Below are 1,124,309 nucleotides of genomic sequence, written 5' to 3'. Positions count from 1 at the left end.
TGACATAGGCCTATAGAAGGAAACTTGCAAGCCAAGCAGCTGGAAAAAGAAGTCTGTTCTTAGACGTTTCCAATGGCAGACACTTAAGATGAGGTGTCATTTATACATACAGTCAAAATATGAATGTATTAATTTCCTCAAACAATTAAACAATACAGTACTTAACTTTCTGAGAGTCAGTCCATTGCAGAGGGAGGAATGAGATGAAACATGCTCCCAAGGAACAAGCTTTTCTTTGGATCATGTGTCTGTTTCATCCAGTCTATTTCTGCTAGATTCCCACAGGTACATTTACTGTGCAGAGCTGAATAATTGTAGGCTTGTGAATACTGCCAACCATATGATCTGAGATTTAGATGGGTGTGTGAAATGATGCTGCAATTTGCTGAGTCACTTGCACCTGAAACCCAGCCCTGCTGATCTGGAATGTGGAACAGCTGGAACAAATTTTTGTTGCCCTGGCTTCAATAACCTCAGAGCCTTCAACAGCACAAATATTTTATATATAATTTTAAAATACAATCCTAAACAGGTGTACTCAGAAGTAAGTTCTGTTGAATTCAGTGGTTCTTCATCCCAGGTAAATAGGTTTAGGATTGAAGGTTTACAAAAATAAAATGTCACCCTACAAACATTTTTTCTCACGATAATCCTTACAATGGCCTTGTAAGGTTGGTCAGGGGTATCACAGTTTTTTTAATGGGTGTGTGTGGGGGGGGGAGGGGATGTTTGCTTTTAATTGCATTGTGTGGTCTTCCCATATTGATTTCCTCTGGATCCATCATTTTAATTGCACATTAGTTTCCATGCTGTTGTTTTGAATATTGATGGTGAGCTGCCCTGGAAAAGTTGTCAGATGGAGGGGTAGGATATTAAGCATTTTAAACAAATAAGGTTTCCAAGTCTCTAAGGTCACAGTCCTATGTGTGCTTTGCTAGGAGATAACCCCATCACACACAGTGGGATTTACTTTTGAATTAAAATCGCTGCTGACCCAAGAGTTGTTCAAAGGGCAAGACGGTGTCCTCCCTGCCTTCCATGCATCAAATGCTGACCAGACTGAGAAATGAATCTTACCCCTGACACTGGTGATGACTAGGGATGGAAGGATCTGCCCGTTTTAGTTCTCTGAGTTTCCAATCTTTCAGATCTTAAATACAGTTCTCCACACCTTGCAACAATTTGCAATATTTTTTTTTTAAAAAAATCATTGCCAAAAATTCATCATTTGTCCTAATAAACACATTTTTAGATGCAGTTTTGAGTTTGCATGCAATTTCTCCTAATGTAATGCATTCTTAAATGTTACTTTTGCCAATATATTCAGTTTTAGGCACACCTAATTTCTACATTTTTTGTAAGCACCGGTTGGAGAACTGCGCTGCAAAATTCGCATTGGTGCGAATTTTGAAGGAAGGTTGTGTTTCGTTCGCATATTGTTTCACAAAGTGCACATCTGATCGTTTTGTCTTAAAATGCATACTGAATATAATTTCTCCTCCATCCCTGCTGGTGACATAACAGTGTCCCTTCTGTACCTGAGGTTTATAGATTAGCTTAGGAGGCAAAGGACAACCTTTGTAGCACACACAGCTTTGTCTTCAGACACTTCACCCTTGGTCCCCAGTACTACAGGCGCTACCGCCTGAGGCCTGTGACTCACACTGCCTCATGGCAGCTCTGGCTCTGATGTTCAGAACTGAAGTCTTTGTTTAATTCCCAGTTGGTTATAATTTCTACGTTTAAAAAAATGCTTTTCTTTTAAGTAAGCAGAGGGGTCCATCTATTTGGGTGGGGAAGAGGGAGGAAAAGCAGAGAGAAGTTTTTCTTCCTTTCTCATAACACTAGAACTCATGTACATCCATGAAATTAAATGTCGGAAGATCTAGGACAGGGAAAAGACAGTATTTCTTCGCACAGTGTATTGTTAAACTCTGGAATTTGCTTCCACAGGAGGCAGTAAGAGGAACCAACGTGGACAGCTTTAATAGAGGATTAAACATGGGAGCTATGCTCTTCCTCCAAGGTCTGAGGCAGTAATGCCATCTGATGGAAAACACCGGAAGGGAGAATGCTCTTGGGCTCAGGTCCTGCTCACTGGTTTCCCACAGGCATCTGGTTGGCCTCTGTGAGAACAGGATGTTGAACTGGAAGAGCCATTGGGTTGACTCAGCAAGCTCTTCTTATGTTCTTAAAATGCTGAAGAATTTTCATAAGGTGGTTGTTGTTTTTTTTAAAAGAAATTGCTGCAGAAATCTGGAGTTTTGAATTTAAGACTGCAAAAATGAGAAATGGGCAGAACCGAAAAATGACAGAGCCATCAATCCCTACCCTTTCATCAGATCACTGGCGTACCAAGGGGGGGATGGGGGCGGAGTGCCCCGTGTGCCAGCCTGGGGGGAGGGTGACACTTGGCGCCACCCCCTCCGACTCCCAAGCCGCCGCCTGGCACCCCTTCCGTGAGACGGCGTCAACTTCTGTGCGATGGCGAGCAGCAGTACAGTGTGGGCGCAGTGGCGGCAACTTTTAAGGCTGCAGTGCGCGAGCAGCAGCACAGATGCCTGTCTGTGCTGCTGCTCGCACGCTGCACCCTTAAAAGTTGCTGCTGCCGCACAGAAGGTGTGCCAGCCACTCATGCCCGGCATCTTGGGTGGAGTGCGCATGTCCGCACATGCACACTCCACCCTGGATGCTGTGCATGTGTTGTGATGTCACGACGCATGCATCGTGACGTCAGGGTGCGCGTGCTAGGGAGTGGCGCCCCACCCCCAGAGGGTGCCCCAGGGTTTGCCGCTCTGGGCGGCAAAGCAGCTCCCTACGCTACTGCATCAGATTCAGCTGGGTTGTTGTGTTCTGTCTTAAGTTGTGCCTTACAGCAGATTCTATCCTTACTATACCAATATTCAGGTGTGGTCTTACACACACACACACAGCAGGTTGAAGTCAGAAGGGATGGCTAGAATGACTTTGAAGTCATTTAACTGCTTAGGAGACATTTTGGCATCTATGTAGTAAATAAATAATGAGAGTTCCAAGTGGATAGACTGAAATTACTGAGAGTTGACAAGCGCCTCCACTTTTCACACTACCCTGAGACATTCTGGAAAGGTCAAAGGTTTGGTGTGGAAAAGGGAACAGCACCACTCCACTTCCTCTCGCTGAGATTTATTTAGCATCTTCCATGACAGCTAATATTTAAACTGCAGCACCGTAAATTACTCCGCTTTTCATTCTAAAGATTAGATTATTTCCATCGGACCATTTCCCTTATACCTTTATTTTGAAACTGGTTTCCAGGCCCACCCTTCCAATGAGGCCACTGTTATTTTCTACAAAGCCCAAGTCTAACACTGTAGCCACAACACCACATGTTTCGTATGAAACCACGATCACTATCAGCAGCGCATAGTCTTTTGGTATCTGCGAGTTTTCAACCACAGCTGTTTAGAAAAAAATGAATTGCTTTTTACTTTTGCATGATAACTGGCATACCACTCAATGCTGAGTTAGTTAAACGTACTAGAACTGCAGCTCGGACAAGCTGAGTAGGATATTGCTTTGTAAGTGAAAATTAAGCCTTTTTCTTTCTTTGGTTCTTAGAGCCTGGCTTTTAAGTAGCAGCTGCGTGTTGGGAAAATGTAGCTTTGTACAGTTCATACTGGAGTCTTTTCAGTGGGTGGTTTGCTAGACTGTGTCCAGGTGTGTGCAGGCCATATATACAGTGGCACCTCGGTTTAAGAACAGCCCAATTTACGAACGATTCGGTTTATGAACTCCCCAAAAAGTGTCCCGGTTTGCGAACTTTACCTCAGTCTAAGCACGGAATCTTAACGGTGGAAGGGCATAGGCAGCGGGAGGCCTCATTAGGGAAAGCACGCCTCGGTTTAAGAACAGTTTCAGTTTAAGAATGGACTTCCAGAATGGACTAAGTTTGTGAACCGAGGTACCATTGTATATACATTGCCTCGACTAGGCACATCAGAGCACAGATTGGGGTACCTGTGGCCCTCCAGCATTGGTTGAAGTACAACTTTAATCAGCCTCCTCCATCATGGGCAATGGCCCAGAGACACCTAAAGGGCCACAGATTCTCCATTCTAGGTCTACAGCATGCATGCACGAACTTGCCCTTAGCACACTTCATGCTAATAGTGTCCAAAAGATATATTATGCACACATTTTTAATGAATGCATCGGAGGGGGCAGGATATGAGGACTGTGTATCCTAAACATGTCCCTAGCTGGTCATTCATTTGACATTAGTGTGAAGCAGTTCCACATGTAGATTTTCACAGTTCACTTTAGCCTATCAGAGTTCCTGTTGCAGTGGAGAAGGAGTCCCTATGTGCTTACAATTTAGAGGAAGGGCCACAGCTGAGTGGTAGAGCATCTGCTTTGCATGTAGAAGGTCCCAGGTTCAATCTTCAGCATCTCCAAATAAGGCTGGGAGAAATCCTGGAGAGCTGCTGCCAGTCAGTGTAGACCAGCGGGTTCCTAGAGGTAGTTGGACTGCAGCTCCCAACGTGGTTGGAATGCAACTCTTATTAGATCATTGGCTAAGCTGATGATGGGAATCGTGGTCCACGGGAAGGAGATGATTTCAACTGCAGTCCAACAATGTTTGGGGATCCAAGGTTGATCCAAGGTTGATCCAAGGAACACGGCAGTAGTTGGACCTATGGTCTGTCTTGATTTAAGGCAGCTTCCTACTGTTCTCACTGTAAGCATATAGTTGCTCCAGGGTGGTCCTCCAGGGATGTGGTCAATGCATCTGTTGTCAGGGCCGAAGCTGGTGGGGCATAAGGCAGGCACCTTTATCATCCCGGTCCTACCTGGGTGAGGCGAACAGGGCTGTTCGCTTTTGCAAGTAGCCCTTTTGGTTTCTTCATGACACCTCTAGTTATAATCCAGAGACAGAGAGCAGCACTCTTTCCTCCTCTGCAAATATCCTTGGGGATTCATTTTGGAAAAACTGGGACTCTACAAACAGAGTAAAAGGCACAAAAACAGATTCCTTTTAAATCAGACTTTATCTGCCATCTGAGAAGATTCTGCTTTTACATGCAGTTTGGGGTTGAAACGTATTGCCGAATTGACAGGCCTGCACTGATAAGTTGCTGTTTGTTATTTATGGTGATTATATGGGGTGTTCTTTATTTCACTGTATTACGTCTGCAGTGATGTAGGTCTTCTATTTAAAGATAATATTTATTTATCATGCCAGGAGTATCCGGTGTCTAGGAAGGTTTCTATCGGGAAAGTAAACACGAGGCGCAGGCGAACAAAGTGTAAGTGAAATGCTGTGTTTACGTTCAGTATTGAATTTTTAATTTCATTTCCCAATTTTGTAAGAGGGCAAAAAGCAAAACAAGAGTCATGGTGAGGGGATGGAAATGCAGAACATTATGTGCTATCTATGGCAGCTGTTGATAGTCTTTGCATACGCCTTTATTCATTTATTCCTGATAGTCTAGTGTCAGGACATAGGGAACACAGGAAGTTGCCTTATACCAAGTCAGATCATTGGTCCATCTAGCTCAGTATCCCCAGGGTTTCAGGCAGAGTTCTCTCCCACCTCTACCTAGAACCTTCTGCATGAAAAACAGATGCTCCACTATTGAGCTATGGCCTTTCCCGATTTTGCTATGTATGTAGTATAATCAAATTTACTGCCCAGCGTTGTATCAAACTAGTGATTTTAAAAGTACCTGGTCATTGGGAAGAGCCCGAGAAATATTTCTTGGAAAAGATTTAAAGGGAAGTATTACTAGTGAGGAGCAGCAAGAAAGAAAAATAGCTTTTTGTCAGAGAAATTCTTTTATTCTTAACACTGTGACTGAAGAAAATGCTAGCACTGTACCCCAATTCTGGTGGGTGCGGCTAGAAACAAAAGACACCACATCTTTTGGGCTTCCCTTATGACCCCTTAGGGCACCACATCATGCTGAGAGGCTATCTGAGGAACCCCAGGGTATGCCCCAGAAGTGTTAAGTTGACTTATTTCCCCCCAGCAAGCTCCCTTTGGTTGAACAAAAGCCACAGACATTTCCCTAAGATTTAAATCTGCACCGGAGCGAAGAGTAAGGCAAATCAGGGCCAACTGCTATTGATCATTGATGGGGAGCATGCCATCAAGGCTAGCTTTTAATTACATTTTCCCTGGAGAAGCTCCTTGTTTTGTTCAGGTGTCAGGACTTCAGAATGGCTGGCAACACTCAAATGGGAAATTAAGCTGTCTTGAAATCAACGGGTCTGCACTTAACTTAATTCTGAGTGGATGCCCTTTAAAAGTTGTATTTTTAAAAAAGCAGCCAAGGCAAGTCGAAAGCAGCCTCTCCATTCAGTACAACTGTATCCTGTTCCAGGGTTGACTAACCTGTGGCTTTCTAAACATGGCTGAACTACAGTTTCCATCACCCCTGACCATTGGCTGTTCTGGTTAGGGGTGTTGGGAGTTGTAGTTCGGCAACACCTAGAGGTCCACCAGTTTGCCATCTCTACCCTGCTCTGATCCAGGGAAACACCTGAAAAATCAGTTCTGCATCTGCTCTAACTTCCCTTCGGCTGTTTTTTTGAGGGGGTTGTGAGGATACTTGTCCCTGATAAACCACTGGTCCCATTTTGTCCCACTATCCTTTTAGGGGAGAGTTGGATGAAAACATGCTTTCAAGTGAGCATGCTTAGGATTTTTGCCATTATTTTTAATTTCTGGTTTATGATTCAGAGCCAAACAATATGCTATGTTAAACGTGCTTCGGCATTTAAAGCAGGTTCAGTTTTAAGCAGTTGCTGCCATGGCAGAGGCACCGTATTCTCTCTCCTACTTCGGCCCTGTACAAACATGCTACCCAACCCTCAAAGCTGCAATTTCCTTCAGAAACTAAGCCCCCCATTGGTGCCAATGAAAGCTTCCCTTCCAAGACAAATTGCAGCCATGTGGGTGTCAGGGACTGGCTAGATGAGGAGGAATGGTGGGAAGCTACAGCTGGGGAACCCCACAGGGAAGCATCAGTGTGGGAAGGCTCCAAGCCGGGTGAATGGTGATGGGATGCAGGAGACAGGTCAGAGGAAGGAGGGAGTGCAGGCAGGTTGGAGGCCGAGTGAGCAACAGGTTTAAGTGAGACTGAGGTAGCTGAAGAGGAGGCTGAGATCCCCAGCCACCTGCCATTTCCACTGTTTCCTTCTCCCTTCCTCCTCTGTCCCCAAGAACAAGGAGGGAGTTACATGTAGCAGAAAAGGTATAGAGAGCCCCTCCCCGAAGGAGTTTGCAACTGTTGGAGAGGAGCCTTAGGAGGAAGTAGGAGGCTCAGATCCCCAGTTCTGGCAACTGCCTCACCAAGCTCGTCCTGTCCGTGGAGTTCTCTGTTCGGTTTCCCCCTCTCTGAATAAATAATCAACCTTGCTGCCTCACCTCTGGGCTTCTGTGCTGAACTGCAGCTGAGCCATCCCTGAGACCGGGAGAGGGCATTTTCGTTTGACCCACAGCAGGGGAAGAAAGAGCTAAACCCATGTACTATGGTCCTGACCTGGATTGCACGCTCCCACGCAGTGACAATACTTTAAAAATGCACTTACATCAAATATGTTGTAGCTTATTTAATGTGACATGCAGGGGTCCCCCCCCCGGTTATAATTCGTATGTGAAGAAATGCCTTCCCTTTAAGTAACCACAAAGGTCGACTAATGCCAGTGAGCTGGAGGTGTGAACTATTGGGTTTGCCAATCCCCCACCCACCCATTTCTGGTATCAGTCAAGCCTGTTAGAGCACTCCTTGAAATGTCAGGGGAAATGCATGTTCTACCAAGAATAAAGTCAGCAAAAAGTCTACCTGGCATTTCTGTCATCATTTAAGTCGAGGGCTTCCTTTTATATAGTTTCTTAGAGCTGAACAAGACAATGTCAGAGAACAACAACAGCAACAACCAAAATGTCATGGCATCTTCCCTGAGCAGGAATTTTTTTTCTTAATCTTTGGTGCAAAAAATAGCTTGGGAAAGGAGGTGACATGCATGGCAAAACATCAATTAGCCTGTAAAGAGGCTCAGATGGGTTGTAAAGTGCTGATTAGCTTGCCAAAGAGGGGAGCAAAGTGGGGCTTATTTGCAAAATGTGTTATTGCAAAGAGTGTGCCAACTGCATTTGGGAAACATCACTGCAAATGAAATTGAGTAGAATAATGAGAAAAAGGGAAGGAGATGGTATTTTGAAGAGGGAGAGTGACATAGCTTCTTTTAAAGGATCTGCTGTTCAAAGTGTGTGAGAGATGGCAGGACTAATCAATGCACGATGTGACTGGAATATTCTGGTAATAGGAAATGGCTGTGCTATTTCAGGCACTTGTGGGTCTAGCTTCAGGACTGATTACCAACTTTCCACCACACACACAAAAGCCTTCCTAACTTCAAAACATCACAATTGTTAATATGAATGCCTTTTTGTTTCTGTCCTTCACACAATGCCCTCCCCTTGCCTATCACCAATAAAATGGTTGTTACCTAGCTGCTCCTTCTTACTAAATTCTCAGTCTTGTTACATCATGAAGAAGAAGAAGAAGAAGAAGAGGAGTTTGGATTTGATATCCCGCTTTTCACTACCTGAAGGAGTCTCAAAGCGGCTAACATTCCCCTTTCCCTTCCTCCCCCACAACAAACACTCTGTGAGGTGAGTGGGGCTGAGAGACTTCAAAGAAGTGTGACTAGCCCAAGGTCACCCAGCAGCTGCATGTGGAGGAGCGGGGAAGCGAACCCGGTTCCCCAGATTACGAGTCTACCGCTCTTAACCACTACACCATGCATATCACAGACTCTCCCAGTGTCCCTGTTTTCCAGGGACAGTCCAGGATTTACAGAAGCCATCCCAGTTTCTGATTTGATCCCAGAATGTCCCGCTTTTCCTTAGGATCAGGGCTTTTTTTCCCCAGCCAGAACTCGCCAGAGGTAAGTTCCAGCACCTCTCAGGTGGGTGCTATTGCCATTATAAGATAACTAGGAAGGCATTCATGGTGAGTTCCAGCACCTCTTTTTGTAGAAAAATAGTACTAGGCACCCCTTTTTCCATCAGAGAAATGTTGGAGGATATGTAACAGGATGTCCCTATAATTCATGGGGACTAAATTCAGGAGAATTCTTTAAGCATTCACAAACTAACCAACATTGGAATGCAGTGCCACTTAGTGGTTTTGTGATAGCATGCTCCCAGTTTGGTCTGAAGACAAAGACTGTATTTAATTTAATTAGAGTTGACTATGGTGTGGTAGAGATGATATGTATTACTGTGATGTGTTTATACATAGCTACATACACCCATGGACTGCAAAAAGATCAAACCTATCCATTCTGAAGGAAATCAGCCCTGAGTGCTCACTGGAAGGACAGATCCTGAAGCTGAAGCTCCAATACTTTGGCCACATCATGAGAAGAGAAGACTCCCTGGAAAAGACACTGATGTTGGGAAAGATTGAAGGCACAAGGAGGAGGGGACGACAGAGGACGAGATGGTTGGACAGTGTTCTCGAAGCTACCAACATGAGTCTGACCAAACTGCGGGAGGCAGTGGAAGACAGGAGTGCCTGGCGTGCTCCGGTCCATGGGGTCACGAAGAGTCGGACACAACTGAATGACTAAACAACAACATACACACGTATATCTACACACATACACACTCAACCTCCACCATTACCACTTTGTCCCGTTATTGGCTCATGCTAAATAATTTATTTCAGCACTTCAGAAACCTGTGAAACCTACCTTGTCTCTCCAGCTTTGGACATTGGGTGGTGTATATGACCAACTGCACACCTCAACAACAGGAGGGGACAAACACATGCAACCCCCTCAGGTACTGGAGGCATATGTGAGGGAGCCACAGGGTCATGGATGTGCACATGGAGGGATCACACCAGCAGGTGTGGCAGCTGCACACACGGTGGCCGTGTGAAACAGCCCTCTGTACATTCTGATGTATGTGGACAGAGCACTTCTCACAGATACTGATGTGCACAGATGGGGCTCCTCCTAGGGGTAGGGAGGCATGAATCCTGATTGCCCCAGGTTCCCTCTCCCATGGAGGAGCCTCCCATGCATATGATGTATTGTGGTAGGCTTGCTTCACACAGCCACCCAATGCTTGGCCACTGTCTGAGGGGAAGCAGGGATAGCTGCAATGCCCTCTTTGCAAGCTTTCAGAATTTGAGTGGGTTCATGTGAAACACTCTAATGGGACAGTAGCTTCCACAGTACGACATTGCATTTCTGAAGTGAACCAAGGGTGGAATTTTAAAGGTGGTTTGATGCAACACTTGGTATAGTCCTTCCTTCTGAAATGCTGACTGAGACATAAGTCTTGTTAGACAAATGTCTCCTACAATTATTAGCTTCCTCCTTGCTTCGCATCTGCTGCGCCTTTCATTGCTTCCTGTTTTGGGTGGCTGTAGCATTCCTGATTACTAGCTGCTTAGTTGCACACTAAGTTCTTAGTTCCTGTTCTATGCAGTTGGAGGGGGGGTATGCTTTAATTACAGTTTTCTTGTCCTTTTAAATTCTTTTGCTGATTTAATTTTTGCTCTTTTGCTATGAAGAAAAAATAATAAAGAAAGGAAAGCAGTTGAATAAATCCCTTTCCCCCAAGGAACAGGAAATGATTAATTAAGCTGTCATTAAGGGACTGTTCATCAATAATAATGCTGCTACTTTGAATAGGAAGAAATTAAAGAGGCAGAAGCTTTGGTAATTAAACACATTGTAGACATGTTTTGTCAGTCAACAGTAAATTGTCTGGTCCTGAAACTGCATTTCGAATTTTCAAAAAATTGCAATTAACCGAGTCTAAAAGCAGAGTGGGAAAGGAAGTCAATTTCAGACTACAAAGCAGCAGGTTTATGTTTTCAAGGAAGGCCTGTAGCTTGGAGGTAGAGTAATGGCTTTGCACGCAGAAGGTGCCAGGTTCAATCTCCAGCATCTCTACATGGGAATGTCCCTTGCCAGAATCCCTGGAAAGCCACTGCCGGTCCATGTAGATAATATGAACTAGATGGGCTGGCTCAGGGCTCAGGTACATTAGTCAAAAAACAATGCTTTGAATGTGTTGTAAGCATACCAGATGGCGCCAGAGAGCAAGCAAATTTTCTATGCAATTTTTACATAGATTCCCCCCCTTTTGTTATAACAATTTAATTTCTGGCTTATTCATAGCGGGTTCCCCCCCCCCCCGCCTGTGTGTAGACCCACCGTTAGTATAATAAGGCATATTCCTATGGTCCAAGGCCAGCTTTTGAACTTCACAGAACTCTTCCTTGGGGTTGATATTAAACAAAAAAAGAGGGCAGGATAAAAAACAGTGGAAGACCAGTCTGCAGAATGCTGCAGTGGTAATTCAGGAAGCTCTTTGTGGGCAAATTAGGTTAAAACAAGCAAAAAAAGATCACAGGATGGTGTGATGCACACTAGGACAAAGAAGCAAAGTCAGCAGCTAATGTAACTGTGTCTCTGATTGGAACTCACGGGCTCCTTTGCAATGTAAAACAAACACAAAGCTTTTGTACAGTCAAAGGACAAAGAAGAAAACCACAGAATAATTATTTACTTCTTGTCTACAGGGATCTGTGGCGTCAACGATCAATTGCCTGCTCCTTGCTTGCTGTCTACGATGAGCACAGAATGTGATGTTTAGGTAGATCAGTTAAATCAGGGATAGGGAATCTGTGTCTCTTCAGATTGTTTCTGGATTATTTATTTATTTACTTATTTGATTTATGAACTGCTTCCCACAAGGCACCCCAAATCATTTCCCCCCCCCAAGCAGAAAATAATTTTATTCTGCAATTTTCAGCACACTAGAGGACAAAGATTTAGCAAAGCAAACAATTACGGATTTCTCGTGTGTCATTGTTACAATATATGGTTGGGAAGAAGTGATAAGCACTGAAAATCAGATAAACAACAAGTAAATCAACAATCTGATGCAGCCCCCTCAGAAACCCAGTGTGCGTCACTGGAGGTTGTGAACTCTCAAGAGAAGTATTTATGAAAGCTAGGAGCGGAAACTGTACCGTTCCAGATTGGTTAGATGCAGTTTGGCTCCTTGCTTTCTACTAGTGTTGCCAGGTAAGGAGCAACCCAGACTCTGAGAATTCAGGGCTCAAACCTGAAACGTAGGGGTGACCCTTGGAGATGTCACATGGGCAGGCCCTGGAGATGGAGGTTAATTGGGAGAGAGAAGTGGAGAAGGGCAGACCGCCCCTGCCTCGATTCTCTAAAATGCTATTATTTGCAGCCAGCTCCTGCTGGGCCGAGCTTGCAAACTGTATGCAAAGTCTTCTTTATTTTGTTTTGTTTTATTATTTTGTTTTATTAATTTTTAACTGCACTCACTCTTGCCCACCTGGGGATTCGAGCCACCCCCCACCTGCCACCTGGAGGGGGCCAGGCAAATCTGGAGACTTCAAGTCACACTTGGAGGTCTATTCTAAACATATCACACATTAATCTTTCCATGAGAGCAGGATGCGAAACACGCTCATACAGTGGTGGATTGTGTTTTAATGGTCCTAGAAGCACTGGCAAAAAGGAGCTCACCACACGCCAGCCCAGTTCTCGCCGCTGGATTAACACCAGCCCTAAGCTGCTTTGTGAGGATGGAATGATCCCAGCCTCAATGCTGCTTTGCAAGGCTTGGATCTGATCAGATCCCTGCCTTGCAAACCGGTGCAGGGCAGCATGAGCAGCACACCCTCCCAGGAAAATGTGCCTGAGGCAATCGCCCCTGAAACCCACCCACCCCCACTATGCCCCTGTGCTTATACCAATTTCCATTAAAAAATAAATAAAAATAAACCAGAGGATGCTTTTCAGTCTCTGGCTACCAATGACCTGACTGCAACCAATAGGAAATTAGTAAGATCTTTATGGAGGAATTTTGAGCCCGTGAAAACCAAGAGAAGAGCTGAAGAGCCTGCTCTGGGGACAATCAGGTTTGTTAATTTAGAAATATGCTCAAATATTTGAATTCCTAAATCTGGATATAATGGGTCTTGTCAGGTGTTCCTGCCTTTCATAGAACTACCGTTACAGAAGAACGTTCTAAGTCTGTAACATATTTCATATACGCGTTGTTTCTGCTATCTGAATGGTTTTCAATGACAATAGCAGCCAATTATTGTGGGTGTCTGCTTTGAATCTGCTAAGTAAAAGAAAGACAGGCATTTAAAAATGTGTACATTATTACGCCCTTGTTTCTGGAACTGACATGGGATCCTGAGGCTAAGTTGACATCGGCCTTGGCTCCACCGAGCTTTGGAAGTGATGAAGGAATACCCCCTCCCCCCGGAAGGTATTGTTGCAAGGGCACAAAGACCCACCTTGAACCTACCTTCTGGAACATGTGCTCTTCAAACATGTGGCAAGCGGAGGTGTTCAGAGCATGATGACCCTCAGATGCTACCATAATCATTTTGTTTGTTTGTCTGTCAGGCAGTTGGGCCATATCAAAGGGTCAGGGAAGGAACGAGCTCATTATCATGGTTCCCCCCCCCCCCCCAGGATTATTTAGGTTCACAGTCAATCGCTTCCGGGAAAAGATGTCAATGGGAAACCAACCGGCCCCGTGCCTAGCCAGCTGCAGCTAACTTGCAAAAAATGCCAAATGCAAGCGAGCTAATGACTCATTCTTTAACTCATTACTCATCTCTTAACTGTAAGATAGAGAAAACTCGAAAACCACAAGAAAAGATTTGGGACCATATGTTGTGATAAAAAGAGGATCTGCTAAATGCTCGCAGACCCATCTTGGTACTGATCTCTCATTCATCGCCAACGGCCATCACTTCCTTGACTTCCGTGGGACTTCGGCTATTTTAATATTTGTCTAGCATCTGCGCTGTGAATTCCCCCCAGTCTGAACCGCAAACAGAGCATGAAGAAGTAGAGGGAACTTCTTGTAACAGGGTGTGAATAGGCATTTTCCTCTTTATATTTATTCATCTATGCCATTTCTACCCCAACTTTCCTCCAAGAAGAAGAAGAAGAAGAAGAGTTTGGATTTGATATCCCGCTTTTCACTACCCGAAGGAGTCTCAAAGCGGCTAACATTCTCCTTCCCCTTCCTCCCCCACAACAAACACTCTGTGTTATGTATTGAAGTTCTCACCCTAGGCCACTAGGGGTGTGTGTATATAGTTCATTCTGCTGCAGTTTTCACTCAGGTCCGCATATGCAAATGAGGGATTGAAAGTGACGTTCAGGGATTGGGTAACTACAGAAAGTTGTTACTGTTGCTTTGTAGCTGAGTTCTATATAAGCAGGTTGCTGAGCCCTTCAGCTCACTTCTGTTCCAGCCTGAGAATAAACAAGAGCTGTTTGGAAATCACTGTGTCGTCTGCTGTGTCCACCCACGACTTAACACTCTGTGAGGTGAGTGGGGCTGAGAGACTTCAGAGAAGCGTGACTAGCCCAAGGTCACCCAGCAGCTGCATGTGGAGGAGCGGAGACACGAACCCGGTTCGCCAGATTACGAGTCTACCGCTCTTAACCACTACACCACACTGGCTCTCCAAGCAGCTTAAAGGGCTGTAGGTGGTTCTCCCCACACCCACTTTATGCTCACAATAGCTCTGTGAGGTAGGTTAGGTTGAGAGACTGATCCACTGAGCTTCAGGTCTGGGTGGGCAGTTTTGAACTTGGGTCTCCCACGCTTGGGCCCAAAGCTCTAACTGCTGCACCACTTTCTGATTCCATCTGCACTGTACATTTAAAGCAGCACCACGCCACTTTAAACAGTGGTGTAACAATCAATGCATCTTCACAGTGCACTCTGGGAATTGTGGCTCTGTGAGTGGAACAAGAGTCTCCGAACCACTATCAGCACCCTTATCAAACTACATCTCCCAGAATACTTAGCGGGAAGCTAGGACTGATTAAAGTGGTGTCACAGTGCTTTAAATGTATGGAGTGCATGTCATCACACCAAGGAGTGTGGTGGAGTCTCCTTCTTTGGAGGTCTTTAAGCAGAGGCTTGACAGCCATCTGTCAGGAATGCTTTGATGGTGTTTCCTGCTTGGCAGGGGGTTGGACTGGATGGCCCTTGTGGTCTCTTCCAACTCTATGATTCTATGATTCTATGATCATAAGCAGCCGGTGATGGCTTCTCAGTTACTCATATGTAATTGGGGAAGGGTCTAGTTTAACGCTGTATTTCTATCACTGTTTGTAACTTAATATGCTTTATAAACCGTATTCCCATTTTAAAAAAGAAATACCTCACTGCTTTCAGGGTTAAAAGGGCTGGTGTCTAATGGCTTAAGTTGGCCTTGCTGTTCTTTTCAATGCTTGTCCACTCTTGCAAGCTGCGCAAGGTGGCGAGTTTCACCCTCTATCACCTTGATTTACTTTATTTTTTCACCCCCTCCCTGCCTCCCCCTCCCCTCTCTCTGTGTAAGCAAGGGAGGGAGGGGAAAACCTATTACATGGGTAAATGTGGACCAAATAGTTCTTAAATGGCTCCATGCCCAGCAATTGCAACTGGGACAATTTTCAAAATGGCACTCTGCAAAATGCAGTGTTTATTTTATTTTCGCACCTTGGAAGGAAGTGTGCTCTTTGGGAAAATTGCCACTTGCACATTTTGTTTGCTATAATGGTAAGCAAAAGTTCCAATTTTTATATAAACGCCTGGGCAGCCATCTTGGCTAATTCAAAGCCCTTAAGTGCAGTAAGGTTTAGCAATTGTCAGGCTAAGGGCTAGAAAGTGGGGAGGGCAGTCTGCCTTGGATGGAGCTGTGCTTCCTTTGCAAACTCATGTTTGTGGGGAATAATACCAGACCTGGCTTTGATTATCAGGGGATGTTTGATGCATACTTCAATGGCATCAAGATAGGATTCTGTGATGCACTCTGTGTGGGGCTATCTTTGAAAAGTGTTGAGAAACTTCAGCTGGTTCAGGCCAGAGATTTATTATTTATTCTCCAGAATATTGTATAGTGCTGTATCATTAAAATATACCACCGCGGTTTACAACAATATGAAAACATAAAACCAGATAGTAAAATCATAAAAAAATTAAAACATGTTCAAAGCAAAAACAACAACAACCCTTCTCTGAATTTTGCAATGCAGTTTTCCAGCTATGTTATGTGTACAAAATTGCATATTCCCTGAGCTGTTACAGGTATATGTAATTAAAATCCCTCACCAGCAACAACGGCACCACCAGACACATTTGAAAGCCTAACAGAGAAAAGCTGATTTGTTTATGGAGCTTTCCAGAGTGCGCTGTAGGTGGCACTGTACCGTTGAAGATCTGCATGAGCTACAGCTGGTTTGGTAAAGCTAGCATGCTCCTTTTTTTGAGATTTAACGTGGCAAGTAGGATAAAAGCATGGTTTAAGGCTGGCTCTTCTGGTTATATAATGCAGGAGTTTCTATTATAATTCTGAAAAGATTGGTCTGGTTTTTGCCCCCGGCTGCAGCTGAAGTGTAGCAGTCAAAGAGAATCGTTATTTTGATGGGACTGCCCACAAAACAGGATAATAGAATTTTATAGTTGGAAGGGACCCTGGAGTGCTGGTGGTCATATATTCCAGTCCTCCTGCCCAATGCAGGAATCTTGCAACTGAAACCATAAGAAAAACCCTATTGGAGAAAGCCAGAGGCCCATCTAGCCCTGGGCTCTGTACTCACAGTGGCCAACCAGATGCCCATGGAATCCTATGTTTCAAACACCATATTTCAAAAAATGCGTGAGTGCTGCCCTTTCAGAATGCTTTATCTCCCCAACAGCTCTGTGAAGTAGGTTAGTTTGAAAGGCCAAGACTCTCCAGAGAGCCCCATGGATGAGTGAAGGATGTTGGAAGGGATTGGAGATATGCTGTTGCTCTGATTCTATGGAAGGGCAGAGTTGTGTTCCCTCAGAATATGAACAAGGGTCAAGTCTGCTAGTAGGGCCGGTACTACCTTTAGACAGTGAGGTGGCTACTTTAGGCAGTAGATTTAGAGTGTATTGAAAAGGCAGGAAATTGCAACTTATTTGTTTTATTGTATTTTTACTGCCAGGGAGAGGGAGAGGCGCTTGTGGATTTTGTGTTTATCAAGCACCAAAACAAATGGACTGTTATTGCCATCATTGTTTATTGAACTTGTTAAAAAAAAATAAAAAAAAATAAAAAATTCCTTCCAGTAGCACCTTAGAGACCAACTAAGTTTGTTCTTGGTATAAGCTTAGTTGGTCTCTAAGGTGCTACTGGAAGGAATTTTTTTAATTTTTTATTTTGTTTTGACTAAGGCAGACCAACGTGGCTACCTACCTGTATTGAATTTGGGCAACCCAAAGTGACTTACCACCAACAAAACAGACAACAAACCCCACATAGATACATTAAGACCAAGAGGAAAGAGAAATACATTAAAAACATCCTGCCCACTTCTAAAAGGCCACAGATAGCTAAAGGCCTGGTTATAGGGGAAAGTTTTTGCCTGGCACCTAAAGATATATAAGGGTCATGGGTGTTGCTGTGGGTTAAACCACAGAGCCTAGGGCTTGCAGATCAGAAGGTCAGTGGTTCAAATCCCTGCAACGGGGTGAGCTCCCGTTGTTCGGTCCTTGCTCCTGCCAACCTAGCAGTTCGAAAGCATGTCAAAGTGCAAGTAGATAAATAGGTACCGCTCCGGCGGGAAGGTAAACGCCAATTCCGTGCGCTGTTCTGGTTCGCCAGAAGCGGCTTAGTCATGCTGGCCACATGACCCAGAAGCTGTACACCGGCTCCCTCGGCCAGTAATGCGAGATGAGCGCCGCAACCCCAGAGTCATCCGTGACTGGACCTAATGGTCAGGGGTCCCTTTACCTTTAGAGATATGTAATGGTGGTGCCAGGCGAGCCTCCCTCAGGAGAGCATTCCACAAATGGGAATCCACCACAGAAAAGGTCCGTTCTCTGTTGCCATCTTCCGGATCTGTCTTGGAGGAGGCACATGAAGAAAGGCCTCAGATGACGAGTGCACAGTCTGAGGCAGTTCGTATGGGGAGAGGCGGTCCTTGAGGTATTGTGGTCATGAGCCATTTAAGGTTTTATAGATCAAAACCAGCATTTTGAATTGCGCCCAGAAATAAACTGGCGGGCAGTGCAGTCAGGCCAGGAGCAGTGTGATATGTTCAAACTGTGTTGCACCAGTGTGCAACCTAGCTTCTAAATTCTGTACCAGCTGGAGTTTCTGAACCGTCTTCAGAGGCAGCCCCACATATTACCTGGAGGTTATCTAAGCCTCAATGACAGAAGTTAGGCTATCCTAAGGACTAGCCTTGGGTATTATAGAGGATGGAGGAAGATTTTCTAATCAGTTTGCTTTCAAAGGCTAACTTACCTAATTTACACTTATCAAAACAATATGCAATCTGAAACACAATAATCCCTAAAAAAAACAACTGGCAGCTCTCTGAATTTCGCAGTGCAGTTTTCCAGTCATGTGGTTTGTACAAAAATGCATATATTAGCCTAAAGTGAACATAAATGCATATATTAGTGAAAATAACATACCAAAAATGCATTATATTGGGAGTAATTCCTTTGGAAAAATATACCCACAGTCTGGAGGCAACCCTATTGATTTTATCTTTTTTAAAATTATGATTTTATGCATGCTTGTTTTTAATTGGTTTCTGCATTTTAGTCATGTCCTGTATACTAATTGGAATCGTACACTGCTTGGAGCTTTTTCTGAGAAAGCAGTCATTTTATACATTTTTGAAATAAATAAATTAGTTGAACCACCATGTAACCTGATATATTTATCTAGACCATCTTCCAGTTCAAGTTCTAGATAGATTAAGAAATAATGAACCAGGATTTTGGGAAACAACACAAATAAACGTTTGAACCAGCTCTGATTTTTTTTTTTTGGAGGGGGAAGTTTGCTCTATTTGGGGGGTACAGGATGCCTCCATTGCAATGTGGGGAGCAGGCCTCTTTTGGTCTCACAGAAGAAAATTACTGGCTCACACAATTTCTCTTTACTTCTTCTTTTGACAGCAAGGCATGTGCATATCATCCTAATGAAATATATTTTCCTCTGGGCAAAATTGCAGTGGAACTCTAGATGACACCTCCTTGCCCCAGTAGGAAGGTTCCGTCGGGCCATTTCCTGACAAGCTCTATTTATTAAGCTTTTAAAAGCATTAATAATCTTTGACCAGCATGAGCAGTTAACTACATAAATAGTGTAATCCCCTAAAATTATCTCTGCACGACGTTGCCAGAGCTCTACCCTGTACTTCCTTAGCCTCCTAATAATTTGCCCTTGCAGCAGGCATGCAGAAGGGGGGGGGAGGGGAAGGAAAGGAAAAAGTGAGATTAAGGGCATAGTCTGAAATCAGGAAAGGCGTTTAAACTGACCTTTAATCTATTTGTAGATTTCCTTTCAAGCAGTTTAAAAAATGGTATTGTGGCAGACTTATGGGCAGTGATAAAGGAAGGAATTAAGACTTCATCTTTTAAAACCTTTCCCCAGGTTAAGTGCAGATGGCTCCAATCAAACACAACATGAAATATTTTCACGTACCGCTGGACAAATGATGGGAAAGGGCAACTAAAATTCATTTTGCCACCTCTTAGGACATGTCCACACTTGGCAGGGTCCAAGCGGTTTCCCCTTGGGAAGTGTGGATAAGCCCTTTTGTGCGATATATATTGTCTCTGCAAACCTTGGGATTTTCCTGCAGTTGTTGATGCATGTCAAGGCTTCAGGAAAGCTATTTCTCCCCCGGTTGCAGCAAGAGCAGAGAAAACAAGGTAGAGTCCTCTTTAATGAGTTTATTCATTCATAATAGCGAGAGACAAAAGAACGCAACAAGCTCTGACAATGGTGTTGCTCCAACTGAGCTCCTCCTCCCTCCTTCCCAAGCAGCAGCACCTTCCCTTACGGTGGCTGCTCATGGCCAGTTGTCTCTGAGTCCGTTGTTCCTGCACTCTTAAAGAGCTCCGAGTTCTGGGAGAAGGGGGTTCAGAAATACAGCGGTACCTTGGGTTACATACGCTTCAGGTTACAGACTCCGCTAACCCAGAAATAACGTTTCAGGTTAAGAACTTTGCTTCAGGATAAGAACAGAAATTGTGCTCTGGTGGCGCAGCGGCAGCGGGAGGCCCCATTAGCTAAAGTGGTGCTTCAGGTTAAGAACAGTTTCAGGTTAAGAACGGACCTCCAGAACGAATTAAGTACGTAACCAGAAGTACCACTGTACTCTCCAGTGATGTGTCAGCTGGCTGCCCTGCCACTGTCTCTGCCCACCTTCTTCTAACACTTCCCAACTCTTCTGTTCGTCTATCTCTGAGCTGTGATCTTCCTCAAACCCCTCAAACCCCTGCTGTAAATCAATGCTGCATTCCACTTCTCCTACAGCATTAGACCTCTTGAATCCAATCCCTGACAATACATCTATCTCTCTTGTGTACGAATGGTGCCATCTTGGCAACCCTTGTTCTAACGTACACAATCCATCGCTACACTGCATTATTCCTCTGGCTCAGTAGAGCAGAGGTGGAGAGCCTGATTTGGCCAGCAGGCCAGACCCCTACCTCCCCTGTCCATCACAGGAGAAATTTGACTGGTGGGTGTAGCCACTCACCTCTCAATCACCTGATGTCACTGTGACATCAGGTGATGATTGTTTTCATAGCACGATCAGCTGAAGGGTGGTGACTTCAAGTCTGCTTTCTACAGGGAATTGGCTGTGCAGTTGACTTCCTCACTCGGCTGTGGTTCACACAGCTGATCCAGCTCTTCAAGACCTTCCTTTTTCAACAAGTCACATCAGTGGAGATGTTTGTCCCAGTCTGTATCTGTGTTGGATTCCAAGCTCTGCTCATTTTACATATGGAAGTATTTCCATTCATGAAAGCGTTTATATATTTTTAATTGTTGCAGTTATTTTTCTATACAAAATTGTGTAATTGCTTTTAATGCTGATGTTCCTCCTGTGAAATCGCTTCACAGTATTTTGTGGGAAATGATTCATAAACGGAGATTAAATAAATGCAATCTCTTCCCCTTTCCTTAATTTTTTTTTATTGAGATCAATCGGGTGGCAGGACCTTAAAAAATCAGAATTGTCAAATGTTTCTTCGGGTAAGCTCTTGTGTCAGTAAGTTCCGTGCTTTGTGCTTCTAAGTTTTGGTGACTGCTGTTTTCAAAAAGCATTAATTCACTGCAGCTTCTCGAGTGATTTCTCAAAGATGCCTTCAGGCAATGCTACAGTTGCAACCTTTGATGTCACTCCTTTTGACCCTTGATGCTTGTCTTTTTGGATGTCAAGCTTTGCCACTTGTTCTGGAAATCCCATTCCACTCCATTGTGGATACAGGGTTGCCCACGGCTTCTGCCCTTGCCATCCTGTGTTAAACTGCTACTTCTGAAAATTCAATTTATCTTCTTGCTAGCTTTGGAAGCTCGTGGTAAATCAGTATAAAATAAGCAGCACAAAAACGGCGCACACAAATTTACCAAACCATTCCACGTATTGAATTCTATAGAATTCAATACGTGGAATGGTCTGGTAAATTTGTGTGCACCATTTTTGTGCTGCTTATTGTATACTGATTTACCACGAGTATTGGCAGCATAGGTTTATTTTTTCAGCTTTGGAAGCTCAGCAGATGGCCATAAGTAAGTCTTTCCAAAGCTTGGGGGAACTCTGCTGATATGCTGGGAGATTCATATTGTTATGTGTTTGGGTTCCAGAGTTTGCGGGTGCAAGGGTTGTGGGTGCACATTTAATAAAAGAGAATTAATCAAGGTTGGATTAAACTGTGCCAAATGTGCTCCGTCAAGCAAAAAGAGACAAGGGTGAATATACTAGCCACTCTTGCTTGAGAAAAATGCAGTACAGTGGTACCTTGGTTCTCAAACACCTTGGTACTCAACGCCTTGGTTCTCAAATGCCGAAAACCCGGAAGTAAGTGTTCCAGTTTTCGAACGTTTTTTTGGAAGCCAAACATCCGATGTGGCTGTTGGCTATTGTTTCCAGGGCACCTGCACCAATCAGAAGCTGTGCCTTACTTTTTGAACATTTCGGAAGTCAAACGGACTTCCGGAATGGATTAAGTTTGGCACTTTTGTTTTTGCTATTTATTTTGCATTTTTGTTTTTGAGGCTTTTTTGGTTAATTTGTTTTTGTGATTGTGTGGAACCCAGTTCAGCTACTGATTGCCTGATTCTGCGACTACAGAAATGGATAAAAGCCCCCCCCCCCCATCCAAACAATGATTAACTTCAGTGCAGGTAAGATTTTTTTTTAATTTTTTTTATCTTTATCATCTACAATACTGTCTTATTACTTTTATTGTTGTTGTTGTTGTTGTTTAGTCATTCAGTCATGTCCGACTCTTTGTGACCCCATGGACCAGAGCACGCCAGGCACTCTTGTCTTCCACTGCCTCCCGCAGTTTGGTCAGACTCATGTTGGTAGCCTCGAGAACACTGTCCGACCATCTCATCCTCTGTCGTCCCCTTTTCCTTGTGCCCTCCATCTTTCCCAACATCAGGGTCTTTTCCAGGAAGTCTTCTCTTCTCATGAGGTGGCCAAAGTACTGGAGCCTCAGCTTCAGGATCTGTCCTTCCAGTGAGCACTCAGGGCTGATTTCCTTCAGAATGGATAGGTTTGATCTGCTTGCAGTCCATGGGACTCTCAAGATTCTCCTCCAGCACCATAATTCAAAAGCATCAATTCTTCATCAATCAGCCTTCTTTATGGTCCAGCTCTCACTTCCATACATCACTACTGGGAAAACCGTGGCTTTAACTATATGGACCTTTGTTGGCAAGCTGATGTCTCTGCTTTTTCAGATGCTGCCTAGGTTTGTCATTGCTTTTCTCCCAAGAAGCAGGCGTCTTTTAATTTTATAGTACAGTACATTGATTATTGCTTTCATTTTATGGATGGTCTCATTAGATAGTAAAATTCATGTTAAATTGCTGTTTTAGGGGTTGTTTTGCATTACTTTCTATGGAAAAGCACGCCTTGGTTTTGGAACGCTTTGGTTTTGGAACAGTCTTCCGAAACGGCTTAAGTTTGAGAACCAAGGTACCACTGTATTTAGTACTAAAGAAGTATATATTTTGGGTGGATAAAAATCTGTGGGCTGGTCTGCTAAGCAGATGTGTGCATGTCTGTGATGTATGCAGGCAGCTGGAAGGAGGATTCAGGAAACAGAACAACGCTGGATGCTTCTTGCCAAAGGCTGCTCTAGAGACAAAGAGGAAATCTGTTCATATTGGCTCTCTTTCCAATCCTGAGCATGGTTCCATTATTCTTTCTACAGTAATGGAAATGTGTTGTTTTTAATGAAGCTCAATGAAAATCTACCACCCTATGACCTCCACCTCCCACAGCAAGAAAGAACTTCAGCACGGCAGATAAATCGTGAAAAATCCATTTCAGCCCAAAGTCTAAGCTTCATTTTACAATTATCCCAGCTAATAAGGGATGCGATGGGATGCCTCCAGGGCCTTCACATTCACTGAAAGCAACGGCATAATTCTTGTAAAGCCACAACAAAATTCTCACTGAGCTCTTATTATGCCTCTTTTGAAGGAAGAAGCTGAGAGATTAGGGTGACAACTTCACATAAAAGAGGGGTGGCGAACTTTTTTTTAGCCCGAGGGCCAGATCACCTCATGCAAAACCTTCTGGGAGCCACATATATGTAGGGGATGCAGCTAGAGGCAAAGCATGGGCCGGGTCAAAGGCAAAAGGGGGGGGGGCAGAATGCCCAGAATTCTTAGAGGGAAAGAATGTGCTTTGAAAGTATCGTGTGTATACAGCCTTTTGGGCACATAATGGCCCGTTCAGAACGCCTGGAAGAAGAGGAGAATCTTTAGCAGCCAAGTTTGGAGCCAGCCAAAGCTCAGAAAGGAGAGTGTTTCTTAGCTCCCTGGTGATCTGCAGATCTCCTAATCTCATATAACAATAGCACTACCAGAAGAACATTTCCAGCTGACCTCAGAGCTTGGGCAGGATTATGCATAGAGAGATGATCTTTCAGGTACCCAGGCCATAAGCTGTTTAGGGCTTTGCATGTCAGTACTAACACCCAGGGCTTTTTTCCCAGACGGAACTCGCCAGAACTCAGTTCCGACATCTCTCAGGTGGGTGCCATTGCCAATATAAGAGAACAAATCAAGCCTCACCCCCACCCTTCTAACAATAAGGGAGCACCACAAATGGTAGACAGCCTCTTCTGCCCTGCGAGCACTGGGATTGTACATGTTTGTGGAATTACGTCTATAATTCATACAACTTGCTACTGATGGCTATTCCTCACGAACGAAATCCCGACAAAGAGTAGGGAAATTTCACATGGATGATGGATGAATCACAGATAATATAGCCACTGCTTTGATAGATGGAGTGAATCAATATGCCTCTATTGACATAGACTGACATTGTATTCAAGAACACACCACTTCTTGGCAGCATTGCCTGATGAGGAAATTTCCACAGGCTGTAATTAATCACCATTTTGGCATTAGTATCCCATATCCCCCCGTGATGCATTTAACTGAAAACAATCAAAGTTTGATCCTCAAAACGAACCACCCCCAGAAAAAAAGCCCCAATCCCACAAATCATTTGGCACAAGGTTATAACTTCCAGCAGCTTTGGCACATCTCTGCTCATTACATCTCTGCTGTATTTAGCCCCGTCTCATCCCAGGGTTACTTCACAGAGCTGGGATGGCTCAGTTGGTAGAGCATGAGACTCTTAATCTCAAGGTTGTGGGCTCCAGCCCCACGTTGAGCAAAAGATTCCTGCATTGCAGGGGAGTTGGACTAGATGACCCTCGTGGTCCCTCCCAACTCTGTGATTCATGTGTAGAAACCCTGGAATTCACTGCCACAAGGTGATGTGAGGGCCACCAATTTGGATTGCTCTCAAAGAGGATTATACAAATTAACAGCAGGTCTGGCTATCGGTGGCTGCTAACCCTGATGCATACCGTACTTTTCCGTGTATAAGACTATGTTTTCCCCCTCCAAAATAATGTTTGGGGCTTGTCTTATACATGGATAGTGCAGAGGGGGGACGACGACGAGCGATTGGTTGCAGCCACAACCAGAAGGTTGTCAGCGGCGATTGGGTGGGTGATTTGTGGCTGCGGCAAGGACTGCTTTGGATTGGCTGCTGCTGCAGCAATTGTGTTGTTGATTTTTGGATGCGCCAAGGGCTGCTGTGTATATTGGCTTCTGCTGTGGCAATTGCTAGCTGCTATTGGCCACCAGGCAGATGCTTTGTTGCTTTTATGACGCGTGTGTTTCTCAGTCTGGTGAGTGATTTTCGCCCCCCCAAAAAGCTGAACAACTGTGGGCAACCCTTCCTAAAAAGTTCAACAACTCTGGGCCATCTCCCCCCATTTTCTTAAATTGGAGCCCCCCAAAATAGGGGGCGTCTCATACATGGGGGGCATCTTATACACGGAAAAGTAGGGTATGTCCTTACTCCATTGATGGAAGCAGTATGCTTCTGAATACCATTTGCTGAGAACTACAGTAAGGGAGAGGGCTGTTGCATTCAGGTCCTGCTTGCAGGCTTTCCATGGGCACCTGGTTGGCCACAGTGAGAGCAGGATCCTGCACCAGATGGGCAGCCGGCCCGATCCAGCAGAGGTCTGAGGGTTATATGATTCTCTGCACCTTCGTGACTTCGAGATAATTTGGGGGAGGTGAGGGAGAACAGGGAGAGGCTGTGAATGGTGTTTGGTTTGGCCGCAAGACTGTGTACGCACAACATTGCTGCAGGCAGCCTGATCTGTAAAAGCCAATGAATTTCATTAGACTGACCTTGAGGGTAGGAAATAAATTCCATGGCTTTCTGGCGGAAGGTCCTCGGGATTTAATTATACTTGTTCAGCTTCGCTGGCCAAAAGAGGCATTTTATTTCCAGCTATGACCGTTTGTTCATGTGAGACATTGTTGATAGTCTCGGGATGTAAAGGAAAGAGGCAGCAAGTGTTTTTGCCGCCTTTAAATAATTATAGCTAATGAAGAGCAACCGAGAGGCAGAGATATCTCTCACTGTGTTTCTATCATCAGTCGCTATCGGGGGGAAAAGTGGGATATAACTAAATATAATAATAATGTTTAATATTAGCCATTAATATAGGATGTGATCCAGCCAAAATATAAGCGCTCTGAATTCCCGTGGGTTCCAGTAGAGGAGTTATATTATATTCAATAAGTCTTTCCCATTGAAACCAATAGGTTGTGGAGCCGAGTCTAATTCAGAAGTAGCAAGTCCCACTGAGTTCCGCGGGCTGCATTCCCATGTAAGTGTGCCTGCGATTGCAGCCTTCATGTGCTTCACTTTGGATGGATTGTGTCCATATTGTTGGCATCCGTCTGTCTCAGGAGAGACAATGTGCATTTGGGGGGGGGGGTGAAGTCAAACAGTTGGAAGGTTGTAGCACCTGCTGTGGCTGTAGAGACCGATACAGGAGAGACATGTTTTGTTGCAGCTGGAGGAGATGAAGGCGTCTGGTTGTGCTGTGGCAGATGCACCATGGCGTTTCTTCTCTCTGGCTCCTCCCAGTGCTCATTCCTCTTCTGGTCACTGTCTGTTCCCAGGCACTGCGGTTGTTGGCAAGCGATTCCCACATGGTGGGGTGGGTTGGAGCTAAGTGTGAGTTCCCAGGATGCATTTTGCCCTGGACGCATTTTCAGGAATGAGCTCGTCAAAAGGCTAACCATTAAAGGACCATTGAAGAAACAAAGCATTAATATTTTTTTTTAAAAAAGCACTTGCTTTTCTCATTGTTCCTTTGCCGAATGGCAAGGAACATGAAGCCCGGCATTACAGCATTACAGAAAACAAAGCAAAAAAGAGGTCACCTTAGGGTAGAGATGGAATTTCCCATTGTTTTCAATTGAAGGAAGGAAAGGGAAGGTGGAAATGGAGAACGGCAGAACATGTGCTTGACCTTCAATATAAGCCACAGGTGTAAATGGGGACGGGGTTGTTTCTTTTTTCATGACTATGTAATTAAAGTAGCTAAACAGCTATTATAAGGGGTATCCTTTGCACCGATGTCCCTCCCAATGTTGAGCTAAAAGTCCCAGCATTGCCAACTGCTGACTGAACTGATGGTGGCTGCTGGGAGTTGGATTCAAGCAACAACTGCAGGGCCACAGAGTCACAACCCCTGCCTTAAGGCGAATGGCACTAAACAAGGACTTGTGCTGAGATTGTTGCTTTAGGTGCAGAAAAGGTGCAGAGATCTACCAAGCCAAAAAAAGAAAAAAGAAAAAAGGAGTCAAGGGGTTGTATTCAACTACGCCCTACTCAGAGTAGGCTCATTGAAATGAATAATAATAGACTGGGTTGCCCCAGCCACTCTGGGTGGCTCCCAACAAAAAATATTAAAAACACAATACAACATCAAACACTAAAAACTTCCCCAAACACGGCTGCCTTCAGATGTCTTTTTTAAAAAAAATCACATAGCTGTTTATCTGTTTGACATCTACTGAGAGGGCGTTCCACAGGGCAGGCGCGACTATTGAGAAGGCCCTCTGCCTGGTTCCCTGTCACCTCACTTCTCTCAGTGAGGGAACCGTCAGTGTCTGGGCTGAACGATGGGGATGGAGACGCTCCTTCAGGTATACAGTAATACCTCTACTTACAGACTCGATCCGTTCTGGAGTGCTATTTGCATCCTGAAAAGTCCGTAAGTAGAGTGCCGCTTCTGTGAGTGCACGTGATGCAATAGAGCACTCCTGCGCATGCGCGAAGCGCTCAGTACGATTTTGTGTGTGTGTGTGCGCGGCGAAACCCGGAAGTATACACTTCCAGGTTTGCCACATTCGCAACCCGAAAATCGGCAACATGAACCTAATGCAACTAGAGGTATGACTGTGCAGAGCCAAAGCTGTTTAGGGATTTAAAGGTCAGCACTGACACCTTGAATTGTCCTCAGAAACATACTGGGAGCAAAGTTATTTTAGGACTGGTGTTATATAGTCCCAGGAGCCGCTCCCTGGATTAGTCTAGCTGCCGCATTCTGGATTAGTTGTAGTTTCTGAGACACCTTCTGAGTCACAGAGTGAATGAACCTAAGTTCTCATTTATCCACACTTCCCCCTGTCCTGCTGTTTTCCCCCAGGAGAGCCACTCTTTAGTGCTCAATCGGAGGAAACGTGAAAGAAGTTGGAGTTCTTATTGCCAAATACACTGTAATGAATCTTATTGCCAAATACACTGTAATGAATGGCTGTCAGGGCTTCTCCAATGCGTGTCAGGTGTAAACCAGGGAGACCAGGACAGGGCCCCGTTTCGGCATGGATGCCTTCTTCAGCTGGCAATATCAAATAGTATTAAACAGCACAGAGTACATCAAGTTTCAAAATTGAGCATTTTAAACAACATCAAACGAGTTATGTAAGGTTTTAAACAGAATTATAAAGTATCATTCACTAAAGGTGATAATTCAACAACATCAAATAAATTATTATTACAGGAAGTTTTAAAGTCTCGTGCTTATATATGTGCCCAAGTGGCTTTTCAAAGTATTTGGTTCCTTACCTTACAGTATTTTTTATGGTAGAAGTATGTGAAAAATAAAAATGGTGTGTTTCTTTGATTCCTAAGAGGATATAGCGTCTGTAAACCATAGAAAAAACGACTGTTACAATTCTTCCATTAAATTGTGTACATGTGGAGTACAAGATTATGTGTGGTCTAACCTTAGAAGTTTTGCTTTATTTTTCTCTGTTTTTTCTGGCGTTTCCTACTCATAGGTGAGTTTGTGGCCTTATATCTGAAAGGGGAGGAGATAACCCCCTGTTCTTCTTAAAGGTGTAATACAATCTAAACTCCTCAAAAACAAAAGGCACTGTGGTGATATTTTAAAGAAAGGAAATGTATTCCTGATGTTCATTCAGACCCTTGGGAGACATGGTTTCAAACAGATGAATGTATCTGGCTTCCTGTTGTAATAGAAGTTTTTCAATATTTCTTCGGTTATATAAGTCTATTTTGGGTTTCCAGATAATAAAGAAGACAAAATCATCCTCCGTGTGTTTTTGTCGTATATAATGTTCCACTAAAGGGGCTTCTAGTACCTTGTTTCGGATCCGTGATCGATGTTCATTTATGCGTAATTTTATCGGTCTAGTGCTCTTGCCTATGTATATCTTTTTGCAGGGGCACATCCATGCATACACACTGTTTTTTGTGTTGCAATTGCTGAAGTGTTCTATTTGAAATCTAAAGCCAGACTGTACATCAACAAACTCTTTCACTTGTAGTGCATATTTGCATACGCCACAGCTGCCACATTTGTAATGGCCCTTCGTGGTTTCCTCCGGGTATGTAAAGACTGTAATTCTTTACAGAATTGATAATACGTTTGAAATTACTTATGAGTAAACGCATGTTTTTTTGTTAAAACTTTGGCCAGAGTTCTTATTTGGATTCATTACAATCGGAGGAAACGGCAATTCAGGTTTTCTCTGGATTGATGTTTGCTCTGATTTAGCATTAAAGAGTGGGTTTTCCATTGGATACCACACAGACTTGGGTTGGTCCAGCCAAATTAAGTGCTGGCCCCTTGCTAAAGCACAGGGCTACTGGGCTTTGATTCTGATGCACAGCCTGTTGTGCAGTTGTGTATAGTAGGAGAAATACACCATTGCTTCCAGGCTCATTGGTAGGAAGAGCATGTTCCCAGCTGCTTGCTTTCTGGCATGTACTCATAAAATAAGTCAGCCTGTCCAAACAATCCTAGCCTTCCATTTTTTTTTTTTTAGGGGAGAGGAGGGAGAGAAAGTACAGTACATGCATAGTGGACAGCAGGGCTGGCCCAAGACATTTTGTTGACTGAGGTACCCTTCCTCCTGTTCCATCAGAGGCAATATTGAAATGAGAGGGAATGCTTTTAAAAAAGGTGGGGTACCCTCCCCAGGAAAATACCTATTTGCGAATGTTCAGAAATATTTCTCCAGCAGTAAAGGGAATTGGGTTACCTGCTTTGCAATCTCGAGACAGGACACCTTAGATCACATATTCCCTTCTGTGGAATTGAAGCCATAGTGAATAACCATTTGACCTTCCACCAATAGCGGAGATAAATTGATTAGGTGCTACAGGTGGTAAGGAAGGTGATGCAATGTGCTGGAATCAGTATCGGCATGCAATTTGAATTGATTCCCCCCCCCCCAGACAGCTGCCATCTGAGCAGGTAGGAAAAATAGCTGAATGGCTGTCATAGTGTATTTGCTGGTGATCACACAGACCTGCCCAGGAAAGATGTCTGGAGTGCAGGCTGGATTCAATGAATGCTTTTATGATGCAACACCGCAAACTAGTAGATGCTTTTGAATATAGACATTTTCCTCATCAGTCTTCTCTTTTCCAGCAGCTCCAACAAACAGCAGTTCTCAGAATTATTTGGGAGAAACCATTCTATATTAACTGACATGAAATGAACACAATGGGTGGTATTGAACTATGTTTTAGACCCACTGAAGTTAAAAAAAACCTATCTCTACTCACCACCCATTTTGAGTGAGTAACCTTTGATTAAGATATCAGGTGGTTCTTCAGTGCCCTAGTCTATAGGCATTATTTTGGAAATCTTTCTTAAAGCAGATGATCAGCGAAGTAATTTTAATACCAGTGTGAGACATTGTCTACTCTTGGGATCAGTTAGCAGCCAAGTTGCTGGTGCATTCTTCACTAAAAGGTGTTTCCAAGTAGCTTTCAAGGGTAGCTGCGCGTAGAGTACAATGTAGTAGTCTAACCTGGATGTAATAACACCCAGGATAAATGGACATGGATAAATGTGGCTGGATTCCTTTGTGTATACTAGGAGTTGCCACCTGTCACCTATTTTACCTGCCTCTGGTTTGGTATTTTGTTGAATAAATTATATATTTTTAGCTGCAGGATAAATCTAAGGTTCCATTGACCTACATAGTGTTGCAGGCTTCTCCCTCAACACACCAAAGTCGGCCAGGATTTACCCCTTGACCCAGCAAAAATTGGCGGCCTCTGGGAACCCCATTCTATTGCTCCAAGGCCCGAGTTTCCTTTCCATGGCACATCTATCATGAATGATAATAAGCCAGGTCAACGGGACACAGATTGCACTGAGCTCATATGGAATCATCTTTGTTTGGTGCAGCTTAATATTGAGACCTGAGAAATCTAAAGAAATGCTCCCTCGAACTATTATATATCTGTCAAACTTGCTTCCTTGCAGCCAGAAAACCAATAATGGTAACACACACGCACAAAAGGTGTTTATGAAGCATTCTTGGTTTGTTGTTCTCACCCACCCTTGATTGTCTGGTGATTCTATCATTGCAAAGGGCAATGAGTGTGTATTCCAGAGAGAAAGAGCTTTAAAATGCCACAGTTGACAGAGCAGCCACCTGGGCCGTGTAGCTGACACACAAATCATCATTAGGGTCAAGAAGATCAAGGGAGTGACATTTTAATTGCTCTTTATTTCTGTCTTTTGACTCATACTTCCCGTTCCCATATGACTGTATACCAAATGTGATTCTGGGCTATTTTGTCCAGCATTTGAAAAATATCTCTGAACTTGATTGGTCTTCATGTGAATATGAGCCAGACGAGGAAAGACATGGACGCAGGTTGGTCAAGTCCTAACAACTTAGACCCCCTAAACCTTTAAATACAGCCTTCCATCTCTACAGAGCCTCTCAGGTGTTAAGAACAACAGAGGAGGTCCTCTTGGTAGTTCTAGCACCCTCAGAAGTTTCAGATCATGGTGGCCCAGGAAATGCTGTTCTCTTCTGCAGTTCCTAAGTTGCGGAATTACCTATTGTAATGTTCGGAATTGTTTTATTGTACCTTATAATTATGTGTGTGTTTGGTTTTTTAAAACTTGCTTTATATTTGTAAATCACTTAGAAGCCACTTTGGGGAAAACCATAATAACAATAGGAATATGTATTATACCCTTTTTATACCCAACTCCCATATGCACCAACATTTATCTGATGAAAATGGGGACACCCTATTCCATATAATAATAATAATAATAATAATAATAATAATAATAATAATAATACCCCACCCATCTGACTGGGTTGCCCCAACAACTCTGGGTGGCTTCCAACATATACAGAAACACAATAAAACATTAAACACAAAAAGTCCCTATGCAGAGCTGCCTTCAGATGTCTTCTAAAGGTTGGATAGTTATCTCCTTGGCTCAGGGATCACATAACTCCATACCCCTCAACATTTCTCCGATGAAAATAGGGACGCCCTAAGGAAAAACGGGACATTCTGGGATCAAATCAGAAACTGGGATGGTTTCTGTAAATCTGGGACTATCCCTGGAAAAATGGGACACTTGGAGGGTCTGTAGCAGTAGCTGACAGAACTGGCAGCTGCTACAGTCACCTGAAGGCTTCTTATCAGGGGGAGGCTTCTGTGTGCCTTCTTTAGGAAAAGAGGGTGAGGTTTTCCCCACATAATAATGTAAGAAGAGCTAGCTGGATCAGGCCAATGGCCCATCTAGTCAACCGCCATGGTCTTACAGTGGCCAACCAGATGTCTGCAGGAAATTCACAAGCAGAAGAGAGCTCTCCCCTCTTGCCGTTTCCAACAAGTGGTCTTCAGAAGCACACCGCTTCCAGCTGTGGAGGCAGAGCATAGCCATCAGGGTTAGCAGCTACTGAGAGCCTTACCCACCATGATTTTGTTTAATCTTCTTTTAAAGACATCAGAGTTGGCGGCCATCACTTCCTCTTGTGGGAGCAAGTTCCACGGTTTAACTACGCGCTGTGTGTAGTTTATTATTAAAATTCCCAACTGGAAACAGGCAAAGTTCCAACATGAAAACAGCATTGGGAACAGTGAAATCCCTTTGGTGCTAAACGAACAATTAGGAAAAGGTGTAAAAAATAATAACAAAAACCCTGACCTTTGGAAAACCAAGCTTCTGAAGTTTGGTAAAGGACTTTTTGAATGTCACCTATCAATCACAATTATACTTTAAATTTTCTATTATCCACCATGTGTAACAACCAATAGGGAAAGCCCAACCCACCCCCCTTCCCTGGCTTGGTGACCTTCACAGAATAAATATGTATAATCAAAACCTTTCTTTGTAATGACTGCAATACTTTCCAATTTCAAATTCTATCTATTCAATTACTGAAGCTTGCAGTGACTGAATTTTTTTATATAAGAAAACAACAACCCAAATCTCTCTCAGTGGTTCCCATTTTAATTATAATCTGCATTTTGAACAGCTTAGCCATCATTCTGCCAGGAATACTATGCTCTGCAAAAAAAAACTTACACACAGTACCTGGAACTCATCGTTTGGCCAAATGATAGCTTTGTTGAACAAGAATGTGGCCTGTTCTTTAATGCAAGCCATTTTTCCAATTTGCATTGCTGAAAACACACAGCAGCAACCAGGCCCGTCTTAGAGGGATCGGCCGCCCTGGCGCAGCGATCCCTCAGCGCCCCCAGCCTGCCGCCTCTCCGCCCACCTCCCTCCCGCGCTGGCCGCCCCTCGGGAGGGGGGGTGGGCGAGCGGGGGATGAGGGGCGTGGCGTTGGAGCAAGCGCTCGTGCACCGGCGGGCGGGCTGCAAGCCGGCCTCCCTCGCCTCCCAGAGCCCCAGCTGGAGTGCTGGAAGGTCGCGCAAAGCCCCGCGCCGCTTCAGCGCTCCAGCTGGGGCTCCGGGAGGCGAGGGCGGCGGCTTACAGCCCGCCCGCCGGCGCGCGAGTGCCCGCCTGCCCGTGGGGGCGGGGTCGGGTTGGGGAGGGGGATCCCGGTATGCCGGCGGGCTCGCGGGGGCGCCCCTGGGGTGCCCGGCGCTCTGGCGCGCCGCGCCACCGACCTCTATGGATGAGACGGCTCTGGCAGCAACAAATGAACTGTAAGGAGGGGCTGGGGAATGACACTTTGTTGAACACACTTTGGCTGGACAAGTTACAGGTAGGTAGCCGTGTTGGTCTGCCATAGTAAAAAATAAATAAATAAAAATTCCTTCCAGTAGCACCTTAGAGACCAACTAAGTTTGTTCTTGGTATGAGCTTTCGTGTGCATGCACACTTCTTCAGATACATGCACACTTCTTCAGATGGTTGGACAAGTGTGCCACATAAGGAATGAAAACAGGTATGCTTAGGTCTTAGAATTAAGTTCAAACTGTTTCTGCTGGGGAACAAATAAAGGAGACCAACCCAAATAGTGTAGCCAGGTGTCTTCTTTTTAAATTTTATATTTTGCTGGAAGCTGCCCAGAGTGGCTGGGGAAAGCCAGCCAGATAGGTGGGGCATAAATAATAAAATTTATTATTATTATTATTATTATTATTATTATTATTATTATTATTATTATTAGTGCTGACTTTATGTGGGTATTGAGGCAGGGGGAATTAGGAGAACTGGAGTCAAAGGCTAAAGACAGCCCCTATTCATACATTACAGGCAACAAACAACTTATGTGCGTGTGTGCATGTGTGCATTGCATCGACAACACATTGCTGAAAACAATCGCCCTGATATTTGGGGTGATGGCAGTTCAAAAAGTACACAGTTTATGGTGCTTGAAATTGTGCCGCAATATGTTTGAGGTTTGAGGAGTTCAGGGCCTTGAAACCAGGACTTAATATGGATCCTTTCCATGAAAGACTGTTGGATTCCACTATTGTTAGCAATACATTTTCACCACAAAGCCATTTTCCCCTAAAGGGATTGTTCGCATAATTGGATCTTAAGCATGCATGCAGCTGCGCCCAGTGTTATTAAGTAAAATGTTTGCACAGTTGAATACAGTTGTACACAAAGGAGGTACATGCTAGTCCGTATCCTGCCAAGCAGTCCCAAGGACTGTTATTTGCAGGTGGCGGCTGCTCTGGAGCAAGCGAGTTGCGGATTTCAGGTTCTCTTAATAGAGGCCCCAGCTGACAATGCATGGCCTGCTGGACTCCAGCTTCCACCGTCCCTCACCATTAGCCACTCTGGCTGGGGCTGATCATAGAATCATATAATTGCAGATTTGGAAAGGAACCCAAGGATCATCTAGTCCAACCCTGTGCAATGCAGGAATCTCAACTAAAGCATCCATGACAGATGATGGGAGTTAAGAGTCCAGAACATCTGGAGGGGGACCGGGTTGCCCACCACAGCACTATGGAAACTTATCACTAAAAACTCTTTATTATTTTTGACCTTGTACAATACAGTGGTACCTCATGTTGTGAACAGGATCCGCTCCGGAGCCCCGTTCGCAACATGAGCAGAACACAACATGAAGCATTGCGTCTGTGCATGCTTGCCAGCGATTCGGCACTTCTGCGCATGACGTCATTTCACACATCTGCGCATGCGCGAACCGCCGAACCCAGAAGTAACCCGTTCCGGTACTTCCGGGTTCGGTACGTTTGTAACCAGTGCCGAACGCAACCTTCAGCGGCCGTAACACGAGGTATGAGTGTATGCCGGTGAGATAAATTATTCCCAGTTCACAGATGGGAAAGCTGACGCTATGCGGAGAAGTGATTTCCCCGAAGACGTTCTCTGAACTTGCAGCAGAACTGAAGCCCAGACCTGCTTTCCAAGCACACCTGTGCTAGGTAAATTGCACAGAGATGGATGACGAAGCTGGTACATGCATCAATTGTGTGATGCCTTCGGTTTTTCCAGTACTGTGCCTAGGGTTGCCATGCATCCCGAATTTCCCAGACATACCTGGAATACTGCAGTCGGAAGCAGTGTCTGGGTGGAAACTAGCAAAAAAAAAAGTTCAACAACTTTGGCCCACGTGACAATGGTAACGCTTGGACAAAGCCCCCACCCCCCACCCCTGAGAAAGTGTCCACAACATTGAATGAGTCCACAGAACTGCTACTAGGTTCAATATCTGATTCAGTTCTGAGCACCTTTCTCTTGCTACCACCGCTCCAGAAACTCCTTTAAAACACTAGTAGCTCTTAAGCTTAGTCACAGCATCTCTCCACCACTAGGTGTCCTCAGGGGATAGAATCTTGCCTCGTTCTCTCTCCTAGTCCTAGTCTTTAAATTTGGCACTGTTGCTCAATTATTTCAATTCAAGCTTTTGAAGGGGGGGGGGGCGGGGAAGGAGAATGAGATTCTAAATTACCAGTAGTAAATGATCTAATGATAATAATGTAGCAGCAGGGATCACTGCTCTATAAATAGTCAGAATGTGCAACGCAGTTTGCTATTCTATTAACATTCTGCTAATGTTTCCCAACATTGCGAACCCCTGATTGCTTCATAGGCAGGGGGCTAGGCCTTGCATTGCTGTCAAGCCTGGCCCAAGGCATTTCCCTGTCTATACCGGGGTCCTCCAGACGCCCTTTTTTTGTTGTGTACTCACAGTGGTACTGGAGCAGATGTATGTGATCCTGCTTTCGAAACTACCAGCATGTGCAAAAGTTTCATGGGGGACATGTTGCTTCCAGCCCGTGCATGTCCCATACGTTCCTGCTGAAACCCTGAAACTTGTTATATCACAAATGTTTCGTGTGTGAGTGAGTGAGTGACCTGCTTTTGTTGCCCTACAGCATAATAATAATAATACCGTAATAAGAAGCCCCCATGTATAAGATGCCCCCTATTTTGGGGGACTCACATTTAAGAAAATTGGGGGGGGGGATGTATCCGTGTATAAGACGCCCCCTAATTTTTGACATTATTTTTTAGGGAAAAACCTAGTCTTCTACATGGAAAAATACAGTAACAACAACAATTTATTATTTATACCCCGCCCATCTGGCTGGGTTTCCTCAGCCACTCTGGGTGCCTTCCAGCAAAATATTAAAATACAATAATTCATCAAATATTAAAAGCTTCCCTAAACAGGGTTGCCTTCAGATGTCTTCTAAAAGTCAGATAGTTTTTTTTTTTATTTCCTTGACGGGAGGGTGTTCCACAGGGTGGGTGCCACTACTGAGAAGGCCCTCTGCCTGGTTCCCTGTAACTTTGCTTCTTGCAGTGAGGGAACCACCAGAAGACCCTTGGAGGAGGACCTCAATGTCTGGGCTGAACGATGGGGCTGGAGACGCTCCATCAGGTATACAGGGCCAAGGCCGTTTAGGGCTTTAAAGGTCAGCACCAACACTTTGAATTGTGCCCGGAAATGTACTGGGAGCCAATGTAGGTCTTTCAGGGCTGGTGTGGTGACAAGAGTGACCCTCCAGACATCCATACTACACAGTAACCCAGGGGAGGCATTGCAGAACAACTCATACAGTGGTACCTCGGTTCTCGAACGTAATCTGTTCTGGAAGACTGTAAGACTGTTCGACTTCGAAAACATTCAAAAACTGAGGCGCAAAGGACTTGCTGCAAGTTCAATTGGAAAAATTGAAAAAAACACAGTGGAAGCCGTTCAACTTTTAGCATTCAAAAACTGAAACATTACTGTGTCAGTTACATGTTGCAGAATATGTCTGCCCCAAAAACCACTAGCTTGGAGTGTTTATTTTTAAACAAACTAGTGCAATTTTATGCTTTTACAAAATCATGGGATCACGGAATTGTAGAGTCTGAAGGAACCAAAAGGGTATTGTATTGTATTGTATTTATTTAAATTTGTTTACTGCCCTATACCCGCAGGTCTCAGGGTCTCCAGTCCAACCCCCCTACAATGCAGGGATTATTTTTCCCCAAGTGGGGCTCGAACCCACAATCCTGAGATCCAGAGTCTCATGCTCTACTGATGGAGCCATATTGTTCAGTTCAAGTTCATCCGGATGAATGTTTTAGTTCGTTGTAATTTCATCCTCGGCCATTTCCCCCAGCTTTCAGAACATTGAGCTGAAATAGAGGTTTCAAAAGTAAATCATCAACCACACATCATGATGATGATGATATATTTATTAATTTATACACCGCCTTTTCCACTGATGAGACTCAAGGCCACTTATAGATCAACTGCTAAAAACACAGAAGAGTCAACCATTAAAATACAATTAAACATGGATATCACACACACACACACACACACACTCTTACACACACTTACACACACTTAAAGCATACCAATAATTACAATAAAAATGACTGATATTCACGGGTATACTCCTTCCATTTGTGTGGTTTCCATTTAATTATCCTGATAAAATAGCCATGGATATACTGATCCTCAATGATAATCAAAACTGACAGATCCATTTATCCTTACTTGGAGAATATGCTCCATTGCTAGATACAGATTTGGTACTCACCAGCCGCTGGGTACATCTAGCAAGGAAATAGGTACAGGATCTGTTAAGTAGAGTATTGTAACCAAGGAATTTCCAAGGTTTCACCTGCCCTTGTTTCTCTTCCCCAGCATGGTCTGCGTTGCAGTCTAGAATTAGCCAGCTCTGGGATGCTTTTCTTCGCATTGTGTCTTTACAATAGACCATTTCCCGCCTCTCCTGGGATGCTGCTTAGACAAATAGGTTAAGTTTGGGATTCCTTTTCTTCCGACTTCCCCAAGGTCACATGAGACATTGTTCAGCATTGTGTTTCAGCTCAAGACGGTGACATATTAAGATAAACACTGGACCATGATGACAAAGGATGTTTATAGCTGTAGCATGCCCCCGAGAACAGCTATAGGCAAAACACTGCAAGCTAAATTTAGCACCACGTCTCCAGAGAGGCAAATGTTTCCTGATTCTTACCACTCAGTAAGCAACTGTATTTTGCAATGTAATGTACAACACGCCAGCAGGCACTATGGCTCCCCGCTCCACCGGCTGTTATCACAGGGGACAGATGACAGTGGAACACAGAGTGATTGTAATACATAATAAAAGAACCTTTTCCTAGCTGTTAAGATCAGCAGCCAAAGTGGAGTATGGTTTCTCTCAACAATGCACAGTGGTTTCTCTATCATCTGTCATTGGCCTTTGGTCAACGGGCTAGATTAGGATTCTTTTTTGAAAATATTTTTTATTTGATTTTACAAGTGTAGAGTTATAACAATACCAAATAAATACCCACATTTAGAGATTTCTCTGAATCTCTAGACGTCCCTCCATCCCCTCCTTGGGTCTTACTGTCAACGTTTTCAACTGCATATTATTTCATAATCCATACAGTGGTACCTTGGTTTACGAATTTAATCCATTCTTAAACCAAAGCGTTCTTACTCTCCCATAGCAGCGGGGGACTCAATTTACAAATGGAACACACTCAACAGGAAGCGGCACATGTTCTGCTTCCAAGGCAAAGTTCACAAACCAAAACACCTACTTCCGGGTTTGCAGCGTTCTTAATCCAAGTTGTTCATAAACTAAGCTGTTCTTAAACCAAGGTACCATTGTATTTTAAATCTGTCCATATTGTCCATATTACTTGTTACATTACAAGTGTTATTAGAATCCTGCTAGTGTTTTCATCCGCTTACAGTGGCCTCCTAAATAAATTGTTCCCATTCTTTCTTAAAGTTTTTGTCTTCTTTGTTCCTGAGCTTTCTGGTCAGTGTTGCCATTTTGGCATTGTCCATCAGCTTGATTTGCCATTCCCCTCAGATTGGGACTTTATCTTCTTTCCATCTCTGGGCTAGTAACATCCGCACGGCTGTTGTTGCATACATGAAAAGTCTCTTCTGGTCCTTTGGAATATCTGTACCTACTAGATTAAGATTCTTTCAGTGGCAACTGGCCTTTGCTATTCCAGAATGTTCATGAACGATACAGTAGGATGTCTACAAAACACATAAACAGACTCCTAGCTCCTCTCCATTACAAGTGAAGGCCTTGGAGATCTGTGAGCAGATATCCTGATGTTTCTATTTTTACAAATATGGGGGCATGGAATGGAAAGGGTGATAATGGCTGCTTTCCCAGTCTCAGGGTGGGCGGCTGTTACGGCCCTTCAGCAGCAGGCTCCATCCCCCAGGGAGCAACACAGGGCTAAGTGGCCAGCATTTTGGGAAATCCCCAGGCCAGCTGTGGTAGGCTTTCCTGACACCCAATATTTGAATTCTGGCCAATATGGCCTCACCCCAGTCAGCCCCCAGCTTTAAAAAGGGGTGATAAACCTTCCCCTCACACCATTTTCCTGTCCTAAATCCAAAGTCGCTATTTAGCCTCACTGGGGGAAAACATACGAATGCCTCACAGGAAATGACAACTACAGCTGCCACCATCCCTGACCATTGGCTGTCCTGGTTGGCACTGATGGAAGTTGGAGTCTAACGCCATCTGCAAGGCCACAGATCCTTCACCCCAGCTATAGAAGAGACTGCTTCTCTTGATTTCTGGAACTTTATTGGCCTTGTAAGGAAAAGCTTAATTGTCGCTTTCAAGACAGGAGTGTTGATTACACGTATGCTCCAGGCTTCGTTTCTAAATGGAGAGCTAACAGGTTTTGGAGAGGAACACATGTTATACATAAATAAAACTCCTACACACTTTACTGGCAGGCTAACAAAACAGGCTGTTTGTGGCTGGTATAAAACAAGGCAGGAACAGAAAGGAACTAGAAATGAAGGTCTAAGGCCCTCTCCAGACATCCTTTCTATTGTGCACCCACAATGATTTATGCACATGACAGTATCAAGGTGGTCATGCACAATCCTGCTTTCAATACTTTTCAGGCCCATAAAAGTTGTGTGTGTGTGTGTGGACATATCACTTTCAGCCAGTGAACACCTCATAATTTCCTGCTGAAATCCTGCAACTTTTAATGCCACAATTATGCCAGGTTTAGTTGTCCCACTTTTGTTGCGCTATAGTGCCAGAGTGCCCTCCAGATGGCAATAATGCAAAATATTGCACTAACATCACATTATTGCGTAAATGACATGTTGGGAAATACACCTGCAAAAAACACCCACTAGTCTAGGACCTTAAAGTTGGGATCCTGCTCCGTTCCATAATAAGAAGAGGTTCTTCAAATTGCTGCACCAGAGATCAAGACTCCCTGGAAATTCACACACAGAAGTACTTCTTTTAATCTTAAATAGGAAGGCGGATTGATAGTGGTCACTCAGCAGTGCAGGTCTTGCTCTTTACTGCACACTTTTAAGAGGCCGAACTCTGAAAACATCCTTTATGGTGACCCCTCTCACAAAATAAAGCCCTGGTGTAACTAACAGCCTATCAAATGCCACATAGTTCTTTCCAATCCAGCCCCAAATGAACAAACTCACAGATGGCAAAGTAGAGACGAAGAAGGAAAGAAAGAGACTGTCAAAGAAGGATGGTTAGAATATGTCGCTGGGCATATTCTTTGCACGAGACAGAATTTATTTTGGTTTCTTTCCCAAAGGCTTTCTCCACTTTTGCACTGGAAGATTCGGGAGAGACAAAAGAAAGTGCTCCTTCACACAGCACATAGCTAAACTATGGAGCTAATGAGGGCCACCAACTTGGATGGCTTTAAACGTGGATTAGATGAATTCATGGAGAACCTGACGACCAATGGCTCCTAGCTAGGATGGTTATTTTCGACATGTTGAAGTCAGTAATGCCTCTGAATACCATTTTCTGGGAATTGCAGGCAGGGAGCGGCTACTGTGAGAACAGGATGCCAGGCTAGATGAACCTCGGGTCAGATCCATGCTTTTATGCCCTTGTGGTTGTCTAGTATTTTGGGCTTTGTATTTATACAGGGGAGAACTGCTACCCTGTGCCAAAATGGCAGCCTCCATGTTCATCATCATCATTTTCTATGAGTTTCACAAAAAGTGCAGTAAAAACTAAGGGACCACCCCGTGTAACCACCAGGTGGAGACGCAGTGCAGTTATTTAATATTGAAGCAAACTGCCTTTTAATGTAAAAATTTCCCAATATTTTAAAATAATATTATTGTGTGAAATTGGCGCCGTGTGACTGACATGGGGCTGTCACAGAAAATGTTGTGTTCCTCCTTCATAACATGTAGCTGTGCCATATTTACCCTGATGCAAAAAGTGCAAAGCCCTAAAATGTGGTGGGTAAGAAAATGACGCAGGTGGTGCTGTGGGTTAAACCACAGAGTCTAGGGCTTGCTGATCAGAAGGTTGGCAGTTCGAATCCCTGCGATGGGGGGTGAGCTCCCGTTGCTTGGTCCCAGCTCCTGCCCACCTAGCAGTTCGAAAGCATGTCAAAGTGCAAGTAGATAAATAGGTACCGCTCTGGCAGGAAGGTAAACGGCATTTCCGTGTGCTGCTCTGGTTCATCAGAAGCAGCTTAGTCATGCTGGCCACATGACCTGGAAGCCATACGCCAGCTCCCTCGGCCAGTAATGCGAGATGAGCACCGCAACCCCAGAGTCGGACACCACTGGACCTAATGGTCAGGGGTCCCTTTACCTTTTTAAGAAAATGAAATCATGGAAACCTTAAATTTGATTTTTTTCATGATACAGACAACACGCCACCCCTGGCAAGCCCAGCTAGCTCCAGCGCCCACCCTCAACCCCCATAACCTCCTTGACCTCCACACACCCCTCAAACTCCAGCCCTCGCAGGCCTGCCTGCACCTTGCCAGCTATACCCTTCCCTACCATTCCAGCACCCCAGGGCCTGCTCCTGCCCAGGGTCTCCTCTAGCTGCCATTTTCTCTTCAGGCTCACTTTCTCCTTGTTTCTATTTGGCATGGTCAGGCTGGAGAGTTGCAGCCTCCCATGGCTGGAACTCTTGTCTTGCTCCCCCTTCTTCCTTCTCCTCTTCCTGCTACTGCTACTGCAGCTACTCCACCAGCTGGCTCTCTCCCTTAGACCTGGCACAAGACTCTTCCTACAGCACACCTACTCACTCCTGGAAGTGGTGGCAAAGGAGGAGGAGGAGGAAGAGGCAGCGACAGTGACCTCTGTAGGCAATTCTCGCTTCTCCCTACCTTCTCCAATAGGAAGCCATTTCTGGCTAGCGTACCTCAACAAAGATGGGAATTCAGGACTCTGTGTGACAAAGTGAGAGGCCGTGATGGCTTATGGGTTTTCATGATACCTGATGTTATGTATTGGGTTTAACATGTTATGATTCTAACCAATCGCAGAGCGTAGGTGGATGAAGTTCTAATGGCAAGCTCTGTCAACTGTCAACTGCCAACTGGTACTTCTTCTTGTTGGGCTTTCAGAGTGTGTTCTTGTTTTAATATGGAAGTGAGCTGTTGAATAAACGAAGTTATATTGGGCTTCTGACTGTTCCTGAATATTTAATACTGGCGACGAAGGTGGGATGCTGGCCCTCCCGGTTTTGAGGCCTGCCACTCACAGTGAGCTTGAGTTGGAGGCCTGGATTTGAGGCCTGAGTTGGCACTGCAGCACCGCCCTGCCACTCATAGTGAGTGCGACATCAAGTCACGCTGGACTCTGCGGAGAACTCCGGTAGTGAGGAAGGGCCAGCAGCGCCTTCGCAATCAACCAGCACAACACAAGCGACAGCTCAAGGTACGAAAATGGCCACTGGGCAGACTAGGCCACCACCAGACTTCGACTTGAGCCACCCCGAGCAATGGCCACAATGGCTCCGCCGAATAAAGAGCTATGTTCGGCTTCAAGGGTTTACTAGGGAAATTGATAAAGTAGATGTACTTCTCACTGTGCTGGGAAGTTCCGCCATCACTCTACTGGAAGGTCTGATGGCACCCAGGGACATAGAGGCCTGCACTTTCGATGAGCTGACACAGGCTATGACAAGACACCTCGCGCCTCAGCCAACTAAGAACCACTGCCGCTACGACTTGGCGCACAGAGTGCAACAAGCGCAAGAGTCAGCGAGTGAATACATCACCGCGCTCCGGGCAATTGCGATGTATTGCCAATTCACGGACATCGAGGAACGACTTCTCGAAAGATTCATCACTGGCGTGCGAGACAGCCGTCTCCGCCGCAAGCTGCTGGCAAAAGATGACATCACAATGATGGAAGCAATTAATATGGCCACAGCCTTTGAGAAGGATAACGCCCATGAGGCGGCCTACAGCCTACATGCCGAAGTGAGAACTCACCGCATACAGCGAGACCGGTCACCTTCAGTAGATTCCCACAATGGGGATGTCCACCGAGCTTCGGACAGATCCGACCGACACCACAGCTCTCAAGCTACGAGCACATTGTCGAACCAGCGATCATCTGACGCACCTCAAGGGACCTGCGCCAGCTGCGGAGAAAACCACGAGCGGCGGACATGCAGGTTTCGGAATGCCACATGTCGCCGCTGTGGGAAAACTGGGCACATTGGTCGAGTCTGCCGCTCCAAGACCTTCGGAGCACGACCCAAGCAACGTGTCCATGAGGCCTACATAGAGGAGGAGTTACAGTCCACCTCTTCAGCCAGGGTACTGCAACTTCCGTCCCCGGGGCCCAATAAGCTTAGGGTGCGACTCAAGATAGAGGGATCCCCGTGTACTATGGAGTTGGATACCGGCTCATCCTACTCCATAATATCTGCTAAGACTCTGAAAGAGCTTTGTCCTGACGGCGGTCCTCCTCTCCGCCCGGCCCCCATAGTTCTGCGGGACTTCCAGAGGAAAAGAATACAGCTAAAGGGTATGGGCACCTTCAAGGTCCAGTTTCAGAAGTACACCAAGAATTTGAACCTCATCATAACAAAAGGCCCATTCACTAGCCTTCTAGGCCTAGCATGGTTCGGGCCATTAGGCTTAAGCATTTCAGGGCTTAATCAGATTTCCCCAGGGGCAGAATTCGAATCAATCTGCCAGGAGTTTCCATCAGTCTTTGATGGAACCCTGGGCCTGTACAACGGACCCCCGATTTCCCTACGGCTGAACCCCACAGTGCAACCCATCCGGGTCAAGGCCCGTAGAGTCCCATTTGCGCTGAAACCCAGGATCGATGAGGAGCTTGATCGCTTAGTCGCACAAGGGGTCTTAGAGTCGGTAGATTCGGGAACCTGGGAAACCCCAATTGTCACACCGGTTAAGCCAGATGGCTCAGTCCGTATTTGTGGTGATTACAAATGCACCCTGAACCGGGCCTTACAGGACCACGCATACCCGGTTCCAGTAGTGAACCACGTGTTAGCGACCCTGGCTGAGGCCAAGATTTTCGGGAAGTTAGATTTAGCGCAAGCTTATCAGCAGCTGCCCGTTGATGAGGCTACCGCAGACGCCCAGACAATCGTGACTCACAGGGGTGCTTTCAGGGTCAAACGCCTACAGTTTGGAGTTTGTGTGGCCCCAGGGTTATTTCAGAGCCTAATGGATCGTCTCCTTAAAGGCATTCCCGGAGTCACACCGTTTTTCGATGATGTGCTGATTGCCGCATCATCAAAAGAGGACTTTACCGCCAGATTACGGACAGTGCTCCAACGCTTCCAGGCAGCAGGACTTAAAGTAAAGCAGAAAAAGTGCCTGTTGGGAGTTAGCAGTGTGGATTTCCTGGGGTTCCGGGTTGACGCGGATGGCCTGCATCCAGCAGAGGACAAAGTGCGCGCCATTTGCGATGCCCCAGACCCAAAGAACAAGGCAGAGTTACAAGCCTTCTTGGGACTTCTTAATTTTTATCATGCATTCCTGCCACACAAGGCAGCCGTAGCTGAGCCTTTGCACAGGCTCCTGGACAAAAAAGCACCATGGATCTGGGGCCCTCGACAGGCCAAGGCTTTCCGAGGGGTCAAAGACTTGCTTGTGTCCAACTCAGTGTTGGCACACTTCGACGAAAAGCTTCCGGTGGTGTTGGCTTGCGATGCTTCCCCTTATGGAGTGGGCGCAGTACTGGGCCACCAGCTCCCAGATGGGAGGGAAGTTCCAGTGGCTTACTTCTCCCAAACTCTCACGTCGGCAGAGCGCAACTACTCCCAGATCGACAAGGAGGGTTTGGCAATAGTTAAAGGAGTCAAAAAGTTTCATGACTTCCTTTATGGTCGGCCTTTCACAATCATTACAGACCACAAGCCACTCCTGGGACTCTTTGCGCCCGACCGCCAGACACCCCAGATGCTTTCGCCACGAGTATTGCGCTGGTCCATTTTCCTGGCCGGGTACCAATACTCACTACAGCACCGACCTGGGAAAGCCATGGGTCACGCAGACGCGCTCAGCCGCTTGCCACTGCCGGAGAGCGGCCCTGACCCTGCTCCTGCCCACCAGATCCTGCGCCTGGAAGACTTACCTGACCAGCCCCTGCATGTGAAGGACATTGCTGCCGCAACCGCGAAGGACAGACTATTGGCCCGTGTCTCGGACTGGGTGGGGAGGGGGTGGCCCAGGAAGCCGGGTCCAGAATTTTCATGTTACACAGCCCGCAAAGACGAGCTGTCTACTCACCGAGGATGCGTGTTATGGGGTAGCCGTGTTATAGTCCCCACCCCGTTAAGAAAAAAAGTCTTAGAAGGGCTGCATGTGTCTCACCCGGGAATTGTCCGGATGAAGGCATTGGCCCGTAGCTATGTGTGGTGGCCAGGCATAGATGCGGAGATAGAGGGTTGGGTGAAACGTTGCGAGCCCTGCCAGGTCTCCCGGCCGGATCCACCCAAGGCTCCAGTACAGTCCTGGGAGTCCACACAGTCCCCATGGTCCCGGGTGCACGTGGACTTCGCGGGGCCTTTTCAGGGCCAACTCTTCCTAATAGTGGTCGACTCTCAGTCCAAGTGGCTAGAGGTAGTGCCTACCTCAACCGTGTCCACAAGAGCAACTATAAACGCGCTTAGGAAGCTATTTGCAACACATGGCTTGCCAGACACACTGGTGAGTGATAATGGGACTGCTTTTACTTCGGCGGAATTCAAAGAATTTGTAACAAAGAATGGAATCCGCCACATTCGTTCCGCTCCTTTTCACCCAGCCACTAATGGCCAAGCTGAACGCATGGTCCGTACTACCAAAGACGCACTGAGGCGCATAGTGCATGGTGACTGGACTCTCAGGTTAGCGGAGTTCTTATTGGCCCAACACACCACTCCAAGCGCAGTGACCGGCCGGAGCCCAGCGGAGTTGCTTATGGGAAGGAGGCTCACTACCCTCCTTGATCGTATGCACCCCGACCGGGCTCTTGAGCAACGGCCATCGACTGTGGTGCGGGGGGCTCCTAGAGGGTTCTTCCCTGGGGACACTGTGTACGTCCGGAACTATGGGCCCGGACAGGGTTGGGTCCCAGGTACCATTGCCCGCTGTACAGGTCCGGTCTCCTACGAGGTAGGGCTGGAGGGGGGTCTGGTTTGGAAGAGACACCTTGACCAGATCAGAACCAGGACACCTCCGAACAGGGAACTTCAAGCGGAACCAGAGTACAGAGAAATGGGTACTTTGGGAGAATCTGTGCCCAGGCCAGGGTGGGAACCAGATGGGTTGCCGGTGACCGAGTTACCCCAGCAAGGTGACTTCAGGCCGGAGTCCTCAATGGTGCCATTGGCCATTACCCCTTCAGAGCTGGCCTCCCCACTTAGACCGCAGGTACCGGAGGAACCTCCTGGGTCACCCATTCGGGCACAGGAACCACGACGGTCCCAGCGGGAGCGGAAAAGGCCAGCACACTTTGATGACTATGTTTGTTCCTTTTGTTAGGAAGTTGGGGGGAGGAGTGTTATGTATTGGGTTTAACATGTTATGATTCTAACCAATCGCAGAGCGTAGGTGGATGAAGTTCTAATGGCAAGCTCTGTCAACTGTCAACTGCCAACTGGTACTTCTTCTTGTTGGGCTTTCAGAGTGTGTTCTTGTTTTAATATGGAAGTGAGCTGTTGAATAAACGAAGTTATATTGGGCTTCTGACTGTTCCTGAATATTTAATACCTGATCTGTAAATGAGAGCTCTGGGTGTGCTTCCCTCCACAGCTCAGTGGGAACTAGATGGAACCTTAGCCTTACCTGGGTAGCAAGTCCTAGTGGCTATGTTGGTTTGTTGTTCTTTTGTTCATAAACAAATGAAGTTCTCCTGATTCTTGCTGCTTCCTGGTTTCCTGGTTTCCAGGCAGACGTACCACAATGTTTCCTCATCCAGTGAGTACCCTCTGCACTTCAATCAGGAGAAAGCTGCACTTGCAGAGCTCAGGCGATGCTGGATTTCAGCATCAATGTTGGCCCTTGTGGAAAGATAGCTGCCCAGGTGAGAGAAGTGATCAATATTTTCCAACATTAAGTTGGATTTGTGGCACTGCAGAGGGATTTCTGGTGTTTCTTGGTCTGGTATCCAATAGTTTGTTCACAGACTACAATAATGGATGTCTTTAGCTTGGTCCAGTATTCCTTGATGTTATCAGGGAACTCCGAAAGTAGATGGTCCTTAAGAGTCATTTGGAAGCAATCCCGCTTAATAGAATTTTGAAGGGCTTGAGTGTTCATTTTGCACCTTGGTTTCCTTCCTTGAAGCCTGCATTGAGGTATAATCTTGATAGCCATCGTGGAATGTATTAATTGGTGATCTGTCCAGCAGTTGTTGGCACTCGTCATAGCTCTGATAAGGAGCACATTGCAGCGATCTTCAGCTTAGACAATTACATAGTCTAAGAGGTGCCAGTAGTTTGGCTGAGGGTGCCTCCATGATGTTTCAAATTTATTGTTTTTGTTGAAAGCCAACACCAGCAGCAATATCGCCATCTGAAATGAGGAACAAGTGGATTTTGACAAATTGAATCACCACTTGGGTTGTGGTTTTGTGGATGTTCTGCAAATGCTTCGTTGACAAATGCATTTTGTTTTAAAAATCAGTAGCAACTGCATTCTGCTCCGTAGCAAAGAGGCAGGGGGAATTCACAGCGTTTACACTCCACAGCTGTTTCCTTGACTCTCAGGAGAAAGTAGGCTTGGGGAATTTCTACAGGAAACATAAACAGACACACTGCTTTCTTTCTATTTCAATACTGTGCTGCATCCCAGAAGAATATCGCTTTGCCTCTCACTGGCAACCCAACATAATATTTGCAACACACATAAGGCTTGCTTGGGAAATGGATAGAAACCGCTGACCAAGTGGCCGCACTCTCCTCTACATGCATTATATGTAGATCTTCTCCAGCAAATCTGATGTATTTTCTGTTGCTAATTCCATTCATTGATTTTCATGGGTTCATCCAGGGTCATTTTACTTAGCTTTCTACAGAGGCAACCCAAGTTTCATGCTCAAGGCCCAAACTAAATGATAGGCTGAATGTGTGATTGCATTTTTGGCTCATTTTATGCTCCTTTTTAAAACAACAGCTGCAGGGTGGAATTGGGGGAAAGGGGTCAGGATTACCACCGATGCCAGCTTCCTTCATGGAGCAAATATGAACAGTGCCGGATTTATGTATAAGCTAAACAAGCTATAGCTTAGGGCCCCACTCTCTTGGGGCCCCCAAAAAAAATTTAAGAAGAAAAACTTGGATGTACATTTCCAAAATATAAGATAAAAAACAAATAAAATAAAACCTACATACAGCAACAGTGTTTTGTGTTGTGTAGGCTCCTATGATGTAAAGTAATGGGCCCCGCCTGCTAGCCTGCTCCCTAAAATATCACTGGTTTGCTCATTTCTATATATATGGATGTCTACATTCTGCATGTGCAAATGGCTTTAGATACTTATTAGGCCAATAAATTATAGCATATATTCAACACAAAAAACAGTGACAATTTGTTGTTGACAAAGGACAGCTGGACATATAAAGGGCCCCATTACCTTCAGTAGCTTATGGCCTCATCAAACCTAAATCCGGCCCTGAATATGAACATGGCCACAGTGGGGGAAGGAAAGGGTTAAAATACTTGTCACATGGTCCTGGTTGTGCATGCACACCCATCAACCAGTTTTTAGACCCCCATACCTGGTCTTTTAGGGATGCGGGTGGCGCTGCCTCTCGCAGTTTGGCCAAACTCATGCCAGTCGCTTCAAGAACACTGTCCAACCCTCTCATCCTCTGTCGTCCCCTTCTCCTTGTACCCTCCATCTTTCCCAACATCAGGGTCTTTTCCAGGGAGTCTTCTCTTCTCATGAGGTGGCCAAAGTATACCCACACTTCATTATATAAAAAAGAAAACTAGTCATTTCAAATGGAATCATGCATTTTAATGTATTGTCTAGTTTGGCCTGGAGTGTATGCTCAACGGAGAGCTATAGCTAATTTCTGCCACCACACTTGCTTGCAAACACATGTGGTCCCCACATCGACACACATTATGCATTGTCTGCTGCAAGAGAATGTAGACAGAATGTGTATATATCAATTATATATAAAGAGGAGTGATATATACTTTGTTACGTTACTATTTCCGTTTTAAAGAGTTGGCAAAGTAGTGCACGATGGGATCTATTCAAAAGCCAACAGGACCTCTACCAGAAACGACAGCAGGTCCACTCTAAGGCTCTCAAAGCAGCATCAAGCACTAAAAGTAAGAACAGATAAAGCAGCAAAAACAGATAAAAGAGCAAATCCAACAGCACATAAAAACAACCAAATAGCAGAAAATACCCATAAAAGAAAAAAGAGCTGCAGAAGAGCCATCATACAAAGCCTGAGATAAAACAACTTATACCACTTGCCTCAGATGAGAACAAAGTTAGAGCCTTTTGCAAAACAACAAAGGGCTCATCTTGGCACCTAAAAATCCTGGTGATATTGAACATGTTTCTCATCTACAACATTGCTGTTTGGGTAGAGAGCAGCCTCACAGTTGGATGTGCCCTCATTTGGCTTTAATTTGCACACATGATATAACAACTGGCCTTTTTGCTAAAGCTTGCTTTCATGTCCAGATCTTCTTAGCTTCTTCCCTTGTGAACTGCAACCTTGCAGTGCTAAAACTCCCAAGCCCCTCTCTGTTCTCCACCCAGGCAAACAAGAGTATTATCACATTTCAATGATGCATCCCAGCTGGGCACAAACACTCAAGGAGGATGTGAAGCCAAGCTGGCAAGGGGTGGGGAAAGAGGGTGAAGCTAGGAAGCTGGTGAGGCCTGGAGAGAGTCTCAAGGGCCAGGCAGAGAGGTCTGGAGGCCTGCATTTATCACCTAGACTCAAGGTCCCCCCCCCTCCCGCTCTGAATGATGGCCCTGTTCCTAGAAGGTTGGTGTTCACAAGGTCACAAGGAAAGAAGCAGAAGGGAGCCATCAATGGCTTTATCTTCATATGATAGTACAGTGGCTCATAGGAGAGATTCCTCATCCTTGTATCTTCTGGGCTTTCACTGATAAATACACTGATTTATGAACATGACATAATTATAGTTGACTGGTCCATCTTGTTCATGGCCATTGGTAGTTAGAAATATTCTTCCCTGCCACGCCGGGTTTAGAAATCCAGTTGTGTAGAAATAGATTCACTTGGTTTTTTCTTATCTGTTGGCACACCATTATGTTATGATTCATGAGCACGATTCTCAGGTTAGATTGAGTTTTAGCTCCGAGGCACATTTATGTTAAACAAATGCTTTTGGGTACCATTGTAGAAAAGATGAACCCCATCAGTTGAAAGGAAAGCCGGTTCTTTTAAATGACTGATGTTTTCATCTCAGCTGACACAAGGCCAAATTAGAAGTGATGTTAAATATGGGTTTGCATTCAACAAGCAGTCCCTCCCCCCCCCCCCAAATCTGCATCTGCTGCAGTTCTGAGGAAAATATTTTCTTTGAAGCTGTTATCTGTACTGAGGGGAAATCCTACTCATTGAGAAGAATTTCCTCTAAAGGCAAGCTGCACTTTCAAAGGAGGGTTTTTCCTCAGAACCTCAAAACAAGGGAGGGGAGGGTTAAGCACCCCTTTACCCTGGCCTTTGACCCCTGAGATGTGTTTTGGGGGCCAACCCTATGCCCGTGGTCATAATATGTTTAAACTGTTTTCTGTGAGACAACTAGATGACTTCCAACTCTACAATTCAATGATTTTAAGCTCCAGGTATCAGAGGCCTAACCATAGAGAAGTCTCAGTGGTGGCATAAGCTGTGACAATGCACCACCAGGAGTGCTGAGAATCAATGGAGTCATCTTAGGAACATCCTAAGAGCTAGAAAACAATTTTTCGGTTTTCCGAAAGCAGATTATGTGGTTCTTCATCAAGCACAGACTTACCAAGCTAAATGTTGCCCCATCACAAAAAAATAGATCTGAATTCCTCACACCCCAAAACATATTTTTGACACCTCACAGAAGAAATCTGCAAAAAATTAAATTTCACCCCCTAAAATGGCACACCCTGCAGATCCACTTTCCTTTGTTTTTCGCTTAATAGCCCATCACTCATGTGATCACCTCAGCATGGGGAGCTAGCCTGGCTTACATTTTAACACTTGCTGGGTCCAGTGGTTAAAAGAGTCTCAGCAAACAGCTTTCTTTCTCCCACTGCAAACTCATAAAACTATTTTGGATCTTTCAGGGTTTTTAATCAGGTTCCCCAGTCACCAGGAGGCTTGCAAGCATGTAGAAGCTCACAAGCCCTCTTCAGGCCTTTGCAAGATCAGTGGTGGATCAATGGTGCCTGAGTGGAGGAGAATTTCAGTTTGCTGTTTCATTCAAACTCACCTTGTTCATGTTTTGTTAACAAGCGTATGCATTTTTTGCACACTCTTTTTTGTAGCAGAACTGCATCAATATTTGGAGAAGTGTTTGGGTTAACACTTCTCCAAATATTGATGCAGTTCTGCTACAAAAAAAGAGTGTGCAAAAAATGCATACGCTTGTGAAACTAACATACAAAACTACAGTGGTACCTCGGTATTTGAATGTCTCTGTTGACAAACATTTCAGAACCTGAATGCCGGAAACCCAGAAGTAAATGCTTCCGATTTCAAATGCGCCTTGGAAGTTGAATGGCTTCCACTGCCTGTTTTTCAGTTTTCTGAATTGCGTTTGCAGCCAACCCTTTGCACCTCAGTTTTCGAACGTAATCCGTTCCAGAAGATCGTTCGACTTCCGAAACGTTCAAAAATCGAGGATCAACTTTTGGTTTGGCAAAATCCATTGAGAAACTGGAAAAACATGTAGAGGAAGCAGTTCTACTTCTGAGGCGCATTTGAAAATGGAAGCAATTCCTTCCGGGTTTTCAGCATTCGGATTGTTCAGCTTCCAAGACACTTGAAAACTGAGGTTCCACTGTATATTGTTTTAGGGGGAATTGCTAATAAAGATGCATACATTAGACAAAACTGTACACAGTTTAGGGGAAATGCACACCAAAGCACTTACAAAATTCCCTGCAAACTTTTTTTTAAATTAAATGTGAATTGAAGTGGAAATTAGGTGAACTGAAGTTTCGGTTGGTAAAATGAGAAATGAAAAGAAGCAGAAACCGATGTATTCATCCATCCCTAGTATGGAGACATTGGAAGCAGGACTGGTGTACATATCCCTGATCCTTTTTCTACAGACATTTGCCCTTATGTTCCCAGGCTGAATGTCTAAAGAGGGCTCTTGACAGTGTCAAAGTAACTCTGTCTCCTTAAGTCTGCCTTCATCCTCTAAACATGACCTCAGATGACTGGCTGAGTTGGTAACAGCAGTAGATAGGTGAGAAACAAAGAAAGGAGAGAAAAGAGAGGACATGGTCCTTAAACAAGAATGAATGGCTCAAGGTGGACAAGGGAGCAATTGGACAGGGCTTATTGCAGAGATATAAAACAGAAGCCAAGGCTACTGATCTTTTTTTAGGGGGAAGGGGAAAAATCTGTCCCACCATCTTAGGACTTCTCTGCCCCCTGTTGTTAAATAGCCTTCTGCTTTGTCACACATGCAGTAAATTAGATCATGTAGCCAGGATGTCTACACCAATATCAGTCGTATATGGAGGACAGATGGAGCTTTGCTGGAGACATTTGCTGTCATACATATCAAGCTACATTGGAACCACATTCCAAAATCCCTTGAGCTGGATTCTGTTAGTATTTACTCAGGCTGAAGGCCTCCTTTGGCACAACATTATTTGCTGACATTTTGTCCTCCTTTTCCAAAGTGAGCTTATGAAGACATGGGTCTGGAAACATGGGGCCGGATTCAATTCAATTAAATACTTGTGCTAGTGGGAACCAGCACAAAGATTCCCACCACCTGCTAGTACAATGGGGCTTTCTTTCCTCTCCTCTTCCCCTCCCCCACCACACCAAATTGACTATGGGGGGGGGGGGGTTGGGAGAACGCCTAGAACAGCATGTTGGGGGAAAGAGAGGGGATATGGTTCTGTCTTGCAAGGAGAAAGGTTTGTACCAACAGAATGATCCCATATCCCTCAACTGCCCTGATTATATTGGAACATCCAGTTTTTGGGCGCTGTGGTCTCAGCACAGCACACAAAATCATGTGAGATCACGGAGCCCAAAAACACACGAGATCATGACCTCATGCAAGAGCACAGAGCCCCAAAATAAGGTTACCAGATTTTTTTCAATGAATCCGGGGACACTTTTCAACTTCAATTGATTTTGTATGGGGACTGATTTGTAAATCCGGGGACTGTCCCCAGGAAATGGGGACTTCTGGTAACCTTACACAAAAATGCATGTATTTTGGCTTTGTGCTCCCATGCAGGTCATGTGACTCATGCAGAAGCATGGACAGGAAGATGCACGTCCCGGTTTTCAGCCTTAATGTGTTGGAGGGTATGCATTACACAATGCTGAATTCCATCCTTGATTCTGAAAAGGGTTATCAAAATAGTTGATAAGGGCCTTATGATTGCCTTTAGTCCTCTTCAGGCATTCAGGGCAAATACACGTGGACCATAAATCCAAACGAAACAAGATCCAGAGGGATAAAGACCTAGCTTCTCTCAGAACTATACATGTCTGCAAGGGTGCTGAAATATAAGAAAGAACAAGGTGATATATGGACTTCTCCAGCTGGTGTGGAAAGTCTTTAAATTACACTATGGCTCTTGTGTACCTGAACACTATTGATTGATGATAAGGAAGAATCTTCTGGGTACCAAATAGTTATGAAAAAGGGTTTATTTAACAGCAGTATGTCAGGCAATTAATCCTGAGATCATTGAGATCAATTCACCTCTGGAGTTTTGTGGGCTTTGGGGCTACAACTTTTATATTAAATTGTTCTTCTGCCAGATAAAAATAAGCGTTTGCAAATGGCTGAGATAATATTTTTTTGGGGGGGGAAACTTGTAATAAAGTTTTCCACAATACAGCAACAGAAATACAAACATGAGACGCAATGCAGAGGTTCAGATATGTCAGTTAATTGATAATAACAGGTGTTAATCCTGTGTGTATTTCTAAAAAATAAAGATGGAACCAAACTTTCCTTGGCCACTGGAATCTTTCTTTCTACCTCTAATAAAATTAAGAAAGGGAGTGTGGCCAAGTTTTTAAGAAAGGAGCCACATAGCAGGGGCAAATCTATCTATCTGTCTTTCTATCTATCTATCTATCTATCTATCTATCTATCTATCTATCTATCTATAATTTTTATTGGTTTTACATAATGTAATACATTTTAACTTTAACCATTTCAAACATAAAAATAAAATGTTCATTCAAACCTTCGGACCTCCTTCCCTCCCTCCATGGGTTCTGTATTTAAAATAAAGTATCCTGCAACTTTTACCCTTATCCATCTGTTATATATCCATTGTTACCATAGTTGATTCCTCATTACAAGTTTCATTATATCCCTGCCAATGATTTTAACTCTTTACAGTGGTCTTTTAAATATATTGAAAATTTACTCCAGTCTTTTAAGAATACTTGATCTTCCTGGTTTCTGATCTTCCCTGTCAGTTTCGCCATCTCTGCATACTCCATCAGTTTAGTCTCCATTCTTTTCTGGTCGCTACAAACTCCCCTTTAATCTATGCCAAAATTTTATGCATCACAAATACATCCTATGTATCAAACCATTTTGCTATAGACGAGCCTTTGATAGAATCCAACTTCTTGAGTCCCAAATCTGAGACGCATGTCTTCCCTCCTGTGCTCCCACACAAGTCAAGTGACCCTTGCAAGATCACAGACCCCAAAAGATGTGGGGGGTTTTCAGGGCCATGCTTGCATGGCATCCCAAAAAACTCACATTTTGGGGCACCACATGGGATCTTCGGGGTGAGATCTCAGTGAAAAATTGGCACCTGAAATGGCTGCTGTGTTTGTGTGAGAAAACAGGATGTCCTGTTGTTGCTGTTATTTTTCTGGGACACTTGTGGGGTATGAGATTCCCATTTTAAGACCAGAAGCATTTTGATAGCTGGATACTAGGGGCAGATTCAAATCATTCTGAATAGGGGAGATATAAATTCTCATTGTTAGTGTGACATAGCGGCAGGGCCATCTTTAGCATATGCGCCGCCGGGTTGCAAAGATCTGCCCAGTGCTCCCAAATTTAGTTTAGCCCCCAAATTAACTTTTATTATGCCTTATGTCACTATTATCATTTGATAAATAGCGCTCACACCTGGGCAGCTCCAAAAGGAGGTTTTTTTCTCTGTGTGTTTTTGTTTAAAACCAGCTTTTCTAAAGCACACAAAGAACACACTGGGAATTGGTGTAAAGACTCCACACATGCGCTTCCGGTCGTAGGGAGGTGTCTGAAAGATGAGACGGGTGGGCATTGTGCGCATGCGTGGGAGAGCCATCTTGGGCATCCTTTCATTGTGGGAGCAACCTTATTTCTAGAGGAGCTGGGAGGGCCCTTCCGAGCACGCATATACGAGTTCTTCTTCTGGAGCTTGTGTGCACTCCTGTCGCTAGATAGGCGCGTTCTCTTTCTGTCTCTCTCCCTCTTTCCTGTCACTCCCCCTCCTCCTGGTTTTGGTGAGCGAGACTTTCCAGAGCTCTCTCTCTCAGCAGCATTAGCAGGCAGGCAGTGCGAGATCAGTCGTGTCATAGGTGCAACTGACCTTGCTGCCGCATAGCAGCTCAATACAATATGCTTAGGTGGTTTCAGCAGTGGGCGCCTGGTGCCCCCCAGAATTCGACGCCTGGGTGCCCTGCACCCCTTGCAGCCCTGGGTAAAGATGGCTCTGCATAGCTGTTGGGGAGCAGAACCTTTTGTACTACCAGTTCTGTAACATTCAGAGGTGGAGTTGCGTCGATCATTTCCATGCTATTGAATAATTTGTCCAGTTGATTTCTCTCCCTCAGTTCTTTGCCCATTTAGCTCTTGTAAGATGCCACTTCCAATCAGTAGGTGGTTGGATGCTGTAAGAACAGAGTCTTTGTTCTTTTAGTCCAATGTGGTATGTTAGTTTGACCATTGCAGCAAACTCCCACACTTTATCAACCCACTTTTAAACAGATGTAGAAGTTAAATGCATCATTCCCACCACCTAGGGTTGAATCTGGAGATAATGGAGCACGGTTGCCCTTGGCTTTCAGGCTTATATTGCCAGGTGCCTGGCAATTAATGCAGCCGTCTTAAACCAAACTCGCAGACAGCCATATCATCTTTCTGGTATGATATGATATATTTGCACCGTAAGACTTCTCGGCTGGAAAGGAAGATCTCTGAAAGATGTTCAGTCCCTTGTGGGACATTGGTGTCAGAACAAAGCATCCACATTTAATAAATAAAGTAAAAAGTAACCATTCCCTGCAGTCAGAAGAGAAAAGTACAAATTTTCATTTGACTTTGTTCCGTCAAATCTGTATGTGGTGTCCATTTAATGGAATATAAATTGTGTGCCACATTTAACCATCTGTTCCTGTTCTTCCACAGAACATGAGGAACATTCCCAGCTCTTCATCCGCTTTTTATATTTTTTCTGTAGGAATAATTTTTTTGAAAATCCAATAGTAGCATCTTTATAATTCAACGAAGTTGAAACAGAATAAATGGGTGGTTGCTGCCACCTTTTTCTCTGGCTGTATAGAGCAACAGAAGAAAACCAACAAGCATAGTGCTTCAATTCTGTGCTATGAAAAACGGCATCAATGGATCTCTGCCTGTCATGCATATACTATCTGTTAAGAAAAAAAAGACCCTGATGTTGGGAAAGATGGAGGGCACAAGGAGAAGGGGACGACAGAGGATGAGATGGTTGGACAGTGTTTTTGAAGCTACTAACATGAGTTTGGCCAAACTGTGAGAGGCAGTGGAGGATAGGCGTGCCTGGCGTGCTCTGGTCCATGGGGTCACAAAGAGTTGGACACGACTGAACGACTGAACAACAACAACAACAACAAGAAAAAAAAACCGGCATTCACAGCTGGTCATATTTATTGAGTTTAGTGAGGGCAATAACTCTCTCTGTATGCTTAGAAAGATCAAGTTTCAAGGAACATATTGCCTTATACCATATCAGGCTCTGTCTCCTTCTAACAGAATGAGCAACCTGTGGCCCTCCAAATGTTGATAAATTCCCATCATTCCTGGTCGTCTTGTAGTAAGGTTAAAGCTTACTGGGAAATGATATATAATGAAATGAAAAGGATGTTTAAAATAATGTTTGTAAAAACAACAACAAACCAGAAGCCTTTCTTTTGGGAATTATAGGGATAGAACTACCTAAATTGCATAGAAATTTATTTATGTACGCGACTACGGCAGCAAGAATGTTACTTGCCCAAAAATGGAAGGAAGAAGAAGTCCCAGCAAAGGAAGAATGGACACAAAAACTTATGGAATATGCAGAAATGGCAAAACTTACTGGAAGAATAAGAAATCAAGATAACAAACTTTTTATAAAATAATGGAAATGGTTTAGTGAAGATTTACAGATAAATTGTGAACAGATTAAAACACTGGCAGGATTATTGTCATTCCCTGCAGCTATATAAGAGAGAGAATAAATGAATACATATGAATAAATGAGCAAGTTAAGTTAATTTGGAAATGCAGAAGATATTAAAAATAAATTTTAGGAACCGCAGAAAGGGGGGGAAGGAAGTAAAGTTTTAAAATGTCAAAACAAATGTAAAATCAGTGAAATGTGTATATCTGAAAAGTGTAAATAATCTATTTAAGAAAAAGATAAATTCCCATCATTCTTGGCCGTTTACTATGATGTTCTGGATTATGGGAGTTGGTTTCCACCACCATCCAGCTTCCTTAGATGTCTACAAGTTCGAGTTTTATGAGAGAGGAAGAAAACCCTTTCTCTCTCTGCTTTCTCCATTATGATGGGTCTCTGAATTAAAAACAAAATTACTCCTTATTTTTTAGTTGCCTCCTCATCTGTGTATCGGTATATATGCAAATAGAAATCTTTACTTTTTTTCTATTTTCATTGTCCTTTTGTTACAATAACACACATTTTCGGGGGGTCATGCTATGTGACCGCTTAAACTTGACTTAGCTCCAGGTCCTCCTCCTGTCATAATCTGGCTGGGCCTCAAGGCAGCCGTCCACTAAAACTGAAGATCTCAGCCATCTCCTAGTTCAGGCCAAGCTATAGCCAATGCTCCCAAAATGAAAGGCAATATCAGTTATGTTTATTCCCCGAGCTACCCGTTTCTCCACCAATGAATCTTTAATTACCTTTTATATTAAAAGCCAGGATTTTTATTGTATCTCCCAACTCCCCTCCTTCTCATACAATCAACAAACTCATTAACTGAACGGGCAAGACAACAATAAATGTAGTGGAAGAGCTACTGCCAGTAGAGAAATGGCATTATGAAACGGTGTTATTATTATTAGTTTGCAAAAGAGGCCATAAAGCAAACAGCCCAGTAGCAGGCACACCTACTAGTGACACAGATTGGAAAGGATGAGAATAACTGTGTATTTCTTGTTGGAAACAGAGTATATGGTCAGTTGCTATATCAGAAAAAATAAAAAAAAATATTACATGCATTAAATGATGTAGATGATTTTGTTGTAATATGGCATCCCTTTAAAAAAAAATTACTTCACTGATAACCCTGAAGAATGGCAACCACTGAAATCACAGATGTAATTCATAGAACCGTAGAACTGTAGAGTTGGAATGGATCCTGAGCTTCAACTGGTCCAACCTCCTGCAATGCTGGCTTAAACGCTGCTCACATTGCTTACCAAAAAGGGTTTCAATAGGTAACTCACCCTGTTACCCCATTAATAAACAGCATTCCTATGGAGACTTCCCCTTCCAATATGAACCGAACTGGGCCCTGTGATCATCATATGAGGCCGTTCTTCATGTGCCTCCTCCACGAGAGGTCTGGAAGGTGGGAACACAAGGAAGGGTCTTTTCTGTGATGTGACCCTATTTGTGGATTGCTCTCCCCAAGGCGGCTCGCTTCGTACCTTCATTGCGTATCTTTAGGCACTGAGCAGAAACATTACTCTTCTCCTGGGCCTTTAGCTAATTAAACAATTTATGGCCCTTTAAACTGTGTGTGTTGTTTTATGTTACTATGTTATGTATTTTTTGTGTTATTATTGTAAAGCTTCAGGGCCCCTAATCCCGGAGGGGGCCCAGAAGCGACGTGAGTTTACATTGCTTTAAAATTTTGTCTCTAGTAGACATGATTTGAGTTGCATAACTTAATTTGGTTGTTTTTTGTTGCACATATTTCAACAATCCCAGAGTTTGAATGTCAGTAGCACAGATGTTGTAAAGTTGTGGTGATCTGTCGGGGATCAACTCAATTGAAGAAGATAACAGTGGTTACCAGACCTTGTTGTTGGTTGCGAAGGGGCCTCCATAACAGTTCAAGCTTCAAGGCCTCCCAAATGTAGGTCCACCACTGAGGAACGGATTGGTTGGAATCCTGAATGACAGCACTCAGCACTGCAACAATGCGTTGTAGGTCCCATTTGTATTGAAAGCTGTCATTACAGCAATGTTGTTGTTGTTCAGTCGTTCAGTCATGTCCGACTCTTCGTGACCCCATGGACCAGAGCACGCCAGGCACGCCTATCCCTCACTGCCTCTCGCAGTTTGGCCAAACTCATGTTAGTAGCTTCGAGAGCACTGTCCAACCATCTCATCCTCTGTCGTCCCCTTCTCCTTGTGCCCTCCATCTTTCCCAACATCAGTGTATTTTCTAGGGAGTATTCTCTTCTCATGAGGTGGCCAAAGTACTGGAGCCTCAACTTCAGGATCTGTCCTTCTAGTCAATGTTCTGAGTAAACATTTCCTCCGCTTGCAATGAGTTGCGGAAGGCTGCTCAGCGAGTTCTGTCTACGGTGCTCAGGACCCTTGGTAATATCTGCTGCTGAACACCTTCCAACTACCCACATAAATAAAAGTGGTTATTACTGCAAGAATGTGTGTGATCAACATCACTGCCAAGGACTGCGGCCTGTGGACTGTGTGAATAATTCAATTTCTGTGCCTGTATAACAGCAGCAGCAACACGAAGACACATCTTTGTTCTTCTGCTCATTGCCTTGAGGCTTGTTTTCCGGCCTGTTTAATATTCTAGCAGAGCCGTCTCATCCATTGGGGCTGGTGGCGCGGCGCGCCAGGGCGCAATGGCCTGGAGGGCGCCTCCGTCCTCCAGCCCCGCTGGCAGCGCCTGCCGGCAGCGCCCTCTGACTCCCGGCAAGGGAGCTGGCCGGCCACGCCACGCCCTCTGGCTGCCCAGCAGAGCACAGGAGCACAGCTCTGCGCGCCCTTCCAGCGCTTCCGGGACGGGAGGCGAGGGCGGCCGGCTCGCGCTCCCGCGCGCATCTGGATGGCGCGGCGCAGCCGGGCGGCGCGGCTGGGCAGCTTGTGCCCCATCGGGTGGGCGGCCGGCTGCGCGCGGAGCACGGGCTGCCCGGCTGCGCGCGGGAGCGCGAGCCGGCCGCCCACCCGATGGGGCACAAGCTGCCCAGCCGCGCCGCCCAGCTGCGCCGCGCCATCCGAATGCGCGCGGGAGCTCGAGCCGGCCGCCCTCGCCTCCCATCCCGGAAGCGCTGGAAGGGCGCGCAGAGCCCCGCGCCGCTCCAGCGCCACGCCCCTCATCCCCCGCTCGCCCACCCCCCTCCCAAGGGGCGGCAAGCACGGGAGGGAGGCGGCGGAGAGGCGGCATGGCGGGGGCGCCGGAGGGATAGCCGCGCCAGGGCGGCAGATCCCCTTAAGATGGCTCTGTATTCTAGATTTATGTTTTAACAAACTGCAGTAAAAATCCCCTGTTATGTTTCAGAACTCATTGGAGCTTTAGCATTTTTTAAAATGGCAGCTGCGAGGGTTGCTCAGAAATGTTTAGTTGCCCCCAGCACTGGCTTCATGCTACCAATTCACTGACCCGAGTATGAGAAGTATCTACATGATCTGGGTAACTCTTGTGGTGGTCAGTTTCATCAGAATGGCAGGTCTCACACATCATTGGGAGAGCTACAGATCTAGAACTGGCTACATCCCTGCACCATCCATGGTTGCTGGTAGGAGGAGGGGAGCGGAGATAATTTATAGGAAGGTGAATCTGAATACAGGTTTGTCCTATTTAAACAGGACACTTGGCCAGTCCAGGCCCAGCTCATCTCAATCCTGCTTGTGAGTGTTCCTTCAAAGGTGCTAGCTTTTTAAAAGCATCCCTATTTTACTTTCTTGGGTTCCATGATCACTACAGATGGTGACAGCAGTCATGAAATTAAAAGACGCCTGCTTCTTACGAGAAAAGCAATGACAAACCTAGACAGCATCTTAAAAAGCAGAGACATCACCTTGCCGACAAAGGTCTGTATAGTTAAAGCCACGGTTTTCCCAGTAGTGATGTATGGACGTGAGAGCTGGACCATAAAGAAAGCTGATCGTCGAAGAATTGATGCTTTTGAATTATGGTGCCGGAGGAGACTCTTGAGAGTCCCATGGACTGCAAGATCAAACCTATCCATTCTCAAGGAAATCAGCCCTGGAAGGACTGATCCTGAAGCTGAGGCTCCAGTACTTTGGCCACCTCATGAGAAGTGAAGACTTCCTGGAAAAGACCCTGATGCTGGGAAAGATGGAGGGCACAAGGAGAAGGGGACGACAGAAGACAAGATGGTTGGATGGTGTTCTTGAGGCTACCAACATGAGTCTGACCAAACTGCAGGAGGCAGTGGAAGACAGGTACGCCTGGCGTGCTCTGGTCCATGGGGTCACGAAGAGTCGGACACAACTGAATTACTGAACAACAACAACAACAACAACAACAACAACAACAACAACAACAACATTTCAAATGCTCACAGCATCCCTGCTAGGCTTCTACTCTGTGCCTGTGTTTACTAAGCTCCAGCTTTCTTGCATGTTTCTTACTGGAGTTAGAAAAACACCCCTAAAATAGTTAACAGCTTTAGCTGAAACATGGGTTATTTGTTCTAGACAGTTTACAATATTTAACAATGTTTCCATATCATTTTTAATTTAAAGTGTAGTTTTGTTGCATGTTATTGAAAATGAAAGGCATAGCTTATTAAAGGAACTGAATTCCCCCCCCCACACACACACATTTACTCGGTATGCAGAGGCAGAGGTCAACATTTACTGCATAGAAAAAAATATTCCTTCTCTGGTTCTGGATATTTAGGCATTGTCAGGCACCACAGACACAAATATAATCTGGGGTCTAGATTCTAAACCATTTCCCCTCATATTGAAAATCTCATTGGGGTGAGTCCTCCCTCCCTTGGCCGTTGGGTGAAGGTTAAAGCAGTACCATACCAATTTAAACAGTTATTGCTTCCCCCAAAGAATCATGGAAGCTGCAGTTTGTTAAGGGTGCTAGGAGTGGTTCGGAGACTCCTGTTCCGCTCAGAGAACTACAATTCCCAGAGTGGTTGAACAGTCCACCTCTCTTCCCAGGGGTCTCCTAACACCCCTCATCACTCTTAAAAAACTACACTCTTAATAAACCCAAAGGTGCCATGAATGTATATACATTCCAAAGAGAATAAAAGAAGATTTGAAGCAAATATTCTTCTTCATTCATCCTATTTATATGTCTTAATTCCTCTAAAGACATGACTGCTTCTTCCCTCTGCCTTGCATTCTACTAAAAAGAATGAATTTCTTTTGTTCTGCTTGCCTTGACTCTTGTATTGTAACAGGCAGACTTTTGGTCTTCACACAACCTGATTCTCCCCTTTTCATAACTCCTGAGAGGTGTGCAGAGATTTCCTTTTGAGCGTCTCTTTTCGGAATGCTGGCATTATCAATGCAATGGTACCCTGTCATTTATTGTGACTTCCCTACCTCCAGAAATGTCTAGCAGTTGCTCAAGAATAATTTTCAGGCCATACTGAGATCTGGAAAATTTTGGCTCATCAGGGGTGCTAATTAATGTCCATCTGGTTATCACAATAAAGAAGGATGCCATCGATTAGAAAAGATTAAAAAGAACACCCATATCAATAGTAACAACAACAACAACAACAACATATTTGTGACTCACCTTCCACACCTATGTCCCAAGGCAATTGATAGACATATCCTTAGAAACAGGTAAAATAATTTTTAAAACATAATAATAATAATAATAATAATAATAATAATAATAATAATAATTTATACCCCACCCATCTGGCTGGGTTTCCCCAGCCACTCTGGCCGGCTTCCAGCAGAATATTAAAATACAATGATTCATTAAATATTAAAAGCTTCCCTAAACAGAGCTGCCTTCAGATGTCTTCTAAAAGTCTGATAGTTGTTTATTTCTTTGACATCTGGTGGGATGTGAGCACAAGAACAAGTGAATGTAGGTTTAAAAACAACACGAAACAAATGCCTGAGGCAGAGACCTTTACATCCAGCTGGAAAATGAAAATACTTGCACCATGTATTTCAGTTTAATTTACTAAACTGAATTTAGGATGCGATAAGCCTGCTCAGTCTGAAAAAGAACTGGGGGCTCATTAAATGTTACAAGTGAATGTAACTGAACATCTTGCTATCCTTCTCACACATTCGATTATGTGTGTGTGTGTGTGTGTGTGTGATTATACTGAAATGAGAACTATGACACATGATAAGGCCAGTATGAACCAAAGCAATCAGAGGTTTAAAAAATTACTTGACTTATCATTTGTGGGCACACACATCACTGAGCATTGGAGCAGGCCTGGAGGGGGGACACTGTCCTCCCCAGCTGCAGTCCAGAAGAAGATCATTCCTCTGAAGTATTTTTTTTTGCTTTGGGTTGAAGGGAATCTCCCTTTGGCAACAGTGAAAAAGAGGTGGATCTAAACCCGGGGGGGGGGGGATGCTACAAATAAGTCAGAAATTAGATCGCTTTAACAAAAGAAAAAAAATCCCTACGGAAAATTGCATTTTTTAAAATTTCCTGCTCTCTGGCACCATCTGGTGATGCATGTTTATAGCACATTCAAATCACTGTTTCTTTACTAATGTAGCTGCGTCCAAGGTCTCTTCTCCTCCCAGTGCAAATAGACACTTTTCAAAAACTGGGCTGATTTTGAACAGCAGCAGCTGGAGGATGCTTTCTAGTATGCCAGGCTATTTGTCTGCCTCGCCCAGCCCTGCCTACTGGAAGGACACCAAAGAGGTGACCACTCTCTCCAGAAGAGACACCATCCCTACTGCAATTGGGGTTTTTCTTCTTCTACGTGTCACTGAAATTAGGCTTGAAAGACACGTTCGGTTGTAGCCAATAGAATATGACACAGGGTGTGCTTGGCTGCGGGGTGTTTGTACAGTGCTCACAACTGTTTCTCCAGTTTGCGAATTTGTCCACAGCCCAGCACCCTACCCCTGATCCACTGACTGGCACTAGGTGGTTTCAGGCAGAGGTCTTTTGTCTCAAGGGCCACTTGACTCTTTTAGCTAAAGAGACCATTGGACTGTTGGCATGAAAAGCCTGTTCTCTGCCACAAAGGTATGGTAGAGATGCATTGAAGATACGGTATGCATTGCAGGGTTTTGCCCTAGATGCAGGGACAGAGGAAGGGGGTGAACCACCCCGGGTGTCACCACCAAGAGGGGTGACAAAATGCCAGGCGGCACTCACCGCAGGGCCTGCAGCGTGCCTGAGTCACGCGTCTCTCCTGGGAGTGACACGGTGGCTTGGGCACGGGCAGGCTCCACGATGCCCCAAACGATCCGCCCGCTGCCTCCCCCTCAGCTATAGGGTGGCTGAGTGGGAGGAGGCAGGCAGACTCCTCGGAGGCCCTGCGGAGTGTCCTGCCCCAGCTGGCCCCGCCACCACAGGCGGTTGGCCCCGCCCCTGGGTGCAGGGTACACACGCCACCCCAGGCACCCAATTGGCTTGCACTGCCACTGCCTAGATGGCTAGAATGAGGTTGTGTTATGTTCTGCTAATATAATATTGTTGCATCCTACCCCAACATCCAAGCGGTGCGAGATTCCAGGAGTTCCAGACATTTACCCGGGGTTCGGTTTCCTTGGAATGAGGGACTGTGGTGTCTTTATGATATGTGGTTTATTTACACATATATACAACCTGAGCCTAGGATGTTCACAGCATTAACTCCCAAGAGGTTTTGCTTCTCCCATAGTCACAGCTTTGATATCAAACAGAAATCAAGCATCATTCATTCCACACATGGTGGTCTTTAGGTGACAATGGTGGCCATTCTTTCGCAAAGAAACTTGCCCAACTATTTCAGCAGTGGAGTCCTCTGTTAGAGTTTAACCCTTGTTTACGTGTGCTACAACAGCTGCAAGGATGCTTCTTGCCCAGAGATGGAAACACAAGATACCTCCTAGGGCGGACTGGCAGATGAAATTATTGGACTACGCAGAGATGGCAAGGTTAACCGGGAAAATCAGAAATCAGGAGGATCAAAACTTCAACAAAGAATGGGACAAATGTATATTGTACTTGAAAGACCACTGTAAACACTTGAACTGTTTGGTAGGCTTTAAATAACTCTTGCAATGATACATAGACTTTGGATACAATGGAGGATGATCAATTAGATGGATTCATAATATGCAGTTTAAAAAGTTATTTAAAGAAACCATGGAGGGGAGGAGGTAAGTCTTGAGATTCGGAAGAATCTTGGGTAAAGTTTAAAATTTGTAATAATATTACTTGTGTGAATGAATTTGTAAAATCAAATAAAAATTATTTCAAAAAAAGAAGATTTTAACCCTTGCTGGATCCTGGTCCCCAGGAATTACAAGCGACTTGGGCATCATGAAGACTAACCCACCAAACTCACAGCACTATTATAGTTGTGTCTATCTCTCTGTGTGTTCTCTCTGTGTGCAGGGGTCCGGGTTGGCCTCGTAAAGCAATCTCCTCTGTCCTAATTATATCCTCTGTCCGTGTCATAGGGGAGATGAATAATGATTTTGTGGTTGCTAAAGGACCAGACTCTGCTACAATCCGCTGGCAATTCAGCATGCTCTTTCAACTGGTAACTCATTTCTCGCATAACAAACAAGCAATGATTGGCTTGCCATGTGAATTCTGATATATTGCTCTTTGCAATAGATGAAAATCATTAGACGAAAATAGATTAAGATTGTGATCCTACCAGCCTTTGGTGCCTAGGGCATCATTTAACTTAGGATTCTGCTTGTTGTTGCTATTTAGTCGTTTAGTTATGTCCGACTCTTCTTGACCCCATGGACTAAGGAGTGTGGTGGAGTCTCCTTCTTTGGAGGTCTTTAAGCAGAGGCTTTGATGGTATTTCTGGCTTGGCAGGGGGTTGGACTGGATGGCCCTTGTGGTCTCTTCTAACTCTATGATTCTATGATTCTATGACCAGAGCACGCCAGGCACTCCTGTCTTCCACTGCCTCCCACAGTTTGGTCAGACTCATGTTGGTAGCTTTGAGAACACTGTCCAACCATCTCCTCCTCTGTCCTCCCCTTCTCCTTGTGCCCTCAATCTTTCCCAACACCAGGGTCTTTTCCAGAGAGTCTTCTCTTCTCATGAGGTGGCCAAAGTACTGGAGCCTCAACTTCAGGATCTGTCCTTCCAGTGAGCACTCAGGGCTGCTTTCCTTCAGAATGGATAGGTTTGATCTTCTTGCAGTCCATGGGACTCTCAAGAGTCTCCTCCAGCACCATAATGCAAAAGCATCAATTCTTTGGCGATCAGCCTTCTCTATGGTCCAGCTCTCACTTCCATACATCACTACTGGGAAAACCATAGCTTTAACTATACAGTACAGACATTTGTTGGCAAGGTGATTCAGCTACAACGTTTCAAATGCATTATACAAATGTGACACTAGATGGTGCTGATGAGCTAATGGCAAATTCCACATATATATTACAACGGTGTTGTTGTTGTTTTTTAAAAAGCATTTTCACTGTGTTTTTTTATTTCTGTGTAGATCCACTCTTGGTTCAAATCAAGGATGGGACAAGCATGACTTCTCTCCCTTGGGACAAACAAGTCCTTTTAAAAAGGAAAGGTAGCTCCTTAGAATTGTTATGATTCCAAGTGAGCCTTTGCGCTGGTGAAATATTTTTGTTGGATGCTCCCCAATGCCTTATATGGTACAGCGTGGAAAGTGGAATGAGAACTGAAAGACTGATGCAGCAGGTGGTTAGGAGAAGATCCTGGCCTGTGAGCCAGCACCAGTCAGAAGCAATACCTGCCTAGATGGACAAGTGGTGTGACCGAAAATAAGGCAGCTTTACATGTCCGTGTAGCAAAAGCAAGGCATGCTGATCCACCAGTCTTTTATGTAGCTATATCTTCCTATGAAAATGCATCCAAATACATCTCCAAATAAAACACACAAGGCAAAAAAAAAAAGAGTGTGGAAACCATTCTCTGAGAGCAGGAGGTCTTTGGGAAGAACCATAACTCAGGGTTAAAACGTCCTAGGTTCCATCTCTGTCATCTCCAGACAGCGTCGAAACAAACAAACAAACAAACAAACAAACAAACAAACAAACAAATTCCTCCCAGTGGCACCTTAGAGACCAACTAAGATTGTTCTTGGTATGAGCTTTCGTGTGCATGCACACTTCTTCAGATACCTCAGATATCTCCAGACAGGGCTAAGACTCCTGTCTGAAACTCTGGAAATTTTCTGCCAGTAATTGTAGACTAGGATTTCCTAAACTTGGGCCTCCAGCTGTTGTTGGAATATAACTCCCATCGTCCCTATCTAGCAAGACCAGTGGTCATGGATGATGGGAATTGTAGTCCAAAACAAGCTTGACACCCAAGTTTGGGAAACTCTGTTGTAGACAATACTGAGTTAGATGCAGGTCAGTTATCTTACTTGGCGCAAAGCAGTTTTCCATATAATAAGGTTTGAAGCCCCTGTTGTGGAAAGACGAGCTAGCTGAAAGACAACGGTTTTTAAATATCATTAATTCTCCAGCTGCACGTTTCCAAATAAAGCTCTGACAGACTTCCAACAGGTACAGTTAGTAGTAAACATGCAAGCCAGGTGTCTGCTGCAAAGGATGCCCATCTGGTCACAAAACGTGTGAACGTGTTGTTATGAGTTGGTGGGTGCTAGACTCCTGTGAGAGCTGATCGCTGTGTATTAGGCTGTGTGCTGGGCGCTTCTGAAACCTCCGGAATCAGCATGTGTTAAAAGCCAATTTTGCTGTGTGAGACAGCAAAAGCGTGGGGCCCCTTTCACTCTATAGATAAAGCCAAAGGTTAGAGAAGTAGGGAGGGGAAGCAGTGTGAGCTAGAAGCTTAGAGAGTTAGGAGTGGTGTAACACAGAAGTAGTGAGCTGGAGATACAATCAGAGTGCACCATTGCTATGCTGTGGGAGAAGAAAGACCCTGTTGGAGTGTAATGGTGGGAAAGCACCCACTGAAGGCCGAGGTTGTACATATGTGTAAATAAACCATCCATCATAAGGACATAACAGTCTCTGCTATCCTTCACTTCCAAAAGGCAACATGGACCCTGGGTAAGTGTGCCTGACACTTCTGTAATCTTGCACCGCACAGAGGCCAGGGTAGCATGAAACAATATTTTCTTCGTGTGTTTGCGTGTGATTGTGGTGGTGCTCTTTTCTTTCGTGTGTTTCTCCCACAAGGTTTTCAGCAATATAATTGGATGTAACAAGCAAGGTGTTGTCATGGTTGACTTTGCAGGAAAGAGAAAGATGAAGGGTCATTCAGGTCTACTTCATTATAATTATCCTAATGAAACGCGCTGCTCTTATTTACTTTAAATAATTATTCTAATGAAACAAGTCACTTCCCCCCCCCCTCCACGGACTGCCAACTTTTGATCTGGACCTTTTAACAGTGTGAGCTGCAGCAATTAGCGGCGATCACATTTATTTCAATGCTCTTGAAAAGGCAGAGGAGAGGCCAGGTTATCGGCAACTATAGTGTTCGGTTCCCGCTGTTGGTTTGAGGAGCAAAACAGGTGGCATGGTAGCTTTAATGGAGCCTATTTCTGCTTCTGAAACCATCTGCACATGTAAACGATTGAACATTACAGAGTGTTTCAGCTAATGAAGAGCTCTGTGTGACTCAGAGGTGGGAAACCTCAGGCCAGGGTGGGGTATAAGTGCAGCTCTCCAAGCTCCTCAGGACCCTTTCCAGCTACAGCTCCTCCTCACTCGCATCCTCTCTCCCTAGCTTACACCCCTCACCAACCTTACTTTGAACCCTCTTTGAGAGTTTTTGCCTGAATGCAATGTATGTATGTATGTATGTATGTATGTATGTATGTATGTATGTATGTTGCATTTATATCCCACATTTTTCTCCAAGGAGCTAAGGTGGCCAACATGGTTTCCCCCCCTCCTCATTTACTCCCCACAACAACCCTATGACATAGGCTAGGCTAAGAAGCAGCAACTGGCCCAAGTTCACCCAGTGAGTTCCATGGCCAAGTGGAGATTTGAACCCTGGTCTACCAGGTCCTAGTCCAACACTCTAACCAATATGCCACACTGGCTGTTTCCTTGAAGCCTGACAATCCTGTACATGTCTGCTCACATGTCCCACGGAGTTCGCTGAGGCTTCCTTCCAGCTAAATGGGTTTAGGATTGCAGGTGTCATGCAGGTTTCAGGATTGCCGAGGCAAAGAAACACCCCTAGTGGCTGCGCTTTCCCCCGTGTTAAAACCCAGCAGCCACCAGGATCTGTCTCCAGTTTTAAGTGAACCATGCAGGCTCCTTGCTAAGCAGAGAACAGAAGCAAAGAGAAACGTGACAGTTTTTATGTTCAGTGAAGGTGGGTATTTATTTTTGTGCCAAACTAACGCCGTATCCCCTCCTCCTTCCCCCGTGGAATTCTATCAGAATGATAGGTCTCACGTCTGACCTACTTTCCTGTCTTTTTTGGCTATTTCATCTGTTCATCCCACCTACTGCTTCCCCATCTGCTAGGCATTTTTTAGATCACAGGAGCTTCCCTGAATTCTGCTAAATGCCAGGTGCGCTGCACAAAGGGGCTATGCCCACTTTTAAGTTCATGTTATTTTCATTTCTTAAAGGAAAGGCGTGCTTGAATAAGGACTCCATTCTATTCTTTATGCTGGGATCAAATGCAAAGCTCCGGATTAGACACTTTAAATTGTGCACGTGGCCTTGATATGCCCATGGATTACGGAATGTGGCACCTAGCGTGGAACTTTGCAGCTTGGATGGAAGATCGGGAATCTCAGTCCTTGTTGCAAACAATGGAGGCTGGTCCATTAGCAGACAAATAGGCAGTGTATTATTATTATTATTATTATTATTATTATTATTATTATTCTGGAAAGTGGGGCACTGCCTTGCCAAGCTCTCAGCCTATTCTCAGCCAACTCCCACCTGCCCACTTGGCTACTTACAGCCGATCCAGGGGGTGACATTGGCTGTGAGCTTCCTTCTCCTCCATAGTCTCAGGGTTGCCCCTTACGGAATTTAGCAGGGAGGAGAAGGAAGGATACAAAACAAGAATTAGTTGGCTCCACCTGTCACTGGCTCTGGTGCCACCTACTCCCTGGCTTCCGCCCCACCTAAAGGGCACCAGCCACCACCCCTGGTTACAAATAATATTAGGGTCCTAGCACATGCACCCTTGCTGCATGATTACCAATATAAAATATTCAGGTTGGATGATGACAGGGACTGGTTGGATGCATCAGAATGGTGGGAGGAACCAGCTGGGGGACCCTCAAGGGGGAAAAGGCTCAGAGCCCAGGGATTGGTGGTGGGACAACAATGAGTGGTCAGAAAGAGGAGAGAGAGAGGATTGGGAAGAGGTAACAGGACATAGTGAGCTGGGAGAGTCAGTGGCAGAGTGAAGTCCAGAATCAGAAGCTAAAGCAGGAGAGTGGGATGGAGGAGGCCAAGATGAGTCAGGCTGGTGAAGAAGCCAGGGTGTCTCTTCCTCTTGCTGTGACAAGCTCCCCACCCCTCCCCTCCCTTCCCCTCCCCTCCTCTCCCCTCGCCTCCCCTCCTATCTCCCAGAACCAGAAGAGGCATGAAGAGGGCGGAGGAGCAATTAGTGTCCCACAGGCATAGTCTCAGATTGCGTGGGGAAAACCCAGAAGGGGAGGGGACTTAGGCAGCTGTGGGGAGGCAGGGATCTTCAGTCACCACAACTGCTTAATGGGGGCAGTGGCAGAGCAAGCCCAGATTGCACCCAGTGCAGAATTTTTTTCTTGGCACCCCGTATGGACTGTGCACATGCAGCATTCTGTATGGAGTGCGCACGCGCGGCATGCCACGCATGCACAGTCCATCCGTGCTGCTGCTCGTGTGCGGCAACGCCTGCCCCTCGCCTCCGCCCAGGAAGAAGCAAAGCATGCGCCGGCAGAGCAGGTGAGCGAGCAAGCCAGCCGCCGCCGACTCTAGCAAGGCTTTTTGCTGGGTGGCGGGGCTCTGCTTGGGAGTCGCAAGGGGGCACATGCACCGAGTGTCACCCCCTCCAGGGTAGTACATGGGGTGGACCGCCCCCAACACACCCCCTTGCTCTGCCCCTGCGTGGGGGCAAGACCTGTAAAGAGCTACTGTGCTCATTAGTCCTGACACTCCTGTGCAGATCCTGTTTTTTCCTAATAAAGAATTAACTCCACTTACTTACAGCTGGTTTGCTCCTGTCACGTACTTATTTCAGGAGAAACTTCCTAATGGAAGTGGAAGACAAGAGCTACCTCACATCGAGTCAGACTGACAGTCCATCTAACACAATACTGTCAACTCTAGTTATTCCCTGGGTGTGCACATGTGTACACCTGCATTGTCTGTCTGGGGAGGGCAGGTCCAGTATCAGAACCAGGTAGCATTTTGTAATGCGCTTCATGTCTCCTTCTGTGTTTGACTCCTGGGCTGAATAATCAGCCCCCCCCCCACTTTAAAAAGGACTTCTTTGAATTCAGGCTAAGAGCCTCTCATGCCACAGAAATCATTATACCATCACACTTTCCGTGTCTGGAATTAATGAGTTGATTGTAAAAGAGGATATTAATCTACATCCCTTGGTTGTGTTACTAAGGTTATCCAGGAAGACATAGAAAGAATTATGAGCATTTGGCTGCTGGGGAGTTAATAGCAGACTTTACTCCATCAAGTGATGCATTCCTTCAGGTATAATCTGTCAGGGGCCATATGCCAGCTATAGATAGGGCTAGAGCCGAAAGTGGCCAGAACTGCCTTTCTATCTCTTTCTGTGATTCCCCCTTCTCCCTCCCTCTCACTAGCACACCTCCTCTCTCTATTTTCCACTCCCTTTGCCGCTTCCTTGTCACCAGCATGAAATTAGGCTGCACTCTGCTTGCAACCCTAAGGGTACAGATTGCGCATCGCTGCTGTATGGTATTGATTAAAATTATTTGGCGAGGTAGGAGTGGGTGTATTCCAAGAAAATTCACAAAGTGTAGAGTACCGCTAATGCAGCGTTTACTTCTTCAGGTGGCTGTCAAGCTGCGCAGATTGCATCACTAAGCAGACTGTCACCGATGGTTTGTGGGGTGGTCAGCAACTGGTTTAATGGCTAGGTGTGAAAGTCAACCCCAGGGGAACTCTGAGAATGAGGAAGCTGGGACCTAGGAGAGCCTGAGATGATTCCAGTACATTTGGCTGGGGATAGGTGCTACTGTAAGAGCGGGGAAGAACAGCAATTGTGGTAGTAAAAGAAGAGCACAGTTTGCCGAGACCTTGTTCTTCCATGCATAGATACTGGAAGACAGAAAGGGTGGGAAAGGGACGCCAGAATGGGCATCAATTGTGAGAGGCAGATTTCCTGCCTACTGTGGCAGGAGGAGTGGAAAAAAGACATTGTTTACCACTCTCACAGCCTCTTCACATCCACTAATCCACACCTCCAAACTGAAGTAGATTTAGGGCCCATACTTCAATTTAATGTGGATTGTGAACCTCTTGTAAGAACATAAGAAGAGGCTGCTGGATTGTGTCAATGGCCCATCAAGTCCAGCATCCAGTTCTCAAAGTGGCCAGCCCAGATTCGAGCAGAGCAAGCAGGATTGTGAACCCTTTGTGCCTTCTTTAACTCTCCTTCGTCCATGTGGCGTTCTCCATCAGTTCCTGCCACCCCACACTTTCTGCTCCCTAAACCTGGAGATTTCCTGTGCAGTCAATGTAGCTCTCCTGCTTGGATTCTCAAAGCATAGGGTGAAGTATAGGTGGGTTCCCACAAGGCAAGACACAGTGATAATAGCAAGAGCCTTTATTGAACTAACAGAACTAGACAAGAGGGGCAAAGCAACTACTTATATACATTTCTGAAGGCCTGGGCCACTCCCACTCACAACATGATTGGTTGTCCAAAGTTCCAAGCTGCGAATCATAACTCAGAGTTTGAGGGCCAGTGGCCGAGACCCAAATCCTGAAATGTCCTGTGATTGGATATCATGTATTGAATCAGAACACAGGGGCTCAGAATCCTTAGTCCAGACTCAAGATCAGGCAAACACAGACCACTGAATACATAACATAATAGGGAATCTCTGGATTTAGGCAGGAGAAAGTGTGAGACAGCAGTAGCTGGAGGAAAAATGCCACACGGGCCATAATCCACATTGAGTTGAGGTATGAAGGGGCCTCTAGAAAGAAGAGGCAAAGTGAGACAAGGGGAATGTGGATTGCCTCTTTTGCTATGGCGGCAGAGTAAAGGTAAAGGTAAAGGTAAAGGTACCCCTGACCGCTAGGTCCAGTTGCAGACAACTCTGGGGTTGTGGCGCTCATCTCGCTCTATAGGATGAGGGAGCCAGCATTTGTCCGCAGACAGCTTCCGGGTCATGTGGCCAGCATGACTAAGCCACTTCTGGAGAACCAGAGCAGCGCACGGAAACACCGTTCACCTTCGCCCCGGAGCGGTACCTATTTGTCTACTTGCACTTTGACATGCTTTTGAACTGCAAGGTGGGCAGGAGCTGGGACCGAACAACGGGAGGTCACCCTGTCACGGGGATTCAAACCACTGACCTTCTGATCGGCAAACCCTAGGCTCAGTGGTTTAGACCCGCGTCCCTATGGGGTGCAGAGCAGAAGCTGGAAATGAGCTCTATATGCAGCAACATGCAGTGCAGTCTTAGGATGATGGAGCAGCTGCTGTTTCTCTCATTCTTCATGGATGTGCCAAGGGCCACCAGTTTTGGAACCCCAGATCTAGAGGGAAAGTTATGGTACAGAAACCTTACCTCAGGGAAATGCCTGTGTTTCCTCTCTGTACACTTAAATCTCATGGTGTACCACATCGAAACCCTTCAGCTGTGAATATTAAATGACATCCCAGTCTATGAGAAGAAAAGCCTGATTTTAACACATGTAATTAGGAGTCACTAGAACACCAATTAAAGCTGTTGAAAAAGTGGGGGGGGGGCGGAGATGCAACATGTAGGAAGGATAGTGGAATTATTTATTATTAGCTCTTGCTGATTTGAGGAACGTTTGCTGGCTTTCAGTTCTGTAGGAGCTGTTTATAACTTTGGATGAATCCCACTCCCATTCCATTGAAATATTTCACATCATTCGGGAGAGGGCTGGGGAGGGGGGAGAGGGAAAAGTGGGGGAGAAAGAGGGGGGGTGCAGCCAACCATTTAACCCCCATTTGTCTGCACTCGTGGTGTGATAAAATTCTCATTACCACTTGGTACGATAATAGCGGGTGGATACAGACGGGCACCTGGCAATTGGTAAATAATCACTGTGTGCATGCAACCATTTCATAAACCAGTTGATGGAGCACATATTCTCTGATCAATGATTCCAGTCACCAGTGTTGTAAGGCTGATCTATAAGTGGAATCAGAAAGGTGCGAGGGTATCAGCAGGTAGACAGGCAACGGAGCAAGCGAGGGCAGGCAGGCAGGCAGGCATACTCAAGGAAGCTTTTAGCCCAAACACTTGAGGGAAAAGCCAAAAGTCACTCTCTAGCATGGGGGAGGGGGACATCCTTGCCAGGAGATCTTTTAAGTCTGGAATGAGGACACTGAGGTGGGTAAGCGGAACAGAAGGCATTATGTGGGTTCAAGGACACAGTCCAGGCAGGCAGAAACACAGAAGGAGGGTGTGATACAGGGCCAATGAAGGCTGAGAAGAGAGGGTGTGGCTGAGGAGGGTATGTCCTGAGGGCCAGAGAGAGGCACGGAGGTCTACCACATTCAGGCCACAGGACTCAGATCCCGCCCCCCCTCCCCACTGCAACAAAAATGGGGTAGCACAAGGCAGGACTGAACATTACAGGTTCCAGCTCCGATAGCTCTGGACATATAAGGTACTAGGCCAACTATATCATCTGCCAAATGATTAGGAGGATTTCACTACATGTTGGCTGCAGACGTGTGGTTAAAAGGAGGATTTGTGTCCCACTAGATTTCCAAGGGGTTGAATGCAAATTTTGGAAAAATTAGTGGTTGGTAAGTAGTTGTTCATGTCCAAGCAGAGAGAGAGAAACTGGGAATGAACATTTCTGCTTCTTGCTTCCTAGCTTAGGCTCAGTTACTCTTCTCCAAGCAGCTTTGCTTATTGCACAGAGCCTCTGGTTGCCCTCAAATGCAGGCACTCTGGTTGAACATTTGACTCTTGTACATTTGATCGTTGGAGGGTTCAGTTTTGCGAGGGCCAGCTTCAGCTCCGATACCTGAAGTCTGTACAGTATTTTGTCTTCTGTAGTTCCACAAGCAATAAAGCCCCCCTTTCCCCAAGTGCTTTGTGTGGAGAACTAGCCTCATGCCAGGTAGGGGTTAAGTGTTCTGACAGTTAGAACCCTCAGGGGCGGGCTTAGCCTGGGTATAAAACACCCCTCCCAGTGGGCAGTAAGTCAGTTGAAGTATGGGCAGGAGGAGTTAGTTAAGTGCGGGGAGTTGAAGTGTGAGTCAAGAGATAGAGCTGGGAGTTTAGAGTCTTAGGTGGATGTTAGCAGAGAGGATAATGAGATTGTGAAACGCGTTGTTATTGATATTTAGTTTACTATTAGAGGTATTAGGCCGGTAATATTTAGAGGTATTAGGCCGGTATAGGACAACTGTTTTAAGCTAATTGAACAACCTTTTATTTATCAGCAACCACAAGCTTTGTACGCAATAAACATCTTTTTAGTTCACAATATCCTCGTCTGTGGTGAATGAAGTAAGCAGGATCCAGCCAGTAGTCTGAAGGGCTGCATGCTGGGGACTGTTTGTCGTTGGTGCAGCACTCATAGACCGTAAAACGTCCGGGGGTGGGCTGTACAGGGCGAAGGGCCCGCGACATTAAAGTGGTGGCAGCGGTGGGACGAAAGATAGTCATAAAGTGGTGGTCACGTTGAGATCAAAGATCTAAAGTGTTGGCAAGCAGTGCCAAGGTACAAGAAAGATTTAAGGGTGACGCATTGTGTGAAGTGTGAGGCTTAAAGAGGATTTAAGCAAACTTCAGTGAGACTCTACAATCTAGTCAGGAAGGGGATCGCATACACCTGGAAAGGGAGAAGGGGAATTCAGAGAGGAATTACCTGGCCCTAGGGTGTGGTGTGATAGCGCCTAAGACTGTGAGATTGTGAGAGAGTTACAAAGATACTTTGCGTTTGAAACTATTTCAGGCAGAAAGGTTTATAGTGAGAGGTCGGAAAAGTACGCTGGATAAAGTGCACTGAGGTAACTTTAGGCGTGACTTTGGACCTAAACTGTGGAAACTAAGCCTGGAGAAATAGTTTAACTGAAACATCCTTGATTTAAGTACAGAAATAATACCACCAAATAAATAGAAAATGCCACCTAGAAAGACTAAAACAGCTCTTAGGGACTCACAAGTAGAAAGCTCTGAAGAAGAAAATGGGGTTTCCCAGATTGAGGAAACCAGTACTGAAACAGTTAACAAAAATCCTGCTGAGGGGACGAGTTTTAAAGCCTCAGAGGAATTTGAGAAATGGAAACTAGAACAAGAATATAAACTGAAGGAATTAGAAATGAGATTACAAGCTGAAGCAAAAGAGAGAGAATTAAAATTACAAGCTGAAGCAAAAGAGAGAGAATTAAATATTGAGAGAGAGAGAGAGAGAGAAAGAGAGGCAATGGCACTGAAAGAGAAAGAAATGACCTTAAAGTTACAAGCTGAGGCAAAAGAGAGAGAACTGAAAGAGAAAGAAATGACCTTAGCTATTGAGAGAGAAAGAGAACGGGAAGAAAGAGAATATTTACTAGAAATGAAAAGACTTGAATTATCAGCTGTAGAAAATAGAAACAACAACAATAGTTCCACACAAAATCCTAGCAGGGTGGATTTAAAAAGATTCCCTGACTTCAAAGATAAAGACGATCCTGAAGCGTTTATCATTTCTTTTGAGAGGGCTTGCGAAGATTTTGAAGTAAAAGATGAGGAGAAAATGCAAATACTGAGAGCTCGTATTAGTGGAACATTAACAGAGATTTATTCTCAAATGCCAACTGATCAATCCAAAGATTTTGAAGCATTTAAACAGTTGGTTTATGTGAGATTCGGAATTACTGCAGAGCAACTGAGACAAAAGTTTAGAACAATAAAAAAGGTGCGTGAGGAAACATTTGCTCAATTAGGAGCTAAAACTACAAATTATTTAAACAAGTGGCTAGAACAGGAGGGTGCTGATTCTGTGGCGAAAATAAAAGAGGTGTTCGCATTAGAACAATTTTATGACACGATTAATACCCATCTGAAGTATTTAATTAAAGAAAGACGACCTAAAACCATCCGGGAAGCTGCTAATCTGGCAGATGAAATAAATGAAATCCGAGAACACGCTTATGATGCCCCAAAATATAAGGACAAACAGTGGGAAACAAATAAGTTTAAGAGAATGCAACCGCCCACAAAGTTTACCACAGAAACTGCCAAGAAAATTTTTCCCGCCAATGCAAATGTTCCCCATAACACGACTATGACAACGGGGGAGACTGAGGGAAAAGTAAATAAATATAGTGAGGGTAAAAGGCCTGAATTAATCTGTTGGCAATGTGGGAGAAAAGGCCATCGACAGGTGGACTGTAGAACTGAACTCAGAACTAGGAGTGCAAATACTATCCCTCAGAAGCAGACATATTGTGTCCAAACTGTGGAGACAGAGCCAACTGCCAACATGGTTGCCACGACAACCGAGGCCCAGTCAGAGGCTGATGAGTTACCAGTGGCCCAAGTTGTGAGGTGCTATATAATTCAACAAGATGACATGCTATTACACAAAACAGGAGAAGAAATTTGGGTGAATGGTAAACAATATAAAGGCTTAAAAGACACAGGGTCTCAGATTAGTATTGTACATCCTGATTTGTTAAAGCCAGAAGACTTTATTAAAGGCAAAACAATCAGTTTAAAAGGAATATCAAAACAGCCAGAAATCTTGCCAGTCGCATTAGTTAATCTGACATATAAACAATGGTCTGGAAAATGGCAAGTAGCAGTTTCACCAGAAATCCCAGCTCCAATGTTAATCGGGTGGGATCTCCTTGACCATGTACAGAGTGCATTTGTAATAACTAGGGCACAAAAACTGCGACAGTTACCTCAGGAGGAAAGGCCTGATACAATTGCTGAACTGACACAAGATACAAGTATAATGCCAGTTACAAATAGTCAAGCAGCTAGTTTTGCAGCCAAGCAGAAACTAGATACAGATTTACAGAAATATTTTCAAGGCACAGCCGTGAATACAGTATTAACCCCTGAAAGCCCGGAGCGGTTTATAGTCAACAATGGGTTGCTATACAGGGAGATTCTTTTAAAGCCTAATAGAGGGGGTAATGAGATCCACAGGCAACTGATAGTACCTACTGAATTCAGAACCAAGATAATACAACATGCACATGGCAGTATCTTTGGAGGTCACTTGGGAATCACCAGAACCAAACAAAGGGTGTCCCAAAATTTCTTTTGGCCTGGGATGGGCAAGCAAATAAAGTTATTTTGTCGAACGTGCCATACTTGCCAATTACAAGGACATGGGCAAGATAAAACGAAAGCACAATTATGCCCCTTGCCCATAATATCACAACCCTTCCAACGTTTAGTAATAGATGTAATGGGACGACTGCCAAAAGCCAGTCACAGGGGAAATCATTATTTGTGGACTATTGTAGGGTTTGCGACGAAATATCCGGAAGCGATTCCGTTACGAAACATAGAGACTGAAACAGTGGCTTCAGCTCTAATAAGTTATATGTGTCGGCTAGGGTTTGTAGAACAGATCGTGACAGACCTTGGAGCCTCATTTACCTCTAAACTTATGCAGCATTTGTGGGAGAGGTGTGGGATCAAACATATCACCAATACCCTTGACCACCCACAGACCAATGGCCTTGTAGCGCGAATTAATGTAGTTGCCTACCTATTTAAATTGCAGAACACTCTCAAACGATCACTAGAACTGGCAGGAGAACAGTGCAAGGTTGCTCAACACAAACAGAAAGTTTGGTATGACAAAAAAGCACATGAGAGATCTTTTGAGCCAGGACAAGATATTTTATTAATCAGATCAGTAAACAGTGACCAGTTACAACTGACATGGGAAGGTCCTTGTAAGATCATTTCAAAAATGAATGATATAAACAATATAATTCAGCATGGTGAAGGGAGGCGGGTCATGCATAAGAATATGATAAACCCAACCCAGTCACTAAACCCCGAACCCAATCTAGACTACAGTAGTCACGTTGTTGAAAAAGCCTGTGATATTGGTAAAGGAGTGTCTACCTGCAATATGACCAGTGACCTATCTGTGAGATCAGTTAGAACAACTAGTCATAGTTACGATAAACCATTCATCAGTTGGAAAGAGAGAAAGAAAGACGTACTGGAAGTTATAGCTGGCATGGGGGCCTATCGACTTTCTATGAAAGTGAAAGTGTTTCCTACACTAGAGATTGTGTGGTGGGAAGATGGGTACCCTGCTGCTCATGCAACACAAATAAATGTCCAAAATGAATGTAGTTACACAGCATTAACAGGGCTACCACGTCAAAGGCATACAAAAGTAATCTTAAAATTGCTCGAAGTGGGAACTAATAAATCACTACAGACCAAAGATGAACTGACAACAAGGGGGATTGCTATGAGCAATAAGCAATCAGAGCTTGTTAGCCTACTTTCATTAAGAGATCACGCTTGCCTAGAAAGCTTCAGCAAGCTAACTAAAACAGAAGATATCCACAAACTTCTGCAAATAGTTCCCAGTGCATTTAAAAGCCAGACAACCAGATCTTATGCAGCTTATGATGACATGGAGATGTGTGTACAAGTACGCGAGCTTGAACACTTAACAGAGAACCTGAAGGAGGGAGAGTTTGAACTAAGAGAGCTTTTGATCCTGAGAAACAAGGACTCTACCCAGCTTGAGATCCACAATCGTTACAGACGCCTCGGGTGCAGAGATCGGAATGGGACTGTGTCATCTGGCCGGGGAAGACAGCTTACATCCCATCATGTTTGGCAGAGAAAAGACTGGTGCCCCGAGAAAGATACTTCTTGCGACGGTTAAGGACGATAAGGAGCGTGAAAGGATCCTAAACATCATCGCAGACGCTTTATAATGAAGACCCAAAGACAAAGGTTAATGGACAGTTACGGTTTTTCTTGCAATAAAGACCTAATGCTGCATGAACTATTGTATATAATGTTCACAACTATATGTACTTTTACTGGAGATATAATATTATGCCATAGTTAGGTAAAATAGGTAAGAGTTATAAAATGTTTGTTTATGTAATGTCTATATTGATGTTTAAAATGTTGTTTGTATCAGAGGGATACTTTGGCTAGTAACTCCTCTGATACAAACCTAAAAGGGAGGGAGGTATGTGGAGAACTAGCCTCATGCCAGGTAGGGGTTAAGTGTTCTGACAGTTAGAACCCTCAGGGGCGGGCTTAGCCTGGGTATAAAACACCCCTCCCAGTGGGCAGTAAGTCAGTTGAAGTATGGGCAGGAGGAGTTAGTTAAGTGCGGGGAGTTGAAGTGTGAGTCAAGAGATAGAGCTGGGAGTTTAGAGTCTTAGGTGGATGTTAGCAGAGAGGATAATGAGATTGTGAAACGCGTTGTTATTGATATTTAGTTTACTATTAGAGGTATTAGGCCGGTAATATTTAGAGGTATTAGGCCGGTATAGGACAACTGTTTTAAGCTAATTGAACAACCTTTTATTTATCAGCAACCACAAGCTTTGTACGCAATAAACATCTTTTTAGTTCACAATATCCTCGTCTGTGGTGAATGAAGTAAGCAGGATCCAGCCAGTAGTCTGAAGGGCTGCATGCTGGGGACTGTTTGTCGTTGGTGCAGCACTCATAGACCGTAAAACGTCCGGGGGTGGGCTGTACTCTGGTTGAACATTTGACTCTTGTACATTTGATCGTTGGAGGGTTCAGTTTTGCGAGGGCCAGCTTCAGCTCCGATACCTGAAGTCTGTACAGTATTTTGTCTTCTGTAGTTCCACAAGCAATAAAGCCCCCCTTTCCCCAAGTGCTTTGTCTACTTGTGTGTGCTGGGGGGGGGGCTGTGCAAGATCTAGAGGAATTTCATTGAAATGCAGCATATTACTCGTTCACAGCATCTCTCTCTTTTTCGCATGGTTGCCATGGAAACCATGACAGCCTATGGGCAGCCACCTTTCCGGCCATCTGAGGGCAGGTTTTTCGGCAGGCGTGTGAACTGGAGGCTATTCCCACAGTGTTACTGCGGCTCACCTTGAACAGTGAGTGGTTTGGCTCATGTGAACCTAGAAAAGGAAAATATAACTGGAAGAGACCAACACAACCGACTCACCTTTTCCAGATGAATTTATGCGCTTAATATTTTCCAAGGACAGTGGTCCAGAAGCACAATATGATGGCAACTTGACACAATGCGATAAATAATTAAGACATCTTCATGCACATCTATGAAAAATACAATAATTGTGTGTGTGTGGTGCATGCCTAAGGAGAGGTCTCCTGTTACCAAGCGTGAAAACCAAGATCCTACTTTATAGAGCAAAGTCCTCTGTTTTGAAGGCACAATCCTTTAGTTGGAGTCCAAGTCCAGTTTAAAGCGAAACAAAACTAAGAAGGGAGAGCAGGAGGTGCCTGAAAATTGTTCATCCACATTTAACAGCTGGACAGCAGACAAAGCATGCACACAAGTCATCCGGTCATGGAAGGTGGCTTTTGCACATGCTGTAGAGGGAAGTGAGGGGTGTCAACTTGGAAGGTAGCCCATGGAGGAAGAGGAAAACTGATCCTAAACCTCTGCTGCCTTGTGGGATATCTTTGGGAGAAGAGTAAACCTTACACAAATCCAGAGTGGAGTCCCTAAGATGGTTGGACGGCACCTTCTACGCCTCCTTCCTGTAACCAAGCTGATGCCAAACGCATTGCTCTGTTTCCCTTTGGGCCACATCATCCTGTCACCTGGGCACCCCAGGATCTCCATACAGGCTTGTGCCCCAGGGAGGTAACCTTGGTGCCGCTGATGCAGCAGGTTACCTTCACCCCTGGAGGTGCACTCCATTGCCTCTTGAGACAGGCAGATGCCAACAATACTCTAGACCAGGGACAGCCAACTCCTAAGAATCTGCGATCTACTCACAGAATAAAAAAACTGGCAGTGATCTACCCCTTTTTTGGGGGGGGGGGGTTCAGGTGAAAGTTGTTGGAGGGAAAGTTCCTTTTTTTAGGGGTTCAGGTCACAGTTGAACTTTTTTTTAGAAATGAAAGAAAGCTCTTTTTTCAGGGGTTCAGGGAAAAGTTGCTGAGCTTTTTTAGGGGGAAAGGGGAAAAGTCGCTCACCAAATGATCACTAAGGAAACAATCTGCCTCACTGCAGAAGCTCTGTCTTCCGCTCTGGAGACCAGGCAACAATGGAGGGTGGGGTGAGGGGGTTTTTAACTGAGGAAAGAGAACCGGCAATCGACCGTGATCTACCAAAAGCTCCTGGGGATCTACCAGTAGATCGCAATCGACCTGTTGGACATCCCTGCTCTAGACATCTGAAATGGCCCCTGTTTTGATGCCCTTTTGCAGGCAGTGATTTAGCAAAGTTTCCCTGTGGGTGGCATGGTTGGGCAGTCGACTCACTTGACCTCCCAAAAATTGAGTCGCTGTTTACTGAGCAGGAGAGGGGAAGAGGCAAGGCAGTGGGGCTCAGAGGATTTGCTGATGTCAAGGTAGATCCTTAAAGGCCCAATGGCACAGGGGCCGCCCACACTGGCAAGCCTAGCTTTTGCATAGCCTCAGGATTAATTACCTACACCCACCTTTGTCACAAGGATAAGTTTGCTTAGAAGAAGAGGGACTGATAGGGATTCCAGAAATCTCCCTGAGTTTTGATTATTTTTTTCTCCAAGGCAAGACAGGGGACAGTGTCCATCGCTGGTTCTTTTCAGGGAGCTGAAAACATGTATAGTTGCTGTCATTTAGTATGTAACACAACCCCAACATGAGAATTTATTGTGAAAAAAGGGGGAGCTAATTATTTAACACCAATTTTGAACAGATAACATTTTATTTATTCCAGTTGGACACCGTTATTTACAAATACAAGTTAGTAAAACGTTTCACAAAACAAGTAAGATCCCACAGTAAATATTTATAGGTGCATAGTTCATGCTCAATTACTTTATATATATGTATATATGTATAGAAATATATTAACAACTTTCACAATCATGTTATCCTTTGACAGAAAAAGAAAGATCATAGGTAGCAGTTAAAAAAAGAAACAATACCAAATTACCAACAATCCGTCAACAAAACATATACAGCATTAGAAATAAGGAGTAGACACTTAGGTGTTTTTTTATTTCATTTTAAAAAACTGCTTTCTGACTTTTTAGAACTTGAAGCCACAATATCCAGACAACAACAATGGCTCTGAGACCCAGGCCTTCGTTTCAGAGGGAGGTTGGTCGCTGAAACGAAAACTGGACGCAGTTACAGATGCTCCGATCATTGCTGATGGAAGACTTCAAAAGACACTGTACAAACTATAAAAAGTAGTTCACGACTGGGCACATTGGAACTCAGCACTTGTACAGGACAGGGTGTCTTTGCCAGCAGCTAACAGAAGGAAGAGAGTTGAATTCAAGCCTCAGGTTCATAATCCTGGTATTCTTCCTGTTGGGAACAGCAACATCAACATTGAAGAAGGAGGAGGAGGAGGAGGAAGATGAAGAAGAGAGAGAAAACATCTCAATATATGATGTGCTAAAGGTAAAGGTAAAGGGGCGCCTGACCATTAGGTTCAGTCGTGTCCGACTCTGGAGTTGTGGCGCTCATCTCGCTTTACTGGCCGAGGGAGCCGGCGTACAGCTTCCGGGTCATGTGGCCAGCATGACTAAGCCGCTTCTGGTGAAACCAGAGCAGCGCACGGAAATGCCGTTTACCTTCCCACCGGAGCGGTACCTATTTATCTACTTGCACTTTGACGTGCCTTCGAACTGCTAGGTTGGCAGGAGCAGGGACCGAGCAACGGGAGCTCACCCCGTCGCGGGGATTCGAACCGTCGACCTTCTGATCTGCAAGCCCTAGGCTCTGCTAGTTCACACTAAAGTGGAACTTAGTTTCAGGTGGATGCTCACTAGGGATGTAGGGGTTAGAATGTTTTCATGTATTTCCCTAAGCACCACATCTCCTTCCCTAATCTGGGCAGAAGCTTCCTGGGCTTTAGGAAAGAGGCAGAAGCCCCTCCCTGCCCCAGTGTGAGTGCATGCCATAGCAGCCCCCTCCCCTTGAAAGGAGAAGCAGCTTCTGCATCACTTTAATGCAGAGTGGAGAAGTCTTATGGGAACTACTTTGCATGATGGCAAATACACTGTCTTAATGGAGACAGTTCTTTAGAAAATTCCGTAATGCAGTGACATTCACAGTCCATTAAAGGCTAGAATTTTGTATTTAAATTTAAGTAGGTATACATTCGTAGGAACTTGACTGAAGAATGCAAGCTATTAGAGGGGGAAGTGTTTTGCAGGGAGAACAAAAATCTACAATTCTAAAACAGCTTTTGAGAAATGGTGTGGCCAAGGAAGCAGCCTGTGCATGTCTTTTCACACTGAATAATAATATGAATCATGTTTGTGTTTTCTTTGGTACTGGTTTAGGATCTGAAATTAAAGTCCTTACACTGGTATTATAAGATAAATCACAAAGAAGGTTGCTCCCCCCCTTTTTTAATATGAATGCAAATAAAAAAATGTGCTTTTGAGTAAAGAATTTATCTTTGGCAGGCTTCCCCCCTCTCTTTCCATGATTGTTCTGGTATTGCTTTTGGGCTCTGTCAGTATGAGGGGCATAAAAATGGTTTTCATCATTAATACATGTTATTTTCCTTCTATCGTGGGGGTTTGCAGTTTGACAGTATAACCTTAGGTGAATTTACTCTGAACTAAGTATCTCTTTGTTCAGTGGGGTTTACACCTAGATAAATGTGCATGGGATTGTGTATGTATGTATGTATGTATGTATGTATGTATGCATGCATATTTGGTTTTACTCCATGCTGCAGCAGTAAGTAGTGTGGTCTTGTGGAAAAGTGCAGGGCAGTGGGGGCGGGGCATGCCCACCCATGAGGTGCGATGAATCCACCACCTCAGGTGGTGGAAACTGAAGAAGGACCATGCCTGTGGTCATCCCACTGTCAGGGACTGGACAGAGGAGATGTAGACCACCTCTCCATCCTGACCCTTCCACGGAGGAGGAGGAAGAAGACAGTATAGATTTACATCAGGGGTTTGAGGGAGGTCACACCTCAGAGGCAGATGAGGGGGAAAGTTGAGAAATCATGGGAGAGCCAGAGCAACACCCGGCTGACACATTGTCATTAGAAAGCATTCCAGACCCTCCATCTCCCAGAACCCGGCGAGCCTTAAAAGTAGGAGAGCAAAGAGCTCAAAGACAGAGGGCACATAGCAGCACCCATGGAGAAGGTGATGAGAATGATGAATGAGGAAGTGGGAGAGAAGGGGCATGGAGATTCACTTGGGACAACGCCATTATCCAAGAGGCTGGGTTCTATAGCCTCTCTCTGTAAAGATTGAAATAAAAAAGGACTGTAATAAACTTTCCCCTGTCTTTATACTTTCCTGGGCAACCAGATGGGAGCCACTGACAGCATCCTGACACCCATCCACTCCACCGTTGATGGAGAAACAGCACGGATTTCTGGTGAGATCTCACACAAAAAATCATGAGATTGTGTGAGATTTCAGTGAGATCTGGCAAGATATTGCCAGAAACTGGTGCCACTGCCGGCACCGCTTCTCCATGGGTGGCAGCATGGGGGAGGGCACAGGTTTCTTCTATGAGTGCAGTACATGTTTATTGACAAGATAGTTTCTAAATTTCTCCCAACACTTCAAGCATAAACAACCAGGACATCTATCACGAGGTGCCCATTAATGCTATACTCCGTGAAAACCCATCAAAGAAAGATTTTACCTCAGGAGGCATTTCGTAGGCCTCGTTTTCTGGATCTGCTGGCATGTCTGTGTTATCCATCATTCCTTCCTGTGGGAGGCCTTCTTCATTCTGCGATTGTAAACAAGAGGGGGAAACAATAGCATGGCAGATTTCTTCTTAGTTTAATTTGAAATGCAACCCCTCACTTCCCACTTCCAATAAAGCTATTTGTTGCTCAGTTTGGTTAATGGAGTATTGAACACAAAATGTTCAATCAGCACCACAGAGAAAGTGGAAGACAGAATTCTCCCTTAAACAGAGAACTGCTCCTCATTTTTTTCCATTTTAAATTTTGGTAAACATTTCAAAAAATATTTAATGAAACCCAGAAGGCTAATGGCAATGTGGGTGCAGCTGTTGTTTCTCATAGGCTTCCATATAAATTTAAAAAACCATCATGCAATTTAACACAGTCCTTCTTACTCACAATGCTTGTAAAGGTATATTTGTGCCAGCGGAAGTAATTCTGTCCTCCCCCTCCCCAACAGCCGGAGCGCCCCCATCTTGGTAGTAGAGCTTTGCATGCAGAAGGTCCTAGATTCATTACAGCATCTCCAGAAAAAAGATTCCTTGCCTGAAGCCCTGGAAAGCTGCTGCCACTGAGCTAGGAAGATCCATAATTCTGCATTGCAGAGGGTTGGACTGATTCCCCATAGTCCCTTCCAACTCTACAATTCTACGATTCTATGACTCAGTATAAGACAGCTTCCTAACAGATCTAATGGCTCTCCCTGCCCTAGCATGCACACTTAGTGTGTGCACCCCATGAACATGTATGTGCTTCATAAGCAGTTCTTCTACTGCAAATGTGGTCTGTTGGTGGTACATTGTTGTTTGCCTTGGCATAGATTGATTGATATTGGTGTGCCCGTGCAGCGTGTAGATGTTCTTAACCATGGACTAGATCACCTTTCCTGTACGTTGCAATCCTATGATTTCCTGCTTAACAGCTTCAACAAGCGCCAGGCTTGTGAGACGCAGGAAGCCATAGATCATTCAAAAGCAGCAATTACTGGTAGGCCAAGACATATTTGACAGTCAAGATGGAGTAAACGGGCAAGCTAACAGGGAAATCATGGGGAAGTGGCCCCTTCGTCCTGGGCTGAGATACCTAATGAGCTACTAGATGCAACATCCGTCACTGACATATAAAACAGGCAGCAGACAAGCAAGTCCTCAGTCATACTTGGTTGATTAACCTGTCTCACAATGTCTTCTGATGGCGATCTTAATTCTAATTTAGATCAAGAACTTCGGCAGCAACGTCTGTTTCAGTTTTATGTTCTAAATTCTGCTAAATGGTTGGCTTGGTTTCTCCTACAAGTATTTGAAGCTGCTGCTCTTAAAACTGTTGCCTTATTGAAATGAGATGAGATGACTTTAAACCAGTGCTTTTTTTCTGGGTGGATGCAGGGGCACGCATACGCCTAAACATTTTGTGAATCTAAGTTTGGCCTCATTGAGGGGCAGCGTTTCAATATGAGTAGGAAAATGTGAGTACCCCTAAACATTTTTTTAAAAGAAAAAAAAAGCACTGCTTTAAACTATCACCAGCAATGGTCCTACAAAGGGCAATGCAACCCAAACATTTCCAAGTAGCCCAGAGATGGGCAGAGGAGAGGCAAACAAACATCCCTTGAGTACTTTTGAAAGTACAACATAAAGAATGCAATCACATGTTCATGTAGGTGGGCAAAGCAATAGCTGCAAATAAAAGATAATGCACATTATAATTCACTTTATTTTCTTATATAATTAAGGACATGAACCAAAGGAATACATCACTACTTCACCTATGGAGAATTCAGTCAAACCGCTGCACTAGAAAGTTTTGGAATTATAATCATATTACGTCTATATATAGCACAGTCCATAGCACATTTTCTGTGACAAGCGAGTTAAAAGTTAAGATTTGATAGAGCCTTCCTTCCTTCCTTCCTTCCTTCCTTCCTTCCTTCCTTCCTTCCTTCCTTCCATCTGCTGTTGCCCCTGGTTAAATAGATTTGAAATGCTTCCAAAGCAATACAAATTCTACCAAACCTATTTATTGGAGGAGACTGCTGCAAAGGTGTGTATAAGACATGACTACTCTTTGAAAGCGTCCATCTTTCGACTTTTTATGACCACTGCATACCGTTCCTGTAAAAATAACACCAGATGAATTAACTTTCATTTCCACACACTATCCACTTTAACATCTGCTTTATTAATTATTATTTTTTAGTTTTCCTTTAAAAAATAGATGTTGGGTTGGATGTAAAGTAAGTTAATTGCACTTAAGCCTCAATGGTTTCAAAGGCAGCTAAGTGCTACTAATTTAGCCTAGATTGAACCCATTATAACATTTGTGAATTACTGATGTTTTCCCTTCAAACTGCACAATCCTATGCCCATTTATTCAGAGCCAAGTCTCACAGAGGTTCCTGGGGAAGTAGACAAAGGGTTGTGGTCACAAGCTATTTTTGCACTAGTCATGTTCCATCCATTCAAAACCCCTGGCAAAAATTATCCCGAAGGTGGGTAAATTGGAAGAATTTGGTCTCCAAGGTTACAGATATCAATAACTTAAAATAAGACAAGAAATAGGTAAAGATAAAGGGACCCCTGACCATTAGCTCCAGTCGCGGACGACTCTGGAGTTGCAGTGCTCATCTCGCTTTACTGGCACAAATAGGCCCCCCCCCCTTTAAGATTTGGGAGTATTCAGGAATTTTACCCCCCATCAGAATGCTTATTGACTTTGAGGTTTGTGCTGATCATGAGCTTAACGTTTTGTGTCTACCCATTCTTTTAAAAAGCAGGCTTTCCTTTTGGCTTGCTGGGAATGAAATGTGTGTCAAGCGAAACCCACTTATAAATGGCTCTTGAGGTTCCACAAGAAAGAACATCTCTGCCTTCTAATGCTGTCTGTAGCAGGAAAGCAGAAGGCATCTGACTTTAGTAAAAATGGAAAGAACCATTTTTTTTTTGCTGGCTGAAAATCATAAACTGCTGGGACCCCACTAGATTTTCTAAACATACGCCTCAGCTACCTGACAGGTAGTTATTCTGGACTGGTCTGTACTGAGCAAAGCAAAATTACCAAGGTAGTAGCATTCTGAGGCAGTAAAATGTGTCACTTCAGAGAGGAGGTACTCACATTACTGAATGCTCCCTTACAGAAAAAGCTCCCTGCAATTATAAAACTAGCAGAGATGCGAATAGGCTGGGCTCGAACCTCTGTCTATTTTGCTGATTTTTTTTTTAATTGTAACAGGCAGTTTGTTGCACATGGAGGAACATTCAAAAATGGAATCCCCCACATGCAGCCTGAAGTGGTACACTCCATGCTACCAGCTCTGGATTACAGTACCTGTACAGACCGGACCAGATTCTGATGCACCTTGTAGACCAGACTTAAGAAAATAAACATATATGTCTTAAATTAGGTAGAAACGTGTGCATTTTTTTTTGAATATATTCACGACAATAACTTGCAAAATTCATATTAGGAGAAATTGCTTGCAAAATTGTGTACATTAGGCAAAACTGCACACTTACAAGTGTTTATCAGGAGAAATTCATATTGAAATGCTGAATAATTTTCATGATTTTTTTTTAAACAACAACAACCACCCCGCAAATTGTGTTGAAATGTGGAGAACTGAATTTTAGGTTGGAAAAATGAGGAACTGAGATAATTGAAATGGACAGGTCTTTCCACACCTACTTGCACACAGTTTGATCTTCTGTTGTGTTGCTGTCTAGCAATACAGACCTTCATAATTGCTTGCTCCTTAAACTAGCAATTACCAAATTGACCCAGATCTTGACTTTTTGGATCCATGCCTAAGTGCACTCTCCAACCTGTTAGCTAAGCTCCTGACACTTTTTAAAGAACGAAACCCAATACCTGCACCATCCTTTATTCTTCTGCAATTATTTATCTGTGCTAATAGAGCCTCCCCAAGAAAGCTTCTCTGCTGCCAATTAACTTTAATGAGAAAAACTGGGTGTTTTTCTGACCATCAATGCAAGCAAATACAGTACACCTGTTGTTGAACATGTTTATCTAGCAAACAATCATTTTAGCGTATTATATTTTAGATTATGTATTTTTATATTGTATCATTTGATCAGTGTTATGTTTCTTAAAGGATCCTCAACAAAAGGTAATAGTGAATTGGGATGATTGTTTCCACTAAGAAGCTGTGCTGAACAGGCAGATAGATGCCTGTTCTCTCTTCAGTTAAGACCCCAGAATTAGCATAATTATTCCTGATAAGCTTACAGAAATCTACCTCTTTTAATCAGCAGAGTTTATAATAATTTCCTGTCTCCGGTTACTACTGCCTGGTATGCAATGAAATATTTAGCAGCTTTATTCGGTTACAAGTTCAGCATTTTCTTAATGAGACCATCTTGTTAAACAAGACCAACAGAATTTTCGAATATGGACACATAATATTCTCAGTTGTGTTTCTTTTTCTTATGTCCAGATGCCTGGGAGAGGGACTCTGATGCAGAGGACACCTTTATGAAAGTGAACTAGCTGGAGAGAGAGAGAGAGAGAGAGAGAGAGAGAGAGAGAGAGAGAGAGAGAATGGGGGCGAAGGGGAAGGGAGGAAACTAGAAAAGCTGACTGCTCCTCCAAGGCCAGAGATTCATAGAGTTGGAAGCAGTAGTGTAGTGTGGGTTGCCAGTGCCCAGGGCCGTGAAAAAGCATGGGTGGGAGGAAGGAAAATGGATGGAATATGCATGTGCATTCAACTGCCTAACAGTGTCCTTGTCACCCAGGAGATAAGAAAAGAAGAGTTGTTCTGCTGTCTGGAGAGGTCACTTCCTGGTCAGCATCCTGTTCTCATGGTGGCCACCCAGATGCCTGAAGAAAACCCTCAAGCAGGAACCGAGCGCAACAGCCGTCCAGTGGTTTACAGCAACCGGCATTTAGATGTTAACATCAGACCATGGTTTAGTGCTATGGGGATGAGCCTGAGTGAGCCACAGAGAGACCTTTCATTTTTGACTAACTGCAGTTCCTCATTTTGTCCAAATGTGCAATCTGTGTTAGTCTTAACTGGTATAATGAAACAACCCAGGGTCATTTAAAAATGCTGAGTTATTTTCTAAGCCAGTTAAGACTAACCACAGTTTGTTTGGGCGTAACAAGTGATTGTGGTTAGTTGAAAATGGAAGTGAAAGCTTCCAGTCTCCTCATCATGGCCAACTGGCCATGCTGAAGGAGGTGGAGGGAACATGAGTTCTGAGGCTTATGCATATTATGCTAACTAGATCATTGTGTACGCATATATGCAGGCACAGTAATGACTTCAGTGTTTACAAATAAGCAAGTGAGTTGTATTTTCTAACATGCAAGACTTACTCCATGTATAATCTCAGAAAAATGCAATTTCCAGATGAAACATTAATAAATATGTACTAAGGGGTGGCTAGGATTGACAAACACTCATGCTCTCTGGGTGCATTATTTGTCTTCTCAAAATGAGGTAAGAGAACTGTAATTGTGCTTACCTATGATTAATGGAGGGCAGTCCTTTTCTAGCAGAAAATGCTGTAACCTCAGCTAAATTAGGCTACGGCAGGGAGGATTGTATTCTTGATTATGTGCTTATTAATGTCACTAGAAACACCCACATTTTATGCTGCCTGGCATGATTAACTATTCAGAACACATGAGATGTGTATTGCACAGAAATGGATTTATTTTTCTTAAAAAAATGTAGTAGTATTTAAATACTATTTACACCTTCTCAAACTGTTCATGGTCTCTGTTTTATGGTACCTCTAGGGATAAAATAAGTGTTCCAATTTTATCCCCATCTTTGCCTTGGCAGATGCTGTCTTTAAATTTTATGTGAGTTGCTAGCCTAAGGCTATATTTCTTCAGGGATCAGTCCTGTCCTCTAGGATCTAGATGGGTTTGCTACCAGGCTGCTGTGAATAAGGCTTGTGCTATGGGGCTCCATACATACAACATTCTATTCTAGGACCAGGGGAGACTGAGCACAGCAACCCCCCCCCCATCTTGCATGCATTTAACATAGGCAATTTCAACCATATGCAGTTGAAGACGGACTGGTGAGGGGAAGGAGAAGTGGGAGGAAGCTGGAAGCCCCAAGCAGACCTGGTGCACAAGGAGCTATTAATTTCTCAGTCTTCCTCCCAGGGCAGGTCCCTCTCAGGGTGCCTTTGGCTGGTGGCATGGTGGTTCTGGGACAATCTGGGTGCCACAATTTAAGAAGTATATTGACAAGCTGCAATGTGTACTGAGGAGGGCAACGAAGATGATCAAGGGTCTGGAAACCAAGCCTTATGAGGAATGGTTGAACTTGAAGAAGCTGGATATGTTTGGCCTGGAAAAGAGGAGATTGAGAGGATATATGATAGCCAACTTCAGATATCTGAAGAGCTGTCACATGGAGGATGGAGCAAGCTTGTTTTCTCCTGCTCTGAAGGGTAGGACCCAAACCAATGGCTTCAAGTTACAAGAAAGGAGATTCCGACTAAACACCAGGAAGAACTTTCGGACAGTAATAGCTGTTCGACAGTGGAATGGACTCCCTTGGGAGGTGGTGGACTCTCCTTCCTTGGAGGTTTTTAAGCAGAGGTTGGGTGGCCATCTGACTTGGATGATTTAGTTGAGATTTCTGCATTGCAGAGGTTTGGATTAGATGACCCTTGGGATCCCTTCCAACTCTATAATTCTACGACTTTAATCATGGATTTGGCATGGTTACTGAAGAGAGAGCTTAACCACAAGTCCTGGTTCACTGTGCCAAACCTTGACTTAGCACAGCAGCAAAATGGCTTCAAGCCCCTTTCTGGGAGACCACATGGTAAGCCATAGTTTTGCTTGCTGTGTTGTGTAAACAAGGACAGTGTATAATAAATGGAAGGGAGCCTTAAAAAATGAGCAGTGATGACGGGGGGGGGGAAGCTTAGTGCAGTAATCCTTGGGCATTTCACCTGTGTGAAATGTCAGACTCCTGGCTTCCGCTTCCGGCACGGACTGGTATGGTCGGAATTCCATCTGCTCCCGACCTCCATGGGGAATTTTGAGGCTGTTTTGGGAGTATGCAGCCTCCCAACCTTCCCAGGCATGTGGGAAGGGCAGCTCGCCCACGGTGCTCCAAAACCTGCTCTGACCCTTCGGGAAAATGGGCAGGGGAGTCAGGGCAGATAGCCCCCCTGAGGTTCGGCACTCCTGCGACCGGCCTGTCCGTCCGGGATTCCCAACGCTAAGAAATATAAATTAGTGAGTCGCCTTGGGCATGCTTCAAACGAAAGAGGAGAAAGTATTTTGCTAAAGAATCCAGCCACTGTTTGAAAAGAAGAGGATGAGAATTTACGACTGTATCGGTATGTGAAATATGTGAAACGGGACAGAAGGGGGGGAGGAGCCCTGGACTATGTGATTGTATGATTTTATATTGGGCAAATACCCCCCAGAAGACCCAACGTTTATATAACAAGTGAGATTTGAATGATTGAAAAACTGAGTATGGAGGAGAATATATGAACTATAATCTATAAATGTGTGAAGTATGAAATGAATCCCTTGGACATTGACGGACTTTAATTGGAAGAATTTGGTTGACTGCCAAGAAATGACGCAGTTAGAATTATGCCCGGACTGCAACGTGAGATCGTAGGAGGGACAAGGCTGCATTTTTTTTTCTTTTTACGTGACGATTTATAAGTGAGATGGCTAACCTCCAAAGATTTATAACCTGGTGCAGATCGGGACTTTTAAAAGTGGAAAATATATGAAATATAACAAAGAAGAAAATGGCGACTGTACAAATACGACTTTTGGATTTCAACCAGCAAAGCGAAAGAAGGAATGTGGAGTACAGACTTAAAATCACACAGTGATACTGCTTGTTTGGACTTATCTTACTTGTTGGATATATCAGCGGCTGTGAAAACACTGGAAGAGAAAGCAAAGCAATAATTTATGATAATAGAGCCTCCGGAATTTGAAGCATGGGAAGCCTTAAATAAATTAAAGTAATAATTTGGACAATTTGGAACCTTTTTTTGTTTTATAATTGGAGAAATAATTTGGAATGTAATTTGGAATGTTTCATATGATATTGTTTTATTGGAAACCACAATAAATATGATTTGTAAAAAAAGAAAAAGAAATGTCAGACTCCTGACTGCCACCCATTCCATTTCATCTAGCATTACTCATTACAGAGAGAAGGGCAGTGATAAGCGCATAAGAATTGCCCTGCCTGATCAGGCCAGTGGCCCATCTAGTCCTGCATCCTGTGCCTCCAATGGCCAACCAGATGCCTGTGGGAAGCGCACAAGCAGGACCTGAGCACAAGAACACTCTCCCCACCTGCAGTTTCCAACAAATGGCATTCAGAAGCATTCAGAGCAAGGCCATTATGGCAAAAGATACATGAGGTAGGGGAGCCAACAAGCACTTTGAGCGTTATTCCCTGCTGAACTGTAACGTTATGCTGTATAAGGAGAGAGCAACAGCCAAAAACTGTGTTTGAAAATCTGCAATACACCTAAGAAAAGGCTCTTGCTGTTGTTGAAGTGGTTGCCCTGCGGTTATTGACATTGTGAGTTTCTCTCTCAAAGAGCTCCCTTAGGTACAATGCATACACTAACGTCCATCTACCAGGATGGTGTTTAACTTTTCTTCCAGTTGAAAGAAAAGGCATCACTTGGTTGGAGAAAGTACCTGCAGTGATGATTAGAACATGAAAGCTTTTTGGATTCTCCCCAGCATTGGTAAACTACTAGGGTAAAGTGTGAATATTCAAGGAGACGAGCATGCAGGCTAACAAGCATTTCGCTTAGCTGATTACCCTCCGGAAGCAGGCAAAACCTTATTATTGGCTTTAAGGGTGCAGGTTACATCTGCTACTAACTTGAAGGATGCACATGATTGGCTTCGCCAGTCTTCTTGCTCCAGAGCCACTGGGCTTTTTTATGTTGTCATAAAAACCATTCCATTCCTCTTCTTAGCATAGAGAGACAGTGTGGTGTACTGGTTCGAGTGTTGAAATAGGACCTGGGAGACCAGGGTTCAAATCCCCACTTGGCCATGGGGCTCATTGGGTTACCCTGGGCTAGTCACTGCCTCTTAGCCCAGCCTACCGCATATGGAGAGGTGGAGAGCCATGACCATCACCTTGAGCTTCTTGGAGGAAAGTAATATACCGTAATATACTTCTGCACATACCACACACAGTTAAATTAAAGGTGTGGTGCAAGGAAATAAGACAATTCATAGAATCATAGAACCCTTCCCAACTCTACAATATCTTTTTTTGAGGTGAGGTGACCAGGGCTATACATAGTACTCCAACTGTGGTTGCACAGTTTGTATAACTGCATTATGATCTTGGCAGTTTTTATTTTCAATTCAAAGGAATTTGCCTTTTCCACGGCCACTACACACTACTGTCCATCACACATTATTGTTTTTCACACCCAACCATAATTTTTTTAACACATGCTGTGGATAGCAGCAAGAGCAAGGCATTTTCCTAGGTTCACCAAAATTATTTGATGGCATTACTGGTACATAATCTGAAAGATGATCACTGGGTTCCATCAACTGAGGGTATATGACTGAAAACCAAATAGGAAGTTAGGCTACAAAGACCACAAGTACAGTAGGAGCAGCCTGAAGATAATAATCACAACTCTCCCTTCCACAAGTAACATTTGCAGTTGAGCTAATGAATACTGACAAGCTGTCTAGAATTATGTAGCAACACCAGCTTTTAAGAGCATGCTGGCACTGATACAGGACTCCACTTGTGTGCGTTCTCTCACATTTGCATAGATGGAAGAGAGATATAATTGAAGGAACGGGTGGTTTTACACATAATTCCGAAGCAATGCCAGTGACTGATTGTGCTTGGAACACAACATACAGAAACAGGCTTCCTTTTCTCTCTACTATTTGTTACAGACTGGTTGGATGCAGAGGAATGGTAGGAGGAACCAGCTGGGGAACTCCAAGGGAAGAAGGCTCAGAGCCCGGGGATTGGTAAGACAATAATGAGTGGTCAGAGAGAGAAGAAGATTGGGAGGAGATGGTGTCAGAAGCTGAAGAGGTAATAGGGCTTAGTGATCAGGGAGAGTCTGTGGCAGAGAGAAGCCTGGAATCAGAATCAGAATTTGCAGCAGGAGAGTAGGATGGGGGGGGGAGCAAGAGACAGAGATGAGTCAGGCTGGTAAAGAGACATGGGTGTTTCCCACTCCTGCTGCGACCAGCTCCTCTCCCCCACTGGTCTCCCATAAGCTGAAGAGGTAAGAAGAGAAGAAGACGACTTTGGATTTGATATCCCACTTTATCACTACCCGAAGGAGTCTCAAAGCGGCTAACATTCTCCTTTCCCTTCCTCCCCCACAACAAACACTCTGTGAGGTGAGTGGGGCTGAGAGACTTCAAAGAAGTGTGACTAGCCCAAGGTCACCCAGCAGCTGCATGTGGAGGAGCGGAGACGTGAACCCGGTTCACCAGATTACGAGTCTACCACTCTTAACCACTATACCACACTGGCTCTCAGTGATAGGCAAGTGGATGGAGCCTCAGATTACTTGGAAAGGAACCAGGGGAAGAGGAGACTTAGGGAGCTGTGGGAAGGCAGGGACCTTCAGTGGTAAAAACTGGGAGTAATCTCTGCTGCTCCCTGTTCACTCACTGGCTCTGTTGGGCACAGCAGAAGGTGGACATGGCAATGCATCGGAGCAGCAGCAACTACCAACAGCTCACTGAAGGAGGAGAACCAATCAATTCTGAGCAAAAGGATCAGCGCCGGTCAGCCTGCTGGGTTTCAACCAAGTGGAATTTCCCCTTCCCAGGTACTACAAAGGCATCCAGCAGAGGACTCAAAGGTCAAGAGCTGTCACACGGGCTTCTTCTTCGTGCTGTTGCAATTCTGCCTGTGGTGCATATGCCTATTTCCTGAATAATAATGATCTATCCCAAAGATCTCCATTTTTAAGTGATGGAATGTGTATTCTGAGTCAATAGCTTGCTGTAGTGAGTCTTCAAACAAGATGGTGAGATGTACACCAATATTCTGGAGGGTATTTTAACCAACCAACGAAAGAAACAAACAGCAGCTTGCATTTTTCTGAAAACCTTCTTGTCTTAGAAATGCCCTTTGGAGAAGCAATCATTGGCTTCACTGAACAGTTTGACATTAATCCATAGCCTAGTCTTCACTAACTTAATGACCTCTAGCTGCTTGGACTACATTCCCATCAGCCCCAGCTGATGTGGTTGTGCTCTGTGAACAGGATCTAGATTGGAACATACAGTTGTGATTGTAGGGCCCTTTCTGCTTTCTGTTTTCCCAATGAAAGCTTCTTCCTTCCATGTGCTGTTGACCTCCAACACTGCTATTTCCTACAAACAGTTTTGTGGGGGAAGTCAACAGGGAAATGACACAGAGGCAAAGTGTTAAACACTCCATCTGTGCCCTAGTCCTGACCTAAATTATCACACTTCTGGCATTGCTGTTAAGAGAGACAGAGAAATGAGAGGATCCCAGGACAAGGGTTCTAGCCGGAGCTGATCCTACCGTTGGGCAAAGGGAGGAGGCCACATCTGGCAGCTGATTCTGGGTGTCACATAAGGGCAGCAGATGTTCAACTGTGCATTGCAGGAAGTATCTGGTGGAGATCATAAGTGTAAAAGAGAAGTATAATAAATGTAGGTATCAGAAGGAGAGATTTTGGCTTCAGGGCTCCTGCTGCATAAAAGCAAGAGGAACAAGTACAAAGTTTCACAAAACTATCATTACTAATCCAATTTATACCCTGCAATGAAAGGAAGCATCTGAATAATGGCTTGTGGGAAGCTAGATTTACTGCTTTTGATTGCCATACTCATCTCTTCCTACATTGGGGAAAACAGAGTGAGGGATCGGGAAAACATTTGGCATTTAAGAGCAATTTCTGAAAGACAAAAGAATGGATTTAGGGAAGCAAAAGGCAGGAGCATTTTCATAACTGAGCCACACAGAGGTTGGATCTCCTGTCTCTGTGATTACCTATTACCTACAATTCATTTGTGACATTTCCTCCCCCTTGATGGTGAAAAAGCAGCCGAATCCTCAACAGGTACTTCATCAAGAGTGTGAAGTAGTATAACAGTGTTCTGATGATGCCGGCAGGATCTCTGGCTATAGTATGCCTTGAACTGAAGCTCATCCTAAAAAAAATATGGATCATATATACCCTTTGGATGTCTTAGGCTGACTTATAAATGAAATTAGCTGCTGTAATGAGCATCATTGGCAGTGCCACAGAGTTCAAACATTAGAAGCAGAGACAAAACTGTTGAAGAAGAAGAAGAAGAAGAAGAAGAAGAGGAGGAGGAGGAGGAGGAGGAGGAGGAGGAGGAGGAAGAAGAAGAGTTTGGATTTGATATCCCGCTTTATCACTACCCGAAGGAGTCTCAAAGCGGCTAACATTCTCTTTTCCCTTCCTCCCCCACAACAAACACTCTGTGAGGTGAGTGGGGCTGAGAGACTTCAAAGAAGTGTGACTAGCCCAAGGTCACCCAGCAGCTGCATGTGGAGGAGCGGAGATGTGAACCCAGTTCACCAGATTATGAGTCTACCGCTCTTAACCACTACACCACACTGGCTCATAAGAAGAACCTGCCAGTGGCCCACCTAGTCTAGCATCCTGTTCTCACAGAGGCCAACCAGGTTCCTCTCTTTTGGCACCCAAGAAAGAAAATGAAGATAGCAATTTAGTGGCATGAGAAACTTGTTGCAGATTTCAATATTGTGCTGTTCGAAGAGACTGGAAGCACTGACTCCTTTTGGAAGAAATCTTTGCCCATGCCCACAAAAATATTATTCAATTGTTTTTACTGGCAGAACTCTTCAAAACAAAACATAAGCATCAAAGATACAACCAAGATAACCTTACAATGTATTGTGCTGTCCAGCACAGGCTCAGCAGACCTATAAGCAAAGTTTCCTCTCTCTTTAACAGCATCCATTTCCCTGGAGCTGTTTTCCTGGAGAGCTTCATTTACATCTTCTGTTCCTTGTGGCATTCAGACAAAGAACTAAAAGCCACCACAAAGATGGTGAATCTGCAACTCCAGTGCCTTTGTCACCTGATCTAAGGTGACAACAGTACTTTAGAGTAACAGAAAACAATCAGTAGGTAATCACTAACCACCTCACTTTGGCCACCTCATGAGAAGAGAAGACTCCCTGGAAAAGACCCTAATGTTGGGAAAGATGGAGGGCACAAGGAGAAGGGGACGACAGAGGCTGAGATGGTTGGACAGTGTTCTCGAAGCGACTGGCATGAGTTTGGCCAAACTGCGGGAGGCAGTGGAGGATAGGGGTGCCTGGTGTGCTCTGGTCCATGGGGTCACGAAGAGTTGGACACGACTGAACGACTGAACAACAATAACCCATTTAGGAGCTTAGAGCCCCTTGGAAAAACCTCTATGGAAAACCCCCAACATTAGCAATACAGATTTAGCCATTTTCCATTTTAAACCTTCATCAATACACATATCTCTCAATCCAATCCATTATACTTAACAAATCTTACGTAGAGAATGAGCTAGTTGACCATCTAGGATGCCCAATCCATTCTTAAAGGCTGACCTTTTGCTAATTTGTTGCTTGCTGGTGCAGCAAAGTGGGTACAATCCCAGAAGTGGAACCAGACCTGAATGATTATCAAAGCCAGCTCCCTACCACTGGATGAAATCCACCACTGTGCCAACCCTGATCAGTTGCCATGCAGCACCTGCTTAAAAACTTGTGATATTGATTTTTATTTAGTACAGTCGTACCTTGGATCCTGAACTCCTTGCGAGTCGAACGTTTTGGCTCCCGAACGCTGCAAACCCGGACGTGAGTGTTCCGGTTTGCGAACATTCTTTGGAACCCAGATGTCTGGCACAACCTTTGAGGCTTCCGATTGGCTGCAGGAGCTTCCTGCAGCCAATCGGAAGCTGCGCCTTAGTTACCGAACGTTTTGGAAGTCGGATGGACTTCTGGAATGGATTCCGTTTGACTTCTGAGTTATGACTGTATTTATTAGTTGCTTTTTTAAAAAAAAGAAAAAGAAACAAATTCTACTCAAAGCTACTAACAGCAATAAATAAATATCACATACTTTAAAACCAGCATAAAAACAAAACAAAGGGGGGCGGGAATCCAAAACTCATTCATATATTTTTTAAAGTTCCCTGGGAAGAAGGACTGTTAAGCTACTGGGGGGATTGCTGCCCTCTCATCACCCTTAAGAAATGACAGCTGCGGGGATTCTTTGGGGGAAGCCCAAAGTGATATAACAGTGCGTAGTTTAAATGTATGTATTAGATGTGGCCTATCTCTCCCACGTCACACAAGACGTGGCCCTTAGTCATGGGCTGCAGCTGTCCTGGTCTTTATAGCACACAAAGCCCAATAATTACTTATCTGGGTTAGTCACTAAGTAGGAAGAGCATATCAAGTTGTTTAGGTCTCTGTGCAACCTTGCTATTATCTCTTTCAGTGGGACGCCTGGAAAAAAGAAGAAGGCTGTGTGTCTGTCTGTCTCTCTGTGTGTCTGTGTGAAATTAACTTGTGTTGGGTTTAAGAAAAGTGAATTGCATTTCCTGCTTTACTTGACACCCTTTTTCTTAAAACCAGTTTTCTGACAGTGAACCAAATGAAAAGCTAAGAAATGCTTTGGTTCCATTTCCTCAGTGTTTCCATTGATCTGGCAGCAACACTTTCCCCTCCCAGATACTAAAGGGCCAGTGCTCAGTACGTTGGCCAAGATGCTATGCCTTAATATACCAGATATGAAATGAAGTCTTGTTAATAAACTGTACAATGCAGCATTCAGAACTCTGGGCATTGCAACAGGAACACAGCAACACACCCTGAATGGACAAAGAGGGCATTTGAAATGAACCCTCCAGTGGCCTTTTGTTACTCTTTCACTGTGTAATTTTGTAAGGGGGGAAATATTGGCTATTTGCGGCATTCAGCTGCGTAGGATGTAGGACTTTATTTATTCACTGGTGTCTTGTTTCATTCCGGCGTTGTCTGGTAAATTAGTGGTTTAATAATCCAATGGCGGGGGAGACCTTATTTTTCAGAAAACATGGTGCTTTTTGAGAATACAAGAAGAGGTTTTCTGGGTCAGGCCAATGGCCCATCTAGTCCAATCAACTGTTCTGACCCTGAGGAGGACCTGAACGCAAGAGCACTCTCTCTTCCTGAGGTTTCCAGCAACTTTTGAAGCAGAAAGTGCTTCCTTATGCAGAGTCTATCTGGTTCACTTCATACTCTGAATGGAGATTGATCAACAAGGTCTTTCCCATAACTTCTCCATGAGATCCTTTTAAATGCAGACACTAGAAATTAAAGGTAGGGGCTTACTTCATGAGGGTAAAGGTAGAAGATAAAGGACCCCTGGATGGTTAAGTCCAGTCAAACACGACTATGGGGTTGCGGCGCTCATCTCGCTTTCAGGCCGAGGGAGCCGGCGTTTGTTCACAGGCAGCTTTCCGGGTCATGTGGCCAGCATGACTAAACTGCTTCTGGCACAATGGAACACTGTGATGGAAGCCAGAGAGCATGGAAACGCCATTTACCTTCCCACCACAGTGGTACCTATTTATCCACTTGCACTGGCATGGTTTCGAACTGCTAGGTTGTCAGGAGCTGGGACGGAGCAAGGGGAACTCACCCCGTTGTGGGGATTTGAACTGCCGACCTTCTGATCGGCAAGCCCAAGAGGCTCAGTGGTTTAGACCACAGTGTCACCCATGTCCCATTTACTTCATGCAGAACATCACTTCTACTATTATTTAATGCCTGCCACCTGCAAGCTGGAAAACTAGGTGCTTTTGTTTATTTATAACATTTATATCCTGCCCCCCGGAAGCTCAAGGTGACATATATGGGTTCTCCCCCTTCTCATGTTATCTTCACAACAACCTTGTGATAAAGTTTAGGCTGAGAGAGAGTGACAGGTCCAAGATCATCCAGTGAGTTCTATGACCAAGTTAGGATTAGGACCCAAATCTCCTTGGTCACAGCCAGACACTCCAATCATTATACTACAACTACTCCTAGTGGGGTGTATTCCTCAGCTACACAGAAAGCTGCCTTATACCATTGTCAGACCACTGGACCACCTACCTCAGAATTGTCTAGCAAGGGTAGTCAACATCGTGTCCTCCAGAGGTTGTACAACTCACATCACCTCACATTTATATACCAAAACAACCCAAAACTTCCAAGCGGGTTATAGGATGGGTGTTGGAGTTCCACAACATCTGTGGCAACAGATGCTGATCATTGTCTGCTGCAGGGATGCAGACCCTGTGTCTCTCTAGATTATACTGCACTCCAGTTCCTGTCATCCTGTCCATAGTGGCTGGGAAGGATGGGAACTGGAGTCAATCAACATCCGGTAGGATACAGGTTCCCCAAATCTGAACCACTCCAAATCCCTCTTGGATGTATGAAAACACATATCTGGTTCTTTGAATCCTGGCCCTCATGCTGTGCACTTTTTCACTTTATATTAAGACATTTTCATTCAGCGACAAACCTTTGTGCCACAGAGAAGCACAAAATATTCTCACAAGGAAGGAACATTTTTTTCCCATGCTAGAAAATTGCCGGCATAGCTTTTTAAATAAAATTAAAGCCTCATCATTTGAACATGAAGTCCGTGTGAAATCATTGTGGAAAATACTGGAAAACACAGCACAGCACATTTTCACAGAAAGTGACCTTAGATTCCTATAAATCAGTGTCTTCTTTTTTCTGTGGAAACTAAAAAGGAGGAAGATTCAGAGATTCTTGATTCTTCTTTTCCCTTTTCTTTGTAACAGCATTGAATCAGCTCTGACTCAGGGTCAAACTACACATTACATTAAATGCATAGTGTGCAGGACCACATCAGGATCAAAGAATATAGGGAAGGGGAGCTTTGATTCCAACAAAAATTACCCCACATGCAACAATTAGCCTTTGAAAAATGCCCCCTTAAGTGAAACTTGACCCTCAGGAGCCACTATTAGAAAGACAAACCTGGCCACTTAACTATGGTCCTCCAGATTTTCTTGGACTCCTGTTTCTATCAGCCACAGAGTGCATGATCAATGGCCAGGAATGATGGGAGGTGTAGTCCAACAATATATAAGTGGGGCACAAGTTCCCTGTCACTGCTCTAGCCATATATATTTAACATTACTAATAGTAGGTAGCTTAAAATTGGGCACGAATAATACTTTTTACATGAATTTTAAACACACACGCACCGGTTCCTGAGCAACCTAGCTAACTGTACAATAAGACACACATTTTAATGGCATTTGACACCAAGATAAAAATACTTCCAAAATGACACTAAACACCCTCACATTATGAAAATTGACTTCCCGACTTTGCCTTGTTTCGGTAATCCCATTCCCCTGAGTCTACTTCATGGGCTCTGTTTCGTGGCGACTGGCATTTCTATGATGGATCCAGCCCAACCATTTAACAAAACAGTAGCTAAGATCAAAGAAAAGAGGAAGGAAGAAAAGAGACAACCCAGAGATGAGAGACATTTTGAAAAGATGTTTCCAAGATCTACACCTAAAGACATATCTGCTACAGTGTTTAAGAGACTGGAAAGCCTAAGGTGACCCGAAACAGCTGAATAAAATTCGCCTGTCCTTGTTTGAATTATGTTTGGAGTCTGAAGGAGGAGGAAGAGTTGATAGCAAACAAGATATTGCAGCGCAGCAACTGCTAATGGTCTGAACATGGAAAATTGGAAGTCAGCCATGGACAACACAGTTACGTCAACTATTCTTCTGTGCAGGAAATAAAACACTCTCCGAAGAGACTCCAGAATATCGTTGCCAGGCTGCTCTTGCCCATCTCCCAATGACTTTAAGCCTCAAAAAGCCCCACTGAAATGAAAATACAAGCTAAAAACATGTGGGCTCTGCAAGGTGTGTGTTGACAGGTCCTCTTGTAACACAAGGCATACAATTCCCCATGGAAGCAGACTGGAACATGACAAAGCAAGAATCTACAGAACATAGCTGTGGAAAACTTCTCAATCTTAATATGGTATACTCGAAATCCCCTGACCCAACTCTTGTGGTCTTTACTCCAGTGTAAGTCATCCTCCTCTCGTTTACAGTTCTCTCTGCAGTTCACCATCAGTTCTCACCCGATCTCAGAGAGCAAGTCACGTGCCTGAAAAATTAAGCACACCCCCCCCCATCTTCGCAGAGAACTCCAGCAACTCAGAAAGCTCGTCTCATAGCTTGTGTAGGAGGTGGAAAGAAAAAGTGCTAAATATGCATTCAATCCTGTGAATGCTCTTCACACAACATGCCCTAAAAATATATGCTAATTTACTGAATAACATGCTATACACAGCTTTAAAGAAAGGGTGTCTATCCAGGCCTTGGTTTATGTGCAGCCCAGCTCTTTAGGGTTACTGTACTCTGGTCATATCCACACCATACATACAAAGCACATAGTTTCCCCCAAAGTATCCTGGGAGCTGTAGTTTGTTAAACGTGATGGGAGTTGTAGCCCAGTAAGGGATAAACTGAGGGATGCGGGTGGCACTGTGGTCTAAACCACAGAGCCTAGGGCTTGCCAATTAGAAGGTCAGTGGTTCGAAACCCCTCAATGGGGTGAGCTCCCATTGCTCAGTCCCTGCTCCTGCCAACCTAGCAGTTTGAAAGCATGTCAAAGTGCAAGTAGATAAATAGGTACCACTCTGGCAGGAAGGTAAACAGTGTTTCCATGCACTGCTCTGGTTCACCAGAAGCAGCTTAGTCATGCTGGCCACATGACCCGGAAGCTGTACGCCAGCTCCCTCAGCCAATAAAGCGAGATGAGCGCCGCAACCCTAGAGTAGTCCACGACTGGACCTAACAGTCAAGGGTCCCTTTACCTTTAAGGGCTAAACTACAGTTCCCAGGATTCTTTGGTGGGGGGAACCATCCACTTTAAAGTAGATATGACCTCTCTACTTCTCCATGGTTCAGCTTGACTGCTCTTTCACTTGTGGGTCGCCATTTTGAAAAATGTTAATAGCTTGAGGGCTGAGCCCGCTGTGGTTCTGAATCAGGAAACAGGATCTTCCTTTCTCCAGCAGAACCCAACTTCTATCAAAGCATGTGGTGTGAAAGGGTGCATGAGCAGATTAGCTAAATGCAAGGTCACAATCCTTTGGTGGGAGTCTCTAGAGAGTGAGTCAAGCCCTGCACTTTTTGAATTCAGACAGTCAGCCATTTCCCTTTTTCTTTTGTGGTTTCCCCACACACATAGGACTTCAGGATTAATTGGTATTCCCCAGTTATTTCCCCAGAGACACTTGCAAAGGTGCCGAGTTTGCAAGCGCTGGTGGTTGAGAAATGCTGAATTGCATGGGCAAAGGAAGACAGGACACCAGACAGAATGATGCCAAGTGTCTGCCAGGTGAGTGACCCTGCCTACCTGTCAGGCCTGGCAAGGGTGGAATCCAGCCTGTCGGTCAGATCCAGTTCCCCACCTGCAGATAATACAACACTGAAAGGCTGTTCCTGCTTGTAGGATGGAGCATGGGGCTTATTTTTCTTTGCCAGGCTTCTATGGAAACAGGAATATTACATGAAAGCACCCAGGGTCCTACTGCAGCCTACCATGCCAGCAGCTATGCCTGGGGACTAAAATGACTCTGAGAGAGAAGTTATACAACCACTGATCAAGCTGAAGAACACACTTGAGCCTCCACAATTGTAAACCTATCACTTTGAAGTATTACTGGATGTGGTAATAATAATAATAATAATAATAATAATAATAATAATAATAATAATCCTTCTACTTCCATCTATTGAATGTGAGGACAAGTGTCTCATAGCTGAATCACCTTTTCGGGGACTGCCCTTTTAAAGCTGTTTGGAGTGGGGTGTGGGAGATGAACAAAATCTTCTCAAAGTCTGGAAACAATCCTTCTCTAACTCTGTAATAAATCCTTCTTGTGCTTTTTTCAACTCCTTTCACCTCTTTCCCCTAAGGCAGACGTTCTGTGTATATATTAGAAGCTGATCTGATCGCTTTTAAAATTATGCCTTGAGAGCTCTGGACAATGGAAATACTGTCCACTGGGATCTAGCAAACGACCAAAGAATTAAGCTTTAAATATGAGTGCAAAAGCTGCTAGAGACAGGTGCATTTATCTTGCATCGTTGACTCACCTCATGAATTCATCCCAACGTGGGTTGAACAAGTATATAATGGAAGATTGGTATAATCCTTAAATAAGTTGTGCTTCAAATGATAATGAATCAATGTTTTAGGGGGGGAATCAGTTGCATTTAAGATTGATTTTATCAGTGATGGGACTAAAGCAACATACCTCCTCTACGTTTCCTGACTCCCCAGTCTGTTCTTTTCTTGTCTACATATAGATGTTGGAGGAAATATATAGGTACATTGTATCTAAGCACATGATTATTCAAACAACCCTGTAAGGTTGAGCAGTATTACAATTCTCATATTGCTGACGAGGGGGTGGGGTGGGGCGAATAAGAGACAATAATGATTTGAAGGCATCTTGCAATTTCAGAACAGGAGCAAGCTCTGAGTGGGAACTTCCCAGACTACAGCTCTGTCTCTCAAACATTGTATGTGTCTACAACAGGGGTCAGAAAACTTTTTTCAGCAGGGAGCTGGTCCACTGTCCCTCAGACCTTGTGGGGGGCCAGACTATATTTTTTTGGGGGGGGGGAATTCCCCCCGACTCTCCCCTCCCTTCTCCACAGCACCAGACGAGCCCTGGTGGCTGCTTACCTGTGCCATGTGAACGGCAGGCGGCGGAGGGACAATGAGCGGCGTGAAAGGGCTGGCTCCGGAGAGGGGCTGCTTAAAATGGTGCTCAGCCAACTGTGGCTTAACCAAGCCCAACCCCCTTCCTCCTCTAGGCAGGGCAGGGAGAAGCCAGGAGGAGGCAGGGAGGAGGTGCCGCCATGGTGTGTGTGTGGGGGGGGGAATGGCGCAGCCCGAACGATCAGAATCCCCACACCGATCCATGCGGCGATTCCCAGACTGTCCACGAGCTGGATCCATAAGGCAATTGAGCCAGATCCAGCCCCCGGGCCTTAGTTTGCCAACCTATCGGTTAGAGCAGGGGTCAGCAACATTTTTCAGACATGGGCCGGTCCACCGTCCCTCAGACAATGTAGTGGGCTGGAATATTTTTTTTTTGGGGGGGATGAACAAATTCCTATGCCCCACAAATAACCCAGAGATGCATTTCAAACAAAAGCACACATTCTACTCATGTAAAAACACCAGGCAGGCCCCACATATAACCCAGAGATGCATTTTAAATAAAAGGACACATTCTACTCATGTAAAAACATGCTGATCCCTGGACTGTCCACGGACTGGATTGAGAAGGTGATTGGGCCACATCTGGCCCATGGGCCTTAGGTTGCCTATCCCTGGGTTAGAGGGTAGGACTAGGACCTTGGAGACGAGGGTTCAGGTTGCCATACAGCTCTGATGCTTAGTAAGAGACCCTGGGCCAGTCACGGTCTCTCAACGTAATGTACTTCACAGGGTTTTTGTAGGGATGAAAGGGGGAAGGGGTGAACCATGTATGCCACCTTGAGCTCCTTGGAGGAAAGGCAAGATATAAATTTAGAAATTAAATAAATTTGGGAAACCAACCACTTGCAGTCTGAAATGGAATGGTGCTACCAGCTGCTGCACTTGGCTTAACCCAGTGATGAGGAACTTATCACCCTGCATCTGTTAGGGGATTTCAACTCTCACTAACATGACCAATGGTCGGGGGGGGGGGGAAGAGAGCTGTAGTTTGTCCACAGCTTCCCCACCCACGGCTTAACCAAATAGTAGAGGCTACAGATAATTGGTCCTGCCACATGGGCATTGGCAACACAAACTTTCCAAAAGTTCTGCACCCTTTCCAGCAACAACATCCAGAAACAATCCACCCACCATCTTGTGGGATGCAGCTGTTAGATGTTGAAAAGAACTCTGATTTCCAAGTTGCCAATAGTATGGAATGTTGCTGTTCAATGTCTTCATATTGTAAGGTAAACACAATTTTCAGCCCAGTTTTCTTTATTATCATGTCAGCTTGTTTAAGGATTTGGCTTCAGCCCAACAACCCTCAAAATGGCTCACAACAGCAGAATCTAAACACAATAAATCACTGACAAAAACAACAACAATAAAATAGCCAGGAGAAGATCAGGTCAGAAGAGCCAAAACCGATATAGTAGCACAATTAATTTAGCTGTTCGAAAACCTGCCTTAAAAGGGCTAATTTTGATCAATAGTCATGCAAACTTCTTTGCTGAAGACATACTGGAAAGTTGGGGAGAAACCCACGTTTTCTATGTAGAGGGATTTTTTTTAATGTTCCCTTTTAATTGGGGGAGCCCACCCTACAGGGGAGAGCCCCAGTGAAGGTTGATCACGAGAATGAGGCCAAAATGAGGGAGCAATTCACAAACACACACTGTTTTCTTCCTATTTCTTTGCTATACCAACATGAGTATGTTTTCTGAGAGCCATGCAGATAGAATGAATAAAAATGGCCTTCCTTATTCCAACATAATTTCAAGTATTAAAAGTAATAAAACAACAACAACAACCGCAATCCACCAGATTCCCTAGTGGTTTGTAGCTTGTTCATTGTAAATGTTGGAAAATGGCATTAGAAAAGAGCTTAAACCAAATGCACAGTAAAACAGTTTCCTTTATCAATAATAATAATAAAGTGGAGAAGAATTGCAAAAAAGCCCACTACAATATCTCTGGAGAGAAGTTACTTACAACAAGGCTTTTATAGAAGACAAGAAACTGAAAATGGAGTTGAACATTGTGAGAAACGCCAGAGGTAGTTACAGCTCCACACACATCAGAGTCTCCATCTGCACTATACATTGAAAGAATAACCAAACCACTTTAAATAGTCATGGCTTCCCCCAAAGAACCCTGCAAAAGTTAGAGCTGAGAGGTGTTTCCCCTCACAGAGCTGCAATTCTCAGAGCAGCTTAACAACCCGTCTCTCTTCCCAGTGAACTCTGAGCCCTGTGGCTCTGTGAGAGGAACAGGGAGACTCCTAACTACTTTCAGCACCCTTAACAACTAGGATTCTTTGGCAAAAGCCATGGTTGTTTACAGTGGTACAATCCTGTTTTAAATGCCTCGTGGGACATCTTCAGGAGAAGAAAAAGCTAAGGAGTAAATCCTACACAAATCCAGAGTGAAGTCGCTAAGACCATTGGAAAGTGCCTTGTACGCCTCCCTCTGGCAACTCCTGCAGCCAAGCTGCTGTCAGAAGTATTGCTCTGCTTTCCTTTGTTTTTTTTTTTTTTAACAGAATTTATTGGCATTTTCACAAAACAACATAAACCCAACCCCCACACCTACAAATATCAAAACAAACACAAATACAAATACACATACACATAATGTCAGGATTCTTCTTCTTATCTGTATATCTTGCTATAGAAAAAAAAAAAAAAAAAATTCTAGTTCCGAATCTTGACACTTGACTTCCCCCGCCTATACACCTTCGGTTTTAATACAATACACTTTCTCCTTAACATCTTTTCTCCATAGAAGTTTAACTTATCTTGATATAGAAAGAAAAAACACCTTTGTCTTATCTTTTGCATTATAACCTATAACTTAACCAAATATTCTTAGGGCTAAACTTATTTCTTCTATCATTTAGCATGCTGCTTTTAACTTAAATTCAATATCTCCTTACTTATTTAAAATAAACTTATTTAACAAGCTTCACACTCCGATTTCGGATACCATGGCAGACCATCTATGTTATACAATGATTAATTCAACCCACTCCCCTTTTGTCCATTGTCTTCTCCTGTCTTTCACCAGAACCGAATCCCCTATTGTATGCTTCTGAATGTCCACAGATCCAGGTTACAACCACAACAAACCCTGCATCGAGCTCCAAGATGTTCATCCTCTGCATTCTGAGCTTCTCCGTAGCTTTGTACCAAAATTCTTCTTCTTGTAGAAATCTTAATTCTCTGTCCCTCGACCCCGAGCTGCCACCTCGGAATCTAGATATTAAAAAACTTTCCGTTTCAGGGTTTCTGCCACCCCCTGAAAACAGTCCCTGTTCCAATCGGATTTGCTCTGCCATCTCAGACCATCCTTCCAGCACATCTTCCAGCTCTTTGCAAAAGTCTGTTTCCATTGAGTAGATTTTTTGAAAAGCCTCCTCTGTGGAATACAGATTATTTCCATTTATAATCCCACACAAGACTCTTAATTTTCGATTAGCCAGCTCCAATTGAAAGACAGTGAGCTTTTCCTCTACCTCCCAGTCCTTCTGTGCCAGCATGAGCGCAAAGTCCAACATCTTCGGGGAAGGGAGGTGGGTATCAAATTACATTTCCTGTCTTTTTCCTCCTTTGTCTCAATTTTCTCCTGCGCAATTCCAAATCGCCGCCATTTCTTCCGAAGCCAGAGTATAAAGGCCAAAACTTCAAATGGAGATATTTTTCCTCAATTAACCCCTGAGAGGGAATCTCTACAGAGTCAGTTTTCAAATTCCAAGCACTTTCAAGTGATTAGTGTAGCAGCAGTCACTTAAAGAGTTAATTCCTTCCAACCCCCGAAGGGAGAGAGGCGGGCTGCCTTTTCTTTTGATCCCAGAGCTTTTCCCGAAGTACAAAGAGTCAGTCAATTACTCACAGCTTCTGGTTTCTTAGCAACTTCTTAATGACAGGTAGAACAGAGACGCTCCTCACGGACTTTGCCGCCGCATGTAAACATCCCGGTTGGGGCATGTCCCCTGAAGCCCGACTCCGTGGTCCCTTCACCCCCACTCCCCCCTTACAGGGGGCGCGGGGGAAGGGTTCGGAGCACAACGGGCATAGCCGGGGAGCCCAGGGCGCGGGACGCTCTTCCCGCGCCCCAACCAGAGCCCTGCATGCGGCTGCAGGGCTCCTAACCCCCGGGATGAACTGGGTGCCTCGCCACCGAAGCAACCCAGGACCATCCGCAATGGCGCCAGCCGCCGGAAGTCTGCTCTGCTTTCCTTTGAACCACATCAGCAAGGCTGAGAAAAGGGTCTTGTGGTCTGGGCAGTCCAGGACCTCCATTAAACACTGCCACGGTTTGCACCCCTGGGGTGGCAACGTTGGTGCTGTTAACTCAGCAAAAACAATGCGAGAGGCAGCCATCACGAGTTACCGATCTCTGCAGCCACAGCAGGCACTGAAATTCTCCAACAGTTTGACTTTGGCCCCAGAGGCACACTCCATTGTCTCTCGAGACAGACAGATGCCAACAGCAACAACAAATGTATAGTGCTTATGGGGCCTAAGACTGGGGACACTTTGTTTTAAACCCACACTCAGAAACGACACTCACCTCTGAGTGTGGGTGAGCCAATCGCTATATTGGTCTCACAGAGACCAATGTGAACATAAAGCTAGGACAGAGAAGAATCATGTGTGTTGCCCAGATCTGCTTTAAGGGTGAGATATGAAAGCGTGATATATTAAACTAACACGTGGTCAGCTGTCATAGCGCTGTGCATTGTGCTGACTCAGACAGAGCATATTGTGGGGTGAGGTAATGCTGAGCACAGTTCTTTAAAGTGAGGGGCAGGGCAACACATAATAGAATGGCATCCCATCATATGTCCAGCAGTTACCTGGACATAACAACAAAAACAGGCAGTAAAGAAAAATGGGACGGGGGGAAGCTTAAGTTGTAGACAATCTTAAAACAGGGCTGTGGACTCCAAATCCCATCAACCCCAGCCAGTGTTGTCAGTGGTCAAGTATTATGGGATCGGTAGCCCAATGACATCTGGAGGGCCTTTTAAAAGGCGTAAAAATACCACAGAAAAATATCAGCATTAAATCCATCCCTCTGAAATTTATAGTAGGTGAACTAACCTGTTTGGCCAACTGGTCCTTCTTGACAAAGCCAGTGGCAGCGGCAATATTTCCGGCACCTTCCACCGTCTTATGTGCCACGGCTGTGACGCCAGTCACTACAGCTCCTCCCATGTTTGACACCCCCTCTTTAGTTTTCTCTGCCACTGTGGAAAAGGCAAAAGGCAAATCCCCTCAGGTTTCGGTTTTGAGGTAAACTTGGCCTGCTCGCAGCTCTCGACATCATATGAAAGCAAGTTGGCTCTGCGTGAGCCTCCCTTTGGGTGGGTTTCTCCATAAGACTTCATAGCATGTGGTACTCTCCCCCAGCACCCCACGCTGTGGCAGCCATTAGTCCAGACCTGCTAGCCTGAACACAACCCCACCTTTCCTTGGGTTGCAGAATCAGTGACAGAGCATGTAAACCTCTAGGGATAGGAGAGCCCATCAATTCTGGTTTTTCTTGGTTTCTCATTTTTCCAGGTTTGCGCTTCATCACATTTCCAAACAGGTTTGGGATTTATGTTACACTTAGCAGGTGCATGGGGGGGGGGCAGAAAAAGGAAGAAAGCGTTCCTTTGCAGAAGGAGAAATCCTTGCAGTGAAGGAGCATTTCGCTTAGTGCTCCATTAAATACAACTCTATTTCTTTTAAATAACTGCTTTTTTGGGAGGGGGGGAATACATGAGCAAATATGTTATGCATGTTATATTTTAGCCTTCTGTAGATGGCAAAGATTTGCAATCCTCCTATCATTGTCCCAGGACTTTGTGCTTTGTGAGGCAGGAGAAGTGAGAGTACACAAGATCAGCTACAAGCCCACTTAACATTTCCCCATGTATGGAGCTGGGCACTAAAGGGGGGGGAGGGAGGGAAGAATGCAGGGTTATTATTATTTTTATGTCCACCTGAAAATTCATCAGCATTTTAGTGCAAATTTCTCCTAAGAAACGCATATGCAACTTTGCCTAATATACGCCTAATATATGCCTAATTTTGCAAAGCAATTTCCCTCTACATTTTTTGCATCTTATTCTCACTAAAATGTGCATTTTTAGATACGCTTTATCCTAGCATGTGCATTTTAAATATACATTACTGAGCGTTGCAAAATGCAGAGAAGTGTGAATTGTTGTGTTTCAGTTCATGTATTGTTTTGGGAAGTGCCCGTTAGGTCGGCTCGCCTTTAAATATGAACCGAATTTCATTCCTTCCTCATCCCAATAGGCCAGGGAGATTGTTCCAGGGGAAATGCAGCCATTGACAGAGAAAAGGTTCTCTGCCTGTGCTAAAGTTATAGCTGCGGGCACATTCGCGCTCCAGCAAGGCTGAGTTGTGTGCTTTCCAGCATGCTTGATTTTATCCCACACCTACTTGCCTCCATGAATCAGAGCCTACTCAGAAATAAAGGGCTCTTGAAGGGATAGGTGGGAGGTTTAGCATGGATTTAGAAACGGAGAGGCAGTGATGGGCTTACCTGTTGTAACCCCATGAACAACTCCGTCCCTGGTCTTCGAACCTGTTTTTAAAAATATATAATAAAAAGGAGAAGAATTAATAAGCAGCAGGGCTCAGTAAAACAGTTTTTAGTAAACATTCAGGCAGAGAGTCACAGTATTTCATATGCACCCCATTTCCCCAAAGAACAGCAAGCTCGGAGGGCAACTTTTTATTACAGAGCCAGTTTTCTTGTGAAAACTTGTAATAGTTTTCTGTATTTGTTGAGCCAAAGATAATAGAATCATAGAGTTGGAAGGGACCGTGAGAGTCATTTAGTCCAACCCCCTGTGAAGCAGGAATCTTTTTGCCTAATGTGGGGCTCAGACCCACAACCCTGAGATTTAAGAGTCTCATGCTCCACTGACTGAGCTAGGTGGATACATGGTGGTTTGTATCCACATTTACTTGGGAGCAAGTCCTACTTGACTCTAAGTCAAAATGTATTGGATTGCATTGCCGCTCCCCCAAAGCCCAAGAGCAACCCCACACAATCCACCCACAGAGACTGCTTCTTCTGTTTGCATGTGAACAAAGCAAGTCAATCAAAAGCAATTTCAACAAAACTGGAAAACTGTTTTCTTTGGTTCTCACTCAGACAAGAAGGGTGTGGCCTGCACTCCATGCTGACATTAACGGACCAATGAACAACAACCATAGTATAACTGGTGGCCAATCACTAATCAGGAAGACATATGTGCTCTGCCCTGCCCCAAGTGGTGAAAAGTTCCAGCTCATGCCATCCTTTGGAGGAAAGAGAGTACATCACACACACCTTGCATAGCTTCTCCCCTTACTGTTTGCTTTGGAGATCACCCACTCAAAGCTCTGATAGCCAACACTCAAGAGAAATCTCTATACCTGTATATGTATCAAGCATTCAGCTTCCACTGAGAAAACACCAACTACTCACAACTGAGCCATTAAACAAGCAATCTTCCTAGAAAAGGAATGGCTGATGGCCAGATATAACAGTTTCATGCAACTGTAATGAAAATATAAAGTTTGGGTGCTTTCAGATGTGGGGGGCTTAATATTGCAAATAGGTCTTTCAGATATCAGAAAGAGGTAGGTAGCCGTGTTGGTCTGCCATAGTCAAAACAAAATAAAATAAAAAATTACTTCCAGTAGCTGAGAAGGTACTCAGAGACCAACTAAGTTTGTTCTTAGTTGGTCTCTAAGGTGCTACTGGGAGGAATTTTTTATATCAGAAAGAGGTTGGCAACAGGATGGTGGTGGTTGTTTTTAACTGGCTTGATTTGCAACAGAAAGGGTAATTGGGTTAAATTTGGGAAGGAGAGAATGGAAGCTGGCATTTTGATGCCAACAACACCACGCACTTGCTGTGAAAAACCTGTATGCATGAGCTCCACTGCCCCCACAATACCTGTCTGGAAGCATCCTTAGAACTTAGTTTCATACTCAGGATGCTATCAATACCTGAAGACTGCTTATAGTGCTATAAAGGAGGGCTGTTCTGTGATCTAGAAAAGACTGGGAGAGTGTGGGCTAGCAAGAAAGAAGGGAACGTGGTGTTTCATGCCCTGAGCTATCATTTTCCACTAAGAGGATAACTTCCGTTTTGCAGATTCAAGACTCACTCTACCTTGGCAGGTGGGAGGGGAAGGACTATACAACGCCATTAACATACAAAGCTGCCTTATACCAGATCCAACCATTCAGCCCAGTCTAGTCTACTCTGACTGGCAGCAGCTCTCCAAATCTCAAAATGATATATGTCTTATCACCTGTCTGATTGTTTCAACCAGAGGTGCCAGGGATTGAAACTGGGATTTTCTGTATGTGAAACACATATGTCACTTGCTAGCCTGCATAGTTCAGTTGGTTAGAGTGTTGTGCTGTTAATGCCAAGGTTGCAGGTTCAATCCCTGCAAGGGACAGCTGCATATTCCTGCATTGGAGGGGGTTGGACGAGATGGTTTTCAGGGTCCTTTCCAGCTCTACAATTCTATGGTCCTTCCTTCTCTGTCTAATATATGTAGCGACTGCAGGGTAGAGCCATGTGTTTACCACTTTCTGCAGACACCATCGTGCCAAGAATGAAAACATCAGAATGATTCTAGTATCTACAAAATGTAGGGAAAAAACCAACATGTCAATCAGCCATGAAAGATGCAGTTACTGTTCTAGGTACGAAATCCTGGCAGAGCAATCTATTGCAATCCATAAGACTGGGAGAGGCATGCCATGTATCATTTTTATACCTTTGAAGTGAGAACATAGTAGTGTATGGGTAAAAGAATCTGGCAAATCCTTTTCTAAAAGGCATCCATATAATATTTTACTACAGCTGGGCTGAAGGGGCAGATATTGGCTATGTTTGCACATCATGGTAGGCCATAAATGATGGCTTGCTGTGGGCAAGCAAATCACCACTTTGTTGCCCCCGCTTCACACTGCGAGAAAACAATCCATAATTCCTGGTTTGTGATTAGGGATGTTATGGAAATTTCAATAAAAGTGGGTAAGGAAGTGGTAATTGCTGCAGGTAGTGTGTTCATCTGTGTTCAGGAATAGATATCAGTCAAGCGAATGCGATCAGTATTCAATCATACTGTTGTTGGTTTTAAATCTGCAAATGTTATGTAGTTAATGACTTGTTTAGATGTGTCCTTTACAATGAAATGAACGTAAGTTATGTAACTTAAGAGAAATAGTGAACAGCAAGGTGAATAATGTAGCATTTGGTACAGTGGTCAGGATGCTGCACTCAACCTGGGATCCGAGGGTTCAAATTCCCACTCAGCTATGTAGCTCACTGGCTGATGTTTTCCAGCTTAGCCTACCTCACAGAGTTGTCCTGAGTATGAAGCACAGAAGAGAACCATGTCTGTCACCTTGTTCTCCTTGGAGGAAAGGTGGTCTAGAAACGTCATAAATAAACAAAACATTTTTGCTACCTACAAAGTCAAGGCATCTTGAGGCAAAGTGATGGGGAACTTATTGAGTCAGTGGGCCAAGGTGGGCTTGCCTGGGTGAAGTGGGCTAGAGTGGCCAGTTCTGCATCAGAAAGAAGAAAAGAAAGAGGACACAGGCCAGCACACCATGTGCATATGCTAAATTTATATAGATGCAAATTTAGCAGCGATTGCTGTTATTTAATCTGGATCGCAGCACCTCTCACACTGTCACCACCTGCTTGCTATTCAGGTGCTAGCTGTTGATGGGCAACTTCCAGGCTACTGCTCTTCCTTCTCAAGGTTGTAAATCTTTAACCCAGATTTGGACCAGATAGCCTTTCAAGCAGAGGTCTCCTTCAAATGGAGAACTGCTTTCTGACAACCCTTCCAAACAGGGGATTGTTTGGGGCACACAGCTATCCTAGTGGTGGCTCTGCTCTCTAGACAGCAGCCTGCAGCCAGGTCTAGTCTGCCTTTCAATTTCCCCCAATTGCCAGAGATAAACTAGGTAAGGAGCTTTGCAGGGAATTGAATGATTGCCTAGACCCAGCCATCTGGTGCTAGTCCAAGTTCTGGGCCTGGAAAAATAAAGCAAGGGGAGGGCAGGTGGGTAACAGCACTGGGCCCTGGCAAGACGCTGGGACCCCAACATCTGCCCCAGGGTGATGATCCCAGCCCCAACCAAAGAATAGGAGTACTCACTCTTTCTTTCCCACACACTCCCACTGATTTGCCAGACATATTTTCCTCTCTCTTACAAATCAGTCGAAGAAGAAATAAAGGGATTTCTTTGTCCTTTGCTCTGATGGTTGGCCATTTCCCCAATTTGCAAGCAGGGGGTCAATCTCCTACAGACAGTCTGGCATCGTTGCGAAGCAGGCTACCTTACGGTTCCACAGCAAGCATGAAGTCATCTCACGTGACAAAGGCAGAGCAGCCGTGCCTTTATTAAATAATCCGGTTTTTGATTTCCATATTTCCCTCCTGGTTACCAAGGGATATTTGTTCAGAGATGATCATCGAATTGTAAGATGATGATAGGTATACTGTTACAGATTGAGGAAGGGGGACTGCCTTAAACCCTAGAAATTAATAAATGGTAGGATTTTGATTATTTAGGCGTATTGAGAGGAAGATTGGAGGCCAATGAAAAGTATAGGGTAAGACAGGGCCTCACCTGGGATGAAGGCATTAATATGACAAAAGGTGTTGATATAGGAGGAATCTTGGGATCTATAGGAGAGTCTTTAGAACAAGGTGTGCTGGGGAGGAGAAGAAGGGGAGAACAAAGGGGGAGATAGATCTTGGCAGGCTGGCTGAAGGCTGGGAAGGCAGTGCCTCTTGAGCTCCATATGGAGGCTGCAGGATCACGCCGCCGCCGCTGCAGCCAGAAGCGGAGAATCCCGCTGCCCCCTCTCGTTCAATACCCCTCTTCCCCTGCAATGCAGGACCCACAACCTTCGTCACCACTAATCCCTCCCATCTTTCTATTAAATGGCTTGCAATGAATTGGAATAATAAAAATTATAATTAATGGGAAAACATCAATTACCGAAAAGTGAATATTAACGAATGTTAAGAAAATTAATCAAATAAATAAAAACGAGACCCTGCTGGGTACTTTGAAGTCAGTTGGATGATTAATGTGTTTAAAAATTACGCCATGTGGTTAAATGATCTGCTTTACACTCTGCTGCACTGATTCCAACAAAACTTCCAAGCATATCTATATGAAAGAGCCAACAAAATGATAAGTACTATAGCAATGGTACCCAGGAAGGGAAAAAAACACAGAAAGTTCCCTTCTCTTTTCTAAAAACATTGTATACAATAAAGAGTAGACCAATTGAAATTAATGAACATGACTAAGGTCCATTAATTTCAAAACATCTAGACTCAGTAGCAGTACCACCACAGTTATTGAGTCTCTGGCCACATTCAAACCATAAATTTAAAGCACTATAATACCACTTCAAACAGTCATGGCTTCCGCTAAATAATTCTGAGAGCTGTAGTTTGTTAAAGGTGTTAGGAGGCCCCCTATTCCACTCACAGAGCTACAATTTCTAGAGTTTCTTGTAAAAAGGGAGTGCCATTTGTTAAACCATTCTTGTATTTGTACAAATTGCTAGCATTGTCATTCTCCAGGATTCAACTGCCCTCTCAGAGACTCTTAAGTAGAGTTACATCTCTGAAGGTGGAATGGGTTTACCCTTATCTTTTGCACATATATCCATGTAAATCAGGGGTGGGGAACCCCAGGCCTGGGGGTGAAATGTAGCTTGACCCTTGTAACTATTCCCAGGCCGCCACCTTCACTGGTCCTGCTCCACACCCTTGAGTGTCCTTGAATTCTGATCATGCTTCTTCCTTGTCTGGATGGAGGGTTGAGTGGTGCGATAGTGTGTCCAGAAACTAGCTCACTGTACGAAGGTAAAATTTATATTTACATACCCTCCAACACCTTGAAGGCAAAAATTGGGACGCCATCTTCCTGGAAGCCATCTTCCTGTTTTTTCTCAAGAGAGAGTACCTTGGCCATTTTGGGCGCCATGATCTTGCATGATTTCATGTTGCGATTGCCCCATGAAAACAGTGCTTTATTCAGGCACTGTGCCCCAAAACATGCATTTTGGGGCACCACACAAGTTTGCGGCCCTGAAAAAGCACTTTTTTGGTGGGGATGGGGAATTGTGACATGAAATCCAGTGAGGTAATGGTGCCCCCAATGCCTGTCGCTTTCTTGTGAGGAAAAAAAGGAGTTGACATGGTTTTTCCAGGACAGGGGGGGGGGGGTTGCGCTTGTGGTTCTGCTAATTTTTGCCTCCGGCCCTGCCTACCAATGGTATGCGGCCCTCAGAAGATTGGCTGGAAAGGAATGTGGCCCTCAGGCCAAATAAATGTTCCCCATTCCCAATGTAAACGAATGTACATGAACACCAAGGCGTCGTTTTACATGCTACAGCTGCTGAGGTATGTTGATATGGCTAATGAGTCTATGGAAACTTAGCTTTTCAAGTAAATTATTTGGGCCTATTACCCTCTTGGCTTTTAAATCAGTAAAAAGCTGGAATGCTGCTTATTCAAAGAAAGAAAACAGATTATTCCAAGACAAAAAAGACAATATACTATTGCAATAATCTGTGGGAGAAACACCCATGTAGCTGTGGGAGAAACACCCATCATTTATTTATTTATTTATTTATTTACAGTGAAGGCATGAATTGCTCTTTAACTGGCAACTGGAGGAGGGACACACTATGACGGCCCTGAACTACGGACTCCTAATTGGTAGTAGGGAGGACCAAGCACTTCCCCTAAAGGCAAATCAATTATGAAGCTCTCCAGTTCTTTTCAGCTGCTTGCACACCAGATGGCGAGGGGAGGTTGGGGGGGATGGCATAACAAAACTAAGAGAAAACACATGTTCTAAACCAAATCTTCTGTGGAAAAGCTGCTTCATGCTAGCTATGAATCATGCAATTACACACGGGTTTTGTTTTTTTTTGGGGGGGGGGGGAAGGGGGAAATCAACTGGCTCTGCACTGATCACAACCCAATCTAGATCGTTCCTAAACTGTATTACCAAGGAGGAATCTGACATGCATCCAGTTCTGCCGTGCTCTTGCATCCCAAGCGAGCACGATCCAGAAAAGGAAGGAACCCAGGGTTCAGCAACACAGAGAGTGGGTTGCTTCTGGGTATCCCCTGCTGAATTGTGTTGACCAGTGTCAATGAGCTCTAAGCAAGAGAAGTGGTCTAGGAGGAGAGATGGTTGAGTGGGATCAAGCTTCCCTATACCTAGAGGCAGGGGGCAAGTGCTGCCAATTCTCCATCTTTACTTTTTATATATCGTTATGGTCTGAAGACATGAGACCATCACCTTACAAATACTAAGCAAGTCTGGGTCTCGCCAGGGCCTGGATGTGTGACTACCTGGGAGAAGCATATGTACACCACTCTATGTACTTTCTTCATGATGGAAGAAATTTTAGGAAAGGCAAGATACACAGTTTAAAATGAAACAAAATAGAAAATTCTTTCCAGTAGCACCTTAGAGACCAACTGAGTTTGTTCTTGGTATGAGCTTTCGTGTGCATGCACACTTCTTCAGATGAAGGTATTAATATGACAAAAGGTTTTCTATTTTGTTTCGACTATGGCAGACCAGCACGGCTACCCACCTGTAGTTTAAAATGAGTACTCCTGGGGGAGAGGGTGGAGAATGAAGAACAGGAACAAAACTCAGATACTGAGTTGTTTTTGGAGGACAACACTATTTGTGAGGATTCAGAAGCGAACTGGACTGGTAGTTGATTCTGTTGGCAAAGACAGCTCAGTAGTGCAGATGGAGAGGTAAGCAGAGGTTTTGTCTTTCTTCCTTCAGATCTTATACAGTGGTATCTCGGGTTAAGAACGTAATACGTTCTGGAGGTCCGTTCTTAACCTGAAACTGTTCTTAACCTGAGGTACCACTTTAGCTAATGGGGCCTCCCACTGCCGCCGTGCCACCGGCATGCAATTTCTGTTCTCATCCTGAAGCAAAGTTCTTAACCCGAGGTACTATTTCTGGGTTAGCGGAGTCTGTAACCTGAAGTGCCTGTAACCTGAAGTGTCTGTAACCCGAGGTACCACTGTACATAGCAAGGAGACATTTGACCAAACATACAGAAGAAAAACTTCCTCAGAACTACACAGCCAATAAGAGCATGTGCTACTTCATCTGACAGGTTGCTAAGCAACATCTCTTCCCTCCCCAGCATGGTTAGTTGACTTCCTGATTAAAGAATTAACCCATTGCGAACTGAATGATCCCTCCTCTTGCATTTCCAGCAGTATCATTACCCCAACAGAGAATTCTCTGTTGTCTTCTGCATTCAAAAAATTGGCTCTACCACTGAATGATGGCTCCTCTTTAATAAATATCTCCAACCTGGGCACTGAACTGCAATACTTTACTTGGAGGATTTTACCGACTCTTACTTTTCACAGTACTCAGAATTTAATGCTTAGAAGGCAAGGCTTAGGCCTGTCTATTTCACCTTTATGAATCACCCACATGTTCAAACTAGGGCATTGAAACAAGTGTGGCGCTGCCACTATTGATGAGTAAGAACACCAAGTCACTCAGGTGCAGGAGAGGCAGAAATTGGGAGCCTGTTCCTAAATTGTCACCTTTCCCCCTTCTTAAAGGTAAAGGTACCCCTGACCGTTAGGTCCAGTCACGGACAACTCTGGGGTTGCGGCGCTCATTTTGCTCTATAGGCCAAGGGAGCTGGCGTTTGTCTGTAGACAGCTTCCGGGTCATGTGGCCAGCATGACTAAACCACACGAAAATGCTGTTTACCTTCCCGCCGGAGCGGTACCTATTTATCTACTTGTACTTTGACGTGCTTTCAAACTGCTAGGTGGGCAGGAGCTGGGACCGAGCAATGGGAGCTCACCCTGTCGTGGGGATTTGAACTGCTGACCTTCTGATCAGCAAGCCCTAGGCTCTGTGGTTTAGACCACGTTCCCCTTCTTAGTCCTTCTCATTTTCTCCCTGCAGGTTCCCCACTTTTAAGATATGGGGTGCTCAGGGAGGCCAGGCAGTGTAGAATGTTTTCTGTTCTGTATTTTAGTATTCGCAAAAAACCCCAATTTTTCCTGAACATTTTTTTTTAAAGTAGGAAGCACTTTATCTATGGTAGCACCAGTGAAGCCAAATTCACATGAAGTACTACATAATGGTCTCGAAAAAATGATGTAAGGGATCTAAGCATATAGTAGTTAGTTCATGAGTCATTATCTGCTAAGTGTCCATGACAATGAATGCAGACACCTTCTCCAGAGGAGCATGTGTGCAATAGTCATGCCTGCAGGGGTGAAAAATGGCCGGTGCTCAGTAGCAACAGCTGCCAGTTTCATTGCTGTGAAACACAGCCATTTCACAGAAAAAGGAACCATTTCCAGGCTCCTGCTGTTGCTTGGCTGTTTTAGTCACCTGCAGTGTTGCTCCACGAAAGCCACCAATTCTGAAAAGGTTGTATGAAGCAACTAATAATAATGTTTGGGGGTATACTTAAGGATACTTCCAGACTTCTCATTGTTTTTAGGTGGTATTCAGTCACATACCAGCAAATTCAAGTTGCCCAATAGTGCTGAGAATGCCAAGGTTGCAGATTCAATCCCTGTAAGGGAAAGCTGCATGTTCCTGCATTGGACCCTACAATTCTCCAAAAGATTCGACTTTTTGCAGCATGGAAAGTGATGGTGAAATACACTGGACAGTGTGCAATAACACTCGGTATTATGCAAGGTCATCCAACCTTCTCACAAACAAATCAGGATGTATGCTCATTGAACAGGTCACCCAGAAGTGCCTTAAGTTGTGCCTCTAAATTTAGTTTAATGTTAAATCTGTCCTCCAAAGGAACCCTAGGAATTGCTGCTATTTGAAGCAATCTGGGTGTCTCTATCAGGCAAAAAAATCACCTCAGCCGAGCTAAATTCCCAGGATTCTTTGGGAGACGCTATGGTGGTTGAGATGGTGTGAATCCAATAACTGTGTAGTGTAAACATGCCCTTGGTTTGTTTGCATCTGCAGATGAACACAACAATTCTCATTCTTGCCGAATATACTTATATCATCAGTGCCCAACTCTCAACTTTCTTTCAAACTTGTAGTGGCTTTACCTCAGGGATGGTGCCCTGTGTTCTTCAGATGCTGTTTGCTCTCCAACTCCCATCCCTGTTTTACACAAATTTTCACAGCTTATGCCTGGATAGCTCTTCCTCTCCTATCTCCCTCCATTCCCATTGGTCTTTGAGACAGTGCAGACAACCCCAACATCCATGAGTTCTCCTTTCTGGAGAACCTTGGTCATCTTGTTACTCACCACACACATCAAATATAGAAGCCTACTTTGGCATTAAGTAGTACATAATTAAAACAAAAGAACAACAATAATGTTATCTATTTATGAACAACAGCAGCAGCAGCAGCAACAGCAACAGCAATGTAAACTTGTATTTGTTGCTGGCATCCATCTGTCCTCAAAACTTGCATACAGCTTTATATTTCAACAGGAATATCTAAACCAGGGGTGGGAGCAATGGGCCCTCTAGATGTTGCTGAACTACAACTCCCATCAACCCCTGCAAGCATGGCCAATGGGCAGAGATTATGGGAGCTGCAGTTCAGCAACATCTGGAGGGCCAGATTTTCCCCACCCCTGCTCTAAGCAGGTACACACACACACACACACACACACAAACACAAACATACAACCCAACTTTTTATCTTGTATTCTTGTTCAGATGTCAAGGAGATAAAGATAAAGATACAACTTTTAGAAGACATTTTATTATGTTTCTATATGTGTTGGAAGCCACCCAGAGTGGCTGGGGCAACCCAGCCAGATGGGAGGGGTATACTACTACTACTACTACTACTACTACAACTAATAATAATAATAGTAGTAGTAGTAGTAGTAGTAGTAGTAATGTATGACAATATGTATAATAAAATGGTTGTGGGCACCCAATTTATAAACATCACAATATAAAGCAGTGAAAGAAGAAAACAATGACTGGCTCCATTTAGATCTTGTTGTCTACCTACCTACATAGAGAACTCCTTCTTTCGTTTCCCTGCCGCTTCCGCCATGCCCTGCTTGGTCTTCTCTGCTGCCGCCACAACTCCTTCCTTGGCTCTGTTAAATCCTTTCATGAATACATCCATGGCTAAAAAATGACAATATCCAGCCCTGGAAAGAAAGACAAAGAAAACAAATTAAATGAATGCTGAGAGAGAGAGAGAGAGAGAGAGAGAGAGAGAGAGAGAGAGAGAGGGCAGCATTTGATGCCTACCTGTTCATACAGTGCAACATGAATCCATGGAGACAAAAAGATATGGAGTTAATCAAGGCACAATAAGGGAAACAGGATTGTGGTCGTTGAACCCAATACAGGAGGGTTGAAGCTCAGTGGTAAATTTGCCTGCTCAATGATGGGCCTATCACCATGGAACGCCTTCCCATGAAAAGTGTGTTTGGTTTATCTGTTAACTGATTTAATGTTGTTGTTTTTAAAAAAGACCTCTCTGAGTACATCCACTTTAGTCGAATGATGTTGCTGGTCTTCATTTTTTAAACTGTCATTTTAATGTCGCTGCTAAATATTGCTGGTTTGGAGTGAAATGTATAGTAGTGTGTTGTTGTCACAATGAGTCATGCTTTATCTTTAAACCTGTGCAATGATCTGATTTGAGAATCACCTTCAGGCAGTGGTGGCTGGGTGAGAGGCAGACAGTAAATGGAGCCAAAACCAATCACAGGCGGAATCAACTGATTCTGGTTCTGACTTTTATGCTGGCCACCAGGGGATGGCTTTTTCCACCTGCCTTTCCCTACCCTCCAGTCCTAGGAGCCTTCAGAAAGAAGATGCTGCCACGAGCATCCTGTGGATGTGTCTTTTAATGAACTGAATAGAGTGAAAGATTATGGGTCAAGGAGGTGGGGAGAGTCTGTGTATGAATTCAACAGTACTTAGTTTATTATTTAATTGCTATCTTGTTAATGTTGTTAAAATGGTTTTATCAATTATGAATGCTGTTGTTGTTGTTGTTCAGTCGTTCAGTCGTGTCCGACTCTTCGTGACCCCATGGACCAGAGCATGCCAGGCACCCCTATCCTCCACTGCCTCCCGCAGTTTGGCCAAACTCATGTTAGTAGCTTCGAGAACACTGTCCAATCATCTCATCCTCTGTCGTCCCCTTCTCCTTGTGCCCTCCATCTTTCCCAACATCAGGGTCTTTTCCAGAGAGTCTTCTCTTCTCATGAGGTGGCCAAAGTATTGGAGCCTCAACTTCAGGATCTGTCCTTCCAGTGAGCACTCGGGGCTGATTTCTTTAAGGATGGATAAGTTTGATCTTTTGCAGTCCATGGAACTCTCAAGAGTCTCCTCCAGCACCATAATTCAAAAGCATCAATTCTTCGGCTATCAGTCTTTTGTAGTACTTTGCTGTACTGTACTGTACAATGCTGTAGTACTTTGTAAATCCATTATTATTATTAAAATTTAAATTTATACACCACCACCATCTGTAGATCCCTGGGCAGTTCACGACATACAAATACAAGATAAAAGATGCAAAATACATTATAAAAAATAACAAATAAGAATAATATGATTTTTGTTGATATCATACTGTTTAGCTTTTTTGTAGTTTTGGTTAATAGATTGCCCTTGTTTTACTGATGTTTTGTAATTATTTTACTGATGATTGGTTAATTCTTCTATATGATCTATATTGCACTTGTGAAGTTCTATTATGTTATTGTCTGTTTGTAAGCCGCTTTGCGATACATGTGAATGGAAAGCAGTGTATAAATATAATAAATAGACCAGTCACATCAATTTCCTAGAATGACAAAACTGAGACTAAGGAGGAGGAAGCTGACAGTCAGGACCACCCACTGGACTGGGTTTAAGAAAGAAGTCTGGCAGGCAGAAGCTGACTCAGGGCATGGCTGAATTTGGGTAGGCAATGTGCCATTTGCCCTAACAGATCAGCCTCCGTTGCCTTGAGAGGTCCATTTGCCCAGGAAGCTAGTATAAAAATAAGCGAGAGTTACCTTGCTGGTGGAGAACAAGGTCTATCAGTGAACACAAAATACCCAATTGTCTTTTTAAAGCTGTTAGTACCTTGCAGCCAACTTGCCTTTTTAAACCAGATCTTAAACCAATTTAGACCTTATTTGTGCCACACTCAAACATCAGAGAGAATGGAACCCCATAGCCACAGCTGAGCACTGCAACAAGTCATTCCAAACCGTGAACAGATGAGTAATTATTTAAAAATAGGAGTGTGAATCTTCATTACCAAGTCCTGGGAAATATACTATATCCAGCAAACCTATGAGAGGGAGGTGATGGGGAAGAACATTAAGCTGTCTTTATCTGAAGATGCTAACATTAGCCCCTGATATCATGTTCATTTACATACCAGCCCTGCACAGGATTTTCTTTGAAAATATTGCAAGTGTTCAGGAAAATGCCAATCAATCATGGAATTGCACCAGGATAAATTTGGAGAGAAGTGGTGTGTTCATCTCTGTGACATGTTGCCTGGCCTTGATTCACTTTTGTTCACAGCTGCATAGTTTAAAAAACACCACTGCCAAGTTCTTCACTTTAATTTGATTTCAATTTCTCTCTCTCTTATACACACACACACACACACACAAACAAACACACACACATACAAAAGTTTCCCCCTTAATCATTGGGTAAACAACAATCTCAGCGCTGTTGGTCTAGTCTATTTATATATTTATAGTCTAGATGATGTAGTAAACAAATCTTGAGAACCACTGTGATATTAGCTAATCCCTGGACAAGAGCCAAAACTTCATCGGACTTGTCAAGAAAGGCATCCAATTCCCTGGTAATGAAAGGAAGGCAGATCCCTGGATACAATGGCACATGGTGTATGTTCTTGCTCGTTCTCTCTCTCTCGTGTGTGTGTGCCTGCACACATACAACACAGTCTCTTACACAAGGGAGGATAAACTATTAGTATGTGGGAGGAGGAATACTAAGACAGTAGACACCATGTTTAATGGTTTGAAACAGAAAGGAGATGGTTTGCGATTTAGCAGGCAGCAAATTCTTCTAGAATGGATGTTGTTCCATTTCTGTTCTATCAGAGGCAGGCTCTGGACACGGTTTCTCCTTTTAGGATCAGTCCCCTTCTCAACTGAGCACTTTCCACTTTTTTGTGTTCACCCCGCCTAAAAACAACAACAACAACAACAACAACAACAGGGGCCAGTCACACACTTCACCGTTTTCTGAAGTGATAGCACTTGTATATATACGAAGACTGAATGTCACAACAAACATAGCCAGGCTCTCTTAGGATTCCTGAGAAAGCTGGCAAATTAAACTGGATGCCTATATAGCTCTGATCTCATGGTGGAACAGGGCAGGGTCCTTAAGTTAAATCAAGGGTGGTGCGGGACAACCTGTAGTTCTTCAACATCCATCAGCCAAAGTCAACATGACCAATGGTCAGGGACAAGGGAATTTGTAGTCCAGTAGCTGTGGGTTAAACCACAGAGCCTAGGGCTTGCTGATCAGAAGGTTGGCGGTTTGAATCCCCGCAACGGGGTGAGCTCCCATTGCTCGGTCCCAGCTCCTGCCCACCTAACAGTTCGAAAGCACGTCAAAGTGCAAGTAGATAAATAGGTACCGCTCCGGTGGTAAGGTAAACGGTGTTTCCGTGCTCTGCTCTGGTTCACCAGAAGTGGCTTTGTCATGCTGGCCACATGACCCAGAAGCCGTACGCCGGCTCCCCCAGCCAGTAAAGCGAGATGAGCACAGCAACCCCAGAGTCGTCCCTGACTGGACCTAATGGTCAGGGGTTCCTTTACCTTTAGCATGCCTATATGTGCATATCTTTTTAAATCGGAGTAGCTAAACTACATCCCATCATCTCTGTCCTTTGGACAATGCTGACTTGTGCTGACAGAAAATAGAGTCCAACAGCATCTAAAGAGCCACACAATTCAACAGTCATTGCTTAGAGAGGAAGGCTTCTGTGCTAGACACTTGCTCTCTTTTGTCCGTAAGAAACACAACAAGACAGCTCCCATTGCTGCCTTCCTGTCCCACCTTTCCTAATACAGGAGTTTTTCTTGCTTAGCTAATGATAGACACTTAAATATATTCATTATTGAAATTATAATTTTCCCTTTCCCCCAAAGCCAAGCTTCTGGGTTTGGGGAGTGTGTGTGTATCTGTGTATGTGCATAGACAAGATATATTTTATAGCATGATCTAATGTATGTTTACTCAGAAGTGAGTCCTGTTCATTTCAGCGGGGCTTACTCCAAAGTAAGCATGCACAGGCTGCAAGCGTAGGCATAGGAGTCTGAGGCTACAAGCTTCTGAACATTTGCAGAGAAGTAAGCCCCCCATTGAGCACACAAGGGAACTTACTTCCGAGTTGAAAACCTACATATGACATCAGTTCTTAGCATTCTGCCCATGCCTTCTCAGAAGTAAACCTCGTCGGGTCCAGTGTGATTTACTAAGCGTGCAACAGGACCACATCCTCAAAGGTCCTCCTCCATCACGCACCACCTCGCTCCACCGCCTCACCACCATAGGAAAACCAAGATATAGAAATTTCATCCAGGTTACTTACCCTCTTGCTCCTTGCCTCGGTACTTCTCTAGAACTGTTGAGTTTAAAGCGTAAAGGGAGGACTAGAAAGAGCGAGAGCGACAAAAAAAAGGAGAGTTCCGAAGGATGCTCTGATCAGTACATGGCTGCTGAAGGATACAGGGAGAAAAGAGTCCAGCCGCGTCTGGTGGTACCCAGGTGGTCCCAGTTCCGCAAAGCTGCTAGGAGTTGGAAGGAAAGGACCGGGTGGAGGGGCGAGAGATCCTGCCCTCCAGTTACAAGGCGCCTGGTGTGTGTGTGTGTGTGTGCGTTGGGTGGGGGAGCAAAGCTTCACTCTCTCGCTCCTTTTCGCAGCCTCTTCTCTCTGCCTGATTTGTCAGGTAAGAAGACAGGCAGCGCCCACGAGCTCAGCCCAGGGAGACAACACCGCCCTCCCCGCCCTCCCTCTTTCCCTCTGTCTCTCCATCTTCTCGTGGCTCCGCCCGTGAACGAACAGCCTCCTCCAGAGAGAGAGAGAGAGAGAGAGAGAGAGAGAGAGAGAGAGAGAGAGAGAGAGAGAGAGCGCTTGCATGATGAGGAAGGGATAATAGGATAGGAGCATGTCCGCGGCTGGAGGGAACGAGATTGCAATGGCAACAAGTGGGGCGTCTTGAGAGTAGGAAGGGGATATTCCTGGTGGAAAGGGGGTTGGGGGGAGTATTATGCAGGTCTTGATGGTCTTGTAGCCCCACCCCTCCTCCCTTCTCCACGCCCCCTTGCTCCCTGCTCCTTCCCATCTCGGGCCAGGCTCCCTCTTGAATGAAGGTGGTCCAGGAAAATTTGGAGCAGGGGGACGCTAACTCCACATCCTGTTGTTGGTCTTCCTTACAAAACAAATGCATGCATAAGTAAGTCACCACAGACAGAAAATCTAACAGAGCAAATGGATGTGGTAACCTTTTAATAGCATGTGCGCCCCATATTAAAAGCTTCCTTGTAGAGAACAGTTTCCCAGCCCGTGCTAGCGTCACATAGTCAGGGGTGTGTTTTGTATGGAGATCATTCAAAGATGCCGCCTGTGGTCTGAACTGGTGGAGCCCTGCAAGAGCTGTACCACATGGCAATTTTGATTTGTGCATATTGGCTCTTTTATGCCACCCGAATTACCCCATTCCTCTAAAATGTGCCCTGATTTCCAAAGCTGTGAGTGGAAATACACAAAGGCAAGGGCTTGCTTGTTCCTCCAATGATACAGTGCTAATGAACCAAGCGTCATCTAGTCCAACCCCCGTGCAATGCAGGAATGAAGTGCTTGAGAAATGGGCTGCACACTCTTGTTCACCTCCTGCCTCAGCTATGAGCTCATGGCTGAATTACTTTAGGTAAGCTGCTTTCTCCCAGCCTCAGTTTTAACTTTCCAATCTGCAGAATGGGGATAAAGTTGACTTATTTTAAGACAGGGGTGAATTGCAGCTCCCATCACCCCTGACCAAGCATTGGTCATGCTGGCATGGAACTGAAATTCAAGAACAGGTGAAAGGTTCCTAGTTTACCAAGGAACTGTTGTACAGATCACTGAGATAATTGATGGGAAATGCTTTGAGCACATAGCAACATTTATATCACACTTTTCCTAAGTATAACTCATAGTTTTGTGCTTTGCATTTCCATGAACAACACAAATTTTGAAGTGCAACCTCTTACAGGGTCCATTTCCACAAGAGTAGAGAGCACTGATAGGATTTGTTATTTTTACTGTTTATTTAAAAAGATACAGGTTGAGTATGGGAGGACAGATCCTCAGTAGTATCTCTCCCCCCCCCCCCCCGGCCAGGTGTTTGGAGATATCAATCTTCTGTTTCCTTCACTGGCATCACGCTGAACTATTAAACAGTCTCCTTCTGCGTGACCAAACCAGGTCAGATGTATTGGTAGCCATCAAAGGCCATCAGTGCTCAATGCCAATTAGATATTTTCAGCGAAGATACTGCATGTCACTTCAGGGCTAAAGCACCTCCTGTCTTGATTATTGGTAAACAAATAATATTATTAATAAGAGGAGATATTCAACTGAATAATTGCAAAAACAGAATGACTTCTGCTTGGGCAACAGACCTGTTCCCCCCAGTGGCTTTGCAACGGGGGTGCTGGGGATGTGGTGCGCCCCGGGTGCCATGTCTGGGGGGGTGACAAGAAGGCACCTCATGGGGGCTCACCCCGTGGTGGTGGCGTGAGCAGCCATTGCGCCGCTGCAACCACATGTGCAGAGGATCCTGGCACCAGTGGCAAACCGCTATGTACAGTGCATGTGAAGTGTCACATGCATGTGCTGTACATAGTGGTTTGCTGGCAACGCCGCTCCAGCGCCATATGGACGGCAGTGGGATCCCTCCGTCGCTACTACAGCCGCATGTAGAGGATCCTCCGTTCATGGCTGCAGCTGCGAGCAGAGGATTCCGGCACTGCCCGTACCGCTCTGGAGTGCCACCACCGGCAAACCGCTATGTATAGCGCATGTGTGGTGTCGCTACGTATGGCGCATGCATCATACATAGTGATGCTGCACATGCACCCTACATAGTGACAAACCGCCCCGGGTTTCACAACGCCTTCGTTCGCCCCTGATTCCCCCTTCTCCTCCCTTGCCCCCCCAAATCTGTTCTAGTTTTTTCTTGACCTTATGGAGCAGGTTGGGGGATAGAATGGAGTGCCTGGAGAGAAAGTGAAGTCCAATAACGCAAGTGGAATTTGTTCTGCTTGTGCAATTATTTCATTGAATACCACTCACATTCTTTAACTTCCCCCGTTGTTTGATTATAATTCTTCACATTGCATGCAAGCAGTCATGCTCTTTTCTACATCACACAAAGCTTAACTCTTTTCCAAAGAACTCAGCAAAGTTTTCTATGGTTCCTTCTCCATGTTCCTTCTGCCCTCCGTTTTTTAAGCAAAGCGAGTTCTCTTCCCGATAACAAAGTCATCCGGTAGAGCACAGCTACTAATCTTTCAAGCTTTATATAACCACCTCCTGTAGCCCTCTCTGTGTTTTTAAAGCAATTGTCTTACATAAATGTTTTTCATCTGGCTCTCAGGCAGCTCAACCATCAGGCAAGGGAAGAGAAGGAGTTTGAGGGGAGATTTATGTATCTCTAACATGCCGGGAAGAGAAAGGATAAGAACTGTAATTTTTGTTGGTGGTTATTAGACAAAACGGTAGGAACTGGTGAATTTGTCACTTTTGGTTTTTCTTGGTTTCTCATTTTTCCAATGTTAAGTTCAGTTCTTGACATTTCCAGATCAGTTTGTGATTTACCTTTTTTTAAAAAAAGAGTCCTAATACTAATTCATCAGCATTTTGGTATGAATTACATTTTTGCTCTGCAATTTTGCCCAGTGTACACATTTTGCAGAGCAATTTCCCCTAACCTCTAGGTTAGACTACTGTTGTGCATTATATGTGGGGCTGCCTCTGAAGATGGTTCGGAAACTTCAGTGTGTGACAGATATAGGCTTCAATCTTATACACACTGACCTGGGAGTAAGTCACACCACTGAACACAGTGGATCACCCTGTTAGTGGTAAAGCATACTTTTTTCCCTTGAACGGTTTTAAACTGCGATTTCCATTCTGGAGTATGCAATGTGGCAAAGGGAGAGGAACATATCTCCACAATTCAGCTTAATTTACATTTTATTTAAAGTTCAGTGCTCACAAAACCTCATGTCTTCAGAAAGGTTGAATGTCTAGACTGTAATTATAGCTACTCTCCCTGGCGCCTGGTACTTCCAGATAGCATCCCTAACTCGTGGGAGATGACTCTCTTTTATAAAAACCATATAAGATTTGGGCCATGAAAATGTATTTAAATGCAACTAAAATATGCAGTCCTCCCACCTCCCACTTGGTTTGACATAGGAAGCTGCCTTATTACATATCATGATTTTGTCCATCAAATTCAGGATAATCTCTAACAGGTATGGGGAACCAGCACCTCTCTAGATGTTGCTGGACTACAACCCCCATCCATTTCCTCCAAATGACCATTGACTGTGCTGGCTGGGGCTAATGGGGGGTTGGAGTCCAATAACATCCAGAGGAGCCACTGGCTGTAAGAAGAGCCTGCAGGATCAGGCCAGTGGCCTACAGCAGCCAACCAGATGCAAATGGAAAGCCAACAAGCATCACCTGAAATTTCAAGAAACAGAAAGTGGCTATCAGTGGCCTCTCCACAGGAGGGGAGAGTGCTCTAGTGTTCAACCCTCTACTTGAAGGGCTCCCACAGATGTCTGGATGACCACAGCATGCTGCTCTTAACAGGTATTCAGAAGCATGTTATCTCTCACTGTGGAGGCAGAACATAACCATCAAGTTAAGTAGCCACTGATACGTATCTTCCATGAATTTGTTCCATACCCCTGATCTACAGTGATCTCTAGGTTTCAGTCAAGGGTTTTCCCAGCCCAACATGGAAATGCCAAGAATTGGACCGGGCACTTTTTCCACATAAAGGATGTGCCTGAGTTCTATCCCTTCTCCAGTTCCATTGCTGCATGGCATCTGCTTACAGGTTACAGCATGCAGGTTCTAGCTGCCACTTAACTTTCTGTCTAGTGCCATTGAGTGCCATTGTTCTCCATGGACATAAAAAGAGGTCCAAATCTCCATTTTGTCCAACATCCCGCTTCCCCCTGCAGCCATGCAGGTGCCCCCAAAGAGACCAGAAGCAAGTCCTGATGACAACAGCCAAGCCTCTGCTAACCCAGCGCCCAGTTCATAAGAGGTGTGCTGCCTTTGAACATCCGATTTCTTATCACGGCCAGTAGCTGTTGAAATACCCATCCTCTGTGAATGTGTCCATTTCGCAAAGTCTCAGTAGCCATCACCACACGTGGTGTGACCACACTAGGAATCCTGTGTACAGTTCTGGTTGCCACACCTCCAAGAGGATGCCGTAGAGCTGGAAAAGTTTCAGGAAATGATCATTTGGCTGAAAGAACTCTCTGGGGCAGGAGGGTTGAAACATCAGAGGCTTTTTAGTTGTGTGGGGGGGAGATAAGGAGGAATGGGATAGAAATGTGTAAGGTGGTGTAGAGAAAGTCAACAATGATTCCCCCCCTCCCTTTCTCATAATGCCAACGTTCACGCAAAGAAGCTGAACAGTGAGAGATTCAGGGAAGGCAGAAAGGAGCAGTTCTCCACACAGCACATAGTGAAGACTGTGCAACTGTGCTATCACAAGGGGTACTGATGGCCACCCCTGTGGATGTCCTTAAAAGGGGTTTAGAGAAATCCAGGGAGGGAAAGCCTATCCTTGGCTGCTAGACAAGATTACTATGTTCTACCTCCACGGTTGGAGACAAGGTGTCTCTGAATGACAGTGGCTGTGGAGCGTAAGTGTGAAGAGTGTTTGCTGAAACTGACAGGAATTATACCTCAAGGCACCAGGCTGGTGGGAGTTGTAGCTGGAAGGCACCCAGTTGGTGAAGGCTGCATTGCTCCAACTGTGCAACAGTGGCCAGCACAAGGGCAAGAAAAGAGACCTACAAAAAGGTAGATCTCTTTCTGAAATCAGTGACCCTTAATTCCCAGTAACTCTTTTAGAATTTGTGTGACTGATGCATAAGGGATGGACAGTCCAAGCCCCTGCATGTCTACTCAGAAGTTGGTTCCATTGAGATCGATGGGGTTTACACCCAAGCAAGTATGCACAGGACCGCAGCCTTACTTCCACCAACTCTGCCATACCACTCCCTCCTTTTTTAAACAATTACCTAACTGAAAACCCTAAATGCCACCAGAAAGCCGATTTGCTTCTTTTTTTTGCTGAATTCTATTATCAACTAACAAGATCTCTAGGGAACTGAGAGAACAATTTACTCCACTGGTTTTTCAGCGTTCTTCTCTCAGGGGAGGAGAAACATATTCCTTAGCACAGTACAATAGAGAAATCTAGATTGCACATATAGATTATAGGATTTAGATATAGATAAGTGCTTGCAGTACCCCTTGTCCAAGCCAAGCCTGTAACTTCTGCATAAAACAGTAGATGAAATATTCAAACATATGAAAAATTGTGAAGTGCTGTTAAAGCTATTCAAAACCATGTACATGGCAAATGTGCTGGGCGAGCCCTGCGAAGATGTGCCTGAATGCATGTACACACTATTAATATCTACACAACAGCATGCAGTAAAGTGGCAAAGCACATAGATAAAGTCCCCGGTTCAATCCCTAGCATCTCCAAGAAAGATTCTAATATGAAATCAAGCTTGCAACCAGTGTAGACCAGGGGTAGGCAACACAGCTGTTGCTGCACTACAGTTCCCATCTTCCTTGGCCATTGGCTATGTTGGTTGGGGTGGATGGGAGTTGTAGTCAAACAACGGCTAGGAAGCCCCGTGTTGACTATCTCAAACACCCAGTATAGATGACCCTGAACTAGATGGACCAATAGTCTGACTTTGCACAGCGCCAGCTTCCTAGGGGTGCCAACTTTTCATTTCAAAAATTCTGGTCCACGAGCAGAGCTATGGGGGGAAACCTGAAGCTGGTTGGGGGGGTGAATCCTAGTGGACTCCATAGCAGCAGTGTGAATACCCAGAACTTTCTGATAGATGCAGAGCTCATAGGAAGAGCTTTGTCTTTGCTCCTGAAGCTGGCGCTCAACAATAGGATGTGCTGAGCCTCTGCTTGAGTTCTGCTGTAAAGTAAGAAGCATCACAGGCAAGTGGGTTGGAGAGCAACCTCCAGCTGCCATTCTGAGGTGGCCACGTTCTTCCGTCACCACCACTCTTCTCTCACAGCTGTGCGGGTGGGTGGCTGCTGGCTGAGGGAGGTAATGCATGTGCTCTGCTGTCTCATCTTGCAGCAGCGAGCGAAATGCTAAGCTGGGGCTAAACTCAACAACCTTGCTTTTGAGTGCACAAGGGCCCTAGCTCAATGGCAGAGCAGCAGCTTTGCATGCAGAAGGTCTCTCTGGCTCAATCCCTGATTCTGCCTGGTTCAATCTCCAGGCAGGACTGGAGACCCTTGTCTGATATCCCATAGAACTGCTGCCATAGACAATACTGCTGCCAAATGGACCGTGGATCAGACTTACTAGGTTTTTATGTAAATATGTGAATATACTGTTGATTTTGACCAAAAGAAAATCCAACTTCTCTCAAAAATTGTTGGCAACCAGGCTCAACATATGACCTTCCTTCAAAAAAAAATAAAAAATTCCAGGCTATTGTGCCAAAGTTAAAAGCAAAGCAGATCACAAACGACAAACAACCCAGCCAGTCTGCTTCCCTTTCTTCGAGTTTGATGAGAACTTTAAGAGAAGTCCCCTTTCTTTGAGACCCATAGGAATAGTCGTTCTCAGACTAGGCTTCCAATACCGGCAATAGCTTTTCCCCTCTAGAGGAGATATAATGAGAAACAAAAATGGAATACCAAAGTGTGATCATAGACTTTAATATCGACATGGACGGAAGAACCAGGCAGAGGGCCTTCTCGGTAGTGGCACCCGCCCTGTGGAACGCCTTCCCACCAGATGTCAAAGAGAAAAACAACTACCAGGCTTTTAGAAGACACCTGAAGGCAGCTCTGTTTAGGGAATCTTTAAATGTTTAATAGATTATTGTATTTTAATATTCTGTTGGAAGCAGCCCAGAGTGGCTGGGAAACCCAGCCAGACGGGCAGGGTATAAATAATATTTATTATTATTATTATTATTATTATTATTATTATTATTATTATTAATATTTCATAGCTGAAGATGCTGCTAAACTCAAACTCCCATCAGTTCCAGGCAGCATGGTCAATGAGCAGGGAGAGTGGGAATTGTAGTTCAATGGTTTCAGAGGGCACCTCAGTGGCTACCATGGGTTTAAGTCATTAGTTGGCCCTGATTCTTACCTTCCACTTGAAAATAGTGACGTTTTGGTCCTTGTGGTTCCCTTGCCTGAATGAACCCACTCCTTTTTTGCTCTCCTGCATGTCATGTCCACACGCTGCACATACAGTCTGACAACAGAGTGATTGCAGCTTCTTGTGATTCCAGAGGGATCCTTCATGATTTCCAGATAGCCTGCTCTGTTCCAGATCAGTAGACAGAACAGAAAGCTGGCTCTGCGTTTAAAGCTGTCCGGGGAAATTGATAGTTTGGAAGAAACGAAAGTGATGCTTCTCAGCCTGATTTTATTCACATGCCAGGAATTGCGGGAGGTCCCACTTGGGCTTCTAAATTGGTTTTCAGAAACCTGGTTTGAATTTCAAATATCCCTAATGTGAAAGAGTTCGGTGTTTTTGGTGGATAGATGAATGGGATGAGGAGTATAAAGTATGAAGAGTGTGACTTTCTGTGATTCTGTGCAGGCACAGAAAAATGAACATTGGTACTCAGCAGAGTTTCTAGCATCAGCTCAGCTTTCATTTTGCAAAAAAACAAGTTTCCAGCTCCTCTGATTCTAGGCTTAAAGGTATGCATTAAATAAAGATTTGCAAGAAAAACCCCCAGAAGGCAGAAAAGAGCAAGGGAGCAGGACCACTTGTTTATTTGAAATTAATTTGACAGGTGCAAGGAGGGACATTTCAGCATGTTGCACAACATGCATGACTGACATCAGCATGGCACACAGTGTGCCTGAACAGCATGTAATGTGTGCTCATGACATCAGCACATCGTGTGGTGTCCTACTCCTACCCCTACCCCCGCTCAAGGATATTACAGGAGAGGCGACTTGTACCATTCTGTATTATTTGTCTTTACACTCTCCCCCCTTGCAGAAGGAGCCTCCAGTCATTTTCTCATCATTCAAAGGAAGATGGTCACGTTAGCCACCAGCCCCCCAAAAGCAGCATGAAAAAGCAGAAAATTCAGGTCCAATTTATGACGCTTGCATTTTTACTGTCAGGGAAGGGGGAGCGGCACATGTGGGATTTTGCAGGCCTTGTCTCTTTGGATTTAAGCTCTATGTGAGGCACCTCCAGAGAGCAGATTTCAAGTTAGGTAGAAACTGGAGTATATCTATCCCTATGTATTATGTGGGAGACCCATGGGCTGTCGACAGCAGTAGCCCACCTTGGATAGACTTGCCCATCAAGGAGATTCTGGAATAAAATTCTTAAGATCATTAATGAAGTTTTAAAAATGAAGTTATCTATAGACTTTAATCTTATGACAATGGGATTACTTGGAAATATAGCCATAGAGAAAGGGGACCAGTTTACATTCAAAGCCATGATTCTAGCAGGAAAGGCAACAATAGCGCTGGGGTGGAAGGATAGAAAAAAATGGACAGAAGAGGTCTGGTCTAATTATCTTTTTGATTTTATCCAATCGGATATCATTGCAGTCACGAAACAGGAAACGTCATGGAAGGTCAAGGCTACGATGATCAAGACCAGATGGAAGCTCTATTTTCAATGGATAATAACAACCGGAAAAAAAGACATTCGGTGGAAATTAATGACTCTGTGCCCGTGGCTGAGGTCTACTGTTTGAACCCTTGCAATGGACCATGGGTGGGGAGGGGGGTGGGAAGGGAAAAAGGAAAAAAACTGTATGGGAAATTCAATACTTGATGGAGATTATACAATGTATGTAAAAATTCTCGTACAATAAACAATTTATAAAAAAAAGACTTGCCCATGTTTCCAGGACGCTGATGGCATGCCTACTAATTTTATGCTGCTTTCTGATTTTCAATATCTTTCCCTTCACCTCCTGGAGGACTGAGGAAGTATGGGATGCCAGCGCTCTCTCCCTGGCATTCTGGGATAATTGGAGCGTAGGATTGCTCTGCCCATTATTGATTCCCAAGCCAACTTGCTTGATGATATAAATCAAGTCACCCCCCCACCTTGACCCTGCATTGTAAAATATTGAATCGGTTCCCCCATGATGCACTAGATAAAATTAGACCGTTGATGTCATTGAAGCTCACCCCGCTCACCCCAGCCGGGATGTTGCTCTGTGATTTACGTTAATCATTTTCATGGAGTCAGTCCAGCCCTTTTGAGATAATGACATCCTTGCAAGTATGTAAGGAAAGCATGTCAGGGAGACAGACTTTATATTGTGAGTGATGTGCTAAGGATAAAGCACCAGATTAATACTCGCATCTCCCCATATACCCATCCAAATGAAGAGAATAGTCATGTAACAGTTCCTGGCTTCTAAAATGAGTGCTGCTGGTGCTCAGAATGACAGTGACATAGGAAGCCCCTTAGCATCACCAGAAAGGGCTGGGAGAGTCCAATTTTAAACCCTTGGGAGCTGCCGCCAATTACTGCAGCAGAGACTTTGTGCTGGCCACTAGAGCTTTTTTCCCCCAGCCCTAGGAGTCTTTTCCAGACCATGACTTTAAGAACAGCAGAAGCAGCTGGGAAGAGAGAAGAGGAGTTCAGGGAGACTTTAAGGGTGTTTACACATTGCGTTCAACGGGTGTGTGAATTTATGTACACCAATAGCTGAAATGTATACTCATACAGTTATTCTCATGTAACGAGTGTACAGTTTGTGCACAATAGCTGAGATGTACACATCAACAAGTGTACACTCTTTCACACAAACATATGAAGAGAATGATTGTACCTGCATTCAGTATAACGCATGAAGAAGCCATCTGTTTTAGCTGAAATAGGCTGAAATAGGGACAACCTATAATTCCACCCTGAAGAAATTGCAATAGTCTTATGACAGGGTGTTTTTTGTTTTGTTTGTTTGTTTGTTTCTCTTAAAGTTCATCAGATCTAGGGTGGCTTCTTTGCATCACTAAAAGCGGAGGATAAAATAAGATATTTGTTGTTGTTTAGTCATGTCTGACTCTTTGTGACCCATGGATGGGGAGGATAAAATAAGATATTTGTTGTTGTTTAGTCGTTTAGTCGTGTCCGACTCTTCATGACCCCATGGACCAGAGCACGCCAGGCACTCCTGTCTTCCACTACCTTCCGCAGTTTGCTCAGACTCATGTTGGTAGCTTTGAGAACACTGTCCAACCATCTCATCCTCTGTGGTCCCCTTCTCCTTGTGCCCTCAATCTTTCCCAACATCAGGGTCTTTTCCATGGAGTCTTCTCTTCTCATGAGGTGGCCAAAGTATTGGAGCCTCAGCTTCAGGATCTGTCCTTCCAGTGAGTACTCAGGGCTGATTTCCTTCAGAATGGATAGGTTTGATCTTCTTGCAGTCTATGGGACTCTCAAGAGTTTCCTATAGCACCATAATTCAAAAGCATCAATTCTTCGGTGATCAGCCTTCTTTATGGTCCAGCTCTCACATCTGCTAATTTATATGTCTAGGTGCAGATTTTGAATCTGTGGACCATCTCCTGTTTGCTATCTCTGAGAACATTTGCTCATCTTATCGTCAAGCTCCTAGCTTCCTTTTAAATTCCTCAGATGTTTCACCTGAGAAGAAACCTTCAAATTTGCTTCACGTTTGACTTTTGGTGAAATCTGGTGGCAGCAGAAGTGTCATGTGGAACACCCATTATTTTGGAGCCCCTTGAAATCCCATAATGTTTTTAACAAAATTAAAATATCCAAAATAGTTCCATTTTCAGTTTATGCAACATTTTTGGTGAGTATACTTGAGTATATAATGGAGCCCAATTACACCTCCCCCCCCAAAAAAAAACCCTATGTGGCTGAAATCTTAAAACTATTACAATAATAAAGGTCAATCTGAAAGGTTGTTCATCTTATTTTTCCTACAGGAAATTCTCAAAGAAACCCCACCCCCACCCCCACCCCCACATATAACAGGTCTGAAAATACAGACAGTGAAATTTCGTAAATAGATCTTTTCATTTTGGAGGCTATGATTGAGTGATACGCCCTAGAGTTTCTTGGAACAACAGTGAAGATACTTCAAGTGAACGGAAAGATTCTCCAGGGACACTTTAAAATTGACTCCTTTAAAGTGAGTATCGATTCTTTTAAAGCTGTGATGTAGTAAACTACCTTAATGGATTTTAAGGACCAGCAAAATACCAGAGAAATAAAGGTCAAAGTCTGAAATCCTAACCTTGATTACATAGGATTGTAGCTAAAATGTGTTAACTCTCCCCACCTGACCTTACAGTTGTTCCATAAATAAGCCTTCTTGGGCCACCGGGATGATGTGATTAAGGACCAGAACAAATTTGGTACAGCAGATCCGTGATTTGACTCTCAACCCCTTTTAACTCAAAAGCAGCTGCAATGAGTTCCAATTTTGAACAGAGCATTGTTGCTTGAGAAGGTGGTGCTTAACTTCTCCCCTGTCTGGCATTGTTTTTCCAACCCATATTTCTTACTGAAACTGCTATTAGCCCAGTGGATTTTTTTGGGGGGGGGGGCTGGAGGGGCAGAAGGGGTAGGAATAATAGATACTTGTATTATCATACCGGTTCCCCACCCCAGCAGAGCTAATAGCAGCTCTGGGCAGGTGGGGTATTTAAATTAGGAAAATGACACATGGGAAAGTGATTAATTAACTATTCTGTCCCCAGTACTGCTACGCAAATCAACACCAAAACTATCACTTCTTCTTTTTCTTCTTCTTTTAAAAAACCACACCCGTGTCTGAGACAGAAGACACCGTGGGAAATCAAATGTTCCTATTGTGGGGATGATTACAGAGGCAGGAGAGGATATATTATTGAATGATATCCTTCCTAACTTGCGCTAGCAAGTTCCATATTCTAGCAGAGTTCCAAACACCCCCCTTTTTTAAATTATGCAGAGATCAGCTTGTTGCTGACTCATCAGAGTCTTACTATTAAAGATTCCTTCCTGGTAAAATCCCTTCTACAGTAATCCCTCTTAAAAAGAATAAACACAAGAATGTGATTAACATTAATATAAAAGTAGTTTACTCATAGATTCATTCAGGTTCACAGACATATCCCTGAAGGCAGGCATAGCTTACATAACAACTAGAGCTATTCCATAAAGAAGTTAGTTCCAAGTGACTGCGACTAAGCAGTCACTTTTCCAAACACACAACAACATACAAAGTGGAGAACACACACTGATCAGAACACGGAGACCGTGTGCTCCTCCATGCTAGTACAACAGACCAGACCCTCTTCAAGTCACATGTAGCGGAAGTCTGTCCCAGCTCAGGAGGAAACAGGAAGTCTTCTCTTGGGTAGTACAAAACATCCCCTAACATGTCCACTGTAGGAATGTTGTACTTGACTGCAGTTTTACATCCCACACCTATGGCACCTGCAATTTTCCCATGGCACCTGAGATTTTTGTATGATCCTCAGTGAGAACTTTTTGCTTCTGTCAGTCAAGTAAGTGGAAAGAAGGCTGGGAGAAACTTTTCTTTGACTCAGATTGGAAGGCAAGATGCTGAGATTTATAGGAAACTATGAACTTCTGTGACACTAGTAGTACCCAGGTCATCTAGTACAACTCTACTCTTGGTACCTTTGCTTTCTGAATATAGGATTTTTTTCTGGCATGGTGCCTACATTGTGGATTTTCCTCCATAGTGGGCACATTCTCTTTTTGCTCCCATTAAACTGACATACAGTCAGGCTTCAGGGAATTGAATCCCTCCCCCTGTGGCAGTAATTAAGCAGATCAAACAAAAGGAGCATTCTTACCAGATAGTTTCTTTAATAATCACAGCGAGAGACAAAGGAATGAATATCTCTCTAAAAATGGTGTTTCTCCCAGTAAAGGTTTACCCCCTTTGTCCCCATTAACCAACGTCACTGCTACATCGGGTAATCTGAGCTTGTTGCCTCTGAGCTTTCTGTTCTATCACTCTCAGAGCCCATCTAGTCCTAGGCAAAGGGTGTGTGTGTCAAGAATGCTGTCCAAGGACACTGAATCTGCCAGCTGTCTCTCTCCTGGTGTTTCATCTTCTAGCTGTTCCTCACCCAGTATTTCCCAGCTTTCCCCCCTCCAGACTATGCCCCTCTGCAAACCACTGTTCTAATTCAATACTGTCCTACTGCATTTTGGAAGTTTCAGGTGAAAGGGGGTGGCGGCTCCCACCTTTCCTCCTCAGTCCAGCCCCTAACTCATGCACATTTTAAAAATTGTTCACTACCTGTGGGGGTAGTGTATGAACATGGCAAATGAAATTGATTCTTCGGCTGCTATGCTATGCTGCAATTTTGGTGGTGGTGTTTCATTACTGTATTTTTATTTTTAATTATTTTAATCTGACTTTAATCTTACCATGGCTACACATCACCTTCAGAGATCATAAACTGATTAAACATAAAAGCAATTTAATACAAAAAAACCCTGCACACCCAGTTTTATACAGGGGCTTCTGTGTTTTGTGACAAGTAGAAATTCAGCTGGTGAAGCTCCCCCCATTACTCCTGATCCTCTGGTTTACAGTTTTCAATGGCAGAGGCATTTTGTGCTTCTTGGTAGCATGGAGGTGACAATCCTATTGCCTTGTGTGCAGATCAGCTCCCTTGCATTTAGAAGTTGTAGGTACAGAAGTGCTAACTGTGTTGTGCAGGGAACAGAGCTTGGTGCCAACACTTGTTGCAGAGTAGCATGACCAGCATACTTCTAGCAAAATGTTGTCCCCTCTAAGCCGCTTTCCGTTTCATTGCACCTTCTCCGTGGCAGAATGTGAGCTGATGGGTCAGAGGAAACATCATAGAGCTGGATGACAGCCAGTGTGGCAGAAGAGCAGGCATAGCCAAACTCGGTCCTCCAGATATTTTGTGACTACAACTCCCATCATCCCTAGCTAACAGGACCAGTGGTCAGGGATGATGGGAGTTGTTGTCCCAAAACATCTGGAGGGCCGAGTTTGCCTATGCCTACAGAAGAGGAAAACTATTAAGAAGGCAGTGATGTTAATTTCATGTTGGGTGTTAAAAACAGTGATGACCATCATAGAGTTACCCTCTACTCAATGGCCACACAATCCTTTCTTTGAGTTTGGATTCTCTAGTAGCCGAAAGGACTTCATCAAAGCAGAAGAGAGAAGTGTCAGCAGTCTTGGAGGAACACAAAGTTTTGTAGAAATATATTTAAAAAACAACAACAGGTGAGGGGAGGAAATCCTAATCTTGGGGAGTAAGGGGAAAACCCCAAGCATCCCACAATATATTGAAACAATATGTTAAGTGGAAGCACAGCTCTCCTTCAAATTTGCACTGCTCTGAATTTTGCAATGCAGTTCTCAAACCAAGTAATGTATACAAAAATGTATAAATTGGGGCAAAGTGTGCATAAAACTGCATATTATACATATATTAGTGCTACATTAGAGGGAAAGGCTTGCAAAAATGTGTCTATTAGTCAAAAGTGCATACAAAAATGTGTTTATTGGGAGAAGCTTGAACTAAAATGCTGGTGAATTTTCAAGAGGATTTTAAAAAAATCACAAATTGCTGCAGAAATGTGGAGAACTGAATCTAAGAAAATGAGAAACGGAGAGAAACTGAAACAGGCCAATTTGGCTATTCCTATGAGGCACAGTCGACACTGCAGCATAACCATGCTGTTCTCCATAGGAGCTCCAGCAATGCAAGGCTAGGCGGGATGTCATGGGAAAGAGACAAACAAGCCACTTTGTGAATGTATTAGCGCCAAGTGTGGCTCAATGAGAACTTACCACCCCACCCCCCTAGAGTTCAGACAACTGCAGAAACTTATGATACCATCCTAATGAACCTGAGCCACATTCTCTATTTTCACCCCACTTGCTGTATCTTTGCAACCTGAACATTGCTCAACGGTCCTTTTTACCCAGACAAACTAAGCCTTCTGTTTCACTTCCACTATGTGGCGAGGAGAAAGATAGCAGAAGCAGCTATAAATTCAAAAGATGTTAGATCTTTGAAGGCCACAATCTTTTACCTAGGAGCTTGTCCCACCAAATTCTGTGTGATTGACTTCTAAGCAGAAATGCACAAGGTTTCACGGTACAATATGTTCTAAGCACATATCAGTGGAGTCTGCTTGCAAATGCTATGATCCAAGGCAGCTTCACATTTCCTAATATGGTTGCTGCAATGAGTAATTCTTAGAACCAAAGAACCATAGAATCATAAAACTGTAGAGTTGGAAAGGACCACAAGGGTCTTCTAGTCCAACGTCCTGCGATGCAGGAATCTTTTGCACAACGTGGGGCTCGAACCCACCACCCCGAGATCAAGAGCCTCATGCTCTACCAATCTGAGCTATTCCCAGTGATCCATTGCTTTGATTTATTATTATGTTAATACTCCACTACAATCCTGTGAGACGCATTAGGCTTTGAGATGACAACTGGTCCAGATGTTCCAACCCCTTTTCCTTCCTCCTCCTTCCTTTGGACCTTCTGCCTGTCCAAAACCACCTTCCATTCTAGTTCTAATAGACAACCTTCCTTTCCTCTTCTAATGCATGGCAGAAACTCCCCCTGCCCCAGACCAACACAAACTTACTTTCATGTATTTCATTTTTTCCCAGTTAACAAAGCATCCACTCCCTTCTTGCTACTCTCCTTAGCCAGCCACTAATCTCTGCCCTCACTTTTTCCTTCTTCTAAGCATCCGTTACACTAATTGCATGGCTTCCAGCCATGTCAGGGGATTTTAAAGGATTTTATTCTAGGGGTGTGCATGTGGGGGCATTGACCATTGGGGCTGAATTCACTCATTAAATCTGAGATAGTACATGATGAGTGCAGTGCAGAATGCCTAAAGGAGTCCCTATAGTTCAAAGGGGTGGAGGAAGCGCTGTGTGAGGGGTTCTCTGTCTGTTCCAAACCAGTATGATTAAAAATAATGGGCAGGCAGAGATGGAGAAAAAGTCCCCCTGACAAATGTGTTGCTCTGGAGAAGAGGACGTAGGCCAATGGGATCAAATTAAAGAAAGGGGATGGTAATCAAAATTTGGAAGAACATCTGGGTGGTGAGAGATGTTTGACACTGGAACAGACCAGAGGGGAGTTTGGGTAAGTGTGACCAGTTTGCTCACATTGGCCGTTAAGCTGAGAGAGCACTGCAGGGGGTGCCACAACAATTATGTAAAATGGAAGGCAAAAGGTGGGGTGGGGGCACCGATTTTTGGTGTTGCATAGGATGCTGCTGGAATTTGAAAGCCCAAAGTCCACCACCGAACAGACTGTCTTGAAAGGTGGTTGGATGGACTCATTAGAATTTGTTTAGCAAAGGATGGGTGGTCACCCATCTGGGATGCTAAAACAGCAGATTGCTATATCATATTTTAAAGCCTTTTAAAACAAACAATTCCATTTCTTTTAGGTAAGTCTAAAAAGGTAAATGTAAAGGACCCCTGACAGTTAAGTCCAGTCATGAATGACTCTGGAGTTGTGGCGCTCATCTCGCTTTACTGGCCGAGGGAGCCGACGTTTGTCCACAGACAGTTTTTCTGGGTCATATGGCCAGCATGACTAAGCCGCTTCTGGTGAAACCAGAGCAGCGCATGGAAACACTGTTTACCTTCCCACCGGAGCGGTACCTATTTATCTACATGCACTTTGATTTGCTTACAAACTGCTAGGTTGGCAGGAGCTGGGACCGAGCAACGGGAGCTCACCCCGTCACGGGGATTCGAACCGCTGACCTTCCGATCAGCAAGCCCTAGGGTCAGTGGTTTAGACCACAGAGCCACCTGCGTCCCTTAGGTAAGTCTACAGTTGTTTGAATTGCAGCACACACACACACACACTCTTCAGATTTTAAAACAAAACACTTCTGGGACTTATCTAGGACGTCAGGTAATCTGAGCCAACATGCAGAGGATTTTATGCATGCATACCCTGTTCAGACATTACAACTCTGCGTTGACATCAGGTGGCAAAATACATGTTTTGTGAGGGACAGTATCACAGCCATTTGCTGTGCCCTTTGTGCATAAAGCCTTGCCATCTTCGAAGCATAGAAGGGGCTACCTGTTTTTCCAGTTCCTTTCTTGCCCCCAAAACAGAGGTATTATCAGGGGAGGAGTTGTGGGGGGGGGGCAGAAGCCCAGGGGCCTACTCTGCAGAATGAGGGCCCTCCCCAAAATGCAGTGCTGATGGCTTGCCATACTTTAAAATAGATTTACTATCTATACATTGTCATCTCAAGAGTCCCCTTTGCAAGACCAGGAAGTCCAGAGGTTATAACTGACCACTGGATAAACATCTGGTTTCAGCAACAGATATGCATTTTGGTGGCTACATATGAGTGGGTTGAAATATGGATTTTCAAGGTTAATTTAGACAAACAAACCAAAGCTTCCTTCTAAGCTATTAATGGTTAAATTTCACTAAATCTCTTGGGGAGGTGGGGGTAATGAATTAAAACGTACACATTTGTTGTTGTTCAGTCGTTCAGTCGTGTCCGACTCTTCGTGACCCCATGGACCAGAGTACGCCAGGCACGCCTATCCTTCACTGCCTCTCGCAGTTTGGCCAAACTCATGTTAGTAGCTTCAAGAACACTGTCCAACCATCTCATCCTCTGTCGTCCCCTTCTCCTTGTGCCCTCCATCTTTCCCAACATCAGGGTCTTTTCTAGGGATTCTTCTCTTCTCATGAGGTGGCCAAAGTACTGGAGCCTCAACTTCAGGATCTGTCCTTCTAGTGAGCACTCAGGGCTGATTTCTTTGAGAATGGATAGGTTTGATCTTCTTGCAGTCCACGGGACTCTCAAGAGTCTCCTCCAGCACCATAATTCAAAAGCATCAATTCTACGGCGATCAGCCTTCTTTATGGTCCAGCTCTCACTTCCGTACATTACTACTGGGAAAACCATAGCTTTAACTATACGGACTTTTGTCGGCAAGGTGATGTCTTTGCTTTTTAAGATGCTGTCTAGGTTTGTCATTGCTTTTCTCCCAAGAAGCAGGCGTCTTCTAATTTCGTGACTGCTGTCACCATCTGCAGTGATCATGGAACCCAAGAAAGTGAAATCTCTCACTGCCTCCATTTCTTCCCCTTCTATTTGCCAGGAGGTGATGGGACCAGTGGCCATGATCTTAGTTTTTTTGATGTTGAGGTTCAGACCATATTTTGCGCTCTCTTCTTTCACCCTCATTAAAAGGTTCTTCAATTCTTCCTCACTTTCTGCCATCAAGGTAGTATCATCAGCATATCTGAGGTTGTTGATATTTTTTCCGGCAATCTTAATTCCAGTTGGGGATTCATCCAGTCCAGCCGGACTGGATGAATCCCCAACGTACACATACATAACAATTTTTGTTATGTATGGCTGGACTGGATGAATCCCCAACGTACTGGATGAATCCCCAACGTACACATACATAACAATTTTTACCCATTTCTGTTGACAATCTGTGTTTTTGAAGAGAGAGAATTGTGATTGATTTGTTTATAAATCCTGTTGGTTCTGCTCTGTTGTTCTAATACCGATCTAATAAATTAGCTGATGGCTAAATTAAAAATAAAACTATAAATCATTCTGGCAATTAGCACAAGCTGCTTAATGTGTGACCTGTGTTACAGTTTCCATGCCAAATATGTATTGTAACTGTTACTTTCATTTATGAAAAAATTCCGTGGAATGAGCTGCTTTAGAAGTATTTTATTGCTTCCAAAAAGGAAAGCTTAAAGATGTGTTTTACAATGAAATTGCAGCCTGGAGCAAGAATTTATTTTGATATTTCATTCATTTTTTATTTCATTTAATAAAATGTATATCATTAATAACATAAATATTGTGTTATTATTTATAAATAAGGGTCTGGTGACTTCTGTTTCAGTGTATTTGAAGAAGTGTGCATGCACACGAAAGCTCATACCAGGAACAAACTTAGTTGGTCTCTAAGGTGCTATTGGAAGGAATTTTTTTATTTTTTATTTTGTTTTGACTATGGCAGACCAACACGGCTACCTACCTGTAACTATAAATATTGTTGTTGTTTAGTTGTTTAGTCGTGTCCGACTCTTCGTGACCCCATGGACCAGAGCATGACAGGCACTCCTGTCTTCCACTGCCTCCCACAGTTTGGTCAGACTTATGTTGGTAGCTTCGAGAACACTGTCCAACCATCTTGTCCTCTGTCGCCCTCTTTTCCTTGTGCCCTCAATCTTTCCCAGCATCAGGGTCTTTTCCAGGGAGTCTTTTCTTCTCATGAGGTGGCCAAAGTATTGGAGCCTCAGCTTCAGGACCTGTCCTTCCAGTGAGCACTCAGCAGCATAATTCAAAAGCATCACTTCTTCGGAAATCAGCCTTCTTTATGGTCCAGCTCTCATAAATATTATATTTATTAAATCTCTACACCACCCTTCATCCAAAGATCACAGGGCAATTTACAATATAAAACCACAGAGTTATTTCCCCCCCACCGCCAATAATTTAAAAGGCCGTAGATTTAAAGAATAAAGCATTATATTTTAAGGTGTACATTGAAGATGTATTGTATCTGAATGCATGAAATGTGGTTTCAGCAAATTCACATTTGCAAAATTCATAGAAGTGCATTGAACAGAAAATGGAATTTGGTATGGTCATCACACCAGTTAAATCTATAGTCGATAGCAAATCTGGGTTTACAATCATCTACTGTTGGGGTCATTTTTATTTATTTATTTAATGTTGAGGGTCATGTTCAGATGCTACCTGTAAGGGCCCACATACTGGCCACCGACGTGGCAAAAGCCAGCAGGAATGTTTTCTCTCTAGACTCATCTACATTATATATTTAAAGCAGTATCATACTACTTGAAGCAGTCATGGCTTCCCCCCAATAATTCTTGGGAACCGTTCTTTTTAAAGGTGTGTTGTAGAAGCTGGTCCTTCAGTTACCTGGGTCCCAAGACAATGAGATAAAAAGTGTGTTATAATAATACTAGTATTATATATCATACTGCAAGGTCTTGAGATACACTACCATACCCCCCACCCCTCTTCGTGGATCTTGTCCCCAAAAACAAGACCAACACAAAGCCAGAGACATACCGTATTTTTCGCTCCATAAGACACACTTTTTTCCTCCTGAAAAGTAAGGGGAAATACCTGTGTGTCTTATGGAGCGAATGGTGGTCCCTGGAGCTGAATTGCCCAGGGGCCAAAAGCAGATTGTGCTTTTTATTTTACAAAGAGAAAAGGGAGTGTTGAAAGGACCCCGCTCAGCAGCTGATCAGCAAGAGATCGGGAGAGAGATAAGAGTCCCTGCTCCCTTTCAGCCCCGCCCTCCTTTGTTGAATGGGGAGGTTGTTTGTTTCCCCAGGACATGTGACTGGCTGATTAGATTATCTGTCTGGAAACAGTAGAAACGGCTCCCTTTCCTTAAGATTTTTCAGAAATGTGAGTTAAACCCCATAAAAATGGGGCTTTTCCTCTTTGCTTTTCCCCCTTTGCAAAAGGAGCTTTGCTGTTCCCCCTTTGCAAAAAAAGCTGCAAAACCTTTAGCTGATCCTCAAAACAACAACAACAGGGCTTTTCCCTTTGCAAAAAAAGCTGCAAAACCTTTAGCTGATCCTAAAAAAAGGCCTTTTCCCTTTGCAAAAAAGCTGCAAAACTTTTAGCTGATCCTCAAAAAAGCCAGGGCTTTTCCCTTTGCAAAAAAGCTGCAAAACTTTTAGCTGATCCTCAAAAAAACAAACAAAAAACAACAACAGTGCTTTTAGAGGAGGAAAACCAGAAAAAATATTTTTTTTCTTGTTTCCTCCTCTAAAAATGAGGTGCGCCCTATGGTCTGGTGCGTCCTATGGAGCGAAAAATACGGTGCTTATATGGGGGATACCTGATTGCAGAGGCTCCCTAGGTATTCCAAATGGGATGGTGCAAATCTTCTGTGGTGTCTGCCTTTCCCCCCTGGGTAACTTCATCACACTGTGAACTCAGCATTTCCCAGAGCCTTCTCTCTTTAAGGCTCTTTAAGGCTCCATCTCCACGCACACCCCCAGTTACCATAACAACCTAATGCAGCACATTTCCACTCCTTGATCTCAATTATAGTGTCTTTTCAAATCTGATTACCCAGTTTAACTAATAAACTGCTACATCCAAGCTACTGGCTACTTTTATGTCTACAGTTTTATTCAGTTTGATGGTAGAAGGCCGTCTTTTCATGTCCTCCCGAGCAAATTGGGAGGTGATGCTCAAAGGAGGCAATCCAAATTAAATTTCCACGCTGGCACACACCATACGCTGGCAACCTACAGCATGAACTAGCTTGCTGAAAATCAGAACTGAAAACAAGCCACGTATACCAGCTTATTTCACATATTGGCTCCTGTGTTGGATTTAACTATTAAATTAAAGGTCTGAACCATATTGGCAAATTAATTGGCTTAATAAAAGGGTTTTGTACTGCTCCCTTCATCTCTCTCAATTCTTTGCAGTATTTCTTGTTCTCCTGCACTTTTTTTTGTATTGGTCTGTGTGGAACAACCCCACTTCTGACACCATGTGTTGGCTGCTGAAACTTGTCTAATGATTGAGGCTCCACACAGGTGATGGTAATACATTTGGCACCAGCTTGGCTGCAGGAGTTGCAAGAAGGAGGCATATGAGGTGCCATCCAACGGTCTTAGATGATGTGCCGCATGGCAGCGGGGTTTACTCCTGAATATACTTTCTCTTGAATAAGTATGGCCACAAGGCAGTGGAGATTTAGGATCAGAGTTTTCCTTCACCTAGATGGGTCACCTTCCCAGGTTGGTGAGCCTCATCTGCCCCACATTTCCCTCAACAGAACATGCAGAAACTGCCTTCTTGACTACTTAAAGGTAAAGGGACCCCTGACTGTTAAGTCCAGTCGTGGATGACTCTGGGGTTGCAGCGCTCATCTCGCTTTACTGGTCGAGGGAGCTGGCGTTTGTCCACAGACAGCTTTCTGGGTCATGTGGCCAGCATGACTAAGCCACTTCTGCCAAACCAGAGCAGCACATAGAAACGCCATTTACCTTCCCGCTGGAGCAGTAGCCTACCTATTTATCTACTTGCACTTTGACGTGCTTTTGAACTGCTAGGTGGGCAGGAGCTGGGACTAAGCAACAGGAGCTCACCCCGTTGCAGGGATTCGAACCGCCGAACTTCTGATTGGCGAGCCCTAGGATCTGTGGTTTAGGCAACAGCGCCACCCACGTCCCTCTTGCCTACCTACACTAAAGATAATTTAAAACTTGGTTCGCTGGTCCCAGCTGTACTGTGGCTGCTTCTCAGTACCACAATGTCTCCATCCTCATTCACCTGCACTTCACCCTAAGTCTTTTGGAGAAAGAGCATGAAGACGCTAGGAAAAAGTTTCTTCCTGAATCAGAATGTGGCATGACACTGTTTTAAATGACTAGCGCACATGGGGCCTAAATCCGCACCATCTTCTGTATCACAGTCCTTCTCCCATTAACATTCTCTTCAGTGTTTGGGAGGCACCTCCCACTTGCAAATGAAATCATTGTTATCAATTTTGCAGTGTTTAAGAATCCCTTGTTCAGAAACTCTCTGCCTGTGTGTGTCAAGATGGAACCCAATATGTGAGGGGTCTCATTTGTTCATCCAGCTTCTCCTAGCTCCAGAATGTGACACCATTGAAATAAAATGGAGGACTTTCATCATTTTCTTATGAGTAGGAGTACAAACACCAACGTATGCTGTGCTTTGCCTTTGTTCTCAGCTTTTACTGCAAGAGGTTTTAAAATACCAAGGAGCAGGTTCATTTAATAAGCTCACTGTCGTCATTTTATCACAGCCCTGAACTTAACTGAGCACACATTTTGCTTGAGGTCTCAAAGCGGAGCTTTTCTGGAAACGGAGAGTAATTTATTGGGCATGGGAGGATATTTTGCTTGAATATTGCATTTGACATTTCATTGTTAAAGTATTTTATTGCAGAAGCTCACTCAGTTTTATTGGGACATTTCAGTTAATCCTTGGCACTATAGCTATAGACAGCTAGGTGATGGATTTAGGTCATTCAATGGTGACCTCATTATTTTTCTAAAATGGGATCTCCTCAGAACATAATTCTGGGCAACGTCCTGTGATCCAGTTGCCATGAAGAGGCCGACATGATTCCCTTCTTGCTGGACTACAACTCCCAGTTGCTGGCCACTGACTGTGCTGGCTGTGGCTGATGGGAGTTGTAATCCAACAATGTCTGGAGGGCAACACTCCACCTGAACTCTACAGGTCATCCCCAATCAACATGGGAGGCTTTCTTCCCACTGCCTAACATTTCTGCTGGCGACTTGTGGCATCGTGGACACATTATCATGCATGTAAGTATAATAAACAACCTGTCACAGAAATTCCACCACCTATCCCGATCGTCTTCATACTCTGTTGATTGAGAGCGTCTTAACCTGCAAAGTTAGTCCATCCGACAGTTTCCTAAATCTCACCGTTATGAGAAAAGCATTAGATCTGTCAGATGTTTCTTCCAATATTCACCCTTAGATGGAGGGTGCTTAGTTAAGAAAAAGAGACATCCTTGACTCTTTGACGTAAAGGCTTAATCTGTACTCATCCTCTTGAGTATGTGCCGTTCAACACAGCTAGTAAATAAAAAAACCAACTAATGTTTCCTGCTAGACCAAAAATATTGATTTTTAAAAGCTCTTTGCCTTCCTTGCGGTGATACCGAGAAGTGGGAAGCAGTGATATATGGAACCTGGGAAAGCCAGAATCTCTATAATATGGTTCCTGATTTATGTGTCTGGTAACAAGTGCCGTAACCATGCCAGCACAATGACCCCATCTTTTATGAAACCTCACATGCTTCCAGCCACAGCCCTTAGTGAGATGTGTGTTTTCTTCTACTGTCTCCCCAGTCAGAAAATGGACACTGGTAAATCATATTAAGAGAGGCCATCAGTAAATCCAGATGCACAACAAATAGGATCCACTTCACAATGCGCTTGATTGTATCAAGAAATCATGTGCTCTTTGCTCAGGAGGAATGTGCTTTCACCTGCTTGAAAGAAGAACGGCCAGTTCATGAATAATGAAAAGGAGGAGTCATGGATCCATGCCTTTGTACACTGCTTTCCATGTGAGAAATTGGGGTTTCTGTTTTGTAGCTCCTCCCACCAATCTTTTCCTTTATGAGCTCGAGAGAATTATTTTGCCTCAAGCTTAAAGATGAAGAGTGGGTATCCTGAGCATGGCAGCATCTCTTGTGACACAAAGCAGAAGGCATCACTGCCTCTGATGGTGGGCAGGAGCTTGAAGTACATTAGGCACCATAAACAGACATTAGTGTGAGCTTTTTCTTAATAAAAAACCTAATTTCCCCCCATCAGCTTGATGTAGGAATGGGTGAGAAATTTAATTTGGTTCACATTTAAAACCAAACCTATCGAATTTGCATTTTCCAAAACAATATGGGAACCGAAACAAAGCTATCCTTCAAAAATGTGCACATATCTGAAATTTTGTGATGCGGTTCTTCAACCAATGTTTACAAAAATGGATACATTAGTGGAAAGGGTGCCTAAAAATGAATGTGTTCGCAAAGTTAAAAATGCATTATATTAGGGGGAAGTGCTTGCAAAATTGTGTACATTAGTCAAAATTGCATACAAAACTGTGCTTAGAAGAAATTCACCCTAAAATGCTGATGAATTTTCATGGAAACTGCAGTGCTTTAGCTATAACAATTCTCAGCACTCCTAAGGAAACCCCAGAGCTTCCAGGATTCTTTGGGGGAAGTTTAAAGTGGTATGATACGGCTTTAACTCGATAGTGCAGGTGAGGCCTGACTTTGCATAGTCTTCTTGAACAATATTAGAAACAATATTGCACAAAGAATGAGCTTGTCTATTATTCAGCCGAATAGCAGACAAATAGTTGCTATCCACTGCACTTTCCCACATTCTGTGCTTCTGAGGCTGATCATATTCAAAGCCAGCATTTGTTTCTCCATTAAATATGATTGAGGAGGGTGATGAATGAAGAATAGTCCAGAAGAAAGACTTACGGCATATTTTATCATAGAAATATCGGTAACAAATCAGAGGAGGGCAGTGGCAGCGGAGGGGAGGGAAGAGGATCAATTACTCTTGTTATCCTTCCACTTCCAAGCATAGGAAACAGTAACTTATTTCTTATAAAGTTTGATGGACTATTTCATTTTATTAGTACTGTTCATCTTTCTGATGTTGTTTGATGTCAGCATCCTCACTCCTCTTCTTTGGAAAGTTAGCACTGATTGCAGGATTGTGTGTACATATTGTTGTTAAGTTTGTGGTGTGTCTGGGCTCCCCCTTCTAATTCTGGGCCACACTTCTAATTCCAGGGTGCCAGACATGTTGAATTTAGCATGTTAAATTATAACCCAGGCTGGCTTTCCGGTGAAATCATTGCCTGGAGGGATGGAGAGCACAAAGAAATGGCTGATGAACCATTAAGAGACTCTGGTTCAGAAAGCAAATTGGGGAAACCCTTCCCTGAGTTAGCAGGGACAAAAGGAAAAAGTTTCAGGAGGGAGCAGTTGCATTTTGCAAGCTGGAGGGGAGGGGGGAGCAGAGCATCAGGTGGGTTTTCTGTTTTATGTTGCAGAGAGGGTCAGACCTGATGTTTGGGGTCTCCTGGAATCCGAAGCGGCAGCAATGGAAGGAACAGGGCCCTCATGGGGATGTGAATGCTCTGTACTCTCTCCATCATAGACTCAGGTTGTATATATGTGTAAATAAACCATTTTTCATAAAGACACCACAGTCTCCACTGTGCCTCATTGTCCAAAAGGAAACTCAACCCCTGGTAAACATGCCTGGTACCCCTGGAATCTCACACCACTCAGAGATTGGGGTAGCTTGTAACAATATGAAAGCTAAATGATGGACCCTTTCCAATAACTTCAGCTAGTTCGAAGGATCATATCTCATCTTTTGCTGGCTCGTAGAGTTGCTTTACCCCTTTCTTTGCAGAAGCCACAAATAAACCAGGAAGCCTCTAATTAACCATAGTTTGCTGTTCCGGTGGAGCCAGGAAACTATAGTTGCCAGCTTCAGAAAAAGCCAGGGTGTTTAAACCAGCTTCACATCGTGCTTTAATATCCTGGCTTGTTCAAAGGCTGGCAAAACATAGAATGCCTCTGAATACCAGTTGCTATTGCTCTCACTTCCTGCTTCTGGGCTTCCCAAAGGCATCTTGTTCACCAGTGTGAGAGACAGGATGGTGGCTTAGATAGCTCTTTGGTCTGATCCAGCCGGACTCTTCTTAGATTCTTGTGAACTGTGGCCCATACATTACCATCTTATAAACAACCTTTGAACCCAGCTACAATTAATACACAACTTTTTTGTACTCCCTCCTTTCTCCAAACATATGGTTTCAATTTTAGTCATCGGTACTAAGAAATGACGTTGGTGCTTTTCACAATTCCCATCCATGCTGAGAGTGGAAGGACAGGGGAACCCCAAAACCCTTTCCAGAAACATATTGCACCAGCTTGCATTCACTTCCCTTTCGTAAGCAGTAACTCCATTGCCTTAAGAAATCCTGTGTTTTATCTTTTGAGTGTTGCAATGGTGTTCAGCTATATACTATCTATTTTCGAAACCTCCTGCAAAGACCAAAATGTTCTCACTTCTCTTTTCGTAAGAAGGGGGGCAGGTTATCACATTACCAAAACATATTACAACAAAACCAAGCCCTGGCATTTCCCCCCAACTCTTTGTGCATATCCATTTATTAAAAGAGGATTAGACCAATTCATGGAGGAGAGGATTATCAATGCCTATGAACCATGATGGCTGAGCTCTGCCTCCACAGTTTGAGGCAGCATTGCTTCTGAATACTACCATAGTTGCTAGAAACCCCATCTCCAAAATTTGCAATGCAGTTCACCAGACAAGTGTTGTGTACCAAAAAGGCAAATAAATGACTATCCGCTGGTGAAAATAACACCAAAATGTTAGAAGGAAATGATTTGCAAAAATGTTCATGTAAACATAGATACCAAGGAAAGTTTCATGGTGACTTCTTTTTTTCATTAAAAAAAATTGCCACTTGATGTGGAAATGCGAACTAAATTTAAAATTGGAACGATGCAAAGCTGAGAGATCCGAATACTGAAAGGAACCGAAGCTGTGCTCCTCCTCGTGACTACCCTATTATGTGATACTGAAACCTTGAGGTGAGTAAAGAAGGAGTGACCTACTCTGAAATTGCGTTTTCAATGAAGAACGGCTAAGAAAATGAAATAAAATCAAAACTACCCCACAGATTCCCTTGCTGTTCCTCATCTCTTTCAAAACCCACAGAGTTTCTGCAGGGACTCTGAGAAGGTCGACACCAACCCTGCAGGGTGGCATCCTAGAAAAGGTGTCAGCAAACTATTTCAGAAGGGGACCGGTCCACTGTCCCTCAACCCTTGTGGGAGGCTGGACTATATTTTGAAAAAAATATATGAACGAATTCCTGTGCCCCACAAGTAACCCAGAGATGCATTTTAAATAAAAGCACACTTCTACTCATGTAAAAACACCAGGCAAGCCTGACAAATAACCCAGAGATGCATTTTAAATAAAAGAACACATTCTACTCATGTAAAAACATGCTGATTCCCAGACTGTCCGTGGGCCGGATTGAGAAGGCGATTGGGCCGCATCCGGCCCCCAGGCCTTAGTTTGGGGACCCCTGTCCTAGAATATTGAGCTCAGGAATCAAACTGGCCATTGTTTCCATGACACATCCATCTCTAGGAGACATTTGCCGGCTCCACAACACACCAAGCACCCCTTTCCCCTTCTTTTTCTGGATTTCTAGTCCAATTGTGGGGTTAATTTCCACCCCTTCCCTTCTAAAATCTGTCCCCTGCACAGAAGTTCAGATTGCTATGGCATCTACTTTTGAGGTGTGCTTGAAATGAAGGGTAATTGATTGTAGCCTCGACTGCCCATCGGGCACCCTGAAAGGCTGGCGTCTGGGGTTTTACTCCCCCGTCCTATTAAATCCTGCTTTCCCCCCGCCAGACTGCCAAGCGACGGCCTGTTACTTTTACCTACATAGCAATTACCCTTTTGTGGAGGCGTCTTCCAGGCTTGAAAACATGAGTCTTTGGCTTCTGAAAGCACAAGGCCACATACGCACGAGGAATCTGGGGCATCTGGCTCCGTTGCCACTGTCCTGGCTTCCTTCCCATTTTGCCCGGCACATTATCGACCATTACAGCTGTAACTTAGCACAGCAGCACTGCCCAGCTAATCGGAGTTGTTTATGTCTTCAGCAGCCTTCGCCCATTCCTGAGAAGTGTCGCTAATGAGATGCTGTCAGCTGCAGGGATGTGAGGAACCTTTTGCGCTCACAGCAGATAATTCAGGAGGCCACTTCAGCAGCTGCCCAGACTTGCTCAGAGAGAAGATGACCGCCTTTCGGTTACAATTAGTCCGTGTGCTCCACAATCTTTGGCAGGCTGCAACAAAAAGGCTCGCTTTTCTTTGCATTTGATCTGAATGACTGCGCCAGATTCTGGTGTTTTCACTTCAGCACCAGGCTGTATGGTAGGATGCAGCTTGGGGAACCTCCATAGTTCAGTGCTAGAGTGCCTGCTTTGCATTCAAATGACCTCAGGTTCAATCCCTGGCATCTCCAGAAAGACCCTTGACTGAAACCCCAGAGAGCTGCTGCCAGTTAGTGTTAACAAGACTAGGCTTGATTGACCAATGGTCTGATTCACTATAAGGCATCTTCCTAAGTCCTTACCTGCCCTCTCAACACCAGCGATGCTGCAGCTTCCCTGGATGGTGATGGGGTGGGGTGAGAAAGGGCAGTGGTGAGAGCAGGGCTGCATGGGCGCACAGAATCATATAATCGTAGGGTTGGAAGGGTCTCCAAGTGCCATCTAGTCCAACCCCTTGCAATTCAGGAATCTCAACTAAAGCATCCATGACAGATGGCCATCCAACCTCTGCTTGAAAACCTCCAATGAAGGAGATTCCTGTGGGAGTCCATTCCACAATTGAGTGGACTCCGTCATGAGGTTGTGGACCAGGGCCAGATTTAGAAGCCCTAAACACTTAAAAGATTTTGCCCCCCCCCATATATATCTAATTCAAAATATAAACAATAATAAACTGTAAAATAACCGCCCCAAATGAAACAAAACCTACAGTATGATGGAAAATAATTGTTATTTGTGTATACTTCCACTTTGTTTATATTTATTTATTTACTAGTTATTGTTGTATTTTAATCCCATTTATTGTGGGAGCCTTTTTTGGTTCAGTTGCACCATGTGGTCTATGGTGAATTCAGCAATGGAAAATTTCTATGGTGCCCCCTTTTCCTTGATGCATATTTTGCTTAATGGTTACTCCAGCCCTGTTGTGGACTCTCCTTCACTGGAGGTTTTTAAGCATATCCATTCTGGCTTCAAAAGAGTAAAAAATAGCTACAGTGTGAGCAGGGCTGCATCTGGGCCATTGTGGCAGAGAAAACATGTGCTGCTTGGAAGTTGTTTGGCATGTGCTCAGTAGGACTTTAGGATTCCATCATATTGGGCAGGTCTCTCATGTTCTTTGCTGCTAACCAACGTCAAAAGGAAGTTACTCAGCACTTCTTATTCCTCACCCATCCCCCTTGAAGCAGTTTCATGGGCAGTATATTTCCACGTTCGCATTGTGCCATTATTCCTCATCCTGTAGCTCCAACAAAGGCAGCCCTCTCTGCTTTCCCCTACAACTTACTGGCTCCAGAGCTCCAAGAGGTCGCAGGTCGCAGAGGAATCCATCGAAACAGGAAAGAGAGCTTCCTCGGTCCAGCTTCAAACACTCAAAAACCTGTTTCCTCTCTCCGTCACAAATAAAATCCCCAACCGGGGATTCACTGCAGGTTCATTGTGAAAGCGGCGGCTTTGAGACAGGGAAGTGTCCAAAGTCTTCTATAAGAGAGGGTCGCTGCAAAGTTCTCACAAGCCAAGAGAATGAGGGAGGTATTCTTGCTGCTGAGCTTGCTGGCCTTGGGATGCAGCAGTGCAGAAGCCGACGCAACCAGCACACCTGCGGTGGAGAGTGAAGTGGAGAGCAGCCACCTGAGCTTGACTTCACCTGAAACGCAGGACCTCAGAAACATATTGGCAACCTCCCTGCCTCCTACTTCGGAGAAGCCGGCTGCTTTGCTGAATGCAAGCCAAGAGGAAGGTGTAAAGCAGAGCTCTCCTCTAGCCACGAAGGAGGCACAAGTATTGCAAACTCCAGCGGAGCAGAAGACACCCTCGGCCCTTACGGCAACTCCTAGCCCAGGGAATAACAGTGATGGCGGCTCTCCCAACGGGAAGCGATTCATGCTGCCTAGCAATGCAGGGGTTCCTCCACAATACCATCCTTGGAATCGCCTTCCTCCAAAGGAAATTTCTGAAAAAAACCAAGGGACTATGGTGAGCAGGTCTTCCAGGCACTCAGACGATAGCAGCAAGCAGAATGCAGATCTCAAAAAGCCCAGCTTTGAAACCACCAGAGGAAAGTAAGCAGAACCATTTGACTCTTCCCCCCCCCTCTTTGATCATTGCACCTAGAGAACTTGACTCAACTCGTGGCATCCTGTGCAAGGCTCCTTCTGATGCTCAATTTGGCCTGAATTCCTGGGATAAAGGCCTGGAAGTGTCCTGTAAGGTCATAGTTAAGAGGGTTGGCTGGTCCAAATTGACAAAGTACAGTGATGGGAGGAGTGGCTGTAATCCTGCAAGTAGTTACACTGTTTAAATCCTGTTGATTTCATCAGGAGACAAAGCTAATCCACCTATGTGCAGGATTTTAGTCTGTAGTGCAAGGTATTGCAGTATCAAAATAAATTAAAAAACCAGAAATTTAGTAAAGGGGAAGAGGGGTTTAGGAATGTCTTGTCCTGTGCAGTACCTGGTAATTGACAAATGCTTTATGGTTGCATTGGCAACATACAGAGAGCCATTGGAGCCACTGTTTTGAGGACAAACCATTGTTTACAATCCTAGATCCAAGTTACTGTGGCCAAGTTATGCACACGTTGACCACACCCCTCACAAGCCCTGCTTGGCACTCTTGACTGTATTTGCCTGACTTGAATACATATTCTTGCTTGCCTGAGTGGAGGACCTCTCCTCCTGGGGTGTATGGGGTGTTCGGAGAGGGCTGGTAGGGGTCGGGCACACATTGTGCTCCTTCTGGATAATATGTCGACCTTTGGTCCCCACCCGACACTCAGCTCTCACCTGTGGCTACCAGAAGCTGTCTGCATGTGACAACAGCCACACCCCAGGAATGGCTTCATTTGGCCAGCTAAACCAGGTGAAGAGAGGCAATTGGTTTTGAATCCTCGGTGAGTCAGGAACTTCCTCTGCATGAGGAGACAGGCTCCAGCAGAGTGGACAAGACCAATAGTGGGTCCAACGGTCAAAAGGCGGTTTTTGTATGTGCTGGGGCAGTGAGGGGCAGATGGGGCTTGTCACCCTGGGAAGGTAGCAGTCTAGGAGAAGGAAAACTCTGATTCTAAACCTCTGCTGCCTCGAGGGATATCTTTGGGAGAAGTAAAGGCTAAGGAGTAAACCCTACACAGATCTGGAGTGGAGTCCCTTAGATGGTTGTACACCTCCTTCTAGCAACTCCTGCAGCCAAGTTGCTGCCAAACGTATTGCTCTGCTTTCCTTTCGTCCACATTAGTGGGGCTTGAGGGGGGGGTATTGTTGTCTGGGCAGCCCAGGACCTCCATACACACGGCCTAGGCTTGCACCCCAGAGAGGTCACTTCTGCTATTACTGCGGTTTGACTTCACCCTCAGAGGCACACTCCATTGTCTCTCAAGACAGATAGATGCCAGCAACCACTCATCCAAGAAACTTAAGATATGATACACATGGCTGTCCATTTCTCTCTCCCCCGGCCTTTATCCTCACATCAACCCTGAGAGGTAGATTATGTTGCAAGGTGGCGATTGGCTCAAAATCATGCAGTGAGCTTCATAGCTGAGTGGGGTGTTTGAACTGGTGAGCAGTCCTAAACAGATGCTCTTATCTAGAATTAGACAGGTGACATCATCAGGCTCCCATCCACCCCAGGCAGCACGGACAATGGTCAGGGATTCGTGGGAGTTGGAGTCCAACAACAGCTGGAGGGCACCACATTGAATACCCCTGCTCTAACCACTACACCACATTCCTGGGTGCTAATTCTAAGCTGTTAAAAAAATCTGTGTCATTTAGCTGCTCTCAGGCTAGGGTTGCAATCCAATGAATGCTTCCTGGAGAGAGCATTCCATTTGACCTAGTGGGATCTACTTCGGACATGCATGGAGCAGCTCCAAAGAAAGATGGATGCAGCCCATTCTAATCACCCACTTTTTTATTTTCGGAATGCATTTGCCCGAATTACATGAATAATGGCTATGTGGCGAAATTAAGCTATTTGTTCAGATGGTATGTGCAGAGACAATGCGTACAAATTATAAGAGCATTGAAATGCTTAGTGTTCCCCCATGTGCATTTTTGTTGTTTTTGCCTGCTGAAATAATAGCATTATATTACAGAAATAAATTTAACACTATGAACCAGACCGGATATTAAAGGACTATAAGCCTGGAGATGAATCCAGCTTTGGAAAACATATTAAAATGTTCCAGAAAGCAGCAGAAGCCCACGGCTTGCACATTCCCATGTTTTGTAGAGTCGTGGTAGGCTCCACAGGGAAACAGGTGCAATGCAGGGTGTTAAGCAGGGGTACACAGGACAAAAGATTTTGGTCACTGCAACTTCTTTAGCCCCTGACTGGGGAAAGTGTGATTAATGGAGAAAGTGAGTAGAGAAAAGTTCTTCTTCCTCTCTCATAGCTCTAGAACTTGTGGACATCCTTTGGAGATGATTGTTGGGTGTGCAGGACAGATCAAAGAAAAAAATTATTCACAGAGTTAAACTATGGAACTCCCTGCCACAGGAGCCTGTGATGGGCATCAACTTGGATGGCTCTAAATGAGGATTAGACAAAGTCTTGGAGCCTAAGGCTATTAAGAGCTACTAGCCGTGATCTATTATCATGCTATTATCATGCCCTCCATCAGCTCTGCTGAAAAGCCACAAATATTTGACTTCTTTCCAAATATGTCCACTGCCGCTGCCGCCACCTACAAGGCCTCTGTAACTATGAGTGAGAGATTGAGATTGCGTTTTTTCCTTCCCCCCCCCTCCCCAGTCCCTTTTCCTTTTGTGAGGGGAAGGACTTTCTCGTTGATATTTGAAAGCTGCCCTGGGAGCCTTTTTGCTAGCTCTTTGCTCCTAGTTTAAATATTCTGTCTCCCCCCTAAGCACAGAATAAGTCAGTCTTCCCTCAAGCAGGTGCATTCCAGCTCTTTTTGACTGCAACTGCCACAGTCCCAGTGAGCATGATCAAGTTGGCTTGGGCTGATGGAAGTTGTAGTCCAAAACCTCTGGGAAGCACCAGGCTGGGGCAGGCTGCAATAAGGCCCCTTGTACCTCTCAGGTGCTTTCCAGGTAATCTGACAGCCTTTCCTTCTGCCACCTTTTCATGCACAGGGAGAAGGAGGTGCGATACAACCTGCCGCAGATAAATCAGAGCTGTCTTCTTCTTTTTTAAAAAAGGATGTTAATTGCGGAAAACACACACCCGGTGGCTTACAAAACACACACAACCAAATCTAAGTACGTGTTTTGCAAGCTTCCCTCATGCGGGGAAGATTACTGGGTATCATCGTGACATCGTGTGCTTGTTGAACAGTGTGGGAAACGTAGAGCCAAGAATCTAATTTGCCTCTCAAGACTCCTTTGACTGTGAAGGTGATGCTTAGCTATGAGATTATAATCACAGGGGGAGAAATATTTCTTTCTAATCTGGACCATCAATAGAAGCCTGGCAGCGGGTTATGTAGGGTTTCTTTTTTTGCCATCTTCCAAAGTGCTGCTGTTTAACATGAAAGCAGAGAACTCTTCTCTCTGAAAGCTGCCAGAAGTGTTCCTGCTTTTCTTCTTGCTTCACTTCCACCACCAAATTGCAAACTTTAAGAACTTTTCTGCACACACGCTTCCATTCACACAAGGTATTATCCTAATGCTAGTGAAGGCAAGGCCTTTTTGTTCCAAACATCCTCGACTCTAGCGATGCCGCACACCTCCTTGCTGTGCTTCGCAGAAGGCACACCTGCCTCATCCAGCGCCATTTGCATAATGAATACCTCACAGATGAGAAATTTCACGAACACTCAAAAAAATATATCAATGCACAGAAAGGCCTGTGATAAAGGCAGTTAGGTTTTTAGAAAAGGAATTGCGACAAGGTGCATCCTTATCTTCTGAGAAGTAGCTTCTTACGTTGCCACCTGTTGGAAGATGAGAGCAATTTTTCATGCTAAGGAGCTCAAATTGTGCATGTTCTCCTGGTTATGAGTCGCACATCTTAGAGCTAAAAAGTTCCATCATCCTCTTTAATAATAATAATAATAATAATTTTATTACCTGTCCTTCGCCAACAGGTCCCAGAACCAAGTTACAAGAAGTTAAAGTTCAGTATTAAAAACAGTTAAAACAAACTGTAGTTACAAGGGGCTAGGGAGCGTCCTGAAAACATACTTTTAGAACTTTATTGTCTCAAAAAGTGAGGATGCAAGAGGGGTGGGTCAAAGTTTCAGGAAGCCCCCTCCTTATCTGCCTTATCTGGAGGCATACATCATTGCCTGTTTTGTGGTCCTGTCACTTGTTGTTGTTGTTGTTCAGTCATTCAGTCGTGTCCGACTCTTCGTGACCCCATGGACCAGAGCACGCCAGGCACACCTATCCTTCACTGCCTCTCGCAGTTTGGCCAAACTCATGTTAGTAGCTTCAAGAACACTGTCCAACCATCTCATCCTCTGTCGTCCCCTTCTCCTTGTGCCCTCCATCTTTCCCAACACCAGGGTCTTTTCTAGGGATTCTTCTCTTCTCATGAGGTGGCCAAAGTACTGGAGCCTCAACTTCAGGATCTGTCCTTCTAGTGAGTACTCAGGGCTGATTTCTTTGAGAATGGATAGGTTTGATCTTCTTGCAGTCCATGGGACTCTCAAGAGTCTCCTCCAGCACCATAATTCAAAAGCATCAATTCTACGGCGATCAGCCTTCAGTCCTGTCACTAGGGATGGGCAGATAGTCAACTTTGGTTTCTCCTAGCTTCACATTTAAGATCAGTGCATTATATTTCTCCATCCATTTGTGAGATATATATATATATATATATATATATATATATATATATATACACACACACACACACACACACACACACGCACGCACTCATTAAAAATTTGTTAGGATCTTAGTGTACATTTCCCCTCTAATGCACACATTTTGGTAGGCATTTTTTTTAACAAGCAATTCCTCCTAATATGGAACATTTGGGGATGTTATTTTCACTTAACATATGCATTTTAATGCAATCTTTCTCCAAATATGCATATTTGTGTATACTTCTTTTTGTTCGGGAACCACCCTGTAAATTTTTGAGAAATGCAAATTTTGCAGGATAACTGCATTTCTGTCCACATATTGTGATAAGAAGTGCAAACTAGGTAGGTCTGCATTAGAGTGCAAGCTGAACTGAATTTCTCCCCTTTCCTTACTTGACGCAGGAACACAGGAAGACGCTTTCTATTAAGTCTGACAATTGATCTATCCACCTTATGGTTTCTGTGTTTCATATAAGTGCAAAATTGCAATTTGATTTCCTCCCCTCCCCCTCATAATCAAGCAGTAAATTGTTGTAAACTGCTCTGTGATCCTCGAATGAAGGACCATACGTATATTTAACCAACAAATACAATCGTATAAAGTAAATCACTAACTAGACATTGTACACTACCCTAAGATCATTATGATGAAGGGTATTTCAAAAATAAACATCGAGTAAATAAACACATTTATTAGCTCAAAACCTGCATGCCAATTCACTGTCTCAAAGCTTCAGCCTTAAATGCCCTTCATGTGTGCGCACTTGTCTCGAAAACAGCAGTGGTTGACTCCCACATTAAATTTAGCAGTAAAGTAATTCCCTGTTGCACTGTTTACATAGTGGGTTCAGTTTGGCTCAAACCACTGCTGTTCCTCTATTTTTTACGAGCCTGTCAATGCTGAAACCTACAATCACTCGCTCCCACCCAGCGTCACAGTTGCCCTGTGAATGGCTCCATGGCAGTGCCAGGTGGCTGCTATATTAAATTTCCACAATGCAATACAAAACGAAAGGAAAGCACTGGGTGACTTTGCCAGGGCTGCAAGAGCATCACTTGCCTTGCTCCTGGCTCCATCAACCCTCCCCTGTCCACACTTGCATCGGGAAAAGAATACAAGGGTGGCACCCATTGAAGTAGATCGGCCAGTGCAAAGACTTTTGACTGTACAGTGAAACTTTCTTTCGTTCTCCATTCTTGGTTTTCCCCAGTCCTCTCGAGTAGCTTTGGGGAGGGCATTGGGGGTACATGGGGAGGGAAGAGGGAGGAGAGGTTTCATTGCACAAGTGGAAATCCTTGCACTATCAGATCTGATTCATTGCCTACCACCCCATGTCTGTCGCATCAACAACAAAGTACTATGGAGACCCATTAAGTACTCAGAATCCCACTGTTGAGGCTGGGTCCTGCAATGGGATCTGCTGCCTCCAGCTCTATTGCCATAGCTGCTCCAGAGGCGATGGAAACAGGAAGAGCATCTTCACACAAACTTTAGCAAAAGAGGTACCCCTAAGAATCTTGTTCTTTGGGGCTAGACCGAATCCAATACAGGACTCCAGAAATGGCTTGAAAGCAGTAAAGAGATTTGATAGCTGACCACTGATACTTCAGGTATCAAGAGCAATACCGATTGCTTAGAGATCAAGCAGGAGAGTCCTGTTGAACTCATGCTCTGCTTGCGGGCTGCCAATAGGCGTCTGGTTGGCCCGTGTGAAAACCTGATGCTTGGCTAGACAAATCTTTGTCTAGCAGGGCCCTTCTGGAACCAAATGGCAATTATAGCAATCAAGGGGATGGAGCAACTACCCTTTGAGGAAAGGCAACAGCATTTGGGGGCTTTTCAATCTGGAAAGCAGATGGGTTTTGGGAGATTTGATAGAAAGTATATAAAATTATGTACGGAATGGGGAAAGTGGACAGAGAGAAGCTCATAAGACTAGAACCTGGTGTCACCCAATTCAAGACAGGTGAACGGAGGTTCTTCTTGCAAAGGCAGGTCTAGGGGGGCACAGCCAGTGTGGTCATACAGTGTGCAGAGCTTCTTGGGCACTACAGGGGGCGGATTTTGGTGTCACACAGAGTGCCACTGAAATTTGAGACCCCGAGGTCTCCGAGGTCACCACTGCTTGAGCAAAAGATGGCTACTGTGCTCATGTCCAGCTTGTGGGCTTCCAAAAGGCCTCTGGTTGACCACTGTGAGAGCAAAATGCAGGAGTAGATGGGCCTTTGGCCTGATGCAGCAGGACTCTTGTGTTTTTGTCATGAGGTGGAAAATGTCGCCCTGGGTGGTAAAGTAACCACATTTTTTAAAAAAAAATATGACAGCATCCTGGACACAGGAACCAGATGATTCACCGTCCAAACATTATAGCTGCTGCATGGACAAAGGGAACAAGTGATGAGAGGAAAGAAGCATTTGCCACAATGTAGTACAAAGTGTCAAGGCCTCAAATCCTGCAGAAAACACATGTTATTTCCTTTCCATGTTATTAGTTATGTAGTACAACCTGTTATGGAGCAGAGAAGAACATTCTTGGCAGGGGACCCTGTCAGGCGACTCATACCTGAAACCTTTAACCAATGCTTATGGTTTGGCCTGGTATTCCTAATCTGCCTCATACTAGGTCCGTCAGATATGAGGGATAGATGGGTTTGGTTCTCTAAGCAACATTTAAAGAAATAAAGGCCATTTAAGTTATAACAGGTTTTTGCTGGATGCTACAGAGGTCCCGTTGCGAATTGTTATGCCTGTTCTGAGGTGTTCTCAATGTGAGATCTTCCAGAGGAGAGCTGCTAGTTGTTTCTTGTGTTAACAAAGTCCAGCTGACCCCAACCAGAAACCAGGCATTTAATGTCACCGGTCCTATGCTGCCACCCTTGATTTTACTTTCTGTTGATGACTTTTCATTCATTTTTTTAAAGCCAGCAGGCCTAAAAAAGAATTCTTGAGCAGCTGGCCATTTCGTGGTGGTCCTGTGTTGCTTTTAAAGGGTATTGTCTATGTCACTGTACCCCCTTCCTAATGTTTTGTGATAGGGCAGTGTTTAAATACTTCTACAAAGAAATATGGAGCAGAAACTGCACCCCTTGTCCAAGTGGTGTGGAGATGTCCAGTTGAAAGCCCCATTTGAGTAAGTTTTGAAAACCACACTACATTTCAAAAGCATGCATGCTTTTGTTATATAGGTAAGGCCAATAAAGCAAGATGAGCGTCGCAACCCCAGAGTCGTCCGTGACTGGACCTAACGGTCAGGGGTCCCTTTACCTTTACCTAAAGGTAAAGGACCCTTGGATGGTTAAGTCCAGTCAAAGGCAACTATGGGGTTGCGACACTCATCGCGCTTTCAGGCCAAGGGAGCCAGTGTTTGTCCACAGACAGCTTTCAATGTCATGCGGCCAGCAGGACTAGACCACTTCTGGTGCAACGGAACACCATGACGGAAACCAGAACACATGGAAACGCTATTTACCTTCCCACTGCAGCGGTACCTATTTATCTACTTGCACTGGCATGCTTTTGAACTGCTAGGTTGGCAGGAGCTGGGGAAAAGAGCAACGGGAACTCACCCCGTCGAGGGGATTCGAACCGCCGACCTTCTGATCGGCAAGCCCAAGAGGCTCACTGGTTTAGACCACAGTGCCACCCACGTCAACAACAACAACAACAAATATATTATTATTATGCCGCCCATCTGAGTGGGTTGCCCCAGCCACCTGGGCAGCTTCCAGCAAATTAAAACATCAAACACTTTTTATTTACACCGCCCACTATTTGGAATTAACCTCTGAATCATGGGCTATGGGCATAAGGAAGAGATGCCCTCAGTCGTGTTGTAATTTCCATAGGTTCGTCTTATGCTCAGGATTATCAGCATGGTGACACTTTGGCATGTGCTTTGAATGAACATCAGGCAGGCATATAACATACTGGCATTTAGGCACCTGATTAAAACTCAGGCTTTCCCTGAGCAGTGATCTGTTTATGTTTGGTGTTCTCAGCTTATCTGCTGCTTTGTGGTGTATTCTTGACCTGTTCTCTGAATGCAATGTTATTGTTGATCTTACATTTTCACGGCTGTGATTTTTTTTTGATGGTACAGGGTTTATTTTATTTTATTTTGCAAATAACTAAATAAATAACAGGGATTCCCCCCAGAAAGGCTTGCCTGGCTTTTATCACGATGCACTGTTGAAAAAGTCACCTCAATTCAGAATTGGTTCAAAGAAAAGAAGCTTCAGTTTTAAAGGGGAGGGGGGATCCTCCTAAGTAGCAAGTGCGAATCTTCCTCATGATCACTTCGCAGATGCGTCCTTGCCTGACAGAGTTGCTTTGGCATAAAACAGACACCAAAGACTACTGTTGGAAAATCTCTTTTCCATGGCAATCTTCCACCTAGAAACAGAAACTTCTATACACACTTGTTGTTGTTGTTGTTGTTGTTGTTGTTGTTGTTGTTGTTCAGTCGTTCAGTCGTGTCCGACTCTTCGTGACCCCATGGACCAGAGCACGCCAGGCACGCCTATCCTTCACTGCCTCTCGCAGTTTGGCCAAACTCATGTTAGTAGCTTCAAGAACACTGTCCAACCATCTCATCCTCTTTCGTCCCCTTCTCCTTGTGCCCTCCATCTTTCACAACATCAGGGTCTTTTCTAGGGAGTCTTCTCATGAGGTGGCCAAAGTACTGGAGCCTCAACTTCAGGATCTGTCCTTCTAGTGAGCACTCTGGGCTGATTTCTTTGAGAATGGATAGGTTTGATCTTCTTGCAGTCCATGGGACTCTCAAGAGTCTCCTCCAGCACCATAATTCAAAAGCATCAATTCTTCGGCGATCAGCCTTCTTTATGGTCCAGCTCTCACTTCCATACATTACTACTGGGAACACACTTCTTAACCCGTGTGATTCCCAAGGAAGGGGCACCAGGACTCCACAGACAGTATGATGCTCCTGAGTGAAGCGCTGTGATTTGCCGGAGAAGCTCACAGTAAGAAGCTTTTATACATTGCTGCTTCTGTGTAATGCACTGGCAGAGTGATAAGCTTTCCCTCTGTTTGAAACAGAGATGAGCCAAAGTAGGAATGGATGCATATCATTATTAGTTTTCATGTTATTACACTTCTATCCCACCTTTCCTCCAAGGAGCTCAAAGTGGTGTACATGGTTTTCTCTCCACTCTCCAATTTATCCTCACACCAACCCTGTGAGGTAGGTCACACTGAGAGATGGTAACTGGCCCAAGATCAGCTAATGAGCTTCACGGCTGAGCAGGGATTTGAACTCTAGTCTCCAAGACCCTAGTCTGACACTCTAACCACTACACCATGCTGCCATCTGTCCATTTCGGTTTGTGGACCCACACAAAGTCTGGCGTGGGTGCAATAACTGACAGGCGATGGCTTAAACATGACCACAACATTATTAGGTTGCAGAACAGTCAGTTGTGGTGTTGCTCTGGCCGTTGATCTCGCTTTGGTGGTGAGGGCTGACCCCGTGCCCCCAGCAAGGGAGCATGCGCCTGCCCATGAGATCACACGGCGCATCAAAAAGTGGCAAAGCCTGGCTACATTTTCTGATTAATCAAGGGTAAGGAGCCTGCAGCCTAGGGAGCAAATCCAGCCCCGCCTCCTGGCCCTGCTTTGCAACCTAAATGTTTTTGGGTGGTCCAGCCCTGTCCACCACTGCCTTGTGGCCCCTGGGAGGTTGCACAGAAGGGAATGCAGCCTTGTATCGGAAAAAGTTTTCCTGCCCCCCCCCCCCCCAGTGCAGCCCTCCCTGCAGCCACTTTTATCCGGTGATGTTTGTTCACATCTTAGAGAAAGAATTCTCCCTGAGCGGTGTGAACAATAAAATTGCATAAGACAGCATATATATATATATATATATATATATATATATATATATATATATATATATCCCAGTGCATTAAAACAGCTCAGCAATTAAATTCATGGCAAACACACATCCAGAGCACAGCAGGGGACAAACGGTGCATGCATTGCTTATCCATTAAAAACTGTGCTTTCCTCCCACATCTCTGCTGCTGTTCAGACAGCAAGTTCAGCCGCCCCATCACACACTATTAATTTATCACTGTGCTTAGCATGCCACTAGGTCTTCTGCAGCTGCAGGGATTACAGGACCTGGTTTGTCTGTCGCTTGTTTTTGTTTTGTTTTGTTTTGTTTTTTGCAAATTCACCCAAGTTTACATGACATGCAATATCAACTTGCATGCAGGCAAGAAATCTGGGGGTTATTAAATCGCACCACTGTAAACATGACTTTGGTGTTTCTCCTGCTAAGAACATAAGAAGAGTCTGCAGGATCAGGCCAGTGGCCTCTCTAGTCCAGCATCCTATTCTCACCCCTCCCCTCCTGTGGTTTCCAGCAACTGGCATTCAGAAGCATACAGAGTCTGATAGTGGAGGTACTATTAATTGCGTTCCAATGCTGTGGGAGCAGAGAACTCAAAAGGAGAAATAGCTCTATAAGACACTACTATGACACCATAATTCAACTTCCTATTATTATTATTATTATTATTATTATTATTATTGAATTAAATACAGAATTAAAATATAAGAACTTTTTTTAGAGAGAGCCTAATATAAGAATATTGAAAGACAGATATGCTTGTGTGTTGGGGAAGGTTGCCATCTGCTGGGTAATTTTAGGAACACATGAACCATGAGTTATCATAGAATTATAGAGTCGGAAGTGACCCTGAGGATCATCTAGCCGAGCTCCCTATGCAGGAATATGCAGCTGTCCCATATGGGGATCGAACCTGCAACCTTGTCATTATCAGCACCACGCTCTAACGAAATGAGCTACTGCAAAGCTTTCCCCACCACTCACCTAACCTGCATGCTACAAAAAGACCAGCCTGCTAACTTTTAAAGGATGCTCTGAAAGTACTCAGAGCCTTTGACACCTGAGCTGTATATTTTCAGAACCCATCCCATTTTTTTGTGTGGTTGCATTCTTTGTAAAACTTTAAAAGCTGTTTTAATGTTGTGCTTTAAGTTGCTGTGACTCACTTTCTGGCCTTAGGGTGGGTAATAAATTAAAAGGAAGAGGAGGAGAAAGAATAACAACAACAATAATATCAGCAACTAGTGCAAATCCATAAAGAGAGCTTAAGCACACATTATTAACAAGTGGGAAGTCATAAGGAATTGCTAGGAGAAAGTAGGGGGAAGTGCTATTTTTGCTTCTCCACCCCCCACCCCCCATTTCCCATACAATGAATTGATTGTTGGGGGTGGGATCAGGGAAAACTTTATCTGAAGTTAAACTGGCCAAAAACCACCCTGTTTTTTTCAGGGTCACTTGTACCCTGCAAAAATGAGGGTGGTTTCAGAGACCCTCATGGGGGGTTAGGATTAAAATGTTATATGGCTGTGGGTGGGTCTCTGTGTGTTTTACCATGATGGATATGAGTTGATAGAGGGTAGGGCTGGGCAAATACATCACTCTTGGGCCGGATCTACATAGATATAAAAAAACGCTATGGAAATGCTATGGGGAAACCCCCCGCTATTATATATCTATATCTATATCTATATCGATATCGATATCGATATATATGCAATTAGATTTACACCGCCATCTGGTGTCACATTTTTGTAATGCACTTATAATGTTATAATTGTAGCTGTGTAGCTGGCTCCCTATTTTTTCTGTTTCTCATTTCCCAAGTCTTAAGTACAGTTCTTCTTTGCGTTTTGTTTTGTTTTAATTTAAAAAGTCCTCATGAAAAGTAACCAGTATCTCAATGCATCAATGTGTATCTTTTCCTAAGATACACATTTTTCTATGCAATTTTTGCGTCTATATGCAATTTTTATTTTTATTTTTTGCATACTTTACCACATTGTATGGCTCCTGGCCAACCCAATCTCTGCCAAGCAGTGCACAAGATTCTAAGGTGTCTTGGAACTCAACCAGGGTCTGTGTTCTGTTGGGGGAAATGAGGCACAGTGGAGTCTGCGGTGTTGTTGAAATACAATTTATTTACACATATTTAGACTGGAAGCTTTCAATGGAGAGAGAGTTCACAGCATTCACATCTCAGGAGCAGCCCATCCTTCACAGCAGCACAGCACTGGATTCTCAGACATCTCCATGCTTCTTTCCCAGCCTGCCAAGATGGTTCTGGCCTTCACAGCAGCTCACAGAGTCCTTCTTCCCCAACCTCCTAAATTCCACATCATACACCAACCACCAGTGGAGAGCCAGTGTGGTGTAGTGGTTAAGAGCAGTAGACTCGTAATCTGGGGAACCGGGTTCGCGCCTCCGCTCCTCCACATGCAGCTGCTGGGTGACCTTGGGCTAGTCACACTTCCTTGAAGTCTCTCAGCCCCACTCACCTCACAGAGTGTTTGCTGTGGGGGAGGAAGGGAAAGGAGAATGTTAGCCGCTTTGAGACTCCTTCGGGTAGTGATAAAGCGGGAGATCAAATCCAAACTCTTCTTCTTCTCTTCTTCACCTTGGCAACGTCCTCCTCCCCTCACCAGCAGAGCCTCCTGCCTGGTTGATGGTTTCCACTGATGAATTAATGACTTGCTCCCCTCACCTTTTGTCACTTTTAAAGGCTTCTATCCCAAGTGAGACCTTGACCTGGAAAAAAAGCTTAGCCTGTAATTTTCATTGTCCTGGCATTGTCCCTCTCATACTCCAAATACTACCTGAATACTACCCTTCCTTAATTTCCAACATTGCCTGACTCTAGCAGTTATGGGTGCCCTTGCACCCCCAAACTCTGTTACACCAGACCTGTAACAATAGGCACTTTTTGTACACCTTGTTTGCTTGGAGAATTGCATTGCAAAATTGAAAGAAGTGTGGATTTCGAAGGAAGGCTGTGTTTCTTCAGTTCGCAACTTGTTTTGGAAAGTTTGGATTACGGTAGGTAGGCTCACCTTCAGACCTGCAAGCTGGAAAGAACCAGGCTTTCCTACCTCGCAGGTGCAGGCAGGAATTCAAGGCATTTGCTCTTGGCAAGAATAATGCTACTATTACTAATAAATCTGATGAAAGATGTTCTCGCGTCACATTAATAAAACTTCACATGGCTGGCGCAGTGGTGGGGAGATGGAGAGAATGGAGGCACCCACCCAGACTCAGCCAGGGTAGTCTAGGGACGCTGCAGGGATCCAGGCTGAGATCGATGGCTCCAAAACACACCAGCTTGTGCCCAGTTAGGGCCTGTGCTGCCAACTGCACCATATGTGCAGAAGGCAGAAATGTCTCGCCAACCCCTTAAGCCAACAGACGACACTCCCTTTGGATTCTAGCACCACAGCCCGCCCTCCTAATATTCTCTTGCTAATGAGCATTCAGATTATCTCATTTCCCCCCTATCCTTGCAAGCTTGCTTTTAAAAAGAAAGGTTATGGGTTGTTGGGTCCCCCCCCCCCTTCATCACCTTGCTTTCCCAAATGATCACTGTTATGAATGATCAAGGCTGGCTCCACGGGGCGATTTGGTCAAGGCATTTGCCAAGGCCCCGAGGCAGCTGCTCCAAAACGCATCAGTGTCAGCATGTAATCGATGAGTTAAGCCTGCCTTGCCAACTCTGGCATATGCACAGAAGTCTGGCCAATGCAAAGGACCCGTCATCAGGGCACCGTTGTCCGTTTTTACCGTGTACCCAGGAAGATCGGAGGCAGCCAGAGAGAATTCTCAGGCGGCAATGCTTTGCCGCTTCCAGCCATTCGTAGGCAGAGCTGGAGAGAACCTGGGTTCAAACCTCCACTTGGCCTTCAGGCTCGCAGGGGGCTCTGAGGGCTTTGTCTCAGCCTGATGTACCTACCTCACAGGTCTGTTGTGAGGACAAAGTTGCGGTGGTCGTGAAACAATGTTTAATGCCCAAAACTCCGTAGAGGAAAGGATATGGTTAAAACAGGCATGTGGAAACCTCAGAGTAAAACAAAAAGCTTCAAAGTTCATTCGAAAATGTGTTTTCCTGAGAGAGAAGACATTTGGAAATGTTATTTTGTATTTAAATATGTTTGAAAATACACATTTAAATGTGCATTTAAATGCACATTCTTGTACAGTTTTTTTTAAAGAATTCAGATCAACTGAGAGAGAGACATTGCACATACTTTTGTAAATCAAGAAATCTTTAATAAAAATACTTTTAAAAAAAGGAATTCAGATCAATGTGGAAACAGGATGAAATAGTGAACAGAGTTAAAAGTGTTAGGTACTAGAGATAGATGATTCGCTTATTCCAAGCCTGATCCAGCAAAATTATTACTATTATTATTATTATTATTATTATTATTATTATTATTATTATTATTATTATTTTAAAATTGCCATATGCTTTTTTCCTTTTCCTCTTCTAACTCCAAGGGAGAGATGTTTACCTCCCTCCCTTCCCAGCTAAACACATGGAAAGTGTGTGTGAGCATCTTATCTGCTGCAATGTTAGAACTTTCTCTGAAATGCAACCCCAGTGGTGTGATATTCATAATACTGATGATAATGATGATGAAGATGATGATGATAATAACAACAATGGTAAATTATTATAGCGCATTTTTATTTCACTTAAATTGCTTCTTCCTGACAACGCCAGAAGGAAAAAAGGAGCGAATGGGAAAGGGGAAAAGAAAATTACCGTCAAATCACATCTATAGGTTTACTGCAGGGAAAAGACCCAAACAAAGCTTCATACAGAAATATTGATTTTTATATACATGCATACCAATTAAAAAGAATTATTGCCCTGCTGCAGATCCCCTGGAGTCCCCACAAAGAATGAAGAAAAAAAAAAACATTAAGGGGACTAAAGGGGAAATGCCTTGGCTCTGAAAACCATTACTCAATAGCCGAAGAGCGACCTTGTCAGAAAGTGAAAGCACAGCAGTTTCCTTGCATTCCAGGGACGAACCCAGTCTTTCAAATTTGAGGGGCATCCTATGTAAGGCTAAAGTTCAGCACCCACCCACTTCTCACCTTTCGTTCTGCTCAATTTATTCTGTCCTTGTTGAGAAGCCCTGCAGCGCCCCCTAGGCTCAGCACCCAGGTCGCGCTGCCCTAAAGCTGCCTTTGCTCTGGTGGCGACTTTGAATGGGGACTTGGAAGCACCTCCAACTCCTTCCGTCTGCATATTGTCAGCAGAGTCATCGCAGGCTGTTCCAAGAGAAGGCCAAGCTGTCCAGGCACCTTCCTATACCTGCCCCATCGCTGCAGTGCAATGTATCACATTAAAAGGAAGGGAGATGCGTCACCAACAAGGAGACAGATTTGCACAAAGTTATGCAAACTGCTTATCTAGATGTCCAGATGCAAAATTGGGAACAATTTGTATAATTTAACTAGAAATGCAATGCACCTTCCCACACAGTGACCAGGTATCCTCATGCCCACCTAGTTCATTTGCCCAGGTGATAACTGTTGATGGGCAACTTCTAGTCTCCTTTGACTTTCCCTTTGTTTGGTCCTTTTATCTTTTATCCAAACCTTCAAATAGAGGACTGTGCTCTGTAAACGAGGACACACATCTTCCCTCGGCAAACACCTGCATCCAGGGTGGAGCCACTGGAAGGCTTGTTGACCTCTCTTGTTTAATCAGAAAATTATCCCTATTTTGTAGGTGGAATAAATAGCACAGTGAGGACTAGCAACTTGCCCAAGACACTCACAACATATGTAGCAACAGACATCAAATGATGCTACAGTTACAGCATGGAGTTCCCCCAATTCTCATTTATCTTTTTTTTTATTTATGATATCAATTGTGTACAATTTTGCTTTCCCTCCCTCCTATTTACGCAGGAACTGGTGTGCCTACGTTCACACAAGACTCCAGCCCACCATCGTGGTTGACAATATAGAAACGTATGCATCGGGCAGAGCCAAGCCATGCACCTGGATTGCCGGACCCTGCGGATCAAGGTATACCTGTTTTGCACCCTACCCGTCCCAATGGACTCCAATTCTTATAAGCTTGCAAAGTGGTGAATTGGAGGGCTGGTCCATTGCAGCACACAGTCGTTTTATGAGGTAGCATAGGCTCAGAAAGTGATTGGCCCAAGGCCACCCAGCTGAACTTCATGGCTCATGACAGATGAGAACCCAGGTATCCAACATTCAATGTATGAACAATGTACATTCAATGTACACAATCCTTTGCCAGCTAATTGTTGTGTGACTTTCAGCTGATCCTAATAAAATGGGTATTTTGCCATGTAACGACTTAAGAAGGGGCCTGCTGGATCATAGAATTGTAAAGTTGGAAGGGACCCTGAGCACCATCTAGTCCAACCCCCTGCAATGCAGGAATATGCAGCTGTCCCATACAGGGATTGAACCTGCAACCTTGGCATTATCAGCACCACACTCTAACCAGCTGAGTTATCCAGCCAAAGGCCATTGACTCAAACACAGTATTTTCATGATGGCCAACCAGATGCTTTAGGAAGCCCACAAGCAGGACTTGAGTGGGGAAACACTCTCCCCTCTTGTAATTCCAGCAACTGGAATTCAGATGCTCCTTCTCTCTCTCTCTCTCTCTCTCTCTCTCTCTCTCTCTCTCTCTCTCTCTCACGCACACACGCACACACACACACACAGAGAGAGAGAGAGAGAGAGAGAGAGAGAGAGAGAGAAGATCAGCACAGCTGTCTACAGACTCTCTGTGTGAGCATGACTCCATGATGAATTCCTTGTATACCTGAAGGAACGTCTCCACCCCCACCGTTCAGCCCGGACACTGAGATCCAGCACCGAGGGCCTTCTGGTGGTTCCCTCATTGCGAGAAGTGAGGTTACAGGGAACCAGACAGAGGGCCTTCTCAGTAGTGGCGCCTGCCCTGTGGAGCACCCTTCCATCAGAGGTCAAGGAAATAATCAGCTACCCTATTTTTAAAAGACATCTGAAGGCAGCCCTGTTTAGGGAAGTTTTTAATATTTAATGCTGTATTGTTTTTAACACTCGATTGGGAGTCGCCCGGAGTGGCTGGGGAAACTCAGCCAGATGGGCGGGGTACAAATAAATTACTACTACTACTACTACTACTACTACTACTACTATGCACCACTGGTGAACTTTTATCCCCCGTACCTTCCAAACCTGTTCCAAACACTCACCATTTCCCACTAGGTGGCAGGTTTGCATATACCTAAGAAACAAGAGAGACATCGAAGCAATTTAAAATCCAGACCATCTCCTCTCATAAAACTCATACCCTTTTTTTCAATTTTCAAGTCTCTCTTGCTCAATCTGAGATATTCACTGACCAAGATGAGAGAGAGAGAGAGGGAGGGAGAGAGAGAGAGAGAGAGAGAGAGAGAGAGAGAGAGAGAGAGAGAGAGGGAGAGAGGGAGGGAAAGCCATTCTGTATTTCAACTGGGCATGTATTTGTGTTTCAGAATCTTTTCTGCTTTGAGTCAAGTCAGGCTACAGTATTAGTTTTAGCTCAGATTTTAACTTAAAGAGATGAGTATAACAGATTTACAACCCAAGGCGATCCGAATAGCCTATTTATCCTTACAGAGCAATATATATGTGAAAGGGACTTTAAGGCACGATGAGGAAAAACCTCTGAAATACTGAGCTGGCAAACAACTTCTCTTAACAATATTATAGGACATTCACGTAATTTTGCTTACTCATTAGCACATGGTAGTCAGGAGTTTTTCAACAGGAGTTTCAGCATCAAAACAAACACTCGGTTCAAGCATAGCGGTGGGGTTATTTCTGACATCCAAATGCAGGAACAACGAAATGTAAGAAGGATCCTCTTTGCACATGATGCTCTGTTCTACTTATGTTTTTAGGTACATGTGAATTAGACCGGACTCTCTTTTAAACAGATGGCCACGTGACAGGAATTCTTTAGCTGTGATTGCTGCATTCAGGGAGTTGGACTAGATGGCCCTTGGGGTCCCTTTCATCCCTACAATCCCACAATTCTATGAGATGTACATGTGTTTATATAATAAAGATCAGGGCTTTTTCCCCCCAAATGAGTGTTTCATCAATAAGGGAAAGGGAAGCCCCCTTCCAGGGAGAGCAGCAGCAGCAGCAGCAGCAAGTGAGCCTCCCAGGTCCTGTTACTCTGCCCATGTGAAGAGTTTCCTGCCAGCCCCAGTGGCCTCCCGGTCAGCAGTATGAAATCCCACCTTCTTCCACAGAAGCCACATTGTAATAATACATCTGTGACTCACCTTCCGCACATATGTCCCAATTACAGACATATCCTTAAAAACAGCCAAAATAATTTTAAAAACAGTACAAGCACAACCGAACAGAGGTTTCTTTTAAAAAAACACAAAACAAATGCCTGAGGCAGAGATCTTTTCATTCAGCTGGAAAACCTACTGACAGCATATAATTGCTGTGAGGTTACTGCTGTGGTTTTAGCATGGATTCTAAAGCTACGTTTTGTGTATTTGGGTTTTTAATCAGGCTCAGCATAAATGGATTATAATGTATAACAGGCATTGACTGGCAGAGGTTCTCGGTGGACAGCAGATGCCCTTCCACTGAGCTGCAGTGCCTTCCCCAAACAAACATGGCTGCTGTACTACTTGAGCGCAAAGCCATAACTCAAACAACAGGATGTATGGATACCAGGTGCCCACAACTTGTGTTTTGCATTGTGAGATTCACTTGGAGAGCTATAGCCTTTCAATATTGACCAGGGATAGCTACGTGCCCTCCAGGCTAACTAACATGACCCATGGCTGGGGCTGATGGGAGCTGGAGTCCGACAACATCTGGAGGGCACAATGATGACTACTGCTGGCATGGGCACTATAAGGCAGTTTCATAGGTTCAGACTAGTGTCCTGCAAGTTCCTTGCCATGCATTCCAGATGTCAACGCCACAAGTGTGTGCGCTTCTGCATCGAAGGCCATCTTCAGCAGGCCCCTTTGGTAAGGAATAAGTATGAAGAAACCTAGGAAGCAGTTTGGTTTCAGAAATCTCCACGTTACCGTATTTTTCGCTCCATAGGGCACACCGGACCATAGGGCGCACCTCATTTTTAGAGGAGGAAACAAGGGAAAAAAATATTTTTCTGGTTTTCCTCCTCTAAAAGCCCTGGGTTTGTGTGTGTGTGTGTGTGTGTGTGTTTTGAGGATCAGCTAAAAGTTTTGCAGCTTTTTTGCAAGGGGAAAAGCCCTGGCTTTTTTGAGGACTAGCTAAAAGTTTTGCAGCTGTTTTTGCAAAGGCAAAAGGCCTTTTAAAAAAAAGGATCAGTTAAAGGTTTTGCAGCTTTTTTTGCAAAGGGGGAAAAGCAAAGCTCCTTTTGCAAAGGGGGAAAAGCAAAGAGGAAAAGCCCCATTTTTATGGGGTTTAACTCACATTTCTGAAAAATCTTAAGGGAGCTGTTTCTACTGTTTCCAGTCAGATAATCTAATCAGCCAGTCACATGTCCTGGGGAAACAAACAACCTCCCTCTGCAGCACATTCAACAAAGGAGGGCGGGGCTGAAAGGGAGCCTGGACTCTTATCTCTCTCCCGATCTCTTGCTGATCAGCTGCTGAGCGGGGTCCTTTCAACACTCCCTTTTCTCTTTGTAAAATAAAAAGCACAATCTGCTTTTGGCCCCTGGACAATTCAGCTCCAGGGACCACCATTCGCTCCATAAGACGTACAGATATTTTCCCTTACTTTCTAGGAGGGAAAAAGTGCGTCTTATGGAGCGAAAAATACGGTAATTATGTGTTCCTCTAGAAAACCAAGAAGGTTCCCGGGGACTCACTTGAGCGGAAGCGTTGAGTGGACATGAATATTTTGGAACTGAATTCCGTGCTCTTAATGACTTGTATTTGCTGGGCTGCTTATTCATAGTCATGCTGAAGCGCAAGGCATAATTTTAGCTACTTAAAAATGAATATTTACCCAGTTTGCCCTTAGCCCACTGCACTCCCAAGCACTCATTTTTGCCCTCGCAAAGGGAATGAAAATTCAAACAGAAACCTCTATGGCAAGGACTACAAATAGGATGACTTTTTATGTAATTTGCTTTTTAATTTAAGTTGTTTTTTCCCTCCTTTCGTTTTTAATGAGATTTTCCTTCAAGAAAGAAATGAGCACTGTCCTTTCCTATGGCATTTGTCATGGTCTTCTGGTTTCTCGAGGAAGTACCTGCATCCTCCTTTCTCTGCTTCATGAAGCAACTGGAGCAAGGAAGAGTCAGACCAACAGAACATGATCCATGCCAGGGATGGGGAACCTCTGGCCTGGGCTCCACAGGTGGCCCTCTAAACTCTCTCTGTGGCCCCTGGGACTCCCCCCAAGCCACACACCCTTATTGGCCCTGCTTCTTGCCCTCTCAGATTCAAAATCACTGAACATGAATAAGCATATTAACAAGAGGGGTTGGTGGCTATGAAACTGGATTTTGGGCAGGTTTTATTGTGTAAAAGCAATCAGTGCAGGAAGACTTGGGTTAAAGTGGAAGGGTGTTATGGACTGGCAGGAGACAAAGCAATGGGAGGCACCAGCTGGGGAATCCCCAAGGTGAGAAGTCTCAGAGCCAGGGGGCTGGTGCTGGGATGACAGTGAGTGGCCAGAGGGAGAGGAGGCAGCAGCCTGGGAGGAGGAGGTGTTGGAAGCTGAAGACGCAACAAGGTTTAGAGAGCAGGGAGAGTCTGTGGCAGAGAGCAGTCCAGAACCAGAGGCAGAAGCAGAGGCTGGAGAGGAGGGGGACCAAGAAGCAGTGATGAGTCAGGCTTGTGGGAGGCACAGGTGTCCCACCCAACCTGCTGCAACAAGCATGAAGTGGGAGGAGCAAAGACAGGCACGCAGGTGCAGTCTCCGATTGCTTGGAAAAAGCCCTGGAGTGGGGGTAAAAGGTAAAGGACCCCTGGATGGTTAAGTCCAGTCAAAGGTGACTATGGGGTTTTGGCGCTCATCTCGCTTCAGGCCAAGGGAGCTGGCATTTGTCCACAGGCAGCTTTCCAGGTCATGTGGCCAGTGTGACTAAACTGCTTCTGGCGCAACGCAACACTGTGACGGAAACCAGAGTGCACAGAAACACCGTTTACCTTCCTGGCACAGCGGCACCTATTTATCTACTTGCATTGGCATGCTTTCGAACTGCTAGGTAGGCAGGAGCTGGGACAGAGCAACGGGAGCTCACCCTGTAGCATGGATTCGCACTGCCAACCTTCTGATCAGCAAACCCAAGAGGCTCAGTGGTTTAGACCACTTTGGAGAGAAGGAGACATAGATGGCTAATGGGAGGTGGGAACCTTTAGTCTTGGCAACTGCCTCAAAGGGGAATGTTCTACTGGAAAGAGTTGCCATGCTCTCTAGGATTGACGTCCTGAGCTGTCTTGTTTCTTTGAATAAAGATATTCAGTGAATAACTTCACTGAAACTGTGAGTTATTGCTGACTGGCTCCTTGAATCTGCTCCTGACAGAGGGGAAATCTTCTGGATTTGGTTTGTACGTTATATTTGTTGAAATCTACTATTCACCCTAAAATTCTGGCTTCCAGGGACATGAAGGAGTGCCCTTTCTTTTACGAACGTGCCTGAGCATTAAGAAAAGCCCCCCATGGCTCTGCTTTTAATCTCTTTGGCGTCGATGGGTGGATGTCAACAGGAAACAGGGCCTTTTCAGTTGTGGCTTTTCATCCCTGGAAGGCTCTCCCTAGAGACAACCTTTTCATTTTTCATTTTTTTTATTTTTGGTCAGATAAAACCTATATAGCCTGCCCAGGCCTTCTAACAGCTTGATATCGTTTTAGTGGGCTTATATTGCTGTGTTATTTCTCTGATGTATCTTGTTATCTTTGTGGGATTTCTTTATTATAAAAAATATGGTTTTAATGTTCGATTGCCCAACTATGGAAGCTGCTCCAAGACCTTTCGCTGAAGAGTGGCTAAGAAGTATTTTAAATCAATGCCTACATAAATAAATGAAACCAGCCCCCTGCCTCCTCAACTCTTAATTTCAACTGTGCTCCTGAGGTCTTTATTTTCACTAGGTTTGACACAAGGATGTTCTGTAAAAGCGTTTGCTTGTGGTCTTGTACAGGACGCAATCAATAGACTTCAAAAATAATCCCTCAGTGGCCTATTACTGATGTATCGTCCTGCATCATGTCCATTCATCTGAGACAGAGCCCCGCTAACGTTTGCTTTCTAAATCACCTTGCAGCTCCCAGTCAAGGACTCGCCAAGCTTACAGGGTCAAACATATGATAGTGACATCACTGGACTGGAAGTGCTGCCCCGGATACAGCGGAGCAACGTGCCAACCCAAAGGTATGGGAAGCGATGGAAATATTAACCCTTCCTGGCAAGCAATCTGACCTGGCTACAAAATAGCTGGAAGTGGGAGGAAATCTGCTTGCAGGAGATGGAAATGGAAGCCCTTCTAGATCAGGCGTGGGGAAGCTCCGGCCCACCAGATGTTGCTGAACTACGACTCCCATCATCCCATGCTTGTCAGGTACAGCGGAGGATGCTGTCCCATTAGCAATGTTGTTGGTCTGTTTGGGTTCTGGATGTTTAATGGGGGTTGCCTTTGCAACAGGCAGCGGAATGTCTTGGATTGGCTCTGGGGGAGTCTTGGACAAACCATGAAGAGACTGGTCCTAAGAAATCAGGCACAGCAAAGGAATAAATCTTCAGCATAGTTAGCATCATAGGCGCCAACTGCTAGGGGCTGAGGCACTTTTGCCCCACCTCAATTTATTTTTTGAGAGAGCTGATCCCCCTCAATGTTCAGAGGGTTTTTTGCTCCACCCCCTGGCTCCTCAGGACATCATGCACATGATGTCAGGATGTCATGTGATGTCGGCCACATGATGCCAGGACATTGCATTGGACCCCCCCCCCCCCAATCATCCAGAGAAGATGGTGCCTCTGGTTAGTACAGTGGTTCGTTTGGCCCTAGCGGAGGAAGCCTGCCTGGTTCAAGGAACCATTTCATAAAGTAATTACTCAGTAAATGCCTCTTGTTTAAAAATTAATCCACCTAGAGTAGCTTGACCCTCCTGACTTTTTAAGGTACTCTGTCTCTGAATGTATTTCAGCCAGAGGGCATACATTTAGACACTCAATCCCATTCCCATTGAAGTCAAAGCAAATTTATAGCCTGGGTTTCATTTGGATTAAGATTGAGGCAGATGGCAAAATGCCACGCAGACTATTGCACCGACCTTGTGTGAAACATTGCCTGCTTGAGACGGGGAGTCCTGTATTTTACGATTGCGGCCGTGATCAAACATATGGCAAGTGTGTCGTGGTTTAACAGGCTTGCGACTGCTATTACTTGCTCGTGGCCTTATACAAGCTCCCCTTGAAAAATAAGATATGGCATCCACATACATATTTTAAATGGATGAATATTACACGAAATGCCATTAGCTGCGGTAGGGAACTCAATCATCGGCGGTAGAGAAGAGGCTGTGATTAAAAATTTATGGGCAAAAATGTGGAGAAGTCACTGCTGTTTGCATCTAAGAGAAGGAAATCTTTATACTGGTGGCGGCGGCACGGGAATCCCCTGTGGAAACAAGAGTCTCTCTTATACACGGCTGAAAGAAGGTAGATGTTTTGGATTAACCCTAATGGGGACTGTTTGTTCGTCATGCTTTTACATCTAGGATCCCAGGCAACATGGATCTAAAATGTTTTCAAGGCTTCATAAAATCAAAGAATCGTAGAGTTGGAAGGGACCCCCAAGGGTCATCAAGTCCAACCCCCTGCAATGCAGGAATCTCAGCTAAAGTATCCATGAAAGATGGCCATCCAACCTCTGCTTACAAACCTCCAAGGAAGGAGGCATGTTGCTCTTGTTATTATTGGACAATAGCCACAGTTCCATGAGCATGAGTTTGATCTTGGGCCTCAGGTTTCCCTTTTGCCTCCCAACCTAAAAAGAAAGCCTACTCTGAAGGGTTGGGAGATAATCCAGAAGAAAATAGGAGCATAGGCAACCACCTTACCATTGGTCCATCCATCTCAGTATTGTTTGCACTAACTGGCAGCAGCTCTCTAGGGCTTTAGGAAGGGATATTTAGCAACCCTACCTAGAGATACTGAGGATTGAACCCAGGAGCTGCTGCATGCAGAGCAGGTGCTCTGCTACTGAGCAAAGGCCCTTCCCTGTGGGAAGTGGCAAGGGCCAGTCCAAAGGGAAGGGGCAATCAGAGAAAAATAACATTTCCTAGCTTCACTTCCATGTGCAGAAGCTCTGCAGGATGGAAGGTCCGCTTACCTTAATAGAAGGGATGTGCTGTATCCAAGCCATAGCAAACACTGTGATGTCCACAGTGGATAAGTAGTGCCTTGCTAGCAAATTTTCTTGGGATTGATGAACTTGAGGTTGTCCTTCGGAGGTTCTGATTGGCTAGGACAGGGATGCGGAACCTGTGGTCCTCCAGATGTCGTAGGATTACAACTCCTTCCAGCCCCAGCCAGTGTGAGGAATGGTCAGCAGGGGTGTTGTAGTCCAACAACATTGGGAGTACCACAAGTCTAAGTTCACAGTACTCCTGAGTAGGCCCACTGAAATGAATGATGGCTCCACAAGGGGAGCACTCATTTCAATGTGGTTGCTTTGGGACATCTTCTTAGTACATCTTCCTGAGGTTAATATGCCTTCCCTTCAACCATTTTACTGGCCCACAATCCACCTATTAACAAACTGGAACACTAATGTGATATTCCCCACGTCTGAATGCACCCTGAGCAGGCGCACAAAGGTCAGCTAGTCAGAGTCTTCCTCATTATAGTAAGATGTATTGAATTTCTATTTAAATTATATAGTTTCTAAAGTTGCATTTATGCATATAAATCAGGGTATGAAAATTTTAGGCAAGCCCTCTTCTTTGATGAAGCATTCCTTCTTTTTTGGCAAGGCACTGTGCCCCAATTTTGAAATTTGCTTCTCACCCACCATGTTGGCATCTCTCTCTCTCTCTCTCACCCATGTGCAAATTCCAAATGGCAACAAGCCATCAGATTGTGAGAGCCTGCAAAGTTTATTTAAGCAAAATCTCAAGGCAGGCTTGGAAGTTTCTGCTTGAGTGAAAATTTCAAATGAAAATAGAAAAGTTGCAGTAAGACAAGTGAAATTTCTTGGGGAGGTTCTGTCTTGGGATCTACAGAAAACATACATGCATGTTGCTAGCCCAAATGTGCTATGGATGTTCCCTGCCTCTTACAGCATTGGAACTTGGAATCCAAAATCTGGGCTCCAATACAGCAAAATTTCTCCTTTGGCTCCCTGAAATTTCAGAGGTCTGCTCCATAGTAACTGAGAGCAAGGTTTTCTGTGTGACTATCCCACTTCTGTGGAAAAGAATTCCTCTACTTACTGGGTACAGTTGAATACATGTTTGTTTTGACAAGTTTTTCCAGCTCGATGAAAAAGTCTCTGCCTCAGGGGTTCATGTTCGTTGTTTTTAAACCAAATTTTCAGTTGTTTACATGGTTTTTAAAAACCGTTTTTTAGTTGTCTTTGCGGTATTTTTGCAAATTGCCTTGGGACCCATATAAAAGGCAAATAATTAACTAATTAAATATAAATGTTTCTGAAAACCCATGTGGGATTCCTTTCAGCAGAACCTGTCTTTGTCAGGTGCAAAGAATTTTCAGTCCTGCAACTAATTCTAAGCAGAAGAGGAAAAGCTCAACATTTATAGACTTTTCCCAGTAGATGGCTGTATAATGTTCACAATAACAGGAGGCCAACTGCAGTATAGAGCAGCAGACAAAGGAGAAGAATTAAGAGTTAAGCCCGTCTACAAAATTCATTAGGGATTTCTTAAACCAGTGTAAGCAGTCAATGAAACGACTCCTAAGAGGAATCACACTATTTTTAGGTGTGCTCCCCATTTGCATTTGCTGTTGCAGAATGAGAGTACCCAGAGTTCTCCAGGAAGAGGGATGGATGGTTAAACCACCCTGGGAACTGTAGCACCCTTAACAAAATACCACTTCCCAGCATTTTTGGGGGGAAGCCATGACTGTTTAAAGTGGTATCCTAGTGCTTTAAATGTATCAGATAGAATAATCATATAATTGTAGAGTTGGAAGGAACCATGAGGGTCATCGGACCAGATAACCCCCCGCAAGGGAGGAATCTTTTGCCCAATATGGGGCTCAAACCCACGACCTGGAGATTAAGAGGCTCGTGCTCTACCAACTGTGCTAACCCAGGTGGTATAGCCTAATATATTTTAAGTGGAACACAGGAAAGAGCCGTAGAACATATATTCCTCTATCTAGCCCCATATCGTCTCCTCTGGCCGGCAGCATCTCTCCGTGGTCTTGGGCAGGGATATTTCCTGCTACCTAGTCATTTGAATTGGAAATGCTGGGGTTTAAAACTGGGACTACAGAATGCAAAGCAGGCACTCTTTCTGTGAGCTTTGGCACCTCCTTGAAGAGCGGACCTGAAAAATACGAAGCGCAAGAGGTACAAAGAGGAACTTATCAGATGCATGCTCACCCCAGAGTCACGATTGGCTGCAGCTATTAACTATACACACAGTGGCAAACCCATGCTTGCCTCTGGGTATTATGTGAAATAGTCCACCTTTAAAGGGTATGCGCGAAGCTGAAATGAAGAGAGGGGATTGTGAAATCTGCATCATATCTCAAAGCAACCACCTAGCTGATTTAATTAGGAGGGTGCTGCAAGGATTGACTGTGGGGCGGGGGAAACACCATCACATTGGCAGCCCGTATATTTGGGAACAAAAGAATGGTAAGCAGAAGAATAAAAGGACATCCATCAGGTGGCCCTTTATCACCGAAGAGTAACTGATTCCCCCCCGTCACAGATTGTATCGTCACGCTGCCACCTGATAAATCCTATGTAATTAATTGGGATGAATGCAAGTATTTAACTCCTGTTGACAGCTACAGCCTTATGAAGATAACAGCAGCCACTGAGAATGTGAGCTGAGCTTCCAGCTTACATTGCAGCCTTGACTGCTGCTACGATAGGCTTTGAGGACAGCTAGATCTCACACGCCCCTGTGGAGCACCTAATTGTTGCTTTCTGCAATTACAGCAGATAGAATGTATTTGTGTCATCAGGAAGGTTTGTTCATCCTGGGGCTTCTGCATTTTGGATAGTGTCATCCCATCTGTCAGTCAGGAAGGACACGAGCCTGCGAAGTGCCCAAGAGTCAGCTAGGAGACACCTGCCAAAATCTTGTCTGACCCAGACCCCTGGAAACACCTCTTCTGAAAAAGAGGTGACTTCAACAGAGACTTGGAGAAATCCACAGTAGTTCAAAGGCAGCCTGAAGAGCCTCATTGCCACTGGATTGCATCCTCCTGGTCCCTCATCTCACCTGGCTGCCTTAGTAATCAGGGGTTTCCTAAGGAGGAAGGGTCCACATGAGCTGAACAATCTAGGGGCATAGGAACACAGGAAGCTTCCTTATACTGAGCCAGACCACTAGGCCATCTAGGCCAGTATTATCTACAATGACTGGCAGCAGTTCACCAGAATTTAAAACAGGATTGTCTGCCATCCACCCTACCTAGGGATTCAACCTGGGACATCAGAACTCATGGACATCCAATGAAGCTGAATGTTGGAAGATTCAGGACAGATACAATAATGTACTTCTTCATGCAGTGCACTCGCTCCTACAGAAGGCAATGATGCCCACCAACGTTGTTGTTGTTGTTCAGTCATTCAGTCGTGTCCGACTCTTCGTGACCCCATGGACCAGAGCACGCCAGGCACGCCTATCTTTCACTGCCTCCCGCAGTTTGGCCAAACTCATGCCAGTCGCTTCGAGAACACTGTCCAACCATCTCATCCTTGGTCGCCCCCTTCTCCTTCCCCAACATCAGGGTCTTTTCCAGGGAGTCTTCTCTTCTCATGAGGTGGCCAAAGTACTGGAGCCCCAGCTTCAGGATCTGCCCTTCCAGTGAGCACTCAGGGCTGATTTCTTTAAGGATGATTTCTCTCAAGAGTCTCCTCCAGCACCATAATTCAAAAGCATCAATTCTTCGGTGATCAGTCTTCTTTATGGTCCAGCTCTCACTTTCATACACTACTACTGGGGAAACCATAGCTTTAACTATACAGACCTTTGTCGGCAAACTCTGATTGGCCATTGTGAGAACAGGATGCGTGACCCTATGGGCCCCTTCGGCCTGATCCAGCCGGCTCTTCTTATGTTCTTAAGCGCTGCCAATCAGAGTGGCTAACAGCAAGCAAGATGGACCAGCGGTAAAAGGCATCGCCTCATATATTCAAAGTACTAGAGGAGAAAGGGACAGAGGCAGAAAAAGTGCAAACGTGGGACGCCTTCAGGCAACTTAAAACTAGGTCCACACTTTAGAAATGTGGAAACGCACAAATGCTGATTGAATCAGAGCTTTTAAAATATCCTCTTTGGAACTGCTTGATCCTTCAGGTTACAGAGATACTAGATTTTTGAACTGGGTCCCAACATTAGACTGCCTTTCCTATAACAAACAGCAGTAGGAGTTAGAAATCACGACAACCGAGCGACAAACCTCAGCTCCCTCGTCTCTTTCTTCCTGGCAACCCTGTGACCCCCCGAGGCATTTATCTGCAAACAGCAGCAAGCCCAGTGGATCTGTTGAAACTAAGATAAGAGGGCAGGGATGGAGAGTCAAACTATTTTCCTTAATCCTTTTGTACCTAGAGAAAGGTCCCCCTCTTTATTTAAATTCAGTTTAAGGTCATAGCTGAGATCTATGGTGACTTTTCTCTTTCTTCTTCCTCCCGTGCCCCCAACAAACTGTTTCACTAGGCTCTAATATTTAGCAATCTTCTGTGTAAATATGCTGCTGTATGCTTTGTAACCTACCAAGCAAAGCACTGTTCACTCTCCATGAATGGTGGTTCTCCAGGGTCTCTAACCTTCCGCCTTTGCTGCTGCTTGGGCTTGTAAGAAGAGAAGGCTTCTCAGTCACCTGGCAAACAGCAATTTATATCGGGGTGTGTGTGTGTGTGTGCATTTGCCTTGGACTTGGGGGATCAGAAGTTGGGCAGGATGGTGTACACTGTAACTTTTTTGAGAGAGAAGAGGCATGATAACACGGAAAGACGTTCAGTGGTAGAGCACTTGCCTTGCATGCATAAATTCACAGGTTCATTTTGTGGCATCTCCAGGCAGGGCTGAAAAAGACTCATTTTCTGAAAGCCCGGAGAGTCTCTGCCATTCAGGGTAGGCAATACAGAGATAGGACTGAAAAGGCATATGATGATGATGATGATGATGATGATGATTTATTTATTTATTTATTTATACATACCCCACCCATCTGGGCACCTTCCAACAGAATTAAAAGCACAATAAACCATCAAACATTAAAAACTTTCCGAAACAGGGCTGCCTTCAGATGTCTTCTAAAAGTCAGATAGTTGTTTATTTCCTTGGCATCTGATGGGAGGGCATTCCTGAGAATGGTTCCCTGTAACCTTACTTCTCTCACTGAGGGAACCGCCAGAAGGCACTCGGAGCTGGACCTCTGTGTCCGGGCTGAACGATGGGAGTGGAGACGCTCCTTCGGGTATACTGGGCCGAGGCCGTTTAGGGCTTTAAAGGTCAGCACCAACACTGAATTGTGCTCGGAAACATACTGGGAACCAATGTAGGCCTTTCAGGACTGGTGTAATGTTCCTACCTGCTGCTTCCAGCAAGAGAACTGCTGCTCTGATCTGACAATTCCACTTTCTCTCAGCTTCTCAGCTTTCCGAGCTTAGGTTTCTTTTGGTACATTTTCACACCCGCTTGCATTTAAAAAACAAACAAACAAACAAAAAGATGTCTGCATGAAATCTGTACATATTTTGTGTGCATTTCCAAATTAGACATGCTTATTTCATAGGATAGCTGCATTTCATCCTGGTTCAGAACGTGCAAATTAGACAGGTCCACATTAGTATCTGCACTGGATGACTTTCCCTCCACCCCCTAGGCTAGTGCACAATATAATTTTTCTCACAGTGACTGCTTTTTCTCCCCTGACCCACCCATGAGGACTGCTTTCTGCCTGTGACAAATGAGTGATCTGACTCTTCTACCATGAGCAGAACATAGCATTGTAAATGACAGCTCAAGCTAGTGAGATGGTCGAGGTCCAAAACGACGTGGCTCATGATACTGATTTTGCCAGCATGTAATGCTCATTTTTAGTACGAGGCGAGCTCCCTTCACTTGAAATCCTTCCTCTTTTCATAATTACAGCTGGGATATATTTCAAGGATACGTGGAGGTTTTGCTGTGGTGCAATCTGCGCCGCATTCATCCTGCTCGGTGCTCAGAGCCAGCAGCTGCTGCTGGTGCCTGCTCAAAAGCCAGCTACTCTCAACTGAAATGTGTGTGACTTTGATTGATGAAATTACAAATGGGGATATATTTACAGAAGGATATCTTGCCCCTCCCCCCGGACAACAAATGTGCTCAGAAATGTCCCGTGTGTGTGGCTGAGGTGGCCCACAGCTCACTGGTAGAATGCTTTCTTTACAAGCAAAAGGTCTGAAGGTCAGTCTCTGGTATGTCTTTATATGGCTGGTAAACATCTCTGTCTGAAGCCACAGAGAACTGCTGCCAGTCAGCTTAGAAGGAGCTAGTTAATGAGTTAGAAACTGCCCATCACTGGCATATGGCCCTTGAAAGGTTGGCCCAAAAGGAATGCAGCCCTCAGACTGCAAAATATTCCCTACCCCTGCTCCAGGGCATTGTGGGAAATATATGGTGTTTCCAAGCTGCGTGCCCAGTGCTCATTGGAGCATTGCTATTGCCTATTACCAGTTAAGTCCTTTGGGTTCACATGGGCACCTACCAAAGCACATTATGTCAACAGATCCCTCAAACTGAGTCTGGCCTCCCCCTCCTCTCAGTATCCCGAAACAGCTTTAACAGTTGAGTTCTGATTTGCTTGATACAACATGCACCTTGACTTCTCAACTGGCAATACAGAAATCCCAAGTATTGCAGCTTGGTGTCATCCTTACCATTATAGTGAGATGTGCTGTGTAAACAGTGCAATAGTATATGCACAAATAAATGATAACCCATTTCCATAAAACAGAAAACGCATTGCCAACATTGTGGCAATTTACTGTAGAATCCCTGCTGCTCACACTCACTGGAAAGGGCCTCTCTGACGAGATCAGTTCAGAGTATTCTCAAGTATCTGGAGTGCAATTTTGTTCCTTCGTTATTAAAAATGATATGGTTCTCTTGCATGCCCCTTGGGTAACTGCTGAATACAGATTTAATTATTCTTCATTCTTATCTAGAGCACAGAGAGTGGTGGTATTATTAGTGATGATGGGCAAACTCCCCCTGTCTCGATTCAGAATAAGCTTGAGTAAAATGCTATATATATTTTCAAGATTGCTGGATAAATTATAGGAAATGCATCACTTTAGCTTGATTCTGTTCTGAGCTGGGCTCCATCGCACACTTGACAATGTCACCGGAGGCTTTACTAGTCCCACGATGAGAGATTATAATGCATCTCCCTATAGAAGGGAAGACAGGGACTGGGACCAGGTGACCTGTCTGTGCCTATTTGGTCTGCTGTCCCAGTACTGACTGTTGATGGACATCTTCAAGGTCCCTGGTGCTCTCCTTTCTTAGGGCTCTTCAAGTTTAAACTGGAGGTGGACTGGACTGCCAATCAAGTCAATAGCAACTTGACTTAATCAAACTAAAATTGACATTATTTGTCCTGCATTAGCAACTGGGTGGATAGTGCCATTTTGTAGTTTAGTCACTAGGTGGCACTGGACTTAGATGCATCTGAGCGGAGTCAGAAATTCTGTTCTTGCTTAAGAAGAGAGATAATAGAGTTCTCATCCATCTTCCAAAGGTGTGTCCTCTGAGACAATGAGAACAGGCATTTTGAGGTTCCCAAATTCTCTCTCTCTCTACACACACACACACACACACACACATATATATATATATAGAGAGAGAGAGAGAGAGAGAGAGAGAGAGAGTCTGAGTTATATTCAGGAATGCCAAATTAACTGTACACTGTCCTCTTAAATATAGACTCCCTTTTTCATTTCTTTGCTTAGAATAAACCGCTCAGTTTTCCTATCCCTATGTCTGGAACCTGAATCCCATAGTGAACGTTTCACAGACAACACAAAGGTTGGCTAGGTTAGTCTGAGCCTCGGTGAGATTCTGTCTCCCTGTCCCCCCAAATTCCAGCAAATATCCACACCCACACCCACACCCCAAGTGTGCTGCAGGTTTACATTTGAGCATTGCAAAAGGGCATAGTTGAATTCCAGATCTAAGCCCCGCACACTTCCATGCCATTCCTAATACGGGCCCATTACCTGCATTACCCTTCCCCATGATCACTGGAGCTGAGCAATGGGCACGATGTAATTACTATGTGGGGCTTGCTCTATGCCCTTCTTTAAGCCTCCACTTCAACATTAATCTCGCTGCTCTCCAAGTGTTCCTAATGATAAGGGAGGGCGAACCTTGCATTAGCACGAGCTCCTGCAAATCACAATCAATTGCAACCTGAAGGAGACACTTATAATCCTCTCTGGTAAGAATTAAAGCCATTCACTATCCGCCGCCAATATGGTGGCATAGCATGTGGTCCAGATGGGCAAAGCAGCTAACTCGGGAATCAGCACAAACGATTAGGATTTAGCTGACTAAGAGCTGGGGGGCACCAGAGTGCACCGGCGATGATATTGCCGCGTACTGGGTGAATTAGTCACGCCGAATGTTTCGCTCACCCTTATTCTTCTTCCCCGTTTTAGCCCAACAGGATCAATTGCTTCTACACAGCAACCAAGCGGAGAGCAACGCAGCTGTCGGCGGGGGGGACACCAGGGAGCCCAGAGCAGCAGCAGGATCCCAGCGACCCAGGTCAGCGGTTGTAATTACTGCAGTCCCTAACACAATCATTGTCAACACTATTTATTAAAACCAGAACAAAAGAAATCCCCCCGGCCACTGAAAGCGATGTGATGAAGCATTGGAGTCTCTTGCAATCTTGTTTTCCTTTGTGGGGTCTGCTCAGAGAGGTGAGGGGGCAAAACAGAATATTGATAGAGAATGGGCTTACACGGGCACCGCGGCACTTGGTGGGAAATTCATTTTCTGGGACAACATTATTGGATACAACAGCCCGATAAGGAACAACAAAAGCAATATAAAGTCAGGGGCTCCGGTGACATATGTTAAATTGTTGTTAATGGCCAATCTTTTCTGCAAGGGCTCGCACCATCAGGCCTGCACTGCAGCCAGGAAAGGGGGCAATGCCAGCTCTCTTCCTCCTTGAGGTCTCTGTCTGTTCTGTCCAGGTGTATGAAGATTGCGGGCAGGGCTACAGATGCAAATCCACGAGCAGAACAATGAATGGGCATTCATAATGGAAAGGAGCAAGGGCCTCAGCTTGCCTTGTCCTCACCATCTGGGTCCTGGTGCAAATTGGGGGAGAATGCAATGGGTAGTGGTGGCAGTGGCAAGGTGAGGGCATCTTGACCAAGGGGCACTGCAAACCTTGGAGTGGGCACTGGCTGCTGGTTACCATTACCATTATTTATTTAATTTGTATGCTACCCTTCATCCATAGATCCCAGGGCAGTTCACAACATAAAAATACAAGACAAAACAACAACAACACGAAATACATAATAAAAACAAGAACGAAACAAACCAGTACAAAACATTGCCCTTACCCAGAAACACATTTGAAAGGGTACGGGATGTTAATCGGCTGAACACCAGGTTGAAGAGGAACATTTTTAACTGGTGCCTAAATGAAGGTGCCAACTGGACCTCCCTGGGGAGATCATTCTACGAACGGGGAGCCACTGCAGAAAAGGCCCGTTCTTGTGTTGCCACGCTCTGGAACTCTTGCGGAGTCACACAAAAGGCCTCAGATGATGGTGATAGAGTCTGGAATGGTGCACATGGGAGAGGCAGTCCTTGAGGTATTGCGGTCCTTAGTCATTTAAGATTTTTTTTGGGCCAAAACCAGCACTTTGAATTGGGACTGGAAACTTTGAATTGGGACTGGAAACCTGCTCCATATGTCCTGCCCTGGTGAGCAGCTTGGCTGTCAAATTCTACACCAGGTGAAGTTTCCAAACCATCTTCAGAGGTAGCCCTATGCCAGGCATAGGCAACCTTCGGCTCTCCAGATGTTTTGGCCTACAACTCCCATGATCCCTAGCTAACAGGACCAGTGGTCAGGGATGATGGGAATTGTAGTCCGAAACATCTGGAGAGCCGAAGGTTGCTGACCCCTGCCCTATGCAGAACATGTTGCAGAAATCTAACCTAGAGGTTACCAGAACATAGACAACAGAAGTTAGGCTTTCCCTTTCCAGCAAGGGGAGCACTTGGGACACAAGCTGAAGCTGATGGAAGGCACTCCATGCCTCTGAGGCCATCTGAGTCTCAACAACAGCAAAGGACCCAAAAGGACCCCCAAGCTGATTCCATTCAGTGGTCCAGCGATAACAAGCTATGCTTTTTTGTGGTGCAATCTATTGTTCTCAGAAAGGCAGCTAGATCAATTTTGTGGGGTAAAATGCAGGAGTATAATACATTTATTTAAACCAGAGTTGAGATAACTCATGCCCAGGGGCCAAATATGGCCCTCAGAACTCTTCCTAGGCCATGTCCCTTTCCCAGACCCCTGGCTATGCTCCTCAATAGCCTCACTCTGCCCTCTCCTCAAGTGCTTTTGAACAGTGGATATTTCCTTGATCTGTGATAATGCATTTTGCATGGAGGGTAGGGTTTCCAAACCATCCCATAAGGTATGTAGGGTTGGTGTATGCAAAAGTCTCTGATTTTTACTGTACAGAGGAAATAGTCTTGGCTGCTGCACCACCCATTTTTTCCTCAGGTCCCAACCACCATGGGCTTGTGGCCCCCAGAAGATTACCCATGAGAGAATGCAGGCAAAAGGGGGGGGAAGGCTCCCCATCCCTAATTTAAAAAGTAAAACTGAATCCTCCATAGAAAACTAACTAGATGGAAGAAAGCACCACTTAGGCTCATTAAATTTCTCTTAACTATTCCATATACTCTCTGGAATTATAACTACTCTATAATGAATATGGATTATTCAGCAATTATTTGCTGCTGTGCTTGTATGAATGTCACTCATAGCTGAAGATACATGACAAAATCAGAATGGCCCATTCTTATTAATGACTGCAGAAACTTTTCGTTTCTGGCAATTGCTCGTGGAATTTGTTTCTGTGCTTGCTTGCTTTTTTGCGATTTTAATTTAGTGACTTTCTTCCCTCTCCTTTTATTCCGTTTCTCCCTCCCACTACCCCTGACCTAGCAGTTGCGCAAAAAATGAATGAGCAGATTAGCAGCAGGAGATGAGACTGACTTTGCTACAGAAGAAGGTTGACAACATTTCTGCCGTCGTGAGTGATGTGAGCGAGACACTCTCCTCTCTGGAAGGCAAAATCAATGAAGATAAGGGCAGAGACTTCCAGGCTTTTCTAAAAGGTAAAAGAAAGAAATTAATGCAATCACTCACCCAGTTTAAAAGTGCCAGGGAAAGAGAAAGAGGAGGAAAAAGAGAGAAAGAAACTATTAGAAATGGACTTAGGCTGTCCTGTTCCATTATTCCACATTCTGCCGGGGAAGTACGTTTTCCTTTGTTCTGTTACTTAAAAAGAAAGAAGTGGAAGGAAAAGGTGATTGGGTGTACCCCCCCCAACCCAAAGTGTTGAAGGTGGACAGATAAAGCCTTTAGCGCCTCCTGTCGTGGATGCTCATCCCATCCCTGGGCGAACAGGTTGCGCAGAGTTTTTGTAGTTGTGTGCGCAAGTGCCCCGTCTCATCTTAAAACAGTAAGTAAAGGGACATGACTAGGTATATTTGGGTCAAATCAGGCCACAACTTATTGACTACAGATGTAAAGAGGTTTGGTATAGGCGTTGGGTAAAGCCACCACTTCCTGCCCACTCACTGGGGTCAACCGGAAGTGAGGGTGTCCTATGACAACAAATAGCATCTCCCTCACTAGATTGTCACCTGGGAGTGCTGTGGCCCTAGCCCCCATCTGGGCATCTGGACAGAAGCAACTTCCTTGGACCCCATTAATGGGGTACCCCTTTCTTTCATAGTTGTGATGATGCTACGAAGAAAGGGGAAACCACCAGGTTACTGCCAAGTTGCCGAGTGGGAAAATTCCTGTTGTTGTTCAGTCGTTCAGTCGTGTCCGACTCTTCGTGACCCCATGGACCAGAGTACGCCAGGCACGCCTATCCTTCACTGCCTCTCGCAGTTTGGCCAAACTCATGTTAGTAGCTTCAAGAACACTGTCCAACCATCTCATCCTCTGTCGTCCCCCTTCTCCTTGTGCCCTCCATCTTTCCCAACATCAGGGTCTTTTCTAGGGATTCTTCTCTTCTCATGAGGTGGCCAAAGTACTGGGAGCCTCAACTTCAGGATCTGTCCTTCTAGTGAGTACTCAGGGCTGATTTCTTTGAGAATGGATAGGTTTGATCTTCTTGCAGTCCACGGGACTCTCAAGAGTCTCCTCCAGCACCATAATTCAAAAGCATCAATTCTACGGCGATCAGCCTTCTTTATGGTCCAACTCTCACTTCCGTACATTACTACTGGGAAAACCATAGCTTTAACTATACGGACTTTTGTCGGCAAGGTGATGTCTTTGCTTTTTAAGATGCTGTCTAGGGTTGTCATTGCTTTTCTCCCAAGAAGCAGGCGTCTTCTGATTTCGTGACTGCTGTCACCATCTGCAGTGATCATGGAACCCAAGAAAGTGAAATCTCTCACTGCCTCCATTTCTTCCCCTTCTATTTGCCAGGAGGTGATGGGACCAGTGGCCATGATCTTAGTTTTTTTGATGTTGAGCTTCAGACCATATTTTGCGCTCTCTTCTTTCACCCTCATTAAAAGGTTCTTCCAATTCTTCCTCACTTTCTGCCATCAAGGTAGTATCATCAGCATATCTGAGGTTGTTGATATTTTTTCCGGCAATCTAATTCCGGTTGGGGATTCATCCAGTCCAGCCTTTCGCATGATGTATTCTGCATATAAGTTAAATAAGCAGGGAGACAATATACAGCCTTGTCGTACTCCTTTCCCAATTTTGAACCAATCAGTTGTTCCATATCCAGTTCTAACTGTAGCTTCTTGTCCCACCATAGAGATTTCTCAGGAGGCAAATGAGGTGATCCGGCACTCCCATTTCTTTAAGAACTTGCCATAGTTTGCTGTGGTCGACACAGTCAAATGCTTTTGCATAATCAATGAAGCAGAAGTAGATGTTTTTCTGGAACTCTCTGGCTTTCTCCATAATCCAGCGCATGTTTGCAATTTGGTCTCTGGTTCCTCTGCCCCTTCGAAATCCAGCTTGCACTTCTGGGAAAATTCCTACCCGGCCCCAAATATGGCAGCCGACAAAATCCATAGCAAGGTCTTCATCACCAAGCACAGCAGCAGAACAAAGTGGGAAGATGGGGGAATCCGACGACAAAGTGTCTGTTGAGGTGGGTGGTGGGGCCCTTTTATTCACAGAGGGCAGATCCAAGAGAAGCCTGTGGGCCCAGTTGGGTCCGCCCCCTAGGAATGTCCCACTTTCTTGCCCACCCCCTATTGGCCAATTTTGTGAGTGGGCAGAATCCACAGTCTGGGCGGCAAGCTCAGCTTAGAAGAATGTCCTGCCACGGGTGTGATTACAAGCGGGCACGTAGCATCTGCAAAGGCCCCAAGTAACGTGCTGGATCTTCATTCTATCTTCATTCAGGCAGTTTGCTTTGTTTCGTCGTCAATTGAAATTTGTCCCTGGGTCTTTGTTGTGCTGCATATTGTGTTCGAATGTCTATTGCTCTGAGTAGTAATGTTTTGCAGAAAATAGCATGCCTTTGAGCCTCTAAAAGCCCCTTGGAGACATCTTCATGCATTGCAGGTCCATTCCTTACTTGCCTCGGCAGTTTTTTGAGCTCTGGATACTGCTCTCAAATAGCCCTGCTTCCCCAGTCATATTTAGACCTTCTCTCCCATCCATCCTGTTCCTCCCCCCACCCACCCCCCATCCTGGTGCATTTTATTGCTATGTGGCATTCTTGACCCTTGGGTATACGTCTCCAATATGGCTTCGAACATTTTCCATTTCCTGTCAGCTTCCTTACCATCCATTTTTTTGTGTTCCCTGCGGGTTAATCTGTTACTTGCACATGTACCTCTGAAGAACCACTGTCAGCTCTTATCCTACTTCCTTGCTGCATTTGGATTCACTTAAATTGTCAATTGCACAGTAAGGTTCTATGCTCACACACAAAAGAAAATTACTATGATCATATGAAACCCAATCCATTTGACCCTTTGAAGACAGCAATCCATGATCTACTTGCGCAAATTCCCAAATTCACAATCCCTCTGTGAACCGCTGCTATGCTAGAAATAGCCTCTCTCTCTCTCTCTCTCTCTCTCTCTCTCTCTCCTCTCTCTCTCTCTCTCCATGTGTGTGTGTCAATTATTGGAACCCCATCAAGAAACATAGAATTGTAGAGTCAGAAAGGACCACAAGGTCATCTAGTCCAACCCCCTGCAATGCAGGAATCTTTTGCCCAACGTGGGGCTCGAACCCACGAACCTGAGATTAAGAGTCTTATGATTTACTGACTGAGCTACAGCCTTATCTTCCTTCCCCCTGGATTGCAGGAGGTTATACTAGATGATCCTCAGGGTTCCTTCCAACTCCATGATTCTATGACATATTTCCAGCCTTTCCATGGAAGGCTTAGCACAGTTTACATGCTTCTCTCACCCAAACAGATCACTTCCACACTCACATGTTTCAGCAGTGCCCCAGCATTCTGTGTTCCTAAATCATTCACTGATACCAAACTTCCTTACAGATTTGTATCACTGGCCCATAGAGGCAGCATTTTGCTTTAGATGCTTTCAAAATGGAATTCCTTCCCAAGTTACATCAGCCTTGTCCCAGACTAACCTCGAATCCACTCCCTGTCTGCTGCCTTTCTCTTTGATTTATGTGAGTTATTTACAAATTGCATTATCCTTCTGACCACTTTGTTTTATGAAAGTGCTACTATTAGCTTCTTTTATTAGCTTTTCATTATAAGCCTGGGGACTGACGGGACTCGATCCTTCTAGCGGTTGCCAAACTCTGTGTGTGTGTGTGTGTGTGTGTGTGTGTACACACATGGAGACTGTGCTAGTGAAGTAGCATTGTGATTTTTCCTTTGAAAGGGCTTCCTTTTTCTGTAGCATATTTGGGTACTGCTCTCTGCGTTGTTCTGTCCACAGAGATTGATTCCCAACCTCAGCATCTCTTTCTCTCCAGCTCATATCCCCAAAGGAAGATTTATTTCCACTTCTCTATATTCTTCTTTCTCCATCTTTATGCCCACCCTATAGTCCTTTCAATTTCCATGCAGTCCTAGCATGATTGCAAATAGAATCCTGCAATCCTGCAACAACAGAGATGGATATTGCTGGATTCCTGTTCCCATCATTCCTTGACCATTGGCCATCCCATCCTGGCAGGGGCTGATGGGAGTCGGAAGTCCAAAGAATTGTGGGTATTCCATTGCGGGAATGCCCACTTCTCTAGGCATATGTCGCAAGGTTTATGTATGTGCTTCACTCTTTTCTCATTGAAACCATTCACACTTCCCCGTCCTTCATTTTGGCCCGAGTGTGCCTCTAGAATGTAGCCTATTTCATTTACATTTTTGTCTTTGTGGTTTTTTCTTCTTCATTCCTGCGCATCTATGAGTTCTAAATTCACTCATTCATTCCCTGAATATGATGATAGAGTGCTCAATCTAAAAATGAATAAATAAACCCTCTAAACGGTTTACATAAAATTGCATAAAAATAGTCATACGAAGATGCCAATAAAATCAATAAATAAAATCAAAATGTAGGTAAAAACCAACAGAGTTTAACAGCAGATATACATAATGAAATAACATGTCTGGAGAAGCTTGCCTGAACAAGAGTGTTTTTAGCAGGCATCAGAAACGGTACAAACACAAGGTCTGCCTGATATTAATGAGCTGGAGTCCAGAGCATGGGTGTTTGGTCATTCTCAGAATTGGTGGGGCTCATTTGACAACAGTGAGAAATCAACCCTTGGGTGTCATCGGCCCAGTCCTGTGGAACACCCTGACAATAGAGATTCAGCAGAGATTAAATAATGGTTTATTGTTAAATTGCTTTTGTATTTTTCATGGGAACAAACAAACAAACTAATAGTAAAAAATTAAAATTAAAAAATGACCCAGTAAATTGTAATTCTGGGCACTCTCTCCCTCTCTTCAAATCACACTACTATAAAGTTTACTAATCGGTGTATCATGATTCTGAGATTCCTGGATTGCAGAAAGTTGGACTAGAAGACTCTCCGAAACAAAATAGAAAATTCTTTCCAGTAGCACCTTAGAGACCAACTGAGTTTGTTCTTGGTATGAGCTTTCGTGTGCATGCGGAGAAGACTCTCCGTATCCCTTCCAACTCTGCCCTACAATTCTAAGATTCTATAAGAGCTTGAAAATGTAGCCTAAGCCAAGCTTGGAGGCCTCAATGCCTTTCTTTACTTAAGAGTGCCCTTCTACTTCCTGCCTTCATGTTTTCTGCCTGTATTAGATTTATGCTGGATCTGTCCCGCCTTCTGCATTTGTTCTTTGCAACCTTCCACCCTATTTTCAGAGATGACCTTTGCATAACCTATGAGGACCTCTGAACCGTCCTCATTCCTCTCCACCCTTCCATTAAAAGTCAAATTGAGGAGAGCTGGGAGAGAGGGGGGGGGTGATGACTTCTGCGAGCCTTGGTGGGTGGCAGGAGGATGAATGTCTAGCTGTGACATGCCACCATTAAACTCAATGAAGATACATAGCCAGGCAGAAAGAACAATGAGGTTGTTGCTGAATGAAAGAGCCATGTAAGCTTGACCTTAGTCATAGAATCTCTCAGTTGTTTTCTTGCAAAAAAAAGAAAGAAAGAAGGGAATGCCCCGGCAGTTTAAGAGAATACTCAGTATGTGATTTCTTTTCATATGGAAATTAAGAGAGAAGTGGCAACTGTTTTGATTTTCTTCTTTGCATTTTTTTTAAAATCCGAAAACACCTGTAATCCACTTTGTTTTAAATGAATGAGTACCGGTACATGGCCAAGTGATGCTCATGCCACCTTATGATATCACATCTTTAACAAAATCACCCTCCTCCACCACCCACCGTACTTCCCATTATATTACTCAGCTGGAAAACCCTCCGGCAACCTCTTCATCTAAGCAGCAGAAGTGTTTGCTGGGCTATTTCACAAGATGCAGTATGCATGTCAAGACTTACTTCTCTCCCCCACCCGTTTTCCCTAAAACTCTGCTGTTATTCTTTGGCTTTGCTGCTTTTTCAAACAGAAACACACACAAGTGCTCAAAACTCAACTGCATTTCAATAACTGTTACTGCTTCCAATGCAGCAGCCCCTTATATAGATAAATTTACTAGAAAAAGATCATTGTGCTGTTGTTGCTTCAAAAAAAAAAAAAAGCCTCAGCAACCTCAGGACTTTCCAAAAGATGCCACCTGGGAGCACATCTGCCACCTGCAAGAAACAGACAAAAGAGGACTTTAGCTGGTTTTGTTCCTTGCTATTCCATGGCTGTTTGCTCCATTGCCACATGCATCAGATAACATGCTCTCAGCTCCCTTAACACACTGCAGCTCCTAGAATTCATTGAGGGATGCCATGACTCTTTAAAGCGGTATCATAGTGCTTTAAATGTATGGTGTAGAAGGGGCCCTGGTCACATGCTGAGTTGTCAGTGTGTTAGAGAAAGGGAGAGGGCAGAGAACACAAATTCATTTTGGCACAGAAATAAATCTAGGTACCGTATTTCCTGATACAGGTGGTAGTGGTGGAGGGGGTGTCTTATGTCCAAGCTGCTCTGCCTCTGCTGGAGACTACAGATGGGGAAAACTCCTGGGTGTACAGATAGGTGTACAAAGCCCTATGCAACTTGGGTCCAGGATACCTTAAGCATCATCTCAGTCCCAACATATCCAACTGATGTCTGGGGAGTTCTGGTTCAGATGCTACCTCAGCTACAAACTCAGTAGGAGGCTACCTCAGCTACAAACTCAGTAGGAGGCCTCAGGCAAACCACTTTATCTCAGCCTATATGGGGGAAGAACAGCAGCCTGCTTTATAAGCTGCTGTAAGAATTACTGAGGTGGTGTGCTTGGAGCCCTTGGAGCACCATGAAGCTTCCCTTTCAGTCACTGAGCTCAAAGTTTCCTGCCTTCCTTTGTGTGCTTTGTTGCACTTGTCAGCTGAAATATTTTTGCTGTACTTGCATTCGGGTTAATGTTTCGGAATAAGGAGAATTGGGCCAAGGGTCTTATAAATCTAAACTGTCTGAACACTGAACACTTTGTTAGAGGAGAACAGGATAAGTAAACAAGTACAAAGTTATGGGTTTTAATGTAATTCTTCTCATCTTTCAGAGCTTTTTCTGCCCGTAGAGCCCCACAGAAACATAATCTTCTGAGGAGATTATTTCATTTTAGTTCAGGGTGGCTTTTACTCTGTTAAACAATTAGTGATTGTTTAAGTTTCTTTAGCCAATTAGCACTGATTTAGGATTTGGCAAGAGATGAGGGAATTCTTTAATTGACCCCCACAAGACAAGTCTTTGTTTCGACATCATGTGGTCACATGCAATTCCTGTCACAAATCCCTCCTTGTATTCTGATTAGTTAAACCTTCTCTTTCTTCCCCTTTTCTTTTTCTGCCTCAGGTTAGGTGAAAGTTTGTGATTTTTTGGTCATGTTGTTATACTAATGATCATACCAGCTTAAAACCTCAATTTCTACTTAGTGTACTGTAGAATATTTCCCACAAAGCATCCCAAAGTGATTTACAGTATAATTAAAACATATATTAAACAGTTCCATCTATAACAATAGTAAAAAAAACACCCCAAAGCAAATAAAACAACAGCACCTACATAAAATCACATTTAGATATCAGCTGGGATAAACCTCCATTGAGAAGATGAACGTCTTTAGCAGATGCCAAAATGCAATAGAGAAGGCCTTCTGTCTGATATAAAGTGGAAGGAAGTTCCAAAAGTTCCAGTTCCGTATTGTGCAGAATTATGATGGTATCTGAAGAATGCTTTGTACTGCAGAATGCAGCAATCAGTTGAGTATGTTGAGAGTAGGAGGATATTTAAATTATTCTGGTCCTAAGCTGTATATGGCTTTGTACACCAATGCCTAGACAGACAGATCATAGATTAAAGATATAGATGGATATACATTGTTTTGCATTTTCTTTTCCATGTGATAGAGCATTATTATTATTATTATTATTATTATTATTATTTTAAAAAACTGCTATTCAACCATATTGTCACTTTAACCCATAATCATTGATATTATAGATGCAGCTGAATAGATTGAACTCAGACGCCTTTCTAAATCAAAGCTAATTCATCTAAATTATACTTGTTTGTTGTGTACTCTGTGCGCTAACTGAAGAGGGTTTTCTCACACAGGGAGGATAAATGTGTATATAAATACATACATCTGCCGCTGCTTTGTTGCATTTAACTGAATATGAGCAGTGCAGGTGCTTGTCACTCATACTCAGAAACTAAATATTCAAGATGGCTACAGTCATGCCACCTGTTTCTGCCCACATGTGAAAGGGAATAGTGAAATGTGCCAAGTGCCCATCCCATATTCCTTCTAATATGGCTTTCTAATTCTTCAGTATGGAGTTGTTGACCTTTGGAGGTGTGGGGGATAATATTGCTCCTGCCACTGCTGCTTCATTGCCACTTTCCTGCGGAGAGTCATTGTGGTATGGCAGGAGATGCCAATGTAGTGCCCACCAGATCTTGTTGGGCTATAATTCATTTTACCTTGCCCATTAGCCGTGCTGGCGAGCTGTAGCATCTTAAGAAATTTATTGGGTCACAGCCTTTTGTAGTCTGGAACATGCTTCATCAGACCCATAATAACACGGGGATTGTCAACCTTTTTGGAATGCTGGGCACATTTTGAGAGAGTACTGAGGGTGCCAACCACAAAATAGCAGCTGGGGTAGCGGTGGCATCACACGACATTAAAGAGACAGCTGTCCCCAACAACCTTATGCTCACCATGAGAGGTCAGCTGTGACCTGCTGGTCCTGCTTGTGGAGACCACAAAATATTCATTTTACACATGTGTGCCTGCACGCTGATGCTGTTGCTGTCCAACAGCAGCAGAGAGCACTCCTCAGTATTCAGTACCAGTACCACTGCTTAGAAGGTGCCTGCACATTTTGACCCATAACTTTCTTTCTAGGAGAGCTAGAGACTTTTTTTTGTAATGAAAGTTTAGAGTCTGGGGCACCCGCCCAGGGGCACAGTGGAAGACTTTGGCAACACCATGGGGTCCACAAACACTGGGTTGGTGACGCCTGATCTAATAAGTAGATTCCAGCCTAATTCAATCTTGGGCCACAAAAAAATGTGTCTGCCTTTAAGGCGTTACAGGATGCTACTGCATGCTCCCTGCCCCAGGCCTCCCCCCCCAAAAAAAGTTCACTAGCACCCTCTTGAAAAGGCAGGGCAGACTAGCTCTGTTTTCTTTTTCACTTCGAAATAACAAAATTCAGGAGCTGCTTTCAGTGCTAATTAGGTGGCTGACAATTAAAATATCTTGAGAGCCTCTGCTGTCTTCCTGACAGTCCACCGTTTTCCTGGAAAGTTAACGGTATATCTGCCTGAGTGATAGGTCTTTTAAATCTATGGTCTACTAAGCTAGAAGCCATGGTTACATTTCACCTTGTCATAGTAGTCTATAATTGCAGGGAACAGCATATTATGGCTTCTCCCTCAGGACAGCAAAACTGATTAAAAGGATGAGAGCAACTAGCACAAGCACTATTCAAACACAGAACCCTCTTGAGATTTAGCAACTGAAATAATCCACCGCATAAGAGGTGGGGAGAGTGCGATTGCTATACAAACATAGATACATGCATAATGCTTAAGTATTGAATTTTTGCTTCCCTTCCCCCCCCAACCTGCTCTTTATTTATTAAGGCACTGTGTCTTTCCTCCCCTCTAGATCTCAAGTCCAAAAGCATTGCTGAGCTAGTCAAAGAAATTGTAAGAGAGCAGGTAAAAGCATCCCAGAGTGAAACACAAGAGACAGTGGCCCAGATTTTCAAGATTACATCTGGTCTGTCTGCAGATCTTGAGAACATCAAACAAATGGTCAAAAGCTTGAATGCTTCTCACCACAAATTGGCTGTGGAGATAGAAAGCAGGCCCACAAGGGTAGAAATCCTAGATATAAGGACCCAGATCCTCCATATTGAAGAGGATATAAGCATTACATGTGAGAAGCCAATCGAAGACCTGCAGGAACATCAGAGATCTATAGAAGCGGCCTTGGAGCATCAAAGTTCAAGGAGCAACATATACTATGAATCTCTGAACAAGACTCTGACTCAAATGAAAGAAGTGCATGAACAGCTGTTGACAGCTGAACGGATCTCAGACCAGAACATCCCAACAGCAGGTAACTCAATAACTGATAACCTTACAGATTACATGGTTGGTCTTCACGAGAAAGTGAAAACACAGAGTCTGATGGTTTTGCAGCTCTATGATGACCTCAGAGTCCAAGACAGCAAGATCAGTAATCTCACCGTAGCGTTGGAGATCCAGAGAGATAACTTACATGGAGAGTGCAGCAGCATATTGTCCAAATGCCGACGGGACTTCCAAACACGACTGAAGGGCATGGAAGAGAACATGCACTCCTTAAATAAAAGCATGGAGAACCTTGTGTTTCCCTTGGATGATAAAATGGACAAGATGAACGAGCAAATTAATGACCTCTGTTACGATATGGAGATCCTCCAGCCCTTGATTGAGCAAGGGGTTCCCTTCAGCCTTACATCGGAATATGAGCAACAGATTGCAACAGAAGCTATAAGCAGAAAGCTGGAAAATTTAACAAGTGTTGTGGCAGGACTAAGTTCCACCACTGAAGAACTCGTCAAAAGCAAGAAGGAGCTAAAGATGAGGCTCAGGCTTACAATGAAATCTCTGAGAGGCGTATTAATGAATGTTTCATTTTAATGGAGGATGGCTTAAACAAGACCATGATGGTTATCAACAGTGCCATTGATACTATCCAGGATAACTATGTGCTCAAAGAAACATTGAGTACCATGAAGAATGAAACAAAGGCCTGCTGTAGAAGCACTGAGAAGATGGAGAGCATATTGACATTAATACCTCGGTTTCAAGAGATGAATGAATCCCTTCAGGCGCTAGTCAATGAGAACAGGAAAGGTGGCTTTACTTCAAATGCCATCCATTCTTCTTCATCATCTGGTGATCTCAGCACAGTTCACCATAATCTAAATGCAACATTAAACCTGCAAGAGAATCATCATGACATTGGCCACCTGGATGGAAAGGGGTCACGCTCCACTCAGGAACATGAAGATTATGAAGGTCGCCTGGCGGCAGTGGAAGCAAAAATAACCAAGTTTTTAGCAAACAACTGCGTCACGGTAAGAAACATCAAAGCTGCTTCCACAGAAAAGGATAAAGTGATCTCTCTTCAGGTTCAGGCCTTGAGTTCCAGAATCAGGGCACTAGAAGCCAAATCCATACGCTTCTCTGTGACCATCCCTGTGTTAAACAAGACTGCCTACGAGGCACGGAGCTTGTGTGAGGTTGTCTCCGGAAGCCTGAAGGGAATGAATGCCAGCATTCCCAGGTTAGTGAAAGCTGCTCATCCAGACAACTTGCTATTTCAGAAAGGCTTGCAAGAGCTCACAGAATCCATGCTGGAGGTCAAAGCAGGAACAATCCTATCCAATCTAACCTGGTATGTAGACAAGTCCCTAGATGAGGCAGTGGACACTATTACCAAACGTCTGAAGGCAACTCCTCCCGTTTCTAAAAAGCCACTGCCAGCGAAAAAGATCCTAGTGAGCACGACCTCAAACCAGGCTGGACGAATGCAGAGAAACACAGACACTGCTTCAGAAGCAGGTAAGGCTTTTTAATATTACTACTAGTGACGTTGCCCAAACTTGCAACTTATCCACACAGATTTGTGTAGGGACATAGGAAGATGCCTTATGGAAAGTCCATCTAGGCCGGTATTGTTGACACTGGTTGACACTGACTGTCCAAGGTTTCAAGCAAGAGTCCTTCTCAGTCCCATGTGGAGATGTCAAGGGTTGAACCTGGGACCTTTTGCATTCAGCGCCTGTGCTCTGTCACTGAGCCATGGCCCTTCCCAACTGCATGGCTTGGATGCTGTAAGAATCAAATATTACGTTCTTCAAATGCTCTCAGTGTGGAGAATGAGATTCTGCACGTGAGCAGAGAGCCCTGGAAGCCAAAGCTGTAATTTGCACTGGGAGTGAATGTTTTTCTTCCCAGGAGGGCGTGAAAACATTGCATCCCCCTGGTCTACTTGGAACTTGCTGGCAGAGGCCATAACTAGTAAACGTAAAGCACATCACGCCGCCACCGACATTTTGAATCCAGTTAAGTCCCAAGTTCAAATCCCCAGCAAATCTAGGTGGCCCCACAGAGCTGCCATCACTGTCACTTACGGGAATGGTGAAAATGTGGGGGCCCCACAATCCCTGCATGTGATATTGGCATCGCTGTCAGGAGGGCAACTCTGTGGGATCGCCCCACTGCACCATTTGGTCCCATAGAATCTCTGTTCCTGCGTTGTCTGTTGAAATTAGCAGAAATTAGGCTTTTACACAGGGGGTTGGTAAATTAACTGCTGTTTACGGGGCTTTATTCAGCTCTCTGGCAGGACTCTTGATGTAAGCCTGCAGAAGGGTTTCGCCAAGGGAACAGAGGAAGTGGAGGATGTGCAAGGTGGGTTGTGCTTAAGGAACAGCCTACAGTTAATTCACTGTGGCTGAACAGCGCATTGTTCCATGGTGCTCTGGGGAAATCTAGTCAAATTGCTATGGAGTGTAAGGATGGAATTTGCATCCAGGTCCCTAATTTAGTAGGAAAGGATTGAGTGCGCTTTGCAAGACGACTGTGGAAACATGGAATCCAGGTCAATCCAGACCAAATTAGCACTGGTTTTTTATACGACCAAATAATCCGAGATCAAATTTAAAACGATATTTCAGGAGAGACGCCTTTGACAAAATGGCATTGTTTTGTGCACAATAAGGTAAATTGGTGAACGGCAAAGGCATTTTTATTCTTTTATGTCCCCCGTCATCTTTTTCTTTATTTCCATTCCTTCCACCTCGGTGCACACGCTCAAGACATGCCTCGAGTCAAGTGCTTGCAGTTCATCTGATAATCAAGCACGCAGGAAGTTTAAAGTGGATTGGGGCTTCAATAATGTTTCCACTTTATTTCATATCTCGCTGCTTACTCATTCTGCCTTAAACCGCTGGAAGCATTTTCTGCACAGCAGTGAAACAGCAGAAGTCAGCAGCTGTGTGGATGAAGTGCCTCGGCCTTTTTTGCAGGCTGAACAGCATCTTTCCATGCGAAACTTTACCATGTTCCAGCCAAAGCTGCTCCTTCACAACAGGCAGTTTTGCATTCAACGCATATATGTGACAAAGATTATTTCCAGGACGGTGGGGAGTGCGAATAGAAATAAGAAACTACCTCAGTCCGCTGGTCCATCTAGCTCAGTATTCCTTATTGGCTTTCAAGGATCTCATGTAGGAGTCTTTTTTTCCACAACTGATACCTGACATTCTTTAACTGGAGATGACGGGTGGAATCTGTGCTTTTCTGTTCGAAACCATGTACTTCATCAATGATCTATGGCCCAATGAATCGTTACAGTGTTTATAGAATATGCTATTCTGTTCATAGATTCATAGAATTGTGGAGTTGGAAGGGACCCTGAGGATCATCTAGTCCAACCCATTGCAATGCAGAAATATGCAGCTGCCATATAAGGGAATCGAACCTGCAACCTTGGCTTTATCCCCGCCATGCTCTAATCAACTGAGCTATCCAAGTGAAAAGGATGTGTTCTATTCTCGAGGTCAGGGGAGCCAGCACAGTGCCTTTGAGATGTTGTTGGACTATAACTCTCATCATTCCTGACCATTGGCCGTTCTGGCTGAGACTGATGGGAAATGGAGTTCAACAATATCTACATTGCTTACCCCCATGCCCCATGTTCTTGTATAGCCTGCTGGCTTATGGTTACCCATTGGTGCTTCCTTAATCAACGCTCATGGCCCATTGGGGAAGAAAGTTGTACTAACTTGCAAGGTGAAGGTTGAAAGGAGCAGGTTGCACGTTTTAAAATATGGACAGAGAAGGGGAAAGGGCCATGAGCTTTTGGAGCTGGCTAGCAATAGTCAGTCATGGTGGAGCTCAAGAATGCTGTATGCTTTTGAGCAGACTGCTGCTGCTATGTCTTTTAACTGTGAGCGAGTGCACCTACCTAAGATGGTTGGATAGCACCTTGCACGCCTCCTTCCGGCAACTCCTGCAGCTAAACTAGTGCCAAACATATTGCTCTGCTTTCCTTTGGACCACATCCGTGAGTCATCTGGGAAGCCCAGGACCTCCATACACACTATCCAGGCTTGCACCCCAGGGTGGGCATTTCGGTGCTGCGTTTACCCCCGAAGACACACTCCATGGTCTCTCGAGACAGACAGATGCCAAATTATCAATCTATCAATCTGGAATACTTATACCAGAGTTCCAGCTTTCTCTGGGCTTTAGTCAGAACTCTCAGACAGAGGGGGAGAGTGGGGGGAAAACCCTCCAGTCTTAGCATTCTCCTGCCACCCCCTCTCCTTTGTCTCTTGCAGCAGGGCTATACCTGAAGAAACTGTCACAGGAGGGGAACAACACTCAGGTTCCTTCCTGAGCAATTTCTCCCCTGCTTCAGCAGACACCTGCTGTCTATCGCACCACCTAGCCTAGTTTAAACAGGTGGAGATTCCCTTTTCTCTGCTATCTCTCCCAACCCCTTCCCCTCAGCCTTTTCCACTCTAATTCCCCCAGCCACACTGCCAGCAGAGAGCAGCCCAAGATTTACATATTCATTCATTCATTCATTCATTAATAGTATTTATGTGCCACCCATTAACCAAGTACCCTGAGCAGCTTATGGTAACAATAAAAAACAAACATAAAGGTACAATTCTAAACCGCAAAGTAGAATGCATAATGCAGCATTTAAAATTTCAGCCGCGGCAGCAGAGAATAAAAAGAATCCTCTCCAATGACAATTCCGAGCTTTACCTTGGCAAGCTGAGAGGGGAGGAGGTGATCTCCTCCAACACTCTGCTGCTGTTGCTATAGGTGGTGTTGCTGTGGGGATGGTGGGGGCAGGGAGGCGAGGGGACCGGCCCTCGATGGGTCAACAAAAGCTTTAAGGCAGAGAAAACCTCCTCTCTCTTTAGCCCGTCTGACACGCTCCCACTCTTACTACATACACTCTTACTACTACAACCAGTTGGCTTTATAAGCAGTGCACTGCCCTCCCTGATTGAGATGTCAGAGGATTCAATCAGAAATGAAAATGGGAGCAGAAATTCCATAGGGGTTTGGGGGAACACTCAGGAACACTACATGAGATGGTTTGGACTTTGGAGGGCTGAAGCAGGAGGCAGGGGCGACAACCATAGGGGGCGGAAGGGGCTTTGCCCCCCCCCTCAATATTTGCTGGCAGGGGGGGCCAAGACCCCCAATATCAAGGGGCCCCAAACACATCAGCTTCCCGCCAGCAAACACACCCTCTGTACTCCCCATCCCTTCTGCTGATGCAACATCGCACATGCATCAAGCATCATGTGCATGATATCACACCCACACAACATGTGCCCCCCTCCCAGTCTTGGATGCAAGACAGTGCCTCTGGTACCATACCAGTTAAAACAGTCTTGCCTTTCCCCCCAAAAAATCCTGGGAGCTGTAGTTTATTACAAATGCTGAGAGTTAGTAGAAGACTCCATTCTCCTTACAGAGCCACACTTTCTTGTGAAGGGGAATTTATTCTTAAACCACTCTGTGAACTCTAACTCTGTGAGTACTCTTAACCAACTACAGCTCCCAGAATTCTTTGGGGGAAGCTGTTTAAAGTGGCATCACAGTGATTTAAATGTATGGTTTGAATGTGACCCTAAAGTTTCCCATGAACAGCTTGGACCTGGGCAGCAGACAGACTCAGCAGGCACATACAGGTCCACACTTTCCTGCTATGCTGAGGTGTATTTCTATTTAAATTCTAGTAATTATGTCTAGTGTTTGCATGGGTAGATATAAATTAACACATGCACATTTTATGTAAATTGGTGTCTTCTGTTTTGGTGGTGCCAAAATGGACACTCTTAATTGCGTATCTTCATTCTCTCCCTTCTCTAAGGTAGCCCATTTTCACAGATGTTCTTCCAGTGTTTGTTTATTTCTCTTTGAGAGAATGAGAGATGGACATATAGGGAGAAAGATAGCAACTGGAGGTCAGTGTGAGGGAGAGGCTTGAGCTTTCCTTTCTTTTTCCTTTCCTTTCCCTTTTCCTTTCCTTTTCCTTTTCCTTTTCCTTTTCCTTTTCCTTTCCTTTTCCTTTCCTTTTCCTTTTCCTTTCCTTTCCTTTCCTTTTCCTTTTCCTTTTCCTTTTCCTTTTCCTTTTCCTTTCCTTTTCCTTTCCTTTCCCTTCCCTTCCCTTCCTTTTCCCTTTCCCTTTCCCTTTCCCTTTCCTTTCCTTGTCTCCAGGATTTCTAAACCACCTGCCACTCTGACCCCTAAACTTTCCCCCCTTCTACTCCCTTAGTCTGAGTCTGAGCCTCTAGAAACCCAACAAGCCTTCTGGGGGAAATGGAGGCCACGAAATATTTATTCATTCTTACATTTATGACTCACTATTCCGCCAAAGAGTCTATATGGTTCTCCTCCTCTCCATTTTATCCTCGCCATGACACCCCTGCGAGGTAGATTAGGCTGGCCTGGCCGAGTGAGCTTCGTGGGTGAGTTGGGATTCGAACCCTGGTCCCCCACCGTCCTAGGCTACCCAATATGCCACACCAGCTCTCAAAAATGCTTAGCTGTAAATGCCAACCGCGTCCGGTGGCGTCCCAAACACCGAGGCGTCCACTGTTGCTTTGTTGTTGTTCGGTGCCAAAGCGCCTTTGTGAACGTTTTTTGCACTCTGAGTTTTAATTGCGAGAGATTGATCGTTACCCTAATTCAGTTTGACTCTTCATGCTTCAACTTTGCATATTCAGTGCAATAGGGCAGGAGACAGATGAAAGGGGTTTTTGTTGTTGTTTGCAATTTAGCGCAGAGGGAAAGCACTGGCTCTCTGAGTAGGTACAAGAGCAGCAACTTCTTATTGCTGCAGTACCAGCGGCCCTCCCCAAACCTAACTCTTGTCAGCAGGGGAGAGGGCAGTACATGCCATCCCTGCTCATTCAGTCCTTAGGTCCCCTTAGGTGATGGACAAAAATAAGCCGTTCGGCCATCCTGAAACAAATTGAAATAGCTTCCCATCATTATTACATTGGTTCACAGACTATTGAGACAGAGGCAATGTGGATCTTTTAGTTACACAGAGCTGATATGTGGCACACTGATGGCCTCAAGGCATCCATCACACAATGCACATAAGCATACCCTGCAACATCCCCCCAAAAAACCTCAACTTTTGTGTCCGAATATTTTACTTCTTGAAATATGGCAACCCTACTCCACCCCCAATAACCAGACAACATTCCACGTTGCCTGAGCTCCTTTTGGATTACTTTTCCCGCCACACACACTGCTAAAGAGGATGGCACCATTTTGGCTGTATAAAGATCCACATGAGCCTGGATAGCTCAGTTGATTAGAGTGTGGTGCTGATAATGCCAAGGTTGCAGGTTCGATCCCCGTACGGAACAGCTGCATATCCCTACATTGCAGGAGGTTGGACTAGATGATCCTCAAGGTCCTTTCAAACTCTACAACTCTATGATTCTATGTACTGTAGAGGATAAACTCCTTATTAGTATGTAGAACAAGTGGGAACTGCAACAAAATGTTGCAGTATGAAATCCTCCTGATCAGTGTTCCAGTCAATCCACAATGACCGCGTCCAAGACACTTTGTTTCATTCCCATCCATCTCTCTCTCTCTCTCTCTCTCTCTCTCTCTCTCTCTCTCTCACACACACACACACACACACACACAGCCGGTAACATTCTATGGCTACTGAGCATGCTCAATCTCAATGGTTCCCCACCCCCTTTTTGGTTTCTCACTCCCCCTGAAAAGCAGGACACATGATCACACTAGAGAGAATAGGCCAAGGAGGGTTTAGAATGATTAAAGGAGATGTATTCCAGCTTACCCTTTCACCTTAGCGTGGTGTAGTGGTTAGAGTGTCAGACTAGGACCTGGGAGATCAGGGTTCAATTTCCCACTGAGCTAGAAGCACACATGGGGCGCACATTATTGTATACAATAAATCTCCGTCCACAGAGACAACTAGACCACTGTTTTGGGTTCCTCTTTATCTTCATCATATCTTCATCTCTTTATCATATGGAGGTTGCAAGTGCCAGGGATGTGACTTTAGGGCGCTGCCTAGGGTGGCAGTTGACACACCACCCGAAAAACAGGATATGCACCACTGTAAAAGAGGACCACCAATCCGCATAGAATTTGCATGTGCTAATTTATTTGCATCTAAATGCAAATTTGAAAATAATTAGTAGAATTTAAATTTCACAGAAGGCAAGCCAATTACTTACCCATGCAAATCACTCCCCTCAAATCTTTAAATTGATTTGCACCCCAATAAGATCACACCCAAATAAGTTCTTACTCAATTAATTTATCACCAAGATCATCCAGAAATCAATCTGAAATCAATTTCCCTTTATTAACTACCCCCATTCAATTCAATCACCACATCATTACCCCACTAATAAAATTCAAAATAAATAGGGCGCACATTGTGATTCCCTTCAGGTGGTAGGGGGGATTTTTTTATTGCTAGTCAAGGTGGCCAGTGGGTGGTCTATCTTTCCGTTTTCTGTCCCACCTACATTAAAATAGAAGGCAAATTAACTCTGTGTAGGGGCAACCATCCCGTGTGTGTGTGTGTGTGTGTGTGTGTGTAACAAATTCCATGGAAAGGAAATGGAAATCGCCCTTCTGAGACGCAGACATTGAGGTTTCTACTCACAGAGCATCAGCAGTGAGTCTAGTCTTTCTTTTGGCTCATGTGAGTGGGGGGAAAGAAGAAGGAGAAAGCTGGACCATCCATTGGCACATCATCTCCTCCCGTGTTTCTGGCACTGGACACAGGGAAAATCTATTCCTGGATATCCATTCAAATATTGTGCTATTTCATAGGAGAGAGGACACCTTACCGTATTGTCCCTGCCCCACTCCTTCATCCATGAGCTAGCATACACTTGCAGGAAACTAGAATGCACACTTACGTATCACAATAAAATAGGAAATGCGTCACTGGTGAAGAGGGTGGATATTTACATAAAATTTGCGTATGCAAATCTATCTACGTAGGAGCAAATTTAGGAAGTTATTTGTGTATAGGCATAGCTGCAAACTTAGAAATGATGGCTGTCATTTAAAGAGAAATATAGCACATCTCCATAGTGGGGAAGATGGTGACTAGGGGCCCCATTCGCCTGCTCATTCCAGTTCTAAAGGCCTTGCACTTCCTTCTTTTGGTGCTTCTTCTTTAAACCAGACTTGGGCTGGACAGCCCTTCAAAGGGAAGACTGCCCTACAGGTCACAGTAGTGGGGATAAGCTGAAGAAGGGACTCAGAATGATGTCAAGGAGATATAATTTAGCTTACACTTTCCCCACAGTGTTGTGTAGTGGTTAGAGTGCCAGACTAGGGCCTATGAGACCACGGTTTCAGCCAGTGGGGTGGGGGCATTCCAACCCAGCCACTGCCCCTCAGCCTAACCTACCTCACAGGTACAGGTGGGTAGCCGTGTTGGTCTGCCATAGTCAAAACAAAATCGAAAATTCTTTCTAGTAGCACCTTAGAGACCAACTGAGTTTGTTCCTGGTATGAGCTTTCGTGTGCATGCACACTTCTTCAGATACCGTATCTGAAGAAGTGTGCATGCACACGAAAGCTCATACCAGGAACAAACTCAGTTGGTCTCTAAGGTGCTACTAGAAAGAATTTTCGATTTTGTTCTACCTCACAGGGTCGTTGTGAGCATTTTCCTTCCAGATGTTTTGAGCCACAAGCCCAGCTGGCTGGAGTTGGTGGGAGTTGGAATCTGAAACATCTGGAAGGAAAAAGCTTGGTCAAGGCTGGCATGAGGCATCTCCAATTTATGTGACCCTTACCTGTGGCCTGAAGCCATGCTGTCCAAACCTAGGTTTGCCCCCACAGTGAGAACATGCATTAGCACCTGGTGTGTATGTTGATTTCCTCCAATGTCCGGGCAAACCCTAAATATGAAGCTAAGTGAGGCAGCTTTTCCTCTTCTGCTCCTGGCACTCAAACTGCACTCCTACATTGCTTTATCCTGAGCCTTATTGTTGTGATAGATGAGATGCAGTGTGTTCGTGGGGGAGAAAGCGGCGAGAGAAAATAATTACTTAAGTCGGACAGAAACTCCTTGGCGTGTTGCAGTCCATAAACCTCATCCGTCTACCCCCAGGAGCAGTGTGTTGTGGGGAGAGGTTTCCCCCCCCCAGGCCCCCACACACTTTGCACAAAGCGCACAAAGCTTTGCATTCAGGCTGGCAAGCTCAAATCCATCACCGCCGAAGTGCTGCGACCGAGGAGCGCCATGGCATCTGAAATGACTGGGCTGGAAATTAAAGATAGCTCAGAGTGCCGATGAAGTGCCTGTGAAAAGAGGCAATTCCACACATCTGCCGGCAATCAGCACTTATTCTGAAACACTCTTTTCATCACCCTACACCTAGCCTGCTTCTTGAGCGTTCCTGGGCTTTCTTTCTTTCAAGTTTCAGAGGCCGGCCCACTTGGCAATCTCATCGCAAGAATGTGCATACCCCTATTGTCACTGCGTAGGACTCTTAAGAGCTGTAATTGTTGAATAGTCTCCGGCAATTCAATTTGTCTAATCCCCAGATGACAGAGAGCTGTGATTTACAGTGGACAGTTCAAGGGGAAAGGGGAATTGTCCCTCACTCTTCAGCCCGGTTTATCCATGCCATAGAATCAAGCGATAATCAAGTTTTACTGTGATTGTACCTCTTCAGTCTACGGCAGGTGGGGGAAACCTTTGGCCCTGCAGATCTTGATGAACTGCAACCCCCATCAGACCCAGCAAGCATGACCAATGTCCAAGGATGATGGGAGTTGTGGTTCACCAACATATGGAAGGTTCCCCACACCTGGCCTACAGGTAGAAACAGAGCCGGCTAGCCTTTGAAGTAGGGTGAGGTAGCTGCCTCAGGCGGCAGAAGTGTCAGAGATGGTGGTCCACCTGCTCCACCACTTCTGCCACCAGCAGAATGCCCCCTCTCACTGGAAGCGTTCCAGTGTGTGGCATTGTCTTCCCAACCCCTCAGTGATGGGGAGTGGGCATTCCAGCGCACCATGTTGCCCACTCTTGGGGCAGAGAAGATGAGCATCAAAGCCTTGTGGAAATCTCACTGAGTTTGGCAAGCATGTGTATGTTCTGGAATGCAGAGGAAGTGGGGGGCAGAGCATAGCAGCAGTGTGGGGGCAGGAAGCGGTGCATTCCTTTCTTCGCCTCAGGTGGCGAAACAGGGTGGGTCACCTGTGAATAGGAGCTCTTTAGTACTTGCTAGTTTGTAAGGTGGCAGAGGGATAGGCACACTTACCTCTGCCATGTCTATAATGCATTATCTCTACACAGAAACCTGCATGTGTTGAGAGCCTCCTTCTGCTGAAGTACACAAATGGTGTCATTCAGATGCCCACCTCACACCGCATATTATGACTGGGAGGGCCTTTGCCCAATCTTTAATTTCAAGATGTGTCCAGCTCTGCCCTAGGATAATTGCATGGCCTGGGGCAAGTGACTCAAAGGGAGGTCCCCATCTGTAAACTGGAGCAGGATTGTAAAGCGCTAAGTAGCATATAAATGAGGGATAAAATACTATTTGACAGTATGTTTGGACATTTAGGCTGGGACTGAGCGCTTCCCTCATGCCTTGGATTGGCAGGAATGAGGAGCAATTAGCCAGTCGAGACCCAGTCAGTGGCAGCAAACAGTGTCTGACTAAATTCCCCAGTGGCAAATAATATTAAGCAAAAAAAACCACTACCACACAATCCTGGGAAATAGTGTAATTTATATGCAAATAAACAATGGTGGTTGTCTTTCTCCCCATATCACCTTTAACTTGAGATTCAAATACAGCTAGGGAAGAGTTGGGGTAGGAAGCTGCATTTTTGGAAGTCTTTGCAAAACCTTCCCCCAAGGCTCCTTGCTTCTGTGCATTCATGCCATTCTCTCCCATTCAATGCAGGTGATTATCTGAGCTGCAGCAGCTCCCCGTGCCAAAATGGGGGGACCTGCGTCAATGAGAGGAAGAGCTTTGTCTGCGCTTGCCGTTATCCTTTCGGAGGAGCCAACTGCAGCACGAAGATGGTGGCGGAAAATGCTCCTGCAAGTATAGGCGAGTATAAGTACGACCTAAGCCATCCCCTTCGCCTGTGCCTCTTCTGATATAGATCAGCGATTACGAGACCCAAGTTCTCACTCCTAGTTCCTCTTGACAAAGGCTCCCCAGTGGCAGAGTCATGGCTTTCCCTCTCTCCTTTAAAGCACTCAGTTCATGATGAGAGTCCGCAATCCCCCGTTTTGATGCGTCCCACATCACGAAGTATAAAATTTGATTTCTTTCACAGGCCTGTCCATAAAAATAATAATAATAGCAAGCAGCTCTATGGCGGGATTGAACAAGAGGGTTGTCAGCCGAGCTGCGCTATCATAAATAGGCCAGAGCAAGCTGGCAATTTTTTTTGTTACAGAGGCTGTGAAATCGCATTATTGGGAAATTACTTGTTTGACTAAGGCTGCGCCTTCCATTTCAAAATATAAATAAATAAATAGGCAACGGACATTCGAGCCTGAAGTCTCTGTGTGCGGCAGCAGTTCCTTTCTCACATTCCCTCAGGAGGGGAGAAAATAGAATTGGTGCCTCTTGCCTGTGCTTCTTCATGAGTTCAGGAAAAGGTGTGAATTGCACTAGTTTATGTACAATGAGATGCATGTTGGCTCCATCTGCATAAAAGGGATCTTTGAAAAAGACCCATCCCTTTTTCATGCAGCACATAGCTAAACTATGGAACTCGCTGCTACAGGAGGCAGCGATTGCTAGCATCTTGGGTGGCTTTACAAGAGGATTAGACAAATGTAATCATTTCACCTTGTTGCATGTTCTCAGCACCATAGGTGCCGGCTCCCTGGGGCCCTGGGTGCCCAAGCACTTACAAAATTCCCCACGAAGGGGCCGGGCACCCACAAATTTCAGTGCCAGAGCCATGCACGCTGCATGGCACACATGGCACCGGACACCCACGGTCATGGGGCCAAGCTGGTACTCCTGCTCAGCTCCTTTGGACCAGTTTGCACAGCGTGCAAGCAACAACTCGGAGCAGACACTCAATAGGGAGCCACAGGCAGTCTCATGAGGACATGGTCAGTTCCAAGGTGATCATCACTTGGCAACCCTGGCAAATGTCCCTGAAGCAGCAGTCAGTGGCAGCAGCCCTCAAATGGATCCACCATTTTTCATTTCCCATGGTGACTCCAATGAAGCATCATTCTGGGGCATTCTGAGAAATTAGAAGAGGAGCTCCCAGACTCAGCTGCCCAGGGCAGTCATTGGGGATGTGGGTAGAATCATAGAATTGTAGATTTGGAAGGGACCATGGCGGTCATCTGTTCCAACCTATTGCAATGCAGGAATCTTTTGCCCAGTGTGGGGATACCTTGTGTTTGATCACAGTCACATCTTCCATTTTTAGGCATTCACCTCAAATTTATTAGATGTCTCCCTTCCAAAGTGATTTGTAAATGAGTTACAACATTTGTAACAAAAAAAAGTAATGTGGGGAGGAATTTGTGTTTGGCTTTGAACTCTCACACCAACGTAGACTCTGCTCGGCCACGAATGTTCAGCTGAGCCATCAAAGTGACACTTGCCATAAAAATGAGCAAGCTGGGATTTGCATTCGGAATACATGAAATCTGTGTTTTATGCCTCTCTCAGACTCAATTTTGTCATTTCTCAATCATTTTCTTTTTTACAGTGGTGCAGGCATTGGTTTATATGCTACAGGTGAAGGAAACGAAACAAAGGACATTTTTATTTCCCCTATTATTATTATTATTAAGCTTCCAAATCTCCCCAATCTTTGCTTGCGAGCAAAATTTTGGGCATATGCAAGCATGTTACATTTGCAAAAATCTGTGACACAGTCGGGGGGGGGAGAGAATGGCATGAAAGCTTTTCTTCTTAATAATGCAGCACAGTCAAGACTGAAATTTCCTTGCTGTTTCCGAAAAAAGAAGCATTTTTTTCCCCTATTGGTGCGTTTGACGCTAATTGTGGAGAAAATTGCTTTCTATACAGTACTTAAGAATTCATTCCGCTTTTTTTCTTTAGCTTCTTGAGAACTTGACAGGAGGCCTGGGGGGAAAGTTTACAACCACCCCTGTGTCTGCAATACAGAGTTGATCCCATTTAAATAGGCAATTCCGCTTGAGGAGGAAACAACAAAAGGCAGATCTGGATGTTATGGCAGACGTGGGGCGAACGTCGAAAATAGCAGCCCTACGTGTAGATCTTCCTGCTCGCCTGTACTTACACTCGCTCCGTAACATGACAGCATTGTGCTGGTTTCCTCACCTTTTTGCTTTGTACTATTGGCTGCTGTGGGGCAGGCAGGAGGACGGGGTTCACAGTGAGGTAAAGAGGAGGAGAAGGGGAAAAGAGGAGGGAGAAGGTGTCTTATCAGCCCAACGTATTTCAAGTCTTATGACTCTTCCTTCGGCATAAAACAGCTAAACCACGGATGAGGAACTTGTGTCTCTCCAAATGTTGCCCACCTCTCCCCTACATTGGCTCCCAGTACATTTCTGAGCACAATTCAAAGTGCTGGTACTGACCTTTAAACCCCTAAATGGCTTTGGCCCTGTATACCTGAAGGATCATCTCCACCCCCATTGCTCAGCCTGGACACTGAGGTTCAGCACCGAGGGCCTTCTGGAGGTTCCCTCACTGTGAGAAGTGAGGTTACAGGGAACCAGGCAGAGGGCCTTTTCGGTAGTGACACCCGCCCTGTGGAACGCCCTCCCATCAGATGTCAAGGAAATAAACAACCATCTGACTTTTAGAAGACATCTTAAGGCAGCCCTGTTCAGGGAAGTTTATAATGTTTGATGTTTTATTGTGGTTATTATCACTTCTTGGAAGCTGCCCAGAGTGGCTAGGTCAACCCAGTCAGACACGAGGCATATAAATAATAAATTAATATAATTATTTACCTATAGCTATGCTGTCTGGGGTCAGAGGAGATTTTAGGATATTTCAACTTTGAGGTCTCCTCGACCTTCATTTCTGAGTTTCATTGGATATGTTGTAGGGAAGAAGGAAAGAAATACACATTTGTCTGGCAATTTCAATAGCAGACCCATGATTGCCAAAAAATCTAGCTTCACCCAAAGGTTCTAGCAAATGTGCTTATCTTTGCATTATGTTTGTTCTCCCCCCCCCCCGCCCTTTGCAGATTTTACAAAGGGATCTTACAGATATGCACCAATGGTGGCCTTTTTTGCTTCGCACACCTACGGAATGAATACTCCTGGCCCTATTCGATTTAACAATCTGGATGTCAACTATGGGTCTTCCTATGTCCCAGCAAATGGAAGGTTCCGTGTGCCATACCTTGGCATTTATGTCTTCGAATACACCATTGAATCGAACAGCCCGCTCCTCTCAGGCTACCTAGTGGTCGACGGAATAGACAAGCTGGGCTTTCGGTCTGAAAACACGAAGGAGAACAAATACCTGGAGAGAGTGGTTACTGGAGATGCCTTACTGGAACTGAACTACGGGCAAGAAGTCTGGCTGAGACTGACAACAGGCTCTATCCCAGCCAAATACCCACCTGTAACTACATTTACTGGCTACATATTGTACCGCACATAAATTCCATTCTATAGAAAAGCGGTCACCCACAATGGAAACTCTTCTCCTTTGCTTCTAAGCTCATTCCACACAATAAAAAATAACTCTTGTTTGAGGTTTCCATCTTTTCTTTTAACAGCTGCATGATAGGCAGAGACAAGACATGAAACCTCTTTCCCAAATCAGCATCTTCGTGCTGTAGAAAGCAACATTCTGCCTGCCACACAGATGTTAAAAGCAGGGGAGGCCTTCTGGAAAATAGGTGGTGAGGCCCATCTCATTGGATAGTTAGCTGAATGTCAAATTTTGAAAACGGCCAGCTGTCCCATTGCACCTTCGATTGGCAAACTGGAGGTATTCGTAAATAGGTCTCCCATATTTCTAGGCACCCCATCAGCTGAAGGTCTTCAGTATGTCCATTATTTTTATGCAGCTATTTTGTATTCTATAAAAGAAATGTACAATAAGTTATGCATGTTATCACCATTGTTTAAGTGAATTTGATTTCAGTCACTTTTAGGATTCGTGTGATGCAGGCCACCAGTGGGTAAACTTCAACCTTGCTACTATGGTCCACCAACCAGTTGTACAATAGTGGCAGGGGGGCAGACATACACTAAGTTTTTAGGGACCAGGTGCCTCTGAATGCATGCTTAACTCTGGAATTGAGCTTACTGCCCTGTCACACAAGGATTCACTCCTGGATTCCCTCCCATTTTTCTTCAGTTTAGCCTTGCACTTCAAGGTGCAGAAACCTTTTTTTGTTGTTGCTCTTGTCAAGCTACTGAGATTCCAAAACACATGTATTGTCTACTGCAAATCACTCAGTAGATTCCTTCTGCCCACCCTGCCCTGGCATAGCCATTTGCTCATGTACTAGGCAGCTCATGGTGACACCATTTTCTCTTTTGGGAGGAAGCTGCTGGGGTGGTGGGTGCTATCGAGCTGGGGAGGGCACCACCTTTGGGATTGGAATGGTCACATAAACGGACCAGCAGAATGGGACTGTATCACTGGGAGCCTTTCCCAACCCAATGGGTCCACTTCTGTGAAAGGGACCTGCTTAGGAAGGACCTAAGCTTTTGAATCCTGGATCCAAAATGGCCAGATTTCATTAGGTTTCACTCTTCATTTGGTTACATAGAATACTTAGTTGAAGAAGCAATGTGCACATAGGCCAAATAAAACCGTTGTTGTTGTTCAGTCGTTCAGTCGTGTCCGACCCTTCATGACCCCATGGACCAGAGCACGCCAGGCACCCCTATAAAACCATACCTACATATATACTCAATTGGCTTCCATTTAGTATCACATATTTACCACCACCACCCTTTCATTTTTATTTGTTCATACCAAAATTTGTAGCTGGTCAGACATGTAAGGTATTCACATTTTACCTTGAAAAGATTCCATCTAAACAGCAGAATTCCAGGAAGTGTAACCTCTCTGTAATTGCGAACTTCCTATAAATTTTTAATAAATTGTATGGCACACACTGAACAGATTAAGAAATCAATCAGAGCACTAAAAGAAGTGTGGTGCTATGAGGCAACTGAATGCAAGAAGTCAGGGCCAGGCCAAGACATTTTGGTGCCTGAGGCGAAGGACAGGAGAGTGCCCGTTCCCTGGTCCATGTGCAGAAGCCAGCTGGGCTGCCACTTGAACCTTAACACTGGTGATGGAATAGTGTCATCCCATGCCGCCTGCCCAGCACCTCTTTCTTGAGGGGTACACCTCCTTCTGCCTAACAGTAGGGCCGGCCCTGATGGTAGTTTCTCTTGCTTTAAAAATAGCAGCAATAATTGTTAAGGTGGGAATATATATATAGCCTAATTCAGGGGAGTTATATGGTTTACACAGTATACCACTCACAGGGGAGAGCTTTGATGAAAACCTGATCAACAATCCATATACTGAATCTGCGGCTAGTAAATTAGACAATGAATAGCACCAATTAAGGGGTTAACACATTCACCCCCCCCCTCACTTCCTGCTGCTGGGTCATATTCACTGATAATGAATCCATGATGCCTAAAATGTTAGGGGGGGGAAGTGGGTGGGAGACTGCGGCAAGGGAACTGTATATTATTTACAACTGCTGTTGAGAATAACACCGGCTCAGCTCATGCTTTGCTTTTTTTAATCCTGTCTTCTGTTTATAAAAGTAATCTCCAACACACCATGAACTCTGATATATATATATATATATATATATATATATATATATATATATATATTCAAACCATTTCTTTCATCAGCTGCACCTTATCTTTCTGTAAATACTTAAAATCCCCCATTTGTCACTAACCTATCCTAGCGTATCATTGAATTTTATCAAATGCCGTGCCCACATGGCTAAATCCCTCCCCACCCCTTGTATGACTTTGTCAGTTTAATAACCTGTTTAGCCCTCTTTATTCCTGCCATGGATAGGGCTAAATAGCGTGGAAATTACTCTGCGGATGAAATTCAAATGACCCACCAGAGACTGCGTCTCCCTCTTTAAATATGACTTTCACTGCCCTTCCTGCCCTCCCTGCTTAATCCTTCAAGCCAGGTCTCCATCTTCAGAGTTGCTAATTGTTTTCTTCTAAAGTCCCTTTCTTGATAAGGCTCTCTTGTTGTATATTTTCCTCCCTGATACCAACAAATTTCATTTCCCCAGAGCAGACTTCTGACCTACAGCCCTTTCAAATAAATGCATTTACTGAGAGTACACCTATAATGAAAACCACACCCAATTTGATTATTGAAAACATAACACTTATACACACTTCTCCATAGTTGTCCTCCTGAAGCTTGTTGGTTACGAGTAATAATTTAACAGATGGGTTTTTATAGATTCGATATTAAGACAACATAATGTTTCTAAGAGCGATGCAAGTCTTTTGAGAGTTCTGTTGCTGCTGTCAAAAAAACAACAACTATGGATGCATCTTATTTTTTTGAATTCTTTTGGAATAAACAAGAATTAACAAAACCAAAAAAAAACATGTCTGTAGTTTTTGTCATGTCGGTTTGCGTACAGAACACACAGAGAGCAAGCACAATTTGTGGACACCTCCCGGACCCCAGCATTAATTAATGGCCCCTTCAAATTAACGCATCCCCCCAAAAAAATTAATATTGAGCAAATTGGCTTCTGGCTCCTCCTCCACCACCACCTATTAACAAATGTTACGTCTTCAACTCCTCCTCCCAGTCTGCTCCATCTTCCCCCTCTGACTGCTCATCGCCTCCTTCCCTTGGTGGTTCCCTTGGGGTTCCCCAGCTGGTGCCTCCCACCAGTTCTCTGCATCCAGGCAATCCATGACAACAACATCCCCTTTGCAGATGTCTCTGCTAACATGCAGTTAGATATAGGTAAGAGGGTCCCATCACCCCCTGGCAAATAGAAGGGGAAGAAATGGAGGCAGTGAGAGATTTTACTTTCTTGGGCTCCATGATCACTGCAGATGGTGACAGCAGTCACGAAATTAGAAGATGCCTGCTTCTTAGAAGGAAAGCAATGACAAATCTTAAAAAGCAGAGATATCACCTTGTTGACAAAGGTCGTATAGTTAAAGCTATGGTTTTCCCAGTAGTGATGTATGGAAGTGAGAGCTGGACCATAAAGAAGGCTGATCAGCGAAGAATTGATGCTTTTGAATTACGGTGCTGGAGGAGACTCTTGAGAGTTCCACGGACTGCAAGAAGATCAAACCTATCCATTCTGAAGGAAATCGGCCCTGAGTGCTCACTGGAAGGACTGATGTTGGGAAAGATTGAGGGCGCAAGGAGAAGGGGATGACAGAAGGCGAGATGGTTGGACAGTGTTCTGGAAGCTACCAACATGAGTTTGACCAAACTGTGGGAGGCAGTGGAAGACAGGAGTGTCTGGCGTGCTCTGGTCCATGGGGTCATGAAAAGTCGGACACAACTAAACAACAACAACAACAAAGAGGTGGCAGCAGGAGGTGTTATGTTATTTCCTGTTCCCTGCACGTGAGAAGCTTATACTTCTTCTCTTCTTTGGTGATCACTCGTAGCCAAGTAAGATTGTCTTCCATGAACAGTGGGAGTAATTTACAGGTATAAGCACAGCCTGAATAAGTCTATAGTTTAATATGGTCCCTGCCATCTATTGGTGATTCTGCAACAATACATAACTCCATTAATAAAATAGAGACAGAGACAATAATTGGGATGGTGTCTGTTGTTCTTAAGCAAATTATAGGTGCTTTTGGCATTGCTGTATCCCAAATAGATCTTGACTTGAATTCTGTGCTGATATGCAGCTGGCAGTGCAGAGACACTGGAAGGAGAAACTTCTTTTGTCTGCTGATGTTCCCTTATCTGAAGGAACTAATTGGAGATCGTAAATCGCTAACAGTAAACTAAGCCTGGCTTGCTGTGTCACCCATCAATTGCAATCCCATTAAAACAGCCCTATTGCAGCACACATCATCAGGTGCATAGAGATGCATTAGTAATGCTGTCTCTGTGGCAGCTGGATAACCCTTAGCATAATGCAAAGGTGATCATCCCCAGCCCTGTTCCCATCATGATTAAAAATGGGGAGGAATTTGGTTCAGTTCACATTTCAATGTGAATCCATCTATTAGTACTTCCCAAGAACCAAAATGCAGCTGTCCTTCCAAGTTCACATCTCTGAATTTTGCAATTCAGTTCTTAAAAGGAGAAGAAGTCTATATTAGAGGGAAGTGTGCATTGATATGCAGGCATTCATGTGGAAATACAGCACACCAAAAATGCATTAAATCAACTTGCAAAAATGTGTACATTATGACAAAGTTGCATACAAAAAAAATGTACCTATTTATGAAAGGCACATTGAAATGCTGGTGAATTTTCAGGAGGATTAAAAAAATAATCCACAAATGTAATGAACTGAATTTAAAATGGGATAAACGTCTGGCCATTCACATTGCTACCAAGCCACACGCAAATGCAGACGTGGCTCCTTAACGCTGTACCATCAATCTACACTGTTGTGCTAGTGAACCATCCTAGATTGTCTCCCAAAATGGCACCACAGCCCATATCCTTCCTGGATCCGGCTCACTTCTTTTACCATTACAGCAAGTCTAGGAACAGGGGAGAAGGGCTACTAGGCCTATCGACACCTTGGTCTAAGGAAGCATTTGTCATTGACCATAGCTGCAGATCAATAAAATCGGTCAGGCTAACCATTATGCAGAAGAGAGTGAAATCAATCACCCCAGCTTCCTGCAGATCTTTCTCTCCACCCTCCCAGCTTCCCCATTGCTACTCTCTTTAAGCGTAAGTGCAAATAGCATCTCCTGCAGCACATTCATTTTATACTTTTCCCGATAATCCAAGTGTGAGCGCTTATCTCTACCCGAAGCTCAAAAAACGGTAGCCAAGTCCAGCATCCGGCACATAGCAAGCTGCCTCCTCTGTATATTTGGATAGCCCAATTACCATGGCAACATTTTTATCTGCTTTGGCTTTGACAAACCCATCCAATTTATCGTGGCGCTTTGCACGATTCTCTCCTCACTTATGCCAAGTGAGCCATCCTTGAAAGTGTTTGTCAGCACGTCACTTTTCCAAACACTTGGTTGCAAGCTGCAGGTTTTACAAGAAGCCAGATATCCTCTTTTCCTGGCTTAACAGTACCAGTGGCACACTTTATTTACAAGCCCCCAGTAGTTAAAAAAAAATGAAACAGAATGGGTGACTTTGAACATAGTTATCTGAACAGATGGTTACCTTCATGGAATAGAGATGTGCAAATCTGTCAATTTTAGTTTCTCTTAATCTCTCCTTTTTCAACTCTTCAGTTCTCCACATTTCTTGATCAGTTTGTGACGTAAAAAAAAAGTCCTCCTGAAAATTAATCAGCATTTCATTTCAAATTTCTGCTCATACACACATATGCAATTTTCCTAATATACGTGTTTTGCAAAGCAATGCTATTATTGTCACTTTTTTTCAAAATAGTGAATTCAAAGTGACTTTAAAAACAACAACCCTTAAAATCAAGTATAAAAATAAGAGTAAAAACATCCTTTAATGCTCACCAAAAATGTATATAGAATCATAGAAATGCAGAGTTGGAAGGGACCCCAAGGATAAATGATGCTCCATACATGTATGTTAGCTTCACTAATAAGTACATTAGTAAGCACACTTTAACTTGATATATCCATCCTGGTATGCACTGCTTGACTGGCCTACTGCATCTCTAAAATTCAGAGAAGTGTAAATTTTGTAGGATGGCTGTGTTTTGGTTCACATATTGTTTTGGAAAGCATGAATCAGGTTTACCTTTAAATGTAAACTGTACTGAATTTATCCCTCACCCCTACTATGGAAAGAATGGAGCCAATTGCAATAAGTGGAGCCACTCTCAATAACAAAGCTAACCTCCCAAGAAAGAAAAATCTGGAGGCTGTGATTCTGACAAGTAAATAGATGACAATGTGAAACACTAATTTTTGTAGTGAAAGTCGAAATGAACTTGATGGGATATTTGTTACATTTCATTAAGAACCGTGTGAAGACTATGCCAGCAGGGAAACAAATCCCGGTGCTACGCATTCTTACCATTGCAAGAATTCTGTTTACCTTCAGTGGTAACGTGGGGTTGCAGCACAGCGCTATCCCTCAGTCCCTCAGCTGGCAGAAGAAGAAGAAGAAGAGTTTGGATTTGATATCCCTCTTTTCACTACCCGAAGGAGTCTCAAAGCGACTAACATTCTCCTTTCCCTTCCTCCCCTACAACAAACACTCTGTGAGGTGAGTGGAGAGACTTCAAAGAAGCGTGACTTCAAAGAGAGACTTCAAAGAAGCGTGACTAGCCCAAGGTCACCCAGCAGCTGCATGTGGAGGAGCGGGGACGCGAACCCGGTTCCCCAGATTACGAGTCTACCGCTCTTAACCACTACACCACACAGACTCTCGTGCCAGCTGGGGAACTTTGAATTTGGCCTGACAGCAGATTAGCCAATAGCAGGCGGCTTTTGGGATGGGCATGCTCTGGGGGGGGGGGCAGAGCTGACTGGGCCCGCTGAGGACTTCACTCAGGTTTGCTCCCCAGGGATAAAAAGAGTGCCAGCCCCTCAGCCGGCACTCAGTCTGGAGACCATGGAAATGTAATCAAAGACTCTTTAAGACAGAACTGATTATTAAATGGACTGCCACTTAACGATGGATTCTGAAAACTACAAAATCTAAATAGCCAGGCAATTTGGTATATTAGACAAATGATTGGTTTAAAGGCTTAGAAATAGATTTATGCTATTATGGAATGTTAGAGGAAAAGATAAAAATTGTAAGGTAATGCAAGGTGTAGATCAGGCATAGGCAAACTCAGCCCTCCAGATGTTTTGGGACTACAGTTCCCATCATCCCTGACCACTGGTCCTGTTAGCTAGGGATGATGGGAGTTATAGTCCCAAAATATCTGGAGGGCTGAGTTTGCCTACTTCTTTATTCCCTTACAGGGAAGGGCTGTAGCTCAGTGACAGAGCATCTGCTGTAGAAGAAGTCAGTCCCAGGTCCACTCCCCAATGGTATCTACAGATAAGTCTGGGAGAGACCACAGCCTGGAAGCCTGGTAGCCACTGCCCATCCGTGTAAACCAGGGTTTCCCAAACTTGGGTCTCCAGCTGTTTTGGACTATGATTCCCATCAACCCTGACCACTGGTCCTGCTAGCTAGGGATGATGGGTGTTGTAGTAAAAAAAAACAGCTGGAGACCCAAGTTTAGGAAAGCCTGGTGTAGATACCACTGAGCTGGGAGGACCAATGGTCTGACTCAGTAGAAGGCAGCTTCCTAAGTTGCTATGAGTAATTGACTAAAATTGTGTGGATGTGGCTTCAAAAACTAATGGTTGGATGTGGAGTAAGTAGCAATGTGAAAACGCCCATTGATCCATCTAAGATCAATATTGCCTACACTGAACGTAAGAGGAGGAGAAGCTGCATGGTATGGTGGTTATTTTCTCTTTCTTATGTTTTAAACGTTTCAGATCTGTCCAATGAGTTGCTAATACCTCAAGGACTGCCTGTCCCCACATGAACTGACCCAGACGCTGCACTCATCAACCGAGGCCCTCCTTTGCGTGCCTCCTCCACATGAGGTCCGGAGGGTGGTAGCACAAGAATGGGTCTTTTCTGCTGTGGCTCCTTATTAGTGGAACACTCTCCCAAGGAGGCTCGCCTGGCACCTTCATTACATATCTCTTAATCTCTCCTATTTCTTCTCTTCGGTTCCCCTGAGACCTCCGGGTATAGGGCGGTACATAAATTCAATAAATAATAAAAAATAATATATTTAGGTGCATTTTTTTCTTCTCCCAGGCCTTTGGCTAATTAAACAATCTATGGCCTTTAAAACTGTGCAAGAGGGGGTATTTTTGTGTTTTATATTGCGTGAATTGCAGCACAGCTAAGGGACCCGTGCCTAAAAATGATTCCTACAGCCCATTTTACAGCCCAGTCCTGTGAGGGTCAATTAATTAAGTAGCACCATCAGCACTGCATGTTTTGACTGACTCAGCCAGCATATTCATCTGGAGGAAGACATGACATCTCTCCGCCCATTTCAGTTCATAATCTGAATTTTGACAGGCACCCAACAGAGGGTGGGTAGCTGGATAGTTTCCTCTCTCATTCTCCTGCATAATTTGCAGGGTTCACCACAATAAAGACAGCCGGCCAGTGACTTGATCGTGTGTGTGTGTGTGTGTGTGAGAGAGAGAGAGAGAGAGAAAGAGAGAGATACACTTTTCTACCTTAGTAAAAACAGAGAGTTCTTCACAAAGTGGATATGACACACTACAGCTGAGGAGGCTTCAAGGACAGGATGGCCCACTGACAGAAAACGTCCAACTATGGGTAAAGGAAACTGTTGTGTATTAATTCCCCAGTCTTGTCCTATCCTTACAATAAAGAGCTGTTCACGAAGAAGTGTCTCTGGATTTATTGCTCCACGAACCCCCAAGACACAACAGAAACCACTGCTGGTTGTATCTGTACTGTGCTGGTCCACCTATTCTCCATGTGTGCTTCAGGAAGATGGTGGGAAAGGTTGACTGTGTGAATAGTCCCCATTTGATTCCTGAGTCACCAGTATAAACTTGGTTTTATGTGCTTTCAAGGAAACGTTTCGAAAGCAGACACAATTTAAACACAAACCCCCCACGTCTAGGAAAGGCGCCATTTCTCCGAGCCTTGGATCTCTTCTTCATACACAACAAAGCTCTAACGGGAGAAGGAAAAAGTAGCAAGTATTATATTAGCATTGTTAATTACGTGCTGACAGGGTACTTTGCATTTTACAAGACAAAGATAAAGACGCGGGTTCCTGGCCTGATGAGCTTGTAATGTAAAAATCAAACTCTCATCGACTGATCGTACTATGAATGTATCACCCAGTTACCTAGCAACTTCCAAGACCTGATTAACCCCTTTTTTAAAGGGTGTGAAACGTACAACACTTCAGAAAGTGAATTCCCAAGTGATTTTTACCTAATCTTATGCATGTCGGCTTCGTGCTTTCCCTGTCCTCAACCAACGGTTAACATGAACTACCCCCGACTATTAATCAGGATGTGATATTAACACCCTTGTGAGCAACGCCCACCCCCAATTTTCCTTTTCTTCTCTATTACAAGAAGACCTTGAGATTATTTATTGTTCTACAGAGAAGTTTTGTTGTAGTTTTCAGTCCTTCCACACAACTCGTTTGAGTTGGTTCACTCATTCATTTTGCAGCGCTCTCCCCACCTGGTTGCTTCAGAACTGCTTGAATTTCTCCATCTCGTGTTGGCCCACAAATTATGTATATACCAGCATCAGCCGGCTGGTAAAGGTGGCAGAGCTTACCTGACTTCATTTCACCAGCAACGCTGGAAATTCATGGGAAAGAGAAAAGATGAGATGAGGCAGTGGCAAGGTTAACACAGCATAGTGGTAGGTGGCCTTTGACCCTTCACCCCCTACTGCGAACTTGATTTAGACCCCCTATTTGCATTTTGGGGGAGCTCCCATTGATGGGAGTTAGAAATAGCTTCTGTTGAAATCTCCTCTTTGGATCAGGATCGAAGAGTCATGAGGACCTCATCCCTGAGCAATTGCAAGAAGCAACTTCTAGGGGCCAAGGTCCCTTTAGCCCCACAAATAAAATATTTAAGAGGGCCGGATGCTTCCCAAAGTTGATGGGCATTGCCATTTAAATGGTGTGTGTACACCATGTCTCAGGCAGGGCAGGGCACGGCTTACCTGTCCCCCCCTATTTTATCCAAGTTGGCACTCCTGACCATAGCTGTCAACTTTCGGATTTCAAAATAAGGGATCAGCAGCCTCACCTATGATAGTCACGTGGCAGTGGTGGGCGGAGCCAGAAACAAAAGTGGGCGGAGCCAATGGGAAAATATGCCGAGGCTCCACTCTGGGCGCAGCAGACCACGGCCACCAGGACCGGAGCGGAGAAGACGCCGAAGATCCTGCCTCGTCCCAAGCCCTACATCCCTCCACTCCGGCCTCGCTTCCCGCCGCAGCAGCAGCAGCTGCCGCTGCAGCCGCATGCAGTTCCAGCTGCCCGAGAGCCGCCGAGGAAGAGGTGGAGCCGGCGACAGTCCCCTTGCCTGCCTCTCTCTCTCTCTCCTCCGACGCTCCCCCCGCCCACCCCTCCCGCCCAGCGCAGGAGGCTGAGGCGAAGCTCCTGAGGAGAGCGAGCGAACAAGAGGCAGCTGAGGAGAACTGCTCCCCCAGCACCCCCAGGAGGAGGAGGAAGAAGAAGAAAATACCGGCAGCGGCAGCGCCGCTCCCACCTCAGCCGAGTCCCATGGAGCGCGTGGAGCCTGCGCGCAAAGAAAGAAGCAGGATGGAGCGAGGCTGCGAGTCCCTCCCCTCGGTGCTTACAAGTCCTCCTCCTCCTTTCCCCTCCTCCTCCTCCTCCTTTCCCCTCCTCCCCCTCCTCCTTTCCCCTCCTCTGGCTGCTGACTGTCTGCAGATAGTCTGGCTCTTAGTGACAGCACGCAAAGAACGGGGGAGACGGGGAAGGAAGGGGATATACGGGAATATATGGGTTTTTGATTAACCTGGGATTGCAGTGGGAAACGCGTTTAAAAACGGGGGAATCCCGGCAAATACGTGATACTTGACAGCTATGATCCCCTGACAAGAAGCATTTTCCAGAGAGCACAGGTCTGCAGCAAATTCAACTGCTGAGAAGGTGAAATCATGCCTCAAAAAACTATTCCATTTATCACTGGGATATGTGTGGAGCTTCCCCTGAATCACTTAGAACTCCAAAGAGGCCCTTTGTCAACACCATTCAACAAAAGAAGGTTCATATGGCCATGCCAAGGTTGAAGTGGAGAAAAGGAGGCCCAGGGCGGTTCTTGTCAGTAGGTACCATAGAACGGTATGGTCCGTCCTAAGATGCCCAAGCATGTTGGCCTGGGATACCAGCCCTGCTGGTTCAGGAAGCAGCCTAGGGAGCCTGGCACACGTGCACACGTGCACACAAACACACACACACACACACCACTTTTCCTTTCAACAAAAGTTAGCTTAAGCGAAGGCACCAGTTGTCTCCAGAAGGAAACCTCCTACAGAATGGGGAAGAAATCTCTATTGAGCTGCAGCCTTCCACCTTGTTATCTGGAAGCAAAGGCACGAGGAATAGCAATTAAAAACTCACATGACAAAATTGATAGACGCCTAGAAAAAGAGAGAGAGAATCACTCTCCACACTATCTAAGCAATCTGACCCCTGCAAATTGCCTTGCAGAGGTGGGTAGGAAGAGTTCAGTGACTCATTACTGTAGTTCTTATCTGTTTTTCAGATCATGTAAAAGCACGTGAGGGAAGGTTGTTTATTATTACAGCCATGCTTTCTGCTTATATACTACCCGAAGGCAACAGCACCTATTAAGTCTCAAGATATAGCACTAAATTCTTTACTCAATATGGGAAGCAAATTGTGTATTTCGTTGGCATTGAGGAGGGACGGTCAAATTTGCCAAGTTTGATTTCTCTCAGCTTCTCATTTTCAGGCTTAAGATCCGTTCACCTCATTTCCACATAGGTTTGTAAATTCTTTTTAAATGCACATGAAAATTCACACACTTTACTCCTAACATACAGATTTTTGCATGCAATTTTGCCTTATACTTTATATAATCTTTGCAAGCATAGAAGGCTTTTTTCTTGCATTTGTGCATGTTATTTTCACAAATATATGCATTTTTGTGCATTCTTTGGGTGGAGAACTGCATTGTAAAATTCAGAGAAGTGAAAATTTTGAAGAAGAGCTGTGTTTTGGTTAGCATATGGGCTCAGGAAGTGTAATTTTTGTAGGTTCAGATTAAAATGCAAACTGAAAGAACTCCCCCAACTCTAGAATTGACAGCATTCAGCATGTGTGTTGTCACAGGGACATAGGAAGCTGTCTTATACTAAAACCATAGGTCCACCTAGTTCCATATGGGCAGGCGCAGATGACGAGCTAGAGAGGTGGTTGAAGAGGCTGGATGTGCTGCCTGAGGCAACTGCCCCACCTTGCCTCATGGGTGGGCCAGGACCACCACCACTGATGCTCTATCACTCCACCTTCCCTTTAAAATATGTTAAGACTATACCGCGAGCACAGATTAACTCCTATTAATAGGATGATGGCATGCCTTAGATACCCGCTGCAGCTACTTGATTGGCGTCCATTTCTTCAGTATCAGATCACCTTACGCATTGCAAATTCTATTTTAGCACTCCGGACCCTGCCAGAACTGCCTGTCGTGGAGAATCTCAATATGGAGCTGCTGCACGAGAGATTAGCCATGGCACAGATTCCTTGGCAAGTGGATGGGTCTTAGAAATGACGGCATCCCTGCCAAGGCACTTAAGCACATCCAGATGGTGATTAGCCGGCCTCCTCAATCGCCTGCTTTGCTGCTGAAGGGAAGGAGTAGTTCCTCAAGACAGGGCAATTGTGATGCCCACATTATTACCTTGTGCAAGAACAAAAGGGACCAGGGAGGCAGAAACACCTCCTGTGAGATCTCCCTTCAAAAAACTGCAGAGAATCCATTATGCAGTGTCACAAAAAAAAGAAGCCCAATCGAGGCGTGGTTTACAAATGCAAAAGAATGAGATGGTAGGATCCTGAGGCAAGATTGGGGGCGGTACTACATGAGTGGAAAATGCCACTTGTCAATGCTTCTGCATGGGGAAAGAAACTCTGCAAGTAGAAAGTGAGGACATCAGGGAGACGTGTTCTGGTCTTTTCCATGCTGTGCTAATTTTCTACTTGCAGAGAATTATTGCAACATAGGGGAGCATTCAAAGCTATGGTTTTCAAGTTGCACTCTGAAGCTCCTTCTTCCATCATGGGGTTCTACAAGTTCTTTCTGCTGCAGGCTTTGGGGTTTTTCTTCAAAATGGCTATGCCTTGTCCAGCCAGGGTCGGCTAAGGTGGCAGCCCCACAGACAACCCCACTTGCCCCACCACCACCTCTGTCGCTGGTGCAGAAGTCGGCTCCACTTCTCTGTCAGCGGCGGAGGGGGTAGGGTGGGCAGAGAAGCAGCACCGGCGGCAGCCGGTATGGCAATACCGGCGGCAGGACAGGGCAAGGCGGCACTTCCTGTTTCGCCACAAGTAACAAAATGGGACACGGCACCCCTGTGTGCTCCAGCCGGAGCAAAAGGCAAAAAGCTAGACTGTTGACAGGAACAGACTGCCACCAGCCCGTAACTCTGGTGCTTAAAAACTTAAACTTAGCTGCCCATATGCTCCCCTACCGGGATGAAGTTTGTTGTATTAATTTACATGGCCCTTGACAACTTAGGTTTAGGACAGGCTTCCTCAACCTCGGCCCTTCAGATGTTTTGAGACTACAATTCCCATCATCCCTGACTACTGGTCCTACTAGCTAGGGATCATGGGAGTTGTAGGTTAAAAACATCTGGCGGGGCAAGTTTGAGGAAGCCTGGTTTAGGAGACCTCAAACACCACCTGATTTATTATATCCCTGCCTGATCATCGAGGTATTTGAGGGAATCACTATTAATGGCACCCCATGGTTGGGATGCACAGCTTATAACTACTGGGAGTCATGTGTGAAGTATTGTAGGTCCAATTCTATGATACTTCCTTCCAGTCAAAGTCAGACAGACCCTCTCCCTGTTCAACGTCCAGTGACTACTGAAGACCCTTTCTTATTATTACTTCAACAGGCATTTTAATCAGCAGGCAATCTGATTTTATAGTTTTAACTTACTTATTTATATCCTTATTGTATAACTTTACTGGGATATTCCTTTTAAGATTACTCTAATGAAGCTTTACATTGTCAAAATAAAGGGGGGACAAAATAAATAAGTGCAAACATGTAATTAATGGATTTCTTGTTGAAAACCAGGGACACAATTGCTTTTCTTTCTTATTGGCTGGTTTGTTCACAAAACAGAATGAAGCTCATGTTAATCCAAGTAATTCAAAGGGATGATGTAAGTTGTTTTTTTATCCTGTAGAAAGAATACATTATCCTATATATCATGTATATATCTTTCCCAAAGCCACAGTAAATGTAGAAAAAGAATACAACAAAACATGCCATTAAAATCCAATTAAACCACTTAGGTGGAAATAAGGTTTAGAACCCCAACCTACTAGCAAAATCCAATATAAACACCTTGTCAACACTTCCAAACTGTGTGGGGTTTGGTAGTGGTGCCAGTGTGGTGTAGTGGTCAGAGTATTGGGCTAGGAGCTGAGTTCAAATCTCCACTCGGTCATGAGATCCATACCCTCCAACCTATCTCCAAGGAAAATAGGGACATCCTGATGAAAAGTGGGACATTCCAGGGTCAAATTAAAAACTGGGACAGCTTCTGTAAATCCAGGACTATCCCTGGAAAATAGGGTCTGGAAACCCACTAAGGTGAACCTGTTCCAGCTCACTCTCTCAGATAACTTGCATTGCAGGGGGTTGGACTAGATGGTCGTCAGGGTCTCTTCCAACTCTGTGATTCTGTAACTACCTCACAAGGTTGTTGTGGGGATAAAATGGGGGAGAACCATGTATGCCACATTGAGCTCCTTGGAAGAAAGGTGGGATATAAATGGAATAATAAAGGGAAAGAAAGAATGAAGAAGTTTAACCCCATGACAGAGAGCAGCACCAAGTTGTCTGTGTCCTCACTTTCCCTGAGCATGGCTCATTTTAATAAATATATAAACTAATTTTTACAAGGATATTTTATGACTCAGCTGTCACAAAGGTCAAGGAAGGCTTTCTCCCCAGCTACAGACTTTGCATTTCTTCCTCACTAACAACTGCAAGCATTAAATGCATATTCACACACACAAACACCCCACATCTTTCTCAAAAGCTACACTTCATTGGGCCATGGCCACTCTTTTGTGCAACTGCATTTTAAAGCTTAAAAGTCAGTTTATTTTCCTCTGCCTAGTTGCACTAATAACATAATAGAGGTGGCATGAATAAAGCAAAAAGTGGCATTAGGACGTCAACAGGAGACGCTGAGGGGAAGGGAAAGAAAATAATAGATCAACAGGCATAAAGAACTTTTATTGAGCACTAGAGAAAAAATGTTGAAGTGGTAAAAAAAATTGCCATTCAATGCATCACTTCCTTTAAAAAAAAATCTGAATCTCTCCCTCTTCCCCTTTCAATGACAAGACGTGGATGGCTGAGGAGACATGCAATGCTTTTATCAGGAGGGGGGGAGAAGATAAAAAGAGAAAAGTGTTAACTTCTTTTGTAGAAAAAGAAACACACATTTTTGACAGCGGATGTCTTAGCACAAGCAAGGAAAACATTGTTTTTTTGCTGCTGGATATAAATCTGTAGAGGTAAAAGCCCATTGCATTGTGAGTAGAGTTACAGCATATCTCTTCTTCTGCTTATTGAACAAAGATAATTGGCATGGTAATTAATTGGTTGGGCAATGTGTATCTCTGGAGTGTGTGTGTTTGTATAGTTTGTGTGTGTGTGTGCATGTGTGTGTGCGCGCGCGCGCAAACACATTCTATTTGTCTTAAAATTAGGGGTGTCGCCTTTTCTCCTGGCAGCCCCTCCTCCATTAATTGATGTAGCATTTTCTTGCATAGACATGCACTGATGGGGAGGGGACTCCACCTGTTGAATTTCCACCAGGTTATTGTATAATAATGCAGCTATGCATGCAAATGTCAATGGCTTAAGAGCTCTGCTAGTTAAACAAAGCTCTAGAAATGGGAGCAGCATCTGTTGCCAGAACAAGAGGGAAACTGCAGGATTTAGAGTCCAATGCTGACACATGAAGTCAATGGGGTGATTAGGAGCTGGCACACAGCCCATTTCGTTGGCCTCTGTTGTTGGAAAGGGACTGCAGCTGTGTCATGGCGGAGGCCTCAGCTTTGCCCAGGCAGGTGGTAAAGTCCTCCCGATGGTCCTCCTCCTACTGGTGGTAGGCAGCAGAAGCAAACTCTGAAATGGGACGTGGGGTGGAGGCTTGGTATCTGCTGGATTCCACTTCAGTGCTGCAAATCGGGCCTTGCACCCCAAATCTGAAGCAATATTTGAAAAACTGAAGCATTTGTTTCCCCATCACTTTCCTTACTGCATATAGCTCAGATTTTGATTTCAGAAGTCCGTTTGTTGGGGCAAAGCACCAAACCCATTTTAACAACGCAACCTGAATGTGCTGGTACATGGCTGAATCCCACCACAGACAGCCTGGAAGCGTCCAAGGTAATAAAAAATAATAGATTCTAAATATGCAAACGGCACTACATTAATGTTTAATAGCATTCCCATTTGTACAAACTTATTCTCTCCTCTCTTTTTTGGTCTTAATGTTGCCAGGCCCATTTAGAAATATATGAAATGGAATTGCATTATTTTCTGACTGGAAAGGATGCAATGAAATATGGTTCTGCACACATAAAGTACAAAGCTACCAGGGTTGGAGATGCTGATGATTTAGAGCTGGGTGGTGTGTTCCCTCCCCCTTCTCCTCCCCCCCTCCAAAAAAGAAAAGAAAAAAGAAGACATCTAATTTGCTGCTCTTCTAGTTAAAATCATTGGGAAAAAGTGCTGACAATGACAGGCCAGAAACAAAGCTGCTTCTCAACTAACAACCTTAATGAGAAATTTTCTGTCTGGGTTTTGATCTCCCCCCAGCGTGAAGGCTGCCCTTTTGCAGACTTGCATTCCGATCATGAGCTCATGTATGCCAATAACAGCGTGCAGCCAGCCTCGACGTTGCTGGGCTTGTCTATTGTCGGTGATGGTATTGATTGTAGGCACGGTGTCATCCACGAACCTTGATATTTCCTAAAAGTAACAGAGGAAATCTTATTTTGTGCAGCACATCTAGACTTTTGCTCGTAAGTCCCTTTGCAGTTGAGAAAGCGTCGCAGAGATCCTTTGGTAACTGCGAGTTACCAAAGCTTGTTTGGTGATTATTCTGGAGGCTGCAAGGCTGGATTGGAGCACATGGGGGTCCTAAACTCTGCAACCGTGTACCCACTTACCTGGGTACCAGTCCCATTGAACTCAATAGGATTTTCTTCTGATAATATATGCATAGACTTGCATTGTAAGTGGTGAAATGTGGCCCTCTATTAATCAAGTAATGGATTGTAAGTAATATATATATATTTTTACACAATACCATGCTATACCAAACCACACTATACCATACAGTGGTACCTCGGGTTGCGGACATGATCTGGTCCTGGGGTGCCGTTTGCACCCCGAAAAGTCTGCAACCCTAGCGGCGATATCGCACATGCACAGACCGTGCGGAGCGCTTCTGGGTGTGTGTGCACTGCGAAACCCGGAAGTAAACACTTTTGGGTTTGCCGCGTTCGTAACGCGAAAAAATGCAACCCGTAGCTATCGTAACCCGAGGTATGGTTGTATATCCTATTCAATTATATTATCTTAATATATGTACTGGCAGGGAGGGGTGGATAGCAGGAAGAAAGGGACCTCAAGAGTCATCTAGTCCAACCCCCCTGCAATGCCAGAATCTCAACTAAAGCAGTGACGACAGATGGCCATGCAACCTCTGCTTAAAGACCTATAGTGAAGGAGAGTCCACCACCTCTCTATTGGGAGTCTGTTCCATCATCAAACAGCTCTTACTGTCAGAATGTTCTTCCTGGTGTTTTGTCGGAATTTCCTTTCTTGTCAAAACAGGATGTGGTAGCACTAAATGCGGTTATGCATATAACAGGTCTGTTTTCATATGCTGCTGGACTCCAACTCCCATCATTCCTGACCATTGGCCATGCTAGCCAGGGCTGATGGGAGTTGGAGTCCAGCAACATCTCAAGGGCCACAGGTTACCCACGATAGCAGCTTCAGGGAGACCAAACAGGATCAGGGCTGCAGCACGTGGAGAGGGGAGGGGTTATTTCTCATCACCTTTACAGGAACGTCTGAAAATGCTTCCACTTCAAAGTTTCTAGGAAGCTTCCAGGAAATGATGCCAATGTGAATTTCCATCCTGGGGTTTACTAGCAGCATGTAGGGAGGGGTTTTGTTGGACCACATGGAGGAGGATGAGGGGAAATAAGTTCGTGATGTGAATGGATGTTTTGAAGAAAGATCTCCTTGAGAATCACTAAAATCTACTCAGAGTAGACCTATTAAAGTTAATGGGCGTGGGAAACTTAAGTTCATTCACGTAAGTAGGTCTACTCTGAATAGAGCACAGCCCTGTTTCTCATGCTGCCCTAGTCTCAGGTGGCAAAATGAAAGGGTCATTTTGGCCATCATTCTCCCCAGTCCATTTTGACCTTACCACAACCCTGTGAGGTAGAGGTTAAGCAGATGGCGACAGAAGGGAGGAGAGAGAGAGAGCCTTGCCAAAGTTGACCCAGTAAGCTTGTGGCAGGGGTTGGGAGTGGAGGACTGGAACACCACACCGCTGGAGTTTTGCCTATAGCTATTGAATGAACTCAGGGTTGAGGCGAAATTTGAACCAAAGGCTTTCTGGTTCCCGCTTGGAGAGGCTGTGCTGCACCCCCCCCCCATCACATTGGCTCTCAGCTTTCCGTTTGCTCTGTGATCAGTTACACGCTGCCTGCCAACAATTGTAAATGATCACCAACCAGACGAATCTGACAGACTCTTCCCCGGAGATTCATGAACTGTGCTTTATAGCAGGCGGATGCACCACACCATCAAACTCAAAGAATGTAAACTGGGCGGCGGCAGCAGCAGCAGCAGTGGTGATTACAGCTGGAGCTGTGTGGAGAGGGAGGGAGGGCAGAACAGAAAGAAACTGGAATAGAATGAAACAAAATTAAAAATTCCTTCCAGTAGCACCTTAAAGACCAACTAACACACTGTTGGGCCGGTTTCAGCTGTGCAGGGCTCTCTTCAAGCACTGACAATCAGCCGATCGTTGGTGCTTTCAGAAAGTCCTTTGCTGCATGTTGAAGCCACAACAACAACCTGATAATGGAATTTCAAATACATTGCTATGGGCTTTGCAGGTGCCACCAATCAGCTGATCAGTGCTGCCTAAAGCCCCCTTTTGGCAAACCTGTGACTTTATCTGCCACATATCTGACATCATCTAGTAAAGAGACCAACTATTAAAGGCACAAGAGCCCCGACCTCTTTTGTATCTTGCCACTCTGTTGGGCGTTGCATAAAATGAGGCTGAGAGCCACAGGTTGCCTATCCCGATATATCGGGTCCTCCCTCAAAGAGGGCATGTGTTGTGGTGCGACCTGGCAACCAAACCCTGTGTTGTGGGTGGGTCTGATTGGATAGCTACAACACCCTATGGGTAGGTCCCTCGATGCTGGGTGTAATCAGACCAATGGGATGCTAGCCAAATGGTTCGAGGGACCTACATAAGCCCATGCACATGTCCCTGAGCTTCCTCTTTGAGCCAGTGCATTGGAACACCCGCCCACCTCTCCCTATATTTAGGGCCTGCGCTTGACCTTGCTATGCCATCGTGTGTCATCTGTCTGAGAGGCGTTGTGCCCGTGCCTGAGTCCAGGGGGACATCTGGGTGGTGGACTAGCCTGAACCTGGCTTTCCGCTGTTCTAGGTGTTCACCCTAGGCTAACCTATGCTGGTGCACTGGGTCAGCGCTACCTGTAACGGTGCAGGGAGCTAGTCTAACCAGAGCCTATGCAACCACTCACTTGCTGTAATCAATAAAGTTGTGGCCTAATTTCTGCCAAAAACCAAACCAAAAATTTGAGTCTTATCTGAATTTATTTAAGGGGGTGGTTAAAGGTCTAAACACAAGAGAGAGAGAGAGAGAGAGAGAGAGAGAGAGAGAGAGAGAGAGAGAGAGAGAGAGATCATTGCACGTGACCCTTCTCCAAAAAAGGCAGGTATTTATAGTTGAGGCTGGACCATAAAGAAGGCTGGTCGCCAAAGAATTGATGCTTTTGAATTATGGTGCTGGAGGAGACTCTTGAGAGTCCCATGGACTGCAAAAAGATCAAACCTATCCATTCTGAAGGAAATCAGCTCTGAGTGTGCACTGGAAGGACTGATTCTGAATCTGAGGCTCCAATACTTTGGCCAACTCATGAGAAGAGAAGACTCCCTGGAAAAAACCCTAATGTTGGGAAAGATGGAGAGCACAAGGAGAAGGGGGCGACAGGATGAGATGGTTGGACGGTGTTCTCGAAGCGACTAGCATGAGTTTGGCCAAACTGCAGGAGGGAGTTGAGGATAGGGGTGCCTGGCGTGCTCTGGTCCATGGGGTCACGAAGAGTCGGACACAACTGAATGAACAACAACAATAGTTGAGGCGAAGGAGAGAGAGAGAAAGAGAAGGTGCAGTTAGGCAAGTCCTTTTATTGGAAATCGAGTTGCTAAAAAGCTATCTCCTTACTTGCTTACTTGTTTCCCATTTTGTAGGACCCAGCACAATAATCACAACAAATCTGCACCAGAACAAGAAAGAGCGGAAAACAGATGTCGGAGGAGAGAGCCAACAAATGGGATGAAAGCCACTGTGCTATGCTGAGCATTGCAAAGTTCGGGGGTTTGCACATGCAAAACAGGAAGTGACAGAGGAAAAACATTGTTTGGCAGCTCTTCTCAAATCAGATGAAAAATGGGGAAAGACTATGGGATTCAGGAGGGGTGGCCAAGGACGACAGGAAACAAACCTAGTTTGCTGCTTAACCGGCAAGAATTTACACCATTTAAAAACTTCCACAAAGATCACAGCTTACCATGAAATGTATTGTATGCCTTACTGGGTGAGACCAATGGGCCTTTCCCCCAGTATCCTGTCTCTGTCCAGAACCAGGTGTTCCAGATGAAATGTACAACATTACATACTATTGACAACTTCCTATACATTTCCATCTCTCCTACGGTCATAGGCTTATGTAATTCTTAAGTATAAAGGGGCTGGCAGATTTATTCTATAATGCACTTCATCCGTTTTCATTGACTGACCTCCATTCTTCCCCACCCCACCCCTTTCAAAGTATTATAATAAAAAAAAGTTTCTATTCATTTACTATTATCATAACTGCATGCATAATTATATCACAAAATGAATAAGAACAAACAAAAAACCTGATCCCTTAATAATCTTTTAAACATAATGTTACTAATCAAGAACTTAACCAAATCGAATGCTTTAATCACAGGTTAAATAAATATAAAGCACCCTTTCTACAATTTCCTTGATCTATCTTATGATAAATAAAACATATATATTTTCCTAGGTTTCTCCACAAATATCAATACATTGTATACCCATAAGTCTTATTTGATTCAAAACCATAGTTTTCTGCCATTTTGCCAAGAAATTGTCTTGTCTGTCTTTTTTTATCTCTTAGGAAATGTGTTAATTTGGGCATTACGACACATAATAATAAATATGAAAAATTATTGAATTCAGCATTCTCTACATACAGAAATAGCTACTCTCTAGGCCAAAATGGTTATTCCGACCCAAAATAAAGCAATGTTTTAAGAAGAAAAAATAATTTGTCCATATCTTATCTTAACCATTACCTAAATCACTTAAAACAAAATCGAAAATTCTTTCTAGTAGCACCTTAGAGACCAACTGAGTTTGTTCCTGGTATGAGCTTTCGTGTGCATGCACACTTCTTCAGATACACTTTCGTGTGCATGCACACTTCTTCAGTTGGTCTCTAAGGTGCTACTAGAAAGAATTTTCGATTTTGTTTTGACTATGGCAGACCAACACGGCTACCCACCTGTAACTAAATCACTTAGTTTATTCATACATGGAACTTTTAATGCTTTCTGTAGCCATTCTCTAACAGATGGAATTGTTTGTTTGTTTTTTCCAATATCATGCCAAGGTAATCCTTGGTGCAATTAAAAGGTTGACAATCAAATTTTCACACTCTTTGAAACATTTGCATATTCTGTGTTTTCTCTTACATTTTATCTGAATTTTCAAGTTGATTTCAACAAATAGACCACTCGCATTCTTCCAACAATCTTCCTGCTTATGTGAAATTATTGGTCATTGGTTGGCACGTTTGCTATAGAAACACAGGGAGTCTAGGTCTTTGCTTCCAGCCTGGCATTCAACAGATCAGAAAGTAGGAGGATGCTATCTTTAAGAGTCTCCGAACACAATCATTTGAACATGCTTGATAATGGAAGGCCAGTGTCAGGCCCATTTGGTTTTTTTAAAAAAAGCAACAGGATTTAAGAGCCCCTGGTGAAGGCTGTCTCAGTAGTATAAAATGTGCTGATGTTTTTTACGTTCAGATTTCTAATTTGACCCAACCTTAGCCCAATTCAGGTAACAACATTTCAAACATAAAACTAAGAGAATTAAATACTCACTACAGTGGTACCTTGGTTGTCGAATGCCTTGGCTCACTAACAAATCGGCTCCCGAACGCTGCAGACCCGGAAGTAAGTGTTCCAGTTTGCGAACATTTTTTGGAAGACGAACATCTGACGCGGCTTCCGTGGCTTCCGATTGAATGCAGGAAGCTCCTGCAGCTAATCAGAAGCCACACCTTGGTTTTTGAATGGTTCCGGGAGTCAAATGGACTCCCGGAATGGATTAAGTTCGACAACCAAGGTACCACTGTAAATAGAAAATACTACATCAAATTAAAGTGATCCCATGTATGCTTAAAACATGCCATGGGAAATGTGGGTTTGTCCACCTACCTCTGAAAACAGCAACTCCACAACATCTCTCCTGGCAGCAAAAACAAAACACAGGGCTGACCCAGGTACAAGATGGTCCCCAGTCATTTCACATACTGAAGCTGATCAATCATACTAGCAGTTGAATCTTACTTCAAGACTGGAGAGGAAACCACGTTTTCTACCACACCAGAGAGCAGGAGGCTGGTTTATGATTAAATCACTTGGGACACATGGCTCTGTACTCCAACATATCATCGCCCCAGCATCTGCTACCTCACCCTGCCTAACATTAGAGCCGGTCTTGAAAAAATATTTGCCATCATAGCATTGTGGCCTGAGTTTCCCCTGTCCCTCAAGCTCCAGGCAATGAAGTGAAGGAGGGGAAAGAACTTGGAGCATGACAACATCAAGTTGGACTTTTTTTTAGTAGACTTTTATGGGGAGTAGGAGGTGGAAGGAGAGAAAAGAAGAACATTTGGACCTCAGCTGCATCCTTGAACTTGATTAGCAAACTCCAGCCCCGAGAACAAGACTTCCTTGGCTCCTGGGAAATGAAGGACCACCTCTGCAAATGATCTCTCTGAAAAAGTGTCCCTCTCTGTGCTCTTTCATGTGGACTTGAAGCATGAAGAGAATAATTAGAGGACTTCTGCCAACAGATCTGGGAAGTTGCAGCAGGACATACAGAAGGAGAAGACAGGAGGTGTTTGCCAGCAGACCACAGGGCAGTTTACAACATAAGAAAATGGAGGGGTTGAGATTACACAGACATGTGTGCCTGATATCTACAAGCCATTTGGGGAATGCAGATCCTAATTGAAATGGTCAGTTCAGCGACTGCAGTCCCACAAGAATAGTAGAGATACATTTTCCTCACTTTTGATTTAGTGCTGCAATAAGTGGGAAAAGATGCCATCTGGATATAGCTTAAGGTCAGCAGGACTGAAGCTGTTGAGGACTTTCTAGGCCAAAGACAGTACCTTGAAATGCACCAGGAGGCCAATGGTGATGCTGAAGCACAGTTCAATGTGATTCCCATATTGTCAACGCTTTTCCTTCAAAAGTGAATCGCAGCAAGGGACAGGTGCAAAAATAAAGCAGAGAAAAAATTAAAACGCACAAACTATATACAGTCATTCATCTTCTGGCAGCCTGAGCGAAGCACAAGCCAGTGTCAATTTAACGAACTGAAGCTTTAACAGTGCCTTTTGAACTGCTTGAATTAACAAAATCAATCCTCATAAATTAAAGTATCATTGATCTATGATACAATTAAGTCCTATAATCCCCCCACCCACGCAAAAAAAGCAGCTATCAGCATATGCCGTGTCACCAAGCTACTTCCAACACTGAATTTTAACCACTGTTGGCTACCTCTCCTGCCGCTCTGTGTAAAATTCCCATCTGGCACATGAAATGCTCACATTAGGATACAGTATTCCACTCACCCTCACTCCCCCCTCCCATACACACCACCTCCATTTTTCAATTTAGGCTGACATCTGCTGGCCTAAGCTAATGGTTAGGCAAACAATGCTGAATGCAACCCGGTTTCAGTAGGCATTTCTGCCTTTTGTCATTTCTGCTTTGAAACCACAACCAAACCTCTTAATTACATAGGAAATTCACATGGAATAATAATTTGGGAAGCAGCAAGGGATGAACAATACCAGCCGATGAAAATGACGTTGACATAATGAATTATATGCATTGCAAATACAGTGCACCGTGTCCTTAATACAAAGAGTCAATAGGAATCATCATATATTGGCCAATTAAGCCTATACAGAGAGGGGCGATTTAATGGTACCATACAGGGGGTCATAATGGGAAGTCAGCACACACGCCCCCTCTTTTAACCTTTGCAGTCGGGCTAAGGGAAGGGGGAGTGGCCTTTGTGGCTGGCAATGGCCTAGAGAGGTTTGATCCGACAGAGGGTAATTTAGGACAAAATGCTTGCCTTTCAGCGGAGTGCATGGGACATTTCCTGCAGTAATTAGTGGCAGTCCAAATGTAGAGGAACTAACTAAAGAGAGAGAGACCTATGGCAGAATGACTGACAGGGTGCATAAAAAGCACAATTTCACGACAAGAAGATTGAGTCCAACGTAGCCAATGCTGCTTAAATCCCCAGTACTAAAAAGCCAAATAAGAAGTTATTTAAAAAAAAACCAAATATCATCAGGTCTAGTTGGGATACGTCTATAAGGAACATAAGAAGCATTTGCCAGATCAAACCAAGCACATTTCTAGTCCAGCATCCTCTGGGCAACCCTGATGTTGATAAGAAGCCCAGAAGTAGAGAGTCGCCCAATGAGAGAAATAAGGAAGAGTCAGTTCCACAGTTCTTGCTTTGACACTCATTGTCAGAGAGGTGAGAGTAACAAGGCCAGAACGCCTTTTTGTGAGAGGTGGGACTCTCCTCTGGCTAAGTGGCTCGTACACTTTTAATAAAGGGAGTTTCATCAGGTGTAGCTCACACTGTTTGTGCAATGCTGAGGTAAGGATAAGAAAAATGTATTGCGATCATACCCAACTTGCAGGACTTGATCTGTAAGACTTGGATCTGATCCGCCTGGCCTTCAATTTGAACTAGCCTGATCCTCTATTCCCTTTTTCCTTTCCTCTTCTATGAAGAAACCCTTTCTGGTACCCCACATTTAAATTCTCCCCTGGTCTCCTTGCTGGCCCTAGTAGGACCAACTTGGCCAGTTAGCCCTGGTGATCATTTGATGTCTACTGATTGGGGTTCCCCCCCCAAAAAAGACCCCCTGAATTTTTGAATTTTATTGATATTGATGATGCATGAATGTTCTATTTTATGCTGTTTTTAAGTCGCATTTTAATCAATGTTTTATATTTGCTGTTAGCTGCCCTGAGCCCGGTTTTTAACCCGGGAAGGGCAGGGTATAAATAAAACTATTTATTTATTTATTTATTTATTTATTTATCTGTTATACATGGAAGCTCCGTTGTTTTAGTTCGGTGGAGCGAGGAGTGGTTGCTCTCAGCCATGCAACAATTCTGCTCAGGAGTCAGCATTTGGCATGCTTTGGCATGTGCTCAATGAAAGACGTCTGCAGCATTGGGGCAAAAGCTACATCCTGAGTGCAGCTGGCCACAGATTTACCTACAGCACAATCTTATGAGGACTTCAAAATTAAAATTAAAAAAAAATGCAGACTGAAGCACAAATGTGGAGAACTGAACATGAGACTGGAAAAATGAGAAACTGAAAGAAACAGAGAAGGACGTCCACCCATCCCTACTCAGAAGTAAACCTTATTGTGTTCACCGAGGCTTACTCACAGATAAGTATCTATAGAATTGCAGTTTTAGAAGTCAGAATACTAAGACTTCACGGTGGGTACATAAGCTGATGTTTTTTGAGAAAGCCATCAATATGTCATAAGCTAAGCCAAATGCAAATGATCAATGTTAGCTCAGAGCGGCTAACATCATATAAATAATACAATAAAGTATCATCTTTCCACCTACTGTATATACATACTTTCACATGACGCCTCCTTATTATGTTAATCCCTCTGACCCACTGTGATCTGCAACAGTTTTGCAAGCAGTTCTTGGGTTTTGCTACCTCGGAACCTTTGAAGCAGCAATACCAGGGATTGATCGGAGGACCTTCTGTATGCAAGACATGTGCTCTTGCACTGAACTGTAGTCTCAATCACAATAGCCAGTCACGAAAAATAAATGCAATACCTCTATTAATGCCTTCTGACTTCATATCATTCCTTGCTTGGTTAGCTATGAATGGGCCACTGAGCAAGCACTTTGAATGCCTCTCGAATGCGACAACATGCAAAATGAGCAGGATCTGTTTCAGTAGCGTTATTGTCTCTAGGAACGGCAGGAGACAAACGCCTCAGAACAGAAGATCTATGTGGCCCTCGGCTTTGCGACTTGTTTCTTCCAAAGTGATGCAGGAAACAGAGTGTTTGCTCAGTTACTTTTATGCCACTTTGCAGACACATATGTGCTCCCAAAATGGCTCACGTCAATAAAAAAATGAAAGAACATACAAGCCCTTCCCTCAGAGTCACATATGAAAAAGACGAGGCTCCTAAGGGAAGGGGAGTGTGGTCGAAAAGGTAGAAGAGGGAGATCAGCTGGACAAGGTCAGAATAAAGTCATTTATGCAGAAGTGGATGTTAGAGTTGCTGCGAGTGAAATCTCTGATCTGGACCTTGTGCAGAGTAGAAAATGAATTTGCTTTCCACCACAAGAATGAATTACAAAGTTGTACTGGAAACAGTCTTAAGATAGTTACAAATAAACATTATAAAGATACACAATAACACATTGTGCTTAAACACAATGCCGCATCTTCTTTAAGTCCTTAAAACAGTTCAGTAACTTTCCTCTCTCTGATCCCAGAGAGAGATCCTATGCAATCATCTTGTTTGGTCATCATCGCTGAATTTTGCATCTACTGCTACTGGTTCTATTGACTAACAAAGGCGTAGTTCACAGGTTTCATTTCCTGCTGTGAGAGATCTGCAGCTCAGAGCGCTCGACAATATAAAAACACAGAAATAAATAGCATAGTAACTAACATAAACAACACCCCCACCCCAACAGTTTAAAAGGTAATAGATTGGGAAGAGAGGAATGTTGCAGAAAAGTCCCATTTTCATGTTGCCACCCTCCAGGGCTCCTGTGATGATCGCAGGATCCAGGGTGGTTCATGGGGGAGAGGCGGTTCTTGATGTTTTATGATCCTGAGCCACAATTAGTGAGAAATAATTTTGAAATGTGATTAAGGAATCAAAGAATGGTAAATCTTCAGAATCAGATTGGTTCTGTGTGGAGTATTATTAACACTTCTCAGAAAATATTTTCCCACACTTATTGGACTTATTTAGCAATATTCTTTCATGAGGACAGATTCCAGAATCCACAGAATACTACTCATTCCTAAACTAAAGATATTAAGCAATTAAATTCCCATAGGTCAACCACATTGCTTAATAGAGATTATAAGTAATTTTTACTATAATTCTAGCAAATAGACTCAACATATTTATACCATATCTCTTGACCAAGGCCAGTCTGGTTTTCTGTTGTGTGTGTTTATAGCAGGCCCTATCTGCCAGGAATTATATCGAGGGAAGGAGCCAGTGGGCCAAATTTATGGCTCTTGTTGCCATGCTAAAAATGGATCAATTTCATTTGTTTGGAAGATGTATTCAGTGGTGAGCATATTGGGCATGTTCAGAGGGAATGTTTTAGAAGAATTTTTAGGGAAGTTAACATAATTTGAATATGTCTGGTAGTGTGTTTAAGGAAGGTCTCACATTACTCTATTTCTCAGTTGCAAAGCCTAAAGACCTATCCATGGCAGTCTGTCTGATATGATTCATGGGTATATTTCTACAGGTTAAAGACTTCCCTATTATCTATAAATTAAAGCCCAATCAATCTCTAGTGTTGCCTTATTCAAATGAGCACTCATCATTCCCCATTGGTTTTTGTCCCTCTCTCCCTAGATATCACACTTCCGCCACTGGCTCAATGTTTTCCCAAATGTACTGGTTGACATTAAGCTACTTGGGATGGACAATGATCAGTACTAATATAAAAAAATGATTCAAGGCTCCCTCACATTGCTAGTGCTTTACAACTCATGTGGACACTTATGTGTTCAATTCTGCTGTGCCTTCAACATCCTCCCATCTTCTGGCATTATTACCCAAAATGAAATATGGTGGGTGGAGCAGTCCTGGCCTCACCCTGCCACCCCAGACACCAGGGACCTATGAATGTCTTCACAGTCAACATCTAAATGATAAAGTTATTTCTGTGACACCCATGCTAAGCAAAATCCTTTAGCACAATGCCACAATCTATAATCTTTGAGAATTCTTGGAGAGCAGGCAAATGTTGTCCCCATCTCCAAAAAGCAGGGGATTGGGGAGAGGATCCAGGAAAGGTCCTAGAGCCGATAATTAAACAGGCAATCTGTGAGCACTTAGAAAAGGATGCTGTGATTATGAAGACACAGCATGGGTTTCTCAAAAACAAGCCATGCCAGACGACTCTCATTTCTTTTTCTGATGGAGTTACAGGTTTGGTTAATAAGGGGAATGCTGTGGACATAGCGTATACTGACTTCAGTAAGGTTTTTGACAAAGTTCCCGTGATATTCTTGTGAGGAAGCTGGTAAAATGTGGGTTGAACGAGGTAACTGTTAGGTGGATTTGTAGCTGCTTCACTGACCGAACCCAAAGAGTACCCATTAATGCTTTCTCATCATCCTGGGGGGAAGTGACAAGTGGGGTGCCACAGGCTTCTGTCCTGGGTCCGTTGTTGTTCAATGTATTTATAAATGACTTGGGTGAAGGAATTGAGGGGGTGCTCATCAAATCTGCAGATGACAGCAGACTGGGAGGGGTAGCTAATGCCACAGAAGACAGAATCGGAATTCAAGATGACCTTAACAGATTGGAGAACTGAGCCCAAATTTCCAATGCAGACAATAGTATTACAAATAAAAATACCACAAGGGGATCCTGTGATAACCAAAAATATTATTTCTGTCTGTATGCAGGAGACACCATGGTGAACCATGGAAAGGAGATGGTGTTAAGTCCCTAATTGAACTGTGTGTGCAAAATGACTACAGATGCACATTAACATTTCTGAAGTTGCCATGGGAATGAAATTAGAAGTTAAGCAGTAAGGTACGTGTAAACACATCCATAGATTTTCTTGAACTTCTTTTTCAGCAGAAAGCAAGATGGTGTGGGGGGAGTATTGCTAGCCCATCCATCAGGTTGAATTGACACACTCAGTTGGAGAGAGGTTTGTCTGGCAAGGCTGTAAAAGGCAAAGACTCAAAGGGGTGGAATGTCACATCTGGGGCATTTCACACAGGGGCAGAGCAAGGGTGTGTGTTGGGAGCGGTTTGCCCCGTGTGCCACCCTGGAGGGGGTGACACTCTGGGCACACACACACCCCCGTGACACCCAAGCCGAGCCCCACCACCCGGTAAAAAGCCTCACGGTTTGCCAGTGCCGCCGTTCCGTAGCGCACATGTGCCGTGTCGCTACGGAGTGACGCATGCGTCGTATGTAGCGACACTGTGCATGCACGCTACGGAGCAACACCCCACCCCCGGGTGCCCCTGGGTTTGCTGCTCCGGGTGGCCAAGCGGCTTCCTTCGCCACTGATTTCACATTACCATAGAATCACAGAATTGCAGAGATGGAAGGGACAACACAGGTCATCTAGTCCAACCCCCTGCAATGCAGGAATCTTTCACCCAATGTGGGGCTCGACCCACAACCCATGAGATTAAGAGTCTCATGCGCTACCAACTGAGCTATCTGAGCTGCTAGTGTCCCATTTACATGAATGTTCTGACATCAGTGCAGGTTGTTGTTGTTGTTCAGTCGTTCAGTCGTGTCCGACTCTTCGTGACCCCATGGACCAGAGCACGCCAGGCATGCCTATCCTTCACTGCCTCTCGCAGTTTGGCCAAACTCATGTTAGTAGCTTCGAGGACGCTGTCCAACCATCTCATCCTCTGTCGTCCCCTTCTCCTTCTCAGTGCAGGAGTCAGTCCAAATTACCAACTTTTTGCATGCCTCTTTTGGGTTCGGCACATTGTGTGGAGATCTCATTCTGCTCTGACCAGTTTCCAATGCTCATAAGCTTTCCCCTGCAACTCCTATAATGATAGACTGTCACCATCAGCTTCAGTCTTTTCTAGACATTGTTACTGTGGATTCTGGTGTTGTCTGTTTGTCAAAATTTTGAAATTTCGATATGTGATATTTGACACCTTTCATCCAATATTTGACATGGACAATGTGTGACATTTGACAGTCTGCCTTTGCTACATTATAAGTTGACATTTGATATCCAGTGTTGACATTCAACATATGATAATATTGAGGAAGAATATTAGAGAATGGATCAATTCCAAAGAGCACTAGAATGTTCTGCAGGGCAAATATAGAAGAATGAAAAATTCACTTATTCTGGGAAGTGTGACTTCAAAATTAAAATGTGTAAGAATGCATCATGCACCACTGACTGGGTAAATATTAATACCATAAGTTTCTATGTAGATATTTTTCTTTAATTGCAACAGCAGGCTTGAAAATTAATATTCAATGCTGGTTACATACCAAGAGGTCACAGTGCTGTAACAATTTTTTCACTTAGTATAAATCAGTCAGCGGGTATTCCAATTTTAAGTCACCTTTATGGATTGCCACAAATTTCCATGGTCAATCCAACTGCCCAGTCAAATTTCAACAAGTCCTATTTATATTTCCACACTTCCTTTTATTTGCAATTCTTTGCTTCAGCCTCAGATCTCAGGTGGTTTTTGTACATTCGCATTAAACTCAACACTGCATTGCATCATAGGCCTTGTAGTCAACAGGTGCTCAACAACAGGTCTATTTAGCTTGCAGTTACACAGCATCAACAGTTTGGCGTATATAGCTTTAAGATGACAAAGCAGTTTTGCAACTGTGACCCTAAGAGGAATGTGTGTAAGAATTGCACTAAGGTTGTAGTTCCATGTACGCTTCCCTGGGAATAAGCAGCAAGGTTTTCTTCTGAGTAAATGTGCATAGAGTTGTGCTATCAATGTTTTGTGCAACCTCCATTTGCTCAGCTGGAAATCTAAAGGAAGCAATGTGGGCTTCAGTAAGTCAGCCTGGCATTTCAGAAGACAATTCTCTGCTAGCGAAATCCTAATTCCTATCCTGAATCATGTCTTACACAGACTTCAGGAAAAAAAATCTCTATTGAATGTCGTGGCAGGCGCTTGTTGTCGAGCAGGGTTCAGATTGCATTTCAGTTATGGACTTACATTGCCCTTGAATAAGTCAGTCAGCAGCGGTTCACTGTTGTTAAATTGGGAATAACAGGGTCCCATTATTTCCTGATAATGGTATCTCCCCTGCCAGGTAAGTACTTATCTGGTCCCATTATTTCAGGGCAATCCTGTCACCGCACCACCACTTTGCCTCTCTGCCCCAACAGTCGTTTACCAGCCCCTCCCCCCACTCCCATACCACATGCACACGCATGCACACAAGGACCGCAGTGACTCCTACCGCCCCCCCCCTGCAGCCAATGTTCCGAGTGGTGGGACTCAGGACATCTGGAAGCTGGTGCCGTTTGGACCATATGACGCAGAGGAGGGGGCATGGGTGCAAGGCGAGAGTGCGGCACCAAAAACCGTGCGTCTTTTGATCCTGTACTCTGGTGGGAGCCAGCTGGCTCTCTCTGAGCTTGGGAGCCAAAACAGGACATCCTGGGAATTCTGGGATGTCCCAGTCAAATCAGGATGGTTGAGGGGTATGCAGCAAGTCCCCAATCCTGGCTCAGCCAAAGACACATCGGTGTAATTCGCTCATCCCAGTTCACCTGAAACTGGCCAAGCCAATGCCAGAAAGAGACATTGTGTGAATGTGGCAGGGGTAATACCAGAGAGGGGGGACTTAGGCTGAACCCTAACTTACTGTTCATTGAGTTGCTCCCTAAGAGACCTTCTTAACACGGTCATTGCAGGCATGAAGCAGATAGAGGCTGCAGAACATGTTGAACACAGAAAAAGGAAATTAAGAATTCTTATTCAATAACAGCAGCCGTTCCATTAACTTCAGTGATACTGTGGTGAATTATGCGTTCATGGGACTGCTGTAGAAGTTTCCTTTATGTTTGGAAAATATAAGTTATAGTCAATTCACTCAGTTGGACTTAAAACCAGAATAAAAATCTGGCCAGCCGAATTTGGACCACACTCATGGCCCAAGGCAGCTGAGGTGCTCACAGAATGAAGCCATTCTCTTGGCAGGCATGCTCTGACCTGTGCATTAAGCCCTCTGTTTGCAATGCTGGGTCAACTGGGTGATTGTGTGAGGTTTGGCAGCTGCAGCCAAGCCCACGGGAGGAAAGTAGCCTGAGCCAAGGAAGAAAGGAGTGAAATTCCCAATTAAAAGCTCCAACCTGCAACAGCTGCCCTCCCTTCCGAGGCTTCGCAACTTCACAGAAGTGAGAGTAACAGTGGGGTTTTCCTTTCGCAGTTACCGAGATCACGCAGCTCTCTTGACATTGACGCATTCACGGCCCTCGCTGCCTTTTACAAATGACACCTCCAACAATTATAAAAGCCTTAAGCGCAGGTAGATCTTTTCTTCTATAAATATCAATGCAATTTTCTCTCCGGCACGTGGAACGGGGTGGTATTTTCACTCTCCTCTGCCTCGCTGAGCTCCCGTGTTCTGTTTAATTGTTAGTCAAAAGGGAACCGTGCTGGCTTTCTTTAGACTTTATGGCTCTCAGGCTTAAAGGGTTCTTCTCGAAGCCTCCCCTTCCGCTGCCCCCACCCCCACCCTAGAAGCCCCCCGGATCCACACAAACATTTAATTTACAAAACTGACACATTAGCTTCAATGGCCTGCGAGAATAAATGAATAACGCTGTATGTTCGTTTGCCATACAACAGCAACATTTTCTCAAAGATTGTTTTTAATTGAAACCATTCATCATGTTGAATGTGGAACGTATTCATTAGAAAGCGGTGCCTTTGGAAAGGATGGGAGGCTTAGGAGATCACCAGTAATAGGAAATGAAGGGCCGCCTCACATCGTTACTTCCTCCAACATGGAGATTAATACACATGGCGGGGATGTGTGTAAAACGCAATGCGTTAGCACTACTCAACTATATCTATTTCACTCTGGGCTGGCGCATCAGGAAGCCCGTTAAGAGCAAACAGTGCAGATTAACGGCGCTTGGGACAAGGACACCACAGAGCAACGTGGGATCTCTGACGCATTGTTTTTGCAGGGGATGGGGGATTGCTTGTGTTTTAAATACCCTAGTCTAACATTAGCTCAGCAACTTTAGGAGAAAATCCCAATTGTACTGCAAATAAGATGAAAATTCTTCCTAGGTTTCTACACAGGTATTAATCTTCATGCAGTAGGCCAAAGCCAGTTGATACCCACTCCAAAAATCTCATCTGGTGGTCTAAATGGCACCCTTGGTGGTAGGTAGGCCACTAAACCTGTGCTAGTTAAATGCAGTTAAACAATGCATGTAGGCTGGGGCTCGCTAATGCCATCCGATTCTCCCTCTTTGCTCAGAGTACCCAGACCAGCCAGGTGAAAAGGACTGTGATTCAAGAATGGGATAAAACACATAATGAGACAAAGAGATACACATACATGGGGTCGTGTGTTCCCAACAGAAATGTTGAGTCAGATCATTGGTCCAACTAGCTCCATATCACCTACGCTGAGTGGTAGCGGCTCTCCAGATTTATTTCCTAGCCCCACCTGGAGATGGTGGGGATTGAACCTGAGAACCTTCTGTGTGCAAAGCTGTCACTGAACTATGGCCCTGTTGGGGCAGCCAGGAATCTTATTCAGGTGGAAGAATGTAGTGGTGGTTCCACCACTTTGCACATACATGGAAGTGTTCAGATCAGCCTGGACCGACTTTTGAGAAAATGGCCCTTAACCCAGATTTTGAACATCAACTTTTTCCTCCTCCAATTGGAAGTCCTCATGATTCCTTGATGTCATCCAATTCATGAAGCTCAGGTTAACGCCTGATCCCTTGCCTGATCTTATTTAGAGATATTTTTTTTAATTTGAAAAAACCACCCAGTGTTTAACACTCATCTTCCCTTGACATTCATACAAATCTGCTGCTTCAGCATGTTCCTTCGTATCCCCCTCGCATCTCACTTTTACTGAATTATAGTTATCACATTTCATGTTTCAGAATAGGAAGTTTTTGTGAAACCCTAGATGTGCCAACCCAAGATGAGCATGAGTTTGGCCAAACTGCGGGAGGCAGTGAAAGATAGGCGTGCCTGGCATGCTCTGGTTCATGGGGTCACGAAGAGTCGGACACGACTGAACGACTGAACAAGATGTGCCAACAAACAAACAAACAAACAAAAATGCTACTGAGAAATGTCATCAATCCTATCAAAAGTATCACTTCTCCCCAACATTCCTTGTAGATGTTTGGCTTGAATTAGGCAGTCCAGATTCTCCTCAAGCAAAAGGTTTGATGGCAACTGTAATAACAGGAATGCTTATGCCAAAAAGAAGAGGGAAAGAGTAATGAGAGATGAAATGGCCCACCAAAAAGAAGAAAATACTAATTCCAACTGAAATATAATGACTAATACTGAAGACAATATGATGCAGAGACCTAGCTAGCATTCGCCCAAGTGATGAATGTGAAGCCCGACTTCAAGGTTACTAAATAAGTGCACTGTGTGAAATGTCTATATGCAATTCATCATGTCAATGAACAGCAAAGAGCCACTTACATCCTAGCCTGTCATGCCATATATTAGACACAAGACACTGATGAACCTAAGCAAAACATATCTTGTTGAGGATCCCTCGTTGCAAATAACTTTGTCTTACAAAGGTGCAATCAGAAGTAAGAAGGATTTAAAAAATAAATAAAAATCATTGAATTGTTTACACGGTAAGCTCTCCTGCTGCTGCAGGACTTTTGACAACAAATAAAACAGTAATTAGACTTATTGAAATATGGCACATGTGAAACATGCAGTTTGGGAAGGGGTCATAGTTGCACGCTTTACATGCAAAAGACCACAGGTTTGATCTGTGGCATCTCCAGGTGGGGCTAAGAGAGAACCCCCTCTTAAATCCTGGAGAACTGCAGCCGGTCAGGGTAGACAAGACTAAGCAAGATGGGAGTTGGAGTTGAGAGTTGCCAATGTCTAGAGACAATGGAGTGCACCTCTAGGGGTGAAGTCAAACTGCTGTGTTAGCAGCACCAAATTGACCCCCTCAGGGCACAAGCCTGGGCAGTGTGTATGGAAGTCCTGAGCTGTCTGGATGACAAGACCCTCAGTCTCACTGATGTGGTTCAAAGGAAAGCACACAATATGTTTGGCACCAGCTTGGCTGCAGGAGTTGCTGGAAAGAGGCTTACAAGGTGCCATCCAACCACCTTAGGGACTCCACTCTGGATTTGTGTAGGGTTTACTCCTTAGCCTTTTCTCCCGCAAGGCAGCGGAGGTTTAGGATCAGAGTTTTCTTTCTCCTAGATGGGCTACCTTCCCAGGTTGACGAGCCCCATCTGTCCCTCACTTCCCTCTACCTTCTTGACCATTGGAGCCACTATTGGTCTCATCTGCTCAATCTGCTGGAGCTTGTCTTTGCATGCAGGGGCAAGTCTCTAAGCCACTGAGGGTTTGAGACCCACCAGCTATCCTCACCTCGTTTCGCCAGCCAATCAAAGCCATTTCCCAGGATTTGGCTCAGTATATGGCAGCTTCCTATGTCCCTAAATTTCCAAACTAGCCCAAGGCATCCAAAGCCAAGCCAAGCTAAAAATGTCTTGTAAGATACGATGGGAGGCCAAGAGGTTGAGTCCAAACTGTAGAATTCATACCATGTTTGAGAGACAACAGAAGAAGAAGAAGAAGAAGAAGAAGAAGAAGAAGAAGAAGAAGAAGAAGAAGAAGAAGAAGAAGAAAGACAGACATAAGGATTAGAAGGAAAGGCATGGAAGATCAGTCAGCAACAGATCATGTTTTGATGGCTCTGCTCTGCTTTGAAAGAGGACTGAACAAATGCAAGGGGAATAAGGCTAGCTGTGGTTACTAGCCACAGTGGTTGTGCTCTGCCTCCAGGGTCAGAGGCAATAATGCTTCTGAATACCATTTGCTGGGAACCACAGGTGGAAAGAATGCTCCTGTGCCCAGGTCCTGCTTGATGGTTTTCCACACGCATCTGGGTGACCCCTGCAAAAACAGGATGTTGGACAAGGTGCACCATTGACCTGATCCAACATGTTCTTCTAATGTTCTCATGAGACGAATAACATGGTTTTTGGCAGAAGACGAACTGCGGTGGAAAAGAAACAGTGCTGCATGCAACAAATATAGGATGGAAACGGACAATGATGCCTTATATATCCCATTCGTCTCACAAACATTTTACATTGCTGTAGCCTGACCAAAGGCCTGTTACATTTGTGTAGCCCATGGCCCATATGAGTATTGCTGACTATCTGCTGATTAGGCAGGAAGGTGGCCTCGCTGCCCTACATTTAGCTGATTAGATGGCCATTGCATGGCCAATTGAATGCAAATGAAAGATAAATCTATAGGACCGTGAAGGCTTTCCTGAGACTAGCTTAGGGGGAAATTACTTTTTGTTTCCTCTGAATCAGAGATGCACCAATGGCTCAAAGACTCAACATAACAGCCCCTGACATTTTTACCAGCTATACCCACTGAGCATAATAATAATACCTAGCATTTATACAAATGTTCAGAGCACCTCACATCCTTTAAAAGATGATCCCCAAACTCCTCTCATCCAAATTTCTCCCCTGATTTTGGAGTTCTGAATTACCCTGTCTTGTTCCCGAAGTGGAAATAATGCATTTAGGAATTTTCCATTGTTCTGTCTTCACACACTCTAATTCTGTATATGCCATTATGTGTGCACAGTTTGCTTTAATCTTAGATTGCTTCAGTTCATTTGATCGTTTTGTGCCTTCAGCATTTCCAGTGTACCTGCGCATGTTGGAAAAACACTCCTCCAAAGCAATCTTGATGGGATCATATACAGTAACTGATTATGTGATTTATTATGTTTTGTTTTTGTATTCCTGTATTTAGACTTTGATTTTTGTGTGAACTGCTTTGAGCACAGATTTACTTGAAGAAAAATGCAGTATATATAAGTAAATGAACAATGACAATGATTGCATCAATATCCTTTTGGTGTGATGGTTTATTTTATTAGATTTTACTGTTTTTAATATATCTGTATTGCTTTTATATATTGTGAGCTACTTTGTGAAGGTCTGGGGGCTTGTCACCAGATCTTTTCATGTGTCAATACATACGTGACCATGAATCTGTATATTGCATGTATATTAACAAAAAACAAAACAAAACACCAATTTGAGAAATTACTAATATAGCTCTTGGGATCTTTATTTCATTTACAGTATTTTTTTAATTTCACAAGATTTATATAACCACTTGATTGTAATAAAACTTCAAAGCAGTTTACAAAGAGATTTAAAACAATAAAATTAGCAGTAAAAAAGGAGTTTAAAACAACTTTGTTGTTGTTCAGTCGTTCAGCCGTGTCCGACTCTTCATGACCCCATGGACCAGAGCACGCAAGGCATGCCTATCTTTCACTGCCTCCCACAGTTTGGCCAAACTCATTAAAACAACTAAACATTTTAATAAATGAAAACCAAAGATGAGCTTAAAAACTAGGTTAAAACACATGCCAACATTCTACAGGTCAGAATAAGCCTGCCTAAACAAAAATATTTTGTCAATAGGCAGGGAGTTGAAATACCATAAGATTGATTTCTTACCAATGTGGAACTAATATTAAGGGGCTTCTGTAACATTGCCAGTTCTGTAGATAAAACTGCCTGAGTGGGCATATTCTGGGGTAAGGTGCCAACTTTGTGTGCTACGGACAGGTTTGCACTAACTGTGATTGCCTTGTTTACTTTAGAGGCTTTAGTAATCAACAATGAAAATCAATATGTGGAGAGTCTGCAATAACCGGCACTGTTGTTGTAATTGCAATCTTTATTAAAAAATAAAATGATTACAGATTTTTTTTTTTTAATGGATTTGTGGCTTTCACTGCTCCTTCAAAAAGATAACAAATTGGGAAAGGGTTGATAAATACACAGGCTGCTCCGCATGTTGCTTGGGTCACAATCATAGATGTTATTGTGCAGATAAGAGAGAGAGAGAGAGAGAGAGAGAGAGAGAGAGAGAGAGAGAGAGAGAGAGAGAGAGAGAGAGAGAGACTAAATGTGGAAAGTTCTTAAAGGCTCAACCTTGCTATGGCAAGACTGACAAAAAAAACATAGCGACGCCAGTGGAGGGAGGTCAGTTATGGGCCACCAAGCCTCCATGCCAATCATTACTGATCCCACCACAATCTGTGAATTGGGTGCTTCTGAAAAAGAGCAGTGTGGAGCATGGAACAGGATAGCTTTTGAGACTGACCCATTTGGAGATGCCAATGTACCCAGTTAAAGGAAAATCTTGTCAGTGAACTTCAACGGGGATTTGAAAAGAGGTGTTCACAGAGGTCTAAGATAGAACATGAGTTTTGCGACATACCAAAAGGCATTTATTTATTTGTTTGTTTGTTTATTTGTTTGTTTGTTTATTTATTTATTTATTTCATTTATATGCCACCTTTTCTCCACAAAGAACCATGGGACACATATGGGTCTCCACTCCCCATTTTATCCTCACAACAAGCGTAAGTGGTATGTTAGCCTAAGAGACCATGACTGGCTCACAGTCACCCAATGAGCTTCATGGCTGAGTGAGAATTTGAACCCTGTTCTCCTGGGTCCTATTCCAACACTCCAACCACTCTTCTTCTTCTTTGGTGATCACTCATAGCCGAGTAAGATTGTCTTCCATAAACACAATTTTAACAATGAGTCCGTAAGTGACTGTGGAGGCCAATTCTGGACCCACACATCCTTCCACGGTGGGGACATTGGTTCCCGGGCGGGAGTTGATCACGGTGTGAATTTGCCAAGCGTGCCTTCCTCTTAGCATGTTTCTCCTTTGCATTCTGAGTTCAAGAGTCTTCAAAGCCTAACTGGAGCGCTCGCAGGCCAGTGTTTCCCAGTTGGTGTTTACGCTACATTTTTAAAGATTTGCCTTGAGACAGTCTTTAAACCTCTTTTGTTGACCACCAGCATTACACTTTCCATTTTTAAGTTCGGAATAGAGTAGTTGCTTTGGAAGACGATAATCAGGCATCTGCACAACATGACCAGTCCAACAAAATTAATGTTGAAGAATCATTTGCTTCAACACTGGTGATCTTGCTTCATCCAGTACACTGATATTAGTTCGCCTGTCTTCCCAAGTGATGTGTAAGTTTTTTCGGAGACACTGTTGATGGAATCGTTCAAGAAGTTGGAGATGGCGTTTGTAAGTGGTCCATGTTTCACAAGCATACAGTAAGGTTGGTAGTACAATAGCTTTGTAAACAAGCATTTTGGTTTCCCTGCGAATGACGCTAACTACTACACCACACTGGCTGTCCAAAAAGACATGGGGCTTTTCAAGTGGTCATCTGTCTGTGTGGAACCTTAAACCAAAAAGCCTGCAGTCAGTAGAGCACAAGACTCTCAATCTCAAGGTCCTGGATTCGAGCCCCATGTTGGGCAAAAAAGATTCCTGCATTGCAGGGGGTTGGACTAGATGACTCTTGTGGTCTCTTCCAACTGTATAATTTTATGGTTTTATTATTACCTCGCAAGTAATTATTCTTGCTTTTTTCTGCGCTCTAGAACTGAACAACTGGTGCAACTCGGAAATTATGGATGTCAGACTTCTCTCTCTCGAAGAGGAAAAAGGGGGAAAGCTAGTGTTTCCACACACTTTGATCATAAATGCATCCTCAACAAGCAGCACTAAATTACACTCATCCTTTCTGGAATAAATTTGACGCTGAAGCATTTGCGGGCCTTTTTTTGGCACACTCCAACAACAACTGGATTGCTGCTATAGCATGAGAGGAGCTGTTGATCTCGACAACCTCGGCTAATTGGCCATTCACGCCGGTAGAAAGTCAGCCATGGCCGCCCTCGTTAAAACAGAAAGCCTTTCGAGCACCAGGCGCTCCAAACATCTAAACACGGCTTTGGCGGATGGCCCTTGATGAGGGGAATGAATAAAAACTCAGGTGGGGAGGAGGGTGCGTCTTGCGCCTGTCTGTGGGAAGTGTTTACGAGAGCGCACTCTGAGAGACACGCATGGCAGGCATCTTTAAGCCAATCCGACTGAACTGATCAAAGTCCTCAGGCAGCCGACAAAAGCAGTCAAAGGGGCAAACGCAGAAACAAAAGCTGCAGAGTACGGCGGCGAACGAAAGGGAGTGGAACAACTGCAATACAATACAACCTTATTAGAGTTTTGAGTTTTCTCTTACAAGGCGTGGGGGTGAGGACTAAGGCTGCATCAACACGGTAGTTTATCCCATTTCCCCGATATTTGCCTAACTTAATTTCCGTGTTATTTTTTGAGATTTCACATGACATAAAAGCCACATCTGTATTCCACTATAATGGAATAAAGTGCATGTTTGATAATAATAATAATAATAATAATAATAATAATAATAATAATAATAATATACTGTCCTGTCCCCGGGGGTCTCAGGGCGGCTCGCAGAATAAAATCAAGATATAAAACCATAACATACCTAATAAAAATAAAAACAACAACAATGCCCCCCCCCCAACACACAAAAACACATTTTAAAAGGGCATAGGGTGTAAATCAGATCAACCAAGGGCCTGGTTAAAAAGGAACTTTTTTTTTTTTTTTTTGGCCTGGTGCCTAAAGGTGTATAATGAAGGTGCCAGACGAACTTTGCCAGTGCTCATTTTCATGTTATTTGATTCCCTGCCCCCTCCACAAATCCATTTTCAGCCTTTTAAAACTGCAAAATTGCGGGAGTGAGGTAGTGAAATTTGGGGTGGTATCCCGGCTCTGCCTTGACAGTGGGAGGCAGCAATGACTTTGAATACCAGTTGCTGGAAATCCCAGGTGAGGAGAGTGCTCTTGTATTTGGGTCCTGCTTGCAGCTTTCCCCACAGCCATCTGGCTGACCACTGGCCTGAACCAGCAGGGTCTTCTTATGTTCTTAAAGTACAAATTAATTTCCAAAACCATAATCAATACAGAACGGCTCAACAGATGAGTTAGCAGTCAATCAAAATCCCTAAAAGCTTGGGTAAGGAGGTGAGCCTCAGCATGCCTCCTAAGCATATACAGAGCTGGCACTAGGCACACACCTAAAGATAGGGAGTTTTGGGGTCTGGGTGCCACAGCAGAAAAGGCCCTGTCATATGCCAGCACATCCGAGGGCAATGCAATTGCTAGCAAAGTCTCCCCTGCTGATCAGAGTGGTGCATGCTCTAGTTACCTCCTGCTTGGACTACTGCAATGCATTCTACATGTGGCTACATTTGAAAGTGACCCAGAAACTACAACTAATCCAGAATGCGGCAGCTAGACTGGTGACTGGGAGTGGCCGCCGAGACCATATAACACCGGTCCTGAAAGGCCTACATTGGCTCCCAGTACGTTTCCAAGCACAATTCAAAGTGTTGGTGCTGACCTTTAAAGCCCTAAACGGCCTTGGCCCTGTATACCTGAAGGTGCGTCTCCACCCCCATCATTCAGCCCAGACACTGAGGTCCAGCTCTGAGGGCCTTCTGGTGGTTCCAGGCCTTCTCGGTGGTGGCGCCTGCCCTGTGGAACACCCTCCCATCAGATGTCAAGGAAATAAACAACTCTCCAACTTTTAGAAGACATCTGAAGGCAGCCCTGTTTAGGGAGGTTTTTTAATGTTTGGTGTTTTATTGTGTTTTTAATATTCTGTTGGGAGCTGCTCAGAGTGGCTGGGGAAACCCAGCCAGATGGGCGGGGTATAAATTATTATTATTATTATTATTATTATTATTATTATTATTATTATTATTTTAATTCCTGGGTTCGCCAGTATAGGAGGAGAAAGTTTTCTGAATTGTGACTGGAAGCAGATAGGCAGCCAGTACACCATCCTTGTCCTTCCTCCTTTAAACAAAATTAGTTTGTCCAAAAAATGTGCACATTTAAAGCATATTATTTCCTTCAAATAATTCTGCCCACTGTAGTTTACTACTCACACTTGCCCTGTCCCTAGAATGCATGGGTCCAAGCGGTTTCCTACTTAACACATACTTTGGCACATTATCCCAATGCATTGCACATGACCCTCTCCCTGGAGAGTAGATGCAACTCCCTCCTTAGGGATCTATAGCCTTCCCATTCTGCTAATCTTTGAAATCAGCTGAATGGGAAGAGTGAAGGTCTATGTGCATAAGCCATAATTAAAATGTCACCTGTTTGGTGATGGTTTGTGTCTGCTCTCTGCGCCTATGCTTGACAATGACATGCTATCTTTAGAAAGGAGACTATTCTGCAAATCAAAACAAAACAAAGCGTAAACACCAACGCCGGGAGGAGGGAGGGCTCCCTCATGGACGGAATGAAGGATTGATAGAAAAGCTGCTTAAAAAGCAAAGTTATTAAAGCCCAAGATAATTCATGAGACAATTATAGCCAGAAGCCCCCTGCTGCATGGTGACAGCAAGCTGGAAAAAGTAAAACCAAGTACTGGTGACCCAATGGCCTCCCTTCCCCTAGAAATGCCTTGCACTATTATGCTTTGGGTGGCTCCATTTGCATTTTTCATTTGCTTCCCATCAGGATTCCTGTAGAGATCAATAAATACATTACGTGCCGGGAGGGAAAGCACTGGATTCTAGCTTGGGTGGTGTGTTTTGTGTGAGTGTGTTCCCCCCGCCCCGCCACCCAGCTTTCGAAAACCTGTTCAGAAAGAGAAGTAGGGACAGCTTGTAAGGCAAGAGCATTGTGGCTGAAATAAAGAATAATCAGGACTTGGCTATGTTTGAATTCTTCGTGAAAAGAGGATTTGGTAAGGGTGAAAGAAGTGAAGGAGATCACCAGTTCGTCATACATTGGAAGCAAAAGTTCTTAGCTTCTGGCAATTTCGCTTTCTTTCCAGGAAGCTAAAGCAACACATAAGGAGAAAACACAGTGGTCGGATCTGTGCTTTGTATACAGAAGGTCCCAGAATCAGTCCCCGCAACCTCCAAGCTCAAGGATGTAGGTAGCAAGACCAGAAAGATGTGTGACTAGAGATCTCTCATTGGACTGATCAAACAGTCCTAAACTAAATGGACCAATGGTTTGACTTGTTAAATACGAGGCGGTATCATGCCTTTACACTGTTCCCGACATGGCTGTCTGGCTGTCTTCAGCAACATAGCCCCAGATTCAGAATTTTATGCAAGGAGTAGATGGACCAAACAAAGCTGGGTCATTGAACTGTGGCAGAGCATCAGCTTTACATGCAGAATGTGACAAGTTCAATCCCTGGTAGGGCTGAGAATGTTCCTGGCCTTAAACCTTGGGAAGCCACTATCAGACAGTGTAGGTGTTATTTACTGAGCTGAATCCTAGAACAATAGGATCCAGAATGCAGCAGTCTGATTGGTCCGCAGGAACCACCCAATCCAGCTCCAGGTGGAAGTGAATCAGCGACCTGATTGGCTTGCAAGAGCAGCCAATCAGGCTCCTGAGGGAAGTGAATCTGCAACCTGATTGGCCTACAGGAGTAGTCCGGAATTAGCCAATCACGTGGGGCCCATTGTCAAAATAATGTATATATAGCAGACGTTTTGGGGGAAGATCCATTCATAGCTACTATGAGCTGAATAAAGAGTATGTAATTCACATTTGACTCCGAGTATATTTCAGTAGACAAGACTAATGGTCCAAGGCAGCTTCTTATCAGAAGATTGGGAGTGAAGGGTCATCGATGTGCAGATGACACCCCTTTCTCTCTCTGAATTGGGACAGGTGGTTGAAGTGTTCAACTGGTGCTTGGATGGGCTGGATGTGGGCCAATAAACAACTCAGGCTCCAAATATGTGAAAAACATCAGCTTTCCTTAAAAACCCATCAGGAGTTAAGACTGGCAGAGGAGTTTCACCACTCTTAGAATCCCTGGGGAGTGGGTGGCCCAGCCATCCTCTGTGGCAATTCCCAAGTTATGGAACTCCCACTCGACAGAGGTGTATCTGACATCTTCACTATACAGCTTTTAGCAAAGGGATAAGACTCGCCTTTTTACCCTGGCCTTTGACTGCTGAAATGTGGGTGCTTTAGGTCCATCCTAGTCCTGTGACTGATTTGTGGGAGAGAGGGGGGTATTGGTTTGTGAACCACCCTGAGATCTGCAGATGATGAAGAAGAAGAGTTTGGATTTGATATCCCACTTTATCACTACTCTAAGGAGTCTCAAAGCGGCTCACAATCTCCTTTTCCCTTCCTCCCCCACAACAAACACTCTGTGAGGTGAGTGAGGCTGAGAGACTTCAGAGAAGCGTGACTAGCCCAAGGTCACCCAGCAGCTGCATGTGGTGGAGCAGGGAATCAAACCTGGTTCACCAGATTATGAGTCCACTGCTCTTAACCACTACACCACACTGGCCAGTATACAAATTTAATAAATAAAACTGGTTTTAATATTGACTTTGAAATTGTTGTAACACTCCCTGAGATCTTATACATTCTATGTCCCATGCCACAAAAATTCACCGCCCACCGATAAATAAAATAAATCTGGGATGAAAGGTGCAGGAGAGAACATTGATGTGATTCTGAATTGGTTTCATTGCATTCTGCTGCCACAGCTATTTTGTTTAAGTGGGTGTGTGCACTCCTTTGCAAGGCTCACAATGATCAGAGGGAGATGACAACATTGAAAATAAATTCTGATAGAATAATCTCTTTTGTTTATCCAGTTGCCTTTAAAGGGGGGTGTGGGGGAATGCCTCTGTACAGGTAGGAAATGCAAAACAGAGACCTGCAGGTCAGCTATTCTTCACATCTTAGAATCACGACATTTTTCTCCAAAGAGCATCTTCTGACACAATGCTTTCAGGTCAGATAAGAATGGCAACCTGTGTCAGTCAAAATCTTGCAAGCCTTAGAAAATCCCAACTGTTTATCTCCCCCCACCTTCCACTTTTCTTTTGTTCCTGCGTTCATAGCGTGAAAGAAGCAGTAACTTTTCGTTTTCTTTGCAGAGAAGAACAAATGCAACACTCCAAAGTGAGATATCCATTTGAAAACGCTTCTTACTTAAACAATAGCCTGTGCTTTTGCTGAATTTAATTTTTCTTTAGGTTTCAACATCACCATATAAAAATATCCTCCTAGCACTTACTTTGCTTTCAAACGACTTCTTTTAATGTGAATTCTTGTGACTGAAAGGTGGGATCAAGACACTTTGAGATTCAAGCATGTTTTCTAAAGTCGCCACCTCAAGCTCCACGGAGTTGCTATTAGAGACTTTTAGAAAAGGCATGTAGGAGCGTTGTAAAAATGACAGGCTGCCTTTTTAAAAAGACTGTGGTTGCAATCTTGTAGCATAGCCACTTACCTGGGAATAAGCCCTGTTGATTTCACAATGGAGTAAACATGCATAAGGTTCTGCTGTGAAGCAACAACTGCAGAAATAGATTAGCTGTCTTAATACAAAGAAATTTCAGAAATAGACTGGAAAGAGAAGTGGCTGAATTGCAACTAATCACCAAACTTAAAACCATGGAGAAACCTGGTCTGAACAAAGACATTGGATTCTTATCTCATTATACATAACAAAGCTATCTTTAGCCATCTCACCTCTTGCCTTTCCCTGCACCTATCAGCTGATCACCCATTCCTACCACCCTTCTGAGTAATACCCCTCCCCACTCCCTCACTATATTTAAGGATCTGGTGACTTCTGTTTCAGTGTATCTGAAGAAGTGTGCATGCACACGAAAGCTCATACCAAGAACAAACTTAGTTGGTCTCTAAGGTGCTACTGGAAAGAATTTTCTATTTTGCAGAAATAGATGTTGCCTTCATTGTCCCTCTTGAATGGGTGGATAGTGTGTTGCTGTGTAGCCCTGTCCTTCCATCTCAGCTCTGGCCCCTCACACACCCTTGAACCCAATTCACCTCTTAGCTATATACTGTGGCAGCTGCAAAAACTGCCACACTTTCAGGCTCCGCTTCACAGTGGTAGGATATTCAAAGGCTTATCCCACAGCCCTTCTACTCCCAATTGCAATGTTTCTCTCAGAGCCAATGGCAACGGTGCAGGATGTAATCACACAATCCTGACAATCTTAGTGCATTCAAAAGAACATGCATGGGCATAAACCCTGTAGGGGGGAATGGGTGGCCTGGCTCCCAATCATGTCTTTACATGCCCCATAGCAATCTACGGCATCCTTCCCACACTGAGTTGGAGTGTCTGAAGGAGGCTTCTAACCATTTTCGGCTGGATGCACTTAGAATCATCTTTGTAAACAAGAGCCCTGATAAACCAGGTTTCTTGATCCAGAGGATGTTCTAATCTAAGCCAAATGTGGACAGAAGCCTCTTCAGAAGAAGCTCAATGGAGGGAAGCTGGGGTGAAGTGAATGGAGATGTTGAGGACAGGACTGTCATGCACATTCTTTTGGGTTCATGAATTGGGCTGGAGTTATCAGCCATTGCATATGGTGCGATGGCAAGCTAAGGAGCTCCTCAATGTAGAAGTGGGTTTTTGGAAGCTACCATGTCACCTAGATAGATTATGAATTTTGCACGTTTCCTTCATTACCGGTATTTGAGCTATTTTAAGAAATGTTAAAAGGGATGCGGGTGGTGCTGTGGTCTAAACCACAGAGCCTAGGGCTTGCCGATTGGAAGGTGGCGGTTTGAATCCACGCGACAGGGTGAGCTCCCATTGCTTGGTCCCTGCTCCTGCCAACCTAGCAGTTTGAAAGCACGTCAAAGTGCAAGTAGATAAATAGGTACCGCTCCGGTGGGAAGGTAAACAGCGTTTCCGTGCGCTCCTCTGGTTTGCCAGAAGCGGCTTAGTCATGCTGGCCACATGACCCGGAAGGTGTCTGCGGACAAACGCCGGCTCCCTCGGCCTATAGAGCGAGATGAGCGCCGCAACCCCAGAGTCGCCCGTGACGACCTAACGGTCAGGGGTCCCTTTACGTTTACCTTTAAGAAATGTTAAAGATGGGGTTGTAGCTCAGAACCTCACTCCCTACCATCTCCAGCTCAAGACTCCAGCTGAGAATCAACTTGCAAAACCAAAAACTGCTTTGACCTTGTATACCAACAAATGGAAAATAGCGGGAGGTAGAGAAGGGCCTCCCACAAAGGACTTGAAAGCCAAGGCAGGACAACAGAAGAGCACTGCGGTGGTCACTGCAAGTTCCATTGAACTCAATGGGGGTTGCTTCTGAGTCAACATCCACAGGAATGCACCACAAACTGATTCATTTGCTGGTTTCAGCTGATTAATGACTGCAGCCTGAAAATAAATACAAAAGATATGGTGTGCATTAAATCATCTCTCGTGAACATGCACAGTATAGTGATGTTTCATTTTTATTTGCAAAACTGATATTAAAATCACACTGATTTTAAATTATAGAATTGGGAGAGGAACTCTGATTTATGCCCCTGCCAAACTCATGAACTCTGGGCTGATACCTATCCAGTTTTTCAAGAAAACCATTCAAGAAAAGGGGTTCCGAAGCCTTAAAAATCCCCCCTCCATCCCTGCAAGCTACTAAATTCCAGCTACTGAAGCTATTTGTATTCAGCTACTGATTTGTTTATACATAAGTATGTCTTACATTGAACATGTTTTAGAGAAAAGATTAATGGCTTGACATTTCACATGTTTCTGTGAGCTAATGTGTCTTAAACTGCGTAATTGTCCTTTTCCGTAATTATATCACAACTCTGACCATCAATTTTTCAGGGGGAAATGTCTTTGCAGATGTAGCTTTTCTGAATAGCCATGCTGATCTTTCTCCTTTTTCTGCTGTTTCCTGCATCTATTATTTAAAACAGTGCCACTTTTGCATCTCTCTCTCTCTCTCTCTCTCTCTCTCTCTCTCTCTCTCTCTCTCTCCTCTCTCTCTCTCTCTCTCTCTCTGTGTGTGTGTGTGTGTGTGTGTGTGTTGGGGGGATGTTAAAAAGAGCATCCACGTATTCCATATCTTAATTCAGAGCCTTTTCAGAAATAAAACCTGTGTCTACTGAAGAAGGAATTGTTGTATTCAGTTTTAATAAGTGTCAAGCACCACGGATACCCTACAGTATATTACTAAAAGAACCAATTACATGCCATTGACTCCTTTCATGCTACAGTTTACCTTGATCAGAAACTGATGACTTGCCTACTGCAGACAAGAGAAGAAAGGAAAAGCAAAAACTCCTTTTGAAATAATCCTCATTGATTTCTTCTCTAATAACCATCCATTTATTGCTCAACTCGATTCCTCCATCCTCCTTCCCTGTGCATATAGGGAACGAAAATATATTCATATCCTAGTTTGAACCTTCTATGTTGTGAACCTTTACGGGGGGGGGGGGCTCCACCCTGAATGCTTTCATGCTGACCTTGGAGCAGGGCTGTGTTAATGATACAGCGCAGTCTTGAAATTAGCCACTTGCCCAAGGCAAGTAGCAATTCCTTCCAGGTGAGTAGCTTGTCAAACTCATTTGGCACACAGGTATGTGCAAGCTGGCTTTGATACATGTATGCGTTGCTGTTCTCTCTCTCTCTCTCTCTCTCTCTCTCTCTCTCTCTCTCTCTCTCTCTCTCTTTTTCCATGCTGCCCTTGGGTGACCTCATCAAATCCCATGGTTTCCAGTAGCCCCGCCCCCGCCCTGCTCCCATTCATATGAGCAGAGTTTGCACAAGAGAAGTGGCCCAGGGACTTCATCAATCAAATCACTTCCTTGATTTATTAACATGTATTAATTATATTATATCTCACCTTTCCTCCGAGGAGCAGGAGCTGGTGCGCATGGTTCTCCCAACCCACACACCCCATTTTTATCCTGGCAACTATCCTGAGATCATGCATGCTGATCCGTTAGGGCCAATGGGGCACAGATCTGCTAACCTGCCAGCCATAGTTTAACAGTGGGCTGGCACAGAAGTGCCCTGTTGGCCCTAATGGACCAGCCTGCACAATCTCCTATTTCTCCACTCCATTGGGTGGGTGATAGCAGGTGGCCCCCATGTCTTGATAGGTAACATATTGTTACTGGGCACCCCTATCCATAGCTGTCAAGTTCTCCCTTATTTTAAGGGAAATTCCATTATGCCAAATAGGCTTCCTCGTGAGAAAAGGTAAAACTTGACAGCTATGCCCCTATCTCTGCCAAGCAGTGCATGAGATTCCAAGGGGTCTTGGTACTCGACCAGGGTCTGTGTTCCTTTGGGGAAAACGAGGCACAATGGTGTCTTTTAAATATGATTTATTTACACATTTACACTTGAAGTTTTCAGTGGAGAGAGAGATCACAGTGTCCACATCTCGGGAGGAGCCTCTCCTTCACAGCAGTCCAACATTGGATTCCCATCAATCTCCATCCCTCTCTCCCAGCCTACCTTCAGCCTGGCAGCCAAGATGGCTCTGGCCTTCACAGCAGCTCATAGAGTTCTCTCCCTTCTTCCCCAACCTCTAAATTTCAAAAGAACACTTTTCCTGTGTGACATCACCTTGACAACCTCAGCAGAGCCTCCTGCCTGATTGGTGGTTTCCATTGATAGGTTAATGACATGCTTCCTGCACCTTTTCTCATTCTTAAGGACTTTTATCCCAGGTGAGGCCCTGGCCTGGAGAAGAAGCTTAGCCTGACCTGGCATCATAGCTGTCAACTTTTCCCTTTTCTTGCGAGGAATCCTATTCGGAATAGGGGAATTTCCCTTAAAAAGGGGGGAAAGTTGACAGCTATGCCTGGCATCTTCCCTGCAATACTCCAAATATTATCTAAATCCTACCATTTATTAATTTCTAACATTGCCTAACTCTAGCAGTTATAGATTCAGGTAGGTAGCCGTGTGTATCTGAAGAAGTGTGCATGCACACGAACGTTTATACCAAGAACAAATTTAGTTGGTCTCTAAGGTGCTACTGGACAATTTGTTAATTTTTTAATATATATTTTGACTGCATCAGACCAACACGGCTGTTTGCAGGTGTGGTCTAAACCACTGAGCCTAGGGCTTGCTGATCGGAAGGTCGGTGGTTCGAATTCCCGTGACGGGGTGAGCTCCCGTTGTTCGGTCCCAGCTCCTGCACACCTAGCAGTTCAAAAGCACGTAGAAGCGCAAGTAGATAAATAGGTACCGCTCCAGCGGGAAGGTAGACAGAGTTTCTGTGCACTGCTCTGGTTCACCAGAAGCGGCTTAGTCATGCTGGCCACATGACCTGGAAGCTGTCTGCGGACAAACGCCGGCTCCCTCGGCCTACAGAGCAAGATGAGCGCCGCAACCCCAGAGTCATCAGTGACTGGACCTAACAGTCAGGGGTCCCTTTACCTTTACCTTGAAGTTGCTACTGGACAATTTTTTTACTTTTTTATATTTCTAGCAATTATGAGTGCCTTTGCACTCCCAAACTCCATATCTGTCACAATATGATCTATACTAGGACACTGCCATGTTCTAAGTCAGACCTCCAGTCTCTCTAGCTCAGTATTGTTATACGTTGGCTAGCAGAAGCTGTGTGGGGTTTCAGACAGGAGTGTCTCCCAGCCCTGCCTGGAGATGTCAGGGATTGAACTCTGCATCTAAGGCAGAAGTTCTTCCCCTGGGACTTCCGGCGGCGACGCAATCGCCGGGTGGTCGAGGGCTGCTTCGGGTCCGAAGCGCCCTGTCCATCCCGGGGGTTAGGAGCCCCGCTACCGCAAAGCGGGGCTCCGGTTGGGGTGCGGGAAGAGCGTCCCGCACCCTGGGCTCCCCGGCAGCGCCCGCGGAGGCTCCGAACCCTTCCCTCGCCCCCCCTGTAAAGGGGGAGTGGGGGTGAAGGGCCAACGGAGCCGGGCTTCGGGGACATGCCCCAACCGGGATGCAAATGCGGCGACAAAGCCCGCGGTGAGCGTCTAAGTTCTACCTTTGAAGAATGGAGCTAAAGGAACCCGGTGGTCGTGAGTAAAGAATCTGATTAGAATTCGTGTTTTCGGAACGATCCGGGGGGAAGGAGAAAGGCAGCCTGCCTCCCTCCCTTCGAGCTCAAACTAACCAATTTGAGTGACTACTGCTACAGAACTGGTTACAAAGTATTTAAAATTGACACAAGAGACTGGCAATCTCTTTTTTTGGGAAGCTAACTAGAGGAAAATATCTCCATTTAAAGTTGCGGTATTTGTGCTCCAGCTCAGGAAAATGGCGACGAACAAAGAGGCAGGAGTAGAAATATGATACCCACTCCCTCCTCCTCTGCCAGTATGCTGGGCTTTGTCCTTGAACTGGTATTGAACTCTGGACTAACAGATGAACAGAGACTCACTGCCTTGAAGGTGGAACTGCTTTGTAGAAGAGTCAAAGTCTTGTGTGGGGGTCTGAAATGGAACCAATTGCCCACAGAGGAGGCTTTTAAAACTTTTGACACTTTGGAAGAAAGCCTTGCCAAGGAGCTGAGTGGGTGGATGGAAAGATGGAGAGAAATGAGTGAGCTACTTCGGAGAAGAAATTCGCTTTCTGGGGGTGGCAGCCCCAAGGCGACGTCAAGATTTTTTATATCCAGTCCCCGAGGTGTGAGCTCGGGGGCCAGGGACAGAGAATTAAGGTATATACAAGAAGAAAAGGAATGCTACAAAGAACCGAAGAAGCTGAGAGATGATGAGATGGACACCCCTGAACTCGTGGCAAGGAGAGGTTTGGACTGTGCCTGGATCTGTGGACGTTTGGAGAGGGAAGTTACATGGAAGTTCAGTGCTGATGCCACCAGGAGAAGAATAATGGACAGAGGGGGTGTGGGGTGAAGCATTAAGTAAAATTTAAAGTAGCCTGATATGGTAAATTGAAATCGGAGGGCGAATACTGTCAACAATATTTTTTTTATATACTCTTTATTCGAACATGAAAGGAGATATTTCAAGTTTTTATGTTATTAGCAGTGGTCTTAAGGATAGAAGAGATAGATTTGATGCGAATGATTTGTGAAGATCTGTGAGGTGGAGTATAAGTAAAGTGAATTTAAGTGGATCAAGTTTATGGATTAAGATTAAGATGTAGATTAAGATAAGAAATCGATAAGAATAAATGAAGAAGAATTACGACGAGGTATTATTATGACGATGTATTCTTAGTAAAATGTTGAAGATATAAATTGAATGTAACTATACAATTGAATTTAATTTTCTTTTCTTTTCTCAGGAGAAATGGTTATAAAGTAGATTAAGGATATAAACTCGAAGGTGAAAAGGCAGGGGAAGTCAATGGTCAAGATATGGAAATAGAAATATTTTTTTTTAGAAAGATGCAATAAGAAAACTTGACATTGTTTGTATTTGTTTTATTTGTTTTGCATTTGTTTAATTGTAGGTGTGGGTGTGGGTATATGTTGTTATAGAAAAATGCCAATAAATTCTTATAAAAAAAAAAAAAGAAGTTCTTCCCCTGAGCTATGGCCCTTCCCTAAATGACATCACTACATGGTGTGTCTCCTCACTCCTCTCGCCTAAGATTGCAGAGTGGGTATGGATAAGTACATAGTGTTTATCAGGACACAGAGGCAGATTTTACTAGATGTAATGCAGAGGGGGGAGCTCAGTATTTGAAATGCCGTTTTGGGCACGAGACCCGTTTCTTGCAGCAATTAGTTCTGCCTTAATTACCTTTTTTTCTCTCTCTCTCCTAGGTGGCTGATAACAGCATTTATTTGGCTCTGCTAATATGAAATACTTACTAATTCAATTGCCCACTTCATTTATTAATGTATCTGTATTCCTCAGTTATCTCTCTTCTGCTTTTCTGTTATTGCTGTTACCCTTATTAGCTGGCAATAAGTCATTAGACTTCTCCTCCTCCTCCTCCTCCTCCTCTCTCCACCCCTCCTCTTGCAAGCTGTTACCCATTTGCTATGTTTATTTTCATTCCCTTCAATTTGCTCCACTTTTCCAATAGTTTCTTCTTCTTCTTTCAAATTTTGGTATAATACAAGATGGCAGGGTTGCTTTTAGTTGTGTGGGTGTTTTTTTGTTTTTGTTTTTTAAAACTCCCATTCCCAACTTAGCAACGCATTCTTTTATTTTTATTTATTTGGACACCTCTTAAGATATCGTAACCAAATTTTGCATGATGTTTCCGAGATCAAGGAGCAGGCTTCAGACTATGTTCAGATACAATCAGGGACATTTTTGAATGGTGGGCTGAACCTTTTCCTAACTGCACTGATTTTAACAAAATTCTGCTTGATGGTTTCTGGCACCAAGGAACAGGTTTCGGTCTATGTTCAAATGCAATTGGGTGCCATTTTGAATCAACATGGTGCACCGAACCTTGCAAAACTGCTCTGATTTTAACCAATAATAATAATAATAATAATAATAATTTATTTCTACCCTAGCCACTCTGGGCAGCTCCCAACAAAAGATTTAAAAATACATTAAAACATCAGTCATTAAAAACTTCCCTTCAGATGTTTTCTAAAAGTCAGACAGTTGTTTATTTCTTTGACATCTGATGGGAGGGCGTTCCTCAGGGCGGGCGCCACTACCAAGAAGGCTCTCTGGCTGGCTCCCTGTAACTTCGCTTCTTGCAGTGAGGGAACTGCCAGAAGGCCCTTGGTGCTGGACCTCAGTGTCCGGCTTGAACGATGGGGGTGGAGACGCTCCTTCAGGTTCAAAAGTTCACTGATTTTTTTGTTTGTTTGTTTCTTGGGGTCCCTGAAGAAAAGTGGGCATGAGGCTGCTAGTTCTCTCAAATACCAACTGTCTGAACCAGGGGAAGTAAGTGATGTAACCCTGTTGCTACACTATCAGACTGGAACAATTAAGCAACCCAGATTGAGTCTCCTGGGTAGTGGTCCTTTTTACCGAGGCGTTCCTTGTGGCCTCGTCAGTAAATGCGTGGCTGATTGTCTCCCCCCGCCACCCCCAAACACTGAATCCTGATTGATGGTAGGTGTCAGGCAGACACAAGATACAGGACTACTGCTGGTAAACCTCCCTCTAGGGAGTCTTATCTCCACTGTTGCTAATTCCTTTCTACGACTGTGAGTGATCAGATTGAAACCCAGAAGGAAGACCTCCCTCAAAGGAAATCAGCTTTACCTTCTCTCTCATCTCATCTCAAGCCTGAGTGCCTACATTTGACTAGGAGTCTGTCTTCTTTTCACTCTGCCTTCCGCAGCCAAGTATAAGTGTGTATCGTTGTTATTATTATTAAAAGTCCTTTCCATCATTCATCCAAATCACAAGGTAATTTCATTTATCCTCGTGCCTTTCAGATCGTAAGCTTGAGCCAGGGACTGCCTTATCAATATTTGCAAGGTACTCTGAAAGCCTTTTTCGGCTGAAGAGTGGGACGCAAATGCTTTAAATTAGTAAATAATAATAAAAAGGCAGGTGCAAGTCAAAGTCTGCAATCCTAGAGGTGCTCACTTGGGGTGAGTCCCATTGAAATCAATGGTATATAGGATCAGGCTGCATTACTGTATACCGAGACAGGCCGCTGGTTCATCTACCTCTTTAATGCCTACACTGACTGACAGCAGCTTTCCAATATTTCAAGCTGGGGTCTCTCCCAGCCCTACCTGCAAATGGTACAGAATAAATATGGGACCTTTTGCATGCAAAGCATGCACTCTGCTACTGAGCTATGACCTTTCCCCAAAATGTCACCTAACGGTTGCTAGAGAAATACAGTTCTGCCCCCAGCTGGGATCCCTACTGCTGTGTAAAAGTCTCATAAATGTATAAGTCCTGCTTTGTATAAGTGTTTGTGGCACTACCATGGGCGTAACTGGGCATAACATAACTGGGCATGACGTAATATTTGCCTTCTTTCCACTTTTTGGTTGAATGTGTATCACTCAAAAGCAGACAGTTGCCAGAATTGCTGGTTATAAAGGAACAAATTGCAAAAAAGCAAGTGCAAAGTCATACCCCCCCCTTTAAACAAAACCAAAAACAGCTCCTACAAGTCAAAGAAAGGAAAATGGCACAGGAGAAATTGCAGCCATTTAAGCCCCTGGAACTGTGTCAACCTGTTCAGAGTTGCATAATTACATGCCTTGCCTTTTTTGCTGGCACCAGATTTGGGAGCACGATGCTTTAGAGCAGACCCACATTCAGGAAGTTGTTGTCTCTAATGCCAGAGAGCAGAAGCCAAACAGGCTGAGCTGCTGCCTTGCTGCTTTATGCAGCTTCCTTGCTAGGAATGACCTTTTTCTATTCTAAACAATCTTCGTTTCTTTCCCCCCTCTCCCTTTTTACAAATGCTTCCACGCACTCCATGACTTATTACAATGGTCTGCACTGCTGATGCTTTGTGGAAGGTATAAATTAGGAATGAGCCGATTTCCCCGCATCGCCTCCCATTCTTGTTCCATGCGTTCACTCTGCTCCAGATTCCAATCCACCTGCCTTCTCATTTAATTTGGATAATTTATTTGGGAATTGATGCAGATGCAATTTGCTACTGTTTTGTATTTGTCTATCTCTCTCCCACCGCCCCCCAGTTTTCTAGTTACTGGTATGCTCCAAAGCATATGCACACAGACTGACTCACACAGCACAAAAAAGGGGATCTCGATGCTGCAATTGTATGATCACACTGAGATTCTTTTCTTTCGCACTGTGATTAAAACAATGTGCATTATGTCCTGGTGTTCACAGTTCCTGCAAGCACAGCAAAACATGCCCTAGTGACATCTAGGTTAGACTGGATTGCTGCAATGACCTCTATATGGAACGAGCTCTAAATAGTCTTCAGAAACTACAGTTTGGCACAGAATGTGATGGCAGGGATGATAGTGGACAGTCAGCATCACCCATGGGATCATATCATAGTTGACCAGCAACACTTCTTTGTCTGCCTGCTCCATGAGACGTCCAGAGGGTGGCCTTTTCTGTGGTGGTTCCCCGTTTGTGGAATGCTCTCCCCAGGGAAGCTCGCTTGGAGCCCTCGCTTCTTATGTGTCAGGCAAAAATGTTCCTCTATAACCAGGCTTTGGGCTGATTAAACAACCTATGGCCTTTTCAATGTGTTTGTGGGAAAGGTTCGTTCTGTATTTCAGATTCTCATTTTGTATTTTTATGCTGTCAACCACCCTGTGATCTTCAGATGAAGGGCAGCGGTGTATAAATTTAATAAATAAAAATAGTTATAACAGCTCTGCTGCTTGCTAACTTGTTGCCAGGCAATGCTTTTTTTCCTGGGGGTGTTCAAGGGTATTCAGTACATGCACCTTTTTTTCTAGAAGAAAAGCACTATTGCCAGGCACTAGTCAAAGGGTTAGTTCTTAGGGTTTAAAGCCCTAACTTGATTGCTTGCGTCCTTCCATTCCAACCAGCTTGCTCAGCCTTTCTCTCTGCACCACCTAAAGTGTGGAAGTGGTTGGGATGGGAAATAGGGAATTCTCAGTGGCTATAGCATAGAACACAAGGGACGCGGGTGGCGCTGTGGTCTAAACAACTGAGCCTAGGGCTTGCCGATCAGAAGGTCAGAAAACAAAAGCAGAAGGCTGACAGGTTGTTGCATTGGTGCTGCTCCAGAAACAAGGTCAGACAAGTCAGAAACAAACCCCAAACTCCAGAGAGAAATTCAGATGGGAATAATTTCATAAGAAACTTGTGTAAATAGCTCTGTGTCAACATATGAGGTTAATGAAGAAGAAGAAGAAGAAGAAGAAGAAGAAGAAGAAGAAGAAGAAGAAGAAGAAGAAGAAGAGGAGGAGGAGGAGGAGGAGGAGGAGGAGGAGGAAGAGTTTGGATTTTATATCTGCATTTGCGGAAATAGCCTCTTCTACAATATTCAGGAGACTTGGTTGTGTATCACTGCGAGGTCTGTGTGAACTGTAGGTGGGTTCCCATGAGGCAAGACACAGTGATAACAGTAACAACCTTTATTGAACTAACAGAGCTGGACAACAGGGGCAAAGCAACTACTTATATACATTTCTGAATGGGCCACTCCCACTCCCACTCCCACTCCCAACATGATTGGCTGTCTAAACTTCCAAGCTGTGAATCATGACTCAGAGTTTAAGGGCCAATGGCAGAGGCCCAAATCCTGAAATGTTCTGCGATTGGATATCATGTGTCAAATCAGAACACAAGGGCTCAGATTCCTTAGTCCAGACTCAAGCTCAGGGAAACACAGACCACTGAATATATCACACTGTGGTTCTTAGTTTACTTTGGCCTGCTTCTTTTTGCACATACCTGTAAAAAAAACCTGCAGGATCAGGCCAGTGACTCATCTAGTCCAGCATCCTGTTCTCACCGTGGCCAACCAGTTGCCTGTGGGAACCGACAAGCAAGACCTAAGAAGAACAGCACTTTCTCTGAGCTTTCCAGCAGCTGATGTTCATGCACACTGCCTTCCACATTGGAGGAAGAACATACCCATCAGAGTTAGTAGCCATTGATGGCCTTATCCTCTGTGCACCTTTTGTTTCTGATTTCCCTCAGCCTTTTAGGGGTTTTTTCCTTTGACCTTCCTACCTGGCCCAAACCTCTACCCTTCTTTCTATCCATTCACCAGCTTCCTGCCTGCATTTCCGTTGCACCCGAGCCCAGTCTTGCCTCCCCACCAGCCTGGATTAAACACAGTGGCTTTGTTTGATCTCCACTGTTGGAGGCATCATGCCTCTGAATACCAGTTTCTCAGGAATAAACAAGCGAGTGCGTGCCTTTGCACCCCGCTGTCCTGCTTGCAGGCTTCCCATGGGCATTTGGTTGGCCGCTGTGAGAACAGGATGCTGGACTAGATGGTCCTTTGGCCAGATCCAGCAGGGCTCCTCTTGTGTTCTGCATCTGAGCCTATTTGACGCTGACACCCCTGAACTTGCACGTGCCATTCACATCGCAGCAGCTGGCTGTGAGAACCACAGAGGTACCGAAATGTTTGTCGCCATGGGAGGTCTCATTTCAGCTGAGCTCCAAAGCTACAGCATACTCATCACAGTGGTAAATCCAGCTTGCTTCCTACAAATGTATGTTTTACCCTGTGTTTTTAGCTCGCTTGCCACACTGCATAACCGAGCATATCTTTATGAGAGGCTCCTTATTTGCTTAATCCTCTCCCTTTGATACTCCTTCTTTCTCTTGCTCTCCTTCTGTTCTATTAACCCACTTGCGCTACCAGCTGAGTCTCAGCATTTGACAGCGAGAAATGGGTGTTTGCAAATACAAATTTTTCCCTCAGCCCCAATCATCATAAAATTCCTCCATTGCCTTTTCTGCTTTGACATGCATTTTCACCTTAGAGAAGTCACCATAGATATATACGTGTGTATGTTTTGCTGGTATAGATGGATAATAAACTATTCTGACCTAGATTCTCCTCCTCCCCCAGTTTTTATAACGGAGCCCGTAAATGGATGTGACAAGATAATATTCTATGACTACAGCTTCCTTGACATCCGCTGTGCAAAATGCCTAAAATACCCACACTTGGACTGAACACTGATGCCGGTGGATTGCAGACGGGAAGTAAATCTACCTTCCTTTTGTTTTTCTTTAATGTTATTGAGATGATGGTGCGTGCATAGTAAGGCACCTGCTTCTTGCCATAGCTCAATCGAAAGGGCGAACAGTTGCAAAAGGTGTATAATAGAACTAAATGACAGGGACTGTGCATCTTGAATTGCTGTGTGGAAGGAGGAATTTTAACAGGTATAGCTTTTCTCCATTTCTGGGAGGGAGGTCACACACATACAGGCACACACACACACACAGAGAGAGAGAGAGAGAGAGAGAGAGAGAGAGACAGAGAGAGAGAGAGGCAGAGTATTTCCTACCATATAACAAGGGAGTAGGGATGGTGAGAAATTCAGCTCAATTCCCTGGTCCATATTTTCCAAAACAATATGAATGAATGAATGAATGAATGAATGAATGAATGAATGTTTATTATTACAGCCAAACAGCCAGGGCTTCTTTTTCAGCTGGAACTCACTGGAACTGACTTTCGGCACCAGTATGGTGTAGTGGTTAAGAGCGGTAGTCTCGTAATCTGGGGAACCGGGTTCGTGTCTCCACTCCTCCACATGCAGCTGCTGTGTGACCTTGGGCTAGTCACACTTCTTTGAAGTCTCTCAGCCCCACTCACCTCACAGAGTGTTTGTTGTAGGGGAGGAAGGGAAAGGAGAATGTTAGCCGCTTTGAGACTCCTTCGGGTAGTGATAAAGCGGGATATCAAATCCAAACTCTTCTTCTTCTCTTCTTCTCTTTGTTGCATTCCGGCAGCTCTGCGGTGTTGTGGTGACACTCCCCTGCGTGGTGCTCAGTACTGTATGACAGAGGTGCCGGGCGGTGTGGCGCTTGGGGCTGCGCTGCAGAGGCGGCAGGGCGATTGCAGCAGCATAGTGGCGGTGGGCAGCAAAAGTTTTTATTTCTTCCCTGCAGCAGTGGGGTGAACGGGCGAAGTCCTCCCCCTAAAAGAAGCTCAACAACTTGGGGAGGGGCACATCTCCCTAAAAAGAAGTCAACAAGTTCAGGCACCTCTTTTTCTAGAAGAAAAAAAAGCCCCGTCCAAAATAATATGAGAACCATAATATAACCATCCTCCAAAATCTGTACTTCTCTAAATTTTGCTGTGCAGCTCTCCAACTGAGATACATGCACAAAAATACATAAAAAATATAGATGCATATGTCAGTGAAAATAACATGCAAGGAGGCATTATATTAGGGCAAACTGCTCTGCAAAAAATGTGTATATTGGGTAACATTGCATATAAAAAATAGGCATATTAGAAGAAATCCACATTAAAATGATTGATTTCCACAAGGCCTTCCCCCTCACTCGACTTCAAAACTTGGAAATTATTTCACATGACAGACACCTCCCCCCCCCATTTGTATACATGTAGTCACAACAGGACAATATGTCTCTATATACACCAGGATGGGACACCAGACAGGTGGGGATGAGCTGCTTACACTTCTCCCCTCTCTCCATTGGGCCTGTGTAGACAGACAAGACATCTTTTCTAGCAGCTTCCTGTCTATGGAATGCTCTCCACAGAGAAGCCCACCAGGCCCCAACTTTGTAATTTCAGCAACATGCAAAGCTTTTTTTGTTTGTTTGTTTTCCTGGGCATTTGTGTTGCGCAAACAATTAGAAGTTTTTACTCTTGATTATAGCAGGTTAACATATTTTCTATTACAAGCTACTAACTCTGATGGCTGTTTTCTACCTCCACTCACAGTATGCTGGCGGGCTTGCGGGGCGCCCCTGGGGGGCCGGCGCCCTGGCGGACCGCACCACTAGCTCCTATGGATGAGACGGCCCTGGTTTGTCTGTTGTGGAAAGCAATCCAGAATTTCAGTGAACTAAACTAACCAAGGTACACATGGGCAATGGTGATTCTGGATGACAAGGTACCATTTCCTGAATTCCTTTTGCTCAGCAACTATCCAAGGTGTAGGAACCTTGCCCTTTTGGTCCCCCTCTCAACTGGAGAGAGAGATTGGCGTACCCATCGCTTGGCAAAATAATAAGCATGATACATGATAATAAGGCCTTTGTGCAATTAAGATCATTTGTTTGGAACAAGGGAATTTATTACCCTTCCCTTCATCTGAGCCACACTCGCTTCCCCACTACTCAAAACAAGGTTACAATTCCTTAATGAGAGTAAACTAGCAAATGAAGCCAGTTGAGGTTTATTATATCCCTCCTTCCATATTTTTCTTTTTCATCCTCCGTCTGGCAACGCTGACATAATGCCTGCCTTCCGAGCTGCAGAAGCTGTCACCGGGAAGGAACAGACAGGGAAGAGGAATTAACTTTTTCAACCCATGCCTACGAAACCATATCTAGAGTTGTAGGATGAGGACAATAAATCCCATCTTATTATCTCACGCATGAAATGTAACTAGGCTAATGACCATATGGATCAGACTAATGCGAGCAGAGTTTAATTTAGTAAAGGCATGAATAAAATTGAAAATTCTTACTTAATTATCCAGCAAAGGAGCACATAATAGCACCGGGTGCAACAGGAGTCATCTTTTAAGCGGACTTCCTAACGAAATGAAGCCTAGGGGAGATGAAAGATATATTCCGCGGCGTGTCTGTCTGCACCTTTAAAAATAAAATGCCTTTGAATTTGAAAAAGCTTTGGCACAGAGGTGTCCAGGAGGACATTTTGAAACTGGCCTAGTCAGGTTGTTTACCACCTGTCTCTTCTCTTTTTCTGCTTGTCCTCAAATTTAGGCAACAGGCCATTTTACATTTGCATATATTTCAATTCATTTACATGTAAATCAAGAATGACAGGATCTTTTCCCAGCCTTCATGGGGGTGACCATATTAACCTGGCTAAAGGTTCCCGAACACCATCAAAGTGGCTTAATTTATATGACAGTAGAGTTGACACTTGATTTGACTTAAGCATTATTTGGAGTTGGGTTTGGAGATTCTCGCTTGCGTGACCTAGAGAGGACACTTAGAACTCATGGTCATTCAATGAAGCTGAATATTGGAAGATTCAGGACAGAAAAAAAGAAAACACTTCTTCATGCAGCCAATTTTGTATTTTTATGTTGTGAACCACCCTGTGATCTTTGGACGAAGGGCAGTATACAAATAGAAAACATAATAAAATAAATAACAGCTTATAGTTAAACTATGGAACTCTGTCCCTCAAGAGGCAGTGGTAGCCACCAACCTAGATGGTTTTGAAAGAGGATTAGACAACTTCATGGAGCAGAGGACCATGATGGCGATGCTCTGCCTCCACAGTTGGAGTGCTTCTGAATATTCAGTGCTTCTGAATATCTGTTTCTGGGTAATCACAGGAAGGAAGAGGGCTCTTGAACTAGAATCCTGTTTGTGGGATTCCCACGGGCATCTGTTGGATCAGATGGGCCATTGGCAGTGAAATATCTGGATGTAGGATTAGAAGCCAATTGCCCCAAGAAATACCCTGTTTGGCTTATATGTTTATTAATATAAAATGGCAGAAAACCTGTTCAGATTTGCTTCTCCTTCTGTGTAAATCATGAGTGGGGAACATTAAGCCCAAATGCAGCCCTTCAGGCTTTTGTATTCGGTCCCTAAGTGTCTCACCAGTCACACCCAGTTCAGACAGTGTGATGAATAACAGTGTTTGGTGGAAGATGAACTTCAGCAGAACAGAAACATATGCAGTGTATATGGGAAGGTAGGGAGGGAAAGCAATGCCTCCTTGCATCCCTAGAAAGCATACAGGCCACCTAGTCACAGTCTTCCCCACTACGGTGAGATGTATCACATTTATATTTAAGCAGTTGTAATAATTCCTAGATTTGCACCTATATAAATTAGCATCTGTGTCCTCTTGTGTCCTCTCTCTCTCCCTGAATGATGTGTGGACACCCTACTCCACACCTGAATTTTAGAGTAACCATGTCACCCACATGCTAACATTTATTTATAGAACATCGAGGGCTGGCAGGGAAGGAAGTGCAGCCAGGCTGAAGTTCATTGAAACCCTATGTTTTGTCTTCTCTGCTATGCATGCATAAGTAATTACTGTGTGAATACAGATTAAGGCCTTTGCAAATTCAAGGATTATCAAAGCACTGGATCTTTTGTCGAGAAGAAAAGAGCAATTCCTCCTAAGGCCTATGATAAACTTTCTCCAGGGTTAAATAAGCAGGATCCTAAAACAAGGTCAGGGTCATGGGGAAGGTGATCGCTAGTCAAGAAAAACCATATTTTGGCTTCAAGGAAGAAATTCACACAATCCTTTTTTTACAAATAGTTTGTACTGGTGCAAACAGGCCTTCAGGCAGCACCTAGTACAGAATTTGTTGGGTATCTCTCACTTCCGCAGGAATGGGGACATTGGTCAAGTCTAGACATAAGGAACAGCAAAGTGCCACATTGTCTAAATTGAATTCTTTGGTGACAAGTGATAGTGGCATTCAGATGCTCCTTGCAGACTTCACCTGAGCCACGCTTGCCTCCCTGCCACTCAAAATGAGGTTACCATTCCTTAATCAGAGTAAAGTAGCAAATGTAGGGTTGCCATATGTCCTGAATTTCCTGGACTTAGCTGGGATTTGGCCATCAGAAACAGTGTCCGGGCAGAAATCACTGAAATGTCCGGGGAAATCCAGATGGACACCAATTTCCTTTCCCCCCTTAAAAGTAGCTCAACAACTTTGGGCAAAACTAAAGTGCAACCCTAGCAAATGAAGCCAGTTGAAGTTTATTGTATCCATTCCTGCCCTCACTCTGCCTGGTCCACAGTACAAGCACCACAAATCCAGTTCAGAGTGAGAGCACGAGCACCGCCCTCATTCTGAATGGGTGGACATCCCTCTGCTCATGCCTCTCCGAACTGATGAAAGGGGGTGCTTATCACTGTTTGGGAAAGCCTTCATGGAAGGTGGTGAAACCCAAATGTGAATTGGCCGTTACACATCTAACACCACAGGCAGCTGTTTCTTAGCTGTCTCACATCACCTCTCAAGCAACATATTTCAGTCATGCCATTTTACACATTCAGCTGCCAGTCATCAGGTGTCAAGTGAACATGAAATGTGCAAGCACGGGCGAATCAAGCTTTGGGGTGTTTGCAAAGGGTTACATCTCTGAATGTGTTTGGAAACCTCTATTCTCTAATACAGAGGGGGAATTTTCTATCACCGTACTGCCCAATGTCCTGGGGATCTTGATAGTGCATGAGATCTTTACTTCAAGCACTTCAGAATAATTATGCTTATCAATGACCTTGACTAAGAAGGTTAGATCCTTTTCACTCATCTCCTGGTTGAGTGTTATCTTTTTCATGCAGCTTACATTAGCACTCAAGTAATCCATACAGTGTAATTAGCACGGAGTGGCCATAGGTTTTATATCCAGAAGGGAGAGAAAAAATAGAGGTGTGATTTCTCTAGTGTGTTTTGTTTGAATATCGGCTAATTGACTCCGGTTCCATCATCAACACAACATATAGATTACAACAAAGGCAGGACAGATGATAATACATGCAAAATACCCAGGGTAGTACTCTATTGTTTGGCACTATCAATACTAATACGAACTAATTTGCTCGCCAAACCTTAACTTCAGGGCTTTGCTTTCCTTTGCTACAAAGGCTCCATAAATGAAGGGTATTAAGGAGATCAGACCTCAGGGAGGACTAGATTGGAGAGCCTGTAAAATCTGTAAAGATGCCAGTTAAGCCATCTGTTAATAATGCTACAGCAATTTATTATATTCCAGGCCTGGAAATGCAAGAAACTTGGAGTTGAAAGAGCTTTGCCATCTAAACGAGCAGGTGTGGCATTTCAGAATCCATTTGTCTATTGACAGCCGGGAGTGGTGGGGGGAGAGAGAGGTTTTAGGAAGGGGAGCAAGATGCAGCCATGTCCCACTCTTGGATTAATTCCATTTATATTGCAAATAGTGCAGCAAACACACCCACCCAAACATACACACACACATCAATATATTTTAAGAGCCTGAGCTGTGTTTATTTTCTTTATTATACATTCCTACAACTCATGTTAGTAGCTTCGAGAACACTGTCCAACCATCTCATCCTCTGTCGTCCCCTTCTCCTTGTGCCCTCAATCTTTCCCAACATCAGGGTCTTTTCCAGGGAGTCTTCCCTTCTCATGAGGTGGCCAAAGTACTGGAGTCTCAACTTCAGGATCTGCCCTTCCAGTGAGCACTCGGGGCTGATTTCTTTAAGAATGGATAGGTTTGATCTTCTTGCAGTCCATGGGACTGCATGGTTTGATCTTCTTGCAGTCCAGCACCATAATTCAAAAGCATCAATTCTTCGGCGATCAGCCTTCTTTATACTAACTTCTTTATACTAACTATACTAACATGAGTTTGGCCAAACTGCGAGAGGCAGTGAAGGATAGGCGTGCCTGGCGTGCTCAGGTCCATGGGGTGACGAAGAGTCGGACACGACTGAACGACTGAACAACAACAACAACAACTACAGCCAATGTTATCAACGGGAAAAGCGGGCATCCTTTTTATAGTAAAAAGTACATTGATTGTTCCACTCATTTTTGCATCTGGCCCCACCATCCACCACCAGCACATGGCCCCCAGAAAGTAGTCCAGAAGGAAATGCGGCCCATGGAAACTGAAAAATGTTTATAAGCCTTTTCAAAGGATTTGCTGTAGTTTCAGCATGCACACCAAGCACACAAGAAAGCTCACCAAAGTGTGCGTAACATGAGTTAAATACTCAGTGAATGAGCAGACTACAAAGATAGAAAATCCAGAGAAAAACACACACACACCCATCCTCCCTAAGGGATGTCCTTGCTGTAAGAGAACTGCATGCAGTAAGCAAAGGAGATGGAAATGGAGGGGATGAGTATGGAAGAGTCCTTGCCTTTATTTTCCTATTGCCTCTTGAAACTAGACCTAGGCAGAGGCGGAACTAGGTGCTCCGGCACCCGGAGCAGCATGCACCCAGAGGGCGGGGTGAGCATCCCCCCAGGGGGGTGCTGCACGCAGCGAGTAGCAGCTCGGGGGGCGGCGGCACAACAATGTCACCCCCTCTCAGGGATGGCACCTGGGGTGGCTGCACCCACCTTCCTCCACCACTGGACCTAGGAGAGCCAGGTTCTTTGCACAGGAAGTTCTGGCTGCATTAAAGAGAGCATGCAGTCCCACCTCAGTCATTTGGTTGTGCCTGCTGTTACAGTGAACACCTTTTAGCTCTTCTTCTGCTTGAGAAAAGGTTAGGACAGAAGCCCTCGCCTTTGAAGGTGTTCTCGCTACAGCCGAGCCAAATATTCACAGCTTCAGTGTTCAATGTGTCAAGTGAGTGAAAACCTTCTTTTTAAAAAGTTTATCCAGTTCTTCAAAATGTTAAGAAAACAAACAACAAAAACATGCCATGGCAACTAATCTTATCAGGACTTTCAGCTTGGACATAAGTAGAAATTGCAGAGTATTCAGATCTCATATCAATATGATAATTAGCTAGCCAAGAGATACCCACTCCATTGCATGGAGTGGGTCATTGGGTGCTGATAGGAGGTATTATTCCCATTAATAAAGCTGATAAATGGCTACCATTCAGTGTCAAGCTTATCATGAGTGGTCCCTGAGTTAGCCCACCCACTCTCCTCAGCCTTGAAAGCTGCTCCACCACCAAACTTGCATGAACCAACTAAAGTCAGCTTCCTGACCAGATGGAAGGCCAGAGGTTGTAGAATATTTAAAGTGCAGTCAAACCAGTGCAGTCCTTTTCCATCTCCATCACCAAGCCAGAAATGTGAAAACATCTGCTAAGTCTGAGCTCCAATGCTCAGACACCATTTTAAGCCTGCCTGAACAAAGCTGCTGTGTCTGTTACTCTTTGACAAGTATTCTGAGTGAGTAAAGACCTGGTGGCTTATGGGAGGCCACTGTGAGAACAGGATGCTGGACTTGATGTGCCTTTAGCTGGATCCAACAGGAATCTTATGTTCACAGTGTTATGTATTGAAATTCTCACCTTAGGCCACTAGGGGTGTTGTGTATATTGTTTCACTCTGCCCACTGTGACTGCAGTTCTCACTCAGGTCCACATGCAAATGAAGGATTGAGAGTGCTGTTCACAGATTGGGTAGCTAGAAAGAGTTGTTACTGTTGCATGTTACTGAGTACTATATAAGCAGGCTGGCTCAGCCCTTCAGTTCAGTTCTGTTCCAGCCTGAGAATAAAGAGAGCTGCTTGGAGAATCACTGTATCGTCTGCTTTGTCCACCCACTACTTAATACACAGAACTCACAGTATGATGCCTGGATCCAAACCCTTTCCAGTAAAATAAAAGCAGCCGGTTGTGACTTAAAGCAGTATCTTGTGACTTAAAGCAGTATCTTGTGACTTAAAGCAGTATCTTGTGACTTAAGACCTAAGTTAGAAGCAGAAGAAAACATGGGACACTTTAAACAGATTTGCCTGAATGAAAAGATTCCCTGTGTATTAAAGATGATGGCATCAATCTAATTTAACTCTTAAAGACAGTGGAGCAGTTGTATCCTTCCATGGCCCTTTCCTCAGATCCCAGAGGCTGCTGATTCATCATGAAATGTTCACTATTTATGGGCCAAGGCTATGCTCCTTCCTGAAGGCTAAACAGGAATCTGCATCCCACTGAAGTCCTTTTAATTACATTAAAATGTATGTGCATAAAACCAAAGGGTCCAGCATAATTCCTTTTAGTTCCCAGAGGCCGAGTTGCATAACACTGAGGCAGTGTAAAGTCTTTAAGTGTGAGGATTTATGCACATCAGAAGGAGGAATGAGATTAAAGACCATTTCCCCTCCTAGTCACCTACAGTTAATGAAGAATAGCCATAGGAAAGTGAGAATTCTGGGACCACTACCGTAGCCGACTACCCAAGTATAGAAGCAACCATATATGGACTGTGTCTGTGTTGCTTCAGAATTGGGAACAGTGGCCCAAGAGTCTGTTTACATACATCACATGGATGGAATGCAGACACAGAATCCCAGATTGGATGGACAAAAAGAAGAAAAGAGGTTGTTGCATTTAGCTGAATTTAGCATTTAGCTGCATTTAGCATTTAGAATTGGAGGAGAACAGGATCATATCAACATCTTACCTACTGCATCAAATTACCATTTTTGATGCTGGGAACACAATAATTGTGCTGCTACACAAATTGCTATCCATTACTATCTCCGTAGATAATAGGAACATACAGTTCACTATTGTCTACACTGGCAGTGGCTCCCCAGAATATCAGACAGGGGTTCCTCCCAGCCCAACTTGCAGATGCCATGGATAGGACTGGGGCCTTCTGCATGCAAAGCACATTGCTCCATCACTAGGCTACAGCTCTTACCCACCGAGTCTCTGATTAGTTTATGCCTTGCCTATTCAAAGCTGCAGAAATGGTGGATGGAGCTAGGAATTGTCCAAGCAACATGTTGTCTACCTGGCTTTCTTGCTACTTAATCATGGCATCCTAATCTGCCTCTGGTCTCAATTTGTCATGTCCTCCCTACAGCCAGTACTCAACTTGCTGGAGTCGGGTGGTTACTGCTTTCTGATGGTTGTTCCCCACCCTTCTCTATTAGCATCAAAACAATGAGATCAGCTGCAAGGCCTGGCCATGTGGTTACTTCTGCACCCAATCTTCTGTTACATTGTCCATTAATATCAGAGATATTTAATTTAACGAGCTGCAAAACAGCACAAAGTTACATTTTATATATGCCTCGCATAGTTCAGCCTGGTGTGTTATGCCCTCTTCCAAGATTCACTATGGCTTTGATCACTGTCATCAGCTCCGTATCAGATGAACCAAGACCAAATCTCTGGGTTTGGGGTCAGCACACAGAGGTTCCAAAATGACAGCTAAGAGATGTCAGATTTAGTACAAGAAAACGCTCCCACACCTTCATTTATCGTGGAAATGGAAATATTTTGACAGTCAGTTCTCTGGATCACTGAAACACAGTGCTTGAAGAAATTACATCTGCCAAGTTCTCCATCTACACAAATGCAAGAGACAGAGAGACCTCTGTCCTCTTGTTAGATGTACTTATATTTATTTTTATTTGTGTATTTATTACATTTATGTCCTCTCTTGTCACTAAAATTATGGACTAGGTGGCAATGAAATATGAAATAAAGTGCCAAACCATCAAATACATAAAAAGAAGGCAGGGAAACGTATAAATAAAATCAATGCAACTGGTAAAAAAAAAAAAAACAGTTAAAGTAATTGCGGCGTATTTGCAACAGCCATCAGAAGTTGCTTATGGCCAAAGGCCTGTTAGGATAACACAACAACAATATATGGAGAGCCACAAGTACCCTCTCCCTGTTCTAAGAGATGCAGAATGAAATACTTTGGGTCGCTCATATTGGAGAGATCTGCAAGGATGTCATTGGTTCTTGATTGGGAAGAAATATCAACAGATTTCACAGAATCACAGTCACAGAATTGTAGATTTGGAAGGGACCACAAGGACCCTGCAGTACAGAAAACTTTTACCCAATATGGGACTCAAACCCACAACCATGAGATTAAAAATCTCAAGAGAGCCAGTGTGGTGTATTGGTTAAGAGCGGTAGACTTGTAATCTGGGGAACCGGGTTCGTGTCTCCGCTCCTCCACATGCAGCTGCTGGGTGACCTTGGGCTAGTCACACTTCTCTGAAGTCTCTCAGCCCCACTCACCTCACAGAATGTTTGTTGTGGGGGAGGAAGGGAAAGGAGAATTTAGCCGCTTTGAGACTCCTTCGGGTAGTGATAAAGCGGGATATCAAATCCAAACTCTTCTTCTTCTTCTTCAAGCTCTACCAACTGAGCTATCCCTCAGGGCATGACTATCATTACTTTTCATGGAAAAATAGAATCTTAGATTTGGAAGGGACCTAAGGGTCATCTAGTCCAACCCCTTGCAACACAGGAATCTCAGCTAAAGCATCCATGACAGATGGCCATTCAACCTCTGCTTTAAAACCTCCAAGGAAGGAGAGTCCGCTACCTCCCAAGGGAGACTGTTCCACTGTCAAACAGCTCTCACTGTCATAAAGTTTTTCCTTATGTTTAGTCGGAATCTCCTTTCTTGTAACTTGAAGCCATTGCCTCGAGTCCTCCAGAGCAGGAGAAAACAAGCATGCTCCCTCTTCCATGCCCTTGAGATATTGGAAGATGGCTATCATATCTCCTCTCAGTCTCCTCTTTTCCAGGCTAAGCTTACCCAGCTCCTTCAAGCACTCCTCATAAGGCTAAGTTTCCATACCCTTGATCATCTTGGTTGCCCTTTTCGTCAAACTGTCCCTCAAAATCAAGGCAACTGTCCCTCAAAATCAAGGATGTCATATAGAGGAGGGAGAAAGGTTGTTTTCTGCTGCTCCAGAGAAGCGGACACGGGGCAATGGATTCAAAATACAAGAAAGAAGATTCCACCTAAACATTAGGAAGAACTTCCTGACAGTAAGAGCTGTTCGACAGTGGGATTTGCTGCCAAGGAGTGTGGTAGAGTCTCCTTTGGAGGTCTTTAAGCGGAGGCTTGACAGCCATCTGTCAGGAATGCTTTGATGGTGATTCCTGCTTGGCGGGGGTTGGACTGGATGGCCCTTGTGGTCTCTTCCAACTCTATGATTCTATGATTCTATGAGAAGGGAAGGGGGGAGGAGATTACCTGGAGTAACACCATTGCCAAAGAGGCTGCATTTCTATGCCTCTCTCTGTGAATACTGAATAAAATACATTGGTAAGATCATCTTGTCTTTCCATTACTGGCAGCCTGCCATAAGGGAGGGGGATTGGATCCCGTGAAGCCTGACAGCGTGTGTGGCAGTGAGCGGCCACCAGCTGCACACAGATGAACACCAGTGTGCAGTGGCACGCAGTGGCAGGCAGGCATGAGCTGGTAAGGCAGCAGGCAAGCAAATAGCATCGGTGGCAGAAGAGGGGCAGTTGTGAGGAGGCAAGCAGTGGCAGCGGCAGCGGGATGGAGGCGGGAGGATGTTTCGATTTCTTCTTGGGAATGGGGGTGGACTGCAGTGCAGCCTTGCCCTCTCTGCTGTAGCTTGATGGAATGGCTGCTGTCATGTTACAGGTGGTGGAGGTGGAAGTCTGGCCCCTCAACCTTGGTGATGATGGAGGCTCTACATCTCTTCCCTCGACAGGAGTGCGCACACACACACACACCATTGTGATCACTGCACTCTTTGCTTGTCTCTTTTCTCTGTAACATGCTAAAAAAAAAGTGGAGGATTAGGGAGATGAAGAAATCAGGCCCCACATTCATGTGCAAATCCCAATGCACAGGCATTTCCTTCCAATAGGAGTTTGGGCCTCTGAGATGGGTAAAATCAGCATATGCAACTGCTGATCCACATTTCAAGTTGTCATTCAGGCAAAGGATTAGGGCGGTGGATTCCCCACCAGGCTGTAAACATAGCTGGATTTGCCCACATGGGAGGAACATCGAAGAGAAAGATGCAAACGAAGGATATATCCAGAAGGCAAAGATATTGCTCCTCCACATATGACTAAAGAATAACATTAAACATGAAGCGTGCAATTATTTCTTCCAGGGTTTGCAAATGGCCTCAGCTGCATTTTTCTCAAGAATTTCTGCGGCTTCGTGGAGAACTTCCGAGTCAGTGTTGTAGGCCTTGCAGCCATGCGGGGTGGGGGGTGGGGGGAGAATCTCCTTTTTGCTTTTCAATTATCCCCCCCCCCACCCGTACATAGCTAGTTGGATTCTGTTTATCACTTTGGTACCTACTACTAATCCCCATAGGCAGAGTAAGTGGGATCTTATCTTTCAGTGTTTTATTAGACTCAGCTTTTGGTCTCCTCAAGGAATATATAATGAAATGACACCCTGCTCTGCCTATATAGATTGCTGAATTACAGGAAGACCTGCCACTGTTATGTCAATTTGACTCCGAGCTCACTTGTCCCAAAGGCACAGATGGACAAAAAGAAAAGAACAAAAAGAAAATAAAAAAATAGGTGTAACGGATCAGAAGGGAAACAGCTATGGCTAAACAGCTATTCCCCTCCACAAAGACTTCAATGTTTTTTATACCTCTTTTTTGAGTAGTGATGAAGCAGAGTTGATTTTGTTAACATTTAAAGATTTGTTGTTGTTTAGTCGTTTAGTCGTGTGGACCAGAGCACACCAGGCACTCCTGTCTTCCACTGCCTCCCACAGTTTGGTCAGGCTCATGTTGGTAGCTTCAAGAACACTGTCCAACCATCTCGTCTTCTGTCGTCCCCTTCTCCTTGTGCCCTCCATCTTTCCCAACATCAGGGTCTTTTCTGTGGGAACGTTTATATAATATAGTTGCAGAGTTAAACGTTCCTTATTTAAACCTGCACAGTGGCAAACGGCTGCTGATTCGTTTGAGTCTTTCGTCCTTTTCTTGATTGTCAATCCCTTTATCCCCCTAAAAATAAAGATACACATGAATCTGATTAATAACCAAAGTAAAGTAATTTACTGACAGATTCATTCATGTACATATTTAGGTTACAAAAGAAAAGATATAAACTATATTAGTGAGTCTCTTAACACATCTTTAAGCAGCAGCAGCCTAACCGACCAACAGACCAAAGCTAACTGACACAAAGTGGCAGTTGATCCTCCCTTAGAATGTTGGACTTGACTGACATCATCCCACATTTTTCCAGGGAGTCTTCTCTTCTCATGAGGTGGCCAAAGTATTGGAGCCTCAGCTTCAGGATCTGTCCTTCCAGTGAGCACTCAGGGCTGATTTCCTTCACAATGGATAGGTTTGATCTTCTTGCAGTCCATGGGACTCTCAAGAGTCTCCTCCAGCACCATAATTCAAAAGCATAAATTCTTCAGCGATCATCCTTCTTTATGGTCCATCTCTCACATCACTACTGGGAAAACCATAGTTTTAACTATACGGACCTTTGTCGGCAAGGTGATTCTCTGCTTTTTAAGATGCTGTCTAGGTTTCTCATTGCTTTCCTCCCAAGAAGCAGGCGTCTTTTAATTTCGTGACTGCTGTCACCATCTGCAGTGATCATGGAACCCAAGAAAGTAAAATCTCTCACTGCCTCCATTTCTTCCCCTTCTATTTACCAGGAGGTGATGGGACCAGTGGCCATGATCTTAGTTTTTTTGATGTTGAGCTCTAGACCATATTTGGCACTCTCCTCTTTCACCCTCATCAAAAGGTTCTTTAATTCCTCCTCACTTTCTGCCATCAAGGTTGTGTCATCAGCATATCTGAGGTTGTTGTTATTTTTACAAAGCCACACAAGAACAGAAACACAACCGTCACAATCCCTCCGACTTTTTGCAGTGTAGTTCTTTAGCCAAGTAATGTGTACAAAAATGTATATACTAGAGGTATGTATGTGTAAAAGTGTATATATTTAGTGAAAATAATGTGCAAAATTGCATTACATTGGGGAAAATCCCTTGTAAGAAATGTATATCTTAGGCAAAACTGCATACAAAAATGTGAATTTTAGGAGAAGTTTGCACTAAAATGCTGGTGAATTATTTTTTTGATGACTCGAATGGATGCAGCTGATTAGCTAAACCCATTTCATTATGGCTTTAGACCTGGGCTTGGTACCAAAATGGCCTTGGTCACCCTGACTCATGAAATTTATGCAGGAAAGGGACAGGGGAAGAGTGACTCTGTTGGATCTCCATGATTTCTCCATGGTCTTTGAAACCATTTGGTTCTGTGGCTTGGGAACTGGAGATACCATAGCCCTTCCATTCTCGCCTGCAGGATTGATACCAGAGAGTAACATAGTAACATTGTGAGATGTCTGCTTACCTTCAGGGCCTGGTTGAAAGCGTCAAGGGGTGGACCTGTCCTGATCTTCCATGTACCCCAAAGTGAGCTTCATGGAAGAAAACTGGATATAAATATAACAAACACATACATTCCTGCAAGCACTGCATGCTATAGTAGCTAGCAACTTTGAATGACAGCAGCAATTTTTGAGTAGTAGCACACCTTGTGGTTTGGGTCACAAGTTCACAGCCACTCTTTTTTTAGGGAACTTGGCAACCAGAGCAGTGTTCATCCATATTAATCTGACTTTGTCCATTTCTTGCAAGAAGGTGGTTCTCTTCCTCCACCACCGCTGCTTCAAGGAAAAGAAGATTCATTAGACAGAAAAACCTGTTGGAAGCCCAGATCTTTCATCTCGAGAAAGGATTACAGCCTGGACCAAACAGTAAAGCAACAATTAAATATAAAACCTCGGCATTTTTAAGAACAAAATTAAGGATATCTTACATTGACTCAGGCGCCACAAAGATGGGGAATTGAAAGCTAAGGCCTTAACAGATGTGGCCCATGATCAGTAACGATAATAGGAAATGTCACAAATTGTTGCTTCTTTACAATTTACCCTCTGTGCACCAACATTTCAGGCCCAAATCCAAATGGGAAGCAAGGAGTGACTGAGAGCAGCAAAGATGTCCCATGTTGTCCAGGTCCTGTACAGTGGTACCTCGGTTTAAGAACTTAATTCGTTCTGGAGGTCTGTTCTTAACCTGAAACTGTTCTTAACCTGAAGCACCACTTCAGCTAATGGGACTTCCCGCTGCCACTGCACTGCCAGAGCACTATTTCTGTTCTTATCCTGAAGCAAAGTTCTTAACCTGAAGTGTTATTTCTGGGTTAGCAGAGTCTGTAACCTGAAGCGTCTGTAATCTGAGGTACCACTGTATTGCCTTATGAAGCATCTGAGTCCTACTGTACTACTAGACTGGAATTCTCCTATGGTTTCACCCAAGCCCATTTGTCACTTATGTTGTGACCTTGACATTGTTTAGCCTTGCTTTTCGACCTCTGCTTCTGTCAAAAGATGTCCTGTCCTACCCCTTCCTTGAAAAAGCGAAGCATTCCATCTATGGCTACTGCAGCCCATTTCCTTTTTCCAAGATCAGACCTGCCAAATGAACTCTTCTTCTCAACAAGGCAGGAGCGGGCGAGCACAAGCAAGACATATATTCTTCAGAAGGCATTTGCTCACTGAACCAGGAATGGCTGCTGAAGTTTGGGAGTGAAATCCATCTTCCACTTGCCAGTGATTATAGCGAAAGCCCCCTACAGTCCCGGGTATGAAACAATAAAGCGGTTTTCCCCTTCAGCAGCCCCCCACCCGCTTCCTCTGCTACAAAGGTAAGTATTACATTAAGTCTCCAGACACTTACAACCCTCTGATTCCGGACTGACATATGGCTTAATTATATACTGTTTTGCACTCCCTGTGTCCCTGAGTGGAAGGAAGTTCCAAAGAAGCATTGAATGGAAAGACTCCTGTAGGATTTGTAGGATTTTGTCATATCTATTTGTTCAGGGTTGTATATGGCGTGTTTTATAACAAACAAACAGAACAGGGTGGGAAACGCAGTAAGTGCACAAACTAGTTGTGTTAGGGCCAATCCAAATTAGGTTTTTGTAAATAAATACATAAACGGTCAACTTTGGACCCTATCAAAAAAACCCAAGGCTAGAGGACTATAGGGTTCAGACATATGGCTCTGGCCACGCCCAGAAAGAAAGTACATCCAATGAGGTGCTGAGCTGTGAAGTATCTCACCAATGGGGTGGGGAGAAATTTGATTCATTTTGTAATTAAAGGTGAACTTTCTGAAACAACAGGCAAACTGAAGCACAGCGATTCTTCGAAATTCACACTTTTCTGAATTTGGCTATGCCAACTAATGTGTACGAAGCTGCATATACAAAGTTAAAGTGCACATACAAATACATGTGTTAGAGAAATCTACAAAAATGCAAACGCAAAACTCTGGCTAATAACTGTTAGTGAATATATAATTGGTTATATGAGGTCATAACCGATTATATATTCACTAACAGTTGTTAGCCAGCGTGTTGCGTTTGCGTTTTTGTAGATAGTTACAAAACACAGAGGTTTGTGTTTGCATTAGAGAAATAGCATACAAACATGCATTGTGTTATTGGGAACTGCTTTGCAAAAATGTGCACATTAAGCAAAATTGTACACGAGAAAGGCTGTATTCAGAGGAATTGGCACTAAAATGCTGATTGGTCTTCATAAGGATATTTATATATAACAGATGCAGAAATGTGGAGAAGCAAACATAATACTGGGAGAAATGAGAAACTGAGAGAAACCAAAATTGACGCATTTACTCATCCTGATTGGAAAGTGAACAGATTTCTACATATACAGTACGAGTGGGAACCTACAATACAATAATGCAGTGTAATTTTCTCCTTGTCAAGGATATGAGCAATTCCCCAACAGTCAGGATTTCATGGCTACTGAACCCAACTCACCTGCATGGAGTCCCCCTTAACTCATCATCATAAACTTTATTGCACTAGCCAAAGGCCATGGCATCATTCACAGAGTCCCCCTTAACTAGGGCTGCCATGCGTCTGGGAACTGGGCTGGGAAACGGCATCCAGGCAGATTTTCGGCAAATTGGCAACAATGTCCTGGAAAAGTCAGGTGAATGGCGGTATGTGTGTGTGTGCTAGTATATATATATATATATACAGTGTTCTCTCGAAGTGACTGGTATGAGTTTGGCCAAACTGCGGGAGGCAGTGGAGGATAGGGATGCCTGGCGTACTCTGGTCCATGGGGTCACAAAGAGTCGGACACGACTGAACGACTGAACAACAACATATATAATTATTTAAAAATTCAAAAAAAGGCCAAAAACTCAAAAACTCCCCCCCCCTCCTTGTCAGGATTTTCACTTTGGGGAATATGGCAACCCTACCCTTAACAATTTGTTGTAGTTCCCCAGGCCAGATGATACTGCTCTCTTGGCTATATGACGATGATGATGATGATTTATTTGTACCCCGCCCACTCGGCTGGGTTTCCCCAGCCACTCTGGGAGGCTTCCAACAAAGATTAAAATATCACAAATTAAAAACTTCCCTAAACAGGGCTGCCTGTGAGCAATACTTACATCCTGAACATCGGGAACAGAATGGTAAACCTACCTTTGGGAAAATTCTGCTAAAATTGGAGATAACCAGCTTTTAAAACAGGAGCTACTGTCACTGGGTCCACCCCCCCCCCATTTTCTTTTATGGTAATGGTATCAGAATGACATCTCAGATACCTACACAGACACGGTTACTAATAAATATCTGCTTTGTTGTATCTTGCAAGCACTTGAGATTTCTGGGTGTTTATGATAAAGCAGTTGACATGTTTTTAAAGCATTTTATCACCAGGAAACATTTCCGTATACTTTTCTCCCCTAAAAGCACTGCAGTGCTTCTTAAAGCATTATACCTAAGCACAACATTATGTTCAAGATTCTTCTGTTCTGCCTCATTTATTTATTAGTTCTCTCTGCCTGGCCCGCTAGAATTTGGGCCTGGAATCCAGGAGAAGTCGCAGAATGGACTGCTTCTGATCATATGTTATATATTGGCATGACAAAAAAGAGCAGTTAAGACTTAAGACCTGCATTTATTTGTGAAGGTAAATGTCACATTCAAACTGGCAATACTTAAAAGGTGTGAACGCTTGGTACAAGAGAGTATGGAGCATTGACCTTATGGAAAAATTGAACCACAAACAGCGACTAGGAAGAGAAACCAAGCACAAACACACATTTGCTGGAGAAGGGTGTTGCTTCTCTCTCCCGCCCCCCCCCCCCATTCACAAAACAAGGCAGAGGGCCTTCTCGGTGGTGGTGCCCACCCTGTGGAACGCCCTCCTAGCAGATGTCAAGGAAATAAACAACTATTGATGACTTTTAGAAGACATCTGAAGGCAGCCCTGTTCAGGGAAGTTTTTAATGTTTGATGTTTTATTCAATTTTTAATATTCTGTTGGGAGCTGCCCAGTGATTGGGGAAACCTAGCCAGATGGGCGGGGTATGTATGTATGTATGTATGTATGTATGTATGTATGTATGTAGAGACCCTGATGTTGGGAAAGATGGAGGGCACAAGGAGAAGGGGATGGCAGAGGATGAGATGGTTGGACAGTGTTCTCGAAGCTACTAACATGAGTTTGGCCAAACTGCAAGAGGCAGTGAAGGATAGGCGTGCCTGGCGTGCTCTGGTCCATGGGGTCACGAAGAGTCGGACACGACTGAACGACTGAACAACAACAAATGTATGTATGTATGTATAAATAAATAAAACTAAAAAAGTGCTAGTTCCAAAGTTTCATACTAACTTGTGGATCACTTAGTAGGAACAGGTATAACACATGTATATTGTTATAAGAAGAGATGTAATTTCAGCAATCTTGTCTGAGTATGTATGAGAATACAGGTTTTCATAAAAAAAATTTAGGGGGGTCTCTGGAGAAATTTCTTGCTTTGTTGGGTATGGTTTGCCTTTGTTTAAAGAATATATATGTGATTGTTCTGAAAATAATACTAACATTAAAAAAGAGACAAACTAGCACTATAAACTCTGTAAGTCTTTTTGTTAATAAGCATTTATTCATATAAACACATACAAAATACAGTAAAAGTAGTAAGTCCAACCAATACAAATGCATGCAGTGGTAGAAAAAAAATAAAACTGAGATACAATGGGAGGGGGGAGTAACTGACAATACAATACACTGACAGCATTCAACTATCACATATTAAAAAGGGAGTTAGTCTTCAGACATCATGAAAGCAGGGTTGAAATCCTGAACAGTGAACTAGCACCTGTTTCTGGGTACTGTATGGCTGAGGGAGTACTGTGTATACACAATGCCCTCAAATTCGTTTGGATATCGAGTTGTAATCCTGTTCTTTCAGTTCTTTGGAAGGAATAGCAAATCATTCTGATGACAGTAGTGGCCATCTGTATTTCCGAGCTTTGGCGGGGGGCAGGGACACCCTTGTTCATGATATGAAACACCAGCTGAGCTGTAAAACTGGATTTCCTCTTCTCCTAACCTGATGGGAGCCCCGCTGTGCTGTTGTCATTAGCCTGCGTTGCAAGGACAGGCTTTCAGGCAGTGCGGTTTTTAAACAGGCAGCACCACTCTGCTGCTTTAACTAGTGCAAAATTGATCCACCCCTTTAGCCCCCGAATAGGCGGCACGTGGAAAAATCAGCCAGAATTACTTTCCAGAGCCTCGACGTGAACCTTTTACCCACATGCTGCAATTGAGATGTTTTGCTAATGGTTGCAAATCCGGCTCTAAATAGCTTCTCTTTTCCCCACCAGCAGTGGCGTGCGGTGAAATTTTTCGTAGCGGAACTTGGGGCCAGCTTGCAAGGGCGATGGCAGGGGGGGGGCAATGTTGCACATGTGAGCATCATGCCTCCCTAAGCTGGGCAGAAGCTTCCCGGGCTTTGGGAAGGAGGCAATGGTTTTCAATCCTTTGAGTCCATGGTACCCTTGACCAACCACATTGTTTCTGCAGCTCCCCTGTGGGCATAGCAAGGGGGGGTGCAGTAGGCACGGTCCGCCCCTGGTATCCCCACTGAGGGGGGGTGACAAAATGGCCAGTGGCACTCATCTTGGGGCCTGCAGCACGTCAGAGCCGCATGTCTCCGGCACCCGCAGGCTCCACGCTGTCTGCCCACTGCCTCCCCTCCCAGCTGTAGGGCGACTGAGGCCCTGTGGTGAGCTCCATCCCTATGGGCGCCTTGCGCCCCATCCTGTCCTTCCCTATGGGCATGTGTGCCCGCCCCTATGGGTGGTTTGCCCCGTCCCAGGGTGTGCTACACCAGGTGCCCAAGAGGCTTCCTCCACTGCTGGAGCCACTTACACTGGGATTCCATTGCAGGGCATGTTAGTGGGGACCCGCCTGTTCTGCCCCAGACATGTTCTGCCTCTACCCCTTTTGGCACAGCTTTTGGCCTGCGTTTAAATGGGAAGCACATGTGTCAACAGCACACAAGGGGGGGGGGGAGAACCACACACTCCACTTGAGTGCCCTGCAGAACATATGGGGTATCTTTAGGATGATGGACACCCAGTAGCCCTACATGCACAAGACACAACCAAGCAGGAAGTTCTCCAGCACAAACCCCTTTCAAATTAATGGGAAGCCAAGCAATGCCACTGCACTGCAGGGCCGAGCTGACACACTCAACATGGCATCCCCTCTATTAAATCCCTCCTCATAGAAGACCCACACACCACGCGGCTGCTTGCATGCACTGTTGGGATTTACTTGTGAGTAGAAAGCAGGAATCAGAACAGCCCTCCCTGCTGGGTGGGGAGATGCTGGAGGCGCTGTGGTCTAAACCACTGAGCCTCTTGGGCTTGCCGATCAGAAGGTCAGTGGTTGAAATCCCCATGACGGGGGTGAACTCCCATTGCTCTGTCCTAGCTTCAGATCCTGAAGTTGAGGCTCCAGTACTTTGGCCACCTCATGAGAAGAGAAGACTTCCTGGAAAAGACCCTGATGTTGGGAAAGATGGAGGGCACAAGGAGAAGGGGACGACAGAAGACAAGATGGTTGGACAGTGTTCTTGAAGCTACCAACATGAGCCTGACCAAACTGTGGGAGGCAGTGGAAGACAGGAGTGCCTGGTGTGCTCTGGTCCACACGACTAAACGACAAAACAACCTAGCCAGATGGGCGGGGTATGTATGTATGTATGTATGTATGTATGTATGTATGTATGTATGTAGAGACCCTGATGTTGGGAAAGATGGAGGGCACAAGGAGAAGGGGACGACAGAGGATGAGATGGTTGGACAGTGTTCTCGAAGCTACTAACATGAGTTTGGCCAAATTGCGGGAGGCAGTGAAGGATAGGCGTGCCTGGCGTGCTCTGGTCCATGGGGTCACGAAGAGTCGGACACGACTGAACGACAACAAGCTTCTGCCAACCTAGCAGTTCAAAAGCATGCCAGTGCAAGTAGATAAATACTGTAGATAAATACTGCTGTGGTGGGAAGGTAAATGGCGTTTCTGTGCGCTCCGGTTTCTGTCATGGTGTTCTGTTGTGTCAGAAGCAGTTCGGTCATGCTGGCTCCATGACCCGGAAAGCTGTGTGTGGATTAACAACAGCTCCCTCGGCCTGAAAGCAAGATGAGCGCCGCAACCCCATCGTCGCCTTTGTCTGGACTTAATCATCCAGGGGTCCTTTACCTTTTTTATTGTTACTAGTTCTGGCTACAAGGGGTGATTACTAGGAAGGTGTGCGGTCCCCATCCTCCATCCTGCTCCCTCCCTCCACACCACAGCTCAGCGGCTGCTTTAAAACAGAGTGCAGTGCCCACTCGTTCCTGCCCACCCTCTCCCTTCCACACCACAGCCCAGCTGCCATGAGGGGAAGCACACACTGAGTGGTGCTTTAAAACAAGGCTGGAAAGGTGCCTTTCCAAACTGAGAGCGGATGGGGAGGAGGGAGAGAAGGAATCTCTAATATGATTGGAAGACAGCAAACAGCACCAGATTAGGAGGACGACTCAGGTTGAGCTGGAGAGAGGGAGAGAGATTTGCAGATATCCTGGAAGGACCTGACTGGAAGAGGGAGAGAGGGCCTCTTGACCAATCATTACGGCACCCAAGGGTGCTGGGCCATACAGATAGAAAACCTCTGATTTAGAGGACTAGCCTAGTCCCCCTAGTCTACTGGCCGCACACCACTGCCCACCAGTACTAATAATACACCAGTTTCATGGATCACAGCAAACACACTAAGAAGTGTGCATGCACACGAAAGCTCATACCAGGAACAAACTCAGTTGGTCTCTAAGGTGCTACTAGAAAGAATTTCCGATTTTGTTTTGACTATGGCAGACCAACACGGCTACCCACCTGTAACAGCAAACACACTAAGTTTATTATTAAATGCTGTTAGACACAATGGGTCTCAGGGAGTCAGAAAGGCATCCCTGGTAAAAGGCGCAGGCAATTTTAGGGGTGATGGAGTCAGGCCATAAAGGTAGCAGAGGCAGAAATGAAGAGCAGGAAAGGAAGATATTGTAAGGCACTGTGTGTGTGTGTGTGTGTGTGTGTGTGTGTGTGTGTGTGTGTGTGTGTGTTACTTCCTGGGCACTGCTTTTCTGCCACGAATCTTACACCAGGTTAGGGAACCTCCAGATGCAGACCCACAAGGTGCCCCTATTTTCTAGGGCAGTCCCGGATTTACAGAAGCCATCCCAGTTTCTGAATTGATCCTGGAATGTCCCGCTTTTCCTTAGGATGTCCCTATTTTCATTGGAGAAATGTTGGCAGGAATTGGAGTTTATGTGACCACAGTGCCAAGGAGATAAGTAACTATACAACCTTTGGGGATGCAGGAATAAAATTCAGAATTGGAACCCATGGAGAGAAGGAAGGAGGTCTCAAGGTTTGAAAGAACCCTTTCCTTTTTTTAATGTGTGAAAATGTTATTTTTAAGGTGTATAACCTTTATGTAAAACTAATAAAAAATTATATCAAAAAACCAAAAACTATACCACCTTTGGAAGACATCTGAAGGCATTCTGTACAGTTGTACCTTGGTTGATGAATGCCTTAGCAGTCGAATGTTTTGGCTCCCAAACGCCACAAACCCGGAAGTGAGTGTTCCGGTTTGTGAACTATTTTTGGAAGCCAACTGTCCAGCAGGGTTTCCGATTGGCTGCAGGAAGGTCCTGCAGCCAATTGGAAGCCACGCCTTGAAAGTCAAATGGACTTCCGGAGCAGATTCTGTTCGTCTTCTAAGGTACAACTATATAGGGAAGTTCTTAAAAAACTTATTATTATTATTATTATTATTATTATTATTATTATTATTATTATTATATTATTATTATTATTTAGTGGCTGGGGCAACCCAGCCAGATGAGTGGGGTATTAATAATAATAATAATAATAATAATAATAATAATAATAATAATAATAATACTTGAATAGGACGTCCCTATTTTCATTGGAGAAATGTTGGGGGGTATGGCATCCTGTTCTCACATCAGTCAAACTGATGCCTACACGAGGCTCACAAAAAGGACCTACAGTAGAAGCAACAGCTCTCTCTCCTCACCTGTATTTCCCAACAACTGGTATTCAGAAGCATGCTGCCTCCAAATTTAATTTAATTTACTGCAATCTGATCTGATGCTTCCAATGGCCCCTGGGAGATCTGTGGCATCTTATGGCTCCCCAGGGCCATAGGACTGCAGGGTAAACAATTTCTAAATGTATTTTATATTTGCTGTGTGCGCACAAAGGAAGGTTGGGGGGGTTCGTCTGGTTGAAAGAATCTGTTAAATAAGACCAGGCCCTTTAATTACATGTTAGTTTGGGGCCTTGATATTTAGACACGGGTAGGTACCTTTCTCCCCCCGCCCCCGACCTTTCTTGGCTGATTTCCTCAAGGAAGCAAATAAAATAACGCTGTCAAATATTTTTTTTTTTTTTTTTAATGCTTCAGGCTGTAGAGAAGTTAGGGTCCAGCCCCTTTCACAACCCCAACTGTAATTCTGAGCTGAGCATATTAAGCCGGGCTTCCGCTATATTTCCTGAAAAGGAATAGTCTGCAATTTGCCGTTTTTCATTAACTGACTGTAGTTCTCCCCCGGTATCTTCTTGAGCAGATATGATGAAATAGACAAACAGAGCTGAGCGGTGCTGAGTCAAGCGCCTTTCCATTTATACAGCCCATGAATGAAGATAAGTTGCGTCTTAAGGAATGCACGGCACCAGATCCATCACATCCCAGGGATATGCATATACTTGCCTCCTGGATGCAGTGTTTAAATTATAAATGAACTATAACAATTTAAGTATCCCCTATGAATTAATCTGCTATTGCATCCAAACAGCCCTGATTATTACAGTCTCGTTTTGTGCATATATGGACACTGCCCATTTGTGTAACATAATCAAGGGGCAACATTCATCACCAGACACTTTAAAATAGTTTATTCTGGATTCACGTACAAGGGTGGCAGATGAGGTAATAAATAAGTGGGCTTCGGAAAAAATTGCTATGCACCGCCATAAGAAATATCCGCTGTTTATTCTGCCTGTTTAAATTCAGAATGCTATTGCGCCCTTATCCATACCACCCTTAATTAAAGCTCAATCATTAATTTTAATTATAAACCACCCCATTTTTAGGAGTCAATGTTCAGCCACATCCCCCCACCCCACCCAGATGGCCCCTGGCTAAAATCTACAGCTCAGGTTTTCACCTGAATATGTTAGTGAGATGTATTTCTTCTGTGGCACAGCAGTAATGTGTGGAAGACTTATAAAATGCCAAGGAGCGTGCAAAAGAGAAGATTGCGTTTCTGGTCCTAGGAGCTAAATGCTGCTGTTTTGTTTTGAAGACAATGAGAGCTGGAAAGGGGGAGAGAACGGATAAGCAGACAGAGGAGAGAAACCCAAGTCGTAAGAGGAGAGGAGGCAAGCAGGCAGTGGAGCATACAGGTCTCTGAAACAGATAGGATTTTACGAGCGGCTGGAGGGAGGGCAAACATTCACGATTGTTGTTGAAGGAAGGAAAAATACAGACCTAGCACACCCTTCATTTAACTTCAATGCCTCAGTGGTAGGTGGAGGCTGTAGAGTGCAGCAGCATTTAAGGAATTATGCTTGGTGTGGAGTCGGTTGTAGGAATCAAGGGAAGTGTTATGAGGAGAGCAACCTTCAGCACATTGAGCACAAAAGTAAAGTGTAAAGACACAAGCCACATTCACACCATACATTTGAAGCATGATGATACTACTTGAAGCAGTCATGACTTCCTCCAAAGAATCCTGGAAACTGTAGTTTAAAGGTGCTGAAAGGGATTAGGAGTCCCAGAAGTCCCTGGGAAGAAGGACTGTTTGTTGAATTTACATTCTAGACGCACCTAGAAACTATGCATTTTGGTTTAGAGAACTGCACTGCAAAGTTTGGAGATGTGATGTTTGAAGGGACGACTGTGTTTTGGGCCATGTATTCTTTGAAGAATTAGATAGATTTGCCTTTAAATGAGAACTGAATTGATCTCTGCCCCCATCCCTGCCCAGAACCACTAAGAATTGTGAAAAGCGCAAGGTTCCATCTCCCTGGCCCATTCCCATGCCACAAACACTGCCAGCAACCGGTAGAAAACAGCATTGATTCTAACTTACTTTGTGTAGCAATACAGTGGTACCTCGGGTTACATACGCTTCAGGTTACAAACTCCGCTAACCCAGAAATAACGCTTCAGGTTAAGAACTTTGCTTCAGGATAAGAACAGAAATCGTGCTCTGGCGGTGCAGCAGCAGCGGGAGGCCCCATTAGCTAAAGTGGTGCTTCAGGTTAAGAACAGTTTCAGTTTAAGAACGGACCTCCGGAACGAATTAAGTACTTAACCAGAGGTACCGTCTCTCCTCATCATGAATCATTTTATACACGTGGCGTGATTTAATGATGTATAGAGAACAAGGCTCTAACATTTTTATGTGATTATATACTCTCTTGTCTGTCTCGGAGTTATTTTTTGCCTTACATATTTTTAACTCGTCCTAAGATTAATCATAGTAATGGTGATTGACACCATAAAGATGTCCAGCATGGCAAATGATGGGTTGTCAGCTCAGTTGGATATGTTCCTATATTTATTTATTTCAAAATCCTGCCCTGTTTTCCTTTCCTTTCTAAATGAATTCAAAGTGGCTTATGAAATTGCAAAATAAAAAAAATAAAAAATTGAACAATAAACACAGTGATAAAAGCAAACATTTCAATTGACCAGGCTTCCTATCCCTGAAAACCCTACCAATGAGGAAGAATGTCCCCTTCAGACTCAGCCAATCACTTGTCAGACTGGGAGTGCTATCAGTCCATACGATGCCGTTAAGGAAGTAGGTCTCTAGCCCTGCACATTTCTGCAAGTTCCTTTGCATGTTTGGAAATAAACACCTTGTGATCCCATCTTACAAACAACAAAAGAAGCTTCCTTATACTAATTCTGATCATTGGTCCATCTAGGTAAGTACTGTCTACAACTGACTGGCAGCAGCTCTCCAGGATTTCAGAAAGGATTCTCTCCCAGACCTACCTAGAGGTTCCAAGAACCTGGGAGCTTCTGAACCTGGGACCTTCTGAAGACAAAACAGATGCTCTCCTGCTGAACTACAGGCCCTTCCCCACCCTTTCAGGTTACCTGAAAATAATTATGTCTGGTGACCCGGCAAAGACCTTTTCAAGGTACAGCTGAGAAATTGTACCAAGGCCCCTTTTTCCTCCCCATCTAGACATGCTTTCTGATTTATCTTATGTATAATTAGAATGAAACTGCCTGTGAAAAGATTCATTATCTTTCTCTTTAAGGAGTGCACATGCTGAAGATTATGCGAGTGTATTTTTCCTAGTAGGGGGTCTCATCTTTACACAAACTTGAAGGCGGAGAAGACAACTGTGGTTCTTATCTTAGAAACAAGCCTGGGAATTGGCTTTGGGAGCTGAGATTCTACTCCTTTCTTCTACTCTGGGAGATGAAGTGAGCCATGCTAAAAAGAAAGTTTAACAGGTTTTCTCAGCAAGCACCAAGGAACCACCTCTTTACTGCTGACAATTTAAACTCCCGAGTTAAAAAAGTGGGGGGGAGACATCACACTGGAATATTTTTACCCCTCAGAGCTGAACATACACATTGTAAATAGTGACTGCACTACAGTGATTTGCTAGGGAGATGCTTGCTACTGCATAATAAATATCTAAAATGAATCATTTTTGTCCAATCATTTTTGTTCATTATATTCAAGCCGCAGTCATAAGCACATTTTCTAGGGGCTAAATCTTATTATACTCAGTGGGATTTACTCCTGAGTAAACATGTTGAGGATTGGCATCCATCTGTCTATAGAGACAATGGAGTGTACCTCCGGGAGTGAAGTCTAACCACTGTGTTAGCAGTACTAAAGTGACCCCCCCCCAGGGAACAAGCCTGGGCAGTATGTATGGAGGTCCTGGGCTGCCCAGACAACAAGACCTCCTCTCAGCCTCACTGATGTGGTCCCAAAAAAAACAGTGCATTACATTTGGCATCAGCTTGGCTGCAGGGGTTACCAGAAGGAGATGTACAAGCTGCTAGGTAGGAGAACAATAGCCAGAGTAGTGTGGGTGAGCTGAGCTGGGACCAGGCTGGAAGATGGAGACACAGAGGCATTCTTGCTCTGTGCTAGAACCGAAGCTGTGACTAACAGAGAAACAAGATCATAGAATCATAGAGTTGGAAGAGACCACAAGGGCTATCCAGTCCAACCCCCTGCCAAGCAGGAAACACCATCAAAGCATTCCTGACAGATGGCTGTCAAGCCTCTGCTTAAAGACCTCCAAAGAAGGAGACTCCACCACACTCCTTGGTAGCAAATTCCACTGCAGAACAGCTCTCACTGTCAGGAGATCTGTTGATGTGTTAGTGCTATGAGCCCATTCCCATCTTATGCTCAGGTTGTAAAGATGTGGAAATAAAACCATATATCCCCGAAGTCTTCGCTGCCCCTCATTCCAGGGAAACCAAACTGGGTAAGCAATGGAACCCCTGGGATCTCACAGCATTCTGAGATTTGGGTAGTGCATAACAATAATTTGTTGGTCTTTAAGTTGCCACAAGACTTTCTCTTGTTTTATATACTGTTTATGGATTTGATCAGATTGTTTTATGCTGTATTTTAAGGTTGTTTGCTGTTAGCCATCTTGAGCACCATTGTGTGGGGAAAGGCAGGCTGTCCATTTAAACAAAACCCACAATAATAAATAAACCTTGCATCTGTTTCCAAGCACAGCCACTGTGGTGGCAGATGTCTCTGAAGGAGAGTGCAACAGCCTCCCTTATTTCCATCAACTCCCAACTCCAGAGGCAACTTGACTTGAAGCCATCATTTTTAGAATGTCTTGTTAAAACGATCAATTCAGCTTTATCATTAAACAACTTGGATCTTTTCCCATTGTGAAGTATCGATGGCAGAAACTTCCTCACCATGAAAAGAACCCACATGGTCCTTTCAGATAAGTCCCCCCCCACTAATTAAAGTGGGGGAGAAATGGGTGGTAATTGCACTCACTCATTACTGGCAAGACGCCATGCATGGATCATGAAATGACATATCTCCTCCTGTCAATTCTGTGGAGCTTGTTTTTACAAACTCGTTAAACACACACACACACACACACACACACACACTCCCTCTCATACACACACAACACAACAACCCCACATAATATATGTAAGAATACATATCTGTGTATCAGAATACATATCTGTGTCAGAAAAAATGAAAACCACTGTTATCTTTAGGAAGAGTTATAATTATTTTTCCACTAAAGGAGAATAAGGCCAATAAGCTTGTTTTTTGCCTTTCTACATCGTTGCACTCCAGCTCGTATTTCCATTCTCATATCCACACTTCAAACAAAATGCATTAGCACTTCTGCCACCATTCGCCCCCCCTCCCCTTTTCACACCATTTAGGGTGCAAAAGTAAGTCTGAGGCTGACAGTAGAGCCTAACCTCCAGTTTTAGTCAAACACAACCTAGGTTATCAGAGCTAATTCAAAAATCTTCACATGTGTGAGTCCTGTTGGGAAGTTTAGCAATTTCCCTCCCCCAAGACACACACACACTTTTGGTTTTGCATGGAAGGAAAACACAGCCTGCTGGAGAAATGATACGAGCTCGTGTTTCTGTCTGCAGCAAGGCAGCACAGAGGAAAATGGAGCTATTTCTGCTATTCACAGGAAAATGACTTTCTATTGTATGTGATTCTACATTGTGGTACCACGTGCATTTTTTTTTTTAATAAAAAAAATCTCAATACTTTTTTATTCATAACGAAATTCAGTTTAGCATTTTGTCTGCTATTGTTGTTTCTAATTCTCCAGCAGCAAACAAAATGGGATGTAGGGACAGTGGCTGTAGATATTGGCTTTTCACCCATTTCATTTCAAGCAGTATTTAAGGCAAATGTAAAATAGGCTAATCGCGTTTCCACCTGAAAATAAGGTTGCTGTCAAATTTTAGAAATAAATGAAATGTGGCAACTTTGCAAGGACTCCTGGAGGGATATAACAGCATGCACAGGAGGTGTTGAGAGAAACTTCTCCACACACGGAGACCTGGAATGCTTCTGAAGTTCTCCTCATCTAAATTGTCCCACAAATTCTTAATTTTATATGGAGCATTGTACATGTACCCACACACTATGGCTGTGTGCACATACATTAATAAAACACATCACAAATTCTGGGTACAGTTGCACCAAGATTATTTGAGTGTAATTCCCCCCCCCCCAGTGCACAGGAGTGTATATGCACATGAGGAAAACACTGCAGAAAAAGATTCTTGGTCCAGTGGTACATGCAATCACACAATAAATTTTCCCTTGGCTATATTTTCTGTCTTTGTCTCTCTTTTTCTTTCATAAAAGTTATATACCACTTGATTGTAAGGGGTGGGTGGGAATTCTATGTGTATATCAATAATGTACAGAGGCAAAGGATGAAAATTCCCTGAAGTAATTGAAAACTGGTCTGGATCCAATTCCAAAATGAAGTTTAGAATAAACTTCACATTAATCTGGAATTTGGAACCTGGGGAATAAAGAGCAGAGTGAACCCACAGCACAATAAAGGAACAGAAGGGGGGAAATCCTCTCCGACTGAGGTGGGCTTGCTCTGAAAGCCTAGCACACTGTTGCTGCCCTCACTAGCTGTCTCCTTCCTCTCCTCAGTGCAATGACAACAACCAGAGCCAGTGAAAATCTGCAGCAGCAATCCAAATGGACATCATCATTGCAAACATTGCATCAATGAATTGGAGGCAGGTGTGCACATGCATACCCTGTCCTCAACTTCCCTATGCGTATTGTCCTCGACCTTCCCCATCTTGAGTGGGAAAGGGTGCAGGAGGGGCCCTATTCCTGAATACTAGTCAGTGGCAAGAGTTAGCTGCATGGGCATCCAGAGCGGCAGCCATGCCGTGCATGGGGGGGGGGCGCGCTGCAGCAGCAGTGTGATCCTTTGTGTGTGGCGGTGGCTCGCGCCATCGCACCTGGGGGCGGCGGGGCAAGCCCCCCGTGGTGTGCTTTTTTGTCACCCCCCTCAGAGATGGCACACGGCGCGGACCGCTCCCACCGCCCCCCCTTCCTACACCCCTGACTGGAGTACAATGCCTTCCTGCATTGCAGGGGGCAAAATTGGGTGGCCTTTTGGGTCCTTTCCAACTCCACAATTCTGTGATCCGGGAGCTAATCAGGATCCCCTGTGCAAAGGGTTGTGCTTGCATTCCATGGGCTTTGAAACTAGGACAAGAGTCAAATTCAGCCCAAAGGCTACCAGTTACCTACTTGTGTCCTTGACCATAGAAGAGGAAGTGGGCAGGGAGAGAGTCTAGCAACTGCCCGTAAGGGAACAGTGGACAATTTATTCACCATGGCTGAACGCAGCACCGACTAGATCCCTAGCATGGGCAGAGAGCTTTCAATGCAGGGATGTGTTCAAATATCTAAATTCTGACATGGTACAGTCCAAAGATGGTTGTAACTGTGTGGGTTCCCCCCTGAATGTAGGCATCAGCCCTGCATCCAATTATGAGACTCAGCATCCTGATGCCCAGCCCATGTTATCTAGATTACACTGTTCAACAAGCAGAGGAGTGAGCTGTGTGTAAGAGGTGCCTTGAAAAGCTATGTTTCAAACGTATAATTACCTATATTTTCTGCACCTGCTGAGGTGAGAACCACTGCTTTAGCAGGTAGATCTGCTGGGATGACAACTCTTACAGAAGCATTTTTTTAAGAAAGAAAGAAAGAAACCCAGAGAGGTGTGCTGTCTTGCCAACAAACAAGACATAACTCCTCTATATCATACAACTATCGTGGTTTTCTCTTGATAACGCGAAATCTACCCGCTGCAGAACATTCCATCATGTAAATAGGACATATACACTGAGCAAGTGAAATGCGGTAGGTATGGCAGTTGAAACTCTTATGTCTGCAACATCTCGATGAGGAAATGCAAAACCTTTTGTTCCAGGGAAATGAATGTTTTCCAATCATCGTTCTGCAAGTGAAAAATTCACTTCTGCCACACTCATCACTACTGGTGGATGTAGTGGAAGGAAACCGGGTTTCCAAAACCTAATTTTATTTTGCTCTGTGTAACCTGTCCGCCTCCCCGCAGTCATCACCTGCATTGCACTGCTGGCTCACGTTCAGCTTGTGATCAGCTGAAACACCTAGGTCCTTTTCCCACGTACTGCTGTAATTTGACTCGTAAGCAAGTAAATAAACAAAGAGCACATAAATTAGAGCCATGCAAATGTGCTTTTTATGTTCCTTGCTCTGGAATTCTGGGTGATCCCATCTGCAATACCCAAAGAAATATACCTTGGTTTTAAGGCAGAATCATAAGAGTTGGGAAGGAGCCCTGCAATGAAGGGATTCCAACTCTCCAAGGAAGGAGAGTCCACCACCTTTCGAGAGAGTCCGTTCCATTGTGAAACAGTCTTACCATCAGAAAGTTCCTCCTGCTGTTTAGTCGGAATCTCCTTTCTTTTAACTGGAAGCCATTGGTTCAGATTCTACCCTCTGGAGCCAAAGAAAACAAAATTGTTCCATCTTCCATGCCACAGCCCTTTAGATATTTGAAGATGGCTATCATGTACAGAAACGTTTACCAAGTTAAGAGAGCATTTAGGAGCACAAATCCATGCAGCTTACCATTGCCCGAGGGACACAAACACTCACGCTTTTTAATTTATTTTTTTTGTTAATGAACACACATTTAATATGCTGGTGCAGCTTACAAGTGGCAATGCTTATTTTCACGTCCCCATTTTTTTGTTTAATAACTATGCTTAGGAGTTATTTGACTTAGCTTCCAGGCATATATGCATAAAAACGAAGGCATGGAAATGTTAAAACAGGACTGTTGACACACGCCTGTGTAGTTTGTCGCAAGGTAGCATGGAAGAAGGCTGTTTTATTACCTTTATGCAATTTCAAGGTTGTCATGATAACTATGAAAATCTTATTCTAGGCCACAGCAAATAGGGGCAATAAATGTCAAGCAACCCTATTGCCATAAATTACCAGCAGCTCTGCAGATTTTTCAGGGCATTTGTGCATTCTGAGTTGCTGGATGAGGCGGATGTAACACGGAGACGAACTTCTTTGAAAACCTGTGAATGTCCTTGAACCCAGAAGCCAGCCTATAGGTTACCACTGCAGCATGCAACCATCAAGACTTTCTGTCCTTTTGAAAATAACGGCACAGGGAAAGCCAGCGTTTGATGTCACTCTCTGCATGTCTATGCATAGGGGAAACATCAATGGTGAAGCTATCTAGGATGACATTACAAAGCCTATCAGGCTCCCCGCTTCAGTATACATAAACTGGTCACCAGCTGTGATCTAGGTGAGGGAGGGGGAGCGAGAGAGCACACACTAGAGCATCAGTCTTTGTGCCTTCCTCTGAGGTCCCCACATTGAGCATATTCAATATTAAGACTGCTGTTGAGCTGCTCTATCCAGTTTTCAAAGCCTTAAAAAACCAAAAACCAAAAACCCCGTAAGATTTATTCTTTAAAATCCCAGGGAATTTCTCTCACCTCAATTTGTCTCCAATTCAACAGGTACTACAAGTTTTTTTAGTGCTTCGAAATGTACAAAACCTGTTTGACCAGATATGACAGTGCCCACAAACAAACGCAAGTGAAGTATGCCCATTGTGAGCGCATTATGCCAACGTCTGGCTTCTGAGAAGCAACTGGCTGCAATCCTGCATACATTCAAGCTGCTTAACAGCCACTGGTTTCAACGGCATTTAAGCACCTAACTATGTGCAGGATTGCAGGCTGCCGCAGTTATCGGTACCCAGCCAAAGATGCAGAGATGCTTTCCTTCGAGTTGTTCTGTATGCCAAGAAATAGCAGATATTTCTTATTTACTGCTTTGTCTCTGGAGAGCCTTCTGTAACTTGAATACTATCAACAAGACCTGACGGTTTCTAATCTAATTAACATAGCGTCTGCTGCTGCTGCTACGGCCGCCATGCCTTTGTTTCAAAAAGGAGGAAAGCTTACTATGTAAGTCAATCCCAGCAATGCAACTTTTAAAGCTTTGTTTAAAGCATCCATGGTGCTACAAAAGGTATTGGATCTCACAAGGGTGTCTTTCCCCTGTGACTTTTAAGGCATGGGAGGAGTCCCTGCAGTGCAGTTATACTGCTGAGATCAGCACACACACACACACACACACACACACACACGGCCTCACCCACTTTGGGCGATGCCCCCGCCCACTACCAAATCCAGCCCCACCCACCATGAATGTGGTCCACCCTACTCACGTTTCCCCAAGGAAATGCAACTCTCAATTTCCCCACCCCTGTTCTAAATGTAGTTTTGCAACCTGACATCACATCCCTTCCTACTAAAGGGATATGGAAACGTGCCCATTTTAGAGAAAGAGCTACCTTCTTACCTTGGCAATCTTGGACCTTTCAGTTTCTCCTTAGGGGTATCTCTTCTCAGGAGTCTCTTATTCCCTGAGGACCAGCCATCAGACTCTGGTCTCGGGGGAGGTGAAAAAGGCTCCAGTGTTTGCAGGTCCACTCAAGATGGACCAAGGGGGTGGATCCATCTCCACTTGCAAAAGGAGTAGTAAATCCCAATTGTGTTCAAGGAGCAATAGTGGGGTAGGAGAGCTGGGGGGGGGGACGACACCTGGCAACCAATGTGCCTCTTGGTTTTCAGATAGTAGACGAGTCTAAAAAGCCAGGGAGACAAGTAATGTATTTAGGGTTAACTCTGGAAGTGTATACTTGATTCTGACCAAACTAAAATATACACCAGGAGTGAAAATATACATCAGGAGGCTCAGCTTTTTTTTTGACACTCTTTTGATTCCCCAAATTAGTTTTTTTTCCCAGTGACACCCCTGAACAGTCTTGCAGAAGCTGGTCTGGATGTGATGTTAATGCCTGGATGGAGCAATCTCCTGGGAACTCTATATATTCTGCGCTGAGTTTCATCATGGAAAAAAGGGAGGATTCAATAATGTGATAACAGCAAGGGTGATGCACTTCTACTTTTCACAGAACCATTTCCCTTCCCTGTGTTACTTCCCCTTGCGTTCTAACCTTGACCCTTAACTCCACCCCCAGGAAATCTAGAAACAAGCTGCTCATGCTCCTGATTGGACGCAGGAGTGATCACAAGTGCAGGATGTCTACCTGGAAGAGGCAGTAACCTTCCCCACATCAACAAGTGGGAGCCTACCTGGGTAGCCCATTGCTGGTTCAGGAGTAATCTCTGCAAATTGTGCAGATGGGTAGGAGACTAGCATGTGCTGAATTTCCAATACACATAGGCCACTGGCAGTCAGATGGGCTGCCTGGCTGCATTAGAACTGCAAAAGAAACCACTAGGAAACAAACATTTCCAAAAGCTTATTTTCATCCAGAATACCAAGCAGCTAAGACTGAAACAGATGTCATTGTTCTACTCAAGAGAGATGCAAGAACGCAACATAAAACCGGATTTTAAACATTCCTTTGCTTGTAACAGCTAAATAAGTTGATCTTTTAAGGAGCTGATGGAGAATCTTGTGATGGTTCAGAGGTCTGCTGAGGTACCGGTATGTAGATGCATTACAACTGCAAACGGAGAACTGTAGTATCAATTCCTGCATTGTTCAATAAACACTAAAATGGACACTGGTGCCATCAAGTCAGAGACTCTAGTAATACAACTGCTACACTGATGATGATGATGATGATGATAAAAACACCCTTTTACAATAATATACAAAGCAGCTTTCCTCCATGGTTCAAGTAAGCTGTGCACTATTTTTTTTGAGGTGTCATATGTACATATCTGTTCATAATGGTTGACATATCAGACTAAGACTGGGCGGCTCCAAGGTTCAAATCTCCACTCAGCCTTGAAGCTCTCTCACTGTGTCACAGGCTATCATACTCACAAGGCTGTTGTGCAGATAAAATGTGTGTGTGTGTTTTCACCAATGCGGAATTCAAGCTTCACATGGAGCAATGGATTCAAACTACAAGAAAGAAGATTCCACCTAAACATTAGGAAGAACTTCCTGACAGTGAGAGCTGTTCGGCAGTGGAATTTGCTACCAAGGAGTGTGGTGGAGTCTCCTTCTTTGGAGGTCTTTAAGCAGAGGCTTGACAGCCATCTGTCAGGAATGCTTTGATGGTGTTTCCTGCTTGGCAGGGGGTTGGACTGGATGGCCCTTGTGGTCTCTTCCAACTCTATGATTCTATGAAATGATCCGTTTAATTCACAACAAATGTGTGGTTGTTGCTCATCCATTGTGTAGGATCTAAATGTTTCCCATCTAGGAAATGTTTTCATTATAGGGATGCTGCATTCTGAATGGCTGGGAAAGTGCAATTGTTATTGCTGGGAATATGGGACATTTTGGCCCAGCTGCAGGAGCCAAAGTGCGGTCGGGAATGTGGTTCTATGACTGTGACAACCCACTTCTGTTTGCACTTTGAATGCTGAGTAAATGATTGCTGCTGCTGAGTGTATGTATAGTTTCTTTCAGCTGCAGAGTCCATTGCAATCTGGAGCACTGTTGGGAGTATGGCTGCATGGATATCCCAGGAGAGACACCTTTTGCACACTGCTAGCGACAACACTGAGGATGAGCGACACACCACACTGCCATTGCAGTTGCACAAAGCTGTGTGATTCAAAAATTGGTACACATAGACGGACTGCTGCAGTCTCTGGAACTGGCTAATCTTCCTTCCTCCCTCGTCAGTTTCAAATGCAACTCCGCAGCTCTTGGAGGAAACTTCAGACTTTGCCTACAGACTTTAGCCTGAATGGTCGCAGAGCTCTGTGGCTGATAAACAGGGCTGTAGAAAGCAAAATTAGAACTCTGCAGCCAGGGGGTCAAAGTTCTGAGGCAGGATAAGCTGAATTCAGTGAACATTATAAACCATGCAGCTCGGTACTATTTCCCTGTGTTCTCCTGCACTGTGTTCTTCTACCCACTTATTCTCCCCGCCCCCCCCCCATGCATCTCACTGCCTGAAGGGACATTTTTTTTTATAGGTATCACCACTGCTTATAAACAAGTGCCACAGAAGCAAAGAGTTATGCAGAGGGAGTACTTGAAAGGACTGGTCTTTTCTGGGCTGGGGATAGGTGGGCAGGGATACTATATTAACAACAAGGAGGATTAAGATATATAGTGTGGTGTGTGATGACAGGGATGGGTATAGGATCGTGGCAAGAAATGGAGTATGGCAATGAAATGCTGTGGTGGAGTACAAGGTTATTTGCAGAATACCCAGAAACAGAAATACCATATGTCATTGAAGCAGCTATTTGAAAGCTTTTCTAATAGCCTGACTTATAGCTTTGGGGCTTTCTCTTGGAGTTTTCAGGCTTAGGTGTCACCTTCTTATGAATGACAGCATTTCAGGGTCACTGGATGTGAAATATCGTCATTACAAGACAACTGAAATGTGCTTCAAAGATTCGCCTGCCATCAAAGAGGTGAGGCTGAACAGGATTCAATGGCCCAAGTCATTGGGAACTGCAAAGAGAAATGTGGAGAAACTGGGATTTCCTGGTGGCGAGAGGGTTTTGTTTTTTGTTTTGCATGAAAGATGCATGCAAAACATTGAAAAGCACATTTTACATAAATGTGCACATTTTCAACACAAAGTTCACACAAACAGCATACAATGGGATGAAACAGAATGCAACAAGACAGGATAGACCTATGACTGAGTGCCAGAGAGAGTAAAATGGGACAGAATAGATGCCCAACCCATTCCTGTATGGGTCTGGGTTGATTTTATTGCAGAGTTATTATGCCCTCTGCTTGCTTCCCCATTACTGAAGTGACCTCTCACTTGACCTTGCAAAAAAAACACAGGGAGAGATGTTCTTGCTTCATCTTTCCTTCCTCTTGTGTTTTATCTGCCAAGACATACTATCATGTTATTTATAGATATACTACTACGGGATATGTAAGCAAAACATATGATGCATCTGTTTGATGAATCAGACTTCACAGCTTCTGGAACTAGGAGGAGGTGCGAAGCAGGATCGTATTTGCCAGGCCTGATGGTGTGGAAAGAAGGGAGCCAAGCTGGAAGCAGTGAAGTTTGGAGCAAAGTCAAGATGGACAGTGGAGACAGTTTGAGATCAGCTCATCCTGTTTCCAATCAACAGGTTCCTCAGGGTTAAGAGCTAGGTTAGAATCTTTATAGGACTAGGTGGAACCCTGTTGGCCCTTTGTGTCAGCTGACCACCAGTGAGTTCATATCAGGTATCCAGCCTTCCAACAATCCACAGGGCTGAAGCACTGTGAAAAGCAAGCCAACAGGAAGCCTATCACTGTGGCATAGACAATGAGGTTAAGAATGGATGATTACCCCCATGGTTGTCCCCCCAAAGTAGTAAGAGCTTTTGAAGTACTCCAATCAAACCAAACTGCTTTTATTATTAAATCATTTTGGGATGCTTTATGAGGAGCACTTAAATAGTTACCAATAACTGCCTCTCCTCACATGAACCAATCTTGACCCTTAGATCATCTGAAGCTCTTCTTCGTGTGCCTCCTCCAAGAGAGGTGTCTCCTTCTCTCAACTGCAGCACCTGTGGCCTGCAAGACCTCCACAGAAGCTAAAGATGCTCCAACCTACACAAATTGCTGCGAGCTTGTTGCCTACCAGTCATAGTGAAAGGCAGATTTTGTAGGTCTGTCACCAGAAAACCACCCTGTCTGCTAGGATGATACTCAGGGACACTGAAGTGCTCCTAATTCATGGATCGTTTCGAATCTGAAAATGATTAACTTTTGATTTGGCTATTGTGAAGTAAGTGGTGACTGGCTTTAATATTATGCAGTGGATCAAGTAAAAAGGCCTTTGGAAGGAGGATGCAGGGTGGTGAACCTAATGGTTCACCAAGAAGCTGACCAAGCTTCTTGCGGTCAATAGATAAAAGGCTCCAGGAACTTCTAATTTAAGAACTGTAATTTCACGTGTGCAAATTCATTTTTAGAAACTGTTCTCTGTGCAAGTTTCTAAAGTTGTAAGCACCCGGGAAAGGCTTTTTTAAAACACTTGTCTCTCAACCTCCTCTTTCATGTTCCTCACATCTTGCATTATGCTATGCTCCAGCCTCCCACAGCCTGATATGATTCAGTGGATGTTACATAATCTATGTCAGATTTATTATTCAGTAATACAAGGGAGAGGGGAACTGAGCAGCAAAATGAAGATAGGAGAAAGACGGGAGGGTTACTGCAGGTTAAGTACCTCTTAGAAAAGAACAACAGGAACCATTTCAATGGAATCAGTCTCTTTAGAGAGAATTATATGTGTGGAACCTGATTGCCTGGAGAGTGGAGGAGTGAGACCCCGACCCCACCAAAGTCAATGGGACTTTCATGAGCTTCAGTTTCAGCGGGGTCAGAATTTCACTCCACCTTTTAAACCACAATGCATTTTTAAAACCCACACCTCACCTATATTTCACAGTAATTGCAGCTGTTTTAACTCAAGGTTGCTTCTCTTTGCACTTTATAAATGCTGCATTATTAGGATGAGTGACACTTCAGAGTCTACATGTAAACAAAAACCTATTCTATGAAGGGTTTAGTTTTAGAAGCATAAACACAATGGGTTCCTTTGGAGACCTGTGAATAGCTACCGTGTTTCCTTCAACTCATGAGTATGCCAGGAAGCCATTTGGGTGCACAAATCATTCATACAAGAAATATTTACATATATGCACATCCAACGGCTGTATCAAACATAATGCTTAAACTATGGTTTAGGTCTGTTCTCCACACACTGGTGTCCTCCAGATGTTTAGGGCTACAACTTCCGTAAGCTCAACATCAAAAAAACTAAGATCATGGCCACTGGTCCCATCACCTCCTGGCAAATAGAAGGGGAAGAAATGGCGGCAGTGAAAGGTTTTACTTTCTTGGGCTCCATGATCACTGCAGATGGTGACAGCAGTCACGAAATTAAAAGACACCTCTTAAAAAGACATCACCTTGCCAACAAAGATCCGTATAGTTAAAGCTATGGTTTTCCCAGTAGTGATGTATGGAAGTGAGAGCTGGACCATAAAGAAGGCCGGTTGCTGAATTGATGCTTTTGAATTATAGTGCTGGAGGAGACTCTTGAGCAGGAGTCGGCAAGGTTTACCTCGCCTGGGCCGGTTCACTCCAGCAGAGATCCCTCCATGGGCTGGAATGCTCTGCACCCATGATTTCCGGCATCTGCAATTTCCAGCGTCTGCATCTGTGCAGATGTGATTTCTGGTGCCAAGGAAGCAAGTCCCTGCACTGCGCTGGTTTAGTGCTGCACGCAGGGATTTGCCTAGTGGGCAGCTTGGGTCGGAGGTGGCTCGTGGGCCGGTTAAACAACCCCCGTGGGCTGCTTGTGGCCCATAGGGCTTAGGTTGCCGACCTCTGCTCTTGAGAGTTCCATGGACTGCAAGAAGATCAAACCTATCCATTCTTAAGGAAATCAGCCCTGAGTGCTCACTGGAAGGACAGATCCTAAAGCTGAGGCTCCAGTACTTTGGCCACCTCATGAGAAGAGAAGTCTCCCTGGAAAAGACCCTGATGTTGGGAAAGATGGAGGGCACAAGGAGAAGGGGACGACAGAGGACGAGATGGTTGGACAGTGTTCTCGAAGCTACTAACATGAGTTTGACCAAACTGCGGGAGGCAGTGGAAGACAGGAGTGCCTGGTGTGCTATGGTCCATGGGGTCACAAAGAGTTGGACACGACTAAATGACTAAACAACAACAACAACAACAACTTCCGTGCAGCTGATGAGAGTTGTAGCTCAAAACATATGGAGGGGAATCAGCTTGCAAAAGGCTGGTTTAGAGTTACCGGTACATGCATGAACCTCAGACTTTTGACCTCCTCCTTCATCATCAGGTGTGGGCAAGGATGCAGATGAGGACAGGCAAATCTGTAAATTTCCATTACTCATTTATTCTGTCTTAAGTTCAATTCTCCATATTTCCACACCAGTTTGCATTTTTTCCTGTGATATTGACAACCCAACCACTCACTTCGTGCCAGTTTGTACTGTCCTGCAAATACTGTTTGCATGCCTCCAAAATATCCACAAGTCTTAACAATTCACTCCATTTCATTTATATATGGGCTTGCAGTCCCACTAAATGATTCTCAGTATAACACAACATAAATATTACAACTCCTTTAAAAACTTGGCACCATCAAGAAATATACATACAGTGGTACCTCTGGTTAAGAACTTAATTCATTCTGGAGGACTGTTCTTAACCTGAAACTGTTCTTAACCTGAGGTGGCACTTTAGCTAATGGGGCCTCCCGCTGCTGCCGTGTGATTTCTGTTCTCATCCTGAAGCAAAATTCTTAACCCGAGGTACTATTTCTGGGTTAGTGGAGTCTGTAACCTGAAGCGTCTGTAACCTGAAGCGTTTGTAACCCTGTGTACACGTACACACACACACACACACACACAGTGTCTTTATATCATGTTGAAATTACTGTGGCCAAATGACTACATTCTTTAAAATTGTAGTTTTGAGTGCCATGTTGAAAAGCAACATTTTTCAGGACACTTAACTGCAGATAGATAGAGCCCTGATCCCTTGGACTGGAATAGTCAAAAGGCGCTAGATTGGATCAGTTAAGTCACATAATTGCATACCTTAGCTATGCATTGTGTAAATCCCTGGTCGGAAGCAATGTATGTGGGCTTTTTAGAAGAACAAGAAGCTAAATGAGCAGTAACTTCTGCAATTGGCTTTCAAGCCCTTCTTGTAACATTAAAAGAAGATGTAGTATCGTGCCTAAACAGAGCATATTTTGGAAGTGGGGGGGGGGGATTCTCAGCAATATTTAAAAGACCTTTCTTGGACACAATAAATATTAAAATGCAAAACAAAAACAAACAGAATGGTAGCAGATAAAGGAAAATAGTTCTGGCCTATCCTTTTCCCTAACACGATACTTTTTTGTGTACAGAGATGTTGTGTGTATTTGAGTAATATTCTGCCATAAGAATACAGGAAAAATTCTACTGATTCACTTCAACGGTCCAGGCCAACCAGATACCTATTGGAATCCCACAAGTGGGACTTGAGGGCACAGGTGTTTCTCCCTAACAGTTGGCATTTAATGGCATAATTGTCTTTGAACCTGGAGGGTGGCTATATTCATCTTGACTAGTATCACAGGGGCTCCAGCTCACAGCAGACTGACCACCTGGGCGAGAATTTAGCCAATGTATTCAATAATTACATAATAAATAACTATAAATGTGTGGGTGAATATTGCGGAAAATGATGAGATAGCCAGCAGCATTGCCACAGGGATTCCATTACTGCTACTTTGCCATGAGGTGAGCGTGAAGGTCCATTTTAATTGCCTCTGTTTCTGCACAATAAAGTTGCATGCAATTTTAAATATGCGTCACTGTTGCCAATTTTAAACATCTCTCTTTACATTTATTAAACAGATCAAAAGAATATACAAACATAACACCCCCTCCTTCCAGCTGAAAATTCCAGTACAAATGTAAAGTTAATGAAGTCACTAGGGTACTGAGATGCATAAAAGTTAAGACATACAATCTCAGAATGATCAGGGCCTTGAGAAATCATACACAGTCATTTGTGGTAAGCAATTGACCTGAGTAGGTGTGATTTTCCATTTCATTCAGGGCTGCAAAACAAGACTCATTCAGCAACTAGCAAAAACTGAGAACAAACAAGTATCACTTCTCCTTTTCTTAAAAAAAGGAAAAAGCTTCCTTCCCTTACCCCCACTCCCGAGTGCAAGAGCTCAAATTGCAAGCAGACTGTGTGGAATCTGGAATAATGAAAGATAACATTAATTTATGAATAGTTTTGGATTTGCATCACGATTAAATGAGACTCATTGTCTTTGCCATCTGCATTCACAACGGTAAAAACATCTAAACTTTGTTGTTGTTGTTTTTTAAAAAAACTTAAATAATTTTCACTACTGCCCTGGTTTATTTAATTATTGCAGTATATGCAACATTTGAGTATATGAAACATAGAAGGAAAGGTTTGCTGAGCATTCCATGAATCTTCTGCAATATATCAGTTTGGTATAAGGCACTGCTATTAAGTTGGTCTAAGACAACAAGCACTACAAAATACACAAAGCAATATTTTTGGCTGGACAAGCATGGATGGCTTGCATGTTAAAAGACCATCTATTTTGCCCTTCATCAAACCAAATTCCACTGCATCCATAGTATTTTTTCCTAGGGAGGTTATTTTTAAATGTGCTTACCGGGAAATAAATGCCACTGAACTCAAGGGAATTACTTCTGTGTAAATATGGTAGGAACTGGGCTGTTCACTGCTCAAAGAGCTTCATGGTGTCAGTGATCCTTACAACATCCCTCTAATGTAGGCCAACATTATGACCTAATCATAGTTGGGTTCAATTCCATTCATGTCGGCAGAATGAAGGTATGACTAGCTTTGGCTAGATTAGGGTCAATGTTATGGAACTTTACAGAACAACAAACACCGAAAATATTTAGGGCCCTGCCACAAAGAGCTTACAATCTGAATTCCAATGGGGACGAGAGAGATGGTGAAGAGACGGTGGTAACTGGGGAAGAACATGTAGTTTCACATATTTCAGCTTGGTTTGGAGTTTGGTTTGCTTTGGATTCTCAGTGGAAAATCTTGTTCTTTTTAATGACTATGATATACTCGTATCTTATTTCTTCTCTATCCAGAAATGCCTGGCCAAATATCCACAATGAAAGGAAGTTGCTGTGCTGTTCTATGAAGAAAAAACCATTTCCAATAAATGACATCCATTCTGGTATGTTGGTCGCTGATGCTGTGGAATGTGAGGCAATGCTTTCAAAATAGGGATGGATGACCAACTGAAGGAGAAAATTATTTTCTCCAGATCGGGGGTATATCGGGAGCTATAACAAATTTTGTTTGCTTAGAAGGGTATATGGTGTGTTAAGGGGTGGATAGTACCTCTGTTGGGGGACGCATTGTGCTCCTTCTGGGGTAATTTGTCTATCTTTGGTCCCCACCCTGCATTCAGCTCTCACCTGTGGCTCCTGGAAGCTGTCAACATGTGGCAGTAGCCACAACCGGGAATGGCTTTGACTGGCTGGCTAAACCAGGAGAGGGTAGCCAATGTGCCTCAAACCCTCAGTGAGTTATGGACTTCCCCTGCATGTGAAGACAGACTCTGGTGGATTGAGCGGATGAGAGCAACAGTGGGTCCAATGGTCAAGAAGTCGATTACTGCACATGCTGAAGAGGGAAGTGAGGGGCAGATGGGGCTCATCTAGCCCATCTAGGAGAAGGAAAACTCTGATCCTAAATTTCCATTGCCCTGCCAGATATATTCAGGAGAAGTAAAGGCTAAGGAGTAAACCCTGCACAAAAAGACATTTGGATGGCACCTTGTATGCCTCCTTCCAGCAGGCAAGCTGGTGACAAATGCATTGCTGTGTAAGGCTGAGGTGGAGGTCTCATCATCTAGGCAGCCCAGGACCTCCATAAATACTGTCCAGGCATTTGCCCCAGGGTGGTCACTGCGATGCTGCTAATGCAGTGGTTTGACTGCACCCCCAGAGGTGTACTCCATTCTCTCTCGAGACAGACAGACGCCAGCAACAAGGAAAAGAAAACTGTTCAGGGGTTGAAAGGAAGATTGCCAAATTTAGCATCTTTACATAAAAAGCTATTACCTTGGCCATACCTGGGTGCGCATGTTTTATCGTTGTGAAACCTTTATTGTTAAGCAGCGCCCATTTTATTATACATACTTAGCACCTATGAAAGGATTGGAGTGAGCTGCAGAGTACATTGGTGACCCTGGGATCAATCTCTGGAGAACAGAATGGCTCCTGGGGAAGAAGGTCAAATTACATGTAACTTCTTTTGCTCAAAATGGCCTGAGATGTGTGGCCAAGTAAGGAGGTAGAGGGGAGGTTTATTTTTACACTCATACCTCAAGTTGTGTCCCGCGGCAACCCGGAAGTACTGGAATGGTTACTTCCAGGTTTCGCCGCTCGCGCATGCGCAGACATGCTAAATCGCGCATGAGCAGAAGCGTTAAATCGCGCTGCACGAGTGCGCAGACACGGCACTTCTGGACGTGAATGCTTCGAGTTGCGGACATGCCTCCGGGACGGATTCCATCTGCAACTCGAGGTTCCACTGTATTTCTTTAAACACACACACACACACACACACACACACTCACTCACACACTCTTTCTGTGGCTTTTTTCTCCCTCTGATAAGCAGTGTGGTATAAAAGTTAAGTGTGCAGGTTGAGGGCCTGGGGGACCTGGTTTTAAATCCCCACTCAGCCGTGACCTTGGGCCAGCCTCTCAGGCTAACTTACCTCACAGGGTTGCTGTGGGGATAAAACAGGGAGGGGTGGAGAACCATGTACAGGACCCTGGAGGAAAAGGCGACATACAAATGTTATAGATAAATAGCCTTGTTTGAAGTTAGGAAATGTCAAGAACAATATCGCCTTTATTCCTCTCAGAAAGTGAATAGCAGCTACTGGAGGAAGGAGGATTTTGGCTTACGGGGTGATGCTGAGGGAAGGGGTTTTTGTTTGTTTGTTTGTTTGTTTGTTTAGCCATTTCTTTTCTCTGTCTGGACTAATTCCCTGACTTTAAAGAGCCCAATCCTCTACATGTCTACTCAAAAGTAAGCCCTCCTGAGTTTCATGGGGCGAACACTAGGAACACAGATTTCAAGCACAGTCTTCTCAAGCTGCTAATAGGCTTGAGGTAAAATCAAGTACGTAAGTACCTGTTAGAACTGTGCTCTTAATGGCGTCTTGAAATTCTCTGCCCTATTGGTGGGCAGAGAAGCTGGGTGGGTGACTTTATTACCTTTCTCCAGAGTGAGGAGAAATTCTTCAACCATTTATTGTTGGGGTGTGTGTGTGAGGGGATGGGCTCCCCACTAGCAGTGGGAGTAAGCACACTTTTTATCTTTTTACATAACTTTTTTTCTTTTTTGCTGCTGTTGCCAATGACAACAGAAGCAAAATGGCCGCCATTTTGAACCCTCCACAATGTCCTTGACCTGGAGTCCCTCCAAGGCACTGTGAGGGAAATATGGTGGCCATCATACACACACAAAAAGATTGTGAAGAATACTTGGGTTGTTGTTGTTTTTTAAGCAGCTTTTTATGGCTTTCATTATCTGAGGGGAGGTGGGTGAGAAAAAGAAAATTCTCAAAAAAATTCTCTTCGTGGTTAATAATATTTTGGGGGAACGGACAGGGAAATGTGTGGGGAAAGGATTAACTGGTCTGCCAACCTCAACCCTATTCCTCCTGACCCCATTCTACCCTTCCTCCTAGATTGTTTTTAGGCAAAGGAAAATATATATGGAAAACTGACCATGGATCCCTCACATCATATTTAGTCTGGCCTGTGAAATGCAGAAATTGCCCATGCCTGCTTTGGAATAAGGAGCAATACTGGTAGCAACATATACCAATACATTCGTGCCGGGAGCATATGCGGTGATAATTATTGAATGCGCTGAACTAGTGCACTTTTCCTCAGCTGGTGTTTGATTAGGTTTTCTTGTGGTTGCTTCCTGGTTAAGGAGGCCTTTTAAAAAAACAACCACAGCAAACCCTTTAACCACCTCACCCCCCTCACTTCTGTACACACGCATATAAAACCCCAAGAGAGAGAGAAGACAAGGATAGTAAACATGCAAAGGTCACACAGAGGCTGTTGTCTAGAAAATTTCTCTTCCCCTTGCATGGCCTGCAAAACACACAGACACACACACACCTGTTTCATTCAACAGTTTTGGAGAGAAGGAGTGGGAAATCTGGTGCATTCAACCCGACCCGCCACACCCCCCTGCAAATTAAGATATTTTTTTGTCCATGCAAAATATGGAAAGGTACCATTTCCACACCATAAGCACATTTAACCACCACCACCCTGCCAAAGAATCCTGGGAACTGTAGCTCTGATGGGTAAACTTGAGTTCCCAAGATTGTTTGAGAGTATTTGTGTGTTTTAAATGCATGGTGTGTATGCAGTCTGGATGAATTATTCCAAATACTCCATTACCCTCTCCTCCCAGTTTTGAGGCTGCCCTCCATGCAAAATATGGAACTGGGTGGGGTAGAGGGGAAGAATGTAGCTTTTCACTCAGTTGATCCCAAACAACTGCTGTGGTTGCTGCACTGGGCTTCATGGTCACAACAGATCAATGCCGGAGAGAATGGCCACTCACTGCATACATAAACCAGCAGTACAATCCTGTGCATATCTGTCTACCCAAGGAGTTCAGTGAGGCTTCTTGCAGAGTAAGGCTAGCTCTGGGTATTGCAACCTGAGTGTGTGAGCCTCAGCTCCTTCCAGGTGACCTTGACTATTGAAATGGCAAGGACACAAGAAGGTCATACAATTTTATGCCAGAACTAATTTGCAACAACCAGCACCTTTCAGGTTTACTGGATCAGAACTAATCTGGAATGTCCAGCATCCTGAGGTTTCCCCAGCCACACACAAAATGACCGTCTTTTATTCTGGAACAGCTCACTTGCCCCTGCCTAGTCCTCAACTCACAATCTATAACGTGGATTATTAAGAGTATTCCATCCAGCAGGAACACACACAAACACACCCTTTTTATAACCACCCTGACTGGAGCAAGCCTATTAAGGAGCAACTACCGGTAAACTGCAATAAGTATATTTCAGAGTGCATGCCTCAAGTGAAGCTGCCCAAAAGGTTTTAAATCCCCCACCCCGTAATAGGAAAATGCAAACCATGGCAGACGAGAAAAAACAAACACACGGGTTACAGTGATTTGCTGGTCTTGGTTTCTTCTGCAGCTGTTGAAGCTTCTGCTGTGGCTTCATGAAAAGGGAAGGAGGAGGCTGGCCTGGAAGCAGGAAGAAGAGAGAGAGAGAAAAAAAAATTAAAAAATGAACCTGTTCCACTCTCTGCTGACTCAGAGCTCAGAAAGGTGAGGCTTTCTTAAATCCTTCCTGTCAATCCCCTTCTTAAGAGGCTGATCCTGCGCTGGCGGCTGCTCTCCCCTCCCAAGCCGGCTCCGCAATGCACTCCCAGCGAGGAGGTGGCACCGCGCAACCCCGCATGCAACGCGGCGCGCACAGCCCCACACACTCTCTCTCCAGACACACACCACGCACCGCAAGCGCCTCCCCTTTCGTCCCTCCCCGCCGCCTTCTCCTCTCTCCGTCTTTCCGTGCCACAAGCAGCGCCGGCTGCCAATCCGCCTGCTGCTGCTGCTGCTGCTGCTGCGTATCCTCTTCTGCACTCTCAACAGCAACAACATGAGTGCATGGGAAGCTCCGTTGGTTTCTTCTGCTGCAGAGCTTTTGCGCTGCTCTGGCTGGCTCTTGCTGGATTAATTGCTGCTGCTGCTGCTGCTAGCCCTGGACCAAGGCTGGGGTGTGTGTGCGTGTGGGTTTTTTTTGGCTTCCACCCACCTCGCTTCTCCGTGGGCGCATATGGGAAAATTTAAAGGACCGCACCAACCACCACTTTGGTGGTAAGGAGCGGGGCGGCCAGGACGAGACTTCGCGCCCCCCTCCCCAGCACTCAGTGGCAGGAGCGCCCCCGAGACAACCACCAGCTGCCCAACCAGGTAGTGAATAACCTCCATGCGCCCCTGACTCGTGGCGCCGCTCGATTTGGGAAGCTGGGAAGGCACCCTCGCATAGGGCGGCGGGGAAGGGGGCGGCTAGGAGATGGAAGGTCAGGATTTTAGGAAGGGAGGAGGAGGGAGACTGAGCTCCTCTGGGTCTATCAGGATTGCCCGCACAGCCAAGGAGGGCTGCGTTATTTTGGGAGGAAGCTTCCCGTGCTTGCGATGTGGTGGTCGCGGTTTTGCCTTGGGTGGGTGGATCGCGGAAGTGGGGGAACAAGTGCACACACGGGATCGAGGACTGGAAAGTGGTGCAAAGGCTTGGTTTGTGTACTGTGGTTTTTCTGTTTTTTTAAAAGCTCGCTTCGAGTCCTGCAGGTAGATCCGGGGCTGAGCACGCGGTAGCGGCAGCTGATTGGGAGGAAAGGAGCTGGAGGAGGAGAAGGCGAGAGCTAGAAGCCGGTATGTTTATTGCACGCAGGGCAGCCGCGGCTACGAGGAAGGGCTCGCCGAGAGCCGCATTGCCTTCTTCCTGTGCGCGCGAGGCGTGTTCCCTGGGATTGGACCGAGCTGGGCTCTCCTGCAAGTCGGCAGTGGCCGCAACGGCGGCTGGGATTAGGGCGAGGGCAGGGCGCTTTGTGGCAGTGCAGTTTTGGGGAAGGGGCGAGGAGGGTGTGCGCGTGTGGAAGGCTCCAAAGCTTCATCGTGGACTTATGCGGGGGAAGAAGACGCCTGTTTTCTGGGGAGAGGGTTCCCTCCTTTCCGCAGCGGCTGTGCAGCAGTAACATACATGCATACATATATACCTAGAGAGAGAAGGGAAAGGAAAGGGAGAGAGATTGGCAGCTGAGAGCCATGTGGATTCTCCACATGGCACCTTCCCCGTCCCCACTAGACACTGTCACCTCTTGCCCCTGCCATCGCTGCGCCAGCCACACTCATCACAGCTATCGAGCTATTTGCCAGAGAGCCGTTCACTGCCCATGCAATAAGACATGCTTGGGGTACATGTGTCATATTGCGGTGGGCATGGGGATGGTGGTGGAAGAGGCAGATTTGTGGTGGGTGGCAAGCTAGATGTGGCACCAGGAAGAATGGTCATTGGAGACTATGTCACCAGAAGGGCATTGTGACCCCAAGGAAGTAGGGCAGCTCCCAGTGCAGAAGGCAGCATGAGAGGGAATGTGTGCTTTGTCTGTGGGGCTCACGCCTGTTTTGCCCAGGTGTCACTTGGGGCTGAGTCTCGACCCATTGTGGTGTGTCAAATAAAAGTCCTCACTGCCCAGTTCCAGTTTTTCATTCTATTTCATTCAACATAACTTGAAGCAAATTCAGGCTGATGGGTTGTTACAGAGAAGTGAGTTCCTGGAATAATATTTGAATGGGGAGACGGTGTCGACGGGTGATGACGCACTTGTTCCTGGGTGGTTCCTTTTCATACTTTGAACTATGATGCTCTACCTGCGCCTTTTCCCATGGAGTATGGGAGCAGCTAGACATTGCAGCAGGCAGGGTAATTTCACATGCAGTTTCAAGGGGGAAGGGAGACTTAGCATTACCCAGTGGTGTCTCGTAATGCATCATCTTAACACGAGCCACGAGGGTGGTGCTCTTTGGCGACTGTAGTTTCCCAACACCATTAAGGAGAGACATCTTGCCAAGTAGTGGAGAGGATCGGTTTTCTTTTCCCATGGCGGAGCAGAGTTCCACTGAACATTCTTGTGGAACGGTTTTCGCTCTGCTGGAACCTCGGAGATATATGAAGCCTGGAGATTCAAAATGACTAATCTATCAAATTTCTCCGTCGCAGTATTGCTCACCCTGCTCAGTATGCAGTAACTGTTGCCACATCAGCCCCTTAGTGAATCAGGCGGCGTGGGGGGTGTTTTTCAGGAGGTCAGAAAGCATATTGGATAAAATGGAGGGGGAGGGAACGTTGCTCTGTGGTATAGAGAACATGCTCTGAATGCAGAAGGTTTCAGATTCAATCTCCTGAATCTCCAGGTTTGCTTGTTTTTAAAGATCACGTATCAGGTGGCAGGAAAGATCTCTGCCTGAGACCCTGATGAGCTACTTCCAAGTGACATTACTGACCCAGATGGACAAATGGCCTGCCCAGGTATAAGGCAGCTTCCAGTGCCCTTGATGAGATAAAGCAGAGAAGGGACAGGCCTGTAGCTCACTGGTAGTGCATCTGCTTTGCCTGCCAAAGGTCCCAGGTTCAATCCCCAGCATCTCCAGGTAGGGCTAGCAAAGGTCCCTGATGGATATTCTGGAGGAGCTGCTTCCAGTCAGTACTGAGCTTGATGGACCCATAGTTTGATTAAGTATAAGGCAGCTTCCAATCAGTGTCAGATTAAACCCTGTGGGAGGCCACAGGGAGCTGAAATCGGGGGAGGGGGGCTTGTCCATGCGCTTTGGGGGATAACATTGAACTAAGAAAGCTTGATTGTTATTTTCTTTCACGAGCAAATCAATATTATTTGGGTCCCTTTTCGTGGGGCCCCTGAAAGGTGTGGGCCCATAGGCCGGTGCCTACTCGGCCTATTTGGTAATCCAGCACTGCTTCCCATCTTAATAGAGAGCTAGGAAAGCCCCCCCCCCTCAAAAAAAAACTGGGGAGGAGGGGTTCCAGGTAGATGGGGAAAGTGAGCACTAGCAATGGGCGGGTGACATTCCAAACGGGAGGATGTGGAGATGCAAGGTGGTAATAGGGTAGGGGATTTTGGAACTGCCAGGGCATGAGGCTTACAAACTGCTTCCATTCACGAAGTGTTTTGTAAATTTGAGGCTCTGCTGTATTTGCTACGCTCCTCTTTCAGCCTGACAGCATGTAGTAATCGCGCTTATTTTCGCCGATTTCCTTTTTCGTCATTTTCACAGCTGAATGTGACTACAAAACAATTGAAAAAGCCGTCTCTCTTTTAAGAGGCGATTCAAAGCTAGACACATTCGTCTCTGTTTCCCCCCTCCCTTTTTCCTGGTATATGTTGTACTTGAAGTGTTAAAATCCTCAAGAGACTGAGGTGGAGAAAGCAAGTGTGTTGGGGGGGATGGGGGGGGGGGAGAGAGACAGACTAGGGGAGGTTTTTTTTTACCAGCACTTACTTCAAACACTTCCTCTTGCTTATATATAAAAAGGGGATAAAAAGGAAGCATGTTCCAAAACCAGTCCAGGGCTATATGAAAGTGAAATATTAATGGGCTGGGAAAGCTTAGACAGCAGATAACTTCGCACAAAACCGTTTTGGAGGGATTCCGCCCTCCTTACAACTCCTTGTGGCATATGAAATTGTGTCTCTGTAGTACCAACGCAATTAAAAACTTCAGGGCTGCAGGATTTGTAATTAAGGGGGTAGAATGATGTTGGCCAGTGGGTCATGATAGCAGATCTAATAATCTTTTCCATTGGAGAACATCTGTGATTTGAATTGTTTTTCTATTCTTGGAGGAAGCTGAAGGCCAGATTGGCATGGAAGCATTCTGAAGTGCCTTACCATGGGATTCCACTGAATTCCTTTGCAGGAAGCGTTTGGCTTAGGACTTAGTTGCAACAGAATCCCTTTTGCTAACCTCACCAGTTCCTCAAGAGAGTGAGGTGCAGTAGTAACTACAGGAAGCATGAGACTGTCATTCTGGTGAGACTCCAAAAGATTTCTCCTCCTGGATAAAATCCAGTACTACATTTTATGCATTAAAATCCTCCTACGTGCTACTAAATTTATTCACTTACTCTGCCAATTCAAGATTGCTGCACTCTGTATTTTGCGGAACTGACTCTGGGTTGTATGCAGCTAAGCCCTATTCAGAGCAGACCTGTTAAAGTCAATGAACCTACGTTAGTTAGGTACTTCAGTGTGTCTATGCTGTGTAGGACAAGCATTGAATGCCACCCATTTTCATGGTCATGACCCTGGGGTCGGATTCTCCTTCTTTAGAGGATGAGGGTTTGGAATCAGAAGGGAAATTGCACCCAAGACCAACCCCGGAAGTACTTCCAGAAGATGAGTCCACAGTGCCAGTGCCCTTCTAGTCCAAGGATGTCATAGAACTGTAGAGTGGGAAGGAGCCCCAAGGGTCATCTAGTCCAACTTGCTGCAGTGCAGGAATCTCTTGTCCAATGTGGGGCTAAAACCCATGACCCCGAGGTTAAGAGTCTCATGACTGTCACATTTGACTCTATCATGGAAGCCCCAGTACAGCCAAAGTTTACCCTGCTCTGTCAGAGTAAAAGACTCCTGGAGCGAGGCTGGGCCTCTTAAACCAAAGAGGCATCTTTCAGTGAAGGTGGGACTTGCAACTGGGACAGAGCTACTGTGCCTATATACTGTAGGGCTCAGTCTAAGGCATGGGTAGGCAAACTAAGGCCCGGGGGCCAGATCTGGCCCAATTGCCTTCTAAATCTGCCCCACGGACGGTCCGGGAATCAGCATGTTTTTACATGAGTAGAATGTGTGCTTTTATTTAAAATGCATCTCTGGGTTTTTTTGTGGGGCATAGGAATTCATTCTCCCCCCCCCAAAAAAAATATATAGTCCGGCCCCCCACAAGGTCTGAGGGACAGTGGACCAGCCCCCTGCCGAAAATGTTTGCTGACCGCTGGTCTAAGGCTACTGCAACATCAGTGTGGTGCTTGCCTTGAGGGGCGAGCTGCACTCACATCAGAACACTGGCATCACTTTTACCTGCAGATGTCACATAGGAAAAAAGTATAATGGGAAGTGATCGTTTCCCCTCCTCCCCCCAATAGAGAATACAACAACTTAGTGTTCTGGCAAAGCCCATTAAGGAATAGGTGCATTTAAGTCTTGGTGAAATTATTGGATTGGTCCGGCACTGGAGGATCTCCGGGCTATTTCAGAATGCATGGCATCTGTAAGTATAGTTCAAAGTGGTAATTGGCTAGAAGGCTGCCACTGAGGTTTAATCCTGAAGTTTATTTGGGTCAGTGGCGAACGGAGCCTCTTGGCTGCCTGGGGAGGCACCCCCTGGGGCGGAGGTTTTTGGGCGTCGCCGATTGTGGGGGCGGGGCCTTGAGTGTCACCCCCTCCAGGGCGGAACATGGGGCGGACCACCCCCAATGCCCCCACCCTTGCTCCGCCCCTGATTTGGGTAAGAGTTTGACAGAAAGAGTGGTCTGGCAGATATAAAATATTGGATTTGAAGTGGTGCAGCAATAAAGCTGCTGGCACTTTTTCAAAGCTAAGCAGGCTGCGATATGGTTTCACATTGGATGGGGGACTGAATGTTGCGATTCCTGCATTGCAGGTGGGTTGGACTAAATGATCCTCAGGGGGTCCTTTCAGCTCCATGATTCTAGGGTATGGATTCAAAGCTTTTCTATTCAGCTCCACTGAGTCTTTACTCAAAGTTCTTCCATCTGTAAAATGGGAATAATGCCTAGTTTCATTCATAGAGCTGTGAAGGTAGGTGAATAAGATAATGATGGAGCAGTTTTGCAACTGAGGTTATCAGAAACAGAGGCTACAAGACAATCCCCGGTGGACATTTAAAAACAAGGCTACCAGGTCCCTCCCTCAGCATGTATACATCTGGGATAGGGTTCTTGATCTGACTGGTAGGCCAGAGACAGACCCTTAACCTCACTCAACTTGCAGTCCACATTTGACAAGTGGGCAGGGCCACACACCTGTCAATCACCTGACATTGCAATGAAGTCAGGTGACCTGCTTCTGCCTGCATGCTTTGTAATCGATAGTGGCGTCCGCCCTGTGGAATGCCCTCCTTTCAGATGTCAAAGGAATAAACAACTATCTGACTTTTAGAAGACATCTTAAAGCAGCCTTGTTTAGGGAAGTTTTTAAGGATTGTTGTTTTTTATAATGCTTTTAGATACAGTGGTACCCCGCTAGACGAATGCCTCGCAAGACGAAAAACTCGCTAGACGAAGGCATTCGTCTAGCGGAAGGCTGCCCCGCAAGACGAAAAAGTCTATGGGGCTGCCTCGCAAGACGAAAAATTTTCGTCTTTTTTTTTTTTTTTTTTTGCGGAGCGCGGCTGTCATTGCCGCTCCGCAAGACGAAAAACCCGCTAGACGAAAATTTTCGCAGAACGAATTATTTTCGTCTAGCGGGGCACCACTGTATGTTGTAAGCTGCCCAGAAAATGCCTTTAAAAAAGCCTTTTATAATGCTTTTAGATATGTTGTAAGCTGTTGTAAGGTCCAACAGCCAGCTGGAGCCAGTGTGCTGTAGTGGTTAAGAACGGTAGACTCGTAATCTGGTGAACCGGGTTTGCTTCCCTGCTCCTCCACATGCAGCTGCTGGGTGACCTTGGGCTAGTCACACTTCTCTGAAGTCTCTCAGCCCCACTCACCTCACAGAGTGTTTGTTGTGGGGGAGGAAGGGAAAGGAGAATGTGAGCCGCTTTGAGACTCCTTCGGGTAGTGAAAAGCGGGATATCAAATCCAAACTCTTCTTCTTCTTCTTCTTCTTCTTCTTCTTCTTCTTCTTCTTCTTCTGGGCCTTGCAAAAGCCAGTGGACATAACTTTGCAAGCTTTGATGATCATCGGTGCCTGCAAACTCTCTTTTGGCCCAGCTGCATGCATCTTTACCTGCCCCACACTGGGTGTCATATATGATGTCAGCTGTATGGCAGGTGGGTGTGACTTGCATGAAACAACCTGTGAGCCAAATGGGGAGGCCAGGTATGAGTTTCTCCCCACTGCTGGTCCCCACTGATCCAGTATGAGTCTTCCCCAGCCCTACTTGGAGATTCCAAGGGTAGAACCACTGAGCTGTTCCTGATATGCACTACTAAATTTGTCTAAAAACCGTCACTTGTAGATCACGGTCAGGACTGCATCCAGGCTACCTTCATGACTTGGACCCCTCAGCTCTCGCTTGCCAGCCTCCAGACCTATCACACTGAAGTACCTGGCTACTTTATGGTATTCTGGAGTTCAGGGTCGGCTGGTTACTCGATGGCTTTCCCATTTTCCACAACGGCAATAACTCGAGCTCCCTTTCGTTCGCCATTGTCATTGAGATGTGCTCAATTCTGTTTCCTTTGGCTTCCCTGACTTCGTGACACGACGTGTGAAATGCAGCATGCATAAGCAGCTAGAAGTCGCATGCACAGTGCTGGGTTTGCAGTAGGCCGGTTTCATCCATATACATCAGCAAGGGCCTGTAACGCTGGGGTAATGGAAGCTATAGATGTATATTATACACACAATTGAATAAATAACAGCTTAGCTATTCACTAGTTAAATTTGGGGCTATGCATATGTATTGCTTCTCGCCTGCCTGTCGTACTACATGTCAGAGTGTATCGCTCAGATACGGCAGGCCCGCATGCTCCGTATGAGTGGCAAGCCTAGCAAGATTTCCCTTCTGGATTGTAACAAAATACTTGTGCTTTATGTAGGAGGCTATTGCTTTTATCAGAGCCGTCATCTGTCCTACACATGATAGTCAGTTCATAATAAAGCCTGAGGATTGGGTATGAGAAAGAAAGACTTGTAGGCTGAGATAGAGGAAGCACCACCGCATGCGCAAAGAGGACATCCTGGGGGGAAACGCAAGGGAGAAATTGCAAAAATATCTACATTAAAATCTCCCTGTCTGCATTATGCAGGGTTTTTTTCCACAGCAAAAATTAATTTAGATGGAGGAAAACTGAATAAGCTGCTGTGTAAGAATAAATGGAGTTCAACGCACACAATCACCCATCAATGATTTGTCTGTAAATATCTGGACTTCTTTATTTTTTAACCTTGCTCTAGACGTTGGAGCACCTTAAGATGGAGACAATGACCAAATGCAGGTGAATTAAAATCCCAGAGTCCTCCACCAAGCACACATTAGCAGTATCATTCGGGGAAGAAGTTAAGGACATAGGAACTTAGGAAACTGTGTTGTATCAGGATGTTGGTTTATCTAGCTCACTGTTGCCTGCACTGACTGGCAGCAACTCTCCAGGGTTTCAGGCAGGGCACATCCCAAGCTCTGCCTGTAGATGCAGGGGGTTGAACCTAGGACCTTTTGCGTGCAAAGCAGGTGCTCTGCCAGTGAGCTACATCCTTTCTAAGTCTGGTTGAAGCTCTTTGTGTTGGTGAGACCAATTCATGAGTAGGAAAGCACAGTGGTAGTTTCGATGTGCTTTGAAAAACCTGTGCAACCTCTTAATCACATACAGGAGTGGGCCAAAAGAAATGATGGTGTACATTGTGGGTCAGTGATGCCTCATATCGAACCACTTTTTGTTCTCTTGCCTGTCTCTAGATCCTGAGCCTAGGTAGAACTTGAAGAAATAAGGACAAATCTTCATTGTCACTCCTCTGGCACATTTAAGGGGTGGAAGAGGCATTTTGGGGCTTAAAAATTCTCCCTCGTTTTTAGACTGTAGCTCAGTATTGGATTAAATGCTTTCCACACAGAAGGTCCCAGGCCCAGTCCTTATGGGTGGGGATGTCTCTTTCCTGAAACCTTGGAGAGTTGTTGCTATGATAATGAACTACGAAGACGGACCAGTGGTCTGACAGGAATGTGCCGGCCGTGACACTTGTTCAGTTGCTTCCAGTCAATGGGAATGCTTCTGTTGACTCCAGCAAAGGAGAGGTTTCAGCCTTGGAATCTCCCCCTCTATTAATCATTCTGCATTATGCAGCCACCTGTTAAAAGCAGAATCAATCGCCGTCCCTTTGCAAGCCATTTGTTACTGACTCCACCATAGGTTAATGATTGCCAAAAGAAAAAGAGGAAAATCGTTTCTTTCTCCTTTTTTTTTCTTTTTTTTTGGAACGAGGCAGTGAAAGAGTCTGGGATGATGAACAGACTGTTGTGTCTCGGGGAAACAATGGAAGCAGCCTGCCAGTTTGGTTCAGAGTCCAGAACTGTGTTATTTCTAATCGCTGTCATACCATTTGCGTGCATGTGTGTGTGTGTGTGTGCGCGCGCGCTCAGTGTTCCACGCGATAAGAACATCGATTGAGGTAATTCATCTTCGAGTCATGGGAGACAATATGAAGGCTTTAGATAAGGGTGTGCTGTGCACGTACAAGAATGCATGCTGGTCCAGAAGCATAAGATGTTCAAAGATGTTTGGTGCATTGGCACAGAGAGAACCTTTTCAATGGCACATTGTGTCTGCCCTGCTGCAGGAGCTGGAGGCAATATTTGCCTGGCATCAACTTGAAATGTCAAGCAGCTACTTTATCAGTGTGTGTACAAGTTTCTGAAATGTAGTGAATTTGTATCTAATACTGCAGCATGCCTGCCAGCAGTACCTGTGCAGCTGGCTTGCTATATAATCCGGCTGAAGCAGACCTCGAAAGATAACTAACGTGCACTGAATTTTGGCAGTGGGGTGCTATTATGTTTCCATAGACATGCAAGCCTGGTTCGGATGTAGCACTGGACCATAGTTTAGTGTTATGTGAATGAGCCTGCAAAAGCATTGGGCTTGTATGCTGCTCTCTTCTTTATCCTCCTTCACTATTGTCCCAAGGAGGACATAGGAAGCTTGCTTTTGGGGGCGATGGTGTGGGGTTGAACATCAAACATAGCTTATTGTCACATCCAAGAAAGACAAAACTGTCTGGCGTAGGGGCAGAAAACATTTTTTTTCAGCCAAAGGCTGCATTTCCTACTGGGGACCACCTGCCAGGGGTGGGTGGAGCCATTCATGTAAATTGTGTGTTTGTACAGTAGGCTAGTTTCTACACACTCGCACATCTGTCTCCATCCAGGGAAGCAAGAGGCATGATCAGAGTTCAGGGATACTTTTCAGCCAGTCGAAAACACTCAAGGAGGATGCAAAAGCGAATCAGTAGGATGCATGTGGCTTGGGGAGCATCCTGACCAGTGCTTTAAGACAGAGGTGTGGAACCTTAGGCCTGTGGGGCAATTGTGGCCCACCAAAGAACTCCTTTTGGTCCGCCAGGCCATTTTGGGAAGCCCAGGCCCACCCAACCTACAATTGAGAGCTTAAAGTAGGCTCCCAATGGTTCCTTTGCCAGAGCAAGGTGCACCTACCACCTGCCCATTGAAAATGCTCCTTGCTTGTTGAGGGGGAAGCAGCAGCCATGCCTTGACAGTGCAGCTCCTTAAACCTCTGGTCTCCAAAGGGCTTTTGGAAAGCCCTGCACAGCATTTTGAACCTCTGGTTTTCGGAGGTTTAATGCAACAGCACAGAAATCCCTTTGTAAGTGACCTTGTGCTACTCTTTTATTCCTCCTAGGGTCTACATCAGGGGTAGGCAACCTAAGGCCTTCTCAGTCTGGCCCGCGGATGGTCCGGGAATCAGCGTGTTTTCACATGAGTAGAATGTGTCCTTTTATTCAAAATGCATCTCTGGGTTATTTGTGGGGCATAGGAATTTGTTCCTCCCCCCCTCCCCCGAAATACAGTCATACCTTGGGTTAGGCCTCTTCAGCTTGCGTGATTTCGGGTTGCACACCACGCTGAACCTGGAAGTACCGGACCGGGTTACTTCCAGGTTCTGGCACTCGCGCATGTGCAGAAGCGCCGAATTGCGACCCGCCCGTGTGCAAACGTGGCGCTGCAGGTTGCAAACACTGCGGGTTGCGAACGTGCCTCCTGCACGGATCACATTCGCAACCCGAGCGTCCACAGTATAGTCTGGCCCACCACCTGGTCTGAGGGATTGTGGACCGGCTCATGGCTGAAAAAGGTCGCTGACCCCTGGTCTACATGAACCAAGAAATAGCCCAGGATCCTCTGTTACATGCAAGTGTTCTGTTGCAGATGCCTGGGAATTTGCTGGCAGACCACCTGATGTGGAAAGAGTTCCCTGAACATAAGAAGTCTGGAAAAAAGTAACCACCCTGTTAAAGCATTTGGCATCCTGACAGGCAAATGAATACTTAGCTTTTCTTGCCAGCATCGCACTTAACCATGCAGATATAATTTTGCAGGATTGAGTTTTGCATCCCCTGTGATCTTATATTTTGCTGTTTTATGATTGCAGAGTTGGAGGGAACTAAGGTAGAAACTCACCCCACCTCCCATGCGCAGGAGCAAGATTAATTAAACCTAAATTCTTTCTGACAGTTATGTATCCAAACTAATTTTAAAAACTTGCTGTGTCTGAGGTCCCAGAACCTTTCCCGATAGTATTTTTCAATTTGCAGCCTGTTCTTATGGGTAGAACTTTTCCCCCTGATATTATTTAATCTGAATCTTTTTCCTCCTGCTGTTTAAGCTCATTACTGCTTTTCCTATCCTCAGTAGCAATACCTAGCAACTGGTTACCTTCCTACTTATCACAGCCTGATACATATTTGAAAACATCTGTCATGCCTCCCTAATGTAATCTCTCCTTAAGACGGAACTCTAAACAGATCTTTCAATAGTTTTCTCTCTGCCATTTGGGCCTGCTCGGAGATGTGTGCTGCTCTTGGCTTCAGACAAACAAACTCACTTCTGTGTCAAGAAAAAGCAGGATTCTGTGCCCTGCATAATATAATGTACAGGTGAAATTATTCAACCAGAATAATTTAGGTCTGTTACTGTTACTCAGAAGTGAGGAATATGGAGCAATTAAGTGCATGATTCAGCAGCCTTCTGAAAGGTTTGGGTCTGGTCAACACTTGTGTAGGAGACTACCTTGGAATACTGTGTGATGCCTTTAACTCCATACGAGGAAAATGGTGGCATCGATAAAGAATGCAGGCCTGCCAAGTTCCACCTCCAATGACTGGAAATCCTTCTCACTTCCCCCGCACTGGATATACAAGCGGTGACCATTTTGCATGAGGATTGTGTTCTTGGCCCCTGTATGCATGCATGCATGCATAAACCCAACCCACTCTGTTTCACCCCATTCCACCCCTGTTATGTCCTCTTCCAGGCACAAAAGGACCTGCGCGTTGGCGGTTGTGCCACCTGTACCATAAAGTTTTTTGTTTGTATCCATATGGACTAGAAACCTACTTGTAAAAAAGCTGCCGAACTATGGCAGATATGAATATCCGTATTGCTTGGGTGGAATATACACAGCTATTTTCATAAAAAAAACATCACCAGTATGCATTGAACTGGGGAATTCCCAGCTTCTTTACCTACGTGTTAGATTTTCTGTCAGCTCTGTGCTTTCAGTTAAGTCTTCAGCGCCCTCCACTTTCCTTCATTTGCTATTTTGAAAATGGAAAATTTGCAAGTGTGCAGATTGAACAAAAGAGGGTTCTATCCAGTGGTGGCTTTGCACTAGCAGAAGCACTTTCCTGAGGTAAGGCGGGCTGTTAAAGATCCACTCACTGTGTCATAACTCTCCTCCCACTCCTAGATGACCAGGCAGAAAAAATGTTTTGTAAACTGGAAGAGATTTTGTCTTCTCCTTCCCTCTCACAGGGCACCAGAGTGCCACAAATGACTAACGCAGCAAGTGAGTACAGTATTAATGCATTTTTGTGAAGTTGCTAGCTTGTATGAATTTGTTTGCAAGGCTAGTAAATTGTGTATGGAGGCACATGCAGTTCTGTTTGCTGGTGTGAATAATGTGAGAAGCAGCTGGCCTAGGCAAACTCTTGTACAAAAGACAGAGAAAGGAAGCTCTGAATCAGGGGACTTTAGAGTGCAGGTTGCTTGTTTATTAGGAGGAAGGAAAGGTTTTAAGTTTGCTGCTGCATTTTTTTCTGGAAGGGCTGGTATGTGTCTCTGGCACAGCTCTGCTTGCAGCCAGGCCTGTTTTGCTTCCAGAATTTCAGTGGCTGGCTTCCAAGTCTACTCAACGCACACGCACACACCCGTCTCAATACAGCAAGTGGCAGATGGGCAGCATGGAAGATAGGAGTTGACACTACCGTACTGTAGGCTCGTGTCTGCAACCATCCTGCACCAATTAAGAACTCTCTGTTGTTGTTTTTTTATAAGAATTTATTGATTTTCTAAAAAATAAAAAAATAAACATACAAAATACAATACACAAAAAATGAAACAAAACACTGCTACAATACACTACAAAACTAAAATACAAAAACAAACCTAACAAAAGAAAAAACATTTATTTACCTAATCTTATCTTATTTATAATCTTACTTAGGGACTTTCTCACGTCCTCTCTTCTGCGTTCATTTCAAATATACTATAGTAACTTTATAACTTATTTATATTCCTCTTCCTCCAATATTCTTAATCCTTATCTATCATTATATATCCATAAACTTATTCTTAATATAATGCACATTACACAATTCTAACTTCTTACATCCTACTTTCACCTAACCTTTTATTACTATCGCCTATAATATCCTCTGATTTCAATTTCAAATGTCTAACTTTTCACGTCGTTTCAAATATTCTTTAAATTTCTTCCAATCTTCTTGCACCTTCTCCTCCCTCTGGTCTCGGAGTTTCGCGGTCAGTTCTGCGAGTTCCATATATTCAACCAACTTCATTTGCCATTCTTCAACTGTTGGTAGCTCTTCAGTTTTCCATCTTTTAGCAATCAAAATCCTAGCAGCTGTTGTGGCATACATAAAAAATATTCTATCTTTGTTGGGAATTTCATGATTGGTCATGCCCAACAGAAAGGCCTCTGGTTTCTTAGTGAATGTGTTTTTCAACACTTTTTTAAGTTCATTATAAATTTTCTCCCAGAAGTCCTTTACTTTTGGGCACGTCCACCACATGTGATAGAAGGTACCTTCTACTTGTTTACATTTCCAGCATTCATTACTCAAACCATGATACATCTTAGCCAACTTTACTGGAGTTAAATACCACCTGTAAATCATTTTCATTACATTTTCCCGTAGCACATTGCATGCCTTCCCTCCACAATCTCTCCCAATCCTCAAACATTATGTTATGTCCAAGATCTTTCGCCTAGTCAATCATAACTGATTTAACCATTTCATCTTTCGTATGCCACTCTAGCAACAAATTATACATTCTGGAAAGATTCTTAGAGTTCGGTTCTATTAGTTCCGTCTCCAACTTGGATTTCTCTGACTGAAAGCCTCGTTTCTTATCCAACTTGAACACTTCATTTATCTGATAGTACTGCAGCCAGTCAGATACTTTCTCTTTCAATTGTTCATAACTTTTCAATTTAAAATTCTGACCTTCTTGTTCTAATATATCAGCATACTTCGGCCACTTTGCAGGCATATTGGGTCTCTTGTAAGCCTTAGCCTCAACTGGTGACAACCATCTGGGGGTCTTCCTCTCAATTAAGAACTCTCTGAAACCCAGAACAGTTTTCTTCTTCTTTTTCTTTTTTTGCAATGTATTTTCTGACTGAGAGTATGGAAAGAGATTTAGCATTCATGCCCTGGAGAAAACACGGATAATAAGTAGAATTCACCGTATTATTATTTTTTAAGTTGCAGTTGTAAATGCATGTGTTTTTATAAGTACTGAGCTGCATCACCGGTAAGATACCAAAGCCACATTTGCACCATACATTTAAAACACTGCAATACCACTTTAAACAGCCATGGCTTCCAAATAATTCTGAGGGCTGTAGTTTGCTAATGGTGCTGAGAGTTGTTAGGGCACCCCTATTCCTCTCCCAGAGCTACAATTCCCAGAGTGGTTTAGCAATCAATTCGTCTTCCCACGGAGCTCTGTGATGGGAACAGGGGTCTCCTAACATCTCTCAGCACACTTAACAAACTACATCTCCCAGACCTCTTTGTGGGGAAGCCATGAATGTTTAAAGTGGTATCACTTAGCACTTTAAATCACAGAACTGTCAAGTGGGAAGGCAACAATAGGGCCGTCTAGCCCAACCCTGTGCAATGCAGGAATCTCTTGCCCAGTATGGGGCTCAAACCAATGACCCTGAGATTAAGAGTCTCATGCTCTACTGACTATTATGTATAGTGTGGCTGCTAACCAGCAAAGAATTGTACTGCCTGCCTATTAGCTACCAGGCCATGTGTAAGGTGCCAATGCTGGTGTACAGTACAAAGCTGTATGCAGCTCAAGACCAGTGTCATCTCACCTTGTATATATCCAGTTGATCATTGTGCAGTGCAGGAACGTGCCTCCTTAACATCCCATTTCACTGGGGAGTCCATTCTGTACAGTGTAGGCATCGGACTGTGAGAGAATTGAACCTATACAGTAATGGGTATTCCCATTATATATTGTTCAGTTGCTGTCTTGATTGCCTTTTTAGTACCTATTGAAAACCTTCCTCTTTCAACAAACCTTTAAAGTGGAGATCTTTACCTCACTCTTTATCTGAATTGGCTTAGAAACTTTATTTACATATTAAAAAATTAAAAAAATGTAGCACCTTAGAGACCAACTAAGTTTGTTATTGGTATGAGCTTTCGTGTGCATGCTCACTTCTTCAGATACATATGTTTTACTGATTATGATTTTATTGCTAAATTGCTTCAGGACTTACTGGTACTGAAGTTTTCAGAAACATCCCAAAGTGCAATATATTGCAGGAATCCAAGGGAGAAGTTAGTTTCCTCTGCTTTAGCACAAACCACAGTTTGCAGTTGCACCAAAACCAGCAAATTATGGTTTATACTGGCTGTCTAAGCCAGGATTGCCCTCCAGCTTCAAAATGTTTGAAGGCAAAAATATAGCAACCTGTGGTTAACTAGGTTGTATGTAGTGACAAGCCGTGGCTTGCACTACAATGGAAGTAACAAACTGAAGTGGTGTGTGGCATGAGGTGGGTGGAATAAAGAGCATATGAGGACAAGTCTTATTCTGTTAGCTCAAGCTATGGTATGATGCTATATCTGAACTGAGCTGCTAAGTGACTATGCTCTTCAGGACCAGAAAATCCCAAAAATGAACAATATCATTGCAAAATAACATTTTCTTCCAAACAGCTTTTGTTTTGCATCTTGCACAACTTGGCAAACCGAAAGGATACAGCTTTTCCAAGAAGTTCTAAGTCATCAGAGGAAATTAAAAGATAATCCTATAATGGTGTGTGTGTTCTAATAAAACAGAAAACTTTATAACCACAGGACTACATCCAAAACTGGAAATGTTGTTGACTGCTGGGGTAGCAAGTTTGGTAATGAGGCCAAGGAAAAATGTGCACTCATTTAGTTATAAATAAGAGAAGTGCCTTAATCCTTTTAACCGCTTTTAAGTGTGGAGATAAGACGATGGTCAAATATCTCCAAACAAATAAGGATGGTCATTTTTTTGAACGTGCAACCAATTCAGAAGCCAGTGAAGCTTGAGCAATTAAGTCAGTTGGCACATTGCATCGAAGCTCACTCATTTAGAAATAAGCTCCATAGAAATCAGCAAGATTTACTTCCACCTAGATGTGCTTGGGACTCGAGTGTAGTCTGATTGATTTCATGCCTATGAAGTTTAAGGACAAAATTTGGATTTTAAGGTGGCATATCCTGCCAGTTAAGTCCAGTTGCAAATGACTGGGGTTGTGGTGCTCATCTCGCTTTACTGGCCGAGGGAGCCGACGTTTGTCCCCAGACAGTTTTTCCAGGTCATGTGGCCAGCATGACTAAGCTGCTTCTGGCAAAACCAGAGCAGCGCACGGAAACACCATTTACCTTCCCACTGGTGTGGTACCTATTTATCTACTTGAACTTTGATGTGCTTTCGAACTGCTAGGTAGGCAGGAGCTAGGACCGAGCAACGGGAGCTCACCCCGTCGTGGGGATTCGAACCGCTGACCTTCTGATCGGCAAACCCTAGGCTCAGTTGTTTAGATCACAGCGCCACCCGTGTCCCATCCTGCATGTAGGGTTTCCACAAATAACCCACTATTTTACTACAGCTGGCCTGACTGCCAATATACGCTTCATCTCCTTCTGTTCTCGCATCACTGGTCCTGTTTTAAATGACCGAGCAGAATTTTCAGTTGTCTTCCCAAGACTGGTTAGTACAAACTGGTTGCTCTACAACCCTTGCTTTGCAGATTTCTTGAGACACTTTGCACATAGACTGCTCTGTTCTGCTTAGGAACTGCCCTGTAGAAGAATTTGGAGAGTGTCCTATGCTGCACTTTTGATTCATTTGAGGTGCTGCCTAGAGAGGTAAAATTTCTTGAAATTAAGAAGCTATAGGATGTTGCAGTTTTTATTTAAAAGGACTTTTTTAAGGTTGATATATATACAGTGCTCATTTATGTTATTAAACCTAAACTTCTTTTGTTGCTTTTAACAACATAAAATCCAGGGTCCTCAACCTTTTCAGGTTCTGGGGGTACATATGAAAAAAATCTGTTGATGCATTACAAAATAGAACCATTTCACAGAAGAAAAACTGATAATGCTCAGTATCCTTCCCGCTGGCATCTCTAGGTAGGACTGGGAGAGACCTCTGTCTGGAACTCTGTAGAGCCTCTGCCAACCTTTAGGCTGTGCAGTACAGAGCTAGATGAACAAATGGTCTGAGACAACTCTCTTTGTTTGTAAGAGGAGCAAAGATCCATCTATTGGTTGCTACCTCCTGCCAATCTTGTGGTAGTGAAGAAATCCATTGTATGAAGAATACATGTTGGTTTTCCTGGCCTGAATCTAGTGACAATCATTTGTGTAATGCCAAGTTCTGATGCTGAGTGTTCTCCTGCAGTAGAGGATTGGTAATAGTAGACAATTTATTTTTTCCAAGGTCATTTGCCTGATCTTCTCTTTTAAGAATGCCTGATGAGCTGCTGAGGAGTCCTAAGAACTGTACTGGAAGATCATTTGCTGTAGCGTATTCTAATTACTAAGTTAAATTTTTAGCCTTCTGTTCCAGATTTATGGAAGGACCCCCCACAGGCCTGGCATTTAATGAAAGAAAATGAGCACACTTGTGTCCAGCAACATATCTAAGACTCTGCCTGTTCCTGTGTCCTGTTATCAATTTGGACCACCAGCTTGAAATATTTGTACATCTCTCTTAGCCATTGGGTAGCTGCACAAAAATTGTTCCTGCATAGATAAGCTTTGCACTGTTGCAGTCATCACATTATTTCTTCCTGTTCTACCAGCGCTGCAACTCATATGTTGTCATTGGTACTGGCAAAGGGATTGGTCCTTGCATTTGTTAGAACTCTGTTATGGAGTCCAAAAGTGGCTTGTCAGTTCTTCTCACATCTCTTACGATGCATTAGTCAGACCTGAGATATCCTCAGTCTTGTCCATCGACCTGCGTGCCATTCTCAGACATGGAAGGTGCCTAGTGGTGCAGTTTGGGTGCCTGTCCTTCAGTTTGTAGAACTGTTCATGGGGAAACTCTGAAGTCAAAGTCTAATTTATTTTGGAGGAAGCATCCGAGTTTAAATTTTTGTGATCGCTTGATGCCTAGAAAGAAGCAGGTGAGGTTTGTTGAAGGATTTGATTTGATTTCTTTAGCATTTTGGGTGGGGCGAGATGAAAATTGCTTTCATTTGCCACTCCCTGTCATGTTTAATTGGGACATAATACAGACAGGTAGTAATTTCTGCAGGTGTTTTTTGTCTGTTTAACTTGCTGCCAAATGACTTGCCATTCTGGAACAGATCCAACCAGAAATCACTTTAAATTCTTCTCGAAGTGATTCCACATTCTCAGGTCTGAGTTAAGCCCTGGAGACTTAGTCATTTGGTATATATTTACACAAAATAGGCTTGGTTCTTCTTTCTTCTATGAGAAGGTGTAACACCACATTCCTGAAAGATCAGGGCTCTGCACTTGTCTCCAGTTATGACTTTTAAATGCACATAAATATTGGAATGCAAAGAGGATGAACCTGAGCTACGGCAAACATCACCTTAGGGCAATCTTTGCGAACCAGCATTGGCTGGATCTGGCCAGGAGTTGTAGTCATAATCATCTAGAGCCAGGGGTGGCCCTAGCCTAGAGTTTTGGGGGGCCCTGGGCAAGAGAGTCATTGGAGGCCCCTAAAGGTATGGAAGCAATCCACTTAATTTCTATACATGAATATACAATGAAAGTATGTATAAATGTATATATAATATGTACATAACATGTCATGTATACATAACATGTCATGTATACATAACAGATTCTTTGTGTTCAATTTTTATTACAACTGGAGCCGAGAATATGACGTAAACACATGAACAGAAGTAATAAAGTTACAGGTGGGTAGCCGTGCTGGTCTGCCATAGTCGAAACAAAATAGAAAATTCTTTCCAGTAGCACCTTAGAGACCAGCTGAGTTTGTTCTTGGTATGAGCTTTCGTGTGCATGCACACTTCTTCAGAAGTAATAAAGGTACCCCAACATGTAATGCTCTTATGTAAACAGAAAGACCCAAAACAAAACAAAAACCCTTAAGAAAGCATATTGTATGATATCCTGGCAGGAGGGGGAAAATGGTGAATTGATGACAGCCAGTTCGCTGATAAACAGAAAGGAATTTATTATTTAAGAGTCAATCCTTTGGTACAGAGCTTTCCAAACTTTTCATGTTGGTGACACACTTTTTTAAGACATGCATCATTTCACAACACAGTAATTCAGTTTTCCTAGCAAACTGGAGGTTAAACTAACCTCTTTCCAGCCCTGGGAGGAGCACTTGCACAACACATCTACACACTGCAGCCAGCACACTAATGTGTTGCGACACACAGTTTGGATAGCTCTGCTCTGGTAGATCTAGTAGAATTATCAGGTAAGAGTCAGTTCTCTAGCAAAGGGTGATGATGATGATGATGATCAAGGAGATGGAGCAACACCTCTTTGAGGAAATACTGCAATATTTGGGGCTTTTATAGTTTAGGGAAAAGGCAAGGAAGACAAGACAAGACAGAGGTGTATAAAATTAGGCGCGGTATGGAGAAAGTAGATAGAGAATTTTCTCCCTCTCTCATGGCATTAGAACTCATGGACCTCCAAGGAGGATGAATGTTGAAAGATTCAGGACAGACCAAAAGAAAATACTTCTAAATGTAGCATATAGTTGCTCCCAGTTTTGCATCAGTGATGGCCACCAACTTGGGTGGCTTTGAAGCAGGAGGAGACAGGTATGGGCAAGCCCTGGTTCGCTGAGGTAAGATTGAACTGGCACACCAGGTTGGTCTGACTCTTCTTTTGATCTTGAGCAAGGTGTGGGCCCCACCTCCCACCTGGTCATTGTGAAAGTCTTCTCCGTAGGCAGTGGTGCGGTTAGGCCACGTTGGACTTAATAATGTTTTGGGGCCTCCACCTCTTTATATGGTTATGTGCATCATCTCTCTTGCTACTAGCCATGATGGCTATGTTCTACCTCCACTTTCAGAATTTTGTCCCCCGAATGCCAGTTGCCAGGAATCACAGGTGGGAATAGAGCTGCTGTGATCAGGTCCTGCTTGTGCAAGTCCCATATGCACCTGGTTGGCCACTTTAGAATGTGTTAAATCTGCCCTTCTGCATTGGGGTGGGTGCTCCTGGTCGTTCTCCCAAGTGGGGCCCCCGGATCCTGCCCTTAATGACAGCCCTGTGCTTGGCTCACCCAAACCACAGTAGATGGGCTTGGGTTGGGTCCCAGACCAAGAGGGTGGCACCCTTATGCTGATTAGTGCTGAGAGATATGTCTATATATTTTCCAAAACTGGTTTGAAGTCCATATTGTGATACCAGTTTCCGAATTTTGGACCTGGCAATATTTCATGAATCATGATATGTGCATGCGTGCTATGCAAAAATACAATGTGAAGCCAGTCAATGCTTCTCTTGATTCCTGCAGCTCCTGTTAACTCTGTTGTCACACCTGTCTGCCCCCTGCCAGGAGGGCAGCGAATCACAAGAGCACGCGCTGGCAAAAATCACGATGCAGGAAGAACCGTGATGCCAACCAATGCCTCCACATAGCTCCATCCTTAATTCAGACATCACGATTTATTGGTATATTGTGATGTTCAGCTTGTGGTATATCACAGTGTTGAAAACCAAATATCTCCCAGCCCTAATGCTGATGGCTTAGGCCATTACATTCAAGGGCACAATGGCACACAGCATCAAGTTTTTATGCCCTTCAATCTATTTACACTGCAGAGTAAAATGTGTGCACTGTGCATTTCTTGTCTCCATCCCTTTCTTCTAATAATAAGGGAAAAAAATATCCTAATTGCTTAGTTTATTATAGCTGGCATTTCATTTTGTATCACACAAAAGACAAACAAACACTGCAGTTTATCCCCCCCTCCCATCCCCTTTTATTCTTTTTACCATGGGAATTTTAATAAATCAATGACAATAAGAACACTTACTGGAAAAGTAGTAGATGCTTGAAAATTACTATTTTTATTTCCCGTGGGTTAACACCTGCACATCAGAATAGAATCAAGCAACATATTATGTACAGTAAAAGGTTTCTGGCTACTGAAATGAAGAAGCCAATCCATTATAAAACAACATTAACTCTTTGTGTGCTGCACTTGCTATGCTTTCTGTGGGAAGCTGCCCAATGTACTCAGTGGATTTTCAGGATTAGGGCTGGTTTCGATTCAAGTCCATTTCCCCCCCCCCCAACTTGCGGAGGAAGAAAGGAACAAAGAAATCTTAAGTAGAAGTTTGACTCTACAACACTAGCGACTGGATGTCTTCCAGACGTTGATAGGTGTTGTTTTTTTATTCTGCACTTCTTTTAATGGGGGCCAGGTGACCATCTGCCATATCATCTGGGGGTAAGCTATGGCCAAAAGGTGCAGTTTTTATCCTGGACATATGCAGAATTGGGTTATTAAGAAGGTTCCTGGCAGCAGAACGCCTTATGCATAATTTTCCTGGCTTCCAGAGAAACAAAGCTTGGATGTCCTGTAGCTCCTGGCAGCTCGAGTGGTACACACTTACAAAAGTATCAGTTTGAAAGGGCTCCGTACCTTTTCTAAAATATATTTCCACCTACTTTAAAGCTGTTGCCAATGAATAGTGGGTTTGGATAGGTGTGGGTCAGCCCCATAGGACTAAGGAATGAGCTGCATAGTTCAGTGGGTAGAGCGTGAGACTCTTAACCTCAAGGACGTGGGTTCGAGCCCCACGTTGGACAAAAGATTCCTCATTACAGGGGGTTGAACTAAATGACCTTTGGGGGTCCCTTCCAACTTTACCATTCTGTGATTCTTAGAAAGAGCATGAACATACTATAAGAATGTGGGGCTGCCATCGAATACAATAGGACTGTGGCAGGCTCCACCACCCACTGCATCGGTGTCTTAATGTTTATTTGCCCCATATCCTAGACCTAGCACAACAGTATTTTGTGTTTTCCTTTCCCATTGGCTGAGGGGAACAAACAGACCTCATAATAATGTCAGGACACAGAGTATGCTGAACTTTTCATATTATTATTATTATTAGAATTTATTTATGCAGTGCCAACAATGTACATGGCTCTGTGCACAATCAAAATAAGAATTCTACCCTGAATCAAGAAATACAAACAATAAAATAAAAATCAGTAGTTTAAAATGCACAGTACACAAGCCGTTACATCAGCTGTGCTAAAACAGCCGCACCAATCTGAACTATTCCTAGTATAGGGCCAACAAGGCTTGATCAGCTGGTGGCTGATCCACTACTGAGAGCCACAGCTGAGAGCCCTTGAGCTTGTGCCTCTGGGCGGTGGCACCCATAAATACCTGAGGGGTGGGAGGAACAAACACAAACTCAGAATACAGGCTGAAGTCTCCCAGGTGTTTCCCTTCTCTCTCACTGCTGCCTTCTCCTCCAACGAGGTCTTATGGAGGGAGAAGGAAAAACTTGATTCTGGGAGTCATAGTTCTGTGGATGGAGGAGTGATTTATTCCCAGAGTGGTGTAAAAACCAATCTTCCTTCTTGGGGAACTCTGGGAACCGTAGCTCTGTGAGGGGAACAAGGGTCTCAACACCCTCAACAAACTACAGTTCTCAGGAATCTTTGGGGTAAGCCAGAGCTTTAAAGGGGACATATCATGGTGCTTTGAATGCATGGCACAGATGTGGCCCTAATCACATGCAAGTAGGCCTGACTAGCATAACTGGAAAGGATGTTTTTTGCTTCTGAAAAGCATTCAGGAGCCGCCTAATGCCAGTGTTGGTTTTTGTTTTTTTTTAAGCAATGGGTTTTGGACCCGTTGGAAGGCTGCATTCATCAAAATCTTGCTCTGTCGGTGTCCTAAAAGTAATAAACAATATGTCATTAAAACCAATAACGACCTTGCTGGGCTTTTCAGAAACTACTACTGTTACTGAAAAGCTGGGTTAATCTCTTACTAAATCCATGAGTAATTTGGGCTTTCACTATGTTTTCAGCATTTTTCCCTAGAAAGCATGCCGCAGACAAGGGAGGAGAAATGTTAAAATGGGCAGCTTTAGCAGCAATCTCTGGGTTTTAAGTTCTTAGAAGAACATTGCATCTGGTTTCCAGGCACGGTATCTAACACCCTTTCTTGTTATTACTATATTATAATGATTTATAAAATGGATTTGTTGCACAAAGAGAGGGAGGGAGAGAAAACGAGTTCTGCCACAAAACAGTCTCTTAAAATAAGAGTAGTTTGCTTAGAATATTGAATCCTTCGTGGGACCAGCACATTTTTGCTGCAGTTCCCCCCCCCCCCCTTTCTATTTCACACTGTGACTGGGGTCTGAAGCATTAGTCAGAACTGTGCCACTGGTTCTTATCTTTGGCCTGGTGGGCTATGATAAATGGCTCACAGATGGCTTATGGACAGATGTTGAAAAGAAGAGGGTGAACAGTTCACTCGCATCCTATCCAGCAAAGGTCAGGTGGGAAGAAAGAAGTTTAAGCATCAGGCGCGTGCCATAGAGTATTTGCAGTGAGATTCTCCGTCTGAGCATCTGTCTGTGGGAAACCCAGGTTATGTAGGAAACAGTCAGTGATTGCCAGGTTGGATGTCTGAGTATCTTCCCCTCCTGGCTGTACTGTGTCCTTGCTGCCAGCACTCAGCATGCTCAGGCAGGTACAGGGGTGCCAGAACCCCAGCCACCACCATCGCTGTCAACAGGCTGCTGCATCTACCATAGCTCCTCCTGCTGAGGTTGGCCAGGTGCCAGCCAGGTGCCTGTCCACAAGAGCATCTTGCACGGGTGGTAGGGGGTGGCTTGGTTTCCATGTTGAAAAGGGCAGAGCAGGTCTACCTCTGAACTCAGCTGTGTGTTAATGCTGCTGGCTCCCAAAAGCCTTCTGCTGATTCTTAGGATGCTCAAATCAAGATATTATTATCTTGCTTTGAGAATAGCACGAGGCTGCCAATGAACATGGGGTAGTTCTGACAAGGGGAAGAGCGTCACATTTCCTGCTGGGTATCCTTCTTTTTTAATTTAATTTTATATTTTGACAAAGTAATAACCATAAATGAGAATAATAATGCGCAACCCACTCCATTCCATTGTAATTATCCACTGGGTAACCTTCTGAGGCCCATATGCTAGTGGTGGGTGGGTCCGAGGGAAAAGGGGTGGAGCAACAGATGCAAATTTGACCTTTCATTTAATTTCGCTTTTAGTTCGTATACTGCCTTTCTGTATTACTATGCACAAAGCGGTTTACGACCTGAAGAACAAAATGGACAGCAAAGATCACACACCTAATAACGATCTGATCCAATACAAAAAAGTCATAATAAAAACATAACTTTAAAATAAATTTATATCAAATAAAGCAATATCCAACAATCCATTAGAATATAATAGTAAACAGTAAAATTAAATACCAGCAAATAATAATTAATCAGCTTACATTTAATAATTACAATAAACTGTAATCAATAAAAATAACGGCGAGTTACAATGCATAAAATACCACAAAACATAGAAATCCATGTAAAAGGATAAAAATGAGAAACAAGGGCATACAACTTATATTACACACACATACACACACCTTTGTTCAGCAGGTTAGTTTATTTACACAGAGGTCAAGGTAGCACACATCTTTCTCCCCATTTTATCCTCTCAATGACCCAGTTAGGCAGGTGGGCTGAGAGACAGTGACTGGCCCAAGATGGCTGGCTCAGCAAGCTTCATGGCTGAGTGGGGACTTGAACCCTGGTCTCCCAGGTCTTAGTCCAACCTTCTAACCACTACACCATCCATGCAGGCACTGGCTATACACAGACCTGCTCAGCTTTAGCAAGGTGGTGGTTTCAGGTGCCTTCAGACCATACCTCACTTGCACATCCACTTCTTGTATTTATCCTAAAGGTACCCCTGACTGTTAGGTCCAATCACGGACGACTCTGGGGTTGCAGCGCTCATCTCACTGTATAGGCTGAGGGAGCCGGCGTTTGTCCGCAGACAGCTTTCGGGTCATGTGGCCAGCATGACTTAGCCACTTCTGGTAAACCAGAGCAGCACACGGAAATGCCGTTTACCTTCCCGCCGGAATGGAGCCTATTTATCTACTTGCACTTTGACATGCTTTCGAACTGCTAGGTTGGCAGGAGCTGGGACCGAGCAACGGGAGCTCACCCCATCGCGGGGATTCGAACCACCAACCTTCCGATCGGCAAGCCCTAGGCTCTGTGGTTTAGACCACAGCGCCACCTGCGTCCCCATATTTATCCGAATTGCTGCCAATTATTGAAATGGACAATAAAGTAGGTCAGCTGCTAGTGTAGAGAATTGGCATCTGTGCCAAAAGAACATTGCAGCAAGGCGATCATAGGAACATAGGAAGACATACTGACTCAGACCACTGGACCAGCTAGCTCAATATTGTCTACCTGACAGGCAGTAGTTCTTCAGGGTCTCAGGCAGAGAACCTTTCTCCAGACCTCTCTGGAGATGCCCGGGATCGAACCTGGGACCTTCTGCATGTAAAGCAGATGCTATGGCTGTTCCCACCAATTGGCTCACCACTCCTTCATTCCTGCTCAGAGCTGTGCTCTGGAAAAGCCAGCTGCTGACTAAGAACTAAGATGTCTAAGTCAATTAACGTTTTGTAAGTCTATGTGAGTTTTTCCTGAAAAGCTAGTGTGAGAGGATGCTCTTAATTGCTATTTTAAAAATAAATGTGTCAAGCCACTATTTTTGGCAGAAAAACGTTCCCACGCACATGGATTCCAGAAATAACACCTTTAGGTTAATTTATGACGGCATAAGTGAGACTTGCTGAGCCTGAATTTGAGGGGGTTGAACTCCTGTCCTGAACAATTGGCTGTGAACAAATTCAGGACTTTGTTGGCCTCAGTTCCTTACTTGCAAATTACCATATATATGTTTGGTTCTCACTTGGCCTCCTGTCATGGACTGTGAGATACATTTTTGTGACTATCAAAAGCAGGGAACCTTCAGCTGAACTACAAATCCCATCAGTGCCACCTAGCATGCCCAATGGGCGGGGCGCTGGGAGTTGTAGTTCAGTATCATCTTGAGGGCCAAAATTTACTGACATTTGATCAACAGGAAGGTAGAGACAGTGTGCAGACAAGCAGCCAATTATATGCAGATTGGAAGGTGTTTTTCCATGTTTTGCACAGCATGTTTGCATGTCCTACCTGAGTGAAGCGCTGTGTAGTGGTTAGAGCATTCAGCCTGGTGCCTTTCAGATGTTTCGGACTCCAGCTCCTAACAACCCCAACAAGCATAGCCAACGGTCGGGGATGGGCAGGAGTTGTAGTTCAAAACCTTCGGAGGGCACTAGGTTAGGGAAGACTAGATTAGTGAGACCTGGGGAAACCCAAGTTCAAATCCCTATTTAGGAATGAATCTCACATGGGCCAATCATAAGAATATAATGAGAGTCTGTGGGATCAAGCCAACATCCCATCTAGTCTAGCATCCTAGACTAGCATTCTCACAGTGGCCAACCAGATGCCTGTGGGAACAAGCAAGCAGGACCTGAGTAAAAGAGCACTCTTTCCTCCCATGACTTCCAGCAACTGGTGTTCAGAAGCATTATGGCATGGACACAAAGCCTAGCCATCATGGCTAATAGCCATTGATAGCCTTATTCTCCATGAATTTGTCCAGTCCTCTTTTAAAGTCATCCAAGTTAGTGGCTGTCACTGCCTCCTATGGGAGTGAGGTTCATAGTTCAATGATGCACTGCATGAAGAAGTGCTTTCTTTTATCTGCCATGAATCTTCCAACGTTCGGCTTTATTGTATGTCCATGAGTTCTAGTGTTGTGAGAGAGGGAGAAAGACTTGTTTCTATCCACCTTCTCCAGGCCATGCATAATGTTACTCCATAAACTTCAGTCATATCACTTCTTACTTGCCTTTTCTATAAGCTAAAAAGTCTCTCTCTCTCAGGCTAACCTGTCTTGTGGGTGGGCTACAAGAGCCATGTACACCATCTTGAACCCCTTATGTTCTTACAAAAGGGACATTTAGCCAAAAGGCAGGCAGAGAAACAAGCTGGCAGTCTGACTGGTTGGGACTCTACGCTCAGCAATATCGGGGAGGGAAGAGATTAGACTAGTGAGCAAGGCTGGGAGACGAGTAGTTTCTGCAGACAAAATGCAAGGAAGATACAACCCATGCAAGGTTATTCATCCAATGGACCGGAATGCAAAATGATTGAATCTGAAGGAAGTGGCTGAAATCAGACCAAGTGTTTAAACTATGTTTGCTTTTTCTGGCCTCAGAGGTTGGTGGCACATTTGCACGTTAGCAGACTACTTCTGGGATGGAGAATAGGCAGTTTTCTGTTCAGATCTACACCTACATTTGTAACTGGACCTACACCCACCTGTAACTGGACCTACATATGTGTTAAACTGGAATGAAGCACCTGTGTCTGGTGCATAAATACCAACGTGCATTGGCACTACTGGGGCGATTATGAAGCTGCATGTATTGTTAATCCACCCTCTTTAATAATAACAATAAATTACTTTTGCTGTTGTTGTTACTACATTGCTGTTGTTGTTACTACATTCTTTTTCTGGTTGCCAGTACTTGTGTACTTCAAAGGGATAAGTAGGGTTTCTAACAAAGGATGCAGCTACTGGTGTATCATGATTCACATTCAGAGAATGAATTCACTATCAGTGTCCAGGATATAAGTGAGATAAAGTAGGGCTTTGCAGACTGGTGGTAGCACAGACTCTGGAGAAGGAAACAGGAGGGAGAAGTAGCTGTGGAAAGGCTGTTGGACCAGCTTTGTAGTCTGTACTTGCATGAGCTTTTCAGCAAGTGGGTCTTTGACAAAGGAAATTTGTTAACCTGTTGTCATATCAGGTGCGGGGAACCTTTGGCCCTCCACATGTTTCTGAACCACAACTCCAACCATCCCTGGCGATTGGCTGTGCTTGCAGGGACTGATGGGAGTTGAAGTTCGACAGCTGGAGAGCCTGAAAAACAGACACTCCCTTGCCTTTGCGGAGGTCTTGAACAATAAAGTAAAAAGTCCATTCCTCTGCACTGCAGCAGATAAAGCACACACACAATAAAAAAAACACCCAGTTACTATAAAATAGCACAAAGAACAACCTCCCCCCCCCCGACATACTGCCTCAGTTTAAACTGACTGATACAGTCCCAACCTGTCAGGTTGCTGTCTTTGTGTATTGTTTTACCTATGGGTTGGGTTGTGACTTATGCGCTTGTTTCATGCTTTGGTTATGTGTCTGTTTAGGTATGGGAGGGACATGCCAGTAAGGCTTATTCTCTAACGCTGTTTAAGGGGGAGCATGCATGCATTTTAAATCTCAGGAACGCAAATGGTTGTTTAGCCCTCCTATCCCTCCCTATATTTTGAGTTGGGAAACTCAGAAAAGCAGAAATAATGCTGACTCGCCACAAAAAGAAAAGAAATAACTTGCGAAGGGCCACTGGTGGGCTTGTGTAATTTTGGTCAAAGAGCTGTAGAAAATAATGAAGTTAATGCTCTGCGCTACCAGCTGAGAATTGGATTGGATATGTGTAGCTTTCAGAACATGTCTGATGTAAAGATCAGTGGGAAAGTTAAAGAAATCTTATTGATGCTTCAAAAAGTAGTCCCTGGCCTCCCCTCTTTGTGCTTTCCCACCTCCTCTTGTAGCATGGAAAGGTAAATCTCATTGGTTGGGTTCAGACATTACACCAAACCGTAGTTTAGTGTGATGAGAACGAGCCACAGCTTATGTGTATCTGTGAGGAGGAGATCTGAAGCTTTTGCTTCCAGTTCAGTTCAGTGTTGCTTATTGCAGCTTCTGAATCCTAAGCAGTGGATAATGTTGTTAAACCATGGTTTGCTTAAACAAACCAGCTTTGCAGCCCATCCTTTTTGGCTAGCTTGTTTCAAACAAATCATCATTTGTTGGTTTGAATGACTCAACAAGCTATGGTTAATCTAAACTGGAAGCAAAAGCTTCTGAACCTTTCCTTGCAGCCACAACACGGGGGCAGATGGCAGGAGCCTGTGACTTACTGTCATTACACTAAACTGTAGTACAGTGGTACCTCGGGTTACATACGCTTCAGGTTACATACTCCACTAACCCAGAAATAATGCTTCAGGTTAAGAACTTTGCTTCAGGATAAGAACAGAAATTGTGCTCTGGCAGTGCAGCAACAGCGGGAGGCCCCATTAGCTAAAGTGGTGCTTCAGGTTAAGAACGGTTTCAGGTTAAGAAAGGACCTCTGGAACGAATTAAGTACGTAACCAGAGGTACCACTGTATAAACGCAGCATCAAAGCCGAGCCATTGAATGATGATTCAGCAAAAGCCTTGCTGAATCTTTTGTTACCCAAATCTGGGGGGGGGGGGGGACACACCTTGTTGAATTGTATCAAGACTGCAGAGGAAGGTTGGTTGCCTCTACATACTAGAGTCCGTATGCTAATAGAGAGACAGGCATACAAGCCTTTTCAATAGGATTTTAACTCCATCCTTCTTTCATCCTGTTGTGCTTCCCTCCTTTCCTTTTCTTACCAGAAGTGTCATGTGTAACCAAGGTCAGCTGATGGGCATTTGCAGCCCCAGATTTATGGATGGGTAGTGGTTAACCCTTAGTGTACCTGTATATATTGCCCCATGGCATACAGCAACTTAGTGGTTGCAGTTGCGGCTTTAACTACGAAAATTGTGCAGGTGAAAGGGTTAAGCCTTCCCTTCCCTCTTCCCTCTTCCCACATTGCAGTCTTTTTCAAAACTGGGCCTATTTCCAGGTACATTTATCATTTAATGGTCCATTCACAGATTGCCCATATAGTTTGTCCTTTTACAGTGAATCTAAAAAAGGTCTAATCATTACAAGGTACCTAGTTTTCACCACTTGGTCTGCTTCTGCTGCTCCAGAAGGTAGGACCTGAACCAATGGATTCAAATTACAAGAAAGGTGATTCAGACTAAGCATTAGAACTTGCTGGTGGCAAGAGAGCTATTTCAAAGTGGAATGGACTCCTTCATTGTAGGTTTGGTTTTTTTTAGCTGTGATTCCTGCAGATCAGGGGGTTGGACTAGGTGACTTTTGGGATATCAGGTCCTCCCTTAAAGGGAGGTATTGCGGTGAGACCTGGCAACCAAACCTCTGTGTTGTGGGTGGGTTTGATTGACAGCCACAACACCCAATCAGTAGGTCCCTCGATGCAGGGTTCAATCTGACCAATGGGACCCAAGCTAAACAGACCGAGGGACCGATAAATACCCATGCTCGTGAACCTGAGCTTCCTCTTTTCGGCACGTGCATCGGAACACCCGCCCACCTCTCCCTACTTTTAGGGCTTCCACTCCCTACTTTAAGGGCTTGTGCGCTTGACCTTGCTATGCTGTCATGTGTTGTCTGTTGTTGGAACAGGGGCACGGCAGGAGTTTTCCCCACTTGGCTGATTGGCTGTTGCCATTTGGGTTTTGCCTGCCACGTAGCAAACCGTCACAACTTGTAAGGTTGCGGATAGGCCCTGGTTCGGGTGATAGGGATGGAAGAACGCTCTTGCCATCCCTATGTGAAGGGTATTCCGTTAAAGGAATCCAGGGACTCGATGGTTTGGTCAACCCCTGAGAGGGGGTTGTGCCTGTGCCTGAGTCTGGGGAGACATTTGGGTGGCAGATAGAGCATGTCTCCGGCTTTCTGCTATCCAGGTGTTCACCCTTGGCTGACCTATGCTGGAACCCTGGGTCAGTGCTACCTGCGGAACAGGGAGCTAGCCGAACCAAAGCCTATGCAACCAATTACTTGCTGTAATCAATAAAGTTGTGGCATAAATTCTGCCAAAAACCAAACCAAAATTTCAGTCTTGTCTGAATTTATTTGGGGGTAAGGTTAAAAGGTCTGGCCATGCAAATCTTCCAACTCAATAATTCTCTGATTCTATTAGGGTACTACAGTTATTTAAATCAAATGATGGGAACGCTGTATTGAGGAAGTCATAGTGATTCCCACCCCACCCTTTAATTCAAAGGTTGTCTAGATAAGAGGGGACTTCATATTTTCAAATGTCCTTTCCTTTCAGAATGGCGGGAAGCAGACAAGACCACTATGTGCCAAAACTGCTTGAGAGTAACATCTTTTTTGGTGGGGAGAAGCATCGTTCCTAGACAACAGACAACCCATATGTTGTTCAATGCCTTGGCACAATGGGATGCATTAAGACTGTCTAGGTGTTGGTCCACTTTGCCAAAAGGAATGGAGGACATATGGCATGCTTAAAAAAACAACCTGTCAATGAGCTCCCATTTATATTATGCTTAATTTCACAGGGATTTATTTTTATTTAGTATATGTAGGTGTTTTGTTTGCAGTTTGATTTCCTACTATACCAGTGCAGAGTAGCACCGTAAAAGTATAATTATGTAAGCTACAATTAAATTAATATTTGGTTATATAGTCAAGGGTGATGCATGATATCCTTTTGGACTGAGGCCATGTCTTTCATGTGGTTTCCATATCAGTTCTCTTTTGCTCTTTAGCCGTATGATTAAAAAAGAAGGAGGATAGCGGGTGGGGGGGGGCAGAGCGAAAAAACGCTCGGTTGAAATACACTTCTAATGACACAGCTGAAAAGCTGAATATTTTAATGACTTTGAGACTTAAAAAAAACATTACTCCACTTCTCCAAATATTGATTTTAGAAAATGTGGTTTTAAATACTTAATCAAACGAGAATCCGTGCTAATAACAAAACCCCCGGAACTAATGTTAATGGAAACAGGCTTTGCTGCATTCCCATGGAAACAAACTGTTTTTGAGGTGATGGGGAGGGCATTATGTGAGGGCATGTTGTAGGTGTAAGCTAAGGTGTGTGGCCGGGGGTCGGGGCGTAGATCCTGCCCTTGTCTTGGTACATTCCTTGTCTTATTTAGATCTGATAACTGAATTGCTTTTATGAAGACAAAAAAGAACTCCCCCAAGTAACTCTCATCACTAGGGGGTGGGGGGAGAAAGGATGAATAAGCACGCCTTGCATTAGGCATCACCTACTTGGTGTCCTCTTGATTCCCATGAACACCAAGGCAGCACTGGCTGAGGCTGATGGAAGTTGTGGTCCTAAGCAACTGTTGCCTGCTAGGCTGGTGAAGTTGTCTTATGTGAATAAGTGTTGGGAGTAGATATAGAATCATAGAATCATAGAGTTGGAAGAGACCAACAAGGGCCATCCAGTCCAACCCCCTGCCAAGCAGGAAACACCATCAAAGCATTCCTGACAGATGGCTGTCAAGCCTCTGCTTAATGACCTCCAAAGAAGGAGACTCCACCACACTCCTTGGCAGCAAATTCCACAGCCGAACAGCTCTCACTGTCAGGAAGTTCTTCCTAATGTTTAGGTGGAATCTTCTTTCTTGTAGTTTGAATCCATTGCTCCGTGTCCGCTTCTCTGGAGCAGCAGAAAACAACCTTTCTCCCTCCTCTATATGACATCCTTTTATATATTTGAACATGGCTAACATGGCTATATGTTGGAGAATTCCATCAGAAATGGAAATGGGAGCTGAAATAGCCACAATTTGCATGCCTGTCCAAGGCCAGGAACGGAAACTAGGCAAACCCATGTGAGCAGTACTTGCTATCTTTTCCTTTTTTCCTTTTTCTTTTTTTTAGTCCTCAAGCATTACATAAATGTAATTTTACATATCGTTTTTGATGTTTCCCTTCATTGAAATGCACCGGAATTTATTATATAATTAAGTTAGTTTCGGCCTCTGCAGACAGTGAGACAAATTGTGTAGGTTTTAGCAGAACCCGAACTGTAGCAGAAGAGACACAGCACTGACTGTGGCAAACACAGGAGGGGGCTGAAATTCATGTCTCCTTAACATTCCTAGTTGAGAGGTTCTGGGTCTAGAACTGCTTCCTCACTAGGGATGCAGGAGGTATTGTTCTCTGTTCTGCCCTCAGTGGGTCACGTGCAGCAATGCTTCCATTCTGCTGCAGTTCACCTTCCGCAAAAAACCCCAATGTTATTCATCTCACAGTCTTTTGTGCAAAATTATGTAATTTAACTGTGTAAGTTACATTGCCATATTGATTACATATAACTTGTGGACTGAAATCGGCAACAGTGAATACTGATCGCATTCAGTGGATTGATTTCTATTCTGGACATGAGATGAACGTTGACAATTTCCACTCCGGTTTCCATTTTCGTCAGACTTCTCTGACGTCCTTTCTCTCACTTAAGGCAACTATGCACTCAGTTGTGAATTCCCAATTCTCTAGACCTGTGAGGCTTCTTTACTCCCCCCCACCACCACCCAATGATGGGAGATGCATGGTAAACAGCAGTGACTCTTCCTCAAATGGCCATCTCTTGTGCATCTTTCCTCATCAAGTGTAGTTGCCTTAAGCATATAAGAATCAACACATTTCTTTTTGAGACTCTCAACAGTTGTACAGAAATCTGTTGCTTTATTCAGAACACTTGCATATCATTGCAAATACAGTGGACCCTCTGGATATGAATGTAATTCGTTCCAGGGGTGTGTACGTACCCCGAAAAATCCGCAAGTAGAGATGCCGCTTCTGTGCGTGGCGCAATAGAGCGCTTGTGCGCATGTGCGAGGTGTGCAGAGCACTTCTGCACATGCACGCGCACCAAAACCTGGAAGAATACACTTCCAGGTTTGCCACGTTCGTAACCCGAGGGTCCACTGTATATGATTTTAACTCTGGTACTTGAAAAAAATTTTGCTGGATTTTTTTTGATGTTTCGCTAATAGGTGCTTCTTTTTTTGACAATAATCAAATTTTGTAGATGAGCCTCAGTGGGGAGTGCAAAGAGACAGGGTGCAATAACCCAGGTTTAGTATATGGGATTCCTGCTAGCACATGGAAGGCTGCTGATGTCATAAGATGTCATTTGACTGGGTTTCCCACTAAGACCTTAATCACATAGCTAATATTTTATTTTAATATTGAGGAATCATGGATATAGGCAGTTAAACGTATAGCAGCCGGGGGCAAAAAGGCAGAAGAATTAACCCTTGATTTCTTTATGCTCAGGAGAGTGATTGTCCTCCATTTGGGGAAGGGAATTTGAGTTAGAGAAATCGGATCTCTTTTTTCCTGTCATCTCATAGAGGAAGCCTGAAATCCTAGTTTTACTTACATTAAAACATGTTTCTGTTCCGTTTCACAGCCAACTATCCGGATACCAAACATCCCAGGAGAGTTTGAAAAGAACTGTGCAACCAGACATAAACCCTTGTCCATCTTCACAGATGCATGCATGATTTACATACACACTTACACAGTGACTCACGTGCGCTGCCTTAATCTGTAGTATGTAAATGAGTAAGGCAACTTGAGGGAAAATTGTTGTCCTTTCTTTGACTGTAGCTGAATGTAAAATTGGAAATTAGTGGGATTACAGTCTTTAATATCCTTTAATACCCATTGCACCTTTTTTTCTGTTGTTACAGTATTTTTAATCACAGTTCTGTTTTGAACTTTGCATCACTTGCCTGTTTATTTTATTGTGCTGTTTGCCTCCCTGAACTTAATGCAGCAAGGCGCTATATAAACCTTATCAATAAAAATTAATTTATTTTTCCAGGGTTTAGAAAAGATGGAAGCCCTGTTCAGGTATTAAACCCCATTAGTGCATAGGTAGTGGGGGACATTATCCCTGTCATCACCTCACTTCTTGCTTCACCTCCCCGCTGTCCACACATTGTGGAAATATATTGGTTGGGAAACTTTCTGGATGAGTGCCCATAGGATCTCCCTGTGATCTGCAGTCAAGGTTTCAGATGATGGGGAGAGCCTATGTTGTATTTCAGAGCACTGATGTAAGGGCTAAGAGATTGAGCTTTAAATCAGGAAATTCCTGCTTAAAATTGTGTATTGGATTCATTGGGTGACTTCCAGCTTATCAGCACCACCCCACCTTTGCAATATGGGGGTGATCTTCCAGGCCTACCGTACAGGGTTGCAAAGGTTACCAAGCTAATGTACATGAAGAGCTTGAACTTGGAAAAGGGCTCTGTCAGTTTCAACAGGAGTCCTTTTATTGGGATTCAGTTTTCTCTGTACAGCAAGATATGCTGCTTAGTAAACAATGAGGCAGGTTTTTTTGTTTTTGTTTTTAGAAAGGTGTTGCTCAGTCCTTTTGTTTAAAGCCAGTTTTTTTTTTTTCATTTTTACGGAAGCAAGAGCCTGATTAGCTGATGATGATAAATGGTGATCTCCTGGGAAGTCAGTTCTAATGATAATTATTTTCTATCAAATTTGCAAGCTGAAAAAAAATTAGCCCTGTGCGTTTATTTCATTCCTGTTTGCAATCATTTCCTGTGCACCTGAGTTAAGTTGGGGAAGGGTTTTTTCCTTTGCATGCTAGTGTGTTGGTATTATAACTTATTTAGAGTTGCCTAAATGCAAATTATGGTGCTGGAGGAGACTCTTGAGAGTCCCATGGACTGCAAGAAGATCAAACCTATCCATTCTCAAAGAAATCAGCCCTGAGTGCTCACTAGAAGGACAGATCCTGAAGTTGAGGCTCCAGTACTTTGGCCACCTCATGAGAAGAGAAGACTCCCTAGAAAAGACCCTGATGTTGGGAAAGATGGAGGGCACAAGGAGAAGGGGACAACAGAGGATGAGATGGTTGGACAGTGTTCTCGAAGCTACTAACATGAGTTTGGCCAAACTGCGAGAGGCAGTGAAGGATAGGCGTGCCTGGCGTGCTCTGGTCCATGGGGTCACGAAGAGTCGGACACGACTGAACGACTGAACAACAACAACAAATGCAAAGTTGTCAAGCTTTTCTGGCAGATGTATTGCAACCCTAACTTATTGCAAAGTGTGGGATGTAACAATCCTGGAAGGCATGACTTGTTTTTGAGGATCCTATGCTGGGTCTTAGTAATCACAGAATCCTTTTCTAAGTGTTCATGGACCGACCATTTAATTATTAACTATTTACTGAGACCTTTCGCAGATAATACCATAGCAGGTACTGGTGGGCACACTGGTGCCCCTGGGTGCCATGTTGGCAACCCCTGCCATCATTCCTTCCTGTGATTCATAGCCTTCTATCCCTCCCAAAGGAGCTAAGCGTGGCACAAAGAAATGCATGAATAGTGCTGATTGTGGTTCTGACTTGGGAAAGTGTGGAAGTGGTATTTATGCTCACAGGACTCTGCAGCTTAGTGCAAAAGTATTTTAATGGGAAGTTGTTTCACAGCAGCAACTACCATCTGCGGCCAATAGAGTGAGTGCCTCTGAAACTGCTAAAAAACTGTGGGTTTTCTCCAGACGCTTTGTAACACTTACATATAACACGTCTGGACTTCCAGCTAGTGTCCCTTTTTTATTTTTTTGCTTTCTTTTTGTCAAATGCTTATTTCAATCCAGTTCTACAGCTGCACGCTCAAGAGATCCTAATTGCTTTTTTTATATAAAAAAATCATAGCTATTTGTTAGGAGCAAGTGTTTATTTAGCTGTCAATCAGTGTAATGGAGCAATCAATAGGTTTGGCAGCCTTTCATAGATAAAGATAAGCTGTGGGTGGCACTGGCAGCAGTTTTTAGTTCCCATTCTTTCCCCCCTTTTTAAAAAATAACGCTCATGAACATAGAGCCTTTCACAAATACATATGGGTTTCCATCCTCATTGTGTGAATAACTGTAGATCAATAGTAATGTCAGGAATTACTGGTTCATGGCACTTTGCCTTCCAGTATTGCAGATTGCTAAAGGAGTTCTCCACCTTGACTTTCAGGGTGTTCCTACACCATAGACCTAAGCTGATTTATTAGTCATCGTCTCACTACAGGGAACCTTAAGGAAGTATTGTTCTGAGAGAGAGTGAGGGATCTCTGCAATTAAAAAGTGTCAGGAGCAAAGCTTCTTAGAAGGAAACTGAGCCAACATTTCTTATTTTTCCCTGGATTCTCCCCCACTTAGATTTCCCCCCTCGAGATAAAGGAGAGCACCAGCTTGGCACAATTTTCCTGCAATATATTTTACCATCCTGCTTGTGAGGACCACCATTTCCACTCCATAATCAAATGACGCTAGTTTGAGGACAGAGACAGTTCACCTCAGGCCTCAGGGCCTGATCGAGCCCTCCAACCCTCTCTATCTGGGCCTCAGGACTCTCCTCAGCCCACACCCCTCATTGGCCCTGCTTCGTAGCATTCTTGAATGTTTTCCCTTGGCTGGAATAATAGAATCATAGAGGCGGAAAGGATCCTGAGGCCATCTATTCCAGCCCCCTGCAAGGCAAGAATCTCAACACCCTGTCCCCCAGCCAACTTGAAACCATACCAGACCCTGCTTAGCTTTGAAAATGTGCTGGCAGTTTTATGGATGCTCCACAATGCTTCTTGCCTGCCCAGTGGTTCCCAAACTTTTTCGACTCGCCGCCCCTTTGGTTCCTTCAACTCAGGAACTACTTAATAAAAAGCATGATTCACAACAGCAGTTTGCATCAACCGCTAAGGAAGATCCTAACACAATGATTCAATTCAAGATAGTAATAAGTAATGGCACAGTTACTGGAAATACTATTATTTTTATTTTTCATTGAATCGTAGCATTGGAAGGAACCCCAAAGATCATGCAGTCCAACCCCCTGCAGTGCAGCAATCTCAACTAAAGCATCCATGAGAAATGGCCATCCAACCGAGATTCAGTATGTTCTGATCCACACTTTAGTCCAGGAGGTGCTGACGAGGCCATTTCATGAAAACTGAATTCCTCAACCATCCTTACCAGGCACATCACTGACAGGTGCATGGCCAATGCTCTTTGATGACCTCCCAAGCAGCTGATATTCAGCAGCTGATTTATTGCTGTGGACGTAAATTTACCCTAGTGCTTATATCTGCCTATGTATATTTTGCTTGCCATTTCTTCTCCAGTCTTCTGCAGGCTTGGATGAACAGCTTTTATTTTTCCGAGATGCTTTTAAATATTTGATGGCTGTTTGCATCTTTCTGCTGAATTTTCCTTTTCTCTTAACTAATTTATTTTGTGTTTAGCCACATCATTTGCTTGATGGACCTTTTAGAGGGGGCAAATGGAAGCAAGGCTTAATTGTGACCCGTGAAGGCTGCACTGGTTGAAGGGACCATAGCTCAGTGGTAGAGCAGGTGCTTTGCAGCAGGGTGGATAAAAATCAATGATTTTTTTAAAAAACCAAATCAGATTTTTTTCATTTAAATCAGATTTTTTAAAATTTAAATCGATTTTTTAAATTTTAAATCAGAGTATTAAAATAAAATGCTTTTGGAGGAAAAATCTTTCTAAAGATAGTTTTCTATTTAAGTTTACATTATAGTCCAAAGGCTATTTGTCAAGAAATAAGGATTTGTTTTAAGTTTTTTATGTGTGCTAAAACTCCCTCCAGATTTGTTTGTTTTTTAAGTTTAACCACATCAGTTAACAAACATGGATACATATGCTATAATGTTATTGCTTTAGTTAAATAAATTGTTTAAATTGTTATTAAGGAAATGATTATTTTTCTCCTTCCAGTAAAGTACAGCAGAAAAGTTGTCCAAATATAAAGTTAACTTATTAAACCTCACAATAATTTCATAATTATCTATTTATTTCTAATAGTATAACCAAATCAGTAATTTTTGATATAACTGTAAAAACTGCTCTGAAATCTTATTATTCCAAAAATGAAACCTTCCTCTGGTTGCAAATATTAAGATTATGCCACCAAAAATGAGTTTTTCTGTAAAAAAATAAAATGATTTAAACCAGGTCTTACTGACTAGTGATTTAAATCAAGTCATACTGAGTAGCCATTTAAATCTTTATTTAAATCGATTTGATTTAAATGAAATCCACCCTGCTTTGCAGGCAGAAGGTCCCAAGTTCAGTCTCCTGCATCTGCAGTTAGGGCTGGGAATGACCTTTTTTTGAAACCCTGGAGAACCACTGCCAGTCAGTGTAGCCAGTACTGAGCTTAGATGGACCAATGGTCTGACACTGGTTGGCCATCTCTCATTGATGCTTCAGTTGAGATTCCTTCTTTGCAGGGGATTGGACTAGATGACCCTTGGGGTCCCCTTCCAACTCTACAATTCTATGACCCTATGACTTTGTATAAGGCAGCTTCCTATGTTCCTATTTCAGTGAGATTGCCTCTAGTGGGGTCCAGTGCACTGTTCCTGCCAGCTTCTGTTTGTCCCCCCCCCCACACCTTTTAAAAATATTTTATTGCACTTTGTTGCTGCCTTACATTGATATTGTTGTAAATCACTCTTAGAAATGTTTTAAACAAATGGAAAACTACAAAACCAGCTTGCATTTCATATTAACCCTTTTCTGCCAGTCAGACAGTGTTGTCTACCTGCAAAGAAGAAGAAAACATTGAGGCAGACTGAAGCAGGGGTTAAACAGGGTAGGGGGATTATTTAAAAGGCTGGATAATTTAATAAGTAGCAACAGCCTGAATAGCGGTGCAAGCAGAAGATCAAGGTTATCGTGCTGCACCATGTCAACCAATAACTGCCTGGAGCCAACAGCTCTCCTCCCTCCCTCTATACACCCTCTTCCATCTTCCCCAGTATAGAATTTCACAGCGCATATCAGGCTGTTGCAGGATTGTTTGGACTCACTTTCAGCAGACAAATACTGAGACCGTACGGTCTACAGCAATGGGGCCCTGCCCTGCTCTGAATGCTATCCACCTGTAATCACGGATGGAGATACTTGTCTTGAAAGGATGCAGCCGAAGATTAATGTTTACAAAGTGCGCCCGAGATGCAAAGTGCTAAATACTGTTATGTTCATCCCACATCATTGCTGGAAACATCACTTTGGCATGCCCACTGGTGCGGAGGGAGTGGGGGGAAGGCCACCGTCTGTTTTTGAAGGCTGCGAGGGGTTTGCAAGTGGATTAAGCACTCTTAATCTCTGTGACAGTGCAGATGGGTACCTGCCTGAAGTTGAGGCAGTGGCCTTTTGGCAGCAGGCTAACTGACTGTCTGGCAGAGGCTATTAGAAGGAGAGACTTAATCGCACAGCTGAGCAGACTTTCAAGGTACTGTAAAAGGAAAGCTGTTTATTCTCCAGCGTGTGAAAGGCCTTTGGATTAGGAAGCCTTGTAGCAGGCGGTCTCTTCTGCTGCCGCCGCCGCCTTGACACGGAGAGAAGCCACCCGTTTTGTAGCATGACAGGGAAGATCTGGGGTGGAAGGAGCCCGAGGCAAAATAGCAGCAGACAGCATTCCAGTTCTTAGTGCTCGCCTTGTTGTTTGTGTGGACTGCCGTGAGCGGAGAGGTGCTTCCTCTTGATCTGAAATTTATGAAGACAAACTGGATGGCAGCCCACCCCCCTCTCCATCCTCTGAAGGAATTGCTAGTCAATTAAACGGGGCGCAGAGTGAGTCAGCTTTAAAGAGTTTCCCCCATGAAATGCAGATGAAACGTGTCACGACTATGTCTAAACCTCTTTTCTTTTATTTTTGCAATGCACCCCTCCAAGGCAATAATAGTCAATACTATGATATTCCATTTCGACTTTATGGATTGGAAGTGAAGGGTAGCTTTGTGGTAGGGGTTATACATGCGGCGTGGTTTATTCCCTATATTTAAAGGGGCGCAACCCAAGCTAGATGTATACAGTTGACACACAATTTACGCGGGTTTAACTTGTGAAAATCTACTAAAAAATTAAAAAGGGCAGGCATCCCATGAGTTGGGGTAGTCTGCAATTTCACTCACACTGGGAGAGCATTTGGAGGTGCAGGGAAAGTGTGTTTATATGTGATTTTTGGCTTGACACGCTATTCCTGGAACATAATCCCCGTGTAAATTGAGTTGACCATATATGTCCCAGTGCAGGGGGAATGGGGGAGGGGGAGAAGCACATGAAATATGCAAATACATATATTTGCAACTCCCATTCAAGGACCCCTTGAAGTCCACAACCGGTTAGAGAAAACAAACTGAGATGGAACCAGGTGTCGCAAGGCAGGCATATTGCATATCTCTTGCAACAGATTCTCCTCTCCCCTTGCAATAAGGTGAGGAGGAGCTCAAAACAAAAGTGTGTTGCCATTTTTAAACCCTCGGATAGTAACTGCCCCGTCACAGAAAGACCAGCTCCCAAAATCCATATACATCACAAAATGGGTTGTACATGTAAATCAGATCATGCTCAGAGTTCATGTTTCTCTGACATTTTTACATGTCTGTCAAACCAGATGCCTTGCAATACCTGACCTTCCTGGCCTGTCTGAGACATCCTTTTGAAGAGGTGGATACCTTGATTCCAGAATCTATTGTCACAGACCTGTCTCCATTTATACACAGAAGATACCCTTTGGGCACCTCTGCTTGGCTACCTATGAAAAGGCTACCTATCAGGAATTTCCTGCTGTGTGATCTCAGAGGGCCTCAGATGTTGACTAGGGGCTAAACATGGCCTCAGTATTGCTCTATCTATGTACTGTGTTGGCCCAGGTTTTATTGAATAGAATTGGTATTTTATCGAGAAATTGGCGTGCTTCGTTTATTTAAAAAAGCATGCATTTCCAGGGTGCACATATGTATGAGTGAACATATGTATAACACCAACAGCATTGTAAATAACACTAAATGGTGAAACAAAATAGAAAATTCTTTCCAGTAGCACCTTAGAGACCAACTGAGTTTGTTCTTGGTATGAGCTTGAAGTATGCATGCACACTAAAGCTCATACCAAGAACAAACTCAGTTGGTCTCTAAGGTGCTACTGGAAAGAATTTTCTATTTTGTTTCGACTATGGCAGACCAACACGGCTACCCACCTGTAACTAGAACTAAATGGTGAAATGGTGTTGCGTGGGCAGGTATGGGGCTTTGCAGGGTGATGTTGCACAGCAAGAGAACCCCAAAGATAAGGATGATAAAGCAATGAAACAGGTGGGGGGGTTGATGCAATTCAGTGAATGGAGATTCTGCAGCTGCCTGTGATATTTCTGCAACAACACCCCATTCCATGTGGCAATTGCTGCCGTCTTGCTTTCTTATGTTTTGCTGGGTAACACTTGCATGCCTAGGAAACGGCATGCCAGCTCTACATTTGCTGCGCGTTGTGGTGACAATTATGCAGCAGAACAAAAACCAAGACAGAATCCATTGATCTGTGAGGAAATGTACCAGGCAGAAACACAGCTGTTCCTGTGTCTGAAGAAGTGTGCATGCACACGAAAGCTCATACCAAGAACAAACTCAGTTGGTCTCTAAGGTGCTACTGGGAAGAATTTTTGATTTTGTTTTGACTATGGCAGACCAACACGGCTACCCACCTGTAACTGGAACAGCTGTTCCTGATTCTCATCTTCTCTGCTTCTTGTGTGAATGCCTTGCCTGCCTTTGTAGAGATTCCTCTTTTCAGACCATCACAAGGGAATGGGTGACTGGTATATTGGTCCCTAGCTGATGCTAACTGCACACTCCCAACTGCTTGGAGACACATAGCATCAAACAGGGCTGGCTGCCTCAGGTGACAGGAACCACGGGGGCAACAGATCGCGATGTAAATCCCCCCCCTTCCTGATGTGGGGGGGAGGGGCACCCATTTTGGGGTCTGACTCAGGTGCCAAAATGTCTTGGGCCGACCCTGCTATCAAATGTAGTTTGTACTGTCCACAATAAGCATGCTTGCTCAAAAAAGCACAGGGAAGGGAGATGTGGTCTATGCTTTTCATGGAAGCAGTTCCTAAGAGAGGGGATGGCGGAGGCTGGCCAGAGCGATATCCCATTCAGTAGCCATTGTTTCTTTGCTTGAGTTAATTTGAGGAAATGCATTTAAGGGCCTGTTTGCTAAGCTTGAAAAGGAAAACAAGAATGACTACACATCAAGACCAAATGAATACGATCTTAACCCCAAGCGCTGGTCTGGGCCCAGCTTTTAAACTGCTTGTGTTGCCAATTTGGCCAGGTTGTTTCAGTGTGTGCAAAAGTTGCTTTCATCAGCTGGAGACTCCAAAGTCCCTGGCACTTAAATTCCATGCATAAATTGGAAGTGTGTTCAGACAAACCCATTGAGGTGGGTCTGTGTCGGCTGTTCCTGGCCCCTATCTCCATGCATTAAGGGTTCTGCTTGCATTAGGGGGTCTTATCTGTACCTTCCAATTTTTCAGGGTTTCGATTGTGCAGCTAGAAGAAATGCACACTGTGAAGTATGTGCATAGATCCCCCGCCTCTGCAGACAGCACCTTGCACGTATGCAGGATAACATGGGAACAACAGACACAATCTCTCTCACACACCCCAATACACACTCCACACATTCAGCTGTCCATGCATACAGTTCGTGCACACAGGGTGTGAGCTGCACTGCAAGTAGTAAATGCTTCCTTCTCTCTGCGTCTTTTTCCAGAGGTGGCTTTTCCTTAATCTTCATGCTTTCAACGCCATCCTCCCCAACGTATGAAGCAAATGCTGAGGATAAAAAAACATATGTGCCTCCCTTGTCACTCTCAAGTAATTTGCTGTTGAACTTTATCCCTCATTAGCTATTTCACAGGAAAAGTCAGCATCAGCTTATCCTGAAATGTTCTAATGAGCACGGAAGTCTGATTTCTGCAGGACGGCTGTATTGCCTAGATTGGTGCGTGCTGGGAGACTTGTTGAGGCACTGCTCTGCTTTGTTGCCCCCATTTTGCTATTGTAAAGGAAGGCTCGTACCATGGGGTCAGTGCTATATGCAGTTCAATTTAGGAGAGGAAAGTAGGTTTGATGTGATCTATAGCAGCCTTGTATTTAGCAATTCAACCGGTAGCTGTAGGAAACGAGGAATTCCATACAAGTGAGGTAGGTCACGCCCACACCAAACATTTAAAGCATATAGCTTCTCCCAAAGATTCATGGGAACTGTAGTTTACACCCCACAGAGCTAAAATTCCCAGCACTCTTAATGAACTACAAGTCCCCAGAATTCTTCGGGAAAAGCCATGAGTGCTTAAGTTGGTTTAATTGTGCTAAAGGTGGTTTAAATGTTGTATGTTTGAGCCCCATAGGGCCACCTACATTGCAGTGGGTTGGACTAGATCAGTGTTTTTCAACCTTTTTTGGGCAAAGGCACACTTGTTTCATGAAAAAAATCACGAGGCACACCACCATTAGAAAATGTTTAAAAATTTAACTCTGTGCCTATATTGACTATATATAAAGTAATTCTCTTGAATTTTTCAATTTGTCCCACGGCACACCAGGCAACATCTCGCGGCACACTAGTGTGCCGCGGAACAGTGGTTGAAAAACACTGGACTAGATTGTACCTTCGAAGGGTACGATTCTATGACTTGTCTGAGTGGGCTGAAGAAGGAGGAACAGTTTCCCTGCTTCCATGGCCACAGACCTTTATTCTTGCTTTACAACCAGCATGGAAATGGGCAGCCTAGCAGAAGAGCTTCCCCTCCTCTGCTGTCAGCATGCGGAAACAAGCTACAAGCATCATAGCAGGCTACCAAAATGTGTTGCAAGCTGGTAATTGTTGTGGGCTTATTTGCATGGCTGATCAATCGCTTATCAGGTCCCAGGCCCTGAACCCGTTTTCGTGGGGATGTTGTGCAACTTGTCTTTCAAACATGTGAAGCACTAAAAGCAGAAAAGCTGGCGTGGCATTGTGGTTAAGGGCTGAACCCTCCATCCACACATGCCTATAACTTGGTTTCCTATCCACATGATGTCTCAGTACTTGAGGAAATGGCAGCTGGAAGTGTGATCTGCTACAGGTGAAAAGCACTGAGTTTGGACTGATGTGAGGCAGAATGCAAGACAAGCGTATGATGTTATTCTGAAATTCGGTTAAGATGTCTAATGATTACTGGTGGCAAGAGTGCCTCCGGACATGTGCAGAGCACACCCCATCATTGAACAAATTCATTTACAGACCATCATTTTCAGGTCAGAAGCAGGACCTCAAAGCAAGCTTGAGCCCCGCCACCCCCAACTGCCCCTGTTTCTCACCCTGAATGTTTTCACGTAGCTGGCAAATGACGTTCAACTCTAGCAATGCCTCTTGTCCGGATGGTAGATAAGAGACAGGTGTGTGAGTCTTGTGTAGGAACTAGCCTACTGTACTAAGGTAAAATTTGCACTTCTTACACCACTCATTTTTGCCTTTGGGAAGTTTTCCAAAGGCAGGGCACTCAGAGTTCCTACCCTTGCAGTGTATTGGGATTATTGCTCCCTGGGGGTTGACAACATTCTTCTACGCAGAAAATGAATGCGCCAGGGACAGGCTTGAAACATTGGGTTTACTTTCTTTGTGTGGACTGGGGTTATTTTAAAATAACAAAATGGTGATTTTAAAAGACCCCTCTATTCAGATTATGCAAACAAGCCCCGAGTGTGATAGTGAAAGGAACCTAAGATTCCCCCTCCTAATTTTCACGCTTTATGTAATTGCTGGCGGTGAGGGCATTAATTGATTTATTGGTGTGATTAATCAATTAATTCATTATTCACCATTTTAAATTGCAGATTTTTAATTGGAGCTGTCCCTTGTGAAAATGACGTTGAGTGCTGATGGCACTGGTCTATATAATTTATGTGCACCAGGCAGTGATTTTTCCAAACAATAAATGCCTTGTCTGGATCATTTAGTCTGAAGAAATTGTTATCTTCATTAAATACACCTGTATGGACAGAAAGGCAGCAGCCACATTTTTATTGACAAATTAATCTGTTTATAAGCGAGGCAGTTAATTGAATAGCAAAGACTTGGGTGGATGAGTTTCCTTCACTTGCAGTGCCTGTCTGGCTGAGCGCCATATTTTTAAGATCAGAAAGGAATTTTCCCCCAGGTCACATTTGATCTTGGATTGTTTATTTTGTTGTGATTCCACCTCTAGCATCTTTTCTTGAGATTCTTACTTGAATTATATGGAATGATGCACTCTGGAGGCAGCTGGTCTTCAGCACACTTTCCTTCTATATACAGCATGCTCACCTTGTTCTTATGTCACAGTAAACCATGGCTAGTTCCTTACCATGATTACACCTTTCTGGTCTGTTTTTGTTCTTCCTTATGTGTATAGGAAGCTAATCCCTGAATTAGCATTACATGGTTTCGTTTTACTCCAACATTCCACAATTAGTAAATTAAGAACGAAACTTTTGACAAAAGGCTAAGCCAGGGATTGTATTTTGTTTCCTCTAGGCACAAGTGGGGAGAATCAAGAGAAATCTCTTAGGAGTATTCACAGTAAACCATGACCTATGGTTTACTGTGACTAGCAAACTGGGCTCCTGAGACTGCATACGTAAAGGGTAGGGATGGGTAACTGTGTCAGTTTCTGTTTCTTTCAGTTTCCATTTTCAGATTCAGTTCAGTTCTCCACATTTCCACCTTAATTTGCCATTAAAAACAACAGCTCTTGGTGAAAAATTATCTGGGAATTTCTCTTACACATTTTTGCAAAGTAGTTTTGCACATCATTTTCAGTAATATATGCACGTTTTATTACATTCATTTTTGTACACGTTACGTGACGGGAGAACGTCATTGCAAAATTCACAGAAGTGCAAATTTAGAATGGTATCTGTTTTTCAGTTCTTGTATTACGCCAGAAAGTGCAGATTAGGTTTTACATTAAATGAACTGAATCTAATTTACCAGCCCTTCTTAGCCCCCAGTAAAGGCACACTAATGGTTTTGGGTGGGTCCAAGGAATTTTGAGAGAATACTGGGAGCAGCATATCCACTGGTTACTCCTCTCTCTCCTGCCCCCAGACAGAAAGATGAAAAGCAAGTTTTCATGTGTAGACTGTATAATAAAACATCGTAGAACTGGTGTGTGCCAGCATCAGGAAAGCATTAAGCAATGGCTTTTCTTTCATGATTTTTACACAGGATGACAACAAAAGCACCAACAAGTCACAGAACACACCCGTGCACAGAGAGGTGGCCTAGGATTTGGTGGTGGTTTTGAGGGGATCCCTTGTAAAAATTATGAGATTGCATAAGGATCAGGGCCTCAGATTCATGTTTTTGTGCCATGGCAGCTGTGGAAAGTGCTGGGTTCCTTCTTTTTATGGTACAGACAGATGTGACCCATTATTTGATGGTGGTTTTGGTGGAGAAGGTGTTGAAAATGGACACTTTCAAGAGGATTTGTCTTACAGGATCTGGCTTGTGTGACAGATTGGGAATCTCCCTCACCCATCTTGCATACATTTTCTCTCTCCTGACACATCTGACTCTCCACCCCACTTCACCCCCCTGGCCACTTAGTTTTCTTCCCTCCAGTCTTCCCTTTCTCTCCTACCTTCTGAGGTGCTCCTCTTTCTGCTCAGCTGCTGATCTGAGCCTCAAAAAAGCACATGGAACTGAAAGAGGAAGAGAGACAGACCAATGCCATTCCCACTTCCTTCTCCTTTTCAAAGGGGGGGGAGGGCAGTGCATTGAGCAAGGAGTGGCTAGGAAATCAGAGGCCTCACTGGTTGCGAGGGGAAGTCTTCAAGGGCAGCACACTAGTGACCACAGGCATACATCAAGTCTAGAATTGAGTGTTTGGTCAAAAAATACTTGGTCCATTAGCCAGTGAAATTCCATTTTAAAAACGGCCAAGGGTTTTTAGTTCACCTTATTTGAACAACCACAACAAAAGAAGATACATACTTTGAACATCAACAGGTTTGAAGCGCATGTTAATTCACAAAAACAAATTACAAAGCTGTTACTGGGAAACACTGGTTTGGATCCTAACTTGCCCTCTGCAAAACAGAAGGGCTTTGCAACTGGGGATAGGTACATTTTGCTTTGCCTCTCAGCTCCTTGTTTCTTTCCAGTCCTGAATTTATTTCTCCGCATTTCCATATCAGTTTGTAAATTATTATTTTTAAAGGCCCACATAAACATCCCTCAACATTTTTTGTGCAATTTTCTCCTATTATACACGATTTTGTATGCAATGAATTTTTGCATGACATTTCCACTAATGAATGCATTTTTTAAAATGCACACTTCACTGTTGTATATGCAGTTTTGAGCACTGGAGAACTGCACTGCAGAATTTGGAGAAATGTGAATTTCAAAAGAGGGCTATGTTTTGGTTTGTGTTCCGTTTCAGAAAGTGAAAATTGGGTAGGATTGCCTTTAAAGGCTGCCTGAACCAAATTTGTCTCCCATACCTCCCCACAACTCCCAGGAACCTATTCGTAAGAATTCAAAGGGGCTAGAGGGGAAAGGTGATATTGCTGCCCCTCCTGCTGGTGGTGGTGGAAGGATCCTCTTGATGGGACTCCTCTGTTGGGATGCTCCCTCTGCCAGAGCTTGAGTTATGGTCTATACCAATAAAATCAACTTCCTTAAAAAAAATCTTTTTGTAAGGAATTATCATAACCTTTAGCCACGTTAGTTAAGTTTTCTAAAATGTGAACAATTCACTGAATGGTTCTTCTCTTTCGCTTTTATCCTGGAACACCAGGGTCAGTGGCCTACAATTGCAAAACTGAAAGAGAAAAGTAATTAAAGCAGAAAGCACCAGGATCTCATGTTTTATGCATCAACCAGCATCTCCAGCTTTTCCGCGGCTACTGTTTTTATCTTAGACCAGAATCCTAGCCTCCTACAAAAGTTTTGCAGAATGGGCAGCCAGAAGACATGGTGGTGTAGCAGAAGGGCTGGTTTAGCATAGTGGCTGAGAGGCAGAACTTCAAATCGGCAAGTCCCTGGTTTGAATCTGGCCTCTGCCATTATCTTGCAAGGCAGCCTTAGGCTGGTGAGTCAGTCAAATTTGCCATCACGAAACTGCTAATAATAATATTATTATTTGTTGGAAGCTGGGCCGTTTCCAAGAAATCAAAAACATTAAGCACAGTAAAACATCAAACATTAAAAACTTCCCTATACAGTGCTGCCTTCAAGTGTCTTCTAATAAATTGAGAGATACCTAGATAATCCCACGCACATTGGATCCCACTTTGTGCTGTGGGTTTTTGTCTGATCCTTTGAGCTTGTAAAGCAAACCTAGATAACTTATATGTAACATATAATTGCAGGTTCTCTCCTGTCCATTATATCTCAGCCTGCATCTTTCCATGGTGCAGTAAGGTTACGACTAGGTTCTGGGTGAGGATTCCTGTTCAGTGCGAGGGCCACAATCCCTTTTAGGCAACGTCTCTAGGACCACATGCTGGGGTGGGCAGGGCCAGAAGCAAAAGTGGGTGGAGCAACCAGGTTAATTTTACCTTTGTACAGTAGGGTTCTTTCTACACACACTTGCACATCCATCTCTGTTATCCAGCTGGGCAAGCAAGCATTATCAGAATTCAGTGACACATTCCAGCCAGGCAAAAGCACTTCAGGAGGACCTTGAGGAAGGCTGGCAAAATGTGACTTGGAGAGAAGGGGTGTGGGCTGAGACTCCTCATCCTTGAGCTAGATAATGCACAATCGGAACAACTGAAAATGCTATACAAATGTTAAGCATTATTTTTTTGATGTTGATACTGGTACTTCCTGGCAGGGAATATAGTAACTGGCAGGTCCTTTGCCACCGGTGAGAATAACTCGTGTTCCTCTTTGGAGATGCTGGCAGTTCTGGAGAGGCTTTGCTGTGCTTCTAACTTTTCCCCTGTGCGCTGCAGTGTACTGCAGCTGCACAGCAGTATATAACACCAGTGCTGAAAGCTTTGTGTTCATTGCCAGTATATTACCTAGCTAAGTTCAAGGTATTAGTATATACAGCCCTAAATAGCCTATGGCCAGGTTACCTTGCTACCCTGATCACTGATCATCTGGAGAAGAAGCCCTTATGACTGTCCAACAGTTGTATTTGTTTAGTTTTTACCCAAGTGAAGTCTTTTAGCATAGTGTAGCACCATTGATTTGGAACACTGTTCCTGTTTAAATCAGTCAGGCACCTGGGGTTTATTGTTTCGCCAAGCATTTTTAGAGAATTAATTTGATTCAGTGTCAGCCGTTTGTTCTGCATGTTACAATTCCATTGTACACCGCCAAAATATTTTTTAATGAGTTGGTGGTTTCTAAATATTCAAAGAAAGATAGAAAAAAGGAGGGGGGAGGAAGAAAGGAAGGGAGGAGGGAGGGAGGGAGGGAGGGAGGAAAGGTAACTAGCCACCTACACAATAGCAGTTTTGGCCTCACTGAATATTTAAGAAGAGATGACCGATAATAGGAGGAAGTAGGGTCAAGATATCTAGCTGGTTGGCAATATTTGATTGCTCATTGGACATGCATCTCTACTCTTGTCTGGTCCATACACAACAAAGTTGAACGCAGCCTCATCTAACCATGTATAGTGTTTGCCCACCAAATCATTGACATGCACATTTATGCAGATGTAATCAATCAGTTTACTAAAACTCCTAAAATTCACCCCCCCTTTCATTAGGCAACATCCCTACTCAAACTGCTTTCCTTTGTTTTCTCAGGGGCCAGACCCATTAGATTCACATCAAATTTCGCTTTCAATGAAATGATTCACTAAGGAAGCAGTCAACGTGAACTCTGGCAGTAGTTAGGTACGGTGCTTCCTTGTGAAGTGCAGGTAACAATAGGCAGGAATAAAGGCTCTTGCATAGATTCCTTTCACCGTAATCTGTAAGATTGCAGTGACCCCTTCAATCTGCTTGTTTAGATTAGGAGTCTTAAAAGGCAGAAACGAATGTGCAGCTGTGATTGAGGTCACGTAGCGCAAAACCAGTTCTGCTGTAATAAACCTTTTGTGTTCAAACATTTTTCTTGGTTCAGGTTTGTGAAAAACTTTGGGGTGTGTGTGTGTGTGTTTATGTGTGTGTGTGTGTCTCAAATGATTTTCTGTTTATTCCAGTTGGTGGTGACTGTTTGAAAATGCTCAAGAGAGAACATGACAACTGAAAGCATGAAATGGGGCATTCAGACTGGAGGTTCCAGTTACCTCACTGGTTTGCCTGTTGCAAATACATCTAGTGGACTTGAGGGGTAGGAAGAAAAGAGGTGCAAAGGGGTTCGAAAGCTGTCAGTTCCTTGTGTTGCTGCCAGGGAGACCTTCTGTTGTAAAAATGAGATAGCTGGATGCAGTCTTTTGAACTGAAAGTGGCAAAGGGGTTTTGAAGCAAGAGGACAGCTGCAGGGAAACTTGTGGGATGACAGTTCATTCAATCTGGAAAAGATCAGGTGTTGTACATTGCCACTCTTGTCAGATATCCTTGGAGCAGCCATCTTAACATGCTATACCAATATCAGAGTCCTTTCGTTGCTCCTTCACTATCAAGTCTTAATTACATCGCAGTATTGTGCAGTTGGCACGATGTGCCAATTGCATATTATAATGCAATCCTGTTTTGCTATTTCATTTTATTAGCTTTTTTATATATACCAAAAATTAAAACAAATACCATTTGCAACCCCTTGACCAAAGACATCTGAAGGCAGCCCTGTTTAGGGAAGTTTTTAATATTTAATGCTGTATTGTTTTTAACACTCGATTGGGAGCCTCCCAGAGTGGCTGGGGAATAAATAAATTATTATTATTATTATTATTTTATATAAAGTGTACCAAAATTATCTTTCTGATGGTATGCTTCATTAATCCCGTACTAATCACAATGGAGAGGCATGATTCCCATCCCCTTCCAATTTTTCCTTATGTCATCCCTCTGTTGCTGGGCGGGACCTGATTGGGTTCTTCAGGGTTGTTGGGGTGATTTTGATGTTGCCAGTTTTTGATGGACAACCCAGAGGCTATACATTCTCTGCACGTTGATCTTCCTCTTTTCTCTGCGTGCATCGGATCACCCGCCCACCCTCCCTATAATTAGGGCTTTTGAGTTTGACCTTGCTATGCCTGTCATGGGGTCGTCTGCTTTTGGGGCAGGGTCCTGCTAGGAATTTTTCCATTTGGCTGATTGGCTGGTGCCATTTGGCTTTCGTCTACTGCGTAGCGAATCGTCACAACTTGTAAGGTTGCGGTTAGGCATTGGTTAAAAAATCGGTTGGTGGAGGGGTAAGGTTTGGCTGTGCCTGCCCCTCCAATGCTGCTGCTGCGAGGGAATTCCGTTAAAAGAATCCAGGGGCTCGCCATGCTTTTGTCCGTACCCCCGGTAAGGGGCTAGGGCCACGCAAGAGCCCCTGACAGCATTAGGGGAGAGGCGAGGGTCTGGTGCCCAGCTCCATTCTCTCCCCAAAAATGTTTTCCCTTTACTGACTTCTGCAGGCGTGCGGATGCTGTCAACCCTCCCTGCTGTTTCCCAATGCTATAATAAGGGAATTTCCCGCAAAAAAAGGGGAAAGGTTGACAGCTATGTGTCAGTTCTGTCCCTGGGCGGGGGCAGATAGTTGCAACCAATGCCTAAGCAACCACTCACGTTTTGTATTTTAATAAAGTTGTGGCCAAAATTATGCCAAAAACTTTAAACTAAATTTTCTGTGTGAAGTGTGATTTATTTGAGGGTGGCTTGGGGACCTCAACATGCAAGTTGTTGGCCTCCAACTCCCATCATCCCTAGCCACCTGGACCGCCTCAGGGCCTCTTGCTACCAATCAGATTGGACCATACTGGTCTGGGTGGACCAATGACACGACTCGATACAAGGATATGTAGTTGCTTTGGTGCATTCTTGCCTTTAGGTGTTTGAATCGCCCTTGATTCCTCACCTTAAACCGTAGGACTGATTTGTGTTCGCTGTTCTTCTTCGTTTATGCGCTGGGATACGCAGTCATATTTAAGGGGCAGCACATGCCTCCCAAACAGTAAAACCGTGCGTCATATGTGGTTGAACCGTGCCTCATTCTCTTTAAAAACAGATCTGTCAAAATCAAGGCTGCTGCTCAGTGCTGGCGAAGGAACACAACACCGGCTGTTCATGGTTGCCTGCCTTCGCTCCCCCCTCTCTCTCCCCCGCCTCAATATTGATCTGAAGCCCAGCTATAAATCATTCTATATTTAAACTAAATCATAGAGCAAATAATTAACATTGAATCTGCCTCTACTGATACAATCTAATGTCTATAAATGAAGCGATTGGTGAAAACCAGAGAAGGCTAGATTTGAACAATAAGTACCGAGACGTCAGGCTGGGAAGCTGTAAAACTTGCTGTAAGGAGCAGCCGCATTGTTTGAAGGCAGGCGTTTATGGGCTTGTCGCGTACGTCTCATTATGACATTTTTAAGCACCTGGGTTGTCTTCAAGGATACTAATTAAACATCTGGTGCATATGTAAGAATTGGCACATTTATGCATAACATATGATAGATGTATTCCCTCCCCCTTCCTTGCATGTCTGAAATATTTTAATCATGATCAAAGTTCTGCATCTCAGAATTGCAATACAGCAACTGTAAGGTCACCTACTAGGACAGGGTTAGTCACTGTGGTGCCCTCCAGGACTGCAACCCCAGTTGTCCCAGCCTACATTTTTAATTTTTAATTTTAAAAATTTATTTAGAGCATTTGTTAAAAAAAAAAAAACATTTTCAACCCCAAAGCGCCCCCCCCCCAAGAGTGGCTTACATACAGTCAAACAAGATGGGCCCTGCCCCACAGGCTTGCAATCTAAAAAAATACAATGACACACAAGGGGAAAGGGACAGGGAGGGAAGAGGAAAAAATAAAACTGATACGCCAGTTGTTCTTATAATGACCGATTCGTGAGCAGGAGGTGACTGATAAAGCAGGTCTTTCAGCAAAGCTGCTGGAATAAGCCCTGCTCGAATAGGCTGATTCTTAATTTTTAATTGTATTGTTTTAACATGGACATGTTTGCTGCCCTGGCCTCATTTGGGAAGCCAAAAGTGACTGGGGCTGAGGGAGAATTGCAGTCCAACAACATTGGTTGTTCCTGCACTAGGAGGGCCTGTCATTTTAGGGGGTGAAACTCAACGACCCTTGTAGAATAATAGAATTTTTTAATGCAGAATTTTCTAATACAGTTTAATGCACATTTTAACTTTTAAAAATGCCATTATTTACTCTAGCAGCTTCTTGCAGTCCCCTTGATTTCATTTCACGCAACCCAGCACAGAGGAGGGCATGCAAATAGTGAGAACAGGCAAGGGCTAAAGTGATATTCTAGTATAGCTAATGAAGACACCGCTTAGCAACTCCTGTGACCTATCGGATGGCAGGGCTTACATATATGATCTTTTATCTAAAGTGACAAGTGGACATCTACCTCAGAGAGTGGCATGATTGGTTGACAGGAGTGTTATTTGTCAAAGCAGAGTCCTCTCCCGGTAAAACATACCTCGAGCAAAACAGATCAATTCCTCAACTCTAACAGATGTGCTTGCTCCGTAGCATGCGAATAATTTTCTCTACCACAAAGGAAGGTGGTATCCAATAGCTCTCACTCTTTCAAATATTCACGTGGTAGGTTTGTGTTACTCAACATGAGTGATGTTAACATTTGCAGTAACCCCAGGTCTACAGATACAAATCCCATTCCACATGTATTCCAATCCCCCTGCTCCACAACAACAACAATCCTACTGGCTGCATTTTTATCCCTTGAACTGCTTGGATTTAAGATAGATATCAATCAACACCTGGAAAGCTCAGTCGGTAGAGCATGAGACTCTTAAAACTCAGGGTTGTGGGTTTGAGCCCCACATTGGGGAAAGGATTCTTGCACTGCAGGGGTTGACTAGATGACCCTTATAGAATTGTAGAGTTGGAAGGGACACCAAGGGTAATCTAATGCTACCCACCCGCTGGCAATGCAGGAATCTCAACTGAAGCATCCATGACAGATTTTAAGCACCGAACCTCTACTTAAAAGCCTCCAAGGAAGGAAAGTCAATCACCTTTTGAGGGAGTCCATTCCACTGTCGAACAGCTCTTACTGTCAGAAAGGTCTTCCTGATGTTTTGTCAGAACCTCCTTTCTTGTAATTTGAAGCCATTGGTTCGAGTCCTGTCCTCCAGAGCAGGAGAAAACAAGCATACAATGGTACCTCGGGTTACAGACGCTTCAGGTTACAGACTCAGCTAACCCAGAAATAGTACCTCGGGTTAAGAACTTTGCTTCAGGATGAGAACAGAAATCACGCGGCGGTGGTGCGGTGGCAGCGTGGCAGCAGCGGGAGGCCCCATTAGCTAAAGTGGTACCTCAGGTTAAGAACAGTTTCAGGTTAAGAACAGACCTCCAGAATGAATTAAGTTCTTAACCTGAGGTACCACTGTATTCCATTTTCCATGTGACAACCCTTGACATTTTTGAAGATTGCTATCATATGGTCTCTCCGTCTCCTTTTAACCAGGCTAAACATACCCAGCTCCTTCAACCATTCCTCATAAAGCTTGGTTTCCAGACCCTTGATCATTTTGGTTATCCTCCTCTGCACACGTTCTGGCTTGTCTATATCATTCTTTAATTGTGGTGCCCAGAAGTGGACACAGTACTCCAAGTGGGGTCTAACCAAGACAGAATAGAGTGGTACTATTATTCTCCTTGATCTGGACATTATACTTCTGTTGATGGAGCTAGAATAGCATTAGCGTATTTTGCTGCTGCATCACACTGTTGACTCATGTTAAGCTTCTGGTCCACTAGGACCACTAAATCCTTTTCACGTGTACTACAAAAAATCCAGATGCCCCCATATTATATTTTTGCAGCTGGTTCTTTCTGTCTAGGTGCAGAGCCTTACATTTGCCGTACTGAATTTTGCATTTTGTTAGTTTGAGCCCAGTTCCCCAACCCATTAAGGTCATTTTTGAATCCTGATTCTGTCTTCTTCTCTTCCAACTCTACAACTTTGTGATTCTTTTATTCACCTTTCCCTCCCATTATCAGGACTATGAGAAAATCTTAACTGTACAAAGCCCTTGTGGACTTGATGCAAATTCTAACTCGTGAAGTCTCTATTGAAAAATTGACATACGTTCCATGAGAGGAGGACCTAGGTGTGAACCTGCAGTCACCTTGAGATATATCACGTAATCATGCCTCCTTGCAAAGAGAATTGATCAAATTACATTCAAGTGACAGTTGAAGTCACTGTATGCTAAATATAATTCTCAGTTGCTGCTGGGCAGCTAAATGCAATTTGCATCTGGATCAAAGGATGGAACAAGTCCAAAATAAATAAACCTGCATTCATCTGAATGTTGTTGGACTCCCAACTCCCATCTGACCTGCTAGCATGGCCAATGGTCAGGGATAATGAGATTTAGAGTCTAGGACTAACTGGAGGACCAGAAGATCGCTCTCCCTTACAGTATGATCCTTTGCTGGTCCTTTTTTTAAAAAAGTGGTTGCAGCCTGATCGGCTACTGGAAATATTTAGCAAGCATCCTGGGAAATCTAAGCACATCCTGGGAAATCCAAGCTTGCAGGCTCTTCTTGTTGACTTCTGTCCACCCCTCCTTGATTCCTAGAACAATCCCATCTGTTTGCCTGACCTGCTGAATCTACTTTACCTGTTTCCCTCTCTGTCACCTTGCTCTACAGAAGCGGTGTATCTGATTCTTGCCCAAAGCGCTCTGACATTGTCTTTGCTGCCTGGATAACCTCGGGCTTCATTCTGCAAAGATTATTGGACCTATCCTGGGTTTTCTTTCCAAGACTGTCTCCAATTCCTGGCTACGGATAGTGTAACCGAAGTATTGCAGAGGCTGTCTCTGTCTGAGTCCAGTTTAAACTGTCCAAAGGGCTTGATCACGGGGCTTTGAACCTGGATAGGAGACTGAGCAGGTACATACTGCAATGTGCTATATTCCTATTTGAATTACAGTAATTATTCCTGGCGTGCTCTGGTCCATGGGGTCACGAAGAGTCGGACATGACTAAACAACAACAACAATTATTCCTAAATGTGTATCTAAACATATAAATTAGCATAACCACATTTTATGCAAATCTGTCCTGCTTATTCCTCTCTTCTGGCTATGCATTTCTTCTTCTTTTTTGGTGTTCTGGGCCTGATTCCTTCCAGTGTGTTTTCCTGGCAAATACATCTCAGCTGGGATCTGAATTTGTTGTTGCCTTGGTCCATTCTCAAGTCTGATCTACTGAACCACAAGGCACATCCTGGCTGCCCCATATATTTTAAATTGCTATGGGGGTGGGTAGGGTTGGGGGATGTGGTTGGAGAGCTGCAGAGAGCTTTTGCATTTACCATTCTGGCAGGATATTAATATTGCATTTGCATTAATATTGTAGTACTGAAGCTTTGCCTTCTCCTTTCTGAGGCAAATCTTAATAACCTTTTCCTAGCCTAGCCTCTGAAAACAGTGGTTGAGCCGCTAAGAAGGTTTTATTTTCAGTTCCAACTCTTGATAGGTTTCTGGGTAATTTTCTCATGTTTGCTTAATTTAAGCCCAACGGTGTCGGCTAAATTAAGTTGCCTTTTCAGCAAATTACTTGCCTCAGCTTCTTTTCCCCTACAGACGCAACTTGGTGACAAGTGTGTGTCACGGGATGACCTTCCAGCTTTGTGTGGACTGATCCGAATCAGAGAGATTTTTTCATAGCAATGAATGCAGAAGTCTATTCATTCTGCGGAAATGCTGCAGAATCAATACATACCTTTCCCCATCCATTGTAGCCTGCCATTTAAATGACAAAAGGATTCCCAGGGACAGTTTTCCATTGGGGAGGAAACGGCTAGCATTTACAAAATAAAAACCTGTTAAGCTTTCTTCTTGGCAAATCCCAGTCTGCGTTAAATATTGTCAGTTTCTTGGCCTATAACTGTGAACCCATTTATTTATAGGATTCCTCCCTCCCTGCCTGCCTCCCCCTCTCTCTCCTCCCCCAGCACATAAACATCAAGAAATGACAGTTTTGTTTGGCACATTACTTGGAGCTGTGGAGATTGACCAATTGTGGCGGACTATGCAAATTTGATTTTTTACTTTGTGGAAGTACTTCCCAGGTGACTCTAGAATTACCATATATCACTACAAAAGCACTTTTTCTTTTTTTAAATAAATAAATAAATAAAGATGGCCCCCCAAAAAAGATAAATCAAAATGTTGGTTGAAAACAGCAACTCATAGCCATAACGGCTTCTTATAAAATTCATTTCATGGAACAGGCTTCCTTTTTTCTTCCTTTAAATTATATATTTTTAGGGTTCTGTGCATTCAGCTAAAAATGTGAACCTCTATGTATGTATGTATGCATGCATGTAATGTGATGATGACGAGGGGTAGTACCTCTGCTGGAGGACACGCCATGGTCCTTCTGGGGTAGTTTGTCCACCTTTGGTCTCCACCATGCACTCAGCTCTCACTTGTGGCTCCTAGAAGCTGTCATCATGCAACAGCAGTCACAACCCGGGAAACAGTTTTGACTGGCCAGCTAAACCAGGTGAGGGTAGCCGATGGGTCTCCCTTGCATGTGGAGATAGACTCTGGTGGATTGGGCAGATGAGACCAATAGTGAGGTCCAACAGGGGCGTCCGGTCCCGCCTGCCTTAATGGAGGTAGCCCTAAAGACAGCAGGGGTTAATGGAAATGATTAATTATGTAGCTGTTGACTAAGGGATTGTTATTATTACTGAAATGTAACTGATATTAATTAAGATTATTGAACGCAGTGATATAAAATTGGAAATGCACCAAATCCACCATGCAGGGAGCCACTTTAACTAAAATGTATTAAGTAGAAGATGATGGGCATTCTGATAAATGTACAAATTGGGAATTAATTGTTATGGTTATATTGTAGCTATTATTGGGGGTATGATGGAAAACTAATAAAAAATTCAAAAACTATATAGTGAGGTCCAGCAGTTATTGAAATTGAGACTGCAGTCTTACCCCCCACTTACCTGGGATCAAGCCCCATTGAACTCAATAGGATTTACTTCTGTAAATCTGGTTGATGGTGGCTAAGATGGAAATAGCCAGTGTTAGAAACTCATATTTATAAGCTGGGTGCCAAAAGGCTCCTTAAACCAAAGTTGCAGTCGCCAAAACAGAAAGTCTAGTTACCATTTGGGGGCAAGACGGCCCTCAAGTCTTTTTTTTCAAAGGATGCACTGACTGTGATTGATTCTCAGTTAAACGTCTGGCTAGTTCAGATGACAACCTTGAGCAAGGTTAAGAACTTTGAGAACTTAAAGAAGAAAAGTCACTTCATCCAGGGACTGTCCACACATATATACAGTATTGGCCTATTCCAACCCCTTTTTCTTAATGCTCTTTTTCTTTCTGAGCTCCTGCTCAGGCTGCACAGGAAAAGCAATTTGGTTCAAAGCTGGTCTGCCAGGATTGGGCAGTTAGCATTAGCAGAAGAATTTGCCAATCAGAGTAGATTAGTAAGGGAAATCATTAAACTGGTCTATTTTCTCAAAACTCGTTTCCCATTCTTTACTTATGCTAAAGGAGCTCTGGAAGTTTAAACCTCTTTTGGAGTGATGCCCTAACCTAGACTATTGGAAAGGTGTCAGAAAGTATTCAGTACTGGTGAAAGGTCATTAAGATCTGAAAGATGCAGACTCAGTTAGTTGTTGTTTTATCCATTTTTTTATTTTCTGGAAATCAATTAAAATATGTATTTAAAATGCATACGTGGCAATCATACACTTTGCCTCAACACAGCTTATATTTCTGCAGAGTAAGGGATAATTACCCAGTTGGATCACACTACTCTTTCCACCAGAAACTCAGGCTTTAGGAAAGATGTTCTACTTTGGAGTCATCAATCAGCTCGCTGCCTTTCTTATACATTGTATTTCAAGGTAAAATAAGAGTTTTTATTAAAGCAAGACAGCCTCTTTGTAAGCCTTTGAAAGCCATTTGTAGAGGGGGCAGTTATTGTCTTGGTCAGAATCCCTTGCGATGTTTACCTTGTTAAGGTTTAGAGCAAAGTTACTTGTTGCAAGCACATCTTCTTGTCACAATTAGTGGAAACCGCATTGATTTTGAGTTATCTTCCGGGTCCATTTAACATTACTGTATTATTCTGTTTTGATCTGTATGCACATTTTAAAACTTGCTCTTTTATTTTTTTTTATAAGATTTTTATTATTTTCCAATAAACAAGAGAAACACATAACATAACATAAACACCAACATTAACACAATAAAAAACACATTACATAAATACAATCGACATAGAAAACAATTAAAACAAAACCAAAACCAATACATACCTAAACTGGAACACCAATCTATCTCTTACTACTTAACAAAATCTAATTTCTAATCTTCTAAAGGGACCTCCCCCGCTTTCCCTCCTCTGCCTTCAATACTAATATACTTTGGTAATATCCATTTTTAACATTACAATTCATTGTCCAACCTTTTATAATATCATAAAGACTTAACATCTTATAGTATCATGAAATAATTCTTAAATCAATCTTATACTTCTTTTCACTTGAGCTGCTGCTATTAATCAGTTACATATCTCTTCACTAATTCAAAATTCCCAAAATCGTAGCATCAAAATCTTAAAACTTAACATCAAAATCCTAAAATCTTAACACACTATCTTCAGGGTACCATAAATCCATCCTAATACAATTTTTATCATTTTCACCCTATTCCCCTTCTCACCATTTTTCTGCTCTCTCCCATGCCCCCCCACCATTCATCTTTACATTTCCCTCTATTGTCCTTGTTCAGTATCATCTTAAAATTTATAAATCTCCTCCTTGGGAGCCTCAAGAGGCACCAGCTCTCCTCTACCAGCAACTCCTTTTCGCAATTTTGATTTCCTTCCACTTCTGTCTTCAAAAATCTTCTCAGCTTCATCTCTGGACTCCCACTCCAGAGACTGAATCTCGTAGCTCCAGTCAAAACATCAGCCCTGTGGGGTTGCTGAATCAATTCGTCCCATTTCGCCAGCACCTCCCCCAGTTCCCTGGAGAAGTCTACTTCCAAATTATCAAAATTTTCCCAGATCTGGCTGGTCTCTCCTGCTCCAAAACAAATTTCTTTGAAATTACGTCCTAACCAGTTCATTTTCCGATTCACAAACTCCAATTGCAGAAGGATTGTTCTTTGTTCCTGGGTAATACCCGGATCTAGAATCAGTTTAAAAGCGAAAGCCAGCATGGTTGGAGAAAACAAAGGGTGTCGAATGTCAGTAATTTTCCATCTTGCGTATTAGTTTTCCAGCGCCATTTTCCCTGAGACAGGGTGCCAAAATTAATTCCAAAAGCCACAGAAGAGATATTTCCAAAATCTTCAATCCCCCAAATTGGGATTTAATCCATCTTCTCTGTCAAAATACTTCGTAGCAACATTGTGTCTAGTGATACAGCTGCAGCCGCTTGAAGCTTAATTACCTCCTCTGCACAACAAAGGAGAGGGACGGGCTTCCTTTTAACATCCCTCCCGGTTGGCAATTATTCAAATGTAAATCCAATTAGTCCCACACTTACTGCAGCCGGGGTTCTTCTTTTTTCTTTGAAGTTAGCAGGAAAAGCTTGGTGCTCAGGTCTGGCAGAATTGCTGCTTTGATCTCCCGGGGGGGTGCATCCGCCTCTTCAGTCCCGTGTCGGTAGCTCCGCTCGCTTGATTTTAATCCAGCTCCATTGTCAGGATTTTGAGTTTGGGGGTTCTTAAGAAAGTTGCTCTCAGTGAGCCCCCTCCTTGCCAGTATTACTAGTGATTATCTTGCACCACTCTTTCTGAGCCCAATTTGCTCCACCTCTGAAATGGAGAGGATGATGCCCGTGGAAGCTACTGCTTCTTGTCCTTTACTTCTCTCATGGTAACTCAGATAGGGCAGCTGAACAGGCAGCAGTAGCAAGGAAGGGGGAGCGGCCGCAGCAGGGTGTGGGGTTCCTCCTGTAGCATGGCCATGCCGGCGGATGCCAACCCCTAATGCCAGTTTTATTTAATCTGAAATAAATGACAATCTCTTGTCCTGTTGTTCTCAACACTGCAAATGCTCATTATATGCTGAATGATCCTTTGCTTGATGCTTGCCAGGTGTTATGGCATTGTTGTAAAACATGGTGCTTCATCTGTCGATAAAATGTGATACCCCCACAACATCACAACCCAAGACATTGTGGAGTGCATTGTGCAGTGCTCGCAAGGAGGCCTTCACAATTGTTTGTGTGTATAAAAGAATTCACATTCACATTTCCTGCTGCTGTGACTTTATATTTAGATCACACTGTGCTTGTACCTCCTTGTTCCTCAACTCCCTTCTGTTAAAAGTAGCCTTCCTCAAGCTGGTACCCACCAGATGTTTTGGGGGGATCACTCCTGTGCTGGCTCCCTGGGGCTTATGGGAGTTGTAGCCCAAATTGTGAGGAGGGCACCAGGTTGGGGAAGGTTACTTGAAAATGCATTCAAGCTGTAATATATTCAGTTGTGATAAAAGAAAAAAAAATCAAATTTTGGATTTATGTAGTCAGTAAATATATTGGTTAGCTTATTGCTGTCACAAATCTATGACGGAGCCCGAAACCACATTTATAAAACATTTATATGAAATCCAACTTTATATGTATTGCCTGCAAAATGCTAAAACATCTATCAGGCTATTAGGTTTTCCCTCTTGCTTTTAACTGCCAGCACAAAGTATTCTGTTTCTAATAGGTGACAGATTCTGACTTTCCAACTACATCTGATATAAAAGGAAGACATATTCATTTCTCAATGTTGATGCCGGCTCTAGTTTAATGGGGTTTTTTAAGCACCAGAGGTGTGTCAGGAACTGTAGCACAGCAGACTGATTAAAAATGATTTCTCAATCTGCCAAAATTAAGCACAAAATGCACAATAATTACACAATACCTTGGGGTTTTGTTGGACTCCAGAACCCATCAGATCCAGCCAGCGTGGCCAATGGTCAGGGATGATCAGGGCTGCAGTCCAAAGCACTGGAGGTGGTTGTATGAAATATGTGTAAAATAATAACAGGTTTGTTGTACCCGGCTTAAGTTCTGTTCAGAAGAGAACACTGAAAACAGTGGAACTAAGTCATGCCCATTGGTTTCAGTGGGTCTACTCTGAGTATGACTAATGTTGGATGCAACCCTGAATGTATTTATGCATTTTGTATGCACTTCCCCTAATATATGTGTTTGTGCACCTTTTAAAAAACAAAACTTGGGAGCTTCACTACGAACTTTGGAGAAATGCTCAGTCTCCTGAAACAAGCAGGTTCCATTCCAAACGAAGACTGAATGAACCTCTTCTTCTTCTTCTTCTTCTTCTTCTTCTTCTTCTTCTTCTTCTTCTACTACTAATCTGTCACTGCCACTCAGTATAATTTTGCCGCTCTTAATGCTTTGTGTTTTATTCTTTTTCTAAGCCACCTTGAACTATATGATACTGTTCATATAGTTTGCTTGCACAGTACAGTCTTGTACATTGATTGTGGCGGTGTTGGTGGCGTGGGGACCAGCCAGCCAGCGCCGCTGGTGCTGGCAGTCCTTGGGAGCTCAGTGTGGCCGAGATGCTCGCCATCTTGCCTCACCCGAGGTCCCAAGGATATGTGCCCTTAAAACACACACCATGAAACTCTAATTGATTTTAACTGAAAATAAGGGAGATAAAAGAGGCCAGGAATGTTTTTGATTGCATAATAGTATTCATTGCCAAGCTGGTGCCCCCACCACCAGAGGTTTTGGACTGGGGCTGATTAGAATTGTAGGCACTGAACATCTGGAGGGCCACAGGTTAGCTTGCTTTGTTCAAGTTTCTTTTAACACCCCTGGTGACTGGATCACCTGATTTCAGTAGCTGTGGTGTGAGGTGGATAGTGGTTTAGCAGTCAATCCCGCTTCACATGGAACTTTGGGAATAATAGCTCCATGAGGAGAATGGAGGTCTCCTAACAACTCTAAGCACTCATAACAAACTACAGCTGCCAGGATTATTTGGGGGAACCCATGACTGTTTAAAGTGCGTTAAACATATGGTCTGAATTTGGTCCACGTTAGAACATGTTTAACTCGCAACTAAGGTGTGTGTTGTTGATAAAATTGATATTAGGCATGTGCCTTCATAGTACAGTTTTCTATTTTTTTTTTTAATAAGATTTTATTAATTTTCCATATAGACAAAAACACAAAAACAATACAATACACAAATACAACATACATCTTTTTTTTTAAAACAAATCTAAACATCCATACATCCATAACAAAACACCTACATCCCTTTACTTTAACATATGAAAGAAATTCTAGTTCCGAATCTTCTTACAAAAGAAAAGGTTGACTTCCCCCGCTTTCCCTCCTTTGTCTTCAATACTAGTATACTTTGGTAACATCCACTTTTAGCTTTAAAACTCATTATCCAAATCCACTTTTATTGAACTATTCCAATATATCTCTTTACCTTAATAGTCCTTCAAATATCTTTGAATCTAAATCATGAATACAATACCACATAACAATTCTTAAAACCATTTTATAATTCTTCTTATTTAGACTGCTGCTAAAAATCTATCACATATCTCTTTACTAGCTCAGAATCCTATAGTCTTAACACACTGTCTTCAGGGTACCTTGGAGCCGTCCTAGTTAAATTACTATCCTTTTCACCCTATCCCCCTTCTCACCATTTTCCTACCCTCTCCCAGGCTCACCCACCATTCCTCTTTGCATCTCCCTCTATCATCCTTATTCGATGTCAGCTCACAGTTTATAAACCTCCCCCCTGGGAGCCTCTGGAAACACCAACTCTCATCTTCCAGCTTTTCCATTCCATATTTTGGATTATCTTGCACTTGTGTCTTCAAAATTGTTCTCACCTTCATCGCTGGACTGCCACTCCAGGATGTTGTTCTTTCAGCCAAAGCAACAACCCTGCGACTCTCACTCCAGAGTTTTTCATGTCCTTGGAATTGCTCAATCTCTTTGTTACATTTCTCCAGTATTTCCTGCAGCTCCCTGGAAAAGTTTAATTCCAATTTGTCAAAGTTCTCCCAAATCTGACTGGTTTTTCTTGTTCCATGAAAAATTTCTTTAAGATTACGGCTCATCCAGTCCATTTTTTGATTTATCAGTTCAAATTGTAAAAGGGTTGTCCTTTCTTCCTGGGTAATGTCCGGGTCTAAGATCAGTTTAAAAACGAAAGCAAACATGGTCGGAGAGGACAAAGGGTGTCAAGTATCAGTAATTTTCCATCTTTAAGTGTAAGTTTCCCAGCGCCATTTTCCCCTGAGGCAGGGTGCCAAGAACAGTCCAATAAACCACAAAAGAGATATTTCCAAAATCTTCAACCCCTCACAGGGATTTAATCCATCTCCTCCGTCAAAATACTTCAAAGCGACGTCTAACAGTGCAGCTGCAGCCGCTTGTAACTGAGTTGCCTTCTCTGCACAACAAAAGAGAGGGACGGGCTTCCTTTTAACATCCCTCCCGGTTGCCAATTGTTAAATTGCTAATCCAATTAGTCCCGTACTTACAGCAGCCGGGGTTTTTTCTTTCTTCTTTAAATTGACAGGAAATGCTTGGCGCTCAAGTCTGGCGGTATCGCTGCTTTGTCCTCTTAGGGGCAGCTGTCTCTTCAGTCCCGTGCCGGAGCCTGGCTCCGATTTTCCCCCTTACGAAGGTCAATCGGAGGCGAGGACGGCACGTCTGGGACCCACAAGACCAAGGTCCACGGGACGCTCTTCCCGTGGCTTTAAGGGACCTGTGGCGCAGACACAGTGGTCCCTATAACCCCTAGAAGGACGGAGCTCTCAGCTCCCGGCCGCCATTAACCGGCACCAAACCGGAAGTCCATAGTACAGTTTTCTATGCCTACCACATTTTCATTTAGGAAAGCCCTTCCGGACCTTTAATTTGATTATGTATGTTTGCTTTTAATTTTACTATGTTTACCTTTTTGAAGTCTGTTTTTATTGCTATTTTTTATTGCTATTCTATACCCCTTTATGCAAGCTGCTTAGAGAGTTTGATTATTGTTAAGTGGGCATATGTATATTGTTAAAAAAATAAAAATAAAAGCACAGTTCAGCCTTAAGTTGATGTGTGTGTATGTTTGCATGAATTGGAACGGACGATTGCACGCTGCAGTGGTTCCTGGGAAACTTGGGGTTGCATTTAAATTGCGGTTGTAAACTTGCAGGTTGTTAATTCTCAGGGGACTTTAACCATAAATGCCCATCTCTTTGTCTTCAGTCACGGCATCTTTGATGTGTATGATTTATAGAACAGGCAGGAGCAAGTCAGATTATTAGAGCAGAGGACAAAGGCTGGGTGATAGCTCAATTGCCTTTCAGAATGACATTGGAAGAGTGATAAAATATTAAAACAGTCAATCCAAAGGGATTGACATCTGGGAGACGTGTTGATGTAGGAGAGAAGTGGCATGTTAAATTCTCATCTGGCGAAACCTTTGCCTACCTTTATCAACTTGAAAGTATTCCTGGGTTCTTTCTTTCTTTCTTTCTTTCTTTCTTTCTTTCTTTCTTTCTTTCTTTCTTTCTTTCTTTCTGCTTTAAGGAATGACTTCTTTCTGGTTCAGCTCTCAAAAACAGCAAATTAGGTGTCTTACCTGCAGCCTGAGTTAGTACAGTCCTGTGTGTGGACTGTACCAATTCAGGGAGTTAAATGATTGATTCTAGCTTGGTAATGTCTACACTGAATGGCAGCCATCACTCTCCAGAGTTTCACAAAGGCGTGTTCACAAAAGAGATCCCAGCCCCACCTGGAATCTCTGGGGATTACACATGACATCTTTTGCATGCAAAACATATAGTCTACCACTGAGCCATAGCCCTTTCCAAGAGCAGCAACTGTAATATCAAACACATATTTATTATGCACATTTTTGCTAGATGTCATGGGAAATTGTTCTAGATAGGCTTCTCCCTGCCATATTCGTTACCTAGTTGTGGTAACATTCTTTTCATGGGGTAGCATTTTATTATATAAGCCTTCAACCCAAAGGGATGTATGTCTTCCGGGATGTGTTCCCAGGAATGTCACATGACCTACACTACACCATGCTCTCACCCTGAAAACATGTTTTTTTGGGCAAGAGCATGGCACCCAAAATGGCCGCCATGATCTCGCATGAAAAAATGGGATGTCCCTTTCCCCCCCAGGGCACTTGGTAGGTATGTGAGACACAGGCTTATAACTTCAACTGCTTAGACACCAAATAATAATAATAATAATAATAATAATAATAATAATAATAATAATTTATTTATATCCCTTCCATGTGGCTGGGTTTCCTCAACCACTCTGGGCGGCTTCCAACAAAATATTAAAATCCAATAGTCCATCAAACATTAAAAGCTTCCCTAATCAGGGCTGCCTTCAGATGTCTTCTAAAAGTCTGGTAGTTGTTGTTCTCTTTGACATCTGGTGGGAGGGCGCTCCACAGGGCGGGTGCCACTACTGAGAAGGCCCTCTGCCTGGTTCCCTGTTACTTGGCTTCTTGCAGCGAGAGAACCGCCAGAAGCCCTTGGCGCTGGACCTCTGTTTGTCCGGGCAGAACAATGGGGGTGGAGACACTTCTTCAGGTATACTGGACCAAGGCCAGTATACAATACACATTTTTTTTAAGAGTCAAGGGTTGCTTCTCAGATTCTGTTATAACATAATAAGAAGCTGAGAAGGGGCCACAGCACATGCTCTGTATGCAGAAGATCCCAGGTTCGATTCTCAGCCTCTCCAGGTAGGGCTGGGAGAGACTTCTGCCTGAAATCGTTGGAAACTGCTGTCCATCAATGTAGTTAATACTGAGCTAGATTGACCAATGGTCTGGCTTGGTATACGGCAGCTTCCTATTGTCCTAACACATCCAATTACTATACATTTTTGAGTCAGCTCCACTTTCGAAAGAAGTCTAAACATGCGGTCTTAATGCAGCTCACTCCTGAGCAGCAGAATTGCATTCAGGGTCCTGCCGTTTACTGATCTGCCTTGGATCTATCTTCTACTTTATATTTGCATATCTTTTCAGACCATGGGAATGGTGTTTAGGATTCATTCCATGCTTTTAGAATGCAACATTAGTGATTATTCAAGTGTGAAATTCGGTAGCTGGCACACAAATTGCCATGTTGAGATTCTCACCTTTAATTGAAAAAAAAAAGAGGAAGTAGTTTCTGATAAGTTTTGAAAAAGCATGAGAATTTGTGAAATCTGAGAATGCAGTGAGGCCTTCAAGTTGTCTTTTGTAAAAGAACTTCAATGTCCTGCATAGCTCCTTTTCCTTTTCCTATTCTTCATTTCATTTTCATTTTCTCATTGCATTGAACATTCTCCCAAACCCTGCTAAAAGTTTAAAATTACTTTCAAATCTGGGGTTGGAAGATAGAAGAAGTATGGAGGGAATGAACCTGCAATCAGAGCCGTCTTTCCCATAGGGCTTAGTGGTGCGTTGCGCCAGGGCGCCGGCCTCTCAAGGGTGCCCCAGCAAGTGGGGGAGCTGCGCGGCTTTGCTGCCGGCCTCCCCTTTCCCTGCACGCCCGCCAGCTGCGCCCCGCCAACCATAAGGCTGGCGGGCGTGCAGCTTCCCTCCCAAGCCTCTGCGGGGATCTCTCCTTCTGAGGAGGCTTGGGAGGGAAGCTGCGCTCTCCTCCCATGGAGGCTTGGGAGAGGCACAACTTCACTCCCAAGCCTCTGCGAGGATCGCTCTCCCGTAGTGGCATGGGGGAGAGTTGCCCCCCCCCCCCGATGGCTGGCCGTGCGCAGCTACAGCCACCCCAACACTATCTGTAGTAATTTGGGGGCGCCACATCTGCTAAAGATGGCCCTGCCTGCGATTTTCTCCACACAGACTACGTGCTGTATCACTGAACTACAGCTCTTTCTCAACACGATGAGCCCTCCATTGTTGCCCATCCAAGTGCACACATTTGCCCCACTGTTGTCTTTGGTTTAGCAGATTTTGGAAGCACTAATGGTCTTGGTCGGGACATGTGCTAGTTATTCTGCAAGTTTATTGGGGCTCCCTCATCTTTTTCCCCCTGTCTGCACTAACTGTACTTTATTAGAAGTCAGTATAGAAAGTCCCCCTGAGTTCTTCTTCAAGGACACAGTTGCGTTCCTGAACCTGTGCAAAATATTTTCAGAAAAAAATTATCTCTTGAGTTAGGAAGGAACCTTTGGCATCCCCTCTCCAAAAGCAGAGGTTAGCCCTTTGCTTGTGCTCAGATGGATAAGGCAGATATCTCCCTGAAAGATATCAGTGCTCTTCTGAAAAGTGGTGTCCAAAGTGTTGCTGGACAACCTGTGTCTTCTACCATACATCTGTTGAGATGCTTGTTCCATGCCAGGGATGGGAACCTATGGCTCTCCAGATGTTGTTAGACTAAAACTTTATCAACTCCATCTAGCAGAGCAAGTGGTCAGGAGCAATGGGAGTTGTAGTCCATCGAGAACTGGAGGACACACCTGCTTTATGCTTTTTGAGCCCTAGTGACATGGCTATCCCGTCTTCAAAATAGCTTGAACAACTCTGTCACATCATTGATGGCAGGTTGTGGCATGATGAGACTCTGTACATTTTGTTGTACGTGTTGCCACTTCATTAGACGATTGCTAGAATTAAGCAATACTTTTCCAGTTCATCCCTTCCCAGACATAGGCTGGCACTGAAAAACAAAACAAAAACCAAGCACACACACTCTGCCCCGTCTATCCATTGGAAAATGGTTCCATTAATTAGTGGCAGAGTTCAGATCCGTTGTATGTGGAGATCCTTCTAATTGCATACTCAGACCTGCCCACTTTCCTGGATGGTGACATTTATGAATTTATTCATTGAAATTGCCACGTATCATCTCATCCATGGAAATGCTTTGTGTCGGAAACACAGCTGCATTATGATTTCTAATAATACATGTTAATTGATAAATGATAGGCGTGATCTCTTGTTTGCACCTTATTACACTTCTGTATTGAGAACTAGAGGAATATATTTTCCTGGGGCATAGGAGGTACGGTGCGGAAGAAAAGGTGCTTTTGGGTGGCATTTCAAAGGCTGCGGTGCTAAGCCCGTTCACTTCAGAGAGTTGCAGTGAAGTCACCTCCAAGTTAATATGCTTAGTGGCGGGTAACAAGACCCTTCAACACTTTATTAAAATATTTAATAGGTAGTTTTGATCTTGGGTTGTCCAATAGTTTGTTTGCTTGGAAGAAACAAACAAACTGCAAGTACTGGTTTGATTGTAATGGTACTACTGGGAAGAAGGGAGGGTAAAGTTGGGAGTACTTGGGCAAATTTGCCAACCTAACCTGGCATTACATCTGAATGTGGCCCTTGTATTGTTACAAAAGCCTGCCCTTTCTCTGCCAAGCAGTGGCCAGAGCTCATGGGGCAACACACACACACACACACACACACACACACACACACACACACACACACACACAAAAGTTCTGTGTCCCTTTGAAGAATGGAGACTGTTGTGCTTTTAGAAATAGGGTTTATTCGCCTATTTACACTTTCAGTCTGCATGGAGGGAGTCCAGATCTAGTGGCATGGCTCACAGCACTGCAGGAGACTCATCCGGCTCCATCTCCAAGATGGAGATCTCTGCCTTACTTCCTCCTCCTTCTCCCTAGGAATCCCTGCTTCAAAACTCCCGTTTCCTCCTCCCTCAAACACACAGTTTCCCCGGCAACCTTTGTGACATCTGACTCCCCAGGCCAAAGGATCCTTCTGTGGCCCATCAACACCTTTTTACAATGCTAACAGGTCTGCTCTTCCCCAGCCAGCCAGGATGGTTTGTGTAAGCCAGCCTGGGAATTCCCTGAATTCCCTGTCTGGCACAGTTCTGTAAAGGTAAAGGTAAAGGGACCCCTGACAGTTAAGTCCAGTCCCAGACGACTCTGGGGTTGCGGCGCTTATCTCGCTTTACTGGCTGAGGGAGCCGGCGTACAGATTCCAGGTCATATGGCCAGCATGACTGAGCCACTTCTGGCAAACCAGAGCAGTGCCGTTTACCTTCCTGCCACAGCGGTACCTATTTATTTACTTGCACTGTGTGCTTTCGAACTGCTAGGTGGGTAGGAGCTGGGACTGAGCAACGGGAGCTCACCCCATCACGGGGATTCGAACTGCCGACCTTCCGATCGGCAAGCCCTAGGCTCTGTGGTTTAAGCCACAGTGCCACCCGCGTCTGATGAATATATGGACATCCTATTCCACCACCACCCCCATTTTACTTAGTGCTATTTTTCTAGAAAAAGAGATCCAGAACTCACCATGGCGCTCACTTGAGAGATGCTGGAACTGAGTTATGGCAAGTTCCAGCTGAAAAAAGTCCCGATTGTACTATTATACCTCACCCATCTGGCTGCATTGCCCCAGCCACTCTGGGCACCTTCCAACATATATAGAAACATAATAAAACATTAAACATTTAGAAACTTCCCTATACAGGGCTGCCTTCAGATGCCTCAGGGGTCAGATAACTCCACACCCTCCAACATTTATCCAATGAAAATAGGGACATCCTAAGGAAAAGGGGGGCATTCTGGAGTAAAATCCCAAACTGGGATGGCTTCTGTAAATCTGGGACTGTCCCTGGAAAATAGCGACACTTGGAGGGTCTGGGGAGGCACTGGTTTAGATATTGGGGAAGGACTCAGCAAATTATCAGAGGACAGGTCCTCCCTGTTGACATTGGATGCTCTGATCACTTTACTCAAAATACGCCTGGTTTTACTGTTCTGGTGTGTTCAGAAGCTTACGCAGAGCATTCTGTTACATGAGGTGCAGAGTATGAACCCAGCACCTATATCCCACCTCTGCTGCCTTTGGCAGTCCATATGTGACTACAATACTTGAATAGGTAATAAATGTTCAAAATCCGCACTGACACATAAACCCTGAACAGCTGATTCAGTAACAATAGGTCTGTTGTACGCACATAAGCAGTCTCCTAACGTTATCTCTATGCGTGGGCATCCAGTGGCATCAGAGGCAGAACATGCGTTTGGGATGGCCGATGAAGGAAGGTGCTTTAGGAACATAGGAAGCTGCCTTATACAGAGTCATGCCATGGGCTCATCCTGCTCAGCATGCACTGAGTGGTTTTAAACAAAATAAAAAATTCTTTCCAGTAGCACCTTAGAGACCAACTAAGTTAGTTCTTGGTATGAGCTTTCATGTGCATGCACACTTCTTCAGATACACTGAAGCAGAAGTCACCAGATCCTTAAATATAGTGAGGGAGTGGGGAGGGGTATTACTCAGAGGGTGGTGGGAATGGGTGATCAGCTGATAGGTGTGGAAAACCTGTTGATGACTCTTAAGGGCTGCAATTAGTCTTGCAGGGAAAGGCAAAGTCTTGCAGAGATGGCTAAAGATATAGTTTTGTCATGTATAATGGGATAAGAATCCAATGTCTTTGTTCAGACCAGGTTTCTCCATGGTTTTAAGTTTGGTAATTAGTTGCAATTCAGTGGTTTTAGGTGGGGAATCCTTCCCATGCCTCCCTGGAGTTTCTAGGGGTTGTACCTGAGGCCTTCTGCCTGCGAACCAGATGGTCTGTCCCTTTCTCCCCACACGTGTTGTGCAGCAATCAGGGTAAGCATATTGTCCAGTTTGGCCCGATAACACTGATGAATGTGGGATTCAAAACAAGGAGGCGTTTTGCTTCCATCAGCACTTGGTCTGCATCTGCTACCATGAGAGCCGTCCCTGGCTTATTAGGTGGGTTCTTGCTAGATATGAAAATTAATGTGCAGCAATAGTTCGTTAGCAAGGTACAGAAACCCAGGAGAATATGATGTGTCGTATAAAGTAAAAAGAGGACATGTCTGTACAACATTCTAGCCAAAGCAGAGTGGTGGGCTCTGCACGGCCCATCACAGAAACGCTCCTGGTGTGTGCGGGGGTCTCTCATTGATTTCTCTCTTGCAAGGTTAATAATTTATTGGAAATAACTGCCCTGCTACATCCACAGTAAGTGGTTCTTGTTGCTGAAAGGCGATAGGGAAAGAAAAAGAGGCAGGTGCATTGTTCTGCTTCCTGAACATGCAGCACCTATTTCGGATCATTTGAGTATTACCCTATTTACATATGAATCCACCTTCTGATTAATTTTCTGTTAATTTAACACCTATCGCTTCACTCAGCTGAGCCTATTTAACTTCATACCTTATAATCGCACTGTGTGCTAGATGGACCTTTCTATTCAGTTTCATTTTAGCTTTTCCGTTCCCTGGTGGAAAGCAGACCTATAATGAAGAGGATATAATTCCCTCCTTTGTCTGGCAGAGATTTTCACCCAGTATTGAACGCTCCCATACTATGCGTGCGTTTTATTCAGTATAGGTGCGCACGCAACTGTACAAAGCAATTAAGTGAAATGCTTTTAATTAAAATGCTCTAGGTTCTGTAGTTAAGGTTTCTATGGAGTTACATATTTCCCCTGCCTAAGGCAAATGTCACTTCCATTGATTCTTTGGCTGCAATCCACTGTCTACTCACATTTATAGCACTTAAGCTTATGTTGATTTACACCAGCCTTCCGCAGCCTGGTGACCCCCCCCAGATGTCTTGCACTCCCACTCCCATCAGCCCCAGCCAGCATGGCTAATGGTCAAGGATGATGGAAGCTGTAGCCCCACACATCTGGAGGAGTCAGGACCCGCCCCCTCTCCTAGGGCTTTTAAAGCCACAACCTCTGAGTCAGTATCTTATTCTCAGCAACTTGCTATTGAGTAGGGTAGCCACGTGTCTTACTTTACAGATGACAGTGTCCTCTATTTAAATGGCTGCCATAAGTGCCAATAGCACATGAACAAATTGGCTTCTACCTTTTGAGAAGGCGTTGCACAGGGGACTGTAAACTCACCAGAGCCTGTCTGGTCTTGTGCAGGATTTGGTTGTTTCCCTTTAAATCAGTGGCACCCAACCTTTTTTTTTTGGGGGGGGGGTGCATGCCCCACCTAAGCATCTCTAAAATTATGATGCCCCCGCCCTGTGACATATAATTCTTGTTATTCAAAAGGCGAACTCTTATTCAGGTGGAGGAAGCCTAAAAGGCCATTCACTGTTAATAACTCGTCTCGAATTGCCCCCCTTCAAAATGAAATTGCCACTGTGGGATGTGTGCCCCACGGGAACCATGGCTTTAAATAAAGCCCCCTTACTGAAGTGATCCAGCCAAGTATTCAACATTCCCCAGGCACCGGGCGTGTTTTGCTACTGGCATGAGTACAACTGCGACTTCGTGGAGATACCTGGGTGCCAAGTTGGTAACCACAGTTTGGAAACCTCTGCCTTAGTCCATGGTTAATACCATTTCCATTTCTGCTATGTGTGTTTCTCCTTCTTGCATGCTGGGACAAGTGAACAGTTTTAAGAGCAGGCTACAGTCAAGCAATGTAGTTGAGATCGTAGAATTGTAGAACTGGAAGGGACCCCGAGGGTCATCTCGTCCAACCCCCTGGTGAATAGACATTCAGTTGTGGTGACTGCAACCTAGGTTTAAGGTACCATTTGGCACTTAGCCACATAGGGGAGGAGACCAGTTATGTGCATCTTTACAATGAGAACGGCGCCGCTACCAAAAATGTACCACTTTAGTATACCGAATGTATGTTGGAGAGCTGCTCATACTTGCCTGCTGTACCCAAGTCACCCTGCATGAATCTCTTGTTATGCTGCATCTCTTTCCGTCGGTGTTCGAAACTCCCATTGTTCTAGGCGCATTTTGCGACAGGAAATTTCATTAGTGTGAGCAGTTTCTGAGCTCTGGGCGCCATACTGTGGCTAAGATTTCAGATTTAAATTGCAGAGTGGAAGGAAAAGAGGGCCTTTTTCTGCCTCCCCACTTCCAGCTACTCTCTGAAGACTGGATAAGAGACCTTCTTAAGAATATTAGGGGGGTGGGCAGGGGAAGGACTAGACCATGTGAAAAATGGACATAATATTTTAGCTGCAGTTCATTCATTTTCAGTTTTGTATATAAAAAAGTGTGCCCAGACACTCCTTTGTTGCGCCCATAAACCTAGGTTTATGGTGCCATTTAGCTCCTAGCTTTCATATCTCAGTTTATAACACTGCTCTTTGTGTATGATGCAGTAAGTGGAAGACTATGTAAGTTGCTCTGCCTTGCTGTAAAATAGCATAACATGGGGAAAGTCTTGCCTCGAGGAAGGGCAAAGCAATGGCAAGATGGAAGTGGAATTGGGGCTGCTCAAGGAAATTTATGCCCACCTAGAATAGGTGTGAGGAACTTTTGGCCCTCCAGATGTTGCTGCACTACAACTCCCAACAACCCCAGTAAGCGTGGCCATTGGCCAAAGAATAAAGGAACTGCCATTAAGCACCATCTGGAGTGCCACAGTCTAGCTTTTGCTCACTGAAATTCAAGTAGAGATCGTCATGGAGTTGAGCAACTTCCATTTGAATGCTTACGCCATGCCTTGCTATCAGCACCCTACTGGAAGGGATGGGTCAAATCCCATGAGAAAGAGACTTCAACCTGATAGCTCAGTCGGTAGAGCATGAGACTCTTAATCTCAAGGTCATGGATTTGAGCTCCATGTTGGGCAACAGATTACTTCATTGCAGGGGGTTGGACCAGATGAACCTAGCGGTCTCTTCCAACTCTACAATTCTATCATTCTATCATTCACAAAACCAGTCCCTTCCTGCCCATGTTGTTGAGTAATCTGTAAGTTAAGAGCATCAGTAATGCCATTCTGAATTAGGCGGCCAGAGGCTCATCTAGTCCCAGATGTCAGTGGGAAGCCCACAAAAAAGACCTGAGTGCAACAGCCCTCAGTACCGTTGAGCAGGTGTTGCTTGCAGAAAAACACTTTGCACATGACTGGGATAGCATTCAGAAGGCTCTTCCCTTTTGTTTTCTTCTGGGTTATACATATGTAACACTAGCTACACCATTAGGAGAAACCAGTAGGAGAACACTTCATTCTCCCAGGACATTCTATACAAGATCTCGAAGTAGCTGTCTTATTACAATAGAATTTCAGAAATAGACTGGAAAGAGAAGTTGCTGAATTGCAACTCATTACCAAACTTAAAACCATGGAGAGACCTGGCCTGAATAGAGACATTGGATTCTTACCTCATTATACACGATAAAGCTATTTTTGGCCATCTCATCCCTTGCTTTTTCCTATAAGACCAATTGCAGTCATTAACAGTTGTCAACAGGTTTACCACATCTATCGGCCAATCACCCATTCCCACCACCTTCTGAGTAATACCCCTCCCCACCCTCTCACTTTATATAAGGGTGTGGTGACATCTGTTTCAGTGTATCTGAAGAAGTGTGCATGCACACGAAAGCTCATACCAAGAACAAACTTAGCTGGTCTCTAAGGTGCCACTGGAAGGAATTTTTTTTATTTTGTTTCGACTATGGCAGACCAACATGGCTACCTACCTGTAACTATACAGTGGTGCCTCGCAAGACGAAATTAATTCGTCCCGCAAGTCTTTTCGTCTTGCGGAAATTTCGTCTTGCGAAGCACGGTTTCCCATAGGAATGCATTGAAATTTAAACAATGCGTTCCTATGGGAAAAAAGTCCAAGCCTCCTGCCGGCGAGCGGGGAAAGCGAGCGGCAGAGCAAGCGGCAGAGCGACCGGTGAGCGGGGAGAGCAAGCGGGGGACACGATCCATAGCGGGGGAAGCCAGGAAAGCAAGCGGGGAGCAGGATCCACGGCGGGAGAAGCCAGGAAAGCAAGCGGGGGACACGATCCACGGCGGGAGAAGCCAGGAAAGCAAGCAGGGAGCAGGATCCACGGCGGGAGAAGCCATCGGAGCAAGCAGGGAACGCAGTGGGAAGGCAGAAAAGCAAGCGGGGGACACGATCCATAGCGGGGGAAGGCAGAAAAGCAAGCGGGGGACACGATCCACGGCGGGAGAAGCCAGGAAAGCAAGCAGGGAGCAGGATCCACGGCAGGAGAAGCCATCGGAGCAAGCAGGGAACGCAGTGGGAAGCCAGGAAAGCAAGCGGGGGACACGATCCATAGCGGGGGAAGGCAGAAAAGCAAGCGGGGGACACGATCCACGGCGGGAGAAGCCAGGAAAGCAAGCAGGGAGCAGGATCCACGGCGGGAAAAGCCATCGGAGCAAGCAGGGAACGCAGTGGGAAGGCAGAAAAGCAAGCGGGGGACACGATCCATAGCGGGGGAAGGCAGAAAAGCAAGCGGGGGACACGATCCACGGCGGGAGAAGCCAGGGGAGCAAGCGGGGAGCAGGATCCACGGCGGGAGAAGCCATCGGAGCAAGCAGGGAACGCAGTGGGAAGGCAGAAAAGCAAGCGGGGGACACGATCCATAGCGGGGGAAGGCAGAAAAGCAAGCGGGGGACACGATCCACGGCGGGAGAAGCCAGGAAAGCAAGCAGGGAGCAGGATCCACGGCGGGAGAAGCCATCGGAGCAAGCAGGGAACGCAGTGGGAAGGCAGAAAAGCAAGCGGGGGACACGATCCACGGCGGGAGAAGCCAGGAAAGCAAGCAGGGAGCAGGATCCACGGCGGGAGAAGCCATCGGAGCAAGCAGGGAACGCAGTGGGAAGCCAGAAAAGCAAGCGGGGGACACGATCCACGGCGGGAGAAGCCAGGGGAGCAAGCGGGGAGCAGGAACCACGGCGGGAGAAGCCAGCGGAGCAAGCAGGGTGAGCGGCGGCAGCAGGAGAAAGCTGGGTGTGGGGAGCAGGGGCCGCAGTAAGGGAGAAGCCGTGGCTAAAATGGCGCCGGACCTACCTCCTCCCTCCCGGAGCGGTGAGTGTTCTGGGGTTTGCGGGGAGCAAAGGGCAGGCTCGGGAGCCGAGGGTAGGCTCGGCTGCTCCACCTTGGAACTTGTGAGCCTCTACGGTGGGAGGAGGCGAGCTGCCGCTTCCGGTTCCCGCCACTGCTGCCGCTCTCCTTGCAGCAGCAGGTTCCGGCTTTTTCTTAAAGTGGTACCGCGCAAGACGATTCGTTTTGCGAGTCACGGCCATTAAAAAATTCGTTTTGTGAATCACCTAAAAAATCGAAAAACCCTTTCGTCTAGCGGGTTTTTCGTCTTGCGAGGCATTCGTCTTGCGAGGTACCACTGTAACTAGCTACACCATAGTTCCAGTTACAGGTAGGTAGCCGTGTTGGTCTGCCATAGTCAAAACAAAATAAAAATAAAAAATTCCTTCCAGTAGCACCTTAGAGACCAGCTAAGTTTGTTCTTGGTATGAGCTTTCATGTGCATGGTATCTGAAGAAGTGTGCATACACACGAAAGCTCATACCAAGAACAAACTTAGTTGGTCTCTAAGGTGCTACTGGAAGGAATTTTTTATTTTTTATTTTGTTTTAGCTACACCATGTCATCTCAGTGCTCTGCTTCCACTGTTTTATTGTGTCTTTCTTGTAAACATTTTGCTGGACCTATTTTTAATAGACAAATATAGCCAAGACCTCGTGATTTCAAAAGTTCATTAGCCAGTTTAAAAGACTGTATGCTTTTGCGATAAATGAGCTGCACATGTTCTGTTTATCCAACCCCCTTTTTGTCTTCCTTTATTTTATACGGAAGCAAATAAGATTTTCTTGTAAAATAAATTGGCTATTGTTACAGGAATTGATTTGCTATAAATCCAATCTTTGGAAGCAAGCTATTTAAGCACCTGAGTTTGTGTTGCTAGACAATACAGTTCCAGTAATGCGTGGATTGTTCTTCGGTATTAGCAACAGATTAGTAATTACTTATGCCACAAAACTAATGAGAGAAATGATTGTGCTTGAAGGGTTCCCCCCCTCTCCTTTTTGCTAAAGAATTGAGATACAGTAATTTTTCACTTGAGTAAATCCACAATAGTTTAGCCTTTCTGACCACTGTGAATTTAGTTTATCATCATTGATTCTGTAAAGATAGTGCTTATTTACTTGCTTACAGAAATGAAGAGAGGGGAGGGGAAGCAAAATAGCCTGTATTGACCCACTGCTATTCTCCGGCCATGGTTGCAATTTGGCAATGCCGTTAATGGCTGCTCTGGCCTTCCCAGATGAAAAATTCAATAGAAACGAGAAAGCAAGTCACAAATTGCTGGATGTAAAAAAGAAAATGTTTCTGCTCCGGATAAATTGCAACAGAGTAGATTCTTTCGAAGCACTCAGCCCACTGAGGCTAATAACACTACTCCAGAGTAAGTAGTTTGTGATAGCATTCTGTGGGAGGGATGGGGAAACTGTGATGTTGATGGACTCCCAGTCCTTATCAGCCCCAGACAGCATGGCCAGTGGACGTTGATGATGGAAGATGTAGCTTATCAACATCTGGAGAAACATGGGTTTGTCACCGTGGGTTATTAAGAGTGCTACAATGTTGTGGCATTGGCAAAGCTTGTACCCAGATGTGTATTTTAAGCAGTGTTTGAAATTAGCCAGGCGCCAGGAGCATTTGGCACCTGGCTTTCAACCACTTGCAACCAAGTGAAGATGCATGGGAGCCAGGAAGGCACCATATGGAGGTTTGCTTTTTCAGCTCAGCCTGAGCAAGAGCAGCCACCATTAAGAAAAAGAGGTTGGAATAGGCCAATATTTTTGTGGACAATATTTTGCTGAATCAAGTGACTTTTCTTCTTTTAAGTTCTCAAAGGTTGTCATCTGAACTAGCCAGGTGTTAAACTGAGAATCAATCAGTCAGTCCATCATTTGAAAAAATAAGATTTAGAGCAACTAGACTATTTTGGCATCTGTAACCTTGGTTTAAGGAGCTATTTGAAACTTAGCTTATATATCTGAGTTTCTGACACTGATTTTAAGAGCCCTCTGACTCTTTTCTTCCTCCAGAAGTAGCACAGTATAGTTTGGCAAAATTGGCCATGTGGTATTGCTTTAAATGGATGAAATGAATCTTCATAAAGAAAAAAAAAGTATGATGTGAGGAACCCAGCTTTCACATTTGATTTTATTTTCCTTTATTCAGTCTCACTTATTACTCATGCACAAATTGGCAGGCTTTTATGTTTAAAACGCACAGCTTCCTTCCTTAGTGCAAAAAATACCTCCACTCCCCAATACAACATAAAAATGGCAGGGTGGGAGGGAATCTGTGGCCCTCCAGATGTTGCTGTACTACAAATCCTATAATCCCTGACTTGGACCGATGGGAGCTGCAGTCCAACAACATCTGAAGGGCCACAGGTTCCCCATTCCTGACCATTCTTTTATATTCAAGCCCTGCTTGGTTACAGGAGGTCCCAGGTTCAGTCTCTGACATCTCCAACTCTTAGCATCTCAGAAAGAAACAGTGTTGGAGAAGATTGTCAAAGACTGCCTTAGACCTAAGGGCTGCCGGCAGAGTAGACAATACAGATTGACCAATAGCCTGAGAATATACAACCATATACAACAACTTCATATTTCACAACTTCTTTGAAATAATAAAGATTATGCATTTTAAAACACACACACATATGTATGTATATCTATGCGCACACACCCCACACAAATACATAAAATCTTTGCCTACCAAACTAGCTGAAATATTGTGCATTTACCCAAATGGAGAAAAAATTATCTTTCTGAATATTTTAGCAAACAAAATGAAAATCCTTCAAGCACAAACATTTTTATAATTAGTTTCTAGCATGGTCAATTACTAACTGGCTGCTAATGCTGCTTAACAATCCATGTGCTATTAAAATTCATTTCCAGTTGCAATGTGTTTATCACTGTCCCCAATTCACCAAAGCACTTAACCTCAAGCAAGCAAGTTTTCCAGTTGAAGTAAATGGGACTACTCAAGTGTTCACAGCTGGAACAGTTTTAATTATCTTGCTAAGGGCAGGAAAGTTTGCTATCTTGCATGACTGATCCATTAACAACTGCTAGATTTGCACAGATAACAGTACAAAATTAGGTGGTGGGCATCTCTTTCGACTTGGCATTTATGTTTGTAACCTTGATGTGTGTGTATATGTGCATGTGTGCCCTCATGCCAGATGACTTAATCTGGGGTCCAAAAATCAACCAATGGCTTTCATAAGCCTGGCGGGATTTTAAACTTTTTTTTTTTTTTACACAACAAAACGCTCCCACTGTGGAGCTTCCTCACTTTCAAAAGCAGTTTATCATGCTGTTATGTTAAACATACAATAGCATCAATATACATGGCACTGTACAGAGTTTCACAGATGGTAAGCCACTAAAGAGCTTACAGTCTAAATTTTAACTGTGGGTAAGTCAACAAAGGAAGAGGAAGGACATACAAGAGAAAATGCAATCACATCGACATAGAAGGGAGGTTTAAAAGGTTAAGTCAGAGTTCCCCACTCCTGTTCTAAGCTGACAAAAAACGGCATTGCGGCTTTTGGAGGAGTGTGCAGTGGTAAATGGGTAGCCACGTTCCAACTCACACATTAGTGAGTTGCAAAAGTTGCAGTAGTCCCAAATACTTCCTTCCAGCAACTCCTGCAGCCAAACTGGTGCCAAACACATTGCTCTGCTTTCCTTTGGACCACTTCAGTGCAGTGGCATAGGAAGGGGGGGGGAAGGGGGCAGGCCACCCCGGGTGCCACTCTGGGAGGGGTGACAAAATGGCCCATGCCTCCCCCCAGCTGTAGAACGGCCAAGGGCATGGCATCCCGTATGGTCGCCGTGCAAGCGGCAGCCCGTCCGGACTGCGCATGTGCGGCAGCCCGTGTGGTGTGCGCACGCGTGGGATGCCGCACATGCGCAGTCTGTACGGGCTGCGCCGCCCCGGTTCCGAAGAGGGTTCCTCTGCCACTGCTTCAGTGAGGTCGAGGGGGGGGCTTCTTATCGTCTGAGCAGCCCTGGGGAGGTCACTTCTGTGCTAATAATTTAGAGGTGCATTTATTTTTTAAAAACCACAGATCATATGGAAGTGGAATGGCAATATTGGTAAAAAAAAAAAACCCAACAACATGCAAAAGTTACATGGACTAGAGGTAGATTTACCCATTCTGAGTTGCAGACGGTTTGTCTCTTGGTCATTTTATGGCTAAGGGAAGCATTGGGGTGTCACAGCATTAGAGCTTCTCCCTAGCTTTCTGATAAGCCACAGGAGGGGCTTCCTACAGGCATCTGGATGGCCACTGTGAGAACAGGATGCTGCACTTCATGGGCCATTGACCTGATGCAGCAGGTTTTTCTCAATGTCCCATTAATTTCCTTACAGTGTCTGTGGCAGGGCCTGGGAAAATACCCCCAGAAATGTGGTGCCAAGCACCACCCTATGTAACTCCTGGTTTGGTTTTAGCGGGATTTATTCAGCCAAGGTATGTTCTGGATTGCAGCTTCTGGCTGCAGTCCTAAATGCAATTACTAAGGAGCAAATCCCATTATGCTCAGTGGGGCCTACCTCTCCCTAGTTAAACTTAAATCCTTATGTCTGTGCAACTGTGTGTGCACGCATGCAGACTGTGTTTCCAAGGGCATTTCTGGAAGTATTGGCTGCATTTTAAAAATAGATTTCTGTCAAAAGCCCAATTTTGTGCTGGATAAAATGTCAGGTGATGCTATGAATATACTTGATATTAATTATGTCAGATTGTTTGGCGGTATGAATAAAAAAGAGAGCAGTGTGCGAATGCCTCAGCTTTCCCCTCCTGAAAGTCTGGCTGTGACATGTTTTGATTTGCTCACTGACATGATTCATTTTAGGATTCCTGCATTTGCAATGGAAATGAAACCTACACTGAAGTGGTTGCCCACGTAATCTTGTCTTGAGCGGTTTCTTTAATAACCTTCTCTGGACAGATGCCTCCATTTGTAAATTACTTATGGCAGGATACTGTATAGTGCAAATGTAAATAATGTAGAATTCATAAGGGACCCTGTTTTGTTTCCTAACAGCATGGCATTGCCAATGCTAGGATTGCATAGGAACCTTATGAAGAGCTATCCCTTCCTCTGCCCAGCGTGTTTTAAAAGCTAATTTATGCAAAATGTTGCCATATAATGTCAGACATGTTTAACCCACAGTTTCCTTCTCTTTTTGTCTTCTTGTTTCTTGCCGTGAAGTTCACTAGTAGTCAGTTTACAGGATGCTGTCCTCAGGAACACAGTCTGTATGCTTCATGGCTGATTTGTGGGAAAGGATAGTTTATGGTGTAGCATAGTACTTAAGTGACTGAGCTACAAACAAGGATGCCCTTTATTCAAATCTTGCCTCTGCCATAAACAGGCTAAGATACCTTGTGCATGCCACTGCCTCTGTCCTGTGTCTGCAAAATGGAGACAAGAATATTGACCTACCCTAAAGTGATGCTTGTAAGAATTACACATGTGAATTGCTTCAGACACACTGAAGAACCATGTCAACGCTCAGTATAATTTCTAAGGAAATAAACAGAAGTTGGGGGGGGGGGGAGGAAGAAGAAGAAGAGTTTGGGACTTCCGGCGGCAACGCCATTGCGGGTGGTCGTGGGCTGCTTCGGCTGCGAAGCGCCCAGTCCATCCCGGGGGTTTGGAGCCCCGCTACCGCAAAGCGGGGCTCCGGTGGGGTGCGGGAAGAGCGTCCCGCACCCTGGGCTCCCCGGCTGTGCCCGTTGTGGCTCCGAACCCTTCCCTCGCTCCCCCTGTAAAGGGGGAGTGGGGGTGAAGGGACGACGGAGCCGGGCTATAGGGGACATGCCCCAACCGGGATGTAAATGCGGCGGCAAAGCCTGTGATGAGCGTCTAAGTTCTACCTGTCTTTAATGAATTGAAAGAACCCGGTGGTTGTGAGTATTTGATTGACTTTGATTGACTTTTATATCTTTGGAACGATCCGGGGGGAAGAGGAAAAGGAGCCTGCCTCCCTCCCTTCGGGAGAGAAAGAAAATAACCAGTTTGAGTGACTGCTGCTACAATAATGGATACAAAGTGTTTGGAATTTGAAAACTGAGACTGCTGAGATTTCCCTTTGGGGATTAAGTGGGCAGAAAATATCTCCTTTTAAAGTTTTGATCTTTACACTCTAGCTTCAGAAAAAATGGCGATGGGAAATTTGGACTGACGTGGGAAACAATTGAAACAAAGGAAGGAAGAGACAGGTACTGAAATTTGACACTCACCCTCTCCTCCAAAATGCTGGACTTCGTGTTTGAACTTGTTTTGAACTCTGGTCTAAAGGAGGAAGAAATGTTTGCTGTCTTGAGGCTGGAACTGCTTAATCGGAAATTGCAAGTCTTGAGTGGGATTATAAATAAAAAGAACTTACTTCCCACAGAGGAGGCTTTTCAAAAGTTTTACACAATGGAAGCAAACCTTGGCAGAAAGTTAGAAGGGGTACTTGAAGGATGGTCTGAAATGGCTGGGCGACTCCGGGAAAAGGAACCGTTTTCTGGGGGTGGCAGCCCCGGAACGGGAAAATTTACAATATCCAGACCCCGAGGTGGGAGCTCGGGGGCATGGGACATGGAATTAAGATATCTACAAGAAGAAGAAGTATGGTACAAAGAAACGGAGGAGCCTAGAAATGATGTGATGTGTACCCTGAAACTTGATGCAAGGTCTGTTGTGAATACTGCCTGGATCTGTGGACATTTGGTAAAAGAAGATATCTCGAGGATTGGTTCCGGCGAAAGACAGAGAAAGACAATGGACAGAGGGGTGGTGGGATGAAGTACTAAATGTTAAATTCAAATGGTCTGCTATGGTATCTGAAATCGGAGAGTGAAGTTTGTTAATTATAAGTTTATTTTGAATAAGTAAGGGGATATTGGATTTTAAGTTAAAGCAGCATGATAATGGACAGAAGAAATAAGTTTAGTTTTTATAAGAATATTTTGTTAAGATTTACGATATAATAGGATGATGAAGATAATTGTGTTATCTTTAATCTAAGTTAAATTCTTTTTTATAGAGAAAAGGTGTTAAGAAAGTAAAATATGGATTTAAAACCGAAGGTGAAAAGGCAGGGGAAGTCAAACATCAAGATTCGGAAATAGAAATTTTTTTTTTGCTAGGTATATAAACAAGAAGAAGAATCCTGGCATTATGTGTATTTGTAATTGTTTTGTATTTGTAGGTGTGGGTCTGGGTTTGTGTTGTATTATGAAAATGCTAATAAATTCTTCTTAAAAAAAAAGAAAAAAAAGGAAGAAGAAGAGTTTGGATTTGATATCCCGCTTTATCACTACCCGAAGGAGTCTCAAAGCGGCTAACATACTCCTTTACCTTCCTTCCCCACAACAAACACTCTGTGAGGTGAGTGGGGCTGAGAGACTTCAAAGAAGTGTGACTAGCCCAAGGTCACCCAGCAGCTGCAAGTGGAGGAGCGGAGACGCGAACCCGGTTCCCCAGATTACAAGTCTACTGCTCTTAACCACTACACCACACTGGCTCTCCAGAATAGCACAATAAGGATTAAGAAGGCTTAGTGGTCACAGAATGCTAACTGACATTGGGAGGTGGGCATGGCGAATCAAGTCAGAGAGGGGAATGGAATGGCGTATCCTGAAGAAGAGTATTGCTGGCTGACTCGAACAGTAAGCACACTGCAACATTTTGTTGCAGGTATCACTTGTAATTTCTTATTGGGCAAGAATCTTGGCACATGCTCAGTAGAGTTCCCTGTTTGGACATCATTTCACATGTCCCAGGGCTGCTCCCCTGTCCCTGGAAGCAGGTTTCAGGCATGCCTGACCTGGTTATAGAAAGAACGGGAAGTGCACCGGAAACTGATGGGCAGCTGATACAAGACAAAGACAGACAGACAGACAGAGTACCTTATATTCATGGAACTCCCAATCAATGTGGGAGCGACATAGGTCAGAGATAGAAATTATACAAAGAGGTCAGTGTGCAGTTTGCTTGCCAAGTGTCACAAGTTCAAACTCTGACATCTCCAGTTAGAAAGAATCTTGGAGAACGTGGACTAATGCTACAGGGTGAAATGGACCATTAGTTTGACACTGGACTGGTTTGCATCTGGTTTTTAAACCAGAGCCAAGCTTAGCTGCAAATGTTCTCCCATCATCCTGCTTTTACAACTTTCTAGTGACATTTGAGTGTCTTGGTGGACAGAATGCAGGAGAAGCATTTCTCTGACCCAGCTAGGGAATCTTTTGTTCTCATGTAAACTTAGTAAATTCATGAAGCAGCCCTCAAAGTAAACACATTAGTAAACACCAGGCAACATCAATGCCTTTCCTGTCTTTTGCGTGTTTGCATGTTTCTGGTGCTGAAAGGAAAACATAAAGCTCCCTGTAGCTTTATAATCAAAATCAACTTGTATACCTATGATTTATAGTTCACTGAAGTTGGGAGCTTTACAGAGGGCTGAGCTGAGAACAATTAAAGTCTGAGAAATCCTTGTGTCAACAAAATACTTAATGGAAGTGCATGTCTGTAGAGGAGGGGTCAGGAAACTTCCACAAACTTCCTTAAGTTACCGTAACTTGTCTTAGGATCCAAGGCTTTGCCTAAGCTTAGTTTTCCTCCCAAGGAAGGTTGGGATTATAAGTATACGGTCATTGTTTTTCCACAGAATTGGGGTCAGCTGAGTGGTGGGGCAGATACATTTGCATCGCACCATAAATGGGGGTTTGGTTCCTGGCAGAGTGAGTATATGCATATAACCACAATTACTTTTGATAATTACCTTTTGACATCCGTGGAAGAGGGAGAAGGGTTTCCCCACTGGTGGCTGGCAAGGGCAGATAAGACTCCGCCCACTTCTCCACTTTTCAGGAAGTTATAAACTTCTTTCCCAGTTCTCTTGCAGAGAAGTGGCAGGGACACCTTTTTTAATGTCAAACTTTCCCCCTTGGCTCCCCACAGGAAGACCTGCTCTGCCCTCTTACCTTCCACCTGTTCCTTCCTGCTCACCTCCTGGAGACCCTCTTCCAAGACTTTCGGGGTCTTTCCCACAATAAACCCAGTGGCTGAAACCAAGCATGTAAATTCGCATAAGTAAGATGCACGACTGTACTGTAACCCACGATGGAAGTTTAGTATTGGAGGCTTGAGGTAGATGCGCAGGGTGCTAATCAGTTGAGGGATCTGGTTTGAGAATCTCCTCTTGCGCCCTTTGCAGAAGCAAAGGAGAACAGGGAGAGCATTCAGTTGCATGAAAATTATGGTGTGCATCTGTTAACCTCAAGGCGAAGGTCAGGCCCTTGACATCACCTTCAGTTCTGCATGCGAGGGGCCAGGTCAGAGCAGTGCAGGCATGCTTTTCCTCCTACTCCACTAATTGCACATTAGTAACTGCAATATTCCAGAGGTTTATTAATCATCTCTCTCACTGCACTGCTGAATAAGGGTCCCCCCCCAACAACTTGTTTCCTTTAGCTTACAGAAAGTTGTTAAAGATGCAGCACTTCTGCTCATCGTGTCTCGCATGGGAGCGGAGGCAGCATTCAGCCAGCAACTGAGCACTGTGCACACAAATTTTGATGCTATGCCTGGATTGAATAATCGTATGATTTCCTTTACTAGGCAGAGCTTGCATCTCCAGAGCCCCCGGTATTATCTTTCATAATGCCCTTACATGCCCATATCCCTTCTTGTTGCTAGGTCTTGTGTTTTGCGGATTTAACTTTTACCTAAATTTCATTTAAGCCTGCTTTATCAATTTAACCGGAAACAAACCGATTTCGTGTTCAGTTCCATTATTTATCATGTGTAAATTAAAAACCTCCAATGAAGGAGAGCCCACCACCTCTAGTGGGAGTCTGTTCTACTGTCAGAAAGCTTTTACTGTCAGAAAGTTCTTCCTGATGTTTAGTTGGAATCTCCTTTTTGTAACTTGAAACCATTGGTTCTGGTCCTACCACCCAGAGAAGAAGAAAACAAGCTTGCTTCATCTTCCATGTGGCAGTCCTTTAGATATCTGAAGATGGCTATCATATCTCCTCACAGTCTCCTCTTTTCCAGGCTAAATATACGCAGGTCCTTCAACCGTTCCTAATAAGGCTTGGTTACCAAGACCTTGGTCGTCCTCCTCCGCACATGTTCCAGTATCCTTCTTAAATTGTGGTTCCCAGAACTGGACACAGTACTCCTGTGGTCTATATTGAATGAAAGCTATTTGTGAGCCTCTGTCCATTCTTAAATTTAACAAAATTAAATGGAAGTTGAGTTGCACGTCTTTCTTTGTACTCTGTAGTAGGCTCCATTTTAGAATATCAGAACAAACTGAGCTGCCTTACATTTTAGAAGCTACATCAATTGGGACCCTCCTTTTTCAGAGCACGGGCCACATTCCCATGCGGGTGCCAGATGGCAGTGGTGGGTGGGGCCAGGGGGAAAGTGGGTGGGGCAACTAATGCAAATTTTACATTTTGCACATACTCTCACACACCTCACTATCTTCCATCCAAGCCGACAGGAGGTATTATAAGAGTTCAAGAACACATTTCAGCAGACATAAACACTCAAAGGGGGTGCAACATACAGCTAACAAAAATTGCAGCCTCGGAGAGTGGATGTAGCTGAGCCACATAGTCAGACCGAGAGGCCTAGAGGGCTGCATTTGCCCCCAAGCATGGGGTTCCCCACCCTTGACATAAATGATCCATAGAAGGTGTATTCAGACAGGACAGGCTGTTCGAGACTTCTGCACATCTGCACTTTGTCTGGGCTCAACACTGACTCTTCTAAAACAGGTATCATGGGGAAATACTGTGTGGCCATGCAGAGTAAAAGAAAGGAGGGAGTAACTTGATTTTTTTTTAAAACGTTCATAGTTTTCCCTTTGTGCTTGGAATCCCCCCCCCTTTTGCTGTGTTACAACAATGCCTCTCACTCAACAAGAAAGTGAGCAACGAGATTTTAGACGTCAATGTCATCAGAGATATTTCTTTTTACAGTACAAAGTCCAGATGATCTGAATAACTACATTGCTTGGAGGCAAAATATTTCTATCACTGTCAAGAGTGATGTAGATGCCAATTGACACTTTGTGTGTAGGATTTTTTTTTCCTTAAAGAGTTAATATTATAGGGCAGTACAAAAAAAATGAGAGAATCATATTGTGCGGATGCAAGAAACAAAGGCTCTAGAAATTTTAATCAAGATATGTCTCTCTGTCTCCCACTCTGAGGAGTTAATCTTCCTAAAATAGCCCTTTTGATGCTCATTCAGCCCATTATATTGATCACTTCATTGCTTCTGAGACACGGTCTGCACCTCAACCATTGATCTTTGACATTGTAAGACTTCTGTGGAAAGATACACTAGAGTATAACATTGATTTCAGTTTTATTGTTCTGTACCTTTGGATTTTAAAACACCCCCCTAAGTATGAATACTTACAAAAAAAATGTTTTGACTGAATTGGAGATTTCTTTTTCTCTTCCTTTTTTTCTGTCTCAGAATCTCTAATTGCCAGGAATAAATTCTGCAATAATAAATGAAGTAACATTTTATTTCTCAAAACAATATCCCATCCTTTCACCCCCACCAGCTCCAGGTATTAGTTGGTGCAGAAAGGTACACATCCTCTTTGATTCAGGAGCATTTTTACTGACAGGTTATAATAAAAAAAGCAAGATGGTAACAGTTATTACTATATTATAGGTTGTTTTTTTTTTTGATCTGCCCCCTTTGATCTGAGGAAACTTAAAATTGCTACGGAGGACTTATGGGCTGCTGCTGCTATGTGTGTTATACAGTGGTGCCTCGCAAGACGAAATTAATTCGTTCCGTGAGTCGTTTCGTATTGCGAAAATTTCATCTTGCGAAGCACAGTTTCCCATGGGAATGCATTGAAACATTTCCCATAGGAATGCATTGAAACGTTTTCGTCTTGCAAAGCACGACCATAGAAAAATTCGTCTTGCGAGTCACCTAAAAAATCGCAAAAACCTTTTGTCTAGCGAGTTTTTCGTTGCGCGAGGCATTCGTCTTGCGAGGTACCACTGTATAGGCTTTCATTAGCCCTTTATCGTGAAGTACTATGCCCAGGTATTTTAAGCAATGAACTTGCTCAATTTCCCGACCATTTATGGTCCACGGACGTATCTTAGGGCGTTTGGCAAAAGTCATTATTTTGTCTTTTGATAATTTATAATAAGACGGGCCTCTTAACAGTATTCGGCTAAAGACCGTAGCGCCCGCCGTAGCCCAACTGGGGTCCTGGATAGAATCAGAGCATCGTCCGCATATAGGAGAAAAGAAATTGTCCTATCTGCCAATTTGGGTGGATGGAATTCTGATCTCGTTAGTTTGAATACGATGTCATTTATATAATAGTTGAATAGTATAGGGGCTAATACACATCACTGCTTAACACCCCGCTGGGTGGGTACCCGGCGGGACAGATGGCCCTGATGGGAGCAGCGGACCATAAGGCTAGTGTTTGTGTATAGCAATCGTATTAGATAAAAAAGGCATGGATCAATAGATGAGGACTCCATCTTCTCCCAGACCTTAATTCTTGAAATGGAATCGAAAGCAGTTTTTAAGTCTATAAAAGCCGCGTAAAGGGCAGAGGATTTGTTGGCTGAATATTTTTCAATAAGGTGTTGTAAAACTAAGCAATGGTCCGTGGTTGCTCGCCCTTTTCGGAATCCAGCCTGTTCATCAGCAATTTTAGACTCCGCCTCAAGCCAGTATTGTAATTTATCTTTGAGATGTAAAGCATACAATTTACTAACAATGTTCAGTAGGCTTATAGGCCTATAATTTCCTGGTTCTGACTTACACCCTTTTTTGCATATGGGATTTAATTGTATGTATTCTTTAGTATTTAGTTGTGTACATCGATACATTTAACAAACAGAGTCTTTTTTTAACAATGCAGAGTCTTTTGGACAGGTCCAACTAAGGATTTGCATCAGGTTGTTTTATATAGGAACTTCAACACACCCCTACATTTCCAGCGGAAGTTTACCAATAACTACTTTTTCAGCTCAAATCTCTGAGGTATCTCCAGGGCAAGGTGTTAAAATATAAAAAATTGGCACCTTAATCACAACCCGTTTCTTAGCATATGTTACACTCAACAGTAAGAAAACTGGATTTTACCCATTGACGCTGAACAGCGAGCAGCACATCCAGTTCATTGTTGCTAAACTAAATAGTCTTATTGATTTATTTGTTTGTGTGTCAGGTGCTAGGGGGTGTTGTAAACAGTTCAATTTGATGCCAGCCACTCATTCCAAACATCGATGTTAATACTGGCACTACTCCAGTTCAGGTGGAAACGTGAAGGTGAAATAGCCAAATAGTGACTTACTGTCAGCTGCTGTTATTATTTCTCTGCAAAAATCCCATACTCTTTGGAACGAACCCTTGCAATGACTTGTTGTTTTGAAACTTGATGCAGCCAGATAATTTTGAATGGTGTTGCATTCCCTGCAAAGCTAAAACACTGGCCGCTGAGACTGATCTGCCAAAAATAGGACTCAATCCACCAGGAAGATTATTTCGCAAAGTCTTGTTGAAAGTAATGGGGATTCTCTTGAGAGCATAGGGGACTACCATACTCAGTAGAGTAGAGTAGACCCATGAAAGTTAATGGCTGTCACTGTACATTTAAAGCAGTGTGATACCACTTTAAACAGTCCTGGCTTCCTCCAGATAATCTTGGGAATCCTGTATTTAGTTAAGGGTGCTGAGAATTGTTAGGAGACCACTATTATCCTCAGAGAGCTACAGATCCCAGAGTGGTTTATACGTCAAACCCTCTTCTCAGGGAGGAATTGTAGCTCTCTGGGAAAAAGAAAATAGATCAGGATTGCCATTCTATTAAATCTTTGTTGTGGCCACTTTTAGACAACGATGTATAATCCGTGGCAAAGATCTTGAAAAGGCACAGAAAAGGGCAACGGAAAATTTCAGGTATGGGTTGGATCAAATTGCACAAGACAAGGGTGGGACAAACCACTACTTCTCCCCAACCCTCCCCATTGCTGGACCTTTGCAGTTGTTTGAAGAAAAGACATTTTTTAATATGTTTCCTCTGCCCCCCCCACCCCAGAATTGACTTTGCCTCTTCTGTGCCCTTCAGAAAATATATGTATCTTTTTAAAATTTGCTTTCTAGTACTGTCATTGCTTCCCTTGGGAAGAAAGACAAAATCATTTGGGATGTTTTTGTTTAGGAAAATGAAGTAGGGGCAATTGCGTGGGTGTTTCTTTCTCGGCGTACTAGGACGTGTGTTTGTGCATGCTATGAACCAATGAAACTGATTAGCAGAAGGTGCAAGAGAGGGGAAAGGAACACGCATTACTTCAAACAACAACACGTACATAATAATGCCTTGAATGTACTGCCACATTAAGTGCTGAAGGTCAGTAAGGCTTTTTGAGAGCCTTAGACCAGGTTCTCTGAAGTTGCTGCCCTCTGGAAGCTGCAACCGAGTTTTGCTTCATCTTGTTGTTTGTCTGGAGGGACAAACCATAAGCCAGGGTTCAGATGGCATGCTAAGCCAAACCATGTCTTCGTTTATGGCAGCAGAGCAGCAGCAGCATGACTGAAGGAGGAGCAAAGTGGCCATGATCCCATTGGTGCTGAGCCATGTTTTGGCTTAGAGTTACCTGCGAGTTGGGTCACAGAGTATTTGTTACAAAATAGAACTGTTACCTAATGAACCCAGCTCTTATCTCTGTGTGCTGTCTTCCACCTACAAGCATTTGCTTGTACAAAAACTTAACAGTAGGCAGGGTCAGTTGCCCTAATATAGGCATGGCGAAACTTGGCCCTCCAGATGTTTTGGGACTACAACTCCCACCATCCTTGGCTAACAGGACCAGTGGTCAGGAATGATGGAAATTTTAATCCCAAAACAGCTGGAGGGCCAAGTTTGGTCATGCCTGCCCTAATACATTCTCTTCTCTGCTGCTGTCATATGAGGGTAGGAAGGAAGGAGTAATTTGACTAATGTTTTGAGTGAACTGCATATCCAAGGATGCATTTGCCATCCAGCACTTGTTAATAACACTTGTTAAATACACGTTTTCAATTTGAAAATAGGGATGAGAGTGAGGTGGATCTGTGTGGGGAGAGCTTCTGAACTTCTTAGATGTTCCTTCTGGTGTGCTATAGAGTTTACTCTGTGTGTTCTCGCTAAAAATAATCATAAATGCCACATACTAGGAGTTCTGTGATTCCTGTTGATTTTGCATTAGGAGAACTAAAATTGATATTACTTGACAATAGCCTTTTTTGGAGTGCTTCTAAATTTAGCCAAACAAAGGACAGAGGAACCTACGATAACAGCACTGTTGGTGATTTTACAGCTAGGGTTCTTGGAAGAATTAGGTCTGAACTGACTCAGCCAAACATCCTGATTTGTCCTTGACACTCCAGCCTGGAAACTCTCTTGCCAAAAGACCCACTGCAACCTTAATCGCATCTTTAGTACCTAGCCAGAATGTAAAGGAATTAGCATATCACAATTGGCCAGAGTCCTAAACGCTAAGCTAATTACCCTTGAGCTCTGGTGAGTGCAGATTAAAGCAGACAATTGAAGCCACAAACAGGGTGTCTCTGAGTTCCTCTGTTCTACAAATAGCTTTTGACTGAATGCCTGCCTATTCTATTGTAGGATATAGAGCTTGACCCTGACTTTTTCCTGCCACCACTTGTTGTGCTAATAGTTGGAATTTACACCAATGGAGGGAGGGAAGCTCCACCTGTGAGGTTGTAGTGTGTTGTAGGGTCCATAAAGCTACCGAAACAAACTTGCTCAAATCCACAGAAGTCCTACATTTATTTTAAGCTGTGATTTTCATTATTTCCTGAATGTTTCAAACAGCTTAAAAAAACTCTTACTACTGATAATCTTACCGTTTTGCTCTTTTTGTAAACTGCTTCAGAGGGTTTTTAGTTTTTTAGTTTTTGTTTTAACAACCGAACAGTATATAAATTGTATTTAAAAAATATGACTGTTTCCTCCCTTCCTGTTGACATTGCTTTTACAATTGGCATTGGGCACTTGTTGAATAATACTGGCAACATCAAAGCAAGGGATGCCCACACTAATGTTTGCTACCCAATGTTTGGTGTCTGCTTATTTGCACATTTATAAGCTGCTTCACAATAGCAGTGACAACAAAAACGTTATTGAGTGGGTAATCCTAACCGTGGTTGATGTCCTATTCAGTGGGTGGAAGGAGGAGCTTCACAAAGTTGGAGTGACAAGATTCTGCTGGCAGGGCTGAATGGAGAAACTTATCTACAGTACCGGTATTATTAAATATTATTATTATTATTATTATTATTATTATTATTAATTGAATTTGTTAGTCGCTTTATCTTGCCCAGGGCAATGCGACTTAGAACCAAACAGACAGAAAACCCACATACTGTTTACAGAGGAAAGGTCTTCTCTAAAGATTGCATTTTTAATGCAAATCTGGGTTTATTTGGTGATGCCTAAGTAGTCACCGTAATAGAAGGCAACCAAGGAGAATGGGGTTGTGGGGTGGGAGTCATTTTAAGGGAACAGGAGTCTATGGAAGTTCTTTTTATTCTTTTTATTACTGGTCTGTTCACTTTCAGAAGGCTTCTTTTTTGCCACCCATCATTGCAGCCATGAATATTATTATTTGGCCAAAGTTTAATACTGTAATATTTTCCTTTTGGGTGTGGAGGGTGTGTCTTTCTGTCTTCTTTATACTGAGCAAAAGGAGGTGCCACAGGGTGGAGAGTCCACACCGATTAAGCTGCTTTTTTAATTAATGCCTTTTCCTAACCAAATAAGGCTGCAATCCTGAGCATATGCTTCTCTGGAACTAAGTCTCATTGAATTCAGTGGGGTTTACCGGTACTTTCAAGTGTACTTTCCTTGGGAGATCAAGCTGTAAATCTGTTAACAAGCATGTTGGCTTTTTTTTTAAGACGAAACAAAAGAAAGGAAATGTGCGATGATACAGTCCTGACTATCATTTTGAATCGTCCAATGTACATTGGCGCTCCAACCCATTTATGGCTTCCTCAGTGAGAAACTGTGGAACTGTGAGTCATTACACTTGGCAGAGGCAAACTGTTAACCCTGTCAAGGTGGCATCGGTTATAAATACATGGTGTGATAATGGTAAAGAGAATGTGGCAGTGAAGAGAGTGGTGGATGGGCCTTTTTTGAGTGGAAACAGATGTCCTGTTCAAGTGTTTTAGTAACTTGAAAGCTCTGCTCAATGGGGTGGGGGTGGGGTGGGATGATGCAGGAAAAAGTACACTAGCTCGATTCTGCATCTCCCTCCATGAATCTATCTTGAGCCTTCTTCCAATCAGTTTTATTGGCTCTGCTGTTGTGAGGGAGAGTAAAAAAAATAAATAAAAATTCTCTGTCCACCTTCTCCTCACTGTTCCTCATTAGTACATATAAACCTCTCTCTCTCTCCCTCTCAAGGACCACCTGGACCCTGAGATCATGCTCTGAAGCCCTTCTTTGTGTGCTTCCTTCACAAGAGGTCTGGAGGGCAGCAACACAAGAATGGGCCTTTTCTGTTGGTGGCTCCCCATTTGCTGAACCCTCTCCCCAGGGATGCCCACCTGGCGCCTTCGTTACATATCTTTAAGCGCCAGGCAAAACTGTTCCTCTTCAACAAGACTTTTAGCTGATTGATACATGATACCCAATGCCCTTTTAAAAGTGTTGTGGGAGGGGGGGATTCTTGGTTTGTTGCTTTTCTTATTTTTACTATGTATTTTGTGGTTTTTATATTATAATTTTATGTTGTGAACTGCCCTGAGATCTGTGGATAAAAGGTGGTATACAAATTTAATAAATAATGCTAGTAACCATAATAATATCTGGCTGGCCACTGTGATAACAGGATGTTGGGCAAGATGGGCAATTGGCCTGATTCAGCAGGGTTCTCCTTACATTCTTACCTGTTCTGTGTAGGGGAGATGCTCCAACCCATCAATCACTTTGGTTTCCCCATTTCTGTGCCTTTTCTAGCTCTGAAGAGGAAGAGACTAGATTGGCAGTGCATGCTTTTGAGCAGCAATTTAAACCCACAAGTGCTTGCATGCAACAATGCTGTATCGGATGCTGGCTGCGAGTTATCAAAGGAATCCAAGCAGGATAAGGAAGGTGGGGTAGTGCCTCCTTATTTCCATTTAATGTACCCTTCCTTGTGTCTTCAAGCCATTGAATGCTGTTTTCTTCTTCTGCTTCAGACAGACAGGTGAGCTTGAGTCACTTACATCCTACCAAGCTCCTCTGTTGTCCGCATCCCCCGACTGTGAAATAGGAGCCGCTGTGATGTTCTGTGTGCAGTGCATTAAGAATTAAATAATAGGAGCTTGTGGCAGGGTTCTGTTCTTAGATAAGAAGGCAATTTGAAAAAAGGGGGTGTCCTTTTATTGTGTGGGGCAGGAGGATGGAAATGAAAAGCATACTGGGTGCCTGGGTGGTATGGAATCACTCTGCCCAGAGTCGGTGGAGATCAGATATTCCATGGGGAACATTTGTTTAATTAACTGTAGCCAGAAGTTGTGGAAAGGGTCAGACGCCATCCGGTGGGGGGGCGATTGCCTTTCCTAGTTTGAAAGAGCCGTCTTCATTTATGCGCTTTTAGGCTCTGCATTGCTCCTATGAGGCTCTTGTTTGATGTAATATTTATAGGCGATTATGTTACCCAGGTTATTCACTCTTTTACCACCTCCTGTGCCCTTTTATGTTGAAGGCACAAATATGCTCTGTAAAGGAAGAGGAATCTCCCCGTTCTCAAAGATGCGTCAGTCTTAATGGCTCTGCCATGCTACTGAGCCAAGTTCAAGATGTGAATGTTAGCGTATTAAGTTCTTAACAGCTTGGGACTGGTTAACTTGCAGTACTCCTTTACCCCATATGGGCCTACTTCACTGCTTGGATCAGCAGAAATGGCACTGTTATGCCACATAATACTCTCCACATTTGCAAGAAATTGTCTTTTAGCATGGAACATCTACACTTTGGAACTCATTGCCTATTTATATCTGGCAGGTGCCTTTCCTGTATTCTTTCCAGGTCCTGCTTAAAACATAGCTGCTCAGCCAAGCCTATGGAGGCTACAGGCACTTTAATCTGTTTCGAATGTTTTTAAATACCAGTGTATTTAAGTGTATTTTACTGTTAATTTTAATTACGTGGGGCTACCTTTGAGGGTGACTCTGAAACGACAACAAATCCAGAATGTGGCAGCTAGACCGGTCACTGGGAGTGGCTGCTGGGACCATATAACACCAGTCCTAAAGGATCGACACTGGCTCCCAGTACATTTCCGAGCACAATTCAAAGTGTTAGGGCTGACCTTTAAAGCCCTAAACAGCCTCAGCCCAGTATATCTGAAGGAGCATCTCCACCCCCATCATTTGGCCTGAATGCTGAGATCCAGCTCCGAGGGCCTTCTGGTGGTTCCCTCACTGCAAGAAGTGAGGTTACAGGGAACCAGGTAGAGGTCCTTCTTGGTAGTGGTGCCCACTCTGTGGAATGCCCTTCTGTCAAGCAGAACTATATGACTTTTAGAAGACACCTGAAGGCAGCCCTGGATAGGGCAGTTTTAAATGTGTGATGTTTTACTGTGGCTTTATAATTTGCTAGGTCAAATTATTTGCTATGTCAAATTATTTATAATTTGCTAGGTCAAAACAAAATCGAAAATTCTTTCTAGTAGCACCTTAGAGACCAACTGAGTTAGTTGCTGGTATGAGCTTTCGTGTGCATGCACACGAAAGCTCATACCAGCAACTAACTCAGTTGGTCTCTAAGGTGCTACTAGAAAGAATTTTCGATTTTGTTTTGACTATGGCAGACCAACACGGCTACCCACCTGTTGCTAGGTCAAATTATTTATAATTTGCTAGGTCAAATTATTTGCTGGGGCAACCCAGTCAGATAGATGGCTTATTATTATTATTATTATTATTATTATTATTATTATTATTATTATGTTTTAAATATTCTGTTGGGAGCCGCCTAGAGTGGCTGGGGAAACCCAGCCAGATGGGTGGGGTATAAATAATAAATCACTATTATTGTTTTTGTTTTTGTTTTTGTAACCGCAATGAGGTTTTATTGCAAACAAGCAGTATATAAATGCTGTTTAACAACCAAACAAATGTTAGTGGGAACAAAAGAAGTTCCCACCCAGCCCTCTCTCATGTTCCAGGTGTGGTGCTACTTCTGCAGGGGAACTGAGGAGATTGCCTTATAATACTGAATCAGATCATCTCTTTACCCCAATGACAGGCAGCAGCTTGCTAACTTTTGATAACTTTGCCAGCCCCAGCACCTGAGATCCCTTTTAAGTAAAGATGTCAGGACTTGAATCAGGTGGTGATCTTTCATGCGTGCAGAATGTGTGCACTTGCAACAAGGGACAAACTGGATCTTTGTCTGGGCTACTTAATGCCCTTTTCTTTAGTTCCATGTGAGCAGGGGCGGAGCAGGGGGTGCGGGGGGGGGCATTACGCCCCGGGTACCGCCCTGGGGGGGTGACACTCGGGGTGGTGCCCCGCCCCTGAGATTGGCGGCTGTGCCACCGCCACCGCACAGTTGAAAGGGGTGCCGGCCGCTCAGGCACACCCAAGATGGCAGGCGCGAGCGGCCGGCACCCCTTCGGACTGTGCGGCGGTGGCGCAGCAAGTTTTAAAGGATGTTGCGCGTGCGCCTCGTGACGTCACGGAGCGGGTGCGCTAGGGAGCGGTGCCCTGCCCCCAGGGGGGTGGGTCCCTACGCGCCAGCACGTGAGGCAATTTAAACTAGAGCTGTGGGGCTTCTAAACACCAGCTGTTGGAAGCTGCAGGAGGGGAGAGTGCTGTTTTATCTGTCCAGCTTTCAGGCTTTGCATAGGCACCTTGGTGGCCACTGTGAGATCAGGATGCTAGACTAGATGGGCCACAAGTCTTATTATGCAGGAGGCCGTTCTTGTGGTCAGTCCTTTGCTCTTGGGTCATTTTCCCCAAATTAAATTGACTGCCTGCCCAGAAGTATGGAGTGGGGGGGGGGAGGAAAGAAGCTAGATGTGTTATGTTCCTATCTAAAGAAAGCTAGATCTGACTTTAGAGAAAGCTAGATCTGGGGTTTTTTAGTTCTGGTTTGGCACAAATACCGGTAGATACAAAATCAATTTGAGTCCACACAACCTGCTCTGTAGCAATTGAATAGGTGCCTCAACCTGATCAGCACCTGGCACAAATTGATACAAATCGGCCTGATTTGGACCGGCTGCATGACACTATCATTTTCTACTACATGACCTGGCAGCTCACTGTCTTCATTTTCAATAAGGCTCAGGATGGTTTCCTGAAATCCCCCTATTCTGTGAGCATCAGGAGACAGGAAAAATGTTTTCCTTCAAATACTTTTGGACAGCTCCTCTGGGCGTATGCCCATCCAAAGCAGCAATAATATCCTCCTAAGGGTGGGGCCTTCCTCCTCCTCTAAAACAGTCTGCTTCCAGTGGAAAGAAGAAATCTTAAATTGGTCTTGGTGATGAAGAAGAAGAAGAGTTTGGATTTGATATCCCGCTTTATCACTACCCGAAGGAGTCTCAAAGCGGCTAACATTCTCCTTTCCCTTCCTCCCCCACAACAAACACTCTGTGAGGTGACAGGTGGGTAGCCATGTTGGTCTGCCATAGTCGAAACAAAATAGAAAATTCTTTCCAGTAGCACCTTAGAGACCAACTGAGTTTGTTCTTGGTATGAGCTTTCGTGTGCATGCACACTTCTTCTTGAGTGGGGCTGAGAGACTTCAGAGAAGTGTCACTAGCCCAAGGTCACCTAGCAGCTGCATGTGGAGGAGCGGAGACACAAACCCGGTTCCCCAGATTACGAGTCTACCACTCTTAACCACTACACCACATGTCTGCAAGAAAGGAGCTAGAGCGGTGACGAAGATGTTGTTCCCCCCCTTCTGCTCTGATGCATATAACTGTACTGCATTGTAGGATCACTGTGTTTTTCTAGTACCAAAAGAGAATGTGTTTGCACCGTTGGAGGACTGAGTATCGGACAGCTTAATGAATGCAGCTGCCGGAGCAGAGCACCCAGCAATATCTTTAGGGTGGAGTGGGTCTGCTCAGCCAATAAGCCTTGCTATGGAAATTGGAGATGGGGAGATACAACCATGCTGCTGTCCCTCCTTCCTTTCCGTTGTAAAATGTTGGTACAGTAGCCATGCGTTGATGAACACATTCTGTCCTCGGTTTTTTTTTTTGCTCCCCACCCCCCGCTCCGAGATCCCACTGCTCTGCTTTCCCTTACTCAGCAATTGCTGATCCATTTCTCCACCATATGTTCAGGCAAAATGGCAGATGTGCCATGTAACAATTAACAGAGCCTTCTGATTTGGGAGTAACATTAGGATCATTCATAATTAATTTTTATCATCTTTTTCTTTAAGGTGCATTTTGTCTTTGGCTTACTTGTGCTCAGGCTTGCTACTTTGGACATGCATGTACAGTGGATGCTTGGGTTGCAAACGTGATCCGTGCGGGAGGCACGTTCACAACCCGCAGTGCCGCGTCTGTTCTCGTGCAGGTCTTGATTCGGCGCATGCACAATTTAACTTCTGCGCATGCGTGAGCGCCGAAACCCAGAATTAACCCGTTGCAGTACTTCTGGGTTCGGTGTGGTGCGCAACCCAAAAATGTGCAACCTGAAGTGGCCGTAACCCGAGGAATGACTGTACTGGCACCCTCTAGCCGAGATTGGCAAGTGAGCCGCTGTCCCATACTGACAGCTTCTAGGAGCCACAGGCGAGAGCTGAGTGCAGGGTGGGGACCAAAGGTGGACAGACTACTCTAGAAGCAGGGTCTACCCCTCCCCTAACACCCCATACAAAACACAAGAGGGTGGTTCAAATGATCATCCTGGCATGTTGAAGAAGTGCATTATGGGAGCTGGAAGGCGATATGGGATACCCCTACCCCAGTACTGTCACGCACAGTGACTGTGCCTTCTCTCTGTCTCTTCATTTAGCGGGTGTGTGAAGTGACAGTTGTATATATACAGTGAGTTCCCTTTCACATTGTGGAAGCTTGTTCTGGCTAGTCAGGATCCTGCAGGCCCTTTAAATCCATAACATTTGACTCGGCTTCTCAGTCTGAGCAGCTTGCCATAGAACACTGGAAGCTGCCTTGTATCGAGCCAGGCCATTGGTCTATCTAGTTCAGTACTGTTAACACTGACTGGCAGCAGCTCTCCAGGTACTTCAGGAGGGAATCTTCCCAGCTCTACTTGGAGACGCAGGGGATTGAACCAGGAACCCTTGACACTCAAAGCATATGCTCTGCCACTAAGATGTGGTGATTTGGTATTGAGAAGTCTATGTGTATGGAAAGCTAGGATGCCCAGAGGTGGTGGGCAAACTCCCCCAGGCTTGACTTGTATTTGGTGTGTGTGAATTGGCCCATTCAGTGTTGAGGGGAATATTGAGTGGATATCAACTTATTTTAGTAAGTTGAGTAGTGAATGATGAGTGAATTGTGATGTCGTTGGATGTCTTTGCATATTTGGATCTAAGACCAGGTACTTGGTAGAATAGTTTGTGATGCACCAGCAACTCTTAACTTTGTGGCCATAGCTTCTTTGAATTGCCTTGTGTCTTGGTGCAATAAACACTTTACACTAAATTATGTGAGAAGGGAGTTTTCATCACTGTAAACTCTGGAAAAGGCTGGCAACTGCAAGGAGAAGAAGGTGCTTTGCAACTGTGCTGATCACACTGGGGTAGGTGTGATATCCAAACAAGTCATTCCAGTTTTTCACAGTGCCCCCTGCTGTGGCAGCATCTCTCTGGGGCATTGTGGGAAACTGAAATGGTACCCCAACCTACCTGTCTTGTACTAGTGGGCCTTCTGGGTGAGCCAAGGCACTCATGCCCCACCAACTGCCCAAGGATGGCTTCTGTGTGTTGGCACTGAGCCTGACACCAGTCTCCTTGTCACCCCTCTGCACCTCTACAGCAAGATGTCTCCGGATGCTCCTAAATCGTACACAGCCCCCATCACTCCCCATAAAGCAACTGGGGAGCTGTCTTTTGAAAGATGCTTTGACCTTTTTCTTGCGTTTAGAATGGGCAACTCCATGAAAGGTACGTGTCAGGGATTAGAGCAAGTGAAAGCTGGGTTGCTTTTGTGGAAATAAATTAGCTGCCTTATTATTTTTGAATGCAGCTCCTGTAATTCTGAATTTATTCCTGCGGTAAGCAAAAGCACAGCTAGGCAGTAGAAGGGGGTTAAAGGTACCTCGACTCATTCTCTTTCATTAGGGCTTTTTGTCAGCAGTTGAGCAGCTGTGAGTTTTTGTTGTCCATCTCTCCTGCCCCCTCCCCGCCCTCAGCTTTAGATTTCCTAATATGCCTCTTTCAAGGAAGGCCAGAGGACCACAGACTCTGCACACTTTATTTTCTTTGTCATATTTGGCAACGTGGCATGGAGACAAGCTCACAAATATTTCCTTTTATTAAGTGGAAAAGTGGATTCGCTTTCTTTGTCTCTTTCACTCAATTGTTTCTCCCTTTTCATTATCTGCGTCTCCTCTTAAGGCAACTCATTCAGAATGCATAAAACATTGGGGGCAAAGGAAATATTTGCTCTCATATTATAGACCTGAGCCGAGTTTACCCCACTTACACATTTGGTCCAAGGCTTCTGAAGAGAAGTGTCCCTCGCTTTCCCCCTGCCCCACTCCACTTTTCATTTGCACTCTTAAAAATGCAAATTTCCCCATCATTGGCATATTCCAAATTCTTCCATACCAGTGTGATTGAATTGCTGCATCCATTGTTTTTCATTAGGGTAAAATTGGACATGGCAACGACATTTATATTGGGAGGTGGGTGGAAGAGAGGAAGTATTGCAGCTGAGAGTTTTGCTGCAGGGGAAAGAAGTAGGGAAAGGATCTTTTTAAAATTATTCGTTTTAATGGCCTGTGAAATTTTGCAAATTTAGGTAAGTCACATTATTAGCCGTGTCAGTTTCTTCCACCTCCTTTTCTGCAGCTATTCCTTTAAGTTTCAGAAGATTGGTTCACACATTCAGCTAATTCTCGATGGAATCGGTGGGATGCACAGTGGAACACAGAAACACAGGAAACTGCCTTGTACTGAGTCAGACCACTCATTCATCTAACCCATTTTTGCATGCACTGTCTGGCTGCAGCTCTCTGGAGTTTTGTGCAGGAGCTTTTCCAATCCCTGTCAGGAGATAACAAAAATGAAGCCTGGGAGCCTTTACAACCCTTCCATTATGAGAATCCCATGGGTAGGGTCTATTCTTCCATAGATCTGATATATGGGGAGGAGGAAAACACATGAGTTACACATGCTCATGTATGTCCTTATGCAGAGAACGCAAGAAGCTGCCTTATACCTTGCCAGACTCTTTATCCATCTACCACACTATCATCTAACCTTGACTGGTGCTGGAAGCAACTTTCCAGAGTCTCTTTCCTATCACCTGCTGTTTAGCCTTTTAAGTCAAGATTCTGGTGATCAGAAATGCTACCTTCTGGGAGTGAAACACATGCTCTCCTCCTGAGCTGTGGCCTCTTCTTCTGCATCACACTACCGTGTTACTTCATATACCACTTTAACTGAATCTCATAGTTCCAGTTACAGGTGGGTAGCCATGTTGGTCTGCCATAGTTGAAACAAAATAGAAAATTCTTTCCAGTAGCACCTTAGAGACCAACTGAGTTTGTTCTTGGTATGAGCTTTCGTGTGCACGCACAAAAGTATCTGAAGTATCTGGTATCTGAAGAAGTGTGCATGCACACGAAAGCTCATACCAAGAACAACCTCAGTTGGTCTCTAAGGTGCTACTGGAAAGAATTTTCTATTTTGTTTTGAATCTCATAGATTACTCCTGATTTTCTCTCTCTTCAATTTGTCAGAGGATGTAGCTAAGCTGGGATAGTAACTTACCTTGCTGGGTGTTAGCAATGCCCAATTACTCAAATGCAACGGCCACAGCTGTTCAATCCTAGAATGAACTGCCTCAGCAGTAATATCAAAATAGATTTTGCCATTGTTCTTTGCCATTGTTGTTAGCTACCTTAGAAGGGCAGGGTATCAATTTGAAATAAACAACACCACATCAACCTCTGATTTTGGGGCACACCTAAGGGGGACCATGAAATCCACCTGATTTTTGAAAGCTGGGAAAGACATTGTGGCAATGTAGGGCTTGCCCTCACTCGTCCTGCCACTTTGCCCCGGGAAAACCCACTGTTTTATCTCTGAATCAGAACAAAGGTCTGTTGGGTTTTCTGTGGATTAACATTTGTTCCAATTCAGTGGCGAGTGGGGGAGATTCCCAGTGAAAGCAGCGGGACAAACTAAAAACCGTTTGCATCTGTGTGTAGAAAACAGTGGCCAAGCCCCAGGTGGAGAGTAGTGCAGCAGTAAAAATGCTAGTACATATGCAAAGCTAAGCAGGGTTTGGTATGGTTTCAAATTGGATGGGGAACCATGTGTTGATATTACTGCATTTCAAGGACTAGATGTCCCTCAGGGGACCTTCCAACTCTACAATTCTGTGACTCACAACTGTGCTTTCTAGGCATGGGACAAGCAGAAGTGTGGACGAACCCTTAAATATCCAAAGGTTGTGTGTGTGTAATTGTAGGAATATATGATTATCATCGTTTAAAATGTGCTTCTTCTTGACCAACCACTTTTCTGTGTTGCTCCGGACTGTGCCAAGGTAGCTTTAAATGAAACTCGCTTTTTGGGAAGAGCATATGAAACAATCTCTCTCTCTCTATTTCTGTAAAGGAAAAAAGAAAAGAAAAGCAAGAGAGCAGAGAGGGGAAAATTGGTTTTGCAAGGGCTCTTACTACAAAGCACTCAACCTGAAGAACCAAGTCAAGGCAGATGATTGTCAGACCATGCAGCTCATCAGACCATGTAAAAGGTCGATCCTATTCTTGAAACTATAGAAGGATGAAGTAGATGCTCTGTCTTCACTACGCTAGTTCACAGTCGAAGAAACAATGCAGAGGCGGGAGGATGATTGCAGAGTACAGTGCTGCTGCTTTAAAGTTAGGGCGGCGTCTCACTTGAGCTATAAATATCGGAGCACAAAATGCATGCTCAAACCCATCAATTGTGAAGGGCCATAAAGAGCTGTTCATGTCTTTAAAATACACAGAAGCAGTGACCTGGATGGGATTGGGGGCCCCATTTCAATCCCTTCTCGCCTCTTACGAAATCCTTTATTCACCTTAACCGACTGTTGTTTCTTAAACTCTTCCAACCTGGTGCCCCTTGCTCAACATAGCCTACTTTTTGGGGTGCAGGACTCATCGACAGCCATCTCAGCCAAAAACACCTGTCTCCTGGGCTTGTTAGATTTCCAGGAGTAGCAGCAGTTGTTGCTTCAGCTTGGGAAGTGTTCAGACCTGTGATTCCCCCAACTGTAGTGTGAAGTGTAATAATCCATTGTAGGTGTGTGAGTGCTGCATTTTATCTTCTTTCTTCATTTTCATGTGAGCCTCTACATTGTGGCGGCTGTGGCGGCAGCGGCAGGGAGCAGTGTTTAGCCTAAGTGTCCTCTGGAACATACCTGTAGTGGGTGTGGCCAGAGTAAAAAGTGGGTGGAGCAATATATACAGGGCTTTTTTCAGCCGGAACTCCCTGGAACTCAGTTCCAGCACCGCTCAGTTGGGTGCCATTGTCGTTATAAGACAACAAGGTGTTTATGGTGAGTTCTGACAACTCTTTTGCTAAAAAAAATAGCACTGAATATACACACAAACAGTACAGTGGGATAATGTCTACACACACCCCTCTCTCTCCTCAATCCCGGAAGACTAGAGTCAAGCTGGAGCCAGGCAAAACCACTGAAGGAAGATGTGAAATAAGACCAGTGAGGGGTGTGGCTTGTGGAAATAGGGTGTGGTTGGAGAGGGTGTGTGGTCTCAGGAGATTCCCAAGTGCCACATAGAAAGCCTGGAAGGCTGCATTTGGCCCCCTGGGGGGAGATTATCCACCCCTTCTCTACAGCATTCGAAACTCCCATTGTTCTAGGCGCATTTTGTGACAGGGCATTTCATTAAGGCAAGCAGTTTCTGAGCTCTGGGAGCAGTACGGTGCCTAAGATTTCAGATTAAAACTGCCGCTGCTGGAATGAAAGGAGGATCTTTTTCTGCTTCCCCACTTCCAGCCACTCTCTGAGGACTGGAGAAGGGACCCTCATAAGAGTATTAGCGGGGCGAGCAGGGGAAGTATGGCTTTGTTTTTTGCAGTCCTCAGATGAGGACTAGATCATGTGAAAAATGAATATTACCTGCAGTTCGTTCATTTTCATCTTTGTATACTTCTTATTAAAAAGTGCACCTAGACATTCCATTGCGGCACCCATAACCTAGGTTTAAGGTGCCATTTAGCTCCTAGCTTTCATATCTCAGTTTCTAACACTGCATCTCTACATGGTGTCTCTTCAAACACAAACCTGGCTGCATTCACACAGCAGTTTATTTTGTTTCCCAGGCGTTAATGTCGACATTATATTTGAACTTTCACACAATGTGAAAGCTGCTTCCAGAAACATGGTAGAATAGGCTTGGCACTCATTTCTGTGTTCTTTGCAAATGGATGTTTACAGAAATGAGCTCTAAGTTTGCACAGTGTTCATCTTTTATTTCTGAAAATGGCTTCTACGTCGTTTGGAAGCTCAAATTAATAAGCGGAAATTAACAGCTAGGGAAATGTCAGGAAAATGAAGCAAACTGTTGTGTGAATGTATCCTGTGTTTTGTGGGTCGACTCCTTAGGTTAGAAAGAAGCCAAAATGTGAATGCAAAATATAATTCCCAGACTCTAAGAGCCTGTGAAAATTTCATAATCTCTCACCTTGTGTGTTTCAATTTGATTTCATCCTCAATTACCACTAGATTAATTAGCAGAACTTCATTTGATGTTTACGGTCACACCCTCTTTCAAAAGTGTTTTCAATAACTTACCCCTTTCTGCAAGCATGCCACCCAGTGAGGACCGTCCTTGGGTTGTACCTCTTCCATGCAATAGCCCAATCCTCCACTTCCCAGATTGCATAGGTGTTTCTCTTTGAATAATGCTACCTTCTTATCTCCTTATCATGGAGGGAATGGAGGAATTTGAGTGGTGCTCCTATCTTTATAATGATTGCATTTGAATATAATTAGTGCCTGCAAAAGGTTTCCCAGTAGGACTTGGGAAATCCTTTTTAACTTATCAAGAGCTAGATAGGTCTCGCTTACCTATGTCTTTCACAACAACACATTTTAGGCGATAAAAATACAGTACTTAAAAGACACGGGAAATGACTTTCTTTAGCAACCTTTTAATCAGGATTCCATGTTCACAGCCCAAAGTGTGAAATCCTCTTTTATGCCTCTGATTTTGGGAACTGAGAACCATATGGTATCTTGGTTTTGCATTTCTTAGATCTCTTTAATTGCATCTGCATAGCAATTAGGCTGGTGCATAAATCTGAAAAAAATGCGTTCATTTGTTCTTGCTGTGTAAGAGTTTTTGTTTGAAAGCACTTAAAGTAGTATAATCAGAGTATGACTAGAATTTCAGTGTTTAAATATCTGACTTTTTTAATATTTAGGTTTCCATTTGTCTTTCTTCTCTGCATTGTGTGCTTGAATGACTGCAACGAATCCTGGATCTCAACACCCACACCATTTTGAGTTACTTTTAAATTACTGCTTAAGTGGATGCTCTGCAAAGTTGTTCTAATGTTAGCTTTTAATCAGAGTAGACCCATTAAAAGTGATAGACCTAGCTTAGTGATGTTCATTCATTTTAATGGGTCAACTCTGATTAAAAGTTTCTTGAATACACTCCTTGGCATTGGCCTATAGAGATGTAAGAATAAAAGATATGCATATTTTGTTTTTTAATGTTTCCAATAACTTGGTCAAATCAAAGCTAATGATCATGACCTACACTCAGTAAATTTTAAAAGCCAAACAAACAAAAAACACCTCACAGCAATCCCAATCCAGCATTTTTTTTAAAGTTGCGTTATCCTATTAATATTTGAGAATTCAGATGCAAATTTCTGCGAATGCTCATCTGGAATGCTGTTCGCTCCTGTTGGCTTTTTATTAGGTAGAAGAGGGAATGAAATGGACCTAATGAATCTAGTTTAGACTTACCGGTAATTCTATTTTGAATAAACCACAAGCGGGAATTGGCTTTTATTCTGTGTTTGAGCTTCTGTGAGCTCCCTTATTTTAGATGTAGTGTGCCAGAGGCGCAATTCCTCCTGATAAATGTTTTTTCTAGGTGAAACTGATGTCCAGTACACTAGATTCATAAGAACATAATTCACCTGCAATCTTTTTACCCATTTTTTCCCTAATCACATTATTAAATGGAATTAAGGTTTTAGATTACTACTAACCTAGTTAGAAGGTAATCTCAGGAGAGGCGGACCTTGTATTTGGAATATGTTGTTGGGTAATGGGGAATTGGAGTTGGTATCACAATCCATTTCACAACAAACAGCCCGGGTTTGAGAAATGGCAGATATATCATAGTATCCAATACCCTGAGAATTTTTTATTAAGCCTTGACGAGTCTTGATGTAAATGGTGATATAATGATCTCCCCCCCTTTATAGCATCTTTATAGGCCCTTGTATATTTCTCTTCAGCTGTAGACATGTGCTACAGCTTGAATATTTATGCTAGCCTCGGCAGTATTTTACAGCAATGTGGTTAGAAGCGTCTGCAGGGATATTCTACACGAACCCTACTGTTCTAATCTAAGACTGATCCATATTTTAATTTGCTTAATGTTACTAAAGTATGAAGGAAAGATCTGCCTGTCATTACTACTACTGAAGAGGCTGGACTGCATATCGGCTGCGTTCTTTCTCTGCTTTCAGAAGCCATATGCCTCTGAATGCAAGTTGCTGGGAATCACAAGTGGAAAAAGTGCTCTTGGGCTCAGGTCCTGCTTGCCTGGTGTGTCATTGTGATGAGAGGATGTTGGATGGGCTTTCAGCCTGATGCAGAAGGGCTCCTCTTGTGTTCCTGACAAACTGCTGGCACAAAGATAATTTCATAACCAAACAATTCCACTCAGTGGTGCTGCCCAATTAGGTTGACCGGGAAGGGAATAACTTTTAGAAAGGTTCAAACTTCTTTCCTCTCACCATCAACCTAATTGCACCAGCATTGAATAGAATTGTTTGGTTATGAAATGATCGCTTTGCCAGGAGTTTCAGCCAGAAGAGCAATACAACAGACCCAGGAAGGCACATCTGGGCCCTTTCTTCTCTTCAAACAGCCTGTCCTTGCTGCACTGCCAGGTATTTTCAAAACTCCCCTGTGAAGCTTCATAATTGCTTTGGAACTCAGTCAGGGTTTTAGGGTTATTATGTTCATTTATTTACAAGTGGGGACCTGAAACAAAAGGAGCACAGTGTGCTCCTTTTTAAGGTGCCAGCCCTACCCCTTTCCAACAAACTCCATTCCAGTCATCTTTTTGGTTTTCCACTTCCCTATCCCTCCAACAGCCAGCGTGCTTTCCAGGGCCAGCATGCTGAGTATGCACTGAATTGTTTTTGAGGTCCATCCCAGCAGAATCCTATGTTTGTTCAGGTGCAGTTGGAACTCCATCAGCCCCAACCAGCAGGAATGATGAAAGTCATGCTCAAACAACACCTAGAGGGCCACAGGTTCTGTGTCTTGGACCTAAAAGAAGATGACCCAGGGAAAAAAGCCAAAGTGTTTCTTAAAGGTATTCTTTAAAGTATTCCCGTTGATGGGAAGCCACTCTTTTGGGTCATTTTTGCACTAAGCCACTCTTATCTATTCTCCTTAAAGAGTACAGATTCACCTGTCACATCAGGTCCCAAATACCCACACGCTTGCAGGTGTTTAGATCAGCAGAAGGGACCCTCTTGTTTCTCCACTGCCCTTATAAGTTTCTTTTTGGGGGGGATGGCAGCTTGGGAGAGGGCATTCTCTGTGGCAGCCCCTAAGTTGTGGAATTCCCTCCTCACAGAGGTGCACCTGGCACCTTCACTATATAGTTTTACCTTCACATACGTGTCTTCATGACCACCCTATCCCTGTGACTGTAATTTGTTTTAACTTTTTAAAATATCGAATTTTTAATTGTTGTAATCTGTCTTGAGACCTGATCAGGAAGGGCAGATAATAATGAAATAATAGTAATAACTACCGTATATACTTGAGTATAAGCCGACCCGAATATAAGCCGAGGCACCTAATTTTCCCACAAAAACCTGGGAAAGCTTATTGACTCGAGTATAAGCCGGTTCACCTTTGCCACTGTGGAGGAGGAGGAGGAAGAGGAATGAGCAGCCCAAAAGCAGCCCTTTGGGCTGCTCCTTCCTCTTCCTCCTTTGCCGCTGTGGAGCTCACTCCGTTGCGGGGATTCGAACTGCCATTCTTCTGATCGGCAAGCCCTAGGGCTCTGTGGTTTAACCCACAGTGCAATGTTCCCTTGTGTTATACAGAGAAGGCTGGGATCCTGTCCTGTTTAAGCAGGAGCCAGGGGAAGTGAGCACCTGTGGGGTTTTAATACTTCCTTAACTGATAGGCTTTCTGCCTTCTGGGGTCTAAAGTTTGCATTTATGTGAGCAGTTCAGTAATGGAATAAGCTGCCTGGGGAGAGTAAAGAACCGCCGTTCTCGTATGCTCCTTAAGGAATGGTTGACTGGGGTGAGCGGGCGGCGGCATGAGCGGAGAGAAAGGGCTTATTTCTCGCCCCCCTCCACCGCTCACCTCACTCGAATATAAGCCGAGGGCAGCTTTTTCAGCACAAAAAAATGCGCTGAAAAACTAGGCTTATACTCAAGTATATAAGTACTTCTACAACAACAACAACAACAACAACAACAACAACAACAACAACACTTGCTACCATCTCCTTAAAATTTCTGGCTGGGTCATGTTTCCAAGAACTTGGGGATATTTCTGACTTTCTCTTTTGTGTTCGTCGCTACCTATCTATGACTCGGTTCCTTAAATTGCTACAAGATTCCTAGAATATTAAAGTCATTAAAAACAGAGGAGGTTTTAGAAGTAATTTATAAGCTTTAGCCTGTAGGTTTTGAGGGTAACCTTTTGATTGCTGCCTTTCTCTCTCCTTTTGAAAATGGGAAGAATTTGCAGATCCATTCATGAGGAAGAATAAATTATCCATGTTACACTTTCTATTCATATTTTCATCACAGACAATTTTTTTTAATATAAAAGAAGAGGTTTATGGTTTAAGTTAAAAATTTCCTCCCTTTGAATCTTTTTCAATATTTTTAATTTGATTTGAGTTCCGCAGTTGATGCTTGGAGCATTTAGAACAGGTCAGCTAAATCTAACATCACCACTTAGTCAAAGGATTTGTGTCTATTTTTTTAACTCAAACTGAATCAGTGTGCTTTATATATATCTCTCTCTCTCCCCCCCCCCATTTTTGACACAGATATTTCTAGCATTGATAGGATTTGACATACATCTGGACAGTGCAATGTCCTGGCCCAGCCTCAGCAGGGGAGCTGCCATTAAAATTTCCCAAGTGGCCCCAGTGTCGCAATTCAACTAGGACAAACCATAGTTTAGTGGGGGAAAACAGTATGGGCCATCAGAAGGTGGTTGCTTTGCTCTTCCCTGGTTGCTTTGCCAATGTGCAGAGCTAAGTCATATAACTAAGCCCCAAACCTGGGTTTGTGGTTTAGCCCTCCCAGGCAAACCACATGGTGTAAACCACAAATTGTTTGCCCGGCACAGCTAAAGCATGAACCCAGAGTTGGACAACAGGCTAAGCCAAATCACAGCTTCATGCAGCAACAAATACAACCAGGGAAGACCAAAGTTTTCTCTCCAGGAGCCTGCATGTTTTCTTTTTTTGGGGGGGGGCTTATTGTTATGTGCAAACTGGTCCTATGTCAGGGACATTGCGATAAATTAAAATAGTGGCTCCATCATTACATGGTGTGATTGCAGTTCCGCTGCCACCATGAGGAAAGCCCATTGGGACCCACTGGCATGGATGAGGAACTACAAGAGGGCACTCTGCTGTGGACCACCACAAATCTGGAGCCAGCAGAAACCTCCCCCTACCTTTTCTACTCTACTCGTCCGCCATGATAAGACACAGACTTGAGTCATGTTGGCAGTAATGGTGGGATGTCTAATAATAATAATAATAATGGTAATAAATTGGGTCCTGTACCTGCTTGAGAACACTGTAGTGTGAGTTGGTCATCAGGAGAAAGGATGGGTAAATGTAGAATGGGAAGAAGGGGAAAGAAGGGGAGGGCATTAGAGGTGCAAACGAAAGCTGAACTCAAAGAGGTTGCAATTCTTACGCAGTTGCTGTCGGAGCTAAGATAATGAGGAATGTAATAGCTGTAAGTTTTGGTGCTGGGAATGGTGACCGTACAAGAATCCACTTCCATTCTGTTGTATACATTTCAGTACTCCGATATTTTGGAATTCATATTTTCATATTTATGTGTGCATCAGAATCCTATTACACACTATTATACTGTCGAGAAGAATGTGCCTATTGCCACGTGAACTGAAATCAATGAAATTGCGAGTGTGATGTTCACAAACCCCAAAGGAGGCTATTACACTGAAGGAATGAGGAGAAGGGGAATGGGGGTCAAGGAGGTGGGGGGGGAGGGGAGGGAGACAATTACACTTCTTTAATCTGAAAAGCCAGGTTGTTTCAGGTATACCATTTCAGCTTTGTGGATGGTGAACTGAATTCATCAAGTGCACTTCAATGAATTTATTATTAGGAGCACTGCCAGTGAAATATAGCAAGGAAGCATATTATAGTAAATGCCACTTTGGGTATTTCTTGTGCAACTTGACAAATTGTTGCATTAGTTTTCCTTTAACCAAACTAGAGATGGTAGCCAGCAAGTAGCTTGTGAGCTGTAATGGGACCACCGGCCAATTTTAGTTGGTTCTCAATAGCCCAACTAAGATGTGGTCGAACATTGCCTTAGATTTCATGCACAACATGGAGAAAGATATGTGAGAAATGCTTTAATGTTGCATATTTCCCTGGTTTTTGTATATGTCTTCCCATCCAACAACCACACAGATTGGTTACACTCAGATGTAACTACAAACCATGGTCTGTTACAAAAATGCACCAAGGTTATGCTCAGGCTCACTCACTCTCCATTTTCTTGCACACTGAAGGTTCCAGGTAGGAATGGGAAGGACCCTTGCCTGAAATCCTGGAGAGCTGCTGCCAGTTAGTGTATGCAATACTGGGCTAGATGAACCAATAGCCTGGCTCAGTATAAAGTGGCTTTCTATGTTCTTGCTTTGTTCAAAAGTTAAAGGAGAGACTGGGAGCTTTCTTTCACGGATCACAGTGTAGCTTACCATCTCATCTGGGTCATGGGCAAGTGCGGTTGTGCAAACCATGGGTCATGGGCAAGTGCGGTTTGTGCAAACCATAAATCAGAGCTATCTAGTGGGTGGGGGCTGGGGATTCCTTGCTTCTCACTTGTCCTTCAGTCATGGCGATTGCTTTTTGCTTTCCTCCTCACATCAAGCTGTAACACCTCTCTGGCAATGATGCCATCAGATAATTTAATAATCAGGAATGCGATCTAGGCTGCAGCCTGACTGTAAAATTTGGCACACCAGCCATTGGGTGCTTAATATGGACCATGCATAATAAAATGTATAATGAGCTGAGTTCACATTGCACGGCTTATTCCAGGGCTGAGTTAATGACATTACAGTTGCGCTGCAGGCAGATTTTTGGGATCTGTGTCTTATCGCTCATTGACCCATGTGCAAGAAGAATACATGAAAGGCAATGAAGGAGCTTTTAGCAGCATGTGTGAAAATGCTTTGCCGCTTCTGTGTGACCAGAGTTACTTTTGAAGATGTAATTGAAGCAGCTAAGACATCTTAAGAGGCAGCCTGAAAGTAGCTCTTGAACATCAAGGGTGAAATTTAGTTTGTCCCAGTATTACCTGAAAAGGTAAAGGTAAAGGGACCCCTGACCGTGTTGTAACCCCAGTCGCAGACGGCTCTGGGGTTGCAGTGCTCATCTCGCTTTACTGGCTGAGGGAGCCGGAGTACAGCTTCCGGGTCATGTGGCCAGCATGACAAAGCCGCTTCTGGCAAACCAGAGCAGCACATGGAAACGCCGTTTACCTTCCCACCGGAGCAGTATCTATTTATCTACTTGCACTTCATGCTTTTGAACTGCTAGGTTGGCAGGAGCAGGGACCGAGCAACGGGAGCTCACCCCGTCACGGGGATTCAAACTGCTGACCTTTTGATCGGCAAGCCCTAGGCTCTGTGGTTTAACTTAGCAGACGGTAAATAATTTGAGTTGTGGACAATTGAGTGCTAGCTTGTTTTAGCACTTGTCCCATATATTATACAGTGTTTTAGCAAACTTTAAAAAAACAAGCAAACAACAATGTTGGTTCTTAGGCAATACTTAAAAATGTTTGTGTTCTGGAATGCAAATCATTTTTGTATTGTATGCTGGTGCAAGCCCAAGCAGATGCAGTCTGTTGGCTATATCCTAAATATTCTATAGACCCAAATACTATAATTGCTTTGTAATATTAAAAGTGCTAAGAAAGGCATACCACGTTTGATTTTTTTTTTAAGAAATGGGGAGAAACTGGAACCACTGCTCCACCTGGTGGTGCAGAAAAGCACAAGCAAGTCTTTTAAGTTAACCTGAAAACAGTCCATAATAGCTTATGCCGCCAGAAATGTTTTAGTCTTTAAGGTGTCAGAATACATTATGGGTTGGTTTGTTTTTGGCAACACTTGAATGTGATCCGATTATGCTGCTGCTTCACCTGTGGTGGCACTTTCTCACAGCCATCTATCTATCTATCTATCTGAAGGGAAATAGTTCCTCTGTCATTGGCTGGTTGGACACAGAGGAATGGTGGGAGGAACCAGCTGGGGAACCACCAAGGGAAGAAGGCTCAGAACCAGGGGAGTGGTGGTGGGACAACGATGAGTGGTCCGAGGGAGAAGAAGGAGAAGACTGGGAAGAGGAGGTGTCATAAGCTGAAGAGGCAATAGGGCTGAGGGAGCAGGGAGAGTCTGTGTCAGAGAGAAGACCAGAATCAGAACGAGTCAGGCTAGTGAGGAGTCACAAGTATCCCCCACTCCTGCCACAACAAGCTCCCCTCCCCCTCTGACTCCCAGACCCAGGAGAGGTATGAAACGGGAGGAGCAAAGACATGTGGCATGTGGGCTTCGTCTTTGGTTGCTTGGGGGAAAGCCCTGGAGAGGAGGGGACTTAGATGGCTGTGAAGAGGCGGAGACTTTCAGTCTCAGCAGCTGATTTTCATGGAGGAAGACACAGTAGGAATGAGCTGCTCTGCTCATTAGGCCTGACACTCATCCAAGCCTGTGGAGATTGTGCTTTTTTTTGCTAATAAAGAGTTAACTCCATCTTTGAATGGCGTGATTACTGACTGGCTGTAGTGACACTCCGCGTACCAGGCTCTGGGGAGCCCCTTGCATATGTGGGGCTTGGAGTTGTGGATGTGGCAACGTCTCCTGGTGGCGTAAAGCTCTGATTTTGCTAGTTCTGGGCCAATCTGTCCATTTATGTCTTGGCAAGAGGAGGCTTCCTTCGCATCTTCTTTGTTAGCAAAATCTGTGACATGCTCTGGCACCCGGAGGCAGCTACGCTCAGCAGCATGCATGGAGTAATAGTGGATTGATTTGTTTGACAACGTACAAACAAGCGTGCACTTGCCAGCCAGGAAACAAAATCAGAGAACTCATTGCAAAGTGGGCAAGGGGTGTTGCATGCCCTTGAAACGTTTCTCTTGCTTTAATACACATTTGTCCAAATTATGTATTTATTATTTCATTTTTAAACAATAATGTTTTAAAGGTATAGAATTCATCAGTAATATTGAAGCACTGGGATTGGTGTATAGGGGATTTACACTGACTGACAAATGGATTTGAATAATTAGGTTTCTTATACAGGGGAGACTCTGCAGCAGCTCCATACAGCATAATGGAAATTGGTTTCTTGAACTATCACTATTTTCCCATGCGAGTGTACATGTTTGCAGACTCAGGGAAAATAAATAGGGAGAACTTGGGGGGGGGGAAGGGAGGGAATAGAAAACAAACAAACAAAAAAATACATTATGAATGGGTCTCCCCACTTCTGTGATTCACTGCCCAGATAGGAGACTTAGCATTGGTTCTGATCTGGCCTGTAGGAAGGGGAAACTGGGTCAGAAAGGCCTTTTACATGCTCACCCTAAGCTCCCCCCCATCTCCCCTTCCTACCTGTTTTGTTTATGTTACACTGCAAAGCAGCCTGCATCAGTGCTCCCCAGAACTCCTTGAGGGTACCTGATTAGCAACCCCTGCTGTGAAATGACACGTACATGATATCTGTGTCATGTCACTGGTTGGCCATAGCTCAATGGCAGAGTATCTGCTTTGCCTTGCATCTAAAATGACGAGGGTGCGCAGACTGCATTTGTGGCTCGCCAGCACAAGGAGCTTCAGCCAGACTTTGACAACTTCGAAAGGCTGCAGCTCAGTGTTAGAGGAAATGCTTTGCGTGTAGGAGGTCCCAAGCTCAGTCCCCAGCATTTTGGGAAAGAGCCCCGTCTGAAGCCCTGGAAGAGACTCTGCCAGTCAGTGTGTTCAGTACTGAGCTTAGATGGACCAATGACCTGACTTGATATAAGGTAGCTTCTTAGTCCAGCATCCTGTCCTCACATCCTGTCCAACCAGATGCCTGTGGGAAGCCTGGAAGCAGGAGCCAAATGCTAGAGCTTTCCACACTCCTGCTGTTCTCAGCAACTGGAATTCAGAAACATGCAACCTCTGACCAATTTTCGGTGTCTGCGCAGACATGATTTTCGGCACCACGGAAGCGTGTCCCTGTGCACTGCTGCACCAGCACAGCGCACAAGCGAGCACCTCAGTTCGGGGGCAGCTCGTGGGCCAGTCAAATGACCTTTGCGGGCCGCTTCCAGCCCATGGGCCTTAGGTTGCTGACCCCTGTTCTATGCCATTTTGAATTTCATAAACTTCTGCCATGCCTCCTCATACCCTTTCTTCAAACTTAAAGTGCCCCAAATGCTGTAGTTTCTCTTCTTAGGGGACTCACCCCATCGCCAGGATCATTATGGGTGCTCTTTTCTGAACCCTTTCCAGCTCCACAATCTCCTTTTTGAGATGAGGCAACCAGAACTTTACACAACATTCCACATGTGGTTGTACCCTAGATTTGCCATTTTTATACACGCTTTACCCATGTGTATGCTCTGGTAGCAGTACCAGGGGTCCCTGCATTGGCAATGCTTCTGAGGGTGATAGAACTACCCTTCGTAAGCAGAAAATATATTGCCCACTCTAATAATAAATAAAGCACTTTAATTTATTTCCCTATAGCAATTGCATTTGGTTTCTTGTATAGAAACTGAAAAGGGAATGATTTTTTGTGTGAATAACATCTGAAATTGCTAACCAGGTGGAGAAACTATATATTGTTCATTTGTTACGCACCCATTTACATTAATTTAACATTGTATTGTGCTCAGACTGAGCACTAAGAAATCAGCAGCGTATAATCCTTCATTAATCATACTCAGCAATTAAATGCTCTTTTAAAAATACTGTGTTTTGCTCATTATTTGTCTTTCTGTAGATGCTTCCAGTATCATCATCACAATGGCCTGATCAAAATCAGCCTCTTCTCCCCCGCCCCTTAGCTGCAAACACAGACAATTAAGGACACTTCTGAAATGCTGCCTGTCAGAGAAATTAATGAATTAAACAATGCACTTTAGCTGCTTTGTCCCTTTATCCAATAAAAAAACTGGAGGGACTAGGGAATCATATCCATTGCTTAAATAATTCGTGGGCAGTATTGAAACCTGTAAGAACAATGGACGTAATGAGATTAGAGTTGGTGCCGTGGTCCGTTGCCTTCTATCTGCTGCAGTAAAAAAAAAGCCATCTTCACCACTTGAAGAAAAGGGCATCACAGTTCTGTAAAGACAAAGGAATGAAATAAAAAGACGGCTTGTCTCTCGACCCGTAGGAGTCCTTGATCCCAGAAGCGGTTCCCTGCAAACAGCTTCACAGTCTTAAAACTTAAACATCACATTCAGAAGAAGAAGAAGAGTTTGAATTTGATATCCCGCTTTATCACTACCCGAAGGAGTCTCAAAGCGGCTAACAATCTCCTTTCCCTTTCTCCCCCACCACAAACAGTCTGTGAGGTGTGTGATGCTGAGAGACTTCAAAGAAGTGTGACTAGCCCAAGGTCACCCAGCAGCTGCATGTGGAAGAGCGGAGACACAAACCCGGTTCCCCAGATTACGAGTCTACCGCTCTTAACCACTACACCACACTGGCTCTCAGAACAGAACACAAGCCTTCCCACTTAACTTGAACTAACCGTACTCAGGTTGGGTGACTGTGGGGAGGATGGCATGTCCATCCTCTGAGGCTTATGGTAATGAGGGTGCTGTTGAGATTGGCCACCACCCCTCTGGAGTGATGCGGGAAGACTCAGAATGGGAGAGCAGCCAGACATTGGTATTATTGGCCATAAGAGGCTGCCAGGTATAAGATGGAAGGAAAGAGGAGAATGTAGGATAAACAATCGTGAGTAAGGAACCGAAGATTGGAAGGGAACCACCCTAGGATCTTCAGGTGAAAGGCAGTATACAAATTTAATACAAATTTTAAAAATAAACATTCCTTTGGGTATCCCATGTGTTGGCATGGGGATTTAAAGCGCTGTTACTTTCAGGACCCATGACAGGAGGCGACTCAGAAAACCTTTTATTTATTTATTTTAAATATATTGGTTCAATGTTAGCATTGCAATTTCAATTTTATTGCAAGTTCAATTTCAGTTTCATTGTTCTTTATTCTATAACAGGAACGTCCAACTCCCAAGAGACTGGAATCTACTCCCAGTATAAAAAACCGGCAGTGATCTACCCAGTGTCATTGGAGGGAGGAGGAGCGTGCGTGGGGTGGGTGGGTGGATTGCCCAGAGTTGTTGAGCTTTTATTTGTTAACTTTCGGTAAACTCTATTTAATCCCACAATCAATAAGCGTCCCGTGATCTACCAGGATCAGCCGGGGATCTATTGGTAGATCATGATTCCTGTTCTATAAGAAGCAAATTCAAGATAGAAATCAATTTTCATGCCAACTCTCTTTGTAGGTTGTGGTGTGCTGAAATAATTTTTATGGCGATATTAATGAACTGAGACACCACACCATGGTCACCATGCACACACTCTGTGACTCTAACTGTGGTAATTTAAAAAAAAAAGTTGGAGAACTACTGTTAACACAGAATCCTTTGGCCCCATACATAAGTTAACATATGATTGCACAAGAGCTGCTTCTCTCATGGTGTGATTCCATTGCTGCTCAGAAGTAGGTATGTTTGAGACAACCATGTAGGTTGCAAGGGCCAATCATCTGACTTTCCCACCTGATGGCTGCTTTCCACCCTGACTGCTTTCTTTGTTCAAAGGATGTCAACAAAGTAGGAAAGTGTTCACATCCTGTTTTCAGATTGTTTCTTATGCACCAGTTGGTGCATCTGTTTTTAGAGCTCTGGGAGCAAGGGAAACCAATCCTTCTCGCCACTGCATCATCCTCATATTTCTTCCCAGCGGCAAACAGAGCAAGCTTTCTGCTCATTCAGCCAAGTCATTTTTCCAGTTTTCGTGAGAAACACTGAAGGTCTTCCCAGAGAGATTCTTTCGGGATTGCTTGTATGATGATAAAAGCAGAGCCGGTGGCATTATCTGCTGTATTATGCACGTTCCTTTGCTTCCTACTGGAATGGAGAGAGATTTCCGTTCGGCCTTCCATCTGTGTTGGATTGCTAAAAGATAGCTGGGATGTGCAATATAGAGAAGACAAATGGGAGAAAAATTCATTGTCCAAAGCATCTACACGGCAACTGAGGATGAAAAATAAATGGATATTCAGTTCCCTCCCTGAGCCGCTCCTTTTGCTCAATTTTCTTTACCATTTTGGAGACAGCTGAATAACATGGTGGAGGTCAGGGAAGGGGAGAAATACGTAATTTTCTGTTTGGAGTTTGGGAAATGTAATTAGCTCATAATTCTGAAGGTATATCTATTTCGCAATGTCCCCGTGTTGCTTCCTCCAGGGATGGTCAATTTGGTGACCTGTAGAAGTTGCCTGACTTCAGCTTCTGTGGGAGCTTTTTCTGCAGCACATCAGCTCTCTGTAGCAAACATCTGGATTTCATGCATTGACTGCCTCTGGCTTACTTTCTCCAACCCTGAAACATTGCTTTGTTACCTGTTCTTAAGTGATCAAACAACATTATAATGAAATGCTTGTTTGCTTTTGATAACTTTTGAAAGCTTGTTTTCTTTAGTTTAAAGTTCTATAAAAACGGGGGGCCGGGGGGGGGGGAGAGAATCAACTTTGTGTTTTGCTGCCAATGAAGCTGAAACCTCAATAGAATCCACCTCAGGCTTTATTCAAATATCACCAGTGGGTTTTTTGAAAGATTAGCCACCATTTCCTTTCATCTGAAGCTTCAAAATTGCTTTACCCATTCTTGATCTTTGTAAATCCTGACACTGTCTGCTTATTAGAAGGAAGCACATAGATTGGGATTTACAGACATTTAACGCAGGATCAAGGAAACACACATCTGTGTGTAATTCAAAAATGGTCTGCTTTATCCTTGTGACTAGAATTTTGAGGTGAGCTCCCTCAAAAATAATTCAATGGTCACAGCCCAGAATTTGAGATTTCCCCCCCAAAAGCAGCATACAGCCTGTTGTGTGTGACTATACATTCCAAGTAGGGATGCAAGAATTTCCTTTGTGTGCCCCAAAGGGACTCGAACTTTTGCATATGTTTCAAGTAAATGCACATGCAGGATCAGTGCTTTCTATGGCCTCCAAGTGAACTGATGCAAAATCTTTGGGGGTGCTGGAGTACCTGTTCCTTCTTCTGACTGGGCTGGGATATGTCCTAGTTTCTTGCTAAAGGGGGTTGCAATTTTAGATTTGTAAGCTCTCCAGGGCAAAGTCACCAGTTTCTAATGCACTATGGTGATTGACATTATAGTAACGATGGTTAGCTGAAAAAGATGCTTCTCATTGTGGAGACACGCTTGTCCTGACTGAGGGCTGTGCTGTGCAACTGGATGTCCATGTGAGCAGAAACTTCCCTGTCTATTTCAGTGTCGGGAAAATGGCCCTTTGTCAATACAAATATCAGGAAGGAGCAAAGTTTTGACTCCTGCAAGCCTTACCTTTCATTACCTCCCTAGTGCATAGCCTTCAACTATACCTATTTTAACAGGTACGCTGCTTATTTTCTCACTATGTGCAATGCTTGCTGGTGTGCACTGAATTCTCACCTTATACTGCAGCTGACCTGCCAGGTGTGGCTGCCAAGTTGCCTGTCACAAAAGACAATTTTGAATGGGTTGTACTGGGGTTTTGTTTTTGTGTGTGTGTGTGTGTGTGTGTGTGTGTGTGTGTGTGTGTGTTTTGCAAGTGTGATCTGCTTGAATGTTGAAAAAGTTTTGCATTTGTCAGGGAGATGTTACATCACACACAAATTACCTATTTGTAATGTGTGCATGAAAGCATGCTTTCTGGATTTCAAAGCTATGGAACAGTCTATTTCAAAAATGTTCTGTGGGAACAACAATGTCTTCAGCATTGGCCTGTGTATTGTATGGTCTTGCTCTCTCTGGATTGTAGTGCCTCTGGTTACGTTCGCAGCGGGTTGTGTTCGGCACGGGTTGCGAATGCGGCAAACCTGGAAGTGTTTACTTCCGGGTTTCGCCCTGCAGAAGTGCTCTGTGCGGTTTGCACATGCACAGAAGCATTTGCAATATCACCACTCGAGATGCGGACTTTTCGGGGTGCGAATGGCACCCTGGAACGGATCGTGTCTACATCCCAGGGTACCACTGTACCTCAAAATACAAGTGAAGGGATCACATACTGGAACGTTTCCCACACAAAAATCTATCTGGATGTAGAAAAGTAGTGTGTCAGGGAAGAGGCTGCATTAGAGGTTTTTCTTCCCCTGACACTCTAGCATTCTACTGGCAGAGACATTTTGATGCTGTGTTGCATCTGCATTTCCTGTGGTACAGGCAATGCTAAGAGGTGGCATATGATATTTCTGAACACATTGCTTGGCCCTCACTCTAAGAAACTTAGTGGAAAAATTGGGAACACAGTTATCTGAGATCACTTGTGTGCATGTTTGTAACTTACAAGGAGAGAACATGTTTTCCCTCTCCTGGCTCTTCTTTTGTCTGCGTTCCTGATAGATGGTGTTTATCCTCCATAAAATGTGTGCAGCTCTGTCTCAACATATGGACAATTCATTAGAAGAGTAAAAGCTTCTATGTAAAGTGCTTTGCCAGCCTCTTATTTTATGAGTGGAATACAGACCTCTGAGGACCAGCCTTCCCAGTGTTAGGTTCCTGTAGGACGTAACATGACACGGTGCACTCATAAGTCCTGACGAAGGTTGGAGCTGCAGTTTTCTTTCCCCTCGGGGCTGCGATTCCGACTTCTGGTTCTGCATGCATAAAAATAATTATGTCCTTAAAAAAAAAAAGCACACCAGAGGGAATCCACAGTGTCTTGCGTATGCTGAATTAAAACCGGCAGTGTCAGCAGTTAAAATAAAGGAATAAAATCTTCTGTGGTCTTTTTTGTTTTGTTTTGCTGAAAAAGCAGCATTTTGGGGTACTTTTTTCAACCAGGAATGTATCATAAGTGGGAGAGCTGATGCAGTACAGTGGTACCTCTGGTTACGAACTTAATTCATTCCGCCGCGCAATTTCTGTTCTCATCCTGGGGCAAAGTTCTTAACCCAAGGTACTACTTCCCGGTTAGCGGAGTCTGTAACCTGAAGTGTTTGTAACCCGAGGTACCACTGTACTGTATATCATAAGAGCTGGCAAGCCCCTGGTTCAGGTTATCCCTCAGGCAGGACTTCATTTTAGGTGGTCTCATGTGAGCGCATGTCTATGAAGCTCGATATCCCATCTTTATTTCACACATTAAGGCTGACTCCAGGTTGCAGTGGGGGTCTAGCAAAATCCTAGAGTACCTACCAGTAAATGTAACATTGCTTGGGCATTAGAAATTAAAACTGCAGCTTGCACTGGGCTATGTTGAGTATCCCAGGGCAGGCAGCAGTGCTGGTAGGTCCTGCCAGGACCATTGGAGGACCCAGTATTTGCTCCAGGGTCCTGGGTTCCCCATCAGTTTTGATAGGGATAAACACAGGTTAATGTTTTGGCTGTTAAATCCATAACTCTCCCCAAGCTCTTGATCAGCATCCTTCCGTGTGGTGTAGTGGTTAAGAACGGTAGACTCGTTATCTGGGGAACCGGGTTCGCGTCTCCGCTCCTCCACATGCAGCTGCTGGGTGACCTTGGGCTAGTCACACTTCTCTGAAGTCTCTCAGCCCCACTCACCTCACAGAGTGTTTGTTGTGGGGGAGGAAGGGAAAGGATAATGTTAGCGGGATATCAAATCCAAAACTCTTCTTCTTCTTCTGTTTCTCCATCTCTCTTTCCCTTCCCTTCCTCTGATGCAAAGTCTCTGCTGTTATGTTCACACCATAAAGCAGTATGATACCAATTTTTAAACAGTCGTTGCTTCCTCCAAAGAATTATGGGAACTGCAGCTTGCAATGGGTGCTAAGAGTTGTTAGTAGCTCACAGAGATACTTTTCCCTTTGAAGAGGGATTGTTTGTTAAACCACTCTGGGGAACAGGGGTCACCTAATAACTCTCAGCTCCCTTAATTCATCATAGAAACAGAAAGCTGCCTAAAAATGCCTACTGAAACAGGAAAGTGTTTGTCAAGTGGCTGGAGTCCAGCAGGGAGGGAACCTGTCGATTCCCGGTCAGGAGTGTACAGAGTTCAGTCTCAGTTTTATGCTTACTGAAGCACCATCAGAGCTCTACTCTCCCGTAGCCCGGCCTGCCCTTGCCTGAGATCAGTGCTTTTGTAAGGTCCACAGAAATAACCTATGAAGTGCATGGAAGGCTTGAAACAGCTACATGAATGCTGATTATTTGATGCACGCAGCAAACACACATCTCTTTCGAAGCTGAAATGCTGCAGATTGATTTCAGCAAAAGTTACAAGATGAAATTCATGGAATGAAAAAGGCTGTGGAAAAACGATTACGTTACGTTCGAATTAGCAATTGTTTAACCGAGGGGGGGGGTTTACACTCTTGCAGTAGATAAATGAGTCGCGTTTGGGGTGTTGGTTGGTGTCTTGTGCTCATTCAAATCCTTACTTAGCTGGGAAGCTCCCTGGGTGATCCGTGGGATGCCAGGGTCTCTCTGGTTCTAGCTTCCTCTTAGGATCTTTTTAAAATGAGGATATTTAAGATGAGAATTGCAAAGCACTGTGCACAGAGAAAACCACCATAAAAATGACAAATAATGATGGGAAATTGGAATATGAAAAGACCTAACATAAAGTTAATTTCTTCAGTGGGAAATAAACAGACTCTAAAGCTTATGTGTGATTATCGAGGCAATTTCGTTTTTTTAGCTGTGGCGGTTTGGGTTGGATATTATTGTTATGTGTTTTTGGTTGCAGAGTTTGTGGGTGCCTGGCTTTAGCAACTGCTGAAATTTAATCAATGCTTGGAGAAATAAACTGGAAGTCAGACCCCTTAATAGCCAGCCTGATAATGGCCAGAGCCGGGGGGGGGGCAGGGAGATGGGTGATTAACAAAGCAGAGAATCTGTGCCAGCTGGGAAATGGGTGAGCTCAGAATCAGGTAGAAGAGCAAAGGCGAGTAGCAGAGTTTCAGGATTGCAGTTTGCCCGGTGTGCTCTAGGAAGAGGTTTTCAGTCAGTAAGCGGTGATGTAACGGAGAAGCAATCTAGGCAGCTGCCTAGTGCAAAGTTAGGAGTTATGTGACTGGGAGAACAAGGCAAGCTGCAGGGCAACAGGCAGGATGTCGGATGTCTGCTTGAACCCAGGACTCAGCCTATGGGAGAAGTAGGACCCTCTTGGAGTGCAGTGCTCAGGTTGTATAGATGTGTAAACAAACCATATATCATAAAGACACCACAGTCTCTGCTGTGTCTCATTTCCAAAGGAAACATGAACCCTGGGTAAGTGCCTGGAACCCTGAAATCTCTCACTGCTGTGGAGATTGTGTTGGCGTGCAACATAAATTATGTTTTTAAAGCTGGCCTTCACAGCTTTTTTTCCCCAGCCAGTTGAGACAGCCCACCAGCCATGTTCTGTGGCCCATCATCCACTTGACAATGTCTCTAGTTTTGCAATCCTAGAGAGGTATCAAAAACAGGAGGTTTATTGAGCCCTGGTGGCCTCCATACATGACTGGTGGGGTAAGTTTGGCTTGGTAGACAAGATGTTATACAGCTTGTTTCTGGCTTTAGTTCTCAGATTTAGGATTGACTGGGGTTCCTAAGCCATTTTTCTTTGAAGTCCGTTGGGTTTGTTTACATGGGCATTTATTCTGAGGTAATAGTTCTGTCATTTTCTTTGACCTGTGCCTTGTCAACCTGTGGTTTGTTTAGACAATCGAAGAGAGTAAATAGATAGCTTGAGCATGTAAAGGAATAATGTTCATTTAAATGTACGCTGCAAAAGCCCTGTTGTACAAGGGATAAAGCAAGCCTTATCTGAAGGTGGATTTCATATCATGACAAATTGTGGTAGTATGTTTGGAATAAGTAGTTGAAAAGCAGATTTTAATTTTTTAATTTTTTATTTAAAAAAACCCTTGTAAAATAAATTGCTTTATTAGAAAGATTGGGAAGATTTCCTAGTTGCATATTTTGTTTTCTTTTTTAAAACATCAGTTTGATTAATCTGTACTCAGATGTACTTGTTAGAATTTAATGCTGGCTGGGGAGCAGGTCTCAGGGGCGAGATGAAAAATGAACTTACAGTACTTAGGTAGAGATACACACCATTTAACTTTATGGAGCCTAGTTTGCCTGGTTTCCTCAATAACTCCCTTATGGGTTCTCTCTTCTATAGGCCCATTGAAAAAATGCAAATGACTCTAAAACAGTCTTTGCAAACCAGGCACTGCCTACTGAAGTTTTGGACTACAACTCCCATCAGCAACACCCAACACAACTGGGCAAACAGCACAGAGCATCTGGAGGGTAGCATGGTTGGCAAAAGCTGCTCAAGAGAACCAGAAAGCTGGAGTCTCTCCATTGCTTATTTACCGGTAGTTCTCCATGGGTAGCTGCTCATTTTGAGAAACACTAAGTTAACTGTAGACATACTTTTGGGGGGTAATATCTGAATACATTCGTACCTTGGTTCTTGAATTTTATCTGTTCTGGGAGTCCGTTCAACTCCCGGAACAGTTCAAGAACCAAGGCGTGGCTTCCGATTGGCTGCAGGAACTTCCTGCACGCAATCGGAAGCCACACCGGACATTCAACTTCTGAAAATCATTCAAAAACTGGAACACTCACTTCCGGTTTTTGATCGTTTGGGAGCCAAAATGTACGAGTTTCAAGGCGTTGAGCTTCCGAGGTTCCACTGTATCTGAATTTCGCTGTTTTCTCCTGAGTCTGAAAGCAATAGTAACACATGTCTCCTCTTCTCCACTCATACAGATTTTAACATAGGCTGATCCTGGCCAAGGAATTGAGGTCCTGATGGGGGACTCAGGATCGAGGCGTTCAATCATTGTGTCCCGGCTGCCAATATTCAGGAGAAGTATTAGCCGGCGGCACGATTCCCTCCCGTCCTCACCAACTTCTAGCAATACTGTTGGTGTCCACAGCTCTTCTCCCTCCAGCACCAACTCCAGCTCAGGTAGCACCGGCAAGCGCAGGAGCCTCTTCCGCACGCCTTCCATCAGCTTCCACCACCACAAGAAGGGGAGTGAACCCAAAGCTGATTCTCCAGGGCAGAACGTGGGCATTTTGAATGGTGCTCAGTCTGGCCACGGCACTTTGCAGAAACTCGGTTTGGAGGAGCATGTGAAGCACAGAGGGAGGCATTCGGTCGGCTTTGGGAGTTCTCGGAGCAAGAAGATCACCAGGTCTTTGACGGAGGACTTTGAGAAGGGGAGGGAGCCATCAACCAATAAAAACGTCTTCATAAATTGCATAAGGTCTGGGAAGAATGAAGGGGACGACTCTGGCTTTGCAGAGGACCAAAGCAGGGCCTCCATTAAACATTCCTCAAGGAAACTTCTCCCCAAATCCTTCTCGACACACTACAGGTTTTCAAAGCCAGTCCCTCAAAGCCAGTCCATTTCCTGCGTGCAGCCATCTTCTTGCTTGTTGGACATTAAGCCCAGTGTTGAAAGCGAGCCTGTGTCAGCAAAGTCTTCCTCCCCGTGTTCTGCTGACATAATAGAATGTGCAGGCAGCTCTTTGCAGTCGCCGCTGCTCTCTGCTGACCTGACCACGGTCCAGACGCCTTCCGAGTTTCTAGCACTGACAGAAGATTCTGTCTCGGAGGTCGACGGACTGCCCAACTGCGGGAATTTGCACGGGGAAGCCTTTGCCCACAATGTTTCTACCTCTCAAATCTTCCTCAATCCCATTACTGCTGCTGTTGCTGCTTCCGCTGCTCCTCCTCTTCCTCCTCCTGTTCTTTTAAGGAAGATGGATCATGCAGAAAGTGTTCCTCATTGTGCTGTTCTATCGCCCAGAAGTCACAGGGCCAGAAATGGACTGCTCAATGAAACTAGTGCCATATCCGAAACCCTTGATTCTAACCGAAACCATGCAAAAGTATTATTGCAAGAGCTTCCTGCTAAACAGACCAGCCATCCCGAAGAAGCAAACTCAGGAGCTGAAGCACAATTAAAACCCTTTGTCTTAAACCAGGGGGAAGTAACTGAATGTTCCCCCAAAGCACAGGGACTACCTAGAGACCAACAAGAAGTTAAAGCACCGGAACATATTAGAGAAACCATCCCAGTAATTGAGTCGAAGATTATTCCTTTGTCTTCAGAACCGCAGCCTTTTCAAGCCCAGCAAGCATATGAAATAAAAGGTACAAATAATAACTCTTCTGTTGTCTCCTATTTAACTGGGTGGAAGTTTTGAAGTATTATTTTAAAATGGCATTAAGCTAGGGGGCTGTCTTCTAGGCCTTTGGTGTCTGTGGGCTAAAGTTCCTGGAGAAATGTCAAATGATGGAATTATGGTAACCTCTACCTATTATGACCCTGGAGGAGTTGGCATGCTGCACTTTTGAAATGGCACAGAGTAGCGGATCCATATTATAGAAAGGCTGATTTGCAGCCCAGGGCCCAGATGGACAGAATTATTGTGCAATGCTGGGGTTGAGAACCTGTTGCCTTCCAGGTGCTGTTGGACTCCAGCTCTTGCCAGCCCAAGCCAGCATGGTCAATGGTTGGGGAGGCTGATGGGAGTTGTAGACCAGCACCATCTGGAAGGTCGCCGGTTCCCCACCTCTGATCTCATGTGAAAGGGGACACATTCAACTTAGGGGGAGCATGGGAGGGGGTGTAAATTACTATTCCTATGACTTTCACCAGAGTGGACATTTTCTGCACTGCACACTTCTTCCTTCTCTCCTGCCTCTTTTCCTGATTCTCACTGGAGTCCAATTTGTCACCAGTTCCTTTCAAGATACAGGCATATTTTATGAATATTAATATGTAGAATTTAAAGAACATTCACTTGATTTACTAGCATTTTACAAAATTCATTGCGGGGAGGAAAAGGTTTTTGCTATATTTTATTTTCTTACATTTATACATCGCTTAGGGAGGAACAGAGGAAGTTGCCTTATCCACCAGCTGAATGGCAGTAGCTGTTAGAGACGGGTGTTTCATAGCTGTACCTAGGGAAGCTGGGGATTGAACCTGGGATCTTCTGCACAAGAAGTAGATGCTTTACCACTGAGTTATAGCTGTTCCCACTGAATCATGAACTTCCGTCTGATTATCCTCCGTCATGGAACCCAAGGAGGCATACATGGGTGTTTCTAGGGGTCACCCATCCAGGAACTGGCCAGACCCAGACCTGCTTAGCTTCAACAAGATGGCAGCCTCATGTGCCTTCAAACCGTACCCTGGGACCAGTGCAACCCCTCTTGCTTCTTGTTGCCTTCTCAGGAAGTGAATTATATAATTGGCCAATTCACCCAATCCTTCAGCATGTATTGGTGTCCCTCCTGTACATTTCTTGTCTGAATGCAGTGCTGTGGGCCTCAGTCAAGATTCAACCTGCCACAGCTAACTTACTTCAGAGTAACATGGCTTTGAGTTAAAGAAATGTTCAATAGCTTTTGTGTGCTGACTGCATCTCTCCCCTCTCCTCCTCATCCCACAGTGAATCTTGCTAGTAGTTTTAGCCCATACCGAGAAGGAAGATTCATAGAAAAACGCCTGAGATCCTCCTCGGAAGGCACTGCTGGGAGCAGCCGGATGATCTTGAAACCAAAGGATGGAAACCCAGAAGAAATGAACAGCTTGAGAAAGCAGAGAACGGGCTCCTCTTCATCTAAAATGAACAGCATGGTAGGTTTGCAGTACTTTAGCATTTGGGGACATTTTCTTCAGGTGATCATTGCTTCTTTCCCTCTTGTTCTTAGTGACAAATGGGAAGTGGGGAAAGTGACAGCTAACGTGGTATTGAAGTTTACAAAGGAATGACAAGGTCAGGTAGTGCCCAATGAAATTTTCACAAGACGTAAAATACAAGTAGAAATCTGTAACGAGGTTGTGAGGTTGTGAACTCCCTTTGTCTTTGTTTGCTATGCATGTTTTGAGCTACCATCCCTTCAGGTTATAATGCTGCCAGCTCCAAAGTTGATTTTGCCACTGTAACTGGCTCTGCTCCAGCTCTGAGGCCGACTCTGTCTGTGGACCATCTGCCCAATTTCCTGAATAGGAGTGTGAGGCCGGGGAACACACCACATGAGATCAGATTTGTCTTCTTTATTCCTTTAACAGGTACATGTGCCACACAGAAAAGATGCCTGGGGTATTGAACAAGGTGCCACTTTTGTCAAGGCTCAAAGGCCAGTAAGGGACCCATCTAGCCAATAGTGCAACCATGCTTAGTTCAAACAGGCAGAAGTGTTACATGCTCTGAGTTCTTACATATGTGAGGTGGGAAGGCAGCTGACCTTGGAAAGGGGTTGCGCTCCTCTGGAAGGAGCAGGATCAGAACTTGGGGATGCTCCTAGATTCAACACTGTCACCCTTGCTGGCTAGGAGTGTGTTTTTTCAGCTCTGCCTAGTTTGCTAAGAGACAACTCTGTCAGGCAGAGACAACTCAGCCAAGAGTTTCCTGCTTGGCAGCGGGTTGGACTGGATGGCCCTTGTGGTCTCTTCCAACTCTATGATTCTAAGACACTCAGTTTTCTGGTAACTTCCAGATTGCATTACTGCACTGCGCTCTACGCTTTACCTTGAAGCCAACACAGAAACATCAATGGGTTCAAAATGCAGCAGTCAGATTACTATCTGGGGTTCCTTCTAGATCTCCCAGCTGTTCATTTCCAGGCCCAATTCAAGGCACTAAACGACTCAGACCCCAAATACCTGAAAGACTGCCACTTTCCCTACAGACCCTCTTGGGTGCTAAGATTGGCAGAGGGGACCCTGTTGGTAGATCCTCTGCACTCAGAGACTTGGGGGGGGGGGGGGCTGAGGAGAGGGCCTTCTTTGTGGCAGCCCCTAAGTTGTGGCACTCCCTCCCCACAGTGGCGCATCTGGCACCATCACTGTACAGCTTCTGGTGAATGCTGAAGATGTTTTTGACACTTGAGGGGTGTATAGTTTTAGGTCCCACCTTATTTCTTACAACTCTCCCAGGGACCTCAGGGTGAATGGTGGGCAATATAGCAATTGTTGTTGTTGTTCAGTTGTGTCCGACTCTTCGTGACCCCATGGACCAGAGCACACCAGGCACGCCTATCTTTCGCTGCCTCTCGCAGTTTGGCCAAACTCATGTTAGTAGCTTCGAGAACACTGTCCAACCATCTCATCCTCTGTCGTCCCCTTCTCCTTGTGCCCTCCATCTTTCCCAACATCAGGGTCTTTTCTAGGGAGTCTTCTCTTCTCATGAGGTGGCCAAAGTACTGGAGCCTCAACTTCAGGATCTGTCCTTCTAGTGAGCACTCAGGGCTGATTTCTTTAAGAATGGATAGGTTTGATCTTCTTGAAGTCCATGGGACTTTCAAGAGTCTCCTCCAGTACCATAATTCAAAAGCATCAATTCTTCGGCGATCAGTCTTCTTTATGGTCCAGCTCTCACTTCCCTACATTACTACTAATGTAGCAATAGTAGTAGTTTACTAATGCTTGGGCCATGGGCCGTTCACATATCAGATAAATAGGTACAATACAAGAACCAACAGTATAAAATACTGCATAAAACCACATTGCCACCTAGAACCATATAAAAACCTACATCATAACGATACTACGTAAATCACATATAACATATATAAACCTTACATATTGTAAGGGTGAAGTTTAATACAGATAAAAAACATTAGTTATTAAAAGATATTATGGTTAAATAAGAGCACCCCAAAAGCAGCCAACTGCAATCTCATTAATAGCTCTTGCCTGGATTTTCATTACAGCTAGGGCAGAAAGAGAAATCTTGTGAGTTACCCTAAGATCAGTGTCTGGCAAGAGGTACAAAATCTTTTCTGGAATGGTATTGGAATAGGTAATATAACAACAACAACAACAGAATACAGTAACATAAATAAAGCTGGATAAGACCAGTGAACCATTTAGTACAGCATCCTGTTTTTCATATTGCCCGACATCTCTGGGAAGCACCCAAGCAGGGAATGAACACAATAATCTCCCATTGTTACTCCCCAACAACAGGATGATTTGGAGGCACACTTGTACTCTGCCTGCAGGTTGCCTGTAGCTATCATTAGTAGTAGTCGTGGATAGACTTTCCCTCCATGAGTTTTATTAATAGTTTGTTTGAGCCATTTAAACCCCACGTCTTGAAGCAAATTCCATCACTTTGTTTTGTGTGCACCATGAGCACCGTACTGCATCGAAGCATTTGTTCAAGCCAGGAGGGAAATGTTGAATACAAAATGGACTTGAAGACCGTTGGAAACTTGGGAGAAACAGGAGGATTACTGGTAAACTAGTCCACAGTGGAGTTTGATGTTTTTCCTGAAGAGGGCAGCATTGCCTTTATTTTATTTTATGTTTACTGGTCTGTTTGTTTTTTAAGCTATTTTTGTAAAGATAAATACAGTAGCTGGAGTTATCCGGTTCTCGGTATCTCCGAAGAAGGTGTTTTGTGCTACGGAAGCTTTGTAGCAAGTGCCCTTCAGGCACAAAAGAAAGAGAGCCCTTTAGGATCCTTTTTGTTTTGTTTTGTTTTGTTTTCTCCTTGTCACTGGCAGTAAGGGATGGCTTCCGTTTGCCTTGAGCGGCGAAGGAATAGCTGGATCCAGAAGGACTGATAAGATAGCAGGTTTTGTCAGAATGTTAAGCTAGAGAGCAAAATGGGACCAGTGTTGGGTGGGGGAAGACATGAAACAGTGTCTAATGTGTTCTTTCTCGAAATGTCTAACTGATTGAAGTATTCCTTCAGGAGCGCTAGCCTTTTTGTATGTAGCCTCAGAACTCGAGCTTGGATGCACAAGCATCAAATGAGAGTGTGTGCTTGCAATAGAGCCCTCTGTGCCTGTTGTCCATCGTAACCTAAGCTTATTGCTAGGAGATCAAGAGACTGATCGAGTCAATTTCTATGCCGCCTGTCTGGGAACTGTCCCTGGGTCAGCGCAGGGTGGTGGAAGGGCTCTCGGGATGTTACAGAGAGCCCCGGCCCCACCTGGCCAGCAGCACCTCCTCTTCCAGTGGAGGGAGCAGTGAGGTCTCCAGCGGGGAGGGGCAGGCAGCTTTGGGTCTTGAGAGCAGAGGCTCTGGAGATGTTGGAGAGACCCTGCACTCCCCTTGCTCAGCGGGCGAGGAGGGAGACATGCCTTTTCCGGCGCCCCAAGTGTGCAGAGGGGTGAAACGTAAGGAGGGGAGGCAGAGATTTGGGATACCGAAACTCTTATGTTGGGGTCGCAACCGGAAGGGGCCACTCCCGGATTCTGCGAGTGACTGATACAGACATGAACTTCTAGCTCTGCACTGTAAATAGCATGCACAATAAACCTGTTAAAAGACAGTTTGGAGTCTTGCCTGGTTACTCGCGAGCAACCACCCCACGGACCTTACACTGCCTTTCCACAACGATCCATGCCCAAAGCAGTTTACAACAAGCACACACTTATTACACTAAGGAGTTTAGGTTGGAGGGGAGCCAGCAGGAGAAAGCAGTTTGCAAAACAAATCAATAAATTAAAAGAAGATGAAAACCAACATTTTAGCAAACAAATTCAATGTTACAGATGAAACAATCATGACTTACATATATAAAAAGAAAGTCAAGGTTGATGGATGTGGATCTTATTGCACTTCAGGGAACCTTGGTAGCTTGGCTTAGATATGGTTCAGAGGTGGGAGAGATCCCTGTAGCAATAAATTTATGACTCCTGTGCAAGAAAAGACCATAGGTACCATGAAATATTTCCTCCCCAATGCCCTTCACTCCCTCTCCCCAATTATTCAGTCTATTTATTGGAGCCTTTTACTTCCTGCTTGGTTTTGGTCGTTATATCACGTGGATGGTGGTTGGCATTTCACAACACCTGTTTTAAAAGTTTCCTCCCCACTTCTCTCCAAATGGTCATCCCTGCAGTAATTTACCTATTCCACAAGATGTCAATGTTACTCTTATTTTCTAATGCACATCTCTCTCAGACACCGAAAGCTATACATCCTCAGCATCGGAGAGAAATGTGTGTGAATTAGTTAGTCCAGGCAAGCACAAATGTTATCAGTATGAGCTTCTCCACACACATGGATTTGAGCTTTATTCCAGTTATTTCCTCTATCTGTCTATTTATCTGAAGGTATGAGTCAAGTTTACTTCCACAACCTAAGGAGAGAAGGATTGCTACTTATTTTAGCTCAGGCTTTGCAGATCCAGCAGGAAGTAACTAATGGGGTCCCAGCATAGATATGTTTCAAAATAAAGGCAGCGTACAGGCCTGGCACCAGCAGGTTTGCAGGTTTAAAAAGGCAATAAAAACACACAACTGGCTCCATCTGGCCGCCATATTTGTTTTGGCCAAATAAGTTAGTTTAATGTAATCGAGGAATGTAATGTAATCGAGGAAATGGCTGCCACTTACAGCAATCTGAGGACCACATGCCTTCATGAACAGCCTTCCAGGAGCAACATGGCAGAGCCAGTGGTGAAAAGCAGGCAGAGCAAAGGATTTAACTCTCACCTCTTGTATATTCCCGCAGATGTGAACAAGTCAGAGGTCTGTCCCCCGCCCCCCACATCCTTCCCTCCACCCAGTCAAGCAAGCGACATTATTACAATTCAAGGACACATTCCAGCCAAGCTAAAGCACTTGGAGGAGGGTACAAAGCAGGACTGATGAGGAGTGCGGCCTGGTGAAGACGTGTGGCAGGGGGAGAGCACTGAGGGCTAGACAGAGAAGCTTACAGGGCCGTATTTGGCCTGAGATGCTCCACCTTTGACACTGAGTCACTGTTGGCACCAAGACACTGGGCAGCCTGTCAACACAGCCTTATACTAAGCCAGGGTATTGGTTCCTGTAGCTCAGTATTGTCTACACCAGGGTTTCCCAAACTTGGGGGGGGTTCCCCCCTCTGGCTGTCTTTGGACTACAACTCCCATCATCCCTAGCTAGCAGGGCCAGTGGCCAGGGGTGATGGGAATTGTAGTCCAAAAACAGATGGAGACCCAAGTTTGGGAAACCCTGGTCTACTCTGACAGACAGTGGCTCTCAAGGGTTTCAGGCAGGAGTTTTTCCTACCCCTGTTGGAGATGTCAGGGATTGAACTTGAGACCTTCTGTGTACAAGGCAGATGCTCTTAAGCTGCAGCCCTTCAAATGAAGAACACATTAAAATAGAGGACCGTCCCTCTGCTCCTTCCATCAGAGGATGCTCTTCTGTAAAGGAGGGCACATGGCCACCCTAACATAACTTAATTTCCCTGCCTGCAGCCAGTCTGCTTTCTTTCAGAGACGGTGCTGTGGTTCCTGGTTAGGATGCAAGCTGTCACAGCTGCTTTGCTATGAAAGGCTGAGCTGTATATTATCTGATTGAGAACAATGCAGAGCTTGTAGGTAAGCAGCACTCTGGACCTCATTTATTTAATTCAGCACAGGGAGCACTAACTTTCAGGTGTTATTAGCATAAAAACACTGCAAAACAGCAGCCTGGGACTTGAGTGTTCTATGCGCTTCTAATTTTAAGGTCAACTCAGCCAGCAGCATTAATGCTGAAATGCACTCTCTGGAAAACAAGAGCCTCTAGCCGAGTAGTGTTGTTGTCAAAAGTCAGATCTGCAACACTTCGAACATTACAAAATTCAAGGTGGTTGGAGGCATTATTTGATGTGGGGTTTGAACTCTGCGTGTTTTGAAACTGCATCAGAAAGCCTGTGCTGGAGAAGGGCTGGAGTGGAGTGCGAGAGCACATTCTTTGAATGCAGATGGATTCAGGTTAAATCTCTGGCATATTTAGGTAGGGCTGGGAGATACTCCTGTCTGGAAACATAAGAGAGATACTGCCAGTCAGGGTGAAGAATCCTGGCCTAGAGGGACATATGGTCTGACTGGGTAGAAGACAGCTTCCTAGGTTGAGGATTTCGGCACAATTCCATCTCTACTTCAGATTAAATGTAGTGTTTTATGTTTCGTTAGCTGTGTAGTCATAGAATTATAGAAGGGATCGAACCTGCAACCTTGGCATTATCAGCACCACACTCTAATCAACTGAGCTATCCAGTCCTGTTTTCAGCTTCTGCCAAGTCCTCAATGAGAGTTGCATACACTGGTGGTTTTGTTACGGAAAGGAATCGAAATCCAACCCATCCATGAGAATAATCAAGAGAATTCATTTGGACATGGCTGGTGCAGTGGTGGAGCTTCATGCTCTGGCACTGGGGGGCGGAGAGCAGGTGGGGGGCAGGGCTGGTGCACGTCCTGAGGGCGTGGCGCACCACCCTCAGGGGCTTGGTGTGCATCCTGGGGGCGTGGCGCCCAGTGCAGGTGGGGTGGGGCAGCCGTGATGGCACCCCACCAGGATCGTGCTGCCAGGGGCAGTACGCTCCCCCCGCACTCCTCTTCCTCTGCCAGTGGTACTTTTGACACATATGCTTTGCTAATAATTGGTTCTTATCGGGAGCATTTTAACCCAGAAGAGGTGTATAAGCTGTTAGTACAATTTATGCAGCTGTAGTGGATTTCCTCAGTAAGCATACCACTGTGATGTTTGAAGTGACTTTACTTGGTCGAACGGTGGCCGCTGGAGAACTCACAAAAATAGAGTCCACATGCCTATAAATTACCTCTAAATTAGCTCTACACATGCAGAGAAATGAAGTCATGTTCTCAGAGGGAAAGCATGCCTGCATTGTCAGAGCTGGGTGCTTGATTCAGCCAGAAGAATAGAGTGCCTACTATCTATCAGGCTAACTCATGGCTAAGTTTTCCCTGTACAAACATTCTTGACATATTCTTAATACAGTCTGAATAATCAGATTCTCCTAACAATATCCTTAATGCCACCTGAGTAAGGGAAATCATCAGTTTGTGCTGAAACAACTATGGTGTGCTACTGTTCAGGCTGCTTATAACCACACCATGGAAATCCACACCGGCATAAAAACTGATGGCGATACTCTGCCATGGTTAGAGTTGGGTTGGTTTGGCTTAGCAAGCCAGCTTTTCCCCTGTCAAAAATAAACAAAAAAGTGTTAAGAAAGAATAACATCCAGAAGGGAAGTGACATAAAAATAGTTTCTCAGGAAGTAGAATATGTATTGCTGGCCACCTGTCTGTATTCTTTACAGGTGTGTTATTTGGATGGACACAGCAGACCAAAAGAGCTAGAGCAGGCATGGCCAAACTTGGCCATCCAGCGGTTTTGGGACTACAACTCCCATCATCTCTAGCTAACAGTACCAGTGGTCAGGGATGATGGGAATTGTAGTCCCCAAACCGCTGGAGGGCCAAGTTTGGCCATGCCTGAGCTCGAGAAAACAGTTTGTAGAAGGGCCACTGAGGCAGACCAGATTTCTAGAACTGAGGGGGGGGGATCTACCAAATGCTCAGCAGATTTTGCAAGTGCAACAAGCTAACATTGAGCAGGTTAATATTTCATCCAACAGGGAAGTCTGAGGGCCATTTCCCCACCAGCTGGTAATATATGCACTGTTTGCAATAAAACCTGACAATGGCTTCTCTAGGAAGCAATCTGATTTTGCTATGGTGTGCATAATGGCATATATACCTTCTATGTTTTCATTATTCACATCTGAAATGCTTTCCCTTGGAATAGAATAGAGATGTGCTGTTTCTGTCACCCCTTCGCAGGACAGATCTGACAGGTGAGGCAAATTGATCTCATTACCAGAGACAGATTTTAAAGAATCATTCAAAAGGAAAAGGGGTGGGGAGGGGATAGGGAAGCTAATGTAATTTCAGAGAAAATTTTGTACCACCTCGCCACTGTATTCCTCTACGCCTACTAAATGTAGAACCCAGCTCTCCCAAAGGGCTTCACACAACACATAAACAACTCATGGAATTTAGTAAACAAAACTTCTCAGAATAATTTTTTTCTGGGAAGATTTATGAGCTTATTTGTTTCTTTATATATATAAATATTTAAAAGTATATATCCTGTCATAAAAAATAAAGTCAGAAACCACAATATAAAGCAATCCACAATTCAGCCAAATCAAAATATTTGCAAAAAAACCAAGATTGCGACAATAGCAATTACAAAACAGCCACCAGAATTAAAACATCAAAATACCAGAAAGAGAAAATATTCAGCCTAAGACCTCTTTAAGCAGTCATCTAAAACATTGAGGGAGATTTGCAGCTTATTGGCAAAGCATTCTGCAAGGTGGGCACCAGTACAGAAAAGACCCTAGATATGGTCACTATCAAGCAGGCCTCACAGAGTTGAGGGATGTGTAATCCAGACCTCAGATGTTATGTGGGGAGGCTTATGTAGAAGAAGGTGGAACCTAAGATATGCTCTTCCCAGCCATTAAGTCCTTAACACATTTAATGTGTTAACATCATTAAGTGGTTAACATCAGCACCTTGAACTGGGTCTGGAAGCAAAGTGGCAGAAGACTATTGATGGCTGCTAACCATGATGGCTGTGGTCTGCCTCTGCAGTTGGAGGCAACAATGCTTCTGAATACCAGTTGCTGGAAACCACAAGAGTGTTCTTGTGCTTGAATCCTGCTTGTGGGTTCCCCCCCAGTCATCTGGTTGGCTGCTGTGAGAATAGGATGCTGGATCAGATGAACAAGTGGCCTGATCCAGTAGGCTCTCCTTATGTCATTATGTTCAGTGTTAGACTTTGTCATAGTAGGTGAACCAACTAGTAGGTGAGCCAACTAAATTGGGGTGCGTGTCCCCACTACACTAGCTACCTGCACATCTGATAAGAGCACCAAGTCAAGGAGTACGCCCAAGCTATGAACCTGAACTTTGAGGGGTGAAACCCAGAACATTTTGTGCAACAAACCAAAATCAGTCAGTCCACACAACAGCTTGTTCTGCCCCATCCTCTCCTTCACAGCCACCAAACAGCGGTTCACTGCTTTGGCTGCCTTCCTAGGATCAGATGAAAATGTGAGATAAGAGTTGGGTGTTATCTTGTGCCAAAGTAATTGGCACTGAATTTGGTGGCTCAATAGTCTGACATACTATGATACCATCTTTAGAATGAAAAAAAGGTTACTTAAGGACCAGGTCAGAGAGGTTCTGAACAGCAAGCTGTCTCATGTGCAATGCTCTTCCTCACCTCCAAGGGAGAAGCGACCTCAAAACCAAATTGGTTCCAACTGACTCTCCAACCAGACAGATTCGAGATGGGGAGATGCTGGCTGTCAGATGCTGCCAGTACCAATAAGCTGTGACAGCACTGCTCAGCATGCTGGTGCCATTGCTATGCTTATTTTTCAGAGAAGCAGAGATACATGAATACAGATCTTGAATGTACATGAAAGGAAGATCCATCCATCCAGCTATGGTTCATTAATCATTATAAGCTCTTTTCTTCTTTTTCCTTTTTAAATAAGAAGGGGCATGGCATGAAGCTAGGATGTTGAGTATCTGGGCTGTGCTGAATACGATGCTTTTGACTTGGACTCCTTGGCATTTCTACAGGTGACAGAAAAGAACCGAAGCAGAGGTGCTGTGCTTGCATATATTGGGGTGGAGGTGGGGATGGAGACATTCCATTAATGTACGATGTCTTGCATAGTGTTCAGCGTTCTCAGGGGCCTCGCATAACAAAAAGTGATTGTGGCATTATAAAATTTTGTCAAGTGTTACACTGGTTTCTTGAAGCATCTTTATTGCAGCACTGTAGGAGGCCTGTAAGGTCTGTTGACTGAAGAAGTTTAAAGACGTGCAGTTTTTCGATGTTATTTATTTTTACATCCCTTCCAGCAGAGTGTTGGATAAAAGGGCTTTGAGATACTCTGTTCTCTGGTTTTGTGTCCGTGTTCCGTTTATGTACAGAGCTAAGCCAAGGTTCTACCTCCTTGTCTTTATCACTTCCCTGCAAGCTAACAGAAGGAGCTGCCAGTCCCAATTCCTGCACCGGGTTACCTGGTGTGCCAAAATGGAGCCACGAGTCCATGACAAAATGCACCGCAGATGCTTTGAGAGGAATGGTGGTGCGTGTTTTGAAGTGTGGTGAACCAGTTCATTGATTCACACTATATTGAAATGGAAATGTGTCTTCTGTTTCAGTAGATGATTGGCTACTCAGGTATTGAGCAGTGGCTTAAATTGCTTTATGCTCGGTTCATTGTTTAGGGGATATGAATATATAGCTGGGCTCCTGTTAGCCCTTCAGATGGAAGAGTCTTAAGGACCCTGTTAGTGGAGGCGGAATACAACTTATTTCTGCATCAAGAGAACAGATTTTCAGGGGGAAGCCTTTGAAATTTTGTCCTGTTCTACTGCCTTAGAAGAATGCAGCTCTCAGCCACAAATCCCTGCAAGTGTTTATAAAGATGGAGTACTCTTAAAGTACTCAACCAGTCAATTCAATATATATGTGCGGAAGTCTTGAGACATAAATGTCCTTACTTATTTCAATTTAGTTAGAACATTATATTTATATATCAAATCTCGAAGCAATTTACGGTAATGAAGTACAAAATGTGAAATGCATAAGGAATTCAATAAAACATTAGAAATATAAAAGACTAAAAGTCTTTTCAGACCTGGGAGCGGATTATAACATAGCACGAACATAAAAGAAAACCGGTCAACAACAGTTTTGTTAACTAGTACCATAAAAAATACTTTGGTTGGTATTCAACTAAGCTGTACTCAGAGTAAGACCATTGAAATTGATGAGCATGACTAAGATCCATTAATTTCACTGTGTCTACTCTGAGTACTACTACTTCATGCCACCCTTTATACCTAAAACAGTTTGGAGCAGTGGCAAATTTTGAATTTTGAGATAATGTTCTGGGCACCCATCATAATATGGTTACTGTGATGGCCTGGGAGTCAGACTCTGATGCTGAACCTGAGGGATCCCAGCCTGCACAGGATTCCCCGCCTCCAGAACCAGCTGAGCCGGGGCCAGGGCTTGAGCCTGAAGGATCCCCACCTGTGCTGGATCCCCAGGTGCAGGCATCAGCAGAGTCTGCTCTGGCTCCTGATGGGAGGGAGGACCCATTGCCTGCAGGTGCTCCACTCCCAGCCTCTTCAGAGGAAGCTGAGGCAGCCCCTGGGTCCAGTAACCAGCCTCTCCTGAGCTGCAGAGGCTCAGAGCAGAGAGGCGAAGAGAACTAAGTGCCTACAGGAGGAGTGCTCGCCTCCAGGCCTGGAGGAGAGGCGAGTCTCCTGAGGATCGGGGCCGCCCTAAGCATAGGGCCAGATAAAAGCCAGCCAGACCCAGCCCAAGTTGCGTGAGCAACTTAGTTGCAAGCGTATGCTCAACCTGCAACCTCGTGCCTGAACATTCCTTGGACCTTGACCTGCTCCCTGCCTCGCTCCCTGCCGGACTGACCTCCTTTGGACCAGGACTGGACTTGGTCCTCGCTTCACGGACAAACCCTTGGGGCCAGCACAGTTACCATGGGAGGCATGGTGTAGCACAAAAATAGAGAGGCTATAGTCTTCTTCCCTTGCAACCAGACGCCCTCACATTGTGTGAAGTCACCGTTGTCCTGCTAGTCCTGATTGTGGAGATCCCACAATAATGATGTGCACACTGAATAATAACAACAGGGAACCTTTCCCAGTACTAGGAAAAATAAACAAGGTGGATACACTACACTCTCTCACACAGGCAACACATACACTCACTACATACCTAGAAATCACAGACACACTTGCATCTCTCTTACTTCTCACTTCACATGTACATCTCTCCCCCTTACTCTGCCAAAGGGCATCTCCCACTCCCTTACACAGATCAAACACACACAAACCATGTGCTTCCATCCCTCCCTCTCTCACAGACCACACATGCATCCATGCCTCTCCCTCCCACAGGTGGCAATGAAGGCATTTGCTGGCAGCAGGCTGACAATCCCTGACCTAAACAGAGCTTTTAAAAACAGTTCAAGATTTATAATACAGCAGGTGATACACTAAAATAGCACTGGGGAAACCACAGCTTTGAAATGCCTGAGAAGGAAGCTGCGTTTTTCACTGGCGCCGAAAACAAAGTAAAGTTGGCACCAAATGCATCTCCAAGGGGAGGTCATTATAGAGTTTGGGTGACACCATAGAGAAAGCCCTTTCTTGGGCCACCACACCATAGACTTCCCCTGGTGGTGGAACAACAAGAAAGGCTTCCCTGGCCAATCTTAAAGCATGGCAGAGCTGGCCCACCCATGAGGCAGAGTGAAACAGCAGTCTCAGGCGGCAGAAACACAAGAGGCGACACCCCACCATTTATGTCGCTGGAGAAGCAACTCAAGTAAGGGAGGCTTTGGCAGTGGCAGAGCGGTGCAGCATTGCTGCTGTGCCATGTTGCTGCTGGTCTCTCCCGCCCCTAGGGGTGGAGGGAGGCCAGTGTTAAAGCCCTCTGGAACAACCCAGGAGCCAAAACCTCTTGGGCTGCCACTGAAGCATGGGGAGATCGGCAGAGAGAGCTATATTCCACGAGGCTTTGAATTGGGCCCAGAAGCATATAGGCTTTTGAATCATATAGTTGGAAGGGACCCTGAGCCCCATCTAATCCAACCACCTGCAATGCAAGGATCTCTGTTAAGCATGCATGACAAATGGCCATCCAACCTCTGCTTTAAAACCTCCAATGAAGGGTAGTCCACAACCTTCAAAGGGAGTCCATAATTAGTTTCCATAATTAGCATTTCTGGATTTACTTTACTTTTTAAGGTTTTTTGAAATGGTAGAAAATGGCTGAACATGGTTTGTTATGGTTCCGGGTTAAAGCTAGCCAATGCCTTTTGTGCACGGCAATGTTAGCGGCTAGCCAGGTTTCCCCCAGTATCTCTTGTTCTTTCCCAAGCTTAATATTGTTCTTTCCTAACTTTGCTTATAGGGCAGGAACTTCAAACCACCCTGTTGAACCCCATCCAACCAATACCATCTAAATATGTCAGAGCCATATAAATCAGCACTTGCCAGCTGTATGCAAAATTTATGACATGGGTCTGTTCTACGGCCTTGTTTATGTGTTTGGTTTGGTTTCCATTTTTGATATTGCCACTTTCTGGCCTTAACCTAAGGCCAGTTTAGATACAGCACTCATGATTAATAATAGAATGGGTAGCAGATGCACTGCTTAGCTTCATTATTGCATGCAGACAATGAAAAGGAGCACAGCCCAGGACATCCATGCCGAAATTGAGCTCTTAAATATCACTTGCCAATTTTGTGACATCTCAACTGCGTTGTGAAAGCAATCCCAGTTTTTTTTTTTTTGGCCTCTCTTTCCAGTCTGGTGACATTTAAGGGCTAGCTTTTTGAAGGGAACACAGATCTAAAGCTCTGATCAGGACATCTTGGGCCTTTTGAGAAGGGTCAGGACAATGAAAGGCTTGTGTATAATTTCATTTCTTTTTTTATGGCCTGAAGGCATTTGAGTTGTACCTGTTGTTTTCTCATGATCTCTTAACACTATTCCTTCCTTACAGATCAGAATAAACATACCGGTAGGTATTGCATGGTTGTTCACATGCTATATTCAGCAGGCGTACAATTTGTGTAGCTGTGCATATGAATACTTGAGCTGTGCACTTGCACAGATATTAACATGAAATGTTCAACGAGTGTGCACTCTGTGTACTTGCATACTCAATACCTAAGCCATATGAATCTGCAGCTGTATACTCTCACACAAACACTTTTGTAGAGAAAGTGGGTGCCTGTTTTCAGTGTCACGTGTGAACCTGCCTATAGTTGAAGCACAATGCAACCAATTTCTTGTGTTTTTAGTTATCTGTTTGCTTGCTGCCATGTGATGAATAACTTAGGGCTCATCCAGAGTGCTACTCCCTGTGTTTCATGAATATTTCTGACAACGTTTAACAGCATTCACCCCCCTCATTTAGTTGTTTAGCAATCCCTTCAAAAGTGTTATGTTTCTAGTGTTTTGCATCAATCTCTGAATAGGGGCCCCTAGGGTTGTCCAAGGAAAGGGCTGCAGACTTCCTTTGGAACCAGAGACAACTCCAGGTAATGGGCAGAAGGGCGAGCCATTTGTGGGTGGGACAGGACTGATCCCTCACTCTGGGAACATTGAGCAGGTTAGGAGGCAGTGAGCTTCCTAAACAGCGGGTGGCCATAGCAGGGCAGAGTGAAACAAACTTTGGAACACCAGCTTGTGAAGCAAAATAAAATGGTTTCTTACTATTACTCAGCTGAAATCTGTCTTCTAGCTTCTCAAGTTTACTTCCCCTAAGAAAGAGGTTTATATTTTTCTGCCTCATTCCAGGGCACCTTAGGTGTAGGCTTTTGAACTTACCTGGCTGTCAAAAGGTTCCTAAGGGTGGTATATATATTTTTCATTCCAGCAAACATTTATTCAACACTCTGTAGCCTCCCTGGTTGCCCATGCTTCCCGATCTGAAAATGGCCTATGGAATGATGTACTCCACGATGCAGGCACCCAGGAAGGCTGCAGAGTGTAGACAACAAGAGAGACAATTTGCAGAATGACACTTACAATATAAACCCTGGACATCTTCAAAGTAAGCGAAGTACAACAAAAACCCTGCACTCCATAGAAATCTCACCTCCTCTTTGATAAATGCAATTTCTTTTCTCATTATTGGATGGAGAATGGATGTGGGGCCAGGGGGTGGGAATTCAAGAGAAACTTTCAACGCAGAACTCCTTACCGTAACACAAAGGGGATTCAAGGGATTCCTTTGAAGGACAATTGCTCGGTGAGGCTACTGTTGGGGGAGTGCCTACAGCTCAAATGCAGATCATCTTCTTTGCCTACAGAGGTCCCAGGTTCAGTTCCCAGAGTCCCAATGGTGGTAGGGAGTAGCAGGTAGGGCTGGGAGAGAACCGTGTCTGAAATCCTGGAAAGCTGCTGCCAGGCACTGTAGACAGTTCAGAGCTGAATAACTCAGCAGTCCCAAAGTCAGTCAGTCAGTCAATCAATCAATCAGTAACTTCCTATGATTCCAACACCACATCCCTGGCTCCTTTTTCTTAAATCTCATAAGGTTTTTATAATTGGTTTTGCTAACAAATCTTCAATCTGTTTATTTGAGGCAGCTGCCCAACCATGGTGCAGAATTGCATACACATGACTTCCGACTGCCCCCTGCAATAGTCCTTGTTAGCATATAAGCTCTCTGTCCACACACACCCTTATATTATTGGGAATTCTGCTAGCAAGTTAATTGCAGAATTCAAAAACACATTCTCACCTGATTTAGGGCAGCACCAAAATATATCAGCACTCCAACTCAAACTATTGATCAGGCCATGAATACAAAGGAAAGTTTAGCCCATAAAGGTCAAGTATGATTTCTTCTTGCGAGGTTGCAGTAAAATATTTATTTGGTGTCAGACAGATAATGTACTCTAGCTGCTTCAATAAACACGGGGAATTCAGAAGGTTGTTTTATAAGCACGCTGCAAATGAATGACACTTTTCAATTCCTGCTGCTGTGGTGAAGGGGCAACTTTTATTAATCCAAAATGAAGAACTCCTACAAATATGGAACGAATACAAAGAGAAATGAAGCACAGATTTCTCTTTGTTACCTTTGATAATAGGGATGCTCACATGTTATATTCAGCAAGTATATGGTCTGGGTACCTTGTGTACCCAAGTAGCAGAACAGTGTACTCATACTGTTATTCACACATAAAGGTCAAAAAATGTGCAGTGTGTGTACCTGTGTACACAGCTAACTGCAAATGGGCACCTGTGAACATGGAAATAAATCTCTCTAAAGCTGGGAGGTTGGATAACTCTATGGTTCCAATTCTTCCAGACAATGAATTTTGATTTAGAGGAGTTAGATTATGGTTACCAGACGTCCCGGTTTCCGGGGACAGCCCCCGGATTTACCAATCTGTCCCCAGGAAAAAAAATCCATCCCCAGAATGTCCCTGGATTTAATGTAATGTCCCCAGATTAATCATATGCCTGGGGACTTCCAGACCCTCCCCAGAGCCCCAAGCAATCATCCACTACAGCTCTAGAGAGGGTCTCCTCGGGAGCCGGGGGTGCAGCTGGGCTTTGCTGCAACTCTCCCGCCTATCAGCTGACGCTAGAAAAGAAACCTTCACCTGAGCAACTCTGCAAACAGCCCTGCTCCTCCTGCTTGCTTGTTTGAGCCAGAGAGGCAAGGCTGTTCTTTGGACAGGCAGAGCTGAGGTGCAGGGAAGAAGCCTCCCTGTGTGACATCTCTGCAAGCTACCCTGTCCCTCCTGCTTGCTCATGAGGAAGAAGGAGCACTTTTTCATGCCTTTAAAGCCCCCTTTGGTGCATTCTGCCTACTTGTGAGCTGAGCTACCAAGCCGGCAGAAAGCAGGATGCTGCCTTGAGCCTTCCCTTCGCTCTCCCAGACAGAGGCTGTTGCTTCAAAGTTAGGGGGGGGGGATTGTCTTGCCTCTTTTGCTCCATTCTGGACTGCCCTCCCTCCCTTCTCTCTGAGTTATTGCCTGTCCCCCCATTTTTTCCTCCTTACCCATAAACTCTTCCCAATTCTCCCTTTGTCTTTTCACACATTTTGTTCCCCAACCCTATACACCATTATGTGCTGCTGCCTCAATTTTCTTCCCTTGCACCCACCCCCCACTAGCAAAAAATAAAAGTGGAGGAATGTTTTATGTTTGTTTTGGGGGTGTTTTTGTTGGTTCCCCCTAATCAGCTTTCCCGTTCCCTTATTAAAAAATGAACCTTAAAAAAATTAAAATGAACCTTTAAAATTTTTTAAGAGAGGCTACCTCTGCTTGCTTGCCTCCGTGCCCTTCCCTTTGATAAAAAGGGGGAGATTGGTGGGATGGGGCTTTTGGGGGGATACCTTCTGTGTCACAATAGGTGTAAATGGAGCAGGGAAGCCTTATGTTCTTTTAAGTTGTGGCTGCTCTTGTTGAGGTACCTCCATTGCAGTAGGTTGGCCTAGATGCCCCTGAGAGGTCCTTTCCAAATCTGTGATTCTGTGACCATCCCAAAGTTGTATTCTCAAACTCCACTGATGCCTGCACAGGAGACGTCCACAGGGCAGCAGGAGGAGAAAGGGGTTTCTGCTAACGCTTACTCCTGAGTAAGCCTGTAGGGAATCACAGTGCAAGGAGGGAGTGGAATCATGGCCAGCACTCCCAAGAAAGCAGGTTGGGACCCAGGGGAAGGCCGCGCAACAGAGGAGACCACAGAAGAGAAGATATTACTTCTTAATGTTTTAAAATAACTTTACACACACACACACATACATACATACATACATACACACTTTATTTATTTATTTATTTATTTATTTATATATAGTGTCCCCGGATTCATTGAAAAAAATCTGGTAACCTTAAGTTAGATCCTAGTACCGTGTTAAGAAGGGCAACACTTTGGAAAAACAGCAACCACAAATAAACAGGTTAAATATTTGTTAGCAAAACCAATTATAAAATCCATACAGGATTTAGGAAAAAGGAGGCAGGGATGTGGTATTGGAATCAATAGCATGGAAGAAAGATTGAATGTGATTTGGTGCTTGGTAAAGAAATCATTATCAAGCTTATTGCTACAAGGAACCCAATATAAATTGTTGCTAGGTGGTTAATTTCTACTATAAATTAATAAATTTATCCAGGTCCTTTCCCCCCCACCCAGAACTACCGGTAAGTTCTGTAGATGAGTAACTAGTTAAATGCCTGGAACACCAGGGTTGGTGCCACTTACCAGGATGGTGGTGGTGGTGGGGCAGGGTAGCAGCAAGATTGCAGGTACACTGGAAGAGCCAATCCAGCTTTCTTGGCAGTGTGCCTACACAGTCCTGACTTTACTGCCTCACCCTTTCACCTTTCTCGTGAGCAGCAGCCATGCAGGTGGCAGAAGAGTGGCTCTGCAGCAGCACCCCACCATGTTGACTGCTTCTGTGTGCAGAAAGGTGAGGTGGGCAGTCTCTAGACTGCTGCTGTTTACATTTCTCTTGGTCTCCTGTTCACGTACCTAGAACTCTGTGGAAATTTAAGGATCTCGGGAGCAACCTAATCAAGAGAACAATTTGAGCCTTTATGTGCTAAGGCTTCAGACCTTTCCTGAGACACATGAAAGCAGCCTTGTGCAATCTGGTGCTCCCCAGATGCTGTTGGACTAGAACTCCCATCATCCCCGACCACTGGCCCTACTGACTGCAGCTCATGGGAACTGGAGTCCAAAATACTTGGAGGTGAAAGACTGCACTGAAGGCATGTGCCACTTCAGACCCCTGGACTGGCCAGGTTATACGTAAACATGAGCCCCCTAGCTTTTTGCCTGTGTCTGATCTGAAGACCAAAGTAGTGGTTTCTGGCTGCTGCAATGCCAAGCAAGGCCCAGGGTTAATTATCCAGGTTGAGCAAGTGCCTGCATGACTTCTAGGAGACTGGAGGGGCCCTACAGTTTGGTCTTGCCCCGGATGACATGAAAAAAAAATGGTTAGAAGCACTCCCAGAGCTAACCACTTTGCTCGTTGTCTTCGGCAGTGGAATTAGCCAGTAAGGATTACAGAACTGCGTGGGAGAACTTGGCAGGCAAAGACTTCTATTTTGTAGCCTCTGAACTAGCAATCGGAAGCATGTCCAATGAAACAAGGAATACACAATGGGTAACTGATACTATCAAATGCAGAAATCTTCCTAGCCTGGAGTGTTCTGTTAAAATCCCTTTGCTTGTTTCCAGGTTTAAGATTATAGGTTTTTCCTCCTCCTTTTTTTGCAGTCCCTTCTATAGTATTTATCTTGCTGGAAATCTGTTGCAAAATTAATTAATTCTCCCAGACTCCCTAATTTAGAACCAAAAGGACACGGTTGTGTGTGTGTGTGTTTCCTTCCTTTTTCTGTTTTTAATGGGCTTGCATCCATTGTGTTTCTTCGAATGAATAAGAAGGCTGAGGCTTGATTCTTAATCATGACTGATGCCTTCATGATTAGCAAAGAAACCTGCAATCAACCCAGGGAGATTGGCCGGCTGCTCTTTTGTTCATTTCTGTCCAGCCTTTTTAGTCCAAAGCAACCTGCCAAACGTGCTTGGCCGAGGAGGTAGCCGTCTCTGCAGCGATCACACTGAGAAAATACAAAAGCGCTGCTAATTACAATACAATCAAAGCGCAAGTCCCCAGGCTCACCATGTTCGCTACGTACAAATGAGATTTTCTTTTACCATGAACTCTTTCTATTAGCGTATGCCACCTCTCAAAGTGAACCCCGTGCACCGACGGTTGCGAGAGCACTTTTGGGTTGACAGTTTGCGTTAGCAAGCATGGAAAGAGGATCGGGTGGCAGCTGTGTCGCGAGCGTGAGCTTGGAGCCTAATAAAGCCTGGCAGCTTTGTACCTAAGGAAAGAAATGCAAATGACTTGGAGAAGTACTAAATTGTCAGGCTGAGAGAGCCTGGCCATCTATGAAACCAGCTCAAGAAGCTACAGTACTTGAAATCTGGTGGGGGGAGCTGGTGGCTCCTGGGCTGAGTCGGGCGTGCACAGCTTGCGATCCACCATGCTGAATGGTGTCCATCAGTCAGATAGTGTGCTCTGCCAATCCCATTTTCCCATCTTTCAAAGACAGGCAACAAAACCAGGGAGACGATCAAGCTGTCCATGGCTGGTAAGCTGTGTTCAACTTGGTGGATCACAAGCTGGCTCTTAACAGAGGTTTGATGCACAGAAATCAGCATGTGAAGCTTATAATGGCTTGGGGTTAGATATACCCCAATAACAAGGGCTTCTGCACAATCTCCCATGTGCCAGAAGGGTGCCCAGCACTAGTTATAAAAGCAGAATATAGGTGTCTGGTGGCTCCTTCTGGCTCCATCAGTACCAATCCCCTTACATAAAAAGAGCTGGGAAGCTAGAAATTCAGTGGTTGCCGAGTCAAAGTGAATGGATGGGAGAGGCCTACTAGATTTATTCCAGGTGCACATTCCATAAGGAAATGAGAGATTGCCTAGGTCAGGGGTCAGCAAACATTTTCAGCAGGGGGCCGGTCCACTGTCCCTCAGACCTTGTGGGGAGCCGGACTATATTTTGAAGGAGAAAAAAATGAATTCCTATGCCCCACAAATAACCCAGAGATGCATTTTAAATAAAAGCACACATTCTACTCATGTAAAACACGCTGATTCCTGGACTGTCCACGGCCGGATTTAGAAGGCGATTGGGCTGCATCCGACCCCCGGGCCTTAGTTTGGAGACCCCTGGCCTAGGTCACCCTTGCATCATTGCTGGATCTTGGGGTGTTCTTCCTCTTCCTGATCAGGGATGGCACAGATTGACAGTAGGGAAGCAATAATGTCGCTCTGTTGTGCATTGTTTTGACTGTGCATCTCTCCCATTGCAAACCGGGAAATTATGCCAGACCCTTCTATCAGCAATGGCTTCCCTATGACCACAGAAGGTCCCTGGCTGTTGATGCTGGGCTTGGTTTGTGAATGTTATTTTTGCATACATCATTTTATTTTTATGCCGCCTTTCAATAGTTAAAACCATGTTCAAGACAGCTTATAACATGGGGGAAAATACAAAAGTAGTCATAAAGAATTTATAAAGCATCCTTATAAAAGTACACAACCAAATTGAATAATTTCCACATAAATCATAGTTACAGGTAGGTAGCTGTGTTGGTCTGCCATAGTCAAAACAAAACAAAAAATAAAAAAATTCCTTCCAGTAGCACTTCAGAGACCAACTAAGTTTGTTCTTGGTATGAGCTTTCGTGTGCATGCACAAAAGTATCTGAAGTATCTGGTATCTGAAGAAGTGTGCATGCACACGAAAGCTCATACCAAGAACAAACTTAGTTGGTCTCTAAGGTGCTACTGGAAGGAATTTTTAAAATTATTTTTTATTTATTTTTTATTTTGTTTTCACATAAATCATAGTAAGATGTAAAATAAAGGTACAAAATAAACAAGTAACAGAAGCCTCCTCCCAACAAACCCCCCTAAATAATACCACAGCCCAAGAATCTGTCCAGCAGCCTCAGCTTTTGTAGCTGGAGTCAGTCAGAGCCCAACACTCCCAGGCCAGGTTGAAGAAGGCATTCAAAGCAGGGAGCAGGTCTTCCAGGACTCACAGCCAAGATGGTCTTGACTGGCCTTTCAGTGGGGAGGCATTTGTGTGTAGGTATGTGTGTGGGGGGGGGGGGTTGAAACTATACAAGCCCATTCTAAAATACAGAATAAGAGTATTCTAGTTTGCTCTGCAGTCCCCAGGTAGCACTCCTCTCCTGGGATGCTAGCCTACCAAGCTGTCAAGCTGGCCAACTGTGGAGAGCGGGACAGGCGATCCCAAATGCAGCTCTGACCACCTGCCTCTTGCATGTGGGTGGTGTCATTATACTAAGCGCAGGTGGAATGAGTACACTGTGAGTATACATGTGTGTGTGTGTTTTCTCTACCGTGGCAAAAAATGAATATGCATATACTTGCCTCACTCGTGTCAAACGGTTGTGCCTCCTGAATTTTTAACCAATCCAGGTATTGCGAAGTGCTATGATTGGTGACCAAGCATGTCAAATATATCCTTCCTTAGCGTTCCCCCCTCCCCCAAGTGATTCCCTGAAAGATTTGAAAGTATTAAAGTATGTTGTCAGTGATGAATTGCAGAGCAAAGTGCAGATGAGATGGTCAAAGGGCAACCGTAAGCTCCGCTTCTGACATGGAAATTGCTGCCCCGCCAGACCATCCATGAGAAATGCATTTACATTAATTAGTTTTTAAGCAGGTGGCTCACATTTCTTTTTGTAACAGAGCAATTCTCTGAAGTGTATTTTCTCCAATGATGAGGAGCAGAAAGGGATGTTTCCTTTAGCATTTTTTATTTCAACTGAGCTTTCTTAACAACCAAAGGGTGTGCCCCCAAATAGCACCCCAGAAAGTACTGTATCTCCCTAACCTCCTTCCAAGGCATTATCAAAATGGCTGCTGGTTTGGGATCCAGTTGGTGTCTCTCTGTTGATAAGAGGTGTCTAACAGTGGGGTGCTGGAGGGAGGTCATTTCGGTGATTCCCCTTTTCCACTTCAGCCCCCTGCTCTCTCCAAATCCCACAACTCTTGCTTCTTTCCTCTACTGAATGCCTTTAGTCAATGGAGAAATACCAACTGGATATCGCCTAATACAGTTACTGTTCTTTTACTTTTAAAGTCATAGATAGCTTGATCCCTGACTACTTGAGGGAACATCTTCCTTCATACATATATCTGCTTATTTGCTTTTCAGAGCTAGCCCAAACTTTTGTTGCTGCTTTAGCTAAATTAAAAACCCCATGGAATTTTGTGTTATTTCAGGTCAAGTAGCGTAACAATAATACTTTAGATTATCAAGTGGTTACCAGGATAGTATTTCCTTATTTTCATTTTTAATATTAGTAATTTCAACTGCTGTTGGTTGTTAGTAAACCACATATATTAATAGTTCTCTCAGTTCTGAGTGCTGCACCTTCTGAAGACAAAATGTTACGGATCAGAAATAAGAGGGAAGCATTGCCAGGCTTGGAGTAGAAGTACCAAAAATTAAAATAAAAAAACTTTAGGGGAAAAAACCCTTAGTGGACAACTGCCCTCCAAACGCAGCTTGGTGAGGACTGAGCATGCTTAATGGACAGAAAATACTTACTGCCTATAGAGAGGAGATAAAACGGAAACCCAATAGGATGGTTAGAATGGAGTATCATGGAAGAATACATGGCTGAGTGGATGGGACCCTGAACAGCAGCACTTCACACTGCAATATTTTGTTGCACGCTCATCTTGACTGGTCTAAATCTTATCCTCAGATTCCTGGCCATCATTATGGATATGAATTTGTGTGTCATTTAATCACACAGTGAATGAGGGGATGAATCTAAAAGTGTCCCAAAGACATTCTTTTGCTGAGGTAACTGCCCCTCAATATTTTGTCACCTCAGAGGATTAGCTACTTTGCTTGAGTACTTTGTTTGAGCCACCCTTGCCCCTTGGAGCTTTCTGATATGCTGTCCATATCAGAGATGAAGTGAACTATATCTTGGAGCACCAACTCTGTAGCAGCACCATCTCCATGGGATTCCCTTCCCCAAGAAAACCCCCACATACCCAATGAATTCAGAAGTTTCTGGAGATTAGTGAAGCATCTCCTGGTCTTCTTATTACAAAAGGCAAATAGGGCAAATCTGCCCCCCCATCCCCAAGTTTGCTGAAATCTATGGTTTGGACATTTTTTGTTTTTTGTTTGCTGTCATCTTATTGCTTTTAATTATATTTTGAAATTGTCTACCCAAATTGGACAAAGAGGAGATATAAATTTGAATGAATAAATAAAACTGATGTAAACTGTTCACAGTTTTAAAGGCAAAAAAACATAAAACACTGGCTGCATAGCAAACTTCTTCATTTTTTATTATAGAAATGCTCAAAACTCCTGCAGCTTGTGAATTTATCGAGTAGCTGGCAGTGAAGTTAACTGAAAGAACGCATTATTCTTCACCGAATACTTTTGCTGTGGTGTGTGTGTGTGTGTGTGTGTGTGGAGATCTTTACTTCTTCTTTTTCCAGCGGAGGATAGCTCCGTTAAGATTTCTCCCCTCTCCTTTCACACATTTACCACTTCATTTTATATTCTCTTTATCTTTCTGCAATGATTAAATACTGTGTTGTGGCACTCATGAGAATAATTTGGATGAGCAAAAGCATTACTAATAGGGAAAAATTGCTGCCTCCAGCAAATACTTTCCCTTATTATTCAAAGTGCCACCTTATGAGAACACAATTAATTTCAGATCAGAACCTTCCTTTAACGATGCACTCATGTAATGGTGGGCATGGGTCATTTGCTCTCCCAGCCCAAAATATCTGATGGGCAATGAGGTGGGTTTTCTCTGTTGCAGTTGTTTTGCAAATCCCATTAATTATAAGCTGTTTGTTCCAACCTTGTGGCGGTGTGTGCTTTGAGGGCATTGCAACAAGATGGACAAGGATGTCAAACTCACCTGAGTTGGAAACCCAAACTCCCTACTTGGCAGATTCTCTCCTCCTCCCCCATTGCTAGGGAATCCCACTGATCTGTGGATGGGGCAGGACAAATAGCCAGCAGGGCTGCCTCCCCTTCCCTGGACTTTTAAGGGCAAAGGAACACATGGTCCATTCTGCCTCTTGGGCTGCATCCTGCTGATGGTGCGCTCCACATCCTCTTTGCCATCAACTGACAGCAACCCCAGTCCTGAGCCAGTCAGGATTGTGGGACTCACAGCAGGTGTGCCCCTGTAACCCCTCATTGTCCTTTGGTCCTGGCAAACCTTTTTTGCTCTGGCTACCAGCTTGCCCAAAGCCTCCTAGCTCAGCTGTCACAGGAGCACTGACGTTTTACACAGATCAGAGAAAGGCAAGGTCACAGCAGCTCGCTTACACTTAGTAGACTTTATTAAGGAACCCTAGGAATCAACAGGAAACACAGGAGACTCGTGAAATATGCACCCTTATAGCGAGCCATTGCCCAGACTGTCTTGCAACTCCCCCTTCACTGTATTTCCTCTGAGTCAGGCCCATCCCTCTGTTGCGAGTCCCAAGGGACCCTCTCTGTCCCTGTTTCGCTTTCTGCTCTGTTATGTGAAGCAAGCGCCTAGTTCTGGGAGTGGAGGCTGTCAGGGGTGGCCTATGGTGAAGCTACAAAGTCTGACTCCTGTCTTTGCTCTGTGCTGGGGCACCAGCTTGTTTCCCCGTTTGCCTCACCCTCCAAATTCCCAGTACCTTCCAGCTCTTCCCCTCCTCTTGGGTGTGACCAGTTGTCCATCACCAGGATCCTAGATCTAAACCATCTTCCCCTGTGCTTTTTCCCTGGGGGGGCTCTTGGTCAGGCAGTTTCCACCACTCCCCCTCATCCAGTCAGTCCCTGACATCAGCCCAGATAGCTGCCCACAGGCCAGCCCTGGCCACTGAGCGTGGGTGGCTACAGATAACCTGCTGTCCTTTTCCAGTTATACTTTCCTGCCCCGGCCAGACCCCTATCAAAATGCAGGGTGACTTCTTTGCTCATCCATCACAGTTTGGAACACATGTGCACCCATATGGGCACATGTTGTGTTGACATTGTATTTATTTTTTTGTAGCAGGTACCAAAGATATGAAGACAGTTTCCCATTAAAAACATGAAGATAACTTAAAAAATTAATGTCCTTGTGTCTGGTACAACCACTGATGTATTGCCAGGGAGCAGGCATGAATTGTTTCTCTGATGTGCTGCTGCTAACAGTGGCGGTGATTTGCAGCTTTTAATTGTGGCTAAGCGCTAATATTTAAATTTTTACACCTCTGCATTGCAAAACAAATTTATGATGCAGAACCCTAAGGCTTAAATTGGAGGCAATTATCTTTAAGATACAATCACACTACCCTATTTGTCCATGCACAGATCTGTGGAAATTGTCCTTCACTTGTTGTGGTGCTTTGAGATGAATTTTTGATTAGAGTCCCCCTCCCCCCCCCCTTTAATACAAACAGACCACTGACTGAAAATCAAAATAACTCTTTGTTGGGAAATGCATCAAGGTCAGGACAAAACAGAGGATTTGTGCAAATTGACATGGGATATTATTTATTTCCTCTGGGAGGTTAATGCACCTTTTCAATCACTGGATGGCAGCAAAACCCTTTTGTGAGACTGGAAACTTTAGCAGGGAAAATGTATCTGTATAACAGAAAGACAGCTTGATTCTTTTTTAAAAACATCATAGTGTAACTACGACTTTCAATTAAAGCATAAATTATGAGTTCCTTTATTCTCTACTAATAACAGAGATAATGCTTTAGGAGCATTTTAGCCTGCAAACTGGTTCCGTGTGTAAATATTCCTTTGCAGTGGATGGGGTGAAGGGAGAGGGGAGAAGGTATGGAATTTGAATATTATTATTATTATTATTATTAATAATAGTTCATTTGCTTCCTATGAAATATCTTCAGGCAATTTCACAATGCAATAAAAACATTTACAAAACAATTGCACATATAAAACAATTAAAACAATTGCTTATATTAAAAACAATTTCAAATCATGTACAGAAATGGACTTTGGGGGGGGGGGAATCCACTTGGAAGGCTTGTTAAAAGAGGAAAGTCTTCAACAGGAACCAGAATGGCAATAGAGGTGCAATGGAGATACTGAGAAAAAGAGAAAGGGCAGGTGCTGCCACAGTGAAGACCTGATTCGTACAGAAGAGACGTTTTGATAAGATAGTATCTGCAAATTAGCCGCTCCTGTGGAACACAATGATCACTTTGGTGTATAAGGGACAATATGATATTTTAGTTATTAATATTAATATTAATATACCGCCCTATACCCACAGGTCTCAGGGCCATTCTGGTCTCAGGTATCCTGGTCCCAAGATGTATAGGGTTTAATACACAAAAATCGGCACCTTTAACTTAGCCTGGCAGCCAGTTGGCAGCCAGTCCTCCAGCGCCAGCAAAATAAGATGGCAATATTTTGACCCTGTGAAAAGTTCAGCTGACACATGTTGTATTAGCTGAAGCTTTTGGGTCATCCTTAAGTGCAGCCCCATGTAGACAGCATTGCAGTATTCCAATTTAGAGGTCGCCAGTGCATGCAATACAATGGTCAGGCTATCCCAGTCCAGAAATAGATGTAGCTGTCCTACCAACTACAGCTGCTTTATGTAGGTGTCAAATAGCATTAGAGATGATAACCTGTGATGATCAACTGCCAGGGGACTGAGGGATAGACACCAAACGCTATTCTCTGAAACCGCCCCTGGAGTTAGAATCGTAAGGAGGGTAAAACTATGTCCCTAGTGCCCATGTCAGTTCTAGAGGATGCCATGGCCAAAAGCTGCTGAAAGAGCAAATAAGAACAACAGGGTCACAATGTCCATCTCCTATAAAGGTCATTCAGCAGGGTTACCAAGGCTGATTCAGTCCCATAACCAGGCCTGAAGTTGGATTGGAATGGATCAGTTGGGGCTTCCTTATTGTATGAAGTCCAAGAAAAGAATTTGTGTGTGTGTGTGTGTGTGTGTGTGTGTGTGAGAGAGAGAGAGAGAGAGAGAGAGAGAGAGAGAGAGAAACACTTTTATTTCTGCTGATAATATTGTCATAGCAAGGATGGAGCAAACCTGTGGTATTATGAAAGTGCCACTATCTCATCCCAGGGATTGGAAATGTCTAAGATAGCTCAGCGGTAAAGAACCCTGACAGGTAAATTACCATGACAAGCACAATCCGTATGTTTAAAAAAATATGTGGCAAAATGTTTAAAGAGCAGGAACATGAAGTCAAGAGAAATGAATGGCAAGCAACTGAGACCCATCCCAGTTCACATTGATAAACATCTGGAACATGGTAGAACGTTACAAACACACACACAAACACACAGACACACCCCCCTTCTCTTTTAGATTAGCAGCAATCATTCCTGATTTTTCAATAAACCAAACTATTGAAGGAAGGGTAGATAGGCAAGTCACTCACTTTGTGGCTGGCTAGTTTTCCTTTGATTTTTTTAAAAATATGACCTGCCTCCTGGACAATTGATATGTTGCATATAAATAAATCTGAGCCATATCAAAACCTCAGTGTAGTTCTTGTGCAATGCTCATCATTAGAAGGAAAATTTAACTTCAGCATTTAATTTGTAATTCCCTATTAAAAATAGCCCATAAAATAAAATAAAATAAGCATGTCCTTAACTCACAGTTCCATCGATTTCAGTTTTTTCCCCTTGCTGATTAATCAGGTTAAACTGATTAATTTAATTATTTCCAAGGTTCAACTGACTGACCTACTAACCAAAGTTTATAGCTCTTTATATGTTAAAAGGTATGATCCAGTCATAGTTAAATAACTTTCCATCCCATAGATTTCAATTATACCAGGGGAAGGGGACTTCTGGCCTGTGGGCCAAATTTGGCCTGATAGCATTCCCAGTTTGATTCGTGAGACCATTCCTTGAAAGCCAATCCCCTTTCCCAAACCTGACATCATATGTGACATCTAGTATGGGGCAGGTATCCGGTTGGCTACAAATGAACAGTTGGGAGCTTAAAGTGAGCTTGTTGTGTTACTTCTGCCCATCAGATTATGGACAGTGGAATACACCTTGTTCCAATAGCCCAAAGCAGTTTGCATTGCATTGCATTGCATTGCATTGCATTGCATTGAGCTGTTCTAATGAACATTTTGACAGGTGGAGGAGACAACCCTTCTCTTTGCATGCAGAAGATCCCATGTTCTGCCTCTGACATTTCCAGGTGGTGCTGGTGAAAACCTGTGCCTTTGCCATTAATTGTTGACAACACTAAGGTACATGGACCAATAGTGTTAGGACTCATTATAAGATGTCTTCCTGTGTGTTCCATTGTGTCTCACTTTATAGACTTTTGGAGGAAAGACGTTTCAGAGGCTCCCACAGCACATTCGTTTGTCACCACCAGGACATAAAACATGGTAGTGACAGTGAGGTGCATTCTTTTTGCTGGGTGTGCCTCCATTTTTGACAAAAGTTCTTCAGCCTTATTTAAGAGTACTTAGCTTCAGCTATGTGCATCATTTGCAAAGGGAAAAAACCGATTACTTTCAGTCTCCATCTTGATCGTATCCAGTTTGACTGCTCTTGATGATGATGATGATTAAAACCCCACTGTGCCCATCATTTGCAACATGGGCATCATTTTCTCTGGCTTGGGTTTGTTTATTTATTTCAGGCATTTTTATCCCTGCTCGTCAGCTAGGGGCTTACAGGATTGGGGCTAGGGATGGGTGAATCTGTCAAATGCAGTGATTTATGCTTATTTGGAAGCTGAAATTAAATATTTCTGCAATTAATTGTCTTGATCCAAGTTGATAAAGGCTAGCCTGTGCTTCCTGGAAAAAACCCAAACAAACAGAAATGCAATCAGTTGTTAAATATTTGAAGCTGGAAAATAAGCAGGCTTCATGTTGACTTATAAACAACATGGACAACATTCAAATGAATATCCTTTTTAAAAGTGGTTTGCATAGGAGTTTCTATTGGTTTTTCTGTATCTTGGAAGTCACTCTTAACAGCTATGAAGATGAAGTAGAGTGTTTAGTGGCTCTCTTTTCTAGAAATGCTTATGAATTATTTTTGAGAGTATGGGGCAGTAAATAACTTTCAGAGGTGTAAAAAACTACTAAGCTTATCATTTACCCCAAGCATTTCAAGTAAAGGGCAGTAAACATTCCAGTTAATAAGACGATGTTCCCCATCTACATTTAATCTTCAACCAGACGTGGAGTTTTTATGCTTGTGGTTGTACAGAGGATGACTCATTTGGAGTCAAGATGTGATATGTTTTTCAGTGGCAATCTACAGAACCCCTGGCAAGGACTGCAATTCACTTGGATGTATATTTTCATCTGCCTTCTTGTAATGGAAAAAGATTATGAGTTCCTCCCCTCACATTTTTTTTTTTAGCTTTATGCAGTTTTGCTAGGTGGCAAAGATTGTGTCACTCACAATAAAAGGTGCTCCTTAGTTTTGAGCAACTGAATTAAAATGGCTTTAGTCTAGTGCAGGGGTTTATAAAGTGTGGTCTGTAGATCACTAGTGGTTAACAAACTTCACCCAGGTGGTATTTTGGTGGTGACTTTGCAGCCCAGTGTAGTCATGTTGTATGTGAAGAATGGTGCGTGCTTTTGTGTGTGTGTGTGTGAAGAATGGCAGACACAGGAGCTGCTCTGCAGTCCACAAGGAAAATGAATAGGCTGGAACAGGGGGAGATGGCTCTGCCTTAATCAGAGGGATAAAACCATTGCTGGTGTCAAAACACAGAAAGATCCCAAGCAGGGAAAAGAGTCAACCTTGGGTTCTCAGATGTTGTTGGAGTACAACTCCCATCACCACTAACCCCTGGCCCTGCACCCAAGGATGAGAAAGGCTGCTATAGACAGTACTGAGCTAGATGGACCAATGGTCTGAACTTTTATAATGGGACGTCCCCATGGTCCCAGTATTCTCTAGCCAGACAGGCAGCAGCTCTTCCTGGTCTCTGCAAAGGTCTTTCCCATCAACTGCTACTTGCCGGTAATGCAAGGCATTGAACCAGTGATGAGACCAGAATAATTGAAGGAGACTAAAGTGAAGTTGAAAAGTGGCAGTACAAACCTGGTGGAAGGTGGTCTCAGCCAAATTTTCACGGACTTGGATTCCGCCCCCCTCCAAAAAACAACAACACCTGCATATAAAAAGGAGAAAGTTGTTGTCAAACCACTATTTTTGTGGGCATGGGACCTTTTTCAGTTTGAGGGGCACATTTCCAGCCAAGCAACCTTTTGGGGGCCACAGGCCTGTAGTGTGTGGTTCCAGATTCAAAAGTGGGCAACAAATGTATATTACAGTAGGCTTCTCTCTACACCCACACAGAAACACCTCTGTATCCTCTATCCAGGTAACCTTGAGATTGAGATTTCAAGGACACATTCTAGCCAGGCAAAATCACTCATGGAGGATGTGAAGCAGAGTTGGTGAGGGAAAAGGTTTGTGGCTGAGGAGGGACTGTGGCCTGAGTAGAGTCCCCACCACCTTGCAAATTATATGAAAATAATGCGAAGCGCCTAAGCTTGGTGCTTTATTTTCACTGGTTTTCATTGACACCAAAAACTGCATGACTCAAACTTGGTGGATATGTGTACTGACTTCAGTTGTGTTTTTTATGCAAAATATTTTAGAAAGAAATGTGAAGGAAGAGTTATACCCTGCCCTTTTTGCATGTAGCTCATATAAGATCAGTCTTCTTCACACATCACGTAGTTAAACTGTGGAACTCACTGCCACAGGATGCAGTCATGGCCACCAACTTGGATGGCTTTAAAAGGGGATCAGACATATTCATGGCTATCAATGGCTACTGGTCATGATGGCTGTGCCCTGCCTCTGTGGTTGGAGGAGTGTTCTTGGGCTTAGATCCTGCTTGCAAGTTTCCCACAGGCACGTGGCTGGCCACTGTGAGATCCTGATGCTGGACTACATGGACCATTGGCCTGATCCAGCAATTTGGGGCACCGTGATCTTGTGCAATTTCGTACTGCAATCTGCCCTTGGAAAAAGCGCGTTTTGTAGCTCTGTGCAAGATTGCTGCCTGGGAAAAGTTGTTTTTCTTGGGGAAATTGCAGTGCAAAACCGCACGAGAACACAGTGCCCAAAATGGTCTCCGTGCTCTCGTAAGAAAAAAAGAAGATGTCCCAGTAACATTTTAAGGGTATGTAACTTAGCTGTGTAGGCCTTTCTTGAAGTCTGGTTGAGCTCTTAGTTTTCAGGTCTGCTGCCCATTGGAGTAGACTCTTTTGCACATTTGGTAAACTAGCTTGAAGGGGAAATAACAAAATCCTCCCTGGGCAAAAACTGGATTCATCCCATTGCTGCCTTTATACATAGGTGGGAGGAAGCATGTCCATAAGATGCTGTGGCATGCAGCATATAGATAGAAGGCACAGAAATGAATAATCCGTGTAAGAGCATAAATTCACAATACAGCTTTCAAATGCTGAAAAGAATACTGTATCCAGAATGTTTGCAAACACACAACCTTTGAATAGTTTAGGGTATGTACCTCTGGGTATGTGTGAACCCACACAATCCATTATTTCTAATAGTTGAACAAAATGTTATGTATGTTTGCAAACAGACAGTAATAACTGATTTAAGGCTGACATTCATTTGTTAACGATAATTTCCTGTCCTTTACATTGTTTGCTTTGCTAGTTAAAAACTGAGCTTTGTAAATGAAATTTCAAGTGACCCTTTCGCTAGAGAATTATTAATGCAATGTTATAATAGATGCACTATTACTTAATATTATTGGGATTCTGTCTGTTTCCATAGCAACCATGGGCCTATGTCTGCTCCACTGGTAAACATGGTATTAAATCATTCCTTGATAAAGGCTTTTTTTCCATGAAATGTCAGACTTTCATCCTTTACCATGCTCCCCTCTCTCAAATGGCCTTTTCTGTGTGTGAATGTGAATGTGATGTTTGTAAAGAACGAGATAACAAAACTAGTGTGGAAAGGACTCTTGTTACTGGCCTTGTCTATGTATATGTATGGTAATAGGAGTTGGGGGAATGGACTGTACCACTGCAAGTGGGTGTGGGTGTCATATTTTTGAATTCTCTATGTGAGAAACAAACAAACAAACACTTACAAATATATATATTTTAAAAAAAACCTGGATGACAGACAAATGCCTGGGATAGAACTTTTCTCCCTGTTGTGTCAGTTTCCTGTCATGATTTTTATTTTTATAAAAAAAATACATAAAATTACATGGAACACTCCAAACTGTGGCAACTGCCTCAGACAACAGAGATTTGGGTGCCATGAGAAGGCAGTAAACCACTAGCTATTTACATCACAACATATATTTGTCTACGTAAGTCTCATTGCAATCTCACTGTTCAACAGGATTGTACCCTTACTATTGTACCCTTACCCCTGCTTTGGTTTGTTTATTTGTTTTGTTTGTTTATGCATGCATACTGTTCATTACTGTTTCTGAGCGGTTCCCTCAACCGCATGGTTGGGAGGCTGCCTGCTCTTGGTGGGGCTACACTCCCTCTAATAGAGCAGACAGATACACAGTGTGGGGGTCCTTTGGGGTCCATTGCTGTTGCGTGAGGCTCAGGCGGCCTCAGTGTCCCAGAGTGCCTCCCATCCGCTTCGGCTGATGGCCCAGCTGCACCCCTATCTGCAAAAGGATAGCATAACCTCCATTGTCTATGCCCTGGTAACCTCTAGGCTACTGCAACGTGTTATACGTAGGGCTTCCCCTGAAGACGGTTTGGAAGCTTCAGCTGGTGCAGAATTCGGCAGCCAGGATGTTCGTTGGGGCAAGGCGGTTGGAGCCTATCACACCAAACCTATCACACTAAACCTGAGTTTCTGTACCCAGTTAAAAGCGCTGCTTTTGACCTATAAAACAGCACCTCAAGGACCGCCTCTCACCCATATGAACTGACCCGAACCTGGCGATCATCATCTGAGGTGCTTATTCATGTGCCTCCTCCACAAGAGGTCCAGAGAATGGCAACATGGGAACAGGCCTTTTCTGTGGTGGCTCCCTATTTGTGGAATGTTCTCCCCAGGGAGGCTTGCCTGGCACCTTCGTTACATATCTTTAGGTGCCAGGTGAAAACATTTCTCTATAACCAAGCTTGTGGCTAATTCATTAATCTATAGCCTTTTAAACTGTGTGTGTTTGGGGGGGGGAAATGTTATTGTTTTGTATGTTATCATGATATTACTTTTATGTTTTTATAGTGTGGTACTTAAATTTAATAATTAAAATAAATAACAAATACTGGTAAATACTAGACGTCTAATGATGTTCACCTGCTTGAATAATTGATATTCTGGTTTCCCCCTACACAAACAGTCGAGATCCCCACTTGCCCCCTGAAACTGCCCCAGAGGATGCCCCAACTCTCCAGGTCATATTTTGAGGGTATACAGGAGGAGGAAGAGGAAGACGTTCTGTTGAACAAATGAAGTCTGCTCATTCTATGTTGGATCGTTAATGTTGTTGTTGTCGGGAACGGAGAGAAGTGTTCCTGCCTCTCACGTGTCAGAATAACTTGTCTGCCAACAACAGCAGTACAAAGCAGTTTGTAATAAAAAAAATGACCCAAAAATATATTTTAGAGGGCCTTGTCACAGATCAAGTACTGTAGCTGCAAAACTGGGTTTCTGGCTGAATGTGTTGTTGTTTATAAATTACATTTTGTTATAAAAAGAATAATTGTACTGAAAAGTGTATGTATTTCATACATATGCTGTGAAATAAAATAAATATGCTCAAGAGGGACTTGCTACCAATGCTGGCTCCCTGATGACTATATCTGCATAATACATGTACTTGCCTCATTTGCATGTCACATTCTTAGATGGGCATATTTTGTATTTAATTTTCAATAAGTATTATGATTAAAGGCATACGAGAATACAGAGAGAAGCTGCTGCCGGATCTCTTGGGTAATGATAACGTTTATGACAATCACTTGACATGAAGTGGATGAGGTACAATGGCAAGTTCATGAAATGGATTGCTGTGGACAGTTCACCAAGCTCCCCATTTGTCACAGTCAAAAAGCAGGTTTGTGACATGCTTGTCACTTCTGATATGTACTGAGAGACAATAAAAAGCTGTCATGGGTGGTTGACAGTATGAATGGATGGAGAATTTAGAAGAGGGCAGACAGGAGCTGAGACCTAATGGAGATTATTTTTTTTAAACAATGTTACTTGACCTAATCTATCCCCTGAACAATATTTTGGTTCAGTTGTTGGTTTTCTTTCTTTCAATATAAGAAAGAAAACCAATATTTTCCTCAAATGAAAATAATATTTTCGATGGGCGGCTTTGCAGGAAACTCCTTGTTCTGTTTAGCTTCGAATTTCTAAATTCTTTATAGTGATGGTGGTTATGATGATATCTGTAATCTTTTAGACTAGCACAATCTATTTACAGTAAAATAGCAGCTTCCACATGCCTCCAGGCAGACAGATACCTCTTTAAATTAATGTTTCAAATCGGTGAAATAGGGCTAAGAAATAGCCAGCTGTTGAGGTGTAATGCTAAAAGCATTTATTTAATGCTGTCCCATCTGTTTTAGGGCACTGGATTAGTGCAAGGTGTGCAGTTTGGTTTCCGTGTGTTTATAAAAAGGGCTTGAATTGATATAATTATTGTGGGGCAGTGCAGTATATCTACTGTCAGCATCTTCCAAATGTAGGCATAGGGAAAACAAGCCAGCCAGTACATAGTAGTTTTCAGCCCCATTGATTTCATGAGGGTTTTATACCCACTTACTTGGGAGTAGCTCTATTGAACTCAGTGCAGAAAGAAGATTTAATGGAAGCTCTATGTGCATGCATGAAGTGGAGGCTGGTCCATTAGGGTAAATGGGGCATTGCCCCACCAACCCTGCCCTCAGCCAGTTGCTACTAGCAGTTCAGGGGGTGCTCAGCAGGGAGGAAGATGCAGACAAAACTAGAATGAATTGGCTACATTGATCTTTGGCTCCAGGTTTCCCTGTCATTGACTCTATCTATTATTTGGGCTCCCTGCCCGCCACCCAATAGGTAGCAGCTTGTTGTTGTTGTTGTCGTTTAGTCGTGTCCGACTCTTTATGACCCCATGGACCAGAGCACGCCAGGCACTCCTGCCTTCCACTGCCTCACACAGTTTGGTCAAACTCATGTTGGTAGCTTCGAGAACACTGTCCAACCATCTCGTCCTCTGTCGTCCCCTTCTCCTTGTGCCCTCAATCTTTCCCAACATTAGGGTCTTTTCCAGGGAGTCTTCTCTTCTCATGAGGTGGCCAAAGTATTGGAGCCTCAGCTTCAGGATCTGTCCTTCTAGTGAGCACTCAGGGCTGATTTCCTTCAGAATGGATAGGTTTGATCTTCTTGCAGTCCATGGGACTCTCAAGAGTCTCCTCCAGCAGCATAATTCAAAAGCATCAATTCTTCGACGATCAGCCTTCTATATGTTGCAGCTCGCGTTGGCAGAGTGCACATAAACACCCCCTGCCCTGTTACATCTTGCCTCTGTTACGCTCTTGTTCCATACTTCTTCTTCACTCTTCTGGGTCCAAAAGGACCCGTGTTTCAGTGAACACACATCATATGGACATGCCTAAAATGGTCGCTTTTGTATGGAAGCTTTTGAATGGAAACTTTTGCAGCCTCCAATGTGTTCTACCTCATGATAATCAGATCCTGTTACATATCTGTATTTTTGACTTAATTCTGATGCTATTTTAGGTCAATTTATTGCATGCACTTCACTTTTATTTTATTAATAAATATTAAAGTTGGGTGGGGGGGGGGACATTGCACCAGTAAGTGGTACACAAATAAAACATACCATACTACCATAGCACATGTCTCTTTCTTCTGGGCCTTTGAGTACTACTCTTAAACTGTTTGTCCACAGCAACAGAAATGTTGAGTAACCAAGTACTTCAGGATTTATATTTTTCTTCTGACAACCTCTCATACGTTTCACTAGAAAACATGATTAATTGATGGATGCATTCAGGAGCCGAATACATTTAATCTGCTCACAGCATATGAAAGGCATCCAGAAAGCTTTACATTAGATACACAGAGTTCTCGGTATGTCAGCAGTGAAATCAGCATTTTGTAAGTCTTCTTCCTATTTCCTGGTTTTCATGTAATTTTATTTTCTCTTTGAAGTCTGTGGAAGAGTCCAGAAGGGGAATCCTTTCATTATGCCCATGAATTATTCAGTTATGGTTCTTAGAGTTAACATTGCTTTAAATGGCTTAAAGGCTTTCCATTTTAGTGTTTGTGGGCTCTTTTTATGACTGTGTGCCATGCTTCTCAGTTAAAATCTTTGAATTAGTTGTTGCTAGAAACACTTTCAGTCTTTAGTTTGTATGATTCTGTTCTAAAAAATGTGTTCAAAACATTTCTGTTATCTCTGGAGAATCTTTAGGCTATACCATAATATTGTAAGTCATGTGTTTGTTCTCATGGGCTTGGCTGATATATATCAGAGATATATATCAGAGATGGGGAAGCTAATCCTTAGGGGTCAAAATTCACCTCTCTAGAACTCTCTATCTGGCCCTCAGGCCACTTCCATTATCCCCAGGCCACCCTTCTCCCTCACTGGCCCTTTCTTCACCCCAAGGGTTTTTGCCTGGCTGGAATGTGTCCTTGAACTGTAATAATGCCACTTGCTTGTCTGAACGAGAATAGAGAGGGATGTCTGAGTATGTCTAGAGCATACTGTAGAAAGCTAAAATTTACAGTAGTTGATCTTCAAGTGGGGATAGCTCAGTTGGTAGAGCATGAGACTCTTAATCTCAGGGTTGTGGATTTGAGCCCCACATTGGACAAAAGATTCCTGCATTGCAGGGGTTTGGACTAGATGACCCTTGTGATCCCTGCCAACTCTACAATTCTATGATTATTTGAAAGATATTTAATTTAAATAATTATCCTGGCTCCTGCTGGGTTCCAGGCCCAATTCAAAATGCTAGCTCTGTCACTGAGAGCCTTTGTTAGAATACGATTCTCATCATCCCTCACAACACTTAAGAGGACCAGGAATCCCCCCCCATCCCAGTTTGGGATCAGGGTATCTCTGAAAAACTGCCTGTTTCCATTCAAACTTGCCATTGCCCATGTTGTCATTGGAAGTCCTGTTCCAGATACCCACATCTTGAGAGTAGAGGTTTGTACAGCTTCTCATTGGTATTACTGTGTCTGGAACTTCTTTCCCCAGGAGGTCTGATATGAATGACACCTTTTGTCCTTTCATAGGCAGGTACCTGTAAAGACATTCAGTTTGGGGAAAGCCTTAAGGGGAAATGCGTCACAATGCACTATTTTTTTTCTCCTTGGTGCTAATCTTGTTGATATTGATAGAAGAAACGATGGTCTAATACCTGTCATAGTTCCGATCTTATGGCTGGCCTTTTAAGATTTTACAATGTTTATTTATTTGTTTATTTATTTTCTGATGGTAAGCCTCTCTGGGCACCTATTGCCAGGCAGAAAGGTGACATTTTAAACAAACATATAAATATATTGATCTCTCCACAGACCTTTACCAAAGTCCTCAATGTGGCATTAAGATGAACATAAACTGAAATCTCCTTGCCTGTGGTTTTAAAAGGAAGCTCATTTTTGACAAGAATTATGATATAATGATACAGACTATTTATCCTTGAGGATAGCAAGTTTGAATATGAATATAGCCAAAATTTACTGCCAAACAAGGATCCAGTTAAAAGCCGAATAACTTGTTAATAAACATCTAGTATTAATGGGATGTAGATTCATTATAATGTTTGCAATCAGAGCACAGAATGTCACAAGCATTAGTCAAGACTTTGTAACAATATTGCTGTAATTGGATGGTAATTTGCATCATTTAAATAAGGGAACATTGAATCATAGGAAGGGACGAGAAATATTTTGTCTGTTGACAATAGTAAACAAGAAGCAGCTGACAAAAATGGCAGAATAAGTTCAAGACCATATCAATCACTGAACAAATGAACAAGATCTGGATCAAAATCTGTAAACAAAGTTGTTGGAAGACCTACAGCATGTAAGTTAAATAAATGTGGCTCCATGCTGTGGCATGTACTGCTCATTTATAGAAATAACAACTTCAGTCTCCAACATAACTAGCTATTGCACAGCACTGTCAGTGTCCATGACCAGCACTTAGTAAGCAGGGACTACCAATATGGAGCAAGTGAGCTGGGCATTAGGAGCTCAGTGGAAAAATAAGAAGGCTGATCGCCAAAGAATTGATGCTTTTGAATTATGGTGCTGGAGGAGACTCTTGAGAGTCCCATGGACTGCAAGAAGATCAAACCTATCCATTCTCAAGGAAATCGGCCCTGAGTGCTCACTAGAAGAACAGATCCTGAAGTTGAGGCTCCAGTACTTTGGCCACCTCATGAGAAGGGAAGACTCCCTGGAAAAGATCCTGATGTTGGGAAAGATGGAGGGCACAAGGAGAAGGGGACGACAGAGGATGAGATGGTTGGACAGTGTTCTCGAAGCTACTAACATGAGTTTGGCCAAACTGCGAGAGGCAGTGAAGGATAGGCATGCCTGGCGTGCTCTGGTCCATGGGGTCACGAAGAGTCGGACACAACTGAACGACTGAACAACAACGGAAAAATAACAGCATTGGATATTTGTGTTCAGTTGGTGTGTCCTGAGACCAACTATCAGATGGGTTGCAACAGGAGCACTACCACAATACGAATGTATGGTCAACAGATAAGGAATGTGTTCTAAATGCATGCTTGGGTTAAAGGTGGGTCCCAGCCCTGAAAATGTTGAATCTGCTGTTTTAGAGGATACTGAAAGACCTCATCACTCCCAGCTCCTCCTCTCTCTGATCATCTGCTGGGTCCAAGTCTTCTCTTTTACCCTGAGTAGACTATTCTTCTTGAAGACACCTCTGGGGATAGAGCCTTCTGACAGCCAAATAAACACTCCTATAGTGACTCTATAGTGGCCAAAGGGCCCCATGTACATGAAATTGTACGTGTGTGTGTGTGTTGCATGCAAAATATTGCTTGTTTCCTTTCCATTTAGCTGTTGTACCTTGATATTTGGGAACATGCATAGTAAAGAGAAGAGCAAAGCGCATGCACATAAACAGTCCTGGAAAACAATAGTCCTAGCTTCAAGAAGTGCTTTGCTTGCTTATGTTGTATTAAGCCTTGCTCATACCCATTGTTTAGCCCTGGCTGTGCTACTTGTGGATAGGGATTAATATTGGAATCTTTGTTAGGATATGTATCCCATTGAAAGCAGTGATGTGCTGAAAGGTACTCACATTCAGATCGCATTCAGCCTGTTTCTACCCCCCTCCACTTAGCTTGGGCAAGAATATTGGTCTTGTTTTTGACAACATGTTCTATTCCAACATGGGTTAGCTAACCTTTTTGGACCTGCGGCCACATCTGCAAGCCAGGAGGTGATGGGGCAATAAGGGGACTATGGGAGGCTGCCTTATACAAGTCAGGCCACTGGTCCATCTAGCTCAGAATTGTCTACACCTGAGCTTCATACAGGGGTCTCTCCCAGCCCTACATGGTGATCTGAGGGACTAAATAAGGGACCTTTTGAACGCAGAGCATGTGCCTGGACCACAGCCCTTCCTGAACCAGTGGTGGATTTTCTTAAAGCTAGATAGCTCAGTTGGTTAGAGTGTGGTGCTGATAACGCCAAGGTTGCAGGTTTGATCCCCGTAAGAGACAGCTGCATATTCCTGCATTGCCAGGGGTTGGACTAGATGATGCTCAGGGTCCCTTCCAACTCCATGATTCTATGATTCAAGAAGGGCATGGCTGACTGGCTGGAACCTTGAACAGGAACCCGGAGAGTTAAAAATGTGGCTAATCATTGTAGAACCCTTGTAATCTGAACCCAGAAATTGGGGGGGGGGGTTTACATCAGAATTGGACAATTACCAAACATTTTTTCCCAACTGCCTTGCACTCTGTAGGCACACTTTGAGGCAGAAATGAATGGAAGCCTTCCTTTCTGCAACAATGAACTGCGCTCTCTCTCTCTCTCTCTCTCTCTCTCCCTCTCTCTCTCTCTCTCTCTCTCTCTATATATATATATATATTCTCTCATTTATTCTTTGTATACACATTCTTTGTTTGACAATTGTTTTTGTTTGAAGATCACACTTTAATGAAAGGGAACTGTCCCAAGATAAGTTGTTGAGAAGAAGGGGCAAGAAGGGGCAAAGCAGACTTTGGTTTCATTCTCCTGCACCACAGGGGTTAAATGCAGTTTTATGTGCCAAAGGAAGACACTGGGAGGAAGAAAGCTGTGTTTTTAAAAGTTTCTAAGGGGCTATTCCAAAGTCAATGGAGAGTTTTATTAAAGCTTTTGCTGAAGCATTTGTCTGCAAGCAGTGATTAAGTCTTCCAAGGGAAAAAAAGGAGGGGGGGGAGGAAAGAAAGGACATGTCAGCATTGATCTGTCAGCGTTTCTTTGGAACACAGAGAAATTTTGTTTCCTTTTCTTCCTCCTTAACTAACAAAGCATTTTAATGGGAATACTTTGAATTAAGGCACTGTATGGGCTTCTTCCATATGTGCCTTTTTTTAAAGGAGGAAAATAGAAATTGTCTTGTAATTCTCTCTGGATGTGCTTGACAGCAATTGTGTGTGTGTGTGTGTGTGTGTGTGTGTGTGTTTTAAATAAAGCAGGTACAGTGGTACCTCAGGTTACATACGCTTCAGGTTAAGTACGCTTCAGGTTAAGAACTTTGCTTCAGGATAAGAACAGAAATTGTGCTCTGGCGAAGCAGCAGCGGCAGGAGGCCCCATTAGCTAAAGTGGTACCTCAGGTTAAGAACAGTTTCAGGTTAAGAACGGACCTCTGGAACGAATTAAGTTCTTAACCTGAGGTAGCACTGTATAACAGTTTTTGGAGTTCAAAACAAATTATTTTGTTAACTGTGATGAATGAAGGTGGCAGCATTGAGTGGGTCGAGAAGGCAGGCCTCAATAGCCTGATGGAAATTTTCCAACCATGGCCTTGGGTGGTCAGTGTGGCCGCAGAGGTGCTGATAAAGGGGTACGAGCCCCCCCCCCAGCTGAAACTGCACAGAGAAGATTGAGTAATGTGCTGGCATGCTTTTTGACGGCCAAAGGTGGCTTTGTCATTAGCTACCCCTCAATCCGCTCACAATGCATGGTCCTCTTTTGCCCAGACAGGGTTCCCTTGTCTGAGGCGGGCATTAGTTGTTGGTTAGAAGGCCTGTGCTTCAGTATATTAGATTGGCTGCAGAGATTTGTGGTGAGTGCTTTGCTGCATGCCCCTCATGTAGCAGAAATGGCATTGGGTAGGATATAGGTAGAAAGAAGCATAAATAGAAAAAAAAGCATTACTCCATGTTCCACGAAGTGTGACAAAATTCTGGATTGGAACCCATAGCCTGCAGTGCCCTTTCCAAGCGCAATGTGATCAGGCTACTGAGTCATGCTTTTCAACGCCTGAATGTGAATTCATCCAAGATGTTTCCTGGTATCTCTGTGCTAGCTCCCACTGAAGAAAGAATGCAAAATTAGACAGACCCTTTGCCTGATCTAGTAAGATTTTTCTGACATCATCATTATTTTTAGCCCCCCTATCAATGCATCTAAATGCTTTTATAAGTTGCCTTGTTCATGCACAGGTTCAGACTGCAGTTTATGCATATTGAAGGGGCAATGCTGAAAACACCATATTAATGCTATCTGTTTCAGATTGGTGTTTAAGCATATTCTCCTTATTCACCATAGATGCTTGGTGTTTAGATGTATCTTTTTATTGGGAAAAAAACCATTTCTAAAAAGCAACTTTTAATGTATTTGTGTTTTAATCCGTTTTAAGTTTATTGTTATTTTAACTTTTTGAAAGTCTGAAATTATTGTTGTTAATTCATCTTATTTTTTTAATCTTTAAAAAATATATATAGTTTTTAAGTTTTAAGACAGAAAACCAATGGCACACAAAGATCGCATATACACATTGTTTTATCATTTTTATAAACCACTGCAGAGTTGTTGCTTTCTTCATAATCAGTTAGGGATAGAGATGGAATTTGTTCTAAATAGATTTAAATAGATTTGATTATTCTGACCCGATCAAGCTTTGCCTGCATCAAACTGCTCCTGCACCAGGCACATTTTATGCTTGTGCATGCATATATATATATATATATATATATATATATATATATACATACACACACACACAACAAACTAATTATATGCAAAAATGTGCATACATTATACATATACAGGTAATAGATATAAAAGAGTGAAGCACCATATAGCACTACATTTTTGTAGCTTAATTGTATAAGTATTAATGCCTAAGTATTTTTATGCAGTTATATGCATTGTTGTCTGTATCTGGTTAACTTCAGGAAAACTGTAGTGCATATGTGTATAACATACATATAATACTTTTCAAGCAACAATTTGTAGAATAATAATGCATATAATATGCTATTATTATTCATATTTCATACTTCTTATCGAGATCAGGAAGCGAGATGGCAATTAGATAAAATGGATATGGATAAGCTTATCACTGAGATTTTCAGAAAATTCCTTCCACACCTTCAGTCATCTTCCTAAACTATTATTTTTTTTTTGCATACTGCAGGATGTTTTGAATAACTTGGGCTCCTGTGACCTGGATGAGGATGACCTCATGCTCGACTTGGAATTCCTGGAAGAACAGCATCACAGGCGTTCTGGTAAGCCAGCCTGATGGGCCGCATTTACAACTTGACTATTCCTTTTGAATTAGATTTTGCTGAGTGTACTTTTTAGGAAGTGAGTAGTAAAATACTGAAGAAGAAGAAGAAGAAGAAGAAGAAGAAGAAGAAGAAGAAGAAGAAGAAGAAGGGAGAGTGGATTATATATTTAGCCATTTTATGGTCTGAATAACCTCTAGCAGTTGCTATGCAGAATATCATTCCCTTCACTTGAGATGCTAATTTCTTGCTTAACCTTATTCATAATGATGTTGTTACTGGAGATCAAGCTGTTTTTCTATGGATCACTTCCATAGGCCAGTTTTCAAATGGTGGACTTACTTACCTTGCAGAAGAAACCCAATTGCTTGGTAATTGGAGACACATTAGTATTCCATATGCTTTTAATGTCCAATGTCTAAAGGTCAGACCTTGAAAAGACTTTTTTTTTGGGGGGGGGGTCAACATTGTTATGTTGCTGAAACTTTTTTTTTTCTAACCAGCTTTTCCACTAATATTTTTAAAATTTGGGGTCGTAATATTTTGGGACACACCAGCTCCCAAAATAACATTCACTGCTGTTCCATTGCTTTTATGCTCTCGTTGTTTGAGGTTAAATTAGCATTAACATTTGCCAAAGCAGCTAAAACTTGTTCTTCGAATGTTTTTGATAACTTCCTCTGGGGTTTCGACCTTGTGACCATAGACCCAGCTGGTGTACCTTGCTCTTCCATAGTCTAAACAACTCTAAAATTGCTACCAAGCAAGGTCAAATGGCCAGGCAGCTGTTGTATTCCACCAAAGAACTCAGAGCAGTCCAAGGTCACTTTATCAGTAAGAGTTCTTTCAGCCTTTCTCCAATGCAGTAAGACAGGAAACAGCAGCCAGTGAAAAGAAAGTAAGTTAACTTTTATGATCCATAAACAGAGTATCAAGTCCAAGAGGTATAGTAAAAAAAATACTTTATGTAGCAGGATAACTTGTTGCCAGTTCAAATTGTCCAAAAAGACCTTAATGTATCAGTTCTGGGTTTTGTAGTACTTCAAAGTAGCCAAATCAGAAACGAAAGTAACAAGTACTCAAGTCTATTGTTACGTCACAATGGCTGTCCGCTGTCTGACCCGGACTCCTTATTTCAGAGGGTGAGCGGTGCCTTTCTCCAACCAATTTACTTATAATCCACAGGGAAATCAATGTCTAAAATCTCCCCCCTTGGTCCCTGTCCTCTGGGGAGGTTTCAACAAAAACAAACCTCAGGATTTTATCCTTTTAAAAGTCTGTTCGCAGCTCCAGCCTTATTTCCATTTACTTTGTTTCTGCCGCAGTCGGGGGAAGGACGGACTTCCTTTTTTCGACCCCTCTCCGTTCCAAATTCCAAATGTATTAGTTTTAAAATTCGATGTTACTTACTGAGTCTCAAATTGTAGTCCGAATTTCAAAGGAAGAATGAAGCGCTCAATACCGCCAGCAGTTGCAGCTTCGCACAGCCAGGATAGTGCTGGATCCACAGCGCCCGCGCCTTCCACCCCACTTGCTCTCAGCAGCCCTTACTAGGGCTTACCGGGGAGTAGGGGGGGCTCAAAGGGCACCCGCCGGATCTCCACATCTTCAGGATGCTCCTCCTGAGGTTTTTCTGGGGGTCTGTAGCGTGGTTACGGCATCCCCGTTCCTGACAGCGCCGGAGTCTCTCGGAGCTGAGAGAACTCCCGACTGGTCAGAATGGCGCTTCACCGGAAGTCCTATATGCGATTAGTTGCATCTAATCATTTCCCAGTGTGCTGGTGACTGTAGAGCCACCAGCTACCCCTGTCAAATCCTCAGCAAAATTGCCTCAGTTGGTGTTTGCTGGGCATGCACAACCACACAGTTTGCCTCTGTTTTATTTCTTTAATTGGTTCTAACTGTATTACACCCAGGGTCACATAATCATGTCCGGAAAAAGGTAACATTCCTTTGAGCCCATAAGAGGGAGAACGGCAAACACAACCCTACCCATTAGTTCTGTGCAACTCTCTTAGCATCTTTCTTGTCTGGAAGGAGTTGTACAGCGATAATACATAGAGCCTCTTCTGATAGTAGATAATTGTTCTTCATCTCAGCACCATGAGTGATTGAATGCTCCATTCACACACCTGCCACAGAGATGCAGCAGAGGAATCTACTTCAGCCGAGGCAGAACCAGAGTAACAATGCAGCTTGCATTCCATGTCTCTACAGGACCACCTGCTTCCACCTTTATTTATTTTTGAGATTGAATATCCCAGGGTGGTTTTTACACTTAGGCACACACCATAAAACAACGTAAAACACAACTAGGCTGCACAGAACACAAAAGAAAAGCATAGCAGAGACTCGACAAGGTCTAGGAAAATAACAAGGTTAACTTGATGCCGAAAGGTTAAACTCGACTCCAGGTAGGCCCCCTTGATGTTGCATTTCCCCATCTCTTTCCTTATTGCAAATAGGGTGATCTTTTGGAGAAGTGCATTACAAAAACCACCTAATCAACTTTATTTGTGCAACCTGAATTTGCCCGTATGTGATTGATGCTCACCTGAAACTAGTGACAATCTGGAAGCACCATAACTTTTGAAGTAAAGATATAAATGTCAAAAAGTAGAATTCCTTATGTATTAAACTTAAATAGCTGTATCTCTTGCTTTACACCCCACTGAAACTTTCAGCTCAAATAACAGCAAAATATTTGGCTTGCATTTCGACTGGGTGGAGACTTTGGGACTCCCTCCACCTCCAGTAATAGGGATATTTTGAGTGGGAATTAATTTAAAACTTTGGGGGTGGGGCATGCCGCCTGCTGGGGCAGCAACATACCTTTTCCCCCAGCTCTGCCTCCTGTGGTTGTGAAGCTTCTCTTGGCACAGGCTACTTTTGAGACTTCCTGCAAACGGGGCATTGATTTGGTGGGAGGCGAGGATTTTTCTTCAACAATAGGCTGATCTTGTCCTAAACAGAAAGCCTGTTGGGTGGCTTGTGTGTGCTTTCCCCCCAGCAACTTTTAAATGAATAACCTGCATTTTATGGTCACCTACCTTGCAGGACTACTGTGGAAAATTAACAGACTATTATTAGTGAAGTTCTCTGCATGTGGTGTGGGGGGGGGGAAATGCCGCTGTGTAGAAGTGCTAAATATTTACTTGGAATCCTTTGGTGCTTCCCACATTCTGTCAATACTGAAATGCTTAAAATTGAGCCTAATATAACAGACATGATCTGCCTTAGGGAGTTCCTGTTTATTACACCACATAAATTAGAAGCTTACATGTTTCAAATGCATGAAAGGAATTGTTGTGACAGCTTCGTACGACAGGTTACTGTTTTTATAGGGTGGAAACCCATCAAGTGTTTATGCAAAGAAGCCTAGCATTACTTTAACCTTGTTTGTTCTAGCCTCCCCCCCCTACCTATTTAAATGTGTCTTGTATAATGCAAAACATTGATTTCTGAACTGTGCCTATATAAATGAAGAGCCCATACCTCAGTGATGAAAGGAAGGGACCATTTAAACAATTGTGTACGGGTGGATATCATTTGTGCATGGCCAGAACTCAATTACTATGCCCTCAAGTTTCAAAGCAAAAAGCTCTTCTCCTAATTTGGATTAAAGTAAAATAAAGTTAGCTGCAGTTCAGGTCCAATCTAGTTTGTTATATGTGTCGGGAAAGGTAAGGATAAAAAAAGAATAAAAGACTAGGGTTCTGGAATATGTGGCCTCAGGTATTGTTGGACTACACCTCCCATCATCCTTGACTATTGGCCATGCTAGATGGGGCTGATGGGAACTGGAGTTACTTGGATTCCTCACTCCTGATACAGATCTACGTGAGGCATGATCACGGCAGATATTGCCTCTTAATGCACTTAACAAAAGGTAGAAAGAAGTCGTTGAACAAATCTGCCCAGCTCACTGTTTCATTTTCCAAAATGGTGGTTAGTTCAAAATTAAACCAAAAGCTTTTGATCTCCAAAAAGGCATGAGAAAAGGGGAGAGGGGAAGGAGAGTTTGCTAGCTGAGGCTCACCACAGCCTCTTCTCATAGCAGAAAATAATTATTTCTCACTGTAGCTCAACCTGGCCAGAACCTCTTAAGATGAAAGGGATATGTTCAAAAGGGAAGCTTCTGGGATTCTAAAAATCCCAGGGGGATTCTAAAAATCTCTACTGAATTGCCCAAGGGTTAAATTAAGCTTTAAGTAAAGGAGAATCGGTCTTCTTATAGTGCAGTAGATTAGATTGTGTATCCAGCTAAATGAACCCAATTATCTTCTGATCCAGCTCTACCTTTGTGCTATCAGATAACAGGGAGGGGGGAATAATATGAAGCTGTGCATGCAGTCTAATTGATTAACTGCATGTTTTCTAGTCTTGGGCAGCACAACTGAACCCAGTGCAACTAACTACCAAGTACATGAACACAGAATTGCAGGGCATGCTCACAAGCACTGAATTGCAGCCAGCTTTGCCTGTGGAACTTGTATATAAACTTTTTAGTACTCTTTGTGGCATTTTTAGAAATGACAATAAAATAATAATAATAATAAATTAAATGAATCGGGGAGTTTCTTGCTTTAAAGTTTAGTGTTATGCCACTGTGTCCATTTAATAACACAGTATAATGAGCTGGCAGTGTAAAATGCCAGTGAAATAATTAAGGTCTCTGGGTTATTCTTTTGCCAGGTGTTCATATAATAGGTTTCTCCCACTCCTTTAGGCACATGGAAGGACATAAATGCTGGTTTGTTTTTGTTTTTTTAAAAATGGTTTGTGTTGTCCAGCCCAACAAATTCCAGCATTTCCTTATTAACAGATTACTGAGAGATTCATCAAATAAAGAATGTCCTAAATTGGCCTCTTTGGTGGCTCTGAGGATATTATGAAGCAGTAAAATTGCATTGCATTCAACTATTCCTTTCACCTTGCTTTGGACCATATTATTCTGCCCCTGTTGAGGACCAGCTCTTGTTTTGATGGGATCTCAGTGGGCCCAACTGCTCCTCACTGCGGCCAGCTCTCCTTTTGAGAGAGCCTGCGACTATCAGGGGCAGCTGATCATTCTCCTTAGCTGTGGCTGCTTTATTTCCTGCAAGAGCAGGTGGATGAACAAGTAAAGAGGCCAGACTGGGCCTAATCTTCATTGCCACAAGTAATATAAGGGAAACTGAGCGGTTGTTTTCTTCAATGCTGCTGGCTCTCTTCCTCCAGGCCAGGCACCCCCAAACTCAACCCTCCAGATGTTTTGGGACTACAACTCCCATCATCCCTAGCTAACAGGACTAGTGGTCAGTGATGACGGGAGCTGTAATCCCAAAACATCTAGAGGGCCGAGTTTGGGGGTGCCTGCCTGTTACGCCTGTATGCCTTGACCCAATAAGACCAGAAGAAAGATTCAGGCAGCAAAGTTTCCAAAAGCAAAGTTTCTTTATTGCAATAAGGTGCATTCAGTAAGCAAAAGGCAAAATGCACACCCCACCTCCTGTGGGGCAAGCTTAAGTACTCTCTATGACATAGTAAAGCTCCTCCTAAATCCCTCCTCCTGGCCTATCAGAACTAATATTATAATACTGCGTTAGCAAATCAGAACATTTCCTTTGTCCGGCTGCCTTTGTCTGTTTCAAGCTGCTTTAGCCGCCAGGAGGTGCTATATGCTATTATTTCAGTGCCTAAATGCCTAGCCGTTGACCCCCAACTGCACCTGGGACCTTATTTTGGCTTCTGCTGATGTTCACAGGAAATGGCTCGGTCATGGGGGTGAGTTGTGGTTAGCTCTTCCCCTGAAACCAGACATAGTGTGGAAAAGAGGAAGTCTGTGGTCGGCCGTTTACTGACATTCTGCTGAACTGCTGAACTGCTGAAACTGCTGATATGTCTAAAAAAGCTGCAGTGTTAAGCTTTAGCTAGAGTGAGCAAAACTGCATCTTCTAAAATGGAATCAGAGTGAAGCTGCATCTAAAATGGGGTTCTGTGGCTCTTTCTACCTACCCTCTGGTACCTTGGTGCCTCATTTCCCCCCTTTCAATCGAGAGGAGCAGCTTGTTCTGCTTCCTCTTCAGATTGACCTACTGAGATTTCCTCTATAACTTGATCCATCCAGTGTTCAAACACCTCTATAGGGTCTTCAAAATGTTCATCAGGTTCCCATGTATCATCATCTGGTGAATAACCTTTCCATCGTACTTTGTATAGTATTTTACTATCTGTGGTTTTCATGTCCAGGATCTTCTCCACTTCAAAGACATCCGTATCATATTCGTTGATACCTCTGCCGCTTTCCACCATCCCTTCTCCTCCTGCAGCCACCTTCTCCTCAGCCCCACTCACAACCGCTGCCATGTATGAGGCGAACGTTGTAATGGTGTCCTTCTCCAGTCAGTCCCTTGGACTGTAAGCAGTTGCGTGGCAACCACAGGTATATTTGGTAAGCCTGCGGTTCCTGTACATAAAAGGACTTCCCACCCCCCTTTGGTGACTCTGGGTGGCGTGTCCCCTGGTGTGAAAGCTTCAAATCTCCTTGTGACTACACTGGAGAAAGTCGAATAAGAGCCAGTGCCTCACCCCAAGTTCATTCCTCGAGGACTAAATTCTGGTTTACTGTTACAGCTGAATATGGCCCATATTTCTTATGGAGGGTGATGACATTTACTGGAGGACTGGAAGGGACTAATGAAATTAGTGTGAGAAGAATAGGATCAGTGAATATTTTACCTATTCTGACTTCTTGAGAGCAGTTGCAATGTAGCAAATAGTCAGGAATAACTTTCTAACAGTAAGAACTGTTTGGCTGTAGAATGGACTCCCTATTCTCTTTTCCAGTGAAAATACACCCATAGGTATAAAAGACTAGGCCCTCCCCCTCTGGTTCCCAACTATATACACGCAAGGGAATAGAAAGGGATATTGTTACTTTGACAAAGTCAATTTCAAGGGGTCAACAGGATTTTCCCTTCCAATTTCCCGTCCAATCCCAACAGCCTAGACCAACATTGTTCACACCTCTAACACTCCCAATCTATAGAGTTATGCCCTGTCTAACAACTGGTCGACAAACCACTACTAACAATGTCCTTCCGACCAATTTTTCTGATGTGGTTCTGCTGGAGATGGTCTCCGTTGCATAAACTGGAGGTTTCCGGTGGCCCGTGCGTCGAGTGACAGCGTCCAGTGTGTCACAGCAGGGGCTACTTCAATTCGGTCTCCCGTGCGCTGGGCGTCCTTGCCGGTCAGACGCAGCAGGGGAGACTGGTGCACCGTGCGTTGAGTACCTACTCCTGGCTAGGCACAGCAGGGTGTCGACTCCAGGGGGTCACCTCGGCCTTTCACCGCCGTTGGGGTGGATAGGAGAACCGTGTATGGACCGTGTAAGAAGGTTGCGCTTCCACTCCTTTACCCACAAGCTATAGCCAGGCTGGAACTGATGGACTGGCTCAGCAAAGCTGCACGGTGTTTGCTCGAGGGCCCACCTGCTGAGGGAACGACAACACACAGACACAGAGAGACAGACAGACAGATAGAGAGATTATTTGTTTGTGGAAGGTGATATGCTCTTCCACCTGTCCAGTCCAGCTGGTTTTTCACGAACAAATGGAGGTGGCCTCCCATACAGGAGCTCGAATGGTGACAGTTTAAGTCTCTTGGTGGGGGCGCTTCGAATTCGGAACAGAGCTATAGGGAGGACATCTGTCCACTTCAGTCCGGTCTCTTGGGTTAATTTGGCCAATTGGATTTTCAAAGTCCGGTTCATCCTTTCAGTTTTTTCCCGAACTCTGTGGCCTATAGGCAGAGTGCAGTCTCTTCTTTATCTGAAGTTTCTTGCACACTTCCTGCACTACCTAATCGATAAAGGCTGGTCCATTATCACTCCCTATACTCCTGGGCAGTCCGAACCTGGGTATTAGTTCGGTTAGAAGTTTCTTAGTTACTTCCCTGGCTTTTTCAGTCCGTGTTGGGAACGCCTCTACCCATCCGGTCAGCGTACAAACAAACACTAGCAGATATTTGCAAGTCCTTGCAGGTGGCAACTCAGTAAAATCCACAATCAGATTCTCCATAGGGCTGTATCCCACATGTTGTACACCCGGTGGGGGTTGCATTCCTTGCTTGGGGTTGTTTTTGGCACAAAGGATACACCTCTGGGAGATAGCAGCAGTTAATTGTGAGAGGTTAGGCACATACAATTTTCTCCCGAGATGTTCCCTAGCAGCAGTGCCACCCAAGTGTGTGGACTCATGATAGTTTCTCACAATTTTGCTGGCCAAGTGTTGGGGCACGAACACTCGGTTGTCTGGGAGGAGTAGCCATCCATCTTGCAGTCGGGCTCCCTCCTGTTGTGCCCATTCTTGCTCTTCAGGAGAATAGTGAGGTTCCAAGTCTTCAGTGGATATTTCTGGGATGAGTGCAGCCACGGTTGAAGGTGGTGATTGCATAGCTGCTTCTCGGGCAGCCTTATCTGCCTTATGGTTGCCTCTGGCGACCAAATCCTTGCCTCGCCCATGTCCTTTGCAATGCATTACAGCAATCCTCTCAGGGGCCCACACCGCCTCTAATAGACTTTCCACTTCTTGTCCATACTTTAAGGCTTTTCCATGGGCTCCTATCAAACCTCTTTCCTTCCATAGAGCTCCATGCGCATGCAGGGTTAAGAAGGCATACTTTGAATCCGTATATATATTCGCCTTACATCCAGCTGCCAATTGCAGGGCTCTAGTGAGTGCAATTATTTCGGCCTTCTGGGCAGAGGTTCCCGGTTGCAGAGCTTCTGCCTCTACAATCTCATCGTTGGTCACCACAGCATACCCAGCCCTCCTAACGCCATTGGATACAAAGCTGCTCCCATCTGTGTAATATACAACATCAGGCTCTTTCAGGGGTTCATCTTTCAAGTCTGGTCTGCTAGAGTAGACTTCGTCCATCACCTGGAGACCATCATGGTGTTCTATTTCCTCGTCGTCTGGTAGGGGCATCAGGGTGGCGGGGTTAAGGGTATTCACCACTCTTAGGTGCACTCTTGGGTTTTCACACAGCAGGCCCTGGTATTGGGCCATTCGGGGGTTTGTCAGCCAGTAACTCCCTTTGTACTCCATGAGGGTGAGAACAGCATAGGGTACATTTACATACATTTCTTGGCCAAAGGTGAATTTATCTGCTTCTGTCACCAAGACTGCAGTGGCTGCCACGCCATTCTGCTCATGCACATACAGTTGGAAGGGTTTCTCTGGATTTGGCAATCCTGGAGCTGGGGTCTCCATTAGGCATCTTTTAATAGTCTCAGAGGCCTTTTGTTGTTCTGGTCCCCACACAAGGGGTCTTCCTTCACTCCTCCTGTACTATCATTCAGGGATTCTGGTAAAACACTGAAGCCAGGTATTTAGCACCACCCTGCATTTCCCTAGGAAGTCCCACAACTGCTTCCTAGTGGTGGGCTCTCTTATGAGACATATGGCTTCTTTCCTCTGTGATGTGATATATTGAAGCCTAAATACTTGATTTCCTTCAGATACAATTTATGCCTTTCTCTGAGAGGCTTTGTATCCTGTCTCCCATAACAAGTATAACAGTTCTTCTGTAACTTCTTTTCCTTTTCTTCCAAGTTTTGGCCATCTTTACCATTTTTTTTTTTTAAATCCTTGTGGCCAGAATCAAAGGGGTTTGAGTAAGCCAAGATTCAATAATCAGTTCAAGTGTTTCTGGGCTCCTTCTGCCGCCCATCGTGGCAGGAAAGTGAGAGTAGTGTTTTACTGAGACTGGCATTGCCTAGGGTCTTACATTAAGAATTATATGCAGGATATTTTTGGCCAACTCTGGGGATTATCTTCAGCCCACACCCCTGGTGGAGCTTGGAGAGTTTCAGGTATTTATTCTGTCACTTTTCCCAAGAGTAAATGGATGGGATTTTGTGATCAGGGCTGCCAAAAGTTCCTAAGAGTATTCTCTAGGCGCCATTAGTGACAATATGCTGGTCACTCGTGGAAATAGCTGCATTTCTGGTCCTTTGGGGACAAAATAATTTGTGCCTGTACCTTGAGGGGACGTCTCTTTCCAGTGAGGGCACTGGGTATTTGGGCATATACAGGAACTGTTGGGTGAGGTGGCATCCTCCAATTTGACATTCCAAATGCCTCCCTGAACAAATCACTTGTGGCTCCCACAATGTTCACTGATTCTAGGCTTTTGGATTGTACAGGCGTGGTTATAACAGAATACTGGGCTCCCAGCGAAATATCTCTGGTTGGTCCCTCTGGGGTATCTTCCTCCAAGCCCTCTTCCTCTTTGTCCTCTTCCTCTTCCTTCTCCTCCATTCTGGGGCCATTCTCACTTCCAGTGTGTCTCCCTTTTCTACATATGACACACTGCTTCCTTCCTAGCAACTGACCTTTTCACCGGCCTCTTCCTCGGGTCAGACCCCTCTGGCCTCACCCGGGTCACCAGTCCTAGGACGCTTGTTGCTTGGCCTTTCATCCTTACATACTCCTTCAATGCCTCTTCTACTGCTTTCTTCCAAGCGGCTGACCTCTTCACCGGCCTCTATCTCGGGCCTCTGGGCCCCTCTGGCCCTCCCGAGTCGCCGGTCCTCCTTGGGCCAAAGCTGCCGCCATAACTGCCGCCTTCTCCTTCATCCACTTCCTCTTTTCCTTCTTCTCCTCCTCCCCTCTATAGTCATACACTCGCTGGGCAATTGCCATCAATTCACTCCGGGACTTTCCTTGAAACCCATCCTGCTTTTGTATCTTTGTCCTTATATCTTTAGTGGATTGTGCGATAAATGAGCTATTGACCATCGCCGCATACTCGGGGAGGTCGGGGTCAAATGGAGTCCAGATTCTATAGGCTTCCATTAACCGTTCCAGAAAATCTCCAGGGCTCTCATCTGCCTTCTGGGTCACAGCCGAGACCTTGGACAGGTCTGTTGGCTTCCTAGCTGCCCTTCGAATACCTTGTAGGAGAGTTTCCCTATATGCTTTTAGGGCGTTTCGGTCTCCATCATTGTTTGCGTTCCATTTGGGATCAGACGATGGATATCGAGTGGGCCAATCTGTTTCTAACACTCTCTGTTCCTTCAAGTGTTCTAATGCTTGTTGATCTATCCTCCTTCTTTCCTCTGTGGTAAAAAAGGTATTCAGCAACTGCTGGCAATCTGGCCAGGTTGGTTCGTGGGCAGCGAAGATAGATGCCATTAAATCCACCATAGCTTTAGGTTTTTCACTAAAGGGTGGGGTGTGTATTTTCCAATTCATCAAGTCTGTTGTACTAAAGGGGACATACTGCATGGTGTACGTCCGGGGTGGGGCATTGGCGCCCGGTGGGGGCGGATTGTCCCATACCACCCGAAGGGGGGCAATTAGGTCTTCTGGTGGTGCTTCCTTGCACCTTTTTGCATAGTCTTTCAGTGCCTGATTACGGACCCTGCTGTAGGCTGCCGCTGCACTTTTATGCTTAGGATTGGAGGACCTATACCGGCTTATCCTTTCCCTTAATTCTCTGAGGTCTGGGTATATTTCTTCCAGGGTTTGGGTGTTAGGGACCTTCACCCTATTCCCCTGTCCCCCTTCTGCCCCAGCCGGTGGGTCTGCGTTCTGAGGCTGTTGTGCTGGGGGCGCATAAGGGGGTGGCCGCGGAACCATAAGCTCCTCTTCTTGACTGTCCAGTACTGGCGGGTGTTTTGCTAACTTCTGTATACTGCAGATCTTTGCCCTTGGTGGCGTTTTTCTGCATCTTTGCAACCACGGGGGGTTATCATCTACAGCATCCTTCCACGTTGAGATATATGGGATCTGGTCTGGATGATTGTCAATTATAGTCCGCCATAAGGGATTAATGAGATTCTCATCAAAGCTTCCCTCGGAGGGCCAGCCTGTACCCTGTGTTGGCCAGTCTACTTCACACAGGGATCGTAGGCGTTCTTTCCTCAACGGGAATCCCCAATCGTCGCCCTCTGTGGCTTCCTTCCAATGGTCCAGAAAACACTGGAGGGGAGTCCCTTTGCTGGACCCTCCTCCCATCCTGAGCTGCTGAGGTACTCCGCTCCTACCAGGGTACAATCACACACCTTTCTCCGCGTCCTGTCAGTGGCCAGGTGAGCTCGCGCTACCTGAAACCGCACCTCGGGACCACACGTCGCTTGGCTAGTGGCACTAACGCCCCGGCCTCTCATGCATACACACAATCACTGGAGTACCTTATTCACACACCACACACATATACCTCCCAAAGTTTTTCCCCTTTTGTCCTTTCTTGCCTACCTACACATATCTATGTATCTACCTGCCCTACCTGTCCTACCTGTCCTACCTGTCCTACCTCTGCGTATATGGGTTCGCCAGAGGACCCCTTACCTGCTGGCTAATACCATACACGCCGGGGAGTGATCAAGTCCCCCTTCCTCTAATTAATATAGAGGGTCAGTACTCACCAAAAGCCGGCTGTCTTCCCTGTCTCCCCGGTTCTTTGTCCGTTGCCACTCCTTGCAGGGCGGAGGGGGGTCAAGATGCCTTCTGATCCCTTCCAACTCTTAAGACTGAGGTGGTGCGCGCAAGGTCACAGGGCTGTTGACCAACACCTGCCGCCCTACCTGGAGGCAAGGGGGCTGCCTCTGGTCGAGGGCTTAAGGCCCGATCCGAGTCCTTGACGGCACCAGAAATGTTACGCCTGTATGCCTTGACCCAATAAGACCAGAAGAAAGATTCAGGCAGCAAAGTTTCCAAAAGCAAAGTTTCTTTATTGCAATAAGGTGCATTCAGTAAGCAAAAGGCAAAATGCACACCCCACCTCCTGTGGGGCAAGCTTAAGTACTCTCTATGACATAGTAAAGCTCCTCCTAAATCCCTCCTCCTGGCCTATCAGAACTAATATTATAATACTGCGTTAGCAAATCAGAACATTTCCTTTGTCCGGCTGCCTTTGTCTGTTTCAAGCTGCTTTAGCCGCCAGGAGGTGCTATATGCTATTATTTCAGTGCCTAAATGCCTAGCCGTTGACCCCCAACTGCACCTGGGACCTTATTTTGGCTTCTGCTGATGTTCACAGGAAATGGCTCGGTCATGGGGGTGAGTTGTGGTTAGCTCTTCCCCTGAAACCAGACATAGTGTGGAAAAGAGGAAGTCTGTGGTCGGCCGTTTACTGACATTCTGCTGAACTGCTGAACTGCTGAAACTGCTGATATGTCTAAAAAAGCTGCAGTGTTAAGCTTTAGCTAGAGTGAGCAAAACTGCATCTTCTAAAATGGAATCAGAGTGAAGCTGCATCTAAAATGGGGTTCTGTGGCTCTTTCTACCTACCCTCTGGTACCTTGGTGCCTCATGCCAAAGAATGTGTATCATCAGGCAACTGTTGGGTCCCAGTATTCCAGCAGGGTCCACTGCTAATATCTGCTCTGGGTCCACCCTTAAAGCAACATTTTTTCAGTGGGCAACTTAGTCTGGGATCCCTTCTTAAAATTTACCAGAATGCCGCAGAATGATTCTTCATTGGAGCCACTGTGAGAAATTATAATGGCAGCTACATTGGAGGGCTGCTATTGCCACCTGCTGTTGCCATCTCCAGGTAAGCCTGTTGGAGTTGCCAGCTGATGAAGGAGGGTCTCACCAGAGAACACTTTGCTGAGGGTCCCCTCAACTTTGAACTGGCTCTGCACTCATCAGAGAGCTGAGCCTGTCTGCAGCCCTACAAGGAGTGCCCCACTTAGCTTTCTTGCTCTACGCTGTATGAAATAGTCGGATGTTGTTGGGAACTTGTAAAAAATAAATAAATAGTTGAGTGATTAAACAGCAAAATAACTCTCCCATATACTGCAACTGTAGTTCACACTACTGCAGAGAGCCACATTAATCACCAGGCAATATCTATATTTGGCCTTTTAGAAGTGGGTGAGATATTTTAAATGTCACACACCCCCACACCCCGTTTTAATGCATCTATGTGGGGTTGCTTGTAAGTTGCTTTGGAAGAGCACAGCTATATGTTTCAGCCCAGTGGCACAAATAGCAGCTGCAGTGAGATGATTTTTTGTTACAGTGTTATGTTAAACATAATCCAATCCCGCATTTAAAAATGAAACAGTGGGAGGTCCAGTTATGAACGCCCCCTCCTAATTCCCCCTTTTTGATCAGTGGGGATTTTAAAAGTAAATTTGTTTAGGATTCGGATATTACTCAGTTTAATAACCGGCAGCAACAATAGCAATAAAATTTACTTTCGAAAGGAAAAGTTTTATTGGACATCCTGGGAGAAATCATATAAGCCAAATATCCCCTAGGCCGCTGTCTGTTGGTATACAGCCAAATGAAAGTGTTGGCGTAATGACCCAAGGATGTCAATTAGGAATTAATTAAGGAGTTGCTAAATTATTTTTGAGTCTGATGAACAAGGCTGGATGGAGAATGCTGCAGTGATTTAGGGGTTCCTTCTGCATCTATAAATTAAACCTGGCAGTATTTGTTAATGTTTCTAGTGAGGAAGAGCGCAACTGAACTGCAACGGAACCCCAGTGGCTTTGACTATGAAATGTGTCTCCAGAAGACAACATTCCATAACTTAATAGATTGCTTAAAAAGACAATTGAGCTATGTTGTTGAATAAACAGCAGAATGGGATATGTGAAGAGAGAGTAGAGTTATGAGCACAGTTGTACAAGATTTAGTCAAACTGTGGTGTGAAAGAAGACAAATTTGGAATGCATTTAATAGGTTATGGGGCAGGACCATATAGACAGAAGGAGGCTTTGGTAAGCCTCCTTATCCCTTGGCCTAAACAACCCTCTCCCATGTGCAGCTTGGTGAATAATATGAATAGGGTTGGCTGGGAGTGTATATTATGGACTTTTAATGCTATAAAGTGATAGGGGCCATTAAGACTAGGGGTCAGCAAGCTTTTTTCAGCACTGTCCCTCAGACCTTGTTGGGGGACGGGCTATATATTATTATTTTTTGGAGGGGGGGTGAACGAATTCCTATGCCCCACAAATAGCCCAGAGATGCATTTTAAATAAAAGGATACATTCTACTCATGTAAAAACACGGTGATTCCCGGACCGTCCGCAGACTGGATTTAGAAGGCGATTGGTCCGGATCCGGCCCCCGGGCCTTAGTTTGCCTACCGACTCACCTTGTTGCTGCTCAGATAATTTTTATTGTCATGGCAAGCCAAAATAGCCACCCTTGGGCTAGAGCAGGCATAGGCAACCTTCGGCTCTCCAGATGTTTTGGCCTACAACTCCCATGATCCCTAGCTAACAGGACCAGTGGTCATGGATGATGGGAAATGTAGTCCAAAACATCTGGAGAGCCGAAGGTTGCCTATGCCTGGGCTAGAGGGTAGATGTTGGACTACAGATCCCATCAGCCCCAGCCAGTATGGCCAATGGTCAAGAATGGTAGGAGTTGTAGCTCAGCAATACCCCTGCTCTGTATCCCAGCATGTCTTGACCATGACCTATGCAACACAAGCAAGAAAATTTGATTAGGACCACTCAGATTTAACCCATTTTTAGTAATCAAGGTTGTACTGCCTCTGAATCTGGAAGATCTATTCTAGCAATAAAAGCTAATTGCTATTGACAAGATTTGGCATAGGAGTAGGTGCGATTGCAGCTTCTTTTCACAGTTTAAAACAATATTTTTAAGTACTAGTTTTCAGTGATATTCCAGATGGAGGCAGTTACTTGGCTGATGATGAGTCTAGCTGCATTCCAATACTAGATACGTGAGCCTCAGTCTATGACATCACTTTCCCAGTCATTTTTTGAATTATAGGGTTGCCATATTTCAAAAAGTAAAAACCAGGACACCCCCTAAATTGTTGAGCTAAGATCCAGGACAAAGTGGACATTTTCCTTTTGGATATTCCAGCCCTAGGATACAAGGTCCAGCAAAATTGACCAAAGTAATAAATTCATGCATAATTCATCTGGATGCTCTTCTAAGTGAGCAGCATTTGTAGTGCAGCCATTAATATTGCAGGGAATGGTGATATAATAATTCCACTATTCACACAGAAGTACTTTAAGCAAGCTATAAGGATAGAAGGAGTAAAGCTATATCACAGGTCAGAAAACAATACAGCAGCAGGAAATAATCTGCCCTGGTTACTGTGGTGCAATTAGATATGAAATACACATCTCAATATAAAAGTTTCATGGGCTTTTACGATTATAATTTGGCTTCGTGATGCAGTATCTTGATTAACACCAGTATTATCACCTGTCAATTAATAAAAAGCAATGCAGTAATTAAGTCAAGCAAATGCTCTTGCATCCTTCTGGAGGTATAGTATGCCTAGGTATTTTAAGGAGTTCAGCAAAAGCAAAGACCCATTGAGATGAAAAATATAATCTTCACAGGTGCCCTGGGGCAGAGAAGAGAGACACTATAATGAGCATCTCCCTCATTACGACAAATTAAGATACAACCACATTTGCTTAAAACAATTGCAAAGAGTTTTCAATTTTTTGGACAATAAACTTTTAAGAGCGTACCAGGTGCTAATACTCTTTGTATCTTTCCCAGCTTGGGGATTTATAAAAAGCTAAGACAGCCTTTCTCATCTAAATGGAAATGCCCAGAAGCTGATTTGGTACTAAAAAGTCGGCTATCGGTTCTCAATAGTATGTATAACTAGAGAAGTTAAAATATGAACTTCATAGTTGCTAGAATTAATTTGCTTTTTTACTTTCCAACACAGTCATTCTTAATTTATGGCAAAACATTCTGTTATCCCCTTTGTGCTTTATACTGTTCTGTTCGGTTGGGAATATCCAAAACTCTGCTGTGCTCGGGAAAACATTTTGTGATAATGGATTGAAACTGGCTTTTTAAAAATGTTGCTATTTCATCCTGAAGACACCTTGCAATATATATTACATATTCTGAAGAAGGGCTATTTTTAAAGTTCTGGTAAGAAAATCCTGGGGTAAGAAGCTATAGTCCGTCAGGATACAAAGCAGCTTCATGTTCAGCATTAAAATAAAGAAATTATTGTTTTTCTCTGAATAGACTTTCCCAGATGTCATTGGGCTGCAGTTACTATCATGTCTCGCCATTGACCATGCTGCATGGGGGTGATGGGGATTGTAGTCCAACAATATCTACTGATAACAGGTTCGAGAAGGCTGCTCAAAATTCTCAAGCTCATGACTGATATTAGGAAGTACTTTTTACACAACTCACTACATTACAAAATGGTTTATTGCTTACCTACTGGATTATTATTTTTTAAGGGATGATAGAATGATAGATGATAGATCTTTTTCAGAGCAATCTTAGCCATGTGTCCACTGAAGCGAGTTCCATTGTAAGTGTGTAGGAGTGCAGCCTTAATTATTTTTAGCTGTAGTCACTAGACACCAGGAACAGGTAAAGGAGATGGCTGTCCCTGTCACAAGCCACTTGTGAGCTTTCCAGGGGCATTCATCATTATCAGACCTTATAAGACTTAAACAGGAAAGGGATAAAAGCTAATAGTTAAAAGTGATTATTTAACTCACATAAAGTTAAAACGGATAGAAACAAAAGACAAGCTGTTAAAAGTGACTATAAGCGAGGGGCATTTGATTGGCTACCTGCTTTAAGGCAGGTGTGGGGAACTTTTGGTCCTCCAGATTTTGCTGAACTACAACTCCCATAAGTCCTAGCAAGAATGGGCAATGGCCAGGGAAAATGGGAGTTGTAGTGCAGCAACATCTGGTGGGCCAAAGCCTTCCGAAACCACCTATTTAAAAGGCTTATGTTACTTTATGAATTTATGCATTTTTATCTATTTGCCTGTTGTAAACCACCTATGACATTTGCAAAGTGCTGTACCACATATAAATTAAGTAAACAAATAAATCTGTCTACTGGCCTTAGATTTTAGAGGTTCTGTCTAAAATAATTGTCTTAATTAGCCTTGATCCATTAACTTTTGCTGAATTATTTGGATGGCAGTTACTCATTTGTTACATATTAGCTCATTTAGCTATCAAGATCATTGTGCCTTTGTGCAGTTATTCCTACAATCACAAAGTGTCTGACTGAAGACTTAGGGTTGCATCCAACAAATTTATATTCACAGTATGAATTATTCAAATACTATCCTTATAGTCTTATGAAATGTGCAAACTTATGGATTAGTGTTTTTTTTTTTTTAAGGAATGAATTTCAATCCCTTGCCTTATAATGACAGGTGTTTCCCCCCAAAAAACATTTCTTTTTCAAAAGAAGAAACCTGATTTAATAGGCAGTAGAATGCCTGCTGTCTGCACCTTAACTACCCACATATTCAACCATGAATGCAGTACTTCTGGCAAATAATAATTTTCTACATCGAAAGTCAACTCATTCTCATCCAGTAAATATTTGAGGGGGAGAAATGTATTCAAGCAACTCGCCTCACATAGACTACTAGGCAATGGCTCATTAAATATCAACATGGTACAGTGTTTGTTTCAGGAAAGAGAAAGGGAAATATTCTTGTCTCCATTAAAAAGAACATAATGGAAATCTGTATAAAGACATGTTAAAGCACCGTAACTGAACACCGTCAACACCGTCAAAGTGAAATAAGCTGAAAAAAATCTCAGTAGTAAAGATTTAATATTTTATTTACACAGATGCCCACACGCTTATATAGATATAGATTACCAGTATATATACACACATGGGAGCTAGCTAGATGCAGAATGTCACTGGTGCAACAAGAGGCTCTGGAACTATTCTGTTGTGAAGCAGCCAGCGATCGATCGGGGAAAAGACTCCCCCTGCCTCAGGAAGTTTATGTCGGTAGAAAGAGGTTTTACATGACATTCACACCCCAAGATGACTCACCTGAGCCTCAAAATGTTGAGTTTCTAATATGGCAGGCACGTCCAACAGGTAGATCGTGATCTACTGGTAGATCACTGGGTGTCTGTGGTAGATCACTGGCTCCCCCCCAAAGAAGCTCAACAAGTTTGGCTCCCCTAAAAGAAGCCCATCATTTTTGCCCTGCACCCCTAAGAAAATGTGGCTTTCCCCCTCCCTAAAAAAGTTCAACAACTTTGACCTGAACCCCTAAAAAGGGGGTAGATCACTGCCAGTTTTTAACTCTGTGAGTAGATCGCAATCTCTTGGGAGTTGGCCACCCCTGTAATATGGGAATGGAGTTTCTAGGATGTGACTTTCATGTAAGATCTCTTCCTACCAATATATAACCTGTAGGGGGAGTCTTGGGTGTTGATTGGGTGCCTGGTCAATTGCTGACTGATTTGCAATACTGTAGATTGGATCCCAAGTCTCTTGTCATACCACTGTCAATCTGCATCTAGCTGGCTCTCTTGTGTGTATACAGTGGTACCTCGGGTCACAAACACTTCAGGTTACAGACTCCGCTAACCCAGGAGTAGTGCCTCAGGTTAAGAAGTTTGCCCCAGGATGAGAACAGAAATTGCGTGGCGGCGGGAGGCCCCATTAGCTAAAGTGGTACCTCAGGTTAAGAACAGTTTCAGGTTAAGAAAGGACCTCCAGAACGAATTAAGTTCTTAACCAGAGGTACCACTGTATACCTATACCTAATCTATGTGTGCAGAGGTGTCTGTGTAAATAGAGTATTAATTTCAGAAGCATGCTGGAGGTAACATCTACTACCACAGGTAGTGCTCCCCCCCCCCTAGAAAAATAGGTGCCAGTACTCACCATGAAGTTGTTACAGTAAGTGCCACACTTTTAACAAAAAAGAGAGGTGCCGGTACTGTGTACCCTTCAGCACCCCTAAAAAAAAGCACTGACTACAGGTATGATTTGTTATGAAACAATGGGTAGTTTTTTTGCCTATTGTATCATAACAAATGATTTTTTTGTTATGATTTTGTTATTGTTTCTTCCACTTACATTTATGTTAGATTAATGATGCCTCAATGATATTTTTTTGCAGGGTCTAACTTAAATGCATGAACTTCTATCCCTAAATTTAAATTGATGAGAATCCAAGGTGCAGATTGTGCATGAAAGCAAAGCATGGGAAGGTGGCTGTCCTCAATTTGTCTGAGGAAGAACAGGGGCAAGCAGATTCCCTTTGCCAGTTCCAACAAGCTAAACATCATCTGCTCCCTGGCTGATTTCCTCTGCTCTTGATTATACTAGGATAGCCCCAGTGGTTTGCCTGGGTACACTGGGTCACAGTTAGTGGAACTATGATTTGTAGGAGTACACTGGGTGGCATCCGATGGAAATTGTCCACCAGATCAAAAATCAGGTGGGATGTACATGTATGCATGGCCCAGATTTTGAACTTTTCCCATGGAGATGTTTTCAACAGCAACAAAAGCATTCTATGTAATGAAAAGGTATTTATTTTGAAATAAATAAAGACATGCAGCTTTTATGTAGAAAAATGACATTGTTTTAGATCCATAAGAGCGTACCTTGTAATTTTAGAGGGGATATTGAACATATAAACCCCAAACACTAATATTCAATTCCTTTCTTATATATCATCAGCTAGTAGGTTGATATTCTATTAGAACTATAATAATGCTTGCAAGCTATTGCAGTTTATATTTGGATTATGCTTGCTTTGACTGTAAAGGGTTTGGTATAGACTGTTTGTAATACTGGTGGGTTATGGACCAGACATAATAATGATTCATTTTCTGGAATTCCTGCTTTTGAGACTTCACTGCTTGTCTCAAAGTGTAATATCCACTTGTATCCAAGGGTTGACAAACACCTGGAATAGATAGGCAAGGAAAGTCAGCAACAGATTAGAGTCTGGTTAGCTAACCTGACAGTGAAGGAAAAGAGAAGGGGGGGAACAGAAGGAGGGAGTTCCTCACGTTAAGAGTGCATGTATACACAAGCACATAACTGATCTAGGAGCTCTGTAGCAGACACTAGCATAGAATTGGTTGTCTGCTATTACACACACACACACACACATTGTTAGACACCTTCCCACTTTGAATTGCCTGCATTTCTTCATCTGAAGCTCCACATGGATGATGTACACATCAGGAAACCAGTTCTGGGCCTTCAGGGCTCCTAGTCTCACACATAGCACATAACACCAAGTACTTGAGATGAATAAGACAGCACCTCCACTATTGCTAGCCCATCACCTAGCTTTTCTTGACTTGAATAACTTGATGTTAAGAGCAGCACATTTTCAGGCTTGTCTTCATGTATGTGCTGCTTCAAGCCCATTGATCCTACTTGGAATGGAATTCCATTCAGTTTTCCTGGTAAGATTCTAGAAGTCATTGGCTCTTCTCCATGTTCTAAGTCTCCCACCACCCACTTCTACAGCTGTGGATGTGGCCAATAAAGCCTGCTGTTTCCCATGTGATCGTGATTCTTTATTCTCCATTGGGGACCTCAACCTTGTAAGTAGCCGTTTGGTGATAAGTACTGGCTGTACTTTTAGACTCCATGTTGATGATGTAGTTCTGTGCATACAAACTGAACTGGCAAAGAAAGACCTCCTGTACTAGGGAAACAACATCTGCTTTGATGGTGGAAATCTGTGAGTACTTGGACTGGAGGTATTCACAATCTTGGATTTGGTCTGCTGACACCAGTAAATGACATTCAGTCATTACCTGCACACTTGCTACCTCAGTCATCATAATTGTACAAGTGTGTAGTTCAGGCATAGGCAAACTCGGCCCTCCAGATGTTTTGGGACTACAACTCCCATCATCCCTCGCTAACAGGACCAGTGGTCAGGGATGATGGGAATTGTTGTCTCAAAACACCTGGAGAGCCAAGTTTGCCTATGCCTGGTGTAGTTACTAACTGGTGAACTGCCCTTTGCTGATATCAGTTACTCACATCTGTCTGCTTGCACAGTGCTGCCTCAATAATTGTTTTCTGTTGGTTTCTGGTGTAGACAGGAATTCCATTCCTTTTATGACTTCTCTGTAGCGAAAGGAAATAGTTTAATGGCTGCTTTTTGAGAAATTTGCCTTTCCCCAATATATGTGTCTCAATTGTGTGTGTGTAAATATTGCCCAAAGTTGAAAGCATTAAAAAAAAAATTGTCCTGCCTTTTGAAGTTTGTGGGAAATTGCTATAGCAGATTAAATTTCTCTGTGCAGTTATGAAATGAATGAAATGTAAGTGGGAGGCTCATATCTACATTGAGGGAATGTTGTGATCAAGTAAGCATAAATGATGAAGCAAAAGCTGCTCTTTTTGTACAGTAGATTTATCCTGTGTTAGTGATGGTGAAACTGTCTTGCTTTGAATGGCTGTTGACTTGGCACTTGTGGACATAATCTGTGAATGTTCGAAAAATTGTTGTTGTTGTTGTTGTTGTTGTTGTTGTTGTTGTTGTTGTTTTAAATTGGCTCTCTTGTACTTTTGGACAATGTATTTTATAATATTTTTGGAAACAGATACGTCCCAGCCCTAATGAGGAACAATTGAGGGAGTTGGGTATGTTTAGCCTGGAGAAGTGGAGACTGAGAGGAGATATGATAGCCATCTTCAAATATCTAAAGGGCTGTCACATGGAAGATGGAGCAAGCTTCTTTTCTCTTGCTTTGGAGGGCAGGACCTAAACCAGTGGATTCAAGTTACAAGAAAGGAGATTCTGACTAAACATCAGGAAGAACTTTCTGACAGTAAGCTGTTTGACAGTGGAACGGACTCTCTCAAAAGTTGGTGGACTCTCTTTCATTGGCAGTTTTTAATACAGAGGTTGGATGGCCATCTTTTAGATATGCCTGAGTTGAGATTCCTGCATTGCAGGGGGTTGGACTAGATGACCCAGGGAGTCTCTTCCAACTCTACAGTTCTCTGATTCTTTAATCCACTCCACCAATCACTCCTTATAATACTTGGCAGCTTCCGTAGATTGTGTTCCAGTGCAATCAAGGTTTATTCACTGCAATTGGATCTTGATGGGTGGGGTGAGGGGCAGAGATCACATGCTTGGTCTGAGAGACTAATAGACCACGGCATTCAAGAAAGCACATTTCTTTCATATTTTGAATTATCTGCAAAAGTCTGTTCACAATCCTGAAGTCCCAGTGTGATGGTTCAACAGCATTCTATGCACATCTGGTTTTCTAAATATATAACATCTATAGACATTTGGCTTCTTAAATGATGGGACACTTGCATTAATGCTGGAAGGTGCCAACACACTGCCTGATATAGGTATGTTAGTACAATTGTCTATGTGGTGGTTCCAAGCTCAGGCTGGTTGTTATTCAGGTTGCTGTTCCTGTTGCCTTCCATGCTAGCTCCTATGGCAGTGCACTGTAAGTCTTACACACATGAACTAGTGCTTGTCAGATAATGAGCTAAATGCTAAAAGACCAAGAGTCCTTCTCTCTGTCCAGTCCCTCAAGAGGAAGATGGCTCTATTATCAAACCCTTATAGTGACCTTATCATGATTTTCTCATACATATTTATTGGTGTTCTAGTGGTATTCTGAAAGGATTATCTCCTGTCACATTTTTAATGCTGTCTGCTGGTGAACACCTTTTAATTGCAGATATTAATTTGCATTCAAATGGGAGGCATCTGGTTCAGCTTTGAAGTAAAAGACAATTTACAAGCTTTCCAAATTGATAATCTGGCACGATTTCATGAAACTATTTATTATTTCAGATAGGCGGAGGCAAGATGAATACAATTGACAGATTATATCCTCCTTGATTTCTAATTAACAAAGTTATGTTTTCGTTTATTATTATTATTAGGGTTGCACTGAATGTTCTCCTTGAGCCTGAACTTGTGAATTTTGGAGGGAATGCTCCCCACTCCCAGGTTTAATCTTTCTGTTGGCAAGTGTTTGTGGCCAAATGGTTTTTCATTCTGCTCTGATTTTCAGCCATTTTTTTTCCTGTTTGATTTCTCTGTTGACTGGATTTGCTAGTTAGGAAACATGTACTGAATGTGATGATGTTACTGCACAACTTAACCAATCAAAGCTGACTGTGTTCTGATGGCAGTACGGGCAAATGAAACCCATGAAGACTGAGGACAGCTGTTTTTGAAGGCTACATCAGGGATCACACACTTTCACAGCCCCGTACTGATCACATGGGTGAATTTTATGCACAAGTAGATTTTCACAAAATAGGCCCTCCTTTGGACTCAGTCCCATAACCTCCAACATGGTGCAATGGGAAACCGGGACACCCATCCTGTGAAAGAGTATGCCCCCCCCAAAAAAACCCCCAAGATGTTCCAATTTAATTTAAGTAGTTGAAGGGTATGCAGTTGTGACTTACACTGCGATTTTAAAATATATCCATTCTCTTTTCTTTATAAGCTTCATGGCTTGTAATCTTGAGTACCAGTAATCGATTCATTTAATGCAGCTGCAAAGTTTGGCATGCATGTAATTTTACATGCATGTATAATTGTATTTGGGGGGGGGGAGATAACTCATGGTATCAGCTCATGAGATTTCCTTCTCACACTTTAGGCTAAGTGCATCTGAATTATCTCAACCTACCATATGCATCATTCCACTGCCACGTAACAGCCACAGATAACATTTGTAAGTAGAAATAGGCAGCAAATATCAAATACACAAATAAATGCTTTGCCAAGTAGCTTGCAGATGCTTATGGTAATTTAGTTGCTTAATATGCATTGCAGGGATTTCAAAGGAAATATAGCCAGTGATGAATTTTGCAACTTTGACTAAGGGTAGCAGGACACAAAGTTATCAAGAAAAATCAAACCACTTTGCAAAGGATGAGTTTACCAATATCAAATTATACCTCACAGATTACCTACACTGAGGCCTCATCAAATGGTTCATATATGTACCCATCATGTATATTCTAAACCCATCACACTAATTTTCCAAACCAAAGACCGAATGCAGACATAACACTAAATCAGGCATAGGCAGACTCAGCCCTCCAGATGTTTTGGGACTACAACTCCCATCATCCCTAGCTAACAGGATCAGTGGTCAGGAATGATGGGAACTGTAGTCCCAAAACATTTGGAGGGCCGAGTTTGCCTATGCCTACACTAAATCATGGTTTATTGTTACAGGAAAAAGTTTGCCGAAGCCTCAACCTCACATGCTTTCCCTTGATAAGGAGTCAGGGAGCTTCCTTACTAATCAAAGTTCCCCGTGACATCCAAACTTAGATAATTGAGGTTTGTTCTAACTATGGTTACTTCATTTCCCAGAATCTCCAAACAGGGCTAGGAAAAACCATTCCTGAAACTCTGGAGAACCACTGCCAGTAGATAATACCCAGCTAGGTAGATTAATGGGATTTGCAATGCTACTGATCTATGCTGTTTTAGTATGTCTCTGTTGACTGTGGTTTTTGTCATGAAAATAATTGTGGTTTTATTTATGTTTGTAACATGCTTTTGGAAATGTTGATTAAGGAGCATGAAAAACATTTTGAAAATGCATCAGTCGATATAAATGGATGACTTAGCTGCATGCTGCGGTTTGAAAAATGAGACCTCTGGAACTATGTAAAGGGTTTCAGCTCAACTTCAGGAACAGTTGTTGAGCCAGCTGTAGATAGCACGTTTGATCCAGTGTGTGAGAGATAAGTGTGTGTGTTTATTTTTAACATATGCTACATTATTGTGTCAGGGATTGTATAAAAAAATTGTGAAATGCAAAAAAGGAATGCCTAATTGGGCATTTTTTTTTAGATCACACCACACTTTCATAACAATGGCTGTCAGGAAGCATGAAAAAGTATTCCTCTGCTGCTTAATTAAGCCTTGAGCTTTAGTAAGAAAAGTAGCCAAACAATTAATTAATGATTAAAAATTAACTGTGTGTTCTTTCTGTTGATTTATGTGGATAATTAATATAGCAGCATTATAAGGTGTACATTGTCCTTTGCATAACTGTTGTAATAGATGAATGTTTTGCATGAAATTACGGTAGTTAAAATCGGCATTAATATATCTGGTACAGAATCATGGAAATGACAGCATATAAGTACAAGGTGCCATAGTCTTCATTTTATGTCTCTGTGTGCATCAAATATGCCTTAATACTGTGTGTTGAAGAATTTGAAAAAGGAAGCTGCTTTTATTTCTTTAAAGACCTGTCATACTTTTTCATGAGGATAAATTATTCAGGTTTGAAATGCTACTTAAAATTCCCCAGATTATGAGAATATTTCTAAGAGACTTGGGTCAGGTGTATGCTGCTTCGCACCAGTTAATATCATCCAGAGGTTACAATTCTGTGGAGGTGAAGACTATGTAAGTTGATGGTAGATAATACTGTTTAAAATGAGATGTAGAAAGCTCAGGAGAAGTTATTGCAAAGGGGGGGGGGGAATCAATAGACAGGGAGATTGGTTTGAAAATCTCTTCTATTTTAAACTTCGGTGACTTCCCAGATTTGAACTAATACACCACAAAGTATCTAATAACACCAAAAATGGTCACAATGGTATTGCTCAGCATCTGAAATGTAATTGCACTGCAATGTTCAGCTATGTGGGCATAGAAAAACACCACACACACACACACGGACACACACGGACACAGCTCTGCTTAGGGCAGAGCTTCCTCAACTTTTCATGTTGGTGACACACTTTTTAGACATGCATCATTTTGCAACACAGTAATTCAGTTTTACTAGCAAGCCGGAGGTTAAACTAACCCAGGCTTCCTCAAACTCGGCCCTCCAGATGTTTTTGGCCTACAACTCCCATGATCCCTAGCTAGCAGGACCAGTGGTCAGGGATGATGATAATTGTGGTCTCAAAACATCTGGAGGGCTGAGTTAGAGGAAACCTGATAACCTCTTTCCAGCCCTGGAAGGCGCACGGGGAGCGTTCATGCAACACACCTACACACTGCAGCCGACATACTAATGTGTCACAACACACAGTTTGGAAAGCTCTGGCTTAGGGCCTAATTAAGGAAATTTCTTTTTTCTTACGCAGGTGCTTAAATTTGATATTTTCAAGGTAGGATGAGCCCATGAGTGCCCTGTCTTTGAGTACATTGGCTGCTTTCTCACATTACCACTAAGTCATTGTTTAAGTATGGTTTCTTCAACAAACTATGCATCATCTCATGGATGGAGCAAGCAAGCCATGACTTGTTTCTCCAAAGGTTGTTATCCCACCATTCTTCTTTCTTTGTGCCTTTGCAGATTGGTGAGCATCTGGTATTGGGTGGTCAACCAACAGTGAAGCAGTGCTATTGCTCTCATACATAATGCCAAACCATAGTTAAAACAAACCATGGTTCAATTGTGAACATGGCTCATTAGGCTGTGGCATCATCGGACCATATGTTTTAATGAATTTCCTTTGTTTAGACCACATATGAGTTTGGTAATGAAATCATTACCGAATGTGTATCTTTATTTAGCAACTTTGTTTTGATGCTTTTTCTTTTTTCAAGTTGTCGTTAATATGAATAAGACTATGGGACAAACGTTCCCTGACTTCAGTCTGTTTACCCCACAATACACATTGCATAGAATTACATGTAACGGGAAGCTTAGTTTTTACTTGGATGTCCTTTGCCCTACATTATGAATGACAGTCCTCTGTTGGGAGCTGTCTTCTATTTGAAGGGCTGTCCAGTCTTGGGCCAGATCATTCTGTTTCCTTTTTGTGTCAGTTCTACATGTGCTCCATCATAGCTCTCTTGTAATGGATTTAAAAAAATAATAATGCATGAACAATTTGCGATTAGATTGAATGCCTTGTGCACACATTCTTCCCCTGAAATACACATTTCATATGGTTTTCCATGCATTTCCCCTTAAATACACACTTTTGTCTGCATACTGTATTAAAATACCAAAACTGCATCACAGAATTCATAAGCCTATTAATACTTGGGTTCCTATCTGCATATAAGTCTGGGGCGAGCAGATTAGGCCTGTTTTATTTAAAATGTAAACTGAACAAATTTATCTTCTATCCACAGCCCAACCCAACTCCATTTAAAGGTAAATTATAAGGATTGCCCTTTATTTCTGAATATTGCAGCCTAATATAAAAGCACCCAAATTCTTTCAGAAGAAATCAACTCCATAGAACCTGGCAGATCGCTGCTTAGGATCAGTATGAGTACACAATGACAGTGAATTATTATTATTATTATTATTATTATTATTATTATTATTATTATTATTATTTACTTATACCCTGCCCATGTGACTGGGTTGCCCCAGCCACTTTGTGAAAGTGAATGTTCACACGATTAATGGGTTTGTCACTAAAGCACTGTTTCCAGCCAGGAAATTGGCAAGTATTCAGTTCAACTCCAGATGTAATAAGATGTGTAACATTTCTAGAATTTGGAACCTTTTTGCAATCACCTTTAAATATTTTCTGTTAAACTGCTGTTCCTTGGACAAATGTCAAGTATCAGTTTTAGACATGTTCCTAAATTCCAATCATCTAAGATGGTAATTGCACACTAGAGATTAAATCATGTTCTTATAAGTAGAGGTTTAGTGAACTAATTAGTAGTACGTTACTAAATAAGTTCTAATAATGTGTGTGATCATGCGCTCCAAAATACAGCTAAATGTGTTTCAATGAGGTCCAGTGTAATCTGGGCAATTAAATTGTTAGTAAATTCAGCTTGTGCATTATAAGCAAAGAATGTTTCTGGTTGCCCACTGGAAAACTTCTTTCCTTGAGACTGGGGAAGTATGTGAAGTCACATGTATTTATGGCTCGGCTCATTTTCGGGTTCACAAAGACTTAGATGGCTTGAAAAGTGGTACAACATGTAAAAAATAATGTTTCTGTGGTTTCTTTCTTTCTCTTTCTGATGGTAGTAGGCAAATGGACTTCAACAATAAAAAAAAAAAAATGATTTCTAGCAACAATTAGGCACAGTTGCAGGAAAGTCCTGAGAAACAGGCCAAAATGGGGCAGGGGGAGACCTTTCCCAAGGGTAAAAATACATAGTTGCACCACAGAATCATGATTTCAACAGCGATTTGGCAGAATTCCTTCCTATTTGGGCTCAGAGCTTTAATATACCACAGACCCATATAGCTCACTGGCAGGGAATATGTCCCGTCCCCCCCCCCCCTTTTTCATAATGAGCAGGCCACAAAACATCTTACAGAAAACGATGCTGGAAACATTAAACTGTGACATCTTCCTGCATAATAATAGCTTGATGAAACGTAATCAGGGTTGTCTTTTTCCTATGCTGCCAAACCAGAAGCACCAGCATCACATTACCTCAGGACCTACCAACCCTTTAATGATACATCTACGCTAAGCTCCATTACATAATGATGTGACATTTTGATAGTTTAATGCTAAGTTCTTCTTCTTCTGTACAAGCTGAGTATTGAAGAGGAAAAAGCCCTGTTGGCTGTGTGCAATGTATGGGAGCTCTGAATGTGCATAATGTGGGTGTGCTTCCCTGTTCTTTGGATCACAACATAGAGATGTTTTTAATGGATTCTTGTGCAATTGTATATTACCACTGGCAAACCTGCTGGCAAAGAGCTGAGCTGCACTGAACTGGGGCAGCTCCTAGTGCTATCCGTCATGGCTGTGCTGTAGCCTTGTGTGTCACAACCTCATGTGTGGTTGACTGCACAAGTTTCCTCTACCTGATTGACAGACTTTCTCCTGATGGGGTTTTGATGAATGGTGAGAAACCAAAGGAATTGTTCCACGTCACTGTATAGTTGAGGTACTGAACTCTCTCTCTCTCTCTCTCTCTCTCTCTCTCTCTCTCTGTGTGTGTGTGTGAGAGAGAGAGAGAGAGAGAGAGAGAGAGAGAGAGAGGTAGGTACTACTATTTCAGTAAGTAGAAAATGACTGTATCTTGCACCCACTTCTTTCCTTCATATCAAATTTCCTTCGCAAATTAGTGCTGGGAATCTGAGATTAGATACCCATGCAGTGGAAGTTGCCCCCAGTTCCACTCACCACATCGAGGCAGCTTAAGGTCCAAAATAGCCTACTTTTGCAGAATATAAGGTTTCAGTAATACAGTTCTGGACACTGATATACAGGTGTAACTCAAAAAATTAGAATATCGTGGAAAAGTCCATTTATGTAAGCTATTGTTTTCATTAGCTACTGGAGTTTAATATATGAGATAGACTCATGACATGCAAAAGCGAGATATGTCAAGCCTTTATTTGTTATAATTGTGATGATTATGGCGTACAACTGATGAAAACCCCAAAGTTGAAATTGTTAATTGGGGGTTCTCATCAGCTGTACGCCATAATCCTCACAATTATAACAAATAAAGGCTTGACATACCTCACTTTGCATGTCTTGAGTCTATCTCATGTATTAGTTTCACCTTTTAAGTTGAATTACTGAAAGAAATGAACCTTTCCACGGTATTCTAATTTTTCGAGTTTCACCTGTATACATACAACTTGTATGCTTTGCAGATATATGCATACAAGTATAAAGTATTTATGTTGCTCCAGCAAATCAAGACGTCACACAGACAGTCTCATTCACTTCACAAGACTGACTCCGACACACAGACTGAGCTGACATGCGCCAATCACTTATATAGTTGGCAGTGGACCATTACCATCACAACTGGCTTGGGTGACCATGCATCTGTTGGCTTATCTCCTGCATGGGTGCTCATGAAGGAATTTAACCTCCACATTTTGTTCCTTCAACAATTAGCACATCATGTTTAAATGGTGGGGGGAGGGGTAAAAGAGGAAGTTATTATTTTTATATTGGAAAAAGTTGAATAAAAATAAAATTTAAAACCCACTAAACAAACAAAAAACAGACCATCACAGCTATAGGGAGCTGCACTGTATATACAGTGTGTTTGTTTTCTTTTGTAAAGTAGAACCTCTTAACACCCCCAGAGGTGTTTGGATTCTTTTGATCCTGGTAGTTTTCAAAAGGGTCTGGCCAAAACGGTAGCTTTATGAATTTTAACATTGTTCTGGATGCTTGCATTGCTCAGTTATGACAGAAATGTCAGCAAAACGTAAGTGTCAATGTTAAAATAAATAATTTGCATGTATACTTAAGCTTTCCAGGATAAAGGTCATAGAAACATGCAGAGGAGTATAGCATGGAATATTAAAAATTGCATAACTTACACATTCAGGGGGAAGTATTTTTCTATACCAAGTATAGCATTGAGCAGCTTTGATTTCTTTATGGATTTCACCATGATGATGGCAGCACAAATCAATTGTCCTTGGTATCATTAAATCCAACTATTAGGATGATGTAAGTCAGCATTTTCTCCATTGGGATCCTTTCTTGAAAAAACGAAGTAGATATAACTGTATTCTTTTGTGACTATTGTGAAAGAAGGCGAGAAAACAGATAAAGCTTCATAGGATATAATTCATTTGGTAGTAATGGTCCTATTACAGTAATTACAATTTTGTCATTGTGACTGCAGTGTTTAAAGAACATGGCCTGTGGCTTAATTGCAGATTTATAGCAACTAACCCTTTGGGGATCATTGTCGTCTGTAATCGCATTCTCGTAACTAATGATTTTTTTAAAAAACAGAAGTTCTGTAGCAATTGCGCTGCTGCTAACCAGCATCAGTTTCATTTGCTTCTATAATGTTGAAATGTAGGATAAAATATGGCCTGTTAAGGGTACTATGTATGTATGTATGTTTGTCTGTATTATATTTTTACCTTGCAATGCTCAGCCCACATAGGGGACTGGCCACCAGCAGCTTAAAGCAGCAGGAGAAGAAAAATATTAGATGGCATCTCCCTCTCTCTCTCTCTTTCCTCTAACACACAACAACAACAACAGCAACACTGAAATATCAATGTTTTTAATTAAAGTGCTTTGGTACCCAGTAATTGGAAAACCAAAGGTCCTCCTCAAGGGCCGTTTCCCCTTACCATCCCAAATGCTGCCTCCGTCAGCATCCATTCCCCTGTCTGTCTCTGAGGGGGAGATGGGTCAGCAAGGCTCCCTCCATCAGTTCAGCTGGGGCGGCTGTCATTTGACATATTTGCTTTCCCTTTTCCCTTTCATATAATGTATTTTAGATTGTAAGCTGTGATTTCAACCTAGAAACTGCTTTGAGCGCTTTGGCTGAAAAACAGCACATAAATGTAAGAACTCAATACATTGCAGCTCTTTACTAGTCTGGATAAATTATTTCATTTGGCATGGGTGCCTGGGAGAGAGCCTCAGAGGATGACCTTAGAACCCAGGCAGATGTACATCAGACAAGACCCTCCTTCATATGTGGACTAAGGTTGGCATACAAAACTGAATGGTGAGGGTGACATCACTGAATGAGGTGAGGCAGGTGGTTCCTAAAGAGAGATCCAAATCACAAGTGGGGTTTGATATGCTGGGAATCAGAAGTGGGGAAGAGCCTATTGCACTCATATCCTGCTTGTGGGCATCTGATTGGCATTTGGTTGGCCAACATGAAAAAAGGAGGCTGGGCTAGATGGGCTTTTGGCCTGATCTAGCAGCCAGGCACTTTGTAAGTTTTAATTATTTTATAACTTTTTTCAGTGGTGCAGTGCCCTCTCCATAGAGGCTCCCCTGGCACCCACACTGTGGTCTGTTCAGTGAAAATCTCATTTTCCGAAGCCATTAATTTTTATATACGGACCTTTTATTCCCCAGCCTTCACCATATGATCCCATTGTGTGTTACAATACAATAAAAAGCAATGTTGTTTTAAACAATAACACAACAAACCAATAGAGGGCATTCTCTTTGACAGCCTCTAAACTGTTCTCCTCTTCACAGAGGTCTGTCTGACACTTTCATGATATAGCTTTCGCCGTTTGCACACCACATTACCCTGACCTTTGACTCTATCCAGCTATTCATTCTGATAGAAAATAGTTTTAGCTGATTTTAATCTTTAATTATTTTTATATGACTCTTCCATGCAACTCTTTCATCCCTGCTTGCTGTTATTTATTACATTCATATCTCATCTTTCCTCTAATGAGGAAGGAAGCAGTTTTTCTTTTCAACACCCCGAGAAGTAGATTAGGCTGGGAGTCAGTGTCTGGTCCACGATCACCAAGTGAGCTTAATGGCTGAGTAGGGATTTAAAACCTGGTCTTCCATGTCCTAATTCAAGACACACCTGCACCTCACTGTTGTGAGGGTAAACATCTGCAGCAGATGTAAACCCCTGCTTTTGTGTCACTGGAGACTTTAGTTGAGAACTACAGCGACTGGCAGAGGCTTTCCAGGACTTCTCCCAACCCTACTTAGAAATGCCAGGGATTGAGCTTCTGGGCTGTATTCAACTCATTATCTTCAATGAAACTACTCTTGAGTAGAACAACTGCTGAATACCACCCTCTGTATGCAAGGCAGATGCTGTCCTGCTGAGTTATGGCCTTTCCCCACCAGTGTAATATTAATGTATTTAGTGTTGTCAGTATTTGGTACATAAACTATGGAACCATGAATTTTAATTGAACTTGAGGACGAAGAAAGACTGGCTGAGCTGCTATTTGCAATTGAACCTGGTGCTGGAGAACAGTGGTAGCTAGAACATAAAGGTCAAGGTTTCATGTACCGGTATGTTTGCAGGGAGAACATGTTTAACAAATAGCAGAACACTGTGAATGTTGCTCTTACACCATCTTTGCCCCGGGGAGGTGACTCAGTGGGCAAAAGCTATAGTTAAGTACATGATAAGTAAGCAATGATTCAGTTATCCCAGCAGGGTTGCTAATTAGTGTAGATTGCAATGGTTTTTATTATGCTACGTACTTGACCACTGGGAACTGTGTGGAATCTCCCATCTACTTTCAGATACATCTAACAGCTGTCAGGTAGTTATGATTCCCAGATGTTTTTAAAAAGAAAGAAAGAAAGAAAGAAAGAAAGAAAGAAAGAAAGAAAGAAAGAAAGAAATGGTGTTAATAATGCTAACCCTTTCAATCACAAGTTCACCTTAGGAGAAATTTTCATGTTTGTGCTTCATGTTTTTAAAAATAGGTTTTCCTTGCTCACAGTTGATTATCCGAGATGCTTTCATAGTTTGGGCCTTACTGGAAAAGACTGAAAAGAAGGCTATATACTTCATAAATGAGTGCTGAGCTGGAGAGCTTTTGACCCTGTTGTTGCCATACAGCTCTCATCAGAGCAAGTCAACATAGCCAATGATCAGGGATGATGGGAGTTGTAGCCCAACAACATCTGCAGAACCACAAGTTAGCCACCCCTGCTTTAGTGTCTTATATATACTTTCACACACACAATTTATGAATACCAGGTTCCTTATAACTGCAAGTATAACAGCTTTTAAAAACCCAATGTCTTCCATGATTTTTGGTATCTTGCATGCTGAAATGGCATCTGAGCTCTGAAATGTAGCATTGTAGGGTAGCCCGGGCCTTAATGTGGACATCAGGCACTAAGAAGCTACATATGTCAGGACTGCTTAAACCTCCCATTTCCCCATTAATTCAGAGCTGAAGCGTGCAGTCAGCAGACTTGTGCAGTGAACCTGTTACTGGACTATACTGCTTCAGACAGTTAGTGGAGAAGCCCATATTTAAAATAATGTCTGGAAGGAAAAGCCAGAAATGCATTGGTGGTAACCAAATTACTGTTATTTTGCAGTTTGCCGGGAAGATTCACACCAGTCTATAGTCTCATGTGCTGCTGTGCTGCTTACTCCCATTGAACCAACTGCTGAAGGAAAGAAGAAGGAACAGCCAAAAATGCCTGAAGTGACCAAACAGTGAGTGAGACGTTACAATATACTTCTGGTTTGCTTAGCGATAAGTGAGAATAAGTTCTGCCTATCAGGATTTGCGTCTTCTTCCGCTTACTTCTTAGTTAACTGACTTAACAAGCGCTTCTGACTGTTGCTGCATATACCAGAAAATTTAGGTTGCACAATTAAAGTTGATTTGGTGCTGCTGCACAGTAACAGAGTGTCTTATTCAGCCACCTTAATCTCTGGATGCTTGCCTTTTCTGGTTTATAATACTATATGCCAGGAGAAGCTTGACAGAAGATGGCAATAGTCACCCTGATTTCTTGAAGGGATGTTTCAACAAGGAAGGGGGTGGCTTTCCACAGCAGGTGGTCCAGCTTTGAAACAGCCTCCACACCAAGATTTGGCAGAGCATATAAACTGTGGCGTTTTCTTTCCCCTGGCAAGCTAAAGAATTTTCCTTTAGACATTGCTATAAAGTTGTTTTATGGGTGCATTGTTGTCAAAATTTTCTGCAGAAGAAATGGTTTTATATGCATATGGTATACTTAGTTGTGAGCTGTGATAGCAAAAGTAGGGCATAAATAAATAAATAAATAAAATAAAATATTATTATTCCCTGCTAACATCTTTCCCTCTGCATTAAGTTTTTTTCTCCAACATTACTATTCCTCTGATCATTTTACTTGCCCATTTTTGGTGAAGACATTTTTTGATGGACACTGTTTTAGATGGAGGAACCAGAAATGCACACAGTGTTCTGAATTATTTAATATAATTACAAAATGACATTTAGAATACACTCCTATTCACGTCTACTCAGGAGAAAACCCTCTGGTGCAGCTTAATGACGTGTGTGTGTGTGTGTGTGTGTGCGCACACACACACACACACACACACTATAAAAGCACACCGAGCTGACAGTTTCAATGAACACCTACCTATAACCCACAAGATCCCTTTCCTAAATAAATACAGTCAGGTTGGATTCTACCAGTGCATCCATGGAGATAGGAATTAGGTTTTTGGCCAGTTAGAGCTGTCTTTGGACTGGTGTAATAGTCAAAATGTGTAGCCTCCTGATCTTGTATTCATGCAACAGATTAAACTACTGGGTGGATAATCTGCGAAGAAGCACAATGAACCACTGGAAGACGAAAGCCCAATGAATGATGTGAGAACCATGGATATCTTGTTTTGTGTAGGATCAAGTACCTTGGCAATGTAGAACAAGTCATACTTGTCTCCCTGATCTCCCATAGCACTTACTTCCCCCTAGTGTAAATTTGTATTATATTTCTTCAACAGCATTTACAAGTGAGTTCAGAGGAAGATGAAGCGGAAAGCTAATAAGCTAGAGACTTTGAACACTTCAAGCCTAGATTATATTTTTTTCACACACACTACCCTGCTGTATGACATTTGTTCAGAGTTGATTTGTTGTTTGAATTCATAGAAATAAAACAATTTTAAAAAGCGCACTGACATTTGGGGCAAACATTCCAGGCCTCCTTGGTGTTGCTATGGTGACAGTTCAGCAAGCCTCTGTTGAAGGAATGCGGATGCTAAAACTTCTTGTGAACTTTATTTTAGATCGGTAGGAAGCGCCAAACATATTCATAAAAAAAACACACAAAAGCCCAGAGACATGTTGAGATGGCTACATAATGGACGGGATGTGTCCTAGCTGAGAACACCAGAAAAGGAAGCTAGTTTGTGTTCTGGAAAATAAAGCACTTCTAAGTGTGGCTGATCACAGGCTGCCAGATGAAAGCTCATGCTGCCTTGCAAGGAACAATCTAAGGAATCTGGAGATATGTAATAAAGGTCTCTTGTATGCTGAGGATTTCAGTGAGACTATGCTTGATGCTAGCAGCGTTGACAAACCACAATAATAAAATGTCAGTGTAACAGAGTACAACTCCACTGAGAACTGATTCACACAATCTATTTTTGTCTCCACCGTTTCCATGTTTATTTTGAGCTGTTGCTGTTATGCTGCTTCTTCTCCCTGTACCAGCCTGCCCCTCTCAATATCTCTGAGAGAGGGGTATTGCATGGGGATGCAGGGAAGGGCCTTCTCTTTGGTAGCACCCTGCTTTTGGAATGCCTTTCTATCCCAGATACGGCCGACACCTACTTTACTTTCTATTTGGTGCCAATTTAAAATGTACTCATTTGCCCAAGCAAATCTGTGATGGAGCTGGGCATTTTGTTTAGACTCAGGATAGAGCAGCCTATAGTATTAAAGGAAATACAGTAATTGAAAACTTACCAGTGTTCACATATGAAGGGATGAGGTAACAAATCATAGTTCTGCTGCTGTAGGAAATTAGGGGCTAGAGACTGTATTCCTGGACATTAATCAGGAAAGCTCTTTTTTTTTTATTTGAAGCTTTATGTCTTGGCACTCCTGTGGCACCACAGCACTGCTTTTGGTAAGTTACAGTAACTTTCATTTGCAGTACTGCAAGTAACAGTGATCAAGCATATATGGTGCAGTGGTACATGGTGCAGAGGTTTAAAAAGACTGGCAAAATTAAATATCCTGGGAGAAATTAAATGACATATTATATTCACCATAAAACTGGTGATGAGGCTGAAAAGCAATTCCAGAGAGTTTAGATTTTGTTTCTCTTAATTGGTGGAAATAACATGACTTAACTAGTTGAGTAAAGCCACTTCAGTTCTTCAGATGCCCAGTTTGGGAGGATCACGTGGAGGGCCCAAATGTTCTACATTGCAGAACCACGGGGCCATCAAAATGGAGTTACATCCAATTTAGCTTTTCATCCTGCTGCTATTATTATTATTATTATTATTATTAAGTTTTTGTCATTTTGGTTGTCACTGGTGAGGAATAACAAACCATAATGATGTCAGAACATAGGGCAAGTTGGGGAGAGGGCGGGGCTTGATACAGAGCTGCCATTTTAAATAGAAAACTTGAGAGTTCTGCTCCTCCTTGAAAACTTTATCCCCATTCTCCAGGGGATATGGTCCATGCTGTTTCTGTTTGTAATCTAAATTGGTTGTATTAAGTCTTCAAGTGTGTGATTGATAGGTCCCGGGTTGCAAGGTGAGATGGAAGGAAGTAGATAATTAAGCTGCTTGTGCATTATCTGGGCAGATACATCGAAAGAGCTGCTTTACTGAACAGGAGAGCACCTTATCAGATTTGTTATTGTAATGAACTGGTGATGCTTTTTATTATGCTGTGTGGCAGCTGTTAACACTCTCATAAAACATATTGCCAACCAGAATAATGCTAAATTGCTGTTCAAACACAACTATCTGGGAAGCCAAGGTTACCTTGATGGCTCAACAGAAATAGTCCACTGATTTATTCAGGTAGCACACTTCCTTCTGTATGGTATTGACTTGGCTACATCTAATCTAGCTCTATACCCAAGAACTTTAGAGCATTTTCACAGCCTTCTGGGTTTTGTGTGTGTGATTGTCCACTGCCAGATGCACAGCTGACTGCAAATTTACCTGCCACACCCTGAAAGTCCTGTATTAATTTCCAGCATGCTCTTGACCCCTACCCTTCCCTTTTTAGGGAAGTTTTTAATGTTTGATATTTTTGTATTTGATTTCTGTTGGAAGCCGCCCAGAGTGGCTGGGGAAATCCAGCCAGATGGGCGGGGTACAAATAATAAATATTATTATTATTATTATTACCCCTTGGCATGGTGAACAGCAAGTCAATTTTACAAGGATCCTTTTAAATAACGGTTTTTGACAAAATGCAATATACAGCATAAAGCAGCATGGGAGACCACACTGCAGAATTTTGTGCACAAAATAAATTTCACTTCCCCTGTTAGTGTTCAGAGTTGTGTGTGACCAGAGGTGTGCATATGCGATGCAGTATATGGCACCTTGAAAAGCTATGCTTTCATTTTTGATAAAACAAATTACTAGGCTTAATTAATGCAGGTAAAAACTTGTAAGCAAATGAGCAAGCCTGGAAAGTTTTTGGAAAGTACAGTGAGATTAAGTGATGCTTCTAAGGCTCTGGGGCCAATGGTCACTAAAGCCTAATCTCCTTGGAAATTAACCTGCATCTCAATGTGCATGATTTATTAATTAACACATAATTTGAGTTAAGAGAATACATGCAGTTTTGTTCTTTTTTTTTGGCAAAGGCAATCCTTTGAGTAAAACAAGAACCATTAATTGTATATTTTGATTTGCTGAGTGACAGACTCTGCTTACTAAGGATGCTGATAAAGTTGGTTTGGCTGAGGTCCTGGTATGAGTTTTGAGGGCTCATAAAGCTGACATCATAGAAGAGGTGAACATTACAGGGCTCCTGAATTATTTTCCAGCTTGGATTAAAAAAAGCTGCCTTAAAGAAGAAAGATGTGGAATGCTATGGTTTACGACTCCATATCAGATTTTCTGGAAAATTGACCAGTGGACTTGGCATTTATGGATATTTTGACAATTTGTCATCAAGTTGATTTAATAACATTTCCCCTCTGCCTCTCTTTCAAAATACAGAATACCCAGGTTATGCCCCCTCTATTCATCCAGCCAATCTACCCAATTCCCTTTAGGCAGAACTCACCTGACTGGGCTGCATGATGGTTATCTAATTCCAACAGTGAAGTAAGACAGTGAGGAAGGTATCTCTCTTATTTCTCCTCTAGTATGCTTGGAATGAAGGCTTGACAGGGGCATGGCAAATTCATTGGAAAAATAGACCAAACTATTTCAGGCTTTTTCATCAATTAGTTCCTTCTGAGTCAATCCAGTGGAAGTCTGTTTATAATGCTTGTCTGTCTTGCTAAGAGGAAAAAGTGAATTGCTTGAAGTCTTTTCATTTTTATATGTATTACAACATAGGTATAGAACACAATATTCATTTAATAATAAAGTACCTAATCTTGCAATAAAGACTAAATTATTACAATTTAGGAGGGAAATATCAATATTTAGTGTATCTGTCGGAATACGCTGCGTGGATCCGTCAAAAGATCCGCGGTTGTTCATTTGTTTTAATGGGTTTTTTGAGAACTACTTTTAGTATCTTTACGCGTGAAAGCAAAAGTGAAAGTAAGAATGAATAGTTGGTTTACCAATAAGATTAATCCGCCTTTTATTTGTAGTTCCGGCAATATTTGAAGTTATCAATGAACGTTAAATCTGCTTCCCGCCTTTTTGGAGGGCAGCAACAGTGGTTTTATTGGTTGAGGCATCGATCGTGATGTCACATCTGTTCCCTAATAAAAGGCTGAGGCTCCCCGCTTAGGCACGTTTTTATTCTTTTTGGGAACTTTTACTTTCAGTTCAGGTCTAGTTTAGTTTAAGGGATTTTGGGAGCGGGCTGGTTGGGTTGGATGGGTTTTGCTTTTAGTTAGGTTTAGTTCGCGGAAGATATTCGGTTTAGCCTTAGTTAGGTTTTTTAGGTTTAGCCTAGGGCTAGAATTGCGGAAGATATTCGGTTTAGATTTAGATTAATTTAGTATCGCGGAAGAATTGGCGCGCAGGGACTTAGAGCTCAGGGAAACTTAGCTTAGGGCCAGAAGACGAGCCTATGCGGGTTTTGCCAAAGCCAAAAAAAGAAAAGATCCGGTGTCTGTCGTCATTTGGGGAAAAGGGGGTAAAGGTTTTAAGAATTTTAATTTCAACGCAATGTCCTTGGTTTGGTTTACATGGTTCAGATTCAGGGCGTCCTTTGGTTTTCGAGGCATCCATTAGTTTTCGAGGCATTATTTTAGTTAGAAGGCATTCAAGAACTCACACACCTTCGGAGTCATTTTCCGTCTTACTCAGCTTCCTTCAGATTGTGAGACTTGGCCGGCGCCCGTGCTCATAAGCACGCGGAACGCTGGCCGCTTTCCCCCGCTACTGGTACCTCGTGCATGGGCAGCCTAAGTTTGTGCACGAGGAGCTCCAGCACCCGAACCCCGACATGTATCAGTTCCAATAATTAATGAATAACACTCAAAAGTATGGATATGTAACACTTTTGCTATATTTATGTTTCAAACTTTGAACCATAAGGCTACAGTCCTTATGCACACCTGCCTAGAATTAAGTCCAATTGAACTCAGCAGAGCTTACTTTTAAGTAGATAAGTAAAGGATTGCTCTGTATATCTTTTTTTGTATATTTAAGGATTTATATATTTAAGGACCTGGTGACTTCTGTTTCAGTGTATCTGAAGAAGTGTGCATGCACACGAAAGCTCATACCAAGAACAAACTTAGTTGGTCTCTAAGGTGCTACTGGAAAGAATTTTTTATTCTTTTTTGTTTGTTTTGGAACTCAAAGTGATTGGTATTAATGCTATGATCATATGCTCATGATTAGTCATAAATTTCTTGCTAAATTTCTTAAGAGAACAAGGGAATCCCAACACAAAGACCTAATAATTTCCCTGCGAAATGTAAAGCCTTTGAGAAGCCAACTAAAAAATGATGTTCAGTACAAATTGTCACTGAGCCCACCCTTTGTAAACCATGTAGGAATATCTGGAGAAATTTAATGTACTACAGGAAAGAGCAGAAACACTTAAGCATTAATGCTGTCTTTAAAAGTAGAGAAAATTAATTTAGTAATTTGGAATGTTGCAGCATTTGTATTAAAGTTCACTGTCAATAAATACAAATTAGGTTGCAGAAACAGATTTGCAACTCAGCTGTGGGAATTAATCAAGTACATTATTACAAGACACTGTGAGTAATAAAACATCATAAAATTGAAATAAATGCAATATGAGCACATGCGCACAAAGAAAACTAAGACAGCTCTTTCACGAGATGGATGTGTAGTGGATTAACAACACAAACATGTGCATGTCTACTTAGAAGTAAGCCCCACTGAGTTCAACAGGACCTACTTTGTCAAGTAAGGAGGCATGCACCATGAGGTTAATTATCTTGCCATGTTGTATAAAAGGTAATGTCAGGGAACCACCCTCGGCAGGGCGGGAGGTCTTGTCGATGTACCAAGAGCCCAGACACCTACTCAGTAGTGAGACCTCCTCAAGCGGAAAGAGTGGCAGCTCCTCCAGTGGGGAGGGGCAGGCTGGAAATAGCCAGGCGAGACAAGGGCTTGGAGATGCTGCTGAGAGCCCCAGCACGCCTCATGAGTTTCGCTCTGAGGGGAGCATGCCACTTCTGTTGCCCCAGTTGTGCAGAGGGGTCAAAAGGAGACAGGGGAGGCGGCACTTTGGGGTGCCGAAATTCTCATGTTGGGGTCACAGCCGGAAACCGGCACTCCCGGATTCTGCGAGCGACTAAGACGGTCATGTTTTCACGTTCTCTGCACTGTAAATAGTCTGCACCAATAAACTGTTAAAAGACAGTTGAGACTCATGCCTGATTACTCATGAGCAACCCTAACGAAGTCCTGACAGGTAAGTTCCCCAGGCAGCCACAGCAGCACTGGAGCTGCTTGTGGTTTTACATTTTATTTATTTGTAAATGAAAAGATTTCTATACTGCTTCTTACCAATCTGATTTACTAAATAATAGAACAAAATTGCATAAAAAACAATCATTTTCATTAAAAACAATAAAATCACTTCCAGTTCTTGACTGGACAAAGTTCAATGTGTTAGTTCTGGTATATAAAGCCCAATACGACTTGGGACTTCGATACCTGAAAGATCATCTCTCCCCTTGTATACCTGACCAATCACACTGCACAGTGCAGAAGAGGGGCTTCTGCAGATACCAACTCATCAAGAGGTCTGCTCCCCCTAGATAGGAATTAGGTCTTTAGTGTTATGGCAGCTATCATTTGCAATTCCCTCCCATTAAATATTAGACAGTTACTATCTCTGTTGACATTTTGGTGCCTACTGAAGACCTTCCCCCTTCAGCAAGCCTTTTAAACTAGAGATCTTTCCCAGTCTGCATCTGTATTGGAATTGTTTCAAGGAGGTTTTATTATCGCTTGTGTGTTTGCCACCTTGGCTCCTTTGGGACGAAGGGTGGGATATACATTTAATAATAATAATAATAATAATAATAATAATAATAATAATAATAATAATTCTTCACTTGATCTATATCCAGCTTCCTTTTCCTCCCAACGGAGTCTGTCACAATGACCAGAGGCTTCCTGGTCAATTGGGTGGTACATTGTTTTATTGATTATAGTTTAGAAATTATTTATTATAATTGTTAAGAGTGAATTTCTGTTTAGTTTTTATATGCTGATATTTAGTATTATTCTATACTATTCTAATGGATTGTTGAATATTACTTTATTTGATGATGATGATGATAATAATAATAATTTATTTGTACGCCGCCCATCTGGCTGGGTCTCCCCGGCCACTCTGGGCTGCTTCCAACCAATATTAAAATACAATCCAAAATCACAGATTAAAAAAAAAACTTCCCTAAACAGGGCTGCCTTCAGGTATTTTCTAAATGTCAGGTAGTTTTTTTTATCTCTCTGACCCCTGATGGGAGGGCATTCCACAGGGTGGGCGCCACTACTGACAAGGCCCTCTGCCTGGTTCCCTGTAGCTTTGCTTCTCGCAGTGAGGGAACCGACAGAAGGCCCTCGGCGCTGGATCTCAGTGTCCGGGCTGAACGGTGGGGGTGGAGACGCTCCTTTAGGTATACAGGACTGAGGCCATTTAGGGCTTTAAAGGTCAGCACCAACACTTTGAATTGTGCTCGGAAACGTCCTGGGAGCCAATGTAGATCTCTCAGGACCAGTGTTATGTGGTCCTGGAGGCTACTCCCAGTCACCAGTCTAGCTGCCGCATTCGGGATTAATTGCAGTTTTCGGGTCACCTTCAAAGGTAGCCCCACGTAGAGCGTATTGCAGTAGTCCAAGCGGGAGATAACTAGAGCATGCACTACTCTGGTGAGACAGTCTGTGGGCAGGTAGGGTCTCAGACTGCGTACCAGATGGAGCTGGTAGACAGCCGCCCTGGACACAGAATTAACCTGATATGTGGCTTATTTTATAGTTATGTTTTATTATCACATTTTTGTATTGGATTAGATTGTTATAAGGTGTACATTCTTTTTTTCTTCAGCTTGTAAACTGCCTTCATATTGTAAAGTAGAAAGACGGTATACAGATTAAAAGTGATGATGATGATGGTGGTGGTGATGATGATAACCATACCTGCTTCTCAGCTGGTTGATAACTGAGTAAGAGGGCAGTTGGCCGGCCCCATGTTTCCAGTGCGCAGAGGCTTACAGCCACCACTTTTGATTGCACCAGAAGGAAGCAGCTCCAACCATGTAGTACAGGGGTCAGCAACCCTTTTCAGCTGTGGGCCGGTCCACCGTCCCTCAGACCATGTGGCGGGCCGGACTCTCTCTATATACATATATATATATATATATATATATATATATATATATATATATATATATATACATATATATATATATATTAAAAGCACACATTCTACTCATGTAAAAACATGCTGATTCCTTGACCGTCTGTGGGCCGGATTAAGAAGGTGATTGGGCTGCATCCGGCCTACGGACCTTAGGTTGCCTACCCCTGGTGTAGTGGGTACATGTGAAAAACTGATATGTGGCCTATAGAAACAGTATTTTTTTTACCATACCATTATGGGAAGAGTATTTTTTTATAGAAGCCAAAGTAAATTTGTGATTTGCTTGTCATGCATCATTTTAAAAATGAGAACATTTTTGAAAAGTCTAAATTTCCTTTTCATTGTGGAAACCTTCACAAAGGCATTGCAATAATCACTGTTTCTGCAATATACTGCTGGTGGTATTTTTTAAAAAAGGAAAGAAAACACCTGAAAATCAAAGTAAGATAACAGGCATTATATAAAAATTGAATATAACTGCTGGAGATAATTTTCCAAAGATAAGAATGAAGCATACAAAATGACAGTGTGGAGTCAAATTCCTAATAGATCATTGAGCACCATTTAAGTGTTTTTTTTCGAATTTCCCCAGTTAAGTAGAACATTGAAGTGGATGAGCAATTCTGCCCTGTGTGAGCTCTTTAAATCCATGCTTAAAACTGCATAGCCTTACAACTGGAACAGAGATCACTTAGTCCAGTTAACAGGATCTTACGATTTGGCTTTGATGAATGCCAGATGTGACTACTGATACACTGCCCCAGGCAGAGGGTGTATTCACAGTATTCCAAGAGTCTTGCCCCATAACAGTCCATCTTTCTTGACATGGTTTACACTGAACTTTATGAGCCAATAATTTGACCCACTATGATGACCACTTATTTCTTCTAAGCAAGTGACCATGGCAGATGGAAGAAGAAGGAGCAGCAGCCCTGTTTCACTCTAGGTAATAATATACATATGGTGACCATAGAGAGAGGACAAGTCACTGGGCAACAGCCCCAGTAAAGGCATGGACCTTGTCAGTGATGGGGCTCAACATGGGCAACTTGCCCAAGGGCCTCCTAAAAGCTGGAACTGGCCCTGATAATTGTGCATTCTCTGGTGGTTTCTTTCTTGCTGCCTGTTTCCAACTGCTGTGCGCCATGGTATGTTTATTGAGTACTCGTGTTTTCTCTCCCTAACGCTGTGCCAGTTCAATTTTTACTTTTTCAGTAAACCACTTTGAGGTTTGCTTTTTACAAAAAAGCGCTGTATGAATTTTACGAAATAAAAATAAATAGATAATTTGGGGGAAATGGGGAGAGTAATGGAGGGTGGGTGGCAAAGCTGGATGGTGAGAGATTCAGGAAGGACAAAAAGGACATTCTTCTTTATGTAATACGTAGTTAAACTTATGCTAGTGATGGTCACCTGCCTAGATGGCTTAAAATCAGAAAAAAATCACGAAGATTAAAGGAATCAATGGCTCCTAGTTATGACTGATATTATGCCACTGCCAGGATCAGGGGCAACATGCCTCTGAACAACAGTTGGGGAACCACAATGGGAAGCCAGATGGTGGGTTACTCAACAGTCCTTTGGTCTGATCCAACATTGAAATTGTTAAGTTCTTAAATGAAATCCAGAGGCAGTGCAACTCTGAATTCCAGCTTTGGGGAGATAACGACTGGGATGATGGCTTGTGGGCTTTCCAGAAGCATGTGAACATTAGAAGAACTCTGTTAGTTCAGACCAAAGGCCTACCGGTAGTTCATCAGTGTCTTGTTTCCTACACGGACCAATCAGATATACCTATGGGGAATGAAAAGCAGGACATGAGGTACATCTGTCTGTCTGGTTGTTGAAAATTGGATTTTGGGAGAGATGCCCTCAAGCTTCTTTGTCCTCCCAGACCATACACGTTCTCTGCTGACTCCTGGCGATAAGTTGTAAAAATATAAATGCACAACACATTTCCAAATTGTCTGTGAAAGTAACAAGATGCTGAGTTTAAGGATGTTTAGAAAATATATTTTTGTTACTGAATGTTTAAAAGACTATGCAAATGATATGAGATACCATTCAAATACGAAACAATTAGCAAAGGACACGAAAGGTCAGCATCTGTTATTAAGATAATATGTTATGCCAAATGGTTTACATTCCATGGAGATATTCTAGCTAATCAAATTCTGCTGTGTTAGTTCAGCTTTTGATCCCTTGAAAATAACAAATAATAATCAGCATTGTAATATTAGGGCTAATCTCAACTAATCATTCTTTCAGAAAGTTTCTCTTTTAAGTGATTCCAATTGCTGCAAAATGGCCAAGATTCTTTTGTTTTACATTACTGGTTAATTGTTTGGACTTTTCATATCAAGTATTCTGTAAAGGTCTGCTGTGAACATGCATATATTTGCACAGTGAAAAAAAATAGTTTTCCTATAATTTATAATCATGGGGAAAATAAAGTAGGCCTATGCTCTTCAAATTCCATGGTCTTGCATATGACATAATAACAATAATCTGTTCCTTAGCATATCTTAAAATAGGTGTATACACCCTCCGATGAACATATTGCACTGTGTCATGATTTATTTAACAGTCATGTGTTGTTATCCCTTAATACAGCTTAAGGTTTGGCCTTTTTACTGATACTACATACTAACCATTTTTAAAGGAATTGGGTACTGTATATGGTGCAGAAATGGCTGCACCGTTATAAAATGTCAACATTACAATCTTGACACTCCTTCTTGCTTCACTGTGGTTTAAAATATTCTCTTCTGATAATGTAGCCTATTTCCAGGTGCCACAGCAAATGGATGAAGGGTCCACTTTAACTCTGTACGTGAGGACTGAATTAGCACACTATTGTACTGCAAATCCCCTAATTAGTGACAGCAAGCAAGGGTTTTACTTATATTTTTGACAGCCTCTTCAAAAATGAATTGCCTAAAAGTACTAAAAGGAAATAAGTTTTGCTTTATGTCCATATTATCCAGTAAGAGACAGTGACAATGAAAATGTACTCCTAACTTTTTAAATGAAAAGCAACATGCTCTGCTGTCATTAACTACCGTTAAACCAATCACTTCCATGCCTGTAACACAAAGCAATTTAATAGTAGGATGTAGGTGGTTCTTTTAAGGTGCTTAAAGTGTTCGGCATCTAGTTACTTTTTGTTTCCTTAAATCAGTCCTGTTAAACATATTATGTTAATAGTTGATGTATTTCTGTATGGCAGGTGGAGGACCCAAGACTGTAAAAACCTTGCATAAGGCCATTTAGTGAGTGACGTAGGATTTGAACCAGGGATTCCTGATTTCTAGCTCAGCCTCTTTGCCACATGTGGTCCATTTGTTTACCTCTATATCTGTGCACTAATTTCTAGTGCAATGGAACACTGTGATGGAAGCCAGAGCACACGGAAACACTGTTTACCTTCCCGCCACAGCAGTACCTATTTATCTACTTGCACTGGTATGCTTTTGAACTGCTAGGTTGGCAGGAGCTGGGACAGAGCAACAGGAGCTCATCCTGTTGTGTGGATTCGAACTGCTGACCTTCTGATCGGCAAGGCCAAGAGGCTCAATGGTTTAGACCACAGTGCCACCCACATCTTTTTCTTACATAAAGGGACCCCTGACCATTAGGTGCAGTCATGTCCGACTCTGGGGTTGCAGCGCTCATCTTGTGTTACTGGCTGAGGGAGCCGGCGTACAGCTTCCAGCATGACAAGGCCACTTCTGGCGAACCAGAGCAGTGCACGGAAACGCCGGTTACCTTCCCGCCAGAGCCAGTGTATCTACTTGCACTTTGACGTGCTTTCAAACTGCTAGGTGGGCAGGAGCTGGGACCAAACAACGGGAGCTCACCCCATCTCGGGGATTCGAACCGCTGACCTTCTGATCAGCAAGCCCTAGGCTCAGTGGTTAACCCCCACAAAAGCTGTTATTGCAAATGAACCAAGAACCATATATGGTTGTAAAGCTTCAATAATTCATGTAATGTGGAGGGATAATAAATCCTTCATTTTTCCCATGCTCACTGCAGAGAGATGAAGGTATGATCTATGATCATTTATGTCACTATGTAGTATCTATGTAACAGTGTAAATACTTGGCATAGCACAATGCTTCACAAAATATAAGAGTGCAGATCCATTGTAGTAGCCATGGGGAAAATGAAATTTCGTTGTAGTGCACTGCCAGTGCCAGAATCCCTTTTTATTACAGATCTCTGCTGCCATAATTTTTTGTAAGTGGCACACTTCAGATTTTTAGGTGTACCACTGATATATGAACATGTTAAATTCATGATCATGCAGGTGCAGATATCAGAGAGATTGTGTTTGCTGTGTCTCCTACTTGAATATAAACTAACTGAAGGAAAACCTGTGTTTTTGTGGTAGAATGTGTGAAATTTTATGCCTTTGAGCATAAGTCAGTGGAAGATGAGATGGCCAAGTCAAGGGCTGCTGTGTCACTAACTGTGGAATTGGGCCAGGCTTCAAATTATGGTGTTTCAGGTGGCCCAAGGTTGATTGCCCACAGAACCTGGAGGTGATGTTCTGAAGCCCGAAAAATCTCACCGACCCTGCTTCCTGAGCTTGGCCTGCTGGAGGAATCAAGGTTTTTTCTGGGCTAAAACACCTGCTGCATGGGGATGCCACAGATAGGCAAAGAAGTGTTTGCTGGGAATCCAGGGGGTTGGCCCTTTAAGAGCCACAATCTTTAGATAAAGGGGCAGAGTTTGGGAAAGATGGACTTGAGGCTGACACTCATCAGACCTCAGTCCTCATACAGCTTCTGCTTGCTGGAAGATGTCCATGGATATTGCCTTGTACTTGTGGGTACCTGGTACAAGTGGGTCAAAGCAAGCATGACTGTCAATAGAAAAGTATTCATTAATATATTAAAATACTGTGGACTGAATACCTGGTGAAGCTGGATTGATGCTGGATTGAAGCCACAAAAGGATAGGTTGGAGGAACCCATTTTGCATTATGATTTCATGCAGATACTATCAAAATGCACAAAGGTCTGAAGAGAAGACAATGTCACCAGGGACACTTTGGTCAGGGCTTTTGCCCTTTCCCCCATCCTCATTTTACCATCTTGCCTGAACACTACTATATTCTTTTACACTTTTGTATTTAAAACATAAAGAAGGCAAAAGTCACAAGCTGTTTGGTTCAAGTGCTCACAACTCTTTCAGAAGCAGCGTTTACCTCCTCACGTTGGCTTAAGCCACTGATCATTTCACTTTTAAACAAAATAGTTGATCAATGGGAGCTGAAATCAATTGAGGTCGCTCAGGCATGTCTGAAGGCAGAATATAATCTATCTATATTTAATTAAGTAAATTGGAATGAAACCAAAGTAGATATAAATTGTTGGTTGCACTGTCCAGGCAAGAGCAATAGTAGCAGAAGTCATTTAGCTACAGCACTGTGAAAATCTAAGATAATAGAGCTATTGTTGGGGTTTCAACATTTATACTGCTCATTGAAGTCCAAATTGAAAACCAGTTTTTCATGGGCAAGTTGAATGGAGACAGAAGCATGGACACTGATTCCAGTCAAAAACTATTGCAGAGGCACTGCCTTTAAATACAAACGGTCTACTTTTGTGACACAGCATCTCTTTGATTAAAATTTCATTATGTTTCAAAGATAATTATCCTGCACTCAGTAAAGAGGAGAGTTAATTTGCATTTTACAGGGAGTTCATTTGTCATTTTTGCCATTAAGCATATCATCCTACTTAAAAAAAATCTAGGGCTAAAATTAATACACCTTAAAAGTTTTTGATTAGTAACAACAACAGAAAGTACTGAGTTGTGCACGCAGATTTTCCACATGGAAATTTTGAACTTTGTCTCTAGCCTATGTAGCTGAATAAGAGCTATTTGAAGATAAAAGCAGGACTCTTAACACTAGAGATGTTGCTGAAAGTCCATCTTCCTTGACTTGGAATAGAAATTTTGGTAAATTGTAATGGTAAGCTCCTAACAGTTTATAGCAAGTAGTGTATTCCATGTGTAAGGATTAGGGTCAGCAGAATGTGTTCTGCAAGGCTGGGAGCATCCTGTCCCCTTGCTGTAAGAGAAGATTTCAGGAGGATGGGGAGAAGGGACATATAACACAGGCACACACATACGTAAACACACACACACGCTTCTCACACTCCAGAAATGTTTCTTAGCTGTACTTTAAGAGCTCAGATTAAAGGCTGCCTGCCCTTGTGGGGAACATTCTTAATGTGAGCTCCTAAAACCACTAGAAGGCTAGCTGCCTGGAGCACTCCTCTTAGTGACTGGGGATGCACAGCAACATTTGTGTGTGTGTGTGTGTGTGTTTCAACTTACATTGAGTAATATTAAAATAGTGCCAGGCACTAGAGTTCATTAAAGAAAAAAAACACACCTGAAATGTATAGTGTACCATCATTACAGTGTGGTGAAGGGGTTAAGGGTGTTGGACTTGGGCCAAGATGACATGGGTTCAAATTCCTAATCGGTCATGAGACTCACTAGGTAACTTTGGCCTGTGGCTCTCTCTCTCAGTCTGGTTGTTTTGAGGATAAAATGGAGGGGAAGGAATCCTGTGCACTGCCTTGAGCTCTTTGGAGGGAAGGAGAGACATAAATTTGTCCCCATTCCCTCCCCCCCATGTTTACATAACTGTAAAAGTTAGCTTTTAGACTAAAACAGTTAGCAGTTAGAGAGAATGACAAATGTGATATGGATCTATTAGATCAAATCAAGTAATTTTTACATCCTTTTTTGTAATTTGCACAATTTCAATTCATATTTTTCTCTATGAAGAATTTAGCTGCACACATTGGAGTTTTGTTTTTGTTTTGTTATTGCCTTCGGGCTTGCATTAAAAAGTATCCCTGGTAACAATGTTGCTGCCATTGTTATTATAACAAGAATCTATAATTAAATTTATCTAAATGTTCTGTGCCCATGACAGTAAGCGAAGGACGAGAATAACAATTATTTTCTACAATATCTCTTGAGATTCAGTCAGCAAATGTATGCTTCAATTTTGCCTGCATTTGTCTTTGTAAAGCTGAACAGAACATGGCAGGACAGCATTTTATTGGGGGACGAGGGGGGAGAATTCCCTTGATGAGTTTTCTGGATGATAGGCCTATCATTATACACTATTTTCTCCTTTGTTTCGTTCCATTATGACAAGTAATCAACAGTCCTCCATTTGGCATCTTATGTGCTTAGGGATGACTTGCACAATAGAAATACCTTAAAATGTCACTTACATAAAGGAGCACAAGGGTATAATTCCAGTTAAGGAAGTGAAATGGAATTTGCAGCAGAAAAGATGCTGAATCAAATTACATGGTATCTAATTTCTAAAGATAGCTGTTGCAGCATACTGAGTAACTGCACTGTGTTAGCTGAAGCAGAATCCGGACAAGTCCATCTTCTTCCTCCTCTTCCATCCTCTTTTGATAATTGCAGCTGACTGTACTTAAAACCATAGCCCTTGTCACAGTTTGCAAAAGGGCAGCATGGATACAAAGGAACTGTGGGGTTTTGTGCTTAGCCCTGTTTTTGATGCTTCCTCAAATGCTGGTTTCTTATATATTAAACAGAAGCCCTTCTCTAAGTGCCTCATCTGAAGGAGGCTTTGAGGGTGATAGCAAGGAAGAGGGCCTTCTTAGTTGTGGCTCCCCATCTCTGGAATGCTCTCCCTAGTGAGGTCTGCCATGTGCCTTAACATCAGCCAAGTAAAGACTTGCTTTCCCCAGGCTTTTGATGGACAAAACTGATACTGTTTTATTGTTAGTTTGCTGCCAAAGTTTCCTAGTGTTCTTACAAGGGAGGGAGCCCATTTTGTGTGTGTGTGTGTGTGTGTGTGTGTGTGTGTGTGTTGTATGAAAAAGTGTCAATGTTAATTTCCTTTCTTTGTTCCTGTGGTATAATGTATTGCTGTTTATATTTTTATATATAAGATGCTTAATAGGTTTAATAAATGGTTAGTAATAATAATAAATTTGGGCTCAGGGCTACGTATGTGACACTGCAGACCGTTTGTACCCATGTTCCTATTTTTCCTTCTTTAGAATTCATAGCTACTGTTCCTGTGTGTTTGGAAATTTAGCAGGCTTGTAGGTGACAAATTAACAATGTGATACAGCAAAAATGCCAACTCCCCTTCAGTTTTGCATTTGTCTCCTTACATGTGTACAGCACCTATAAAAGCATTGTTAGACAATTTCACAGCTGTAATTGTAGTGGAAATGTAGGTGTAGGATGTGTTAGCATTCAGTTTCCGAGGAATAGTTTTCAGTGTGGGAGGTGAGTCATCTCATGAAGAGTGAATGGGGATAAGATGCTGTTCATTGAGAACAGGGCTGGCTTTGAATTCCAGGTGCTTATTGGTCAGGTTCCCTCTGTTGGGTTTCTCGATGGTGGTGACCTTCCCACTATGCAGCAACGGAGCATTTCTCCAGAATGCTGTGGTGCTGAGGCCAAGGAAGCTCAAGAGGCAGTTGATGGAAAGCAGGAGGACAATATGGAACAGGAGCTGCATGACACGTTTTGGAAAGATGTATTATGCTGCAATCAATACCCCTTTTGTCTCAGGTCTGTGGAGTGACATCAGGGTGACCTCACCGGCACAGGACTCTGTGGAAGTGCCCTCAGCGAAGGGCTGATAACTGTGCCAGCACCAACATGGAACAGCAGTTTGCTTCTCCCTTGCCTTCTGCCTCAGCTGGCATGAATGGCAAACACAGTGGATGTTGTAGTAGCCCTGCCACTGCATGAAACCCCACCGCTCCATAGCCCAGCCCACTGGGCTTTTGATTTAAGCCTTAACGTGATACTGCTTTCTTGTGCTGTGATTATGCCTTGCATATTTCGTCACAGACAATGCTATGGGCAGCCCAGGAACTCCATGCACACTGCCCAGGCTTGTGCCCCAAAGAAGTCACTTTGGTGCTGCTGATGCAGCAAAAACAATGTGAGAGGCAGCAGTTACAAGTTCCTGGTCTCTGCAGCCACAGTGTGCACTGCGATTCTCCAGCGGTTTGGCTTTGCTCTCAGAGGCTCACTCCACTGTCTCTCGAGGCAGATGGATATTAACAACAACCGTGGAAGATCTTTTGGTAATGTGTATTTTGTTGTTTGTGCATGTTTCTGGAAAAAATAAATAAACAGAAGTGATTATGACAATGGTAGTAGTGGTCATAAAACAATGATAAATCTAGATGCCTTTCCAGCATATGTTACCTTCTGTTGACTGTAATAATAATAATAATAATCCAGTAACTAACTACCGGTAGTGTCTTTTATTCATTATTTACTTCAGCTTTATCTTCTTGGAAATTACACCACTAGCTGTTTTATGCAGAATGAAAGCTTTCAGGTTTTACTGTAAATTTTACAAGCATTGTCCCCTATTCACAGACATACCTAGGGGGTCTGTTAAAAATAATAATTATGTACCAGTTATTCTCCAGCTACTAAAAGATTGCTGTAATTATACTTCTTTATATAAAGTTGCAATATCTAATTGTACATGAATAAGTCATACAAAAATATTATTATTGTTGTTCTTATCATCATAATTATCATTATTATTATTGCACAATACATCCATTGTAATGTCCTTTCGTGGACGTTTTCATTGTTGGACCTAAACTGCAGAACCTAAAACATAAAATACTCAAGTGGGAAACATTCCGAAAGGAAGATAATAAAAGCATAAGCGAGGTTTCCCTAACCAGGTGCCTTCCAGATGTTTTAGCCTACAACTCACATTGGTGCCAGCCAGCACAATCTGAACAACATTAGTTCTTTATATGTCTTGATTTTGGGGTGTGTGTGAGGAAGGGAGGGGAGGTTAGTAGGTGAGGATATATCCAAAACTGTTGGAATTGATAATAATATAAGGCTCTAAGCTATTTTATCTATCAGGGCTGAATTCTTTAATATTGTGGTCTTAAGTTATGGTAGAATTAATACATTTGTACCCAGTAATCATAAAAGAAAACCACATTTGCTTCATAATAGAACCTTCAGCTTAGAGCAGCATAATGTTATTTTAGAAGTACAAATGAAGTTTTCATTTACTTCAATATCTGCCTATGTAGCCGTTTATATTTGATTCTGGTGTTTCGGGGTGTGTGTGGAAAAAGAACATAGCAATATTGTCTGATGAGCCAGCAATGGTATGCTTAGTTTGATCTCTAGAATATATTTATTGATTCCTATAGAAAAAGAATTAATCAGTGTTATGCCTGAAAGGCATAAATGTACGACTTACAGAAAACCGTAAAAAAAAAAAAAACTTTAAATAGCAGTTAGGAAAACAGCAAAGGCTACAGGAATGATGCTTACACATCAGTTTACAATGTCTAGGTGAATTGTACCCTATACTAGGTTATATATGGGGCTGATTTTTTGAAGCCCATTCAGAATAAAGCGGGTAGGTTAGTGGCTGGTTTCACAGGCTTTCAAAGGGCTTCCATTTTGCTTACATGTGCAATCAGCATTGGAAACAGCCTTTTTTGGATCCAATACACTATATGTAGATTGGAGCCTCTGCCCTATAAATCAGAGTTGATACAAATTTGCATATAATTTGCATATAATTATGTAATATGCAAATCTATGTCCTCCTTTGCAGGTGGAGTAGAAGGTCAAAAATAAACCAGGGGGCCACACAACTGATAAGATTTCTGACAGGTGTCAATTGTACAGGTATTTCCACACTAGAAAAAAGCTTAGCCTATTAAATTTCTGCCTGTCACACAGCTGTTAAAGGCTCAAGAGCCCTGTTTTCCACCAATGGAATTCCTGTACCATGCAAAGAATTCACATTTTGTGAGTTGTAAACCAGTTATGTTGTTGCTGGTGCTTCCTCACTTGATCCTACGTTGGCAGTGATACGCTAAGAGCCAGACCAGGAGTGGTATTTCAAATGCGGAGGGCGGTGGGTGTTTGCAGTGATAGATGGGGCGGCCAATAGACATTTAAGCTGTGTAGCTGCCAAGTTTCAGGTGCTCATGGATGGATACATAAAGATTAAACTGTTAAAAGGGAACAAGTGTATTCTAAGCATATCTATTGTGATTATTTATCTATACCTCATAATAGGTCCATTTCAATTGGGGTTTAGGCCCGATTTTGGCACAGAAACTGTTTTGGCCACCTCTGTCAGGAGAGAGACATGGGAAATGTGTCCTTGTAAATTCTTTTTGACGCATCAGTGGCTTTTGTTACCATCAACCATGGAGAGGCTGTCCTGAGTTGGAGAGGCTGTCCTGAGTTGGGAGTGGGTAGCATTGCATTGTGTGGTCCCGGTCCTTCTTGGATGGTTGTTTCAAAAGGGTGATGCTTGGGGAGTGTTCTTTGACCCTGTGAAGACTTCAGTGTGGGGTCCTTCAGGATTCAATTCCCCCTCCCCCGATGCTGTTTAACATCTACATGAAACAGCTGAGTGGGGTCTTCTTTTGTCTTAATTGCTCACTTCCTCCAGGCAGTTACCTCACAAGGAAATTGGTTATGACTTAATTAACACTTAAGTAATGTTAATTTCCTAAGATTTAGAGATGTCTAATACACATTTTATGATGTCTGCCTGACTTACAGGTAATTAGCTTTCACACATGCTAACTCTAGGTGCTTTGAAGTGGCTCTCACACACAGTCTAATACACATATGGGTCCAGCGACCAGTTTTAGCACACCAGCCTTAATTAAGTTCTGGCACTAACTTGATCCAGAATTTAGAGTATCTTGCACCCCAAAATTCATAACAATATCTTTGAAGAGTAAGCTTCCATATATGTTGTCATGAGGATTTTGAACATCACATGGCAGGATAGCCTCAAACAAATATGTGCTGCTCTCCCAAGCCCACATTCCTATCATGCTTGCACTTCTGTCTCAGCAATGTCTGTACTGACTTGGTCATGTACACAAAATGCAAGATGGCAGGATTCTCAAGGATGTGCTGTATGTGGAGCCAGCTTCAGGCACCAGGCCTGTTGCCAGCCCAACTCTGCATCACAAAGATGTCTGCAAACTTAACACAAAGGCTGGCAATATCAACCCCGCCATGTGGGAATCCCTTGCAGACAATCACAGTACCTGGAGACAGGTAGTCAGGCATGTATCCACAGCAGTGACCAGAGGAGAAATTACCTCTGGGAGGAGTGCAAAGAGAAGAAACTCTATGGTGCACCTGTAGCAGCAAAACCAGGTACCTGCATCTGCCCCACCTGCAATGAAACATGTCTCCCCCACCTGCATCTCCCCCACCTGCAATGAAACATGTCTCCCCCGTATTGATATCTGTAACTCTCCAATGGTTTGACTTTACTCCCAAAGGCACACTCCTCCATTGTCTCCCAAGACAGATGGATGCCAACAGCAGTAGGCTTCATGTCAGCCATGTAAACATTTCTGTGGCCACATATACACCTCTCCATCTGCAATGCAGAAAAGCAAAGAGGAATTGTTAGAGTCCAAGGACACATTCCAACCTGACAAAAGCACTTGGGGAGAGTACAGAGTAGGGCAAAAGAGGGTTTCTTCCTTGCAGAGTGGACATGGCATTGGAGAATCCTAAAGGATGGGAAGAGAACCATAGAGGGCTACATTTGGCCCCTGGACCTTTGGTGCATCCACTCCACCTTACCATTTACAATGCAATGTCATATACCATCCTGGTTTGTACCAAATGTTGCTTAGAATGTTACCTGTACTAGCAGTAAGTCTACTTGTTACATTTTTGAGAATAGCACTGCTGGGTTTTGCATTATATCCTGCCATAACAGTGCTCTGATTCACATAATAATTGATGCCACTTAAATGTTTCCACACAATAGTTGTTAAATAATAATAATAATAAAAATAAATAAATAATGGTGACTCACAGCATATATCAAAACATACTAAAACATCAAACATATAAAATGTCCCGATACATGGCTGCCTTCAGATTTCTTCTAAAAGTCAGCTAGTTGTTTTATTTCCTTGACATCTGAAGGGAGGGTGTTCCAGAGGGAGGTTGCTACTACTGAGAAGGCCCTCTGCCTGGTTCCCTGTAGCTTCACTTCTCACAGTGAGGGAAATGCCAGAAGGCCATTGGAGGAGGACCTCAGTGTCCCGGCTGAATGATGGGGGTGGAGATACTCCTTCAGGTATACTGGGCCGAAGCTGTTTAGGGCTTTAAAGGTCAGCACCAACACTTTGAATTGTGCTTGGAAACGCACTGGGAGCCAATGAATATCCTTTAGGACCGATGTAATACTCTCTCTCTCTCTCTCTGTGTGTGTGTGCGTCTGTCTGTCTGTTCTTGAACTATGGATAAGCAGATATATTTTGCAGAGCTTTTTAGCAATAGAATTCATGCCTAGCATTATAGAATAAAGTTCATAGTTCCCCAAACATAACTGTGAAGGGAGTACTGTATGTGTAAAAGAGTCAGATAGGCAGCAGTGGAGAAAATAGAGAAAATGATTCTCTGTACATCTTTTATTTTGATCAGGAACTGGGCCAGAAGGATTGAATTTTTCACCTTTTACATGTCTTTCATTGCTCATGTAGGCAAACCTACATAACACATAGACTATGGATACTCACAATCTGTCGCCCCCCCCCCCTGCTTTTTCCAGCATCTCTTTGCTGGGGTCACTCTTACACATTTCAGCACACTGTTTTCTTTGGAACATTTCAACCATGTGTATAATTCTACATCCACTGCGACAGCATTCTTATTCTCTTTATCATTTTGTTATGCTGATGATATGATGTTGCCTTTTAATATTGGCATCATCCAAGAACTCCCATGAATGTCACTGAGAGTTCTGCAGAAAGTGGTATGGAGTCAAAGTTGTCATCCATTTTAGTTCATCTTGGCTGCTCTACATTAGGCTTTGATGTACAGCAGAGCACAGTTTGCTGTAGCTGATGGTTCTGCAAACCTAGCCAGGTCCAGTAAAACAGAGAGATTTCCTGAAATCAAACCCCCCCCCCAATAACCCTCATGGTTTTCACCATAAGCACCACCTATGTTGTGGTGTTGGCTTCAACAATGGTGAGTAGCATCCCCCCCCCCAAAAAAAAAAGTAAGGGCAGAAAGCTGTCCCTCTGAATTGACTTCATGATACAATGTGCCCTCATTCACTTATTCTTCCTCCCTCACTTTAGAGTCTTGTGGGAGCAAATGGTATTCACTAGCAACTGGGAGCATAGTTGCCGTTGCTGGTCAGTACTTTCCAACTGTTCATAACCCTGCCCTCCAGTTTGCCAAAATGCCCCCTTCTAACTTTGCAACCTGTGAACAGTTGGATAAGTTTGGGGACATTTTGGCTCAGAAGTCAGAAGTACTACTACTATTCCTGCTTTTTTTTAATTTCCATGTATAAAGCAGAAAGTAATTAAATGAACATCCAGAAATACAAGTGTCTAAAATGATTCTGAATATATAAGACTAGATTTATCAAATGCAAAAAGCTAAGCACTTGTAAAATTCCCACTTGGCAAAATGTGATTTTACACATAATGAACTGTTGCGTTTATTGTACTTTTTATTCATGTACAATAAATGAAAGCTGTTGCTTCCATTTGCCATTATTTCCTTTGGAAGCAACAACTCCCAAGACAGCAGAACACCAAAGAAACTGACGTTTATAATTGATTTTGACACTGTCTCTTTTACAATATTGTAATGTTTTCAGTTTCTGTCTATGTAAATTTGAAATGCATGAATGTGTTTAGCATATTTATGATGAAATCCATTGTAATCTTTCCCCCCATAGCCTGAAAATTAGGCAGCAGGATAATAAATTGATATTTGTGTTTTTAGAATGTTCGTGTATTATCTTCAAATAATCTTTGCACAGCAAAGTCTGAAAAGGTAGTGTCTACTGCTATTCCAGTTTTAAGTATTACTGTTTGGCAGAAAACCAGTGATAGCCCCACTGATTTTACTTCAACAATAGTTGCAGTTATTTTTGCCCACACATTGACAAGTGGCGGCTACTAGGTTGATGGTTTTTCACCTGTAGTACAATCATAGGTATATTTACATAAAATAAATTCTATTTGTTTTCATTGGGACTCGCATTTTAAAAGCAGCAGTGTTGAACTATTCATAAATTCCTATAATCACATTTTCCTTCACCCAAATGCTTGCTGGAAGAAATGTGTCTTCACTTGTTTCTTAAAATAAAATAATAAAAGGTGGCAGCCAGGTGCACCTCTGTGGGGAGAACACTCCACAGATGTAGGGACACCACAGAGAAGGCGCTTCCAATTGCACCAGGGCTGCACATTTTATCCTGTGCTGAGACCACTGGTTGGGCCTTCTCCACTGACCTTAAGGTGCAGGCAGGTTGGTTCCAAATATTGGGAGGCTTCCAAAGTTTTCAGGGAGCAATGCTTCCAAAGACCAGTTGCTGGAAATCACAGGAGGGGAGAGTGTTCTTGTGCTCATGTGGTTTCCCATATGCATCTGGTTGGCCACTGTGAGAACAAGATGCTGGACTAGATGGGCCATTGGCCTGATCCAGCAGCTATTCTTATGTTCTTACCTGGAATATCCTTGTGGATATTCTCTGCTAGAAAATTCTCCTGAGAATACTCTCCACGAACTGTAAATTCTAATGTAAGATCCAGTTTTACAACCCACATTTTTAAAACAACAACAACTAGTAAATAATAAGTCAAGCTGTGATGTTGCCAGTGTAAGTAATGAATAATGGTTTTTTTTTTTTTTTTTTTAATCCAGTTACATTACTGGGCATTGTGTCATTCACCATTGGCAGTTCTGAAATGTGAGCTACAGAAAACTTTTTTTCCTTTTTTTTTAAAAGTGCTATTCATTTAATTTGATGAACATTTGAATTCGTATATATTTCAACTATATGTAATAGACTTTTTCTATTTTAGTGTTACCTTATTCTTAGAAATTCTATACCCTGCCTTGGCCATACAGTGTGATTTCCCTCCCCAGAAAGTAGCTTTAATGCTTAAAGTACTTAGGCCTATACAATTATGTGTAACAGCATGTGAGATGGCCTTGATTTAAACAGTTGGCATTTCTATATTTTTATTTAGTGCCATTAACTGGTTTTTGCAGTGCCATTCAATGGTACAATGTGCCATTTTCCAGAGATTGACATACTGAAATATATTATGCATATAGGTTTGTTTCTCAAGCTGTGTTTTAGTCACCAGAACAGTTATTAAGTGTTAGAGCTATTAGAAGCACAAGATGCATTAAATTTAAATCATTTTCAATGCATTAAAATGAATATTCTCCAATTTTAAATGAAAATTCTCTAATATTCTCATTAATTGAGAATATTCTTGAGAATATTCTCCAAAAGATTATTCTCGAGAATTTAACATAACTAGGTGTGTATGTATCTGTTTCTGAACTTCAAAAGTTAGCATAGTAAAAAATGTGCTACTTTAAACAATAACAAAGTTTGAATCTTTGACTTCTTTTTAAATAGCATACACCTAGTGTCACATTTCAGGTTCTACAAACTGTGTTTGAAAGTCCCCTCAGTCTGAGAAGTGGTTTGGTATATTCCACAGGAATGGGGTAGAATCACAGAGTTGTAGAGTTGGAATGAACCCCAAGGGTCAGGTAGTCCAACCCCTGCAATGCCAGAATAGATATTGATTGAGAACTTCAAGCCCTAAGCCCCCTTGGGCATATTGAATTGATTGCACAGTTCTTTGGACCTAGTCAAATTGTGAATTTCTGAGGGGAATCTAAGAACAACGTAATCAGAATTGCATCAAAATAAGTTCCTGACTTTTATAAAGGATCATTGAAAGTCTTTCACACATCAAATATGTGGCGGGTATTTTTCTTTTCTTTTTTGGTCAAATCCTTTCCTTTCCTAACTGTGTCTTTGACCTTTAACCTGTGATTTAAAGAAAAACAATTATGGGCCTTCTGAAATCAGTTTTGCATAAATTTCATTCTTTCCATTCTGCTTTGCCAAATCTGGATCTTGAGACATTGCTGAAGGTGCTGACTGAAGTGTTTTTGTCAAACAGTGGCAGCTGTTCAGCAGTTCCTATTGCTTGGCTAATGCTTCGGGACCAGCAGATTATTTAGATTTCATTAACATTTAATTAGCCCACAGCACCTATGTCTTACCAAGTGACAGATGGAGGAAGAGAACATAATGGCCATTTTACCGTTGTTTGGTTTTTTAATTTACTATTTACAAACTGTTCTCCTGAGTGTTCTCCCCGTATCATAATTTGGCATGAAGCTATTTTATACCTTAATTTAATTGACTAATGGACAGCAAAGCTTATGCTAAAAAGTAACACACACATCTTTGTAACACTTTTTTTTAGAAAAATGTTTGATAATGAATCAGTTGGGTATCCTTCAACATGTCAGTTCCTTGCTAGGAAGTTATAAATGATAACCACCCCCTCCTTCAAATTACATCTAACCATACAAATTATTGTAAGCTTCCAAACTCAGTGTGTGGATAGAAATGATATTGGTTACCTGTGTGATGTGATCAGTTGCATAGTTAATATAGATTAGAGTAATGAGTTTGGGGTTTCAGAGAGAAATGCTTCCTGGTGTAAATTTGAAAATTGCTATCAGTGCTTTGGAGTAGTTAATTTCCAAAGCAATACATAATTTGTCTGTTATGTTGAACAGCAGGAAATTAATTCCCATGAACAATTCTGCCGACCCTGTAGTAATTAGAGGGTGGTGGAGGAATGTAATTGTATTCCTACTTGGGTTACCTGAATTCCAGGCTTTCTAGTTCTATGGATAATAATCTCCAGTTTCTGTTTTTTTTAGACTGAACATTGGTGGGGTAGAAATATTTACTGGAAAACACATTATGCAGGTAGTCATCAGGTTTTGTTGTTGCTTCCCCAAGACTCACTGAAGCTTCCAGAAATCTCCACTGCTGTCCTAGAGGAAAGGGGGAACTCTGGGATATCTGTTGATTCATCATATATTCAAAGAATGTAATAAATACAAAGTACTGGTCCCTTTTAACTGGCACTGTCCCTTGATCTGTTTGTCATCTCCCTAACAATAGCAATCAACCAGTCAATCAATCATATCTGGAAACAAAGAGTGCATAATCATTCTGATAGGTTTGGAAATAAGACATTTCTAGAAGCTTGTGGAAATTGCTGGAAGTAGCCTTCCCGAACTTGATTTTATCAGTTAATTGGAGTCATTCTGCTGTAAGTTATACTCATTTCCATCCCATTATTTTTGGCAATTAGTTGCAACAGCAGGTAAAAGCTGTGTGTGGGAGAAAAGGATTTGTTTTATGAAATAGCTATTATTTTCTTTGACTGAAAATGGGTGACATGAAGGTTCAGGTCCCTGCAGGTAAACAGATAAAAGGTAACAAGACTCCAAACTCTGTCAGCACTTTTGAACATCTAACCATCTATTTTCTTATTTTTATTTTGTAAATGTGGCAGGGAGCTTGGGGGGTTGTGGAGGAGGGAGCCTGTTTAACCAAGCAAAGCTTTGAAAAGACAGGTGTTGCCGCTATCTAGCAAACTCCAGTTGTAAGTGAATTTGACACTATTCTCTCATAACACAAATGGCTACCTGAGAAATCAGTGACAGAAACAACAGCCTCCTTGCCACCTAAACTCAGATGAGCTTCACTGTGGTTAATTTACAAAGCTAACTTCATGCCAAAGTTTATGAAGCTGATTTGTTTCAACTAAATTTAGTTAAAGTTAAGTTCAGAAGCTTCAGAACACACTGGAAGAGGGGGAACCTGTGAGTCTGGGACTTGCTGAGGCTTAGTCCCGTATTGAACCATGGTTTAGCAATTACATCCAAACATAGGCACACTCTGCAGTCTGAAAGGCAAATGCTTGTAAGTATCAAAAACGGGTCCACTAAATCAGTGAATGATTTATTCCATCTACTGTTTTTGGGGACAGGAATCAATCTGCCAACCTTACATGGTACTAAAATAGTAGCTCTGGTGCCTTCATGACACTGTGAAACTTTCTGGTAATGACACTGGGTCCCCTTCTTCCATTCAGTAATTTGGGAACAGGATAGCAGTCCATGCAAATTTAGGCCATTAAAAACAACAACCCCGCTTCAGTTCCTTCCAAAGATTTTTGTGCATTTAAAAGGTATATTCAGTGGGCCTGATTCCTTTTCAGGGCAAGCAGTATGGCATTTCAATTTCCATAGTTTAAAATTCTTTGTTTTGTAGTTACACAGTAACCATATGCAGTATGCCAGGGTAGCAACATGCCATTATCAGAACTTCCTACTTAGAAAAACAAAGCAAAAATAAGAATCACAGTAGTTCTAGTTTCAAGCGAGGGGTGGGGGTGAAAAAAGCAGAAGGATAATGTGTGCATAGTGGCATGGAATTCCTTCCATCATGAAAGAAACAGAAGTCACTGAGTTTTTTGTATAAGAGAATGTGACCGTACCAAAATTGCTGTCGTTTCCCTAATATATGAGAAAATAGGATAGCAGTATCCCAACCGAGTCCTCATCCTTTTTTATTATTTTACCTTTCCCTGTTATTTTCCTTCCTCCATTGCTAGGCTTGGTCTAAAGAGATTATTCTATCACTGAAAATATTATTATGACAACTCATAGCTGTGTCCCCTGGAGCATATTTGCACATAAAAATTCTCTGTTTTTCTGAAATTAATCTCTGTAAAATTGGATAGTAAACAGAAGCAGCAACGCTCCTGGAGAAAAAGCTGTTGACTCTAGCAATTACATGTGCCATTTTAGTACTGCCAAAAGGATGATCATGTCTCAAAGCTACAGTCTATAATATGTAATGTATTATTTCTCTTTCGAAAATCCTTAAACACAATAAAACTCTTTGCTTTTTCCTTTGTTCAGCAGCTGCATTTTTGTTTGTTTGTTTTATAGAAATGCTCATCCACTACCACTTTATGCTTTTATTTGACAAGCTGATTCGTAAAGCAGAAGTATTTCCGTTGGGCAGGAAATAAATGACTTTTGTTCTCAGTGACTCCCATGAAGCTCACACAAGGGCAGAGGACTTGGGAATGCATGGGTGTAACTTAGTTGAATTTATGGCATGAGATATTTAATAGATCACACACACATACACACACACATTCATAAAACTATAAAAACAATCTAAGTCATAGTCACATGTTATTGCTTAGCCATTTTCTAATTATTTTATTTAAATCTTCTCCCTACTCATATTAAAAACAGTCAGTGACAAATGACTGATAATTGGTTGTCCACATCCTCCTACCGGCTCTCCAGATTGTATCCAAATTGTTTTAAGTGATACAATATATGGTCATATACATAGCTTTTTGCTTTTAATTTCCCAGTACAGTTTTTAACTTAGTGGTAGGTTTTGATTACACCAACAACCCCAATGCCTCACCAAATAAGAATCCAACCATCTGCAGTCTTGCTTGACAAAATGTAAGGTTATGAAGAACCTAGTACATGCCTAGTATAATGTACAATGCCCGTAGTCTCTGTGTTGTACAAACCTATTAAAGCCAAACCATGACTAAGTGTGAATGCACAAACATGTAGACTCCTGGAGAGGAGATTGTGACCACTTTGCGACTTAGGCCAAGAGATCAAGGAAATGCCCATGTAAACAAGTGTGGCTTCTAATGTTGATGGAATACCAATACCTGTACAGTTAGGGACCCTCATATTTCCCTGACACCAGTGAAACAGCCAGCCTCTGCATTACCACAAGCTGATAATCATTAGACCACAAGCAACACTTACCAAGTTCTATTTGTTGATCTTAATGTCCTTAGTATTTCAGATGATCTGAACCAGAGTTATTTGTAAGTAAGACATTAAAACTGGCTCAGAGGCTAACAGGCAGCTAGGGGAGATCCCTTGTGTTTAAAATAAATTCATCCGTCTGTTTTGAGTTGATTGGCATCCTTCTGTCTCAGGAGACAGTGGAGGAGTGCACCTTTGGGGGTGAAGTCAAACTGTTGAAAGGTTGTAGTGCCTGCTGTGACTGTAGAGACGAATAAGGGAGAGACATGTTTTCTTGCAGCTGGGGCAAATGAAGGCATTCAATTGTGCTGCTGCAGATGCACCACAGCGTTTTTTTCTCTCTGCACTCCTCTCAGCAGTCATTCTTCTGTTCTCATTACTATTGTAGGTTCTTGAATGCTATAGAGATATTCTGTTATTAGCCATAGTGACTTATGTTTAGCAACAAGCTACAAATAACTACTTGTTTGAAGTGCTAATTTAAAAAAAACAAAATTGGCAGTACTGAGATAGATTTGCAGGTGTTGGACAACATGCTGATATTTTATTGTGTAAAGTTAAATTCCCCTGTCAAGATTGAAGAACAGAGGTTTCATTAAAATGTCACAAATGGCTATCATCTGTTTGACCAAATTAATGGCATTGTGCAAGTATAAACTTTTCAAACCCACTTTGGAATAAGTACATAAAATTATACAAGTCTCTTAAAAAGCAAAACATACTATTTTTTTCATCAATTTTCTTTATCACCATATTAAATCTCCCTCCTGACAGCTAAAAGGAAATTACAGTGATTTACAGAGTGAATCTTTATCAGTGGTCGACAGGCAGGAGGGAAAAAAAAACTGATAAGACCATACAAACAGTTATTTATAATAGTATTTAGCTGGAAAGTGGCAGTCGCTCAGTATTTGATTTATGTAATTTTTCAAGGCAGTGGCAATACCTTCTGCAGTCCATCAGGCACCTTTTTATGAGTCTGTTACTGAACTATTAAAAGTGCATTGGCTCACTGTAGAAAGAGCAAACATGGAGTACTTTGGTTGTTGTTAACTGATACTGCAGTCTTAGACTCTCTAAGCCAGCAAGAGTGATCAACATGTGGAAAAGGGTTTCCTTGAATGGATACATGGGGTTCTGTAAGGACGTTCAGTGGTTGCTCATGAGTGAAACGCCAAACGCAGCACTTTTAAAAACTAAGTTCTTTATTGTGCAAACTATATACAGTGGAGCAAAAGTTCAAACGTCCATCTCATCCCTCCACAGAGTCCAGGAATGACCCCTTCCGGTTCTTTGTCCAGCAAAAAAGGCGTGGGATTCTGAACCTCCGCCTCCCCCTACCACGTCCTTCCTGCCTGCGACCTCGGAGCGTGGGAACCTGACCCCGTTCCCCGCTATCCCCTCAGCGTTCGGGCTCTGTGATCCTGCCAGAGCCCCTGCACCACCTTCCTGTCTCTGACTCCCCCTCCCCACTGGAGGAATGGTCGCTTCCGCTGGAGGAGGGGGAAGACGAACTGGTAAATAGTGGAAGTGGTTCTCTATACTGCAGATGCTCCCGCGACTCTACCAGCCGCGGGAAGGGGGGTTTCCTGACAGGCTCAAAGGTTTATGGCACGGGGAGCAACTTCTGCCTTGCACAGTCTTCCAGCACCTGCCTATTTCTCCAGGTATGAACTGCTTGCCTTTTTGTCCCAACCCAGCAACTGGAGGAATACAAGCCTGTGAAGAAGCCTTCTCCAATTGGTGCTTTGGCTCCCACTCCCAGCCATTCCTTTTTCTGGGTTAACACCATAATGTGCCACTTCCAACTTTTACTGCAATTCAAAGCCAGGCCAAGATTTTGCTGCCTGAAGCAAAGGGCAAGATGGTGTCCCTTTTGTTCCACATGCAGAAGTTAACTGGGCTGGTGGTTGAATCTTACTAAAATACAGTTAGCCGGATAGCATACACTGCTGCATCCAGGGGCAGCAGGCTACAGTAGCTTAGAGGTCAAATTACATTTGTAAACATACTAGATCTTCCTGCTGTTCCCTTCATCTTTTGGGGGTTTACCTACCTAGAATGGGACCATCAACTGTAGTTTGGAGGACATGTCATTTGGGAAAATTGACTCAGTGCCACCAATAAGCTGCAAAGGAGACTACAGGTTGCCACCCAACCCTGAAAGAAGCTTTGAAAAAATACATAGGCTAGAGCAGAAGGTTGTGTGACCATGCCTAATCACCATTGACTGAACAAGTGGTTTGATTTAACTACCAAGGGGATTTTGATTTCTGTTCTTCCATGGCAGTGCCCCATCCTTGCCCTTGACTAGCCTTGCCTGATGCACACCCTGAACCTCTTTCCTGCCAACATGGCTGAGGCATTTTAAGGTAGTGTTCTTTCCCCCCCGATAAATATTTATTGTTTGATTGTCCCATTTTCTGTGCATTGTCTTTATGAACACGACTTAGAAATGTGACTAATTAAGCATTATAGAAATGTCTTAAATGTCTGGTCCTGCTTTATCTTCTCCACACGACACACCAGGGACACTTCCAGACCGTCACCATTTTCAGGTGGGATTCAGTCACATACTGGAAAATTCAGATTGCACTATTAAAAGTTGATTTGGTGCTCTGCAAAATAAGCCTGTCCCCCCACACCAATTAGGATGGTTTAGTTAAGGAAGGCCATGGGAAAATGCACTGGAAAGTTCAAGGTAACACTTGCTTTACACAACACTGAATAACCTCCCCACAATGCTCAGAATGAGTGCTCAGTAAATAGTTGAAAGCGTCTAACTTACCTGCAAAGTTTGTGCAAACAAATCACGATAAGTGCTTAATAAGGAGGTCATCCAGCATCAACTTGGGTCTTTCTTAGCTACCTGTAAGGTGGTGGTGTCCAAACTTTTTTCAAAGAGGATCAGATTTGATGAAGTGAAGGGCCGTGGGGGCCAACCAAAGGGCCAACCAAAGTTGTTGACCTTTCTTTAGGATTGAAGTTGTTGAGGTTTTCTTAGGATTTTACCCCAATAAATAAACTGCCACAGGGGCCGGATTAAACCGACTGGCGGGCTGGATGAGGCCCCCGAAACGGACTTTGGACAAGCCTGCTGTGAGGTGTTACACTGCTTTAAACAAACATATTAGTCTGCATTTCCTTCGACTCCTCAAAAAGCACATACTGCATATCCTTTGTGTATATTCATGTACCAGGTCAAGTAAACAAAAATAATAATTTGACCCAAAGTTTATTGAAGTATTATTGTTGTTTTTAGCGAAAGAAGGTTTAAATATTGGTGGATTTAAAGCTGAATATTTTAGCATTCTGATCATGACATGACTTTCTTACAATGTCAGTTCATGCAGATTTCTTTTCAGATGTATCTCCTTGTCTTTCCCTGGGAGGCCAAATTAAAAAGAACCTGATCAAATTCAGAATAACACCCCTAGTAACATGGCTTCTTTCAGACACAATTTGAAAGGTGGAGGTAGCAAATATTGGCCGTCAAGGAGTATAGAGGGATTAAAGAAAGAAAGAAATACTGTTGTTTCTTTCTCATTTTCTCCTGGTCACTTGGGACCATTTAAGCTGGATGAATGCAAATCACTGATGGTGTTTTCTGCTTCTTGAACTCAGACCAGCAGAATACATTAAGGGATAAAGAAGCAGATGGGCTAAAATAACTTCGATGTATTTGTACCTTCGATTTCCCGAGGGAAGTAGGAATTGTAAGCATTGAACAGGCAATCATATACAGTAACTTCTTTTGTGATTGCTTCCTATGCAGGATCTCTGTATTGAATTAATTTGGTTGTTGCTGATTAGGTTACAGTAGGATTAAACAGAATTAAATTTCTTGCCCAATGCCAGTAACGACCAGTGCTTCATAACCAGTCAGTAAAGTGTAACTTGTTGTCCCCAAGCCCCTCTAATGAAGTTTATTTTATTTTTTTATAAGAATTTATTGGCATTTTTCCAAACAACATATACCCTCACCCACACCCACAAATACAAAACAAATATGACACATACAAACAGTGTCAAGATTCTTATAGTATCTTTCTAAAAAGAAAAATTTCTTTTTCCATATCTTGACCATTGACTTCCCCTGCCTTTTCACCTTCGATTTTATATCCTTAATCTATTTTATAACCATTTCTTCTGAAAAAAAAAAAAAAAATTTGTTCAATTATATATTTACATCAAATTATCTTTTTCAACACCTTACTAGTAAATACATCACCATATTAATACCTCATCCTAGTTCTTCTTAATTCAATCTTATCAATTTCTTAACTTAATCTAAGTCTTAATCTTGCTCCTCGCATCAAATCTAATTCTTCTATCCTTAAGATTACTGCTAATAACATAAAAACTTGAAATATCTCCTTTCATATACAAACAAAAATATAACAGAGTATTGTTGACAGTATTCACCCTCCACTTTCGATTTGCCGTGTTAGACTACTTTAAATTTTGTTTAAGACTTCACCCCACACCCCCTCTGTCCATTATTCTTCTCCTGGTGGCATCGGCACTGAACATCCGTGTAACTTCTCTCTCCCAACGTCCACAGATCCAGGCACAATCCATGTCTCTTCTTGCCACGAGTTCAGAGGTGTCCATCTCATCATCTCCCTGCTTCTTCGGTTCTTTGTAACGTTCCTTTTCTTCTTGTAAATACCTTAATTCTCTGTCCCTGGCCCCCGAGCTCACACCCCGGGGACTGGATATAACAAATCTTAACGTCGCCTTGGGGCTGCCACCCCCAAAAAGCGAATTTCTTCTCCGAAGTTGCTCACTCAGTTCTCTCCATCTTTCCATCCACTCTCTCAGCTCATTAGCAAGACATTCTTCATAAGTGTCAAAAGTTTTAAAAGCCTCCTCTGTGGGCAATTGGTTCCCTTTCAGATCCCCACACAAGACTTTGACTTTTCTATAAACAAGTTCCACCTTCAAGGCAATGAGTCTCTGTTCATCTGTTAGTCCAGAGTTCAATACCAGTTCAAGGACAAAACCCAGCATACTGGCAGAGGAGGAGGAAGTGGGTGTTGTATTTCTGCTCTCCTCTTTGTTCAACGCCATTTTTCTGTGCTGAAGCGCAAACACCGCAACTTTAAATGGAGATATTTTCCTCTAATTAACTGCCCGAAAAAAGAGTTTGCCAGTCTCATGTGTCAATTTTAGCTACATTGAAACCAATTCTGTAGCAGTAAACCCTCATTTGGTTACATTCTTCGGCTCGAAGGGAGGGAGGCAGGCTACCTTTCCCCTTCCCCCCGGATCGTTCCAAAAACGCGGTTTTTAATCCAAATCTTTACTCACGACCACCGGGTTTTTAGCTCCATTCTTCGCAGGTAGAACTTGGACGCTCACCGCGGGCTTTGTCGCCGCATTTGCATCCCGGTTGGGGCATGTCCCCTGAAGCCCGGCTCCGGTTGTCCCTTCACCCCCACTCCCCCTTTACAGGGGGGGCAGGGGAAGGGTTCGGAGCCTCCGCGGGCACAGCCGGGGAGCCCAGGGTGCGGGACGCTCTTCCCGCACCCCAAACGGAGCCGCGCGCTGCGGTAGCGCGGCTCCTGACCCCCGGGATGAACAAGGCGCCTCGAGACCGAGGCAGCCTTCGACCACCCGGCGATGGCGTCGCCGCCGGAAGTCCTCTAATGAAGTTTAAAGCGATCGATCTGTACAGGTCTTGTGGGAAACCTGCCAAATAGTTAAGAGGTAACTTTGGTGGATTATATTTTCAGAGCATGGTATCATAGGGCCACGACCTTCAACAGGAAGTAGTGATGAAAAGACTGCCTGTGCCCCAAGTCTCTGCAGCTCCCTTCCCAGTGTCACATAGTCCCTTGCTAGGTGTTGAGGGCTGTGTGTGGCAGTATTATTTGTACCCACATGAATCAGAAAGACTTCGCAACTGGGCTGTGCCTTCTAAAGGCTGCTTGGAGTGTTCTGGGGTCTGCTTCTGTTGTCCTCAAGTCTTCTCCTCTTGTTTATTGGAGCTTATTTTGATAATGTTGGGATAAGTTGCAAAGCCCAATATATAAAGTATATGGGAATTTGCTTCTGCCTGGAGACATAGGAGAATGTATCTGAAATTTTAGAGGTTTAGGCCTCTAACAGATGTACATACCAGGAGGGGTGAGCATATTGTGAGTACCCACAGCACAGCCACCCCTTTCAGACAGATGCTTAAATCGGAGGTGAGCCAAAATGTCTCCCCAAACATGCTTTTTCCTGAGAAATAGTCTGAGATTTTTATAGTGCAGGATCTACAGATTTGCTATGGTCTGCCCTGCCCCCCCCATTGTGAACTACAAGCAATTATTTTTACACACTGCACCACTCTCTTATTTACAAAAATACACCACACACTCCAAGGCATGCTCTCACACTGCAAAACACACATCACTGTCACAAATGCACATTACACATGCATTCCCTCCACCATGGCACACAATCCTCTTCAGCTGAGAAGCTAGCCACCCCACTGTAGACATGATTATGTTGCAGCACATAGACCCAGTTAAACGTTACTTACATCTTGAGAAACACAAACACTCTCATTGCAGCTGTACCCCAGGAGACAAACATGGGTGACATACAGTTGGATCTGATGCAATCTATGCAGAAACAAATCCCACTGTGATCAATGGGGCTTACTTTTGAGTATATGATTGCAGCCTCTCTTGTATACTTTCCTGCATGAGTTCCAGAGGGGCTGCCTGCTTGTTTTTTTGTTTGTGGTACCCTAAAGCTCAGCAGATTTAAGAACATAAGAGGAGCTCTGAGGGATTAGATTAAGGACCAGACCTTTCATTAGGCATGGCTAAAACAGTGTTCATTTACTCCATATTTGGTTCAGAAGCAGCGTGCATTAGTAAACTGAAGATAAGTGAAACATCAGTACTATAAGAATGTTTAATTGAATGGATGCTTAGAGATGAAGGTGAGCTAAAAGTTCTCTTTGGAGAATGCTTGAGTCAAAATTTGGTGACAAAGGTGCAAAGCTACTGTTAGTTCTACTATCTCCTTTGGGCCAGTATGTAAAAGGTTCCATAGTACTTAGAAAAGCTCTGCTGGGTGGCACAATGCAGATGCAATGGAGACAGTAAAACACGTCTTCTTTGTCACCTACCTTCACTGTCACTGGGTATGCTTGATAATGAGCAATGTTCAATCACATTCATCTGGATTTTTCCTCCACTTGTGTTCAAGCTGTCTCCCAGCTTGTTTCATTGCTCTAAGCTCTGGTGTAGACTGAGGAAGGAAGCAGGCCCCTTGGAGTGGGAGACAAATCATGCTCCAGGCCATTCACATATTCCACAAATCCACCAGGGCTTTGATATGAGCACCAGTTATGTTGTTGTTCAGTCGTTCAGTCGTGTCCGACTCTTCGTGACCCCATGGACCAGAGCACGCCAGGCACGCCTATCCTTCACTGCCTCTCGCAGTTTGGCCAAACTCATGTTAGTAGCTTCAAGAACACTGTCCAACCATCTCATCCTCTGTCGTCCCCTTCTCCTTGTGCCCTCCATCTTTCCCAACATCAGGGTCTTTTCTAGGGATTCTTCTCTTCTCATGAGGTGGCCAAAGTACTGGAGCCTCAACTTCAGGATCTGTCCTTCTAGTGAGTACTCAGGGCTGATTTCTTTGAGAATGGATAGGTTTGATCTTCTTGCAGTCCACGGGACTCTCAAGAGTCTCCTGCAGCACCATAATTCAAAAGCATCAATTCTACGGCGATCAGCCTTCTTTATGGTCCAGCTCTCACTTCCGTACATTACTACTGGGAAAACCATAGCTTTAACTATACGGACTTTTGTCGGCAAGGTGATGTCTTTGCTTTTTAAGATGCTGTCTAGGTTTGTCATTGCTTTTCTCCCAAGAAGCAGGCGTCTTCTGATTTCGTGACTGCTGTCACCATCTGCAGTGATCATGGAACCCAAGAAAGTGAAATCTCTCACTGCCTCCATTTCTTCCCCTTCTATTTGCCAGGAGGTGATGGGACCAGTGGCCATGATCTTAGTTTTTTTGATGTTGAGCTTCAGACCATATTTTGCGCTCTCTTCTTTCACCCTCATTAAAAGGTTCTTCAATTCTTCCTCACTTTCTGCCATCAAGGTAGTATCATCAGCATATCTGAGGTTGTTGATATTTTTTCCGGCAATCTTAATTCCGGTTGGGGATTCATCCAGTCCAGCCTTTCGCATGATGTATTCTGCATATAAGTTAAATAAGCAGGGAGACAATATACAGCCTTGTCGTACTCCTTTCCCAATTTTGAACCAATCAGTTGTTCCATATCCAGTTCTAACTGTAGCTTCTTGTCCCACATAGAGATTTCTCAGGAGGCAAATGAGGTGATCCGGCACTCCCATTTCTTTAAGAACTTGCCATAGTTTGCTGTGGTCGACACAGTCAAATGCTTTTGCATAATCAATGAAGCAGAAGTAGATGTTTTTCTGGAACTCTCTGGCTTTCTCCATAATCCAGCGCATGTTTGCAATTTGGTCTCTGGTTCCTCTGCCCCTTCGAAATCCAGTTTGCACTTCTGGGAGTTCCCGGTCCACATACTGCTTAAGCCTGCCTTGTAGAATTTTAAGCATAACCTTGCTAGCGTGTGAAATGAGTGCAATTGTGCGGTAGTTGGAGCATTCTTTGGCACTGCCCTTCTTTGGGATTGGGATGTAGACTGATCTTCTCCAATCCTCTGGCCACTCCTGAGTTTTCCAAACTTGCTGGCATATTGAGTGCAGCACCTTAACAGCATCCTCTTTTAAAATTTTAAATAGTTCAGCTGGAATATCATCACTTCCACTGGCCTTGTTGTTAGCAAGGCTTTCTAAGGCCCATTTGACTTCACTCTCCAGGATGTCTGGCTCAAGGTCAGCAACCACATTTCCTGGGGTGTATGAGACCTCCATATCTTTCTGGTATAATTCCTCTGTGTATTCTTGCCACCTCTTCTTGATGTCTTCTTCTTCTGTTAGGTCCTTTCCACTTTTGTCCTTAATTGTGGTAATCTTTGTACGAAATGTTCCTTTCATATCTCCAATTTTCTTGAATAAATCTCTGGTTTTTCCCATTCTGTTATTTTCCTCTATTTCTTTGCATTGCTCGTTTAGAAAGGCCCTCTTGTCTCTCCTTGCTATTCTTTGGAAATCTGCATTCAATTTCCTGTATCTTTCACGATCTCCTTCGCATTTTGCTTGTCTTCTATCCCCCGCTATTTGTAAGGCCTCATTGGTCAGCCACTTTGCTTTCTTGCATTTCTTTTTCATTGGGATGGTTTTCGTTGCTGTCTCCTGTATAATGTTACGAGCCTCCATCCACAGTTCTTCAGGTACTCTATCCACCAAATCTAAATCCTTGAACCTGTTCTTCACTTCAGCTGTGTATTCATAAGGAATTTGATTTAGATTGAATCTTACTGGCCCAGTGGTTTTTCCTACTTTCTTCAGTTTAAGCTGGAATTTTGCTATAAGAAGCTGATGATCTGAGCCACAGTCAGCTCCAGGTCTTGTTTTTGCTGAGTGTATAGAGCTTCTCCATCTTTGGCTGCAGAGAATATAATCAATCTGATTTCGATGTTGCCCACCTGGTGATGTCCATGTGTAGAGTCGTCTCTTGTGTTGTTGGAAAAGAGTGTTTGTGATGACCAGCTTGTTCTCTTGACAGAACTCTATTAGCCTTTGCCCTGCTTCATTTTGATCTCCAAGGCCAAACTTGCCAGTTGTTCCTTTTATCTCTTGACTTCCTACTTTAGCATTCCAATCCCCTATAATGAGAAGAACATCCTTCTTTGGTGTCATTTCTATAAGGTGTTGTAAGTCTTCATAGAATTGATCAATTTCGGTTTCTTCAGCACTGGTAGTTGGTGCATAAACTTGGATTACTGTGATGTTAAAAGGACTGCCTTGGATTCGTATCGAGATCATTCTATCATTTTTGAAGTTGCATCCCAGTACAGCTTTCGCCACTCTTTTGTTGACTATGAGGGCCACTCCATTTCTTTTACGGGATTCCTGCCCACAGTAGTAGATATGATAGTCATCCGAACTGAATTCGCCCATTCCTGTCCATTTTAGTTCACTGATGCCTAGGATGTCAATGTTTATTCTTGCCATCTCATTTTTTACCACATCCAGCTTACCAAGGTTCATGGTTCTTACATTCCAGGTTCCTACGCAATACTTTTCTTTACAGCATTGGACTTTCCTTTCGCTTCAGTTATATCAACCCAGAAAACACCACAGAGCCTGTTGGGAGCCAATTGGATCCATCAGCCTCTGAGTCCAAGGGCAGGTCATCCTCATAGGTCCCCTGCATCTGCATAGGGGTAAAGGTGCCGAAAGTCCTATTGTCCCCCATTGGCTGATTTAGCCTCATGATACCAGAGTGGGCAGGTACCACCTGATAACTAGTTTTCTCCCTTCATTTCCCTATTGTTGGGGTTAATTGAAGGTAATTTGGTGCCAGTTTGGTGTAGTGGTTAGGAGCGGCACACTCGTAATCTGGGGAACCGGGTTCGTGTCTGCACTCCTCCGCATGCAGCTGCTGGGTGACCTTGGGCTAGTCACACTTCTCTGAAGTCTCTCAGCCCCACTCACCTCACAGAGTGTTTGTTGTGGGGGAGGAAGGGAAAGGAGAATGTTAGCCGCTTTGAGACTCCTTCGGGTAGTGAAAAGCGGGATATCAAATCCAAATTCTTCTTCTTCTTCTTCTTCTTCTTCTTCTTCTTCTTCTTCACATCCAAGTTAAAATCACAAAAATGAATGCTACAATCCTAAAAATGTTTCTTTTAGAGTTATTTCAGTGAAAACCCATAGCACTTCCTCCAGAGGAAACATGGTTTAGGAGGGTTGTGTTAATGTGAAATATACTCTTATTTCTCTTTGGTACAAAGCTTGTCCCCCCCCCTCCCCTTGCCACTTTCCTCTTCTATTTCTTCCCCAGCATTTCAACAATCTTTTCACACAACTTTCTTATTTATCTTTACTAATAATGAACTAATGCATTATATAAAGTTGTAACATCGTTTCTATATATTTTACATTAGCTTGCGTTATCACAGTCTATTTCTTATCTGGCGCTGCCATTTGTTTGGCCTCCAGACACCAAGTTATATCAACTCCGAACGAATATGGACAATTACAGGCACAAGTCAGCTCTGTAAACAACAATTGTAATTTAACTGCAAAATTGAGCACAACCTTGTACTTAAAAGCACCAGGCTTCTTTCCTCTCCCTCCACCCGCCCCAGTTTTCATAATAACACTATTTAAGATTGTCTGTCAGATCGCATTAACATCACTGGAATATTATCCTGTACAGACGAGAAATGGGCAGTCGGAAGAAAGTGAGAAATTCATTCATTCCAGTTAAGTGGAGGAATGCTTGTTCTTTTTTCTTTGCCCCCACCCCCAGATAAGTTATAACAATTGTATCAATAACTGGGAAGCCGTCAAGCTTCATGCTGCATAATCAAGTTGTTTTGATGCAAATAAGAGCGCTGCTTCTTTGAATGTTCAGTTGTTACCAACTGAGAGAGCGTTTGGGTGTAGCGGCCGACAGGGTGGCATGCGCACGCACGGCGAAAGCCAAAAGCATCCTTTTTAAAAAAATGAAATAAAATGGCATCTATAAGAGCAAAGGCAATTCTAATCTGGATGGGTTTTATATTTATAATAAAAACAGAAATACTGGAAGATGGCAGCTGAGAACTTTTGTGGGAATGTTACAAATTAATTGTGGATATTAATACAAGCCCAGAGTCCTTTACTGTGTCTGGTTTACGGTCTACATGTCAGCAGTGGGGTCAGAAGAAATGCTCATAGGAACAATGCAACAAATGCAGCTGATTACAGAAATTGCTGTCCAAAGCAAGCAATGCACTGACTAAACAAATAAAAAAGCCACATGAGCTTTGTTTGTAGCATCATTCCCAAGCGCTTTCTGTCCAAGGAATGCACTCTGGGCAAATGAGAGCAGTGGCAAGAGTGTTGTGTATGTGTGGGTGGAGCATTTAAATTAAAGGGATCCTTGGTTATCTCATATCAAGGTTAGGACCACTCACCCCCCAAATGCAAAAAATAAAAATAAAAATCTGTCCCCAAAGACTGGGGCTGGATCTGCACTCACTTTTTAAACATTATTAGAACAATATTAAAAACATTGTTCTAAAATGTCAAGAGGGGAGAAGTCCCATTTGGTTTCTCTTTCGCTGTATCTCTTTCTTGTTTTCTGCAGTCTTCCTAAGAAATCCTTTGCACAGTGATAGCGTTCGTTTCAACAGTGTTTTGCACTTTCACACCACTAAATGAGTTTGCTTATTGAGCATACAAATGGAATGTTTATCTGCTTTTGTAAGGGTAAAGGAGCATTGTAAAATTTGAGAGTACAAATACTTTTGATGAATGGATAAATTAATGATAGAAAATTAAATACAAAAAACAAAATCAAGTAATCCTTCTTAGTACCTTGCTGCTGTTTGTCACAGTGAAATTTTAATTAACATTGAAAATTGTGCAACTGTAGCTATGTGTTTTTCTGCTTAAACTTCAACCCTTTTATGAGTAAACCGAATACCAGGCAAAGAACAAAGGAAAGGCAAAGGGTAGTGGTTAGCAAAAATATTCTGTATATATTACTGTAGTGATGTTGAAACCCTTATTTACTTGCCGTAGAATACAAATTTACCCAGTTTATGATGCTCACTATGATGAATAACTATTGTCTACAAAATTTTTCTATAGCTTAGAATGAAAACCGAGAATCTACAAGTGAGCAGGAAATGACATTTGAATTAGTCTATTTTCAGTCCACGTCCTAAACACCAATTGTTGCCTGCAAAGAACACAGCATCATTTCTTGCTCAAGGCTGGAAGGTGTTACTGCACTGGCACCAAAGGGACTGAGCACCTGCACCATTGTGGATCTCTGCTTAGCTCTGCTTGTACTAAAATTGGTGCTCAGAACTTGAACAAAACATAAAAGAGATTTTAAATCAATTTAATATATTACTATTGGTATTAAAAGTCAATTTAGATCTCTCGGGCGGGGGGGGGGGGACTTCTTTAAAAATACTAATAACTGGTGAAACATTGCTGAATGAAGACCAGATGGAGTTTGCTGGGCACATATAATAATTTGTAGTTGGAGGGTATTTCGATTTGATATAGACCCACAGGTTTGGGACAAATAAGAGCATTACTAAAACTCAATTTACATTGAGTGATTAAAAATGGTGTGTGCATGTGCAGCAGATTTGAACAAATGCCATATCCTGACCCAAAGTGGGGTGTTTAGAGAGATGATAACTACTCTGAGGCATCCCAAACCAAAACAGTATGTTTGTGATGCCTTGATGATTTGGATGTTTTTTAAAAAAACAAACAAACAAAACTGCAGACAAGTGCCTTCTAAAAGGGGGTGGGGCAACAACTTTACCATATAAGTAAAATACCAAGGTGGAGTGAAGGCTGGGAGGTTGGGGAGGGGAGGGAAACACTCTACTGTGACTGATAGGTCAAGATTGTAATCCGAGAGATTGGTTTACCCAGACTACCCAGTCCCAATGCTTTGGAGGAGGGATCTTTCAATTAAATATTTAGCCTTGCTCTCCCGTGTTTCTTGTCCTTTTTCCAATTTTTGTCACAGGCACACCATTTAGAATAATAGGATTGTAGAGTCGGAAGGGTCCCCAGAGGTCCTCTAGACCAACTCCCTGCAGCTTGCAGGAAGCAGCTGGACAGGGAGACGGTTCCAGGGCACTACAACAGCAGCAGCATGCAGCTGCTCAGACAGCCCCAGTCTCTCTTGGTGAGAAAGGGGACAAAGAGGTCTGGCAGGAAGAGTAAGGGGCAGATGTGGCAGAGTGAAAGCAAGATGTTCCCTCCTCTCTCTCAACCTTCCCCCTCTCCCCAAGCAGGAGCTGCTTTTAAGTACAGGGTAGGTGACTTCGGGGAGGGGAAAGCATGAGTCCACAGGATAGAAGTCCAGCACCCATGCCACCCTATTCCTCAAATTGAAACACCTTGTTCTGTGCTCAATACATGAGCATTGCCAAGGGGGAGGGCAGGGGGGCAGCTGCCCCCTTTAGATCAAGTAAAACAATAGAAATACTTAACTAACTGACAAATCACGTCGGATCTGCCCCCCTAAATCCTGGCTACACCCATTGTACCACATAATGCCACTGAATTGGTGCTTATGAACAAAACCACCAGAAGGAACGATAAAAAGCTTTTTCCGCTCACCCCCTGAAACATCAAGAATCCCTGGACTTACTTTTCTGAAATCTGTCAGGTTTTTTTTTTCCTAGGTGCACTGATAGAAGCACATTGGTATTGCTTTTGTGGGTGCTGCCCACTCTGTTTTATCTCCTGCAAGATGTTTTATAGAACTGTGGCAATGCATAAGGAACATTATTAACGTTTTCAGAAGTAACATTTTTTCGTTCCTAGAATAAAAGGTGATGACAGTAGACTGCTTTTTTAATGTCTAACATAGGAGGTTTGAGTGGGCTGGTTCTAGTTACTCATTAATGAGGCAAAAGCACGCTGAATATGCAAGTGTATTTTTAAAATAATACTCCAAAAGACCCAGGCTGAACCCTACCACCGAAGGCAAGTATCCGAGATAATGAGCTGTGACTCCAATTAAGCCTTGGAAGTGGTTCTCTCTAAAACTACACTTTGGAGTGTCTGTAGTTTTTACTTTCAACATCCAAATATTTAAGAGAAGATAATGGAGCTATTTTTAGGAAATATATCCAATAGTTGGATGATAAATTGAAAATAGTGTCAAGTTATATTAATTTCCCATTGTGCCATGTTAACTTTAAAAGACACTATTATTTCATTCTAGTTTACATTGTAAACTATTTTTAAAAATGCAAATGCATAGAGTAAAGACTCTATTAAGATATAATTTTGGAATAATTTCCTCACTAGCTCATTGTCTTATCTGCATTAGTGCTCATTATTTGGTTTCATGTTGGCTAATTATAATATTTCCGTCTCTTAAGACCCATTAAACGCATTCTTGTAGTCTCTCTGCGTCTCACGTATACAAATGCATCCCCCCCAAAAAAAAATCACTTGTGTAAGTTTAATTTATACTAAACAAATCCCATGGCTGTGAACCAAATTACATTTTTCTCATCCAAATTACAGCAAAAAAAGACAATTGATCTATGAGATCTTGTCCCAAGTTATTGTCGTGGTTGAGGCAAATATACCCCTAGCATCCAGTTTAAGACAAGTTGCCATATGGCTGTTGCCCTGGCAGATTTTCTAATATACTTTTTTTTTCATTTTCTTCAGTTCTATAAAATTTATCCTGACAATCACAAGGGTGGTGGTGCTAGAGGAAAGAAGGGTCAGTGAACATTTCAGTGTTCCAATTGTAGAGTTTAATACAAATCTAAAAACCCGCTTAACATACTAAGATGTGGATGCTAAGCAGCATCTCATTACCACAGGCTATAGAGGAGTTTGGCACACATGTTGCCTGCAGCAGTCTATGGGCATGGCTATAGTATAGAATTATGTCTGGGCTACACATGTAACAGAATAAGGAGGATTCTACCGCTTTAGACTAAAGGGAAATATAACTTTATGAATGCTTAGAAACACACGGATACAAGCAGACCCCAAACTTCTGCAAATAAACATCTAGTGCTTCAGGAATGACAGTTTTGGCTAATCCACTCCCTGCTAGTTTTCTTCTCACACGGATAATTTTATAAGACAGTTTTAAATATCTGGTGTTTTGTTACATTTTTTATATTATGTTGGAAGCTCCTCAGCCAGTCAGATGGGCGGGGCATAATAAATAAATAAATAAATGATGATGATGATGATGATGATTAATATGGCAGAACATGGGTAAAATGTGGTGCCTACCTGAAGTCTGATGTGGTAATGTTCATTCAGTCATCTAATCCCTACTTAACCCCCTGCCCACATTCTTTCAGGCCTACGCTCTTAGAATTATAGAATCATAGAATTATAGAGCTGGAAAGGTCCCTGAGGGCCATCTAGTCCAATCCCCTGCAATGCCTGCATCTTCAACACCACTATGCAATCTGCTCCAGGTTCAGAAGACTCAGAAGTCAAAACCATTAAAGGCCATTGCTTGTGTATGTGTGCATAGTACTGTGCAACACACTACAGTGTGGCAATCCAAGCACATACCCGGAATTTGACTGGTGACACACCTGCCTGAAAGGTTGGCCACTCCATTCAGTGCTTTGTCGTACTGCATAACCAAATCCAGTAAATCCCCCCCCCCCGCCCCGCTGGGAAGCTAGGATAGTGGCTTGGTCTCAGCCTGCCAGCCACTTCTGCCCCCTTACAAGTGCTTAAAACATCCAGTTGAAGTAGACATGCATGAACTCTTCTGCGTGCAGCATTGGTAGGAAGCAGTACCTGCACAAATCGTCCCGTTTGTAACGTCAATAAAAATGGTTACTCCTGGGTTTGGAGCACTGTTGGAATGGTGGAAGTAGAGGAACTATGTATTGTTACTCCTTCAGGGCTTCAGTGTTTGTGAAAAGGAGAAGAAACATAAATATTTTAAAGTCTTGCATCAGCCTCTGTTGCTAGTTGGTTGTGAGCTATGGCCGGACCCCTCGAATAATCAGTAGCTAGAACGCTAATATTAGCTACATTAAACATGGTAAAGTTTTGCATCCTTTTAGATGAGTTCAATCCAGCAATCAACTTTATCTGGATTGACGAGACTACATGAATATTGTGTTTAACAATATTTTCTGTAGTAGCATGGGGATAATTATTTCAGCAAGTGATTTCAGCTCTCTGACATAGCAGGCTGGAGACAGCTTCTTCATGTAACACTCTTTATTCAAGCAAACAAGACTGGGGAACTGAGGACAGGGAAGCTACATTTATAGGGACAGAAGACTGGCTAGAAAGGATACATTTTGGAGGGAACAATCTCAAGCAATCACAAAGCTGCCTTTTGGTGGGAACCAATAAGACTGAGGATCCAAATGCAGCAACTTGAATGAACCAATAGTAGCTGTTCCTTCTGGAACAGGAAGGCAGTTACTTTCCCCTAATGTGAATACAGACAATAGTAATACAGATATGATAACCCTTGAATCAATACACAACACTTTCTTTTACAGCAGTTTTGACAGTCTGCCACGCTGAGCTTTTTCTAGTGTGATTTTAAAGTTGGCATTTGTTTATATACTGTATAAAAACGACATTGCTTCATTACCCTCTCCTTTATAAATTTTATGTGACTTGCCGGTGACTTTTCCAGATGGGCTGAGAGAGTGGCTGACGTTTGTTAGACAGATGGAAGGTGCCAGGTCCTTGCAAAATCCCAACTTGGTGCTCAGCAGGGGAGTTGATGTTTGTAGGACAACACTGCAGCATAGAGGCCTCAACTGCCTATATGAAGCCTTCCTTCCGCCCCTTGAAAAGAACCCAGAAGCTGGATAGCTGCTATTACCCGTGGTGCCAAAATGCCTTTCCATGAGCAACCTAATGGTTTTTGCAAATTGCTTCTGATTTAATCATGTCTTTGATTTTAAATCTGTTTCTTAATACCGCTTCTTGCAAGGTTTTCAAAACTATTTATTTCCAAAGATTTCCCACAACAGAATCGTTACTTTAAAATAATAATAATGAGTGAGCAGCAGTGCATTCATTGCAAGGGGTAGAGATGTTAAGAAAGGCCCCAATAGATTAAGGTAATAAAATTGCTGTAAATGAGTTGATTTGTCTCCCAGTTCAGTCAATCTGACTCTTCCGTTGATAGCTAGTTCACACAGAAATATTGGGTTTCCTGCCTGTATGTGGAAAACAAGCTAGGAGTACTGAGCATCTTTAGATCATCTGTAAATAGGTCATGTTTTTGAACTTTAATTATATGGAAAGATGTATTAAGAACAGACACACACAAATACACATGAGAATTGCATGTACAACCTGCATTGAGCAAATGATTTAGTTTTAGTGTCCATTGCTACTTTCTCAGATACAGTTCTTTTTAAATGGTTTATATGTGTGCAGCAGTTTTGCCCAACACAAGGAAGACAAATGATAGAGGCAGAAAAGGCAACAAATGAGGACACAAGGGTTGCACTCCAGATTGTTAAATCAATAACAATATGGCCATTGCTTTCAAACCTGTTTAGCTGATGGTCATGTCTGTTTCCTAATGGGGTCAGGTATCTAATGGAGCAAAATGAAACACTTATCCTTTGCTTTTATCTGGCTTTTATCTGCTTCTTGCTTTATGAGCCTTTAAAAGTCACAAGTCCCTACTTATTTACCTTTATGACTGCCATTCTTAGGTTCCTATCCTTTAAATGGCTGCTTTACCTTGAATAGTTGTATGGCAGCCCAAAGTCAAAGTGGACTAGTACATGGATAGCCAATAAGAGACTCCAGGAGGACAGATTTTCCCAAGCCAATTGGCCTGAGGCTGAATCAGCCTCCTTGCTACGGCATCATTTGCCATCATTGTCAGCACCTTGTAGGAAATACCTCACCATCCTCCCCAAGGCTCCAGGAATTGTTAGAAAGGGGTGTTTGCAAAGTCAGAAGTAGGAACAGAATACAGTCACACTGCTTCTTACCTTGCAAACCTGGCTCGCGTCAGAAAATGAGAAACTGATCTGGTCTCAGTTTCATTGCAGAAGGTTCTGGAAGTGACCACCTATTTTTAACCTACAGTCTAAGAGGGATTGTGTGATTCTTCTAGACCCTGCCACCTTTATTTGAACGGGATTGTGCTTCATCACATGGTGGTTCTTTTGACTTACTTTGTTAGCGCTACTCCCCACAAAAGGAAGGGTGCTTGCTAAATGAGAGAATGCCATGGGAACTTCATGCAGATTCCACTTCACCACAGACAAGTTCAGAATTCCTCCAGAGCACCCAAGTTCAGGTCGGGATTTAGTATGAAGAAATTGTTTGTTGCATACAAAATGAGTGTGCTATTATTATGGTCATTGCACATCAGCATGGCTTCTTTTGTATTAAGAATGGACTGGGCTACTGGTAGTAACATTTTCTTAGCGCGGATAATTAAATTATTGGCCAGTATATGTCCTGAATGCTACTTGCACCCAGTGCACGAAGCAGTCCAGTTCTTCAACATATTAAAAAATGAGCTTTTTGATGTACAGTTTTTTAAAAATCATATGCAATCTCATAAGGAAACATAGGAAGTCAAGCAAGTACTGAACATACTCTGGGGAGAGAATGGGTTGTTTTCATGTAGAAAGGATTTTTGCAGTTTACTCTACTGCCGGGGTTCGGTGCTGGAGCTCCCCGTGCGTGAGCCTAAGCTGCCCACGCACGAGGTACCAGTTGCAGGGGAAAAGCGGCCAGCGTTCCGCGTGCTTATGAGCACGGGCGCCGGCCAAGTCTCACAATCTGAAGGTAGCTGAGTAAGACGGAAAATGACTCCGAAGGTGCGTGAGTGAATGAATGCCTCAAAATCAAATAAATGCCTCGAAAACTAATGGATGCCTCGAATCTGAATTGGAACTACTTGTAACCTCCTGCACTATCATTTAGCAATAAAGAAAACCAAACCAAGGATGTTGTCTTTCTCTGACAGAAATTAAAAAATCCTGAAACCTTTACCCTTTTCCCCAATTGACGACAGACACCGAATCTATCTTTAGTGGCTTTGGCAAAACCCGCATAGGCTCGTCTTCTGGCCCTAAGCTAAGTTTCCCTGAGCTCTCAGTCCCTGCCGCCAATTCTTCCGCGATGCTAACTAAATAAAACTAAACCGAAATATCTTCCGCAAATCTAGCCCTAGGCTAAACCTAAAAGCCTAACTAAAACCTCACCGAAAGATCTTCCGCAAACTAAACCTAACTAAAAGAAACCCGTCCAGCCCGCTCCCAAAACCCTTAAACTAAACTTGACTGAACTAAGCTTCAACTAAACAAAACGTAAAAGAACGTGCCTAAGCGGGGAGCCTCAGCCTTTTATTTAGGAACAGGTATGACATCACAACAAATAATTCAACCAATAGAACCACTGTTGCTGCCCTCCAAAAAGGCGGGAATAAACGTCCATTGATAATTTTGAAACATTACTGGAACTACAAGTTAAGGGCGGAATAATCCTAATGGCAAGGTGCCTCTTCATTCTTACTTCCACTTTCACTTTTAAGTGGAAGGATACAAAAAGTAGTTCTTAATAACCATTAAAATAAACAATTAACCGCGGATCTTTAACGGATCCACGAAGTGTATTCCGACACTCTACCATGTATAAATCCCCCCCCGAAATATTAGCATAGCCCTCATATAGGATGAGAAAGCGTTCACAAAATGTAGTAGAAGCTAGTTTGTTAAGAAGCTTAAAGCTTGCTGTGCAGCTAGTAAATCATTATTGTACACTAATTGTATGGGGCTGTATGCCCCATAAAACCATTTCCCTTCTTTGGGAGAAAAGTTATGCCCATTATTGGAGTACCACCATGCATAAGGAATTGAGCTGGTGTTAGTGGCAATTACTCTGTGAAGAGCTTAATTATCCCTAAACACACATTGTGCAGTTTGGCCGACTGCAAATTTTAACTGCTGTCAGTAAGAGTGGGATATCTGTAACATTAACAAAAATAAGTGTTGCTCTTTGCCCCAAAGAAGTCCAGCTGAATGTTAAAAATCTAACAATACTTGCCACTAGTTTTCCTGGGACAAATATTAAACTAACCAGCCTGTCATTCCCCAGATCCCCTCCCGATTCCTTTTTTTAAAAATACAGTACTGTATCTGCAAGTGTGGCTGGTAGAGACCCCTGTCTGAAACCCCGGAGAGCTGTTGTCAGTAAATGTAGACAAAACTAAGCTAGATGGACCAATGGTCAAGTTTATTATAAGGCACCTTCCTGTATTCCCTGAAGTGGAAGTGAAGAGGAAGAATATTCTTGGATGTGCAGGCAAACTTGGAAAGGTGTGATATTCTGTAAATCTAACCAACATGGATTACCCATATAATCCTTTGGTTCCAGTGTCTAGAACATAACATAACTGCCCAGCTTGTGACTACCAGTGGTGGTGCAACTTGGGGTGTCAAATTTCAGGGGCACCCTGTGTGATACTAAAATTCAGCACCCCCACCTCTTGCCTTCCATTCTGCATCATAGTTGCAGCGTCCCTGAGGCTCCACACCCAATGCAACCAAACCGATTGTGCTCCCCTAAATTTGCCTCTGCCACTGTGTGCAGTGGCAAACAATGGGGTCTACATACACCCTGATTTCGCAGCCTGTTTTGGAACTTCTGAAGAACTGAGCTGGCTTGTGTTTTGTGTTCACCATTGTGCAGGTTTCTCAGTACGGTATGATATACATTTGGTATAGACCATTTGTACAGCTCTGTAAATATGTGTATATTATCAAGAATAATACCCTTACCTTGCCCCCTTAAAAAGGATAGAGTTACACCACCAATAGCTTGTCATCTAAGGAAAATGTATTGGCTTGCCAGTTACCATTGATTTTTTTTTTTTGTGAATCATCAGGGTGCTTATGGAGAGTAGTGATGTGAGAAATGTCAAGGCACCAATCACTTGGTCTTGCTGAAAGGTTTTGCTCACAGTGGGAAATCATTTTCCTCTGTAAAGCATTTTTTATTGCATAGCCCTTTGCTGCTGTCAGCATGCTGGCTGCTGGATCTCCAGATTCAAGGCCAATTTTGAGTTGCCTCTTGCTTTCAGACTGGAAGCCTAATTTCAGCTTGCCTACATTATCCTGTAAAAATCATCACCTTAACATAATTTTAAAGGCAGACACAACGGTTCCTTAAAAGGTAAAGGGAGCCCTGACCATTAGGTCCAGTTGTTTCCGACTCTGGGGTTGCGGCGCTCATCTCACGTTAATGGCCTATTTGCACTTTGATGTGCTTTCGAACTGCTAGGTGGGCAGGAGCTGGGACCGAGCAACGGGAGCTCACTCCGTTGTGGGGATTCGAACCACCGACCTTCTGATCAGCAAGCCCTAGGCTCTGTGGTTTAACCCACAGTGCCAAAGTGCCACCTATCTCCTTAACATAATTTTAAAGGCAGACACAATGGTTCCTTAACACTGCCCTAATGCATGAGTTGTACTTTGGAAGCAAGACATTGGGTACATTCAGACATGAGCATTATTGCACTGGTTTTCCTGGTTATAATGCTAGTGCTTCTGTCCCGATTTCTAACATTTCTTGTTGCATTATTATTAAACTGACTTTTTGATAAATACACTGCCATGTCACACTAAATTTCATTCATACCAGTAGGTGTAATGTAACACAATAGCAAACAACATTAGACCTCTTGCTACTCTTTATGCACATGCATGCTTCTGTTGCCCCATGATTCATCCATGAAAACAGCGGGGGGGGGGGGACTGTATGCCAGAATACTGCCCCATGGTGTGACCCATGAAAATTGTGGGGAAATTACAGTGCAAAACTCCTGCGATTTTCCAACTTAATGGGATTGCAAACAGGTTTTTTCCCCCCTGTAAGCAATTAACATTGAAAAATCCTTGCTAAACCTCTGCAAGATTCTGCTATATTTCCAGAAGTGGTTTTTACAATATGTGAAAGATCACATAAAAGTTATCAAGATAGGAAATGGGAAGCTGGAATAAAGTGCTGTCTGAAGGCAGCCCAGGTAATTCTGAGCACTGAAATTCAGGGTGAAATTCTTAGTGTGGTGTAGTAGTTAAGAGCGGCAGACTCGTAATCTGGGGAACTGGGTTCGTGTCACCGCTCCTCCACATGCAGCTGCTGGATAACCTTGGACTAGTCACACTTCTTTGAAGTCTCTCAGCCCCACTCACCTCACATAGTGTTTGTTGTGGGGGAGGAAGGGAAAGGAGAATGTTAACCGCTTTGAGACTCCTTCGGGTAGTAAAAAGCGGGATATCAAATCCAAACTCTTCTTCTTCTTCTTCTCCTTCTTCTTCTTCTTCTTCAGAGGATATTTTTGGAAGCATGCTAGCAATCACTCATTGGCAACCCATCCATCAGGATGTACAGGAGGAGCAGAAATATTTTCCTCCATTCCTCCTCTTCAACCAATCTGGCACTTGGGGAAAAGGTTCTTTAAACTAAAGTTAAAGACAGATTAGCTTTATGGACAACTGCCAATTGCATGTGCCAGACGTATCTTTGGTAATTCTGATTTCAAAGAATTGGTGTTCAGCCATTTTCTCCTGGCTTCCTTACTAGCATTTTAAAGATACAATTAAGGGAGAAGTTATGCCTTCTGAATCAGTCTTGGCACAGCTACTTTCCTGGAATTTGCCTCTGTGGAAAGAAGCAAAGACCCATATATTCAAGTTGTTGCCCAGGGCACAATAGGGATGGATATGCTGCCACAGATCACATTGCAGTTAATTAAGTAGGCCCTCTGAGGCTGGGGTTGTTTAGCCAATTAATAAGTGTGAAGCATAGTGTGAGTCTGTCTAGAATCATTTTAATGCATACAGAGCCAGGAACCATCACCAGAACATGCTTCTTTGAATGGATGCATTATAGAATGCATTTTTATTTATGCTTAAACCTCCTGAGTCCTTCACTGTTCCTTGTCACCATTGGCCTAAAGCAGTGCCTGAGGATCTGTGAAAACTGTACAAAATTTAACATGAGTGTTTGAGATACTTGCAATATGCAGGGAATTTGTTTCCTAAATGGCCTGTTGTGAGAGGCATATGGAGATAAAGATAATCAGACAAGTCCACTACAGGAATCCTCCCACTTATGCGGGGCTTACATTCTGGAGCCCCATGCACATAAGTGAAATCACGTGAAGTGGGGAACACCCTCTAAAAAGCCTATTTCCCCCTGCTCTCCAGCGCTGTCTTCAGTTTCCACTCTCTCTCTCTCTCTCTCTCTCATCCAGACCTTACTGCAGAATTCAGGTCTTTGAACTGGAGCACTGATGTCCTACTTCTTATGTTCCTCTCAGAACAGAATAGCATCATCTAGGCTGAGGAAACCAGGTGACACCAGCACATCAATCTTATTTCACTATCTGTTATAAAGTTCCCAGATCTACTGCGTCCTCTAATTCTGTGCAGTTTGTGCTGCCAGGATATTGGGTGCCTGTCGCAATGTGCATAAGACTCAGACTATTTCTCTGTTTGGCATAGTATTTTCTACATTAACTGGCCATGGCTCATCTGTCTGCCAGAAAGAAGTCTTCTCTGTCACTTGCTGCCACCTGATCCTTGCAACTAGAGATGCCAGAGTTCAAACCTGGAATGTTTTGCATGCAAAACATAAGTTCTTTCATTGAGCTATGGTACTTGCTTGTCCTTGGACCCGCACAACTCATACTTGACTTCCAAGGGCAAGCCACTGTTCTCTTAGCCTTACGCCCTCCTCCCATGTGCAGTATTTGGCTAACTGTTTACTGAAATGAGAAGGGAAAGGAGGAAGAGAAAAGCACACTGAAGAGTGGTCATTAAGAGTTAGTTTGACTCCACTTTGAGTAGGGAGGAATTAAGGACAATGCTTGATACCAGCCTTGCAAGCTCCTTGGAATAGTGTGGTAGGTTCACATTTATATATAAGTTGCTCGCTTGTGTAATCACTGGAATCACTGGAATCAGTTGCATGTGGTCATGGGGCAGATAAGGAAGAGAGGAGGATGAGTTGTTGTAAACAAGCATGTAATGTCCTACCTTAGATACAGCTGTTTAGAGAGTAGGCATGGGCCATGCATACAGAAAGCACAGATCTCAACTGTTCTGGTCAAATAGGCAGTTCAGCTCTACTGGCCTTGGATTGATAGTATTTGGTAAGGCTCCACTGTCTTTATTCTTCTTAGTGACATGAAATCCTTTATGGGAGAAAGACTGAGTGAGTAAGCTAGAGCAGTGGTGGCGAACCTATGTCACGCGTGCCACAGTGGACACACGGAGCCCTCACTGCTGGCACGCGTGCCATTGGCCCATCCGCACTGTTGTTTTGTTGTTGTTTTTCTATTTGTGCTCCCGCTCCTCCCCACACTACTGGGTGCGTCCACCGCTTAAACCCAATCGGCAATTGGTTTGTTTTTCAGTTGGCTGTGGCAGTGGCCATGCACACGAAAGCTCATACCAAGAACAAACTTAGTTGGTCTCTAAGGTGCTACTGGAAGGAATTTTTTTATTTTATATTTTGTTTTGACTATGGCAGACCAACACAGCTACCTACCTGTAACTGTCTCCACTGCCAGTTACAGTTGGGTAGCCTTGTTGGTCTGCCATAGTCAAAACAAAATAAAAATTTCTTTCCAGTAGCACCTTAGAGACCAACTAAGTTTGTTCTTGGTATGAGCTTTTGTGTGCATGCACACTTCTTCAGATACACTGAAACAGAAGTCACCAGATCCTTAAATATAGTGGGGGAGTGTGGAGGGGTATTACTCAGAGGGTGGTGGGAATGGGTGATAAGCTCTCCACTGGTTCTTCTAAAGTGATACCTCTATTAATGTAGCATTTGAGAGAGAAGTGTAGACATCCATTGAGTGATAAATATTTATGATAAATATGATAAATATTTTCTTTATATTTTCTTTCCTTCCCATAATTAGATTGGGAATTATTGTTAACTGCAGATTAAGAAGCTCAGTAGATCATAAATATAAAAAAGTGCAAAGAAGGAAGAAAATTGCATGCTAATATTCAGGGATGGATGTTACACTAAATTTGCAACACATTATATGTGCAACACAGGAAACTGAATTCTGCAGTAAGGGTAGTTCATGCAGATTATTTTATAATAGATTGCTTAGCATTCAGGGTAGAACCACTTCTTCCAGAAACTGCAGTATTTTGCCACAGAAATTGGGGAGGAGGGAAGTCATGAATTTTGAGGAAGGTGGTAGGATAAGTTACCAACTTTCTTCTTCAAAAGTAGTGTCTCCTGTAGATGGGGCTGGAACCAGATGGAACAAAGGCAGAATATGAAACGTCAAGGAGAGAGCAATGGCATACCATAATGGTCTCTGACACCACAATGCTCACCCCTTTTCCTGAGAAGCTTCTGAGAAGACCTGGAAATACGGAGCCAATTACCAAGCAAGCTGGGAGGAGCTCTCACATTACTAAATATAAGTCACACTCTGCAGTGAGTGGCACATAGCATGCTGAAAATTTGGCTTCCATTTCACTTCAAACTGTGAAAAGCTTCATCCTCACATACTGTGATTTCTGACCTCGGCCTCTAAGTAATTTCAGTGAGAAAAAGCTTATAGCTTTCTCAGATAGAGAGAAAAGAATATACATTTATGGGTCACTTGAAAAGCCCAAAATCTATTGAGAGTGCCACAAATCTCCCTGATGCCCCTTCATCCTAAATTTTACATTGGATTTCTGAATTGGCTGAAGGGTGTTGTTACACTCTATAGATTCCAACAGGCTTTCCTTGCCACATGCAGAAGTAGCTTGGGAACAGAAGTGGTTTCTGCTTGGGTCAATTGCAATTTATGCTTCTTGATTTTCTGTCACATCAGGCTCTTGCAGAATGTAGAGGATGAAGAATGTTGTTTATTGCTCCCTCCCTCCCCCTTCAAACTTTCTGAAGAAAATAATTTCACTACCTGAGTGGTGAAAGACGACCAATTTAAAAATAAAAATGACAGACTGGGCAGCCCTCATTTCTCTTGCTACAGAAAACTTGCAGAGCAAAATGGGAACACACCTCAGGAATATACCTAGCGTAAAGAAAAGTGGCTTGTTATTCATGAACACCTTTGGAAAATTGTGGACAGTTGCAAGGCATGGCTATAATTTCATTTATTTTTATATCCAACAACAAAATTGATGCGCATTTCGTAGCATAATATAACAAATGGGATGAATGTGGGTTTATACCTTGGTAAATGCTAGCATCTGGCATCAGCACTTGTCAGCAGAAAATGCTCCAAAGTCTCTGTGAAGAGACGTTGCATAGCTTATACCTAATGAATTTAAGATGTTTTTATCCTGGACCAGAAAATCCAAATGGTGCTGTATGGAACTAAACATATACGTGGAAGCCTAGTTATTATGTTGGATTTAGATGGAAGCCTAGAAACAATGAGTATGATCGAGTCAAATTTAAGCACTTTTGGGCATCATGAGTTCATGAAAATACACCCCTTCACCATGATGTCATGCAGAGGCTGCAATGTTGGAAGGCATTTGGGCGAATTTGGTGGAGCAAGGAGCATGAATGGCATGTGGGTGGCAATCATGCTGCTGGTTGTCATTCATTATTAGTTTAACCAAAAGCATGTATTCTGGAATCTTATCAACAACCAAGAACACAAACACCCATGGAACCACAAAATGATGTTCTCTTCAAACCTAAAAAGTTGTGAAAGCAACTTTCATCTCAGCTCTACTTTTATGCCCTGTTAACTTTAATCAGAAGTTCAGTCTGTGCTTCAGTGTGTCCTTTTGAAATAATTGTGGGTAAAGTGTTTTCCTTTGGCTGGCTGTACACCACACTTACCAGTACTTACATAGCATTGATGCAATTCCAGTTTAATTTACTATGGATAGGCTGTACCTTAAGAATTTTTTTTTTCAGAATGCTACTTGGTATTACCTTGCCAAGTTGCTGCTTGGAGAAATGTTTAAATTGGAAAGCACAAATATATCTACAAGTAACGGGAAAAGCTAAACAGGGGCTGGTGGCTTCCTGATAATAATAATTTGTCTGAAGCAAATATGTTTTCCCCAAAGCGTCTGGAACTTAGGTAAGCTTTTTATCTATGTTGTGGAGCAGTCAGAAGTCAGCAAAAGGCATAATTCCTTTTTAATTTCATGTTGCACTTTTGATTTCCCCCCATTTGTGTACTGTATAGCACCGCACCAGTTCATCACTTTTGTGACATCATAACCAAATAAGGCACATGCTGTGTGCTGCTCATTATAGGCTTTGAATCAGAACCAAACCTGGTTTACTAGAGCACTTCTTAGATACTTATGTTTATATTCTGTTATTAAAATATTAGTATACCACTAACTCACATATAATAATACCAGGGCACATTTATTATTAATATAGAACAATATCCATAAAGCAACAATATCTACCTAAGCTCTGATTTTTAACCCATCCATTCAATCAACTATTACATTCTGCTTCCATACCAAGATTCCCCAAGTCTCCATTGCTCTCTCAGCCAAGGGAGACTTAAATTTTGAAGTGTTTTTCCCAACTTCTCGCTGCTCAGGTAGAGATGCAGAAATCAGACAAGTGTAGTTTCTCTCAGCCTCAAATTTTCCCAAAGTTTAGTTTATCAAATTTCTTCAGACATTTGCAATTTTTAAAAAGTCAGCAGGAAAACTAACATGCATTTTTATGTTTGGTTGTCCTAATGCATACACTGTTGCAAATCATTTCCCCACAGCAGAATGCATTTTGAACACTATTTTTATGCACATACACAACTCTATCTATATCTATCTATCTATCATCTATCTATCTATCTATCTATCTATCTATCTATCTATCTATCTATCTCTATATCATTATCTATCTATGTATCATCTATCTATCTATCTATCTATCTATCTATCTATCTATCTATCTCTATCTATATCATCTATCTATCATCTATCTCTATATCATTATCTATCTATCATCTGTCTCTATCTATATCATTATCTATCTATCTATCTATCTATCTATCTATCATCTATCATTTTTTTCAGTGCACTTACATTGAAAAGATTGGAGAGATGCAAACTTAAATTTTCATTAAAATGCACACAGGGCAATTTTATCCCCCAGCCCTACTCAGAAGTCAGAGTGCTCAACAGCAAAATTCAGCTGCTCAGCTCAGTAGCATCTTGTAGTAGGTAGTTTGTGTCATGGAGACCAATGCAAGCATTTTTGTTTGATTAAAAAAGAAAACTTTGTTAACATGTGGCAGACTGAAAACCCTTAACCCAATTTCATGTAAAAGTCAATGAGGGAAATAAACCTTGGATTTTTTTATTATAAAAATGCAATTATTTATAAAATCCTGTGCATGTTTACTCAAAAGTAAGTCCCATTAAGGTCGGTGGGGTTTGCTCCCAGTTAAGTGTGCATAAGATTGTAGCTGTAGGTGTCAAATGGAATGCAAAGCTGCTTTCACAATCTCCTCCCAAATTTTCTGAAAAATGATACCCTATTTTGTCCACACATACTTGCCATTTTACTCCCAAATGTCAATGCTTCTTTATAAATATTCATAAGTTGTTTGCTCTGAGCACAGAACTTCACCATTTTCAGTTTTCAAAAGCTACCTGTCATTTTCAATGGGAGAAATCAAAATTTCACAAACACTTCCAAAATATCACATTTTACATATGAATATAAAATGTTTGGGAGACACACTTCATAATGGATTTCTTTAGAGATATGTTACCTTAAGAAATGTGAGAACTGGCTTGTCTTAATGTATAAGAATTGGGGAGGGAGAGTCTATCTTGCAAGAATAATTTGTTATTGATTTCCCTCTGCTTCTGACATTTTAGCCTGATGTAAAAGATAGGATGTTATGGTCTGATTAGCTTTTTCATGAACCAGACTTCATATCTAAAGAAACCACAGAAAGTTTGTCTGAATGTCATCAAAATTGTTCATCCAGGAGCAAGAACAAAAAATGTCTATTTGACTTCTCAATTTTCCTGTTGCTAAAAAAGCAACACACTAACAAAAAACATGCTTTCCCCTCTAAACTAAGAAGCATGTCTAAGCAATCAAAAAAGTAGTCTCTGCCCCCCCCATGTTTTAAACAGGTACCGTGTGGAGCCCCCACCCCACTATTCCCAGCAGGGATGGACAGAGGGAAGAGGTGTCCTGTTTTATCTCCCTCGGGGATTTAAGATGGCTAAACCCATTTTAGTTATGCTTTCTAAACACTTCTGAAAGAGATGTGCAAACCTCAGGGTACCTCAGACTGATTTGAAAGGCATGTGCCTGTTGCGTCCTCCTCCCCCCGCCCCACCAGCACCCCCTCCCCCCAAAAATGTGCATGGGGTTATCACCCTGGCAGTCCCCCCCCAAAAAAAATGACATGCCCCTACACAGGGACTGCAAATGTGAGCAATGGATAAAACTAGTTACTGGTTGTCTTGGATCTTGGAAGTAGAGACTTGGCAGAGATGTCAATCATGCTCTGAGCTGTTGGGACTTTGGGGTGCACAGATTCTTCCTTGTGATTGATATTCCTCTGTTGCTCCAGCATAATTCATTACACAAGTATTTTATTGAAAACTACCTTGAAACTGCCTTAAATTTCTTAACACCCTTGGAAGAGGAAGCAAAACAGGGTTAGTGTTCTAGGTCAATGCAGCTCCTGAACCATCACTGGATCATACATGAAGAAAATCCCTTTAGGATAACCTCACTCTGTATTCAAGCAGATAATATGGAAATATTGTGCCTGTTGCTCTGGATATTTGAAACATTCTCCAGCTAAATCATAGGGATTTGGGCAGAAGTACTTTCTCCTTCAGATCCAGTGCAAATATCCAAAGCAACCAACTCTACACCAGCCCACGCAGGGCTCACCCACACTTCCACTTGCCTTGTGCCTAGAAAGCATGGGTCTGAGTGGGTTTTCTGCTTGTCCCATAGTTTCTAGGCATGGGTCAAAGAGGTTTTTCATTTGCTCCAAAGCTTTCCCATGGAAAACATGCTCCTTACCACTGAATCAGAGCAAACAGCACTCTGCAGAATACCCAATTGATGTATGGTCTGATTCCACAGTAAACCATGGGTTTTCCCAGGGAAGAGTGGTGGGGCAAATGGAGGTGTGGACAAGCCCTATGTTCAACTGCTACAATTGTAAAATAGTGGAGAACATTCTCTTGGTCCATGCACCCTGTGAGCTAGACCTCTAGCTTTCTTTCATGGCTTTCCCTCTGACTGCTTTTGTTAACAGCGTCTCATTTTGTTTTGCACATTCTTTTCATGTGAAGCATTTCTGTATTCCCCACACAGACACACCTCCACCATATAACCAGCCTCTGCCTATAGCAGGCCACTTTGACTTCCCAAACTGTTCCTCAAACTTCACATCACTAATGGCATAATTGGACTTGGTCCTTCCTTCCTTTTGTGTGCAGGCAAGCCCGCCACTTCAGGGGGAATAGGCCAGAAGCACGTGCCATTAGAAATGGAGTGGTGGCTTCACCTGCCACCATACTGCCTATATCTCCCTTTGATTACGTGGTTTGTAGAACATACTGGTGAAATGCAAGCTTGGTATGTGCATGACGAAAGAGCACCCATTGGAAATCCTGGTGGACAGCCGTCTTCCAACTGCGTGGGCAAATCTGCTGTTAATTATTTGCTGCTATCCTGCATTTGTGTTACTTGATATTTTCCCAATTGTTTCCCCCCGCTTTTGCTATCTGGAGAGTTCCCACTGCCAGCCTGCTAGGAAACCATTTTTTATTGCTAAATTGATGACTGCATTTTAAAAGAGTGCAGCGTTTAAATATTTAAGCATGAAAGAAATGTACTCAAAAGTTTCCCATGACAAGGGAATCCTTTAAAGTAGATTACAGAGCGAGGCAGCCTAGCGGGGCTTTCTTTCTTTCTTTCTTAGAATCTCAGGAACAAAAAAGAAATGAAAAATTGGCTTTTTTAAAAATGGACTGAACTGTGGTTTATAACCACCCGACAAACTCAGGCCCCTTCCTCTCTCTTCTGGATGACCCTAGAGAATGCCAGAGTGACATATCTGACACAAGCCTTAACATTTAGAAGAATAAATGCATTTAGAAGTGCTTCACAAAATGGCTTTATGTGATACAAACATCTCAATATTTTATTTAGACTGTCTACCAAATCGTGAGCTGCATCCTATGCAAGGCTTCTTATTTTCTGTTTGCTTCCAAAATTATCTGTAAATGACAAGCAATTTAGAAAAAGAGAGAATTTTTTCCCCCTTGGTTCTGTTTCTTAATAAGTTGCATCTAGTCACTTTGTATTGTAACAGCTTCTGGCTGACTTCCTGTTGTTATAAATCTTATTCAAGAGTGTTTTCTATTAATAGCACAAATTGGTTGGACACTAGTGGTTTAGGAGATAGTTGGGCTTGGGTGTTTTTGAGTGGAAAACCACCTGAGCTTGAGAAGGGTAAGATACCACACCTTTCCAGCTAAAAAGGAGGAGCTATTACTTCCCTGTTGATGCCTAGAATAGCAAGTTTTGCCTAAGAAATCAAAAGCAGCAGCAAAACAAACAAAAAAAACACCCATAAAGCTACTGCTAATTTATTATCACATTTATGCCTAGCTGGTACATTTGCTTCTTACCATCAGTCTGGAGGTGGTTTACAATCTCACGGTGACATGTGTGAGTACACACAGGAAACAAATGTCCACATTACCTTTACGGTACATACAAAAGGGAGGTGCATGATAAATCACTTTGTTGTCTCCTCTCACTGACCTTTGCAACATCACTAATTCCTTCTCTCTTGCTTGATAATCAATATTGTGGGTGTTTGGAGGAGGGGAAGAGAAATGAAACCTCTATGGATGTTATCCACAAGTATAATCCACTTTCTCTCTTCCTTTGCTTTCCACTCCACCAAATGCAGAAGGATTTTTTTTTTTAAACCACTTGGATGAGCAAGTGCTCCACTTTAGTTTTATGTATTAATGGGACAGATTTGTTAGATTCTAAAAAAAAAAGTTTGTGGGACTTGAAGGTGACATTTATTAAATGATACCAGGTGTTCATAGGGTGAGCTCCTTTTTTTTATAAGCCATTGGCTGGAAGCACGGGAGATGGATGACCTTGCCAAGGTTAGAGTTATTGATTCAGGCAGGTAATAAGGGTTTCAGCCACAGTTTCACTAACATTTGTTTCCATAGAAACAGGTCGGGCTTACTCTGCAAGTCAGATGAGATGATACTGACACTTTCAGGAAAGGGAAAGAGATAAAAGCCACACAAATCAGTTTTTTGGGGGGGAGGGGAGGGGTATAAATAATTCTTGGCATGGGAATGACTTTTGGAGTTTACATGGGACATGAAGGTCAGACCACAAATTAAGCACTGTAAGAGATGACTGCGCACCACTGCAAGCAGCAGAGATTAGGAAATAACCTGATGTAGGCTAGAATTTCCTGTGCAGAGCAATAAGTAACTTAGTTAAGCAAAAGAAGTCCTGGAGGGTAGCAACGTGAGAGCAGGCCTTTTCTGTGGTGGCTCCCCGTTTGTGGAATGCTCCCCCAGGGAGGCTCACCTGGTGCCTTCGATACATCTCTTTAGGTGCGAGGCAAAAACATTCCTCTCCTCCCAGGCCTTTGGTTAATTATATGGCCTTTTAAACTGTGTGTGATGATGGGAATTGTTTTTGTTTGTTACTATGTTATATATCTTTGTGTTTTTATATTGTAAACTGTTCTGTGATCTTTTGATGAAAGGTGTTATAGAAATTTAAAATAAATGAATGAATAAATAGCTAAATAAAGAAGAAGAGGCGGCTGGATCAGGCCATGGATCCATCTAGTGTCTTGTTCTCACAGGATAGATTCACAATATACATGTAAAGCACATTTGACGTACAGTACATGGCTTCTTCCGAAGATTCTTGGGAATCATAGGTTAAGGGTGCTCTTTGATGGCCAAACTGCAGTTCCTAAGAGTCTTTGGGAGAAATCATGTGCTTTAAATGTGCATTGAATGCTCTTTAAGTGAATGGTGTGGTTCTGCCCACAATGGCCATCCAGATGCCTACTGGAAGCTCCAATGCGGTACCTGAGTAGAAGACAAACCAAATGCCTTAAGCAAGTGGTCCAAATTGCAATAGGCATTGGGGAAGTGGTGACACAGAAAACAAAACTATGGGAAGCATATAGTGTAGAGTAAGAGAAAAGGAATTTTTTTGGGCGTAACTCTAGGCAGAGTGGCAGCAGCAGAAAGGTGCACTGCAGCCACTATTTTCATGTTGGACACCTGTATGTTTGCTTATTTGCACTAAGCCATTGTTTGGAGCTGCAAAAAACACATTCAGATTTCAAGGCCTGAGTTTGGGTTGATTCACGTTAAGTAATTCAGAATCTTCAAGTGCTGTAATAGCTTCACATTATAAGATGCCTCAGATTGCTGGCAAATGGCAAACTGGGAAGAATGGGCAAGAAGGATTGCATTTTTCTGAAGAATTCCTTGCGGGGGGGGGGAATCGGATCTCAAACAGAACTCTGATTTTATTCGGCTTGATTGTTTCCCTGAATTTTCTTTTGCACCACATTGAGAGGGAATCTCTAAACAGACATTTCTTATGTGCTAATGAGTTTGCTTAAAGTGAACTGCTCATAAGGCAATAGTTGGCTCATTTCAGCACAGCTTCTTGTGGGGGGAAGGAAAACCCAAGAACAATTTTATTTTGCTCACATAGTTCTTGTTGTTTTTCAAAGAGAGAAAAGTAGGTGGTAAGCTCTCGGCTGTAGTTATGCTATTAATTCTCCTCCTTTGTATTCAGTGATGCAGTAACCTCAAGGAAAGGCATCTCAGCCAAAGCTTTAAAAGTTACAGGAAAACAGGTGTCTTCAGTGCACCAGTTATATCTTCTGATCGTTATCACTTCCCTTTGCCATCTCATTTTCGGATTTAGTTGAACACTTGTGTAGCTCTAACTCAGTCAGTGATCTGGGACTTGAAACCACTGCTCTTTAATTTGCTCACATCATCCTATTCAGCCATCTCTCTTGCAATCATTTAGGACTTTGTTGCTTTACAGTGCTGTGTTGCCCAGAAAGTGGTGAATGCTGGCATTTTCTGAGGAGAACAGCAGAAAAAAATTCTATCAACAATTGCTGTCCTTGATGGGAATAATGATTTATTAGTCTTTTAATTCTTGGATATGAGCTGCAATTTCTTTGTGGGTATACTCTGTCTGGCAGTCAGGAGGACCATGATCTTAAATGAGACTTAGCACTACTGTGGAAATATTGAGAAGAGTTGAATTTAATGGCTATCATACAATTACAGATGTGTTCATATCATCAGCACACCTGTCGTTAGTTATCTTAGTATGTTTGTGTGTTTGTTTGCTTGCTTGCTTGCTTGCTTGTGTGTGTGTTTGTTACAGGCAGCAGAGGTCTGGGGGAAATGATAGGGTTGCAAACTGTTTTAGGTTCTAAAACTAAATAAATGTCCTATAACTAACAACTAGCTACATTGAAGTTGTTGTCTTAGTAGATCAGGTAAAGACAAATTATCAAGTGTTCGCTCAATAAGCCAGCCAGGGAACATGATTTACTGGCCTAAAAGTTCCCAATGGCATCAGGATGCAATCAATGTAAAGTAATAAATGAATCCTTAACACAAGAGAGTTTACACAAAAATCCAGATAAATAAGCGATGATGCTACAAATTGCATCCTAAGCAAGAGGTAAAGGGGGATAACTTGAGCTCTTCTACTACTGTGGCATTAGGCAAAACTACTTGATGCTGCTATATATATAATTCAAACTGAGAGAAATTGAAATTCACACATGTTCCTTTTAAGCAAGGGGAGGGCAAATTCCCCCCCCCCATCAAATAATTCTTGGCACTGTAGTTTCCTTCTCATGGAGCTACAAATCCCAGCAGGCCATACCAAACGACAATACCCAGAATTCTTTGAGAGGGACAGTGCACTTTGAATGTGCTTTAAAGTTAATAGTGTAGTGTTAAGGGTATTTGGGGCGGATTAGGGGTGCAAATAGAAGACTTTCCACTCACAGTTATATCTCTGGGCTCTGCATACCTCTCTTCTTCCAGCTGCTTTGATGGTGGGAGTTGTAGTCCAAAAGGGTCTGCAAAGCCACAGATTGTCCACCTGTGGAGTAGACAATACATGGAGAAATAGTCTAATTGCACAACTTTATTAATTGTATTATTTGCATTTGTCTGCCACTTCTCAGCAACATCCAACAATTAGGTTTAAATCAGTAAACCAAGGCAGCAAATATAAAATTAATGCAGTCTAAAAATCCCAGAAGAAATATGTGAATGAAAGCTCCACAACCACTCTCATAAAACACACCCACACCCTAAGATGAACTAAAAATGGACTGGCTCCCATGAAAACACAGACTAGTAGTGATATAACAAATATTCGGACGCTAAGTGGCCTGCATAAAATTTGATGAGATACAAGATGTCAAAAGACCTGAGATGATAACAACAAGAACAAGAACAACAAACCTTCTTGACTTGGTGCTGAAAACAGATTTATGTAGGCACCAAGCACGCCTCTCTAGGGACAGCATTCCACAATGTAGAGGCCACTACTGAGAAGGCTCTCTCCCTCAGTACCTCAGATTGTGATGATTTACTGTCACCATAAAGAGAATCCCCACCAAAACCCCTATTGCAAGGGTGGGCAACCTGTGATCTCCCACATGTCCAGGAGTCAGAGAGTGTCCATAATATCTTGACAGGGCTGGACTGTTTGTAGCCTGTATGTGTCAAAGGTTACTCAGCTGGTGCAGTTGGTTTTAAGCTGTGTGCTCATTCCCTGTAGTTATTCTAGAGTTGGGCACACCATTTATGCATTCCTTTCATCAACTGAATTTTACTGCATAAAGGTTGTGGAATTAAAATGTATAACATGCTTCCATTTTAAATGCATTACTTTCAGAGAAGAATAGTTAGAACTGATCTACAGCATTACTAAGTCATCCTTATCCATTCTCTTTTTGGATTTATATTGTTATGCAGCTGACGGTATGTCTGTGTTGAGTAAATGTTCTTACTTTTTCATTGTTATGAATTTGAGAAAATTATACTTCCTGATATGTGGCATAAATGATTTCTTATTACTTTTATTCTTGGAGCACTGTGCCTCATTTCCCATCAAACCAACTGCGTGGATGTGCTGCAAAGGTGGCGGGGAGGGAGGGGAACACATTGCGGAGTTAAAAAAAATTCTAATTTGATGGTTCATTTCCTGAAATTATTATGTGTCTCGGAGGTAATAATGATCAGTGGTGTATGCATTGCTTGTTCAGGAGCGAGACAGGGGGCATCTTAAGATGTGTGGGTTAATATGCTGCTCAAACAGATAAACTCAGTCATAATGCAAAAAGTATCATGACTGACATTCTTTACACCAGGCAAGGTAGAGAACCTGATCACCCAGCATAGTTTCAGAACAGCCATTTTGTTGGCAGATAGAAAAGCCCCGACCACACAGCCATAGCTGTCTCACGCTGCAATCCTTACGTTTTACTCAGAAGAACATCCTATTGAATTGAATGGGGCTTTCTCCTAGCTATGTGGGGTTAGGATTGCAGCCGTAAGAAGGAGACGCAGAGCATAGATGGGTGGCCAGTTTTCACTGTGAACCCCTATCATATCCTGATGGCTCGGGAGGTATGAGGATAGCAAAGCTGTGATAATGGGCAGTGGATGCTCCTCCAGCATAATTATTGTTACTTAGTAAACATTGTTTTTGATGCAAACGGACAACAATGTTCCTGAATTTCCGTAGCAAACTCATTCTGTCCCCCAGTTCTTACCTTGGCAGGTTTCATTTTCTGGTATTAGTATTCTATATTCTCTGGATCCAATCAAGCTTGAAATGATATTGGATTATATGAACCTTGCAGTGCTTATGGACATGATCCTTAAAGTAAACTGAAAAGTAGCATGAGCTTGCTCAAAACAGAGAAGTAGATGCTGTTCATACTGATCAGCAAAATTCAGAATTTTGGAAGTAATGCATGTGTGCATTTCACCATGCCATGTTCAGTTCACTGAGGCTTGGGGTGGGACGGGGGCAGTGTTACAAAACACCTATGTGCCTGGTGAAGCTGCCACATCAGGGCATGTGCCCAAACTCAGCATACATGTGCTGCTGGTGTAGCAATTTTTTTGAAAGACAGAGCCATGAATCCAAGAAGTCCTCAGTTCAAATCTTGCCAATCTACAATACAGTGAGGTTAATGCTGACCTACTCACCTTGCATATTTATTGTAATCACTACAACAATATAATGTATTTCAAAATCTAGAAATGCTGTAAAAGTGTTTGGGCAAATGCTAATGCCACTAGTTAATTTTGAAGTTCATGACAATTGCTGCTGAGAGTAAAGGAATAGAAGGGTCATTCTTTGCCACATTGCAGCTCCTTCCATGCTATAGGGTTATGTTAGAGGTGGCCGGCATCTGTCTCGGGAGACAATGGAGGAGTGTGCCTTTGGGGTTGGAAGGTTACAATGCCTGCTGTAGAGACCGATACGGGAGAGACATGTTGCAGATGAAGGCATCTGGTTGTGCTGCTGCAGATGCACCATGATGCTCCTTCTCTCCGTGCTCCTCCCATGTTAGAAACCATGTGAAAATTTAGACCTGTGTCATCAATATCTCCTAGGTGCCAAGGCTCTTTTATGTTAAATTTCACCGAACATGAAGTGCTTACAGCTACAGTGGCTCTCACTTCAGTAGAACAATGTGGGAAAGGAACCGTGGAGACTGTAAAAGATTATTTTATCCTGCCTCTCTTCATTCCCTCCTGTTGCAGCCATCTCATACCACCCACAGGCTCAAGCCACAATCATTCTCCCTTTAGCCATTCCAATGCTTTTGTGGCTGCTGTGTTACTTAAAAAAAGGAACAGCATCTGGAATTGCTCTAACGCATTCTGGATCGCTGTTTGCACTCATGTGAAAACAAGTATCTGGAATCTAATTGCTTCCAACTTGTGGAGGTCTGGATGATTGCCTATATTTTCCCTGTATCTACTTGTATATGGATTTATATTGCTGAATTCCAGTAACCTTCCCTTGACACAGGAAGATACTAGTTGCTAGATACTATCTTGTAGAGTGCTTTGAAAGAGGCTTAAGCAAGAGACTTAGCAATCAGCAGGAGCTGAAAGACCTGTGCAGCTCTCTGCATAGCATTGGTACCTGCAAACCCCCTTTTTGGTGGAACCAGGTTTCTACCTGCCCTACACCTGATGCTATCTACGATATCAGGTATAAGACAGGTCAGCATGGCTTGGCCAAAATGACCTATTGGGACAAATGGGGAGGCCTAGCAAGCCTAACTAGGCAAGGCAGAGATCCCCCATCCCTGTGCTAGAAGATGCAAAACACTCTGTTAAAGCCAAAATTGCCTCTTGTGGTACATTTTACACCCAAATGCAGTCTTAGTATGAAAACAAATCTCTAGTCAGCCCCCTGCTGTTTCCTCTTCCTTTGTGAAGATTTGTGCTCTCTTTTTAGCCTTGTGAGGCCCTCTGGCATGCAATGCTGAACAGGCAATTTACATGCAGCAGGGGGTGGAGAGAATAGGGTCCCTCAATTTGAATTTCCAACTTGCATCCTTTATTCAGGGGAGTGTGTTTGGCATATTTTCCACAGGTAACAAACTGAACCACATTGGCTTTATATTAATCCATTAAGAAACGCACCTTGATGGGCTCTTAGATATTTATTGTATAGAGTGAAATGAATAAAGTTGAACATTTTATTGCTGCTATTTTTATTGTAGTTACGCTGAACTCTGATTTAAAAAAATGCAGAGGGATAGAAATAGGATATGGGAATTGCTCTAACAAGCCTAGGAATCCTTTCTATTGAGGAGTGGGAAATGACGTTTGCAACAATGGTTTGGAAGTTATTTATAAAACCGAAGGCTCATGGAGTTCCAAACACAGAGGCTATATTGTATGTTAAAACATTAGCCTAAAGGTAATTCAAAGCATTTATTGGATTTTTCACATTCGTCAATACTCCTTTGGATACTTAACAAGTCGAGAATCACATAATTGTTCACTTTGGCAGCAGTTCTCCCATTAAGCCTTGCCTACCCACCCCAACCCCCCGGGTGAGACAAGCATAAGTGAGGCAGGCAAGAAGAAGAAGAAGAAGAAGAAGAAGAAGAAGAAGAAGAAGAAGAAGAAGAAGAAGAAGTTTGGATTTTATATCCCGCTTTATCACTACCTGAAGGAGTCTCAAAGCGGCTAACATTCTCCTTTCCCTTCCTCCACCACCACAAACAGTCTCTGAGGTGAGTGGGGCTGAGGGACTTCAAAGAAATGTGACTAGCCCAAGGTCACCCAGCAGCTGCATGTGGAGGAGCGGAGACGCGAACCCGGTTCACCAGATTACGAGTCTACCACTCTTAAACACTATACCACACTGAGGCAAGCATAAGTGACAGAACAGTACAGTGTGCTTAGTTTCTGTTAAAAGTGGTTAAATCTTGAAATAGTTGAGCTCAGATGGCCATCACAGTGAAATATAGAAGGTTCCTGAGGCTGCTGTTTATTTATTCATACGTTCATATGAAAAAAAGTCTACTGCTTCTACTTCCCATGTACCGCTCAAGGTGGCTTACAACAATTTAAAACCATGTTGCAATTAACATTTATTTAAATACAGAAATTACAGCAAAAAAAAATAAACAAATATTATAAAGCAACACTGGAAGAGAGAAACTAAAAGCCTGATGGAATAAAAATGTCATTGTCAGTTAGTGAAAGACATCCAGACACCCCATGCTTCATGGGGCAGGGTGTTTCATAGTGTTGGCATAGTCATTCAAAAGTCCTGTGTCTTGTTGTCATCAAAAGCTATATCTTCATTGCAGAGAGTGGGGTCTCACCTTCTGATATTCATTCCTCATGCATCTTAGACCTAAGCCATGTAGAGTTTTAATATGGTCCCATGATTCCTATGCTAAAATGAAAACAACCATCACCCACCCATAAATGTGGAAAAATAAAATTATGCAACTTATCTACGTTGTGCAGATTCATGTCACCTTTTATTCATTCTGCTGTCTGTAGTGATGGAAAGGGATAATATCTGCTCACCTGGGGCCGCGGGTGGGTGGCATTTGCTGCATAATGTGGCCACAGCTGGTCTAGGGAGCCCACTATCTTCCTGTGCGGCAGGGGGAGAGGATGGCCACCTGGCATTAAAAGCCACAGTGCAGCACCTGCATGGCCAGTCAGGGGCAAGGGCATATGGGCTGCACCTAGCCCACCTCTGGCCTATTTAAGGGCATGGCCAGGTGTAGGACTTTTTAGATTTTTGTGGGAGTCTATGACTTAGAGGTAGGGCCTCTTCATCCATATATCCCGGATGTTATTTATTCTGTTGTCCATAGTCATGGAAAGGGATAAAGTCCTGGACTTATGTGCCAAAGTCCTTCCCTGGCAGCATATTCATTTCTCCATATTCATGTTTTTTGGTGGGTTTTTTAAAATAATAATAATAAAAAAATAATCTTATGATAATAAGCAAAGAACAAGTAGGTTCTGTATTCACCTCTTCCCTCATTTGGCACTTAATATACCGCACATAGGAAGAATCTGAGTGTTCAGTGCCTTCTCCTAGTTGTTCCTTTTTTAAAAGCTGTCATGGTCTGTGTTAGATGCAGTTAAGTTGCTTGTACTGTAAATTTCATTTCTGTTCCTCTTATCGATTGTCTTTTCCTTGAGTGCTTTGTCTTTTCCCCTTTCCCTTTTTTAATGGCACTGTGAGGGGTTTCTTTTTTTATTTATTTCAACTTCCACGCTCCAGTTCATTTTGAGAAGCCTGTTTTGCTGTTTATTTGTCTTTGCTTTCCAGTGATTAATTTTAGAAGGAAGCAGCTGTGAATAGTAAATTGGCAATACAGAGTGGCTCTGGGGCTTTGGCAGTTGGTAGGATTTTCAAAGTGTGGAAATAACAGGTGTCTCATGTCATCACAGGTTTGGAAAGAAGTTCTAAAGCAAAACAAAACAAAAACACCTACCCTGCATTATTTCTCCTTTTTTTCATACTCAGAGGCAACAGTTAATGAGTTATAGTGCTGTGGACATCTGCATATAGATGACCTCCAGCTCCAAATGTAATGCATTGATTACATTTCCCTCTCAGGAACACATGATATTTCTTCCCATTTTGTCCTCACAGTAAGCATATGTGGTAGATTAGGTTGAGATATTGTAACCAATGTTAAGCAATGAACTTCAGGGGTGTGTGGATATCTGAATCTAGGTCTCTCTACAGTCCAAACTTGCCTCTCTATCCATCACATAATAAATGAAAACTAGCCTTTGGACTACGGATTCCCTAGTAGTGTTCAATCTGCATGGGGAAGGGCTGTAGCTCAGCAGAGCACCTGCTTTGCATGCAGAAGGTCCCAGGTTCAATCTCTGGCATTTCCAGGTAGAGCTGCCTAACACCCTGGAGAGCCACTGCCAATCAGTGTAGACAATTAAGCTGGGTGGACCAATGGTCTGATTCAGGGCTTATCCATACATATTTTGTCCTGCTATTTTCCCCCAGGGAAAACTGCTCTTTAGTGCTCATCGGAGCAATCGGCAGTTCAGGTTTCTCCTGGATGCTGTTTGTTGCGATCTATCACTAAGGAATGGACTTTCCCTTGCAAAGGAATGGGGCAAGGAGAAAACTCCTCGGACTCACACTTTCTAGGAATGCCCTCAGTATAACGTGGTTTCCTATGCTCCTGTGTACAAATATATAATTAATAATGCAAGAACAAAGGTTTGTGTGGCACATGAACTGCAGTAACTGCCCTCACTTAAAAAAAATAATAATAATTGGCATCGTCTATCATGGTACATACCATAGACTGTCAAATGTAGATCCATGTGTTTTCTGTGGTCTGTGCCCTTAAGGGGCTGATAGTGTGACGACTTATCCTTCTGCTACTCCCGGTAGGATCAAGGGAGCTTATATAAATCTCTGCTCTTGGAGATTTATGAGCTAAGCGATCTTCATCTTTGATAAATGATTCAATCCTTCTGTTTTGAGTTGAAAGAACAACTGGAGTGTAAGGCAGTTCTTTCTTTAAAAAAAAAAAAATCACAGTTGCTCTAAATGTTATCAAAGCTCAGTACTTTCCCATAAATAGATTGTCAGTTGGGCCAGCTAAGATTTAAAATTTTCTAAAGTTCAGAAATATTGAGATGTATTTCCGTAATCAATGATGAATCTGAATGCTGTTCATGTCTCCAGATGGCAAGGTGGAATGCTGCATACCCAAGGGCATATATTTGCAGGGAAGCAGATTTCTCAGAGAATACTAGTGTATGATATGATATGATAAACACAGTACAGTATGATGTGGGAGTACACTAGCCACTGCAGTTGGTTTTTATTGTAATTGAGATAATTGGAATTCAAACAATTTAACTGCAGGAATTCTGCCTCACTTAATCCATGGATTGTGCCCCCATCAGAAGATAAAATAACTTCATTTCATCAGACTATTTGAGGAGATTGTGTAAGCTTCATAGAATGGTTGAGGCAGCAACCTCCCCCCCCCCCCCTTTTACTGAAATAGTGTTCCAAGAAGTTCAAAATCTTGCGCAAGCTCTTAAGTAGTAATGGATGGGTGAAAAGTATTCTCCCTCACCCTATGCACTTTTTATCTCTAATTGAATATTACCTGTTCATAATCTCAAATTCTGACTCTCAGCTTTGGAAGTTAATAGATGGGTCTTTGTTTTATAGTTTTCTTTTATATAAATAAGATGATTTATACTCCTAAGCACTTGGAGGTCATTGCCTTTTCATAAATTAGATATAGGTCTAAGAGCTGAACTCAAAAGTATAGCATCATAAGAACAATATTTATTATTCAAGCAGTACAACTAGTTGATACCTTTTAATCCCATTGGCAACTTCCCTCATAGGAAAAAACACAAGGCTTGAAGCTCTTATTTTTATGTCATTTTTGGACTGATCAGTTGAGATGATGCTTCCTTCTCTCCTAATCAGATCATTTAAAATCTGTCAATGTCTTCAGCGGAGTATCTTGGGGTAGCAGGATTGGCGTTTTTAGGATTTTAAATAAAACATCAATACTTTCCTTCCAGACTATGTGGCATCAAGATAATAAAAAGGTTGAATTAATTTGCTATTTGTAATATCACTTTCATCATCTCTTCACAAAGCAGGTGCAAAACAGTATATTTAATATATTTGACAGCCTTATCTTAAGATTTGAACTTTCTCCCATAGTGGCAAGTGTCTCTCACAGAATTCGTCATTCGTTGGGAGCTGATATCCCCTTGGGAAGGTGATAGCAGAATAGGATTTTTATCATTCCCCCCCCTCTTTGTGTAGAGCCATACTTTGGCATCCTTGGCTTTTGTTTCAGAGACAATTGAATACAGATTGGGATCAGTGTTTATGGCAACAAGTATGAGGGGAAACCTTCCCCTTTGCTTCTAGGCAGCTTCTGTTATCTGGTTTGAAATGTCGAGTATTCTTCAGTGAGCTAAAAGTGAGAGCAAGAGATAACATTTATGGTGGCATAAAGATGGAGCCAGATATTTGCACCAAGGACATTGTTTCCTCCATATTCTATATGGTTATTTTAATGAAATATCCCCTAAAATGATCCTGGAAATATATCTCTAAATATAATATTGTTATGCATTTTCATATTAATATTGCAGTTTCAAGGGCAAGATTCAGGCTGCTTTTACACAGTGGTTCTTGCACCTGTTGTGTTTATAATGCAAGTTTGAAAGTTACATTGGTCAGAATGTACATTTGCATTATTCAACCTGCTGCATCTTCACAGTCTCCTTTCCATTAGCAACATGGCAGGTTAAAGCAGAGTAAGAAGAAAGCAGTGCTTGGCAGGCTGGTGTGCTTCAGAAAGAAATAATAAAAATATGATTTCTAAAACAGGCAGAAAAATCATTAAGTCGTCCACCAAGACCCTCAGCAATTTTCAAGTGGTTCATGGGGAAATGAAAGTTTGGGTACTACTAACTTAGAATATTCTTCTTCACAGTAATCTTCTATAACTTAGAAGAGTCTGAAAGCATTAAAAAAAAAGCCTAAACACCACCAGCACTGCCCCTCCCACCTCTCCCCCACTCTAGCTTGTTTTTTCTAGTTATTGTAGAATACCATCATTATGCTCTGGCCCTGGGCAATTGTGTAATATGAGAACAAAGCAATTAGGTTAATTTACACACTTAATTAGTTTATTGCGCTTTTTTTTGTCCCCTAACATCTTTGCTGAAAATTAAGCTTTGATTCTATTAATTAATAAGCATGTGCACATTTTGCAACACCTGTCTGAAAGAAACGCTCAGAAACAAATAGGACAGGGTTTCATTTCCCACTCTAAAATCATTCCATACAAAGAATGATATCATACTGCTTTTTTTTCCAAATCCACTTGGACCAGCTTGGTGCAACCTTCAATGAGCAGTTCACTTTATTTCCAAGTTGTGCAGTGAGAAATGGGTTATCTTTTTCATTGCACAGCATGGGAATGTAGTGATCCACTCATGGAGGAAAAGAGCAGGCTGCCTCACGGACAACTTGGCAGCAGGACTGAGCAGGACTCGGGCGTACTCTGTCTTCCTCCCTCCTGAGCCATAATCTCTGATCAGAATCACAATCTCCCGATTTCAAACTTATCAAATATTTCACAGCTATTGCTGAAGGAAAGCAAGTGGGGCAGGCTGTGAAAAGGGCTGAAGGGCTGGAGGTTCCTCATCCCCAAGTTAGATGTTTCTCCTCATTGCTTGTTTTTATTGATTAGTGGTACTTATGATTTAGAAATTCTGCAAGAAGACAGAATAGGCCATTGTATTTTACTTACCCATTTGTAAGAACTCGATTGCATAGTGCAGGGGTAGGCAACCTAAGGCCCGTGGGCTGGATGTGGCCCAATTGCCTTCTCAATCCGGCCCACAGACGGCCCAGGAATCAGCGTGTTTTTACATGAGTAGAATGTGTGCTTTTATTTAAAATGCATCTCTGGGTTATTTGTGGGGCATGGGAATTCGTTCATATATTTTTTTCAAAATATAGTCCAGCCCCCCACAAGGTCTGAGGGACGGTGGACCTGCCCATAGCTTTAAAAGGTTGCTGACCCCTGGCACCTACACTTTGGAACTCCTTCACTGTATTCTTTTCAGCACATGCTAAAAACATTATTGTTTTAACAAAGCTACCCAGATGCTTTGAAATGCTGGTGCAAATTTTAACCTGTTTTAGTCTTTTAACTTCTGGTATGTTTTAATGTAGTGTATTTTTTCCTGATTTTATGGTTTAATCTTTTTGTAAACTGCTTTGAGGTGCTGTTTTTTAAACAACAGCAACAAAGTGGTTTATACATTTTATGAAACAATAAATGAAGTTATTATTTATATGCCACCCATCTGACAGGGTTGCCCCAGCCACTCTGTAAGTCTTACATCAAAAGATAAAAACACAGTAAAGCACCAAACACTAAAGGCTGCAGATTTTGGAGGGTCATTGAGCAAGAACTCTCCACTGGCCTCCTTTCTTCAGTGAGTCTTCCTCTTTACTGCAGCATGTCCAGAGAGCTCTTATCCATGGTCCTCTTGCTGAGCTGGGGACCCCCAAGAAGTGCCTGACCATGGCTGACTCTTAATGCTGGTTCTGTGCATCACTTGAAGCTATCACATCTGCAATGGACGAGACACAGAGCTAGCTGTCTGTTCATCATACATTTAAGTGGGGTAATGCATACTGACTGGTAATAAATCAAGGTCTAATCTGTATAATTTATTACAAAATTTTCTTTCAATTGCTACCAAAAAGTAGCTCTTTGTGAGATCTCTACCCCGCCCCAAAAAATACCGGTAATCCAGGTGTTTGCAAGCATTACTTCAAAGCAAGGGGACTTTAAAGAGAGCTGTTCAATTTGCCATTACATGTGGATCAGCTCACAGAATGAGACAGCAGAAATGGTTGCAATACTATTTGAAGTTTTTTTTTTTTTTTTTTTTTTTTTTTAAGTGGGGTTGAGCAGCATCTAATCAGGGGAATGGGTGACTGCAAATGGTCACGAAAGAAGCTGCAAAATAGTAGAAGGCAAGTTTTTTTGTGTGGACCTTTTTGCATCTTTGAAATGGTAGCTTTTGCATTTAAAAATCGAACATCACAAAAATTTGATGCACCACTACAGAGAACACCCCGCAAGACAGGTTGTCTGTAATGTCAACATTGTTGACACTTCAGACAAGAACATTCCTATTATTGTCATTCATGCTGCTTCCTCTGCTCTTTAAACTTTCTGAATCCCTAGTTGTTCATTCATCATTTTGTCAGCAGCTTGCTCCAGAATGTGTCCTCTGACCCTTTGTGGGTGTGCGGGCGCATCTCCTCTGGACTAAGTTGGGCTACACTCCGCAACAGCCCTGCAAGGACAATGATGGCGATGTTTTGGCAGAAAGTTTAATGATTTGACATTACAGACAACCTGTCTTTCGTGCTGTTCTATGAAGGGTTGCACCACATTTTAGTGATGCTTGATCTTTCTTCCTTCCTTCCTTTTTTAATGTGGAGGTGACCATTTCCAAAGCATGAGGAAAGATACTTAGCAAAAAAACCTTTTGGCAGAAAGCTTTGCCTGTCATTCTGTTCTGAAATAAATTCATAATTCTTATGGATTTTCAGATATCTGAGATGGTGTTAGGTTTGTGAACAGCAATTTGTATTTTGCGTATTTTTTAAATAAAGGTAAAGTGGGTAGTTTTGGGGAAGTATAATAGCTTAGTGGTGGAGCACATGCTTTGCATATATGATGTTTGATTTTCATTTTTTAAACCTGGGGTGTGTAACCTCTGACCCTCTAGAAGTGTTAGAAAATGATATATGAAAGCTAGGAGCTAAATGACACCTTAAATTTAGCTTATGGGTGCAACAACAGAATGTCTAGGGACACGTTTTTATAACAAGAATACAAAGCTGAAAATGAATGAACTACAGCTAAAATATTATGTGCATTTTTCACATGGTCTAGTCCTTCCCCTGACCATATTCTTAAGACAGTGTCTTCTCCAGTCTCCAGAGAGTAGCTGGAAGTGGGGAGGCAGAAAAAGGTCTTCCTCTCCTTCCACTCTGCAGTTTTAATCTGAAATCTTAAGCGCAATACTGTGTGTGACCAGAGATCAGAAACTGCTCACGCGAATGAAATTCTGTTGCAAAATGTGCTTAGAACAATGGGGGTTCCAAACACTGCCCTCTAGATGATGCTGGACTACAACTCCCATTATCCCTGGCCGTTGACCATGTTGAATAGGACTGATGGGAGGACTACAGATTTTCCATCACTGTTTAAGTATTTTAGGTTGCAGGGCGGGGAAAGACCTGTGCTTGAAACCTTGTAGAGGCTGCTCACAGTCAGGGTGGACAGCATTGAGCTAGGTGGACCAACGACCTTTACTGGATACATGCTTTACTGGTTACCTATGTTCAAAGCCTCAGCTGCACTGTAGGAAAATAGGAAATGCATATCAACTAAACAATGTATTTTTAAAAATCAGTTTATCTGAATTTGATTTTTGGCTGTCTCTTGGTCCCTTCCAGCTCCACAGTTATATGATTCTGTGATTCTTTGGAGTGACGCACAGTCCTACAAACTCAAAGGCTACCTTTTTAGTCTATGTTGCATTTGTGCCTGTCTGAGGTCCTTTGTGTGATATTTATTATCTTTCCACGGGTGCCCTGTAAATATTGCTTCCTGCAAAGTATACCTGGGTGGCAATTAATAGTTATACTACGGGAGCCAGTTTGAAGGGAAGGAAATTTGACTTGTAGCAAAACTTTCTGTTGGGTTTTATTAACAGTGTCAAAACCCCCTGTTTTGCTAGTTGTTTTATTTAGCAGAATATGGCATACATTATGCAAATTCAGATGCTTATTGATAGGACTGCATGTTTCCTGCATGCTTTGTTAAATAATAATCAAAGACTAATGCAAACTATGAAGTTGTTCCATTGGGGGAGAGAGAGGAGCTAGGTTTCAATCTTTTGAAAAGGAATTGACAAGTTAGCTGTATTTTATGTCTTGAAATCCATTAATGCTCCTCTTTAACTGACCATAAAACAGGACTTCACATAAAAGCTCTTTTAACAATAACATTATCTTCTTACTTTTTTATACGATCATGAAATAGGATGGTTTTTATAGATGCAGTTTTCTTCCTCACTGATTAATCAAATTACTTATATTATGGATGTGAGGAATCTTCAGCAATTAGACACAACTCTTCTACAGTGAAACCTGCCCCCCCTTTTTTTACTGACTTTTCCATTCCATTGTCTCAGTTATTCATAAAAAAAACCTCACATGATGTCTTGGTTTTTTTTGAGGGTGTGAACAGGAATTTGCATCCAAGCGCAGATTCTACCCTTTACTTTAAATGGGTTGCTGTAATCTTGCACTCACAAGTAAGTAAATCTCATTGAACTCAGTGGAACTTACTTCTGAGTAAATAAAATATCATTGCAGTACCTATTGGGTTAGGCTAGGCTTGACTAATTAAATTTATATATTGCATCCTACTACAAAACATCCTGAAGCAGTTTACACCAGAGTAAAGGTACAGTAATAATAATACATAAGCATGTTCACAATCTTGTCAGAATGCAAAGCATTTGGTTGCTAGTGCTGCTCAAATGCCTTGGAAAACAAATACAGAAACCAGTCTGTGGATTAGATTTTTGTTGTCAGTGGGGTGTACATTGAATGAGCACCCTCATATTTTTTTTACTCCCACTCATAGAAGTGTTTGTGCATCCAGTTGTTCACAATCTCTCCGTAATAGAAAGTAAATTGGATAGAAATGGATAAAAAGTGGATTTAGGACAGGGAGACATGAGTCAGTCAATTTTGGTCAGTTTCACTTTTACCCATTTTCAATCATGTTTGTTCCATCCCATCTTGTGTAATAACACAAGCACAATTAAAATTGTATTCATTTATATTACAAGCATTTCCCCCTAAATATGGATGTTATATGCATTTCTTTGTTTCTATTCATACCTCCCTAAATATTCATGTGGTTGTTGTTGTTGTTCAGTCGTTCAGTCGTGTCCGACTCTTCGTGACCCCATGGACCAGAGCACGCCAGGCACGCCTATCCTTCACTGCCTCCCGCAGTTTGGCCAAACTCATGTTAGTAGCTTCGAGAATACTGTCCAACCATCTCATCCTTTGTCGTCCCCTTCTCCTTGTGCCCTCCATCTTTCCCAACATCAGGGTCTTTTCCAGGGAGTCTTCTCTTCTCATGAGGTGGCCAAAGTACTGGAGCCTCAACTTCAGGATCTGTCCTTCTAGTGAGCACTCAGGGCCGATTTCCTTGAGAATGGATAGGTTTGATCTTCTTGCAGTCCATGGGACTCTCAAGAGTCTCCTCCAGCACCATAATTCAAAAGCATCAATTCTTCGGCGATCAGCCTTCTTGATGGTCCAGCTCTCACTTCCGTACATTACTACTGGGAAAACCATAGCTTTAACTATACGGACCTTTGTTGGCAAGGTGATGTCTTTGCTTTTTAAGATGCTGTCTAGGTTTGTCATTGCTTTTGTCCCAAGAAGCAGGCGTCTTTTAATTTCGTGACTGCTGTCACCATCTGCAGTGATCATGGAACCCAAGAAAGTGAAATCTCTCACTGCCTCCATTTCTTCCCCTTCTATTTGCCAGGAGGTGATGGGACCAGTGGCCATGATCTTAGTTTTTTTGATGTTGAGGTTCAGACCATATTTTGCGCTTTCCTCTTTCACCCTCATTAAAAGGTTCTTCAATTCCTCCTCACTTTCTGCCATCAAGGTTGTATCATCAGCATATCTGAGGTTGTTGATATTTTTTCCGGCAATCTTAATTCCGGTTTGGGATTCATCCAGCCCAGCCTTTCGCATGATGAATTCTGCATATAAATTAAATAAGCAGGGAGACAATATACAGCCTTGTCGTACTCCTTTCCCAATTTTGAACCAATCAGTTGTTCCATATCCAGTTCTAACTGTAGCTTCTTGTCCAACATAGAGATTTTTCAGGAGACAAATGAGGTGATCCGGCACTCCCATTTCTTTAAGAACTTGCCATAGTTTGCTGTGGTCGACACAGTCAAACGCTTTTGCGTAGTCAATGAAGCAGAAGTAGATGTTTTTCTGGAACTCTCTAGCTTTCTCCATAATCCAGCGCATGTTTGCAATTTGGTCTCTGGTTCCTCTGCCCCTTCGAAATCCAGCTTGCACTTCTGGGAGTTCTCGGTCCACATACTGCTTAAGCCTGCCTTGTAGAATTTTAAGCATAACCTTGCTAGCGTGTGAAATGAGTGCAATTGTGCGGTAGTTGGAGCATTCTTTGGCACTGCCTTTCTTTGGGATTGGGATGTAGACTGATCTTCTCCAATCCTCTGGCCACTGCTGAGTTTTCCAAACTTGCTGGCATATTGAGTGTAGCACCTTAACAGCATCCTCTTTTAAAATTTTAAATAGTTCAGCTGGAATATCATCACTTCCACTGGCCTTGTTGTTAGCAAGGCTTTCTAAGGCCCATTTGACTTCACTCTCCAGGATGTCTGGCTCAAGGTCAGCAACCACATTACCTGGGGTGTATGAGACCTCCATATCTTTCTGGTATAATTCCTCTGTGTATTCTTGCCACCTCTTCTTGATGTCTTCTGCTTCTGTTAGGTCCTTTCCACTTTTGTCCTTAATTGTGGTAATCTTTGTATGAAATGTTCCTTTCATATCTCCAAGTTTCTTGAACAAATCTCTGGTTTTTCCCATTCTGTTATTTTCCTCTATTTCTTTGCATTGCTCGTTTAGAAAGGCCCTCTTGTCTCTCCTTGCTATTCTTTGGAAATCTGCATTCAATTTCCTATATCTTTCACGATCTCCCTCGCATTTTGCTTGTCTTCTCTCCCCCGCTATTTGTAAGGCCTCATTGGACATGTGGTACACATGATAAATATACAGTTTTGTATGCAGTTTGTGTGTGTGTGTGTGTGTGTGTGTGTGTGTGTGTGTTTCAAATGATAACTGCATTTGGATATATGCATTAGTCTGGGAACGTGAATTAGGTCAGTTCTGCTTTAAAATGCAGACTCAATTTGGGATAACGAGTAGAAATACAGTATCCATGGTGGAAAATGAACCATGCTGGAAATAGTTTATTTCACCTCCTGAGTGAAGTAGGGTAAAGGGCTGAAATAACTATTTACACAGAAATATGTACCTCTGAAGTCACTGCCAATTCAGATTACTTTACCTGTTGATGAAAAGCAAACTGAACTGAAAGAGAATCATCAATCTCTGGCAAGACCAGGAGCTCCTGACATGACCTCTTTTTTGACCCTGAGTAACAACCCAGTTTTTATTTTTTGATGGATGGAATTCATTGCCATCAGAGGTAAGGCAAGTGGTGTCCATTTCTCCAGTTTAGGAAGGGGTTTTTTGGAGCTTCAGCAGTGAAGCAGTTCAGAGCTTATATAATTGCTGGAGGCTCCACCTCTTATTAGGGATGTGGGTGGCGCTGTGGGTTAAACCACTGAGCCTAGGGCTTGCTGATCAGAAGGTCGCCAGTTCGAATCCCCGCGACAGGGTGAGCTCCCATTGTTCGGTCCCAGCTCCTGCCCACCTAGCAGTTCGAGAGCAAGTCAAAGTGCAAGTAGATAAATAGGTACCACTCCGGCGGGAAGGTAAACAGCATTTCCGTGCGCTGCTCTGGTTTGCCAGAAGTGGCTTAGTCATGCTGGCCACATGATCTGGACAAACGCTGGCTCCCTTGGCCTATAGAGTTAGATGAGCGCCGCAACCCCAGAGTCGTTCGCGACTGGACATAACGGTCAGGGGTACCTTTACCTTTACCCACTTCTTGTGGCTCACAGGCAGGCCTTGATTCAGGTGGGTGCTTACATGTACTTCCCCTGCCTCCCAAATAGCCAGGTGCAGTTAGCTGAGCATTTTGCTATTGACCAAAAAACCTTCTTCTGGATTACCGGTACCATCACCTGTTCTTCTCGCACTAGGGATAATTGTTAGGTCTGAGTCAGGCAAGGCAACTAGTGCTGATACCTTCAGTCTTGGGCCACTGATACCTAGGGCTTGTCATTTTTCATTTTTTATTTTGCAAATTTATTCAGTGAGGGGTCTTAAAATATGTTTCCAGGTAACTCAAATCTGATAATATATTTTGACTGGACAACGTTTAGCTTGATAAGCCAGCATTTGATGAAGAAGCACATAAACTGCTTTTGGAAAACCTTCTGAAAATGTCAGGTAATACTAAATAATAAATAAAAATAATATTAATATATAATATAACTGCAAGTACTTGGCAATCATTTTTTATTTCTATACAATTTTACACATGCATCTTACTTGCCAAGCAAAACCAATTTATATTAATTTAACCAAAATAGCTTTTGAATTCCCAAGTCATATCACAATTTTAGCACCCCTCATTTCTGAAATTTGAAAGTTGAAAAATTCAAGCTCTAACAATTCAACAGTTCCTCAATGTTGTTGGCAGTCCAGCAATGTTTTTGAGGGCCCTTTCCCCCCTGTTTCTTCTCCAAAGAGAACCCAGGTTTCAGGGCTGCTCAGGACTGATCTCTGGCAGAGAAGGAGCCTTCTTGGATGTGGTGCCCATTTATGGAATTTCCTCTGCAGTGAAATAAGTTCATGGCACCAGAATTAATGTTATGGCATCAAGCTATTTAATGGGTTACTTTATTATGTTTGTCCTGTAAAAATATTGTCAGGGGATTGTCCCAGGCTCAGCGCAGGGTGGTGGAAGGGCTCTCGGGATGCTACAGAGAGCCTCAGTCCCACCTGACCAGTAGCACTACCTCTTCCAGCAGGGGAGACAGCAATGTCTCCAGTAGGGAGGGGGAGGCAGCCCAGGGAACTGAGAGCCGAGGCTCTGGGGATGTTGGAGAGACCCTGCACTCACTCATGCCCCAAATGCATAGAGGGGTGAAACAAAAAGAGGGGAGGCAGGGATTTTGTATACTGAAGCTCTTATGTTGGGGTCAGAACCGGAAGGGGCCACTCCTGGATTCTGCAGATGGTTGATACAGACATGAACTTTTAAGCTCTGCACTGTACATAGTATGCACAATAAAACTACTAAAGGAACGGCTGGAGTTTTGCCTGGTTACTCATGAGCAACCATCCGAGGACCTTACACATATGAACATACATACATACATACATACATAAATAAATAAATGGTAGAAAGAGAAACATGACTGTTTCCAAATAACCAAGATAGTCAGCAAGAATGGGTGGGTGAAACAGTGAAATTTATTCTAAACACGAACAGTTATTCCAGAACAAGAACATGTTAGGGTGAAAACCAGAAACCCAAAACTCTGAATCGGGCAAACCAGAACATGGTTTACTTTCTGCCAAGGGAGACTCTAAAGGTGGATTTGGATGCTGAAAAATGGGAAGGAGTAGAAAGTGGATGACTTGCATTGCTTGTTGTTTGTGTTTCTTGGTAATGATTACAGAATTGGAAAGTGCAACACACACGCGCCTCTTTTCGTGAGATGCATGTTCCTACTTTTGGAATCATTAGTCTTGATGTGTCCTTGCTGTTCATTCCTGTTCTTTGGTTATATGGATTTTTCTACTCCATCCATTCAATTGCTAAGCGAGCCTAGGCATTTCTTTCAGCCTGTATATTCCTTTGGACAAATGTTTTCCCAGGTTTTTCTCTCTAGCAAGGGTTCCACTTAATTAATTTCTGGTCTGTGTTTTAAATCGGACCATGAAAAGGTCATTGCAGCACTTAGAGTCTAGAAATGTGTATGGACATTTTAATTAATGCAGTGGAGACCGTTAAAACAATAGACTTCAGTTCCATGGATGTATTGAAAGAATACTTAGACAGATTAGGATGAAGTTGAAGGTGTTTTCTTTTTCTTTTTCTTTAAAGAACAGAAATGTTCCATATCACAATCTGATATGAGCAAGAATGGCCAACAAGTGAGCAAGAGTTCTTGTGAGCAAGAATGGCCAACAAGTTGCTGGGATTCAGAAGTGGGGAAAGTGCTGTTGCGCTCGGGTCTTGCTTATGAGCTTCACATAGGCAACTGGGTGGCCACTGTGAGAACAGGATGCTGGACTAGATGGGCCTGATCCAGCAGGTCTCTTCTTATTTACCCAGCCTTGTTGTCTGCAACCAGTCTTCTGGGCTAAGTTCTTTGTCATCTGGGCTTCTTCTGATGTGTGAGGAAATAGGACTCTTCAAACTCACACATGCTGGAACAATTTTCTGCTTCTACTTCAATGCGATGAAAGACAGATCAGCCAGTATAATGTTAATATTCAAGATGGTTGGAAATGGAAAGAATTGAAGGACTGGAAAGCTGGAACTGTAGAGTGGAGAAAGTTTTTTTGTTATGCTCAATTTAAAGTTGTTTCATCAAGGCCTTTAAGAATGTATAATGTGGAAATTCTTCCAACTGTTTGGCCATTTCTTTCCTCATGCAGAGTACTTGATTGCAAGCTTCAAAGTATTTGATTGCAGGATGATTTCATTAATGGGTGGAAAACTGCACAACCATTTATAAGCAACCCTTGCTTGGGCCATTATAGAGTGTATGTTTGTGTGCAGTGCATGTACATGCATGCAGGCATATTCTTTTTTTAAACCTGATTTTCCTCTCAGAGGTGACTTTGAAAAGTCACAGCATGAAAATTGGCAATAAATGATGCTCAGTGCTAAAAGCTGTAAAATGTCAAATAACATGCACCTTACCCCATACTATGCATTTTAATCATCTAGCCTGTCTGTCATACACATTTTCAAAGTATTAGCCCTTAACAAAAAGGGAAGTGTGGAGAGCTGGGAAAGCTGATACACAAGCCAGTTAGACTTGGTTATTTGGACTTGGCTTGATTTAACTCCATTGACTTCAGTCAGTGGAATGAAATCATCATAATTGAACTTGAATTGGTTTCTGGATCAGAATGTAAATTGGCTTAAATCAAATTTAGTATTATGGAAATCCAAAGACATACAAGGGAGAATGAGGGAAGAGGATTCCACAGTAAAAGGTGTGAGGTTTGTTAATAGTGTAATATCCATTTGTTGTTGTTTTTTTTTTAAAAAAAAAATCACATAACTGGACCCATTCTAGCAACATTTGTTTTGTGGGGTTGTAGTGATGGCCTGGTAAATGCGAAGTCCTTGTAGGGTGGGGGAGATTTGTGCCATGGTGTAAATTCAGTATAATAAATATAAGTGTAATATAATTATAAGTGTAATCCTATACAGATTTGCTAGGAAATAAGCCCTACTAAACTCAGTGACCCTTTCTTCTGACTAAACATGAAGATGTTTGCACTGGATAGTTAGGGAGTTGCATCTGTCTGGAACGAGACTGCAAACTACTGCCCTTCCTTATTGCAAACATGGCAGATTCTTTCACTTCAGACAGGCCTTGTCCACAGAGAACACTGTACTTATATGAATCACTTGGAGTCACCCCATGCTCATATAAAGAACCAGTAGAAGTGTGGAAAAGAGAACTCTTCTCGTTGGAACAAACTGAACTGACTGAAATAAATTACTCATGGATGATTAAAAACCTGGACTCTGTTTTACCCAGACACTGGCATACTGCAATTAAAGTATTGCAAATTGAAATTCTTCATTCAACCCATGACAGCCAACCTGTATGCAACTTTTTGATTTGCACCACCACTTTAGAATGCTGTAGTCTCCTAATTGGCTATTTGCGGCCTTTCTTAACCTCACAGATGTCTTACTTAGGCATCTTTTTTGTGATTCAGTCAGAGTTAATCTGCAGACATATGCCGGTCAAATTCCAGAATACCAAGGTTTAGAACAGTGCAGTATTTTCTGTGAAGATTGGTTTTGTGGATCACCTTGCTGTGGTGCATAATTTTAGAAAACAAAGGTAGATTGTCATCATGAGGGCAGGGCCTCTGTCTGATTTTACCTTGTGCAGCCCTTTGATTTGAAAGCTCTTTGGAAATAATAAATACGCTGTATCTGCCCTCCTTCCTATAAACTGTTTCCTTTATGAATAATTATTAAGATTTTTCTAATTATAACTTAAATACCCACTAAGTCGGGATAAAGGAAGTATTTTATTTGGTTGTTTGTTTGTATTGTTGTATGTTATGTTCACTGTATGTTATGTTCACGTTTAATGACGGTGGATTTGTGTATCGGGGGGTGGGGGGCTTGTGTTATGTTGTAAATAAAATTCCAATATTATTATTGTTTTAAAAGAGGAAATAATAAATATGCTTCTTATTAAGTTGTTGGTTCGGGATTTTCAGGTTACTGCTTAGGAATCACTACAGTATTCCTAATCTAACTAAGATTTTGTCTAAAGTTCTGTTTGGGAATGAACATCACTCTGACATAATGCCTACTGTGGCCTTTTGATCTGCTGGTAGAGCTTTTCTGAGGCAGACTGTTTTGCTTGTCTCTCACTTGCTAAGCTGGTGTCAAGAAGTGAAGGCACTAGGAGCCCATCGTTTGTACTCCAGCTAATTCTTCTGTGGCTTTGTTGCAAGCCCTGTTGATGAGAACTAAGAAGATTAAGCTAAGTAATCTTTGAATCTTGGTGTCGGTGAAGTTTAAATTCTCATAAACTGTCAAACCTCATAAATATGAGGATCAGTAAGAAGGAAATAAAAATCCAGAAAGTGTGGCTTACTTATTTACCTACACACATACACACAAACACACACATACACCTGTAAAAATTTCAGCAATATGATCGGATGCTCAGGTTCATGGCTGACACGGGAAAGTCACTGCAATGTAATTGCCATCTCATTTTGATTTGGCATTGTTCCATATATATATATATATATATATATATATATATATATATATATATATATATATATTTGTTCCCTTTTCCAAACCCCCCCCCCAATTCACTTTACCTTTGATTATCCAGTTTTCCACTCCTTCAAAAAAGCACCTACAAACTTGTGTCAACTATCTTTTTGCATGTTGAGTATGTAGCAATGTCCAACCGTATGCATCTGGTTAGGATGCATGAGAATATGTGCCTGGCAAGAGGTCATGGCTGATTCTGCTATGAATTAACCTAAAGAGCAGAAACAGATAATCTAATTCATGCAGCTCTTGGTGGGATGAGGTGTGTAGGGAGAGGAAGAGAATGGATCAGAAATACAGTATAGGGTGTCCATCTGTCTTACTTTACAGAAGAGAGTCCTCTAGTTGAACTGCTGTCCAAAGAACCTTAAGAAGGGAAAACAGGGTCCTTGAACTTGTCTATCAGTAGTCAGCACCTGGAAAACAGTGAGCAAGAACACAGGTCACCTTACTTAGAATCATATAATCACAGAATTTCAATGCAGGGATAAGCAATTGTTCCATACAGGGATCAAACCTGCAAGTTATCAGCACCACACTAACTTGTCTTAGTCTTCCCTGCTATGGTGAGATGTCTGGTTTGTGTTGCTGTTTTTATTATTATTATTATAAAATAACACTATTGGTATCTATGCATATAACTTGGCGTGTGCAAAATATGTGTCCACTTTTGTTCTTTAGTTATTAGATACGGTATTTCATTTGCTTATGGAACCAGTTGTAGGCATTGCCCCAACCCTGCTTAAAACACAAAATGTGGAACCACAGTAATAAGGAAATACAACTGATGACATACAATTAAGCTTCACCGGCACAAAGATTTTCAGATTATTTTGCGTTTAATCTTCTTAGTTCGTATCAACTGTACTTGCAACACTGCCTCAGTATAATAAGAGTTTCATAGTGTGATTAATATTCTTGCTATTGAGGATCATGCCGGAGTGTGTGTGTGTGTGCAGATAAAGATTGAATGAGGGACTTTTCAATAAATCCTTGAACATGTTTTACCCCCAAACTGCTGATAGAAAACCAGCACTTATTTAACATTATTATTACATTTATATCCCACCTTTCCTCCTTGGTGCTCAAAGTGCCATACATAGTTGTCCTTCTCCCATTTCTCTCTCACACAATAACCTAAGCTCTTGTCATGCTTTTTTTGTCCTTAAAACTTGGTGCCACTCAAATATTCCTCTCCTCTTGTCCAGGCCTAAATGGTGTTTACTTTTAAGTATTTAAATTACTGTATAGAGATATCTTTTAGAGCGCATAAAGGAATTGTGTTGTGCTCTTTGAAGACAGATCCAAGTTCAAGCAAATTGAACTGGTATCTTCTCTAGGTCTTTCACATCTCCTTGAACAAAACTTTTCACTGCACTGATATTTCATCTTATCAGGTAATAGAGCTCGCTTTACTTAAATAATTGGTCTTAAAATAGGGTCATAGGCAACCTATATTCGGTCACACCAGGGGACACCACCTAATATTTTATTTTGTACTTTATGAGGAAGGACATTATAAAGTAGGATGATAGAGGGCTTAGGTAGAGATTGGGAGGGCAAAGAAAGACATATATAATAAAAAAGAAAAGAAAAGTGGCTGTTATGTTCTGTTTTATCTTGGCTCGAATATATTCCCCATTAGGCAATTATTTGCTGTAACTCAGAGCCAGCCCACCCATGTGGTGGGCTGAAGCAGCCTCCTCAGTCAATGAAAGCACAAGAGGTGGTGCCCCACATGCCCCTGCTACCAGAAAGACCCAAGAGGAAGGTGTTCTTCCTCGCCCCTTGCGGGACACCCCCTGCCTCTTGCCAGCTTCGGCAAGAGGGTGGTGTTCCAGTGTTCAGCATTGCTTGCTCATCTTTCCTACTCCTAAGGTAGGGAAGATGAGCAACAAGACCTTGCAGAATGTCCCCTCTCACTGTGTCTTGGTGAGAGGGGGCTGTTCTGCTGGCAAGGGAAGTGGTGGGTTGGGTGTAGTGTTGTGGGAAGGGAGACGGGCGGGGGGGGGGGGTCACATTCCTGTTTAGCCTCATGGAGAAATGGGATAGGCCACCACAGCAATAAATCAGCCTTTCTTTCTCCCCCCCAATAACTTTTTTTTATTAATTTTCACATATTGATACAATTAAAACTTATTTTCTATAACAAAAAGAAATATATCTCATTACTAAAAACATATATAAAAACTTTCTTATCCTTTCTCACTTTGTTTCATGACTTCCTCTAATCCCTCTTTGCTGATTTCATTATAATACATCTTTAGCAGTCTTCCAACTCATTTTAAACATTCTTATTTCAAATCCTCTAATTTACATTCTTTCTCTATCATTATCTAACTTTACTATTTTCTAATTATTTCCAATTCTAAATACACACCTAAGCCTCAATTTCTTCCAAAAACTTTCCAATCAGCCTATCTTTCTTGCCTGGAAGTACTATGTTTCTTCTTTTCTTTTTTCTTTTTATACTCACTTCTTTACACACTTAACTTTCTTGTGTTCATTTTGGATCTCATTGCCTCTAGATTTATGAATGAGCCCCTCACACTCTTTTAATAAGTGTCTGGATTACACATTGCTGTTTTCAGGTGTTCAATGACACTTCGTTTCTCTCTTGTTTCATTGTCTTGCCTTACTATTCGTCTTCTTCCTTCCACCCTTCTGCTCGTGCATTTGATGTTGCTTTTTTTGGGGGGGGGGGAGCCTGTTAGAAGAGTTTTTTGTGGTTAATCTAGTTACATACTGTACAGCCCCTTAGTTTTTATTTAGATGCTTAAGACATTAAGATGATGTAGCAGGTTGGGTTACCGGTGATCTCAGATATGAAAAATTGAAGCTAACTGATTTAAATTATGGCATTCTCTCCTGAAAACATTAGTATTCCAGCTAATGATCTTAAATTATATCTTGACAGGAATCTTTCTCTGAAGTTGTCAAAGGAAGTGGATCGAGGAGAAGCGAGGTGCCCTCGTGTCAGCCAACTGGCTAGCAGCCCATCTGTGGAGTGGCCTTTTGCAGCCATTGAAGATGGTGGAGGGATGGAATCTTTGCCCTTCCGACTGATGATGCAAGACTGTACAGCTGTCAAAACATTACTTCTGAAAATGAAGAGGGTTCTCCAAGAGGTAAGAGTTCAAATGACTGAAAGGCTGCTGTTTTTCTATGTTAATGGTGATGGAAAATACCAGAACTAACTACGGGAGGTTGATCTTCTGACAATCGCTTTTGCAAACTATTGATTTATTGATTAAAAAAACAAAATGTCCATAGCTAAATTGTCCATAGCTGTTCAATCTTGATCATGATGCTTCTAGCTCCTGTAATACATTTGACTTTTGAGGGGAATAGAGGGAAATAAAGAGCCCTTGTTGAAAGCAGGATAAAACAAGATGGAAAACCGAAAGGGAAAGGAAATTGGGGGAGGGGTTAAGATTGGATAGGAATTTAAGGAGAGATTAACTGGTAAATAGTTTAATGGAAGCAGGCTGACTTGACTGACAATGGTCCCTGGCCACATGGAACATTCATTGTACATTACTGTTCTTCACAAGGCAAAGCAGTCATCTGATCACTGAGCCATGCCACTAGATTGATTTCCATCTGGCTCAGATGTTGGCATTGTTTTTAAACAGTTTATCAAAGAGCTTGAAATCGATCTAGCCACTCAGAAGAGCAAGTGGTGAGCTGTGTTGCAACCATTGGAAACTATTGTGTGAAAGAGATGATGTCCTGTTTAAGCCATATGGTTAATGTTATGTGGATGAACCTACTTGTACATCTTCTCTCCACATGGCCAAAAGATCTGTTTCTGTTTTGTACTAAGCACAGTTTATTGTTTCTTCTCAATCAAGGATGACAGTCAACCATGCTTTATCCAAACTAGCCAGAATCAGAAACCACAGTTTGATCTTGAGTTGTTCAGTCATGTCATAGTTCAATTTCACTGCATTTTTGTTTGGACAAAACAACAAACTATTATGAAAGTGGATGCTTCCAAACCCTTCCTTACATCATGCCAGAGGAAGACAGAGAAGGTTGGGGGGAGTAAACAAGCTTACCCGTAGTTTAGTTCATGCAGAACTAAGATTTAATTTAATATTGTGTTCAGACACAGCTGCCCATCCTTCTACAGAGGTAGATAGCTGTTTCACAAATTTAAGTCAACACTTGATATTGCAGTTATTACACGATGAACATGCAGATATTGAAACTGTTTATATTGTGGATTTCCCCTCCATTATTCATATTTTACAGAGCATGGAGGAATTACTTTTATAAAGTTTCCTAAGATGATGTGAAGTGGGTGTCTAAATTCTGCTTTGGAGCTTTTAATCTTATTCTGACTATATGAGTTCAGAAACTACTCAGTTTTTCAAAATTAAAACAAAAATAGAACCAATATCTAACACTTTGTGTGGATGTTATCAAAAGAGTCTCAATACTTGCATGGTTGTATCAGGATTGTAGCAGAAGGAGAGTTAAAGGAGGACACAGGCATTAGGCTGCCGGAAAGGTATGAGAAATGACACCAGTGCTCCAGTTCCACAACACAGCAGGTGTTGTTGCTGTTGTTGTTGTTGTTGTTGTTGTTGTTGTTGTTGTTGTTGTGTTTTGCCATCATAGCTTACTCATGATCAAGAGTATATTCATAAACATGAGGGCTAGTATTATAAAAAGAGAGGCTCTCTAGAATTTGAACCTGATCATAGATTACAACAAGATCAAGGGAGCTTCCCGATAGCCAGACAGGTGTTTATTGTGGGACTGGTGTTCCTCATTTATGCAAGTTTTTTCACAGCATCCATTTGACGTCATTATCATTAGAATGCCATCCTGTATTTTGCCTCCATTTAATATTGATTTACCCTTTCCTGAGGAGAATCCTATATATATTTAAAGAAAGAATCCAAAGCACCTCTTGCCACCTACCCGTTTGCAATATCAAAACCGCCTGTTTACCGTATTGAACTCCTGTCCAGAAGCTCCTCAACAGTTCTTTATTTTGATGATAAGATTTGGCATTTTCTATGAAAGGAGCTTTTAAGAGATTGGTACATCTCTCTGTCAGCCCAACAAATATCACAAATGACTGGCAAATTAAGAGGCAGTTATCAATTTATTAAATCTCTCCAGGTTTCTTTAGCTAACCAAGTTTGCAATTAACCAGTATAGTGTTACTGATTTATTCAACGTCTGCGTTTAAAGTAGTTGCTTCTTTTTTTAATCAAGTAATTCATGCTGGAAATGGGTAATTCCTTCATTACATGCTGCTTTAACATGCATTGAGTGTGAATTTTACATTATTATTATTATTAATAATAATAATAATAATAAGGCATCAGATTCTGATAGTAGTGTAGAAACATACCTTTGACAGTCAGTTTATTTCTTTTTAATGCTTGTCTCCCATTTACAAACCAAACAGCCAATATATAGTTCACTATTGTGGCTTTAATTTGTAGATACAATGCTGATGAATGATGACTGTGAAGATTTTGGGGTGGGCTGCAGTATCAGCCTTTTTGATACTGCAGACATTCCTTATGGAAGTTAAAGATCTTCCAGCAGAATTCAAACCATTGTAATGGTTTGTGCTACTTGTTTTCCTGCCAGGCAAACTGTCTGAACAAAATATCTATTAAAAGAGACTTAGCTGTGGGTGCATTACAGTGCCTGCACCAGCAATTACTTCTTCATGAACTGCCCCAGGAAAGTGAATATGACCACAGAATCGATCCACAGGGGGGAAAATGAACCCAAATATGAAACACTCTTTCAAATCTGCTGCCCATCTCTCATTGTAGTCTACTGGAACTTTGTTGGTAAGAAGTGAGAATGAACTAGATGAAATGATGTGTGGCACAATCCTTTGCATGCTTACTCAGGAGTAAGTTCCACTGTGTCCAAGGAGGCTTCTGCCCTGAAAAGTGTACATAGCATTGTAGTTTTAACTGAGTATGTGAGCCATAAGATAAAGGAGAAGTAGTTGTGTTCTTGAGGGAGGGAGAAGAACAAGAGAACATCCTTGCCATCACCCCATCCTGCAGATACCAAGACTTTCATGGGTGCAATGCAGGGTTTTTGCTGTGCTCACCTTCCTTTTGAGGTAGCCCTGGGGTCCACCAAAATGGCCTTTGTCCATACAACAGTCAGAAAAGATGCATAGGCAGTAAAGCATTGCTTAGTTACAAAAAGTAAACTTCTCTAAACTATTGAATGGGATAACTGTGCCCCTGAAGGACCAGGTGTGCAGCCTGGGAGTCATTTTGGACTCACAGCTGTCCATGGAGGCGCAGGTTAATTCTGTGTCCAGGGCGGCTGTCTACCACCAACATCTGGTACGCAGGCTGAGACCCTACTTGCCCGCAGACTGTCTTGCCAGAGTGGTGCATGCTCTGGTTATCTCCCGCTTGGACTACTGCAATGCACTCTACTTGGGGCTACCTTTGAAGGTAACACGGAAACTGCAATTAATCCAGAATGCGGCAGCTAGACTGGTGACTGGGAGTGGCCGCCGGGACCACATAACACCAGTCCTGAAAGATCTACATTGGCTCCCAGTACGTTTCCGAGCACAATTCAAAGTGTTGGTGCTGACCTTTAAAGCCTTAAACAGCCTCGGTCCTGTATACCTGAAGGAGCGTCTCCATCCTCATCATTCAGCCTGGACACTGAGATCCAGCGCCGAGGGCCTTCTGGTGGTTCCCTCACTGCGAGAAGCAAAGCTACAGGGAAGCAGGCAGAGGGCCTTCTCGGTAGTGGTGCCTGCCCTGTGGAATGCCCTCCCATCTCATGTCAAAGAGATAAACAACTACCTTACATTCAGAAGACATCTGAAGGCAGCCCTGTTCAGGGAAGTTTTTAATCTGTGACATTTTAATGTATCCTAATATCTGTTGGAAGCCGCCCAGAGCGGCTGGGGAAAACCAGCCAGATGGGCTGGGTACAAATAACAAATTGTTGTTGTTGTTGTTGTTGTTGGATAGAAAAATACTAGTTTCAGACTCTGTTCTGGTCTGAAATGAAAAAGACTGGTTAAAGCCATGTCTTGGAACAACCAGGTGAAAGCTCTTTACATACTGAAATACACATGGGGAGAGGGAGAGAGAGGGGGGGGGGAATAACAAAGTGGTGGCCCATTTCGTCACAAAGTTTGAAGTCATGACATTGGCTAAGCCTGACAGGAGAACCTAGTCTATAGTTTATTCTCTCCATGCACTAATTAGATTCAAGCATGCTAGAGTTATATGAGGCTGGAACCCACACATTTAAGTATGGTTAAACCGAATAGGGGACATGCATGAAGAATTAAAGCTTGAGAGTAGCAGGTTGAAGGAGAATGAAACAGCAACATCTGCCTGCTAAATGGCAGGCTCACACCTGGGTCTTAACTTCTGCTCCAGCCCCTTTGACATATATATAAAGGTAGAAAGCATAATGATGTACCGGTAGTTGTTTGCCTACTTAAATGCTTAAGTGGCTAGAACAGCACTAAAAATAAAATAAAACCAGCCCAATTAATTCCAACCATCATTATCTCAATTGTCCATTATTAATTTGCTATAGTTGGCTATAATAAAGCAACCAAAAGGAGCCAATTCCCCAACTGAGTGTGCTGTGCATCTTTTGTTGCCTCGGGCTCATCATTTCAAATACACCTGAGCTTTCTTGGCAAAGAGAGCTGATTGTCCCAATAAATTGGCGTATGTTGGAGACTGCATTGCAAATAATCTGCAAGCAACTGGAAGATGTTTTGTACACACAAAAGTCCAGGAAAGTGTGGATTACACTCTGTCCTTTCCATAGCCTGTGAGTAATTTTGAGCTAAATGATGTGCTGCTTAATGACAGCAGAGATAAAAATGTTCCTGATAATGAGGAAGACAAAGTTTAATAATGTTAATGATAACAAGGCTCCTAATGAGTTCTCCAACTCTGTTAATAAAAAGCAATAGAAAATAGAAGTGGGATAAGAAAGGAGGGCACCACAGACAGAGGAGTTCCCGACCCATGATATGCAGTAATTGAATCTCCTAACAGCTTAATGGGATTGAAGGAATTAAAATGTCAAGTTGTCAAACATAATTTTCTAATGTGCAAAGCAACACTAACTATGTATGCAAGAACTTAAAAGTAACTCTGTCCCCTTTTTGGACTTCATCCATACCTACTGTAGATTTCAAATGGGATTGTGCCACATGTTAATATGTTTCACTTGTTCTCCCGTTTTGCGCTTCCCTTGTTTTTGGTCCAGAAGCTGCTGTATATGCAGAATGCAGCCTCCTGGCTGCTACTGGGAGATTCCCATCAGCACCTGTTTAAGGATCTAAACTTGCTGTTGGAATTCCTTCCCTATTACCATTTAGCTAGTACCACTGGTACTTTGTTCAGATGCCTGCTCAAGATACTTAAGACTTCATTATCGTAAGGCTTTTCTACTTACACAGGATTTTTCTGATGTGTAGCTCGACCATCGATTTTTGTGTACCACTGTCCAGATGTTGACTTAAATATTTATATTTTATGAATGTGTTATGTTCATCATCTAAATCCTTTGTTTAATGTACGATATATAACTCTATAAATAAACAGGCTAACTTTAAAGTAGGCATGGGGACCCTGTGGTCCTCCAGATGTTGTTGGACTCCATTTCCCATCAGCCCCAGCTAGCATGGCAAATGGTCAGGGGTGATGGGAATTGTAGTCCAACAACACCTGGAAGGCACCAAGTTCTCCTTCCTAGCTTTATGGGGCAATGTTGGAAAGTGGCATGAAAGGCAAAGAGAAAAAAATCTGAAGCAGAATAATCTGCCTTTCTCCCCTGCAGATGAAATAGGGTCAAATAAAATCGATCACAACTTTTAATGTACAGGAGAGGAAAATCTCAGGCAAGGCTGGAAAGAAAAAGAGCAGGAGACACAGTAGAGTCAGAAATCCAAGGATCCTCTGGAGCAGCATTAGGGGGAGCTATGATGTAGGGGTTAATGTGTTGTCCTAGTACTATGGAGAGACCCAGATGAAAATCCCTTTCTCTGTCAAGAAGCACATTGCATGACCTTGGCTATTCATTATCTTTCACCCAAACTTACTACAAAATGTTGTTGTGAGGCTAAATTGGGATTGGTTTGTAATGGCTAGCTAGTAGTTTACTAACTTCACTTTGTTGTGTTACATTTAAAAAACTGTGTTTGAGCAAGTTATTGTAGTATGCAGATAAACTTATTGGTCAAAAAAAATAAAAAATAAAATAAAAATTCCTTCCAGTACCACCTTAGAGACCAACTAAGTTTATTCTTGGTATGAGCTTTCGTGTGCATGCACACTTCTTCAGATACACTGAAATAGAAGTCACCAGACCCTTATATATAGTGAGAGAGTGAGGAGGGGTATTACTCAGAAGGGTGGTGGGAATGGGTGATTGGCTGATTTATTTCAGTGTATCTGAAGAAGTGTGCATGCACACGAAAGCTCATACCAAGAACAAACTTAGTTGGTCTCTAAGGTGCTACTGGAAGGGTTTTTTTTATTTTTTATTTTGTTTTGACTATGGCAGACCAACACGGCTACCTACCTGTAACTGGTCAATAAAGCAGCCCTTATTTATTACCAGTTGACAATCTAGCTCCTAATAAGTAGAGACACTCCTTATAGTCTGCTGTCTAGTACCACTCATTAATTCTCTGTGCATAAATGCCAGTTACCAAACAATGAATGAGAACTGGGGGGACAGAGTTAATCATTGTTTAATTTCATAATATAAAAACACTTCTCCATCCAGTGTCCAAATTCCTGTTTCATTTATGGCAGATTGCCAAGCAGAAGTATTCTTCTTCATCGCTCATATCTGAAAGACAAGATTCTCCCACACATGTCTTATTTCAAATCTGAAGGTAGATAACCCACATGGATACAAAGATACTCTGAAGTATTGCTCCTGTTACCTTGACAGACTCTGAACACCACAAAGCAAGTTACCAATGATACAGCTAGATGACTACCAGTTCGCTTATCTCTGCAGAGCAGGACTGAGATAGCTAAAATAACTATCTACCCATGAATCTCTCATATCCTTGAATTCTTTCTTCTGAGAAGATAATTTTTGCTCTTTTGCTATGAAGAGCACTGTTATTTTTATGCTACAGAAAAGAAGAAAACAGTGCTGGTTCTGTCTTTTATATATATATATATATAAAGCATATTTTTATGCCAGACAGAGAGAAAAAGGCCTAAAGTGGCGATTTTGCCCTTAAATATATAAAGTGAGGCTGTCTGGCAATAAGGAGTCCATTACCTTTTCCTCTCAGACCCCATTACTCATAATTCTTTGAATATTCCCAGGTTGTTTTTGCATACTAATTTGGTTCTTTATTGAGATTAGCATTTCATCACCCTGGGACTAATATTTGTCCTAATTACTGCATCAAACTAAATCAAAACAGCTAAACTTCCTCATTTCACGTGTGTGTGTGTGTGTGTGTGTGTGTGTGTGTGTTTAGGGTGCTCCACACACACAACTACATGCCACTGGTGGTAGCATAAATATAACTGGTAGCATTTGTTTCCTTCACTGTTTGTGATTACAATTTCAAAGGCATAAATTGGGGAAATGGCTCTATTGGACAGACAGTTTGCCCTTGGTATCCCATCAGTGACAATCTGATGCCAGATAACTGTTGACAAAAATAAAACATCTTTATCTCCTTACAGTATTGGGCTAGATGGATAAATATTTGTGAGGCAGTTTCCTATGTTCGAATCTAATTCTGGTGCAAACACAGGTTCCCCCTTCTTGAAGTCTGAAGAAATAATGCCCATTTTACCACCTCATTCATCTGCATCTATAGATGAAGTTTGCTGATACAAGTACCATGATCCAAAGGAACTTCTTACATAAGGGTAACAGGATTTTACATTGCAATGCAATGTTTTTGTAGTTTTCACTGCTTTAGCTTCCACAGCCTGTGAGGCAATGAGTATTATAAATTAATATCTTTTGGACTGTGGAAACTGAGCAGCACAAGTAACAATGAAATACCTGGTTGAATCATAGAATTGTTAAGTTGGAAGGGACCCCAAGGGTCATCTAGTCGAACCCCCTGTGATGCAGGAATCTCAATGAAAGCATCCCTGACAGACGACCATCAAACTTCTGCTTAAAAACCCCTGGGCAGAAGAGCCTACCACCTTTTGTGGGAGTCTCTTCCACTGTTGAACAGCTCTTACTGTCAGGAAGTTCTTTCTGATGTTTAGTCAGAATCTCCTTTCTTGTAACTTGAAGAAATTGGTTCAGGTACTATCCTCTGGATCAAAAGAAAACAGTAAATGTCCTGTAGATATTTGAAGATGGCTGCCATATCTCCTCTCAGTCTCGTCTTTTCCAGGTTAAACATACCCAGCTCCTTCAACTGTTGCTCATGAGTCTTGGTTTCCAATCCCTTGATCATCTTAGTCACCCTCCTCTGCACATGTTCCAGCTTGTCAATATCCTTCTTAAATTGTGGTACTTAGAACTGGACACAGTACTCCAGGTGTGGTCTGACCAAGACAGAATAGAGTGGTGCTGTTACTTCCCTTGATCAGGACACTATACTTCTGCCAATGCAGCCTAGATAGCTTGTTTTCTTTTGCTCTGGTGGGGGCCAAGAGCTGGTGGGGGCCAAGAAGCATTTATCCGATGTTACGGTACCTTCTTGAATGTGAGATTGGAGTGCTCCTGATACCCATTTTCTATAGGTGAACTAGGAGGAGACTATGGTTGATGGTATCAAAAGCTGGTGAGAGTTCTACTAAGAACATCAGGTTCCCTCCCCTAGTAAAGGTCATCCATCAGGCTAACCAAGGCCTATTCTGGGTCAGGTTGAATTTCCTTGAGGATCAGATTTAGCCCACATGGGTTTTATTTTTTATTTTTTTAGCCATCCCAAATCAAGACCACAAGCAAAGAAGGTCCATGAACTACAGTATTTTTGGTGTATGGCAAGAGTACTAAAATCTAATTTGCCAATAGATACTCCATATAATCCATTGTTAATGTGTGGGCACATATAGTGTTAGAGGCTTTTATGTGCCAATATAAATTTTGGCAGCTGTTCAGACGCAACTTAAAAAGTGTTTTTTTGCTGGTGGCTGTATCAAAATGTTCTAAACAATTATACTGTGGGATGATAAGGAAGCCCATTATAATGCAAATTGTGCTGCCGTTTTGTGACAAACTACTCTGTGTTCTTGTAAGAAAACGATTTGCACATTATCTGCTATTAAATTAGCCTTTCTAATTTAAAGCAAATATGATTACATTTCAGTTTGTGTTTCAAATAATTATTTCTGAAACTAGCTGCACTCCTTTCAAAAGTGCATTGCTTTAGAAGGTGGTGTTTTTTATGACAAGTGTAAATGGAAAATAAATAATAATAATAAACTCAAATGGTAGATAAAATTAGTTGCACTAATAGGGTGAAAAATCTGTGATGACAGGGACGCAGTGCTTCTGAGGCCTCAATTACATGTAAATGTCTCTTAAATGCTAGCAAGGGAAAATATATACGATATGCTTATTTCAGTAGGTTACATATACATGTTATTAAAATTCCCTGAAAAGGCTATAGCTACATGATGCTAGAAAGAAACAACATAGCCAGGGATACATAAAACTTGCAGCTTTCTAATTCACACACATATATTTATCCTTCCCTACACCCACACTAAGCCACATGGGGGCATTGAAATAAAGGGGACTGGCACACATTTGACCACTTCTCTGCTTTCTCTTTCCAGAGGCCTGTTTTATTAGCACCTAGCACAGGAAAGTGGGGAGGGTGCTGCTGTGCTCATGTCCTGTTTGTGGCCATCTGGGGTTGACTACTGTGAAAACAGGATTCTGGACTAGATGTACTTTCACAAGGTTGCTGAAATTTGCGTCCTGCCCTCTGCACCACCATACTTGTTTCTTGTGCTTATGCGAAAATGGGAATACCCAATTCACCGTATATAGGCCCTCCTACTGCACCCGTTATTCATAGAGCTCTCATTGGTGCAAATGGGAGTCTTCCTCCCATCGGGAAAAGCTGGCATGGGGATGTATGATTCTGACTGGGACCAAAACAAAGTGTTAAAGCCCTTTCCCTATCAAGCATTTCCTTTCCCTCTGCACCATTTCATCTGCTTTAAGAAAAATAAGGTATGCAAGGGCACAGCACATGATAAACCTCATGACTGGTTTGGCCCTTAGGGATTGTGGAACTTCAGTAGTCCCCTGATATTCCTTGGATGTTTTGCTTGTAAAACCATGATGTGGCTCTCCAGATGTTGGTGGACTGTGACTCCCTTCATCCCTGGCTATTGGCCATAGTGGCCCTGAGCTGATGCCAATTAGCCACAGCTTCTCCACCCCTGCTGTCAAGGAGCCTCCAGTTTCATTAAGGGCAAAGCGTTGTGGCAAACCCAGTTCCACATGAGGAATATGCATGGAAAGAAAAATGTGCTTCATCTATGAATAATTTCCAAGTGAGGGAATTATTATTTTTACCCATAATGGGAAAGCTGTCCGGAAAGGCAAAGTGTGCAGGTAATCTCACTCCTTGACAAACCTACTTGTGCCTTTGGCATTTGCTGCAGCAGGTAATTCATCCAGACACTGACCTTGCCAACACATCAAGGATTCCATTTCCTCTAAGGTTAACTTCTTATATTCATTTAGCACAAATATGCGTTCTGCCTTATAGCGGCTTTGTATGTTGTTAGGAAGCACAAGTGACATTGGGCACACTCCTTTCACAGTTCTGACACAATGTGTGGAAAGACCATTCACACACTTCCCCCACAGTGATGCACATGAGTTTGATATGCATCTGGAAAGACTATCAATGGCTGGTACAGGTGGGTAGCCGTGCTGGTCTGCCATAGTCGAAACAAAATAGAAAATTCTTTCCAGTAGCACCTTAGAGACCAACTGAGTTTGTTCTTGGTATGAGCTTTCGTGTGCATGCACACTTCTTCAGATACACTGAAACAATGTATTCTTCAGATACACTGAAACAACTACCAATGGCTGGTAGTTGAGATGGCTGTGCACCACCTCCAATATTGGAGCTTGCTTGCCTCTGGATACCAGCTGCTGCAGAGACGAAGTTGTGTTCATGTCTTGCTTGTGAGCTTTCCATGGGCATTTAGTTGACCAAGATGCTGAGCAAGATAGGCCTTTGACCTGATCAAGCAAGGCTCTTCTTAGCACTCAGATCTCACATAGGGTTTTGAATGAGAAAATTCAGATATGTGCATGTGCACATGAGCATTCTTGTGCCCATAGCTGTCCAGGGCTGTGCATCTGGAGAGGATTTTAAGTCTGCCCTGCTGTTTTTGTTTGTTTAAATTGTGCCTCTCCCAACCTGGTATTTTCTCCGGTGGGTTACAGGCATTATGCATATAGGTGTGACTCTCTTTCTCAAGGAGAAACAATTAACCTCTCCTTCCCCGGTACTACGACTCTGATAAAATTGAGCAGTGGTATATATAATAGATACCCACCCTGCATCACTGAGACATATCAAGCAAGCAGGACAACCAGAGATGAGGTCTATGAAATGTGAAGGTCCCAGGTTGTGAAGGGTTTTGCGGGGGGGGGGGGCGGATAGACAAATGAATAATTTGCATTGGACCTGGTATTTGGCACACTGGTACTAAAGTAAACATGTCAGAAGTCATAAAGGGTGGGGGGGGGGAGAAAGATAGCAGCATAGTATTTATCTGCATGCAACATTATTTGATTTCGACCGTGCCACCTGTGTGGACATCACTGTTTCATTGGCCTGACATACTGGCCTGGGCACTTCTCCAGGGGCTTCCTATTGGGGCTTTGCATCTTCTGGATCACAGGTGCAGAGCCTCTTTCCCTTCAGATGTTGCTGGATGATGACTCCCATCACCCCGACCTCTGTCTGTGCTGGCTGGGGCTGATGAGTCCAACAAATCTGAAGGGCCACAGGTTCTCCAATGCTTTTGTAGATGCTGTCAGGCAAAGATGAATTGTGAATGAAACACGGCTAATGTAGCCAACCTGCTTTTATTATTACATGTGATTCTCAATTTTGCTGCTGTTGATGTGTGTCATTTTCAGTTGTTAATTTAGAGGAAACACACATGCAGAGAGAGAGAGAGAGAGAGAGAGCCAGGTTACTTGATTGCATGCTATAATCAGCTATTTGTGTCCTGATTATGTTCCGTAATTAATCAAATAACCACTGCAATACAGTGCTTATCAAGCATATCCAACTTTCAATTTCCTCTATGAATCCAAGATTGTCAACTCCCTTGTAGTACAACTTTGTGCTCCTTCATCCAATCAAGGGCACTGCATAGAGAGGCTGACAGGTTGAAGTGTGAGTTGCAGTATAGCAGGTGGCCAGCAGGTGGCACTCTTTGTGTTTAGACAGTTTCTCAACTGTTACAGCTTCCTGGCTTGAAGACATAACTGCAGAAGACATTGCACGGAAAGCCAGAAATTGCTTTTGCCAGGGATAGTCACTTACACTGACAAAATACTTGGGTTTTTTATTATTATTTAAACTTGCAACAGAAACACAGCTCGTACACTTAAAACTAGGAAAGTGTTTTGCCACATAACACAAAAGCTCCTTAACGTTTCTGTAACACAAGTAGCATTTTGCTGGCTAACGCGCAGAGATAAAACTCTCGTGAACCTAATTTCTAATTTATTTATCTTTAAGGGAAAAAAATAGCATTAAGTGGACTACAAAAGGAAGGAACTATTAATCCCGAAACAGCAGTGTGAAGTGGTTTTGGATAGCAAGTCCCTCATGATCAGGCGCAGCTTATTAAGAGAATATGTGGTGTTTTGAAAACACAATGCCAGATTGCTAGGAAAGCGGCATAAGACCAGACGCTGATGAATTAAAATGTGTTAGTTTTTTGGGGTCAGCCGGTGGTATCAACTGAAGTCAGGCCCAGAATGTTTTAGCAGCTCTTTTTTTAAAAAAAAATACATAAGTGTGATGTAATTAAGCAAGTTGTGATTCAGAAATGGTATACCTTTCAACACCAGGTGCTGAGGATAGGGATGTAGGAAGCTACCTTATACCAAGTCAAGGCATTGGTTGATCTAGCTGTGGGGCTCCCCTTCAGGTTGAGACAGAAGCTGCAGCCAATAGAGAATGCTCTGTAGGGCAGAATATTGCCATCACATTACACCGCTATTGAAAGAATTCCACTAGCTGCCTATTAGCAACTTGGCTAGGTTCAAGGTGCTGCTACTGGCATGCAAAACCCCATACAGCTTGAGACTGGGATACCTAAAAGATTGTCTCATTCCTTATACGCCCCGCTGATCACTGTGTTCTACAGAAAAGGAAATCCTACAGATACCAATCAGGAGGTCCATTCTGCACAAAGTCAGGATTAGGTCTTTATTTGTGGTGGCACCTACCATTTGGAACGTCCTCCAGGCAAATTATCCATTGTCTTTTCAGCACCTGTTGAAGGGATTCCTCTTTCAACAAACCTTCCAAGAGGATATTTTGTATGTATCTCAGTTGGTATCTGTATTGGATTTGAAATTGTTTTTATATATGTATTTTATTTTATTTTAAAAAAACCTGTTTATATATATTATTGCATTATGAAAGCCCATTGGAATACTTCATAGGGAGTGATTAAAATGAAATTAATAATATTAATTTACCTGGAGATGCTGAGGATTGAACCTGGGACTTCCTGCATGCAGAACAGATGCTCTATCACTACGCCACAACACTCCCACAAAACAATAGGGGTGGCCTGTTGTCTCCATGCCTTTTTCACAACCCCCCCCCCCCCCCCGAAGCATCCAGCTGGCCACTGCTGAAAACATTGCTGGAGCCAATGGAATTTTGAGCTTATCTGGAAGGGATGTTCGTACTTTTAGATTTAGATTTTTACTGCAAGGTCTTGACCATGACTAGGGTAGCACATCAGAGAGTGCTTTGTTGCATGCAGCTGATGAAATAAAAATGAAGAAAGAGGTTCTTCATAGAATAATTATTTTATTTTATTTATTTATTTCACAAGAATTACATAACGCTTCATTGTAATGTAGACTCAAAGTGGTTTACAAAAAGAATGAAACAATAAAATTAACAGTAAAAAAAACCAAAACAGTTAAAAGCAACTATTTAAAACATTTTTTTAAAAAATGATTAAAAAAATCAACGAAGAGGTAAAAACCTGATTAAAACACATCAGCATTCTATTTCTGGACAGGCTTGCCTAAACAACAACAAAATGTTGTTGTGTGGGTGCTGCCACACTAAAAGATTGATTTCTTACAAACATGGAAAAAATATTATGTGGCACTTGTAACAGTGCCAGTTCCGCAAATCAAAGTGATTGAGCGGGCAAATATGGGGTAAGATGATCTTGCAAATAATCATACAGCTGGAAGGCTCTCAAAGGTCTTTGGATTCAACCCTCCCACTGAATCATTCATCCACCAGCTCACTTCAGTTCAAAGAGAGCAGAGGTGAGCTAGAGGGAATTTCTTGCTGACCAAAGAGCTCAAGATGACTCTTGTGTGAGTGTCTCTCGTGTCTGTGGATTGTGCCATTTTTACTACATAAGGATTCCCACTCGGGGAATGGTTTTGCTCTAATACAAACAATACAGAGTTATCCTCACCCCTAAAACACGGAAGTTCTTCATAACTCAAAGTGCCTGTGTCTAAAACTTGCAATGAATTGTCAAATGATAAAATATAGTGCTGTTTCCCCCTCTCATGCTTAAATTGGAGGTTAAATGCTGCTAAAACTGGATTTATGGTACTTTTATGCCCCCCTTTCCCTTGCCTTCAAGGTGCCATTGCAAATCCAGATATCTTTTTTGGACAGCTGCTCCATTAGTGTCTGCTGTTAAAAAATATGAATGATCTTACCCTTGATCTAATTCTGTCACTTATTCTAGCCACATTCTTCCATTCCCCATTTTACAAACATTGCTGGGACCCATCTTAGCCTTCACTGGATACAAAGAATGGCATCCATTCATTTATAGTCTCGGTGTGGAATTGTGTAACCATTTCATCCAATGCACCTTTTTGCAGCTAATGCTGCCCAGATCCTGCCACACACATGCACACAGCACAGAGGACATTTAAACTTTTATGTCTCCCATTCCTTTTTTTGTTACTAGAGGTTAGCAGCTATTAATTTTTGTCGAACACATTCATTGCACAACTGACTGCATCTATAAGACATTTTCTTAAATAACAATTCCCCTTTTCCTTGTGACACAAATCAGGCACCTTCTTGATGATACACACTTGCTTAGTGATGAGTAAGTGCTTTAAGGTGAGCTTCTTGCCCAGGGCCAAGTTATCTGCGCAGCCATTGAGGGAATGCTCAGGCTTTCTCTGGTGGCCATGAGGCCAGCAGCATCGTGCCCGATTCAAACGAGTGAATACAGACAGAGCAGGGAGGCATGGCTGCAGTGGCGCACCTGGCACGGGCAGTTCTTGACTGCATCCGCCCCAGAGGCTTAAATTGGACCTGCAACTTGCCTCAGCCTGGTCAGATCATTGCTGTATTCCCCACACTCCCACCCTGAGTTGGTTGATCTGGCCCAAAGGTAAACAGGTCAGTGCCGGTTTAACCTTGCTATGGAATGTTTGGTGGCTCTATTTGAGGCCAGGAAGGATGGTTTTCCCCCCCTGCAGACAGATTGGCTTGTCTGTAGGTTTTCTCCTGCGTCATAGGAATTGTTACAATTTACAGTGGATTAGGCATTGTGTTGGAATTTTAGCTCAATGGGGGTACCCTGCAAAAGGAGTGTGTGTCTGTCTGGGAGCCCACATGGGTCCAATGAGCTGTAGCACCCTTCCCATTGGTGGTCTTGAGGAAGGGCAACCTCAGCTCACTCATCAGCCAGCAGAAGGGCTGTCTGAAGCAGAATTCATACCCAGTGCCTTTGCCCAAGCCTGCTTACATCTGCATTGTGTTGGAATTTTAGCTCAATGGGGGTACCCTGCAAAAGGAGTGTGTGTCTGTCTGGGAGCCCACATGGGTCCAATGAGCTGTAGCACCCTTCCCATTGGTGGTCTTGAGGAAGGGCAACCTCAGCTCACTCATCAGCCAGCAGAAGGGCTGTCTGAAGCAGAATTCATACCCAGTGCCTTTGCCCAAGCCTGCTTACATCTGCAGTCGTTAAAGTTCTGGCCTATTTCAGCCCAAGTACTGCTTTCCCGAGTCTTATTCCTTCCCTGGGCTTCTCCGACTAGGCTGGGCACTTCTGTACCTGGACACACAAGCGCAGCTCAATGTGAACAAATATAAAGCAATGCATCTTGAGGGAAACGTCCCCACCCCACTCCGTGACTTCACTCATATACTTCTGGGGTCTGAACTGCCAGTGACTGTCCAGAGAAAAACTCTTGGGTGTCATGGCACCCAATGAAAATATTCATCCAGTGTGCAGCAGCTGTGAATTCCATGTTAGGTGTCATTAAATAGGGGTTTGACAATAAAACAGGCAATATCATAATGTCATTATACAAATCTGTGGTGTGACTGTTTTTGTGATGTTCTATTATGTTATGTTGTTGTTATTTATTGTTTGGAAGCCTCTTTGGGATTCATTTGAATGAAAAGCGGCTTTAAAATATACCAGTAATCCATCCATCAATCAACCAATCAGTCAATCAATCAATCCTGTACCTCCGCGGTGAGAAACAGTATACCAACTTCTGGTAATTACAAGAGGGGAGAGCAGTGTTGCACTCAGGTCCTGCTTGCAAGCTTCCCGTTGGCATCAGGTTGGCCCTGTGAGAGCAGGATGCTAGTCCAGATGAGTCTTTGGTCTGATTCAGCAGGGCTGTTTCCTACAGAATTGACTCCTAAAATAAACAAAATCTGCACTGGAAAGTGCCGTGAAACAAGTCACGCTCTTCATAGATGTTGCAGCTTTTGCACGTTCTAATGAGAGAGATAACCGGGGATAAAAATCCATCACCTTCAATCTGGTGAAAGATTGATACTTTGAAAAATGTGTCCTTTCTTGCCAAGGATCATCTTTATGCTAATAAGAATAGCTTATAAAAATTGCCTATATGTAATTAGAAATTATAGACGGGGGGCCGCAACCTTGAGTTCACATTAATACAGTAGTACTGAAAGCTGGCCAAAGTTCTTGTGTGTGTTGCTTCAGAGAAACAGCAAGAAAGGGTATTTAATAATGCTGAATTCTTAATTGGCACAGTGGGTGGGTGGGAACTGTGTCCTTCCTTTATAGAATCATAGAGTTGGAAGGGGCACAGTGGTAATCTAGTCCAACCCTCTGCAGTGCAGGAATCTTTCACCCAACATAGGGCACAAACACACGACAGAGATTCGGAGTCTCATAGCAGTAAAATGGATATCATGTTAGGACAGGTGTATCTAATATGGTGCCCTCCAATCATCCCTAGCCAGCATGCGCATTCCAGCCATGTGCAAATTTCTTGTATCAGCTATGTACCATGGTAGTACAAAGATCACTGGGTCTGATTTCACCACACTCCCTTTAGAGAGAGACATAATTTTCAGATATTTTATCAAACATGATTATTTGGAATCAAGGGGATACAAGTCATAGTTCAACATTGCAACTCTCATTGTTAGAACAGTCTTCCCAACCTGGTTTCCTCCAGATGTTGTTGTGCTACACTATCATTCCATTCCCTAATGGAAATTGTAGCCAAAACACTTCTTCAGGCACCAAGTTGTAGAACACTGAGTGAGGAGGAAGGAAGCTAATTCAGTTGTGGTCTCCAAAATCAAGAGATGTTATGTTCTTAATAAGTTTCAAGAGTTAAGGAATTCTGGAAACAGGCTCATTTTATTCGGTTAGTTTAGCAGACCCTTGTGACTTGTTTGCTTTAGAGGAGCTTTAGAATGAACAAACTTTCTGCAGGAACAGTGTCAGGTGTAGCACGATGCGAGTCAGCTTGACCTTGGGAATCATAAATTGGTCATTTAGTCCAATTGGTAGAGTGTTTGAAAGTACCTCCAAAAGGTTGTTCCTGGCAGCTGTTTGAATCACTGCCTAGACATTTATCAAATGTATTTTTTTGGAGATCTGAAGATCAGGGTAGACCAACTACTTTATAATTGTTGGCTGATTAATGCCTGTCTGTTATTTAAAATTACCCAAATACCCAAAGGATATATCCAGATATCTAAATGAGAGTGTTTTAAAGATAAGGAGCTGTATCCCCTTTCATCATGCTGAAAAATAATACAACGGTGCATCTGAAGTATTTGACTTGATATCTCTACCAACCTATGGAGAAATGACCATAGCTCAGTGGCAGACCTTCAGCTTCTCCTTGGTTCAATCTCTGGCATCTCCAGGCAGGGCTGGGGATATTTTCTGTCTGAAATCCTTGGAGAGCCACTGCCAGTCAGTGTGGACAGTACAGAACTAAAAGGACAGCTTCCTGTCGCTCACTAGATCACTGTTTCAACAGATGTTTTGAATCTTCTAAACCAGCCAAATGTTATTAGACTACATCTCCCCACAGCACCAAGCAGCCAGTGTTCAGGAACAATATGTGAGTTGTAGTTCAAAACATCGGGGGGCAGGGCATCAGGGTGGGGAAGTCTGTTCTAAACTTAACCCATCTGCGATCTTCAACAGCTCATGCCCTTCCTGGCCCTACATTCCTCCCATCCACACTTGCTGTGTGACAGGCGTGGAACCTAGTTCAATTACAGCAGTTTGGGGAGGGAATAAGCAGAACGAGTGTTCACATTATCTCCTGCTTCATTGGGAGTTTTGGGTTGCAATTGTGTGCTGCGGCTGAAAATGCCAATGTTTCTGCATAACACTGATGTGGAATGTGTAACTTTTAACACTTTTATTTTTTTAATCGACAACAAAACGAGCTGCATGTTATACCCTCTGCCCCTACTATAATGATGGCTCCTGGAATTCCTTCTTCCACACAACTGTTTGAGATGCAGGAGTCCTGTCCTCTTATCCATCTGGCCACCCCGCTTGTGACTTAACAGAAGCAACTTACATTTACAGACAGAGGGTTCTGTCTGCTGCCGTGTTCTTTGTCCCTTTTAATTATAGTTAAATCTTCACTCAAGAGATAGACATAACATCATTTGACAGAGCAAATATTTCAAGTAAGCATCCAAAGAAGTTCAAGCGACCTATTTTACACAAACACAGTTGATGATGTAGCACTGCAGATTAAAAGCAGAATATAAAGGCACTGTAATATTTGATCTGAATGTGTTCACTGCTGTCAAGCTACTCATCTGGAAGCATTTGTTCTTTTTCGCAAACATGAAATAGAAAAGGATAATAGGATTTCTTAATGTTTCAGTCTTTGATGTATTCTTTCGGTTTGGAAAGAACCTAAATAGATGTTGAAGACATAATGCAAGATTAATTTTTATTCTTTTTTTTAAAAACAACAACAACAACATTGTAGCAAACAAGCTCCCTTCTACCTTTCTCAGAGAATATAGTTTACAACTGCCTTCTGCGACATGGCCAAGGATGCCATGAATAATACAAGTACAAGAGTTAATGTATCCGGTATTAAGGCCTCGCAGCTGTCTCTCTTAAAAGAAAGGGTTTCGTGTGATGCAAGAGTGATGCTGAAATGAAATGCCCCCCATCAGTGCTTGCTTGGAAAGTTTAATCTCTGAAGTTGTCAACCATAACTTCTGTCGCTCAAATTTTAGCTGGAGTGAACTGTATGATTTAATGTAAAAAGGGTGGATCCGCAGTGTATTTTAAGATGTTACAAGGGACAGGGCGCCGCCCCCTGCTCTGTTTCTCTGTATTACCTCTTGCCTGCAATGACCAATGCAAACATCTCATGACATGATGGAAGCACACAGTGTGCAATGTATGCATTCTCGACTCTGTGTCTGGCAAGTGTGCCGTTTATTTATTTTAATTAAATTTGTATCCCACCCATCATCTGTAGATCTCAGGGAGCTTCACAACATAAAGTTGCAATATAAAAAACCACAAAATACACAGTAAAAATAAGAGCAACAGCAAACCAATAGTTTCCCCTCCCTCGAAACATTTGAAAGGGCATTGGATGTCAGTATTGTGACAAGACGGAAGAAAAACCATGACATCAAAACCACAGACTATGATCTTATTACCGTAGAGTAGGCCAGGGAGAAGAATATGTCCAGCAAGAAAGTGCCTTGAACATTTTACATGCAGCCGAGGGCTTGGCAAAACAGCAAACCACCCTTCCTTGTCAAAACAGCTTGCTTATTCAGCCGGGTGATTGGCTACATTAAAACCTTTAAAAACAACTCTGGTTGCTTGCAGTCTTCTCTAGTGCATGTGCCAGGGCTTCCTTGGAGATTATGCAGGAGACAACTGCATTTTGGATTGTATGGAAAGGTTTGGGGGAAATGTGGGTTTAAAGGCCAGTGGCAAATGCAGAATAACTTGCAACCCAAACCTGCAGGTACAGGCAACGAAGCTTGTGGGTTTTTGCAGCACAGTATTTATGGATGCAGGGATCTATTCCCAATATAGTGGTACCCCGGGTTACAGACGCTTCAGGTTACAGACGTTTCAGGTTACAGGCTCCACTAACCCAGAAATAGTACCTCGGGTTAAGCACTTTGCTTCAGGATGAGAACAGAAATCGTGCGGCGGCCTCAGGTTAAGAACAGCTTCAGGTTAAGAACGGACCTCCAGAACGAATTCTTAACCCGAGGTACCACTGTATTTGTTCAATGCACTGACAGATAGATGTTAGTTTATATTAATTGAAACCATTTTACCTTCTCCCATAGTCCAAATAGGAGAGTTGCTTGTGTTGAGCTGTGTGTGTGTGAACCTGTTTCAGGGAAACACGCCTGCTCACTCTGGTTCTGTGTGTCAATTTAAAAATCAAGATAAAAAAACAGGCTGAAACCTACTGGTACATCTGCTCCTGACTGGCACATGCATCAAAGTTTATCCAGTTGTTTCTCATTCAGCAGGTTCTCCTGGCAGCTCCTCAATATGATCAATGGCAAGATCAATGGGAAATATTCCTTTATTGAGAGTAGAAAAGCGTTGGCATAAATCCATTAAGCATTGGCGGGAGATTGAACTTTCTATTTCTGACACCAATTCTGCGACTTCCTTTCCACAAATAAATTGCTATAGTCCTTTATTAGTTATACAGGGGGCTGTATCAGTGCTTTCAGAGGCACAGATTTATTCATTGTTATTAATGCAGTTGTCATTCACGTACAACCAAAGATATGTCATTCTGTTGACAGGTATGAAAAAAGGAAATGTTCTATTTTTTCCCTTTACTGTGCTATGCAGTTTTTCCAATTTAATTTATTGTCTTTTCTATTTCTGTTAAAAACAAAACAAAACAAAACACACTGTCACACTCTGACCAATTTTAGAATTATGCTTTTAGCAAGCTCCATTAAGTTGTTTTGTGTATCTGTTTTGTATGTGAGTGCAGTTTAATGTGTGGATAAACTGAACCAGTACATAAAAGTCTCAAAACTTCACTTGCCTTCTCCGTTCAGTGATGCTAGAATCCATTGTTTGCAGCTTTGGAACTTGGAGGAAGAAAATGATCAAGAGAAGTTACAGCAGTCCGAATGCATGATATATAATTATGCATAGTCTAACCATGATAGTTAATCATTCAAATTCAAAAGGGAACTCTAGCTCACATAAATATATTCAAATTTTCAACTTCCACTCTTAGACAATTTGTCTTGTAGATGCAATATTTTCCTTCCACGACTCCTGGTTCCCAAATAATTGGATCGCAGATCGCTAGTAGCTGATGGGTTGTTGACAATCTAGTGTAGGGTGGTATTATTTGGACCCAAGTATAGATTTTGTGTGGCAGAGCCACCCTAAGGCTCTTTGCTGCCTGAGGCAGAGCGGCAAATACTCCTCCCCAGAAGCACCTAAGTCTAGCCAAGTTATTTTGGCACCTAAGGCAGAAATCCTTACAAGCATCTCTCCTTGGCATTAAAAGTACAATAATAAATTAAATATTTATTTGCTGCCCTTTTGTGAAACTTCAGATTAGCTCCCTAAAGCAGTATACCTAATGGTAGAGCTGGAAGTATCAGTGTAGCTATGCTACAATGGCTGTACTTTGTTTCTGTGGTTGGAGGTACTATGCTTCTGAATACCAGATTCTAGAAACCACAGGAGGAAGAGTGCTTATGCAGTCAGGTCCTGTATGAGGGTTTCTCACTAGGTACACCTCTTAACCCTGGCCTTTGAAAATGGAGAGAGATATTTTCTGTACCCACCCTATTTTTTGTTATTGAATTTTATTATTATTATTTGTAACTGTAAGTTTTTAAACTGTTTTAAAGTTGTATTTGAGACTGTTGTAACCCACACTGGAACCTTAGGATGAATGTGATCGTTATCATAATCATCAACTGACTTAAAAAAGACATCAGGAGATTTGACAAGTAGATTATTCCACCCACCTGTCAAAGTTGGCCCATGCAAATGAAGTCAAATAAGTGATCTGGCCCACTCCCCCCCCCCAAAAAAAAAATCCTAACCCCTGAACTGGATCATTTTGTACACTTATTGGCAAAATGTTTAATATGAAATTGTGAAATTTGTCTCCCACCACCTGTTTTGTTAGTGGTAGGGACCCAACCCTTCCCCTTATGAGTGAAATTGTAGGTCATTTTTACCACACTTAAACTAACATTTCGTGGTTTCCAAGGCATGGGATAAATAAAATTACTTCATGTGATATACAGAGTATCCTAGGGAGTGCTGTCCAGCTGCCCCATCATTGTTCTAGTTTGCATTTTTATGCAGAATACTATATAAAACACTGGATATTGTGCAGGGGTGCAGTTATCCCTCCCCTGAGATCTTCCAGTCTACATTACTGATTAATTGTTACTACCTTTTCATCTTTTGAAGTTTTCAGCGTGGTATAGAAGAGTAGGTGAAGTTTTTCTTAACTGAAATGTAACATTGTTTATCTCTTCTTTACAAATAAATGAAAGCAATTTCAAGGTCAGTCATCAAATGAGCTAGTGTGAAAAGAGAAACTATGTGTTTGTGGCTTCAATCAAAATAAATAGTAATAATAATAATAATGAAAATCCCAAGCAAGCATTTGTACTTCTAGTAGGAATGAAAACAATGGCAAATATTTATGATGGATGAGTTGCTCATATTAGGAATGTAGTAACTAAGACAATATATCATTTTTGAGGTTTGTTCCAATTTAAACAGCAGCGCCGTTTAGATTTTTAGAAAGCACACATATTAATTTCATTCTGAACCACTCTATACTGAAGAAGAGAAAAGTAAGCCTTGTAAAAATTGATAATTCTGCCATAGATTGCAAGTGCATCTGTTCTTGCCCTCTTTACCTTGTTTTAGTAGTTCACTAAAGAAAGTGCTAAGTATATTTTCACTAAATTGTCTTTCATGTTTCTTTTTATTTGCAGGGGGACAACAGATCCAATTTCTGTGTTCCCAATCTCCACTTACATTCTCAGTCCATTTGACTAGTGTACAATTGTCCATCTGTCTAGGTACTATTACTTGGAATGTGACTCAGCACCACATTAGATGTGGGCACGGATAGTTTTGCAAATATTATGTTGTGGTTTTCCAAATCATAGCTAGTAATGAAAGCAATCCACCTGCCATATGGAACTTTATCAAATGTACTTTCTAATGAGCTCCCGCACAATAACGTCCATTCTAGCTAATTCCAGAACACTGGGAGAATAACAGTACCGTCCTTTCTAAAATGAAACAATACAAAAACTCCTCTGCTGCAGTTTTCATCCCCAGAATTGAAAGAAACATAAGCAGGAAATAAATAACAATTAAACTTCACAGATAGGGTAGAGCAAAGTGATTCAGCTAAAATGTGTGTGCACAAAGTTGATTCTGCTGAATTAAAATCTTAAATCTGTTACATGAATTCCCAGCTCCTATTGCTGTCTTGTGCAGGCAAAGAGCTATTGCACAGAGAAGTTCATTAGTTTATGTGGTATACTGGTTAGAGTAGGACTGGTGAGACTTCCTTTTCCAATCTCCACTCCACCATAAAGCTCACTGGGTGAACTTGAGCTAGTCACTATCGCTGGGTACGTACCATAGATTTAAGCAATGTGCTTTAAATGTATGGTGTGTTTGTTTGTTTGTGTGTGTGTGTGTGTGTGTACACATCATGTCCCTCGGCCTAATCTACATTGCAGGGCTGTTCTGAATATAAAATGTGGGGGGATCATTGATGAGAGGAAAATGTGAATACTTATTTTACATTACATGAGATATTAACTATTTATATTGGTATATATCCAGGTGATTTGCAGTGGATCAGCAAAGATTTCCAGTTCCTGGTGATTAACAATTACCACCACCACCGCACCAAAAAACTAAAGCATTTCTCCCTCCTAAATTAGGTTAAGCGGGGGCGTTTTTGGCAGCAGGCAGGTTGTGTTATCATTGGGAAACAGGAATGGGTGTGTATGTCTGTGTATCTTCAATTCTGCAATTAGATTAAAAAAAAATCCTGAGTGGAGCAAGGTGAAGCCTATACTCCATTCTATGTCTACATTCATGAGCTTCTATTTTGCAACTGCTTCCAGTTGGTGTATCTCAGGGTTGTGGGGGAAAACCAATGTAGATCCTGCACACCTGCCCTAGGTTCCTAGTCCAGAAAACACCCAGCATTGTTGTATAGTCCAGTTGTGGTTTCAGCAATATGAGTTTATATCTGAGCCTTGGACAAGGGCATTCTTTCACTTTGTGTTGGGCCCAGGCAAATTGGAAGCAACATGTCCTGATTCCGGACCATGTGGCATACTGGGCAAAGTGAAACTGATCTAGGTTCCTCTGGAACAGTGCATGGGATTCTGGTTCAGGTTATCGTTTCAGGCAAAGATCTGAAACAGCAAACTTCCCTTTGAACTGGAGATAGTGTTGCATAAGGGCAAAGGCCTGTTGTATTTGTCCATGGAGTTTCCTTGGCAGGGATACTGCAGTGGCTTGCTGGAATTAAGATTGCCAGCACCTCAAATATGCTGATGACACAACCTTGATGGCAGAAAGTGAGGAGGAATTAAAGAACCTTTTAATGAGGGTGAAAGAGGTGCGTGCAAAATGTGGTCTGAAGCTCAACATCAAAAAAACTAAGATCATGGCCACTGGTCCCAACACCTCCTGGCAAATAGAAGGGGAAGAAATGGAGGCAGTGAGAGATTTTACTTTCTTGGGTTCCATGATCACTGCACATGGTGACAGCAGTCACAAAATTAGAAGACGCCTGCTTCTTGGGAGAAAAGCAATGTCAAACATAGACAGCATCTTAAAAAGCAGAGACATCACCTTGCTGACAAAGGTCCGTATAGTTAAAGCTATGGTTTTCCCAGTAGTGATGTACGGAAGTGAGAGCTTGACCATAAAGAAGGCCATAAAGATCGCTGAAGAATTGATGCTTTTGAATTATGGTGCTGGAGGAGACGCTTGAGAGTCCCATGGACTGCAAGAAGACCAAACCTATCCATTCTTAAGGAAATCAGCCCTGAGTGCTCACTGGAAGGACAGATCCTGAAGCTGAGGCTCCAATACTTTGGCCACCTCATGAGAAGAGAAGACTCCCTGGAAAAGACCCTGGTGTTGGGAAAGATGGAGGGCACAAGGAGAAGGGGACGACAGAGGACGAGATGGTTGGACAGTGTTCTCAAAGCTACTAACATGAGTCTCACCAAACTGTAGGAGGCAATGGAAGACAGGAGTGCCTGGCATGCTCTGGTCCATGGGTTCACGAAGAGTCGGACCCGACTAAACGACTAAATAACAACAACAAAGGGCAAAGGCAGCACATGAAATGTTGTCCTCATGGACCCCTTCAGCAAGTTAATCCATAGTAAAGAACCTCAGCTGTAAATTTCTCCATAATAATTTGCTTTTGTAAGACTCTAAGCTTTAAGAAACTAAAGAACGTGGCTTCAGACTCCAAGCCTCCAATTCATTTTAAGCAAGTACCCAGTTGGCAGTATCAGAGATTTACTATAATAGCAGATATTTACTCTCATTAATATGGTAAATGTTTCCAAGATTTTACTACCAAATGTCTTCATGCTGCATAGGAAGCCACTTTGCCCAGCTGGGAAATTTGTGGGATTATGTTACTATGACAATTGAACAATTACTGGGTACTGATACAAGTATACATGTCTTATTCTCTCCCATCCTCTTGCCTCAATAAGCTTTTACTGCTGTTTTAGTGCTGCACCTTCCTGTGTAAAAAATAAATTTTGTAGCTGGTGCAGTTAATTGTCAATAGCTACCAGAGAGAAAGTTTGCAAGTTGACATGTGTTTTAGAGAAAATTGTACAATGCTTCACAGGACGCCACTGGCCCTGATCAAGCATTTATGCTAATCATATATGGGGAGAAGAGGAAAGAATTAGGTAGCCAGATGTGCCCACCCATCCACCCCAACTAGATGATTAAAGCTAATCATGTGAATAATCACCCTGATGTGAACTTGCACCACTGGTTGTTCAATGTGTGTCTTTCTTCTCCCACACAATACTTTTATCCATTTATGGGTCTACATTCAGGACAAAGACTAAGAGACCTCTTTCCCCACATTGGTTACTTTGTTGGTTTAGGGCAGGCATGTCCAACAGGCATGTCCAAAAAGCTCAACAACTCTGGCTCCCCCCAAAAAGCTCAGCAACATTCGCTCCCTACAAAAAGCTCAACAACTCGGGATAGATCACTGCCTGTTGTTTTATACTGTGAGTAGATCGCAGTCTGTTTTAGGGCAATGCCTAGGGGACATAATTGCAAAAGTAGATTGCTAAGATAATCAAGCAGTTACAGGATATTTGTCTGTCTGTCTGTCCATCAATCCATCTAAGCAGTGCTTTTGTTTCAGGGGGTACTCAAGGGTATGAAGTACCAGCACCTCTTTTTTATTGTTGTTAAAAAGTGTGACACTCCCGGCTTTTTTTCAGCTGGAACTCACTGGAACAGAGTTCTGGCACCTCTCTGGTGTGTTGTGGGACCTCTGTAGTGTTGCGGCATGGCGGTTCGTCACTTGAGGCTATGCGATAGAGGCTATGGGCGGTACTGCAAGCGGGTGTAGAAGGAAAGCTTTTTTAGGGGCATAATGTTTAAGGGCAAATTAAAAATACTAATTATGCATTATGAAAACAAAAAAAAATTCTGTAAAAATAGTGTCTCACACCATGTTTAAATCATATGGGGTATTAATGAATGCAATGCAGCATTGCAAGGTTGATTCTGCAGCCCTGAAATTGTCCCTCCCAACTCTATTATTCTGTAAGCAGCTAATTAGATCAATAACAACCAGAATTTGGCCAAATTTTCGTGGGGATAAACTCTCTGTTTACTTCAATGTATTTGCATGTCTTTGTGCCAGCAGTGGTTTGTGTTTTTCCACAGAATTTACACTCTCTACAAACTGGCATCTGTGCATTATTAGTAGATTCCTTCCAGTAGCACCTTAGATACTTCTTCGTATCTGAAGAAGTGTGCATGCACACGAAAGCTCATACCAAGAACAAACTTAGTTAGCCTCTAAGGTGCTACTGGAAGGATTTATTTTTATTTTTTTTTTCGACTACAGCAGACCAACACGGCTTGTTGGGTGTTGTTCAGTCGTTCATTCATGTCCGACTCTTCGTGACCCCATGGACCAGAGCACGCCAGGCACCCCTATCCTCCACTGCCTCCAACACGGCTACCTACCTTTTATTAGTAGATGTTAGTAATGTGTGCCAGTCTGGAACATGCAAAATTGCACTTTCCATGGCTACTAGGTTAAAGGAAGTTGATTCCCTCTTTAAGTGAACCTGTGGCCCTGCAGATGTTGTTGGGACGCCAACTTCTATCAGCCCCACCCAAAACATTCAAGTTCAAGGATGGTGATAATTTTTAGTTCAACAATTTTTGGAGAGCAGCACATAGGCTTCCTCTGTTGTAGCACAAACTGGGTGTGATTATAATCACACAACTGAGAATGAGGATTCAACCCTTTGTCCTCACTGCTATTGCAGTATGAATCCCCTCCCTGTGATGGATATTTCCATTGGAAGGAAAGTGGCACCAGTAAAAGTTTATTCCTGATCCAGATATCAACCATGAGGCCCTAGAGTTTAAATCCCTTCTCTCCTTTAGTAACTCCCCCTCCACAGCTTTTATTTGTTTGGGGTCAATCATACAACTGCTGTTTGTGTGATTAAAGTGGTACCTCCGGTTGCGAATGGGATCTGTTCCGGAGGTCTGGTCGCATCCCGAGGAATTCGTAACCGGAGGTGCCGTTTCTGCACATGCGCATGGTGTGGTTTTGTGTTTCTGCGCATGTGCGCATGGTGAAAACTGGGAAAATACTTACAGGTTTGCCACATTCGCATCCCGAAGTTTACGTAAGTGGAGGTACGACTGTACTGCCATGTTGTTTTTATTTGTTTTTCTTCCATTGCAAGCTACTTTGAACACTTGTTGAAGTTCTGATATATAAAGGTTTAAAGCAGGAAATACCTTCCTCTTCACCCTCTGATTTTGCAAAACTGTAGGTAGTTTGCTGAATGTCTCAGGACTTTAAAAATTCCATCATCCACTGAATCTTCACAGAACATCACATTCATCTCCTCTAACAGCCTTCCCTTGTGGCAGAGAAGGGTATTACCCTCCAAGCTCCAACTCCCATCAGCCCCAGCTAGCTTGGTCAGGGTTGATGAGAGTTGTGTTGCAGCTACATCTGGAAAGCCACAGGTTTCCTATCCCTACTTTATACTTACTTGGGTTAGGTTCCAATTCTGTGTGCAGTTGGGATACTTAATTTCCACTGACTTCCTGGCTTAGATCACAAAGTCTTCCAACTAGTAGAACCCTGAGGGGGTTGTACTTGCAGTTGCACCATCTGCTTAAACTTGGGGAAAGGAGGCCTCAAAATACCTGCTTGCATTTTGGAAAACATACCATAGCCAATCTGTTTTGTGTATTGGAAGAGTACTTGTGAGGCAGGCAAAATGAGTCTGTTAATGATCGAGTTGGATGATATTAAAGCTTAATAGCAGAGCTTTATGATTCTTCTTATGCTTTTTTATTTTTTACTGCATTTATTTATCTCTGGTGAGCACTCCCTCACATCTAGCCCAGTTTATTTAGTCCATTTTGAGAGACAGAAATCAGTGAGGGGAGGATCCAGCCAACTGAGGGACTAGTACTACTTGTAAACACTTTAATAAATGCCCATGTTTAATAGTGAGACAAGTTTAAGATTTGGCATGTCCAACAGGAATCCAGCATGATCTCTAGGAACATTTTGTTGGTCCCAATTCTCACAATGCTGCAAAAGGTTATTGTGGAAAGCCTATATGTTGAATGGCGTAAAATAATATCTTATCCACTCTCTTAGTTCCAATTGTTTTTGCTTATAGAATACCACAGGCATCTCCTTGCAAACGACCCCTTTCATCAACTTTATTAATGGCAATATTTCCTTTAACTACTTGAACTACTTAAAGTTGTTCTGTGTGTTTGGTGGAATTAGTTGATTTCTTCCATCTCTGATAGTCTTGCTATCAGTTAACATAAGTGCAAGGAAACACACACCTGTGTCCATGATCTGAATCTTACTGGCCCTCAGCCACCTTTATCCTGAGTAGGTAGAGAGCCTTCTACCTGTATATTTCCCAGCAGTGAAATGTTTCTTAGTCCTTATACACTGGCAGTGGCCCAATTTGCCGCAAGCATTGCGTATAATTTTTGACTCCCATAGTTTATGTGCAGAGCCAAAGGATTTAGGTTAAGCAATTCCACTTAACTTCCCAGTTCTTTCACACAAAAATCTGCAAGAGGCAATGCCCACATGATACCTCCCTTGTTTCAAATAGCATGATATCTCTCTCCTCACTGCCTGCCTCAGATACCTTTTCGGTGGTCTCTGAAATCTCATTCCTTTCCTCTGAACCTTTCATTATGACTAACATTTTACTAGTCTTTCATCAAGCCCAGTGCCCTTATTGCACACTATTCTCTTTGATTTTCTTCTCTTTGATTCTCCTCTCCCTCCATATTATTTGATATCTGTGTCCTGTGGCAAGGACTGTGTTAATTTGCATAGTGCATCAATATCTGGACAAATAATAATTAGGGTTTGAAGTTTCAATATAAACTAAAGCTTCAAGGCACTTGCTTTTCTCTCTGAGCTGCTCTTAATCAGCTATCTAGCCTCTGAGATTATGCTGCTTTCCAGTTTCCAGGTATTTTTTTTTATGAACACATTTGCTTGTAAGTCATGAATCAGTGGTCCATAGTGAGAAAGAAATCTTTGTATAATTATCTAGTTAATTGTGGTCATGTACATGCCTATATTGGGTTCTCCAGTGTCTCATAAGGCATAACAATAGAGATGCACGTCTTTTTAGAATTCCCCATTCAGTGGTGTAAAAGCATTTGTTTTACTTTGGTCAGACATCAATTATCAACGAAGTAGATCTGCTTCACAGAGCACTCTTTAGTAGGCAAGAGCTTTGGGCAACAACGCTGTGCATATGTTTTCAATGCATGCTGTTTACCTTTCTATTATTAGAACTTTCCACTTCCTCTCTGCTGCTCCAGGCCAGGAAAGAGGTTTCTGCACCACCACCACTGCTGAGCCAGAATCTTCCACCCCATTTACCACTGAAATATTGAAAGCAGGAAGGAAATGGTCTGAGACTGTTTAAGACCTTCAGAGCATATCTCTTTCTCCACCAGTGACTATTGCTCTGGCCCAGTCTTCTAACTATCATTCCTATGTAGATGATGCATCAGACAATATTTTCCCCTGGTCTGGTTCACATGCCTAAAGGGGAGTGAAAGTACTAAGCATGGGACATCGATACAGTTGTAGGTCTAGATCACATATATAGACCCACATTACACAGTCAGTTACTAGACCTTATCTGGGAAATTGACCATTTGAATGCAAAAGCCTTGCACAGAAAGTGTCATAACTCATGACCTGGGGATCTTGTAGTGCACTACATAGGATGCTGATGAGGACATGTTTCCTCAAAGTAGAACCACCAGTATCTCATTAGAAACCCTCTTCACTGAAAGACACAGCTGTGTAACCACCCTCTGACTTAGAGGATGGGTTCCCACATTACCTCTATCTCTCTAGACTCACTAGAGAACTAGAAAATAATTTTTAGGGTCTTTCACCCAGTCAACTCCAGGGAGGTGGAACTACCACACAGGTATCAGTTGGCTCTAATTCAACCAACAAGACCCGCTTGGAGCTGTCCAAGGCCCTCTTCTTGTCTCCTTTGCTAGACTTTGACCAGACACAACCCACTTCCATGTGAACCTCAAGCTCCCAAGGAATTGGCAGACTTCCCAGAATGTTGGAGGCAGGACAGGCACAAACAGCATTGCTTTCCTCCATGCCTATGGGCTGGATTGGGAGAGGCATTGTTGCATGTGGCTCAGCTCAATCCATACTGGAACAGGGCATTGCCGTTTATTTATTGCACTCTCAGAGACCGAAAAAGAACAAATTGAGAAGGTGCCTACTAGATGCAACAGATGCAATAGTTGCTGACAACTTTCAAAACTGTGATAGTTTGAAATACTGATCAGAAATAAACAACAACAAAGACCGCTGAACCAGTCATACTCGGGAGAAGTGGAAAGGCTTGAAGCAAATGGTAATTAATTCATAGACACAGGACTCTAAAGCAAGACAGGAACAGGCTGTTGCTGTGTGTCACTGCAGTAGAACCAGGCCTTGACTACAGCAGCCAACAGGTTTTGTTCTGCTAGGCAAGAGTAGGTGACCAGACCAGTGCTGAAGTTCCACACAGTTTGCCAATTAGGGAGTCTGATGTTGCACATGCCTGTTTCCTTCTCTGTTTGAAGTGTGTGCTGTGTGGCCAGAGCTTACACAGTCCTAGGCAGCTCTCATGAAATGGGTTTTGTAGTTCAGGTCCCAGATGCCCTGACACGAGAAAGTCTGTAAATAAGGCACAGCAGCAGTAGCCTTGTTTTCTGCAAGTTAATATATGTGGGTCTAATACGCTATAAGACCTCACTGGCATACTGGCAAATTATTTTCAAAGTGTCACAGTGCTTTTAAATTCAGAGGAAATAATGGGGGGGGGGAACCTTCGCGTGCCATTTCATAGAATAAATTCTAGAGAAGCTTCAACATTTGTTTGTTTGTTGCAGGTATTTAGTATTCACTCTACAGACCTAAGCCCTCTTAAAGCAGTGTAGAGAAAAATAAAAACAGTATAACTACAGGTAGAACATGAAGCATTGGTTAGATACATATAGAGATGCATGAGAGTAGGGATGCAGGAGGAAACCATTTAAAGCAGATCTATACATGGATTTTGGCAGTTCCAGCTGAACCCAGCTTTGCTTGCATTGGATTGCCTCTCACAGCAAACACCTGCTCAAGTCTGAGCCACTTATGCGTTGCTGCTTTAAAAAGCAAACCAACTACCTGCAAAACTATACAAAAATATTTCATCGTATACATATAACATATGAAAGAATTAAGCCCTGCACTATATTTCTGCAGTATGATTTTTCTATTAATGTAAATTTATTTAATTAATTAATTTATATACCACTGTATGCCAAACTTGACCTCCAAGCCGTTTAGTCAGTTATGTGTGCTGTTGTCTGTCTCTGTTTATGTGCTAGTCACTATAGAAAACCATTGCATATAATCAGAGAATTGTAGAATGGGAAGCTTTTCTGCAAGAATATCATGAGGGACTTTGTCAAAAGCCTTGCTGAAAGCAAAATACGCTACATCCAGGGCATTCCCCTGATCCACCCAGCTTGTAACTTGGATGGCCTTGAATGGCAGAGCAGCACTTAACTTTGCTTCCAACCCCCTCAGCCAACTGTAAGGTTGCTCAATTAATTAAAAATTATAGTCCCAGTGACAAGCGGTAAACACAATACAGAAACTTCTAAGTTATTAATGGATTTTTAAAGAGCCTCAAAAACACATTCCTCTTCAATACATTTGAGAAAAGTTTCTTAATGAAGGTCTTTTTGGTATGACTTACCAGGGGGGAAGCTGGCTTTTAATCCCTTAGATTAACATAATGAGTTTGTTTATTTTTAGGCGTGGGATGGGAAGTGTTTTCCGAGAAATCACTGACAGAAACTGCAAGCTGTACAATTTTAAACTAAGTGATAATTATGCTTTTCGGGGATTTATTTTGAAGTTTGAAACATTCTTTATTATAGCGTAGTTTCAGAGTTAATTGCGGGAGGAGAATAGTTAATAGCTCTCTCCCAATTTTATCCACACCAATAGAACACTGTTGTGATAAATTTAGCTTAATGCCAAATATTTCATTTTTTTACATGCCACAATACTTGCAAAAAACCATAATAATATATATAAAGTGTAAAAATGTGATCATGATGGGTATCTGCAGTTGGGGGGGGGGAGGTAGTATAATGTAAAATCTCAGGAATAATGGTCAAATGTGCAAGTTTTATTCATTAATATATTTCCTCTATTACTGCTTGGCTCCTGGGAATATATTAGAATAAGAATGACTATGCTCTGTAAATAATTACAGAAGAATGTGTGCAGTTATACCATGGCGCCTGTCTTCTTTTGGATTTTGAATTAAGAGTTCCCTGTCTTCTTCTGTCACTCAAGCAGGGCTGGTCCGCCCATGAAGCAAGGCGAAGCAGCTGCCTCGGGTGGCAGATCTGGACCCACTAGAAGGGGCAGCACATTGGCCTGTTACCTTATCTTCCACCACCACCACCCTCCTCCAGCGCCATTTTTCCCCTCTCTCATTCCGATGGTGATATTAACTTTCTTCTATCGTTTCAAGGCCGATCTTCACTCTGCCCTTTCATTCTTCAGTCCCCTCTCTCATTTCAACCAGCAGGGGAGGTGCCATTTTGTGGTTCACCTCAGGTGCCAAATGTCTTGGGGCCAGTCCTGATCTCAAGCCACAGTCAACAATGTTTGGAAACCTCTTGTAGCATTCAGTTAAGAATGGAATTCCCTGGGATTTATTCCATATGTTAAATCCACACACACACAAAAAAAACTGTAATGGTTGTAGGAACTGTGGGATGATCCAGAGCTCATCTATCAAGTCCTGTGAAGACTTGATGGGATTCCATTTGGGCCCCAAAATGTTCAACCACTGGCCACCAAAACCTGGTTTAAGGAAGAATTAGTGGTGAACTGTTAGTATCAGCAGATAAAATATTGAGCTAACTGGTGCCACCCACTTACATGTCCTTTCAGTGTCTCAGAGGGGTTGTGTGAACCCTCCTGCTGTCACTTGTAGTTGTGAAATGCCTAGACACCAATGCAATTATTCACTTAACCCTGAAAATGAGGCCTTTCTGAATCATACTAGTACTAAATGTTGAGGGGAAATTTAAACTAAATGAATATTTTCAATTCTGTTCATTTGTATTCTCCGGGTTTATCCTTGTCTTATTGGACTGATGGTTTTCTTTTTTCTTCTTCTCTCACCCTCCCCATTTTCTGTAGTCTACACATAAGTTATTTATGTTTATATTGTGATGACCATTGGCTTTAGATGATGATAAAACCTGAAATGTTTCTACACAGTTCTGGAGGCCTAGAACCACTTTTGGTTTTTTTGGTTTTTAATTCTGATTGTGTAGAATTCAAGTTATTAATTGAGAGAGAGAGAAATATCTTTCCTTCAACTTCATAAGTGGTATGAGTGGTTCTGTCAAATTTTGAATAAGACTTTAACTAGCAGTAATGGATTCTGTGGCAATTACATGTTCAGAGGAATAATGTGAGAGTTTCTGAAACAGTGGTAATTCAGTTTCCTTTCTATATAGACAGCTTTGAGAAGGTGAGATATTAGGGACAGTGTCGGAAATTGGAGACTCAAGCTGTGAACGTCAAATGAAACTGCTGAAATCCTTCATTTACTTGCATGAGTTCTCATATCAGTACAATATCTTGAAAACTTAGCTGCTGACATTGTGATTACCTTTGAGTCTCTTGAAGAATTTATACAATGCATGAATGAAAAAAAGATGCATGGAATGGTGTTAATCAAGTTGATATATCACAGGCAAGAAATCTCCAGCTCACAGACTCCATTTCTAGGCCTCTTCTGCCTCAGGGTAATTTTTATGTGAGTGACGTGGTTGCTACTTCCTGCAGCTCCATTTCACACTGCTCTGCTAATAGCACAAGGGGGGGGGAGGCTTATAATCTGGTTACTTCTCACACTAACTTGCCCCACCAATTTAGTGGCCAGTAGAAGATGATTTTGTGGTGCAACTGTGCTTTCTTCACCTTCAGTCGTTGCTTTGCTGATGTTTAGCATCTGGTGGCAAGGCAGTGGGAAGGTTGGCATTGTGCAAATGCCCCAGTGGAGGCAATAGGATGCTCCTTCCAGTGCTCCTGTCTTAGCAACCTCGCTGCCGCCTCACCTCTCTACCTCCTTGAAGCAGCAGTGATGCAATTGACAAGAGATCAGGTGAGTGCTATCACCCCACCTCACTGTCCAGTGCACATCACTTGGGAAGACAGGCAAACTAATGTCAGTGTACTGGAAGAAGTAAAGATCATCAGTGTTGAAGCAATGATTCTTCAACATCAACTTCTTTGGACTGGTCATGTTGTTCGAATGCCTGATTATCGTCTTCCAAAGCAACTATTCTATTCCCAACTTGAGAATGGAAAGTGAAATACCAGTGGACAACAAAAGAGGTTTAAAGATGCTCTCGAGGCAAATCTAAAAAAAAAAAAACCATGTAGTATAAGCACAGATAACGGGGAAACATTGGCCTATGAACACTCCAATTGGAGAACAGCCTTTACCGAAGATGTTGTGGACTTTGAATAAGCAGAAATTCAGGGCAAAATGGAGAAAAGAGCTAAGAGGAATACACGTTTCACAAACCCTCACTGTGATCAGCTCCCACCTGGAAGCTGATGTCCCCACTGTGGAAGGACGTGTGGATCCAGAATTGGCCTCCACAGTCACTTACGGACTCACCGTTAAGACCGTTTTCATGGAAGACAATCATACTCGGCTACGAGTGATCGCCAAATAAGAAGAAAGAACTATCTGACGATACTGCACCGCTGATTTCTCCCATGGCATTTCCTGCCTTCAGACATTGCCAGAACGGTATGAGAAAAAATCATAAGAAGATGGAGTTTGTCTTGGGAAGAAGAAGAGAAGAGTTTGGATTTGATATCCCGCTTTATCACTACCCGAAAGAGTCTCAAAGTGGCTAACATTCTCCTTTCCCTTCCTCCCCCACAACAAACACTCTGTGAGGTGAGTGGGGCTGAGAGACTTCAGAGAAGTGTGACTAGCCCAAGGTGACACAGCCGCTGCATGTGGAGGAGCGGAGACACAAACCCAGTTCCCCAGATTACAAGTCTACCGCTCTTAACCACTACACCATGCTGGGAAGCAGCTTGTTTCATTCATCAGGGCTACTTTACCACATTTAGGAGTAAATGAAGTGAAATAAAATGTATTTCCAGCTAAGAAGAGGTGCCTCCAAAAGTCCAGAGTCATAAAATTACCAAACATCACCACTGTTTTGCTTCATAGTCACTTCCTTACATCCTCAGTAAGTCTGGCTGTGTGTTTTCTATAACGTGTAACAGTTGTGGCTAGTAAAAAGCTAATTGATTCTAGCATGAGAGCTTATATAAATAGCTCAATTGATTATCCAGGCATTATGGTATTTTGAGTGGAAAGACATGGGTTTCCTGAGCATGTGGCAATAAGTGACATCTATGCCTTTTCATATTAATCCTATCTGTCACTGTTGGCTTCTAAATGTAACAGTGTTTTACAGCAATCCAATAGTGTCTCTGACTAACTGATTATGTTTATTAAAAACACATCAGTCACTTTTTCTCCAAATGGTAAATCCTACACCAAGTTATCAATAATAATTTATAAGCAATGTAAATTAGAGCCTGGTTAGCTTCCTACTGATCTTTATTTGATTATTTTTCAATTCAACATAGCTGAAAGCACATTTGCTTCCAGAAGAAATGTTTGATACACATTATTATCTCAACCTGCACCTGTTGTTTAGTGTTAATTTCTCCTGTGTTCTACATTAGGTCATTAGCTCATGTCGGGAATTTTAACTATAATTATCATTTGAAAGGATTGTCCCACTCTAGTTGGCTTACTTAAATCAGTTATGATGCCAAGATAGGTCTTGATTCAGTTTCCCCCAAAGAAGCTTGATTGGTGTCTGCTTTAAAATAAATCCAAAGCACTAGTCTATGGTGCTCGGAGCCATCCTCAATTCCCTATAATAATTAGAGTTGCCTCTGGGCAATTCACATTTATGCCATCAGTGGAAGGTCTGTAATGGAGCCTACCTCTCCTTTGTAAGGCACAAGTAGTACACATTAGTCATTTTTGTGTGTGTGTGTTGCATTAGCCACCAGCCATCACCGCAAACCACCATCACATAAATCAAAACTATAAGCCTGGCAATTTAAATGAAGGAAGATGTTTCACACCTGCACAGCTCCTAGGTCTTGGAGACCAGTGAGATCTCCTGCTTCTGCTATGATATTGCAGCGGGGTGGGGTGGGGGGGGGGGATCTGAAGCTGCCACCTCCAGACCAGCAAGAAGTACATAGTGAGGGAAATAATATTGATTAGTTGCTTATACATGGAAGCTTTGAGTTTATTATTCATTTTGATGAGCTGCTTTTTTTGAGAAATGGCCACAAAAGTGAACTCTGTAGTAACAAAAGGAACAATACAAGAAACACAATTTTTTATATATAAATAAAAAACATAGATATGAATAAGATATCCTACAATATCAGAAGGCATCCTAAAAATCCAGAGAATCCTTGAAAAATGCACACAAAATGAGTAGTGCTTCCTCAAATGATATCAAACAGGGCCTCCTCCACTGGTCTCTAGCTGTGGATAGGTTGTTATTGGCAGAGGCAGTCGCTCAGTCTCTAGCCACACACCATGCATTTAAAGCTCATGACTTTCCCCAAATAATACTGGAGACTGTGTTGTGCCCCTCAGAGAGCTACAGTTCCCAGCACCCTTCACTAACTAGGGTTGCCAGGATCCTTTGGGGGAAGCCATGTGCTTTAAATGTATGTCAGGATTGTGACCTGAGTCCCAAGTTGTTGCCAAGGAGTTTGGGCAGTGTGCCACAAGTCAAATGCAAAGCATAATATTATGCCACCCTCTAAAGGAGGGGTGGGGAGGCTTCCCTCCTCTCCCCTGTTGCCATATCCCCCCCCGCCCCAGTGCACAGATAATCACAAATGCAAGGGGATTTCCTCTCTCACCTCCCCCCCCCCATCCCATGCCATCTCCAAATCTGCAATGAGAAAGACAGGTATCTCTTGCCAGAGGTCTGAGCCGATCACTTGCAGAAGGCTCCCTCCCACTTTGCCTTCCTTTAGATGCCCTCCCCATTCTTCCCACCTTGCCCTCCCTCCAAGCTCCTCCTCCCTCCACTTGCATGGAATTTGGCGAAAGGGTGCATATTTTCCATCCCTGTTGTATGATGCCACGGAGACTTGAGGAGGGATTCCCAGCAGCTGGGCTTTGACAGCTTCCCTCTTGTATCAACAACAATCTTTTCTCACTGCAACCATGGCAAACCGAAGCTGGGCTGCAGTGGCAGCATACCTGAGCACCCAGCTACCCCCAAAAGACCAAGCCCTATCTGTTGGGCCCTATTCATTGGTTTATATATACATGTATCCTGCTCTTCTAGTGTCTATATACTTACTTAGAGTGGCTTGCAATAATTTTAAATTGCTTAGTTACAGGTAGGTAGCCGTGTTGGTCTGCCATAGTAAAAAAAAAAAAAAAAAATCCTTCCAGTAGCACCTTGGAGACCAACTAAGTTTGTTCTTGGTATGAGCTTTTGTGTGCAAAGAAGTGTGCATGCAAGAACAAACTTAGTTGGTCTCTAAGGTGCTACTAGAAGGAATTGTTTATTTATTTTTTTGTTTAAAATTGCTTATTCAATTGCCTTTCGTAAGCCACCTTGGGACTACCTTCAAATAAAGATTTGCATTATTTTAAGACCTTCCTAAAGCTATTCAGGCCTGCAGCTGTGAAGATGTATGTTAATACATATCTCTCGATAGATAGCTATTACTATTTCCCCTACATTTTTAATTGTCTCTGTACTGCTAATTGTTTCTTTATACATATGTGCAGGCAACAACCTGCTGAGACCAGTATTCAGCCTGGGTGGGCTGTGGATGGGTGGGAAAATGGTGCAAGATGCCAGTCTCTATCTGATGGCTCTTAAGTCTCAAAGCAAATCAAGGGAAGAAGAAGAAGAAAAGACTTGGAAGAAGGTGTCAGTGGCATACTGAGGGAAGTGGTAGGTTATCTCCTTCCTCCATGGTAAGCAGGTCTTCTCTGTTTACGTTGGAAGTGGAAAAGTGGCTGCAATCTGTGTGCCTGGTAGTTTTCATTTCATTGGCAAGGAGCAGCTGCCCAAAGCTTTGAGGTGTCTGGGCCCCTGGGACTGCAAAAACGTGTTGCAAGTTTCATGCTGCATTGTGAAAAGGTACATACATGGGAAAGAATCCTATTGAAATAAGTGTTATATACTTTTGAGTAAGAATCAGTGCTGAAAATCTTGCATCTGAATATAAATTCCATAGCACATTCCAGAATACCTGGTGCATGCATTTCTGTGCTCTTGTACTCTGTCTCTCTGTATATCTATAATTATATCTCTCTATATATTACTCTGTGTTTACCTTTATACCACACTGCTGTACTGAAAATTTATGTGTAGGCATGCACTCATGCATATAATATATACATTTTCTTCTGTTTTCATTTTTCAAGTTTGGGAATGAACTTACATATTTCTAGTTACAGGTGGGTAGCCGTGTTGGTCTGCCATAGTCAAAACAAAATCGAAAATTCTTTCTAGTAGCACCTTAGAGACCAACTGAGTTTGTTCCTGGTATGAGCTTTCGTGTGCATGCACACGAAAGCTCATACCAGGAACAAACTCAGTTGGTCTCTAAGGTGCTACTAGAAAGAATTTTCGATTTTGTTTTTACATATTTCTGTTTGCCAGGAGTAATGTCCCTGCCTTTTAAGACAAGAAAGAAATGTAGAGTAGAGGTTATTCAGGACAGAATTAACTTGCTTAGGTTGCCATGTATTTCACTAAAGCTTTTAATGAGCCATTTTGCACGTTTTAAATGTTGTGACTGCAATTATTTTCACTGCTTCATCTACTCTCCAAAGGACTTTTGTAATTTCAGTATGGAACCACTTTTGACAGGTCATTTTAACTTATTTAGCTGTGGAGGCTTCAAGTCTGAATTTTGTATTACTTAAATATGTTCTCAATGAATGTCAGCATGTTAGACATTTGCACGTGATATTTAGCTCATGCACAGAATGAAAAGTTCTTGCACCAGGCTATGCATGGCACCCTTCTCTGAATATTGGGCAACTTACAATTTTATAGGCCATTGTCCAGATTCTTCTGCAGCATATTGTGCATAGAAAAATGAATAGATGTCACAAATCATTTGCTGTGTAGTGTTTTATTAACAGGTGCATCACTTTGCAAACCTTAAGGTGTTCTTCTTTTGTGATTACTTGTAGCCGAGTAAGATTGTCTTCCATAAACACGGTTTTAACAATGAGTCCGTAAGTGACTGTGGAGGCCAATTCTGGACCCACACATCCTTCCACAGTGGTTACTGTGGAGTTGTCCCATAAGCTTTCATGAAGAAATTATTATCAAGATCAGTATAGTTATAAGTTACCATTGATCAGGTCCTAGTACTCAACAGATGTGTTTAAATGTATCAGTGAAAGTGGAACGACCCTACTTCCTAACTACCCCCAAAAGCCCATGCAAAACTTGCATGGTATATAAATGAGAGGATTTCTGCATGCACTAAAATAAATATGTGCCACAAGAATGCAAGAGAATTGTGACTGGGTCTTCTACTGTTCCTTAAATAGTCTAAAATTCTGAAATATTTATTCAGTCATATCCCATCTGCTTGCTGTACTCAACTTCCAGGCTGTGAACTTATATTGAACTAAATGACCAACAATACAGTTGAAGCAATCACCCTGAAAATAAGTTGGAAATGCACTTCCTCTCTTTAAATAGCTATAAAATACACAGATTGTCTTCTCCTTTCTTTAGTTATCAGGATTTATTTGTTCTCTTGCTTCTAATATCCACTGAAGATATTTTTCTGCCAGTATTAACTTCTTGGATCAATAATTTTTGATGGCAATCTTGAGGGAAGTTGGTGTCTGGCAGCTATCATAAGCACTGTAGTCTCTTGTTGAAAAGCAGTTACCACAAACAAAATTGGCTCTATCTTTGGGAGTGATGTTCACAAGACTGCACATATTTTATAGTACAATTATCTAGGGTGGCTGTCGTGCCCTCTCTGTTTAGAAAAAATAGGGTCACAGCTTGAACAATCCAGTTTTATGAGTTGGAGCGAGAGGCAATAAGTTTTCACATACAGTTTGCATCAGGGATGCAGAACCTGTGACCCTCCAGTTGTTACTGGACTACAACTCCCATAATTCCTGACCTTTGACTATGCTGGCTGGGCATAGTGGGAGCTGGAGTCCTCTGGAGGGGCACAGCCTTCCCATCCTTGGTTTATATTTTCTGAAAGAGGGAGGAACTGCTAACACACTCAAATATATTGTACAGTGTGTGACCTACCATCCACATCTCGTGCTTGACACTGCCAGCTAGGCTACAAATTAAAACATAAGGCCTGATGCTTGTCAGTCATCCCCCTTATACCCCCACAAGTAAGAAGCAGGATCCTGAAGTTTGCCCTCATTCCATATATTACATTTATATTTTTATATTATATTGTTATGAGGTGGGGGGTGGGGGTGGAGTAAGCTGTTTGCCAAGACCCTTCCAACCCTTGGATCCTGCAAGTGTTAAAATATAAGACAGACTAGCTTCCTGATGAGGTGATTGCCTGGGGGATGGGCCATTAAGGGGAACAATCTGTTTCTATTGTACTAGTTACAGGTAGGTAGCCATGTTGGTCTGCCATAGTTGGGGGGGGGGGAATTCCTTTTTAATTTTGTTTCTATTGTGTTTGCTAAAGCTGCTTATTAGCTTGTGTTTTTCAGTACTTAATTTTGAAGATCTTAGGCTGCAATCCTAACCCTACTTAAGTGGGAGTGGAGTGAGACCCATTGAATTCAATAGGACTTACTTCTGAGTAGATATGGTTAGGGTTGTGTTGCTCATTATTTGCTACTCCAGATGGTGTTAAAACGCACCAAGGATAAAGCTCAAAGTAGAATGCTTGCTTCAGTTACAGTTTGTTTGTTTGTTTGTTTTTGTATCATAATTTGTTTTCTCTTCATTGTGATAGATGGGGTGCTCTCCTGGTCAAAGTACCACAGCTACACCAAGCACTTAAACAGTGGATTTGTCACAGGCTAATCTAGATTTTATTTTGCTTTTCTTGTAGAGTGCAGATATGAGTCCTGCAAGCAGTACCAACTCGCTTCCTGTCAGCCCACTTACTGAAGAACCGTTGCCATTCAAGGTAAATTATGTTTCATCACAGAGTCAATGATACTTGTGGTATTTGGCTTGAACAGGTGCATGCTTCCAAGTACCCTGGCTATAATTGCATGTTTACAAAAATCATGAGGTGTTGACTGATATACAGAACGGCAAAGGATATGCTGAAAGCAGACTTGCACTCTTGGTGAGACATTAATGTTAGGCAAAACTTTAAGCCCTGTTTTGCCAAGACTCCAGGAAATAACCTTTTGTTTCCTTGCATAAATAAACAACAACAACAACAATCTCAATTTCCTTATGTTTGCTTTTACTCAGTATGTATCGGCATCTTTTAAAACTCCTGTTTGCCTGCTCAGCAAGCAGATGGGTGAGTGGGTGTGGTTGTTGTGGTGGGGTACCTGTCCTTCTCTACATCCACAGAGGAAGCTGCTTCTCTTACCTACAGGAATAGCTGCACCTTGTAAAACTACTGTGTGAGCAGAGACATCCTAATCAAAAACCTTTATTCTTTTGATCAGTCAAACAGCCCTGGGTTATGTCTCCATTTTGTCAATGGGGCATGTTAGGTGAACATGGCATAATGCATGGCCCACAATTATTATTTCATGACATCTGCTGAAGCCATCATACTATCCAAAAGTACTTCTGCCACCCTGGCGACATTTCTCTCTGTTCCCTCTGGCACCAGGGTTGCTGCCTGCAGATGGGGACTGCAAGTGGTTCAAGTCAAGTACAAACCTTATAGACCACAGTCCTCTTTATTTATTATTATTATTATTATTTATTTATTCCTTACATTTATATACCACCTTTATCCTCCAAGGATTTCTAGGTGGTGTACATGGTTCTCCCCCTCCCCATTTCATCCTCACAACAACCTTATGAGGTAGGTCAGGCTAAGAGATAATGACTGGTCCCACTTCATGACTGAGTGGGGATTCGAACCCTGCTCTCTCAGGTGCTAGCTCAACACTCTAACCATTATGCCATACTGGCTCTCTTTGAAACACGTTGCTCTGAAGAGTCACTTCTGTGCCATTGCCTGCTCTGTCACTCCAGGTTGTGGATAACTTGGTGGTGACAGACTAGACTAGAGAATCAGTGGTCCTCCAGATGGTGCTGGACTACAGCTTTCGTCTTCTCTGACAATTGCTCATGTTGACTAGCACCAATAGGAGTTGAAGTACAACAACATCCAGGGAGCCACAGATTCCCCATCCCTGCACTAAGCTGTCCCTTTGGGACTTTGACACTGATTCTTCTGGGTGGCTGCTTTTTCATACCCTCATTTTTATGGTACTTGTTACCTTTCCAGCCATTGGGGCATGGACCTTACCACCTGAACCTAGATATCTGGCAGGCACATACAACACGGTAGTATGCATGTATATATAACATAGGTTTCCCTTATCCCTCCATTATTCCATCATGGAACTCAAGTTGGCATGCCTTCTGTATGTTTGTTTAGCTTCATCTTGACTATGGTCCTCCAATAAATGTCATGAATTTATATAAAGAGTGACTTTATATAAAGAGTAACTTATGAGAAGGTGGTGATTTGTTGGCATCTGTTCATTTGAAGAAAACTGAGAAGACAGGTGACAACTGTGTGTAGGCATACAGAGACACATTGTTGTATGGTCTTTTCTTTCTTTCTTTAAATATCAGGATATTAAAAATAAAATCAGGGGTGCATTTGTTTTGGCTTTTAAAGGAAAGACTTCCAGCTTTCCTGTGGAACTCATGTAAACATTGAGGTCAGGCTCAGGGGAGATTCATGTGCAACTCCCAGCCAGCACCGTTGAAGGGAAATAAAAGTAATATAAAATGCAACCATTTCTGTTATTGCTTGCTGACTTGCTCCAGGAGAGAGCAACATTGTTTCAGCAGTACTGTGAGTGAGTGATTTCATATGCAATACCCCTTTAGAAATGCTGTCAGCCTATAATAGTGGTTTGTGATGACAGGGAATGCATTACTCTGGCCAATTTGATAGCCATACTTCCCAACTTCCCGTGAAGTGAGCAGTAATGTTTAGATGTTTAATTTGATTTGATTTCGGTGGTTCTGAGAAAAGCAATTAACAACAGGGTAGAAGAATTGGGCCTCTGTGGGATAGTAAACTATGGTTCACTTTTGAATTTGAAATAAGTTATAGCTGTATCTTTGGAATATCGGTTCTGACCTTAGGAAAATTGGGGTGCCCTTTCAATGTGTTTGCTGTACAAATGTGGGTGGCTCTGTGGTCTAAACCACCGAGCCTCTTGGGCTTGCCGATCGTAAGGTCAGCAGTCTGAATCCGCATGACCGGATGAGCTCCCGTTGCTCTGTCCTAGCTCCTGCCAACCTAGCAGTTCAAAAGCACAGCAGCTGAAGTAGATAAATAGGTACTGCTGTGACGGGAAGGTAAACAAGTGTTTCTGTGTGCTCTGGCTTCCATCACAGTGGCCCGTTGCATCAGAAGCAGTTAGTCATGCTGGCCACATGACCCGGAAAAGCTAACTGCAGACAAACACTGGCTCCCTTGGTCTGAAAGCAGAGATGAGCGCCATAGTCGAATTCAACTAGACTTAACTAGACTTACCTTTACCTTTACCCGTACAAACTAACCTCATCACAGATGACCAGGCTTTCTAATAAAGCTTATATAGACAGGCAGTATGGGATTCATAAAGCATGTGAATTCTGGGACATCATATCTGAAATCCAAGGAGAGAGAGCGAAGTGTAAGTGTGTGTGTGTGTGTGTGTGTGTGTGTGTGTTATTTACTCTTTCTTTCATACATTGCTTGTTTTTTCCTTACAAGAAAACCTGTTCAAACTTTTTACAGCATATTGATTAAGATTTGGTAGGGACCTGATACATTGCTTTATGGGCAATGGGTCTCTCCCACCTCAGCAGTTCCTGGCATACATTTTGGGGCGAGTCTATCAGCAGATAAATGGCCTTTCCCTCTCTAAAAGAAGAAAGGTACAGATGGCATTAGGAGGTGGGTTAAATAGCTTGCTCCTGATATAAAACGTACAGAGCAAATGTGCAGCTGAGGCATAGAGGGACAAAGGTCAGCTTTCATATCTATGAATAGCACTAAAGCTGTTGCTCTTGCACATTAGGCCTGAGGACTCAATCACAGGAAATTTGGAATTAAAATCACCACTGTGCCTCCTACTGTGCCATTTCCTCAGCAGCTCATAACATCCTCAGTGTTGCTGCATACCCAGCTGCCATCTATAGGGGGTCCTTCAGGCTTTTTATGTGGCATTGTTTTTGACACTCAGTCTGAGATAGTTTTAAAAAAAAATGATATGAGAGCAGTTTGGGGAGCACTCAGAGGCGGCTCCATCCCTAGCTCAGTGCAAGAGGTGCCAGCTGGGCTAAAATTTTATTGAATGAATTAGCAGAACATTTTCCTGTGACTTCAGGTGGTAGTAAAAATAAGAAAACAGGTGGGGGAAATGTCACGGTGTACATAATTAGCAGCAGCAGCAAATAGAGACTGAAGTCTTGGCCTCACACTTACCCTTTTTGAGATGAGTCAATCAGAACTGTACACAGTACTTCAAATGCAGTTGCACCACAGATTTGTGTAACATCATTGTGATATTGGCAGTTATATTTCCAATTCCTTTCTTAATGACCCTAGCATGGAATTTGCCTTTTTCACAGCCACCACGCACTAGGTTGACATCTTCATCAAGCGATCAAGGTCTCCTGGTCCATCAATACTGTATACGCACATACGCAATACGTTAGTTGACAGAAGTCCTTTAACAACAAACAAAGCACAAGCTATTATGGATCATGGCCTGAAGTACAGAGCCACAGAAGGAGGAACCAGTCAAGTCCTGGGCTGATGTACCACCAGATTCTGATGTTGGTTTTTCCAGAGATTACAGTGGCCAAGGCTGGTTTAATACTTCAGTGAATATTAGCTTTATTTACCAAATTGATATTGAAATTGACAAAACTTGTTCTGTTTTATAATAATTTTGGGGAATTGGTAATTCTTTCCAGTTTTTGCTAAGTTTAGTTACTCTGTTCTTGCCTCAGTATTTAGCTGTGCTGATGCTAATCCCCCAAGTGAGAAACAGCACAATTAATAAAAGGAGATAATCCTTAGAAAAAGTGTGGAAGTCTGCTGATAAAGCTCTCTTTCATCCAGGAGATCCCCACCAGAGTCTGTCTTTTTGGCAGTTGTAGCCAGGTTACCAGCTTCAAATAGCAATTTATGAAAATAATAATCTAGCAGTCAGGATCACTTGTAGTAGTCTAGACCCTGGGCTACATTATCCATTTGGAAAGAATATTTCCCATCCAAAGGGAAACAATCCATAATATGTTTGTTCGTTTGAGAAATGTTTATCCACGTTTCCACCAAAATAGCCCCAGTGAGGATTTCTAATCAAATAAAAACTATCTAGATAAGGAATCTGTAAACTGGGGTAAATATTATCTTACCCATTAGGTTTCAAAAAGAAAGAATACTTAACGTTAATGAGCCTTATGTACCATTGAAATCAGTGGATTTAAAGTGTATAGTTGAATGCTTACCAACATGGTGCCTTCCTGCTATTTTGGATGACAAATCCCATTAGCACCAGTTAACACCTTGGAGTTGTAGTCCCAGACAGCAGGAGGGCACCAGGTTGGAGATGGCTAGTTTAAGAAAATGAAGTGATTTCAGTAGAATTTAGTTGTGGATTTTTTTTTATTGATTTCTTCCTACATCAGCTAAAGGTCTGTCTTATCAGTGCATAATGTGGATGCACAAAAACAATGCAGTACATTCTTGGTACATTAATTGCAGACAGAAAGCATAATATTAAACTTGTTTTTCTGTATTAGGTGATTACAGTGTTACAACACCACACACACACACACACACACACACACACACACACTTCTTTTTTCCTGAACAAGCTATTATAATAAATGAAAGGCATACATAAAGTCAGAAGAGTATGCATAATTTCTCCAGTAATCAATAAAAGTAGAGCAATTTTCATTTTAAAATAAAATAAAATACTTTTTGTTCTCTTTCTTTGCCTTGAGTATAATTAGTAAGTTTTGACATCACTGTCAAGCAGTTTATTTTCCCATTCAGAAGCCGACAGAAAATTATTTCCATCATCTAGCATAACAGACTGTGGCTGTAACAGCCATGTATGATATCTCCTGATATAGTATGCAGTGTTCTTAGTATCCATCAAGAGGGGAAAAAATCTAGGAACTGAACTCAATTTCTCCTTCATTATTTCCCCCTCCCTGGTATAGGCATTGTTTCTTTTTCCTGGTGGTATTGTCTTAGTAGTGTCAAAGATCCACCATAACCCTTCTCTCCCTCCCCCCCTCTCTCTCACACACACCTTTCCAGTGCAGTATACAGGATACATTCCTATGGTCCCCAGGAGTGTGTCACAGAAGCCATAGGATTTTTAAAAAATAAAAATAAAATAAAATTTGAGGGGGGAACTCTCCCTCTGAATGTGTGGGATGGAGTCTGACTTCACAAGTCTCCTACCTGCAGCTACGACAAGGTCCACTGTTGGTGCTTCTGTGGCTCAGGAACTTTGAAACATAAAGTTTGGCCAAACTGAGTTTGGCCAAACTGCGGGAGGCAGTGGAGGATAGGGGTGCCTGGCGTGCTCTGGTCCATGGGGTCACAAAGAGTCGGACACGACTGAACGACTGAACAACAACAACAGAAACATAAAAACAAAATGGCTCCTAAAAATATACATAGCATTGTGTGGAGAAGGCGGAGCACTCTGGGGGAGCTGGCCGTTGAAGCTGTAATGTGTGATGCACACCAGGCCCCCTCCCGGCCCATTTCCAACAAAGATGGAGGGGGCCGAAGGCACGTTGACCCACCTGCCTGCCAGTGTGAGCTCAGCAGGACTTTGTATTTGGTAGTTTGTCTGCATTTGATTCTCCATTGCCTGACTCAATCAGATTGTTCTGCCCATGTTCTAGGCACCATACTAAGACCTGTGGGTATAATATACCACCTGTGCATAACTTTAGGACAGGTCTCCCTGAGGTTGGTTTATAAAATGAAAAAGTTACCTTCCTTCTGTATGCATTCTCAGGTGTCCTGAAGTTTGAAGAAATGTGGTTTTTGTTGGTCTTGTTTTGGTTTCGTTGAGTGTTCAAGACTATTTCTTAAGAAGGATGTGGGAGAAAGGGACAGAAATGTAATTCCACATTAAGTTATGTCAAAAACTCTGCATTAGAAGGTTTGTATTTTGGAACATAGAGGAATTAGTAAAATGAAGATCAGCACGCATGTGGCAATAGGTGGGCAGGAGACAGAGGTAGCATACTAAGAGAGAAGAGCCAAATATTGTTTCTGCCTGCCTGCTTCTGATTTATGAACTTCCAGCATATTATGGTTAATACACATTTGGCTTTCCTCAATCCCAGTTTCATCATCAATCGTTATTCTGTGCTTGCCTTTCCAGTCTGGATTGGGAATCATCAGTAGTTTTGTTGTTTTCTTTTGCCATCCCTGCCGTATGTGGATGAATGCAAAATTTGTTTGCAAAAAAATGAAAAAAGGTAATTTGTTATCATGACAAGACAAACAGAATTATTTTTCCATAAATTAAAATGAAATTATTATTGGATTTTATCTCTTTATAAAGCAGTCTGTGCCTCTCATTCAGAGAGGTCCTTGGAGTAAATGGGAATTAATTGGAAAAAAATTACTGAATATTATGAAGCTGTCACTTCAGCTTTCTAGATCAGCACTGCAGATATTAGAGATGCTGGGTGCATACCAACCATGCAGATGATTTCAGCATATAAATTTCGAGGCGGGAAGTTGATCAGCATCCATATTTATTTACTCTGCAAGGGCCTGCCACCCTTTTGCCTTGAAGATCATGCTTTCTTGAGGTTTTGCCGTGTCCTTGCATAAAAATGAAGCACTATTATCCTGCTTTAAAAAAAACTAGTGCACTAACAGATTGGTTATTCAACATGGATATTGATTATTATTTTTTAAGCATAGATAGTTTAGATTTAGATGCTTTTAGATGTTTTAATTGTTTTCTCTCTTTTGCGTTTGCCGCCCTGGGCACCTTCAGGACGAAGGGAGGGATCTAGATTTAATAATAAATAAATAAATAACAAATGAGATGCTTCTTAGAAAATTAGGAGTGAAAACAGCCATGAATAGTGGGCAGATGAGCCCTGGGGGTGTGAAGAATGAAATGGCAATATTCTCGCTGGTTCCTGGGAATTCTGGGTGCTTGCTTTTCCAATAACAGCCGTGAGAGAGGGAAAGGGGTGTGCGTTTGGAAAAACAGGACCAAATGATGTCAGCTAGTAAGCTGTGGGATGCTGAGCAGTCAGTCAGCTTCCTGTGACGGAGTGTGCCCCATGAAGCTAAAAGTGAGGCTTCCCTTATGCAAAAGCAGCTGGGACTAGTGGGAAGAGGAACCCCAAGAACAGGGGAAAGAAAAATGGTAACATCCGCCCTGTGAGAGGGGACATCGTTTCCAAGACTAGTTGACTTCAGCCAGTGAGCCATGGGCACTCCATGGAGCAGTGACAGCAAGGCTTCCTTCCTGTTTTATCCCCACTGATAATTGACTATTGCTTCCTGATGTGAGAGGGTGGGAACTGCAGGACAGGTTTACATGTTTGGCAGGCCAGAAGTGGAATAATTGCCTTATTCACACAAGAGCTTGCCTGAGTGAGGGACAGGGAGTTGATGTGGAATGTAGTAAGCTGAATGAGAGAGGCCACTTGGGCCTCTAGTGGCAGAGATGGATCAAGGCATAATGGGAGGTTCAACAGATTAATGCATTTTTCAGCTCTGTTACAAGGTAGGTCCTATTAGGCTAAATAAACCTCCTGAAGGCTAGAATTAGGAACAGCTTGCTTTATGGTTATATGAGAGCGATGCAAAGCATGGGGTTATGTCTGTGACCAAAATTAAGTTACCTGGTGTCTTATATATGTTGTTGGACAATGACCTTCAACTTTCCGGACCTTTGGATATGCATATTGGGCCTGCTGTGAGTTCCAGTCCAACAATACCTGGAGGGCACCACATTGGCAACCCCTGACTAGGAACAGGTGAATTGGCATACAGTACTGTTGGATTTTTACTTTTATAAAAGAGGGATCTGATATATCATCTCTATGCCAGCTCCATCTTATAATCAGTCTCCCTCCATCCTGAAGATAACATAGCTTTCAGCAGACTGACAGCTTTTATTATGGGTAACATGATGTTTTAGTTCTACTTAATTTCATGCATATGAGGAATCATGACTGGCTGACAGCTTCAATGAATCCAGAAAGCACTGCCTTAAGTGACGTTTTGCATAAGGAAAAAAAAAAGGAATAATAAAGTTGATTATAGGCATGCAGAACTTATGAATGTAAAATGGAGACAAGAAGGAACAACCACCTCCTCTCTGATTCTGATATTGTGGCTGTTTCTTTTTTCTTTTTAAATTTTGCTTACCTAACCTACTCACATTTTGGAATAGTAATGTCTAAAGGGACCATAAGATATAAACTATTGTTTTCCTAGTATGCTGTTGGTGGTGTTAATGTTGGAAATTACTGACTTGCTACATAAATTTTGCCAAAACTTTTAAATAATTTGGGGGTCTCTTCTGACACAAAACTTTGGATGAATTTTGAAGGGAGCCACCCATCATCATTATAATTGTTATATTATTATTATTATTATTATTATTATTATTATTATTATTATTATTATTATTATTATTTTGTTGTTGTTGTTGTTGTTGTTGTTGTTGTTGTTGTTGTTGTTGTTGTATTCAGCTAATTTTTACTCAGAGGAGAGCCATTGAAATAATAGCCATGGCTAACTTAGGTCCATCAATTTCACTGAACCTACTCTGAGTAAATCTTAGTTGAATACAACTCTGTAATACAACTGTTTAATGAAAACTTACCCAAGCAGTGCACAATATAAGAATCTAAAAGCAAGAATTAAAATAAAGATTGGGGGGGGGGTTAAAGCTACCAAATGCAAAGCAAAACGGTTTTTATCTGCCTTTAGAATGAAAGCAGAGACATCAGTTCATCTTCCCTGTAGGAAACACTCAGCTATCATCTTTTGAGTCTAGAGATTCCTAAAAACAGCAAAGTGTGTGCTGGTTTTGCTTTTCTAGTTTATGGGTGGAAAAGGGGACAACACCATGCTATTGCGCTAATGATCTGAAAGAGCAAGCGGAGGCACTTGCTTCCATTAGGAAGGTGGCTTTTTTGTTCCACACCAAAACCCATTGGGAATATCACCATTGCCCATTTTCAGCAGGAGAGTACTCCATGAAAAGCTTTTGTCTGTGAATATGGGAAGGAGTAAAGGAGTAAATTACTGCTATATCAATTCTCTGAGGGTGCTATTATCCGGAACAAGGGAGCTATGTGGCATTCTTTTGTACTGAGTTCTCAGGAGAGAGGAAACTGACTATTCTAAGCTAGCCACTGGCACCCTGGGAAACCCTTTTTTCAGGTATCAAGGGAGATTTGTATTCAAGCCCCTAGAGCCTTCCCATTGCCCCAAGGGTTTGTATACTGTACTTCTGGCAGCTTTCCAGCAACTATTCTGAGGGCTTTTCTCAGTGTGTGTGTGTGTGTGTGTGTGTGTATGCGCACGCTTCACATTTACAGTTTCAACATGGTTCCTGCTCTTACTAGTAGCTACATAAAATTGGCCTTTGAATAAAAATGTGCTGTATTTTGTACAATAATATCAATGGCAGATTTATTTAAGGTTAAAAATGCAAGAGAAGAAATTGGTTGCTAAAATATATATTTGAAGTGTGGAAGGTTGCTTAAGAGTTTCTACCTCTATGCATGCTAATGCAGGGACTTTATATTGGTAGCAGTGCAGCCCTACAGGGGGAAGGGGAGAGAGAATATGAGGTGCAGGAACTGCAAAATCTATAGCCCTGCCAATCTCAACCAGTCACAGCAGATTTGTGGTGTCTGGGTATATGGAGGGAAAACAACTACTCCACCTTCAGTATTGACACACTGCAACCCACCCACCCCCAACAGCAGAGGGTGGTTTTTTTGTGGATCTGACATATCCAAGGAGTCCACTGATCCATTCTGGGATGCCCCCTTTTCTCAATTACCCCCTATGGTAAAGTGACAAGGGCAATGGTAGTTTCCACACCTGCAAGGCAAAGCTCGTGAGAGTGGACTTCCCTCTTTGCAGGGAGAGAAAGAGATCCATTATATACTCTGGTCCCTGGCATGCTGTTCTGTGGACCATGGAATTGCATCCTTTCTGTAGAAATAAATAAATGACATATTGGGTCGACTTCAAAGTAGCACTAAGGAGATTGCTCTGTCATTTACCTGATGGAATGATCTCTGTACTCCTCCCTCTGCACACTTAGCTGAGGGTTTTCTTGATCTCGTGGAGATTTAAGGAGGGGTGCATAGTGGGAGGAGCAGGGCCAGCCTAAGACATTTTGGCACCTGAGGAGAACCACAAACACGGTGCCCTCCTCCCCACCAGGAAGAAGGGGGGGAGTAAAGAGTGACACCAAGAACAATGGGGAATAACGATTAACATTGGGACCCGCTGGCCGCGTGGATCCTGCCACCTGAGGCCATTGCCTCACCTTGCTACATGAGTGGAGTGGCCCTGGGGATGAGAGTCGGTCAAGCCCCATTGTGCCGATTCCTGCTAGAACAGCTAGCAGGAGTTTTGTGTAAATTAGTGTGTAATAAATGTCCTCTTGCACGGCCAACATGTACAAAAGCTTTCCCAGTGATTATGATGTTAGGAACGGTTCTCTATGGTGGTTGTATTGCATAAGGATACCTGTGGGGTTTTCGATCATGCTATCTGGTTCAGAGACTCTTGATTTCATATCTGATGCTACAAAAACTAAATCAATTTCCATCTAGCAATGTAATCACTCTGTTATGGGAAGGGTGACTGCATACCCTCTGCCATTTAGTTGACCTAAGGAATAAGCTGCCTTTCAGGTTCTCCTCTAAAACATGAAAGCTGTTCCTCAATTAATGGGAGGGTAGTGCAGATCTGGAATTGTTTTCATGAACTTCACACTGCCTTTTGAACTGTGTACATTTTAGATGTGCTGCCTTATGTAAATTAAGTCCTCAGTGACCTAAATCTCACTGGAAGGTATTCCGCCGGGGTTTCTTGAAATACACATACCCTCCACAACACTTCATCTGTCACAGTTTAAAAAAATGTTGCTACTGCCCTCATGTTTTAGATTCATTATTCCATTTAAAAAAAAAAAAAAGAGGGTGGGTAAGTCCCTTTTGATCAATGGTATTGACTAGATTAACTTGGTGATCTTTGTGATACTTTCTGTGTGCATTCTTGTGTGATCCTGTGAAGTCATGACATCTATCAGTCTTCTGAATCACTGCAACTGTTAGGCAGTTAATACATGAATGGAAGGTTCATTTCCTGCACTTATTATCTATGTCTGACAGGGAGTAGCACTTGCAATAATCCTGTCATCTTCATCAGCCATTGATGATTTTATCTTAAGGATGGGAGTTTTGAGGAACATGCAAATGGGATTAAGAGCTTCCTTGCTGGTTTCAGGAAGATGTCTAGTCCAAGTGCATTAAAACAGCAGCAGAATTATTTAAACAGATTTTGACGTCACATTTAATAGTCTTCCCAAAGTAATTAGATGGTTATGACATTATGCATCTGTCAAGCCAATGCATGGCAATGGCTGCCGAAAGAAGGAAGCTCCTATGGGACAAGATAAATATTTGATGAACAGCATGACCACCTTTATTTTCACTAGTAAAATCAATCTGCTTCAATCTTCATATGCTTGCCACTGCAGGCAGTTTTGAAACATGCTAGCATTTATTTTAATCGATATTTAAACTACTGTGTGAATGGGTCTTCAAGATGTAATAATGTGTGCGTGGGGGGGGGGTTTGTTCTATCATATATTCTGTGCCATTATGAAGGGTAATAACATTTATTTAAGTTATTTCTACCCTGGCTTTTAGGGTACAAACATTCACAGGACAGGTTACAACAACCAAAAGGGACAATATGTGCTAAAACCACTATCATTTTTTTGTGATGAGTGAGTTCAACGGCTTAGCAAGTGATATAAGAGGCCAATGAGATTTCTCCTGGCAATATGAAACATCGTTTCTGGTCAGGCAGCTTAGTCTCTACAACTATTATCTTGAGTAAAGACCAAACTGCTATCATGACTGTCCATACCTGCCATACTTACATTATAATTCACCAACTCACCTGCTTGTCATTAGGAAGGAGATGTGACTCATACTTTGCATGCAAAAATTCCTAGTTTCAATCTCTGCATCTCCAAGTAGGGCTAGCAGAGGTCCTTGTTAGAAATCCTGGAGAGCTGCTGCCAGTCAGTGCAGACAGTACTAAGTTAGATGGACCAATGGTCTGACTCAGTATAAAGCAGCTTCTTGTAATTATTAAGCCTGGCCAGCTTAGCCTCCTTACAGCCCATTAATCTGGTGATGGCAGCACATAGCATTGCCCAGCTTGCACACAGAGGTCCCTCCAGACCACAAGCATGGTCATATGAACTTTTTTAGGGTACTCCTTAGGTTTTAATACAATATTTGTATACCTGTGACATGATAAAGGGCTGCCATTATCTTCATTTCTTCACACACCTAGTTCATACTAGGTGATGTACACAAAGTGGTGGCTGGTGCTCATTAGGCTTAGTAGGGAGGCCAATGGAACCAATAATAGGCAGAAACAACTAATTCAGATTTTGTGCCCATCTTTCCCCCTGCTGAGTTCTACAAGGACAGCAGTGAGACTGAGGAGGAGGAGGACTGTTAGTGCCACCCCCTCAATTGGCTGTAAGAAAAAAGGCAGGCAAGGGGAGGCTGGCTTAGGGCAAGGCCTCATTTGTCCTAATAGACCAGCCTCTGCTGTGAACACAGATTAAAACAAAAGAGGGGCACTCCAGCAGGTTTGCAATGTAATAACGCATTGGATAAAAAGAAAACAAACATGGAGAAAAGCATCAGGCTACTAGTCCTCTTAATGAGAAAACTCAAGGCAATGGGTTCTTAAGAAGAAAGGATAGAGCCATTCCCTTGCACCACTTTATGAAGTAAGAGAACACATCAAATTCCCATTTATATCACACTCTTTTTGTATATTGGTTTAACACTGTACCTAACACTTACTTTTGCTTCAGGGGTTACTTAAAGGGTCAAAATAAATACAGATATTACATTGTAACTGTGAGATTCCTCTTGCTGATATTGATTCATGCCACGAAAGCTACAGTTTCAGGTTAAGGAGGATCAAATCTCTGGGTTTATCACATAATGATTGCCTGGCTATTGTGTTTATCTTGACAGAATCCTGGAATGCCCAGAGAACCACACTAAGAAAATCCATGTAGAATACACTATATAGTTTTTTCACATCTAGTTTTCTTGCTGCTAGTGTTTTATTTGTTCATTTCAGAACATTTGTCTATATGAGCAAAAGCTAGGCATGCTTTTAGACCAATTTCACTGAAATTTTTATTTATTTTGACTAGGATCGGTAAGATTTCAGACTTTTCTATTGGAACAGAAGATCTCTGTGCCACATTACTAACTCAATTTAAAAGGCCTGACCCCAAAACTAAAGAACAAACATTATGGCTATGCAATGCAATGCTATGCTAATCCCCATCTAGATTTAATGTTGAATCTCTGTGTTGCATCAAATCCAAGGAAAGTTTTGTTATACTTCATGCCATTTTCATCTCAATATGCACACATTCTTCCAGTAACTTATAGTGACTCATTTGCCATTCCATCGATACTGAAATAGGTACAATATAAAGTTATAAAACATTTATGAAGTCTAACTACTTGGAGCCAGTGCAGTGAAGCTTGTAAGAAAGAGTAATTCATCTTCTTTGTCTTTGGAGGATGAGCTGTTTTAAGGATCATGTCGAATTCAATAGATGTTGCCTGCATAATAAGGCTGCACTATGATGAGTTGGATGAGTGCCCTATCAGTTGACTGTAAGCTGCCCCGTTTTGCAAGTGCCTTACCTTCTCATCTGGATCTGAAGAAGATAACATAGCTGTAATCACAGCATTCTCCAGAGGAGCAGAAAGCCACACAAGGGATCTGATGGTTAAAAATGAAACCTCATCACCATTGTCCATGTGCCTAACATGGTTAGACACAGTACAAGAATTAAAAATAAAGCAGGCTGTGCCTGCAGGATTTCAATTTGAAGACAAAGACAAGATGCCATAGTGAAGGAAGCAAAGGGGGAAGGTGGTTCAACTGGGAAAAGTAAAGTAAAGTAAAGGTTGAAAGATGTGCCATAAAGGGGCACTCAAATGAAAATATAGGAGTCATATGTAATTTCAAAACGGGTCCAGATACAGCGAAAACAGAGATGACTGTGGAGTCATTGTTAGTAAAGAATCTTAAGATGGAGACGGGTGGAAACTATTGAAGTAAATGATAGAAAGACATAATATATTGTGAACAAGTAAAAAAAAAAAGATTTCAGACAAGCATCAGCATTGCACAGGAACATAGGAATAAGTTAGACTATTGATCCATCAAGTATTGTCAACACTCACTGACAGCAGACAGAGGTCTTTCACAACTCTACCTAGAGATGCCCTCGGTTGAACCTGAGACCTTGTGCATGCAGAACAATTGCTCTAACCACTAAATGGCAACTCTTTCCTTTAATATGGGAAATAGAAGAATTCTATTTCTTTTACTGAGCAGTATGTTACTCTGCTTATACAGTATGCCTCTGATTACCAAATACTGAAGCCAATTTACTATCACTACAAAGTCTCTTGCTTATGAGATACAGTTCAACCTGTTCTGCATGGGATTGCACTCCCCCTAACTGAGTGGGCACACTGTTTGGGGGCACTGTTATCACGAGGCAGAAGTGGCCTTGGTGGCATGGGATGCCTTCCCTTAGCTTCAACAGGTTACCCAGCTACAACCTTCTCTGGACAGGGATAGCCAGAGAATGCATTCATCACCAGAGGTCTCCCAAAAGAGGTATAGAGGGTGGAAACATAATAGCAGTTGTTCCCCCCCCCCCAGTGGTGTTTCCATAACAGTTGAATGGTCTTTTTGGAGAGATGTGCCTGAATCCATCATTATAAACGTTTAGGCACCAAATGAAGATGTTCTTATTTACAAAGACAATTAGTTTTTAACTGGGATCATATGGTATGATGATACCCTAGCCTGTTGTAGTGTTCTTCTTTAATTAGGGTAGGGTAGGAGCCATTATTTTATTTTCATATTGCAGGATGAGCACATCTAGTAAATAGTGTTGCTTATTCTTTTGTTGTTGCTTCAAACTGTTGCATTTGTATGTTTCTGAAAATTGTAAGTCACTTTGAGACATTTTATGTAGTTTGTGATGAATTTATATAAATGATGGTGATTACCTATAGCTTATTTTATTGCCAAAACAAACACAAAAACAAAAACAGTTTTGTTACCTTGGGTTTTTCTTTAATGCCTCCTTCTCCTATTTTAGCTCATGGTTGCTAGAGTGTTGCTTCTTCAACACTTTTGAAACTTTTTCATTGTGGTATCTCTTTCTCTGATTCTCCTTTTCAAGTACACAATTCAATGATTCAGCATGCTCTAAAGAAGACCTTTATATCTGTTTGTGTGGGTGACTGTTTGCAACTCTGAAGGAGGGGTATGGGAAGCACATTCACACATCTTTTGCAGAGCTTCCGGTTACTAATTAACATTTTCATTAGAATATTTGAGTCATGGATGATTTGCATTAGGATTTATTATCTGACCTGTTAAACCTTCAGAAGCTATTACTGTCAGCGTGTGCCATAATTACAGGAAGAGCCGTCTCTGTGCCATATCAACACCTCTGTTGTACTAAATCTTTTCCTTTGGAATAATTGCTGCCCATTTCATCCCAGAATTATTAGATCTGATAAATTATTTTATGTCAGATGCTGCCATGTCCATCTTTTTTAATACTATCCTTGCTCCGTAATGTGTGCCTTTAGCCATACAGACTAATGAACGGTTCCTCGTATCGTCTGATTACTACTCTAATGTTTTCCAGGCATGCTTGTCAATGAGCTTGGCATATGAAGCAATTTCCTTCAGTAATAAAACTAATTAAAGTAGGCAGTCATCCACACAACACTCTTTAATGAATGATAATGAGCTCATTAATCCAGCCGCTCTTGCTCACCAAGTCCACTAGCTGGACCTCTTCAAAGGTCTGTCTATAGAGAACTCTAGGCCTGAAAAAGGGCAGTTACCTCAGGGGGATTTAAAAAAGAAAAGGGGGGGGGGAAAGAAATCACATTTATTGTGGGTCTTATGGGTTAAAATTAGAAAGCATTGAGGCACACTGTATCTTAGATGATATATTTTAAAAATTAAGTGTAAGGTGATGTATGCTGGCTCAAATAACTAAGAAAGAGAAGTAATAGGATGATTTTTGTTGGTAGCAATAAAACATTGTAGCACTTGATATAAATATTAACAGTGTGTGCCATTTTGTTGGCTGCACATATTGAGGTGTGTAGAATAAGTAAAATTTTGTCTTTGTTTGCCCCAAATAGTTGTTTAAATTTGCCTTTTGTAAATTAACCTTCAATCTTACACTTTCAGCACAAAAGTAAATAAGATTTATGGAAGAGGTTCCTGCTTTAGCTCTTGTTTATCAGAAGGACAGAGGCAAACTCTGGGCTTCAGTCTCTTGATTAAATTACAGTTTGGCACACATTACTGAAGAATGAATAAGCACCAAATCAACTCAATATTGGGTGTCTGCATGTTTGAAATCTATTGTTCTGTTCATTGGTTCTATACACCCTAATCAGCCCATCATTGTTGGTTATGTAACACTCTCCTGACACAATCCAATGTGTGATGCGCTTTTTCAGTTGCCACTTTGGAACAATTCTTCAACATCCTTTTGATTAAGGCATACTGGCCCAGTCCAGATGCACAATTCCTGGCTTGCTAAATATACTTTAGCAGTCAGAAATGAGTGACAGAATCACATTGTCCCTCCTTGCCTCTCATCTTACTCAAGAATGTGGTGGAGGTCCATTTGAGACCTGGGTCTGGTTGTAAGTAAGGAATCAGATGGGGGCTGGCTGGAGACAGAGTGAAGTTGGTAGGGCAGTGGTCCACACACCCTAATCAGCCAGCTTCCATTGACTAGTGCAATGAGTCTACCCCAAAATAAGTCCCATTGCATTTGATTGCAGGTAGGTGAGTTTAGGTATGGTGGGTGGCACTGTGGTCTAAACCACTGAACCTCTTGGGCTTGCCGATCAGAAGTTTGGCGGTTCCAATCCCCACAATGGGGTGTGCTCCCATTGCTTGGTTCCAGCTCCTGCCAACCTAGCAGTTCAAAAGCATGCCAAAAGTGCAAGTAGATAAATAGGTACCGCTCTGGTGGGAAGGTAAACGGTGTTTCTGTCTGCTGCTCTGGTTTCAGTGTTCCGTTGCACCAGAAGCTGCTTAGTCACGCTGGCCACATGACCCGGAAAAACTGTCTGCGGTCAAATGCTGGCTCCCTCAGCCTGTAATGCGAGATGAGCACTGCAACCCCAGAGTCGTCTGTGACTGGACTTAACTGTCAGGGGTCCTTTAGCTTTACCTTTTTAGGTGAGTTTAGGATTGCAGCCTCTGTGTTAACAGAAACTGACACTGGGCTTGTTTTACAGTTAAGATGAATTCAAAATTAAGGAACATAATCACATTTCTGTCTCAATAAATTATTACCTCTCCTTCCAACTGAAAGGTTTTTAAATATTGTATCATTGTAAAAGTCTTCACTCATATTCTAGTGACACACACACACACACACACACACACACACACACAATTGTGCATAGCAGCTTTTAAAATCCAAATATATTAATTTTCTCTTCTCCTTTTTAAATATAGTTTTTTAAGTCCACATATTTTATGAAGTAATCATCTTCTTAATGACTGTGTAGGAATCACATTGTCTACATTTATCCAAAATCAGTGGTATTTAAAGATTGATAGAGCTGTACAAAACGTAACAGTGAAATATTACATTAGCTTAACAAAAATATACTTTCCAATGAAAAATACATTTGAATGTGAGGTCAGGATGTAATTGGAGTGCAGTTTGTGAAGTGTTGTGCACTGGAAAATGTAGTCTCACTAGGTATTGTTATTATTCTCTAAGCCAATAGCTAGCGGAATTACATGGAAAGATCGTAAATTGCATTTTATTTAGAAAATCCAACCAGTACATTTGCATAAAACAAACAAAAACAAAGCTGCAAATATTGCCCATTCACTTCTGCATACCTATAATAATACATTCACATCTATATCTATAAGAGTCCCGGTTCCAATTGCAGTTAAGAACCTAGGGTGGCAGTGTAAGTGCCTCATTGCACAGGAGATTGTGAGGTACCAAACTCTTTAGTATATTGGGCTGTCCCACTGGTGAAACCAATGAGAATTAGTGTAGTGTCCTAAATAGAAATATGGACTCAGACCCTGATCACTCATACTAACATCAGTCATGATCACTCATACTAACTTCCTTCAGAGTTGTTGATTAGATTTTTTTTTTTTTTTTTAAAGATAACTCCATTTAGGACATAGGTTCTTAGAAGAAGGATGGGAAGGGATGAAGGGAAGGGAATGTAACAGATATGGGAACAGCTAACTCAGCACATTCATGTGTGTTTCTTAGCAAAAATATAACGAGTATAAAGCAACAGCAAAGCAATATGTAGAGGTTTTTATGTACAACATTAAAGCCAACATTTCTGGGGGGTTTTCTAAGTAGTATTGTGTTTTTACTTTGATTTTTGTCGTTCTAACATGATGCAAGTCTTCATTTCAGCAATAGCTTCAGAATCTGACATAAGTTTAGATTTCAGAAGCTGCTACAGTCATAATGCATTGCCCCTGTGTATAGGGATGTGTTGGTTTTATAGCAATTTAAGTGGAAGCTTATTCTTTTTAGTGTGTATGATAGAATAGTTTTACCACTTCACATTACCATACATATGAAGGACCCTGGGAACGTTTCCAAACAATATTTGTGTCGAAATTTTTGAATTTTAAAACATAGACGTGCAATGTTCCCAGTCTTCCAGTTCCTATAATATGTTTTATTATTTCATGACAATGCATAGGGTGTGTAGAAATTGTACAGCCATTTGTGCCATATAATCACTGACTATCCCAGCTGAGCTAAGAACACATTAATTAGATTAAGTATAAGATTGATGTTTGATGGCAAAAAGTGCTGTTGTTTTTGAAGTCTCCTTTGTGCCGGGCAAATTATATTTTATTTCAGGCGGTGGTACTGTTAGCATTGGACTTGTGAGCAGAGGACTAAAGTACTTTTGCCCTGGGTCTTGGAGGGCTAGGCTAGACAAGAGGGCCCACCAGGGATCAACTATTTTTTTGTTTAGTTTGAGTTTATAACTTTATCTAACAAGACTCCTGCCATGGGCCTCAGACAAGCTCTGCATGTGGCTGCCCACCCAGGCGAAACACCTAGGTACTAACTCTGTCTCCGTGCCTACTCTTGCAGTACTATTATAGGGCCTAATAATGCCATCCGTAATGGTATCAGGGCTTCATTCACCTTCTCATCTTCCAGTGTGATTTATGTCATCATCGGCCCATCAGTGCCCATCTTCATGTTACATGAAGACCAGCCATTCTTCACACAAAAGGATGAATGGACATAGATCTGACATTGGAAATGAAAGTATCCAAAACTAATGAGAGAGCATTTCAATCTCCCAGGAAACACCCTGCAACTGACATTAAAGTGGCCATTGTGGAACAGAGGAACTTCAATGGAAAAATACAGCATGAAACAGCTGTGTTACAGTTCAAAGATTAAGGAGCATTCAAACCTGATGTTTCCTAACACCTAGAGTGGTACAATCCAGAAAGGTTTTAGCACTGTATCCAGCTGAATGTACTATAAAGTACAAAGAGTCTTGTGTGGGACCTTAAAGACTAACACGATGATAATGTCATAAGCTTTTCTGAACTAAACCCACTTCATTGGATGCCTGTAATTAAATCTTCATAGGCAGGTGTATAAAGGAGAAATTTGTAAGGTTGGAGCTGAATGGCTAGGAGATGCAAAAAACATAGACAAAAAAACTGGCTTCCCCAGCTCGGGAATGTTCATGCCAAATTTGGCAACCGTCAAGAGGCACCTGAGGTTCACAAACCACTTTACACAATATATAGTAGATATAAATATATCTGTATATACACACATATATTTGCCCCATTAGAGTTGGGTTTTTTTGTACTTTGCAAACTTTGTAGCACCCCTGAGCTTACTGAGCCTTCTCTCTTGTTTCTCAGTAGCCCTGTTTTAGCTACATTGTTGTTGTAACTGAGCAACTGGGTTTGCTGTTAGTATATAGAATGATGTTAAACAGGATGTAAGACGGGCATTCATTCTAGCATCTAAAAGGAGCACCCTGGTCTAATGAGATTCATGAAGCCTGTTACTTTCTATCAATGATAGATTTGGGGATAGATTTAAATAACAGCTTTCTTCCTCAGTTATTGAAGTTGGTGAGCGTCTTGCAGCAATCATACTTTTGGAATTCGATATTTTCAAATTCTCATACAAAGTGACCTGATCAGTAACATACTGATTGGAACATAGTTATCCTCCAGATTTCATTCTTCTCTGAATGTTGTGATGCAGTTCTTCGCAGTTTTCTTTTTAGAAGAAGGCACATAAGAATGTATTTTGAGGGAAAATCCACATTGAAATACTTGTTGAAAATACACAGAATTCCCAGCTCTACATTTCAGGGAGAAGCAGGTGAATCTTGAACTCATGAAAAGAACAGCATCTTTCCTTTCCTCAGCCTGCCATCAAACGAATTAGAAGCCTAGAGTATTTTTTTTAAATATATATAATGGAATTGGCTAAATATTGTATTTTTCTTGGTAGCCAGGTATTAACATATGTGTTGAAGCATGCATTTCTTTGGCAGTGCCAAGTTTTCATAATGCACAGTAAGATGTAGCAGCAGTGTGAATTCAGTGCAAAAATGAAAAATAAAAAAGGTTACATTTGGCATTCTGGGCTTCCAGTTCTCAGTGGGAAAGGTTTCAGTGGGATTCTTTTCAATCCAGTGAATCTGTGCTATTTCTTTTTTCTAATAACACTTGTTTAGTAAAATCTGTTCTCAACAGCAGGGATTGCACAAGCCAGTAAACAGTCTGCTTAACATTCTATATTTTAAGGAATATTGTTCTAAATTTACTGTTCTACTTTGGCAACAGAATTGTAGTAAATTTGTTTCCTGTAGCAACAGGTTAAGTCTGCTTATGCTACTTTGTTGATTATGGTGTAAGCACAATATGTTTGTTTGTCCCCAAGTATACAGAAAAATTTAAAAAGAGCTTAGAAAATTAAAATGATACCTCTTGGTGATGCATATATAGAGTGTGCTGTCACCAGCCCCATTTCAATTAGATGTGAAACAACAATCACCACTCACAATTAGATGTGAAACATTCCAGCACACTTCTAGCTCGGCAGAATTAGACTGATGCAATAGAGCACTACTAGAAATCAGGCGCTATAATAAATGTGTGAATTTTAAAAAGGTATACGGAAATGGTCACTGTGCCTGTCTATTGAAGCCTCTGCTGGTCCTTAGGGACAGTGGGGATGCAGATGAAGGGGATTCCGCCAGTCCCCTCCATTCAGGCATCACCTCTCCCTCAGTTCCTGGTGCATCCTGTCCTTCCCCCATCTCCATCTCCTGCCTTGCACCCTGCACCTTCTCCCCCATCTCCGACTGCTCAGATCCCTCCCCATTCTCCAGCTCTGGCTCCTGCCTTGTAGCAGGCACAAAACCCCATAAATAGCTTCCCCCTTCCTCTGGATCAGCGTCTGGCCCACCTACCCCTTTCACCCTCTCCTTGGAGCCCTGCCAGTCTCTTCCAGTTGGTTAGTTGCAGGAAATGTATTTGAGCTTGATGTTCTCACTAGTCTCTGTAGTAGAATCAGGGCCGGATTTAGGTTTGATGAGGCCCTAAGCTCCTGAAGGTAATGAGGCCCTTTATATGTCTAGCTGTCCTTTTTCAGCAACAAATTGTCGCTGTTTTTTTGTGTTGAATATATGCTATATGGTAATTTATGGACCTAATAGGTATCTAAAGCCATTTGCACATAACAAATAGGAGCCTACACAGCACAAAACACTGTTGCTGTATGCAGGTTTTATTTGTTTTTTATATTATATTTTGGAAATATACATCCAGGGTTTTTTTCCCTTTATTTTTTTTTGGGGGGGGGCAAGAGAGTGGGGCCCTAAGGTATAGCTTGTTTAGCTTATACGTAAATCCAGCACTGAGTAGAATTACTAGTGGCCAGAAGGTCTTTCCCCTGCCCCCTGCTCTTAATATGAATCTATTTGCTTGTGTCTTTCTTTTCCCCTTCACCTTAAAAGCTTCTGTAACATATTGTGATGTATTTGACAGTAATGGTCCAGAACCAGCAAGCCTTGAAATGATGACCTGTTCTTCACCTCAGGTTTCCTGGCATTTGCTACTTTTAGGCCATTCAAAGTACACAACTAGCTCTCATGCGTCACTGTTGCCTTTTAACACTGATGTTGCTGCTTTGTAGACTGTGCGTAGTATCATTTTGCTCACTGTTGACGCTCATCTCATTATGCCCTTGCTCTATTGCTTTCCTGTTGATGGCATTTCATTGGTGAAATAAGTGCTTCTTAAAGTAATTGCATTCCTTGACGATGTTTTTCTTGGCTGATATCCAACTGTCATGGAGTTGACCCATGGAAGTAGAGAGAGAGAGAGAGAGAGAATGCAATCTGAATTTCAAAGGTTTCCATCAGAAGGATGGGTTTTTTTAATGAGAAAGGTCACTTAAACATGTGATGTCACTTTATTAGGTTCACTATACCACATACTGTTGCTGCTCTTAATAGATCTCTCTTGGAAAAACATCATTCCTCTTATTTTCTAGGTTGGATAGCTGATATCAGTACACAGTCCCATGATACAATCTGAAGGCACATGAGACCTCCACTTTGCTGAAGCTAAACTTGTCTTGGTCTGGTCATTTGGGAGCCAAGAGCATGTCACCTTTGGTTCCATGATGGTAGAAAGGGGGAATATAGATATATGGAAATAAATAAAACAATGCACTTGTTAGTAGCAAACCATTGTAGTATGTATTCTGACGGCATAGCTTTAAGACAGACTTATATAGATTTGATACTAGTTTAACTGTGATGACTTTTCCCACCCCCTAATAATTATGGAAAATGTATTTCATTTCATTACATTTATTGAGGAAGGGCCATCGCTCAGTAGAGCATTTGTTTTATATGCAGAAGGACCCATGTTCATTCTCCAGTATTTCTAGGTAGGGCTGGGAAGGATCCCTTCCCAGAAATTATGGAGATCTGCTGTCAGAGTAGACAATATTGATCTAGAGCGGTGTTTCCCAAACTTGGGTATCCAGCCATTTTTGGACTACAACTCCCATCATCCCTAGCTAGCAGGATCAGTGGTCAGGGATTATGGGAATTGTAGTCCAAAAAAACAGCTGGATACCCAAGTTTGGGAAACACTGATCCAGATGGATCAGTGCTCTGGCTCATTTAAAGCAGCTGTGATTTATAACTCACTTTTCATTTCCAAGGGAAGGGCTAAGCCGCTAACCACCTCAAAACAACAAAATTAACATAAAATAGGGCATGTGTCAAAATATAAAACAAGTGCAATTTGTTGATGGTGTGGTGTATTCTTTCTTAGCAATATCCAGTCCCATCCCATACTCCTATAGAAGAGAGGGAGACAACAGAATATATGGCATACTGGTCTTGAGATGGGATAATGTTGGGGCTATATGTCCAATGAAATAAATCAATAGAACAACAGTTTCCCAGTGTTTCCTAGGAAGAGGAAATGATTCTCGGGCCAGTTTAGGTCTGTAGATAGTTAAGAACCTTGCTTTCGTTTCTAGCCTTTGCACTTTCATGGACACCTTCTTTCAGTTTAATTTCATGCCTTTTGCCCAACCCAGCCCATGACCTGTGTTGTTTGAATCTCATTTAGAAGAAAACTAAATCAGCCACTGGTCACAACATCTGACTTGCTAGCAATATTGTTGCCTGTCATGCTGGTTTATTTCCTTTCATGGAAGGGTTGCTTCCTTCCTGTTTGTTGAATGCCTACATGTGAACCTTCCTGCTTTTTCCATCTGCAGTCTGATTATTATTTTTTTATATAAAGGAATTCCAATAATGCATCTGAAGTGAAACTTCTGTAGTGTTGTTTTGTGTGAACAGAACTATGAAATTTTATGGCCATCTGTTCCTTCACTAAAATAAAGAGATGCCTGACAGGAGCTTCAATAAAGGGCTTAAAAGAATCAGACACTAACAAAACGGGCTTAACACACAGGGAGCTGTTCACATTTCTGTGCATATAATATCTTTGGATGCATTAGGTTGTTTACCCTGCAAACTTAGAATATGTTATTAAAAATATTGCACATGATAGAGGGGCATTGACTTTCATTACTTGGATGTAATTATCTTGCACTGTGTGAAGCTGCCTTTTCTTGTCAGGAGCAAAGGAAAAGCACAAAGTCTATTATAACATCTCTTTTGATGTTTTTATAGGATATAATGAAAGATGAATGTTCAGCACTGAAGCTGCAACTGAAGGAGAGAGATGAACTCATTTCCCAACTGCGCGAAGAGCTGGTAAGCGAGAGGCAATGCTTGTTTTCTTTAGGAACTCACTCGTAACTGACAAGGTCACTCGCTGGGACCAAGTGAATAAATAAATAAAGTTGGTGGTGCCTGTTACAAAGTGGATAGCTTGGAGCCCACTTAACCATTCACTTCTGATTCATGCAGGTTTTATGACCCTAACTATCTGGGGACTTGCCAGCCTTTGAAAGGGCTACTTACTACCCGGCCACATAAATTGTGGTTGTCTGTTTTAGAAGATTGTGTTGACAGTTGTCCTGCAGTATCAAGATGCATTAATCAGTGGTGAGAAGAAAGATGCAACTCTGTGTGGCTCCTGTATGGCAACAGTTCTGATGTGGCTGTGCATGCGCATCTAGTGGTGAAATCTCAGTGGTGCTTCCTGGTGACAAAGTCGTCCAGCAAAACGTATAAGCGTGTTTTTATTTCCCCTGTTTCCACACATTATTAGCTTTATTTGGGCTTGGATTCAGACTTTGTCATGCTTAGAGCATACCCAGTGATATCAGTGGCACTGGAATTAGTCATTATTCCATTGATTTCAATAGGTCAGCGCTAAATCTGAATCCGTTGTATCATAAGCAGTACATTTTAAAATGAATATAAACTGACTTTAGTTAGGGTTACCACACTGGACAAATGTGGAGGGTCTTGGGCACTGGCTGCTGTTCGCTTCAGGGCAATTCCCCGCTAAGCAGCCATGAGCTTGCATGGTGTTGCATGAGCTTCCAGGGCTCACGGCCAACTCTCAGTGCCTAAGGGCAATGGTAGGCAAGCTCCTACTGTTAGTGCCAACTTTTGGGGTTCCTTTTCTTTTTGTCTCAGCAGAGTTCCTCAGAAAGTCTTCCTTCATCTTTGCAGCCGCAGCAGCAGCAGTCCAGCCCTCTCTTGGTGAATTCCCTTGATAGGAATAAACACCTCACCCATTCACTCTTGAAGTCTTCCTTATTTACAAGCTGCACTACAATACTGGTCTACATATAGGATAAGAAACAGAACTATATACAGATCTCTGCTCTCTTCAGCCATCCAGCCAGAGAGACAGGCTTGCAAACTTTCACATATTATTTCAGCCACTCTGACCATCATTGACACAGAGAGGGAGAGGGAGGGAGGGAGGGAGAGAGAGAGAGAGAGAGAGAGAGAGAGAGAGAGAGAGACCATGCCCCAACTGTTCAAGGTCATGCTTCAAGTCTCGTTTCTTTTGGCAATACACCAACACCTACCACCATGGTTGGTTACCACATTGTGGAGATCAGTGAGTTTTTCTTAACAGGCAAGCTCATCAGGCATGGACCAATTAATTTATTCCCATTTGTGCTCTCCAAGTAGCTGGTGTGGGGTGTTGGAGGACTCCTTAGGCAAGTGTGTGATGTGGTGTGAGGGTCTGCAGCTATGGGGGGGGGGGGGTAAAATATATTACTAGCAGACATGTGGCTTTCACAGAGGATATTTGAGTGTTACCTCTAATTTGTGACCATACATAAACTTAACTGGCTATTTCGTTTCATCCTACATCTACAAAATATACATATACAGATCTATATATTGTTTTAATACAGGGGTGTGTGTGCACGTGCGTAAACAATTCTCTATGCAAATTAATTTGAACTTCATTCATATTATGCGCACACACAGAAAAAGTTCTTTGCAAGGATAAAAAGAGACTTCCCTCTACAATAAATACTGGTTATCTGTGTTCTGTTTTCAAATGTGGATACATTAAGGAATGATATATGGTGTAATTAGTATATAAAATTAAATGACAAAATGGAATACGGAGAGCATCCAGCTTTTGTGCATTGGTGGAGCAGCGACACAACATCAGTCTTGTCTGAGGCATATATTACAAAGTGGCTGGCAATGTTTGTCACTGCAGAATTATACTCTGTTGTTACAGTGAGCTTCGGCTTCCTTGGCATTGGTATCTGCTCATTGGGTAGAGAATCTGTTGTTTGTCACAGGCATGAGAGCACAGAGCCAGAGTTTCATATTAGGCAAAAAACACATGGCTAAGGCATGAAGGCACATGAGCTCACCACTTTGCTGATGCTAAGAAGGTTTGAGTCTGGTCAGTGCCTGGATCCTGGCTGTCTGGGAGCCACATGTATACCAATGGACTGATTGATTGTGCCCCCCCCCAAAAAAAAATTGACCCAGAGTGACATATAAAGTGAAACAAAAATTGTAGGTTTGATAGCTTAGGAAAGCTTTTTTTCAACCATGGGTCCCCAGATGTTGTTGGACTACAATTCCCATCATACCTAACCACTGGCCCTGATAGCTAGGGATGATGGGATTTGTAGCCCTGCAACATCTGGGGACCCAAGGTTGAGAAAGGCAGCCTTAGGATCCATGAAGGTGGGATAGAAATGTAAGAATTTGTTTATAAAATCTGGGGGGGGGATCAATGTTTGTTATTTAAAAGTTGCTTTTCATCCATAAGCCTCCCAAAGCAGGATATAGCAAACCAAGAGAGGATGACAATGTATTTAATCAATAGCATGTTAAAGTAAAGGGGAAATGATGCAGAACATATCAGATGCTACAAAGCATTTGTTTGTTTAATTGCTGTATTTATTAGTATTTTTCTGTTTTTATATAAGAAGCTTTGAGAGGTGTATAAATAAAGAAAAGTCAAATTTAAATATATAAAGGAATAAACTCTCACAGTGTGTGCGTGTGTGTGTGTGTGTGTATTAACTAGTTGGCATAGATAAAATGAGTTCGAAAAAATAGAAGCCATCACTCAGAAGGCATTCTTATTAGTCAGTTTAGCCTCCTAACTTGGTAGAACCTGACAGTATGTGTTCCATCAGGGGAAAGAGGAAGGCATCAAGTGGCAGAGCATTTATGGCTTTAAGGTCAGAATGGGCATCCTGAACCTGAAAAAGTGCTGAAAGTCAAGAGGTAGTTGCAAAGTATTTCTTCTAAGCAATGCTTGAAAACAAACAAAACAAAATCGAAAATTCTTTCTAGTAGCACCTTAGAGACCAACTGAGTTTCTTCCTGGTATGAGCTTTCGTGTGCATGCACACTTCTTCAGATGCATGCACACGAAAGCTCATACCAGGAAGAAACTCAGTTGGTCTCTAAGGTGCTACTAGAAAGAATTTTCGATTTTGTTTTGACTATGGCAGACCAACACGGCTACCCATCTGTAATTGAAAACAAACAGATCAGGTAAAGCTGTATAAAAGATTATTCTATATGAGGGGCAAAAGAAAACTTAATGCTACTCAGTGGCCTTTCAATAAAATTCAACATTTCATGTGTTGATACTTGTTAGTGTGACATAGCTGGTGGAGAGGGCGGCTGATGGGGATGGTTGAACTCTATGGCTCAAAGAATCAACATGCAGAAAAGTGTTTCATTTGGACTATTCCTTAACGCTGTTTGTGCCTCTGTATCCTTGAGGGTGCTGACATGCAGCACCCCAATGTGCATGGTTGAATTAGCCCCCCAGGATCCTTTGGAGCAATAGAAGTGCCACAGGCAGTGGCAAGTGACCCATTAGACTACATGCTGCTCCAGCTGTGCTTCTAAAACAGATTCCACTCCTAAATAACCCCCTAGATTCCTTGAAAAAGGAGCTGGCTTTGCATCACAAAATAAAATAAAATTATGGGAGGAAGTGTATGTTGCAACCAATTAGAACATTTAATAGATTCTACAGGAACCACCGTAGCAGCTGAGGATATATTGTGGGTGTCACTGTCTTAGAAAATAATGTTGAGAAGTTGCACATTACAAAGGCTATTAGGGAATAGGCAGCACTGGGTACCTGCCTAGACCTACAGCCCTGTAGGGGACCTATGTTCATTCTCCAGAGACATTTGATCCTAACCTTCATCCTCTTTGCTATAGGTGCCTGTGCTCACCTGCAGTCTCTGGGCGTGCATTCAGAAACTAGAGTGAGATACTGCAGCACTGTCTACCTGCAGCACTGTCTACAGTCCCTCCGTGTGGCTTGGGCCCAGGGAGGGAGGAGAAACAAGTAGGCAGGGGTAACTTGGAGAGGAAGAGGGAGGACACAACTGGAGGAACCTCCAAAACATGGAGCCAGCCCTGATTGCTATGGCAGTATATTGGCTGAGAAGTAAAAAGCCACAAGGCATTGCTGGAATCGAGCAGGATATACTCCATCTCCTTTTGCAGAACACGAAAACCAGGTCCCTCACACTGACAGGAGGAGGTAAATGAGACCTTTCTGCCTGAAACTTGGTCTACAGAGAATATGCATCCACTGCAGCTGCTTCTTATGAGAAGCTTAATAAGTAAAGACAAGCTGTTGGAACATATGCAGTAGGCTGCGAGGTCCTAGGATTAATCTTAGGTGATTAAAAAGATGGCAGGCATTAACATCTTTTAACTTGGCAATTTATCAGAGATCATGGGTATTAAAAATATTGGATAAGTTTCTCTTGAGAGTATATACGATAATCTCAGGCTTACCTTTCCCCCCAACCTTACAGTATGCTGAGGGTAAATTTTTAGTTTAAAACAGTTGGTCAATTGGCCTTTGTACTACTGGCATTTTGAGCTATTTAGTATCGGAGTTGCACATGGCTGAGTGTCATAAAATTCAAAATATACTACGTTGGATGATTAACTTGGACTTTTACAAACTAATTAGGTCTTTGTGTGTGATATTTGGGACCAAATTCTCACTGGTGCTAGCAAATCTAGTTTGTACTAACTGTACCTCTACTTCTCTGTAGCTTTATTAGTTTTAATATTTGTTAGAACTGAAGATTGTAAAAACATGGAAAATATGTAGGTACATGCGCTTTGAAGCACTTAGAAAAGTAGCTTTAATTCACCTCCAAATACATCTTACAAATTGAATTAAATTTCACACCCTTGAAACTTTAATGGCATGATAATCTCTGTTTGATAAGAGTAACTGTTGTATGCAAGAAAATCATATTGTGCATTCATCTTTTTGATAATTCCTTACTTGTTCTGCATTCTATTATAATTTTTGATCTTATTTCACGTTGGCTATTTTATGATCGAATATTAGAGATCCATGGATGATTTACATAAGAAGAGACAGCTGTAAGTACTTTCAAATCTTCTTTCTTCCTCATATTTAGGAAACATCTGAGCAGAAAAGAAATAGATTAGGTGTACTTAAACATTATTAAAGTGTCAGATTCCTTTCCCTCTTTTTACAGGGAGAATTAATTGCATGTATTCCAGAAAAGGGCTTATCTCAGCAGTAATTACTCTTCAAGTCAACTCAGCAAGGCAGCTGTAGAGTGTGAAAATGACAGTATCCAATGATACACAATGTGGATTAGCCTCCCAATATCTCGCACTCTCTGAAGCCTTGATGAAAAGCTGTCAGCAAGATAGAATCTTTAATATTCCCTTGCACTTGTGGAGGTGATTCTGCATATTAGTTTAAGTCTCTATCACAAAGTGGCGTCATTTTGCACCACTCGGTGCCGGATGCAGATAAATGATTGTTGTGGCATCACTGCAGGAAGAGGTTTCTGGTCTGATGCTGATTCCCTCAGACATGATTTGCATGAGAATAATATGGCAGGAGTTGAATGTGTCAGCAATAAAACTCTGTCCTTAAGTGTCTCCATCTAGAGATCTTAGAATGTGACTTAAAACCCCTTTAATAATAATGCACCACATATGCTTGTCTTATGTTAAGGTGTCACCGGTAGACGGCTAGCTTCAGGAGATATGCAGGATTTTACTGACAGGTCTCCTTGCAGATTTAGATAAATATGACCTGGCTTTACTTTGAAAGTGCCTTCATCTTTCTGTCACACTGAGGAAATGGTAAGTGAGCTGCGTGCAGATGAATGGGGTGGAGAGGCATGACACGTCTCTCTTTATTTCCTGATAGTTCAAACGCTATTATTAGATTCTGTTCGGAAATTGCTCACTGTATTACTTTTTCACGTTAGAACAAATAAATCATTTATGACTTCCTTTTAATCCCACCTTTCTTTATTTGTACCCCCTCATTTTACCCTCTTATTTTACCCAGCCTTTTGAGGTTGTTTAGGGTGAAAGAGAGTGACTCGCTCAAGATCGCCCACTGAGCTTAGTGGCTGAATAGGGATTCGAACCCAGCCCTCTAAAGTCCTAGTACACCAGTACACCATTCTGGTGTTTCAGTTTTCTTCTTCTACCTCACTACTACCTTACAATCTGCATTAACCCAATTTTATATATGAGAAAGTGAGGCTGTGATCTAATGACTTGTCCATGGCTATTCATCCTGCCTATGGGTCGCATCTCAGCCACATTCTCTTGTGGTCTGAGGAGTTCTGCATCCTGGCATGTTGGCTCCATATACTGTAGGAGTTGGAAGTAAGCAGAGTACAGAGAGATAGTGATAGTTTGCAGGATTAGTGTGAATGCATCCCTGCTTGCTTCAAATGAAGCTTAATCTACAGTTCCCTAAATTTAAGAGTACAAAAACCCATGAGACACTGATTATAATAATAATGCTGATTGCTTCCAAATAACACTAATGTGTCTGCATCCAAGCTCTTCTGCACTTCCATTAGACTTTGTGACACACACAACACATCCTGGGGCTTTATTTGTGATGCTTGTGGAGGAGTCAAAAAAGTTCTGTGAATTCACATACAATGTGAAACCCAGAGATTATTTATCTCTGCTTTATTAGAGGTGCATCTTGTCTGAACACCTTTCTGCAGTTTTGGATGGATGCAATTTACTCCTAATTTCAAATTGTTGCATTAAGCACCACAGGATCTATTTCAAAGATAGGTGCTTTGACACAGGAAGCAGGCTTGGTTAGATCTCAACCTTATTTCCATACAAATGTAAATATTTTTTTTATCAGTGTTAAAATATGAGGGTATTCTATGCAAAGATAAATCATCCCTGAGGAGATGTAATATTATGGGCCAATCAGTCTGCAATACTGTGGGCCTTAGGGATGGGAGAAAATATGATAAAGCTGTAGAGAAAATTAGAAAGTGATTTTGGCCTCCCTCTAAATGGGTTTCCTGACAAGCACTGGAATATTCATTAGAAACTGATGATACCATTTCACAAGGAATTCTTCCTCCCTAATAGTCTCTTTTTCATAATGTATTATTTCCAAACTTGGTTGCTATTTTGTTTCTGTTTCTACATAGTAAATAAATAATCTCCATGACAAATGGAGCTGCTTGAACAATAAGGATACTAAGGGAGCAACACCAAGTATTTGTATTTCTCTATAAATTTGACTGTGTGCTGCATTGTGTAAATCTGTAATTTTCTTCAACCTGAAAAGCCCTGGCTGGGGCACACGTTCTACTACTTACAGACTATGGTCTGGTGGGAAAGAACCAGAGGGGGTTGTTGGCATCCGTCTGTCTCAGAAGACAAAGGAGGAGTGCGCTTTTGGGGGTGAAGTCAACCTGTTGGAAAGTTGCAGCGCTTGCATTGGCTGTAGAGACTGATACAGCATCCAGGGTGTTTTTTTGGCTCTGACTCTGGAAAGGGAATCTTTACAATATCCTATTTTCTGTGTGCAGTGATGGGACCCTGTTGTGTTATGCTAGAACATGATCAAGTGTGCACACCCAGAGCTTCACTCCTTCCCTGGTCTTGCTGCCACCTCACTACCCTGAACTAAAGTTGGTTTGGTTTAACATTTTGAGAGGTTGTAGTGCTGCAAACCTATGTACACTTGAATCAGGGGTAAGTCTCATTGAACTTGGGGGGGTGCGTTTCTACTTAAAATCATACAACACAATGGATAACATGGGATACATGTTAATCTTTTGTTCTGTTAAAGCTCCTTGTAACATGGTTGATCATTAAGGTCTTTGAGCTGAATGGATCATTAGCTACTGCATTACATGTCCTTTCAAAATCATTACCTCAGTCATTTCAGCTATTGAACAGGGTGAACAGGGATTGTTTTGGAGTTCCTTAATAATAGGGGGATGCGGGTGGCACTGTAGTCTAAACCACAGACCCTAGGGTTTGCTGATTGGAAGGTTGGCAGTTTGAATCCCTGCGACGGGGTGAACTCCTGTTGCTCGGTCCCAGCTCCTGCCAACCTAGCAGTTCGAAAGCACATCAAAGTGCAAGTAGATAAATAGGTACTGCTCTGGCGGGAGATAAATGGTGTTTCCATGAGCTGCTCTGGTTCACCAGAAGCGGCTTAGTCATGCTGGCCACATGACCTGGGAGCTGTCTGCGGACAAATGCTGGCTCCCTTGGCCTATAGAGTGAGATGAGCGTGCAACCCCAGATTCGTCCGCGACTGGACCTAAAGGTCAGGGGTACCTTTACCTTTAATAACCAGCTGAATATGTCTCTCTCTAAGGCAGTTTAGAAACAGACATTTGGACCTATATATGTATTGGGTATTCTTTGTGGTTCCTTAAGGTTTATGGTTCGTCTTATAAATGGCATGATGGGAGAGACAGTATTACATTTGAATTCATGAAACTGATTGATGGTTTAAAAAAAAAACACACCAGTGATTTGCTCGCTGCATATATAGTCAATCAACCTTCCAAGCTACAACCCTAAATCCATTAGGCCATGTTGAATACTTCTGAATAGACATGCATAGGCTGCACTGTTCTGTATATTAAACTGATTTTGATGTTTCCTCTCCTTGGATAATTCGACTTCATGCAATTTTGATATTCTTGTGTACATCAGTTTGTAATAACTTAATAACAATCTATGATCATTTTCTGAAAATCTGATTAAAGAGCATCAGATCCTGCTTACTAATTTTTAATTGGGTACTACATTGACTTTATAAAGCAGGACAAAGCCTGAGCCACTGGCTAATGGCAAATTATGAGATCATCTTGCTAATTTATTAGCTTTATGCATTTGGTTGGGTTTGTCTGGGGCATTAGCCTTTGATGTTGCATTAATTCTGTTCTCCGGGGCTGCGGAGAAGCAGCAGCCAATGGATATCTCCTTTCTGAGCAAGGAGATGGAGTGAGACCACATTGTTTTGCATTAAATTTTGCTGTATCATTTAATAACTCTACATTGGGGGGGGGGGGACTTAGAATGGTCACAATGAAAGAATAGGTATTTGCTAGCAAAATGCCCATAATAATGACAAGTGGGTTGCCATTACAACTGAAGGGTTATATGTTATATTGGGGTGGGGAAAATGGGGGAGCAATCTGTAGTAGTCCTGTTGGTGCCATTGAGAGCTTTCCTTCCAGTGCAAAGAGCAGAAGTATTGTGTATCTAGAGGGAAACCCAGATTGGACCATAGTGGGAATGAAGGACACCTCTCCCTATAATGAGGTATTGACAAAGATCATCCCAAGTACTGTATACTTCTTTATACAGTACATATAATAAATCATATAACTGCTAACTGAGCAATTATTATCATGTCCTGTGAGCAAGCCCCACTGAACACAGTTACTTACTTCTAAATACTTGTTTTGCCAGGTTAGCTAGGGCAGATTCATAGGACCGGCCAGTAAGAACAACATAACATTCCTTTATCTCTTCTTTTCATCCAGACGAGTGTTGCTAATGCATACACTTAATGGGAGGGCTGTTAATAAATCATTGGACCTGCTTCAGGTCTGGGTCTTATCTATCAAACGTGGAATTTAATTCTCTGGAGCAGAGTTTGCCCCATCTTGTTTAATTTATGAAAATAGTATTCATCCCTTAAGGGACAAAGATATTTGCTTTCTTTCTCCCTGTGGTTTTTGAAACAGTAGGAGGACGTGGCTCATCAACACTATTCTGCCAAATTTCTTAATAAATTGTGTTTTTCTGTCTCTACCGCTATTTGATCTTTATTTGCCCTAGGAAGTGTTAATAACACTGCAACTTTCTTTATTGCCCTCAGTCATAACACCAGTTGCTATACAATCTTTAACCAAGTTAGTATGATTAAACTTAGGGCTCCATGGGAAATGTTCATGGGAAATGTTGTTGTTGGTGTGAAAAGGGACTTGTGGGTTCACTTTAAGCACTCTCCCAAAGCCCCCTAACCTGTTTGGTTTGGTTGCAGTTCACTCTTCTGCTCTGCCCTTCTCAGCTATGTAATCCAGGCAATCACAGCCTATATGTCAACACCATACACTATCTGAGCACCAATTGCTGAAGCAGGGAGGACATTTTCATATCTTTGTGTGTAATGTGTGCCTTCCCTATTTTAGCTCAGTCCTTTAAAATTGAAAATCCTGTACATAAAGACAGTTGTGGAGAAACAGGTCAGTTGCCCATTAACTAAGAAGCCCATTAGCTTGCAAAATGATATCCTTCACTGTACAAATGAGGGAAAGACAGAGATGGAAGATGGCTATAATATCTCCTCTCAGTCTCCTCTTTACTAGACTAAACATACCAAACTCACTCAACCCATTCCTCATAAGGAATGGGTAGCTTCCAGACCCCTGATCATCTTGATTGCCCTCCTCTGCATACATTTCAGCTTGTCAGTATTCTTAAATTGTGGTGCCCAGAACTGAACAAAGTGCTTCAGGTGTGGTCTGACCAAGGCAGAATACAGCAATACTATTACTCCCCTTTACCTGAACACTATATTTATGTTGTTGCAACCTAGAGAAGCATTAGCTTTTTCTGCTGCTGTTGCCTCACTGTTGACTCATGTGAAGCTAAGACCCCTAGATTCTTTTCACAGGTATTAATGGTAAAGGTAAAGGAACCCCTGACCATTAGGTCCAGTCGTGGATGACTCTGGGGTTGCAGCGCTCCTCTTGCTTTACTGGCCAAGGGAGCCGGCGTTTGTCTGCAGACAGCTTCCAGGTCATGTGGCCAGCATGACTAAACCACTTCTGGCGAACCAGAGCAGCATACGGAAACGCTGTTTACCTTCCCGCTGGAGTGGTACCTATTCATCTACTTGTACTTTGAAGTGCTTTCAAACTGCTAGGTTGGCAGGAGCTGGGACCGAGCAACAGGAGCTCACCCCGTCACAGGGATTTGAACCACCAACCTTCTGATCAGCAAGCCCTAGGCTCAGTGGTTTAACCCGCACTTTGGAAACACACGATACAGAAAATAATCACTTGGCAATTGATGGTTCAGCATTGGTAAAGAAATTTTGGACTAGATGACCTTGGTCTAACCTCCAAAACCATGTTTGTATTCCTTAGTACCACTGGGCTCTCTATTTTCTTCAACTCTAAAGTACATTTTATGCATCCTAGACAAAGTGGAGACCAAGGGATTGTCACCCATGTTCTTTTAGAAATATGTAGCATTTCCCAGTCATATGTATTTGGTCTTTTGAAACTTGTGGCAAAATACTTATTAACAAGAACTTAAAGCCATTATCAGATTTTGCCCTTTCATGGGAATTTATATGGCTGATTTCAGAGGTATGAATCAGCTGATTGCCTTTGTCTTGGGTGATTGATTAGTTTTGAAGTATTAATGTACTGTGCTGTTAGCATTAGCACAAGGGCTGCTGCTATTTTTCATCCTTGTACATCTTTTTAATAGGACCGTGAAATTACAGTACCTATGTTATGTATCGTCTGCCGGACAAGCTTCTTTTCAGTTCCTAATGTACTAATTCTTGATGAAAGAATCTGCCATTAGAGAGAAGAATGAGCTCTCACAGAAGGCTATTAAGGCCAAATGATGTGTTTTTAAATTCAGAAGGCATTCTAAAATATCCAATTTATTTGGACGCTGCTTTAGAATGTGTTTATTAAACATTGCACTTATTAAGTGCAAAATCTCTCCCTCTGCTGTTGTATTGGCATCAATCTGAAGCCTGCTTGCTTATTTAATTTCAATCATTTTCTGCTTTTGGTTCTGGATGTGGGCTACACTCTGCTAAAAATCAGAATACAAATAAATCCTAGAAGCTCAGTCTGTATTCCTTTGAGCAAACAAGCTCAGTATTAATATCCAGTTTTAAAGAGCTCATAAAATGATTGATAGCACATTGGAGCAAATTTGACTAAGGCGATTAAATAATGGGAAAGAGGCTTCACTTGAAGCTCCAGTGTTTCATTTATTACATTGATTCGGTAGCTGGGTAAAAAGTTGTTTTTATTATTTCTTTGGCTCAATTAAAGTTGCACTTTTTAAGTCATTCTTTCTTCACTACCCAGACCTAGTTGCAAATAGGTAGAGCCACAAATTGATTAATAATAATCACTACATTACACATCAAGCATTCTTCATGTTAAGAGCTATTTCCCAGATGGGTTAGATTCCTTGTTTTTGAAAATGTGCCCTGTGCAGTCATAATGTCTTTTACTGTGATTTTCCAGAAAGAGAGAGTTCACTGTGTGTGCTAGAAAAAAACCCAACACTGTTTAGCAAGGGAAATGACCCAGCTGTAGTTAAACACAATGAAATCCCATGGTTTTCAGTGGAAGAAAGCTGAACATATGTTTCTTAACTCAGAGAAACTTGCAGCCTATCCAGTGCATGTTTGCTGAATCTCATGCTCTATTGGAGCTTGCTCAATGGGACTTGCTTCAAAGTAAGTGTCCATAGGGTTAGATCCCTGGTCTTTGGCTGAAAGTGTCTGTTACAACAAAAATGCCTATTAATATTATTATTAGTTAAACTTAGTGATATTTTAAAATGCACAATGTATATAAGTGTTAAGTTGTGGGTGGACACAGCAGACGACACAGTGATTTCCAAGCAGCTCTTGTTTATTCTCAGGCTGGAACAGAAGTGAGCTGAAGGCCTCAGCAGCCTGCTTATATAGAACTCAGCTACAAAGCAACAGTAACAACTTTCTGTAGTTAACCAATCCCTGAACGTCACTTTACAATCCCTCTTTTGCATATGCTGACCTGAGTGAAAACTGCAGCAGAATGAACTATATACACACACCCCTAGTGGCCTAGGGTGAGAACTTCAATACATAACAATAAGGGTCTCAAGACTTCCTAGATCATTATTTGGTGTAAATCTGCTTTTGGAAAATTCTGTTTAAACCAAGAGTTTTCAGGAAATTTTCTTCTTTATACTTTACCTTACTATTATCCTTTACATCCTCCCACTTGACATTTGATGGAGTAGACTACCTCCAGAAATGTTCTATAAATAGCACAGTTCTTCTCAAGGAGCTTGGGGGTGAAGTTTTTACACTTATGACTAATTAAGCATTTGAAAATGATCACATATAAAGACAATGTCTTTCACACCTCATCTGTTTTATGTGAAAATAAGTATGATCCTCCCTGCTTCAGTCAGGTGTCTAGATATTAAGCTAATACTGGCAAGTCCATCATATAGTCTTTGCAATTTCACTCCTCTGTCCTGGATTTATTTATTTATTTCATTGATATACATCACACCTTTCCTCCATGGGGCTTGTAGTGGTATACCTGGTTATTTCCCCCCCTGCAGATTTATCCTCCCAACACCCTTGTGAAGTAGGTTAGGCTGAGTAACTGATCTCCCAATGTGTATACTGAAATAAACTGTGTGGTTGATCCTTCCTTCTATAGGAGCAGTACAGTGATTAAGTATTTATTTATTTGCACTCAGTGAGGCCTAATCCCAGGTAAGTGTGTGTAGCACTGCAGTCTTAGTTTGGGAATAACATGGGAATTAACATGGGAATAAGACCAATTGAACAAAGCCATATTTCCTTCAAAGGAGGAATGGGGGAGGAATTTGGTTTGGTTTGCATTTTAATGCAAACCTACCTAATTTGTTCTTCCTAAAACAGTGCACAAGCCAAAGTGCAGCTACCCTACAAAATGCACACTTCAAATTTTGATACTCATTTTGAAAAAAGTATGTATTTGAGAAAAGTATGCAAATAATTTAATATACATGATATAGAACATACATTAAATCAGGCAAAGTTGCTTGCAGAAATGAATCTTCATGAGCATTTTTTTTAAAAATAGTAAATTGACAAATGGATGGAGATTGATGACTGGAGTAAATGGCAAACTAAGAGAGAGAGCAAAATTGACAGATTCACCCATCCCTACTTCCAAGTAAACATGCACAGGTTTGTGTTGCTAGCCAGTCGGAAGCTAATGAACTTCATTAGCACTTCACTACTTTCAGCTAGAGTTCAAATGGTGACATAAGAGTTTCCCAACCATTTTAAAAGATGCTAAAATTACTTTATTCTGTTCCATAGCTATGTATGCTATTCAAAACATAAAGAAATGGTTCTTCAGTTAAAATGAATCCAGTTACCTGAGCAGCTTCCCCTCCCTCCCTCCCTCCCTCCCTCCCTCCCTTTACTATCATGGACTGTAGACCAGAACTGAAGGCTTTGTACTGTAAGAAAGCATTTCTTTATATCGACAAACAATGAATAGTGAGTGGGATGAATTATACTCTCTGCTTAATGCCTCCTGCTTTCTGCCAGCTACTTTTTAGGAGAAACTGATTCAGCAGACTTTTAAGACGCTCCTTTATGGAACCAGAAGTTTATGATGAGTAATTATCTAAATCAGCAATATCTGTCATTGCTATTACCCGCCTGAGCTTATTCCAGAGGGAAAGGACCATATCTCAGTGGCACAGTATATTATTTTCATGCAAAAGTCGCTTGGTGGAACCCCTGGCAGCTCCACTTATGAAAACTCAAATAGCAGTGCTATTGGGGGGGGGGGGAGAGACCGCAAGAGATTTAAAATGTGCAAGTGAGATCTGTAACAAAATGTTGCAGTATGGAGTGTTCCCCTTCAGAATTTCAGCCAGCCATGCTCTCTTCCAAGATGCTATATTTCGCCCCACCACTCATTTTCCATTCCCCACCCTCCAACAGGCAACCAGCATTCTATGTCCACAGAGCATGCTGGGTCTCCATTAGACTGTTTTTAGCCCTCCCTTCCGTTTTAGATTCCTAGTCAACCAAAATATGTTTTACTTCTGCAAATCTAGTGATCTCCTCAAACCTGCCACTGCTTTCCTCTTGTGCACAGACAGCATCTATTAGGCTAGCAGGACCGGTGCTCAGGGAATTGGTGCCTCATGGGGCTTCCTTACACTGACAGACATCGGTTGGGGGTTTCATTCTTCCAAGGCAAATGTCAGTCCCTCTCACAGCACAGTTGGGAATCAGTAAAATAAACATATAAACTCAGTCCTGCTCATTCCCTGCCCCTTTTGCACTATCGATGGATGGGCCGGTGGGAAGGATTGCCTGGCCAGTAGGGTACAGGCTCTGGCAATGTATTTAAGTTGAAAGCACACCTCCTTGGCCCACATCTCCACAGCTCTGCACTAGGTTCACCTTGCTGACAATGGACCTTATAGTTAAAGCTATGGTTTTTCCAGTAGTGATGTATGGAAGTGAGAGCTGGACCATAAAGAAGACTGATTGCCGAAGAATTTATGCTTTTGAATTATGGTGCCGGAGGAGACTGTTGAGAGTCCCATGGACTGCAAGAAGATCAAACCGATCCTTTCTGAAGGAAATCAGGCCTGAGTGCTCACTGGAAGGACAGATCCTGAAGCTGAGGCTCCAATATTTTGGCCACCTCATAAGAAGTGAAGACTCCCTGGAAAAGACCCTGATGTTGGGAAAGATTGATGGCACAAGGAGAAGGGGACGACACAGGACAAGATGGTTGGACAATGTTCTTGAAGCTAACCAACATGAGTTTGACCAAACTGCAGGAGGCAGTGGAAGACAGGAGTGCCTGGCGTGCTCTGGTCCATGGGGTCATGAAGAATCGGACACGACTAAACGACTAAACAACAACAACAAATTTTGATCAGGGCAGTGGTACAGGGAAAGGGTTAAAGGCCTCCTCCTGCAGCACCACGTAACTGATCAAGTACAATCTGATTGCATCTGTTTTGACCATCACTCAAATTGAACTCTTGTTTTTCTACTGCTGCAATAGTTAATATACATACATTTGAGCTGATTGTTTTCAGAGAGTCTTGAAAGCAGAGGAGAGGCTTGGTTTCTGGCTGATATATGTATTTTTTAATGAAAGAAGAGCACAGCTTTGTTTGAAATCTGATAGTGGAACATTTCATTATGGGAAACTACCAGCGTAAATATTACTTGCGTTCAGTTCCAGCAGCATGTTGTTGACCTTTCTTGCTGAGTCGGTCAACTCTGCTGTGCTGCAGTTTCAGGGCTCCCCCCGCCCCCCGCCTTCAAACCATTCCATGACAGTGGTCTGCAACGCATTTTTAATGAAGATTATTTGTCTTTGTGTATGTTGGAGGTAATATAATCAGTGTAATTGGGAAGTAAGGAAATCTACCCTCCGCGTTCTGGTTTCTCCTCAGGGTTTTTTTTTGTAGCTTGCTGTTCCTGTAAAACAGATTGTAATTCAACCTTCTGTATACAGATTATTTCAACTGGCAGGCAAAAAAAAGAAAAGAAAAACCTGTCATTATAAGCGGAGACCCGTAAGACAACCATATTGTAGCACAGTAATTGGAAATGTTCAGCCCTGCTCAGAGTCTGAACTACTGGAGCAGAGAGAATGAAATTGTACTATGAAGGTGGCTAAGTGACCTGCAAGTGTCCAGCCCAGAGGTAGCGTTTAATCAAAACTTCTCGTTCTACCTTTCACCTCTATTCCTTGGCCTTCCTACAGACATGGATGCAAAGGGGGATCTTCCTGTGGGATCTTCCTACAGGCATGGCAGAGAGATCAGATGACAGACAACACTATGTCTAGAACCTGCAGTTTCCTGAGCCCTATCCAGATATTACGCACCTGAAGGAGAGATCCAAGTACAAAGGAGCTGTGGGACCCTGCTTTTAGCTCCCATTTTCGTACAGTTCGCTCTGGCTTAGCTCACGCTCAGGTCAAACATCTGTAGCAGAGAGCTTGCTGCATAGAATGTTGATATGTTATATGACCCCAACCCCCTTTTCTATGGTATTATGTATTTATGTGCCCCCCATATACTATAAGTTGCTTGGAGACCTTTTGGATGACAAGCAACTAGTAAGTTTAATGAAATAAATAGGCGAAACTTATTTTTAGACAAGACAGAGAGACAGGCTCTGGAATACGGATTCAGCCTGTTTTAGGACTGGGTTGTCTTTCACATGAAATGGCAGATTCACAACTTGGGTGTGTTTCTGGATTCATCTTTATATTTGCATGGCCGGCAGTCTGTTTGCTCAGCTCAGGCTGGTGTTCCAGCTACGATCATTTTTAGGGAAGAGGGACAGTTCACCCCCACCTCCAAGGAGTCTGGTGATACCTCCCTCTTGGTGGTGGATAGTAATGGCACTTTTAGTATGTATACACTAATAACATTTCAGGAACTTTATGTTCAACAGGAATCAGAATTGTTCAATTAGTACCTTTTATAGGATCAGCTATGAAGATATCATTTTCAGATTGCCAGGAACTCTACTTCAACCCACATAATCAATGCAGCTACTACACATTTTCTTTTTCTTAGACAGAATGTGGTTTTTTTTTTGCTGCACATAGATACTTGTCAAAGGTAGAGTGAAGCATTAGCTACTGCTAGATAGAACAAAGAAGATTGGGTTAATAAAAGTTCTCAGAAAAGTGATTTTGATGTATTGTACATGCATTCCACACAGCTAATTGTGTGGAAGTAACAAATGTCAAGTAATGCAATGAACTGAAACTCCTTCATTATGGCATAATTGTGTATACATGAAAATTAAAACGTTATAAAATACTTCTTTATTTCAAGCAGTTGGTTGAATAATCTTATTTGGTTTGGGTTGGCCAATTGTCATTCAATGTGAATTAATTATAACCTTTTTGAATCATTTCAAATCTGTAGCCACGTCTATCTTCACCAGACATCATCTGATATATTCAGGCATAGATGCAAGGCTCCTTGTTTGGGTTATTTCAGCTGGAAAATAATGTGTAATTCATTAGGATTTTATTTATTTATTGGTGTGACTGATTTTAAGTAAAATACAAAAAAAAGTACATATGAGATCCACTGATAATGGAGGCTAAAGAGGGGTATGTGAGTGTGCATAGAAAGCAGCCTACTGTACAACAGTTAAATTTACATTCATTGTTCCAGTCATATTTGCCTCTTGCCCCACCCACCACTAGAATGTAGTCCCAGATGGGAACGTAGCGCTCAAGGTGAAAGGTTTCCTACCTGAGTAGTAGCTTAGGAGATACTGCTGCATTTTACATGGTTGGATTGTGATCTTCAGTTTGAGGAACATTGAAAATCATGACCCAGAAGCTTGCATGGCTTTATATATACTTTTCAGTGTAATTAGCATATTTTGCATACAATTTGCATCGGTGTGGAAGATATTGGTTCAGCTGTTAGGGAAACTGCCGTTTTTATGCCGCCTGCTAATTTGCATGATTTTCTATTAAGAAAACGTTGTTGAAAAAGTTTGCATAATGTTAGCATGAGCGTAGCAGGACTTAGCTGTTGGATTAACTTGCTTTTCTTTTGTGATGCCATTTGTGCAATTTCCAGAGTGAGATTAAAAGTGGCAGTTTTCAGGATGTTTTGGAGATGATCATCTGTCATATGAGATCTCATTTTACACTTGTTAAGCTTCTGCAATGAAAATATTTGCTGACAAATGTGCACACGTCCACAAAGAAGCATATGTTGCTGAAAGTGTGCTTATTTGAATGTGGCTGAAGGCCAGTAGGATAGAATTGCAGGAGTGGACCAAGCAGTGAACTGTCAGATGGAATGCAACATCATAACTTCCTATGAGAACTTTGCCATTGATTTCAGTGATATGTGTATTGTACCTCCAATGCTTGCTATATGAGTTGATTGGCTTTCCAGCTTCATTTTCAACTTAAAACAGGGGCAGAAAACCTCTGGCCTGGGCACAGATTTGGCCATCTACACCTCTCAGTCTGGTCCTTAGGACTCCCTAGTATCTTCTTCCCAGGCCACAATGCTGACTGCTCCTTGAATTATGATAATGCCAATTTACAGGGGTGTGTGGGTGCCTGTAAAAACTTACCTATTGCACAAAGGTAAAAGACACACACATACACACACATTCATTGTTCTGCCCAGTTTTGCCTCAAGTCACCCCCACAACTGGCAGGAAACCTCCAAAAGGTTGCCCAAAAGTATATGGCGACCCTCAGGCTGAAAAGGGTTGCCCTCTTCGATTTGAAATGTTTACCTGTTGTCCTTGTGTATTTCTGTTCCCAGACTGGATTTCACCCCCCACAATTTAATTAATTAATTATATATTGTAGATTATAAAAATAGAAAAATTGGAAGGCCACTATTGTTGTAGCGTGGGGATAGTGATTCAGCAAGTGATTTCAGCTCTCTGACATAGCAGGCAGGAGACAGCTTCTTCATGTAACACTCTTTATTCAGGCAAACAAGACTGGGGAACTGAGGAGATGGAAGCTACATTTATAGAGACAGAAGACTGGCTAGAAAGGATACATTTTGGAGGGAACAATCTCAAGCAATCACAAAGCTGCCTTTAGGTGGGAACCAAAAAGACTGAGGATCCAAATGCAGCAACTTGAATGAACCAATAGTAGCTGTTCCTTCTGGAACAGGAAGGCAGTTACTTTCCCCTAATGTGAATACAGACAATAGTAATACAGACATGATAACCCTTGAATCAATACACAACAACTATAATCAGTTATATATTTTTTCTGGCACATTGGACAATGATCTCGAACCCATTTTCTGTCTGGATTCTATTTCATTTGCTTTTTGTTTTGTACACACACACAAAAATGTTCAAAGTAGCTGGTATTTTAGAATAGACCATTGTATATAAAACACACCTAAGTATTCACATTCCTATGTGCTGTTTTGGGTAAAGATCTTTCTGGAAAATAGGTATATAGATTTCAAATAACAATAAGAAGAAGAAACGGAACCTCAATGGGCAATTCTTTAAACATTAAAACTTAAATCAACAAGGTTTAAAAGCAACCAAAAAGATCAAATCAGAATAAAGTAGGTACAATGAAAATTAAGCACAAGCTCTTAGCTGAGTGACTATACCTGGGGCTACCAGGATGTGAAGAGCTTCTGTCCCTCCTAATGATGTTGTAATATAAACAAACAAACAAAAAACAAAATCATGGCTACCTCCATGTGACATTTGTAGCCACAAATTGAACTGGGGTGTATGAATCTGTCTGTTTCAGATCCCTAGCTTTCTAATGCTTTCCAATATTAAATTCAGGTCTCCACATTTCTGCAAAAAGCTGTGTTGTTGTTCAGATCTGCATTAGAAATTATCTGCATTTTGACCAATATGCACATTTTTGCAAGAAATTCCTCCTAACATTTGGATATTTTTTTTTTCATTTTGCCTGGTTGCAGAACAGTATTGCAAAATTCAAAGAAGTGTGAATTTAAAAGGATGCCTGTTTTTAAGTTCACATAGTGGTTTGAGAAGTGCAAAGAAGGAAATTTCTCATTTTAAGTGCAAGCAAAATTTTGTTTCTCTGCCATTCTTATGTGGCAGGCAGGCTTTGTAGCTACTTGGCTACAAACCTGTTGAATTGCTTGCTTGCTTGCTTGTTTATGCAGCTCTCAAACCTCATCATAATATAACTTGGAAAATCTGAAAACTAACTACATTCCGATTCACACATTCATTCAAAGATATGGGTCAGGGTTGTTCAATTCAAAATGCAGGTCAATTAAAATATTCAAGCATCTTTGCCTAGTACAGAGCTATAGGTAGCTATAACTCATTCCATTTGTATGCATTTTTTTCAAGGAAAAAGAAATGTTTTAAATGACATTAACAAAATATGAGTGTTAGTGAGTAGACACTTTGAAATCAATTGAGCTAAATACCGTATTTTTCTGTGTATAAGACTAGGGTTTTCCCCCCTAAAAATAATGTCAAAAATTAGGGGGCATCTTATACACGAGGCCATCTCCCCCGTTTTCTTAAATCTGAGTCTCCAAAAATAGGGGGTGTCTTATACATGGGGTGTCTTATAGATGGAAAAAAAATACGGTAACTTAACCCAGTCAATTTCAAAGGGTTTGCTCTTAGCTGAATATCTTCCTGTGAGTTTAATGATAGAGGTTGTTTACCTCTTCCTAAACCACTAAAAAAAAGTTTGGTATATTTGTATTGAATCTCTATGAAACTGTTTGTAAATTTTATTAAGTAATTAAGTACTTTTTACCTTCCTGAGGCATCCTTATCTTTAGTTACCAAGACCATATGTTTTTTGCTTTCGGGGGGGGGGGGATGAAATCTATAATCTGAACTGTTGAAATTTAATAAGCATCCTAATAAGGGTGATAAGAAAATCAATGTTTTCTGTATAATCTTCTTCAGAAGAGCGGAGATAGGTCCCTTTAAATATCTTTATATTTTTCAAAGGATATATTTTTCAATTGCTAAAATGCAGTTCTGAAAGAAATCCTAAAGTTGTGATTGAATTATTCAGATTTTGAACCAAAATACACAAACTTGCTTCATTACTGAAGTGCTCGATGGCTGAATACTTTACTGTATTGCTTCTGCTGCAGATAGCAAGTAGGCAGTTGATGTATGTAGGATGTGCACAAGCCCCATGATTTCATAGACTCATAGAATTGCAGAGTTTGAAGGGATCCTGAGGGTCATCCAGTCCAATGCCCTGTAATGCAGGAATCTCAACATGTCCATGGCCCTCAAGAAACATAGAGAATATTATATAGGAAAACATAGAGTTGTATGGGAAAATAAACAGAGCTTTTGGGGAGGAACTGGTCTGACTCTGGGGTTAGGGTTGTTGACACCACACTTCAAGTTGGGGGAAGGCTGCAATCCACAACATACAGCTATGCACATCTGGAAGGCATCCAGTTGGGGTAGGGGTAGGCTGGTTTATCATTAGAATTGTAAAACTGTGTGGGTCCAAGAGATGGGTGGGTTGTTAATAATAATAATAATAATAATAATAATAATAATAATAATAATAGTTGATGTTGTTTAAATAGATACAAAATGATTCAATACAAAATTCAAGACTGTTTCCCAGTACTCTTCCCTGATTTGTATAGTTAAAGCTATGAAATATCTTTGCAATTTGAACAAGTGATGTTAGTGGGAAATTTGCCCTTAAGCATTTGTTTCTGTTGGTTTGTTGAACCATTTTTTTCCCCTTCACCACATGCACAGTCAAAATAAAATATCTGTCTCCATTGACCAATCAAGTGGGGAACAGATCAAAAATATCTCCAGGGCAAAGTCTTTATTTACTTGGCTCATTAATAGGAAAAGATTTCACAAATTGGGGGGGGGGGGTTGTCAGAAAAAGGTAATTTATAATGCGGATAATTTTTTATAGGTTATTTTGTATCAACAACTACTTGACTATGAGCAGTGTTATTTATGTGATTATTTATTGTTGCTGGTATTTTTCTCAGCTACTAGAGAACTTATTTCTTACTTGATTCTTATGTAGCTCAAGGCCACTGATCTATGAAACTGGCAGTTCATTAGCCAGACAGGAAGTGATGTGTTTCAAGAAATTCTTAGGTGATCTCTCAAGACTCAGGCTGTGTTTATGCCTATTCCCCTTCAACATTAGTTTCTGATTTGTTCCTGATGTCAGAGATTATACTGCTCCTCTTCCATCACAATAAACTTCTCTTTTTCCTTTGGATTTTGTTGATGCAAGCAAAGTAAGACGTTAAATCCTGGTACAGGCTACATCCTTCAAAGGAATAACATTTCCATCTGCCAACTGGAGTGTCATTGAACTGTTCATCAGAACTCCTTAGAAAGGTGATACAAATCTGTGAAAAGGATTAGATCCATACACTCCTGAATACATCAATCTCTCTACATGCACTCACTTCTCTCCTTTAATCTACTACAAGCAACCTAGTTATTCTGAAATAGCACACAGCAGGCTGTATCTCAGTGTTTCTCCCAGTCTGAGAAAAGCTTGGACAGGGCATTAGAAGCTACACGTCACAATTTCAGCGGTCGCAACTCCCTCCTAGAGGGCATTCTTAAGGAGATTGTCACAGGTAGTGGTGCCTTTTTACTGCTGGGTGTAATAGTAGGAAAGAGGCTGCATGTTTGAATGTTTTCCAGGTTGGCCACCTGACCCAACACTCAAAAGGACTGACTCTCTAAGACTAAGTTATTTACAGCTCAGTCAGTAGAGCATGAGATTCAATCTCAGAGTCATGGGTTCAAGCCCCATGTGGGGTGAAAGATTCCTGCATTTCAGGAGGTTGGGCTAGATGATCCTTGTGGTCCCTTCCAACTCTTCTATAATTGTATTGATTGATTGATTGATTGATTGATTGGATTTATATACAACCATTTCATGCAAATCTCTTTCTTCTTTAGTCCCATGTTCAGGATAATTTGAAGAGAGACTGGTTCCAGGGAAGTTCTACTAATGGTACTAATTCATTACTTTGCCACACCTCAGTGTATTTTATTTTTGGTTAACATTACATTGAAACATTTTTTTAAAAAAATAAAATAAAACAACAACACTGCCTTTCAACCTGATCCTTCACATGTTTATTGGGAAATAAGTCTGCCTTAGGCCTACTTCACCTAAGTAAATGGAGTCAAGAAACAGTTTATTGGGATCACATGAACAGTATGTGAGGAAAAAGCATTTACAGGAGTCTAGCATATTGGAGAGAAAGCTAGGATACAGATTGTCCCCCTTGTCACCTTGCTTGCTTTGTGAATGTCTGGAGGGAATCGTGCAGTCTTCCATATGTAGTCTGAAGTAGTACATCCCAGAAACAGTTTTACACCCTCATCTGCTGCATGTGTGAAATAGAGTGAATTTGCTGTATATTTTATCCTTAGAACCCCTCTAGGTTAGAATCATAGAATTGTAGAGTTGGAAGGGGTCCTGAGGGTCATCTAGTCCAATCCTAATGTGCAGTCCCCCATCCAATTTGAAACCATACCAGACCCTGCTTAGGTTTGCTTAGCTTTGCAAATGCGGTAGCAATGTAGGTCCTTCTCACATTGTCAGAGTAATATGGAAGGCCTGGACAATGTGGGAGGACCCACAGAACCAGAGACCCTCCAGGTTATGAGTGGGACAAAGCTGGCATTAGAGAACCCAAAATTGAGACTTCTCCCCCATGGACCAAGACTTCTTACTGTGGTTGTGGGGGGAAGGCGCCAAACTGTTCTGGTTCCTCCTTCAACATCTTCATTATTGTTTACCTAGGAGCAAGGGATAATGTTGATGTGGAGAAGAGAGGTAGTGTATATTTCTCCTCCTTTGCCCCAGCAAAGGATCTTAAGCAATAAGCATAACGTAAGAGGGGGATTTTGGTTATAATTAAAACTCTGTGGCTGTGGCTCATTGGTAGGAAACATGGAAAGATCCCAGGTGACATTTCCAGTTAGAGCTGACAGGGCAGTCAGTGATGCCCTCCAGATGTTGTAGACTATAAAATCCCTTCAGCCCCAGCCAGCACACCAAGTGTTCAAAGAGTTGGATTCCATAACGTCTGGAGGGCACCACACTGGCTACCCCTGTCCTAGGGGTCAGCGCAGACCAGGCTAGAGAGACTGGTGGTGTGACATGTTATAAGGGAACTTCCTATCTTCTTTGGGAAATTGTTTTCTTGATTGAGGAAGCTCAGCTACAATTATTGCTCGGAAGGCCCTTTGGTACACCCAGAGAAAAAAACAACAGGTGGAAACGTGATATTGTTCCTTCCCTGATCATGCTGTGTAGGCGTTGAGCAACTCCAAGGTTTGCTAAAGTAAGACATGGTCTGTCAGGTTTATTGAACAGAAGTTAAAGCGTGTGGAGCATGTGAGAAATTAATAGATGTAGAGCTAACAACAAAATAACTCTTTGCCTATCAGCAAAAAAACCAAAAACAAAAACTATGCTTTATGTGCAGCATTATCTAAACTCTCAGCATGGAAAAAATAAATAGATTGTTTTCTCAGCATGGAAGAAATTATATTAATGTCCATTTTGTTTTCTTCCACAGAAACCCAGGTTTCTTTTGGTGGTGGTTGTTTTAAAGAATCCCTTGCATTCTTTGGAGTCAAGCAACACTAAATAAAGTTGGCAAGCTACAGGGGGTTGTTGTCACTAATGGTCTTTTATGAAAAAGCTGTGCTAACTTCCACATCCATTTTGATCTTTCCTTCTGATGCATGTCTGGCTCTCGGAGAAAAGACTGATTATATCATAAAACCATGTTGTTCTTAAATGTATTTGTGCTAGCACTGGAGAAGGGTAGTGGTATAGCTAATAGTGCCACAATCATAAGTCAACTAAGAATCTAACCCCACTGGGTTCAGTGGGTCTTACTTCAAGGAAAGTAGGCATAGGATTTCAGCCTGAGCTGCAATGCATTAATGGGCTTTTGTGCCACATTAGCATTTACCATTTCCACATTTTCCGTATCATGCCCATTCTAGGTTTTGAGAGACCCTTGGGTAAGATATTTTCGGTGGAAACTGAGTAACCCCACCTTTTACTTGCTGCTTTTGACACATTTACTTGCCTCTCCAATTGGTGCCACCTCCCAGAGAGGACAAGGCCTGTTGAGGTTCGCTTACTCTCTCCTTGCTCTGTGCACTACTGACTGAGGCAGCAACAAGAGGAGGAGGAGAAGTCTCCAGGGATGGCTAGCAGCAGAGGCGGTTTGGGGGCCGTGCAGCTGCTTCCACCACATGTGGCACCGACATTAGAGGGGGCTGCAGGGCATTGCAATTATAATGTAGTGAATTGACCAGAATGGAAAACAAATGGTGGGGGGGCACCAAATTTTGGCCCCGCAGAGGGTGCCGCTTAAATTTTAAAGACCACATTAAATTTTAAAGACCATATTGCAGTATGGCCGTTGGCAGACGCCCAATGATGCGGACCCCTGATGTCATCCCTGTTCCTGTGTTTACTCCTTCTCCAGGGATGGAGGCTTTGATCCAGATCCCTGAGATGAGGTGAGTTATTTGTTGTTAAGCAGCAGAACTGGGCTATGGTAGGAATGGGTGGATTGGTCCATTTCAGTTTCTTTCCTTAACATGTCCCCCCCCCCCATTATTAAGTTTGGTGTTCCACATTTCCACATTAGTTTGCAATTTAAAAAAATGTCATGAAAACTAATCAACGTTTTGGAGGATTTCTTATTTGTGAATTTCAACCTTGCTTAATACACACATTTTTTATAAGCAACTTTCTGTGGTGCCTTCCTCACTGTGAAATGACCTGCTTGACCAGTTCTATAGGGACAAAAGTTTTATACTGTGAGATTGCTGCTGCAGCAACATTATTACTATTTATTATCATTATTTTTTGTGGGTCTTTACAACTCCGCCCTGCTATTAGATTGTTTTAATTTCATTGCCTTGCTGTTATGTACTGAGTTGAATAGGATCCAAAATGCAGCAGTCTGATTGGTCCTAGAACAATAGGATTCAGAATGCAGCAGTCTGATTGGTCCGCAGGAGCCACCCAATCCAGCTCCAGGTGGAAGTGAATCCGCAACCCGATTGGCATACAGGAGTATCCCGGAATTAGCCAGTCATGTGGGGCCCATTGTGTAAATAGTGTATATAAAGCAAACGTTTTGGGGGAACTGCATTCTTCACTACTATGAGCTGAATAAAGAGCATGAAATTCACACTTGACTCTGAGTATATTTCACTTGCCATGAAAAGTATCTAGTGGAGTGGTTTTTTTGGGGGGGGGCGGCACCTAAGGGTTGCATAGTCTGATTGATAGGTGATTTTTGTGCCCCCCCCAGGGGGGGGGTGTCCCTGGGTATGCATCTGCAGCTATGAGCAGACTTAATTCTTAATGACAGGGATCAACCACAGACAGGGAACAAGCTCAGAAACCCTGCTTGCAGAGATGTCCTGAAATGAATCTTTTCATTTCTCTTTCTTTCTTCCATAGAAGCCATCTCCTATGGGTTGAGGCCCCTTCACCCCCCCCCATAAAATTATTGAAGGGGCAGGCCCCTGCAAAATTGATGGGCATTGCCATTCAAATGGTAAAAGGTAAAGGTAAAGGACCCCTGGACAGTTAAGTCCAGCCAAAGATGACTGTGGGGTTGCGGTGCTCATCTCACTTTCAGGCTGAGGGAGCCGGTATTTGTCCACAGACAGCTTTCAAGGTCATGTGGCCAGCATGACTAAACTGCTTCTGGCGCAATGGGACACTGTGATGAAGCCAGAGTGCACAGAAACGCCATTTACCTTCCTGCCGCAGCAGTACCTAGTTATCTTCTTGCACTGGTGTGCTTTCGAACTGCTAGGTTGGCAGGAGATGGGACTGAGCAATGGGAGTTCACCCCGTCATGGGGATTCAAACCACCAACCTTCCAATCAGCAAGCCCAAGAGGCTCAGTGGTTTAGACCACAGCACCACCCGCACCCCTCTCATTCAAATGGTATGCATGTTCCATGTCTTGTGATTGATTATGCCCTGCCCCCCCCCATTTTACTCAAGTTGGTTCCCCTGCTTTCTTCCATTCAAGTATATGGATGTAATTCACTCCTATTGGGAAAAGTTAAAAGTGCTACATCTGGGGAGACTTTTGCAGTGATTGAAAAACTTGCTCACCAACTCAGATACTGAAAAGAACCCTGCAGGGAGCTGCAATCCTCCCCAGAATCCTTGTAGTATACATATTTCCTCCTTCCCTTTATATATGCTCACTTCCTATCATAATGAAGGACATTTTGCTAGAAGTTGATCTATTTTGTATTTAAGCTTCATAGCTTTCAAAAATGATTGTGATATTGTATTAGTACTACCAAAGGAAAAATTGCCAGGCAGCAGCCTTTATCATATATTTATACATTTTCCCTCAACTGGTATCTTTTCCCGCTTCCATTGTGTTGACCTAACATGGGGAATACAATTTCACATAATTCTCAAAGTGATAGGCAGCCATTCCATCAATTACGCTTTATCCAAAGACAATACGATGAAAGAGATTGGAATTTTGGTTCAGTCCGCCATGTAATATGAATTTAAAATGTTTAGATTCTGCATCAGGTTCTAATAATGAAGTCAAATATGTGGTACTTACTTAAGAAAGAAATGGGAGCTCAGAATCCTGCAAATCTATTTTTAGATAAACACTGAAGCAGACACTTTTCCACAGCACACATTTTGCTATAAGTAATAGCCAGTAATGACTGAGGACCATTCACATGAAGCAGGATGAAGTTTTCTGAGCACTTAGTTCCACATTTGGGTACTGCTGCAACATACAGAACAAGTAATTCCCAAAGATATTATGTAGTTGTAGATCATAAACTTTTAGCTTAAATTAAACATCACAGCTGGCTGCTTTAATGTGATGCATTATAGCACAAATGTTTCAGCAGCTTGAATAAAATGAACCATGCCGCCCACCGCCAGTTCAAAAAGAAGAAAAAGAGCGAAGGTCAGTCTGCATGATGCCCAATGACTTGCATCATTTGCTTGCTTGTTTGTTTAGCAACATTGGTGTATCCCACTGAGGTCTGTTTACTGGAAAATAGAAAGTTGCAGTTCAACAGAGAATGTTCAGGTAGAGGTTTCACGTACCAAAACTATTCTTCCAGCTGGTTGTTGTTGTTGTTGTTGTTGTTTTACTTTATCAACCTAGAGAGCCAGTGTGGTGTAGTGGTTAAGAGTGGTAGACTCGTAATCTGGTGAACCGGGTTCGCATCTCCGCTCCTCCACATGCAGCTGCTGGGTGACCTTGGGCTAGTCACACTTCTCTGAAGTCTCTCAGCCCCACTCACCTCCCAGAGTGTTTGTTGTGGGGGAGGAAGGGAAAGGAGAATGTTAGCCTCTTTGAGACACCGTTGGATAGTGATAAAGCGGGATATCAAATCCAAACTCTTCTTCTATTGAACAGTCTTATGTAGAAATGACAAAAATGCCACAGCCAAAACTTTTTTTTGTAACTTTACATGCTCCATTTCTGACTGTTAATAGGCACTGTATCATTACAAAATGCAGAACAGCCCTTTGCATCTCTCTTCCTTTGCAAATTGAGCTTGCATTATAGGATAAACCATTTGATTCTCTGGGCCCGGGATGGACAGCCATTTTCAGTCCAAGGGCTCCTTTTCCTTTGGGGCAACGTTCTGAGGTCCACAAACCAATGGTGGGTAGAGCCAGAGGCAAATGTGGATAAAACAACCAATTTTACCTTTGGACAATAAGAACATAAGAAGGGCCTTCGAGATCAGGGGGCCATCTAGTGCAACATCCTGTTCTCGCTGTTGCCAGCCAGGTGGCTGCGGGAAACCCAAAAACAGGATTTGAGCATAATACCACTCTTCCCTCCAGTGGTGGGCAGCAGCGGAGGAGGAAGCCGTGGCGGCAAGTGACAGCAGAGAAGGCTAGATCTGCCACCTGAGGCAACTAATGGGTGGGTCGGCTCTGCTAGCGGGCCATGCCTGCACCAGGTTTTTCCAGGGATCTTTTGCGAACATCAGAGTGGGTCCCAGGAAGTGGTTTTTGTAGGTTGCTCCTAGACGTGACTCTCCAGATGATCTTCCAAACAACATTTGACAGAAGGATTTTGTGTACTGAAACTTATTTTCAATGTTAACTCCTTGAATCACCATAGATAGGATGTGGAGCTCTTCTCTTTGTGCCACCCAACACATCATGATAGTTTACCTTAGTTGGAGAATTTGTGCTCCTGATACTTACTACTCGATCAAAGGAGTGTCATTTCTTAGAATCAGACTTAACCTGCTGAATTAAATGAGAAGTACTGGAGATAGTCCCTGGACATGTAACTATCATGTAGGCAAATCAATTGTGGGCCGGAGTGGGGACTTTACGCCAATGTGACTCCTTTTCTATAGAAAAAACTGTAAGTCATAAAAGGGATAAATTGACAGGAGCCTCCACTTACAAATGTTCAGTGAAGCTACAGCTAAACTTAGAATTGTCCAGTAACATCTGTTAGCTTAATTGAAACAATTTCCCTGCCTCCAAATATGACAAATGGCTTAAGAGTTCAGTTCAGTATGAAAAAATAATAATTTGCTTTTGGGCCTCTGGAACTATATTGTAATGCAAATTGCATATCAATCCCCACAGATTGTTAAAACTGTAGGTGGCTTCAAAAATTGCAGCACTGAACTAGATTTTGGGGCTTGTGACAATTAAACCACAAAAGGAAGAATGATACATTTCTCCACAATTGAGAATGATGAGAAAAGGACACGTAGAATGCAATTCATCTGGGGAAACCTCAAATATAAATATCAATCATTATCACAGAGCTTTTTTTTTCTTCTTAGCCAATAAATTTTAATACAGGGGTAGAGCATTTGCAGAAATTTGTGGCTTTGAAACTGCTTATATATGTCAGTTGCTCATTTAAACAAGTCATCTGAACCGAGCAAGGGGCAGGGGAAATCAGAACCAGACATTAAACGTTATGCACTTAGTATCAACACATTGATTAATAATCATGCGGGAGCACTTTTGTCCTTAAACAATAAATGGAACAAAGGTATTTCTCATAGCTGACTCATTATGAAAGGCAAGAAAATTTAAAATATGTATACACTATGCCTACAGTGGTTCACACCATGTCAAAGGAACAATACATTTAACAATCCAAAAACCTATCATGAAGAATTACAAATAATTATTAGAATGTTGGTCTAGAACCTGGGAGATCAAGGTTCAAATCCTCATGGGGCTATGAGGTTAACTGGTGACCCAGTCACTGCTGCTTACGGGCATGTTGTGGAAAGTCAATGAGGAAGAGGAGAACCATGTATGCAATACACAAAGCTTTCGAAAAAATGCCATTGGGGTTTGTTTGTTTTAACAATATGTAAAACATACCATAGTTGCCCTAAAATATTTTTTTCATGGCTTGATGCCAAACCACAAGCATCCCTGCATGCTCCTTGACTTTGGATCAGACCCTTTAGGAGTTTCTGTAAGAAGCATTGGCTTGAATCCTTTATATGCAAATTGAATGTGAAATAGAGCAAAAGGTCCTTGGAATGAACATTTGATTGCTGGGGCCCCAGGGACACACAGCATCTGCCAGCGCTTTTTAAAAATGTGAAAATGTAAACAAAAATTGTGCATATGTTTAAAATCGGTTATTTTGTCCTTGCAACTTTCATGCTTACAGAAATGTTCTAATTAGAGGGGTTGGGGTGATCTCAAAGGGTTCATCACTTTGGTTCAAGAACTGGGCAAAGTTTAATTCAGGATCCATTTTAACTAAGCTTGTTTTCTCATCTGTATTATGCACAGCTGGACATAACACCGCTGTCTGTTCCTCCCCTCTTCTAAAACTGGGCATGTTAAGCCCGCCAAATGAGTTTCTGTATTTCAGCTCCCCAGATAGTTTTTGTTTTTTATCTTCTTCACTGCAAAAGTTTGTTCTTTACCAAACATAATTAAACCTCTCAGTGTAGAGCAAGAACCAAATCCTCTTATGCTGAAAGGGAATTGCACTTCCAGGATGCACACAAACATTTCGGACTTGGAGCTGAGCTGAAACAATATCCAGTGACTTTTTTTGCACATAGGCAAGAGCCCTTTTCCCTCATTGGAAGAGCCATTGTGGTGCCAGTCGCAGCCCCACCCAACAGTGACCAAAGTAAGGTGTGATGAAATAAACTCAAGCAGACAACAAGATGGGTTCAAAATGGCCACAGCTTTATTCATTACAGATGTAGGTGGATATTTGGCTCAGGCATTGGGTGTATATCCATTTTAGCCTCCTGCCGGAGAGCTGAAACTTTTCAGGGTTGTGCCAAGGATTATGTCCTCCACAAGATGCTGATCTACTGAGGTGGCCATCCTAAGGCCACTGCTGGAAGCTCTGTGGCCCATCTGTCCCCAAGTTTGGCTTCTGAACAGACAGAGACTTCCACCAAGACTCCTCTTAACGGTGTACCCTGACTATGCTGCTGGTTCTGGTCAGGGTAACACACCACATCAGCTAAAAGCTTGAAGACTAGGACTCAACCCAATGTGACGATTCACTATGGCGAAGGCAAAACCCCTAGGCTGGCCGATTTGGCTACAGGGAATTTCCATCCTAGCTCCGAATATGACAAACATTGGCAACCATAGCAAGGTCATGAAACGCAAGAGATTGAAACATGGTTAAACAGATGAAAACCTAAGGAATACACAATGTTAAAACAGCAGCCTGGAAAGGAGGTGTGTTTAAAATGCACAATAAATAATTCACCAGGAATGTAATAAACAGTTAATGTTAAAGGAGAGAGGGAGGGTTTGCTTTTCTGCTGACTGTGCTGCAGGAGTCACATGCAGCCGGCTTTTATGCATCACAATATGCAACCAATGCCTCGTCAGCCAGCAAGGCCCTGTCTACCAGGTGATTCTGATTCACCAATTTAAATTCCCCCCAGGCAGGCAGATTCGCTCTGCTGTCCAGCTGACCAGGGAAAATTCCCAAATGGCCAGCCAGACATCTGGGATGTGGCTGCCTGGGATGGTGGCCGAAAATAAGGGACCGCAATTGCTGCCCACCCGGGGAAGAGGTAAGCGGCCATTTTTATATGGTCATATCACATGTAGAATTAATATGTAGAGGGAGTAGCAGGATTGTGAATGCAAATTATGGGTAGAATTCTATGTCAGACATTCCATCTACACAAGAGTTTAACATTGCTCGATAAAACAGTCCCCTCGCTCATCCCTCAGTGTGCTGTTCTTGGGATTCTCCCAACCACGCCAAACCAATTTGGGGTGTGTTAGAGAGGGGGAGAATGACCTGTTTTGCACAGGGCTTCCGCTGATGGTGCTTGTTAGGTTACTCCAACCCACTGTCCCTACCCCTTAGCTTCATGTGTGCACATGGTCTATGCAATTACTGAATGCTCATAGGCTTTGTGCACTATTGGGGGACCTTGCTTTCTGAAGAGTCCCAGATCATGCATGCAGCTTCTACATGTGGGAGCCCCATATCCACAGAGCTTTTCAACAGATAGGGCTTAACTCTGTTTTTTATTAGTGGTGTTCTTTGTGTTTATGTGTGAGTCTTCTAATCAAATGATTTCTGCTTCTGGGCATGGGGCAGGGTATCCAAGCAAGCCATGAGACCGTGCATGATTGGAACAGACTGCCACTCATGCAAAAGAACCTCACTTTCCTCTCTTCCCTCCTCTAGTTTCCTGCACACCTTCAGCATCTTCTCTGGAATGTTGTCATACCTCTGGAGCAGATTTTGGGAGCATCCACTCACACATCATAATGTAATATTTTAGCATTAATACAGCCATGTTTTTAAACTGGCCTGGTAGCCATAGGAAGCCTTTGGTGTGGGTGAGACAGATGGTTCTTTCCCTGTTCTGCCAACCTGGTTGGTTTCCATGCTAGGTGCAGAGAAAAGAAGGTTTATTTCCCCACAACCATCACAGAAGTGTAGCAGGCCTGCAGAGGGAGACGGATCATTCCATTCTTCCTACACCCATCTGCTTTGTAGAAGGCATTCCCCCCCACTAGCCTGCCGAAAGGTCGTAAGTTGCATTAATAATACTTGCATTTAATATATTTGTTACTGAATCATAGGAAAATCACTAATGTTTGAGGGAGAGCACATGACTAAACTCAGCAGAATTTCTGTGTGTCCAGGGAACACTTATGCATTTTTTATGCATGTTCTGTCCATCCATCATTATAATTATCACGTTTTGGTGTCACTTGTACTTGTGGCCTTTCTGGTAGACTTTCATAGAAATCTGTCATTACTTTTGCATGAACAACACTCTTTGGTACCTTCAAGTTAATAATATGCTGGACATTCATAGGCATGAAACTCAGTGCCAATCTGCTTCTGATAATGAAAAAGATGCACCAGCCTTCACTATATATATTTTTTGCACATATTTCACAGCTAATGGTTGAATCCTATGGCCTGTGGTCCATTGTTAGTTAACTCGCAAGCAGTGCTGCTTGTTTCAACCAAGGCTACTCCAAAATAATGGGGTATGGATAGCCATCTGTGTTTCTGTCTTTTCCATTTTGCATTTGAGAATAAATATGCTGCCTCTATGATCTTAGCAAAGGATTTAAGTACAAAATCACATTTTGTTCAGGAACTCTTATATCTGATCCTACACTGAATCAATCCACTAGCAATAAGTGTTACCTCTTTCATTATTAGTTGTAAAAACCTAAGTGAATAATATCTTAATATACTAACTATATTTAGCCCAGGCAGAAAATGAAAGTGAACATGTAATTAACTACTATAATCTAATGCAAATAAAGAAGGAACAAAATTAAGATTGCCTGGATAACTTCAGGTTATATTTTAGCAGCATTGTGTCAGAATAATCTATTTCAATAAATGTTTATTATCATCATCATTACATATTTGTTAAGATGAAAATATGGGCACATGTTTTTATGTTAAATGAGAGAGATGCATCCAAAAGATCCAGTTGCTGGGATCTCAAGGACCATGACTCTCAACTAATTAAATAATGCTTAAGCTATTAATCACCTGCCTCTTAATTAATTAGTCAATTGATTAAATTTAAGCCATTTTGGAAATTGCTGCATCTTCAGTATAGGTATTTTTGGTATACTGAATGAATTGTTAAGTCCTCTCTATGCAATTTTCATCATGGGGTGGGGGAGAGTGGAGTTGTGCCTCCTTACAAGTTTTCTGCTGACCCCACCACACCTAGTCTCTCCATCTTGGGGGGGAACGTTAATAAAGGGGAACCTGCTGTCTGAATGTAGTCTCTTGCTGTGATTGAGAATCCTTTGGGATCAGCCATTCCCAATTATGGAGAGAAACTGTAGACCATGTGTGTATTGTAGGCTTCACTTTCCAGACATCCTTCCAACCTTATTCATGAATGACAGGTGCAATGCCCCTACCTGTGAGGGTGGGGCACAGCTCAGCTATTAGAGTTTTATGAAGGAGGACACCTAATAAGGACTTAAAAGGTAACAGGATGTTGGACCAGATAGGTCTTGGTTCTGATCCAGCAGGATTCTGTTCTAATAAGAAAGAGTAGGGAATAGATTGGGAAACAAGCCGAGTGCTTGAAAGGTGCTGTTAAGTGAGCTGAGGACTCTGCTTAGATAAGGGTACAAAGGATCATCTGGCTAGAGGAGTAATTGACTGTTTATGATAGGTTGCTGGCTGATTGTGTTTTAGACATGGCAATGTCTACTTTGGTATATTGCTGACTGGGGTTTAATGAACTGGTGTTGGGACAAACCACTGTTTCCCAAGATTAGATGCAACAGCAAAGTGCTGGGAATGGTAGCTTCATATCTCCCCACCTCATGTGTGAACGAGAGGGGTGGAATGTGCCAGCCCAAGCTCATGCCTCCTTGTTCATGCAACAATGAACCATACACTGATAGAAAGCTAGATCTGTCTTTTTTACACACAGGCCAATGTTTCCCTGTTGAATGTTGTTAAAATTAACAGCTTTTTGCTTGCCATACATTAAGTGTTCTCATGCCCTAGTGCTTAGAAAGCCAGAATGGATGGACGTAAATTTTAATGAAAACTTCCATTTTCTTTCGCTCTCCTTCATAATTGAGCTTACCGCGTCTTGATATCCTCCCGTCTCTGAGCTAGGTAGGCAGTAAAATATTGGAAGCACAGAACAGTGAGATTTAATTAATGTCAAGAGCCATCAATAAACATTAGTTGCAATTGGAATAAACTTAGTGTAATGATTTCTACAATCTAACTGACTAATGCACCTGCCACTAAAATCTATCTGGAAAGTGACTGGCATTGGCCTTGCTAACATTGCAGTCAGAGATTTGTACCAAATGCCCAAAAAGGCTTACGGACCCAGCACGCCGCTTTGGCTAATGTCATTACCAACATTACCTCTGCTAGTAATGCATTTATTTATGTAGCTGGGAACATTGATGTCCCACCTTTTTCATTGAGTTTACTAAGCAATGATGGCTTCAGTTACGATCTATCTTACTATCTTTAGACCTGGTGAACACCCCCCAGGGGAAAATTATTTGAAAAGTTTGGGGAGGAACTTAACATTATTGGTGCAGTTTTCTTTCACCCCTTTCAACCATATTTCTGCCATCTGTTATTGAGCAGCTAGCCTATGATTAAAAGGGATAATCTCTGACACCAGAAAATGATTGTTGTTGTTCAGTCGTTCAGTCGTGTCTGACTCTTCATGTCCCATGGACCAGAGCACGCCAGGCACGCCTATCCTTCACTGCCTCTCGCAGTTTGGCCAAACTCATGTTAGTAGCTTCGAGAACACTGTCCAACCATCTCTGGATCTACTTGTACTTGTCCTCCACTCTTCCCCAGTAGCATGTTGGACGCCTTCCGACCTGAGGGGCTCATCTTCCAGCATCATATCTTTTATATGCCTGTTGTCTTTGTCCATGGAGCTTTCTTGGCAGGGATACTGGAGTGGCTTGCCAGTTCCTACTCCAGGTGGATCACGTTTGGTCCAAACTCTCCACTATGACCTGTCCATCTTGACCTGTCCATAGCTTCCCTGAGTAATTCAAGCCCCTTCGCCACGACAAGGCAGTGATCCATGAAGGGGCAGAAAATGATACCCTACACCCAAATTTTATTACATTTTATTGTTGTTATTTGTTATTACATTTATATCCCACCTTTCCTCCTGTAGGGTATACATGGTTCTGCCCTCTTTCCCCCATATCACTCCCGTATGTATGTACGTATCTACCTTCTTGCTCATTTGTGTTTTGTTTTGTTTTGTTTTGTTTTGTTTTGTCATACCTTGATGGTTGTGACCTCTTCATCAAACACTTTATTATGATTTGAACTTCTTCGGTAAGCATCCAGGCAGAAAAGGGATTATAACTATATCTGTACTCTTGTGACATATGCATTGCATATGGTTTTTTGCCTCTTTTTAGCCTGCCCTTTCTAATCTAGCACTTTATTTCCACTATGATGACGTTTCATATTGCCTTTTTGAGTTCCAGTTATCCAACACAATTTATTAAAAATTGCATCTGCTTTCCATCTCTTCAGAGCTTTGATTCAGTAATTACAAACTCTGTAAGTCATATTCAGTATTAGGTCAACTCCTGGCATGCTCTCCCTTCCCTTCTCCCACACCTCTTCTACTAAATATCTGTCCTTCAATTACCTGGAGAAGTATAGCAATGACCATTCAATCATTCTGAAGTATGGTTATGTGAAGGTACAATCTTCTCATCGTCAACAAAACAAAACTCTGCTTTAATGTACTGTAATGCATAATGTTGATACCTAACCCAGAGCAGACCCATGGAAATCGACAGACTGAAGTAATTTGTGTCCATGGATTTCAGTTGGTGTACTCCGACTGTGACTTAATTAGTTATCGTCCAATAATATGTGCTATAGTTTCTATCAATGTGATCTGCTCAATATTCTGAATGAAACAATAGAGGAGAATTAAGAGCATCGTTTCAGATAAGCTCCTGTAACTAAAAGTGCAACTCATCAGGCAGATTAAAACTAATTTGTCTGACTGAAAATATTACCACAATTAATTGATCAGTAGTTCAATGTATTTACAAAAAAACAGTTGGATGTCTCTGTTAGAAACCACACCACATTCCCAAGGCCCATAAGTCAATGGTAAAGTGCATACTTTGTATGCAAAGTGTTCTAAGTTCAGACCCTGGAATCGCTAGATAGGGCTGGGGTAGGGTTTCCTGTCTGAAACCCTGGAGAGCTATTCTGAGTTCAGTGGGCCAACTATTACACAGTTAGGGAAAGCAGCACAGTCCCCAGGAGGATCTGATGCTATAGCTTTTTCCCATTTACTCTGTGCCCTACTCATATTTGGACTGGGCACATAAACAACAGGTATAGGAAGATCCTTATGTGTATAATGATTTAGAGGTGTAAGCAGCCCTTTAAATGCATCCTTGTTTTCTTATGTTCCTGGTGCATTTTGTTTCTTATTGCTTGATACACCTAAACTTAGAGAGTAATTTCAAAATAGATTCCTCATCAGAAATATGTGTGTGTGTGTGTCTGTGTGTGTGTATTTAGGAAATGTTGAATAAAATCATGTTCAGGTAGCAGCCATTACCCATGAATATAAATAGTAAAGGAAGTCTTTCATGTATAATGCATCATAGAGAACAGCTGCTGCTATTCATAATGCTCATAAGAGAGACAGGCAGTCCCATCCTATGGTCCTCTGATGTCAATAGCCACTCTGCCAAAGCTATACCAGCATTACTTGATATACATATATGTAATCCTGTGTTCTGCCAGGAGCAAAGGAGAAAGCAAATTAATACAAGCAGGCCCAAGGGTTACGACAGCAATAGGGCAACGCCAATGACTGCTCTTATATATAGCATGTCTGAGATCACACACTGTTGTGTTCCTATTGTACTTGTTCAGGGAACACTCCAGCTATCAAATGGCAATGGCAAGGAAGCCATGATAATGATTGGTCATCGAACCCCTTCTGTGTACTCTTCCTCTTACAATGTACATGTGTATTCCCAGGAAGAGCCCAAGGTACCTATCTTTAGACAGGGACAGAGAAGAGAGAATTACCGGTACCATCCCCAGTAGCCAGCCATTTCTGTAAACCCATTTGGAGGCCAACATGTAAGACTCGAAGGCCACAGACCCATCATGAGAAGGGTTCAAGGTTTGTTGAAATACCAAGGATTCAACAGAGATAATGTTCTCTACAGCAGGTGCTGGGAAATACTTCTGCCTGATACCTTGTAGCATCACTTCCAGTTATAATAGACCAGACATGGGGAACCTGTTCCTATCCAGATATTGTTGGATCTCAGCATCCTTCATGACTGGCCAACATGGTCAGTGGTCAGAGATGACAGATTCTCCCTCTCTTGGGGATTTTTAATGTTGGTACAGTGTGTTTGGTGTTTTCTGTCTTTCTGGCACATATACATGAACGTGAGTTTCTCTGTTGTTTGTGCTACAAACCACATTCGTGAAATCTGGTTATGGTGAACTGTAGTCTCATCATAAAAACTAAAAATATTCCTTCCAGTAGCACCTTAAGAGACCAACTAAGTTTGTTCTTGGTATGAGCTTTCGTGTGCATGCACACGTCTTCAGATACACTGAAACAGAAGTCACCAGACCCTTATATATAGTGAGAGGGTGGGGAGGGGTATGACTCAGAAGGGTGGTGGGAATGGGTGATAGGCTGATAGCTGTGGTAAACCTGTTGACGACTGTTAACGACTGCAATTGGTCTTACAGGAAAAAGCAAGGGGTGAGAAGGTTAAAAATAGCTTTGTCATGTATGAGATAAGAATCCAATGTCTCATCACTACCTACAGCCCATCTCTGTCCATGTGCTGTCATTATACTGTCCAACTAGTGTTGATGATTCGCCTTTTGGTTGTACTGGAGATGGGTAGACATAAGTGATTTGCCATCCTAGCCAACTCAAATATTTGCTGCAAGTAAATAGGATTAAACTATCATGCTTCCTTCTAAAGATGATTCTGGTGTGAGCCTCTAGCACAGAGCTTTCCAAACTGTGTGTCACAACACATTAGTGTGTCAGATGCAGTGTATAGGTGTGTCATGTGACCACTCCCTGCACTTCTCCCAGGGATGGATAGGGGTTACTTCAGGGGTCAGCAAACTTTTTCAGCAGGGGGCTGGTCCACTGTCCCTCAGACCTTTTGGGGGGGTCAGACTATTTTTTTTGGGGGGGGGATGAACAAATTCCTATGTCCCACAAATAACCCAGAAATGCATTTTAAATAAAAGCACACATTCTACTCATGTAAAAACACGCTGATTCCTGGACCGTCCGCGGGCTGGATTTAGAAGGCGATTGGGCCGGATCCGGCCCCTGGGCCTTAGTTTGCCTACCCATGCGTTAGTTCAACCTCCGGTTTGCTAGTAAAACTGAATTGCTGTGCTGTGAAACGATGCAGGTATAAAAAGTTTGTCACCAACATGAAAAGTTTGGAAAGCACACTCCTAAACATGTTGACTTGGATGCACATCTAACAAACACTGAACTGTAATTGCACAAGCTGCAAAATACAAACTTCTTGGCATTTAGAATACTGATTCCCAAAATCTGTGCCACAATAAAAGCTGAAGTGTGCCTTGAAAAATCAAGACACTTTGTAGATGCATCTGCCATTCGGTGCTTTGGAGAGCAGGAATGTTGCTATTTTAAGACAGGATTGAGGAACATTTTTTGAGTAAGGTGTGAAACTTTTGGTTTTAATGTATGCACCCACAAAACACATGCCTCAAGATGCTGGTTCATAGCATGTGCTCTAATTTGTGGGGGAGGGGGGACCTGTTTTAGTATGTTATGAATCTTAGCATTTTATTAGCAATTGATTGATACAGGGCCTGTTGTAGAAAATTATATTTGCAGGCCAAATTTCCACTTTTATGAAGTTCATTTACGCCAGGGAAATGTTTTATGACTTTGTTTAGAACCCATGATACTACTCAACATTTCAAATAACCAGCACATGCCCTGTAAACTTGTTGATTCAATTTTGTATTCGGTAGTTAATAATTTAACAATCCAAAGCTACAAAAGTGACAAGGCTTAATACATAAGAATAGGTTATTAAGTGTGTGTGTGTGTGTGTGTGTGTGTGTAACAAAAATAATAGCCTGTAGTTGAAAATTTCAGAGTAGTGCTAATCAACCAATTATCTGATATTAGATATGAAGGTGCTCCCTGTTCTTGGTGAACAAATCTGCTTCCCTTATTGTGGCCTCAAGATTTACAGCAGCCACACAGTCCTTCCTCCTCCTGTGGACAGAGCTGTAAACCCAGCACTCTTCATGGTTCACCAAGAGCAGAGAGGTTGTGGGGCCTGGGTAGAGTTCTGAGGGCCACATAGGAGAGGCATGGAGGGCCTCAGACCTGAGGTTCCCCATCCCTGGTGTAGAACTACTTTCTTCTGTCTTTCCCTAATTTCCTGCCATTCAGTATCCTTTGGATGACAGAAGCTGAGGGTTGATCGAAGGAAAGGAATCTGCTGAACTGGATTTGGAACAAGCAGAAAAGATAGCTCTGAAAACAGGAGTCATGAATGTGTTCTGTTGGTCTGACAAGAACTGGAAGATGTTCTGGAAGCATTTATCGGTAATGCTGACTAAGCGGAAGTCAGTAAGGAAAGCAGGAGTTTAGGGTAAAACAGAGCTCAGGGTAGCAAGGGCAACTCAGAGTAATCTGCGTTTTCCATTTATTTATTTTTTTAATGCATCAAAATATGCTTGAATTGTATATTTTTGAGAGAAAATGTGTTCGCAAATGTGTATTTTGAAAGAATGTACAGTGGTGCCCCGCTAGACGAAAATAATTCGTTCTGCGAGTTTTTTCGTCTAGTGAAGCGGCAATGTAAACAACGGTTTTCGCTAGACGAAAAAAGAAATCAGAAAAAAATTCGTCTTGCGAGGCAGCCCCATAGACTTTTTCGTCTTGCGGGGCAGCCTTCCGCTAGACGAATGCCTTCATCTAGCGAGTTTTTCGTCTAGCGAGGCATTCGTCTAGCGGGGCACCACTGTACTAAAAAGAGAGAGTTTGCATTCAAATTCGTCTCCACCCCCATCATTCTGCCTGGACACTGAGATCCAGTGCCGAGGGCCTTCTGGCGGTTCCCTCACTGCAAGAAGCCAACTTACAGGGAACCAGGCAGAGGGCCTTCTCGGTAGTGGCACCCGCCCTGTGGAACGCCCTCCCACCAGATGTCAAAGAAAAAAACAACTATCAGACCTTTAGAAGACATCTGAACGCAGCCCTGTTTAGGGAGTCTTTTAATGTTTAACAGATTATTGCATTTTAATGTTCTGTTGGAAGCCGCCCAGAGTGGCTGGGGAAACCCAGCCAGATGGGCGGTGTATAAATAATACAATTATTATTATTATTAAATTTGACATTAGCAGACTAGCATAGAGACAGGATAGGAAAGATTTATTTATGAGCAAACTCATACAAAAGTGACAGAAACAGGCTGATTCATTTGCCCTTAGATGAGATGTCAATGGAACTGAGGTTGATTAGAGTCTGAAATGGATAATGCATTTCCTAATCAAATAAGCTGAGAAAAATGAACTAAAGGGGTTAGATAAAGGGGGAGAAATAAAACCTAGGGATAATAATAATAATGTGCTTTCCCCCTTATGTACCATGGAAACATATATTTCTCCTGCAGTTTTCATCTCTGCAATTTTGTTGTGTTTTTGTATTCCCTTGTCTGAACAAATGGAAACCAAGAGTCCATACATCTTCGCATTATGTAACAGATGGTTTAGTGTGTAAAATTCTTGTAACTTCTCCAGAGAGTAAGATTGCAGATTTTTATTTTTGTTTTTTAAAAATGTTTTAAAGTCTTAAATCAGTTTACTGTGAAATAGTCCTTTGCATGCCAATGGTGGTCTCCCTTTAACACTGCATCTAATATATGATCTCAGCAGCTGACTAATAAACGGACCAGCACAATAGCATCAGGGGAACAAATTTTACCTTGAGAATAGTTCTATAATAACTCCTGTTTCCCAGCAACTGTTACTGTTTGATATTTGGACCTCTTGTTTTTGGGTGTTGGTAGCTGAAGAACCAAGGAGGAAAAATATGACTAACCTGGAGTGTTTTGTCTTGTCTTGTCTTGTTTTGTTTCACAGGAAAAAGCCCAATATTTACAGAGGACTCTTGCCTCTCAAGTAGATAAATCCACACAGACCGAACTTGTAGGCCACGATGTAAGTAGCTGTTTTAAACAGTTTTTCTTTTATCTTCTGTATTGATATTTAAATCTCTACCAGCCTATTTTCCTTTGCTACTGCTGTGTCTGCGTATTGATGTAAAAGTGCAACACCATTCATCTTTCGCTCTTAAATGATTCTCAAATGCCTTCTGCAACAGAAAAAAAGAAGATAATTACAGCTACCTGCCAGCATACCAATGTCCTATTAATTGCTTGTTTTACCAACAATTCCCTTATACTCTCTAGAATTTGTGCAGGAATGTTCATGGAGAATATGTATTAGTGGAATTTGAAGTCTTTCCCTATTTTCAAATATTTTAAAAAGCATTTACCTACTTATTAACAACTTAATGAACGTATTATGCACATAATCACCAAAGACTAAGCCAGTCTTTTCTTTTCTTTTTAAAAATTGTATTACAAATGAAAGCTGAAGAAGTTTGCAGAGAAGTTTGCATTAATATTTTAATCACTGGGTATCAGCAGGGGATGTTGCTAGTAATTTAATTGAAAATTAGAATTTTTATCCTGGTGAGATTATGAACTGTGACTATCAAGAAAGTACTCCAATGTATTGGAATGATTAGTAGAGCTGGTTTGTATGTGATATCATTCCCAATACAACCTCCCTTGAAAAGTATATTGGTAATCAAGGTTTGAAAGACAGAAGAACAATTATTATCTACCGGAATGAACATGGTACTGTTACCTTTTTCAAACAGCATCCTCTAAAGCAGTTTCCAATTTTTGATGTAGGCTCATATGTGCTTTTGGTCAGTTCTATCGGTACTGAAGTTGTTGTGCGCATCTTACTTTTATCGAATTTCTGTTTCTCAAAGCAGAATTAATGAATAGGATAGCCGTATTCTGGTAGGTGTGCTGGACATTAACCTTAAAGGAAGTCGGGTTTTTTGTTTTGTTGTCTTTCAAAGAAGTGGGAATCCTTGTTGTGACCATATGTGAATGGATGGCTCTGTGGACTAGCTCCCTGGCTTGCCCACTTTCCATTTGGAGTGGGATTCTGATTTGGGGCTGCCTTCTAACAAGCCAGAAACCTAGTGTTCTTGGGTGAAATGGCCAAATGAGAGATCTGTAGAACTTGCATTTCCATCTCTGCATTCTGTGGTGGTACTGTTACCTGTCAGGACCGTAGGCCAAAACATCAGGACACTGAAACTGATTCTTATTCATATTTATTTATCATATCATTTGTGTGTTTATTACATCTATATCCTGTCTGTTGATCTACCCGAAGGCATCAAGGAGACTAAATTAAAATTTCCAAAAGCAAGAATAAAGCAGTTATTAGAAACAGTATAATGATTCACCAAGGGAAACCTCTCATAAGGGCACATATTCTAAGAAAGTTATTCGTGGTGAACTCCCATTGAAATCATCCTTTGGGTCAGCAACAATGGCTGGTAGGAACAGAGAGTTCTTCACCACAGAGAAGAAAGCCCATTGTTCTTCATGACCTTGCCTGTTTCACCCAAAGGATACACAAGTTTCAATAGTAGAACTAATTTGTGCAATTTTCAGTACTCATTTAATAATTTCTGGGTGTCAAGCTTGCTATTTGTGACAAGCCTTCCTATGAGAAAAAAATAGTTTAAAGGTCATTTTGGGGGGTGTTTTTTTTTACCTGCATAAAAGAGACAACTTTCCAGGTTAATTGAGTTTACCTAAAAGTTTCAAAGTCACAAATGAACATTATTTTGAGGGTTTTACTTTGATTCGTGGCTAGCAATGTTTTCATCGATTTTTGTACCAGCCAAGTTTCAAAATTTTCCAGTGCCATTTCCCTAGGGTTTCACAGTGAGGAGCTGCAACTGGATTGCCATATGTTTTACTCACACAAGTTAACAAATATCTGCGCCGTGATGTCACCAAGCTTAGCCAGTTTATATTATAAAGACACCTTGGAGAAAAGACAGTGAACAGATAATGGGGAGAAATAAAATAGCGCATTTGCTAGCATAAGCAAGGGAAGTAAGCGTTGATAACAATTCATAGAACAGTTGTCATGCAGCTAAGATTTAGGTTTTTTGGTCTCCAATACACCCCACCAATTCAGGGCTTTAATTTTAACAGGGGAACTTAAAGGATGATATTCAACTAAGTTTTACTTAGACACATTGAAATTAACAAACATGACTAAATTATGTCCATTAATTTCAATAGGTCTACTTTGAGTAAAACTTATTTGAGTACCACCCTAAGTAATGAATTATGTTACTATAATTTGGAACACAGCATTTCTTCCTGCATTGTAAATCGATGTTCAGTTAAATTATGGTTCCTTGAGTATTTGACTAATATGGAATGCAGTGCAGTGCAGTTCCGATTTTTCCAGAATGCTCTGAAAACATTTGTAAAGTGGCTTCATAAAATTGGTTTTGTCTATCACTTGTTTACCTTTTGTTAAGACTTCACTTTGGAATTATGGAGAGAACTGTGATGTCTTCTCAACAGATTTCCTTGAACTGCAATTTTGGTCACCTCTGTATTTGCTAAGCTCATTTGTGCCCCAGGATTTAGATATTTGTCCTGCGCATAGCATACTGATAAAGAGGAGAATTAATTAAAATAGGTAGATCTCATGTGTTCAAAGGTTGCAAGGTTGTCAAGAGACCTTGGCCAGAAAAGGAGGTAAAACAACATACTGAAAAATAACAACAACAACCCATTTCTAAGTGTACTTTAAGACAATATCCAAGCAAAACCTATTTGTTTGCAAAACGTTTGTGCGTGCGTGTGAAAAATAGGGAGGGAGAGAAATTTGCTAATGGGTAAGCGATGAGCATATCTTAATAAATCAATGTCAGTTTAACCTTCTTCATCTTCTTCTGTTCTTCAAGATCTTCTTTGATTAAGATATCAAGAAATAATTTCTTAAATTTCACTTGCATAATCTAAACAAAGAACAAAGATGCATGTACCGTTTGTAATGCAGTTTTCAGTGGTGATGAGATTACATGAACTGATAGGTGCCTCAGTACCAAGCCATATGTTACTATTAAGCAGACACAGATGCTATTTCCATGGTCGGGTATGATTTTCCTTAATCAAACATAGTGCTTTTGCAACTTCCTACTATTGGCTCTTCTGTTGGAGAACACTCAAGCACACACCCCCCCGGCCCAATGTTGTAGAAGATTCTGCAGCATTGTCCAGGGAACACACTCAATTTGTCTCACCACCACCCTGCTTCCAACCATCCTGCATTTGTCCAAAGGTTTGTATACATATAGGCTTTGTCTGCTTAATAGAGGATCTTGCCCTTTCTCAGTTGTGAAGGCAGAGCCTGCATGCAGCCAGCCTGTATATTGGCTCTGCTCAGAACTTTAGATGAACTGTTGCAGAGACACAATCACAATCTCACCCACTTCCGTGATGCATTCTTGAGTGGCTGTATGGGGCAATTTACAAAACAATGCTAAGATGTGGGTACTAAGAAGCAGATTTTAAAGCATGACCATCATGTGCCAAGATGGGAGTTGCACCCAGTCAAAACATTATAAGCTGCACATAGTGGTATGGGGAGGGGTCACTCGTTTGACATGGCAGCTAGAATCATCACCATGTTGTTGCAGTGGGGTAGATCCAAAGGCAAGAAGGAAACCAGCTTGCTACTAACTGTGAAAGCTTGGACAACAGTCAAGTGCTAGAATAGGTAGGCTCATGAGCAGCTCTCATGGCTATGCTTGGGCAAGACAAAGTACATTGTTGGTTTCAATTGCGACATTTCAATGAGGTGTAAAGCAGCCATTCCAAAAGTGGAAGACACCTGCATTTGGAAAGCCTGAATGGATCTTACTCACTATTTGAAAATAACTGCTCTTCATGGTGTGATGGAAACTACTTTATGATCTCTTCTCAAATGGTTTATTGCATGGTTACAGCCACTGATTTTTCCCCAGACAAGGACTCAAGGCAACTTACAACTAAAATAGAAACAACTATTGGGGGGGGGATCATTAAAAATATTGTGAAGACTGCTCAATATATTCCACCTTTTGTATTTACCCTCCTCCGCACCCATTTTCACCCATTTTCTACAACCCTCTTGTTTGTTTGTTTGTTTGTTTGTTTGTTTGCTTTAGTTTTTTAGCTAGCAGACATAGTTGGCAAAATAAGTATATTTATATGATAGATATTGCTTTGGACATTGAAACATAAATCACTTTAAGCTAGTGAACTATTTTACATGATGCACTGGGCAGTTCTGTGTTCCACTTAGGGATATTGCTACAGCACATTCATGGTAAACTCTTTGTTGACAGCATTTAGGGCTAAATGCACTGATGCACAACACTCCCTTGTGGCTTCCTGGAAAGGAATGGAGTGTCTTGTCCTTGCCACCTGACAGAAATTCTGGCTCTGCAGTTTGTTGCCAAAAATACCATTATGTTTACATAGGATAACATCTGTTCCTGCCATTGTTCATCTCTTCTGCTGTTGTGGGTGCTTTCTCCTTCTGTGTCTTCCACATTTATTATGATAGTATTTGCAACATCTAAAATATGGTCCATATCTCAAAACGTATTAGCAATGCATGAACAATTTGCACTTACTGATTGGGTTCATAATTGCATGTCCATGTATTCATCTGCATTACTTCTGGATCTTATGTATAATATGTGGTTGCAGGTGAGCATGGGAGCATGTGCACATTTTTAATTCTTCCTGGTTTTTGTTTTTGTTTTTGCATTTACCATATTACAAAATATTTTTTTCCCAAACACTTAAAGGTATTTTAAAGTTATTGCTTCACAGAGGCAGCTCTCTCCATTGACTTTTGAAGCAGAGCTGCATTTGGGCGAAATGCAGTCATTCCAAATGGATTATTTATCAGAATCTCACAGTGCTTCTACTCAGTGTCTAATGCTAATAGTTAACAGTGGTTTTATTATTTTTTTAAGAATAGTTTAAAAATGTAGTTAAGGTACAAGATGTGGCTTTCAGTGAAAACATGAGTTATCTTTAATGGGAAAAAACCCAGTGATGTCTTATCTGTATTATTGGAAAACCAATAAAATCTTAACTGCACAATATAACAACAATAACCATATCTTAAATCAATGTCAAAACATTTTGTTTTTGACATCCTTACAACAATCCTGTAAGGTAGGTCAGTCTTCTTATTTACATACTGAAGAAATGTGACGGGGTAAAGCCCAAAAGATCAGTTTCTGCAGCGATGCTTCTGTCCACATGCTGTTGGACTCCAGCTCCCATCAGACACAGCCACTATGGTCAGTGATAATGGGAATTGTATCTGGAGGGTTGCAGGTTCCCTGCTCTAGTTAAAGGGTCACATATAAGCTAAATTCAGATCAGAGACTTCCTGATATTTATCACAGCTCCTTATCCACAAACTCTCTAGACAAACATACTAGAAAAGTCTAAAACGTGTGCAGCATATGTTGAGTACACAGCCAGATCTCCTTTGCATTAGTCAGGTAATTGGATTCAGAGCAACACAAAGCTAATAGAATTTTGTTAATTCTCCTCAGTTCATCTTGTTTGTCTTTGGTACTCAATTTCCCCCTAATCTGATTCTTCGTATAGATGTGGGATCCTTCTTTATTGAGATTCTTTCTCTAAATGTGCAATGTTTTAGTTAAAAGATATGTATTGGAGTATTTCACTGATTATAATAGTAAGCATGGTTATATTTGTTTTAATCATTATTATGCTTTGGCTTAAATATTTTAATACAACTTTTTAGGGCACAAGGCATCTGTAACACAAATATTGTTTTATGTCTCTTCTACCAGTGATGCATGCAACTTAATCTTTGAGACGTCATTTATCATATTTTTTTCTTCTTTTTTAAAGGCCCTGTGGAATTCTTCATGTTCTGAACGTTCAGTTTACAAACCAATCAGCATCTCATTGGTACCAACATTATTTAATTAAAATAACATATCCTTGGACACACATACCACATAGACAATTAGTTTCACTTTGTTGCCTGTATAAAGAAGAATCTGCCTTTGCCTTTGGGGGTTTGCTGGGACAAAATGCCTTGCTCATTATAAAAAAAAAAACAAGTATTCTTCACTATTCTCATTTGCATTAACAAATATTTGATTAAGTTATTACCAATTAATTATTACAGGTGTTTGAAAAATCAAAATAAAGTACAATTTTATCTTCCATAACTTGTGTACAGTTGTATTGTCCTTTGGGGTCAGTGGTAGTAAACCTTGGTGGTTACCAAGAGCAACATTCAAGGCCAATGTTCCTGTTTTAGGCAGGAAACCGTTTTGGGCCACACTGAGTCTATTGTGACTTCTCATGGCAAAATAAGCTACTAAGCAGTTTACAAAATATAAAAAGCCAGTTAGGTTTTTGTGCACGTTTCCTGTAAAATTCACATTTTGTGCACTTTTTTTTTTTTTTTTTACTGAGACAGTCACAAAATTTGGAGAAGTGTAATCCCAATGGATACGTTCGGGACTAACAAATTAGGGTGGTTTGGTTTACATGGACCAATACTTCTCTGTTGAGAAGCTCCCTCCCCAGAATTTACTATAACCAGGCAATATTAACCAGGAGATATCACATCATCTAGTTTTATATTTACAGTTTAGCATAGGTGCAACAAAACAGCAACCAGTCTTTTCTTCTGTCTTCTTATTCTTACATCTAGCTCATGTGTTGCTCTGCTAGCTGTCGATTCTCATCTTGAGCCTACTATTTTGTAAATAATTTACTTGTATATGGAACACCATTTTAAACTCTCTCTCAAAAAATTTCAATTTCTCCTTCTTTGCATAGCCAAACCTAACCCAGTTTACAGATCTTTTACCTCTTTCTCTTGTACTACTATATCAGGAATAAGGTAGCTGTGGCCCCTCCTTATGTGGTACAACTCCCATCATCCCTGATCATTGGGGATGCTGGCTGAGGTCGATTGATAGGAGTTGCAATTGAAGAACATTTAGAGGGCCACAGATTTTCCATACTTGTACTATATATTGAATAGAACATTATATAGTACAGAACACTTATAAGAACATGGTGAGTTTTAATGCTAACATGTCTTATAATCCAATTAGTAACAAATACTGTTTCAAGGAGATCGAAGGAAACATCTCTTGGCTGAATTTATTCTCCTCCTCTGTTCTCATTTTCTTCCTTTAACTTCTTTTCTGGTATCTGCTTCTGATTGCATCTGTTATCATAGCTGGAAATACACCCTCAACTCTACTAAAATGAGCAAAGGCAGGGTCTCAATGAACTCAGTGGGGCTTGCTTTCGAGCAGACATGCATACGATTGCATGAGTAGAATCCAAGGCAATGCAGATTTCTCGGAAGTATGGCTAGACGTGATATAAAACATGACATGACTGCATCACATCACACTACAGGTAAGAACATCAGGAATACTCTGTTGGCTGAGGTCAGGATCAGGAAAGAAGGGAATTATACTGCAAGAGCACCTTGTTGACTATTCCTGATCTAGAAGAATGGCTTTATGGAGGAGAATTCATTTTGTACAATCCCACACCAGCAGTCTGCAGTGTTACATTCCAGGAAAGGTTTTATAGTTTGATGAATTATTTGCCTAGAAAGTATCTTAGGTTGCGCTCTTGTGGTCCCTGGGAGGGTCGTAGAATTTTGCAGAACTCCCACTCCTCAGGCAGAGAGGAAGAATACGCTGTCTAGCCAAAGAAGTCTTCCCACTGCAGCCAAGGAAACATCCACAGTGGTCGCTCCTTTGCTTTTGGTGCTCTGACAGGAGGAGAAAGGAGACCTGTTGGGGGTGCATGGGGGGGAGGCTTTGGATCTGTTAAACCAAAAGCCCTCCTGTTCTCCTTAAGTGCCCCTGAGACATGAGGAATACATCAGATTGCATATTTTTGTGTGTCCTCTCCAACCACTCCCCCACAAGTCAGAACCCCCCCCCCCCCCGCTCTGGCTGGCAAGAGACTGGCAGGGCTCAGAATGGCGTTGCTTTTGCCAGCACATGTTATTTCCACACATACCCTCCTGGGAGTGCTCTCCTAGCTCCAAATATGCATTTATTTTTACTCAGTGGAAAGGGCCTTGTAGCACCACTTCATTCTCCTTCATTATGGTTGACTGTATCATTGTCATCACTGCCATCGTTTGCAGGCCTCTACTAGATGCAGGCAGAAAAGAATCTGGAAGAAGAGTCATTTTACTGATTTGAGAAAGGAAAGCAGTTTGCTAGTATAAGTGAAAAAAGTCCTTGACTTCTGCTTTTACTAGTGCACCCATTGAGAAGAAAAGCGTGCATCCAGATATTGCACAGATGTAATACAATGGGGGCGAGGAGACTGAAATGATAGACTATGGTGCAGTTCATGCGTTGCTCCACGTCAGAGATGCATGCAATATGTGAGCAGCTGACCCTTGCAAACAGTAGTGGGCAGAGGGGCCCTCTGCAACAGTAGCTGATCACACAGGTGCTGATTATTTGGAGTAACTACATGTGTTCACCTACTCACACCGCTCTGCAAACATTCATGCTGAACACATACATATGTAGCTGGAGCCACTAGGGGCTGCACTGTTCAGAGGAGCAAGGACAGCTGATTCCTCTTACTGCTCCGTGTGATAGCCACACATGTGACATAAATAATGTGTGAATAGGGAGGATGAATAGACTATAATAGCCATCATTGTTTCATATGGACAGTACCCGTGTAAATTTTGATGCATCTGCTCCAAAAATAAGGTTACCAATACAGGCTGTTTTCAAGTAAGTACATCATTTTCAAGTACTGAAATACTGTTTTTTTGAACTACACTACTCTAAAGATATTAACATTGTGAATGTCATTACAATGCAAAGCTGGATATAATATTGCAGCTTTACTGCGATAATAAGCTTACATTGTATATTTCCTACACTAACCAGAAATCCCATAACAATTCTGATATATTTAATTCCATACTTATGCACATTAAACCTTTTCAGATTCACACAAATGCATAAGGTATAACTCAGATTTTTCCATTCCATTTTTTCATTAAATTCAGGAGATAGTCTATTTTATGGTCTAAATACCTTGATGGATGCTAGTGATATTCCAGCTTCAGTGATATTCTCACATAATGGTGCATTTGAGAAATACTGACATAACAAGACACCTTAATAATTTTTTTAATATAAAAATACATTTTTTTGCAAACTCAGAAGTACAAAAATGTAGAAAAGGGCCTTGGGATATAAAATTCCTTAGAACAAAAGAACTCCTTTTTTCTCCTTTATTGTTTGTAATGATTCTATGGAGCACTTTTGAAATAATGTTTTAAGTGTTAATTAAAACAGAGAGAAGAAGCAGAAAGAGAAAGGAATAAGACAAAAAATAACAAAAGAAAGCAGGGAAGGTGTCTGTGTGGGTTTCTTGGCCGCTTAAAAGTGCAGGTCTCTTCAGTTCATGGCTGAAAAGCCACAAATAGTAAGAAATCACTGGGCTAATACTTACACTTACTTAAGTATTTTATTCCTTTATTAATTCTTTAAAACATATTATTTTAACATATTGGCCAGAGGCTTCAAGGAAAATGGTAAACCTAAGTCACCAGCAACAATAGAAATCAAGGGTTCATTCACTGCATTGCAACGAAACCAAAAGATTGTCTTCAGCTCCAAATCCCATCACCTAAGCATCACCTCCTTAAAGGACCTGTGTTTCAGAAGGTCGCGGACTCTCCTTCATTGGAGGTTTTTAAACAGAAGTTGAATTATCACCTGTCAGTGATTCTTTGTGTGATACATGCATTGCAGGTGGTTGGAGGAGATGACTTTTGGAATAACTTCCTACTCCACAATTCCATTTCTCTGGTGATTCAAGGCCACCAGCCGCATAACAGGCAGGGAGAAGACCCCAAGCCGACCCTCATACAGGAACAAGATGTCCTAACATAACCTAGATATGATCCCAGATCATTAGAGCTTAAAAGAGCAAAACCAACTGTGAATTAAGCTTGGAAATCAGAACTGATAAAATTAAGCATTGATTAACTTTCCCCTCTCTGTTCTATTTGAGTGTTTAAATGGAGGTTGTGCTTTGTTTTGAAGCAAAGGGCTGTATAGCAAACTTTTAAACGACCATGCACTGATGACATATTCCTTTCAGTTTGGGACTGTTAAATTAATATGATGTATTAGGATTTGACTGGGGCAAGGTCCTAGTCAATGTCCTTTAAATGTACATATGTGGTTATCTCCAGGACACCCCAAACAAAAGTGGGACAAAAGTGAAGGGGGGAGATCTAGCCCTTTTAAGGTGAGAGCCAGTGTTGGGAACAATTTGTCTTCATAAAATGATATGTTTAAGAGATCCTCTGGGTGACTTGGATTACATCAGAATACATTTCGTTTGGTGGCCGGAAAGGCTGTAGAGGTGAAGGTGAGAAGTATGCTTTAAGATTTATGGATGCAGGCATTTCTGAAGACATAAGCGGAAGCAGAAAATTACTCTATACTTTTTCCTTCTCTGAAGGTTGACAATTTGTCCCATATGCACATACACATCAGACCCTAAACTTCAGAAAAAGTCTGAGGGATGAAGTAAGGTCTGGGAGTTGGGTTCACTTACAGAATAAGAAATGCATTGAACTGTTTCTGTTTGTTTCAATGATGTGTTTTATTGTTTCATAGCTCTTTTCTTTTTGTACACTTGTTTTACGTTTTGTACCCTATTGCATGTCAATGACCCGACCCCTCCCGTGGAAAATGAATACATAGACACGATAAGTAAAGTTAAAATGGGCGAATAAAAGGCCACAACTTTATTGGTTACGGATGTTGAGCGGTATTGGCTTTAGGCATATTCGACTCCAGTACGTCGTGCTGGCAGTCCGGGAAGGGATAACCACTGATGGGAGAACCCCTGCTGCTGCACATCAGCTAGGGATTCACCCTGTGATCACCGGTATGGGGCGTGCCTTAGGCCCTCGCCTTCCACGGTTCTGGACAGTGCCACGCCCCCCGGACTCCTTTAACGAAGTACCCTTCAGCATTTTGGGGGAGGTGATACCTATTTATCCACTTGCACTTTGACGTGCTAGGTTGACAGGAGCAGGGACCGAGCAACGGGAGCTCACCCCATCGTGGGGATTTCGAACCGCTGACCTTCTGATCGGCAAGCCCTAGGCTCAGTGGTTTAGTCCACAGTGCCACCTGTGTCCCATAGTACATGGGTAGACAAGCCTAAAAAGCCCAGGACACAAATTTTAACAGCCCTCTGGTGGCTATGGTGCCTCATTTGCCAGAAGTAAATTCAGCATTAACTCTGGAAGTGTATACTCAATCCTGACTAAACTTAGCCTCTTGGTGCATATTTTGCTCTAGGGGGCTTAGTTTGGTCAGAATCGAGTGTGCACTCATCTGGTAACAATACAGAGGCATTGTATTTTGATTTAAATTATTTCTAAGTTTGCATCTATACATATAAATTTTCTTCTTCTTCTTCTTCTTCTTCTTCTTCTTCTTCTTCTTCTTCTTCTTCTTCTTCAATTCCATGTCCTCTTCTATCCTCTTTTTATTTCCTGTTTTTTTGGTGAAGTGTTCTGAACAAACCTGGAACTTGATTTGATGGCACAGATGCACTCAGCTCCTGCTGTCTGCAGTGAGAGCAGTATTATGGACTTGATGGGCTTTTGGCTTATCCAGCAGGGTTCTATGTCTCTTGAGAGAAGTTCAGTGCATTTTTTTTGTTAGCTTTTGTTTAACTCTAATATTCCAGACAGTTCCAAGGAAGGCTAAATAACTACAGGTTCCAGAATTTCTGTTTAAAGTGAATGGCCTTAGAAGAGAATTGGAATCTCAGCAAGAGCTTTAGACAGATGTCTCTTTTTTTTTTTTACAGATTATTAAGTTTGGGAAAGACAAAATTCAAAGTGATTTTGTTTCCCTTTAAAACCCTACATACCTTAGGACCAAAGTACTGAAGGAACGTCTGCTCCCATACCAACCTGCCATTGCAATAATCTTAAAAGTCTCCTCCTTTATGGAATTTCCTCCCCAGAAAAGCTCATCTGGTACCAACATTGGTTGGTGATGACAATTTTATTATTATTATTACTTTCCCAGACCTTGTAACGTATTAATGATTTTTGTGGTTTTATTCTTATTTTATCTGGTAAACAGTCCCATAAATAGCTGGATCTTTTAAATTAAATAAATGAGCTTGGAATGAACTCCACTTTATAAACCCTGCAGTTTGATTCAAACTCTTAAACCAGGTTATAATTTTGGGAAGAGCAGTTTAAAAATATACATTCTGGATCTGTAAAGATAGTTTGCTGTTCAAATTTTATTTTTGATTTTAAAGTATTTCTCTTAATCTGAAATCTGAGGACACTGCTAATCTAGTCAATAACATTGTATTATATGAATGTTAGAGGCAAATCTAAAGAAATAATGGAAGAAAAATGAAATTGGAACTACAGAGAGAACATACCTAAAAGGCGAGTCCCCAGAAAGGGATAACAAGATGAATGGAAGGCTTTGAAGAGATGTATTATGGTAGTACAAGCCTAAAATAAATTATTTTGGTCTTCACTATTATTACCTTTTCATTTATGAGCTGTCATCTCCTGATTTTTTTTTTTAAATCTCTAAGATTAACTTTGCTGAGAACTTCATGGGGTGAATGAAGCATTATTTTTTTTATTACTGCTTTTGGTTTCTGAGAGTAAGGATAAATAACGATACCACCAAATTATAATGCAGTTGGTTAATATTATCTTTCTCCAAATCTAATCTAAGCACCAGAATGAAAATGTATGACTTTAATTAATGCTACTCTGCCTATCTAGGCTTGAAGGCTGTGAAGAGTTTATGATGCATCATAGCATATTTAAAGCTCCATAAAATAGATTCTTACTGTTTATTTGAAAACAGCAAAGATTGCCATGAGCACAAATTGTACTCCACATGTGAAGAAATCATTGCACTGACAACAAGAAAAGGCATTTATAATGCCATTCAAAAAATATTTTCATAGTTAATGAGTTATGTTTTTTGTGGTTTATTTAAAAGGAAAATAATATAGCTGGAGATACATTACTGTGGCCTTCTCAAAAACTATGTAAACCCAAGCAAGATCAGGGAATATAATACTTCTAATACGTATCAACATCATTAGAGCCTGCTGGATCAGACCAATGGCCCATCTAGTCCAGCATACTATTCTTACACTGATTAGCCTATGGGAAACCCACAAGGGAAATCTATAGAGCTATTGCATCAGGTTTACTTGAAGAACACAGAAATGGCATGGTCCGCACTCAGGTTGCCATTGAATAGACAATTGCTGTAATACACTACAAGCCCAAGGGGCCTAAAATGCAGTATATGATAAGGCAGGAAAGTTCAAAGCCATGATAAATTTTAAATGAATAGTGTGGACTTGTTGAATGGAGCATGGTGGTACACAGTGGGGAAGGTAACAGAAGGGCAGTTTGTTTTAGAAAATGTTTGGATTATTGTTGTTAGTGAAGTTGAGGATAGTGAAGAGACCATTTTGCTGAATATGCTCCAGGGTAGATCGGACGTTCTGCCCAACCATTTAGGAGAGCATGACAAAGCATAATAATAAATGGTCAGAAGTTTTGCAGTTGAAAATTTGGTTGTGACCTAGCTGAAGAATCTATGCATGAAAGATGGAACAGTCGTCATCACTGACAATTGTCCATGCTTGCTGAGTCTGATGGGAGTTGGAGTCCATCCCTGATATAGATGGAAGGATATGTCATCCTCTAGGATGGGTTAGAGGTTTGCCTTTTCCTACTTGACCTGATTTGACGGAAGTCAAATCTAGCTTATTTATTTATTTATTTGTTTACTTACTTACTTTCCACCCTGCAATCTTCTGATATGGCTCAGGAGGACAAATCTAGTGTTACTTCAACTGAAATTGAGCAACACAAGTTACCATATTGCAGTCATCTTTGGTTTCCCAACCTGAGGAAGTGTTCATAAAATATTTTATTCTCTGATGTATTGCCTTTTATGATGCAAAGTAGTTTGAGCCAGAACTTAAAACAGGATTTGTATGGGGGATATGATAGGGATTTTTGTAAATTAGGCAGTACTTTATGCTTCTCAATGCACCTTAGATTATAAGCATATTTAAACTGTAAGAGCTTAGAAGGGTGTTATGCCATTAGCATACATCATACACTCTATGACATACATAATGCAAATAATGGAAGCTGGATAGATCATCTTGATTTTTATCCTTGACCTGCTGCTATCTATCTAGTTATCTTAATAGAAATATATATGAGGACTGAATGCTGACTGTGTGCTGTATATACATTTTTAATATAGTGCGGTTTTAGAATTCATTTATTCATTTTGGGCGTAATGGAAGTTCCTGGTTGTTAAGAACAAAACAGAACATTAACATTAATGATACAACAGGAAGATGAAGCATGAAGGTAACTAATTATAAAAGGGATTTGGGGACAATAATGCATTGTTTTGGAGGAAGGAAAATATATTGCACTCAAATACCTGCAAAAACATTGCATGGAAATGCCACATCATACAGAAGATAAAATCTGAAAAAGGAAGGTGGCAGTTTAAAGCTTTATTATGCAGTGCCAGCTTTGTAACTTGTGGGACAAATCTGTAAAGTCATTGAACAAAGACTTAAGGCTGATTCACACGTGTTTACTCAACAATTAATGGAATTGTCAAGTTTAGAAAGAATTATGTTTAAGCTGATGTCAGATATTTTCAGAAGGTTCTCAGTGGTATTTAATTAGTGGCAGCTATTTACACACATAGGTTGTCAAACGAACATGTTTGTGTGAATGTGGCCAGAATACACCACCATGACAGTTTTAGAGAAGAAGAAACTGCTTCATCACCAGTGAGCTAAGTGTATTCTGTTCTGCCCTTTGTATGGAGCTTCCATAAATTTTCATGAATTTCCAATATGGTGGCTGCTCCTTCAGTGATATGGCAGGCAAATCTTAGCTCAAAATAAGCTGATCAAAATGGCAGAACCAAAATACCAAAGCCTGGAGTTCAAAAGCTGGAGGCAATATAATCTCAGTATAGAATTGTTATTGATGTGTGGAAGTAAAATTATTTACTACAGGAGTTGGCAGAGAGAGTGAAGTATGGCTCTTCTTTCTTCTCAATTTATCCAACATTTTCTCTCCCTACTGTTTTGTAGTTGGGCGAATCTCTCAGTTTTGCTTATCATTTCTCCATTATTTTCGGCTCTCCACATTTCCACCACAGATTTGTGTAGGACTTACACAAATACTCCTTAGCCTTTTCCACCCAAAATATCCCACAAGGCAGCAGATCAGAGTTTCCCTTCTCCTAGATGGGCTCCCTTCCCAGGTTGACAGGCCTTATCTGCTTCTCACTTCCCTCTACAGCAAGTGCAGAAGTGGTACGTGAATTATTGAAACAGGAGGAGGATATGGAGCAGGATCAGCAAGGGGTGTGCTTGGAAGGAGTCTCTAAAGTCAACTTGGAGGACAGCAGTTAAACCCCAGGCCTCAGGTTCCCCGTCCCTTTTGTGGAAGATCCCAAGCTAAATGGGCCAATAGTTTGACTCAATATAAAGCAGCTTCATATGAGTTCAAAGCTGCACCAACTTGTGTTTGATCGGAGTACCCCCAGGTAAAAGCTCACATAAAACCTGGCTTGGGATGAGGATTTAGGGTACTATTTGGAGATTGTGCAATGGTACAAAACCTGGAGTTCCAGTTTTGGCTAAAAAATCAGAACTTTTCAGAAGCCAGGTTGTGACATTTCAGCACGGAAAGGCGAATGAAACCAAAATTTTAGGAAAATTATATATAATTATAGCAGTGCTTTATTACGGTAGTTATTACAATTATTTGCTTGATTTTTTTAAAAAAATTTTTATTCTAGTTACATGTCTTATACCAGGGGTGGCCAACTCCCAAGAGACTGTGATCTACTTTCAGCAGTGATCTACCCCCGTTTTTTGGGGTTCAGCTCAAAGTTGTTGACCTTTTTGGGGGATGAGGAATGCCCCATTTTTTAGGGGTTCAGTTCATTTTTAGATTACTGACCAGATTATGTAAACAGCAAACAAAAACAGCTTCAAAAAACAGAAAAACTCCCCCCCCCCCGCAAACAGAAAGCCCCCAAATGGCTGAAAAACTCAGTTTCCTAGGATCCTCAGCCATCGCAACTCACCATGCAAGGGGACTGTTTCCAAAGCTCCTTTGCAACGATCAGCCGGCGCAACACACACACAAGCAGTGGCCGGCTGCTGGTTGGCAGAGCTCAATTGTTATTTAGATTTTGGGAGGGGGAGAAAGACCGGTAGTTGAGCTTTTTAGGAGAGCTTTTTTTCCTTTTAGGCTGCCGATAACCATTTAATTATTATTATTATTTGCCCCCTCCTGCCCCCCCTTGGGTACGCCCATGCAGAGATATGAAGAGGCAAATACAGTATTAAATGTTGCGTGCAATGTGGGAAAACTGATACGTGTCTTCATTGCTATGGTGGGAGCATCTTGTAACCCAGAGATGTTGAGATTAAATATGGCTAACATGCACTGTCCAAGAATCCCAAACGACTGCTATTGACAGTGTAGCCCTGGAGTATCCCTTCTATAGACAGAAAAGGACATGTCTGCCTGCTGCTATCAGACAGGTATGAGCTAAAGCATGGGACTTGGTGGTAATAGAAAATGTGACCTCATAGATGAAAGAAATTAGATTCCAAATAAAGACTCTCTCTGGCTATTTAGTCGTCTCCTTTTATTTTCACATGTTTAATCCCCTGAAGAAAAGAAAAATGCTCTTAATATTAATGCTAGGTGCATAGCCTTATATTGGTGCTAGCTAAAACCTTCTCACACTTTATCATTTTTATGATGTATGTGTACATTTCTTCAGAGGAATAAAACCTTTGAACATTGATGTTTTGACTTCGTAACTGTTTGTATGTGATACATAGGCTGCAAATTCTATTGATTTCTTTTAGCTGAGTGATTTTATTTATTTTCTATTAATTAATCATTTATCTTTTGGTTGCTTTGATTCATTTGATATTTGTTTTCTGGGTACACTGCATTAATGATATGTAAGACTTCTCTATTTGCATAAAAATGAATAAACAGAATGTGGTGGGTTTGGTTTTTTTTTTAATAGTATTAATATTTCTAGAGTTCTCCTGCAGTCTGTCAGGAAAATTAGCCTAGGCAAGTGATTCAAATTTTGCAGAAAGGTTACTATAAACTCTAAATATAAACCCAGGCAAAATATGATATTAGGAGTATCCCTCTTTCCGCAAGGAAATGTGTTACTATACTGGAGCTAAATCCAGCACTTCTTTTAATAGTGTTCCCCCCCTCCCACTTGATAACCCTTTGGTTTTTTTTTTATTATTAAAGATTTTCTTGATTTACAAAAGTGTGTGCAATGTCTCTCTCGTTTCCCCCCCCCATGTAACATTTTTACAAATCAGTTTTGGTTGTTGAGACATTAGGGAGAAAGGGGGGGAAAGAGGTGGGTGGGAAGGGGGATGGGTGAGGTGGAGTGACGATGTTTCTATTTTCCTTAATATATGTAGGGTTTGGTGTCAGCATTGTTATGATGCTGCTATATGTACCAAGTCATTCTACCAGCATCTATTCTGACTGGTGGAAGTTTTCCCCAGTTGTACTGCCTAAGTTCTGAATTCCAGTTGGTAAGGAATGTTGTGCTCATGTCCTACTTGGGGTTTCCCATACAAAGAGTCGGGACACCATGTATTACCGCTTGAGGCAAAACAGGAAAGTACACTCACACACCCCAATGCTGCCACACCAAAGGCTCTTTTACTAGGGTCACACGGCTGTGGCGGTTACTGCCAATATCTTGTGGAGTTCTTGTGAGATCTAATGAGAGTTCCATGAGATCCTGTGAGATCTCGCCAGAAGTCAATGCAGCACAACCCCTGCAGTGGCAGAGGCAGGCCTGTGGGGACGCTGTTCTGTACAGTTCCATTGAAGAAGGTAGCTGCTTTAATCCATCTGCTTTAAGGTGTGCAGGTGGACCTTTGGTTAGATCCAGCAAGGCTCTCCTTACATTCTTATTCCATGCTGCTCTAAGGTGGGTGAAACCAGGGAATGAACACATATAAATCAAGGACTCTACCGAAAAGCTCCAGCCCCTCTCCTATAAATTCACCAGTGTTTGGCAGTCCCAATCTCAAACAGCCATCTGAAACAGCTTTGGACAAGTATCTTATATAGATGTGCATTGAAGTTCTTACATGATAGAATCCAACCAATACATTTTTTTGTAAAAAAAGAAAAAGAAAGAAAGAACAAAACAAAACTACCGGTAGCTTCTGCAATTGGTAGGCCTTGAAAGTTACCCAGAGCAGTAAAGAGTTCTAAAACTCTGTGTTAGCTTTCTGTTCATTCCTCATCCGTTGCCAGAACAAGCATGCTGACCTCTCTCAGATCTCCTTAGCCATCGGAATAAAAGAGTGTCATTCCAATGCACTCAAAGCCAGCAAGTCAATAGTTATTGCAAGAGAAAGATATAGTTTATATCCCACCATGGCACAGTTGTCTTGTTCAGTTATGGACTCCAACATTGCACATTGATTGGTTTTGCCTCTCTGCTTTGAAGTCGCAGAAGCAGCAGGGAAAAAAAGTATTCCATGAAGTTCTGGCTTGTACCTGACTTCTACATTCTAGTAAACAGTTGTGTGTCTGTGTGTGTTTTACTGCTGCTATAAAAATCCCAGCAGTGCAATGACACAGTTCAAGCACAATATTGATTTTGGGTTTATTCTAAACAAAGCTAAATGTTACATCTGATTAACAGTGCATTGGGTAATTTTAATTTGTGGGTGTAGTTTTAAACTCCATGTTTAAGAAGTTTCTCAATCCAGAGAAGTTGATGGAAATTGGGAGTATAATAATCATAGGGCTATTTTGCCACCAAAAGTTATATAACTTACTCCAGACATAGGTCGGTAATCAGGATTCTTAAGGGTGTTTCACTCAACTAAACGTATGATGCAAACCTAACCAGCGTCCTGTTCCCATCCTTCAATGACAAACCTAGACAGCATCTTAAAAAGCAAAGACATCACCTTGCCGACAAAGGTCCGTATAGTTCAAGCTATGGTTTTCCCAGTAGTAATGTACGGAAGTGAGAGCTGGACCATAAAGAAGGCTGATTGCCGAAGAATTGATGCTTTTGAATTATGGTGCTGGAGGAGACTCTTGAGAGTCCCATGGACTGCAAGAAGATCAAACCTACCCATTCTTAAAGAAATCAGCCCTGAGTGCTCCCTAGAAGGACAGATCCTGAAGTTGAGGCTCCAGTACTTTGGCCACCTCATGAGAAGAGAAGACTCCCTAGAAAAGACCATGATGTTGGGAAAGATGGAGGGCACAAGGAGAAGGGGACGACAGAGAATGAGATGGTTGGACAGTGTTCTCGAAGCTACTAACATGAGTTTGGCCAAACTGCGAGAGGCAGTGAAGGATAGGCGTGCCTGGCGTGCTCTGGTCCATGGGGTCACGAAGAGTCGGACACGACTGAACGACTGAACAACAACAAAATTTTACTAGTACTGTAGTTACTGGGGTTATCTGGTGTGAGACAAAAGATCACCAGAGAGCCACAGGTTAGGATGTGTGTGCCACTCTACTGTATAGTTTTAATAGCATCACTCCTTCTATTAGCAAACTCAGGTGGTGAATGCCAGCATGACTGAAGCCAAAACAAGAAACAAGAGGGAGGCATCAGCAAGGGAACTGTGTGGTTTGCAAAAGTACATTTTTTAAAAGCCCTCTAAGGGGGCATTCCCCCTCAAAAACAAAAAGCAGCCCAAGGAGAACTGAACATGCTTGGTTGTCACAGAATGCTAAGTATTAATTGGTGAAGAATGTTGGAAAACTGGAGAGGGACAAGATGAAATGGAGTATGTAGAGGAGAACATGGCTGGCTTGCTGGAACACTGAATGACTGTTAGGTCATGACAATATACTGCAACGTTTTGTTGCAGACCCCATGCGTTTCCAGATAATTCTTATTGTGTGGCTAAGGAGTAAGCACACTGGCTTTCTTTACTGAGTTTTTAATACTGTACTCTGTAAGTAATTAGGACCAGGCGCACAAGTAAATAAAACAGTGGTTGCTGAATGTAAATAAAACAATATTTATAGTGTAGCTAATAAATAAATACATTGGTTCATGCAATGTCATTGCAGAAGTGTTTTCGTTCTGTGTTTTTGCTCCAAAAACATGTAGCAGAAAACTTCATTGGTATTCGTTTCTGTCATATTCCAGTAAACAGAATACCTGTCCTGTGTTGATGGCAGATTTCATGCACACACATAGTGAGCCAGCGAAACTGCATTACCAGCACAGCAGGCCCTGGCACATGCATAAGCAATTAGACACAGAAATGATCATAATTGAATATCTCAACACTTTCTCCTACTATAGCTGACATGTCCCTCGCTAATTTATCTTCCTCTTTCCTTCCTAGAGAAATAGTCAACAGCTGTGGCATCAGACAGAACTTAATTTGGCAGCTGGAAAGCCCAGATGCCAGGCTCTGGAATTTACCTATAAACTTTTGGAAATATATATTTCTGGAAACCTTGTTGGGGTCTGATGCCAATGGCCCTACTTGGCTTTATAAAACAAGCCTTTCCTAGTTAAATACCTGGCTTCCCTTCTGGAATCCAGGCAGTTGTCCAAGATGGTAAATACTGGTGTGTGCATGTAAGTTTTAAAACAAGAGAGAAAGACTAAAACTGCAATCCTCTGATCAGTTGGGAATACATATTAAATGTGGTGGGACTTACTTTTGAGTAAACACAGATAAGACTGGGTTGTATCTGCAATAGCAGCTTCCACAGGTATGGAGTGTGATTAAAAGTGTCACTGCATAATAAAAATGTGCATATTTGATGGAAAAATGTTTGATCTAATAAATATTCCCCTTGCCCTGCTTTTGGGTTTTCCAGCAGCTCAGTTAAGCAGTGCTTTCTATCCAGGACTTGGATGGAAAAAAGGTGAAAATTCACCAGGCTGAAACACACATAAATTGAAATGCTTTACAATAAGAACGAAAATGAACTGATTGAGACTCATGGCTCAGTCACAGACAATTTTGTACTGGGTTTGCAAGTTGAATGTGAAAAATAGTGTGTGTTGACTTTGTGTTCAATTATAACTGGAGCAATTCATGGCACTGAATAGCTCCAGTTTGTAGAAACCTCCAAATGCACATGAGTCACTGGATTATAAAAATATAGGAGGAGACCCCAACCTCTTTTTATATAACCCCCGCCCTCCCCAATATCTCCTGACGTTGCTTAGATCTAAGACAGAGGATTCTGCATTGCTTGTTACAGGATCAGCTTTTGAAACAATGTTCTAGTCCGTGGTTTTCATTTATTTTATGGGAAACTGTAATGAAAGAGGTGACATTGACTTCATCCTGCCTATTACAGGAGCAAGCAGGATTCGCAGTTTATCTGTGCTTGCATATGTTATTACTTGCGCTAATTAATCCCATTTGCAAAGGCAAATTATGATTGGCATTTATCCTTAAAAATTAAGAGCTAATTACACAGAATATAATCTTCAAATTTGAATAAGGGGGAGCTCTGATTTTGTGTGTGGAAGAGAGAATGTTTAAGTAAATTGGCTCAATGTATACAATATTTGCATATGCTAATTAGTCACTGCTTCATTGTATTTGCCCCAGCAGGCGGGTTAAGTTCTCATTACTCAAGTTGCTGCCTTGTGAGTAAAGGCTGACAGCAGATCTGCTCTGAGGCTGGTCTAGAACACTAAGCAAGCTGTGAATCCGTTTAATCCCACTGGCTGGCACTCAGATGAAAGAGCACCACTTTTATGATTAATGACCTTGATAGATTTTAGTGCAAACACTGTTTCTTTCAAAGGACTCAGATGTTTCTGAGTATGACTTTCAAAGAAGCATGAGCTGTAAACTATTTTTAGGGACCCAGTGTACCAGTCGTCAAGATGGAGTACCTTAGGTTAAGCCAAAGTTTCTCAAGATTTTAAAAGTTCACCCTCAGCTCCTCATCGATTGTACCTTCTGCGTAACCAATCCAGTGTTGAAAACTAGCGCTCTATGCTCCTGAGTGGAGCATGCAGAATTTAATTTAAGAGTGACAGCTTCATCAAAGGAGCAATAAGTTGTGGCCTTAAGTGGAGTAGGGTACAACATCTCTGACTCCTCTTGAAACAATACAGGGAGAAACAACATTGAAGCAAAGCAGGTCTTATTAAATTAGGTTGGATCCGATGTGGGTCTGTGGGGAACTTTTGAGGCGGTCAATACACCTTTGTCTTACCTGGTGGGGAAACAAATGTCTTCTCTTTCCCTCATATGTTGTGTTTCCCCCTTCAGTGAAGGAGCACATCACCTCATAGTTTGGAAACCACTGGATTAAGCCACTGAGGATGAGTTTCTGTGTGCCCATCGTTGAATGACTGTAGCATCAAGTGATGCTTTGCATGTCTGAAACAGCCACCACGAGTCTGGTTCTAGGCAGAATTCTCAAGCCCTCGTGTGTCACCTCAGTGCTGTAGCCTTTTTAAATGGGAGTGGGAAAATTCTTGTTTGGTATTACTGTACGCATTTTTGTGTCTTCATATTGTAAAACTGTGATCTTTGGAGGAAGAGTGGTATAGAAATATAATAAGTAATAACAATAACAACACTTCCCTTTTCCATAGATACTGGATTGGATCCAGATTTAATAATGCTGAAAGCGAATCCATTAGAATCAGTGGGACTCATGACAATTATTAAGTCCCAGTGATTTCAATAGGTCTGTTTGGAGCATCCAAACCACTTTCAGTGCTTTTAAGTTATGTTTTTCCATGATCATGCAGTTGTAGCCTGGTTTATAATTTCACAAGGGTGAGAATCTATGTAAATGCCTTGGTACAGTGTAATTGCTCAACATTTATTGGTGATTTCCCCTTTATTTAACAAGTCATTGGTCCATCAAGCCCAGTATTTTCTTCTCTAATAGCAGTTCTTCAGTGCCTCTGGTGAAGCATTTCCCCACACCTTTTACTGAGATGCTGAATCCTAGACCTAATGAATGCAAAATTCATGTTCTGTGCCTAAACTATGGGCTCTCTTGCTATATTCTCCCTTTTTATCCACTTGTTTTGGTAGCCTCCCAAATAATATGTTTGAGTCAGATCTGGTTTTGGTGCATCTTTATGGTTGTTGTTTTTTTACTTACTAAAATCATTGAGTATAGCTCTAATAAGAAAGGTGAGCATACTGTATTATTATTATTATTATTATTATTATTATTATTATTATTATTATTATTATTATTATTATTATTAAATGTCAGCTGGCTTTTCCAGCCTCCCTACATAAAAGGACCTGAAAATAATTTTAGTTCAGAAGTCTGCATCTGTGGAGTTCTCATTGACATCATAATGACTTTGAATTTCACCTGCTTGCATTCTTTTAAAAGGGACTTATAAAAATTTCTCTCCAAAGGCTTCTTACTGAGTAGGTTATTATTTGCATAATATTTTGCTGCCAAGCCTTCGGGGTTACACAAATTTAATCACGATGGGAAAAGAGTAAGACTTCAATAGGTACTGGCAAAAATCTAACACTCCTGCACTTACTGAAGCTTATCTAAGAGTCCCAGGACAGATTCTTAATATTTTTGGATCTGCTCATGAATATTGACACCTGGTCCTGCACATTTTTATCTATTCTGAGTTTATATATATATATATATATATATATATATATATATATCCCCAGTAAACTCATTTAGTCTGAATTAGAATTTAAGGTCAAATGAATTCTTTCCAAACTTTCATAAAAAAATAATAATTAAGGACTTTTGTTGTGGTTTAATCATAGAATCATAGAGTTGGAAGAGACCACAAGGGCCATCCAGTCTAACCCCCTGCCAAGCAGGAAACACCATCAAAGCATTCCTGACAGATGGTTGTCAAGCCTCCGCTTAAAGACCTCCAAAGAAGGAGACTCCACCACACTCCTTGGCAGCAAATTCCACTGTCGACAGCTCTTACTGTCAGGAAGCTTTTCCCTAATGTTTAGGTGGAATCTTCTTTCTTGTAGTTTGAATCCATTGTTCCGTGTCCGCATCTGTGGAGCAGCAGAAAACAACCTTTCTCCCTCCTCTATATGACATCCTTTTATATATTTGAACATGGCTATCATATCACCCCTTAACCTTCTCTTCTCCAGGCTAAACATACCCAGCTCCCTAAGCCGTTCCTCATAAGGCATCGTTTCCAGGCCTTTGACCATTTTGGTTGCCCTCCTCTGGACACGTTCCAGCTTGTCAGTATCCTTAAACAGACAACCACACAAACAAACAACATGGACTGTTCTGCAGAGAAACGTTTAGGCCACTAGATGTAAAGATGGCAACCCAAAGTCACTTTTACATTTCTAAAGTTGTTTGCATTTCTGAAACATTCTCCAGTATTGCAGCTCATGAATGTTTATTAGACCATGAAGACACGTTAACAGGCACCAATGAAAGCAAGGAAAGCAATTTGCTTATGACAATGCACCTCTTTTTCTTTTCTTTTCTTTTTTTACCATCCTTCACACGCAGACTGATGCTATATCATTGTGTGTTTCCATGCTGGGTCCTTCCAGAGGCAGATTTAGGGCATGACTGGTTCTGCCGCAGTGGGTGCCGAGCCTAGAGGACGCTGCAGGTGGGGAGGGCACCGAATTTTGGCCTCGCACAGTGTGCTGCTGAAATTTGAAATATGAAAGTCCGCCGTTGGTACTTCAGTTGCTGGAATGTGAAGTAGAGATGTGAACACTCGCAGTGTGATGACACCTTAGGAAGGACCTAAGTGAAAGTCAGGAGTTAGGCCTACAACATAGTTGTGTAGCAGATTCAGTTGTTGTCCAGGCAATGGTCAAGCCTGGCACAAAATGATGGAGCTTTTTCAGTCTGAGGGCTGCAATGCCTTATGAACAACCTCTGAGACCACATCCTTGTGGTGTGTAGGGCCAGGGGCAAAAGTTTTCACCTCAAAATATCATTGTGGGAAATATTACACAGCAAAATATGTAGGATAGCATTCCCTTTCCAAAAAGACCATGGATTCTAGCAGTTATATGAATTTCTCCACACTGCCCTATGAAAAGGGAATATTCACGAGAGTTCCATAAAGTCTAAGACCAACTTTTCCTTCCCTGAGGATGGGTGTTTTGTAGCCAATATTTAAACATATGGAAGGAAGGGAGGGATGATAATGGAGACTGCTTACACCATACTATTGCGATATATCTATCACCATTTTACAAGGCCCCAGTTTAATAAATTAAAAAAAAGAAATATAATCTACACAATTTGTCCCAATCTGACTTTCATGAAATGAACTTAGCCGATATAAATTCATTTTCTGTTCTTTGAGTTTTTCCTGGAATTTTCATTTTGTGGTAATGCTCCAAAAGTACAGCTGGTGTTTAGATTTGCTTTTCAATAGAAAGAAAGAAAAGCCATGTTTCATTCAGAGAGTTTGTTTTCACTTGGGTCATTGAGAGCCTACATACAGTATTTTAAGCTTTGCAGCTCCTGAAATGGAAATATTGAGGCTGTTGTATAATATCTGCTAGCAAGCAAGATGGCTGATCCCCACTTTATGGTTTATACTTGCCAAATTGCAAAATATATTGAAGAGCCTGTGAACATAATGTTCTGCGCATTCCCTATGAGAAACTTAAGTGCTGGAGTCACCACTTCTGAGTATTTAAAGAACACACAGGTTTGCTTTCAGCCAAGTTGAGTTTCTCATTCTTGAGAAGGTTCTATGTTGTTTAGAGAATGTTTAATAATGTGATGCTATAGATATCTACTTAGAAAAGAAATTGCATTGAATTGTTGTTAAGAATAAGTGTTAATTTTCTAAGGTATCTTACAAAAGCAAGAAACATAAAAATATACAAAGCAGTACAAAAGCAAGCAATATAAAAATATGCAAAGAATAAAAACAAAACTAGCTCTAAGCAATAGTTTAACAATACAAGCGTACAAACAGTGCAACACAACACAATAGAACCTATGAGCTTCTTCCTACATCCATCCAGAACTGGTTTAACATCACTCATCTGATCAGAAGAATCTCCCGCTAAGAGTATTTCTGTCTTGTCTCGATTGAGTTTCAGTTTGTTGGCCCTCATACAATCCATTACCATGATGAAGTACTAGTTCATCACATTTACCACCTCACCTGAAGAGGGTGGAACGGAATAATAGAATTCACAGAAAAATAAAGAGAGATGTGTGTCCCCAACATACTGATGACAGTGCTCTCCAAAACTCCAGATGACCCCACTCGGAAATTTCATATAAATATTAAATAGCATGGGGAAACAAGACCGAACCCTGCAAAACCCCACATTGGAGAGTCCATGGAATAAAACAATACCCCTCCCGCATGAGGAGTCATCCCAACAAGTAGAAGTAATACCTCCCACTACCAACTCAAAAGGTCTCTCCAGAAGTTCGTCCTAGTCAATAGTATTGATAGCCACTTAGAGATCCAGGAGAATCTACCAGTCACAATATTGTCTCTCCTGACAAATGTCATCAAACAGGACAACCAAGCTGGTTTCTGAGCCAAAGCTGGAACACAACAATGACTGAAATCAACCCAGAAAATCAGTTTAATTCAAGAGTACCGGAGTCTGGTTAGCAACCACCTACTCAAGGAAGGGGATATTTGTCACGAGCATATAATTATTAAGGTCTTCCAGGTCCATGATAGTGTCCCCCACCCCCAAGGAGCACTCTTACCACCACCCTTTGGTATTGATCATCTCTGGGTAACCAGATGTCTGTGTCCTACCAATTAAAGCTATGAAGAACAAGTATCCAGTACACAAGTAGTCATCCAGGCACCCTGTCTATGTCCTTGAACTGTACCAGCTCAACTGAAACTTGTCCAACCATACCTCTATGTTTTACCTGCTGTGGTGATAAAGTCCAGGTCCCAGTCAATGAAATCTATTTTATCCACAGAAGGCTTCACAAATGAGTCACAATGGGCCTTTGATGGCTCCAATGCTTCATTGGAGCCAGCATGTAATAGGTCCAGAACACCCCCCCCAAAAAAAAAATCACTGCTGTGTGGCATAAAAAGGATGGAGAGAGAGGAGAACTTTTCTCTACCTGCTTCACTGCCACCAAATAGGATCGAGAATGAGCATATAAAAGTGTTCACTTGCATTTGGTAGGAGTTTTCCTTCAGCTGTGTTCCAGCCATCTCCCAGTATAGCTTACTCCCATGTCACTAGACACAGAATTCCACCCTAAATGACCAAACCACGGCATGGGTTATAGGACCCACCTCCTGCCCTGAAAAGTGCCTAAAGATTCCCCTGGTTGGCTCCTGCTCATATTATTAGGTCATATAAGCATTCTTATAGCTATGCAAATAGCAGTGCATTAGACTTTACATTTGTGTGCACTTCAGATTTAATGAGATGCATGTATATATTGATGCAAAGTGCACATGTATGTGTGTCTGGATAAAGAAATTAAGTAAGAATCAGTTGCATCCCCAAAGGCACTTCCTTGAAGGAGATTTGCTTCCAATAAAATGCTTTTTCACATTGCTCTGTTGAACTGGTAAGGATAAGATACATACAGACGTACATCTCTTAATCAATTTTTCATTGAGGTAGATAAATCTCAATTTATCCAAAGGGATTCCTCATTAGATTGATTCCCAATACTCAGAAAACATATCCTGCTTCATTGCTAATTCATCAAATTGTGATCTCTTGGGGCTTGAGGGTAAGAGGAACTTGATATAGTGCATCTTTGCTAGATATCCTCTCTTTTTTATGCCAAATGATATAAACTATTCTTTGTGAGGTGATCATTTCTGGAATCACTTGCTGTTTAAAAATTGAAGGCTTCATCTTATAAACTGTTCTTGTCCAAGAACCTATCAGCAAAGTTATGTTTTGCCAGGAAGTCTAATGATGCCGTGTTTTGTGCCCATTTTTCTTGTCAGAAATTGGCTCGGCCTAGCAGATGCATCCTGTGTTCAGATGCAGAAAGTGTTGTGTTGTTAGATTGTTAAGAACGTGTACCTTATGCTGCCCTTTGACTCCTGCTATGGTCATATCTGTACATCTGACAGACTTAGTACATCATGTCAGCTGGTTGTCTGGAGGCAGACTGTCCAAGGTGTGTCAGCTAGCAGTCAGGCCAGAATCAGCAGCTTTGTAGAACCAGGTGGAATCCTATTTGTCCCTTGTATCACCACATCCCTTCTGTATTTGTAGCTGCAACATACAACGTTTATCACTGTATTGGTGGTACTGCAGAGAGCTGGGCAGCTTCTACATTGTATGGCTCTGGTGTGGCAAAGAGTAAGTGAAAGGGCTGTAGCCCGGTGACAGAGCATCACATGCAATATGTCCATGTTCAATCCCCAGCCTTTTCCATGTCTGGCTGGGAAACCCCGGAAAGTTGCTTCGAGTCAGTAGACCATACTGAGGTAGATGGACCATTGGTCTAACTCAGCCCAAGGCAGTTTCCTATGTAGATAAGGTACTTGGGTTTTCCTGCCGTAGTCCCTAGTTTGAGACTCCCACTCTCTTTACACAGTGTGCCAAAATACTCTGTTCTTGCTCCACCAGAACACAGTAAGAGTTGAGGGCAGCAGTGGATTTAAGGATACATAAGGAATGCTGCAAAGATTAAACCAGCCTTCTTCAGCCTTGGGTCCCCAGATGTTTTTCGACCAAGGCCATGGCATCCCTGAACATTGGCAATGCAGACCAGGGGTGGTGGTTTGCCAGTCAACAAGAAAGAAAACAGTCCAGATAGTTTATTTTACCAGATTTTTTTTTAAGTGTGGTAAAGCTTTGAGTGGGACATGGGTGGCGCTGTGGTCTAAATTACAGAGCCTAGGGCTTGCCGATCGGAAGGTTGGCGGTTTGAATCCCCACAACGGGGTGAGCTCCCGTTGTTTTGCCCCAGCTCCTGCCCACCTAGCAGCTCAGAAGCACGTCAAGTTCAAGTAGATAAATAGGAACTGCTCTGGTGGGAAAGTAAACGGTGTTTCCGTGCGCTGCTCTGGTTCACCAGAAGCAGCTTAGTCATGCTGGCCACATAACCTGGAAGCTGTCTGTGGACAAACGCCGGCTCCCTCGACCTATAGAGCGAGATGAGCGCCACATCCCCAGAGTTGTCCGCAACAGGACCTAATGGTCAGGGGTTCCTTTACCTTTCCCCTTTTAAAGCTTTGAGTAGAACGTAGCGGCATAATTTTCACATAATCTTTGTGCTTGAATTGTGTGCAACCCATACATATGTAGTCAGGATGTTGCTATAGGTTGCAAAATGTTTGCTTTTATATTCAGGTTGGGCCATGGCATGTTGGACACAGTTGGGAAAAGCAACTTCACAGATTGCTCTTCTGCCCATTTCCGTATGTAGCTTCTTCATTTCACATGAGTGCAAACCTGGGTACCTCTGGTACCTCTGCCAGGGCCAGCCACAGTTGAAAACAGAAGTTGATTTAATGCCAGCATGGTGGTCTCCAGAGGTTGCTGACCTACAATTTCTACCATATCTGCCCATTGGCCATTACTGGCTGGGGCTGCTGGGAGTTTCAGTCCATAACTTCCACTTGGCACCTTATTGGCTACCCCTCCTTTATGGTTCATTGCCTTCTTTCTGTAGCCCTGCCCTGTGTTCCCAACCCAACCCCCAATCAGAATTTGTGAATTTAAGAAAATTGTGACTCCATTCCTCTTGATTCTATTAACTATCCTCTATCTATTTATCTCATGTGCCAGGCCGAAAGAATATCCCTCTTTCTGCTAAGTAAACCAGTCTGATGAATAAGGCTTGTAGCTTGCTCCAAAGAGGCATATTACAGGACCCCTCTGAGAAAATTACATGCCAGCTCTGACTGAAATGTCATATGAGTCATTGATGAATGGGGCCTTTAGTGTGCAGTTGATGGCAATCAGACTGCCTTTCTGACAGCCAATAAGTAAATCATAAGTCAGCTTGGAAACTTTTTTTTTAATGTGCCCTTCAGTTATGGGCAGCTGTAAAGAGTAAAGGGCAACAGTATAATTATAGGCTTTCAAGGAATATAGAATGGGACAGGGAGAGGGAATCTTCATCTCCAGATTTAGAAGCTTGACATCGAACCTCTACCTCCAGAATGGCATGAAAATTATCATTTCCTGTAGGAGATTATTGTAAATAATGATAAGTGGTCAACAGGAAGAGGAAGGGAGGGGTTTTTTAAAGGGGGAGCAAGAGCTTTGATTGAAGCTGAACTCTTAACTCAAGAGGCTATTTTTCCATCTCAAAGAGATGCTGAAGTGCTGATCAGCATACACAACTGTAAAGGAAACAATGCTTGAGCTATAAGTGCAGCTGGAAGTGCTTTGCACAAACACACAAAGGCTATTTCCTTCCTCTCTGCATTTCCTCCCCTGAGCTTTGTGACTGAATGGATTAATATGAGGTGTGTGTCCTGTATGTGTGTGTAAAGTAATTAAGAACAAGGTGTTTGCAAAAATGAGACACATGGGGTGGACCATTTTTTCTGGCTAGTATTCAAACTGCTGCTTAAGGTCAGGTAAAGAGACTTGCACTATCCATGGTGTGTTTCATTCTGTCCCCTCATTAAATGCTTGAGCTGCTCCTCCATAGCATATAGCAGGGATGGAGTACTCTTTCTTGAAGCCCAAGGACTATGCTCCCTTGTGATAAACTTTCTATGGGGTGCATCGCAGGGGAGGGGAGGGGAGGGGAGGGGAGGGCCATAGGCAAAAATAGATAAAGCAATAGGCTACATTTCAACCACTTAAAAGGTTAGAGGTTTTGTAGGCACACATCTCGGTTCCAGGGCACAGTGCAGCCAAGAAAAGGCACCCAAGAAGGCCAAGGAACAGGACTGGGGTGGGGCCTGAAGAGAAGAGGTGAAGCCTGGGAGAGTATCAAGGTCAAGACAGAGAAGCTTGGAAGGTTGCATTTGTCCATGTATGTGTGAGGTTCTGTGCCTGCCTTGCAGGAGAACTGCTGCATCTATCTTTCTGAAAATTGGCATGCTTGATCCACTCTTTGCTTGCTAATTTCAGTCACTTACTTTAAAAGGAAACAATGTTATATTTGTTTTCAGATTGCCCATTATAGTCAGTGTGGGAAGGAACAGAGCTTCAGCTTTAAAAGATTGGATTTCAATCCAAATAATGAATGACACGGGAGCTGAAAGAGTTCAGACTGCTTTCAGACAGGTGAATCTTGTGATCATTGCATTCCCTGACCATTGTGTGTGACTTTTACACTTGCTTACATTGAAGCTTATTTGGCATTTTAATGTTTCCCAAATTTGAAGAAATTCCTTTGGAGCTCTTCGCTGCCCGTTTTTGCTGTCATCCACAAACTTGACCACTTCACTACTCACCCACTTCACTGGGGCACCCATTGATTACAGTCCTCCATTATGAGAACTATCATTTTTTTTCTTACTCTTTCTGCTTCTTGTTCTTTATCCATAATACCACTCCACTCAACCCATGACTACTGAGTGTACTCAGGAATTTTGGTGAGGACGGGTGTCAGAATCGAAGATAGTTTGGGCAAGGGTAGTAAAAAAAAGTCAAAATCTGCAAGACGGGAGGGAAATCCCTACTTAGTCTTGCCTATAGTGAAATCTGAGGAAAATCTGGAGACCCCTATTCAAGAAGAATTCATCAGAGGAAATATTCCTCCTTTCCCACATGCCTACTTAATGCATGTAAGGAATATTATCAGTAGTCCTGTATTGTTATCCATAAATCTTCCTTACTTTATCAACATTTGTGTCAACTGATCTGGGCCAAATATTTGATGGAGATAGGTTGGTATATATATATATTTGCATATGATTCTATGTATATAATTTTATCTTACTTCCATACCATTGGTGGGAGAGCATCATCTACTGCATCTGAGGCATACCTGTCAAGTTTCGGATTTGAAAATAAGGGATCAGCAGCCTCACCTATCCCGGGGACAGTCACATGGCAGTGGTGGGCGGAGCCAGAAGCAAAAGTGGGCGGCACTGGTGTGAACGCGCGCAGTAGGCTTACTGTATTTTGGAAACGCTGCCCGTGGGCTACGACGCCTGTAAGCGCGGGAAATGGCTCCCGCTTGCTTTGAGGCTGCAAGGAGGCGAGGTCTTCCCAGTCCCTGGCCAGCAGGGGGTGGGAGAGGAGCTGCTTCCTTTGAAAAAACAGGAAATTAAAGGGATATAAAAAATAAGGGATAGCAGCGGGAAACTGCTTGAAATAAGGGAGATTCCCGGGGAAAACGGGATACTTGACAGCACTGATCTGAGGGCAGTAGGCTAGCTTCAGAGGTACAGGACAGGCTTTGTGAGCAACCACTGCCAATCACTGCTCTCCTTCACACAACCATAATCCTCTGCCTGAGTCAGCCATGTCACTCTGACTAATGCAAGAGCTGGCCCTGCATGCATGTGCAAGTTATATTCTAGAGGACAGTTTAGATAGTTAAAGGGACTATGAAGATGTATCTCTCTTCCTTTCTCCTGCTTTGTGCATGTTCTATTTTTCTTCTAGTGCCTTTCAACTCTTCCAAAGTAATGTGGGCTGGAGGCCGTTAAGTTCGTTGTGGATGGAGCAGCTACAAACAAACAATGTGCTGAGGCAGCAAACTGTTCAGTTTCGTGTGAGGTGCACAGTGATAGATAGCAAGAATTAGCTTGCTAACTGTCGCCTACTGACAGCATTGAGAATGGCAGGGCCTGGAAAAACACCAGAGGCCTTCTTGTGCATCTCCCGCTGTGCTCAGTGCAAGAGGGCTGATAAGAACGAATTTAGTAATTACTGCTGCAGGTATCTTATTAAAGCGAGAGACTCACTTTCAGCCTAATTGCTCAGACTGTAGGGTTTTTTACATGCAGAATGTGGGTCTTTCAGAGCAAACACCACTGTGATGTAGCTTAGTTCCCACTTAAAAGGCTACTTATGTTTGCTATAATTGGCTGGGATTAGCTACATCACCCCATTCCAAATGATTTTTTTATTAAAAAAATCTGCTTTGCTTAATCATTAAGTACAAGTCACTTTAAACAGTTGCTATAGCGCTCCCTCTAATAGCAACCTCAGGAGGTGCGTGCCAACAAGTAAAGCTCAAATGGGACTCTTCGGAAGCTGGGACAGGGTGGGACAGGGTGAGGCTTGCAGAAGTATAATTTAAAAACAAAAGTGAAGAGGCAACCGTCCCCAATCAATTTAATGAGTCAGTGGCTGTCGGAAGAAGGAAAACAGAAAGCTGACGGTGGGGGAGGCATGAGATGCCCTGATCCAGCCCCTTACAGTTTGCACATTCTGATGGAGAGCAGAGCCCGCTGGAAACCTGAGCACGATCTCTCCTATTTGGAGGTGACTTTTAGGCCACAATTCACAGCACACATTTAAAGCTCCACTCCAGTCATGGCTTCTCTCAAAGAATTCTGGGAGTTGTCATTTGTTAAGGGTGCTGAGAGTTGTTTGGTGACCCGTTCCAGAGCGGCTGTTCCCAGAGTTCCCCGTGAAGAGGGATTGACTACTAAACAGCTCTGTGAGGGGCTACAGCTACTCTCAGCACCCTTAACAAATGACAGCTCCCGTAATTCTTTGGGGATTTTAAAGTGGTATCATAGTGTTTTAAATGTACGGTGTGGATGTGACCTTAGAATGCAATGTTTCTGTTATGTACTGAGTTGACTAGGATCCAAAATGCAGCAGTCTGATTGCTCCTAGAACAATAGGATTGAGATTGCAGCAGTCTGATTGGTCCGCAGGAGCCACCCAATCCAGTTCCAGGTAGAAGTGAATCTGCACTCTGATTGGCATACAGGAGTATCCCAGAATTAGCCAATCATGTGGGGCCAATTGTGTAAATAGTGTATATAAAGCAAACGTTTTGGGGAAACTGCATTCCTCACTACTGAATAAAGAGCACGAAATTTACACTTGACTCCGAGTATATTTCAGTTTCACTGCAGGCTCCATGGCATTTATAACCTCTATTCAAAAGGTTTATGGGTGAAAATTATAAACAGATCTACCACAGTCAGCTAAAGTTATTTAAAGCTGGCAGCAAGCCCCTTTGACCATAAGGGAGTCCTTCCTGACCAAGCATCCATAGGGTGGTGCTATAGTTCCTTTTATGCCAGTGAACTCATTCTCTTTACCCCATAGGCAGTGTGTGTCATGTACATGTTGTACATGGTTACACCTTCGCTCAGCCTTCCCCAGCCTGGTGTGCTTCAAATGTTGTGGGTTTATAAATGCCATGATCTGTAACCTTTAGCCATGCTGGCTGGGGCTGGTGGGAGTTGTAGCCCAACCACATAAGACTGGGGAAAGCGGCCTTAGCTCTTGCTTTTCTCTCTCTGCACTGAGCCAAACTAAGATCAGGTTGATATGGGTTAATGTATTGGCAATGTTTTCATACAGACATCCTGCCTCTGTGCTGTGAAATGGACTGGGTGACCTTCTGGCTCTCAGTCTACACCTATCTATCTGCAGGAGCATTGATCTTCTTAAAAAGAACACTAGATTTCTTAATAGGAAAAGAACTGGAATAAATTGGGCTGTTTATTCTCCATGAATATAGTGCCCATGCTCACTTAATTGGCATAATGGGCAGGTAGACTATTGTCATACCAGATGCAGCAACCTCCTGCATCATTCTTAACAGAGACTTCAAACTAATAAACCAAATCATTAAACAGGAGGATCCAGAGGTGGAAACATCTCTTTCCAGTTCTTTTTATTCTCTCTTCCACAATCCCCTGCTGTGATACGATTCTTTTTAGATGAGGCTCACAGGTTTTTGGAAGTTTCGCTAATGTGTTTTCTCCCCCCACCTTTTTTTTTATCTTTGAACATTGATATTGCAGTAGCAAACCTCTTTTTCTTGACAAACCACATTACCTCTCCTTCGGAACTAAAACATAAGGAAGATTCTGTGCTCAGTTTCCTCAAAGAGCATCATAAGAAGTTCTTTGTGCTTTTCAAACTGTGAATACAGCAGCCCTAACAAATTTGCCACACACTTTGATTTGTGGTAAATGTCAGAAATAATCCACAGAAAGGTTAAGATCAAATGAGTGTGTTCATTAACTCAGTTTTATATAGACATCTCTGGATACAGGAATTAGAATATCTGTAGCACTCTATAACATAGAAAATGAATTATTGGAGTATGTGGATGCTCTTGTTTTCTTGCAGAAAGTGGTACTTGATGTACTTTCATGTCTACAAGGGGAGAAAAGAAAATGAAGCTTACATTGGGGCACATACATGCATATTACTCATAATCCATAACTTGCTTGCTTTATTCATGTTATAATTTTGCAGTGTCTACTGTCTTCCCATGGAGAAACATTTGCTTTAGCGCCATATTGATCTCATTCCAAGTGACAAGTCCCTCAAGCAACCCTGAATGCACATATTGGATAACTGCAGGATACTGTTATTTGAGTTACAAGCTTCTAGTCCTAGTTTGCATTGTTGTTTCCAGTAGCCTTTAGGATTCTATTGCCCCGCATGTTATGATGTATGGTGGGGAAAACGTATACTGCGTTTCTCATAGAACTGTATTTAGATTTTCATCATATGAAATTTGATGCAGCCCTTGAAGAGGGAGTGGTGTGAATGTGTTTATGAAAAATACTTTTTTTCCTCACTCCAAACCGAATTTTGAAATGTACATAAAAGATCTATTTTGGTGGGCTGAGAGCAAATTCATATTGTGCCTCAATTACACATCTCTGTAGCATTTTAATGTTAGTTCTGTAAGTACTTTCAGAGTGAATAGCTCAGCATAAAGTTTAAGGGGCTATTAAGTTGATTGAAATTCTATTGTTTGCACCTGGAAGCCATGTTTTTGCACATTGTTAGTTATAAAGTATTAATAAAAAAGGATAGTTTATTAGGTAATAATGAGGAAAATAGGAAGCATTTTAAAGGTACAGTAGCTTTAGTTTTGCTGGCAAATGCTCTGAAGAAGGGCATCAGAGCAAATAATTCTTGAAGATCCTATCTGCATTCAGTCGGACAGCAGGATGTGCTTTGATGCACTCTCTGCACCATCTTTGACTGCTATCCATTGATCGTAAAGGCAACTGTGGTGTAGTGGTTAGAGTGTTGGTCTAGGACCTGGAAGATCAGGGTTCAAATCCCCACTCAGCTACGAAGCTCCCTGGGTGAATTTGGGCCTGTCACTTTTCCTCAGCCTAATCTACCTTGCAGGGTTGTTGAGAGGTTTAAATGGAGATGGGGAGAATCTTCAATGTATTGTATGAAAGATGAGATATAAATGTAATAATAAATAAAATAGTGGCAATATTTATAATATGGAATTATTCATTAATGATGGGAGTAAGTCAGAATTTGTGTGTCATGAACTGGCAGGACAACAGGGAGGAGGAAGAGGATCTTGGTGAGGGGTGTAGCCCGGACTGGATGAGGGAAGAGAGGCTGGTGTAGGAAGTACTCATGGAGTGACGGTGGGTGGCAAAGAGATGGAGGTCAGTGCACAGGAACCTGAGCAGCAGGACCCAGCACCAGAACCAGAAGGGGCCCTGTCTGCATGAACAGGCTGAGGCAGGCAAGGGCCCAGAGCTCAGCTCCTTAGTTAGCCAGGTGGGGCTCGCTAACTCTGGGAGAAGGTTGTGATTCCTCAGCTGAAGCAGGCTTGGAGCAGGTGAGGGTCACATGCCTCATCAAGCCCAAATGCTGCAATCAGCATGCAAAGCACAGGTGCTCTGTATGCTCAACTGCCCATGTTGAGGGACCTCAGCTTGGATGCTGCAGGATCTCTGCAGGACTGTGCTTCAGTTTGGACTTTGGACACATGGATTGACCCTGGACTGGGACCTTGACATACTGACTTGCTGCCAGGTAGGCCAGGGGTTCAGGATATCGTGTAGTGATTTGTGTAAAAGATGTGAGCTTTTTATGTAAATAGTTTCATTTATCCCTGGAGTTTTACATTGCAATAAAGCTTTGAAGCATCCAGCCAGGTTTCTTGTACTTGTCATGAAACGAAGAAAGGGAAACTAAAAAATGGCCAAGGTTGTTGTGGCTGCAAGATAGTATCAGGTAAACAGCTACACTCCCTATAGCTCAGGTCAAGTTGGCATGAGGTTCAATTCAATTAGGATAGTTGACTTGTTGCAGATATTAGGGATGAGTAGATTTTCCTCATTCTGTTTCTTGTTCGTTTTGTGAGTTCCCTCTGCTATGTATTTTGAATCTCCCAAATCCTGGTTAAAATATAATGATGGAATAAGAGCAACCTTCACCACAACATTCAGGTCCTTCATTTCCTTTCTATCTCCTCTTCATGTTAATGATTTCCATTGATAAAGCACTGCAAAACTACAGCCTTGATATGATTATATGCACCAGGTTCTTTTTGTGTAGTGTTTTACTGATGGACGTATGCATTAGTAAAACACCATACAAAAACAACCTTGATTTACGAGACATGCAGTCAAATAATAATTCCACAGTGTTTTGTCAGTGTATACCTGCAAGCCAGTAATTTGCAGAAAGGAGGAGGATATGGATGTAGAAACAGAAGGCTATAGAAACATGTGAATACCTGGTGTTATCTGCAGAAACAAAAAGACAAGACAGTTGAGGACACCTGTTGCATTTTGGAAACAAAACCAGGTGATTCAGAACTCCAAAAACAAAGTAAAAGTTTAGAAGAACAGAATTTTGGGAGTATCTCTTAATTCATTGCAGTTGGGCTTGGTGAATGTGCTGCCAAGGTTGGTAGAGATTGGGTTTCTTAGTTTTGCTGTACATTTCTTTGAATGATAGTTAAAATTACTAAGGAATAATCATGAAGGCGTAGAGAGGAAAGGGAACTTCCAGGTACCACATCACATGAAAAGGCCGTGTCACTAATGAATCCTGCATATTCTGCGTATCATTCTACATGCCTATGGTTATTTCTGTCAGATTACTTCATTTTTAGTCTGTACATCATCTGTTGGTTTGTGTGTGTTTTTAGGAATTGGTTAATCATATAGTGGCCTGTTGTTTTGCAGAAGTCCAGTGCTCCTTCCTGTCTAATGGGAAGGGATTTGACAAATTCTGCTGTGGCATATTAGGTGGTATGCTAATTCATGCATATAAAATCTGTAATTACAGTGCACTTTTGGAAACTGATGATTTTAAAAATAGATACAGCTTCTTTCACAGTACACCTTTGCAATAGCAACATCTGGGGACGATAATAACACAACCTCACATCCTTTATGCTTTTAATCAAATTCTGCCTTTTGACAAATGACCATAGTATATGAGAGGCACTTGGTTCTCCCATCTTATGAAATGTCCCAATATGTACAGCTGATGCTTCAGTGATGCATGATGGTGCACATCATTGCTCAGACACAATTTTGTATATTCTCTCGTCGAGCTCCTTCTAAGCAGGCCTGACTCTTCTGCGCCAGCAATGTGAACATCAATGCAGATGGATATTTTTATTTGTATTTATTTCTATACCACCCTTCATCCGAGGTACGCAGGGTGGTTTACAATATAAAAACACAAAAAAATACATACCACAGCAGCAAACAAAAACAATACCCCCATGCAGTTTTAAATGTCACAGATTGGTTAATTAGCAAAAGGCTTGGGTGTTTTTGCCTAGTGTCTGAGACTGAAGGTACTGATTTCCTCTGGGTACTTGTTGTCAGGGTTCACCAAACTTGGAGGTCACCGTTGTGTCATTTTACTGTGTGGCATTATCCATGAATATAGCAAAAGAAGTGTCTTAGCCAAGTTTCTGATACAGTACATACGTCTATGATCATAAATCAAAAGGACTTGGCCATCCAGGATCAATGTTAGTTGTAAGATAGCTGGCAAGAGCCTGAGCATCAAAGAAGGAATGAAGGCAAAGTAAGGAATCAATAGCTCATGGTCTGCTCCCTACATTTGCTTAATAAGCCACTGCTTTTCAAGAGCTACTGGGGCTAGACCCGGAAGCCAACATCTCTCTATGCAGAACTGCCCAAGGCTATGGATTGAAGCATTTTCCAAGGGTAGTAAAGGGTTTCCAAGTGAATGACTCTGCCCACCAAGATTAGCTCACTTTACTAGAAATGCTTCCTGTTCAGGCTGGGACTTTCCTTGGGCTTTTTCTTTGGTTCTGAGTACTGGCTGACTTGAGTTCCTCAGATAAGTCCCATCTCTTACACCAGTGCTCAGATTTCAAGCAAATGGAGGGAGGGGAGAGGCATGGTTTTGCTACAATGGGGATAGATGGGACTTTTGGGTTTCATTAAGGACCCCTTACTTTTTCCAGTAATTTGAGCCTTGTGCTACTCTTGACTCCCATTCAACAGCTGAACTCAGCCTGGACACTGATAGTGACACACTTCTTATTTTAACATGCATATGCGTGTGGCAAAAGTGTAATTCTGCCAAGTCTACTGGTGAGGGAATTGGCTGCAATGCAAAGAAATGCAAAGACACACTTGCATACAACAGTAAAGCATGTAAGGGTCTTCTGAAGACCAGAAGTTGATAAATAAAAACCTTGGCATGCACAGCACTCCAGATCAAGGGTTCTGGGATGCTCAAGAAAACTCGGTTGTTGTGGAATACAGTATAACAAAGGCTGTCTCTTATTTTTCTGCTTTCAAAAAATTGCCGAGTATGATAATGTTGAGCTTCGAGATAGAGACATTTTCCAGGTCAGTGATTTGAACTATCACTTCTGATGGATTAAGCACATTTACAGAACAAAATTGTGATTGATGGGAGGCTATCATTTATATATAGTTAACTTACTTTTTTACCCTTCCCTTCAAAGCAACTGATTTTCTTTTCACAAATTCACATGTATCTTGAACATTTTCCCCCAGTGCCTCCGCTTGTGCTACTTGCCAGTGATTCTTTTTCTTCTAACATACTGATTATAGCAAATCATGAGTCCTCAAGATTCCCATTACGGTAGCTGTTGGCTGAGAAGCAAAAAGCCCATCATTAAAGCGCAAACCCACAGTTCATAAACTTAGCCATATTCTGCCTCAGGGAAAGAGGAAATCTAGCCCGAGCCTCTCAGTCTTAAATACCGTTAAGTGTGCCTTCAGAACTGATGCATCTGTGTACCAGATACACTTTCAAAATTAAAGTCATCCTTTGACATTTTTACCCGATACCACTTTCCATTTGAAAATGGAAAAACCTTCCACTTTGCAATCAGAAGTTCTGCCAATACTAATGCTTTCAGAAATATCTACAACCCAGTTGGCTCATTCATCTTTGTTGAATGGGACAGGAAGCTGGCCCCTCAATTTCCCATAGGTGAATAGAGTAAGGCTGGCTCTACCATGTGGCAGAGTGAGGGAGCTGCTTCAGGCAACATATGCTGATGGAGGAGGTGGGGGGGGGGGAGTTGCGACAAGATGTTTGAAGACAGAGCATTGTAACATACTAGACAGCTGTTCTTAGGGGTAGTGGAGAATACTGTCCCAGCATGGAAGTAAGATTCAACTTCTGTACATGGAATGGAGCCATACTAAGGCTGAGCTAGAAGGTGTGAAGTTTGAATTAGGGGAAGCCACCCCTCTTTCTACATAATGTTTGCTGCGACTGCCAGATCACCCCTTAAAAGTCCCCAAAATGCACTACACATGAATGTGACTGGGGCAGCAAAATGGAAGGGGAGATTTCATCATCCTTAGCCTTCTTAGCCAGTTCTCAGGGATTCTGGGAATTGCAGTTCAGTGACACTGGGGACCCCGGGTTTAAAGAACCCTGATTTGTGCCATATCTTTGTAGGCTTTGTTCAGATTTGGGCAAACTGTGTACTTGCAGGACAAGGCCACTGGCTATCTTGCTTCCCCTTTCATTAAGAACCTATTTTTCAGTTATTTCAGCCCCCAAGGCTGAAATTAAAAACAGTACATAATAAATTTATATCAATGCTAACTATAACACCTGGTGTTAACATCTGAAACAAAAACAAATTAATCCATAGCAGCAGGGTTATGATCTAATGCAGGCTTCCTCAAGCTCGGCCCTCCATATGTTTTTGGCCTACAACTGTCATGATTCCTAGCTAGCAGGACCAGTGGTCAGGGATGATGGGAATTGTAGTCTCAAAACATCTGGAGGGCCAAGGTTGAGGAAGCCTGATCTAATGTCTGGTGAAATAGATTGGTCTGGTGAAATAGAATAGGAAGGGGGAGGCATCTAGGCATCCAAAATGAAGATGACCCGAAAACATTGTCCCATGTCCTAGTCAGCTCAACCTCTGAAGGTGAAGGGCAAAACTTTATAAGCCATGCCAAATGCACATTGACTTGTGAATGCTAAAATGTCTGTTATGGACTCAGTTTATTATGGAGCCAAGTATGTTGTAGTACAGGGACCTGTCCAAGTGAGGATCCTTGTTCTGTAAAATGATCCTAAAGGGATCCTGGATCTCATATGCTATGTCAGTTCACCATCATAAAACATGAAGGGCACTTCAGGCAGTTAGACCATCAAGGAGAGGGTTAGGACTAGAGACGAATTCACAGAGCTTGCAAATATCATCATTTGCTGTAGTTAATGGATGTTTCTTTAAAAGTGTATATTTTAAGTTACAGATGAGGGAGTTGGGAAGAAATTGTGTAGGCCTGATGTTCTAGAATCCTGTGAATATGAAGGAATAAAGAGTCTTTGGAGAGCCATCAGGCATGGGGTGGGTTGCCTGTCCTTGACTGTTAGAAGCACTGTACTCCTTCAGTTTCTGGTGTCTGAAAAGTTTATCAGACACTACTATTAAAGCATAAGACATAAAATATGGCAATTCTCTGGTGAGGAGAAAAACCTAGGATCAGAACACTCTGTATGTCATTATACACTACATCGTTTGATGTAGATTATGCCGTAGCCTGAAATGCATCACTGGGACATGACAGTTGCCAGGTGTTCATTCCCCGTTTGTTTTCAGACAAAGAAGGCCTATGAGGGACTATCTTAAATGAAGCAAAACTGATTCTGCCAGGATAAAAATTCCTGTTTAGAAAAGTAAATCCCAGCTGTTGTGTAGCTGAGGGTAAGGTAAACTGGCTCAGTGCAGATTTAATGTGAAGCTGCTGAAATGACTAAAAGAAGCAACCACCAAAGCAGGTGTGTGTGTGGCCTTTAATACTAGAGAGAATCTTGGAAAGTTCTAAAAATGAAGTCAGTTTCTGATAATAATAAGCAGGAAGTGGAGATACCTGGAAATAATTGGAGGGGAGACAACCAGGACTGGATTTAGGTTTGATGAGACCCTAAGCTACTGAAGGTAATGGGGCCCTTTATATGCACCGCTGTCCTTTGTCAACAACAAATTGTCGCTGTTTTTTTGTGTTGAATATATGTTTATATGCTCATACCCTTAGTCTGTGCTGCCTAATCACCAGTCTCCAAGCACTCTTTAATATTAGATAACAGTTACAGGTGAATAGCCGTGCTGGTCTGCCATAGTCGAAACAAAATAGAAAATTCTTTCCAGTAGCACCTGGTCTCTAAGGTTCTACTGGAAAGAATTTTCTATTAGATAACAGGTACAACAGCTTGACCTACATTCAGCTGTGCTGCACTGCAGTCTGCAGCTGCATGCTACATGTTGCCATGCGACCAGTCCATGCAAAATGTAGGCACCCTATATAGAGAAATGAGCAAACCAGTGATATTTTAGGGAGCAGGTGGGCCCCATTACTTACACTATAGAAGTCTACACAACACAAAAACACTGTTGCTGTATGTAGGTTTTATTTCATTGGTTTTTTATCTTATATTTTGGAAAATGTACACCCAGGTTTTTCCCCTTTAATTTTTTGGAAGGCCACCAAGAGTGGGGCCCTAAGCTATAGCTTGTTTAATTTATACCTAAATCCAGCACTGGCCACAACTCAATGAATAGCAAGATGCAGGTTCCAGGTTCTATCCATAGCATCCTCACTGCAAGGGGTCTTGGGAAAGAGCCCTGCCTGATAGCATGGAGACCTGTTGTCAGTCAAAGTAGAAAAGAGTACATGGAGCAATGTCTTGATTAAGGGACCTTCCGGATACCATTCTTATTGTGCATTCATGATAATTTGTACACATGATTATATGGATATGTATATCCTGTAAGTTTTTATATCACAAATGTTCTGGGAGCACTTTTGTCATGCTTTAACACAAGAGTCCACCCTGCCCTCTGTAATTAATTGTTTTTCTCATGCTACTTCACTTATATCTGTTGTTGTGATTTGATGCTTTTACTGGCCTGAGCACTGATGTTACTGGTTATTCTTATTTATCAATTCTATTGTTATGGTATTGTTCTGGTTTTAAAATTATTACTGATTAAGTATTGTGACATACTGATGCAAGTTATCTTGGAAGAGTTTGAGCCTGAAAGATGATCCATGCATTGTTTAAATAAAGAAATAAATGTGTTAAATATAAACAAGAGCAAGAAAAATAGCATGGCAGAATCAATACCGGTTCCCAGTGAAAATACAGTTTCTTCATTTTTTTGGAAGAAGCAAGCCTTGTTAAAATGGATGATATCACTCCCAGTGGGCGTGTTTCTGGAACAGGTATACTAACTGAGCTTTGATATATATAAGATCCAGTAACACAATCTGAGCTGGTTAAATATTGGAGTCCATGTTTTTTTCTCCATTGCTGCCCACGGGCAAAATTCAGCTCCTGACCTCTCCTGAACTGCTCTCGTATGTCTCGTGCTTTTCCTGTGTTTGAAATCAAACTTGTCCTAAGGCCAGAAGCATTTCTAGTTTTAGCATTCTTCATACTTCTATGTTTATTGCTATTTACTTTGAGAAAGATATTTCTAAGAATTCTTTTTCGAACGAAACTGTGCTAAGCTTCATATAAAGGCAGCTGATGTAACGATTTCTAAGCAAATTTCTTTTTATTATTAAACAAAAAGATTCTTAGGGAACCACTGTTTTGAGAGAAGTCAGTTTGGGTTGAGAAAGTGTGAATATTTGTGTCATGAGTATGGATGGATTTATGCATCTGCAGCAATATCAACCAGTTTCAAAAATATTTGAAGGTGATGCCATTTCCCCACCAATGACTTGATTGGCCTTACCTTCCAATGGGAAAACATTATTTAATTACTTGAGTAGGAAAACATCAGATCCTGTGTTGCTGCAGGATCATGACCATGGGAAAGAAAACACTGCCTCCCTGGGACAGAGGTAGCAGTTTGCGTGATCCAGGAGCTGTGGGACCAGCCAGTTTTCATAACCAAAGAATAAGTCAGCTCTGGAAGACAAACCAAGAGGTAATATCAAAGAGGCAGCCAAGAATCAGGACTGAAGATGAAGTAAGGATGAAAGATCAAACTAGGAGGCAGAACCAAATAATAATGATGCAGGAACATCCCAGGGCTCAGAAAGACCTTGATGCCCAACCAACTGCCCTTCCATGAACCTTCCTGTCCAGGGAAATGCAGTAGCTGAGTGGAGTCAGACTAGGATCTGAAGGTTCTTTATGGAGAATCTGCCACCTGCGATTCAGTGGTTCATCACATGGGGCAATGCACATGGGCCCAGCAGTTCCTGAAACTGGACATGGTCAAAAACAGGCTAACACCCATCAGGAATTGAAGGCAAATCAAGGATGGGAGCAAAGGACAGAGGGTAGGTGTCCAGGTATGCAAGAATTTAAACAGTTAACTCATCAGGAAGGCAGAGGACTCAGCTATACAGCTGCAAATAATACATTTTAAGTGTGTTTTTAGTGCAGTATACAATGTGACAAGTAGATAAATAGGTACTGCTGTGGTGGGAAGGTAAACAGCGTTCCCGTGTGCTCTGGTTTCTGTCACGATGTCCCATTGCGCCAGAAGCGGTTTAGTCATGCTGGCCACATGAACCAGAAAGCTGTCTGTGGACAAACGCCGGCTCCCTTGGCCTGAAAGCAAGATGAGTGCCGCAACCCTTTACCTTTTTTACAATGTGACCCTAGATGGCGATGGTGTGCCTTGTGGAAAACTCAATGTATTTTTAAAAACACTTCTTAAAAAAGCATTTTCAGAACGTTTTTTAATATGTGTGTAGATTCCACCAGGTTCAGTACTAACCTAGGCCATGCTGAGAAAGTAGATTCTGGGACTGAAGAGCATGATCAAGCAATGGGTTTTAAGTTCATGCCATTGGTTTCTGAGTCTCATGACCAACTACCGGTAAGTCAGTTTTGCACATGGCCAAATGGAAAATTATTGTCTTACTTGGTAATGCTTCAGAAATTGAAGAGTTGGCATGCTGTATCTGCAGCTCCATCTTTCGGCCAGCTGTCCCAGAGGCATAAGTAGCTAGGACCTGGATGCTGGGGCCATTGGTTTTAATCCCAGGGTGTGTAACATTCAAGGATAACAACTGAGTTAGGCAACATCAACAAAAATTCAATGAATACTGTAGCATCCTGAATACCAGCTAGTTTATTGGTGCAAATGTGATATGTTGCTAAGTTTTAGGGGGAAATGATTTCATGCATAGTGCAATGTGATGATAGTCTCTAGTTATGTATGCCCACATGGAATCACAGTGCTTTTATGAACCTAAGTGTTGCCTTTTCTTATAAAGACATGGGACTAGTCAATGCGCACGCACGCACACACACACACACACACATACATAGTTTTGCTGTTCATATTCCTGTCTTAAGGGGAGATGTCTCCTTTCAACTGGTTACTTTTATTGCTCTCTTTACAGTAGAATAACATTTTGTGAATTTCAGCTGTACATCATCTTGCCATTGTTGAAAGGAATGGGTGGTGGTGCAGAAGCAGCGTTGGGTGGACTATGCCCTGTTTTTTTGGAAACAGACCATCAGTATTGAGCATGTTCTTGATTGCTTAAGATTGGCTGCCCTTAACAAGGTCTTAAATAAAATGCACTGGTGAGATTTATAATTTCCCAATACCATCCCTCTTTAAATTTATTAGGACTATTACCATGAGATTATTAAAATACATTAGTGCATTCATTGAAATTGCAAGCCTTTGTGGTAGTTTAAATACAATAAATGTTTCTAATTAACTAATGCTTAAATAGCATGTAAATTTTTCTTATATCTTCTATTTTATATTAAATGAATTGGTTGTCTTGTTAACTATCATTATAAAATATATATTAAGGGTTAACAGCTAAATTCTGGCTGCCCATTTATTAGCTAATTTCACAGTCTGTGTGAGTAATTTAATTTATAGTGCAGAAGGAAACTCTGATTTAGAAAACTCCACTGGTTCCCATGCTGCACAGTGCTGTCTAAAGGAATGTATAGACGGCAGCTCAGAGGAGCCCAGTTCATTTACACTCAAGTAGGTTTACATGCACAGACACTGCTGCATAGAATTATGGTTCCCCCCCAACCTGGGCTGCATTGGGTGTGCCATTTCCATTTTTGAGCAGCATAGTGGGAGATTGTGTATCCTGCACTTAACAGGATTGCAAGCAGAAAGCATGGCCCACTTGTAAATGCAAAGGCTTCCCAATGAATTTTAGTGGGGAGAAGGAAGACCAGGCTGAAATCCCCATTCAGTCATGAAACTCGGTGTCTCAGTCTGATCCACCTCACATACAGTCTGATCCACCTCACATTTTCCATGTGGGAATAAAACTGGTATAAATGTAAAGGGGAAGTGAACCATGCATCCAATCCTGAGAAACGGGGAGAAAAGTCGGAAAGGAATACAAAAATTGATTATGATGACGATGATGATAAAGAACAGTAATGCTCGGCTCCCTTCTCTTAAGCTGTCCTGATTCCATAATAAAACGCCTGACTTGCAATAGTCCTCGTCGGGAATCCTGTCTGCGTGCACAAAGGGTCAAGTGGGAATGCATGGGGTGAGCCCTGCCCCCTTGACAACATCCTACTCCTTGTAGTGATTGATGTTAGTCTGAAGGGAGCTGCCTTCCTTATACATAGCATAGGGACCCTGGTCAACCAGGCAACGTACAAAATGGAATTAAAAAAGCCAAAAGACCCAGTAGCAAAACAACAGGGGGGGGGGAATAACAGAATTATATAATTGTAGAGTTGGAAGGGACCACAAGGATCCAATCCCCTGCAATGCAGGAATCTTTTGCCGACTCTGGGGCTTGAACCCACAACCCTGAGATTAAGAGTCTCATGCTTTACTGACCGAGCTGTCCCTCCAGTTAAAAAAAAAAAAACCACATTCCTTACAGCCAGTACACAGGACCACAGTGCCTGCCAGGTTTCTTGTCCTTAATCTCAGTGTTGCCGCTTGTGGAATTCAGTAGGGAAAAGGATAGGGATAACATTAGAATTGGTTAACTCTGCCTGCCATTGGCTCTGGCTCCACCTTTTGTCAGTCTTCCTGCCTCTCCATTCCATGTATTCCTGCTTGTACCTGAAGATGGTTAATGTTAAGTCATGGGTGCAGTGTCTATATGATTTCAGCTCTTCGTGTAATCAGCTCTGGGTAGTGATTCAGCATGCTAGCAAGGATATGCTAGGAGTCAAGTCTAACAAGAACAATCTCCTTTGTTGCAGTAGGAACTTGACTGACTGGAAGGAAAGGGCGAGCTCCTTTTATACTCTCAGGAACAGGAGTTGTGGAAAGGATACATTTAGATTTTGGCAGGACCCAATCAGAGTAAGGATCCAAATTGAGCCAACAAGTTAACCAATAGCAACTGTCACTGCACCCGTTTGAATCACCCTGGAGCGGGAAAGGTAGTTACAGAACTAGCAGTGAAACTCATGCATTCATATTAAACCAATACATAACAGTTAATGTGGAAAACGTAACCCTGAACACACTTTTGTTCCTTGTTGGCCCAATGTTTTGCCATTAATTGTTCACAGCTGAGAAGGAGCCACAACTTAGGTGTGGAACACCAGCACTGCATTCGCAAGAGTTCCAGATTTAAATCTTGTCATCTTTGTAAATTGTTGCTTCCTGTTTACAGCACCCTAGCATTGCCTGCTCCAAGCTTACACCTTGGCCAGTGTTGACCCAGCGCCTTTCGACTGCCTTGCTCTTGCTAGTTCCTCAGCACAACACAATAATTTTGCAAATAAATAAATAAATAAAACAATTTCTAGGTCAGCACTCCTTTCAGAAGCTTTTTTTCATTTATTTATTGCAGAATTTCTTATGTAAGCTCATTTCGCAGTGAAGACTTGAGCTGAGTCTGTGGTTTGACTGTTTTACTGCTAAATACTAATTCTCTGCTATGTCCAGCTTGCTTAGTATAATATTAAAAATTACAGATAAATGTTACCAAGTTTCTGACATTTTTTGCAATGTATTTATTAAGGATGGTCGAAGAATAAAATCTGTGAGTTCTAATATGAACCGATTGGACCTGCAGTTTCAGGACTAATGTATCGATCAAAGAGTAGTTGCCAACCAGCTTTCATGCTTTATGGATGTTCTGACACTATTCTCAACTGCAAAATACATCAAAGTATGTTTCAAAACATTAGTTCTGAGAGAAAACACATATAGATGTGGATTTTAAAAGAATATAGTTCACAGCCGCACATTTTGGGAGAATATATTTAAATACACATTTTAATGCATATGTGAATGCAACATTTTAAAATCCTCACATTAATGCAGAAACGGGACCAAATGGACTTGTGAATGACAGACTCGAAAAAGTCACATAGAATAAAATGTGCTTCAGCAGGTGAATTGCTCCTTTGCCCTCTTAGGCTGCCCCCCCCCATATTAGAATGCACATTCATGCATATGGTAAAATGCTCCCCACCTAAACTGGCTTCCCAAGGTTTATGTAGTACAAAGACTGACCTGCCCATCACAGAGGATTTATACAGTCACACAATTCTCATTGACTATTTTTCCTGCCTTTCTTTCCTAATGTCACTTACGGTTAGTACTGTAAGCATTAATCAGTTTGATCAGTAAATGAATCAACTAAAGCGTCATTTGATTATCCGAGGAAGCCAATTTTAATTATTGGACCTGTGAGATAACAGCATCCTTGCTTATTTCTGAAGCCTTTATGCTTGGGTAAGTAAACTGCCGTTGCAGATGAAGAACAAACTACAAAAGATGGGCTTTCTTTCTAACAAGCAGCCACATTTCATTATTAAACTACAAATGTCCTTGCTCTTTCATCAGTATCTCACAAATGAACTTCTGTTGAGGATTTCTTAATGCACACATCTCTTTAAACCTGGCTTAAATCAGTCAAAATATCTGTCAAGATACTCAACTAAATAATAATAATTTAGTTAATAATAAACTGGTTAACAGTTCTGCTTTTGTTAACCATAGGGTAAATGATTAAATCTCACTCTGTATTTTTCCTCTCAAGTTTCTTACCACATATAAGAAATAGTTAATTAGCAGAATCTCTTCTATAACATAATGAGCCTATGCATAATAAAGAAAAACTTTAATTAGGGCAGGTTGAACACAAATATTACCATTTTAAAAGCCAAATTCATTTCTGGGCTTGTCCACTTGCCGCAGATTCTGCAGTCAAAGATTAGAGGATTTTCTTTTACAGATCCATTATATCCCTCCCAAGATGCATGCAAGGGCCTAAGGTTACGTGCATAGTGTTAAAGGGAAATTATTATATCAGTGTTATGGAACCTTAATAGGATAAAGATGACAGGTTCACATTCAGGGATCAAAGGAGCTCCATCTCTCAGCAAGTCAGTCTCCAAACCTGGAGGGCAAAGAGAGAGAGAGGGAGAGATCAGACACACTTTTGTTAAACAAAAGTTAATTCGCTTGGATCTTGGATAAATTTAGGTCAGAAAAATGTGTTCACTTTGGCGTTACTATTTGCTTACCCATTGCCAAGAGGTGTGCAATGGAAAGCTATCAATCACCCAGGCATAGAACAAGCAAAGCTTTAAAAAACAAACAAACATTGAATATAATCCTTACCTCTTGGGATACAAGCTGGAAGTCTTATGTTTCTTCTTTTTTCAAACAACGCCCCCCCCCGTGCTTTTCAAACTACTAATGTTGAGCTAGCATTGAGAATACACTCAGTGTTGCGCACACAGAATGGCAGGGCTGTTTCAACCAGGTGTAGGAAAACTTTGACCCTCTAGATGTTGTTGAACTGCAACTTCCACCATCCCTGGCCATTGGCCATGCTTGCCAGGACTTGGTGGGAGTTACAGGCCAGCAACGTTTGGAAGGCCAAAGATTCCCCACACCTGGTTTTAATTGTGAGAAGGCTTTGTTTTTTATTTTGGTATGTTGTCTATCTATACTGATGCCCTGTTTAGGGTATTTAAGCAGATTGGGGGGGGGGTACTTTGTGTGACAGGCGAAGTTGCCAGCATCTTCTGTGGTGTGCAGACTTTTCAATATAGCACAACTCCCAAGGAGGGATCCTCCAGCATGTGTGACAGGCTGTAGAGTTGCATAATGTGATGACTCTCCTTTCTGTCTCCCTAAAATTCTCACATATCTTAGCAAGAAACTAATTATTTGAAAGTCTGAGTAGATTGCAACAGCCAAATGGTCTCACAGTTAGCGACCAAGTATATAAATTAAAAAGAGAGCACACAGGGCCTGCAGGGGTTTGCCTGCCCTCTTTTTGCCAGCCAGGTTTATTCCCTGAATGTCAGATAACAACTAAAGGAACTAAAGTTGGTGAAGTGTGGAGGGCAAACTAAAGAGAATAACTTGCCTAACTGTGTCACTCTTTATCATGTCAAGGCAGAGGGGGAAAGGGAAAAGCTTTCCTCTTGGATATCCTGATCGGCCTAGACAAATATTTTATGTTTAGGGTGCATCTGCACTATAGATTTAAAGCAAGATCATACTACTTTAAACAGACATGACTTTCCCCAAAGAATTCTAGGAAGTGTAGTCTGCGATAGGTGGTGCTCACCTGTGTTCTTTGAGTCTTACTTGATTCAAATATAAGGCAGATGCCAGTAAATCTAGGTCTATTATTAACTCTTGAAACTACATAGTCCCTTCCTTTCTACTAGATGTTTAAGTACTATATAAATTTTTGTCATCTTAATTTACATGGTCCATGTTCTCATTACTTCTTACTGCTCCACATTGGCTGGTAGGTAGGGGTGGGGGAGAAATTTGAATCAGTTCCCATCTAAAAGTAAAATCCCCAAATCCACACTTTCCAAACAATATGACAACCGAAACATAGCCATCTTTTGAAATTTCTACTACTCTGAATGTTGCAGTGTAGTTCTCCAGCCAAGTAGCATGTACAAAAATGCATACAGTAGACTGAAGTGTGTTTAAAAATGCATGGGTTCATGAAAGTAACAAGCAAAATACACCATATTAGAAGGAATTGCTTTGCAAAAGGCATCTTGGGCAAAATTGCATATGAAAAACTGCAAATTAGGAGAAAATCAGACTGAAACGTTGATGAATTTTAACGAAGACTTTTTTAAAAAAATCACAAACTGGTGTGAAAATGTGGAAGACTGAACTTAAGATTGGAAAAAGGGGAAACTGAGAGACAGTGAAATTGACGGATTTGCCCACCCTTAGAGGTATAAATGGTAGGGGGTTTTTTTGTTTTGTTTTTTCTGGCCCATCTAGATGCTAATGGAGCAGAAACAGTATGGTAGTAATTGTAGGCCTCAACAGAGCGCTTTCCTTCCTGATAGGTATCTTTCTGTGATTCTGTGCAGGGTGTTTTACCTCCACGGCTGTGGTAATTGCTGCATATGCCTCAGACAGCTCAGCTGTGCTCCTTTTGAACACAGGTTGCCACAGCAACAGCTAGCAGCGGAGAAAGGTCTATTTGGCAAGCATTTCGCAGCAGTGTTTGCTGTATAAAGCTGTTTACCAAGGAATTAGCAAGCTGTTAACACTGCAAATAGAAAGCAATCACCTGGCCTTTCCCTGCTCTTCTGCCCTCCCTGCTAACCTCTGCTACTGGATATGGTATTCTGTAGGTGGCGCACGGGTTAGAATATCCTAAGGAAGATCTTAGTTGTTTCCAGGGGAAACCTGTGAAAATTGTGAAGACTTCATTGTCATTTGCACTCATTGCCCTATGCAACATGTCCACTTTTTGTAGGAGGGAGGCTTTGTCATTCCTACGTAAAAAGAGTCCTGCTACATCAGATCAGATGTCCATCTAGTTCAGGGGTGGAGAACCTCAGGCCTGGGAGCCCAATGTAGCCCTCCAGGCCTTTGAAAGTGGCTTTTCAGGCACCAACAAAAACTATTTTGGCTGGGACAGGTTTTAGGGCAGGTGTGGTGTGACTTGGTTAAAATGGCCTTGGGGAGCCCTGGCAGAACTAATTCCCTGAGATGGGCTGGAGGTTCCTCACTCCCCTTACATTTCATCTCTGTTGAGCTGCTACAACCAAAGGATGCTAAAGTTGACCCAAAGGATGCTAAAGTTTTTCTGTATACAGTATAGCTCTTTGTGATATATGCATTACTACAATGGTTTTAAGATACTAGTCAGTGCTCAGTAAGCATGGAGACATTGAAGGATATTGAAAATATAATAATCCTTTTTCTGTTAAAATAGGAAAGAGTTCCCATTAATGACTTTCCCCCTTTTCTTCCTTCCTTAAATACACACATAGTCATTATTAAATGAAATGCACTTGTGTTACATTAATGTGCAGCTCTAATGGAACCCTAAATGTATATTCTTCCATATTCTGATCAGGTTCTTTCCCTCGGTTCATTTTTTCCTTTAAAAAAAGCTTTTACAGTAATTTTTTTATTCGTCGTTGTTTTGCAACCCTCCTCCAGCTCTATAGCTCTTACAAACTCTCCATATTTCCTTGCTGAGTTCATCCATTATCCACATTGATGCTTGCTACCTGAATACTCTAGCAAAACTGTCACTGGAAGTCAGTCTACACACACACACACACACACACACACACACACTCATGCTCTCTCTCTCTCTCTCTCTCTCTCTCTCTCACACACACACACACACACAGAGAGAGAGAGAGAGAGAGAGAGAGAAATTTTCAAGTAGCAAAATCTGTTCAAGGCTGACATGTTGAATTTTTCATATTACTTGTAGAGGAAAGAGTGGTTAGGAGACTTACACAAAGAGAAGGCTGTTAACGTTCATGCTATGGTTCAGCAGGTGACAAGGCTTCTGTTTTGGTTTTAAAAAAATAAAAAACCAAATGTTACAAGGGTAGCATTAGGAAGGGCTCTGTTCTTTCCAATCAGTTACATCTACATCGCCTTTGCTCAGTAATAGTCAAAGTTAGAGCTTCTCATGGGTAGTGCTTTTGACTCATTGCCTGTTATAGATATATGGAATACAAGCAAATGGGAAACTTTTTGTGATTCATCTGCCAATACTTGAGGGCCATGGGCAGCAGGTATTACAGCTGATGCAGTTCCAACAGCCATTTTCACCTTGCATTATTAGATTCTTTTTTCCATAGTGACATGAGTTTCTGAAGTGAGAGAAGGAGATGCAGCCTACATTAAAATTCGGCGTTTGTCAGTGTGTCCTCATAAACAGAAGTCAATTCACACATTGCAAGTCTTTGACAGGTTATTTATGCACTTGCTCTGGATTACAGATACAGCAGGACTCCCTGTACTTCCATATTTTAACACCCTTGGTTCCTTATAGAATCTACTGAAAGGATATTCCGTTTAGGGAGTAGCTGTAGTTCAGTGACAGAGCTCATGCTTTTCTAACAGAAGCAGCAGTGACCAGTTCAGTGGGGTGGGGGTCGCAGCATCATTGCTGCGTACACATCCGGAGCAGCATGGTGGCAAGATCAGGGCTGTGTGGGCACAGCAGCTGGAGCTGCACTTTGGCTGCATCAGTGCTCCTGGCATCTCACAGTAGGGGCCAGAAGACTCCCACGCGAACACTCGGGAGAGCTGCTGTTTATGCTGGCATTTAGATAATAAGATACCCAATGATTAGAAATTATTTACTGTAAAAGCAAAAACATCCTACTACAAGAACTTGTTCCACCACAGCTACTTGTGTGACTTAACAAAAGGCTTCACACCCAAAGTGAAAAATTCCCACCTCTGCTTTCATTTGTTGGCAGAGGGTCTTGGTTCTGGATTTTCCATAGTGGTTGCATGCAGGACATAAGGGACAGAGGTGATCAGGTGGGGCGGCTTCAGAGAGGCAATCTCCCAACGGCAGTGCTTATCAGGTCAGGGCTGGAGAGGTAGGTGGCCAGATCAGGGCAGCGCAGGTGCACCAGCAGAGTCAATCCTGCGCTCTTTCCAGTGCACCTGTACTACTCTGACCTTGCATCCACCTTACCACCTCAGAAAGCAGCAGTGACATAGCTGTTGGAAGGCTGGCTCCATGGCTGTCCCACTGGCCACCCTTTGAAACCATTGTTGCATTTCACAGTGCATGGACAATCAAGAAGCGCCACCAGGTGAAAAAATCCAATGGGCCTTAAACCAGGTTCTACTGAATCAAGTCCCTTCTACAGAGAATCTGCTAAGCTTATTTTCACACTGGCTGTATGTGAATCTAAAGCTCCTGAACACTCAGCTTGGTGAAATCCTATTGATCACCATGGGACTTCATGATGACTAAGCATGCTTAAGACTATGTGTTTAATTGGAATATACCAAGTATGTTTAAGGTAGTGGAAGTAATTACCTTTGATTACCAAGGAAAGCTTTTTCGTAAAGGGAAAGACAGATCCTATAACAAGAGCAGGTATGCTATGGTAACAAAGCTGACATGAAAGAAAAGAATATATTTTGTTACTGTGTTATAGAATCTCTTTTCTATTTCTATACCTTAGAGAACTTGAGCCTTTTATTTTATGTCAGTAGGTAATTTAAATGAGATTAAAGGATTATTCCAGATAGGCTTCAGTGGGGAGTTGATAAAATTAGACCTGCTAAGTGCTTCTGAGATATTGCTGAGTTCCCCCAATTTGCACTAAAGATTGAGCTGTTTCTCAAAGGTGTAGATATTAGTTTTTCAGGTGTAAAAAAAAATTATACACCCGAGAAATCTGCTAAATCAGTCTATTAAGCAATAAAAGAATAACAGTCGAAACTGTGTGGATGTAAAGCGTGTAATCGTAGTATCGATAAACAGGAGAGAGAGAGAGAGAGAATTCATTGAATTCAGACCACTGAATTAGATATTCTGAATTCTTCAATATATAATGCTGTTTTATATTCAGTGAGCAATTCTTCAATATATAAGGCTGGTTTATATTCAGTGTGCAATTACATTGTATCTATGGGCCATTGCACATGCTTTCCTATCCTGTTAATCTCCCAGTTCTGCTTCCTGAAATCATTTAACTCGGGGATGGACAACTTGCAGTCCTCCATATGTCGCTGGCCTACAACTCTCCATCATCCTTGACCATTGGGCATGCTGGACATGGCTCTAGTCCAGCAATAGATGGAGGGCCACAAACTCCCTTTCTCTGCTTTAACTTGATATGTTTAGCAAGCAGAAGCTTACAGTCATAACATGTGCTCTATCATCAAGCTGTAACCCTTTTCCAAAACGTGCTAAAGGAAAAGCTGCTTAAAACTGCTGCATGTGGCAGCTATCATCATGTGAATGAGATTGCTTTAATTAATACATTTGCAGAGATTGTTTTGATTATTACATTTAGAGGAGTGTGGTTGGTTTGGTCACACTTGGCACGGAGCCTCAGGGACGCCGCAGGGGATGCCACAACTATTATTTAGAATAGAGCACAAAAGGTGGTGGTGGGGAACCGAATTTTGGTATTGCATAGGGTGCTACTGGAATTTGAGGGCTCCACTGACATTTATAATGTTACACACACCCAACCTCTAAGCACTTCAGGGCTCAGTTTCCTTGGAACAAAGGTCAATGGGGACTGTGGTGTCTTTGGGATATGTGGATTTATTTCCACACATATATATATATACAACCTGAGCATAGGGTGGAGGGGCTCACAGCATCCATTAGGTTTCCAGGGAGCTCCTTGAACCTTTGATTTGGGTCATGCACTGAGCAAGGCAAGACAAGCCTATGTGTTTTCCAACTTCAGCCAAGAACTCACATTCTGACTATTACAGGTAGGTAGCCGTGTTGGTCTGCCATAGTAAAAAAATAATTAAAAAAAATGCTTCCAGTAGCACCTTAGAGACCAACGAAGCACAAAAGCTCATACCAAGAACAAACTTAGTTGGTCTCTAAGGTGCTACTGGAAGGTTTTTTTATTTTTTATTTTGTTTATTCTAACTATTTTCCTTCTACTTTACGAGGTGATATTGTTTCCAACTAGGTGAGGATGGTTATTCTCATTTTTTCTCTATGGCAACAGGGCAACCTCTTTGGATATGTAAATGACTATACCTAACTGGACAGCTAAGGCCGTTACCTAAACAAACAAACTGGTTTATCTGGTTCAGCAGGTTTCCTCTTCTAGATTCTAACCTTACAGATAGAGGATCAGGGATTTGAAAGGGACACACAGATATTATTCAGACTGCCCTGTCCCCCTAAAAGAAACTCCTATAATAATAATAACAACAACAACTCTCTACAGAAACCCCCAGGGGCAATGTAATTCATTTACATTGTTAAGCAACATAGATTTCTTCTTCTTCTTCTTCTTCTTCTTCTTCTTCTTCTTCTTCTTCTTCTTCTTCTTTGTTACAAGTGAGTCCTTCCCACCTGACCAAAGGGAGTTTCCAACATATCCTAGCTTTTCATGTACACCTATGCTAGCTTTTCAGTCACGCTGAGAAATGTAGCCTTTCTTTACCTACTGATGCCCAGGGGATGACAACATAGTTTGGAAGCTGACTGAGCAACAGGTTTGGGGGTGGCATGGGGGCTGTGACAATATCTTTGGAGAGGAGCTTTTTTCATTCCTTGAAAGCATTTTTTTCTGGCCTGAAAAGGTGTTTGAGGGCAAAGGTTTGATGCTGGTCTAATCAGTAATTATGGACGTACTCGCCCCTCCCCCATTTGGGAAGGTTGATCCCCTGATCAGTTGGCTGATCAGTAGTGTGGTCAATTAGGTAGACCTTTGGTCTGAACTGTTACACCCTGTAGATAAGGGGGGGGCAACTAACACCCATTTATAGATCCAACAGGGCTTTTCTTGTTATTAAATACCTGGGTACTCCACATGCTTGGAGGCATGTGTTTGTTACCAGCTGTATCTGTGCTGGCAGAAGGGATAGAGCTGTGAGATGAGCCTGCCAAGGTTCTACTGGATCCTAAATATCAAGTTGCCCAATCCAGACCAGTTTGTTGTGTTATCCTGAGCTGCAGCAGCAAACAACCAGCCTTTCCCCGCCCTCCTAATTCTGCCCTGGTCGGATGTGACAACTGGGACTTTAGGTGCAATAATGATTCTGCTGCTCTGTTAAACCCATCAGTGGTTAGGACTGCACCCTTCCATTGAATTTAATCCACTCCTGTCTTAGAAACAATTGTCTGTTAACAAAGCAGTGACATTGAGCATGTGTGCTTGTCCATTGCAGCATCACATTGTTAACTTTTGGATGTCTTGACACTGATTTTGATTGATTTGTGCATGGATTCAAAGGAAGTTCTTTCCATCTTCAAGTTTTGCTCATACTTGAACTGGCAAATTAAAAACCTGTTTTCATGAACTTTGCTTTTATTTTTCTTACAATTATTTCATTTCTTACGGAGCTGCTGGTAATGAGGAGAGCATGTCTTTCCAACTGACGCACTTCAAGAGGTGTTTTTCACCTAATTTGTACAGCAGGAGTGACAGTGTTCCATATCTATCCATCAGGTGTAGAGCAGAAGGACTGAAAGTGATAGGGATCTTCACAGAAATGACTTTGTTGACAGCCTACTTGGATAACTAGAATATTCTTTACCAGCACAAATGCTTGGTTGGTGGCTAATTAGCATACCAGGTGTGATTCCACTGGAAAATGGAAAAAGAATCAAAATATAGGCCCTTTTCCAGGTTGGGACCAAAACAAGCAAGTCAGCCAACCTATTAGCTGCTAATATTTTGAGATACTGTTTGGAACTGATAGAGTAAGCCCTACCTCATTAAGTTAGTTTTATGACTGAACATAGAATAATTGAACTGCCCCCCCCACACACACACTTAGTCCAGTCCAGCATCCTGTTTCTCACAATGTCCAATCAGAATCCATTGCCCGAGTCAGCCATCTTGTTCTAGCCATGATGGCTATGTTCTACTGGCAGTGACAGTATGCTACTGAATACAGTGGCTGGGAATCATAAGCAGGTAGAATCCTGTTGCACTCAAGTCCTGCTTGTGACCTTCCCATAGTTATCTGGCCACTGTGAGAACAGGCTGCTGCATTACATGTGTCTTCATCCTGATCCACCAGGCTCTTATTTATTATTTATTTAATTTATTCTGCCTAATGGTGAGGCTGTCCTTCATAACTATAGTATCCAATTTAAAAGTTGTTTCTTTTTGTACTTTTAAAATGTACTTTTAAAATACCACCCAAACTACTTTATTCTCAAAATTATTTCCAGTCCTCAAGTCAAGGCTAATGCTTTAGAATGTGATGAAGTCTGGATATGCAGAGTTTAGTTGTAGTGATTGCTTGTTATAATGGACTCATTTGCTGCACTTCAAACAGGGGATATTTCCCATTGGGCATCTCTATGGATGTTCTTTAGCATTTATTATTGAATGTTGATAATAAAGCAGTGCCCTGTGTCAAGGGGGAAAAAACACAGATATATGCCATTTAATTACTGGAGGTAATGACAATGTCTGGAGTTGGTTGGCAGCTATAGGGCATTTAGCAAACTAGTAAATTCTATCAGAAAAAAATAATTGCTTGGGTTGGGTGACAAACTTTGAATATTGCATGCAAAATAAATGAAGAAAAGATTAAAATATAATTTGATTTCTTTAAAAAGGTTGGGTCCTTAATATTCATTTTAAATAAAACCAAATTACATTTGTTTAACACCATATACAGAATAATCGTAAGTTTGTCATTGCGTAAGGTGTCACTGAATTTCAGGAACTGATATGCAAATGCTGATCATAGTCTTGAGTACCCTAAAATATAGGGTGCTTGTTGTTGTTCAGTCATTCAGTCGTGTCCGACTCTTCGTGACCCCATGGACCAGAGCATGCCAGGCACCCCTATCCTCCACTGCCTCCCGCAGTTTGGCCAAACTCATGCTAGTCGCTTCGAGAACACTGTCCAACCATCTCATCCTCTGTTGTCCCCTTCTCCTTGTGCCCTCCATCTTTCCCAACATCAGGGTCTTTTCCAGGGAGTCTTCTCTTCTCATGAGGTGGCCAAAGTACTGGAGCCTCAACTTCTGAATCAAGTTTCCTTTAACTTTGTGGAAAGGCTTGTTAATACCTAGAGGTCTTCATTGTTTTTTTTTAAAAAGCAAACCTACCCATGACAAATCACTACTTGCTGTTTATTGTATTCATGTTATTCTTCACTTTTTTTCTCTCCCTCAGCTTTTATATTGGTGACTGAACCACCCTGTGTACTGCTGTGAGACCTCTGGGTATAGGGCGGTAAATGGTGTTTTTGTGCGCTCTGGTTTCCGTCATGGTGTTCCATTGTGTCAGAAGTGGTATAGCCATGTTGGTCACATGACCCAGAAAGCTGTCTGTGGACTAATGCCGGTTCCCTTGGCCTGAAAACAAAATGAGCACCGCAACACCATAGTCGCCTTTGACTGCATGTAACTGTCCAGGGATCCTTTACCTTTAAATTCAATTAACAACAACAATGAAGAGTTGTATATCTCAGTGGAAAAGCATAGTCCAGAGAAGGTCCCAGGTTTAATCCCTGGAGAATGGCTGCCGGACATTACGGGCAGTTCTTAGTCTGATGGGTCAACAGTGTGAAGACATAAGGCAGCTTTGCATGTTCCTGAAGTTTAAGGCATATTACTACGTGTGTGTGTGTGTTGTACACCCTTCACCATAAGGTTCTAGGGCAGGTTCTGTAATATACAGTTCTTAAAATGAATAAAACTGTGTTGTTGCCCAACAGGGCTGCCTTTCTTAGAAACAGTTCAGGCAAACTCAGGGCATGAACAGCTTTATTGAAGGAGAATAGACAGGGAGCCCTCCTTAGCCTCCAGGTACACACTAGCTTCCTCTTGCTGCTTACTTCTACAGAAAGTTCCCTCTCCAAGTGCTTCCACTCTCAGGTGCAAGAGTTCTGTTCTTACTGATCACCAGTTGGTGACATGTACAGAATCTGTGCTTGCTAATGAGGCATCTCTTCCAAATGCAGAAACAATATAGTACAGTTTCTTCTGTCTTGTTCTGCACATTCATCTGAGAGGTGTGGGTCAGGTCAGTTCAAAGTATCTGAAATTCTTCAAACGTCCCAAGCTGATAGTGCCTTGCTAGCAAGTATTGCTTTTTAATCTGCCCTGCATGCCTATCTTCTTCTGCCAAAAGCTGGAAGGTACACAACAGGGAAATATTTTTGCTTGATATTTCAGTATGGTAAAATGGTTTCTCTCTCTCTCTCTCTTTTTAAGGGAAGATTTGGGGTAGAAACTGTTAGCAACTTCCAGTGCTTACAATCCCGACACTTTGGAGTTAACTTCTAGGAAATGTTCAGTGTGCCAGATTGTGTGTGAGATGGGCATGCTGCTGCTGTACAATTTAAAACCGGAATCCTCCTGGGGCCTTGTCCTTCCCATACCTCTGCCAGGTGAACAAGAGCAAAGTTTGCCTTTAGCTAAATCAGTGGGGGATTCTGCATGGCCAGTTCTGGAAGTTACTTTGCATATCTCACTGTAATCACAGGAGGATAATTTTAAAGGGGAATGTTCTTTTGGACATTTAGAAAAAAAGGGTAAGAGAGGATCTTGGATATTTGGAAATACTTGATCTTTGGAACTTTAGATGCTAAATAGACTGTACTGTGCAATGGATTGCTCTGGTGTCCCAGTTTAAAATGAGACCAGGAAGTCTCCCCCATCCATTCTGAAGTCCTATTCAGAAGATTTAGTAACGTGTTAGACTAATGTGTGAGCAGGGCTGAACTAAGTAGTCATGCCCCTGTTGTTATGCATGCTGACTAGCCCTATCCTGCAGGATACACCCAAGAACATCTGTGGAGAGGGAGCCTTCATGAGGACAAAGACTTCCACATGTTATGGAGTCCTGATTGCACAGGGCTCCAGATTTCCTGCACAATCTGTGTGAAGGCTCCATCCCTGCAGACATTCGTGACATTTACTGTTAGGCACAAAGAGTTAGGGCTAGGCAGTGCATGTGTGTGACACTGGGATGTGTAGCTACATAGCACAACCCCACTATTGTGTCGGTCAAGTGCAAGGAGACGGCAGTAACCATGAATAGATTTTTGTGTGGCAAGACTGTGAATTGCCATTCTGGGCTGCTTGGACAAAAGTCTGGGGTATAAATCCAGTGAATAATAATAGCTTCATCTGCTTTTTTGAAATAAATTCTTGCACTCAGCAGCTGCTCAATGTCACCATATTCCTTACTGACCTGGTTCCAGTTGCTCTATATTGAGGTTCTAGTGAAACATAATAGATTCTGCAAGCCTAAAGTCTGTTCTCCCCTGAACCTCACACTATTTCTGACATTCCCCACCATGTGTCATATGTTCTGAAACACTCAGTGCTCTTTGACTTTCTAAGTGTATCATTTTGGTTTAAATATTCTATTTATATATTTTAGAAGTTTGACCAGTTTTAGGCACTGATTTCTGAAGAACTGACCTCAAAAGGTGTTTCATAAAAAAATGTGAATAAGTACACCAAGGACTTTTTAAAGTTCAAATATCTGATTCATTGAAAACCCTCCGAGGAAATTCAGACCTCAATAGCCACTTAGGAAATTAGAAGTATTTCTGATGAATGCCAGAGGGACAGAGAGAATGAGTGAGTTGTGGAGGAGTTGGGGATGTCGTAAAAATAGTTATTAAACCAATTACCCTGCTCTCCTAAAAGTGTTACCACGTGGGAGTTGAATTTCAGTAGCAATCTCAGTAGGCTAGGTAGAAAGACACAAGCTGCCATTGAATTAGATAGTGTTCTATATCCTACCATTCTACTTCTGACTTTCTGAAACATTGAGTGGGCAGATAACTACCCATCTAAATGTTTTGGACTCCATTTCTCATCAGAGCCAGCCAACATCTCCAGTGCTCAGGGATGATGGCAATTGCAGGTCAACAACACCTAGAAAGCACAGGTTGGGGAAGGCCAGTCTATTGGATGAGAGAGCCAATTCCTAACAGGAAGTAACAATACAGTTCTTGGCACACTCTACCTGGGAGTAAGCCCCATTAAATTCAGTGAGGCTTATTTCTGATTAGAGATGCTTAGGATTACTTTATGCATGCAGAAATCAAGCTTTTGAGCAAAACCTATCCTTAGTTTTAAATGAAAAGGAAAAACAACCCAAACCTAATCAAGACAAAGGGAAAAAGCAATTACCAGATTCTATAATCCACTTTGCATATTCCACTGAAGTTACCCTTGTGTCTTTCCCCCTTCATTTCTGGGCCCCATAGAAAGCGGAAGATGCTTATTTTTCCAATGCAGGGACAAAATACTTGTCTCCCCAGAAGGGACCATTGAAAAGTGAGGGACAACCAAAAGTGGAGGAGAGAGGTGCAAGTTGCTCATACTTACTCCTTGTTTCTTCTATGGATTCTACAAGGCAGCTGCATGTTTATTTGATCAAGCACATGCTGAAGAAAAGGATTTGAGTTACAAAGGGCCCTCCAGAGTCAATGCTATAAATGAGATATATATATTTCCTTTAGGAATATAGCCATCAAAAGCCAACTCATTTGTAAGTACCTGGAGGGAAATGGAGTGATTGATAGCAGTCAGTATAGCTTTATAAAGACAAATCATGCCAGACCAACCTAGTTTCCTTTTTTCTTGATAGTGTTAACATGCATGCTTAACCAGAGGAATGCAATTGGATTCTGGCAAGTTGTTTGACTAGTCTCACAGTTCAGCATAATAACTCAGTGATTACAGAATAGAAGAAGCCTCCCTAAGGTTGTTTAAGCCATTGCTTGGGCAATCTTATGTTAAAAAAGAGGTGTTGTAGAGTTTAAAATCAGATTCTTTTTCTTCCCTTGAAGATTTTCAATCAAAAATTGAGTAAAGTGTGTTTGATAATCTGTGAGGCTAGACCACCAGTGGATGATTTGGAATGGAGAAATGGCTGGGAAAAGGTCAAGCTACCTTTCCTGCTATCTCAGCAAGTCTCCCTCCCTAAGACATAGTATTTTTATTTTTATTTTTTTAATGGCATTAGGAGGATCAAAAGAAGCTGCTTTATACTGAGTCAGACCAGTATTGTCCCACTACCACCTAGATCAATATTGTCCACACTGACTGACAGCAGCTCTCCAGGGTGTCAGCAGGATGTCGTTCCCCAGCCCTAACTGGAGATGTCAGAATTTGAACCTGGTACCTCCTGCACGCAATGCAGAGGCTCTACCACCGAGCTGCAGTAATGGGGAGGAGTCAAATTGCTTTCAATTATCGCAAGGTGGCCATTCAGATGTCCCAAATAGGACACTAGCAACAAGTTTACTTTGTTACTGGATTTTCTATAAAAAGGGCACGTTCAAATGAAATGTGGGAAAATACAGGCTGGCATGTATGAGAAGCATCGATCCCACAACAAACAGTTGCCTGGAATCACCCTCTGTTATATACACTTGACTATAACATTACCTCTTAGTTGATTATATATATATATATATAGACATACACACACACACACACACACACACACACACACACACACACATATCACAATGTAATGAAGAGTCTCTGCAGAAAAGGCCCATTCTTGTGTTATCACCCTCCAGACCTCTAGTGCAATAGGTACACAAATAAGAGCCTCAGATGATGATTGCAGGGTTTGGGTCAGTTCATACAGGGAGTTAGGAATGTTTATCAGTGCAATTTCCACTCATTGGCTCTAGTTAGGCCCATTGGAGTGGCAGAGAATCAGTCTGCTCCATCTTCTGCCCTTCAGGTATTTGAAGACTGCTAACATGTCTTTCCACCCCACCCCGCCTTAATGGTCTCTTCTCCTTGCTAAATGTACCCCATTCTTCCAGCAGTTCATCACAATACTTGGTTTCCAAACTCCATCCTTTTTGCCCTCTTCTATATATGCTCCAGTTGGGCAATGTTATTCTTAATATGTGGTGCCTAGAAATAGATATGGTGATCCATGTGTAGTCTGACTACAGCAGAAGAGAGTGGAACTATTGCTTCTTATGATCTGGAAGCCACGCTCCTGTTTATGCAGGCTAAAGCTGTATTTTTATTTTTATTGTAACGGCTGTTTTACATTGTTAGCTCAATTTCAGCTTATAATCAATGAAGACACCTTTGTACCCCTGGTTTCCTCCACCCACTGCCAAATTGCCAGAAATAGCCTGTGTTTAGGAAAATGATTCTTGGTTCGATTGCTAAGATATATGTAGGCCAACCCTCAAAACCACAGGTTAGTATTCAAAGCAATGCTTTCTTCTTCTTGGCATCCTGTTGTTAAAAAAAAAAACCCACACAAATGCATTGCATTACTAAGGTAGTGGTTATTTTTTATACAGTTATAATATTATAAATTAATGTGTGTGTGTAGATAGTTATTGACCCTGAGCCTTTGGGAATAGGATGGATTTTTTTTTTTAATCTCAAGAACTCATACAGAAATGCAAAAAAGGGTGCTCTACCTTAGAGTTTTTGTTTGTTTGTTTGTTTTTTACATGATGAATCTCTGGGTATAAGAAACAAAGGCCAAATTCATTTAATTGATTTTTAGTGGTTATATCCAGACTTAGGGCTTGTCAATACTTCTGCTTGTCCCATACCAAGAAAGCATGGGTCCAAGTCGTTTTCTGTTTGTCACATGTTTTCTAGGCATGGATCTGAGCTCTGCCACTTTCCCCTGGAAATCCCTCTCTTTAGCACTAAATCAGAACAAATTGTGGCAAACTTGATTTCTGTTGGTTCTAATTCAGTGCTAAACCATGATGAATGATGGTTTAGCAGGGAGCAAATGGAATGGTTTTCCCAGGGAGCAAATGGAAGTGTGAAAGAGCTTAGCTTTGTTTAGGGTGGGTGACCTGAAATCAGTGGATCTAAAGTTAGACATTAACTTATCCTGTTGATTTCAGTGGGTCTGCTCTAAGCATGACAGTGTCTAGCCCTAATTATCTGAAGGCAACTGAACTTCAGTCTAAAACTTGTGTTTCCAAACTACTCCATTTTCTGTCCATAAAGAACCCCATTTCTCATTAAATTTTCCAAAAGTCTCTTTCCTTTTTGTCTTACGTATCATTAAGAAGAATCGCCTCTGCTTAGTGGGTTAGCCAAGGGAACATGTATTCCATCTTCTTCATCTCCTCTCATTAGCAGAGTGAGAAACTCAGGATTTTTTTTAGTCTGCCTCCACTAAAAATGCAGACAGAGGAAATTTCACTTACAAGTTCTCATATCTCACAATCAATCAATTGATTGCGTGTTACTTTATTTCCCCTCACCCTAGCATGAGAAAAAGTTGATGTGTAAACAGATTTCCTATTGGTGTGTCGAAGAAATAAAAATCAATATTCTATTTCTGATAGAATTGAAAGGTATGGGTGTGTCACTGCATCATACAGAGTCGTTCCAAGCTTAAAGGAAATCACACTCTCTGTAAATGTACAAACAGCAAAGAATGACCATATGGACAAATAATGTCTTCTTCAGTCCACAAATGGCTAATGGTTCTCATGCAAGGAGACATAGCTGTTGTCAATAGCATGGGTGTGATGTCTGGAGAAAGCATCATATTTTCAGATTTAGGTCCCATAAATTAGTCCTAAATCTTCATGCACTTGAGTAAAAAATGTACTAATAGTGGAAATGATGCACATCCAAGATGAAGCAAAATGCACACATAATAGGTTTTATGTTACAGGTAGGCAGCCGTGTTGGTCTGCCATAGTCAAAACAAAATAAAATTAAAAATTCCTTCCAGTAGCACCTTAGAGACCAACTAAGTTTGTTCTTGGTATTTGGTCTTGGTAGGTTTTATGTGTTTGCCCAGAAACACAAAAAGAATAGATCCTTCCAATGTAGGTTACTGGGTAATGAAGAAATATGTGTTTACCAGCATATTCAGTAATCTAATGAATTTAGCATTCTTTCAGAAAATATTATATGCGTCACATTCCAATTTATTTAAGGCAGGGTTGGCCAACCTGGAGCCTCTCAGATGTTGTTGAGTTACAAATCCTGTCACCCTTAACTAGTGGCAAGGCTAACTGGGTCTGATGGGAGTTGTAGTCCAACAACATTTGGATGACACCACATTGGCCACCCCTGATGTCAGGGGCTCCCAGAGGCCATCCATCCACATTCTTATCAGGTCGATACCCCCTTAGGTTCAGCCAATCCGTAGAATCAGGTGTTCCCAAACCATCTAAAGGCCCCATAAAACATGGATCTAGATACAATGGTGCCTCGCTAGACGAATGCCTCGCTAGACGAATGCCTCGCTAGACGAACGGCATTCGTCTAGCAGAAGCTGCCCCGCAAGACGAAAAAGTCTATGGGGCTGCTTCGCAAGACGAAAAATTTTCGTCTTTTTTTTCCGTTTAGCGGAGCGCGGCTGTCATTGCCGCTTCACTAGACGAAAAAACCGCTAGACGAAAAAATTCGTAGAACGAATTATTTTCGTCTAGCGGGGCACCACTGTAGCTCAGTTGGTTAGGGCATGGTGCTGATAATGCCAAGATTTCAGGTTTGATCCCTGTATGGGACAGCTGCATATTCCTGCATTGCAGGGAGTTGGACTAGATGATCCTCAGGGTCCCTTCCAACTCTACAATTCTATGATTCTACTTCTCTGATTTAGTTTTTGTTTTTTTAAAAAGCAAGAAGGACTGAAAAAAGTTGAAGCTGGAAATTATCAATGTTCTTTAATGAAAAGGGGGAAGAAATTCTTTAATCTGACTGGCACTAGTATCTTTTCGGTAATTAATGTTCAACATCACTGCTGGGGCATATGTCCTGGTGCCCATGGCCATGATATTTAGTGATCTGATAAAAGCTCTTCTCTGACCCTGCCTCAGATATTGATGCCATGGTAATGCCCTGACATCTTTAATAAAAAAGGAAAGTGTCGGAAATAGCTTAGTGCTTGAAATTCAGTCAACTGAAGCTTTCAACACAAGGCAGTGATTCTCCCTTTCATCATTACTGTGGGAGGCCTGAGAGTGTGGGCCCTGCCTGCTGAAAAACCTGAATCATACACTTTTCAGCCGTGTCCCCAAAGAGCTACGGTCAAAGGAAGTCAAGGAGCATTTTGGCGAAGTGCCTTGAGGGTCAGTGGCGGGGCAGATCTTCACGCAGAAGCTACCTCTCAAAGGGGGTGAAAGTTCAGGTGAAAAATGCTCATTACCCTTGTGAATTCCAATAGGGCGTTTTGATTCATTGTGCTTCTGCGGATAAGGCAATAAACGGGCCTTGGCAACTGCTGCCACGTTCTCGCTGGATTGTTTCACTCTGCACCGGGACCTCCAGAAATGCAAACCCCGAAAGAGAGTAGTCATTCATCATGCATGAAGGAATGATATATTGCCTGGTTTTAAAAGCTTATTGAAGACAATGGGAGGCTTTTTGTTACCTTCAACTCTTTCTAGTTTCCTAGGCTTAGGTTACTCTCTAATTGTCAAATGCCTGGAGGGCCAATTTCTTTTGTTAGAGTAATTTAAAATAAAAATAAAAATCCAGTACTGCTTGGCTGTAAAAGTGTGAATGGGATTCCCACTAACTGGCAGCACTGGGTTGTGCGTGGAAACCATATGCAGAGGGTATGGACCACAGCCCAGGAGATTCACAGCCTAGATGGACCACAGCCCAGGAGATTCAGCAACAGGTGTTGAAGGAGAGCTCTGGGCGCATCACTCTCCTTTCCCACTTTATTATAGCAGGTGAATAATTTCACTAGTGCAGCGGGGTGTGTGTGTGTCATGCGGAGTACATTTTAACAAGATCCCTTTGAGCAACTCTTTCCTACTCATATTTCTCCAGACAAGAAATTTCTTGGAGCAAATCGTTCTTCTGGTATTGTCAGCCTGTGACTAATTGCTCTGACTTTTGGCTTTTTGGTGTGGTTTCTTTCAGGGAATACGGGTGAGCTGTGGCCAGCAGCAGCTGTTAATTAGGACCAGGCGAGGAAGTGTTGTTGTTTATCTTGCGAGAAACAGTTTACAAACCGTTTACATTGGCTTTTAATATAAACCTTTATTCTTCCAGTTGCACAGAAATCATAAAACCAATAAAAACAATGAAGAAGCAAGCAAACAAAAACAAAAACAAACACAAAAACACCAAACCACTAGGAATAAAAGGTGATAGGATGGACTAGAAAGGGTGGCGGCAATGAGATGGAAAGCCATATCGTGTACATGTATTGATGTGTGAAATTATATTGTGAGGAGAAACAGATAAAATTTAAGCATTTATTTAGTTCCTAATGGAACATAGGCCACATCTGCACCATACACTGGAAGCCGTATTATTCACTTCAAATAGTCATTGTTTCTTCCAAAGAATTCTGGGAACTGTAGTTTGTTCAGGGTGCTGAGTTAGGACACCCCTATTCCTCTCACAGAGCTGCAGTTTCCAGAGTGGTTTATCTGTCAGTCCTGGGTTCTTCCCAGGAACCTGTATCTGAGGTGTAAAAGGCCCAGGGTATGTCTTCAGTGTATGACAAAAGCTGTAAAATGAAGGAATCAGATGCATCTCTGTGGGGAAGAAATTCCATATCCTTAGGGGTTGCCGCAGAGGAGTACCCTTTCCTGGACTAAGTCCCTTCCAAACTTCTGAGGGTGGTGGAACTACCAAGTGAATCCCCTCTGTGGATCTCCAGGGGAAGAAAGTGCTCTTTCATTTGGGGGAATACATGGATAGAGGAACATGACAGAGGAGGTGTGGCATCACTTTTCCTCTCGCGCAACTGGGGATCGCACAAGGGTGAGTCCCCACGCCGGTCTTTTCAGTCTTCAGAAACTGCACGTTGCCTTATTGTGTCCTCATACCAGCCCCTTATGCTATTCTTAGCTATATGGATTTCTCTTGTTGACTGAGGAGAGTGTGTCAACATGTTAGGTGCATAATCTATCTCACCTGTCACTTGGTAAAGTGGCAATAATCACTTCAGTGTTTGCTCTCTTCTGGTGTTCACACTCACTTGGTCATTAGGCATTCATGCCATTTTGTTAGGGTGCCTAAGTGATGAGAAAGCTTAACTACCAAAAATGTATGCTGGGGTGAAGGCAAGGGGTGTGCAGGTGCCTGAAAAGGGCAGGATGGGTCAACATCTAGACCAACCATCCTTGAAAATATATTAATTAGCCATTAGCAGTCTTCATTGGGAAGTTTGCAACACCTATTATGTAAATAGGGTTTTAATAGCATTCTTACGTGATAAAAATGGAAACCAAGTCAACAGTGTCAATTGCAGCTAAGCCATGTGTGACAGTTTATTAAAATGTTTGATTGCATTTCTATGTCACTTTTCATTCTAATGAATCTCAAAGCAGCTTACAAACAATAAATAGAAAAAAATAAAATAAAGTGTAATAGAATATTTACAATCATTTTAAGTAATTGATATAAAACCCTTAACAAAACAGCAACTAAAAATAAGCTTAACACCACAATTACAGCCAAGGTCATATTATTTGATTAACAAATCAATAATGCACATATAATCTAAAAGGCAGTATTATACAATACAATACAATAGAAATACCTTTATTGGCATTACAAGTTAAGGCATTTCAAATCACTGGGGTAAATTTAAAGGGGACAGGAGTGAGGCTGTTGAGGGTCACAAGGCACTCAATTGTTTTGCTTCATCCTGTCTATTCCCTAGAAGGATGATTCATTAAGAACCCTTTTGGGTAAGATGGAGTTTAAAAAGGAAGCCACTGAGGCAGTAATGTACTTGTCCCTATCCACTAGGAGGAACCACATTTGGCTTTTTCTCGGAGCCGTGGGTCGCATGTTGCACAGCTTCTGTTTGGGGAGTCTGCTGTGCAAAGGGCAGTCCAAGAGAATATGATCCAGTGAGTCTGGCACTCCCTTATTGCAGGCACACAGGTGTGCTTGATAAGGAATTTGTGAGTATCTACCTGTGGTCACTGCGGAGGGGAAAGCATTTAGTCTTGCGAGCGTAAAAGTTCTTTGTTGGGAAGGAAGTAGCAGGTCTTTTAGGTAATGTGTTATACAATCACACATTTTGATTGAGGTGGCAAGACTGCTTTCAGCTCTTTTCTGAAACTTTCCCCTAAATACCAATACATCAGTTCTCTGTCAGCACAATGCTATGCATATTTATTTACTCAGAAGTGAGCCATATTCTATCCAAAGGGTCTCGCTGATAGCTCTCTAAGTATTCAGAATTGCACACCTATATTAGTTTGAGGATTAAAATTGCATAAATAGAAGCTTCAAAAATAATAACAGATTTGAATTCCTCACTCCCCCCCCCAAATTGAAGATTCCTCACTGAAGAATTTTGCCAAAATTAATTTTCACCCTGTAAAATAATACACCCTAGCAAGATATACATTTCATAAAATCTCAATTAAATATGCAGATGCAACATCCCAGCAGTGAAACCAATGATATTTTGGACTCTGAGCCAAAAAATTCAGAGAAGAAAATGGGTCTTGGGTTATAATGAATCATTAAGGAGTACAGAAAGAATGGAATAGCAAATGGGAACTGGTTGAAATATGAATTTGGCAATGGACTTTTAAAAAAAAAGATATCGGCTGCTTTGGGCACGTGGAACTAGAACTGGAAAACATCCAGCTAGTCCTGCATGTGAAGGCAGCTGTGTCATATCAGATGCAAAAGCCAATGTGTCCTTCATTACTAATTTCCCTTTCAGTTAATGACTGTTACAACCTGGGTTATGGGCATCAGTCTCACAGTGGCCTTCCACTAGCTCTCTTCCCTGCCAGGTGATCTCTCTCCAAGGGCCACTAGATCCTTCACCCATGCCGCCCCAACCATCTGCGGAACATTGTGCCTAATTAATTCATTGACTTTTTCAGGAGCTCATCTTATGACCCTGACTAAACTCTGACATCAGACTCTGAAATCAGACTCTGACATCAGACATCTGAAGAAATAAAATCCCGTTCCCCAAGGCTGCTGACCTGCAAAGTTTAGCAAATGGCCACAGAATTCAGTACACTGCCCTGGCATCGCTCTCTGCAAAATAACATCTGAGCGGGATGCAAATCTTGACCCTGGTTGCCACTGACGAGTTTTGAAATTAAATGCTGCAGGTTATAGACCTGCACACCATTTAGAAAAGGCATTCTACACATTAAGTACTTGATTCACAGCTGAAGGCTGAATTGACCACATAACAATCAATTGCCCCATTTATAAGGAAGGAAGTTTCCATTTGGTGGGGCAGAGATTTTAGTTTGTTTAGAGATTTTTTTTAAAATAATAATAATAATAATAATAATAATAATAATAATAATAATAAATGTGTCATATTGCTCTTTATTTAACTTGGGTCTTAAGTTAAGTTAAGGAAGTTTACAGAACTCCCCCCCCCCGCAGTCATCTCCATTCCCCCAAGAATCTCTCTTGAGGGTTCATGGGCCCTTCTGAACAATGTAAAAGCAAGAGCCAGGTGGCTGGAAGGAGAAAGGAAGTGAGAGGAAAGCATATAAAACAAAGGTCCAGGTGTGACAATTGTGCGAGTGAAAGATAAGAAAGTTAAGAAGGAACAGTCCAAGATAAGAAAGAAAATGGAAAGAAATGGACAGAGAAGAGCTCATGTAGCTAGGAATGAATTGTTCTGAAATGACCAACACAATGTCAGGCTGTGGTGCAAAGGATAAAAACAAAAAAAAATTACTTTTGCAAATATTGTTATTTCTATACCACCTTTTGGCCAAAAGGGCCCCGAAAGTTCTCACACAAATACAAAATTCAAGCAATAAGGGAGAAAAATAGAACTTATAAAAATGTCAGGCAACAAGTCCCTACATTTTTTTAAAGGCTAAAAGCCAAATAGATCTATGGTCCTGCCAAAATGCATAAGGGCGTTAAAAAAAAAAAAAAAGAGCAGGAGCAAATCCTTAGGCAGCATAATGTATATGCTGTATAATGGTCTTGGGTGGGGAGCAGGGCAGGTGGAAAACCATGCTGCTTGATGGTTCAGTACATCCTATCCTCTTCAACAGTTAGTGTGTGTGTGTGAGAGAGAGAGAGAGAGAGAGAGAGAGAGAGAGGTTTGTGTGTGTGCACATGTCTGTGCATCAGGGAGCTAGACTTGACGGCAGTTCTCTGTCCAGTGTTTTCATTCTGTGGCTCCTTTGGCAGGAAGGACGGGATATCATTTTATTAATAACTAGCTGGCCCGGCCACGCGTTGCAGTGGCTTTTTTTGTGAAATGGTAAAGGAAGATCTATATATATATATAAATGTAAACTGTCCATGCCCACAGCTTCTCCCGTTGAATTTCTGCCTGCCTCCTCTTAGTCTTTCCCCCTGTTTCTTCCTCCCTCCATACAGCTTCTCCCGCTGAATTTTCGCCTGCCTCCTCGCCGTCTTTCCCCCGTTTCTGAATGCCTCTACACAGCTTCTCCCGTTGAATTTCTGCCTGCCTCCTCTCCATCTTTCCCCCCCATTTCTGCCTGCTACCTTCTGCTCCCCTGCACCTTCCCTGGTCACCCCAAAACACTGTTGCTTGCTGCTGTATAATTGCAAATGGAGCTCGCATTCTGGAAAGCGGCTGTCGATTGCTGTGGCCTGGGAAGGTGCACACGCAGGCGGCTTCTTCGGGGGTTGGTGGCCTCCATTTTTCCCCTGCGTTACCATAGCAACCTGGCCTCGCAACGCCACCTGGCCTCGAAGTCCGGCTTTCCTCCTGTCTCTTGAGGTTTGGTCTTGTAGTAGCAGCTCTATCGCCCCCCCGCCCCCCATGACTCTGCGAACAGCTGCCTGCTTGTTATGCGTTGTCGAGCCCCTTGAGACGACGGCTGAAAGTTAGGCCGCAAATGGCGGACAGCCGTTTGAGGAGGCGGCTGAAAGTTGTCGCCTCGGGAGTTGGGTGGCGCCTTTCTATTGGTTGCTGGTTGTGATGTCAGTGCTGTTGCTGGTGACATCTAATAGGCGCGCCAATTTTTTGTGTTTATTCTTTATTTTAGGTATGTCAGGTGTGGGTTTTTTATTTATTTATTAATTATCCTATGTTATTCCCTGATGGTCATGGAATGCTATGTCCTAATTTGATGCTGTTTGGTCAAGCGGTTACGGAGCAAGTTGGTAACACCCGCGCACACAATGGGAACACACACACACACACACACAAACATATATAATGTGTGTGTGTGTGTGTGTGTGTGTATAAATGCATTTGGATTGATGCCAAGTGTGAAACACCCATTTCTGAGGGTGGGGTCATTAATAGTGATTTAGATGCTAAGATGCTTCAACATGCATGGCTGGGATCTCCGTTTCAATTTTTACAGGTTGCAATACAACATTGTCTACTAAAGGCTTCCCAAGGAGGGGGTGTCAGGGAGCATATAATATCTATACTAAATAAATAAATAGAATTATTCAAGTCCTATTTTGTGCCCCTGGATCTCCATTTCCCATTTCATCTAGAATTAGCTCTCTCTCTCCTGTATTATATCTGGGAGAGGTGTGTGTGTTTTGCATCTAAATTAAACCCAGTGTACATGAAATGACATCAAAATCCTGCTATTGTAAATGAATTCAGGACAGTAAGTATGTGCAAGCACCAATGTGTGTGACACCTACCCATCCTGAGGTTACTGTTTTTCTGGGTGGGGTGGGGGATATCAATTTTATGTGCACCAAAACTGAACACACTTTATTTTCAAATTGCAGCCCCTCCATAAGACATCACATTTTCATTTTTGAGTAAAGAAAGCATGCCACAGAATGTAAAATGGAGACCTGGTGCCATTCTCAAATTGCAGCAGTCCCTTGTGTTTGATAGGGAAAGGAAACCTAATTCATTTTCACTATATGAACGAAAGTGTGACCATTGAGATTTCAGCACCACAGCGCCTGCAAGCTGTAGAAGGCATAACCATGTCTTATCATTGGCATCAACTTCCCAGTCCAATAAGCCCTTAAAAAATGTAGGTAATCCAATTTGTGCACAATAGGCACAATGTGTTTAGAATGCCTATTACAGAGTGGAAATGCAAAAGTCTTTAGGAAGGATTTGTGCCAGTAGATTTTGACACTCAGGTAACCCTTTCATGGCTAATTGGTTTGCTGATGGAATCCTACTCATTGACCCAGGGTACTCAACGTGGTGCCCTCCAGACTGCATCCTAAGTGGCTCGCTCAAATGAACAATAAGCATAACCATTAATATTAGAAACAAATCTAAATGTAGTTTCAATAAGTACAAAAAATATAAAAATCCATGCAACATTGTGTAAAACAGTTATGAGCAAGCTAATCTAACTTAACAGCATAAACGAAAGAACATTTTATACAACAATACAAATAAAGGGAAAGGACGACTCTGGGGTTGCGGCGCTCATCTCGCTTTGCTTGCCGAGGGAGCTGGCGTTTGTCCGCAGATAATTTTTCCGGGTCATGTGGCCAGCATGACTAAGCCACTTCTGGCAAAACCAGAGCACCACACAGAAATGCTGTTTACCTTCCCACTGGAGTGGTACCTATTTATCTACTTGCACTTTGACGTGCCTTTGAACTGCAAGGTTGGCAGGAGCAGGGACCGAGCAATGGGAGCTCACCCCGTCGTGGGGATTCAAACTGCCAACCTTCTGATCGGCAAGCCCAAGGCTCAATGGTTTACACCACAGCACCACCCGTGTCCCAACAATACAAATAAGCAACTACAATTATCTATCTGAAGCTAAGCAGAAGAGGAAATGATACCAGTACAAAATCAAAGAGTAATGCACAGAACATCATTGCCTTACGCCACCGTTATCATTCCCTCTCATCCCACACAGCAGCCCAGGGGCATTTATAGCCCCTTGGCTGCCCGGGGCGGGAAGCCAAGAGGCACCCCTGGGGGTGGGGCATCACGGTGTGTGTGTGCTTCATGACCCCACCTCGCTGGCCGCCCCTGCGGCTCCACCCCGGCAGTGCCAAAAATAGCCTAAAAAAAGAAAGAAAGAAAAGCACAGGGGGGCAGGGCCACTGCCCAGAGTGTCACCCCCAGCAGGGTGCTGCCCGGGGCGGCCTGCCCCCGCCCCCCTTGCTACGCCGCCCCTGCAGCAGCCAATCAGCCAATACCTTTCCTTCCACACTCTCCCAGTAAACATACATCAAACCAGACTGGGGACCATCAGCAAGGTCTCAAAGTAGTGCCTCGCCCTTGTGGTGATCCCTGAAACAGCAATCTCTAAATGGATTTTCAGTGTAGGGATACCGCCATGATGCCAACACTTCTCTATTTCCATGAACTAGTTCTGCTTGTAAACAAACATGTACTAAGTAATGTATGTAAATCCTTTTTTAAAGAGAAAGCCTGTATGGAGACAGAAACACGGGGGGGGGGGGGGTGTGACAGAGAGAAATGAGCATGTTTATGCTGATAAGGTATCAAAATCTAAATCTGGAGCCCTATTCAGACAAGATTTCTCTTTACAATCAATGGATGCAAATGGAAATTTGATTAAAATATGAAACAAAGTGGGATATAAATGCAGTAGAATCCTCCAGTATCATGTATCTTGAATAACTCATGTATGAAAACTGCTCTTTGATAAAACGTTGCATACTGGTGCAGCTATGTTCATGGTTACTGTTGATGAGAATTTTGCTTTTGCCAAGAAGAGCAGATTTTGCCAGTTGGCAGCTCCCAACAGAATATTAAAAACACGATAAAACATCAAACATTAAAAACTTCCCTAAACTGGGTTGCTTTCAGATGTCTTCTAAAAGTCAGATAGTTGTTTATTTTCTTGACATCTGATGGGATGGTGTTCCACAGGGCGGGTGCCACTACTGAGAAGGCCCTCTGCCTGGTTCCCTGTAACCTCACTTCTCGCAGTGAGGGAACCACCAGAAGACCCTCGGCACTGGACCTCAGTGTCCTGGTTGAAAGATGTGCAAGAAAGAAGTGCAACCATGAAACCATCCTTGTTCTTTGTTTCTGTCTCTAACATTGATATGGGCCAGATGTCTCATTGTCTCAGACAGATTGTCCTCCTTGGAATGACCTTTCACGTGCTAATTTATGTGCTTCCAGAAATAAGTAACGTATGGTAGTTCACAAAGATGAACGTAATGTACCAGCAAACCGTAAGAGAAAAGTCAGGAGAGAAAATTGCAAAGCATTCTTTTCCCATTTATTTCCTCTGTGTACTTGTAGGATTACATCAGAACAGCTTTAAAAGGGAAGGGGATCAATTCCCCTTCAGTATTTAAAGAACTAAGAATATGTTCCTCTTTATTTGTTATTCCTGTCACCTGTACTGTGTTTACAATTCTGTTCTTTGTTGTTTGAATAGAAAAGGGGGGGAGAATCAAATACCACCTGGAAGGTGGAGGCAGAGGTACACTGGAATGCTAAAATGCATTGGATTTATTATAAGGCTGTTTTAAAACAGTTCTGGTTTACCATGCTTTCTTCAAGCCCAGCATAATTATTATAGTGCATCTTAACAAGTGATTCAGGTCTCATTTGAAGCCAAACCTTTCAAATTTGTACTTTTCTAAACAAATTGCCAGCCAAAACAGAGCAATCCTTTGAAATTCACACATCCAAATTTTGCTATGCAGTTCGCCAACTAAAACATGCATATTTGAGGGGAGGGTGTTTGATGTCATCAGGGAAGTTGGTGGGTATTGTTCTGACCCCAACTACCCCTTCTAGCCTCTAACAGCAATGGAAATTCAAGATAACATCCATTCCCTGTTGTATTTGGTGCAGAATGATTGCCACTTTGGGGTGAAAAAAAAGTTGCTGGAAAGCGATTTCAGCATACAGTACAAAAGAACCCCAAAGGGACCATGGACAATGGAGATACAGGGCCAACTATCATCCAGAAATTCATGGTCCTCTCCAAGCAGACATTTAGTTAAAGGTGCTAAGAGTTGATACTGGCAAGCTGGAACATGTGCAGAGGAGGGTGACCAAGATGACAAAGGGTCTTATGAAGTTGGGTATGTTTAGACTGGAGAAGAGAAGGTTGAGAGGTGATATAATAGGCATCTTCAAATATCTGAAGGGTTGTCACATGGAAGATGGAGCAAGCGTCTTCTGCTCCAGAGGGTAAGACCAAAGCAATGGATTCAAGTTACAAGAAAGGAGATTCTGAATAAACATTAGGAAGAACATTCTGATCAACAGTGGAATGGACTATCTCAGAAGGTGATGGGCTTTCCATCATTGGAGGCTTTTAAACAGAGCTTGGATGGCCATCTGTCAGGGATGCTTGAGGTCCCTTCAAACTCTATAGTGCTATTGTTCTAGAAGTCCCTTCCCAGAGCTACAATTCTCAGAGCGGTAAAAACGAACCCCCCCCCCCAGAGAACTCTGTGAGGGGAATATGGGTCTCCTAACACATTGGGCATGCAAAGAAATACATTCCTAGCACACCTATCTCTGGATTACTGGGTGATGATACCCCCCAAACTATTCAATCTGTGCATAGATGTATTTTTAAATCCTGGAAAAATCTGTTTCAAGTACTAAAACTTTTTGTAGACTTTGATTGTGAATGGTTGCTGATTTTCAGTCTGCTGCTGTTTTGCCTCAGTACCCACACTGTGTTTTACATTGGCTTTATTCTTAGTCAAGCTGCCTTGGACTACCATTTAAAGGAAAGGCAGGGTAAAAAAAGAGCGAACTACAAAACTTAAGTAAACCAAGCTTCTTTGATTAGGGCTGCCAGGGCCTCTCAAATGCAAACTGGAGTGACTTTCTCTTCCATCCCTACTCAACACCACCCTGCCCAGTCCCATCCAGGGATAACAGTGTCAGAGGTACATCTGCACAGGCTGCCACTGATGCTCCTTTCCACCATCGCCACCCCATCATGAGTACTAAGCAGTGTGGAAGCCAATGTCCTTGCAACTACCTATCACACTTCAAGGACCATGACATCAGTATACCTGAAGGAGCGTCTCCACCCCCATTGTTCTGCCCTGAGATCCAGCTCTGAGGGCCTTCTGGCAGTTCCCTCACTGCGAGAAGTGAGGTTACAGGGAACCAGGCAGAGGGCCTTCTCGGTAGTGGCACCCGCAATGTGGAACGCCCTCCCATCAGATATCAAGGAAATAAACAACTATCAGACTTTCAGAAGATATCTGAAGGCAGCCCTGATTAGGGAAGTTTTTAATGTTTGATGCTTTTTCATGTTTTTAATATTCTGTTGGGAGCCACCCAGAGTGGCTGGGGAAACCCAGCCGGATGGGCAGGGTATAAATAATAAGTTGTTGTTGTTGTTGTTGTTGTTGTTGTTGTTGTTGTTGTTGTTGTTGTTGTTGTTGTTAGACTTCTTTTTCAGTGTTTTTTTTTTAACACACACCTGTGTATAATGATTAAAGTCATTAGGCATGAGATATGAGAGGCTGAAAAAGATTATGACCAAAGTTCTGGCATCAACTGATGCTACATTCATAATTTGGTGCAAATGTGTGTTGTTATTTATTTTTTTTTTTTTTATAAGATTTTATTATTTTCCAATAGAAAAAGGAGAACAAAATACAAGAACAACACATAACATAAACATCAATAAAAACACAATAAACATTAAACATAATCAACAATAAACATAATCAACATTCAAAACAATAACAACAATAAAAACATAAAAATAAACATATACAAACCTTAACCATTATCTTTCTTTAAATATTTCTTGTTTCTAACTTCTCTATTTGGGGACTTCCCCCGTTCCCTCCACTGTCTTCAAAAAACATATGCTTCTTCAAGGTAGCTTTATATATTGTTCAATTCACTTTTACCCAAATTTTAATATACTTAACTTTCTTTTAGTCAAATATCTCAATAGCTATGTATCTTATCTTAACGACCTATCTTAGCATATTTTGACACATACATCTTTCACATATCAACAATTCCTCTTAGCATTCATATCTAACACATATCTACCTAAGCCGACATTCTGTTTAATTCTGCTCAAATATTCAGTTTAACTGATTTAACCAAATAGTCTTTGAATTTTTTCCACTCCTGCGACGCCTTCCCCTCCCTCTGGTCTCGGATTCTGACGGTCAGTTCAGCGAGTTCCATATATTCCATCATCTTCATCTGCCATTCCTCCACCGTTGGTATCTCTTCACCTTTCCATGTTCTTGCCAATAAAATTCTAGCTGCTGTTGTGGCATACATAAAAAACACTCTATCCTGACTGGGTATCTCTTCATTGGTTATGCTCAGGAGAAATGCCTCTGGTTTCTTACAAAAGGTAACTTTCATTACCTTCTTGAGCTCATTATAAATCTTATCCCAGAAGGCACTTACCACTGGGCACAACCACCACATATGAAAAAAGGTACCTTTCGCATGTTTACATTTCCAACATACATCTGACATTTTGGTATTCATCTTAGCGATCTTAACTGGTGTCAAGTACCATCTATAAACCATTTTCATTATATTTTCTCTTAAACCATGACAAGCAGTAAATTTGATACCTTTTTGCCACAATCTCTCCCAGTCATCCATCATAATATTATGTCCAACATCTTTTGCCCAATCTATCATTGAGGATTTAACCAATTCATCTTTTGTATGCCACTCTAGCAAAAGATTATACATTTTGGAAAGGTTTTTAAAGTCCGATTCTATCAGTTCTGTTTCCAGTTTTGATTTTTCTACTTGAAAACCAATTTTTTTGTCCATTTTAAATGTTTCATAAACCTGATGATAGTGCAGCCAGTCGGGGATCTGACTTTTTACTTGGTCATAGCTTTTTAGCTTAAAAGAGTCCCCTTCCTGCTGCAATATGTCCATATATCTTAACCAGTTTGCAGACATATTCGGTCTCTTATATGCCTTGGCCTCCACTGGGGAGATCCATCTAGGGGTCTTTCTCTCAAACAAGTCTTTGTATCTAGTCCATACCTGATATAGGGATTTTCTCACAATATGAGACTTAAAAGTTCTGTGGATTTTAGCCTTGTCATACCAAAGGTATGCATGCCATCCAAACATATTATCGTGTCCCTCCAAGTCCAACACATCCACGTTGTCTAGTTTAAACCAATCCTTTAACCAGCAAAAGGCCGCAGCTTCAAAGTAAAGCCTTAAGTCCGGCAGGGCAAAGCCTCCTCTGTCTTTAGAGTCTGTTAAAATCTTAAATTTTATTCTAGGCTTTTTGCCCTGCCATATAAATTTCGATAGGTCCTTTTGCCATTTTTTGAAACAGTCTAGTTTATCCAAAATTGGTATGGCTTGGAATAAAAACAGCATCCTTGGTAGGACATTCATTTTAACCACTGCTATTCTTCCCATTAACGACAGTTTGAGTCTTGTCCAAATCTCCATGTCTTTTTTTATCTCCATCCACAGTTTTTCATAATTGTCCCTATACAGGTTCAAGTTCTTACTTGTGAGATTGATACCTAGATATTTTACGGATTTAACAAAGTTGAGGCCTGTGGCTTCTTGAATTCTTTGGATCTGTTCTGCACTCATATTTTTACCTAAAACTTTGGTTTTCTGCTTATTTAATTTGAAGCCAGCTACAAGTCCGAATTGTTCAATTAATTCCAAGGCTCTGGGGACACTGCCTTCTGGTTCCTGCAGGGATAGCATCAAATCATCCGCAAAGGCACGTAGTTTGTATTCCTTCTCTCCCACTTTAATTCCTTTTGTCTGTTTATCTTTCCGAATCATATTCAGAAGGACTTCCAGGACCGTGATAAAAAGTAAAGGGGAGATAGGGCACCCTTGTCTTGTTCCTTTCTCTACTTCGATCTCCTCCGATATCACACTGTTTACAATGACTTTTGCTCTTTGTTCTGTATAAATGGCCTTTATGCCATTTAAAAATTTTTCTCCAACTCCCATCTTTTCCAAATTCTTTTTCATGAATGTCCAAGATACTTTATCAAAAGCTTTCTCTGCATCAACAAACAATAGTGCTGCATCTGTGTTTATGTCTCTCTCCAGTTTTTCTAAAATGTCCACAATAATCCTCGTATTATTACTTATTTGCCTTCCTGGCAAGAAACCTGCTTGGTCTCTATGTATATAATCTTTCAACACTCTTTTCAACCTTGTAGCCAAAACATTTGCAAAGATTTTATAATCCACATTCAAAAGGGATATTGGACGATAGTTTTTCATTAAAGTCTTATCAGTATCTGGTTTTAAGATCAGTGTGATAAAGGCTTCTTTCCACGTCTCTGGTGCCCTATCTCCTTCTAGTATTCTATTGCAAGTTTCTCTTAACGGCTGTGATAGCCAGTCTTTCAATGTCTTGTAATATTTTGCTGTTAATCCATCCGGTCCTGGAGCCTTCCCCAGTTGCATGTTGTTTATTGCATCTTCTATTTCTTGTGTCGTTATTGGGTGGTTGAGAGTTATTAGTTTTTCCTCTGGGACCTTTTGCAATCCATTCTTCTCCAGGAATCGGTCTATCTCTGCATCATCTATCTTCTCCTCCTTGTACAGTTGTTTATAGAATCTCTGAAAACACCATCTGATTTCCTCCGGTTTCTCTACATTTTTTCCATTTACTACCAATTTGCTGATGACATTTGCCTTTTGTCTTTTCTTTAATTGCCAAGCTAGTAGTTTTCCACATTTATTTGCAGATTCAAATGTTCTTTGTTTCATCATTTTCACTTTCCATTCGATATCTTGATTCATAATATTAGCATATTGGGATTGCAAATATTTGATTTCTTTTTGAATTTTAACACATCTAGGATGTCCTCTTAGTTCTTTTTCCTTTTCTTTGATTAATTTCAACAGTCTCTCCATCTCTACACTTTGTTGTTTCTTCTTTTTTGCCTTTTCACTAATGAGGAATCCTCTCATTACCGCCTTACTTGCATCCCAGGCAGTCCTTTTCTCCACATCTGAGTTCCAATTGATTTGAAAATATTCTTTCATCTTTTTCACCGCTCTTTCTACTAGCTTGGTATCTCTCATCAATGCATCATCCATTCTCCACCTAAAAGAGTCCTTGGAAATCATTTTTAGGTTTACCTGTACCGGATTGTGATCTGAAAGCGTTTTCGGACCGATTTCTGCTTTTTGTAATTTTGGAGCCAATTCATTCGAGATCCAGACGTAATCTATCCTCGACCATGACTGCTGAGATTCACTAAAATACGTTGCCTCTGTTTCTGTGGGATTTTTTAATCTCCAAGCATCTACCAGGTTCAAATTGTCCACCATTTCAAAAAAAGTCTTTGGGAGTTTCCCATCATTTGTTAGTTTTGTTCTTTGTGATCTGTCCATTAATGTGGAAACTGCCCCATTAAAGTCTCCGAGGCAAACAACCTTATAGTCCAAATAATCCAACAGCAAGTCATGGATTTTTTTGTAAAAAATCGACTTTCCATCATTTGGTGCGTAGAGTCCCAGAATTAAAAATTTTTCGCCTTGTACGTTAATTTCAATTGCGATATATCTCCCTTCTTCATCTTTAAATAGCTGTCTTGGGCTATATTTCTCCTTTGCATAAATCACTACTCCTCTCTTCTTGACCTTGTCCGATGATATGAATTCTTGGCCTAATTTTTTGTTCTGTAACAATCTTCTGTGACGCCGAACTATGTGGGTTTCCTGTAGACATATTATATCCAAATTCTTCTTTTCTATGCTGTAAAACACTCTGCGTCTCTTTGGTCTCTGGTTCAATCCCCGGACATTCCATGTCATCAACTTGAGCGCCATTTTCCTTTCTCTAGTCTTCTCCTCCAGTTGCTTCTCCTTTCTTGCCTTCCTCTGGATCCTTGCCTGGACTTGGTAAACTTGGTGGTGGTCCCGGCGGTGGTGGGAGTACCTCTGGGAACCTGTAGAATTGTGCTGGGTCGAGTGGTGTGCCTTTAAATTGTTCCAGGTGCTTGTCCAAAAACTTCTGTTTTTCCGCCAGGGACCTTATTCTTATCTTTTTTCCTTCAAACGTAAATGCCAGGCCTTCTGGGAATTCCCAACTGAAGGGGATTTTCCTTTTTCTAAGCTCAGTTGTCAAATCGTTGTACGGAATTCTTTTGTCGAGGAAAAATCTGGGGATGTCCTTATAAAAAATTACTTTATTCTGCTCTACCACCAGGTTATTTCTGTAATGACAATCCAGAAAGAAATCTCTATCGTGTCGATCGTGACACACAATCAAACAGTCACTGACTGTTTTGTTACTTTTCTTTCCTCTGGAACCTCTTGGACCAAATCTGAAGGCCTTCACTATGCGCGCTGAGACGTTAATTTCTTCTATCTCCCAAAATCCTGAGAATAGCTTCACTATGTAGTCTTTTAAGTCTTCCCCTTCCACTTCTGGAAGATTTCTTAGGCGGATGTTGCCCTCTCTTTGATGTAGTTGCAGAAACGCAAGGGACTCTTCCACAGACCTCTGTCGTGTTCCAATATTCTCTATCTGTTCCAAATCTAAATTGTCCAATTTTTCCTCCACCTTTTTTATTTTTTCCTTGACCACTTTAATTTCCTCTGAGTCCTTTTTCAGGGTGGCCACCTCTTGCCCAATCCTGTTAATCTCTTCTCTGTTCTTCCTTACGTTCTCCTCAATTTGTCCAATAGATTTTTCTAGGGTCTGCGTAGAATTTTTAATATCAGCTTTTATATCAGCTTGTAATTTTTCTATTGCTGAATTCACTGCTGTATTTCCTGAAGAAACTTGGTCTTGTGTTTGCTTCAATCCATCAGTCACGCTTTTCAATCCTGCTGCAATTTCTGCAACGCTGGCAACTAGTTTCTCCATTTGCTCCTGTAGAGTAAGGGAAACAGAGCCTTTTCTTTTTTCAGAGCCAGTTCCTTTAGATCTAAGTTCCATTCCTTGTGGGCTCTGCAGCTGTAATCTCAAGGTCACTCCAGTTTCTGTAGTAACAATCTCAGACATTCACAGCAGAAGGCCAACAGTCCCAAAAATAAACACCAGGTGGCCAGCAGCTCAGTCCTGAGAACAAAGAGGCTGCTGAGCCAGGAGCCCACACCAGTCCTGAAAGTCCAACTTTTAGGCAAAGGGTTTTGATTTTGCAAAATATAAATTCCTTAAAGCCAAGAAGAGTCTATTTTCAAATAGCCCAAGTCAGTCACAGTTCCTAGCTTGCAGTGTTACCACCAAAGTCCACAAAGTAGCTTGTAACTGGTTACAAAAAAGTCAAAATGTCTCCACTGGTAAACAGTCACTGAAACACCAACAAAGAAAAAATGGCAACAATGTATTGCAGCCCGCTACTGACCCGGAATCCTAATCCAGAGGGTGAGGGGCATCTTCTTTTGCCATATCAACTGTTTTTAAGTCTTTAAACATCCTTTAAATAACTTTTAATCAACTTTTAAGAAGTTCGCAAAACTTTTCCGTTAGTCGCGGCTTTGATCTTTTAGCGCTACCAAGCTCGCGCAAACAGTTCAAAGGGAACAGGCTTCCTTTTACAATTCCTCTGCAAGCAGTGCTCTTAAATCTTGTAAAAATGATCGGATTTTTAACTTACAGAGTTTCTTTGGAAGTCTCTATGCAGGAAGTGCCGGGTGCTCGAGTCTGGCGGGATCGCTGCTTTGATCCTCCGCAGGCAGACGCTTCTTCAGTCCCGTGCCGGCGCTCCGCTCGCCCGATTCTCCCCCTTACGAGGGTCAATCGGGAACGGAGACGGCACGTCTGGGACCCACGAAGCTCAGGTCCACGGGACGCTCTTCCCGTGGCTTTAAGGGACCCGTGGCGCAGGCACGGGAGTCCCTAAAGCCTGTCGGAGGACGGAGCCGTCGGACTCCCGTCCGCCATTGACCGGCACCTAACCGGAAGTCTCCGTGTGTTGTTATTTAAAACATCCGGGTGAAACATGCCAAGTTTCTTTCCATTTCTTAAGGGAAACCCATTGGGCTTTTAGTGCACTGAAATATGGGAAAGCATCAAGTAAACACAGGAAGATGCTAAGTAGCTCTTGAGAGACAGGGAGAACACTTCAGTTCTTGTTGACTACATCTAGGTGTTAAGAAGTGATCAGCTGCTCACCAGAAACATTCGGTGCTTTATGCAGGATGAGAGTTTAAATGCCCTTTAAAATAATCCCAGTGGAAACATTTAAATGCAGAGGTAGCCTTGAGTTGTGGCAAGGAGAGAAAGAAAGAAAGAAAAAATCTCCCTTCCAAACACTCTGGCATCCTAAAATAGACACACTTGAAAGACAAGATTTTAAAATGGAAGAATGTGGCTCTTACATTGTTATTGATTGTGGGTATTTGAGTTAGCATAAAATCCAATAACCAGCTTTTGTACAAAGCAATTTGTGTGCAGCGATAGGGAAAAAATGCTTTAAAAATTGTACCAGTGTAGGTAAAATTCAGTGCACTTCCATATGCCTTCTTTTGTATGGTAAAGAGGGAATCTGCATTACCCAGCAACAATCCTCAGTCCATTTTCCACTTCTTCTTTTTCTGCAACAGGAAATCTGTAAGCACTTTGAAATGAATAAATTTGGAACTCGCTCAGGAATTAGGGGGGGAAATGAATATGGGTGATGCATGCTAATGCATTTAGTACACTTAGATATAAGTTCCGAGAAATCAGTTAGAAAATGTTCTGTACTAGAAATGGAGTGTGTGTGGGGAGAGAGAGAGAGAGAGAACTCTTAACCAGGTCAAGGTACTCTCTGTAGCATTTTTCCAAGTTATACAAGTGCTTTCCCATGCCATCTTAAATAAAAATAAATCTGCCAAAGTCTGGAACAAAAAGGAACCTGTGCATTTTGGTAGGTTCCCCCCCCCTCCAAATGATGAAGTTAAGGTCTGAAAATAAGATAGAATTTGGTCTAAGTACAGTCTCCAAAGGCTAATCTATCTGATGCAATAGCCAAGGAATCCTTTAAATAAGTATTTCCCAAACTGTTCCAGCTTCTCTGATGCCACGAAGTTACTCTGAGCCATGCATATTTATTTTGGGGCAATAGGGATGACTGAAGAATTTGATCTTTGTGGATTCTGATACTTAACTCCTGGACTAATGTCAGGAGCTATCAGAAAATAGCTGTCCATGTGATTTTGCACTTCTCCACATGTTGCAACACATTTTTTTAATGCATTTTCTATTAGAAAATACATATATCCTACAATCCCTGAGAGGGCATCACAGAAGCAAAAAGAAGCACTGGAGAGAAAAGAGAGAGCTCCAACCTTGGAGATAGATATCCAGGGACATCCTACAAGCCTACCAAGGCCAGAGCTTCAGCATTGCTCTGGCTAAGAAGAGGTTGTGCTGGGCTAGGCTGGGGGTGTGGGATGGCTTGGATCTAAAGGATTCTTCCAAGCCCCCTGACATGCCCCCAAACAAATGGGGAAACTACAACAAATCATGGGGTGGCCTAGTTTCCTCCCCTACCATTGTTCTCAGGGGAGTGCAACTGTAAAACAAAATAAAGGGAAAGGATGGTAAAATAGAACTGTGCCTCCTTTGCCTTCATTTCTGCCCTGCCAGCAAGAACCTGGCATTGTGGTTCAGCTGCTTTCAGTCCATTCCCCTCCAGCTTGGGTTTTCCCCGTTAGAAATGTATATTAAATTAAAAATGTTCAAATTAATACAGAAGCAGGGTGGGTTGTACTAATGAACAGATGCATGCAAAAGTGTCCTGGACCAGAAATAGATCGATTCATCCGTAAAGGGCAAATTCATGCTCGAAATGATGAGCTCGCCACTCAGTGATTGCAGCATCAAGTGATGATTTTTCTGTGTGAATACAGCCATCTCACATCAACCACCTTAGACTGTGTCTCCATATCACCTCAGATATAGTAGTTTTTTTCAGTGGAAGAAGTTCATACATTCAGCTGCAAGTCACTGAGTGATAAGACACTAATTGATGTACCTATACGCATGATTTAGGCCTTAAGCAGATCTTTGAACATTTCCTGGTCATAAAGAAAGTGTTTGAGGAAGCGTATCTCTAACTGATTTAGCAGTCCAGAAAATACATTGACTTCTGAATCACATCTTGTCTGCTTACTTTGGGTAAATAAGACTAACACAAAGCTTAGAGAAAGTGACAGAACTTGTCATCACAGGGTGCAAATTCTGCACTGAAGATGCTTTGAATGACATTTCTATTCTAATTTACAGTGCATGCATTTCAGAAGTGAAGCACAGATCCTGCTAATACAAATCCTTTAAAAAAAAGAGTTTGGAATGTCCATATATTAAGTTTGATTTGCCATTAGGAAAATTCATACAGTATTTCATTGTTGCAATATTTCAAACTGTGTGGCTTCTTTTATCTCTGCCAGTAGATTTCCCTGACTCAGAACTGCCTGTCTCATAATGAACTTGACAATGTGTAAACTGACAAATGCAGACTTAAATCTTTTCACAAATTAAGTTCCTGCCATCTGAATTCTCTTGGTTGTTTTCTTGCCGACTCAGCTTCACTGTGAAAGTCGGGTTATTAAAGGAAAAATAAATCATAAAGGAAGGACTTTGGGGCTTGAGAATTCTCCTTCATTATAAATCTGACTACAGTAACAATGTTGGTTTTAAAACCAACCTTCCCCAACTTGGTTCCCCCCAGATGTTTTGTACCACAATGGGGGAAGGCTGTAGTCCAGTGGTTGAGCCTCTGCTTGGCATGCAGAAGGTCCCAGGTTCAATCGACAGCATCTCCAGGTAGGACTGGGAAAGACTCCCTACCTGAAACCCTGGAAAGCTACTACCAGCCATTGTGGACAGCACTGAACTAGCTGGACCAATGGTCTGAATCAGTATACAGCAACTTCCTATAATCCTGACCACCATTGGCCATGTTGGCTAAAGCTAATGGGTATTGTAGTCTAAACATATCAAGGACATCAAATTGGGGAAGGCTGGCTTTAATCATCATCATCATCATTTATTTATACCCCACCCATCTGGCTGGGCTTCCCCAGCCACTCTGGGTGGCTTCCAACAAAATATTAAAATACAATCCAGATCTTTCCCCCTTTGAAATACACATTTCTGTGTACATTTTTCTTTAAAACAACAACAACAACAACAACCCTGAAGCTGGCTAGTAAAATTCAAAAAAGTGCAAATCAGGTGCATATAAATATGAGACCAGAAAATTAGGTAGGTTTGCTGACTGATGGATTGCAAAATGAATGAAATCCTTATATGCATGGCAGCAACCCAGTGGACAAAGCTATACTCAGTCTGTGGAGCATTTGCAGCCTCTGCTCGGTAAACATGAGCCAAGCAGGAGAGCCCCCCATGTTTCAAAGAAAGCAAATGTCCTTACAAAGTTACTTTGGAAAAGAAAAGCCGTTCTGATTCTGACAGTTTTCCTCTCCTGTTCCCACTAATACCACCTTGGCATTTAGCACTTCCATGTTCAGGTCCAAAGCCATCTAGCAGACTAAAAGATATTTCACATTGTCTGCAAGCATTTATTTACTTATTTATCACAAATCTGTATTCATGTCACTTTCCGCTTGTTTGAGTGTTCTCTGAAGCATCACCCAATAAAGTGGTTCAAATTATTAAAAATGAACAAAGAAAAACCAACACAAACAATAACACAAACCAGTCGGCAAAAACTATCAAAGGGAATAGGAAGAAAACATTGTCTAGCAGGGTAACTGAACAAGATAGAATTGAAATACATTGGCAAATCCCCTAAAGGTGCACAAAGAGGCAGTTTACCAAACTTCCACAACTTTGGTGCCAAAGTTCACAGCACCATGCTGTGGAAGCTCACCAAATGGGCCCACCTAGCAAGGAAGCTATCTCATACCAGGTGCCCAAATGCCAATTATCAAGGTGATAGTGACTACTAGCCATGATGGATGTGGTCTGCCTCCACAGTTGGAGGCAGTAATGCTTCTGAATACCAGTTGCAGATCAGAGGATGAGAGAGAGCTCTTGTGTTCAATTCCTGCTTACAGGTTTCCTAAAGGCACTGTGAGAAGAGGATGCTGGACTAGATGGGCCATTGTCTTGATCTAGCAGGCTGTTGTTGTTGTTGTTGTGTCATTTAGTCGTTTCCGACTTCGTGACCCCATGGACCAGAGCACACCAGGCACTCCTGTCTTCAGCAGGCTCTTATGATGTTCTTAATTGCTGAGTAGAAGAGATAATTTCAGTAGAAGGAGTAAGAAGGAAGAGAGTTATACTTGCTGAAATTTGTCCATTTGCACAATTGTTAAATGTGCCAGGAGCTCTGATCTCTTTTGTATCCTCACTCTCTCCTTCGTTGTGTGTGAATCTCCATTTGATTTATCCTCAAAAACCACTGAGAGAGTATAGAAGTTCTACATTACTAATTTTACAGAGCCGTATTGTTATATGCCCTCTACAGCTAAAGTTTGATCCCCCACCAAAGATGGCTTGTATTTAATAGCTCACTTCAGTCTGCAATTAGAATTTGATATACAAGTTAACTTTGTAACAAGCTCCTCTGAAATAGAAGTGTATTTAAAATGAAATAATAGTTTGGGTAAAATAGTGGGTGTGGGTGTGATCAAAGTTTCACTTGCGTTGTGCTCATGCATGAGTTTTTGGTATAGTTCACCCTTCTTTTGAAAAGTGAAACTGTTAAAACACAAGGGCAAGATAATAGCTGTGACAAAAAGGGGGGGGGGACACACCATTTATGCCTAGCAGGTCAGTGGTGAATATTAACATACATTCCCCTTGAAAGCTTGATGATAACTGCTTGGGTGGCAGGAATACCAAGGTAGAGGGAAGGTTATGCTACTGAAAATTACTTGAGACAGCTTTTCATCAATTATCTGGTGAGAATTTCAGGCAATTGTGCTAAGGCACTTCATGGGTCAAGTAATAGGAGAAGTAAGAAATTAAGAAAGAAGGAAAGGAGCAGAAAGAACACAGTGGGATGTTGGGTCACCTATTGTGGACAGGGTGAGTGGAAAGAAGTTATCGCTTTGCTCACAGGGGTGAAGAAAAAGGCATTAGGAAAAACTGTAAGCCATATTTCTCCTCTCCAGGAAGATCCAGCCTAGAAATCTGGTATCCCTAAACAGATATATCTATATATCTATATCTATATCTATATCTATATCTATATCTATATCTATATCTATATCTATATCTATATCTGGAAGTTATAAGTTGAAAAGGAGAACAGTAGACTTGGATGTACCTTTTCATTAGCTCACCTGTGTTCATGTATACACATGCAACATATCCCACAAGCATCAGGTGTTCTTCTGTCATTATTGCTCACTACTTATGCATGTGTGTCTATAGATCAAAGGTAGCCAATGTCATGTTCTCCAGATATTGTGGGTTACTGCTCCCATCAGCCTCAGCCAGCATAGCCAATAGCAAGGCATGATGGGAATAGTGGTCCACAATATCTGGAACGCCCTCCCATCAGATGTCAATGAGATAATAACTATAAACTTTTAGAAGACATATGAAGGCAGTCTTATAATGGGAAGTTTTTCATTTCTGATGTTTTGTTATGTTTTCATATGTTTTGGAAGCTGCCTACCATGGCTGAGGCAGCCCAGCCTGATGGCGGGGTATAAATAAAAAAATTACTACTGCTGCTGCACTATTACTACTATTACCACTATTACCTCTGAGATAGAGGGTATAATATCTTTAACAGTGAACTCAGGTAGTGAGTCCTGAAAGGACTGGGGCCAAGACAGAGCCACTTAGACACAGGAGAGTGTGAAGCATGCTCCAAGATTTGAAGTTATGCACAAAAGTTTAGAAACAAGAAAGGGGGAAATCCCCTCAACCAAGGGTTGGTCAAGTTGGCCACCGTAAAGGGTGTAGGCCCGAGAGGTCCCCCAGGTGTCTCCTCTTCTGCTCTGGGCAGCTGGGCAAGGTGAGCAGGCTTCTCTGGGTGCCTCAGCGGAGGAATCTGATGAAGCACGAAAGCAATGACAAGGCGTGCCCACTGATACAGTTCCTTGCCAAGGGGACAAGGGAACCTAGGTACACCTCAGCCCTCAATCCAGCGATGGATCAGCATGTGCTGTAGCCTCAGAATGTCTAGCCTCAGGTGGAAAGGGAAAAGGAAACTGGGTTGGGGGAAAATAATGGAGCTCCTTGCTTGAAGAGAACGGCTGGAATTCTGAATAGGTGCAATCCATAGCTGTCAACTTTCCCCTTTTCTTGCGAGGAATCCTATTCGGAATAAGGGAATTTCCCTTAAAAAAAAGGAAAAGTTGACAGCTATGGTGCAATCCCATCCTGTTAGGAATGAAAGCACCCTGTAACATTTTGTTGTAGATCCCACTTGTGTATGTGTGTAGATCTAGCTGTGATGATCCAACTGAAAAAGAATTGTTATTCAATCATGTATACTTTGGGTCAGTGCCAATGTCATTGTCAACCACCCAAAAGAAGATTGCACCTGAAATAATTTAATATGCATCATTAAGATTGTGCTACATAACTAACAGTGACTACCATTTTTTATATTGTGCCATCAATGCGTATGGTATTTTGCTGCCTAATGTAAGAGAAATAAAAGAAGATGACAAAGGGGCTTGTCTCCAGGAGCTTTCAAAAGTTGACAGTAAGGGAAGCAACTAGAGGGGACGACAAGATGACCTGAGAAGAAACTGTGTCCTTCTGTGATGAGTGCATTGGTGGGCAGGTACGGTTAACCCCATCCCACAAAGCTGGTAACAGGTATAAATCATGATATAGTTCTGAAGGAACATTGTCTCCAAAACTAACTTATAGTTAGCTGAACTGGTGTTTGCACTGGGGAATGTCACTTTTAAGAGTTGACATGATGGAGCACAAAATTCAGATGTTTCCCTTCCCCTGGGTTTACGACATCAGCACTAACAGTCGGAAGTAACTCAGCAGAATAAACAAAAATGTACTTGCGGTTCTCTTTGCATGCCTCTATTTCTAGCCTGTAATACGCTCGCACTAAATAATACAGGATGAACACTTGGCATCTGATTGTTCAAGTGCCCCTGTTCTTCTTTTAGCAAACATTTGAATCAAAACATCTTTATCTTCCCACTCTTAGCATTACATAAACCACTAGACTGAAATGTCTTTCAGGGAGGTCAAAGCCGAGCATTGCACTCTGGTACAACATGCCATAATATTTTCTTTAACCTGTAATAACTGTCTTGAGCTGATCCAGCTTATCGTGATGAAATGGGCTCAGACAGCCCCATTACACCTCCATATTGCTGTGCATTAGTAAAATGCTTGCAAGGATGGCCTCGTAAATAAACCACAACAGTAGTTACAAGTGAAAAGTTCAGGGAGCGTCTTCTAGGAAAACGTATGCTGGGATTCTGCTGTAAAAACAAGTCTCCGTACTTGGAAATTTAGTCTGGCATGGATGAGGGAACAGAAGCAGGAGACAGATGTGACTATAATGTCACAAGACTTGCAAGGGATCCAAGGCATCCAGCGTTTTCTGGGTGTGACATTTTCAAATTGCAGTTCTCCAAGAAGTCCTTATAAGTGCAGTGCATATATTTATGTCCCCAGTTAAAACTTCTGTGTGTGACAGAAGGCATGAATGGTTGTATGTGTGCATTCCAGATTATCATATTTGTAAGTTCCCTCTCGGAGCTCGATAGGCGTTGACATTGGTAAATTTGTGCAAGTCATTAAGGAGCGGTGCTAATGAAAGGTGCTGGTTTTGCTTTCCAGTACTGTCAGCCAAAGGCTGAGGTGAGGCCGAAGCGTTTATTTTTGCAGCTGCTTCAAATTGTTGCTGGAGTGAAAGCTCACATTCTATTAATGTTATCACGCTGCCAGCAGATGGTAAGGTTTCAAAGCAGCTAGTCAGGATCCCTCCCTCCCTCATTCCCTTGGAAGTTCCACATGTATCTGAACACCTCCAGTTTGCTATTCATAATTTTTAATGTTTGTAATTTTATTTTTAAAATGTGGCACGTAGCAAGGAGAGTGACTATGGTAGCGGAGAAGAGAATAATGCTAGTGCAGAGAAGAATAAAATATGGTACTCAGTTATAGAGTGTTGCTAAATATTCCTCAGGATGACCTTACTATTAGGTGGAGTGAGGCATCTCCCTCAGGCGGCTGATGTTGGGGAGCGGGCAGTGGCAGAGACAGAAGGGCAGAATTGTGGGTTCACATGACCTGCCCTGAGTCCTATAAGCTAACCTGCTGGTGGTGGTGAGGAGAGGACATTGCCCCATTGGCAGGACTGATTGATATTGTAATTTTGAATTTTGTATACCGCCTTGCTATATTTTTTAATGAAAGTGGAGTCTATACATAGAGAAATAGTAACATTTAACTGACAGACTGGTTAAAATTTGGAGGAGGGCCTGCATACTATCTTCAGAGAGCCTCCCCACTATATGAAAGTCTAGGAAGCCACACAAAAAAGAAACCAAGTTTTTAAAAATACATTTTTACATTTTCATGAAGTCCACAAACACCATGTATCAGTATGTGATGCCTCGGATACCAATAAATGCTATTTATTTTCTGGCTATTTCCCCCCACTAGGTATGTTGGAAGAATTGGATATTTACATAATCTTGTCCAAAGTGACCAGATCTTGCTTGACCAATGTGTGGGTCGGAACATGGTTATCCACCAACTCTCACACTAAACATTCCCACCGTTTGTACATATTAGTGAAACCGATGTGCCAGAAATGCATTTTATTAGGGGAAATTTGCGCAGAAATGCTGACAAATTTTCATGAGGATGTTATACACACACACACACACACACACACACACACACACTGCTGTGGAAATGTGGAGAAATGAATTTAAGATGGTAAAGAATGAGAAATAATTAGTTCATCCCTACTACTGAGCAAGGCAGCCACAGATTTTCTGTGTAAACTGATTAATACCTGCAGCCTGTTTCAATCCTTCACAAAACAGGCTGAAGAAGAAATAGTAGAGGTGTGCGCTTTGAGAGCTTTAATGCATTCATTGTGTAAAATGCCGCATTTGTCAAGAGGTTACAATGCTGTTCTTCACAGAACTAGGCTTTTAAGTGAAGAGGCAGTTCAATGTTTCCTAGCTGCACCACATCACAGGAAAAAGTTAACAAGCAGCAATACTGTACCCCCTTCCCAAAAAGGCTTCGTGTTGTATACTTGAACTTGGCAGTAAGGGTGTCTTCCTTCAAGCAGAGTGAAATTTGTTGTTATACTTCATAAAGGAATGCTTTTTGATGAGTTCTTTTGAAACCATGTGTGTTGGTGAGTCATCTGCTGCATTTGGCTGCATTGGCATTGCATTGCTGTTTTGACATGCTTTGTCCTTAGGAATACTTGGTGTTGCCAAAGAAATATCAAATATTTCCCCAGAGGGTAGAAAATGACACACACACAGAAAACAGTATTAGTAGTTGCAATGGTGGCAGAACAGAGAGTCAGTGCAGCATATTATTTAAAATGTTGGATGAAGGCCAGGATGACCTGGGTTCAAATTTCAATCCAGCCACGAATATCACTTAGGTGAACTTGGGCCAGTCGTTCTCTCCCTGCATAACCTACCTGTTATGGTTCTTGTGAAGTCATTCTTATTTTGCCATCCTGAGTTCCTTGGAGGAAGTTCCTTTATCTACAAAAAGGCTAGATAAAGATATATAAATAAATAATGCTGGAAGAGTGGTAGTATCTTTTACTCACATTTTCCAGAATGGTAATGACAGAATCATAAAATCATAGAACTGTAGAGTTGGATCATCTAGTCCAAACTAGTCCAATTCAGGAATCGCGGCTAATGAATCTCTGACAGATGGCCATCCAACCTCAGTTAAAAAAACCTCCAGTTAAAAAACTTCCAAGATAGTCTGTTCCACTGTCCAACAGCTCATACCATCAGAAAGTTCCTCCGAATGTTAGCATTAGGAACATGTTAACATTATCTACTAAAGATTTTTCTTCTGTGCCCTGGATAATCACTTGTCTGTAACCTGTTGCTGTCATGTTTGTATTTCTTCTGCTGTGGTCTGATGAGGCACATGAGGACACCACCTTACTGAAGCTAAGCACATCTGGGGGTGGTCAGGTCTGGATTGGTCACTGCCTGAGGATGACATGTATGCTACCTTTGATTCTGTGATGGAAGAAGGGCATTATATAGAAATCCAGAAGATGTCTCCTCTAGATATGATTTCTAGGTGTACCTTATATTGTGATGGTAGTTTGTTGATCCCAGTATATGACATCAATGATGAATTTCTACAGCCTGTTTCATGACACAAGACCAAACCCATGTTGATTACTTTCAGGCTCCTGAACCTTTATGGAAGGGGAGTGATAATAGCATCCTTATCACTGAAGGAGGTTGTTGGAATAAAGAGTCCTAGTCCTTGAAGTAGTTGCCTTGCTCTTAAACAACCAGCTGTTGTAGACAGAACTAGAGTTTATAGAATCATAGAACTGTAGAATTGGAAGGTACCCTGAAGATCATCTAGTCTGACCCCCTGCAATGCAGGAATATGCAGTTGTCCCAAACAGGGATCAAACCTGCAACCTTGGCATTATCAGCACCCCTCTAACCAGTTGAACTATAGATGCCTGGAAGTTGTGGAAGCAGCAGCCTTTTCCCTCTTACAGCAGCCCTCTTCATTTACACCCTCACTTTCACAGAGTTTTAGAACAAAGAAAATAGCCACCACCCTTCCAAGATGGCAAATATGCAATTCAATGCTTCTCACATGATCTAAGGTTAAACACCCACAGTTTCTGAACACAGTTCACTTAAATTTTTGATGCAAAGCTCTTTTTAAATACATTTTAATGCTGCTCCAAGATGCATTTATGCCTCTATAGAAGCTTTACTTGTCATATCCACCATGTAGCACAGGAAACAGAAAAATCAAAATGATTATAGCATTTGCTGTTAAATTAAATATTGGGTAAAAAGATATTTAACTGCTTTGGTCGATACCTCTGCTCTTTGAAGAAACCTGAAGTATTTTGATTTAATTATCTCTCACTTTTGCACATGTAAAAGAGAGACACATTTTCAGAGCCAAACGTCTATTTGTTGTGATGATTACCTCCATCATGTCATATTTCAGCCAATACTTTTAATATCCAAAAGGTCATCTAGCAAGCACGGATTTCCAAATAGACTTGCTGTACTTTGAAATGCAATCTACTTAAGCTCCCAAATTGTCTAAACATCAAATAGGATTTCATTCAACAGGTGTGTGGTGGTTCATTTATATTTATATATCAATTTATATGGTAATGTCACAAGCCATACGTAGCACCTTATGAGAGCCAAGTCCCCTTTGAATTAGGCTGGTCTTTTTCAGCATATGTAACATTTAGTGCAAATGAAATGTCAAGTCAGATGGGGCATGGTACGGATCCTAGCCTTGGGTCATTGTCCCACTCATGTGATTTTTTGCTCTTTGAGATGAGTATCCCTATCACTCTAAGATTAAAACCTGCTTGTAATTTTCTTAAAAGGTAAGCCTAACTTTTCCATTATTCCTGTACCTTATTTCAGGAAGATAATAAAATAAGCTTGCTGGATAGAGCAAAATAATCTTCAGCGTGACTTAGATAAGGAATTGGAGTTCCAGAAAGAATGAATTTGGCTCTCTGTAGTTCAATATTCTGTAACACTGCATGGGGAACACAGTGGAATGGAAACAATCCATTTCTTCCTCCAGACACTCAAAACTGTGTAGCTGAAGGTCTGTCTATTCTTGATTCAGAGAATCTGAAAAATGCACAGACTTCACAGGAGAAATGCTAAAACATTTATATGCCTTTGCTGCATGCAGCCCTTTTCAGTGCCCTCTAATCCTCTTCTGTGGAAACCGTCCTGTTTGTCCGGTATAAACAAAAAAGGATGTTGTTGACAGTTGATATTGGAGGATGCTCAGCTGAAAAAGCTCTTGATGACTGGCTGATGCCATGGGCTCCAGTAATAGTGTTGCTGGAATAGATTTAAAGTATGGTTGACACTTAAGTCTATTATAGGGCTTGACCCCTAGGTCACTGGTTGCATAGAGTCATTGAGCAGCACACAGCTGTTGCTGAATAGCTTTCAGGTTGTAGACAAAGGAAAACGACAATTCCCATCATCCCTGACTCTTTGCCCTACTGGTTGGGAGTCGACTGACTGGATTTGGACTTCCAACAACCTATGAGGTTCTCTGTCTTGGGCATAGAAGGACAAACCTCCTCTGAAGACTTGCACAAGAGGATTGCGATTTGCCAGTGATGCCAAGTTTAGTGTGCATATATCAAACACCACACACAGCTCAGTGGTAGAGAGTATGATTTGCATGCAGAAGATCCCAAATTCAATATTCAGCAGTTCCAGATTGACAATGCTGAGCAAGATGGCCTCACTCGGTGTAAGGCTGTTTCCTGCATCATATGGCAGAGCTTTCATATCACCTCCTCTCGAGTCAGCCCCCCTGTACAGTACATTTCACACATCACAGGTGGAATGGTCAAGAGGTAAGGCATGAGTTGATTGATGTTCACGTGTGCGAATCAGCCTTAAGTCATCGTTTCTACGTCTTATTAAATGGAAATATTTTACTTGCAAAGTATCGTTGCGCAATGATAAAGAGTGCGGCAAAATTACAAATTAGCATTGGATCTTTCCCAGAGTCTGATTCAGTGGAGAGTGATAGGAAATGATTTGTTTAGTCTCTGTGGAGAAGCATGCCAGATGTCTCACCGTTTCAGCTGTCCCAGGCAATTAGAATGTGCAATGGTACTATTTCCAGCATTTGTTAAAGAAGCTGTACTCCTGCCCCCACTTGCCATAATGCACACAGGTACTTATGTCCTAAAAGTGTCATTGTGATCAAAATGTAGGTAGTAGCAAAGTGTAAATATGCTCTTAAAACTAGGGATTCCGTTTCTCATTTTCCCTACAGCCTTTGATGCATCAATATATCACGAATATATGCATTTTTATGCACACCTTTATATGATATGCTCATTTCTGTACACATTTTCTGGTTGGAGGACCTCAACACAGAATCCCCAGAGTGGTTTAACAATCACTCTCCGCCCTCCCCTCGCCCCAGGGAACACTGGGAATTGTACTTCTGTGAGGGGCAGTAGGGGTCTCCTAACAACTCTACGCAGCCTTAACAAATTACATTTCCCAGAATTCTTTGGGGGAAGCATGGTTGTTTTAAGAGGGCCGATACTGCTTTAAGTGTGCAGTGCAGACGGAGCACAAATATTAGCTTTCTTTTCCAAGAGTTTTGTTTGTGAAGCCCAGCTGCTCTGTGCACAACTCATTGGATCACGTTGTCACTTGTTTAATATTAAGTGGTATTGGGTGTCACGTAGCAATTAAAAACATGAGCTATAAACTGTGAAGTTCTAGTTCATTAAGTATGTGTAGCAGCATTTGCTCATATTATTCCCCTTGCTGCCCATCCTTCTGGTTTCGCCCCCATCTCTCTCCACTATTCATTTTTATGTTAATCAGTTTTTTATATATGGCGGGTCATTTAGCCATGCAATCTTCCTGTCTGATGTCTGCAGAGGTATGACCCTGAAACAATTTTGGTTTGACCAGGCCTATAAGATGGTAGCGATCCATGACAAGTCACCACATGGTGGCTCAGGTCCTCAGGTGTTAATTATCATGCTACTGCAATGTTCCCTAAAAGGGTGAGCAATGCCAGGGTCAGAATTACCCAGGTTTGGCTTCCTAGGAAATGAAAGCACTAGAGACTTAAGGCATTTTTGTATTGTTTGATTTTCTTATAAATACACACGTGTAGTATAGCTGGAAGGAGGAAGCATTTGCACTCCTAGTGGGCAGCAGATCTGCCACCCCAGCTGCATCAATCTGAGGAAGAAACATTCGCAAGCTGCCTTCAGCCAAGTCTCAGCTCATGTGATAGGAATGGATCTAAATTCTATTCTATTGAACATGAAAATGAAATGCATGTTAAGTACTGAACTGCAGGTTCCACTTAAGCAATCTAGTTCTGCCTTTTCCTCTGACCTTTAGTTCTGCCCCAACTCAAGATGGGCAGCCGTATCCTTTTCTAACAAGCCTTTCCGGCTCTCGCCTTCACCATGAACTTCATTCTCTTCTTCTAATCTAATTTAGGTTAGATTATTGCAACACATTACACATACGGCTGCCTCTGAAGACAGTTCAGAAATTTCAGCTGGTGCAGAATTTGGCAGCCAGGTTGCTCACCGGGACAAGATGGTTTGTGCATATTGCGCAGATCCTGTCCCAACTAAAGTGGATGCCAATCCAAAGTGCTGTTTTTGACCCATGAAGTCTTAAATGGCTCAGGACCTCAAGGGCTGCCTCCCTCCCCCTTATGAATTCACCCGCAACCTGCAATCAGGTGAGGCCCTTCTTCTTGTGCCTCCTCCATTTGAGGTCTGGAGAGTGCATACCCTCCAACATTTCTCAGATGAAAATAGGGATGTTCTAAATGATGATGATGATGATGATGATGATGATGATGATATACTCTGCCTATCTGACTGCGTTGCCCCAGTCACTCTGGGCAGCTTCCAACATATATAAAACGTAATAAAACATTAAACATTTAAAAAAAAACCTTCCCTATACAGGGCTGCCTTCAGAGGTCTTCTAAAGGTTGTATAGTTACTCATCTTCTTTGCTCGGGGGTTGCATAACTCCATACCTTCCAACATTTCTTTGATGAAAATAAGGACGTCCTAAGGAAAAGTCGGGAGCTTTTTGAGATCAAACCAGAAACCAGGATGGCGTCTGTAAATCCAGGACTGTCCCTGGAAAACAGGGGCACTTGGAGGGTCTGAGAGTGGCAACACAAGAACGGGTCTTTTCTGTGGTGGTTCCCCTCTTGTGGAATGCTCTCCACATGAAGGCTTGCTAAGGTGCCTTCATTAGATGTCTTTAGGCACCAGGTGAAAACATTTCTCTTCAGCCAGGCCTTTGATTAGTATTCCATGGCTTTTTAAATGTGTTTGTGAAAAGGGGCTATTGTTTTGGTTTTGTTTTGTTATGTATTTTGTGTTCTCATTTTGTATTTTTATGTTGTGAGCTGCCTTGTGAGGTTTGGATGAGGGACACTATACAAATTTAATAAATAAATAAAAATTATGTATGAGGTTGGTGATTTGGAGGAGTTTGGGTTAATTTGCCACATTACTTTGGGCAATGGTTAATTAGAGCATTGTGCCAGGTCTTCTTCTTTCCCCCCTGCTTCATTCTGTTTAAGAAGTTAGAAGTGTGAAATATTGTTTACACTATCAGTGCTAATTGTGCAGTGTAAATAATTGCTCTGCAGACACTCCCTGCAGCCAGCTGTTGGCTGAATCTTAGAAAGCTTCTCATGTGTAGTCAGTGCAGATTAGCAAGGAAATGCCCCTTGAGCCCCACACCAAACTTATTTTACTTGTTTTTTAAAAAAGAAAATAGTGGGAGGAAATTGCTGACGTATTAAGCCTCACTAGTTGGAGGATTGTCAGATAAATTTTAAGCCCCACTATTTAGATTATTGTTAGATAAACTAATAAAACATACAACTCATATATGAGAGGAAGAAAACAGAAAGAACTTGAATAACTTTATCAAGAGCTGTCTGTCTTTTATTACTGTTTGCAATGACAATTGTATTTCAAGTGTAAAATATTTTTTTTTAATAAGTTAAGAAACTAATATATTTTAGATGGTTTTAAAACCAAACAATTCACCCAGCTCTGATCCTGCATAAACCTCCATTTATTTACTAGTAGGTCAACATTGGATGCATTGAACTCAAGGCTAATGTACCAGTATTGTCTGGGAACTGCCCTCAGCCCTGGGGCTGGGGACGGAGGTGTACTGGGAGCCTCGGCACATTCTGAGTAGCGAAACCTCTTCCAGCGGGCAGAGCGGCGCCTCCTCCAGTGGGGAGGGGCAAGCTGGTGGCAGCCAGGCGAGACAGGGGCTTGGAGATGCTGCAGAGAGCCCCAGCATGCCTCGTGAGATTTGCTCTGAGGGGAGCATGCCACTTCCGTCACCCCAGTTGCGCAGAGGGGTCAAAAGGAGACAGGGGAGGCGGTGCTTTGGGGTGCCAAAATTCTTGCGTTGGGGTCACAGCTGGAAACCGGCACTCCCGAATTCTCCTAGCGGCTGATACGGTCATGTTTTTCAGCACTCTGGACTGTAAATAGTTTGCACAATAAAACTGTTAAAAGACAGTTCAGACTCATGCCTGCTTACTCGTGAGCAACCAAACGCAGACCTGACAAGTATTCATATTTAGTTCCCTCCTGAAAAACATTCTGCTTAATTTTCCTCTAAAGTTTGAGACTTGCTTTCCTCGATTTTTTAAATTTCCTTTTATTCATGTGTTTTTGAAACTTTAGTGGGAGAGATGTGTGTGCCTGGTGCCTTCTCTGACCATTGGTCATGATGGCTGTGGAAGGCAGGAGTTACAGCTATAGTCCAATAAGACCTGCAGGGCATGGTGCTGGCTGCCTCTGTTTTGGTGTGTAATTTATTTATAATGGTTGAGATGGAAAGAGCTTTTCTAGGGATGCAGAAAAACCTGTAAAATGGTATTGTGTTTCTCCATTGAATTGCAGTCTTACCCTCTCTAAACCACAAACTGTTTTTGAATTTCCCCTCAGTTGCATATGTATGCTGAGGATGAAGAGCTCTGTTTTTTCAGAAATAGGGCTGGATCTCTAGAAAGAAGTGTTTCAGTTTAAAGCATTGTAAATTTAAACAGCGTAAACAGGTAGAGAAAAGCGGGGTGCCACATCGCCATCTGCTGGCACAATCGTTATATCGCATATACAACGCATGTAAATCGCTTTTTCTTCACCAGTCTAGCTGAGTCCCTTACGTGTGTGGAATGGGTTGCATGGTTGAGTGGCCCCAAGCCACTCTTTTTCAAACTACTCTCCCTCCAAAGTGTTCAGGATGGTTTGCATTGAGTTAGTTATTATTTTCATAGCAGCCTTGTTGTGCAGGTTTAGATGAGCTATAATGAATTCTCTCCAGGGTCCCCTAAATTTGACTTCAAAGTAAGCATCTCTTCCCTCCACCAACCCCAGCACTTGGGAAAATTTGTCTCCAGTAGCAATGAATAAGTATCACAGTTCTGCAGAGATTTGAAAAGGACTTCCTGGCCCATATCCAGCCCAATGCACCACACAATCTTACCATGGCTTCCTTGAGTGTCCTTGGTCTTGTATCTGTCTTTAAACTCCATTTCCCCATCTGCCGAATAATAATATAGTACTAGTACTTTGGCCACAAGAAGAGAAGACTCCCTAGAAAAGACCCTGATGTTGGGAAAGATGGAGGGCACAAGGAGAAGGGGACGACAGAGGATGAGATGGTTGGACAGTGTCTTCGAAGCGACTGGCATAAGTTTGGCCAAACTACGAGAGGCAGTGAATGATAGGCGTGCCTGGCATGCTCTGGTCCATGGGGTCACGAAGATTCGGACATGACTGAACAACAACAACAGTACAACTCACTGGGATATAGAGATCCCTCATCTATGGTGGAAATTCCTTCTAGTGAAGGATCCAATTCCATATGAAGTCCCCGTCCTACCAATAAACAGCCTCTTCTGTTCTGTAGAAGAAGAAGAAGAAAGTCACTAACTTAAAAAGAGAGATTTTGATGAGTATTGGATACCCCGTTTGTTTGTTTTTTAAGCTTTCTGATACATCTAATTATATTCAACCTAAGTCTCATAAAGTTTTCATGAAAGGAAAGGAACGGGATTGCAACTAGAAATTGTATTTTAATAGAACATTGTTACTTACATCTGTCTTTTTGATCATAGTTACCAGTATTTTCCTCTTTCTTCCGGTACCTCAGTGGGATTTGTGTTATGGTTCTTTGCTTCAGTTCCTGCCAGGTCTTCATTTTCCTTAAAAAGATAAAGAAAAAAGTCCGTATGGGTGGGGGTGGATAATTGAGGCTAAATTAAGAAAACTTGTTTATTTTGCATATAAGATTGATTTGCATATTATGTGTTGATTGCAGGGTTTTTATTTGCACAGAGCATTCTGGGGTTTTCGGCAGGATCTTGGGAGGCTGTGTGAACTGTAGGTTCATCCAGCTCAAAGCATATTCCAAACAGCTCTGTTCTGGGAGTGCTTTGCAAACATCACTGAAGCAGCAAGTGGGTTTATGGATTTATTATGATGGTTATTATTTAGGGCTGCCATACGTCCCGGATTTCAAAGGTGGAATTGAAGTCCTGGGGAAATTTCCAAAAGGTGGCGCTTTGTCCTGGATCTTAGAAAGTCAGTCAAAAAAATCACAGGGGTTTTTTTTTGGCCATTTTTGTTTAAAAAAAAAAAAAAGCTCACCAACTTTGGGAGGTCCTGGTTTTTGCTTTTTGAAATATGAAATGTTGTTGTTGTTAGGAGACACAAAGCTTCCGTTTCAGGGATGAGGGTACTGTCCCCAGATTCCATCTTTAGCAATATTCTTTCATGCTTTCATTCCCATGTAGATTTCTTTACAAATCACTCCACTCCAGAACCTCGGACATGCTCCTTTGCGTCCATGAAGCTCCCTGGTCCACAAAGGACCTTGCATTGATTTAAATGGAAGGGATATCTCTGTGCATGCACCTCTTTAGGTGGTGCTCTGGGTGGGTCAGGGAGCCCCTATACATTCTAGGAAGTCTTGGGTCAAGGTGAGAATGGCAGTCAGTCTGCCCATGATTCAGTCATTCATTCATTTAGACCGTCCTTCATCCTGAAGGATCCCAAAAGGTTACATCCAAAAGGTTGCATCCAAACCAATAAAACCACTCAGTAATTCAGCAGCAGACACAATAGAAGCCATACCAGGTTTTATAGGTAGGCCTACAGTTGGCAAGTAAACCAAACTAGGATTCCCAGTATTAAATACATTTATTTCCTATCACACAGAGCAGTGCATTGCATCTCTCACAAGCACTGAGCTTCAGTGCACTTCATACAAATGTTTTACAAAGCATAAGATCGAAAGCTAACACATTTTATGGGGTTTGATTTTGTATTGATTACAGTACACTAGCATTTAAGTTTCTGCTCCTTTGAGCACTCAGCATGGGTGCTTAGTGACAGTTTTGGAGGAGGAAGTCCTCTGCTCAGATACAGAGAGACTCTTTTTTTTAATTATTCAGTTTTTAGCCAGCACCAATTAGGAAAAAACTAATTTTCCCATCTGCAAAACAGGACAATTCAAATGACTCACACTCCAGGATAGAAAGTGCATAGCATTTGCCCCATGGAAATAGCCACTCATTTTAAGGATTGTTCAGTAATGTTTAAATAATAATAATCAATGCTGCTGTACACTAGCCTGTTGTTTTTGCAAAAGGGTGGTATATGAATACTTTTTAAAATATGGTTAAAATAAATAATGGAAATTGCAGACAATATTTTGAAAATCACTATTAATATTGGTAAAAAAGATAAAGGTAAAGGACCCCTGGACAGTTAAGTCCAGTCAAATGTGACTATGGGGTGCGGTGCTCATCTCACTTCAGGACGAGGGAGCCAGCGTTTGTTCACAGACAAGCTATGCTATATAAATGCTATATAAATACTATTAATATTAATACTATTAATATTATTTATATAGCATAGGGATCACCAACCTTTTTAGGTTGGAGGCGTATTTGGGATCTTGAGCAACTGCCATGACTGCCATGTCCTCTGGTCACTTGTGTCTCCTCCCAGATCAGACCCACCCCAGAGACACAGAAAAAGAAGGCAGACAAACACTTTCCCAAGTGATCTAGTTAAAAGCCAGATCCAGTAGAATAAATCTGAGCCTTGGCACATTTTTGCTGAAATCGGAGAGTGGAAAGAGGGTCACTCTTCCAACCTCCTCTTCTAGCTTTATGTACCTCGCAAGTGACAAAAGTTAAGCACCCTCATCACTTCAAGGCCAAGCGGGCAATGAAGGGTGGGGAGGGGGGCGGTGCTCAGAGACTTCAGGGACACCGGGGGGAGGGGAGAGACCTCAAAGCTGCTGACCTTTGATAGCACCATCAGTGTCCATGGCGGTTTGTAGAGAAACAAAATCAGAAGAATATAGATCCCTGCCTTGATTTTAAGAGATCTTAAAATCTAATCTTGATGTCATCAGAGGAAATGAGAGAAAAGGAAGTGAGAGGGAGAAGTTTAAATATAGCCAATGCTATATGGAGTGTGCTACATTTCCATTGAGAGTAAAGCCCAGGAGGCCAAACCAAAGGCTTCAAGGAAGGAGAGGCTTTTAATGAAGGATTTTGGAAGAAGGAGGGTGGTGCCCATTATAATCCATAGATGTGGTGCTTGACACTCTTCTCAGTTATCCCATGTTCATTAAACAAAAGTCTCGGGGGGGGGGGGGGAAATTGAGTGTCCTCAGTACAGCTGCATCTATTCTAAGTAACTTCTCAATATTAGAACTATTAGGGCTCTATTGAAATTGCACATATACAACACATAACCACTCATTCTCCCCTCTAACAAATATTACTTTCTGATGTGGTTGAAGCAGGCAACAAATGAGACAGAAAGGACATGGGAATGCCCAGTCTTAGGAAGTTAAATTCACAACACTTTCATCGCATGGTTAATTCGTTTCATTTTATTTTTTGAAATAGTATTCATTTTTTCAAGATAGAGCAAACAGTGAAATTCTTACCACATATAATATTGCAGGGCATTATTTGCCCTGTTGACCTTATTGCACAGCTTTTTGACTTCCAAGTGAGTACATTAGTTAATTTGTAAACTTGCTTGCATTAAAATTATTTCCATTTTCAGCATACCTATCAGATGCACTAGTACACCCTTGACCTCTCTCTCCAATTTGGCTACTGGTTTTATTGCTCAAATCAATGAACACAAACAACATTTGCCAGCTTGTGTTCAGTTATTTCTTGCAGAGACAGCAACCCTGTACAGCCATACGATATTAGAAGTAATTGCACATTTCATAAACAGGTTTAGTTTGTGCTTTAGTGGATGTACCAATAAAGGTAAACTCAATGGGCACCTCTCATATCAATAAATCTTGATGACTCCACTTGGGAAGTCAATATCTGCTGAGAGATGCATTTCTGTTTGCACTTTGCAGTTTAGAAATCCACTTTTTAAATACAAAGGAGGACAACAGGGCTAAGTGTAAAAAATAAATAAATGGTGGGGGTGGGGGCAAATCAAAAGCCACTTGTTGCATTTTCAAACGTATTTTGGAACCTTAGCAAAATCACCAACAAAAACAATGAAACAGAAGGATCTCATTTTTGATCCATGGGCTCCAATGTTCACATGTGGAGTCCCTGTTCACCCTCAAAATTGGATTTCAACTGCAATCAGCCCCAGCCCACAGAGCCAATGGTCAAGAGATAATGGAACTTGTAGCTGAACAACATCTGGAGAGTACCACATTGGTTACTCCTTAAATGAGGCCTGTGCAGAGCTTGACTGAGGACCAGGGCAGGAGTCTTGTTAGAATAAAGTTATAAACTCAACTAAAAATCAGCCTGTCCCTGGTGCCCCCCCCCAACCAGCTTACCCTCGTAGGCCCGAGGAAAGTGTACCCGGCTACCCATCCCCACTACATGGGCCATCTGGCAACAGAGAATTACCATAAGCACATGCAGGAGAATACGGTAGGATTGTGTCTCATCACACAAGGCTTTACTGATATCCAAAGATATGGACTGGAATGTGAGAGCATATGGGCTACCTATGGAACAGCCAATGTGGAATATGCATGCAGAAGGTCCTAAATTAAATTCCTGGAATCTCCAATTTAAAATACCATGAAGTGAATGATGGGGAGATGTCGGTCTAAGACCATGGAGAATTATTGCCTGTCAGAACAGACCATATTGGATAAATAGTCTGATCTGGTATAAGGCAGCTCCTTTAGCCTTCCTATGTGTATGTTCCAAGTCATAGTGACCCAGGACAATCTTACTCGGCTACGAGTGATCACCAAAGAAGAAGAAGTCCACAACAGTCACCCAAGAGCAGCTGAATCTCTCTAGAATCCCTTGTTTTCCCAGACTTGACTATTTAAAGGACATCTACAGCCCAAAAGTCAGTTGCAGAATTTGTAGATTTTGCACCAGATCTTTCATTCCTGAGCTGATGGTATCAACAGTTCCATCTTACTTTATTTATCTGCAAAACTTTCTATACCACCACTGTTAAGATATATATATATATATGTGTGTGTGTGTGTGTGTGTGTGTGTGTGTGTAGCAATAGAGTAGGGAGCACATTCCAGACTTCACCTCTGTAAGCAGGTGGATTATTTAATTTAAAACACATGCCTTGCAAATTATATTACACTGCATTATTGTATTATTTGCCCATTCTTTCAAAGCACTATTCAGAGGCACGGATCAGTTGAGGAACTGTTTACTCTTGGTATATTGTAGAAAGATTAATGGTATTTTTTTACATTTATCTTCAAGGTGCATAATAACTTCCACCTTAGGCAAGGAAAATCCAATGTGCCAGGTAATAATAAGGCAGGTCTGCATACTGTTCTGCACCATACTTTTCTCATACATTAGTCCATATTTTACATCACCTACATGTCCAAAGCATTTCAGCACCTGAAAATGTTCTTCTTCGTCATCATCATCAGAAAGGAATGCCGGGCTTGCTGTGTGGTTCATTGGTGTTCATCAGCAACTGTCCACAAAGTATTCCTTGTTTTATCTCAGTTGTTCAGAGTTGAACCAAAATCTCAGCCAGGGCCAGTGTGTCCATTAAGGCGAACTAGGCAATTGCCTAGGGCGCCAAAATGGAGGGGGCGCTGGCCAGGCTTGGGCGGGGGGGCAGGACAAGCTAGCAGCAGCTTCTCCGCTGTAGCCACCCCCACCTCCCGCTAAAGCAGGCTTTGGCGGGCGGTGGGTGGCACCAGAAGGTGGTCTGCCTAGGGCGCAAGAAACCCTAGCACCGGTCCTGATCTCAGCCAGCTCCTTTTTGACCTTTTGTTGATTGGGTATGAGCAAAAGGAAGATTCCACCCCCTAACCAAAAAAGATTGCCTGGGGTGAGTAGAAAATTTTTTAACCCCAAATTACTGAGGTGCGTGCAGCTTTCCTTTCAATAATCTTATGTGGTGGCCAAGCATTTCCCATTTTTCCTTCTTTTTTATAATTTTTATTAAATTTTATATAAAAAATGACAAAACATCCATCTTAGATATAATATATAAAAACCACTTGGCCATCTTAGCCTGAGACTTCCCCCCTCTCCTCAGCTAATGGTTTTCCTAATTATACTCTGATATTGCATTTTGTTATTATTATTATTACCCTTAAATCCAAATCTTAAATACACCACTTAAACATCATATTGATAACAATTGATATCTCTAACCTTAGAAAACTTCTGATAGCCCTACTAACAATGTCATTTTTCCTTTCCTATGAAACTTTTGGAGTGGCTTGGGAGTGACACTACATCACTTTATATTACACTGAGGATGAGTGAAGCTGTCAAATTTGGTTTCTCTCACTTTCTCATTTTTCCGCTGTGAAGTTCAGTTCTCCACAATTCCACATAAGTTTGTGGGTGTGTTTTTTTCTTCTTTAAAGACCTCATGAAAAATTATTTCCATTTTAGTGTCTCTCTCTCTCTCTCTCTCTCTCTCTCTCTCTCTCTCTTATATTGGTTGTAATATGATATTGTAAGATGTTACCTTCAGCTGCATAGATCAGTGTTTCCCCCCAAATTCCCCTCCCTGGACCACTTAAAATTGCTGAGGGTCTTGGCAGATCACTTTTCCTGCCTGTTATTTAGCAATATTAAGGTGATGCATTCACTATCTACTCCTTTCAAGTACAAAGTCAGCCAATTTTCTTCACTTGGGAATGTCCCCTGTCTTGCTGCCAGCTGTGATAATATTCCTCTGAGGAAGGCAGAGTCTCCCCCAAGCCCAATCGCTTCCGGTCTGTTCCACTGAATTTCCAGATGGATTGTTGGTTTCTAAGAATGATGGAGCATCTGCTGTGCCAGCTTTTGTTCTCTCAAATGTAGCTGTTTTCCACACAGTCGCTGCTGTAGACTTGAATGAAGCTCAATGGCCACTGGTCCATCCTCAGACCACACTTTGGAAACCCCTGGCATAGGCTCCATGTACTTAAACAGAGTTGGTGTGACTAAGCCCACTGAAGTCAACAGGCTTGGCCATGCATGTCACTTTGTACTAAGGCGAGCTGACTATATATATTGTCCCTTAACATAAATTGTATTGCTTTATTACTTTATTAATAAGTAACTAAATAGTCATTTTATTTTTATTATTATTATTATCATTATTATTATTATTATTATACCCTACCCATCCAGCTGGGTTTCCCCAGCCACTCTGTGCAGCTCCCAACAGATTCAAAATAGAATAAAACATCAAATATTAAAAAAAAAACTTCCCTAAACAGGGCTGCCTTCATCATCCCATAGATTATAATGGGCATATTATTCTTCCCATGTTCAAAATGGAACCCAATGCAGCAAATACAGTCGGAATTCACTGTTGTTATTCTCGCTTTCGGTCTGCAAATGATACGTAATTGATGACACACCACCCTCCATTTGCATTCAGTTTCCATTCCTTTGCGTTGAATTAATGGGCTGTGACAATGTAAAGACAAAACAATGTACATAATTAATTGCATAAGTTGCATAATTTTGCAACAGTGACTTGTTGTTGTTCAGTCGTTCAGTCGTGTCCGACTCTTCGTGACCCCATGGACCAGAGCACGCCAGGCACGCCTATCCTTCACTGCCTCTCGCAGTTTGGCCAAACTCATGTTAGTAGCTTCGAGAACACTGTCCAACCATCTCATCCTCTGTCGTCCCCTTCTCCTTGTGCCCTCCATCTTTCCCAACATCAGGGTCTTTTCTAGGGAGTCTTCTCTTCTCATGAGGTGGCCAAAGTACTGGAGCCTCAACTTCAGGACTACAAGATGACTACAAGATGAATAAAAAATAAAAAAATTCCTTCCAGTAGCACCTTAGAGACCAACTAAGTTTGTTCTTGGTATGAGCTTTCGTGTGCATGCACACTTCTTCAGATACCATTTTGTGCATGCACACGAAAGCTCATACCAAGAACAAACTTAGTTGGTCTCTAAGGTACTACATGACCCGGAAGCTGTACGCCGGCTCCCTCGGCCAGTAACGCGAGATGAGTGCCGCAACCCCAGAGTCAGACACGACTGGACCTAATGGTCAGGGGTCCCTTTACCTTTACCTTTTTAAGGTGCTACTGGAAGGGATTTTTTTATTTTGTTTTGACTATGGCAGACCAGCACGGCTACCTACCTGTAACTACAAGATGAATGACATAGTTTTTGGCTGAAGTCTAATTGCAAGGGAAGAGAAACAGTGCTGCGTGTGGCAAAACCATGGTGGAATAGAAAACAAAACCATCTTGCATCTCTAGGGTGCATAGAGAACAGAACAATTTCAAGGTGGGTATTATTCTGCTCATCTTCACCATTGTCCACTACTGACACCATTCCACCTGCAAAATTATCAGAGCAGCTCCCCTTATTTTTCACACCTGGTATTTAATTAGAGATGTCAGGAGTTTTGCTTCATTCTTCTACCCCTCATGGGATCTGTAGGTTTCTGTGTTTTCTCCCCTGGGATCAAGTTAGTTGTTTTCCTGAACCAGCTGGTCTCCTGTTGCCTCAGGTGATTGTCTGTCTGGCTTTCTGTATTCTGGATGAATGCTAAAAATGCAAATGACCATGGGTTTGTTTAATTTACAATAGGAACACTTTATCCAGTTTCCCCTCTCCCTTTCTCTGTTTTATTCTTTGGACTGTGCTGCGTTTTTGTCTGAAGGATTGCTTCGTTTTGAAAATGCACTTAGGTTATTTGACACACTGTAGCAAGAAATATGAATTATGAAGAAATATTTATTTAGCAAGCATGAATGTGATATCGCACACGAGTGCTGAATTCCACAGCTGTATTTTATTAAAGATAAAAGATAAAATATGTCGTATATACATAAATCCATAGAGCAAATGAATGTAAAATGTGTATTAAGAAAATATGCTTAGAAATGTGTATTTTGACAGAAAATATGATTAAATATAAACATTTACATAAGTCTGTAAATACCAGGGTTTTTTTACTTTTTTAATGTGCAGGTGAATGTGGAAATGGGATAGACATGAGCAGATGTAGCACAGACTGGAAATGGATTGGTTTACCTATTCCTTGTCTTGTGGCATACGTTATGCTGTGCAAATATAATGTCAGAACAAATATCCCGGGTGTTCCAGGAAGAAAACCAAAGTGTTTTCTTCTGTGCTTACAGAATTTTGCGCATTCAATGCCTTCAAAGATGCTGTGAGGCTGTGATCCCAAGTCTTTCCAAAGTGACAGGCAAGCAGACCTAAGCATAACATGAAATAAACCAAACATCTCAATCCTATGAATTTTAACTTTTTTAACCGCACTAATGAATGGCCAGGGGGTGGGGGGAACTTATTGATATAGGCATACAGGAATAGGCTTAAGAAAATGACTTGCTTGGAATTGTCTATCAGGTGTGGGAATCTCAAATGATTTCCGTTTGCAATGGCTTGGGTTAACCGTGAGCCTTGCAGTGACAAAGATAATTTACATTGGTGATACCGGGTTATCTCATGACAGCTTAGTTATTGATGTGTAATGCAGCTGCAAGGGACAAGAAGTTCAGCTCTGGCAACGTAATGAGATGAGCGATAAGAGACAACATGATTAAAAAGAAGCAGTGGTCTGGGCAAATGTATGGGAAACTTGCAGGTAATCTCACCTATCTCCAAGGCCTGCACTGACCTAGATGTTTGTGTACATGCACAGCCAGACAGATTATGGAAGGGTGACTGTTCTGTTCTGTGGATCAGACAGGGTAAACTCATCTTTCCCTTCTTCTGCATCCTCCTCCACAATGAGGAAAGGTTACAGCATTTGGGACTTTTTAGTTTAGAAGAAAAGCCCATAATAGAAGTGTGTTGGAATCTTCTTGGTGTGGAGAAAGTGGACAGAGATATGTTTCTCTCTCTCTCTCATAATACCGCAGCCCAATGAAGCTGAATTCAGGACAGAGGAAAAGATAGTTTGCCTCACACAGTGCCTAGTTAAACTACAGTTTGCCCTGAAATGAGATAATTTCAGGCACGCTAAGGCTATGTGCTACTTCCAATGCCAGAGACAGTATGCCTACAAATATCAGTTGCTGAGAATAAACAAATGCGGAGAGCGCTGTTGTCCTCAGGTTCTGCTTGCGGGCTTCACACAGGCATCTGCCTGGCTATTGTGAGAGTAGGATGTTGGACGAGGTGGATCTTTGGCCTGATCTAACGGGGCTCTTCTCATGTCATCCCCTCTCTTCTGGACATAGACACGCCATCTTTCTCTACTTGGAGCCAATTATTGTACTTTCTGCATCCCTTGCCTACCTTATTGTGAGCTGCATCCCTCTTATGACCCCCCCCCCCACCGTGAGAAGCAGGTTATTTGGGTGTGCTGTCAGCAAAACTAGTTCTGGGCAGCTGCCAATTTAATTTCCCAGAGTGAAGCTACACCAGGGGATTATGTGCCACCTGATGCCAATTAGAGTGTCCCTGCTGCTGCCTCCACCACAGATAAGCTTGCCAGGGATCACTGATACAGGATGTGGGAGGAGGTCCTCCAGAGGGCACTTTGTGGAAGAGCTAGTCCTGAGCATTGTATCCATTGTTGCCCATCAGCTTTCCATGTCAGTGGTATAGAAACTACAATGTGATTACATTCCAAAGTAGCACAAAGCTGTATTTTGGGTGTGAACACCAATATGAAAGTGAGAATCAAAACTTCTGAAAGTGGGGAGGGACTTTTGTGTGTACAGGAATCTAGAACCCTGATGGATGGTGAAAATTGTATTAATACAAAGGAAGATACAATAAATGTACAATCAATAAATCAGAACTATATTTATTTCATAAAATTTATATACTGCTTGATTGTAAAAGAAAACTCCCCAAACGAAAGCAAGATCACAAAAATACCTTCCAGTCATACCACATGCGCGTTCATGAGTTGCATTCATGCTTATCATCACATACACGGTTCCTGAGCATTCCACCCCCCCTCAGCTGGTCGAATTTCCCACCTAGGATCAAGCCAATCCCCAAGCAATTGTCCACAGGGAGTGCCCTTGGTCTTATCACACCCCAAAAGAGTATCTTCCTCCTAGTGTCTTCCACTCCAGGGCCATCCCACTGGTGCTGGCCTGCCAGCAATGACCTGTAATCAATGCAGCCTCCAAATACACAAGCTTCCTTCTTGGGAACCAGCTGCAACTGGTAGCAAAGTTGTTGCTGTTTTTCTGTGTTTTTTTTATCATCTCACCTTTCCTTCAAGGAGCTCAGAGCAACAATGCACATAGTTCTACTGTGGAAGTTGCCCTGCCCTGGACAGCTCACTGGGTTACAGCGTGGTGCTGAGAAGGCCAAGGTTGCAGGTTCCACCCCCATATGGGGTGGCTGCACATTTCTACATTGCCGGGGTTTGGAGTAGATGATCCTCAGGGTCCCTTCCAACTATTACAAGTCTGTGATTCCCTGTCTTCAGGTGAAATGCCCCCCCCCCCCGAAAACACATAGAGGGAATCCAAAACAGTTTAGATAAGGCTAGTGTGCTTTCTCAAAAGAATTTTGCACAGCCCCTAAGCTCTTTTTTCATGGATGACTCTAAAAATATTTTTTTTAAAAAAAGCAGGAGCGGGTGGAAAAATCAGTAAAATAGTTAACGCCTTTCGGATTGAAGTGCTTGAATGAATAGAAGGAATACAATTAAAGGCGCAATGCTGAAAATCCTTTAGAGTTGGAAATGTGCAAGATACGCTGATAAAAGTTGGGCAAGATTTTCTGTGTTGCTCAAACCAGTGAAGTTGGTGCTTCTCCCCTAGTTTATTGGAGGCTGCTTTACAGACAAACTGTAATCCTCCCCCTTTCTGCCGTTACTCTTTCTGACAGCATCTCCTGTGTGTGATGAGCTTGTCACTACACATTCCTTGGCTCTCTGGAGTGTTCATGTTGCTCATGTTGCAGTCTGTGCGGTAGGTTTCCTGACACTTGTCCCCACTGGAAAATTGAGAGAATTAAAAACATAAAATATTAATCCAAGCACTGAACAAACAAATCTGTATCAGGTGGCCAGCATTGTCTCCCCCCCCCCCAATCGCAATTTCCTTGTGTGTTAGCTTAAGAATGAACACGTTCCTCTCAATGGGATGACTGTATAGAGAGTTTGTTGAAGTTATTGGCAATACAAGAACTTGAGAAATAGCTGGTAGGATCCCTCCTGTCTGTGTGTCTCATGTAGCGCTGAGCCCAAAGTTCATATCTGAGACCTTTCAGCATAAATTTGGGCGGTAGTGTTGAATGGTGCTGGCTTCAGCAGCAAGAGGGCCACTCAAAATCTCCTGACAAATTCTAGCACCTATGAATGTGTCAGAAATTCATGGGAGTGCATCCTTCTTGGAGCTCCTCCTTGAAATGCTTCTCCCTATGTGAATGGTTGACTCGCCACCAGCCGGAATGAGCACTGCACCTTGCTTTTGTTGCCACCAGGGGCACTGTGTTCTGCTTCACCACTTGAGGCAAAACAGGAAGTAGTGCCTTTCCGTACCCTGCTGCTCCCACCACCACTGACCACTGCCATACCTGTTGCCACTGGCACTGCTTCTCTTCCTGCCCTGCTGCTTCCGCAATTTCAGACGAATTTCTCATGAGATCTTGTGTGCTTGTGTATTATTTCGACTGAAATCAGTGTCAGTACCAGTGGCATGCCAGTGCCAGAGGCAGCAGGGCACTTGCCAGGTTGCCACCTTGGCTAGTCGCCTTAGTTTGTCTAATGGCAGAGCCGGCTCTGTTTGCCACCATGATAGCTTTCCAGAGGAGAGAACTGTTGTCCAGCCCTCTGCTGCCCTCCTGCTCCACTGCTGCAAGTAGACAGAGGGTGATTTTGCAGCTACCTGCTCAGCAAAGGTCAGGTTGCATAACAAGGGACCATCAGGCTCCACCTTGTACCATGAAGTTGCTTGTCATCTCTTGGTTAGTGCTCAAGACCTGCTTTGCAGGCTTCCTATGGGTATCTGGTTGGCCTGTGTAAGAACTAGATGCTAGACTAGATGGGCCTTTGGTCTGATCCATCTTATATCTGATCAGTTTGTCACTCAGGCACAGCCTCTTGGATTGTCCACTGTAGGACAGTCTGCTGGCTTGTTGATTTGTATCCAACCTGTAGCCCTGTCACTCACACAGGGCATTATGTGGCCCTCCCTACTATTAAGTTTGCCACCTCATGTAACCACTATAATGGCTAGGGGTGCAGATTCCCTGTACACAGCTTACAGACCTTACATACATAGTACACAGTCCCACTATTGTGGCAACTTTTATGTTTCCTGTCACAGAATAGCACTCATTAGTGATGTTTAGTTTGGGTATGCTGGGTATTTTATTCCTTTTAGTTGCAGATTTTGTAAGTTTAAGAGTGAGGTGTGGGTGTGGGTGTGGGTGTGTTGGTGTGTGTAAGAAATAGGTCATCCTTCTGTTTCTTCTCTTTTATGGAGAATCCACCATGATGATATGACACAGTGTGACCTGTAGAGTGTATCAGAGAGTTTTTAAAGGAGAGCAAGAGGCTAGCATGTGAATCCCCAAAGCAGATGCCAATATATTGTTAATACGAGAGAACAGCGACTGATCTGGGAATTCGCAAATCAGAGCAGAAAATGATTCTACTTCCATGGAAAGATGATGAATTGTGACTGCAGTTTTTTTTTAATAGTCTTGCAACACACCAGCCACTTCTATGGAAGTGCCGATGCTCAGATTAACTCATTCTGATTTTCTTGAGTGAATGAAGAGGATATTTCTGTCAAACTGTATTGTGGGAGGAGAAACAGAGAGGAATTGTTTGTTTGACTAGATATGAAACATCTGCAGCCATAATCACTGATGCTGTATGAAAGAATAATGCTTGCTTCCAGTAGCAGAACTTTGTAGAATGCTACTTGTGGAAAACAATAGAATGAAAGCAGAAGTTATTTCTTTTCATTGATGCTTTAGCTGAGATCCCTGCATTCCAGGGGGTTGGGCTAGATGACTCTCATGGTCCCTTCCAACTCTACAGTTCTATGATTCTATGGTTCATCCGGGTATAGTAACACTATCTTTAGCAAGTTTTAGACACTATCTGTAAAACTCCAGGTTTCGTATAGTGTCCTTGCCAAAACCCACTGTTGGGGTTGGTGGATGCTTCACTGCAAACTGCTTGAAAAATTCACTCCCACCTGGCAGAGACTCCACATGAACATGTGTGCAATGCAGAGAGGTATTTATCATGGAGATGTTTTGATAAGCACAAAGTCTGAATTGCATGGAGTATCCGCATGCAGCTGCCCGCTTCTGTTGGGAATGTATTACAGTGAAATTTCACTTACAATGTTGCCTTTAGCCATTTGAGGGGAAAGGCTGTTGCTTAGGGGCAGGGTATCTGCTTTGCATGCAGAAAGTTCCAGATTGAATCCCTGGCATCTCCAGGTAGGGCTTGGAATGTCCCCCGCCTGTAACTTTGGAGAGCTGATGCCAACTAGCTTGGACAATACTGAGCTAGATGGACCAAAGTTCTGACTCAGTATAAGGTATTTTCTTTGTTCCATCTGCAGCTTCCTTTAAGGGTGTTCCCTTTCTCTCTGGGAGGCTTCCCCCTTCTCATGAAGCCTATGAATAATTCCCACTCTCTTTGACTTTTATAGAAAGAAATATGACTGCAGGGCGACAGGATGTAGGAGAAAGCATATATTGCTCTCATCCCACTCCACCCCAGAAGTTCCAAAATGGGGGAACAGAGAGAACCAAATAAGTGACTGTGGGGAGAAGAGCCATAAGACTAATTCTATCTACTGTGACTGGTCATGGCACCAATACCACAGTGAGGGGTGAGGCCAAAGGCAAGCTCTTACTAATTCTTGGGCTGGATTTGGACAGTAAGGCAAAACCTGGTATTAAGCCTAGTATCAGGGCACCAGTGTGTTGGCAGCTTATTAAACCATGGAACCACCACTTTTAAGGAGAACTACAAAACTGAGCAGTGTTTAAATTGTTTTCGTCCCAAAAGATTCTGAGTTGAACTCTTAGAGGATACATGCTTAGTCATCTGTTCATAACAGCCTTTGCATATACGAGCATCTGCAACCAAACCATGACCAGAGCCAGATGTTGAGTAGCAGGGAAGTATTGGTGGTTTTTGTTTTCTGCTATAAGCTCTTTTTCTTTTCTTTTTTACCCCTTAAAGCACATGTTCTGCATATTAATCAACATACTGCAGTCAGCCACAAGAGGAAACTGGATTCCCTCTTTGCTTTTTGCACATCAGAATCTTTCTGTAAATCAGTATCTACCATCAAATGTAGTTCTGAAATTTAATAAATATTCCTCCAGTTTAAACACGGTAGACTAATGGGTTGCCTGGCTAAAATATGTCTCTGTTCTGTCATCTCCTAGTTCAGCAACCACCAGCTTCTTTGGCTTGCTGGGAAGCAGGAGGTCAACATCTCCCTGGTCAAACAGTCTTCAGACATCTGGGCTGTGCTAAATTGGAATTGGAACTTTCAGCAGGTTTAGTGGTGGGGAGTTCCATAGACTCTGGCTGCCATTGGGTCTGTGGGTTAACTGTTGTCTCTTGCCAATCTTGCAGAGACCACAAGAACACTATTCAACTTTGCCTAATTTCTAATATATGATCCACTTAGTTTTGTGCTTGATTCTATGATTTAAAACCAAATCATACTCACCTTTTTGATAATGAAATTTCAAAGACTGAGTGTTCGTGTTTTGCCTAGTGGTTTACCTGTGTTAGTATTCAATACAGCTTCAAGTAGACTTTAAAGAATGATAGAGAATGGAAATTGATAGAATTATGATGTAGTAGGAATGGGAGACTCTTGGATCTCCAGATTTTGTTGGACTACAACTCCCATCATTCATTTGTTTTATTTGTATGCTGCTTTCACACACACACACACACACCCCCCCTAGCTGATGGAAAGTTAAGTTCTCTGGTGGGTAATTCATGAGGGCTAGAGCAGGGATTTCCTATTTATTTATTTATTTTCCCTAGACAGGGACAATGTACCTCAAACGATTTAAATTTGGGCCATGTGACATTCTTTACACCTTTGTGGGTGTGTTTAAAAAACAAGATTCACACTATCTGTTACTACTATCGAAGATTTTTTTTTATATCATACACATCGTGTTCCTTTATCTCACTGATATTATGTTTAATGCCTTGCATTTCTCTGACAATTATTACCCCACATTTATGCTGCCATCTGGCACTGTTCTTCATGTATAATAGGGAATTAATGTATATCATTACAGATTTTTGAACAGCTAGTTATAGGCAATGGCTTAATGCATGAAATAAACTAATCTCTAAAGGTCTCTCCCTCTCCCCCTCCCCCATAGCTCTAAGTCCTTCTGCCAAAATGTCTTTTGAAAAAAAGAGTTTTCTGCTCTTCAGATAATAGTTTGTGAAACCTGTTTCCTAGTTATTTTTTACAGTCAACAAAAATGCATTCAAAACAATAATTAAGGAGACTTCTTGGCATGCAAGCATTTTCCTTTGAGTATCTAACTATGGTAAGCAGATGTTGATTTTATGTCATTTAATTCCCCTCTCCAGATTAACAATGATAGAACTTCTTTGTTTTCCATTAAAAAAAAATCATGTATGTATAAAATAGGATTACAGATATGTTTCTTAGACATGCAAAATGGCAAGCTTTTAAATATTTCAAAGATGCATTGGCCAAAATCCAATGCAGAGATTGTATGTAGAAACTCAGTGAAATGAATGGGCTTCCATCTGTCTCGAGAGACAATGGAGTGCGCCTCTGTGGGTGAAGTCAATCCGGAGTGTTAGCAGCACCAAAACCAGGTGATTCAGGTGATCCTCTTGAGGAAAGGTAGTAGGCACTTTTTATGCTAATGCAAACTGAGACACAATCTAATTACTGGTGGAAGAGGTCTTGGGCTGCCCAGACAACAAGACACAGTGGTGTGGTCCAAAGGCAAGCAGAGCAATACATTTGGCACCAGCTTCAGGAGTTCATGGAAGGAGGTATACAAGGTGCCATCCAACCATTTTAGGGACTTCACTCCAGATTTGTGTAGGGTTTACACCTTAGCCTTTTCTTCTGAAGATATCCTGCAAGGCAGTGGAGATTTATGATCGGAGTTTTCCTTCTCCTAAATGGGCCACCTTCCCAGGTTGATGAGCCCCATCTGTCCCTCATTTTCCTCCACAGCACAGGGGGAAACCACCTTCTTGGCCACTGCACCCACTATTAGTCCTGACTGTCTGCTCAGTCCACCAGAGCAGGGAAAGTCCCTAGCTCACTAAGGGATTGAGACCCATCAGCTACGTTCACCTGGTTTAGCCAGCCAGTTGAAGCTTTACTGGGGTGTGGCTATTGTCACCTGCCAACAGCTTCTAGGAGCCACAGGTGAGAGCTGAGTGCAGGATGGGGACCAAAGGAAGACAAACTACCGCAGAAGGAGCACAACGTGTCCCCTACCAGAGGTATTACCCCTAGCTGGACATCATACATACATACATACATACATACATACATATTATTAGTAAGGTTTGAAGGAACACAGGATGGTAGTTTTATTTTGGCTCCAGGACTGCCTTGCCCCCCCCCCACTCCCTGCTGTCTGAGTTTGCTGTATCACTTTCAGGAATCAGAGGAAGCTTGCAGGCTTACTCTATGTCCTGTACAGGACCAAGCACACAATTAAACTGCTACCAGCAATTCATCATATACTTCCAATGCCACTTACTTGCCCTTCAAAGTGGAACTGAGGAAACCAAGTCCCTCTTAACTTTACTTTGGAGGGAGAGGTAAAACACCAATAGTTAGAATTCTAATCTCTGCTTTTTGTGTTCCCCGTGTCTTTCTGCCATTCTGTTATATTGAAGCCCAGTCACTTGCATTTGAGAATTCTTCCTGGTGGTGTGTCCATCTGGCTCCTCCAAAATGTCAGCATCCTGCATTGCCCCAGTCATATCCATGCCAGTGACAGAAGGGTGGCTTCATAGCTCTGCCCCACTCCACTGGCTGCTGCTGGAAACTACCCCACATTGTTGCTCTTTGGAACCAGCCCTGACTGATCATCCTCCAACTCTGAGCAGTCAGTATGGTACGGTTCAGGGTTAAGGCCTCCAAATACTTTTTTTAAAAAACCCAACATATTCTAGTACTGACATCTTAGTGCCATTTCCTTCATCTTTCACTGAGTGAAAAGTTAAATAAAAAAGAAATCTGACATGTCATGGATGCAAAGAAGTGTAAAGAGGAAGAAAGAGTGTGTGGCAAGGGGTGTGTGCAAGGCATCACCCAAAAGGCTTCAAGCATCTGACAGTGCAATTGCCTTTTGTTTCAATTTGAAGTCATGTCAGGATATCATTATGACTTGTCTTGGTGCTGCTAAGGCTCAGAGTTGCACTCACGATGATTTTTCAAAACAACATTTATGAAGACATGTGCATTGTTAAGAATTGTCAAGACTACCAAGGAACTATGTCAGGGCAACTCGTCACAAACCACACAGGAAAGGCCTTGCTTCCGACAGTCTCTCTGCCATGTGGAGGAGAATCCATTTAAAAACAACAACTATGCTACACCTATATTACCTTTCCTCATAGAATCTTGGGGTGCCAGAAATGCTTCTACCCCTCCATTTTAATCTCACAACAATCCTAAGAGGTAGGCTCCATTAAGACATAGAGACTGGCCCAAGAACTCTCAGTGAACTTCATAACTGAATGAGGATTTGAAGGCAGGTCTCTCCAGCCCTAGTCTGACACTCTAACCACCAAACCCCAAGGGCTCACCTCTTCCCTACTGGAAAGGGTTGTAGCTTGGTGGTAGAGCACATGCAGGGCCGGCGCGTCCATTAAGGCGAACTAGGCAATTGCCTAGGGCGCCAAAATGGAGGGGGCGCTGGCCAGCCTGCCCTGCCGCCCCCCGCTGCTGCTCCGCAAGCGGCAGAGTGGCGAGGGAGGGGGGAGCAGCCCAAAATCGGGCTTCTCCGCCCCCTCCGTCAGCGGTAGAGTGGCAGGGGGGCGCCAGAAGGTGATCTTGCCTAGGGCGCAAAAAATCCTAGCACCGGTCCTGAGCACATGCTCCCCTGGCACCCACAGTTAGGACTGGGAAAGACTTTGACCTGAAATCTATCAACATTTTAGCACAATATGTGAATCTGTACAGTGGTGCCCCGCTAGACGAATGCCTCGCTAGACGAAAAACTCGCTAGACAAAGGCATTCGTCTAGTGGAAGGCTGCCCCGCAAGACGAAAAAGTCTATGGGGCTGCCTCATTGTTTTTTTCGTCTAGCGAAAACTGCAGTTTACATTGCTGCTTCGCTAGACGAAAAAACCGCTAGACGAAAATATTCAAAGAACGAATTATTTTCGTCTAGCGGGGCACCACTGTATGTAATTTTGCCTATACATGTTTTTCCCCCCAGAGCAACTTCCCTTGGTGTAATGCGTTTTTGTAGGTGCATTTTTATTCACACTTTGGCGCAGCATATGCATTTTTTCAATACTTTACTTGGTTGGAGAAAGGCATTGCAAAATTCAAATATATGCAAATTTCAGAGTATGTGTTTTGGTTCACATATTGTTTTGGAAGTACAAGTTGGGTGGATTCACTTTTAAATGCAAATTGAATTGAATTTCTCCTCCTCCCTTATCTTCAGCTGCTGCTTGGCATGACAACCAGGAAGTGCTTTATCCCCACTCAAGCTGAGACTGATACAGAATCATATACTTCGGGGGGGGGGGGGATTCTATAACTGGAGTGTCTTCAAAATGAAATTCCCAGTTTAGGGGGGAAATTATTATTATCAATTTTCTTTACAATCATCATCATGCTGGTGATAGCAAGATGTGCCACTTTCTATGGTAACCGGTCAAAACCGTCTTTTTGAATAGCCACTTCATTGCTTAAACAATGATCTGTAATGATCAATACATGCTACTTGCCATCCTAGGAAACAGTTTAATGTTCTAGGTTATTTGCCCCCCCCAAAAACCCCCCCACTCCAATTCATTTGCTACTTGCTCTACAGCCCCCATGCTTCCTGGAAAGCCTTTCCTAAACTTCTCTTGCAGAAAGCAAGAGAGAACAGGGCATGTTCCATATGTGAGCATTTTTGCTGATGTCACTCATTGGATACCCCCAATATCTTTAGGAATTCACCCAATAATGAATACCCTTGACATGCTTTCTTGGCATTATCCTTGAATATTTTGTGCTTTCCTTTTTTTTTTAAATAGACATGTATTTTGAAGAGCAAGGTGTTCTCAGATAAGCACAAAACCTGTTATATCTGCTTGCACTTATAAAGGTAAAGGTAAATAACCACCGCTGGACGGTACAAAGTCAAAGGTGACTGTGGGGGTGCAGTGCTTATCTCACTTCAGGCCGAGGGAGCCAGGGTTTGTCTACAGACAACTTTCTGGTTCATGTGGGTAGCATGACTAAACTGCTTCTGGCACAATGGAACATCGGTACCTATTTATCTACTTGCAGTGGTGTGCTTTCGAACTGCTAGGTTGGCAGAAGCTGGGGCAGAGCAACTGGAGCTCACCCTGTTGTGCGGATTCTAATCGCCGACCTTCCAATCGACAAGCCCAAGAGGCTCAGTGGTTTAGACCACAGTGCCAACTGCTAGCACTTACACCATTTCAGAGAACAGCACGGGCCTATGCAGTCTGAGGTATACTTTACTTTTAACTCTCAAAAATGTTGCTGAAGTAAGATCATTCTGTAATTTTACCCCTTTGTCAAACTCTTTTAATAATGGCTTGCTGAAGGGGGGGGGGGAGATAGAGAAAGAGAGGAAAGTAGAACATTTACAGTGGATGCTTAGGTTGCCAATGTGATCCATGCAGGAGGCACATTCGCAACCTGCAGCATTCAGAACCCGCAACGCTGCGTCTGCGCATGCGCGGGTTGCGATTTGGTGCTTCTGCGCATGCGCAAAGCCCAATTTGGTGCTTCTGTGCGAGTGCCGAAACCTGGAACTAACCCATTCTGGTACTTCCGGGTTTGGCACGGTGTGCAACCCGAAAGCATGCAACCTGAAGCATCTGTGACCTGAGATATGACTGTATTCAGATGAGCAACATGCTAGAGTGTGAAAAGTGAAATAAATTTCAAACTGTACAGCCTTGAACTGTTAGCTAAATTGGACAAAGGTAGCTATACCAGGTTTAGTGTCTTTTTTCATAGAAAGATCAAAACCTAACATATTCTAGGATAATGCAGGGTGGGGGGGAATCAAGGCTATCAATTTTCATTAGGGTAATACCTAATGATATTCTTCTAAAACTGGATTGCTGTTTCATTCCTTGCAGGAGTGTAGCAGTACAGAAATAGATTAGAAAATGATGATACAAGTTCACTGGATTAATTTATTTTTCCACCAACAGTTTCACAAGAAGGAAATTTATGTACCAGTTGTTTCATAAATTGTTTGCATTGCACTGAATAACATTAGTGTATAGTATAGAGACACTTGCAGTATACAACCTTATACTACAGAAAATAGGAACATTTCTCACTCTTCTGCAATTGTCCCCCCTCAACCCCCCTGGACTGCCCCTGGAAAATCAGGACACTTGGAGGGGTATGTGCCTATGAGCTGATTCATGTGACTTACAAAGGCAAACCTTGCATTAGGGAGACCACACATAGGTGTTGGTTCCCAGGAAGGAGCTTGCAACTAATTTGCTCCTTCCTAGTCCTCTTTATTGCCAAACTGCACTAGCTAAGTCAAGATTTGGTTTAGCATGTTGTCAAAACTGGGACTTGTGGTGGTTATGCTCTCTCCTCACCAAACTTGAGCTGTAGGTGAGAAAGAACCTTGGTGACCACTTGAGAGAGCTCAACCAGGAGTCCCATTTCTACCTAAACCTTGACTTAGCCTTAGCATAGCATGGTGCAGCTACAAAAAGGACCAAGAGGAGCAAAGCTGCTTTAAGCTCCTCTCCAGAAGTTCATACGTTCACATGGTCTCACTAAGCCACTAAGGTTTGGTTTACTGTGTTGTGCAAACTAGGCCTACATCAAACTGAAGTCCTTACTGGCCCGTAATGTTTTCAACCCATGCAGAAGAGGTGTTCGTACATCTTCATGCCACTTTCCAAGTGCCTTGCTTGACTGCTGGTAGTCTTAGCCATTAGCAACATACTGTGTTTCTGTTTTCACCCCAGATATGTCAGATAAACGCCACCTTCCAAAGGTGAAGTGAAAGTGAAATTCTTAATGAATTTTTAATTTTTAAACCAGTTCCCTTGTACAAAGGAGTCCCCTTGGATTTCACAAGCAATATCTTGGCAAGGTTTGTTATTTGTAAAAATTATCCAAGGGAACACATTACTGAGTCTCCTGAGCACAAAACACTAATATCTAATTTTAAAGCACATTTTTGCAAAATGTTAATTAGGCCATTTACAAAAATACACTATTAAATTTCCATTAAGGATTTTTTTTTTTTTAGGGTGGGAGAGCTGCTCAGCCTTGAATGTATTATATTGGCCAATATTTCCTTCCAGGGAAAGTGATTTGTAAGGTGAATGACTCTTCCCCCCCCCACTGGTAAAGATCGCTGTATCCCTTTTCAGATCTAAAAAGGGAGAAATAATTGTTCCTCTTGCTCCCCAAAGATGGCTTAATTAGTTTATACCTTCAATTTAATGACCAGTGTACATAATTTAAAGTGCAAATTGAGTTTATCTTCATCTACTGCTCTTTGACATTTAACGTATTACATATTAGATTATAAACTGGGGGATGACTCAGTTGCTGCGCCCCATATTATGTGGAGACCAGTGGAGAATAAATAATTCTGAATGGAGTGAAATGTTAGGCGGGAGGAATGTGAATTGTGAAACATTCCCCATCCCTACCTCCATAGAAACTCAATGGTGCCTTTCAATTCGCTTCCTCTATGGCTTCTTCGTAGACACCACAGTAATAGAAGAAATGAGTTGTAGTAAATAATCCTTGGGCAATGTGACAGCTTTTCCTATGCTGTGCTATAGTGCCAGTTTTGTTGTTGTTTCATTTTTCTGCCATTTTGGAGAGGAGGAGTGAAGTCTGTTGCTAAGAGATGTTGCTCTTGACTTCTAGGACTTGCTGTTCGCCCCCCAACCCCGTTGTTAAGAAGGGTTGCAAAGGGTGCTCTGGGCTTCTGAACTCATTGGTCCTTCCTTCTTCTTTTTCCTTCCCTCTCCATTACCGGAGACACCAGGTCCCTTTATTTCTTAAAGGGCAGAATTTGTGATTATGTAGAGATGTAATGAAATCAGAGCCATGGAACTACGAGAATCAAAAGGTACAGAAAGTGAAAGTATGGCTGGGTCCTTACGTTGACTCATAAGTTCAGGCTGTGAGATACAACTGTTGGTATAAGAATCATAGAAGAATCATAGAATCATAGAGTTGGAAGAGACCACAAGGGCCATCCAGTCCAACCCCCTGCCAAGCAGGAAACACCACCAAAGCATTCCTGACAGATGGCTGTCAAGCCTCCGCTTAAAGACCTCCAAAGAAGGAGACTCCACCACACTCCTTGGCAGCAAATTCCACTGCCGAACAGCTCTCACTGTCAGGAAGTTCTTCCTAATGTTTAGGTGGAATCTTCTTTCTTGTAGTGATTAATTTGATTAATTTATCTATAAGTCAGTGGAACATGGGAGTTTGCAGGTGTGTGTGTGTGCATGCATGTTGAAAGTCAATTGCAACAATCTGCAATGACTTCCTCATTTGGAACAGCCCCATTTGCCTTTTTGACACCAATGATTCAATCAACTTACCTTTTTAATTATACCAGCACCTGTTTGTTTCTCCTTAAGGGCAGGAGATTTTCCATTCTCTGGCACAGACGAGGTGCTGACTACGTTTAAAATTAGCTTCCGTCCTCTGTCCTCTGTGTTTTCTCCATAATGAAATGATAGCAGCCCTCTTCAAGAGCCATAACTTGTATGGTAAAGGAGCACAAATTGCTATGCACAGATTGAAGCTACCAGTATGCTTTTTTTTTACTTTCCTTCTGTTCCTTTCCTACCTCCTACTTCTCTCTGTCTCTGCCTCTTTCTCACACACATACACACCAGTTACAATGGGATATTTTAATATCCTCCCAGTTTCAGAAACTGAGAGAATATTATTTGGTTTCCTTTTAAAGTATTAACTTTTTTTCTCTATTTGTCATATATCACCCTCCTTAGCTTTGCTCAATCAAATCATTTATAAAGATGAGTCTAAATTATGTATATTTTTATGACAGTAATTTCTGATGCAAGAGTAAATAGCTGTTGCTATAGCATCATCTCTCTCCTTTATCTACTTCATTGATTGTGGTATTTTTAAGCTACTGCTTATGTAGATAAAAATGAAATCATTCAAATAAAGCTTATGTAGAGAGCAATCCTATTTGTTTTCTTTTCATTTTTATTTAGCAAAATGTATATGCCACTTGATTGTGAGAAAAACTATAAGAGACTTACATTTTTTTATTACAAAATATAGTTAAAACAGGTATGCAGAAACATTCAAAAGATTATTAAAACCAACAATAGCTAAGAAGAGATAAAACACATGTTGAGCATTCTGAAGCCCATAAAATATTATCAAGGTAGCTTCACTGATGGAAATGACAGTGGTGGAAACATTGTGGAAAGTCCAGCAGAGGGGACACAGATAGGGTGGTTTGTGGGAGGGGTGTCATGTGCAGGTTCTTAGGCTCCCTTATAACCTGGACATATCCCCAGAGTGAGAAACTACACCAGCCCAAGGACTGGTAAATTCCATCTCTCTGGAAGCAGTGGCGGCAGCGGCGGAGAACTGCCCCCCCTCTGTCTTGCACTGGCTGGCATGAACCAGCAGAGCTTAGGCAATGGTAGTAATTTTGCCCTATATCTCGCCCCGGCCCCATGCACATATGTGCTTACACACTGGTAGGATTGCTCCTGAAATGTTTGCACAAAATGCAGTGTCCAGGACTGAGTTGGCACACTATTGTAGATCCATTAAGAAGATGTGCACACTATGCCCTTATCTCCAGCCAACAAATGGCTACAAATGCAGCATGGCTCAGTTTCAGGACCACAGATTCATTGCTAACCTTTGGGGCCACCTCCTCTCTGCAGTGTCACCTAGTCCTCATCACATCTTCCTTTTCCTTTGTATTTTTTTTTAATAAAAGAATTTATTGGTTTTTCAATACAAAGAACAATATAACACATACACCCACACAACACATCAAACACAAACCCCACCATCAAAACACAACAAAACAAAATACACCAACAATTCTTATTCTTGTTTCACAAAAAAAAAAACTTTTCTTGTTCACGTCACTACTTAGCGACTTCCCCCGTTTTCCGCTCCTTTGGTTCCAGATCAAATTTACTTTGGTAACTTCTCATCACTAAAATTAAATCATTAGTAAATCTAAACTAAACAAGCTTCTTATAATCTTATTTTTACTTATTTTATATCACTTCTTATTTTGTATCGGATCTATTCCAAATATTACTTCACAATAATTAATAGTACAACTTTATAGCATAACATATTACTTCTTATATCATATCATATCAGACATCTTCTTTCACTTAGACTGCTGCTAATAACATAAAGATTCAAATATCTCTTCTCTAGTTCAAAAGCTTAAAATCTTAACACGACGACTTCAGGGTTCCATAATAAACCATCCTAATTTCTATCCTTAATATATTTCACCCTATCCCTTTTCTATCCATTTTCTTACGCCATCTCGGGACTTCCCCCCAGATGCTCCTCCAACTTACACCTCGACCAATTTCCAGAATGTCCTCTTTTCCTGTAAATCCACAAATCCAGACACAGTCTATTACAGTCTTTGCAGGGAACATCAGGGTACACCGATCCTCATTTTCCAGCATCTCCGCTTCGAAATTCCATTCATCTTTTGATTGTAAGCGAATAAGTCTTTTCCCCATCATTCCTGGGCCCTCACCCCAGAAATTGGATATAGATTGTCTCCTAATCCTGGGACTCTCACTCCAACAGGACGTTCCATCTCTTCGGAGTTGCAAAAACAATGTATTTTGTACTTCAATAATCCCCTTTAGCTCCCTGTCAAAGGTCTCTTCCAATTTAGCCATGTTCACAATAGTCTGTTCTGTGGGATATAACTGTCTTGCCATATCCTGGTTCAACAAGGTTAATTTCTGGTTCAGCAGTTCCAATTTCAAAATAATAGTCCTTTGTTCATGCGTGAGACCAGAGTCCAAAACCAACTTGAAAACAAAGCCCAACATGGTAGAAATGGGCACAGGGTATCAGATTACAACATTTGCCATCTTAGTCACAGTGTTTTTCCATTTCTAACGCAGATCTCCGCAGCCATTTTCCCTGGAGTCAGGGCGAAAAGATTACATTCCATCCTTTTACAAAAGAAATATTTCCACCAACTTTGATCCCTTAAAGGGGTCTGACCGATCTTGCCTGTAGAATTCGAAACATTTGTATCCTCCATTGTAACAGCAGTCGCCATCGATACAGTTACTTTCTCTTTCTCTAAAGGGAGTCAAAACAGGCTTCCTTTTCGTCATTTCTCCCGGAGAGCCAAATATCAGGATAAATCTACTGTTAGAGTACTCACGGCCAACGGGCTTCCTCTGTCTTTCTTAACCAGGTAGAACGATATCGCTCACCGCGAGCGGCGGCCGCCGCTTCACCGGCCCGGTTGGGGCATTCCTCCTCAGCCCAGCTCCGTAGTCCCTTCACCCCCACTCCCCCTTTACAGGGGGAACGAGGGAAGGGTTCGGAGCTATGGTGGGCTCGCCGGAGGGCCCAAGCCGCGGGACGCTCGACCCGCGGCTTACCGGAGCCCCGCTTAGCGGTAGCGGGGCTCCAACCCTGGGGTCGGCCTGAGTCGCTTCGCTGCCGAAGCGACCCACGACCACCCGCGATGGCGTCCTCGCCGGAAGTCCTTCCTTTTCCTTTGTAACCTCTCAAGGGTTAAATCTCTCTCTCTAAATGACAATAGCTGATGTCCAACCTGAACTTCTCTTTTAACACAACAGTTGGTGTTTTTTTTTGTTTTTGTTTTTTCTGCTGAGAGACACTATTATTTTTGTGGACTATTCATTTATCACTCTGATTCTCTCCATTCCACAACACTTCTCAGAAACCATAATTGATTAGTTCCACCATTTCCTAAAGAAAAGATTATTTGCAGCCACTCATCTTCATTGATGTCACCTTAGCATAAAGCACTAATTAATCTCTGTCTGCCCTGCTAAGTTTTTAACCTAAACCCATAAATAAAGACAATGGTGATTAAAATCATTTGCACTTTAAGTCTCTGGTCCTATAGATACAGATAGTTGCAGTGGAACAGATTTTTTTTAAATCTATCTCTCTGTCTCTTTCTTGCCAGTGTGAGCCAGTGTAGTACAGCACATGCTTTATCTTCATAACATAGTAGGTTTGATCCATGAGATCTCCAGTCAAAAGGATCAGATAGTTGGACAATGCAAAAGCCCTCTCTGCTTGTGTTCCCCAACAACTGGTATTTCAAGGTAGTACACAGCCATCTTGACAAGTGGCCATTGAAACCCTGATCCTCCATGAATTTATCTCACCCTATTTTTAGAAAGTTGTCAGATTCTTTAAAGGTCAGCAGCAAGACGACTGGTGACAAAAAAAAGCAAAGCTAAGGAGTATTCCCATTGTACTTGTCTCCTGTTCAGCAGTGAGGAGCATGAGATGGAATGGGGCAAGGAATCCTTGTGATTGTTTTTTGTTGAATTCTAGGAAACGGGTGACAATAAGGAGGACAGGAATAGGATGCCCTGAAGCAAAACAAAAGCTTCATCAGTGAGATAGCACAGAATAAAGTGCCAGGAGAAGTAGGTCTACTTGGACAGCAGCACTCAATATCTTACTTGGTGGAATAATACCCCTCACCACCATATAGGAGTATTATTCTCATGCGGGTGTGATTTTGTTTTTGCTTTTCATTCCGTGTTTTGTGGTGACCTCTTGCCATAGCGAATGTGTGACTTAAACTGTTTGCCGAAGGGCATTTCTGTAGGAGGGTGGACGGCCTGTTGTCTGAAAGATTATATTCAAAACACTGGAGGAAATAAAATGATTCTGAGAGAAAAACCAGTCTTCAATAGTCAAGCAAGGGCTGAAAGGAATGTATTAAGAGCAGATTCAGACAACTGCTAATGACATGGTAAATGCTTAAAAGCTGTCGGTTGTGGATATCAATCAAGTAGTAGGACTTGTATTGCCAAGGGAACACACAAGAAGCTACCTTATGCCAAGTCAAGCCATTGGTCCATCTAGTTCAGTATTGTCAACACTGACTGGTTACAGCTGTCACGATATTTAGTTGGTGAAAACCACATATTGCCCAGCCCTAGCCCCCATTCATGCAAATGAAACCCCAGCAAATGTTAAAATCCTAACCCCTGTGGATCAGGCCCACATAAGCAGTCACTGTATGGGTACTGTGGAAGGTTCTTAAACTCAGACGTGCAATCAAAGTATATTTTTAGGATCTTTCACCTCAACTTTGCTAGCAGATTGCTGAAAACCGATGCAAATTTTTCTGAAAACATGCCAAGAGACTGCTAGTAAAATATTTACAACTAACTTTAAGATGGAAATATGTCTTCCTTATTGAGCTGTAACTTTACTTTGAAATAGATTTGTAGAAGGAACAGATTTATTTTAGTACAAATGTCAAGCTGTTTTTGCTGTACATTCTCCAGGGGCTATTTTGTATTAATTTTTATTCAAAAGTGTAATTCTTTAAAAAAAATGAGGGAAAGAAGAGCAGCTATCTGTCATTTCTCCTATATTGTGCCCTTTTATTATGTGCTGTGACATATGGATGCTATTTATTTTGAGTTATTTATTACAAACTGTGTAATTCAAATATATAGGGTACAGTTTTTCAGGAACTATATATGGACTGCAGTTTAATGTTTTTTCTAAAGATATGTCACTTTGGAAGCTATCTATATCTATATGGCAATTATCGAAAGTGGTTGGGTAGCATTTGCAGGGGAGAAATTATGGGAGAAATGTTTAAACACTCCTGTGCAATCTGGCTCCCAGAATCCACCCCCAATCCCCCAGCCAGCCTTACTTCCAGTCTTGGAACCACAAGGGGGAAAGAAGGGGGATTTGTGGAGGAGAGGTTGTGGAGAGGTTGTGGAGGAGAATCAGGGCCCTCCAGATGTGCTTTTTTATTCTGCAGTCATGATCATTTCTGCACCTAATGTTAGCCACAACTGCGCTATACATTTGAAGCAGTATCATACCACTTTGAACAATTCAGCCAAAGAATCCTGGGAACTGTAGTTTGTTAAGGGTGCCGAGAATTGCCAGGGGTCCCCCATTCCTCTCACACAGCTGCAATTTTCCTGGGAAAAGGTATTGATTTTTAAACCACCCTAAAAATTGTAGCTCCATGGTGGGAATGGAGATCTCATATCTATTCTCAGCACTCTTTGCAAACTACAGTCCCCGAGATTTTGTAGGGGAGGGCGTGTCTGTTTAAAGTGATATGCTACTGCTTTAAATGTTCAGTGTAGGTGGTCCTGTATAAACCTACCACTAATGCATCATTGCATCAATCACATCTTGCAGAATACCCTCCCCCCCAAAAAAAACTACCCCACTGACCAGTCTGGAGAGGCCCTTGACAATTAGGAAAATATTAAGTCCTACCTCATATTTGATGTCCTCTAGGTAGTGCTGAGAATGTGGGTGGCACTGTGGTCTAAACCACTGAGCCTAGGGCTTGCCAATCGGAAGGTCGGCGGTTCGAATCCCCGTGACGGGGTGAGCTCCCGTTGCTCGGTCCCAGCTCCTGCCAACCTAGCAGTTCGAAAGCACATCAAAGTGCAAGTAGATAAATAGGTACCGCTCCAGTGGGAAGGTAAATGGCACTTCTGTGCACTGCTGTGGTTTCACCAGAAACAGCTTAGTCATGCTGGCCACATGACCCGGAAAAACTGTCTGCGGAAGTGGACAAATGCCGGCTCTCTTGGCCAGTAAAGCAAGATGAGCGCCACAACCCCAGAGTCGTTCGTGACTGAACTTAACAGTCAGGGGTCCTTTACCTTTACTTTACCTTTAGGTAGTTCTGGACTGTGACTCCTATCATTCCTGACCATTGGCCATGGTTCCTGGGAGTTGATGTCCAACAATATCTAGAGGGCTACAGGCCCTGATATTATCGTCTTCCTCTAAGTCTCAGTTGCATTACATTATCATTTATGCCTCATAACATTAATTTCCTCAGAGAGCCATTTTCTGACCAGTATAGGCAATCAGTCCTCTGAAGCTGAGCTTCATTGCTCCTGATCTTGGAGCATTTCCAGTTAATCATCTCCTTCCTGTTTTCAAATCTATATTTTACAAAACATTCCTTGTAATGAATGTTCATTTCAATAATATTTTAAGAAAGCAATCTGTTGCCTTTGATCCCCCCCCCTTTACTGCATATCCTTCTCATTGTGTGGGAAGAAGCTTCTTGTTATATAAGAATATATGAACATTTATTTATGTATCTTTTGTTATAAGCAAAAGGGTTAAGAGTGAGGCCTTTATCTTTTCCTCAAAGTCCTGTTTTGTCTCATGTCAATAAATGTATTTTTGCCAACCCAACAACATTTGTATCAATACTATTCCACTGGAGTGTGTCAATTTAGAACCGTTGGCTTAATGGCTTTTTATTTTGCTGTGCTAATAGTTTGAAGAGTCCCAAGGATACAGATGTATTGTATGCATGGTGTAGAGTAGCCATTGCTAACCTGGTGCAGTCCAGATGTTTTGAACTGCAACTCCATTAGCTTCAGCCAGCAGTTTCCTAGAATTTCACATTTAAAATTTGGGTTACGTGGAATGTCAAGCTGTGTCTTTGTATTTTTAGTAGTGCTCCAATCACTGCCCTTTCATTGCGGTGGTATTGAACACTCTACCATACCCTCCAACATTCCTCAGATGAAAATAGGGACATATCTCCCTCCCCCCCAACTGACCCTCCTCAACGCCCCATTTTTGCCCTGTCCCCGCAGAGCATTTCCTTTCAGAAGAATGCCGAGTGCCACCACCGCTACACCAATGGGACACAGCACACATGCCCTTCACGGTCATGAAAAAAACCCTTGTTCCCAATTTAATTTAATTTAATTCTTTGGTAGATTTACAAAAAGAAAAACAGACACCAATAAATTTTAGAGGGGGTCAAGATTAGACATGGACGCACAAAACAATTTTTTTAAATTAAAAAAATCAAGACTCTTCGTGCTCTGCTCTGCTCTACTTCCCCTTTCTTCCCACCTGGCCGGGGGGGGGGGGGACTCAGCGGGGAGGACACTCTGATTTCTCTCCCCTTCCTTTTTTGCCTCAAGCCTAAAAAAATAACAGAAGCAAAACAACTAGCTTTGATGTGGGTGAAATGGATGAGAATGGGTCCTTCTCAATTTGGGACAGTCTCTCTCTCTCTCTCTCTCTCTCTCTCACACACACACACACACACACGTTTATAACGTATAGAATCGTAATTTTTGAAATATAGAGGAGTTGCAAACATGCCACGATATTTTGCTGGCAGTCACCAAAAAGCAATATACTACGATCCATCTTTAAAACACAAAACAGGGTTGTTTTTATATTGTTTCCTCCCCCAGAAGAGCAACAATCTTCCTAGCCTAAGTTAGATGGCTTATTAAATCACTTGTGCAAAAAAGCAACCTATTTGGATGAAAGAAGAAAGCTTGAAATAGTGTTGGCTCTCTTGACGGTTTGTCTGAAGCATTAAGCATTCTATTTTCAGATATGTGAATATAAAATAATGCCATGCTTTGGCTTGACATGGATTAAAAATTGATACTGTTTTCAAGAAGATGATCTGAAGTTTGTCTTATGCCAACTGCTTTTTTTTTAAAGTAACAAATGACTGACTGGATGAATGAAGCTGGAGAGAGAAACAACATAACCTGCTGCTTTGGTGTATAAAATCCTCATTCAGTCTGGCATGTCTTGGGCAATCAAACATACTTGCTTTAATATCAAGTGTCTGCTACATGGAGAGGAAGTACAGTTGGTTCAGCATAATTAAGCTCAGTGAAGGAGAGTGAGCATGCAGACAGACACTTGTAATGCATAGAGGGCCTTTAACAAACACAGCCGTTTAGTTGGAGAGGAAATGTTAACGGACATTCCTTCAATCCTGTGCATGGTTATTGGAGATTGAGTTCTATCATCATCATCATCATCATCATCATCATCATCACAAACTAATCTAGAAAAGTAGAAAACTAAACATAAGGCTGCAAAAATTAGAAACCCAGAGAAACTGAAATTGACAGGTCCCCTCATCTCTCTAGATTCAGAACATACAATGAATTCACACCTTTGTTATACCTATATATGTGACTTACATTTACTTACAGTGCCTTATTCACAAATGGTTAGCTCTTCCTTAACGTACTCAGAGTCACTGATTAATCTGTTCTGTACTGATTTTGTACAAAATAAATGTTGTCCAATCACACCTTTGTTGTGACGAAGTAGAATGCAAGGCTGCAGAGAGCACAGGAGAGGGAGAAGCATGGGGTGCAACATTGGTGAAAGAACCAGCCAGTGCTGGTAAACTATATGCACTGAATCCCCAAATAGAACTAAGATTAGGAACCAGGCATTCATAATTTCAGAAAATGCCATGACAGATGATCCTCTGGGTCTCATCCAACTGTACAATTATGATTCTAAGATGGGGGCACTCCGTTGTTCATTTCAACAAATATTTTCTTTTTTCTTTTTTATAATAATATTTATTAAAAAATTTTTTTACTTAAAACATACAAATAAACACAACACTACTTAACAAATAAAAAACAATACAAAACAGCAAAACTATTTCTTAAAACTATTGTTACTTCCTCACATCATGGTGGGACTTCTGCTCTTTCTGCAGTTTTTTCTGGGGGCCGTATCTCAGTTACGGCTCCCCTTTGCCTGACACCGCCAGAGCCTTCCCGGAGCTGGAAAGGCTCCCTGCCGATCGGTATGGCGGTTCGCCGGAAGTCCATTTCAACAAATATTTTCAAGGAGAAACGTTTGTGTCCTGAGTCTTGACTCAACAGATCTTGCAAGCTAACCATTCCTCACAAAATGAAGAAATTTTGAGCTATGGTAAATCAAATGTGGGGAAAACACAAAATGGAGGCCCTCTGCTGCCTTCCAGCAACATATCCACAACTGTTTTGTTGAACTTCAAGTTTAAACAGCTGTTAATTAAGTTCAAAGCTTAAATCAGGGTTTGATGAAGGACTGTGCAATGTGCATTTCCCCTGCGGCAAAATGCATAGACAACTGTGGCAAAGCAAGTGAGTTTGAGTGAGATTGTACAATGGTTGTCAGCAGCCAAAGCCCAGCACACAGAGATTTTAATAGCAGATCTGCCACTATCTTAGACTGTTGCTCTATAGCAGTCTTTATCGAAAAGGACAATTGATCAGCTAACGAAGAGCACCAGCTCAGGTTCTGGCACTTCAGTACATATTACTGCATCAATAAATCTTCTGCTGTGTGCAAATAGACTAAAGTTGTTGATTTCACTTGCTTAATGCTTATACTCCACAGAAGGCGAACACCGGCACATACTGTAGAAAAACTAGCATAGTACAGTATTGCAATTCACTTTTGCTATCTCCATCTGTCACAACGGAGCGTATTGAGCTTAAGAGGCTGATTCACGTGACACCATATCTAAGCAACTACTCTGGACTCACTCATTTGGAGGGGAGAGTCTCCTCTGAACTTTCAGAGTGTAAACGATTCTGAAAGACATCTCTTTTGTGTTTTAAAATCTCCTTTGTGTAATTAAGTTGTAGCCTAATCCATCCATGTTACTTTTATCATTCAGGTTTCAAGTTGGAATTGTTTAATTTTCATGCCTTCCAGGTCCCAACCCACCAAGATCCTTAATTTCCCCCAAGATTATATATATATATATATATATATATATATATATATATATATATATACACACACACACACACACACACACACACACACACATACAAACAAACTAATCTAAACCAAAAAAGGAGAATACAAAGTCCTCTTTCACAAGGTAGATCTTAATTTGTCCCACATAGAGAAAGGCAAACCCTCCCAGCTCTCACCTGGGAGCTTCCCTTTCTTCTCCCATCCTCCCATCCTGGGCCAGGAAGCAGCAGGTTATATGGAGATGAGTAGGGATTTGTACAAAAAGGGAGCTTGAGAAAATGTAAAAAATATTGTGGGAGAATAGGAGGGCTGGAGCATAAAGGGAACTTGTGGTGGCATCTCAACAACCAGAAATCATTCTGTCCATTACCTCTAGGCTAGTTCTTTAAACTCCAGCAGCTTCTTCCAGTCACAAAGAGGATAAGAGACAGGACCAGTTTGTGACGTTCAAATCATATCCACCACAATTCCTTTAAAAACAATGTGGGGCACTGACCATTGGGATATTCCTCGGGGCAAGCCAGAAATGTGAACTGGTGATGCATAGATGCAGACAGCAGTGATTTTTGTGCCTGGAAAATCTGCTGCTACAATTGCAGAAATGGCTGCTGGTGGTTATATTCTTGTTACACCAAATCACACAATATATTGCTCTGCATGAGTGGTCCTCGATAGGTTAGGGGTACTTGCCCTCTCTGTAAAACATGTTTCAGTTTCAAATCCCTTGCAGCAAGACAAATAGATTTGTAATGATGCAAAGTTCAATGTGGTCAATGCAGCCTTTCTGTAATGAAAGAAAAAGAAAAAACTTTCTCTAAACTTTAGCCTAAAGCATTTGCTGTACTTTGTTTAACCAGCCTGTGTTTACACATCCAAGTTTTGTTGGTCACTGAAGAGACATCCAACTGTATGCTTATTAAAAGTTAATTACTGTAGCTTCAAGACACTGACTAAGAAGTATCTAATGAACTTTTAAATGGTATCAATTCCATAATTATTTGCATCATTGTTTATAGCTTGACTAGTTTTCAACTGTGACCAGGCAATGTATGGAGCACAGATGAAGGTAGAGTTGAAAGAAATCCAAGTTTCTGACTTTTTGTAGAATTTGCATCTTCTGAACTTGTGAACATATTATGTTTCTTTTGGAAAGTTTACCCCAGGGTACATTTATTTCCTCCAGGATTCATCTCTATATTTTTCTAAGCGCTCTACTCTTAGTACTTTTCTATTATCTGAAGCATATTAAGTTTTAACTATATGCAGTCTTTCTGTAGCAAACTTGCTATGTCTCTTGCTGTGTTACCCAAGCCTGAGGACTATCCAGTATGTGCACAAGTCATTGCGATACCAAGCCATGCACCTGTGATAAAAATGAGTCACACAACGAACTGATATAGTTAGCTAACCCATGTTTAGATATCATAAGATCATAGAGTTAGATGGGGCCCAGTGAATCATGTTTTGCAGCAGTTTTCAAACTTTATGCCTTCAGGAAATACTCTTGGTATCAGCTGGTCAGTCTGCAATGAATGCCCAGGTGCTGAAGTAGATACAGAGTATGTTGTAAGGCATCTTCCAGTCTTCATGCTTAGGAATGTCAATTAAGTTTAACACTAGTTTAAAACCATAGTCTTCATTTGAGTGGTTAGGACAAGGGTAGCCAATGTGGTACCCTCCATATGTTGTGGACTCCAATGCCCATCTTGGATGCCCATTGGTCATGCTGGCTGGGACTGAGGGAAATTGTAGTCCACCACATACGGTGGGCACCACTTTGATGTTTTATTGTGTTTTTAATATTATGTGGGAGTTGCCCACTGTAGCTGGGGCAACCCTGTAAGATGGGTGGCATATAAAATATTATTATTATTATTATTATTATTATTATTATTATTATTATTAATTCTACTATTGGTTTAAGATAATGAACACTGCCTATTCTTTCTGTATCTGTTCAACATTTCTTACATGCTAGGATTCTTCTTCTCCACTGTACCAACCCGTCTTCTTTTCTCTGGGCAAATCATAAGCAGTCCTTTTATCTTTCCTATCTTATTGCAACAAAAAAATTCACCTTCTAGACATTTTCTCATCTTTTGTATTTCCTCTGGCATTATTCTCGTCAACCTCCTTCTTGCACTGTGGTGTACTCTCCTCAACTGACCTGGACCGAAAAAGCCATGACCTTTCCTGTGATCAGAGCAAGCCCTGAACTGAACTAGACAGGATTCAGATATGTGTGGTTTTTTGCCACAAGGTAGGGGGAAAAGAAAGAGGAAAGAAACCTTGCTAAAAAAACAAGGTGGACTTTGGCTTGGCGACTCCTTCTTTAGTGAATGTTCAAAATATGGTCACTGTCAGTGTTAACACATGACTGCTGAAAACCACACATGAATTGTATGATTGCCTATTTGTGGCTGCATTCACAATGCAGTTTATTCCATTTTCCCAATGTTCCCTTAACTGCTCGTTTCCTCATTATACACGAGCTGTCGCATGGCATGAAATAAAGCAGAACATAGTGCAAGTTTAGCATTCATTTCCATGTTATTTGCCAGTGTGCTCCCCCCCCCCCCCCCCCCGGAAGCACATAACAGGAAATGGGCACCAAAGATGGACTATATTCTGCAATATTTCTGGAAGTGGCTTTTGTATTGTGTGAAAGCTGAAATACAATGCTGGAATTAACGGTTAGGTAGACGCCAGGGAAACAGAAGAAACTGACATGTGAATGCAGCCTGAATCTATGCTAACTCTACATGTCCTGCTTTTCACACATGCACAAATGACTACTTAGATAGCTGTCAACATCCACTCAGCCATCCCTGACATTTCAAACATTCACAGAAACTGAATTCTTGTGGAAATGGTTGATGGTCACAACATTTAAGGCATTCATGTAACACATTCGCCCAAAACTGTTGAAGACTGTGGGAACCTGATTGTTGTTTTAGATAAGCACTGTGAACTATTAGAGAGCCTGGAAACAAACAGCGATCAACAACTTCAGTTAAGCATCTTGGGTAAAGGAACTTGTTCTCTTAAGGAGGCCACATTAATATGTAATCCATGCACTCTCCTTTTCACTCAGCCTGATTTCTGACAAGTTTGAAAGGGACTGTCATATGCTGTAATTTCTTTCCCTCTCCGGTAAACATGATGCGTTATTTGTCGGAAGTCTCTCTCTTTCTCTTCCTCTCTTTTAGTGCCATCATTTCCTCGCCATTTTTAATTTGCTGTGACTATTAAATGCTGACACCCCTTGCTCCAAAAAAATGTGTTTTATTTACAGGGCACAGCTTATGGAAGTGCTCCTGTTCCTTCTCGCAGGCAATTATGTGAGTCTCTTAAATTCTGCTCTGTGTTGTAAAGATGACTATATGTGTTCATGTGCTGTATAGCATGGCATGCTGATAGAGATGACACCCCCCAAGGTCAATATGCAACCAGCCGTGTTGCATATTGCCTGTAACGTGTTTGTAGCTAACAACACACCCTTCTTTCCTTATTTGGTCTGTCCTTCGTCCAGCGCAGCTGTCAATGAGGGCAACCCCTGTGCTCCATAGAGCTGTGATGAAAGTTGGAAAAACTCCACAGTCACTCATAGTCTGAAGAAAGATGCTAGTTTGGCTTGAGCTATCATGCATTCTGTTGAAGCTGGTGCATATCTCAGTCTCTAGCACCGTACAAAATTGAGGCTAGTTAAGGACCTTGTTTCTAGCTTCTTGTTAAATTTTCCTGTCCAATTACCCTCAGTCAGGCAAGCAAAATCTAAAACAACTTGTTAGGTCTTTTTATTATTATTTTAAAATGCAGTTTTAAGCAGCTTCCAGTCAAGGCTACGCCACCTTGGCTGCTTTGGGGCCGTTGCTTCTGATTAACCTGCAGAGAGCACCTGAGAAATCTCAGGAAGTTACAATAATAAGCTACCTACTCTGTATGAAAAGGTAGAATTTTGCAAGATCATAGAATTAGTTTTTTCACTTCTAATGACAGTGCAGAGTGAGTTACCTGCCAACCAACCTGCTTGTCTTAAGATCAGTGTGTTAGAAATGAGATCGGTGTAGGTTAAACATGAAGAACCTCCAAAGGTAGTCTGACTTTTAGAACTTTTTCTTTTTTCTTTTTCCAAATCCCACTTCTGCCTCTTTCTCCCTCCCGTCCTCCCATCCTCTCTCTCTCTCTCTCTCTCTCTCTCTCTCTCTCTCTCTCTCTCTCTCTCTCTCTCTTTGCCTTTTCCCATTAGCGTGTCCATTTGCGGGGCATCCATTCTGTTCCACATGCACATAATATGCTACAGCAGTGCACTGCATCAATTATGGTTATCGCACAATGCATCACAGCGATGAATGCCAATTTGCCAATTCATCATCACATGACATTGCTGGCTTCTTCACCAAGCGCAGTCCAGTTGAAACAATGCTTCTATTTCATTGTTGCCAGTCTTGTTGCTTGCATCACATTCACCGAGGCTGATAATATGGATCAATTGGGGTAAAAAAAAAAGCGCTTAATAACATTTGTCTGCTGATACGGGTCTTGTGAAAACAGAAATACTGTGATCTGTGTGATGACGGTCTCTCCCTTGTGACACTATGGGAAGAGTTTGACTTTGCTAGATGGAATTACGGCTCCTGAGAAAGGATGGAAGTATTAACTGTGCTATTATTAATGAAGGTAGAAGGAGATGAGGAATTGCTCCTCGTTAAGACTCTGCATTTTGAATGCCTGGATTAATTAAAGGAGAGGAGCTTTCTGTGAGGCGGTTGATGGGAACAAGATGTCGTCACAGTGGAGGTGGAGGAATTTAATAAGAGCTGGATTTTGAGATGTCGACACGCTTTCATCCAAAGCAAACACGCCTGTCTAGATCTTGACACAGGATTTTATGGTCTTCAAAATTATTGGTAGATGCATCCATGACATTCCCCTTCACCTGATATTTCCTGTAGTGGAATGATGCCACTATGGTATCTTTACTTCCGGTAAACATGCATCCTCCTTGGTCCTGAGAAGATTATACAGTGAATGACAGTAGTTCAGAGCAAAGCTCTTGAGAGACGCTGCAAATCAGCTCCAGCCAGCCTTCCCCAGCCTGTTTTAGACTACTATTATTGATAAGAGTTTTGTGGCTTTTAGCTGGGTTCTATCAATAATTTTATCACATACACTGCTTAGAGAGTCCAGTGATTAAATGGTCTGTATCAATATTTCTCAATGAACAAATATGCTTTCCATCAGCCCTGTCTACTGGCCATGCTGGCTGGGACTGTTGAGAGTTACAGTCCAAGACATCTGGAGGGCACTTGGTGTAGGTAGTACTGAACTAGAAGGAGCAATGGTCTGGCTCATCCTGCTTCCTATGATCTTGTGGATCCTATGATCATTAGTGAACACAGTGAAAGATCCAGTACTTGTAGGGAAGCAGAAACTACAGGCTGAGCGGCACTGACTCAAACTTCTAGGTCATTTACACATGCAAAAGAAATAAAGTTGAGAATTGTGGCCAAAAAAAGCTGTTATAATGGAGGCTATGAGCAAACTGGCATTGAACTGATGCTCTAGGTAGATCCTAGAAGGGTAGATTCACCCTACTGTGTAGCAGAAGATTGCACACTCCTGGTATAGAATGGCTGTGGGGGTTTTTTTCGAGAAGAGGTGAAAGGAGGGGGGAAGTGTCCAAAAGGAAACTGTATGAAGAAGAAGAAGAAGAGTTTTGATTTGATATCCTGCTTTATCACTACCCTTAGGAGTGTCAAAGCGGCTAACATTCTCCTTTCCCTTCCTCCCCCACAACAAACACTCTGTGAGGTGAGTGGGGCTGAGAGACTTCAAGGAAGTTTGACTAGCCCAAGGTCACCCAGCAGCTGCATGTGGAGGAGCGGGGAAGCAAAGCCGGTTCACCAGATTATGAGTCTACCACTCTTAACCACTACACCACACTGATTCATTCCAGCCAGGGGAGGCTTGATTGCAGAAGGGGATGAGGTGATGAGAATTTGCAGAGGGGGTCAGAGAACAATACCTCTTGACTCGTATAGGCAGTTTGACACTCCCACAAGTTCTATTCTCTCTCAGCCCTAGCCCACCGAAACATCGCCGAGCTGCTATGAGGAAGTCCTGCACTGCTGCCACTGGATGAGTGTGAGGAAGAAGCCCCAAACCCCTCCAGGAAATCTCTTGTGTTGTTTAATTGCTGGTACTTGCCTCCTATGTGCTTTGAGTAAAAAAAGCAGGCGTGTACATGCTCAGTTACACAAAAGGCATTTGGCAAAGTTTTACTGAGCTTTTTGTCTGTCACTGGGACAGATATTCTTGGATATGTCAGAAGGAGTGCACCTGAAATTATAAGTACTTGCTGGTGGTTTTAATTACCTGAACTTGTTTGTAAATGGTATAGCAAAAGGAGCTTCTGTAGTTCCCAAGCTCTTTGCTCTGATCCTCAAAATATGGAGGCTCTTTATGTTTGAAACCTGCTGGTGGATACAGGGCATACTACTCATGCTCTGAGGTTATATTCCTTTGACTGACATACGGCATTCAAAATAGGTTCTGGTGCTAAGACCTGCTGAGGTCTGGTCCTTGAGTCAAATTTTGTCCTTCAGCACTGATGCCAGGCAGAATTTAATAACTGCTCCAGAAAACACTTAACCTGGGAATAAACTAAAATTAATGAGACTTACTTTTGAATAGATGTGCATAAGAATGTGCACGATATCATGCTTCTGACCTGTTCCTTTACTCCACCATGCTTGATATTTTATGTAAACCACTTTAGAGAACTGTCAGGACAAAAAAAAAAAAAACCTGTGCAGAAATGTTGTAAATAAATGAGGCACGCTTTTAAATTTTGGTCTGCAGGAACTTTTTCTGCTGTCACCTTAAGACTGAACAGACTGCAGGCAGGGCTAAACTCTGCCCTCTCCCAGCCAGAAACATCTATTTCCCTGTTTTTAATTACATTCAGCCAGAGGAAAGACTTCTGTTTAACACAAAAGCTCGCATGACACATTGTAAACTTTCACCCCGATAAGTGCAGATGTCTAGATCAGAATTTATTAACGAAACAGAGTAGTCTTTCAGTCTCTTGTTCAGCCTTAAAAGGATGGTTGTATGAGGTGTCTTACAGGGCTTTTTAAAACTTATATTTGGAGACAGAGATATCTGAGCAAATGTTTTCTGTACATATGAAGTAATCTGAGGATATGAGGGTAAGGGAGAGGGGCCTCCATCTTATTCCTTTTAAAAGTTGGTTGGTGCATAATGCATGTATGTGTGACTAAGAAAATACTTTTTCACAGAGTGCACAGTTAAACTATGGAGTTTGCTCCTACAATAATGGCCACCAATTTGAGTGGCTTAAAAGGAGGATTAGACAGATTCGTGGAGAAAGAGGCTAACTGCAGCTGCTAACCTTGATGGCTGTGTTCCATCTCAACTGCCAGAAACAAGATGTTTTGGAATACCTCTTCCTGGAAACTGCAGGTGGAGAGAGTGCTTTTGTACTCAGGTCCTCCTCCCATGGTTCCCATCTGGCTCTGGCTGGCCACTGTGACAGCAGGAGGCTCAACTAGATGAGCCACTGGCCTGATCCAGAAGGCTTGTCTTAATGTTCTAATGTATTTAAGAACAAACTGAACATGGAGAAAGAATAGAAAGAGCATATGAAGAATGATATGCCTTTTCATATAAAGGGTGGGTGGGGTTTCTATAATACAATTGATTTTTGACAGAATCATTCCCCCCCTGAAAACTTCTATAATGGGTGGGTGCTTTAAAAATATATAGTGTTTTTTGTGTCATGTAATGTGATACACTTGACACCCAGCAGTCAATTCTGAACCCTTTTCAGGTTGTGATGCAGATTCCAAGGCTAGACCTTGCTCAAATATTGACCCGGAGGGTGTTTCCTTTATTCCAGGGTACCTGGAGTAATTTGGAAAAGCTAGGCTTTGGAATTCAGCAGGACTCAGGAAGAAGGTTCTGTGCTGCTGGGAGCAGAAGTCCAGGTTCCTTATATGCATAATGAGCAGGACTGTTCCATCCAAAGGCTTCTTACTGCCTTCTAATCACAGAGGGCAAAGCTGTACACCCTGTTTTCCCCCATCATGGCAGGTCAATAGACTATGTCTTAACCTCAGAACTGGTGGTTCCATGTTCAAATGTTCAAATCATCAAAAGGGGAGTAAATAGATTTCAGCAAGAATCATAATTTGGAAAGTTTGAATTCCAGCATTATCTGTTCCTCAAATTCATTAGAAGAGATTTTTCTGTAGAACCTTTTGGAGTTTAATTGTCCCTTTAGAATTCCCATGGGGGGGGGGAGATTGTGGGTTTATGCTAGAGAGCCAGAAATGTGGTCCTATGCATGTCTACTAGGAAATAAGTCTCACTGGGACTAACTTCCAGTTAAGTCAGTACAGGTGCCCCCCCCCACTTACATGAGGGTTACGTTCTGCCCCCACAAATGAAAATTGCCTAATTGGGGAGTACCCTCAAAACACTCTTTAAACACCCTCTCTGCCACTCTTTCTCCAATCCAGTCCAAAAATTCTGTACCCTCAAATATCCACAACTAGAATAGAAACTTGGGGGCTGGATGGAGGACACATGGAGAAGTGGCTTCTGCATCAGCTGTTAAGATGGGGAGGCTGAGCAGCCTAAAGAAAAGCCCGCTGTGCCTTCCATCTCTTCAGGGCTTCTTCTGCCCTTACTGATGTCCTCTTCAGGCTCTGGGGAGAATCTCCTCGTGAGCCACAAGGACTCTCCAGTTCTTTCCTGACATTTCCAGGTTTGTATGGAATTATTTATATATTTCCCTGCTTATAAGCGGTTGCACGTGAGTCAGTCACACGCAACTGGGGTTGAGATGCCTGTATAGGATTGCAACCTCAATGGAGTTTTTTTTAATTGTCCATTCCTAAACTTGGGATATGTGGGAAGCTTTTAATTGGGATAAGGATTGGTTATGTCTCCAAGCTGAAAAAATTAATTTGCAAGTGTTTTTGTTCTTCCACGCTCCCACAGAAATCAAAGGATATTTTGCCATTAATTTGGAGCATGGCCTCTTATCTTCCTTATAGTGGGCTAAATATATAGATGCCTCTAATTCTTCTCCCAGTGGTTGTGGTGTTCTTTCTTGTTTCCATGGAAACTGCTATTAGCAGAATGAAAGTTTTAAAAACAGCATTCATTCTAAAACACTGGAAACATACGTGAGAGAGTACCTGAAACTGACTTAGAGCCCATTTGTAAAGTCATACCATGTACCTTCCATCGGATCTTTGGCATGTATATTTGGTTTGTTCATTATCTTATTGCTTTGGTTTTTAAATCCCTCTTATTAGTCCTAGAGGCAGGCTAATTTAAAAATACAATTGTGTTGTATTCATCAAACAGATTTTCATTTAGCGCTTCATGCTTCTTAAAATTAAATTTCCCCAGAAAAATCAATGATTCGTATGAAGGGAAGAGACAATATTCGTTAACCCGTGCAGTATCAGATTCTTCTTCCCTGCCCATTCCTGGTAATTGTTGAACAAGTTTCTCTGTCAATCGAAACGGAAGTAGGAATAGGGTTTAGAATCTGCCAGCCGAGTTCTGCATTCTCACTGCTCTTTCTGTTTCCATGGAGACAGATATTGCCTGGATGAAAATGAAGTAACCCTCATGAAGGAGTCCTAAACAATTTGAGGAGGGTGAAACAAATGTCCTCTAGATTTTGATAGAAGAGCACAAACCCAATCACTTCAACCCAGTCATTACATCCACTTCCTTCTAAAACTTCTGAACCATCATGTTTAGTGTTATGAAGAACATAGGCCAGAATTCAAAGCGCCATGTGCAGTGTTCCATAAACAAACCACAGCTTTTCAGCCTCCCTCTCTCTGTGGCAGCTCTCCTTTGCCCCATGAAAAGTCTCCTCAGCATCCGGAGGAAATCTGTTGCAGAATCCCATGAGGTACAAGGAACCGGTGTCAGAAATAACAATAACACACCACCTCATCTGTATGCCAAACTGATTTGTTCATGGGCCTGCATGGGCTCCATGGATCTTAGCTTGCAAAGATTTGTCCCTTTCCAGTGGGAATTCACTTGTTAGTTGAAACTGTGGTGTTTATTAAAATGCATATATGTGTTTCATTATGTCTCATAAATAAATCAGTGTTTCCCAGGCCTGTCCACCTTCAGGAGACACTAGCTATATTGACTCAAATTCATGGCCAGCCAGGTCTCTGCCAAGGGGTAGCAAGAGATTCCATGGATCTCTGCATTTAACCAGGGTTGTGTTTCCATTTGGAAATCAAGGCACCAAGAAGCATGGTTTATTTTACACATATTTTTACCTGAAGCCTTCAGTGGGGGTGGGGTGGGGGTGCAGAGCATTATGTCCCAGGAGGGTCTCTCATTGCTCCTCTCATAGCTTCAGCAAGCTTGGGCCCAAAGCGGCAGCCAGTCTTGGTGCTGCCTCTCCCAGCCAGAGCCTCATGGAGTTCTGCCTACTTCCTTTTCCGTTCTCCCAGCAGCCTTTGAAGAAAATAACTGCTCTCTTTCTGCTTCCAGCATCCCCACTTTGTCTTTGTACCTTCCGTTTCAAAAGCATCCTGCAAAATGCACTTTTTAAAGTGCTTTTGCTGGACACAAATATTTTCACCAAATATTTTCAAATTGAAGTACCATATTTTCCCGTCTATAAGATGCCCTCATGTATAAGACGCCCCCTATTTTTGGAGACTCTGATTTCTAAAAATGGGGTTAGATCTATCCGTGTATAAGACACCCCCAAATTTTGGACATTAATTTTAAGGGGGGGAACCTAGTCTTATACACGGAAAAATACAGCACATCATTATTGTGTAAACACAAGCTAATGCAGTTCCTTTACCAACATGTTCCACTGCACTCATCACCAGTCTGTAGCCTCCAGTTGTTTGTACTACAGCTTGCATCAGTCTAAGCTAGCATGCCTGATGGGATTTGCAGCCCAAAACATCTGGAAGGAACAAGGTTGGCAAAGGCTGTTGTACTATATTGGCAGGTCTGCAGTAAATTAAATCCATACTTCCGTGAAACTAGCTAAGGAATTCCCCTTGTGTGTGTCCCCCCCCCTTCAGTCAAGTTTTTTCTAGGCAAGTAAAATGGTTAACTACAGTACAGAAACAGAGGAGGTACTTTCTAGTCAATTTCTGGGATTCCTTAATATTATGCACCAAGAAATGTCAGCTAGGGAGTAATCTAAAAGCAACTGTTTTTGAATAACACGGGAGGTGTACCTAAGCGGCACAAAATCAATATGACTTAATACCTAGCTTTGCCTAGATTGTGCCCCCTAATGTCCATTGCCTGCCTTCCTTGGAAATCTTAATATCTCATCATGCAAAACTGTGGACATTTACTGCAAGTCTAATAATACATGGCTTGATCTAAATCTTCATTTTGAAAATGTTTCTGGATGTCAGGCAAAATAGAGAGAAGTGAATTGAATTATCCTTGGAGCTTCTGCATTCCTGGAGCTTGTGTATATGGGAGCATGAAGGAATATGTGAAATTGTCTACTTCTTGGGGAGTATTTTTTTTATGTTGTTTTCACATAGATTCGCAAGACAGTAACTTCACTGACTCCTCTCCAAAGCAACCTTGAAGTGCTTGCAGTCCTTGTAAGGAGGGTCTGTGGACAAACATATTGCCTTGCTAAAACTCAAACCGAAATATAACCAGTAGATGAAATTCCCAGTGGTTATTCCAAAACAACCTCATGCATAATAGTGTGATGTTCTGATAGTGTGATATTTGGAACAAGCGAAGGACCATCTCATTTATTCTTCAGGTGGATAGTTTAAAATGTTTTCATTTCCTTGGCCATGTGGCATAAATATACCTTTCCCAACCAGCCCTTGCCAATCTGGTACCTTCCAGATGCTTAAGACTGCAATTTCCAACAGCCCCAGTGTACTGTCTGGAACTGTTGGGGGTTGTGATCTAAAACATCTGGAAGGTGCCAGATTGACAAAGGCATTTTAAAATAACTATGATAGCTGCTGATTTTTAACTGTGATTCTCCAATATTAATTTGTTTTCCCTTTTTGTTTCATAAGTCATCTTGGGGCTCCATTGAAAACGAAAGGTGAGATGTGTTGGATAAAGCAAAGCATGCCGTATTGGGGCACCTTAGAAATGATGTTTAATCATGTAAATAGCTGGTGCTTTTCAAACAACTTTCCTTTGATTCAGGCAGGAGGACATATAGTTTGTGTAACAATCAGCCTATATAAGCAGCAAAGTATGTGAATTTCAATGTAGCCCCTTTAGAACAAGGATGGAAGTCGTGTTTAGAACACCAGAAAGCACCTGGAACCCTGTGTACTGTCATTGGGGAAAAGCTGCTGGTGCTCTTCCGTCATTGAGAAAAAATTATAGGGGGAAAATTCTAACACAGATACAAGGAGAAACCTCCAGTTGTGAAACTTTATGAAATTCAATCAGGGAAAATGAAGCATTAGCTTGTTCCCGCTGTGATAAATTTTCTATGAGACTAGAGGGACTGTGTGGATTGTGATTGAAGCTATCTATACTTTCAGTGAAAAATACTTCAGAGCTGAGCCCAAAATCTCTCCCAGTGTAAGTCTGCAGCTTTATTCAAGGGCTATGAAAGGGTCCCCCAGAAGGGTCTGCCTTATTTGTAGAGAAAAGTGAGAACAGGGCCCCATTTAATGGTATAGGTGGTGTGGAAAATGTTGTGGCAATGACCTCCCCCCCCCAGCTGCACCATGCCATAGGGAGTACAGCAAGCAGTGTGTAGCTGCTCTCTAATTCTGCTGCTTCATAACAGTGCTAAGAGGCCGATCAGATATGGCCATGTGGCAGAGTGACAAAGCCAGTTCAGAGCAACAAAAGAAAACATTGCCTCGCTCTTCTTTGGATTTATGTCACCATCACATAGTCAATCTAGCATTGCTGTGAGATTGCATCTAAAGGCCAAATGAGAGCTGTGATTCCTGCCCTTGTTCGGCAGCTTGCAGTATCAGCTCAGGAAATTAAAGCTAATGTTAGGTACAGTAGCGGTGGGGAGAATATTTGTAAAATGCAGCAGCCATGAGCAAAGAAGGGGAAAACAAGATAAGAAAAGTGTGTGTGTCCCTGTGTGTGTCCCTTCATGTGTGTGCATAATTTTCTTAGGTTTTTGAAGCCCTTAGGTACCCACCGTGCATGAGTTGCATTTTACTTCATATATCTCAGGTTTTCAGCCCTAATCTAACATGATCAAGAAATGCAACCCCAGAGCTGGGTTGTTCCAATGAAGCAGTGAAGCTGTGTAGATAGGCGTTGAATTTGAATGACACCAAATCCCATAAAATTCTATGGCACAGGATGCAGGCACTGGGGCTAGTGGGCGAGAGGCAAAACCTCTTTCTCAACCAAAGAACTCCCAACAAAAACACCCCCTGACATAGGAACCTGCCATTGGCCCCTCTAGTTCAGTACTGTCCATACTGGCTCACAGTATGGGTTTCATACAGGCATCTGCCATGGATTGAACATGGGACCTTCTGATGCAAATCAGTTGTTCTACCACTGAGCCATGGCCCTTCCTCCTGGACTCAGCTCAACCCACCGACACCAATGTTTGCTGAACACGTTCTTTCCCCTGTGAGATAATGAATGACATCTACTTCACTTCAGTGAAGGACAACAGCTGAATAGTAAAACTTGCATTGTGAACTGGCAGTGGGTAGCTACTGACAAGTATTCCCCATAGGTTAGGCAGCTGGTATTCATCTCAACCTATATGACATTTAGATTTTAGGGTGACAGATGTGTATACCATATTTTTGGTTGCAATGCATGAGCTTCTTCTAATTTTTTTCTTATTAAAAAGTGACAAAATTTCAGCACAGATCAGGAAAACATAAGATGCACGATTTTGCAGTCAATTTCTTGTTTCCTTTTGCAATGTCTTAAACACAGTGAAGAAAATAGAGCAGAAACCACCGTCTCAAGCCAGCTGGGTTGAAGTTCATAGACTGTTAAATGGGACCTGAACCTTCTTGAACTTAACCTTTTTCTAAGCAAGGCAAGCAAATGCAAACACTAGAACTCAGTTTCATCCAATCTGGGAGTATTATATATTACATCAGTTTCCCTCTTTTATAAACATTACTATTTCTAGTAGGCACAATTGCATAAAGATGTAAGATAGATATATTTAAATATACATGTACTACAGAGATGGATAAATGTTTATGACCAGTACCAGATATCACAGAGCATTCAAAAGTGCATTACTATGCAATCAAATGTGCAACAGTCTTTGACGTGAGGGAATAGCAAATCTGTGTAAAGTGAATGTCCTGTCAATATAAGAGAGTGAAATTCCAATGCTATTTCTGCCCTTCATGCTGGTTCAGCTGCCTCTTATTGTCTACAATAAAACAGCAATAAAATAAGCAATAAACTAGCTGTGTGTCTTTGACATGAACAGCAATGGTGTATAAAGCGAGCCCATGCTGTCAGTGGTAATATAAAGAAAGCCCAATTGCAAATCTGTTCCCCCCATTTTTTCTTTTAAATTTTTTTTTGCCCTTCATGCTCCTGAACTGCAACATATTGTGAAGGATATCCTTTTCTCAGCATGTAATGACATGCATACAGAACCCTGTGAGGCATGATGTTTATTTTCTTCTTTTTCTGGACTTGAAGCAAAGGAGTTTAGATCAGGACAGCCATCTGTATTGTAAGACAGTGGTTGTCTGGGCATTTTAATAAAGAGCCAGCCAATGGCCTTTTGCTTTTGTTCCATCCTTTATCAGTAGGTCTTGACCCTTGGCCTGGAAATGAAACCACAGTTGTTGCCACCAGCACTGTTTTGAATTCTAGTAGTTAAGATTAATGGAACTCTGTCTTTTAGACAATGGTCCTGGGTCTAACTCCAGTCATTATTTTGAAGGGTGCTTCTGGGGGACAAGTCACGCACACACAAATGTAGATGGAGACTAGGGATGGAAGTATCTGAGAAGTTAAGCTTTTCTCATTTTAGTTCAGTTTGCCAACATTCCCAAATTGCATTTAAAAAGAGTTTTCATGAAAATCTGTCAGCCTCTTTGTATGCATTTATCCCAGTACACCACATTTTTAATTCAAATTTTCTTAAACTACATTTCTCAAAGCAAGTTTCTCTAATATAATGCATTTTTAATGTTTCACTCATATATTAACATTTTGATGCACACATTTAAGGCAATTTTATATGTTTTAGTGGAGGGGGCAAGTTGTAAAACTGCGTCACAGAATTCAGGGAAGTATGACTTTTGAAAGCTAGCTGTGTTTCTGTTTGAATGATCCTTCAGGAACTGCAAACCAAATATCTTCCTTATTCCTAATGGAGATACACTTTTGGAATTGTCCTTGACATGCTCATCCAGTCCTGCACAACACTGCAGATAGACCTGGGGTGGCCAACCTTTTAGGGACCATGGGGACATTTCCAAGCTGGAGAAACTGTGTCGGGCTTCCTGTGCATGCTGCAGCTATGTCTACATCTCAACCTTGCACACATGTACGCTCAAACTTTTCCCCTCACCAGCAATTCGGTTTGGAAAAAGCCCTGTGTTGTCTGCAATAAAATACTTGCTTCAAGTGAATTTCAGTGGATAAACCTGTTGGGTACCAAGGAAGATATCTGCAAGTGCATGTCTGCTTGTGGGTGCCAGAAGAATAAGATAAACCCCTGTGTTGCAAACTTCAAGCCTAGTGTAAAAGAGGCAACACGTAGACCAATGAATGATGGGCACAATTATGTCTTTATAATTTGCAGCGAAGTAATAATAGCTGTACAATCTGAGTAACTAAACACATCCGGTGAGACAGCGTTCCGGATAAATACACTGTTTCGACGTAGTCTTCTTCAGTATATCACTATAAAGAATAACAAAATATATATAACTAATCAAATGAAGGACAGTGACCAGCATAAACAAGAGTCCAAATAGTCCAAAATAATGTTAAGAGAAATAAGAATATGTACATGCATTCACACCCGGGCCCAGGATGGTCATACTGTGCTTCCATGGTCAAAGGCAGTACCCTTCTGAATACCAGTTGCTGGAAACTGCAAAAGAGGCAAGTGCTCTTGTGCTACCATTTGTGGGCTTTCCACAGGTTTGCCACTGTGAGAGCAGGACGCTGTACTATATGCATACCCTCCAACATGTTCTGACCCAAAACCTGGAAGCACATCTTCCAGACTGCACTCCTGGACGAGTCATGTGACCTGTGCGAGATTATGGCTCTGAAAAAAAGTCCATAAGATCCACACACTAACAATGTGCTTTGTGACTTTTTGCAGCCATTATTCCTAAAATCATCTACTCCCTTGGCACTTTTCCTGCTTTCTCAAACTTGAAAGGACGTTGCTCATGCCTTATACATTTTTTTCCTAAGCCATTGCTGTGTGGTGACACACATGCTAGAACACATTAAAATAAATTTTAATACCTTTTGCTGTGAATTAATGTGCATGCTAATGCACATTAAGACACTCTTTTAAAGCTGGGCACTGTTGCACATTAAAAGAATTTTAAATCCCTGCTGATGTGCACTGATGAAATTCCCTGTTAGCCTTTTTGTATCTTTCAAGTGCACTCACTCCATGTTTGTCCAGCTGGCCCCAGCCAGTTCAGTTCTGCACACTTAAAACAATTATAATTTGTTTTAAAATAAAGATTAGCAGTGCAATCCTAACCTCTTGATATTTACTGATGGAGGGAGTTAGGCTATGGCAGAAATGACTGGTTGCTGATTTTCGCTAGCCTTTGCTGGTGTGTGGGGGGGGGTACCACTGCAGAGACCCCATGGCGCATGCAGAAAATGGAGTAATTAGAATGCTACAGCTCATGCTGTTACTGCCACCAGTTGGAAGCATGGGGCCATGAAACAGTGCTTTATGACAGGTGGGAGGGGGCAGAGCAGAACTGGCTATGGTCACTAGATCCACAACTGTTACATCCCCATGGGAGGGACCCATTCCAGGCTTCTCAGTTATGAGCTGTGGGGAAAACTCTCACCGCTTTCCATATACCGGTAGGCCAGTCAGTGCAAGGGGCAGGGCTTCAGATGCAGTAATGGATCTGCATCAGCTGACAGGGGGTGTTGATTGGTTTTCTCTGCTGATGTAGACCAGGGGTCAGCAAAGTTTTTCAGCAGGGGGTCGGTCCACTGTCCCTCAGACCTTGTGTGGGGCTGAACTATATTTTGGGAAAAAATATGAACGAATTCCTATGCCCCGCAAATAACCCAGAGATGCATTTTAAATAAAAGGACACATTCTACTCATGTAAAAACACGCTGATTCCTGAACCGTCTACGGGCTGGATGTAGAAGGCAATTGGGCCGCATCCGGCCCCCGGGCCTTAGTTTGGGAACCCCTGATGTAGAGCCTTTCCGCTGGGCAGTAAACCAAACTGGTAATAGAGTTGCCATCTCCCCACTCCCCCACTCTCTGGATCCATATAAATGATCCTGGCATTTAATGATATGAAAAGTGTTACCTGCTGATTTTTTTAGTATGGTAAGGCGCAGGAGACATGCTAGAAAGCAACGAGTACCAGTAGATAAATAAATCCATGTGAGAGAGGTTGAGGGGCTGCTACCAGTGCCAATGTACAGATGCACATGGAAGTAAGGGCTGGCATACGTTTGGATTTTCCCAGACATTACCAGGATTTCAAAGGTGAAATTGACGTCTGGGGGGAATTTCCAAAAGGCGGCGCTTTGTCCTAGATCTTTCAGGTTTTCTTGGTTTTTACTTTTTGAAATATGGCAGTCCTAATGGAAGTGAAGAACCTGATTAAGCCACATGGAGAAATTACGTGCTTGTAGAACCCTTCTACATACTGGCCATCCAAAGAAGGACAAAGTTATCTTGTGGCTTACCCAATGTCAGTCAGTGGATTTAATTTAGAGTTGGTCTAACCACCATGCTGTCTTCATAGGGGAAGCTCCAAAGTCATGCTTGACCAAAATGTGGCAAGAAGCATCAGATTCTAAATTAATCACAACCAACTTTCCTCTTTAACTCACTTTGCACAGACCTGAAAACATCTGCAGACTATTTTGTGCTCCATGGTTGACTGAGGAATCTAGTCTTCATGAATCATATACAAAATGACCTCACCAGCACTGTGCAGATTGGAGCTATCTTCTAAATGCCATACTTCTCCAAATATTGTGATGCAATTTATGCATATCAAAATATGCATTTTAATCCATATTTTGAGAAACATGGCCACATTTAGATGCATATTAATTTTTAAAAAAGAACTATATATATTGAGAAGGTTTTTTTTAATGATATTATGGCACAGGATAGCCATAATTTCTTTAAATGGTGTTTATAAATGGAGTTTATGCAGGAGCAAAATTTGGCGTATTATTTTTCCTCTTATGGCAAAATGCATGGCAAAAATGTAAGGTTTCTTTTCATAATTCCACCTGATGCTTGTGGACAGTTAGCATCTGGTAGAGAACAAAAGTTCTAGGTCTACCTCTGCTTCTCATACTCATTTGCTTTTCTGAAATACTGTCTGGTCATCTCTTCTTGTAACACTTCACAGATTTTGGATGTACGATTTCACATTAGTAGGCAGTAGTTGGGGGGAAAGGGGAAATTAGGCTAATGATATTGTTGCCTAATGGACTGGAAGGTCATGGAAGAATAATGAATGGGTTTTTTATAAAAAAAAAGGTGGGGGAAAGAGAAAGCTTAATTGCATATTTATTGAGTAAAACAGAATGGACTCCTCAGAGCTGTTACACTCTATCAAGTATGGGATATATGGTTTAACAACCTGCCTCATTAAGGAATTGTGCAGTAGGTAGAAATGATGGCTCTGGAGCCCATGCTGACAATGGATATTTGTTTTATGACTGGAATGCTAAGGCTAGGAGACAAAAGAAGCTTAAATTTCTTAATTTATCTTGGACACATATTGTCTTTTCATTGCCTTTGAGTAAAGAATGTGAGCATTCAGAAATTACAGTGCCATATGGAATCCATGTAAGGAGAGACCTCTTTTTAACCGAACACAGCTCCCTGATCAGTGCTATTTTTCTTGAAAAAGAGGTGCTAGAATTCACCACTTGTTCTGTTATAATGGCAATGGTGCCCACCTGAAAGGTGCTGGAACTGAGTTCTGGTGAGTTCTGGCTTCTGTACCCTGAAGAGCAGAATGGTGAATCTTGGGCCTGGCTGACAATCGCAGTCCTCAATACCTTTCTAACTGGTCCTCATGATTCTCTGAAGGCCACATCCTCACTCCCAGGCCACACACTTCATGAGCTCAGAACCACATCCTCCTTGAGTGTTTTTGCCTGGCTGAGGTGTGTATTTGAATTGTGATAATGCCCCTTGTTTGCCTGAATGAAGAACAATGTCCATGGAAGGGGGTAGGCAGAATCCTCTGACTCTTGCATAGCTAGAATATAGCTTACTGCTAAGTGACATCTCCATTGTACTGGCCAGTATTTCTCTCTGGTCAAATCAACTTTTGCCCCTTGCCCTGCTAAACACTGGCATATGGCCACAGAAAGTTTTCTATTAGTCCGGTCAATCTACAGAAAAAAAAGCTGGAACCTGGGCAAAATTGCAACATAAACGCTTTTAGTGGCATTTTTATGAGAATTGGGTGTAGAATAACATATTAAAAATTAGACAAAATTAAATGTCAGGAACACTGTGAAATCGTGATTTCAAAATGGCCGACCTGCTGTATCAATTGTATTGTATTTCGATTAGTTTTCTAAACTTAATTGTGTGTATCCTATGTTTTTTAATTGTTGATATATTAGAAAATGTTGAAAACAGTCACGTTCTTCTAGCTGCCGACAATATTGATCACAATATTCTTACACTGTTGGTGAGAACACATTCCATGGTATGGGGATGATAGCAGCAATAACCCCAGCAAAAACCTTTTCTCGTTGTATTCCAAGAAAGAATATATTGAGCTGTGACTTAAAAGCTGCTGCATCTATCAACATTCATGAATATCGATTTGCATCCAGTACTCTCAGAGGCATTAAGTTTAAAATATTGCCTGATATCTATCCCACAAATGTCAAAGTAGATCTGCTGTGGAAACTGTCAAGGAACTTTGAACAACCAATGCCTGGCTGGTCTGGAATGATGCACTTAATACATAATAACCAAAACAACCAGAAAGTTGAGAAATCAGTACTTTTCCTACCTATCATTGATATGAAGCCCACTGAAATGACTTGCATCCTGTCTACCTTAACATACCTACAAGATTTAGCTCTTAAGCACAATATACCAACTATCATAACATTTGATCAGCCACTCTTTTGGAAAGCATCACAAATAGTTCATTCATCATGTGATGGTAGTGCTCTCAAGGACATCATTCTATTGCTTGGTTCCTTTCATACTCTCCTGAATCTTCTTGGGGCCATTGGTATACTCATGGCAGGATCGGGCCTTAAAGAAATCCTCGAAGAGATTTATGGGGAAAATACAGTAGTGCATATGTTAAATGGGAAATCAGTATCAAGAGCTTTTCGTGGACATTTGATTCTCGATTCATGCTTAAGTGCTGAAATAATGTCGCAGATAATTGAAGATCATTCAGAATTCCCCCAGGTCTTAAAAGAAGCTTTGCACTGTATGATTCACTAGTGTCCTGTAACAAAACTATAGAAGAAGTGGATTCTTCACAGACTATGATACACATAAGCTGTGCATTGGATGCAAAGAAGAGCAAACTGAAAGCAAACTCAGCAACAAGTAAACTATGGCTTAAGTATCAAAATATGGTTGATCTTGCTAGAAAACTCATCACAACAGATAGAACTGGTTCATGGAAAATGCATATTGATGCCATACATCAGTGTCTACCCATTTTCGCAGCTGCGGGTCACCATAATTACTTGAAATCAGCATACCTATATTTGCAGAATATAATTCTGTTGCCAACAACAAATGCCACTGTTTCTGCAACGTTTGAAAAAGGATTTCATGTGATACGCAGAAGTGAACGGTACTGGGCAGGATTGGGTTCTGACTTAGTAATTGAACAATGTCTGATGCGCTCTCTTAAAACTACAGGGGGTTTGACCAGAGGAAGTGGATTGACTGGCATTCAGAGAGCAGTTTGGTCTTTATCATTGCCTGTATCGTCAGGGTATAATCTAGCTATGCAGGAGTTTACCAATGTGTAATATTCATCAAGTGAACAACACAAGGAATTATCTAGTGCAAGGCTGATTAGAGACAAAAGTGATTCACAACTGGTATTGAGCAAGTTGCAAGCATTCTCGCCATTAACACCCGAGTCAAGTCTGCGTAATATTGTAACAGATGTAACTGCAGATTTGGCAAATGTTAATGTGCATGAATTGCAAGAAGTTGGTATGGTCATTGTAGCTAAACTTATTGACCAAGAAGTTTTTGCATATAAATGTAAGCGTTCTGACAAAGTTAAAACATTAGCGTTCTCTGCTGCACTGAACATTCCTGGAGATGATGAAAGTGTTGTAATTCCCATTCCACCTTAATAACAGACTGAGGATGGGAGCTTGTCACATGTCTGTATAGTGTTCCAGTGTGCTGCTGGGAACTTCCGTTCCTCAGTCTGTACTTTCTCTTTCGTTTTTCCGAACATGGAGGTGACTGCACGTGTGCTTTCTTTTGTCCTCATGTTCGCCTAATAAATGCTTAACTATAATGCTCATGCCAGCCTCTGTGGTGCATCTTCTGCTGCTAAATGGACAGAAAGAGTGCCTGGCTTTCTGAAGCAAGGTCTCTGGTTTCTGCTGCTGTTCCAGGGCTTTGAAGTTTGACCGGCAGTTCGGCCGGGGGTGTTTGGGCCAGCAGGGAACATGCCCGTAGTTCCTGTTTCCCTGGACAAATTACAACAGAAAGAACTATTGACCCAGCATTGCTGTTTCAAAGGCTATTGGACATTGTTAACACAGGTGAACTAAATTTTGAAGAAGTGCTGCAGTATGAATTGTGCTCATACCCACCTTGATTGTTCAAATCATGCTCTATACCCAGGAAGGCTGACAAGCCACAGATAGTACATGTTATCAAAAAATATGTGATGCAGAAACAGAATAGTTGTAGTACCGAATACGTTCCAAGAAGTGATCAATTCATAGAATCATAGAATCATAGAGTTGGAAGAGACCACAAGGGCCATCCAGTCCAACCCCTTGCCAAGCAGGAAACACCATCAAAGCATTCTTGACAGATGGCTGTCAAGCCTCTGCTTAAAGACCTCCAAAGAAGGGGACTCCACCACACTCCTTGGCAGCAAATTCCACTGTCGAACAGCTCTTACTGTCAGGAAGTTCTTCCTAATGTTTAGGTGGAATCTTCTTTCTTGTAGTTTGAATCCATTGCCCCGTGTCCGCTTCTCTGGAGCAGCAGAAAACAACCTTTCACCCTCCTCTATATGACTAATTCGTGTTAGATGGTGGTCCGCTGCTGCATTGCCTTAAATGGAAGAAGCATGAAACGTAGGATGACATTTGTTGTTGTTCAGTTGTTCAGTCATGTCCGACTCTTCGTGACCCCATGGACCAGAGCACGCCAGGCACCCCTATCCTCCACTGCCTCCTGCAGTTTGGTCAGACTCATGTTGGTAGCTTCGAGAACACTGTCCAACCATCTCATCCTCTGTCGTCCCCTTCTCCTTGTGCCCTCCATCTTTTCCAACATCAGGGTCTTTTCCAGGGAGTCTTATCTTCTCATGAGGTGGCCAAAGTACTGGAGCCTCAGCTTCAGGATCTGTCCTTCCAGTGGAGCATTATGACATCGCATACTAGTGGACAAAGTAACATCAGCAAACTCTTTCATTGCACCAGAACGTCTACCACCAACTAAATCTGCAACAAAATTCCATAGTTTTCGATCATATTACCAGATAATGGAATGGTCATGCCACAAAGAGGGTTTACGACCTAATGACTGGGGTTGGATGATAAAGGAGGACAACCAGCTTCACCCTGTGGTGTCAGACATGGCCCCTGCACCTGAAAGTCTTTTGAAAGTTATCCACTGTAACTGCACCACTGGTTGTTGTACATTCCGTTGCACGTGCAAAAAAAAAAAAAGTTTTCCATGTTCAACAGCTTGTGGTCAGTGCCAGACCATTGGTTGTGAAAATGTGTTGTTGATTGAACATTGTTCTGATACAGAAGATGATATGGATGACTGATGTCTGCTTTCGTTATTTGTAATACATAATAAAAGTTCTGGTTCAAGCGCCTTATTGTGACCTTGTTTCAATGTACCATTGCTTTCACTTTGTTGTTTTTAGCAAACATTTAAATACAGAAATTATGTAGCCTAATAACTAGATCAATGACAACTTTGTATTATTTTCCCTGACGTTTGGTAACAACAGTTAAAAAACATAGGATATACACAATCAAGTTTAGAAAACTAATCGAAATACAATACAATTGATACAGCAGGTCGGCCATTTTGAAATCACGATTTCACAGTGTTCCTGTCATTTAATTTTGTCTAATTTTTAATATGTTATTCTACACCCAATTCTCATAAAAATGACATTAATAGCGTTTATGTTGCAATTTTGCCCAGGTCATTTTGTATATTGACCGGACTATATCAAGAATGTGCCCTTGGGCTGAAAATGACCCTCTTCCCATTGAAGGTCATTATCCTTCATTTGCTTCACTTCTGTGGCTGCAGAATTACATGTCTATGCCAACTTCTCTAAACCACTCTGTTGTTCGGCCAGTTACTTAATTGCGTTTTTAAGGTCTGGGGTTGCTGAATGATAAACTGGAATGATTTGTCCATCAACTTGCAATTTGGTATGATCTGTTTCTTAATGCTCTTCCCTATTCTAGAGCTGTATAAACCCCTTTCTCATAATAATTCTGTCGACACAGTCAGCAAATCCAGATTACTTGCCAAAGCTTTCCACTTGCTGAAGCACGCTTACAAACAGCCTTAAAGTGGAACTTTGCATGCACACAAAAGCTCATACCAAGAACAAACTTAGTTGGTCTTTAAGGTGCTACTGGAAGGAATTTTATTATTATTATTTTGTTTTGGATATCTTGTGGATGAACTTTGGATCATATCTCATGAAAAAGCATGTCTCTTTGGTGTGAAACTATCTTACATTGTGTGCATATACCAAAGGCGGTATCACCATCTCTTTTTGAGAATTGACAGGATGCTTGGTACCTCAGCCTTGGGAAAGATCTTTGCCTTAACGATCTTATCCTGCTAAGAAATAACAAGGAAGTGGCATAAAATGAGTAGGTGGAAACTGCTGGATTTCTTCTTTTGTCAGCTAGAAGTGGCTCATATCTTAGGCAGGATATTGAAAAGGAGATCTGATAGATCAGCATTTTCATCTCTGCGGTTGGTTTGACTTTACTCTGGGCATCCTGCATGCACCTGCCAAAGTGGGGTGGTTGCTCTTTCAATATAAAAAGCAGACTCTTCAGTTACTATGGATTAGAGAGGGCAGAATGGATTAAGAACCTAGAAAGAGATGGTTATTATAGGCTTGCACCATGATTATAGTTTTGTTAAGTGCTGGTCTTGCAAGTGAAAATGCGAGCATACAGTGAAAAATACTCAATGCATTCTTAAAAAAAAATCTTTTTACTAACTTTGTCAATTTATAGAGCACTTAATTACACTTGTCTCTAAGTGGTGATTGTCATCTCAATACAGTGAAACTAAAAATGAGTCAGAACTGTAAAAACAGAGTTCAATTCCAGAAGCCTGCTGGGATAAAAATCTTCAATAAGTGCTGGACATTCTTCAGCAAGAGGGCCAGTCTGATCTCAACTGGAAGGGAGTTCCATATAATTGGGCACACAATACTGAACACGTGTAGGTAGGTATGAATCCTGCATCTGAACTGTGGGGGAACCAGTGATTCCCCTGAAACTCTCAGTGAGCAGGGATATAAGGGATCAGGCGGTCCATGGCGTATCCTGCACCCAAGATGTTAAAGGCCCTGTAAGTTATGTATTTGTACTTATTAGATGTATAAATCACTTTATCTTGCCCTGGACAACCTGAAATGACTAACAACTAGGGCTGTCATATTTCATGAAGTGAAAATCCGGACGATCGGCGGCTCGACAAAAGTTGAACTTTTTTCGGGCAATTGCCATGAGTTGTTGACCTTTTGGGGGGCAATCACCTGCTCACCTCTCCCCCTCCCCCACTAGGCTCAACCGCTGATTGCACTGATCCCCCCATCCTCATGCCGATCGCACAACAGGGAAGAGGAGGCGGCATCTCCTGAGAAGCGGGACCGGCAGCTCCAGTCTGGCACAGCTCCCGAATGCTGCCTGGGTCTCTCGTCAGGAGGCCCTGCCACCACCTCCTCTAGCGCTCCCAGCCCCACCGCTACTCACAGACTTCAGGCTCTGGAACCATGGAATAGAGCAGGAACAGGAAGCGGCGACAGCAGCGGCTTCCTTAGTGTCCGCTGCCAGCCTGAGCCAGGAAAGACATGCACGGGTCTGGCAGCAACACTGGTAGCTTGCGGGCCTCACCTCCAGCCAAAGTGACTTCTTCTGTTTCTGGGGCACAGTTAACCCCCCCCCCCCAAAAAAAACCAGGTATTTACTATAAACTGCAAAAATCCCCCCTTGGATGGGAATATAGCCCCCCCAAAAAGAGGACATGCCCAGGATTTCCCAGACATATGGCAACCCTATTTCAACAGACACACAATTCAGCCCCACAATAGATACATTAACACCGAGGAAAAATTAATACTTTGTTTGTCTGTTTGTTATATATCCCAGGGTTCTGGGTTGTATATATATATCCTAGGGTTATATATCCCAGGATTGTGGACGACATTTAGAACATATTTTATGGAGCACAATAAAAATAATAATAATACAGAGCATAATAGACAGCATACCAATAAAATGTTAAAACATCCCACCCCCTTCTGAAAGGCCATGGATAGTTAAAGGCCTTTTCAAAAATTGCAAACTGATGCAGGAATGTATAATGTAAGCTCCCCTATGATCCTCAGAGGAAAGGCAGCAGATTAAATAAATAAATAAATAAATAAATAAGGGGGGGGACTGAGGGCTGGAAAATGAGAAACTGAAATTTACAGATCCACTTACACCTGTCTCTGAATGATAGATATGGTGCCCTCTGCAGATATCAGTTCTTTAATAAAGATGTGGTGCACTTTAGTTTTTGGGGTGTGTGTGTTTTAATGAGTTTGTCATCATAGAATTTTATGGATAATCCATAAATTTTTGTAGCTGGCTGGATCTCGTCATGGGCAACAAGTACCAAATCATTCACAAAAGCAGTTCCATAACTGCTCCATGTTCTGTGCTATTGCCTTGGCTTCTGATGAGCAAGATGATGTATCTTTGGGTTGTAGAAATGGGAGATTATTGCTGTATCATGGTCATTGTAATTGCTACTCTGGCACGATGTTTTAACTGAGCTGGTGTCCTAAAGATGAATAATCCTACCCCTCCCCAAAAGGGGTAAAGAAGAACAGAAATATGAAATGCATAGGGAGTTTTGTTTGTTTGTTTTTAGAAAGCAATATTTGTCCATTACTGGTATAAATGCAACTCATATTTCCACATATATTGAAAAGAGCTTTCCATAAAATGTAAAATAAAATGGAGCTGCTCCGTGTTTTATTGAGTGCTTACTGAATTTTAACCGTGGCACTAAAACATTTCATTTCAAATTTCTAACTCTAAATTCCCTCAGCTAAAATGCAATAGTTCTCAGCTATTGCAAAACAGCCATTCCCCATCTCAGCCACTTCTTTAAAAAGAGTGAGAGAGAGAGAGAATACTGGGACCAAGTCTATATTAAAATTCATCCCAGTCCTATTACTGAAGCAGTTTAACAGAAAATCAGGCAAGGAAATTTCTATCTCCTTCTAAATGTGAAAGAGAAAGGAAAGCGGAAAGAAAACGGCTGTGCTGATGCAAAAAGCCTTCATGGTGCTCTCGGTTACTTTCCATCACTCCTCACTCAATTCATTTTAGAGAAGCCAAGAGGGCAAAATCTCTTTAGAAAAAGATGACCTTTTATAGGTGGTGTTGTGGTGGTTAATTTATGTTTACCATTCTTTATCATTAATCTATTAATTTATGTTGAAAGATTCAGGACACAGAAAAGCAAGTACAGTGGTACCTTGGCTGTCAAACTTAATCCATTCCGGGAGTCTGTTTGACTTCTGGAACCCTTCAAAAACAAAGGCATAGCTTTCGATTGGCTGCAGGAGCTTCCTGCACTCAGTCGAAAGCTGTGGAAACCACACTGGACATTTGGCTTCCAAAGAACGTTCAAAAACCGGAACACTTACTTCTGGGTTTTCAGTGTTCAGGAGCCAAAACGTACGTGTACCAAGGTGTTCGAGAACCAAGCTACGACTGGACTTCTTCATGCAGCATAGAGTTAAACTTCTAGAGAAAGCAGTAAAAGACCCTCCAAGTTTCCCTATTTTCCAGGGATGTCTCTGATTTTGAGAAGCTGTCCCAGTTTCTGATTTGATCCCAGAATATCCCACTTTTCCTTAGGATGTCCCTATTTTCACTGGAGAAATGTCGGAGGGTATGGAGTTATCCAACCCCTGGAGCAACCCAAAGGCAATCCTGTATAGGGAAGGTTTTTTTTTTAATGTTTAAAGTTCTATTGTGTTTTTATGTATGTTGAAACCTGCCCAGAGAACTGGGGCAACCAAATAAGGTGTGTGTGTGTGTGTGTGTGTGTGTGTGTGTGTGTGTGTGTAGGGAGGGTATAAATAGTTAAATTATCATTACGGAATGGGGCATCCCTATTTTCATCGGAGGAATGTTGGAGGGTATTCTTTAAAAGAGGATTGGAGCTATTCGTGGAGGATAAGGCTATCTATGGCTATGCTCTACTGTCTGAGACGGTAACACTTCTGGGTACCAGTTGCTGTAAAACGTAGGAGGGGAGAGGGCTCTTGTGATCAGGTTGCAAACTCTCAGGGATTGTTTGTTAAACCACACTGAACTGCAGCTCTGTGTGAGGAATAGGGATCTCCTTAAAACTCTGGTTTGAACTATGGTGTGAATGTGGCCCGACTGCAAGCGAGTCTCTGTGTTAGATTTTTTTTGTTGGGCAGAGTCATATGCAAAATGCAGTGCAAAGGTTTAATTTGCCAAGAGCAAATGGATGTAACTGCACCCTTCAACAAGTGACATTGCCCATGTCTTTTCCCCACCTCCAACATGGAGATGATCTCAGTATGCCACATGCCAAGTTTCTCCCCGCTAAGCTTCACACCTACTGGCTTGAAGTCTTCAATGAAAAATGATGACTCCTGCACACTGAATGGTATTGGGAATGACAGAGTCATCATTTTTCAGACTTATCATAAATTCTCACATTATTTTACTGTCAGAGATTGCAGTTGTGAGCTTTTTCCCTGCTCTGTGCCTCCAGGGTTTTCCAAGGTGAGTTTCTGTAAAGAAATGTAAAAGCATAAAAAAGAAAACACCAGCAGTGTACTTTTCAGTGGCATTAGTTAGCTTCTAAGATACTTTCTTCATATATGGGGCCCAGACAGAGGTGAAACAGAGGAGAATGTGGTTTTTTCCCCACTCTTAAGTTCAGTTATCCACTTTCTTTAAGGGGTGGGGGTGGGGGCTCATGAAAATCCAGCAGTATTTTAGTGAATGTCTCCCAATATACACAGTTTGGTATGTAATTTTCCTCAATAAAATGCATGCCGTGTGTTATTTTCACCAATGTATACATTTTATGCACATGGTTTTCCCAGTAGTAATGTACGGAAGTGAGAGCTGGATCATAAAGAAGGCTGATCGCTGAAGAATTGATGCTTTTGAATTATGGTGCTGGAGGAGACTCTTGACAGTCCCATGGACTGCAAGAAGATCAAACCTATCCATTCTTAAAGAAATCAGCCCTGAGTGCTCACTAGAAGGACAGATCCTGAAGTTGAGGCTCCAGTACTTTGGCCACCTCATGAGAAGAGAAGACTCCCTAGAAAAGACCCTGATGTTGGGAAAGATGGAGGGCACAAGGAGAAGGGGATGACAGAGGATGAGATGGTTGGACAGTGTTCTCGAAGCTACTAACATGAGTTTGGCCAAACTGCGGGAGGCAGTGAAGGATAGGCATGCCTGGCATGCTCTGGTCCATGGGGTCACGAAGAGTCGCACACGACTGAACAACTGAACAACAACAACAACAACAACAACAAACCAGCTAAATGCAATTGGGTACTTGATTGGGTGTGAATTTCAAAGGATGAGTAAAGCTATATGACATCAGGTCAAGCTATTGTTTCACACTTTCCAGTGAATTTTCTAGTCAGAAGTTTGATTCTGGGGAAAGCAGTGGTGACTAGTGTCCATTGGGACTGGTAGGGCAGAAGGCAGGGAAACCAAGAGCAGGTGGTGCCAAAGCTAATGGCAGGAGGAGCCAACTAATTCTAGCCTTGTTTCCATCCTCCCTGCTGAGTTCTACCAGAGCAACACTGGGACTGAGGAGGAGGAAGCTGACAGTCAGTGCCACCCCTTGGGTTGGTTGGTTGTGCTGAAGACAGGATTACAGGAGGTTGTTGGGGCAATGCCCCATTCATCCTAATGGACCAACCTCCATTGGTAAGAGTGCCAATTCATTGTAATTATGCAACCTGTATTTTTGGTATGTGATTGAATCCCACCCTCAGAATAATGACAGCCAGCACACTGCACATTCTAATGACAATAGTAGTTGCCCTACCCTGATCAACCCAACTCAACTTGGGTTAGCATTGGACCCAAGTGGGGCCCTGAGGTAGTCCCTGGTATGTCCCGTGTAGGACCTTAAGGTCCTCAAATAATAATCTTTTGGAGGTCCCGAGCAACAAAGATGCTAGGTTGGCCTCAACTAGGGCCAGGGCCTTCTCAGTATTGGCCCCCCGACTTGGTGGAACAGTCTATCACAAGAGACCAGGGCCCTGCGGGATTTGGTATCTTTCCGCAGGGCCTGTAAGACGGAGCTGTTCCACCTGGCCTTTGGGTTGGCTTCTGTTTTATATTTATGCTTCATTCTTTTATTGGTGGGTTATTTGAAAATGAGACTGCAGTTTTAATATTGAATTTTTAAATTTGTATTTTAATCTGTTATTTTAAATTGATTGGGTTTATGTTTTCCTCTGATTTTAATTAGTGTTAGCCGCCCTGAGCCCAGTTTTTGGCTGGGAAGGGCAGGGTATATAAAAAAAAAAATTATTATTATTATTATTATTATTATTATTATTGTACTTGGATGGTTATATATAGATAAACTCAGCATGAGATTCAGGACATTACAGAGCTGGACTTGTGTGGTGGGGGATTTAAGCTTCTGAGGAAGATAATCTTTGTAGTCATTACTGAAGTTTTGTTGTCTTAAGGACAAAAGCTTTAAAACAGATACAGTGTAGCAGGCATTGACTGATGTCTGCAGTAAGTCAGTATCAAGACTGCATAACCCTCAAGGTAGATATTGATTTTCCTTTTTTTCTCCACAGACAATATTTCCTTCTTGAAATTGACTCAAAACACAAGTCAATAGTTGCTTAATATACAGTATTACCAAGTATGCGCCATTAAGGTATAGATCCCTGAAAGTGTTTGCTATAATTATGCCATATAGGGGAAAATATCCTTTATGCCATACGGAAGTAAAATTAATGAAAGGAAAAAAGATAGCTCTTTACTAAAAGTAAATTATTTTGGTGGCCTTGCTAATTGAAAAGAGGCTTATTTTTCTGTCACTTTGGAAGAGTCTATAGGCTATACTTTTCGGAAGAAACTCAAGTCATCTGCTGCTTGACATTTCTGCTGCCTTTGTTCTGATATGCAAATGATAATCTATGAGCTTCAAACCTTCTTTATAATAAGCCAAAGCATCTTGTGGTTGGGATAATAACCAGGACTAGTCAAACTGGAATCGTGCCTGCAATTAAGTTCCCTGATCTTTTTCTCCAGAATGAGTCCCTTTAAATTTGTCTGCAGCAATTCCTGATCACAGCATGGGTGGGGCTCACCTTACATTTGGCTATGTAAGCTGCTAAAGTATGGACCACAGAAGGTTGCCTTATCCTGCCTTATACAGACTCTTTGCTGCATACAGCATCACTTCAGGATTGTAGCTCAGTACCAGAGCTTCTGCTTTGCATCAGAGGTGTAGCTAGGGGAGGCGGGGGCACTAGGTGCCACACTGCAGGGGGGTAGCACTTACCACGGGTCCTGCAGCGCACCTGAGCCACACATCTCTCCTGGGAGTGACACGGTGGTTCGGGCACCTGCAGGCTCTGCGCTGCCCTAAACAGCAGTGTGTGTCTTGTGTCTGCCCACCGCCCTGCCCTCAGTCGCCCTACAGCTGAGGGGAAGGTGGCGTCGAGGCTACCCCGGGCACAGGGCAGCTAGCTACACCACTGCTTTGCATGCAGAAGGCCCCAGGTTCAATTCCCATCATCTACAATTAGGACTGGGAGACAACCCTGCCTGAAATTCTGGAGAGCCACTATAGAAAATACAGAGCTAAGTGGACCAGTGGTCTGACTTAGTATAATAAATATTCCCATGCTCCTAAGTCTTTCCTGCTACATGATTCTTTTAACCGGAGATGCCAAGCAATGAGGTCACCCAGTGAATTTCACAGCTGGGTGGGTATTCGAACCCTGCTCTCCTAGGCCCTAGTCCAACACTGTAACCATTATGCCACCCTGGTTTCTGCTTTAACACTGAGCTCCGGTTCTTCTCCAAATATGGACACTAAGGAAACAATGGAAGCAGCATAGCAATAATATCTCTACTGTGGCAGATCTCCGGGGCTGGTGTACAAATTCCGTCACCAACCTGTGTCTCCAGTTTCTGCTGGAAGGACTTTGCCCTTCTTTCTTATCATGTATTCCAACTCCTCCATTTCCTTAGTCTGCACAATTTCCTTAGTCTGTGAAACATTGGAAGCCAAAGGAGGGACACCCACCCAACCCCAACTTCTGGCTTGGTTTAGCTCATGCAATGCATATGGCCATTTACCAGAAGCATAACTCTCGTCTTGTGGTGGGACATCTATCAATGCTGTTAGTTGCAGCAGCTGAAAAGTGCTCCTCCAGATGACCTGTTTATTGATCCTTCATCTTGATTTGTTTACATAAAGTTTATGCAGTGTTTAGATGCTGCTGCTGAAGATTTATATACTGCTCCTATTTAAACAAAACTCTCAAGTTTTCAATCTAACTTAGAATAAACAGCAAGGGTGGGGAACCAAATATTTTTTTACATTCTGTAAAACACAATTAACAACTAAATAGAGCACCCTTTTTAGTATCCAAATTAACATTACACATAAAAACCAGCTCCAAAAATTCAGTGAAATGTACCCAGTCTTAACTGAGCATCCAACCCCGATTTCTTTGCACGGAGGCTATAAAACAAGCATTCATCCTGATTTTTCTTGTGTGGTGTTTATACATCTTCCCATTTGTTCACCCCATACTTTTCAGTGTGTTTCCTCCATACTTTCTTAACCACAACAGTGTTGTTGTTTTTCAGTTTTTCATTTAATTAAAATGGGTTTGTTATGCTAGGGCACCATGGCAATTTAATCCACTTTAATTATACTAACCTAAATTTCTGACAAGCATTTGATTCCTTCCCACAAAAGTAGTGGCAGTCAAGAGGTGCTCATTGTCACTTCTTGAGCTTCCAGCCACAGCATTTGTTCAAGGACCTTCAAACCTGACAAATTAGGGGAGTTTGCATCCCATGTCCTCTTTCACCCTCTAGGTCACAGGGCCTGTTCTGTCGTTATCCATAATTGAGCCCTGACCACAATTAACTTCCTTCTGTCCGGTTCCCAACTGTAGCCAGTCAGCAACAATACCGCTGGACCCAGTTTGGATAGAAAGTAGAATGAAAGAGTATAGAAATAAATGTAAGGTATGATTTTAAAAATGTAGAACAAAAAGTGACCTAAGCGTCAGGATTTTTTAAACAAGGATTCCTGCAGATTTTCTGGCTGTTGTGTGTCTAGGACATTTCTGACACTGCTTGAATATTAAACTGCCACAATGGTAACTTTCCTTCTACACCCATGGCATGGCTTCTGCAAATGAGGTGTTCCTTAATATGAGCCTGCCCTTGCAAATAAATTGCACATTAAATGCAGTCTGAAGTTTGTGCTATAAGCACGGTAAAAGGAGAGCTTCAAATAATACACATTATTACTTTCACAGTAGCTACGGAGGCTTTTTAAAAAATGCCATTCAGACTTGAGAAATGATTTGATTTTACTGGTGTATATAAACACATCAGTGGCTTACTTAGGCTCATCCATAAATAAGATGCGATGTGGTTAGCACAAGAAAGTACTAGCTTCTGAGAACATGCAGCCCTTAGCTATTAACAGTGTGATATTCCGAAAGAACTGCTGAACTTCTTTGATTATGCATTGCCAAAAAGCCACTGTGCACTTCATGTGTTTGAGGGGAAATAGCAATTACTGGTCATTGGCATGCTGCTGAGAAGTAGTGCCCCCTTAAATCAAACATGCATAATATAGGGTAGCTGCTGGTAGCACCTACATTTTTAAAATTAGCTCCATGTTCATAGAGCATGAAAAAAGAGGAAGGTGTACATTTGCACAGTGAGCCTCTGTAGGCTTCAGGCATGGAATATGCAGCGAACCTATTGTAGTATTCTAGTCAAACACTTGAGTACCTTAATTGGCAATTATTGCACTTCAGAACATTACCGGCTTTTCCCTCATGAAGCCGCTGAAGTGTTATGGCAGTCTAGCCTTGCTTCCTCCAGATGAAACAACCTTCCTTTGGCTCATTGAGGCATCCCATTGTGTCACCTACATATTCTGCTGCTATTCTCACTTCCACATGGATTCCCAGAGTTTTGTGTAACTAAACTGCTGGTGACATCTGTCTTTTGTGAGCCAAAGTCCTATATCCAAATGTAGCTGTTCTAAAGAGGTTCTACAATAGAAATGATGGATTTAGGAGGAAGACTTCAATAACGACTAATCAACAATGTTATCAGTTCAGAAACAGGCATGTTGTGCGTTGCGTGGGCACTGCTGTGGTTGTATGACAGCTAGAACTAGCTGCGGAGTGCAATGGTTGACACTTGCCTTCCTTTGGGTGGGGTACAAGGGCTGGATTCACTGCCACACTTTCACACCCATCTCAAGCAAGTTGACTGTCTCTTGAGCCCCACAACCAGTTTTTGAGCAATGTTTGCAGCTGGGTGCACGGATCCCGTGCTGGAAATTATGTTGACATCACATTTTTGTATGCCAATCAACCTTACGGGATCTGGATAATGGTTTCAGCATTTCTGTATCAAGCCTAACCGTTTCAGAATTAAGAGTATTGTGGAATTAATGCAGCACACTCATTATGTGATAATTTGGATGAGCTATAATTTAAAAAAATACAAATTATTTTAATTGCGTGCACTTAAAATATGTGGCCTTCAGAGCCAGGATTATTTCTGGCATGGGCCTCCATGGTGAAAAATATAATGGCCCGACCCTGCTTGGAAAGCAATCAACCTGATCTACTTTCAGAAAAAGGGGATAGGTAGTCCAGCTTTCTATCACCTCAAGCTGTGTGTCTCTCTCTCTGTGGGTGTATTAGAGGCAGTCTGGCACAGTACAGCCTTTATGATTTTATATCTGGTGCCATCCAGATGTTTTGGACTACAGCACCCATCAGACCCAGGCAGCTTGACTGTTGGCCATGAATGATGGGACCTGCAGTCCAGAAACATCTAAAGAGAATCAGATTTGAATACAGCCTTGAATTCATGACTGGTGTAGTCAGTTTGGGACACCTGTATTCAAGTTCCTCCTTTGCTATTGACTCATTGTATTCTAGTCACCAGTTTTTAGTTTTGGGCCCCCATCTTTCAAACTGAAATGTAAGGGTATTGGCACGTTATGATACATAGTAGTAAGTTATGGTAGTAAACATCATTAAGTGTCACAGAGATACAGGTGTATCTGTAGAGCCTCATACACTACTGACGGAGCTATCAATACCTTTCTCTCTGTGCTGCTGCACACCTCATAAATCTGTTTTGGAGGACTGGGTTCCAACCCAGAACAGATTTAGGGGGTGAGGAGAGTGGGGAAGTTTGATTGTGCAGCTAAGGTTCCTTGTGAAACGGTTAGGTTGGATGCAATTTACAGGTTTTGCTCATTCCTACTGAATGAGGAAAATACATAAATTGCACGTGAATTTCTCTTAGGGTATTTGCAATTGAATTTAAGTGATAAATAATTTCTTAAACTAGAGCATAATTACATAAAATAAGCTTGTGGAACATGAAAATGCAGTACAGTTACTTTTTGTCCTGATGACCTTTCCTTTGTGTTCTGTTTTATGCAGACATTACAAAGGAAAGAGTCGAGGAAGGGGGGGGGCGGGAGAGATGAAAAGGGGATTTTCAGAATGAAATGAACAGAGTTTATTCCTTGTCAGCATTTATTTTTAAAGTCTAAAATTATGTGTCAATGGAAGTTAGTTGCAATTTTAAGACACAATCTTCTGGGAAGTCCTCTGTGCTGTAATGAAAGGAAAATCATTCATTTCAGTCAAAGTTGCATTGCAGAATTTCCCAGAGGAATGGGCCTTACCATTTTAAATCTATCGCCAGGAATTATTTGTGCATATTAAATCTTACTTTGGCTTAAATAAAAAGTTCATAAAAGTTTCCCTAGTATGGTTCAAATGATATGAACTTGGCCAATAACTAATTAACCAAATTTCCACCTTTCTGCTTTCTGCTCAGGAGTTTTTAATTGTGAAACCATTTGTCTATAAACATTGTTGCAGAAATCTTTGGGATGTTTGGTAGGGAAGACATCAGGAAGAAGAAATGGACATTAGTTTGGGGGTTACAATTAAGGTGATTGCATTACTTGCTAACTGTTTTGCAACTTTGTTCCTTCCGAGTGGGAAAGAAACTGAATTAATAAATAATACAAGCTGGACCAAGGGCTGGTATACTTTTTGCTCTTTTCTTCTTCTTCAAATTTTAAGTTGTGTCTTGGCAGCTGAAGGCATTTCTCTCCTGAGAAATGGGGCCACAAAACCCCAAAGAGTTTTTCTACCTGGTGACCTATCGTTAGGTATGGGAACACCAGTACAATAACATGTAGCTACATATCCAGGGGCTTCAGCAGACCTATTATCCTAGTGTGTGGCACCCACAATGTCAAGTCTTCTGCTCTGAGCTGCACCTTCATTTTAAGTACAGGCGGCGGCCATCTTGTGTGCACCCAAATGATGTGCGACCGCTGATGCATGGGTACTTTTGGACCTGGAAGAAGGCATAACGGGGGGCATAACAGGGCATAATGATGGCAGGGTGTAAATGAATGGAGCGGGATTAGGTGCGCTCTGCTGACACACTGGGGGGGGGCAGGAATGGAACCCCCACACAAAATGGGCCTGTATTACTGCTTTTTCTTAGTTACTTATCTGAATTTGTATAGGTCTATACATCCTGTGTACAAAAAAATTTCAATAAAAAGCTTTTGGTGTGGGGTAACTTAAAAATGAATCAGGGAAGACACCAGGCCTTGAACCAATTAGTTGCGTGTAGAGGCCCCAAGGTCACCCCCCCCCCCAATAACTCACACCGCACACAGAAATTTTGTTTAAGGTTATTGGCATAATTTTGGCCCCAAGGTCACCCCCCCCCCAATAACTCACACCGCACACAGAAATTTTGTTTAAGGTTATTGGCATAATTTTGGCCACAACTTTTTTTTTAAAATTAAATTACAACATGTGAGTGGTTGCTTAGGCATTGGTTCGACTATCTGTCCCCTTCTGGGGACAGGCTGACACCTGCCCGCTTAGTGGAAGTCAGCAAGGGAAAACACATTTGGGAGAGAATGGGGCCAAGGGGCCCGGGACCCTCGCCTCTCCCCTAATGTTCCCAGGGGCTCTTGCATGGCCCTAGCCCCCTGACCAGGGGAACAGACAAACGCATGGAGAGCCCCTGGATTCCCTTAACAGAATTCCCCGTGGAGCAGCAGCATTGGAGGGGCAGGCACAGCCATCCACTTCCTCTCCACCAACCAATTGAATAACCAATGCCTAACCACCAACCTTACAAGTTGTGACTAATTGCTACGCAGTAGGCGAAAACCAAATGGCCACAGCCAATTAGCCAGATGGAAAAATTCCTACCAGGCCCCTGCCCTAATTAACAGGGGGGGGGTGATCCGGTGCACACAGAAAAGAGGGGTTGACGCTGCAAGCACCAAGAACATTTAACCCCTGAACTGTCTATCAAAATTTGCAACATACAAATCTCCCTAATGACCCAAAAGACCCTATCACCTGTCCTGGCTATCTAACTGAGTCCCGCCCAACTACAGAGGGGTGTCTTGCTAGGCCCCAACCGCAACACGTGCTCTCCATGAAGGAGAACTCGCTTAACCAGAACAGTTAGTAAATAATGCAGTTGCCTCAAGCTAGAGAACATCTGTCCCCCCAACCCCAGAATCTCTTAGAATTTCTCTCCCACCTTCCATGTATGGCAAAAAAGGGAAAGAGGGTTTTGTACAGCCTTGTATTATTATTATTATTATTATTATTATTATTATTATTATTATTCCCCACCCATTTGGGCGGCTCCCAATAGAATATTAAAGACACGATTAAATATCAAACATTAAAAACTTCCCTAAACAGGGCTGCCTTTCAGATGCTTTTTAAAAGTCAGTTAGTTGTTTATTTCCTTGACATCTGATGGGAGGGCGTTCCAAAAACGAAAGTATTTACTAAACAGTTATTAATGTTATGTCCGAGGTGGCTACGAAATGTTATGTCCGAGGTGGCTACCCTTAGTGTGTGCAATTTTTCTCTTAAAAAAGGAATTTAACATTATGCTCCAGTTGATGGCCTGGAAAAATATTTCTTCACTGTAACATAATGTTTTCTTCAGCTGTCACTGCTGATCAGACAAATGCTTGTTCTTCATAATAGCATCGAAATTAAAATATGCTTTGTTGTTATAGCTGCATCTTGGGATATATTTCTCTCTCTCTTTCAAATCAACCAAGCTAGTGGAAACAGCTTAGAGTATATTGAGTGTACTCAGACATTTAATAAGCAATGCACTTTGGAAACCATTTCTGCAGCAAGGGTTATGTTGCTCAGGGATGCTTGAGACAGATTCGGGTTTTTTTTGCGAATTTCAAGTGGAAGTGAGTTGACCTGCACCTCTTTTAGAATAATGGGTGGACTGGATTTTAGTTACTGTCTGGCTTTTGCAGTTCTTAGTGCAGAAAACGTATCAACATGTTACAAAATGCACATCTTGAGAGAAAATATGCTTTTAAAAGTTGCATTTAATTGCATTTTATGGGGATTTTAATAATAATAATAATAATAATAATAATAATAATAATAATAATAGTGATTATTGTTTCACTGCTTGATTGTAATAAAACTTCTTTTTTAATATATATTTTTATTATTTTATACTATAACTACTACAGAAAATAAAATATACATTCACATTCATTTATCAACTTTGGCAATCATAGCCATCACTTCCCTCAGTCCTTCCACATGGCGTTCAGATTTATATCTTAATAGTATACTTCTTTAATCTATCATTGCTTATAATATCGTATACCTCTTAATCACTTTAGCTATCATAATTACAATGATATTTCTACACATTAACTACAAAGCTTCTTGAAGTCCTATTAATGTATTCAATTGCAAATCATTATTAGTCAAATAGTTTGTAAACTTTAACCAGTCTTTGATGAATTTCTGGTCCCACTGTTCCCGGATTCTTCCCATCATTTTATCCAGTTCTGCATATTCCATTAATTTTACTGTCCAATCTTCCTTTGTCGGTATTGATTGTAATAAAACTTCTAAGCAGTTTACCAAAAAAATAAAAAACCCACAAAGGAAAAACAGGTATTTAAAAACATTCAAAAGATAATCAACAGTAAGCAAAAAGAGATTGAAACACATGTAACGTCTGCATGTTTAGATGGGCTTTCTGAAAGAAAAATGTTATAAGCAGGCACTGAAAACAGTGCCATGAAGGCATCTTTCTGATGTCTCTAGGCAGAGTTGCAAAGTGTGTTGGTACTGCCACATTAACGATCCGTTTCTTACATGTATTGACCGAGTATCATGTGGCAACTGTAACAATTGCAGTTCTGCAAGTCGAAATACAGTAGTTAAGTGGGCATATATAGTGAGCCCACATTAAAATAATAATAATATTTTTAAAGCAACACTTCATGGAATAAAAATTAAAAGTAAAATTGTGAAAAAAGAAAAGAAAGGCATACTACCAGTATACCAGCACGAACCATTACAATTCCACAGAATCATAGAATTGTAGAGCTGGAGGGGACCCTGAGGATCATCTAGTCCAACCCCCTCCAATGCAGGCATATGCAGCTGTTCCATAGAGGGATTGAAACTGCAATCTTGGTGTTTTCAGCACCTCTAAACAACCGAGCTATCAGTGTACCTATCTAATATATAGTTGCTGTTATTATCCACACACACACACACACACACGTCCATGTAAAGTCTACGTTTATAAGCAATCTGCTCATAAGTGGCAAGTGCAGTCATGTCTTCAATCCGTAGATTAAATAGAGCTGCACATTTATCTTTCCAGCGCAGCAATATCAGTCTTTGGGTCATAGTAAGGGCATAAAGAATCCATTTACCTTGTCCTATTGTCAAATTCCATATTGTAGGTATGTAATTCAAAATACTATTATCCTCTGAAAATTGTAACTTTTTGTGCAATCATATTTATATAATGCAGATGAATGTAGGAATAGACTTATGGGTTACAAAAGCGTCAGGGGCTGGACGTCTTTGTTTATTAATGACACTTGGTTCTTCACTATCCTTTTTTATTGTCCCTTATTGAAGCAGAAATGTAACATGTAATTGCATTTTTATTCATAATTTATTTCTTAGCAGTTGTTAATATAGTTATCCACAAGGCCTATTAAAAAGCTTGGGTATAATTTACTTTTCAAGACAAATGAAATGCACAACCTCTCTCTTTAGTCTTCTCTGTTTTAGAGATAAAATGTCTTCCTCCTTAAAGGATAGGAGATTAATCTAATCTTATTTTCTTTTAAAGTGGAGGCTGCTAACATGATACCTGGAGAGTCATTGAAGACGATAAAAGTGTTTTTTATTAGCACTACATTCCTGCATGCTCAGATGCAGCACCAGTAGTGCACCGGAAAGTATTCTTCCTTCCCTCATAATACTAGAACCGAGAGACATCGAAATGAAGCTGAGTCCTGGAAGCTTCAGAACAGATGAAAGAAAGCAAATCTTCACACAGTGCATAGTTAAACTATGGAATTTGCTCCAACTTGGTATTGGTGGCTACCAACCTGGGTAGCTTTAAAAGAGGATTAGAAAACAACAACCATGGGGGATAGTTATCAATGGCTAGAAGCCTTGTGCTGGAGGCAATATGCTTCTGGATCCTGACTGACTGGAATTAATAATTGCTGTTGTGGTCAGGTCCTGTTTGTGGACTGTCCATAGGCATCTGGTTGACCACTGTGAGAACAGCTGCACTAGATGGGCCTTTGGCCTGATCCAGCAGAGCTCTTCTTCTGTTCACACTGCTGTATGCCCAGAAATACTATAAGCTCATCAGGCAACCATAGGCAAGCTGTCATCCTTGATCCTCAGACCCACCATCACTATCACTTTAAAGGGGACAATAGTAACGATTTACCTTCCAGAAGGTCTCGAAAGGTTTGCTTCAGTGTACATTGTTATGATTTGGGGGGGGGGGCATTCTGGCTGATACCTTTGGGTCCCTTCCAATTCTTGAGTTCCTGTACTCAGTGAGGGTTAGAAAGTTACTAAACTGGCCAGACAGGTTTCTTTGTAAGACAGCTGGCTACTTTAGTACCCTTATGGCATCCCCAAAGAATGAGCTAGGCTACAAGACTAAGTGATGGTGCCCTCCATCCAAGCTATTCACCGAGCTATTATGTAGGTCGGAGAACAAGGTATGAGAGCTGAGCTAGAAACAGTCTGGAAGCTGGAGACACAGAGTCATGCTTGCTCTGTACTGGGACCAAAGCTGAGACTGATGGGAAAGCAAGATCTGTGAGTCCCTCCATCATATGCTCAGGTTATATATTCTATGTGTGTGTGAATAAAACTTTATACCCTAAAGGCTCCACAGTCTCCACTTACCTTCCATTCCAAGGAAACTTGGTAAGCGCTGGAACCTCTGGAGTCTCTCACCACTTGGAGCATGTAACTGTATAAATCATTTAAAATATTGTACAGTATTGTATACATGCTAAGTTCTTGCTAGGTTAATATTGCCAGTCAACTTCTGCACACATGCACAAACACATGCAGTGGAGTGATTATCTTGCCATTGTAAAGCTAGCCTACTCCTCTCCTTTAATAAAAAGATGAGGTGCACCATCACTGTAGCAATTTGTTGGAATTTAAAAGGGGCTTCCTTGGAAGTGGCAGTGTTGGCTGGAGCTGATGGGAATTGTAGTCCAAAATAGCTGGAGGATAGCAGGTTGATGAAGGCTGGCATGTGTTGTCTCATTTTTGACCTTACAAAAACCTTTATACCTTACACAAATTGTTCTATGAAAATAAATATATGATAGCTGCTTAGGCTCCCCCAGGATTCACTTGGAATTCAAGTGTGTGTGTCTCATTAACTGCTGAGGATTCTGAACTGAGCAGTTTAAAGATTTCATTAAGCCACTTCTAACCCTGCAAATCTTTCTTCAAATAACAGCTAGATCTGTAGCTGAAGCCCACTGACAGCCAAACACTGATTATTGCTCCCATATTTAGATCGTCACTTCTTTAATATGACCTGCACTCAATATGTCCCCACATGGACACATTTATATTTAAATAAATAGTTTGAATAAGGTTACCTGTGGATTGTTCTTCCTGACATGCTGGAATATGTTGCAGTTGATTGGGTGGGGGGTGTAACTGCAAGAAAGGTTCATTGTGGGACTGTCACTTGGAAAAGTTGTTGATTCTTTCCTGTGGTGGATAAGAGCTCAATGGTAGAGTATGTGATTTGAATGCAAAATGAGCCTCTGTCTATGATCTTTTTTGGAGAACAAGTTACCATACTTTTCCGTGTAGAAGACTATGTTTTTTTCCTTTAAAAATCATGCTAAAAAGTGGGTAGTGGGTAGTGCATAGGGTAGACGTTTGATTGGTTGCTGTCGCAGCTGTCAGCGGCTATTGTGCATGTTATTGGTTGCTGTGTCAATGGGTGGTGTTGATTGGCTGATGCTCCGGCAGTTAGGTGGACGATTGGCAGCTTCTTCTGGCGACGGGACAAATGGGAGGCGGATTTAGTGACGTGTGTGGGTGAGCAATTTTCGGCAATCCCCCCTTTAAAAAGCTCAGCAACCCTGGGCAATCCTCTGCAACAAAAGCTCAACAACTCTGTGCCATCTCCCCCCCCCCAAAAAAATGTTCTTATACATGGGGGCGTCTTATAGACGGAAAAGTGCAGACTGGAGGTGGGCAAATGTCCTCCTCTTCAAAATGTGGGGTGGGGGGAAAGATGCAAGTAACTACCAACTGGTCAGCTTGACATCAATATCAGAAAAAAGTGCTAGAACAGATAATTAAATGGTTGATCTGTGAGCACTTAGAAAAATGTTGTGATCGCTAAGACAGGTTTCTCAAAAACAAGTCATGCCAGACTTATCTCATTTCTTTTTTTGATAGAATTACAATCTTGGTGGCTCAGGAGAATGTTGTGGATATAGTGTATCTTGATTTCAGAAAGGCTTTTGACAAAGTCCCCCATGATATTACTGTGGAGAAGCTGGTACAATGTGGGTTGAACCAGGTAAGCATTAGGTGAATTTGTAGCTAGTTGACTGACCGAATCCAAAGTCTACTCACTAATGGTTCCTCATCATCCTGGGAAAAGTGACAGGTGGGATGCCACAGCATTCTCTCCTGGGTCTGTTGTTGTTCAATGTCTTTATAAATTACCTGGACTGAAGGAACTGAAGGGATGTCCATCAATTTTGCAGATTATGCCAAACTAGAAGGGGTAGCTAATGCTGCAGATCCCTGCCTGATTCTCTGGTGAGCCATTGCCCATCACTGTTGACAATACAGGGGTACCTTGGGTTACAAACGCTTTGGGTTACAAACACTTCAGGTTACAAACTCCGCTAACCCGGAAGTAGTACCTCAGGTTGAGAACTTTGTCCCGGGATGAGAACAGAAATTGTGCAGCGGTGGCGCGGTGGCAGCACGAGGCCCCATTAGCGAAAGCGCACCTCAGGTTAAGAACGGTTTCGGGTTAAGAACGGACCTCCGGAACGAATTAAGTTCATAACCCGAGGTACCACTGTACTGAGCTAGATGACTGATGGTCTGATTCAGTGTAACACAGCTTCCTATATTCCTATGATGGTCATTTGATTTTGCATCTGGATGGCAGTGACAGCATGCTTATCTCCATTCATGAAGAGACATACATATTGTCTATTTCCAGTCCATGTCACTTGCTCAAGTTTTTATGCCACAATGGAGGTTATGTGGTTAGAAGCAGAATTATTCTGAATACCAGCTGCTGGACACCAGAAGCGAGGAGAATGCTTCTGCTCTCAAGTCCTGCTTACAGTTTTCCCGTGGACATCTGGTTGGCCACTGTGAGAACAGGATGCTGGAGTAAGATGGGCCATTGGCCTGATCCAGCAGGCTCTTCTTATATTCATGTTTTTATACATAATTTTGTTCCTTGCTTTTTCTGCATGAATCTCTGATTTAAAAAGAATGTTAAAATGCATATTTAAATATGCTTGTAAATATGTGCTTTTCTTTCTTGTTTTATAGGAGTATTTATAAATTTGCCGATACATTAAAAAATATAAAGGTGATGTAGAGTAATTAAAACATCATAAATATAAAATAATAAAGCTATAAAATCAGAACTTCCAGAATAAATTACCATAACCAAATCAAATTATTTCTTTTATAAGAATATTTGCATTTAGATGCATATTTTCTCTCAAAATAGTGTTAAATATGTATGTTGCTATATGTTCCAAGAACTATAGCACGACATTCAGAAAAGGCAAAAATGGTTGAATAGCTAAGTCTGGATTCACACATTAGTCTGAGAGCATTAGTTCAAGCCAGCATTTCATGTAAGAATTGCCAAAGATCAAATTCCTCAGACATCCCTTCATTTGAATCTGTGGTGCTTTGAGTCTACTAATAATCCACAGAACTTCTTATTCCAAAAACATATATTTGATTCTACACCATGAGGGGAGAAAAAAATGTGAAAATGCAGGACAAACCACTAACAAGAAAGAAAGCTCACAAATATTGTTCAAAAGTTTAAACACAATGAGAACAAAATTAAAAACCAGTACCCCTTAGCAATTATGTAAAAGCTGCTAATGCATCTTTACAGATTGGAATTCAAGCTTTGCGACTGATTCAGTTATATGAGATTGTATAGGTATATCAGTGTCCACTCTAAGACCTCCCTGGGAGGGTGTCTTCTTGGTATGAGACAAATAAATCTGGGTACAAGTTGCAAGAGAAAGTAGCAATTTAAGATTGAAAAAAGGAAAGATTTGAACTCTAGCAGACATGAATAGATGTGCTTGTAAGGAACAACCATTCATTTTCTTAACGCAATCAATACAATTTGAGACACATGAGAAAGGAGTTGTATAGGTGAGTAATAGCTTTGTATTTACATTTATACACTCCATTAGCACACAGATTTAAAAATGATATTCTTCTCTTTTACAGGTGATTAAATAAATGCTGCAAGCTGTCAACCCTCCCTGCTGTTCCCCACTGCTATAATAAGGGAACTTCCCGCAAAAAAGGGAAAGGTTGACAGCTATGTAATTTGCACAAAATCAGCCTAGGGGGTTCTCCAGTTAGCCAGTGTTGTTTGTACCTCTCTAATGTGATTTGATCTTGCTTAAACTGGACATTTTGAACAGCAAAAGAGAAAGAGAGAGAATGCAATCTCTCCAGCACCAGGTCTGCCAGGTCAATGAGAACATCCTTTAACAATATCTTTGTGAAATGGAGAAACGCACACTACAATAAAAAGCAGCACAATGGCATTCTACAAAGCTAGTCCAAAACAGCAGGCAAGATTATTAAGAAATGTTCAGGAAACAGAATTCCATAGCCATGCTTTTCCTGTGCAATTGAGCACTTGCCTGGGGTTGTGCAAGGGAAAGGGACCGAGGAATATAGGAATGTACCTTAAGTTTGCTCTGATTGGCAGTAGCTGTTCCATTTCTCTGACAGGAGAGTTGTTCTCATCCCTTATCCTCTTAAACTCAGGGGTGGGGAACCATTTTCATCCTGAGGTCCACATTCTCTCCTGGGCAACCTTCTGGAGTCCATGTGGCAATAATGGAAAGGGCAAAAGGCAAATGTAGCCACAGCAATGGATGTGATTAAACACACCTCACCTTTTACTTCCCCTCACCTAAAAGTATATGCCTACTTTTGAACATTTGAAGAGTGCCAGAAATGTCTGTTTTGTTGGATGTGCCTGAATTCAAAGCTGCTGTGTATTTTGTCTTCTTCATCCTTCCCCTGACTACTTATAAATTGAATGCCAATTTCATTCTCCCTTGAGGACCATGGAGATTGTATTTAATCTCCCATGATCCCAACAGAAAAAGATGCTGCTATCATCACTATACAGGAAGCATCTTCACTCCATAAACAGTCAGGAGAATGAAGAGAGGCCTGGTGTGCTCTGCTATATGGTCCTGGATCCTCTAGTGAGTCTTTTCATCTTAGGGATGGGGATAGTATAGCAGGCAGTGGAAGAATTGGGTCTTCTGAGCACTTCTTGATGGCTTGAAGATTTTGAATGTAGTGCCAGCTTGCTTCCCTCTGGTGTGGTAGAAGTTGAGCTAAACTATAATTTGTCTGCCAACACAATCGCTTTCTGAATATGGAAGTGAGGCAAGGTGCCATTTTGTATTTTTCTTGAGGTAGAAAAATATATTGGGTTGACCTTGGCCATGCTAAGAAGACACAATGAGCTGGAAACTATGCTGGAACCCAAGAGGTTTCTTCAGTCAGTTGTCTTCTTTTTGTAGGCTGTATTGACTCACCCGGAAGCCAGGCAGTGCCCTGATGCTCCTGACAGAATTGTGGTGTGGGGGGAATGGAGTGCGACTAAAACTTCCTGAAAATCTAATGGGAACACCTCTACAGTGTGGTATTGTTTATGTGGTTGTGTTTCTGAAATGCATGTCATGAAATGTCACAATAATGGAACTCCTAAAGTGAATGTTGAACTAACATGGGTGGGTATCAATTATTTTAAATTACAGTGACAGCAAAAGTGCAATTTATTGAGAAAAAACACAAATACAGAACCATTCAGGTATTCACATGGACTATGAATCCGTAGGGACAAAATAAAGGATTCCATATCCTAAATCCTAAACCTCTGATCATCATGAAGTTAACACTCTATAATCCACAGCAATCATTTATGACTATAAGCCTATAATCTTCTGAGAACGTACTTACACACAAAGATATGGCTTTTCAGAGCCTAGTGTACACACATATACACAATGCAGTAGATCCAGAAGCTTAGTCAGGATACTGTTGAAGAATTAAGCCCAGCTCTCATAAACAGCTCAAGGGAAACCTGTGTCTGGAGGGGACGGTACTATTTCAGAGTCCAGGTGAAGGGCCATGTTATTGAATGCTTATCACAGTTTCCTACATGCAGAAAATTAACATGCTACTTTTCCAAGTGGCGAGAAGATTATTTGTATGGAGGAGCATTCATTCATATGGACTCCCATCTGTAGACTGGAGTGGCACTGTCAGGGAATGTTTATTCTTTCTGATGCCATTTAAGACAACTAGACCTAAGTTAGAGCAACATTCAGATGATGATGATAGATACATAGATAGATAGATAGATAGATCTGCTTCATCTTAACAGAAGAGGTAAATCACCTTACAAACTCACTCATGCCACTAAAAGAAAAGAAAAAAATGGGAATTGCAAGTTGCATGTCATGTGAGCAGCAATTGTATTCTGTAGGTGAGGAACCTTGGGCAGTCGAACTCCAGCTCCCATCATCCTGACCTTTGGCCATGCTAGATGGGTCTGAAGGGAGTCCAACAACATCTGAAGACCACAGACTCCCCAATCTTGTTCTAGAGTCTCACATACTGTGATTGCTTCCAACTTAGCTTCCATTCACCACACTTGTCCTTGGTCTTTCACCCTCAGTCCTCTCCTCCTGCAGGAAGGGCAAGACTTTTCCCATTTCCTTGAATTTTATGATACAGTGATAAGTCAAGAAACACACACACACACAATGCAAGTATGTTATGCCTGGCAAATAATAACTACAAAGGGAGCAGAATGCAGAAATAAAAAAATGATTATTTTATCTAGGCCATTTCTCAATAGATCTGTGTGAAAATTGGCCAGCTTACGTCACTTAGCATATGCATGCCAATGGGCAAATCATCTGGATTTTACTAGTATTTAAGAACATTCAGATTTTTAACATGATGGAGTTTCATCAGTCTGGCTTAACTGTACAGCTTGCTACATTTCTGCATCTGTTTGTAATTTCTTTTTTTCAAAAAAACACAAAACCCTTCAAAAGGTATCAGCATGTTAGCACACAGTTCTGTTATACACATTTCTGTATGCAGCATTGAGTGATATACATATTTTTGCAAGCAATTTTTCCTAATATAATAAAATAGGTATATAAATAGGTACCACTCCAGTGGGAAGGTAAACAACGTTTCCGTGTGCTGCTCTGGTTCACCAGAAGCGGCTTAGTCATGCTGGCCACATGACCCAGAAGCTATACGCCGGCTCCCTTGGCCAATAAAGCGAGATGAGCACCGCAACCCCAGAGTCGTCCGTGACTGGACCTAATGGTCAGGGGTACCTTTACCTTTACCTTAATATGCATTGCTGCTATTGATTTCACTGACATATGCATTTCTTCGCACATTTTTTGTTGTTGGAGAACTGCATTATAAGATAAAATCTAAGGGTAGATTTTGAAGGATAGCATTAAAATGCAAACTGAACCAAATTTCTCCTTCACCCCAGTCATGAACAGAGGGAATACATATTTATAATATCTATTACCTGTTCTTCATCCTAAAGTCCCAAGGTGGGCTACAACAATTAAAACACAATATTAAAAACCATTTCAAACAACTTGCTATCTTATATATAGATTGTGGTCATGCCTTCAAAGGAAGTTCTCCATATTGTATCTCTTACTCCTGATGCACACAAATGTATTCATATAATTTGATGGCTGTAAAGTGATGTACAATGACTGTAAAGTGAGTAACGACTTCCATGTGTGAATGAGGAACTGCAGGTGTAATATCACAGGTAGAACTTTAATGTCATCCAGTACCACATCAAATATAACAAGGCTTTTCAGTGGAACCTCTTCACACGTTCAGCTTCAAGTCATCAAATTTACAATAACTAAGGGCAACATAATCCATTGATGTACAAGCATGTGTGAACCATTCCGCAAATTGCACTTTTTCTTTCGATATTAATTCTCCTCCTTTATCTGAGTCACCACCGATTCCCTTGCACAAGACCTTAATCTGTCTGTTTTGTCTAATGAGCTGGTGAAGCTGCGAAAGAAATGGTACTAACCTTTATTTTATATGCAATTACTGATCTGAAATAAAGCAAACACCTGCAATTGCAGAGGGAGAAGTATGGAACTGAATTAATAGCAGAATTAGAACTGAAAAACTCATAATTTGGAAGACTGGAGAATTAAAACGATTTATTTGCTCTATACCACAATAGGAACAGATACTGACTTCTGATTCTGCCTTTTATAGATCACTAGCAACAATGCCCATCATTATGTTTAGTAGATTGTGTGTGGAGAGGGGCTGGATTAAATATTGCAAGTATGTGTGTGTGTGCGCACACGCGCCAGCCATATACACACTGGAAGGAAGTAAAAGTGTATACTTTGGGCTACCATTGGGGTACCTTCTCCCAGATGACAATGTACAACCTGTTTTTTAGCACAATCTCGTCCTCATTTCAGAATTGTGATGGAATGCTGACAACCAGCTTTTTTTATAGATAGATGGATAGATACTGTAGCACTATCATTTCCTTAGATTGCTTTGAATTGAGTGCACTTTTCAGATGTGTGTATGAAACTTTCCATCTGTGCTTAATGGGAGATGGTTGATTCCCTCTTCCCCACCTCACCCCCTGCCACCTTCAATGCATATACTCATTTTAAAGACCAAATTTAGATTTGCAATTCCATTATGATTTCCTTTTGACTCTGCTATATCAATCACATCCCATAATGAATTTTGAACAAGCTTTCACTTTGCTGACATTTGGACTTGGCAATTGATTCTAGGCTCAGCCAGAGCAATACGTTTTCCTTGCTGTGTACTTAGTGAGATCATATCAAGAATACTCTGAAAATAACCTGTGGTAGGTACATCTTGGCAAATCACAGCATTAGTCCTGTGTACAGGAGCTACATTGAGCAAACACTAAATAACAAGGGAAGAATTCACTACAGGCCTGTAATAAAATGCAGAGTGCCGACAAATTGTCACATAGAAGCCACAGGCATGAAATGAATATCAGAGCAAGATAAATGTCATATGGAAATTTTGCAGGAAGCCTGCCTGAGGTTGACACAGTCGAGGAGAGGAAAATACCGTATTTTTCCATGTATAAGACGCCCCCATGTATAAGACTACCCTTCTATTTTTGAACCCAAAATTAAGAAAACAAAACCCTAAAATAGAAGTGAAAATCTGGATGATCTGCGGTGGCAAGTTTATCTTTTGGGGGGCAATCGCCTTCAAAGTTTCCAGCATGAGTTGCATGGAGTGCAACGTGTTGCAGAAGCAAAGGCAGCGGTTGGGGCACCACATGCTCCCCCCTCAGTGGCAGCAGCTGCTGCTGCGGGGAAGCAAGGGGAAGGAGGCTCCCAAGCAGGATACCGAGGAAGAGCCGGGGGAAGGCAGCACCCACTCTGTGCCAGGCCATGCCGTCGATCAAACTGAGCTGAGGAAGGTGGTGAGCGGGCTGGGGGCAGGGTGGGAGTTTGAGAGGGGGAAAGGGAAAGAAGGGCAATGAGAGGTAGCTGAGGCAGCTCTCAGCAGCGGCGGTGTTCTTGCACCAGTGGTCGAGCCAGCGGGGGCTTCAGGAGGTGAGCCAGTCGCCAGCATGCAGCCCGGAGAGGGGGGGGGGGAGAAAGGGGAGATGGCAGCAGGAGGGACCGCCTCATCCTGCCCAAGCCAAAATCCCAGACATATGCTTAAATATTTAAAAAATCCCCCCGGATGCCCATGTTCCATGTACAAGACGACCTCCAATTTTTTACTTTTTTTTAAAGCAAAAAACCTTGTCTTATACATGGAAAAATACAGTATGTTTCTTTTTTCTTTTTCTTTTCTAAAGACATATAATGCCATTCTATTTACTTTAGAACTCATAAATGTATTGCTCATAATGATGAGTGAATAATTTAATAGTTAGTAGTTGACAAAAGTGTAAATTATTACATATTACTGAAAAAAGTGGTTTTTGAGCACACCCTTGATCTGCCCCCAGGATGATCCCTTCATGGCAAAGTGTTGGAACCCTGACATCAGTTGGACCAAGGGCGGACTTTAGTAATATGGCATCCTGAGCGAGGATAAAATCCCTCCCCCCATATTTCTTATTTTCATCCCCTCCTCTCTCTTGCCTTCCATTCCGTGTAGCATCAGCTCAGCACCCTGTGCAAGGGAACTGGCTGTACTGCCCTAAATCTGGTGGTGAGTTAGAACACAGCACCTGAGGTTTCCATGGCTTGGAGGAGAAATGATCCAACATCAGATCACCCTCTCCAGTGTTGGATATGGAGATCCAATACACCCAATACTCCATGGGATGCCCTCCCAGGGAATGTAGGTTTGTAGCCATAAGAGGCTTATTGACAGAATGCTTAGAATTTTAAGCATTCTGCAGAACAGTGTTAAGAATTGAATCATATGAAATGTAAACCAAAGTTGCCACAAATAATTTGTTTATGTGACCACAACATGGTGCCTCCATGGTGAAGCTGTGATGCAAGCAACATGTTTATTTTTTAAAAGTTGGAAAATAATTTCATCAGTTGCTTTAATGCTTATTCAGAAATATAACAAATATATACATTTGTGTAGATCACAAGGCATGAAAGACATAACCTAGGTGTGATTCCACAACACAAAGAACTAATTGGTGGTCATTCATAATGAGGAAAGGTAAACAGAGAAATTTCTTGTCAGATTCTCGTATGTCAAAGCTTTGCAGTATATTAACTAGAAATTATGTGTTTTTGGATATTACTTGACTTCTGTTCTAATCTTCAATTAATATGGTAAGATGCAGCACCATTTGAATTAAATGATCTCAGATGAAAAATAGATGATAGATGATAGATAGATAGATGATAGATAGATAGATAGATAGATAGATAGATAGATAGATAGATGATAGCTAAAAGCACACTGTGAATTAAAAAGGGTTGTCCATTATTATTATTTTTGTTATTTGAGATCAACCCAAGATAAAAAGCCTACACATGATTCTACAGCTGGTGTAAGAACGGGGGATTAAAAATTTACTCTGTCTGATCTAATCAGGCCTGCACAAATTGTAGCCCATCAACGAAAAGCTGTCTACAGACAACACATGGTTGACCCGTCAGGGGCTTCATAAGCATCCAACATTTCAGAAACTTATTTCTGTGAGCATTCCTATCCTAACATTATAAATCACTGTCTGAGTGCCCTACCCCAGATATGGAGAATATTTGGCCCTCCAGTTGTTGGTGAACTACAAGCTCCCATCAACCATGACCATTGGCCATGCTTACTGGGGCTGATGGGAATTGTAATCCAGCATCAGCTGGAGGGCCAAAGGTTCCTCACACCTGCTCTACCCTATAGCTATACATTATACAAGTGTCATATCCACCTTCTGCCTTTTCCTTGTTTGTACAGGGTGGTGGTGGTGTGCTTGTCTCCCCTGGCATCACCATCCATGTGCAATGGGTTGACATGGGAAAGGAACCAGACAGTGGGGTTGCTCCTGGTAAACTGTTGGAGCAGATGCAACTATCCTTATTCCTCTCTGTCTGCCTGATATGACACAACGAGGAAACTGTGAAGCAACATGGCAGGATACGATTCATGGCTGTTGGGCTGCGCTCAGGTTTATTTATTTTATTCATTTAATAAATTTTATATACCGCTTGATCACAAAAAAACCATCAAAGCAAATTACAAAAAAAACCCACCACCAAACAATAAAATTACTAGTAAAAGCAATTAAAACATTCAATTCATTAAAACAGGCAGGTTGGTAGCTCACAGGTTTTGAAGGCCTGATCTAACACCTTTGTTTCCAAGTGGCACAAAATATTAACAATGGGGAAAAGAATACATGGAAAGAACTGGTATCTACAGCCTTTTTCAAAAATTGTACTTAATACTCCTGGAGCTGACTTATAAGACATGTTTCTATACAGCTAATTCCACTCTATCTATGATGTTTCTATTTGAAATTTTGTTGCCATTTTGTTCATTTGAATTTCCAGTGCAATTTATACTATTTTCCTATTCCTCTCCCTTTGTTTCTCATTCCCTCATCTATTATGTCTTGTTATGCAATCGTGGCTACAGTTTGTGTAATCGTTTCTACCGTCTAAATCGTGGAGTTCAGGTATGAAATGGATGAATGCTTTTTGGGCCAATCATGAATGGCTTCTCAAACTGCTTCATGGAATTGCCTATATCAATTTGCCTGTTAGGTATTGCACTAGAACAGGGTTCGGCCCATGAAAACCGTTTTACCGGCCCCCGAGCTGCCCCCGAGCTGAGCCGCCTGCTTGACGAGTCCCCCGCACACTGTGCTCAATCAGTGCAGCATGGGGACTTGCCGAGTAGCACCAGAAATTGCTTCTGTGCATGCCCAGACACCAAAAATCGCTTCTGCGCAGGCACAATATTCAGCATCTTGGCATGCGCAGAAGCAATTTCTGGCATTGTGCTGCGCCGGCCCAGCCCACGGATGATCTCCGCCCATGGCCGGTAAGCCCATGCCAACCCCTGCACTAGAATTTGCAAAGCTTTGATTTAAAACTTGCAAAAATTCCCGCCCATATTCCCGGTCTTTGTGTACATGAATTGGTGCAGCAGAAAGGGTGGAGGAAATTACCCCCTCCTTCTCCCAAAATAGTTCTGAAGAAAGGAATTTAGATGGCAGAACCCATAACTTGCTTTTTTTTTACTGATACCGTCTCAAATCCAAATTTCAGGCAAGGCTTGGGTTGAATTTCCAAGCATGGTTTGAATAACTACGATAGACCAAGCCTGCTAAGTAATAATGATGTTGATTTCATTTTATTCAATCCATTCTGACTAAAAATGGCTATCCAGCCATGAATATTGCCTGCTGCAACAGAACTGGCCCTCCTGTTAGGCAAAGTGAGGCAGCATTTATTACCCCCCCCCCATGTTTGTAGGATTATCTGCTTCAGGTGCCAACATAACTCAGCCAGTCGTAGGTATAATGTACCTTCACTTAGGGTGTCAGTAGGGTGTCCAATTTACTACCCATGTAATAATGGGCAGATTAATCAAACAAAGCTTTAATGCAAGAATAGCCAATATTTTGAACTACAAACCCCATAATCTCTGACTGTTGAGAAAGCTGGCTGGGCCTGATGGGAGCTGTGGCTCAAAACATCTGGCGGACATTGTGTTTCAACTGCTGACTAAAATTCTGCCCGCAATATATTGGTTAAATGAAACTGAGTGGTTTATGACTTTGGAGGTCACATTGTCTTCTCATCTGTCTTTGATTTTTGAAATGATATTTAAAGGTAGTTTGTTTACAAAGCTAACAGATAGTTTGCTTTTCAGGCTGAAATTAATATGCCTTTCCTCCTAGCAATATGAACAACAGATAAACTGAAGTTGACAGTTCTTAGTAGAAATCAAAGTAAAGTCAATGCATCCTTTAAATCTGGATCTTCCAAGGTACTGATGCGATTTGTTCATTTCTAAAGAGTTTTCTTTAGGTTGCACCCAATACAAGTTAAATTGTATATACTCTTGGCACTAGTTCATTTCTGAAGCAATTTCGGCATAGGTGTTAATAGGGTATATTTTGCACTGCTGGAAAGACTATTAAATGTGGCCTTTACTTCTTGCAGTGAGCTAGAGCTTTTGCTTAATAAATTGAAGGTAACGGTAAAGGACCCCTGGCAGTTAAGTCCAGTCACGAACAACTCTGGGGTTGCGGTGCTCATCTTGCTTTACTGGCCAAGAGAGCCGGTGTTTGTCTGCTTTCGCAGACAGTTTTTCCAGGTCATGTCACCAGCATGACTAAGCCGCTTCTGGCGAAACCAGAGGAGTGCACAGAAACACTGTGTACCTTCCGGCCTATTTATCAACTTGCACTTTGACATGCTTTCGAACTGCTAGGTTGGCAGGAGCAGGGACCGAACAACGGGAGCTCACCCCATCGCTGGGATTTGAACCGCTGACCCAAGGCTCAGTGGTTTACACCAGTGAATAAATTGAAGTTGCTTCAAATTTATGAGGAACTGTGCATTCCATTCAGTATCCATATAGACAGGTGGCACCATTCAGCTGAGGTGGACCTCTGGTCTCATCCAGCCAGGCATTTCTTCTTAGTTCAGAATCCTACCACCATAAATGTCCAACATCTTTGCTTAAACTCATCATGAGTTTTGTTTATTACATTTCCTGGAGATCTTAACATTATACATTATCTATCTAGTTGTGCTTCAATGTTTTTTGTTCCTCAAAATGTATTTTTAGCTATTTTTCCCAGTAGGGAAATAAGCATTATTATTGATTGCTTAAAGGACAAAGAAGAATCATTATTATTATATTGTTGTTCTTTCCCTACATCTTTCTGAACTAACTGCAGTAAATGAAATGCCACTTATGAGTATTATCTCTGTATCATTGTTCTTTCAGAATCTTGTCATACCAGTGATGGGCATAGAGCTAATTAGTTATGCTTTTTTCAGGATATAATTATACTATCTGAAAATAACTGGAGCTGTGGGGGTGGGGGAAAAGAGATTATTAACTTGATAGTTTTGAGAAACCTTTTATTTAATATTAAAAGTTTGGTTGTTAGTGACCACAGGTTGTGTCCAGAATAGACCCATCAAATTAATGGACCCATTAAATTAAAAGGTGAGCTGAAGTTATTATGTAGCATTCATGCACATATTTTTTCTTTGCTGGAATTGGGTTCATATAATTATTTGTCTCTGCATTATTGGAGTTAAGTCAAAGCTATTGCTTTTGCCTGCCTTCGTGCTTTTTCAATGCTAATTTTTAAGCAGTTTATTAAATCAAAGTGAGTTTCTCCCAGATCAATGTATTCCTATGAGCCTTTGATAATTGGAACAATTACTTTCCCCCCATTTCTGCTTGCTTGTGCTATTTAAGAGGATTTCGCCATGCATAGAGGGATTAAAAATGGAACTCACTGAAGCTTCATGTTTCTCCTTGCAATACAATATCAGACTCCCCACTGTTCGTGAGTTATTACCAACACTTCCCCATTCCTGGCTGTGAATGATTGATTGATTGATTTAAATCTTGTCAGTGCAAAACCAAAACTGACCAGTGAAAAACAGAAATACTGACAGAGGTGCTATCATATCTGACTGTGAACATGTTTATGCTGCATATTTAGAGTGGTTTAATAATAATTCCTTCTTCCCAATGAACCATGGAAACTGAGGTTCCAGAGGTGGGACTGTGGATCTCTCTCAGCATCTTACCAAACTACAATTTACAGGATTCTTTGGGTGGAAACCTTGTTACATAAAACTTGGCAAATTTTTATAATTCAGATACTCTGGTTGTCTCACTTTCCTGAATTGTTACGGCTTAGCTGCTTGTATCACATCTGGGTGGTTCCCCAGATGTTGCTGAACTGCAATGAACACCCATCATCCTTGACTATTGCCCATGATGGTTGGGTCTAAGGTGGCTTGGAGTCCAACAACATGCAAAGGGTTACAGGTTCCCCACCACCTTTTCACAAAGTGCTAGAGGAGGAAAGAGTCACATTAACTGAGGCACAGGAGTTTTCTGAACCAGGAAGTATTAATTCACACAGCACAACTACATGATGCAGTGACAGCCACCATTTTGGCTGGTTTTACAGAGGGATTAGATAAAAGTATGCTGGCTGCATACTACTTCCAAGTTCAGAGACAGCATTTCAGGGACAGTCCCAGCCATCCTGGTTTCTGATTTGTCCTGCTTTTCCTTTAGACGTCCCTATTTACATCTGAGATATGTGGAGTTATGTGACCCTTGTGCCAAGGAGATATGTAGCTATACAACCTTTCGAAGGCAGGCAGTATTGGGAAGTTTTTTAAACATGTTACATTATGTTTTTATATATGTTGGAAGCTTCCCAGAGTGGCTGGAGCAACCCAGTCAGATGAGCAGAATAATAATAATAATAATAATAATAATAATAATAATAATAATAATAATATAGGTCATTCCTATTTTCATTGGAGAATTGTTGGAGGGTATGTAGCTGGGATTCACAAAGGAAAGAGAGCTACTGCCATGGGTTTCCAATTGGTACCTGGTTGGCCGATGAGAACTAGGTGAACCTTTGGTCTGAGAAAAGCAAGGCTGTTCTTGTATGTCTGGGATCCGTCAATATCATTTCCTAATAAATCTGTACATGACAAGGTTTGTCAAGTTTAATTGATTCAGTTCTATTTCCTCAAAAAAAAATATCTCTTGCGTTGGAACTGCATTCTTGTCGTGGAGATTAGGACATAGTAGGCATTGTAAATGAAATCCCTACTGTAGCTATGAATAGCAATTCTCCAGAGAGAAATGCCTTGGCAACCAGAAAGTGGTGGGGTAATGAGGATAAAGGTGTAGGCAGCTTTGATACAATTAGGTCTTAAAATGTAAAAAGATGTGTGCCGTGTGGGACCATGAATATTCAAAGGGGAAAAAGACGCTTCAAAAATGAGTCCTTCTGGCACAATGGGGGGGGGGAGTATTCAATACTTCCAGAAATTCCATAAATAGCAATATTCTATCCACAAGTGGGGAAAATATTAGCTATTTGTTGGCTGTTTGTCTTGTTTGGGTCTGTGTTTCTCAAACAGTGGGCTTGGACCCCCCCAGTGGGCCTTGGGCCACTTTTATCTGGGCCTCAGTGCCACAGCCTGCAGAGTGTCTCCTGTACTCCCTTCTTGCACTCCCAAAGCCTTTTTGACCAACCCCAGAAACTCATTGCATTCTGGGTAAAAGTGACCCAGAGGTTCAGAGAGGGAAAAGCCAGAGTAGATGTTAAAGGAAATTAAAAAGAGAGATAAAATGTTTACTGTTGTTTTTAATAAACTTAGAGAAAGGAAGGGGGATAAGAGAGATAAGATAAGTTGTTTTAAGGAGGAAGTGAACAGGAGCGTAGCAAGGGGGCGTAGGGGGCGGACTGCCCCATATTCCATAATGGAGGGGGTGACAAAATATCAAGGAACAATTACTGCCCTACTAGGGCGGTTCATAAAAACCTTTTTTTAAAAAAATGCCTGCTCCAAAGGTCTTATCTTACTGTACTAGGGATTATATAGCTATATATGAAATTTCATGCATATCGGTTAATATCTTGACCCTCCTCCACCAAAATAGCTGTTTACTTGGCTGTTTTCCTATATTGTGAAGGCTGAAATTTCAGTTCAGTGGAGCACTTACTGTTCCCAACCCTAACCCTGTGGAAGCCATCTAATTAGACTTTAATTTGATTTTGAGATGTTTTAGGAGGTAATTTAATTGTTTGATTTTATACCAATGTTATGTATCTGATGTTAGCCACCCTGAGCCCGACTTCAGCCGGGGAGGGCAGGATATAAATAAAAGTTTTTTATTATTATTACTTATTATTCTTTGTAAGAAAATATGAAATAACATAAAACCATTTTTGCAAGGGGGAATCAATGGGGGGGGGGTGACAAGAAATTTTCTGCAATGGGTACCACCTGACCTTCCTATGCCTCTGGAAGTGAATGTAAATGGACATGGGAGGAGGGAAGAAAGACATTGGCAGGCTGGGTGGTGGTGGAATATGGTACAAATTAAATGTGAAATGATAACAGCAGAAGAAATTTCAGGAAATGGGGAAAATGCATTTGAGAGGCATGTAGAGCAGGGGAAAGAAGATATAAAAGAAAAAGGCTTCCCTATTTAGAATCTCTGGGTCAGCACATTCTACTTAAAATAGGGAATATGCCACAGGACCTCCAGAGCAAAAGTCTGTACTCAGCTTGAAGAAAGCTAAGCTATGGAACTGCGTGCAACAAGGAAGATGCTGTCGCAAAGAATATACAGGTAGCCATTTTTCAAAGATGGTTTGTTAGGTGTCATTAGTAAATGATGACAGATATGGCCAAACTGCCTCCATCTGCCCATACACCTTGCACTTTTGTAGGTTTGACCACATGATATAGCTTCATAAAATGAAATGAGGCAAGAGGACATAGTGGTTAAAAAAAAGAACTGTAATAACTTACTAAAAGTATGCAGTAATAATAATAATAATAATAATAATAATAATAATAATAATAATTGTCAGTTTCATCATGCCATTCACTAGAATAATGCCTAGTGCCTGAATTTCATTGTCTGATCTTTCTGCACCAGAAATCCTATTTTACTAACTTGTGCATTCATTATTGTAGATGAACATCAATCACGACACATTTTCTTATACAACATGTTCTCTTATGCAGAGAGAGGTACATAATAGAAATGAAACAACTAGACAGTCAAATAGTAGCAGCAAAAAGTGAAGAGGTCCCTTTCAATCACACACATCCAAAGTCTGGCAAGCCACATAAAAGTTCATCATAATTTATCATTAGGTGAGGGTTACGTCATCACAATGCATTAATCCAGCTAATGGGTTTGTCTTCAGCTGCAGAAGATTACTGTTATTTTCTCAATTCCCTGAGACTGGGATTCCTTCCCTTTCATCAAGGTCCTGGAGTCTGTCAAGGAACCTAATTTTGGTCCAGAATTTCCTCAATGACATGAGCAGAGCAATCCAAACTATAGGAAGCCAACATAATTCACAGTGGGATAAATTATGGTGGAGTACTCTGTTTTGGAACTAGGCTACCAACAGGTGAGAAGCCAGAGCCTGATAGAGGGAAACAAAATTTTTGATTTACACAACCCTTTTTGCCAGCTGGGATGCTCATTCCCAGGCCAGTGTATCTCTGGCTGAGCCAGGGCAAGAGACTTCAGCACTGCAAGCATGCAGAATGAACAACAACAACTTTATTTAACTATGCCTCCCATCTGACTGGGTTGCCGCAGCCACACTGGGTTATATAACCACAGCAAAACACCAAACATTAAAAACTTCCCTAAACAGGGCTGCCTTGACATCTGATGGGAGGGCATTTACATTGCCTTCCCAAGTTATACAATGGAACAAAAACACTGACTTACCTAAGCCATCACAGGCACAAATACTTGAGCCTAATTTTCTGCAGTTGCTGCTGTTTGAGCACAATTCAGAGAAACTAAAGTGTAATTAAGCTTCACTAAAATCAATGTGATTTAAGAACTTAACTGGATGCTAATGTCCCATTGATCCAAACGCACCTAACTTTTTCTGGTTTGTTCGTGTAGTCTACGCAAAAAGGCATCCAAGTCTAAGAACCTACAACTTCAGCTCAGAACCCAAGATCAGATGTTTCAAATAACATTGAGATAGGGATGGAATGGCAACAAATCAAAATGGCTAAGCTACAGTGGCATGAGATCCAAGCTCTGTGGTTCTCAACCTGCCACAACAGTGGGATCTTTTGTGAGCAAGCTTTTGCAGAAAGTCTGCAAAAAGATATTGGTTCAATTCATAAGGCTTACTGAACTGTGTAAATGTAAAGTGAAAAGTGGAGGTTTATGGAAAAGTCTCAGAACAACTCAGCAGTATTGATGGCCGTTAGCTAGTTATTTCAGATACTCAGCAGCCTTTTTAACTGTGCAGTCAACCAGAATCTTAAGAAAGTGTGTGCAGTTCCTTAAAGGACAGCGAGAGGTCTGGAAACTAAAAGCCAGATTTACATTTTATTGCAGCTGGAGGCAAAATTTGCTGAGCCACCAGAGGAAGTTTAAAGACAATCAATAGAATAGATTCTGTCATTAAGTCAATGTAACAAGACATTTGTGGCACTGAATTTTAGAAGGCCACTGTCATCCCAGAAACCCTTTCTGACTTAATGTAAACTGTATACACTGTAGAAACCTATTTTCTTCTGGAGGTAATATAAGACTATTTGTATATTGGGCTATAATGTCAGACTTGAACATGTAGGGGTGGATGGATCAGTCTAATTTTAGTTTGTGGAATAACTTTTCAATTTTGAGTCTGTTCCATCACATTTCTGCAGTAATGTGTGAATGTTACAAAAAGAAATACACAGGAAATTGTGGCCTCCTCAAAACAAAAGGAAATATTCACTGTTATGAGGTGACCCAAAGGCTGCCTTAAATTTTTCAATCACACAAGAGGGACAAGGGTCCAGAGCACAAGTGGTCACATTGACAGATTTAAGCACCTTGTCCACATCCTTGAGCCTTACTAACTGAAACACATCCAACATAACAGGACTAGACAGTGCTTTGGACACCTCTTAATATTAATCAGCTCTAACAGCGGAGTCAAGGTCCTGGCAGATGCAAGCAATTTTATCCTCTAAATGCTTTGCAAACAAGTCACAGCAAGCTGTTGTTGGTTCTGTCAGTGTGGTGTAGTGGTTAAGAGCGGTGGACTTGTAATCTGGGGAACCGGGTCCGTGTCTCCGCTCCTCCACATGCAGCTGCTGGGTGACCTTGGGCTAGTCACACTTCTTTGAAGTCTCTCAGCCCCACTCACCTCACAGAGTGTTTGTTGTGGGGGGAAGAAGGGAAAGGAGAATGTTAGCCGCTTTGAGACTCCTTCGGGTAGTGATAAAGCGGGAGATCAAATCCAAACCCTTCTTCTTCTTCTTCTTCTTCTTCTTCTTCTTCTTCTTCTTCTTCTTCTTCTTCTTCTTCTTCTTCTGTCACTGCCTTCAGGCCAGCCTGTAAAAAGCCCCACTCTAGGTGACATAATGAGGATGCAATGGAGGCAGCAAAGTATGCCTTCTTTGTTGCCTTTACTTACTCTAGGTAGGTTCAGTGATGAGCCTTCACCAGTGTTCAATTTCATTAAACTGGAGTTTCCCTACACTCACATTCAAGTTTTCTCCCAGCTTGTATCCTTGCCCTAAGGCAGTGTTTTTCAACCACTGTTCCGCGGCACACTAGTGTGCCGCGAGATGTTGTCTGGTGTGCCGTGGGAAAAACTGAAAAATTCAAGAGAATTACTTTATATATAGTCAATATAGGCACAGAGTTAATTTTTTTAACATTTTCTAATGGTGGTGTGCCTCGTGATTTTTTTCATGAAACAAGTGTGCCTTTGCCCAAAAAGGTTGAAAAACTCTGCCCTAAGGATTACAGCAGGGAGCCAAATGGGCTTTGTGAGCAGGAGACTGCACCCAGGAGTGATTGTTTCAAAGGAATGGACCATTCAGATGTTCCAGAAGTCAGCCAGGGTTTCACTATGTTCCCTTTCTGCCTTGAAACGGGTGACTTATAGTGCTGCAAAATTATAAAACCAGGAATCCAAAGATACCGGTAGAATATCTGAAATGTGTTAACGGTTTTAAGGCAGGCTCCATCTCTTTGGCTGGCTGTGGACATGGCCTCTTTATCTTGTTCCCCTTTGAGGCACCCAGGCTTACTTTACTGAAGCCAAGGGCTTCACAGCATTGCCCCAGAGCTTCATTGCTTAAAAATGATAGCAAGCTGCAGTTCATCAGACTAATTGGAGATACTGTACAAGAGGTGAATACTGGAGGCATAGAAGAAAAGTGCTAATAACTCTCTGAAGTGCCCTTACCGAAGTCCCCAACCTCTGACAACCCCTGGCAATGGATTATAGCCTTGCTGCAATTTGGTACTCAGGCTGAGAAAGTGGGTGGCAATTCACAACTATGGGACATGCCACTAGCACCTGATTGGCCTCTTTATCACTCAACCTCATCTAGTCCTGATATTTCCACTTACCATTTACAACTGTATACAGCAGTTTTCGTCCATTTAAAGGACAGTGCATACATTGTCGGTAATCATTGTAACAATTCTATTAGGTTATTCAGTATTATCTCCTTAGGCAAATAGGGCTTGAGGCTCAGATTTGTAGGACAGAAAACTAGTTAAGCTTGTGACAGGACAACATTTGAACAGGAGACTCCTGGTTTACTCTCCACGCTGCTAGCCAACACATGCCAAGCTCGCTATATAACATTCAGTGATTAATTTGCATATAGAGTATGTTATTTCTTATTTTGAAGATGTATATTCTGGCTTTTAATTGAATGACCCTCCAGATGAACATAATGGCATCATCACATAAGCAGAGTCTCCTGGAACAGGACAGGGTCTCCAACTGCAGTTTCCGGCAACCGCCATTCAGAAGATAGAACATGTTGCAGATATTAATATTGCGCAATTTGAAGAGAATGGAAGCATAAGAACTGACTCCTTTTGGAAATAAATCATTGTCCAGGCCCATAAAAATATTAGTGAAACTTTTACTGGCAGAACTCTTTAAAAACAGAACATGAGCATCAATGATACATCCAAAAATATTCATACAATGTCTTGTGCTATCCAGCACAGGCTCAGCATCTTAGAAAATATGAAATAATCCAAACAGACCTATAAGCAAAGATTTCTCTCTCCCTCTCCACAGCCAGCATTCCAGCCCCTGTTTGCCATCTTAGGCTGTTTACTCTCCCTTCAAGACAGCTTCATTTACATCCTTACTCCTTGGAGTTTGGGAAACAAAGACTCAAAGGCAATGCTCTTCAAAATGGAGATTTGCAACCTCCATTTTATCACATGATCTAAGGTTAGAGCACTCACATTTAGCTGCCAGAAAAATGACAATCCGTTAGTTAATCATTAACTCAGCAAGAGCTTAGAGTTCTTTAGAAACAACATGGGAAAACCCCCAGTGTTAGCAACTTTTCAGCAATACAGATTTAGCCATTTTCCATTTTAAGCCTTCATTAATACCTATACATTTTTTATTTCTGTGTGAATTAAATAAATTTTACTTAATGGAACATAGCTATTGTGGATCATATAAAAGCAAAACAAGCAAACCACTTCCTACACACATACACACCCCACAATGGGCTAAGCTTTCTGGCTAATAGATATGACCAGGTGTGCTTCTGCAATGTGAGGGCAATTAGCAGTTAGGGCAGCTTGTTCTTTCTGGCAGAGAGATGGAAAAGTAGCTTCCTGCATCTGCTTCTTCTCTGGCTATTGGCTGGGTCCAGGCTGGTCTTCCTGTTGCTGTGATGATCTTCCTAGAGGGCATTGGGGGAAGTGCAACATCACAGTGACCTGTAGTCCTCTGACTGATGAACAAGGCCAATGTGTCCTTTTACTCTGCAAATCTAGGTCATTGGGCAAATTCTATTTGGGCCATGATTATGAAACCTAAGCATGACCACATAGTGTTTCTTGAATGCAGCTTTAAACAATAAAGTGGCACAGAGGTTGTCATTGATGAAGGTTTCTCATGGGGCTGCTTCAACATCTCTTTGCCTCCCACGCAGAACTTGACTGTGGCCAAATGAAAAGCAACTGAACTACACTCTCTAGTGACTTTCGAGGCTCAGCAATCTACAAATCTCTATTTTCAGTTTGTTTTAAGGCAACAAAGTCTTCTTGTCAGATGATATTGGGCTCACTGCTGGCAAGTATTTTCTCATCCTGAGAAGCCATGCTCTTTCAAGTTTGAATAATGCTGTCTTTTTTTTCTGATGTGTGGGGGGGGGGAGGGAGAGAAGAGCTTTGGTCTGATGTCTTTAATGGTTACAAAGGCAGTGTGGTTTGGGTGAACTTTGGAAATGCTTTTCATTGGGGGCAGATTAAGGTTAAACATGACTTGGAACTACTGAAACAAGGAAGACACTTAACATCTTGTGTATTTGAAGATTAGTCTCATGGACATGTCCTACTTGAAAGGACATCCTAACAGCCTTTGTAGATATTATGCGCCATTACTAGAAATACGAAGTTGTATACCAGCTAATTACGATCGGAATGTGTTTTTTGATCATGTAAAGGACTGTGCTTTAAGGGTGAATTCACACCTTCAATTTGTTTTCTCCCATTATTAGATAATTGTCTGTCTTAATAAGAGACAAAATGAACCATGCGAACTGATGTGTGACTATAGACTCAGGCAATCAAGTTGATGATGATGGGCTAATTGGAAAGATCCGTTCAGTGTGCTTTTCGAGATTTTCAACTTAACGTGATACAATTTTGAGGGCTTTGGGTGTGACTATAAGTTTTTGAAGATGCCAGCCTGCAACAAAAAATAGAAACCCTGTGTTGAGTTCTCCCTCTGGGTGTCAGGGACTGGCTGGATGATGAGGAATGTTGGCAGGCTCCAGCCAGGGAACCTCCTAGAGAAGACCCACAGGAGGAAGGCTCAGAGCCTGGGGAATAGTGGTGGGGCACTGAGGACAGGTCAGAGGAGGAGGAGTGGTTGGAGGCTGAAGAGGCAGCAAGTGTTAGCGAGCAAGAAGAGCAAGGGGCATAAGAGCAAGAAGAGACAGAGGCTGCAGAAGCATCCATGGAGCTTGTCATTCCTACTGTAAGAAGCTCCCCTTCACATTTGTCTCCAAGGACACAGAGAGCTTTACAGTAGCAGAACAAAGAGCACAGGTGGCCACTCCCTAAAATAGTTTAATGCTGCTTTGGAAACATCCGGCTGAGGAGGAGGAGACTTAGGGAGTAGTAGGAGGTTCGGATTGCCAGCCCTGGAAACTGTTTCATAGGGACCAGTCCTATTCAGAGGCATTGCTGCCTTGTATGCTGCTAACTTTTCTGCTCGTCTCAGCGTCTTGAGTGCCGACCTGCATCTGAACCAGCCCTGACACTGGCTAACCTAAAGAATCATTCTGTGCTGCCATACCATAATATTCTGCAGTAACCTGGGTGACTTTAAAGAGGATTAGACAAACTCCTGGAGGATACGGCTATCATTGGCTACTAGTAGCCATAGTGGCTATGCTTCACCTTCACTGTTGGAGGCAATATGCCTCTGAATACCATTTGCAGGTGGGAAGGGTGATTTTGCACTCGGGTTCACCTTGCAGGTTTTTCATTGGCATCTGGTTGGCCAATGTGAGAATAGGATGCTGGACTAGACCAGCTACCGACCTGATCCAGCAGGGCTAGCTATTGATTGATTGATTGATTGATTGATTGGAATATTTATAGGCTACACTTCCATAAAAATACAGCAAGGCAGTATACAGCATACTGTAAAACATCAGTAGAAGCACCACTGCATTCTGGTTGGTAAAAAGAAATTCACATCACAAAGACCTGCCTGTTATTCGGACAGGCCTTTGCAATGTGAATTTCTTTGCTTAGGAGATAATAAAAGAAGGCAGGAGTGATTCCTGCTGATGCTTAAATGGCAGGGAGTTCTACTGGGAAGAGCCTGTCCTGCCAAAGGCTTGGTCCCCAGTAAAGGCTGACTGAACCTCAGGCTGTGGAGAACCTCAAGAAGTTCCCCATCAAAGGATGCTGTGTTTGAGGCAGAGCATAAGGAGTTACGCTCTTGTGAGAAGTGAGAACACAGCACATGGATGCTCTTCCCTGTTGCAGCCAGGTGTCTCCTCTACAATGTACTTCTAGCGTTAGATAGTGACAACAAAGCACCCTCTTGAATCTGGACTCTCATTGAACGATGCCTTTGGGTTGCATATTTGCTTGTTTAAATCTGCTAAGATCTCGATTTGCCAGTGTAGATGTGATTTGCCAATGGAAAAGTAAAACTTGCTTTGAATGTTTAGCCCCATAATCCTATCTTTTCCCTACTGTCACAGTGACCTGCTTTTTGGACAGGCAGCAACACAATAGTTTTTGGGGAGAGAGTCCTAGGTGCTGGATATGAATTTTTAAACCATTTGCTGCTTTCCCTCTTCAAGCTCCTTTGTCAAAAGGCTGCTCTCAGCCTTGCTACAGCCTTGAAAAATGGAGAGAGCCCAGCCCAGCCTGAAAACAGTGTCATTCCTTTTCACACTTCTCAGATGGATGTCTTTTGTTGGCATTATTATTGCAGGCTGCTGTTCCTCCCCGACTAAATAATGCTGGGTTTTGTATTGATCTAAAGCTACAGTTCATGAGTTGCAGGTGCAGCAGAGAGATGACTTTGTAGAGAGTAAAGTGTTTTTAATGCAGTTAGCTGTGAACTGCTTTTTCATTTGGCAGTAGATTAAAATGGAAGTCTTGATTTATCACGCTGCCAAAATGGGTGGCCCCGTTAGGGAGTCCTCCTGCGTAAGCACGGAAAAGGACAGCGGAAGAAGACGGCTCTCTGGCGAACTTGCGTTCACCCACAGAGACACATGTGTTAAGTGCTAGGAAGTGTTCCAGCAAAAGCTTTCCCCAAAGAAGGCAGCAGTTAAGATAATTGTTAGCCTTGTGAGATTTCTCAGGGGGAGGTCATTCTTCACCATCCCCATGCATTCCGTAGGGAAAACGAGTTGTCTTTATTTAAGCAAAACAAAACACACCCTCCGTATTTCTGATGATATTTGGTTGCAGCAATATTCCACCCTGAATAATTCATACTTGCTTAATTTCCTTTCTCACACACTTTGGATCACATTAGATTCATGTGCACTATCTTCTTGCTAAACAATTTTGGACTGAACAATTTAGGGGAGGCAACATTTCATGATCGGCACGGCAGGATGAATCTACAAACTTGTGCGGAAAATGGGCTCAGGTGCAATTTATGCTGACTTGGATGCATCCTTTGCCAGAGTGTTTATGAGAACTTGTTTAAAGGGTGTATGTATGGTGTGTGTGTGTGTGTGTGTGTGTGTGTGCGTGTGCGCATGCAACACCAGTTAACCTGGCCTGAGGGTTAATGCAGTATAATTCAGTTTGAAATTTGTGGTTGGGCCTTGTGTGCAGGATGATTGCTGCCAATATTCATTCTACCCATATTTATTATTAATGCCTGTGTAAGTGATGACCGTAGGGACAGCAGGTGGCACTGTGGGTTAAACCACAGAGCTTAGGGCTTGCTGATCAGAAGGTTGGTGGTTCAAATCCCCATGACGGGGTGAGCTCCCGTTGCTTGGTCCCTGCTCTGCCAACCCAGCAGTTCGAAAGCACGAAGTGCAAGTAGATAAATACCGTAGGTACTGCTCTGGCAGGAAGGTAAACAGCATTTCCGTGTGCTGCTCTGGTTTGCAGCACATGACCCGGAAGCTGTACGCCGGCTCCCTCGGCCAGTAAAGCGAGATGAGCACCGCAACCCCAGAGTCGTCCGCAACTGGACCTAATCGTCAGGGATCCCTTTACCTTTACCTTTAAGTGATGACCACAAAAGCTCTTGACTCCTTGTGTCTTTGCAGCTCTGTCTTTTAAAAAATACACCATGGTTTATTGTTATGTCTGAACTTTGGCATAGTTCTTGTTGGCATCTGTCTGTACCGAGAGACAATGGAAGAGTGCACCACTAGGGGTAAAGTCAAATCGTTGGAGAGTTAACAGCGCCTGATGTTGACTGTAGAGACCAATATGGGAGAAACACATTTTATTGCAGCTAGGGCAGATGAAGATGTCTGGTTTCAGCATTGCAGATGCACCATGGCATTTTGTCTCTCTGCACTCTTCCCAGCAGTCATTTCTCCTCTGGTCACTGCTGTGGATACATGACCATACTACCTGTCTCCATGATCTGCTGTCATCTGCAAGGGGTTACCACACAGTGGAGTTAATATTGTGATGTCACATTTGCAGACATCCTTATAACACAAAGTTGTGCCTGAAGCCAGCTCCCCATAAAAGCACATCCTTGGGGATCCTGCCATCTTTCATACTGTTGACATCAGCAAGCCAATGTAGATATCACAGACAGAATTGTGAACATGCTGGGAATGTGGGCTTGGGAGAGCACAGCTTTGTTTGAGACTCTATTCTGTCATGTGATGCCCAAAATCTTCCTGACATGGCACATATGGAATACATTGAGGCATCACTCTTGGTGGGTTTAAGGTGCCTATGACTCACTTCCATAAAGCAGTGCACTCAACATGCCAAGCCTTCATCTTGGTATTGGTCATTAGTAACACATTCCCCCATACCCTTTTGGAGAGGCAAGTTATGAGGTTGTCCAGCTCAGCATCAATGGAAAAGTTGCTTGTTATGGTGGAGCCCAGGTGAACAACATTGTCTACCACCTCAATTGTGTGCTCACCAATGCTGATGTGTGGAGTGCTGGCACATCCTGACCCAAGATGTTGGTATTCGCCAGGCTAATGGTGAGGCCAAACTCCATGCAGGCTTGCGCAAAATGGTTGATGAGTCTCTGTAGAGCTTTCTTGGAAAGGCCTGCCAAGGCTACATCATTTGCAAACACATATAAGCACGAACAATGCAGAAGCATTCACAGGGATAGTGATAACTGCTCACATGTATAACAAAATACATTGTGAAAAATTGCCCTTTGAGTGTTTTATTTGCTACTTTTAAGCTGATTTTTTGTTTTCTGATCTGCAAGAGCTTGTTGGGATATGCCTATCATCTACCTCTCTTCAGTTCTTCAATATTTATATAGCCCAATGTTTGCTTCTGTTAAAAATTATGTTTACAACAAATTCTCAGTGGCCCATGCACATTTTTCCCATCTAACATCTACCAACGCTCATATTCTTTTCAGTCATGCTGTCAAGATTTGATAAATTTGGAGAGAGAGCAGAAAACTACTTAAGTGAGATAATTTACTTTTGTTCATGGAGGGTGTGCTGGCTCCACATAATGTTCAGAGATAAATTCATTAGGTTAATATGCTACCAAGAAGGGAGTAGGGAGGAAGAGATCAATGAGCAACAAAATTAATCCCATTCTTTCTTGCATTTTAAACCAACTTCTCCTCCCTATGTAAAAGCTTTCTTTGAAAAAGCTATCCATTAGCTGTAAATAGATAATGGCTTCAGAAAGCAAACCTTAGAACCCCTTTGATTTCTATCTGCAGCAATGACTGAATCACCGCAGGATGCAAATAAACAGAGCCTTGCATCGGCCCCAAGCCTTCGTGTGTAACAATTTTATATCAAAAGTTAACAGTAGGACAATATCATTCTTAGCCTCAACAAGAGTCACAAAGACATGAGCAATCCTTCAAGTTAACAAAGACTCTTCATTAGGGAAGAGTAAATCTGTCACTTGTGCTTTTTCTCGGTTTTTCAGTCTTAATCAAAGTTTTGTACATTTCCACATCACTGTTTTTGATTAAAATAAAAACATCCTCATGAAAATTCATCAACATTTTAGGGTGGGTTTCTTATAACAAACACATATTTTAATTTTGCCTAATACATTTCCCCAAGCAATTTCCCTAAAAATAATGCATTTGTGTATGAAATTTTCACTAATATATGCCTTTTAATGGACACTTTGTCATAATACAGTCATATCTTGGAAGTCGAACGGAATCTGTTCCGGAAGTCCATTCAACTTCCAAAACATTTGAAAACCAATTTGCGGCTTCTGAGTGGCTGCAGGAAGCCACGGAAGCCCCGTTGGACATTTGGGTTCTAAAAGAATGTTCGAAAACTGGAACAATCTCTTCTAGGTTTGCAGCATTCGGGAGCCAAAACGTCCAAGTTCCAGGGCATTCAACAACCAAGGTACAACTGTACATGTGTTTTTGTACACAATGCTTGGCTGGAGAACTGTGTTGCAAAATTCAGAGAAATGTGAATTTCAAAGCATGGCTGTTGTTGTTGTTATTCGTCTAATGGGCATGGTCAACCTGTTTCGTGATGTACCCCAGATTGTGAAACTCCTTCCTCACTGAGGTGCACCATGACCCCCTCCTTGCCAATGCTTTGTTGTTGTTCAGTCGTTCAGTCATGTCCGACTCTTCGTGACCCCATGGACCAGAGCACGCCAGGCACGCCTATCCTTCACTGCCTCTCGCAGTTTGGCCAAACTCATGTTAGTAGCTTCGAGAACACTGTCCAACCATCTCATCCTCTGTCGTCCCCTTCTCCTTGTGCCCTCCATCTTTCCCAACATCAGGGTCTTTTCTAGGGAGTCTTCTCTTCTCATGAGGTGACCAAAGTACTGGAGCCTCAACTTCAGGATCTGCCCTTCTAGGTCTTAAAAACATGTTTCTTAATATTTGCCAATGCTTAAGTAGGTCTTAAAAACATGTTTCTTAAGACTGTTCTTTCAGAAATGTTTGTTTCAACAAATGGTTCTGTATTATAATACAATTGGGCGATAATTTATATAGATGTTTGTTAATGGTTTTAATGAGTCTAGATATTTAAAGGCTTGTTAATATCACCACGATTCTAATACGTTAGATTATATATTGTTTAATGCTGTTGTGAGCCACTCTGGGTGGATTATTTTTATTTGCAAATATCTATCACTAATATTAAGAGGGGAAATATAATGGCAGTGAACAGCAGTAATACTGTGTTCATTAAACAAGTACATCACAAATGCATCGACACAGAGGGATCAGGTGAAATTTAAGATGGGGCCTAGATGTCAGTATAAAATAGGCATGCAGTACTATGCCTAAAATGATGACTTATAATTACTTTATATTTTTAATAAATAAAATAGTAGCCATTGCATAGTAGAAAAGCATGTGTTAGAAAATAAAAATAGAAAACCAGGTAGAAAGTAAATGGGATGGAGTACCCTGGAATGAGTCGTGGCTGGCCAGCTGTATTTGAAACCAGATTTTTCTTACCACACCTCAATTTTTAGAAATTTTACTTACCTTTTTGTCAGGCACAAGACACCATTCAGATGGCCTTTTAGAGAAGTTCTCTTTAGCCTTGACTCATGTGGAGAGTCACTGGTGCTGATAAATAGTACTTTGCCATTTCCCCTCTGATAGTTGATTCCCCCAAACTTTCTTTCATCTCTGCTTACATTTATTCCTCCATATTAAAACACATCTGTAGACCTTTCAGAAAGTTGCATTGCTGAACAGTGAGAATGACAGCAGGGCAGAAAGGGGGGGAGGCTGTTCTCAACTATTCCCTTTGGAATTTAGTCACATGCTTTTCAAAGCTTAGTTCCACGTTTGTCAAAGCTTAGTCCCAAAGGGGATCGTTTTTCCTCCTACCCAAGCTTGGAAGAAAACTCAATGAGCTGGTTTATGAGGATAGGGAAGACAATTAATTTACTTATTCCAGCAGCAGCACCTATGACCCAACATGCATACAAACTGTATCCTTTTCTCTATTCACTGTACTACTGAGCCAAACATTTCTCAGAGACATTTTCCTGAGAACATGTTTGAGATTTTTCTTCCTGCTCACCTGTCAGAAAAAGGCCACTTTATAGAATTTTCTCATAACATTCTGCATTTTTAAAAAATGCGGCTGCAGTTTGACACACACAATGTCCTAAAATGATGCTTTGTGCCCATGTGTTGTGGAGGATGAATAATAGTGACCAGGCTTCCCAAGGAGTTGCTGCTTCTGGAGCAGCAGCAACAACGAAATCCTGGTTAGGTTTGGAGTGGAAGAACTTGTGCTATTGCCACTGCTAATGGCTCTGCCATCTGGAACTGGTGGCACATGGAATCTAATAGCATCAAGACAGTCACAGGTTCCTCATCCCTGGAGTAGGGTTTTGCATCTGAATGTCCACTTCTTACTAGATTGCAGTGGCCTGGGAAGCACCTGTGCATGTTTGGTATAAGTGGGCAATAGCTTAGCTCTGGCAGATTCTGATGAATCTTCTGTTCAGTATTGCGCCTTGTGAAACATCAAATCAGCTGGATATTGGACCAAAGCACAATTTCAGAATGGTGCTCTTCGTGATTTTTGCAATCTACACTGGAATAAGTTTGGTAATCGTAGTCTTTGCTAAATTTTAAAGATGTGGGTTTTATAAAAGAACTGTCAGAAAAAGAGAGAGAGAAAATCAGGTCTTATCATCCAGTGCCCCTTCAGATACCTTGATTTATGCATGTAACATGCAAGCATGCTTCCAGCTCCCCAATTCTATGATTCTGCCCTGCATTCTGCACAATATATGTCTGAAACCTGTTCCGTTTAATTAGGCTCCCACTTGTGTTGATTCTCTCCCCCCACCTTGACTGGATCTAAATTCTTTCTTTTCTACAGTTACATTGTTTAGCCTGTACTGTATGCTCAAAGGTGTGCATATTGGGGGTGTGTGGAAATCCTCTCATTATTTTTTTTTAAAGCCCTAAAGGGAACTGTACTTTTGTTAGTCATTCCTGTGAACAGATGTGCACTGGTGAGCTTAATTGGGCTACAGCTGGTGTTGATGATGTGTGGCGAGAATAGACTGGCTGGAAATCTTGACATTGTGCGTGTCATTGGCTTTTCCATGTGTGTGTGTGTGTGTGTGTGTGCAAGTGTAATGCATATCCAATGTAATATGAGCTATATTTCAATTTGGGAAAGGACGGTGGCTCTAGCCGCAAGCATGCTAGCTTTGCCCTCTTCTGATGCTGTTCCAATTGCCTTGCAGCTTTTGGGTGATGGCTGTCTGTCACAGGGAATATTGTGTAACCCCGTGTGCTTGTCCCTGAAGCCCACCCTACTTGTTCAATTGACACCTGAAAATACATCCTAAAGAGGGCTATGACCAGTTGAGAAGGATTCTTCCTGTGGAGGTGCTACAAGTTAGATTACTCAGGCTTCAGTTATACATTTTGTTCCAGTACAAAGCTGGTCCTTATGTTCTTCACTTAGATGAAGGTTTTGGATCATCATGGTGGATCCATGGTAGATGAGTGGCAAAACCCTGCTGAGATGAGTGACTGGGGTCCCCCCCACCAATCTAGGACACTGGTGCAAAATTAGGTGCCTGGTCTCTGACCATTCCAAATTATGGGTGAACCCTTCTTGATAACAAAATAGAAAATTCTTTCCAGTAGCACCTTAGAGACCAACTGAGTTTGTTCTTGGTATGAGCTTTCGTGTATCTGAAGAAGTGTGCATGCACACGAAAGCTCATACCAAGAACAAATTCAGTTGGTCTCTAAGGTGCTACTGGAAATAATTTTCTATTTTGTTTCGACTATGGCAGACCAACACGGCTACCCACCTGTAACCCTTATTGATAGTGAGTTAAAAGGGCAAACAAGTAGATGCAATTAGTTTCCTTGGAATGTCAGCTTTAATTCTTTTTTAGAAAAAGAAAAGAAAGAAAGGAAAGCTTGTAGTCCTTGTGGTTGCAAAAACAGACCACAGAGGCAGAAATAAAGGGGGTGGTTAAATAACATTTCCAGAATCCAAAGCTGTCACTTCCCAAAGCCGCTAGCAACAGAATAAATTATGCAAATATTATATCAAGCTTTTCTTGGTGTTGAGTGCCAACTACCTTGCCAAAAAAAAATTCTCTCTTTTAGCACAAGTTGCACACAATTATTTGGATTGGTAAAAAAATGTTGCCGTATGGATTGCTCCCTGTTCAGGACTCTAAACATTCCATTCCATCGCCTGTTCCCCTGTTTTATGTTTCCCTCAAAAAGCACCAGCCAGTATTTTGAGCCCACTGGGCATGCTGTTTTTGGAAGGAGGCTTCTCTCCCAAGGGTTCCCCTATGTTTGCTGATAGTCCTTATTGTGCAAGGATGCCTACATGGCCTAGGCATACAACTAAAACCAGCTAAATTCCTGGTTTTTCAATATTCAGCATCAACCTATGCAATTTTGTTCTGTACAATTCTGTCAAGAACCTACCTTTCTGTGGTCTTTTTTTGATCATCTCTCTTACTTGACACCTAGATGAGAACTATACTGTTACATTCCCTGAAGAAACGCAGTAAAAGAAAGTTTCAGTGACTCATTAAAGGAAGGTACAGGTAGTGTCTGAGCAGGAAAGCTTGCCCCAAGTTAAGTGTCAAAGAAAAACTGCAGTTAATGCGAGAGAATAGGTGTTGAAGATTTGAGGTTTCTAGGAGTTATGTAGAAGTATCCAAAATGCATAGCAATTTTAAATGCTTCAGATTCAACACGATTGTTTTGAGTAACATCCTTGTTGGCATTCAAATACACATAGTGGAAAGAGGACGTTAAAATTAGGGTGTGAGCTTAACTAATAATGGGATTTGAGCAGGCGTATCTAAAACAGTGGATCCAAAATGAACTCCAGACACTTCTCTTCTGTCCTCACTACATTGTAGGTGGGTAGCCGTGTTGGTCTGCCATAGTCGAAACAAAATAGGAAACAAAATAGGAAATTCTTTCCAGTAGCACCTTAGAGACCAACTGAGTTTGTTCTTGGTATGAGCTTTCGTGTGCATGCACACTTCTTCAGATGTGCATGCACACGAAAGCTCATACCAAGAACAAAGTCAGTTGGTCTCTAAGGTGCTACTGGAAAGAATTTCCTATTTTGATTCCTATTTTGTCTCACTACATTGTGTTAGGTAATGTGAAAATGATAGAGCATCCTCCAAGTGAAAAGTTCAAGCTGTTCCTATCAAAATAAAAAGCATTAAGATCCCACCCCCCGCCGGCCAAAGATTATTTTTTGAACATGTCAGGCATTCTTCGAAAATTCATTGTTCCTTTCTTAGTCAGGGACTTTGCCACTACTATGGTTCTTCGGCTTTTTAATGCTCTCCTTCCAAGTAACATTTCTAGGGGGAAATCTATGCCCGTTCAGAAGCTGGCAGATAATTCAGGGAGAACCTAACACAAGAATTGTATTCCTGCTTGCTATCTATTTTATGTACAAAGATCTATATGCTGCTTAATAATAATAATCTCCTAAAGTAGCCCACTATATATTTTGTATGCTTGTTCATTATCTGTGCAATTGGATACCTCTTAAGATATCATAATCAAATTTTGCACAATTGTTCCTGAGTTCAAGGAGGAGATATTCTTACGATCGGATAGAACTGGACACAATTTTGAATCAAAATGCCACACTAAACCATTCAAACCTGCACTGATTCCCCCCCCCCAAAAAAAAATTCCCAGCTCCTCATGAGACATGTGTAAAATAAAAGACTTTTAAAGTATTTTTTTATCACACTTTTTGAACAACTCAGTAAGAACTGTACCAATTTCACTTAAACTTCACATATTGCTTTACAAAACACCTTTTAAGATGAGCAGGAAGCATGACAAATTTCTGCCCCAAAGGAGTTTGCTTTTGAAATTTAGCATCTGTGCTCTGAAGGGAGATTGACTCTCTGCTGTGTTCTCCAGCTACAATACACATCAGCTTGCAAGATTGTGTAACCAAATATAAATTCTTATTAATATTACTACTGCCTTACTGCAGCTATTTGATTCCACGGACTCCCCCCTTCCTCTTTTTTATCGCATTATTTTTTCATCAGACTTGCAAGTTCCCTTTAGATTTTGCCGTGTTAGAAGTGCAGCTTTGGAGACAGAATACTAAATGCTAAATAAAAGCAAAATCCCCATTCCTTTCGGTAAATAACTTGCGTATTGTGTTTTCCTTCAAGAATTACCAGAAAACCACCTGGGCCGTGTTTATTGTAATGTTCTCCTCTAACATGTCCATGAAACATCGATTCTCTTTTATGTGCACACTTCACATCTACTGTTGTGAAGTAGGTATTCCTCACTGTAAGTGGTATTTGTTGATGCTTAAAGGTTCAATGAATTATTCAGCCCCTTTACCCTTCCTGCTTTGCTGCACACCTATTGAGCCCTCAGCCGCAGATTCATATCAATAAATTCTGACTCGCTTTGCGGCTCCAATTTCATGCTTGGCCTTTCCTAACTACATAATAGGAAAAAAATAAATAAATGAAATAAATAGAATGGGTACACAAATTGTGTTAAGTAACCATTTGGCTAACTCTTTACAGCCCTCCTTCACCAAAGTGGCAGGAATCAAACCGAGAGGGAAGGGGAACGAAATCAGCAGAACATCATTGGCTAAAACCCCCTTTTCACTTAACTCACATGTGGAATCCAGTCAAAACTTGCTTGGGAGTAGGTGCTACTGAACTTAATAAGATTCAGTTCCCATACCATCCAAGTATCTCTATTTTCCAGGGACAGTCCCTTAATTACAGAAGCTGTCCCTGTTTCTGATTTGATCCCGGAAATGTCCTGCTTTTCCTTTTTCTTCCCCTCCACATCTCGGAGAACAATTAAAAGTGGTGTGTGTGTGTGCAAAAATGGAGTTTTGTTTAACCTGAAAATAAAATGCATGCACCATAAGAAGCAAATGGTGGCACTGGCATACGAAACCCTCCCTATAATTTTGTAGGAAAAGGTCACCAATCCACTTCAAATTCTTTAATTGCAATGCTTCAGCTGCCAGCCATTTCTTAGGGTGTTGATTCGCAGGGCGTGTTGATTCCTTTGTTTGTAAATTGAGACTTACACTGTCTACTCAGAAGTAAGACCCACTGCATTCAGTGGAGCTTACTCCCAGGTAACTAGGTGAAGACTGGGCAGCCTTACACTGCAATTCAAAGCATTTTTACTCAGAAGCATTCTCACAGTTTCTATTAGTATTATTGGTATTAGTATTTATTAGTATATCCCACCTTTTTCCCTGACAGGGACTCAAGGCAGCTTACAGCTAATATTTTATTTCATTCTATTTATCTGTGGAAGGTGTTGTACACAAGGAGGAGAGGCTGCCGCTACCAAGGCCCAGCTCTGGCTCTGAGGGGCAGGCAGAGGAAAGGGCTGCCCTGGGCAGAAAGAAAGGGAGAGGGGAGCAGAGCAGAGAGCAATGAGTCTTAAGTTTTGGGTTTTTTTTTAATGCTTTGTGCATCTGTGTCTAATTTTGACTCCCTGGAAAAGACCCTGATGTTGGGAAAGATGGAGGGCACAAGGAGAAGGGGACGACAGAGGATGAGATGGTTGGATAGTGTTCTCGAAGCGACTGGCATGAGTTTGGCCAAACTGCAGGAGTCAGTGGAGGATAGGAGTGCCTGGCATGCTCTGGTCCATGGGGTCACGAAGAGTTGGACACAACTGAACGACTGAACAACAACAACAACAACATTTATTTATCGGCTTGTGTTTTTCTTTCTGTAAATCTACCAAAGACTAAAATAAAATAAAATTGGGATTAAGGGGTTTTCTCTGGACGGTGTGTGTGTGGGGGGGTCGGACATGTGTGCTGTGTCCCATTGGTGTGGTAGTGGCAGCATCCGCCCTCCTTCTGATAGGAAATGCTCAGCAGGAGTAAGGGGGGGGTCGAGGAGAGTCAGTCATGGGGAGTGAGAAATATCCCTGTTTTCATCTGAAGAATGCTGGAGGGTAGGGTTAAGGTGGTTAAAACAGTTTGTAGCAGCAGCTGTCTCTGCTTTGTAGCTGGTGCTGCAGCCAAGAGATGTAGCTGCAGGGGCAGAGGTCATAAGACCTCTTAGCTGTTGCAGCTGCCTTGCATGATGGAAAGCGGCTCAGGAGCTGCATGGGTAGTAGGAGAGAGCAGTTATTTGTAGATAATAGAGGATTGAAGTCTTTCCTCTTTCCCTTTTTCCTGGTCCTCTTCTTGCCACAAACACCGGTCTCTTGATTTCTGGACCAAATTTTGAAACGCACTCGTGTTTTCATTTGCACCTTAGGTTGAGAACTATGAATTTGATAGTTTCTCATTAAAATGGAAGCAAAATCACATTTCTTCCTTATCCTTAGTGATATCATATGCCTTGTCATTGTCAGATCTTGATTACAGATTGGTCTGCAATCAGGTCTTTTTCATAAATATCTCTGTGGAATTTGCTTTACTTCTAGAATTTACTTTTGACATAGCGCTCTTAATGAGAAACCATATGACGCTATGATTTTTGGCACAATGGATGAGCAATAACTCTGCTACTTCATCGTTTAAATCAAAGTTCTTGCCTATCTTCAGTAAGGCCTAACAAGTCTTAACAAGTTAATATACTAGGGAATAAAATTGACCCATCATAACTCTAAATTACTTTTCCTCCCTTTATTAATTTTTATTTCATTGGAGTAATAAATGAACAGCAGGGTTTGTCCTTTGCAGAAGTCTCAGATCTGCGGGAGCTTTACACAGAAACATTCACTCCCTCCCAAAGCACTAACAGACTTGTCAGGCAAATCTTTTAAAACTGGAGTTACTCAAGGGGAAAGACAGTAAGCCCTTTCAAAAAATGCCAGTGTTTTGGAGGAATGGGAATTGATATTTTTTAAAAAATGGAAAATAAACAGGAAGTACTCAGAAATTGCTTTGATAAAGTACCTCTCTTACATATTAATCTTTGGAAAGAAGGAGTCCTGTCCCCCTCTAAAGAACGATTCTTTCCCAATGAAGAAAGACTTCAAATTAGGTCATTCTACGAAAAGCAACTTAACCAGGAATGCCATTTTAGTGAGAGATGAGAAGACGATCCCCAAGTTCTAAAACCAGTATAGTTTAAGAGCCAGGGGTGCGAACTTGAATATAATATGGGGGGCATACAAACCATTTGAATTACAATGTCCATCAACTTTGGGGGGGGGCAGCCTCCTCAAATATTTTATTGTGGGGGGCCAAAGCCCCCGTTGCCCTTAGGAGTTGGCTATCTGGTGTTATTATTTATTATTTATTTATTAGATTTATATACAGCCCTTCATCATAAGATCTCAGGGCATTTCACAGAATAAAATACAGGATAAAAACAAGTAAATAAGTAAAACAAAACAACAAAGCAATAACCCCTTCCCTTCCCACAGACACATATTAAAAGACTGTAGAATATCAATCAGTCAAAGGCCTGGCTGATGAGGAACGTTTTTTTGTTTTTGCCTGATGCCTAAAGATATATAATGAAGCTGCCAGAGTATTCTACAAATGGGGAGCCACTTCAGAGAAGGCCACCCTCCAGACCTCACGTGGAGGAGGCACACAAAGAAGGGTCAAAGTCCGGGATGGTTTATATGGGGAGAGGCAGTCCTTCAGGTATTGTCGTCCTGAGCCATTTAAGGCTTTAAAGGTCAAAACCACTGTCATTCTGCAAAATTTGCACATGTCCACATTTTGCAATGCAGTTCTCCAGCTGTGCACATGTGCAGCTTTTGAAGGATGATTGTGTTTCAGTTCACACATGGTTTAAAAAGTGTGAATGAGGTGGAGTCATCTTTAAATGCAAAGTGAATTGAATTTCTCCCCCAGCCCTAAGAGGAAGAGACCCATTTTTTCTGACCTTTCTTTGAAACCCCATACAGACGTTGTTGGCATGGGGTCTCCAGCACTCCCCCAAACCCATATAAAATGTTATTAAGAAAGGTTATAAAAATAGAAGGGTCCTTTCTCTGCTGCCTGCCTGGTTGGTCCATTCCTTATCCTCCATCTCTCCCTTCTCTTCCCCTCCTCCTTACCAAATATTGGCTGTCTCCACTGCAGAATCTTTCTTAAAATAAAAATAAAAATGCATCAAGCAATGGTCCAAACAGTTGTGCCTGTCTCTTTAGTTCTCAAAGTGCCTCTGGAACCATGTGGGTATGACTGTTCCAAGTGCGGCAACACATTCTTACAAAGAAAATCAGATGTATCGCCTGCCCCTTATGATGCTGTCATTTAGTATATTGGGCCTTGTTCCTAGTATTCGTGTCCGAGCAGAACCACTGGATATTATAAATGCTTTTCTAAGATTTATTTATTATTTCTATCATACCCCCTTTTTTCTTTTCAATAAAAAAGGACTTGTGACTTCTGCTTAAATTATTATGCCTACAAACAGGACTCGTAGCATTCCAGAAGTTTGAAATACTCAAACATAACATTGGAAGGATATGAGCAATCCATTTTTATTTTATTTCCCATGGGAAGCTTCTGTTCAACCTATTGTTTTCTCTGTAAGGTGGAAGAACCTTCCCCCCCCTCCAATAATGCCGACTATCCTCAGTGTTGTTGCCCGAAACAAATATATCTGTCACAGAAAGGTACTTAGAAAAAATCATGTTCTATGCTACACTGGGTCTAGTGAAATAAACAGCATTCTGAAGCTAATGATACAAAACAGCATGTTCCAGAATTAGTATCATTACTGCTAACATTGTTCCTATGGACAATATAGATTGCTGAGTCACCATAATAGCTTCTTTTGTAGTGATAGCTCTGCCACGGCAGGTCATTGAAGTCTCACACACTTGAAGAAATGCGCTACTTAGCACACTGGAGCTGTCCATGCTATTATGATAACTTTTCCTTCATCTTCCAGATCAATCTCTTACTGGATTTCATTGTTATTAAGTAAATAAAGGCTTAGATGGAGTCACTGTCTATTTAATCCATGACAAAATCCCAGCTCTAAAACAATAACCCATCAATACAGCAGGAAACTACTTGCCAACCCTCTCTTGTAATAGAAAGCTGTGCTGGTGTGAAGTTGCTGCTCCTAAAGAGTTTGGCAGTGCAGGAACTAGAGATGTGTACATGTAAAATCCAGGACAGGTGCACATATCCAAATGTACCGGTCCCTACACCAGGGGGTGGAGACATTGTGGACTTCCAGATGTTGCTGGATTCCAACTCTCATCAGCCAATCCAACATGGCCAGTGGACAGGGATCATGGTATCTGTAGCCCAACAACATCAGGAGGACTACTAGCTGTCCTGTACCAACAACATAGATGCTTGATACATATAACCCAAGGGATAGGAAAGAAGGAGAGGGGGAAAGTAACACTGCTAAATTGTTCACTTATTTAATTAAACCAGTGCAGCACAAGGGTCTAGAGGCAGGGGCCATTAATACTCTTGACCAGTGCTACTACATTTAGGAATTTCCATTTTCATGAACCTATCAAGTGCTGAATAATATCTCCCTTCCTTATTTGATGCTTGTCATAGAGGAGACCTGGCTGCTTATATTTGCTTCAGATCACCAAATGCATTCAATGCACAAAGACCACCTTTAAGCACTGTAACAAATTTTTAAAAGTGTTGGGTTTGGAGCCTGTAAATTAAGGCTTGGAAATAGCTCTCCATTCTTTTTCACACTATTTGTATCAGTTGGTATTACATTCAAATTTCATATTATATACTGGAAATGCTATATAACTATATTCATTGTGATGGCAGACTATCAGCATCTCTGACCTTGTGCTTATGCAATGGCCTGGTTCATACATAACCCTAAAACATGGTTTATTAAACTATGGTTATGTGTCATAAACACAGCAGTTTAACTATAATTTATTAATTAGAATTAAAGGTTGCTTGTTAATAAACGCTTGTAGATAGTTTATAAACCTTAATATTAACTATAGCTTAGCATTTGGTGCAAACTGAGTCTCCTCCTTAAGGAGTCTTCACTACCCAAATGCTACAGACATAAGTGAAGAGCAGTTCTTCCTGGCTTGTGTCTCCTTTAATGGGAGATATAATATACCAAGATGTGAAGTGATCTATTTCCAGATGCTTCATATTTAACTATGGTTAACCTTAATTAACTATGACCAAGGTTAACCATGGCTTAAGGTTATATGTGAACCAGGTCAATGTGGTGACATTTGACATTCTGAAATGTAATTTAGAAAAAAATATATAGACTGAAAAATGTACATAGATGGAAAATCAATATCTGAATGGATGCAAAGAAATATGATGTTTGCAGATAAGGTTTCCAAATCTCTTCAGTTTACTCTGCTTTCAAGTTAGGGAAGGGCAAATTAGTCTATTTCTATTTTATTTCCAGTCTGTGTCACTTTTCCATGTGTAAGTTCATCCCATCCTGTTTCTGCATTAATTAGGATCCTTTTAAAAATAAAATCTGCATGAAATTTGTAATTAAATTTGCATTTTAAACTTGACATCTTAAATTGCATTGGCTGTCAAAGTACACATTTTAAATTAGGATCACTTTGAATGGTTAAGTCAGCCATCACCAGGCTGTTGACCTGCAGGTGTTGTTGTTGTTGTTAATTTAATTTGTATACCGCTCTATACCTATAGCTCTCAGGGTGGCGCACAACATAAAAAACATAGTTGTCAGACTACAAATCCCACCATCCCTGTCCATTGGATGTTCTTATGGAAGTTTTAATACACAACCTTTGGAGGGCACCCAGTTGGGGAAGGCTCCCTTAAGCTACACCCCTCAAGGATTTTGCAGTTCCTCCCCGGTGCATAGCATATGCACATCTGAAGGCATCCTGTTAGCTGGTTCATAAATGAAGATGATGAGTAGCATCAATCACAGGAATTACCTCTTTTAAACCTTCTATTGATACGGGGCAAAGCCAGAGACCTTTAGACAGAGCTTTCTTCAATTCTCTCAGGCACCTCTATTTACAGCTTCCTAGTTTGACCTGGGCCTAGTTCTCATGCATGTGTTAAACCTTTGTCTGGGCTGGACTACCTCAAACTACAGGCAGAGGCTCCTCCAAACCTGATTCTCTGCAGAGATGGTGAACTCTCCTTCATTGTAGGTTTTTAAGCAGAACATGGGATAGCCATACATTCATTGAGATTCATGCATTGCAGGGGGTTGAACTAGATGGCCTTTGGTGCCTCTTCCAACTCTACAATTCTACGATTCTATGAAATCCATTCACACACTAAACAATCCTGTCAGGCAGGTTTCTACTCTAGCATTGTCCTTTGGTAGCCCAGACTCAGGTTTACTCCTTCAATGAGAAATTGGCTATAGATTCATGAAGAATTCTTACCCTTGTGGTTTCTGTAGATACTTACCAGTATTCAAACCACATTTCTGAAGGTGTGTTTAACCGAGACATATTGCAAGGTAAAAAAAAAAAAAAGCTTCAGAAGCGAGTTCTTGCCGCTTCCAACTTTCTTTGCACATTATGCTTCCTAGAACATGAAGATGGCATTAAAATCTACTTTGGGAACATTAGTAGAAAGGATTGATTGGAGTCACATTAAATGAAGCATCCCAGTTGTAATCCTATAACCCCGAAACAGAAAATGCAAAAGAAAATAACGCGCCATGCTTCCGTAGGTCGTAAGTATCTTAATTGGCTGCATTCATGGCTTAATGGTGCTTTGGAGAAATTATACAAGTACCTTTCTTCAGTCCGGTAAAATTAAAATACATCTGACTGTCACAAGATGGTATTGTGCGTAGCCGAAAATAATCTCAGTGAGAATTCTACATAGCTTGCCTTGAAAATGCTTAGAGCCTCGCTAACCTTTGAAAGTCCCTAAGGGTTCTGAATATGCTACTTGCTTGATGCAAATGTATAACTGCTGTTAACATCACTAAGAGATGTGCATCAAAGGAGAATTACTATAGGCCTCTAGTAAAGCTGAATCTTTCCTCCTGTCAAACTCTACAAGTGCAGGGCATTAGGCTGCAGCAGTTAAAAGCTCCCCACAGAGCTTATTAATAGCTTCTCCTTAACCCCATCAATCACTATCATTTGGGAATATATATTATAGCTGTGGCCTAAACTCAAAGTCTCTTACAATATGCAACACAACTGTCATGTTCTCTAGCCACAATCCCCCATGCAATTCAGAGGGGGAAAGTAGCATCACCTGGGAAGCCATTCCCCCCCACCTCCCACCATATCCAGCTCCTGGACAATTGAAACCAGACTCTCCCAGTTCAGAGGACACCTTTCCAATTCATCCCTTCCTGCTATACAGGCCAGTAATTACAGAATAGTGTAATTGCCCTTTAAAAGAAGATCACTCATTTGACGGGGCTAATAGGAGGTTGAGGCTAGCCAGCCTTCAGAATGTACTAACACACTGCTGAAGCAACTACTCTCCCTAGCTAGCATTGCCCACTGTTGAGCTCTCCAGGGTGCTGATAAGTTGCCTTGTCTTGCGTTAAACAACCAAGCCCTCTTCCCAGGGAACTCTGGAAATTGCAGCTCTGTGAGGGGAATAGGTGTCTCCAGCACCCTTACCAAACCATAGTTCCCATGATTCTTTGGAGGAAGCCACAACTGTTTAAAATGATATGATACTGCTTTAAATGTACAGTGCAAATAGAACCCAACATTATGTTCTCATAGTGGCCAACCAGATTCCTATGGGAAGCCCAGAAACAGAGCATGAATGCAATAGTGCTCTTCCCTTTTGCAATTTCAAGCAACTGGTATTTAGAGAATATATACAATTTGTAGGCATGTAGACTGTGTGCATGACGAGCACCCTGAGATTAGGAGAAGGCAAAGCCAGTGTGATTTTTCCTTCCTCCTCTATGTGCTCAGCCTACCTGTTTTCTGACCATATGTGAAAAGGTTTGCATGTGGGGCAGTGGGAACGAAAAGCACAAATGAGATGAGGGAAGGCAAATGAGAAATGGTCAGATTGCAAGGCAGCACCAATTACATTAATAATATCCTCCTCCCTATGTTATTAGTCATATTAGGACACAGTAATTGCACATTCCTTCTCACAGCTTGGCATAATGTGGTTGTTTGCATCCAGATTCTCCAAATATTTGAGCAGCTGCATGTTGTCTCAGCGTCTCTGCTATGGCAGCTATGCATGCAAATTCCAAGCACACACCAAGCCACAAAACAGCCTCTGATATAGTTTTGCCATAGGCAACGGCAAAGATCTATTTGTACTTATCCCACAAAGAAAATTCCAATACAACAATTGGTCAAAAACCCAATTAAACATGTTTCCAACAACACTGCACAGTATTGGAAACTGAATAATGCTTTGCTAGATATTGGGCATGGGCATGTGTTAGAGGTTACGTGCTGCTTTTCTGTGCTAATTTGACCAGTGTTCAGTTCAAGAATAAAAAGCATGGGCAGTACATGGTGCAAAAGTGAGTCATAAGCTCAGATATTGGCTGTTTGACAACGCACATCTTTTAAAGAGTTCCAGTTTGCGTTGTCGACCGACTGTGTTTTACTTATGTGTTTGTATGTGCACTTCTGTTCAAAGGTAGGTTTTGACAGTGCATTTGAAGGGTGAGAAATGCTCCATATTTACATTTTTAAAATATTCATTATGTAAATGCCTGAAGCCTGTGGTTTTCAATTGCCTTTCTAGCAGTGGTCAAATGATGAAGGCAATCTGTTTAAACAAACTGGCATATAAGATAGCTTTTGCCGTATGTCGCACATTTGCCACTCCATCTGCTAGGTAATAAAGCAAGCAAAAAACCCAGCCTGACCAGTCCTTGGGTGTTCTTGTTGACTTTTAGAAACCAAACACCTTCTTTAACCCAATTATTTATTTAGGGCTTTTTAGAGCTATTGCTACTTTCCAATCCAAAGCAGGTATGTGAAAATAAACCAAGGCCTTTGGAAAATTGTCACACCAACTTGCTTCTCTTGGTTCTTTGTCCTTTGCATCATGTGTTTTCTTCCATTCATGGACAGTGTCACAAATGATTACCAGTTTGTGCAGTTAGCAGGTGATTTTTTAAATGCGGAAAGGTTGATACTATTAAGCCCTTGTATAAATGACCAATGTATCATTAGGAAGGGCATATAAAAAGCCATTTTCTCACCACGCTGCGATTATTTTATTCTTCCGGTGAGTGAAATAACTACTGTCTGGTTGTGGGTGCAAGTTGTCAGGCACTGAACTGGGGATAATGTGATTTTGAAAACTCGTGTCCATGAAAGCAAATTCCACTGAACTGGCACTTATAAAGTAGGATTTAAGTTGAAAGAATAGTGTGGATATGGCATGGGATGCATTAACCTTGCTACCACAATTACCTTGAGATATTTGTCATCTGTCCATCACATTATACTAAGAACAGACCATATGCACCCACTGAAATGGAAGATAGGACCATAGGCCTTACACTTGGTCATCTAGATCAGTAATGTCTATACTGACTGGTAGCAGCTCTCCAGGATTTCAGATAGGGAGTCTTTCAAGACCTCACCCAGAGATGCAAAGGATTGACCTTCCTCTGAGCTATGGCCCTTCCCTACATAGATAATTCTGCAACTTCTTTCTAGTGAAGCACGCTCAGCAATTTACCTGGTAGGCAAACATTACAGGGACCAATAGCACAATCCTAATCATGTCCACTCAGAAGTAAGGCCTGTTGAATTCAGTGGAGCTTGTTTCCAGGAAAGTTGAAATAGGATTAAATCACTTGCATCACTTACTATTAGCGCCTTGTGTAATCGCTTAAAGCAAATCATGATCCCATACATCAAGTTATCCATACACAACCATCCCTAGTAATTAGGACCAGCCCCTATTGTCCAGTACTTGTGCGTGTTAAATCAATACTCCTATTTGGTGATTTTTTATTTTTAAAAGAGAGAGAACTGGCTTGTATTCTGCCCCACTCACTTCTTGTAACAGCTAATCTAGATGGTAGACATTGATGAGTGTTTCAGGGGATCCATTGCTTTAAAGGGGGAAATTTCCCATCAAGAGTGTTGTTGTGAGTTCTTCAACCCCCACCCCATGGAGGTTGGTGTTTTCATGCTTCAGGGAGAGATTTATAACATTTTCATTGTCATTTAAAATAGTTTCTATATTTCTAAACTTGATTGTAAGTCGCCTGGAGACTGCCTTGTGTGAGGTAACTGACAACATCAATAAATGAACAAATCATGTTAAAACCCTAGCTCTCGAATTATAGTTAGATATGAGATATTCTGGTGCTGATAAAGAGTATTCAGATGGCAGGAAAAGCGCTTCTGAAAATGGCTGAACTTCTCTGGCTCCACCCAAACAGCTGGCCTGTGCTCAGTGATGATCTGGCCACACACAGTTCTGCTGCGCAGTCATATTAGATTAGCAGCGGAAGTTAGAGAGGAGCTGTTGTGTTTTACACTTGTGCTAACATAATTTCCAATGTCTTTCTGTGTCTGTTTAATGTAACACATTCTGTGTTCAAACCTGGAATCGTAAACCTTTGTTTTGTCTGCGGCTTTGCTCCTGAGCGGAAGCTCACAAAAAGAGGAAGCCACTAACTGTGATCCATCACAATGTATCCCCCCCCTTTTTATATTACCTCTTTTGTACTTGAGATTGTATATGTTGCTTCATGCTGATTTGTGTTGGTTTAAATGTGCTGCATTTTATTTTGTCATGCTGCTCTGCAGTGAAAGGGAGCCAGCCAAATAGAGCTTTGTTCTATATTTTTGTTGTTTATATACTGCATTTATGTTCCAATTATGAAAATGGACTAGTAAAGAAACCCCCCAAATCTCCTTTCCTCTCTAGTACAGATGCTTTCTGCCCTCTGGCACCAAGTAAAAAAGGATCTTAAATGAGTATACTCCTCAACTTATTAGTTATCACCTAATTACAAAGCTGCGCAGATATATCAATAAAACCAAGGTTCAGTTCATAGCATTTTTCTAGGCATCAACAGAGAAGTTCATATTCTCATTAAATGACTGTGCAGTTGGGTGTTCTAGCTGGGCAAAAATTCTATTGAAGAATAGTTGTGTACGTTATCTTTTGTAATGAACCTGAAGAACCTCAGATGAAAGCTGATGGATAGTAATACAGCAGTGGATCATCGCCATCATTTATTAGAAATTTAGCCAGCAGTCTGTTCCCATCTCAAACTTCTGTGGCACTAACTGCACAATTAGTTCTGCCATCACTTTCCAGCACCTTGCTGTGTGAATGATACATAGGTAGTATTAGTCCTTTTCAGACGTTCTAATGAGCAAGACTAAAGCTCTCTCCATGACTGGGAATTCTGATAGAGCACAGTTCACAGATTCATAGAATTTTAGAGTTGGAAGGGACCCAAATGCCATCTATTCCAGCCTCCTGTAATGCAGGAACCACAGTTAAACAATGCCTGACAGATAGCCATCCCATCTCTATTTAAAAACCTCCAGGGAAGGGCATTCCACCATCTTCTGACATAGTTTGTCAAATAGCTCTTGCCACCAGAAAGTTCTTCCTAGTGTTTATTCAGTATCTCCTTTCTTGTGCTCTGAATTCATTGGTTCGGGTCCTACTCTTTGCAGCTGCTACATTCCATATGACAGCCCTTCAAATAGTTGAAGATGGCTGTCAGTCATCTCTCAGTCCTCACTTCTCCAGGCTAAGCATACCCAACTCCCTCAAACATTCTTCCTCAGAACGCACTTCCTATACTTCCCTCATCGGGTGTCCTTTGCTCTCTGGCTTCCCAGCTCCTTCCCACAGAGGACTGAGTCATGGTCGTCAGCTTTAATGAAAAAAACGATGACACATTAGTGGAAAGCCATATGAAGCACAATTAGCTGTGATAGTCTCTAAGGTGCTACTGGAAGGATTCCCCCCCCCCAGGAGTTCATGATCCTCCCCACTCCATTTTATCTTCACAACAATCCTGGGAGTTTTGTTAGGCTGAGGAGAACTCAGGGCTGACTCCAGTTTTTTTAGGGGGTCAGACCCTTTGGTGGTTCCTCTCTTCTTTTGATGGGTCCTCATGAGCCTGCCTGATAGTGATGGACGACAGCAAAAGCAACAGCAGCAGCAGCATAGGGCATCTGCCTCTGGCTGCTAGTTATATTTCCTAAAGTGCCCCCAGAGCACACTATGTCAAGAGCATTGTGGGAAATGCAAATGGTTGCTAGACTGAGCCTCATGATGGCCAAGAGCAACTGCTAAATATATATATATATATACACAAATCTTGGTAGGGATTTCTTTTTCATTAATATAGAAACAGGAGACCTTGGACTTAATCATGAACATGTGCAAAATCGACAGGGACTGGAAATGGCCTGCTCCATCCATCCCTACCTTGCATTGATCTAGCTGGGCTTTTCTTCTGTTCTTACACTCCACTTAGAACATAAAAAAGATAAAAGTGTCTCAGTTCAAATGCAGCGCTGAGGTAATACTTGTTCACACAGTTGTTATCAAGGCATAAGGCCAAAATACTGTCCCTTCTCATCTGTTCATCAAATAAGTCTTTCATTTAGTAGGATTCAGAGCTGTCTTTGAAACTACACAAACAAGTTTTTTTTTGCCATCTCCCCTCATTTCTGTGCCTCAACACTTCACTGCCATGGAAACAGTGTCCACAGTTCGGGAGCTTCTGCAGAAATTTGTGTCCCCCTGTCACCCAATGGGATTCTCTTGTGCTGCATTTCAAACTCTCCACCCATTCTACAACTCAGTATGTGGTAAATTGGTTTGCAGCCAAGTACTCAGTCTCAACAAGACCATGGACTGCAATGTCAGGTGGTTTGTTTTTAATATACTCAGTTCACCATTTAGAAACAGATGGAATTGTGGTGAAGTATTAAGCGTAAAGTATTGTCTTCAAGCAAAATACTTCAGTCTGACACTCTCTAACTATGGCTTGGTATCTTTCTGAATGATTGGATGATGATACCAAGACAAGATATCATAATCTAAGAGGTCTGCTGCCACAGGGAGAAATGTATATAAATACTTAGAGAATGTCACCAAGGTGCTACTTCAAAATAATTGCAGAATGCACAGATCATGGAATGGTCACATGCCGATAAAGTGTTAGAAAGAAGTTACTAGGAAACAGATGGGAAGAAAATTCCAACAGCACAACCCCATTATATAAAACTATAATATGTGTAAGGCTAAAATATTGTATTCATTCCTTCAAAAAGTGATTTCACACGGGGGGGGGGAGAAGCCTATTTTTCTACATGATGTTTTACAAAGGTAAGGTGGGTTGTTTCCCCAAACACCTTACAACAGAGGAAAGGGGAAAGGAAATGAAGGCATGAGTCAACATGGGAAGAATATGTGACAATTACATGTACTTTGACTTAGTTACAGCATGGAAGGGGTCACCAGTTTTTGGTACTGGGGGACACATTAAGAATTTCAAGAAAGTGTCACAGGCACCACTCACAAGATGGCTGTTATAAGCTGTATGGCATAATACAAAATGGCTGCCACAACTAAAAAAGAGCAAGAAAAAAGACACAAATTCAAAATGCTATGGGCATGCCCCCCATCAGTAGGAGGGGGAGAGGAGGAAGAGGCAACAGTTGCTCATGTATTATGGATTTTTGAGGGGATATTTACTGAGACTTTATAAAAGCACCATGGGCACCCATTTGGCTACAACTAAGCCATGTTCTTTGGCTTAATTATAATTAGGGTGACAATATAAAGGCTTCCCATAAAAGGTGAGATTTGAGAATGGAGTTTTTAAAAAATTAAATGAGGTGGTTGCACAATTCGCTTCCAGGAGGCTGTTCCAGGCATAAATGCGAAAGGGTAGAATCATTTCAGAGAAGAGGAGATGTTTGGATGCCTGATGGAATGTGAACTGCAGTGGATGGGAAACACTGCTGCATGCAAGTGAATATAGGGTGGAACAGGAAACAGTTCCTTCTAACAGCCCAGTGGTCATGGAATGTTGAACGAATGGTGTGGAATGAAACAGCCAGGGAGGAAAGGAAACAGAATGGCTGGAATCCTGAACAGCAGCACGCCACACTTTGTTGTGAGCCCCACTTGTATTCTTTAAGTAAAATCTTGCATATCGCTTGATGCCATGTACTTTATTAGTTGCTTGAAATAATACCATGGATCCTGCAGCCTAATCACATTTTAGTACCACATTCATTCCAAAAACAATTAACACTTTCTTGGTTTTGTATAAGCCCCATAGTGATTGCAAATTAGAAGCTATTTGAGTAGTGACGGTGCAGTGTGAACTTAGCGCAACCTTAATGCTTTTCCTCCACTGCAGTCATATTTCATCCTTAGTGTTTGAATTATTAAGCTTAATTGTAGTCTTGCTAAAGCCACCAAAGTCATATTTATGGGATTTATATGTGTCATGGGCTGCTGACAGCTTTATGAGTGGAATTGATCAGAGCATCTTGATACATTTGTTACTTTCTTTTCCCTTTATAATGAAATGATGGCTTTTGCAGTAGGCCTTCAAAATTTTAATGACCATTCTTCTATTTTATAAATCTGCATAGCTTTAGATTTTATTCTACTGCTCATTTTCTAATGGGGTGATAATCCAGAAAATATCCCCCCCCCCAAAGGTTGTTGAGGCAAAGGAGGAAACTAAGTTTACATCTTAATTTTACTGTGTCTTCCTGTGGAATCCAATCATTAATAATACTGGGCTTGCATTGAAGCTAACAACGATGTTCAAGTTTGTTACCTATATACAGAATATATATGGAGGTTTTGCGGGGATTCTTCGCTGGAGCTTCCCGCGTGCAGGACAAGGTCAACTGCACACGGGATACCAGTTGCTGGGGGATCTGTGGCCAGCATCTCACGTGCGTCCTTGCACGGGCGCTGGCCAAGCCTGCGGACGGGACGGCCGGTAATTCCGGAGCTTAACTCACACCGCGCCATGAAGAAGGTTGTCCGCCAGGCTGAATCTGAAGGGTGCGTGAGTCGTTCGGATGAATAAGTGCCTCGTAGATGTATCTGCAAGCACTTGCGACCTCCTAAGTTGTTCCCTAAAGCAAAGTGCTAAAACAAAGGGCGGCCAAAACTGCGGCCAAATAAAAGCGCTAAAAAACTGCAAATTTAAACTAAGATGAAATGAAGACAGACAACCATGGTTTCTTTTGATGGCTTTGGCTGACCCACGTGGGCTTTTTCTTCTCTCTGTACCTTGTCACGCAACTTTCTCTCTGAGCTTGTCCGCTCTAAGACTATCTAAGCTAGCTGACCCTTTACCGCCATATCTTCCGCGATCTATCCCTTTCTACCTCCTGCGCGTTCTTCTAACCCAACCAACCCTCATTCTAACCTACCCGTTCCTTACTCCATCTAACCACCCGACTATCTGCCCAACACGGGGAGCCGCAGCCTTTTATTGACAACGAACAGACAACGTCATGATCAATACTTTTACCAATCAGAACACTGTTGCTGCCCTTGAAAAGGGCGGGAAGCAGATTAACTGACCATTAACATGTTTAAACCTTGGAGCCAAAAAGTCTAAGCGGAGGGATCTCAGCGGCAAGTCGCCCACTGGATCCTACTTTCACTTTCACTTTAACTTGGAAGTATACATCAAATAATGCACATAATTGACATTTAAACAGGATGGCGTTTCTAGGTCCTAGTTGCAGTTTAAATGGTAACTCTGTTTTACAATATTGTTTCCAGTCACTATGCCACTTATCACAAACCATTATTCAGCATCTGCACTGTGGAACAGGCTTCCCCATGAAATTAGACAGGCATGGATGACTTTCCATGGTATACTAAAATTACTCGTAATATTGAGCATTTATTGTATTTATTTATTTTTTGCTTTGAAAAGCAGGGTATAAGTTCCTAAATAAATTAATGAAATAATAATCAGTTGCGGATTTTTGTGCACGTATAGCCTGATTCCCCCCCCCCCCACACACTCTGGTTCCCCACCACCACTTTCATTGTGAGCTTCAACATTTCTTGCTCCATTTCCCAGCTTTGCTCTTCTAATCCTTTACATATTTGTAATTTTTCAGCTAGCTGTACTCCCCGCACCCCCTCCAAACGGATTCCAATGTACTGCACATTATGACAGTCAAGGAGAACCTTTGTATCCATCTGTTAACTCTGCCGGCTGAGGAAAATTACCGTGTTCATTTCAAGAAGTGATTTCTTTGCTCCACTGTATCTGGAAATTACACCTTTCTTCCAGGTCATTTGTATGTGGAGGAATACAGAGTTAGCCTAAAAGCGAAGCAAGGCAGCATTAGCCAACTCAGCTTGTTATCTCTCTTGGATACTGCTAATAATGGAGGCTTCCCTTTTCTTTCTCTGCATAAGGCCCCTGATTCATAATTCTCTCATATCGCATTGCATGACATTTGCAATTAAAAGAATGCAATGTGCCAGCTCCCAGGAGTAAGCCTTTGTGTGTGTGTATTTCTACCCTTTCCCCCTTTGGTCAGAGTGTAGCCACTACTTCACCTCTTTCCTCCAGTTCAGTAATGCCCTGAAATGAATTCAGATTTGTCAGACAAGCCTATTCCTCCTTTCATGAAGCTATACTGACTCACTCACCCTTCCGGCACTGTGAACTATTAATATTTTATACTCTTAATCCCTCCACCCCAAAGAGAGAGAGAGAGAGAGAGAGAGAGAGCACAAAGCTTGGTAATGTGTGGGCAGCCTGAAATCCTCCATCTTTTCAGACTTTCCTTCAGAAACAGGAGTGGGGAGAAATTTGGAAATGTTTGGAAGTGATGGGTAAAGCTGCTCCAGTTTTGTGTGTGCATAGGACTGGGTTGCATTGCTTACTGTTTTATGGGGTGGTCTGAGGCCTGGATACTTTACTTTAGGGATGGGGTTAAATTCAATTCAGTTCGCATTCCAAGGCGAGCACCTAATTCACACTCTGAGAACCAAAACACACACGTCCTTCAATATGTACACTTCTTGGCATTTTGCAATGCAGTTCGCCAGCCAAATACACAAACACATATTCAAGGGTAAAGCGTCCACATAAATGCATAGATTGGTGAAAGTAACACACAAAATACACTATTTTAGGGGACAATGCTTTGCAGAAATCTGCATGTTGTGAAAATTGCATACAAATATTAAGAGAAATTAAAAATAAAATGCAGTGAATTTTCATGAGGATTTGTTTTTTTTAAAAAAAACATGCAAACTAATCTGGCAAACAGCAGAACTGAATTTAAGATTAGAGAAATGAGAAACATATCTTACTTTATGTTTCCCCTTTAAAAGGCTCAGCCTAGTCACAGCATACCCAGCAGAGCTGCTGCCGTGCCCATATGGAATGGGATCGCTAACACTCCTGGGAATGTTACCACATGATGATGTGGCATTGTTACCTGGGCTGCTGTAAGGGGATAGGTGGCTGGCCATCTTTTTCCATACAGAGCCCCTGGTAATGATAATGTTTCATCAAATAGCTATCTTCCTGGAGAATTAGTTGCCTCATTTCCCAAGCGTGTGACATTTGCGCTGCTAAGCACTCTGCCTCCATGCCACAAATCTATATTAAAATTAATGAAAAAAGGACCCTGCCTTGAGACTGCTATAAGTACTACAACACTCCCTTCCTTGCAAATGTTCATCGTTCCCACCTATCCCCCCCCAAAAGGCCTTACGAGTACATGCAAAAACATTTTCACGTGTGTATTTTGCGCAGCTGGAGTGGGGAGTCTGAAGACTCAGTCCAAATGCCTACTTAACCATGTAGTTCATTGCCTGTTTTTCATTCAGACTTGAGCCTGCGGCAGATCTTGGACTGGCACCCCATGAGTACTCAGGAAAGAGATTTGGCTGGTATACTACCACTGGCCAATGTGGCAATTGAAAGGAGAACAGCTACATTGGCCAAGGAAGCTTCCTTGCACTAATTGACTAGAGCAGATAGCATAATATTCCCTATTTACTATAAAGGCTTCCAGACGAGGCTTGCTTGCTGAGGCGAACTTCTGTTGAGGCTTCAGTCTCCAGTGTCCTCTGCTTTCAACTCTTTGACTTTGCAACTCTAGCCCTAACTCTGGCTTTACTTTCAACTTAACAAGGCACAGTCTTGATGCTTCTTAACCTACTTCAAGGATAAAAAATGAGATAATCCCATGTATGCCATCCTGAAACATGGGTTGCAAAAAATATCTAAAGCCCGTAGGCAATGGTTTATCTCAAAATGTACCAAGAGAAGTCTGCAGAAACTATCAGCTTTGTGGCAGTTGTGCAAAGGGATTCTGGAAGAATATTATTCATGAGGTTTTCAGTGTACTCAATGTACTGTTTGTATGCACCGTTTTTTTGTTTTGAGTAGGAGGCTGTTTAAAGTATTGAAAATAGATCATTGGAATGACAAACATATCAATAAGGAGTAACACTCCCTGTACCTTCTAAAATGGAGGAGGGTAGTGTAAATAGTTGTGTAGATTGCAGGAAACAGGACTGCCAAATACCCATGTACAGGCATTTGCCTGAACATGCAAGGGTTAAATGGAGGGCAGGGTATGTATTCAAGCCCCATCCCCAGTGTCCCTGTGAGCATGGCTCCTCTCAGCTCTTCACACATGGAGCATGAAGTTCTGAAATGGACTTCCACATTGCATTGAACTGAACACTCTTAGAAGCCTCCAAAACAATCAGGAACCCGTCTTTACTAGGATTCCTGATTGCGTAGACCAAGGATAGGGAATCTCAGCCTCAGGGGCTAAATGTGACCTTCCAGGCTTCTCTGCCTAACCCATGGAACTCTCTCCAACCACACTGCTCCCTGGACCTGCTTTGCACCCTGTGTATTTTAGAGGGGTTTCCTGGCTGGAATGTGTCCTTGAAATCTGAGGGTGTGTCTTGCTTCTCTGGATGGAAGAGAGAGCTAGTGTGTGTGTGTGTGTGTGCACATGCATACACACACACACACACACACACACACAAACTAGGCTAGTGTATAAAGGCAAAATCTGCATTGATTTCTCACATTGTTTTGTCTCTGGCCCTGTCCATGTAGCTCTTGGAAGGGAATATAGCCCTTAGGATGGAAAAACTTCCCCTCCTTTGCCCTGGAGGCTTCCAAGCTCATATAGCTGAGAAGCCCCTTTCCAATGTTTGCATTTAAGATGTTGAGATTTCAGAGGAGTTCCCCACCCCCAAATGGGGATTTTGCTTGTCTACACTTTTATCCCTTGAATGTACCTTAAAAGTCTTTGTGATGTATTTTTGAAGGTTTGCATTTGGCCCATGTGATCTGCTTGCAAAGCATTATAGCCACTGAAGTGTTCCTCAGGCACAGATTATAGGCTGAGTTGGAGAAGTTCTGTCCCACCCACCCACCTCCAAAGCCCCTCAGCCTGTTTTCCCACCCGTTCACTAACTAACTTCCTTGTACTTCCAACTCTGGTTAAAGGAGGAGGGAAGGGGGTCTTTCTCCCCTGTCAGTGGCAGACCTTGGGGGTCTCAAATTCCAGTGGCACCCTCTGTGATGCCAAAATTCAGTGCCCCGCCCCCCGCCTTCCTTTCTACCTCATAGTTGCGGAGCCCCCTGCGGCAGCCCCGAGGCTCCCCTAAATTTCCCTCTGCCTCTTTTCGCAGCTTGGCATGCTTGCTGGTAGAGCTACAAGCCAATTAAGCAGGTGGCTGAAAGAGAGGATGGCAGGTGGGAAAGGGTTGTTTCAGGAGGTTTACTGGAGAAAGTCGGGGGAGTAAGCAGACATTGTCATGCCCCTTGTGGCATCATTGAAGAATTGGGCTCTGAATTCTATATCTCACCTTGAATTCTCTAAGATCAGTTCTGAGCCTGAACAGGGCAAATGGCTCCATCGCTATATCCATTTACTACTTCCTGCTAAAGAAATAGGCTGCACATTGCCACATTGCTCAGTTTTGTGACTCTCTCTGTGCCTCAGAATCCTCCATCTCTGTTTCCAGATAGCATATTGTTTCCTTTCTTGTTATTTGATCGTTATTCTGAATTGGGTCACGTATCAGTTGCTGGCACATTGTACCCCCTGGTCTTATTGCTTCCAATCGAGGTAATCTAGCTTTTATCTATCTGGATAATTTAAATTGTACATTACTCACACTCTAGCCTTTTTAAAGGCTGCTTTATTAGCAAAACCATTTCATAGTCCAGTTGTTCTTTCCGCAGTAGAAGAATCCTGCAATCTGTCCCGATACCTCACTTCTTATCCAGAGCATATTGAGTTTCTCTACATGGTGATTTTATTCTGTTTTACTTTTTTATTTTTTTTACCCTGTGTCCCTTTTCCAAGGACTTCTAAATTCTCCTTAACAAAGACAGGGACTTCCTTAGCAGTGTGGCCTCTCATCTGCTCCTGTGTGGTGGCTTAATTCCAGTTACCTATGTGCAGCGCATGACAAATGTTTCATTTTCAAGTCAGGCCTCCAAATCAAGTCACATTCCAAGGGGAAGGACAGACTTATTTCCCAGAAGCTCACAACTAAAGCTCAGTATGTATACCGAGGACAAATCTTGCAGAAAAGAGAAATAAAGGGTGGGGAGAAGGGAGTGTTTCTCCAATCAATGCAATATTTTCTGACCACTGGTTTCTGCTGGGAATAAGAGTCTCTGTAAATGTGTGCCTCTCATCTCCTTAGAAGCCGAGTGCAAGTCTGTACCATTAAATACCTTAATGCAGGAGTGGGGAGTGGATGGTCTCTCCAGTGTGGTTGTATTCCATCTCCCAGACAGCATGGCCAGTGATCGGGGATTATGAGAGTTGTAGTCCACCAACATCAGGATGATCACAAATTCCACACTTCTGCCAGTGGTAATGTCTACCTGTCTGAACTTCCAGTGGATACAAATATATTTCTTATTTAATCTGGTAAGAACAGATAGCCCAAGGCATTTTGGGTCCGAATGCAAAAAATCCAGAAAAGGCCACCGCGATGATAAACCAGAATAAGATTAAACATTTTTTTCCTGGTGTTTACCCAAAGAACCATTGCCTGTTCATCTATTTCTTTATACATACTAATCCGGTAACAGAGGTTCACTGGGCATGCAGCCGTATAAAACCAGAAACCATTTAAAATAATTTGGGATAAAAATGCAACACAGTGGAGCAAAGAAAACACAACTTTAAAAGGACCACTTTAAAAACAGAGAGAAGCAGCACACACGCACACCACACACACACACACACAGCATTAAGTAAATTGAAAATGGAAAGCAGAGGAATAAAAAGCCGCAGAGCAAAAATTAAATGATCAAATAAATTAAAAGACCTGGGGAAGTTTGAATCTTTGCCTAGTGCTGGAAAGACCTAAAAGGATTTGCCAGGCTCTTTGGAGAGGGAATCCCACAGGTGAGGTGGGGGCAGTTCTGAAAAGGCCATTGCATGTAGGGCCATGTGCCCAGTAGCGGTGGACAGGATGAAGCTGGTCACCTGACCTCCTGTCACCACCATCGCTGCTGCTCTAGGAGGCAGAGGAGGAGAGGTGGTGATAAGGTGGAGCCAGTCTGGCACTGCCACTGATGGATTTGCCTGTCTACCTCTATCTCTCCGTAAGCATATGCAGTGCAAGTGATGGGAGGTCAGGTAAGCACCCAAACCCCATCCTCCCACCAAGTACTACTGCATGTGCCATGCAAGGGTACTCAAAGAAGCGTTTGAGATGATGACCTCAAGGCACCAAGAGGGACATGTGCAGCTCGTCAGCTGTGGAATTCCCTCCCTAAAGAAGTGTGTATAGCATGTTCATTGTATCAGTGTAGCTTTCGTCATATGCTGAAGGCACACCCCTTCACCCTGGTCTTTGGCACTCAACACATATATAACTACCCAATTATTCTGATTGTAAATTGTTTTAACTGATTTTAAAGCTGAAACAAAGCTCCTTCCCCATGGGGTTTTATGGGGAAATGCGGGGGGGGGGATCACAGTAATACAAATTATAATAACAGTGATGATTCTATGATGCGGAAAGTGATTCTAATAGTGGTGTGACATAGGTTCCTATTTCACCTTCCTAACTTGAGCTGCACAAGATATATCAATCAAATAGTAATAATGCAGCATAGGTTTTTTTTTTACTCTATTGGGTTTTGTTATTTACAAGGTTTTTTAAAAAAATAATATGCTGAATGAGATATAGTGTTATATATTTACACGCACTATTTGTGAGGGTGAGATAAAACTTCTTCATGTTGAAATAGCACTGGATAGACTTTGAGGTATGATACAAGACTGTAGGGGGCATAGACTAGACTCCAAAAGAGTTATAGATTACAAACTTAGATTGCCTTGTCAAGTGTAGCCTAGAGCAAGAGAGCATCTTAGACTTACCCTTGCCTGTGGCCATGAGATCACAGAGGAAAATGGGGAAGAAAGGCATCTGTTTAACCTGGGAGTATTTGTCTTATTCCTAGCTGTGAGTCCGGAATGACTGTTTTCACCAGCATCACTCAGACTACAGGAACAGCAAGAAAGCAAATACAAAAGCAGCCTTACTTTTTATAGGACAATATTGTAGCCACCATTTCCTAATGTACCATTTTTCCATTACAGATTTTTCAGGTACAGAAGTGTTATTCATCTTACCATCGCATTAAATTCTGAGGTATCTGAGTGAGAAGTCCATGACCTGCAAAGGACAAAGAAAAATAGTAATTAAATTCTGGTATTTGCTGAAACACCTACTAAGAGCTGCATGAACATTTAGCTGCTCATAGAGTGATGGGGGTCAACTTTTGAAATGGCATTTCTGCTCGCCTTTTCCATAGCACTGTGTTTCGCTGAGTTCATTCATGCAGATTACGGTTCTTTTAAAAACTCATCGGCCTTTATAATTTATCACATAAAATTTGCACTAATAAAGTGGAAGGTTCCCTGTGCTCATATCTTACTTCCTGGGTATTTCTGGGATGGCAGTGAGAGGAGGGAGTGCAGCTCACCCACTTTTCATGCAGAAGGTTCCAGGGCTAACAGTCTTCAAACATAAGTAAAATGGGCTGACTTTATTCTTCCCCTTAGACAAATGATTTGGAAGAAAGTATATCTTTTCAGCTTTCATTACAGTTGAAGAAGCACCCCATAGATAAGAGGTGGGGAACCTGTGCACCTCCAGATGTTTCTCAACTCTCACCAGACCTAGCCAGCATGGTCCATGATCACTCACAATAGGAGTTGTAGTCCATCAATATCTGGGTGGCATCAAGTTCCTCATTTCTGTGATTATTCCACACATATGACTTTTCCAGCATAAGATGGTGATGTAGGTACTGTATATTTTGTCCTTGGGTATAAGAACCAAACCGAAAGAGTGGCCCTGAGCACATCAACTATGGTTTTTATTGTAGATGGGGCAGAGTTGAAGCAAAAGTTCAAGATGAGTGAGCTTTCAAATTCAATATGGGTGTGAAGAATCTGAGGATAAAGAACCCCCCTCAAGACTTCACCTGTAACCTGGGATCTATTTCAACATGCCACTTTGTATGGCTTAAAACAACAACAAAAACCCACCATGGAGGAGGTTTCTCACTGTAGTATGCCTCTGAATACCAGTTTCTAGGAATTATAAACCTGTTTTAGTCATATCCTGTGTATCCTGTGGGCTTCCCTGAGGATACCTTTTAGTCCAACCCCCTGTTATGCAGGACTATCAACTAAAGCATCCGTGGAAGTTCTTCCTGATAGTAAAAGCTGTTCAACAGCAGCACAGACTCCCTCAGAATGTGGTGGACTCTCCTTCATTGGAGGCTTTTAAGAAGAGGTTGGATGGTCATCTGTCATGGTTGCTTTAGCTGAGAATCATGGGCTAGGTGGGTCTTTGGCCTGAACCAGAAGAATGTAAATTATTCTGTTAATCTCTGGGATGAGAATGGGGGGGGGGGAATACATGCATCAGGTCTGTATGACTAACCATTCAATGATGCTTGATGTAGATTTGCTTTGCGAAAACCCAATGTTTAAATGCTCACTCCATGTTTCTAAATATAAAATAAAATGTTTTTCCCCTAACCCAAAAAGTATAGAACAATTAGTAAATGAGAGGTTTCTTTTAAAAAAAAAATTCAAAGAGGTTATTATAGTCAACAGTGGGTGGGAACCCATTTGTATAAGTCAGTGTGCCACGTGATTAAAGTGCAATTGAAATCGTCACAGTTTTCAGTCTGTGAATAGTATGAATTTTAATATAATTATACCCTTAACCTCTCTCATTTTTTAAAACACCTAAACCCTTGGAAATACCGGTAAGTCCCTTTTGATTTCAAGGAAGCTTACATCTAAATAAATGTGTTTAAGATTATTACCCTCCTTCCTTTCATTCCTGAGCTTTAGCTATCCTTGAACAACTTTGACTAAACATATTAGCTTACATCTCAATAACTCACCTTATAATTGAAGGGGCACGAGGGGGGAAAGCATTCTGAATTTAGCAAACGGCATTAACTCGGCGCATTACAGAATTAACATTGTGAAAACTGTCTATGTCATTGTGTGCGTAGCACCGTTAATTGCAAACCTGGCATTCCAGTTCAGGTTTCCTGGTGACCTGACACAAAGTAAAGTTAAAATAGTGTGTTGCTTGTAGAAGTTAATCGCAGAAACGCTCTATTCCAAAAAGAAATGGAACGCATTGAAATTCCAAGTGTGTTTTGGAACAAATGATGGTATGTGCGTACAAGACAGTGAGCTGGTGCCAGGAGAGAAAAGATATCACCTAAATGAGTTAAGGGAAGAAAAATTATCGGGCCGCAGTAAGCCATCATTTAAAGGGAATGGATTTGGCGTGTATGTCTTACACAATTGTAAGGGAATGGTAAAAGGAAATTATGTTTCATTTGCAGTAACTCAACGTCAGCTTACCCTGCTCAGCTTTTGCAAAGAGTATAATACATATGCCAGATCACAATTAATCTAGCTTTCTGTGGTAAAGGATTGCTCATTTGGACTATTCTTTGTACTTAGCATCTACAATGCAGTCTTGTTGCTATATCCAAATAAGCTGGTGATTGACAAGAAACTTGGCAAGAGGTTCTGGGTGCCTGGGTGTTAAATTGAGGCGGACTTCAAGTCAGCACCTGAAATGAAAGGCCCACTCTTTGTTTGTCATTACACTGATATCCCACCTTCCATCCTTGGAGCTCAAGCTTATGTGTGTGCATGGTCTGCCCCCATCCCCATACTATCCTTAAAACAACCCTGTGTGGTAGGTTAGGCTAAGAGACAGTGACTGCCTCAAGGTCACCCACTAAACCAGAGCCGATCCAGCCATTAGGCAGGGTGAGGACACTGCCTCAGGTGGCAGAAGCTCCCCATGAGTGCCCTGCCAGCCCCACTGCCTCCAACAGTGTTGGAGAAGCGCTGGTGCCAGCAGCACCATTTTGGGACAAGATCGTGTCCATTTTGAGCAAGACATTACCCACATATTACTGCACAATCTTGCCTGAAATTGGTGGCGACACATAGATCAATGCAAAAATGAACCTGAGACTGTACTCCTTTTCCAGCCATTCAAAATACGAGGACGGACATGTAAGGGAGGTAGCATTGTAGTGAAAGGCATGTCTCCTGAGCTATGCATGAAACCATGCATGCACAGAAAGTCCCAGAGAGCACCTCTTCCCTGCACACCTGTAAGCATGGATGCATACCCTCCAACATGCAGCATAGGAAAATAGGGACATGTGTCTTTGGGGGTTGTGCTCTCGTAGGAGCCAAGTGACTCACACAAGAGCATGACTCCCCAAATCATGTGTCTTTTGGGGCCACAGTTCTGCAGAAGCCAAAACAGGACACCCTGGGATCCAATCAGAAGCCAGGATGGCTTCTGTAATTCTGAGATGTCCAGCTCAAAGGGGCTTTTATAAATAGGTCAGTGTAGCCCTACATCCTAGTGATATATTCTGAAGTTTGGGTAGTAAATCTTGGCTAAAATATAGTTGCTCTGGCTTGAATGGAGGCATTTAGTGATGGATAAGAACTCACTGCAATCAGGGGTTGCTATCAGAGAGCTCTACCCTTGCTGTGATGCTGAAAACATATCACACAATCATGTGAGCTGCTATCAGCTGTGTCAGGTTGAAATGGCAATGTGTTTTGGTTACAGGTGTAGTCAGGGTTTTTATTCTTTAAAAAGGAACTCCCCAGAACTCAGTTCCTGCACTACTCAGGTGAGCACCATTGCCATTATAGGAGAACAAGGGAGACATTTATGGTGAGTTCCAGCACCTCTTTTCTAGAAAAATAGCACTGGGCATAGTGATATATGTTACCTAAATTTACATCTACTGTGAAATCAGGAGGGTTCCTTAAGCTTTCAGGATAGTTTTGGTTTTTATTTTATCTTTGCATTTATTAACCATGTGAGGTGGTTGATGTGTCCTCGTTGCCCTTAACACAGTGTGCATGCACATGAAAGCTCATACCAAGAACAAACTTAGTTGGTCTCTAAGGTTTTTATTTTTTATTTTGTTTTGACTGTGGCAGACCAACACGGCTATCTACCTGTAACAGTTTTTTAAGTCCTGCATGGCTGGGGGCTCTTGGCAAACAGGCTTCCAACATTACACTTATTCTTTGAACACCCTGGAGACTATACAACAATGGCACTACGAGCACGTACAGAGTTTTAAAGAAAACAATGAAGGACAATAAAACCCCTTAACACCTTGTTCAGTAATGTGGTGCGTGCAACCCCTCCCTGCTCCATGAAATTTATCTGAAAAGCTATGGGGTGGGGGGGGAAAGCTTTTTCTTCACTCCCACCCTCATTTGAAAAGGTTGGTGAAAAGGTTCAGCCCAGAAGCAGTTTTAACCGACTGTCATTTTGCAGTTGGGGGGGGGGGTGGATCTTTTCTAAGATTTTGCAAGCGTATTTCTGTTACATTTGTGATTTGAATTGGCACTGTCCCAAGAACAAGATGCCTTTCCAAACCTGTCATTTATCTTCCTAGTAATCTTAGGCATTTACAGGGAGCCAATTACCTTGATACCAGTGATAAAAATTTCCATTTGCTTTGAAGATATATCCTTAGGCTCACAAAAGTATGTGTATGCTGCAGGAAAGCTCCGTCTTAATTTAATGGTGTTTGGTGTTGGTTTTTTTTTTTTTTTGCAAGAGGAGGATTGTAGTAAAATCAGTGGCTGCCAGTTTCCCAATGCAATATGACATTTTAACTACGCCTGACTCATATGGCAACAGCCCCCTGCTAAACTGATATGTGACTCTCCAATATAGCTTTCAGATTTTTCAAATAGTATCATTAGGCTAAGGAGAATGGTATATAGCATGGGTTGATGAAACTAGTTTCCAAAATAGGTAAGGCTGAGCCACAAAAAAATGTTAAATTAAAACAGTCTTATTGTGCTTTTTACATTGTGCACTATGCTGCCTTGTGGTGTATTAAGTGAAAAGTAGCATGTGTCTCTCTGTGTGTGCACATTAGCTTAAAAAATAATAATCAAAGAATGATATGAATGGGTTGTTGCTGTTGTTGTTTTTTTTTAAAAAAAGAAATGCTCTTAAAGGTGGAAGAAAATGTTAGTAGGCATCTGGAGAATCAATTCATGCAACAGCATCAAATCAATGTCTGATAAAACAGAAGAGGCATGAACAGCAGGAATATTGAACATAAATAATGTGTAATTCTTTTTTCACAAAATGGCAGTATTCAGTTGATAAGCTTCTCTGCACACTAGTAATTCATTGCTTATAAGACTTTGAAACTGCAGGCCAACATTAGTTCCCACTGAACTAATGATTTACTTCTGAGTAGACTTTTATAGGCTTGTGTTGTAAGGTGTGTTGTTTGTGTGGGAGTATTTTTTATTTCTCAGAAGAAGAAAATAAGTGGCTCCAAGGCTACTAAATGCTTAAAAAACCCAAAACCCTATAAGAACTGTATCCAGTGTCCTAGATCAGAGGTCGGCAACTTAAGGCCCATGGGCCAGTTTCGGCTCATGAGCTTCCTGGAACCGGCCCACAGCAGTTATGTGGATTGGCGTGTGGATTCCATGCTTTTTTCTGCGACTCTCATTTTTTCTCACTGTGGGGACAGACTTCTGGTCGAAGAGCGCTGGAAATAGCGTGCGCACATGCGTGCGGGCACCCCTCCGTCCCGGAAGTGCCCTGGAAATAGCGTGTACATACGCGTACAGGCACTCCTCCAGGTGAGCACCCGTGCACATGCACACATGCTATTTCCAGTGCTCTTCCAACCCAGAAGAGCCCCGGAAATAGCTTGAGGGCACGCACGCACGGGCGCACACACTCCTGCCCACCAAGAGGTCTGCCGGGGAGTGGACCGGCCCCACCTCAAAAAACGTTGCCGATCCGTCCCATATCCATCCGAAATGAAGAAATCTGCTCGACAAAATGGTCTATCTTTGGGATGAATCAGACTGCCATGATAAATGTACTTACAGGCCCTTTTGACAAGAGTCTCCATCTCTCTCTTGCTCACGCCTAGCCATCCAGATCACATTATCAAGCTAAAGAAGATAACTTTGTGTTTCTGCACACATTTGTTGGTGGAAATGGCAAACATAACAAGCAGAGATGAGTCCTTAAAAGAACCGGACTTCTGGCTTTTAAACATAGCTTTCCCATTATAATTTTTGTTCGGTCCCAAAGATTACATTGATTACAAAGATTGATAGACATTTAAACAACTGTAGCCAATGTGGTGCCCTCTAGATGTTGCTGAACTACAGCTTCCATTATTCCTGGACACTGGCTATTGTAGCTGGGGCTGATGGGAATTTGAGTCCTTTTTCTCTGCACTGGAATATGTGGGTGGGTACTCTTTGCCATGAGTATCTATCTTGTATTGTTTTGCTCTATTTTAAATGCACTGGCTGTTTCTTTGTGTTTTTAGCTGCTTTTTGTGCTGTTTTTTTTTACTGCCCATCTCTTTGAGGCAGTTGTGTAGCTGGTGATTACTCAATTAAGAACAACAATGGAAGAAAAATTCAAGATACAGGAGTATTGCTTCCTTTTGAAGTTGTGCAGCCAGCATAAATTATTATAATGAGAGGGGGAGCTATGTGCAGGGATAAGGCTCCTTTTCAGCCCAAGGATCACATTTGATACTAGTGGTAGGGTGCCTTTCTATCCTCCAAGCAAGAAACATTGTCGGAGTTCAAGGTCACATTCAACCAAACAAAAACACCCAAGGATTGTACAAAGTGAGGAGGTGAGGGGTGTGGCTTCAGAGGGAATGTGACCTGGGAGAAGCCTGGAGGGCCACATACTGCCCCGAGCTAATGTCCCCCCTCCCCGACTTTGGTGTGTGTTTACTATTGTTTGCGATGATTTTGAATCATTTCGATAGTGTACCTATTTTGCTACAGGTGGGCATCACAGCAGTGGGCAGTTGCTTCAAAGATGTACAGTTTGTGGCCCCAAATCAATACTTGCAGAGCTTTGTCATATGAAGGGACCATGTTTGTTTCCCCCTATTGTACAAAAGTCCTCTCCCAAAAGGAAAAAAAAATGTCCTTTGAAAATGGAACTGCACCTAGATATGGTGCCTTGTCCCTTTAAAGCAGCCGTACGGAACCTTTGGGCTTCCAGATGTCGCTGATCTACAACTCCCATAATCTCTGGAAAATTGGCTAGAGCTGATGGGAGTTATGGTTCAGCAACATCTGAAAAACCAAAGGTTACCCACACCTGCTTCAGTAGCGGACTTTGGGGTCTCAATTTTCAGTGGCACCCTGTGCAACACCAAAATGCAGGACACCCCCCTCCCCCCCACACACCTTGCCTTCCATTCTGTGTCATAGTTGCGGTGCCCCCAGCAGTGCCCCTGAGGCTCTGCACCCAGTGCAGTTGAGTTGGTCTTGCTTCCCTAAATCTACCTCTGCCTCCTTTTAAAGAATGCCAAGTACCCTCCATAATTGCAACCCAGCCATCTGAAATTTCATATGTGAAACGCCATTGAAGAGAAGGCCAATTCCTGCTCTCATGCCCTTACAGATTCCTTGAGACTATTACCTCTGGTGAATAATATGTGATTTTAAAAAAAATTACCTATAAACTTTTTTGTTGTTCTACCAGTTTGCATTACATGATTTTATTTTTTGAAAAACAATATTCCTAAAATGCAGTAGAGCTACACTGACTTGGGCTGCTGTCCACATATCTAATTAATGTCATGGCACAGCTCCAGTTTATTTGAATGGCTGCAGACAGTCCCTTTAATCAACACTTTATTGTGTTGCTAAAGAGAGTATATAGTGGCTGAAAAGTCCCGCCCAACCCCCTGAAGCTTGTGAGTTTCCTTCCAATGCGTTCATTGGTTTTGGATAGAATTACAGTGAGAAAACATTGTTAACAAGTAGGCAGGACTGTTTTTAGCTGCCAGCTCCTGGCTGCGGCTTCCAAAATGCACCTCCTCAGTTATAATTATATATCTGTTTTAACCAATAAATTTGCCATCCAACGTAAGCTGCAGCAGCAGTACAGTTCCAAAATATTGTCTGGCATGGCGTCTTGGCATCCTAAGCTCTCCCCTGTTAGTTGTCATTAAAAACCCTTCTTCCCAAAAGGAAGAACTGAAATAACATTTAGACATTCCATCTGGAGCACCTTAGTTTGCATTTCTCATAGGTGTTTCCTACTTTCTCGGCCTCCAAAGTTTGATGTATCATAGGGACATTGCCAGAGGCAGTCAGGATGGAGGGTTAACAAGCCTCTAACGAGAGTATGAGGGAGAGTCTCGGAAGTTGTATTAATAAGTAGCGACTTCAAAAAAGTATCCCTCAAACTCAGGAGCATGGAGAAAAGAAGTATGCCTTCAATTTTGGCCTGAGATCTATTGGGCCCATGAATGCCCATCGTGGGATAAATGCAAAATTATGCAGAGGACCACACTCCTCCTCATCCTTGTACAATCACAAGGTCCTATGCCCTGTATCTACACCAATAATCCCCTTTAGCTGCTGAAAAGGAAGAAAATGGGTTAGGACAATTAAGATCAGGTTGGAATGCAGACCAGAAAGGATCATAAAGACCTCACCCTTTCTTTGTGGCTGTCATTGAGACATGTTGTGCATACACAGAGTCATCAGGTATGTAGGTGCAATGAGATGCTACAATCATAAAGGTAAAGGTAAAGGGACCCCTGACCATTAGGTCCAGTTGTGTCCGACTCTGGGGTTGCGATGCTCATCTCGCTTTATTGGCCGAGGGAGCCGGTGTACAGCTTCCGGGTCATGTGGCCAGCATGACAAAGCCGCTTCTGGCGAACCAGAGCAGCGCATGGAAACGCCGCGCAATCATGTAGCTCATTAATTTAAATTGCTGCACCTAGGGAACGTTATACAATGGAAAAGGGCTGGAAATCTAAAACTGAATCTGAACAAGACCAAGGTCTTGTGGGTGGCTGGTCCCCAGGTCCAGAAATTAAATAGGGGGCCTCTTTTGAGTGGGTTCACATTTGTCTGGACTGAGATAGCCAAACTGGACATGCACAAGGCATTGCTGAGGCTGTCGCAATTATACAGATCAATTAACACCAGGGAAGAAAGGACATTGAAAGGAGGCTTTGAAAGACTATTTTCAGCAGCAAAGATTGAAGCCTATCAGTTATCTCAATTTTGTTGTGGGCAATGAGAATTGGTACAAGGGAAGAAAAGAGAATAGGAAATGAGAGTAAACCAATAAGAATTTCTTGGGCTCTGTGTTATTCCTCCTATTTCACTGCCACCAAAAGATATGATTCCGGAATACTTTTAGAGGACAAAATGATATTTGGCAGGCTCAGGGAAATCTCTGAAATATTGGGAGAGAATTGCATTCCAAAATTGTGGCATATTTATGCTTTGAATATATGTTTGAGAATCATTTAATGTCTATTTGGCCTCCTGCATTTGTGTCTCCTGAATGCAATAAATACATTTACCCCTCCTTTTATTTCTGGCCTTTTGAGACCTCAGAAAGATATTTCCTTGCTTCCTGCTCTTTCAAATAATTTGCCATTGAGAAATGAGGGGACAAGGACTGCTTATTTGCTTTTTTCAAATCTCCTTTATCTTATTGAAATGCCTTCATGCATCCCAGCTACTCTTGAAGTATACCTGAAGCAGTGCTGCAATTACTACCCCTTTGCAAGTAGTTTGAGTTGTCAAAACATCCTTGCACAGTGGAATCCTATCCTCAAAATAGATAAAATTATCTGCAAGGTAAAGAACATGTCTTTTGTTACAAATGCAAATGCTGCTTTAACCTGCAAGTAATTCATCTAGAGTTGATGTTCCCACTTCATATTAACTTGCCGGTGCTTTTTTAGTGTTTTGAAACGGACTTCTCCACAAAACAATTGAAGCAGATACCATGGGGTTGTTTGGTGTCTCAGCAATGCCCATCATTCTGATTGTCCACACATGAGTCTGGAGCATACTCCTCAACCTCCATATGATGTTGGACTACAACTCACATCATTCCTGACCATCAGCCATGCTGGCTGGGGCTGCTGAAAGTTGTAGATCTTGTATTCTTTAACAAAGCTCTGAACAACATAGCTACAAGGTACCTCAGGGACTACTTGCCTTAGCTTGATTGATCACAGATAATCTGCAGGAGAGTCAATGGTTATCCCAAGTTGGTGAGGCTCATTAGACCACAACAAGAAACTGAATCTTTAGTGCCATCAGGCCAAAATTGTGGAATACTCTGCCAATAGAAGAAGAAGAAGAAGAAGTTTGGATTTGATATCCCGCTTTTCACTACCCGAAGGAGTCTCAAAGCAGCTAACATTCTCCTTTCCCTTCCTCCCCCACAACAAACACTCTGTGAGGTGAGTGGGGCTGAGAGACTTCAAAGAAGTGTGACTAGCCCAAGGTCACCCAGCAGCTGCATGTGGAGGAGTGGAACACGAACCCGTTCCCCATTACGAGTCTACCGCTCTTAATCACTACACCACACTGGCTCTCAATAGAGATTCAACTTTTAAATGCTGACTGAAAACTCCTCTAACGCATCAGGCTTATGCAGGCAATTAAGAATATATTTCCATAACAGTTAGTTGATTTATAATTTTAACATTTTATATGGTTTTAGGCACATAGACCACTGGTAACTCTCCTTGACATCAACCACACAATTGTACATTTATGATATTTAATAATGTGTTTTGAGGATTTTCTTCACAAAAACTTGGCTCATGAAAAACTCATGTCATCATTCAAGGAAACACTATAAGGAGGCTAGAGAAGAAATAACGGCAGAGCCCTTGAGCTTTCATCACATTAAGACAGCCATAAACCTTTCATTTGAGAAAATAGTAGTTGCCATTTCCATTCCGTGAATTGGAGTGCCAGGCAATGGTTTCATAAATATTTTGACACATTTGGCTCTTTCTTTTGTTCTTTCTTTTTGGCATAGAAATAAGTATTCATATTTCTCTCTGAAATTAAAAAAAGAAAAGAAACTACAATGTGGAATGTTTTGCACCACTATGAGATAAAAGCCAGTGTTCTGTAGAATTCATGATGTTGAAAGAAATTGATGACCCAGAGACTAAAAATAATGCTGAGCCAAAACTACTTTCCTTAATTTTGCATTTTTTTCTGATATCTCTAGATTTTATGTGATTATCAGTGCTTACTGGGGCACTTTTCAATGCTACTACTCCTCTCTGGGCAAATCTTCATCCTCTTCTTGCTCACACTGCCATTTTGGTGGCAGGAACTCACTTTATTTTGTCTATGATGTCACAACAATGCTTGTCTGATGCAATAATGTCATGGGCTTATGTAAACAAAATTCAGTGGCCAATATTGTGCCCTCCAGCTGTTTGTCTGATGGCACCATATGTTGGCTATCCTTACCCTATGTGATTTTGTTTGCACAAGTCCTTACCATCATTACATCAGACAGTCCCCATAAGCCCTGATGGTTAGTGAATCAGAGTTGGCATCTAGCAACATCTGGAGTGCACCAAATTGATTACTCCTGACAAAGGTGATCCAGCCAATAAATTTAAATTCCAGTGTGGGCAACTAAGGGCAGAGAGAGTTGGGCAGGGTTCCCAATCACATGATGGAGTCTGCAGCTTACATGGTGGAGCCAAATACTGGTGAAGCCTACACGTGGGTCCTCCTTTAGACCTTCCACTCAGTATGCAAAGATTTGGTGGTGGAGCATTGAGGGCAGGGTAAGTGCATGTATGTGTCTCCACTTCTCCTTCCACATGTGCTTGGAATTTTCAGATGGTAACTTCTGAAGGCATCTATAGATTGAACATTTTTCATGCCTTCCTCAGAATTACATAGAATAGAGAAACTCTGGTTCCCATGTGCAGTGGAGGCTCTGAATATTCCCAGAAGTCTTCATTGTATGGGGAGCCATGGGAATATAGGGCGAGCTCCCTACTGTCACTGGTCTTCAGTGCTTCTGGTTTCTTACCCCTCACATTTTGACTTAGTAAGTTTGGGAAAGTGTGGAAAAGACGGTATCTCTGGCAGCAGAGGATTGGTGTGGCAAAAAGGCTTGCCTTAGGCTGAGCACAGAAAACTTGATGTAAGGGAAGAACTCATGTTTTCTCTGAGAATTCTCCAGGAAACCCTGGGAATGCTATGCCGATTACAAATCAAGATGAAGGAATTTCACTCTTGCTAATGCTAAGGAATAAATTGAAACTGAAGCTTATTTGTGGTGGATAGGGCTCTCAGTGGCCATAAGCCTCAGTTGCTGTGTGCTCCGTCCGCTGTCAAATATGACTCTGAATACCAATTGCTGCGGATTGCCAGTGGGGAGAGTGCTGTTGCACTCAGTTTCTGCTTGAGGGCATCTATTTGGCCACCGTAAAATCAGGACATGGTCCAGATGTGTCGGCCTGATCCAGCAAGGTTTATGTTTTTCAGTGCATTGCGGTAATTTGTCCTTTGCAGTAATGGATCAGAATATTGTGCACAACTATTTCCCTGACTTAATGAGAAATGTTGAGCAGCCAACCCCTTGAAGTCTGCAGTACAGGTGTGCTTTTTGTAGCATCAGCAGCTCCCAACACATTTCTGATGATGTACTAACAACATGATCCACAACGCACTGACCTAAATGGGACTAAGTGGGTTTAAAGCAAAGCATTTGGGCAGATGTTTGGGAGTTTAAGGTTGCAGTCCATCATGCACCAGTTAAAAAAATCTCAACAGGAATATTGCCTTTAATGCACACCCCTCACTTAAGAGGGTTATGGGTCATGTCTTTGGGCTATTAGTGTGTGTGTGAGAGAGAGAGGTCACATTTCTGCACCTGCTTCACTTTCTTGGATCCTTTTTCACAGCGCCTCTTTTCGTGTCTGTAATGCAGAAGATGCTTACCAAGGATGAATATTTTAAAGACTGCCAGAGGGAAATGGAAGGCATAATATTGTAGTTCCTTTGCTGTAATCATTACATTTTTGAATGTCTGCAAGTGAATAACAAAGCTGTAATTCCCATATAACCTCCAGAAAAGCTGTAAATCAAGGATGGGAAACTGTGGTCCCTCTAGATGTTGTTGGACTTCAACTCCCATAAGCATCAGCTTGAATGACCAGTGGTCAGGAGTTTATTTTATTCTTGATAGTTTTATTTGATGTTTTAATGTATTGTAAACTGCTTTGAAATTTGTTCTTTAAAATATAAAGCGATATAGAAATGATGGTGATAATCAGTCAATCAGCATTAGGAAGGCCACAGATTCCCTATCACTGCTGAGAGATGGAATGTGAAATGCTAAGGGTGAAGTCATGTAGAATGATACATGAATCTGCTTCTTCTATAGATTTGCAAGGATCTGGCTGATTATTGTGGAGATCTTGGGTGTTGCCACATCCACTCTGATTCTGTCCTCTAATCACACTGCCTGATTCCTTCTGGCAGCCTGAGTGCTTATTGTCAGTCTTTTTGGATTCCTGGAAATTCCTCATAAGTTTGTCCTGAAGAAGTATCCCAAATTCAAACCAAAACTGGCTTTAGGAGATATATATGGCAACTCTATTCCCAAATATTATAAACTTGCTTAGTTTTTCTTTGCATAGCTCAACTGCTCGTAGACCCATGGCTCCGAAGGAAAGATTTCCAGTCTAATTACTATTCAGGGAGGAGGGGATGCATATAATCCAGATGGGGAGGCCTCATGGGCCACATCTGGCTCATGTGCCAGTGCTTTCCTCTCTTTGATCTATGTATTTAACAGGCAAAAACCAACAGCTGCAAAGCTTTCCCCACAGTTACATCTCCATGCTGGGGCAAAAAGCATCACTTGTTAATTTCTCTGATCTGCATCTGTTAGATGCACCATCATTCAGAAAGGTGGCAAACCCACCAATGTTTTCGAAAAGGGGTCCTGTGGTTTAGTTTATTAGGCTGGGAGCTGGGTGACTGTTGTGTTTTCTTTTACACTGTCAGAAACTCTGTGGAACGTGATCAGAGGGTAAGCTGTAAAACTCCACCATTAATCCACCCTCTCCAGGTGGTGTTCCCATATTTAATGGCTTAATGACCCATTTGTTTCTTCAAAGGAGACAAGCACCTCTATTTCATATTTCCCCATGTTCATTAACTTTGACAAACTAATCCTTCTACAAGGGTTGTAAGATGGGCCAGATCATTGTAAAGATGAAGATTTCGGTCAGGTACATAGATAATGCGATAAAATGAGTCAGGAATGCATTGGCTGTTTCTATGGGGTCATAAATTGTGTTTACTTGGTTTCATTATTAAAAGAGGTGTTTGCTTGTACCTCTTCTGCACTGAAGTATGCTACCTGACAGCTTGTGTGCTCTTTCTAATGATACACAAAACAAAATTGTTCAAATGGGATAGGCCAGATTCAGCTTCTGTGTTCCAGGTGGGTGATTAGTGTGAGCTAATTATCTTAACAAGTTGTCAACTGATAAGCAAGATGGCAGGTGCCCATAGAGGTTGCCTTGACATACCACTAGCTCACTGCTAGACTTCTCATTCACCATTTACAGCTTTTTTTTTTTTTTACTACATGTTCCAGATACAGCATATTCCTCCTAGGTACACATTGAAACCTGCATTTGCATTATATTTTACAACATGAAATACTTATTCTTCCCATAAACTTCCATAGACTCATAGAATATGAACAGACTTTAATATATGTGTACTTCTAGTGTAGAAACTGATTGTTTTTGTTGTTGTTGTTGCGTCCCAGAGTGAAATGGTACTTTCCCCTATCCGTCAAACAACCAAAGTTCAAATTCTGTTTTGGAAAGCATTCTGTGCTCATATGGCTATGAGTAATTTATATGTACATCTGTCAAAGTGCATCTGGACCCTTTTCCAACTCATCAGGCTAATGCAGCTAAGGAAGCACACCGTTCTCTTTTGTACTACATTTTTAGTTGAACGCCCAACCACCCTTGCTTCCTGTCACACTCTTTAGTCGTCAGCCTGAATGTCAATGGCAGGGTGAGGCAAGTATTTGGACATCTATCTGCACAGCAACTGGCCTAAAGACCAAAGTGGTGTGCCAGGAACTGCATTTTGACTGGGCCACAGATCCCCTCAACAGCAGGGTAGGAGATACCTGAACAGTCGTCAGCAGAAGTAGATTAACAGTCACTACTGTAGTAAACAGAAAGTTAAAGCTGCATTTTCTGGCCTTGATGTTAGAACGTTCTCCTAATAGTAGAAGGAGCAAGGAAGATACCTGGTAGCAACTGTCATATGGAATAGTGGAAGGGCTGGGGCTCAGTCCATTGCAGAATGTCCCAGGGTCAATCCCTCATATCTCCAAGTCAGGACAGGAAATATCCATCTGAAACCCTGGAGGCTGCTGCCACAATGAACTAGAGGGACCAATGGTCTCACTGAGTATAAGGCACATTCCTGATTCATACTTGAGAGACAAACCATCATTTACTGGTCCATGGCACTTTTGCACCTCTGTACCCATTAATCCCTTCTATTTGCATAATAATGTGTGGATTAAGCCCTACCTTGTTGTTGTAGGACATTGTTTTTATTATTTTTATTGCTGGGTTGCCCCAGCCACTCTACATAAAACTGAAGCCCACAAACCTGTTCCATGTTATCAAGTGTCCTGACTCTGAGTATTGTGCAATATGAACACGTATTCTTATAAAGGTGTCTTATAAAGGTGTGCATGCATACGAAAGCTCATACCAAGAACAAACTTAGTTGGTCTCTAAGGTGCTACTGGAAAGAATTTCTTATAAAGGTGGTGTTTCTTATTTAGTTGTCACAACTCTTGCACTTTCCATGATACGTTTATAACACACTGACCTTTTCTCTGGTCTTTTTTTATACATGAGAAAGGTGGGCGGTCCAGTCAAGCAAGCTAGTGCATATGTTATTTGAAAGGTTACTGTGTTGCAGTAGATTATTTGACCTCATTGAGTATGGAAAGTGAGGAAGATTTCTCCTGGAGCAGAAAATGCCACATTTCTCTGTCTTGAAAAAACTACTAATTTCTAGCTTGAATTGGAGATGGATGATCTTGAGGTTCATTTCAGAAGGCAATCCAGTTGACCTTGTTTGCCACACTTAGAGCAGGTACATACACTGACGACAGAGAGAGAGAGAAATATTGCTGTGCAGAGAATTTACAAGTGTTTCCCTCAGCCCAACCTCTCACAGGCACAGTTTGAAGTGAGGGAGAATTTATTTGGTGAAATGGCTTGGGAGCAAGTTGTAAAAACTGCCCACTAGGTGCTGTTTTTTTCTATATATTCCTGTGCTATCTGTGCCCTAAAAGCATTTGCCTGTGGGATTCACTCCCCCACCCCAAAAGAGAGGTGTCTAATATTTACTCAGGATGGGAGATAGGATTCATGTATTATGAATCACACAGTTATCTAGTCTCTAAGGAACTCAGGGCTGTGTGCATGGTTCTGTTCCCATTTAATCCTCATAATGGAAAGGTGATTGCTTCAAGGTCACCTAACAAGCTTTGTGGCTAAGTGGGGATTTGAACTCAGGCCTCCTTGGTTTAACTTACACACTATACTGCTGCTGGTTCTGGTACCACTTCAAATGGTAGCAAGGGTAGAATATTTTCTAATTTCTCTAATGTAAAAAAACCCTCCCTGCATGTAATAAAGTAACACATTTGATTATTACTAGTTTGTTTCTGGGCCCAACTGAAGTTGCTCAAGGTAGTATTAAAGCCCTTAAATGACGTATGCCCCAAATGTCTGAAAGGCCGACTCCTTCCATATAGACCTTTCCAGGTGTTAAGATCATCACAGGTCGTTCCTCAATCTTTAGAAGCTTGAGTGCTGTTGGCTGTTGAATTCCTTCCCTGCAGAGGTGTGTGTGTGGCACCATAATCATCAAACTTTCATCACGTGCTAAAGATGTTCCCTGGCCTATGATACATATTTTTAGGAACCACTCTAGTTCTGGTTGTAATTGGTTTGCAACTGGTTTAACAACTGGGAACTCTGGGAATTGTAGCTCTGTGGGAGGAACTAGCAGTCTTCAAACAACCCTCAGAACCTTTGAAAGAAATTACAGTTCCCAGTATGCTTTTGTTGGGTTTGAAATTATACCTAAGCCGGTCTGATGTCAGTACTGTTTGTTTAAGAAATAGAAGAAACAGGTGCCAGTGTTTTATTTTTAATTGGCTGAAGCGTGGGCGTTACTCTGAGTATATAAGGCTCTGTTGCAAAGTGTTTAGTGCTCCTAGCTTTGGGAGTTGGTGGGGGTTTAAAGGTTAGGAGTGAAAGTTCTTAGATTAAGTACAGTTGATTTAGTGTAACAGAGTCTCTGAAAAAGGCTAGAAACTGACCGAGAGTTTTTTTTTACTTTATGTAAATTAAACTCTAGTTTGAGAAAGCCTTCCTTTTTTCCCCTCGGTGCCTGTTTTAGTCAAGTTAATTTTTCTGTTGCGTTTATTCTTTAACTCTACGGGAAGCATACTTTAACGGGCCACTGTTAACTGGGGTGCAAGTTCTTCTTTTGCACCTTTTAGTTCAGTACCCAGTTATTTCTTCCCCCATTAGCTTTGAGGAAACCCGTGGCTATTTCAAGTGGAATGATACTGTTCTAAGTGCAAATGTGACCTAAATATTGAACCAGGTTTATGCTGTGTTTTTCTTTTTAACGTTGTTGTAATCACTATACACACTGTGTACTAGCACGCTTATTCCTCTCCTTGAACAATCCAGTACTCTAAATATCCCTTATTGCACAGTTAATTGTGTTTTAAAGTTTCAAATTATTATTTAGAAAAGAAAAGTCGGAAAAACCCACTCGTCCTCTTCCTTCAGGAATTCTCCTGAACCCATTACAGTTAATTCTTGGGGCAGTTTTATGTTTTCGTCTTCTCGTTTTTATGTTAGCACATATATAGTCTAACATAAAAATCTGCAGGGATAAACATAAAGTAGCAAAAGAATAAATACAATGGGCAAGCATACCCAAATTTAAAAATGAACTTTTTTTTTCCAAACTACTAAAACTGCCAAAGTGGTGAAATAATAGAAGCTTATCACTGCTGGAGGAAAACAAAGAAAATATCGTAAATAAGGAAATCGATGCCCATAGTTTATATCAATTCTCTAAAATTACAGTACTAGGCTCCAGTTTGCAAATAGCTGCTCTTGCAGAATCCCCATTCATTTCAATATGGACTGAGCTTCCCAACCATTTATAATGATATAACGTTCCCTTGGTGGTATTGAGATGCTGATGGCAGATAGTATCCAGGAACTAATCAGGGGCTGAAGTGAGCATGAAAGTAAGTACCTTTCTTTCTATCTACCTATCTTATTTATAAAACAAAACAAAACACATTTTTATCCTGCACTTTCCATCTTAATGGGACCCTCAGGGCAACTAACTGTCAGATGTATCATAAAATGCAAAAAAATAAAAATGCAATCAGTTTAAAATATCAGCAGCACAATATTAAAGCAGCAGGGAAAAGCTAAATAATTTTCCCTAAAGAGGAGAATGCAATGATAAATGAGGATCTAGATAGAAACATTTTGACATGGTGTCGCAATTTTGGACTTATCCACACTTATCTTTCCTCTGCGCCTTGGGAGGCAGCAAATATTTTATTGTGGAGGTCGAAGGGACCTTGGCCCCTAGGAGTTGGCTCCTACGTTCGACCACATGTCAGAGCATTTATATAATGATTATCAACACACGCACAATCTTCTCACAACAGTTTTGCCAACTCAGCCATTGCTTTCTTCCAGAGAAATCAGGCATTACAGATCATTCATATTTTGCAGAAGTGGAGCAACTTTTCCTATGACAAATGCCCCAAGTTCAATGTCTATTGCAGATCCATTCTTTGATCCAGACCAGGATTCCAGAATGCTCTGGGCTAATGATAGTGAAGTCCACTCCAGGACTTACAGACAATCCTGGAAGGAATAATCTTTGCAGTTGTGCAGAAAGGAAAAACCTGAGAATCAGTCTTCTTTAGTTTAGATTTCCCCCCATCTTTTGTGTGTTCATGCAATCCCCCCGCCTTTGCAAAAAACAGACTTGTATGAATTGTGCCATTCCTTGGTGTGCCATGTTTCTGTCAGCCTGAGATAAGAGTAGCTGGCTATTATCTCCCCTTAAGAAGCCCCGGGGTAACTTTAATGGCCTGCCTGTACCATCTTTGGTGCTCAACCAGTAAAATATTAGCTCACAAAGAGCATCCTCCTTTCTTCATAGAACTCAAGAGTATGATGAATCTTCTACTAATCTATGGCAGTGATGGTGGAGGGAGAAAAGCAGGAGAAAGTCTGACTGGCATTCTGGGACAAAAAAAAGAGAGAGAGAAAGAGGATATTTTAGAAAGAGAACTGGGAACATTATGATTCGAACCAGCTCTTATTTAATACTATGCAAATCACTGTATCTGTCAACTGAATATTACATTCGCTTGTAATGAAGGAATTGACATCTTGATAGAAGACAAGAAAGCACAAGGCATGTTTACAGCAATTTTAGCAGTTCACTAAATTAAACCAATTAAAACTTAATGTTAATCTGCATAGCCAAACACAACTGCTTCTTTTATGTTTTTGGTGTCTGTCGAGGAGTTGGAGATGGCGTTTATAAGTGTTCCATGTTTCACAAGCATACAGTAAGGTTGGCAGTACAATAGCTTTGTAGACAAGTATTTTGGTTTCCCTGCGAATGTCCCAGCCCTCAAACACTCTGCACTTCAATCAGGAGAAAGCTGCACTAGCAGAGCTCAGGCAATGCTGCATTTCGGCATCAGTGTCGGCCCTTGTGGAACGATAACAGCCCAGGTAGGGAAAATGACCAACACTTTCCACAACCACACCATCCATTTAAAGCACTCTTATACCACTTTAACAGTCATTACTTCCCCCAAAGAGTCCTGAGAATTGTAGTTTGCTAAAGGTGCCACTATCACAGAGCTACAGTTCCCAGCCTCCTTAACATACTACAGTCCCCTGGATTCTCCATGACTGTTAAAGGGGCGTAGGAGTGCTTTAAACGAATGGGGTGGATGTGACCTGCGTCCACAACATCCTTCAGGAAACTCGTTCAAGACCTATTGCAGAGTCAAGTCCTGACACCTCCCCTCCCTAATCCTAACAGCTTATTTTCAGATCCCAAACACATTACAGTTAGCACCTCCATTTATTTTATCTGCCATGTCATTAGTTAATGGTGGTGCGCTTGTTTGTCACAAAGTACAGCGGATTCAATTCCTCCCCCGCCCTCTGTCGAGACACAGCCAGGCAGCTTATATCTCTTTTGCAGCTGGTGCTTCAGGTTTCTGAGCAGAACTTTATCTCCCTGTTGCAAGCGAGATCTGTGTTGACAAGAAAGACCACTGCCATTTTTAGAGTCTCTGCTGTCAGCGCTGACTGAGTATTGCTTTCCTATTCTCCCCTGAAGCAGAAGGATGTGTGAGTGAGCATTTGTGTGTTTTAAGTAAACAGCAAAAGAGGCTTTTATAGATATATTTTGGGTAGATGATAGAATTTGTCATTCCCCCAACCCCTTAGTTTTGAAGCAGTCAATCAGCACATTTATCTGTAGACTTTGATATCATTTGCCTTCTGGTTGTTGTTACAGCAAGTATATTCATCAGATGAATATACTTCCTTCGGAATATATGGATTGTGGTTTTTAAAGCTGATGTTAGTTTACAAAACCTTCCCCCTCCCCCATATTTTACTGTTATTTGTTATTATGCTTGTATCCTGTCCTTTAATCATCAAAGCAACTTTGTGATGTACTGTAGGTTAGGCTAAGAGATCGTGACTGTCCCAAGGTCACTCAGTGAGCTACATGGGTGAGTGACCTTCTACGTCCTAATCCAGCACTCTAACCACTACACCACATGGACTCTCCTTGCTGCCATTCTCTTATTTATGGGTTCATTTATCCATTGTTTCTGTTATATTTAGTGATTAAATAACTGGGACTAAACTTATTCCTGGTTTAGTATAAACAACAGACACACTAAGGGTGACTGTCAGGGGATCAGTATTGTGGGGCACCTGCCAATCCCCACACCCACACCCATGTGGGTGGTGCTGTGGTCTAAACCACTGAGCCTCCTAGACTTGCTGATCAGAAGGTCGGTGGTTCGAATCCCCGCGACAGGGTGAGCTCCCGTTGCTCTGTCCCAGCTCCTGCCAACCTAGCAGTTCAAAAGCATGCCAGTGCAAGTAGCTAAATAGGTACTGCTGTGGCGGGAAGGTAAATGGCGTTTCTGTGCTTTCTGGTTTCCGTCACAGTGTTCCATTGTGCCAGAAGTGGTTTAGGTCATGCTGGTCACATGACCCAGAGAGCTGTCTGTGGACAAATGCCGGCCCACAAGGATAATCTAGTCCAACCCCATGCAATGCAGGAATCTTTTGCCCAACATGGGACGTTTGTATGGATGTAGGTGTCCCTCTGATCAGAACTGCTCTGACACCAACAAAGAAGTGCCCCAATATTCCTGCCTCAATGATGAGCACATGTTACTGCTGAAAGTACTATCCCTGCCAACAAATCATTCTATGATTCTACCAGTGTAGAAGACTCACTGTAGCTGCCCCTGTTCTGTGGAACAGGATCCCTGTTGAGATATGACATATTCTCTGTTTGTACTTTCCAGAAATATTTCTGATTCAACAAGCTTTCCCAGCTGGGTTATAAGGTCTCTCGGCCTTAGGTGGTTATTGTTTTCAAACCTATCTCTAGTTGGTTGGTTGGTTGTTGTTGTTGTTTTTTGGTGTGTTTTATTACTGTTTCAGAAGCTTACTTTTAGTTGTTATGATGTAAATCACATTTAGACTCATGTGGATGGCGACTTACAAATTAGCATCACTGCCGGATGCTAAGGCTTAAAGTCTTCTGGACAGCTCAGTTAAGCTCAGTATCCCAAATGCTGAAGCTGTTCACAAGGCAAGTGGCATGATTTGTAAAGGCAAAAAGTTGATTAAATTGAACTGATCTCTCCTGCTAAGTGAGGCTTGATGCTTTCTGAACTGAGCCGGCAAATGATTTACACTGCAGTCATATGAACGTCTACTCAGATCTAGGAATGGAAGAACCTGTCCATTTTGGTTCTCCCAATTTTTGTTTCTGCAGTCTTAAACTCAGTTCTTCACATTTTTGCAGCAATTTGCCATTTAAAAAATTCCTTTTGAAAACTCAACAGCGTTCTAGTGTGAATCTATCCTAATAATCACATACAGTCATACCCCGGGTTGCAGACATTCAAGTTAAGAATGCCAGCAACCCGGAAGCGTTTCCGGAGCGTGCGCAACTTGCGCACGACCCCCGGATGCGCAGAATGCTTCTGCGCACTTTGCGCATGTGCAGAAGCACTCAAATTGTGCTACTTCCGGGTTTTCGGGGGGGGGGGTTGGGCGTCCGTGTTAAGCACACCCGTGTTACGTAGCGCGATCCGGAACGGATTGCGTGCATAACATGGGATACCACTGTATTTGTATGTAGTTTTGACAAATATACACATTTTTGCTAACAATTTCCCCTAATATGATGAATTTGCATGTTATTTTCACTAACATATGCATTTATATGCAACTTGCCCTAATACGTGGAGTTTTGTGGAAAACTGCACTGCAAGTTTGGAGAAATGTTAATTTTTAAGGATGCTGGTGCTGTGGTTCAGTTATTGTTTCAGAAAGTATGAATTAGTTGTGCTCATCTTTAAATACAAACTGAATTGAATTCCATCTCCATCCCAAAGATGTGAGTGTCATTGAGTTCAGGGGGTAAGTGTGTATGGGATTACAGTGGTACCTTGGGTTACAGACGCTTCAGGTTACATACTCCGCTAACCCAGAAATAATGCTTCAGGTTAAGAACTTTGCTTCAGGATAAGAACAGAAATCGTGCTCTGGGGCACAGTGGCAGCGGGAGGCCCCATTAGCTAAAGTGGTGCTTCAGGTTAAGAACAGTTTTTAGGTTAAGAACTGACCTCCAGAACGAATTAAGTTCTTAACCGGAGGTAAAGCCTTAATCCTATGTGTATGGCTTTCTTTTCATTCATGCCTATTTTGGGGAAAGAATCACTATATGATTCTACACTGCAAGACCACTAGTATTAACCATAACTTAACTCTTTCAAAAAAAAAAAAATCATTTGTATAAATATAGCCGAATTTCAGTCAAAGTCAAGGAGGATCTCAGCATCTGAAAGCAGAGGATGTAATACGTACTTCAACTGACCAAGAATAAGGTTTGATATCAGTAGAAAAATAAGTTGCAAATCTTGTTTCCTGGAACGTAAGTGAGGGCACACACTTCAAGGTGTAACTAATCTAAATCCCTTTTACAATAATAGAAAAATAACAGCTACAGCAGTTGTACTCTGGGTGTTGCTAATGGCTATGAAAATTGCCTATTCTTTGAAGATATTTGTCTCGACTGAGAGTGAGATGTGAGCAGGGAAGAGCTATAGATGATTAAAAGAGGAAAATGCTGAAGAGAAGCATGTTAAAGAAAAGGGGGGAACACATTATTATAATGGGAGGATTTGATTCATTAGCGCATGAATCTCTTATGCTCTCTTGGTATTCAGACCAATCATACTTCACAGCTGGCATTTAACACAAGTTGTAGCTCTATTTGGTGAACAAAATGTGAAAATAACTTTTCTGAGCTCTTCCCTAGCATTTCAGTTCGTGTGGATCATTTATTATTGGCTCCCTTGGTACTCTTGGCTTGGTGGAGAAACAGGCAGTGGAAAGAGTAGATCATTACATTTTATTGTGTAGATTGCGGAGAGCTTCGCCAGCCACCATGAAACAACACATAACAATTATGCAAGCTGAATGGACCACAAATTAGGAACAATAGCATTCCCCTTGTGCATGCGCAGCCTTCTAAGTTAAGAATTCAGTTTCAGGTAGAATGTTCTAATCAACGCTGAACACAAGGTGAGAACTTGATTCACCCAAGTGTCCTCCTATTGAAGTCAGTTGGATGGACTTGGGAGTAAGTAGGATATGCCTCTTTCAGTGGATGGGATATGTCACGCTGCTTTTGCATATCAATGTTTTTAGCTTTTATTTTGCTGTAGCTTTGCTTTGGTCTTTAAGTTGCTTTAAGTTTACTTTTTGTGAAAAGGGAAAGAGAGAGACTAATACATCCAATAAATAACAACAGCAACATGGACTGAAGCCCAAATAAACAAGCTGAAAGGACTCCAAGTGTTGCCTGATAAGGAAGGAAGGAAGGAAGGAAGGAAGGAAGGAAGGAAGGAAATGTCTTGGGACTGGCATCTAACTTAGGAGTTTGATCAAAAAACATGTTAGTTTCAGCCGTGTGGTGTGTGTATTGCAGAGAACATAAACAAGTTGATGAATGTAGACATTCACATGTAAGTGCTGCCAATCCCCAATAACTTTGAGGAATGTCTTAAAATAGATAGGTATTCCTCACGTTCCAGGCGTATGCCGTGGAATGCCAGCAACAATACTAAGGTAGGTGTCATCATTTTTGAATGCATCTCTATGAGTTTTTGAACATTAATGAAAGTTGTCTGGTATTTTCAGTGCTGTCCAAATTTCTGACATCTACTGCACCATATGTGTGCATAACTATACTTGGTTAGGGAATGCGCATCCTGCTTTTAAACTTAAACATTATAAAAGCAATGAACAATAACACAAGCAAAATAAAAATAAAATGCAACAATAAAACAATAAAATGCAACCCTTTGGTCGGCCCTCACAGCCCTTCACTTCAACAATAAAATAAATCTAGAACTACAGAAGCAGGTTGTTAAAACAGCAGAAAATTCTAAAAACAAAAATGTGAGCAGCCATAAATTTCACATAAATACACCTCTTAAATAATATATAGAAACAACAACCAAAACTGCATATAACTAATGATTAAACAACATATTTCAGAGTCCAATACTTCAACAAATTATTCATGAAAATGCCCTGAAAAATAAAAATAAAAACAGCCTTAATCCTAGTGCCCAAAATTCAGCAATGAAAGTGCCTGGTGACCTTCTCTTGGGTGTGCTTTCCATAATTGAGGATGTGGGGCTATTCAGAGAATGAGCTCTGATGCCTGATCCAGTTCATTCATACAAGGAGTGAGCCAAGTGACTTTGATTACACATGAACAAAGGATAAATTGGAGGAGTTGTCTTTCAGAAATTGCCAGTGAGTCCAGGTGAAGGTTTTGGCTACGAACACTAGGAAACAGCTTCACTGAGCGTCTCTTGCCACCCCTTAGCTCCCCAGAACACCAGCTTACAATGTCCCAGGTCAGAGGAATAGGCACCCATTTAGTACTTTGAGGCCTGACTGATCTTCCTGACAAATCATAGAGCATGGGTAGGCAAACTAAGGGCTGGATCTGGCCCAATTGCCTTCTAAATCCAGCCCATGGATGGTCCGATAATCAGTGTGTTTACATGAATAAAATGTGTCCTTTTATTTAAAATGCATCTCAGGGTTATTTGTGGGGCATAGGAATTTGTTCATTTTTTTTCTTTCCAAAATATAGTCCGCCCCCCCCCCCCAGAAGGTCTGAGGTACAGTGGACCGCCCCCTGCTGAAAAAGTTTGCTGACCCCTGTCATAGAGCTTTGACAAAAATCAAGATCTCTTTGAGCATCATCAGGCCAAGCTTTGAGAAGATGAACCAGAACTGTTCAAATCCAACTGTTCCACTTGGAAATTGGAAGTTGCTGGTTTGGCAAAGATCCAGTGCCCCAGCCATTTATCAGGACAGCCTACAGCCATGTCCAAAGTCCGTTTCGGGGGCCTAATCCGCATAGCTGTCAACCTTTCCCTTTTTGCGGGAAATTCCCTTATTATAGCATTGGGAAACAGCAGGGAGGGTTGACAGCTATTTATATAGCAGTGGGGAACAGCAGGGAGGGTTGACAGCTATGCTAATCCGGCCCACCGGTCAGTTTAATCTGGCCCCTGTGGCAGTTCATTTCCTGGGGTAAAATTCTAAAAAAATAATAAAAAAAACTCCACAACTTCAACCCTTAAAAAAGCTGAAGAACTTCAACTCTAAAATCAACAACTTCAATCCTAAAAAAGGTCAATAACTTTGGTCGGCCCTTTGGTTGGCCCTCACAGCCCTTCCTTCATCAAATCTGGCCCTCTTTGAAAAAAGTTTGGACACCACTGCTGTAGAGTGTGTCTCTGCATTCTGATTACTGCCCAGATTTGAGCAATATCATATCATCTCAAAGATGTTGGGACTCTGAGCAGGAAACCTCAGGTTTGGGTACATCTGTCACCTGATGGATCTCCCAGTTCATTAATGTAAAGCAATGAACCCCGCTTTGCGCAGCTCCTATGCCCCCATACTGTATACGTCCACAAAAATTAAGGTGATATTTATCCATTATAAATACAAAATAGGAAGTACAAAGCACAAGGGGGCTCTTCAATAGTTACTTCTAAAAATAGATGGTCTCTATGGCAATGTTCCACTATGCCCTTGAAGGTGAAAGCAGTTTTGCTTAGCAGAAGCATTTCAGCACAAATGATGGCTCTTTACTAGCTTGATGCAATTGCCATTGTCAAAGCTGTATGCTCTTAAGCACACAGACTAGACAAATGTTATTTAACACACAACAACAACAAACAACAACAACAACAACTTTCAGTAAACCATTTTAAATGCATTTAATGTATTCATTACATTAATGGTAGCATGTTTTCAGCCCACGTATTAGCTAGGTTTTGCTGAAGAGTTGTCACAACTAACTGATTCGTAATTTCAGGAATGTTCTGCTATGAAAAGTGGTTTAGCTTTTAAAAAAGCAAATGTGGATGGATAGACAAAATGGAGAGGCTGCAAACAAGTGCTGCAAACTTCTTTTTAAACCTACAGCACTGCTGTCCTCATAGCAATGGATTCTGCTCTATTTTCTGACTCAAACAATTCTGAAAAATGTACAACAATAGGACCTAAAATGTGTCTCTATGCACACCATGGCCTCCAATATGTTTCAAAGAGCTGGGAAACTCTGTCACAAACCCCTGGATATGCCACTCATTAGGGCTCCACATCTGACATTTGTTGCTGAGAAGGACATCATTAAACCAGAATTCATTTCTTCCACAATGTTGCTTCCAATGATCTGGTGAACATCATATGGAACATCTCCCATGCTACATGTAGCCTTCCAGCTGTTATTGGATCCCATCATCATAGCTGATGGTCAAATGAAGGGAGCTATAGCCCAACAACATTTGGAGGACCACAGGTTCCCCATCCCTGCTATAACACTTACTTAAGAAGGGACAGGTATGAGTTTCTGCCTGCATCCTTTTCACTCCCCCTTTTTGCTTAGCAGATGTTTATTTAGAGTTTCAAACCCAGATTAAACATGTAGTTGTGTGACTACCGCCTATGTTTGACAGCCCTGGATGCATCCAAGTGGACTGGGGAAATCCTGGGCTGCATTGAGCCATACACAGCAATTCCTGGATTGACCTGAATCAGCCTATTCAGTTTGTGATCTGGGATTTGATCATAACTGCTGCCCAGCTCTACTGTTAATTCCCCTGAATGAACACTTTATGACTGAAGAATCAACTAAATCACAGTAGATTAATGGCTTCTGCAGGGCTGCAAAGCAGTTAGGCAGGTGGGCAACATGTGAGAGCTTAAACTATAACATGGAAGATTTTATGTACATGCAGTACACTAAATGGTAATGAATAAATACTGTACAGGAATTTGTTGTGGTTGCAATATCTTTCCCAAAACCTTTGGCTCCAAGCACCAAAGTTTCAATATTAACAGTACATTAAAGGCTGACTTTGCTATTGCAGGAAACACCGTACAGCATCAACCAAAGCTCAAAATGACATTTAAGTACAAGCTTTGACACTCAGGTGTATGCTACAAATGGACCAGATCAATTTGCTCAATATATTTAGCCCTACTAAAAATATACTAATAACTGTGTATGAGGGCCACAAATTGAGTTCACGAAAAGCAAATGGAAACCTGCTTAAGAACACAGTTCTCTATCCACAGTGCATAAGTCCCCAAGGTGCCTTTTTGGAGTTGCTTGCCAGCTATTTGCTGCATTAGGGATGCTTGAAGAATTCAGTCTTTGAAATGCCAATGCAAATGGACCTGATCTGCACCTCTTGGACTAATGTGTGGATCAGAACTTAATTATCCACCAACGTTTGGCACTTCACAAATGTCCCAGCGCAGTTCTCAACTAAAAACAATAATAATCAAAATACCTTTAATACTCTTTGAATTCCACTTTGGTGGAAACATGGGATCAAATTAGGTGTGTGCAACAGAACTGCCCAGATAAATTTTTACTGGCCTTATTCAAATTCTTTAGGCTTCCCGCAAAATTCCCCAAGTGATTCACCTGATGGAGAACTCCTAAATTCACATCACATTTCAATTTTTGCAAAATGTCAGTGTCAAGCACCTTTTATAAACAAAATGCTGGTGCTGAAAAGACTGAAAAAGTAACAAGAGCCAGACATTCAAGAGGTGTAGGAACACTAGACAGGTTTTATATGGAAAATTGAGAGATTGAAGAATGCCACTCCACCCCCTACAGTCACTCTCATTGCCTAGGAAATACATTCCTTCATTAAACTGACAAATACCACATCTGCATTATACATTTAAAGCAGTATCACACCAGGGAATTGTAGTTTGTTAAGGGTGCGAAGAATTGTTAAGAGATCACCATTCCCCTTAAAGATCTTTAGTTTCCAGAGTGGTTTAACAGACAATGTTCTTCCCAGGGAACTGTAGGAACTGTAGTTTGAAAGGGAATAGGGGTCTCCTAAGACTCCCCAGCACCCTTAACAAGCTATAGTCCACAGGAATCTTTGGGGAAGCCATGACTGTTTACAGTGGTATTATACTGCTTTAAATGTTGGGTGCAGAATGTACTTAGGCTTAGAGTTCAAGGGCACTGAACATCTGTCATCAGAACATCATCATGAAGTGTGGGAAAACTTTGTTATTGTTTCAGAAAGAAAACTGATCCATTTTCTGAAGTGAGGGGCAGCTTAGATTGCTGTGCCCAAGTACACATCAAACCAGCTATTTTGTCCATTAGAATAGTTTTCTCTCTGCAAAACCTCCCTGCAATATGGAACAATTTCAACCTTGTCCCCTTCCCCTTTCAATATACAATGCTACCTCAGGTTACAGATGCTTCAGGTTACAGATGCCTTCAGATTACAGACTCTGCTAACCCAGAAATAGTACCTCGGGTTAAGAACTTTGCTTCAGAATGAGAACAGAAATTGTGCAGTAGCGGCGCAGTAGCAGCGGGAGGCCCCATTAGCTAAAGTGGTACCTCAGGTTAAGAACCATTTCAGGTTAAGAACGGACCTCCAGAACGAATTCAGTTCTTAACCCGAGGTATCACTGTATATTCTCAATATGTATTCCAATTACATCACATCTTTTGATAAATGTTCTGAACATTAGTATTGACAGAGCAGGTTGCAGATATTTACTAGAAACTCACGATGGGGGGAGAGGGGGAATTTATTTACCTTCTGCATTTCTGTGACATCTCTTCCCTGCAGCACTTTGATATCCCAAGAGCTCTTCCTCTCCATTATGAGACCATTTTCATATCGGCTGAACACTGTAAGTCTTTGACAGATTAGCAAAGGCAAAACAAGTCTCTGAAGTATGTTATGTTTTGAAGGCGACGAACCTGCAGAACAAAGAGTGGCATCCACTGCCAACCCCGGCTGAATCATTACATGCCTCAGCCTTCGGTCCTCCTGAAAGTGTAAAAAGCAATGACTACAGACTCTATTATACAAATGCATGCTACACCACTAATCACTCTGAGAATAGAAATGCAGGTTTCATGTTCTTTGTTATGTTAGCTGACAAACTGTTAGTATTTCTCTACTTCTCTTTTGCCATTCGCTTCAGTGCTGGGAAAGTACATACTCCTAATTTTGAGTGTAGGTGAGTGCACGTGTCAGGGGAGGAGGAATCGGGACTGTGCTTACTGATCTACCTACAATATCACTACACCACAGCCTCCCCCAACGTGCTGCTCATTATATTACAATTCCCATAATCCACGGCCATGCTTTTGACTATAATTCCCATCATCCATTACCATTGCCCATACTGGAATGGAACTAATGGGAGCTGTAGTCAGTCCATAATATCTGAAGGACACCAGATTGGGTATGGCTCCTGTACCCTCTGTCACTCAAAATATCTTATTAGCTTCTAGTCCATTATCACCTACTTGGTGCCATGACTGAGAAGTAATATTTAACACTGTCATCACCAGTCATGTTCTGATTTTATAACTATTGAAGGACTGATATTTTAGTGTTGCTGTGCCTACACTTCAGAGCTCTCTTCCTGTGGCCATTAGTCAGACACCTTCACTATCTTGTTTTAGACACCTGTTTTTATTTCAGCAAGTCTATCCTGCATATAGTTTAGTTTTTAAAATGTTTTGCTAATTTTATCAATGTTTCATTGATAATATTTTAAGTATACTTTTTTAACAGTTTGGAAGCTTTTTAGCTGCGTTTTACAGATAAATTTGCTGCGTCTCATGATTCAATGGGCTATAAACCTTTCTTAATAAATACAAATAAAATAAATTGATCACATGGCCATCCTAAGTGTCCCAGTTCCCCATATGATTCCATTTACAACTTTTTGACATGGAAAAGTATAGTTGCCAGCTCTTGAAATAAAAGCTTCTGACAACTGGGCAGGAAAGGGGCAGAGTCCAGACTATATGAACCCAAAGCCCAGCTATTTTGGTGTGTCCAAGGATTGCACAAACATCACGGTGACACAAACCCTGTCAGTGGCAAGTCAAGCAAACACTTTGCCCCTAGTCACACCTCCAGAACTGAAATGCCCCAACTTCACAACCTGTAGTTTTGAGGGACATTTTGATTCTCATTTTTATTGGCAGAATGCTGCAAAAACCTAGCAATAAGCAAGCATTAACAGGCTGATGCAGAAATGGGATGGGATTGGCTTATGACTGGTGTTACAGAAATGGATGGGACTAGGTTATGGACACTGGCTTCATGAATGGCTTTATGGGGGGGGGGAGAGACAGGCGGGTTGGTCTACTTCCATTTCATGTCAACTTTAAATAGACTGATCCACCCATCCCTTTTTCCCATTGGGATTCATGTCCTGATGAGCCAGGAGGGTTGGGTTGGCAAGTCACTTTTAAATCTGGACCAGTTAATGGGGAGACAGAGCTCTGAAGTTGGACTCTGCCTGCCAAGTCTTGAGATAGAATTACTGGAGACAGAGAATATCTGAAAAGGACCTGCTAAGTCGAGAGGTGGTGGGCTTAATCACCACCAACTTCTATGCATTCAATTCTTTCTGTTGCTTGAAGGGGAAATGCTTTGTGGTTTCCTGGGAAAGAAGAGGCATATAACAGCTCCCTAAGGCACCGTGTTTCCTGGGAGGTGATTAGGTCAGCGGGCTCTCGGGTCCTCTTGAGGTCAACTTTAATATAGAGAGAACGAGTGTATGAAAACTGTAATCGAGAGAGCTTTTCATCACAGCTTGTATCATGGAAAATTGACCATTACACCGAATAAGGCAACAGGGACATCCTCTTGCTGCAGGCTTTCCTGGAAAAGGTTATTAGGAAATATTGATTAGAAGTAATAATTACAATATGTTGGTCATAATGGTTTGACTATAGGGAAAATAAAAGAACAATTCATCTTTAGATTCCCTTTAAATTATTGTCCAGAAGACAACCATAAGGAAAGGTAAGCAGTGAGGGTATGGGGGGACGGGACAACCAGATTAATTTTCTTGCAAATTTTACTTCAACCTAGTGCCACAGAGCTGCACCTAGCTTCAGTGTTTTTTTAGTAGAAATGTGCAATTTAAGTTGAGTGAGAATTCCCCTGGTCATTACAATTCTATGCATGTTTACTCTAAAGCAAGTCCTATGGGGATCAAATAAGTGTGCATGGAATTGCTTTCTTAAATTTTATAAATGTTCCCCTACAGATATATCTCATTGGATGCTGTCCTTTATATTTATTTCAACAATTTATTTACTGCTTAATTACAATAGTCTCTAAGGCAATTTAGAATAATGAAGGGGAGGGGGGAAACCAGTTTAAACTATAAAATCAAAATTCAATTAAAATGCCCAGTGGCATAAAAAAAAGTCTTGAGTAGGTGGCGGACATTCACCAGCGAGTGACTCTGTGCAACCTCAACTGTAAGAAAGTTCCATAAAGTTGGGCCCACAATACTGAGCAAACATTTTTGCTGAGCCATGAGGAACCACTAACAATAATTCCCCACAAGACCTCAGTATTTGGGGCAGGAATATAAGGGATCGTGTGGTCCTTGAGGTATCCTAGACCCAAGTCTTATGGAATTAATTAATACCTTGAAACAAAAGCTGTGTCAGTAATATTCCGCCCCTCTCAACAGTCTGATGCAGCCTTTTTCACCAGCTAGAGCTTTAGTATCATCATTCTTTGGCTGCTGTTTCTCCTCGGGTTAGTGGCAAAGGTGTTCTCACCCAATCGGGGATTATGCCATGCTGTGAACAGGATGGTAGTTAAGCAGATTTCATCACATGTGTGATGGTTCAGTGAAGGACTACGAGGGCAATATCAGTGAACAGAGAAGTCTCATCTTATGTTAATAACCTTACTGAAGGAATGCTGTGTGGGTAATAATGGGGTTGCCAACCTCTTTAAGCCCATGGGCACCTCTGAGGTTTTCAGCCAGTACTGCGGGCATCACCCGCTCCTCACACCTCTTCCTCCATATGAGCTCTCCTCTCCAAGAGTTAGAGAGAAAGAAAGTGCTCACATTCACATATATTTCATTTTCTAAGGGATCGGGTTAAACATCAGCTGCAGTAGAATTAATCTGAGCCTTGAGCAGCTCAAGGAAGTGGGAAAGTGTATTAATCTTCCACCTTCCTCCTGCAGCTCTATGGACTTTATAAAGCAGAAAATGTAACTCCCCTCATGACCGAGAAAGCAGTGAGTGAGGTCAGGGGGATCAGGGCCGTGAGTGGGGCCATTTCAGGCACCAAGGGAAGACCTCAAATTGAAAAGAAAATTACAGATTGTAGCTGAGAGAGCGTGGAGCAACTCAGAAAGAGACTGGCATTTTTTGAAAAGCAAAAAAAAAACAGAACACCCACAGAGAGAAGATGGCTCTTGGAACCCAAGCACACCCCTAGTATTTATATGCTGCCCAACAACTAAAGTACAAATTTAAGAGCAATCTGCTAAAATGAGCTATGGAGTTCATACATCTAACTATGGTGGATATGTGCTTGCTACTAACTGTGCAAACCAATACTCTACTCAGGAGTAAGCCCCACTGAGTTGAATGGAACTTACAGGTAGCTGTCTAAGTAACTCCTCTCTCACACACACACACAAATCTGCAGGTGTGTGTAATTCTGTCCTGCTCTCTAAACACAAAAGTGCCAAATGCCCTTAGTCTGCAAAGTTACGAATATATTTCAGAAAATGCTTCTTTGTAACAAATTAATTGAGGTCTTTCATTAAACATGAATACACCTTTTGAAAAAAAATAACTGCATAGGCACTAATTGCTAAAATGAAGTGCATTACAATGTTGCCTTCCTTGCTTTTTTGAAATAAAAAAATCTCCCTTTTCTCATTTTTTTGCCAAGGGATATGGTGACTGTACTCCCTTTACAAAAAAAGTTAATTAGAATTAATTCAGAATCTGATTGAAATTATACCGAGGCATTTGTAATTCTTTCAGAATTTTTCATAAGGGTTTGCCCTGAACATTAAAACCACGCTTTTCTTAATGCACAAACTAAACCTTTTCAGTAAGAACAATTGTTTTACATAATCATTTTATATAATAATGTCAGTGGGAATCTCTCCTGCTGTCCTGCCTCATGAAATTGATAAATTCAACTAATAAAGAATCAAAAGACTTGGCTGTGAATTTTCAGAAGAGCTAAGGTGGGGGCTTTGTTGTGAAAGGAGGTTCACAGCTTTTCTCTTTTTTTGATGTTTTGGGACTACAACTCCTTTTTAATATCATTTTATTATTATTTCTATATATATAAATACATTGAAAAAACTATCACATTTCTCCTTTCTCATAGAGTGCTTCTTCTTTACGTCAAGTAAATATTGCAGAACAGAGGTTCCGAAACTTCGGTCTGTGGGCCACCAGTGGTCTGTGAGCTTCATTTAGGTAGCCCATGGCATATATGTGGGTGTTTTCCATCTGAATAGGGGAGACTGCACACCCATCACATTGGATATTCATAGTGATTTTCAGTTGTATTTCTATTGTTTCTTTTATTTCTTATATTGCATTATTATTTGAATTCTAGCCACACCTAGACTGCTGGCATCACCCTCTATGTTGTGTGGCACTAGTGTATGTAGGTGGTTGTGTGCCTTATTTTACAAAGTATTAGGTTGTCTCTATGAATGACTGCCAGAGGAAACTCCTATAATTCAAAGAAGATGGCCACGTGGTCCTGCAGATGTGGTTTAACAGACTCAGCCAGCGCGGCCAACAGTCAGAGATGATGGAAGTTATAGTCCAACAACATCTGGAAGTCCTGATTAAAGTAGTCCTTTATCGGTTACTTGGGTCAAGCTTGGTTTAAAGAAGAACCATCTCAATGGAGAGTTGAGTCCTTTGAAGCTGCCTATCAACAGTTAGTACCTGTCTAGCAGAATGATAAAGACACCTGGTCACAGTCTTTCCCACTTTGGGGAGATGTAGTTATATTCCAATTTTAGGAATTATTTCTAAATTTGCATCCAGTAACACATACAAATGTTACTCAGATCTCTGTCCTCTTTTTTTGGTGACGTATTTCCTCTTTTTTTTGGCAATGTGTAGGCCAGTGTGCACATGGAGTCAGCATGGGGCCTTCTGGGTATTTGTAGACTCCAACTCCCAGCAGGCCTAGCCAGCATGGTCAATGATCAGGGATGATGGGAATTGCAGCCTGACTATAGCTGGAGGGTACCACACTGGTCCATATTGGTCCATTCCAACACAGGGTTCTTTAGCAGATTCCACCAAGACCTTCTGACACTCGCCAGTGAGGTTATGCAATTCCCCCTCCCTCAGTGTTGTCTTATATCCTAGTAGCCACTTCATTGGCTGGTACTGATGAATGTTTGCCTGCTTCATTTCGATATTGCGAAGGTACTGATGGTTGTTGGTCATTTGATTACTGAGAGAAAAGGAGCTGGTAGAGAGGAAGAAATATTAAGCCAATTTCAAATAAAAGGCATGGGGGGGGGGGACACCAGAAAAGAGAAAAGTCTCAGTGCTGATTGAGCTACTGTGTTGCGTGTATATTAATGACATTATCCTTGCACAGTGACACATCCCATAGTACAAGAAGCATTTTGCATCAATCGTTGTCAGCCAGGTTTTCATTACAGTATTTACGAAAGCACTGCGTATCTTGAGCTGAATACAATTCATATTTTATGTATTCCTTTTTTATGATCGTAGGCACTGGCAATTATTAACATGCAGTGTCTCAGCACAGGAAATAGAAAAGCTCAATGTTGATTTAAAAGAAAGGGCTACTGTGCCATGTTCTCTTATCTGCTTCCGAGCAGATAGAAGGAGCCCAAGCAGTTTAATCTCAGAGCAAAACCAATCCTAGTTTTCCCCTCAGGTGCTGCATGCACAAAAGGCAATAAAGCAGAATAAAATGCTCCCACCCACCGAAACACCCATCCAGATAAATTGATGTCAGTATGAAATGTTCATTACTAATGTGATGCTAAATGAACAAGACTATTTCTTTTTACCAGACAGGTGAGGATACACCATGGAAACAAGAGCAATGCACACAAAAATATGAGGGAATTATGATGAACTCCTTTACCAGTCTTCCTACTCAATGAAGGAAGTCAGGTGTTGAGCCAGTAGGGGTTGCGGTTGGGGGAGAGGCTGGCACATGCCACCCCATGTTCCCTCCACACTCGCTCACTCCCATTTCTTAATGCCTGGACAAAGCTTCTCTCTGTGTCTCAAGATAAGGATTTTCTTCACGGGGCAGGTGCAAGTTGGATGGTGAAATGGAAGGAAAGATGTAGGAGAAAAGAGAGGCTGTTGACTCACCTGGGAGAGGCTAATCCTGGTGAGTCTGGCACGATGAAGGGTTGGTTGGTTTTAGCATGTCAGTGGCTGGGGCCTAGTGAGCAGCATGTGGGGCCAGCTGAAGTAAAATTCTAACTGTCTGCTGTAGAACTTCCTCTTCCCTGATCTCATTATAATGTCTGGCAGAATGTGACTAACCTTTAACAATAGGGCCATGACTGTGACCTCATAATGTAGGTGTCTGTCAAATATAATTTCAGGATTTGTTATTTTTTCATCAGGTACATTCTACTCTCAGTGTGCCCCCTCTTGCTTTCTGGTGAAAATATATCCGGAGATTTAAATGCAGTTAGGTTTAAAGCTTAATGGATATTATAAGGTAAATTGAAAAGAATATTCCACCCAAGATTTGAGGACATTGACTTATTAATAAGATTTTGTAATGAGACAGCTTTGCACTACTTTCTGATTCTACCTGCTGTCTGACTTGGGCACCTGACATACATTTTGCTAAATCCAGTATTAAAGCTTCAAAACTGTGTTCTTCCATTTCCAAATGAAAGGTGTTAAATGGAGGTTATTTTTCAATTAAGCCATTTCTTTTTCAGAGAAATGTATGACTGGGAGACAGACCACTAAATTCTGTCTCTGTCTCTCTCGCTCTCTCTCTCTCTCTCTCTCTCTCTCTCGCTCTCTCTCTCGCGCTCCCCGCCCTCTCTCTCTGTGTAAGTGACATCTTTACAATGGCCAGAACCTGCAGAAAGCAGAATCGAACTCCCTGCTCGTCAGCTGATGAGCAATCTAAATTCAGTCTTGATTTTTGCAGAGATTGGCTGCACCAGTGATCTCCCCACAAGAAACTCACTTGTGCAGCTGAACCAACCATGACTGAACTCCCCACCCATCAGCTGATGTGTGGGGAGTTCAAACCTGCTTTCTCCAGGGATTGGCTGCATAAGCAGCCACCCACTGTCATCTCTGCTTACCCACAGACACCTAATGATGTCAGGTGTGCGGCAGATGGGCATTATCTGGGCAAAGGCAGATTTGGGGCAGCATGTCTGGTTCTACCACACTGGGTGCTGAGCCTAGGGGGTGCTGCAGGGAACTGCAACTATAACATAGTGAATTGAGAGGAACAGAAGGCAAGATGCGCCGGGGAGGGCGATTTTCACCTCTCACAGTGCGCTGCTGAAATTTGAAAAAACCAAAGTCTGCACCTGATTCAGGGGAAATGGCCTTGTAGGCAAAATGGAGGGGCAGAGCAGGTTAAATGTGTCCCACAGGGAGAGGCTCCCCACCCCTGTCCTATGAGGTGGTGTCAACTGAGATTATAATATTTTGTATTGCTAGTGAATGGCCAGCTGGCATTTCCACAAATCACTGAAGATGCATGTCCAATGGATTTTGATGACTAGAAGTAGTAATGGGGTTGATTTTTGAATGGGGGGAAGGGTACGGAAATGAATGTTTCTGATTTGGAATCCTCAAGCCCTTGTCCTTAGTTTTCACCTCTTCCCTCGACACTCAGATATACTCGGCACCAGCAGTGATGGGAGAGTTGGAAAGGGTCTTCCATTGTGTTAAATGCTACTGCAGAAGCATCTTAGGGACCATGACCCTATGGAATATTTGATGTTAGTCATACTCAAGAAAGACCCACTGAAAGTAATTTACATGACTAACTTTGGTCCATTAATGTCAGTTGGTCTATTCCAAGTACAACTTTGTCTAGTACAACCAACTGTTTGTTTGTTTTGATAGGTGGCATTTGGTGTGTGTGTGTGTTTTGGCTGCTGATTAATCTTTGATATCTGAAAGAAGACAGATCATAATGCCAGTATTATATTTTTATTTTGACAGCTGCCATTAGATGAGTGTACATATTTTATGCCAATACGCAGGTGAAATGTCCATGCCTTATACCAATTCAAACCAATGTCCTTTCTGTCTCAGCATTCTCCACACTGACTTGGCAGTGACTTTCCAGAGTTTCCAGACAGGAGCTTTTTCCAGCCCTACATGGGGATTGACAGCTGCGCTTCCTTAAGAACCTTTCCCCAACAGATGCCAAAAAAATCTAAAGTACTTGCATGCTAAAATAAGTTTTCCCATTCAACATGTAAATCTCTGGGTTTTTTTTTTTAAATTAAAACATTATATTCAAAATTTGGGTTGTGAACTTGGGAAATTTCAGTAAATTTAATATATATATATATTCCAGTTCTGATTTCATTTGTGTCTACATAGCCTAACTCTGTTATTTGGGGGAACATGCCTTGCAATTTTTTCATTAAGGCTCATTGTAAGTCATTGCGAGATACCTAGCTTTAGTCCAGTAAGTCTGAAACCTGAAGCCTTGGTTAAGCTTGGGAAATTCATGTTACTTGGTTAAACTTTGCTCATAAAGCATTTGCCGGAGGATGATGATTAAATGGCCAAATTGTTTTCATTCTTTTTTCAGGGATGTCTTGCTCTCAGTCATTTTGTCATAAAAATTAAGAGCCAAATCAATTAAAAGATAATTAGGAGGTATTATTTTCTCCTTTCTTGTCATAAGCACACAACTTGCCCTGTTTGTAGGTCTTCTGATTTCACGGTTGTGGAATTGAACATTTGAGCTGAGGGATAGTTCCACTGATTAACATGACAGCTAATGAGCAGGTCTTTGCCAGCCTATTCCTTTATCTGGATCCCAACAGTTGTTCTCTGTCTGGGATGAGCAGCATGAACACCAGCAGTCCATCAAACCATGTTTTAGAAGGGCAAAGTGGGAGAATGATGTTTTATTTAAAATCACACACACACAAAAACCACTGTACTATGCAGGGGTGAGTACTTGGAGCAAATCTGTTTCTTCTAACCCCCCTTTTTCAATAATTGGTAGCTTTCCTTCCAAAGGTCATTCTTTGAACTGTTACTAGGAATTTGATTTTGGGGATACAGTCCTTGAAAATAGATTAATATCATATCATAGAGTTGGAAGAGACCACAAGGGCCATCCAGTCCAACCCCCTGCCAAGCAGGAAACACCATCAAAGCATTCCTGACAGATGGCTGTCAAGCCTCCGCTTAAAGACCTCCAAAGAAGGAGACTCCACCACACTCCTTGGCAGCAAATTCCACTGTCGAACAGCTCTCACTGTCAGGAAGTTCTTCCTAATGTTTAGGTGGAATCTTCTTTCTTGTAGTTTGAATCCATTGCCCTGGAGCAGCAGAAAACAACCTTTCTCCCTCCTCTATATGACATCCTTTTATATATTTGAACATGGCTATCATATCACCCCTTAACCTTCTCTTCTCCAGGCTAAACATACCCAGCTCCCTAAGCCGTTCCTCATAAGGCATCATTTCCAGGCCTTTGACCATTTTGGTTGCCCTCTTCTGGACACCTTCCAGCTTGTCAGTATCCTTCTTGAACTGTGGTGCCCAGAACTGAACATAGTATTCCAGGTGAGGTCTGACCAGAGCGGAATACAGTGGTACTATTACTTCCCTTAATCTAGATGCTATACACCTGTTGATGCAGCCCAGAATTGCATTGGCTTTTTTAGCTGCTGCATCACACTGTTGACTCATGTCAAGTTTATGGTCCACCAAAACTCCTAGATCCTTTTCACATGTACTGCTCTCAAGCCAGGTGTCACCCATCCTGTATTTGTGCCTTTCATATATATTTTTTTGCCCAAGTGTAGTACTTTACATTTCTCCCTGTTAAAATTCATCTTGTTTGCTTTGGCCCAGTTCTCCAATCTGTTAAGGTCATTTTGAAGTGTGATCCTGTCCTCTGGGGTATTAGCCACCCCTCCCAATTTGGTGTCATATGAATAAGTGCATTTGGTTATTATTATTTTCTTGAAGTGCTTTTAAATTATAATGGCAAAAACAAAGGGCATGATCCACCTTATTTTAAGGTCATTATTGATCTTGTTAATCTCACATAAAGGAGACTTACAACTGCCTTAACTTTGGGTGGGTTACATTCATACCCATATATATGGGACTGAGTCAATTGTTTAAGACGACCTACAAATGTCCAGCTGAGATGCTTAATCCTGAGTGTAGCATTTAATGCGGTTTGGTTAGGAGGGAACATCTGAAGATGCCATCTACTAAGTCAGAACATTTGCACATGTCCTTTGGATGTTTGTACATGCACAAGCATTTGTACATATAGCCTCTGACTCACCAAGGTCTCGGGCAAAATGTCTTTCCCAGGTAGTTGTGGTCTACCATCTGTTGATACCAGGGACAAACCCAGGGACTTTCTGCATGCAGAAGCACTCACCCTACCACTTAAATGTGATGCAATGCAAGGAGGTCAAATTGATAAACAGGGCATTAGAGTTTGTGTCAGTGATGATGATATGAATGAGTTACGTTGGGCTATTTTTGAGAAAAGTGGCAGATCTGTGCATCACTCTCACAACATTCTGATCATGCCTCTGACTGCTGGTGGATTTTGTAAAAAATATTATTACTGCTTCTCTTGCTTGCCTTTTAAATCCTTGTGCAAGACATAAAAATATTCTAATCTTTCTTTGAATGCTGGAATCCGACAGAGTTTAGGGATTTGCAGTGTGACGAGTTATGAGAAAGTTAATTTGAAATGTGATGACAAATAGCAGCAATAACATCCCACAAAATTTCCCCATTTGCTTCAAACGGTGAAAATAGTAGGAAAGATCTCCAGGTGCCTCGAAGAAGTCAACGTATATTAGTGAAAATACAAATAGCAGTGCATTTTTAAGAGGAAATATATTACAGCTTTCAGCATTAATCCTTTAAATTCCTTGCTGTTTCTCTTGGTATTTGTTAGAGTAGAAGCAGAGGACCTTTGAACCGGTTGCATGAGACCTACTTATTTAGGAGAGGTTCCTGTGCACCTGGGGCCATGTTTAGATGACCAAACTATGATGGGCAGCGATTGAGACCCACATTACCAGCTCCTACTGGTACGGTTGAATTTTCTGCGTCGTTGCTTGGACAAAACTGACTCCATGTCTCCATGTGCTCAAATACCTATACTTGCATATAGTGAGCATAAAAATGCATATATCTGTGAGATTTTCATATACAAATGCATTATGTAAGGCAGACTCACAATCAAAGCTGTGTTATGTATTAGATTTCAAGCCAACTCAAAAGGCATGGGAACCACCATAGAGCGGGCAGTAACTCATCTGTGTTCTAGTTACAGGTAGGTAGCCGTGTTGGTCTGCCATAGTCAAAACAAAATTAAAAATTAAAAAATTCCTTCCAGTAGCACCTTAGAGACCAACTAAGTTTGTTCTTGGTATGAGCTTTCGTGTGCATGCACACTTCTTCAGATACACTGAAACAGAAGTCACCAGAGATTCAAGGTGGGTTGCCGCAGGAGCACTGCCACCATGCAAATATACAACAAAAGATAAAGAAATGGCTCTCCTAAAGCATGTATGTGTTAAAAGTGGGTCCTCGGGCTGAAATACTATTCTTGTAATCCACTTTGTGCCTGGTGAGATTTGTTAGGTGGTGAATCTGCCATCTCCTGGCACATTTCTAGTGCTTCACCATATGTGATTTTGATGTACTGTGTTTTCTTTACCAAGCATGGAGGGTATTGCTGGAAGGCAGTGTTAGCTGATCAATAGGAGCAGAATTCAGGTTGTTGTAAAAAATGCAGTGATGGTATAGGTGCATCCTAAAATCAATAAAGAAGAGTGGTTCTTAATAAACTAAAATGAAGAACCATTACCTACTCCAGCTAAATTACATTCTGTATTGGATCATTCGCAGCACTGGGAGCTGGTGAGCATGAAACCAAGATGGTGCAGAAATCAAGCAGTTGACATAGTAACAGATGGGATAGACCAGGGAGCTGATTTTACTGACTGGTAAATTAGAACAGCAGTTACATAAACTGCCAGGGCCACAAAAGCTGCTTGAAATCATATAAGTATGGGAAAGTGTTGAATGGTTTCAGTTTTCTCTCCCTTCTTGGAAAGATGTTAGAAACTTTGCTTTCCTAAGTGGCGTGCTGTTCTGGCGATTTTTCGGATTCAAGAAGTAAGTCAAAATGCGTGAAGTTGGAAAGGTATGATTGAAAGTACTTTGGTGCTTCTTTGGGGGAACCTTATGAGGGTCACATGCTAGTGGTGGGCAGCAATGGGTGGCACAATAAATGTATGTTTTACCTTTGTACAGTAGACTAGTTTCTACAGACTCTCTCTATCCCCCATCCAGACAAGCAAGAGGCATTATCAGAGCGCCAGGCTACATTCCAGCCAGGCAAAAGCACTCAGGGTGAGAGGCAGGGCCAGAGGTGTGTGTGTTTTCCCTGGGAGAGTAGGGGATAACTTGATGGTCCAGACAGACTGACCTAGAAGACTTTGTTTGTCCCCTGTGCTGAGGTTCCCCAACCCTGTTCTACATATTAAGCATTAGGCTTCATGTCTTAAGAAAAGGAAATAGCAGTAAAAGGAAAATCACAACAACCCTTTAAAAATGTAGAGTTCTAAACATGATTTTAGGCATGGTTTTAGTTTCTCACAGGATAAGATCCAGAGTCCCCAGGAGTGCAACTCTGATCATGGGCTACTCCTGCTTGAAAAAAAGAGGCCATTTGTGCTGGTTCCTCTTCCTGCCTGCAGACCCCCCACAGTTGCTCCATACGATTATGGATTATGTTGGAGGTGGTATGGGAGGCTGCAGGGAGAATTGGTGAAAATCAGCTCTCGGGACTTCCTCCAGCAGTATTGCTTTTCAGCATTTTGGCGAAGAACAAGTGTAGGACTTTCTCCAGCAGAAGCTTCTGCTGGATCTTAGTCCCTTCTGCACATGAAAAGAGCCCTTCATTTTGCAGAAAGAAAACTGTAAGTAACGCAAAACAGTTGAAAGGAGTTTACTTCTGAAGACCACTCTGGGGTGAGGACTGAGATTGTCTGCTACTCTCCCAAATGTTAACAATAAAAGAAATACAATTTTCCTCCACTACACAGTTGTCTTCTGGGTTTTTCCCCTGGATGCTTATTGCAAATGTTTGATCCATTTTGTTGTCATCAACATGTTATCTCAGCCAGCAGGACCTGTCTATTGCAGTTCTTTTCATTTTGTTTTGATGTGGTTGTCCCCATTTGCTTCCTTTTGCACCTTTGCTGCTGCTCATACATTTGTAGTAATGTTTGCAAAAGCAAAGAAGAGGCACTGCACCATTACAGCTCCTAAGTTGGTCATCTGCCTGGGTATTGAAGTGCCCCCCTGCTGGTCTTCTCAGAGCAGGCTTATTTTACAGTATGTGTAGTAGAACACTTCTCAGTGTTGCATATTTCCACACACCCTTTACACATATCTATCGCACTAGGTTAATTTCAATGAAGTGCAGAATATGCCGGTTTACATGGAGATAATAGCTGGAGTAGAGGTAAGATTAGCTAGCATTTATCCACATTCAACAGGATCAGGGGCGTTGCAGGGGGGGCGGAGGGGGCGGGGGCCCCGGGCAGCGCCCCTGTTGGGGTGACACAGCGGGGGGCAGCCCCGCCCACTGGCATTTATCCACATTCAACAGGATCAGGGGCGTCGCAGGGGGCGGAGGGGGTGGGGGGCCCCGGGCAGCGCCCCTGTTGGGGTGACACATCGGGGGGCAGCCCGCAAAAACTCCTGAATCCGCCGCCGGCACCCCCGGGGGCGGGGCATCGCATGCGTCATGACGTCATGACGCACGCACACCCCGCCCCCCAGGGGTGTCTCTTGGCTTCCCGCCCCCGGCAGCCAAGGGGCTAAGAACGCCCCTGAACAGGATAGAAGTAGGCCCATCCAGTTGTCAGGAACAGGTCAGCAATAAAACACCTGGTGTCAGTGAAGTTAACTCATTATTCAAAGAAGGCAAAACAGCTCAGGCCTCGTGATCACTGCCCAGTAAGTCTTCTCTCAATGAGGCAGTTGCAAGGATTGAAGGTCCCTGCCTTCCTACCTCTCGCCAAGACTCCTCCCCCAGCAACGTGTGGCTCCTTTGCCTTGTCTCTCTTTGCTCCACCCTTTTCATTCCTCTTTGTGTTCTGGGAGTCTGAGGGGAGGGGAGCTAGTTGCAGCAGGAGGGGGAGACTCCCTGGCTTCTTCAGCCACCTGCTTCCCCTCTGCCTCTTGACCACCCTCTGCTCCAGCCTCTGCTTCTGCCTCGTGATTCTGGATTGGTCTTTACCCCCAGCCTTTTCCTACTCACTAAACCCTGTTGCTTCATTAGCTTCTGTTCCCTCTTCTCCCTCTGACCACTCATCGTCGTCCCACCACCAATCCCCTGGCTCTGAGTCTGCTTCCTTGGGGGTTGTCCAGCTGGTGCCTCCCACTTCTCCCCTGCATCCAGCCAGTCCATGACACCACTAGACTAATTGAAACTCTTTTTTCCTCCCCTTGAAATTGCTCATCTTTTTCTGACAGTGAGGATCCTCAAAATTAGTCTCATTTTTTAAATGTTTGGCAAAATATAGCAAGGCTTGAAAGGGCTGGTTTGGGGAAGGGCTATTGTTCAGTGGCAGAGCACATGCTTTGTTTCTGGAAGGTCCAAAATTCAATCGCCAGCATCTCCAGGTAAGACTGGAGAAAATTCCTGTCTGAAATCCTGGAGAGCTACTGCCAGTCATTTTAGACCAGCCTTCTCTAGGCCTGTGACCACCTGTTGTTTCGGGCTGCAACTTCCATCATCCCCCGTCCAGGGTGGTCAATTGATAATGGCTGTAGTTCAACATATCTTTAGGGCACTAAGTTGGGGAAGGGTGTTGTGGTTAATATGGAGCTAGATGGTCCAATGGCCTGAGTTGGCACGAGGAATATTTCCTATGAGCTTGGATGAACATTCTTGATAGCTTTACCAAATTGCACCAAAAATGTCTACTGCAGCTCCTTAGAAGTGATTGCTCTACCAAAACATACCCAGCTCTGCAATGAGTGTGCCCCCTTCACTTGCCCAGTGCTTCCAAAATAAATATCTGTTAATAAAAGCTAAGAAACAATAGAAGTAAAAAACTTACAAAGCATGCAGCTTTGGGGAACTCTGAACTGCAAGCACTGCAGATCAAAGAAGCTTTTGTGGCTTCCTTAGATTTAGTTTCAAGTGGCCGTATCTGAGTTCTTAAAAGAAGCAGAAATGAACACGTCAAAAGACATCCACTGTACCGGTTTGCACTGAATCTAGGCTAATATTAGTTGGGTTTTTGAAGTATATGTAAATGCCAAATTGAAGTAGCAAACAAATTGGGAAAGGATAGAACAAACGTCTAATTATAGTCACTAATAACTTAAAGGACGGAGTACAATGGACTCCTGTTACAGCTAGTTCTCGCACATGAACTGGAGCTTTAAAATGGTAACGTTACTCTAGCTACTGAAAGGAGACACACTGAAATGTGCTAATTGCGGTGCGAGTTATGACATACCTTTTAAAGAACTCCCTTGGAAGTTTGTATGGTCTGCATCTGGGGAACGAAGCATATTTAGGTTTCTCTCTGTCACTTCTTTTTTCTCTCAGCCTTTCATGCATGCATAGTTTAAGAGATTAGCATGAATAGATTTTCGAGTTGCGTGTATGAGAACCTGACATTGTGCACTGTGCTGTGTCTTTACAACAGAAGAGAAGCTTTGCTGGTGGAATTTTACCTTTCAGCAGATGAGTTTTCCTTTCTAAAAGGAAGGTTTTTAATGTGTCTTCTCTTGGGAGGAAAATATAATTGCAGGGACGGGACGGAGATTGCATCCTGGTGCTTCTTTATAATTTAATATGGGTCAGCTTTATGTGCAAGTGAGGGTTTTCTCTGGAGAACATGGTTGGTACTCTGAGCACAGCTTTGGACCTGTTTTATGTTACAAGGAGGAGGGTGGGCTCCCCACTTCCTCCTCTTAAAGAATTTATCAGAGTGATAATCATGCCATCATGAGGATAGGATGACTGCTGAGAGTACTTTCTCTAATAATGTCACTAATACCTGAGGGAAGAGCAACATTGGTGTGAGAAGTAGCCTGGCCTACCTAATTACTTTCATTAGAAATTCCATATAGGAAGCTATTATTACTATTTTGTCACTGAGCCTGTATTATTTCTGTGACACAAACTTTGGGAAGAGGCATAGCTCAGTGGAAGAGCATCTGTTTTGCATGCAGAACGTACCAGGTTAAATCCTCTAGGGAGAACTGGGAGAGCATCCATTTGAAATGTTGGAGTGCCACTGCCAGTCAGTGTAGACAATGCTGAGCTAGATGGACCAACAGTCTGATTCAGCATAAGGCAGCTTCCTGTGCTCCTAAGACTTACCGAAAGGTTCCCTGGGTCTGAGAGGGAGATATTCCACATGTTACCTGATCCTGGAGTTATAGCATGCTCTCTACCACTGAACTATCACAGTGACTGCAAAAGTCCTCCATCCTTTGCTTAGTATGCCTAAGGAATTCTGACAGCTTTTGATATTTGTCTCTGTCTAAATCAGCCATCGGTGAAAATGCCTAGTGTGTTGCAAAGCTGCAAGACATTACAGGGAACATTTTGCATCCTCCAAGCTGCCTTGCTGTTCATACGTTCTGTTACTAATATTTCATCTCCCCCCTTTTCTGTTTTCTTTGCCCCAGGCTACATATCTAAACAAAATGGTGAGCCAAACTCTCAACACAAAGGACAGAAAGTCAGCACATACACCCACCGAGGACCATTTTAGATATTTGCCGGGCAACCAAGCAACCTCCCACGAAAGCAAAAGCTGCCAGCTGTCAAGTGTGTGCCTCAGCAGCCTCCTGAAAGAAAAAGAAATCGTGGAGGTTCTCAAGCACACAAGAGAGACTTATGAAGCCCTGACTTCAGAGGTCAGCCAGAACGGCTTAGCAGGAGAAGCGCAAAGTGGGTTGAAACCGACAGCCAAGGCCGAGAATCTCTCTGTTTTTCCCGGGGCTCCAAAAGATCAATCTCCTGTCCCTCGGCAACATTCCACTTTCATAGGGAGGCTGGGACAGCCTCCGAGAGGACCAATCTCCTTACACATGTACAGCAGGAAAAACGTTTTTCTTCACCACAACCTTCACACATCTGAGCTTCAGACTTTGAGCCAGCAAGATGGGTAAACAGAGTTGGCACGTATTTATTGAAGACAGAGCCCTACATCTGGCTTAAGGGGCCACGGTGGTAATTTAAAACCGACTTTTTAAGTTTTCATCAGCTGCTACCTACATACTGTTTTAAAATTAACTATTGTTGTCTATGAAATCTAGGCGATCCCTGTAAAGTAAGGACTGGGAGGGGGAGGGGGGAGGCTGGGTGGGGTCGGGGAAGGCTAGCATGACTTAAATGAGTAGTTGAATGTCTTGCGGAATTCACCTGAGTGTGAAATCCTGGATTTAAGGAAGTTGGTAACAAAAGCTCTATTGGCTTCATAGTGAATGGATGGCACCATCGCGATGGAATGTCCAAAAGACGCCCAACATTTGTAGGTGTGTGTGTTTCCCTACCGTCAATCACTTGCATACCTAAAATTTCTGAACGCTATGTCAAATATAACATTCTGTTCTTTTAATAATGTTACTGTGAAAGTAGATGTGAGGAATGAATAGAGAATTAGTAAGAGGGAAGAAAAGGAAACTCCCCCATGGTACAAATTCAATCGAGGGGGTTTCAATGATCTGTTTGGTTGTATTTTGGTTTCATTTTGTACAGTGAAGCTTTTCTCATTCATCATCAGACACAGCCTGCTTGCCCTTTCCATCTTGGGCAAGAAGCATAACAGTTTATTGGGATACTTGAATGAGGTGATGAGCCTCCTCCCCACACTTAGAAACCTTTTGAAAAAACCTAATGTAGTTGCCCGCAGCAGGCAGAAAGTGTGACAGAATGTCCCCATCCTTCGCACAGCTTATTCCCTTACATGAGATGCAGCAGTGACTCACCTACTAGAATGGTTTTAAAAGAGGATTAGACACAAAAAAGCAGGGTTATCAATGGCTGCTAGTCATGTTGGCTATGGTCCCTTTGGAAAGAGTTGCTGGGAATCACAAGGAGGGAGAGTACTATAGAACTCAGGTCTTGCTTGTGGAAATTACTTTACCAGGGTGATGAGTGGATTTCCCACACCAGACAATGTGTGTCCAAGTGGAAGCTGACCACTTTGTCATGGATAATGCCATATGCCATGATGGTGAGTAATGTACAATGTCAGTCATACTCAAAGCAGTCACATTGAAATCATACATAAATTTCAGTGGGAAAATTCTGATTATGGCTTAGTTGGATACCACTCATTATTCAGGGATTGATATAATACCTGTAGTGGGATACTACTTCGGTATTTGAGGCCAAGTTCTAGAGTTATTTTGCCAGCCTTTTTCAGTATGGTATCTCTATATTTACACTTGTTTTGCTAAATCAGTGTATCAGTAAATGGAAACGGAAGTAATGGATGCCATCAAATTTAAGAAAACAGTGGATTTCTAAATTTGCATTTGCCATTGATAAACCAAAATACTATAAGAGAAGAGTGCTTTGCAAGTGGCCACATATTGTCTTTTTAGCATCAAATCATCCTAATGGCATACAGAGCACTGATCTTAAAAGAACCAGAAATGATTCCACAATAGCATACAAGGTCTTTGTCAATGTCTTTATCAGGCTTGGCTTAGCTAAGGTGGCCAAAGTGCAATGAGGAATGTTAAGCTTGGTTGAAAATATTGCATTAGATTCTCACCCCAACTGTTCTACATTCTGTGTTGAGAAGCAGGTGTGCATATTCAGATCCCCTTGCATATTCTGAATTGTGAGCAGAAAAGCATTACATGGAATTAAAAAAAACACACACATCTAGAACACAGTTTTTCAGCTGACATGACCTGTGCTGCATTGGATTGTTCTTTGTACCTTTTAACCATGGGTCAGAATATTCAATTTTGTCAACTCCAGTCACCACTTGAGAATGGAAACTGGATCCAGTTCATCCTTTTACCAACGCCACTCCTGACGAGGTGATGGGTGCTAATAAATCTGCTCCCGTTGAGTATGTTTCTTGTATATTTTGTGTGGAGCTCCTTATACACCACACTTCTATTCATGTGTTTGGGTGAATGGGGGGGGCTTAAAGGGGTGTGAGAAAGTGCACACACATCCGCTGCCTCCATGGCTCTGCACATGCTGGCTCATCTTCTGAACTTTGCATATTGTGCATGAAGAGGCGAAGGGAGATTCTAGCAGTGTATAGCTAACTGTGCCTGGAGGTTTCCTTGCCACCGGGGACCCTTCATTATTCAGTATGCTTGGTATTAGAACACGAAGATCTGCAGTAGAGCCAGCAAGTGTTGGGCCACTGGGGGTGGAGCTTGTACTCATGCCTTCTTCCCACTTTAAGTGTGCAATGCATGCATTCACGCCAAATACATAAATAGAGCTAGCCTCATGTGCACATCCACAGTCTGGGGATCTAGAAATTGGGATCAATGAGCTTTGCTAGACCAACACAACTTAAGAGCCCAAATTGGAAGAGTTTGCTGGAATCAAGAATCATACGAACAGATTGGCAAGATTTTTATAATTCTAAAAAGCAAATTTCATGAAATGAAACAATATGAATAATGCTGAAATTAATGTTCCAAGGCTGTGCCTAGGAATAAGTCCCATACAAAAAAGTGATGCTTCCTTTAGACTAAATCTGTGTGGGATCAGTGTGAGAATTTCCTTTAAAATACTTGATAACAATTCAAGTTACATATTGTTTTATCAATTGATGGGAGAAATTCATTGTAGAAAATCTGGCAATTGCTGTGCAGCAGAATAATTTAAATAAGTATTGATAAACTTCTTACATAATGTATTTCTCTTGGTCACATTCTGGCTGCAATTGTTAAATACAACTCTATTGTACTGTATTTACAAGGATGTAAGTCCCATTTTATTGAATGGAGGTTATTCCCCTAGTAAGTGTATGTGGGACTGCTGCTTTTGGACCACCAACTTACTAGGGAATGAATGCCACTAAACTTCTTGAGAATAATTTCTGAGTTATATGCACTAAAATGGCGCTGTGAGAATATGAACACCCTTTGGGTTTTCAGAGATGAGATGAAAGAGAATGGTTCAAATATTGGAAGAAAAATCACTCCTTGATCAGATGGTGTGTTCCTGTGTGGTTACCATGTGTTCACTTGAAAGTATTTTTGGAGTCAGAGTGGCGTAGTGCTTAGAGTGTTGAACTTGGACAAAGGAGGCCAGAATTAGGACTTCTATTTATATGAAATGCACTTAGTAGCCTTGGACCAGTCATGCATTCTCAGCCAATGCAACCTTGCAGGGTTGCTGTGGGATAAATTGTGACATTCATTATAAACAAAATACAGCGCTGCAAAAATGCAAATGCAGTTTAAGCAGACAAAGTGATTATGATTTAGATTCACCCATCTAGATCAGAAAGGCTGGCCTGGTCCATACCTGTCATCACGACGCCACTCTGCTCCACAAGGTAGCATAAAAATGAGTGAAGTGTATTTTTAAAGCATGCTATCGATAGCACGATTTCAGTGTTCAGTTTCATGCTTTCCTCTTCTGTTAATGAAACAAGTAGACTGGGAAAAAAATATTAGCCTACTGTTCATTACAGATTCCAATCTTGGTTGTGGTAAGAGTTGCCCTATTTCAATTCTGCCAATTTTTTTGATTATCATTCCATAATCAAAGCAATTCTTTCCAGGATTCAAATGCACTATTCTACAAAAATAAAAAATAAAACCGCATCTTCCATTTTATACATATATAATGCTTGTTTATTTCTCGGCTAGGCACTGTTTGGATTACGTTTTGTAAGCGGGGAGGGGGGGATAACTGTCTAAAGCTATGAAAAGGAATTTTCAAAATGCTACTATTTTCTTGACGGGATTTTTTTTTAAGCTAAAAATTATTGGTGAACAATTAAAGCAAGGGATAGCTGCTAGGCTTTTATCCACTTGTAGCTGTTTTGTATCAATATTTTTTAGCATTGTTATAGGACTTCTTGTAATACAAACAGGCTGCTTTCCCTCCCACAAGGGTGGCAGCTGTGTACAGTGTAACGGTACCTAAAAAGCAAAGGTGCTTTTGCAACATCCTCTTGTGTATATTGTAACTCATAAGACAACCTTGTGGAGGCATTCTTTCAATGAATGGATTCCTTTGTACTGAAATCTCTAGTTTTCTAAGACAGTTCTCTGTATAAAAATGATTTATACATCTTTCCAAGGCTGTACATATCCAACCTTCTGACATCACGCAAGGGAAAAGGACTTCTTATTTTTTGGCAGATATGTCTCTCTCTCTCTCTCTCTCTCTCTTTCTTTTTTTGGAATATGTCTATAAAACAAAAGCTTAAGTCTTGTAAAACCTCTAAGGCAAATTGCTTCTTCCAGAGCTGCTATCAACGAGTGTGACTTCCAGATCACAATGGCAATGTAATTGATATTTTAAGGAGAAGGGAATCCTTCAGGGAGAGAGAAATGGGTTTCATTTCAGTCAAACACCCTGCATTTCCCCCCTCTCTAAAAGCAAGAAAAGGTCTGGTGCAGATTCTAAACAATCTTTATAAATTAGAAGAGCCGTTTTTATAGAAGTATATCGCCACCATAAATAATAATAATAATAATAATAATAATAATAATAATAATAATAATAATAATAATAATAAGAGTTATTCAGTAAACTCTATGGTGCTACCAGTAACTTATGCTATGTTATAATGGCTTCTAGGGCAGCATACATCCTTACTAGAAAACTAAAAGTTTATCCTGACCATGTCAGATTGAGAAGACCTTAGTCATGACCTACTTACATCCCACTGAGTGACTTCTGATAGAGCCTGCCCACTGAAGTATATGTGTAAGCAGAGAGTCAAAAATAGTTCATTCATATTTAGCTTGCCAAGCAGTGCACTGGCGTACAGGTGAATTTATTCTAGCTACTACAGCTAGGATATGCATAGCAATGGATAGATCAAGCTGAGTCCTTTTCATGTCATGTCAGCTTTGCTCAATCAATTCCTTCGGTCCTCATTTGCTATGCAAAAGAAAGCACACACAAAAACCCACACACACAAATCCTGCATGCAAATCGTACAATTAGTATGCACTTTCCCTGATTCTTCACCTGGAGGAGAAACGATGGACAGATAATAGGCAATGTATCTGCCAAAGGTAGGCCTCTTTTTTCAGCATTTGCAATGGGTGACTATTTCCCAGGTTTCAAGCCCATTAAACATCACTTTCCAAGAATTCCAGATGATGTTTCCAAAGCAAAATAAAAAATTAAGGCATGTTGTTTTTAGGTGACGTACAGGGCTCATATGATCTCATGTTTATTTCAACCCATCTATCGTTCCCAAAAAGCCTTCTGCCTAATTCCCCAGTCCACATCCAGAAAACGAAACCAAGTTTCAGTATGCGATGCTTCATATACTCATATTCATTTCTTATTACCTTTAGGATTCCCTTTTCTCACCTGCTCTGTTGCCTTCCTCTACTGTCAAAATAAAGAGACTGTAAGCTCCTTGAGGGCAGGGACTATTTATTTTATTTTTGCTTATGTTACCCTGTGAAGTGCAATGTAGATTGATGGTTGTGCATAAATATTAAATGATGCTAATGTGGAGCCACTGAGGGGGACTGATTGTTTCGAAGTTTGTTCAAGCATTACCTGCATCATCATACATACTGTATAGCAAGAAAATGGATTTATACCAGGGTCGGACTATTTGTCCAGCATTGCCTTCCTAGGGGTGCAGAGGCCCTTCCAATGTTGCTGGATTACAGCACCCATCATCACTGACCATTTGCACAAACATCTGCGAGGACACAGGTATCCCCAGCCCCTGTTTATTCAGACCTGCCATGGCACTCCAAAATCTCAAACAGAGCTCTTTTTCGTTGCGTTATACCTACTCCTTTTAACTGGGAAATGCTAAGGACTTACTCAGAGACAACCCAAATGCAAGGCATGTGCTTTACCACTCACCAATGCTCCCAGCCACCCAGGGAAGGTTATAGAGAAAAAAGAATCCCGTGCGACCTAATTGCATGAGCCATCTTGCAGATAAATTCTTAGACTGAAGTATAATGGCTGCTTTGGCATCGCAGCATCATGACCTACCACCTCACACTGAGCGCTGCAGCTCATAATTGGACAGATGATTTCTTAATTATTACACACATTGGGTGGATGAGTGTTTAACTATCATGGCTGGCACTTTAGAGCTCAAGAATGCTCCCCACCATCACTGTGCTTGCATATGTACCATGAAAGGTCTCCAGCCCTGCAAAGACCCTAAGAGATGTTTGCCATTCAAATTTAGACTTCCCCAATGAACATTTGATTTCATGAAGGGTACCAGACAACAGCAGAGACCCACCAGACATTACAGCAGCATTTCCTATTGAGATTGTATTATACTAAGCCTACTAATTGATTTGGACAGCTTCATAATGTGATGGTTTTACCCTATGAGGATTTTTAATGGTTTGGTTGCCACCACCCTTCACAATCTTTCTGTCTAATACTAATAAAAAATTGCTTGGGTGATGTTTTGCTGCACAGGTGCAACAACATGTGTCTCCACCACAGTTTCTCCTCAGTAAAGGTAAAGGTAAAGGACCCCTGGACGGTTGAGTCCAGTCAAAGGCGACTATGGGGTTGCAGCACTCATCTCGCTCCCAGGCCAAGGGAGCCGGCGTTTGTCCACAGACAGCTTTCCAGGTCATGTGGCCAGCATGACTAAACCGCTTCTGGTGAAACAGAACACTGTGACAGAAGCCAGAAATGCTGTTTACCTTCCCACAACATTGGTACCTATTTATCTATTTGCACTGGTGTGCTTTCGAACTCCTGGGTTGGGAGGAGCTGGGACGGAGCAATGGGAGCTCACTCTGTTGTGGGAATTCAAACCACCAACCTTCCAATTGGCAAGCCCAAGAGGCTCAGTGGCTTAGACCACAGTGCCACCTGCATCCTCAGTACATTAGCCTCAGCACTAGATGCTGTTTTGCTTTTGTCTTCTGCAGCTGACTATATGATTGGGCCCTTCAGAGGGTCGTTTTAAGGTGCCCCCCCAAAAAAAACTGTCAATATGTACAAAAAAGGAGGCAGAAAGAGCTGGTGGGCAATAAACACACAGCCTTCTCTCTCTCTCTCTCTCTCTCTCTCTCTCTCTCTCTCTCTCTCTCTCTCTCTCACTCTCACACACACACACTTACCCTTGTCCTGCTAAATTGTCAGGTTTTGTTTTCCACTCCATCAGTTTCCTTAAATAATTCCCTACACTTTCTTTTCATGCTTATTATCCTATTATAATAGCAGTGCTATACCTTGACACAGGTTTTTCCCCATCCTCTTTCCCATAATATTCTCCAGGATGCAAGCAAGCAAGCAAGCAATAAATAAATAAATAAATAAAAGTGGGTAACTACTGACATTTCCAGTGTCATTACACCAAGAAACAAGACAAAACATTGAGCTCGAAATAAGTGAGCAACAGATGTTTTGCAGAAGCCTGATGGAAGGGATAAGAATGACAGATTGGTAGTTTGTTCTCCCTTCTGACGGTAGCAGCACAGCATTGTTCTCAGTCATATGCAATCAAGCGGAGCTTATGAGACATCATGTTCTAGTAAATTAAAAGAAGCAAAAGAATGCTATGACTTAAGGTGGGCAGTTATCTGTAATAGGGGTGCATGAGTAATTTGTTGTCACCCAACCTTACTCCTATCTGGGAGCAAGAAAACAGATCTTCAAACAGGCACTAATGGTTTAGCTTTAGGGTTGGAAGGGAGTTACTACAGCCAAAGCTGTAGTATTAATGTTCTCTCTCCCTACTGAATTTGGTGTTTTTGCGAAGTTTCCTTCAGGAACCAACTCACTGAGAACAGGACTACCTTTCACTTTATTTGAGATCAAAACATCTGAGGATAGAGTACATTGGATAAAGGCAAGTTGAATGGGGGGGGGATTAGTATCCTTTCCACCAGCACCCTTTCTTTGACTTAACTTATTCATATTAAATTTGTATCCTTCCCTTCCTCCTAAAGCAGTCCAGGGTGGCCAACTTTAAAGTCAAAGCTATACAATTTAAAACAAACAACAAACATACTTAACTCACTTTGAAAACAATTTTAAACCATCTGAATTTAAACTATAGATTCTTAAGGTAAAGGTAAAGGGACCCCTGACCATTAGGTCCAGCCGCGGACGATTCTGGGGTTGGGGCGCTCATCTTGCTTTATTGGCTGAGGGAGCCGGTGTACAGCTTCCAGGTCATGTGGCCAGCATGAATAAGCCGCTTCTGGTGAACCAGAGCAATGCACGGAAACGCCATTTACTTTCCTGCCAGAGTGGTACCTATTTATCTACTTGCACTTTGACGTGCTTTCGAACTGCTAGGTTGGCAGGAGCTGGGACCAAGAACATCTCAAAACATGTAAAAGCAATCACATACCCTCCCAGTTCCTAATTTCAAGGTTCCCATGGCCATCAAATGCCTGGGTAAAACAGAAATGTCTAAATCTCTCCTGGGAGTCAGTAATGAGGCAAACAGACACACTTCACCAGGGACGGCATTCCACAAATGGAGAGCCACCACTGAGAAGGCCCTGTCACAGGTCAATGACAAACAGGCAGCAACCCGAGGCAGCACCTCTGGATGTGTTGATCCATGAAACTAAAATTCACATCTTGCATCATCTTTAGTTGAGACCTCAAGCCACATATTCTTCCCACCCTTCCTGGTTGTGCAATGCAGGTTAGTAAAAAGCTCTATCCTTTGCCATGCCCTCTTACTTTATCCTTTTTGCCTCTGCCTTACTCTGTAGAAATCTTACTGTGGAGTTCATCTCTGGTGCAATAGTAGCACCACGAGGCACTGTAAATAGCTGCTAAACCAAAACAACCTGAGAACAAGAATAGCCCTGGTGGATTAGGCAAAAAGCCTATCTAGTCCAGTCATGTTCTCACATGACATAGGCCAATCAGATGCCTAGGTGAAACTCAGAAGCAACAGTATTCTCCCCTTCTGTGCTTTCCTGAAACTTGCATTCAGAAACATATGGCCTCCAAATGTGGGTAATAAAGGTAAAGGTAAAGGACCCCTGGATGGTTGAGTCCAGTCAAAGGTGACTGTGGGGTTGCAGCGCTCATCTCGCTTTCAGGCCGAGGGAGCCGGCGTTTGTCCACAGACAGCTTTCCGGGTCATGTGGCCAGTATGACTAAATCGCTTCTGGCACAACGGGACATCATGACGGAAAGCAGAGTGCACGAAAACACCAATTACCTTTCTGCCGCAGCAGTACCTGTTTATCTACTTGCACTGGTGTGCTTTTGAACTGCTAGGTTGGCAGGAGCTGGGACAGAGTAATGGGAGCTCACTCCATCACGGGGATTCAAACCGCTGACCTTCTGATCGGCCAAGAGACTCAGTGGTTTAGACTACAGCGCCACCTGCGAATGTAGCTATCTAAGGGCTCATCCACACCTCTTTGTCCCATGATTTCTAGGCAAGGGTCCAATAGATTTTGCTTTTGCCCCACGACTCTCCGTGGGAAAACCCACAATTTACTGCTGAAATGGAACATACATCAGTTGGGTTTTCTGTGGGTTGATGTTTGTTTCAATTTAGCAGTAAGCCACGGGTTTTCCCGGGGAAAGTAGTGGGCCAAAAGAAAAACCTCTCAAACCTGTGCCTAGAAATCGCAGACTATTGGAACTAATTTCATACAGGATACATATAAACATATAACAGTGATATATGGGTGTTCTGTGTGGTCACTTGGGTATATTATAAGACATTTTAAAGGAGGGGAGCGGAAGGTCAAACAGATTTCTTAAGCCGCATCACAGAATGGTGTGAACAGTAGAGGTTCTTTTGAACACTTTTGATTTGACAATATTATTTCATATTTATTTTCTTTAGAGGTTTTTAAAATAAAAGATCTAAGGGTTTTCCAACATGTTTCATTAGGACCACTTCCACAGAAGTTATCTGTGGACTGCAGTGTTGCTGTTTTTGAAAAAACAGCAAGCATCTATAGTAAAGATAAATTGCTTAAAATTGGCTACCCGAAATGGTTTTACTTTTTTATAATGGTTTTGCTTTTCTTGATTAACATCACACTTGCCATACCAGTCATGTAATACTATGCCTGGATTCTCAGGAAAGTGTGCATAGGATCGCAGCCCTAACTTATCAGCGCGGCATGTCTTTGTTCTCTCATTCCATTTTAAAACATTATAGTTCTTAGCTGAATGCTATAAATTAGGAGCTACTCATTCTATTGACTTATAGATAGCATGTTCCTGCATGGTCTATTCAGTTCTGCAGTGGGCTAATACTCAGCCAGACTGTTTTCATTTTCAGCATGGCTGTTCTATTGATTTAACTGCGTTTGAGCACTACACACAGCAATGGACTCTCAGCTTTCAGGAGATTTCAGGAGTAGCCAGAAATCTAAGACCTTCAGGAAAATACTCTTCAAATACACGATGAAAATATATGACGTTTTGAGAACTCTGAAGTACATTAAGGATTTGAATTGCTAGACAATCACCCACTTCAAATACATAATGCTAGATAATTCTAGATGTGGTTATTCCACAGACTGAGAAACAAGGATGTGACAGAGGGAACAGGAAGTGCAGCCTTGTCCTTCAACCTTACATGATTGCAGTTCTATTAGGGGACAATGCCCAGATAGGACTATTCAGGGTTTTGTTTTTTGTAAACCTCTTTGAAGCTTTCCCCCTACCATCAAGTGGTATATAGATTTCATGAAATAAACAAATGACTATGGCACAGAAAGTGTAAATTGGCAAGAGATGGAAAGAAGATAAAGTCCCTTCCAGTGAAGAGTGGCAGATTAAATTGATGGATTATGGCAAAAATGACTGGAAGAATCAGAAATCAGGAAGACTAAAATTTTAATAAGGAATGGGGAAATTTTATAATTTATCTTAAAAACCATTGTAAACAGCTAAAAATGTTAGTAGGATTGGAATAACGCTTGTAGTTTAAAGGTGATTATTGGACATAATGGATTTGGATTATCGTAAAAGATGCAGGAGGAAATTAATAGCAATAGGACCCACAAAGGGGAGGAGGGAATTCCAGGAGATTCTTTGAAATCTTGTCTTTATGTTTTATGTTGGATATGTGATTGTAAAACTTTAATCTGAAAACCAAATAAATAAATTTATAAAAAAGAAGTGCAAATTGATTAAGTGCAAAAGGACCCATGGCAGAGGTGGGACTTTAATGAAAGACTAAAGGCCAACATTGCATTTTACAAGGTCTCGAGACCCACTGAATTTTGAGAAATTCTCAAAGATGATAGCCTGGTCTTATGCATCATTCATTCACTTCTCTCCTTCCTGTTTGACACAAGCTGCTGCTCTTCTTCTTTTTCATATGGTTTTTCTTATTGGTTTTAAAGATTTTCCAAATTTCACCATAATACATAATACATACCTTATTTATTTTAACCTTAATTCTTTAACTCTAAACGAATTTGTACTTCCCTCCCTCCTCCTCCTGGTTTCTCTATATTTTCTTTATATTTACACATTTGTCATGTTTACATTCTATGTGTACTTAATACTATTCAAAATTTCATTAATGTACATCCTTCGGTTTTTGTAATATGTTGGTTCAATATTCTTAAATCCAAAACGAATTATTTTTTTATAAACATTATGAGGTCTATTTCAGACCCGCGAGTGTCTGTGTATAGTTCTTTTCTATGTATGTTGTAAATTTCATCCAATCTCTTTGGAATGCTTCGTCACCCTGTTCTCTGATTTTTCCAGTCAATTTTGCTATTTCTGCGTACTCCATGAGTTTCCGCTGCCATTCTTCAACTGCGGGTTTTTCATGTTGCTTCCATTTCTGTGTGAGTAGTATTCTCGCCACGGTAGTAGCATAAAGGAACAGTTTCTGGTCACTCTTATATCATCACCAACCATACGACACAAGCTGCTCTTCATTATGTAGTTGTGCATGGATGCTTAAATAGGATGACCTGTCTCAAACGGGTATCTTGTACCCATCTGCAGATCACTGTAGTAGGGATAAACTAGTCCATCAACTTTGTTTCATTTCGCATTTTTCTAATATTTACTTCAGTTCTCTACATTAATTTGTTTTTTTTTTTAAGTCCGTACATAAATTCATTGACACTCCAGTGTGCATTGCTCCTTGTAACATTTTTGTATGAAATTTTGCTTAATATTGACTTTTTCTGCAAGCATTTTTCCCTTTAGAATGCCACATCATATTTCCCCAATCACATGCATTGAATGCCCCTATCCCCCTAATACAGGGGTAGGCAACCCAAGGCCTGTGGGCCAGATGCGGCCCAATCGCCTTCTAAATCTGGCCCACGGACGGTCTGGGAATCAGCGTGTTTTTACATGAGTAGAATGTGTCCTTTTATTTAAATTCATCTCTTGGTTATTTGTGAGGCATAGGAATTCGTTCATCCCCCCCCCCAAAAAAAATAGTGCGGCCCACCGCATGGTCTAAGGGACGGTGGACCGGCCCACGGCTGAAAAAGGTTGCTGACCCCTGCCCTAATACATCCATTTTGATACATATTAACTGGCTGGAGAACTGCATCACAAAGTTCTGAGAAGCGCAAATTTCAAAGGAGAGCTGTGTTTAGGTCTGTAAAACAACCCAATATTCCCTCTAAATTATGAATGGGTCAAATCTTGAACATAGTGTACTATTAATATATATAGTGAAGGTAAAGTTGACTTTCAGATGTCTTCCTGATCTCTGAATTGTTACATGCTAGCATTATCAGTATGGTAAGTTTCGTCCTTTTAAATCTGTTTTTGAACCAACATTTTAAAACAAAAAATACAAATAGGAGGGCAAGGCCTTGTAGTAACTGATGTGCTATATGACTTGATTGTTCTAGGTGCAGCTGACATGCAGTGACTTAAAATACAGACAGTAAAACTGGCGAAGTTAAAATCAGTGGAAGTTTTAACACTGACTTTAGTTGGTCATAGCCTGCATGAAGCAACTTCACCCTGGTTGTTCTATGAGAGAATGGGAGCCCTTGTGTATATGCAGAGTTCCACGGACAGCAATGGCTCTCCATTCACTTCAGTGGAAAAGCACCTTCTGTGCGTAAGCGTACCTGCCCCTTCTGGTGAAGAGAATGGGAACAGCCATTTGTATAGAAACTCCAAGAGCACAGACAGGGGTCTGGCTTGGCACAATTGTTCGTAAAAAAAAAAAAAAAGACTGAGCACCACCATACTGAATTCCTCTTCCGCATCTGAAGAAACAGAATTAAATGAGTTGTTTTAAACTTTTAATAAAATGATAAAACTCTAATCATGGATTTCTTTCCCTGGCATTATTTTATGGATCATTTAGTTATTATTATGAACAGTTGGCATGAACTTGTAAGTAAATGATTATCTGTCAATTACAATCTATTCATGGTAGGTTTGAGGGGAGAAAACAAAGATGCTATTTCTGGATGTTCAAAAACAAAGTTTCTGTTATGATAATACCTGATTGTCAAGTAGAACTCTGGCATTCATGTATTAAAGGGTGGTTGTTGCCGTTTTTCTGTTCTAAATGGCTTTTATTTAGTTATTTTTCTTTTATCTCAAAGTGAAAACTGTTTAATAAAAATTCTGTACTACTTTTGTATTGCTCTCCTTTCTCTCTTTCAAATAATTGTGACTGCAGAAGCATAGATTCAATGAGTTGAGATCAGAGGCATTGTGTGATGTTTGGTTTTAACTTTCAGCAATAATTAATGAAGGAAAATGAACAAGGGACCCCTTGGATTATCCCAAAGGGGGCCACTCTATAAATGAGGCTGTCCGGCCAGTTGCCCCTGCCCCCCCCGACAAAGAAATTCATGAAACATCATAGATAGAACATACAAAAGAATCATCAACAGCACAATCTTATCCATATCTACTCAGAAGTCCCACTGAGTTCAATGGGGCTCGGTTCTAGGCAAGTGGGTATAGGATTACATCCTAGGTATAATCAAAGTGATACCTATCTCTCTTTGAAATGGTCCTTAATTACTCACAACTGAATGTGTTATCTGACTCCATGTCTCCATTTGAAATACTTGTGTCTGGGATGATAACAGGCATATGAAAGTTCTTTGCAAGAACTTTACACATAGAGAAGGAAAACTCTGATCCTAAACCTCCAGTGCCTTGTGGCTATACTCATCCATGAGAAAGGCTTTGGGAGTAAAAGCTGAGGGGGAAAAATGTGCCCACTGCCTTGCAGGACATCTTTGGAAGAAGAAAAGGCTAATAAGTGAATCCTACACAAATCTGGAGTGGAGACCCCAAGATGGTTGGGTGGCACCTTGTACACCACCTTCTGGCAACTCCTGCAGCCAAGCTGGTGTCCCATGTATTGCTTTCCTTTCCTTCAGATCACATCAGCAAGGCCAAGAGTGGGGCCTTGTCATATGGGCAGTGCATGGCCTCCATACACGCTGCCCGGACTTGTGCTTTGGAGAAGTCACTTCGGTGCTGCTAATGCAGCAAAAAACAACGTGGGTGACAGCAGTTATGTGTTACTGGTTTCTGCAGCCACAGCATCTGGTGTGATTCTCCAGCAGTTTGACTTCACCCCAGGAGGTGCACTCCACTGTCATTAGAGGCAGGTGGGTACCAGTGATGACAAGACCACAAGTAAGCCACCACCTCACAAAGCAGTCATCAAGCTGCAGGTATCAACCCAACCTAATTCAACAGGCTTGCCAGACTTGACATATAGTAGGGGTAGCCAATGTGGTTCCATTCAGATGTTGCTGTGCTTCAACTCACATCAGCCCCAGCTTGCCTGATCAGTTGCTGGAAATGATGGGAACTGTCGTCCAACAACATCTGGAAGGCACCGTATTGATTACCTCTGAGAGACGATATATCCCAATGGTGCATGTATGGAGCTCTACCAAGCAAAGGGCTCCATGTGAGCAGAAGCTGTCCTAGGACTCAGCTATACAGATGCAAATAAAACATATTAAGTGTGTTTTAAGTGCAATATACAATGTGACACTAGATGGTGATGGTGAGCCTTATGGAAAATTCAATGTATTCTTTAAAACACTTTTTAAAAAATACATTTTCAAACCAGTTTTTATATGTGTCTAGATTCCACCCTAGTCTCCCTCCTTCAGAACACTGAAGCATATAAAAATGGTTGGGATATTGATTTGTTTTTATGGTTCTCGAGGACAGCACCTTAAATAATCCACCAGTCCTTTTTAATAAAGTAAATATCCAGGCTGGATATTAATCTTCACATTTCTACAGCTTGTAGGCAGCTGTCTAGTAAAGTGACATTTGATTTCAATTAATTGCTATATTTAAGGGAACTTTGGGGAACTACACTTTTAATACAAAGGGATTTGGGTTGGCTTATTTTTCTCACTTGTTTGTGTTAATCTTCATAGTAAGGTTACGAAACATTGGCAAAGTTTATAAGACAATGTTAATTGGTCTGTTCCCCCCCCCCCCCCAATTCTCTTTTATTCTCCACTATAAATAACTATGGGTTCATTTACAAGCACTTTCCATGTCTAAGTACTCAACTGAGTGCTGCAAAATGAACCTGCAATTTAAGTGTGAAAATCAGATCCCACTCAGAAAATAAGGCCTCTAACCTATTGTTATGGTTTCTAATTTAGTTCCCAGTTACACTGTGCTCATTTGAAATTGTGTTGCTGGAAGCACATAAATCATTTGGTCTCACTTGTGAATATTGTTTAAACTAGAGGTGGGAAAACTTTCTCACCCCAAGGGCTGAATTTCTACATGTCAGTGGTGCATGGGGTGAAAAGCAAAACCAGGGAGAGCAATGGATGTGGCTCTTATCTTTATACAGTAGATCACATCCAAACCATGCAGAAATTAGAGGCGTCCTCCCCTCACATGTCTCCATTCCCCATCCAAGCAGCCTTGTATATCATGCACAGTGTCCAGCTCCATCGAGCAGTACAAAGGACCATCCGAAACCAGGATCAGTAAAAAGTATGGGGCTCTCTTTTAAAGAAGAGTTAAGCCCCACCTTCCCTGGAAGTCTCATGATGAACTGGAGATTTCCAGCGAAAACTATGAGACCTACGAGCTCTGGATGTCCCCACCATCTGCTCAGGTCTGGCCGTGCAGTCCACACAAGATGTGTGAGTTATCACAGTTCCAACCTGGCAAAAGCACTTGAGTAGGCAGCTCAATTACTTCTAATGGACTTATACGTCACTCGCTTCAAAATGTGGCAATCTAGCCCTGTGAGGTTTGGTTGCTATTCTGCTGGATGGGGCAATGGACCACAGCCCTGAAGTCCTGGACTAAGGACACCGCTGTTGGTGCAGGTAAAGTAGCCTTGGAGAAGAATCAGCAAAGGAAAATTGGTAGGCGGGAGAAGGGTTAAGCACCAAAATGCCTCCAAAGCTGCTGTTTGCATCCGTGTATCTCAAGAGACAAAGGACTTCACTTCCAGGAATGAAGTCAAACTGCTATGTTAGCAGCACCAAAGTGATCTCCCCAGGGCACAAGCCTGTGCAGTATGTATGGAGGTCCTGGGCTGCCTGGGCGACAGGCCCCATTGTGGCCTCACTGATGAGATCCAAAGGAAAGCAGAGCAATACATTTGGCACCAACCAGGCTGCAGGAGTTGCTGGAAGGAGGCATACAAGACAGCACCCAACCATCTTAGGGTATCTGCTCCAGATTTGTGTAGGGTTTACTCCTTAGCCTTTTATTCTCCTGAAGATATCCTGCAGGGCAGCGGATGTTTAGGATCAGAGTTTTCCTTCTCTTAGAAGGTTGACGAGCCCCATCTGCCTCTTCAAGCCAGTGAATGGAAGATAAAACAAAAATATAACCAACACAATGTCAATCAACACAACACAAAATAGCAAAATCACGAAATACCTGCCAATCACATTGGATGTAGGCTCGTGAGCTGCATTCGTAATCTCAACACAGATGCAGCTTCCTAGAATTCCACCTCTTACTTGGAAACCAGTTTAACTCTCTCTCTCTCTCTCTTGCTCCAGCCTCTCACCTAGGAGCCAATCACTCCTTGGGGAGTTTTGGGGAAACCAGCGGGAAGATCTGTAGTACTGAAACTCCTGCTTCAGTGGGAAGACCGCAGTATGACACCAGTCTCCAGGTTACAACCTGACAACCAAAACTGCAGCTAAAGTTTCAGCCATTCCCTCCAACCTGCCATCAGTGGAGCACATGCCCTCGGAGGGGAAGAGCTGTAGCTCAGTGGTAAAGCATTTGCTTTTCATGCAGGTCTCAGGTTCAATCTCTGGCATCTCCAGGTAGGTCTGGGAATCCTGGAGAGCTGCTTCCAAACCACACTGACCTAAGCTGGACAAATGGCCTGACTGTATAAGTCAGAACCTTTGTCTGTTCTATAATGTTCACACCACACAGTTTTCTCAGTACTGGTAAATTTTGTCTGTGCTGATTTCATCTGCTTAGTCCAGCATCTTACATCCTCGCATGAATTACAAATGACAGCATCGTCAGAAGAGAAAGTTAGCAAGCAGGGGACACGGAGGAATATATAACTCTTCCCAGCCCACCCCTCTTCCGCACAGACACATCTGTTTTAAAGTTAGTTACCTCTTTTCCCAAGTCGTGCATCTTACAGTCACGTATGATAATGTCATTTTAACAATAGATGTAAAATTTAATATTACTCTCCTCAAACTGCTTCAGCAAGTGGGCGTCTTTTCTAGAAGGCTCTATAATCACCTTCCTTTTCTGAAGGCTTATTTTAGCAACTGTAGGACACTTTTGTCTTCTTCCCCATGCACTATATATATTTGCAGTGACAGGTAACTTTCTAAAAAGGCTTTCTGCTGTCCACTGATCCTGTACCAGTTAAAGTAGAAGCATCAGCAGATCTACAAATCTCATGAGTGAGGAACCTGTGGCTCTCCCTTTGGTTGATGGACTCCCAGCTCCCATCAGCCCTAGCCAGCAGGGCCAATGGTCAGGGGTGATGGATGCTGCAGTCCTGCAACATCTGGAGGGACACAGATGTTAACACAATTTGCATCTGTCTGGATGCTATTCCATTGTCCTAAAACGAAACAAGATGCAAGAACATTCTCCAAAAAGTATGCAGCCTTGACTGCTCTCCAAAGATCAATGGGAAAAGGAAACGTATGTTGTTGTTCAGTCGTTCAGTCGTGTCCGACTCTTCGTGACCCCATGGACCAGAGCACGCCAGGCACGCCTATCCTTCACTGCCTCCCGCAGTTTGGCCAAACTCATGTTAGTAGCTTCGAGAATACTGTCCAACCATCTCATCCTTTGTCGTCCCCTTCTCCTTGTGCCCTCCATCTTTCCCAACATCAGGGTCTTTTCCAGGGAGTCTTCTCTTCTCATGAGGTGGCCAAAGTACTGGAGCCTCAACTTCAGGATCTGTCCTTCTAGTGAGCACTCAGGGCCGATTTCCTTGAGAATGGATAGGTTTGATCTTCTTGCAGTCCATGGGACTCTCAAGAGTCTCCTCCAGCACCATAATTCAAAAGCATCAATTCTTCGGCGATCAGCCTTCTTGATGGTCCAGCTCTCACTTCCGTACATTACTACTGGGAAAACCATAGCTTTAACTATACGGACCTTTGTTGGCAAGGTGATGTCTTTGCTTTTTAAGATGCTGTCTAGGTTTGTCATTGCTTTTCTCCCAAGAAGCAGGCGTCTTCTAATTTCGTGACTGCTGTCACCATCTGCAGTGATCATGGAACCCAAGAAAGTGAAATCTCTCACTGCCTCCATTTCTTCCCCTTCTATTTGCCAGGAGGTGATGGGACCAGTGGCCATGATCTTAGTTTTTTGATGTTGAGCTTCAGACCATATTTTGCGCTTTCCTCTTTCACCCTCATTAAAAGGTTCTTCAATTCCTCCTCACTTTCTGCCATCAAGGTTGTATCATCAAAGGAAACGTATGCTTTTCCTCAAATCATTTTCTCTAAATGACCCCCCTAGAGTTTCATAGGTTCAGTGAAAGCTCAAGGCAATATGATGCTCAGGACAGCAAATTGTAGTAAAAATAAAAATGAAATAAGGAGCTGCAACCTGAAACTTGGGTTTGTTTTGTTTTCCCTTGTTTTTATTATTTTGTATTTTTATGCTGTGAACCATCCCGAGATTAAAACTTACTTTACAAAAACCCTCAAACGAAACACCTTTACTTGGAAGTAAGCTTTGTTTCCAGGTAAGGCTGCAATCCTATGCCTGTTTACCTACCTGAACTCAATGGGACTTAACAGCACAATCTTGTACAAGTGTTGTATTTAAAATCGCTGCTTTTAAGACAAAGCCCAAATGAAAATGAGAACAAGCTCCTGCACCTTTAATAGCTGTGTAGCAGCAGAGAAGGAAATTTCTGCAGGTGTAGATTGCAAGACCTGCTAACCTACTGAAATCCCTACATCTCCTGCTACACAACGATTAAATGTGCAGGAGCCGGGTCCTTGTTTGCATCTGCCCACCTTACATACCTAGGCTTGCCTCCGTTGTCCCTTTTTAAAATAAGTAAGGTGTTCTGCAAAGCTAGCTTTTCAACATGAAAATGACAAGCAAATGCATGATCAGCATCCGTCTCCTGAACTAGAAACATGGCATTTCCAAGTGACATTCCACATTTAAAACTCATCTATATGAAGTGTGATTATTCAGTTAATGACGCCAGTCAATATCCCTGCATTGTCGGTATCATGACTAATTCAGGTGCTTTTCACACAGTATCTGCGTAAAACTTCATCAATTTCATTCATTTATTTTATATTTATTAGCTCAGCTAGCCAAGAGAAATCTTGCCAATGATACATGTACTTCTTTGAAACTTAGGTTTCCCCTCCCCTCCAAATAAAATAAAATTGCAATCCCATGATGACCAAGTCAAGATTTGAACATGGGTCTCCCCAGTCCTAGTTTGACACTCAAATCTCTTTGCGTGTTCAGACCCAGAGAGCTCCCCCCTAAATAAAGACACATTTGACTCAAATTTTAGTTTTGGGTTTTGGCAGAATTTAGGCCACAACTTTATTGATTACAGAAAAGTGAGTGGTTGCATAGGCTCTGGTTCGACTAGCTCCCTGCACCCTTGCAGGTAGCTCTGACCCAGAGCTCTATCATAGGTCAGCCAAGGGTGGATACCTGAGGCAGATGAAAAGCCTAGGAACAGACTCTGTTCACTCCTCAGATGCTCCCCTGGACTCTGGCACGGACACAAGCCCCTTTTCGGCATTGACCAAACCAAGTTGAGTCCCTGGGTTCCTTTAACGGAATACCCTTCACATATGGATGGCGAGACTGTTCTCCCATCCCTATCACAAGAACCAGTGCCTATCCACAACCCTACAAGTTGTGACTATTTGCTACGCGGCAGTCGAAACCCAAATGGCCACAGCCAAACAGCCAAGTGGGGAAAATTCCTGCCGTGCCCCTGTCCCAACGACAGACGACACATGATGGCATAGCAAAGTGAATCGCAAAATGCCCTAAAATTAGGGAGAGGTGGGCTGGTGTTCCGATGCACAAGCTGAAAGAGGAAGCTCTGGGACACATGCATGGGTTTATATATATACCTTGATCCGTTTAGACTGCACCCATTGGCCAGATTAAACCCAGCAATGAGTGACCTACCAGTCGGGTGTTGTGGCTATCCAACAGACCCAACCACAACCAGGAGGTCAGTCTCCAGGTCTCACCATAACACAAGCCCTCTTTTAGGGAGGACACAATTTGCCACTCTCATTCTACAGTAGAGTTGCGGCTAAATACAATCAGATCCTTTTATGAAGTTACACAATCCTCAAGTTTTAGAAATGGAATCTTGGAGTGGCTGTTTTATTAACATGCCTGCCTCAGAAGTCAGCTCTGGGTAGACTGCTGAATGCTAAATAAATACAGAACAATATAAGTGGGGATAGGCTCTTTTACAAGCACCCACGCTTGTTTGTAGACGTTGGACAGTATGCAAATGTCTGTTTCCACTTATGCTATTTATATTTCATTCTTTGATGGAAGCAAAAAACAACCCCCACACTACAAAACCTATCAGCTTTTTTTTCCCAAATAGCCACCAGAAATCATGTTTGATTCATTAAGGAGAATGATCTCTTCAAGTTGTGATTACAAAGATTACAATTTTCACTATAAATTCCAAACACGCCCCCATCCCCCAAGAAGAAAGGACATCAGGACTAATACTTCATTTCTGTTTCTTATTGGGTCAAGGGGAAACAAAATGCATGTTATCCAAAGTTGACTCTCCAATACTAACGTCATTAAATTATTTTTTTTAAAATAAAAATCTTCGCAAGTACTGCCTGTCAAACACTCTAAATCAGTGTCATCATTATTGCTGGTGAAAGATGGTTTGGGACAGATTAGAAAACTTCAGCAATTTCTGTAAGACATTAAAGCACTAACAGGATTCGGCAGTCCCAGGGAAAGATGGCCTGAGGGTCGCTATTAGACACATTTGTTTCAAGAAAGCCTGCGAACCGCGAACGTATTCTAAACGCGTAACTGAAGCCCCGGCAGACACGTATGTCTCTGGGCTTAGTTTAGTTGTGTAATGGCTTTTCGTAATGGCAGGAGGAGAAAGGGCTATCATCTTTCTGAGAATTACTACAGTTAGTTTCCAGAAGCACCAGCAATTCTTCCGAGCTTTCATCTTTCTCTTAACATAAGGCTTAGATTCCTTGGTGAATTAGTAGCACCGTAATAGAGACTTGAACCTTGGCATAGCAGTCATGGATCCTCCTGTTAGGGCATACCCGGGAGAATACTGAATCTGTAGCCTCAAAGAAAGTCTGTTACTATTTCGGGCATCCCAAAAACTAGGTGTGCGAGAGTGCAAACACTTCCTTGTATTAATTTTAGGAAATAGAAAAGACAGTCTGCGGTTTGCCCCCTATGTACTTGAGGGAAATGTTAAAGATCTTGAACTCATTGTTCGGCAGGGAGGTGACCTGCTTTTGTTCCTACCAAGTTTCATTGCATGGAGACTTGGAATATGTAAAAGGTAAAGGACCCCTGGATGGTTAAGTCCAGTCAAAGGCAACTATGGGGTTGCGGCGCCCATCTCGTTTTCAGGCTGAGGCAGCCGGGCGTTTGTCCACAGACAGCTTTCCGGGTCATGTGGCCAGCATGACTAAACTGCTTCTGGAGCAATGGGACACCGTGGTGGAAGCCAGATTACATGGAATCGCCATTTACATTCCCACCACAGCAGTACCTATTTATCTACTTGCACTGGTATGCTTTTGAGCTGATAGGTTGGCAAGAGCTGGGACAGAGCAACAGGAGCTCACCCCGTCACAGGGATTTGAATCGCTGACCTTCTGATCAGCAAACCCGAGAGGTTCAGTGGTTTAGACCACAGTTCCACCTGCGGCCATGGGGTGGCATGGATATCTACAACAATAATGAGTTTCCATCATAGGGTGAACACCCCCTTGCTCTCCCCAGCTTTTGGAGATCACATTTAGATGATTTTCAGCCTGCAGTGTCCATTTGCATTTTTATTCACTCTATCCTTTTATTACCCACTTACTAATTTATTGCATCTATATCCCACTTTGTTGTTCAAGGAGCTCAAGGTGGAATACATGGTTCTCTTCTTCCTCATTTAATCCCCACAACAACCCTGAAAGGTAGGCTAGGCTGAGAGACAGTGATTCACCCAAGGTGACCCAGTGAGCATCATGGGCTTGGCCAAGTTGGGATTTGAAATTGCATCTCCCAGGTCATAGTCTGGCCTAGTTGACCACTACAGCACACAGGCTTTTATTGCTGCTTTTAAATGTATTTTATGGGTTTTACAGCTGATATTGTCACTGTCACATGTATCTTTATTTTGACAAAGCCCTGGATTGCTTGGTGAAGTAGGCACCCTGGTACAGAATTAAACCTTAACACTGCAATCAAGGGCCTGCCATATGTATATTACTTTGAAAGTACTTGTGATGAAAAGGGTAACAAGAGTGTCACATTAATAAAGTTACAGGTAGGTAGCCGTGTTGGTTTGCCATAGTTGAAACAAAATAATTAAAAAAAAATCCTTCCAGTAGCACCTTAGAGACCAACTGAGTTTGTTCTTGGTACGAGCTTTCGTGTGCATGCACACTTCTTCAGATACACTGAAACAGAAGTCACCAGACCCTTATATATAGTGAGAGAGTGGGGAGGGGTATTACTCAGAAGGGTGGGGGGAATGGGTGAATGGCTGATAGGTGTGGTAAACCTGTTGACGACTGTTAACTGCAATTGGTCTTACAGGAAAAAGCAAGGGGTGAGATGGCTATAAAATAGCTATAATCATGTATAATGAGATAATAATCCAATGTCTATTCAGACCAGGTCTCTCCATGGTTTTAAGTTTGGTAATAAGTTGCTAATAAGTTGCAATTCTCTAAGGTGCTACATTAATAAAGCTGCAAGTAGAATGCAGCTCTTGCTAAACGTGTCTCACCTTTTCAAGTTTAGATCAAATGAGAAATAAGCTAACTCCAGCTACAAAAGCTGAGGTTGCCGAAGAAGCCAGAGACCATCTTGGCTGTGACCATCTCGGGACTCAGCTACATTTGTTTAAAAAAAAAAAAAAACCAAACCAAACAACCAACGTTTTGAATTCATTATAAACATGCAACACCAGATGGTGCCAGAGAGCAAAAAAAATTCTATGGAATTTTTACATAGTGTCCCCCCCCTTGTTATAGTGATTTAATTTTTGACTTATTTATAGTGGTTTTTCCCTGTGTGCAAATCCACTGTTGCTCTCTTCCTTGCAGGTCTTCCTCCTGCCCCCTGCCCAAAATCAGGCATGGGAGGGCAGGGCCCTGACTGATTCCAGCTACAAAAACTGCTGTAGAAACTCTTAGGCTGGGTTTTCATTGGGGTTTGTTGCTGCTGTTGTTGATTATTAATTTTTGTATTGTTAATGTTAGATCTTATAATGATTTTGTGGAGATTAGGTAAATTTGGTTGTGTACACTTTAATGTGTTTTACTTATTATTACTTTTGTTTTGTTCGTAATTATGTAAATCTCGCCATGATGTAAGCTGCCTTGAGCATGGTTCTAACAATGGGAAGGGAGCATACAAATAAAATGATGGTGATGGAGCTCCACAAAATTTGTTTGAAGTGGCATTTGCATCTAAGAAATCAGCTTTTATAAGAACTGTGTTTCCACAGTGGCCAGGCTTTGATTTGTGTTGCCATTATTATTATTTTTTTAAAATTAGAATTATTATGGGGAACTGAGGGGTGGGGAGGACTAATTCCAGTATACCTAGAATTAGAAAATGACATCATTTCCTACAGCAGATTCTTTTTTTTTTAATGCAAGGTAAATGAAATGAAAATTATATACAACAATTGGAAATGTTTAGAAAATTTGATATTTGCAAATTCCAGCTTGAAATGACCTGATTTGCACTTGTCAGATTCATGTTTCTAATGTTTAATGTTTTGTTAGGTTTTTATATGTGTTGGAAGCTGCCCAGAGTGGCTGGGGCAACCCCAGCCAGATGGACGGGGTATTATTATTATCATTATTGGATTGCAACTTATTGATCCAGTTTTGTTGTCCTTTAAATGGTGCGTCACAGCTTAGAATATATCAAACAATCCATTTAAAACATACATTTTGAAAAAGGGCACATTTAAATACATATTGTGTGTGAGAGAAAGTAAACATCTCAATCCAACTGATAGAAAATGCACATTTTAATGTGTACTTACTTGCATACATATTTTTGTGTGTGCGCGCATGCATGCATGTGTGTGTGTGTTTATATATATCCCCAAATATTAATGCAATAGAATTATAGCGGAAAATATTTGAAAGTGAAGCAAACCAGAAGCACATAGATTTGTCCATCTCTATTGACAAGACGTATTTGCTTTGAAGCTGCAGTTTTATCCAGCAGAGCTTATACCTTTAGAGTGGCACAATATATACACCCATCTTTCCCTTCCTCTATCATGGCCAATTCCACACAAATTCAGATGGAATAGAACTGACACCTCATCTTCACTAACCCTTTGGCAAGCCTGAGAAAGCTTCGGCAGAACAGCACCAAACTCGCCCTTTTCAACTTTTGTGTTTAAGTTGTGCTTTGTGGGGATTCCTGACTGAAAGCCTTTGATAGCCTAATTCTGACCATTTAATAAGAAAATGCTTTCCTTGGACCCAGCAGGCAAAGCTGGGAAACCCAGCCATCTATCATTCAGAAGTGCCCCCTGTCAGCAACCGCAGCCTACAGATTCCTCTGCAGTGTGTTCAGCCCTCTTGTGACTTGCATGATAAAGGGTCTATTGCACTTCCTGAACAACAACATGTACAGTGAGGGGGGAAAGTATTTCATCCCCTGCTAAATTTGCCCGTTTGCCCTCTGACGAAGAAATGACCAGTCCATAATTTTAATGGTGGGTTTATTGTAGCTGTGAGAGACAGAGTAACAGGAAAACCCCCAGAAACCCAGAAAAGTCAGAGTTTGATGTGCATTATAATGAGTGAAATAAGTATTTGATCCCCTATCAACCAACCAAATGTCAGGCTACCTGGTATCTTCACTGTATGCAACGAGCTGAGATTAGAAGCACCTGCTGTAATCCCAGCTCGTTACAGTACCTGTACAAAAGACACCTGTCGACAGAAGCAATCAATCCAGCAGATTCCAAACTAGCCACTATGACCAAGACCAAAGAGCTGTCCAAGGATGTCAGGGACAAGATTGTAGACCTGCACAAGGCTGGACTGGGCTACAAGATTATTGCCAAGCAGCTTGGTGAGAAGGTGACAGCAGTTGGTGCAATAATTCGCAAATGAAAGAAACACAAAATAACTGTCAACCTCCCTCGGTCTGGGGCTCCATGCAAGATCTCACCTTGTGGAGTTGTAATGATCATGAGAACAGTGATGAAGCATCCCAGAACTACATGGGGGAACTTGTCAATGATCTCAGGGCAGCTAGAACCATAGTCACCATGAAAACAGTTGGTAACACACTATGCCATGAAGGACTGAGATCTTGCCAAGCCCACAAGGTCCCTTTGCTCAAGACAGCACATGTACATGCCCATTTGCAGTTTGCCAATGCACATCTGAATGACCCAGAGGAGAACTGGGTGAAAGTGCTGAGACCAAAATTGAGCTCTTTGGCATCAACTCAACTCGCTGTGTTTGGAGGCGGAGGAATGCTGCCTACGACCCCAAGAACACCACCCCCACCGTCAAACATGGAGGGGGACATATTATGCTTTGGGGGTGTTTTTCTGCTAAGGGGACAGGACACCTTCACTGCATCAAAGGGACAATGGACGGGACCACGTATTGTAAAATCTTGGGTGAGCACCTCCTTCCGTCAGCCAGGGCATTGAAAATGGGTCGAGGATAGGTATTCCAGCATGACAATGACCCCAAGCAAATGGCCAAGGCAACAAAGGAGTGGCACAAGAAGCAGCACATTAAGGTCCCGGAGTGGCCTAGCCAGTCTCCAGACCTTAATCCCATCGAAAATCTGGAGGGAGCTGAAAGTTCAAGTAGCTATACATCAGCTTCGAAATCTTACTGACTTTCATACTGTATTACAGTGTGGTATGCTGGTTTGACAGCCATGGAAGGAAGTCCCTACAGAGGGTGGTAATAGTAATAAATCTTTAATACGGTCAAAGACCTACAAGAACAGAGGGTGGTGAATGCAGCACATATCATGGGCTGTCCTCTGAATTCACTAGATGACATCGCAGGAGACCACTGCCTCAGGAGAGTGAGGAAAATTCTCAGGGACGACTCACGCCCTGGCTAGCACCTCTTTAATCTCCTACCTTCGGGCAGGAGATATAGAAATATAACCAGCCGCACCAACAAGTTAAAGAACAGTTTTTATCCGTGGGCTGCTGAATGGGAAAAAAATAGTGGTGCAATTGACTTCCTACAAGCACACAGAGTGTGAACAAGACTGAGTGTATGGGGGGGGGCTCGTTTAATTTCACTGCACACAGGTGGTGTAGTGACAATAAAGGTTTATTATTATTTTTTATTATGACTTGCAGAGGATCTGAAAAGAGGAGTGGGACAAAATACCTCCTGAGATGTGTGCAAACCTGGTGGCCGTTAATTCAGTTTCATGTCTTCAGTGAATGTAGGGAACTGGGTGTCACTCTGTGCTAGAACACACACTTTAAGTTCTCTTCAGCGGTGCAGTGGGTCAGTGCATCACGCTGTTAACCAGAAGGTTGGTGGTTCAAGTCCGCCCAAGGACACCTGTGAACAGGATTCCAGCATTGCAAGGGGTTGGACTAGATGACCCTTGAGATCCCTTCCAACTCTACAGTTCTACGATTCTATGATATGCCACTTGTCCAGGCTATTCTTTCCATAGCTTAGGGGGAGAGCATCTACTTTGCAAGGCAAAAGTCCTGGGTTCAATTCCTCACATCTCCATGTACATTTGTGAGAAATTCCCATCTGAAACCCCGAAAAGCTTCAGCCAATCTGTGTAGACAACAGTGGCGTACCAAAGGGGGCCACAGGGGCAGTTGCCCTGGGTGCAAAATTGTTAGCAGCACAAAATTTCAACACCCAGTGCTGCATCAATACAGCGGTGTGCTTCTGTTGCTGGGCTCCGTTGAAAATGGTTTCTCCATGTGAACTAGGAAGAAACCACTCCAGACAACAGAACGACTCTTTCTTATCTCTGCGGCTGCAATTGCCTCGGCGATGCAGAAACCATTAGGCAGTTGAATGCACATGCATATTCCATCTGTTTCCCTCCCAACACCCTCTGTGCTGCCCCAGTCACTGGCAACCCACTCTACACCACTGGTAGACAATACTGAGTTCACCAATGGTTTGACTCAGTCTAGTACAGCTTCCTGGGCTCTATGTTTATGCCATGCAGACATCTTAGAAAGGTGTATAAGATTTGGTTGTAAGTAAAGCAGCTTATTAGCCCTCTTTTGAATGAATTTAAAACTCCAACCGACAAACCTCTAATTCTCCCCTTTAAAACACCCACCCCCACATACCCGGTCTGCAATGCTCAGAAAGTTTCAGGGAAAACACTGAGCCTGCAATCTTATACTTGCTTTCCTGGGAGTAAGGCCCAGTGAGCTCATTCTGAGTAGACAATGTACATGATTGAACTGTCAGCCTTCCAACATCACAGGCTTGTTTGAAGTAATGTGGATGGCCCTGGGCTGGATGACATAGTTATGGAAACTGAGGTCCTTGAGTACACCTTGAGGAGTCAGAGTAAACTCCAGGATACAATGCCAGACCTTCTAAGTATTCCTATTTTCCTGGATTTACAGAAGCCATTCCAGTTTCCAATTTGACCCTGGAATGTCTTGCTTTTCCTTAGGAAGTCCCTATTATCATCGGATAAATGTTGGCAGGTATGGAGTTATCCAACCTCCAAGCCATCTGAAGGCAGCCCTGTATAGGGAAGGGTTTTTTATGTTTAATATTTTATGTTTATATGCATGCTGGAAGCCGCCCAGAGTGGCTGGGGCAACCCAGTCAAATGGGTGGGGTATAATAGTAAAACAACAATAATTATTATTGAATAGGATGTCCCTATTTTCACCAGAGAAATGTTGGAGGCTATGCAACACTTGGTTCCCTCTCTTGAATAGAAGACACAATTAATGAGAAGGTGAGCCTGTGGAATTGAGCTCTTGTTAAAAGAAATTGGTAGCCCTTTCAATCAAGCATTATTTGGACTACCAGGATAGCAGACTGGCAACACAGAGGGTGCTTTTTCTGTATTTATATGTGGAAGATGCTTCCTAATGGCTTCTGAAACCTAAAGCCGTGACTACACAGCACTATTGTAAAAAGAAAAGAAAAGAAATCAAAACCTTATTATCCCTCTATTCTTTCTTCATTAAACTTACTGAGAAATGGCCTCTTTTAAAAAGTATCTCTTCAGAATCTACACTGAGGCAGATTGGCATACATTTACCAGGTCCCCATTAGCAAAAAAACAACCCGCCCTGATTTCATTCCTCCTCATTAGAGACAGCGAGTTACATTGCAGAATACAGGGAAGGATTAAAGAGTGAAGAGGAGTGGAAAGAAATGGAAACTAAAGAAAATTAATGCACTGCTGCAACCGGAGTGATCTAAGAAAAGTCGTTTAAATTGCATTTCCCTTACCCATCCTGTCATTTGTTTTTAACTTCACATGACATTTCAAATGGCTAAAGAAAACAAGCAGTAAAATTGGAAAGACAATACAAGGGTTTTTGTGGCAAGGACCAATTAATGGGTTTTAACCACCAATGTCAAACAGCGGTCTGTAGAAAACTGGCACAGCACAAACACAGGACTGACATCCAACTATGTCATACTCAAAACAGACATACTCAAAACAAACTGAGTTACTTATTAAGTCCATGTATTTTGATGGGGCTACTCTAAGTATGACTAATATTATAATTTGAGCATAAATTAAGGTTACCAGACAGTCCCCAGATTTACACATCAGTCCCCATACAAAATCCATTGAAGTTGAAAAGTGTCCCCGGATTCATTGAAAAAAAATCTGGTAACCTTAGCACAAATACTTAAGTTATTTAATGGTGGTGGTTCGAGATGGGCAAATCTGTCGATCTGCGTTCCTCTCAGCTTCTTGTTTTTGCCAATCTTAAATTCAGTTCTTCACATTTCCTCATCTGTTTGTGGAACTGTTTTTTGAAAAAAGTTCTCATGAAAACTCAACTGCATTTTAGTACGAATTTCTCATTATATGCACATTAGATGTGTTGCCATACATCTGGAATATCCCGGAATACTGTAGTCAGAAACAGTGTCCAGACAGAAATCGCTGAAATGTTGTATGGCCACCCCTGTCAGAAGTCTAGATTTGGGTGGATTTCCTTTAAAATAGCTCAAGATTTTGCAAAAAATAAAATAAAATGCTCAACAACTGTTGTGTCCAGGTTTTCACTTTTTGAAATATGGCAACCCTACCTGGTATTCTCATTTTTCACAAATCTATTTTCCTTATGTTATTTTCACAAATATATTTGTTGTAATGTACATTTAATCTATGGACTATAACATCCATTGATCAGCATACTAAACTGTTGATGCAGCCTAGAATAGCATTAGCCTTTTTTTGGCTGCTGCATCACACTGTTGACTCATGTCAGGTTTCAGAATGAGAGAGACTCATGTTAAGTTTGTGGTCTTAGACCCCTAGATCCTTTTCACATGTACTACTGGCAAGCCAGGTGTACCCCATCTTATATTGGTGCAGCTGGTGCATTTGTTCCTATTGAAATTCATTTCATTAGTTTTGGCTCACTTCTCCAATTTGTTAAAGTCAACTTGAATCCCGAGTCTGTCTTCTGCCGCATTAGCATACTGCACTGCATATTGAAATACAAAAGGGACTACAGTATACATTTTATAAGGAAAAGACTTGCTGTCAATTTAAGTTACAAATATTCTAGCAAGGGAGTTAAGCCACTAATCCAATTTAAAGTCAACTTGAGCCAATGCAACATATCTAAGAGTGACATTTATAGCATTAAAGAACCATTCAATTCGTATCACAAGGTGCACATATGGGAGATTTAAGCGGGGGGCTGTCATGAATAATCCCATTAAGGGGCTTTCAAATTATTGACAAAATATAGATTGTGTAGTGTGCACAAGAATTTCATGTATCAAGTGTGTGAAAGGCAAAAACACAGATTATATTTGCAGTCAGTTTGCGGGGAATAACCCTCAGGTTGCGAGACACAAGGGGTACTCTTGTTAAGTCGATTTTAATTGGTTATCAAAGACAGAAAGCAGAGTCCCCTTTCGATTCTCCCTTCTCTGTTCGTAAGACGTGGCTTGCATGTTTAGATGCTTTGTGTGTCCAGATTTTGTGAAGGATTCAAGTATATTTAAAGTGTACATTCTGAAGAGGTACAATCCCAATCATTAAGAACCCACAGGAACTAGACAGAGGTAGAGAGTTGCCCAAGGATTATTTCATGGTTAGAATTTACCACTTGGCTCACTCACTTTGGAGGCATGACAGCATTTTCAAAGCACATGGAAGTTACTGCTGTCATGTTCTCCTACGTCATTTATTTACCAGTAGTTATTTTTGAAACTCCCAATTGTACGTGGAATATGACTCAAAATGAAATCTGACAGCCCTTAAAAATAAATCAAGATCAATTCATACACAGTGGTGGCACCGTTTTATTAAGGCTTTTTTTTAAGCTGACCCATACTGAAATCCTTTTAACTACAATTCTTTCTCTTACCATATTGCTAGAAAAGAGAACGGAGGATGTAATTTAATACCAGAAAGATTTTGGGAAATGCCTCAACCTGAAGAGAGAAGGAAAAAAAATCTTTTGTAGGGAGGTTAAAATGAGCAAATAGCTGTTGAAGGAGCATAAGGTCAGCTTTCAATGTGAATCAGAAAAATGCCTCCAACATAAACTGAGTATGTACCAAGCCTGCTGGGAAATCAGAGCTATCCACAATAATCAACCAGGATCGCACAGGGGGTCAGCAAACAAAATACTTTTGAATTAAGCCTTGTAACTTCAAGATATAGCTCCAGTGCAGCAATAGGCTATAGCTGTGGTGGTCAATGCAACCACTTTCTTATTTCTTATTTGTATTATTGGCTATTCTCACCTTCAGCATCATGCATTTGGTTGATGTATGGTGGGGAAGCAAGATCATGTTGGCAGACTCTGCATTAGGGCCAGAGATGGCAAAGATGTAACCCTCCGGGTGTAACTGGACTGCAAGTTCCACCCTTCTTTTATTAGAGTTGCAACAACAGGTGATGGGGTGATAGGTAAAGGTAAAGGACCTCTGGATGGTTAAGTCCAGTCAAACTTGCCTATGGGGTGTGGTGCTCATTTCACTTCAGGCTGAGGAAGCCGGTGTTTGTCCGCTGACAGCTTTTCATTTTTTTATAAGATTTTATTATTTTCCATATATAAACAAAAAACAATACAGAAATACATAATAAACAACAAACAATAAACAACAACAATAACAATAACAGTGACAATAAACATAAGAAAAACACAAATGCATAACTAAACACACACCTATCTTAATCTTCTTCTTAATTCTATCTTCTTTTCAACCTTTTTGACTTCCCCTGTTCCCCCTCCTGCATTCATAACTAGTATGTAACTTGGTAGCTTGTATCTTTTCCACAAATCATAATCTTGTCTCTCATTAAACTTTAAGTTAATTAAACAAATATAGTTTCTCACTTAAACTCAGTATCTTTATATATTCTTACACAATCGTAATATTTACCTCTAAACTTCTGATGCACTATTTTATCTGACATAAATAGCTGAAGCCGATTCTACTAGCTAACTCTGCTCAAATATTCAATTTTACACATTTAACTAAATAGTCCTTAAATTCTTCCAATCCTGCGACACCTTCTCCTCCCTCTGGTCTCGGATTCTCGCGGTCAGTTCGGCGAGTTCCATATAGTCCATTAGCTTCATCTGCCATTCTTCTACTGTCGGGATCTCTTCACCTTCCAGTTTCTTGCCAATAAATTCTAGCAGCTGTTGTGGCATACATGAAAATACTCTATCCTGACTGGGAATCTCTTCATTGGTCATGCTCAAAAGGAATGCCTCTGGTTTCTTACTAAAGGTAATTTTCATTACCTTCTTCAACTCATTATAAATCTTGTCCCAGAAAGCATTTACCCCTGGGCATGACCACCACATATGATAAAAGGTACCTTTCATAGATTTACATTTCCAACACACATCAGACATTGTAGGATTCATCTTAGCTATCTTAACTGGTGTTAGATACCACCTATAAAGCATTTTCATAATATTCTCTCTTAAACTATTACATGCTGTAAATTTGATACCTTTCTTCCACAATCTCTCCCAGTCATCCATCATAATGTTATGGCCCACATCTTTTGCCCAATCTATCATTGTCGATTTAACCAGTTCGTCTTTCGTATGCCACTCCAACAACAAATTATACATCTTGGAAAGGTTCGATTCAATCAGTTCTGTTTCCAGTTTTGATTTTTCCAATTGAAAACCAATTTTCTTGTCTGCTTTGAATATCTCATAAATCTGATGATATTGCAGCCAGTCGGCGACTTCATTTCTTACTTGATCGTAGCTTTTCAGCTTAATCAACTCGCCTTCTTGCTGCAATATATCTGCATATCTCAACCATCTTGCAGACATATTAGGTCTCTTGTATGCCTTGGCCTGCACAGGTGAAAGCCATCTAGGAGTTTTCCTCTCTAACAAATCTTTATATCTCATCCAAACCTGATAGAGGGCTTTTCTAATTATATGATTTTTGAAGGTTTTGTGAACCTTTGCCTTATCATACCAAAGATAAGCGTGCCATCCAAACATATTATCAAAGCCTTCCAAGTCCAACCGTCCACATTTTCCAATTTAAACCAATCTTTTAACCAGCAAAAGGCCTCTGCTTCAAAATAAGTCTTTAAATCTGGCAGGGCAAAGCCTCCTCTCTCTTTAGAGTCTGTTAAAATCTTGAATTTTATTCTAGGCTTTTTTCCCTGCCATATGAATTTCGAAAGGTCCTTTTGCCATGTTTTAAAACAGTCCAGTTTATTCCACTATTGGATGGCTTGAAATAGAAACAACATCCTTGGTAATACATTCATTTTAATGGCAGCTATTCTGCCCATCAATGAGAGTTTCAATCTTGTCCAAATCTCTAAATCTTTCTTTATCTCCGTCCACAGTTTTTCATAATTGTCCTTATACAGGTTCAGATTTTAGCTGTAAGGTTAATACCTAGATATTTTACATTCTTAACAAATTGAGGCCGGTATGATCTGATTTGTATCTGTTCTGAGTTCATGTTTTTTGTCAATACTTTGGTTTTCTGTTTATTGAGTTTGAAGCCAGCTACACGTCCAAACAATTCAATTAATTCCAAAGCTTTGGGGACACTGTTTTCCGGTTCTTGTAGGGATAGCATCAGATCATCCGCAAAGCGCGTAATTTGTACTCCTTCTCCCCCACCCTTATTCCTTTTATCTGTTTCCTCCGTTCGTATCATATTTAGGAGGACCTCCAGGACCATAATAAACAATAGAGGGGGAGATAGGGCACCCTTGTCTTGTTCCTTTCCCAACTTCAATTTCCTCCGATATCACACTGTTTACTATAATTTTTGCTTTTTGTTCTGTATAAATGGCATTAATGCCATTTAAGAATCTTTGTCCAACTTCCATCTTTTCCAAATTCTTCTTCATAAATGTCCAAGAGATATTATCAAAGGCTTTTTCCAGCATCTATAAACATTAGTGCTGCATCTGTATTTATGTTTTTTCCAGTTTTTCTAAAATGTCCACAATAATTCTTGTGTTGTTATTTATTTGTCTTCCTGGTAAAAAACCTGCTTGGTCTTTATGGATGTATCTTTCAACACTCTTTTTAATCTTGTAGCCATGACGTTCGCGAAGATTTTGTAATCCACATTCAAAAGAGAAATTGGACGATAATTTTTCATTAAAGTCTTGTCTGTCTCTGGTTTTGGGATCAGTGTGATAAAGGCTTCTTTCCATGTCTCTGGTGCCCTATCTCCTTCTATTATTTTGTTGCAAACTTCTTTCAAAGGCTGTGATAGCCAATCTTTCAAAATCTTGTAATATTTTGCAGTCAATCCATCTGGTCCTGGGGCCTTCCCTATTTGCATGTTGTTAATTGCCTCTTCTATTTCTTGAGTCGATATCGGGTGGTTGAGAATTGTTAGTTTATCCTCTGGTACTTTGTGCAATCCATTTTTTTCCAGAAATCGGTCTATCTCTGATTCTTCTATCTTCTCCTCCTTGTACAATTGTTTGTAAAATCTTTGAAAACACCATCTGATTTCCTCTGGATTCTCCACAGTTTTTTCCATTTACAACTAAATTGCTGATGATATTAGCTTTCTGTCTTCTCTTCAACTGCCAGGCTAGTAGCTTTCCACATTTATTTGCTGATTCAAATGTTCTCTGTTTCATCATTTAATTTTCCATTCGATTCTTGGTTCATAATTTTGGCGTATTGGGATTGCAAGTATTTAATTTCTTTTTGATTTTTTTGGCATTTAGGGTGTCCTCTTAATTCTTTTTCTTTGACTTTGATCAATTTCAACAATCTTTCCATTTCCGCATTTTGTTGTTTCTTCTTTTTTACTTTTTCACTTATGAGGAACCCTCTCATTACCGCTTTACTTGCATCCCAAACAGTCCTCTTTTCCACTTCTGAGTTAGATTGATTTGAAAATATTCTTTTATCTTTTTGTTGCTCTTTCTACCAGCTTGGTGTCCTCTCATTAAGGCATCATCCATTCTCCATCTGAAAGAATCCTTGGAAACCATTTTTAATTTCACTTGTACAGGATTGTGGTCCGAATATGTCTTTGGGCCGATTTCTGCTTTTGTATTTTTGGTGCCAATTCATTCGAAATCCAAATATAATCTATTCTCGACCATGACTGCTGAGGTTCGCTGTAGTAAGTTGCCTCTGTTTCGGTGGGATTTCTCAACCTCCAAGCATCCACCAAATTCAAATTATCCACCATTTCGAAAAAAGTCTTTGGAAGTTTCCCATCATTTGTTAATTTGGTTCTTTGCGATCTATCCATTAAAGTGGAAACTGCTCCATTGAAGTCTCCCAGGCAAACTATTTTATAATCCAAATAATCCAACAGCAGATCATGTATGTTTTGTAAAAAATTGACTTTCCATCATTTGGTGCATAACAGTCCCAGAATCAAAAAAATTTTCGCCTTGTACTTTAATTTCAACTGCGATGTATCTCCCTTCTTCATCTTTAAATAACTGTCTTGGGCTATATTTTTCTTTAGCATAAATTACAACTCCTCTCTTCTTGACTTTATCCGATGATATGAAATCCTGGCCTAATTTTTTGTTTTGTAGTAGTCTTCTATGACGCGAACTATGTGGGTCTCCTGTAAGCAAATTATATCCAAATTCTTCTTCTCCAAACTATAAAAACTCTGCGTCTCTTCGGTCTCTGGTTCAATCCCTGAACATTCCATGTCATCAGTTTGAGCGCCATTTTACTTTACTTGTTTACTCTCCTCCTCCAGATGCCTCTGCTTTCTTACCTTCTTCCGGGTCTTTTTCACTTGGTCCTGGAACCCCTGGCGGTGGGAATGCTCCTGGAAGTCGATAGAGGAAAGCTGGGTCGAGTGCTGAGCCTTTGAAATCTTCCAGGTGTTTGTCCAGAAATTTTTGCTTTTCGGCAGGGTATTTATCCTTATCTTCTTTTCTTTAAACGTAAATGCAAGGCCTTCCGGAAATTCCCAACTGAAGGGGATATTTCTTCTTCTTAGCTCTGTTGTTAAGTCGTTATACGACACTCTTTTGTCCAGGAAAATCTGGGGATATCCTTATAAAATAACTTTGTTCTGCTGGACCACCAGGTTGTTCTTGTAATGGAGATCCAGAAAATAGTCTCTATCGTACCTGTTATTCAACACAATCAGACAGTCACTGACTGTCTTGCTGCTTTTCTTTCCTCTGGATCCTCTAGGTCCAAACCTGAAGGCCTTCACTATGAGTGCTGAGACTTCTTCCTGTTCCAAATGCCAGAATGTTGAAAATTGTTCCACTATAAAAGCTTTTAGGCTGTCACCTTCCAATTCTGGGAGACCTCTTAAACGAATGTTCCCCTCTCTTTGGCAGAGTTGAAGAAAGGCAAGAGATTCTTCTACACTTCTCTGCTGAGTTCCAATCCTTTCAATTTTCTCCAAATCTATATTATCCAATTTTTCCTCCACCTTTTTATTTTTTCCTTGACTACTTTGAATTCATCTGAGTCCTTCTTTAAAACTGTGAACCTCTTGACCAATTTTATTAATTTCTTCTCTGTTTTTCCTTACGTTTTCCTCAATTTGTCCAATAGACTTTCCAATGTTTGGGTAGAGTCTTTGATCTCAGCTTGGAGTTTTTCTGTTGCAGAGTTTACTGTTGTGTTATTGTATTTACTGAAGTTTGCGTTTGCTTCACCTCCTCAGAAACTTTTTTGAGCCCTTCTGCTATTTCTGCAATGCTAGCAGCAAGTTTCTCCATTTGCTCCAGTATAGTTAGGAGAAAGAGCCCTTCTTTGTGCAGAAGCGGTTGTTTTGGATCTGGTACTATCTTGCATTTCCTGAGAGCTCTGCAGCTGGAGTCTCAAGGTCACCCCAGTTGTAGTAACTGTCCTCAGACATTCACAGCAGAAGACCAACAGTCCCAAAAGTAAACACCAGGTGGCCAGCAGTTCAGTCCAGAGAACAAAGAGACTGCTGAGCCAGGAGTCCCAAACAGTTCCAACCTTCCAAATATAGGCAAAGATTTCACTTAAATTTCAAACTTTTCATAAATCAGAAAAGTTAGTTTCAATAGTCCAAGTCAGTATCTGTTTTTTCCCCACTTGCAGTGTAACCACCAAGTCCACAATGTTAACTGTAGATAGCAACAAAGAAGTTAAAAGTCTCTTCTGGTAAACGTTACTAAAACAAATGGCAACAAAGTAATGCAGCCCGCTTCTGACCCGAATCCTAATCCAGAGGGTGAAGCGGTGTCTTCTTTTGCCTTAAATCCTGTTATTGAGTCTTTAAAAAGCATCTAAGTAACTTTTAATCCACTTTTAAAAAGTTCAGCAGAGTTCGCGAAACCTTTTTCCGTTAGCTTTGCTCTTTTGCCGCTGCCCTGCTCTGTCAAGCAGTTCAAAGGGAGCGGGCTTCCTTTTGAAACTTTCTCTGCAAGTTTAGCTAGTTCTCAAGAAGTTCTTAATCTGGTAAATAGTTTACTTACAGAGCTTCTTTTTACAGTCTTTGGGTAGGAAGTGCTGGGTGCTCGAGTCTGGCGGGATCGCTGCTTTGTCCTCCGGAGGCAGCCGTCTCTTCAGTCCCGTGCCAGAGCCTCGCTCGCCTGATTTTCCCCCTTACGAGGGTCAATCGGGAGCGGGGACGACACGTCTGGGACCCACAAGACCACGGTCCACGGGACGCTCTTCCCGTGGCTTTAAGGGGCCCGCGGCGCAGGCACGGTAACCCCTAAAGCCTCTCGGAGAACCGGAGCTCTTCAGCTCCCGTCCGCCATTGACCGGCACCAAACCGGAAGTCTTGTCCGCTGACAGCTTTTCAGGTCATGTGGCCAGCATAACTAAACCACTTCTGGCACAACAGGACACTGTGATGAGTGCCAGAGTGCATGGGAACCTCATTTACCTTCCTGCTGCAGCAGTGCCTTTTTATCTGCTCCCGCTGGTGTGCTTTCAAACTGCTAGGTTGGCAGGAGCTGGGACAGAGCAACAGGAGCTCGCCCCATCGCGTAGACTAACCGCCAACCTTCTGACCAGCAAGCCCAAGAGTGGTTTAGACCATAGCACCACCCTTTCTCTACATGGGTGATAGGCTACCTGGAAATTACACAAAGTCTAAATTAACAGAAGCCATCTATAAAATAGTAATTCAGCAACATCAATAGATCACCAAAATCTGGACAGTAGTTCAAATGAATAAAATGTGTACCATGAAAAAATGAGAATATTCCCCAGTAGTATATTTGATCTAGGGGTGTTAGTTGTTTAACATAAGCTTAACACGAGTCAACAGTGTGATGCAGCAACAAAAACTGCCCACTCACCAGTGGCGGAGGAAGCCGCTTGGGCGCCTGGGGTGGCATGCCCAGGGGCGGGGCAAGCCACCCGCACTGCGGGGCCACCGGAGTCTGCCTGCCTCCTCCCACTCAGCCACCCTACAGCTGGGGGGGGGGAGGCAGAGGGTGGACCATTTGGGGCAGCGCAGAGCCTGCGCACGCCCAAGCCACCATTTCACTCCCAGGAGAATGCATGGCTTGGGTGCACTGCAGGCCATGTGGTGAGTGCCGCCCAGCATTTTGTCACCCCCCTCAGTGGTGACACCCAGGGCGGCCAACACCTGCCCCACCCCCTTCCTCCGCCCCTGCCACTCACCAGGTTCCAAGCAGTGGAAGGGTTTGCAGCCCAGCACGCAGCACTGCCATCTCCCTGAGACAATGCTGCGTCTGTTGTCTGTTGCTGTGCTCCCTGGGACAATGCAGGGGCTGCTGGTTTCCCTCCAGAGGCCAGTTTTTGAACTGGTCAACCAGTGTCGGGACAGGGGACAGAGCTTCAGGAACAGTCTGTGCCTGCTAAGGCTTCACTCCGGTCTGCTCCCAGGCCTTAAAAGGGTCCTGAAGCCGACAGACATTGACAAGCTGGAACCTTTGCAGAGGAGGGTGATCCGTATGATCAAGGGTCTAGAAATCAAGCCGTATGAGGAATGGTTAAGGGACTTGAATACTTTTAGCTTTGGTAACAGGAAACTGACAGGAAATATTATTGCCATCTTCAAATATCAAAAGAGCTGTAACATAGAAGATGGAGCAAGCTTGTTTTCCTCCTTGGAGGGTAGACCTGAACCAATGGCTCCAAGTTACAAGGAAAGAGATTGCAACTAAACATCAGGAGGAACATAAGAGCTGTTTGACAATGGAATGGACTCCCTCGGGAGGTGGTAGCCTCTCCTTTATTGGAGGTTCATCTCCTGTCATGGATGCCTTAGTTGAGATTCCTGCATTGGAGGGGGTTGGACTAAATGACCCTTGGGGTACCTTCCAACTCTACAATTCTGTAATTCCCCCAAAAGCGTCATTTTATGAGAGCAGGAAGCCTCTAATATTGTAATGAAAAAGAATGTGTTAGATTCTCAAATTGTATTTTAGTGTACTATGAAAATCTGTATTACTATTCAATTTTGTACTTCTGTGGACCTGCTTAGTATTTCTGAAACGTATTATGAAAATAAAAGAAAATGAGGAAAGAAATGCTTTAAAAAAGTAATAACCCCAGTTTTGGTAAAAAATGTGCTATAATTTTCAGGTGCTGAATCCACTTTTCGCTTAGCACAAATTACACATGTCTATCAAATGCGACAGGCCAGTGTGCTGACTCCTGATTAAACGCGACATTTTTTCAATCAGCGACAGTATTCCTTGGAGGGCCAGCATGTCAAGGTCAAGCTCTGAGTCACAGGCTAGTGGCCCAACATGAATTGTTACTGTTGCCTCATATAACTTTTGACAGTGAGAAAGTACCGGGAAATCTTGGCACCAAGAGCAGCAGCAGACTTGTCATTTTTGCTCCATCCACTGGAGTAGATATAGTCATGGTTGAGGAAGTGACTCTATTGAGTTTGACATTTGTAAAAGTCTGCTTGCCATCAAAACGAGCCTCCAGGAAAGACGGAGATTGCATTAATGCCACAAGGAAAATTTTGCAAGTAGAAAATCTGCGCAAATATAAACAAAACTAAATCACCAGTAACTATGGATGGTATGCTGAGAGTATGCTGAGTGGGTATGCTCCGACGTATTTGGAGACCACCAATATTTAAATAAAAATCCCAGTTCAGCTAGGAGGTTCCAAGCAACTGTCAGCAAGGCAACTTCTTCCTGCCAGGGCTACGGTCAGTGTAAATCCTACTTGGCAGGAGACCCATTGGAAGATAATGGGGCAGCCTTGACTCATTGACCCCAGTGGGTTATACTCTTGAGTAGGACTTTGCTGGGTGAAGCCCATCCTCATCATTATTGGGTTGTAGGCAGTGTTGAGTCCTGCTCGAGAGGAAACCCATTGAAATAGGTGGGTAAGAGATAGACAGTGAATGATAATAGTAATAATAATAATAATAGGTAAAGGTAAATGGATATCCAAGAGGAGACCTATTGAAATTGAGGGCTGTGGCTGACTTGGGGGTCACTGGCCTCCAATGGGTCTTCCCTGAGTATGCAAAACCTGCTTATATTAGGTTGTTCCCAGCGTTAATCTTACTCAGTGTAGGCCCATTGAAACTGATAGTCATGACTAACCGTGGCATTGATTTCCAGTGAAGCCAGTCGGGGGTTAGAACAAAGCAAGACGGAGCTCCTCAGCAACCTTCAAATTCAAGTAAGGGGGGGGCATCCCGGTGATGCACGCAGTGCCCCGGAATGGAACTCCTGTGTAAGTGGGGGTTCCCCTGTATCCCACAGGGGAGCTATAGAAAGAATGTGATTGATCAAGGAAGCCATTGGCTCTAAACGGTTGAAACCCTTTGCTATAAGGACTCAAGAGTGACTTGTGAGAGCACTGTGATAGCCATGTTTCAAGAGCTATTTTTGACGAAAGTTGTTTAAAGCTTTTTTTTAGTTTTGCTCAGTTGAGCCCCCCCCCCCCCCCCAAGATCTCAGAAGTTTTTGAAGCAATTTTTCAGGAAATTCACCAAACTCTACACTTCCAACATGGGTTGTCCTATGCCCAGATTTTCCTGGACATTTCAGTGATCTTCACCAGGACACTGTTTCCAATGGTCAAATCCCAGCTATATCCGGACATATGGCAACCCTAAGCTCAAACCTCTTCACACATAGCTTCTCAGGTAGACTGGAAGAACCACAGGCCTGATTACCCATTTCCTCTCAAGGTAAGGGAAGTGGATATAGCTAAGCATAGCTAAATCTATGGCATTAACCATACTGCAGAGATTATCCCACACTGCAGAGATTCTATGTCACAGCATTGTGGGAGATTCATAATAATGGCTCGTAGGCAAGTCCAGAAGCCTGCTACTCAGGGAAGTAATGTAGCTCAGTGGTAGAGCACATGCTGTATATACAGAAGGCCCTAGGTTTGATCCCTGGGATCTCCCAGTAGGACTGAGAAAGATTCCTGCATGAAACCCTGGAGAGCAGCTGCCAGTCAGTGTAGGCAATACACTTGACAGCCATCTGTCAGGAATGCTTTGATGGTGTTTCCTGCTTGGCAGGGGGTTGGACTGGATGGCCCTTGGTGGTCTCTTCCAACTCTATGATTCTATGATGTTGATGTGCCAATAGTATGACTTGTAAGTTCCTATGAGTGATCTGTCCATGGAATTTTCTTGGCAGGGATACTGGAGTGGTTTGCCTGTTCCTGCTCCAGGTGGATCACATTTAGTCCAAACTCTTCGCTATGACCTGTCCATCTTGGGTAGCCCTGCACGGCATAGCTCATAGCTTCTCTGAGTTATTCAAGCCCCTTTGCCATGACAAGGCAGTGATCCATGAAGGAAATTAAAAGACGCCTGCTTCTTGGGAGAAAAGCGATGACAAACCTAAAGGTAAAGGGACCCCTGACCATTAGGACCAGTTGCCAATGACTCTGGGGTTGCGGCGCTCATCTTGCTTTAGTGGCCGGGGGAGCCGGAGTACAACTTCCGGGTCATGTGGCCAGCATGACTAAGCCACTTCTGGCGAACCAGAGAAGCACAAGGAAACGCAGTTTACCTTCCCACCGGAGTGCTATCTATTTATCTACTTGCACTTTGATGTGCTTTCGAACTGCTAGGTTGGCAGGAGCAGGGACCGAGCAACAGGAGCTCACCCCGTCATGGGGTTTCAAACCACTGACCTTCCGATCGGCAAGCCCTAGGCTCTGTGGTTTAGCCTAGACAGCATATTAAGAAGCAGAGACACCACCTTGCCGATAAAGGTCCATATAGTTAAAGCTATGGTTTTTCCAGTAGTGATGTATGGAAGTGAGAGCTGGACCATAAAGAAGGCTGATCACCGAAGAATTGATGCTTTTGAATTATGGATCAAACCTATCCATTCTGAAGGAAATCAGCCCTGAGTGCTCTCTGGAAGGACAGATCCTGAAGCTGAGGCTCCAGTACTTTGGCCACCTCATGAGAAGAGAAGACTCTCTGGTAAAGACCCTGATGTTGGGAAAGATTGAGGGCACAAGGAGAAGGGAACGACAGAGGACAAGATGGTTGGACAGTGTTCTCGAAGCTACCAACATGAGTCCGACCAAACTGTGGGAGACAGGAGTGCCTGGTGTGCTCTGGTCCTTGGGTCACCAAGAGTCAGACACGACTAAACAACAACAACAACAACAGCGAGTGCTCTGAGAAATGCCACTGAATTAGTGGAAAGGGAACAGACTTGCTTCTGTCTTTTTTCCACTGCATGGTCTGATGATATAGAGGAGTAGGGAAATACCACTGGATCATCAGAACTTCCCAAGAACACCCACAAATCTGGACCCGATTCCCTACAGACTCTTCGAGCCGATTTCCATGGGAACCTCTTCACTGGCACTGTATCTTTCTACATAATCAATAGATCACTGCATTCAGCTATTCTGAACACAGAGCCTATATGAACACAGAGCAAATGATTTTTCAAAAAGCACGCTTAATGATTATGCTTTTGTAGGAGTAACATAACAAATCATTCACACATTGGTTATTGTGCCGTAGGTAAAAGCGATAGTGGGTACAATACACACTTCAGTTGTTCACGCCTCAGTTGTTGTGTAGGTGTGTGATACCATATATTAAACCTACAACATTTGAAAGGTGGGAATGATTGCTGGAGTTTCTCCCATGCAAAATATTTAAATAAACCAGGCCATTCTGCTACCAGCATCATCAGATGCTGGAAGACTTTTCATCTTGCAAATAGATTTTCATCACCTTGGCAAACCTATTTGCTGTGTCCTGAACGGACCGGGTTGCAATATGCTCCTTCCTCAGAGGAACCTTTCCACAGATCCTAACTTTCCAGCAAGACAAGCAGAATGAAAACAAAAGCCTATACTGCGGGCAATAATCTATCTGTGAATGTGTAAGACTTTGCGGACTGATGTTAGCAGATCTGTAGGAAGCTGAATAATCCTGACGGGTGAAGAAGCCATTTCAGTGGAGTGGAGAGAATTTTACCCCTGTTAAGATGTGATAGAAAAGGCGATAGATGCTGAATTCTAAACAGTTTAGCCTATAAACTATACATCTGGTTTACTAGGCCAGAATTCAACTTTGAAATAAATGGGGTAAAAAAACAAAGAATGTGTCCAACTCCTGTCCTTGCACCATATAATGCGCACCTCAGTGAACTGTGCCAAATTATTTAATAATGCCATCTTCAATATTTAGGGCCAGAGTGAGGCAGCCATCCCAAGCAGCTGATGCTAGAGATGTGAGCCAGCAGCAAGGTGTAGAAGGAACTGTATGTGCTCCAAGGCCTGCCCTGTGCCATCTAGCTTGCTGCCTTCAGGTGTGGTGAGGGATGCTGTCCCATTGCCAGTGTTGAACTAAGATTCAACTTCTAGTCCAGTTGAGTTCCATATGTGGTATGGGGGATGTTTGAAGTGGTGTTAAGGATCAGGTAGGAGTATTATAAAACAATTATCTTTATTTAAACAAGCTTTCTTTAACCCCTAACCCTCCTGCTCTCTCTCTCTCCCTGCGCATGCAACCCAAGACTTCTGCATGGAAGTCGTCACTGCTCTTCTTTCTTCTAGAACCAGGAGGGGCTTGGAGACAGTGAGGCAGGAGATGGTGGGGGTTTGACATGCCTGCTCCTTGCCTGAATAGCCTTTTTCTCTTCTCCCAACACATTCTGTGCCCCCACCTCCGTCTGACTGTTCGGACTCTTCCTCTTCCCTTTGCACTGGGTCCTGCCTCATGGGTAGCTACAAACTCCATAAATCCCTGGCCCCCTCTCCTGGGTCAGTCTTTGGCCCCCTTGTCTCCACCACAGCCCTGCCACTCCCTGACACCCTTTTGCTTAATTCCATCTTATCTTTCACCTATAGCAGCAAATATTTTGAACAGATACTTCACGATTTATTATTATAGCGTTCAGCCTGGACACTGAGGTCCAGAGCTGAGGGCCTTCCAGTGGTTCCCTCACTGCGAGAAGTGAGGTTACAGGAACCAGGTAGAGGAGAGGGCCTTCTTGGTGGTGGTGCCCACCTGTGGAACGCCCTCCTACCAGATGTCAAGGAAATAAGCAACTACCTGACTTTTAGAAGACATCTGAAGGCAGCCCTGTTTAGGGAAGTTTTCAATGTTTGATGCTTTATCATGTTTTTGTATTCTGTTGGGAGCCATCCAGAGTGGCTGGGGAAACCCAGGCAGATGGGTGTGGTATAAATAAATAAATAAATAAATAAATAAATATTATTATTATTATTATTATTATTATTATTATTATTATTATTATTATTATTTTGTTCTCAAAGCCAGCAGTAAACCACACTGTTCTAAGTTGGAGTTAACTATTAGCAAAAACATGATCTCTACAGATTTGGTCGAGTGTCAGGCCTATTGAGCAGAGCAGCTCATTCCCAGTGGTATTACTCCATGAAAATCAGCTGTCAAGACCTCCTCAAAGCAGTCTAAGTGCCCTCCTCTCCAAGGCTTTTCCCAAGCAATCAGACTGCGTCTGTGTGCAACCAACCTCTCTTCTGCCCTTTTCATGCCTCTTCTGGTTCTGCGACACAAGGTGGGAGGGGAGCTTGTCATATCAGGATGGGAAAAACCCATGACTCTTCACCAGCCTGACTTATCTCTGTCACTTGGCTACCCTTCTCCACTTCACCTGCTTCAGCTTCTGATTCTGGACTTCCCAGCTCACTAAGCCCTGATACCTTTTCAGCTTCCGACATCTCCACTTCCCAGTCTCCCCTCTCTCTCTCTCCTCCCTCTGATCCCTCATCATTGTCCCACCACCACTCTTCAGGCTCTGAGCCTTCTTCCCTTAGGGGTTCCCCAGCTGGTTTCTCCCACCATTCCTCTGTGCCCAACCAACCAGTCCATGACAGGGGTGGAACTCAGCAGACTATGGGAAGTGGGTGGGATCCCAACAAAACAAGCATTATTCAGGTTTCTTATAAATGGCATCAAACATAGCTACCTTACACCATTGTTGACCCATCTAGCTCAGCATTGTCTGCACTGACTGGCAGCACCTCTCCAGGATTACCAGCCATTTTCTTTAACACCCAGTGTGCCAAAACGGGAACTTCTGGCATGTCATTTTCCAGGAAAATTAAATAGTAACTTCCAACCATGGCTCCTTGCTTGCCCAGATGTCCACATAGGAGGGGTCCCACATGTCAGCCTTCTAAGGGCCACCAAATCCTGAAGTGACCCTATGTGCAGGTTGGCACCCTTACTGCCCACCCTAGCCAAGTGACCAAATTGAATTTGAAATACTTAAGGCTTCAAAACACCTAAATCTGGTCCTGTGTTTAGCAAGAGCATTTCCTGTGTTGGAATGACTGTTTCATTCCCCACCCTTTGCAGTGTGCATCCTGCAGGGATTCTTCTATTCCCCCAGATAAATTAGTGGCATTGTTTATCATTGTCTTTTTCATCCGACAGTACATTTTTAAATTTAATAGTCGTTCTTTTATTTTTCCAAGATAATCTTTTAAGAGGATTTTCATGTTTGCAGGACTGACATGAGTTGATTCTCAGTAGAACTTTGATTAATGAGTTTAGTCATGCAGTATTTAGAAAGTAAGATGTTTTCCTGCTATATCTTTTACCATTTGACCTGGCAGGGAAGAAAGCAGAGGCACAATTTTACTTAAGTAATCAAAAGAAGCTGGCAGTAAATGCCAAAGAGCTGATTAGCTGAAGAAAGGCTACCGCCAATGGTGAAAAAGGAAAGCATGTTTCAAGCCGAAGGCAATAATCATTAGTATAGTTATGACAGTGAGGCAAAATTTACAACTCCCGTCTGGCAAACGATTTCGTACTTGGGAGTTCTGTAATGTGCTGAGCCAAAATGCCCCCAACAATTGTGCTACTGAATTCACAGGGAATAAAAATTTGGGGGATTCTTTGTGTACATGTATGCTGGGGGGGGGGTGTGCAGTCTGTGGGCCACATTAGGCCTGTCTGCCATCTCCATTTGGCCTGTGAGGCTGTTTTGACTAAGCCACGCCCACTTAGCCTACATCTAATGTCACAACAATGGATGCGGGTTGCACTATGGTCTAAACCACAAAGCCTAGGGCTTGCCGATCAGAAGGTCAGCGGTTCGAATCCCCATGACGGGTGAGCTCCCGTTGCTCGGTCCCTGCTCCTGCCAACCTAGCAGTTCAAAAACATGTCAAAGTGCAAGTAGATAAATAGGTAGCAATCTAGTGGGAAAGTAAACGGCGTTTCCGTGCGCTGCTCTGGTTGGCCAGAAGCGACTTAGTCATGCTGGACAACATGACCCGGAAGCTGTATGCCAGCTCCCTCAGCCAATAAAGCGAGATGAGCGCCGCAACCCCAAAGTCGTCTGCGACTGGACCTAATGGTCAGGGGGCCCTTTAACTTTAATGTCAAAACACAGTGTTAAAGATTCACCCATACCCTCCAACATCCCCCCCCCCAATCGGGATGTCCGATCTGGTGCTCTGGTGATCGTCAGCAGGGTCACTCCAGAGTGCTGGATCAGAAAACGCTTTGGCACACCACTGCCGAGGAGGAGCACCACCAGACTGGAAAGGCGCTCTGGTGCTCATCAGCAGGATTGTAGCAGAGCACCTTCTGGTCTGGCACAAGGATTCATGCTAGAGCACTGGAACAAAAAACGGGAGATTCCAGGAACTAAACAGAAGCCAAGATTGGCTTTGGTGATCCAGGAAGTCCCACTTAAAATGGGACACTTGGGGGAAGGTATGGACTTGTTTCCCCAAGATATAGCAATGGCCACCAACTCAGATAGATTTAAGACAGGATTAGACAAATTAGATAATGTTATCAGTAGCTACTAACCCTTGTGTCTATGTTCTAGCTCTACCGTCAGAGGCATTATGCTGCTTAAAGGCCGGTTGCTGGAAACCAATCTATAAATTTATGCATATCAAAGCAATTTCCAGTTGCTGGGAATGTTCTGCAGTGGGCTCCCAGCTTATGGAATGCTCTCCCCAGGGAGGCTTGCCTGGCACCTTCATTAGGGGCAAGGCAAAAACATTCCTCTCCTCCCAGGCCTTTGACTAATTAAACAAGCTATGGGCTTTAGGGACGCAGATGGCACTGTGGGTTAAAAAACAGAGCCTAGGGCTTGCCGATCAGAAGGTCGGCGGATCAAATCCCCACAATGGGGTGAGCTCCCATTGCTTCGTCCCAGCTCGTGCCCTTCTATCAGTTCGAAAGCTCATCAAAGTGCCAGCAGATAAATAGGTACCACTCTGGCGGGAAGGTAAACGGCGTTTCTGTGCGCTGCTCTGCTTCACCAGAAGCGGCTTTGTCATGCTGGCCACATGACCTGGAAGCTGTACGCCGGCTCCCTCGGCCAGTAACGTGAGATGAGCTCCGCAACCCTAGAGTCGGACACGACTGGACCTAATGGTCAGGGGTCCCTTTACCTTTATGGGCTTTTAAACTTTTATTGGCCGGGGAGGGGGGGGGTTTATATCCTTTAACACCCTGTGATCCTCAAATGAAGGGCAGTATAGAAATTTAATGAATAAATGAATACCTGTAAGTAACATCACAAAAGGAGAGAATGCTCAGGTCCTGTTTTCAGGCTTGTCATAGGCATGTGGGGAAGTAAAAGAAATGGCTGGGTTAGACAGCGTTTGCTCGTTGATCAGTGTCACTAGCAGAGCCCAGTGCAAAACATTTTGCAAGTGTGGGCAATCTGCTGTGAAAAAACAGGTATGATGCATTTCCACCCCCCCCACACATACCACTGGTACTCATCACAGCTTCCCACTCTTAGGCACTGTCTCTTCAAGTGTTATTTTGTGGGTGAATTTTATTCCATAATTATAAAATAGAAGATTATAGCTTACAACAATTTTTAAAACATACAATAAAAAAGAATACAGAATATGGATATTAACAGTTGACAGGTGGGAACACCCCAGCCTACCTCTTGTTGGAAGAACATTGGAACACACTGGCAGCCATGAATGTGTTTAGGATTAAGTTACCCATTTCACGATAGCCAATCAACCAAAATCAGGAAAATTATGTGGTTTATGGACCAGGCTGGCTGCAATCAGCAGTACATATGCTTGACCTTCTGCAACTGCAGTGCAAAAGTGGAACATCCTATGATTCTAAAATCTCACATTTTAAAAGCAAGTTTCTAGCCCCCTGCATCCGAGAAAAAACTGAGCAGTGTCTCATTAAAATCTCACAAATCTATTAGGACTGTGGGCTTTAGTGTCTTCCCACATATATGTCTAGCAAAAATTCTGCACATATAGCATGTTTTATTCAGTCTGTACAACCAGTGCTTCAATGGTGGAAAGAATTTGGATATTTTCCCTCATGGACCACACACAAACCCAAATGTTATAAGGGAGCTATCATATGACCCACAGACTGCTTATTCTGAAGTGTCTCAATCACAGCTTAAGGGTTGCAGTACTGTAGCATGCATGCCTTTAGGATTGAAATGGAATGTTCTTGTAAAGCCTATTTACCACAATGGGATTTATTCATAAATAAATCATTTTTCAAGCATGCTTACAAGAAAATGTGTTTAGGATCACAGCCAAACATCATACTGGTGTAGAGGGCTTGAAATGTTGGCCTACTCTGCTTCCCAGAGCCAAGGGGTGATCTTTTATTTTTAATGTAACCAGCAAAGAGACAAGTCAATTTTCCAATATTCAAAAACTGTCTGCTATAGATCATGCAAAATGCTACTTTAACCTCCATTGTAACTAGCTACTATTACAGTTTCTCAGTGTCGAAGTAAAACTGAAGTGATCAGTTTATTACCCTGGCTCCCACCCCAAAACACTCAATTAGGGTCTCTTACATGGGTAAGAAAAGGATGTTTATTCAGGCAAGTAACAGTGCAGGTAACATGGTTTATAAAAATATTCAACAACAACAGGCCCAGGACAGAACCCTGCAGCACCCCACTTGTCCCTTTTTCCCAGGCATATGGGGAACCAATCGTTAGCATTCTGTGTATTAGGTCAGTCAACCAGCTACAAAGCCACCCAACAGTTACCTTGCCTGGTCCACATTTTACCAGCTTTTCTGCAAGAATATTATGGGGGACTTTGTCAAAAGCCTTACTGAAATCATTACATCCTAAGCATTCCTCTGATCCACCAAACTTGTCCCTATCAAGAAATGAGATTTGTCTGGCATTACTTGTTTTTGAGAAGCCCATTGTCCTACCTGGCAGCAAGACAGTACATCAAGTCCCAAGTCCAGGGTCAATCCACATGTCCAAAGTAAAGCAGTCCTGCAGAGATCCTGGTATATCCAAGCTGAGGTCCATCAACATGGGCAGCTGAGCAGACACAGAACCTCAGCTCTGCTGCCCTTGTGTACTTTGCAGGCTGACTGAGCACCTGGGCTTGATGAGGCATGTGACCCTCACCTGCTCCAAACCTACTCCTGCTGAGGAATTACCAGAGCTAGCGAGCCCCACCTGGCCAGCTAGCAAGCTGAACTGTGGGCCCTTGCCTGCCTCAGTCTTCTAGAATCACCACACACGTTGCTTCCTACACTTCAGAGTTTACCGTGTTTGTGGAGACAAGGGCTACTTTGGTAATGGGTTGCCCCAGCAGTTTGTCCAAGCTTCAGTTACGAACAAATGGAAGCAAGAGCTTCTGAAGCACTCCTTGTGGCTGAACTAGAAGAGGTTCTTAGCCTCCCGGGAGAGACTGGGTTGATTCTCAAAGCACTGAACTATGGTAGAGCTCCTGTGGCTCTCCAAATATTGCCAAACTATGAACCAATACCATGCTGGCTGGGGCTGATGGGAGTTGAAGACCAACAGCATCTGGGCAGCCACCGGTTTTCTACCCCTGGTTTAGGCATTACATCCAAACCAGTCCCATGTCTGTCTATAGGTAGAAGACAAAGAAAATATGTACATACCCAGTGACAGCTTTATCAGTAAATCTGCATCCTTCACACGAGGAAATGTAGATTGACTGTTAGAGCACAGCAACAGCAACATGACTTCCATGTTCACCCTGCTCACTGATAAACAGTAAGTATCGGCAACAGTTGACCAATATATTTATCAGAGCTAGGTAAAGGTTAAGGTACCCCTTACCATTAGGTCCAGTCATGGACAACTCTTGGGTTGCGGTGCTCACCTCGCTCTATAGGCTGAGGGAGCCGGCGTTTGTCCACAGACAGCTTCCGGGTCATGTGGCCAGCATGACTAAGCCACTTCTGGCGAACCAGAGCAGTGCACGGAAACGCCGTTTACCTTCCCACTGGAGTGGTACCTATTTATCTACTTGCACTTTGACATGCTTTCGAACTGCTAGGTTGGCAGGAGCTGGGACCAAACAATGGGAGCTCACCCCATCTTGGGGATTCGAACCGTCGACCTTCTGATCGGCAAGCCCTAGGCTCTGTGGTTTAGACCACAGTGCCACCCATGTCTCTATGACTATGTCCCAGAGCTAAGCAGAAGGTTAAAAAATAGTGGCAAGATTTGGGACTGTCCAGGACTCCTTCTCAGGGAAGATGTTGCGCACTGGGTGCGGGGAGGAAGAAATATAAAAACGTAAAAATTAGGCTAGGTAGTGTAGCCTTAAGGTCAGTTTTTAGATGCAGTTCCAAGATTGAGATTTCAGACTGAATTAGTTTCTGCTAGGTGCTACAGACATCAGGTAACACACCTAGGATTCTGGGATAATCATCTGAATGCTGATGCTAATGAGATCAGTTCATAAAACTATTCCAAAATATCTTAAAATGGTAATTTCCAGTCTAAGTCTTAAATATGAAGCAGCACATTATATGTTAACAGATTCAGCTTTAAAATCTCACCGTTCATTTGAGGCAGTTTTATTGGAATTATTTGGTATATTACTGTCAGCCTATTCACCTAAAGATATACCTTTGACAATTACTCTATTGTAATAAAATGCTATGTGTGGGGAATAGCTACAACTTTAGAAGTGCTTTATTGTACTGAGCTACATACCATTTTTATAAGGGAGAGAACAGCCTTTGTGAAAGTTTCAATGAATCCATGGAATAATTCAATGAATAATGTATTGCTAATGGTGACTTGTAAATGGGGAAACATAAGCATTTTTAATGTTTTACTCACTGTCACTATGGGGGGAAAAATAACACGGTATGCTTCATGGTATTGAATAAACTAAAATACCTAAAGCCATCCACTGTTAACCTGAATAAACCCACTTTGCACAATTGTTTCTGTGGGAATGAAATGTGACGTAGCCTTCAATATTCTATGTTACACATTAGATTATTACTTGAATATTTCATGAATCAGAAGTTTCAAGTAGAAAAATAAAACACTATTTCAGGTGTTGATTGGAATGCAATGTTTCTGGATTTGCAATCTCTCTTGGCATCAAGCAGCCATATGGCTATGTTAAGGCAACTCTTTAGATATGGGAATGGATTCCCATTGGGGCTGATGACTGACACACCCACTCGGGACCATGATTTAAACTTCCCGCAATGACCTGCAGCAACACTATGCAGTAATTTTTAAGTCATGGCTCATAGGCTAGCTGCCCATCATTGGCACATGATAAACCTGTGGCCGCTGTTTGGGGTAGGCACTGGTGAATTCTCCCATTTCAGTTTCTCTCTGTTTCTCATTTTTCCAGTCTTAGCATCAGTTCACCACATTCCCACATCAGTTTGTAATTTTTTTTTAAAAAAAACCACAGACAACTTTATCAGCATTTCAGAGTGCATATCTCTCCTAATATACACATTTTTGCATGCAAATTTTATTTGCATATTCATCGTTTGTATTTATAAGCATGCCCTTAACCAAATGGTCCAGGGGTGGGTTACAAAAATATCACAGTGAAAAGGAAATGCAAATCACATTGATGGCATAAACAGCAGCACAGAGCAGCAGTGCCTAATAGGCATTTTTTGTTGTTGCAAACAATATGCCCTAATGAAATGTGTTTTAGGTTATTGTCACAAGTATCTGTACTGTTATGAACATTTCCCCATAATATATATTTTTTTATATTGAGGTTGGAGAGCTGCGTCTCAAAGTTTGGAAATGTGTGAATTTCAAAGGATAGCTGCATTTTGGGTCACACATTTGAAGTGTGAAATAGATTCACATTAAAATGCAAACTGATGTGAATCTCGCCTCCATCCCTGGGGGGGGGGGTGTGACCAGGCACATTACAAACCACAGTTCCTGTGAGATCTTAAGATCCACTATCTTAATATGTCCAGAGGCATCTATACATATAAATGAGCATATGCGAATCCGAATCACTGGCCTCTGCAACTTAAGAGTGTGCAGCATCACCTGTTACATCCTCTGAGCAAACAAGCCCAGTGTTAGAAGGGTACCAATTTTGGAAGAACAGGTTTGACAGGGAAGCAGGAACAGATTGCTAACTTTCAGAATGATACAATGGCTCTTGCATCAGGGTAAGTATCAATGAGCTGGGATTTACATGGGTGCAGGATTTACACAGGGCCACAGACGCCAATGGAGAAACTCTCACTGATACAGGGTGTTAAGCCACAGATACAGTCATACCTCGTGTTGCATCCGCTTCATGTTGTGTCATTTCGCATTACGTCCTGCAGCAAGCAGAACAGGTTACTTCTGGGTTTCGCTGCTCGCGCATGCGCAGAAGTGCTAAATCACGCTTCGCGCCTGCATAGAAGCGCCAAGTTGCGCCACGCGCCTGGGCAGCGCTTCGAGTTGCGGGCATTTCACATGTGCATGTAGCGCCACCTGAATAACCCCCTTGATTATTCAGGTGGCGCTACATGCACATAGCTCAGACAATGGACAGAGCAAGAATCACATGCTTTTATTTTTTTTAAAGCCCTGTAATTTACAAAAAAAAGTACTTTGCATTAATTATTCCATTTGTTCCCCCAAACAACTTTGTGGGTGGGTGATTACTACTGCAGTGTTACAGATGGCAAACCAAGATCAAGAGAACGAGCATTGCTGAGAGCCAACCAATGAGAGATTGTGATGCAAATATGTCAGCCGTGGAATACATAACTTCATTCAAACTCCACGATAAGGCAAGACAGGTTTGCATCCCTACAGCAGATGGATTCCCTAATCTGGCCTACATCTTGCAACTGCACTCTTAATGTTAACACATTCCATTTTGAGCGATTCACTTCATTTGTCAAGCTGAGGTTCCGATAGCTTTTAAAATCATTAACGAGTTCATCTCATTTTTATCCCGTCTAAAGTGCATAAAATTCTGCTCAGCCTGTAGTGGAAGTATTTCTCCTGCCACCGCACTCATAATCAACGCCATCGTCACTGGAAGCACAGCATAAGAAATAGGCACAGTCTCTTTTTTTGTCACTTAAAAAACACACTTATTAGGTGATCAGACCCATAATAATCTCTCTTATCATTGTCTCCTGAAAAGAAAAGGAAGAGAGAGAAAAACTCCTCTCATGGGCCTGATTCATCCATCACCATGGCAACATCATTGCTGCTGAAAACTCATTTCTTTGTGGCTGGGGCTTCCCACTGCAGCTCTCTTTAATGCAACCTGCAGCTATATGGGTCACCCCATAGAGTTTCCTGTCCAGCAGCTCCAAACAGAGGTTCAGCATTGGTGTAGGGCCTAACCACCCAAATTCAGGTGATCCATATGGCGGCTGTCAGCATATATTACTGTTGCGACATGAGGAAGCAAGCTTTGGCTGACACCCTATCACCATGGTAACTTATGGATTAGGGCTTAGAAGCACAGTCACACATTACATTCACAGGAAGACTGTCATGATTTATTACATGAGAAACCTTGTTCTTTTCACATTGCATTGGTGGTAATTCGGAGGGAAACGCATGGCTGAGAGCTCTCGTCGATCTGCAGGGGGAAAGCCGCTAACGCTTGTGATGAGTTAATGTTGTGACTCACTGAGGAGAGAGATCGGGGGGGGGCATTTTGCAGAGGAGTATAAAGCACACTGGGATCGAAAGTGGGCACACCTTTGGGCCAGGATGTTTTAAGAGCTATTATAAATGAGGGAAAGTGTAAGTTGTATCATGAGAAGAGAAAGATGGTAAGCCTGAGCCAAAATGGTCAACGACTGACCACTCCATTAGAGCTCGGTGAATTGGGCAAGATGCTTCTGCACCCTGGTTTGGGGGCTGTGATTGAACTCTGACCCTGCTTCTGGGAGGTGACTTGCTATGGTGGTGGCAGGGCTCTCTCTCTCTCTCTCTCTCTCTCTCTCCCTCTCTCTCTCTCAATCTCTCTCTCATTTTTCAACAAGTTCAGTCAGTGGTTTCTGCAGTGTGGCGACAGGAATAAAGCTCTGCTTTTGAGTTTCACGGCCACATGCAAAACCAAAAATGGAACTGTGGCTTTACTTTATTTATTTACAGTGGTACCTCGGTTTTCGAACAGCTCAGTTCCCGAAGAACTCGGAACTCGAATGCTGCAAACCCAGAAGTAGGTGTTCCGGTTTTCGAACTTTGCCTCAGAAGCCGAACGTGCTCCTGAGCTTCCGTTGTTACTGTTGCGTAGCAAATTTGAGTCCCCAGCATAGTAATTAAGGCTTTCTTCCTCCCGTTTAACACTGAAGCAGCAAATGTAAGTCCCCCCCCCCCATCATAATTAAAGCCTTCTGTTTCTGATTGCAGTGTTCTGAGGTGATATTTGGTGCTTTTGCTTTAGCTATTTTTTGCATTTTTGTTTGTGTGGCTTGTTTTTCGTTTTATGATTGATTGATTGTGTGACTGCGGAAATGGATAAAAGCCCCCCATCCAAACAATGACTATTATTATTGTTATTATTATTATTATTATTATTATTATTATTATTATTATTATTATTATCATCATCATCATCATCACCATCATCAGGGCAGGTAAGAATTTTTTTTAATTTTAATTTTAATTTTTATCATCTACAATACTGTCTTATTTATTTTATAGTACAGAACATTGATTACTGCTTTCATTGTATGGATCAATGGTCTCGGTAGATAGTAATAGTAATTCATGTTAAATTGCTGTTTCAGGGGTTGTTTTTAAAAGTCTGGAACGGATTGATCCGTTTTGCATTACTTTCCATGGAAAAGTGCGCCTTGGTTTTGGAACGCACTTCCGAAATGGATTAAGTTTGAGAACCAAGGTACCACTGTATTGCATTTCCAACTAAACATTAGGAAGAATGTTTTGATGGTATGAGCTGCTTGACTCCCTTGGAAGTTGGTGGGTGGAATGTCCTTCATTGCAGAAGTTTCTTTTAGTACAACAGACCAATACAGTTACTGTTCCGGAAAACAAGTTAATGCAATACTTTTCTGACATTTTTGGGGTGGGGGGGAGGGCATGGGTTTAAGTATGTAACATACAACATTATGTCAGACAAAGCTGCTTGCAATTTTTTTTTGAGAAATCTTCGAGGATTTCTCATGGGGAGAGTATCACAAAATGGAAATATAGCGAACTAAACGTAAGACAGGAAAAAAGAGAAACTGATAACAAAAACTGAAATTAACAGATTCACTCACCCCTAGTCACACCCCACTGTTGGAAGAAACCTATCTGCTTGTTCAGACAGTTGAAGGAAAACTGTTCCCCAAGCTATACAACCAGAAAAAGGAAAAGAATAAATATTAAAAGGGTGGGTGGGGGAATACTTTAAATGCCAGAAGAAATAAGGAGGAAATGAACAGGAAGAAAGACACTCTGATGGAGACATTTCAGGCATTGCTGGGAGCTACTTAAAATGAGGTGCGGAACCTCAGGCCTGGGGGCCAAATGTGGCTGTTCCCTAGACCACATCCTTTCTCCTCAGGTCACACTACTTTACCAACCCTGCTCTGCATTGTCCTCAATTGTTTTTGTCTGGCTGAAGTATGTCCTTAAACTTTTGTTTGCTTAGATTGAGGGATGTGTGCACATGCAGAAACCTCAGGCTTTGTGTGGCTGGAATGTGGCCTGTTATACAGAGGTAAGATTTGGATTTGCATCCATTCTGCCCATTTTTGCCCCAGTTCCCATGCACCACTGGCCTGCGACCCTCAGAAGGTTGCACACAAGGGAATGTCCCACCCCCCCCCCCAAGGACTGAAAAAGATTTCCCACCCCGGAGTATAGAATTGTAGCGTACGTTACTCTTTCTTCTATCCTGTAGAGAAATATCACAATGAAATGGAAGGCAGTGTGGCTTCTCCTCCTTCTGTTATTGTTGATTTTAATGAATCCAGGAGTTCACTAGCGGAAATGAAGCAGACTTTAAAACAGATGCACATAAATTTGAGAAGGGTAAATGTGATCATGATTGCACAATGAGTAAGCTAACATGGCTTTAAGCCGAACAGATTTATTAGACGACATGCTTGCTAACAAAAATATTTCCAAGTCTCATAAAATATCAATGTAATCAAATAATTATTCCTCTTTATTGGAAATGTTAACCTAACAATGTTGTTATCTCCAAGTCTATTTGTCATCTCAGCACAAACATGAGAGCAATAATTAAACGTCTTTATGAGTTTGGTTGAGCACAAAGTCACAGGATAATTCTGAATGATCTATTTATAATTAAGGTTTGTCCTAATTAAATCCTCAATAATATATGCCATTGTCATAATGCTTTATATGTTTGAATCCTGAATTTGAGGTTCCGCTACAACAAGTGGCTTCTAATGATGTTGTTGTTCAGTCGTTCAGTCGTGTCCGACTCTTCGTGACCCCATGGACCAGAGCACGCCAGGCACGCCTATCCTTCACTGCCTCTCGCAGTTTGGCCAAACTCATGTTAGTAGCTTCGAGAACACTGTCCAACCATCTCATCCTCTGTCGTCCCCTTCTCCTTGTGCCCTCCATCTTTCCCAACATCAGGGTCTTTTCTAGGGAGTCTTCTCTTCTCATGAGGTGGCCAAAGTACTGGAGCCTCAACTTCAGGATCTGTCCTTCTAGTGAGCATTCAGGGCTGATTTCTTTGAGAATGGATAGGTTTGATCTTCTTGCAGTCCATGGGACTCTCAAGAGTCTCCTCCAGCACCATAATTCAAAAGAATCAATTCTTCGGCGATCAGCCTTCTTGATGGTTCAGCTCTCACTTCCGTACATTACTACTGGGAAAACCATAGCTTTAACTATACGGACCTTTGTCGGCAAGGTGATGTCTTTGCTTTTTAAGATGCTGTCTAGGTTTGTCATTGCTTTTCTCCCAAGAAGCAGGCGTCTTCTAATTTCGTGACTGCTGTCACCATCTGCAGTGATCATGGAACCCAAGAAAGTGAAATCTCTCACTGCCTCCATTTCTTCCCCTTCTTTTTGCCAGGAGGTGATGGGACCACTGGCCATGATCTTAGTTTTTTTGATGTTGAGCTTCAGACCATATCTTGCGCTTTCCTCTTTCACCCTCATTAAAAGGTTCTTTAATTCCTCCTCACTTTCTGCCATCAGGGTAGTATCATCAGCATATCTGAGGTTGTTGATATTTTTTCCGGCAATCTTAATTCCGGTTTGGGATTCATCCAGTCCAGCCTTTCGCATGATGAATTCTGCATATAAGTTAAATAAGCAGGGAGACAATATACAGCCTTGTCGTACTCCTTTCCCAATTTTGAACCAATCAGTTGTTCCATATCCAGTTCTAACTGTAGCTTCTTGTCCCCCATAGAGATTTCTCAGGAGACAAATGAGGTGATCCGGCACTCCCATTTCTTTAAGAACTTGCCATAGTTTGCTGTGGTCGACACAGTCAAATGCTTTTGCGTAGTCAATGAAGCAGAAGTAGATGTTTTTCTGGAACTCTCTAGCTTTCTCCATAATCCAGCGCATGTTTGCAATTTGGTCTCTGGTTCCTCTGCCCCTTTGAAATCCAGCTTGCACTTCTGGGAGTTCTCGGTCCACATACTGCTTAAGCCTGCCTTGTAGAATTTTAATCATAACCTTGCTAGCATGTGAAATGAGTGCAATTGTGCGGTAGTTGGAGCATTCTTTGGCACTGCCCTTAACAGCATCATCTTTTAAAATTTTAAATAGTTCAGCTGGAATATCATCACTTCCACTGGCCTTGTTGTTAGCGAGGCTTTCTAAGGCCCATTTGACTTCACTCTCCAGGATGTCTGGCTCAAGGTCAGCAACCACATTACCTGGGCTGTATGAGACCTCCATATCTTTCTGGTATAATTCTTCTGTGTATTCTTGCCACCTCTTCTTGATGTCTTCTGCTTCTGTTAGGTCCTTTCCACTTTTGTCCTTAATTGTGGTAATCTTTGTACGAAATGTTCCTTTCATATCTCCAATTTTCTTGCACAAATCTCTGGTTTTTCCCATTCTGTTATTTTCCTCTATTTCTTTGCATTGCTCGTTTAGAAAGGCCCTCTTGTCTCTCCTTGCTTTTCTTTGGAAATCTGCATTCAATTTTCTGTATCTTTCACGATCTCCCTCGCATTTTGCTTGCCTTCTCTCCCCCGCTATTTGTAAGGCCTCCTTGGACAGCCACTGTGCTTTCTTGCATTTCTTTTTCATTGGGATGGTTTTCGTTGCTGTCTCCTGAATAATGTTACGAGCCTCCATCCACAGTTCTTCAGGCACTCTATCCACCAAATCTAAATCCTTAAACCTGTTTTTCACTTCAACTGTGTATTCATAAGGAATTTGATTTAGATTGTATCTTACTGGCCCAGTGGTTTTTCCTACTTTCTTCAGTTTAAGCTGGAATTTTGCTATAAGAAGCTGATGATCTGAGCCACAGTCAGCTCCAGGTCTTGTTTTTGCTGACTGTATAGAGCTTCTCCATCTTTGGCTGCAGAGAATATAATCAATCTGATTTCGATGTTGCCCATCTGGTGATGTCCATGTGTAGAGTCGTCTCTTGTGTTGTTGGAAAAGAGTGTTTGTGATGACCAGCTTGTTCTCTTGACAGAACTCTATTAGCCTTTGCCCTGCTTCATTTTGAACTCCAAGGCCAAACTTGCCAGTTGTTCCTTTTATCTCTTGACTCCCTACTTTAGCATTCCAATCCCCTATAATGAGAAGAACATCCATCTTTGGTGTCATTTCTATAAGGTGTTGTAAGTCTTCATAGAATTGATCAATTGGCTTCTAATGATAGAATTGGCTTCTAATGATAATGTAGTTTATTGTAAAAACTCACTTATACATGTACAAAACTCACATATATATACATTAGTAACAGATATGACCTTCACTATTGTTAAGCAGCATTTGAACATGGTTTGGCATCTAGTCTACTAGTTTTGAACAGTCACTGTTGATTTTCGGATCCCTGTACCACACTTGAATCAGCACCTGAATGAGCTTCTCCATAGTTGTACAGTCTACAGCATGGAGGCGACTTTTGCATATAGCTCACAAATTCTCAATCGGATTTACGTCCGGGGAATTCCCTGGCCAATCAAGTACCTGTATTTGCTGCTCTGTCATCAATTTATTCACCACTTTCGATGTGTGATGGGGGCTAGGTCCTGCTGCAATATCCTAGTACTGTCAGGATACCTCTTTTTCAGCTCTGGAATAACCCTCTTTCGTAGAACCCCAATATATTGTGGCGAGCACATCATTCCTTTTTTTGGCTGCAGGCTTCCGACTCCATAATGATCAACTGACTTTTTGTGTCTGTTTTGACAAGTAAGATAGAAAACATGCTTTGTTTCCATTAATTTGCACAAGGGTGTAGGTGTTAAGATACCACCCCAATGCATTTTCTCCTTCATATTTAATTCCTGTTATAAATATAGGTGGCACAATATGCTACTCAGGAAGGCATTTCCAAGAGCAGAGGCCATGCTGCAAACCAGCTACTGAACAGCAATAGAGGGTTGTGAAAAAGATGGGGCACAAGGAATTGGTATCATATAGACCGGGCATCCCCAAAGTCGGCCCTCCAGATGTTTTGGGACTACAATTCCCACCATCCCTGGCCACTGGTCCTGTTAGCTAGGGATGATGGGAGTTGTAGTCCCAAAACATCTGGAGGGCCGACTTTGGGGATGTCTGATATAGAACCATGCTATGCTGCTCTCTCCATCAGCCTTTGGGATGTTGTAATACCTTTCAGTGTACTAATCCAGGGCTGCATAACCTCCTCCCTGTGGGCCTAATCAGGCCCACCAAGCCTCCAGATTTGGTCCATCAGGCCATTTTGGCCAAGCCATACCCAACTGTCTTACAGCTAACATCATATATGTCATTTACAGCTAACATCGTATACTGTATATGTAGTCTTTACCAGAGTAAGCTCCAGCTCGGGGGTAGCTTGGTATATTGCCCACTGGTAGCTCCTCTGAATGGAGCCAGGAGGCCACCAACAGGTAGCATGTGACTGCCACATTAAACTTGACAGGATCCTCTGGAACAATGCAACTTGGGCCTCCAAGGCACTGTGAGAATTTTAAAATGGTAGCTTGCAGTACGTGCCAAGGAGGCCCAGGGAAGGCAAGTGTGCTTATGGGTTCTGCTGCACACTTAGGCAATAAACTGATGATTATGATGATGTGTCTAAGGATGCCAGGTGCTAATGATAAGTCTGCTATTGTTAATTCATTCATCAGCTTCTATACAATTGTCTCAAGATGATGTCCAATAAAAACAGCCAATTTTTTTTTAAAAAAAGAGCACACACCAAAAACCCTGAGACATTTAAAACAATACAGTGGTGCCTCGCAAGACGAAATTAATTCGTTCCGCAAGACTCTTCGTCTTGCGGAAATTTCGTCTTGCGAGGCACCTTTTCCCATAGGAACGCATTAAAATTTAATTAATGCGTTCCTATGGGAAAAAAAGTCCGGGGGCCCCTCCCGACCGGCACCGGAGCCAAGCCAAGCCGCATTTTAAGACTGCAGTGAGCGAACAGCAGCGCTGCTGTTCGCTCGCTTCAGTCTTAAAACGCAGCTCCGCGGCTCCGGGAGGGAGGGAGGGGGCCGTGGCATCATGCCCGACATCGGGCATGATGCCACGGCCCCCTCCCGACCGGCACCGGAGCTCCGCGGTGCTGTGTTTTAAGACTGCAGCGATCGCTGCAGTCTTAAAACGCAGCTCCGCGGCTCCGGGAGGGAGGGAGAGGGCCGTGGGATGATGCCCGACATCGGGCATGATGCCACAGCCCCCTCCCGACCGGCACCGGAGCTCCGCGGTGCTGTGTTTTAAGACTGCAGCGATCGCTGCAGTCTTAAAACGCAGCTCCGCGGCTCCGGGAGGGAGGGAGGGGGCCGTGGGATGATGCCCGACATCGGGCATGATGCCACGGCCCCCTCCCGACCGGCACCGGAGCTCCGCGCCGCCGAGTTTTAAGACTGCAACGATCGTTGCAGTCTTAAAACGCAGCGGCGGGGCTCCGGGAAGGAGGGAGAGGGCCGTGGGATGATGCCCGACATTGGGCACGATCCCACGGCCCCCTCCCGACCGGCAGCGGAGCTTACCTTTTCGCTGCGGTCGGGAGGGATGTTGTCCGCGTCTGCCATTTTGGATCGACTGCGCATGCACAGTCGATCCAAAATGGCGGACGCGGACATCACCCCTCCCGACCAGAGCGAAAAGGTAAGCCAGCTTACAGTGGTACCTCGCCAGACGAATTCGTCTTGCGAAAAACAGGCATAGACGAATTCGTCTTGCGAGTCAACTAAAAACTCGCAAAACCCTTTCGTTTTGCGAGTTTTTCGTCTAGCGAGGCATTCGTCTTGCGGGGTACCACTGTACTAAACAAATACTCATGGCAAAGACCAACTGGGAAAGCCTGTCAGAATACAAATGTAATTTAATTGTTTCCAGAAAGTTCAGGCAGTGGGTTCCTGTCATACCTTGACAGGAAAACTAGTCCACCGAACAGGGGTAGACACATTAAAAAAACTCTGTTATGAGTTGCTGCAGAGCAGGCTTCTGATATCTTGATCTCATCCTTGAGGACATATGAAATATTGGTCAAAGGAGAAAGTTCTGCCTGCTGAAGCATTCAGAAGACCAATTGACTTTCTAAATAGTCAGCTTGAGGTTTATTTATCATGTAATCATCAGTGTTCCTTTTTTTAAAAAAGGCTATGTGATTTGCCTTTGTCAGAATGAATCAAGGAGAATTTCTTCAGTTCACACACCAATCTCCAAAACAATTAAAGACCTTTAAACATGAAAGTATTATTCACTAATGAGAAAAGCTCTGTTAATTTTAACCCTGCTCGTGTCATAATATCATGCTGAATTGTGGTTAATCTTGATTATTTACATGTAAATCATAGGAAATAAAGAAGCAATAAATCTTCTCTAAGGAATTATGGACTAGCAATTATGGAGCACAGGGGGAAGACTAATTAATGAAGTGGTACATCTTTAGAGAAATATTACTACCAGCAGCGTTCCCCCAACTAGTAATTGCATGTATAAATACCACAACCCTCGGCTTGTTAGTCAGTTGTAAAAGACCATGGGGTCTCTCACTAAAAATCAGTTATATTGTACACTATTAGAGATTAGGAGACTTTGGTGCAATGATTTGCAAAACAAGAGAGAGTAGCTTCACAATATATTGAAAGAAAAGCTGGCATATATAGAGGGAGAGGGAGCGGGAAGGGACAGGGACTGCCATCTTATGCATCAAAGGTGGGAAACCAGTTGTTTTTGGATCCCAACTCATTTCTGCTCCAGCCAACATGGCTAATAGCTATGGATGATGGAAGCTGGAGTCTCACAACATGGGCCACAGATTCCCCACCTTTGCTGTACACACTTATTTGGGAGTAAGATCCCCTGATCTTAGTGACGCTTAATTCTGAGTAAGCATGCACTGGGTTGCTCTTGCACTCCACATATGAGGTGGGGGATTTTAAAAATCCAAAGCCTCAGTTTTCACTGCTCAAAAGCTGAATGTCAAATGTGATTGTTTTTACTCCACATTTTGAAATTTAAGAACTTTCCCAAATTATGTTCTATGCATTATTTCCATCTGAGATGATGGACCTTGTGGTCCAGCTGCATCATCTCTGGAGGGAAAATATATTTTTTGCTAGAGAAATATGAGGCTGTTTCCCCTGGGGAAAGACAGAGGAGATAGGCTGGGCAGACTGGTCAGCCACTTTGTTATCCAACTGCTACAGTAATAGGAAGTAACATATGACACTGCCATACTGAACCAGAACATTGGTCGATCTGAATCACTATTGTCTCCACTGACTAGCAACACTTCTCCAAGACACTAGACAGGGTCTCTCCTATACCTACCTGGATGCCTTAAAAAGGTAAAGGGACCCCTGACTATTAGGTCCAGTCGTGTCCGACTCTGGGGTTGCGGTGCTCATCTCGCGTTACTGGCCGAGGGAGCTGCCGTACAGCTTCCAGGTCATGTGACCAGCATGACAAAGCCGCTTCTGGCGAACCAGAGCAGTGCACGGAAATGCCGTTTACCTCCCCGCCAGAGTGGTACCTATTTATCTACTTGCACTTTGACTTGCTTTCAAACTGCTAGGTTGGCAGGAGCTGGGACCGAGCAATGGGAGCTCACCCCATCGCGGGCATTCGAACCACTGACCTTCTGATCAGCAAGCCCTAGGCTCTGTGGTTTAACCCACAGCGCCACCCGCGTCCTTACCTTACCTTACCTGGAGGCAAATGCTTGGTGAACCCACTCTAGGGTTTCTGAACTTTCAGCTGTAATGCTTGATGGATGGAACAGATTTTTGGGACCAGTATACTTGTGTTCCCCCACCCCAAGTCATGTTGCTTACTGCCATTCTAAATAATGGATTGTTGCATATTCAATCTGAAATAGATTTGATGTTGAGATAATGGTGTAGCCAATATGTCAAAATGTATCTCATTCCTTCACAGAAGGGAAAGTAAGAAGCCATTTTTCTAATCCCAGCAAGCAGTTTCTTGAAAAATTCAGAAACATTTATCTTTAACAAAAGGAAGAATTCATTGAGGTGTGCAGAAGGGGAAGACATAATTAAACAAAACATTCTGGAATCTATATCTTCAAAAGCAAATTACAATAACTCATTAGAGAGACGTCAGAATGCAGTGGTAGATCAAATAAATGCCAAAGTCTTAAATGATTCTAAGCAGGAATCAATTTCTGACCATGATATGACTCCAACTGATCAATATATGTAATAAAGAAAAATAAATTAATGCCAAAGAACCAATTAAATTTGTTTTTATTTTCCTCCTAATAAATGAGGCTCTAAGTACATCCACTTTCATATTTACATACATAACCCATATATCTATACATATATATATATATAGTTGTTGTTGTTCAGTCGTTCAGTCGTGTCCAACTCTTCGTGACCCCATGGACCAGAGCGCATATATATCTATATTTGTGAAAGCCTGCCAGCAACAAATAACATTGTTTAAGGCACCTTTGCTATAACTACAATTTGTCAATCAATCTTTATGTTATCACAGAGTTTTAAAGTCAGTAGTATCTTTGTTCCAGGTGTAATGTATGTTGTAGATATGCTAGAGGAGTGCTACAGAACTGATGTTCCTATGGACTGTATCTATGCAGTACCCTGCATATTGTGAAATGTATATGACAGATGAAGAACGTGTAGCCTTCCTCCATCCAGGATGGTCAATGCTAAAGGATGGTGGGGTCCTATGACATCTACAGGGTCACAGAATCCCCAACATCAGGTATATCACTCTCTGTGTACTGGTCCATACTTGTAGACTTAGAGCAATATAGATAATATAGACAATAATTGAGATTTTCCAGATTGCTTTGATCTGATCAAATATTTATTTAATAACCTTATGGCTCAATTTAGAAGGGGAAACCAAGCTATTTTCTAAGAAAAACTGGGTCTGACTTAAATTTTTGCATGTTAAATTCAGAACACATTGCACTCCCAGTATAGGCCCCAATGCATAGTCTGATTACATGAGACCACCACTTTGTGGAAGCTAAATAGGTCTGGTCAGTGCCTGCAAGGAAGCTTGCCTGAGAACCACATTACAATGCCTTGGGTTCCATGATGGAACAAGGGTGTTAAAATACATGAGTGGTGCAGCAATAAAACCACTAGCACATTTGCAAAGCTAAGCAGGGTCCTGTACGGTTTCAAACTGGATGGGGAACAAGGGTGTTGAGATTCTTGCAGTGCAAGAAGTTGAATTAGACAACCTTCGGGAACACTTCCAACTCTACAATTACATGATAATATCATCACTAGGAATGTGATGAGATCCAAATGCCTCCCCCCATGCATCCTCGATCAGACCAGTGGGCCATCTACTACAGAATCCTGTTCTCTCAGTGTTTTCTCTCAGATGCTTCTGAGAACCCCACAAGCAGGACCTGTGTACAATAGCACACACTCCTGCAGTTTCCAGTAATGGGTATTCAGAAGCAACTGTGGAGGCAGAGAATAGGCATGGTAGCTAGTAGCTTTTAATAGTCTTATTCCCCCATGGATTTGTTTAATCCTCTTTTAAAGCCACCCATCTCTGCCTTGTATCTTCCAGTATTAAGCTTCATTAGATGTTGATGAGTTTAGTAATATGAGAGAGGGAGAAAAGTGTTTCTCTATCCACTTTCTCCATGCCACGCATAATTTTCATAAACTTCTATCTTGTCTCCTCTTGCTAGCTTTTAATTGTACTACTTGCAATTAATTTAAATCATTTAGACTGCTGTTGCATTGTATGGTTTGGGCACTGTGGATTGGGTCCAGGGGCAATTAGTGATCACAGAAGATACTTTTCATGATTACCACCTCTTCTGATATTGGTTAGAATTCACAGCCATTCCATAGGGCAAACCACATATTGTCTCCAGTGAAAGGGTGCCTTACACTGCTGTAAACTGTGATCACTGCCTTCACACAAATGTCAACATAGTGCCTGCATCTAAGGAATCATGTCTAGGGTCTTAGGAATTCCTCTTTCCCTCCTTCCAAATGCCCTCAACCTTGTGTCTCAGAGCTTCGGAGTTTTGCCCTTTAGAAACCTCCAGCAAATGGAGCATAAGGGCATTCAGGACTAAGTGCTCACCAGTGCTTGACATGAACATTCACTTCACTTCCGTGGCATCACAGAGAGATCTGTCATAGTTCAGTGCTGATTTGAACAATGCAAGAGCCTTCTTGTAATTCCATGGATCCTGCTCTTATTTTCTCTTTTTGTATGCTTTTATAAAAAGTGACATTTTACTGAGGCACTTCATAGTTCCTAGGAAACACAAACTTTTCAGCATTGAAAGAGGACAGAAATCAAAATACAACAGAACATTCCTGGGGTGGATACATCAGGTCAGCCAATATTTCAGTCTCGAGCATAGCAGAATCCCAGGGAGTACTGCACTGTTTGTTGCCTTGTGATATGCTAAGCTGCAGCAAAATAATAATTAGTGATGGTGCTGAAATTATTTCCTGTCTTGGAAATATGAGTTTGGCCAGCTCATAATGATCAGCTCAAATAAGAGGCTTGCATTATAATTCCAAAAGTAGTCTTACCAGCTCTGATTGGAATCTGAGTCAGGGAAAACCTTTGGTCTCCCTTGCTTTGTCCATCCTACCCCCAACACTCCTACCTCTCAGCCCTCCCCACCCCCAGGCAACTGGAGCCCCTGGTCTAGGAGACCTTAACAGCACCTGATAATGAAAAACAAAAACCTCATTCTCTTCTTTAGTTATTCAATGAAAGCAGAACATTGCTGAAATTTCAGCATCGATAGAAATATTGTTTATAAATTTAATAAGTTTACAAACAGGATTACGGTAGAATCTAAACTGGGTTCACTGTAAACATAGTAATTTTTCCAAATTTTAGCAAAATAGCTTAGTTTTCCTGAGCCCATTTCCAAGCCTGGCTGGAGTTCTCCCCATTGCTACTTCTGCTGCAAATAATAATGACAATATCCTGCTTTTCTGTAGTGTTCAAAGTGTTTAAAACACATTTCGTCATTCAGGCTTAAAACAAACAGTTCCGTATTTACTGAGTCCTAGTAAGGTTACCCCATGTGCCTGAACCAGAATCTCCTGATTCACAGAATACACTGTTATCCACTACAGTACACTGCCTTGATAAACATTTAGAAGGCCACAGTAAGGTGCAAACTTACTCAGTAACTGCAGCAAGCCTGGGATTCCACTTAAAAAAAAAAGAGGAGTCTGTATATATATATAGTTAAGTTATTGTGAGAAGGTTTCCATATAGAAGGAAGGCCCTCAATCTTCTGGTCAAATTTCTGACCATGTATGATTTGGCTATATAAATTACACATGCAGACTGTCTCAAACTGTTTCACCCTGATATAGGAATTGGGGAGAAATTCAGTTCAGCTTGAAATTAATTTACCAAATTGTCATTTCCTGGAACAATGCATGAACCAAAATACGGCGGTCCTTTGAAATGTGCACTTCTATGAATTCTCCAGTCCAGTAATGTGTACATAAGACACAGACTAGGGTAAATTGTCCACAAAATCAATATATTCATTAAACCAATGTACAAAAATGCATTGCAGTAACCCCACAACTGATGCACATTTAACTTGTGTGCATTCAGCTTTACAAGCTTGGCAAAAAATAAAATAAAATAAAAAATCTAAAAAGTTAAAAAGCAGTGGAAGGGGGATGGACATCCAGGAAAAAATATTTGTGGCAATCTCACCCACCATTGAACTCAATGTGTTTTGACTATATGCGATTTTGGCTTTAGGTTCCATCAGCGGAATGTAATCCCCATGTAATCCTCACTACGACATATTAGTGAAAAGTGGGATAAATTAACTGATGAATTTTCATGAGAACTTTTGAAGAAATGAATGATTCATGCATTAATGTGGAAATGTGGAGAAGTGAATTTAAGATTATAAAAAAGAGAAACTGAAATTGATGGATTTGCCCATGGCTATCCTGATACATTAAGGACTATAGTCGATCTTACAGACAAGTCTAAACATAGGCAAAGATCATAAAATGACCTGGCTGGTAGCCAGATTCTGTGCCCACATTTGTAAGCTCAGATCATCCTCTAGAATAAAATAGCTTTTGTAGGGAAAAGCTGAAGTTCCTTTTGGGGCGCCTTAGGATCAGTTTTTATGGTAGCCCAAATCTCAGTCGTATGGATGTATGTATATATTTCAGTTTTAACACATGAGCCATTGCTGCAATCTATTTTAATTGTATATTTTATCTTTACGAATGCTGTCACTATTGTGTTATGTGAGCTGGTCTCTGACCGTAATAAATTATTTCAAATTATTTCAGGACTACAGTGGTACCTCAGGTTAAGAACTTAATTTGTTCTGGAGGTCCGTTCTTAACCTGAAACTGTTCTTAACCTGAAGCACCACTTTAGCTAATGGGACCTCCCACTGCTGCCGCGCTGCCGGAGCACGATTTCTGTTCTCATCCTGAAGCAAAGTTCTTAACCTGAAGCGTTATTTGTGGTTTAGCCGAGTTTGTAACCTGAAGTGTATGTAAACTGAAGGATCTGTAACCCGAGATACCACTGTATAGTCCATGAGTCTCCTCCGCCCCCCCCCTGCCCCCACCCCCTGCTCTAAATTAGTGGTCTTGCTATATATCTATGTTCTTACCTATTTTTCTAACTTTTCAAAATAAGGGTTCACATAAAAAAGCAAACTTGATTTACAATTAGCTTTCTCAACATTTCCCCATCAGAGTGGCAACATTGTTCTTTTTCCTGCATTGGGTTCCAAATTCATCATGCAGCAAATTCTTAATAACTTGCCTCAGTGAACTTTGGAGCAGGCTCCTCTATCTGTGAATTTTAGGCTCACAGTACATTGAAGAAGGCATAACGGACGGTTCAAGCTTGGGAATGAAGGCTGAACTCCTCTAAGCAGCCCCAGCGGAGACGATGCTGCTCAGTGAATATAATCAAAGTCCTGTATTGTTATGACGATGTCAGTATCTTCTGACATATTTCACTTCAAAAGCCCTCCATCACCATTCATCCTGCACAAGCACTGACATCTACTCGTATACACTATTATTCTTCAAACAAAAGAACATAGACTGCAGATATCCAATTGCATAACAGAGTTCAAATAGAGAGAAGCATAGGAATACCTGTAGCCTTCAGTTCTAACAGAACAAAAAGTGGAATGCAGATCCATAGAGTTGGTGCCCCTAAACCATAGCCTGTAAGAAATTATAACAGTTTCTGAATCTAGGCCTGAATGTTGTGGAGAAGTAGGAGGAAGCAGAAGCCTAAAGAATGCCAGAGGCTCTGTTTATCTGGCAAGGACAAAAGCCCAGGCTCCTAGTACTTATATCTAACATGGCCAATCCGCAGTCTTGATATTACCTGCAAAACACAGCAAGTGATATTGTACAACACAGTTCACCCCTATGCAGAAGAGTTGTCTGAATTCATGGGTGGATTATCCCAGGAAGTTTAAAGCTAGGTACCAACATCATACTACGGAGTTTCCACTTCAAGTGCTGACTCTTGGGATTAAGACTGTTTGAGCCATGGATGCAAGTATATCCCCCTCCCTTCTCCTCCCCCAGTGTGCCCACAAGGAGGAGATGAGAAGCATCTAGTTTCCTGGTTTAAACTAATCATTGTTTCTTGTTACATCCAAACTGGGAACTAGAGTTGGTCTAAACAATGGTTTATTGGATCAGGTCAAGATGAAAAAATAATGGTATGATCTTGGCTTGCAATCATAAACTGTAGTTAGTTTAAATCAGGAAGCAGGCACTTCCAATCTTTACCTCATGGTCATGCTGGAAGAGGAGGGGGGATAGTGCTCACTCCTAATGTTCATATAGGATCATTCCCACAGGGTCACTAGGTTTGAACCAGTAACTGGATTCATTTTGCTGTTCCTACTCCATTATTTCCATTTCTTTCACTACAACCACTGATCTTAAAGAACAAGGTGTGCATGTTATGGAGTCCTGTGGATGGATGCACATATCTAACTTTGTGAAGTTCCAAAACATTTGGTTTTCATTACGCTGAAGAGACTTCTGTTACCTTAATCACCTTGCAGCAGCAAACCAAGACAAAAGGTGTTACTGTTTTACTGGGAGGCAGAAGTACAGGATGCATGAACTGACGCAGCAACTATGAAGAAGCCTCACATTGGTGATGTTTATCTCCATGCTGCAGGTGAGAGAATATTGATTAATTGATTGTCATTGTCAGAAATATTCTGTATTCTTCAGTATTATATGCAAGCATACATGCTATGTCAGAACATGCATTTAAATAAACAAATAAGACCTTCAACAAAATGTTGCCGTGTGATGTGCTCCTTTTCTGTTCCTTCCTCCAGGCTATGCCATTCCATTATATCTCCCATCAATCAATCAATCAGCATGTTATGACCACTGAACACACTCAGCTCTCATTGGGCTATTTAAGGTTTTATCCTCTTTGGTTTTTATATAAAATACAAATACACACACACACACACATACATACATGTGTGTGTGTGTGTGTGTGTGTGTGTGTGTGTGTGTTTCTGAAAATCTTTGGGTTCCCTGGGCCTTACAACACCTCCCTCTCAATTGAGAGCAATGCCAGTGTAGCTACATAAGCACCAACTCTTGTGACTGAATGTTTGAAACAGAAGGAACTATTTTAATCACCTCACAAACTTTGCTTTCCAGGATGACACCAAATGTCTGCCTAGTGTTCAGCGTTATGTCTCCAACTGCAAGCACCCCGATACCTCTTGGATGCTCACACACAGTGTGTTATGGAGAAAACATTTTGCATCCCTAGCATCTGGTATACTGCTCTTGAATAGGAAGGCTTCAGTTCAGTCTATTGCGGATAAAGCCATTGGTAGACATAAGCTGTGTAAATTTGTTGAATCCTTTTTACAAACTTCGCAGAGCCTCGTGATAAGAGCAGCTAAGGGAATTCATTGAGGAAGAAGAAGAAGAGTTTGGATTTGATATCCCGCTTTTCACTACCCGGAGGAGTCTCAAAGCGGCTAACATTCTCCTTTCCCTTCCTCCCCCACAACAAACACTCTGTGAGGTGAGTGGGGCTGAGAGACTTCAGAGAAGTGTGACTAGCCCAAGGTCACCCAGCAGCTGCGTGTGGAGGAGCGGAGACACGAACCCGGTTCCCCAGTTTACGAGTCTACCGCTCTTAACCACTACACCACACTGGCTCCATTGCTTCATTGGTGGGAACTATAGAGAACTATAGAGAAAAGTGTTTAAAAGAAGCTGTTTTTGTTTTGTTTTTAGTCTAGTGCTGTTTAATTACCTTATTCATAAATGATTTGGAACAGGGGTGAACCGTGAGATCCAAATTGGTAAATAATGACAAATAATTCATGCAGGATCTCTGGGATCCAGGTCACAGGATGGCAGATGTGATTCAGCGCAGAAATCAATAAAGGTACTGCTTTGTCCCAAATTGCAATCAAATCCTGACAGCAAGTTATGTCATTGGAGAAGGATGTCCTACAAATATTTAATCCTTCTTTGTAAATGGTGGGGTAATATTTTCCTGGCTTTCAAACAGAGCAAAGACATAGCAAGCCTCATTAGACTAAAAGCTGCAAAACATTTTTCTACCCAAGCTCTTGGATTAGTGGCTCGATTCATTGTAATAGTGGTGCCCATTAACACGTTTCCAATCCAACAGTCTGGTGCTCAGTTAATTCCACTGCTGTACAGCCTTTTGTTAAGGTGCTACATTCAATATGCCAGCAAGTTTGGAAAACTCAGCAGTGGCCAGAGGATTGGAGAAGATCAGTCTACATCCCAGTCCCAAAGAAGGGCAGTGCCAAAGAATGCTCCAACTACCGCACAATTGCGCTCATTTCACACGCTAGCAAAGTTATGCTTAAAATTCTACAAGGCAGGCTTAAGCAATATGTGGACCGAGAACTCCCAGACGTGCAAGATGGATTTCGAAGGGGCAGAGGAACCAGAGTCCAAATTGCAAATATGCGCTGGATTATGGAGAAAGCTAGAGAGTTCCAGATTTATTTTTTACTTCTGCTTCATTGACTACGCAAAAGCTTTTGACTGTGTCAACCACAGCAAACTATGGCAAGTTCTTAAAGAAATGGGAGTGCCTGATCACCTCATCAGTCTCCTGAGAAATCTCTATGTGGGACAAGAAGCTACAGTTAGAACTGGATATGGAATAACTGATTGGTTCAAAACTGGGAAAGGAGTATGACAAGGCTGTATATTGTCTCCCTGCTTATTTATCTTATATGCAGAATTCATCATGCGAAAGGCTGGACTGGATGAATCCCAAGCTGGAATTAAGATTGCTGGAAGAAATATCAACAACCTCAGATATGCTGATGACACAACCTTGATGGCAGAAAGTGAGGAGGAATTAAAGAACCTTTTAATGAGGGTGAGAGAGGAGAGCGCAAAATATGGTCTGAAGCTCAACATCAAAAAAACTAAGATCATGGCCACTGGTTCCATCACCTCCTGGCAAATAGAAGGGGAAGAAATGGAGGCAGTGAGAGATTTTACTTTCTTGGGTTCCATGATCACTGCAGATGGTGACAGCAGTCAACATTAGAAGACGCCTGCTTCTTGGGAGAAAAGCAATGACAAACCTAGATAGCATCTTAAAAAGCAGAGGCATCACCTTGCCGACAAAGGTCCGTATAGTTAAAGCTACGGTTTTCTCAGTAGTAATGTATGGAAGTGAGAGCTGGACCATAAAGAAGGCTGAATTTATGCTTTTGAATTATGGTGCTGGAGGAGACTCTTGAGAGTCCCATGGACTGCAAGAAGATCAAACTTATCCATTCTTAAGGAAATCAGGCCTGAGTGCTCACTGAAAGGACAGATCCTGAAGCTCAGGCTCCAGTACTTTGGCCACCTCATGAGAAGAGAAGACTCCCTGAAAAAAGACCCTGATGTTGGGAAAGATGGAGGGCATAAGGAGAAGGGGATGACAGAGGACAAGATGGTTGGACAGTGTTCTGGAAGCTACCAACATGAGTCTGACTAAACTGTGGGAGTCAGTGAAAGACAGGAGTGCCTGGGGTGCTCTGGTCCATGGGGTCACGAAGAGTCGGATGCGACTGAACAACTAAACAACAACAACAACCTTTTGTACAATGTATGTTCCTTTCACAAAACAATTTGAATATAGAAGTGTGATGCATTTTGTTTCTTCCTTGATTTTTTTTTTAATGCAAGGCTTATGCATATGATGATATGGGTGCATGCTAGCAGACATTGTCTCCTGCATGTTGGTAATGCCTCCACTGGTTGGTACTTGTCACAGGAAAAATTTAAAGCAGTAGGATACCACTTTGATACCACAAATAGTCCTGGGGACTGCAGTTTTGTTAAGCGTGCTTAACAAATGACAGCTCTCAGAATTCCTTAGGGGAAGCCATGACTGTTTAAAGTAGTATCACAGTGCTGTAAATATACAGTGTAAATGTGGCTTCTGTGTAGGTTCAAACCATTGTGATTTTATCTGCTTTAATTGCCTCCATGCTTGGATTGCCTCCATGCATTTCTTTGTTGAAACCCTGTTGAAATCCATCCAAGTTGGTATCCATCACTTTATCTTATGGGGGCAAAGTCCACAGCTAAACTGTGTGCTGTATGTATAAGAGCTATTCCCCCACCCCATCCCCATCCTGTATTTTCCCAAATTCAGCAACATGGGCAAGACAGCAATACATTCAGTCTGCAGACTGACTATGAACAGAAGTGTTTGGGGTGACAGTGTAGGCAAGGCCTTCTCCACAGTGGTGTAGGAAGGGAGGGGTGGGGGGAGTGGAGGGCCCAAGTTCCATTTCTGAAGGGGTGACAAGAGGGCATCCCATGGGGGTGCCATCGCGCCCCTGCCCGCAGCCGGGGATGAAGGATCCTCTGTGCGGCAGTGCCTCTTGGTCTCTGTCTCTCTCTTGCATGCCACAAGCCTAGGTCACATTTCTCTCCCCCTCCCACCTATCGGGCTTTTCCTTCTTGTGCAAGCTCAAGGGATGGGGAGGAGGTGGGGGAGGTGGCTCCTTCTTAAAGGCGCAGTGTCAATTCTTTCACTTGGCTTGAGTGCGGTCCTGCTGTCAGGACAGAAGTGATGAGCAGAGCGCCTTGCCTCCCTCGTGGCTGCACCTCCGATGTCGGCGAGCAGCTTGTCCTCCCCCCCGCCTCCCCCCTGGCTCTGGATACTTGGGAGTTGTGGGGGGGGGGGTCAGCATGCCGTTACCCCCGCTCCCAAGTCCTGGCTGGAGCCTGGAGGAGGAGGCAGGAGGCGGGGAGAGGAAGAGCTCGGCAAAACTTTGGAGTTCTCATTTTTCTTTCGTTTTCTTTTTTGCAAAAGCGTGTAGGGCGTCTGAAGACTGGAAGCACTAGTAAGAGGGTTGGGAGTCAGAGGCCTACCCCGAGCTGTTGATGTGGGGGGGGGTTTACAAAAAAAATTGTGCACTGGGTGCCACCTGGGCTTGCTACCCCTCTGTTTCAGTGCACACAGAAGTTCATTTCATTAGGCTCTAGTTCAGAAGCCCTACTGCCCCTGACTGTGAAGACAGAGCATAGCGATCCCACCTAGTAGAATTTATAGCTTTATCTTCCATTAATTTGTCTAGTCATCTTTTAAAGTCATCCAGGTTGCTTGCCATTGCTGCCTTCTGTGGGAGCGAGTTTCATAGTTAAACAACGAAGATATGTTTATATATTTAGTTTGATGGATAGGAATTCCAGCACTAATTCCAGCAGGCCCTTCTATTCCACAATGCATTATTAGCCTACTTTGATCCCAGTATCAAAATGCTCATGCTCTAGGGTGGCAGACTGGAATTTATCAGCCATCCTTAACTGTTAGCTCCAAAATGATATAATATTTGGGTCAATCCCCTGCTATTATTTAATAGGGGAGAAATATCAGCTGTCTATTCATACTTCAGGAATTTTAATAAGTGCCACAGAACAGTTTATTTTATTAGTCCCAAAGTGAACAGAAGTGGCTGCTCTGATATCAGACCTTCAGATTAATAACAGGCTTTATAAATATGACAGGGTCATATGAATACGCCATCAGAACAAACGAAAGTAATTTATTCTTTGTAATACATTCTCTTTTTTTACAATTAAAAGGCTGCCAGAGGGCTATCCTTTAACTCATTTATTTATATATTTTGCAAGGGGAGGAGATGGGATATTCACCACTTTGCATATTTGATGCATATATAATAGTAGTAGATAGGAAAACTTATATTTGAATTATTGTTATTATTTCAAAGTGGAAATAATGACTGCCCCTTCTTCTGGCATCATATAGTTGCACCCAGAGCACCCTGATCTAGACAACTTGGTGTCTTCTAGGTGTTGGACTAACTTCTAGGTGTTGGACAACTGTCATGTTCTATGATAGAATATGTTTCTCTCCATATAAGAAGAGTCACAAGACTGGGGGTGGTTTGCATCTTAGTTTTACTTAGAGTACATCCACTGAAATCAATAAGCATGACAAAGTTAGGTCCATTAATTTCAGTATGCCTACTGTGAGTAAAGCTTAAACAAACAAACAAACAAATGCCACTCTATATAAACTTGCCCACCCAAGAAAACATCTACCACTGATTTATCCTGTCAGGAAAGACCAAGAAATTAGTAGAGTGGAAGCAGAAACTGTTGAGTTTCTCTTCATGGGCTGCCATACAACAGGGAACAGCCTGCTGATCTGCATCTTTTTTTATTATTAAGTATTTGCATGGCATTGTAGTCCAGTGACGTCACTCACTATCAACGCATGCTTTGTAAGTCTGCCAAAGGTAGTAGCTGCTATCTCAATGTGAGCACTGAGTTCCCGTTTGAGTGAAAGGTTAAGGGTCACTATGGATTTGAGGTACCTGAGAGTATTAACTACCTCTAGAGAAATATTGTTTGTGTAGCATTTTGTCCTATGCCTGTCATTTTCTTAATGCATTGCTAATCATGGAGGAGAAATGTGCATGCTTCATGGTATAAACTGAAAACAGCAGTTCTTTAACTGAGGACCAAAGTAGACAAGAGATGGGAGAATTGTGGTTGCTTTCCTTCCTTCCTTCCTTCCTTCCTTCCTTCCTTCCTTTCTTTCTTTTTAAAGCAGCTGTGGTTACCCCAAAATTAGAGCAAGAACATAGAGCTTGGGTGTATGTGTGTTAATTATTTGTATTTCTTTAAAAAAACAACCATATATCCCACACTTTGTCAAAAGACCCCGGGCCAAGTTACACCAAACAAATAACACAATAATGGTGCAATGTAACCCAGTTTACTAAAATATCACCCACTTGCCCATAGATTACAATACTGGACAAACCTTAAGATTTAAAGGCTGTTTAAAGATACAGATCTTTAGCTACTCAGGGTAGACCCACTGAAATTACTGGAAATGATTAGCGAGGTCCATTGATTTTTAATGAGTATACTCTGAGTAAAGCTTACTAGAATATCACCCAACACTGATTTGTGGTAGGGCTGCCCATATTCTCTGCCCTGAAAACAAAGACCTCAACACACACACACACACACACACACACACACACACACACACACACACTAACTATATGATTATACACCACTCGCTTTTAAGGTTGAAATACATTATATGTATACCATGTGGTCTGCATGTAACACAGAGGAAGAATAGGATTTCCCTTTATTTCTACACTATACATGAGAAGTTGTGGTTGGGCCTCTCTTGTACAGACGTAGCAATCACTAAAGATGTCCACATTGATTTTGCAGATGCCCATTATATCCAAAAGAATAGCTTTCATTTTTCTCTTTGGACATTTTTGGGCTCCTATGCTTTACATTGGGAGGTTTGGGGCACACATAAACTTTCCACGTGACAGCTTTATATCCTCCCCCTGAAGGTAAGAAAAAAAATCTGATTACCAGAGAGCCTTAACCAAGAAAAACAGTAACACAGAATACTGTGGAAAGCAAATGATTCTGGGAGCGATAGAGAATTACTTATGAACACAAAGAACCCCAGAGACAGCTTCAAGCCTTGAATTTCCAGATGGAGCTTTCGATCCTCAGCCATCCCTTCCAACCTTCTAAATTATTGTAGACTAAATTAGTCCACAGTGGTAGCAATATATTTCCTCAGTAAGGGACAGCTCAATGTTGAAGTCGATAGGAGTTCAGCCATTGACTTCAATTGAAACAAGCTCTGCCAAGCCTTGAGGCTTGAAAGCCAGATAACTATGAGTTTAGGATGAGTGATTTTCAAGTAAACTAATGGACCAGAAGCAGGGCTTACACAAATTATTTGTTCTGTAACTTAGACAACCGTCCAAGTCCAGCACTTGTTCTGTATGTGAGTGTTGCTTGGCTCAATGAACATTCAGGGGTTGGTTAATAGTTTGTGTGAAGTGACTGGTTGCTGAATGAAAAAGTTCTCACCCAAACAATATCCTGTTCTGCTTTTAGATTATACCTGCAGGGCCAGGAAAACTCTGGATCCAATTAACAATAATGGTCAATGCAGCAGCCGGTAACATGATGTCATTGTGGCTAGGCTATAGATGCAGGAGCTTGGATACCTCCATGACTAGCAACTTGCAGTGTGGAAGGTCAAGGCCAGACTAAGCTCACACTGAAGCAAATCCTGGCATGTTCCACCTCTCTTGTAGCAGGAGTATTGCCTCAGAGTTCTTAAAGGGCTTGTACTCAAAACCTTGAACTTCTATGGCACTTCAGGCACCCCTGGAGAATGTTGAGTCATTTCAGTCTCTAGGGCAGATTGCCAGAGAACTCTATTGGACAGCTTGGGGTGAAGGGCTGCTAGGCTTAGCAACTGAGTCAGAAGATGTTCTTAGCCCCCTAGGCTGAGCTGTTGATTCAACAAGGCAATGCACAGCATCTCATCTGCAGAACGTCCCAGGGTCAATCCCCAGCATCAACTGATAGACCAATGGTCTGACTCAGTATAACACAGTTTCCAATGTCACCATGTTCCACTGGTACCTGGGATGTGGTGTCTGCCCTTTTTTTTGGACTCCGACTCAATGAGTGTAAAGATGATTGCAAAGTTCTCCCAAGCCAAAGTCAGATATGAACTTCAGGATCTCATGGAAGGCTGCATCAAATGAGAGAGAACCTCTTTTGTTCTTCAGCATGGATCAACATATGGGCAGGGAAGAATACCCAGGTTTCTCCCCACACATGTCCACCAGCCCTTGGCCGAGACACCAATAGCCTCTTCACCCTAAAGCACATCCCCTGCCAAGTGGCAGCAGTGCTGGGAACACTTCCTATCCTTTCCTTCCTTCTCCCTTCCCCTGATATGTTGGGTAGCAACCTGCAGGATGCAAAACCCAGGGGAACATGGGAAATGTAATTTCCATACAGCCTCCTGCATTTTTATGTGACAGCTATTAGCAACAATAATTATGCAAAACTCCCGTGCTCAAAGGCAGCAATCCTTTGAGTACCAAACATTAGGGATAAACAAGAGGACAAGGTATTAATGTCATCATCCCCTGCTAGTATATGTCCGGAGGCATCCAGCTGTCCTACCTGGAAATAAAATGATGGATTCAATGAAACTTGGTCTGATCCAGGAAGACAGTTCTTAGGGTTTAAAGTTAACCTATTGCTGCTTTTTGTACTGTGCCCATCAGCAGGAGGTGCAGATGCCTAGGAGGTGCTTAGGTGTTCCAGATTTTCAAAGGTTTCATGTAGTGTTGGCATAAAAGTTCCATGCATCTAAGAAGCTATTCTTGCTTGCAGCCTGCACTCTGCTATTGATTCACTAATGTAACTGAAAATCCATAATTCTCAGCATGCATCCTTTTTCTGTAAAGCAGTGCAGAAAGGTGATTCAGTTAACAGAATGGCATCAAGTCTTCCAGAATGAAATGGTCCGTCCGAATATTGGAACATCTCCCTCCCTGCCCCCCCCCCCCGGTGAATTTCTTTCTTTATAAAATGTTTCTGCTGTGTCTACTGCAAAAGGGCACTCAAAGTGACATTGTGTGTAAAACAATTATGAGAATAAAATAAAGGCAAACAAAACTTAATTATATTAATTAACACGGCTATTAAAAAAAAAATCAAAATAAAGCCATGAGAGAAAACTAAAACAAACTTCAGGTATGTAACTCTAAACACGTACCTATTGTTAATAAGTATAGGTGCTACCACACTGAAAGCTCAACTCATCACTGATGCAGATTGTACATTTTATGGGACTTTTAAGAGTGCTAATTCTGCAGACTGAAGTAGTCTAGTAGGCGTGTATGGGGTATGGCATTGAAATTGGTCACAAGCTGTTAAGGGCTTTACATACTAATATTAAAACTTTGAATTTGGCCCAGTAGCACATCAACAGCCATGCCAATCTTTGAGAAGGGGTATACTTTGCTGGTAGGTCCCCTTAATGTCAGCAATAATGCTACAGCATTCTGCACAGCCTGCAGTTACTGAATCAGCTGTAAGGGAGCCCCACACAGAGTGCATTGCTATATAATGCTCTGCAATAATCCAGTCTTGAAGTCACCAGTTATGCCTGGACTACTGCGGTCATGTTATCCCAGTTCAGAAATGACCACAGCCACTGTACCACTGGGCCTCCAATGACATTATTGATCCAGGAGCATACTGGCTCATTCAGAGAGTTGCAACACCCTGGGTCTACTTGTGTTTCTTTCTCCTAAAGAACCAGTTCAAAATGGATCCAAAAAGAACCTCTTATTTGTAACACTAACGCAGGGTCCCCAATCACATGGAAGACATTGCATGCACAGATTACACCCAGTGGGTTCCCCTTGCAAACTTCCATGTTATTGCACAGATGTGGGTTGAGGATGGCTGGTGGAATGCCCAATGGCAGGGACACACTGGCAGGGGCAGCACAGATCTCTTCTGTACACTCTACTTAGTGGCAGTGCTTGGCATCTCAAATTTCATTGGCTCCCTGCATAATGCCAATATTCAGCACCCCTACCACCTTTTGCCTTCCGTTGGACTTTATAGTTGTGACTCCTGCTGCAGTATCCCATAAGCATTTCCCGCATTGCAACCAAACCAGTCATGCTCCCCTAGATCTGCCTTTGCTCTAGTGCTTGAATGGCAGGGAACGCCCAAATGGGACTTACATTACATTTTAATCCTGTCCTTTCTCCAGCAAATACACACAAACCCAACTCAGAGCATCATGTAGAGTTCTCTCCCCTGCCTCCATCATTTTATCCTTCCCACAACCCCAGAGTGGCTGGGGAAACCCAGCCAGATGGGCGGGGTATAAATTATTATTATTATTATTATTATTATTATTATTATTATTATTATTATCTGTCTGAGAGTGAGTTCAAAGTCACCTAGTGAGCTTCATAGCTGAATGAAACCTGGGTGTCTCACCACTCCTCATCTGGCACTCCAAGCCCTCCATCTGAACTCCAGAAACAAGCATGTAATAATGGAGAAAATATACAAATATAACAGAAATGATCTGATTTGTATACAGATACTTCCTTCATACATGAATTCTCCTGCTCCAAAGGCCTTAGGATATTAGCACTGCTAAGCTGAAGCTCTAACGAATGCAGTGAATATGCATAGGTATTTTAACTTACACTTTACATATTTATTAAAATATATATTTCAATAAAACACATTATAAAAATAATTGGATACATTTGAGGAAGAGCACCACTATTTATGAAACCTCAAGAGGAAAAGATTAAGCATTTTAATTTCTGAACCGATGAGCAAAAATTCTAAGGGAAGTAATGTGATAAATGTTCATGAGACTTTCAGAGCAGATTATTTAGCACATCTATTTATTCATTGATTGGGTTTTTTTTTTTAATAAGATAAAAATGTCTCCCTGGTGCCTCCCTTCCCTCTGTGGACTTTCCTGTACTGTGATGGACACAGCACATAAGAAACATACCCTCCAGCATTCCTCAGAGTGTTCACTCCCTACAATGGCTCCTCCTCGACCCCTTCCCCACAGAGCATTTCCATCACCACTACACCAAAAGGACATGGCACACACACCTTCCACTATCCTGAGAAAACCCCTTAATCGCAATTTTATTTTATTTTATTTTATTTTATTTTATTTTATTTTATTTTATTTTATTTTATTTTATTTTATTTTATTTTATTTTATTTTATTTTATTTTATTTTATTCTTCAGTAGATTAAAAGAAAAGAAAAAGACACACCAATACAATAAAACCTATGTTTGTGAGCTCAGAATGGAATAGATGTGGCAGACCTCAAAATGGCTAATTAGCACCTTTAATAGATCTACTTAGGTACACTTTTGCTTTGCATAGCTGCACCTAAGCAAAGGAAGATTTTTCAGTGACGTCCAATGGAATCATAGAATCATAGAGTTGGAAGAGACCACAAGGGCCATCCAGTCCAACCCCCTGCCAAGCAGGAAACAGTGTTAGCATTTTTGTTAGCTTCCTGGGGAAATGTTGGGGGACCAAGTTTTTGACTCGCTTCTTTCTGCTGCTCCCGCTGAAGATATGCAGCCTAGCTTTGACTCTCACGCTTAATGTATCATAGGGAGAAAGTCACTTCTAGCTAGGGGACGTGCTCTGTGGGCAGAACCAGATAAGGATCCTTCATGGCATTCATGTGTGGCACTTCCTCTGAAGTTGCTAATTTGCTCATCGCTTGCTGTTCCATTGCAATTAAAGCCAGGATGTATGATCTCATGCCACACAATATTCAATGGAGACAAGAGGGTAAGAGCAAAGGGGTGGGGGAGGCAAAAGGCTGCCAGGCCCCAAGGTTCTGACACCTAACACTATCTTCACACCCTTCACATGATGGTAATTGCATAGGCAGCAGGGAGAATGAATGAAAGGGGATAAAATTCTGCAGGCATTTAAGAGGAGGTTTCGGCTCTGGTTCATTGCATTTGAGATTTACATTTGTGGACATTTGGCAGCAATTTGTAAACTATTGAAATAATCTGAATGTAAATTGTAACTTGGAATTCTTTGTGCTATTTTATAAGCATAATGGGAGCCCATTACAGCTTAATTTGCTCTCTAATTCAATCTAAATTGTTATGCACATTGCCACATCCCTCCCATTGATTTGCCAGCATTTGCATCCCAGTTCTCAGACCCACCAGCTGTAGCTGTGTAGTTCCCCTGGCTGAAAATGGAAGGAGAGGTGACTAGACCAGCTTTGCCAACCTGGTATCCTCTAGATGTTTGGGATTGTAGCTTCCAGCAGAGCCATGCTGTCTGGGGTTGATGGAGTTGTGGTCCAAAATACCCAGAGGTCGCTAGATAGTGGAAGGCTGTACTGCACTGTGCGCCTACCTCCAGCAAGAGGGAAATGCTGGTGGATATCCACATATGCTCAGGATTGGGTCCTGTTCTGTATTCAGCTATGCTAGGGTCGCCATATTTAAAAATACAGACACAAAAGTTGTTGAGCTTTCTTTGGCAAAATTGTTGAGCTTTTTTAAAGTTTTGCCCACAGTTGTCGCGCTATGTTTTGGGGGGGAATTGGCAAAAACAACACTGCCAACGTGGGTTGCCATACGTCTGGATTTTTGCAGATTTTCGTCCAGACATTGCTTCCTACTGCAGTATTCCGGTTATGTCCAGGAAAACAGGAAAACTTCAGGAAGCACTTCGCTTATTTAAATGACCAGTTTGTGGAATTTGTTGGCCATCAGCATAAGTGGATTCAAAAGTGTACAGTGGACCCTCCGGATATGAATGTAATTCGTTCCAGGGGGTTCGTTCACACCCTGAAAATAACGTAAATAGAGGCGTGCTTCTGCACATGCACGCAGTGTGACTGAGAGCTTCTGCGCATGCGTGTGGCATGATTTAGCACTTCTGCGCATGCGCAAGGTGACAGATTGCTACTGTGCATGTGCGCACAGTGAAACCCAGAAGTATACACTTCCGGGTTTGCCGTGGCCATAACCCAAAGATTTCGTATCCAGAGGGATAAGTGAGTAGAGGTACGACTCTACGGCAAATTCATGGACAAAAAGTCTATCTCCAGCTACCACTCATGGTGCTATTTGCAGCCTGCAATGTGTCTCACCATACCAGTTGCTATTGCCTTCATGTCCTCCTTGTGGTCTTCCCAGTAGCACCTGCTTGGTCACTGTGGGAAGCAGGATGTTGTATCCAACTAAGTTTTACTCGGAGTTGACCTGCTGAAATTACTGAGCCTAAGTTAGTCATACCCATCAATTACAGTGGGTGTAACATTGTAGAAAACCAATGATGTTCAATCTGATGGACCTTTGGGTCCTCTTATGGTAGTGGGATGTGGTTGTGCTGGTCTCACAAGCATCTATTGGATAGTGCTTATGAATGTAATTCAAGTCTTCCTTTAAGAAACACAATGCCAGATAAGAGAAATTGCATCATTAAAGAGGACAAAAGAATTTCAAACAGTGAAAATCCGGATGTATGGCAACCCTAGCTAATGTATTTGAATAGATGTCAATTTTAGACATAAATGCTGTGATTTAAAATTAATTTTAAAATAAATACAATGCATCTCACCAGAGTGATGAAGTCTGTGACCAGGTGAGTTGTGTGCTAGCTCAGCCTACTGTTCACAGGTTAACTTCGAAGCTCTCTCTTCTTATGCTTCCAGCTGGTGTTGGACCAGACAGCTCTTCAAATAGCCTTCCAAAATTAAACAGAGAATTGCTTTCTGTAAAATATAACACATGGCCACCTTGTTTTCCTCCCACAGCCCTGTCGATTTGCTACATATTACTTCCCTATTATTGCTAAGGAGTGCTCCCTTGCTATAATACTGAAGCGTGGGGGTGCCAATAGAGCCATTTTTAAAAGCTGCGAGTTTGAACGAGGTCATCCTCTCCATAGTTGTGCTATGACATTTTGGAGAACCTCTGTAGCAATGCCTATATCTTATCTAGCTAGCTATCCATCTATCTATCTCTCTATATCTTTGTCTGTCTGTCTGTCCATTGTTCTTTATATCCACACACACCCAACTTCCATCCCACTCCTAAAACAGGCAGCCTGCAATTTTATTTGTAAAAATGTGAATGGCTGTGCAATCATATGCATGTTTGTATGAAAGTAAATCCTACTCTGTTCAAAGAAGCTTATATCTAAGCAGTGGCAGGGGAAGGGGGCGGACCGCCCTGGTTGCCATCTCTGATGGGGGTGACAAGAAGGCACCCCACGGGGCTCGTGCTGCCGCAGCCGCAGCCACAAGCAGAGGACCGCGCCGACACCACTGTAGCCACGAGCCAAGGAACCCTCCGTCGTCCATACGGTGCACGCACATGTGCTGTACATAGCAGCACTGCGCATGCGCCGCTGGACGTTTTGCCCCACCCCGCTGCAGCCGTGAACAGAGGATCCCTTTGCCGCCTGTACGCTGCACACGCAATGGCGGCGTACGTAGCGGTGCCACGCATGTGCTGTACATAGCAGCGCTGCACATGCGCTGCTGGGCAGTTTGCCCCGCCCCTGCAGGCGGTTCACCCCGCCCCTCAACATCCCGCCCCAGGTGCTACAGAGCCTTCCTTTACCCCTGTATCTAAGGTACATGAAATGAAGGAGTGCTGCAGCATCTAAATCCCATGTGCTCCACAGCAAGCCTGTCCCATCTACTGAAGATGGCTACCATCCCACAAGTGATTACACATGATGAACTAGTAAATATGTATACATGTCACAAGGCCACCCCAGAATGACTGGGACATGCTTAGACTGATAAGGCTACATGGGGGCTCCTTGTCTCTTTGCCAATTCCACTTCTGAAGGGTCTGCCACATGTGTTTGCTTTCCTTCTCCCCTTTCAAGCAATTTTCCAGGGGGAGATGAACAGACTAATGATATATACCCCCCACTCACTCAAATAAAGCCTCTTTCCCACCCATTCCATCATAGTTTTTACCCCTGTCTTTCTGACCCCACCCCTCCAGCAGGAAAGAAGAACATAAAACACCATTGTTGAAGTGTCTGCCTCTCCACTAGCCTGATCCTGCAGCGCTGGCTTCCTAAGGTTAGAAGCAAAAGCTGCTATCTTAACACACGGTCCCATGTGCATAAGCACATGCACATGCACCTTTCACACATCCTCCAGATCCCTTCAGCTGGAAATGATTGGTTTCCTGTCAGAATACATGGGGAGGATGCATTGTTTACTTTCCAAAGACTACGGCCATTTGACCTTGGGCGATCAGTCCGCAGACAGTTCTGACTGCAAAGCTGACAAAATTAATGCCTCTGGGAGAGCTGAGCTCTAAAATCTAATTGACAGCTGCTTTCTTCTCCCTTCTCCTCCATAAAAAAGAGAAAACAACTCATTCTGAAAACAAACAAACAAATGCAACCCAAAGGATATCAGAGAAACAAGTTTTAATCTAGTCAGAAACTCTAAGTTTATTAATAAGCCATAAAAATGAAAAGACAATCCCCATTGTGTGGAAACACTAAAGAGAAATGTTGATGGGGTGTGTGTGTGAAAAAGCTGGATCAATAAACAGCACTGCTAATAAAAAGATATGAACTAAAACAAAGGGTGAAAAAAAATATTTATATCCGTTTCTACACAAGGTATTAAAGGGTAGCTGCAGCCTTTGCCTACAAAGTAGGATGGCAGTTTATACATTGATTCATCAAGTCATGAGGGAAAGGGGTGCCACAATGAAGTCTCTCTTGCCTTTTTCAGTACATTTGTACATAGAATGATCATTAGTGTGCTTTGCTTCTCTGTTTTTAGATTTCCCTCTTAGGAGCTTGATCTTGCGCACTTAAAGTTTACTTACTACCAGATAACGGCAGCAACAAATGGCAGGCAAAGGGGCAAGCTACAACTGGCACACAAACTTGTTTAATGAAGCTCCTCTGGCCCCAATTTTGGCAAAGAGAACAGTATTAGGAGAAGGGGGTGGATGCTTAACCCTTAACCAGCCATTTCCCCCATCCCAAAGTCTTATGATATCCAAGGAGAGGAGATACATTGCAGGTATTTATTCTGAGCCCCTGTCCACACCCAATCAGTTTGGCTCGAGCGAAAAAGGCTGGGAGAGATCTCAGGTCATTTCTAGGTCAACTGGAGGCCAGCTTCAGAGAACTCATATCACTATTGAAAATATCCGGGAGGCTTGAACATTTGGGTTCTCTGGATTCCCTAGAGATCAGTCAGGACACATTTTCAGAACTTTCACAGAGTTATTCTAAGGCTGCAATGCCGTTCAACTCAGATTAAATCCTATTTAATACACTGGGACTTACTTGCAAGTATACAATGCACAGAACTGGGCTGCAGGAATTGCAACCAATAGAGATTTATTTGGTTGTGTGTTGAATGTTATTTTACTTTCTGGACCCCATTGTGGTTTTGATTTAACATATTCATTCATACGCACAGGAAGATCACATCAGACAGGCATTGAAGGCTACAGAGTTGGATGCCCCCGAATTCTTTCTGTGCTGTAAAAGTCACAATCTGATTTTTTTTTAAAAAAAACCCGCATGTCAATGGTTACAACAGAATTTAAATTATAACACTATACTTTCATTCATATTTGGAGGTGAACTGGATTTCCTTTATCACAATGTGATGCACGGTAGGTTTAATCTGATGAAACACCAGCAAAATGTCAGTTTCCTCTGAGATAGCAAGGATCATTCAATCACATGGGGGACAGAGAGAGACAGATTGAGATTTTCATCTACAGCTTCTTGGAAGTTGATTTTAATAAGCTTTCTGTTGTCATCCAGAACCTAAATATTTAACTGCTCCTTCTAATATATAACTTAGCTTTGTTTTAAAAGTGTTTTAAGTAATGGACTTTCTGGTTCCTCTCATGATAGTAATTTTAGGTTAAGACTGACTTACACATGTATATATTATTTAGTGCATGTATACCCCACCTTTCTTCCTTCTTGGAACTCAAGGCAGCAAACGGAGTTGCTAGGTCTCTCATTCAGCCACTGACCAGACTCAGCTTTACTTAGCACCACCAAGGTATGTGCTTGTGTGTCCTCAGAACATAACCTGGTGGGGACGCCCAACCTGGAGTAATGTGGTCAGTGGTACAGACATTACAAGTTGCTCTCACATTGCTTCGAGAACACTGAAAGGGTTGTTTCTATGTAGCTTCACTGATGATCATTTGCACTGGGCCCAGTCACAGTATGGTAGGGCAAATGACAGTGCTGGACAATGTTGGAAGTTGCTACCACAGTTGATGTGGCTCATTGGGAGGGAGGCATCAAGCAGAGTGTGCATGTCATTAACATGGCAGGGCTGGGACATCTCTCACTGGCTGGTACTGTTCAGACCAGCATGACAGAGACCCTTTACACTCAGGCTAGGTGACAAGAAAGACAAGCCTAGCCAGGCTAGAGGTAGAGGTTCAAGTTTATGGAGTCTAAGTTTGGGGTAAGGAGTGCAGAAGCAGTGGAGCTGCATGGGACTGTGCAGAAGCAATGGAGCTGTCCCAACAGGGTGGCATGTCCACTCACCAAGCTTTTAAAGATGGGGCAAGGTGAGTTTGCTCATGAGACTTTCAGGCTTTGTGAGACTGTGGACCGAGCTCATGGTCTGTTCCCAGTGATGGGAACTGTGCCCTCCACCCCTAGGGGATTGGTTGATACCCTCTCTGGAATCTATTGCTGCACTCTTCTCCCTGAAAGGGAAAAGTGAAGGTGTGTGTCCTGCTTCCCCATCCTGAGCTTACCCCATCCTGCCTTTTAGGTGGGCAAGACTGCACTCCTCTTAAAGAACCAGGTTCATAGTTTGGAGAAATTCCTAGAACCATGATTGTTGCTTAAGGCCCAGGTTTCCTTAATGGGAAGGAGTACCTATACCTGGCTTCAACTGGTGGATCAACTAAGGCATTAGAGATGTGTCCCTCACCAACTCTGTATCCTTTCGGATGCCATTAGATAAGCCATATTTTCCACCCAGCTTTTAGCAGCTAATTGGTTCAGTCATTTTTATGGTGTTTTTAATTATGCTGGTTCTGTAATTTATTATAATTGCTTTAGTGCATTTATTATGTATTCTGTGTTAACTTATTCTTTGCAAAGCACCCCATAACCATTTTTGGTGGAAAAAGCTGTACATGAATATATGAATAAATAAATACCCCCCCCCCCAAAAAAAATACCAATGCTCCATTCAGTGTGCTATGGGCATGGGTGCAATCACTTTCAGTGCCTTCCCTATTCAGTTAATAGGTCCACAAGCAGATTGATCTGCAGTGCTAGGATTAAAATGGATTTAGATTTAGACAATTAATCTAGAGAAAGCAGCTTTAATTAAAGGGATCAAGTTTATTTGTCCTTTCTTCTTTCACTCATTATCACAGTCCAAGTCACATTTGAAATATTGTGCTTCAGTAGCCTGGCCCAAAAAACAGTTAAATCAGAGCCAAACTACACAATAAATTTATGGTGCATTCCATGGTTGGGTGCCATGGAAAGCTTGAAGGACACACCATCCAGCAACCCCGACGAGAACTTTCTTGCTTCTCTCCAGCAAGATCAGAACAGTAATAGAAAGCTCCTGACCTAATCCAGAGACAATTAAATCCAGTTTCAGCTAATGGCTAAAATGTATAATGACATCCTACAGACAGCAAGATAGCATCCTATGCTCATCAGAGCTCACCTGCAAGGCCTCCCTGGAACAGGGAGAAACTATTTCTCTCTTATTGATTTATGTTCTGCCTTTCTGCTCAACAAGAGTCCTCACATAAGGGCTCACATAAAAAGCAAAACAAACAATATAAAACCTTCTAAACAGTAACGTTAAAGGCAACCAATCAACATTAGCAACCATAAAAGGCAGCATAAAACAACTAGTAAAACAACTTTAGAAGGAAAGGAGTAATCAATTTGTCAATGGTTGTGAAGAACCAGTAAAACTGAAAACAGTGGCAGCAAACTAACCCTACAGTATGGAGTGTGGCAGTGGCTTTTGCCTCCCCCCTCCTGGCACCTTTTTCCATTTAAAGACAACTTTTCCATTGTCCTTTGGTTTTGGTGGACCCAATCCCAGTTCCCACACGCCTCCAACATGCCCTTTCACATACCCATGCCGACTGGCATCATATGCATGCCCACAGAGAATTCTATGGCCATACCAGGGACTCCTCTGGAGATGTCTCCTTGCATATATTCCTAAAACCCTTTCCTAAGGGTCCAAAGGTTCTAGCTGGCTGGAGGATTGTTTCTCTGGTTCAAGACTTGATTCCATATGTTTTATACTGCTTCTATTGTGTGAGCTGCTCTGAGAATATTTATATGGAAAGGACAGCGTAGACAACAGGTAACAAAAAAAAACAGGGTATTGTATATATAGAAGTGTGTTTGGCTACGGTCAGTCAGAAAGCAAAATAACATGACCAAATTCTGCAATAATAAAACTTTCCCAAATTTGAAACAAAACCTCACTCCTGTATCTCAATAAATTTCTACAAGATCGGCTCAATAAAAATATATCCAATTTCTGCTCTGCAGAGTCTCAGAAGGCCACAAGAGCTGTATATATTTTATTGAATTCTGCCTGAAGCATAGATTTGTAAATGAGAAATTATCTGTTCTTGAAACCCTGCAAGATGGTACCATTTTATCTAGCAAAATATGATGGTCTAGGATGCCCCCCTCCCCCCCTAGTTGCTGGAATCTGAAGACTAAAAATGGTAGAGATTTCCCTACATGGAGGATCTTAATAGGTAACTAAATGCTACGGCATACCAATGACAAGCAATGCAAATGGCTTTTAAGAATGTAGATTTGCAAGGTTGTGGGAGAATATTACTATTTACTATTTTTGCAGTGTTAATAGACAAGACTTGGGAACACAAATACAAAGAAACTCATATACTACTGTACCATAATCTTGCTTTTCTGTGCTGTTTTCATATGGTAATAACAGAAAAGCCTGTAAGATGATATTGCCATGTTCCATTGTCAGAATAGCCAAATGGCTGTATTCAGGCTCCTGAAGCTATGCATGAATATCAATAGGAATAATTGATATAATATTTGTTCTATTCCTGGAACAAATACTGGTAGGTGTTACGTCAAATACTGGTAGGTGTTACATATACAAACAGGCATTTCATATATTTGAAACATACACTGGCTGGAATAGGGATAGGAATACATTCAGTCTGATCTGATTTTAATGTGAATCCACCTAATTTGCACACCCTGAACCAATACTCAAACTGAAAACTGCCATTCATTGAAATGTGCACTTCTCGAAATTTTGCAATGCAGTTTGCCAATGGGGTGGGGGTGTGTATGGCTATATTAAGGGAAAGTGTGTACAAAGAAAATGTGTTTATTAGGAGAAATGTGAGTGAAAACAAATACAAATTTTGTGTGGCTTTGGAGAGTTAGTTGAGCAGTGTGAGTCAGGAGTGAGAGCTGGGAGTTTAGAGTCTGAGGTGGAAGTTAGCAGAGAGGATAAAGAGATTGTGAAACGTGTTGTTATTGATATTTAGTTAACTATTAGAGGTAATAGGCCGGTATCATTTAGAGGTAATAGGCCGGTATAGGACAACTGTTATAAGCTTATTGAACAACCTTTTATTTATCAGCAACCACAAGCTTTGTACTCAATAAACAACTTTTTAGTTCACAATATCCTCGTCTGTGGTGAATGAAGTAAGCAGGATCCAGCTAGTAGTCTGGAGGGCTGCAGCTGGGGACCGTTTGCCGTTGGTGCAGCACTCATAGACCGTAAAACGTCCGGGGGTGGGCTGTACAGGGCGAAGGGCCCGCGACATTAAAGTTACTACAAATCCAATAAATAAATAATACATCAAAAAGCAGATTTTTTTTCATGTGACCTAATGCGAGGCAACACTCCGAAGCACCCACCCACCTGCTTCATAACTGGAAAAAGCTATAGATGGAACACAGCAGAGTATAAGAGGAGTTATAGATTGCTACTGCCTATGCTTGCCCCTGTAGCTTTCTCCAAGGGGCTGTAGAACTGAGCCAGCAAGGAAGGGAGAGCATATCCAAGTCAGACGATCAGTGGCTCCCTGTGGAAATGTCACTACACCTCCCAGACCAAAACTGCCAGACAGCCGCTATCATCAAAGGCATGCCTGTCGACTGATGTTTGTACACTGGGAAAAAAAGACCAAGCACACTTGCAAGCAGGCAGACGGTAGAAAATCAAAGGAGTTCAAGGGAAAGGAGATACACAAGACTGGCTGTTTTGATATCTATCTTGGAAAGCATGGAAATGGCCAGAGACAGGACAGTGCTAGCAGCGGCCTTCTAGAACCTGCTCGTTTTTTATATATATATATTCCTAGTCGGCTGTACTATCCTGAAGGCTGGAGGGCGGTGAGCGAGAGTTGACAATTTAAAGTGAGATGATGTAACATGTGCATTGCACACCCGTTCACATGACAGAACGCACATTTGGATGCATCCATGTGAGTCATCTATTGAAAGCAATGCAGCGCGGATCGGCAGTTGAGAGACTTTCCTGCCCGAAACCTAGGAGAGCTGCTAGACTAATGTTCTCAGTACAGGACAGCATTCTATATTCCTATAATATAGTGTAACTAAGTCAAACCCTGCATAATTGAAGTATTCACCTATTCCTCCCTTGTATCTCCTCCCTTCCTTTTTTGTTTCCCTATATCTAATCTAGATAAGCCCCTTGGGGTAGCTAATTTTTGTAAGTTTCCATGTCCAATAAGTAATGGAAAATAATATATGGTACCCAGAAAAGGAAAACGAATCACCATTTTCACTTCAGTGTTGCAAGACGCTGAGGTCAGAGTTGCATTTTTAGTTAATTGCATTTATATATCACTTTTCTATCTATCATGGAACTCGAGGGAATGAACAGATTTCTGTAAGAAACCTGCAAGCAAGACCTAAACATAAGAACACTCTCCCCTCCTGTGGTTTGCAACAACTTGTATTCAGACGCATTGCTCCACAGCCATCATGGCTAGCAGCCTTCAATGGCCTTCTCCATGAATTTGTCTAATGCTTTCTAAAAGCACTTTCTTTTATCTGCCCTGAATTTCCCAGTATTCAGCTTTGTTGGCTCCTTTCTAAAAGCCATCCAAGTTGGTGGCCATCACTGACTCTGTTCACAACATGGGACAGGGAGAAAAACTTTTCTGTATCCACTTTCTTCACGTTGTGCATCATTTTTGTAAACTTCTATCATGTCACCACCCGATTTCCTTTTCTCTAAACTAAAAAGTCCCTAAGGCTGCAACCCACATACGCAGGTCCTGCAGCCTGTTTCTGAACCAGATCTGCTTGGTCTTAGCAAGGTAGCAGATGCCTACAGCCCAGCCACACTTTGGGGCCAGTTACCTTCGCACAAGCTCCTAAAGCACACTTACATCCCAAAATCCTACACACAAAATTGTATCCTTAGTGAAAACATCCACTGAGAAAATAGGGTGGTCACTGGAAGCAGAACTGACCTGCCTGTTTTTAAGCCATTGTCACTTAACTTTGCCTCACTGTAATACCACCGTGTACCCTTTTATAACTACAGTTATAAAATAAGAATGAATGATGGTTGCTGTGGGAACTGTAACTCTGATTAAACATAATGCTGAAGGATAAGCTTATTTAAGGTGGTCAGCTCTGAATACTTAACCCTGAATTTGCTTCATTTTTAGTTTCTCTTAGGCATCTAAATGCTGCTGTTCTTAGGAATCTGTAGTCCTTGCACATGGTCTTCTATCATACAGCATATAACAAGAATGTAATGCAGTCAATGAGGTCATTGTGATAGATCTTCCTGCTCTAAGATGTTATGGTTCTAGAAAGCATGAAAAGAACAGGCCTGCTGTGTCTGTGAGTTAGAATCATCAGTTGTCAAATGCAGCCCTAGAAATGTGTAGATAGGTTTGAGTGAAAGAAAATGTATTTTTTTTGGGGGGGGGAACCAGTAGGATCCCCATTAGTAGAATCTTGATACTCAGGAACTCCTAGTCATCAGAGTTTACTGTGATTTCAGAATATTGTTCCATTGATGCAAAATTAAACTGTGTACATTTTGAGGAACCCTCAATTACAGAGAAAGACAGGTCATGTGGCTTATTTCATATTACACTTGAACAGAAAGGTTGCAACTTCACCATGCTTGAATCCAAGCAACACGGCAATATTTGAAGACCTGAAAATTATTCAATCTCCATAGATGCAATGAGCGAAAAGGCTATTGGGGTTGGCTACACCAAGAGAATGATGGGTCTCAGTCGCATCCCATCCCACCTAGAGAGGAGTCAGGCTTTTGGCACTTAATTTTAATGGTCTGCTCTATCTGTTCATCTGCGATTTTATATTTTTATTGGATGTTCTTAATGTAGGTAAGTTTGAGTCGCCCTGTAGGAAAAGCAACTAATAAGTATAATAAATAAATAAATCAGCCCATAGTATGCTGAAGTTTCTTCCAAATCAAGTCTATTGTATTGGTCTCATCTTTTCAGGACAATAGCCCCGATCAAGTATTCTATATAGTGATTCAAAGCGATTTGGAATTGGAATTGGAATCCACTTCCAAATTGGATTCAACAAAACAAGCTATTTAAAAACAATGTCAGAAAGCATCAGCTTCTCAGCACGGTTCTATATTTATAACCTCAAGTATAGATTACTATCATTTTCTTTCGCATGAAACTTTCCTTGAAGTCTACTAAGAACAAAATTAAGCTCTGATACACATTACACTCCCTGTTTTCCCTTCTAGGGCCAATTCAAAGTGATCCTTTTAACTTATAAAGTCTTAAACAATTTCCATGTCCAAAAAGGGGGTGGGATAGAAAAGAAAATGGGGGGGGGGAGCTGCTTTTTAAAAACGTTTTCTTGTTTTGGCTGAAAAGTGATGCATTGGATTGATAGATCAAATGACACAATAAATTGCTTTCCTTCTCTTTGCCTGGCTTAATTAGTCTATTAAATATTTCAGTAAGAAAGTATCTCATCTGCGGCTTTGTAACTAATTGACAGCAGACTAGAAATTCTCTTTGTAAAGCTTTCTTAAAGAGCAATAAGACTGCTGTGTTTCTTTCAATAAATGTAAGAGGCAGTTTTAAAGTTAGGAGGAGGTGGAACCCAAAATGTGGTGGGAGGCTCACAATACAAAGTTATCCCCCACTGAGTTCAACAGGGCATACCATTTTGTATGTGTGCATAGGATTTTAACCCTAATCATTAAGACTTCTTCTCTGATGCATCACAAGCTAGTTCATGTATCAGGATGTAGAGGTTACCCCTCCTTTATATGTAAGATATTGGCTTACAATATATGTAATAATCCCACATGTCTCAGTCCCTTGGTATGAAATAGAACCTCCTCACCCTCAAAGGAACAAACTCCATACATTTCTGAATAAATCACAGTGGCAACTATAGCTTATGATTGTAAGGTGGCAATTCCTGAGCAATGACTCATGGGAAAATGCAACAGAAATCTTCCTTTAAGGCAGGATTATTTATTACTTATACCGTGCCCATCTAACTGGGTTGCCCCAGCCACTCTGGATGACTTCCAGCAGAATATACAGAAACAGAACAGAATATCACACATTAAAAGGTTCCTGATGCAGGGCTGCCTTCAGATGTCTATGGAATGCCATAGAAATATCTATCTCCTTGACATTTGATTGCATGGGTGGGCGCCACTACCGAGAAGACCCTCTGCCTGGTTCCCTGTAACCTCACTTCTCGCAATGAGGGAACCACCAGAAGGCTTCAGAGCTGGACCTCATTGTCTGAGCTGAACAATTGGGTTGGTGATACTCTTTCAGGTATACAGGGCAGAAGCTGTTAAGGGCTTTAAAGGTCAACAGCAGCAGTTTGAATTGTGCTTGGAAATGCACTAGGAGCCGTTGTAGGTCACCAATCTAGCAGTTTTTCTTTACAGCATTGGACATATCCGCAACTGAGCGTCCTTTCGCTTCCAGGCATATCCGCAACTGAGCGTCCTTTCGGCTTTGGCCCAGCCGCTTCATCAGCTCTGAATCTACTTGTACTTGTCCTCCGCTCTTCCCCAGTCCTGGTGCTGGAGGAGACTCTTGAGAGTCCCATGGACTGCAAGAAGATCAAACCTATCCATTCTCAAAGAAATCAGCCCTGAGTGCTCACTAGAAGGACAGATCCTGAAGTTGAGGCTCCAGTACTTTGGCCACCTCATGAGAAGAGAAGACTCCCTAGAAAAGACCCTGATGTTGGGAAAGATGGAGGGCACAAGGAGAAGGGGGCGACAGAGGATGACATGGTTGGACAGTGTTCTCGAAGCTACTAACATGAGTTTGGCCAAACTGCGAGAGGCAGTGAAGGATAGGCGTGCCTGGCGTGCTCTGGTCCATGGGGTCACGAAGAGTCGGACACGACTGAACGACTGAACAACAACAACAACAACACAATCTAGCAGCTACATTCTGGATTAACTGTAGTTTCCAAGTAGCACCACATGGAGCACATTGCAGTAGTCCAAGTGGGAAATAACCAGAGCATGTACTACTCTGGAGAGTCAGTGCGCAGGCAGAAAGGGACTCAGCCAATGTACCAGGTGGAGATGGTGAACTGCCACCCTGGACACAGACTGTATAACACAATGCAGTAATGTAACATAGAGGTTACTACAGCTTAGACAACAGAAGTGATCAATCAAAGCAAGGTAAAGATACACTAGAAACACCCTCATAGAAGATTTGTCTGCTCAGAGAGGGTTCTTCAGTCTTATGGGGGGCTATCAAGGCTACACTAGCAGTTTTGTCACAGTGGCACACTGTTTTGGAGCCACCGCTCTCTGACAAGTACCTCTCATGTAATGCCTACTCTTGAGGGTATTCTTTGCTAATTTTAATTGCTGCTTTCAGTGACTCATACAGAAACCCCCATTTAGCTGCAAGGAAACCATCGCTTTACACATTAACGAGGGAAGGCAAGAATGCAAACTTTAAAGGGCTTCTTGGAGAGAGGAAAAGAAAGAACACACACACACACACACACACACACACACACACACACACACCACACAATGAATATAAAGGGAAGGATAAAAACAAACAAACCAGCAGCAAATTGAGAGCAAGTTGGAGAAAGAAGGAGGGCTAGCTGCCAACAATTAGAAGGAATATATTCAACCTCTCACCTCTACCTCACTGCTTTAAAAGCAAGACTGTTAATGAAACAGCAATAATAATGGATGCAGGGAACACGAGACACAAGTCATTAACTGTATTGGGCTTTGGTGGCACCCAGTGCCGGATTTACGTATAAGCTAAACAAGCTATAGCTTAGGGCCCCACTCTCTTGGGGCCACCAAAAAATTTCACTATAAAATATACTTCTTCTTAATTGTATTTCAGTTCAACAATTACTTTGATAAAATACATATTTTTGTCATGTGCAAGTGGCTTTAGATACCTATTAGGTCCATAAATTACCATATAGCATATATTCAACACAAAAAAACAGCAGCAATTTGTTGTTGGCAAAGGACAGCTGGACATATAAAGGGCCCCATTACCTTCAGTAGCTTAGGGCCTCATCAAACCTAAATCCGGCCTTGGTGGCACCATAGGGAAACAAATATGCTGGGGGTGGGTAGTGCCTGCATTAAAAGTAAACAGCTTATTAGAGTTGAAACAACAAAAGAGAAGGCAAATGCAAAGCAAGCAAGCATGCCTTCAAATGATAGTTATTTCAAAAGCATCCAGAGATGGGGTGTGTCATGGGAAAGATGGGTTGACACGATTCTGAGAAATGCCATTCTGGCCTCTCTAAGACTACGAAACTCAGGGTCAGGAAAGCATAAAAGTACCTTTAAGTCATACGTTGTGCTGAAGATTCAACTTTTGTAGGACATAATGTGGAAGAAGCTCACTTATTTGACTTGCTATGTACAATGAATAAGCCACTTGCTCAGTCAATGTCAATACATGTCTTTGTTTTTGTCTACTAAATCTTGGGGAGTGCAATGGCTCAGCATTCAGAACTCACAGGAGCAAATGGGGAAGCAGAAAATTTCCAACAGTTTTGACAGTATGCATTTCTGTTGCAGAGATGAGAAGTGAAAAGGAACGGGAGGATTGAAGTGGTCAGAAGATGCTGCAATGTGAGGCATGGATCTCTCCCTGGGAGCAAGAGTCCATCCAGTTTCTCCCATTCATATTATGGCTGCTTGCCTGAGCCTTCCTAGGGTTTATGGGTTGCTTACTTTGGTCATATGACAGACATGTTCTCCCGTCAAATAAAGTTGAATTAACATCTATTGCATGGGGGCACCCTGGAGAGAGAGATCCTAAGCTTGTTCATCATGGCAGACCTTCTCTGCTACAAATTGCTGCTACTTGCCATCTCTGACTTCTCAGATTTCCTCTCCTGCTATGAGAGCTGCAGGTCAGGTTTCCTGCACTGTGTCATTAGGTAGCTCAACTCACTGAAATGGAAGAAAACCTGCCTTCCGCTTTCTCCCAAAATGGAACCTCTTGCTTATGGCAAACTTCTCTTTACAGCATTCCAAATGCAATACCTTCAAACGCAGTATTTTACGTACATTAAACTTATAACTTCAACACCCTGTGCTAGAGCATATGAATATATGAGCAGACCTGCTGGTTCAGTCAAAGGCCATTTAGTTGTGCATTCCTGTCTCACAGGGATCAAACTCACAGGGCAAACCAGCCAGCAGGGCCACCCGCAGTGGAAACAAAAGATATCCATTATGGTTAGCTGCCATTGAAAGCCTTATCATCTATGAAATGGTCTAATCCTCTTTTAAAGTCATCTAAATTGGTGGTCATCACTACATCTTGTGGGAAATGAGAGAGTTGACATTACTGTAAAGCTAGTGAACATTTTGTGTGGATGTGGGCCTGTTCTTAAGATTGGCGTTTCAGTAGAAATAGATGGGTAGATTTCATTATCCAAAATCTACTCATGCCCAATTTAAAAACATCCTTCAGCTTGTTTGCTCAAACAAATTATTAATTTGGAAAGGGGGGAAAAACAACCCAACATTTAATGTAATTGGAGCAGACGTTTTTAAAAAGGAAAAAAAAAAAGCCACTTCACAAAACATTTCTTTAGCGGAGAAATGCAATAGGAATCAGAAACAGTGACATTGACAACAGTCTCAAATGTGTTTTCTTCCTGCTTTGGGAATGCTGGAACATGTGGAGGCATAAGGCTTGTGTCACTGGTGAAACATACACTGTTTTAAACCAAAACACGATCCATCTGCTTCAGAAGTGACTGTACGATTATGTGTCTAAATTCACAGACATTCCTTTAGTGTACAGGGATCCATGATGTATTCAAAAACAGCTGAGGATTTTCTTGCATAAAGCAAACAAGGTTACCCCCCTTTTCTTTAACAAGCCCCTTCTCCTAAGCCTTTAGGAGCAATTTGACACTAGTAGGTGATAAATTGGGTCCTCCCTTAAAGAGTATTGCAGTGAGACCTGGAAAACTGACGCCCTGTGTTGTGGGTGGGTACGATTGGTCAGCCACAACACCCGATTGGAAGGTCCCTCGATGCTGGGTTCAATCAGGCCAATGGGGCACAGTCCAAAGGTATCAAGGGACCTATATATACCCATGCACATGACCCAGAGCTTCCTCTTTCTGTGCGTGCATTCGGAACACATGCCCACCTCTCCTTACTTTTAGGGCTTTTGCGCTTGACCTTGCTATGCCGTTGTGTGTCGTCTGTCGTTGGGACAGGGGCACGGTAGGAATTTCCCCACTTGGCTGATTGGCTGTTGCCATTTGGGTTTCGTCTGCCACGTAGCAAACCGTCACAACTTATAAGGTTGCAGATAGTTCAGGTGATAGGGATGGGAGAACGCTCTTGCAATCACTATGTGAAGCGTATTCCGTTAAAGGAATCCAGGGACTCAATGGTTTGGTCAATCCCTGAGAGGGGGTTGTGCCCGTGCCTGAGTCCAGGGGGACATTTGGGTGGCGGAGATAGTCTGCTCCCGGCTTTCCACTTATCCAGGTGTTCACCCTTGCCTGACCTATGCTGGAACCCTGGGTCAGCGCTACCTGCATGGCAGGGAGCTAGTCGAACTAGAGCCTATGCAACCATTCACTTTCTGTAATCAATAAAGTTGTGGCCTAAATTCTGCCAAAAACGAAACTAAAATTTGAGTCAAGTTTGAATTTATTTAGGGGGGAGGTTTCTGGGTCTGAACACGCAAAGCTCATCTCCGTGCCGTGAGAGTCCAACCAAGGTAAGAAGTGGGGTCTCCCAGGAGTCTGCAGTGAAACTGGTGCTTTGTTACTTGTTCACAAACGATCTGGATTCAGGAGTGAGGATTCAGGTGGCAATGTTTGCAGATGACACGAACTTATACAGAGGGTTTAAACTCTGGAGTAAAGGCAAAGAGTGCCTCCCTTTTAGAAAGAAGTAATAATAATAATAATAATAATAATAATAATAATAATAATAATAGAGTCTAGTAGAGTCTTTCAAAGCCCATCTCCACCATTTGCTTTTCTCCTTTTGATTTGCTGTCTAGATGTTTAGCAGGGCCCCATGCATTTGTACTGCTGAGTAATGCCTAAACTCAGATTTTACAGTCCACTGTGTGCTTGTTCAATGATGCAACACTTTTTACCTTATGTTCAGTGCCTAAGGCTGTTGTACTAATCACAGAGCGTTAATCCGGATGAAGGTGACAGCTCACGGATTTAAAAGTTTTAGGACAGAAAGGTGTAGAGAATGCTAGCAGCAGCAGCAGCAGCAGCAGCAGCAGCAGCAGCAGCACCTAATGCTTCATTTCTAGAAATGGAATTTTACCATTTCCCCTCTCAGAGCTGTAAAATAATTTTCTGTTTAATGCAATAAAAAAAATAAAAATAAATAAAAATAAATAAAAATAAGTAAGTCCCAGGCCCATATAAGATTCAGTGAAAATTCTCAAATCAGGATGCTGGGATAGAGCAGTTCACAGGAAGAGGAAACACAGCAAAATGGAAATTACTTACTCAATGCAACCTAGTTAACCCTCCTAGATTGTGGCAACAGCAACAACAACAACAACAACAACAACAACTTATTATTTATACCCTGACCATCTGTCTGGGTTTCCCCAGCCACTCTGGGTGGCTTCCAACAGAATATTAAAAACACAATAAAACATCAAACATTAAAACCTTCCCTATACAGGGCTGCCTTCAGATGTCTTCTAAAAGTCAGATAGTTGTTTATTTCCTTGACCTCTGATGGGAGGGCGTTCCACAGGGCAGGTGCCACTACTGAGAAGGCCCTCTGCCTAGTTCCCTGTAACCTCACTTCTCACAGTGAGGGAACTGCCAGAAGGCCCTCAGAGCTAGACCTCAGTGTTCAGCAAACTTTTTGTAATGGAATGAAACATATATAAATATGCCAAAAGGAACAGATGTTTGGGCTTGCATGTTTCCTTCTTCCTTTGCATCTTTTATAGCTCTTCAGAATATGCAAATGTCTGAGAAACCAACCTGTAGGAGGGCAGTGATTATTCAGGCTTGTGAAACATCTCACTAAAAACATTTCTCATAGTAAAATAAATTGTGGAGCGTTAGGAGGAGAGTGTTTCATTTGCAGAAAGATGTGCTATATACACAAAGCACAACCTCCAATGTTGCCAGTCAATGCTTTAAGTATTAGCCATTTCCCCAATACAGTTGCCCTGACCCAGACTCCAGTGTGTGCTCAAATGTGTATACAGAGTTCCTGCACATGTGGAGAGAGCTGACTCTAAGATTGAAGTGGCCCTCCGCAAAAAGTCTTGAGGTAGACACACTGTGGGTGACTGCTGGTGGCAGTAGAATTGGTGGACAGTAGCAACAGTGCTCTGATCAGTGCTGTGGTTTAAATTTCTCATAATGCCCGTGATATAACACAGGTCCAAGATATTGTGTGAAAACAAAATGGCAGCTCCCAACCCCAGCTACCTGGCTCTGACCACAGTGCAGGATTTTTCAGGAAGGGGTTCTGGGGAACTGAGGCAAATAGGGATGAGAAATAAAGTTCTAGGCCTAACAGACAAAACAAAAAACAAAAACACCTGACAAATTGCCATGTCTCAATGACACCCACATGAGAATCCTAGAAATGACAGGCTAATTAGCTTAATATCTTTTCCAGGAAAACTGGTGGAAAGTATTGTTAAAGATAAAACAACCTAGCAAATGGAAGAACAAGCCTTGCTGAAACCAAATCAACATTGCTTCTTCAAGGGTAAGCCCTGTGGCTATATGGAAAGACCTCTATCCACATGCTTCAGATTCCAGGCATGTTAACATATCACAAAAGCTACCCTTCCCCAACACGGTACAACTCCCATCATCCCTGACCATTGGCCATTCTCATAGCGTGGTAGTCCAAAATATCTGGAGGACAACAGATTCTGTCTGAATCCAACAGCAAGAGTGAGCTAGTCACATTAGATTACATGTCTTCAGATGGGGGTAGGCAGGTGCACACAGAGACAAATATCAGCTGCCCCCTGACAATACTTAAAGGAAATTTCAAAAACTCTTGCTCTTGTTTTTAACAGAACATATTATCCTTAATAACACCATTCTGAAGAGTAGTGTCCCTTCCAGGAAACATCTACTATTGTTCTTTTGATCCAATCTGAAAACACTGTGTGCTCATGAATGTGGAGATACCAGCTCTTTGAGAGTATTTATAGGTTCTCAGAGTCCTCAGACAGGATTATGGGACTGGGAAGCTGAAGAACTGGGAAATGTGTATGTATGTCTTAAATCAAACCAATTAGCATTAGCAAGTGGCTTACAGTATTTAGTCATGCTAGAAATGTATGCCAGTGCAAAGTAAGAAAATTGTCTCAATGATATTACAAATTAGAATCTTGAGGTCTTGGTAGCAACAGAGGAGAGATTTGTTCAGTTCACACTTCAATGCGAATCTACTTGATTTACATTTTCCAAATCAATACACAAATCCAATACACAAGCTGAAGTGCAGGTCACCCTTCAAAATTCACATGTCTCTGGATTTTGCAATACAGTTATCCAATGAAAATAAAAATGCAGATATTAGGGGGAAATGTTACTTCCAGTCTCTGTCAGCACCTGGGGTCGAATGGCCAGCTGGCTAGCCCCCAGCTGGATCCTCTCCTTCCAGCCATCATGCTGCAAAGATCCCTCGACCTCTGGTGTGACATAAATCAGTGGGCACACTTTACTTAGCTGAGCAAACTGCGCAACAAAAAGAGGTTTGAGGCTTGTGAAGACATACTAGCAAACTACAGATTTATTATCATAAATCAGAAACAAAGAAACATGTCGTCTCTCTCCTTGCCGTCTCTTCCGAGAGAGAGAGTAAAGCTAAAGCAACAACAACACAATGGAAGTTCTGCTTGCGCCAGCAAACAGTGCTGGAATGTAAACAGACATGTGACATGTAACAATCCCACGTCTGTAACTAAAGGTGGAATGGAAAATTCCAATAGTCTCCACCCTATTTTGGTCTAGTCTCTCTTCTTGTTTCAGCCCTTGACACCTTATCCCATGCTGCCCAACCCTCCAGATAAGCTATTTATTGGCTACTGGGGACTGCAAGAGACAAGAGGAGATGGGCAAATCTGTGAGTTGTATTCAGTATAGAGCTAAGAATCTTCCCATCAG

The 1,124,309-nt window shown here is 42.6% G+C and overlaps 3 protein-coding genes across 4 annotated transcripts; 2 read left to right on the top strand and 1 right to left on the bottom strand.

Annotated features, from left to right (window-relative positions):
- Positions 1 to 84,769: 84,769 nt before the first annotated feature.
- Positions 84,770 to 125,514, bottom strand: SNCA (synuclein alpha). The gene is given in 6 exon segments (XM_033160795.1): positions 84,770 to 85,084; positions 87,404 to 87,493; positions 113,373 to 113,518; positions 114,829 to 114,870; positions 125,373 to 125,399; positions 125,402 to 125,514. Coding segments are annotated over 6 exon segments (429 nt in total). The 5' UTR covers positions 125,493 to 125,514; the 3' UTR covers positions 84,770 to 85,051.
- Positions 125,515 to 160,419: 34,905 nt separating this feature from the next.
- On the top strand, positions 160,420 to 225,112 carry MMRN1 (multimerin 1). Its single transcript, XM_033160595.1, is given in 11 exon segments — positions 160,420 to 161,249; positions 177,752 to 177,871; positions 184,095 to 184,201; positions 194,688 to 194,748; positions 194,750 to 194,796; positions 197,237 to 197,266; positions 197,269 to 197,409; positions 207,035 to 207,994; positions 207,997 to 208,983; positions 219,402 to 219,551; positions 222,670 to 225,112. Coding segments are annotated over 11 exon segments (3,564 nt in total). The 5' UTR covers positions 160,420 to 160,710; the 3' UTR covers positions 223,092 to 225,112.
- Positions 225,113 to 330,235: 105,123 nt separating this feature from the next.
- Positions 330,236 to 1,020,795, top strand: CCSER1 (coiled-coil serine rich protein 1). Of its 2 annotated transcripts, XM_033160591.1 has the most exons (11): positions 330,236 to 330,292; positions 457,405 to 458,800; positions 460,108 to 460,295; positions 503,238 to 503,331; positions 537,825 to 537,945; positions 628,557 to 628,767; positions 671,171 to 671,248; positions 695,935 to 696,018; positions 738,514 to 738,591; positions 878,148 to 878,193; positions 1,020,592 to 1,020,795. In XM_033160591.1, exons 2-11 carry the CDS (start codon positions 457,447 to 457,449, stop codon positions 1,020,675 to 1,020,677), a joined length of 2,340 nt encoding a protein of 779 aa, XP_033016482.1. In that variant the 5' UTR covers positions 330,236 to 330,292; positions 457,405 to 457,446; the 3' UTR covers positions 1,020,678 to 1,020,795. The 2 variants fall into 2 exon arrangements, with proteins under 2 accessions (XP_033016482.1, XP_033016483.1); XM_033160592.1 differs by lacking the exons at positions 878,148 to 878,193; positions 1,020,592 to 1,020,795 and adding an exon at positions 744,438 to 744,758.
- Positions 1,020,796 to 1,124,309: the final 103,514 nt, after the last annotated feature.

Source organism: Lacerta agilis, chromosome 9 (genome assembly GCF_009819535.1).
Source record: "Lacerta agilis isolate rLacAgi1 chromosome 9, rLacAgi1.pri, whole genome shotgun sequence".
In the NCBI taxonomy this organism is placed as follows: Eukaryota; Metazoa; Chordata; class Lepidosauria; order Squamata; family Lacertidae; genus Lacerta; species Lacerta agilis.
The sequence above is the reverse complement of the archived record's forward strand: the minus strand, read 5'-3'. Positions and strand labels throughout refer to the sequence as shown.

Excerpts from the sequence above, each read along its gene's own strand:
- CCSER1 (XM_033160591.1), top strand. The coding sequence starts at position 457,447 with ATGGGGGACTCAGGATCGAGGCGTTCAATCATTGTGTCCCGGCTGCCA. Across the intron at positions 628,768-671,170 it reads TGAAGAGGGTTCTCCAAGAG|AGTGCAGATATGAGTCCTGC; the intron begins GTAAGAGTTCAA and ends CTTTTCTTGTAG. Across the intron at positions 738,592-878,147 it reads CCGAACTTGTAGGCCACGAT|GGCACAGCTTATGGAAGTGC; the intron begins GTAAGTAGCTGT and ends TTTTATTTACAG.